The 878,334-nt window shown below is 43.2% G+C and overlaps 4 protein-coding genes across 7 annotated transcripts in view; 2 read left to right on the plus strand and 2 right to left on the minus strand.

The window, feature by feature from the left end:
- Positions 1–45,819: 45,819 nt before the first annotated feature.
- On the plus strand, positions 45,820–595,302 carry agrn (agrin). 2 transcript variants are annotated; one of them, XM_059952327.1, is made up of 36 exons: positions 45,820–46,377; positions 58,107–58,368; positions 319,643–319,687; positions 405,836–406,051; positions 432,706–432,930; positions 437,446–437,670; positions 440,027–440,233; positions 452,847–453,068; positions 473,410–473,604; positions 478,556–478,756; positions 484,835–484,980; positions 486,386–486,491; positions 491,855–491,962; positions 493,235–493,399; positions 502,879–503,022; positions 504,761–504,885; positions 511,518–511,623; positions 517,914–518,297; positions 523,409–523,540; positions 524,836–524,963; positions 527,556–527,670; positions 528,936–529,055; positions 533,745–534,071; positions 536,210–536,402; positions 542,131–542,346; positions 543,376–543,605; positions 545,760–545,894; positions 552,214–552,310; positions 555,937–556,101; positions 558,738–558,849; positions 567,026–567,142; positions 569,990–570,179; positions 575,315–575,402; positions 586,886–587,110; positions 588,138–588,241; positions 591,403–595,302. In XM_059952327.1, the coding sequence occupies exons 1-36, from the start codon at positions 46,180–46,182 to the stop codon at positions 591,561–591,563; spliced, it is 6,135 nt and encodes a 2,044-aa protein (XP_059808310.1). In that variant the 5' UTR covers positions 45,820–46,179; the 3' UTR covers positions 591,564–595,302. The 2 variants fall into 2 exon arrangements, with proteins under 2 accessions (XP_059808310.1, XP_059808311.1); XM_059952328.1 differs by lacking the exons at positions 45,820–46,377; positions 58,107–58,368 and adding an exon at positions 304,060–304,256.
- Positions 595,303–604,848: 9,546 nt separating this feature from the next.
- On the plus strand, positions 604,849–741,379 carry ptpn11b (protein tyrosine phosphatase non-receptor type 11b). 3 transcript variants are annotated; one of them, XR_009508255.1, is made up of 17 exons: positions 604,849–605,048; positions 654,376–654,498; positions 690,437–690,631; positions 692,685–692,877; positions 699,961–700,077; positions 701,835–701,948; positions 705,561–705,657; positions 707,232–707,311; positions 709,051–709,194; positions 718,462–718,593; positions 720,442–720,596; positions 725,417–725,484; positions 725,908–726,059; positions 728,079–728,176; positions 731,005–731,109; positions 734,795–734,927; positions 740,816–741,379. XR_009508255.1 is itself a non-coding variant. In XM_059952329.1 (16 exons), the coding sequence occupies exons 1-15, from the start codon at positions 605,035–605,037 to the stop codon at positions 731,087–731,089; spliced, it is 1,767 nt and encodes a 588-aa protein (XP_059808312.1). In that variant the 5' UTR covers positions 604,849–605,034; the 3' UTR covers positions 731,090–731,109; positions 740,816–741,379. The 3 variants fall into 3 exon arrangements, 1 of the variants encoding a protein (XP_059808312.1); XR_009508256.1 differs by having other exon boundaries at positions 734,795–734,915; XM_059952329.1 differs by lacking the exon at positions 734,795–734,927.
- Positions 741,380–761,962: 20,583 nt separating this feature from the next.
- On the minus strand, positions 761,963–769,462 carry LOC132382261 (RING finger protein 223). Its single transcript, XM_059952331.1, has 2 exons — positions 768,963–769,462; positions 761,963–764,142 (listed from the first exon to the last, which is right to left on the minus strand). Exon 2 carries the CDS (start codon positions 764,133–764,135, stop codon positions 763,449–763,451), a length of 687 nt encoding a protein of 228 aa, XP_059808314.1. The 5' UTR covers positions 764,136–764,142; positions 768,963–769,462; the 3' UTR covers positions 761,963–763,448.
- A 94,732-nt stretch (positions 769,463–864,194) lies between these two features.
- Positions 864,195–878,334, minus strand: part of c27h1orf159 (chromosome 27 C1orf159 homolog) — a 25,441-nt gene continuing 11,301 nt past the window's right edge. The window contains exons 5-9 of the mRNA XM_059952342.1: positions 876,168–876,233; positions 875,925–876,059; positions 871,988–872,013; positions 871,357–871,387; positions 864,195–867,758 (exon numbers count right to left, since the gene is read on the minus strand). Coding sequence (XP_059808325.1) covers positions 867,682–867,758; positions 871,357–871,387; positions 871,988–872,013; positions 875,925–876,059; positions 876,168–876,233 — 335 coding nt within the window. The 3' untranslated portion in view covers positions 864,195–867,681. The remainder of the gene's footprint in view (positions 867,759–871,356; positions 871,388–871,987; positions 872,014–875,924; positions 876,060–876,167; positions 876,234–878,334) is intronic.

The following is an 878,334-nucleotide window of genomic DNA, read 5'->3' on the forward strand; positions in this document are numbered from 1 at the left end:
TTATTCAAGTGGACACAACGGAGTCTGAAAATAAGGCCATAAGATTTAGAAGGAGAATTAGGCCATTTGGCCCATCGAGTCTGCTCTGACATTTCATCATGGCTGATCCATTTTCCCTCATCTCCAAATCTCCTGCCTTACTTCCCCCCCCTCCCCCCAGTGTCTCCTCATGCCCAGACTAATCAAGAAATTGCTGCCTTAAATATACCCAATGACTTGGCCTCTACAGCCTCCTGAAGCAACAAATTGCACAGATACACCCTCTGGCTTAAAATCATCCTCATCTCAGTTCCAAAAGGATACCCTCTCTTCTGAGGCTATGCCCTCTGTTCTTAAAAACTCTCCCACCATAGAAAACATTCTCTCCACAAACACCCTATCAAGGTCTTTCAACATTCAAAAGGTTTCAATGAGGTCACCCCTACTTCTGAATTCCAGGAGCAGAGACCCAGAGCCATCAAATGCTCCTCGTATGACAAGCCTTTCAATCCAGGAACACTTCTGGTAAACTTCCTTGGAATCCTCTCCAGTGTCAGCACATCTTTTCTTAAATGAGGGGCCCAAACCTGCTCACAATACTCCAAGTGAGGCCTCACCAGTGCTTTATAACACTACATCCTTGCTTTTATATTCCAGATGGAGATGAGATTGAAAAGATCAACAGTGAGAATCAAACAATCAAATCAAACACCAAAGCTGAGTACAAAGTCAATGGCAGGATACTTGGTAGTGTGGAGGAGCAGAGGGATCTGGGGATACATGTCCACAGATCCCTGAAAGTTGCCTCACAGGTAGATAGGCTAGTTAAGAAAGCTTATGGGATGTTAGCTTTCACAAGTTGAGGGATAGAGTTTAAGAGTCACGATGTAATGATGCAGCTCTATAAAACTCTAGTTAGGCCACACTTAGAGTACTGTGTCCAGTTCTGGTCGCCTCAGTATAGGAAGGATGTAGAAGCATTGGAAAGGGTACAGAGGAGATTTACCAGGATGCTGCCTGGTTTAGAGTATGGATTATGATCAGAGATTAAGAGAGCTAGGGCTTTACCCTTTGGAGAGAAGGAGGATGAGAGGAGACATGATAGAGGTGTACAAGATATTAAGAGGAATAGATAGTGGACAGCCATTGCCTCTTGCCCAGGGCACCACTGCTCAGTACAAGAGGACATGGCTTTAAGGTAAGGGGAGGGAAGTTCAAGGGGGATATTAGCGGAAGGTTTTTCACTCGGTGCTTGGTGCGTGGAATGCACTGCCTGAGTCAGTGGTGGAGGCAGATACACTAGTGAAGCTTAAGAGACTACTAGACCTGTATATGGAGGAATTTAAGGTGGGGGGTTATATGGGAGGCAGGGTTTGAGGGTTGGCACAACATTGTGGGCCGAAGGGCCTGTAATGTGCTGTACTATTCTATGTTCTAAAAACCAGGAACGTCAGAAAGATATATTAACTGATGTACAATAAGTGAAAATTTAATGAGTGGCACAGTAGTGTAGCAGTTAGTGTAATGCTTTGCAGCACTAGTGATCACAGTTCAATTTTCATCGCTATCTTTAAGTAGTTGGTACATTCTCCACACAATGCGACATAGCCCTAGCACGTCCTCAGACTGTGTTGGTTGTTGATGCAAAATTCACTCTGTTTCAATGTATATGTAACAAATAAAGCTCATTTAAAAAAAGTTAATCTCGCAAATAAAATCAATTCATGGCTTGGTAAGAATTTTTCCAGCGGACAATTCACTGTTGTACCACACGATGGCGCCCGGTCTCCACTGCTCCATCAGAAGCCGCCAACCTTCGGAACAGGCTCACCTGGAGGAAGATCTCTCTCTCCAGCGCCAGTTTCTCGTTCTCAGGCAAGGTTGTTAGACTAATTTTTCTTTCACAGAACAGAAGATTGAGGGGAAGTTTACTCAGTTCAACCAAAGTTGGCAAAACGTGGGAGGCCTAAATAACGAAGGCTTCAAAGTAGACAAAAATTTTGTGGCCTGGAACCCCAGAAGTTCATTTATTATCAAAGTATGGATACATTATACAATCTAGAGATTCATTTTCATATAATGTATTTAAAAAAAAAATAGAATCCACGAAAATCCACACACAAAAAAGGCCGAGTCGTTGAAAGTGAGTCTACAGGTTGTGGAGTTCAGTGCTGAGGTGAGTGAGCCATGTTAAGCCGGTCGGTTGTAGACCCGATGGTGGAAGAGAGAAGAGAGCGGTGGGTCACGATGCAGCCAGACGCGACGGGCTGAAGGGGAAGGGGATATCTTGGCCGGCACGGAGTAGTGGGGCGCAACACCGGTTCGTTTTGCACTCCCGGACCTTGACGCTTTAACTGGCTCGAAGCCCACCCCAGCACTCTCCGTTGTACCTGGTCGTACCTGCAATTTCCGAGGGTCAAGTTCAGCAAATCCGCTAGGAGATCGTAAGATGGCTAGCTCGGTTAGACGGTTCAAAAATTCGTTTCCAACGGGGAATTACAGGCTGCGGAGTTCAGAATAGTTTGCCGTGTGGCCAAGTGGATAAGGCGTTAGTCTAGTGATCTCAAGGTCGTTAGTTCGAGCCCAGCAAGGCACTTAACCACACAGTGACCTGCGACGACACTGGTGTGGTGTGGAGAGGGGACCCTTGCAGGTCTTCCATACCACCAGGCCAACCTTGACCATTAATAAGTCATCAATAAGTCAATAACATAATTCAAAGATGCATGTAATGCACAACACAGGTAAACCGTAAATAGTAAACGCCTAGTCACTGGGTGTGAGATGAGTGGGATGGGTGGTTGAGATCCTTGGCCATGTTTCCGGCCCTTTCTCTACAACACTCCCAGTGAATGTCACGAATAACTGCGAGGGAGACCCCAGTGATCCTCTTGGTGGTTTTTACTGTCCTTTGCAGGGTCTTGTGATCCAATGTCTTGCAGTTTTCATACCACACTACGACCCAGACAGACAGACAGAACACCCTTGGTGTTCCTGTAGAAAGTTGTTAGAATGGGGGCAGGAGCCTTGCACGCCTCAGTCTCCTCATTGCCCAGGTCTCAGTCATCATCGAAAATTGATGGACAGCTGAAGAAGATCTATTAAAATATATAGTAGTTTTGCAAAATGTCGCCATATATTGCCATTGCTATCTTAAATGCGTGGTGGATTCAGAAACATGTTCCATAGCCTCAGCCCTCCACTCCGGCCTGACCCACCTCGAAAACGATGCTCGTACGCCAGGATGTTGTTCATCAACCTCAGTTTGGCGTTGAACATGATCATCCCACAGAGGCTGGAGGGTAAACTGTCCTCTTTTGAGACTCCGCCTTCGTCCCTGTAACAGGATCTTGGACATCTTAATGGAAAGACCACACAGTCTGTCAAAGTTGGCAGCAACATCTCAAGCTCCATCACGCTGAGCATTGGTATTCCCCAGGGTTGGGTGCTCAGCCCACTGCTAACTCATGGCTGCACTGCCAGATCCAGCTCAAACCACATCAAGTTTGCTGACGATACAACAGGGTTGGTCTCATCAGCAACAATGGTGAATTAGCACGTGGAGAGAAGGTAAAGAGGCTTCTCAAATGGTGCAAGAACAATAACCTGAGTCTCAAAGGAGACGAGATGAGAGATGATTGAAGACTTTGGGAAGGCCAACTACTCTCCATGCATATCAATGGCTCTGCTGTGGTTCCATGTTGTGGACCTCAATGCCTCCTCACTATTCAAGAAGGCACAGCAGTGTTTACACTTTCTGAGGAGACTGAGGTGTGCAAGGCTCCCCATCCCCATTCTAACAACTTTCTACAGGAACACCAAGGGTGTTCTGTCTGTCTGGGTCGTAGTGTGGTATGAAAACTGCAAGACATTGGATCACAAGACCCTGCAAAGGACAGTAAAAACCACCAAGAGGATCACTGGGGTCTCCCTCGCAGTTATTCGTGACATTCACTGGGAGTGTTGTAGAGAAAGGGCCGGAAACATGGCCAAGGATCTCAACCACCCATCCCACTCATCTCACACCCAGTGACTAGATGTTTACTATTTACGGTTTACCTGTGTTTTGCATTACATGCATCTTTGAATTATATGTTATTGACTTATTAATGGTCATATTTTGCTTTATGTGCAGTGTGTGATATGTTTGTGGGTGCACCAAGGTCTGTAAGACTATTTTGTTTGGTAGTACATATGCATAGTCAGAGAAAATACACTTGAACTTGAATATATTTTAAACCAAAGCACCATTGGTACTCGTTGTCTTCAGGGGTAACGTATATACTATAATAATAAATTTACTTTAAATTTTTGAACTTGTCATTATAGGGAATACTAAAGATAATACGAGTCCTTGTACAAGCCTGATGACTATACTGTACAATGGGAGAGAGGGGTATGCCCATGAGCAGAAAAGGCTGTAGAAAGTTGCCAACTTAGCTCCTTCATGGGCACTAGCCTCCCCAGCATTGAGGACATCTTCAAATAGTGCTGCCTCAAAAATGTGGGTGTCCATCATTAAGGACCCCATCACCCAGGACATGCCCTGCTCTCATTGCCACCATCAGAAAGGACGTGCAGGAGTCTGAAGACACACACTTCATGATTTAGAAACAGCTTCTTACCCACCACCACCCTTGTAGACTTTTTTATTTGCTCTCTTTTTACACCACTATGCTGTGATATTAAAACTGATTCAAATTGCCATTTCCTTCCTGGTCTTTTAAGCTGCATCAGACACAATGACCCAGCAGTAAAAACTCTCTGACTTATTTATCACTGACAATGATATTTACTCATTGACTGAGTTTACACGGCCCTCTTGAGTGGTGAATCCCATGGATCGACTGGAGAGAGAGAGTGCAGAAAGGATTCCCTGGGATGGTGCCTCAACTGGAGGAATTTAGTTACGGGGAGAGATCAGAGTGACTCGGTATGTTTTCCCTGAAGCGAAGTGGCTGAGAAATTGTGGAACAGTGGTGTGTATGATTGAAAGTTGTAGATAATGTAGAAATGCATAATATCAAAAACATAAAAAACTCTCTGACATGGAGAGTGGGTGTTATCGAGAACTTGCTGCCAGAGGAGGTGATGGAATCGTACAATAAATACATCTAAATGACATCTTGAGGCCTCCGTTGATCAAGGTTGACTATGGATGTCACGTCCCAGCCGTCTACATGATACGCAAGCCAGGGCAGAACGATGTGGAGAGCCAGCTGTTACCCATGCAACAGGCTGTCTCCTCCATGCTTCTGATGAATCCAAAGGCAGAGGTGGATACAGTTTGGCTCCTGTGGTGTCGCAGGATTTGCCAGTCTGCATTGAACCCAACATAGGATTTCCTTAGGGACCCTAGCTCTGTATTTTTCCCCTGGGTTTACTCCCAAATCCTCCCCATGAGTGGGTATAGCTGCAAGACAGAAGCCTGAGATCAGTTTTCCTTCAAGATGACTTCCCAACCATGATTGACAAACCCCATCTGCCCAAAGTGATAAAAACACAAAATGCTGGCAGAACTCAGCAGGCCAGACAGCATTTATGGGAGGAGGTATGGGAGGACTCCTGATGAAGGGTTTTGGCCCGAAACATCGTCACTATCTCCACCCATAGATGCTGTCTGGCTTGCTGAGTTCTGCCAGCATTTTGTTTTTATTTATTTCCAGCATCTGCAGATTCACTCATGTCCGCCCAAAGTGACTGACTTTAAGGTGCCAGTAACCCACCTCTGCCCTTTCTGCCAGTAGAAATGATTCAGCTGGGCTTAGATTATTGACTTCAGGAGGAGGAAACCAGAGGTCCATGAGCCAGTCCTCATCGGAAGATCAGAGGTGGAGAGGGTCAGTAACTTTAAATCCCTTGGTGTTAACATTTTGGAGGACCTGTCCTGGGCCCAGCACATAAGTGCAATTACAAAGAAAGCCAGGCAGTGCCTCTGCCTCTTTAGGAATTTGCAAAGGTTTGGCTTGACATCTAAAACTTTGACAAACTTCTATAGATATGTGGTGGAGAGTATATAGACTGGCTGCATCAAAATGTGGTATGAAACACCAATGCCCTTGAATAGAAATTCCTACAAAATGTAGTGGATATGGCCCAATCCATCACGGGTAAAACCCTTCTGCTGCCATGAGGAAGAAGATACAGGAGGTTCACCCCACCAGGCTCAGGAACAGTTACTACTCCTCATCAGGCTCTTGAACCAGAGAGGATAACTTCACTCAACTTCATTGGCCCTATCACTGAACAGTACCACAACCTACGGACTCACTTTCAAGGACTCTTTATCTCATGTTTCCAATAATTATTGTTTATTTATTTATCATTATTATTTTGTATTTGCTCAGTTTGTCACCTTTTGCACACTTGTTGAACATCAAAGTTGGTGCTGTCTTTCATTGATTCTGTTATGGTTATTATTCTATACATTTACTGAGTATGCCCACAAGAAAATGAATCTTGGGGTTGTATATGCTGACAAATATGAACTTTGATGATAAATTTATTTCAAACTTACTAGCTAGGCCATATGTGAGGGCCAGGAGCTGGACTTGGTTGTCAGAGGCTATTTGAGACGCACACCCCTGGGAGCATTTAATAGGTAGAGGGAGCTTATCCCCACGACCTCCCCAGGCTATGACAACTTAGGACACCAAATGAAATTTAGACTCATTTAAATAAGGAATAAGGTAAGACCATGGGACCGTGTGTATATTACTCAGCTATCAAGCCTGTCTCTCTCAACTCAACACCAACAATCTGACTATCAGCACTACCAGTCCTAGGGCTGGGTCTCAGTCAGGAACCATCGCTCTACCTCCAAAAATCTGCCGAATTCCTCCACCAGTATGACTTCAGTGGAAAAGCCTGCTGACATTTACCCTATCTATGCCCCTCATAGTATTTTGTACCTCTATCAAATCTTCTCTCATTCTCCAAAGAATAAAGTCCTAACTTATTCAACGTTTCCCTATAACTCAGGTTCTCAGTCCTGGAAGCATACTTGTAAATTTTCCCTGCACTTTTTCAATCTTCTGGTATCTTTCCTGTGGGTAGGTGACCAGAACTGCACACAATACTCCAAATTTGAGCTCACCATTTAATGCCTCGTGCCGACATTAGAGGCAGCTCATTTTCAGAGGTACAAATGTACTTGGGAGTTCTCGTGCAGGATTCCCTGAAGGTTATCTTGCAGGTTGAGTGTGTGGTGAGGAAGGCAAATACAATGTTAGCATTAACCTCCAGAGGACTAGAAAATAAAAGCCAGGATGCAATGCTGATGCTTTATAAGGCATTGGTCAGACTGAATGTGGAATATTGTGAACAGTTTACGACTCCTTTTCTAGGAAAAGAGGTACAGGTATTGGTGAGCATCCAGAGGAGGTTCACAAGAATGAAAGGATTAAGGTATGGAGAGTGTTTGATGGCACTGAGCCTGGAGTTTAGATGCATGGGTTGATGGTGGTGAGATGAGAACCTCATTGAAACCTACTGAATATTCTAAGACTTAGACAGTGAATATGGAGAAGATATTTCCAATAGTGGGGGAATCTAGGACCAGAGGGTACAGCCTCAGAATAGAAGTACATTCCTTTCGTGCAGAGATGAGGAGGAATTTCTTTGAGGAGAAGGTAGGAGAATGGGGTTGAGAGGGATTTTTAAAAATCAGCCATGATAGAATGGTGGAGCAGACTTGATGGGCTGAATGGCCTAAATCTAACTCCTGCTATATGTCTTATAGTCTTCTGTTCTAACAGGTCGCAGTGGTTTGTAGACTCTACTATCTCTATCGTGGGCACAAACCCCCACCAGTGAGAATATCTTGAAGGTGGCGTCCATCATGAAGGACATTTGCCATCCAGGCCACACCCTCTTCTCATTACTGCTATCAGGGAAGAGCCACAGGAGCTAAAGATCCACCAACAATGATTCAGGTACAGCTTCTTCCTATCTGCTGTCAGATTTCCCAATGGTTATAACCTCGGTCAGCTCCCTCATGGGCACTAGCCTCTGTAGAATGCAGGACACCTTCAAGGAGCGATGCCTCAAAAAGCCAGTGTCCATCATTAAGGACTCCCATCACCCAGGTCATGCCTTGTTCTCGCTGTTACAATCAGGAAGGAGATACAGAAGCCTGAAGGCGCAAATATTCAGTAACAGCTTCTATTCTTCTGCCATCTGATTTCTGATGAACACATGAACACAACCCCAATACTTTTTTTTTATTTCTATCTTTTTGCACTACTTTTTAAATTTAACTATTTATATATAAGTCACTACTTCACTATTTTTCTTTGAACTGTATAGTATTTTGTATCAATTTTATGCCTTTGCACTTTACTGTTCTGCACAATAACAAACTTCCTATCATCTAAGACAGCAATAATATACCTTATTGAGGTTCTGACGATGTTTCATTGGAATTGGGGTGGATAAGGATGGGTTGGCCTGCAGTGTCCTATGTATGAATGAAAATGAGATGGTGAGGGTTAAAATTCTGAGAGGAATGTGTAGGATTAGGTAATGGCATCTTCCCCCTCTCACCAGATGTTACGTGCTTTTCTGGAATGGGGTTGTGTTGATACTTGCCTGGTTCTGTTGAACACTGTAGCAGTTAGTCATGCAGGGAACTGTGCAAACACCAGGTCTCTGTTACTGAGGCTCTGACTCATCGTTGTGGATCTCATCTAACAATGTGACTGGGATTGTCTCCAGTGGGCTGTGGGGATCCTCTGTGTATTTTATCACCTAACTTGGTTGGAGCATGGTGGGGTGGAGATGCGTCTCTACCAAAGGAGGTGTAAGGGGCTCCTTCCCTCCGTTGGCCTGCAGGTCACCGTTGGTCAAGGTGTAGCACCTACTTAGCTCCTCCCCCAATCAGGGTCACGTGAGGCCAAGGGAGCAGGTGGTCGTATGAGCCCCTGGTGCACATCACAAGTCCTGGCTATGTGACCACTGACACCAGGTGGACAATCTCTAAAGAGTATTGATAATGGCTGGGGTCACCTGTCTTGAAAAGACACTTGCCAGAAGAAGGCAATGGCAAACCACTTCTGTTGAAAAATTTGCCAAGAACAATCATGGCCACGAGACTGTGATCGCCCACATCATGTGATAGGGCAAGTAGTGATGATAATGATGAATCTTGTTGTGTTAGCCAAATGGGTGATGTCCAAGCAGATAGCAACCAAGAATCTGTAGCCGTGACTACCTGCTGAGCCACCAAAAAAACGTATGACAACAGATTCAGAGGCTATTCCTCCCAGTGGGTGTGTGCCAGCTTCCAGGGGAGTAATCTATATGGTATTGATGCGCCAGAGAGAACATCCTTTCCTGATGCATCATGGCTTGGCACAGCAACTGCTCTGCCCAAGACCCCAGAGATAAACAAGAGACTCTGCAGATAATGGAAATCTTGAGCAACACACCCAAAATGCTGGAGGAACTCAGCAGGTCAGGCAGCGTCTATAGAGGGGAAATAAACAATCCTGGAAAAGTAGGGTCTTGGCCTGAAACATTGAAAGTTCATTCCTCTCCATAGAAGCTGCCTGACCTACTGAGTTCCTCCATTTTGTGTGAGAAACTGCAAAGAGCTGTGAACATGGCTCAGCACCTCAGGAACCAACCAACCTCCCCTCCATGGAATCTGTCCACACTTCCTGTTGACTTGGTAAATGGGAAGTTTGCCTAATTTGTTGTCTGAGGTGAGGTGTGTGCAGTCTTTGATAAGACTTGGTAAATGGGAAGTTTCCCAAGACTCCACACACCTCACCTCAGACAACAAATTTCATGACATATGCCGGGATTGTATAGGGTGACATATGTACCTTGATGATAATTTTACTCTGAACTTTGGTATTAAATCTGATTTTGATTCTTCATTTCCCACCCCCACCTCCCTATCGGCAGAAGGTGAAAAGCAATTACCACCAGGCTCAAGGACAGCTTTTGACGTGCTGTTTTTCATCGGCACCTGCTGAATGGTCTCTGTCCAAACCCTTGACTATTTACTCCTCTCCGAGCTTGTTGTCTGACCTGCTCAGATCCTTCAGTATTTTATGTCAGTCCCAAAGTCTTAGGGAGGCAAATCTTTGAGTGCTGTGAGAGCGCAAGGGTTAACAGCAGAACAGATAGGTGAGAAATGCAATGCAAAGAGAAACTGGAGCATTTAAGATATCAGGGAAATCGAACCTTAGAGTGCAGATTCTGCTATTTGTACATTTGATTTAAGCAAATGGCTTACTTTCACAATCAGCACTTGTGGAATTGATTTTGCATACAGATTTCCTTGTTCAATAACGATGATTAGTGTGGCGAGGAGGTGAAAGCTATAGAATATTTTGAACCATCGCAGTGCCTGAACAAGAACTTGTTAAGCAGCTATTTTTCAACCGTCACTTTCAGCCGCTCTCCACTGACAGGGGTCTCTGAACCATGGACACTGACATTTCATCCTCTGCTCCTATCCCTGATGTTCCCCTCAGGAAATGACGCTTGGAATAAGAGTCATGTTTATTATCACTCACTTACATGATGAAATTTGTTTTCTGACAGCAGCACAGTGCAAAGCCACAAAATTACTCTATGTTACAAAATAATATGGGGGGGTGTATGGGGTGTCCAGGGAGGGGTAACAGCTCTGGTGAAGGGGCTCACCTTTGGTCCCCACTGGACACTCAGCTCTCACCTGTGGCTCAAGTAGTTGTTTGACAGCGGCCACATCTTGGTATCAACAGGCGGGCAAAACCAGGTGAGGGTAACCGACAGCCCCTCACCCCAGTGAGATAGGGACATGCCTGCCCTAGTGTGCAAAGTCAGCACCAGTGGACGGGGTAGATGAGATCTGCAGTGAGATCCAATGGCCAGGAAGCTGGTACTGCAACGACCTGTGGAGAGCAAAGAGCATGACAAGGTAGAGAAGATGTCATGGTCATCCACTGCAACGGAGAAGGACCCCAGTTTGTGACACTTGTTTGTACCACAGGACCTGGACTTCTGGCGTCAAGAAAGTGGAACTGCCCCAGTGCAATGGCCTTTCCATCTAAAAGAAAAACTCTCCCGTACAGGTCTCCTGTCATTGTCAAACGTGATGGATAACCACTACAAAAGTCAATAGTGAAGAGAAGGGAATAAGAAGGCAGTGTTGATGACTTTGTGGGCTATTCAGAAATCTTTTGGTGGAGGGGCAGAAGAACAAGTATTGAAAGGCCTGGATAGAGTGGATGTGGAGAGGATGTTTCCAATAATGGGGGAGTCTAGGACCAGAGGGCATTGTCTCAGGATACAAGAACATCTCAGTGGAATGGAGATGAGGAGAAATTTCTTTAGCCAGAGAGTGGTAAATCTGTGGAATTCATTCCCATAGACGGCTGAGGAGGCCAAGTCATTGTGTATATTTAAAGCAGAAGTTGATAGGTTCTTGATTAAGAAGGGTGTCAGCAGCAGAATGGGGTTGAGTGGGATAATAAATGGTGGAGGAGGCCCATTGGGCTGAATGGCTTTATTGTGCCAGATGTCTTATTGTCTTTTGGTCTTGACAAGATATTAAATACAGGATTTTGTTTCTGATTCTCTGCCCTGTATATTTGTAACACCAGACTAGTAGAGAAGGCAACCTCAGTACAAATTGGATCTGGACCCAAATGCAATGCCCCTTCCCCAGACTTCTTCATGCCAAAAGCAGCATATTTTCAGAGCCCTATCAGAGGCAAACAGCAGCAAAAGAGCAGTTTGCCATCAATGGTAAATACTGTGCTTATGATTTTCTCAGAGCAGGAGGTACATTGGCTGAACTTTACAGTTTGGTGAATAATGAGACGTTATGCTGACCTATTCTGATGAAAAGTAATTGCTTAGTATTTATAAAAGTCAAAAATGGAGCCAATAATCCCCAGTTAAATAGATAGCCATCGCAAAATGTGCCTGGATGTGAAACAATAAATTCTATGAAAAAAAAATTGATTGAATCCAGATCCTGACAAAATATTAACTGCCCCTTGTGATAAGCTTATAACTGAAGATAAGCAACTCGGGTACGTTTTCTCCCTGCTTTCCGTGAGTGTTGTGCCCTTGATTCTCAGATGTCCTGTGAACTGAAGTTCCATGTCAATCTGACATCCACCAGAAGAATGGGTGGGGGTGGGGGTGGGCTGGGGAGGAATCTCATTGAAAATGATCAAATACTGAAAGGCCTAGATAGAGTGGATGTGGAGAGGATGTTTCCTATGATGGGAGAGACTCTGAGCAAGAGCCTAAGAATACAAAGACTTCACTTTAGAACAGAGATGAGGAGGAATTTCTTTAGCCAGAGGGTGGTGAATCTGGAATTCATTGCCACAGCCAGCTGTGGAGGCCAAGTCACTGGCTATATTTAAAGAGGAGGCTGATAAGTTCTTGATCAGTAAGGGTGTCAAAGGTTATGGGAAGATAGCAGGAGATGTGGGTTGAGGGGGGTAATAAATCAGCCATGATGGAGTGGCAGAGCAGACTCGATGGCCTAATGCTTGTTCTATGACTTATAGTCACATGTATATCTCCAACTCCTTTGCCAACACAACAGAAGCAAACTGTAACATTCCAAAGGTAGTCATCTGTGTAATTAAACGTGCATTTGCGAAATTAACATTGTTTGCTCTGTGAAAGTGCCTTCATTACACATTGAAACAGGAAATATATTGCAGCTTTATAAACCTCTGGCTTGGCCACATCAGCAGTATTGCATACAGTTCTGATCTCCCCGTTACAGAAATCCTTGGAGTGAGGAGGGGTTCAGAAGAGATTCACCAAGATGCTGCCTGGATTAGAAAGGACAAGCTATAAGGAGGTGATGAAACTTTTGAGAAGGTGCAGAAGAGGTTCACCAGGATGTTGCCCGGATTAGACAGGACAAGCTACAAGGAGATGCTGGACAAGGTCAGGTTGTTTTTGCTGGAGTGGCGAGACAGAAGGGAGATCTGATGGATTACCCATGTGAGGCATGGGTAGAGTAGATAACCAGTATATAAAATTATAATTCTCTTCCAACCATTGGAGATATTTATCAGAGTGCTGTGTACACCCTTACCATTGCCAATGATCCCACCCATCCATCCAACAATCTCTTTGATCCTCTACCATCAGGCAGGAAGTACCAGAGCATTAGGACATGACTAGTTGCCCTGCTGTCTTGTTCAATTTCTTTTCCTGAATCAACCACAGACAAGGTTGTCAACTACTCCTACCCTTTATCGTTAACACAAGAGATTGTGCAGATGCAATGTACACAAAATGCTGGAGGAACTCAGCAGGTCAGGAAGGAACTATGGAGGGGAATTTTGGGCTGAGACCCATTTAACAGGACTCAAGCATTTTGTGTGTAGGAGTCAGTGAGCCTCTCTGCTGAATCTTCTACCACGTTACCACTACATAAATATCAGTGACCACCAGCCATCTGTCCTGGTAAATAATCTTTGTAATTTGCTGTGTGCCAGAGATCTCAGTTAGGAGTAGAGATATTTTAAAGGTGACTTCAGGAAATTTTAAGGGTGTTTGTTCAAGTTATGCAAGAATAATTTAGCTTCATGCAGAGAGCACATATCAAACTGCTGCACACTATGGTCTTAACATGATGTTTGCAAAAAAATGAGACCTTTCTGATAATCAATGCAGTAGAGCAACACAAGACTGCAGATGCTGGAATCAGAAACAAGAAGCAATCTGCTGGAGGAACTCAACAGGTCGGGTAGTATCTATGCAAGGAAGAAGAAATTATGGATGCTTCTCTCCAGCACAGTCAGTCTCGCCTCTGCCCTCTCCCAATGGGCAGAAGATACAAAAGCCTGGGGAAAAAAAACGTACCACCAAGCACAAGGACAGCTGCTATCACACCAGTACAAGACTCTTGAAGAGACCACTTTGTATCTATGCATATAAACTCTCATGTATCTATATTTATTGTTTTTTTCTTTTTCTTATTGTGTATTTTTTTGTACTGCATCAGATTCCAGAGTAACAATTATTTTGTTCCCCTTTGTACTTGTGTACTGGAAATGATGTTAAACAATCTTGAACCTACAACATCAAAACTTCCTAACGCATCACCGGCCAGCAACTTCTTGAAGGATCTCACCCGCCCTGTTCATTGACAGTTTGTCCCATCCCATCAGGGAGGAGGCTATGTAGCATCCATGCCGGGACAACCAGGGTCAAACGTAGTAGAAGCAGGGCTGTAGAAATGTCGCTACCAAAGGAAGTGTAAGGCACTCCCTCACTTCACTACCCTGAAGGTCACCCTCAGGCAAGGTGTGCAACTTGCTTAGGTCATGTGAAGTCACAGGAGCAGCCGGTGCATATGTGAAGTCCTGGTTATGCAGCTACTGCTGCCAGGTAGACCATCTCTGAAGAGTATTGATAATGGCTGTATTCATCCATTTTGTAAAGACACTGCCCAGAAGAAGGCAATGGCAAACCATTTCTGCAGGAAAAACTTGCCAGAAGCAATCATGGTCATAAGCCTATGATCACCGATGTCATATCACACGGCACATAACAAATGGACAAATATTCTGCATTCTGCTTTTAATTCCTTTTGTGCTTACTTATTAATTGAATGATCTGGCTGGATGGCACACAAACAAAATCTTCTCACTGTCTCAATCCACGTGACAATAATGAACCACACCAATCCCAGGGGCAAAAATATTGCCTCTTTTAATTGTGCAGATTTATGAATGACTTTCACAAAATCGTCGGGCAAGTCCCATTGGGAGGTCTGCAGTAGAAAGGGTGAGCAGCTTTGCGTTCCTCAGTATTGCGTTGTCCTGCTGCTGTAAAACAACAAATTTCATGACATCTGTCAGAGATACTAAACCTGATTCTGAGAATGCAAAACTTCTTTATGATGTGCAATCATAAAATGTCACAATTATGTTATTGTGGCCACTAATAGAATGCAAAGCTAGTGAGGTCACACACACAAAATGCTGGAGGAACTCAGCAGGTCAGGCAGCTTCTATGCAAAAAAAAAGAATAAACGGTTGTCTTTTTGGGCCCAGACTTTTCTTCAGGACTGAGAAGGAAGGGGGAAGATGTCAGAATATAAAGGTTGGGGGAGGGGAGTCTAGCTGGAAGGTGATAGATGAAGCCAAGTGGGCAGGAAAGGCCAAGGGCTGAAGAAGAAAAATCTGATAGGAGAGACGATCAGAGAAAGGGAAGGAAGAGAGGATCCTGTGGAAAGTAATTGGCAAGTGCGAAGTGGTAAAAGATGAGAGTGGGGAATAGAAGAAGGGGGTGGGAACCTGTATACTAGAAGGAGAAACTAATATTTGGGTCATCAGGTTGGAAGCTACCCAGATAGAATATCATGTGTTGCTCTTCCACCCTGAGGGTGGCCTCATCTTGGCCAAGCAGGTAAGAATCAGATTAAAACATTGACAGGATTCATGGCTTCCATGGAGAAACGAGACTAGTAAATATGCTTTTAAAAAAAAATCAGAAGAGAGATAATGATGATCAGAAGAAGATTTGATGAAAATAATGACAGATAACTATGATCAAAATCAAATTAAATATATTCCTTCATGCCAGACCAATCAAGAATATCAAACTCTGGCTTAAATATGCATAAAGACTTGGCCTCCACAGCTGCCTATGGCAAAGAATACTGCAGATTCACCACTCTCTGGCTAAAGAAATTCATCCTCATCTCTATTCTAGAAGGACACCCCTCTATTCTGAGGCTGTGTCTTCTGGTCCCAGAGTCTCCCATCATGGGAGACATCCTCTCCACATCCACTCTATCAAGGCCTCTCACCATTCGATAGGTTTCAATGAGGTCAGCCCTCATTCTTCTGAATCCCAGTGAATACTGGCTCAGGGCCATTGGATACCCTTGATATGACAAGTCATCCAATCCTGGAAATCATTTTCTCCTTTGAAACCTCTCCAGTTTCAGCACGTCCTTGCTTTTATATTCCAGTCCTCCTGAAATGAGTGGTAACATTGCATTTGCCTTCCTCACCACAGACTCCACCTGCAGACTAACCCTCGGGGAATCCTCCACAACTCTTTGCACCTCAGTTTTTTTTGTATTTTCTTTGCATTTAGAAAATACTCATCTGTCATTTGTTCTACCAAAGTGCATGACCGTACATTACTCGATGCTGTATTCCATCTGCCTTCCCCCCCATTCTGCTAACCCATCTAACCCTCTGTAGCCTCTCTACTTCCTCAAAACTATCTGTCCCTCCAGCTATCTTCATATGTCTGCAAACTTTGCAACAAAGCCATCAATTCCATCATCCAAATTGTTGACAGATAACATAAAAAGAAATAGTCACACACATCCCTGTGGAACACCACTAGTCACCGGCAGCCAGCCAAAAAAGGCTTCCTTTATTCCCATTCCTGCCAATCAGCCACAGCTTTATCCTTGTTAGAATCTTTCCTGTAATACCATGGACTTGTAGCTTGTTAAGCAGCCTCATGTGTGGCACCTTGTAAAAGGCCTTCTGAAAATCCAAGTCCACATCAACTGAATCTCTTTTGTCTATCCTGCTTGTTACTTCTTCAAAGAATTCCAACAGATTTGTCAGGCAAGATTGTCCCTTGAGGAAACCATGCGGACTGCTACCTATTTTATCATGAGCCTCCAAATCCCACAAAACGACATCCTTAATAATCGACTCCAACATCTTCCCAACCGCTGAGTTCAGACTAACTGGCCTATAGTCAGTCTCTCCCTCTCCCCCTCCCTCTCCCCCTCCCTCTCCCTCTCCCTCTCCCTCTCCCCCTCCCTCTCCCCCTCCCTCTCCCTCTCCCTCTCCCTCTCCCTCTCCCTCTCCCCCTCCCCCTCCCCCTCCCCCTCCCCCTCCCCCTCCCCCTCCCCCTCCCCCTCCCCCTCCCCCTCCCCCTCCCCCTCCCCCTCCCCCTCGGCGTTTACAGGAAAGTGAAGATATTGAATAGAACATCAGAAAATATACATAAATAATGTACACGGTTCTTTTACCCAGAGAAAGGGACAAAAAACTAGAGGCCATTGGTTTAATTTCTTTACCGACACAGTGCAGAGCAGACTGCTCCAGCCCAACAAGCCACACCACCCAGCAACTCACCGATTTTAACCCAAGCTTGACCACGGGATAATTTACACAATGACCAATTAACCTATTAACTGTTGCATCTTTGGACTGTGGGAGGAAGCTGGAGTGCCCTGAGGAAACTCACAGAAAGAATGTACAAGCCTCTTACAGAGAATGCCGGGATTGAAGTCCAAACTCCGCCACCCCAAGCTCAAAACCATTGCACTAATTGCTACTGAGCCATCCAGGTGAGAGGGAAGATATTTTGAAGCTCAGAACATGCAAGAGGCTGCCAAAGGGTTTGGTTGTGACAGGTGCATTAACAACATTGATAGGGTACCTGCTCAGGTATGTGAATAGGAAATGTTTACAGGGATATGGTCCAAGCGCGGACTCATGGGACTAATTTAGGTTTGCAACTCGGACAGCATGGATAAGATGGGCTGAAGGGCCTGTTTTCCATCTCTGTGACTCCATGACTCTATAACTAACAGAGGTACAGTAAATGCAGAGAATGGGATTCTTGGGCAAGTCAAGTGCCAATGTAAATGCTAGCCTTGATGGAGGGAGTAGAACAGGACCAGCTCATATATAATGGTTGGCACAATGCTTTGCAGTACCAGTAACCTGGGTTCGATTCCTGCCAGGGTCTGTAAGGGGTTTGTACATTTTCCCTGTGACCAAATGGGTTTCCCCCAGGGCGTTCCAGTTTCCTCTCAGTCCAAATACGTAATGGTTGTTCAGTTACTTAGTCATTGTAAATTGTCATGTGATTGATTGGGCTAAGGTTAAATCAGGGGTTGCTGGGTGGCATGGTTCAAAGGGCTGGAATGGCCTGTTCCACTCTGTATCTCAATAAATAACAAAAATATACAAACTGCAGAGCAAAAGAAGATCACTCCACCTCTCACCTGCAGTGAGGCCAACCAACTATCCGGCTCTTGTTCTTATTGAGTCCTTTTGCTCTCTGATAACCAGACCACCAAAGCAGAGGAAGAGATATTTTGGACCCCTGATTGAAAAGGTATTTTTATTTGGTACACACAAGAGGTCTTGCAGATGCTGGAAACATTGAACAACACACACAAAATGCCGGAGGAACTCAGCAGGTCAGGCAGCATCGACGGAAGTAAGTAAGCAGTCTTCTTCAGGTCCTACAAAGTCGACTGTTTATTCTCTTCCTTAGATCCCTTAAGAACAGAGATGAGGAGAAAATTATTTATGTAGAGGGTGTTGAACCTGTGGAATTCATTGCCACAGATGGCGGTGGAGGCCAAGTGTTTAGGTATATTTAAAGTGGAAGTTGATATGTTCTTGATCAGTCAGGCCATCAAAGGTCACAGGGAGAAGTTAGGAGAATGAGCTTGAGAGGGATAATAAATCAGCCATGATGGAATGACAATTCTGACTCGATGGGCTGAATGGCCTAATTCTGCTCCTATGCCTCATGATCTTAACACCCTACCACACATCCCACAATTCTTTGACCCACTACTGTCAGGAAGGAGATACAGGAGCATCAGGACTAGGATGGCCAGACTGGGTAGCAGCTTCTTCCTTCAGGCTGTGAGACTGATGAATACCCTGTCACCACTGAGACAATGAGCTGTTTACTGTTTACCTGTGCTGTGCACTACATGCATTTCAAATTATATTTTATTAACTTATTTACAGGAATAATTTGCTTTATGTGCTGTGTGATAAATGCTTTGTGGGTGTACTGTGGTCCAGAGGGACATTGTTTCATTTGGTTGCATATATGTACAGTCCCGTGACAATAAACTTGAATTTGAACTTGATCTTGTGGTCTTACATATTATTGCTATTTGGAAGTGGTTTATTAATGTTACCTGTACCAAGATACAGTGAAAAGGTAAATGTGTATTTGGAAGCTGTGGAAGGAAATGAAGAAAGGAGAAGAAACATTGAATGAGATTTTTTTTCTTCAGCTTAATCAGAATCTGGATCAGTTTTAATATCACCAGCATATGTTGTGAAATTTGCTAACTTTGTGGCAACAGTACAATGTAATACATAGTAACATAGAAAAAGCCTGTGAATGACAGTATGTATATATGTATGTATATATGTATGTGTGTGTATATATATATATATAGTTGAATAAGTAGTGCAAAAACAGAAATTTAAAAAGTAGTGAGGTAGTGTTCACGGTTTCAATATCCATTCAGAAACCTGTTAGCAGAGGGAAAGAAGCTGTTCCTGAAACACTGAGTCTGTGCCTTCAAGCTTCAATACCTCCTTCCTGATAGCAACAATGAGAAGAGGGCATGTCCTGAGTGATCAGGGTCCTTAATGATGGACATCACCTTTCTGAGGCACCACTGCTTGGAGATGTCTTGAATACTATGGAAGCTAGTGCCCATGTTGGAGTGGACTAAGTTTACAATTCTGCTGCTTTTTTCAATCCTGTGCAGCAGCAACCACCCCAACCCCCCATCCATCCATACCAGACAGTGATGCACCTAGTCAGAATGCTACATCTGTAGAAATTTTCAAGTGTATTAGGTGACATTCCAAATCACTCCTACTGGGGCAGAGACTGCCTACAGCAGCTCTCTCCGGGGCCAGTCCTTTAAATGTTCCTAGATGTAGCTCACCTTATTACTGCATCCTTCCTCTCTCTGGAATGAGGTATTTGGAGCTTCTGTTAGTTGTTCTGTAGCTATTGGTTTTTACAAGATGGGGTTGCTAGTTCCAGGCCAAATACTCCTCCTTTTACAGCCAGGTTTCAGGCCATCCATGGTTGAGCTAAATGATACTTTACAGGGCTAAAAGTCTGTACAGCAGCTTTGGAATTTGTTTGTAATAAGCTGTCTTGAGAGTTTTTCCATTAGGAATTGGGAACCAACATAAACTTGGTAGCTCCAAACAATTGCAATACCTTTAACCTCATTCCTGGTGAAATCACCTCAAATATTAAATCAAATTTATCTGGTGTTTTTCTTTAGGCTCTGTTCCTGGAAAAGGTTGAATAAATTGGGTCTTTATTGCATTCAGCATTAGAGAATGAGGGGAGATTAGACAGAGATATACAAAATTATGAGAGGTATAGATAGGGTAAATGCACTAAGGTTGTGTGAGACTAGAATTAGAGGTCAGGGGTTAAGGGTGAAAGATGAAATGTTTAAGCAGAATTTGAGGGGTGGCAGTATGGAATGAACTGCCAGCAGAAGCGGTGGATGTGAGATCGATTTCAACTCCTAAGAAGTTTAGATAGGTAGACGGATGGTAGGGGTATGGAGGGCTATGATCGATGTTGATGGGACCAGGCAGATTAATAGTTTGGCATGGACTAGATGGGCTGAAGGGCCTGTTTCTTTGCTGCAGTGTTCTAAGACTCTATGGACAGACGGCGAGCCATTGGCAAAATCCAAGACAAGGAAATTAATCATCTATACTCTTATCTCACAACAAACTCAAGGCAGCGATTTTGGCCAGTGGCCTGGTTGTCTGTGGTAACGGTGAAATATTTTGTCCGACTCTAATCCTTTAACTCTCCAATCAGTTACCTGTTTAAGAATATCAGGAATGCTCACATGATTTAATTTAGTGCAATTCCACCCCCCCCCCCCCCACCCCACTCTCAGACTGACAGAATGTTGCTTGTTCAGAACATTTAAATGAGATTGCCCTGGTCTGCACTCGTATATCAGTCAGATTTGAGGCTGCGGCCGTTTAGCAGTGTCAGGCATTTTTAAGAGAACGATCGAGCATTTTCTTGCTGGCTTCCATTACCAGAAAGAAACATTTAATTTGTCTCTGGGCAGATTAAAGCCATCTACATGCATTCTGATTAATTATATGAGACAGGGCTAATAGCTTTATTCTACAGCCAAGTCATTCAGGAAATGCACACTGATTAACATATCGATTTCTGCACATAATCCACAATTCTCCTGAGTGTGCAGTTAAAATGTACCCTGGCATTTTCTCAATATGTCATCAATCTGAAAGATATAAAACAAATTTTGCTCCTAATATTGATTGGAGATATTATCATACCATTTCCCCAGAAAATTAATAAATCCTTGAATGACTAAGATGAACGTGTCACTTTGTTTCAGATACAACTTCCATTTATATACACTCAATGGCCACTTTATTAGACAACTCCTGTATTTAATAAATGGCCACTGAGTGCATGTTTGTGATCTTCTGCTGCTGTAGCTCATCTGTTTCAAGGTTCAGAGTGTAGTGAGTTCTGAAATGCTCTTCTACACACCACTGTTGTAACACAAGTGTAGCGGTTACATGAAACACAAACTAGAATCTCCGCGAGATTGAGCGAGGGTCTCGACACAGTGTGATGTGCTACAAAATAACAGAGTTCCAGGTCAAAAAGAATACGTTCTGCCCGTTATTATGAAACTAGCAAAGGCAAGGGATCAAAATAGCAATAATGGAATTAATGATATAACCGTAATAAGGAAAGTCAGCAAAACGTAATTAGTGGTTAATGCAAAATATCCACACCTACTAAGTCTCTATCTCTAAACTAAACTAATGGCACAAAGGCTGAATGTTAACTATACCCACTCGTTCCTACCACGTCCCAACCCACGCAACAAATTACAGTAACTCATAATAAAACACACAACACAAAGAAAATAGATACATGGCTCCAAGAGCATGGTTATTAGAATTACTGTCACCTTCCTGTCAGCTTGAACCAGTTTGGCTATTTTCCTCTCATCTCTCTTATTAACAAGGTGTTTTTACACACACAAGTGCCTCTCTTTGGATGGTTTTTGTTCCTTTCACTATTCTCTGTAAACTTGAGAGGCTGTTGTGCATGAAAATCCCAGCAGATCAGAACTTTCTGAGATACTCAAGCCACCCCATCTGGCACCCCATCAAAATCAGTAAGATCACATTTCTTACCCATTCTGATGTTTGGTCTGAACAACAAGTGAATCTCTTGACCATGTCTGCATGCTTTTATACATTGAGTTTCTGCCAGGTGATTGGCTGATTAGATATTTGCATTAATGAGCAGGTGTACAGGTGTACGTAATAAAGTGCCCTCTGAGTGTAAGAGAATATGAAACAACACAGACAAAAGACTGGAGGAACTAGTTGGTCAGGTGGCCTCTGTGGAGGGAAGTAGACAGTCAATACTTCAGGCAGAAACCCTTCATCTGGACTCTTTGTCTATAGTACTACAAAGCATTATCAAATGAAAACCAGAGTTGCAGCCAACTAATAAGGTGTAAAGAGCAACACACATAATGCTGGAGGAACTCTGCAGGTCAAGCAGCATCTATGAAAGGAGAGACAGATAAAGGGTCTCAACTCAATATCTATTTATTTCCATAGATGCTGCGTGACCTCCTGGGTTCCTCCAGCATTCTGTGTGTGTTGCTCTGGATTTCCAACATCTGCAGAATCTCTTGCATTAACGAGACATAATATTTCTGTCATTAGCAGATGGCAGATGGCAGATGGCAGACATTTGAAATGGAAACTGGAAAAGTTGGAAGCTCTCAGAAGATCATGGCCCTTGGATTAAGTGACTTGTTCTGCCACTTCAGAAAGCATTTAACATAGAATATTGAACAGTGCAGCATAGGAACAGCCAATACCTCCCATGGTGTCAGCGCCAATCAGAAATTTCAGAATAAATTTACCATCAAACTACATTAATGTCATCATATACAACCCTGATATTCATTTTCTTGTGGGCATGCACAGTAAATACAAAGAAACACAATATAACCGAAGAAAAACTGTACACAAAAATGACGGATAAACAATCAATGTGCAAAAGATAACGAACTGTGCAAATACAAAAAAAGAATAATAATAAATAAGCAATAGATATTGAGACACGTTTTGTAGAGTCCTTAAGAATGAGTCCATAGATTGTGGGATCAGTTCTGTACTGGGGTGAGTGAAGTTATCCCCCCCCGGTTCAAGAGCCTTATATGCGAGGGACTTATAGTTAAGGTTTACGGTTAACAATGGTGCTTATCCAAACTAATTCTATCCATCTGCACATGGTCCATATCCCTCCATTACCTACCTGATCCTATAAGTAGTGCAAAAATAGGGAAAAAAATGTAGTCAGGTAATGTTCCTATGTTCATTAACCATTCAGAAATCAGATGGTGAGGGAAGAAGCTGTTCCCAAAATATTAAGTGTGTGTCTTCAGACTCCTGTACCACCTCCTTGATGATAGCAATGAGAAGAGGGCATATCCTTGTTGATGGAGAGCCTTAATGATAGACGCTGCCTTTTTGAGACATCAAAGATGTTGAAGATGTTTTGGATGCTAAGGAGGTTAGTGCCCATGATGGAGCTATAATGAGTTTACTATGGCTGCCATGCCTTCTTTGTAACTGCATCAATATGTTGGCCCCAGTGAAGATCATCAGAGATGTTGACACCAGGAACTGTCTCCTACTAACCTATTTCATAAACCTCCTTTAAACTTCTCCCCTCTCACCTTAAAGCTGTGTTCTCCAGTACATGACAGGGTGGCATAAAGCTATTACAGCACCAGTGACCCAGGTTCAATTCCCGTTGCTGTCTGTAAGGAGCGTCCATGTTCTCCCTATGACTGTGTAGGTTTCCTCCGGATGCTCCAGTTTCCTCCCACATTCCAAAGATGTACAAGTTAGTAGGTTAATTGTTCACATGGGTGCAATTGGATAACAGCGGTTTGTTGAACCTCAGAAGGACCTGTTGCTACACTATATCACTAAATATAAAAAATAAATCAAAATTTTCTCTCCAGGAAAATGTCCTGACTGCATACCCTGACTGTACCTCGCTAAATGTTATAAACTTTCATCGGGTCTTCTAGCTAGTTAGTGTAATGCTTTATACCGCCAGCAATTGGTGTTCAATTCCCGACGTCTGTAAGAGATTTGTACATTCTCCCTGTGACCACATAGGTTTCCTTTGGGTCTTCTCTGGCTTCCTCCAACATTGCAAAGATGTATGGGTTAAGGTTAGTAAGTTGTGGTCATGCTATGTTGATGCCAGAAGTGTAGCGACATTCGCGCCCTGCCCTGAGCCTGTGCGGATTGTTGATGTAAACACTGCATTTCACTGTATGTTTCAATGTACATGTGACAAATACAATTAATCTTTAACAAATCTCTTTAGCTAATCTTTCTATTAAAACTTTAAGCTAATCTTTAAATCTCTTTATATAGGTCTTATCTCAGCCTCCGATAAGTCAACTGCCTTTTGTATAGGTGACAGTGGACACAGATGACAGATTTCCTTCCCTGAGGCCATTGGTGAGACAGATGAATTTTTAAAACATTCCAACAATTTTGTGGTCAATGTAGACTAGTTTTTGTTTGAAAGAACTTATCTCCTGGGATCTTCAGGCACAACAGTCTCTAGAATTTACAGAGTGGTGCAGGAAACAAAAAAAGACATCCAGTGAGAAGCAGATCTGTGGGCGAAAACGCCTTGTTGATGAGAGAGGTCAGAGAATATAAGAGCATAAGAAACAGGAGCAGGAGTCGGCCATTCTGGCCCATCGAGCCTGCTCCGCCATTCAATAAGATCATGGCTGATCTGCCCATGGACTCACCTCCACCTACCTACCTTTCCCCCATAACCCTTAATTACCCTGCTGTGCAAAAATCTATCTAACCTTGTCTTAAATATATTTACAGAGGTAGCCTTCATTGCTTCATTAGTCTGAGGATTTCACAGATTCACCACTCTCTGGGTAAGGCAGTTCCTCCTCATCTCTGTCCTAAATCTACTTCCCCAAATCTCACCTACCAGTGAAAACAACTTCCCTGCCTCTATCTTATCTATCCCCATCATAATTTTATATGTTTCTATAAGATCTCCTCTTATTCTTCTGGATTCCAGTGAGTACAGTCCCAGGTGACTCAATCTCCCTCAGGAGGATGGGCAGACTAGTTTAAACTCTCAGGAGGGTGACTGTAACTCAAAGAACCACATGTTACAACAGTGGTGTGCAGAAGAGCATCTCTGGATGCACAACATGTTGAACCTTGAAGTGGATGGACTACAGCTGCAGAAGACCTTGAACATACATTCAGCGGCCACTTTATTAGCTGCAGGGGTACTGAATAAAGTGTCACTGAGTGTATATTGGATCTTGTAAGCAGCCAATGCAGACATACTCTGGGCCCTAGGAACAGCACTTGGAAGGGAAACGTCTAGCACAAGCTGGTAAATTGATAAATTGGTTTATGATGGTCACACGTATTGAGGTACAGTGGACAGCCGGTGTTACAGGCCATTTCATTACACGGTGATTGTGGTAAACTATGTGTATACCTGTCTGGACACGCCCCTCTGCTGACTGCTCCTGTGGCTCCTCCCACAGACCCCTGTAGATTGAGATAGTACAAGGCAAAACAATAACAGAATGTGGAATAGAGTGTAAAAGCTACAACCAGGCTGCCACAGTAGAGTAGCAGTCAGTGCAAAGCTCTTATGGCTCTGGGGTGTCAGAGTTTGGAATTCTTCTCCGGCACTGTCTGTAAGCAGTTTGTGCTTTGATCTGGTGTGCACGTATATTTCCCCAGGTACTCTGGTTTCCTCCCACAGTCCAAAGACTTACCGATTAGTAGGTTAATTGGTCATTGGAAATTGTCCTGTGATTATCTGGGGTTATATAGGTGGGTTGCTGGGCTGTGAGACTTGTTGGCCAGGCAGCATCTATGGAGGGAAATAAACAGTTGATATTTCAGGTCCAAACCCTTCATCAAGACTGGAAAAAAAGTGGGGGGGGGGAGGGAAGGAGTACAAGCTGGCAGGTGGTAGGTGAGACTAATTGAGGGGGAGGGGAAATGAAGTGAGGAGCTGAGAGGTGATAGGTGGAAAAGGTAAAAGACTGAAGGAAAGAATGGAAAGGAGAGTGGACCATAGGAGAGAGGAAAGCAGGAGGGGACCCAGGGGGTGGTGATGCACAGTTCCTGACCTGCTTGATTGATTGTCTTTGGATTTTCTGTCTATGCCTCCTTCACAACAGATTTTCTCAATGCTTGATGTTTGGGTAACTGGCCGTCAGCTTTGTGTCTGTCTCCCTCCCTTCTTGACAAGTGGTGCCACGTTTGTGTTACAGTGTGTATTCTGTGTAGCACGGTAACTCATCCGAGAAGGTTTGCAGTGTGACGCGCTTCCAGACAGTGTTATTCGCCTGGACTTGCTGGAGTAATTATCTTGACATAATCAAATAATTTTTTTATCAATGCAATGGTTGTTCGTCAAGAATTTTACTCTAGATTGTTTTTTTTTGTGATTGCTGTTGTTGAATAAGAAATGCTCTGAACTTACAATGCTTCATTAACTGTTAAACTTCCTGAATTGTTGAGTGTATGTCTTCAAGTTCCTGTACCTCTTCTGTGATAGTAGTAACAAGAAGAGGACAAATTGCAGATGTTGAGGGTTCTTAGTGGTGAATGCACCTTCTTGATGCACCTCCTCTTGACGATGTCCTCGATTGAAGGAGGGTTGTACCCATGATAGCTTCTCTTTAAAGTAATCTTCCACCACCTGTACAATACCTTTAACAAACACACTCTTTCCCATGCATGGTGAGAGTAGGCTTGTTAAAGTGCACTTTATTTCTGGTGCATACGGTGTCAGGCAAATCCATCACTGTTGGAGGAACTCCAAGCGGCAGGTGACCCTTCGTGCTGTTCGTGTGGAGTTGGCATGTTCCTCCTGTGACTGCATGGGTTTCCTCCACGTGCCCTGGTTTCCTCCCTTATTCCCACACGTTGGTAAGTTACTCTGTCATAAATTACACCCAGAGCATGGGGGATTTGCAGAATCTGGGAATGTTGGGGGAATAAATAGGGAATAGAGATTGTGTGTCAAATGGTTGTTGTGATGTGTCTACTGTGGTCGTGCAGTGGGAAGTACTTATCACTCTTACTTTCAGCTTCCACCGTTGGCTATCCGTTTCTCGAAAAGGAAAGTTGAATGTACAAGTCTCTCCCTGCCAGTACTGAGCCTCTCCCATAGTAAGCCTCATGTAGTGCCTTCCCGCTGGTGACACCCAGAAACTGAGCACCTTTCAGTCTCAGGCTGAGCTACAGAAGACAGGGAGGAGGTCTCGTCCCTTCACGTGCACCACACAGGCCCACAGGCACGTGGACGTGCCCTGGTGCTCGTGAACCAGATCTCCAGCTGGGTAAGTAGCCCCACTGCCTTGTGGGCAGTCTCAGGAGAAACAAAAGCTACGGGAGTAAACTCAGACAGCAAATCTGGAGTGGAGTCCCTGGACGTCACTGAGCATCCTTCTGGCAGTTCCTGCAGTTCCAAACGGATTAATTTGCTTTCCTTTGCACTACATTGGTGTGGCTGAGAGGTGGATCTTGATGATTGGGGATTCCAGGGACCCCGTACCTTCCACCCAGGCTTGAATTGCATTGTCCTTCGAGATAGACAGATGCCATCATCATCATCATCACCAGAGACTGATTGTCATCAGGGATGGAGGAATCTTTCTCTATGATGTTTGACTCTAAGCTGCTGCTCAGGGGATGGACCATCGATACAAATGTGTCAGCAACACTCACATCCTTCCAATGTAAACTGTCACATAGAAAAGATGAAATGCCCTGATGAAAGAAGTTTTCCTTGTGCTTACCTTGGGTTCTCACCCTCACTTGCACTCCAAGCCTATCAGGGGAATGCATCATCATCAAGAGAGAGAAACCTTCACTTTGGAAGATTGGATCTGAAGGCAGAACATGGGATTCTTTGTGGAGGAACAGAAGGATCTTAGTGTCCATGTCCATCGATCTCTCAGGGCTGCCACCCAAGTTAAGAATGCGTATGGTGTGTTGGCCTGCATTAGTTGGGCAAATGAGTTCAAAAGTCATGAGGTAACATTGCTGCACTATAAAACCCAGGATAGACCACACTTGGAATATTGTGTTCAGTTCTGGTCATCTCATTAAAAGAAGGATCTGGAAGCTTTGCAGAGGGTGAGAAGGAGGTTTACCAGGATTCTGTCTGGATTAGAGAGTGTGTCTATGAGGAAGGGTTGAGTGACTTAGGGATTTTCTCTTTGGAGTGAAGGAGGATGAGAGGTGACTTGATAGAGGTGTACAAGATGATAAGAGACATAGAAAGAGTAGCTAGCCAGAGTTTTTTTTCCCAGCCTGGAGATGACTAATATAAGGGAGCATAATTTTATTGGAGGAAATTACCGGAGGGATATCAGATGTAAGTTTTTTACACAGAGAGTTGTGCGTGTATGAAACATCCTGGCAGGGGTGGTGGCATTGGGGATATTTGAGAAACTCTTAGGTAGGCACATGGATGATAGAAAAATGGACGGCTATGGAAGGGTGGAGGGTTAAACTGATCTTAGAGTGGGTTAAGGAGGTCAGCAACACATTCTGGGCTGAAGGGCCTGTATGGTGCTGTAGTTTTCTATGATCTATGTGGTATCACTAGTCCACGAAGCAACATACCCAATGTTCACACACATCACTTTGGATGTTCTCCCTCAGACGAGATCAAACTGCGAGCACCAGCACTGTATTCAGAGCCCTGGGCTGGATCCACTCCAATGTTTCTGTTAAGTCCATTTCCTTAATAAAAATGCTGAAGGTTCCAGATGGTTTTTGAGATATGAAGCGAAGCATTGATTGGTTGTGATTGATCAGTTTCTGGTAAGACTGCATTAAATGGGCTCTGGGGAGTTCACTAAATGATCATTGCTCTCAGGGCAGCTTCCAGGGAGCCTCAGATTGGTTGATATTTGGGGAATTGATCAGTGATAAACCACATACTCAAAATGAAATGTCAGTCTTTAATTGCAGAGTATTTCTGCTGACCCATCTTCACAAAATTAGAAGTGTGCACAAATAGCATTAAAATCTCAGAATAGTGGTTAGCTATCCTATCTGACAATGACAGGAAACCTGTGTGGGAGAGTTTTTAAAATGAAAAAGCCAATTAGCTGGGGCAGTTCCACTCTTTTGACCTCAGAAATCTTAGTCCAGTGGTACGAGAAGTCATCACAACTGGGGCCTTTCTTGGTTACAGTGAACGACCATGACTTCCTCTTTGTCTCGTCATGCCCTTTGCTCTCCAGAGGATGTTACAGAACTGCTTTCGTGGCCTTTGTGTTCTATCCATTCCTGGTCAACACGCCATCATCATCATTGTCATTATCTGCCGGGTCGTATGGCGTGTGCCATCAAGGTCCCATGACCATGAGTATTCTTGGCAAATTTTTTGACAAAAGTCATTTGCATTGCCTTCTTCTGGGCAGTGTTTTTACCAGACGGGTGACCCCAGCCATTATCAATACCCTTCAGAGATTGTCTGCCTGGTGTCAGTGGTCACATAACCAGGACTTGTGATGTGCACCAGCTGCTCATACGATCATCCACCACCTGCTCCCATGGATTCACGTGACCCTGACTGTGGGTACTAAGCGGGTGCTACACTTGCCCAAGGGTGACCTGCAGTCTAGCAAGGAAGGAGCACCTTACACCGCTTTTGGTAGAGATGTATCTCCACCACGTCACCCTACCGTAAGTTAGGGAAATACTTAAAATCTAAAATGATGCTTAACTGGCTGAGTTCCTTCACCATTTTTGGGTGCTGTCGTTGGAAACCAGAGCATCTGGAGGAAACCCAAGTGGACACAGGGAGAACCGAATCTCACCATATTCCCCCCAACTCCCCCTAGATTCTATCTTCCACCTACACTCATTAACCATGACCAGCTTGTACGTCTTGGGCATGCATGCACCCGGAGAAAACCCATTCATTGACAGGTTAAAGTTAAAGTCTGTCCCAAGCCTTATAGGCTCATCAGGCCGGTGCTTATGCCGGTTTCTGTGGTGTGAAGTGACTGAGAGTACGAGACTCCCCAGATAGGACGCCAGTTTATCTTGAGGCTAACCCCCAGCATTTTGCCAGTACCCGTTTTCAGCTGGGTGGGCTGGAGCAATGTATGGTTAAGTGCCTTGCTCAAGGACACACACGCTGCCTCGACTGGGGCTCGAACTCACGACCTTCAGATCGCTAGTCCAACACCTTAACTTCACCACACAGTCACAGGGAGAATGTGTAAAAAAATTTCCGTCCACAGGGACAAACATGGTTCACTGGAGACATGAGGCTGCAACTCTGCCACTCGCTCCACTGTTCCACCTTGGCGTAGATAACCTACACTTACAGTTTCTTAGCCCAGCACCTTTACTAGGGCAAAAGCGGCTGACAGCAGCTCTGAGGAGTCCTCTCTCCTTGGCCAGTCTTCCCAAATGGTTCCCAGATGGATTCATCTTCGAAGATCCTTCCTCTCCCAGGAATGAGGTCTTTGGCGCTTCTGTAGCTCTGGGATTTTTGCAGGATGGGGTTGCTTGTGCCCTACCCTCCTTGTCTCGCAGCCAAGCTTGGGAACGTCCATGGCAGAGTTGCTGTTATTGGTTGTTTGGCAGAATTCTGTCCAAAACGGGAAGATGCTTTAGGGTACAATTCACATGGCAGACCTCGAGCTAGGAATGTGGTCTGCACACCTTGCAGCCGGGCAGCGTGAAAGTGTTCGAGCGTCCATCAAGTGCAACAGGCAGCTGAGAAACATCGGTTAAGACAATGAATTATTAAACCAGAAGCCTCGACTAATGAAACAAGGACAAGAGGTCAAATCTCTCTGTGGCAGCTGGATAATTTAAACACAGTTAATTAATTAAATCTGAAATTAAAAAGCTGGGGTCAGTAATGGTAAGCATGAAACTGCTGGAATCGAAATCAGAATCAGGTTTAATATCTTGGGCATATGTTGTGCAATATGTTGTTTCCTGGCAGCAATATGGTGCAATGAGTAATAACAAAAAATTATATATACTGAATATAGAAGTGAAGTTAAATAAGTAGTGCAAGAAGAGAATAAAATAATAGTGAGGTGGTGTTCATGGGTTCATCGTCCATTCAGAAGTCTGATGGCAGTGAAGAAGATACTGTTCCTAAAATGTTGAGTGTGTATCTTCAGACTCCTGTACCTCCTCTCTGACAGTAGGAGCACCAGAGAAGGAAATGTGTCTATTGCCTTTTACTTGTATACTCTCGGTGGCCACTTTATTAGGTATACCTGTACACCTGCTTGTTGGTGGAACTATCTAATTGGCCAATCATGTGGTAGCAGTTCAATGCATAAAACATGAAGGCATGGTCAAGAGGTTCAGTGTCAGTACCTCCAGTTGAACTTTGTATTTTTGTGTGTTTTCCCCTTAGCAGACAGTCTGTGGTTTTGTATTGCCATGTGCTCTTGTTTGTTTTCATGCCCCATGTGTTCCTGTCCCCCGCTCCTGCTCTACTCTGGCCCCTGTATCACTGAGTACTCCGCCTCTCACCTGCTTCTCATTATTGCCTGTTTTGCTGCCACTTCTGTCTCATTGTGCTCCACTGCCTTTGAGACACTCCATTGTGTCTCATCTGCCTCTCTGTTTATTGCTCAGTGTATTTCAGTCCTGTGTTTTCACCCGTTTGTTACCGGATTGGCCAGTGAATTTTCCTGAGCCTTTCCAGCATCCGTATCTGTACTCTGTCTGTCTGAATTTCAACTCTGCTTGTTTCCCAATTCTAGTTTTTGGATTTCTCTGGATGTTTTGATCTCTGCCTGAACTTTGACACTGACTTGTTTGCTCCTCGGGATTTGTTATTCAATTAATATCACCGTGTGCACAGTACTGGGTCTGCGATTGGATCCCTGCTCCAGTGTCCTGACGTTCAATTGTTCTTCAGATCAAAAATCAGAATGGGGAAGAAATGTGATCTAAGTGACCTTGACCATGGAATGATCATTGGTGCCAGATGGGGTGGTTTGAGGATTTCAGAAACTGTTGATCTCCTAGGACTTCCACGGACACCAGTCTCTAGAGTTTACAGAGAATGGTGTGAGAAATAAAAAACATACAGTGATTGGTGGTTCTGTGGGTGACCAAGTGCCTTATTAATGAGAGAAGTTAGATGAGAATGGCCAGACTGGTTTGAGCTGACTAGGAAAGTGACTGTAACTCAAACAACCACACATTACAACAGTGGTGTGCAGAAGAGCATCTCTGAACGCACAACACATCAAAGCATGAAGTGGATGGCCTACTGAGGCAGAAGACCACAAACTTACCTGTATCTGATAAATTGGTCACTGAGTATAACTTCAATCTCACAGCAATATCACTGGTTTTTAATTATCCCATGATAGATGTCAGTTCAGGGGTAGTATGGAGTGTCCAGGAACACTGCATTGTCCAACTAGTACCATCAATTTGGGTGCCACAAAAGCGTAGCGGTTAGTGCAATGTTATTACAGCTCAGGGTATCAGAGTTTAGAGTTCAATTCCGGTGTCCTCTGTAAGAAGTTTATGTGTTCTACCCATGAGTGCATGGGATTTCTTTGGGTGCCCAACAGACCTACCGGTTAGTAGGTTAATTGGTCATTGTAAATTCTCCTGTGATTAGGCCAGGGTTAAATAGGTGAGTTGCTGGATGCTGTGGCTCATTGAGCCGGAAGGGCCTGTTCTGTGTTGTATCTCTAAATGAAATAAAAAAAATATTAGTCAACAGCATCTAAAAAGGACAACTTTTAAAGGATATTTGGATAAATATATAGATCAAAGTCAAGTCAATTTTATTGTCATCTGCACAAGTCCATGTGTGCACAGGTGCAATTAAAAACTTCCTTGCAACAGCACCACAGGCAAAAAGCATCAGATAAGCAGCACTCACAAGAAAACCAGAAATTAAAATAAATTATACACAGATTTTACATAAAAGAACACAATCAGGACTAGAAAGAACAAGGCAGAAATGACTAATACTACTCCCTGCAGGTATAACTGAGACTTTCTCAAAGCAGAACTCGCTAACTCAAGGGGATATAATTTTAAGATGATTGGAGGAAAGAACAGGGGCACGTTCTTTACGTAGGGAGTGATGGGTGCATGGAGTGTCCTGCCAGGTGTGGCAAGGAGGCAGATACATTAGGGAGATTTAAGAAACTCTTCAACAGACACATGGATGATAGAACCATGCAGGGCTACATAGGAACGAAGGGTTAGATTGACCTTAGAGTAGGTTAAAGGGTCAACACAACATCATGAGCCGAAGGGCCTGAACTGTGCTGTAATGTTCTATGTTCTGTTTTAATACAAAGTGATCAATGTCGTCACACTGTTGCTAAACTGTAGTGGTTGGAGTTTTGCCAGTTGGTTCAAGAACTGAATGCTTGAAGGCATGTAGATTTAGAGGGATATGGGCCAACCACAGACAACTGGGACTGGCGTAGATGAGTGTCTTGGTCAGAACGAACCAGTCGGGCAGAACGTCCCTGCTATACGACTCCATGACTTTATACCCACATTCCTGGAAGAGAATATAAAACACAACAGCTCAGCACGGACTGGCTTCTCTGTGAGTTGATTATTATTTTAATTTATCTAGAGATACTGCCCGGTAAGAGGCCCTTCCCGCCCAATAATCCCACACCGCCCAGTGACACCCATGTGACCAATTAACCTACTAACCCTTACGCCTTTGGAGTATGGGAGGAAACCCATACAGTCACGGGAAGAATATAGAAACATCTTCTAGACAGTGGCAGCAATTGAACCTGGGTCCCTGGTGCTGTCATAGCATAAAGTTTACCACTCAGCTGCTGTGCCACCTCTATGAAGGAGTAATTTCTCCTGTGTGTTAAAGATTCGCAGTTAAATGGTGTATAAGGAGCTCTTCTGTACCTTTGGGCTAATCGTTCTACTCTCAATCAGACCTTACACAATACAAAGCAAACCTGCACCTAGAGCTTGTTATTATTTAAAGAAAAGTATCTTGTAAAAGGATCTAAGATTCAAGATTCAAGTTTATTTACCGAGTGTACATTGAAACACACAGTAAAACTGTCATTTGTGTTCACAACCACTCACTCAAAGGTGTGCTGGGGGCAGTCCACAGGTGTCACCACACATTCCTGCATTAACATAGCACGCCCACAATGCTCGGCCGAACAACACAGAATACAACAAAACACCAGCAAAACAAACCCTGTTCCACCCTCGCATGCACACAGTGTCTAAACCCAGGAGAGGCCGACTCCTTTGTTCTCCAGCCTAGGCCTCAGACACAGACAACGCACCTTCAACTACCCCAGCGGATGTGCAGACCTGGGACTCCGGACAATGGGCCTTGCATTCTGGACTTCTGAGGACTGCTGCCACATTTCTCTACAATACCAGTCAGTGGGAAAAGCATTTATTCCTCTCTGAACAGCCAATCGCAGAAGAGTTCATTTTGTGTCAGCTCGAGGGATTTTTCAGAATAATTAGAAATGCTTCATTGTCGCTTTCAATAGCCCAGGGGACCAAGACTGGGCCTGTTCCCTCAGATTAAGTGTCAATGTTTAAATTGGGCAGACTGTACACTCACAACAAGTAGGGGTCAGAATGGAGAGGTGTCCAATCCCTGGGCCATTCAGAATTGCAAATGATATGCTGATCATAGGCCCTTTTCAACTGCTCCTGCAGATGCCAAGTATCTTGGCAGACGCCTGCATTTTGTCAACAAGAGGCTGATTGTTCCGAACTAGAAGAGTGCATAGAAAATCTTCTGGGCTCAAGGGAGAGGAAAAAGGCCATACTCTCTTCTCGCTGCTACTATCGGGAAGGAGGTACAGGAGCCTCAGGACCCACACCACCAGGTTCAGGAACAGTTATTACCCTACAACCATCAGGCTCTTGAACCAGAAGGGATAGTTTCACTCACCCCAACTCTGAACTGATTCCACACCAATGGACTCCCTGTCAAAGTCTCATGTTCTCAGTATTTATTTATTATTTGTACAAGTTATCCTCTTTTGCTTATTGGATGTTTGTTTATCTTTGATTAGTTCATAAATCCTATTGTATTTCTTTATTTTTCTGTAAATGGCTGCAAGAAAATGAATCTCAATACACTTCGATAATAAATTTACTTTGAACTTTTTGAACTTTGAGCATAGCCTGATGCTTTGAACTTTGAAGAGATCTTCTTGCCCCAGAACCTATTCCTTTACAAGCTCAGCAGTTTTCCTGAACCAATTTGTAGGCTGGATGCGTCAAAGATAGTTTCTTTTCAAAGGCTTGTGCTTTCTTTTGAACTGCACCTCTGTACAATAGCACCAGCAGTTCTGGCTCCTGATGGGCTAAAAGGATTTTCATTGAATTTGCCTCTTTGTTGCGGGTCCTTTCCCAGGACGGCAATGAAGAGAAAGATTTGTTTCTGTGTAACGTGTCATGTCGGAAACACGGCAGCCAAATTGTGCGCAGGAAGCTCCCAAAAAGGGCAATTGAATAAGAACCAGTGAAACTGTTTTAGAGATGCTACATAAAACAGTACGGTACAGTGCAGACCCTTCAGCCCACAATGTGGTGCTAACCCAGGTAAACCTAAAACACAAGAAATTCTGCAGATGCTGAATATCTGGAGTAACACACACAAAACGTGCGAGGAAGCAGAAGCGAGGTGAGTGGGTAGGAGTCCGTGCTGGGAAAAAAGCAAGCCCTAGCCGGCTGGCACTCCCGGCCATTCTGCTCTCCAATGGAAATTAAATTGGACTACACTTGTGGCAACGAAATACTCGGCGGGAGTACAGAAACGGATGGAATCCTGGAAGCCACCATTCAGCTGTTTATTTAGGTAACAGATTTTTCCCCCAGACCATTGGACTACCAACCTACTGCCCTCTGCTGTGCCTATTGTCTTGTTTATTATTGATTGTAATGCCTGCACTGTTCAGTGTACTTTATGCAGTCCTGTGTAGGTCTGTAGTCTAGTGTATTTTTTGTGTTAGTTTACGCAGTTCAGTGTAGTTTTTGTATTGTTTATGTAGCACCATGGTCCTGAAAAACATTGTCTTGTTTTTACTGTGTACTGTACCAGCAGTTATGGTCAAAATGACAATAAAAAGTGATTTGACTTGACTTGAAAATGCTGATGGATCTCATCAGGTCAGACAGCATCTATGGAGAGGAATAAACAGTCAACGTTTCGGACTGAGATCCTTCATCAGGACTGGAAATGAAGGGGGAAGAAATCAGAACAAGAAAGTAGGGGGAGGGGAAGAAATGCAATGATAAATCTAACCCTTCACTAATATACTGGCCATAACCCTACATTTTTGTTACATTAATCTGTCTATCGAACAGTCTTTTCAATGTCCCTATTATACCACAATCCCAGCACCTACCGCTCTCTGTGTAAAATGCCTGTCTCTGACAACACACACAAAATACTGGAGGAATTCAGCAGGTCAGGCAGCATCTATGGAAATGAATAAGCAGCCGACATTTCGGACAGAGGTTTCAGGACCAGAAAGGAAGGGGGCAGAAGCCAGAATAAGGAGTTGGGGGGAGGAGAGGAGGACTTTCTAAACTTTCCTCAGTTCATCGTAAGCAGAAATCCTCTGTTATTGGCTGTTGCAGCCCTGAGGGATAGGTGCTGGCTGTCCATTTGATCTGTGCCTCTCAAAATCTTATAGACTATCAAGTCACCTCTCATCCTCCTTTGCTCCAAAGAGAAAAGCCCTGGTTTGATTAATCTATCCTCATAAGACGTGCTGTCTAATCCAGGCAGCATCCTGGTGAATCTCCTCTGCACCCTCTCTAAAGCTTCCACATCCTTCTTATAATGTGGCAGCTAGAGCGGAACACAATACTTCAAGTGTGGTCTAACCAGGGTTTTATAGAGCTGCAACATTACCTTGTGGCTCTTGAGCTCAATTCCCTACTAATGAAGGCCAACACAACATACACCTTCTTAACCAACCTATTAACTTGTTCAAACACAAGGAAATCTGCAGATGCTGGCAATTCAAACAACAACACACACAAAATGCTGGTGGAACACAGGTCAGGCAGCATCTATAGGGAGAAGCGCTGTCAACATTTTGGGCCGAAACATCGACAGCGCTTCTCCCTATAGATGCTGCCTGGCCTGCTGTGTTCCACCAGCATTTTGTGTGTGTTGTTTCTATCAACTTGTTTGGCAACTTTGAGGGATGCATGGACGTGGATCTGAAGATACCCCTGTTCCTTCACGCTGCTAAGGATTTTAACATTAACCCTGCATTCTGTCTTCAATTCCATCTTACTTCCCACTTCTTTGGATTGAACTTCATCTGCCATTTCTCTGCCCAAATCTGCATCCTATCAACATCCCGTGATAAACTTCTACGGTATTCACAACTTCGTCAACCTTTGTATCATCTGTAAATGATGAGGTAGAGTAATTGGTTGAGGTATAAATATCAGACAATATTCTGGGAAGAACTTCCAGATACATCATGAAGAATCCCACCCACACCGCTCATGGGCTGTTTGTCCCACTCCCATCAGGAAGGAGGCTACGTAGCATCGATGCCAGAACCACCAGACTCAAAAACAGTTACTTTCCCCAAGCAGTAAGGCTGATCAACACCTCCACCCACTAACCCACCCACCACACCCCCAAACACCACTACTAGCATCACTTTATGGACATACAGTCTTTCCATGTATATAAGCCAACTTTCTTATTTATATTTATTGTGTGTTTATTTGTTCTTTAATCTTTTTTGTGCTAAATTGGATCTGGAGTAACAATTATTTCATTCTCCTTTGCACTTGCATACAGGAAATTACGTTAAACAGTTTTGAATCCCGAAGAGAGATCCATGAGATCCTTCACATTGATCTGGTGTAGAAAAGATTTACAAGCATGTTGGCAGGACTCAAGGTACTGGGTTATAGGGAGAGGTTCGACAGGCTGGGAGTAAATTCCTTGGACTTTAGAGACGGAGGGGTGATCACAGAGGTGTATAAAATCATGCTGGGTACAGATGCAGTGAATGGAGGCAGTCTTTTTCCCAGGTTGGGGAATCAAGAATTAGAGGGCATAGGATTAAGGTGAGATGGAGTAATTTAAAAGAAAGTCATTATTTCAATATTTTTCATCCTTGCTCATCTGTGTGAGGTACTCACCTTTCGTGGTTCCCAGAGAGTGAGGAACCTAGGCTTTGATCTGTTCTTGGGCTCAACAGATCAGAACACAGAGAGTAACATTCTGACAGGTTGCATCACAGGTTGGCATAGAGGCTCCATTGCACAGGAGTGAAAGAGACTATAGAGAGATGTAACCTCTGCCACTCCATCGGGGTCATCTTCAAAAGGTATTGATTGAAGAAGGCAAGGTCCATCACTAAGGACCCTCGCCACCCAAGACATGCCCCCTTCTCATTACTACCATCAGGGAGGAGGTACAGAAGCCTGAAGGCACACACTCAATGATTCAGAAACAGCTTCTTCCCCTGCGGCATCAGATTTCTGAACGGCCTATTAGCCTATGAACACTCGCTCATTATTCCCGAGTTTTATTCCATTATTTGCTTATTTACTTTGTAATTATAGTAATTTCAGGACTTTGCACTGTACTGCTGCTGTAAACAAAGAAGCCACATTGTATAAGAGTGATAATAAACCTTTCAGATTTCTGAAATCTACTGTGTTTTGCTTCATTGATATATTGAGTTTATCTTTCAGATTACCAGAAAAATAACACCATGCATAAAATACAACAGTGCGCCAGCTGTCTACAGTAGCTTTCCAATTAGTCTCACCTTCCAGATCTCTCTCCTCTCCTCTCCTCCCCTCCCCTCCCCTCCCCTCCCCTCCCCTCCCCTCCCATCCCATCCCATCCCATCCCAACCCCTCCCCTCCCCTCCCCTCGTTTGTGGGTGAAATGGTTCATCTCATCTCCCTGCTCTGTCTGTGAGTAGCTGAACCATTTTCTGTCTGAGTTCTTCCCATGTAGTTATGTAGCACTGGATTATAACATTCTGATCTGTATTATGGGTGTGCTATGTTGGCGCTGGAATATCTGGTGACACTTGTGGGCTACCCCTTAGGATTGTGTTGGCTGTTAATGCAAATAATGCATTTCACTGTATGTTTCCCCATATGACTTCAAGTTGAATTGTCATTCAACCATACATGAATACCCTTGCGGATTACTCGCTGTTAGACTGTACACCAGCTCCTCTGATGGCTCTCTGACGCAGGCAACAGAATGATCCAGTGCTTCAGTTTCTCTCACAACCAGCAACTCGCTGATGGTGTAGATGTTTAAGAGAAGCTTGACTAGATACATGGATGGTAGGGGTATGGAGAGCTATGGTCCTGGTGCAGATCAGTGGGAGTTGGCATGGACTAGATAGGCCAAAGGGCCAGTTTCTGTGCTGTATTTTTCTATGGCTCTATCACCTGAAGTACTTTAAGTCTTTAATGTCCAGTGGGGTCCTGTGATCATAAAAAACATACATTTAAAAAAAGACAGTAACATCTTTGGTTGAGTCTTGTCATCTTCAGAAGTTTTCTGATGACTCCACCAAAGTTGGATGCATCAGCAAGGGAGATGAGGCAGAGTACAGGGTGACGGTGGGAAACTTTGTCACATGGTGTGAGCAGAATCATCTGCAGTTTAATGTGAAAAAGACTAAGGAGCTGGTGGTGGACCTGAGGAGGGCTAAGACACTGGTGACCACTGTTTCCATCCAAGGGGTCAGTGTGGACATGATGGAGGATTACAAATACCTGGGGATATGAATGGACAATAAACTGGACTGGTCAAAGAACACTAAGGCTGTCTACAAGAAGAGTCAGAGCTGTCTCTACTTCCTGAGGAGACTGAGGTCCTTTAACATCTGCCGGACGATGCTGAGGATGTTCTACGAGTCTGTGGTGGCCAGTGCTATCATGTTTGTTGTTGTGTGCTGGGGCAGCAGGCTGAGGGTAGCAGACACCAACAGAACCAACAAACTCTTTTGTAAGGCCAGTGATGTTGTGGGGGTGGAACTGGACTCTCTGACGGTGGTGTCGGAAAAGAGGATGCTGTGCAAATTGCATGCCATCTTGGACAATGTCTCCCATCTACTCCATAATGTACTGGTTAGGCACAGGGGTACATTTAACCAGAGACTCATTCCACCGAGATGCAACTCTGAGCATCATAGGAAGTCATTTCTGCCTGTGACCATCAAACTTTACAACTCCTCCCTTGGAGTGTCAGACACCCTGAGCCAATAGGCTGGTCCTGGACTTATTTCCACTTGGCATAATTTACTTATTATTTAATTATTTATGGTTTTATATAGCTATATTTCTACACTATTCTTGGTTGGTGCGACTAGTGAAACCCAATTTCCCTCGGGATCAATAAAGTATGTCTGTCTGTCTGTAGCTGCGATCAAACGTGATAAATGAATGAGTCCGAATCTGAATGAAGTACTTCAGGACTCAAGAGTAAAGGAGAATGAAATAATTGTTATTCTGGATCTGATGCAGCACAAAAAAACACACAAAGATAAAGGCACAATAATAATAATGATAAAGAAACACACAATGAATGTAAATACATAATGATGCACCATCAATAACTCACACTGAGACGTAAGACGAGATATCGGCTTTTATTGACTGGAAGAAGGAACCAGGAGTGAGTGTCCATCATACTATGTCCTGGAGACTGAGGCCGAGCGTCAGGCCTCAGATCGCCTTTATACAGGGGCCTGTGGGAGGAGCCACAGGAGCAGTCAGCAGAGGGCGTGTCCAGACAGGCACATAGTTCACCACACTTAAGACAGCTTATATGCATATAGTACTGTGCAAGATCTTAGGTACATATATATAGCTAGGGTGCCTAAGGGTTTTGCACAGTACTGTATTTGTCAATGTTGAGCGGAGAGTGAGTTTGTAAGTCTGATGGGAGCAAAGGATGTTGGGAATGGCGAGGGTGGAGCACATGGGAAGGGTGTGAGACAGGGGGCAGAGAAGGAGTGCCAGGGGTGGGGGGTGGTGCAGGTACAGTCGCACCCACCCTGAGTCACCTAGCAAGGTCATTTGATTCCAAACAACTGGTTTATTGATCATTACAGAAAGTCTCTCTGGTGCTTCCCGCTCCCTCCCCTCTCCCTTCCCCCTCTCCTTTCCCCTTTTCCCAACCATGATTCCCTCTCCCTGTCACCTTCCCACTCTCAATCCACAATAGAGACACATTTCAGAATCAGGTTTATCATCACTTACGTATGTCATGAAATTTGTTTTTTTTTTAAGTAGCAATACAGTGTAATAAATAAACTTGCTACATTACTGTACAAATATCTTCAGACATAAGACCTTTGCGCAGAGCTGTAGATTCACTTTGGAGTCTTTTTCTTTGATCATCTTTCCCTCCCCATCCACCTACCTCCGCCTTACCTGGCCTCTCCTTTCACCTGCCATCTTGTACTCCTCTCCACTCCTCTACTTCCTTATTCTGGCTTTTTCCCCCTTCATGAGTTACTGTGAATAAATCGATGTTTTGTCTTCAGAAATGCTGATATCTTCCAGCTGAATTCTGGGAGAGTGGAAGCGTGTGTCAGTCTTGTCAACGATAATTACAACTCACCACACTGTATTGAAAACCCCTCGGGGTCACTTTGGTAAGGAAATCTGTCCTCTATGCTGTATATCCTATGACACTGAAGGCTTTTCAACCCATGGAGTATATCGCAGAAAGATCCCACTATCATCGCCCGTCTAATATTATCCATGATCTATTCCCCCCAATCAACTCCCGCAGATTCAATCACCCACCCACACTAACTTACAGACACCAACTGACCGGCCTAATTATATTTTGAGCTTGGGTGTTCTCTTTGAGAGGTGACTATGGACTCAATATAGCCACCCATATTGACTATAGGTGCTCTATAGTCAATAGGGTTAGGGTTAGGGTTACCAGGAGCTCTATAACGCACGTTCTCAGTGTTAATGATATACTGTTTTATTTGTTATTCGTTTTATTTATTGATTTTGCACAGTTTACTCATTGGTTGTTTGTTAGTCTCTGTGTGTAGATTTTCATTGATCCTATTGAATGCCTGCAAGGAAAGCAATCTCACCATTGTATATAGTGAACTTTGAACTTGATAGAGATGTAGGATATGACAGGAGGCGTAAATCGAGTGGACAGCCAGAGTCTTTTCTCCCAGGGTGGCAATGGCTGATACAAGGGGCATATTTTTAAGGTGATTGGAGGTACGTGGAGAGGGGATGTCAGAGGTAGTTTTTTACACAGAGAGTGGACGGTGCAAGAAAAACACTGCTAGGTATGGTGGAAGAGCTAGATACATTAGAAAGATTTTATAGACTCTTAGATAGGCACGTAATGAAAGCAAAATGGAGGGCTATGTGGGAGGGAAGTTAGATTGATTTTGGAGCAGCTTAACTCTCCGCACAGTTGCAAAAATCATCCCTACAAACCAAAAAAAAGAACAACTAAGTTCAAAATTCAAGTCCAGGTTTATTGTCATTCAGTTGAACACATGTACAGTACACAGCTAAACGAAACAATGTTCCTCTGGGATCAAGCTGCAAAACACAGTACATATATCACACACAGCACATGGAATAATATTAGCACAATAATATTAATAAATGTAAAAAAGTATTCTGCAGGTGTACAAGATGAGATAAAGTGCATACAGTTAAATATACTTGCTGTTATAACTATTGTGTACTGGGTGGGAGCGGAGTGTTCAGAAGTCTCTCAGCCTGGGAGAGGGAGCTGTTTCCCAGCCTAGCGGTCCTCATTCTGACACTGTGGTACCTTCTGCCTGATGGTAGGGGAGGAAGTCAGTTGCTTCTGCCTGAGCCGTGACCTCGATGGACATTGAAGCTCGGTGCCGGCAAGCAGGAAAGCTTTTGCGTTGTTGAAGAGCGTCAGCACAGTTGACTCATCTCGGAATGACTTTTCACATCCATAATGTGCAATCTCCCGTACATCCCAGAAATAATTATGTCAATTATGTCCTTACCACTCCCATTCCTGCTCTGCGTTTAGATTGCTTAGATGGAAAGGATCAAATGTGGTATCATTTGGTCTGCAGGGATTAGTGGCAGATTTACCTATTAGAGCATTCAGAGATTTAGCTAATCTAGGATCACTGCCAGCACGCAGTGTTTACCCATGATGAGAACACAGCACAACTGTCAGTGATCAGACAGGGATTGAATTATATCTCTACTGCCACCCAGATGCAGAGCATAAGACATTGCTGATTAGTATAAGGTGACATATACACTCAGTGGTCACTTTATTAGGTGCATCTGCTCGTGAATACAGATGTCTAATCAGCCAATTGTGTGGCAGCAACTCAATGCATAAAGCATGCAGACATGGACAAGAGGCTCAGCTGTGGTTCAGGCCAAACATCAGTCTGACCGTGGACTGATTGCTGGTGCCAGATGGGGTGGTTTGAGTATCTCAGAAACTGCTCACCTCCGGGGATTTTCACACACAACAGTTTCTAGAGAGGGGATTCCCAACCCCTTGGTTAATGGTAGGGGTCCATGACATAAAAAAAGGTTGTGAATCCCTGCTCTACAGTTTACAGAGAATGGTGTGAAAAACAAAACAGAAATTCAGTAAGTGTCAGTTCTGTGGGCAAAAACGCCGGTTAATGAGATTTAGAGGAGTATAGTCACTCTTGTTTGAACTGACAGGAAGGTGTCAGTAACTCAAATAACCACACAATGGTGTGCAGAGGAGCATCTCTGAACAAAGGGAATGATGCCCTTCAGCCCACCGAGCCCATGCTGGCCACCAACCACCATTTACAGTAACAATAAATGAACTGCTAGAAGAACTCTAGTGGTTGAGCATCAAGGAATATGTCGATGTATGGTTTCAAGGTAAATTTTGCACTCCCCTTCACTGCTTGACCCACTGGCTTCCACCAGCAGATTGCCTTTTCCTCTGATTTGCAGCATCTGTGGTCTCTGGTGCACCCATTTTTTACTAAATCCTTCATTAATCCCAACTCTTATATTCCCACAAAATTTCCATCAACTGCCCTCAGTTTTATTTATTTTTATTTAGAGGTATAACATGGTAACAGGCCCCTACTGCCCAGCGTGTCACAGTGTGCGCTTGCCCAAGTGCAGAGGGAAGACTTCCTTTGATGTAGAGATGGTGACCAGAGTTTATTCCAAAAGAGCATTAAGGGCACAGCTGAGCGACGCTGTGAGAAGTAACATTCTCTAAACTAGGACCTCGCAATTTGCACTAATCAGAAATCCGCTTAAGTAATACAAGCAACGTGGAATTCCTGGGCCTATCGAAGTAAACGTAATAAGCTTAAAAAGAGGCCACATTACAAAATACGAGTCGACTGCATGGGTTTTCCTGGGTGCTTCAGTTTCCTCCAACATCCCAAAGACCTGTGGGTTGGGCAGAGTATCCCTGCTTTCCCCCTCCCCACCTTGCACTGCTCAAGGGTCTTCTTTTTAAATTTGGGGTCGGACCATGATCCTGCACTGTGCCCGGTCACTCAATGCAGTGTCTCCCTGGGAAATTCAGGTCAGACTATGATCCAGCATTGTGCCCGGTCACTCAGTGCAGTGTCTCCCTGGGAAATTCAGGTCAGACTATGATCCAGCATTGTGCCCGGTCACTCAGTGCGGTGTCTCCCTGGGAAATTCAGGTCAGACTATGATCCAGCATTGTGCCCGGTCACTCAATGCGGTGTCTCCCTGAAAAATTCAGGGTCGGACTATGATCCAGCATTGTGCCCGGTCACTCAGTGCGGTGTCTCCCTGGGAAATTCAGGGTCGGACTATGATCCGGGATTGTGCCCGGTCACTCAGTGCAGTGTCTCCCTGGGAAATTCAGGGTCGGACTATGATCCGGGATTGTGCCCGGTCACTCAGTGCAGTGTCTCCCTGGGAAATTCAGGGTCGGACTATGATCTGGGATTGTGCCTGGTCACTGAGAAATTCAGGGTCAGACTATGATCCGGGATTGTGCCCGGTCACTCAGTGCAGTGTCTCCCTGGGAAATTCAGGGTCGGACTATGATCTGGGATTGTGCCTGGTCACTCAGTGCAGTGTCTCCCTGGGAAATTCAGGGTCGGACTATGATCTGGGATTGTGCCCGGTCACTCAGTGCAGTGTCTCCCTGAGAAATTCAGGGTCGGACTATGATCCGGGATTGTCCCCGGTCACTCAATGCAGTGTCTCCCTGGGAAATTCAGGTCAGACTATGATCCAGCATTGTGCCTGGTCACTGAGAAATTCAGGGTCAGTCTATGATCCGGGATTGTGCCCGGTCACTCAGTGCAGTGTCTCCCTGGGAAATTCAGGTCAGTCTATGATCCGGGATTGTGCCCGGTCACTCAGTGCAGTGTCTCCCTGGGAAATTCAGGTCAGACTATGATCCGGGATTGTGCCCGGTCACTCAGTGCAGTGTCTCCCTGGGAAATTCAGGGTCAGACTATGATCCGGGATTGTGCCCAGTCACTCAGTGTGGTGTCTCCCTGAGAAGCTTGATGGGGAAACGGAACTTACAGCAAATCACATTGCAGGCATATGCACCTCCTGTAGGGTGAGGAGGCATTCACACACCCCACTTGGAGAGAGGGGGTGAGAGAGAGAGGGGAGGGGAGAGAGGAGGGGTGGGGAGAGAAAGGTGGAGAGAAGGAGGGAAAAGGGGGAGAGTGAGAGGTGGGAGAGAGAGGGGAGAGAGGGGGACAAGGGTGAAAGAGAGGGGAGAGGGAGAGGAGAGAGAGAAAGAGGGGTAGAGAAGGGGAGAGAGAGCGAAAATGGGAGTAGAGAAAGGGAAGAAGAGAGAGAGAGAAAGAGGGAGGGGGAGACTCACACACTGCAGTCGGATAAAATCTGCCAAATTCCACCTGGCAGCCTCTCAACGATTCCCCCACCCTGGCGGGGACAGTCCGATCACGTCGGCGTGTGGTTATTGATTAACGCCGGAGTCTCAACTGCATTTCCGGTCGTGGCGTTTTAACAGTGAGTGAGAGTGGGAGCTGATCAGTGTTCGGCGAGCTGATTTATGCAAATCCCAGCCACAGAGAGGGAGAGGGAGAGAGAGAGACATTCCGCCTGAACCTCCGGCTGATGTTAGACAGAGGCAGCCCTCTCTGCATCCTGAACACTGGACAATCGCCACCCTATGTCTGAAGTACACCTGCGAACCAAACCTGCCAGCTGCTCAACCTGATTCTTTTTTAAAAAGCAAGACATTTTACGAATAGAAATCTTTTGTACTTTTTTTTGGTGCGTGTGTTCTTTCTCCTCACGGTCGAGGATGGGACGAGAAGGGGCCGAGATACGGACTTTCTCCGCTAACCTCCTGCTTCTTCTCTGCCTCGCTGCCCACGTCCGCTGCCGCCTTTGCCCCGAGAAAGCGCTGGAGAACCGGGAAGAGGAGGCTAACGTAGTGTTGACCGGCACGGTGGAGGAGATAATGAATGTGGATCCCGTACACAATACCTACTCTTGCAAGGTAAAGAGCTTCAGAGCAGGAGGGAGGGAGGGCTCTCTGGTAAAACTTACCCCTCATAAACAAGGCCGGAACATTTATAATGTTGGTATAAGTGTTAACTCTTTTTCTTCGAAGTCTTTCTTCATGATTGCAATGGGGAATCCAGTATTGTTCCCAGGGACTGGATTTGCAAAAGGAAATTTAGTTTTTTCTTAGGGATAACTTTCGGATCGAAGGAGACCAAATTGTGAAATATTAATCAGTTATGAATCCATAACTACTGCCTCACTACTTTTACGTACTAATTTGATCGATTTCTTTCCATACGTACTTCTTATTGTGATATATGGTTTTTATTATTGAGTATTGCATTGCAGGCTGCGGCAAAACACCACATTTCACGACGTATGACAGCGATATGAAACCCGATTCTGATGTGATTGCGGGGTGTGAGCCCCCCTCCTGTGCGATCCCCCCCCCCCAGCGTTTTATTGTGGCTTTGCCTTTTGCTTGTGGGGTTGCTGAGTGCGAGGGTGTCTTTTAAAAGGCTTTACTGAAGTTTGCGAAAGTTGGTGGGTTTTTATTAAAAAGTTGGCGCCTGTGGTGGGTTACACCTGGAACTACGTGACAATGGGTGAACCATTCCTCCCTGCGAACTGGGGAGCGTGTTGAGAATAACATGGCCGCGGGCTACTGAAAGTTTCAAAAAGAACCAGTCTGTGAATAGAGTGCCTCAAGGGAGCATGCACTCTCACACAAATGCCCATCCTTTCGGAATCGCGACAACCAGTCGGTTTAGTTTTGTTGCCTTGCCTGAGCCAAACGCAGCATTCCACTGAAATAGTTTCTTCCCCCCTTTCAAGGTCAGTGGGGAGAACCCTCACCTCCCAGCCAGAGGTCTGAGGTTTCTCTTCTGTCTGTAAGCACAGAAAGCGGAGCTGGATAAGGTTCGCGATTAGTGAGGGCGTCAAAGGTTACCGGGAGAAGTTTGTGGCCAAGTGGGGGCGGGGTGGGGGCAGGTAGAGTTGAGGAAGCTGGCAGTCCGCAGAAGGACTTGGACAGATTGGGAGAATGGGCAAAGAAGAGCTTGCACTTTGGTAGGAGGAATAATGGCGTAGACTGTTTTCTAAACGGGGAGAAAGTACAGGAAGCAGAGGTGTAAGGACTTGGGTGGACTTGTGCTAGATTCCCTAAGTGTTGAGTGGGTGGTAAGAAAGGCAAATGCAACGTTTGTGAGGACTAGAATATAAAAATAAGGACATTATGCTGAGGCTTTATAAGACTCCCATGGCTTCACGTGACGCTGATTTGGGGGGGGGGGGCTAAGCAGGTGCTGCACCTTACCCAAGGGTGACCTGCAGGAGGGGGCATTGAAGGAGCACCTTACACCTCCTTTGGTAGAGATGTATCTGTACCCCCTCCCCACCTTGGGTATAATTACAATGTTTCAAAGACATTTATTTGGACAGGTACGTGAGTAGAAAAGGTATTGGTATTGACTTATCACTTGTAGCGAAGTACAGTGAAAACCTTGTCCTGCAAACTGTTCATACAGATCAGATCATTACATAGTGCATTGAGGAAAACATAACGTGATGCAGACTAAAGTGTAAACGCTACTGAAAAAGTAGTCCAGGTAGATGATGAAGTGCAAGATCATAACGAGGTAGATTGTGAGGCCAACAATCGTAAGTTATTGCACAGGAGGTCTGTTTAAATGTTGGACAACAATGGGATAGAAGCTGTCCTTGAGCACGGTGGTATGTACTTTCATGCTGTTGGATCTTCTGCTTGATGGGAGAAGAGAGAATGTTTGGGTTGGGTGGGGCCTTTGAAAAAAATGATGTCCCTTTGGAACAGCAATGAGGAGGAATTTCCTTAGGCAGATTGTGGAGAATCCGTGGAATTCATTGCCACAGACGTTGTAGAGACCAAAGTCATTGGATATACTTAAAGCAGAGGTTGATAGGTTCTTGGTTAATCAGATCATCAAAGATTACAACGGAGACAGCAGGAGAATGGTGTTGAGTGAGATATTAAATCAGCAATTATGAAATGGCTTGATTCTGCTCCTATGTCTTATGATCTTAAAACTCGATTACACAGAACATAATAACACAATCAATTTATATATTTGGGAAAAGTTGTCTTGTTTCCCTGAGGACTGTGACTTGACTTTCTCCTGTCCTCTCAGGCTCTGTTGAAGATCGCAGTATGTTACAGTATTATGAGTGTGTACCAAATTATGAGGCATGTAGATAGGGAAAATGCAAGTAGGCTTTCTGCCCTCACGGTGGGTGAGACTTTCATTGGAATGAAAAGTGAAGTATTTAAGGGGAACCTGATGGGCAACTTCTTGCCTCAGAGGGTGGTGGGTGTGGATTCAATCACACGGAAGAGGACTTAAGATTGGTGCAAATTTTGTGGATAGGTGGGAGGAATTTGGAGGGCTATGGTCAAGAGTGGGTCAATGGGGCTAGGTGAGCCAGCACTGACTAGCTAGCAGAGTCTGTGCTGTCATGCTCTATGAATCCATGTTCAGAATAAGAATCACTTTATTGCCAGAATTGATTGTGTTCTGATGCCAAGTATAAAAAATGGAACAATACTCTAACAGACAACACAAGAGCAACAATTAGCAGAATGGTCACAGTCGCAAACGTCAGTAGTCAAATTTAAATGTGAACATATGAACAGACCCAATAATTATCAACAGAACAAGAAGAGCTGAAAGACCTTTTAACGGGCATTGTGCAGGGACAGTTAGGGTATTACACCCGAGTGAGTTTTGTTGAGAAGCTGGGTAGCTACGGGAAAGAGGTTTCAGAGATGACATGTAGTCCTGGTGGTGATGGACTTGCTGCATCTCCTTGATGCCAATTTGGTGAGCACTTAAAACCAGAGTCAGGCTTAAACTCACAACTGTTTTTGTGAAGAAAGACCAGGACCTATTCCTGCAAATCTTATTCCACAAACACCCAACAAAATTGATTTTCTGCTCGCTTATCAGTGAAATGGTCCCTGAACAGCCTTAACTTGTGACGATTGGTTCCTGCACATACCACAGCCCCACCGAGTCTCTTAAATCTCTCTACATTTAAAGGTAGGGGCAGAGCCTCTACTTCCTTAGGAGTCTGTGGAGATTTGACATGACATCATAAACCTTGACAGACTTCTATAGATGTGTAGGGAAAGTGTATTGGCTGGCTGCATTACGGCCTGGTGTGGGAAGACCGATGCTTTTGAGTGGAAAACCCTACAAAAGGTAGTGGATTCGGCCCAGTACATCATGGGTAAAACCCTCCCAATCATTGAGCACATCTACATGAAACACTGTCGTAGTAAAGCAGCATCTATCATCAGAGATCCTCACCACCCAGGCCATGCTCTTTTCTCGCTGCTGCCATCAGGTAGAAGGTGCAAGTGCCTCAGGACTCACACCACCAAGTTCAGGGACAGTTAAAACGAGGATAACTACACTCATCGATTGAGATGAACTCTAAATTGTGCTCATCCTGTTTGCTGTACAGCTGTTGACAAGTGATCTACATTTCTGCATGTTTCAAAATTATTTAATTGAACATGAAGTATTCTCTGGGATATCCTGAGAACATTAAAAGAGTTAGGGTCCCAAAGTTACTTCATTTCTGACGCCTCTGCCAATTTGTCAGCAGAACTTGAATGAAATGCAATAGCGTCATCGAGTGATTTAACTCATCCCTCGTGACAAAACTGCTTACTTGAGCTCGTCCCATTTCACTGTGTTAGGTCCATATTCCCCTAAGAACCTTCCTTATCTATGTTTCTGTCTAAATCTCTTATAATTCTATCTGCCTCCATCACTTTCTCTGGTAGCTTGTTCCATATACACAGTGTGGAAAGAGATGGCCCTTGTGTTCCCTTTAAATCTTACCTTGCTCAACTTAAACCTATACCCTCTAGTATTTGACTCCTCTATCATAAGGCACAGGCTCAGAATTAGACCATTTGGCCCCTCACTTATGCTTTACCATTTGATCATGGCTCATTTATTATCCATCTCAACCCCACTCTCCTGCCTTCTCCCTGTAACCTTTGATGCCCTGACTAATCAAGAACCTGTCAACCTCTGCTTTAAGTATACTCAATGACTTGACCTCCACAGCCATCTGTGGCGATGAGTTCCACAGGTTCACCTCCCTCTGGCTAAAGAAATTCCTCCTCATCTCAGTTCTAAAACAATGATCCTCTATTCTGAGGCTGTGCCCTCTGGTCCTAGACTCCCCTACTGTAGAAAACATCTTCTCCACGTCCACTCTATCCGGGCCTTTCAACATTCAAAAGATTTCAGTGAAATCCCCTTCATTCTGCTAAATTTCAGCGAGTACAAGCTCAGAGCCATCGAACGCTCCTGATACGTTAACCCTTCCATTCCTAGAATCATTCTTGTGAACCTCCTCTGGACCCTCTCCAGTGCCGGCACATCTTTTCTTAGATAAGGGGCCCAAACCTGCTCACAATATTCCCAGTTGTGGTCTGACCAATGCCTAATAAAGCCTCGGCCTCACATCCTTGCTTTTACTCTGTGAAAATGTCCGTGCATTTGCCTTGTTTATACCATCATGATTTTATAAACCTCTATAAGATCACCCCTCGGCCTCCTACGCCCCAGAGGAAAAAATGCCTCAGCTTATCCTTTGTGGATCACAATCTGTGGTTTCCTGTAATTAAAAAAAAAACAACTCCCTTATTTAAAAGTTATGCGTTGTCATTGGAGAGCACTTTTCCGTGGTTTCTTGTGTGAATCTCTGCCTGACCCAAGCACTGAATATCAGCAAGGGAGCGGGGTTGTAGGAGTGAGGTGGATCGGAATTATGTTGGTCTGTAGATTCAAGTAGATAGAACAGTACAGCACAGGAACAGGCCCTTCAGCCCACATTGTATGTACTGAATACAATGCCACATTAAACTAATTCTCTTTTGCCTGCACAGGATCCATATTCCTCCATTCCCTGTACATTCATCTGTCTATCCAAGAGCCCCTTAAGCACCACTGTCATATCTGCCTCCACCAGCACCTCTGGCAGCCCCTTCCAGGCACCTTCCACATTATGTAAAAAAAAGAGCACCCCACGCATCTCTTTAAATATTCCCCATCTCACTTTTAATTCCTGGCCTCGAGTACTTGCCGTTTCTACCCTGGGAGGAAGATTCTGACTATCTGCCCCATTTATGTCTCTTCTACTGATAAACTTCTGTCACTTCTTCTGGTTGCTTGAGTCTGCTCTGCCATTCTGTCATGGCCAATTTATTTTCCCTCTCAACCTCATTGTCCTGCCTTCACCCCATAACCTTTGATGCCTTGACTAATCAAGAGCCTATCAGCCTCTGCTTTAAATATACCTAGTTACTTAGCCTCCACAGCTGTCTGGGGCAATAAATTCCACAGATTTGCACCTCATGTCTGTTCTAATGGAATGTCCTTCCATTCTGAGGCTGTGCCGTCTGGTCCTAGGCTCTCCCACTAAAGGAAGCATCCTCTCCACTTCACTGCACTCCATCTAGGCCTTTTGATATTCGATAGGTTTCAATTAGATCCTCCCTCATTCTTCTAAACTCCAGTGAGTACAGGCCCAAAGCCATCCAATGCTCTTCATATATTAATGCTTTTCTTCCTGGAATCATTCTTGCGAACCTTGCCTGGACCCTCTCAAATGCCAGCAAATCATTTCTTAGACAAGGGGCCCAAACGGCTCATAATATTTCAAGTACAAATCAAATCCGAGTTCAATTTGTAAATCAATCCGAGTTTCTCCAATCTCTTCTTATGTAAGTGCAAGTCACTTTCCTCTACCGTGCACTAGCAGTGATATTGGATTTCCAGTGTACTGTGCTCAGTTGCTTGCTTCTATATTGTGTTGTTGGCTGATCTGTACGTGAAATTGGTATCTCATTGCTCTCTTCGACAAACATGCTTTCTCTCACCATTCCTGGCATCTATACATGTTCAGACAGACACGCTGAACTGAATCCAAGTTGTCCCAGGTGTGTCCTCAACCAAATAGAATCAAAGGCTATTTTATTGTCATATGCAAGTACGTATACCCTCAGAGGCCTCTTTATTAAGTACAGTTGTATACCTGTTCGTTAATGCAAATATCTAATCAGCCAATCATTTGGCAGCAGAACTTAATGCATAAATACATGCAGGCATGTTCAAAAGGATCAGTTGTTGTTCAGATCAAACATCAGAATGGGGAAGAAATGTGATCAAAGTGACTCTGACCATGTGGTGATTCTTGGTGCCAGATGGGGTGATTTGAGTATCTCAGAAATAGCTGATTTCCTGGAATTTTCACACACAACAGTCTCTAGAATTTACAGAGAATGGGAGAAAAAAAATCCAGCTCTGTGGGTGAAAATGCCTTGTTAAAGAGAGAGGTCTGAAGAGAATGGCCAGACTGGTTTAAGCTGACATAAAAACTAATGAGAAAGAAAGCAAGAGAGCTGGCAGATAAGTTGTGTACTTTGTTTTTACTGTTAGTGAGATGTGGTGTGGCAGCATCATGACACTTATTCTTACATACAGTGTTCTGCAGAAGTCTAAGGCACATGTATATGGCTATAGTGCCCGATAACTTTGCACAGGACAATGTGGAGCAGAGAGTGAGTTTGTAAATCTGATGGGAGCAAAGGATATTGGGAATGGTGAGGGTGGAGTGTCACGGGAAGGGTCTGGGACAGGTTGCAGAGGAGGAGTGCCAAGGCCAGGGTTAAGACACAACCAGTCCGGAGAAACCAGGCAAGCTCATGGAATTCCAAACAATTGGTTTATTGATTACTACAGAATATCTCTGTGGTGCTTCCCATTCCCTCTCCTCTCCCTTCTTCTTTTCTGAACCATGATTCCCCTCTCCCACTCCCAGTCCACAATAGAGACCAAATCAGGTTTATCATCACTCATGCATGTCATCATTTTTTTTTGCAGTAGCAATACAGTGCAATACATAAAGTTATTACAGTACTGTGCAAAAGTCTTGCACACACACACACACACACATACACACACACACACACACATACACACACACACACACACACATGTGTGTGCATGTCTAAGACTTTTGCACAGTATTGTATAACCCATAATGAATTGTTTAAACTAACAAGAATGCTGAGTCAAAACAATACATTTACAATATTACTCAAATACTACTGAAATATTAAATATACAATAAGACTAGTTCAAGCTGACAGAAAGGCAACAGTAACTTTAAAAAAACACAGACACATTACAACAGTGGTGTGCAGAAGAACATCTCTGAACGCGCAACATGTTGAACCTTGAAGTGGCCGGACTACAGCAGCAGAAGACCAGAACATAGTCAGTGGGCACTTTATTGCAGGTGTACCTAATAAAGTGGCCTCAGAGTCAAACAATAAATTTGAAAAGCTTCTTTGCAGCAGCATCACAGGCACGCAGCATCAGATAAACAGCATTCAGAAGGAAAACATAGACTGAACATAAATTGTGTGTGATTTTTACAAGGACACAATCAGAACATCATTGAGCCTAGTGGTCATCGTGCTGCTAAACTGTGGTGATTAGGGTTGTAGTGGTCGGTTCAAGGACTGAATGGTTAAAGGGTGAAATGAACTTGGTGGTGTGAATCTTCAGGCTTTTCTACCACCTGCCTGATGGTAGCCACAAGAACATGGCACGATGGGGATCTTTGATGATGTTCCTTTCTGGACACTACTCTAAACCATCATTGTCTACTGTTCTCAGACAAACAATGACCTGTACCTCAGTTTGCCCAAATTTATCAGTACAGGGGATGTGGTTTTAAGGTGAGGGGGTAGAGTCATTGAGCACTACATCACAGAAACAGGCCCTACAGCCCAGCTAATTCATGCGGAACTATTATTCTACCTAGTCCCATAGCCCTCCCACCCATTTAATTGTCCAACCTTCTGTTAAATGATGCAATCAGACTTCCCACTGCAGCTCATTCTATGCTCTTACCATCTGAGTGATTCAGGCATATGTCGTGAAATATGAAGTGAAGAAGTTCCCTTCATCTTCCCCTTAAATAATGCAAGTTCTAGTCACACCCAACCTCAGTGGAGAAAGCCTGTTTGCATTCACCGTATCTACAGAATTCTGTATACCTCTATTAAACCTCTTTTCTCCTTTACTCCCTGTGTACCCATGACTCTGTCCCCACCCACAGCCCTAATCTGCTAATTAAATTTGCCGACTACATTACATCGATTGGCCTAATCTCAAACAATAATGAGGTGGCCTACAGGGAAGAAGTCATCTCTCTGACACAGTGGTGTCAAGAAAATAATCTCTCCCTCAGTGTCGCAAAAACAAAGGAAGTGGTTGTGGACTGCAGGAGGAATGGAGACGGGCTAGCCCCTATTGACATCAATGGATCTGGGGTTGAGAGGATAATCAGCTTTAAATTCCTCGGCATCCACATCACCGTGGATCTCACGTGGTCTGTACACACTAGCTGTGTGGTGCAAAATGCACAACAGCACCACTTTCACCTCAGATGGTTGAGGAAGTTTGGTATGAACCCCCATATCCTAAGAGCTTTCTACAGGGGCACAATTGAGAGCATTCTGACTGGCTGCATCACCATCTGGTATGGGAACTGTACCTCCCTTAATCACAGATTCTGTAGCGAGTGGTGCAGACAGCCCAGCACATCTGTAGTTGTGAACTTCCCATATGATTCAGGAGATTTACAAAGACAGGTGTGAAATAAAGTGCCCGAAGGATCATTGGGGACTGAGTCACCCCAACCACAATCTATTCCAGCTGCTACCATCCGGGAAACGGTACCAACAAGTTCCGGGACAGCTTCTTCTACCAGGCCATCAGACTGATTAACTCAGACTGATCTGAGTGTACTTCTATGTTACATTGACTGTTCAATTTATTATTATTATAAATTACTATGATTGCACATTGCTCATTTAGAAGGAGACGTAACAAAGATTTTAACTCCTCGTGTATGTAAAGGATGTATGTAATAAAGTAAATTCAATTCAATTTATTTTCCTACAATCCAGCAAGTAATGTTCAACCTTTAACTATTTAATGCGAACATGAGGAGCAACGTTTTCACCCGGAGGGTGGTCAGTATATGGAACGAGCTGCCAGTGAAAATGGTTGAGGAAGGGACATTAAGAACATTTAAAAGACATCTGCATGATTGGAGAGGTTCAGCAGGAGATGCGCTCAATAATGGCAAATTGGGCTGTCTTAGATTGTAATCTTGGTTTGCATAGACTGGTTAGAGAGACACCTGAATATGCTGGGCGTAGAGGGAATTCAATCATGTGCAGACAGAAGTGTTTAATTTATTTTGGCATTATGTTCACTGTAGACTGGGCTGAATGGCCTGTTCCTGTGCTGTTTTATTCTTTTATGCTTATTCCATGGCTTCAGGGCCTCTCACTCTGCCCTGTCGTCTCCTGGTATTGGAATGCAGCAAGTAATTAGCTCACAGCCAGAACACACCAACAGAAATGCGATTATGAGTGGGTGTTAATTGGAAAATAAATATTGAATGAATGTGGTGGGAGCCTTAGGTCACACCACCAGGTTCAGGAGCATCTATTGCCCTACAGACATCAGGTTCTTGAACCGGCGTGGATAACTTCACCCACCTCAACTCTGAACTGATTCCACGCCTATGGGCTCTCTTTCAAGGGCTTCACAACTCATATGCTCAGTATTATTTACTTACTTACTTATATTTTTTGTATTTGCACAGTTTGTCTTTTGTACGTTGGTCGTTTGTCAGTCTTTGTGTGGATACAGCCCAGCCCGTCACAGGAAATGTCCTCCCCAGCATTAAGCACACCTACACAGAGCCCTTTTGCAGGAAAGCAGCAGCCAGCTTCTTGGTTACGCTCACTCTTCACTACTGTCGTCAGGAAGGAGCTACAGGAGCCTTAGGACCCAGGGCACCAGGTTCAGGAACAGTTATTACCCTTCAGCCATCAGGTTCCTGAATCAGCGTGGATAACTCCACCCACCCCAACAATGAACTGATTCCACAACCTATGGACTTGCTTTCAAACACTGCACAGCTCATGTTCTCAGATCTATCTATCTTTGTGTATTTTCACAGTTTTCCTTCTTTTGTACGTTGATTGTTTGTCAATCTATGTTTGTGTGTAGTTTTTCATTGATTCTATTGTATTTCTCTATTCTGCTATGAATGCCTGCAAGGTACAATCTCAGGATAGTGTATGGTGAATTATCCAGTATGTACTTTGATAATAAATTTCCTTTGAACATAGCCCGATAGTTTATTTTACCCCCCATAAGAGATCTATTATTTATTGGTTGAGATACAGCGCAGAATAGGCCCCTCCAGCCCTTCGAGCCATACCGCCCAGCAAGCCCCTAATTTAACCCTCGCCTAATCATGGGACAATTTACAATGACCAATTAACCTATCACTGGTACTTTTTTGGACTGTGGGAGGAGGCTGGAATATCTGGAGAAACCTCAGACAGTCATGGGGAGAATGTATAAACTCTTTACTTCCAATTTATTGCCTCAAACTGAATAGAACCATAGGTCGGCTGGTGGTGCAGTGAGATCAGTGCCGGGCTCGAGAATGGGGGTTTCTGAGTTTGATCCAGTGACAGACCGCTCCCGTGCGTGCTCTGCATCTGAGTTGGGTTGATGTCAAGCTCGCAGCTCGACCTCGTTTTAAAAAAAACACTGTCACCTCCAGTTTAAATTCCCACGCGGAATATTGTGGAGGATCAATTACCCAAAACCCAAAACTCAAATACTACAGCACGAAAACAGGCCTTTTGGCCCATCTAGTCCATACTGAACTATTATTCTGCCCAGTCCCATCGACCTTCACCTGGACCCTAGCACTCCATACCCTTCTCATCTATGTACCTATCCAATTTATGTGAAATGTTGAAATTGAACCCACATCCACCACTTCTGCTCAGAGTGCATCCACAGTCGCAACACCCTCTGAGTTCCCCCTCAGTTTCTCTTTAAATATTTCACCTTTCTCTCTTAACCTGTGATCTCTAGGTCCAGTATCTCATCTGAAAGCAGAACTGTTGATAAGACAGTACTTGGCCAATCTTAGACCATGAGTGTTACCCTGGAGCAGAGTAAATCTAGAACCGAAGAGTGATTTGGAGATAAGAGCAATCCATTAGAGCCCATAGGCATAAGGGTCAAGGGTCAGCCCTCTGGCCTGCTGAGCCAGCTTGGCCATTCAACAAGATCATGGTTAACCTGACCATAGGGTCTGTTCCACCTGCCTGCCTTTTCTCCATAACCCTTCTCCATAACCCCGCAAAGCAAAATTCTGTGTAACTGTGCCTTAAACATAATTAATCAGTCAGGTTTATTATTTCTGAAATACTGTGAAATTTGTTCTTTTACGACAGTGGTACAGTGTAAATACATCAAAAACAATTACTATAAATTATCGTAGGAAATATCTGTAAAAAAAAATAGTGCAAAAAGAGCAAAATATAGCGAGATGATGTTCACGGACTGTTGAGACTGATGTAGATTATGGGCCTTGCTTCCTGTTGGTGGGTGTGCAGTGGAGTGGAAGCCCAGAGAGTGAATGACAGTGGTGGTTGTGGTGCAGCTGGTTGGTAAATGCAAAGTTATTTTTGGATGAATTTGAGTGACTTGTATGAAGATGTTCCCATTGCATTTACTTGTTGCTACTGAATTCTGTTTCATTGCGTTGAAGGTGCGAGTCTGGAGGTACCTGAAAGGCAGGGAGACGGTGAACAACGAGATCCTCTTAGACGATGGGAAACGAGTCATGATCTGCGGCTTTGGAGACCCCTTGATCTGCGACAACCAAGTCTCCACAGGCGACACCAGGATTTTCTTTGTCAACGTGGCGCCGAAGTCCATGTGGCCAGCTCACAAGAACGAGCTGATGCTCAGCTCCAGCCTCATGAGGATAACGCTCCGGAACCTGGAGGAGGTGGAGAACTGCGTAGAAGGTTTGAGCTCCTTTCTCTACCAGTTCAGTTTGTTGTTTTGCTGATGTTTGGTCTGTCCCTCTGGATACTGGGTTATTGATCAAATGGGTGTATCTTGCAAATGAGTGTTCACTCTCATGAGGTTTTGCCTTTTGTCCCAAATATATTTTTGTCTTTATTTATTTTGTGTTCTGTTTCAAGATACAGTGTGGAACAGACCCTTCCGGCCCAACAAGCTGCACTGCCCATCTACTTAACCCTAGCCTAATCACAGGACAATTTACAATAACTAACTAACCTACTAACTGGTACTTCTTTGGACTGGAAACCCATGCACACCCAGGAAGAATATGCAAAGTTTCTTATAGAGGACATCAGAATTGAACTCCAAACTCCGATGCCCTGAGCTGTAATAGATTGTGCTAATCGCTATGCTACTGTTTCTTCCTGCTATCTCATGGGAACTGGATGGAGTGGGAGTTAAAATCCCTATACTGTAGCCAATAGAATAAAAATAATAGTGAGCCTTATTAAAGATAATTAGGAAAAAAACAATTGTCATTAGTATCCAGCATCAACACTTCAATGGTCAGGGTCTTTGCCAGCCAAGTTTGCACCCCATGAAGACGTCCATTAAAGCAAGATGAGGCACCGCAGTGATGTAGCGGGGCACCTAGATAGCATAGCGCAACACTATTACAGATCGCGACTTTGGAGGTCGGAGTTCATTTCCTATGCCGTCTGTAAGGAGTTTGTAGGTTCTTCCCTTGACTGCTTTGTTTCCTCCAGGTGCTCTGGTTTCCTCCCACACTCCAAAGTCAACCTGGGTAATAGGTTAATTGCTCATTGTGAATTGTCCTGGAGTTAAATAGCCGGGTTGCTGAGTAGTGCAGCTCGTTGGGCCGGGAGGGTCTGTTCCACGCTGTATCTCTAAATTACGAAATAAGAAGGCCAGTGATTATAGTTCAATCTCTACTTGCAGGCTCATTCAGAGTTGACTACAGAGCAGTATCAAGTCAGGGTTTCTTGCCAGGTGTGCACATGTGCTGAGGTCCAGACACAATGGAGCACTTGCTTACAGCACTGTCACAGGCACGTAGACACAGATAGCACGCAGAATATAAGATTATACAGAACAGTGTAGAGACAGGAATGAAAGGCTGTAAAAGTGCACAGCAAAAAGGCAGAGGCAAGTCCGTGGTGGTGCAAAAAGGAGGTCAGTGGTGTTCTGTTGCTGAGGTACGGTTGGGCTTGTGCACGTTGGTTCAAGAAACTGATTAGTTGTAGAAAAGTAGCTGTTCCTGAACTTAATACTGTAGACTCCTGCCCGATGGTAGCAGGGAGAGGACATGAGGTTTTCCTGGATTCAGTTGCCCATCCATGGGACTGAGGCTATACCAGGCATGGGCAAACTACGGCCCGCGGGCCATATGCGGCCCGTTAAGCTTTTTAATCCGGCCCGCAGAACTTGATGAAATTATATTAATAAACCTTGTTAACGATTTTTCCCTGCAATTCTGGCGTTTTCCCAACTCTATATACATTGACCTTTGTTGAGGTGCAGCGTATTACTCCACATTTGCGCTTTACTCTTTGTTCGGCTCGACCTATTTGTGTGAACAGGCGTTCAGCGTCATGAACATCAACAAAGCCAGCCACAGATCCAAGTTAACTGACCAACACCTCAGATCCATTCTGAGAATCGCCACAACAAAACGAAATCCAGACCTTGATGCGCTGGCTAAAAAGGGAGACCAACAACACTGTTCCCACTGAAATTAAAAATAAGTTTCTTCGTTGTGTTATGTAAAAAATGCATTTGAAAATATTTTTTTCAATAAGCCTTACATGTTACATGTTATTTCTGTTAAGTGATGGACATGAGTAGTGCGCAGGTGCACGTACGTTCTCAAAATAAAAAATGCGCTCCAGATCAAATAACGCGCTCCGCATACTGGCGCGCTGTCACTGTTCTGTCTTTGTGCTGGTCGTTGTTGAGTTTTGGCACAGGGGACAATTGAATAAGAAGGAGCAGGACAAGTAGACCTGCATCTCCTACCGTTTTTGAAATAAAGACAGGCAGGAGGAGAGTGATGATGATAATATCTTGAAGGATAACAGAATTTTCAGTGCTTTAAAATAATAACTGTTACTATTAAAAAAAGCTGTATTTATTCATTTAATTTTCAGTGTTTTAAAAGTCATTTCAATAAATAGCTACATACCATGGGACTTCAAAGACAGATATTTTGTTGTAATGCATTTGTTCATTTTCAATTGAAATTAAAGCACATGTTTTCTACATATCCCATGATATTTTATTTTCCCTTATGAGGTGTATTACCGAAACACTCCGTCCATCTGCTCCTGGTCCGGCCCCCCTGTCAAATTTTAGAACCCTTTGTGGCCCACAAGTCAAAAAGTTTGCCCACCCCTGGGCTATACTTTCTGCCAGATGGTAGTAGCAATGGTACTGACTGAGGTCTGTTGGTGAGGAAATCAAGGATCCAGTTGCCCCTGTGAGTCGGAATTTGCTTATTTACCACATTGGCAGGCTTCCTTCCCAAATTGGGCTTCAAATAAATAACCCAGTAATTGTACAGTTAGTGGCCACGTTATTAGGTACACCTGTACACCTGCTTGTTAATGCAAATATCTAATCAGCCAATCACATGGCAGCAACTTGATGCATAAAAGCATGCGGACGTGGTCAAGAGGTTTAGTTGTTGTTCAGAGCAAACATCAGAATGGGGAAGAAATGTGATCTGAGTGACTGTTGGTGCCAGACGGGGTGGATTGACTTTCACAGAAACTGCTGATCTCCTGGGATTTTCATTTCCAATTGTCTCTGACGTTTTCAGAGAACGGTGCAAAAAACAAAAAATCATCCACAAGCGGCAGTTCGGTGGGTGAAGGCATCTAATGAGAGAGGTCAGAGGAGAATGGCCAGATTGATTCAAAACTAATTGAAAAGAAAGCAAGGGAGCCAAGAGATAAGTCATGTACTTCATTTTTACTTTTAGTGAGACACGCACGTATTGATGTGGTAGCGTCATGATGTATGTAGTTCCCTTATTTTTACATATAACCCAAAATGAATTATTTAAACAAACAATGATTAATCAAACAATATTACTCAAATACTACAGAAATATTAAATACACAACAAGATTGTTTCAAGGTGACAGGAAGGCGACAGTAACTTAAATAACCACATGTTACATCTGGTGTGCATGAAGAGCATCCCTGAACATATATTACACATTCAATCTTGAAGTGGATGGGTTACAGCAGCAGAAGACCAAGGACATACGTTCAATGGCCACTTTATTATGTACAAGAGGTATGTAATAAAATGGCCACTGAGTGTCTGGTCATCATTATTGGTACTGTACTCTTTATTTAATTACATTAATTTTAATGTCGTGCTGAGGTGGGATTTTAATTTGCATCTAAAGCAGCACCAGTAAATTAATTGCAAGTCAACTGTGAACTCGCTTGCATTGTCTGACATTGTATGTAACCTGAATCGATAGCTGCACATTTAATTTTGCCGTTCCGCAGGATATTAAAAGCTGCAGTTCATTGTGTCTGAAACCTACTCCCCTATGCTGCCTGCACTAGAGACCATGAGGGTGTAGAGGAGATTTACCAGGATGCTGCCTGGATTAGAGAGCATGCCTCATGATGAAAGGTTGATGAAGCTAGGGCTTTTCTCTTTGAAGAGAAGGAGGATGAGAAGTGACTTGACAGAGCTGCACAAAATGATAAGAGGGATAGACAGAGTGGACAGCCAGAGACTTTTCCCAGGGCAGCAATGGCTAATGTGAGGAGGCTTAGTTTTTAGGTGATTGGAGGAAAGTATAAGTGTAAGATATCTGTCAGAGGTAGATTTTTTTTACATAGAGAGAGCTGTTTTTTAATTTCATACATTATTATTGTACATTAGTAAATTATTGTGTGTATTATTATTCTGTACTTTAGTTAAGTCTGCACACTGTTACGTGTGTTTTGTGTTGTTGTAATGAATGAATTTTCTACTCGAGATCAATAAAGTACTTATTATTATTATTATTATTATTATTCTCACCATTATTATATGTGTGGAACGCCCTGCCAGAGGTGGCGTTAGGAACATTTAAGAGACTCTTAGGTATGCACATGGATGATAGAAAAATGGAGGGTTATGTGGAAGGATTGATTTTGGAGTAGGTTAAAAGGTCGGAACATTGCGGACCGAAGGGATAGGACTGTACTGTTCTATGTTCTGTCTCCATACTGCTCCTCTCAAAATCTTGAAATTTCTCATATCCCATAGAGCGTTTTAAATATAGCCATCCTGTACTCAGCAAGCTCCCATGAACAGCAGCATGACAGCAACTAGAATATCTGTTAAAGTCTAAGTCAATTTATCATCAAAGTATGCATATGTCACCATATACTACTCTCAGATTCACTTTCTTGTGGGCATTTACAGGAAAATAAAGAAATTTAATAGAATTTCTGAAAAACTATTCTTGAACAAACACTGACAAACAACCAATTTGTATAAGAAGACAAATTCTACAAGGATATAAAATAGTACTGAGAACATGAGTTGTAGAGTGAGTTTAAAGTTTGCAGTATGGGTTCTGAGTTGAGGTGAGTGAAGTTATCCATGCTGGTTCAGGAGCCTGATGGTTGAAGGGTCATAACTATTCCTGAAGCTAGTGGTGCACCTCCTGGTAGTGGTGAGAAAAGAGCATGGCCTGGATGGTAGTGAGAACTGACAACATGAGTTGTAGAGACTTTGAAAGTCAGTCTGTAGGTAATTTTGATGAAGAATCAGTGATGGTAAAGATAAATCACAACTCTGTAGCCTTAAGGGACTGGAACCAAAAGTCTTCCTAATACAGGGCTCTCTGCGTTCTGAAGGACCTGATTTACGAAAGTGCAATCTTACACAAATTCTTCTACTTTGTTAAAGCACTTTTCAAACTGAGTGCTCTTCAGGATGCCAGGCTTTGGGAGGGATTTGATTACACCCAGGAAGGTACAGAGGAACTTCACTGGGATGTTGACAAACCATAGAGCCCCCGAACGTTAGCCCACAGCCACAAGCTGCCGAGGTGAGTGAAGCTGGTCCAGGAGCTGATGGCTGCTGCAGCCTCTGAATCTGTCAGCTCATGGCTGCAAACCATAGCTGCAGATCCAGTTCCACGCTGAAGCGCCTCAATCAAACCGCACCACTGAGGACTGTAAACCATCAGATCGCAGCTGAAAATGAGTTTTGATGTTTCAGTGTATGTGTGACAAAGAGAGCTAATCTTTAAAGCTGTCTGATATCTAGCAGGGACACAGTGGGCTGAAGGCTCTGTTCAAATCATTTGGTTATTTAAGGCAGATATTGTTTGGTTCTTGCTTAGTAAGAGGGTTAAGAATTACGGGGAGAATGGGTTTGAGAAAAGAAATCAGTGATGATTAAATGGTGGAGTAGACCAAATGGGTTGAATGGCCTAGTTCTAATGGTCTGTCCCAGAGCTGTTTGACTCTATGACCTTTGTATATCTGAAGTTAGCCAAAGGCCTCACTGGATGAGGAGAGTGGGTTTTCTTCTGTATAGGAGCAGACTCAATGTGTGAGTGGCCTAGTTTGAAAGTCTGTCCCAGAGCTGTTTGAGTCTATGATGTTTGTATACCTGAATTTAGCCACAAGCCTCACTGGGTGGGGATGGTGTGTTTCCTTCAGTATTGGCTTTTACAGTAATCCGGCAGTTCTGTGGTTCACAATGAAGGGAACGTTCCCTGAAATTCCAGGTAATGAATTTCTTGATTTCTAATTTCCAAGCAGCCAGAGTGGGATTTGGACTTGTCTCTGGATCGATGATGAAGGCTTGTAGCTAATTAGTCACTACTTCACATGGCAGTAAAACCAAAAGGAGAGTTTTTCGAACTGAGACTGATCTTTATGTAGAATGACTGCAAGTTAATCCTGCTGAACCCAGGCTGTGATTGTACGCATTTTATAAACTTCCCTCACCATGAATTATGCCAATTGAAAAATCCATATTTTTTTTCAAACCTGTTTTTAGATAAGAACATTGAAGATTCCTGGTGTTAAGAGAGATTTTAAGGTTGGCTGCATTTGTTAATGCAAGCACAGAAAGACGTAATTTTGTGTCAACAACCTTAAAATCTCTCTTAACACCAAAGGATGTGCTGGGGACAGTCCGCAAATGTTGCCATGCTTCTAGCACCAACACAACATGCCCACTACTTACTAACCCTAACCTGTAAGTCTTTGGAATGGAGGTGGAAAGCCAGGTGGTCACGGAGGCAACATGCAAATTCCTCACAGACGGCAGCGGGAATTGGTTTTATTTATTTAGAGATATAGTGTGGAACATGCCCTTCTGGTCCCTAACAACGCAAGCCTAATCCCTGGACAATTTACAATGCCCAATTAACCTGTCTTTGTACAGTGGGAGGAAACTCACACACTCACGAGAAGGACATACAAACTTCTTGGAATCAAACTTCAGCGCCCCAAGCTGTAATAGTGTCATGCTAACTGTGGCGCCCACCAAGATTGAGCTGACAACTGACCTTGGAGTAGGTTGGGCCAAAGGGCCATAGTGTTCTATGGTCAACACGAAATCTGCAGATGCTGGAAGTTCAAGCAACACACTCAAAATGCTGGGGGCTCTCGGCCCGAAACGTCGGCAGTGCTTCTCCCTATAGATGCTGCCTGGCCTGCTGTGTTCCACCAGCATTTTGTGTGTGTTGCAGGTGTTCTATTGTGACAACTTGCTTTAATATTACAAAACAAAATCATTACAGGATTCAAAGATTAAAAGTACATTGATTATCAAAGTATTTATGCAATATAAAACCCTGAAATTCATTTTACCTGAAAACTGATATAAGAACAAAGAGTGCAGGTGGAAATAATTCAGCTGATCTGTCAGCCTCCGCGGAGAGAGAAATTAGTTCATTTTGTTCCGACTGTGTTTTGATGGAATTTTATCAGTCTGCTTATTGATGTGGTAATGTCAGAAAATCAGAGATGTTAGAGTCTGGAAATCTGTTCCTTGGCAGTGCTTGTCTGTTGAGTAATGCCTAAACAGTCTCCTCCCTCAGATGCCTCTCTGTTATGGAATGAAGCAACATCTCCCTTTTAAATACAGGAGTTGTAACTTTATCCAGGTGGCTGCAGATGTTGGAATCTAGAGCGAGAATCAAAATGCTGGAGGAACTCGGAGGGGTCAGCCAGCACTTGTAGACAGAAATGGACAGTCGATGTTTCCAGTCGAGGCCCTTCGTTCAGATGCTGCCTGACCCATCGAATTTCTCTGGCATTTTGCTTGTCATTCCAACTTCATCCCGGCACTGATTAGGAGCTAAGTCCAAAGATTTAACCCTTGAAGGTTCATATTCAGATTTATTTATCACATGTACAGTACTGTGAAAACATCTCAGGCACCTATGTATAGTTAGGGTGCCTGCTTTGACACAGTACCATGATAATTTTATGTATTGCACTGTACTGCTGTTGCGAAAAAAAACATAACTCCAAATTTCATGAGTGATGATAACCTGATTCTGATATGGGTCTCTATTGTGGACTGAGAGTGGGAAGGGGGCAGGGAGAGGGGAAATGGGGAAGGGAGAGGGGGGGGAGCAGGAAGCACCAGAGAGACATTCTGTAATGATCAATAAATCAATTGATTGGAATCAAATGACTTTGCCTGGTGTCTCAGGGCTGGGTGTGTCTGCACCCGCCCCACCCCCCCCATCCCTGGCACTCCTGCTCTGCCACCTGTTCCAACCCCCTCCCACAGCACTCCACCCTTGCCATTCCCAACATCCTTTGCTCCTGTCAGATTTACACTGTCCACTCTATTTTGATGAATACAGTACTGTGCAAAAGTCTTTAGGCACTCTGGCTGTATATGTGCCTGAGACCCTTGCACAGCAATGTACATATTAGCAAACAGTGAACTGTGCCATACATTCTGGCACTATCGTAGCATGCCCACAATGCTCAGCAGAACAGTATAGAACACAAGAATCCAAGCAGCCACGGTGGAACAAGCCCTGTCCGTTGTTCCCACCCACTCCGTACACAGTCCTCTAACATCAGGACAGGCTGCCTGAAGCTCCTGGAACTGACTGTTTCTGGGTAATTCAAAGTTGAAAGTATATTTATAATCAAAGTGCATATATGTCACCACATGCAACCCTGAGATTCATTTCCCTGCGGGCATTCTCAGCAAATCTATAGAATAGTAGCTATAACAGGATCAATGAAAGATCAACCTAGAGTACAGAAGACAACAAGCTGTGCAAATGCAAAAATGAATAAGTAGCAATAAATAATGAGAACATGAGATAGAGTCCTTAAAGAGAGATCATTGTTTGTGGGAAACATCACACTGATGGGACAAGTGAGTGTAGTTACCTAGTTTTATTCAAGAGCCTGATGGTTGAGGGGTAGTAACTGTTCTTGTACCTGGTGGTGCGAGTCTTGAGGCTCCTGTACCCTCTACCAGAAGGCAGCAGCGAGGAGAGTGAGTGGTGAGGATCTCTGATGATGGATGCTGCTTTCCTACGACAGCATTTCATGTAGATGTGCTGAATGGTTGGGAGGCTTGACTCATGACGTACTGGTCCAAATCCACGACGTTTTGTAGGATTTTCCATTCAAAGGCTTTGGTGTTCCCATAACAATGCTTTTGAATCCTTGCATACTATTTACTGGGTTACCACACAAGGGCAACACAATTGCATTATGGGGCACCAGAGTTTACCATTCAGTTTCAACGTCATCTGTAACTAGAACGTAGATTCTCCCTGTGAATGTGTAGATTTCGTCTGGGTGCTCTGGTTTCCTCCTACATTCTAAAGACGTACCACTTAGTAGGTTAATTAGTAGGTCATTGTAACTTGTCCCGTGATTAGGCTAGGGTTAAGTAGGTTGGTTGCTGGGCGTTGTAGCTCGTTGGGCTGGCAGGCCCCATTCTGCTCTGTATCTCTAAATAAAGTGAAAAGAATAATGAGTAAAAGTGGAGAAGGAGAGAGGAACGAGATCGGTTCTAAAGTTCAAAGAAAATTTTATTATCAAGATGTATAGGAAAGGCTAGATGTACTTATGCTGGACTTTTGAATTTAGGAAGATTGTTGGAGCTCAGTCAGGCGTGGGTGAATCAGAATCGGAATCAGGTTTAATATCACTGACGTGTGTTGTGAAATTTGTTGTTGTGCAGCAGTAGTGCGTAAAACTAGTGAGGTTAGTGTTCATGGGTTTGTTGTCTATTCAGAAATCTGATGGCAGAGGGGAAAAAGCTGTTCTTGAAACATGGAGTGCGTGTCTTAAGGCTGCTGACCCTCCTCCCTGATGGTAGCAGTGAGAACAAGGGATGATCTGGGTGATGGGGGTCCTTAATGAAGGACAGCGCCTTTTTGAGGTGTTGCTCCTTGAAGATGTCCTGGATGCTGGGCAGGCTGGTGCTCAGGAGCTGTCTGAGCTCACAACTTTCTGCAGCTTATTTCAATCCTGTACTTACCAAACCAGACGGCGACACAGCCAGTTAGAATGCTCTCCACGGTACATCTGCAAGTGTCTTTGTTGTCATGCCAAAGGATACGTGTGCCTTATCCTGAGGATGGTTTGTACAGGCTAGTGAAACTGCAGGAAACCATTAAAAATCAAACCGTCCCCACAGCTGATTCAACTAGCCAGGTTCCATCTGAAGTGCCTATTAATTGATATGTCTTTTAAGATCGAGAGATGGCTTTTCCCTTTGAAGTGAAGGACAATGAGAGGTGACTTGATAGATGTTTACAAGGTGATAGAGTGAATAGCTGGCAACTTTTTCCCAAGGCGTAAATGGCTAGTATGACAGGGCATAATCTTAAGGTGATTGGAAGAAAGTATAGCGGGGGGGGGGGGGGGGAGGGATGTCAGAGGTAGGTTTTCTCACAGAGACTGGTGGGTGCATGGAATGTACTGCCAGGGTTCGTGGTAGAGGCAGATAAACTAGGGACTTGTTAGGGACGCCTAGATGGGCACATAGATGAAAAAAAATTGGAGGGCTGTATGATCATAAACTATAGGAGCAGAATTGTGTACAGTTCTGGTCACCGAATTATAGGAAAGATATCAATAAATTAGAGAGAGTGCAGAGACGATTTACTAGGATATTATCTGGGTTTCAGCACTTAAGTTACAGAGAAAGGTTGAACAAGTTAGGTCTCTATTCATTGGAGCGTAGAAGGTTGAGGGGGGATTTATTTTTTTTTTCTCTATCTTTTTATTGTTATTAATAATAAGGACAAAATACAAATGATATATTAATAAAAAAGAAATTACAAACATACAAATTCCATTATGGATGAAAAAAGACATAAACAATAGTTACAGTATAAATGGGTTTACCAAGATATAAACCATACAGTATATGTATGAACATGGTAAGTCTAAATATTTCATAATATATGATATAAAAAAAACAGAAAAAAGAAAAAAAATATATATAATGCAAAATTAGCTAATCTACTAATCTAATGACTAATAAAGAAGAAAAAAGAAACAAAAAAAAAGAAGAAAAAAAAGGAAAAGAAAAAGAAACATTGGGAGAAGAAAAGAAAGGGCTGTTTATAATATCTCACAAGAATAAATAATCATCAATGCCGTCACTTCCGGTCCTCTCAACATACATAAGCTAAAAGCTGGGAAATCAAATGAACTTGGAACGGGGTCATATTACATCATATGAAAATATTGAATAAATGGTCTCCATAACTTTTCAAATTTAATAGAAGTATCAAAAACATCACTTCTAATTTTTTCTACATTTAAACATAACATAGTTTGAGAGAACCAATTAAATACAGTGGGAGGGTTAATTTCCTTCCAATTCAACAATATAGATCTTCTAGCCATCAGAGTTAGAAATGCAATCATTCGATGAGCGGAAGAAGATAAATGCAGTGAGTCCATCATTGGTAAACCAAAAATTGCGGTAATAGGATGAGGTTGTAAATCAATATTCAAAACCGCAGAAATAATATCAAAAATATCTTTCCAATATTTCTCCAAAAACGAACATGACCAAAACATATGAGTTAAAGACACGATTTCCGATTGACATCTATCACAAATAGGATTTATATAAGAGTAAAAACGAGCTAATTTATCCTTGGACATATGGGCCCTATGTACAACCTTAAATTGTATTAATGAATGTTTGGCACATATCGATGATGTATTAACTAATTGAAGAATTCTATCCCAATTCTCACTAGGAATAATAAGGTTAAGCTCTCCTTCCCAATCCTTTTTGGTCTTATAAAGGGGCTCTGAATGTATCTTCATAATTATATTATAAAGTTTTGAAATAAGCCCTTTTTGAAAAGGGTCTAATTCAAACAAACTCTCCAAAATATCTGAAGGCATAAAATTTGGAAACGTAGGGAGTACAGTACTTAAAAAATGTCTAATCTGTAAATATCTAAAAAAATGAAATCTAGGCAAGTTATATTTGTTGGATAATTGCTCAAAAGACATAAAACAATTGTCCAAAAATAAATCAGAAAATCTTAGCAATCCCTTAGTTTTCCAAGCCAAATAAGCTTGATCTATAATGGAAGGTGGAAAAAGCAATTAAATACAATAGGACTAATTAAAACGAATTGAGTCAACCCGAAAAATTTCCGAAATTGAAACCATATACGTAAAGTATGTTTAACTATCGGGTTGTCAATTCGTTTCGGCAATTTAGAGAGAGCAAAAGGGAGAGAAGTCCCTAAAATAGAACCCAGAGCATAACCTGATACAGATTTAATTTCTAAACTCACCCAATGAGGGCTGAAAGATCCACCCCAATCTTTCAACCAACATGACAAATATCTAATATTAACTGCCCAATAATAAAATCTGAAATTAGGTAATGCTAACCCGCCTTCCTTCTTTGTCTTCTGTAAATATATTTTACCTAACCTGGGATTTCTATTCTGCCATATATATGAGGAAATTTTTGAATCAACATTAGTAAAAAAAGATTTTGGAATAAAAATTGGTACCGCTCGAAAAATATATAAAAACTTAGGTAAAATAACCATCTTAATAGCATTAATCCTACCTATTAGAGATAAAGATAAAGGTGACCACTTAGTAAACAAGCCTTTAATCTGATCAATTAAGGGTAAAAAAATTAAACCTAAATAAATCTTTATGGTTTTTTGTGATTTTGATCCCTAAATAAATAAAAGAATCATTAACTAATTTAAAAGGTAAATTTCCATATATTGGGACCTGTCTATTCAAAGGAAACAATTCACTCTTATTAAGATTTAACTTATACCCAGAAAACTCACTAAATTGAGCCAACAATGATAAAACTGCTGGAATAGATTTCTCAGGGTTAGAAATGAATAATAATAAATCATATGCATACAAAGATAACATGAATGTCTGTCCCACGATTAATACCCAAAATATCCTGTGATTGTCTGATGGCAATTGCCAAAGGTTCTAGGGCAATGTTAAATAGTAATGGACTAAGAGGACATCCTTGTCAAGTGCCCCGAAATAGGCGAAAAAAGGGAGACACTGAGGTTTAATGGTAAACACTGAGGCTACTGGAGTGTGATAAATCAATTTAATCCAAGATATGAATGTCGGACTATAATTAAACTTCTCCAACACATTAAATAAGTAAGGTCTATCAAATGCTTTCTCCGCATCTAATGAAATCATGCATTCTGAAATGTCATGTGAGGGAGTATAAACAATATTCAGTAATCTCCTAACGTTGAAAAAAGAATAGCGATTTTTAATAAAACCGATCTTCTGAAATAATTTTGGGTAATACCTTCTCCAATCTGGATGCCAGTAACTTGGAAAAAATCTTGGAGTTTACATTCAATAAAGATATTGGTCTATAGCGGGGGTCGGCAACCCGTGGCTCCGGAGCCGCATGTGGCTCTTTTACGTCTGTGCTGCGGCTCCCTGTTGCTTTGGGAAATAATTGGTTGTGGCGACCCTTTTCCTGGCACATCCGAACCGACTCACAATTAGATAGCCTACGGGGGTTTGCGAGCACAGAGCTTTGGAGCCTCTGCGCCATGGGGGGCAGGTTGAGGGAGGCTTAAAAGTGAGGCTGAAGATTTCGAATAAAGTTTTTTCCTTCGACTGCAGTTACCGACTCCGTGTCGTAATTTTAGCGCTGCGTGTAGCACACCGCTACATGGTCAGTATTTAATTAAAATGTATTTTATGTTAGTTTGTTAGTTTTTGAAATGTAAATCTAAATTTGAAGATTATGGTGATCTTGTACAATCTAAATAAGACTTTGTGGCGACCCATTTCCTGACACATCCGAACCGGCTCACAATTAGCCAGCGTTCAGGCTAAGGGAGATAGCCTACGGGGGTTTGTGAGTACGTGTCTTTTGCAGCATCCGCGCCCATGGGGGGCGGGTTGAGGGAGGCTTAAAAGCAAGGCTGTTTAGTTCGAATAAAGCTATCTTTGACTGCAGTTTACTGACTGCGTGTAGCACATCGCTACAACGTGTTTTTATCGCTGGCTGTCCAGAGGGGAGGTGCTGAAACGCTTTGTCGCGTGTCTGGAAGAAGTGAAAACTTTCCTGGGCAGCAAAGGGCTCACCTTTCCTGAGCTGGAACAGCCAGAGTGGCTGGAAAAGCTACACTTCATGGTAGACATAACAGCGCACCTGAACACGCTGAACACAGCTCTTCAACGGGGTAAGGACGTACAGCCCTGCACATGTTGGAGGATGTTTTGGCATTCGAGCGCAAGTTGACGTTGCTTGCCAGAGATTTACAGAAAGGCACATTGTCTCACTTCCCCAATTTGAGAGAGTTCAAAAAAGGTCACGACATGATAAATTCGGAGTATTTACATTGGGCAATCATCGCAATGCAAACATCGTTTGGGAAACGCTTCTGTGAGTTCAGAGAGGAAAAAAACACATTATCCTTCCCGGTCACTCCCCTAAGCATCGATCCATCCCTACTGAATACGACTGCATTGTCAGGTGTGAGTCAACCTGAACAAGGATGATAAATATTTTAATTGCCTATTATTTTACGTATATTCATATGTTTTCATTGTCCAGTGAAATAGTCCTTTTATTTTTCAGGTTGACAGCTGGCTGACGTTATTTTTGGTTTGCTGCTGGCGGCAAATTTAAGTTTGGCGTTTTTCATAAATACAAGAAGGACTCAAATAGACGTTGAGTATTTTACTTAAAAGTAACCTTCAACCCAACGTCTTTTTTTCGGAGGTCAAAATGTTTTTGTTGCATGCAGAAATGTAATTTCGTTTTCTCTGCAGGAGTTCATCAATTTCATAAATGCAACACATTATAGTTTGTTTATACATAGCATAAAGGCAAAACAAAACGTTGTATGCAGTGTTATTTCATTTTAAATGTCAAACGGGTTTTGCGGCTCCCAGTGTTTTCTTTTCTGTGGGAAACGGGTCCAAGTGGCTCTTTCAGTGGTAAAGGTTGCTGACCCCTGGTCTATAGGATGCACAGTTAGTAAGGTCTTTATCTTTCTTCAATATTAGAGAAATGGAAGCTCTATAAAAAGATTGTGGCAGATTCCCCAATCTAATTGCTTCCTCAAAAACCTTACATAACCAAGGGGAAAGAGTAGCGGAATTTTTTTTTAAAAATTCTACCGTATAACCATCTGGACCCGGTGCTTTCCCAGAATTCATTGAGGAAATAGCCCCTTTAATTTCTACATCCGTAATAGGAGTATCCAATATTGAAAGATCATCAGATGATAATCTTGGGAAATTTAATTTCCCAAGAAAATCACACATGGTATTACGATCCTGAGGAAATTCAGATTGATACAGGGAGGTATAGAAGTCTTGAAATGCCTTATTTATCTCATCATGATTAACTGACAAATTCCCATTCTGCTGACGAATCTTAGTGATTTGACGTTTAACCAAAGCATTCTTCAATTGACTAGCTAACAGTTTACCAGATTTATCACTATGTATATAAAAACCAGATCTGGTTTTCATTAATTGATTTTCAATCGAGGATGTAAGTAATAAACTATGTTCCATTTGAAGTTCAACCCTTTGTTTGTAAAGCTCCTTACTAGGAGTAATTGAATATTTCTTATCAATCTCTTTAATTTTATCGACCAATAAAAGAGTTTCCTTCTTAGTACGTTTTCTCAAACCAACGGAGTAAGAGATAATCTGTCCACGTATATACGCTTTAAAAGTGTCCCAAAGTGTTCCACAGGAGATATCATCTGTGGAATTAGTTGAAAAGAAGAAATCGATCTGCTCCTTCATAAATTTTATAAAGTCCGAGTCCTGCAATAAGGTAGAGTCAAATCGCCATTGTCTGGCATTAGAAACTGTATCCATAAATTTCATAGAAAGTATTAATGGAGCATGATCAGAGATTGCTATAATATCATAATTACAACCGCTTACCAATGGAATAAAACAAGAGTCTACAAAAAAATAATCAATTCTCGAATAAGAGTGATAGACATGTGAGAAAAAAGAAAACTCTTTGTCGTTAGGATGCCGAAATCTCCAAGCATCAAAAACTCCATTATCAGTCAAAAGAGAGTTAATACAAGTGGCCGACTTATTAGGTAAAGTCAGAATAGATAAAGATTTATCCATCAAAGGATTTAAACAACAATTAAAGTCACCACCCATTATTAACTTATATTCATTTAGATTGGGTAAAGAAGTAAATAAGGACTTAAAAAAGTCAGGACAATCCACATTTGGAGCATAAACATTAACCAAAGCAACCTTTTTATTACAAAGTAAACCCGTAATCTGCCATTCGGATCCGAAAAAATATCACGTTGAACAAATGGAATAGAGGAGACAATAAAAATTGAAACTCCTTTTACTTTAGCATTCGAATTTGCATGATACTGTTGACCCCGCCAAAACCTAAAAAAACGAGGTTTGTCCTCCTTCCTCACATGAGTTTCTTGTACAAAAATGATATGAGCATTAAGTCTTTGGAATACTTTGAAAATCTTCTTTCGTTTAATTGGATGATTTAAACCATTAGTATTCCAAGACACAAAATTAATGGTCTGAGCCATAATTCTAAAATCAACCCTTTGGTATAGAAAGGGTTAACCAACTTGTAAACTCATGCACTCGGAAGAGGAACAAAAGTAAAGAGAGGACCCGGAAGTGACGACAACGCAGACATATTTGAAGTTCAAAAACAGCCCAAATGAAAAAACTAACACAACCTGATGGAAAAAAAAATTAGAAAACAGACCATCCCCCCACCCCCCAAGAAAAAGAGAAAAAGCCAAAATGGCTTGAAAAAGGAAAAAATAAGACTAATTCTACCCCTATGTCAGCGGAAGACCACTCCGTATATAAAGGATATATAAAAAAAACCCACCCCAACTTTAAAGATTAAAATCGCTATACTAAAAACCATATTTCTAAATATAGTTAGTTGTAAAAAATAAGAATATAGTCACTAAAAACTTAAAAATTGGGCTCTAGCCCAGACAAAACAAAAAATATTTAAGCTATGATAAGTGATGCATTGTAGGAAGACGAAAGGAAAAAAAAATAACGCCATCGTAAACAAAACCAAAAATCTTTTTCAAAAAACCACCATCTTAATCAAAAAGAATTCACCTTCAAAGGATTAAAAGTATACCTTCGAAGGAACAAATTTAATAGACAAGAATATAGTATAATGGATAAAGTGTATAAGACAAAGCAATTGATATGACGAAAACACACTTTAACTTAAGTATAGGATAATCCTACACCAATAACCAGAGGCTAATTCTGGTTTAAGAAATCAAGAACCATCTTACACGATCAGAATGGTTAATTTATTAGAGACTGGTGTCTGTAGCAGTAGAGAAGTTCTTCTCCAGATAACTTCTTGCTTCTGAAGTTGAAAGAAAAACCTGACGAGGGACATTCAGCGGAGAGATTCGAAGCTTCGCAGGGTATAGAAGCGCAGGTTTCAGATTTTTCTCATAACATTCAGCCATCAACGGTTTGAAAAGAAGCCTTTTTTTCATAAAATCAGGACTAAAGTCTTCAAACAAACGGAAGTATTATTCTTGAAATTTAACCATTCCTGCCCGACGAGCTGCACGAATAAGTTGTTCTTTGTCGTGTACATAGTGAAACCGGACAATTACAACCGAAGGTTTATTTGTAGCACTCGGTGATCGACGCCAAATTCTATGTGCGCGATCCAATAAAGGAGGATTATTTGGGAAAATCGACGGAAACGCTTCTTTTAATAGTTGAGCAAAATATTTCGAAGGGTCATCTTTTTCTATGCCGTCTGGAAGACCAAGTATACGTAGGTTCTGTCTTCTGGACTGATTCTCAAAATCGTCACTCTTGGCTTTAAGGGCTTCCATCAGTTTAATGGTCGAAATTAAATCCTGTTGCAGTTTTTCAATAGTCAAATCTCGCTTCCAAGCATCTTCTTGCAGAGATGTGATAAGAGCTTGCTGCTGGTTAATTACTGAATCCGTTTTAACCATGTAATCTTGAAAAGCCTTTATATCTTGTTTAAAAAATTGTTGTAGTTCATCAAATTTTTTGTCCAAAACCTCCATAAACAATTCATAAGTTAATTGAGTGTGTTGTGGCGGAGCCTGCTTTTTTCCGTTACCGTTCGGATTGCGTCCAGGTTCTCGTCCTTTAGACCTGAGAGACATTTCTGTTTGCATATCTTCAAAAGTTCACAACAAACTCTTAACAGTAAGTTCAAAAAAAATAACAAAGAAACTTTCGGTATAGGTAAAAATAAGCTGAATAAGAGTGATCAAAGGTTAAAAAAAAGTAAAGGTTGTGGAGCGAATCCAAAACAGTACTCACTCCATGAGCGTCTCCCGCTGACCTCTGGTTGAGGGGGGATTTGATCGAGGTATTTAAAATTTTGAGAGGGATAGATAGAGTTGACGTGAATTGGCTGTTTCCATTGAGAGTAGGGGAGATTCAAACGAGAGGACATGATTTGAGAGTTAGGGGGCAGAAGTTTAAGGGAAACATGAGGGGGTATTTCTTTACTCAGAGAGTGATAGCTGTGTGGAATGAGCTTCCTGTAGAAGTAGTAGAGGCCAGTTCAGTTGTGTCATTTAAGGTAAAATTGGATAGGTATATGGACAGGAAAGGAGTGGAGAGTTATGGGCTGAGTGCGGGTAGGTGGGACTAGGTGAGATTGAGAGTTCGGCACGGAATAGGAGGGCCGAGATGGCCTGTTTCCGTGCTGTGATTGTTATATGGTTAATCAGGCAAATTTTGCCCATCAAGCCTGCTTTGCCATTTATATGTGGCTGATTTATTATCCCTCTCATCCTCATTCTCCTGCTTTCTCCCCTTAACCTTTGAGTCCCTTACTAATCGAGAATTTATCAACATCCACTTCAAATATACCCAAAAGCTTGGCCTCCTCGACCACTGGTGCAAATGAATTCCACAGATTCACCACTTTTTGACTAAAGAAATTCCTCATCTCTGTTCTAAAGGGACATCTTCAATTCTGAGGCCCTGGAGTGACACACTCCCACTACTCAAACCATCTTCTCCCTGTCCACTCTCTCGCGGCATTTCAATAGTCAGTGTTTGAGGGAAAGGTTAGATTGGTCTTGTAGTAGGTTAAGAGGTTAGCACAACATTGTGGGCTGAAGGGCCTGCACTGTTCTAATGTTCAATGTTCTGAATGGCTTTGTTTTTTTTAAAAGCTAATGGAAAATAGGCTGAAAAGCTTGCAGTATTATCAAAATGAGCAGCAATACGAGAAGGAAAAACTAATGCCTGTCTTGTACCAGTCACCGCTTGACATGTGCTATTTCAACTCTGGCATTCCAGTCAATGTGAGATCGCGTCATTAAAATAGTTGTCAAACAGCACCTGATTATATTGTTAACTGATTAAGACTCAGAGGGCCTGCTGATAGTTGCTGAGTAAGAGAGTTGTACGTCTGTCACATTGTTTGTGATTCTGCCAATTCTTTTCACTCGTGGGTGGTTAAAACTGTCCAACAGATCATCGGCACCAACCGACCCACCACCATGGACATATATACAGAAAGGTGCCGGAAAAGGGCCAGTTCCATCATGAAGTATCCTACCCACCCTGCTCATGCACAACTTCAGGGAGCAGTGTCTCAGAAAGACAGCATCCATTATTATCCAGCACCCAGAGCATGCCCTTTTCTCACTGTTACCATCAGGTAAGAGATACTGAAGCCTGAAGGCACACACTCAGTGATTCAGGAACAGCTTCTTCCCCTCTGCTGTCCGATTCCTAAATGGACATTGAATCTTTAGACACTACCTCACTTTTTTTAATATACAGTATTTCTGTTTTTGCATGTTTTAAAAAAACATTCAATATATGTAATTGATTTACTTGTTTATTTATTAGTATTATTTTCTCTGCTAGATTATGTATTGCATTGAACTGCTGCTGCTAAGTTAACAAATTTCACATCATATGCCAGTGATAATGAACCTGATTCTATCTCACTCCCAACAGGGAGGAAGCTGTGTAGCTTCTCCGCTAGGACTACCAGAATCAGAAACAGTTGCTTTCCCTAAGCAGTAAGGCTGATCAACACCTCCACCCACTAACTTCACCACCATGTTATTGGTCACCCCTAAGATGCAGAAGATAGATCCCTGGGTGGATGTCTGGAGAGGGAGAGGGACTAGGTAGCCAGTGTGGGGTATCCCTGTGGCTGTTCCCCTCAATAATAAGATACCTTCTGAATACCATTGGAGGGGATTGACCAGGTCTCTGGCACTGAGTATGTCTCTGTGGCTCAGAAGAAAATTGGGGAGAAGAGGAGTGCAGTAGTGATAAGGGATTCCATAAATAGAATCAGAAAGCAGATTTTGTGGACGTAAAAAAGGAGGGAGAACAGCCAGAAGTTGTGCTAAATATTGGTACCAACGACGTGGGTAGGAAAAGGGAAGAGGTCCTGAAGAGAGGGTATCAGGAGTTAGGCAGAAAGTTAAAAAGCAGGACCTTTAGGGTAGCAATATCTGAATTGCACCTTTTGCCATGCACCAGTGAGGGTAAGAATAGGATGATTTGGCAGATGAATGCACAGCTAAAGAATTTGTGCAGGGGGCAGGGGTTCAGATTTCTGGATCATTGCGATCTCTTCTGGGGAAGGTATTATCTGTGCAAAAAGGAGAACAAATTCTTCCAGGCAGATTTGCTAAAGCTGTTGGGGAGGGTTTAAACTAATTGGCAGAGGGATGGAAATTGGAGTGATAGGACTGAGGATGGGGCAGTTGATATATGACTAGATGCTGTGTGTGGTGAGACTGCCAGGAAGGACAGGCAGATGATAGGGTAAAATTGCAGTCAGTTGGATGAGTTAAAGTGTAACGGGGAGTCAATATCAAAAAGGGTGATGAATATAGGACTGAAGCGATGATCTTGTAACACAGTTAGACATTGTGGGCATCTTTGAGTTGTGGCTGAGAAAAGATCTTAGCTGAGAGCTGAACATCCAAGGATACACCTTGTATCGAAAGGACAGACGGGAAGGCAGAGGTGGGGGTGGGTGGGGTGGCTGTATAGGTAAAAAATGAAATCAATTCCTTAGAAAGAGGAGATATAGGATTGTAAAGTGTAGAATCCTCGTGGGGAGGGTTGAGAAACAGCAAGGGAGTTATAAACAGGCTTTTGAACAGTAGCCAGGATTGGGGTGAAGATTACAACAGCAGACAGAAAGGCGTGTGAAAAGGGCAATGTGCAATAGTCAAGGGGATTTCAATATGCAGGCAAATTGGGAAAATCAGGTAGGTGCTGGATCCCAGGAGAGGGAATCTGTAGAGTGCTTACAAAATGGCTTTTTAGAGCAGCTCGTGGTTGAGCCGACTAGCGGAATGGCAATTCTGGAGTGGTTGTTGTCTACTGACCCCGCTTTGATTAGGAAACTGAAGGTAAAGAAGTCCTTAGGAGGCACTGATCATAATATGTTAGTATTCAGCCTACAGTTTGAGAAGGAGAAGCACGTCAGATGCATCAGTATTACAGTGGAGTAAAGAGAATTACAGAGGCATGAGAGAGGAGCTGGCCAAAGTTGGCTGGAAGAGGACACAAGCAGGGATGATGGCAGAACAGCAATGGCAGGTGTTTCTGGAAGCAATTCAGAAAGCACAGGAAAGATGAAGTATTCTGAAGAGAGGAGACATGAGAAAGGAGGTCACAGCCAACATAAAAGCAAAAGAGAGGGCATATAGTAGAGCAAAAACTCGTGGGAAGTTAGAGGATTGGGAAGCTTTTAAAAACTGTCAGCAGGCAACAAAAACAATGTAAAGAAAAGATAAAATATGAATGTAAGCTAGCCATAATATCAAATGAGGATACAATGAGATTTTTCAGATACTTAAAGAGTAAAAGGGAAACGAGTGGATATTGGACCGCTGGAAAATGATGCTGGAGTGGTAGTAATGGGGGGGGGGGGAAACAAAGAAATGGTAGCTGAAATTAATAACTATTTTGTATCAGTCTTCATTGTGGAAGACTCTACCAGAATGCCAGAATTGCAAGAGCATCAGGGGGCAGGAGTGAGTGTTGTTGCTATTACTAAGGAGAAGGTGCTTGGGAAATTGAAAGGGCTGAGGGTAGATAAGATGTCTAAACCAGATGGACTACGTGTCAGGGTTCTGAAAGTGGTAGCTGAAGAGATTGGAAATGATCTTTCAATAATCACTAGATTCTGGAATGGCTCCTGAGGACTGGAAAATTGTAAATGTCACTCCACTTTAAGGAAGGAGGGAGACAGGCAGAAGAAAGGAAATTATAGGCTGGTTATCCTGACTTGGTTATCAAGTGGTTGGGAAGATTTTGGATTCTATTATAAGGTATGAGGTTTTGTGGTACATGATAAAATAGATCAAAGTCTGAAAGGGGAAATCCTGCCTGACAAATCTGTTGGAATTCTTTGAGGAAATAACAGGCAGGGTAGACAAAGGAGAGTCAGTAGATGTTGTTTGTTTGGATTTTCAGAAGGCCTTTGATAAGGTGCCGCACGTGAGGCTGCTTAACAAGATAGGAGCTCATGTTATTACAGGAAAGGTGCTAACATTAATAGAAGATTGGCTGGCTAGCAGGAAGCAGAGTGGGAATGAAGGGGTCTTTTCTGCTCAGCTGGTGGTGTGTTGCAGGGTCTGTGTTGGGACCGATTCTTTTCACATTGTATGTCAAGATATATATTGTATGGAAGTGCATGGTCATGCACTTCAGCATCAGGAATAATGGCATGGGCTATTTTCTAAATGGGGAGAAAATTCAAAAATTAAAGGTGTAAAGGGAATTGGGAGTCCTTGTGCAGGATTCCCTAAAGGTTAACATGCAGGTTGAATCAGTGGCAAGGAATGCAAATGCAATGTTAGCATTCATTTCAAGAGGACCAGAATACAAAAGGAAGGATGTAGTGCTGAGGCTTTATAAGGCATTGGACAGATTGTGCCTGGAGTATTGTGAGCAGTTTCAGGCCCCTTATCTAAGAAAAAATGTGCTGGCATTGGAGAGGGTCCAGAGGAGTTTCATGAAAATTATCTCTATAATGAAAGTGTTAACTTATCAGCAGTGGTAATGGCTATGGGCCTGTAGTCATTGGAGTTTAGAAGGATGAGGGGTATTTCAGTGAAACCTATTGAATATTGAAAGGACTGGATAAAGTGAATATGAGGAGGATATTTCTGATAGTGGGTGAATCTAGGACCAGAGGGCAGAGCCTCAGAGTAGAGGGACACTTATTTAGAACAGAGATGAGGAAAAATTTCCTTACCCAGAGTGTGGTGAATCTGTGGAATTCGTTACTGCAGACGGCTGTGCAGGCCGAGTTATTGGGTTTACTTAAGGTTTGAGGTGGGAGGTTCTTAATTAATCATGGTGGTAAAGGTTATGGGGAGAAGGCAGGAGGACGGGGTTGACAGCGATAATAAATCAGCCATGATGGAATGACTGAGAATACTCGATGAGCCCAATGGCAAAATTCTACTCCTATATCTTATGGCTCATATGTATAGTCTGATGTCAATAAACTTGAACTAGTTTCTTTCCAATGCTTCAGCCTTCAATAGAATCTGGTTCGACTTCACATCTCTCTTCTCTACGGCAGTTGTCTGCTTGCACTGAGAGGGATCTGAGGCTCTGAATGCCTCATCTCATCTGGAAACTTGCCCATTTTTAACGAGCTTTGACTTTGCCAGTGCATCCTTCAAGTGGGAGCCAGATGCTGTCTACAAACACTGCTAGATTGAACAATGCTCCCCATTGTGAGCGCTGGAAGCTCAAGAAGAGGATTTATTTGTTCATGCCAGCTCTTTTCAAACTCTCTACTCTTCTGGGCCTGCGCATTTTTTCTTGTCATACTGTGATTTCCTCAGACACATCTCTTGAATTGTCATCAATTCAAGACTATGAATTGTCTTGACACCAGAGGCCAAGTTTCAAAGTAAATTTATTATCAGAGTCACTATATACTACCTTGAGATTTACTTTCTTGCAGACTGTGGTGAACTATGTGCCTGTCTGGACACGCCCCCTGCTGACTGCTCCTGTGGCTCCTCCCACAGGCCCCTGTATAAAGGCGATCTGAGGCCCGACGCTCGGCCTCAGTCTCCAGGACATAGTATGATGGACACTCACTCCTGGTTTCTTCTTCCAGTCAATAAAAGCCGATATCTCGCCTTACGTCTCAGTGTGAGTTATTGATGGTGCATCACAGACATTCATAGGAGAGCAAAGAGCTACAATAGGGTCAATGAAAAACTACACACAAACACTGACAATGTGCAAAAGAGGAAAACTGTTCAAATAAATAAGTAAGTAAATAATAACTGAGAGCATGATTTGTGTAGTCCTTGAAAGTGTGTCCATAGGTTGTAGCATCAGTTCAGAGTTGAGGTGAGTGAAGTAATCCACATTGGTTCAGGAGCCTGATGTATTTAGGGTATTAATTGTTGTTGAACCCAGTGGTGTGGGATCTAAGGCGTTTGTACCTCCTGCCTGACCGGTGGTGGGGGGGGGGGTGTCTAGGATGATGGATGCTGCTTTCTTGTGACACCACTCCTTGCACATGTGCTCAAAGGTGGGGAGGGCTTTGTCTGTGATTCATTGGGCTGTTTCCACCACTTTTTCCATTCAGGGGCATTGGCATTTGCATGCCAGGCCATGATACTCTCCATTGGGTTTCTAGGGAAGGTTGTCAAAGTTTTAGTTGACATGCCAAATCGATACAAACTTCTAAGAAAGTAGAATCATTTCCGTGCCTTCTCTGTGACGGCACACACGTATGCGCTGAACCCGGGACTGATCCTATGAAAATGCCGAGGAACTTGAAGGTACTGACTAAGAACTTCAACGAAAGTAGGGGCACTTTCGCAGACCGTGGCTGTGGTGGTACTGGTGGCGCAAGAGGTATTTTGCTTCCAATTTCCCCAAACTTCTTTTACACCTACCACACTGTCCACTGTTCTTACCAACTCTGGTGAGATCTCCCTTAGTTTGGTAGAAGTGGCTGCCTCGCACATCATCTTTCTGTGCCGTGTCGTATGACGTGGGTGATCATGGCCTCATAACCATGATTGTTCTTGCAAGATTTTCTACAGAAGTGGTTTGCCATTGCCTGCTTCTGTGCAGTGTCTTTACCAGACAGGTAACCCCAGCCATTATCAATACTCTTCAGAGATTGTCTGCCTGGTGTCAGTGGTTGTATAACTAGCACCAACTGCTCACACGACCATCTACCACCTGCCCCCATGGCTTTACGAGACCCTGATTAGGGAGCTGAGCAGGTGCTACATCTTGCCCAAGGGTGGTCTGCAGGCTAGTGGAGGGAAGGAGCACCTCACACCTCCTTTGGAAGAGATATATCTCCATCTCATCACCCGTGGTTGCATTGTGACCATCCTGAAAGCTGATGGAACTACAAAAATATATTGCTGCGTGTAAAATGCTTTGAGGTAGCTTGAGATTGTTCAAGGTGCTATGAGAGGTGTGTAGAATGCCATGCCAGGGGTGGTGGTAGAGGCAGATACATTCAAGCATTCTTAGGTAGACACATGAATGGCACTGTAGGCACATGAGCACTGTACAGATGAACAAGATTCAGGAGGTGGGTGCGATGGATGCTAAGGAGTTTGTTGACTGCTGTAGGCCAGCAGGCATCATCTACTGGGTGGGAATGGGGCATGTCCCTGTGCTTTCTCTTACCCCCCACCCCACTCCCCAGTCCTCGACCTGCAGCCATCAGGAGGTGGGCCAAGCAGGGTCAGCAAGGACATCTAGCACTTGCTTTACCTGGGCCTGCATGCTTCCCCGACACCGCAGTTTCTGTGACCCTCTCCCGCACGCTGAGGTTCAGATTCAAGTTTATTTATCACAGGAACATTGAAAAGTGTTAATAACCCACACACTCAAGGATTGCTGGGGTCCCATAGACATAAGAGGTTCTGTAGATGCTCCTGGATTGGCTGCAGTGACGACCGGCTTCATGGTTGTGGACTCACTTTTGCGAACTTGAGGCGGCGCAGTAGCGTAGTGGTTAGAGTAATGCTTTAATGTACAGGTGACCCCCGGTTCAATTCCTGCCGGTGTCTGTAAGGAGTTTGTACGTTCTCTTTATGACCACATCTATTTCCTCCAGCTGTTCCGGTTTCCTCCCACCGTCCAAAGTCGTACTGGCTGGTAGGTTAATGGGTCATTAAAAATTGTTCCGTGATTAGGATAGGATTAAATCGGGATTGTTGAGCGGCATGGCTCAAATGACTGGAAAGCCCTATTCTGTGCAGTATCTCAATTCAAAAATAAAACTTCGGTTCTGAATGTTATTTGTTTCCTTTATATTTTTAAAAAACATTAGTTGTTTGATGGTCATCTTTATTCCTCTCCATATATATAGCCTATTGAGTTCCTCCAGCATTTTTGGTGTGTTGCTCTGGATTTCGAGAATACATTTATCATGAGTTCTATTGGGTTTCATTGTTTCATGGCTGCCTGTAAGGAGATGAATCCCAAGGTTGTATGTAGTATATGTACTTTGATGATAAATGTATTCTGGAAATCGAGAGTAACACACCAAAAATGCTGGAGGAACTCAGCAGGCTATATATATATAGAGAGAGGAATAAAGAGCTGATGGTTCGGACCAAGATCCTTCATCAGGACTGGGAAGGGTCTCGGACTGAACTGTCGGCTGTTTATTTCTCTCCGTACATGCTGTCTGCCCTGTTGATTGCTGGGGGCATTCCGCAACTGTCAGCACACATTCCAGTGCCAGCACAGCATAGCCCCCAATGGGCAATGAACTGTTCAAGTTATGAACCCTGTGGTCACTTGGGAGCTTCCTGTACCATAGAAACATTTGATTGCAGCCAAGCCCCCAGCAGGCCTCTCTCAGGGTAGTTAGGGACTGCAAGCAGTGGTTATGGAAGGATTGCTGCCCATTTTCTGAGCAAGGAATTTCTGGCATTGGAGAGGGTCCAGAAGAGGTGCTTGAGAATGATCCCGGGAATGAAAAGGTTAATGTGTGAGGAGTCAAATCGCAAACATGAGAAAATCTGCAGAGGTTGGAAATCCGAGCAACACACACAAAATGCTGATGTTTTGGGAGAACACTTGTTTGTTGATGGGCTCTTGATAGGTCAGGGTGTCAAAGGTTATGGGGAGAAGGCAGGAGAATGTGGCTGAGAGAGATAGTATATCAGCCATGATGGAATGATGGAACAGACTTGATGGGCTGAATGGCCTGGTTCTGCTCCTATATCTTGTGGACCAGGAACCACTTTTACAATTTGAATGCCTCCACCCCGCCAAATCCATTTATTAATCTGACTACTTGCCCGCTTCCATCAGCATAAACACTGTGTCGAAGAACTTATTCATTATTTTCTGCTCTGCTGCCCATTTCATGCCCTGTTGAAGAGCCAGCGTTAGAAATAGGCTCGGCTCCAAATGTTCTCCCCCTGTAACTCCCTGGATTAGGTGAATTTCCTGCAAAATCCTTTGGTTAATTGGACGGAAAAGCTGCTTGTTTTGCCTCCGTCTATGTGCAAAGCCTTAAGTCAGAGGTCATCCTCCTAATTCAGCCTTTGTACTCCAAGCTCTGAGAATTTATTCCCTACAGGCCAGACATCATGGACCTATTTATGCATGTACGTATAGCGGTATTCAATTGCAACACTTAAGAGAAGTTTTGTTAAGTACATGGACAGGATAGGCATGGAGTGCAGTGGTTCAGGTACAGGTTGATGGGACTTAGCAGAATAACAGTTTGGCATGGAGTAGATGGGCTGAAAGGCTTGTTTCTGTGCTGTAGTGTTTATTTATTAAGATTCAATGTGGATTAAGCTCTTCTGGCCCTTTGTCATGCCATTCAGCAATCTCCTGACTTAATCTGGGCCTAATCACAGGACAATTCACAATGACCAGTCAGCCTACCAACCGGTACGTCTTTGGACTGTGGGAGGAAGCCTACGCGGTCACGTGGAGAATGTGCGAACTCCTTAAAGGCAGCAGCGGGAATTGAACCTGAGTCATCTGTAAAGAGTTGTGCTAACCCGCTACACTACCTATGGCTCTTATCTCTGACGTTAGCACTCGTGAAGGTAACACAGAGTGAATTTAGGCCATTTGAATATTGTTCAGTGATTGCCTTCGAAGCCATGACTCATTTAATAATTTCCATTACCTCTGATGCCCTTGAGAACCTGGTGGTGATTTATTCTGAGCCATTGCAGAACTTCTGAGGGGACTCACGGTGTCATTAGGTAGGGAGTTTCTGGGACTTAAACCTTTCTAGGAAACTGACCAGTGATGTACTTCCAGGTCAGGATGCTGTGTGACTTGGCAGGCTCCCTTCAGAGCGGTGATGCTTCCATTCCACTGCTGCCCACAATCTTCCTTCACACGTACATCAAAATCTACAGTGAAATACGTTGCTTGCATTAACTGACATTAAGGGATGCTGGTGGGGGGGGGGGGTGTGGGGGGCAGCCAGGAAACTATGACAGTGTGGATAATTTAGTCTTTGTCGGGTTATCAAGGCTGAGAGAGTGTGAGAGTGAGGGTCAGAGCGTGAGTGAGAGAGGGAGAGGGGGAGTGAGGGGGGAAAGAGAGAGGGAGAGAGAGATATGACTCAACAGAGGTGTCTAAGATGATAAGAGACAATGATGGAGAGGACAACCAGAGACTTTTTCCCAGGGCCGAAATGGCTAATGCAAGAGAATATAATGTTAAGGTGATTTAAGGAAAGTATTGGGGGGGGGCAGAATATCAGAGGTAGGTTTTTTTACACAGAGAGTGGTGGGTGTGTGGAACAGGAGTGGTGGTAGAGGCAGATACATTAGGAATACTTAAGAGCACATGGATGATAGAAAAGTGGAGGGCTATGTGGAAGGGAAGGGGTAGATTGATCTCAGAGTAAGTTAAAACTTAAGCAGATGGGTGCAGCAGTGCAGTGGCTGTTACCAGACTTGTGACTTGGAGAGCATGAGTTCAAATCCCACAACAGCATCTGTGGAATGTAAATCCAGGGAATCAGATAAAACTTAAATAACCCGGGTATGGTCATTGAAAAACCATCTGTCTCACTATTGGCCGGCGCAGTAGCATTGTGGCTAGCACAATGCTTTACAGTACCAGCAACCCAGGTTCAATTCCCACCACTGTCTGTAAGGAGTATGTATGTTCTCTCCATGACCGCATGGTGTTCAGTCCACAGTCCAAAGACCTACCAGTTGGTAAGTTAAATGGTCATTGTAAATTGTTCTGTGATTGAGCTGGGGTTCAATCAGGAGCCGCTGGGCTGGGGGGCCTGTTCTGCGCTGTATCTCAATAACTAAAAAGTCAGCCCAACATGGCCTTATTGTGCTGTAATTTTCTGTGTTCTCGGATCCAGATGTTTCTTGATTTATACAGCTATCCAAAGAGGGGAAAATGGAATTGGGAGTCTGATTGACCCTGCACCCCCCAACCCGCTGGGGTTGGAAGGTCCTCTACCAACCCTTTGTGTTTAATATTATGGAAATTAGTGGAACAGTTAGCAGACTGACTGTCAGCCATTCTCCATGAACATCTCAGGGGTGTTGGTGTCACGGGCTGTGTGATGCAGTTGGTGAACTTATGCCTTGCTTCTGTTAATATCTCTTTGATGTTCAAATTTCATACATATATAAAAGACTAATGGAAGACTGCACCTACAAGACGAACAACCAGAGTGCAAATACAAGAAGAAAGAAAAATGAAATAATAAGAATAATAAATAAATAACCAATAAATATTGAAAACATAAGATGAAGAGTCCTTAAAAGTGTTTTGTGGGAACAGTTCAGTGAGGGGTGAGTGAAGTTATCCCCTCTGCTTCGGGAGCCTGATGGTTGAGGGGTAATAGTTGCTCCTGAACCTGGTGGTGTGAATGCTGAGGCTTCTGTACCACCTTCCTGATGGCAGCAGTGAGAAGAGATGGTGGGGATCCTTGATGATGGATGTTGCTTTCAAGCGACAATGCTCCATCTCGATGTGCTCAATGCATTTGTGCCTTCCTCTTGTTGCTTTGACTTGTGGTGTTGGTGCAGAGCAGAGCAGAGTGGCCCAGGCTTGTGGGCTGCGGCATTCTCTGATTAAGTCCAGCAAAGTGTTTTCAGATGATGATGATGGAGTTAACTCTTTCATATCCCTCTGCTTTCCACTCTCTGGAGCAGGTTTGATTTTCAGCCTTTGCCCTTTCTGAAATGGATATAGTTCAGAATTGCTTAAGATTTGTTGTGATGAGGATTAAGGCCAATGCAGATCGATTGGTCCATAGTCACAAGTATATAGATCAGTATAGCATAGTACAGGCCCTTCAGCCCACAATGATGTGCTGACCTACGTAACCCTACTGCACAATCGATCTCATGCTTCCTTCCTACACAGCCCATAATCCTCCACTTATTTGACATCCATGTGCCAGTCTAAGAGTCTTTTAAATGTCCTTAATGTATCTGCCTCTACTGCCAACACTGGCAATGCGTTCCAGGCATCTGCCACTCTCTGTGTAAAAATAACCTACCTCTGTCACTCCCGTAGACTTTCCTCCACTCAGCTTGAATGGACGACCTCTGGTTTTAGCCATTGCTGCCCTGGGAAAAAGGCTCTGGCTGTCCACTCTTTCTATACCTCTCATAATCTTATACCCTTCTATCAAGTCAGCTCTCACACCCCTTCTCTCCAAAGAGAAAAGCTCGAGCTCGCTCAGCCTTTCCTCATATGACATGCTGCCTAATCCAGGCAGCAGCCTGATAAATCTCCTCAGCACCCTCTCCAAAGGATCAGCGTCCTTTTTATAACGAGGGGACCAGAACTGAACCCAAGGCATCAGGAATAGAAGGACAGTACCTTCCCCACCCTTTAGTATGGGGGCTCTGTTCAGCTCTGAACATCTCCACTAAGCCAGCACTGCTCATACCTCAGTTATCTCCTCATTCAGAAATTTAGCTGCTTCCTCTGCCAAAAGTCTTTTCCAAGAACTCCCTTCAGGAAAGTACTATAGGACGATTAAAAGAAAAAGTTAATGCCGCCTTAATAGTATCTCTGCCCAGGCATCTAGTTGGTGTATCTCCCCCCCCCCCCCCCCACCCCCTATCTATTTCCTCTGTCACTGCTCTGCACAGTAAACACTTTAAACCACTTTTTATAATGCTGTTTACATTGTAAATACTTGCTAGTTTTTATGTATTTATGCACATTTTTCCTTATCTGTACTTCATCTTCATTTGTATTTAATTTTTTATCCTTCATTATCGTAGATTTTTTTTGTTGCATGTCACACCACCACACCACACCACAGCAAATTCCTAAAACATGTAAATATATATGGAGAATAAAACTGATTCTGGATAGTTTAAATACTCCTAATGAAACAGCCTGCACTACTCTGCAGGGAAGAGAATTTGAGAAGTGCCACAAGAAGTTGTTCCTACGCACCTCTTTTCAAAATGATTATTGCATGGTACCTGTCTGCCCTTGATAGAAGTGAAACGTCGTTAATTCATTCCAGAAAGTTCCATTAGGATAAAAATAAGTTGTCCTGTGTTGCTTGTGTAAATGCACAAAGTAATGACAGCCCTGAGTTGTTTGTTATGCCTTACTTGCTATTTACGTTTACTGACTGACTGACATACAGTGTGGCCCTTTGAGCCGCGCTGCCCAGTAATCACTCGACCTTACCCTGCCTAATCACAGAACAGTTTACGATGACCAGTTAGCCGACTGACCGGTTCGTCTCTGGACTGTGGGAGGAAACCCACACATTCCACAGGGCGAGCGTATGAACTCTCGTATGAGCGTATGAACTCTCGTATGAGCGTATGAACTCTCGTATGAACTCTCGTATGAGCGTATGAGCGGTGGGAACTAAACTGGGGTTGCCTGCACTGTGAAGTGTTGTGCTAACCACTACACCACCATGCTACCTCTGCTGTTTTGAGCCGCAGTGAAAAGGTGCGTTTTACGTGCTCTCCCTCCATAAAATATTGTTACAACAGTGCATTGAGGTAGTCAGTCACAGAATGCAGCATAAAGTGTAACAGCTACAGAGAAAGTTGAGTGCAGACAGGCAGGCAATAAGGTGCAAAACCATAGTGAGGTAGAATGTGAAGTCCAGAGTACAGCTGATCACAGCAGAGAGCCAGTCACCAGTCTGGTAACAGCGGGGTAGAAGCTGTCCTTGAGCCTGGTGGTATCTGCTTCCAGGCTTTTGAATCTTATGCCTGATGGGAGAGGGGTGAAAAGAGAAAGTCTGGAGTGAGTGGGATTATGCTGGCTGCTTCACTGAGACACCGAGAAATACAGACAGAGTTCATGCCCCCAGCTTCTGATGTTTGGTTCTAGTGTATCCAAGATTGATAAGCAGAGGCAGCAGGGTAGCCTAGCCGTTAGTGTAGCACTGTTACCGCGCCATCGACTCAGGTTCAAATCCTGCCAATGCCTGAAAGATGTTTCATCCTGATCTGTTCTCATCGTGACCGTGTGGATTTCCTCTGGCTGCCCCAGTTGCCTCCCACATTCCAAAGACACAGGGGTTGTCAGGTTAATTGGTCACATGGGTGTAACTGGGCAGTATGGGCTCGTTGGGCCAGAGAGGCCTGTTATGGTGCTGTATCTCTATCTATCTATCTATAAATAAATAAATAGATAGATAAATAGATAAATAAATAAACAAACACACACACACAATTTCTGTTTCATGCAGAAGACAGGATAAATTTCTGTCCTGTTTCCATGGTCTTGGAAATGTATATATAATACAATGTAACTGGCATAAACTGTACATCCATTACCAGAATATCTCTGTTAAAGGGTCTGAAAACCTTTCAGGGTAGCCCCAACAAACAGCATAAAGGATAGAAGCAGAATTAGGCCATTTGGCCTGTTGAATCTGCTCCACGATTGAATCATGTCAGATTTATTATCCATCTCAATCCCTTTTCAATTGTGGGGGAGTCTAGGACCAGAGGGCACAGATAGAGTGGATGTGGAAAGGAGGTTTCCTATAGTGGGGGAGTCTAGGACCAGAAGACACAGATAGAGTGGATGTGGAAAGGAGGTTTCCTATAGTGGAGGAGTCTAGGACCAGAGGACACAGATAGAGTGGATATAGAGAGGATGTTTCCTATGGTGGGGGAGTCTAGGACCAGAGGGCACAGATAGAGTGGATGTGGAGAGGATGTTTCCTGTAGTGGGGCAGTCTAGGACAGAGGACACAGATAGAGTGGATGTGGAGAGGATGTTTCCTATAGTGGGGGAGTCTAGGACCAGAGGGCACAGATAGAGTGGTTGTGGAGAGGATATTTCCTGTAGTGGGGGAGTCTAGGACAGAGGACACAGATAGAGTGGATGTGGAGAGGATGTTTCCTGTAGTGGGGGAGTCTAGGACAGAGGACACAGATAGAGTAGATGTGGAGAGGATGTTTCCTGTAGTGGGGGAGTCTAGGACAGAGGAAACAGATAGAGTGGATGTGGAGAGGATGTTTCCTGTAGTGGGGGAGTCTAGGACCAGAGGGCACAGATAGAGTGGATATGGAGAGGATGTTTCCTGTAGTGGGGGAGTCTAGGACAGAGGACACAGATAGAGTGGATGTGGAGAGGATGTTTCCTATACTGGAGGAGTCTAGGACCAGAGGGCACAGATAGAGTGGATGTGGAGAGGATGTTTCCTATAGTGGGGGAGTCTAGGACCAGAGGACACAGATAGAGTGGATGTGGAGAGGATGTTTCCTATAGTGGGGGAGTCTAGGACCAGAGGACACAGATAGAGTGGATGTGGAGAGGATGTTTCCTATAGTGGGGGAGACTAGGACCAGAGGACACAGATAGAGTGGATGTGGAGAGGATGTTTCCTATAGTGGGGGAGTCTAGGACCAGAGGGCACAGATAGAGTGGATATGAAGAGGATGTTTCCTATAGTGGGGGAGTCTAGGACCAGAGGACACAGATAGAGTGGATGTGGAGAGGATGTTTCCTATAGTGGGGGGAGTCTAGGACCAGAGGACACAGATAGAGTGGATGTGGAGAGGATGTTTCCTATAGTGGGGGAGTCAAGGACCAGAGGGCACAGATAGAGTGGATGTGGAGAGGATGTTTCCTATAGTGGGGGAGTCTAGGACCAGAGGGCACAGATAGAGTGGGTGTGGAGAGGATGTTTCCTATAGTGGGGGAGTCTAGGACCAGAGGACACAGATAGAGTGGATGTGGAGAGGATGTTTCCTATAGTGGGGGAGTCTAGGACCAGAGGACACAGATAGAGTGGATGTGGAGAGGATGTTTCCTGTAGTGGGGGAGTCTAGGACAGAGGACACAGATAGAGTGGATGTGGAGAGGATGTTTTTTATAGTGGGGGAGTCTAGGACCAGAGAGCATATCTTCTGAATAGAAGGACGTCCATTTAGAAAAGAGATGAGAAGGAATTTCTTGGTTGGTCGGGGTATCAAAAGTTATGGGGAGAAGGCAGGAAAATAGGGTTGAGTGGGATAATAAATCAGCCATGATGGAATGGTGGAGCAAATTGGATGGACCAAATGGCCTAATTCTGTGCCTATGTCTTATGATCTAAGTAAAGCTAATCTTTGTCTTTAAGATGATTGAAACAGGCCATGGTGCCACAATGTGGATTTCTTAGCATATTGTCTTGGAAGTCTTTGGGGTAATACTCGAGGTTAGATCATGCATTAATTAAATGTCCCGATTCTGATGGTTTTGTGTGTTACACCTATTCACAATTTTGGGTGAGGTTCAACATAGCCAGAGAACATAGAAGGCTGTGTGTTCCTGGTGTAAAGAGTAAATCTGGTGGACAGAGCCGTGTGCACTACGACAATGTCACTGGCAGCAATAATACATTGAAGAAAAGTGTGCACTACTGTCTAATTTTACAAGATGAAGTTCATGAAAATCAGGAGAATAAAGATAGTGAATTAATCGATGTTATCAAATTGAATTGGTGGGTGAACAAGTGAAATGCCCCTGTGACTGATCACTGTCCAGAGAGACTTCCCGGAAATGTTCCAGGTCTGTAGAGCTCTGGTTAGACCACACTTGGAGTCTTGTGTTTAGCTCTGGTCACCTAGTGACAGGATCGTATAGGAAGCTTTAGAGAGCATGCAGTGGAGATTTACCAGGATGCTGCCTGGATTACAGCGTGTCTTATAAGGGTAGGTTGAGTGAGTTTAGGGGCTTTTCTCTTTGGAGAAGGAGGTCAAGAGGTAACTTGATAGAAGGGAATGAGATGATAAGGGGTAGAGACAGAGTAGAGAGCCAGAGACTTTTTCCCAGGGCAGGTATGAGTTTGTGTATGTTTTATGTTTAGTACCACCAGGGCCAAGGTTATGCTGCTGATAGAAGACTACTCAACAGTCTGCTGTTAGGACTCTTGTCCTCATAATCTACTCATTACAGTCTTGCACCTTGTTGTCTGCCTGTAGTGCACTTTCTCAGTAACTGTGACACTCCATTCTGCATTCTGTTACTGGTCCCCCCAGTTCTGCCTCAATGCACTAATGTGGTGAAATGATCGGTATGGTCGACATGCAGAACAAAGCTTATTGTCAGTACATCAGACAATAATAAACCAATTTACCAATTATTTATTTACCAAAATCTACTGCACGGATGAGCATGAAACATTGAAAATAGAGTGGTAATGAATCTGGGGAAAATAGACGTTCAAAGTTTCATTTATTATCAAAGTCTGCATGCAATATACAACTCTGAGATTTGTCTTCTCCAGAAAGCCATAAAACAAAGAAAGACATGGAAGTCGTTCAAAAGGGAAATATCAAACCCACCCCCCGCACAAAAATAAAACACAAACACAACAAGGCTCAGGGGCCTACCCTCTGGCAACGGTGAGCAATAGAATCCACTGGAATGTGCTTACTACAAATGAACAGGTCAAATATCATTCACAGTACAGATCTGTCAAACCCATGTGCATATTGGGAGCCCTCTTCCTTAAAGTGGGATCTAAGTTGCTGTAAAGGAAGTGGAAGATTTGTCATTGGAGATTCTGTATCCACAGATCAATGTGAAGAATTCCAGTCTGGTAGCTCCTTCACTGAAGATCGGTCACCCAGGGACTGCAAGAGTCAATGATTCATGAACTAGTCTCTCCCACCGAACTTCAAAGCCCTCCCCCCCCACCCCCACTTGTATGTTGCAAACTCAAAGTGTGAAATTCCCAGGCTGATCCAGAAGCATCAGCAAACTGTGAGGAGCCCAGGGTATCTGCTGTTCAGAAACTAGTCAACTTTTTTGTTTTATTAGTTTGCAGGTGGGGATTGGAAGGAAATCAATGTGTACAAACTTTATCTGGCTTGTGCGGAGTTTCCCATGGAATCCGTTCTTCAGCTGAACAATTTGCAAGGGATAGGTTAGGCTGAACAACTTTTTCCTCACCTTCCACCGTGCATGTCGATAGGATGGTTGAGAAGACAAACGGTGTGTTGGCCTTCAATAGTTGGGGGATTGATTTTAGATGTGAGGTAATGTTTCAGCTCTACAAAACCCTGGTTAGACTGCACTTGAAGCATTGTGTTCAGTTCTGGTCGCCTCATTATAGGAAGGGTGTGGAAGCTTTAGAGAGGGTGCTGAGGACATTTTCCAGGATGTGTTATGAGGAAAGATTGAGTGAGCTAGGACTTTTCTCTTTAGAACAAAGGAGAATGAGAGGCCACTTGTATAAAATGAGATGTATAAAATGGTAAGAGGTATAGATAGATAGACAGCCAGTGGCTTTTTCCAAGAGTTGAAATGGCTAATGTGCAAGGGCATAATTTTAAGGTGATGTGCATTTTTCATCTCTTTCCCGAACTCACTTCCCAATGTTGCTGACCATGCCAGGTCCTTGAGCTAAATACCTCCCTCCCTCAACCTCAGTGGTTCTGTTCTTTTAGACCAATAGGTTTCAATAGATATGCTTAACATCAGAGAAATGTATACAATATACCTCCTGAAATTCTTTTCCTTCACGAACATCCACGAGAACAGAGTGTCCCAAAGAATGAATGACAGTCAAATGTTAGAACCCCAAAGTCCCCTCCAGCTCCCCCCTCTCACGCACGAGCAGCAACGAGCCCCCCCCACCCCACCAGCAAAAAAAGCATCGGCACCCCCTCCACCGAGCACTCAAGCGTGTAGCTTGACACAGATTTGCAGTACTCCAAAGTCTACTCGTTCATAATTTGACATACAGTAGGCTCTCTCTCTCTCTCTCTCTCCCTAATAAGGGAAAAAGAGGGGTCCCCATTTCACAATGAAAGGGGAGACATAACACAACAACTCACTGATTTACGATGTTAAAAGTCTGTTGCGTCACTTTTTCCGAGCTCTGTGCCCAAAGAACTCGAGTCTCTGGGCACACAGCCAGCAGCCAGCTCGCTGCTTTCGATCTTCCGTCTCCCACGATGCACTAAACAGTGGCACTGGCCTCGAGTCTGCCCGCCTCCAGAGCCACGAAAATCCGGTACCCTGAAGGCACACTCGTCTTCTAGGCCGCGTCCTTAGCATATCGAATAATGGCCAGACGTGAGACCCTGAAAGCAGGTCCCATTCCTGCAAAGAACCAGGGGCTTTCAACTTTTTTTATGCCATGGACCCCTACCAATAACCAAGGGGTCTGTGGACCTCAGGTTGGGACCCCCTGTATTAGACCATTCTTAAAGCCTAATGCTTCTAGCTGCCCCACCATGAGCCAGTAATGACTTTCATGCTCAGAAACATCAGTGTTTCCATCATTAAAACAGTGCGCGAGTTATTAGCAACTCAGAAGGGTTATCGCGCACAAGGCTGCTTAGCACACCTAGCCTCTGGGGCAATGGTAAAAGAAGCCACTGCAATGGAACAAGGTGAGTTTGATTCCACTGGAGTGAAAAGAAAGCTATCAATCCTGCAGCCGCATGATTTCTGAGATAAAGAAAGTGCTGAAAACACTCATCAAGTCAGGCAACATCTATGCAGAGAGAAGTCAAGCTGATGTTTCTTTTCAGTGACCCGTCATTCAAAATACTTAAAGATTGCAAATAAACATTCTAAATCTCTACCCTATCTATGCCTATCATAATCTTATAAACTTAACATCTATCTATCAAATGGAGAGGCATGCAACATTATGAGGGGTATAGATAGAGTAATTGCAAGCAGTCTTTTTTCACTGAGTAACACACTCAAAATGCTAGAGGAACTCAGCAGGCCAGGCAGCATCTATGGAAAAGAGGACCTGCTGAAGGGTCTCGGCCCGAAATGTTGACTGTACTCTTTTCCGTAGTTGCGGCTCGGCCTGCTGAGTTCCTCCAGCATTTTGTGCATTACTTGGATTTCCAGCTTCTGCAGATTTTCTCTTGTTTGTTTTTTCACTGAGGTTGGGTGAGACCAGTATGAGAGGTCATGGGTTAAGGGTGAAAGGTGAAAAGTTTAAGGGGAACATGAGGAGAAATTTCTTCACACAAAGGATGGTGACAGTGTGGAACGAACTGCTAGTGCAGGTGGTGTATGTGAGTTCAAATTCAACATCTAAGAGGATTTTGGATATGTACATGGATGGTAGGGGTATGGAGGGCTATGGTCTCAGTACAGGTCGATGGGAGTAGGCTGTAGAAATGTTTCAGCATTGACTAGACGGACTGTAGGACCTGTTTCTGTGCTGTACTTTTCTTTGACTCTATGGACTCTATCAGGTCTCCTGTTAGCCTCCAACTCTCTGAAGAAAATGGCCCAATTTTGTTCAATCTCTTCTTAAAGCCTGTGCCCTCTAGTCCAGGCAGTGTCCTCTTCTGCACCCTCTCTGAAGCCTCCAAATCCTTTCTATAATGGGGCGACAGAACTGTGCACAATACTATGTGTGGCCCTACAGAAGATGAAGATTAGTGTTATATATCACACAAACATCATAATAAATAGTGAAATGCATTAATTTTGAGTCAATGACCGACACATTCCAAGGATGTGTTGGGGGCAGTCCTCGCATGTCGCCACACTTCTGGCGCCAAAGTAGCATGCCTACGACTTACTAACCCTAACCTGTACATCTTTGGAACGTGAAAGAAACCCACGCAGTCATGGGGTAAGGAGAAAACTCCTTACAGACAACAGTGGAAACCGAACCCCATTCGGTGATCGTTGGCATTACACTAACCACTGTGCTAGCATGTTGCCTAAAATGTTTTATAAGAAGTTAATGCTACAGAGTTAATTAAAGTTTACATTGCTGCAATGTGACTTCCTGACTCTTGTACCTAACGTCACAAACAACAAAAACAAGCATGATGCCCTTATGCGTTTTCCTTATACCTCCCTGTCTATTTGCCTGGTCATGTCGATGGAGCTTTGGATTTGGAAGGCAGCTGAAATCTTTCTTGAGAAGAATGGGCTGAAGTTCAGACTACGCCTAATGGTGCACACACCTGAGGAAAATGCAAAACGGCATATCAAACTGGTATTCTATTATTGTTCAAGAAACAATAATAGTTTCACTGTCTCACTATGAATAAATTTTACCCACCAGATTTTTTTTTGTTTAAAGATAAAGATTAGCTTAATTTGTTATGATGTACATCGAAGCATATAGTGAATCGTATCAGGGACATGTAGATTACACCCAACATACTCCTGCTAATGTGTAAACACCAGCACTTCTGATAGGCTGCTGACTCTGAAAACTTAATATTGTACGGTTATTTTATGCTGAAAATGTAGACGATATAAGATTCTTTAGTTGTTCAAAGTAAAATTTATTATCAGTGTATGTATATATATGTGTCAGCACATCACCACATACAATGCTGAGATTCTTTTTCCTGTGGGCTTACTCAGCAAATCTACAGAATAGTAATTGTGAACAGAATCAGTGAAAGAACAAGAAGAGCCTAGGAGACAACAAACTGTGGAAGTTCAAATGTAAATAAATAGCAAGAGCATGAAATAACAGGATACAGAGTCTTTAAAGTGAGATCATTGGTTGTGGAATCATCTCAATGAGTGTAGGTATCCCTTTTTGTTCAAGAGCCTGAGGGTTGAGGGGTAGTAACTGTTTTTGAACCTGGTGGTGTGAGCCCTGAGGCTCTTGTACCTTCTACCTGATGGCAGCAGGAAGGAGGGAGCATGGCCTGGGTGGTGGGGATCTTTGTTGGTGGATGCTATCTTCCTGTGACAGCGTTTCATGTAGATGGTTGGGAGGACTTTACCTGTGATGTACTGGGCCAAATCCACTGTCTTTTGTAGGATTTTCCATTCAAAGGCGTTGGTGGTCCCATACCAGGCTGTAATACAGCCAATCAATACACTCTCATACATCTATAGAAGTCACATGTACATTGAAATATCGAAACATGAAGTGAAAGTAAATTTCACCTTGCATTGGTTGTCACTGCAAAGCCTTATTTGTAACAATGACCAGAGCAGTCTGAGGATGTAGTGGGGGCAGCATGCCCACAACCCTGACCAGTACATCTGTTTGCAATCACCTGGACGAAACACGCACTGTCATGAAGGGGACGGGGGGGGGAATCAGGAATTGTACAAATTTCTTACGGACAGCGGCAGGAATTGAACCTGTTCTTAATGCTGGTGCTGTAGAGCATAGCGCAACTACTAAGCTACTGTCCTGCAATTTTTTACTCTCTGTGTATTTTAGTGTTGAGAAACCCAGCTGGCAATTAGGAGAAGTGGCAGGTTTTGTACAGAGCTCAACATCTGTTGCAGTGAAGGTTTTAAAAGCTGCTGTCAGAGACTGTGGAGTAACACCATCGTAAGATATGTGGAATGAAATGTTTGACATTCCAGAGAAGCCTTGGCACTCTGACCAAGGTTTCAGGCATCAGTGAACTGAAGGAGACGTCCCAGCACTGAACTCATTCACGACCTATCGACTCACTCTCAAGGACTCTACAACTCATGTACCCAATATTATTTATTACCTATTTATCTGTCATCGTCTTTTAGTATTTGCACAGTATGTTGTCTTTCTCACCTTAGCTGAATGTTTGTCTTTGTACATAGCTTTTCATTGATTCTATTGTGTGAATGCCCACAAGAAAATTAATCTCAAAGTTGCATATGGTGACATATATGTACTTTGATAATAAATTTACTATGATGCACAATGTTCTGCGGATTAGCTCAAAATCCTACTTTAATATGTTTGAAATTTAGAAAATGAAACAGTAAAATAAGGAAATAGTTGTGGAGTCTGAATACAACAATATAAAGAATTATTGTAAAAACAAAGGTAGTGTTTAATGTACAATAAGGAATAAAATGTGCATTAATGCACTAATACCAGCGTGTACAGTATTAACAATGTAAACAGGGTTATAAAATGGTGTAAAGTGCTGATGGAGGGTCTTGGTCTGAAACGTCGACTCTTTATGTTCCTTTCCAAAGATGGAGCCTGACCTGCTGAGATCCCCCAGCGTTTTGTGTGTGTTACTCTGCTTTTCCAGCTTCTGCAGAATCTCTAGTGTTTACAGTGCGCTGCAGTAACTGAAGTAATACACAGAGTGATGGGGTGAGGGATAGGGTTGGCTAACTAGAATGGTTGATCAGATTAATTGCCTGTGGGGAGAAACTTTTAAAATAGAGTGAAGTTTTTGTTTAATAGCTCTATAGCACTTTTCAGAGGGAGATTTTGGAGAAGGCAGTTTGCTGGGTGGGCAGTGTCCATAATGATTTTGCCCACTTCTTTGTCCCGGACACATAGGGTGATGGTAGACTGCAGCCAATGACCTTTCCTACTGACCTGAGAGCTTGCTGTAGTTTTTGTCTATTGTGAGAGGATTCTGCACCAGTAATGGCTTATAAAACCAAAAGACCATAAGACATAGTAGAACAGCCCATTGAGTCTGCTCTACCAGTCTATCATAGCTGATTTGTTATTCCTCTCAATCCTGTCCTCCTACCGCCTCCCCAAAACCTTTAACACCCCTAACAGAGAACCTATTTAATGTTCACTTTAAATATACTCAATCACTTGTCCTCCACAGCCATCCATGGAAATGAATTCCACTTCCATTTGGCTAAAGAAATTCCTCCTCATCTCTGTTTTAAATCGATGCCCTAGTAACAGGAGGCTCTGCCCTTTGGCCCTGGACTCACCTATTATACGGAACAGCCTCTCCACCTCCACTCGAGTTAGGCCTTTGAGTAATGTGAGGATGCTCTTTATGTTCAGGTATGCCTATACTGGAACGCCCTCAAATAGCAAGAAATCTTAACGAGTTTTGTTTCAAGCTCCTTCAACAAGGAGGTGTTGAACTGTACACAAATCTTGTCCCTCACCAACGAAGGCTACATTCACAGTTTGTCTAATCACTGAGGCAGCGATTAAATGCTGTCACATCCTTGGCAACCAGAATTGTTTCAACAACACTCCTACCATCCGCTCTCACTTTCCCAACTATTCAAACATGAGAGACAGAAACAAAAGGAGACCTTGTTGGATTAAATAGCCGTGCCTTTGATAGTTTTAAAGCCAGTCTCTTAGGATTCCACAATTAGCAGTGGAAATATGCAGAGGTTCCACCGATGTTTTGTAAACAGGACACGGCTTCAACTTTGCTGCGGCTTTACTGCACGTTCTGTAGTTCCAAAGCATTCAAATGGCCACATATCCCCTCTCTAAAATCCTTGGATGGCGAAGTGGGGTAAGTCTCTCCAAAGGAGATGTAAGGCACTCTTTCCCTCCGCTAGCCTGCAGGTCACCCTTGGGCAAGGTGTAACACCCCAGATCAGGGTGACGTGAAGCCATGGGTGCAGGTGGTGGACGGTCGTACGAGCAGCTGGTACATATCGCAAGTCCTGGTCTCTGAAGAGTATTGATAGGGGTTGGGGTCACCTGTCTCGTAAAGACACTGCTGAAATCCTAGGTTTAGTACACTGAACATGGCACTAATGGGTGCACACTGTTGGTACAGATGAGAATGTAGTGTAAAGTAGGACAGCTTCTACCCCGTTGTCATCAGAATCTTGAACAGACATCTTGTATGACAAGATGGACCCTTCCCTCACAATCTACCTCGTTATGATCTTGCCCTTTTATTGTTCACTGCACTGCACTTTCTCTAGCTGTTATACTTCATTCAAAAGTTTCAAGTTTAAGTCACAGTGTGTGCTGGCAGTATCAGAACCCAAGTGTGGAGGAAAGATAGACTCATAGACCCTGATGTAGAGATGGCAATGAGAGTTTATTCATAATAATTCCAAAAGAACATCAGTCGCTTGGCTGAGCAACACTGAGGAAAGTAACATACACAAAACTAAGACCCTGCAATTAGCACACTGATCAGGCCTCCGCTTATTGCAGAAACCCTGAGCCTATCAAACTAAACTTAACAAGCTTAAGCAGAAAGCACCAGGAGACTATATTACAAAGAGCGAGATACTCGGGGAAAACTCAATTATTAAACGACAGTTATTAAAAGACTGTCATTAAACGACTATTAACCAATTCAAATGCTCTGAAAACCTCAGAGCCCAATGCTCTCCGGCAACTCAAACAGGCTCGAAGAACTTATTACACAGTACTAATGGGTGCCCAATGTTGATATAGATGTGGAACATCTTAGAATTTTAAGTAATCTTTTATTGGAATCTTGAACGGACATCTTATACAACAAATTGAACTCTTCCCCTCACAATCTACCTCATTATGATCCTGCCCTTTTATTGCAGACCTGCACTGCACTTTCCCTGTAGCTGTTAAGCTTTATTTAAGATACAAGATTCAAGTTTATTTATCACATGTACATCAAAAATTCCAGTGAAGTGCATTCTTTGTGTCAACAACCATCAAAAGAACTACCTTCTTTATAAAAAATAGGCTTTTGTTCTTCCACTCTTTTATCTGCTTGGTAAAATATTGTGGATGATTATAGAAACATAGAAAACCTACAGCACCATACAGGCCCTTCGGCCCACAATGCTGTGCTGAACACGTGCTGTACTTACTTTAGAAATTACTTAGGGTTACCCATAGCCCTCTATTTTTCTAAGCTCCATGTACCTATCCAGGAATCTCTTAAAAGACCCTATTGTATCTGCCGGCAACCCATTCCATGCATGCACCTCTCTCTGTGTTTTAAAAAAAACTTCCCCCTTACATCTCCTTTGTACCTACTTCCCTTTGTACCTTGAAACTGTGCCCTCTCATGCAACCCATTTCAGCCCTGGGAAAAAGTCTCTGACTACCCACATGATTAATACCTCTCATCATCTTATACTCCTCTATCAGGTCACCTCTCATCCTCCGTCTCTCCAAGGAGAAAAGGCCAAGTTCACTCAACCTAATCTCATATGGCATGCTCCCCAATCCAGGCAACATCCTTGTAAATCTCCTCTACACATTTTCTATGGCTTCCACATCCTTCCTGTAGTGAGGTGACCAGAACTGAGCACAGTACTCCAAGTGGGGTCTGACCAGGGTCCTGTATAGCTGCAACGTTACCCCTCAATTCAATTCCACGATTGATGAAGGCCAATACACCATACACCTTCTCAACCACAGAGTCAACCTGCGCAACTGCTTTGAGCGTCCTATGGACTTGGACCCCAAGATCCCTCTGATCCTCCACACTGCCAAGAGTCTTACCATTAATACTATATTCTACCATCATATTTGACCAACCAAAATGAACCACTTCACACTTATCTGGGTTGAACTCCATCTGCCACTTCTCAGCTCAATTTTGCATCCTATCAATGTCCGGCTGTAACCTCTGACAGCCCTTCACACTATCCACAACATCCGCAACATCCGCAACCTTTGTGTCATCGGCAAACTTACTAACCCTTCCCTCCACTTCCTCGTCATTCCTTATGCCAATGCTAATGCTCTTCCTTAGTTTCCCTGCCCTGTAGAAATCCGAATGCTCAATTAATTATGTTTTAGACTTGTGGATTCATATTGTGATATGAATCCACCTATCTTCGATATTCTCTCTTCTCCGCTCTCCCATTGGACAGAAGATACAAAAGCCTGAAAGCACGAACACCAGATTGAAGGACAGCCTCTACCCCACTCTACCCAATAGTACCATGTTCATTGTACAATTTGCACATGAATGGATCTCATTTGATAAGATGGACTCTCGGCCTCACAGTCTACCTCGTTACAATTTTGCACTTTATTGTTGACCTGCACTGAACTTTCTTGGGAGCTTTACACTTTAGTCTGCTCTCTGTTATTTTACCTCATTCGAGCTCTGATGACCTGTATGAACAGTGTGCAAGAGAAACGTTTCACTGTGTCTTGTTACATGTGACAATAATAAACAAATAGAACACAGGATCAGGCCCTTCAGCCCACAATGTTGTGCTAAACCACCTACAGTAATATTGTAATGTTATAGCTAGATAAGACCTTAGTTAGACCCCACTTGGAGCACTGTGTTAATTTCTGGTCATCTCACTACAGGAAGGGTGTGGATACTATAGAGAGAGTGCAGAAGAGATTTACAAGGCTGTTGCCTGGATTGGGGAGCATGCCTTATGAGAATAGATTGAGTGAACTTAGTTTTTTCTCCTTGGAGCGACAGAGGATGAAAGGTGACCTGATCGAGGTGTATAAGATGATTAGAGGTATTCATCATGTGGATAGCCAGAGGCTTTTTCCCGGGGCTGAAATGGCTAACATGAGGGAGCATAGTATTAAGGTGCTTAGAAGTAGGTACAAGGGGGATGTCAGAGGTAAGTTTATCACACAGAGAGTGGTGGGTGCGTGGAATGCACTGCCAGCAACATTGGTAGAGCTGGATACAACAGGGTCTTTTAAGAGACTCTTAGATAGGTACATGGAGCTTAGAAAATTAGAGGGCTATGTGGTACGGAAGTTCTAGGCAGTTTCTGGAGTAGATAACATGGTTGGCACAACATTGTGGGCTGAAGGGCCTGTAATATGCTGTAGATTTCTATGTTGAATGTTCTATGTTAGCTCATAACTCAACATCCATCTAAACTAATCTCTTCCGCCCAGACAGTGCCCATATCCATGTGGTGGGTTGAATAGTCTTTCTATTGTTGCATTCTGATTTTTTAATCTAAGTTATTTTCAGAAGTCAGGAAGAGACACAAAACTTATTGCTTCATGATCATTTTATTAAGCATCAATAGACCAAAGCAAAGTTGAAACAGACAGTGATAGAGGTCTACTAACTGAAGAGCTTCCCAGAATTACTCCAATATTATCCCACTAGGAGAGCACACTGAACTTGCATATACATATTAAAATATTACATGCATATAAGAACTACTTCAAATGTAACCTGGTAATTAATTGTTAAATGGCAGAGATTAAAACAAACTAATCTAATAATGGAACAGTTGGATCCAACACTATGCTGTGTGACTCCCAGACACCTCCTTGGCTCCATTTCTGAAGTTATTCCATTTCTTTGTTTTGTGCTATTACTCAGACCTGTGCTACCAAATGGCCACCCTCCCTTTGCTGACAATATGGTAGACACACTAACAACACATGTCGTTGTATGTTTCGATGCACATAGAACATTACAGCTCATCACAGATACATAATCCTGCATTTTTCTGTCATTCATGTGTCTGTCTAAGAGTTTCTTAAATGTCCCTAATGTATCTGCCACTCTCACCCCTGGCAGCACGTTCTGTGCACCCACCACGCTCTTTGTTAAAAACCCGCCTCTGACATCCTCTCTCTAATTTCTTCCAGTCACTTTAAAATTATGCCCCCTTGTATTAGCCATTTCCGCCCTGGGAAAAAAGTCTCTGGCTGTCCACTCGATCCATGCCTCATATCATCTTGTACACCTCTGTCAAGTCACGTCATCCTCCTCTCCAAAGAGTAAAGCTTAAGCTTGCTAAATCTATCCTCATAGACCTGCTCTGTAATCCAGGCAGCATCCTGGTAAATCTCCTCTGCACACTCTCTAAAGCTTCCATGTCCTTCTTGTAATGAGGTAATCAGAACTGAATTCAATATTCCAAATGTGGTCTAACCAGAGTTTTATAGAATTGTAACATTACCTTGGGGCTCTTGAACTCAGTCCCCTGACTCATGAAGGCCAACACATCAACCAACTTCTTAATCACTTCATCAACTTATGTGGCAACTGAAATAAAGCTAATCCTTAAAAATTGTAAGGATGTGCTCGTGTATGCCCGTGTTATCTGAGACTACTTGGGTACCTGGACCCTCCATTGTTGGACTTGAGCTCTCAATCTCCCAGCTGATCAGAATGTCAAGCTTCACCGAGCCATAACTTCCTTGAAGGAGACAGTGAGAGGTGGAGGAGTGGCAAGTTTCTGGGAGAACATTGTCAGTACGACAAAGAATTGTTGAGTACTTCACTCCTCATAATTGGAGAGAAAGGACACTAATTCTTACGGACACAGAAGATTCTGGAGAAGGTGGAAATCCAAGGTATAGGAGGAACTCAGCAGATCAGGCAGAATCTATGGAGAGGAATAAACAATCGATGTTTCAGGCTGAGACATGATGAGTGGTCTCAGCCTGAAATGTCGACTGTTCTTTTCCATAGCTGCTACCAAACCATCTAATTTGCTCCAGCATTTTGTGTGTGTTACTCAGATTCTTATGGAGTTGCTTTTCATTTGGCGACCTTTCCTAGTCATTGGTTTATCATTGCACCGAGATATAGTGAAAAGCTTCTGCCTGCAATGCTATCCAGATAGATCATTTCATACATAGTCCATAGAGGCAGTACAGAAGGAAATCAGAACAGGGTGCAGAATAGTTTTCAGCAGTTACAGAGAACATGCAGTGCAAGTAGATAAAAGCAAGTGCCATGACGCAGTAAACTGTGAGATCAAGAATCATCCTAATGAGGTCCATTCTAGAGACTTATAATCACGGGATAGAAGCTGTCTTTGAACCTTGGTGGGATGTGTCCTGAAGCCTTTGTTTCTTCGCTCAATGGAAATTGAGAGCATAAATTCTGTCTGTAGTGAGTTCTGTTAACTATAGAGACTGTAGCAGCTAAATGAGGAGGAGGCCCGTCGTTGGTTGAGGTTGACCACGGATGTTGCATTCTAGCTGTCTACGTGATATGCAGAACAATATGGAGAGCAAACTGTTGCCCTGGTTCAGGCTCCCCTCTCCATGCTGCATCAGATCTGGAGTAACAATTATTTTGTTCTTCACTCTTGTGAACTCGAAATAGTGTTGAACAATCTTGAGTCTTGAATAAAAATTAGTAAGCGTCAAGAAGGACATGCTGCATTTCCTGACCATTCTAAGGAAGTTGAGATGCTGATGTTTGCTTGATGTCCATGTGGTTGGAGCATTCTTATGGCAAACAAGATGCTGGAAGTCTAAAATGAAAAGAGGGTTCACGGGATATTTCAGTGGGATGGAAAATAATCCAAGTTAGCTTCTGAGCGATGACGTTCCATCAGAAATGGAAAATGTTAGAAATAAAACAAGTTATACATTGTAGAGAGACAGCCAGATACATAAAGAGTCGTTGAACCCACTGTGACTGGGAGACTCAGGAAAGAGTTGCCTAGCCTACCCCCAACTCCCAGCACTAGGTTGGACCCCAGTTCTTGGATTTTCATTTGCACATTCGTGTGTAGGCAAAATGTGGTGTGACCTTCTGCCTCCCGCACTCTTTCAGGTACTGAGTTCCAGACCCCTGCTACTCCCTGTGTTTTGGAAGAGATATTAAACTGAGAGTCTGTTCTCTAAAGTAGACGTGAAGAAATACCATTGTGGTATTGCACGAGAAGGCAATGGACTTATCCCTAACATCCTGGCCAGTAATTACACCTCAGACATATCTTCAAAGAAAATTTAGCTTCTCATTATCTAGAGGACACACAAGAATCTGGAGCAATACACACAAATCGCTGGAGGATCTCAGCAAGTCAGGCAGCATCTGTGGAGGGAAATGAACACAGTGTTCAGATTTCAAAAAGCTCACAGTACATTTATTATTAGAATATGTATCCCACATGCAACCTTGCGATCCTTCCACTCACCCCCCCCCCCCCACCTTTGTATTTTGGCATCTTCCCCCTTTCTTTCCAGTCCTGATGAAGGGTCTTGGTCTGAAACATCGACTGTTTATTCATTTCTGTAGATGCTGCCTGACCTGCTGAGTTCCTCCAGCAGTTTGTGTGTTACTCGGGAAGACTTCTGAGAAGAAGAGTTGCTTGCAGGAACATCTCACCAGTGTCTGTAAAGACTGGGAAAATTTCCTGGTCAATAGAGTGCCTGTCAGTACCAAACCTGTATGTTCGCTTAAAGAGTGGATGTGGAGTGAATATTTCCCAAAGTGGGGAGACTAGCAGCAGAGAGTACAGCCTTGGAATAGAGGAACATTCATTTAGAAAAGAGAGGAGGAGGAATTTCTTTAGCCATAGTTAATATGTGTTTTTCATCTCCCAGTTAATGTCGTCCCACCCTACCACGTCAGGGCAAGACCACAAGCAAATCCCACTGAGGTTTAACCAAAGCCACGGACTAGACTTGATGAAGAGCTGGTGCTTTGGTCCATTTGCCCTTGCGTGAGCAGTTTATTTAGAGCTGCCATTCCCACAGAGGGCACAGCTGTGAAATTAATGGTCTATGTTTTGGAATGTAAACAGTATCTGTAGATGAGAAGCAGGCTGGATCTATTATTTTCCATTCCTGACAGGGAGGAAATTACTTATTTAAGATATCACTTGATTGTTTTGAACCCCAGGCTCTTCAGGAAAACCTACTCCTTCGACCAAGCCTTTGGACAACTACACACACACACATCTACGGAGGGGAGACTGGTGAGGAAGGAAGAGTAAGATGATGGGGGAGGGGAAGGAGTACAAGCTGACAGGTGATAGGTGAGACCAGGATGAGGGGGAAGGTGGGTGGGTGGGGAAGAGGGCATGAAGTAAGAAGCTGGGATGTGATAGGTGGAAAAGGTAAAGGGCTGAAGAAGAAGGAATCTGATAGGAGAGGAGAGCCAAGACCTTTCACCAGGGTTTACATCATGTCCGCCATGTCATACTTTCTAGCGCTCCTTTCTGGTCAAGATGGTGTCCAGCTGCAGTGTCCATCAAGGTCAAGGCTCATACTTGGATGTTTTTTCAGATTCGTAGGGATGGTATAGGAGACAGCACAGGGAGTTAGGGGACATTTTGAGTTCAGATCCAGGGATGGGGGGAGTTTGAACTCAAGGTTTATAACCGAAGAGTCATGGACAGGAGCTGATGGTTGGAGTGGTCTGCAGTTGGAGGCCAGCGATCACCGTGGATGGATGTCAGGGTTGTAGGCACTGAAGATGAAGACTAGTGATCCCCATGTCCATTGAATGAATTATACCCCCCTCATATCGGCTATTTCTCCCTGGGAAAAAGTAGCACTTGTCAACTTGTACACCTCTATCAAGTCTCCTTTCATCATCCTTCTCTCCAGAGCGAAAAACCCTAGGTTGCTTAACCTTTCCTCATAAGGCATGCTCTCTAATCCAGGCAGCATCTTGGTAAATCTCCTCTGCACCCTCTCTAAAGCTTCTACATCCTCCCTATAATGAGATGACCAGAAAAGAATGCAACACTTCTGTGGTCTAAGTGTGGTGTTGTGTTTAGTCAGGCACAACATCAGAATGGAAGGATGTCCCTTGACAACAGAGATGAGGGGCTTCTTTAGCCAGAGAGCTACTTTAACTCTGTGGAGTTCAATGGGCACATCATTGGGTCTATTTAAGGTGGAGGTTGATAGGTTCTTGATTAGTAAGGGTACTAAAGGTTACGGGGAGAAGGCAGGAGACTGGGTTGAGAGGATTTTGGAAAGATGGAGTAAGACTCAATCGGCCAAATGGCCCATTTCTGATCTTATGTCTTATGGTCTCTGTTCCTTTCCACTCATGCTGCAGAAGGAACAGCCATTCTTTTATGAATGCTGTCGTGTCTTGTTGGATTTTGCCTTACCCTTGTATCGAAGTAGCGGGCTAGTGAATGCCTGGGAATGGCTAGGGAATCTCCCTGTATCTTTATCTCCCTGTAAATGGCTGGAAGAAAATTAATCTCAGGGTAGTGTATGGTGGCATATAGCTATTTTGATAATAAATTAACTTTGAGTTTGAAGACTCAGAAATATGAAGGTGGGACCACTGCATAAGATCAGAAAAAGCTGCACAGGGCTGTAAGCAAACAGCCTTCTCCATCATGGACACTAGCCTCCCCACCATCGAGGACATCATCTAAAGGGGATACCTCAGGGAGACAGCATCCTTTGTTAAGGACTCTCACCACCCAGGACATGCCCTCTTCTCATTGCTACCATCAGGGAGGTGTTACCAGTGCCTGAAGACACACACTCAACATCTTAGGAATAACTTGTAGCTCTCTGCCAGCAGATTTCTGGACAGTACATGAGCCCATGAACACTCCCTCACTCATTGATTTCACTTTATTTAGAGATACAGTGCAGAGCTGCAGCACCCAGCAACCCATCTATTTAACCCCAGCCTAATCAAAGGACAGTTTAGTGTTATTTTACTGAGATACAGCGTGGAACATACGTTCTTATGGAACAGGCCTTTCTGGCCCTTTGAACCATGCCGCTCAGCAATCCCTGATTTAACCCTAGCCCAATCACTGGACAACGTAGAATGATCAATGAAACCTACTGACCCATACATCTTTGAACTGTGGAGGAAACCGGAGCAGCTGGAGGAAACCCATGCACACATGGGAAGGATGTACAAACGTCTCACAGAGGGCGTCAGAATTGAACTCTGAACTCCCAAGCTCGGAGCTGCAATAGTGTTGCACAAATATGCTACCATATTTTTTATATTTCTTGTGGTAACTTGTAGTATTTTCATGCATTGCACTGTGCTGCTGTCACAAAGCAACACATTTCATGATGTGTCAGGGCTAACAAACCTGATTCTGAAGCAGCCGCTTGGATCAGGGTAAGAATTATTCGAATGGTCATGGTGACCCCCCCCCCCCCAACCCACCAATAGGCTCCGATCGGTAGAAGAATGTTTCTGGAAGGTCGAAGCAGCCAGGTTTATCTGAGACGGAACAATTGCCTCTTAAAGATACAAAGGCAGTCGTCCAGCGAATGTGGAGAGATCCCCTCCCCCTCCGCAGAAACATTGGAAGGATCAGTTGCGATATGATCTGCATGTTGATGAGCGTTGGAAAGGTGGAGGCACAGCATTATAAGTCCTTTTATTTTGTCGTCCCTCCTGCCCCAGCAGCCCCACCCCCTCCTGTCCACTCACCCTTCCATCTTTCGCCCCTATTCAGCAGAGATAAATCATTGTTGCCAATGTAATCGGTGTCTTAAATTCTTCATATAATTTGAGACAAGCTGGCACTTGACTGTGGCAAACCTGCAATTTGCTTTGATTTCGAGCAGGATAGGAAGACCGGCTTTCTTGAAGCCGTTAATAGACCTGAAATCAGATTGAAGTCTACAGACCTCTTTCAAATATTTATCACAAATGCAACAAATGCACATTCCTCGTGAGCAGTCATCTGAATGAAATCCTGTTCGGCTTCCGAGAAGTTACGTGCAGAGCCGTCTTCACAGTCAGGTTTGTTATCAGTGATATATACTGTTCTGTGGCAGCAGTACAGTGCAGACATTAAAATATTAAGTTACAATGAAAAATGCATAGTGCAAAGGAGAGTGAGGTAGCATTCATAGGTTCATGGGCTGTTCAGCAATCTGAAGTCTGACTCTCCAGTGTGTGATTGGAGGTTTTTGTTAGAACATAGAACATTACAGCACAGTACAGGCGCTACGGCCCCTGATAGTTTGCACAGTCCAAGATCAATCGAACTTTTCCCTCCTACAATGCCTTCTGTTTTTCTATTATCGATGTGCCCGCCTAAGAGTCTCTTAAACGTCGCTTGTGTATCTGCCTCTCCCATTTCCCCAAGCAGCACGTTGCACATACCCACTGCTCTCTGCATTAAACAAAAATTTACCTCTGACATCACCCCGTCACACTTTCCTCCAATCACCTTAAAATTATGCCCCCTCAAAATTAGCCATTTCCACCCTGGAAAAATGTCTCTGGCTGACCACTCTATCTATGCCTCTAATCATCTTGTACACCTTTATAAAGTCACCTCTTTTCCTCCTTCACTCTAAAGAGAAACACCCTAGCTCACTCAACTTATCAAACTATCAATAAATAAATAAATAAATCTTAATATTAATATTAATTTCATAGAACAGAGGACATAGAACATAGTGCACAGAACAATACAGCACAATACAGGCCCTTTGACCCATGATGTACCGTCCTTTCAACCTACCCCAAGATCAATCTAACCCTTCCATCCTACATGGCTTCCCCATTTCTCCTTCATCTGTGTGCCTATCTTCAGAGGCTCTTAAGTGTCCCTAATGTATCTGCCTCAGAAAAAGCCCTGGTTGGGCGTTCTCTCACTGTGTAAAATCCTTGTTTCTGACTTTCCCCCTATACTTTTTCCAATCACTTTAAAATTATGCCCTCTCAAAGGTCAAAGTAAATTTATTATCAACATACATTTACATAGAACATAGAAATTTACAGCACATTACAGGCCCTTCGGCCCACAATATTAAGCCGACCATGTAACCTATAACCATATAACCATATAACAATCACAGCACGGAAACAGGCCATCTTGGCCCTCCTAGTCCGTGCCGAACCCTAGTCCCACCTACCCGCACTCAGCCCATAACCCTCCACTCCTTTCCTGTCCATATACCCATCCAATTTTACCTTAAATGACACAACTGAACTGGCCTCTACTACTTCTACAGGAAGCTCATTCCACACATCTATCACTCTTTGAGTAAAGAAATACCCCCTCGTGTTTCCCTTAAACTTCTGCCCCCTAACTCTCAAATCATGTCCTCTAGTTTGAATCTCCCCTACTCTCAATGGAAACAGCCTGTTCACGTCAACTCTATCTATCCCTCTCAAAATTTTAAATACTTCGATCAAATACCCCCTCAACCTTCTACGCTCCAATGAATAGAGACCTAACTTGTTCAACCTTTCTCTGTAACTTAATTGCTGAAACCCAGGTAACATCCTAGTAAATCGTCTCTGCACTCTCTCTAATTTATTGATATCTTTCCTATAATTCGGTGACCAGAACTGCACACAATATTCCAAATTTGGCCTTACCAATGCCTTGTACAACTTTAGCATTACATCCCAACTTCTGTACTCAATGCTTTGATTTATAAAGGCCAGCGTTCCAAAAGCCCTCTTCACCACCCTATCTACATGAGACTCCACTTTCAGGGAACTATGCACAGTTATTCCTAGATCTCTCTGTTCCTCTGCATTCCTCAATGCCCTACCATTTACTCTGTATGTTCTATTTGGATTATTCCTGCCAAAATGTAGAACCTCACACTTCTCAGCATTAAACGCCATCTGCCAACGTTCAGCCCATTCTTCTAACCGGCATAAATCTCCCTGCAAGCTTTGAAAATCCACCTCATTATCCACAACACCTCCTACCTTAGTATCATCGGCATACTTACTAATCCAATTTACCACCCCATCATCCAGATCATTTATGTATATTACAAACAACATTGGGCCCAAAACAGATCCCTGAGGCACCCCGCTAGTCACCGGCCTCCATCCCGATAAACAATTATCCACCACTACTCTCTGGCATCTCCCATCTAGCCACTGTTGAATCCATTTTATTACTCCAGCATTAATAGCTAACGACTGAACCTTCTTAACTAACCTTCCATGTGGAACTTTGTCAAAGGCCTTTACTTTGACCTTTGAGAGGGCATAATTTTAAAGTGATTGGAAAAAGTATAGGGGGAAAGTCAGAAACAAGGATTTTACACAGTGAGAGAACGCCCAACCAGGGCTTTTTCTGAGGCAGATACATTAGGGACACTTAACCTACTTTAGAGACTGCCTAGAATTGCCCATGTACCTATCTAAGAGGCTCTTAAAAGACCCTATTGTATCCACTTCCACCACCCCTGCCAGCAGTGCATTCTACCCACCCACAACTCTGTGTGAAAAACTTACCTCTGACATTCCCTCGGTACCTATATCAGGCAGTCACGATAGCGACAAAGAAGCACAATAGAATCAATGTCAAATTACACACAAACAAAAACAGATGAATGACCAGTGTGCAAAATGCAACGAATTGTGCAAATACAAAAAGGAAAACAAGATAATAATAAATAATAATATCAAGAGCATGAGTTGTAGAGTTCTTGTGAGTGAGTCTATAACATGTGGAATCAGTTCAGAGTTGAGGTGAGTGAAGTTATCAATATCAGTTTGGGAGCCTGATGGCTGAGGGTAATAACCATTTCTGAACCTGGTGGTGTAGGATGTGAGACTCCTGTACCTCCTTCCCGATGGCAGCAGTGAGAAGAGAACATGGCATGGATGGAGTTTGTCCTGATGATGGATGCCACTTGCTCCTTGTAAATGAGCTCAATGGTGTGGAGGGCTTTACCTGTGGCAGGTCCTGATTTGGCAGGATCCAGTACTTTCTGTAGGTTTTTCTGTTTAAGGACATGGAATTTCCGTATCAGTCCATGATACTCTCCACTACACTTTTATTGAGGTTTGTCGAAAGTTGTAGATGCCATACTGAATCTTTGCAAACCCCTAAAGAAGTAGATGCTTTGCTGTGATTTCTCTGTATTAGCGTTCTCTTTGTATTCAGTGTTATGAGGTTGTAGTCCAAAACTATAATCACTAACTCTTGCTGCTATCAATCCCCATTAATTTTATGCATAAATGTCACCTCTCTGTCAGATGGATGCTTACACAGTGAGTGGTTGTTATTTGCAAGGTGCTGCCAGAGGAGGTGGTGGAATCAGATATATTTACATATAACATTATGGAGAATCTGAGTCAGGCACTGGAAGATGATAGGTGCATTAGTGCAGCAGTTAGCGTTACGATATTACAGCGTCAGTGACCCAGGTTCGTTTCTGCCGCTCTCCATAAGGAGTTTGTTCGGTCTCCCCGTAACTGCATGGTTTTCTTCCAGGTGTTCCGGTTTAGCCCAGTGTTAAACTAAGTGGGTTGTTGGTGGTGTGGACTGTTCTGTGCTGTATCTCTATAGAAATTTAAGAGATTCTTAGTTAGGCACGTCTTGATAGAAAAATGGAGGGCTATGGGGGTGGGGGAGGGTTAGATTCATCTTGAAGTAGGTTACCAAGTCCGCACAACAGTGCCGGCCAAATGGCCTGTACTATACTGTTCTGTGTTCTATGTTCTAAATGCAGACCAATGTTTTCAAACTAATCTTACACCACTCTCACGTTAATCTCCCCACACTCCCATTAATTCACCCCTCATCTCTAGATTTTACCCTTTGCCTACACACTATGGGCAATTTACCAGTTTACCTATGAACATGCACATCTTTGGGTCGTGGAGTTTCCAGTGAAATCTCTTACAATCACAAGGAGCCAGAAGACACAGGAGCAGTATTGACCATCTGGCCTATCAAATCTGCTCCACTATTCTAACACGGCTAATTTATTATCCTTCTCAACTCCATTCTCCCACCTCCTCCCCGTAACCTTTGACACCCGACCAATCAAGAACCTATCAACCTCTGCTTTAAATATACCCAACGACTTGGCCTCCTCAGTGATTTGTGGCAATGAAGTCCACAGATGTACTTCCGTCTGGCCAAAGAAATTCCTGATCAACTCTGTTCTAATGGTAAATCCAAACAGACAGGTGATTGTCGGGGTTGAGACCCTTTATCTGGTTTAAAAGAAATTGTGGGGGGGGGGGTTCATCTTCAACATTATGTGCTGCATTGTATGATGGGAGTAATCACGGTCTTTCCACGACCATGATTGTTCTTGGCAAACTTTCTACTGAAATGGTTTGCTGTTGCCTTCTTCTGGACAGTGTCTTTACAGGACGGGCATTATCAATACTCTTCAGAGATTGTCTGCCTGGTGTCAACCAGGACTTGTGATATGCATCAGGTGCTCATACGACCATCCACCACCTGCTCTCCTGGCTTCCCCTGATTGGGGTGGGGGGACTGAGCAGGTGCTACACCTTGCTCAAGGGTGACCTGCAGGCTAGCGGAGGGAAGGGAGCCTTGCACTTCCTTTGGTAGAGGTGTACCTCCACCCTGTCACTCTGGGGGAGTGGGTGGTTAGTTAATAAAAAAGTGGAGGAAAGAGCTGGCAGGTGACAGGTGGATCAGAATGAGGGGGGTGATGGGCAGATAATGGAGAGAGGGGTGAGCAGTAATGCTGTTAGAAAATGGGATGTGATTGGTGGAGTTGTTAAAGAGCTGAAGATTGTGGAATCAGATAGATGTACCCAGGATGGATACGTGTGTGTGTGTGTGTGTGAGAGAGAGAGAACGAGAACGAACACCCTTAACTCGGGGCGCTGTCATGACAACATCTGAAACATGGCGGAGCCCATTCCTCTCCAGGTTTTTGGAGCGGCTGGCTGGATTCAAACTCGGGACTCTTCGCTCTGAAGACCAGCACTGACGCCACTGCGCCACCAGCCGGCCTATGTTAGTGAGAGTGTGATTGAAAAGCAGGAGAGTATGAGAGATCACAGAGGGGGTTGGTGAGAGGGGCCCACAGAAACCCGTCAAACAGAGGAAGAGAAAGAAAACTTGAAGGTGGGCAAAGAAGGACATGTCCTCTTCTGTCATCAGGCAGCACACCGACGACAAGCTCTCTTCTCATTTCTACATCAAGGAGGAGGTACAGGAACGTGAAAAACAAATACATACACACACACACACACACACACACACACACACACACACACACACACACACACACACACACACACACACACACACAGACTCACACACACACTCTCTCACACACACACACACACACACACACACACAGACTCACACACACACTCTTTCACACACACACACACACACACACACACACACACTCACACTCACACACTCACACTCACACTCACACACACACACACACACACACACACACACACACACACACACACACACACACACACACACACACACACACACACACACACACACACACACACACACCATTTTAGGAACAGCTGCTTACCCTATGCCATCAGATATCTGAATGGCAACCTCACTATTTTGCCTCTTTTTGCACTGTTTGTGTTTTGCCTGACCTGCTGAGCTCCTCCAGCGTTCTGTATGCGATACTCAAGTATTCCAGTATCGCTTCTGTTTTTTTTCATATTTTTAATAATAATTTTTAGTATATTTTATATAATGCGCTGTACTGCTGCTGCAGAATAACTCATTTCACAATGTATGTCAGTGATAATAAACCTGATTCTGATATCTTGAAGAGACTTTGCAGTCAAAAAGACAGTGAGAACTCTGTGGACATTTGGGACTGGGAGGTAACATCATTGTCCCCCTCGCCCACTCAACCCAACACTTTGCGATACCAGACTGGTGGTGAGACCATTGGTGCCACAGATGGTCGGGTGGACTCCGTCTCAGTCCCAGTTCCCACCTTTCGACTGGCATGTCTGCTGCAGTCTCTGGAATTTAGATTTATTTATCATGCATCAAAACTTGCAGAGAACTACGTCATTTGCATAACAACCAGCATAATCTGAGGATGCGGTGGGGATGGGGGGAGTCTGCAAGTGTTGCTGTGCATTCTGGCACCAGCAACGCACGCCCACAATGTTCAGCAGAATGCCATAAACAATAAACTCCTTCACATCCCTGTCCCTAAACCCCAACCTGACCCCTAACTGTCCAATTTGTCCCCAGAACCAACCCTACGAACCTTAAAAGCATCAGCGTCTGAGCCTCGACTTTGGCAGAGACGGCAGCTTGGCTCCATCTTGATTGGAAACACTAATCAGAAGAATTGTCGGCCAGTGATCAGTATTCTTGGCCAGCAACTGAGGCAGTGTTTCCTACCAGCAGAGAATACAACAGCTGTTTCATTTTTGGAGAAAATGGAGTGGTGATTGTTTTCCCACACTTTGGTTTCCTAATTTTGGGCAAAATTCCAAGTTATTCCACACCCCCACCTGACACCCATCCGCTTGAGCACAGCCTGGGAAATGAGGGGGAGCTTCTGTGTTTCTTTTTAAGAGATTATTTCATTGTGCCATGAGAATTGAAATCAAAGAGTCCTTCGGGGGAGGTCCTGGAAAACAGTGAAAAGTTTAAGTTTTGCTCTTGTGGAGAACGTAACAATGTTTTTAAGGGGAATAGTTGGCATCGTAGTGAAGCAGTTAGCATAAAGTTTTACAATGCTAGTGACCTGAGTTCAATTCCTGTCGCTGTCGATAAGGAGTTTGAACATTCTCTCCATAACCTCGTGAGTTTCCTCTGGGTTCTCCAGTGTCCTCCCACATCCCAAAGACACACGGGTTAGTGGTTTAATTGGTCACATGGGTGTAATTGGGTTGCATGGGCTTGCTGGGCCTGAACTACCTGTTACCATGTTGTATCTCTAAATAATGAATAAGTATATTCACCAAGACCCTTCATCAGGACTCAGTCCGAAGCGATGACTGTCTGTTCATTTCCATAGATGCTGCCAGACCAGCTGGGACCCCCAGCATTTTGTGTGTGTTGCTCAAGATTTCCAGTGTTGGCAAAATCTCTTTGAGTTTAAATAAAATAAATCTTAAAAAAGATAAAACCGTGGGCCGTTTGGACCTGATCTAGATGGGGTACCACGGTTCTGTAGTAGTAGCGTGACACTATTACAGCTCGGGACGTGGGAGTTCAGAGTTTAATTCTGATTTCATCTGTAAGGAATCGGAGGAAATTGTGGGTTTCTTCTGGGTGCGCTGGTCTCTGCCTATCATATGTTCTGATTAGTAGGTTAATTGGTCATTATTTATTGGCCCATGATTAAGCTAGAGTTCAGTTGGGGGATTTCAGGAGAGCATTGCTTGAGGGGCCTATTCCACATTATATCTCAATAAGTAATAAATAACCGAGAAATGTTGCATGCCTGTTCCTAGCTCCTACGCACTTGCCACGTGTTTCCGCTCCCACCACCCAAATTCACTGTACATAAGTCCCCATATTTGGAGATGGGGCACAGTGAGACTCCATGGGGACCTTCCTTATCCTCCTAAGGAAGTAGAGGTGCTGGTGATTTGCTTGATCGTGAAGCCTGCATGGATAAAGGAAGGCAGGCTATTGGTGATGTTTATTCCCTGGATCCTGAAGCTCTCAACGGTCTGAGCCTCAGCACCGCTGTTGTAAACGACTCTCCTCTTCCTGAGGTCAATGATCAACTGGTACTAAGTGAATCATTTTCTCTGTGGACGCCTCTATTTCACTCTGGAAATGTTGACTGACCCTCTGAGATTTATTTTACTTCATTTTTTTTAGAGATACATCATGGAACAGGCCCTTCCAGCCCAACAGGTCACATGGCCCAGTAATCCTCTTATTTAACCCTAGCCTAAGCACAGGACAATTTACAGTGAGTAATTAACCTACTAAGTGGTATGTCTTTGGACTGTGGGAGGAAACCAGAGCATACAGAGCAAACCCACATGCTCACAGACAGTGTCAGAATTGAACACCGAACTCTGATTTGCACCCCAAGGTAGAGTTCCTGCTGCTCTTTGTGTATTTTTCCAGATTCCAGCATCTACAATCTTTTGCATCGCCGTAACCCTGCAAACGTCCATCAGAGTTACCTCTATTTCTCCCAAAGAGGACAGCTCCTGCAGCTCTGAAGTTTAACAGGGGACAGGATCTGAAACTTTGACTGTTTATTCATTTCTATAATTGCTGCCTGACCTGCTGAGTTCATCCGAATAAGAATCAGATTTAATATCACTGGCATATATCATGAAGTTTGTTGTTTTGCAGCAGCAGTACATTACCATACATCATATTAAAACATCTATAAATTACGATAAGAAATATATACTCTATATATTTTAAATTAAGTAAGTAGTATAAAAAGAGAGCAAAAAATAGTGAGGTATAATTAATGGGTTAATTGTCCATTCAGAAATCTGATGGGAGAAGCTGTTCCTGAAGCATTAAGTGTGTGTTTTCAGGATCCTGTACCTCCTTGATGGTAGCAATGAGAAGAGGGCATGTCCAGAGTGATGGGGATCCTTAATGACGGATGCCACCTTCTTGAGCCTTTTGAAGCTGAGGAGGCTCGTGCCCATGATGGAGCTGGCTGAGTTTTCAACTTTCTGCATCTTTTCCTGACCCCGTGCAGAGGCCCCTTCACACCAGATGGTGATGTGTTTTGTGTGTGTTGCCTGCAGAATCTCTTGTGCAGGAGTTGCCTTGAGGTTTTCCCCACCGTCGGGTAAACGGGGGCAGGCGGATGGGTTGGGCGATTGGTCACCAAGCAGTTTGTTCATGATGCCTTCCGAGCCGTAGCTGTAATCTCCCTTCCTCCCAAGAGTCAGTAGTAGTTGACAGTCGCCCAACACAAAACACTTCGATCACCTGACCGTTGCCGTAGCAACGGATGTGGGCTGAGTCTGCAGAGATGTCCGTAGCTTCTGCAGCTCAAAGGATAAGTTTTATACTTAAAACATTGAATGAAATATGCCTGGGGTGCAACTTGAACATGCGGTTCAGATTTGTCACTTAATTCCACGTGTAATTCCCGCTCCTGGCTATGAGACTGGTATTGGATTGTAATATCACATGTTTCAGGCTGAGTTTGATACAGCTCTTTTGGGAATCCTGTGGAACTGCTGGTTATGTCTCTGCATAAGCAACTCAGGACAGAAGCCTGCAATGTGCTAATCTGGGCCATGCTCTAAAATACACTCAGCGGCCACTTTATTAAGTAAACCTTTACACCTCGTTAATTCAAATATCTTATTAACCAATGTTGGGGCAGCAACTCAGTGCATAAAAGAAAACAGACATGGTCAACAGGTTTAGTTGTTGTTCAGACCAGACAACGGAATGGGGAAGAAATGTGATCTAAGTGACTTTGACCGTGGAATGATTGTTGGTGTCATTAGGGCTGGGGTTTGAGTATCTCATGCACATCAATCTCTTCGGTTTAACAGAGAATGGTGTGAAAAGCAAAAAAAACTTCCAGTTGAAAGGCAGTTCTGTGGTGAAAACACCTTGTTAATGAGAGAGGTCAGAGGAGAATGGCCAGACTGGTTCAAGGAAGGTGACAATAACTCAAATGACCATGTGTTACAACAGTGGTGTGCAGAACACCACCTCCGAATGAACAACATGTCGACCCTTGAAGTGTTTGGGCTGCAGCAGCAGAAGATCATGAACATACAGTCAACGGCCTCTTTATTAGGTACAGGAGGTAACTAATAAAGGGTCCACTGAACGTATAGTGAAACCACCTGTATGCAGGAGGTTATGGAGGCACCGAAGTTTGTCCCTGGAGTCCTGACATAAATTCTTAAACTGTTATGTAACTTTCTCAAAACCCATTTTGGAAACTCTTTTTTAATTAAATTTCAAGGCAGCGAGGAAGTAGTTTGTGGAGTGGATGAATCAACTATTCATCTTTGAAAGAAAGCCCTCCATTTTCGCAATCTTCCAAACATACTGACAAGCAGCTTCAAAGGGGTTGGGAGGAGAGTATAGAGTGTGCACACAGATGGAGTATTATTGCCAATGAAGTTTTGGTCTTTGCGTATTGTCTTGCCGCTATTTGACTCTGAATGGTATCACACACTGTACAATTGTGTCTATTATTTCGAGTGAGAATTGAACCTTCTTTTATGTTTAAACTGCACTCGGCATTCACTTAAGCCATTGTTCATTGAGAGCTTGAACCAGTTTCCTGCTGGTTTAGTGGGTTAGTGAGCTGGCCGTGAAAGCCTGCGTCTATGCTCACTTGCTCAGTCCAGGGACAGATACGATGACATCAGTGACGGTGAGGTTACTGGGATCACAATTCAGCGATAGAGTGACTGAACTGATGTGAGCTGACTAAGGGCCTGCCCTCTTCTCATCGTTACCATCGAGGAGGAAGTGCAGGAGTCTGAAGACAGGCACTCGACATTTTAGGAACAGCTTCTTCCCCTCTGCTATCAGATTTCTGAATGGACAAGAACCCATGAACACTACCTCACTGTTTTTTTTTGCTCTGTTTTTGCACTACTTAATTTAATTTTGTATTTTAACTGACTTCATCATCATCTGGTGGGCGGGGGTGGGTGCAGTGGAGTGCACTGCACAGGATCGAAATAAGCTGCGGAAAGTTGTAAAATTAGTCAGCTCGGTAGTATCCAGCACATCTTCAAGGAGCAATGCATCAAAAAGGCTGCGTCCATCATTAAGGACCCCCATTACCCAAGACATGCCCTTTTCTCACTGTTACCATCAGGGAGGAGGTACAGAAGCCTGAAGGCACACACCCAGCGATTCAGGAACAGCTTCTTCCCCTCTGATTTCCCCTCTGATTTCTGAATGGACACGAACCTATGAACACTACCTCACTACTGTTTTATTTCTTTTTTATTGCACTACTTATTTAATTTAAAGATATTATATAATATATATAGACATATACACACACACACACACACACACACACTTTACATTTAGCTATATTATACTATATATATTATATATAGTAAGTAATTCAGTTTTTTCCCCTCTATTGCTCTGTATTGCTGCTTCAAAGCAACAAATTTCACAACATATGGCAGTGATATTAAACCTGATTCTGGTTCTGAAATTTAGTGCCGATTAGTGTCCCTCTCACATAATCTTGAATGTCATTGAGGTCACGAGTGTAGTTAATAGCAGAACGTTGATGCTGCTTAGCTGAGGAGGTGGGGGTAGGGGAGAAATTACCGGAGGGGCACCAGAGGGAGGTGATGGGTCGGGGAGCAGAAAGGGTAACTAGAATAACGAATGGAAAAAGACAAAAGGGGTGGGGTGACTGATAACCGGGAGTTAGAGAAATTGTTGTTCACGTGGTCAGGTTGGACACTTCCCAGATGGAAAATGAGGTGTTGCTCCTCCAGCCTGAGTTCGGCTGCATTGTGACATTAGAGGAGGTCATGGACTGATGTGTCGGAAAAGGGTAGGTAGGTGAAATTGGGAAGTAGAATTTAAATGGGTGGGCACCAGGAAACACACCTGATGGATGGAGCGAAGAAGCTCGACAAAGCAGTCCTCCAATCGACTTTGGGTCTCACTGATGTTGACCATACAGTAGATGACCCCAACAAGACTCGCAGATGAAATGTCAACTCATTGGACTGTTTGAGGCCCCAAGTGGAGGTGAGAGAGGAGATGAAGGGGCAGATGTAGCACTTGTAGGGTTAAGGGCCAGGAGGAAGACCAGTGGGGTGAGTGGGATAAGGGAGTCAGGTAGAGAGCAAGACACTCTCCACGAGAAGGAACAGATGTAAGGTGAGAGGAAGAAAAGTTTAAAGATTTTGTGGTGGTTGACTGGAATGTGTTGTCTGGAGAGGGGTTGTTGGAGGAAGACACATTAGCAATATCTAAGAGGCACATAAACAGACACGGAATGGAAGGATATGGACTATGAGCTCAAATTGCATCTTTTGAAAACAAATGAATTTACAAGGAAGCAAGGTCGGCACAGTAGCATTGCATTTAGCGTAACACCATTACATCACCAGCGACCCAGGTTCGATTCCTGCCACTGTCTGTAGGGACTTTGCCTATTCTCCCTCTGACATGCTTTTGTATCTTCTGCCCAAGGGGAGAGGGGACAAGAGAGAGTTTTTGGGTTGGAGGGGGATGGGGGGTCTTTGAAAAGAAGGACGTACCTTTAGAACAGAGTTGAGGAAGAATTTCTTTAGCCCTAGAGTGGTGAATTTAGGTTCATGAGTAATCAGGGTGTCAGAGGTTAAAGGGAGAAGGCAAGAGAATGGGATTGAGGATAATAAATAAGACATGATGTAATGGCAGAGCTACCTCGATGGGGCAAGTGGCCTATTCTGATCCTATGTCTTATGAGCCTGTGGTTTCCTCCGGGTGTTCTGGTTTCCAACCACATTTCAAAGCTGGACAGGTTAATTGGTCACATGGGTGTATTTTGGCAGCCCTGGTGCTTTGGGCCAGAAGGGCCTGTTACTGTGCTGTACCTCTAAATAAAACATAATAATAGAGAAAAAACTGGGTAGCAGTAATGGCAACAACAAAGCGACAAGATCATCAGATGTTCTTTGCTTTCTGTCTGTTATGACTGCAGACCCACAGCATTGGTGTTGACTTAAATGTCCTCTGGAATGGCCCATCAAACCACCCCATTCAGTGTTAAGTTGGGATGGTCAAGTAATGTTGACTTTATTAGTAACACTTGGAGTGTAGGAGAATGAGGGGAGATTCAATAGTATACAACATCATGCGGGGTATGGATAGGGTAACTGCAATCAGGCTTTTTCCACTGAGGTATGGGTTAGACCAGAGCTAGAGGTCATGGGTTAAGAGTAAAAGATGAAATGTTTAAGGGGGAAGGGACCTTCTTTACACAGAAGGTGGTGTGAGTGAGAAACAAGCTGCCAGCAGAAGTAACGGGTGTGAGTTTGATTTCAACGTTCAAGAGAAATTTGGATAGATACATGGATGGGACTGGTTATGGAGGCAAAGGCCCAGGTGCAGGTCAATGGGAGTAGAATAAGAGTTTGGCAGAATAGTAGTCTGGAACAGGCTAGATGGCCTGAAGAGGTCTATCACTATGACTCTCTAAGACCTATGGGAATAAAATTTGCCAAAAGCCATTTCATACAATTGCATCTGATCTAAATATAGCTTTGACAATTTTGAAGCAATTATTAAAAAAACTGACCTCACTAATGGAAAATTTTGGAATGTGGCCATGCCTTATTAAGAAAATAATTGCAGATAGTGCTTCCAATTTGGTTAATTCCACTAATCCTTCCTGTGCAGAGTGATCTTTGTTCCAATATATGAAACCAAGTAATAAATGAGAGGTTGGCCTTGGGGTTGATGTGTATTTTTAAAATTGGAGTTGGTTGCTGAACAATCAATTGTGTTATCTTAGGACCAGGGGATATGTCCCAGGAGAGCTGCTCACAGTCAAATAATACCTTCCAATCCTCTTTTCCGGTGTTGTGGTTTCATACAGATCCCTCAGGAGTAATTCCCTGCCAAGCCATAACTTCCAAATTGGACATTGAACAGTTTATTTCTGGTATGTTTGGTTAAGTTTTGATGAAAGGTATATTTCCAGCGACAGAGCTATAGGATTTCCACTTATGTCCACAGCTGGAAGTAATAGTAACAGATAAGTTCCACATCTGGACTGTTTTTAGAAGGATTATAATTGGGAAAGGAAGGCAAGAACTAATCGACAGATAAAACATTATTTTTCTGCCGTTTCATATATTTGATTTGGAACCAGTGAAGGGTTGTTTGGCGTGGTTTCTCTAACATTTCTTGTAGCTTGCCTCAGGAAACTGTGAACTTGAGCACTAACCTTTCAGACGGAACCTCAGAAGTTCAATTCCCATAGCTATGCTGGTGTAATTGTATTCAAAGTAAATTGATTATCAAACTACATATCTGTCACCATGTACTACCCTGAGATTCATTTTCTTGTGGGCTTTCACACTAAATACCAGAAACACAATAGAATTAATGAAGGACCACATATAACAGGACAGACAATGAACAAAAGACAACAAACTGTGTAAATACAAATAGAGAAAGAAAAAGAAATAATAATAATAATATAATAAAACAGGACAAACAAGCAAGAACAATTTATTTAATCAATATAGCCTTTCCAATCACACACAACCTACAGAAATCAAAAGTGAAAAACACCAGGAATATGCTGAAATAAAAGAGGAAATTGAAAGACTTTGGAACATGAACAGGGTACAGTACACATTGTCCCAATGGTAATACCTACAACTGGCGTCATCCCAATAGCATTAAGTAATTAGAGCTACATAGTAGTATCTGTATAAACCTTGAGAAAGACACAATACTAATCACCACTGGACTAGTCCAAAAGTTCCTAGCAATTAGTGTGCATGGCTATGCCTCTACCTCAGGTTTTACCAGCTTCAGCTGAGAAAAAATAAAAATATAATAATAAATGAATAATCAATAAATATCAAAAACATGAGAAGAAGGCTTCCTGAAAGTGAGAGCCCATAGGTGGTGAAAACAGTTCAGTGATGGAGCAAAAGCCTAGAGGGGTAATCACTTCCTGAACTGGTGGTGTGGTAGAGAGAGAAGGTGCAGTTTTCTCTTTCTTTGTGTGTGAATACACGCACCAACACACATTGGATAGTATGCAAGATACTTAGAACCATGGGCGGCAAACTTTGTTGAAAGCGTTTCCCACCAGCCTGGCCATCTTCCTTTCTCTTCACTCATGATCCCACAAGGCATTTTCTCTGTAGCTATTACACTTTATTCTGTGCTCTGTTATTATTTTCCACAATCTCGTTGTCTTGAGCAATGGCAATAACGTTCTGTTCCATTTATTCTACCTTGTTCTACCTCAATGTGCTGTGTGATTTTGCGATCTTTATGAACAGTATCCATGACAGGTTTGTCACTGTGTCTCAGTACATGTGACAACAATAAACCAATTACAATTCCAGCACGAGAGGTCAAGATCAAACCCAGATTCCAGAGGTGAGCCATATTTGAAGAATTCACTTCCACCAGTGGACGAGCATGCCTTTTTTTAACCAAAACCAGGATTTCCAGAGCAGTTTGCACTCAATCAAGGGCATTTACTGTGCTTAAGCAAGAAATATGGCAGCAATTTCCATAGAACCTCAGGAAACTCCCACAAGTACTAACATTGTGATCACATTGGTTGGGACAGTAAGTTGAACAGTCTTCTTCCTTGTTCCTCAGAAACTGCCTCCGTATTTCTGTAAACACCTGAGATAGTAACCGAGCCTCAATTTAACATCAACCAAGTTTAATTTTTCAGGAGGGTGCAGAAGAAGTTCACAAGAGTGAACCTGGAAATGAAAGGGTTAATATATGAGGAGCATCTCTTGGCTATCGGCCTGTACTCGCTGGTGTTCAGATTAATGGGGGGGGGGGAGTCTCTTTGAAGCCTATCAAATATTGAAAGGCCTTGAAAGAGTGGATGTGGAGAGGATGTTTCCTATAGTGGGGGAGTCGAGGATCAGAGGGCACAGCCTCAGGATAGAAGGACATCCCTTTAGAACAAAGATGAGGAGGAATTTCTTTAACTAGAAGGTGAGGAAAATGTGGAATTATTACCATCAGGGAGACGAGGAGCAGGAGCATGAAGACATATGCTCAATATTTTAGGAACAGCTTTGTCCTTTTGCCGTCAGATTTCTGAATAAACCATGAACCCATGAACACTACCTCACTTTTTGCTTTATTTTTGTACTACTTATACAGTGTATTATCTTACTGTAAATTGTGGTATTTTTGAAAATTATTGCACTGTACTGCTGCTGAAAAACAACAGATTTCACAAGACCCAAACAATACATCTGCAAGGTGATAGGTGACGCCGGGAAAGGGGGAAGGTGTATGGGTGGATGGGTGAGAGGAAATTTCACAACATACGTCAATAACAATAGACCTTTTTATGATTCTGATTCTGAATTAGTAGGTGATCAGTGTGTTCATGTTCCAGTGCCTGCTGGAACCATTTCTCAGTCAAGGTTGAGGAAATGATGCTGGTGCTTTTCAGCAGGGCAAGATCAAAGGCATTGTGATTGGACAGGTGTTGGCTCTAGGGGAGTCAGGCCTACAGGTGTACACTACTTCCACAGTCACTTCAAAGGCCATTCGGGGAATATTGTGGCAACGTTCACTGCAGAGTTAATAGCACCAGTATTAATAACATTTGGGCCCTTAGTGATTCATTTGTTACCTGAAAGACCAAGAGAGTGGTTCCCTGCCACTCTGTCTTTGTTCCCTCTGTTATCTCGTTCTGTGCACCGATCATCCATAGGACCACACACACAAAATGCCAGAGCAGCTCAGCAGCACCTGTGGAAGGAAATGAACGTCCACATTTTGAACTGAGACCCTTCATCAGGACTGGAAAGGAAGGGGCAGACGCCAGTATATGAAGGGGAGAAAGGGGGTGGAGTGCAATCTGGCAGGTGATAGATGACGCCTGGCGAAGAGCTTGAAATCATGTTCCTAATATCTATTGCTTATTTATTTATTATTATTATTATTTCTTTCATTTTGTATTTGCAGGGTTTGTTGTCTTATGCACACAGGTTGAACTGTCTTTCATTGATTCTGTTATGGTTGTTATTCTATTCTTGTTTTATTGAATATGCTGCTTGCAAGCAAATGGATCTCCAGGTTGTATATGGTGACATGTACGTCCTTTGATAATAAGTTTACTTTGATCTTTTAAACTGGGAGGAAGAGGTAAAGGGCCAAAGATGAAAGAATCTGACAGTTGAGGACTGTGGACCATGGAAGAAGGGAAAGGAGGAGGGGAACTGAAAGGAGGTGATAGCCAGGTCATGATGATGGAAGAAGGGAAGTCCAAGGCCTCCAGAATAAGGGGAAACAAAGGGGGTAAGTGATAAAGAGGGGGGTGTTTACTTGAAGTTAGAGATATTGATGTTCAAGTCATCAGGTTGGAGGCTACCCAGACGGAATATGAAGTGTTGCTTCTTCAATTTATGTCTGGCCTTGTTGTGGCAGAAGAGGAGGGCATGGATAGACACGTTAGTTTGGGAATAGAAGGTGGATTTGAAATGGGTAACCACCAGGAGATCTTGGCTGTTGCACTGGCCTCGTTGTGGCAGAAGAGGAGGACATGAATAGACATATTGGTGTGGGAATAGAAGGTGGATTTGAAACGGGTAACCTCTGGGAGATCCTGGCTGTTGCATTGGGCGGAGTGTAGGTGCTCAACAAGGCAGTTCCTGAATCTGCATTGGGTCTCATCAGGAGGCCACATTAGGGGCACTGGATTCAGTCGATGACCCCGACAGGCTCAAAGGTGAAGCGTTGGCTCACCTGGAAGGACTGTTTGGGGCCCTAAATGGTGGTCAGGGAGGAGGTGTAGGGGCAGATATTGCTTGTCAGGCTTGGAGGGTTAAGTGCCAAGAGGGAGATCAGTGAGGAGGGACATGTGCACGAGGGAGTGACAGTAGGAGCAATCCTTATGGAAAATGGAGGGGGGGGGGAAAGATCTCCTCTCTGGTGGTGGGATCCTCCTGGAGGAGGCGAAAGTTATGGAGAATGTTGTGCTAGATAAGGAGAGTATTCTTTTTCTCTCATTTTTATTCTATTAAAGACAGAATCTAATGGATTGTTAGAGGCACAAGAGAGACCTCACGAAAGGTCTCAGCCTGAAAAGTCAACTGTTTATTTCGTTCCAAAAATGCTGCCTGACCTGCTAAGTTCCTCCAGCATTTTCTGTGTGTTACTCCTGATTTACAACATTTGCAATCTCTTGTGTTTAAAGACAACAAATGTTGGTGTCCTGGATACGGAGGCTTGTGGGATGGTAGGTGAGGTCAAAGTTCAAAGTAAATTTATTATCAACGTACAAACAATAAATGTCACCATTTACAACCCTGAGATTCATTTTCTTGTGGGCATTCAAAGAAACAACAATAGAATCAATGAAAGACTGCACACAACAAGATGGTCAAACAACCAATGTGCAAAAGATAACAAACTGCAACTAGAAAAAGGGAAATAAATAAATAAATAAATAAACAAACAAATAAATATTGATAGCATGAGATGAGGAGTGAAGGGGAACCCTATCAGGGGTTGGATGGAGTGAGGGCAGACCTGCGGGAAATGACGAGATATGGCCGAGGACAGCATAGATACTGGTAAAAGGGGAATCTGTAGGAGCAATTTAGCCACAAAAGTAGAGGTCAGGGATGACTGACCAATAAAGTGGAACTTACATCTATGACTATGTAGGACTAAACAGCTGGCTTGACACTACTGACCACAAATGGGCTTCTAGACAGGCCTATCCAGCAACTTCTGCTGGTTGAATATGTGGGAACGGGAGCCACGCTGAATAGCATTGCCGTGGCTCCCCTGCGTGACTCTTTGTGTCTGTTGGTTGTGTTGTTGGCAGCAATGTTTCTGTGTCACGTCCTGCATTGCTTTTTAAATTAATTGTGCTTTTTTTTTTGTCCGCTAATCAAGGTGAAAGATGATTGTGCTGGGAACTCCCTGCACTCAGCATCGCCCGTGTTTTCTCCCATGTCAGATGCATTTGCCTTCGAGGCGGGGTTCCCTTGGAATGAAAATACATCCTATTATTGAGAGGCCTGGCTTGGTTTTTTTCAAATTGGATTTGCTAAGTAAAAGGGGCACCTTTGTTGGGGTGATTTTCTGTAGAACGTGGAACCTCTGCAGCTTTCCATGCATTTCAGCCTTGGAGTAAAATGATCCCATATTGTCTAAGGAGCTGACTGGGTGAGTGTGAGTGGAAGATTGTTTGAGTGAGGGAGAACACAAAGTGCTGTTAAACAGAGAGTTCAGGGTCTCCCTGCACAAGGCACCAGGTGTGAATCTGAATCAGGTTTATTATGTTGTGAAATTTGTTGTTTTCCAAGTTCAATGTTCAAAGTGAATTTTATTATCAGAGTACTTGTATGTCACCACATACAGCCCTGGGATTCATTTTACTGCGGGCATACTTAGCAAATTTATAGAATAATAACTATAACAGGATCAAAGAAAGATTGAGTAGAGCATAGAAGACAACAAACGGTGCAAATGCAAATATAAATAAATAGCAATAAATAATGAGAACATGAAAAATGATAGAGCCCTTCAGCTGAGATCATTGGCTGTGGGAACATTTCAATGATGGGGCAAGTGAAGATAAGTGAAGTTATTCCTTTTTGTTCAAGAGCCTGATGGCTGAAAGGTATTAGTTGTTCTTGAACCTGGAGGTGTGAGTTCTGGGGCTCTTGTACGTTCTACCTGATGGCAGTAATGAGAAAAGGACATGGCAACATAAAATATACTACAATAAATTATAATAAGAATATAACATGTATGTATATTATTTATATATATGACATATTTTACAGCATGCTATAATTGATAATAAGAAATGCTATTTAGGGCAGCAATGAAGGTCCTCCATCTGTCTGTCCACATCATCACACATAGATAAAGAAAGATTGTTCAGTAGCAGTTTTGTTTGACCAGTCAGTGTTGGTAGCCCTGAGCTGAATCCAGGAACCTGAAGGACTGGTGAACTATTCTTAGTCGGTGGCCTCTACCTTTTGACCTGTTCGGCATGGGTAACCCTACCAAGAAAATTAATGCAAAAAGAGAGCAAAAAAAGAGTGAGGTAGTGTTTGGTTCATGGACTGCTCAGAAATCTGATGGTGGAAGGGGAGAAACTGTTCCTAAAATGTTGAGTATGTGTCTTCAGGCTCCCTGGTAGCAGTGAGAAGAGGGCATGTTCTGGGTGTTGGGGGTCCATAATGACCTCACTTTTTTTTGCCTTTTGGAGCTGTCCTCAATATGCATACAAGAGCCGCGAACAATTAGAAAATTGGGCCTTAATGGATGAATAAAGGAGTACCGACCCACTCCAATGCTGAAGTTCATTGATCATTGTTGAAGTATAGAACAATGTTAGCAGTGGATGCCATTGTTCCTAGAAGTGGGTCATGCTGTGTTTCCTGACTCTGATGATATCAAATCAGGTTTGGGGCTGCAATGCAGCAAAGGAGTTAAGTGAGACTTGATGGAGATTGGGCGGACTGTTTTGTCGAGCACCTTCACTCTGTCTGCAACAGATGGGATTTCCTGGTGGCCAACCATCTTAATCCCGTTCTCCATTCCCATTCCAACATATCTGCCCATGGTCATGATGGAGGAGCAATACATCATATTGTATCTGGGTAGCCTCCAACATTGATTTCATGACCTTCCATTAGTTACTCACACAACCCCTTCCCTCTTTATCCATTCCCCATTCTGGCTCCTGTCTCACCCTTTCTCTTCTCCTCACCTGCCCATCATTTCCCCCTGATGCCCCATCTCCCTCCATTTTCCCAATGTCCACTCTCCTGTCTTATCAAATTCATTCTTCTTCAGCCCTTTCTCCACCCAACAAATCCCGGTCTGAAAAATTTTATTGTTCTCCACAGAGTGACCTGCTGAGTTCTTCCAGTATTTTGTGTGCTTTACTGGAATTAGTACTTGGAAAGGATGTTTTCTATAGTGGAGGAGCCTAGGACCAGAGTGTACAGCCTCAAAAATGAGGGTCATTTTAGAACAGCGATGAGGAAGAATTTCTTTAGGCAGATGGTGGTGAATCTGTGGGATTCATTGCTGGAGGCAGTTGTGGAGACCAAGTCACTGAGTGTATTTAAAGCGGAGATTCTTGATTAGTCAGCACATCCAAAAGTTATGGGGAGAAGGCTGGAGAATGGGGTTGAGAGGGATAATAAATCAGCCATGATTGAATGACGGAGTAGACTTGGTGGGCCAAATGGCCTAATGCTGGTCCTATGCCTTATGGTCTAAGTTAGGATAGATGGCAGAGAAGGCAGAAGAAGGTGATGGGTGGAGGCCATGATCAAACGCGGTAAACTGAATGGTCTAATTCAGATCTTGTGTCCTCTGGTCTTATAAGCATTTTAGTAAGCTGTTTGATGAGATTCACCATCATAGGCTCATCCAGAAAGTCAGGAGGCATCTTCGAAAGGCGATGCCTCGAAAAGGAGGCATCCATAATTAAGGACTCCAATCACCAAGGACGTCTCCTCTTCTCATTGCTTCCATCAAGGAGGAGGAACAGGAGCCTTAAGACTCAAACACACACTCAGTGATTCAGGAACAGCTTCTTCTCCTCTGCCATCAGACTGCTGAATGGACAATGAACACTACCTCTCTATGTTTTTGCTCTCTTTTTTACCATGACTAATTTAATTGTTGTAATATATATATTCTTATTGTAATCTATAGTCTTTTTGTTAAATATTGCACCATGCTTCAGCCACAAATCAACAAATTTCATGACATATGCTTGTGTTAATAAATCTGACTCTGATTCATGGTATCCAGGGAAACTTCACTGTGTGGATTCGGAACTGGTGACCTGTGGTGTTCTAAAGGGATCTAATTCTACTCCTATATCTTATGATCTAATGTACTGCACACCCTCCTTCCCCCTCCTCCTCCCTCCAGGGTGTTCTGATGCACAGAAGTCTGAGAACTTCCTTCCCTGGTGCTTGCTCAGCAGAAGCACGGCCTGGAGGTTGCCCGGAGGTTTACAGACAGTGTAAAGCTATTAACGGATACACAAAACCCCCTGAGATCCCTGGGAATGTCTGAGCACCGCTACCGAGACAGAAGTATAACATGTCCTGAAGCATCACTGTTTTGACAGGGTTCCACGGTGATTAATGGAAACAATCTCTCTCTGAGCCACTGAGGTGCAGATCCAGCCGGGTGGGGAGAAAGCATCTCCCAAGCTCAGCTTTGAAGTGTCCGATTTTACGAGTTTGCTCACATGCTGAGCCTAGCTAATCATTCATTTGTCGTGCTCCCTGAGTGTTTGGATTTAATAGGGCAGCTTATTGTTGCAGGTAAAAGGAGAAGGTGACCACCAAGGATGTGAAATGACCATAAGGTATGGGACTAATATTTGGTCATTCAGCAAAATTAAGTCTGCTGTACCACCCAGCACTCAGCTCATGGATTGTTTGTCCCATACCAGACTCAAAGACAGTTCCTTTCCTGACTTGATTCACACCTCCACCCACCAACACCCCCCTCCACACCCCCAACCACCACAAATTTATTATTTCCTATCAGAGTCACTTTACGTATAGACACTCCTGTCACTTCAGGGACATACAGTCAGTCTATGTATAAAGTACTGCGCAAAAGTGTATGTATATAGCAAGGGTGCCTAAGACTTTTGTACAGTACTGTAGTTGTCAACATGGAGTGGAGAGTAATTTTGTAAATCTGGCAGGAGCAAAGGATGTTGGGAATGGCGAAGGTGGAGTGCCATGATAGAAGGGTAGAGCAACTGGCAGAGGATGAACGCCAAGGGCAGAGGGTGGCATGGATGCAAACACACCCAGCCCTGAAACACCAGGAAAGGTCACTTGATTCCAAACAATTGGTTTATTGATCATTACAGAATGCCTCTCTGCTTCTTCCTGCTCCCTCCACTCTCCTTTTCTGTTTTCCTTACCATGATTCCACTCTCCCTGCCCCCTTGCCACAATAGAGACCCATGTCAGAATCAGGTTTATCATCAATCACATATGTCATGAATTTTTTTTTGTGGCAGCAGTACAGTGCAATACATAAAATTACTATAGTACTGTGCAAAGGTCTTCTGCGCTGAAAGTACCGTGCACAGTTCTGATTGCTGTACTGTAGAAGGATGTCATTAAGCTAGAATGAGCACAGAAAAAATTCACAAGTTTGTTTCTAGGACTAGAACTTGAGATACAGGGAGAGACTGGACGCACTGGGATTGTTTCCCCTGGAGTGAAGGAGGCTTGGGTTAATGGCTTCTACCATGATGAGTAGAGATAAGGTGAGTGGCCACAGTCATTTTATCCCAGGTTCTAGAACCAGGTTGCATCGGTTTTAATAGATAGATAGATACTTCATTGATCCCAAAGGGAATTACAATATCCCAGTAGCATTACAAGTGCACTGATATACAAATATTAGAAGAAAAGTAAGAAAGAATAAAAAAAAGTTACCTCAAACAGTTTAGTAGGAGGGGGGTCATTACTTCTCCGGCTGAGAGGGAAACATGCAAAGGGACCTGAGGCAAATTTCAGGTTTAAGGGGCAACACCTCATTTTCTGTCTAGGTCGCCTCCAACCTCTTTGCATGAACATTGATTTCTCCAACTTCAGGTAATTTCCCCCCCTCCCCCTTCCCTCTTCTTCAGATCCCCACTCTAGCTTGCCTCTTCTCACCTGCCTGTCACCCCCCCCCCCCAGTACACTTCCTCTCTTATCAGATTCTTTCTTCTTCACTCTTTTACCTTTTCCGCCTACCACCTCCCAGCTTCCTGCTCTGTCACCCCTCCCCACCCGCCTGGCTTCACCTATCACCATCTCGATTGACCTCCTTACCCTCCCCTTCAGCTGCTTATTCTGGCATCTTCCCCCTTCCTTTCCAGTCCTTCTGAAGGGTCTCGGCCCAAAACGTCAACTCTTCATTCATTTCTATAGATGTTGCCTGACCTGCTGAGTTCTTCCAGCATTTTGTGTGTCATGTGGGGTCATGTTTTTCCACACAGAAGGTGGTGCATGTATGGAACAAGCTGCCAGAGGAAGTAGAAGAGATAGTGCAATCTGTAGAAGACATTTGGAGGGATATGTGGATAGGAAAGATTTATAGAGATACAGATCAAATTCAGGCAGGTAGGACCAACTTTGTAAAGTATCATGGCCAGCATGGATATGTTGGGCTGAAGGGCCAACTCGTGCTGTATAATGCTCTGCTTATGAAAGCAGGGAGGGAGAAACCAGTCGAGATTATCTTTGCTATGTAATATTGCTGGAGAGGGAGAGAGGTTAGTTGGTTGGTTGAGTCCATCAACCCTGTTGGGGTGTAGGCTGCCAACAGCAGCTCGCCAGAGTCCACGGACCTGGGCTAGTCTTTTAAGTTGTTCCCAAGGGTAGTCCATCAAAGATTTCTTCATCTCCCATGGATGTGGTCTTTGGAGCTTCTTTTGGCATTTCTGTAGCTCAGGATTTTTATGGGATGGGGTTGCGAGCCCATCCTCTTTTTGCAGCAGGATTTGGGACTGTCCATGGCAGAGTTGAGAGGAAGAGGAGGAAAGAGGGATAATTTGGAGGTTGGTCCAGTTGAAGGGCCAGGAGATAGCTGTGACCTGAAGTGATGCGATTTGAAGATCTGGGCATGAACCTTGCTGTTTTCTGTCGATGGCTTGGTGAGCTGTTGGAATTTGAGAGGAGGTGGTTATCTCTGGGCAGCTGTAGAAAGTGGAGTGATGGGTCTGAAAAGGGCTTCTTTGGGATTTGAACATGAAACCACCAACAAGTTTTTAAAATGCAAACTAAATGTTGGTGTCTGACTGGACAGTAATGCTCTGTTTATTGATCATTTTGCTTACTTGTTTTTGGAATTTATGGACAGCTTATTGCTTTTTCATTTTCTTTCATCTGGTCATATTTTCCCAATCCTGAAAGGTTTTGCAGTACTTTGGTACATTGGGTATCTTTCTAATGTTGATTTGTAGGACATATGGTGTTTACCATTGCAAAGGCCGAGAATCTTGCCCTTTTCTCCGATGTGGGCTGTGGGTTCTGTGGTTTTTTTGGGTGTAGCTGCTTCCCAAAGCAAACAGTAGGGTAGAGCTATCAACAGGACATCCTTTATTGGAGTTAATTAACAGCAGTGTCTAGCACAGCAGTTATAACGTGTGATACGCTCCATCGCCCACTTAGAATAAATATATGTATGATACTGGGCATTCATTTAAATTTCTGTTGGTTAGCAGTTGTGACCACTTTGCTAAAGTGATCCAGTGTGGACCACAAACATCTACAAGGAAAAGTATTGGCAATCACATTCCCATTCCCATTCCCATTCCACAGCTTCCTCTTCTGCCAAGATGAGGTCACCCTCAGGTTGGAGGAGCAACACCTCAAATTTCGTCTGGCTAGCCTCAAACTGACGGCATGAACACCGTTATTTATTCTTTTGTCTGCCGATATGGCGTGGTGTAGGTTCTCCTGGTTCTTTGGGCCATGCTGCCCCAGTAATCCCTGACAAGCGATTAACCCTAACCTAATCATGGGACAATTTACGATGACTAGGAGGAAACTGGAGCACCTGGGGAAAAACCCATCCATTTCCTGGGAGGACATATAGACTCCTTAACGATTCACTAACTTCTGGTACTTTCTTCCCCCTCCTCCTTCTCACTTTTACTTTCGTTCCCCTCTGACCACTTCTCATCTTCTTACCTGCGCATCACCTCCCTCTGGCGCCTCTCCTCTTTTCATTTCTCCCATGGTCCACTTTCCTGTCCTAACACATCCCTTCTTTAGCTCTTCACTTTTTTCCATCTATCACCTCCCAGCTTTTCACTCCACCCCCCCTTCCCCCACCCACCTACCTTACCCCTCACCTGGTCACAACTATCGCCAATTAGCTTGTACTCCTTTCTCTTCCCCACACCTTCTTATTTTGGCTTCTTCCAGTCCTGATGAAGGGGCTTGGCCTGACAAGTTGACCGTTTATTCCCCTCTATGGATGGTGCCTGTCCCTGCTGAGCTCCTCCAGTATTCTCTGTGTTTTGTTTAGTTTTGGCACTGATGTGGACGGACCAGGAGTCTGTGGGCAGATAGTGAGTGGAAGCTAAGTGGCAGCAGTGACTTTGCAAAAAGTGATGCCCTTAACTTCTTCAGGCTTTGGAAGGTGCTATAGATCTGATGGATATATTAGAGAGCTGGTATCATCAATCAGGAAATGGCAGCTGGAATTTCTGGGACATGTACTGAGGAAGGAGAAGCTTAAACATCTTGCAGTGACAGGAAAAGCTGATGGAAGAAAAAGTCGCGGTCATCAGCGCATGATATCGTAAGATGCATCAAGGGATGGACAAGCAGAAGTTTTGACGAACTTTTTAGAACTTCTCAGATTAAAGACAGATGGAAGAGCGTGATTGTCCACGTCATATGACGGGGCACATGTTGGTGATATATCTCAGTCTGTATGTCTAAGAAACCTATCGAATATTGAAAGTCCTAGACAGAATGGACATAAGGGGATTGTTCCTTTGGTGGGGGAGTCTAGGACCAAAGGGCACAGTCTCTGAATAGATGGATGTCCCTTTAGAATAGAGATGAAAATTGAGGGGTGGGTGGCACAGTAGTGTAATGGTTAGCACAACGCCTTACACTATCAATGACCCGGGTTCAATACCCATTGCTCCCTGTAAGGAGTTTGTATGTTTTCCCCATGACCACATGGGTTACTTCCAGGTGCTCCAGTTTCTTCCCACGTTCCAGAGGTTAGGGTTAGTACGTTGTGGGTGTGCTTTGTTGATGCTAGAAATGTAGCGAGACTTGCAGGCTGCCCCAGCACATCCTTGGTCTGTGTTAGTTGTTGATACAAACAACGCATTTCACTGTATGCTTCAATGTACATGTGATAAATAAATCTAGTCTCTCTTCATAAATACCTCCCCCCCAATCTCTTGTACTCTGGCCTGTGTTTTGATATGAGCAGAAAGATCTGAAGTTTCATTAAGCATTCTCTTCCCTCAACTGATGCTTAGCAGATAAACTGTTCACTTCTCTTCATCGCTGCTTGCTTCTCCCTGAATGAGTAATGCTCCCCGTGCAAGGCCTGTGTTAGGGATGAGTGCGGCTGATCATGGGAAGGTGCTGGCGGGCACAGAGCCTCAAAATGCTGAAACAGGGGAAGTTCAATACAAGGCTCAAAGTTCAAAGTATATTTATTTTCAAAGTATGTATATTATATACAACCTTGAGACTCATCTCCTTACAGGCAGACACGAAACAAAGAAACCCAGTAGAATCCATTTTAAAAAAGTGTCAAACACCCAGTGTGCAGAAAAAAAAGGCTCCTTTAGAACCTGGCTCTCCAGCCTCACCTCAGCAGGACCCATGCTCAGATTGGTGTGGCCTTCATCGACGAAGCCCTCCCTACCACTGAGTACATTTACGAGGAGCACTGCCGTAAGAAAGCAGCATCCATCATCGAGGATGCCCACCATCCAGGCCATGCTCCCTTCTCACTACTGCCATCGGCCAGGGGGTACAGAAGACCCACAGCACCAGGTGCAGGAAAAATGATCCTTCAGTAGTCAGGCTCTGAGCCAGCATGGATAACTTCACTTACCGCAATTCTGAACTGATACCACAAACTACAGACTCACTCTCAAGGCTTCTTTACAACTCGTTCACAGTATTATTTTTTATTCGCACAGTTTGTCTTCTTTTGCACATAGGTTATTTGTCAGTCTTTGTTTATGTATAGTTTGCCATAAATTCTGTTGTATTTCATTATTTCTCCGATGAATACCCACAAGAAAATGAAACTCAGGGTAGTGTATGGCAACATATATGTACTTTGATAATAAATTTACTTTGAACTTTGGTTTGGATTCTGTAAATTTAGAACCTTGTTTACCTCATATTGTGGAATACAATGGTCAGCCTGTGAAAGTCTGCAGTGAGAGCCTCTTTAAGAAAGAAACATGAGGGATTCTACTTATGCTCTTTTAAGGATTTATGAATGTAACACAGAGGCTTGGTCAGACCACACTTGTAATATTGTGAGCAGTTTTCAGGTTGGGAGGGGGTTCATGAGAACAATCCCAGGAATGAATAGATTAACATATGAGGAGCATTTGCTGACGCTAGGCCTGAACTCGCTGGAGTTTAGAAGAATGAGGGATGATCTCATTGAAACCTATCGAATATTGAAAAGCTTAGATCGAGTGTATGTGGAAAAGGATGTTTCCTATACTGGGGCCAGAGGGCACAGTCTCAGAATACAAGGACGTCTTTTTAGAACAGAAATGAGGAGGAGTTTCTTTAATGAGAGGATGGTGAATCTGTGGAATTCATTGCCACTGATTACTGTGGAGGCCAAGTCACTGGGTATACTTAAAGTGGAGGTTGATGGGTTTTTGATTAATAAGAGTGTCCAAGGTTACGGGGAGAAGTCGAGAGAGTGGGGTCGAGAGAGATATTGAATGAGATATGGGATAATAAACCACACACACACACACACACACACACACACACACACACACTGTAATTGGCTGGGCTGGGTTTGGATCAAGTTTTAGTTTCGTATCTGTCTGGACCTCTGCTCCCTCTGTGAATCAGCTTGGAATTTGTGAAGAGTTGCAGGGTTACTGTTTGGAACAGTTGACCCACAGTCAATGAACACCACCTACCCCAAGTATGACCACAGGATAGAACTACCCCCTTCACCGCAGGTATGAAGGGCGAGACTTCCTGATCTTAAATCAACACCACCTTGCCCGGCTCCTGCTCCCAGAGGCAGATAACCACCTGCCTGATTGTATCTCATAAAATAGAGACATAAGACAAATACTTGGCTTCTAGGAAATCACGATACAACATTTTTCAATGCTTTAACAATTCATTCTCTGCTCAAATGAAAACTGTCGGTGGCAGCTTAAAAGCAGTCAGTGCTGGAAGCACTTAGCAGGTCAGGTAGCAACTGTGGAGAGAGGTGAAGGTTAGAGAGAGAGAGAGAGAGAGAGAGAGAGAGAGAGTGTGTGTGTGTGTGTGTGTGTGTGTGTGTGTGTGTGTGTGTGTCCGTGTGCACTAATGTGCACCCCCACCCCCCATTTCCAGTCCATATGAAGGGTGTCAGTTCAAAATGTCGACTGCTTATTCATTTATTCATTTCCATAAATGTAGCCCGACTGGCTGAGTTCCTCCAGTATTTTGTGTGTGTTGCTCTGGATTTTCAGCATAAGTCTATAAGATACAGGAGCAGAATTAGGCAGACTTTACAAGCTGCTTACAGCTAGTAGTGGTAATTAAACCCCAAACAGTGATCGCTGATACTGTAAAGTGATTGTGCTAACCACTACTCTACCATGCATCATGAAAACTTCCTTGCTATTCCTTTTTATTTGCACTATCTATTTAGTTTATAATTTATAATATGTTATTTCCTTACACTGCCCTACTACTGCACAACAACAAATTTCATGTCTTATATGACAGTGATAAATAAATCTGATTCTGATTCTGAAATCCTAAAAGCTCTGTCCATTGACGACGCCATTGTTACCAGTTACATCAGAGGAGAATGAGAATGGGGAAGCTGCAGACTGGATCAGGGATTATGAGGCATAAAGGGATGTTCGTTAACCAGTGGTCTTGGTCCTGATAACATGGTTTTGCCTCGGAACATCGACAGTTCGTCTCCCCCTTCACAGATGCTGCTCGGCCCACTGATTTGCAGGATTTCCCAATCTTTCTTATGCCGCGGAATCCTACCACAACCAAGAGGTCCGTGGACCTCAGGTCAGGAGCGCCTTTTTCTAGCAGATTGTTTTTCACTCCAGATTCTGGTCGGTGCCTGCCACCTCTCGTGTCTCCAGTGAGCTAAGTGTGATTGGGCAGTTTCCTGCCCATCGCTACCGATGACCAGTTGGTGTGCTAAATCCAGATTCATAACTGAATTTAGATGCTGCCACTGGTGATGGTGGGATGGTTAGAACAATTCTCTGGATTATAGTTCTGTAGAAACCACTGCAGCAAAAGAGGGAAAACCTGACAGACTTTTTTGAGATTACAAGAGGCATTGTTAGAGTAGCCAGTGTCTTTTTCCCAGGGTTGAAATGTGAGGTATGATAGGGATGCATTTCAAGTGAAGGTGTCTAAGTTCAAAGGAGACGTGCCTAGCACGTTCTTTACACAGACAGTGATAGGTGCCTGGATTGGGTTGCCAGGGGCAAATATAACAGAGGAGTTTAAGAGGCCTCGAGATAGGCACATCAATGCAGAAAATGGAGGGACTGGACCTTGTGTCATGTAAAGTTAAGCATTTAATTCCTGGTTGAAATAGTTCAGCACAAGTTTATAAGGGGATGTGTTGGCTTTCATTAGTTGGCAGATTTGAGTTTAAGAGCCATGAGCTAATGTTGCAGTTCTATAAAGCCTTGATTAGACCACACTTGGAATATCGGGTTCAGTTCTGGCCACATTATTACAGGGAGAAGGTAGAAGCTCTCAAGACAGTGCAGAGGAGATTGACCAGGGTGCTGCCTGAATTAGAGAGCATTCCTTACAAGGAGAGGTTGAGTGAGTTTGGACTTTTGTCTTTGGAGAAAATAGGGATAAAAGGTGACTTGATGGGAAGTACAAGATGAGAAGAGGCACAGATGGAGAGTGGAGACTTTATCCCAGGGGAAAAATGGCTTATATAAGAGGCCATAATTTTAAGGTGATTGGAGGAAAGTATTGGTGGGGGTGGGGGGAACGCCACACATGAGTTTTTTACACAGAGAGTGGTGGACGAGTAGAAAATACTGACATGGTAGTGGTAGAGGCAGGTACATTAGGGACTGTTAAGAAAGTGTTAGAGAGGTGCATGGGTGATAGAAGACTGGAGGGCAAAGTGGGAAGGATGGATTACATTGATCTTACAGTAGGTTAAAGGTTCTGCTCTGTGTTGCAGTGTTCTGTATTCATTGTAGCAGAACGTCATGGGCTGAAGATGCCTGTTCCTGTGCTGTAGTGGTCTACATTCAGTGGCTGCTGAGTGTATGCTTGTGGTCTTCTGCTGCTGTAGCTCATTTACTTCATGGTTTGATGTGTTGTGCATTCAGAGATGCTCTTCTGCACACTACTGTTGTAACACGTGGTTATTTGAGTTACTGTCATCTTCCTGTCAGCTTGAACCAACTTGACCATTTCCCTCTGACCTCTCTCTTTAACATCCCAGGAGATCAGCAGTTTCTGAGATACTCAAACCACCCCTTCTGACACCAACAATCATTGCATGGTCAAAGTCACTCAGATCACATTTCTTCCCCACTCTGATGTTTAGTCTAAACAAAGACTGAACCACTTGACCATGTCTGCGTTTTGATGCATTGAGTTGTTGCCACATGATTGGCTGATTAGATATTTGCATTAACGAGCAGGGGTACAGGTGGACTGAATAAAGTGGCCACTGAGTATACAAGAACTTTCTTTCACTGTGAACAGCTGTTTGCCATGTGTGTAAATGAGGTGTTATGTTTATTATTCAGTAATATAGACAGTGTAGTTGCTAACGGCTTCCCTGGCACTGAAGCATTTGAGCCAATGGAAGATGTATTATAAATGAATTCATTGACAAGTTCAAGTTTAATTGTCACTCAAACATACACATGAACACAGCGTTCCTCTGGGGCCAAGGTACAAAACACAGAACCAACAGTCACACACAGCACACATAATTATGATAGCAGAAAAGTATGCAGTTACAAACTATAATCATAAAAAAATAATAATAAAGCCTAAGTGGGTGTTGGGGTGGAGATATGTTTCTACTAAAGGAGGTGTAATGTGCTCCTTCCCTGATCAGGGTCACATGAATCCATGAGAGCTGTGGTGGATGGTCATATGAGTAGCTAGTGCCTATCACAAGTCCTGGTTATGTGACCACTGACACCAGGCAGACAATCTCTGAAGAGTATTGATAATGGCCGGGGTCACCCATCTTGTAAAGACACTGCCCAGAAGGAGGCAATGGCAAACCACTCCAGTAGAAGAATTTGCCAAGAACAGTCATTGTCAAGGCCACACACACAAAATGTTGGAGGAAATCAGCAGGTCAGGCAGCATCTATGAAAAAGAATAAACAGTCGATGTTTCGGGCCAAGACCTTCAAGACTGAGAAGGAAGGGGGAAGATGCCAGAACAAGAAGATGTGAGAGGAGAAAGAAATGAGCTGGAAAATGATAGCTAAAGCCAGGTGGGTCAAGACGATGATTGCTTACACCATACAACACGAACCATAACAATGATGATGAATGTAGCCCAAGTCCCTAAATGTCATGGCCTGTGGACTGATGGGGCATGGATGTTGTCCTAGAGCCACGTTTCTGCAAGATCAGCACGTAGCAGTTCCTCATATCGCACAGTTGCAGCTGCAGATGAAGGCAATCCAGGTTAAGTTCAAACTCCATTCATTCATCCTCCCAAACACTCTGCGTACATTACCAAGCAATAATATCCCAATAAGGTTGGAGTGGCATGAGAGCAGTTAGCCCAGCACTTTATAGTATCAGCAATCCGATTTCAATTCCCATCACTGCCTGTAAGGAGTTTGTACTTCCCATTCCCATTTCCATATGTCAATCTGTGGCCTCTTCTACTGTTGCGATGAGGCCACACTCAGGCTGGAGGAATGGCACCTTGTATTCTGTCTGGATAGTCTCCAACCTGATGGCCTGACCATCAATTTCTCTAAGTTCCAGTAATGCCTGCCTTTCCCTATCCCCTTTTCTCTCTCTCTCACCTTATCTCCTTGCCTGCCCATCACTTCCCTCTGGTGCTCCTCCCACTTTTCTTTCTTCCATGGTCCTCTGTCCTCTCTTATCAGACTCCTCCTTCTCCAGCCCTGTATTTCTTTCACCAATCCACTTCCCAGCTCTTTACCTCACTCCTCCCCCTCCAGGTTTCACCTGTCACCTTGCGTTTCTCTCTTTCCTCTCCCCATCTCTTAACTCTACTCTTCATCTTTTTTTCTCCAGTCCTGCTGAAGGGTCTCGGCCCAAAAAGTCGACTGTTTATTCTTTTCCATAGATGCTGCCTGGCCTGCTGAGTTCCTCCAGCATTTTGTGTGTTACTTGCATTTCCAGCGTCTGCAAATTTTCTCATTTGTTTCCCGTGACCACAGGGGTTTCTTCCAGGTGCTCCGGTTTCTCCCCTCAGTCCAAGGACGTATTGGTTGGTAGGTTAATTGGTCATTATAAATTGCCCTGTGATTAGGCTAGCGTTAAAATCGAGGGATTATTGGGCAGTGTTGCTCGAAGGGCTGAAATGGCCTCTTCCATGCAAAATTAAAGTGCAGATTCAGTGAGGATTAGGCAAAATGATCTGCTTGTCAGAGGGTTGGTAGTACTGGTGAGTGGAGTGCCCAAGATCTTGGGTGTGAGCCCTGGAGAAGGATCCTTGCTGCTGTCCGTTCTGGCAAGTCGTTGTTAATGTTTACATGTGGAAAGCACCAATTAATTCTGCATCCTCAGGGACATGCTGGAAATTGCTTGGCAAACCATTCAAATGCAAGAACTGATCTTTTCATCTCCAGCCAGTCACCCACCACCACGACGTCATCATTTCACACCCCCCACCGTCACTAATTTATCATGGGGCAGCGTGGTAGCGTAGTAGCGCAATACTTTACAGTACAGGCAAACCGGGGTCAATTCCCTCCACTGTCTGAAAGACATTTTCTCCGTGGCCTTCTGCGTTTCCCTGGGTGCTTCGGTTTCCTTCTACTGTGCAAAGACCTACCGGTTGGTAGGTTAATTGGTCATTGTATATTATGCTGTGATTAAATTGGGGATTGCTGGGCAACTCAGCTCGAAAGGCTGAAAGTGCCTATATCTCATTAAATAAATAACTAAATATCCTGTCAGAGTCACCTTAAATGCAGACAGTCCTGTGCCTACTGTCACTTTACGGACACACAATCAATCTATGTATATTATTATCATGTTCTTTCTCCTATTGTGTTTTTCTTTGAGCTGCCTCGGATCCGGAGTAACAATTATTTTGTTCTCCTTTACACTTGTGTGCTGTAAATGACATTAAACAATCTTGAATCTTGAAATGTATTATTGAAAAACAAACGTTGCTGCTGTAACTGAGAGATCATTGATGTCAAACTGCACAGAGAGCTTTTGCTGTCAGAATAGGCACCTCGAGCTGGTCTTCCCTATTATACAGACTGTCCACGTGCTGGGAGAAGAGAATTTGATCGCTTTGTTTCCTACACTGAGATGCTGCTTCTTGGTGACTGCATTCAGGCTGATTTCTTTGGATCATTACTATGCGTAGAGGAACGTAATCTCCTGGGACTCTCCCAGAATCAGAACATTGTCACTGACATAAATCAGGAAATCTGGTGTTTTGTGGTGGCAGTGCAGTGCAGGCATAACAGTGCAGCTTATCACCTCCCCCGATGCCCCTCCTTCCCTTTCTCCCATTGTCCATTCTCCTCTCCTATCAGATTCCTTCTTCTTCAGCCCTTTATCTTTTCCACCTGTCAGCTCCCTGCTTCTTTCTTCATCACCATCACCCTAACCTGGTCTCACCTATCACCTGTTAGCTTGTCCTCCTTCCTTTCCTCCCACCTTCTTATTCTGGCCTCTTCGCTCTCCCTTTTCGATGAAGGGTCTCACCTGAAATGTCGACTGTTTATGCCCCTCCTTAGATGTCCATGGTTTCGTGGATCATTGAGAAATTTGATGGTGGATTGAAGAAGCTGTTCCTAAAATATCGTGTGTGCCTTCAGGCTCCTGTACCTCCTCTCTGATGGAAGCAATGAGAAGAGGGCATATTCCAGTTAGTGAGGATCCTTAATGATAGCTGCTGTCTTCTTGAGGCACCAGCTTTGGATGGTGTCCTCGATGGTGGGGAGGGTTGTGTCTGTGATGGAGAGGACAGAGTGTACTACCCTGAGAAGCCTCTTTGATCTCGTGCATGGGAGCCCCCATACCAGACTGTAATGAAACCGGTCAGAATGCTCTCTACTGTGCATCAGTAGAAATTTACAGGAGTCTCTGGTGATGTAGCAAATCTCTTCAGCTCCTCATGAATCAATATCAGAAACGGGCTTATTATCACTGAAAGCTGTCATAAAATTTCAAACATGAGGAATTCTGCAAATCCAGAGCTGCACGCACAAAATGCTGCAGGAACTTAGCAGGTCAGGCAGTATCTATAGAAATGAATAATTGATGCATTGGATTGAGATGGCCTGACGAAGGGCCTTGGCCCAAAATGTTGACTGTTTATTCATTTCCATCAGTGCTGCCTGACCTGCTGAGTTCCTTAAGTGTTTTGTGTGTGTTGTCAAGAAATTTGTTGTTTTGTGGCAGCGGTACAGTGCAAGATATAAAAATATTATTATAAATTACAATAAGAAGTATAAAGAATAAGTAGTGCAAAAAGAGCAAAAGAGTGTGGTAGTGTTCATGGACTGTTTAGAAATCTGATGATGGAGGGTAGGTTGCTGAGTGTGGGTCCTTAGGCTCCTGCACCTCCTTCCCATTGGTAATGAGAAGAGGGCAAATCCTGGATGGTGTCATCATCGTGATTGCATCAAAATGGTGGCTATTGTAAGATCTTTGATTGTTTTAATTTCCTCTTCTCCTTCCCTATTCACACACAGCTTAGACCTCAATAAGAGCGTTCTCATGAATTCAAGAAAGCAAAGCGATCAGTGCTGGTCAGCAGTTTAGATCAGGTGTTCCCAACCTTTTTTAACCCATGGACCAATGCCATTAAAGCAAAAAGTCCATGGCACCAGGTTGGGAACCTTGATTTACAGGAATGATGATATAGTTTCAATAGGAATTTTGGTAGCAGTAGAGAAACTTAGCATCATAAAGCAACACAGCTTAGATACAGGCTCTTTGGCCCATCAAGTCTATGCTGACCAGCTTATATTGAAAGCAGAGGTTGATAGATTATTGATTATTCAGGGCATCCGACCTTACGGGGAGAAGGCAGCAGAATGGGGTTGAAAGGGGTAATAAATCAGGGGAATGGCGGAGCAGACGCAATGGGCTAAACGGCCTCCCATTTGGGGTCTTGGGGTCTATGGGAGGCACTTTGAGAGAATGCGCTTCAAGGGGTAGTAGTGGAAGGAGATATGATAGAGGTGTTTCTGATTTTTTTAATATACTGTGGTATAGACATGAAGTGAAAAACAAAGAACACTGGAAATATAACTAAAGCAGGGGTTCCAGCCTTTTCTGTGCCATGGACCCCTACTGTTAACGGAGGGGTCCATGGACCCCAAGTTGGGAGCCCCTGGACTAGAGGGAAACAAGAGTTAGCTTTTTGGGGAATCACCTTTCATTAGAGAAGGAGTGCCCAGCCTGGGGTCATTGGATCCCTTGGTTAATGGTATCAGTCCATGGTATAAAAAAGGTGGGAAACCCTGCATTAAAGAGATGTAGGAGACGGCAGATGCTGGAATCGGCCCAGCAAATTTCCTTAGGCCAACCCTTTGCCTGAATTTCTTTAGCCTGACTCTACAAACAGTTCATTGCCACACACAGCTGTGGAAGCCCAGCCACTGTCTATATTTAAAGCAGAGGTTGATATATTCTTGATTAGAATGAGTGCCAAGGGTTAGAGAGAAAAGATCAGAGAATGGGGTTAAGATGAAAAAATAATTCAGCCATGATGGAACGGCGGAGCAGGCTCAATGGGCCAAATGGCCTTGTTCTGCTCCTATGTCTTATGGTATTCTGGAAATGCTACTGACATCTCTATTCAGATTCTGCCAGGCCTGCTGAGTGTTTCTAACACTTGCCGTTGTGTTATGGGTTCACGTTCTCTCTGCTGCGTTGTGCTGAGCTGGCTAGTGCTGAGTTTGAAAAAGCAGGGCATTGAAGCCAGATGTGTTGTATTGCTAAGGAGCTGCAAGGACTTCACAGGCAAAATGGCTGACTGCTCTTCTCTGCCTTTTATGGGGATGTTGTGTCGGCACTGGAGGTTGGGATAACACTTGGGCTACCCCCAGCACATCCTTGGATTTGTCAGTTGTTACTCCGAACAACACATTTCAAAGTTCAAAGTAAATTTATTATCAGGTACATATATGTCACCATATACAACTCTATTAAGGTTCGCTTGCATGCAGGCTTTCACAGTAAGTACAGGAAACACAATAGATTCAATGAAGAACTACACACAACAGACATGGACGAACAACTAACATGTGAAAGGGAACAAATTGTGCAAATACAAAAAGAGAGAGAAGAAAAACAAAAAATAAAAAAATAAATAAGCAGTTTAATTCCGATGTCATCTGTAAGGAGTTTGTGTGGAATGTGTGGGTGTCCTCCGGGTATTCCTGTTTCCTTCCATGATCCAAAGATGGTCATTGTAAATTGTCCCAAGATTAGGCTCATGTTAAAAAGGTAGGTTTGCTGGCGGCACAGATGAGGGACAAGAGGATCCTGTCCTGTGCTGTATCTCTAAGTAAATAAATCTGTGATTTCTGTGAAGTCACAGCTGTGTCCTTGTCTCCTGAGTGAAATGTTCCATGTCCGACGTATCAAAAAGCCAGTGCTTGGAAACTTGAACTGGGAACTATAGATAGAAGGGATTTTCACCAGATTAGGATCTGATATTCTTTTTAAAACAATATAGTACAGTTTGTTTACAGAGCTACCTCTCAACAGTGTGAATGGGAACAGCTTCCTCCACCCACCCAGAGGGACTGACTGCAGCTGGAATAACAGTTTGAAATGATCCGTGTGGTACCGTGGAGTGTGGGACACAACATCTGCCTGTCAGATTTCCACTAGCATTGCTGAGAAGATTTAGGACATTTAGTCATGGTGTTATAGGGCACTGCAGCACAGGACCAGATCCTTCAGCCCACTTAGTCTATGCAATTTATTAATCTGCATAGTCCCAATGACCCGCACCCAATCCATAGCCCTCCCATCATTCACCAATTCCACTGGCAACTCGCTCCACACTCTCACCACCCCCTGAGGGAAAAAGTTCTCCCCCAGGTTCCTCTTAAGTACTTCACCTTTCACCTATGATCTCCAGTTTTGATAAATATCTTGTCGTAATTCCCAAAAACCTCATTTTACTGTGATTTAGTTTCAGTAATAGTGCATTTTGAATTTGGCCAGTTCAATGTATATGTTTTGGAATTGGAGTTAATTTATGATGATCATATATAGAGTGAAAAAATTGGACGGAGAGACACGTACGTTGAAACATATAGTGAAACACGTTGATGGCGCCAGTGACCAAAACCGTCTGAGAATGAGCTGCCACACTTCTGGCCTCAACACAGCATGCCAATAACTTGCTAACTCTAACCCATACGTCTTTAGAATGTGGGAGGAAACTGGAGCACTCAAAGGAAGCCCAAGTGATCACAGGGAGAACATACAAACTCCTCATAGACAGTGGCAGGAATTGAACCTAGGTTTCTGTCTCTGTAAGGTGCTGTGCTAATCGCTATGCTGTGGGTGCTGCTCCATCTTGCGTACTGTGCATTCAGGTGCAGTGTATTTTATGGTCTATGTGGTTTTGGGAGGGTTAGTTGGACAGGTTGGGTAGTGGGTAGCAGAGGGGTGCAGAACTGCTACAAGTTTGCTTTCAGTATTTAACATAGAATGTAAAATGTAGAATGGTACAGAACTGTGTAGGCCTCTTCACCTCACGGTGTTGTGTCGATCTATATAAACCTGCTCCATGATCGATTTAGGGTGGCGTGGTAGCATAGTGGTAAGCACAACGCTTTTCAGTACCGGCTGACCCAGGTTCAATTCCTGCTGCTGCGTTTGTATGTTCTCCCTGTGACTGCGTGGGTTTCCTCCAGGTGCTCCGGTTTCCTCCCACAGTCCAAAGACGTACGGGTTGGTAGGTTAATTGGTTATTGTAAATTGCCCCATGGTTAGGCTAGGGTTCAATTAGAGGTTGCCGGGCGGCACAGCTTGAAGGGACAGAATGGCTTATTGTGCGCTATATCTCAATAAATAAATTAATTTAGCGCTCCTACCTTTACAACCTTTATCCCTCCATCTTTCCATCATCCACACAGTCACGGTCATTTTTCCATCATCCTTACAAACTGGGGTGGGAGATGAACCTGGATCGCCGGCACTGTTAAGTGCTGCATTAACTGATAGGCTATGGTGTTGCCCTGTCTCACTTACTGTCCATACAGGTGTCGCAGTTAGAAAGAATGGGCAGTGCCGGCAGACAGTAAGGGGCAGGAAAATAGCGCAGTTCAGGCAGCATTGATGTAAAGGTATTAACAGTCAACTTGTCAAGCCGAGACCCTTCGTCAGTCCAGCACTTTGTACGTGTTATTCTGGATTTCTGGCTCCTGCGGAATCTCTTGTACTTACGAGGCCTTGTAATTGTTTGAATCACAGTTTGGACTTAAATGCAAGCTTGATTTGAGTATCAAGATCAAAAGCTTTCCTTTCCAACAGCTCGAGTTAACTTATTTGAATCCTGGCACTTGAAAGGGTAAAATGCCTTTTTAATTATCTTCAAATATCTAGTCAGAAACCATCACTGTTTAGGGCACAAATATGAAGCATTTCAGAAGAAAGTGAATATTGAAATTATGGTCTGAAGTAAATATATTATAAACATACAGGCTGGGTGTGGGGAGAATGTTTTCCCTGACTGATGTTTGCAATCAGAGACCACCGTCTCAGGATACAGAGTGAGATATTTAGGACTCAGCCAGGGTGGTGAACCAGTGGTATTTGCTACCACAGAGGGATATGGAGATAAAGTTGGAATGTACAGTGTTTGAGAAGGAGCAACAGACGCAAAATGCTGGAGGAACTCAGCAGGTCAGGCAGCATCTATGGAAATGAATTAATACTGTATCAAGCCAACACTATCCATTAGGACACATCACATGACAAGGGCATGCTGGTAGACTCCTGCATTTCGTAAATGTACCAGGGAGCTGCCTTTTGGAATTCGGGACACTGTTGATTAGTGCCTGTTGTGTCGGGTACAGTTTTGTTCTGCCAAGCACTGTGGGTGAGCTATGTTGGTACTGAATGTGTGGTGACATTAGCGGGCTGCCCCCAGCATCTCCTTCGGTGTGATGGTTGCTAACACAAATGGCATGTTTTACTGTATGTCTCAATGTACATTTGATAAATAAACCTGAATCTAACCTAAAATCTAATCCACTGGGCCCCAAACAGCCCTTCCAGGTGAGGCAACACGACACCTGCAAATCTGCTGGGGTCATCTATTGTAATGCAGCTTCTGCATCGGTGAGACCCATCATAAGTGGACCTCCGCTCCATCCTCCAAAAGTGGAACTTACCAATGGCCAAACATTTTAATTCCTATTCCCTTTCCCACTCTGAAATGTTGGTCTACTGCCTCCTCTTGTGTGCTGATGAAGCCACCCTCAGGGTGGACGAGCAACACCTCATATTCCTTCTGGGTAGCCTCCAACACGATGGCATGGATATCAATTTTTCCTTCTGTTAAAAAATTCCCTCTCCATTCCCTCCTCCTCTGTTCCCCACTCTGGCCTCTTACCTTTTCTCACCTGCCTGTCACCTCTCCCTGGTTCCAGTCCTCCTTCCCTTTCTCCCATGGTAAACTCTCTTCTCTGGCTTCACCTGTCACCTTCTAACAATTCTCCTTCTCCTATCCCCACCTTTTTATTCTGGTGACATCCCCCTTCCTTGTCATTCCTTAAGAAGTGTCTTGGCCTGAAATGTTGACTGTTCATTCATTTCCATAGATACTGCCTGACCTGCAGAGTTCCTCCAGCATTTTGTGTGTTGCTCTGGATTTCCAGCATTTACAGAATCTCTTGTGTGCTCACAGGGCTTATAGGGGCATGGAGGAGAATAGGAATGTTTTATTAAGATGGAAGATCAGCCAAGGTTAGCAGAATTGGGAAGAAGACTATGTGCAGACATCCTACCCGGGCCCCTCATTATTTTGCAGTACTGTGCAAAGGTCTAAGGCACATGCAAAAACATTCTGTAAAGCAAAGGTGCTTTCAAAATAATGAAATGATAAAGGTTCTAAATATCAAATATTTAACTATAAAGATCAATAAGCAGTAAAAAAAAACTTAATCAAATCAATATTTGGTATGACCTCCCTTTGCCTTTAAAGCTGCATCAAATCACAGACTTTAGCTGTCTCACTTGCTTCTGTCTCTCTGTGATGTTGAGATCAGGGTTCTGTGGAGGCTGTACCATCTGAAACATATAAGAAATCTCGTGTTCCAAGGACTGTATATATGTCTATAGAGTAACCTCCAACAATATTGTTCATCACTCACAAGACTGTAATGTCTAGTCTATAGTGTTGCAATGTGTAAGGAGATGGCTGATTGAACCTCATAGATTTATGCAGGTTTAGAATATCTCCCCTTATTCTCCAACGGTGTAATGAGAAGTCCCAAATTGCTCAACCTCTGTCCACAACTCAGTCCTTCAAATCCCAGCAACGTCCTCGGAAAGCTCTTCTGCACTCCTTCCAGCTTATTAGCATATTTGCTACAGTAAGGTGCCCAAAGCAGTTAGAGAGAAAGTGCTGTGCTGGGACACAATGGAGTGCAAGATCACAACTAGATAGATTCAAGTTCAAATTTATTGTCGTTCAACCGTACACATGTATACAGCCAAATGAAACAATGTTCCTCTAGAGCAAGGAGCACAACACAATACTTACACGCAACACATAAGATAATATTACTACAGGTACTTACTTCCGTCCCATTACGCCACTGGTGTTTAGGTCAATGATGAAGGTCCTTCATTTCTGCACTGTTTAGGGCTTCCGTCATAATGCCAGTAGCTTCTCCTCGGTTTTCACTACTGTCAGTCATGCAAGTCCTGTGTGAGGCTCAGGAACACTCTCGCACTCAAGTGTGGAAGGATTCTTGCTGTTTCCGTAACAATTTTGTTTTACCCGTCGAGGTTGTTAGCCCTGAGCTGAACCCCGAACCTGGAGGTCTGGTGAACCACTTTATTCTGGCCTCTACCCTTTGACCTGTTTGGCATGGGTGACCCTACCAAGAGCCAAAGCATAAAGTCCTGACTCCAGCCGGCATAGTTCTCCAGGTCATTGAGGCACACAAGCCTCCAAACCATATGACAAGGTTGTGGTCCTCTTGGAGGATTACCACAACTAACTTAACATACTAACAGGTATACTTGCAACACAAGTCAACAGATAAACAGTGTACGCTACAGGGGCTTCATACGTGAGGAGACCTGGTTGGTGCAGGGAGTTCAGCAGTTTCACGGCCGGCAGGGAAGAAGCAGCTTCCCATCTTAATATTTTTGTCCTGATGCTACTGTACCTCAAGCCTGATGGTAGGGGTCAAGATGTCCCTAAATGGTGCAAAAAACCTAAAATGTTATTGATGCGGCAAATCTTCCCATGATGTAAATGGCTGCTGGTTCAAAGAAGTCACAGACAGGGTCACACTGAGAGAATATGCAAGGCAGACAAAAAGCACAACCGAGTGAAAAAATTTCAACCCAAAACTAAGCAAGTGCATAAAGTTACTGAAATTAAAACAAAATCAGACAACATAGAGTCTGACAAAGGTGAGCTGTCATGCCTAGTATAATTCTATAAGCAGAGTATAATTGAAGCAGATCACAAAGTCATCTGGATCACAGTAGATGTAAAACTGAAAATGGAGCTGGACACAGGGTCAGCTTTGTCTATAATTTCAGAAACGCAATGAGAGCGTTATCATTGGTAAGACTCCTGCCAAACCCGATGCTACTCCATAGGTCCAGAGGTGCTACCCTGAAGGAAATGGAGCGCCACACAAAGTACTGAACCCTTAGAACTGTGAAGTTTGTTCTGGACTGTTATTGTGAAAGTATGTTTATTTGGAATATGGGTTTATGAAAGGGATCTTCAGAGCTTTGTACATGTACAGTTTTATGTTGCATTAATCTGAAGTGTGTGGAAGTATACTGTTTGGATCTATTTCCCCCCGTTAGCACTACGTATTCAGCTGTTGTCTACACATGTTCTCTCTCTTGCTGCAATGTGAATACACCACTAAAGCCATCTCCCACATGCATGTCTTTATTTAATATATATGTAATTGTGCAGACACAACAGAAAGGGTGAGCAATTTCAACTTGCTGGATGTCAACATCTCTGAGGATCTATCCTGGGCCCAACTTACTGTAGCGATGCAGTTGCAAAGAAGGCACCACAGCAGCTATATTTCATTAGGAGGTTGAGGGTGAAAAAAATTAATTGCCCCTCCAGTTTCTATTAGATCTCTCCCTCTCATCTTAAATTTATGTATGATGACCAAACATGTCAAACGAAACAACATTCCTCTGGACCAAGGTGCACAACACAGTACATATAACTGACATACAACACAAGGTAATATTACCACAAGTAAATTAATATGTTAAAGGTGTATTTACAACACACGTCAAAAAGTAAACAGTGTAACACTACTGGTGCTTCATATGTGATGAGACCTGGGTGGTGGAAGGAAGTTCATGACCTGGGGGACGAAGGTGTTTCCCATCCTAACAGTACTTGTCCTGCTGCCTGATGGTTGGGGTCAAAGTGTTTGTTGGATGGATGGGCAGGATTGACAATGCTATGCGCCCTTGAAGTCAAGTGTCCATCTTGACCTCACAATCCATCTCCAAGGTGGTTTTCTTACTTCTGCTGCAGTTTAAGTGTGTTCTGCAACTGGAAAGTAACTCAACCGTGAGCAGTTGTCGAACAGACACCAGCAGGAGATCTTGTTGAATTGTAAATAAAAATTCAGGGCCTGACTGGTTCTGTATAGGAATGATGACAAATAGGGGTGTCTAGAACTCCAGACCTCTAGTCAGTGTCTCAGACAGTGGTGAGTGTGGAATTCTCCATCCATGAGCGCTGTGGAAGTTCAGTCACCAAGTATAGTCAAGACGCAGACAAGAGTGGGAATAAAGCAGACGTTTTCTGGTTGGCCAGCGGTGTTCCGCAGGTGTGTGTGTTGGGTCCACTGCCTTTCACGTTATGCGTCAATGATCTGGATAATGGAATTGATGGCTTTGTGGCCAAGTTTGTGGATGATACAAAGATAGGTGGAGGGATTCATAGACACTGAGATTACATAATCACAGTGAGATTACATCTGCAGGTATTGTGGAGAGAGAAAAATTGGTCCAAGGATACTGGTACTACTGATAAACACAAGAGATTCTGCAGATGCTGGAAATTCAGAGGAACACACACAAAATGCTGAAGGAACTCAGCAGGTCAGGCAGCGTCTATGGAAATAAATAAACAGTTGACATTTTGCACCGAGACCCCTCATAAGTGAAGAGTCTTGGTCTGAAAAATCAACTGTTTGTGAATTTCCATAGATGCTGCCTGACCTGCTGAGTACCTCCAGCATATTGTGTGTGTTACTGGTACAAGTCCTGACTTCTTCTTTGAACTATCACATGAGATCTTTTACCATCATCCAAAACAGCAGCTAGGATCTCAGTTTAATATTTTCTGAATAAGGCTTTTTGACCAGATGTTGCCTGACTGGTTGGGTGTCTTAGTAATAAGTTTATGATTGTCACATGTTTTACCTTGCATAAAGATCATTTCATAACAGCAGTAGGTTGGAGAAGTACAAAGAAAAAGCAATAACTAACTGCAGAATATGGAGTTTGCACGTTCTCCCTGTGATAGGATGGGTTTTCTCCGGGTGCTCTGCATTTCCTTCGATGTTCCAAGAACGTACGGGTTTGGGCTAGTAAGTTGTGGGCATGCTATGCTGAGTGCTGGAAGCTTGGCAATATTTGCGGGCTGCTCTCAGCACATCTAAGACTGTCGGTCGCTGACTCAAATTGATCGATTTCACTGTGCATTTCAATGTTTTGATGTACATGTGATAAACCCCTTCCTTTCCAGTCCTGAAGCAGGGTCTCAGCTCGAAATGTCGACTTTCCAAGGATGCAGCCTGAGCTGCTGAATTCCTCGAGCATTGTGTGTGTGCGTGTGTGTGTGTGTGTGTGTGTGTGTGTGAGAGAGAGAGAGAGTGAGAGAGAGAGACACACACACACACACTCTGGATTTCCAGCATTTGCACAATCTCCAACTAATCTTTGTCCTTGTTTTAGATTAGTAGTATCTGCAGCATTTTTTTCCACCTCACTCTGTAATCGGTAATTGGTTTATTATGCACAGAGATACGGTGAAAAGATTTAGTTTGATTGCACTTGAGACGGATGATTCATGGTGGTACATAGGAGGGGAAAAAGACAGAAAGTAGAATATAATGGTATGTTACAGAAATCAGGCAGTGCAGTCAGACAATAAGGTGCAAGGGCCATGGCAAGGAAGACTGACCAATCTTTATCATATACAAGAATCATTCAAGAACCTTATAATAGCCCGATAGAAGCTGTCCTTGAGTCTGTAATGTGTGTTCTCGGCTGCTAATGGGAGGGGGGAGAAGATCGAATGACTGGGGTGAAAAGGCTCTTTGATTATGTTGGCTACCTTCCCAAGGCAGCAGGGAGTACCGACAGAGTTAGTGGAGGGGAGGTTGGTTTTTGTGATGTTCTGGGCTGTGTTTATAACTTATAGCTGTCTTGGGTAGGGCAATTACCATACCGAGCTGTGAAACATTCGAGCAGGATGCTCTCTGAGGCGCATCTGTAAAAAATTGGTAAGAAAATCATGTCAGTGTAGTCCAGCAGCATAGGATTCCCTTAGTACAAACCAGGGCATTGGTTAGGATCATCACATTAAGAGTCCTTGAATCTTTTACTGAAACTTTGAAGCTTTTTTCAATAATCTCCACAAGATTTATGGCAGTCATTTACGGGAAAGACTTCACCTACTTGCTTGAACTTGCCCAATTGATTCCATGCCAGAAAATTTAATGCACTGATTTTATTAAATGCTGGCAGAAGAATGCCGTTGGCTTTTATTTAAATCAAAGGGAAGTCTGTGCTGTCTGTGAGTTTACATTGCGGTTTTTTGAGCAGAGGTCCAGTTAACATGCTCTTTGTTATGCACATACCTGAGACAATGTCCTTCACTGTCCAGAGTAAGGATTAACTCTATTTCAGCTCATTTTGTTCCATTCTACAGTGCAATGCAAAAGTCTTAGTCGCACATCTAGGAGAAGAGTGCCTAAGACTTTTGCATGGTACTGCATCTGTCAATACAAAGCAGAGAGCGAGTTTGTAAATCTAGCAGAAGCAAAGGATGCTGGAAATGGCTAGGGTGGAGTGCCGGGGGAGGGGTATGGGACAGGTGGCAGAAAAGGAGTGCCAGGGATAAGGGTGTGGCACGGGTGCAGACACACCCAGCCCTGAGACCCCAGGCAACATCATTGGATGCCAAACAATTGGTTTATTGATCCTTACAGACCGCCTCTCTGTTTCCTGCTCCCTCCTCTCTCCCTTCCCCTTTTCCCCAACATGATTTCCTTGTCCCTCAGTCCACCAAAGAGACCATATCAGAATTAAGTTTATCATCACACACATATATCATGATATTAGTTGTTTTTTTTGCAGAAGTACAGTGCAATTCATAAAATTAATACAGCACTGTGCAAAATGCTTCCGATCCTAGCTATAAATGTGTACCTCAGACTGTACAGTACTGTGTATCACCCCGATTCCACAGCTCATTGTACACTGGTGACATTTCAGGACAGTTGAAGGAACCAATGTTCTCAACAGTAGATGGAAAATCCCATTGTGTAGGCTCGTAGATACAACATGAAATCAGGTCTTTTGGCCCACTTAATCCACATCAACTATCAACCTTCCATTTACACTTTTACGGGCTTGAAAGACACTCTGTGCTGAGGGTTGTAGAATCAGCTGGTTCCATCACAGGCACAACCTTCCCCATCAAGGCCATCTACAAAAAGAGATGCCTCAAGAAGGACGCAGCCATCATGGTGGGAGCAAAGGATGCTGGGAATGTTGATGGTGGAACCTTACCACTTAGGACTATGTACTATAGATTAGCCGTTGTGTGAATCTGACACCATGAAATATTATTCAGTTATCACTGAAGATAGCAGGACAGGTTAACAATACCGTCTGGAGGTTTACAACTAAAGGCAACAAGCAAAAAGCCCAGCAAAGTATTCTAGTCTGCTGGTCCAACTGGGAGGATGGCGCCAAATATACTTTAGGAAGGATTTCAGCATTCAGACAAATGAGCTACAGGGTCCTCAGAAGTGAGTCCACAGGCTGCAGAGCCAGTTCAGCATTGAAGCGAGTGATAGCTCTACTGTGATTTCTCCAGACTGGGGATAATTGTGCTGTAACTTACAGCACAATTGTTAAATCTGCACAAAGTACACCTTATCTATAATTATGCATTAACCTGCGTGGATCCTTGGCAACATGTCACGCCACATTTTTCCTATTTAGTGAGTCAGTGTCCCCTCATCAGACCACAGCTGGACTTTTGGCATGGTGCCAGCAATTGCTCCATGGTTTTTGTTGTAAGACAACTTTACAGTAATCTTTTAAAGTAGTTTTTCATAAGTTGGAAACCAGTACAGGAGGAGGAATGATGGAGGTGGTATATGATCGTAGCACACAGGAGCAGATTAGTCCATTCGGCCCATTGAGTCTCCTGTCATTGGATCATGGCTGAATTATTATCTCCCTCAACCCAATTCTCCTGCCTTCTCCCCATAACCTTTGACATGCTTACTCCTAGCAACCTCTCAATGACTTGGCCCCTATAACCATAGATTCATCACCCTTTGGCTCAAGATATTCCTCCTTATCTCTGTTTTAAAGGGACATCCCTGTATTCTGAGGCAGTGACCTCTGGTCCTGGCTCACCTACTATAGGAAACATCCTCTCCACATCCACACTATCTAGGCCTTACAATATTTGCCAGGTATCAATGAGATCACCCCCCCTTCACGCTTCTAAATTTCAGTGAGTACAAGCCGAGATGCATCAAATGCTCCTCATACATTAACCCTTTCATTCAAAGCAATAATTATCATGTACCTCCTCTGAACTCTTTCTTATCCAGCACATCCTTTCTTAGATAACCATATCGTATAACCATATAACAATTACAGCACGGAAACAGGTCATCTCGGCCCTTCTAGTCTATGCTGAACGCTTACTCTCACCTAGTCCCACTGACCTGCACTCAGCCCATAACCCCCCATTCCTTTCCTGTCCATATACCTATCCAATTTTGCTTTAAATGACAATACCGAACCTGCCTCTACCACTTCTACTGGAAGCTCATTCCACACAGCTACCACTCTCTGAGTAAAGAAATTCCGGCTCATGTTACCCTTAAACTTTTGCCCCTAAGTCTCAACTTATGTCCTCTTGTTTGAATCTCCCCTACTCTCAATGGAAAAAGCCTATCCACGTCAACTCTATCTATCCCCTTCATAATTTTAAATACCTCTATCAAGTCCCCCCTCAACCTTCTACGCTCCAAAGAATAAATACCTAACTTGTTCAGCCTTTCCCTGTAACTTAGGTGCTGAAACCCAGGTAACATTCTAGTAAATCTTCTCTGTACTCTCTCTATTTTGTTGACATCTTTCCTATAATTTGGTGACCAGAACTGTACACAATACTCCAAATTCGGCCTCACCAATGCCTTGTACAATTTTAACATTACATCCCAACTCCTATACTCAATGCTTTCTTCACCACCCTATCCAAAGGTACTCCATATGCATTCTGACTAATGCTTTATAAAGTCTCAGTATTACATCCTTGCTTTTATATTCTAGTCCTCTGGAAATTAATGTCAATATTGTGTTTGCTTTCCTAATCACCACCAAATCTTCTTTACCCCGTTTCCTCCAGAACCTTGAAAGGGAATCCATAGGCTGTGGTAACAGTTTAGTAAGTGAAGTTGAGTGAAGTTTTGCCCCTCTGGTTCAAGAGTCTGATGGTTAAAGGGTACTAACTGTTCCTGAACCTAGTGGTGTGGGACCTGAGGCTCCCAGTACCTCTTCCCTGATGGCATCAGTGAGAAGAAAGCATGGCCTGGACAGTAGATTGTCCTTGATGATGGATGCAGCTCTCCTGCAACAGCTCTCCATATTAATGTGCTCAATGTTGGGGAGAGCTTTAACCCTGATGAATTTTGCCATTTCCGCTACTTTTTGTAGGTTTGTAGCATTCTGTAGAGACATTAGTGAACTTTCCTGGTCATGGCATCCACATTGTAGAACCAGGACAGTTTGTTGTTGATGGGATGAATGGCAGCCATAAAGCTCGATGGCCCTGAGAAGGAAATCAAAGACGCTGATTTCCTTCCCAAAAGACCACTCGTGAAAATAATACTTCAGAAAAATGAGCCGGATTAATGAGCGGAATCACAATTCCCCGGCCCTGCCGCAGCAGCGGGATGGGAAGAAGCCGCCAGGATCATTATCAGAGTCCTCGGGACCACTGGTCCAATAATCTATCCATTGTGTCACTGTGGGAGTTTTAATAGCTTGTGGGAAAGAGGAAGTTGGAGATGGAGTCGGGAGTGGGCAGGGGGGAGTGCTGTCTGTGTGTGTAACCGAGCATTTCTGTGCAACGACTGTGTGTCTGCTTCGACATAGAAGTACTTTACAGGCCCCCCCCCCCCCCCCCCCCGGGATACAAATGCTTGTTTTTTGAACATCTGTACATATGGACAAGCTGCTATAACCCTCCAACCTTCAGGGGTTCCCAATCGTTTTTATGCCATGGGCCGCTACCATTAACCGAGGGGTCCGTGAGCCCCAGACTGGGGAAATCCTGATTGGCTCCTGAACCAGTGTGGAGAACTTCACTCACCTCAACACTGAACTGCTTCCACAGCCTATAGACTCACCTTCAAGGACTTCTTTTTACAACTTATGTTCTCGATATTATTTTCTATTTGCACAGTTAGTCTTCTTTAGCACACTGGTTATTTGTCAGTCTTTGTTTAAGTATAGTTTTTCAGAAATTCTGCTGCAGTTCTTTATTTTCCTGTAAATGCCTGTAAGAAAATCAACCTCGGGGTGACACTTATATGGTGAAGTAATAAATTTACTTTGAACTTTGTAACACCGGGCTGGGTGGAGTTGAGCAGAGCAGACTGGATCCCTCATTTGGTAAGGGTGGCTGCTCTTCCTCCGCCTGCTCACTGTCCCGTCTCAGCGGTTCCTGTGATCCTCTTCTGTTCGCTTCCAGATTATAATAAAAATTTGAGTGCTCAGAAACTACTTTCTAATGCGGGGAATGCTTGTATATAAAAGAAGCACAAATTAACTGTGTTTAAATATTTATAGTTCAGGATTACAAGTAGATAATGTTTTGATAGGACGCTTTCCATGCTGCATTAATAAAACTTAGTAAGGATTGATGCGGACATTCCAAATTTTTTTTTTAGCCTCCCTGCCTTCACATCTGGCTTAGCTATGAAGCCTGGCGGATCCATTTCTACTGGCAGGAGAAGGGGCAAGGGTGGGTTATTGGTGCCTTAAAACCAGTTGCTTTGGGCAAAAGGGGCTCATCAGCCGTGGATGGGAGTTCATTTAGAAGAAGGAAAACGCTGATCTCAGACTTCCACTGCCTTTAGGCTATACCCACTCATGGGGAAGGCTTTGGGAGTAAGTTCCGAGGAAAAGTACAGAGCTGAAGTCCCTCAGGCAGGCCTACATTAGTGAGCCCTGTGACAAACTGTTTTGGTGTCTGCCTTTACTTTGGATTCATCATCTGTGTGGAGAGGGGGAGTTTGCTGCACGGGCAACAGCTTGCTCTCCATGTCATACTGCCCTGGCTTGCATATAATATACGTAGACACCTTAACATAACAGAGGGCCTGAGGAAGTAGAAGCACTGGTGAGATTTCTTGGCCATAGTGTCTACATAGTTGGACCAGGACCGGTTCTTCATTTTGTGCTTCACTTGGTCAGAGAGTATTGTGAGCAGTTTTCGGTTAAAGCCTCAATAGAGTGGATGTGGAGAAGATGTTTCTTACATAGAGGGATAACCATTTAGAATAGAGATGAGGAGGAATTTCTTTAGCCAGAAAGTGGTGAATCTGTGGAATTTGTTGCCACAAGTGGCTGTGGAGGCCAAGTCTTTGGGTATATTTAAGACAGAGATTGATAGATTCTTGACTAGTCAGGATGTCCAAAAGGCAACAGGGAGAAGGCAGGAAAATGTGGTTCAGAGGGATAATAATTCAGCCAGGATGGAATGGCAGAGAAGTGGATTGAGTGGGTTAATTCTGTCTGTGTAGGAAGCTTATATGTTTTCCCTGTGATCATGTGGGTTTCCTCTAGGTACTCCAGTTTCCTCCCACTTTCCAAAGACACATGGGTTTTGAGTTGTGGGCATGCTGTATTGGCACTGAAAGCATAGCAGGACTTGCACGCTGCCCTCAGCACATAGAACCATAGAACACTACGGCACAGTACAGGCCCTTCAGCCCTCCACGTTGCGCTGACCCATATAATCCATAAAAAAAAGTACTAAACCCACACTACCCCATAACCCTCTATTTTTCTTTCATCCAAGTGCCTGTCCAAGAGGCTCTTAAATACCCCTAATGTTTTAGCCTCCACCACCATCCCCGGTAAATCATTCCAGGCACTCACAACCCTCTGTGTAAAAAAACTCACCCCTGCTGTCTCCCCTAAACTTCCCTCCCTTAATTTTGTACATATGCCCTCTGGTGCTTGCTATTGATGCCCTGGGAAACAGGTACTGACTATCCACCCTATCTATGCCTCTTATAATCTTGTAGACCTCTATCAAGTCCCCTCTCATTCTTCTACGCTCCAAAGAGAAAAGTCCCAGCTCTGCTAACCTTGCTTCATGTGACTTGTTCTCCAATCCACGCAACATCCTGGTGAATCTCCTCTGCACCCTCTCCATAGCTTCCACATCCTTCCTATAACGAGGTGACCAGAATTGAACTCAATACTCTAAGTGCGGTCTCACCAGAGATTTGTAGAGTTGCAATGTGACCTCTCTACTCTTGAACTCAATCCCCCTGTTAATGAAGCCTAGCATCCGATAGGCCTTCTTAACTACCCTATCAACCTGTGCAGCGACCTTGAGGGATGTATGGATTTGAACCCCAAGGTCCAACACATCCTTGGACTGTGTTGATCATTCCTGCAAACAATGCATTTCACTGTGTTTCAATGTTTTGACATACATGTAACGAATGTTTGTACTTTTAAAGCTAAACTTGCACCTCTGAGTTCTGAAGCAATTCCAATGTCTGATTGACAATCAAGAATCATCCAATGACTACTGCCTTTGCTGAACAGTTGGCTGGGAAAGTGACCAATGATAGGAACCTGGGTGGGTTACTGAAGATTAATTGGTCTTGGCAGAGTGGTTACTAGGAATGTTTGAGTTATACCCCTTTGCAAAAACCAGTCACTGAGAATCCACTCCTTCACTTGTGAAAGGTAAGTGTTCCTGGAAAACATTACATTAATCAAAATGCTGTAATTGAAAAAGCTTGGTGAAAAGTATTATGGATATTTTTGTTGAGCTCCACAACTCCAGCACCTGCAGATTCTTGCATCTCCACATTTGTTTGCCCAAAATCAGCCTCCTTCATCATTTATATCTGTTATTTCAGTCACACAGCAGTAGATTGGTGTCTGGATCTGAGGGGTCTGTGTTTTTTGAATAAACAAAGAAGCTGGTAACAACAGAGCCGCTTCTGACTAAGAGATTAAAGATTAGGTTTATTTCTCACAGGTACATCACAACAGACAGTGAAATGTGTCATTTGCGTCAAAGGAAATCAGCAAGGAATGTCCTGGGCAGCCCACGAATGTCTGCACGCTTCAGACGCCGACATAGTTTGCCAAACTTACTAACCCTTGAAAATGGGAGGAAACCGGGGCACCCAGAGGAAACCACATAGACACTGGGAGAATGTACAAATTGTTCACATATTCTTCCATCCTGTCAAAAGTTTTTTGCTCTCCATAGAGGCTGCCATATCAGCTGTATTCCTCCAGCATTTTGTTTGGCTGGTACACTATAGTCCAGTGGTTGCCCATCCCATATTCCATCTTGGTTGCCTCCAACCTGATGGCATGAAAACTGATTTCTGCAACCTCTGGTAGTTTTTTGTCCCCTCTCCCTTCCCTATTCTTCTGTTCTCCACTCTGGTCTCTTTCCTCTTCTCCTCATCTTCCTATCAGCTCCTCTTCTCCCCTTTCTCCCATGTTCCTACTCTCCTCTCCAATCAGATTCCCTTTACCTTTCCCACTTATCACCTCCCAGCTTCTTACAACCCCTCCCCCCAATTCTACCTTATTCTGGCATCTTCCCCCTTCCTCTATGTTATGTTTTATAACTCATAATTAATTATTTAAAGGAATAAAAATGCTTGATCAACCAATATATATGCAAGGTTACTCAAATATTACTGAAATATTAAATACATAACACTTTCCAGTCCTGGTGAAGAGTCTCAGCTTGAAACATCAACTGTTTATTCATTTCCATGGACGTTGCCTGACCTGATGAGTTCATCCAGCTTTTTGAGTGTGTTGTTCCAATGGTCTTCCATCCAGTCATCAAAAGCAGAAGAGGCTGAGCATGCAGGACTGCATGCAGTGGCCACTTTATTATCCAGCTATAAAACTACTCTGTTTTATAAACGCTGTTTGGCTAGAACTCCCCTCTGCAACCTCCCTCCCTGAGAGATTGCGTTTGTTTAATGTGGCAGTTTCAATTACTGTCTGAAGTGCTTACCCTAGTAAACGCAAAGTGAGCTGGTTAGGTCAATTGATTGCTGACAGTTGTGTGAGTGATGCCTCTTGCATCTCAGCCACACCATCTGGCAGGGAGAGTTAGAACAGCGGGGCATGGAGATTTGTCTCCGCATTGTATTGGTTTCACTCGGCAAAAACCACAGATATTGATATTTGTTTATTTATTATAAATATTGAAAGGATAGGCTGAGACTGAGTGATGAGAGTGTGGAATAAACTGCCAGTGAAGTGGTGGATGTGGGTTTGATTGCAATAATTAAGAGCTGTTCGGATAAGTACATGGATGGCAAAAGTATGGAGGGCCAGGCGCGGATCAATGAGACTAGGCAGAATCACAGTTTGGCATGGACTAGATGGGCTGAAGGGTCTGTTTCTGCACTGTAGTGCTCTACGACTTTTTTTTACATTGGTTTTCTTTTGCGTTTTCCACTGCTTCCTGAAAGCGGAGTTGCTTTCAACAGTCCCGCCCCAGAGTTTGTCAATGCCAGGTGAACTCATTGTAGTCAGAGCAGCAGTGAAGCCAGCTTAGCCCCCATACCAAAGCTGGGTATTGGTTGGTACTGTGCCAGGCAGTGACCATCATGGGAGGGTGTCATTTTCAGATCAGTGGATAGACCAAAGGTTCCCAACCTGGGGTGCACGAACCCCTCGGTTACTGGTAGGGGTCCACGGCATAAAAAAGCTTGGAAACCACTGGGGCAGAGGATTTCGGACAGATTCAATAAGTTTTAATTTGGTGTTCTCTGCAGGACTGAGGGACCAGAAGTGATGACTTCCAGCAGAAACATTAGGTCCTGTCCGACCCCACAATCTTTTGAAGATGTGTAGGAAGTCTCTTCATTGTCCTTAGCAATATTTTACCTCTAAGCTGATGGATCCTGATGCTTTTGTGGTCCAAAGGTCCTTCAGAAGTCAAGAATGAGGGATAAAACTGGTTGCTTTGGATTGTTTTTATTCTGTGTTATGGAAGCGGAGAACAAAGAAGACGAGCTGAGAGTACAAAAAGAACAAGGAAAACGCAACCGTGGTCACCTCATATTCGGACTAGAGATAACCAAATATCCAGTGATAACAACTAAACTATGATATAAAAAGCCTGCCAATGCTGGCAATCCAAAGCAACACACACATACTGCTGGAGACCTGCTGAGTTCCTCCAGCATTTTTTTGTTAAACCTATGAAATAACCAGTTTCAAGCAGCGTGGCACCTGCTATAGACAATTCTGTTTCTATATTCTATTTCTTTAGAAGCTGTTCTAAGTTTTATTATATCAACCTGAAGAGATTTTTTTCTAGGAAGAAATGGCTGATATGAAGGGGTATAATTTTAAGGTGATTGGAGGAGAGTATAGGGGCAATATCAGTGGTAATTTTTTTTACACAGAGAGTGGTGTGTGCGTGGAATGCCCTTGCAAGGGGTGGTGGTTGAAGCAGATACTGTATATTAGAGACAGTATGAAACACTTAAGTAGGCTCATGGATGACAGAAAAATGTAGGGCTATAGGGGAGGGAAGGCTTAGATTGATTTTGGAGTAGGTTAAAAAGCCGACCACAACATCATGGGCTGTATTGTGCTGTAGTGTTCTATGTTCTATGCTGTCAAAACACAGAAAACTGAATTATCCTGCTTGCTACAATGATTGCACTCAATCTGCACTGGGACGCTTGATATAACCAGCCAAGAATAGGCTAAATCTTTGGCCCCAATAAGGTGGGCCAAAGGGCCTGTGCTGTACTGTTCTATGTCCTGAACTTTACCACAACAGATCAAAGCTTTTATAAGAAAGATATTTGTTCTAGTGTATCTGAGTGAAGTTATTTTTGGACCTCAGTCTCTCTTGTAACTTGCAGACAAGAAGCTGCCTTCATCAGCTCAGCTTGATTTTCAAGTTGTATTGGTCATTGGTTAACCTCTAAAACTTTGCCCTTTGACCCAGGGCTCTATGGCGGGTGCCCAGCTTGTTTTAGAACCCTGATATGGTGTTGGTTACTGTCTGCAAAACTCATTTGTGGGTCTACCTTGTCAAGGCAAGGCAGGGTGGATCTTGTAGCTTTACTTTCCCACATGTTGAAATTTGAGCTCCTGCGAAGCTTTACTTTCTCCCTGATTAATTTGTATTCCCAGAGGCGCCATTACCATCAGCAGTGGCAGGTTTACAGCTGTGAGTCTCATCCACACTAAGCCCAGTCCAGGACTCTGCTTCAGGGAAAAAAAACATAGAACATAGAGCATTACAGCAGAGTACAGACCCTCCATGAAGTTACTCAGAACTTGCTTTCTTCCAGTGGGGTTCTAAATCCATTTGTGTTTAGGACGGAACAGTAGGATAGCAGTGCTCGATTCCTGCTGCTGTCTGTAAGGTGTATACACGTTCTCCCCACAATTCTGTAGGTTTCCTCCAGGTGCTCTGGTTTCCTCCTATGTTCTAAAGATGTATGGATTAGGGTTAGTAAGTTGTGGCCATGCTATGTTGGCGCCAAAAGCAGGGCGGCACTTGTGGGCTGCTCCAAGCACACCCTCACTGATTTAATTTGACACAATCTCTTCATTTCTCTGTATGTTTCGATGTACACTTGACAAATAAAACCAACCTTGATCTTCATCACTATCCAGCTGCAATCTGGGGCTTGGTCAGGGGCCCTCGCTTCATTCATGAGCTTGGGAAACAAGCAGTCTTACAGACGTCCTGAAACAGTGGCACTCTGTCTCAGCTTGATCTCATCATTGCTTTGTACCTGTGTCCCTGTCGGATGTGTCTATCTGTGTGGGCACACGCATCACTCTGTGTCTCTGCTCTTCTCTTTCCTCTCGCGCCTGCATGAATTTAGTGCCTGTCTCTCCCTTTAAGCCTCAGACACTTCCTCCCAGACTAGTTCTTTTGCCAAAAGATTTAAAATATTTAAATAAAATTGTTTTAAAATGCTCCATAAAATTGCTCAGAGACTGCTTTCTTCCAGTCAGGTTTTTGATCCTTTTCATTGAAATCAAATCCTCCGTAGAGCAGACTTCCGAGAGGGAAATTCCCCTGGTTTAAGGTGCTTTGCTGACTGAGTGGGACTTCTGTAAGAACAGAGATTAGGAGGAATTTATCTAGCCACAGGGTGGTGAACCTATGGAATCATTTGCCCCTGAAGGCTGTGGAGTTCAAGTGATTGGATATATTTAAAGTGGAGCTTGACAGATTCTTGATTAGTCAAGGCATTGAAGGATACAGAGAGAAGGCAAGCAGGAGAATGGGGTTGAGAAGGATTATAAATCAGCATGATGGAATGGTGGAGCAGACTCGATGGGCTGAATGGCCTAAATCTGTTCCTGTGGTTTAAGCTACCTTGTTACATTAACAGGGTTGCATCAGTGGTGCCAGAAACGTGGCAAGACATGCAGACTACTCCCAGCACATCCTGGCTGATCAGCAGAGCAGAGCTAATGAAACCAGTGAAAAGCATGACCCTTGGTGCAGAAGGCTAGTTTGCATTTGCCTGCTCTATTCCTCCTGCACAAAAAAAAAGATTAAAAAAAAAGATCATCCTGATAATGTAATTCAATGGCTTAAAGACAGCTTGATAACACAGTAGTCAGTACAGCGCCAGTGATCAGCAAGAGGTTCAATGCTGCCACTGTCCTGTCTGTAAGGAGTTTGTATGTTCTCCCCATGACCACATGGGTTTCTTCTGGGTGCTCTGGTTTCCTCCCACGTTCAAAGTACATTTGTTATCAAAGTATATATACCATATACAACTTGAGATTCATCTTCTTACAGGCAGCCACAAAACAAAGGAACACAATAGAAGCTGTTAAAAATGCCAGTCAAACAGGCAGTGTGTGGGGAAAGAAAAGAACAAATTGAGCAAACAGCAAAAAATAAGCAAATATCAGTTAGAACGAAAGTGTCCACAGCCTTGAAGCCAGTTCATTGCTGTTGCTGATTCACAAGCCTGTTAGTTGCATGCCACAACCTTAGTTCAGCAAAGGGACAAGTAAACCTCACAGAGCAGTGAGCTAAACCCTGGCCCATCCCTCACCTCTGGCCCCGACACCCACACCTTTGCGATCTGGCCTGGTGCTTATATCATCCAAACCTCAACTCATTCCCCGCTCTTGGGCCTGGAGCCTACTATTTTGATTTGGCCCCAAGTCTACTCCAGTAATGGTCAAACATTGGTTCATTCCTCATTCTTTTTCTTAAGCCCTCACACCCTACTGGAGAATTGGCCACCAACAGCAGCTCTGTCCAGGGTGTAGACGAGCTGTCCCCAGGTGCAGTCCATCTTTGAAGATGCTTCTTCTCCCAGGGATGAGGTTTTTGGAGTTTTTGTTGGTGTTTCTGTAGCCAGTGATCAGCAACCGATGGCATTGACAGCCCCATGCTCACCCCCTTCCTTTTGCAGCCGGGTTTGGGACTGTCCATAAGACAAAGAAGCAGAAGTCAGCTATTCAGCCCATCGAGTCTGCTGTGCCATTTTATCATAAGCTGATCCATTCTCCCATTTAGTCCCACTCCCCCGCCTTCTCACCATAATCTTTGACGCCCTGGCTACTCAAATACCTATCAATTTCTGCCTTAAATACACCCAATGACTTGACCTCCATTGCCGCCCGTGGCAACAAATTCCACAGATTCACCACCCTCTGGCTAAAAAAATTTCTTTGCATCTCTGTTCTGAATGGATGCCCTTCAATCCTTAAGTCATGCCCTCTCGTACAAGACTCCCCCACCATGGGAAACAACTTTGCTACATCCACTCTGTCCATGCCTTTCAACATTTGAAATGTTTCTATGAGGTCCCCCCTCATTCTTCTAAACTCCGAGGAGTACAGTCCAAGAGCGGTCAAACGTTCCTCATATGTTAACCCTCTCATTCCCAGAATCATTCTAGTGAATCTTCTCTGAACCCTCTTCAATGTCAGCACATCCTTTCTTAAATAAGGAGCCCAAGACTGCGCATAGTATTCCAAGTGAGGTATTACCAGTGCCTTATAGAGCCTCAACATCACATCCCTGCTCCTATACACAATTTCTCTAGAAATGAATGCCAACATTTCATTTGCCTTCTTCACCAGCGACTCAACCTGGAGGTTAACCTTAAGGGTATCCTGCACGAGGACTCCCAAGTCCCGTTGCATCTCAGAACTTTGAATTCTCTCCCCATTTAAATAATAGTCTGCCCGTTTATTTCTTCTACCAAAGTGCATGACCGTACACTTTCCAGCATTGTATTTCATTTCACACACAAAATGCTGTTGGAACACAGCAGCCAGGCAGCATCTACAGGAAGAAGCACTGTCAATATTTCAGGCTGAGACCTGACGAAGGGTCTCGGCCTGAAACGTCGACAGTGCTTCTTCCTATAGATGCTGCCTGGCCTGCTGCATTCCACCAGCATTTTGTGAGTGTTGCTTGAATTTCCAGCATCTGCAGATTTCCCCGTGTTTGTATTTCATTTGCCACTTCTTTCCCCATTCTCCCAATCTGTCCAAGTCTCTCTGCAGACTCTCTGTTTGCTCAGCACCCTCCACCTATCTTTGTATCATCAGCAAACTTAGCCACAAAGTCATCTATTCCGTAATCCAAACTGTTGATATACAACGTAAAAAGAAGCGGCCCCAACACAGACCCCTGTGGAACACCACTGGTAACCGGCAGCCAACCGGAATGGGATCCCTTTATTCCCACTCTCTGTTTCCTGCCAATCAGCCAACACTCTGTCCACATATGTAACTTTCCCGTAACTCCATGGACTCTTGTTTAGCAGCCTGATGTGCGGCACCTTGTCAAAGGCCTTCTGAAAATACAAATACACAACATCCACTGCATCTCCCTTGTCAAGCTGACTTGTAATTTCCTCAAAAAATTGCAATAGGTTTGTCAGGCAGGATTTTCTTTTAAGGAAACCATGCTGAGTCCATGGAGGAGTTAAGGTGTACAGGTTCAGGTTAGTGAATTGTCAGCATGTTATATAGGTATCAGAAGCATGTCCTTGAATTGTGTTAGTTATTGAAACTAACAATGCATTTTGCTGTAAAGTATATATCATTGTTTCAATTTACATGGGACAAATCTTTTAATCTTACTTTTCTCCATCATAACCTTCTTCCACCATTGGTCTTTGACTGCCGGCGCACACAAAACGAAGGAGGAACTCAGCAGGCCAGGGAGCATCTACATAGGGGAATAAGCAGTCAATGTTTTGTGCCGTGACCTTCATCAGGACTTGAAAGGAAGGGGGAAGATGCCAGAATAAGGAGGTGGGAGGAGGGGAAGGCGTACAAGTTAGAAGATGATAGGAAAAGCCAGGTGGGAGGGGTGAAGTAAGAAGTTGGGAGAGAATTGGTGAATGAGGTAAAGGGCTGAAGAAGAAGTCGGAGTCTGATAGGAGAGGAGAGAGGACCATGGGAGAAAGGGAAGGTGAATTGACACCAGAGGGAGGTGATAGGCAGGTGAGAAGAGAAGGGGTGGGAGGGGGGGAGTCAGAATGGGGGTTGGAAAGAAAGAGAGAGGAGGGGGGAAAATGACCAGAAATTGGAGAAATTGATGGTCATACCATCACGTTGGAGGTTTCCCGGGCAAAATTTGGTGATACTGCACCTTCCTGAGGGTGGCTTCATCATGGCAGTAGTGGAGGCCATGGGCTGACATATTAGTGTGTGTGAATGGGTGGTTGAATTGAAAACGGGTGACCACCAGGAGATCCTGCCATTTTTGATGGGTGGAGTAAAAATGCACCACTCCATCTGTGCCTTTCTTTTTCCTTGTATGTTTTTGCCTCTCACTCACTGGTCTCCCTCTCTCCCTCCCTCCCTCTCCCCCTCCCTCCCTCTCTCCCCCCCTCTCTCCCCCCCCTCTCTCTTTTTATACTAGTTATCTTCTTTCTCCTGATGCAGGTGAGAATGTGAAAAGGGTAAGGGGTACGTGTAGAGGGGGTGGGCGAGGGGTAAGTGTAGCAAAATATGTAGACAGGACAAGAGAGAGGTACGTCATTGGGGAAGTAAGGAGAGGTAGCTAAAATAAGGTGCCAGGCCAGACGTGGAGACCACAAGGAAAAGGGAACCTACGACCACAAGACAATGTGTTTGGCAGAGTATTTTGAATATACCTATTTCGAGTGTTTTGAAGTGCGTCAGTATTAATTCCAAGTATTACGCTTGAACTTTTGCTAATTCTGAGTATTTTGCATGCTTAGCTATGCAATAGCCAATCAATTGATGAATTTGAATCGGTAACCATATTTGTGAATGTAGTACCCTGCTTTTGGGTATAAGTATGACCTTTGTAAACCGACAAATTGGAAGTTATCTACCTTACGCCCAAAGTGCGTGGGGCTGCGAACTCCTCTCTGAATAAAAACCGTTTCAGCGGTAATTTCGTGTCTCTGGTGTTTTTCCTCAACTGAGCAGGTTAATAATTTCAGGTTGACGCAGGGTCTTAATCCATAATGGCAACATTTCCTCGCCCACCATGGCTGCTGTTCGACCTGCTGAGTTCTTCCAGCAGATTATATTTGTTTGCACGTATGATAGTTTGTGTCTTCAGAATCACAAGCATTCCAATCCTTCCCTGAAGGCTGATATTCCTAATTTTTCTGCTGGCACAGGAAGATGTTTATGGTTCCAGACTAATTTGTGGCAAGAAACACTTACATGCCCTGTGCAGTGAATTTTGAAAGCAGGTTTTGACTACCTTAGTGTTCACTGTACTGAGAGCTATGCCTCTGCCAAAAATAATTGGGAATCATAAATCCACACTTTCACCAGGAATTTGCTCGGATGGAACAAGGAGCAGGAGCAAGAATTTAGCGTGTTCCTGACAGATGTATTTTCCTTCAAGATTTTAAATATCTATTGCAAATACTTGTGTGGTAATAGATTAATAATTCACTCCTCGTGTCAGTCATTCACCTAATCCTTATGATAAGCTAGTCATTGAATAACGACCAGCTGGATTGCAATATTTCTCTGGGAATGCTGAAAGGATATTAATAGGAATGATTTCAGAATGTTGAAAATGTGAATTGGTTATTAAATCTCATACCTTTTGTCAGTAGATATTTGTTTCCAGTCAATGGGTGATCTGCACTTAATGTGGATGACCCAGTGTAGTTCTCAATGCAAATATCTAATCCTACAATCCTGCGGCAGCAATTCAATGCATAAAAGCATGCAGACATGTTCAAGAGGTTCAGTTGTTGCTCAGACCAAACATCAGAATGGGGAAGAAATGTGACCTAAGTGACTTTGACTGTGGAATGGTTGGCGCTAGACAGGGTGGTTTAAGTATATCAGAAACTGCTGATCTGGAATTTTCCACACAGAACGGTCTCTAGCGTTTACAGAGAATAGTGCGAAAAACAAAAAAAGTCCAGTGAGTGGCAGTTATGTGGGCAAAATGAGAGAAGTCGGAGGAGAATGGCCAGGCCGGTTCAGGCTGACGGGGAGGCGGCAGTAACTCAAATAACCGGTGGTGTGCAGGAGAAACTCTCTGAACATAGAACATGTTGAACCTTGAAGTTGATAAGCTACGGCAGACTGAGTGGCCCAAGTGGCCTATGGCCTTAAACATCCACTGATGGAACTCAGTGGGTCAAACAATATCTATGGGGGGGGGGGAGGCGGGAGGAATTGTCAATATGTTGGGTGAAAATGCTGTATCAGGACTAAGGGGAGGTGGTTATTGTGGAGGCAGGAATATTGGGTATGTATAATACAGTGGTTGCTAAGTACTTAATTAGTTAGAGCGTCGAAGGCTATGTGGAGAAGGCAGGAGAATGGGGTTGCGAGGGGTAACAAGTCAGCCATGATGGAATGGCAGAGCAAACTTGAGCCAAAAGGCCTAATTCAGCTCCTATATCTTATAGTCAGTCTTTGAGTCTGAAGTGTGGGATCAGGGTTCCATACCAGCCACCATCTGAAAGGAGTTTGTATACTCTCCCTGGGTGTTCTGGTTTCCTCCCACATTCCCAAGTCAGTGACTTGTGGGCATGCTATGATGGGAATGGAAGCGTGAAGATACTTGCGGGCTGCCTCGAGCACTCCCTCGGACTGCATTAGTCATTGATGCAAACGGTGCATCTCACGGGAGATGTGACAAGTAAAGCTGATCGCTGTTTTGAACCCTTTAATTGGACTGTAGTTTTGAGACTCTCTGCTGTGTGTCTTATTCCATACAAAGCTCTGGGCTGTCGGAACTCTTGGCTCTGCAGCACGTCCTCGTTACTTTCAGAGTTTTCCCGCAAAGGGGTGTTGCAAGTAAAAGTAATGAGCAATTTGCAACAGAACCAAGAGCTGTCAGTCCTGGGAATGGCCTTTACCGGCGGTTTGACATTTCAGTCTGATAACTAAACGCCCAGCAGAATAATATTAGCAGAACATCTGGCTTCAGTGGGTGTTTGAACTTTGTTTTCCCTGGCATTTATCCCGCAGTTGATCGCATCTCACCTACATGAGCCCTGCACTTTGAAGAATCTGATGCCTTGTCTGGTGTCATTGATGAGTTGCCGTACTAATGAGGATAAGGCGCAGTAGCTGTTTACTCATGAGTTTTGCGCCCCTTCTAGTGCTGTTCTGCAGTATTGGTGTCAGTCTTTCTGATGGGCTGTTTCACTTTTGAACCAATTATTTCTCTTCAGATGTTCTTGGCTCTGCTCAGCGACTGACACGGTATTCCAAACCTTCTCACAAACGGATATGGCCATTAATCACTGTGCTTCGCAGTCGCTCCGTTTTATTTGTCTGCTAGTTGGCGGGATGCAGACTCCGCTGGTGTTGCATTATTTCATTGTCCTTCTGTAATTGCCCTTAAACTGTGTGTTGTTCCTCTCCGCGCCTGTGGCGTATCGGGCAGCAACTTTGCCGTTACTTTAGTACTTTTGTCTTTTTTATGAGGCTGAGTTGTTAGCCAACCCAGTCCACGCCCAGCATGCATGGAAAGTGTGTAAGGAGCTGGCCGGATTTGAACCTGGAACCTCTTGCCTTGAAGTCTGATGGGGATGCCATTACACCACTGGTCGGCTTGCCCTTAAACTGAGAAGGCAGGAATTGAATACAGTGAGGAGCTTGTCTTGCATATTGTTCATATAAATCAGATAAGTGCACAGGTTAGAATCAGATTCACTGACCCGTGTGGTGAAATTTGTTGCTTTGCGGCAGCTGTACAGTGGGAGACATAAAATATCCTACAAATTATATAAGATGGTGGTTGTCCATCGTGTCCAACAATGACAGGAAACTGGTGTGGGATAGTTTTTAAAGTGGAAAAGCTGTTGCATTAGGGCTGTTCCACTCTCTCGGCCTCGAAGTCCAGGTCCAGTGACATGAGCGAGCGTCACAAACTGGGATTTGCAGTGGATGAACGTGACGTCTTCTGTGACTCGTCATGCTCTTCGCTCTCCACGGAGCGTTGCAGTACAGTGTATGAATCTCACTGCCAATCTCATCCGCTCAGTCAGCCAGACAGCTCGGACAGCCGTGCCTCTACCTCACCAGGCCATGAAGCTGCCGGCTACCTCTACATATAAATAGTGTGAAGTAAAGAGATTCTGTGTTGGCTGTAAACACAAAGGACACATTTAACTGCAACGTTTCAATGTACATGTGACAAACAAAGCTAATCTTTATCTCTTTATAAAATGTTGCCCTCTCCTTCAGTATGATGATTTGAGGCCTCCATCGGTCAGGGTCGACCATGAATGTTGCACTTCAATGTGGCGAGCAGGCTGTTGCCCTTGTAGCAAGCTCCCCCTCTCCACGGATCTGATGAATCCAAAGGAACGGCAGAGACCGATACAGTTTGGCACCGGCAACATCACAGGAGTTGCCAGTCTGCATTGGCCTCGATGTCGGACTGCCTGAAGGACTCTTGCTCGGGATTTTCCCCTCAGGGTTTACTCCAGAAGCCAGAAGCCTTCTCCATGAGTGGGCATAGCCATGCGGCAGCGGAGGTTTGAGATCAAAGGTTTTCTTCTCCTAGGTGAGCTGCCAGCCACAGCTGATGAGCCCCATCCTCCTGAAGCAACTGGTTTTAAGGTGCCAGTAACCCGCCTTTCCCCCTTCTCCAGTCAGTAGAAATGGTTCTGCTGGGCTTAGTAGCTAAGCCACACGTGAAGATCAGGAGCTGGACTTGGTTGTCAGAGGTTGGTTGTGCACACCATCGGGAGCATTTAATAGATAGTGGGAGCTTTCCTCACTACCACTCTCTGGCTATAACAACCTTAAGGAATCACCTTCAAGATACTAAGGCATAAGTAATGAAACGAATAAATGTTACTCTTTATGAATCTGAATGTTACGATTCTTGATATTCTTTGGGCTGTTGTGGCTGTAGCAGAGGGGGAGGTCCTGGTGGGGTTAGGTAGCCCCATCTTTACTTTGAAGTTCAGAGATAATTTGTTATCAAAGTACATGTATGTCACCATATACTACCCTGAGATTCACTTTCTTGAGGGCATTCTTGCTAAACACAAAGAAACATGATAGAATCAATGAATAACTCCACAATAAAGACAAACAATCACTGTGCAAAAGATAAATTGTGCAAATACAAAATAAAAAAATAATAATGGTAAATAGGAAATAAATATTGTGAACATGAGATGTCAAGTCCTTGAAAAGCCCACAGGTTGTGGAATCAGTTCACTATTGAGGTGAGGCCTGAGGCTCCTGTATCTCCTTCCTGATGACAGCAATGAGAAGAGAGCTCGGCCTGGATGATGGGGGTCCTTGATGATGGATGCTGCTTTCTTGCAACAGCGCTCCTTATAGATGCGCTAAATGGTGGGGAGAGTTTAACCCATGATGCACTGGACTGCATCCACTACTTTTGTTGGCTTTTCCGTTCAAGGGTATTCGTGTTTCCATATTAGGTCATCATACCAGACCGTACCATAGTGGATAACCAAAATTAAACAATGCTCTAATTATCACCTAGCTAGTGTTTTACCGTGGTTCTGTATACTTTTCTTTCTTTTGGTGCTCCATGAAGCCCCGGATAATTTTTTGGAGATGTTGCATGTTAACAGGATCTTCTGGCCTGCTGAGACCATGCCAGCCTACACCGATGTGACCAATCAGCCTCCTAACCCAGACATCTTTGAAATGTTGGTTGAAACCAGAGCACCCAGAGGATACCCACGTGGTCATACAAACACCTTCCTGACATTGCTTGTTGTAACTGTGCTCAATGGTGGGGAGGGCTTTATCGGTGATGGACTCGGCCGTATCCACTACTTGAGGTTAAATCCTATACTTCATATAGGATTTAACCTCAAGTCCCTAAAACATCGTAAAGCAATCCATCAGTGTCACCAGGGCAATCTCAAGAAACCAATGCAAAATTACTTTGAGGGTTTACCATTAATCAAGAAGCAACGTATGGCACTGTTATTAATGTCAGTGTTGGATTGCATTACAGTGTGTATGGTTCCAATGATTCCATTAGAGTGATTTGATTTTGTAATAGTCTTGAGTGCTCCCATAAATCTCCTGTAATGTCTAAGTTTTTCTTCTGAGTATGAAATGTTCAGTAATATTTGCTGGCACGTTGTTTAGAGCAGCAGTTTCCAACCTGGGGCCTTTGGACCCCTTGGTTAATGATGTTGGTTTATGGCATAAAGAAGGTTGGGAACCCCTGCTTTAGAGTATTCGGTAACAGATAGAGCTGTATAACTGGATTAGCTGACGGCCTTTTAAGACTTACACTTCATGGCCACTTTATTAGGTACACTTGTACATCTGCTCATTAATGCAAATATATAGTCATTCGTGCAGACATGGACAAGAGGTTCAGTTGTTGTTCAGACCAAATATCAGATTGGGGAAGAAACGTGATCTAAGTGACTTTGACACACAAACTGCTGGAGGAACTCAGCGGGCCAGGCAGCAACTATGGAAAAGAGTACAGTCGACATTTCGGGCCGAGACCTTTCATCAGGACTGGGCTAGGCGGGGAGGAAGAAGTGCAAAGTAGTAGGTGATAGGTGAATCTGGAGGGGGTGAACTAAAGAGCTGGGAAGCCGATTGATAAAAAAGATAAAGGGCTGGAGAAGTGGAAATCTGATAGAAGAGGGAAGAGGATGGGTGGCCATGGAAGAAAGGGAAGGGGAGTGGAGCACCAGAGGATGGTGATGGGGAGGTGAGGAGATAAGGTTAGTGAGGGAAATGAGAACCAGGAATGATGAAGGAGAAGTGGGGTGAGGCCATTACCTGAAGTTTGAGAAATCAAAGTTCATGTCATCAGGTTGGAGGCGACCCGGACAGAATGTTAGGAGTTGCTCTTCCATCTTGAGTGTGGCCTCATCGCAGCAACAGAGGAACTCCTGGGATTTTCACACACAACGGCCTCTAGAGTTTACAGAACAAGGTGCGAAAAGTAAAATACTTGTAGTTCTATGGATGAAAACGACTTGTTAATGGCCAGACTGCTTCAAGTAGCAGTCTTGACAGTAACTCAAATAACCACACGTTACAACAGTGGTGTGCAGAAGAGCATCTCTGAATGTACAACGTATTGAACCTTGAAGTGGACAGGCTACAGCAGCAGAAGGCACACTGCGTTCCACTCCTGTACCTAATTAAGTGGCCACTGCGTTTAGCTTTAGATTTATTTATCACGGCTACATTGAAATTGACAGTGTTATGTATCATGGCATTAATAACCAGTGCACCCGAGGGTGTGCTGAGGACAGCCCATGAGTTTCGCTACACATTCTGGTGCCAATATAGCAAGCCCACAATGCTGGGCAGAACAACACAGAACACAACAAAAAGGCCACAAGAAGCAAAAGAACAACAGTGAAACAAGCCTCAATCAACTCTCCCTCACATCCCACCTAACCATGTGTATACGCTGTCCTCTAATCCAAGGATATCTTCTTTGGCCTCCAGTGGACCCATGGATGCACAGACATTGGGCCCCAGAAAGCCTGCAGAGATTCTCAGACCTAGGCTCCGGTCATCAGGCCTCAGCTGGACCCCTGATCGACCTTTGGCCTTCTGTTCAAGATTATTTAATGTCATTTCCGGCACACAAGCGTAAAGGAGAACAAAATAATTGTCGCTCACGATCCAATGCAGCATTAAAAAACACAATACGATAAGGAACACAATAATTTAAAAAGCACAATAAACATAAAGTTCAAAGTTCAAAGTAAATTGGTTTCCAAAATAAATATATGTCATCATATACGACTTCGAGATTACTGTTTCCGCAGACATACTCAATAAATCCAATAACCATAATAGAATCGATGAAAGACCGCACCAACAGGGCAGACAACCAGTGTGCAGAAGGCAATAAACTCTGTAAATACAAAGGAAAATAAAGGAAATAATAATAATAGTAATAAATAAATAAACAGTATATATCAAGAACATGAGTCCTTGAAAGTGAGTCCATAGGTCATAATGGATTAGATAATCAGATGGCTCGTATGCACAGATTGATTGTATGTCCATGAAGTGACATGAGACACAGGAGTGTCTGTACATAAGGTGACCGACAGGAAATGATAAAGTAGTGGTTGTTGGGGGGTGTGATGGGGTAGAGATGTTGATCAGCCTTACTGCTTGGGGAAAGGAACTGTTTTCGAGTCTGGTAGTCCTGGCATGGATGCTACGTAGCCTCCTCCCAGATAGGAGGGGGACAGTCTATGAGCAGGGTGGGTGAGATCCTTCATGATGTTACTGGTGCTTTTCTGGCATCTTTCTGTATATGTATCCTTGATGATGGTTAGGCTTGTGGTGCTTTGGGAAGTTTTGACCACATGTAGAACTTTCCTGTCCACTGCAGAGCAGTTTCCATGCCATGCAGTGATGCAGCATGTTAGGATGCTCTCTACTGTACACCTGTAGAATGATGTGAGCATTGATGTGCATAGTCCAGCTCTCTTCAGCCTCTCAGAACTTAGAGGCATTGTTGAGCTTTCTGGACTGTGTAGGATGTGTTCTGGGACCACAAGGGATTATTGCAATGTGCATGCCTCAACACATGGCACAGTTTGCCTGCATTCTGTGAGGAGGAAATTTCAATGTTAATTCGAACATTTCGATGATGAAATCCCCAGAGAAAATTTTAAGAGCTCTTTTCCAGGATAATCAACTACCATTGCTACTTTAGCACACCCATCTGTAATCGCCACTCTTTAAAGACGTTAATTTCCACCGTAGAATTGGTTAATGGTATTAGTTTGTGCATAAAATGATGCATATGCAGTGCTTGGTTTGAATCAATATTCTGAACATCTGCCATGAAGGGTTATGTTTTGTCAGCATGGTTTGACTGACCATAACCGTCCCTAATTATTGCTCTTCGTTTCAAGTTCAAGTTCACATTTATTGTCACCTGCCTGTACATATATGCAACCAAACAAAACTACATTCTTTTGGACCACATTGTCCCCACAAAACATTGAAGTTACAGCACATAACACAATATATTACCACAAGTAAGTTAATAAAATATAATTCAATGTGTATGTAGTGCACAGCACAGGTAACCAGTAAATAGCTCGCTGGCCTAGCAAAGAGACCTCAGTGATGGCAGGGTATTCGTTAGTCTCACAGCCTGAGGGTAGAAGCTGTTACCCAATCTGTCAGTCCTAGTCCTGATGCTCCTGTACCTCCTTCCTGATGGTAGTGGGTCAGATTGTGGGATGGGTGGTAGGGATCCTCAACAATGTTTTGGTCCCTTTGTCTGCAACACTCCCAGTAAATGTCACAAATTGGGGGGAGGGGAGACCCCAGTGATCCCCTTGTCTGTCAGGTCTTGTGGTCTGATATCTTGCAGCTTCTGTAGGACACAGTGATGCAGCCAGACAGGGCACTCTCAATGGTGCTCCTGTGGAAGGTTTTTAGAATGGGGGCTCTCCTTGGAAAGTGTAGATGCTGCTGTGTCTTATTAACTGATATGTCAAATATAGCATATCAGCTATGTAGGTGAGATGTTGACCAAGTATCAGGAATCTTGAGCAACACACAGCCTGCTGGAGAAGAACTCAGCACATCAAACTACATCTGTAGGGAAAATGGAATTGTCAATATTTCGGAGAACACGTACCAATCTTCAGTGAGGGATCAGCTGTGTAAAGGGTGAGCAGTTTCAAGTACCTGGGTGTCGCATCTCTGACGATCTACCCTTGGCCCAACATATTGATGCAATTGCAAAGAAGGCACCCCAGCAACTATATTCCATTAGGCGGTATGTCACCAAAGTCTCCAGCAAATTTCTACACATGTATCACAGAGAGCATTCTGACCAGTTGCATCACCATCTTGAACAGAGGGACCACTACCCAGGGTTGGAAAAAGCTGGAGAAAGATGTAAACTCAGCCAGCTCCATCATAGGCACTAGCCTTCCTCCCCTCAAGGGTGACATGGTTGTATAGTACAGGTGACCTGGGTTCAATTCTAGCCACTGCCTGTAAGGAGTTTGTACATTCTCCCTGTGACCGCATGGGTTTCCTTCGGGTGCACCAGTTTCCTCCCCTTCCCAAGATCCAAAGATGTAACAGTTGGGTTAATTAATCATTGTAAATTGTCCCATGATTCGGCTAGGATTAAGTCAGGGTATTGCTGGGCAGCATGGCTCAACAGGGCAGAAGGGCCGATTCCAAATGGTATCTCAATAAATAAAAAATAACATTTCAATTCATGATGCCTCAAGAAGGTGGCATCCGTTATTAAGGACCCTCTCCAAACATGTCAAGTCATCTGCTCATTGCTGCCATCAGGAAGGAGGTACAGGAGCCTGTTTTAGGAACAGCTTCTTCCCCTCTGACATGAGATTTCTGAATGGACAATGAACCCATGAGCACTGCCTCAGTTGCTGCTCTGTTTTCCTACTATTTATTTTTTTATATTGTTCTGTATAGTAAAATCTTACATTGTACTCCTGCTGCAAAAGAACAAATTTCACAACATATGTCAGTGATAATAAATCTGATTCTGATTAGGATGCCAGCATCTGCAGCCTTGTGTGTCGCCATTGGAAATGTGTGCTCTTTCATCTTTCTTTCACATTTATCGTCATGTTCCCAAATCCTTTTTTTCTGCCTCTCCTTCCTATCTTCCACACACTCTGAAACTTCCACTCCCCCTTCCTTCCTTACCACCCTTTCAAGTTATCTGCATTTTAAACACACAGTATCTAATCCAGATGTCCACTGCATAAGAAGGAATCTCCAGATTTCCATGGTCATGATATTGTTATGGAATAGCTCTTTGGAACACTCCATCTGTAGCCACTGTCACTCAGCACATCCAAGGCCTCTTTCAATAAATAGTTTAAAGTTGAGAGAATTCTGCAATTTGATTCGCCATGCTAAAACTATATTTAAACCAAACAATTCGTCCTTTGTTCTGGTGGTAGGGAGGTCATATACAATCAGTGAAAAACTCAAGCTCCTGCAAAGTTGAATAATGTCTCAGCATCTGTGGAATTCATTGCCACAAACGGATATGTTAGTCATTGGGTATATTTAAAACAGACATTGATAAGTTCTTGGTTATTAAGGGCATCAGCGGTTACAGGGCAAAGGCCGAAGAATGGGGTAGAGAGAGAACATCCATCAGCCACAATCAAATAGTGGAACAGACTTAATGGACTGAATGGCCTAATTCTGCTCCTACAAAATAGTGCATATATATATGTGTGTGTGTGTGTGTATATGTGTATACATATATATAGAGCTAGGGTGCCTAAGGCTTTTGCACAATACTGTATTTGTCAACGTGGAACAGAGAGTGAGTTTGTAAACCTGGCAGGAGCAAAAGATTTTGGGAATGATGAGGGTGGAGCAGAGGAGACAGGTGGCAGAGGAGTGCCAGCAGCGAGTGGGGTGGTGCGGGGACAGACACACCCAGCTCTAAGACACAAGGCAAGGTCATTTGATTCCAAACAATTGGTTTATTGACCATTACAGAATGTCTTTCTGGTGCTTCCCTCTCCCTTCCCCTTTTTCCCAACCATGATTCCTCTCTCCCTGCCCCCTTCCCACTCTCAGTCCACAATAGAGACCCATATCAGAATCAGGTTTGTCATCACTCACATATGTCATGAAATTAGTTATTTTTTCCTTTGTGGCATCAGTACAGTGCAATATATAACATCACAGGGTGTCTTCGGCACCCTGAGACTTTTGCACAGTCCTATATGTCTTATGGTCAAAATGTTCATTAGTTTACAATGTACCAGAAACATTATCATGATGGTCGTAGATTCATTGAAATGTACAGCATAGAAATAGGCCCTTTGGCCCATCCATTCCGTGCTAAACCATTTAATCTGCCTACTCTCATTGAACTGCACCGGGATCATATCCCTCCATGTCCTTACCATCTGTGTACCTATCCAAACTTCTCTGATTCTATTTATTTTGTAATAACTTGTCAGAAAATAACAGATAACATTTGTTCTGACTGCTTTAGTAAAAACAGGACAAGTCTGTTTGCTTACTTATTACAACACAGTTGGAGGCCATTCCCCCCTTCAGATTCATACTAGTTCCCAGCAGGGCAATTCCCACAAAACACAGTCTTGTTATTTATCTGGAGTAACAGTCGACCTGCTGGAGGTACCAAATAATGTAGACACTTAGTGTATATTTTTACTGAGTCAAGTTGATAAAGCTAAGATGGCAGTGTGCTTGGTCACAGCAACCTTTCTGGGTCCATCAAAGGGTGCAACTGTATGTCTTAAATGTTCTTGTGATTGCAAAACCCCTGGTAATATAAAATACTGCTAGTCTGGTTCATTGGTTCATAGGTAACCCCGAGCCCGACAACTGGGGTCGGTGGGGGTGAGGAGAGAGGGCTACGTGACCTCAGTTGTTTTGCAGACCAGGCCCTCATGCAGCGATATTGCCTGTTACAGCCTCTCAGAGGAGAAAGCACTGTGGGAGAGAGCAATGGCCTGTGGCCGTGCTGGGTTGGGGGCTGGCCTCACTTGTTGGTACTGCTCTCCAGTGTTCGCTCCTAGGAAGACCAGCTGCATTGCCTGCAGCTGACCCAGCACAAGGCAAGCTGACTTACCATCATCTGCTGAACCAGCATGAGATGTGGGACTGCTATGTACTTGTTTTTGCAGAAACGTGGCTCCAGGTCACCATCAATCCTTAGACCCTGCCACTCAGGGACTTGTGCTGATATTATCTTGTGACTGCACCTTGGCCCCCAAGGAAGCCTGTTTCAGTTAGCTGTACACAGTACGTGTGTATGGTTGAATGACAACTGAACTTGAACTTGATCTAAAAGGAATTATGCACATCTCTGTCATATTAAATATGTTTGAAATGAAGCTTATGTGGCTTTTGATCTAATGTTTCTTTTTCTTTTCTTCTTTGTATGTGCTGTTCTCCTGCCGAATGGCTTATTCCCATCCAGGTAAGATCATTCATCATTTTACAAAGAGCAATAAACCTTCTGATATTAAAAGGCCAAAATATCAATAAACAAATATTGATAGCTGGCTTCAAATCTTGTATACTGTCAGTACTTTGTTGTTGTGAGAGGATAATTGACCCCCCCATGTGTCTGTGTAACATGAACGAGAGCCAGCAGTGTCTAACAGTAAATACTTACTACAAAACACTAAATGTTTAAAAAGAAACTTTTAAGATGGTGTGACCTCACATTCTACCTTGCACCTTATTGGCTGCCTGCACTGCACTTTCTCTGTAACTGTAATTGGACACACTGGAGGCAGGAAGCATGTACCCACTGATGGGTGAGTCCAGAACTAGAGGCCACAGTTTAAGAATAAGGGGTAGGCCATTTAGAACAGAGATGCAGAAAAACTTTTTCACCCAGAGAATGGTGGATATGTGGAATGCTCTGCCCCAGAAGGCAGTGGAGGCCAAGTCTCTGGATGCATTCAAGAGAGAGTTGGATAGAGCTCTTATAGATAGTGGGGTCAAGGGATATGGGGAGAGGGCAGGAACGGGGTACTGATTGTGTATGATCAGCCATGATCGCAGTGAATGGCGGTGCTGGCTAGAGGGGCCGAATGGGCTACTCCTGCACCTACTGTCTGTTGTCTATTGTCTATTGTAATACTTTATTCTGCATTGTTATTGTTTCACCTCATTTTACCTAGATATGCTATGTACTGATCTGATCTGTATGAACAGTATTACAGCAAGCTTTTCACTGTATCTTAGTACGTGTGACAGTAGTAGATGAATACCAATTCCTATCCATAATGGGATCATAATGGGCTTCACACCATCTTAAATGTTTTTTCCCCGCAGGCAGTCAATCTGATCAACCATACTAGTAAGCCTCCCCACCAGCTGCTCTCTATCTGTTACTCCCACCACTGCACTATAAACAGTTCAAACCACTTTTTAGAATCCTGGTATTTATGTATTTTTCCTCATATTATTCCAATCCATACTTTAAATTACAACTTTTCTTTTGTCTGTTGTAAAATGTCTCAAATGTAGATGGTTGCACTATTTTGGGGAACAATGGAGTGGTTCTGGGGGGGGGCTAGATTACAGGGAAAACTTTGGGGGAGGGGGGAAACAGAATGGGTGTATAAGCCGGCATGAACTCAATAGAAACACAAAATGCTGGCAGAACTCAGCAGGCCAGACAGCATCTATGGGAGGAGGTAGTGACGACATTTCGGCCGGAATATGTTTATTCTTACAGTGCCAGCATTTTGTGTTTTTATTTATTTCCAGCATCTGTAGATTCACTCGTGTTGCCCGTGAACTCAATAGGCCTGGTTCTATGTCGTGCAGAAATGTTTGCAAGGCACTGAGGTTGTAGCTTTATTCCTTGGAGGGTGGAAGATTAAGGGGAGATTTGGTAGAGATTTGTTATGATATTATAAGGGGTTTAGATAAGGTAAATGCAAGCAGGCTTTTTCCACTGTAGTTGAGTGAGACTAGTATTAGAAGTCATGGGTTAAGGGTAAAATTTGAAATGAGGGAACATGAGGGGGAGCTTCTTCACTCCGAGGGTGGTGAGCTGCCAGTGGAAGTGGTGATATGTATTCAATTTTAACATCTAAGAGAAATTTGGATAAGTACACGGATGGGAGGGGTATGAAGGACTATGGTCCAGGTATGTGTCAATGGGATTTGACAGAATAACATTTTGGCATGGACTAGATGGACTCCATACTGTAGTGTTCTATGACTCTATCTCCTTAAAATTGGTTTGTTTGTGTTGGCAGTGCAATGACTAGTTACAACAGAGACTCGCCTCACATCTTCAAGATTCAAGATAGTTCACTATCATTTCCAGTACACAGTGTAAAAGAGAACAAGATAATTGTTACTCCAGATCCAATGCAGCACAAAAAATACTATAAGATAAAGAACACAATAATAATATGTAACCCTTACCCAACAGGCTGGTATATGTCTAGGGCAGGGGTCAGCAACCTTTACCACTGAAAGAGCCACTTGGACCCGTTTCCCACAGAAAAGAAAACACTGGGAGCCGCAAAACCCGTTTGACATTTAAAATGAAATAACACTGCATACAACGTTTTTTTTGCCTTTATGCTATGTATAAACAAACTATAATGTGTTGCATTTATGAAATTGATGAACTCCTGCAGAGAAAACGAAATTACATTTCTGCATGCAACAAAAACATTTTGAACTCCGAAAAAAAGACGTTGGGTTGAAGGTTACTTTTAAGTAAAATACTCAACGTCTATTTGAGTCCTTCTTGTATTTATGAAAAACGCCAAACTTAAATTTGCCGCCAGCAGCAAACCAAAAATAACATCAGCCAGCTGTCAGCCTGAAAAATAAAAGGACTATTTCACTGAACAATGAAAAAATATGAATATACATAAAATAATAGGCAATTAAAATATTTATCATACTTGGTTAATGGGATTTCTGCTCCTGGACCTCAGCGCACAGCGTCTGCACATCAGGGCTGTATGACGTCACCTTCATCTTTACACAGGATCGCAAGCTGTCATCTGTGAGGCGTGCGCGATGTTTGTTTTTAATAAAGTTCATGTTGGAGAACACCTGCTCACATACATATGTGGATCCAAAGATCGACAGGACTCCAAGCGCATACTTTTTCATGTTTACAAATGTCGGGCATAGCATTCCATGTTTCGAACACAAGTTTGTTCAGTTTTGGAAGGTTTTCAATATCACTCCATTTGTGATTCTGAGCAAGAACGGCCTTCTGACGGGCAACATCTTCAAGGTCTGCTGTCAAGCGTCTAAACTTGGACACCCATATGTCTTTGTCGGCTATGTCGGCCAGTTCCATCTCAAGATCAGGTTGACTCACACCTGCCAATGCAGTCGTATTCAGTAGGGAAGGATCGATGCTTAGGGGAGTGACCGGGAAGGATAATGTGTTTTTTTCCTCTCTGAACTCACAGAAGCGTTTCCCAAACGATGTTTGCATTGCAATGATTGCAGAATGTAAATACTCCGAAATTATCATGTCGTGACCTTGTTTGAACTCTCTCAAATTGGGGAAGTGAGACAAAGTGCCTTTCTGTAAATCTCTGGCAAGCACTGTCAACTTGCGCTCGAATGCCAAAACATCCTCCAACATGTGCAGGGCTGTGCGTCCTTTCCCCTGAAGAGCTGTGTTCAGCGTGTTCAGGTGCGCTGTCATGTCTACCATGAAGTGTAGCTTTTCCAGCCACTCTGGCTGTTCCAGCTCAGGAAAGGTGAGCCCTTTGCTGCCCAGGAAAGTTTTCACTTCTTCCAGACACGCGACAAAGCGTTTCAGCACCTCCCCTTTGGACAGCCACCGGACTTTGTTGTGCAGCAGGAGATCAGAATATGCGCTTTCCATCTCGTCCAGTAACAAACGGAATTGACGGTGATTTAAACTTTTTGCCATTATTTTATTGACAATCTGAATGACAACATCCATTACTTCTGTGCATTCCGGAGGAAATGTTTGAGCGCACAGTGCCTCTTGGTGCAAGATGCGGTGAAAAGTCAGCAGCTTTCTGTCCAGCGACTTCTGCAGTAAAGCCACAAATCCCTTGTGCGTTCCCGTCATATTCGGAGCCCCATCAGTAGCTACTGACACCAGATGGGTGGTCTTTATTCCTTTGGCTCTTAAACAATTCAAGACAGCCTCACAGATGTCCTCCCCCCGTGTTTGGTCTTTTAGAGGTATCAACTCAATCAGTTCTTCCTGTGGCCCGGCAGAGTTTACATACCGGCAGAACAATGCTACTTGTTCAATATCACCTTTGTCTTTAGACTCGTCACAGGCAATCGAGTAGGCCACAGCTGAATTGATGTCTTTAATTTGCTGTCTTGTGATGTCTTCTGCCATTTTTATGGTTCTGTCTTTGACAGTCTTTGCAGAGAGGGGCATATCCCTGATTTTCTGCACAATTTCACTCTTGTTTTTAAAGTCCGTGAATAGATGTTCTGAAATCTTAATGAAAGATTCTTTTATATATTCACCATCTGTAAACTGCTTCCCGTGCCTGACTATTTCCTGACGGCAATATAACTGGCGTATGTCGTTGATTTTCCAGACTTCATCCATTTCTGGAAATGATTTTTGCTCAGATCAACCTTCCGCATCAGTTCCGAAACGGCTTTTTTTCTCTCATCTCCATCCGGATATTTTTGAGCAAAGGCTGCGTGTTTACTCTGGAAATGCCTTGCGACATTTGACTTTTTGTTGTTTGCTAGTTTCTCATTGCATATTAAGCATACCGGTAAACCAGTCTCGTCAACAGTGAAAGCAAATGAATCTGTCCACGTATCATTAAACGTTCTGTTTTCTTCAGTCACTTTTCTTTTTTTAGAATTCTCCATAGTTGGCTTACCTTGGATCGAAAAATTAAAGAAATCGCGCACTGGCGGGTGTCAGGTATTGGCAGTGGTGACGTATATTAATAGCGATAAAAACACGTTGTAGCGGTGTGCTCACGCAGTCAGTAAACTGCAGTCGAATAACTTTATTCGAACTAAACAGCCTTGCTTTTAAGCCTCCCTCAACCCAGCCCCCATGGACGCAGATGCTGCAAAAGACGCGTACTCACAAACCCCCGTAGGCTATCTCCCTTAACCGGAATGCTGGCTAATTGTGAGGAAATGTGTCGCCACACTTAGTTTGTACAAGATCACCATAATCTTCAAATTTAGAATTACATTTCAAAAGCTAACAAACTAACATAAAATACATTTTAATTAAATACTGACCAGTTATTTCCCAAAGCCACAGGGAGCCGCAGCACAGAGGTGAAAGAGCCACAAATGGCTCGGGAGCCGCAGGTTGCCGACCCCCGGTCTAGGGGAAAAAGGGGATCCAGCCACTCTCCAACCCACCTCCCGTACACGCAGGTGCTGTGAGAATCGAGTTTACGCCTCGAGCCCGCCAACAGTATCAAATCCACAACAAATACCGTTATGAAATACACTTTAAAGAGTTTACTAAAATTAAAAAGAGTAGTAAGCAATACAATATATATACACAAGGAAAAAAAACAAAAGGCGCCACTTATCAAAGTTCAGTCTGTTTAGTGCACTCGTTGAAGCTCAATCAACGAACCAATCGACCCATCCGGCCGTCGCACCTGGGACCACCCCGGTGGTCTTACGAGCAGTCCAGCACACGTCCACCTTCTTCAGTGTCTTCCTCGGCCTCTCCCAAAAAACCCGCGAAAACCCCTCCCCCAAGTTCCCAGCATCACAAGACACAATGACATTCCCCATTGATTAACAAATGAATACAATTACCATATCAGCCATTCTAAAGTGAAACAACGGCTAGAGAAACACTTATCCGACAAAGAAACATTCCTACTTGTAACAAACCAAAGAGGCCATTTTGAGTAACATACCCAGGACATTGTACAAATATAAAACACAATAATGTAAATCCATAAGATATATATACAAATTGATTGTATGCCCATAAAGTCACACTAGGCACAGGAGTGTCTGTACATAAGGTGACTCTGACAGGAAATGATAAAGTAGTGGTGGTTGGGGTGTGGAGGGGTGGGTTGGTGGGTGGAGGTGTTGATCATGCTTACTGCTTGGGGAAAGTAACTGTTTTTGAGTCTGGTGGTCCTGGCAGCTTATTGACAGCTTACGGGCTGATCAGTCTAAGAAAGTTTGGCCGTGTGTTATTACCTGCTGTTAGACCACATCTGGATTCAATGTCAAAACACAGCTGTATTTGAGAGAATTTAAATTTACTCTACTCTAAGGTCAGGTGGTTGTCCGGAGTTACGGTCTCCCTGGGATTTGATGCAACCCATTCCGAGCTGATTTCTATGCAATGATTTTACAACCAAGCCTTTTATCATTGTTCCCACCTTCAATTTATTCCCTGAATTCTGTTGAAATGACCAAATAAAAATCAGCTTCTTTACCTTCTGCAAAATGGCAAAGATTTTCAAATAGTTCCCTTCTGCTCTGGAGCTCTGATGATAATAAAATAATTGAAGTATTGTGATTGCCTCATTATAGGAAGTACGTGGAAGCTTTAAAGAGGTTTACCAGGATGCTGACTGAACTGGAGGGCATGAGTGAGCCAGGGCTTTTCTCTTTGGAGTGAAGGAGGATGAGAGGTGACTTGATTGAGGTGTACAAGAGACCATAGACTGAGTGGGCAGCCAGAGACCTTTTCCCAGGGTGGAAATGGCTAATATCAGGGATCATTACTTTAAAAGGGACTGGAGGAAAGTATAAAGGAGATGTTAGAGTTTTTTTAATGGAGAGTTGTGGGTGTGTGGAACGTCCTGCCAGAGGAAGTGACATAGGCAAGGACTACACTAGGGACATTTAGGAGACTCTTAGATTGGCACATGGATGAAGGAAAACTTGGGAGCCATGTAGGAGGGAGGGATTCGATTGATTTTGGAGTAGGTTGTAAGTTTGGCACAACATTGTGGACGGAGGGCCTGTAGTGTTCTCTGTTAATCTACGTCCTGTGTTCTACTGAAGCTTTGAACATAGAACAGTACTGCACAGGAACAGGCCATTCAGCCCACAATGTTGTTCTGAACCAGCTAAAAAACAAAATCAAAAACACCCAAAGACTAACCCCTTCTGCCTCCAACATACCAAAGCAGTGCATTCCAGATATCCATGACTCTCTGAGTTAAAAAACGGACCCCTCACTTCACCATTGAACCTACCCCTCTCACCTTCAATGCATGCCCTCTGGTATTAGACATTTTAACCCTGGGAAACAGATACTCACTGTCTACTCTTATGTATGCCTCTGATAATCGTACAAACCTCCTTCAGATCTCCCCTCAGCCTCTGACACTCCAGAGGAAACAACCCAAGTCTGTCCAGCCTCTTGTGAGAGCACACGCCCTTTAAACCAGGCAGCATCCTGGTAAACCTCTTCTGCCCCCTCTACAAAGCCTCAACTCCCTTTATATAGTGGGGCAACCAGAACCCTATGCAATATTCCAGATGTGGCCTAACCAGAGTTTTATAAAGTTGCAACATAACCTCCTGACTTATGAACTCAAGCCCTGGACTAATAAAAGTGAGCATTGTATAAGCCTTAATCACCTTATCAACCTGTGTAGCCACTTTCAGGCAGCTGTAAACTTGTATTTCAAGATCTCTCTGCTCAGCAACACTGTTAAGGATCTTGACCGTAACATTGTCTTCTTGCATTTGCCTTACCAAGGTGCAACACCTCACATTTATCTGAATTAAACTCCATCGGTCATTTCTCTGCCCATATCTGCATCTGGTTTATATTGTGCTGTATTCTTTGCCAGTCTTCTACACTATTCAAAGCTCCACCAATCTTGGTAATATCTGCAAATTTACTAACCCACCCATCTACATTATCACCCATGTCATTTATATACCTCACAAGCAGCAGAGATCCCAGCAGAGATCCCTGCGGAACACCACTAATTACAGACCTCCAGCTCGAATAAGCCCCTTCGGCTACTATGCACAAGCCAGTTCTGAATCCAAGCAGCCAGTCCACTGCAGACCCCATGCAACTGGAGCCAATTTTGGATTAGCCTTCCAGGAGGGACTTTGTCAAATGCCTTACCAAAATCCATGCAGGCAACATACACTGCTGTACCCTCATCAATCTCTCTTGTTAACTTGTCAAAAAAAAAACTCAGTCAAGTTGGTAAGGCCCGAACTGCCACACGCAAAGCCACGTTGACTCTCCCTAATTAGGCCATGGGTTTCCTAATGCTCATGTATCCTATCCCTAAGAGTTTTCTACAACTCACCAGTCTTAGTTCCCAGGATTTTCCCTTGTTCCCTTCTTGAATAGAAGTACATGAGCGCGGTCCTTTGGTTATGGTGTTTTATGTAGGGCAGTGCTTGAGGTTCCCATCCAAAATGGAGTTTGGGACAGCAGCATTTTATTCCAAAAGGTGCCGTTCATCATTAAGGACCCCCATCAACCAGGATATGCCCTCTTTTCATTACTACCATCACAGAAGCCTAAAGACATGCACTCAATGTTTCAGGAACAGCTCCTTCCCCTCCACCATCAGATTTCTGAACAGTGAATGAACCCATGAACACGGCCTCACTACTTTGTCCCTCTCTTTTGTCAGGCATATGTGCACTCACCACATCCTCCCAATCAATCTGATAAGGCATGGGATTTATCTAGAGATGTGGAATATCACCAGATGGTTTTGATTAGGCAGCCTGTGTTAAATCAAACCACTATTAAAACAGAACCAGGTTTATTATCACTGGCATATGCGGTGAAATTTTTTGTTTTGTGGCAATAGTACGTTGCAATACAGAGCAATGAAAGCTATTAATTACTATAAGAAATATGTATAAAAATAATTTAAGTATAATAATAAAATAAAATATATAGTGAGGTAATGTATGTGGGTTTATTGTCCATTCTAAGAGTATGTCTTCAGGCTCCTGAGCCTCCTCCCTCATGGTAGCAACGAGAAGACGGCATATCCTTGGTGATGTGGGACCTTGGTGATGGATGTCGCCTTTTTGAGGCACCATGTTTTGAAGATGTCTTTAATGGCGGAGAGGCCAATGCTCACGATGGAGCTGGCCGAGAATCGGCAGCACCCTTGCACTATTCCATGGGCTTCAGGTTTTATCTGTTGTGTGGAAGATTATCTTGAAATGTCCCTGGAGAGAGGATGAGGAAAAATAATCCCTCTGAGAGGTAGCTGTAGGTCACTTTCGTACAGTTAGATCATAAGAATATGGGTGTATGAGATGTTCTTCGGTGAACAGGCCTGTCATGTCCATATTGGGGATAGCTCACTCTCCTTTAGTCCCACCAGACACTTAGCTCTCACCTGTGGCTCCAAGCAGCTGTTTGCCTGTGACAGTGGCCAAGCATAAGTACATCGCTTCGACAGGCGGGCTAAAGCAGGTGAGGGTAGCCGGCGCGCCTTATACTCTGGTGAGACAGGAACATGCCTGCTGGCTGGTGACATCAACAGAGATCCAACAGTCAGGAAGGCAGTTCTGCAACGCTCCACGGAGAGCAATGTGCATGAGAAGGCATAGAAGAAGTCATAGTCATCTACTGCAACCAAGGAAGATCCTACTCATACCACTGGACCTGGACTTCCGAGATTCAGAGAGTGGATCTGCCTGCACATCACTGTTGTAATGAGTTGTATTTGAGTGACTTTTACCTTTCTATCAGCTTGAACCAATCTGGCAATTTTCCTCGGACCTCTCTTACTAACAAGGCATTTTTGCCCACAGAGCTGCTACTTACTGGATGATTTCCCGTTCCCCTTCTTTTTGCACCATTCTAAAGATTGTTGTCCATGAAAATCCCAGAAAATCAGCATTTTCTGAGATACTCAAACCACCCCATCTGGCACCAACAATCATTCCACAGACAAAAGCACTAAGATCACATTTCCTCCCCATTCTGATGTTTGGTCTGATCAACCACTGAAATTCTTGACCATCACTACATGCTTTTATGCATTGAGTTGCTGGTTAGATATTTGCATTACTGTATGAGTGTACCTGATAAAGTGGCTGCTGAGTGTATATTCCACCTTTCCAAAAAAAAAAATTAGGCGGCACTTGGACATGAACAGGGAAAAAAAAATTAGAGGTTATGACTGAAACGTGGGCAAATAGGATTAGCTTAGATGAGAATCTTGGCCAGTATAGACCAGATAGGCAGAAGGGCCTGCTTCCATATTGTATGATTCTATGACTCAAGAGGTTGAAGTCGAGAGAATCATTTTACATAAAGAAACCCATTCACCATTAGTGACGAAACACATCTTTTCTTTGCCCCAAGGTTATAAGTACTAGAGACATCACGTGTGCCAAGTGAATACAGTTTCAGTCATCCATATCTTTTCAGCTGGTTAATGAAACTTCTGAAGCATCAGACAATAGGAGAATCTAAAAATAATAATTTGCATAATTAAAGTAATTTCATAGTTATCCCACCAGTTCAAAAGCCTCTGGGTGCGGTGGAAGTTGTGATGTGAGTGTAATAGATTAAGGACCCAGAATTAAACAAGAGTTGCTGAATTAATTCAGAAATGAATGGGTTTATTTCATATTCTTTCAAGAAAGATAAGTGCCCTACAATTTCAAGAATGTTTACAATTTCACCTACAGTCCCGAGGTCCTTTGTTTCCAGAAGTCCCACTGAATTGCAGTCTGGTAATAACTAGGTGAATAGACGCCAAACATTTTTTTCCCCTGAGAATGATAAAACCATTTTTTGAGTGGGATAGTGATTCATGGTTAGTTATTAACCCGGCCAGAAGCATTAGTAATTTCCTTTCCACCATCAAATTTCTGAACAGACGATGAACCAATCCATCAACACTATCTCACTATTTTTGCTCTACTTATTTAATTTCCTTTTTTTATTTTTACCTAATCCTTACTATCATTTATAGTAAATTTTTATGTATTACACTGTACTGCTGCTGCAAAACAACACATTTCATGACACAAGAGATTCTGCAGATGCTGGAAATCTAGAGCAACACACAAAACGCTGGAGGAACTCAGCAGGTCAGGCTGCATCTATGGAAATGAATAAACAGTCAACGTTTCGGGCTGAGATTCTTCTTCAGGACTGGAAAGGAAGGGGAGAGACGCCAGAATAGGAAGGTAGGAGGAGGGGGAAGAGGACAAGCCCAAAGGTGATAGGTGGCGCCAAGTGGGTGGGAAAGGTAAAGGGCCAGAGAGGAAGGAATCTGTTAGAAGAGAGTGGACCATAGGAAAAAGGAAAGGAGGAGGGGAACCAGGGAGAGGTGATAGGCAGGTGAAGAGAAGAGGTAAGAGGCTAATGTGGGGACTAGAAGAAGAGGGAAGGAGGAGGGAAAAGAATTACCAGAAGGAGAATCATTAGGTTGGAGACTACCTAGACAGAAGATGAGGTGTTGCTCCTTCACCCTGAGAGTGGCCTCATTGTAGCAGAAGAGGCCTTGGACTGACATGTCAGAATGGGAATGGGATTTTTTCCAGTTGTACAAAGAGTAAAAGGGAGGTGAGAGTTGATATTGGACCACTGGAAAATGATATAGTAAAAGGGGATCATTTTGCACTGGTCCAATATCAAGTGCATCATTCTTCACACTGGATGACACTAGCAGTGTGCCAGAGGTCTGTGGGTGTCAGGGAGCAGGAGTGAGTATCATTGCTATTACAAAAAAAAAGTGCTAGGCAAACTCAAAGGTCTTAAGGGAGATATATCACCTGGACCAGATGAACTACATCCCAGAGTCCTGAGGGAGTTTGCTGAAGAGGTAACGGATGCATTGGTCATGATTTTTCAAGAATAACTTTATTCTGGCATGGTCCTGGAGGACTGGAAGATTGCAACTATCACTCCACTCTTTATGAAGGGAAGAAGACAAAAGAAAGGAAATTGTTGTCCAGTTAGCCTAACCTCAGTGGTTGGGAAAGTGTTGGGAGTCTATTGTTAAGGATGATGTTTCAGGGTGCTTGGAGACTAATGATAAAATAAATCAAAGTCATTATGGTCTCTGTGGAGGGAAACCTTGCCTGACAAATCTGTTAGAGTTCTTAGAGGAAGTAGCAAGCAGGGTAGGTAAAGGAGAGGCAGTGGGTGTAAGCTACTTGGATTTTCAGAAGACATTTGATAAGGTGCCACACATGAGGCTACTTAACAAGATAAAATCCTATGGCATTGCAGGAAAGATACTGGCGTGGATAGAGGAATGGCTGACAGGCAGGAGGCAGAAATGGGAATAAAGGGGACCTTTTCTGTTTGGCTGCCAGTGACTAGTAATGTTTCAGGGGTCAATATTTTCACATTGTTTGTCAATGATTTGGATAATGGAATTGATGGCTTTCTGGCCAAGTTTGTGGATGATACGAAGATAGGTGGAGGGGTGTGTAGTGCTGAGGAAGCAATGCAATTGTAGCAGGACTTAGACAAATTGGAAGAATGGTCAAAAAAGTGGCAGATGGAAGACAGTGTTGGGAAATGTATGACAATGCATTCTGGTAAAAGGAACAATAGTGCAGACTATTATCTAAATGGGGAGAAAATTCAAACATCAGAGGTGCAGACGGACTTAGGAGTCCTCATGCAAGACTCCCAGAAAGTAAAGACCAGTCAGACCACACTTAGAGTATTGTCAACTGTTTTGGACCCCATATCTCAGAAAGGATGTGTTGTCATTGGAGAGAGTCCAGAGGAGGTTCGTGAGGATGATTCCGGGAATGAAGGGGTTAACATATGAGGAGTGTTTGGCAGCTTTGAGCCTGTACTCACTAGAATTTAGAAGAATGCGTGGGGATCTCATTGAAACCTACTGAATGTTGGAAGGACTAGATTAGTTGGATGTGCAGAGGGTGTTTCCTAAGGTATCCAGAACTAGAGGGTGCAGCCTCAAAATTGTGGGGAGACCTTTAGAACAGAGGTAAGGAGGAATTCTTTTTCGCCAGAGGGTGTGATTCTATAGAATGCTCTGCCACAGACTGTGTTGGAGGCCACGTCCGTGGGTATAATTAAAGTGAAAATTGATTGCTTCCTGATTGGTCGTGGCATCAAAGGATATGCGAGAAGGCAGGTGTATGAATTTGAGTAGGATCTGGGATCAGTCATGATGGAATGGCGGAACAGACTCAATGGGCTGAGTGGCCTAATTTTGCTCCAATGTCTTAAGGTCTTACGATCTAAACACACTTTAACCAGGCTGTGTCAATTTCCTCTCTCCAGGTTTATGTATTGAGGATTTAGGGTTTGGGAACACTGAAGTCAAACAGTCCAGATGGTTAGAATCTGATCTATCAAAGTTCAAAATAAATTTATCAAAGTATATATATGTCATCATATACTATCCTGAGATTCGTTTTCTTGCAGGCATTCACAGTAGAACAAGAAATGCAATAGAATCAAAGAGAAACTACATTCAAAGCCTGACAAACAACCAATATGCAAAATAAGACAAATAAATAAATAGACAGGTAAATACTGAGTGCAGGCGTTGTAGAGTCATTGGAAGTGAATCGGTAAGTTGTGGAATCAGTTCATTGTTGAGGTGCTGCATGATGTTACCCATGCTGGTTCAGGAGCCTGATTGTTGAAGGGTAATAACTGTTCCTGAACCTGGTGGCATGGGACCTGTGTCTCCTGTCTGAGAGTGGTAGCAAGAAGAGGGCATGACCTGGATTGTGTGGGTCTTTGGTGATGGACGCTGCTTCCTTGCACAGTGCTCTTTGTTGTAAAATTTGTTATGCTGTGCCTGGAGTTGCAGTGCAAGGCATAAAAATTACTGTCACTTACCAAAATAAATGTAGCATAAAAGCCGAATAATGAGGTAATGTTCATGAGTTCAGAAGTTATCCGACCAGTATAAACTGTCTGGTGCAGTGGAATCTTTGATGGGAGTTTAATGGAGTTATTAGAATTAAATAAGACATAAACATAATCCACTTTCCCACCCACTCATCCATTTACGCACAATGGTTGAAGGGTTGTAGTTGCTCTTGAACCTGATGCACGAGACTTCAGGATTCTGTAACTTCTGCCTGAGTGTAGAATAGCCTTGATAATATAAAGGCAAGAGAGGCTCAAAGGCTGGCCAAATCCTGCTCTTATTTTTTTGTTTTCTAGCAGTCAGTAGCCTGATGGTGTATTTACATTCTGTGAAAGATGTTGCCTTTCTCCTCGCTCATCCCAGCTTTTCACTTCATCCCCATCCTCCACCCACCCACCCACCCTTACCTGGTCTCAACCACCATCTTCTAGCATCCACCCCTTACCCATCCTCCACCTTCTTATTCTGGCTTCTTCCCCCTTCCTTTCCAGTCGTGGTGAATGGTCTCAGCCTGAAACATCGGCTCCATAGATGTTGCCTGACCTACTGAGTGTTTCAGTTGGTTTAGAAACAGAATCAGGTTTAATATCATTGGCATATATCCTGAAATCTGTTATTTTGGGGCAGCAGTACATTGCAATATATAATAATAAAAATGATAAATTCCAGTAAGAAAACATTACATAAATAGTGCAAAAAGAGAAAGAAAAACTGAGGTAGTGTACATGGGTTCAGTGCCCGTTCAGAAATCTGATACAGGAAGGAAGAAGCTGTTCCTAAAATATTGGGTGTGTCTTCAGGCTCCTGTACCTCTTCGCTGATGGTAACAGTGAGAAGAGGGAACATCCTGGGAGATAGGGGTCCGTAATGTTGAACGCAATCTTTTTGGGGCATTGCCTTTTGAAGGTGTTCTGGATGCTGGGGAGTCACTGTATACGACCTTAAGATTCATTTTCTTGCATGCCTTTACAAAAAAAAACCAAAGAAACAGTGAAATCAACAAAAAAACACACACAAAGACTGACGAGCAATCTTTGTGCAAAAGGAGACTTTTTTATCAGTCCTGATGAAGAGTCTTGGCCCAAAATGCCAACTATTTATTCCCCTCCATAGTTGCTGCCTGACCTGCTGAGTTCCTCCAGCATTTTGTGTGTGTTGCTCTGGATTTCCAGCGTCTGCAGAATTGCTTGTGCCTGGCTGGACTGACCAGTGCGAGTTTTAGCAAAGGTGCGCCCATGGTTTGTTGAATTGCTCGTGTGTTTATGTGCAGCAAGAACCAGCCACAGAGCTTTTATCAGAGAGCAAGCATCTTGTGATATGAGTCCTGAAAATATTCCTTTTGTTCAGCCTCTCAGTTTGCTTCAATAACCAGTAACATAATGATAGCAAGTCACAAAGCACTGTCTTTTTATGCCAAGCCTGCCTGAGGGAGATACCTGACATGAATGGAAGAACTGTTTGTCTGTGAAAGCTTATCAGGATGAAAATCATATCTGCAATATTTTTGGTAACCTGCCCATTCTGTTTCCACCTGTCCTCAATGGCTTTGAATGTGTTGCTTTTCTACCTTTCCCTGGAATGTGGCTGGTGCTGAGCAGACTTTCCCTTACTAATCAAGAACTTATCAGCCTCTGCTTTAAATGTACCCGGTGACTTGGCCTCCACAGCTGCATGTGGCAATGAATTCCACAGATTCACCACCCTCTCTGTCCTAAATGGGCACCCTTGTATTCTGAGAAGGATATCACTTTAGAATAGAGATCAGGTCCTCTCTAGATTCACTCGATCTAGGCCTTTCAATATTCGATAGGTTTCAATGAGGTTCCACCCAGACCACCCTTCATCCCTCTAAGCTCCTGAGAGTAAAGATCCAGAGCCATTAAATGTGGAGAGTGGGTCTCAGGCACTGTGAGGCTGCTGTACTACTGTAACGCCCAAAAACGATACCTACAAGCTCACTCACAAAGGCAGGCTATTTGATCATTGTTGCACCCCCCTCTCTCGGAGATAGCTGGGCATATATTGACTACCGACCACATTGTAGCCACAATTGGCCTTGCATGCTTGAGACAGAAGGAATGGAGGCCCTAATGAGCCATACACACTTAGTGCTGAAGGAACCCAGCTGGCCCAGCAGCAACCATGGAGAGGAATGAACAGTTGACAGTTCATGTCACGGACATTAACCAGGACTGGAAATGAAGGGGGCAGAAGCCAGAATAAGGTGGTTGGGGGTGAGGAGAATGGAGAAGATAACAAAGTGGCAGCTTATTCCAGACAGACCACTTTCGGGTGGAATAATTGCCTCTCAGGTTTCTATTAAGTGTCTGCCATCTGAGCTTAAACCTGTGCCCTCTAGTTCTTGATTGCATTACCCTGGGGGAAGGACTGTCTATGTTCATTTGGTCTATGCCCTTCACAGTCTTATGCATGTTTATAAGATCACCCCTTATTCTACTCTGCTCCAATAATAAAGGTCCTAACCTGCTCAACCTCACTTCATAACTCAGTCGCTTGAGTCTTAGAGTCGCAGCTCAGTAAAATGCCCTTTGGCCCATCTAGTCCATGCTGAACTATTAATCTGCCTAGTACCATTGATCCACTCCTGGGTCATAACCCTTCATACCCCTTCCAACCAGACCTCTCTTAAATGTTGAAATCAAACCCAGATCCACCACTTCCACAGGCAGCTCGTTCCATGCTCTGACCAGCCTCTGAGTGAAGTTCCCCCTCATGTTCCCCTTAAACATGTCGCCTTTTACCCTTAACCCATGACCTATAGTTCTAGTCTCACCCAAACCCAGTTGAAGAAGCCTGCTTGCATTTACTCTATAAGTTTAAATACCCATGTCCAGGCAACATCCTCTGCACTCTTTCCGGCTTAATAGTATCTTTCCTACAGCGGAATGATAGGTGAGACCAGGTGACAGGGAGGGTGGGATGCTATGAGAAGCTGAGAAGTGATAGGTGTAAGAGGTAAGGGGCTGAGGAAGAAGAAATCTGCCAGGAGAGGAGAGTGGACAATGAGAGAAAGGGAAGAAGATGGGGAACCATAGGGATGTAATGACAGGTTGTGAGGGCGGGAGTAGAAGGAGTAAAGACATGTCATATGATCATAGGACCTTAAGACATAGGAGCAGAATTAGGCCATTCAGTCCATCAATTCTGCTCCACCATGCCATTATATTCCCTCTCAACTCCATTCTCCTGTCTCCTCTTTGTAATCTTTGACATGCTGACTAGTCAAAAGCCATTTTAAATATAACGGATAAACCGGTCTCCACAGCCATCTGTAGCAATGAATTCCACAGATTCACCATCCATTGTCTGAAGCAATTCCTCCTCATCTCTGTCCTAAAAGGATGTCCTGTATTCTGAGGCTGCGCAGCCTGATCCCAGACTCAAAGTTCAAAGTGCATTTATTACCAAAGTATCTATAAATTATACGACCTTGAGATTTGTCTACTTAGAGGCAATCACAGAACAAGAAACGCAAAGAAATCTACTATAGGAAACATCTTGCCTATGTCCTCCCCATCTGGGCCGTTTAATGTTCGATCGGTTTCTTTGAGATCTGCCCTCGTTCTTTTAAATGTCTTGACTCCTTTCTAAATTAATTTGTAGTCCTGTTGGTAGTTATGTTAATCCTCTGATGTAATGCCCAGTCAGAGAAATGCTCACATTTAAGCTATAAAAAATTTACTGCAGTCCTGCCTGTGTTTTATCCCAGTGTTTACTGACGGTCATATAAGGTCATTGCTGTGATCTTCGGCATAACTTAACTGGAAGTGGGAGGCGGAATCAGCTGCTGGAGGGTACTAAATCTTCAGTTCTGATAAGCCATGCAAGGAATGAGTGGGAGCCTGGGATTAAAGGTGAAGAAATAGTTCAAAGTTCCATGTAAATTTATTATGAAACTACACGTTTCACCATATCCAAACCTGAGATTCATTTTCTTGTGGGCATTTAGACTAAAGGGAAGAAACATAGTAGAATCAGTGAAACACCACACTCAACAGGACGGACAAATAACCAATGTGCAAGAGACAACAAACTCTGCAAATACAATAAGATAGATAGATAGATAAGTAAGTAAATAAACAAACAGACATGAAAGCAAGCAATAAATATCTAGAAAATGAGGTGAAGAGTCCTTGAAAGTGAGTCCGTAGAACTGCTCATGAGTTCTCGAGAGAAGAATTTCCAAGCAGTCCTGAGTACAATGTCATAGATGAAACACTGTACAGCACAAGAACAGGCTCCTTGGCCCACAAGGCTGAGCATGATGACAAATTTATCCAAATTAATCACATGTACATCAAAACATATGACAAAATGTGTTGATTGTGTCCAGGACCAACGACCCCACCCATTCATCTGACTGGGAATGGACCCTGCCACTAAGCCAGGCTTTTATTTACAAATAAAGATTAGCTTTGTATGTCCCATCTGCTGCAAGTCCCTACTCTTGTATTCAGTGTTTGCATCATAACTTTTTGTGTCTGTATATTAGCTTCTTGCAAATTTTGCGAGGAGTCACCCTACTCCAACCGCAGTTCGAGGCCCTACAATTGTTAATTATTTGGATAGTATTCTCTTTTGTTGTGTCCCTCCAAAAATGGACCATTTTGCAATTTAGTTCGTTATGCCTACGCAGAGAATGGAGATTAGCTTTATTTGTCACATGTACATTGAAGCATCCAGTGAAGCACTTCATTTGTGTCAACGACCAACATAGCCTGCAATTGCTTCTGGTGCCGTCATAGTGTACCCACAACTTACTGACTCTATGAATTTGGAATGTGGGTGGAGACCGGAGCACCTGGAGGAAACCCATGGTCATGTTGAGAATGTGTATCGTTCTTCCTGACATCATGGATTGTAAGGGTATGGAGGTTATAGTCCCCGTGCAGGTCGATGGAAGGAGGCGGTTTAAATGGTTTCAGCATGGACTAGATGGGCTGAAGGGCCACCTGTTTCTGTGCTGCACTTGTCTATGATTCTATCAGTGGGAAGTGAACCTGGGTCACGGGGCCTAATCAAGAATCTATCACCATTTTCTTTAAATATACCCAGTGTCTTGGCCTGCACAGCCTTTTGGGGCAACAAATTGCACAGATTCACATAACAGTGAGATGTGTCGCTTGTGTCAGGGATGTGCTGGGGAAACCTGCAAGTGACGATATACTTCCGGCACCAATGTGGTGACAACTTACTAACCCTAACCCGTACTTTTGTAGAATGTGGGAGGAAACCCACATTGTCACATGGAGAATGTGGCACCATGGTAGCATAACGGTTGGCCCAACACTACTACAGCAAAGGGCCTTGGTTTTCAGAATTCAGTTCAAGCGCAGTCTGTAAGGAGTTTGTACGTTCTCTCCTCGACTGCCTGTGTTTCCTCTGGGTGCCCTAGTTTCCTCCCACAGTCCAATTTGTAGGCTAATTAGTCTTTGTAAGTTGTCCCATGATTAGGCTAGGGTTAAATAGGTGGGTTACTGGATGGAAGTGTGCACTCTATCTAAAAATTAATGTGGTATGTATTATTAGATTACTTATATATTTCTTATTGTAATTTATAGTTTGTTTTGTTAAGGAGAGAAGGCCGGGAACTGGGGTTGAGGAGGAGAAGAAAAAAGGATCAGCCATGATTGAAGGCAGAGCAGACTCGATGGGCCAGATGGCCTAATTCTGCTCCCATGTCTTATGGCCTTATGGTTTTTATGTCTCTGTATGGCTGCCACAAAACAACAGATTTCACGGCATATGCTAGTGATAATAAACCTGATTAGGTTCGGATTAAATATAAGTGTATTGCTGGGTGGCATGGCCTCTTGGGCCAGTTCTGTGCTGTACGTCGGAATTAAATAATTAATTAAATGTACAGACTCCTTATGGATGAACAGCAGTGGGAACAGAACCCCCATTTTCCTATCACTGGCGTTGTAAACATTATAACTGCTATGATACCATTCTGTCCTCCTAATCCTATCTGTTAATGCAGTTGTTTGAACAATGTAAGTTGGGTAAGTGATATTCAGTAATATTTGAGTAATCTTGTGTGTATATTGCATATGTCTTCAGGCTACCATGTGAAATGTCCGTACCTTGCTTAAAGTAAACCCAAATTTAGACCCGCGTTTCAGACTCCCATGTCTTTCTTTGAATTAGTTTAGTGTTTAAAAGACATAAGAGTAAATGGGGCATATTATGGATATTGTTCCTGTTATTTTTATCAGGATATTATTCTGCTAGGGAAAGTGCAGTGACACTCACCTCCACTTCTTGCCTTCCCTGAATGTTTTATGTTTGAACTTTGAACTTTGATTAGAAGCTTACAGTGGATCTCCAATCAGTGATGTCAGTCATGTGTGGAACCATGCATCAAAACAAAATACACAGTGAAGTAAACAGTCCTGAAGAGGGTCTCAGACCAAAACGTCGATTGTTTATTCACTTTCATAGGTTCTACCTAACCTGCAGTGCTTTGTGTGTGGTACGCGGTGAAGAAACACCCAAACTACTGTTCATGATGCTGTGGTTAGACCACACATCAATTACTTCACCTTCTGGGCAGCCACGAGTGAACTGATGAGATATCACAGTCCTGGAAACAGTTCAGAGAAGAACTACAAAGCCGATCACTCTGACCCAAGATGAGGAGAAAAAATACGGGAACTCTTTCAATCTTTGAAGAAAGTAATCTTATGATGATTAATAAGATAATCAGTGTCGAAGACCAGAATATCCCTTCAGACACACCTATTGTGTGGTGGATATAATTTCAAAATCAAAAAAGACTGTTTTTAAGTTCTGTCTCAACATGCCTTTTCGAGCATCCTTCTGGAATGTCTTGTAAGCTAAAGACTCTCTGTACAATACAAGCTAGTCGTTCTTGGTGGGGGTATGAATATCTTCATGCCCCCGAAGAGCCAGGGGGGCCTGTTCCATGCAGTATCTCTAAATAAACAAAGCTTATTGTGGTTCAAGGTGGCTGTTCACCACCACGACCAAGAGGATGGCCCAGAATGGGGAGAAAATTAAACATGAAATAAATATAACAATGTTTAAATCCTGTAAAGATTGGCTGTAAGGGTGCCATGGTAGCATAGCAGTTAGTGCGGCCCTATTACAGCTCGAGCTGTTGGAGTTTATAGTTCAGTTCCGGTGTCAGTTGTAGGGAGTCTGTATGCCCTCCCTTTAAAATGTGTGGGTTTTCTCCAGGTGCTCCGGTTTCCTCCCACAGTCAAAAGATTTGTGGGTTAGTAGGTTACCTGGTCATTGTAAATGTCCTGTGACTAGGCTGGGCTTAAACTGGGGGTTGCTCGAATTCTGCACTATTCTGCACTGTACCACTAAATAAATAAACAAACAAACAATCCTTACTCATACTGGATCCCTTTCAGTCATCACCCATCCATAATTACTCCTTTGTATTGAAAAGCCTCACTTTTAATTCCCTAGTGGCCCCTCCCCTCACACTCTCTTCAGTCCCCTACACCCCTTTAGCCTACTGAGAAAACCGTGCATCTCAGATTTTAGTTACCACAGGCTATTTACAACAGAAAATTGCCCCACGCCCCCAAGCAGCCACGAACACACCAGTCTTTGGCTACAACCACACTAGACCGGATAATTTTGAAAACGCCTGTTTTGCGTAAAAACGATAGGCGTCCACACTATGCGTTTTGGAAAATATCTCTATCCATACTGAAACAGAGATTTCGGCCAGTCTCCTGCTGCGCATGTGCAGGACATATCTACCGAAAGCAAGCGACATGTTTGATGTCGAATCTCGCAGTAAAAGTGCGCGTTTGTGTAGTTACAGACTAGAAAAACTTAAAACGACAGACAGCTGTTGGCTCTCATGCAGGAAAACTTAAAACTAAAAAAATCAAATATTGGAGCGTACGGCGGCAACCGATAGGGAGTTCAATGACAGATTGACCCGGCTGACGACGAACACTGAAAAACTGACTAACTCTGTTGCATTAATAAAGCACCTTGTTAAATGTATAAAACATATCTGCATCAGTGTTATCTTGTATTTCCATACGATGTTACATTAGGCTGTTACACATCTATTGTCAGAGAAGTACTTGCATAAATAGGTAAACCACCTTCATACGAGCAAGGACAGAAAACAGGGCAAAGTGAGTATACTTATTTATTCAGTAAGTTATGGGTCAAAGTATTTGGTGAGTACATTTCTAACAAATTTAGCTTCAGTCTCGTTGCCGTCTGTTCTGAAATTGTTAGGGTGCGTTCAAGAAAACAATGAAATAGCGTGCTGCTGTCTGACAGCATTTCCAAAGTCTTTGGTTACCCCGTCCACACTGATCTGCCCGAACAGCGTTTTCAAAAATACCTGCCCTGGAAAGCATTTCTGAAAAGCTCCGGTTTTGGTGGACGAAAATGCCTTTTTAGTGTGGACGGAGGGTAAAAACGAAGAGAAAAAGCTTCAGTTACGGATTTATCTGGCATGGTGTGGATGTAGCCTTTGTCAAGCAGGAGTCTTGTCCGTGTGGGTATTAATCCTTAATATGCCTCATTTTTGGCCCAAAATGTCAATTCCATTCCATAGGTGCTGCCTGAGTTGTTGAGTTCCTCCAGCACTTTGCATGTGTTAAGCAAAACCCTGGCTTTGCTTCTGTCAGAAGTTGTGCGATGTGTTTCATACTTTACACAAGATGTTGGAAGAACTCAGTGGTCAGGCACTATCTGCGGAAGGAAATCAGTGTTTCAGGTCAAGACCCTCCATCTGAGTGGAATAATAGAGGGGAAATAGCCAGCAACCCGAAAGGTTGACTGTCCACTTCCTCTCACAGCGGCTGCCTGACCCGCTGAGTTCCTCTGGCAGACTGATGCGGTGTTCACATCCTCCTGTGTCCCCTTATATTATAAATCTGACTCAACACAACATTACCAGGCTAGTGGTAAATTACATTGGGATGAAAAGATCTTTATAAATCCTTGTTTTGTTTTTAAACTAGCTGAAGTTCATCTTAATCGTCTTTGCCAAGAAACCAATCTACAAATCAAAAGAAATGCTCTGTAAGCATGTAATTCCTCTCTCGCTCCATTACTGCCAGATGCTCCTCTTTCAGAACGGCAAGGAGAAATAGTCTACAGGATCTCCAGTGTTTCTGTAAATAAATCATGCTTTTCGCTCTGATCGTAATCACATTGTTGATTGCTGGGTGCAAATCTGCTGCTGTTTCTATCATCTGTGTACGTCAGTGATAATACTGTGAGGACTGCTGAGAAAGTCATCAGAGTCTCTCTCTGTTCCCTGTCCGGTACATATACCTGAAGTACTGCATTAGCAGAGCCCCCCCCACCCATCCGTCACACAGGCAGAAGGTACAGCAGTATAAGAACAAGGCTGTGAGTAATGGCTTCTTCCTCCAGGCTGTGAGGTTTCTGCTACCACCCAGCACACACTAGTTATGACAGCACCAGTAGCATGATGCTGTTGTTTATTTAATCGTATATGCAACTTGTACATCTACACCATCATCATTACTATCCTTATGCAAATCTGAACACAAGAGATTCTGCAGATGCTGGAAATCTTGAGCAACACACACACACAAAATGCCAGAGGATCTCAGCAGGTCAGGCAGCATCTATGGAAATGAATAAACTATAGCAGAGCCTTCATTAAAAAAGTTTATTCTTCTCCTTAGATTTTGCCTGAGCTGCTGAGTTGCTCCAGCATTTTGTATGTGTCAGACTATGACATAGGAGCAGAATGAGGCCATTTGGCCCATTGTGTCTATTCCACCATTTCTTCACAGCTGATCCAATTCCCTCTCAACCCCATTCTCTTACCCTCTCCCTGTAACCTTTGATACCCTGATTAATCAAGAACCTGTCAACCTCCACTTTAAATAAACCCAATGACTTGGCCTGCACAGCTGTCTGTGACAATGAAACGTGCAGATTCATCACACTCTGGCTAAAGAAATTCCTCCTCATTTCTGTTCTAAATAGATGTTCTCCTATTTTGAAGCTGTGCCCTCTAGTCTTAGACTTCCCAATACAGGAAACATCCTCTCCCTGTCTACTTTATCTTGGCGTTTTCAATACTCAATAGGTTTCAATGAGATTCCCTCATCATTCTTCTAAATTCCAATGAGTACAGGCTCAGAGTCATCAATTGCAGCCCAAAGTCACTTTGAATTTTGAACTTTGATAAACTGGGACCATGTCCATGAGACTACCTCCTGCTTTGGAACCTAGACATGCAAGTCCTGGGCATGCAAAGAATGGGTAGTGGGATGACATTCTTCAGGATATATGAGGAATACCCTGGAGGTACAGTCATCTATCTGATGCATCTCCCTTTATTCATGTCTGCTCCTTCCTACTGTTCGAACAGCTGCTTTGATGAACTGTTTATTATAACTCCTCTCTCATTATCACATCAAAGCTCTGCAGTTAAAAGTGAAAGAAGTCACTTTTATTATTGTGACACTGGCTTAGAGAAGCTGAAGCGGATTTATAAATGAACACCACTGGTGTCCTTTCCATCACCCTTCTTCTCATTGCTACTATGAGAGAGGAGGTACAGGAGCCTGAAGAGACACACTCAGTGTTTCAGGAACAGTTTCTTTCCCTGTCATCAGATTTCTGAATGGACAATGAACACCACCTCATTATTTTCCTCCCAATTTGCACTACACTACATATTTATTTTTTATATTTCATACCATGCCTTATAGTAATTTGTAATAAATCCAGCATTTGCAGAATCTCTTGTGTTTATAGTAATTTTATTATTATGTATTTCACTGTACTGCTGCCACAAAACAGCAAGTTTCACAAGTGTGTCAATGATAATAAACCTGACTTTTCCTCTCTGCTGTCGGGTTTCTGAACGGTCCTTAAACCCCTGAACACTACCTGACTATCTTTGTTCTCTTTTTGCGCTACTTATTTATTCATATGTATCTTATAATTTATGGTATTTTTTTATTGTGCTGTACTGCTGCCACAAAATAACGAATTTCACAACGTGTCTGTGATAACAAAACCTGATACTTGGGTTAATGACCACATGGGTTTCTTCTGGGTGCTCCAGTTTCCTCCCACAGTCCAAAGACCTACCGGTTGATAGGGTAATTGGTCATTGTAAATTGTCCTGTGATAAGGCGAGTGTTAAATCTGGGGATGCTGGGTGGCAAGGCTTTAAGTGTTGGAAGGGTCCATTCTGCACAGTATTTCAATAATAAGTGCATTAGTGGCTGTCCTCTCTGGAGAATCTCATTATTACTGTCTGATTATGTTGCTAATTAACAGGACACTCTCAAGCCTTCACAACTGCTTACCTTGATCAAATACCTAATGGCTTTCACATCAAAGTTCAAAGTAAATATGCTTATCTCACCTTGAGATTCATTTTCCTGCAGGCATTTACAGGAAAATAAAGAAATATAATTAAATTTATGAAAAATTATGCATAAGCAAAGACCGATCAACATTATTCGGCAAATGCATTTACATGTTCTGGATGAGCACCCCTCCCAAAATCCGAAAACCTCCAAAATCCAAATTTTTTTTTAGCACTGACATGATATAACAATTGGAAAATTCCACAAGGTGCCGGGAAGGGTCCCAGGCGATGAACAGGTCTCTGTGAACCACTGACAGTTCGGAGAAGTGACCTCACATATGTAATGAACAGAAGTTCATGAACAATTGAAAAACACTGCATGCAGTGAAAAATGAAGACCTCGATCGTGTATTTAAAGAGTGGATTGTCAGCATCGGAGTGAACATACAGTATGCTGATCACGGAACAAGCAAAGATCAGTTACAACGAACTGAAAATTGAAGGTGATCGTGAATATTCAGCAGGCTGGGTGCAGAAATTTAAGAAAAGGCATAGCATTAAAATTTTAAGGATTTTTGATGATAAAGCATCTGCCAACCACAGACCAGCAGAGAAATTCATTGATGAGTTTGCCAAGATTGTCACTGGTGAAACTCACAAGATGCTGAACAGCTGCAGCAGTACATACACATGATGAACAAGCGTAAGGCAAAGACTGCTTACCACTTGCACGTAAATCCAGAGTCAGAAATGATAGAAATCCCAAGCTATCTCATTATATATTCCAAAATCTGAAAAAACCCAAAATCCTAAACACTTTTGGCCCCAAGCCTTTCAGAGAAGGGGTACTCAACCTGTATTAGGAATTTGCTGTGGTGTGTTTGTCGGGGCGGGCATGCAACAAAAAACATTCAGAAGTTATAAAGAATTACAGTATTTAAAATATACCTAAAGCTTAACTTACAGATATGGAATAAAATGTGCAAAAGTATATAAATATCAACATGTATTTATAATGTAAACATCATTATAAGAAGTGGTTTAAAGTGCTTACAGTGCAGTGACTGGAGTAATAGATAGAGAGGGGTGGGGCGGGGTTAACTAGAATGGTTGATCAGATTAGCTAGCTGGGAGAAGAAACTTTTAAGATGGCATGAAGTTTTTGTTTTAATAGACCTAGAGCACTTTCCAAAAGGAAGATTTTGGAAAAGGCAGTTTGCAGGGTGGATAGAGACTGCTGTGATGTGTGATTGATGAACAAAAGAACGACAGCTGCTAATCCTAAAATTGTGTAAGCTAATGCAATCTTGGCTGATCTCGTTGTTACATGAAACCACACTGCCAAAAGGTTTCAAGCTCAAAACCAGTTTCTCTGATAGCTTAAATGATCTGGAGTTTTTTCACTTTGGAACAGAGGAGGGTGAGAGGTGACTTGAATGAGATGTACAAGATGATAAGAGGCATAGTCTGAGTGGACAGCCAGAGACTTTTCTCCCAGGGCAGAAATGGCTAATATGCTTTTAAGGTGATTCGACGAAAGAATAGGGTATGTCAGAGGTAGGTTTTTTTTACAAAGAGTGGTGGGTGCAAGGAACATGCTGCCAGGAGTGGTGACAAAGGCAGATACATTTGTGGCAATTAAGTTAGACAGATGGATGACTGAAAAATGGAGGGCTGGGCAGGAGGGAATGGTTAGATTTATCCTAGGTTAGAAGATTGGCACAACATTGTGGACTGAAGGGCTTGTACTTTGCTATTGTTTTCTATGTTCTATATTCTCATCAATGTGAACGTAAACATCAGTGGGGCAGAGGTGTTTCAGCATTGTATTTACATTAATTACCTCTAGGTCATACAGAGCTTGATCCTGAGTATTATGGAAATTTCCAAAAGCAGCAGGAACCTCTCTGAAATCATTGTGTTTCTTTGAACAAAGGATCACACTGACCTCTGGTGTTGGCCTGTAGCTTCAAAGCATTGGTCCTGGCATACTCTCTTTGAAGAGCTCTTTTGTTTGTTTGCAATCATGCCCAGCAAGGCACATCCCTTCCTCTACCCCCTCCCCCATAGACTACACAGGTTTCAACCACCCTGAAAATGCATCAGTGGATTGCAGAAGCTTTTAGTTTGCTAACTGCACATTCAATTGGAATCATTATCTTCTTCTTCAGCCTGTCTGGGACATAGACCACCGACAGCAGCTTGCCACTGTCCTCTGACCTGGGTGGCTTCTGCTTTCCCCACATGGCTTTATACGTCTTCTAGGTGAAGATACTTTCTCTCCCAGGAATGAGGGTCTTTGGAGCTACTGTTGGCTTTTCTTTTACCATGGACGGTCCCAAGTCCAGCTGCAAGAGGAGGAGGGTAGGGCATGGGTCTAGCAACCCTATCCCGCAAAAACACAGAGCTACAGGGGAACTGTTGTACTTGTTGGTAATGCTAAACACAAGAGATGCGAGAAATCCATAGCAAAACACACAAAATGCTGGAGGAACTCAGCAGGTCAGGCAGCAACTATGAAAATTAATAAACAGTTGATGTTTCAGGACAAGGCCCTTTATCAGGACTGGAAAAGAAGAGGGAAGACGTCACAACAAAAAGTTCAGGGGAGGGGAAGGAGTACAGCTGGAATGTGCTAGGTGAAGCCTGGTGACTGGGAAAGGTAAGGGCTGGAGAAGAAGGTAGTGGGTAGATAGAAAACCTGTGGAATTGTGGAGAACCATAAATTGGTGGTTCGGTTTTGTGAGCAGTTTTTGGCAAGTTACGGGCTGCATGATATACAGAAAAGCAGTGTATAACAGAAGGCAGCGCTGGACAGGAGTGCTTGAGAGACAGTCTGATCACGTTTGAAATCAGAGCTTGAGCTACCTATCGTCCTCCCTTCCCACCACCACTAATGGGCTTCACATAAGGAGATATCTGGAGGAGCCATCGAGGCATGGACTAACTTCTGCGCAGGGTAAGACATAGGAATAGTGGTAGGCCATTCAGCCCATTGACTCTGCTCCACCATTCCATCATGGCTGAAGTATTCTTCCACTCTCCTCTTCCTCACATGGAGTTCCCTCAAATCTCCTTGGTGGGGCTCAGGTACTTATCCAGTAATATTGCTGGAAAATGCTTCTGACTGCACGGTAGCGTCACAGCGCAATGCTATTGCGGCTTGGGGCGTCGGGAGTTTGGAGTTCAGTCCTGTTATCTTCCGTAAGGAGTCTCTCATGTCTTCCTTGTGGAATGTGTGGGCTTTCTCTGGGCCTTTCAGTTTCCTCCCACTGTCCAAAGATGTACCAGGTAGGTTATTTGGCCATTATAAATTGTCCTGTGATTTGACTAGGGTTAAGTAATGGGTAGGTGGCTGGTGCGTTTCGTTGGGCTGGAAGGGACCATTCCACACTGTACATCGCTAAACAAATAAATAAATAAATAATATTTACGTAGCCTGCCCCAACATCATATTAAGCAATGGGTATCCCCTTCCTGCTCAGATCCTGAGGCTTCAGTGTTGTAACATTCTCCAGCGAGCCCAGACAAGTCAAAGTAATCTGCTTTGGTGTAATGGCTGCAGGGCCTTTCCACACATGAAATCAAGCATAGTATTCCATGTATAAAAATGCATCCACCTACTCAAAGATTAGGCTGTTCTTTGTAGTGTGTGACATTAAAATGTTTCAGTCTGAATGGCATGATGCACCTGGGACACCACCTTGTGATGCAGTGCCTGATTAGCTTAAAGGTTCTAAAAATCAGCTTTATTTACCACATGCATGTCGAAGCATAGAGTGAAATGCGCTGATTGCATCAATGACCAATGCAGTCTGAAGATGTGCTGGGGGCAGCCTGCAAGTGTCACCATTCTTCCAGCGCAAACATAGCATGTCCTCAATTTGCTAACCCTCACTCAAAATTCTTTGGAAAGTGGGAGGAAACCGGAGCACCTGGCGGAAACCCATGTCTTCACAAGGAGAACATAAAAACTCATTACAGACAGTAGTGGGAATTGAACCGGGTCACTGGTGTAGTAAAGGATTATGTTCACCACGAAACATAGGTTGCTGTAACCTGTTGTGTTACTCCGTAACAAGGTACCTCAGCAGCCCTGGACAACAGACGTGAGTGCTGCAGTTGCTCGGAGATAAACGTTTGCATTGCCTACAGTTTAGTCTTAGTTTGTTTGCAGTGAGATTACTCTGCAGCAAGGCAAGGGCTTAATGTGAGAGGGGAGAGATTTCATGAGAATTAGAGAGGCAACTTTTTCAGTATAGTACATGGAATGAGCTGCCAGAAGACATGGTTGAGTCAGGTACGTTAGCAACATTTAAGAACATAACATTTGTGAGGCAGATACATTAGGTACATTTCAGAAATAGGAAGATGGATAATGGAAAAAGTGGAGTGTTATGTAGGAGGGAAGGTTTAGATTAATCTTCGAGTAGGTTAAAAGTTCAGCACAATATTGTGGGCTGAAGAGCCTGTACTATGCTGTAATGTGCTATGTTCAACCTTGATATACTTGTATATGGAAGGTCTGGGGATGTCAAAGGCAGTTTTTTTTTAACACAGAGGGTGGTGGGGGCATGAATGTGCTGTTGGGATGGTGATAGAGGCAGATACATCAGGATATTTTAATATAGCCAGATGGATGAAAGAAAAATGGAAGGCTGTTGAGGAGGGAGGGTTAGATTGATCTTGGAGTAGATTAACAGGTAAAAGGGTAACAGGTAACAGGTAAAAACAGGTAAAATTACTGTGCTGTAATCAAGTTCCATAGAATCTTGGACAGGTGCATGGATAGGAAGGGTCTAGAGCTGGGGTTCCCAACCTGGAGTCCACGCACCCCTTGCTTAATGGTTTTGGTCCATGGGTTAGGAAACGCTAGACTCCAGAGGGAGGCGGGCCACGTGCGGGCAAATGGGACTAACTTGGATGGGCATCTTGGCCAGCATGGATAAGCTAAGCAGAAGGATTTGTTTCTGTGCTGTATGACCCTATAATTTACTGAATACAAATGATTGTCTTGGTTCAGAATCCATGGAGGGTGTCAGTCCAGAGTTCATGCCTTGTGGTTGCCATTCCTTCACTTCCCTAGAAAGCAGTTCCTTGAGAGCTCTCCCTGGTCACCTTCTAATGCCTCGTCCACCCCAGTGCACCCACTCCTGACTGATGGCCAGGGCAGAGGGGAAGAAGCTGTTCCTTAAACATTGAGTGTGGGTCTTCAGTTTCCTGTACCTCCTCCCTGGTGGTAGTAATGAGAAGGACTCACAGAAGAAGTCCCTTTTCCAACTCTCCAGAATCATTTTCACGTCTCACTTGATGCTCAACCAAAGAAGGAACATACCTTTCTTGTAAGCAACAAACAGTAGTCTCGTGTGTCTTCTTTCTTATAACCTTGTGATCAACTGAATTGAGACTGAACATTGAAAATGAAGATTGGAGGTTGACCATGTCTGAAACCCAATTAATCAGGATCAGGTATTTATCAGGATCAGAATCAGATTCTGGCTATGACTTGAGATTTGCTATTTTATGACAGTGATACAGAGGCATAAAATTACCATGCATTACAGAAATAAGTAGCATAAAAACAAGGGAGTGTTTATGGGTTCACGAACCATTCAGAAATCTATGGCAGAGGGGAGGAAGACATTTCTAAAACATTGGATGTGTGTCTTCATGCTCCTGTACCTTCTCCCTCATGGTGGTAATGAGGAGAGGACATGGGTGAGGGTCCTTAGTGACGGGTGTCACTTTCTTGAGGCACTACCTATTGAAGATGGCTTTGATGGTGGGGAGGGTTGTGCCTGTGATGGAGATGGCTGAGTCTACAACCCTCAGCAGCCTCTCACATTCCTGTGATGGAGCCAGTGAGAATTTATTTGCTATTTGTTGGCACTGTCTTGAGTTGAAATATAACAGCCCATTGCCCAGACCACTGAGAGAACTCTCAGAAGTCCAATTTTGATAAAGACGATACTGATGGAGAATTTCTTGAGGAAACATTGTTGTCTGGATAGTCCACTGGTCAACACCATTTTGTTTACTCAGTGCTGCGTGACTGAAAACTGATCGATCTGTGATATGAACTGAGTTAATAGTTATTTCTGACACTTTCTGTATCTGGAAATTCAAATGGGTGTGCCTTGCCATCATTTACCCATGTGCCCTTGATCTGATTTCCTTCTCATGCGGTCCAGGATGATACTATTCTTCAACTAGCTATTGGAGAGGTGTGCTCGAACTTAACGTTGGCCAAATCACAGGATTGCCAGAGTCTGTAGAGGGTTGTAGACTCAGATACAACCTTCTCCACTTTCAAGAACATCTTAAGAGGTACATGGAGCATAGAACATAGAAATCTACAGCACATTACAGGTCTTATGGCCCACAGCGTTGTGCCGACCATGTAACCTACTCCAGAAACTGCCTAGAATTTCCCGAGCACACAGCCCTCTATTTTTCTAAGCTCCTTGTACCTATCTAAGAGTCTTTTAAAATACCATTTCCACCAGTGCCACTGGCAGTGTATTTCATGCACCCACCACTCTCTGTGTGAAAAACTTACCCCTGACATCCCCTTGGTAGTTATTTCTAAGCACTTTAAAACCATGCCCTCTCATGTTAGTCGTTTCAGCCCTGGGTGAAAAGCCTCTGGCTGTCCACACAATCACTGTCCCTCATCATTTTATACACCTCTATCAGGTCATGTTTCATCCTCTATTGCTCCAAGGAGAAAAGGCCAAGTTCACTCAACCTATTCTCATAAGGTACACCCTCCAATCCAGGCAACATCCTTGTGAATCTCCTCTGCACTCTCTCTATAGTATCCACATCCTTCCTGTAGTGAGGTGACCAGAACTGAACTAACTCAGTTCATGCCACAGATCAATCGGTTTTCAATCACAGAGCATTGAGTAAACAAAATGGTAGCGCCTCAAGTTGTACCCACCACTAAGGACCCTCATCATCTGGGTCATGCCCTCTTCACGATACTACCGTTGGCCAACCTCATGTCAACTTGGTCTTCCCAACATGATGCCAGACTGGAGCACTTGCCTACCCATTATCCCACAAGGTCCAAACCTGCTCCACACCATCAAGATCAGAATCAGCGTCATGAGATTTGTTGTTCTGCGGCAACAGTACAAAGCAAGTGTGAAAGTGGAATAACAAGCAAAATAGTGAGGTAGTGTTCATGGATGGATGTCAGAAGGAAAGGAGCTGTTTCTAAAACACTGTGTGTGCGTCCTTATGTTGCTGATAGTAGTAATGAGAAGAGAGCATGCCTTGGATGATGAGGATCTTTCCTGATGGATGCTGCCTTCTGAAGCCATTGCCTTTTGAAGAAGTCCTCAATGGTAGGGAATGTTGTTCTCTGTGTTTACAACCATCTACAGCATCTTCTGATCCTCTGCGTTGATGCCTCCAAACTAGACGGTGATACAACCAGTCAAATTGCTCTCCATGGTACATTTGCAGAAGTTTGCAAGAGTCTTTGGTTAATTATCAGATCTCCTCAAACTCCTAATGAAGTAGAGCTGCTGGCGTTCCTTCTTCATGATTCCATTAATATGTTGCGACCAGGATAAATCTTCAGAGATGTTGACACCTGGGAACCTGAGGCCATTGTACAGATAAGGTAAAACAAAAATGCACACATACAGAGCTTACAGAGAACCAATACTCAATGGACACTTTATTAGATACCTCCATGCCTAATAAATTGACCACTGAGTGTACGTTCAAGGCCCATCCACTTGAAGGTTGAATGTGTTGTGCATTCATAGATGCTCCCCTGCACACCGCTGTTGTAACGCAAGGTTATTTGAGTTAATACCTCCTTCCTGTCAGGCTGAACCAGTCTGGTCATTTTCCTCTAATCCCTCTCATTAATGAGGCATGTTTGTCCAGAAAAATGCTGCTAATTGGATGTTTTTTTGCATTATTCTCTGTGTACTCTGGAGATTGTTGTGCTTGAAAATCCCAGGGGATCAGGAGTTTCTGAGATTCTCAAAACACCCTGTCTGTCACCAACAATCATTCCACGGTCAAAGTCACTTAGATCACATTTCTTCCTCATCCTGATGTTTGGTCTGAACAACAACTGAACCTCTTGACCATGTTTGCATGCTTGTATGCATTGAGTTGCTGCCACATGACTGGCTGATTAGATATTTGCATTAATGAGCTAGTTTACCGGCGTACCTAATAAAGTGGCCCTGAGTGTCAGTGTTGAAGAGTGCAGAAGGTTTTCCTCACTCTATGTATACACAATGTATGCGGAGTAGTGGTAGAGGGGTTAAAGAAAATAAGATATATTACAGGAATAACAAACACTTTGGATCTCGGGTTCCACTGTTGACGTCTGCTTGTGATAAAGAGAAAGTTTGCTCTGAAGGAAAACAGCGACTTGTGTGAATTCAGATTCAGGTTCATTTATCACATGTACATCAAAACATACAGTGAAATGCATAGTTAGCAATCAGTACAATCTAAAGATGGTCTGCGGGCAACCTGCAAGTGTCTCCATACATTCCAGCACCAACATAACATTCTCACAGTGCTCGACAGAACAACAGAGAATTTGCATTCATCTTCTCCCATGGACTCACAGACCTATGCTTTAGATCTGCCTTGACTTGCAGTCTTATGGACCTTCAGGCTTCCATCTTCAGTACTGAACCCAGGACTTGCCAGCAATGATGTATGATGGCCCTGAACTCTAGGCCACAAAACCTGGACTCCAAACACGAGACCTTGAACTCGCCAATTTGCATACCTAAAGGGTCAACAGCCCTCATACCTCCTGTATGCACGTAACTCTGATCCTGGCAGACACCTACTGTGTGGTCAAAGGCTATGTCCAGCTAGGATACCATGGAATTTCTGGGGCTTGGGTAAAGTCCTCACCTCAAGTCTGGATTATGATCTCAGTTCCTGAAGCGTTTCGAGATCATCACCGAGAAAAGACCATGCAGATCCTAGTTCAACAGCTACAGAGGGGCAGCAAAGGTTCAGAATAAATTTATTATCAAAGTACATATATGTCACCATATAAAACCCAGAGATTCATTTCCTTGTGGGCATACTTAATAAATCCAATAACCATAATAGAATCAATGAAGAAAGACAGCCTTAACATGCCTGACAACCAGTGTTCAAAAGCCAACAAACTGTGCAAGTCCAAGAAGAAAGTGAAAAGGAATGCTAGTCATCATAACACATAAATAAGCAATAAATGTAGAGAGCATGAAATGAAAAATCCTTGGAAGTGCATCCACAGGTTGCGGGAGGATGGGACAAGTGATGTTGAGTGACGTTATCCCCTTTGGTTTTAGAGTGTGACAGTTGAGGGGTAGGAACAAGCATCTAATTCTCAAGAAGAAAGCGCTCTAAAGTGGGGACAGAATTTATGTTGCACTTTCGCAAGAAGCGCCTTCTATCCTGGCTTCTTGCCCTCTTTGTTTCCAGTCCTGGTGAAGGGCCTCGGCCTGAAAAGTGGACTGCAGATTTTCCTCCACAGACGCTGCCTGACCTGCTGAGCTCTCCCAGCATTTTGTGTGTGTTGCTCTGGATCTCCAGCATCTGCAGAATCTCTTGTGTAAAAGAAACCTTTGTGCTTAAGAACAATAATAAGTATTGAAGCGAGTCTCAGCAAAGCAGGCAGCAGATGTAGCAAGAAGTACAGCTTCAGGTTGATGACCTTTTAGCAAGTGTGTTGGCAACAATTCAAATTCGCTTGAACTCAGTGCCTCCCTCTGTTTTCGTTGGGTATTGTTTCCACATTGTTTTCTCCTGTACAGATTTAAGATGTTTCCTGTGAGTATTTTACTTGAAGAAAATCAGGGTGACATAAACTGCAAAAAAAAAACAACTGGCAGGTCTCAAACAGGCTTTGGTTTGCCAGGGGTGATTGTATTTCTAACTTTCTGGGGCTCTTTCACCTTGAACTTGGCTCAGATGGCAGAGATTGTACTAGCGATAAAATCTTGTGCCCAGCGGTCGAGCTGGCGCAAGATGATCTGAGCAGCATTTTACTTGTTTGGACTCTTGGTTAAGATGAATAATGTAGTTAAGAAGCAGTTTTGAAGCAGCATTGTTTCTGTGCAGGGGGAAATGTTTTAGAACTTTGGTTTTTCAGTTGTACGCCTGGTGCAGTGATGTAAGCTCTTTTCAAAGTTCAAAGTAAATTTATTATCGAAGTGTGTACTGTACACGTCAGCATGTACTACCTGGAGATTTATTTCCTTGCAGGCAGTAGAACCAAGAAATACAATAGAATCACTGAAAAACTACACACAAAGACTGACAAACAACCAATGTGTAAAAGAAGACAAACTGTGCAAATACAAAAAACTGAATAATAATAATAATAATAATAATAATTAATAAACAAGTAAATAACACTGAGAATATGAGTTGTAGAGACCTTGAAAATGTCCACAGGTTGTGGAATCAGATCGGAGTGCAGGTGAGTGGACTCTGTGTGATTTGATTCAGGAGCCTGATGGTTGTAGGGTCATGACTGTTCCTGAACCTGCTGGTGTGGGACCTGAGGCTCCTGTACACCCTTCCCAAAGCTGCAGCAAGAAGGGAGCATGGCCTGAAGTGAGGTGGGGGGGTGGGGTTTGTCCTTGATGATACTTTTGCTTGCTGGAGGAACTCAGCAGCACTTATGGAAATTAATAAATAGTTGATGTTTCAGACTGAGTTTCCAAAGATGCTTCCTGACCTGGTTAGACTCAAAAACAGTTACTTTCCCCAAGCAGTAAGGCTGATCAACACCTCCACCCACTAACCCACCCCTCCACACCCCCAAACACCACTACTTTATCATTTCCTGTCAGAGTCACCTTATGTACAGACACTCCTGTGCCCAGAATCACTTTATGGACACACAATATATCTATATATAGAAGCTGTTTTGGTATTTATATTTATTGTGTGTTTTTTTATTATTGCGTTCTTTATCATATTGTGTTTTCTTATGCTCCATCAGATCCTGAGAAACAATTATTTCGTTCTCTTTTACACTTGTGTACTGGAAATGTCATTAAACAATCTTGAATCTTAAAAAGACTGGAAACAGGATTAAAATCAATGGATTGTAGCTTATGTCCTACCCCCTCTGCAGATTGAGATTTTATCACAGCCTTTTCCAAATAACTTTACAGCTGCCGTGAATTGTAACTTATTTTATGTAACTCATAGCAGTTTATCTGATAAAGGTCAGAATGACTATCTGGCTGTAGGGTGGTTCTTTGCATCGGGTCACAATAACCGATGGTAATGGGGTAGATCTTGCTGTCTTCTGCCGATGTTTGAAGAATATAGCTTAGACTCACAGTCTGGTTTATTGTCACCGACATACACTCAATGGCCACTTTATCAGGGACACCCGTACGCCAGCTCGTTAATGTAAATACCTAATCAGCCAGTGATGCGGCAGCAACTCAATGCATAAAGGCGTGCAGACATGGTCAAGAGGTTCATTTATTGTTCAGACCAAACATAAATCAGGAAATAAGAACATAAGAAATAGGAGCAAGAGTAGAACGTCTGGCCCATCGGGCCAGCTCCGCCATTCAGTAAGATCATGTCTGATCTGGCCATGGACTCATCTCCAACTTCCTGCCTTTTCCCCATAACCCTTACTTCCCCTACTATGCAAAAATCTATCCAACCTTGTCTTAGATATATTTACTGAGGTAGCCTCCACTGCTTCATAGTGCAGAGAATTCCATAGATTCACCACTCTCTGAGAAAAGTAGATCCTCTCCCCCGATCTTAAGGCTATGTCCCCTAGTTCTGGTATTGTTCATGATCTTCTGCTGCTGTAGCCTATCCACTTCGAGGTTCAACACGTTGTGTGTTTAGAGCTGCTGTTCTGCACATCGCTGTTATAATATGGAGTTATTTGAGTTACTGTCACCTTCCCAACACGTTGAACTAGTCTGCCAATTCTCCTCTGACCTCTCTCATTATTAACAAGGCGTTTTCGCCCACAGAGCTGCTACTTAGCTGATGTTTTTGTTGCTTTGCACCATTCTCTGTAAACTCTAGAGACCGGTATGTGTGAAAACCCCAGGAGATCAGCAGTTCCTGAGAAACTCAGACCACCCCATCTGGCGGCAACAATCATTCCACGGTCAAAGTCACTTAGATCACATTTCACCCCATTCTGATGTTTGGTCTAAACAACAACTGAACCTCTTGACCATGTCTGCATGCTTTTATACATTGAGTTGCTGCCACGTGATTGGCCGATTAGATATTTACATTAACGAGCAGCTAAATCTAATAAAGTGGCTACTGTGTAGTACTTTATGTAATGTTGTGAACAGAATTATCTTTCAGAAAACAGTACATTTGCATAATGTCAGCTTTATATGTTGGTATAATTTGACAAGTCACGCTATGGAGATTTGTGCCTTTTGTTAAGATTTGTACCTTATGCATCATTGAAAAAGGGATTTTTCATGAGTATATAACATTTCCACTTAATCTGATTTTAATCTGCTGCGACGCCTTTTTCAATTGATTCTATGAAACAATGCTGAATGCCTGAAGTTGGAAATATCCCAAAAGGTGTTTATATTTTCTTTTCCCTGGTAATTTGTTTCAAGTAAGCCAATATTCCTGATGGATTTGCTGGCGTGAGCTGTAGTCCTGTGCAAAAGTCTTAGGCGCATATATACAGTTATGTTGCCTAAGATTTTTGTATTTGTCAGCGTCAAGCAGAGAGCAAGTTTGGAAATCTGGCGGGAGTAAAGGATGTTAGGAATGGCGAGGGTGGAGCGCTGTGGGAGAGGTTTGGGACAGGTGGCAGAGAAGGAGTGCCAGGGGTGGGGGGGGGGGAGGTGCATGTGCAGACACACCCAGCCCTGAGACACCAGGGAAGGTCATTTGATTCTAACAATTGATTTATTGATCATTACAGAATGTCTCCCTGGTGCTTCCTACTCCCTCCCGTCTACCTTCCCCTTTTCCCTGTCATGTATGGCCAGAGACTGGAGGCCTGCCCTGCAGTTGAAGGGTTAAATGCTCAGGAACAGAAAAGCCTACAAAAGCTGCTGGATCCATCACAGGAAAAACCTTCCCCACTGTTGAGTACATCTACAAGGAACGTTGCCACCAAAAACCAGTATCCATAATCAGGGACCCCACCATCCAGGCCATGCTCTCTTCTTGCTGCTGCCATGGGGGAGGAGGTACTGGAGCCTCAGGACTCGCACCACCAGGTTCAGCAACAGTTATTACCCTACAAGCATCGTGCTTCTGAACCTTCACTCACAGTTTTCCTTCTTAGCACATTGGTTGTTTATCAGTCTTAGTTTATGTATATTTTTTCATAAAATCTAACATTTTTTTTATTTTTGTTAAAGGCTTGCAAGAAAATGAATCTCAGGGTAGCATATGGTGACATATACATACTTTGATAATAAATTTACTTTGAACTTTGGAGTTGGAGGACTGTCTGAGGGTGTGTGTCTGGGAGGGAGGATAATAGCTTGATTTGCTGTTCTATTTTCTTCATGTTGTTGCTTCAGTTGTTCTGCTGAGCATTATGGGCAGGCTATGTTGGTGCCCGAATGTGTGGCGACTCCTTGGCCTACCCCCGGCACTTCGTTACGAGCGTTGATTGTTAATGCAAATGATGTGATTCACTGATAAATAAATCTTATTCAGTATACCTGTCGTTCTGCTGAAGGGACTCGGCCCGAAACGTCGACTATACTCTTATACAGATGTTGCCAGGCCTGCCAAATTCCTCTGGCATTTTGTGTGTGTTGCTTGGATTTCCAGCATCTGCAGATTTTCTGTTGTTTCCACAGCCACTATAGCTTTTGTTGCTAAGCAGGGCAGGCCAGATATCTGTACCTTATGAGACCAGCGGGCCCCTGCATAGAATGGAACGTCTCCAAGGTCAGGCCATAAATTTCCGTTGACCTTGTCCAACTGGAGGACCACCTTGCTAACAAATTTCACCTCTAGCTGTGAAGGCATGGGGCGGGGGGGGGGGGGGGGGGGGGTGGAATTCCTGGCAAGCGATCTCAACAGGCACAGATGTTGAATCTTTTGAACCTGTTTCCTTCTGCAGTATTTCTCACAATTATCTAGTTTCTTTCCATTTGGCCATGACCTACTTATCATGTGATATATGACTACGTACTGAGTTCTGTCCTTTCACCGCTCGTGTGAACAAAAGCTTTTATCTAATGTGCTTTGCAAGCAATGCTTCATTTCTGAGTCAGTATGATGTGATTTTAAACATGTCCTTTCGTGCTATGACTAGGCTCCAGTCGACTCTGTGTAAGTGCAAGATTTGACAAACCTAGAGGACAATAGATGGGCCAGTCTTTGACCTCCTGCCTGAGCAGAATCAGAATTGGGTTTAATATCACCGGCATATGTCGTGAAATTTGATAATTTTGTGGCAGCAGTAAATTGCAATACATGACAATAGGGAGAAAAGAACTGAATCACCATAAGTACAGGTAGTCACCGAGTTACGAATGTCCGACTTATGGACAACTTGTACTTACGAAACGAGGAAGGAGAACACCGTCTGCCGTTTTAAGTCGGATCGCAACACTGTCCGCCATTTTGAGTCGTTGCCGTTGACACTGTGTTGAGTGTGTAACTTTGTGTTTGGCTTAAATTTTTCTTAGCAAGATTCATCCTGACCCTGCCCCCCCCCGGTTCTGGTCAGCAGTGAGATCAGCACTGGGCTGGAGAACGGAGGTTCCTGAGTTCGATCTAGTGACAGACCGCTCCCATGCTGGGTTGATGACGATCCAGTGACTCCCGTACCATCCGTTCCGGGTTGATGTCGAGCTCACAACTCAACCTCGTAAAAAAAAAGCACTGCCACCTCCAGTTTAAATTCCCACGTGGAATATCGTGGCGGATCAAAAACAGTACCCAAACCCAGCACCACCCCCACTTGTCCTATTTAACCTGTCTCAGTGTGATGGACTTTCGAATCTGGGGAACTCAGTGCGGTGGTCCTTAGGACCCAGCGGACCTCTGGAGCCAGTGGAGGTCGGGACCTGCTGCCCGCAGTGTTTCTGTTCCGTTCATGGGAAGCGATCACGATTGAAAATAAAGTGGAAATAATAAAGCATTATGAAAGAGGTGAAATGCCATTGGTCATTGGAAAAGCTTTAGGCTACAGTCAGTCAACGATCGGAACAATTTTAAAGGATAAGTTGAGAATAATGGCGCATGTGAAAGGCCCTGCCCGATGAAAGCTACAATTATTACTAAGCAACGCAGTGGTTTAATTATTGGAATACATACGTTTCGTAAGTGTTTTATATGCATAGAAAGGTAAAATATGTACTATATACTAAGACAAACGTTTGACTAACTGACGTTAAATAATACCGGATGTACTTGTTCTGACTTACGTACAAATCCGACTTAAAGACAGACTCAGGAACGGAACTCGTACGTAACCTGGGGACTACCTGTATATATATTAAATAGTTAAGTAAGCAGTGCAAAAATTAGGAAGTAAAAAAGTAGTGTGGTATTGTTCATGTCCATTCAGAAATCAGATGGCAGAAGAGAAAAAGCTGTTCCTGAATTGCTGAGCGTGTGCCTTCAGGCTTCTGTACCTCCAATGAGAAGAGGCACCTCCTGGGTGGGGGGGCGGGGCTGGATCCTTAATGATGGACTCCGCCTTTCTGAGGCATCACTCCTTGAAGATGTCCTGGGTACAATGGAGGCTAGTGCCCATGATGGAGATGACTTAAGTTTACAACTCTCTTCAGATTGCTTCGGTTCTGTAGAGTCGCCTCTGCCCCCCCACCGCCCACCCCCTATACCAGACGGTGATGCAGCCAGTCAGAATGCTCTCCACGCTACATCCATCTGTAGAAATTTGAGTGTGTTTTTAGTGACAAACCATGTTTCTTCGAACTCCCAATGAAGTCTAGCCGCTGTCTTGCCTTCTTTATAGCTGCATTAACATGTTGGGTCCAGGTTAGGTCCTCTGAGATATTGACACCCAGGAACTTGAAATTGTTAACTGTCATAACTTCTGATCCCTCTATGAGGATAGGTGGGTGTTCCTTCATCTTACCCTTCCTGAAGCCCACAATCAGCTCTTTGGTCTTACTGATGTTGAGTGCAAGGTTGTTGCTGTGACACCACTCAACTAGCTGGTATATCTTGCTCCTGTACGCCCTCTCACCACCATCTGAGATTCTACCAGCAATGTTGTATTAAGGTAAAGTGGCAAATACATTATAAAGGTTTAAACTTTAGCTCTATTTGTCATGTGTACGTCAAAACAAACAGTGAAGTGCATCAACGACAAACATAGTCTGAGACTTTGCTGGAAGCAGCTTGCTATTGTCAACCGGTGCCAACATTGCATGTCCACAACTTACTAACCCTAACCCGCGCATCTTTGAAATGTGGGAGGAAGCCAGATCACTTGAAGGAGACTCACGCAGCCATGGGGAGAATGTTCAAGCTCCTTACAGGCAAAAACGTCATTGTTACCATGCTATCTGATTATCCCTTGTCCTCCAATTCACTGGTCAATCATGTAGGGATTGAATGGTTCTTCCTCTGCTGACTCCCTTCCCACTATCCGTCTCCTCCACAAGCAGTCTAAATTAAGCCTAATAACTCGGTCTCAAAAAACAGAACCACTCTCCAAGTAGCCTAAACTAAGCCTAATAACTGGGCCTGTAAAGTAAACTTTCTCCCCAAATGACTAGGCCTAAAAAATCCTGATTGTGTCTGTAAAATTAGAGCATTGAGAATAGGGTGATATGTTCCCTGTTAATTTAATCCAGACTGGGTCCCAGATACAAGAGGGATGACAGAAAACTACACAAGGCAGGGGGGTATGACCTCTTTGAACTGACGTGCACTGCTATACATCCCCATTTATAGATCCCCCAATAGAGAAAAACTGAAGTGGCGCCCCACTTCATCTCACAGGTAGATGTACAGCAATATGATGCTCTAGAACAACCCCTCCCCAAGCAGGCTGGGCAAAAACGTTCTCTGGTAGGCCCCTCTCTCACCACCAGACCACTCTCACTTGTCCAGCTCTTCACCAATCCTCCTGTCTCTCATTTCCATCCCCTAAGTTTACCCCTACTCCCATAATGGGTCTAAAATGAAGGCAACATCTTCTACAGGTAACCATCAAACATCGGAAGTAAACGTGGAGACAGTTAGCTCAGATGAGCTGGGCTTCCCCAGTTGCATGTTTCACAGAGACAGAAAACTCAGAGAGCATCACGCAAGCAACCCCTCTGGCAACTTACCTTGGTCAACCTGTTAATATTTAATTTAGTGATAGAGCATGCTAACAGGCCCTTCCAGTCCAATTACACCCATATGACCAACTAACCTACCGACCTGTATGTCTTCTGAATGTGGGAGGAAACCAAAGCATCTGGAGGAAAAGCACGCAGTCACGGGAAGAACGTACAAACTTCTTACAGAGAGTGGTGGGAATTGAACCCCAGTCACTTGCGCTGGTAAAGCGATGTGCTAGCCACTACACTACCATGCTTGTTTTTGGGATGTGAGAGGAAACTGGAGCACCTATACAGTCACAGGGAGAAGACACAAGCTCCACATAGACAGCACTATAAGTGTCTGAACACTCCTTACAGACAAACTTCTACAGACGTACTGTTGAAAGTATCCTGACTGCTTGCATCGTTGTCTGATGCAGCAGTTTGAAAGCACAGGAATATAAGAGACTGTAGAGTTCAGGAGACTCAGTCCAGTACATCAGGGTCATCACACCCCCACCATCGGTAGGCAATGCTTCAAGAAGGCAATATCTATCATCAAAGATCGCTACCATGCTATCTTCTTGCAGTTACCATTAAGCAGGAGGTACAGAAACCTGAAGTCACACATGACCAGGTTCAAGAACAGTTTCAGAATCAGGTTTGTTATCTCTGACATATGTTGTGAAATTTGTGAATATGTTGTGAAACTCCTTCCCCTTTCCATATTCTCTTATTCTGGCTTTTGCCCTATTTCTTTCCAGTCTTGAACCCAAAACATTATAGGTTTATTCCCATTTATAGATGCTGCCTGACCTACTGAGTTCCTCCAGCATTTTGTGCGTGTTGTAATATAGGTGTTGTTTTTGTGGCAGCAGTACTGTGCAAGACAAAAAATTACTATACGTTTCAAAAATAAATCAATAGTTTAAAAGTCAAATAACACAGTAGTGTTCAAGGGTTCATGGACCGTTCTGAAATCTGATGGTGTAGGGGAAGAAGCTGTTCCTAAAACATTGAGAGTGTGTCTTCAGGCTCCTGTACCCCCTCCTCTGTGGTAGTAATAAGAATAGGGCCCATCCCAGAGGCTGAGGGTCCTAAATGATGGTGCCACCTTCTTGAGGAATGTACGACTGAGCCCCACCAAGTTCATGTCTCAGGCATTCCTTCAAGGTCAGAGCTGAGGAAGGTAGGGGTAAATTGGGCACGGCTGTTTGCCTGAGCTGGACTCATGGACTGGGAGTGGTTAAACAGAGACTTCAATAAAATTCTTGGAACCTCTGTAAGGTGAACATAGGATGAGTGTTTGTTTGAAAATCTAATGGCTGGTTAAAGAATTGAGAAGCAATAATCCTTTCTGGCGTGGCAGTCCATGGGCTCCTCTACTGCCACAATAAGGCCACTCTTAGGTTGGAGGAGCAACACCTGATACTCTGAGTAATCTTCAATTTAATAGTATGAACATCGATTTCTCTAACTTCTATTAATTTCTCCCACCTCATCCTTCTCCCTTTTTCCATTCCCCATTCTGGTTCCCCTCTCACCCCTTCACTTCTCACCTGTTCACCACCCACCTCTGATGCCCCTTCTCCTTCCCTTTCTCCCATGGCCCACTCTTCTCTATTAATCAGATTCCTTCTTCTTCTTCAGCCCTTTGTTTGCCCTTTCCATTTATCACCTCCCAGCTTCTCAGTCATCCCCCACCACCGACCAGGCTTCACCTGCCACCTTCCAGCTCGTCCCACTTCCCCTCTCCCCACCTTTTTAGTCTTCCCCCTTTCTTTCCAGTCCTGATGAAGGGTCTCATCCCAAAATGTTGACTGTTTATTCCTCTCCATAGATGCTGCCTGACCTGCTGAGTTCCTCCAACATTTTGTGCGTGTTCCATTGCAAGAACTTTGTCAATTTTTTGCTGTGTTTTGTCACGTTTCCTGTGGTTTTGTGCTGAGCTCGCAGAGACAGGTTGCCACAGCCGCGTCTGGAGTCGTTCAAAGAGGAGTGCATCAAGTCAGGGAGTTGTGCAGTAATTTAATTTCCCCTTCGCAGCCTCAAGCCCAACACTTAAACAGATTGGTTTGAAGTGACCCCTAGGGAGCTGGACTGCCGAGCAGTGTATCTTGAGGGGCTGAGCAAAATTTACAAGGCCTGAATGCTGAAGCAGAGTAAATGGGCACTGACGACTACAACATTGTGACACTTTAATGGTCTGATTAAGTGACTTGGCTGTACTTCGTCGAAGTCGTTTAAGTGTAATGCGTTTCAATTTTAATTTTATGCGGCCAACAATTCAATTCAATATTTGTCCTGTAATTATTTATTAGTGTATGTTTTTATCTGAAATAATTGTGCAGGCTGATGAATGGCTCCCCAGCCATAAAACACAATGCCGGGACTTACTTCACCATCAATCAATCATACTGTTGTGTTGAGGAATATTGAATATCAGATTTATTCCATGTTGCACTTTTTCCCATTGTTTGGCTGAGTTTATTTTAACTAGGTGTCTAAACACTGCAGCCTACTTCCTTTTCTCACAGAGCATTGAATGGAAACGTTTGTGATACGTGATTTTCCAGCACAGAAGAGGTCCATTTCGCCCTTTGTTCCTGCTAACCAGCTGATTAACTCAGTTAATTCAATTCACTTGAGTTTGGCCCATATTCCTCTACCAAGTGTTCCCGAACCCCGTGGACCCTTCGTTTAATGGTATTGGTTCATGGCATAAAAAGTTGGGAAACCCCACTCTAAACGCTGTCACCGGAAAAAAAATAACCATCAGGGACCTCCACCACTCAGAACACGGGAAGGAGGCACAGGAGCCTCAGGACTCGCACCACCAGGTTCAGGAACAGTTACTACCCCTCAAGCATCAGGCTCTTGAACCAAAGGGGATAGCTACACTCAACTTCACTTGCCCCATCATTGAAATATTTCCACAACACATGAGCTCACTTTCAAAGACTTATCTCATGTTCTCGATACTTATTGTTTATTTATTTGTTTAATTATGTATTATTACTTTTTTTTATATTTGCACAATTTATGCCTCTTCCATATTGGTCGAATGCCCAAGTTGGTATGGTCTTTCATTGACGCTGTTCTATTTATTACTCTATTATGGATTTATTGAGTATTCCTGCAAGAAAATGAATCCAGGTTTGATATGGTGACATATATGTACTTTGATAATAAATTTACTTTGTGTTTTGAACTTTAAGCCCTTTCTACCCACGTACCTGTCCAAGTGTGCCTAGTGGCAGAGCAATCAGCGTAGGTTCAGAATTCAATTCCAGGGTCCTCTGTACTCGAGTTTGTACGTTCTTTTCCATATGTGTGTGGGTTTCTTCCAGATGCTCCGGTTTCCTCCCACAGTCCAAAGACATACCACTTAGTAGGTTAATTGGTCATTGTAAGTTGTCCTGTGATTAGGTGAGGGTTAAGTCAGGGGGTTGCTGGGTGGCACAGCTCGGTGGGTTGCAAGGGCCTGTTCTGTGCTGTATCTCTAAAATACTTGCCTCTACCACTTCCTCTGGCAGCTTGTTCCAAATACCCATCACTCTCTGGGTAAAAATGTTGCCCCTCAGATCTGTTTCAAGTCTTTCTCGTCGCACTTAAACTTTTGCCTTCTGATTTGACTCCCATAGCCTTGACAAAGACTGTGGCTATTCATCTTATTATCCGCAAGACATTATGAACTTTTCTAAAGCCTCCTACACTTCATGGGGAAAAAAAATCCCAGCCTACCCAATACTTCCATTTAGCTCAAGCCATTCAGTCCTGTGAGCTCCTCGTAAATCTTTTTTACATCCTTTCTAGTTTGACAACATCAATCATATATTCTTTACTTTATCTCTTGACTAATTAGTCAGGAGATTTAGTTAAAATAATTCCTGTAATCTATCACAAGTAAGACGGATGAAGCAAGCCTCACATTGCAACTGCTGTCTGGGCAAAGAAGGTTTGCTTGAATTTCTGCACCACACACAAAATGCTGGTGGAACACAGCAGGCCTGGTAGCATCTATATGGAGAAGCACTGTTGACGTTTTGGGCCAAAACCCTTCGTCAGGGTTTGTGTACGTTGCCTAAATTTCCAGCATCTGCAGATTTCCTCGTGTTTGCTTGAATTTCTGGTGCTTTGGGGGCACTCTGTTACTGAAAACACATTCCATCCATTTGTTCTAGCAGCACCCTGAGAACATTAAAGCTTTCTGTCGTGTTATCACACTCCAAAATGCTGGCAAAACTCAGCAGGTCAGGCAGGATCTATGGAGAGGAATAAGGAGTCGCAATATCATGCCGAAACCCTTTATCAGGACCTGATGATAGGTCTCATCCTGAAATGTGGACTCTTTATTCCCACTGTTATCGGACCCCTGACCTCTCAATCTACCTCATTATTATCTTACACTTAATCATTTACCAGCACAGTACTTTTTCAGTTCTTCTTACACGTTATTCTGCATTGTTACTGTCTTGTTCTACCTCAATGCACTGTGTAATGATCTGATCTGTATGACAAGTTTGCAAGACAAAATTTCACTGTATCTCAGTCCGTGACAATAATAAACCATATCAGTACATTTAACTGAAGCAATGTAGATCAGGGATTGGTGGCATGGTAGCATAGCTGTTAGCGTAACGCCTTACTGCATCAGCAATCCATGTTCGTTTCCACTGCTGTTTGTAAGGAGTTTGTACGTTCACCCCATGACCGCGTGGATTCTCTCCAGGTGCTCAGGTTCCCCCTGACATTCCAGATGATGCATGGGTTCGGGTTAGTAAGATGTGGGCTTGTTATGTTACTGTCAGAAGCACGGCGTGAACTATCTCCAGCTAATCTTGGACTGTGTTGGCTATTGACACAAACGATGCATTTCACTGTAGGTTTCAATGTACACGTGACAGATAAAGCTATTCTTTATACACATATCACTGATAGCTCTCTCATACTTTTTTATACAGGCATGGAACTTACTGGCAGATGGAAATTAATGTACAGATGATTGTGTGATTTAGTACAGACTTTCATCTGTACATTATTGGGCAAGCATCTTCCAGTCTCCATTACTTCCTGACCCACAACAATTAAACAGTAACATTTTGGCTTATGATTCACTAATAATGACTTCACTGTGACCGTCGATGAACCTTGGCTCATATTTCCAGAACAAAGCATTCTGAACTGGGTTCAATGGTATTCTTGTTCTTCGCGTTCAGTGGGTAGCACCCTCACCTCTGACTCAGGAGCTTGTGGGTTCAATAAAAAAAAATCAGGCTGACATGCCAACCATTTTAATTCCTATCTCCACTCCCATTCCAACTCTTCAGCTACAATGAGGCCACTCTCAGGGTAGAGGAGCAACACCTCATATTCTGTCCAGATAGACTGCAACCTGCTGCCATGACCTCCTGAGATAGATTTCCCCGAGGAGATTGTCTATTGTATGCCGGGTCCCCGGAGACGGAGCCCTGGCGTGACAAATTCAACACTCACTCGTCCTGAGTGGAGATGGTTTTGGGAGAACGGCATACAGTTCTCGATGCACCATTATAGGAAGGACGTCGAGGTTTTGGAGAGGGGGCAGAAGAGGTTTCTTTTCCCTCCCTCTTCACTCTTCTATTCCCCGCACATGCATGTCACCTCTTCCCCTCACCTGCCTATCACACCCCCTTGGTGCCCACCCTTTCCTTTCTCCCGTCTACTCTCCTCTCCGATCACAATCCTTCTCCAGCCCTTTACCTTTCCCCCACACCAGGTTTCATCTTCACCTTCTGCTCGCACCACCTTTATATTCTGCTGTCTTCTGACTTCCTTTCCAGTCCTGAAATGGCTGAAGCATCAACTGTTAATTCATTTCCATAGATACTGCCTGACCTGCTGAGTTCCTCCAGCATTTTGTGTGTATGTTAGTCCAGTGTAGTACTGAAAGAGGATTCTTGGTTGATACATCATCTGAGATGTTAAATTGAGGCTTTCTAAGGTGTTTACAAAGATACTGAAGCAGTTTCTGAGGAACAAGGAAGGAGACTGTTCGATTTGCTGTCGCAACCAATGTGATTGCAACGTTGGTGTTTGTGGGAGTTTCCTGAGGCTCTGTGGAAATTGCTGCCATATTTCTTGCTTAACCACAGTAAATGCCCTGATTGAGTACAAACTGCTTTGGAAATCCTGGTTTTGGTCAAAGAAATGCATGTTCATTCATTAGTGGAAGAGAATTCTTCAAATATGGTTCTCCTCTGGAATCTGGGTTTGATCTTGACCTCTCGTGCTGGAATGCTGGAATTGGAATTGGTTTACTATTGTCACACAGACCGAGATACAGTGGCAAACTTGTCTTGCATACTTTTCACACATCTCAAATCTTTATACAGAGCATTGAGGTAGATCAAGAGCAGTGTGATAGTGTAGCACCTCGTGCAACGCTTGATAGTGCCAAAGCAGACATAATGCTGGCACCACCAGCTGTGCGACCGTCGTTCAATTCTCATTGCTGTCTGTGAGGAATTTGTACGTTCTCCCCAACCAAGTGGGTTTTCTCCAGCTCCTCTGGTTTCCTCCCACATTCCAATGAAGTATGGGTTAGGGTTGGTACGTTGTGGGCATGTCATGTTGGCACTGGATACGTGGTGACTCTTGCAGGCTGTCTCCAGCACATCCCAGACTGTGTTAGCTGTTGACGCAAACAACATATTTTAGTCTATGTTTCGATGTCTACATGACAAATAAGTTGCAGGGAAATAAGTGGGAGAATCATCTATACCATGTGAATTGCCTTCTATACTATGAGAAAGCAGGAGTTTTTTTATTTTAAGTACTTGTAGGATTTCTTTTAAAGCAGGACGGATGTGGCCTTGTCACCTCAGTGGGCACAGATGTTACAGCTGTGAGCTGGGCCCACAGACTCCAGGAGAGGGCTGGAATAAGGTTCAATTTTCAAGATAGTTTATTGTCATTCTTCAGTACGCAAGTGTAAAGGAGAACAAAACGATTGTTATTCTGGATCCGATGCAGCATAAAAAAACACAATAAATATACTAAATATAAAAACAATTCTTTCAAGGACAATATTCAAGGAACTGGGTCAGGCTTTATATACATGGACTGATTGTATGTACCTAAATGATGCCAGGTACAGGAGTAGCTGAATGTACGGTGACTCTGACAGGAGATGATAAAGTGACAAGGTGACCCTTGACAAGAGGAACTCTTCTAGGTAGCAGCAGGGTATATCAAAACACAATAGGACAGTGACTGTGTCAGTGTAGTTATGAGGTGTGGAGTGTCAGTGAAATAAATGGTCCAAAACAGAACAAATGTGACCAGCTTGGTTGAATAGGGACTTTGACTGGGAGGGACAAATTGGGCCGAGAGGCCTGTGTCTGTACTGTATAACTACATGACTATGATTCTACGCAAGCCCTGTACTCCAGTATCTGATATTACTTTCCACACGGTTATGGGGGACAGATTAGTACTCTGAGCCGGTGATGTTTCTGGAATTTTCTGTCCCAGTGTTGAACCTTGTTGCAGTGTTGGCACATTTCCGTGCCGGAGAAAGGCACTTTGGCCCTCTGCCGTAGGATTGCCCTCTTAAGTGGGAATCCAAAGAAAAACCCAGCTGCCTTCCCCTGTATTACTGGTAACTGGATAGCACACTTTATTAAAATCTGCCTCTTTCCCAATAAACAACATCTGTTTCTTTTGGATTTCCTGGAGCTTTTTCGGATATACAATAATTGCTTTTAGTATCTCGTTACCGTGCTGCTCTAAAGTTCTGAGTCGGGAGGCGATGGGAGTAATATTTGACACTGAAAATGTTCAAAGATTTTCCATAAGTTTGTTTTTTTTTAAATTCCCTTTGGGTGAACTTTGAAAAAGTTCTGACTGAATGCGTTTAACAGTAGACCATTAACCACACTGATGTAGTCATGTTCTTCTTTTCTAATACTCCTGCTACATTCAGAATCTGAATTTATATGTGATAATATTACTCTATGTGTTGTGTGTGTGAGTTATATGTACTGTGCTGTGCACTTTGTTCTGAAGAAGCATTGTCTCGTTTGACAGTATACACATGTACAGTTGAGTGACAATAAACCTGAACTTGAACTTAATATCACCAGCATATGTTGTGAAATTTGTTGTTTGCAGCAGCAGCATGTTGCAATACATAATTTAAAAAAAACTATAAATTACAAAATGAAATATATGCAGAAATAATTTTAACAAGTACTGCAGAAGAGAGCAAAAAAAAAGGGAAAAATTAGTGAGGTAGTGTTCATGGGTTCATTGCCCATTTAGAAATCTGATAGTGGAGGGGAAGAAGCTGTTCCTGAAACATTGAGTGTGTGTCTTCAGGCTCCTGTACCTCCTCCCTGATGGAGCATTTAGTTATCCAAGGTTTGAATAAACATCTCAGCAGGTCGGGCAGCATCCGTTGAAAGAAGCAGTCAACGTTTCGGGCTGAGACCCTTTGTCCTGGTGAAGGGTCTTGACCCAAAACATTGACTGCTTCTTTCAACGGATGCTGCCCGACCTGCTGAGTTCATCCAACTTTTTTGTACGTCTTGATTTGACAACAGCATCTGCAGTGTACTTTGTGAATAAATATCTCGCTGGGCCATTACAGAACACACTTTAAGATGTTGTTAGATCTAGAGTCACATCAGTAAGGCCATAAGGCCTGAAGACACAGGAGCAGAGTTAGGCCATTTGGCCCATTGGGTCTGCTTCTCCATTCCCTCATGGCTGATTTATTATCCTCCTCGACCTCATTCTCCTGCTTTCTCTCCTTAACCTTTGACACCCATACTAATCAGGAACCTATTAACCTCCACTTTAAATATACCTAATAACTTGGCCTTAACAGCTGCCCATGGCAATAAATTCTACAGATACCCCACCCTCTGGCTAAATAAATTCCTTTTCATCTCTGTTCTAAAGCAAAATCCTTGTATCCTGTGGCTGTGCCCTCTGGTCCAGGACTCACCTACTATAGGAAACATCCACTCAGCATCCACTTTCCCTAAGCCTTTCGATATTCAATAGATTCAGTGAGATCCCCCCCCCCCCCCATTCTTCTAAACTCTAGCGAGTACAGGCCCAGAACCATCAAATGCTCTTCATGCATTAACCTTTCATTTCCAGAGTCATTCTCATGAACCTCCTCTGGATCCTCTCCAATGCCAGCACATTTTTTAATATAAGGAGCCCAAACACTTCAAATATTGTCTGACCAATTCCTTATAAAGCCTCAACATTACATCCTTACTGGGAAAGTATGGCAGATTTCCATTCTTGAGTGATGCTTGTAAAAACAGATGCGATTTTACAACAACTTCATAGTTTTACTGTTTCTATTACTGATACTAAACTTTTGTTCCAAATTTAATAACTTTTTCAGTCGAGATTTCACAGCTGCTATGGTGGGGTTTGAACACTCATTCAGATCAGGGGCTTGGGTCCCTGGATCCCTGTGCAGAAATGTAATCACAATGCTACTGTTCTTTGAGTTTTAGTCTTATAAATGATTGAGATACCAGATGTATAAGTGGACCCAAGCCATTCTAGTTTGTTAACATCAGAATGAGAATCAGGTCTAATATCACCGGCATATGTTGTGAAATTTGTTGTTTTGTGGCAGAGGTACAGTACAATACAAAATTTTAAAAACTATAAATTACAATAAGATATATATATATATATATATATATATATATATATATAACTGAATTAAGCAAGTAGTTTAAAAAGAGAGCATAAAAATTGTGTGGTAGTGTTCATGGCTTCAATGTCCATTTGGAAATCGGATGGCAGAGCATAAGAAGCTGTTGCTGAATTGTTGCACATGTGCCTTCTGGCTTCTGCACCTCTTGAATATCTTGATAGCTATGTAGAAGATGATAAGAGGCATAGATAGAGTGGAGACTTTTTTCCAGGGTAGAAAAGGCTATTACGAAGGGGCCTAATTTTAAGGAGATTGGGGGAAAATACAGGGGGGTGATGTCAGAAGTGGGTGTTTTACACAGTGAGTGGTGGGTGTGTGGAATGCCCTTCCAGGGGTGGTCATAGAGGCAGATATATTAGAGGCATTTATGAAATTCTTAGATAGGTACATGGATGATAGAAAAATGGAGGGCAATGTAGGAGGGAAGGGTTAGATTGATTTTGGAGTAGGTTAAAAGTTCGGCAGAGCACCATGGGCTGGAGAGCATGTAGTGTACTGTAATGCTCTATCTTCAGTGTTCTGTGTTCCAGTATAGTGTGTACTGTTCTTAGATAAATTAGATCCTGCTAGTTTGGAGGACTACATAGAGTAACCCAGCACAGAAACATGCTTTCTGGCACATCTTGCCCATGTTGTAGAATAGAGTCGTCCAATTTAGAAACAGGCTCTTTGATTTAACTTGTTCGTATGGAAGGTGTAGTCCAGAGAGATTGTTCCATCTGCCAGTGTTTGGCCCATAGACCTTTAAATCTCTCCTGTCCGTGCTGAAGGTTCCATCTGCCAGTGTTGGTCCCATAGACCTTTAAATCTCTCTTGTCCGTGCTGAAGGTTCCATCTGCCAGTGTTGGTCCCATAGACCTTTAAATCTCTCTTGTCCGTGCTGAAGGTTCCATCTGCCAGTGTTGGTCCCATAGACCTTTAAATCTCTCCTGTCCGTGCTGAAGGTTCCATCTGCCAGTGTTGGTCCCATAGACCTTTAAATCTCTCTTGTCCGTGCTGAAGGTTCCATCTGCCAGTGTTGGTCCCATAGACCTTTAAATCTCTCCTGTCCGTGCTGAAGGTTCCATCTGCCAGTGTTGGTCCCATAGACCTTTAAATCTCTCCTGTCCATGCTGAAGGTTCCATCTGCCAGTGTTGGTCCCATAGACCTTTAAATCTCTCCTGTCCGTGCTGAAGGTTCCATCTGCCAGTGTTGGTCCCATAGACCTTTAAATCTCTCCTGTCCGTGCTGAAGGTTCCATCTGCCAGTGTTGGTCCCATAGACCTTTAAATCTCTCTTGTCCGTGCTGAAGGTTCCATCTGCCAGTGTTGGTCCCATAGACCTTTAAATCTCTCCTGTCCGTGCTGAAGGTTCCATCTGCCAGTGTTGGTCCCATAGACCTTTAAATCTCTCTTGTCCGTGCTGAAGGTTCCATCTGCCAGTGTTGGTCCCATAGACCTTTAAATCTCTCCTGTCCGTGCTGAAGGTTCCATCTGCCAGTGTTGGTCCCATAGACCTTTAAATCTCTCCTGTCCATGCTGAAGGTTCCATCTGCCAGTGTTGGTCCCATAGACCTTTAAATCTCTCCTGTCCGTGCTGAAGGTTCCATCTGCCAGTGTTGGTCCCATAGACCTTTAAATCTCTCCTGTCCGTGCTGAAGGTTCCATCTGCCAGTGTTGGTCCCATAGCCGTCTGGTATGGGGGACGGTGGTGTGGTGGAGGAACACTACGCAGACTTGAAATAAGCTGTGGAAAGTTGCCAGCTCTGTTATGGGCACCAGCCTCTCCGGCATCAAAAGGCGATGCTCAAAAAGGTGGCATCCAATATTGAGAACCCCATCACCCAGGACGTGCCCTCTCCTCATTGCTACCATCAGGAAGGAGGTACAGGAGCCTGAAGACACACACTCAATGAAACAGGACCAGCTTCTTCCCCTCTGCCATCAGGTTTCAATGGACACTGAACCCGTGAACACTACCTCACTATTATTTTTTTCTCTTTTTGCGCTACTTATTTAATTTTTACTCCATACTTACTGTGATTTACAAAGCTTTATTTTTATGTATTGCAGTCTACGCTGGCACAGAACAATGAGTTTCATGACAAATGCCAGTGGTATTAAACCTGATTCTGATTCTGAGTCTCTTTGATGTTGCCCTGTGAGCTTGTTCTATTTGTCCGTGTTTGGCTCGTAAACCTCTAAACTTCTGCCCATGCCGATAGTGTTGCCCACGTTAGTCCGTATCCCTCTAAACAAGGAGTTGCAAAACCGGGGTCCACAGACCCCTTGCTTAATGGTACAGGTGTCCCCTGGTTTACGAATGTTCACTTTACACCACTTCGCTTTTACAAAAGACCTACATTAGTAACCTGTTTTCTCATTACAAAGAGGAATTTTGCTTTTATGGAAAACTTTCCCATATAAATTAATGGTTCTTTGCTTTATGCCATTTCGGCTTAAGAAAGATTTCATAGGAACGCTCTGCCTTTGTAAAGGGGGGGGGGGGGACACCTACCATTTGTCCATGGCATAAAAAGGCTTAGTGACTGAGTCTTTCTTATCAAGGGTCAAGGGTCAAGGGTCAACTTCATTCACCATTTATATTCATACGTGTTAGGAATTTGCTGCAGTGTGTTGGCGTGACATGCAAAGAACAAAAAACAATACAGCACAGTACAGGCCATTCAACCCACAATGTTGTGCTGACCCTTAAACCCTGCCCCCCCCATATAACCCTCCACCTTAAATTCCTCCATATACCTGTCTAGTAGTCTCTTAAATTTCACTAGTGTATCTGCCTCCGCCACTGACTCAGGCAGTGCATTCCACACACCAACCAGTCTCTGAGTAAAAAACCTTCCTCTAATATCCCCCTTGAACTTCTCTCCCCTTACCTTAAAGCCATGTCCTCTTGTATTGAGCAGTGGTGCCCTGGGGAAGAGGCACTGGCTGTCCATTCCGTCTATTCCTCTTAGTATCTTGATAGAGAGTATCTCTATCATGTCTCCCCTCATCCTCCTCCTCTCCAGAGAGTAAAGCCCTAGCATCCTTAATCTCTGATCATAATCCATACTCTCTAAACCAGGCAGCATCCTGGTAAATCTCCTCTGTACCCTTTCCAATGCTTCCACATCCTGCCTATACTGAGGTGACCAGAACTGGCAACATAAATAACATTCCATGATTATGAGGGATAAAAAATAAAGATAGAGATTAAAGTACAGATACGGAATAAAATGTGCATATTTCCATTTATGGAAATAAGTCAAGGTTCCTTTTAAATATTTTTAATGTTTCTGCCTCAACCAATTCCCCTGGAAGCTCATTCTTCGGGTGAAGAAGTTGCCCCTCGGGTTCGTATTAAATCTCTTCCCTCTCATCTGTGCCCTCCATTTGCCAAACTCTGGAAAATGTCTGCGTGCATTCATCCTAACTGTGCCCCTCAGTCTCTTACGCGCCAGTGAATAACGCTCCAACCTGCTCAACCTCTCTCCATAACTCAGTCGCTTGTATCCTTGTAACATCCTCGTAAATCTCCTCTGCACTCTTTCCAGATTAATGCCACCATTCCTATAGCAAGGTATCAAAACGGAACACAATATTCTAAATGCCATCTCATTAAGATCCACTGCATAACATCCCAACTTCTGACTGATGGCCAGTATGCCGAAAGACTTCCTCACCATTCAGTCTACCTTCTGAGCCAATGGACAGAATTTAGCTCAGTGCTTGGGCAGTGGCGGACTCAGATTGATTAAACCTCCTTCGGCACCATACATTTTCTACAGCGTTGTTACATTGCTTTTATATATTTCATTGTGTAGGAAGCACTTTGGATCTCTCTGTTGATGCGTAAGGTTTTTAGAAACTAGTAGTAAATAGCACTTGAGTTTTCATCTTTGTTAAAATGTTATTGATTTGATTACCATTCTGAAAATAAACCAGAGGGGTTATGGTGGAGGATTAATCTTAATAGCCCATTGTGAGCCCTGAGCTGAACCCCCAAACATGGCCTCTACACTTTGATCTGTCATGGGTGACATGACAGTAAGCCAAGACACAAGGCCCTGACTCCAGCCAACATCGCTCTCCGTGTCATTGAGGCAACCCTACCACAAGATTGTGGTCCTCTTGGAGGATGGTGGAAGCTATTGGCTGTTCATTGTTGCCAGCGATGAATGAACTATACACTGGGGCCCACCATCAAATCTTTTGTACGTTGACAGCTCTGTCAAGTGCTGACTTTTTACTTGGAGATGCAGCACAGTAAGAGTCCCTTCTGACCCGTCGACCCCATGCTGCCTATTTACACTCGTGATCAATTAACCTAATAACCCCTACATCTTTGGAATCTGTGAGGAAACCCGAGCACTTGGAGGAAACCCACGTGGCCAGGGAAAGAACTCCTTAGTGGGAATTGAACCCAGCTTGCTGGCACTAAAATCACATGACGCCACGTGAACATGAATGGTTCATAAAGAAAGCTTAACACCATCTTTTTGCAGGGAATCAGAATTAAAACAGTAGCAAAAAAAACCTGCTGCAAGTACTGGTCTTGGAAAAGGGTCACAAGAAAGATCCCTGGATTGAAAGGGTTAATGTATTAAGACAAGTTGATGTCTTTGGGCCTGTACTGAATGGAGTTCAAAGGGACGATGGGGAATCTCAACAAAACATGCCAGATACCGAGGAGCCTGGCCAATAATATGAGGGAACTATTTCCATGTGTACTTTCAGCAGCTGAATTTGCCTCATTGAATGAGCTCCCATCTTCCCTGCTGCTGTAAGTTACTCACATCTATCTGAATTATCGTAGCCTGAAGCCCAGGTGTTTTGAACATGAGTCACTGACCTGAATCTGTCAGCAAAATCTTTGAATCTGTGAGTATTCTTTTTGAAATGTGTTCTTTAAAATATTTGATCAGCGGTGGTGGCTCTAGGGGTACAGACGGGTGGGGCAGGAAAGAGAAGAGCTATTAGCACAAAGCTATTCCAGCTCGCGGCATTTGAGTTCGGAGGTCAATCCCAACATCATCTGTAAGAAGCTTGTACGCTCCTCCCTGTGAACGTGTGTGTTTCCTAGGGGTGCTCCAGTTTCCTTCCACATTCCAAAGACGTACCGGTGTTAGTAGATTAATTGGTCATTGTAAATTGTCCTTTAACTAGGCTAGGGTTAAATACCCATCTAGTCTGTGTGCCAGACTGATATTCTGCCAAGTCCTATTGACCTACACCTGGCCCATAGCCCTCCAGACCCTTCCCATCCAAACTTCTCTCAGATGTTGAAAGCCATCCCTCTACTGGCAGCTCATTCCACACTCTGTGAGCGAAGAAGATCCCCCTCATGTTCCCACTAACCATTCTACCTTTCACCTTTAACCCATGACCTTTAGTTCTAGTCTCGCCCAATCTCAGTGGGGAAAGCCTGCTTGTGTTTACCCTGTCTATACACCTCATAATTGTATATATCTCTATCAAGTCTCCCCTCATCCTTCTACGCTCCAGGGGGGTGGGGGTGGTGGAGGATGAGCGAGACCGTAACCAGAAAGGGGAATAGGAAAAGGGAGGGGAAAGAAGAGGGGAGAAATTACCGGCAGATACAGAAATTGATTCTGTGAGGAAGTAATTTGTTTTAAACAGACACGACTCCTTTGATTAGCAGTGTGGGAGGCCAGGGTGAGAGAGAGAGAAAACACGAGAAAAAGTGTCATGTTAGGATGGTGCTGAAGGAAATTCCACTGCCTACCCCTTCGGGATTAATGAGTTGAAATAGCTTTATTGTGGACACTACCTACTCAGCAAACTGCCTTTTCCAAAAGCTCCCTTCTAGAGAGCACTATAGAGCTATTAAAACAAAAACTTCACACTCCCTTAAAAGATTCTTCATTTTCTTTGATCAGGCAGTTAATCTGATCAACCATTTTAGTTACCCCCAACTGACCTTTCCCGCCCCCATTACCTCTTTACTGCACTGCACTGTAAACAATTTAAACCACTTTTTATAATGCTATTTACATTTTAAATACATGCTCGTGTTTATGTATGTATTTATGGACATTTTATTCCATAATGGTAGTTTAAGTTTTTCAGGATCGTCTTGCCAGGGTTGATGGTTGAGGCAGATACATTAGGGACATTTAAGACACTCTTAGACAGGCACATGGATGATCAAATAATGGAGGGTTCCGTAGGAAGGAAGGGTTAGTTTGATCATGGAGTAGGTTAAAATGTTAGCACATTGTGGTCCGAAAGGCCTGTACTGTGCTCTTATGTTCTATGTTCTGTGGAGATCTTGCATAATTACTGTAAATGATGGTTCTTTATCAGTGTTCCGGTTCAGGAGCCTTCAGGTTGAGGGGTAATAACTGTTCCTGAACCGGAGGATGTGGGACCTGGAGCTCCTGTACTTCCAGCCCAATGGTAGAGTGATAAGAGAGCATGGCCTAGGCGATGGGGGTCCTCGATGGATGCAGCTTTCTGGTGGCAGATGTGCTAAATGTTAGGAAATGATTTACCTGCGATGGACTGAGCCATGTCCACTACTTTTCGTAGGCTTTTCCATTCTTAGGCATTGGTGTTCCCATAACAGGACGAGATGCCACCAGTCAATATCCTCTCCACCACACATCCATAGCAGTTTTTCAAAGTTTTAAATGACATGCCAAACCTTCACAAATTTCTAAGGAAGTAGATAGATAGATACTTTATTCATCCCCAAGGGGAAATTCAACATTTTTCCAGTGTCCCATACACTTATTGTAGCAAAACTAATTACATAAGTATTTAACTCAATATAAATATAAATATAGTAGAGATGTTGCCTTGCTTTCTTCGTAATGGTGCTTACGTGCTGGTCCCAGGACAGATCCTCTGAAATAGATAATGCTGAGGAATTTAAAGTTACTGACCCACTCCACCTCTGATCCCCAAATTTGGAATACGAAAATCTTACCACCTTTCTTATACCCAGAACTTTGACATTAAAGTCCATCAACTGGTCATTCAGTGCCAAAATACTGAAGGCATTCCCATTCCCAATCTAGTAAGATACACAAGACTCTTTTTTGGAAGTTCAAAGTACATTTATTATCAAAGTGCATATTTTATATGTCACCTTGAGATTCATTTTCTTGCAGGCATACACAGTAAATCCAAGAAACACTACAGAATCAATGGAAGGTCTCTCCTAACAGGATGGACAAGCATTGTGCAAAAGGCAACAAACTGTGCAAATATGAAATTAAAAAAAATAATAAATAAAAATGCAATGAATATTGAGAATGTGAGATGAAGAGTCCTTGAAAGTGAGTCCATAGACCATGGGAACATTTCAATGATGGGGCAAGTGAAGTTGGGTGAAGTTATCCGCTTTGGTTCAAGAGCCTGATGGTTGAGGGGCAGTAACTGTACCTGAACTTGGTGGCATGTGTCCTGAGGGTCCTGTTTCTTCTACCTGTTGGCAGCAGTGAGAAGAGAGCATGGTTTGAGTAGTGGGGAATCCGTGATTATAGATGGTACTTTCCTGTGACAACACTCTGTGCAGATGTGGGAGGGTTTTACCCACAATGGACTGGGCTGTATCTACTACTATTTATCTTCCACAAGCTAAATGTATTGATGGGATTTTAATCACATCTCATCAGATTGTAAACGAAGGTGTCCATCATCAGACTGAGAGTAGACAGAGTGGTTTGAAGTAACAAGGAACAATCCTTTTTGGCCTCTAAACTGTCTAGTGGATTATTCAAGTAAATTATCACATCAGACATTGACTGTGTTTACTAATAAAAGAATTTTCAGTGCTTAGAAAACTTTTTCTGATTGTATGAAGGAGTTTACAGGCTACATACACTTAGTGGCCATTTTATTCGGTAGCTCCTGCATGTAATAAAGTGGCCACTGAGTGTATGTTTGTGGACTTCTGCTGCTCTAGCCCATCCACATCAAGGTTCGAAGCTTTGTGCATTCAGCGATGCTCTTCTGCACACCACTGTTGTAACATATAGTTATCTGAGTTACTGTCGCTTCAGTTCAATAACTCAAAAATTCCAAGAGCATTATTAAAAAGTAGATTCACCCTCAAAGCCAGTGGGAACCCTAAAACTAGGCTGAGAAAGTAAAGTCCAAAATAAGTGGCAGACTGAATGGAAGACAGTTTCCCACAGTAGCCAGGTGGTCCACGCATGCTGTCCTACCAAAGGAAGCAGTCAGCTTGACCTCACAGGAAGAGATGCGTGCTAAAAAAACAGAAGGCCATTTCTTTGTCAGGAAATAGCCCAGCCTGGGATATGTCAAACTGTGTTATCTTTTGGAATGGAACAGTACATTAGCATATCTAACTAGGTGACCGGTCAGCAATCAATGTATGAATAAAGATTTAAGCAGCAATTTGGACCAAAGCCAGGTGGGTGGACCCACAGGATGAGTAAGGATTAACCCAAAGGTGATCATTAAATCTGAAGTCCTACACACTTAAAAAATATATTGTTTTACAATCCATAGAACATTACAGCATAGTACAGGCCCTTTGGCCCCCAATGTGCCACCATTTTTACCTACTCACTTTCAAGAACTCTACAACTCATGTTCTCAATATATATTTATTTATTTAACAACACACACAAAAAGCTGGTGGAACACAGCAGGCCAGGCAGCATCTATAAGGAGAAGCACTGTCGACGTTTCGGGCCGAGACCCTTCGTCAGGACTAACTGAAAGGAAAGATAGTAAGAGATTTGAAAGTAGTGGGGGGAGGGGGAAATGCGGAATGATAGAAGAAGACCGGAGGGGGTGGGATGAATCTAAGAGCTGGAAAGGTGATTGGCAAAAGTGATACAAAGCTGGAGAAAGGAAAGGCTCATGGGACGGGAGGCCTCAGGAGAAAGAAGGGGGGGGGGGAGAGCACCAGAGGGAGATGGAGAACAGGCAAACAACTAAATATGTCAGGGATGGGGTAAGAAGGGGAGGAGGGGCATTAACGGAAGTTAGAGAAGTCAATGTTCATGCCATCAGGTTGGAGGCTACCCAGCCAGAATATAAGGTGTTGTTCCTCCAACCTGAGTTTGGATTCATTTTGACAATAGAGGAGGCCATGGATAGACATATCAGAATGGGAATGGGACGTGGAATTAAAATGTGTGGTCACTGGGAGATCACTGGGCGACAACTCTCTGATACCTCCTCTTATTTACCCCTTGATCATGACCCCACTAAGGAGCCCAGGCCATTGTCTCCTATACCATCACCAACCTTATCAGCTCTGGGGACCTTCCATCCACTGCCACCAACCTCATAGTTCCCACACCCTGCACTTCCCGTTTCTACTTCCTATCCAAGATCCACAAACCTGACTGCCCAGGTAGATCTATTGTCTCAGCTTGCTCCTGCCCCACCGAACTCATTTCTGCATACCTTGACACTGTCTTATCCCCCTTGTTCAAGCTCTTCCCACCAATGTTCGTGACACTTCTCATGCTTTGAATTTTTTCAATGATTTTAAGTTCCCTGGCCCCCACCGTCTTATTTTCACTGCGGACGTCCAGTCCCTATATACCTCCATCCCCCACCGAGATGGTCTCGAAGTTCTTCACTTTTTTTTGGATTCCAGACCTAACCAATTCCTCTCTACCACCACTCTCCTCCATCTAGCAGAATTAGTTCTTACTCTCAATAATTTCTCCTTTGGCTCCTCCCACTTCCTCCAAACCAAGGGTGCAGCCATGGGCACCCGCATGGGTCCCAGTTATGCCTGCCTTTTTGTTGGCTTTGTGGAACAGTCCATGTTCCAAGTCTATACCGGTGTCTATCCCCCTCTTTTCCTTCACTACATTGACGACTGCATTGGCACTGCCTCTTGCATGCATGTTGAGCTAGTTGACTTCATTAACTTTGCCTCCAACTTTCACCCTGCCCTCAAATTTACCTGGTCCATTTCTGACACCTCCCTCCCCTTTCTTGATCTTTCTGTCTCCATCTCTGGAGACAGCCTATCTGCTGATACCTACTATAAGCCTACAGACTCTCACAGCTACCTGGACTATTCCTCTTCCCACCCTGTCTCTTGCAAAAAGGCTATCCCCTTCTCACAATTCCTCCGTCTCTGCAGCATCTGCTCTCAGGATGAGGCTTTTCATTCCAGGACGAAGGAGATGTCTTCCTTTTTTAAACAAAGGGGCTTCCCTTCGTCCTCCATCAACTCTGCTCTCAAACACATCTCTCCCATTTCCCGCACATCTGCCCTCACCCCATCCACCTGCCACCCCACTCGGGATAGGGTTCCCCTTGTCCTTACCTACCATCCCACCAGCCTCCAGGTCCAAGGTATAATTCTCCGTAACTTCTGCCACCTCCAACGGGATCCCACTACCAAACACATTTTTCCCTCCCCCACTCTTTCTGCTTTTCGCAGGGATTGCTCCCTACGCGACTCCCTTGTCCACTCGTCCCCCCCCCCCCCCCCATCCCTTTCCACTGCTCTCCCTCCTGGCACTTATCCTTGTAAACAGAACAAGTGCTACACCTGCCCTTACACTTCCTCCCTCACCACCATTCAGGGTCCCAGACAGTCCTTCCAGGTGAGGCGACACTTCACCTGTGAGTTGGCTGGTGTGGTATACTGCGTCCGGTGCTCCTGGTGTGGCTTTTTATATATTGGTGATACCCGACACAGACTGGGAGATCGTTTCGCTGAACACCTACGCTCGGTCCGCCAGAAAAAGCAGGATCTCCCAGTGGCCACTCATTTTAATTCCACGTCCCATTCCCATTCTGATATGTCTATCCATGGCCTCCTCTATTGTCAAAATGAATCCAAACTCAGGTTGGAGGAACAACACCTTATATACCGGCAGGGTAGCCTCCAACCTGATGGCATGAAAATTGACCTCTCTAACTTCTGTTAATGCCCCTCCTCCCCTTCTTACCCTATCCCTGACATATTTAGTTGTTTGCCTGTTCTCCATCTCCCTCTGGTGCTCCCCCCCTCTCCTTACTTTCTCCTGAGGCCTCCCGTCCCATGATCCTTTCCCTTCTCCATCTCTGTATCACTTTCGCCAATCACCTTTCCAGCTCTTAGCCCCTACCCCCTCCGGTCTTTTCCTATCATTTCGCATTTCCCCCTCCTGCCACTACTTTCAAATCTCTTACTAGCTTTCCTTTCGGTTAGTCCTGACGAAGGGTCTCAGCCCGAAACGTCGACAGTGCTTCTCCTTTTAGATGCTGCCTGGCCTGCTGTGTTCCACCAGCATTTTGTGTGTGTTGTTGTTTGAATTTCCAGCATCTGCAGATTTCTTTGTGTATATTTATTTATTATTAATTTGTTTTTCTTTTGTATTTGTACAATTTGTTGTCTTTGCACACTGAGCATTTCTCCATCTTTATGTGTTTTTTTCCAATTCTTTGTGTTTTATGTGAATGCCCATATGAAAACGAATCTCAGGATTGTATATGGTGGCATATGTGTACTTTGATGATAAAATTTACATTGAACTTTCAACTTTGGACCTTGATTTCAACAAGCAAACCCTTACAAGTTGTAACAGGAACATAATCAAGTAATTATAATTATAATCAATAAGCAAAGAACAGAACCATACACACACAATGCCATATTAAGAAGGTAGGGAAGGCGGAAGCGGTTTCACAAGAGCCTTTTCCATGTTCTTCCCGTGACTCTGTGCTTTTCCTCCAGAACTCTGGTTTCCTGTCACATTCAGAAAATGTGCAGGTCGGTAGGTTAGTTGGTCATATGGGTGTAATTGGACCGGAAGGGCCTGTTAACGTGCTCTATCACTAAATTAAATACTAACTAGTTGACCAAGGTAAATTGCCAGAGGGGTTGCTTGCGTGATGCTCTCTGAGTTTTCTGACTCTGAGAAACATGCAACTGGGAAAGCCCAGCTCATCTGAGCTACCTGTCTCCACGTTTACTTCCGATGTTTGATGGTTACCTGTAGAAGATGTTGCCTTGAAGACATTTGTAAGCCTAGTGGAAGCAAAGGATGTTGGGAATGATGAGGATGGAGCGCTGAGGGAGGGGTGTGGGACAGGTGGCAGAGAAGGAGTGCCAGGAACGGGTGATAGCATAGGTGCAGACACACCCAGCCCTGAGACACCAGACAATTGGTTTATTGGTGATTAGAGTTTCTCTCCAGTGTCTCCTGCTCCCTCCCCTCTCCCTTCCCCTTTTCCCTACCATGATTCCCCTTTCCCACTTTCAGTCCACAGTAGAGACCCATATCAGAATCAGGTTTATCGTCTCTCACATATGTTACGATTTGTTTTTATTTTCAGTAGTACAGTGTAATTCATAAAATTACTGCAGCATTGTACATAAGTTTTAGGCTTGCTAGCTATGTATATGTACTTAAGACTTTTGCACACATAAACAGATAAATATAAACTAAATATTTATTTATTTACACACACACACACACACACACACACACACACACACACACACACACACACACACACACACACACACACACACACATGATTCGGGAACCATTGTTTAAAACTCGTGTTTGTGGGAATTTCTCATGGAAGGTTGGAATTCTCTATTTTGGAGAGTTGTGGAAACTAATCATTGAGGAAGTTAGTGAGGTTGCACATAGAGTTTTGAAAGTTAAGGGAGCTGGGAAATGGCATTAAAGAGAATGAGAGTAGCACAGCCATAACCACAATCAATGTGATAGCAGTCTTGAGGGGCCGAGTGGTCTACACTCCTTTCTTTTATGTTCTTATGCTCAATACATTCGTGGGTGCCATGATAGCATAGCAGTTGGCTCGACACCATTACAGCTCAGGATGTTGGAGTTCAGAGTTTAATCTCGGCGTCCTCTGTAAGAAAATTTGTACATTCTTCATGTGAATGCATGGGGTTCCTCCAGGTAGTCCAGTTTTCCACACAGTCACTGTTACTAGGTTTAGAAGGTTATCAGTCATTGTAAATTTTCCCATGATTAGGCTAGGGTTAAATCGGGGGGTTCTGGGTGGGTCTGTGTTGTTTCTCTAAACAAAAATCCATCATTTTTGTTTCTCTAAACAAAAATCAATCATACACAAATCATTCTGGTTTGTGTTAAATCTTTGATACAATTATATAACGACTATGAACACAGAGCATTGCCTTTGAACTTTGAATTGGACCTATATCTCACTTCTGTTAATGGGAAAGGCGTGCCAATTGTGAGCTTTCCACACTTCTTACTGACAATTACACAGTGCACAGAAGTACCTCTTGTTAGTTGGCTGTTTCAGTGCTACAGGAGGAGGTTCTCTGAGATACTGGAGCCTTTTTCAACATTATTCCATCAGGTGGGCAGGGTAGGACAAGCCCCAGCTTACTAAAGGAGAAGGGCATTGTCATTTAAAGTAAAATTGGATAGGTATATGGACAGGAAAGGAATGGAGGGTTATGGGCTGAGTGCGGGTCAGTGGGACTAGGTGAGTGTAAGTGTTCGGCATGGACTAGAAGGGCCGAGATGGCCTGTTTCCGTGCTGTAATTGTTATATGGTTATAAGTTATCCACACTGGTCAGGGAGTCTGGTGGTTGAAGGGTAATAGCTGTTCCTGAATCTGCTGGTGCGGGCCCTAAGGCTCCTGTACCTCTTGCCTAACAGTAGTAGTGAGAAGAGTCCATTGTCTGGATGTTGGGGAATTCCTGACAATGACTGCTGCTTCCTTGTGGCAGCACTTGCTTTTTGATAGCTTTTCTTGTGCAAAGTGGAGGGGGATTTGGGGGTCAATATTCTTGTTGTGGTTTGCGCAGGGGAGAGGGTTGACGATCATGTTTCCATTCTTTTTTGTGGAATGGGAGGGTGGGTTTGCTGTTTCTCTGAACTGACTTTCATGGTTTTCTTCGTTTCTTGGTTATTTGGAGAAAACATCTCAGAGTTCTAAACTACATGCATACGCTGATAATAAATGAACCTTTGAACCTTTGAAATGTAGTCAGTGGTGGGGAGGGCTTTACCTGTGATGGACCAGGCTGAAACCATCACTATCTGCGGACTCTTCCATTCCTGGGCATTGGTGTTTCCATACTAGGCCTTGATGCAACCAGTCAGGATGCTCTCCACTGTTCATCTACAGAGTTTGTCGATGCTTTAGATAACATGCCACATCTACACAAACTTTTAAGAAAGTAGAGGTGATGTTGTTGGTTTAGCTCTGAAACCCATCTCTCCGTTCCTCTGTCCTTTTTGAAACTTTACTCACCTTGAGTGGCTTCAACTATTTTCTGTGTCAGAGTCCTGCGTTCAAACCGTGATGGGGTGAAAGTGTTCCCGCTAAATTCCTTCTCAGAGTTATTTATGGCCCTCGGTTTGGTTCTCAGCATTGCCCCCCCTCCCTGTTTTCTCAAACACTCTGTTACTGTTCAATCTTCAAACCCTTTCATGATCTTAAAGGTTTTGGCATCGCTAACAACCCCCACCCCCTTCATTTTTCACAGAGAAAAGAATTTCAGCTGATTCCCCAACTGGTATATTGTGGTCACCAGAGTAACACATACAAAATGCTGGAGGAACTCAGCAGGTCAGGCAGCAGGTTTATTCCTGTCCACAGACGCTGCCTGAAATGCTGAGTTCCTCTGGCGTTTTGTGTGTGTTACTCTGGATTTCCAGTATCTCCGGCGTTTGCGGTCACCATGAAGGTGAGACTGTGCATTAACTGTCTTTCAGCAGAAGCCACAAAAATCTTTATCAAGTATCTTTTCCTTTTGTAAAACAACATTATTATAGTCTAGATTCAGGAATTAAGATTCAAGATTGCTTAATGTCATTTCCAGTACACAAGTGTAAAGCAGAACAAAATAATAGTTACCTTGGATCCGATGTAGCACAAAAAACACACAAAGATAAAGAACAGAACAATAATAAAAATACAATAAATATAAATACATAAGATAGCTTGTATACATAGATTGATTGACAATAAAGTGACAGTAGGCACAGCAGTGTCTGTACATAAGGTGACTCTGACAGGAAATGATAAAGTAGTGGTGGTTGGGGGTGTGGAGGGGTGGGTTAGTGGGTGGAGGTGTTGATCAGCCTTACTGCTTGGGGAAAGTAACTGTTTTTGAGTCTGGTAGTCCTGGTGTGGATGCTACGTAGCCTCCTCCCTTATGGGAGTGGGACAAACAGCCCATGAGCAGGGTGGGTGTGATCCTTCACAACGTTACTGGCCCTTTTCTGGCACCATTCTGTATAAATTCTTGGACAGAAAATGGTTAAGGAATTAAAGCCCTTTCACTCCCTCGCTAGGCCCCACCTCTTATCTCTTGGCATTATGTGTTTGAAAACGGCAGAACACTGAAGCAGTACTCTTGCTGTCAGTCTGGAGCATTTGATGTGGAGTGTTCATAATGGGACACTGAAAGCAAAGTCCCTGATTTACAGTGTTTTATGCACCATAGTGTGTATATCACATGCATAACTTGTTTGGATTTGGCTGCAGAGCAGTGGCACTAACAAATGTCCACATTCATTGTGCTCAGCATTGTCTGATTTACATTCCGGTATTGTCCAAGAATCTCAGTTATGGTACAACTGGGAAAATACCATTGAAAGCGAGCACTGCGAAATTGAGTGACCCATTTGTACCCTGTCACTGCTAAAAGGCCCAATCAAAGGAGGTTCACAGAGGTGATCTCCATCTGAATGCCCCGTTGCCATGGCGACGCACTTGGCAAAGGTTGTCTGCGCCAATCCCTAAGGACATTGAGAAGGGAGCGGTGCAGAGGTGATTCTGCTTTCTAAAATCCAACTTATTCAGGCACAGAGAACAGCAGATTTCCCCTCTGTGGATAACTTCACTCGCCTCATCTCTGAAAGTCAATAAATACCGAGAATGAGAAATGAAGAGTCCTTGAAAGTGAGTTCATAGGTTGTGGGAACAGCCCCATCACTGAACTGTTCTTGATATTTATTTATTTATTATTGTATTTTTTTAGTTTTTCCTCAGCTCAAGCTGGTAAAACCTGAGGTACAGGCACAGCCAAGCACACTCATTTCTCAATGGCCAGGAACATTCAGGCTATTCTAATGGTGTTTAATATTGTGGCTTTCTGAAGATTTACATAAATATTGCTGTGTAGCCATAATTGTTTAATGCCATTGTGTGGTGACTTTGGGATGGCACCACTTATAGATATTACTATCAGGACAATGAGTACCCTGATCATGTTCCAAAGTCTTTCAATTTCCTCATTTAATTCAGCACGTTTCTGGTGTTTTCACTTACTGATTTCTTCTACTTCTTCTTCTTCTTCTTATAATTATTGTCATTTCTTTTTTCATTTTGTATTTGCAGTTTGTTGCCCTTTGCACGTTGATTAATTGTCGTGTTGAGTGTAGTCTTTCATTGACTCTATTGTCTTTTTTTGTTCTACGGTGAATGCCCACAATAAAATGAATCTCTGGGTTGTATTACGTGCATCTAAGTACTTTGATAATAAATTCACTTTGAATTGAATCCACAACCTACAGACTCATTTTCAAGGTCTCTAAAACTTGTCTTCAGTACTTTTTTAAATTTACACAATTTGTCTTCTTTTGCACATTGGATGTTTGTCAGTAACATGCACAAAATGCTGAAGGAACTCAGCAGATCAGGGAACATCTCCAAAGGGTCGAACTTTCAGATGAGACCCTTCATCAGGACTCCTTAATCCTCTCCATAGATGCTGCCTGGCCTGCTCAGTTCCTCCTGCATTTTGTGTATGTTGCTCTGGGCTTCCTGCATCTGCAGCATTTCTTGTGTTTATACAATAGGTGTTTGTTTATCTGTAGTTCTTCATAAACTCTATTATATTTCTTTATTTCCCTGTAAATGCCTGCAAGAAAATGAATCTCCAGGTAGCATATGAAGACACATACAGTTTGATAATAAATTTACTTTAAGATTTGTGTTGTGGGAAGGAGTTATAATTTCTCCTTTCAGGGACCTCATTCCCAAAGCAAACTGGACATGGGGCTTCTGCCCAGCATTGTCTATTTTGGCACACTAGTCCGGGATTAATTCACCCCCAAACCCATCCGCACTGCTTTCTGAGACAAGGTCAAATTCTCAGAAACTTCAGCACACAGATTCTGATCGTTCTTCAAGACTCATCAGTGAGGCAACAGGGAAGTGTAGCGGTCAGTGTGACGCTTTACAAGGTTGGCAACAGGGTCATCTGGATTCAGCTCCTGCCGCTGTCTGTAAGGAATATGTATATTCTTTCCGTGACTGCGTGGGGTTTCGCCCTGGTGCTAGAGTGAGGATTACTGAGTTGTGGGTATGCTATATTGGTGCCAGGGGCCCCAGCACATCCCAAGCAGATTTGATTTGACACAAATGATGCATTTCATTGCATGTTTTAATGTTTCAATGTATGTGTGACAAATTAAACCAGTCTTTAATACGTACATAATGTTGGGGGAACTCAGCAGGTCAGACAGCGTTCCTTTCCATACATGCTACCTGACCTGCCAAGTTTCTCCCACCTACTTACACTGGCTTCTTCCCCCACTTCCTTTCCAGTCTGACAAAGGATCTTGGCCAGAACCATCGACTGTTCATTCCATTCTATAGATGCTACCTGACCTGCTGAGTTCCTTCAGCACTTTGTGTGTGTTACTCTGGATGTCCAGGATCTGTAGAATCTCTTGTGTTCAATCCTTAAGATGTCTTGAGACCAATTTAGATAGATAGATAGATAGATAGATAGATACTTTATTGATCCTAAAGGAAATTACAGTGCCACAGTAGCATCGCAAGTGCACAGACATACAAATATTAGAAGAGAAGTAAGAAAGAATACAAAAAAGTTACCTCAAACAGTCTAACAGGAGGGAGTCATTACTTCCCTGACTATAGGTTGACTCATTGGACATACAGCCTAGTGGCCGAGGGTAAGAGTGATCTCATGTGGTGCTCTTTGGAGAAGCACAGTTGTCTCAGTCTGTTACTGTTCAGCCCAGGTGGCATGCAGAGGGTGAGAAACATTGTCCAGAATTGCCAGGATTTTCCGGAGGGTCCTTTGTTCTACCACAGCCTCCAGTGTGTCCAGTTTGTCTCCTACAACAGAGCCAGCCTGTCTAATCAGTTTATTGAGCCTGTTGGCGTCACCCATGTTGATGCCATTGCCCCAACACACCACCGCATAGAGGATTGTTCTGGTGACAACAGACTGGTAGAACGTGAAGGAGAGGCCTGCATACTCCAAAGGGTATTTATTGAGAGTAGCCGTATCTGTACTAATAGATGGCAGGCTTCTGGTGGATTCCCAGTTTAAATACTGAACATAGTTGGAATTTGACACCTTCCAAAGAGCTTCAGCCCTGTTGAACACACATATCAATTAAACTGACCTTTCAAATTTCAAACTGGCTCTCTTTCTTCCAAGTGTGTGACCTTTGTTTTAATGCATTTGGAACTCAAATGGATGGATCAGTTCACACAAATTGTGATTATGGTCATGTCCATAAGACACAGGAGCAGAATTAGGCTATTCGGCCCATCGAGTCTGCTCCGTCATTCCATCTTGGCTGATTTACTTTCCCTCTCAACCCCATTCTCCCAGCTTCTCCCTGTAAGCTTCGACATCCTGACTGATCAAGAACCTATCCTCTGCTTTGAATATATCCAATGACTTGGCCACCACAGCCATGTGTGGCAGTGAATTCCACAGATTCACAAGCCTCCGGCTAAAGAAATTGCTCCGCATTTCTGTTCTAAAGAGATGTCCTTCTGTTCTGAGGCTATGCCCTCTGGTCCTAGACTCCCCCACTCCCCCATATTCACTGTAACTTGGCCTTCCAATATTTAATAGTTTTCAATGAGATCCCTCCTCACTCTTCTAAACTCCATTGATGTGTGCAGTCCCTCCAACAATTGTTCCTTCGCCTCCTGTGTTGTTAGAGCAGAGGGTGTTTGCTTGGTTTCCCAGTCTCCATCTCATGATTCATTTCCTAGTCCTCCGCCCTTCCACAGAAATATACACTGTGTGGCCATTTTATCAGGTACACCTGTAAATATCTAATCAGCCAATCATATGGCAGCAACTCAATGCATTAAAACATGCAGACGTGGTCAAGAGGTTCAGTTGCTGTTCAGACCCAGCATCAGAATGGAGAAGAAATTTGATCTAAGTGACTTTGTGACAGAGAGAGAGAGAGGGAGGGAGGGGTAGGGGGAGAGAGGGAGAGAGAGTGAGATCTGGAGAGAGGGAGAGACAGAGAGGGAGGCAGAGAGTGAGAGGGGTAACACATAAAATGCTGCAGGAACTCAGCAGTCCAGGCACCTTCTCTTGAAAAGAGTAAACAGTTGACCTTTTGGGCCGAGACCCTTCATCAGGACTGGAGATTATGCTTGACGTACTGAGTTACTCCAGCATTTTGTGCCTGTTGCTTGGATTTCCAGCATCTGCAGATTTTCGCTTGTTTGAGAGAGAGAGGGGTATTTGGCTTGACCACTCCACGATGCTGTTTAAATCCACTCCAGCTTCCAGCAATCTTGCCTCATCTACATCTATTACACTTGCCTCTCATGTGTTCCTCCAGCTTCACCTTGAATGTATCAACATCAACTCGGATTTCCAGCTTCTTGGTTCCTGTGTTCCCTCAAAAGTCCCTTGAATTGATGAAACTTTCCTGGTTCTCTTTCCCACCATACCAGCAAATGCTTCTCATACATTAACCCTTTCATTTCTGGGTTCATTTTTGTGAACCTCCTCTGGACCCTCTCCAATGCCAGCACATCTTTTCTTAGATATATAGCAGCATTTTTAAGTGTAAGTAGTTGGTGATCATGTTGGTAAATGCAATGAGAACATTCAGTTTGTGAGGACTAGAATATAAAATTCTGAGGCTTTTTAACACATTGGTCAGACTGCATTTGAGGTATCTGGAGCAGTTTTGGGCCCCTTATCTAAGAGAAGATGTGCAGGCATTGAAGAGGGTCCAGAAGAGGTTCATGATCCCGGGAGTGAAAGGGTTAACATATGAAGTGCATTTGATGGCTCTGTGCCTGTACACACTGGAGTTCAGAAGAGTGAGGAGGGGATTTCATTCAAACCTATCGGATACTAAATAGAGTGAATGTTGCCTATAGATGGGGAGCCTTGAATAGAGATAAGAAGGAATTCCTATAACTAGACTCCGTGAAATTCTTTGCAAATTCTTTGCCACAGATGGCTGTAGAGGCCAAATTACTGGGTATATTTAAAGTGGAAGTTGAAAGGTCATTGATCAGTCAGGGCATCAGAGGTTTAAGGGAGAAGGCAGCAGAATGGGGTTGGGAAGGATAACAAATTAGCTCTGGTGGAATGGTGGAACAAACTCGATGTGCTGAATGGCCTAGTTCTGCTCCTAAGTATAATGGTCTGATGATCTTCCATAAAGGGTATCATGGAAGAAGAATTTCAAAGTTGTATACCTTTAAATATTAGTAAAATAACATTTAACGTTTCAGAAAATCTGCTTGTCCTGCTCTACCAAGATTAACAGTGTTATACTGTATTTAGCAATTCATTACAACTTGTTATTTATTGTCCTCTAACAGACTGTGTGTTTGATAATGTGGTCTCACTGTAGAATTAACCCAGTAGAGCAGGGGTTCCCAACCTGGGGTCCATGGACCCCTCAGTTAGTGGTAGGGTTGGGAACCCCTGCAGTAGATTAAAAAAAACAATTTTGGAGTTGCCTTTGTTAACATCTTCCTTTCCCTTTTACTTTGTGCTGCTCACAGGACACAGAAGGATTAGTTATGGTGAGTAACCTATGTCTTACAAAAATCATGTAGATATTAGTTGTCTACGCCTTCACTTGAAGGGTTGCGATTTCTGCCTCGGCGTTGCGGGTTTGTCAACAGGAGGTGAAAAATGTGATTGCTCGTGTTGTGAGATCTGTCTGTCTGGCGTTGGAATGTTTAAACATGAAGCGACATGCGATGTGACCATCTGAGAAACACAGGAGACAGGACATTGATGAAGGCTGTTTGGCCCATCCAGTCCATGCAAGCATTTATGCTGCATTCCTGTCCACTCCTGTCCATCCACATCTTCATCTATCAGCCTGTTCCCTCCTCAAGGTCAAAGTCGAGTTTATTGTCATCTGCACAAGTCAATGTGTGTACTGGTGCAATGAAAATCTTCCTTGCTGCAGCATCACAGGCACAGAGCATCAGACAATCTGCGGCTGCTTTATGTTGATAATAAACTTACTTTGACTTTGATACCTGTATCTTCCAGCTGGCCACTTTATTAGGTTCCTCTTGTACTTGATAATGTGGCCACTGAGTGTATGTTTGTGATCTTCTGCTGTAGCCCATCCACTTCAATGTCCAACGTGTTGTTCATTCGGAGATGCTCTTCTGCTCATCACATTGTAACGTGTGGTTATTTGACTTACTGTTGTCTTCCTGTCAGCTTGAACCAGTCTGGCTATTCACCTCCGACATCCCTCATTGACAAGGTGTTTTTGTCCACAGAATGTGGGTGAGTGGGGGAGGAGGGGTTGAAATGAGAAGCTGGGAGGGGATAGGTGGGAAAAGAAAAGGACTGAAGAAATGAAATCTGATAAGAGAGGACATGGAGTTATAGAATATGGAAACAGGCCCTTTGGCTCATCTGCTCCTTGCTGAAATGTTGCTCTGACAAGTGTCATTGAAATTTACCTGGATTAACACCCTCCATACCCCTCCCATCCATGTTCCACACTCTCACCAACTTCTGAGTGAAGAAGTTGCCCCTCAATTTCCCCTTAAACATTTCACCTTTCACCCTTAACCTATGCCCTCTAGTTCTAGTCTCACCTTCAGTCTTCTACGTTCCAGGGAATGAAGCCCTAACTTTTTCAACCTTTCCCTACAATTCATCCTCAAGTCTCAGCAACGTCCTTGTAAGTTTTTCTGCACCCTTTGTAACTTATTGATATTTTTCCTGTAGGTAGGTGACCAAAACTGCACACAAAACTCCAAATTTGGCCTCTCTTTTATAACTGCAACCTAACACCTGTACTCAATATGAAGGCCTGTGCCTGCGATTCTCTTTCACACAGCAATAAACACTGATCTGCAGTCTTGTCAGCACCGTCCGTGAATTTGATGAATTTCCACTTTGCCTGCTTCCTCATATCTGTCCCATCACCCATCTTCAGAATCAGTCAGTGAGTGACTGTTCCCGGAGGTGTATCTGGGGTTGATGTCTGTTCTCCAAACTTCTCAAGTGAGACGGAGGCAGATTTGGTACGTCGGAGTTCATGGCATGTCGGTTCCACATTTTTGAGCGGGGCTGGATGGTTATCAAAGATGATAGAAAATGGGAGTCTTCGTTATTAAAGCAAGCTGAAAGCCCGATGGAAATGCACACCTTGCATTGTGTGCAGAGAGGGAAATGAAGTGTGAAATCTGGAAGAACTTTAAGCCTAAGTGTGTTAAGATAACAAGAACATTGTTATATTCGGGAGTTGTGTATGAAGGACTTGTAAACCACAGATCACAGAACAGTGAGGCCTCCGTCGGTCAGGGTCAACTATGGATGTTGCGTCTTAGCTGTCTAGATACGCAAGCCTGGGCAGTACGGAGAGCAAGCTGATGAATCCGAAGGAAAGGCAGAGAGCGATACAGGAGTTGCCAGTCAGCTTTGAACTCAATGTAGAACTCGAATGCCTTAGGGACTCCAGCTCCAGATTTTCCCCTCTGGGTTTACTCCAGAAGCCTACCCCATGAGTGGGCATAGCCGCAAGGCAGCGGAGGTTTGAGGTCAGAGTTTCCCATCTCCTAGATGAGCTGCCAACCACAGCTGATGAGCCCTAGCTGTCCAAAGTGACTGGTTTTAGGGTGCCAGTAACCCGCCTTTCCCCCTTCTCCTGTCAGTAGAAATGGTTCTGCCGGGCTTAATAGCTAAGCCACACGTGAAGATCAGGAGCTGGTCTTGGTTGTCAGAGGCTGTTTGAGATGCATGTCATTGAGAGCATTTAATAGGTAGTGGGAGCTTATCCCCACTTCTGTCCCCTCCTCATTGTAACAACCTTAAGGAATCAGAACAGCACTGTGCCAAACACAATACTGAATTCCCTTCTGCCTGCACGTAATCCATATCCCTTCATTCCCTGAGGTTTCAAATATTACACAGAATACATAGAATAATACAGCACATTACAGGCCCTTCAGCCCACAATGTTGTGCTGACCCTCAAACCCTGCCTCATATATAACCCCCCACCTTAACTTCCTCCATATACTTGTCTAGTAGTCTCTTAAACTTCACCAGTGTGTCTGCCTCCACCACCGACTCAGGCAGTGCATTCCACGCACCAAGCACTCTCTGAGTGAAAAACCTTCCTCTTATATCCCCCTTGAACTTCCGTCCCCTTAAGTTAAAACCATGTCCTCTTGTACTGAGCAGTGGTGCCCTGGGGAAGAGGTGCTGGCTGTCCACTCTGTCTATTCCTCTTAATATCTTGTACACCTCTATCATGTCTCCTCTCATCCTCCTTCTCTCCAAAGAGTTAAGCCTTAGCTCCCTTAATCTCTGATCATAATCCATACTCTCTAAACCAGGCAGCATCCTGGTAAATCTTCTCTGTACCCTTTCCAGTGCTTTCACATCCTTCCTATAGTGAGGCGACCAGAACTGGACACAGTACTCCAAGTGTGGCCTAACTAGAGTTTTATAGAGCTCATCATTACATCGCGACTCTTAAACTCTATCCCTCAACTTGTGAAAGCTAACATCCCATAAGCTTTCTTAACTACCCTATCTACCTGTGAGGCAACTTTCAGGGATCTGTGGACATGTATCTCCAGATCCCTCTGCTCCTCCACACTACCAAGTATCCTGCCATTTACTTTGTACTCTGCCTTGGAGTTTCTCCTACCAAAGTGTACCACCTCACACTTCTCCGGGTTGAACTCCATCTGCCACTGCTCAGTCCACTTCTCATCCTATCAATGTCTCTCTGCAATCTTCGACAATCCTCTACACTATCTACAACACCACCAACTTTTGTGTCATCTGCAAACTTGCCAACTCACCCTTCTACCCCCACATCCAGGTCGTTAATAAAAATCACGAAAAGTAGAGGTCCCAGAACAGATCCTTGTAGGACACCACTAGTCACAACCCTCCAATCTGAATGTGCTCCCTCCACCACAACCGTCTGCCGGCAAGCCAATTCTGAATCCACCTGGCCAAACTTCCCTGGATCCCATGCCTTCTGACTTTCTGAATAAGCCTACCATGTGGAACCTTGTCAATGCCTTACTAAAATCCATGTAGATCACATCCACTGCACTACCCTCATCTGTACACCTGGTCACCTCCTCAAAGAACTCTATCAGGCTTGTTAGGCACGATCTGCCCTTCACAAAGCCATGCTGACTATCCCTGATCAGACCATGATTCTCTAAATGCCCATAGATCCTATCTCTAAGAATCTTTTCCAACAGCTTTCCCACCACAGATGTAAGGCTCGCTGGTCTATAATTACCTGGACTATTCCTAACACCTTTTTTGAACAAGGGGACAACATTCGCCTCCCTCCAATCCTCTGGTATCATTCCCGTGGACAACAAGAACATAAAGATTCTAGCCAGAGGCTCAGCAATCTCTTCCCTCGCCTCATGGAGCAGCCAGGGGAATATTCCATCAGGCCCCGGGGACTTATCCGTCCTAATGTATTTTAACAACTCCAACCCCTCCTCTCCCTTAATATCAACATGCTCCAGAACATCAACCTCACTCATATTGTCCTCACCGTCATCAAGTTCCCTCTCATTGGTGAATACCGAAGAGAAGTACTCACTGAGGACCTCGCTCACTTCCACAGCCTCCAGGCACATCTTCCCACTTTTATCTCTAATTGGTCCTACCTTTACTTCTGTCATCCTTTTGTTCTTCACATAATTGAAGAATGCCTTGGGGTTTTCCTTTACCCTACTTGCCAAGGCCTTCTCATGCCCCCTTCTTAAGCTCCTTTCTTTCTACCCTATATTCCTCAATAGACCCATCTGATCCTTGCTTCCTAAACCTCATGTATGCTGCCTTCTTCTACCTGACTAGATATTCCACTTCACTTGTTACCCATGGTTCCTTCACCCTACCATTCTTTATCTTCCTCACCGGAAAAATTTATCCCTAACATCCTGCAAGAGATGCTTAAACATCGACCACATGTCCATAGTACATTTCCCTGCAAAAACATCATCCCAATTCACACCCGCAAGTTCTGGCCTTATAGCCTCATAATTTGCCCTTCCCCAATTAAAAATTTTCCTGCCCTCCCTGATTCTATCCTTTTCCATGATAATGCTAAAGGCCAGTGGTCACTGTCCCCCAGATGCTCACCCACTGACAGATCTGTGACCTGACCCGATTCGTTACCTAATACTAGATCTAGTATGGCATTCCCCCTAGTCAGCCTGTCAACATACTGTGACAGGAATCCATCCTGGACACACTTAACAAACTCTGCCCCATCTAAACCCTTGGATCTAATCAAGTGCCAATCAATATTAAGGAAGTTAAAGTCACCCATGATAACAACCCTGTTATTTTTGCACCTTTCCAAAATCTGTCTCCCAATCTGCTCCTTGGTATCTCTGCTGCTACCAGGGGGCCTCTAGAATACCCCCAGTGGAGTAACTGCTCCCTTCCTGTTCCTGACTTCTGCCCATACTGACTCAAAAGAAGATCCTGCTACATTACCCACCCTTTCTGCAGCTGTAATAGTATCCCTGACCAGTAATGTCACCCCTCCTTCCCTTCCCCCACCCCCCCATCCCTTTTAAAGCACTGAAATCCAGGAATATTGAGAATCCATTCCTGCCCTGGTGCCAGCCAAGTCTCTGTAATGGCCACTACATCATAATTCCATGTATGTATCCAAGCTCTCAGTTCATCACCTTTGTTCCTGATGCTTCTTGCATTGAAGTATACACACTTTAATCCTTCTAGCTTACTACCTTTATACCATTTATTCTGCTGCTCTTTCCTCAAAGCCTCTCTATATGTTAGATCTGGCTTTACTCCATGCACTTCTTTCACTGCTCTATCACTCCGGGTCCCATCCCCCTTGCAAATTAGTTTAAACACTCCCGAACCATGCTAGCAAACCTACCAGCAAGGATATTGCTCCCCCTCGAGTTCAGGTGCAACCCATCTAATCTGTACAGGTCCCACCTTCCCCAGAAGAGATCCCAATGGTCCAAAAATCTAAAACCCTGCCCCTTGCACCAACTCCTCAGCCATGCATTCAACTGCCATCTCCTCCAATTCTTACCATCACTATCACGTAGCACTGGCAGCAATCCTGAGAACGCCACCCTTGAGGTCCTGTTCTTCAGCCTTCTGCCTAGTTCCCGAAACTCACACTTCAGGACCTCATCCCTCTTCCTGCCTATGTTGTTGGTCCCAACATGTATCACAACTTCTGGTTGCTTTCCCTCTCGTACCAGGATGTCATGCACCCGGTCAGAGACATCCCGGACCCTGGCACCCGGGAGGCAACAAACCACGTGGGTGTCCTTCTCAAGTCCACAAAATCTCCTGTCTGCTACCCTGACTATAGAGTCTCCAATGACGACAGCTCTCCACTTCTCCGTCCCATCCTCCTGCACCACAGGGTCAGACTCAGTGCCAGAGGCCCTGCCACCGTGCTTCACACCTGGTCGGTTTTCCTTGCCAACAGTATCCAGGATGGTAAACTTATTATTCAGGGGAATGTCTACAGGGGTGCTCTGCACTACCCGTCTACTCTGCTTCGCTTTCCCCCCTCGGACTGTCACCCAACGACCTGCTTCCGGCAGCCCAGGTGTGACTACCTCCCTGTAGCTCTCATCGATGACTGCCTCATTCTCCCTTATGAGTCTAAGGTCATCCAGCTGCTGCTCCAGATTCCTCACACGGTCTTCCAGATCGCCCAGCCGCAAGCACATCTGGCAGATGTGACTCTGTGGGAGAGGGCAGTTCCCCCAAGACTGCCACATCTCACAGGAGAGGCACATCACCATCTCAGGAGGCATTGTAAAGACTAACTGGGAACAAACTCGTCCTCCGCCTCTTCTTGTCGAAGCCTCTCGAGTCAAAGCCTCAAATCTGCACTCCTTCACTGGCCGCTTTCCACAACTTTTATTTATCCAACATCTTCTTAAACATCACCATTGTATCTGTTTCCACCACCACTCCCGGCTGTGCATTCCAGGCACCAACCACTCTCTGTATTAAAAAAAAAACTGCTTTGCACAATCTCCTTTAAACTCTCTCCCTCTCACCTTAAATGCATGTGTTGTCATACTTTAAGAGAAAGATGTAATGCGGAGGCTTTATAGGGAACCGGCCAGACCTGACTCAGGCAGTCTTGGGCAATTTTTTAAGAAAAAATGTGCTGGCATTGGAGAGGATCCAGAGGAAGTTACAGAGTCACAGAAAGCTACAGCACAGAAGCAGGCCCTTCGGCCCATCCAGTCCATGCGGAACCATTTAAACTGCCTTGTCCCATCAACCTGCACCCGGTCCACAGATGTCCATCTCTCCCATCCATGTACCATCCAGGTACAACAAGAGGTGCATGGAAATGATCCCGGGAATGAAAGAGTTAATGTACAAGGAGTGTTTGATAGCTCTGGGCCTGTACTCGCTGGAGTTTAGTAAAATGAGGAAGATCTCTTTGAAACCTATTGAATACTGAAAGGCCTAGATAGAGTGGATGTGGAGAGGATGTTTCCTATAGTGGGGGAGTCTAGGACCAGGGGACACAGATAGAGTGGATGTGGAGAGGATGTTTCCTATAGTGGGGGAGTCTAGGACCAGGGGACACAGATAGAGTGGATGTGGAGGGGATGTTTTCTACAATGGGGGAGTCTAGGGCCAGAGGACACAGATAGAGTGGATGTGGAGGGGATGTTTTCTACAATGGGGGAGTCTAGGGCCAGAGGACACAGATAGAGTGGATGTGGAGAGGATGTTTCCTACAATGGGGGAGTCTAGGGCCAGAGGACACAGCCTCAGAATAGACAGATGCCCATTAAAACAGAGGTGAGGAGGAATTTCTTTAGCTGGAGAGTGGTGAATCTGTGGAGTATACTGCTACAGATGGCTGTGAAGGCCAAAACATTGGGTATATTTAAAGTGGAGATTAATAGGTAGTTGATTAGAATGGGTGTCAAATGTTATGGGGAGAATAGGGTTGAGAGAGATAATAAATTGGCCATAATCGAATGGCTCGCAGACTTGATGGGCTGAATGGCCTAATTCTGCTCCAATGCCCTATGGATGTTGTGGGCTGCACATTCTAATATGTCAGTGGTGTTATAGAAACACACACAAAATGCTGGAGGAACTCAGCAGGTCAGGCAAGCAGCAAATCCTGTGAGGCGGCCTGACCTGCTGAGTTCCTCCAGCATTTTGTGTGTGTTGCTGTGGATTTCCAGCATCTGCACAATGTCTGATGCTATATAAATGTAAGCTGTTCATTCACTCAGAACCTTTTATAATTTTAAAGGCTTCTGTTATGTCAGCTTTGAATCTGTAAGTACACAGTGGATGTCTAGAAGATTTTGAAGAACATTCGGCAAAAGTCTCTGAGGAAATATGAAGGGGCTTGTTTGATGTGAGATCAATGGAATGGTACCTTTGGTCACAGATAAGAGAGTGGCTGAGGGAGTGGTGGGAGATCACTTGTCTGTTCAATCACTGAAACGTCTCTGCTGTTCAGGAGGGAATGAAAAATGGCTCATAGCTGCCATCTGGTGGCTATCAACAGCACTCCCCATGTATATCACCACATCCAGTGGAAACAGGAGATGCTGGAAATCCAGAGCAACGCACACAAAATGCTGGAGGAACTCAGCAGGTCAGGCAGCATGTGTAGAAAAGAGGACAGTCAACGTTTTGGGCCAGGACCCTTCCCTTCAGCATTGGGACCAGTACATTCTGGTCCAATTAGCCCAAGTTTCACGGAAGTAGTTAAAAAGGTATAAAAAAACAAACTACCTTTTAAATGTGTGACAAATTATGTATTTACAGAAATACATAAATAAATACAGAACATCACTAGTACTATAAAACTGTGCATTAGTTCCTAATAATTATCAATGGAGGATTTCATCCAGTGTACACTGTCATGCTCTTTTGAATGACTGTAAATTAACAAAATTAGTGCAGACACCTAGTGCAGTTAATGGACTGCCTTCATACAATACTGTCGATGAAATCCATCTTTGCAAATCTTCATTTACATTTGTCTCGGGTAAGACGGCCTCTGGCCCGACCAAACCGAGAAATCTTGTTTGTGTGGACGCTGCTTGATGTACAGCTGGTCACAACGACTGAACTTTATAAATCTTAATCTGACTATAGGATTAGTAAAGAAAATAAGAAGAAAAAGGGCCCATTTTAATGAAACAGTCAAATGTGCATGTTGGAGCTCACAGTATTGTCCAGTTATCCCCATCGACCAACTCCGATCGTCGCTCACTGTCAGACCCTCACTCCGACTGCCAGTCTACCAACTCTTCCCATTCACGTCTTCTCTCCTCATCTCTCGCCAACAGACCACAAAATCCCTGCTCCTAGACTCACAAGAAAGAACAACATCCTGCTCATTGACTAGTATACATTCCAAACGTTGCTGCTACAGAGAAACCATTACCGTAGCAGTGAAATATTACAGAGAACACACACAAAATGCTGGTGGAATGCAGCAGGCCAGGCAGCATCTATAGGAAGAAGTACAGTCAACGTTTCGGGCGGAAGGGTCGAGGACAAAGGATCTCAGCCTGAAACGTCGACAGTGATTCTCCCTATAGATGCTGCCTGTCCTGCTGCATTCCACCGGCATTTTGTGTGTGTTGTTGTTCGTCGACAGTGCTTCTCCCTATAGATGCTGCCTGGCCTGCTGTGTTCCACCGGCATTTTGTGTGTGTTGTTGTTCGTCGACAGTGCTTCTCCCTATAGATGCTGCCTGGCCTGCTGTGTTCCACCGGCATTTTGTGTGTGTTGTTGTTCGTCGACAGTGCTTCTCCCTACAGATGCTGCCTGGCCTGCTGTGTTCCACCAGCACTTTGTGTGTGTTGTTGTTCGTCGACAGTGCTCCTTCCTATAGATGCTGCCTGTCCTGCTGCGTTCCACCAGCACTTTGTGTGCGTTGCTTGAATTTCCAGCATCTGCAGACTTCCTCGTGTTTGTGTTTTTAAGAACATTACAGAGAGGCCATTACAGTAGCAATGAAACCTTACAGCACGTTACACTCGCCCCCCCCCCCCCCCCATCAAATTTAGTCACGTCCTCAGGACATTGAGGTAATTCGCCAACCCTTCCTGCATAACACCAAGTCCAATCCAAGTGTCCAAGCTCTCCAGAATGGTAGGGGTCAAACTTCATTCCCCTGGGGCTACATAGACCAGCCTATTCAGTGGTCTAATTCTTTGAGAGCTTCACACCCCCTCACCTAACTCTTCCTATTCTGACACTACTGGGGATAGTACCTGGTGAGGGCTCCGCTGACCTATCACTCGTGCCCACCCTCTGTTCCGTGGTCGAACCCCTCTTCCTCCCCGCAGAGTCCTGCTGCAACCCAGGCTGCCCACAGATAGACCCCCCCTCCTCACCAGAGAAGGGCTGGGAGTCTCTTCCTCAATTAATAGAGGGTTAGCGAAAGGCAGGTCCTCATCTTCTGAATCAGTACCCTTCTCAGGGGTGGGGGCTGGCCTAACCTCTCCCACTGTGGGCCCTACAGTCGCCCTGCGTTTCTGCAAATTCCTCTTCCTAGGTGTAGGCTCCCGGTCTACCTGCACCTCTTGTCCCAGGGGCAACAGGTGGTTCCGCTGGAGAATCTTGACAGGCCCATTCCCATCCTCTGGTTTCACATTTGACTCTCCACCACATGGGGCTTAGCCGCCCAGCAGTCTGCCAATTTATGTTTCCCAGGTACCCTCGTCCGTCCCAAAACAAAGGTCAATGGGCAACCTCACCTTGCGCCCAAACAGCAGATTGTGTAGCGAGTACCCAGCAGCTTCATTTCGAGTATGGTTGTAACTGCGAACCAGCTGGGCTCCACCTACTCGCCTTGCTGACCCCAAAGGGTCCTGAGCACGTCTAGCAAGGTCTGATTAGACCTGTCACCCTGCGGGTATTAGGGCGTGGTCCTCGACTTCTCGACCCCAAGCATGCTCAGTAACTCATGGATGAGTCTGCTCTCGAAATCTCGCCCGTGATTACCGTGTGTCCACCTGGAAAGGCCATAGTAAATGGAATACTTCTATGACACTTTGGCCACTGTGGATGTCCTCTGGTACTTCTCGGGCAAAACCACCTGGCTGCGCCGAGGTCGGTCTGGGAGTGACGTGACCCGGTCCAACCAAGGCCATTCTCTCAGTAATGGAGGCACCGGTGTGCGCTTCATCTTCTCCGCCTGAGCCGTGTCTCCCTTTTCCACTGCTGCCCAATGGTACCGATGCCTGGGTCACCTTGCTGAGCAGCCGCCACTTCCCCAGAACTCAATTCTGGCAGCTGATTTGTCCTCAGAGCAGTCAGGTTACAGTAAATCGGGGGATGGTGTATTCAGAACTGACACATGGCCTTCACCCCCGGGGCAGGAACGCTCTCCCACTCCTCGTCCCTGATCAGTCCGTCAAGTGTCCGTCGGGACAAAGCATCGGCATCAATGTTCCTAGTTTTACTGGCTCCGAGTGAAGTCGGGGGCTGGGTACATGGACAATTTTCCCAGAAAGCTCTCAATGTTCCGGCGGAAATCATAGGCGGACAATGCTGCCAACCCCCGACGGCCTGTGGCATCCAGTTTCGCTGAGATCTGGATATAAGTTAGGGGGTTGTTGTCCATCCTCACCTCAAACTTGGCCCCATAGAGGTAGTCACTCAGTTTATCCACCACCGCCCATTTCAACACCAGGAATTCCAACTTGTGCGTGGAATAGTTTTTCTTGGACAGTGACAGACTCCAGCTGACAAATGCAATGGGTCTCAACCCGAAGCCCTGATCCTGATACAGAATGCCCCCTGAACCCTCTCGGCTGGCATCTGTGTGTAGTACATACGGTGATCGGGGGTCCGTAAGAGCCTGGGTCAGCAGCTCCTTCAGCAACTGAAAGGCCTCCTCACATTTTGCATCCCATCTCGGTCCAAAGGGCTCTGACAGGCTAAGATACTCTTCACTCTCCTGTCCTTTCCCCCCATAGGGAGGGTAACCGCACAGAAGCTGATTCAATGGGTGACTCACTTCCGCGTAGCGTTTCACGAACCTCCGATAGTAACCACAGAACCCGAGGAATGAGCACAGAGCGCACACAGGCTGGGGTCTTGGCCAAGTGGTCACCACCTTTATCTTAGCCAGATCTGTAGCGACTCCATGTCGTGGCACTATGTGTCCAACTTAGCTGACAGACGTATTGCAGAACAGGCACTTGTCCAGGGGAAGTTTTAACCCTTCAGCTTTCAGGCGACTGAGCACCTTCAGCAGCCTCGCTTCATGTTTCTCCAAGATGGATCCAAACACCATGAGGTCATCCAGATACACCAACACCTCAAGCAAGTTCATATCCCCCACTGCCTTCTCCATGGCCCACTGGAAGGATGCAGGAGCTCTGGATATGCTCTGGGGCATCCTTTCGAACTGGAAAAATCCCAGGGGCATATAAATGCCTCACTCATGGGGATCTGGTAATACCCACTCCTCAAGTCCAGCACACTGAACCACTTTGCACCAGTCAGGCAGGCCAGCGCGTCTTCAATCCTCGGGACAGTGTACTGGTCAGAGTCCTATAGTCCACACACATCCGTACCTTCCCATTCTTCGTTCCAGCCACTACTATTTGGGACGCATAGGGGCTTCGGGACTCAGTGGTGACCCCAACTTCCTTCAACTCGCACAAATCCTGCCGAACATCCTCCACGTCTGCGGGGGCCAGTCGCCGCGACCTCGGTCACCCGGATAGTGGAACAACCCACGTCAAACTCGTCAGTGGAAAAGACCCCCTTTCAGCTTCAACACCTTCTCTACCAGCCTCTTCCAACCTGCAGGAACTGGGGAGTCCCAGAAGCTGAATGACTCAGGGGTCAACTTTCCCCTTTTTTCCAGTAGTTTCTCCCCAGCGTGCCTCACGGGGCACTAGACATCACCATCACCAGGGGCATCCCATGCTTGAGGGTGACCTCCCTCTTCGTAGTGTTCTGGACAATCACTGCCACCTCGCGTTCCTGTACAACCGAGGGCTCCTGCAATTCTGGCCTCACCAGTACCCCAGCAGGAAATCCCAACTCCCTCTCGTGGTCTTCCGGAGCTTCCATTAAGAGGGCCTCGCCCTCAGGCGCTCCGGGAAATTTGGGGGACCCCATCACTCTCGCTACTTCCCCAGGCCATACCACCATTGGCTTCGACTGGGTGAACCACACAGTCCCTTGTCTAAAGTCAGTATCCGGCCTAATGGAGCCACGCATCTCCTCAAAAGCAGCTCGAAACACCAGGTACATGGACAATGTTCCCAGAAAGCTTTCTCCTTGCAGGCCTCCATGAGACTCTTCACAAGAGGGGTGCTGGTCCCCACCAGAATTGAAATGCCACCCTTCTCAACAGGGTCTGGACAAACCAGCACCAGTGTATCGAGGACCTCAGACACTCCCACATCGGCCTCCGAGAACTCCAACTTCACTGACCAGTAACTGTCGTGTGGATAGTCACCAGCACTAAGCCCCCCCGATCTCCAGGGCCCTGATTGGTGTCAATAGTAAATGCTTCAGATACCGGTTGTAAAATGAACGGTACAACAATGTGACTTGCGACCCACTGTCAAGCGTGGCTTTAGCATTAATACCCTCTATCCGTAGCGACACACTGGAGCATGGTCCCACTAAGCCTTCAGGATTTGGGCCTTTCGCTTTTGGGGATCCCTTGGTACGTTGCTGTGAACGTGTTCCCCCAGAGACACCAGGCCGTTCCCTCACAGGGTCTCCTGCAAGTTTTCCCAACTACTCTCCCCGCTGAGGTACCCGGGGGCTCGCTCTCCTTCTCACGTGACACCTGTTGCCGGCAGCCCTCCGCATTGTTCGTCCCCTCGGGGAATCCGCCCCCCCCCCCCATCAGCTCCATCATATGGGGGCATCACACCCACTGTTAACACCTGACATATCTCCATTCAACAAAAGAGAGACGGGGTGCGTCTTGTGAGACTGTCGGAGACCCCATGCAATGAGATCATGGGACTGGGTGCCCCTGGCTATTTGGTCCATTCTTAACTGATCCACCTCATCTGTCTGAATGGCCCCCCTGCACCACAGCTGCCTCTTTAGCCAAAAAAATACAAACGTTTGTAAAAGCAGGAAGCTTTTCCCCCTTCTCCTGACGCATGTTCTGAAACCCCAGCATGAGTTCCTGTCGTACCGAAGGTGGCTCTCCGATGTGCCCAGATAATCAGCAATGCTAGCTAAGGGTGGGCGTGTTTTCACAGCTCGCACCACATCAGCCCACTCAAACTTTCAACCAATCCGAGCACTGCCACTGTCTGTCCAGTTCTCATACTCCCCCTCCCCTTATTCCAGAGAACAGGCGGAGCCTGCCATAGCAGGGACTTTGTACCTGAGCATTTTTCCATTTATTTGCCAGAGAGGTCAGGGCGGGTACTACCTCAGAATTCTGGGAGAGCGAAAACTAATTAGACATTCCAAATCTGACCACTCCTTCCCCTCGCTCCTCAGAAACGATAGAACCCTGTCTTCCGGGAAGCTTGACCTGGGATTCGGTGCACTCCGCTACACTCCCCTCCTCCCTGACAGTATGGACAGGCCCTGGCTCTGCCTCACCTGGGGCACCGATAGACACGGGCAGTTCCACTGCCGTCACATCAGCGCAGGTCTGAACTAAAACAAGGTCTGAGGCCGCCATTTTATCTAAACTCCGCGCTACAACCTCAACTTTGCCAACTGCTTTAACCGTACTCAAAAATTGAATTAGCAATTCATCGGGGATACAAATATCCACCCCACTCAACACGCACGCATTAGTTACCGGTAACCCCATGGAGGCACAAACAGCTCCACCCCCCCAGTATCCATACCAGCGCAGACTTAAACACACAACCCACTGGTTCAGTGTTCAGGGCAATCACACAGCATCCAATGGAATCAACCCGGAATGATATCCCCACAATTGTAACCCTTAGGTTCGGCTGGCAAGTGTTTGTCTCGGGGAAGATGGCCTCCGGCCCAGCCAAACTGAGAAATCTCGTTTGTGTGCATGCCGTGTGATGTATTGCCGGTTACAAATCCACAACGCAAAATATCAGACAGTACACCATATGCAATTAAACGATTGAACTTTATAAATCTTAATCTGACTATAGGGTTAATAAAGAAAATAAAAAGAAAAAGTGCCGATTTTAATGCAGCAGTCTAATGTGAATGTTGGAACTCACAGAATTGTCCAGTCATCCCCATTGACCTCCTCCAAGTCCACCATTGGACCCTCACTTCGAGTCCACTCCATCTGCCGGTCTACCAACTCTTTCCATTCGCGCCTTCTCTCTTCATCCCTCGCTGGCAAAAGACAGTAAAATCCCTGCTCCTAGACCCACAAGGAAGAATACTATCCGTCTCATTGGGTAGCATACATTCCAAAGCCCCCATTATCTCTAGTCATAACCCAAACATTGCTGCTACAGAGAAACCTTTACCTTAGCAGTGAAATATTACAGAGAAACTATCACATCAGCAGTGAAACCTTACAATTATAACATTCAAGATGATGATTGATACCTTCAGATTCTTTGTAGTTCCTTGTCAAAGTAGTGAAATCGTTTTACACCTGGCCATTTCTGGCATCTCCAAGCCCTAATGCTTAAAACCACTGTGATCAAAACTGTTCTGAATTGTCTTCCTGCTTGCTTCTCATTATCAGTCACAAACATCACCATTTTTTGAACACAAGCATACACAACTGTTCACTCTGAGCATGGTGTAGAGCCATGCAAGTGCACGAGACCAACACTGTCTAGAAACTGTCTCCTGCCCCAATAAACAAAGAGAAACCCAGCTCTTTTCTCGATTAGATTTTATTCTTAGGGAATTATCCCAAATCACTGATGGCCCATTTAACCGGAATCTGCTGTGCTTCCTTGAGATTCATTTTCTTGCAGGCATTTACAGGAAAATAAGGAAATTGAATTCATGATAAACTATACACCAACAAAGGCTGACAAATGACCCAATGCACAAAAGAAGACTAATTTGTGCAAATAAATAATATTGAGAACACAAGTTGTAGAGTCCTTGAAGTGAGTCCGTAGGTTGTGGTATCAGTTCGGAGTTGAATCCACACTTCACATCAGAGAAACATTCACACTTGCCACTACGTCTAGCTGTCTGATAACTTCCTGTTCTGGGACTCTGCACGATGGCCTCCAGAGTGTGTGATATCGCATAACAACTACTTTAATGAGGTAAAGAAGGTCTTTTGCTGGGAAATGTGAACACTGTTTAAAAATATATGACTGAGGGTGCTCCTTGAAACTGGTTCATTAACTCTCTAAACCATGTGCAAATGTCACACTGGCGAGGTTTCCTTAGACCTTTCGCCACATCAGAGAGAATTACTGTTCTGCCTTCTGCCCCACCCTCCATCTGAAACAAAATGGTGAGATATGGGTAGCCGGGGGACGTGTCCAGGAACGACACTGGGGAATGCTAATGAGCAGTGAGACTGAGATATCCAAGTCTTGATTCCATTCTTTCCTCCTCACTTCCTCAATCTCCTCAGAAGCTTTCAATTCCCTGGCCCTGACTGCCTCACCTTCACTATGGACGTCCAGTTCCTATCTATGCACCAATGCTCCAGCAAGACAGCCTCAAAACTCTCTGCTTCCTGCTTGGGAAAAGATCCAAACAATTCCCTTCCACTACCACCCTCCTCCGTCTGGCAGAGCTGGTCCTCACCCTTAATAATTTTCCTTTGGCTCCTCCCACTTTTGCCAAACTTGATGGGTAGCCATGGGCCCCCGCATGGGCCCCAGCTATGCCTGCCTCTTTGTTGTCTGTATCGAAGAGTCTATGCTTGAAGCCTTCCCAGTTTTACTCCCGAACTCTTTCTCTGCTACATGCACCCATGCTGAGCTTGTCAATTTGATCAACTTTCCCTCTAACTTCCATCCTGCCCTTAACTTAATTTGGTCCATATCTGACAGTGCCCACCCCTTTCTCAATCTCTCTGTCTCCATCTCTGGAGACAAACTGTCAACTGTGCTCTTTTATAAACCTGCTGATTCCCACAGTTATCTTGATTGTATCTCTTCCCATGCTATCTCCTGTAAAAATGCTACTCCCCTTTCTCAATTCCTTCGCCTCTGCTGCATCAGCTCCCAGAATGAGACTTTCCTTTCCAGACTGAGGGGCAATTTTTTCATCCAAAGAGTGGTCCACAGATGTAATGAAGTGTTTGAGGTATGTATATTAACATTTAAAAGGTGCTTGGATAGTAAGGTTTAGAGGAATATGGACAAAACATGGACAAATAGGACCGGCTTTGATCAGAATCTTCTGCCTCTCTGGTTTTCTTCCTCCTTCCTTTCCAGTCTTGATGAAAGGTCTCGGCCATGTCAACTGTTCATTCATTTACGTAGATGCAGCCTGATCTGCTGGGTTTCTCCAGCATTTTGTGTGTGTGATTTTAGCTGAGATGGGAATCTTGGTTGGCTTTGACCAGTTGGACCTAAGGAGCTGTTTCTGTGCTGTGCGTAGTTCCATAAATCTGAAGTTCTGCAGAAACATTTTCACTTGTATTACACAGAGGTGACAGCAGGTGGCAGTAGAAGTCCAGAAATTGCTTCTGATCCCCTCCTGCCCAATTCATCATCACACTGACCGTAATAATGATGAGTATTGAATTGTGCCCACTGAAATCCACATTTTAATTGCAAAATTCCCTCAAAATTTCAATCTTGTTAAACACTGGTGATGTACTTTCATGCTTTTACCCTTAGAGCAATCCAGAACTAAGCCCTAAGTCCATTGCTCGCTGTCCTCCCGCCCCCACAGTGGAACAGTAATTTGTATTTCTAACCTGTTTATACATCTCCTGTATATCGGTGAGACCCGACGCAGATTGGGAGATGTCTTCACTGAGCACCTAAACTCCGTCTGCCTGATAAAGGGGACCTTCCTGTGGCCAGCCATTTTAATTCCACTTCCCATCCCCATTCCAACATGTCAGTCCACTACCTCCTTTAATGTCACGATGGGGCCACACTTCAGGTTGGAGGAGCAACACCTTATATCCCCTCTCTCACCTTATCTCCTTTCCTGCCCATCATCTCCCTCTGGAGCTGCTACCCTTTTATTTCTTCTATGGCTTTTTGTCCTCTCCTATCAGACTCCTCCTTCTGCAGCCCTGTATCTCTTTGACTTCCCAGTTCTCCTCTGCATCCCTCCCCCTCTCCTGGTTTCACCTGGCACCCTGTGTTTCTCCCTCCCCTTCTCCCACCTTCTAACTCTGACTCCTCATCTGTTTTTCTCCAGTCCTGATGTAGGGTCAAGACTGGAGAAAATGTCAACTTGTACTGTAACATTGGCCCAAAATGTTAACTGTACTCTTTTCCATGGAAGCTGCCTGGCGCACTGAGTTTCTCCAGCATTCTGTGCGTGTTGCTTGGGTACATCTCTATATCCTCGCAATATAGCCACTTATGTGAGATTTGTTCAGTACTCAGATGGCTCAAATAATTGTTGAAATACACTATGTGGCCACTTTATTAGGTACACCTGCTCACCGGCTCATTAATGCAAACATCTAATCAGCCAATCACATGGCAGTAACTCAATGCATAAAAGCACGCAGACATGGTCAAGAGGTTCAGTTGTTGTTCAGACCAAACATCAGAATGGGGGAGAAATGTGATCTACTGTAAGTGACTTTGACCATGGAATGATTGTTGGTGCCAGATGGGGTGGTTTGAGTATCTCTGAAACTGCTGATCTTCTGGGATTTTCACACACAACAGTCACTGGAGTTTACAGAGAATGGTGCAAAAACCAAAAAAACATTGTGATCAGCAGTTCTGTGGGTGAAAATGCCTTGTTAATGAGAGAGGTCAGAGGAGAACGGCCAGACTGGTTCAAGCTGACAGGAAGGTGACAGTTACAACAGTGGTGTGCAGAAGAGCGTCTCTGAACGAACAACATGTTGAACCATGAAGTGGATGGGCTATAGCAGCAGAAGACCATGAACTCAGTGGCCACTTTATTAGGTACAGCAGGTAACCAGTAAGGTGGCCATTGTGTGGATGTAGAATGTTTTGTTGAATCTCTGTAGCCCATCCACAGATACAGTTGTGCTGTGTGCTTTCTCCCCATTCCTCTTTCCACTTTCTGGATTCAGATTCATCTACTTATCACATGTACATCAAAACATACAGTGAAGTGTGTCGTTTGAGTTAATAACCTACGTGCCCGAGGATTTGCAATGGGCAGTCCGCTTAAACAAACATGGAAGTTTGATTACTGAGGGAGCACGATAATATCTGACAGTGGGTCTGATGTTGAAATTAGTAGGAGGTTTGGGATTGCCAAATGCATGTTCAAGCATTGAATAACATAATTTCTACGGGTACAAGACTCAGGGTGTTGCAATGCGACATTTATTCCACAATAACGTGGAAGCGAACGTTGGTCAATATCAAAGGAAAATGAGTGAAGATCGGAAGCTGCAGAAATGTGGTTTTTGCGAAGAATGATGAAAATATCATGGAGGGCTGGAATAACAAATCGGGAAGTGTTGTAAAAATCCGGAATACAAAGAGAGCTGATGACATCCATCAGGAAATGGCAGCTGGAATTTCTGGGACATGTACTGAGGAGAGAGAAGCTCAAACACTTTGCAGTGACGGGAAAAGCTGATTGAAGATAAAGTTGCAATTGACAGCTCATGAGATACATCGTGGGATGGACAAGGGTACGTTTTGAATAGCTGAGTAGAACTTCTCACATTAAAGACAGGTGAAAGACTACGATTGCCCACATCATACCACAGGCACAGAATGATGAAGAGTCATTACATAGCACACCTCTGTGCTCGGCAGAACAACACGGAGCACCACTAAACAGAACACGCAGCTACCGTTTCCTCGGGATGGAGAGAGAGGCCATTCAGTCTATTGTCTATGCTGGTCCTGTGGCCCCTATTATATCCATGTGTCCAATTACATGAATATCACAATCTGAGAAGAGCTGAGGTGTGTCTGCTAGATTTTGTCACGCTTCTGCTACCAACACAGCATGCCCACAACTTACTAACACTTACCCGTCCCCTAACCCTTACCCGTCCCCTAACCCGTACCCGTACCCATGTCCTTAACCATACCCTGAACCCTATCCTGTATCCCATACCCTAACCTGCACCCGTGCCCTAACGTGTACTTGTACCTGAACCCATAACTATACCTTAACCCGTACCCGTACCCTAACCTGTAGCCATACCTTAACCTGTATTCGTACCCTAGCCTCTACCCGTACCCTCACCCATACCCTAACCTGTACTTGTACCCTAACCTCTACCCCTTAATCTAACCTGTACCCGTACTTGTACATGTTTGGGACGTAGGGGAAATCGCAGCAGCTGAAGGAATCTCACATGGTCACTGGGAGAATTACAAACTCCTTACAGACAGCAGTGGGGATGAACCCAAGTCACTGGTACTGTAATAGTGATACGCTAACCCATGTGTTTAGGATTTAGGAGGAAACTGCAGATCCCTGGAAAAACACATGGTCAGGAGAGTACGTGTACACTCCCCCCCCGGTTCCGCATTGAACCTGTGTCTCTGGGACTGTGAGCGATGTCTCTAGCTGCTGAGCCAAGCTCGCTTTTCATTCACAGTTCTCAGCTGTCTCTTCATCATTCCATACATCATCGTACCCCCTCCTCAGCCACACCCTGCTCCCTCATTTTATCCCCTGGCACTGCCAAACGCCCGCCCCTGTTCATTGTTGTTCCAGGGAGGTGACTTCACTCTGAAGTCTGGTTAAGTGTGAGGAGATGATTAATTTTGTGGAGAGGAAGTAATTAAAGGGAGTTCTCCATTCCTCCGTTACCAGAGTTCATGGCAGGCACAGACTGCGGGCTGAATGGCCTGTTCCTATCTCTATAGTGTTCTCTTCTGTCAATATCCTGTCTGAGAGATTAACAGAGATCTTGTCCCTCCAGAACCCGGAATGTCCCAAAATAATTCAGCAGCCAGGAAAATATTCACACTCTTTCTCACATTCCACCAGCAGGTCTGGTCTAGTTCCTGGCCATCCCCTCCCACTCTTCCCCTTGCAGCCTCCCAAAGAGTGTCTCCTTACCCCCATACTTTGAGTGAGCTTCACCTCATGATGACTTTTCAGGCAGGTAGGAGCAGGACCCGTCTGTCTATAGGGAGGGAGGGAGGGAGGGAGAGGGAGGGAGGGAGGGAGGGAGGGAGGGAGAGAGAGAGAGAGAGAGAGAGATACACACACGTGTGTGGACATATCCTGTGCATTTTTACTGATTACAAGGGATGTGGTCTAGCTGGTTTCTCCACATACATTACTGTTTTTAACCATCTCGTTTATCGACCTTTCTTCAAATCCCCACAGCACAATATCCAATTCTCTCTCTGGTTTTCTCTGACTGTCTCTCTTTCTCGCTGTCTGTCTTTGTCTCTCTGCCTGTCTGTCTCCCCATCTCTCTTTCTCTCTCTCTGTGAGTACCTGTGTGTGTGTGTGTCTCTCTCTCTCTCTCTCTGTCTCTCTGACTATCTGTCTCTCTTTGTCTCTCTCACACACACCTCAATACCGATTTCAATGACAATCCTTCATTCTTCTTCTAAACTCTGAGTGCAAGCCAAGACCCATCAAACGTTCTTCATACGTTAACCCTTTCGTTCCCAGGATTATTCTCGTGCATTCCTGTGAGCCTCTTCTAGACACTCTGCAATGCCAGCACATTCTTGGATTCGGGTCTCAATGCTGCTCACAATACCTCGGCTGGTGTGTGGTGCTGGTCCATTGGCCATTGGCCTCTGTTTCCTCCGCAGGCTGAGAGAGCCATGGACTCACAGTTCCAGTGTCACGTTTTAATCCCGACCTTGGCTGCTGTCTGTGTGTGGTGTTTGTACCTTCTCCCCGAGGCCACAGATAAACTTCAAAGTAAACTTATTATCAAAATACATATACGTCATCGTATACAACCTTGAGATTCATTTTATTGTGGGCATTTACAGTAAATACAAAGAATCATTGAGAAGCCACACATGACAGAGACACAAAGAAAAATAAATAATAAATAAGTAAACAATAAATATCGAGAGCACAGAGTTGTAGCTTTTTTAAAAGCAAGTCCACTGGTTGTGGGAATAGTTCAGTGATGGGGCAAGAGAATTTACCCCTTCTGGTTCTAGAGCCAGATAGTTGAAGGAATAACTGCTCCTGAACATGTGTTTCATTCTGGTGCTCTGGTTTCCTCCCACGTCCCAAAGATCTGCAGGTTAATGCATTAATTTGCCAATGTAAATCTGTATGTTGTCTCTAGTGTGTGGGTGAGGGGTAGAATCCGTGGACCTATGCAAATTTATCTCAAATGTTGAAATCAAACCTGCATCCACCACTTCTGTTGGCAGCTCGTTCCACACTCTCACTGCCCTCATGTTCCCCTTAAATATTTCACCTTTCACCCATAACCTATGTCCTCTGTTCTCACCCAATCTCAGTGGAAAAAGACTGAGATTTATTCAATCTATACCCCTCATAATTCTGTATATCTTTATCAAATCTCACGTGGTCTGTACACACCAGCTGTGTGGTGAAAAAGGCACAACAGTGCCTCTTTCATCTCAGATGGTTGAAGTTTGGTATGGGCCCCCAAATCCTAAGGACTTTCTACAGGGACACAATTGAGAGCATCCTGACTGGCTGCATCACTGCCTGGGATGGGAACTGTACCTATCTTAATCGCAGGACTCTGCAGAGAGGGGTGCGGACAGCCCAGCACATCTATAGTTGCGAACTTCCCATGATTAAGGACATTTACAAGGACAGGTGTGTAAAAAGGGCCCGTAGGATCATTGGGGACCTGAGTCATCCCAACCACAATCTATTCCAGCTGCTACCATCCGGGAAACGGTAACACAGCATTAAAGCCAGGACCAACATGGTCCGGGACAGTTTCTTCCACCAGGCCATCAGACTGATGAACTCACGCTGATTTGAGTGTACTCTATATTACATCGACTGTTCTATTTTTAATAAATTATTATAAATGACTATGTTTGCACATTGCATATTTAGATGGAGATGTAACATAAAGATTTTTACTCTTCATGTATGTGAAGCACGTAAGAAATAAAGTCAATTCAATTAAAATTTATTCTTCTGCGTTCTGGGGAATAAAGACCTAACCTGTTGAACCTCCCTATAACTCAGGTTCTCAAGTTCTGGCAAAGTCATTGTAAATTTTCTCTCTACTTTTTCAATCTTATTGGATGAAAGAAAAATGAAGAGCCTTGTGGAAGGGATTAGATTGATCTTGGATTTGCTTAAAATTAGTTATTGCCCGTTATGCCACTGGCATTTAGGCCAGCAATGAAGGTCCTCCATCTGTGTCTGCCCTTGGCCACCTTCTCTATTGTGCCCCAGGTGTGGTTCAGGGTGCTCATTTCTGTCTCTATGGTGTCCCACATTTCCTCCGCCCTTCAGAGGTCCAATGAAGTGTAGATGGATTTGCCCTCTCTTCTCATCACGTGCCCAATCCATCTCCTGTGTTTCCTCATGATGACTGTGACCATGTCCTCTTGGTGAGACTGAAGGAGCAGGGCGTGGTCGAAGATCTTTCTTGGCCAGAAAATGCAGAGGATCTCCGGAGGTTCATCGTGTGGAATGATGACAGCTTGGCAGGGTTGTTCTCTGTCATTCTGACCTGTACATGTTGGTTAAAGGGTTAGCACAATGTCATGGGCTGAACGTCCTGTACTGTGCTGTACTCTGTGACAATAATAAACCAGAATACCAATTTAATATCCAGCATAGACTTGTGGGCTGAAGGGCCTGTTTCTTTGCTGTTTCTCGCTCCGTGACCTACCTTATTTCCATTGGCTGGAATTGAACCAATTTGTGGAAAGAGCACATCTTCTGGAAGTGGGATGGAACAGGAGTGTAATCGCAGGAAACCTACACACGCCATGCAGACAGCACCCAAACCTGGGTCTGTTAGTTGTCAGGCATTGGCCCTAAATGCTGTGACACACCTTTGTGACAGGGTGGACTCTGGATTTTTATGTTTTATTTAGAGATACGGCTCAGAACAGGCCCTTCTGGCCCTTTGGGCCACGTCACCGGCGACCCTCCGAATCAAACCTCGCCTAATCACAGGACAGTTTACAATGGTCAATTAACCTACTAACTGATACATCATTGGAGAGTGGGAGGAAACCCATGCGCTCCACGGGAAGGTTGTGCAAACTCCTTACAGAGGAGGCGGGGATTGAACTCCGAGCTCTGTAATGTTGTCGCACTAATGATTGGACCTGGTTTTGTTGAGTGCCTGTGGTGCCGCAGTAGGAGTGTTTCATTGCCAGCTGCTCTTTCACAGGGAACTTTTGATCACCTCTCCAACGGTTGGGTTGGGGATCTGAGGTGCTCAGATCAAATGGGAGGCACTGAAGATATGTGGGCTCAGTTTGTCTGCTGCTCGAGGGCACTTCTCTCCGAACTGTTGGAACGCATCCAGTCACACACCGAGCTTTCTACTGGGAGTTGTTTCAAAGAAGATTAAAGCTTTTACTTGACACTGACGCTGAAGACAAATGCTTTATTGCTCTCCTTCACAGAATTTTGCTAGAAATTGAACTTATCTTTAATTTTATTTTTCTCCTGTCAGAAGTTAATGGGAATCTGGCAATTGTATTTTGATGTTGTTTCGACGTCACTTTCCCCGCTTGGCCTGTAGCCCTCTAAACCTCTCCTACCCATGTACTTAAGGAGATGGCTTTTAAACGTTGCTAATGTGCCCACTTCAATCAGTCTTTCTGGCAGCTCATTCCAAATACACAGCACTCTCCGTGTGAAGAAGCTGCCCTGATCTGTCTTTTAATCTCTTGCCTCTGATCTGAAACCTGTTGTTTTAGCACTTCCTCCCTGGGGAAGATTTGTCCTTCCACCCAGTATCTGCCCCTCATTATCTTATATACCCCTATCAGGCCAATTCCAACTAAAGTCCTTGTCTACTCAAGGCACCCAAATCCAGGCAACTTTGTGGTATATCTTTGCAGTGTAATAACATTTTTTCCTATAAAAGGGGCAACCAAATATGTTCCATGTGAGGCAGCATTAATGTATTATATAACTGCACTCCTTTACTCAAACACCTGACCGATGGTGAACCCCTTTCCCACCACCATCCATTAAAACTCTCCCTTTTTTATGGGTTCAATTCACCACACAGGAGAGAAGTCTTCATTTGTCCTATAATGAGTTTTCCTTGAGAAAAGAACAGAGATGAAGAGGACGTGTTTTAGCCAGAGGGTGGTGAGTCTGTGGAATTCATTGCCACAGGTGGCTGTGGAGGCCTAGTCATTGGGTACATTTAAAATAGAGATTGATAGGTTCTTGATTAGTTGGGGCATCAAAGGTTATGGGGAGAAGACCGATCGAGAGGGATAATAAGTCAGCCATGATAAAATGGCGGAGCGGACTCAATGAGATGAATGGTCTAATTCTGCTCCTGTTTTACGGTCTGATGGAGTTATTTTGGGACTGTGGATTTCCACAAGAGGAGAATGCATTTCAGTGGAAAGATGCTTCACAAGTTGATGGTATATTTACTGCAAATAGTGTTAAAGAGAACACTTATAATTGGAGCATCAGTAAATAGCGGAATAACAATTTAGGTCGTGGCTATATACAGTGCCTCATTGTGGCAGAGCATCCCGTTTAATTCGCAGGAGAATTATCAGTCAGAAAAGAAAAATTCTAAACCTCAGGCAATCATAAATGGATGCTAAAATGTTGGTTTTACGCAGCATTTTAAAAACAGCAGGGTAGAGTGGTTTGGGAAGAGAATTCTTTTAAAGGTTGGCTTTATTTGTCACGTGTGCATCAAAACAGTGAAATGCATTGTTTGCGTCAATGACCAACACAGTCTGAGGATGTGCTGGGGGCATCCCACAAGCGTCTCCGTGCTTCTGGTGCCAAAATAACATGCTCCCAAATACTAACCCTCACCTGAGCGTATTTGGAGTGTCGTTGTCGTGGCTATCCCTCAAGGTCGAGGAAGATGGTCTTCGTTCCGTACAGAGTGAAGACACTTATGCGTGTATTTGTTTAACATGTACTTGATGTTACACTCCAAGAAGCACACGATACTTCACAAATCAACCAACTGATTCCAATGGCATGGAAACCACGACGATTGGAGCTGATGGATTTGTTGCAGCCTTCATCCGCCTTCACAGCTGTTGAGTTCGAAGTAACTTTGTCCGCCTGTTCCACCGTTGAGGTCTTGGTTGGATTGTTCTTGGTCAGGGACCTCACCCTCGACCAAGGGTGACCCTACCAGGAGCATAGCTCCAGACGCCATCGCTCTCGGGATCTCAGGGCCACACAAACTTCTCCACCGCGACATGGTGACAATCCATGGAGAAGACTTGGAGTGTGGGAGGAAACTGGAGCACGGGGTGAACGTACAGACTCCTCACAGACAGCAGCAGGGCCCGATCTTACACCTGGCACTGGGTTAACTGCTGCGCTACTGCCCTTTCATTGATGGAGAGTCAGAAGGGATTCTCAAAAGGTTAGAATTGGAGCTATCTCTGTGACTTTTAGAAGAGGTGATTATGGAGGTGATTTGAGAGCAAGGCTGCGAGATATAATGGTGAGAATTATGAAGGATTATAAAGTTGCCCCTCCTCTTTCCTTTTCTCCCATGGTCCACTCACCTCTTCTATCAGATTCCTTCTTCTTCACCCCTTTGCCTTTACCACCTATCACCTCTCAGCTTCTTGCTTTAACCCTCCTCACCCAACCTCAGGTGGTCTCACCTATCATCCACCAGCTTGTACTCCTTCCCCTCTCCCCCACCTTCTTATTCTGGCTTCTTCCCCCTTCCTTTCCAGTCCTGATGAAGGGTCTCAGCCCAAAATATTGACTGTTCATTCCCCTCTATAGATGCTGCCTGACCTGTTGACTTCCTCCAGCATTTTGAGTGTTGCTCCGATTTCCAGCATCTGTAGAAACTCTTGTGTTTATAATGGTGAGGTGTTAGGTGATTAGCGGAAAAATAAATTGGCACCTTTGTATTAAGGTGCTCAGCTGTTAAGGTGTTGGCTTGTTCATTGGCGGTGCCTTGAGAACCTTTAATGATGTTACATGGGTCATGCTGGGCTGTTGAAGGCACTGCAGGAATCCTCAAAGTGTACAGGACTTCAAGTCCAAAAGGCAGACTGTTGCTTCCTGCAGTATAAGTATTTGGAATATATTTTCTGACCTTCCTAAATTTTCTCATTCTAGTACTACCACAAACAAAATCTGATTCTCTACCTGAGTTAACTTGAGGAATTCCAGAAGCCCATTTTTACCAATTCCCATCAATCACCTGTGATCCACATTGGTCTGTAATCTACAAGGGTGCTTTAGGGATCTGTCAAAATCTCCCACCATCATGGCTGGTGGGATGGCGGAGCAGACTCGAAGGGCTGAATGGCCTCATACAGTTGCTGTGTCTTATGCTGTTATAGTCTTAATCTTTTCACCATGCCGACCTGGATACAAAGTTCTGTAATTCAGCTGTAAGATCGGGGCTCAATTCCCGCTGCTGTCTGTAAGGAGTTTGTTGGCTTTCCCCGTGACCACGTGGGTTTCCTTCAAGTGCTCTAGTTTCCTCCCACATTCCAAAGACATGCAGGTTAGGTTTGGTGAGTTGTGTGCATGCTATGTTATTGCCAAAAGAGCAGGCTGCTCAACACATTCTCTCATTTTACTGTCTGTTTTGATGTACACGTGATAAGTGAAACTAATCTTTATAATGTCTCTTTGCTTTTCTGCAACTGCCAATTAAGGTGTTGGTTAAGGGACCTGAGGCCAAACATTGGTTTAAAGGATTTCTTGATGAGCATCAGAGAGAATTTCCTTCCAAATCTTAATAAATAAATAGACAGATAGATAAGTCAATCAATAAATCAAGCAAGCAAGCTAAGAGCATGAGTTCTGGAGTCATTGAAATAGATTGTGGAATCAGTTCAGTGTTGAGTTGAGGGAAGTTATTCTCGCTGGTTCAGGAGCCTGACGGTTGAAGGGTAATGACTGTTCCTGAACCTGGTGGTGTGGGACCGAAGTCTCCTGTAACTCCTTCCTGATGCAAAGAATTTTGGGCAAGGGGAATATATAGTTGCTATTTTATGTCAAGGAAATGCATTTCAATATGCTGATGTATGAAACAAGCCAAATCCTGATCTCACTTGGTCCACTCTACGTTCCCCACTTCTGCTTCCACAATTACCCTCACACTGTTCCGCCCTTCTGTCAGCTTTGACCCTGTAGGGTCACCCTTAACCCAGTTACTGTGGCAAAGATTTAATGCAGTCATAAGCATTTCGACGTGATGTGAATGGCTTGATTCGCCTGGCCACGCAGAAAGGGTCGAGCTGTTATTATTAGAGGTGCAGACTAAATTAGGCTGGAGGTGGACTGATAAGAATTCATTAGAGATGATGGAGAAAACTAGGAAGGATTCACTGATTTCCCCAGAGGTATTTCATGGCACTATGAGCTTAATCAGTCTCTTAAACGAGATTTGGATCCCGGTGGAGAATTGAACAATAAAATAATTCCACCAATGGCGCGCCAATGGCCGTATTGAAAATTAGTACCCAGACCCAAAAGTGTCCAAACTATCAATTTGATGTCACAAGGTAATTATAATATGTGCATAAATTATGGATCTGTGTCAAGGAAACACAGACCTATCTGTATTTAGCTTGGCACTGGCAGGCTTGTCTGTGTAAAAATGGGAATTTACTTACAATTCACATGGCGTCCCAGATTTTTTCAAGGATCAAGGATCAACTTTATTCACCATATACATTTACATGTGTTTGGAATTTGCAACTTCATGGAATGTGTTAGGGCAGCAGCGAAGGTCCTCCATCTCTGGTGGGGTCCAGGGCTTTCTTCATCGGGCCAGTAGCCTCTCTCAGTTTTCACTAATGTCAGTTATGAAAGCCCCAGCAGGAGTCTGAGGAATGTCCTCACACTCAGAAGGATTCTTCATTGCTGTTTCCGTAACAATTTTGTTTTACCAGTCGGGGTTGTTAGCCCTGAGCTGAACCCCTGAACCTGGAGGACCGGTGTCCACTCTGACCTTTACCCTGTGACCTGTTTGACATAAGTAACCCACCAAGAGCCAAAGCATAAAGCACTGACTCCAGCCAGCATACAGGTAGCCCTCAGGGTCATTGAGTAACACAAGCTTCCAAACCCCACAACAAGGTTGTGGTCCTCTTGGAGGTGGTGCGTATTATATTACTAATATTATTGGGGGTGCCACAATAACAGTTAGTGCAATGCTTGGGGTGGGGTTCAGAGTTCAATTCCTTCGCTATCTGTAAGGAGTTTGTACATTCCTCCCTGTGAATGCTAGGGATTCCTCCGGGTACTCTGGCTTCCCCCCTCAGTCCAAAGACGTGCTGGTTAGTAGGTTAATTGGTCATTGGTAAGTGTTTTGTGATGAGGCTAGGGTTTTAAGTAGGGGGATTGCGGGTGCAAGTCTGCGCTGAATCTTTAAATTAGTGGACTGTGTATAATTATATTACCTAGACGTATCTTATTGTAATTTATATTTTGTTTTTATGATTGCTCTGTACTGCAAAACAACAGATCTCACAGCATATGGTTTGTCAGAGATAATAAACCTGATTCTGGTTCTGTGTTGCTGTGACATAAAGCAAAAAACAACATTTAACAATTAGAAAGAATTATATAAAAATAATGTTAGAGGTTAAAGTAGAGATATGGGTATTCTCCATCCACTCTGAATTGTATCAGGACATGGTTTAGAAGTCCACTTGATGAGCACCAGAGGGAATTCCCATCCCAATCTTCACTGTCAGCTCTAATTTGACTTTTGGGATGTTTCAAAATTAATGTGAAATCCGTTCAGGACTAGAAAGTGGGGGTGGGGGGGAGAGGGGATTTAAGGGAAGAGTTGTATCGCAGCCTGGTATGGAAACACTGATGTCCAAGAATGGTAAAGCCTACAAAATACAGCCCAGTCTGTCACAGAAACAGTCCTCCCCAGCATCGAATACAGTTATATGGAGCACTACCACAGAAAGCAGCTTCCATCCTCAAGGACCCCCACCATCTCTCTTCTTGCTACTGCCATCGGGAAGGAGGTACAGGAGCCTTAGGTCCCACACCACCAGCTCCAGGAACAGTTATTACCCTACAACCGTCAGACTGTGGAATGAATGTTGGTGCCAGATGGGGTGGTTTGAGTATCTTGAAAACTGCTGATCTCACACACAACGCTCTAGAGTTTACAGAGAATGGTGTGGAAAACAGAAAAAACATCCAGTGAGCAGCAGTTCTGTGGGTGAAAATGCCTTGGCAGTGAGAGAGGTCAGAGGAGAATGGCCAGACTGGTTCAAGCTGACAGGAAGGCGACAGATAACAACAGTGGTGTGCAGAAGAGCATCTTTGAACACACAGCACATGGGACCTTGAAGTGGATGGGCTACAGCAGCAGAAGACCGTGAACATACACTCAGTGACGCCTTTATTAGGTATAGGAGGTAACTAATAACGTGGTGACTGAGCATATAATTGGCAGGATCTGTCTGGAAAACATCCAAAACAAAAGCTTTTCACTCTGTCTCAGTACCTATGGCGATACTAAATCATTTTCAGATCCAAAGAGTAGGTTATGAATTTGCAAAGTCGGTAACATAACAGATTTGCAGTCATTCATTCGTCATGTGCTATGTCGTATGACATCATCATTATGTGTGGTGTTGTATGACATCATCATTATATGCTTTGTCATATGACATCGTCATTATTCGCTGTGTCATATGACATTGTCATTATGTGCTGTGTCATATGACATCATCATTATATGCTTTGTTGTATGACATCATCATTATTTGCCGTGTTGTATGACAACATCATTATTTGCTGTGGGCGATCGCAGTCTTTCCATGACCACGATTGTTCTTGGCAAATTTTTCTACAGAAGTGGTTTACCATTGCCTTCTTCTGGGCAGTGTCTTTACAAGACAGGTGACCTCAGTCATTATCAATACTCTTCAGAGATTGTCTGCCTGGTGTCAGTGGTTACATAAACGGGACTTGTGATGTGCACCAGCTGCTCATACGACCGTCCACCACCTGCTCCCATGGATTCACGTGACCCTGATTGGGGGTTTGAGCAGGTGCCTCACCTTGCCCAAGGTCGATCTGTAGGTTGACGGAGGGAAGGAGCACCTTACACCTCCCTTGGTAGATTCACATCTCCACCCCGTCACCTGTAACTACAGTGTATTATTGTTTCTTGGTAATCCTGTTATCCCCGCCTGAGCTCAGCAGAGTGTCGTGAATTACTCTCAGCTTGCTTCCTCCTGTCCGGCTGCAGTCAGGTGTCCCACGAGGGTTTGCTGAATTTACAGAGCAGTAGATCACTCCTTACTTCAACAAGTGTCCTGTCACACTTACTCTCTTTCAGTAAAGTATAGGGATCAGATTCGATTAGCATGTACGTTGAAACATTGTAACTTACAGTGAGATGTGAAATTTGCATCAAACTTAATCAGCGAGGATGTGCTAGGGCAGCCCGCAAGTGTCACCACACTTCCAGTGCCAACATAATATGCCCACGACCTATTAACCCTATCCTTTACGTCTTTGGAATGTGGGAGGAAGCTGGATCACCTGGAGGAAACCCACACGGTCACAGGGAGGAAGTACGAACTCCTTACAGGCAGCAGTGGGAATTGAACCCTGGTTGGTGATCACTGGCACTGTATAGGTCTACGCTAACAGTTGTGAGACCATGCTGCCCAGAAACGGGGCAAAAATGGAGCAAAATGGTGAGGTCGTGTTGGTGGGCTCGGGGAGCAGTCAGCAGTCTGATGGGGACCTCGTGATCACTGGCGCTGGACTCGTGATATGCTCACCACCACTCTACCTCGCTACCCCCTTCTTCTCACTATAGTTCTTATTTGCACAGTTCCAAAGTTCCAAGTAAATTTATTATTGGAATTTGTCTTCTTTGGACATTCGGTTTTTGTTTCTGTTCACAAATTCTATTTGTTGACTTCCCTGTAAATGCCTGCAGGAAAATGAATTTCAAGGTGGTTAATATATGTAGAACTGCAGCATGGGGCTATGTCTTTCAGCCCATCTGCTCCTGCTATCTATTTTTAAACACTAATCCTGCCCTAACCCGTTTCAGCCTCCCCACATTCTCCCCTGATCCACATACTGGGGTAACTTACAGGGGCCATTTAATCTACAACTTTGTGATGTGAGAGGAAAACCAGAAGATACAGCATGCACTTGGCCCTTCCAGTCCAGCAACCAGCTAATCACAGGTCAGCTTATAGTCACCCTGTCACCTACTAACCCGTACATCTTTGGACAGTGCCCGGATGAAACTCGGATGTACAGTATTGTGCAGAACTCTTAGGCGTGTATATTTAGCTAGGGTGTCTTAAGACTTTTGCGCAGTACTATATTTGTCAATGTGGGATGGAGACCGAGTTTTTAAATCTGGTGGGAGCAAAGTATGTTAGGAATGCCAAGGGTGGAGCACCGCTGGAGGGGTGTGGGACAAGTGGCAGAGAAGGAGTGCCAGGTGCTGGGGGGGGGGTGGTGTGCAGGTGCAGACACACCCAGCCCTGATGCACCAGGGAAGGTCATTTGAATCCGAACAATTGGCTTATTGATCATTACAGAATGTCTCCCTGGTGCTTCCCTTGCTCTTCCCCTTTTTCCAACTGTGATGCACCCTTCCCACTCTCGGTCCACAATAGAGACACATGTCAGGTTTCTCCTCACTCACATCCATCATCATGACGTTTGTTGGCTTTTTTGCAGCAACAGTACAGTGCAAAACATAAAATTACTCCAGTACTCTGCAAAAGTCTTAGGTACCCTAGAGAGAGATACATATATATATATATACACACACACACACACACACACACACACACACACACACACACACACACACACACACACACACACACACACACACACACACACACACACACACACACACACACACACACACACACACACACACGTATATATGTGCCTAAGAGTTTTTCACAGTACCAAACAAATGCCTTATAGATGAAGCTAGAATTTAACTCCAAACTCCAATGTCCCAAACTGTAATAATGCCTTCTGAGATCTGTTGTTCCATTGCCATCTGGACAGACCATGCTAAGGTTAGGTATGTCAAGGTAGAACAAAAGGGTGAAGTACTTGGACCTATTGGGTGCTCCAGACTAGAGCTCATGGTTTAACAGAAGCAGGTGTCTGACTTGTAGGCACCATGAATTTTTCCTAGCTGACTAAGCTGTACACAGCTATGATGTCAGCTTGGGTGCAACGTTTGGCTTTAGTGACTACTGGAGTGAAGGGAATCATTTGGGATTCCTGCTGCTGATAATGTCCTGTAGTAGGTGAATCTGTGTGGACACTGCATTTGAACACGTTCGTGGCTTTGTTGTCCTGCATTAAGACACAACTTACCACAATGTGAGGTTTTGATGACTGTCTTAGGTAAGCATTCCAGACTGCAGACAACCATTCTTGATTACTGGTGGCTGTACCCAATCACATGCAACCACAGGAAATGATATCCAATCATGGTCAACGTTACCAAACCCTGGGTAATCACGTCCAATCACAGTCAATGTTACCAAACCATGGGCAATCACGTCCAATCACAGTCAATGTTACCAAACCATGGGCAATCATGTCCCATCATAGTCGATGTTACCAAACCCTCGGCAATCACGTCCAATCACAGTCAATGTTACCAAAGCTTAGGCAGTCGTGTCCAGTCATGGTCAACGTTATCAAACCCGGGGCACAATGGATAATCCAGCTTGGATCAGCCATGAAGAACCACATACATGTAGATATGAACCACTGTGACACAGAATGCCGAACGAAAAGGGGAAAGTGAGAGGTTGAAATTTGGCATCAGTGTACAATCTCTTTCAAGTTTTCCCTGTGTAATGCTTGGAATTGGCTGCTGGTGCTGCCATTTGAAGGCTCCTAGGACTTGTCTCCGTGTTTCATTGAGCAGCTTGCTGTAGTTTTTGCGGAGCGCTCCCAGTGACAAATCATTAAAAGCAGATTCCCTCAGTTAAACACAGAAACCTATTAAAACAAAGCCAGTGACTTTGAAATGACAAATCAGTTGCTAATGTACCCTGTGGATTTGCATAGTTGGCGGGGCATCTGAAGCAGTGAGAATGAAAGGGAGGGAAATAATGAGGTGGCACTGATAAGCTTGAATAGCAATTTAACTATAATTTAATCTGTGTGTAAGTGTTTATATGTCAGTTGTGTTAACAAGAATTCTGAAATGTTAAAATTCAAAATGCCTAAATAAACATAAACACTGAGATAGACAGTAGATTCAAGATTGTTTAAAATCATTTCTTTATAAATGTAAAGGAGAACAAAATAATTGTTACTCCAGATCTGATGTAGCACACAAAAACCCCAGTAAGATAAATAAATCACAATGATAAAAACACAATAATATAAATACTTAAGATAGCTTATATACATAGATTGACTGTATGTCCATAAAGTGACGTTCGGCACAGGAGTGTCTGTACATAAGGTGACTCTGACAGGAAATGATAAAGTAGTGGTGGTTGGGGGTGTGGAGGGCTGGGTTGGCGGGTGGAGGTGTTGATCAGCCTTACTGCTCGGGGAAAGTAACTGTTTTTGAGTCTGGTGCTCCTGGTCTGGATGCTACATAGCCTCCTCCCTGATGGGAGTGGGACAAACGGTCTGTGAGCAGGGTGGGTGGGATCCTTCATGATGTTACCGGCCCTTCTCCGACACCTTTCTGTGTAAATATCCTCGTGCCAGTGATGCATTGGGCAGTTTTGGCTACACATTTTAGAGTGTAACTGTCCTCTCCAGAGCCGTTTTCAGATCCAGCAGTGATGCAGCTTGTTGGGATGCTCTCTGCTGCGTTTCTGCAGAAGGACATGAGCATAGATGTGTACAGACCATCTCTCTTCAGGCTGCTCAGAAAATAGAGGGTTTGATGAGCTTTCCTGCTTGTGTAGGACCTTGAGAGGTTGTGTGAGATGCACACTCCCAGGAGTCTGAAACTGCTCACAGTTGCCACTGATGTAACGAGGGGTGTGAGTGGTCCAAATTGAATGATACTCAAGATATATAAACAAGGATTCTGAAATGTTAAGACTCAGGATGATTATTTAGCATATAGTAAACACCTAGGTAGACATTAGGGTCTCAGCCCGAATTATCGACTGTTTATTCCCCTCCATAGATGCTGCCTGACCTGTTGATTCCTTCACCATTTTGTGTGTGTGTTGCTCTGGATTTCCAGCCTCTGCAGAATCTCTTGTGTTTAGACATTTGACAGAAAGGTGGTTTATGCATCCACTCCTAATTTACACTGAGTGGCCACTTTATTAGGTACACCTGTTCGTTAATGCAAGTATCTGATCAGCCAATGACATGGCAGCAACTCAGTGCATAAGAGCATGCAGACATGATCAAGAGGTTCAGTTGTTGTTCAGACCGAACATCAGAATGGGCTGAAATGTGATCTAAGTGTCTTTGACCGTGGAATGATTGTTGGTGCCAGACTGGGTGGTTTGAGTATCTGAGAAACTGCTGATATCCTGGGATTTTTACTCATAACAGTCGCTGGAGTTCACAGAGAAAGATGTGATATAAACACAAACCATCTAGTGAGTGACAGTTCTGTGGGCAAAAACACCTGGTTATTGAGAGAGTTCAGAGGAGAACGGGCAGGCTAGTTCGAGCTGACAAGAAGGTAACAGTAACTCAAGTGACCACACTTTACAATAGTGGTGTGCAGAAGAGCATCTCTGAACACACAACACAGTGTTGGCAGTGTAATGGTTAAGCAATCTGTCTTTTTCTTGGTAGTGTGAGGGTTAAGCAGCTAGCTGCCTCCTGTTGTAAGCCCTGTAAGGGTTAACGAATTAGCTGACTCCTATTAATGATGAGTCTGCCTCTCTCTACCAACATCAGCAGCCTTGGTTCACGACATTCAGGTGGTAATCGGCTCCTTCATGGGTGAGAAGAACCAATGAAACCAGTTGCCCACTTCTTGAATGAGTTCCTGTCATCAATTTATTGACTGAGCTGAACCAGGACTGGGTAGCTGGAGGTACTCTGTCTCTGTCTGGCTGCCCCTGCTGCACAATTATGACTGTATCTATCACAGAGAATAACACTGCTATCCTTTCCATCGGCTTGGGAGTCATTAGTTGTTTGTCAGTCTGTCCCCCATGACAGAGTGTGGAAGATTTGTCCAGAACCAGACTCCTTACAGCTTCTTGGCACACATCCTGTGTAACCAGTCCCACAGACTGGCTAGCTCCTTTGAGTTTTTAAATTCACAGTCTGGTCACTTGAAGTCTAAATAAACAGCCTGCCCACCATCAAGGGCATATCTACAGAAAGGTGCCAGAAAAAGGCCAGCAACATCCTGACCTACTGAGCTCCTCCAGTGCTTCTTGTGTGTTGCTAATCCTAAAGTGTAATTTGTTTACTTTTTAATTGTTTGCTTGATTTTTTCTTTTTTTTGCACTTGGATGTTAGATGGTCTTTGTTGTCTGGGGGGTCTTTCCTGGACTCTGTTATGTTTCTTTGTTTTGTGGATAACTGCAAGAAGATGAATCTCAAGCTTGTATCTGTTATGCACACCTTGATAATAAATGGAGCTTGCACTTTGAGGATCCCACCCACCCTGCTCACGGACTGTTCGTCCCACTCCCATCAGGGAGAAGGCTACGTAGCATCCACACCAGGACCACCAGACTCAAAAACATTTACTTTCCCCGAGCAGTAAGGCTGATCAACACCTCCACCCACTGACCCACCCCTCCACACCCCCAACCACCACTACTTTATCGTTTCCTGTCAGAGTCACCTTATGTACAGACGCTCCTGTGCCTAGTGTCACTTTATAGACGTATAATCAATCTATGTATATCAGCTAACTTATGGATTTGTATTTAATGTGTCTTTTAATATTATGTTCTTTATCTTTTTTGTGCTGCATCAGACCGGGAGTAACAACTATTTTGCTCTCCTTTATACTTGTGCATTGAAAATGACATTAAACATCTTGAAATGGGGATTCTATAACTGTTTATTTTTATGTAATGAAATAATCAAACATCCTGTGAAATGGCAAACAATTCTCACCTCTGGCTGCCTCAGTAAAGCAGCCAGCATAATTGAGGCCGCTCCCCACCCCAGACATTCTCTCTTCTCCCTTGGCCCATTGGGCAGAAGATATAAAAGCACGATCCACCAGGCTCAAGGACAGCTTCTACCCTGCTGTTATCAGAGTCCTGAATGGACCAATACAGTGGGCTTGACCTTACAATCTACCTCATTATGGGTTTGCACTCAATTGTTACCTGTGTGGCTCGTTTGTTGGTAGCTTTTACACTTGTTCTGCTTTTTGGTTTTACCTTGTTCTACCTCAGTGCACTGTGTAATGATTTGATCTGTATAAACAGTCGGCAAATTAAGCTTTTCACTATATCTCGGTACTTGTAACAATAGTAAACTAATGCCAAATGAGTGATTGCTGCTTTAATTTTGAGCCCCTCAAGGCACAAACTGCAGAGTCCCACACTCTCTCTTCTGTTTTAAGCCTGTCACCCCTACTGGGGCATCGACCATCACAGCAGCTTTCCAGAGTCCTCTATTCTGGGCCAGTCTTCCAAGGTATAGCCCATGGAAGGCCCTTCCTCTCCCAGCGATGAGGTCCTTGGAGCTTCTGTAGCACTGGATGTGCCACAGGACAGGGCTGTGAGCCCCATGTCCAACTCTCCTCCTTTTGCAGCCAGGCTTGAGACCATCTGTGGCGGGGCTGCAAAGTTGACACGAGCTGTGATTATGTTGAGATCTCGTATGACAGTGGTGCTGTTTAGGGACTAGAGTGTCCTTTGGATGTGGTGATGAGGGGAAGGAGAGAGGAGGAAAGAAAACAGAGAGCGTTACATTTGCATGTGCTTCTGTTGGCAATAATTGAAGAGCCTGGCTCTTTTAGGGTAATGCGGTGATATAACTGTAGAGCTGGTGTAAGTGACTTGAGTTCTATCATGATCTCAGGTGTCGACTGTGTGCAGTCTACATGCTCTCCCTGTGACCATGTGGGTTTCCACTGAATGCTTGAGTTCCCAAAGACAATCTTATGACCCTAGTTCAAAACTGGAATCAGGTTTATTTTCACTGACATGTAATGAAATTTGTTGTTTTGCAGCAACCGTATGGTGCAATAAATCTGGGGTGTCATAGTAGCGTAGTGGTTAGTGTGACACTATTACAGCGTGGGGTGTCGGAGTTCGGAGTTCAGTTCCAATGTCATCTGTACGGAGTCTGTATGTCCTCCCCATGGTATGTGTGGGTTTCCTCTGGGTGCTCCGGTTTCCTCCCACAGGACAAAACGTACCAGTTAGTAGGTCAGTCGCTCATTGTAAATTGTCCTGTGATTAGGCTAGGTGACGTGGCTCGAAGGCCCTGTTCTGTGCTGTATCTCGTTAAATAGATACGTAAATACTACGTTATATAAGAAATATGAAACAATAGGTAAGTAATGCAAAAAGAGAGCAAAGTTGTGAGGTAACGTTGATAGGTTCCTGGACTGTTCTGAAACCTGATGACAGAGGGGGAAAAAGCTGTTCCTAAAACAGCAGGGCAATTCAGGCTCCTGTACCTCCTCTCCGATTGTAGACATGAGAAAAGGGCTTGTTCGGAATGGTGAGGGTCTTTGATGATGGCTGCTGCCTCCTTGAGGCATTGCTTTTTGAAGGTGTCCTCAGTGGTAGGGAAGGCTCAGACCACGATGGAGCTGATTGCATCTATAACCCTCTGCAGTTTTTTTTCCCGATCATGTACAATAGCCCCACCAGTCAGTGATGCCAGCGATTAGAATACTCTCCACGATACATCTATAGGCATTTTTGAGTGACTTTGGTGAGATACCAAATCTCCTCATACTCCTGGGTTCCTGATCAAAAAGGTTGGAACCCTTGTTCTAATGACATTTTGCTCTTGGCATGCCTTCTTCGTAATTGCTCATGTAAATTGCCCCTCGTGTGTGGGTGAGAGGCAGAAACTAGAGGGGAGTTGATGGAGATGTGGGGACGGCCAACTGGGATTAGGGGTTGCTATAGCTCAATGTTTAGAGGTTGGTGTGGACTCACTGGGCTGAAAGACTTTGTTATGTGTCATAAGACCCTACAACATGAGATGATTCAACTTTTGGTTTGGTTTGAGTCCTGCCCGAGTGCTTTCGTTCATTAACATTGCTTTGAAATGGCTATCTCTCCTTTCTCAGTCCGGCTTATTTATGGACTTAAATGGATTTAAAGATCAGCTTTATTTGTTAAACATACACTGAAACATACGGTACAGTGAAATGTGTTCTTTGTGACAATGACCAGCACAGTCTGGCGTTGTGCTAGGGGCAGCCCGCAAGTGTCACTATGTTTCTAACACCAGCTTTGCATGCTCACAACTCACTAACCCAAACCCTAACTGTATGTTTTTGGAATGTGGGAGGAAATCAGAACATTCGGAACAAACCCACACAGTCACAGGGAGAACATAGAAATTCCTTATAGACAATTGAAACCTAATTTTACGTGTCAGACCCAAAGACGCCATAAGACATGGGGCAGAATTAGGCCATTCAGCTCATCGAGTCTGCTCTGCTTTTCAATCATGGCCAATTATTAATTTTCGCCCCATTCTCCTGCCTCCTCCCTGTAACCGTTGACACCCTGACTCATTAAGAACCTATCACTCTCCACTTTAATTATACCTAATGGCTTGGCCTCTACAGCCATCTTTGGTAATGAATTCCATAGATGCACTGAGGTGCTTGAAAAATGAGAATTATATTTTTTGCTTGCCACATCACAAAAAATGAATAAATATAAAAATAGGCCAATTAAATTCCCACCTGTTGGAGGCAATTATATTTGCACTACATCGTGGAGCAGTGTGTTTTGTGCCAATAGGGACACTGCCACTGTATTTATGTAGGTCCTTACAGGTGACATTCAAAGGAAATTTTGGTCTCATAGGTGTGAGCTGAATTCAAACAGAGGTCTCCTGGGTAAGGCTGGAAAAAAGATGCCTTTCAAAACCTAGGGACACCTTATGTTACTTTACAATAACATGCCTCTTGATTGCATTTACCAGTCTATTGTACACGTGGCCCCTATTTTATTTGCACAAAAGATCCCACAAACAGAGGGACTTTCCAAAACTGAGACAAAAGATGGAAGTGAAAAGAATTTGCAGTTGCTGGAGGTCTGAAGTAATAAAGTATATGTACTTGCAGTAAAAAACCTGGCAGATCAGGCAGAGTCTAGGGAGAGAAACTAGATCTACAATCCTTTGTTCGTGTCCAGGGATCTTTAATGGTCAGTGCAATGGGAAAGTGGGGTCTTTCAAAAGGACAGCCCCTCTTAAATTCAGCAACCCCATTTCTCCCCCAAGAGGCCTGACATTTAGCTTTCTAGAGCTCAAAGGCACTCTGATTGTCTTTGTTACGCTTGATTCGGGATCAGCGGAGAGAAATTATAGGGTGCAAAGTAACCTTAAATCTTTACTCAATTTTTTCAGTAGTCATGGGAACATAACCCATTCTTACCTAAAAAAAAATGTCCACAGACCCCCAAGTCTACTCCTTCTGTCCCTAACACTGCTCGTGACAGGGTCCAGTGGTGAAACCCCTCCTGTAAGTTGTGGAGTGGTTGTATTTGCTCCCAATTGTTCTAGGGGAAGTGATAACTCACCCTTTGCACCAACCAGTTCTTCCCCACAGGTTGCCCCGGCAGAGTCCAGCGAGACAAGCGAGTTTTGCAATACATACCACCACCATGATAGATGGGCGAAGCAGTCAGCACGACGCTATTACAGGCTCGGGGCATCGGAGTTCAGAGTTCAATCCCAGCATCCTCTGTAAGGAGATGGTATATCTCGCCTGTGGCTGTGTGGGTTTCCTCTGGGTGCTCCGGTTTCCTCCCACAGTCCAAACGTGTATCAGATAGGTTACTTGGTCATTGTGAATTGTCCTGGGATTAGGTTAGGGTTAAATCAGGGTTGCTGGGGGCTACTTGGTCTGGAACAGCCTACTCAGCACTGTATCAGGAAATAAATAGACATACTGTAGTAAATTTAGCATAGTGTGTCTAGCTGTGTTTCACAATCAGTGTTTCGAAATGTTTCCACGAATTCAGTCACTTAGCTACCGCTCAAGCAGTTTACTCCTTGTTTAGTTTAACATTTTATCCAAACATACAGCCTCCCAGTGTCTCTCCCTTCAGCCAAACCACAGATGCTGTAAGTAACTTACTACTTAGAATTTCTTTGTACATCTTGGGAGCAGCTTCTTCCCCTCACCCTCGGATTTCTGAGTGGTCCATGAACTTGCGAATGCCACCCCATTACAAAATGGCCCCCCAATCTTCATTGGGTCGCACTAGTGTAGAGAAGGCCACTCCGGGAGCACTGGAGACGCTATGAACACAAGAGATTCTGCAGATGTTGGAAATGTAATGCCACACACACACCCCTCCGGAAGAACTCAGCAGGCCAGGCAGCATCAGTGGGGATGGATAAACAGTCAACGTTTCGGGCCAAGGCCTGTCATTGGGTCTGGAAATGAAGAGGGCAAGAAGCTAGAATAGGAAGGGTGGGGGAAGCAGGAGTACAAGCTGGCAGATGATAGGTGAGACCAGGTGAGAGGGAAGGTAGGGGAGGAGGATGAAATGAGAAGCTGTTCCAAACAGCCAAATGTATTATCGATTAAGTCAACAATGACATTCAACAGCTGCTGCAGATCCTCAGCCGCTCTGGGATGCCAGAAGTGCTTGTTCCTGACAGCGGCACTCAATTCAGTTCAGAGCATCTTCTAGAACAGTGGAAGTATTCACATCCACTCACCTCCATATCGTCCACGGTCCAATGGCGAAGGAGAGACATTTGCGGCTATCTTCAAATGGTCTGAATCTTCTGAAATCAAGAGGGAAAAGAGCATCAGGCAAGGCCCTTAACACATCTCTGCTGATATCGAGTTACAGCGCACCCTGGCCTCGGGGAAGTCACCAGCTGAAGCACTTTTGGGAAGAAGGCTGTGCACAACGTTGGATTGTGCACAGCCACAGTGTCCAACTTCACCACATCAAATGGTCAGGTGCACAAAGACAGCCAGCCGGACCGTGGCTGACCGGTTAACTCTTTCTAGCCTGGAGCTGCAGTGTGCGCCAGACAGAATTACAATGGGCAAGACCCCTGGGCACCAGGTAGACTGTCAAACAAATGGGCAAGTACTTTACGTCAACCAGTTGTGACCACGTGCTCCCGAAGACACAACAAGTTTGTTGGACAGATCATCAAACACAATCCGGACCTTTGTCTTCTTCCAGAAGGGTTCAATTTACCCTGACCAAACCATCTAGCAGCACCAGCACAAGCAACATCACGACAGAAAGTGGCAGCCTGCAACCATTAGGATCGCCAGCACAAGCTGTTTGTTCCAATCCAAGTCAACTCTCGGCTCAAATCCTATAGATAATCATCTTTAAGTGGGAGGTGTTTATGGATAGGTGAAACAACCAACACCTATTGGTTAGTTGGCAACTAATCCCAGGCTGACTTTCACTGATTGGTTGTGGTTCCACGCGACGTCTTGAATGTTCTTGGGCAAACCATTTAAATAGTCGTGCTTTGAGGGGTACAGTTGAGTTTTTAGATTTTGTAGTTGTGTGGTTTTACTGAACAAAGGTGTATTTCAAGTTCCAGCATTCTCCTGTCTCCTGGCTTCGGGTCTCATCAGTAGTTCTAGGCAAGTAAACCCAACACTCATTGTACTTTTTTTGCACTATTTATTTATTTTTAACTTATAGTAATTTTTATGTGTGGCACTACATTGCTGCCATGAAACAACAAATTTCACAACATATGTCAGTGATAATAAACCTGATTCAGATTTGTGTAATTTGATTGTCTTCCATAAATAAACCATATGTTGTATGCGTTGAGTATAAGCATCTTTGCAAGGATCTGTTGAGAATCCCACCATCATTTACCCTCAAAAAGTGACGGATTTGAACTGTTATAACACCCCAGGTATGCTTTACAGCCGCCCAGTGTTAAAACCGTGAAGTTGAATTCGTGGACAGACTGCGCAGTTCGCAGTTAGAATTAGCATTCTGACTGATTGTATCACTGTCTGGCACAGAGAGGCAAATGCACAGGATTTGAAGAACCTGCAGAAAGTTATAAACTCAGCGTTGAGGACACCTTCAAAAGGCGATGCCTCAAAAAAGACAGCATATGTGTTATTAAGGGCCTCCATCACCCAGGACATGCTCTCTTCTCATTGCTACCATCTAGGAGTGGGTACAGGAACCTGAAGACACACACTCAATGACCTAGGAATAACTTTTCCCCAATGCCATGGGATTTCTGAATGGACAATGAACCCATGTGCACTATCTCACTTGTTTTTGTTTTTGCCCGCTTTTTACACTACTTATTTCATATAAATTCTTTATATTTATTTCTTTATGTAATTTATAGCTTTTTATTGTGCATTGTAATGTACTGTTGCTGCAAAACAATATATTTCAGGACATACATAAGACAGTGTTGTGAAACCGGATTCTGATTCTGATTCAATGCTACCAGATGATACGCACTTAGGACTGAGTGGAATTGATGCCTTTGTGATCCCTGTGGTACTCATAATGCCTGTTCACCCTTTTAGCAGATTGTGGTGCTGCTCAGTAATTAAACATATGGAGCTGGTGGCACTTTTGGGGTTTTGACCTATTTAATGCAGCTTTTTCGGGCTTTCCTGGTGTTTGAAAACTGACACCTGCTGAGCACACGGCCCTGTTCTGCCCCAGGGTCACAGGCTGTAAGTGCATCTGGAGGTGTTTTATATCTCCTGTCCTGGCTGTCAGCTGCCTGACCTCTGCTAACCTTACAGCGTTATCACCACTCTTAATGGACCAGTGAACGCTGCACTGCCCGGATCCGGCTGCAAATTGGAACCAGAGCAAAATCCAAGGGTGGTGGCTTGAAATTTCAAGATGCCACCGTCCTTCTCTGTGCAAAATGGATCTGATTACAAGTTGCACCTAAAGGGAAAGATTTCTTAGGCTGTTCAGAATCAGGTTTAATATCACTGACATATTTCATAAGATTTGTTGTTTTGTGGCAGTGCTACCATGCAAGTGCAATAAATAATAATTATAATAAACTGCAAATTACAGTAAGAATAGTAGTGACAAAAGGAAAAAAAATAGCGAGGTAGTGTTCATGGGTTCATTGTCCATTCAGACATCCGATGGTGGAGGGGAAGAAGCTGTTGTAACCCATGGATCTACCTTCAGATTGATGGCAAAATCATTTTGCATATCCCAGTCGCTCTGGGATTGGATGTCCGTTTTGACTGTGCTGCTGTCAGACAAATTAATGCAATCACGTTTTCATTGTTGCGCCTGGTGGGGGCTAGGGAAGTGAGGCGTATTGTGGTGGCTGCAGAACAACAAATTTCACGACAGTGGATGGTAGATTAATTGGTCTGATGGGTGTAATTGGGGGTCACGGCTCCTTGGGCCAGAAGGACCTGTTACAAAATAAAGCAAGGGCAGCCACGGCCACCAGACACAAACACAACACATGATTCATTCAGGCCATTCTGACGGTATTCTCCAAACTTACGGAAGCCTCATGGGTGGGTGGGAGGGAGGGGTGAACTGGGCTTGTTTGCTGTTGTTTCACTGTCACTTGGTATGTTCCGCTTGGCAGTATTCTGTGTTGTTCTGCCCAGCTTCGTGGGCATGTTATGTGGCCACCGGATTGTGTGATAACACTTGCGGGCTGCCCCCAGCACAATCTCGGGTGGGTTAGTTGTTTACACAAATGACACATTTCACTGTATGTTTCAATGTACATCTGATAACTAAATCTGAAGATGAAATCTGTGCCCCCGACAAGGTCCCATGCACTAAGATTAGACCATAATACATAAGACCATAATTAGGCCATTCAGCCCATTAATTTTGCTCTGCCATTCGATCATGGCTGGTTACTTCCTCTCTCAACCCCATTCTCCTCCCTTCTCCGTGTAACCTTTGATGCCGTGACTAATCAAGAACCTGTCAACCTTTACTTTAAATATAGTTTGCTAGAAATATCTAACATCATGCCATGCACGTGTCAGAGACTCCAATGCAGAGGTGATGATCAGTGTTTATTCCTAAGAATTCCAACAACCGTGAGATGTAGCATTCTCAAAACTAGAACGCTGTGATTAGAACTAATCAGGCGTCTGCTTAAATAATATGGAATGTCTGTTCCTTCCACATTCCTAAGATGTACTGATTGTTAGGTTAATTGGTCATTGTAAACTGTCCTGTGATTAGACGAGAGTTAAACTGGGAGATGGCTGGTTGGCGTGGCTCGAAGTTCTGAGAGGGTCTGTTCTGCACCGTATCTCAATATATAAATAAATAAATGGAAACTTTAATACCACCTTTTATTAGGGTGGCACAGCAACCTACCGGTTGGCACAGCAACCTACCGGTTAGCACACCACTTTATAGTACCAGTGATCCATGTTCACTGTCTATAAGGAGTTTGTACGTTCTCCATGTGACTATGCGGGATTCCTCTGGAAGACCTACCGGTTGGTAGGTTCATTGGTCATTGTATATTGCTCCATGATTAGTCTAGGATTAGATTGGGGGCACTGCTGGACAGCATGGCTCGAAGGCCTGAGAGAGCCTGTTCCACACTGATCTCAATGAGTGAATAACTTTAAACAAGTTAAACAGAAAGCACCAGGAGACCGCACTATAAAGAGCGAATCACTGGAGAAAATCACAAGAACGTCTAAACAATTAACGACCCTCGTCAAACAACAATTAACCGATTCGGGTGTTCTAAAAATCTCACAGCCCAATGCTCTCTGGCTCCCACACCGGTCTGGAGAACTCATTACAGCACAGATATGGTCAATAGCAAAAATCTGTTTCCCTGTGGTGGGGGTATTAAAAAGGGCACAGGCTTAAAGTAAGAGGAAGGTGTTCTAAAGTTCAAAGTTAATTTATTATGCACTCTGCCTAAACACGTCCTTCCATTTTCCTTACCTATCTAAATCTCTCTTAAATCTCCAGTGTCTGTCATATGTTGAAAGATTGGAGCGACTGGGCTTGTTTCCACTGGAATTTAGAAGGATGAGAGGGGATCTGATTGAAACATATAAGGTTATTAAGGGATTGGACACACTGGAGGCAGGAAGCATGTTCCCGCTGATGGGTGAGTCCAGAACTAGAGGCCACAGTTTAAGAATAAGGGGTAGGCCATTTAGAACAGAGATGTGGAAAAACTTTTTCACCCAGAGAGTGGTGGATATGTGGAATGCTCTGCCCCAGAAGGCAGTGGAGGCCAAGTCTCTGGATGCATTCAAGAGAGAGTTAGATAGAGCTCTTATAGATAGCGGGGGTCAAGGGATATGGGGAGAGGGCAGGAACGGGGTACTGATTGTGTATGATCAGCCATGATCACAGTGAATGGCGGTGCTGGCTAGAAGGGCCGAATGGCCTAATCCTGCACCTACTGTCTATTGTCTTTACTCTTCGCAAAGCAGCGCATTCCAGGTGTGTAAACAACCTGCCCCACAGATTTCCTTTGAAATAACCTCCTCTCACATTAAATACTTGCCCTGGTATTAGGTATTTCAACTCTGGGAAAAAGATGCCTCTCAAAATCTTACAAACCCCTATCATCCAGACACCATTCTGGTAAACAGAGGATTCTGCAGACGCTGCAAGCCCAGAGCAACGCGCTCACAGTGCTGGAGGAACTCTGCGGGTCAGGCAACATCGGTGGCGGGGAGTAAACATTCCCCGTTCTGGACAAGGACCCTCCTTCAGGACTGGAAAAGAAGGCTTCAGACTGAAAACGTGTTGCGGGGGGGAGGAGGATTAGCTGGAAGGTGATAGGTGAAGCCTAGGAGGTGGAAAAGGTAAAGGGGCTGAAGAAGGATTGTGATCGGAGAGGAGAGTGGATGGGAGAAAGGGAAGGGGAGGGGAGGGGCACCAAGAGGGAGTGATAGGCAGGTGAGGAAAGAGGTTAGATGCCTGTGTGGGGAATAGAAAAGTGAGGAGGGAGGGGAAAGAAGCCTCTTCTGCCCCCTCTCCAAAACCTCGACATCCTTCCTATAATGGTGCGTCGAGAACAGTATGTCGTTCTCCCGAAACCACCTCCACTTAGGGCGAGTGAGTGTTGAATTTGTCACGCCAGGGAGCCGTCTCCGGGGACCCGGCATACAATAGTCAGTCTCCTCGGGGAAAATCTATCTCAATACCGCTGCCGTGCAAACCATGGGAACAATACAACAGAGAGAGAAAAACTCCCTCTGAAAATAACAGGGCGACTGATGATATATTTAAGCACAAGGCAGTTCTCCACAAAGTGTTATCAGATATTTGCTTTCATTCGTGGCTGTTATTTTAGAAAGTGTCAGACATTTCAAAAGGGTTCGTGTCAGCGCGTCGCCGCACCTGTGTAGCCAGATTTTGACAGCCTACGGAATAAATTCTACGGCAGAATTCCGGGGTTGTTGCCGGCTAGCGGAGGGACGACCTCAGCGACAGGCAGCCGCCTGTCTGAAACCTTGCTCCGGGGTGTTCTCGACCCTCTCTGCGGCGAATGGGAACGGGGTTTGGAGCCGCGCCTCGCGTTTTGTTCGCGCGGGACAAAAGGATAAAATTGTTAACTGGCTCCTCGGCTGCGAGAACTCCGGGCGCTGGAACTTGGGAGAGGCGCTTTGGCTGACTGATCTGCCCTCGCTTCTCCCGGCTCGGTGCGTGAAGTTACGCCGGTTCCGAAAGCCAGCCCGGTCGGCTGCGACGGATCCTCGCCCGAAGCCGCCTTTGTCTAGGCGCCGGGAGAAAGAAGGGCGGCTGCTATTGTGTTAACGAGCTGTGTGGTCTGCGAACAAGGTTGGTTCAACTGCCCGGGAAGACTAAGGGAAATAGGAGAGAGGCAGAAAGGTGCCGGACATAAACGCACCGGGAACGCCTTCTCCCCAGGTACAGCCGGACACAGGGAAAAATAAACTTGCAAAATCTTCTCTGCAGCCGGATGCTAGAGACTGAGGATCCTGCATTCTCCAGGATTCGGGGGTCTTCTTGAGCGAAGGGTGAGGGTGTGTGTGACTGAGATTCTCGATGGACTGGAACTTGCTCCACGCCCATGTGTCAGGGAGTCCCGTGACGGAGCGACCGAGAGGAGGAGGATGAGGAGGGGGTGACCTGTGTGCGTGAATTACATTGATTGCAGAATCGCCCACGGTGCCTTTTGCCAGCAGGAAGCCCCGGGCACGTTGGGAGGGAACAGTCCATCGCACGTTGGACGCCGGGCGATAAAAATCCTTCACAGCGCCAGTTTCGGAGTGGTATCTGTGGCTGAGGGAGACTCTTCAGTGAACGGAGCCGGAGCAGGGGATCGATCCACTTCGGTGTAGGAGTTTGAAACCGGCGGCAAAGACGGTGTCATTTCCCGGCGAGCTGAGCACCCCATCCGTGGGATCTTTGAGCATCTTGAAGTGACCGACTGAGGGAAGTGCCGTGGACTCTATTCGGGGTGTCTGGTTGGGGAACGCCCCTCTCCCTCTAGAATGAGTCTCCTAATATTATGAAGACTTGGGGGACCATTTATATGTGACTCCCGCCCCATTTTAAGGAGATGGAGGTAATCTCGCAAATAGCGCTGGCGTGACCTATTGGGAACTCATCCGAGCGGGAGCTGGAAGATGCTTGCTGAGCGGTGGCCGCTTTGTGACGGTCTGGTGTCGCGGCTGCGAGGAGGACTCGTCTGAAACGTGTTTCTTCCCCCCCCCCCCCCCCCACTTGCCCCTGGGGATCGAGGAGGCTGCCGTTCTCCACGGGCGGAGCAGCGGCGGGATGACGGGCAGTCGGTACCCGGGCCCGGCTGCTCACCGGAGCGGCAGGATGTACCAGCAGAAAGTGTCGCTGGTGGTGCGTTACTTCATGATCCCGTGTAACATCTGCCTGATCCTGCTGGCCTCGACCACCCTGGGCTTTGCCGTCCTCCTCTTCCTCAACAACTGTAGGTTGGCAGATTCCAGTCTAGCACAGATTGATCACTCGTGAGCGCGGAATTCAGTCCCGGGATTAAGATATATTATAATTTACTTTTCATAACGGAATTATTCAGCTTGCAGTTTTATTTCCTGTAGCTGCACAGAGAAACTTTCCTTTATTCCTTTCCACAGACGCTGCCTGACCTGCTGAGTTCCTCCAGCATTTTGTATGTTTTGCTCCAGACTTCCAGCATCCGCACAATCTCTGGAATTTATTTTAATTGCCTGTCTTCCTTTCGAATGTAACAGAATCAGATTTATTATCACTGGCTTATATCTGTTGTTTTGCGGCAGTACTACAGTGCAAGACAATCAGATATTATCATAAGTTACAGTAAGAAATATATTAAAAAGTAGTGCAAAATCAGCAAAATAGTTCACGGGTTGGTGGAGCGTTCAGAAATCTGATGCTGGAGGGGAGGAAGCTGTTCCTAAATCACTAAGTGTGTGCCTTCAGGCTCCTGCACCTCCTCCCTGACATAGCAATGAGAAGAGGGCATGCCTTGGGTGATGGGGGTCCTTAATGAAGCATCGACTTTTGAATGGCTCCTGGGGGTGAGGAGGCTAGTGCCCATGATGGAGCTGGCTGAGGTGACAACTTCATGCAACCTTTTCCCATCCTGTGCAGTGACCTGTCCATATCAGATAGTGATTCTCCACCGCACAGCTGTAGAAATTTGCTGGAGTCTTTGGTGACTTAGCAAATCTCCTCAAACTCCTAATGAAATATGGTTGCTGCAGTGCATCCCTCCCTCACAGCTGCATCAGTATGCTGCGCCCTGGTCAGATCCAGAGATGCTGACACTCAGGAAGTTACAGCTGCTCACCTTTTCCACTGCTGATCCCCTGATGTGTTTTCTCTTGGTTTCCCCTTCCTGAAGTCCACAGTCAATTGCACTGTTGGACAGCAGGTAACAGGAACTTTATACCTGCAAGTGGAGACTTGTCTCCTGGTAACAGTGGGCCCCGAGAGTTAGGATCAGAACCTACGGGATGTCCTCTGAACAGAGGTGGCATTCTACATAGAATTAGGCCATTCAGCCCATCAGCATGGTGCTATGGCTCGGGCACTGGAGTTCAATTCCAGCACCCACTGTAAGAAGGTTTGTGCGTCCTTCCCGTGAATGCGTGGGTTTCCTCTGGGTGTCCAGCCGCGGTCCAAAGTCATACGGGTTAGTAGGTTAATTATTGTAAATTGTCCTGTGATTAGGTGGGTTGTTCAATGACGTGACTCAGTGGGCCTGAAAGGCCTGTTTCGTGCTGCAGAATTTTAACATATAAAATCAAGTCTGCTCCAGCGTTCGAACAATGTTGATTTATTCTTCTTCTCAACCCCATTCTCCTGCCTTCTCCCCGTAACCTCTGGGTAAAACAAAAAAACGTGGGAGTTACTCAGCAGGTCAGGACACCCCTGTGGGAAGAACATAAAACATGGATGTGCAATATACTCTTCAGGATAAAAGGGAATCACTGCAGACGCTGGAAATCTGTAATAATACCAGGTCAGGCAGCATGTGTGGAAAGAAAAATAAAGCAAATGTTTCAGGTCCACAGACACAAGAGATTCCACAGATGCTGGAAATTCAGAGCAACACCTCAAAATCCTGGAGGAATTCGGTGGGTCAGGCAGCATCAATGGAGAGGAACAAACAGTCGATGTTTCAGGCCGAGACTCACGAATATTATTTATTTAAAGTTAACATTATTAAAATGCTTTAAGTAATATTGGCAAAGGTGTAGAATGCTATCTGGAGGGACTTGGTTTTAGAGACTCCTAGATTGGCAGGTGGATGTAAAAAAAAATGAAGGGCTCTGAGGGAGGGAAGAGTGAGATTGATTTTAGAGTAGATTAAAAGGTCAGCACAGCAACATGGGTCAAAGGGTGTGTATTGTGCAGTCATATTGTAAGTTCTATGCTTGGAGTTATAGAAAATCTATTTGAATGGTCAGTTCAGGTATTTCCCATTTCTTATTTACCTACTGAGATACAGCACAGACAGGCCCTTCTGCCCCTTTAAGCTGCAGCCTCTAATTTAACCCGAGCCCTATCTCAGGACAATTCACAATGACCCCAATTAACCTACCAACTGTTACGTCTTTGGACTGTGGAGGGGTCACGGAGAGAATGTACTGGCAGCTGTGGGAATTGAACCCTGGTCCCTGGTACTGTAAAACGTTGTGCTAACCGTGCTGCCCATTTCATGTACTGATGTACGTTAGTTAAGTATGATATGGATATTATCTGGCCTCAGTTCCCTTGCTTTCAAGCCCTTATCAATATTTTGCTGTTTAGTAGCCTGAAGGAGATGTAATGTCAGCACGCATTCACCAGATGTCTGGGTTTAAATTCCAGTAATTAAGTGAATCTGGAATGGAAAACTAGACTCAGTATGAAACTACAACTGGCAATATAAAGGCAGCAGCCTTTAGGACAGGAAATCTGGCATCTTTTGTTTCAGTTCATGTTCTGAGATGTGGACGTCACGGGCTGGCGTTTACAGGCCATCCCTAACTGCCCTGAAGAAGGAGGCCCTCTGCTGGTCGGGGTCGACTGTGGCTGCTGCGTGTCAGCTGCCCCTCAAAGTCGGTGCGCAAGGCAGGGCATTACGATATCGAGAGCAAGCTGTTGCTCAAGCGAGAAGCTCTCCCTCACCATGCAGAGACTGAGACAAAGCAACGACATGTTTTGGTACCAGTGGCATTGCAGGAGCTGCCATTCAGGTTCAGCTCATCGTAGTAGACTGCCTTGGGGACTCCAGCTCTTTCCTCGGGCTTTACCCCTGAAGCCTTCCCCATGAGTGGGTATGGCCACAAGGCGGCGGAGATTTGAGATCAGAGTTTTCCTTCGAGATGAGCTGCCAAGAATGGCTGACGAGCCCCATCTGCCCGAAGCGACTGGTTTGAAGTAACCCACCCTGTGCCCCTTCTCCTGTCAGCAGAAACTGTTCTACTGGGGTTAGTAGCTAAGCCAAACAGGAAGGCCAGGAGCTGGACTTGGCTGTCAGAGTCTATTTGAGGTGCACACCTTTGGAAGCATTTAATAGGTAGTGGGTAGGAGCTTATCCCCACTCCCACCCCTCCACTACGGCAAACTTAATGAACTAGGGTGTTGGACCACCACCCTAATCCACTGCACTCTTTGTGAAGGTGCCCTCAGAGCACAGGGTGGGAGTTCCAGGATTTTGACCTAACAGTAGTGAGGACAGGAGTGTTACGGTATTGTAGCGGAGGGGTTTGCCTCTATACAACAAACTGCTCCCAGAACAGAACTACATGGGGCAGTTTGCAGATGCTGGACATCCAGAGTAACACACACACACACACAAAATGGTGAAGGGACTCAGCAGGCCAGGCAGCATGTAAGAAAAGAAATAAACATTCAACATTTCGGGGCGAGACCCGTCACCAGTCCCAGTAAAGAGTTTCAGCCCCAGACGTCAACTATTTATTACCCTCCCTGGGATAACTCTTTCCACTTTGACCAACGTTAAAGCTCTGTCATCCCCTCTTGGATCTCGGCACTGTTACAATCTGAGCACCATGAATGGCAGAGGAACAGCAGACTAGTGGTGACCGTTAATGCTATACAGTGCCAGTGGCATGGGTTCAATCCCCATCACCCATTCATTCCAACACACAGTTCTCTAACCGCCACACAGTATCTGCGTGTCCAGCAATCAACTGGAAAAATCACTGAACTCCTGTCAAGAGAAAATTGTTCATTCAGTGTTACGGACATTACTGGGTAGAGCTTCCTATACTGGACATTTTCTTTTGCTCCTCAGTGGTTTGTTGGACTACAACGAAGGGTCTGCCCAGGCCAGTACCACTGACGACCAGGGGAACTGGCACTTGGTTTTACCACCACGGCATGAGATTTCCTTTAGCTCACACACCATCCTTAACGAGAAATATTATATTTTATTTAGAGATACAGCACAGTAACAGGTCCTTTCAGCCAGTGGCCACTTTATTAGGTACCCTGTGCATCTCGTTAATGCAAATAGCTAATCAGCCAATCCTGTGGCAGCAACTCAATGCATAAGAGCATGCAGGCATGGTCAAGAGGTTCAGTTGTTGTTCAGACCAAACATCAGAATGGAGAAGAAATGTGATCTAAGTGACTTTGACTGTGGAATGATTGTTGGTGCCAGACGGGGTGGTTTGAGTATCTCAGAAACTGCTGATCTCCTGGGATTCGCGTACAACAGTCTCTGGAATTTACAGAGAACGGTGCAAAAAACAAAACAAAAATAATCCAGTGACGGCAGTTCTGTGGGCAAAAATGTTTTGTCAGTGAGAGAGGTCAGAGGAGATGGTCAGACTGATTCAAGCTGACAGGAAGGTGACAGTAACTCAAATAACCATGTGTGAGCAGAAGGGCGTGTTGAACCTACTGCAGTAAAGCATACACTCAGTGGCCACTTTATTCGGCACAAGGAGTATCTAATAAAGTGGCCACTGAGTGTGAATTTATATTTCAGTAATAATTATTAACTAGCCCATGTTAGTAATAACCCAGTAGGCAAGGTACAGGGTGGTGCCTTCTTAACAGAGCTGCTGCCTCGGGGTTCTGGATGGATCCTGATCTCTGGTGCTGTCTGTATGGAGTTTGCAAGTTCTTCCTGGGACCATATAGGCTTTCCTCCCACACCCCAAGGTCATGTGATGGGTAAATGACTACTTGATCACTCCCTCTATATTTCCCTTGTCCATTCGTCCCTGCCCACTAATCTCCCTCTTGGCACTTATTCTAGCAAGTGGCTAATGTGCTACAGCTGCTCATTCACATCCTTCCTCACCCGGGGCAATGCTTCCTGCAGATCTGCTGGGGTTGTCTAATGTATTTGGTGCTCCCGATGTGTCCTCTTCTACATTGTTGAGACCTTTTGTAAATTGGTGGACCACTTTGTCAGGCACCTTCCGCCAAAAGTGGAACTTCCTAGTGGCCCAACGTTTTAATTCCCATTCCCATTCCAACATGTTGGTCCATGGCCTCTTCTTATGTCACAATGTGGCCACCCTCAGCGTGGAGGAGCAACACCTTGTATTCTGGGAAACCTCCAACCTGATGGCATGAATATTGATTTCTCCTCCCCCCTCCCCCTCCCCTCTTCTTTTCCCCACTCTGACCTCTTACCTCTTCTCACCATCTATCACCTCCTCCTGGGGCCCCTCTTCCTTCCCTTTCTCCCAGGGTCCACTCTCCTCTGCTGTCAGATTCTTTCCTCTCCAGCTCTTTACCTTCCCAACCCACCTGGTTTCACTTATCACCTTCTAGCCAACCGGCTTCTCCTTCCCCCACTTTTTCATTCTGGTATCTTTCGGCTTCCTTTCCAATCCTGAAAAAGGGTCTTAGCCCGAGATGTCTACTGTTTCTTCACTTCTGTAGATGCTGCCTGACCTGCTGAGTTCCTCCATCGTTGTGTGTGTGTGTGTGTGCATGTTGCTCTAGATTTCCAGCATCTGCAGAATTTCTTGTTTTTGTTTTGATGACAATAGAGGGTCTTTTGAGTGGCTCGATGGGTAACAGGCATAGCTGAGATTTGGAACTTGCCCTCAGTGGCCACGTTATTAAATAGAGAAGTGGAATCTGGGGAGGTCTTCCGCTGCTTCAGCCTGTCCGCTTCAAGGTTCGACGTGTTCTGCATTCAGAGACGCTCTTCTGCACACCACTGTTGTAACGTGTGGTTATTTGAGTTACTGTCGCCTTCCTGTCAGCTTGAACCAGTCTGGCCGTTCTCCTCTGACCTCTCTCATTAACAAGGCATTTTCACCCACAGAACTGCTGCTGACTAGATGTTTTTTGTTCCTCGCACCATTCTTCGTGAACACTAGAGACTGTTGTGTGTGAAAATCCCAGGAGATCAGCAGTTTCTGAGATACTCAAACCACCCCATCTGGCACCAACAATCATTCCACAGTCAAAGTCACTTAGATCACATTTCTTCCCCGTTCTGATGTTTGCTCTAAACAACAACTGAGCCTCTTGACCGTGTCTGCGTGTTTTTATGCAGTGAGTTGCTGCCATTGTTGGCTCATTAGATGTTTGCATAATGAGCAGGTGTACAGGTGTATTGAATAGGTGCCCACTGACTGTATGTATTCAAGTTCTGCTGCTGAGACGTGAGGCAGGTGTTCAAACATTTTGCTGAAAAAAGCAAGCGCTATCATTGTGAATGAGCCTTTAAACCAGGCTCTGTTGGGTAAACATCTGAGATCCTGGTGCGTAATGCTGAAAAGCTGCAGGGAAGTTCTCCCAGAGCCCTGGATGATATGTGCCCCTCTCACAACAATATCAATCATCCAGTGAGCTGTCTCAATGCTCTGCGTAACATCTTCATGATTCCCTGGAGTGTAGGAGATGAGGGGAGATTTGATGGAGGTATACAAAATTATGAGGGGGTGAGGCTGAGTGAGACTAGAACTAGAGGTCATGGGTTAAGGTTGAAAGGTGAAATGCTTAAGTGGAACATGAGGGGGAACTTCTTCACTCAGAGGGTGGGGAGTGTGGAATGAGCTGCCAGTGCAGGTGGTGGATGCAGGTTTGATTGCACCATTGCAGAGGAATTGGGATAGGTACATGGATGGGAGGGGATGGAGGGCTATGTTCATGTGCAGATCGATGGGACAAGGCAGATTAATAATTTGGCATGGACTAGAAGGGCTGAAGGGCCTATTTCTGTGATGTCTGTTTAATTTATTAGCTACGACTCCTACTTTGTCATGGTGTCCTAGTTTATGCTTGCTTTACCTGTCCAGACTGAAAATATTTATTTTTTGTAAAATTATCATTACAAAGAATGTCAGGTTCAGTTGTTTCGACTGGTTACTGCAGCACTTTGCCAGCTGTCAGCTGTAAGATCAGGGTTCAATTTGCCCCGCAGTCTGTAATGAATTTGAAGGTTCTCACCATGGCCACGTGTGTTTCCTCTAGGTACTCTGTTTTCCTCCCACATTCTGAAGACGTACGGATTAGGATTAGAGAGTTGTGGTGCCAGAAGCATTGAGCACAAACCTTGCTGATTCGATTGGACGCAGACAATGCATTTCCGCTGATAACCTCCCAGTTCTTACTTCAATCCCCCCTTCCTACCCTCCTGACTTCACCTTATCATCTTCTAGCTTTTCGTTCTTCCCCTCCTCCAACCTTCTTGTTCTGGCATCCTCCCACTTCCTTTCCTGCCCTGATGAAGAACCTAGGCCCAAGACGTTGACTGTTTATTCATTTCCATGGACACTGCCTGACCTGCTGAGTTCCTGCATCAATTTGTCCCAGTTACTCTGGATTTCACTGGATGTTTCGGTGCACATGTGACAACCAAAAACAATCTTTAATCACATCATACAAACAGTTCTTTTCACTGTGCTTCTTGCTTTAAAGCTGATCACTGGGACATTGTCTCTTGGCAGATGCATGTAGAGTTTGCATTTCTGGTGGTGTAACTAAAGACTGCTAAATTGCTCTTAGTGCAATAGATGTCTGTGCACCATTTGGGGCAGTAACTATTGCAGCTGGTACTTGCTGCAGTACGACCCCCCTAGCTCTGGTCTCCTCCGGGGGTGAATGTGATGGGGTTATGTGAGAATTCCCTCTTTGTGCACACAGTCAGAGCTACCGCGACAGCTTCGCTCGGAATTTGGTGGACATTCCCTAACTGTAGCGTTACAGGGTTTTTGCGCTTGTCAATCAATCTCTTTGAAGTCATGCAGAAATAATGAAGGATATAGTTGTGATTTAGATTTCAAATATATATTCATTTTAGATAATAATTGGTTAGCATCATACTGTGATAAGTGGGTATAAAAAATACCTGCGGTACAATCATTCTGTGATTAAATACAAAATGCAGGAAAATCCCCAGCGTACTTTTGACAAAATTTGTTCAGTTGAAGATGCAGGTGACTACAGTAAGTATTACAGATATTATTAAAAATATTGTAGTTGCAATTTTATATAAACTGAGAAGCATTGGTTCTGCATGAGAGTCTAGCTTAATGCTATAAAACTCATAGATGAGACCTTAACACATAGGGTCAGAATTAGGCCCTTCAGCCCATTGACTCTGCTCCACCATTCCATCATGGCTGATTTATTATTTCTCTCAGTCTCATTCTCTGTCCCTTCTCCCCGTAACCTTTGACACCCAGACTAATTAAGAACCTATCAGCCTCCACTTGAAATACACCCAATGACTTGGCCTTCACAGCCATCTCAGATTCAGATCTGTGGCAATGAATTCCACAAATTCATCACCCTCTGGCTAAAGAAATTTCTCCTCATCCATTTCTAAAAGGACGTCCCTCTATTCTGAGGCTGTAACCTCTGGTCCCAGATCAGGTGACCTCCATGGATTGTCACCTTGTTGTGGTGAAGAGGCTTGTGAGTTCCTAAGACCCTGAGAGCAATGCTGCCTTGAACTTAGCTCCTGGTAGGGTCACCCATGGCGATAAGGTCAAGGGGAAGTTCCAGATAAGGAGTGATCTAACAAAAACCTCAATGGTGGAGCTGGCAGGAGATGACACATCAGAACTGCAGTGAGGGTGAAGGAAGGCTGCTGCAGAGAAGGGTCCCCAGTCATCTTGCATTCCAGGCCACTGGACCCTGGCCCTGACCTGTCGAGGATTGTGTAGTAGCTGCTCACGCATCAGTGTCCCCATGTTAAACAAAGTCTCCATTAAGGGAATAACCCCTTTAGGGGAAAATCATACTCAACTCAAGTGATCACACTACCAGATATGGTGAAGTCTTTTTCCCAAGTGCTGTGAAATCAAAAACTAGATTCGAGATTCCAGATTATTTCATGTCATTTCCTGTACACTAGTGTAAAGGAGGGCAGGGTAGTTGTTACTCCAGATCCAAGTGCAGCACATAAAAAAACTATAAGATTAAGAACATAATAATTTAACAAAAACACAATAAATACAAATCCATGAGATAGCTTATATACATTGATTGTATGTCTATGAAGTGGCGCTAGGCACAGGAGTATCTGTACGTAAGGTGACTCTGACAGGAAATGATAAAGTAGTGGTTGTTGGGGGTGTGGAGGACTGGGTTAGTGAGTAGAGGTGTTGATCAGCCTTACTGCTTGGGGAATGTTACTGTTCTTGAGTCTGATGGTCCTGTCATTAGTGCTATATAGCCTCTCCCCTAATGGGAGCAATGCGTTGACTGGCCCACAGGCAGAGAACCAGTGCTCTAGTGCTGTTATCTCAATGTTCAAAGTAAATTTATTATCAAGGTAATAATGAGAACATGAGTTGTAGACCCCTTGAAAGTGAGTCCGTAGGTTGCGGAATCAGTTCGGAGTTGAGGTGGGTGAAGTTGGTTTGGGAACCTTATGGGGGTGGGGTAGTAACTGGTCTTGAACTGGTTGTGTGGAACCTAAGGTTCCTGTACATCCTTCCCAATGGTAGCAGTGAGAAGGGGCGTGGCCTGGATGGTAGAAGTCCTTGATGATGGATGCTGTTTGTTTGGGCTTATTCTTGAGCCCCTCACCCCTACTGGAGCAGAGGCCACCAACAGCAGCTCACCAGACTCTTCTGTCCTGGGCCAGTCTGTCAGGTTTTCCCGGGTGTGGCCCATCTTCTTGGGTAAATGCTTCCTTTCCCTGAGATGAGGTCTCTGGAGTTTCTGTCGATGTTTTTTGTAGCACTGGCTTTTTTTTTGGGATGCCCAACCCTTCTCCTTTCACAGCCAGGCTTGGGATTGTCCATGATGGAGTTTGCTGACCTGTGGCAGCACTCCTTGTAGATGTGATGGGGAAGGGCTTTTCCTGTGATGGTCTGGGCTGTATCCACCACTTTTTGCCGACTTGATTGGTGTCAGCACGGTGACGAAATGGTGCCTATCCACCAACAAAGAGAACGTACATCGTTTGCCATAGGGCATCTGAAAGTGGTTTCCAGTCAAGTGAGATTCAGTCACCGTTGTGATGAGGTTGTGCCAGCTGCCCCCCTCCCCCACATCTACATTTCTGGTTCAGGACCCCATGGTGTGAACAGGTTGTCGATCTCTTGCTTTTGTTAAGCACCATTGAGACCCAGGTAGGGGAGGATAGTGAAGAAAACTCTTAAGAGTCCAGCTCAAGAAAGGTAAGCCTTGCCCGTACAAAACAGTTAGTGCCACACTGTGACAACTCAGGGCATTGGAGATTGGAGTTCAATTCCAATGTCCGCTGAAAGGAGTCTTTACGTTCCCCCCCCACCCCGTGGAATGCATGGGTTTTCAACAGGTGCTCCGGTTTCCTCTCTCAGTCCAATGACATGCTAGTTAATTGGTCCTGTGATTAGGCTGGTGTTGGGTGGCGTGGCTCGTTGGACCAGAGGGATTGTTCCGCACTGCATCTGCGCATAAATAAATGAGAACTAGAGGGCGCAGAGGGACGTCAAGGGTAAAGTGGCATGGGAACCAATGCCTCTTGGACTATCAAAGGTAAACATGCTTCTGAATAATTCCCATCGATTTCAGCTTCTGTTTTATTATTTATAATTGTTTCTTATGTTAATGAGTTGCCATGGCAATGTGATTTCTCTTTCAGGAAACATTAGTTTCAGCTTTTCAGCCTGGCTGATTCAATCACTTTGTATTTACATTTCTGATATAAATCAAGAATAGATGTTTATTAGATTGTGTTTGGGATCTGGGGATTTGTCAATAGGTTAGGGAACAAGCAGTGACTGCCTCATATAATTTTCTTTTCTTTTTATCTCTCGTTCCTTAAACTTTTTCTTCCTGCTCTTCTTTAATGTTTTTTTTTATTGTTATTTAGAGATGCGGAGTGGAACAGGCCCTTTCTGTCCGTTTGAGCCCGGACTCTCAACAGCCCCCAGTTTAATCACAGGACAGCTTACAATGACTAATTAACCTTCCGACTGGTACGTCTTTGCACTGTGGGAGGAAACCAGAGCACCTGGAGGAAACCCTCACATTGCACTGCAGGGGGTGGGTTGGGGAGGGGAGGCATACAGACTCCTTGCAGACGACACCAGAATTGAACTCTGAACTCCGACGTCCTGAGCTGTTGGGCTGACTGCTACCCTCTCGTGTTCTGTACTTTCCCCCTCTATTTGCCCTCTGTCCTGCTCCTGAAAGCGCTGTGGGAGAATTTTGTCTGAAGATCATGAGATATATTATGCACCGTAGCAGTGCAGCGATTAGCACAATGCTAACACAGTTCCAGAGTTCAGAGTTCAATTCCGGTGCTATCTGTAAGGAGTTTGCATGCTCTCTCTACGACAGCGTAGGTTTCCCCTGGCAGCTCTGGCTTCCTCTCACAGCCCAAAGACATACCGGTCATTGTAAATTGTCCCATGATTAGGCTAGGGTTGCTGGCTTCAAACATGTACATAAAATGTGTTTGATTCAAACACTTAATGTCAACTCACTCGGTCAGCTCTGCCATCGAGGACACCCTCAGAAGGTAATGCCTCACTTAGGATACCCATCACCCAAAATATGCCCTCTTCTCATTGCCACCATCAGGGAGGAGATACAGGAGCCTAAAGACACGCACTCAACATTTCATGAACAGCTCCTTCCCCTCCGCCATCAGATTTCTGAATGGACAATGAACCCATGAACACTACCTCACTATTTTACTTTCTTTTGCACTACTTAATTATTCTTGTATATATTATTGCTATTTATAATAAATAGGTACTGCACTGTGTATATATTATGCATGCAGGTAATATGTAGTTTATGAGCTATAAATTACATCATACTGTATTTATTATAATTTATAATACATAAAATATACATTACACTGCATTGCTGTCATATAATAATAAATTTTATGACATATATTAGTGATAATAAACCTGACTCTGGTTCTGACATTAGAAACCTGAAATAAGTACTGTCTGAAGGAAGATTCCCTTCACCTGCGTAACTCGTTAACATTATGAAATAATTATTAAGTAAAGATGTAGTTGTTTCTAAAATGTAGAAGTCACGGCAGCTAATTTGTAGTCTCTCCAAGATGACAATTAGACAGGATCAAAGTCCAAAACTTTTAAAGTAAATTTATTATCAAAGTACTGTACATATATGTCACTGTATAAAATCCAGAGATTCATTTCCTTGCAGGCATACTCAGTAAGTCTAATAACCGTAATAGAATCAATGAAAGACTCCAACCACCAGGAAGGACAAACAACCAATATGCAAAAGACAACAAACTGCAAATACAAAAGAAAAAGTAATAATAATAAATAACTGAACAATAAACATCAAGAATGTGAGATGAAAAGTCCTTGAAAATAGGTTAAATGATGGGGTGAGTGAAGTTATCGTCACTGGTTGAAGAGCCTGATGGCTGAGGGGTAATAACTGTACCTGAACATAGTGGTGTGGGTCCGGAGCCTCCTGTACCTTCTCCCTAATGCCAGCAGCCAGAAGAGAGCATGACTTGAGTGATGGGGGCCTTAATGATGAATGCTGCTTTCCTGAGACAGCACTCCATGTAGATGTGTTCACTGGTGGGGAGGGTTATCCCTGTGATCCACTGCGTGTTGTAGGATTTTCTGTTCAAAGGCATTGGTTTTCCCATTCCAGGTTATGATGCAGCTAGTCAATATACTCTTCACCACACAGCTATCGGTTTGTCAGATTTTTAGGTGTCATGCCGAATCTTCACAAACTCCTAAGAAAGTAAAGGCTCTGCCATGCTTTCTTTGTAATCACACTGATGTGCTGGGCCCGGGACAGGTCCTCTGAAATGATAACGCTGAGGAATTTAAAGTTACTGACCCTCTCCACCACTGATCCTCCGATGAGGACTGGCTCATGGACCTTGGATTCTTCCTCTGGAAGTCAGTAATCAGTTCCTTGGTCTTGCCAACAATGAGTTAGAGATTGTTGTTGTGGCACCACTCAGCCTTCCTAAATGCTGATTCACCACCTTTGATTCGGCCCGTGGCGTCGTCAGCAAACTTAAATATGGAATTGGAGCTGTGCTTACCCTCACAGTCATAAGTGTAAAGTGAGTAGACTAGGGGGCTGAGCCTTGTGGTGAATATTTGATCATTGACAAAGTGGTCCAGCGGTTATCACAACGCTTTATAGTGCCAATGACCTGGGTCAGTTTCTACCACCGTGTGTAAGGAGTTCGTACGTTCTCCCCGTGACCATGTGGGTTTCCTTCAGGCGCTGCAGTTTCCTCCCAGAGTCCAAAGATGTACAGGTCAGCAGGTTAATTGGTCACAATGGTGTAATTGGTTGGCGCAGGCTGTATCTCTAAGTTAATGTTTTGAATATTGTCTAAGGCACCACTCAAAGATTTTACTGAGATGATTTGAGAGAGTGGACGAGGTTTCTAAGCTTGTCAGAGACTTTACTTTGTGCTGAAGTCCTTGGAAGGTATGGTAGAGGTGACTGACCAAGTTCTTACTGACGCACATAATTCCCTTTGGTGTCACGAGAGGCTGTGAAAAGGCTTCATTTTCCATGCTGGGGAAGTGTGCTGTCAGCCAAAGTGAGATCGGACAAGCCGGTTTACTATCTGCCAACACTGACTGGTGTGACTCGTACACAGAGAACTGCCTGTGGGCCGAGGACAGCTGTGGAGGTCACTGGTGGGAATATTGCTGCCAAGAGCCTTGATGGACACATCTCATTATGGTTGTCAGGAGCTAGAGCTTTTATAAAACATTTGTAGATTTCACTTATTAAGCTGGAAAACTGAATAAGAGAGTTTCGTTATGACAATTAGTGCTCTTTCGCTAAGGGCGTAATGCTATTACAGAGCCAGTTACCCATGTTCGGCTCCTGCCGTGGACTGTAAGGGGCTTGTATGTTCGCCCCTTGCCTGCGTGCGTTTTGTCCAGTCCTCCGGTTTCCACTCACATTCCAAGCATGTACGGGTTAGTAGTTTAATTGGTCACATGGGTGTAATTGGGGTGCCAGGGTTTTTTGGGCTGGTAGAGCTTGATACCACGCTGTATCTCTAAATAACATAATAATTAAAAAAAAACAATTGTGTATGACTGTAAAGAGAAATTGAAAAACAGTTGTCAGATTGTGGTGAAGGAACTGGATTTGTGTCCTGTGATCTGTTCTGTTGATTTGTAGTCACAAGTTCAAATCCTGTCAAGCCTGTTGGGAAATTTAAATTCAATTACTGCGATATAATTGAAACATCGATCTCTGTAATGGTCACTTGATGGTTATGAAAGATTGCGTTGTGACCACTGTACCTCGTCCACTCTGTTTGAATCCAGGCCCAGCATAATGCAATTGACTCTCTCTAATGGTACAACAGGTCAATAGGGACAGGTAATAAATTCTGTCCCTGTCGGTGATAAAGGCCGCCTTTGGTCGGCCAGCACGTTGAGATGTCTGTGGAGGGATGCTGCCAACTGACATGTTCCAGGGTGCAGGAGAACATGCGGAGGGACGCAGGATTGGTGCAGCCACCACAAGGGCTCGGTGGGGAAGCGTACCTCCGTAACGGGAGAGAGAGGGACTGGATTGAGTGAGGAAGCCCCTCAGATAGTATAGTAGTGTACTACCTTAGGGGGCCACATGAGTGAAAACTTTCCTTTGGATTTAAGAAATGTAACAGAATGCTACCTAACCCATTGACTATGAATGTAGAACTGAAAAGGTATTGGATGAACTAACTCTTTTATTACAAATAAAGTTTATTTTGATATAAAAAATAAAATGTCTTGCAAACAAAATACACTCAGTGGCCAATTTACTAGTTACCTCTTGTACCTAATAAAGTGGCCACTGGGTATGTGTTTGTGCTTTTCTGCTGCTGTAGCTCATCCATTTCAAGGTTTGATGTGTTGTGTATTCAGAGATGCTCCTCTGCACACCACCGTTGTAGCGTGTGGTTATCTGAGTTACTGTCACCTTGAACCAGTCTAGCCATTCTCCTCTAACTTACTCATAGCAAGCACTTTCACCCCCAAATTTGCCGCTCATTAGATGTTTTTTTTTGTGTCTCACACCATTCTCTGTAAATTGTAGAGATTGTGCATGAAAATCCCAGGAGATCAGCAGTTTCAGAGATACTCAAACCACCCCATCTGGCGCCAACAATCATTCCATGATCAAAGTCACTTAGATCACGTTTCTTCCCCATTCTGATGTTTTGTTTGAACAACAACTGAACCTCTTGACCATGTCTGCATGCTTTTATGCATTGGGTTGCTGCCATGTGATTGCCATGTGCCATATTTGCATTAACGAGCAGGGGTGCAGGTGCAGCTAATAAGGTGGACACTGAGTGTATAACATCTGAATGAAGTGTTGTTGAATTTTCTCTGGATTACACTTTTAGAGGACACTGCTGGGATTCCTGCTTATGTTCTCCTGTTTCTGTTTTCTCTTTGTCAGACAAACCGGTGATTAACTTCACTCCAGCCCCTCCAACGCAGGATGGTAAGTGAACCTCGCTCAGCATGTAAAAGTTGTGTTACTGGGCTATTAAAACAAAAAAAAACACTACACTATCTTAAAAGTTTCTTCCCCCTGGCAGTTAATCTGATTAACCATTCTAGTTAGCGCCCCCCCCCCTCCCCCATCTATAGCACTATACTGCATTGTAAACACTTCAAACTACATTTTATAAAGCTGATTACACTATAAATGCAAGCTGGTATTTATGTACTGATGCACATTTTATTCCATATTTGTTTCACTTTAACTTATAATTTTATTATCTATATAATTCTTTATTCATAATTGTTGAATGCAGTTTTTGTTGCATGTCGCGCCAACACATCACAGCAGATTCGTCGTACATGTAAATGTATTTGGCAAATAAAGTTCATCCTTTGATCATTTAGACAGCTGAGGTGAAGCAAATATTTGGATTCTGTGTTTAGACATTGTCATAGATCCAAAGAAATAGGCCCATTGGCCCATTTATTACCACTGACATGTACCTGAGTCATAGCCCTCCATACCCCTGCCATCCATGTACCTTTCCAAACTTCTCTTAAATGTTGAACTCGAACCCACAGTCATTACTTCTGCTGGCCGCTTGTTCCACATTCACATCACCTCTGAGCGAAGAAATTTCCCCTTATGTTCCCCTGAAACATTTCACCTTTCACCCTTAACCCATGACCTCCAGTTCTAGTCTTACTCAACCTCAGTGGAAAAAGCCTGCTTGCATTTATCCTGTCAACGCCCCTCATTGTTTGAAGTATTAATCTGTGCCAGTAATTATGCAAAAGTGGGACTCATTCACAGGATACAATTGTTGAAGCATTGTTTAAAGTCTTTGAGTTGTTAAAGCCAACACTTTTAATTATATTTACTCAGTCTCATTACCATACTAGCCTTAGTTATTTTACAGTGTATAAAAGAGGCTCCAGTTTACCACAATCACAAGAGATTCTGCAGATGCTGGAAATCCAGAGAAACACACTCAAAATGCAGGAGGACCTCAGCAGGTCAGGCAGCATCAGAAGGCCCTTCTTGAGTCCTGACGAAGGGCCTTGGCCAGATACATCAACCCTTTATTACTCTCCATAGATGCTGCCTGACCTCCAGCACTTTGTGTGTATTACTCTGGATTTCCAGCATCTGTGGGTCCCAACCTGGGGCCCACAGACCCCATGGTTAATGTTTGGGGTCCATGGCATAAAAAAGGTGGGGTACTCCTGATCTAGAACTTGTGTTTATTGAAATAGTTTACACAGGCATAGACAATGGTTTTGCCAGTAGGGATAACTAAAGGAATCAGTTAGAGAGCTGAATTTATTACCTGGTGTTGGGTTCATACTGTCCAAAGTCTGTTTCCTGTGTTGCTAGCAACATCATATCATCTATCTGGAAATTTGTTGATATTCTTTGTAAAATCTTTGATAAAAATATTGATTCTCCCGCTGTCCTCTCATTGCTGTGGTACGGAAGAGATTTACAGAACTGATTTCAGGGCTGCATATGCCTGCTGCAGAACTTGTGGCCGTTCTCCTCAGAACAGAGAGGGCTTCTTTCTCCTTTCTTTCCAGTTTACTGTTAAGCTTTTCCTGAAAACGTTGGCTGCTTCTACATGCAGTAAATGTACCTCACGATCTCCTGGCTTCCCATTTGCCTTGGGCAGGGTTGAGTGATGGGGTTCCTGACATAGCTTTCACACTCTGTGTTGTCATTAGCAGTTGGGTAGGTGCCAGGAAGTATCTCACCTTCAAACTTCCTAAGGCCTGCATATGACTTATCCTATCCACGCGCTTGCCAGCTAGAAATAAAATGCACTCTCCTGCATGTGAATATGAAGCATAGGAACTGGTGTAGACCTATAATCACAACATGGTCAATAGAGGAGGCTATTAAGACCATAAGAGCAGAATTAGGCCAATTTGCTGCACCATTCCATTATGGCTGATAGAGAGTGGTGAATCTGTGGAATTCTCTGCCCAGGGAAGCAGTTGAGACTTCCTCACTAAATATATTTAAGAAGCAGTTAGATAGCTTTTTACATAGTAAGGGAATTAAGGGTTATGGGAAAAAGGCAGGTAGATGGAGCTAAGTTTAAGGACAAATCAGCCATGATCTTATTGAATGGTGGGGCATGCTCGATGGCCCAGATGACCTACCCCTGCTCCTATTTCTTATGTTCTTATGTATCTCTCCCAACAGTATTCTCCTGCCTTCTCCTCATCACCTTTGATAAGATTGTAGTCTGTTGAATCCACATGCAGGTGCGGTCTAAGTGCCACTTTTCCCCCTTCTTCTCCCCTTACAATCATAAGGAAATCGGAAGACAAGTGGACCCCTAGGTCCTTGAAGATTGCCCCTCAATACGGCCTTACCTTATTTGCCCAAAACCTCATCTCCTCTTCTCAGCTATTTTGCTATAATCCACAATTCTGTAAACATTCCAAAAATGTATCTACCTCAACCTAACCTCTACGACTGTTAGGATGGGAAACAGCTTCTTCCCTCAGGCTGTAAGACTACTGAACTCCCTGCCACCACCCAGATCTCATTGTGTACGAAGCACCCAAGTGTGATATTGTTTACCTTTTAATTTGTGTCATGAATGCACCTTATGTTAAATGTCAATCTTCAAGAATATATTTTATTATTTGGTACTTTATTTGTAGCAATATTACTTTATGTACTGTGTTGTGCACCTTGGTCTGGAGGCATGTTGTTTGGTTTGGTATTTGTGTATATGACGATACAGGTTGAATAACAAAAACCTTGAACTTGAACTGCTACCAGTAGTCCAGCTTCCACTACTTTACAGGGTTGAGAACCCAGAGATATGCCACCCTCTGTGAGAAGAAGTTCTGAGCACCTCAATTCTGAGTGACCATCTGAATCTTCTGTTCACATCCCCTCGTTTGAGAATGCCCAACTTGTAGAAACATCTAGACATCTACCCTGTTGTATCTCCTCAGCGTCTCATATACATCAATTCTTTATACTTCAGAACCCCTAAGAATATAAATCTAATTTCTTGAACTGTTTGTGAATGTCCCTGTGATATTTTTTTCTTTTGAATACCAATCCAGTTCCCTCCAATATTTTAATAAACAAATTAATGGACATTTTCAAGAAATGCTCAGTGACATTTTATTAGATACAGGAGTGAAACCCAGTGTGGTCTTCTGCTGCTGTAGTCCATCCACTTGTTATAAATTCAGAGATGCTCTTCTGCACATCACTGTTGTAACGTCTGGTTGTTTGAGTCACTGTTGCCTTCCTGTCAGCTTGAACCAGTCTGGCCGTTCTCCTCTGAAACATTTTCATTAACAAGATCATTTCATCCACAGTATTGCCGCTCATTGAATGTTTTTTGGCTTTTGCATCTTTCTCTGTAAACTCTAGAGCAAGAGTTCCCAATTTTTTTTATGCCACGGACCACTGCCATTACCCAAGGGGTCCATGGATCCCAGGTTGGGAATCCCTTCTCTAGAGACTGTTGTGTGTGATAATTGCAGGAGTGCAACTGTTTCTGAGATACTCGAACCACCCAGTCTGACACCAACAACCATTCCACTGTCAAAGTCACTTAGATCACATTTCTTTCCTATCTTGATGCTTGGTCTGAACAACAACTGAACCTCTTGACCATGCTTGCATGCTTTTATGCATTGAATTGCTGCCACATGATTGGCTGATTAGATATTTGCGTTACTGACCAAGTGTACCTAATAAAGTGGCCACTCTTTGTAAACCCGGTTTTTTGTCAATTCACTGCAGTTTTTCCTTTTACTAATCTTTCCAGCAGACTCCAGCATTTTTATAAACAGACAGTGGAAATCTTTGAGGTTTTTAAAATTTTAGATCATAATGCTTCTCCAGAATTTCTGGAAGTGGGGATCGTGAATTTAAGCCAAGTCCATTTGAGAATGATGCCAAATGCTATTGCACATGGGAGCAAGTTAACATCACAAGCCTCAGGAAAATGATCCAAAGGCTAAATTTCTTTGTCAGTCTTGTTTATTGAAGGCAGACGTTCTTTAACTTGTTGCAGCACAGAATCATTATGCAGTCTCCTGTGGTCCCTGTTGCAAAGTTACCGTTGATTTCAGCGACTGTGGGTGGGGGAGGATCACTCAGCCGGCCTTAGAGCCAGAGCACAGAAACAGGCCTTTCTGCCCATTAGTGGGCACATAGCCACAAGGAGAGTGTGCAAACTCCACACAGACAGTAGCCAGGATCAGGATTGGAACCAGGTTGATTGAGCTGTGAGGTGCAACACTACGTAGGAATTTTCTACTTAGTGATTTTTATATACTGGAGCTCCATGGTCATAGAGCCGTTAGCACGATGCTATCACAGCTCAGAGCTTCGGAGTTTGGAGTTAATTCTGGCGTCCCTGTACAAGTTGTCCTTTTCTTCCTGTGAGCATGTGGGTTTCCTCCAGTTGTTCCAGTTTCCTCCCACAGTCCAAAGACATTCCTGTTAGGAAGTTAACAGGACATTGTAAATTTTACCATGATGAGGCTAGTAGGTTTCTGGGTGGCGTAGCTTGAAGGGCCTGTTCCTCTCTAAATAAACTCGTCCATGGGCCTGTTCCTCACTAAATAAACTCGTCCATGGGCCTGTTCCTCACTAAATAAACTCGTCCATGGGCCTGTTCCTCTCTAAATAAACTCGTCCATGGGCCTGTTCCTCACTAAATAAACTCGTCCATGGGCCTGTTCCTCACTAAATAAACTCGTCCATGGGCCTGTTCCTCTCTAAATAAACTCGTCCATGGGCCTGTTCCTCTCTAAATAAACTCGTCCATGGGCCTGTTCCTCACTAAATAAACTCGTCCATGGGCCTGTTCCTCACTAAATAAACTCGTCCATGGGCCTGTTCCTCTCTAAATAAACTCGTCCGTGGGCCTGTTCCTCTCTAAATAAACTCGTCCGTGGGCCTGTTCCTCTCTAAATAAACTCGTCCGTGGGCCTGTTCCTCTCTAAATAAACTCGTCCATGGGCCTGTTCCTCTCTAAATAAACTCGTCCATGGGCCTGTTCCTCTCTAAATAAACTCGTCCATGGGCCTGTTCCTCACTAAATAAACTCGTCCATGGGCCTGTTCCTCACTAAATAAACTCGTCCATGGGCCTGTTCCTCTCTAAATAAACTCGTCCATGGGCCTGTTCCTCACTAAATAAACTCGTCCATGGGCCTGTTCCTCACTAAATAAACTCGTCCATGGGCCTGTTCTTCTCTAAATAAACTCGTCCATGGGCCTGTTCTTCTCTAAATAAACTCGTCCATGGGCCTGTTCCTCACTAAATAAACTCGTCCATGGGCCTGTTCCTCACTAAATAAACTCGTCCATGGGCCTGTTCCTCTCTAAATAAACTCGCCCATGGGCCTGTTCCTCTCTAAATAAACTCGTCCGTGGACCAAGATGGCTTGTCAAACTAGACCCATTTGCCTGTGTATGGTGTATATCCATCTCAACTATGCTTTTCCAAATACTATCCAAATGTCCTTTCAATATTGCAGTTGTACTTGCCACCATCACTCTGTCATTAAAGAGGACTCCAGATGTTCATTCTTCTCCCCTTCCATCTAGCAGAAAGTAGAAAAGCCTGAAAGCACACATAGTGAGGACAACTTCTCTCCTGCAATTGCTCTTCTCTCCTGCTTGCTGGACAGGAGGTACAGGAGCCTTAGGACCCAACCACCAAGTTCAGGTGCAGTTATTACCCCTCGACCATCAGACTCCTGAACCAACTTGGGTACTTCACTCGTCTCTACTCTGAACTGATTTCACGACCAATTGGACTCACTTTCAAAGATAGCGCAATTTATGTTCTTAATTTTTTTTTTACTGTTTTCACAATTTCTCTTCTTTTGTACATGTATAGTTTTTCAGAAATTCTATTGTATTCCTTTATTTTCCTGCATAGACTGGCAAGAAAATGACTCACAGGCTAATATTCTGCTGTTATTTGTCCCTTGAACGGACTTCTTGTCCTGTCATGGTGTTTTGTTTTATTGTCTGCCTGCACTCCACCTTCTCTGTAATTGTGACACTCTATTCTACACCTTCTATGCACTCTCTATATCCTGTACCTTCTGCCTGATGGTGGGAGTGAAAAGGTCATAGTGACAAGCTGCTGAGGCTGCTGGCTTGTGTTTTGAAGCTTTTACTATCTTCTTCCCAGTTGGGCGAGGTGGAGGAGACCATGTCCAGGATACAGAAATTGATTAGAGTTGACAGTCCCAACTAACTAGCAATGAGACCCAGTGACCTTCTGGAATTGGGTTACAGTAACTTACTTAGTTACTTACTTTCAATTACGTTTAGGGCAGCAATGAGGGTCCTCCATCTCTGGCGGTGTACAGGACTTCCGTTCATCATCTCAGTAGCCTCCATTTGGTTTTCACTACTGTCAGTCATGCGAGTCCCTGGTGGAGAGTCAGGAATACCGTTACACTCAGATATAGAAGGATTCTTCATTGCTGTTTCCATCACAATTTTGTTTTACCATTCAGGGTTGTTAGCCCTGAGCTGAACCCCCAAACCTGGAGGACTGGTGGACCACTCTTGGCCTGGCCTCTGCCTTTTGACCTGTTTGGCATGGGTGAACCTACCAAGAGCCAAAGCGTAAAGCCCTGACTCCAGCCAACATACAGGTAGCTCTCCGGGTCATTGAGGCACACAAACCTCCAAACCATAGCAAGGTTGTGGTCATCTTGGAGTTGGGTTATAGTGGAGGTTATGGGTTAATGTCATGGAATCTAAGAATTATCCGCAAAATGTCACACAGCTGCTTAGTAAGATCACAAGTGATAACAGTCAATTATCGACTGATCACCACCAATCACAAGTGATGTAAATATTGGTCTCAATACCCTATTTCTGCCTTTATTGCCATGACCCCAAAAGGTTACTAAACAAGATGAGAGCCCATGGCATTACAGGAAAGATACTAGTATGGATAGAAGATTAGCTGATTGGCAGGAGGCAAAGAATGGGAATAAAGGGACTGTTTTCTGATTGACAAGTGGTGTTCCACATAGAGTGGTGGTCTTTTTATGCTATTTGTCAATGGTTTGGGTGATGGAATTGATGCCATTGTGGACAAGTTTTCCAATAATACAAAGATCGGGTAAGGGGCAAGTAGTACTAAGGAAGCAGGGAGTCTACAGAAGGACTTGGACAGATTGGGAGAATGGGCAAAGAAGTGGCAGATGGAATATAGTGTAGGAAAGTATATGACCATGCACTTTCATAGAAGGAATAAAGGCATGGGGTATTTTCTAAGTGGGGAACAAATTCTGAATTTAGAGGTGTAATGGATTTGGGAGTCCTTGTGCTGGATTCCCTAAAGGTTAACTTACAGGTTGAGTCGGTGGTAAGGAAGGCAAATGCAATGTTAGCATTCGTTTTGAGAGGACTAGAATACAAAAGCAAGGATGTAATACTGAGAGCATTTGTCAGACCACATCTGAAGTACTATTAGCAGTGTTGGGCCCCTTATTTAAGAAAGGATGTGTTGTCATTGGAGAGGGTCTAGGAGAGATTCATGAGAATGATAGACAAAATATTGTGAGTTGAAGGGCCTGTAGTGTGCTGTATTGTTTTAGGTTCTAGAATCTGTGTGGAAGCTGTTAACTGCATGTCTGTCCATGATGATATTTACATCTGTGATTAATTTAGATACATGTGTTGTAATAGTTTCCTCTGCTGTGCTCTTATAAACCTCACAGCTGTACTTTGGATCATTTATTTATTTCCTGACACCCCCTCTGAAGCTGGAAGGGAATGAAGGCACGTGCATTCAAAGCACGGGCATGCTCTGCTGCTTGGTCCTCTGACACGTTCATTGCCTTTGTACAGAGGGGTCCACAGGAAAAGGAGGGGCAGGACCCTCACTGCTGCAGCAATCACACACCCGTCTTTGCCACTGAAAGAATATAACCTTGCCATAGTAGGTGGCTCTTCCTTTGTTAGAATTTATCTCTTTTGTGCCAAAATGTTATACTCAGCCAACAGTATCGAGTAAATGCAAGGGGAATAAGGGGAACCTGAGGGGGATCCTCTTCACTCAGAGGGAGGTGAGAACATGGAAGTGGTGGATGTGGGTTTGATTTGAACATAAATGGATTGGCATGGACCAGATGGTCAAAGGCCTGTTTCTGTACTGTACTTTCTGTGTACATGGATGGGAGGGGTATGGAGGCCTATGGTTCAGGTAATGGTGGATGGGACTAGGCAGAATAAGAGTTTGTGTTTCTGTGCTGTAATGTTGAATGACTTCCCAAGGTGTTACACAGGAGAGCTATTGAAGAGATATTCCCATCAGTACACTCTTTAAGTTCCCAAAAATGGCTGAAGAGATAAATACTTGCAGTAACAGACCATAAGACATAGGAGCAGAATTAGGCCATTCAGCCCATCAAGTCCACTCCACCATTTCATCATGGCTGATCCCAGATCCCATTCAACACCATAAGCCTGCTCTCTCAACATATCCCCGATGCCCCGGCCAATAATCAGGAATCTATCAACTTCCGCTTTAAGTATACCCACAAAGTTGGCCTGCACTGCAGTCTGTGGCAGAGCATTCCACAGATTCACCAACCTCTAGCTAAAAAAAATTCCTCCTTCCTTCAGTTCGAAAACATCACCCACACCAGAGGAAACATCCTCTCCACGTCCACCTTATCTAGACCTTTCAACATTGGAAGGTTTCAATGAGATCCCCACGCATTCTCCTCAATTCCAGTGAGTACAGGCCCAAGCTGCCAGACGATCTTCATATGTTAATCCCTTCATTCCTGGAATCATCCTTGTGAACCTCCTCTGGACTCTCTCCAATGATATTGAGATAATGAGCACTACCTACCCCTTCACCTATCTTCGTATCATCTGCAAACTATGCCATAAAGCTGTCAATTCTATTATCCAAGTAACTGACAAACAATATGAAAAGTAGCGGTCCCAATACAGATCCCTGAGGAACATTATCAGTCACTGACAGCCAATCAGAGAAACCCCCTTTTATTCCCACTCCCTGCCTCCTGCCTGTCAGCCATTCCTCTATCCATGCCAGTGTCTCTCCTGTAACGCCATAGGTTTTTAACTTGTTAAGTGGCCTCCTGAGAGGCACCTTATCAAATGCCTTCTGAAAATCCAAGTAAATGACATCCACCTTCAGTCCTGTATTCTTCGCCCTTATGAATTTTGCCTCTATGGTACAACTTAACTCTTTGTTCTGTCTGCATTTGTACCCAATCATTGGCTCGTCCTTCCCTATATTCATATTATATGTTACATCATTACTTGTAAACCAGCTGGCTCATCCTCAGCTCTATCATGCTGGTTCCCATCCACTTGCCTTATTAGTTTAAACCACTCTCAACAGCTCTAGTATATCTGCCCACAAGAATACTGGTCCCCTTCGGATTCAAGTACAACCCGTCCCTGTGGAACAGGTCCCACCTGCCCTAGATGAGGTCCCAATGATCCAGAAATCTGAATCCCTGCCCCCTGCTCCAACTCTTCAGCCATGCGTTTATCTGCCTCCTCATTCTATCCCTATCCTCACTGTCATGTGACACACTTAGAAAGGAAGAGGCATAACACACACAATGTGCTGCAGGAAACTTAGCAGGTCAGGCAGCATCTTTGGAGAGGAATAAACAAGTCAGCATTTCAGGTCAAGACGCTTGATCAGGACTGGAAAGGAAGAGGGCAGGACAAGAATAGGAAGGTGGGGAGGGGAAGGAGTACAAGTGATATGTGAGACCAGGTGAGGGGGAAGGTGGGTGGGGAGAGGGGACAATATGAAAAGCTGGGAGGGAATACGTGGAAAAGGCAGAGTGCTATCAACTCCCAGGTTCCTACTTCACGCCCTCCCCCACCCACCCATCTTCTCCCTCATCTGGTCTCCCCTATCACCTGCCCGTTTGTTCTCCTTCTCCCTCCCCCCTTCTTAGTCCTGCTTCTTGCTCCCTCCTCTCCAGTCCTGAAGAAGTGTCTCAGCCTGAAATGTAAATTGTTTTCCCTCTTCAAAATAAAACCAGCTTTCACGCTGCAAAACATAACTAATTTCATGACATATGTGAGTGATGATAAACCTGATTCTGATATGGCTCTGTGTTGTGGACTGGGAAGGGGGCAGGGAGAGGAGAGGGGAGAGAGCGGGAAGCAACAGAGAGACATTCTGTAATGATCAATAAACCAATTGTCTGGAATCAAATGACCTTGCCTGGTGTCTCAGAGCTGGGTGTGTCTGCACAAGTGTCACCCCTCTATCTTGGGACTCCTGCCCTGCCACCTGTCCCATACCCCTCCTGCCCTGCCACCTGTCCCATACCCCTCCCATGGCACTCCAGCCTCGCATTCCCAAATTCCTTTGCTATCGCCTGATTTACAAACTCATTCTCCGCTCCGCATTGACAAATACTGTGCAAGTATCTTAGGCATCCTGGCTATATATGTGCACAGTACTGTACATTGCCCAGCCCCTGTTATTCTGCTACCAGCACATTCCTCCCCATCATATTTTTGACACTCTTACATGCCTTGAAAGGAAGTTCAAAGTTCTAATCAAATTTATTATCAAAGTACAGTCACCATATACAGCCCTGAAATTAAATTTCTTGCAGATGTACTCAATAAATCTACAATAGAATAATAACCAGAATAGAATTACTGAAAGACTTCATCAACCTGGGCATTCAACCAGTGATCAAAAGTCAACAATCTGTGCAAATACAAAAAGAAAATAATAATAATAAATAATTAAGCAATAAATATCGAGAACATGAGATAGAGAGTTCTTGAAAGTGTGTCCATTGGTTGGGGGAATATCTGAATGGTGGGGCAAGTGAAGTTATCCCCTTTTGTTCAAGAGCCTGATGTTTGAGGGGTGATACTGTTCCTGAACCTGGTGGTATGAGTCCCGAGGCTCCTGTACCTTTTTCCTGATGGCAGCAGTGAGAAGGGAGCATGGCCTGGGTGGCGGGACTCCCTGATGATGGATGCTGCTTTCCTGTGACAACGCTCTGTGTAGATGTGTTCAGTGGTAGGAAGGGCTTTACCCATGGTGAGGCCTCTCCTTGAGTATCGTGAACAGTTTTCGGCCCCGCATCTTAACATGCTTGCATTGGAGAGGGTCCAGAGGAGGTTCACAAGGATGATTCCACAGTGAAAGGGTTATCATATGAGGAACATTTAATGGCTCTTGGTCTGTACTTACTGGAATTCAGAAGGATGAGGGAGGATCTCATTGAAACCTTTCAAATGTTGGAAGGCCTAGACCAGGGGTCGGCAACCCGCGACTCTTTCATCTCTGTGCTGCGGCTCCCCGTGGTTTGTTAGTTTTTGAAATGTAATTAGAAATCTGAAGATTATGGTGATCTTGTACAATCTAAATAAAACGTGGCGACCCCATTTCCTGGCACATCCGAACCGGCTCACAATTAGCCACCGTTCCGGCTAAGGGAGATAGCGAGATAGCCTACGGGGGTTTGTGAGTACGTGTCTTTTGGAGCATCCGCGCCCACAGGGGGCGGGTTGAGGGAGGCTTTAAAGCAAGGCTGTTTAGTTCGAATAAAGTTATCTTTGACTGCAGTGTCTTTATTTTAGCGCTGCGTGTAGCACACCGCTACGTGTTTTTTATCGCTATTAATATACATCACCACTGCCAATGCCTGACACCCGCCAGTGCGCGCTTTCTTTTAATTTTTCGATCCAAGGTAGGCTAACTATGGAGTAACCTTCAACCCAACGTCTTTTTTTCGGAGTTCAAAATGTTTTTGTTGCATGCAGAAATGTAATTTTGTTTTCTCTGCAGGAGTTCATCAATTTCATAAATACAATACATTATAATTTGTTTATACATAGCATAAAGGCAAAAAAAAACCGTTGTATGCAGTGTTATTTCATTTTAAATGTCAAATGGGTTTTGTGGCTCCCAGTGTTTTCTTTTCTGTGGGAAACGGGTCCAAATGGCTCTTTCAGTGGTAAAGGTTGCCGACCCCTGGCCTAGACAGAGTAGATGTGGAAAGGATGTTTGTCATGGTGGGAGAATCTAGGACAAGTGGGCACAGCCTCAGGATCGAGGGGCACCCTTTCAAAACAGAGGTGTGGAGAAATTTCTTTAGCCAAAGGCTGGTGAATTTGTGGAATTTCTTGTCACAGGCAGCTGAGGAGGCTAGGTTGCTGGGTGTATTTAAGGCAGAGGTTGATAGGTTCTTGATTGGACGTGGCATCAAAGGTTACGGGGAGAAGGCCAGGAACTGGGGTTGAGGAGGAGATTAGAAAAAGGATCAGCCATGATTGAACGGCGGAGCAGACTGGAAGGGCCAGGTGCTCCTGTGTCTTATGATGGACAGGGCTCTATCCACTTCTCTTTGTGGGATTTCCCTTTTAAGGGCATTGGTTATTCCATACCAGGCTGTATTGTAGCCAGTCAATATATTCTCCACTGCACCTCTATAGTAGTCTGTCAAAGTTTTAGATGTCATGCCTAATCTTTGCAAACCCGTAAGGAAGTAGATGGTTTCTTCGTAATTGCACTTACCTGCTGGGCTCAGGACAGGTCCTCAGAAATGATAACACCGAGGAATTTAAAATTGCTGACTCTCTCCATCTCTGATCCCCCAATGAGGACTGGCTCATGGACCTCTGGTCTCCTCCTCCTGAAGTCAATAATTAACTCCGTGGTCTTCCTGACATTGAATCAGAGGTCGTTGTTGTGGCACCACTTAGCCAGATCTCTTGACACCACCTCTTATTTGACCAATGACAGTGGTGTCACAAGCAAACTTGAATATGGCATTGGAGCTGTGCCTAGCCACACAGAATATATGCACGTTAAATATTAAAGATTAGTTTTTTATTCATCACATATACATCGAAGCATACAGTGAAATGCATCATTGGTATCAACGGCCAACACAGTCTGAGGATGTGGTAGGGATGGCCCACCAGTGTTACTATGCTTCTGGCACGTACATTGCTTGCCCACAACTCTCTAACCCTGGCCTGAACTTTACATCTTTGGGTAGTGGGAAGAAATTGGATCACCTGGATGGGTCCCACGTGGTCACGGGGAGAGTGTACAATCTCTATACAGACAGCAGTGGGAACTAAACTCCAATTGGCGATCGCTGGTGCTGTGAATTGATCGTGCTAACCGCTACAATTTACTAACCCTAACCCATACATGTTTGGAACGTGGGAGGAAGCTCGCACAGTCGTGGGAAGAGAGTACAATCTCCGTACAGCCATGGTGGTAATTGAACACTGTTGCTGTAAAGGGTTCAGTCTGTTTCTGAGCTGCTGTTTTGGGGTGTTTGGACTAGTGTGTGTTCGAACTTAAGTCAAGTAGCGTCTGCCATTGTTGTGCTCATGGGTAGACGGTACAAACTCCTTACAGAAGGTGACAGGAATTGAACCCCAAACGCTAGTGCTGTAAAGTGTTCTGTTTCTTTTGTGAGCTGCTGTTTTTGTGTTGTGAGTGTGTGTGTGTCTGTGTGCATGTGTGAGTGTGTGTGCCTGTGTGCATGTGAGTGTGTATGTCTGTGTGTCTGTCTGTCCATGTGTATGTGTGTGTGTGTGTGTGTGTGTCTGTCCATGTGTGTGTGTGTGTGTGTGTGTATGTGTGTGTCTGTCCGTGTGTGTGTGTGTGTCTGTCTGTCCGTGTGTATGTATGTGTGTGTGTGTGTGTGTCTGTCCGTGTGTATGTGTGTATGTCTGTGTGTGTGTGTATGTATGTCTGTGTGTGCGTGTCTGTTTGTCCGTGTGTAGGTGTGTATGTCTATCTGTGCGTATGTCTGTGTTTACATATCTATGTATGTCTGTGTCTGTCTGTGTGTATGTATATCTGTGTGTGCGTATCTGTGTGCTTCAGCCTTACGGCAAGTAGTCATGGTATCGTTGTGCTCCTTCAGCAGCAGTGTAGCTGATGAAAAAGCCGATGTGAGGGAGTCACAAACAATCTCACACACATTTCCTGCTCAAACTTCCAACTCCTGGTTTGAACAATACATAGTGACTTTAAACACTGCTCAGTTGTTATGCTGTTCCACTGAAATATCATTAGCCAAACTAACAGGTTGCTCTGCCTCTCTGAGCACTTATTACCGATGTTAGCTTGAGACTAGTTCAGCTTCCCGTCTCCTGTTTTTTTTTGCTGTTTTTTGAAACCTGACATAAATATGGTCCCTCTAATGCTCTTCACTCTACACCCTGTGATGATTAAGGGATTTAAATAAATTAGCCTGCCATTATAGATATAACAGCTGTGCAGAACTTGATCATTGTTTCTGCCTGTATCTTTACAACACCACATTTAATAATTAATATTGCTTTCATTAATTGGATGTCAGGAAGCTCTGCAGGGAGATTTTTATTAAGTTGGCTGCCTGCACAGTTTGAGTCTAAATCAGAGGTTCCCAACCATTTTAAGCCAAGGGGTCCTTGGACCACAGATTGGGAACCCTTGGTCTAGATGAAGGGTCTCCGCCCAAAATGTTGGCTGTTTATTCCTCTCCATAGATGCTGCCTGACCTGCTAAGGCATGGAAAGTTTTTGTTGAGGGAAAATCTCCTGAATTCATTCCTACTTTCCTTATTCCCTTCGTGACTATCAGCAGGATTCCTAGATTGGAAATTGAATACCTTGCACTTACGTTAGGCTTCCCTTTGAAACTATGCACTATCTTAAGTGTTCTGTTTAAATTTTTATATTTTCTTTTCAAGTTTCCTTATTTACCCTCAATTGCCACTTTATTAGCTTCTTCTTGTATCTAATAAAGAGGACATTGAGTCTGTCTGTGGTCTTCTGCTGCTGCAGCCAATCCACTTAAAAGTTTGATGCATTGTGTGTTCAGAGATGCTCTTCTGCACACCACTGTTGTAATGTGTGGTTATTTGAGTTACTGTCAGCTTGAACAAGTCTGGCCATTCTCCTCTGACCTCTCTCATTAACAAGGCATTTTCACCAAAAGAACTGGATGAGTTTTTTTTTGTATCATTCTCTGTAAACTCCAGGGATAGTTGTGTGTGAAAATCCCAGGAGATCAGCATTTATTCAAACCACCCCATCCAGCACCAACAATCAGTCCATTATTAAAGGCAAATAGAATGCATTACCCCACCCCCTGCTGTCTGGTCTGACCACGTCTGCATGCTCTTATGCATTGAGTAGCTGCCACATGGTTGGCATTAACAAGCAGGTGTACCTAATAAAATGACCACTCAAGTATGTTCCCAGATTTCATCAGTTGTGAAGACAGACAGATGTAATCATCAGCTGAAGGCCATTCTGCCCTTGATGGCTCTCTTATCTTTGAATTAAACAGTGATTCAGTGTCTGGGTCACTTGATTCCCTCAGTATCTATGATTCTGAACATCTGTAGTTACAGCTGGTACATTTCTACTTCGGACAGGGAGCCGTGACCATCTTTGTAACTAAATAATTCATGGTGACTCTTAATTTATGGGATATGGACCTCATGCCATTCCTTAATTTGTATTAGCATTGGAATTGGCTTATTATTGTCATGTGTACCAAGATACAGTGAAATGTTTGTCTTGCATTCCATTAGACCGATGACATTGGAGCAGAATTAGGCCATTCAGCCCACTATGTCTGCTCACCCATTCCATCATGGCTCATTTAGACTTATAAGACCATAAGATATAGGAGCATAATTAAGCCACTCGGCCCATCAAGTCTGCTCGGCAATTTAATCATGGCTGATTTATTATCCCTGAACCCCATTCTCCTGCCTTCTCCCCCTAACTGATGCCCTGACTAATCAAGAACCTCCACTTTAAATGTAGACTGTAAGACCATAAGATATAGGAGCAGAATTAGGCCAGTTGGCCCATCAAGTCTGCCCCACCATTCCATCATGGCTGATCCAACATACCAAATGACTTGGCCACTCCAGCAGTCTGTGGCAATGAGTTCCACAGGTTCAACACCCTCTGGCTAAAGAAATTCCTCCTCATCTTTGTTCTAAAGGGATGTCCTTTCATTCTGAGGCTGTGCCCAAGACTTCCCCGCTAGAGAAAACATCAACTCATTTTCCACTGTATGTCCATGTTTCAATAATAAGATCTCCCTCACACATCTAAACTCCTGTGAGTACAGGTCCAGAGCTCCTTGCACATTAACCCTTTCATTGGGCTCATTCTTGTAAACCTCCTCTGGATCTGCCAGCACATCATTTTTTTTACATATAGGGCCCAAAACTGCTCACAATGTGGAGTGTTTGGAGTAATTGCCTCTACCTATTTTGTAATATTCCATACTGTTGAAGAACGAGAAGCAGTAATATCAGATCCTGCCCCTAACAGGCCTTCACTGGGCTTGCAGTACACACATTTGTTGGCATTTGTTACCCTGGACAACAGGAGAAAAATGCAGAGGTTGCTGCCCATTGGAGATACAACTTGTGGGGATTGTGTTTTGAATAGCTGTCTTCAGAGTTTCAGTTTGTATCCCATTGCAGTACATGAAATCTTGCAGTATGAACTATGGCTACAAGTTTCAACTACACTGACTACATTTCACAGATATCTCTTTGGCTGCCTAATAGGTTAGGACATCAGAGATTATGATGGTGCTATATAAATGCAAATTTGATCCTCTGTATTTTAGGTTCTAAAAATGGATTATAAATAGGTTATTGCTTGTGAGGAACAAACACTTGAAGGAAATTATTATATCTCTGGAATGAGTGTTGTGTTTTATGTCTGTACAGAATGTTCCGTGTAGTACTGTGGTAAGCATAAAACCTATTCTGCAAAAGCTTTATTGCCAATGTCCAAACTTAAATCACTAAACTAAATGCAATGAATGATTTAAACTAAAGAAATTGCGCTGAGTCCTTTCCACTGTTGCTTGTGTAGCTTCCACCATCCTGTGTTAAAGAACAGAGAACAATACTGCACAGAAATAGACGCAATAACCAGTTGTATCATGGCCTGGTATGGAAGCACCAGTAATCCAGAACAGACAAAGCCCTCCCCACCATTGAGCGTGTTTACAGGGAGTGCTGCCACAAGAAAGCAATATCCATCATCAAGGACCCCCCACCCCCTTTCAGGCCATGCTCTCTTCATTGGGCAGGAGGTACAGGAACCTAGATCCCACACCACCAGATCCAGGAACAGTTATTATCCTTCAACCATCAGGCTCCTGAACCAGCGGGGATAACTTCATTCACTTCAACGCTGAGCAGACTCCACAACCTATAGATTCACTTTCAAGGACTCTACAACTCATGTTTTCAGTATTATTTATTTCTTTAATCCACATAATTTGTCTTTATTTGTACATTGGTTGTTTGTCAGTCTTTCTTTATATATAGCTTTTTTTCATCAATTCTATTGTAATTCTTTATTTTCATGGAAATACCTGCACAAGAATGAAGTTCTGGGTTGTATATGGTGTCATGTACATACTTTGATAAGAAATGTACTTTGACTTTGATCCTGGTCCCCTTTAACCTTTCCAAATAAATCTACTGTAAGGGTGGAAGAAACTGAGACAGCAGCAGTGCCTCCCAGTAAAGGCAGGGTAACTTCCCAGAGGGATATGCACTGAGTTGAGGATAGTTTTATATAGATTAGTCAAGTGCATAAAACAAGTGCAGTCATAGCAGTGTGATCAGCAAGTCTGATTCAAAATCCAAGACTCAAGATTGTTGTAATATCATTTCCAGTACACAAGTGTAAAGAAGAACAAAATAACTGTTACTCTGGATCCAATACAGCATAAAAAAACACAATGAGATAAAGAACATAGTAATAATAAAAAAACATAATAAATGTAAACACATAAGATAGCTCATATACATAGATTGATTGTATGTCCAGAAAGTGAATAGACACAGGAGTGTCTGTGCATAAGGTGAATGACAGGAAATGATAAAGTAGTGGTAGTTGGGGGTGTGGAGGGGTGGGTTAGTGGGTGGAGGTGTTCATCAGCCTTGCTGCTTGGGGAAAGTAACTGTTTTTGAGTCCGGTGGTCCAGCATGGATGCTGTGTAGCCTCCTTTCTGATGGGAGTGGGACAAACAGTCCGTGGGCAGGGTGTGTGGGATCCTTCATGATGTTACTGGCCCTTTTCCGGCACCTTTCTGTATATATACCCTTATTTTATGGGGTTACATGCTGGAGAGGGCAGGAACAGGGGGATATTGGATCTGAATGTGTGGCTGAGGAACTGGTGCAGGAAGCAAGGATTTACATTCTTGGACCACTGGGATCTGTTTTGGGGTGGGGATGAATTGTACAAAAGGGACGGGTTGCACCTTAATAGGCGGGGGACCAGCATTCTGGCAGACAGGTTTGCCACTGCAACATGGATGTGTTTAAACTAAGTAGTGGGGGGGGGGGGGGGGGGATGAACTGGAAATATAAGGATGGAGTTAAAGGGAAAGTGAAAATAAGAAAAGTTAAAAAGGACAACAGAATCAATGGAATAGAAAGCTCAAGAAGAGATCATACAGTATGGCCAAGTGAAATAGGAATTGATATGAAAGGAGAGGGGAGTACCGAATTAAAAGTATTATATATGAATGTACGAAGTATAAGGAATAAAGTAGATGAGCTTGAGGCTGAGTTGGAAATTGGCAAATACGATGTTGTGGGAATAACTGAGACATGGCTTCAAGCGGACAGGGCCTGGGAAATGAATATTCAGGGATATACATCTTATCAAAAGGACAGACTGACTGGCAGAGGGGGTGGGGTGGCTCTGTTGGTGAGGAATGATATTCAGTCCCTTGCGAGGGGGGACATAGAATCTGGGGATGTAGAGTCAGTATGGATAGAACTGAGAAATTCTAAGGGTAGAAAGACCCTAATGGGAATTATCTACAGGCCCCCAAACAGCAGTCTGCATGTAGGGTGTAAGTTGAATGAAGAGTTAAAATTGGCATGTCGCAAAGGTAATGATACAGTTGTTCATGGGGGATTTCAACATGGAGGTAGACTGGGAGAATCAGAATGGTACTGGACCCCAAGAAAGGGAGTTTGTGGAGTGCCTCCGAGATGGATTCTTAGAACAGTTTGTACTGGAGCCTACCAGGGAGAAGGCATTTCTAGATTTAGTGTTGAGCAATGAACCGGATTTGATCAGGGACCTCGAGGTAAAGGAACCATTAGGAGGTAGTGACCATAATATGATATGTTTTAACCTACAATTTGAGAAGGAGTAGGTAAAATCGGATGTGTCAGTATTACAGTTGAACAAAGGGAACTATGGAGCTATGAGGGAGGAGCTGGCCAAAGTTCAATGGAACAATACCCTAGCAGGGAAGACAGTGGAACAACAATGGCAGGTATTTCTGGGAATAATGCAGAAGGTGCAGGATCGGTTCATTCCAAAGAGGAGGAAAGATCCTAAGGGGAGTAAGGGGTGGCCGTGGCTGACGAGGGAAATAAAGGGCAGTATAAAAATAAAATAAAAGAAGTATAACATAGCAAAGATGAGCGGGAAACCGGAGGACTGGGAAGCTTTTAAAGAGCAACAGAAGATAACAAAAAAGGCAATACGCCAAGGAAAAATGAGGTACGAAGATAAACTAGCCAAGAATATAAAGGAGGATAGTAAAAGCTTCTTTAGGTATGTGAATAGCAAAAAAAAAGTTAAGACCAAAATTGGGCCATTGAAGACAGAAACGGGTGAATGTATTATGGGGAACAAGGAAATGGCAGACGAGTTGAACAGGTACTTTGGATCTCTTCACTAGGGAAGACACAAACAATCTCCCAGATGTAATAGTGGCCAAAGGAACTAGGGTAAAGGATGAACTGAAGGAAATTTATATTAGGCAAGAAATGGTGTTGGATAGACTGTTGAGTCTGAAGGCTGATAAGTCCCTGGGACCTGATCTGCATCCAGGGTACTTAAAGAGTTGGCTTTAGAAATCGTGGATGCATTGGTAATCATTTTCCAATGTTCTATAGATTCAGGAACAGTTCCTGCTGATTGGAGAGTGGCTAATATTGCCCCACTTTTCAAGAAAGGAGGGAGAGAGAAAACAGGGAATTATAGACCGGTTAGCCTGACGTCAGTGGTGGGAAAGATACCGGAGTCAATTATAAAAGAGGAAATTACGACACATTTGGATAGCAGTAGAAGGATCAGTCCGAGTCAGCATGGATTTATGAAGGGAAAATCATGCTTGACTAATCTTCTGGAGTTTTTTGAGGATGTAACTATGAAAATGGACAAGGGAGAGCCAGTGGATGTAGTGTACCTGGACTTCCAGAAAGCTTTTGATAAAGTCCCACATAGGAGATTAGTGGGCAAAATTAGGGCACATGGTATTTGGGGGCACATGGATTGAAAATTGGTTTGCTGACAGGAAACAAAGAGTAGTGATTGACGGGTCCCTTTCGGAATGGCAGGCTGTGACCAGTGGGGTACCACAAGGTTCGGTGCTGGGACCGCAGCTGTTTACAATATACATTAATGATTTAGATGAAGGGATTAAAAGTAACATTAGCAAATTTACTGATGACACAAAGCTGGGTGGCAGTGTGAAATGTCAGGAGGATGTTATGAGAATTCAGGGTGACTTGGACGACAGGTTGGGTGAATGGGCAAATGTATGGTAGATGCAGTTTAATGTGGATAAATGTGAGGTTATCCACTTTGGTGGCAAGAACAAGAAGGCAGATTACTATCTAAATGGAGTCAAGTTAGGAAAAGGGGAAGTACAACGAGATCTAGGTGTTCTTGTACATCAGCCAATGAATGCAAGCATGCAGGTACAGCAGGCAGTGAAGAAAGCTAATGGCATGCTGGCTTTTATAACAAGGAATTGAGAATAGGAGTAAAGAGGTCCTTCTGCAGCTGTACAGGGCCCTGGTGAGACCCCACCTGGAGTATTGTGTGCAGTTTTGGTCTCCAAATTTGAGGAAGGTCATTCTTGCTATTGAGGGAGTGCAGCGTAGGTTCACAAGGTTAATTCCTGGAATGGCGGGACTGTCATATGTTGAAAGATTGGAGCGACTGGGCTTGTATACACTGGAATTTAGAAGGATGAGAGGGGATCTGATTGAAACATATAAGATTATTAAGGGATTGAACACACTGGAGGCAGGAAGCATGTTCCCGCTGATGGGTGAGTCCAGAACTAGAGGCCACAGTTTAAGAATAAGGGGTAGGCCATTTAGAACAGATGCGGAAAAACTTTTTCACCCAGAGAGTGGTGGATATGTGGAATGCTCTGCCCCAGGAGGCAGTGGAGGCCAAGTCTCTGGATACATTCAAGAGAGAGTTAGATAGAGCTCTTATAGATAGTGGGGTCAAGGGATATGGGGAGAGGGCAGGAATGGGGTACTGATTGTGTAAGATCACAGTGAATGGCGGTGCTGGCTAGAAGGGCCAAATGGCCTACTCCTGCACCTACTGTCTATTGTTACAGCTGTACCATTTCTTTTCTGCCTGAACCATAATGTTGTATCCACCATATACACCTGTGAAGAATAGTAACTGTTCTATATAATCTGAGTGGTGTAGTGTGTTAAATATTTACAAGGCAGACTGTGCAGTAAATATCACTAACAAGGTGGACAGAAATGAGAACTCGAAGGAAATGGTCTGTAAAGTGAGTAAACGTGAATAGTCTTTGCATTTCAATTTTTGTAGTCAGCTCTGCTGAAAGGTAAATCGAAAGGTTTTGATTCATGCAGAATGACATACCGTTTTCCTTGGGGAATTGAAAGGCACTCACAGTGAAGGAGAAACATTTTGAGTAATGATAAAGTATGTCAGTCATGGCTCAGTGGGTAGCACCTCTTGCCTCTGTCTCAGAAGGTACTGATTTCAAACGTTGCTCCACAAATTGAGCATACAATAAGGCAATGCCTCCCTGCTGGAGGTGCTGTTTTATGGAGCAGTCACTAATTGAGGTCTCTCTGCTCTTTCTTTGACCTGAGAAGGATTATCTCAAAGAAGTGTGGGCACCATGGTGGTGTGATGCTCTTTCAGTGCAGGGCATTCCGGAGTCTAAAAGGATGGTGAGGTTTTGGACAGGGTGCAGAAGATATTTACCAGATTGTAAACACAAAGTACACTGCAGATGCTGTGGTCAAAGCAATACATACAGAATGCTGGAGGAACTCAGCAGGTTGGGCAGCATCCGTGGAAATGAGCAGTCAACGTTTCGGGCCAAGATGGGTCTCCTGACTAAGGGTCTCAGCCCAAAACATTGTCTGCTCGTTTCCACGGATGCTGCCCGACCTGCTGAGTTCCTCCAGCATGTTGTACATGTTGATTTACCAGGATGTAGCCTGGGTTAGAGAGTGTGTGCTATAACGAGAGGTTGGATAAACTTGGGCTGTTTTCTGCGTAGTGGTGGCGACCGAGTGGAGATCTGACAGAGGTTTACAAGATTTTGAGGGGCATAGATATAGACAGACAGTATCTTTTTCCCAGGGTTGAAATGTCTAATACCAGAGGGCATGTATTTAAGATGAAAGGGGGTAATTTCAAAGGAGATGTGAGGGGCAAGTGTTTTTTTACACAGAGAGTGGTGGGTGCCTGGGGTGGTGATAGGGGCAGACACTGTGTTGTTATGTGTGTACATCATAATGGACTTAAGTTCCCAGTGTGCAGTGCAGGTGGTTTGCCCAGAACTGGAGGTGACGTTGTTGAACTGAGCACACTAAAGTGTAGAGTTAGAAGCCATGGTTGTCCCCTTTGTTAACATTTAAACCCACACCAAATTTGTCTTTTATCAAGAACAAGCATAACAGATACATTAGGGATTTTAAAGAGATATTTTAGAAGGTCACATGAATGTGAGGAAAATGCAAGAATATGCACACTGAGTAGGCAGAGGGATTAATTTAGTTAGTCATTTAATTATTAATTGGTTTGGCACAACTTTGTGGGCTGAAGGGCCTGTTCCTGTGTTGTATATTCTGTGAGATTTCTCTTGTATCCTCAGTAAATCGGGCAGTTGGGTGTTGGTTTGCATGGGTTTTGTGGGATCTTGCTGTGCATACAGTGACTATTATTTTCTATATTAACACAGGGAACACTAAAACAGGTGTGAAAAAAAATTGAAGCTTTTTTTGTCATGTGTACTGACATACAGTGAAATGTCTCTGCTCAGCACGCCAGCCAGGCAAATTAGGCCAAATGTAATTACATCAAGGTGAAAAAGAAGTGCTTTCCTGGCATATATGATGAATTAACTCTTCTTGGGCTTCCAGCTGGGTACAGAAATCATTTTTAAGTGTTTTTTTATGACAAACTCCACCATTTTCAACAGGTTTGATGCCTGGGCATGTCTGGTCCAGTGGTGTTTAGCCTCTTATCGGCCGCCTCTTCTGATTGGTTAGACCAAGGTGGGACAGCAGGAATCTGATTGGAGAAGGACTAACCAATCAGGGGAGATTATACATCAAGATCATAAAGGGAAAACAGAATGCAAAATGGTATTACAGTTACAGATAAAGTGCAGTGTAGGTCAACAAATAAATGCAAGAACCACATTTGGGAGATTGAGTTAATCCTTTAGTTCAGTATATGTGAGGTCCTGTGAGCAGGATAGAACCTCTCCTTCAGCCCACAATGTTGTGCCAAATCAATTAATAATTAAATGGCCAACTAAAGTAATCCCTCGGCCTACTCAAATGCCCATATCTTTCCATTTCCCTCACATTTTACAGGATGATGTTGGTAGCCTTGTGCCCAACCCTCTTTCTTTTGTAGCTGGACTTGGTACTGTCCATGGTTGAGTTAGGTAGGTGAATTGGTTACTGCAAATTGCTCCTCATGTAGGCGTATAGTGAACAGGTCATGGTGGTTGATGTTAACGGTAACTTATAGGAAATAGGAATACTCTGAGGGCCAAATGGTCTTTTCTGTTAAAAGGAAGATAAATCTCACGGCAAAGTCAGTGGACCCCTCACTGAATGATGCTCTGGGCTTACAACAACTCCAAGAAATGAATGGCACCCATCCAATCCACCTCAACAAGAAATCAAATGTCCAATGGCACCATCCGTGGAGGGCAGGAGACGTGGCAGGGGACGGGTGTTGGAGCTGAGCCGAATCATCACTCAGTACCGAGATGCTCTGGAAGGGCTGGTTCCAGAAGACTCTCTGAAAACCTCAGGGCTGGAATGAACTCTGCAGAGAAACAGAGAGGTGGGAACGAGAGAAAGGAAGGGAGAGGGAGGGAGAGTGAGATGAGAGAGTGGGAAAGAGAGTGAAGAGAAAGAAGGAAAGAGAGAGACGGGGAGGAGAGTTCTGGAGAGAGAAAAAGATACGGAACAGGAGAGGGAGAGAATGAGGGGTGGAGGGAGAGAGGAGGAAGACAGACAGAGGGGGGACAAACAGAAGTGGGGAATAGAGGGCGTGAAACAGGACTGAAAACAGAGAAGGGGGAGAGAGAGAGAACTGCTTAGATCACATTCCAATAGGGATGTGAAAGACCAATAGATCCCTTTCCCCCTAACTCTTTCAGATTAACACTGACCTTGCCTGGCACCCTGCTCAGGCAATAACCTTGCTTCAGTTTAGAGTGGTGACCATGGCAACTCATCCCGTGAAACAGTAAACATGAACTGCCTACTTGCTCATGTGGGGTGGGGGGGACACTGACACTGCAGCAGGGGCGCGTGGTCTGAAATCTAAACATCCATGTGTCTCTGACCTCACCGGCTGGATCTTTTGAGATACATTGCAAATTAATTGGCCATTTCTGAGGAACCTAATTTCCTCGTTTTTGCAAAGAGTGCTTTCAGTTGACATCTATGATTCTATGCTTCAAATAAAATCACTCTCTGCTGATGTGACATGCGATAGATTGATTGGATAATTGAACTAACCAACTGTTACATACGAATGGAGCAGTTTCTTGACATAATTTCAGTTCTTGGTGATGGAGATCTTGGATTTAAGTGAATTACTTGATTGAAATTCTTTGGACTGATTCAGTCACACTGATTTCATCTTGTTCTACTATCTGTGAAAAGAGCCTTGTCCTTTAACTTCACAAATACTGGCCACATCTTATATTCACATCTAGTCCCTGTCAAGGGCAAAATGTTGACTGTTTATTCTCCTCCATAAATAGAATCATAGAAAAGTACAGCTCAGAAGCAGACCCTTTTGCCCATCTAGTCCGTGCTGAACCATTTAAACTGCCTATTCCCATTGACCTGCTCTGGAATCTTGGCCCTCCATACCCCACCATCCATGTACCTATCCAAAGTTCTCTGAAACACTGAAATCGAACTCACATCCACCACTTGCACCTGCAGCTCACTCCACACTTTCACGACCCTCTGAGTGAAGAAGTTTACCCTCATGTTTCCCCTTAAAACTTTCGCCCCTTTCACCCTTAGCCCATGGCCTCTAGTTGCAGCCCCACTCAATCTGCCTGACCTGGTGACTTCCTTCAGCATTTTGTGTCTGTCATTCTGACATTTCCAAAGTCTAATGTTATATCCCTTACAGCGATTTTAGAGCAGCCAATCTAAAGGTCAGCAGAAGATTTAAGATTTCAGGTGAGGCAGCATGTATGCAGGAAAATGAACAGTCAGCATTTCCATGAGCCCATAAAACATAGGAGCAGAATTAAGCCATTCAGCCCATCGAGTCTTCTCCATCACTCAATCATGACTGATTTATCATCCTTCTCAACACCATTCTCCTTCCTACTCCCTGTAACCTTCGACACACTGACTAATCAACAAACTAACAGCCTCCACTTTTTATATACCCAGTGATTTGGCCTCTACAGCTGTTAGTGGCAATGAATTCAAAAGATTCACTTCCTTCTGGCTAAAGGGGTCAGATTGGACTTTGTATGTTCTCCCTGTGCCATGTGGGATTCCTCTGGGTGCCCTGGTTCCCTCCCACAGGCTGAAAACGTACCAGTTAGTAGGTTAATTGGTCATTGTAAATAGTCCTGTAATTAGGGTTAATTAGGTAGTGTAGCTCGTTCTGTGCTGCGTCTCAAAATGATGATGATGGCATTCGCCTGTGTCGAAAGACAATGGAGTAATTGGCACTGGTGTAACCTCTCCAGGACACAAGCCTGGGCAGAAGGTGTGGAGATCCTGAGATGCCCAGTTGACAAGATGCCCCTCTCAGCCTCACCGCTGTGGTCCAAAGGAAAGCCAAGCAATACGTTTGGCACCAGCTTGGCTGCAAGAGCAACCAGAAGGATGTTCAGTGACGTCCAGCCTCTTTGGGGCTCCACTCCGGATTTGCTGTCTGGGTTTGCTCCTGAGGCCTTCGTCTCTCCTGGGGCAGTGGGGCTATTTACCCATAGCTGGGGATCTGGTTCACGAGCTCCAGATGTGTCCACACGCCAGTGGGCCTGCGTGCTACGTGTGCTGGGACAGGCCTCCTCCTCGTCCTCTAGTTCAGCCTGAGTCCGTGTGTCGCCAGCGAGGAGATACAATGTGAGGCTTGCTGTTGTAGAGGCTACGTACCGGCAGGGAGAGACTTACACCTTCAGCTCTCCTTTTCACAAAACCGCCAGCCAGTGGTGGAAGCTGAAAACGAGAGCAACAAGCACTTACCAATGCTTGTAGACACATCACAACAAGCATTTGACACATCCTCTCTAAATAATAGATAATAAATAAAACAATAAATATTGTGACGTTAATGCTCAGAATATTTCCACAAGCAAGGCACGTGTGAAGTTAATGTTGTAAGGTATCTTGACGACATTTACATGGAGGAAAGCAATGCTGACAACACAGGATGCTGGAAATCTGGCTCAGTTCCCTACTCTCTGCGCGGTGGTGCCTGAACCCTCTCTCTCCCTGTGGCCATGTCAGGTACTTGACTGGAATTGAACAAGGAATTCCCCCTGTGACTCAGAGCAGAGAGTCTGCCCACGAGGACCAATGCAACACTCACAAAAATGGTAGGAACTGGAAGGTTATGTAGGAGGGAGGGGTTGGATTGATCTTGGAGTGGGTTAAAAGGTCAGTACGGCATTGGGTGCTGTAGTGTTCTATCTTCTACAGACTGCGGGGGGATCCTTGAGACGGCTGAAAAGTTCAAAGTAATTTTAATATCAAAGTATATGTATGTCTTCAGATACAACCCTAAGATTCGCTTTCTTGTGGGCATTCACTGTAAGTACAAAGAAGCACAATAGAATCAATGAAAAACTACACACAAAGATGGACAAACAACCATCGTGCAAAAGAAGACAAACTGTACAGATACAAAAAGAAAAATAATAAATAAAGCAATAAATATTGAGAACATGATTTGCAGAGTGAATCCATAGTTTGTGGAAGCATTTCAGTAATGAGGTACATGATTAGGAATGGTTTACAGGGAATGGGCCATCTGTGGGAATGTGTTCTAACTGAAGTAGACAACTTTGGCCGCAGGGCCTGTTTCGTACAGTAGGAGTATGATTGTATGACCAATCCAGGGAAGGGGAGATTATCCCATCATACTCCCTGCTGATGGACAGGCTTTGGGGGAGTTAGGAGGTGAGTTACCCATGAAAGGATTCCTCGCTCCTGTAGACTCCCTCGGATATGCAAGCAGGTTTTTTCCCCACTGAGGTTAGGCGAGACTAGGACTAGAAATCATGGGCTATGGGTAAAAGGTGAAATATGAAAAGGGAACATGAAGGGAACTTCTTCACTCAGTAGTGAGAGTGGAATGAGCTGCCAGTAGAAGTGGGATTGATTTCAATACTTAAGAGAAGTTTGGATAAATACGTGGATGGGAGGGGTGTGGAGGGCTGTGTTCCAGGTGTGGGTTGATGAGACTAGGCAGAATAAAAGTTTGGCACTGACTAGATGGGCCAAAGGGCCTGTACTGTTCTGTGACTCTCTGGTCTTGATAGTGAGGGATTCAGTTCTTCTCATGTAAGATATTTATTTAGCGATGCAGCTCAGAATAGGCCCTTCCAGCCCCAGCAACCCTTGGCAAACCTGATTAACGATAACCTAATGATGGGACAATTTATGATGACCAATTAGCCTACCCGGTGTGTCTTCGAAAGGAAACCAGAGCACCTGAAGAAAACCCATATATTCCACAGGGAGGACATCCAGAGACTCCTTATAAAATGGCACTGGGATTGAGCTCTGACCTCTGGAATGCCCTGAACTGTAATAGGGTCGCACCAACCACTACTCTACCATGGCACCTACATTTTCCATGATGCTACATTTTAAAAGAATCAACAATGGGCCGAATTCTACTCTGATGTCTGAAGGTCTTATGGTATAAATGAAAGCCTCTCATCATTTTAAAGGCCTTTATTATATAACTCTTCAGCCTTCTATTTCCAAGGTGACCAAATCTGTTCATTCTTTCATGATATGTACAACCTTGTAGTCTGCTTTTAGGAATAGTTACTACCCTTCAAAGCTGAAAGTAAATTTATTAGCAAACTACATATATGTTACCATATGCTACCCTGACAGTCATGTTCTTGCAGGCATTTACAACGGAACAAAGAAATACAATAAAATCAATGAAAAATTACCCAAAAACAAAGATTGTTCAATCAGCAGGCTCCAGAACTAGCGTGGATAACTTCACACTTTAGTTCCGAACTGATTCTACATCCTATGGTCTAATTATCACGGACTCTGCAACTCGTGTTCCCTGCATTATTAATTAATTAATTGCACAGTTTGTCTTATTTTGCACATTGGTTGGTTGGTTGTCAGTCTTTGTGTGTAGTTTTTCCATTGATTCCACTGTGCTTCCTTATTCTACTGTGAGATCCGGTACGAAAATGAATCTCAGGGTAGTTTATGGTGATATACTGTATATGTACTTTGATAATAAATTTACTTTTAACTTTGAACTCATCCTTGTACACCCCCTCACACATCCCCTGTGTAAGGTGGCAGCCAGGACTGTCCAGCGTAGAGTCAGCTAGAGATTATCCCACATCAAATCCCAACACCTTCTCCATACCCCTGGGGATCTCCTTCTTTGCATAAGGCATTTTTGTTGGTCTCAGGTGGCTGGAGTGTCTAAATCTCCCTGAGGCAGGGCCCTCGTGTTGGCCCACAGGAGACCCACCAGCTTAGCAAGAGTTAAACAGGCACCACTGAACATCCAGACAAATCTCCTCTCTGTCAGCAGATAAATCAGGAGAGTTTGTACATGAATTTGAGCCACATTCCCCAGCATACCATTTCACTGATGCTCAGCTGGTTAAAGAACATACCTGAAATCCAAAATTGGAAATGTCAAAATATTGAGACTTATGCCAAGATAAAAGTGGGACCCACGGCAATAGCGTGAAGGAGATATTCCTTTATCGGGTTAGAGCTTTTTTCTTGCAGTACCATTCCAGCGTACAAATGAACAATTTCTCACTATTGCCTTTGTTCTCCTTGGCTGGTTTCCAGTGTGGCTGAATAGGAATCTCAACACTGGTGTGTTGAACTACCATTGGTCGACAGACATTACTGTAAAAACTTCAGACTTGTCATAACCCAAGATTAATGGAGGGAAGGATAAATGAGCCCGAAATAAAAATACATTAATCCCATCTTCAGCCTCCTGTAGATATGTGCACTCAGCGGCCACATCCTGTGCGTAATACAGTGGCCACTGAGTGCATGTCTGCGATCTTCTGCTGCTGTAGCCCATCCACTTCAAGGTTCAACATGTGTTGTGTTCAGAGATGCTTTTCTGTGCACCACTGTTGTAACACTGTTCCGTGCTATATCAATCAATCAGTTAAGAAATAGTTAAATAAAAACTCTCCCAGTATGGAACTACAAGAAATAATTATTGCCCATTTAACTTAATTTAAGACTAACCTTGGTTCTTTGCATTACTATAATCAGAGCAGCCACTAATGTCAGAGGACAGTGCCATTGACACTATTACACCACCAGCGGCCTGGGTTTAGTGCCCAGTGTTGTCTGTAAGGGGTTTGTACATTCTCCCCATGAAGGTTTCCTCTCACATTCCAAAGATGTGCGGGTTAGGGCGTCTATGCTCTATGTTAATTAGTCACATGGGTGTAATTGGATGGTATGGGATCATTTAGCCAGAATGGTATTACCATGCTATTTCTAAATAAAAATAAAAGATATAAAAAGGAATACAAAAAAAAGAAAAATTAGAAATGAAAACTCAAAATATTAAGTTTTACAGCTGCAGAGACAGTGCAGAGTAAGTAAACAAAAAGGAGCGAGATTAGATTCCGAGGTAGAGAGTCCAACATTTTGTTTGTCTTCCCTCTGTCTTTTGGTGAGGTAAAATGGCCGCTCCACTCAATGGATGCTGGGTAATCAATACCCAAACACTCAATACTATTCTTCCACCAGGACACCGCCATTAGTGTGACAATCCTCTCGTTTTCATTTTCTGAAGAAAGTGGTGATGTTTCCAGATGTTTCCTGAAAGTCATCTGAATCCCACAACTGTGTGTGGGGTGAGAGCTGGGGTTGCTGTTGTTTTGTAAGCTGAAAGCCTATCGTGTAATCTCATGCTGTCGCTGAGACGGTAGGCTGAGGACAAGGCTGTGAAAGCACATCCTGTATTGACATCTGTGTTCTCCCTGGGTTGGGGGGGTGGGGGATGGAGAGAGCTGCCAACTGTTCCTCACAGAAAAGGGAGGAGGCTGTTTAGTCATTCAGGCCTGTTCTTAAATGAGATTATTGCCAAGTCATGGCCCAGATCCATCAACCCATCTTCCCCCCCCCCCCCCAACCCCCTCATCTCGATGTATCTTTGCTTAATAGATGTCAGACAGCCTGAGCTTTATGACTAATAAATTGCCTTGCCAGGAATTGCAGCTGATGGGGGCAAAGCACCAGATTTCCACCAGCTTCAGTGTGTCTCTGATCTCACCCTTGAATGATCGGCTTCAAGTTCAGGACTTTGCTGTCTAGTCCTGGAGATTTAGTCTCTCTCCCTCTCTTCCTCTCTCTTTCTCTCCCACTCTCTCCTTCCCTCAATCTCCTTCTCTCCCCCCCACTCTTTCTCCTTCTGCATTTTACAAATTGGCCTAACCACACCTACTTCTAAATTCCAGGTCGTATAATCATGGTTTGCTCACTCCCAGATATCCATGTGTTTTACTGGACTATAAATGATGTATTTCTCCTGCAGACAACTTATCCTTCCGGAGGAACTGCTCACAGTTCACTGGGTGTGCTTTAACTAGGAGATGCGAGCATCCGCAGGTGCTCGAATCTGGAGCCGCACACGAGGTGCTGGAGGAACTCAGCGGGTCAGGCAGATGAAAGGGTCTTGATGCGAAACATCAGCTGTCTTTTCCAGATGCTACCTGACCCACTGAGTTCCTCCGGCATCTTATGTGCTGATATGATCATGGCTTTCAGCTTCTGTAACTCTGGATTGCATGGTAGCATAGCAGTTAGCTGGATGCCTTGACAGCGTCAGCAAGCTGGGTTCAATTATGTTGCTGTCTATAAGGAGTTGGTACGTTCCTCTGGGTGTTCCGGTTTCCTGCCACATTCCAAAGGCGTGCGGGTTAATGTTAGTAAGTTGTGGGTATGCTATGTTGGCACCAGAAGTCCAGGCTGCCTCCCTAACACATCCTTGGATTGCCTTGGTCTTTGATACAAAATGATGCATTTCACTGTGTTTCCATCTGATGCACCGTCAATAACTCTCAGAGGTGAGCTATAGGCTTTTATTGGCTGGAAGAAAGAACAAGCAGCAAGTGACCACCACACTACATCCTGGAGACTGAGGCCGGGGTTGTGTCTCCAATCGCCTTTATACCGGGGTCCGTGGGAGGAGCCACAGGAGCAGTCAGCAGAGGGCGTGTCCAGACAGGTATATGTAGTTCACCACACCATCTTTCCATTTAGAGTTTTTAGATTAGATTAGATTAGATTCAACTTTATTGTCATAGTGCCAAGTACAGATACAAAGCCAATGAAATGCAGTTAGTATCTAACCAGAAATGCAAAGAATAGTAACACACACAAAATGCTGGTGGAACACAGCAGGCCAGGCAGCATCTATAGGGAGAAGCACTGTCGATGTTTCGGGCTGAGACCCTTCGTCAGGACTAACTGAAAGGAAAGATAGTAAGAGATTTGAAAGGGGGAGGGGAAATGCAAAATGATAGGAGAAGACCGGAGGGGGTGGGTGTGAAGCTGAGAGCTGGAAAGGTGATTGACAAAAGGGATACAGAGCTGGAGAAGGGAAAGGATCATTGAATGGGAGGCCTAGGGAGGAAGAAAGGGGGGACCACCAGAGGGGGATGGAGAACAGACAGAGTGATGGGCAGAAAGAGAGAAAAAAAGAAGAGGAAAAAAACTATATCAGGGATGGGGTAAGAAGGGGAGGAGGGGCATTAACAGAAGTTAGAGAAGTCAATGTTCATGCCATCAAGTCGGAGGCTACCCAGCCGGTATATAAGGTGTTGTTCCTCCAACCTGAGTGTGGATTCAGCTTGACAGTAGAGGAGGCCATGGATAGACATATCAGAATGGGAATGGGATGTGGGATAGACATATCAAATCTCTTACTATCTTTCCTTTCAGTTAGTCCTGACGAAGGGTCTTGGCCCGAAACGTCGACAGCGCTTCTCCTTATAGATGCTGCCTGGCCTGCTGTGTTCCACCAGCATTTTGTGTTTGTTGCTTGAATTTCTAGCATCTGCAGATTTCCTTGTGTATGCAAAGAATAGTGTTATTTACAAAATAACTGCAAATAAAAAGTAAGTGCTACAGTACACAAATACAGAAGTACTGAGACAGTACAATATGGGTGCAATACTGCTTAGTGCTGTGATGTGAGGTTCAGCAGGGTCACAGCCTCAGGGAAGAAGCTCTTCCTGTGCCTGCTGGTGTGGGAGTGGAGGCTCCTGTAGTGCCTACCGGATGGAGGAGAGTAAAAAGTCCATAGTTAGGGTGAGATGCATCCTTGATAATGTTTTTCGCCCTGCCCAGGCAGCGTTTATGGTAAATGTTCTCAATGGTGGGCAATTGGGTGCCGATAATCCACTGGGCAGTTATCACCACACGCTGGAGTGCTTTGCGGTCCGATATGGGACAATTGCCGTACCACACTGAGATGCAGTTGGTGAGTCTACTGTCAATTGTACAGCGGTAAAAGTCCGTCAGTATCCTGGGACAGAGGTGAGCTTACCAGATGCTCCTCAGGAAATAAAGGAGCTGTTGCGCCTTTTTGATCAGGATGGAGGAGTTCAGGGACCAGGTGAGATCCTCGGAAATGTGGACACCAAGGAATTTGAAGCTTGATACACGCTCCACTACAGCTCCATTCCAGATTGAAGATTCTTTAATGTCATTTCCTGTACACAAGTGTAAAGGAGAATGAAATAATTGTTACTCCGGATCTGATGCAGCACAAGATTAAAAAACAATAACAATAAGTATAAATACATGATATACCTTATATAAGCACAGATTGATTTTATGTCCATAAAGTGACACTAGGCACAGGAGTGTCTGTACATAAGGTGACTGACATGAAATGATAAAGTAGTGGTGGTTGAGGGTGTGGAGGGGTGGGTTGGTGGGTGGAGGTGTTGATCAGCCTTACTGCTTGGGGAAAGTCACTGATTTTGAGTCTGGTGGTCCTGGTGTGGATGCTACATAGCCTCCCCCCTGATGGGAGTGGGACAAACAGTCCGTGAGCAGGGTGGGTGGGATCTTTCTGGATGTTACTGGCCCTTTTCCGGCAACTTTCTGTATATACATGTGACCTTGATGGTGTGTAGTCTGATGGTGATATGTGACAAAGAAAACTAAACTTTATTTTTATCTTTTAGCATTTTCCACCCTTATGTATTTAAGGGCTTTAGACCTAATATACATTTCCAGGATACTTAAATGATCTAAGCAGCTTACTTTCCCACCGTGTCTTATTTTTACATCCAGTTCTTACATTTGCCCAGCCACTTCGTGTTCGGTACAGTGGCAGCTTAATACTAGACTTGCCACTGCTTAGAGTCAGACTCAGGATCAGGTTCAATACTTCTTGCAGATGTCGTAAAATTTGTTGTTTTGCAACAGCAGTACAATGCAATAAATGATAACAGAACAACTATAAATTGCAATAAGATATATATATATATATATATATATAAAAGTAAGTAATGCAAAGAGAAAACAAAAAAAAAAGAAAATCGTGAGTTAGCATACATGTCCATTCAGAAATCTAATGGTGTAGGCAGAAGCTGTTCCTGAAACACTTAGTGTGTGTCTTCAGGCTTCTGGACCTCCTCCTGGATGGTAACAATGAGAAGAGGACATCTTCTGGGTGATGGGGGTTCACAGTGATGGATGCGACCTTCTTGATGCATCTCATCAAATAAAAGTAGCTTCTGTGTTACTTATGTGGGTCTCATTCCTGCCCTTTTAGTTCAGTATAGTTACACCAATAGTTGTTTCTCTACCACTGATCACTGGGACTCCAGCGCTCACATTTTGCCACCGGAAGAAACCGCAGGGAGTTGTGGACACAGCTCAGCTCATCACGGAGACCAGCTTCCCCTCCATGGACTCAGTTGACGTTTCTTGCACCTTGGTACAGCAGGCATCATAATCAAAGACCCCACCCACCCCCGACATTCTCTCTTCTCCCCTCTCCCATCGGGCGGAAGCAAGTCCCACCAATCTCAAGGCCAGCTTCTACCCCACTGTTATCAGACTCTTGAGCAAACACTTTGTACAATAAGATGGCTCTCCAGTACTTATGATAAGGTAGACTCTTGACCTCACAATCTATGATCTTGCACCTGAACTAGTCTTTCTCTGTAGCTGTAACACTTTATTCTGCACTCTGTTATTGTTTCACCTTGTTCTACCTCAATGCACTGTGCAATGATTTGATCTGTATGAACAGTTTGCAAGACAAGCTTTTCACTGTGACAATAAAACACCAATTCTAATTCCTAGAAGTCCCCGTCCATTATCTCCACTCTCTGTCATCTGCAACCCAGTCTTTATACCCTGACCAGGTCATTTCAGTTCCTGGAGATATGATCTTTGTTATCAGTGACGTGCCCTATACAAACCCACGCACCACTTCATTGCAATCAGATGAGCATTCTACAGTACTCATTTACTCTTTTTAGTTATAGACCTAGTAATGTCCTGACAACGGATGTTACACTAACTCCTCTGCAATTCCCTTGTTTCCCTCCTTTGCCTTTTTTTTAAATCAATGAACTGATGTACAATTTCACAACCAGTAGGGATGATTATTGAATGGAGCCAACTCGGGAGAGTTACGTTTGTGGAAGCAAGTGTAAAATGTGGGCGAGGATTTAACAGCAGTGGAAAGAGTCATCGAGTTGTATAGTAGAGCAACAGGCCCTTCTGCTCAGCTGTTAATCTGATCAACCATTCTAGTTAGCCCCTTCTATATTTAACCCTGCACTCTAAGCCACTTTTTATAATGCTGCGTACACTCTGGTATTTATGTATATTTTATTCCATATCCATACTTCAAACTATATTATTTTATAATTCTTTATTCCTTTTCTATCATGTTCAGGCATTGCTTTTGGGTCGGCATAGTTAGCATATAATGCTTTACAGCACCATCGACCGGGTTCAGCTCCCGCCACTGTATGTAAGGAGCTTGTTCTTTTTCCCGTTACTGAGTAGGTTTCCTCTGGGTGCTCCGGTTGCCTCCCACGTCCAAAAGGATATGTTAGTACTTGTTAATTGGCCATATTGGTGTAATTGGGTGGTGTGGGCTCATTGAACCGAAAAGGCCTGCTACCATGTTGTATCTCTAAATAAAAGGAATCTCTCTCTCTCTCTCTCGCTCTCTCTCTCTGTCTACCTCTCTTTCTTTATCTCTCTCTCCCTTTCTCTCTCTCTCTCCCCCCTCTCTCTCTATCTCTCTCTCTCTTTCTCCCCCTCTGTCTCTATCCCTATCACTATCACAAAAGCATTGCTTTTGGGGCAACCTGGTAGCATTGTGGTCAGCATGAAATTCTTTACAGTGCCAGCAGCCCGGATGCAATTTCCAGTGCTTTGTATAAGGAGTTGGTACATTCTCCCTGTGACCACATGGTTTCCCCCGGAAGTTTTGCTTTCCTCCCACACTCCAAAGACATATGGATTAGTAAGTTAATTGGTCACGTGGATGTAATTGGGTGCATGGGCTTGTTGAGTCAGAAGAGCCTGTGTTACCATGCTGTAAAATAAAATAGTTCCCCCCCTTTCTTTCTCCCTTTTTCTGTCTCTCTCTCTCTCTCTCTCTCTCTCTCTCTCTCTCTCTCTCTCTCTCTCTCTCTCTCTCTCTCTCTCTCTCTCTCTCCCCCTCTCCCTCTCCCTCTCCCTCTCCCTCTCCCTCTCCCTCTCCCTCTCCCTCTCCCTCCCCCCAACACCCTTATCCCACACTGAGTGCCCATTCACTCATAGTTAACTAAAGCTGCTATCTTGGCTAAATTTGGCTGGCTGGAGTGAACTGCATCAACATCAAGGAGTACACAAAACTGCCATACAACTAACACAGAGATGTTTGGCTGCTTCAAGAGTTAACCCTTTCCACAATTGTTGCCTTCAAAAACACTGTGGGGAGGAAGCTGGTTAAAAGGTTGAAATCTCACCTTTGCAATATTCTGGGTGTTATTTCAGATTGACTGTGGGAACAGCTGATGACTGTGGTATCCTGCAGTGATTCTGTTACTGATGTATGTTAAGGAGCTGTAAGATTTATTGGACATTGTAGATACAGCACTGGAATCGAGATGTCCCAGAACACTCAAGCTGTAACCACTGGTTGAAAGCCTTTGTGGACAACATTAGCATCTCTAATAAATCAGCAGCTCTGCGGTCCAATTTTCCCTGACTCTAATCCTCATGCACACTTCTCACGACTCTGAACCCTTGTTTTAACCTCCTCACACCGCCCCCCCCCCCCCCCCCCCCCACCACCACTCACAATCTCTTCCCTTCTTCCTCTCTAGGCCACCTCAGTCTGGCTTAGCTACTGCCTGGGAAACAAAGAACAAAGATTTGAGTGCATCCCTTACATTAAGTCAGCTGGGCCTTCGTGTCACCCGGTTGCTAAGGGACTCTTTCCCCCATCTCCCAACCCTACTCCCTGCCCCCCAGCCCTTTAAATATCAGGGTTATAATTTAAATATCAGATATTTTGATTGGACATGTTTCCCTTAAGCTGTCACAGTGTGACAATTCTTGAGGTTGCGGGGTAAATGGGAACCGATAGAGGGTCTCAGCTGGATATTAGGCCTAGCCTATCACCATAGCGACAAACAGCCTGGTCTCATGTACTATTCATGGAGACCTTTTCTCTTCAAACACCAGGCCCCGAAAAAGAAAAAAATTGCAGTCAACAACATCAGTCCACCTCACTAACCTTATAAGAGGGGAGCAGGAGAAATTTGTTGATGGATAGTTAGTGAAATGACAGGGTATTTTTTTTCTTTAACTGGGCGAAAATATTACCCAGTATAATCTCTGTGGCTGCCTTATCCATAGGAACTGTTGCCAGGGCCTGACCTTAGGGGTGTTTGATGCAGGATTTTTTTAGATTTCCTCTGGGAGCTCCAGTTTTCTCCCACCCTCCAAAAACATACCGGTTGTTAGGGTAATTGGTCATTGTAAACTGTCCCTCGAGTAGGCTAGGGTTAAATCAGGTTGCTGGGCCACATGACTTGAAGGGCCAGGATAGCCTATTCTGCACTGAATCTTAATAAATAAATAAATAGGTACCTGTGCAACCCTGCCAACTTCCAACAACAACAGCATGTCATTCACTGGCCATTGGACACCGGCAGTTGATGGAGCAGTAAGTAACTCCGGGATAGGGAGATCAGCAGCAGAACCACACTCATTCCAGAGGACATGATTTGTAGACAACACAAAGATCAGAGGAGTGTGTTATATTTTGTAGCTTCAAAAAATAAAACAAACTGAAAAAAAATGAGGCAGTCCAAGATCTGCATGTAAATTCATTTCTACTTTAAGTGAGGCACGTGCATATAATGTGGTGGTGTGATGACTTATGCCATTTATGTGCTTTTATATATAAGACCATAAGACATAGAAGCAGAGTTAAACCAATTGGCCCATCGAGTCTGCTTCGCCATTCAATCTAGCTGATCCTTTCTTTTGCCTACTCAGCCCCTCTGCCTGGTATTTTTCCTGTAACCTTTGATGCTGTGTCCAATCAAGAACCTATCAAACTCTGCCTTAAATACACCCAATGACCTGTCTTCCACAGCTGCATGTGATAAAAAATTCCACAAGTTCACCACCCTCTGGCTAAAGAAATGTCCTGCCTCTCTGCTTTAAATGGACGCCCCTGTATGAGGCTGTGCCCTCTTGTCCTAGACTCCCTCACCATGAGAACATCCTTTCCACATCTACTCTGTCTGGGCCTTTCAACATTTGAAAGGTTTCAATGAGATCCCCGCCCCCCATCCTTCTAAATTCCATTGAGTACAGACCCAGAGTCGTCATTCCCGGAATCATCTTTGTGAACCTCCTCTGAACCCTCTCCAGCACATCTTTTCTTAGATGAGAAACTGTTCACAATACTCAGGGTGAGGCCTCACCAGTGCCTTATAAAGCCTTAAGACCACTTCCCTACTCTTGTATTCTAGACCTCTTGAAATGAATGCTAACATTGCATTTGCCTTCCTCACCACTGACTCAGCCTGCAAGCTAACCTTTACGGTGTTCTGCACAAGGACTTCCAAATCCTTTTGCATCTCAGATTTTTGGATTTTCTCCCTGTTTAGAAAATAGTCCGCACATTTATTTCTTATACCAAAGTGCATGACCATGCATTTTCCAACATTGTATTTCATTTGCCACTCTCTTGCCCATTCTCCTAATCTGCCTAAGTTCTTCTGCATCCTACCTGTTTCCTCAACACTACCTGTCCCTCCGCCAATCTAAGTGTCATCTGCAAACCTGGCAACAAAGCCATCTATTCCATCATCTAAATCATTGCTATGCAACATAAAAAGAAGTGGTCCCAACACCGACCCCTGCGGAACACCACTAATCACTGGCAGCCAACCAGAAAAGGATCCTTTTATTCCCACTCACTGCCTCTTGGCAATCAGCCAATGCTCTAACCATGCCAGCAACTTTTCTGTAATACCATAGGCTCTTAACTTGGTAAGCAGCCTCATGTGTGGCACCTTGTCAAAGGCCTCCTGAAAGTCCAAATAAATAACATCTACTGCATCCCCTTTACCTATCCTATTTGTAATCTCCTCAAAGAATTCCAACAGATTCATCAGGAAAGATTTTCTCTTAAGGAAATCATGCTGACTTTGTCCTATCTTGCTCTGCATTACAAGTACTCCATCACCACAACCTTAACAACTGATTGAACGTCAGGCTAACTGGTCTATAATTTCCTTTCTGCTGCCTTCCTCCTTTCTTAAAGAGTAGAGTGATATTGGCAATTTTCCAGTCCTCTAGCACCATGCCAGAGTCCAATGATTTTTGAAAGATCATTACTAATGCTTCCACTTTCTTTTCTGTTACCTCCTTCAAAAACCTAATGTGCAGTTCATCTGGTGCGGGTGACATATGTACCCTTAGGTCTTTCAACTTTTTGAGCGCTATCTCCCTTGTAATAGTAACTGCACTCACTTCTCTTCCCTTGAACATCTGGCACACTCCTAGTGTCTTCCACAGTGAAGACTGATACAAAGTACTCATTTAGATCACCTGCCATCTCCTTATCCCCCGTTATTATTTCTCCAACCTCATTTTCTAGCTGTCCTATAACCACTCTCATCTCTCTTTTATCTATTTTATCTTTTACATACTTGAAAATGCTTTTACTATCTACTTTGATATTGTTTGATAGCTTGCTTTCATATTTCATCTTTTCCTTCCTAATGATTCTTTTAGTTGCTCTCTGTAGGTTTTAAAGGCTTCCCAATCCTCTGTCTTCTTGCTAATTTTTGCTTTTACATTAGCTTTGACTTCCCTTGTCAGCCTCGGTTATACTATTTTGCCATTTGAGTGTTTCTTCAGTTTTGAAATACATCTATCCTGCATCATTCTCATTTTTCCCAGAACCTCCACCATTGCTGCTCTGCTGTCATCCTTGCCAGGATCTCCTTCCAACTTACATTGGCCAACTCCTCTCTCATACCATTCTAATTTCCTTTACTCCACTGAAATACTGCTACATCAGACTTTACTTTCTCCCTATCAAATTTCAAGTTGAACTCAATTATATTGTGATCACTGTCTCCTAAGGGTTCTTTTACCTTAAGCTCTCTAATCGCCTCCGGTTCATTGCGTAACACCTAATCGAGTATAGCTGACCCCCTAGTAGGTTCAATGAGCAACTGCTCTAAGAGCCTGTGAAGGCATTCAACAAATGCACTTTCTTGTGGGACATTACCAACCTGATTTTCCCAATCAACCTACATGCTAAAATCTCCCATGACTATCATAACATTGTCCTTATGACATGGGTTTTCTATTTCCTGATGTAATCTGTCATCCACATCCCAGTTACTGTTGGGAGGCCTGTATATAATTGCCATCAGGGTCCTTTTACTCTTGCAGTTTCTTAATTCAACCTGCAAGAATTCAACATCTTCCAATCCTCTGTCACATCTTTCTACTGATTTGATGCCATTCTTTACCAGCAGAGCCACGCCACCCCCTCTACCTACCTCCCTATCCCTCCGATACAATGTGTAACTTTGGACATTCAGTTCCCAACTACAAACATCCTTCAGCCACAATTCAGTGATGGCCACAACATCACACCTGACCATCTGTAATAGTGCAATAAGATCATCCACTGTATTTCTTATACTACATGCACTGGGGTATAACACTTAGAGTACTGTATTTGCTACACTTTTGATTTTGCTTCCCTAATTCATTGATACTCACCCTAATGGCTGCAGTTTTGTCCTATTATCTGCCTGCCCTTCCTGACAGTCTGACTGCACGCTGTATCTTTGCTTTCTTCCCATCCTTCACTCTGGTTCCCACTCCACTGCAAAATTAATTTAAATCCTCCCAAACAGGTCTGACAAACCTGTCTGTGAGAATATTGGTCCCCCTCAGGTTCAGGTGCATCCTGTCCCTTTCGTACAGGTCATACTTCCCCAGAAGAGATCCCAGTGATCCAAGAATCTGAAGCCCTGCACCAGCTTCTCAGCCATACATTTATCTGCCAAATCATCCAGTTTCTAACCTCACTGGCATGTGTCACATGTAGCAATCGAGAAATTGCCACCCTGGAGCCCCTGCTTCTCAGCTTTCTGCCTAGCTCTCTATTTTCTCTCTTGTGTAATATAACCCATAATGAATTACATAAATAACAAAGAACGCTTAATCAAACAATATATTTACAATATTACTCAAATATTACAGAAATATTAAATACACAACAGGGTACAGAGGGAGATTCCCTCCAGATGTCATATGTACATCAAAACACACAGTGAAAAGTATCATTTGCTTCAACAACCAATGCAATCTGAAGATTGTGCTGGGGGCAGCCCACGTGTTGCTATCCGTCCTTCTGTTGCCAGCCTCGCATGCCCACAACTCACTAACCCTAACCTAATCTTTGTAATGTAGGACGATTCCAGAGCACCCAGAGGAACCCATGCTGTTACAGGGAGAATGTAATGTACAAGCTCCCTACGGGCCCTGGTGGGAATCGAACCCTGATCGGTGACAGATATGGGCAGTCAAGTGGCTGATAGGGTTTAATCTGAGTAAGTATGAGCTGCTGCACTTTGTGAGGCCTAATGTAAGAGGAAAGTGCACAGAAACCTGGCAGGACCAATAAGGGTATTGATGCACAGAGGGAACTTGGAGTCCAGAGCTCAATGCAACTGGCCACACAAGTAAATAGGGTGGTAAAGAAGGCCAGTGCCATACTTGTCTTCATCGGTATTGTTTTAGCTTGTTCTACCTCGGTGCACTGTGTAATGATTTGATCTGTATGAAGAGTACATAAGACAAGCTTTTCACTGTATCTTGGTACATGTGACAATAATAAACCAATGGCAAATGGTGTTGGCATTGAGTATGAGATTCAGGAAGTCATATTGCATCTACATAAAACTTGTGGTTAGGCTACACATGGAGTTGTATGCAGTTCTGGTCATCCATTTATGGGAAAGATCTTGAAGCTTTGGACAGGGTGCAGAAGAGGTCACCAGGATGTTGCATGGATTAGAGAGTACAAGCTATAAGGAGAGGTGATGAAACTTGGGATAAGGTGCAGAAGAGGTTCACCAGGATGTTGCCCGGATTAGAGGGTATGAGCTACAAGGAGATGCTGGACAAACGTGGGTTCTTTGGAGCATCAAAGATGGGGGGAGACTCCCAACAGAAATTTATAAAGTTATGAGATTTATAGAAAGGTAGGCAGTAAGAATCTTTATTCCCAGGGAGGTCATGTCAAGTGCTAGAGGATTTAAAGTGAGAGGGAGAAGTTTAAAGAAGCATGGGGCAATTATTTTTATAGCGAGTGTGGGGTGTTCCTCTGGGTGGTCGGGCAGAGATCCATCTCTACTAAAGGAGGTGTAAGATGCTCCTTCCCTTTGCTGGTCTGCAGGTCACCCTTGGGCAATGTGTAGTACCTGATTAGTGCCCCCCACCCCAATTAGGGTCACATGAAGTCATGGGAGCAGGCAGGGGATGGTCGTATGAGCAGCTGGTGCACATCACAAGTCCTGGTTATGCGACCACTGACACCAGGCAGACAGTCTCTGAAGAGTATTGATAATGGCTGGGGTCACCCACCTCGTAAAGACACTGCCCAGAAGAAGGCAATGGCAAACCACTTCTGTAGAAATTGACGGGAACAATCATGGTCATGCAAAGACGATGATCGTCCATATCATGCAATGCGGTACGTGATGATAATGACGATGAATAAACTTTACACAAAATCAACACGTAAGCAAAGGCTTGCAGAAAGAGAAACTGTGCAAATACAAAATAATACTGAGATTGGGAGTTGTAAAGAGTCCTTGAAAATGAGTCCGTAGGTTGTAGAATCAGTTCAGAGTAGTGGTGAGTGAAGTTATTCACACTGGCTCAGGAGCCCGATAGTTGTATAACTTTTCCTGAGCTTAGTGGTTTGGCTGCAAAGGTTCAGGAATATTCCAGAAAGTTGTTTTTACATAAAGTGCATTCAGAGTTGAGGACGCTGATGTTTAATTTTAGTAATGTTTGGTGTGTCTGCCAACCAGGATCTTTCGCATTGAATCTTCAAATCAAGAGCAGTGTGGTTTCAACTTAAAGCCTGGAGTTTTGATTTATTTAACCAAAAGGAACAAAAAAAAGAAAATGAAATATAACAGGAAATGCAGGAATAATGTGGTGGTTCCAAACACAGTGTGTTTCCAGCGATTTTTGGTTTCAGTTCAAATAAACCCATACATCTCTGGACACCTACCTCAGAAATTATTATTTTTTGTATTTTCATACTGATTCGGAGTGTTTTTTTTGTCCATTTTCTGCTGTCAATCATGCATTTCACTTCAAGATTGCAGCTTTTAAAATGCAAATGTTGGGCATAGACCAGGCACACCGATTGAGTGATTGGCAGGTGACACGGCTGGTTAGAACACACGAGAAAAAACGTAGGCAGAAGTGGGCATTATTGATTACTGATAGCATATACCAGAAACTACTGCATACTTGTCCAAAACTTTGTTTTAGCATTATTAACAATTCTTACATCTACAAGATAAGGTAGCACATTACAGCACAGTACAGGCCATTCTCCCCACAATGTTGTGCTGCCCTTTTAACCTACTCTAGGATCAGTCTAACCTTTCCCTCCCACAAGTTCTTCATTTTTTGATTGTCAATTTGCCCATCTAAGGGCTTCTTAAATATTCCTACTGTATCTGCCTCTACCCCTCACCTCCGGCAGGGCTTTCTTCATTACTATCCCTCGTGTAGCTTTGCTTTGAACACCTTTTCAACTGCAACACAACTGATTGGCAGCCCACACAGGGCGGAGAACCTTCCCCCCCAATTCTTTGTTGGATTATTGCCCCTACTGGTGTCGGCTGCTCCTTTTGCATGACCAACATGATAAATCGCATAGGAAATTGGTTTTGAAAGCTGCCTAGTCACCTTATCGAAACAGTGCAGTACTGGCGTGAGGCTGGTTACAGAGCCAAGCGTGTGTGGTACCCATGGACAGAGTAACACGGAGGAAAATGACTCTGCCTTTATACTCCTCACTTATCTGCTGGTATATTTATGATGTATGTAAAGTTGAATACCTAATATAGGCAGATTACAGGGCCAGTCATACAGGGATACTCTTCAGAGAAATTCAAAACTGAAGATTCATTCTTCACTGCTTGTGTGTAAAGGAGAACAAAATGATTGTTACACTGTATCAGAGGCAGTATGAAAAACACAATTAAATCAACTGTAAATATATATCTAAAAGCATCCTGTACAACACAGAGTACAAGTAAGTGTTATATATGTGGAAATGATTGTATGTACATTGGGTGGAGGGTTAGAGATACGTCTCTACCAAAGGAGGTGCAAGGTGCTCCTTCCCTCAGCTATCCTGCAGGTCATCCTTGGACAAGGTGTAGTCCCTGCTTAGTCCCCCGATCAGGGTCACATGAAACCATGGGAGCAGGTGGTGGATGGTTGTATAAGCAGCTGGTGTATATCACAAGTCCTGGTTATGCGATCACTGATGCCAGGCAGACAATCTCTGAAGTGTATTGATCATGACTGGGCTCACCCGTCTTGTAAAGACACTGCCCAGAAGAAGGCAATGGCAAACCACTTCTGTAGAAAAAATTGCCAAGAACAGTAATGGTCATGGAAAGACTGTGATCGCCCACATCATACGACATGGCACGTAATAGAGATAGATAGATAAGTGCTTTATTGATCCCAAAGGAAATGACCTTGTCACAGTACTTTACAAACATTAGAAGAGAAGTAAGAAAGGATAAAAGAATAAGTTACCTCAAACAGCCTAACAGGACAGGGTCATTACTTCCCTGGCTATAGGTTGACTCATTATAGAACCTAACGGATGACCTCATATAGCAGTTTTTGGAATTGCACAGTTGTCTTACTGGAAGTGTTTCTCTGTTCAGCCCAGGTGGCATGCAGAGGGTGAGAAACGTTGTCCAGAATTGCCAGGATTTTCCATAGGGTCCTTTGTTCTACCACAGCCTCCAGTGTATCTGGTTTGACTCCTATTACAGAGCCAGCCTGTCTAATCAGTTTATTGAGCCTGTTGGTATCACCCGTGTTGATGCCATTGCCCCAGCACACCACCGCATAGGAGATTGTACTGGCAACAACAGAACATGGTAGAACATGTGAAGGAGAGGCCTCCATTCTCCAAAGGACCTCAGTCTCCTCAGGAAGTAGAGGTGACTCTGGCCCTCCTTGTACACAGCCTCTGTGTTGGTGCTCTACTCAGCTCTATCATCCAGGTGTCCTTCCCCAAGTACCTATGGGTCTTCACCACATTCATGTCCTTACCATCAATAGTAACAGGGAGCAATGCAGGCTTAATCTTCCTAAAGTCCATCACCATCTCCTTTGTCTTGCTGATATTGAGCTGCAGATGATTCAGTTTGCACCATTTGACAGAGTCCTCCACCAGGGCCCTGTATTCATCCTCCCATTCTCCCTTTGTACACCATTGTTGAGTCCTCAGAGAATTTCTGCAGATTACTCAGAGTTGTATCTAAAGTCAGAGGTATACAGGGTAAACAGAAAGAGAGCCAATACAGTCACCAGTGTTGCTTATAGCATTATCTGACACACCACTCTGAAGCTGCACGAACTGTGGTCTGCCAGTCAGATAGTCCATTATCCAGGATACAATGGAAGTACCGGTCTGCATCGAACGGAGCTTTCCCCCCGGCAATGCGGGATGTATGGTGTTGAAGGTGTTCGAGAAATCAAAAACATGATCCTCACAGTGCAGCCCTGATGGGAGGAGGCTCTGTTCAGCAGGTGGATGACAGTATCATTGACTCTAGTGTGCTTCTGGTAGGCAAACTGCAGGGGATCAAGGGCAGATATGACCAGGGGTCGGGGGTGAGCCAGGGCCGGCCTCTCCAGGGTCTTCATGATGTGTGAGGTCAGGGCCATTGGGCAGTAGTCATTCAAGGCTTTCCATTGGCCCTTCATGGGTACTGGGGACACACATGAGGTTTTCCACACAGTCAGGACCCTTTCCAGGCTGGGACGCAGATTGAAAATGTGCTGGAGAACTCCACACAGCTGCTCAGCACTCTCCTTCAGGACCTTAGGGCTCACACATTCCGGTCCCAGTGCTTCGCCGTGTCTGAGTTTCCCCAGAGCTCTTCTCATCTGCTCAGTAGTGAAGGTGAGTCCATGTTGACTGGGGAGCTGGTAGAAAGTGCGGCCAGGGGAAGGTGAAGATCAGGATGATAGCATGTGGAGGTGTGGATGGTAGGTGCAGGGCAAGGAGGGGATATAGACAGTTGTAGCCTGTGTTGTTCATTCACGTGTGGAGCGGGAGGGAGGAGAATGATGATGCATGTACATAATGTGATGGGTGGCTCAGGTTTTGATCAGCCTGACTGCTCTGGAAAAGTAACTGTTTTTGAGCCTGGTAGTTCTGGCGTGGATGCTACGTAGCCTCCTCCCTGACGGGTGTAGGACAAACTGTCCATGAGCAGGGTGGGTGGGATCCTTCATGACATTTCTTTAATTGTCAAATGTCCTTTTTATGTAAACAAGAGCATTGGTCAATGATGGTGAGGGTTAGATCACTCTCTTCTATTGTTTCCATGGCAACATTGCTCTCTACCTTGCTGGTGTACGGTGACCATGAAGGCTCGGTGATCTGTCTTCTCATTAGCACTGTCTGAAGTGTTGGAATTCCTGAGGCTTCCAGAGGTTGTCATTCCTAATTTCCAGTAGAGATTGTCTGCTACTCAGCCGAGAGCACTGCGGTCATTATGGAATGTGATGCTGTCTATCCTTTGCAAGGAGTATAACCATATAAACCATATAATAATTACAGCATGGAAACAGGCCATCTCGGTCCTTCTAGTCTGTGCCGAATGCTTACTCTCACCTAGTCCCACTGACCTGCACTCAGCCCATAACCTTCCATTCCTTTCCTGTCCATATACCTATCCAATTTTACTTTAAATGACAATACCGAACCTGCCTGTACTACTTCTACTGGAAGCTCGTTCCACACAGCTACCACTCTCTGAATAAAGAAATTTCCCCTCGTGTTACCCTTAAACTTTTGCCCCCTAAGTCTCAACTCATGTCCTCTTGTTTGAATCTCCCCTACTCTCAATGGAAAAAACCTATCCATGTCAACTCTATCTATCCCCTTCATAATTTTAAATACCTCTATCAAGTCCGCCCTCAACATTCTATGCTCCAAAGAGTAAAAACCTAACTTGTTCAACCTTTCCCTGTAACTTAGGTGCTGAAACCCACGTAACATTCTAGTAAACACGAGGAAATCTGCAAATGCTGGAAATTCAAACAACACACACAAAATGGTGGTGGAACACAGCAGGTCAGGCAGCATCTATAAGGAGAAGCGCTGTCGACGTTTTGGGCCGAGACCCTTCGTCAGGACCTGAGAGGGATAATAAATTAGCCACGATGGAATGACAGAGGATGGGGGAATGGCCTAATTCTGCTCCCATGTCCTATGGTTTTCTGGTCTTATGGATGCTCAGTCCATTGCCAGAAGAAGCCGATTTGTCTTCCTCACACAGCTACCTTGGGCAAAGAGTCAGTGGCCTTTACATTACAGTGGTCCAGTCTGTACCACCTGAAAGATGCGCAGGTTGCTGGATTCATTGTTTCTCTGGCTTGCTCCTGGAGTGTAGCTCCCAGACACTTAATCAGTGATATAGCGGGGGAGAGGCCTATCGGCCCAACTGGTCAATACCAACCTGGATCAGAAAGAAAGAAGAGAAAGATTTAGCTTTATTTACATTGAAACATGCAGCAAATTGTGTCATTTTAGACAAATCGAATCAGCAAGGATTGTGCTGTGGCAGCCCACAAGTGTCGCCACACTTCTGGAACCAACATAACATGCTCACAACTCACTAATCCTATCCGTACGTCTTTGGAATGTGGGTTAAACCGGAGTACCTGAAGGAAACTCATGTGGTGATTGCAGGACGTACAAACTTCTTACAGGGTGCAGTTGGAATTGAACCCTGAACTATGGTTGCTGGTGTAAATCGATGCACCAACCACTACACTACCATGCTGCCTTATTCAGGCTAGTCTCATTTGCCTGTGTTTGGCCTATGTCTCTCTCAGCCTTTCTAATCCATGTACCTATCCAGGTGTCTTTTAAGGTGAGGCATAGAATCTAGGGTCAGGTAAAGGGAACGCAGAGAGAATTCCACATCAGTGCCGCTCCCCAGTGTTTGTCCGGCGGAAGACAAGCTGGACTGCATTCATCTGTGTCTGGACTTGTGTGAGATGAGTAACTGCTGTGAGCTGTTTCTTGCAGAAACATGGCTCCAGGAGAACATCCCATGCACCATTAATCTACAGACCATGATACTCAGGGTCTTGGGCTATATTATTATTGTTTTAATTATTTTTTGTAACTATGCTTTCTGCTATTGTAATTATATGTGCTGTGTGCTGTGTTTTACACCTTGGCCCCAGAGGATTGCTGTTTCATTTGGCTGTATTCATGTGTGTGGCTGAACGACAATTAAACTTGAACTTGATGAAATGAGATTAGTCTATGATTAGTACAACTATAGTTTAAAGGTCAATAGGGTAGTGGTGGAGACAGATTAGATGGAGATGTTCAAGCACCTCTTTGATAAGCACTTGAATATGTCAAAAATGGAGGGATCTGTAATATATATCCAGAGAATGCAAATCTATAAAACTCTGGTTCAACAGCATCTGTGTATTGTGTTCAGTTCTGGTCATCTCATTATAGGAAGGATGTAGAAGCTTTGGAGAGGGTGCAGAGGATATTTACCAGGATGCTGCCTGGATTGGAGAGCATGTTTTATGAGGATAGGTTGGGCAAGCTAGGGCTTTTCTCTCTGGAGTGGGGAATGATGAGAGGTGACTTGATAGAGGTGTACGAGGTGATAAGAGGCACAGATAGAGTAGGCAGGTAGCGTTTCTTCCCAGGGCAGAAATAGCCGATACATGAGAGGGTTCAATTAAGTCAGAGGTAGTTCTTTACACAGAAAGTGGTGGAGGCCTGGAATACACGGCCGGGGTAGTGGTAGCAGCTGATATAAAGACATTTAAGTCTCCCGGATAGGGAGAAAAATAGAGGGTTATGGGCTGTGTAGGAGGGAAGGGTTAGATTGATCTTGGAGGAGGTTAAGAGGTCAGCACAATATTGTGAGCCAAAGGACCGTGGGGCCTGCTCTGTGCTGTCGTGTTCTATGTTCTATATGACCCTTGTGTAGTCAGATGGAGTTAATTTAGTCAAGTGTTTAATTATTAATTTAATTACTTTAGCACAGTTCCATTGATCAAAGGGCTTGTACTGTACCTTGTGTAGTCTGAAGGGATAAACACAAGAGATTCTGCAGAGGCTGGAAATCCAGAGCAAAACAAACACACACACACACACACACCTACCTTCCTACCTACCTGGTCAGGCAGCATCTGTGGAGAGAATAAACTGTCGACGTTTTGGGCCGAGACCCTTCCTGATGATGCTTCCTGACCTGCTGAGTTCCTCCCACATGTTGTATGTGAAGTCAGAAGAAGTTAGTTTGGTTAAGTGTTTAATTTTTAGTTTAATTAGTTCAGCACAGCCCCGCCAGCTGCAGAGCCCATTCCCTCACTGTACTCTTCGATGTTCTATGTAATTGCAGGTTTTGCGTCTGTCGTCTATAGTGTTCCCCAGGTACAGGACAGTCACCAAACTACTCACCAGAGTTTTAGATCAGTCAGTAAACACAATGAGTTTGAATTTCATTAATTAAATGAACACTACCTCGTTATGCCTTTTCTTTGCACTATTTATTTATTTTTGTAATTGATAGTAAATTTAATGAGTTTGCACAGCACTGCTGCTGCAAAACAATAAATTGCATGTCACATAATTCAGTGATAATGAATCTGATTCTGGAATTTGCAACGTACAGAAACAGCCAATAATGAAGCTGTGACTGGATTGCTTCCAAACCCATCTCTTTGACTGATCTCTTTCCGGAGCGTACTGTTGTCTGAAATAAACCCAAAAATTTCTGGAAATACTCAGCAGGTCATGCTTCCTCAGCTCTAATGAAGAGTCTTCAATTGATTGATTGATTTAGAGATACAGCAGAGAACAGGCCCTTCCAGCTCAATGAACTGCACCATCCAGCTACTCACCTATTTAGCACTAGCCTAATCAGAGGGCAATTTACAGTGACTGGAGTTTGAATCCAGCCGGCTCCTTGTATGCTTTCCATCCATGCTGGGTTGAGTGTTTAGCAACTTGGCCTCATAAAAATCAGACAAGAGTGCTAAAGACATGGTAGGGTTGCCATCTGATGTGCCACAAATGCAGGAAGGAACAACACAATGAAACATACAGTGAAATGTATCATTTGTGTTAATGACCAACACAACCGAAGGATGTGCTGGGGGCAGCCCACAAGTGACGCCACATCTTCCGGCACCAATGTAGCATTCCCACAATGCTCGGCAGCACAACACACAATACAACAAGCAAAAAAACAACACCCCCAAAACAATCCCTGTTCCTGTCTACCACCCATACACATGTGGACATTCCCCCAGTTTCCATTCTGCAGGCTTTGACAATTGGCTTTGACTTCCAGACTACCATCTGGCCTTCAGGCTCTGGTCTTTGGCATCAGCTCCAGACTACCCACTGACGGGATCATGGACTCTGGGCATGCCGAATGGCCAGCCCTCCTACCTCCTGCTTGCTCAGACATCTGATTCTGGCTGGCTTTCAAGCACGGAGTCGAGGTCTACACTTCAGATGTCCTTTGTCCCATGTACAACATCACAGCTCTCATTGATATGCCTGCTCAGTACGCTGTAACTTTTAAATCTAACCCTTTCTCTTGAGTATGAAGACCCCTGGAGATATGTCACAGTGCCTGCTGCCTTACCTCCTGTGATTGTGTTAATGTAGATTTGACTGCAGCCTTTCAGACAGAAGAGGACATCTAAAGACAGGATATCATATTGCTGCAATTCCACCATCCCCTTCAGAAGTACCCTCTCAAATTGTTGTGACAGCGTTTGCCAATAATGGCTTTTGTTCTGCTTAGCAGTGAGTGGACCCTACATCGGTCTTGACAGAATCTGGACAATGAAAGCTATGTTGGATTTTGTCCCAAGAGAGGGTAAAATGTTTTCTATTTCACCAACTACTCAAGAAATTGAAAACCAGGCACTAAGAACAACAAACTCATGGAAAACTGTGTGTGTTTTAGAGTTATAGGACAGTACAACACAGAAGCAGGCCCTTTGGCCCATTTAATCTATGCTGAATGGGTGATCACTGGCACAGTAAAACATGACCATCATGCTACTGAGCCGGAATTTCTAGCCTCAGCAATATTGGAGCAATTTGAAAATCTCTTCAACACCGCAGGGAAGATTTCTCATCTGTCTTTGTTTGCTCTGCAGAATGGGGACGGCCTAATCTCATCAAGTGTGTCAATCCTACTGTCGTTAATATTGATTGCTGCTCCCCACCTTCAGGGGAGCTTCAAACTAGGCTCGATTTCTCAACTGCCTGAACTGTTTGCAATGAGCTAGCCCTATATTTGTGTGATCTCGATGTTATTGATCGCCCTGATTTTTGTTGGGCATATTTCCTTTGTTGTTTTGTTTTGTGGTTGCAGTCTTGAGGATAAACAGGAAGGGAAGTATGTAGGATAGTTAAGTACCACTTTTATTTTATTTGTTAATTTAGAGATACAGCACGGAACAGGCCCTTCTATCCCACCGAACCATGCCACCCAGCAACCCACTGACTGAACCCGAGCCTAATCACAGGACAATTTTAAATGACCAATTAACCTACCACTGGTACGTCTTTGGACTGTCGGAGGAAATCAGAGCAGCTTGAGAAATCCTGTTGTGTATTTAATATTTAAATAATCTTGCAAATATGTTGCTGATTAAGCATTCTTTGTACGTTTAAGTAATTAATTATGGGTTATATGTAAAAAATACAAGAATTGCATACTTCATCACACTACCACGTAATACGTGTGTGCCTCGCTTAAAGTAAACACGAGGTTACTCCTGCACTTTGTACTTCTGTGTCTTCCTTTGAACCAGTTTAACGATTTGAAGTTGCAAAACGTAAGAAAACCCACTCACACCTGGGAATGATCAAATAAACCTTCATACAGAGGATGCCAGAATTGAACTCCAATCTCCAAAGCCCTGAGCTGTATTAGCATCGCACTAACAGTTACTCTACCGTTGCTTTTTCTTTTGTAAGAGCGTTTGATCGCCCATAAGAAAACTTGAATAATTATGGAAGGCTGTTACAATTTTCAGATTCTGATGCATTTACTTATCACGTGTACATCAAAGCATATATAGTGCTGTTTGCATTAACAACCAATACGACCCAGGAATGTGCTGGGGGCAGCCCACAAGTGTCGCTATGCGTTCCGGCGCTAACGTAGCATGCTCACAATGCCCAGCAGAAGAACACAAGCAACAGCACCAACAACAGCAATAGCACAACAAGCTCCCTTCCTTCCACCCTGGACACTTGCACACCAAGTGCTTCAGTCATAAGGACTTGATGTCTGGATTTCTGGTCGAACTGTGCGCTTTGATCTTCAGTACCAACCCCAGGACTTGCTAAGGACGTGACCCCCATCTCCAGGATATTTAGGGTGTGAGAGTCTACTCCTTTTTTTAAATATTTATTTATTTTTATAAATAAATATAAAAAATTTATAAAATTTTATAAAATAATATTTATAAAATTGTACATAGAGCTCATATGTCTAAAGATAAACTTGCTCGATTCTACTCTCATATTAACCCTCAATGTGACAGATGTCATTCAGATGTGGCTTCATTGACCCACATGTTTTGGTCATGTCCCACCTTATATAACTATTGGAAGGACATATTTGCTACCATTTCCTCAATTTGGAATATCGATTTACAACCTCATTTTATTACTGCAATTTTTGGTATACCAAATGAGGGTGGTAATCAGTTTTCCCCTTCAGTTAGACGAATGATTGCTTTTGTAACATTAATGGCCAGAAGGTCTATATTACAAAATTGGAAAGAAGTATATCCTCCTACCAGAGGTTCTCTCAAACTATTTCTTATCTGAGCTTGGAAAAAATTAGAAGCACTATTTTTGACTCATCAGTTAAATTTGAAGAAACTTGGGGACCGTTTATTCAACATTTTCATATGAATTAATTTGGCCTCTCCCAGACTTTCTCTCTGTTTATTCGTGTTCTGGTATGGAGTTCCGGAGTTTTTGGCACTATCATATACATATAAACTGTTATTATTGCCCATGTGATGCACCATCAATAACTCACACTGAGACGTAAGGCAAGATATCGGCTTTTATTGACTGGAAGAAGGAACCAGGAGTGAGTGTCTATCATACAATGTCTTGGAGACTGAGGCCGAGCGTCAGGCCGCAGATCTCCTTTATACAGGGGTCTGTGGGAGGAGCCACAGGAGCAGTCAGCAGGGGCGTGTCCCGACAGGCACATAGTTCACCACACCATGTTAGTTTAGTTTAGTGTTTTTTTTTCCAATATATGTTTTTTGCTTGTATTTTTAATTTTTTTTTTCTTTTGATGATTATTCTTATTTTTTTCATTTAATTATTATAGGCTTGATTGATTAATGTACTATGTTTTCCTGTTGATATTTTAATAGGATATTGTTATCCTATTATTAATTTAATTTCAAGTCTATTGCACTTATAACCTATTCATTATTATGTTATGTTTTTTTATATATATGAAATTCAATAAAAAGATTGAAAAAGAAAGAAAGAGAGTCTGCTCCTCAGCTTATATCTCCAGGAGAGTCTGAGGAAACCCACAGAGGTTATGGACTCAAGTTGATGATGTAATCACCCATAAAGCACTGGAAACTGGCGCAGAATCAGAGTCAGGTTTATTGATACTGACGCGTGCCGTGGAATTGTGGTTTTGTGGCAGCAGGACATGCATATCACTAAACTAAATAAATAGTGGAAACCATATGATTGCTGAGTGGAAAGATGTTGAGTGTGAGGCTTTAGGCTCCTGTACCTTCTCCATGATGGTGGTAACGAGAAGAAGACATGTCTGGGTTGTTCAGTGTCTTTAGTGATGGATGTCACCTACTGGAGGCAATGCCTCTAGAAGATATCACAGTAGAGCAGTGGTTAGCACAGCGCTATTACATCCCGAAGCTCGGAGTTCAGTTCCAGCGTCCTCTGTAAGAGAGAGAGAGAGAGAGAGAGAGTGTGTGTGTGTGTGTGTGCATGCGTGGAACGTGACTTCTGGTATATTGTGGTTGGTGACAGTGGGGCTCTTTGGGTCAGAAGGGTCTCTTCTGTGCTGTATCTCCAAATAAATAAATAAGTAAATGTTCCTGATGGTGGGGAAGCTTTGTGTCCACGATAGAACTGCCTAAGTCTACAACATTCTGCAGCCTCATGTGATCGTGTACATTGGAGACTCCATACTGGCCTGTGATGCAACCATCATCCAATGCTCCGCTTTCAGGCTTCTAATTGACACCAGTGGAAGTAAAGAAGTAGTTTATCTCGGGTCAGTGGATGCATGGGCTTGATTATTTCATTTGTGAGACAGATTGCGAAGTCAGGATTCTACCTCTCGGTATACAGAAGGTTAAATGGTGTTCCAACTCAAAGAGTCAAGGTGAAAGTTGAGTTTATTGTCACCTGCACAGATGCAATGGAGAACTTATTTACATCAGCATTACAGGCGCATGGCATCAGTGGCACAGCATTCACAGGATAAACATAAATTGTGCACAATTTTTGCAAGAAAAATATTTGGAATCAAAAAAACACTGAAGTTTATTGTAATGCAAAGTTGTCATCATGTTGTTAACTGATGTAGTGATAAGAGTTGTGCAGATTGGTTGAAGAAAAGTAATTGTTCCTGAACCAGGTGGTGTGGGACTTCAGGCTTTTATACTTCCTGCCCAATGGTAGCTGTAAGAAGATGGCATGGCCCAAATGTTGTTGGGAGTATTTTTATGATTCAAGAGTTTGAAAGGACAGGGCGAGAAAGAGGAACCATTTCTTCTGAAGTGGGAAGCCCAAAACAAGGTAACATAATATGAAAACTTTGTGGATAATACCAGGAAGGATATATTGATCAGGAAATGGAGACTCCGCTCCCTCCAAAAATTACCCAAGTGGTGGTGGAAAGGGGGGCAATTGTCAATTTCCAAGTTGAAATTGATAGCTTTTTAAGGAAATCTATGAAAAAGATCAGAGTTCAAGATAAATTTATTAAAGTACATAAACGTTACCATTAACTACATTGAGATTCATGCAGCTACCATTGGGCAGGAGGTATGGAAGCCTGAAGTCCCACACTATGAGGTTCAAGAACAACTACTTCCTTTCAACTATTCGATTCTTGAACCAACTGGCAAAACACCAGCCACTATAGTTTACCAACACTGTGATCACTTTGCACTAAAATGGACATTTTTTTTGTTTGTACGATATTTTCTTGTAAAAAATGTGCAAAATTTATGTTTAATTTATGACTAATTTTCTTGGGAATGCTCCACCACCTGGTAAGGAGGGGCCACTGCAAAGGATCAGGAAAAGCTAAAGAAAGTTGTAAACTCAGCCGGCTCCATCATAAGACTAGCTTGCCCAGCACTGAGGACACCTTCAAAAGGTGATACCTCAAAAACGTGGCATCTATCATTAAGGACCCCCATCACCCAGGACATGCCCTTTTCTCATTGCTACCATCAGAGAGGAGGTACAGAAACCTGAAGACACACACTCAATGTTTTAGGAACAGCTTCTTCTCCTCTGCTGTCAGATTTCTGAATGGGCGAAGAACCCATGTACACTACCTCACTATTATTTTTTGTGCTCTTTTAGCACTAGAATTCAGAATTCAGAATCACATTTAATATCACTGGCATATGTCATGAAATTTGTTGTCTTTGCAGCAGTAATAGATTGCAGTACATAATACCAGAAAAACCATGAATTACAGTAAGCATAAATATATATAATTAAATTAAATAAGTAGCACAGATATAGAAATAAAAATAGTGAGCTAGTGTTCATGGGTTCAATGACCATTCAGAAATTGGATGGCAGAGGGGAAGAAGCTAATTTAATTTTATGATTTAATTTATATATATTAATATTATTTGATTTTATATATACTATCATTTTATATGTTATTGTAATTTATAGCTTTTTATTATTATGTTTTGCACTGTACTGCTGCTGCAAAACAACAAATTTCATATCGCATGCCGGTGATATTAATCGTGATTTTGACTCTGACTCTCCATTATACGCTCTGTGCCTGTGGTGCTGCTGTAAGATTTTCTTTGCACCTGTGCGCATATATACTTGTGCACATGACAATAAATTTGACTTTGCCATTGTACCGGTGACAGAGTTCAGACTGGTGTGAGGTGGCTGAAGCTCCCATGATTAACTACTTTGAGAACACATAACCTGTAAATCTCACCTGTATAAAAGCTACTGGGGATGAGATCCAGTGAGATGTTAGTACATTGAAGAGGGAAATGGAAAAGACAGACATAGATGAAATGGTTGGTTGGTTCCATTCAGACTTGCTTTTCACATAGTTGTAAGTGACCGAGATTGTTCTGATGTTCAATCTCCTTCACTTGTATTGGTATTCGTTTTTTATTGTCATGGGTACTGAAAGAGTGAAATGCTTTGGTTTGTATACCATCCAGACAGATCGTGTCACACATAAATATACCAAGGTTGTAAAAGCAAAACAGAATATAGAATATACTGCTGCAGTTATAGGGAAAGTGTAGATCGACAAATGAAATTCAGGAGACACCGTTGGGCGCCACGGTAGCATAGCAGTCAGCTCAGCGCTGTTACAGCTCGGGGCATTGGAGGTCAGAGTTCAATTCTGGCGCTGTCTGTAAGGAGTATGTACGTTCTCCCCATGACCATGTGGGTTTCCTCCCGGTGCTCTGGTTTCCTCCCACAGTCCAAAGACGTAGTGGTTAGTGGATTAATTGGTCATTGTAAATTGTTGTGTAATTAGGCCAGGGTTAAATCGGTGGGTTGCTGGGCAGTGTGGCTCATTGGGCACTGTATCTCTAACTAACTAATTAAATAAATAAATAAACAAACAGGCAGACAAACAAGAAAGATTAGAAAATCAGATGCTCATCTTTTATTGCAAGAGAGGTACATCCAAGAGTCTGATATTAGACTCTTCCCTTGAGCCTGGTTGTACGTGCTCTCAGAGTTTTTTTATCTTCTGCCTGTTAGAAATCAGAATCAGGTTTATTATCACTGACATGTCATGAAATTTGTTGTGTTGCAGCAGCAGTACCGTGCATTACATTAAAAAATCTATGTTACAATTATATACACGAGGGGTGATTGATAAGTTCATGGCCTAAGGTAGAAGGCGATGAGTTATTAACTTAAAACTTTCTGCATTATCAGAGTTGACCTGCATGTGCATGTAACGAGAGCTGTATAACTCATCGCCTTCTACTTTAGGCCACAAACCTATCAATCACCCCTGCTGCGGACACTTTCGGGAGATCTAAGATTCGTATGCTCCACAACCACTGGACTAAGTGTGTAAATGTAGGAGGGGACTATGTTGAAAAATAAATGTGCTAAGTTTTCTAAAATTGACTCCTTCTACTTTAGGCCATGAACTTATCAATCAACCCCCCCCCCCCCCCCCCCCCCCGTATATATATATATTTATATATCAAAATAACTTGTGCAGAAAGAGAGCAAACTACTGAGCTAGTGTTCATAGGTCCATTGTCCATTCTGAAATCTGATGGCAGAGGGGAAGAAGCTGTTCTTAAAACATTGAGTGTGGTTCTTCAGGCTCCTGTACCCCCTCCCTAATGGTAGTAATGAGAAGAGGGGTCTTCAGGCTCCTGTACCCCCTCCCTGATGGCAGTAACGAGAAGAGGGGGTTTTCAGGCTCCTGTACCCCCTCCCTGATGGCAGTAATGAGAAGAGGGCATGTTCTGGGTGATAAAGGTCCTTCATGTTTGTTGAAGCATCAGTTTTGAAGATGGTGGGGAGGCTAGTGACCGTGATGGGGCTGGCTGGTCTGCGGCTTTTTTCGATCCTGAGCAAACCAGACAGCGAAGCAACCAGTCAGAATCCTCTCCGTGGTACATCTGTAAAATTTTGCTGGAGTTTTTGGTGACATACCAAATCTCGTCAATCTCCTAAAGAAGTCTAGCTGCTGCCATACCTTCTTCATAATTTAGTCAAAGTCTTGGGAGGGGGAAGAAGAGATGATGATTGGAGTGAGAGACAATATTCCCTGTAAGGTATGCTCATGTGTGCATGCCCACATCTTGTGCTACTAGGCACAAAGGAATTTAAACTGCGCATAAAAGGTTGTCACCCTCTACCTCGATGGCATGTTAAGTATATTTCATGATCATGCACGATCTCATTTCCTTTACAGATTTCTGATGCAAATGATGTTGACAACATCGAGTTTGTGATGACTTACCTGCAGATTTTAGAACTGGCTTATTTATACTGTTTTTATTGAAGATATTAGTCAGTGTGCACGTCTTGATGTCACTGTCCAAAAGATTGCACAGCGCAAGATTTATGCACACACTGGTCATTACAAATTAGAGGGAACCTTGGTGAGAAGGCTCTTTGATTATGTTGGCTGCTTTCTCGAGGTAGAAGACGCTTAGCCAGAGTCCATGGAAGGGATGGACTGGACTGCGTTCACAGCAACTATTTGCAGTGTTGGGCAGAGCAGTTGTCATTACCAAACTGTGATACATCTGGATGGGGTGCTTTTGGTGGTGCATCTTTGAAAATTATTGAGGGTCTTTGGGAGCATGCTGAAGTTCCTTAGCCTTCTGGCGGGTAGAGGCATTCTTGGCCGTAGTGTCCTGAGCTTACTAGGGGACTGACTCAGTCTTCACAGCAAGGAGATGGTGTTGTTTCTGCGTCTTTCAGTCTATGAATGTGTATTTGGCATTAATGTACAAGCAGTTAACTATTTAGTCAGGTTTCTTACAGTTCATTGGCTGAAGTAATGTCAATGACACTGAGTGGTTTTCGTTTTTGGAATTAATTTATTGTTGTCACACATATCAAGATGCAGTGAAAGTCTTGTCTTGCACACTGTTCATCCAGATCAGATCATTAGACAGTGTATTGAGGGAGAATAAGGTATCATAATAACAACACAATAAAGTGTAACAGCTACCAAAGAAGTGCAGTGCCGGTAAACAATAAAGAGAAAGATTATAGCGAGGTAGATTGTGAAGTGAAGAGTCCATCTTATTGTACAAGGGGTCTGTTCAACAGTCTGATAACAGTGACGTAGAAGCTGTACATGAGCCTGGTGGTATGTGCTTTCAGGCTTTTGTATCTTCTGCCCGATGAGAGAGGGGAGGAGAGAATGTCTGAGCTGGGTGGGGTCTTTGATGATGCTGGCAGCTTTACTGAAGCAGAGAGAAGTGTAGACAGAGTCTATAGAGGGGAAGCTGGTTCCTATGATGTGCTGAGCTGTGTCTTCTGTCCTCTATAGTTTCCTGCAGTCACGTGCAGAGCAGTTGCCATACCAAGCCTCTTTGCATCCAGACAGAATGCTTTCTGTGGTGCATCAATAAAAACTGGTAAGAGTCAACAGGGACATGCCAAATGACAAGATTTACTGGGACGCTGTCTGGATTAGAGAGCATGTCTTATAAGGATATGTTGCGTGAGTTAGGGCTTTTCTCTTTGGAGCAAAGGAAAATGAGAGATGACTTGATAGAGGTATACAAGATGAGAAGAGTGGATAGTCAGGGACTTTTTCCCCAGGGTGAAAATGACTAATATGAGGGACATAATTTTAAGGTGATTGGAAGAAAGTATAGAGGGGATGTCAGAGGTAGGTTTTTATACAGAGCATGGAATGCCCAACAGGGGTGTTGGTAGAGGCAAATACATTGACAACATGGATGATAGAAAACTGGAGGGTTCTTTGGGAAGGAAGGGTTGAGATTGATCAAAAAGTAGGCTAAAAGGTCAGCACAACGTCCTCGGATAAAGGACTGTGCTGTACTGTTCTACATTCTGTGTTCTATATACACTTCCTTAAAACCCTATCAGGTTGTGAGGGATCGATGGACATGGACCCCAAGATCCCTTTGTTCATGAACCCTGCTAAGAAGCCCGCCATGAACCTAATATTCCACCTTCAAAATTAACTTTCCAAAGTGAACTGTTCTGTATTCCAAAATGAAATAGTCCATAATTGTTTCAAATTTTAGCTGATCAGTGGCAAGGAAATCCTTGGATCTATGATGATGGAGAAGAGTAAGAGGATTGTGCACCGTCTGCATGGAGTTACTGAAGGCAAGTTATGTTTGAGTCATGAGCTCTTTGAGGTGAGCAGCTTCAAGTTCCTGGCTGTGCCTAGATGTCAAGTGATCAGCGGTGGATGAAGATTTCTGAAGAGCTATACCAGGCCCAGCATATTGAAGCAATTATGAAGAGGCAGTTGGTGGCTATATTTCAGTAGGAGTTTGAGGAGATTTGGTATGTCACCAAAGACACTCATAAATTTCTACAGATTTATCATGGAGAGCATTCTAACTTCTAACTTATTGCACCTGGTACGGAGGGGCCAATGCCCAAGATCAGAAAAGGCCTCAGTAAGTTGTAAACTCAGTCAGCTCCATCATGGGCACTAGCCTTCCCAGAATCGGTGACACCTTCATAAGACGATGCCTCAAAAAGTGGCATCCATCATTAAAGACCCCCATCACCCAGGACATGCCCTCATCTCATTGCTAGCAACAAGGAGGAGGTACAGGAGCCTGTAGACACACACTGAATATTTTAGTTGTAGCTTCTTCCCCTCCGCCAACAGATTTCTGAACCAACCAATGAACCAGGCTAATTTTTGCATGAATTTTTAAATTTTCTTATTTGTATTTCTCATTGTAATTCATAGTTTTTTATGTGTTGCATTGTACTACTGCCGCAAAACAACAAATTTCATGACATATGTCAATGATATCAAACCTGATTCTGATTCTGAAAGGTTGTAATGTCCACACTTACCAGTTTATGCCGTGCCTGAATTAGCACCGTGGAGAAGCTTGAGGCTGACCTGAGTACTGAGAGAAACCTTTGCTGTGTGAAGCACTGTTTGAGGCACAGGACTTCAGCCTGAGGATGGGTCTACAACTCATGATTGGCAGGCTTTAAATAACAGAAGCAGGTTGTTGACATGTTAAATCAGATATGACCTTTCTGGAAACCAAGACAAGCGAATTATCTGAAGTTCAAATTTAAATGCAGTTGTCTGAGAGTCTTTACAGCAAAAGCTCTTAAAGAAGGCTGCAGAATTCTGGAATGCGAGGTCTGAAATGAGCATAGTTTCAAATTTAGCTGAGGAACACAGATTATAAAATAAAAATAATTTATAAAAATCAGAATCAGCTTTACTATCACTGTGACCTGTTGTAAAATTTGTTGCTTTGTAGCTATAGTAAGTGCTATACACTAAAAGCTATAAATTACAAGAAGAAATATCGATACAGTGCCTATAAAAATTATTCACCCCCTCCCTGGACTATTTCATATTTTATTGTTTTACAACATTGAATCACAATGGGCTTAATTTGACTTATTTGACACTGATCAACAGAAAAGACAAATTGGTCTAAATTTATTATAATTATTAAACACCAAATTATTCACCCCCTTCAGGTCAATATTTAGTAGAGGTACCTTTGATAGCAATTACAGCCCTGAGTATGTGTGGATAGGTTTCTATCAGCTTTGCACATCTGGACACTGCAATTTTTTCCCATTCTTCTTTAAAAATCTGCTCAAGCTCTGTCAGATTGCATGGGGATAATGAGTGAACAGCCCTTTTCAAGTCCAGTCACAAATTCTCAATTGGATTGAGGTCTAAACTCTGACTTAGCCAGCCACCACCGTGCTTCATGGTAGGATGGTGTGTTCTTGATGATGTGTAGTGTTTGGCTTTAGTCAAACATAACATTTGGTCTGATAGTTAAAAAGCTCCAATTTTGGTTTCATCAGACAACAAAACCTTTTTCCAGAGTCTTTTTCTGTTGATTCAATGTTGTAAAACAATAAAACATGAGAACTTCCGGGGGGGTGGGGGAGGTAATGCTTTCTATAGGCACTGTATAAATTTAAATAATTGCATCGTGCAAAAAGAGAGAAAAATTAGTGAGATAATGTTCATGGGTTGGTTTATTGTCCATTCAGAAACCGGATGGTGGAGGGGTAGAAATTCCCCTCCATGGCTGAGAGCTAGAATTTACAGTTATTGGCCACTTCATTGGATACAGAAGTGGAGCTCGGTGTGGTCTGCTGCTGCTGCAGCCCATCTGCTTTAAGGTTCAACATGTTGCGCGTTCAGAGATGCTCTTCTGCACACCACTGTTGTAATGCATGGTTATTTGAATTACTATTGTTGTGTATTTAATATTTCAATAATGTTTGAGTAATATTGTAAATGTAGTTCAATTAATCATTCTTATTTGTTAAAATAATTCATTATGGGTTATATGTAAAAATAAGTGAATGCATATGTCATGACGCTACCACATGATACATGCATGTCTCACTTAAAGTAAAACTAAAACTAAGACATTACTCCTGGCTTCATTGTTTTCCTTTCAATTAATTTTTATATTTTGGAGTTACAAAGCATAACAGAGGCATTGAGGGGATTATAAAGATACCCAAGATGACTATCTGTTGAAGTGCAGCAAAATATTCGAGTTTAACAAAAGCATGGCAAGAAACAGTTGAGTTAAAAGAAAGAAAGGCACATCTTTTTTCTCTAGAGTAGCTAAAGGAAAGATGATCGAGTGAAGAAAAGGCAGAAAAGGGAAGAACTCATGGGGCCATATAATGAGTACCTGGTGATGATAATTATAAAAAGAAGAACAGAAATGGCTGGCTACATCAGAAAGATTGACGTGTTTAATTACTGGAATATGTACACTAAACCGATTGAACAGTATTTTAAAGGAAATGGAATAGCCAATAAGAAACAAGTGCCATTTTTGCTGAGTGCATTAAATTTAAAGACATACAGTTTGCCTGGAAGTTTAACTTCTCCAACCAAGCCAACCAAAATTAGCTCTGCTGATCTTGTGAAAGTAATGCAGAAACATTTAGAACCAAAGCCTTCCTGTAGAATGCTTTAGGTTTCATAAGCAGAATCAGTATGAAGGGGTGTCCATTTCAGCGTATGTGGCTGAATTGAGGAAGTTGTCTGAGCATTGTCAGTTTGGTAATGGGCTTCGTGATACACTGAGAGATCATCTAGTTTGTGGAACCTTACGAGAAAGCATTCAAAAGAGTCGTTGAAATTGCTGCAACATTGGAGACTGCAGCCGGAGTTGCAATTGAGTTGCAGTTAGGAATGAAAAAGAGCAAGAACAAAATTGCAATGTCTAACCAGAAACCTGGTAGAATAAATTTTGCTACTATTGTGGCAGGGGCTCACATACACCAGACCAATGTAGGTTTAAAGACGGAGCTTGAAGAAAATGCAACAAATTAGAGTGCATACAAAGAGCATATCAGACAAAAGTAAATGGACTGCAAAGAGAAGAGAAAAAGTTAAGATAAAAAGTTAACTCATGGTTTCAAAAACAGCACTAATCTGCATGCTTTTGGTGAAAAATCTGATTTTGATGAGAGTGATGCAGGACTGAATAGCCTTGAAGTTTACCTTGTGAAAACTAACTATATGGCTTACACCAGAAGTGAATGGCAAATTAATCAAAATGATATTGGACACTGTTCAGCTGTTGCAGTTATTTCAGAAAATTAGTTTGCTTGATATTTCAAAGATACTGTACTGAAGCCTGCAGATATCCAGCTAAAAACTTATACTGGAAAAAAGGTAACTGTGGGATTGACATTCGTAAAGTGAAATACGACAATAGACAATAGACAGTAGGTGCAGGAGTAGGCCATTCGGCCCTTCTAGCCAGCAGCACCATTCACTGTGATCATGGCTGATCATACACAATCAGTACCCCATTCCTGCCCTCTCCCCATATCCCTTGACCCCGCTATCTATAAGAGCTCTATCTAACTCTCTCTTGAAATGCATCCAGAGACTTGGCCTCCAACGATCAACAAGCCACATTGAGCTTGTATGTGGTAAAAACAGGAGGGCCGGCATTATGGGGTCGTGATTGACTGAGACAATGACAACTTGATTGGAGATCCATCCACCAGCTGCCTGCCACATCCCCTGCAAGAAAGTCAATTGAAAGTGAATTAAGAAAGGTGCAGGATGATGCCACAGCAGTGTTCAGGGATGGCATTGGAAGACTCAAACATATCTAGTGTAAAATAGCATTAAATGAAAACGCCACACCAAAGTTTTGCAAAGCCCATCCAGTTCCTTATACCAGCCCTGATAACCCCTCACATAGAGGCTGAAGGAATTCCTTACAAGGTTGAGTGGAGTCCATGGGCAATGCCAGTAGTCCCAGTAGCTTGAAGAATGGGTCTGTCAGGATCCAGGTGGTGATATTAAGGTCACCATCAACTCAGTATTGAAAGTAGATCAATACCCTCTGCCCGGGATAGAGAACATCTTTGCACATCTTTCTGCAGTGAAACACTTAAGCAAAGTGGGCTTAGCTGAGGCCTACAGATGGAGATGGAATAAGAGTCTGAAGTGTTTCTCAACGTAAACACCAATAAAGGGCTTTATTGCTGCAACAGGCTTATTTTTGGAGTATGATTTACAACTGCACTCTGGCAGAAAGCTATGGACCTGGTGATGCAAGGCTATCTAAGCACTCGATTTGAAATCACAATCATAACAATTGTCGGCTTTCTGTCAGCTTGACTCCTTTTCCTCTGACCTCTCTCATTAACAAGAGTGGCATTTTCACCCACAGAACTTCTGCTCATTGAATGTTTTTTGTTTCTTGCACCATTCTCTGTAACCTCTAGAGACTGTTGTGTTTGAAAATCCCAGGCAATCAGGAGTTTCTCAAACCACCCCATCTGGCACCAACAATCATTCCACAGTTGAAGTCATTTGGATCACATTTCTTCCCCATTCTGAAGTTTGGTCTGAACAACAATTGAACATTTTGACCATGTATGCATGCTTTTATATATCGAGTTGCTGCCACATGATTGGCTGATTAGATACTTGCATTAATGAGCAGCTGTACAGGTGTACCTAATAAAGTGGCCACTGAGTGTATAAAGTATTAGGAGGTAGGCAGAGATCTCATGCTTTTCTCAAAACTGACAAACAGATTTGAGGTCTGCCTGTCTTTCAGATGACACACTAAATCTAAGCCTTGTTTGTTCTGTCAAGTTGACTTAAGTATGCAACAGTGTTCATTGAAAGAAGAAGAAAATAAGTTCTCCCTGGTGCCCTGACCAATATTCCCTCAATCAAGAGCATCAAAGCAGATTATCCAGACACTGCTGTGTCGCCTTTCATACCTTTTATCAGTGACTTCACTTAGTAATACTTCATAAAAGCATTTTGGGATGTATCAAGGTCCTCGGTGGGGTTCTATAAATAGAAACCCGTGTTCCTATATTTCTAGGTCAATTGCCGGCTGCTGTTCATCATGTAATTGGAGGAGTGACTTCCCACTCAGCCAATGATGCTCCGATTGGCTTCTAAAGTGAGCAGCCATTAAGTGTCAATGTCTTGGGATTTTTACTGTTCGTGACAACGTGGCTCAGCTGAGAACTTATTAGACTGGTTCTATCACCCCTGTGTTCTGAACCGCATAGTATTGCATTTGCGACATGCTAATACTCTGCGAGCGCACGCTCCAATGCATGTTGCCTCCCAGAAGGTTGTAGTTAACACTGTTTCAGGCAAACTGGCTTGTTAAGTAACAGGAGTGCCTGTTTCTTTCTAAAGTAAACCTCTGAAACATTTCCATTGTATTTGTTTTTAGGTAATCTAATGGGGAAAATGAAGGCCTCATTTAAATGACAAAATAGGTAAATTGGTGTTGTCTGTGTGGATTTAGTAAAGCGTTTGGCAACATCCCTCATGGGAGGTTCATTCAGAAGATTAAGATGCATGTCATCAGCAGTGAATTGGCCATTTGGGTTCAGAATAAGTCTGCCCATAGGAGATAGAGGATAGTGGCAGATGGGACTCATTCAGACTAAAAGATAAGTGACGACTGGTGGTGTTTTGCAGGGATCTGTACTGGACCTCTGCTATTTGCTATTTGTATAGGCAGAGAATTCCAGTTAATTTGGACTCATCAGGACCAGTACATTTTGGCCCAATTAACCAGCTGTCCCAATTATCTGAAGTTTCATGGAAATCGTCTAAAAGGTATCATTTGAACTATGTATTTAAATGAAATACAGAACAAATTAGAGCACTACCAATACGTTACAGTACTATAAAATTGTGTATTAGTACTTATTAGTTATCAACAGAGGAATTCATCTGCTGAGTTCTTTTGATTAACTGTAAATGAGCAAAATTAGTGCAGATAATGGGCTGCCTTCATACAATGCTTTAAATGATGGAATCCTCCAACTCTTCACTTTCATTGTAAAATTCAAGATGATTGTCAATACTTTCAAAGTCTTCGTAGTTCCTAATTTGCTGAGGTAGTGAAATCATTTCAGTTTCCCTCCCGGCCATTTCCGGCATCTCCGAGCCTAAATGCTTCGAACTGCAGTGCCTGCCATTCAGACAGATCATTCCATTACAACAATGCACTGCGATGGTACAAGGAAAAGTTATTACAGAATGCAGCATAAAGTGTCACAGTTACAGAGAAAGTGCAGTGCACGTAGAGAAGTAGATGGATTTGTAAAGAAAGCTTTGGGAATGTCTGCATTCGTCACTAGAAGTATAGGGTATGAGTCAGGAAGTCACAGTGCAGCTGTATAAAACTTTGATTAAGCTGCATGCGGGTCTGATTGGCCCATTACAGTAGAATGTGGCTGCTTAGGAGAGGATGCAGATAGGTTCACCAGGACGCTGCCTTGATTAGAGAGCGCAAGGAAAGGCTGGACAAACTTGGGTTCTTTTCTCTGGAACATCGGTGCTTTGGGGAGCTCTGGTTGAGGTTTATAAATTATGAGGGGCATAAATTGCCGTTAGTTTGTCTTTGTGTGTAGTTTTCAATGATTCTATTGTATTTATTTTATCTACAATGAATGCCCACAAGAAAATGAATCTCAGGGTAGAATATGGTGACTCATACATACTTTGGTAAAATAAAAATTACTTTGAAATGGAGTAGACAGTTACAGTCTTTTACCCAGGGCAGAATTGCTGATTGATAGCGGGTATAGCATGGGTGGCTTGGGGGATATGTCTCTACCGTGGCAGGTGTAAAGTGCTTTCCATCATTAGCCTGTAGGTCATCTTAGGGCAAGGTTCATTATCTGTTTAGCCCCTGAGCAGGGTCATACGAAGCCATGGGGGCAGGTGGTGCATGGTCAAACGAGCAGCTGGTGCATATCACAAGTCCTGGTTATGTGATCACTGACACCAGGCAGACAGTCTCTGAAGAGTATTGATAACAGCTGGGGTCACCCGTCTGGTAAAGACACTGCCCAGAAGAAGACAATCGGAAACCACTTCAGTAGAAAAAAATTGCCGAGAACGATCATGGTCAATTGGCCATGGCATGATGAGGCACATAATGATGATGATAGCTTTAAAGTGAGAGGGGAAAAGTTTCAAGAGGATTACACAAAAGGACGTGTTGGAATGTGTTGCCAGGAGTTCAGGTGCAAGCAGACCTGATAGTGGCATTCAACACACACAAAACGCAGGCCAGGCAGCATCTATAGATTCGACGTTTCAGGCGGAGGCCCTTCATCAGGACTAACTGAAAGAAAAGAAGTAAGAGATATGAAAATGGGAGGGGGAGGGGGAAATCCGAAACGATAGGAGAAGACAGGAGGGGGAGGGATAAAGCTAAGAGCTGGGAAGTTGATTGGCAAAAGGCATGAATGATGGCATGAACATTGATTTCTCTAACTTCTGGTAATGCCCCTCCTCTCATTCTTACCCTATTCCTTATTTATTTATTATTCCTTCCCTTGTTTACTCTCTCTGCCCCTCTCTTTATCACTGCTTGACTGTTCTCCATCTCCCTCTGGTGCTCCCCTCCCTCTTTCTTTCTCCCTATGCCCTTTCCCTTCTCCAGCTGTGTATCTCTTTTGCCAATCACCTTCCCAGCACTTAGCTTTATCCCTCCCCCTCCGGTCTTCTCCTATCATTTTGGATTTCCCCCTTCCCCTCCTACTTTTAAATCTCTTACTATCTTTTCTTTCAGTTAGGCCTGATGAAGGGTCTCGGCTCGAAAAGTCAACAGTATTTCTCCCCATAGATGCTGCCTGGCCTGTTGTGTTCCACCAGCTCTTTGTGTGTGTTGTTTGATTTCCAGCATCTGCAGATTTCCTCGTGTTAGTGGCACGTGGATGTGCAACATGTAGAGGGATATTGATCATGTGCAGGTAGAAGGGATTAATTTATGTTGGCATTGTGTTGTGAGCTGAAAGACTCATTCCTATACTATACTGCTGTATGAATCTCAATCAGACTGATACTAGTATTTCCACACATACCGAGGGAGAGCAAAGTACTTTGATTTGACTGCCATCCAGATGAATCACTTCATCATTTCAGTGCACCGAGGTAGTACAAGGGAAAGCAATATTGAAAATTTTTTTTTACAATAAAACCAAGCAGATTTTGGAAATCTGAAGTCAAAAACACGCTATAGGTTAGGCAACATCTGTGGAGAGAGAAACCTGCTGATTGTTTTCACATTTTGTAAATCTGTTCTCCTTGAAGTGGTAATTGCTACCTCCTCCCCACCCCCCATCCCCATTCATCCCTGAACCATCTGCGTTTTAGAAACATAGACACAATACAGGCCCTTCAGCCCACAAAGTTGTGCCGAACATGTACCTACCTTAGAAATTACTAGGCTTACCTATAGCCCTCTATTTTACTAAGCTCCATGTACTTATCTAAAAGCCTCTTAAAAGACCCTATTGTATCCGCCTCCACCACTGTTGCCGGCAGCCCATTCCATGCACTCATTACTGTCTGAGTAAAAAAAAACTTACCCCTGACATCTCCTTTGTACCTACTCCCCAGCACCATAAACCTGTGTCCTCTTGTGGCAACCATTTCAGCCCTGGGAAAAAGCCTCTGACTATCTACACGATCAATGCCTGTCATCTTCTCATACACCTCTATCAGGTCACCTCTCATCCTCTGTAGCTCCAAGGAGAAAAGGCCAAGCTCACTCAACCTATTCTCATAAGACATGCTCCCCAATCCAGGCAACATCCTTGTAAATCTCCTCTGCACCCTTTCTATGGCTTCCACCTCCTTCCTGTAGTGAGGCAACCAGAACGGAGCACAGTACTCCCAAGTGGGGTCAGACCAGGGTCCTATATAGCTGCAACATTATCTCTTGGCTCCTAAACTCAATTCCACAATTGATGAAGGCCAATACACCAAATGCCTTGTTAACTACAGAGTCAACCTGCGCAGCTGCTTTGAGTGTCCTATGGACTCCGACCCCAAGATCCCTCTTATCCTCCACACTGCCAAGAGTCTTACCATTAATACTATATTCTGCCATCATATTTCACCTACCAAAATGAACCACTTCACACTTACCTGGGTTGAACTCCATCTGTCACTTCTCAGCCCAGTTTTGCATCCTATCAATGTCCCTTTGTAACCTCTGACAGCCCTCCACACTATCCACAACATCTCCAACCTTTGTGTCATCAGCAAACTTACTGACCCATCCCTCCACTTCCTCATACAGGTCATTTATAAAAATCACAAAGAGTAGGGGTCCCAGAGCAGATCCCTGAGGCACACCACTGGTCACTGACCTCCATGCAGAATATGACCCGTCTACAACCACTCTTTGCCTTCCGTGGGCAAGCCAGTTCTGGATCCACAAAGCAATGTCCCCTTGGATCCCATGCCTCCTTACTTTCTCAGTAAGCCTTGCATGGGGTACCTTTTCAAATGCCTTGCTGAAATCCATATACACTACATCTACTGTTCTACCTTCATTGATGTGCTTGGTCACATCCTCAAAAAATTCAATCAGGCTCGTAAGGCACAACCTGCCCTTTACAAAGCCGTGCTGACTATTCCGAATCATATTATACCTCTCCAAATGTTCATAAATCCTGCCTCTCGGGATCTTCTCCATCAACTTACCAACCACTGAGGTATGACTCACTGGTCTATAATTTCCTGGGCTATCTCTACTCCCTTTCTTGAATAAAGGAACAACATCTGCAACCCTCCAATCCTCCGGAACCTCTCCCGTCCCAAATGATGATGTAAAGATCATCACCTGAGGCTCAACAATCTCCTCCCTCGCCTCCCACAGTAGCCTGGGGTACATCTCGTCCGGTCCCGGCGACTTATCCAACTTGATGTTTTCTGAAAGCTCCAGCACATCCTCTTTCTTAGTAACTACATGCTCAAGCTTATCAGTCTGCTGCAAGTCATCACTACAATCACTAAGATCCTTCTCCATAGTGAATTCTGAAGTAAATACTTCATCACATCATATCTCCAAGTACTGATCCACGCTCTAAGCTCATCCACTTTGTTCACAACACTCCTTGCATGAAAATAGACACATCTCAAGCCTTCGGTCTGAGCGCATCCCTTCTCAATCATCTGCCTGTCCTCCCTCTCGCACTGTCTACAAGCTTTCTCTATTTGTGAGCTAACCTCCGCTTCCCCAGTCTCTTCAGTTTGGTTCACACCCCCCAACAATTTGCGTTTGAATTTTGAATAACCAACTGCCTTACCAAGATCCCTGCAATATCAATTTGAACAGCCTTTATTAGTTCAAAGTTCAAAGTAAATGTATTATTAAAGTATATATACAGCAACCCTGAGATTCATTTTCTTGCTCATATACTCAGTAAGTCCAATAACCATAATAGAATCAATGAAAGACTGCACCAATTAAATAATAATTTATGAATATGCAATAAATATGGAGATTATGGGATGAAGAATCCTGGAAAGTGAGTTCATAGGTTGTGCGAATAATTCAGTAATGGGGCAAATGAAGTTGAGTGGATTTATCCTCCGTTGTTCTAGAGCCTGGTGGTTGAGGGGTAATATCTGTTTCTGAAGCTGGTGGACTGAGACCTGAGGATCCTGTGCCTTCTTCCTGATGGCAGCAGTGAGAAGAGCTTTCCTGTGATAACACTCAGTGTAGATGTGTTAAATGGTGGGGAGCGCTTTACCTATGATACCCATGATCCACTGCGTGTTGTAGGATTTTCTGTTCAAAGGCATTGGTGTTCCCATTCCAAGATATGATGCAGCCAGTCAATATACTCTCCACCACATGGCTATAGAAACTTGTCAGATTTTTAGGTGTCATGCTGAATCTTCACAAACTCTTACAAAAGTAGAGGCGCTGCCGTGCTTTCTTCATAATTGCATTTATGTGCTGCGCCCAGGACAGATCCTCTGAAATGATAATTCTGAGGAATTTAAACTCTCCACCGATGAGGACTGGCTCATGGACCTCTGGTTTCCTCCTCCTGAAGTCAACAATCAGCGCCTTGGTCTTACTGACATTGAGTGGGAGGTTGTTGTGGCCAGCCAGATTTTCATTTTCCCTCCTATATGCTGATTTATCATCACCTTTGGTTCGACCAATGACAGTGGGGTCACCAGCAAGCTTGAACATGGCATTGGAGCTGTGCCTCGTCACCCAAAGTGTAAAGCACGTAGAGCAGGGGGCTGAGCACACAGCCTTATGGTGCCCCTATGCTGATGGAGACTGTTGTTGCCAACTGAACTGAGGACATCGACAATTCAATTGCACAAGAAGGTATGAAGCCAAGGTCTTGAAACTTATTGATTAGTCTTGAGTGGATGATGGTATTGAATGCTGAGTGTAGTTGATAAAGAGCATCCTGATGTACGCAATGTAAGAGCCAATGAAATGGCATCTGCTGTGGACCTCTTGCGCCATCAGGTAAATTGGTACAGATGCAAGTTGCTCCTCAGGCAGGAGTTGATATGCTTCATCACCAACCTCTCAAAACTCTTCATCACTACGGATGTAAGTGCTTCTGGCAGATAGTCATTGACACTGGTTACCATATTGTTCATAGACATCAGTATGAGTGAAGTCTGCTTAAATAAGTGGGTATCTGACTGCCAAAGTGAGTGATTAAAGATCTCAGTGAATACTCCAGCCTGTTGATCTGCACACCTTTAGTACTCAGCTATTGTAGTACCTTTGGTCAGATGCTCTCTGTTGGTTCAGCCTCCTGAAGGAGGCTCTTCAGGACATCTTCAGGGAACAGTGTCTCAGAAAGGCAGCGCCCATTATTAAGGACCTCCAGCACCCAGGGCATGCTCTTTTCTCACTGGTACCATCAGGTAGGAGGTACAAAAGCCTGAAGGCACACACCCAGCGATTCAGGAACAGCTTCTTCCCCTCTGCCATCCAATTCCTAGATGGACATTGAAGCTTTGGACATTACCTCACTTTTTTAAGATACAGTATTTCTGTTTTTGCATGATTTTTAATTTATTCAATATACATATACTGTGATTTATTTATTTGTTTATTTATTTTTTCTTCTTCTACATTATGTATGGCATTGAACTGCTGCTGCTAAGTTAAATTTCACATCACATGCCGGTGATAATAAACCTGATTCTGAGTCACATTGGCCTTAGAGACTGATATCACAGGATCATCAGAGGCTGTGGGAGTTTGCGATGGTTGCTCCATGTTTTGACAGTCAAAGTGAGCATAGGAGGCACTGAGCTCATCTGGAAGTGGAGCCCTGTTATCACCCATGTCATTTGATTTCACTTTGTAAGAGGTGATAGCATTCAAGCTCTGACGCAGCTGTCAAATTTGCCAAAGATGCACAGGGACCTCATGCAAAACTCCATCTACTATATTTTCAAGGTAAAAACAAAATCTGTATTTCATGGTGTAAGAGAGATCTAATTTGTTTGTTTTACATGCTGACCCCCTCACATACTCAGGTCTGTTGGTTGTTAATGCAAATAATGCACTTCACTGTGTGTTTGGATGTACACATGATAAATCTTAAATCTTGATAAGATGTTTTAGACAATAGACAATAGGTGCAGAAGTAGACCATTCGGCCCTTCGAGCCTGCACCGTTTTGGAAAAAGTATAGTAAATTACAGGATGAGGACTTGTCATTGTAGCTAAAAATGAAAGCATTTCTGTGATGAAAAATGACTTAGAAAGAGGTTAGATACCAGGGGAGATCCTATTTGGATGCAGTTCAGAATGAGTTTCAGATTCATTTATTCAAAATTCAAAGTAAATGTATTGTCAAAGTCTATATACTGTGTCTCACCATATGCAGCCCTGAGATTAATTTTCTTGTGGGCATTTACAGTGAATATAAGAAACATCTATCACTACATTGAAACATACGATGAAACACGTTTTTTGTGTTAGTAGTATGATCACTGAAGTCGAGTATGATCTTCTCCTAAGGGTTTGTCTATTGGTGGGTCCTCAGGTGACCGTAGAAGTTGTCCATTGGTGGGTCCCCAGGTGGCCGTAGGGTTTGTCTATTGGTGGTTCTCAGGTGTCTGTAGGGATTGTCTATTGGTGGGTCCTCAGGTGACCGTAGGGATTGTCTATTGGTGGGTCCTCAGGTGACTGTAGGGGTTGTCTATTGGTGGGTCCTCAGGTGACTGTAGGGATTGTCTATTGGTGGGTCCTCAGGTGACCGTAGGGATTGTCTATTGGTGGGTCCTCAGGTGACCGTAGGGGTTGTCCATTGGTGGGTCCTCAGGTGACTGTAGTGATTGTCTGTTGGTGGGTCCTCAGGTGACTGTAGGGATTGTCTATTGGTGGGTCCTCAGGTGACCGTAGGGATTGTCTATTGGTGGGTCCTCAGGTGACCGTAGGGGTTGTCCATTGGTGGGTCTGCAGGTGGCCGTAGGGCTGGCAGGACATATCAGAACTGAACACAACAAGCAATAAAATGAAACAAGCCCCTTTCCTCCCTCCCAACTACCAATCTGCATACCTACACGGGCAGGTCTCCAAACCCAGGCCCCAGGAAACTGATGTACAAGTCTCCAACTTCTTAAGTAGAGAAGTTCTTAAACTCTGGTGGAATTATACCAGAATCTAAAACACTGCAGGCTCTTCGTAACAGTTGCGGATTAGTAGAAAATTTAACTGCAGAAATTTGACCAGTATATAATAAAGACAACATCTTAATTCAGGATTTGATAAGAAGGCTCTATCAGGCAGAGAAATAGTAAATTACCTCAGTGTAATCAAAATATCTTTCAATATTGTTTAGTCCCTGCCAACAATAGATCACATTAGACTTGATGATGACTGGATTTAGTTTGCAGCTTTACAGTATGGTAAGACTTATCAAATGGCAATCATGATACGACGACTTCAACACAAAACAGTGATTAAGATTCTGCACTTGGGGAGGATTGATAACAATTTGATGAGAGAGAAACGGTTCAGAGTAAACTAAGCAATGCATTAAATTGAAGGCAATTGGTAGGAGGTATTCAAAGTACAACTTATTGTGATAAAGAAAGCAATTTATACCCCACGAGAAAAGATATAGATGAAGAGAAAAGTGAGTATTAATGCTGGTAATGCAATAGGAATTTGAAAAGGTAACAGTAGTGTAGTGGTCGGTGTGACACCATTACAGCCGGTGGACTTCCGAGTTTGGATATAAGCCATTTGTACATTCTCCCCATGGGTTTTCTCTGGGCGCCCCGGTTTCCTCTACGGTCCAAAGATGTACTGGTTAGTAGCTAATTTGTCATTGTAAATTGTCCTGTGATCAGGCCTGTGGGTTGCTGGGCGGCCTGGCTCATAGGGCTGGAAGAGCCTGTTCGGTGCTGTACCTCGAAATAAATAATAGAAAACAAGCAATAAATACTGCTAAAGATTATGTAGAAATGAAATTAACAGAAAAATAATATAACCACATTGGGAAAAATAAGGAGGCCAAGAGCCATGTTGACCACTGAATGACAGGGATATTGTTCATGCAGCTAAGGAAATGGAGGGCTAATTGATAATTATTTCACATTGTGATTTATACCGGTGGAAGAGGCTCATCGGACATCTCAAGGAGAGTGGCCATGAAGAGACAAAGGACAAATATGGGTATTTGTAAGCCAGCCTTGATCTCACAGAATGTAAAACCTAGATAGAGTGGCTATGGAGAGTATGTTTTCAGTAGAGGGACATCCATTTAGAACAGAGAAGAGGACAGTGCACAATTCTGTAAACAGCCAGCTTAAATATACAAAAGGAATCCCGGGGTCCGTGGTCATAGCTCCCTGAAAGTGGCTCCACAGGATGATAGAGTGGTTAAGAAGGTATATGGCATGCTTGTCTTTATTAGTCGAGGCAATGAGTTCAAACGTCAGGAACTTACCTTGCAGCTTTATAAAACGCCAGTTTGGTCACATCTGGAGTGTTGCGTATAGTTTTGATTGCCTCATTGTTGAGGCTTTGGAGAAGGTGCAGAAGTTTACCAGCACATTACCTGGATTAGAGGGCATGTGCTATAACTGGTGGCTGGACAAACTTGGAGCGGCAGAGGCTGAGGGGAGATGTGATAGAGGTTTACAAGATTATGAGAGGCATAGATGGAGTAGATAGGCAGTATCATTTTCCAAAGGTCTAATACCAGAGGACATACATTTAAATTTAAGGTGAGAGGGGGTAATTTCATACGAGATGCAAGGGGCAAGTTTTTTGCACAGAGTGGTGGGTGCCTGGAGTTGTGGTAAGGGCAGATGCATTAGGAACTTTTAAGAGACGTTTAAAAAGGCACATGAATGTGAGGAAAATGGAGGGATATGGACACTGTGCAGGCAGGTGTACTGGTGTAGTTGGTGATTTGATTACTGATACATTTGGGTCAGCACAATGTTGTGGGCCAAAAGGCCTGTTCCTCTGCTGTATTCTGTTTTCTATGTTCTAATAAAAAGCACAATAGCACTAACACTCCCAACAAAAATAATTGCCTCAAGATTCCTGCATTGCAAGCACAGTGACATCTCAGATAAATCACACCTGGTTCACACGGTAACAAACTCCAACAGTTATCAATAAAGTATGGACGAGCTTCCTCGTGACTGTTTCCTCGGAGATAACTTCAAATCACATGTGACAAGTTGATCGACAGTGGAGAAATATGCAGTCAAGTGTAAGCATGCCTAAAACTTGATTACACAATCAACAAGTCTCTTCTTTGCTATTTTAATTCAAGAAGATCGGTTCAGATTTAAGTCCACTCAATGGATGGTGCAGAGCTGCCCTGATGTTTTATATTTTTTATTGATTTAGAGATACAGACCAGAACAGGCACCAACAAGCTCCACAGCTCAGCAACCCACCTATTTAACCCTAGTCTAATCACAGGACAATTTACAATGACCAATTCACCTACTAACCGGAACATTTTTGTACTGTGGGAGAAAACAGGAGCACCCAGAGGAAACCCATGCTCACATGGGAGAAACATATAAGCGTTCTTACAGAGGAAGCTGGAATTGAACTCTGAAATCTCCGATGCTCTGACCAGTAACGGTATCATGCTAACTGCTGTTACTATGTAAGGCAGTCATGAGTTTAAACCCAACCTACTCAAGGTGAACTAATGAACGGAAGAGATTCTGCTGAGATCCAGAGCAACACACACAAAAGGCTGCTGAACTCTGCTTTTATGGAGAGGAAGAAAGAATCGATGTTTCAGGCCGAGACCCTTCATCAGGACTGGTCAACTAATATCTCTTTCTGCAGGGATGAGAGAGACATTAATAAGAAATTCTGATATTCCCAACTTGTGAAACTGGCAACAAATACAGTCTGTCTACACTTAGAGCTGCCTCAGTAAAACGGCCAGCATAATCAAAGACCACATCCCCTTTGCTATCGAGCAGAAGATACAAATCACGTTCCACCAGGCTCAAGGACCGCATCTACCCTGTTGTTATCAGACTATTGAATGGTTCTCTAGTTCAATAAGATGGACTCTTTATCTCATTATGGTCTTGAACTTTATTGTATTCCCTGTAGTTTAACACTTTATTCCGCATTGTTATTGTTTTACCTTCTTCTTTCTTAGTGCACTGTAAGCAACAGGGTAGCATAGTGGTCAGAACAACACTATTACAGTGCCGGCAACCCCAGTTCGATTCCCGCCTTTCCCTGTATGGAGTGCGTACGTTCTCCCCATGACCATGTGGGTTTCCTCCAAGTGCTCCAGTTTCCTCCCATTCAAGGGTCTTATAAGAGCAGGATAGAAGCAGTCCTTGAGCCTGGTGGTGTGTGTGTTTAAGGTTTTATACCTTCTACTCGGTGGAAGGGGAGAAGAAGAGAAAGTGACTGTGGTGGGTGAGGTCTTTGATTATGCTGGTGGCTTTACCATGTTAGTGAGGAGTCTAGACAGTACGTGGAGATTTGGTCTGGACCAGATCAGCCATGATTACCATGAATGAAGGTTTGAGAAGGGGCTTAGTCAATTAATTGGTCACATGAGTGTAATTGGGCGAAGTGGACTCATTGGGCCGAGAGGACCTGCTATCATGCTGTTTCTCTAAACAAATAAGTGAAAGATACTACAGATAGACACACAAAATGCTGGAGGAACTCGGCAGGTCAGGCAGTGTCTATGGAAATGAAGAAACCGTCTACATTTCATGCCGACACACTTCATCAGATCAAGAAAGGAAGGTGGAAGAAGCCAGAATAAGGAAGTGGGAGGAGTGGAAGGAGGACCAGCATCTGCAGAACCTCTAGTGTTTTGATAAGTGGATAGTAGATGATAGATAGCTAGGCAGATGGACAGACAGATAGATTGATTGATAAATTAGTAGATGAGATGATAAAATCTGCAGATGCTGGAAATCCATAACAACACACACAAAATGCTGGAGGAACTCAGCAGGTCAGGCAGCATCTATGGAAAAGAGTAAACAATCAATATTTAATTGATGATATCAGAATCAGGTTTAATTTCACTGCCATATGCTATGAAATTTGTTGTTTGTGACAACAGTACTTTGCAATACGTAATAATAAAAACAGTGAATTACATTAAGTATATATACTGCATATATTTAAAAAGTTAAATAAATAGTGCAAAAAGGAGAAAAGAAAGTAATGAGGGGTGTATTGTCCATTCCTGAAATGTTGAATATGAGCCTTCAGGCTTCCATATCTCCTCCCTGATGGTAGCAATGAGGAGGGGCTGAGCAGCATATTCCTGCTCCTATTTTCTGGTGTTCCCATGTTTGCGGGGAATTGCAGGCTGGATGGGAGTGGCTGGAATGTCCTTCTTAGCGGAATGATATTCCAAATGACAGCACAGGCACCAGGCACCAGGCACCAGGCTGCACAGGCACCAGGCTGCACTCGAACAGCCAAGAAGAGAAATTAAAGTTAGCAATTCTTTTAAGAATATAAAAAGAAAGATAATGTTGCAAATTTCTTCCTGAGGAATGGTTGAATTGTTACTGTCAGGCATGGCTGGCTGCATCGAATTTAAAGTATGTGAATAAGGTGAAACCAATTGACTATTAAACATTCCATTTCTGACAGATCCACTTAATCGTTAAGAAATAACTAAGGTTAAAGGAGAAAATGGTGGTATTTATTCCAGAGACTGGGAGGTAATGGAGTGATAACTGGCAGACACCAATTATAATCCATCTCGGTTGACGCTGACCCGTTGGCCTTGAACGCACCTCACTTTGCACTGTCTTTTGAAGAGAAAATACAGATCACTTCAACCACTGAAGTTAAACCTCTTCTAACTCTTGATGAAAGCTTGTAGCATCATCTTTGCTGGCACTCAATGCACATACCAGTGCAACCTCTGGCAGAAGCCTCCTAGGTCAGGTACCCTGATCCAGTGAGGATCTTAGGACATAGGAGACAAATTAGACCATCAAGTCTGATCCAACACTTAATCATGGCTACTTTATTATTCCATCTAAACCCAATTCTCCAACCTTCCTGTAACTGCTGACATCCCATCTAATCAAGAATCTATCAACCTCCACTGTAAATATACCCAATAATTTGGCTTGTACGTATGGGATGCAAAACAAAGTTTTTCACTGTACACCACTGTACACCTGACAATGATAAACCAATTTGCCAATTTACATTACCCCTGAGTGTGGAGTGTGGAATCTGTACAAAATTAATAGAAATCTATGGCAGCAAGGTAGTGTAGGGGTCAGCAGAATACTGTAACAGCACCAGCGATCCAGGTTCAATTCCGCGGCTTTCTCTAAAGGAGTTTGAATGTCACTGTGCAGGTTTCCTCCGGGTGCTCCAGTTTTCTCCCACATTCCAAAGATGGGTTAGTAGGTTAATTGGTCACGTGGATGTAATTGGGCAGTGCGGGCTCGTTGGGCTGAAAGGATCTGTCACTATGCTGTATCTCTGAATAAATATGTACAGTCCTGTGCAAAAGTCTTAGGCACATACAGTAAATGTAGTCACGGTGCCTAAGGCTTTTGCACTGGACTGTATTAATCAATGAGGAGCGGAGAGTGTGTTTGTGAATCTGGTGGGAGTAAAGGATGTTGGGAATGGCGAGGGTGGAGTGCCGCAGGAGTGGTGTGGCCAGGTGGCGGAGAAGGAGTGGCAGTGGTGTGGGTAGGGTTGGTGCAAGTCCAGCACACCCAGCCCTGACACACCAGGCTCAGTCATTTGATTCCAAGCAATTGGTTTATTGATTATTACAGAATGTCCCTCTGGTGCTTCCCTCACCCTCCCCTCTCCCTTCCCCTCTTCCCCACTGTGATTCTCATTCTCAGCAGAATTAGGCCATTCAGCCCATTAAAGCTGCTCTACCATTCCTTCATGGCTGATCTATTATCCATTGAACCACGTTATCCTGCCTTCGTCCCGTAAGCTTTGACACCCTTACTAATTAAGAAACTGCCAATCTCCACTTTGAATATAATAAGACCATAAGAAATAGGAGCAGAATTAGGCCATTCAGCCGCTCGAGTCTCACTGGCATTCTATCATGGTTGATTCATTATTCCTCTCAACCCCAATCTCCAGCTTCTCGAAATGGATAGCGAGACTAACAGGCAGACTAATAGATAGATAGATAGATAAAATGAGGTTAGTGTCTCTGGGTACCTGATGGTCGGTGTGTACTGAAGTACTCCATGACTCTAAAATCATCTTCATTTCAACCTTGAATAGATTAAGTGTGTCCTGAAACACGACCTCAGTTCTCGAACGTGTAGCCAGCTAACGACATCAGAATATTAAATTGTACGCAGTTCCTTCAAAGAGACTTCGACCTGAAAAGTTCCTTGTATTTCTCTCCTCTCAGATATCACCTGACCTTCTGAGCCTTTCCAGCAATTTTTGTTTTGTTTTGGACTTCCATCATCTCTGGGTTTTTGATTGTTTTGCTCATATGAGCAACACCTCATATTTCGTCCAGGTAACCGCCAACCTGATGGCATGAACATTGTTTTCTCCTTTCAGTACTTTTTCCCTTCCCCTTCACTATTCTTATTTTCCCCACCCCTATTCTTATTTCCCCACTGTTATCTCTTCTTCTCACCTGTCTATCTCCTCCCTCAGTGCCCCTCCACCTCTGTTTCTCCTATGGTCCACTCTCCTCTCCTATCAGATTCCTTCATCTCCAGCCCTTTACCTTTCCCACTCATCTGGGAAATGTGTCCCACCTTCTATCACCTTCCAGTTATCCTCCTCCTCCTTCCCCCACCTATTTATTCTGGCATCTTCCCCCTTACTTTTCAGTCCTGAAGATGGGCCTCGGCCCGAAACGTCAACCGTTTATTCATTTCTATAGAAGCTGTCTCACCTGCTAAGCTCTTCTAGCTCTGTCGCTAAATTGAAAAGACCTGCTTGTATTTACCCTATCTATACCCCACAAAATTTTGTGTTCCTCCATTATATTTCCCCTCATTCTCCTATGCTCCAGGGAATAAAGTCCTAACGTATAACACCTTTCCCTATACCTCCAGTCCTTAAGCCTTGGCCACATCCTTGTAAACTTTCTCTCCACCCTTTCAATCCTTCTGATATCTTTGCTGTAGGTAGGAGACCAGAACTGCACACAGTTCTCCAAAGGCTTTGCCATCATCTTATACAACTTCTCTCCAATGTGACTTCTGCCTGTTTGGTTGGAAGCATCTTTTTTAACAGATACTGCCTGACTCACTGAGTATTTTGAGAACTTTTTTTTTATTACATATCTTCCAAATCAATTCTACATTCACTAAATCACAACTACTTTCTAACTTAACTCAAGTTACCTACCTTGGTTATTTGGGCCCATAACACATTCAATTAATGTAAATGGGAAAAAATAATTATGGCTAAGGTTTATCCTTTTTATTAAACTATTTATTTCCAGTTCACTCTTTCTTCTTCATCGTCTTAAGTCCTTTTCCCTTACTGGGGTATAGGCGGCCAAATGCAGCTCACAGGGACCTGTATCTTGGACTAGCTTTCAAGCCCTGGTGTCAGCCACCTATACATCTTATAAGTGAAGATCAGCTCCAACAAGGGTACTTGCCTCCTCACCATCCAGAATGTTTTCAAGGAGTGATGCCTCAAAAAGCTGGTATCCATTATTAAGGGCCCCCCTCACCCTCAACTTATCACTACCATCAGGGAGGAGGTAGAGGAACCTGAAGACACACATTGAATGATTCAGGAATAGCTTCTTCCCCCTCATCATGTTTCTGAACGGACTTTGAACCCATGGATACTACCTCACTACTTTTTTTTCTCTTTTTTGCGGTACTAATTTTAACCTTCTTAATGTACATACTTCTTACTGTAATTTATAGTTTTTTATTATGTACAACAAGTTTCACAATGTATTCCAGTGATATTAAACCTGATTCTAATTCTGATTCCAGGGGATGAGTTCTTTGGAGCTTCTTTTGGCATTTCTGTAGCTCTGGGTTTTTATGAGATGGGGTTGCTAACCCCATGCCCAACCCTCCTCCTTTTACAGCCAAGCTTGGGACCGTCCACAGTGGAATTAATTCTTTCTTTGCATGTATTAAAATTACAAATTTGTCACAACTGAGTAATTGGGCTTTAGTTGTCGAGTGAAACTCTGAGAAATTAAAAGTTGTTACAGCCGGCAATCAGATTAGAGAGCAGAGCTGTCAGCTGGAAGGATGAGCCTATCCAAAAAGTAATGAACATTATTGCAAAGTTGTTACAGGCAGGCTTGTTAATAACGATAATGTGAAGCTTTATTTCATCCAAATGAAGTGGAGGCAAGTCACGGAATAAGAGACAAAGCTATAGAATGTCATGTGTGCACAGACAGGTACGTCCCAGTCTCCACCCAGCTAATAGGAGTCACCTGCCACTCATTTCCAACTTATCACCTGCAGCCTATTTAAACCCTCGGAATCCTTCTTCACTCATACGAACCAGCCAGCCTCAACCAGTTACTCCTGGCTTTCAGTTACCTCGTTGACTTGTGTTAAGTGTCTGTTCTCTCTTGTTTTGTGGCCCCCTCATGGCTTGTTATTTAGCAGTTTATTATTAAAGTTATCACTCACCACTAAATCAGCTCCACTGCTCTGTGTTTGGGTCAGGCCTCCTCTACGTTTTCTGACATTGAATGGGGAAAGAACAACAGAAAGGGTAGAAATTCTACAATAGATGATTAATCAATGTGACAGGATTCAGTAGAATTATAAATTTAAACCTAAGCCTTTGTGTTCCTTTCATTATTCATCAATTTCAAGATTAGCTTTATTTGTCACATGTACATCAAAACACAAAGTGAAATGTGTTGTTTGCATCGAGGATTTTGCTGGGGGAAGCCCGCATTGTTGCAGTACTTCTGGTACCAACAAGGCATGCCCACAATTTCCTGACCCTGACCCGTGCACCTTTGGAACACGGAGGAAACTGGAGCACCTGTGGAAAACCAGGCAGTCATGGGCAGAATGTACAAACTACTTACAGACAGCGGTGGGAATTGAACCCCGGTTTTTCAGTGCTGCTGTAAAGCCTAATGCTACCGGCTATAGTACCATACCGCCATCGTTTTCACTTGGTGTAAAATAAAATCTGTTTGTGGAACATCCTGCACTGGTCACTTTTAACCTTTTCATGCTGCTGTTTCACACATTTTTAGACGACTGCTTGTTTTATTATAATTGTGTCAGTAACATTATACTGTCATGTATAAACTTGCACCTCCAACGTTATGTCAACCTGTCAATCTTCAGGCTATGCCACCTGGAGACTTGAGTTGCTATTATTTTCTGACTGTATGAGTTGGATCATAGCCATATGTGCCGTGTCTAACTATATATACTGTGTTTTGCGCCTTGACCCCAGTGGAATGATGTTCTGTTTAGCTGTATACGACTCTGGTTGAATGACAATGAAATACAACCTGATCTTGAACTTGATTAAGTGAGTTGAAGCCACCTTCTCTGTCCCCAGATGCCCCCAGTTTTCCCTGTGTAAGCTACCTTCATCTTACTCAGCTCATGTCTGCTCTATTTTACTGTGATTGACGATGGAATTCAGATCTCCGTACTCTTGCTGCATGTGGACCAACCTTTTGTGTGTGCCCCGTGCCTTTTGTATACAGACTTGCTTGTCTGATCTTAGTTCAGAGGCAATTTTACCTCTTAATCGCTATGCCAACGCACTCTCTGTTTATATCTGGTAGATAGGTAGGCACTCAGCCAATGCTGTTCAGTGCTGAAGTGTGTAAATGTCCTTCAGAAGAACGAGGTAACTGAATGGTAATACTTTATAGAGGATTAAAGAACAGAGAAATATGGTCGCTTTTATATACACGAAGATTTAAGTTGGTAAGACATCTTATTAGAACAGTTTTTCAAAAGTAAATGATGGTTTCCAAACTTTAGAACCAGATCATAAATGACAAATACTAAGAAGTTATGTCAGACTGAAGTAGAGTGTGAATATCATACTGAATCCTGGGCATCTTCAGTTTGGCGAGAGGGAGAATATGACTATCACAGAGAAGGTACAGAAGAGATTAATGGGAATGGTGTCAGAAAGGGTTTTGGATTTCAAAGGCAGAAGAATGGGGTTGAGAGGGATAACGAATCAGCCATGATAGAATGGCGGAACAGACTCGATGGGCCAAATGGCTTAATTCTGTTTTTATGTCTTTTGGCACGTACCCTGCTCATGTACTGTTTGTCCCACTCCCATCAGGGAGGAGGCTACGTAGCATCCACACCAGGACCACCAGACTCAAAAACAGTTACTTCCCCCAAGCAGTAAGGCTGATCAACACCTTCACCCACTAACCCACCCCTCCACACCCCCAACTACCACGACTTTATCATTTCCTGTCGGTCACTTTATGTACAGACACTCCTGTGCTAGCATCACTTCAGAGACTGTCTGCCTGGTGTCGGTGGTGGCATAACCAGGACTTGTGATATGCACCAGCTGCTCATACGTCCATCCACCACCTGCTCTCGTGGCTTCACGTGACGCTGATTCAGGGAGCTAAGCAGTTGCTACACCTTGCCCAAGGTTGGCCTGCAAGCTAGCAGAGGGAAGAAGCGCCTTACACCTTTGATAGAGATATATCTCGGTAGTGCTATCCAAAAGCAGTGGGTATTGGCAGCTAAACCACGTCACAGAGACGAGGCAGGAAATTAAGTTAGTCCTTGGAGAGTCAGTGATACAGTGTACAGAGAGCATAGTATTCATAGTGAGAGTACCTGTAGATATCTATATTGGAGAGGGCAGAACTTCTTATTTTGAGGTTAGGGCCTTGCAGACAGAGAGCTCAATACCATTGCAATCTTTAATGTACATCCTTTAGTATTTGAGCCAGCCATGTTTCTTTTCATCAGTATAACATTTTTGTTATCAGTGAACCAGCACAGTGGCAGTCAGTTGAGGAGCTCCTAATTTTGTGTTTTAGTGCAATCTGATTTGTGCAGTGGAGCAGAGACTGGGATCGTTAGAAAACATATACACAGGAGACTCTGCGGATATATACTCACACCCACAATGCTGGAGAAACTCTGCAAGTCAGGCAGCATCAATGGAAGGAAATAAACAGTTTATCTTTCAGGCCGTGAAGAGTTCCTCTAGTATTTTGTGTGTTCTACTTCAGATTTATTTATCACATGTATGTTGAAACATGCAGTGAAATGCATGGTGTGTGTTAACAAGCAGCATGGACAATTGTCGCCCACATAGCAGGCCCACAACGTTCAGCTGAGTAACACAAGCGGTGGCAACCACCACCAAACTCGGCTCTGCGCTGAACTCCTGCAGGCTTTAGTTCAGAACGCTCTTTGCTTGTGGGTTTTTTTCTATACACATTGTGTGTTCATTTTTTTTATATGGGTTATTTATTCTTTATGAGCATTATTTATTTTGAACCTCTGCACATTGGGTTGTTGACGGTTTTCTTTATATATGGGTTCTTTTGGGTTTCTTTGTTTCATGGCTGCCTGTTAGGAAATGAACTCCAGGGTGTATAATGTATACAAACTTCGATAATAAATTTGAAAACAAGATAAACAACAGCAAAACAATCTCTTTTTCTCCCTCCCTCCCACCCACTTGCACACACAGCCAGACCTCCAGTGATGGCCCCCTCAAGGTCTTCAGTCCTTGACCTCAGACTTTAGTGTGACTAGATCTGAGCCACAACATTGATGGGCATAGCCGTTCAGCGCCATCTTGACCCGAATGTTGGTTCCTGCTCTTTACTTTCCATTTACTACTCCTGACCTCTACTTGTCCCTAAACCGTACCCTGACCCTTAACCTCTGTGCTGACCTCAAAACCAGCTGGCAGGTGTCCATTGTCTTATGTTGTTAAACAAGAATAACGTCTTTAACCAGGTTTGTCTCCTTTTTCCCCAGTGTGCCGAGGCGTCCTCTGTGGATTTGGGGCCATGTGTGAAAGGGATCCTAGAGAGCCAGACAAGGGAACCTGCGTCTGCAAGAGAGGTGCCTGTCCATCGGTGGTGGCTCCTGTCTGTGGGTCGGATTACTCCACGTACAGCAACGAGTGTGAGCTGGAGATGGCCCAGTGTACTCAACAACGTAGGATCAAGGTTATCAGCAGGGGGCCTTGCGGTATGTCCTGAGGTTAATTCTGGAAAACATTTAATGGCTCCCAGTGATGGAAGCATCTGGCTGCATTCATCTAGCATTTTGTTCATCTGCGGCAGGCAACGAGCTTCTCTTGAAGCATTGGTATGGTTGGTATTTAGCCAAGAATGAAAACCTGGTTAATGGCGTCACAACAACTGCTTCTCATGCTTCTCACTCAATGTCTGCAAAACCAAAGAGCAGATGATTGATTTCTCCAACTTCCAATAATTTCCCCCCTCTCCCTTCCAATCTTCTTCAGTTCCTCACTCTGGCGTCTTACCTCTTCTCCTCATCTACCTATCAGCTCCCCCTGGTGCCTCTCCTCCTTCTCTTTCTCCATGGTCCACTCTCCTCTCCTATCAGATTCCTTCTTCTCCAATGCTTTACTTTTTCCACCTATCACCTCCAAGCTTCTTGCTTCATTCAGCCCTCCCCCACCCACCTGGCTCCACCTATCACATTCTGACTTGACCTCCTTACCTTCCCCCCCGCATCTTCTTCCCACTTCCTTTCCTGTCCTGATGAAGCTTTCATTGCTTTGCCCCTGCATAGATGGGGCCTGACATGCTGAGCTCTTCCAGCAGTTGTGTCTGTTCCTCTAGTTAGCTTTGTTTGAACGCTTGCTATTCCTTCAGTCATGTTGCATCTCTGTTCAAATGATTTGTTACCCACAGCGTTATGAAAATTACAGCCAATAGCTTTTAACCGAAGTTGGCAGCAAATTGAATATCTTGGCTGAGGATCTAAAGTGTTATTGACTATACAGTCTGTGACCATCCAGAAAACAGTCAATAGGCAACATTTTGAATTGATTTTGGGTCTTACAGCATACAAAAATACCCCAGGACATTTTAATTGGACATCATGTGCCACAACCCGTTTATTAGGACAGGTGGCCTGCACCTGGGTTAAAGAAGTAGGTTTTAAAGACAGTGAGGGATTTCCAGGCCTCAGGCCTCCACGGCTAATGATCTGCTTGTTAGGAAGTTGTAGGCTTGATGGTATGCCCAGAAGTCAGAGGCCCGAAGTCTGTGAGTCTACTAGTTTGTGCTGGGGGTTGTAGGTTGGGGGCCCAGAGGCAGCCTCTCTTGGGATTGGATGACTGAATCTGAGTAGATGGCTGTGTGAGCTAGGAGGGAGGAAAGCGACTTGATTGCTGATGTTTTGTCTTTGCTGGTGTTGCTTATGTTGTTCTGCTGAACATTGTGATTATGCTCTGCATGAATTGGAACATGTGGCAACATTTGCGGGCTGCCCCCAGCACACCTTTAAGTTGTGTTGGTTGTTCGTGCTATCAGCACGTTTCACTGCATGTTTTGATGTACATGTACAGAAATTTATCTGAATTTAAGAGATGTGGGTATCTCAGCAAGCCAGCACATCCGTTGTCCGTGCCTAATAGGCCCTTGTTGGAGTGCTGCCATTTTGAATTGCATAGTGCTAGACAGCATAGAACTTTACACAGTACAAGCTTTTCAGGCCTCTGTCTTGAGCTGACCTTTTATCTATACTCTAAGATCAATCTAACTCTTCCCTCCAACATTACCTTCGATTTATCTGTCTTCCATGTGTCCAACTAAGAGTTTCTTCAATGTCTCAAACTTATCTGCCTCTACCAGCACCCCTAGCAGAGGTTTCCATGGACCCACCACTCCCTGTGTGAAACATCACCTCTGACATACCCTTATATTTTCTTCCAACCACCTTAAAATTATGCCCCCTCGTATTAGCCCTTCCCATCCTGGGAAAAAGTCTCAGGCTGTCCACTCGATCTATACCTCTTATTGTCTTCTACACCTCTATCAAGTCTCCTCTCATCCTCCTTCACTCTAAAGAGAAAAGCCCAAGCTCACTCCAGCCTATCATGACAAAACACGCTCTCTAATTCAGGCAGCATTCTGGTAAATCTCCAATGTGGCCTCCCTGAAGCTCCCATGTCCTTCCTATAATGAGAGCGCCTGGGGAGGAGTTCTGGGATTTCGGCCCAGTGTCACTGAAGAAACAGTGATATAATTGTTAATGTTATGTGTGACCGGGAGGGGAACTAGGAAAGTTCTCCCTGTGTCTTCTCCCCTGACCCTTCTAATAATGAGTGCTATTAAGAAGCCCAGGTGGTTAATTTTATAAATGGTCCACTCACAGTTCCTCTACAGAGTCGAGAGTAGTTAACACATAAATCATGATCATCATTATGTGCAGTGTCATATGATGTCATGGTCTTGACCGTGATTGTTCTTGGCAAATTTTTCTACAGAAGTGGTTTGCCATTGCCTTCTTCTGGACAGTGTCTTTACAAGACGGGTGACCCCAGTCACTATCAATACTCTTCAGAGATTGTCTGCCTGGTATCAGTAGTCACATAACCAGGACTTCTGATGTGCACCAGCTGCTCATACGACTGTCTACCACCTGCTCCCATGGCTTCACATGACCCTGATCAGGGGGCTAAGCAGGTGCTACACCTTGCCCAAGGGTGGCCTGCAGGCTAGTGGAGGGAAGGAGTGCCTTACACCTCCTTTTTAGAGAACTATCTTGACCACGCCACCCAAAATCATAAAACAATACAGTATGAAAAACTGTCCGTTCTACCCATCTCATCCATGCTGACCAAGATACAGATGGACCCTTTGGCTGCATCTTTTAGCCCAAATCTCTGCGAATTTTTCCTATCCATGCACTCCGGTTGAATGCCCAAGTGGTCTTTCATTGATTCTGGTATGGTTAGTGTCCTATTATGTATTTATAGAGTATGCCCACAAGAAAATGAAGCTCGGGGTTGTATATGGTGATATATATGTAGTTTGGTAGTAAATTTACTATCAAACTTTGAACCTGTCCAAATGTGTTTTATATTGTATGTCATTATTTTACCTTGCCCCACTACATTTTCTTATACCTCATTCCCTACGTGGACCAATCTCTATGAGAAGAAGTTGCCCCTCAGGACCCTTTTAAGTTTTCCCCCTCTCAACTTACATCTCTGCCCTCAGGTTGCTGTGTATCTACTGTGAATGCCCGCAAGAAAATGGGTACAGGTGTACAGTTGTACTGTGGAGAGCATTCTAAATGGCTGCATCACCATCTGGTATGGGGGAGGGTGGAGCTACTGCACAGGATTGAAATAAGCTGCAAAGACTAGTAAACTCAAATTAACTCCGTCATGGGCACTAGCTTCCCCAGCATCCAGGACATCTTCAAAGAACAATGTCTCAAAAAGGCGGAGTTCTTCATTAAGGACCCCCATCACCCAGGACATGCCCTCTTCTCATTGCTACCATCAGGTAGGAGGTACAGGAGCCTGAAGGCACACACTCAGCGATTCAGGAACAGCTTCTTCCCCTCTGCCATCAGATTCTGAATAGACATTGAACCCATGAACACTAACTCACTTTTTTTGAATATTATTTTGCACTACTTAGTTACTACTTAATATATACACTTACTGTAGTTCACAGTTTTTCTGTTACTATGTACTGCTGCCACAAAGACAACAAATTTCATGACATATGCCAGTGATATTAAACCTGAATGATTCTGATCTCAGGGTAGTATATATTGTCATATACTGTATGTATTTTGATTTATAAAACTACTTTAAACTTTGAACTTGGAAAATTTGGGGAAAAAAGGTGTGTAGCCTAACCCTACCTATGCCCCTCATGATTTTATACACCCTTCAATCTTCTGCACTCTAAGGCATTACACTCGCCTGCCAACCTTTTGCTGTCTCCTTCGTGTCTGGAAGAGGAAAGATCCTTCTTTGGGGAGTGGGTTGCATGGTCGCCAGAGACACCATTTGCTACACATGAAAGAGTTTCCTTGATGATCCACGTGGTGTCACGCTCTCTATTTACCTTCTGGGTCATTGAGAGCTACACGGACTGCTGGATTTCCTATAATGTAGTTCCTAAGGTCCCATTCTCTGCAGAGAGCCACTCATGCTGCGTCTGTCTATTTGGCAGAAGTTAATGAGGTGGTTGGCTGGTGTCTAACTCACAGCAGCCGCTCTAGGTGTGCTGCATGTGGAATTCAAATCTTGTTGTTACTGTGTAAATTAGCCTGACCTTCGTCCCACACTGTATTCAATAACACAGCATCGGCTCAGCATTAATCTGGAGCATCACTGAAGGAATGTCACCGCAGAAGGCAGCGCCTGAATTGTAATGCATTATAAAGTAATTTTCCGCAGATGAAATGGATAGAGCTAAGAGGCAGACAGCATCAAATCATAGCTTCAAATGAATGTGTTAACATTTTGAGCTCCCATTTTAAAGGGAGCATTGTGATTGGACCGTTACGGCAGCGTACTCCAACTTTTAAACATCCAAGCTGCAGTGATATCGGCGACAGTTCATCAATGAATCTGAATCAGAACCACTGACATATAGAGTCTTAGAGCACTTCAGCAGAGAAACAGGCCCTTTGGCCCATCTAGTCCATGCTGAGCCATTATTCTGCCTCGTCCTATCGACCTGCACCCGGACCATTGCCCTCTACACCCCTTCCATCCATGTATCCAAATTTCTCTGGAATGTTGAAATTTAACCTAGATCCACCACATCTACTGGTAGTTCGTTCTACACTCTTGTGACCCTCTGTGAGGTCCTCTTCATTTTCCCCTTAAGTATTTAACCTTTCACACTTAACCTCGTTCTAGTCTCACTCTACCTCACTGGAAAAAGCCTGCTTGCATTTGCCCTATCTATAGCCCTCATTATTTTGTATTCTTCTATCGAATCTCCCCTCATTCTCCTACACTCCAGCGAATAAAGTCCAAATCTACTTAACCTTTCTCAATAACTCAGGTCCTCAAGTTCTGGCTGCATTATACAATATGTCATGAAATATGTTGGTTCGTGACAGCAGCACAGTGCAATATAGAAAAATACTATAAATTGCAATAAAAATGGATATTTTAAAAATTTATTTAAGTAAATAATTCAAAAAGAGAGCAAAAAATAATGAGGTAGTGTTCATGGGTTCATGGAACATTCAGAAATCTGATGGTGCAGAGGAAGAAGCTGGTCCTAAAACGCTGAGTGTGTGTTTTCAGGCTCCTGTGTCTTGACCTTGATGGTAGCAGTGAGAAGCAGGCATTTCTTGGGTGATAGAGTTCCTTAGTGATGGATCTCACCTTTTTGAGGCATCTCGTTTTGAAGATGTCCGTGGACCTGGAGCTGGCTGTTTGCAACCCCTTGCAGCTTTTTCTGACCCATTTATACCAGGCAGTGATGGAGTTAGAATGGCTTGAACAGACTGGCCCAGTCTGTTGGGTAAAGCTGAGTAGAGTTTTTGCACGTCTACAAAAGGCAACAGCCACTTTTCAAATATATCTTATTTGACGAAATATCTCGGTTTGAAACATTGGCCATTTATTCCCCTCCATAGATGCTGCCTGACTTGCTGAGTTCCTCAAGTATTTTGTGCATCTTGCTCTGGATTTCCAGCATCAGCAGAATCTCTTGTGCTTATGTTTTATTTGGGCCTGTCATTGCTCAGAGAAAATAAAAATGAAGCAGTGATTAATCATGTCAGCCTTTAATTCTCATTCTAGTTTTCAAATCCTCAGTCACCAACTTGCCCCTTCTTGTCTCTGTAATCCCTACCTGCTCAGCAACTTCTCTACATCTCTATAGTCCTGCAGTATTACAGTATATCGTAGTTATCCCTTCTTCTATTTCTGTTTGTTTGTAAGCCTAACTTAAAGATTAACATTATGAAAGGTTAGTTTTATTTATCACATTTACAGTATGTACTTTGACATAAGGATGTGCTGGGGGCAGCCCACCAGTATTGCCACACTTCTGGCACCAATATAGCAAGCCCACCACTGACCAACCCTAACCAGTACATCTTTTGGAATTTTGGAGGAAACCAGAGCACCCGGAGGAAATCCATACAGTCACAGGGAGAACATACAACAGAGGCGGTTATTGAACTGGAATTGCTATGCTAACCACGATGCTACCGCGTCACCTAGGTTCAAATCCCGGATAAGCCAGAGGATTGAGGTTTAAATTATTCATTGGATTTGGAACTAAAGTAAAATAAATAAAATGCGTGGAGTGGAATAAATAAATGAAAAATGGGTGTGCCTCCCGCACGTCTTAGAGTTGTGTTGGTTGTTGACACATTTCGCTGTATATTTCGATGTACACATGATAAATAAATGCATCTGAATCTGAAAAAGCTGCCGTTTTATTTTGAAAACTTGCTGTATGTTCTTCAGTTCCTCACCTATTCTGTGGACTTAACAATGTGGTTGGCTGTTAACAGCTCTTTCATCATCATCGTCATCAAGTGCCATGCCCAGTTTGAGCTTTGATTGCCATGGCCCACACACTCCTGTTTCGGGTCAAGTGGATCATTTCATTGGTATTCACTTCCAGTTCTCTAGCTGCTGTCTCCATCATCATTTGTCTTTGCCTTCCTCTTGCTTTCTTCCCTTCAATCTTTCCCATAATTACCGTGCAGTCTAACTCCTCTTTCCTAATCACATGTCTGATGAAGTCACGTGGCCTTTTCCTGATCTCATACATTATTTCTGTTTTTGTGCTTGCTCTATTCATGACATCCTCATTAGATATTCATTTCGTCCATGATATTCTTTGCATCCTCCTCAAAAACCACATCTCTGCTGCTTCAATTCGTTTCCTCATGTTACTAGATGTCGAACAAACATATAACATAACTGGATAAACGTAACATTTCAGTGCTCTGAGGCGGGTTGTCATGCCTAGTTTAGTGTTGGTCAGTATACTCTTCATTCTCGTAAAGGTGTCTTTTACCATCCCCATTCTACTTTTGATGTTCATGTCGCACTTGCCAACTGATGTCACCCAGCTTCCCAAGTAGCAAAAGTTCTGTACTTGTTTTATGTCTTCTCTGTTTATTCTCAGCCTGCAGGTAGGATTCTCCTTCATTTTGGATGTTACCATACATTATGACTTTTTGCAATTGATAGATAGACCCATTTTTGCACTTTCTTCAACAACTATATCAATTAAGTTTTGTAGTTCTTCCTCCGTACTTGCAATTAACACAGTGTCATCCGTATATCTGAAAATATTGATGTTTTCACCGCCAACTTTGATTCCCAAGATGTCTCTTATTTTTTGTAATATTGTTTCACTGTACACATTAAACAAATCAGGGGGGAAACACACCCTTGTCTAATGCCTCTCTTGATTTTCGTAAACCGTCTCACTTCTCCATCCATCTCCACCTAATAGCTCATTAGGGATGGGTAGTAGATGTTTACATTGCCACTGAGATCTACAGCCATGAATACTAGTAAAGTTCAAAGTAAATATATTATCACATGACATATATGTCACCATATACTACTCTGAGATTGAGTTGCTTGTGGATATTCACAGTAGAACAGCAGAACAAAAAATGTCCAAATGCAAAAACAATGATAACAATAATAAATAGATAGTAACTAAATAAATAATACTGAGAACCTGACTTGAAAGTGTGTGTGCAGTTTGTGGAATCTGTTCATTGTTGAGGTGAGTGAAGTTACCCGCTCTGGTTCAGGAGTCTGATGATTGAGGGGTAATAACTGTTCCTGAACCTGGTGGAGTGGGTCCTGAGGCTCCTCTCTCTCCTGCTCGATAGCAGCAGTGAGAAGAGAGCACGGCCTAGGTGGTGGGGTTCCTTAATGATAGGGGCTGCTTTTTTGTGCTCTGTGCAGATGTGCTCAATATGGGGAAGTTTATTCTGAACCAGCTTACAGAGGTGGGAGGGGGGTTCTGATGCATAATAGGACAATGGCTAACCCCATGGACCAGAGCTACTAATAGCGAGACACCACAAAACATAAAACAGTGCAGTCCGTGCTGAACGCAATGCCAAATTCTACTAAATCTATTCTGTCTGTACATGTCCCTCCATTCCCTGCATATTCCTGTGTCTATTTACCACTATCACACCTGCTTCCAGCAATATCCCTGGCCTAAGTCTGCTCCTACTTCTTATGATCATATCCTCACTGGAGCTGAGTGCATGCAGGTGGGTGATATTCTGACGCTACCTGTTTAGAGTAGAGTAGAGCATGGTGTACAAGAGTTGAAGGGAGTGACAGCTGGTTGTTAATGTTGAAGGCTGCTGCTGTTACACACCGCCAGATATTTTAGATCATAGAATATTTAGATCATAGATCAAGCCCTTCAGCCCACAACGTTGTGCCAACCTTTACGCTACTCTACGATATATCAAATGCTTCCCTCCTACACGTGGTGCAAAAAACAAACAAACGTCCAGTGAGCAGCAATTCTGTCAACAAAAACATCTTTATATTCTTGCATCTTCCCCTTCCTTCTCAGTCCTGATAAAGAGTCACGGCCTAAAACATTGACGGTTTATTAATTTCCATAGATGCTGCCTGACCTGCTGCGTTCCTCCAGCATTTTGTGTGTGTTGTCCTGTTAATAAAAGAGTGCAGAGGAGACTGGTTCAAGCTGACAGGAAGGAGACAGTAACTCACAAAACCACACATTACAACAGTGGTGTGCAGAAGAGCATCTCTGAACACACAACACGTCGAACCTTGAAGTGGACGGGCTACAGCAGCAGAAGACCGTGAACATGCACTCAGTGGCCACTTTATTAGGTACAGAAGGTGTCTAATAAATTGGCTATTGAGTGTATGTGGTAGATTTTATTAATTGTTGTGGAGATGCAGGCAGAATTATTGACGATCCAAACATTCTGGGGATGAGTGAAAAACAACATTTTGCATTGGTTTGGTGCATTTAATAATTACTGGTTGAGCTGTTCAGCCTATCCAGCAGCAGCAAGAATATCATCTCCTTAATTAAATCTGACACCCTCTCAGAGCCATGGAATAGGATTGCTGTCAAATAACAATACATAGTTAGGATTACGTTAGGCAGCAAGCCAGCAGTGACTTGATGAGAGCTAGCCGCAGTGATAATTAAATCAGATTTTTGCTACAGGTGATATTTCTTCAGAATATTCACTTAAATTGCTCAAGCTACCGCAAATTACATTTAATTATACACCAGGAGATTGTGTTATTTTAATAGGACTTGCATTTGTTTATTTTTTATATAATTTTTCATCTGCTCTCAATGAAGTCACATAGTACCTCAGAACCATTCAAAGGCACTGATATCTTAACCACAATCATTGTTGTTGTTGTTGTTCCTTTCTGTTCCTTGTGGTGCATCGGGAATCTTGCCATTTCAGTAGCATTTTGTCTGTTTTTTATGAGGCCGAGTTGCTAGCTCGTCGCCCAGCCCAGCACGAGTGGAAAGTGTGCAAGGAGCCGGCCGGTTTCTAACCCGGGACCTCTCGCCTCGAAGTCTGGTGCAGATGCCACTACACCACCAGTCGGCTGAACCACGATTCTAAACATCGTTTAATGGATGTAACTTAACGGAGGGAGACACAAGAGATGGCAGATGCTAGAATCTGGAGCAAAACAACAAAATGCTGTAAGAACTGTGTGGGCCAGGCAGCATCTGTGGAGGGAGATGAATGCTTGACATTTTGGCCAAGACTCTTAATCTGGATCCTGAAGCACTGACTGTCCTATGTAAAAGTCTTAGGCACATATATATTGCTAGGGTGCCTAAGACTTTTGCACAGTACGGTATTTGTCAACATGGAGAGGAGAGTGAGTTTGTAAATCTGGCTGGAACGAAGGATGTTGGGAATGGCGAGAGTGGAGCGCTGTGGGAGGGGTGTGGGACAGGTGGCAGAGAAGCAGAGAATGGCGGGGGGATGATTGGCACGGGTGGAAATGCACCCAGCCAAAAGGCTCCAGACAAGGTCATTTGATTCCAAACAATTGATTTATTGATCATTACAGAAGGTCTCTCTGGTGGTTCCCATACCCTCCCCTCTCCCTTCCTCGTTTCCCTACCATGATTCCCCTCTCCCTTCCTCCTTCCCACTCTTAGTCCACAATAGAGACCCATATCAGAATCAGAACCATATGTATCATCACTCACATATGTCATGAAATTTGTTTTATTTGTGGCAGCAGTACAGTGCAATACATAAAATTACTACAGTACTGTGTAAAAGTTTTAGACACCCTAGATATATATCTGCCTAAGACTTTTGCACAGTTCTGTAGAATTGAGACAAACAGCAGTAGGCTTTGAACACCAATTTGTGATCACTGCTGCTGTGTAGTGATTGCACCAACCAATAATACACCATCAGTTCACCCCCGTTAACATAGTATCTTGATTTGGTGACTAAGATAACATTGAATTTCTCATCATTGATATTGTGGTGATCCCCATTCCCGGAAGTGCCACCGCTTTGGGCATTTAGTTAAGAATAGCACAAGGTCCAGGGACCTAGGATCTAGCCTGACCTCTACTGCTGTCCATGTGGAGTTTGCACGCTCTCCCCGCAACTGCTTGCCTCCCACATCACAACACTCGATGGGCTGATCCCTGTTTCTGTGCTGTTCAAATTTCAAAGTAATTTTATGATCAAACTAAGAATTCATTACAATGTACTACTTACTACCTTGATATTCATGGGTGGCGGGGTGTGGGTACGTCTCTGCCAAAGGAGGTGTAAGGCACTCCTTCCCTCTGTCAGCCTGCAGGTCACCCTTGGGCGAAGAGTAGCACCTGCTTAGGCCCCTATCTGAGTCATGTGAAGCCAAGGGAGCTGGTGGTGGGTGGTCGTATGAGCAACTGGTCCGTATCACAAGTCCTGGTTATGTGACCACTGACACCAGGCAGACAATCTCTGAAGGGTATTGATAATGGCTGGGGTCACCCGTCTTGTAAAGACACTGCTCAGAAGGAGGCAATGGCAAACCAGTTCTGTTGCAAAATATTACCAAGAACAATCACAGTCAAAGGCCTTGATCACCTACATCATAGGACTTGGCACTTAATGGTGATGATCTTGAGATTCATTCTTTTGCAGGAAGAAAGAAAGGCAATAGAATTTTATATAAAACTGTACATAAACAGACAAAGACAGACAAAAATCAATGTGCAAAAGAAAACAAACAGTACACATAAAAATAATACTGAGAACATGAGCTGTAAGGGGCCCTTGAGCCTGTTGGATGTGGAATCAGTTGTGAGTGAAATTACCCACACTGGTCCAGGAGTCTGATGGTCGGGGGTGTAATATCTGTTCCTGAACCCGGTGGTTCTGGGAGCAAATGTTCCTATACCTCCTACCCGATGGTAGTAGTGAGTAGTGAACCTCCTCCAAGATCAATCTAACTCTTCACTCATATACACCCCATAACCCTCCATTTTTCTTACATAGACTCTGAAATGGTGCTATTTTATCAGCCTCCATCTTCACATCTGCAGTGTGCTTCAAGCATGTACCACTCCACGTGTAAAAATCTGCCTCTGATATCTCCGCTAAATTTTCTTCCACTCACTTTAAACAGCTAACCTCTAGTTTTGGTCATTTCCTTCCTGGCTATCCATTCTAGTCTACCTCTCATAATCTTAAACACCTCTATATTTAGAGTAAGTTTAATTAAGTTTATAAAGAAATTAAAAACACAACTTAAAAATCCTTAAACATTTTAAAGAATCTGTGTTAAGTCTTTAGAGATTGAAACAAGAAAATTAGAACATTCACAGTATGATGGCAGTTTGATTACCAAGCATTGTACAGTAAAGAGGGCCCTCCTGCATGCCCTCCATTTTTCTTTCATCCATGTGCCTATCTAAGAGTCTCTTTAATGTCCCTAACGTGTCTGATTCCCTGGCAGGGCGTTCCATGTACTCTCTGTGTTAAGAACTTAACTCCGATATCCCTCCCCCCATACTTTCCTCCAATCACCTTAAAGTTATACTCTTTAGTATTATCCATTTCTGCTCTTGGATAACGGAACTAACCACCATTCCACTTCCTCATCCAAGTCATTTATAAAAATCACTGAAGTCTGTAGAGCCGTAACATATGGCCAGAGTTCTTTGGACATGGTGCTCAGAAGAAGTGACGCAACAGACTTTTAACATCATAAATCAGCGAGTTGTTTGTTATGTCTCTCCCTCGCTGTGAGACGGGAACACATCTTTTTCCCTTATTAGGGAGAGAGGCTGCGGTATGTTGAATTACCGGGTGAATGAGTAGTCTTTGGGGTACTGTAAGTCTGTGTCTTTATTGATGCTTTGCTGCACGCTTGAGTGTTCAGTGGGAGGGGCCGATGCTTTTTTGCTGGGGGGTGACCCCCCACCCCGGGGGGGGGGGGGTCATTGCTTTGCTGCTGTTTATGGATGGGTGATGGGGGCTTTAGGGTTCTAACATTTAACTGCCATTCACTCTTTGGGGGACTTCTCTGATTTTGTGGATGTTTGCAAAGAACAATTTCAGGATGTATATTGTATACATTTCTCTGACATTAAATGTACCTTTGAAACATACCTCTGCGGAACACTACCGGTGACCACCCTCTCGGTAGAATATACTCCATCCACTACCAACAACTGCCTCCTATGGACAAGCCATATAGCCAAATCTGGGATACATGTCTCCTGACCTTCTTCTCCCTGTAACTTTTAGTCCCCTTATCAATCAAGAACCTATCACTCTCTGCCTTAATATGCCTAATATTGTGGCATCCACAACCCACTCTGGCAATAAATTCCACTGATTCACCACTCTCTGGCTAAAGAAATTACTCCTCATCTCAGAGTGACATTATTCTGAGGCTGTGCCCTCAGATCCTAGAAACTCATACTCATGGAAACATCCCCTGCATGTCCACTCTTTCCAGGCTTCTCAGTGTCCAATAGGTTTCATTGAGATCTCCCCTTCGTTCTCCTGTTGCATTCTGGTACTTAAATTCAAGGTTCTTTTAGAAGTCAGGAGCAGGGCATAAAACTGGTTCCTTCACAAATGTTTTTTTGAAGAATTAATAAAACAAAGAACAAGGACAGAACAGTGACAGTGGGTCTTACTATCTGAAGAAGACAGGATCTAAAGACGGCCTCTGGTGTAAAATAGCTTATTTTATATCCAAGTATAAGAAAATTCCATAGGTAAGTTGAAGTGGTAAGTGCGGGCTCACTTTTGACATTTAAGTAAAGCTTGGACAGGTACGTGGATGAGAGGGGTTTGCAGGGATATGGCCCAGGTGCAGGTCAGTGGGACTAGGCAGAAAAATGGTTCGGCACAGCCAAGAAGGGCCAAAAGGCCTGTTTCCGCGCTGTAATGTTCTATGGTTGTAAGATACAACCAATTAGAAAATACTCATATTGCCTTAAAATCAAACAATGAGAAAATACTAGCCACTTAAAGAACAAATGAAGCTTTAGTATTATATTTTCTATAACCATTAGAGGCATATGACATTTTATGTGTATAAAGGCTACTTAAAATACTAACAGATAATTGATTTTTAAATTACAAAGAAAATTACTATTAAAATTTAACAATCAGATTCACCAGTCCTGAAATCCATCAAGGACAAGGCCTAGAAACATCAAACACTGACCTTTCAACTTGCTCCAATCAGATCCTTTCTCAACTACCATTTTGAAGAGGAAGGGGCTAATGTTGGTGTTTTTGTCTCTGATAAGTATCCCCCCCATCCCTTAACAATCATTGTGAAGAGAAATTCTTAAACTACTCAGGGTCAACTAAATTCCCCATATACATTCAGTGGCCAGTTCATTAGTTGCCTCTTGTACCCAACAAGTTGCCATTGAGTGTATGTTTGTGCTCTTCTGCTGCTGTAACCCATCCACTTCGAGGTTCAATGTGTTGTGAATTCAGGGATACTCTGAGTTTTACATGCCACTGTTGTAACAGCTGGGTATCTGAGTTACCATCACCTTCCTGTCAGCTTGACCCAGCCTGGCCATTCTCCTCTGACCTCTCTCGTTTACAAGTTGTTTTCACCCACAGAACTGCTGCTTCTGGATGTTTTGTTTCTCGCACCATTCTCTGTAAACTCGAGAGACCGCTGTGTGTGAACATCCTAGGAGATCAGCAGTGTCTGAGATACTCAAACCACCCTGTCTGGCACCAACAATCACTTCATGGACAACGTCACTTCGATCACATTTCTTCCCCATTCTGATGTTTGGTCTGAACAACATCTGAACCTCTTGACCATGACTGCATACTTTTATGCATTGAATTGCTTCCATATGATTGGCTGATTAGATATTTGCATTAATGAGCAGGTGTACATTGACATGCATTAGGAATTTGCTGCGGTGTGGTGGCATGACATGCAACAAAATCCACAACAATCAATAATTATAAGCGCAAAGAATTTTAAATAAACTTAGAAAGTACAGATGTAGAGTAAAATGTACATAAATACGTCAATACTATGTTGTATTACTGAAGTAAAAAGTATAAAAATTATAAAAAGAAGCGTAACATGTTTGCCGTGCAGTGACGGGCGTGATAGATAAATGCAGATTTAGAAGAGCAGCTAACTAGAATGGTGGTCAGATTAACTGCCTGGGGCAAGGAGCTTTTCAGATGGCGTGACATTTTTGTTTAACAGCCCTATAGCGTTTGCCAGAAGGGAGATTTTGGAAAAAGGCAGTTTGCAGGTGGGTGGTGTCCACAGTGATTTTCCTTCTCCATCTCTTTATCCTGGACACGTACAAGTCCTGCAGAGATGGTAGACTGTAGCCGATGGCCTTTTTTGCTGTAGTTTTTGTCTATCGTGAGAGGGTGCTGCAACAAACCAGACGGCAGTGGCTAATGATGGTAAAGAGTCAGTATTGGAAATAAAGCATCACAAATGAGATGAGAAACAATGGGGTTTCCTTCATATTATGAAAATCAGTAAGAAGCTTAATGAAAAGAGGAGCTTCCTTCTTTTTCCAAAACGACGGGAGTATTTTACATCATGCTGGGGTAGAGATATGGCTCTACTTCTGCTAGCTTGCAGGTCACTCTTGGGCAAGGTGTAGCACCTGCTTAGCCCCACCATGACGCACCGATCAGGGTCTTGTGAACCCATGGGAGCAGGTGTTGGATGGTTGTATGAGCAGCCGGTGCATATCACAAGTCCTGGTTAAGTAACCACTGACACCAGGCAGACAATCTCTGAAGAGTATTGGTAATGGCTGGGGTCACCCATCTTGTAAAGACACTGCCCAGAAGAAGGCAATGGCAAACCACTTCAGTAGAACAAATTGCAAGAACAATCATGGTCATGTTCATGATTGCCCAGGTCATACGACACGACACATAACAAACAAATGGAAGTTTATTTGCACATAGAATAAAAACGTCAGGGATTTACAAGACTGTTAACAATTTCAAATTAAAATATTGTTACTACTATCAACAATACACTCAATTCCATCATTCCTGAACATTTCCCACTGTACCCTTAGCATACTCCCTCTCTAAGGACGCTCATACACGAACTTAACCCCAGGTGAAGGATTGGCAGTTGACTTGGGCAGAGTTGTCAACTGCCCGCTGCCTGGGCATCTGACTGGCCAACTTAGCCAGGCCCAGTAGCAAGCCTATCAATAGATCCACGTCCCACTCCATACTGGGCGACCATATATCAGAAGCGTGGGGCTGAAATGCAACCAGTTTTGAGGAGCAGCCCCTTCTGATACTCAGAGGGGTTGCAACCTCTCAGATTCTATATAAGTATGGTCCACTGGCCTTCTTCTGGCCACAGAAAGGACAAGTTGATGGGATGTCTGTGAACCTGCTCAAAAATCTGTTGTTCCTTTAACACAGTGACCAACTATTCACTCTCAACTGTAACATCTTCATCATTGTAGACTGCAAACTGATTGACAGCAGTTGTCGTCTTTGTCAAAAACCACGATTTATCAGGTTCCCAGGATGTTAAGTTTTGTAACTTCAAAACATTAAACTAATTCAAAGGAAGACACGGGAGTCCCAAGTGCAGGTCTAACTTTGAGTTTACTTTAAATGAGTTGGGCATGTATGCAATAACATATTTTACATATAATCCATAATTATTTAAACAAAAGAATGCTTAATTAAACTATATATATACACAAGATTACTCAAATATTATTGAAATATTAAACACACAACACAGGGGACCCATGGAGACCCAGTCCATGCCTCAGGAAGGTGAGTATGTTGCCCCTGCTTTAGGGGCCGAGGGACACAGGGTGCCACGGTTCTGTACTGGTGGACATGACATTCATACAGCGCAGTGCATCAGAGCTCAGAGTTTAATACCGGTGTCCTCTGTACAAAAGTTTGTACATTCTTCCTGTGTGTGCCCAGGTTTCCCCCAGGTGCTCCAGTACCCTCCCACATTCTGAAGACATACGGGGTAGAAGGTTAATTGGTCATTGTAAATTGTCCTGTGCTTAGGCTGGAGTTAAATAGGTGAGTTGCTCGTTGGGCCGGAAGGGCCTGTTCCTCACTGTATCTCTTGATAAAGAAATATCCATGGGGAGTACCGGCTGAACAATGAGAAAATATTCCAGGCGGCATGAGAATTTTTATTGTTTGATGGATGATGTTCAGATTGAAGATTTATTTTTCACCCCAGAAATTAAAGTGACAATTTTCTGTTTCTTTAATCCTTTTTGCGCCCTTGCGGCAGGAGTAATGTCATTGCCAGCAAATGAAACAATATCCTCAGCCTTGGACTCAGCATTGGCATCAATCATTCCCAGGTCAGGTTGAGCTCCAAACTCCTGGGAGCACACACACATCTCATACAACCTCTCATGGTCCCAGAACATATTCTACACAATCAGGAAAACTCTCGCAACGCCTCCACTTTCTGAAAATCAGAATCACATTCAATATCCCTGGCAAATATCATGAAATCTGTTGTTTTGCCACAGCAGTACATTGCAATTCATAATAATAAAATACTATAACTTACGTATATTAATGATTTATAATTAAATTCAGTAAGTAGTGCAAAAAGAGAGAAAAAAGTAAGGTAGAGTTCATAGGTTCATTGTCCATTTAGAAATCTAATGTTGGAGGGGAAGAAGCTGTTGCTGAAACATGGAGTGTGTCTTCAGACTACTGTACCTCCTCCCTGATGGTAGCAGTGAGAGGAGGGTATATTCAGGATGATGGGGGCAGTTAACGATGGATGCGACCCTTTTAAGCATCACCTTTTGAAGATGCCCTTGATGCTGGGGAGGTTGAAGAGAGCTGGACAATGCACCTCCAATGCACGTCATTCTACAGTTGCACAGTAGAGAGTATCTAATTGCTGCATCACAGCTTGCTACGAAACCTGCATTCCAGCAGACAGGATGGCTCTACAATGGACAGTCAAGAATGTCTAATGCACAGCCCACCTGCCATACTGTATATCTAGAAAGGTACTGGAAAAGGGCCAGTAACATCATGAAGGATTCTATCCATCAGGGACGAGGTTACGCCGATTTCACATCACAACCACCAGTCTCAGGAACAGCTATTTTCCCCAAGCAGTAAGGCTGATATTGTTTGTTAATTTACTGGTGGTACTGTTACTTTATGCATTATGTGTGTGAGGTGTATGTACCTTAGTGCGGGAGAATATTGTTTCGTTTGGCAGTATATATGTATATGGTTGGATGACAATAAACTGAACTTGAACTTGTAGAGAGAATGACTGGGGGTCAGAAAGCTGGAGATCAGGTTTAAATGTGAGTGCATCAATAAAAAGGCAGTGAGAGGCTTTGGTGTTGAAATCATTGAGGCTGTCAGCTGGCAATGGGACAGACTGTCTCAGGAGCTGTGTTGGCACTGAAGCACAGCCACGACCAGACCATCTGATTGAATCAATTAGCATTCACTTCATTAATCTTCTCAATTATGTATCCAATATTCTTCTTTAAAGTCCTGGAATTATTTAATTCCTCAGTAAACAGGTTCAGAGGGGTAGCCTGGACTGGAACCAAGTTCCGGTGATTCCCTTATCAGTGCTGAACATAGAAGATAGAACATTACAGCACAGTACAGGCCCCTAGATCCACCATGTAGTAGTGACTTTTTAACCTAATCCAGGATCAATCTAACCCTTCCTCCGGCATAGCCCTCCGTCTTTCCACCGACTCATTCCACTGAGTGTTATAGGAAGTCATTCCTACCTGTGGCCATCAAACTTTACAACTCCTCCCTCGGAGTGTCAGACACCCTGAGCCAATAGGCTGGTCCTGGACTAATTTCCACTTGGCATTATTTACTCATTGTTATTATTTAATTATTTATGGTTTTATATTACTGTATTTCTACACTATTCTTGGTTGGTGCGACTGTAACGAAACCCAATTTCCCTTGGGATCAATAAAGTATGTTTGTCTGTCTGTCGTTTTTTTTATCATCCATGTGCCTATCTAAGAGTCTCTTACATATCCGTAATGTATCTGCCTCTACCATCACCCATGGAAGGGCGTTCCACACACCCACCACTCTCTGTAAAAACCTACCTCCCTACCCCCCAGTAGTTTCCTCTAATCACCTTAAAATTATACTCCCCTGTATTAGCTATTTCTGCACTGGGATAAAAGTCTCTCGTTGTCCACTCTATCTGTGCTTCTCATCAGCTGACTTTGACCTTAATCTAACACTTTTTTTGGAATCAGGCATTACAGGTGGTAAATGGCATGACAAAAATCTTATTGTTCTTCGCAGAGATCCCATGAGCTGGGGCTCCCAATTATCCATCCACAGACCCAATCTCACTTTGTATCCGAAACCATTCCAGGCTTCCAGTGCCTTGTCTCCTAAGAGAAAATGGAGCATAGAACTACGGGACAGTACAGGCCCTTCGGCCCACAATGTTCTGCTGATCTTGCACCGATTCTAAAATCAACCCAACCCTTTCCTCCCATATTTTTCTTTCATCATTGTGGCTATCAAAAAGTCTGTAATCTTGTGCATTAATGGTTGTCTGAATCTGCATAGCCGTGATGCTGCAGTATGCAATTTTTATTATTGCATTTCTATTTCACTGTACTTTTACACAGGACAACAAACCTGTTTTGACTTTGCATGCAACATGGCTGTAAGATCCCAAATGAAAGCAATCAAATAGCTGTATGAGTTTGACCTTATGTCGCCCTAACCTTGCTCTATCTCCTTTGAGTTTGCACTCTTACCCTTGACCCTCCTCTGTCATCCTGACCTTTCTGTCTTCCTGTTGGTCTTAAGTCACCCTTGACTTTGAAATCTTACCATTGAACTTCCAGTCTTGCACAGTCACCCTCAAACTTGCCCCAGTTTATCGTTATTGCTTGACCTTGGACTACCTCGATGCAACTTGGTTCTGTAAGATAAGCATTTCACTATATTTCAGTACACAGGGCAATAATAAATTTATAACAACATCAAGTCAGGCAGCATCTACGGAGGGGAATAAACAGTTGACAAATCAAGTCAGAATTCCTTTAACAGGATATGACGAAGGGTTTCAGCCTGAAATGTCAACTGTTTATTTCCCTTCATAGAAGCTGCCTGACTTGCTGAGATCCTCCAGCATTTTGTGGGTATTGATCAAGATTTCCAGTATCTGCAAAAACCTTTGTGTTAATAATAAATTAATTCTGATTTGAAGCATAGTTTGAACTAACACTCAACCTAACAGGGATAAATGTTGATAAACAGCATAGTTTACATATGTGATAGTAACTGTAGTGTTGTGAGCAGTCTAGGCCCCTTATCGTGCTGGCAATGGAGAGGGTCCAGAGATGTTTCACAAGAATGATTCTGGGAAAGAAAGGGTTAACGTATGAGAAGTGTTTGAGAGCTCTGAGCCTGTAATCATGGGAGTTTAGAAGAATGAGGTGGGGGGGGGGGAATGTCAAAGAAACCTTTCAAAAACTGAAAGGCCTAGGTAGTATGAATGTGGTGAGGATATTTCCAATAGTGGGACAGTCTAGCACCAGAGGCCATAGCCTCTTAATAGAAGAATATCCAGTTAGAACAATGATGAGGAGGAATTTCTTCATTAATTGTGGCCATGTCACTGGGTATGTTTGAAGAGGAGGCTCACCAGATTGATGCCAGAGATGAGGAGGTTAGACTATGAGGAGAGATTAGATTGCCTGGACTATATTCACTGGAATTCAGAAAAATGAGAGGGATATTATAGAAATATATAAAATTATGAAAAGGATGGGTAAGATAGAGGCAGGAAAGTTGTTCTCAACTTTCCAACAAATGAGGGGACAGAGGATCAAGATTTGGGAGAATAGATTTAGGATGAAAATGAAGAGAAACTCCTTTTCCCAGAGAGTAGGGAATCCATGGAATTGTCTGCCCAGCAAAGTAGAAGAGGCAAACTCATTAAATACACCGTTATATATTTTTAACATAGCAAGAGAATTCAGGGTTGTGGTGAAAATGCAGGTAAGTGGAGCTGAGTCCATAGCCAGATCAGCCATGATTTTATTGATTGATGGAACCAGCTCAACAGGACGGATGCCCAATTTCTGCTCTTATTTCTTATGTTCTCAGAATCAGAATCAGAGTCAGGTTTAATATCTCCAGCATGTGTCATGAAATTTGTTAACTTAGTAGCAGCAGTTCAATACAATAGGTGATAATAAAGGAAAAAATAAATAAGTCAATTACAGTAAGTATATATGTATATTAGTTAAATTAAAAATAATGCAGAAACAGGAATAATATAAAAAAAAGTGAAGTAGTGTTTGTGGGTTCAATGTCCATTTAGGAATCAGATGGCATAGGGGAAGAAGCTGTTCCTGAACAGCTGAATGTGTGCTTTCAGGTTTCTGTATCTCCTTCTCGATGGTAACAATGAGAGCAAGGCACGTCCTGGGTGACGGAGGCCTTAATAATGGATGCTGCTTTGCTGGGGGATCGCTCTTTGAAGTTGTCTTGGATACTACTGAGGCTGGTACCCAAGATGGAGCTGACTAATTTTACAACTCTTTGTAGCTTCTTTAAATCCCGTGCAGCAGCACCTCCACCACCACTGCACCACCCACACATACTGACGGTGATGCAGCCAGTCAGAATGCTCTCCACAGTAGGTCTGTAGAAGTTTTCGAGTGTTTTAGGTGACAAACCAAATCTCCTCAAACTCTTAATGAAGTATAGCTGCTGTCTTGCCTTCTTTATAGCTGCAATGTTATGTTGAAACCAGGAAATTGAAATTGCTCACTCTCTCTACTTCTGATCCTCAATGAGGAGTGGCTTGTTTTCCCTCGTCTTACCCTTCCTGAAGTCCACAATCAGCCCTTTCAACTTACTGACGTTCAATGCAAGGTTGTTGCTGCAGCACCGTTCAACTAACTGATATACCTCACTTCTGTATGCCCCCTCATCTCCATCTGAGATTCTACCAACAGTGGTTGTATCATCAGCAAGTTTATAGGTGGCACTTGAGCCACACAGTAATGTGTATAGACAGAGTAGAACAGTGGGCTAAGCACACACTTCTGAGGTGCACCAGTTTTGGTGTCCTCTTTTGGAAGAGGACAGTGAGGCTTGAGAGGAAGTGCGGTGGCGGCCATTTTCAAATTGTCCAATTGCGTCTCAGATCGGAGTTCTGAGAGGCGGGACTGCGCAGGCGCGTGAAGGAGGCCCGGGAAGGAGGGAAGATATATAAAGGAGATACTGAGTGAGGTAGTTCTCTTTTGGAAGAGGACAGCGAGGCTTGAGAGGAAGTGCGGCGGCGGCCATTTTCAAATTGTCCAATTGCTTCTCAGATCGGAGTTCTGAGAGGCGGGACTGCGCAGGCGCGTGAAGGAGGCCCGGGAAGGAGGGAAGATATATAAAGAACGCCGCCTTAAGAAGCGGGCAGCGGAGTGAGCCAGGCGCAGAGTGTAGGGCTTGGGCTCAGAGGGCTTAGGCGGAAGAGGGCACAGTAGGCTTATCTTTTAGTTCTTGTATTTTCAGTTATTTGGGAGGTATGAGTGTGAGGGCAGCTTGTTGTTCTCGGTGTCAGATGTGGGAGATCCTGGAGTCTCCGAGCCTCCCGGACGTCCACATCTGCGCCAGGTGCGCCGAACTGCAGCTCCTGAGGGACCGAGTTAGGGAACTGGAGCTGCAGCTCGATGACCTTCGCCTGGTCAGGGAGAGTGAGGAGGTGATAGAGAGGAGTTACAGGCAGGTGGTCACTCCGGGACCATGGGAGGCAGATAGGTGGGTTACAGTCAGGAAGGGGGTGAGGCAGGTACTAGAGAGTACCCCAGTGGCTGTACCCCTTGACAATAAGTACTCATGTTTGAGTACTGTTGGGGGGGACAGCCTACCTGGTGGGAGTGACAGTGGCCGAGCCTCCGGCACAGAGGACGGCCCTGTAGCTCAGAAGGGTAGGGTTAGAAGAAAGAGGTCCATAGTCATAGGGGACTCAATAGTCAGGGGCTCAGACAGGTTTTTCTGTGGAGGTGACCGGGAGTCCCGGATAGTAATTTGCCTCCCTGGTGCCAGGGTTCGGGACGCTTCTGATCGCGTCCAAGATATCCTGAAGTGGGAGGGTGAAGAGCCAGAGGTCGTGGTACATGTAGGTACCAATGACATAGGAAGGAAAGGGGAAGAGGTCCTGAAACGAGAGTATAGGGAGTTAGGAAGGCAGTTAAGAAGAAGGACCGCAAAGGTAGTAATCTCGGGATTACTGCCTGTGCCACACGACAGTGAGAGTAGGAATAGAATTAGGTGGAGGATGAATGCGTGGCTGTGGGATTGGAGCAGGGGGCAGGGATTCAAGTTTCTGGATCATTGGGACCTCTTCTGGGGCAGGAGTGACCTGTTCAAGAAGGACGGGTTACACTTGAATCGTGGGGGAACCAATATCCTAGCGGGGAGGTTTGCTAGGGCTACAGGGCGGACTTTAAACTAGTAAGATGGGGGGGCGGGAGACTATTTGAGGAAACTATGGGAGAGGAGGTTAGTTCACCAGTGGAGCAAGTAAATAGACAGTGTGTGAGGGAGGAAAGGCAGGTGATGGAGAAGGGATGCGCTCAGCCCGAAGATGTAGGGGAGAAGAAAGAAAAGGATAATAAATTTGAATGCATTGTTAGGGATGGAAAGAGAGGAGGAGATGGAGAGTATCTTAAATGTATCTATTTTAATGCTAGGAGCATTGTAAGAAAGGTGGATGAGCTTAAAGCGTGGATTGATACCTGGAATTATGATGTTGTAGCTATTAGTGAAACACGGTTGCAGGAAGAGTGTGATTGGCAACTAAATATTCCTGGATTTAGTTGCTTCAGGTGTGATAGAGTAGGAGGGGCCAGAGGAGGAGGTGTTGCATTGCTTGTCCAACAAAATCTTATGGCGGTGCTTTGGAAGGATAGATTAGAGAGCTCCTCTAGGGAGACCATTTGGGTGGAATTGAAGAATGGGAAAGGTGCAGTAACACTGATAGGAGTGTATTATAGGCCACCTAATGGGGCGCGTGAGTTGGAAGAGCAAATGTGTAAGGAGATAGCAGATATTTGTAGTAAACACAAGGTGGTGATTGTGGGAGATTTTAATTTTCCACACGTAGTCTGGGAAGCTCATTCTGTAAAAGGGCTGGATGGTTTAGAGTTTGTGAAATGTGTGCAGGATAGTTTTTTGCAACAATACATAGAAGTACCGACTAGAGATGGGGCAGTGTTGGATCTCCTGTTAGGGAATGCAATAGGTCAGCTGACAGATGTATGTGTTGGGGAGCACTTCGGGTCCAGTGATCACAATAGCATTAGCTTCAATATAATTATGGAGAAGGACAGGACTGGACCTAGAGTTGAGATTTTTGATTGGAGAAAGGCTAACTTTGAGGGGATGCGAAGGGATTTAGAGAGAGTGGATTGGGTCAAGTTGTTTTATGGGAAGGATGTAATAGAGAAATGGAGGTCATTTAAGGGTGAAATTATGAGGGTACAGAATCTTTATGTTCCTGTTAGGGTGAAAGGAAAGGTTAAAGGTTTGAGAGCACCATGGTTTTCAAGGGATATTAGAAATTTGGTTCAGAAAAAGAGGGATGTCTACAATAGATATAGGCAGCATGGAGTAAAGGAATTGCTCGAGGAATATAAAGAATGTAAAAGGAATCTTAAGAAAGAGATTAGAAAAGCTAAAAGAAGATACGAGGTTGGTTTGGCAAATAAGGTGAAAGTAAATCCGAAAGGTTTCTACAGTTATATTAAAAGCAAGAGGATAGTGAGGGATAAAATTGGCCCCTTAGAGAATCAGAGTGGTCAGCTATGTGTGGAACCGAAGGAGATGGGAGAGATTTTGAATGATTTCTTCTCTTCGGTATTCACTAAGGAGAAGGATATTGAATTGTCTAAGGTGTGGGAAACAAGTAAGGAAGTTATGGAACCTATGACAATTAAAGAGGTGGAGGTACTGGCGCTTTTAAGAAATTTGAAAGTAGATAAATCTCCGGGTCCTGACAGGATATTCCCCAGGACCTTGAGGGAAGTTTGTGTAGAAATAGCAGGAGCTCTGACGGAGATCTTTAATATGTCATTAGAAATGGGGATTGTGCCGGAGGATTGGCATATTGCTCATGTGGTTCCATTGTTTAAAAAGGGTTCTAGAAGGAAGCCTAGCAATTATAGAGCTGTCAGTTTGACATCAGTGGTGGGTAAATTAATGGAAAGTATTCTTAGAGATAGTATTTATAATTATCTGGATAGACGGGATCTGATTAGAAGTAGCCAGCATGGATTTGTGGGTGGAAGGTCATGTTTGACAAACCTTATTGAATTTTTTGAAGAAGTTACGAGGAATGTTGACGAGGGTAAGGCAGTGGATGTAGTCTATATGGACTTCAGCAAAGCCTTTGACAAAGTTCCACATGGAAGGTTAGTTAAGAAGGTTCAGTCGTTAGGCATTAATGCTGGAGTAATAAAATGGATTCAACAGTGGCTAGATGGGAGATGCCAGAGAGTAGTGGTGGATAATTGTTTATTGGGATGGAGGCCGGTGACTAGCGGGGTGCCTCAGGGATCTGTTTTGGGCCCAATGTTGTTTGTAATATACATAAATGATCTGGATGATGGGGTGGTAAATTGGATTAGTAAGTATGCCGATGATACTAAGGTAGGAGGTGTTGTGGATAATGAGGTGGATTTTCAAAGCTTGCAGGGAGATTTATGCCGGTTAGAAGAATGGGCTGAATGTTGGCAGATGGAGTTTAATGCTGAGAAGTGTGAGGTTCTACATTTTGGCAGGAATAATCCAAATAGAACATACAGAGTAAATGGTAGGGCATTGAGGAATGCAGAGGAACAGAGAGATTTAGGAATAACTGTGCATAGTTCCCTGAAAGTGGAGTCTCATGTAGATAGGGTGGTGAAGAGGGCTTTTGGAACGCTGGTCTTTATAAATCAAAGCATTGAGTACAGAAGTTGGGATGTAATGCTAAAGTTGTACAAGGCATTGGTAAGGCCAAATTTGGAATATTGTGTGCAGTTCTGGTCACCGAATTATAGGAAAGATATCAATAAATTAGAGAGAGTGCAGAGACGATTTACTAGGATGTTACCTGGGTTTCAGCAATTAAGTTACAGAGAAAGGTTGAACAAGTTAGGTCTCTATTCATTGGAGCGTAGAAGGTTGAGGGGGGATTTGATGGAGGTATTTAAAATTTTGAGAGGGATAGATAGAGTTGACGTGAACAGGCTGTTTCCATTGAGAGTAGGGGAGATTCAAACTAGAGGACATGATTTGAGAGTTAGGGGGCAGAAGTTTAAGGGAAACACGAGGGGGTATTTCTTTACTCAAAGAGTGATAGCTGTGTGGAATGAGCTTCCTGTAGAAGTAGTAGAGGCCAGTTCAGTTGTGTCATTTAAGGTAAAATTGGATAGGTATATGGACAGGAAAGGAGTGGAGGGTTATGGGCTGAGTGCGGGTAGGTGGGACTAGGTGAGATTAAGGGTTCGGCACGTTCTAGGAGGGCCAAGATGGTCTGTTTCCGTGCTGTGATTGTTATATGGTTATATGGTTTTGACCATCATCGAGGAGGAGATATTATTACCAACCCACAAAGATTGTGGTCTTCTGGTTAGGAAGTCGAGGGTCCAATTGCAGAGGAAGGTACAAAAGCACAGGTTCTGTAGCATATCAGTCAGGACTGTGGAAATGATGGTGTTAACCGCTGAGCTATGGTCGATGAACAGCATCCTGACATAGGTGTTTGTATTGGCCGTGTGAAGAGCCAATGAGATTGCTTCTGTCATAGACTTATTGTGGCGATAGGTAAATTGCAGTCGGTCCAGGTCCTTGCAGAGGGAGGAGTTGATTCTAGCCACGACCAACCCCTCAAAGCATTTTATCACCGTAGATGAGAGTGCTACTGGATGATAGTCATCAAGGCAGCTCACATTGCGTTTCTTGGGCGCTGGTATAACTGTTGTCCTTTTGAAGCAGGTGTGAGTTTCCGTCTGTAGCAGTGTGAGGTTGAAAATGTCCTTGAATACTCCTGGCAGTTGGTTGGCACAAGTTTTCAGAGCCTTACTAGGTATCTAATCTTTTGATTACAGCAAAATAGAAGTCCATTGTAGTGTGAAGTGGTCTTAGCAAAAACAATGTGCAAAGTGATCAAAGTGTTGTGCAGTTGTTTCAAGAACTGAAATGATGAAGGGAAGTCTTTTTACAGACACTGTAGTATAATTCCAATCCATATGGAGCTGAGAGAATAGAAACCCCACAGCTTGAGCCAGAAACCTCAAGTCAGTTGCCCACTTTGCAAGTAATCTCTGTGTTTTTGTGTTGCTCAGGTCTGAAGGATCCATGCAGCGATGTGACTTGTGGATTCGGCAGCTCCTGCGTCCAGTCGTCCGATGGGCAGTCGGCCAAGTGCATCTGCCCCACCACGTGCAGCGGGCAGCCAGAGAAGGTGGTCTGCGGCAGTGACGGCCAGGACTACCGCAACGAGTGTGAGCTGAATAAGCACGCTTGCGACCATCATCGGAATATCTACAAGAAGTCCGACGGCTTCTGCGGTGAGTGAGCGGAGGCTGTCACCGTGACAAGTCCAAGTAACTGGGGAGCAAGGTCACAGTTTTTTGTGATGACATCACTCACCAAACACAATAAGATATTGGAGTAGAATTAAACATTTCTGCCCGTCAAGTCTGCTCCACCATTCCATCATGACTGATTTATGATCCCTCTCAACCCCATTCTCCTGCCTTCTCCCTGTTGGCTTTGATGTCCTTATTAATCTAGTACCTGTCAATCTCCACTTTAAGCATACCCACTGATTTTATTCTGTGGCAATGTCCACTGAAGGGTGGAGGCCCAGGGCCCTGTCCTAGATTTGGAGGACTGTCCATGTGTGTATGGGTGGGTCGGAGGGAGAAACGGGGCTGTTTTTTGCTGTCCTGCTGATCATTGTGGGCATGAATGTGTGGTGACACTTGCGGGCTGCCCCCAGGTGGTGGTGTTGTTATCATAAGCTAAGCTTTTCACTGTATGTTTTGGAATTCCACAGACTCACCACCCTCTGGCTAAAGAAATTTCTCCTCAGCCTTGCTCTTTTATCCTTCTATTCTGAAGCTGTGCCCTCTGATCCTAGACTCCTCCACTATAGGAAACATCCTCTCTACATCCACTCTATTTAAGTCTTTCCAAATTCGATATATTTCAGTCAGAACCTCCTTCGGTCTTCTAAACTCCAGTGAGTATGGGCCGAGAGCCATCAAATGCACCTCATACATTACCCGAGATTATTTTCATGATTCTCCTCTGGACACTGTATCCAGGCTTTCAATATTTGGGAGGTTTCAGTGAGGTCCCTTCCCATTCCTCTAAATTCAAGCGAGTATGGTGTTCAGAGTGTGAATTATGAGGGGATACCACGTGGTACTGAATGGCGCATCATGTTGTGCTGAGCTAAAGAAACTAGTGAATTAAATACCAAACTAACTAATCCCTTCTGCCTTTCAACATTGTATTTGTCTCCACCACCACCCCTGGCAGCGCATCCCAGCCACCCACCACTCCCTGTGTAAAGAACTTCTTGAATTTTCCCCATTTCAGCTTAAATGTTAGTGGGCACTTCAACCATGGGGAAAAAGTCTGTCTACTCTATCTATGCCTCTCATAATCTTATATACTTTGATCGGGTCTCCCCGAGCCTCCTCTGCTCCAGAGAAAACAACTGAAGGTTGTCCAGCCTCTGGAATGGGTTGGTAAGAAGATTAGGAGGAGCAGCATCATACAGCACGGAACCAGGCCATGTAGGCTGACTGTGTTGTCCAGCGAGCTAGTCCCATCTGTTAATAAATAAGCAACAGTTAAAAGCCACCAATTTATTGATTGATAGAGATGCAGCGTGGAATCAACCCTTCCATGCACCTCGAGCCGCGCCAGGCAGCCATCCCCGATTTAACCCAAGCCTAATTATGGGACAATTTACAACGGTTAATTAACCTACCAACCGGTACGTCTTTGGATAGTGGGAGGAAACTGGAGCACCCGGAGGAAATGCACATGGTCACGGGGAGAACGTACAGATTCCTTACAGGCAGCAGTGGGGATTGAACCCTGGTCACTGATACTGTAAAGCATTGTGCTATCCACTACACTGCCGTGCCACCCTACATGTGGCTAATGTGCCTGCCTCAGTCACTATTTCTGGCAGCTCATTCCAAATATGCACCGGTCTCTATCAGCTGCCCCTGATGTCCCTTTCATATTCCTTGCCTCTGACCTTCAACCCATGCAGAACAACCATTTGGAAATGGGATTGATAGTCAAAAGGCCAGTTCGGTTCCTGTCTTCCTAACATTCCAGGATTCCAAGGCTGACAAATGCCAATAAATCTTTGTTCTTTACTAAATGGTGTCTGTTCACTTGTCTTTGACTTTCCAAGGTTTATTCTGTACTGGAGGATATTTATCCAAAGATGCTCGCACAGGACTTTCCATTACCCACTGAGCTCAAAGCTCTAAACTCGCACTACGGGCTCTAAGAACTTCTGGGCTGATGCTATTTATGGCCACAAATCACCCAGTCACCTTCTGATGGCCTCATTGTATAGCGACATATTCTGGCAGAGTTCCTGCTTATTGTTGAGCCTACTCTAAGATAGTTCAAAGTTCAATGTAAATTTATAATCACAGTACATATACATCACCTTATACTACATTGAGATTCATTTTCTTTCAGGCATTTACAGGAAAATAAAGAAATAAAATAGAATTTATGAAAAACTGTATATGAACAAGGACTGTCAAACACCTGAAGTGCAAAAGAAGCCAAATTGTGTGAATATAATATGTAATACTGAGAACATGAGATGTAGAGCCCTTGAAAGTGAGTCTATAGGTTGTGGAATCAGTTCAGTGTTGAGGTGGGTGAAGTTATCCATACTGGTTCAAGAAACTGATGGTTGAAGGGTGATAGCTGTTCCTGAACCTGGTGGTGTGGGACCTCCTTCCCAACGGCAGTAGTGAGAAGAGAGCAAGGCCTGGACGGTGGGGTCCCTGATGATGGATGCTGCTGTCTTATAGTAGCTGTCCTTGTAGGTGTCTCTATGGTGTGAAGCTGAATGAGAATAGAAGGTCAAAGTTCAAAAGTTTAAGGTAATTTTATTGTCAAAGTATGTATACGTCGGCTTGAGGTTCATTTTCTTGCAGGCATTCGCAGTGGAACAATGGATTCAATGAAAAACTACACACAAAGAAACACTGACAAACAACTAACGTTGAAAAGGTGGTGGAAAACAGTCAGTGATTCAAATTAGCAAAATGCTTTACGAAGCAAAACACCTTCATGTTTACGAGAGTTTTAAGACATAATTCGGTCGAGAGGACGAGTTAGCCCTGAACTACATGGAAAGGCAAGATTCAATTGATTGGAGTGAATTTCAGAATCAGATTCAAGTTTTTTTTTTATCACTGACATATGATAGTTCACACCAGCCTGTACACAAGAAAGGAGATGGAGGAGTAATCCACATGGCCCATCAAACCTGCCCTCCCTGGTCAATATGACCAGCCTTGTTTCTGTCTGCCTCAGTTCCCTATAGCCCTCAATTGTCCAATCAGCCTCCTTGCCGTCAGAGACAAATATACAGAAAGGTGGCAGAAAAGTGCCAGTAATATCATGTACCCTGCTCATGTACTGTTTGTCCCACTCCCATCAGGGAGGAGACTACGTAGCATCCACACCAGGACCACCAGACTCAAAAACAGTTACTTTCCCCAAGCAGTAAGGATGATCAACACCTCCACCCGCCAACCCAGCCCTCCACACCCCCAACCACCACTACTTTATCATTTCCTGTCAGAGTCACCTTATGTACAGACACTCCTGTGCCTAGCGTCACTTTATGGACATACAATCAATCTATGTATATAAGCTATTTTTTAATTTATTTTTGTTTTTTTTTGTTATTGTGTTTGGTAGGAATTTTTTTGTACTGCAAAGAAACAATTATTTTGTACTCCTGTACACTTTTGTATAGGAAATGATGTTAAACAATCTTGAATCTCCCACTGCCAGACTCACAGACAGCTTCCATCCCACTGTCATCAGACTCTTGAATGGACCTCTCATATGCTTGAAGTGAATTTTTGATTCCTCCAGTCCACCTCGCTGTGACCTCTGCACCTTATTTTCTCCCTGCACTGCACTTTCTTTGTAACTATAACATTTTATTCTGTATTCTGTTACTGTTTTCCCTTGTTCTACCTCAATGCACTGGGTAATTAATTATGTATATGAACAGTATGCAAGGCAGGTTTTTCACTGTATCTCGGTACATACTACAGTTATAAACCAATTCACCCGTGTGGTTGGTACAAAGATTATTCTCAGTGCATGTGACAATAACATATCGACAAGTGTCCATCTATTTTCTACACGAATAGACACTCAGTGGCCGCTTTATTACATACCACCTGTACCTAATAAAGTGGCCACTGAGTGTACGTTCACGGTCTTCTGCTGCTGTAGCCCATCCACTTCGAGGTTCGACGTGTTGTGTGTTCAGAGATGCTCTTCTGCACACCACTGTTGTAACGTGTGGTTATTTGAGTTACTGTCACCTTCCCGTCAGCTTGAACCAGTCTGGCCATTCTCCTCTCACCTCTCTCATTAACCAGGTGCTTTTCTCACTGAACTGCCACTCACTGAATGTTTTGTTGTTTTTCACACCATTCTCTGTAAACTCTAGAGGCTGTTGTGCGTGAAAACCCCAGGAGATCAGCAGTTTCTGAGATACTCAAACCACCCTGTCTAGTACCAACAATCACTCCATGGTCAAAGTCACTCAGATCACATTTCTTCCCCATTCTGATGTTTGGTCTGAACAACAACTGAACCTCTTGACCATGTCTGCGTGCTTTTATACATTGAGTTGCTGCCATATGATTGGCTGATCAGATATTGGCATTAACGAGCAGGTGTACCTAATAAAGTGGCCACTGAGTGTACTTCCCTGGCAGGAGTGGAGTGGAACGACATGGGGATCCTCACTAATCTTTTCAGGTTTACTGTGTTGCCCACAGACCCCTGCAAAGACGCTCAGAGTGACCTGAACCAGGCGTGCCGAGTACAGCCAAGAATCCGCAAACCAGAGGTGCTGTCGCGGCCGGAGAGCTGCCCGAAGGAGGACAAGCCCGTCTGTGCCGATGACGGTCAGACCTACGACAGCATGTGTGTCATGGAGAGGGTGGGCGCTCTCAAAGGCATCAATCTCCAGAGGATTCGCTTCGGACCCTGCCTGCCCAGAGGTGAGCACTTCGACCATAAGACATAGGAGCAGAATTATTGTAACGCTCACAGAATGCTGGCGATCACAGCATCCAGGCAGCACATTGGGATAGGAATAGAGAGGTGACATGTGGGGCCGAGACTTCTCATCAGGAATGAGCAGCAGTAGTTTGACCATTCAGGCGTTGAGTCTGCTCCACCATTCTCTCATGACTGGGCATCTCAACCCCATCCTCTTGCCTTCTCCCTGTAACCATAGACATCCATACTAATCAAAAACCTGTCCGTCTCTGCTGTAAATATACCCTGTAATTTGGCCTCCACAGCCATCTTTGACAGTGAATTCCACAGATTCGCCACCTCCGACTAAAGAGATTCCTCCTCATTGCTGTTCTAAATGGACGTCCTCCTATTCCGATGGTGTGCCCTCTGGTCCTAGACTCCCCCATTATAGGGAACATCCTCTCCATATCCACTCTATCCAGGCCTTTCAACTTTAAATAGCTTTCAAAGAGGCCCCCCCTCATTCTTCTGAACTCCAGTGTGTACAGGCCCACAGCCATCAAACAATCCTCATGCATCACCCCTTTCATTCCTGGGATCATTCTCATGAACCTCCTTTGGGTCCTCTCCAATGCCAGCCTGCCCTTGTGCCAAGGGGCATAACACTGCTCACAATACTCCCAAGTGTGGGCTGACCAATGCTTATAAAACCTCAGCTTTTGGGGTTGATTTGGCTTAACAAACGGTCCTGAGTTCGATTTCAGCACTTAATCAGATGATTAAACTTTAGCCTTTTGACAAATTTCACAACAGTAGACCCTCATTGTCTCTGCTTCCCTCAAAACTTATGTTCTCACTAGCCTGAAGCCAAACTAGTTACAGGAGGTGAGCTTGCTGTAGAATTTGTTCGCAAGAAGTAGCTGACCTTGAGAAAGTCACACCAAGAAGGGCTGTTCCCAAGGAGTAAGTGCTAATATTGCAGCAACTATTTTCAGTGCGGCTGGCATTCCCTACCACCCCAGGGGCAACAGGGTCAACAGCGGAACAATGTATTGGAGTTAGCAACGAGCTTCCCATATCCAAAGGGAAAGAACTATCTGTATAGACTTACCGGTGTCACTGGTTTTGAATTTCTGGATTTATTGAATTTAGTTTCTTGGCCTGCTGGATTTTAATTTAAAACTTGAGACTGATGTTGCAGAACTTTAAGACCTGAGTTATACGTAAAGGTTGAATAGTTGGGTTGAGTTGTTCTCCAATCTTGGCATTCCAATTGCAAACATTTCGTTGACATACAAGGGACACCATCAGTGCACTTTAATTTGTGATCTGTCCTCCGAATGCTTGGATTTTCAATCAGCTGATTGGTCGTTATTACGGAAACTCAGTTGTGATGTCGGAAGGGGATCTCGTTGCTGATTGGTTGTGTGGCAAACTCTGTGCATTGTGGTCTGGAATTTTGCCTGCATCAGCTAATATATAGGATGGAGATCTATGAAAACAATGCTTCTCGGAATTCTCTTGCATGCTGCGAGCTCCATGACGTAAAATGATGTCCAGTCCAATTTATGCCCCTCTTGAACTTCATGGGTAGTGACTAGAGAGAGTTGGCCATCCTACTTCATCGCCATGTAGATCGAGACCACAATGTACCAGAGTTCGCCACACATCCAATCAGCGACGAGATCCCCTCCTTATATCTCAACTGAGTTTCCGTAATGATGACCAATCAGTATATAAAGGCCAAGCATTCAAAGGACACACCACAAACTAACAGTGTGCTGGTGATGTCTCCTCGTATGGTGACAAAACATTTGCAAGTAAATTGCCAAGATCGGAGAACAGCTCAACCCAACCATCAACCACCTGAGCTACACATTTTCCGAGTTATTTCCAAAGGTTAAATAGGTTAGGGCTATATTCACTGGAGCGCAGGAGAATGAGGGGGGGATCATACAGCTGTGTACAAAACTATGAGGGATATAGAAAAGGTGAATGGTTGCAGGCTCTTTCACCTCAGTTTGGGTAAGATGAGAACCAGAAATCATAGGTTTAGGGTGAAAAGTGAAATATTGAAGGGAACCTGAGGGGCAACTTTGTCACTCAGAGGGTAGAGCGAGTGTAGAATGGGCAGCCAGTGAAAGTGGTGGATGCAGGTTCGATTCCAACCTGTAGGAGATGTTGGCATAAGCACACGGATGGGAAAGGTGTGGACGACTCTGGTCCATGGGACTAGGCAGAATTGCAGTTTGGCACAGGTTAGATGGGCTGAAGGGCCTTTCTCTGCTGTAGTGCTCTGTGACACTATGACTGTATCTTTGCCATTAGACACACCACTGTGGGGTTAATATCTGCTTGCTCTCTTGATTACAGACAAGTGTCAGGAAGAGTGCAAGTTCAACGCCGTGTGCCTCAACCTACTGGGGAGCGTCCACTGCTCGTGTGACCGCATCGTCTGCGACGGGGCCTACAAGCCCGTGTGTGGTCAGAACAGCCAGAGCTACAACAATGACTGTGAACATCAGCAAGCAGAGTGCCTGGGGCAGACATACATCCCAGTCAAGCACCAGGGCCCTTGCGGTAAGCAGCAGTGAAGCCTTGCTGCTCAGTCGTCCCGCCTGGATGTGCAGCTCTGCCATAACAATGCCGTGTGCAATGTTGCTTTGTTGTGACTTCGAGAAATGATCCTTCCTCTCTGTTCTCAATGTTGCCTTCTCAACTCAGTCAGAGTAACATTGCTGTGAAGTTCCTGTTCTCCATATTTCCATTTCCCTTCTGAACCCATCTTCCATCTTGTCTGATTTGTGCATGTCCGCCACCCTTGGTAGTGCCAGACCACATTCCATACCTGTGCCGCCTTTTCGAGAGTGTCTTGTTTCGTTTGTTTCAAATGTGTTTTCTCGTATGCAGTGTCTCACTGGCGACCACCTCTCTTTGTCTTGTCTGGGAAGCTGTCCGATCAGAGTCAGAGCGGCGCATCACTCTCTCTGCGAGTTCGACCTCTGACCTTACCCGTGAGGCTCTTCGGACCTTGAATATGACCTTACCGGACCAGGGTCAGGAGAAGTTGTCACGTGAGGGGAAAGGTCAGGCTGTCCCCTGACAGAAAAGGATTTGCGTTGCAGTATATAACTTCCTCAAACTGGAAAATGAAATGATGGTAAAAAAGGAAGCCATCAGAACCCCACCCTTTCGTTATAGGACACTCTGACACTTCTTTTCTCAGTATAAGACCTCTCGATCACTTACAATGAATTATGATGTTTCTAAAGTTGTGAATTATTACATCATCTTTTCACTAATATGACCCCAAGCTATTGAAGTGTTTTGTCTCCTGTGTTCTGCTAATGATCTAGAGGGCGTCTATAAGGATGGAGGCCTCTTCTTGATCAGAATTCATTGATTTTCCTGCCCTGATATTGTATTTTCTTAGAAGTCCTGCCTTCCAAACCAAAATGGGCACTTCACAGCAGAGTTCAATTGGGTAGCCTCCAACTAGACGACATGAATACCAATTTCTCCTTATGGTTAAAAAAAAAATTCCCTCCCCCTTCCCTCTTTTTCTATTCCCCATTCTGGCCTCTTACCTCTTCTCACCTGCCTATCACCTCCCCCTAGGTCCCCTCCTCCTCCCTTTTCTCCTATGGTCCACTCTCCTCTCTAATCATATTCCCTCATCTACAGTCCTTGACCTTTCCCACCCATCTGGCTTTTTCTAATCACCTTCAAGCTATTCTTCTTCTCCTCCCCCCCATCTCTTTATACTGGTGTCTTCCCCCTTCCTCTCAGTCATGAAGAAAGGTCTCAGCCCGTAATGTCGACTGTTTATGCATTGCCATAGATGCTGGCTGACCTGCTGAGTTCCTCCAGCATTTTGTGTGTGTTGCTTCAGTTAGATTGGTTTGTGTCATAAAGCTGTACTTCCTTGTGTTTTTGTTCTTATAATGGCACAGAAGGAGGCTATTAGGCCCATCAGGTCCCTGCTGCTCCCAGTCCCATTCCCCCTTGTCTTTTCAAAGTTCAAAATAAGTTTATACAGTATATATCACCATATATACCTGAAGGTTCATTTTCTTGCAAGAATTCACAGTAGAATTATTTTCCTGTATTCCTGCAATGTTTGCTTTCTGATATTGCTGTCTACTCCTGTAGATTCTTTCTGACATTAACTTACATGACAGGGCGTTTACAGTAGCCAGTTAGCCTGCTAGTGTACCATTGGGATGAAGGTGAGAACCACAATGGCCGTGAGAAGACCAGTGGTTGCATCCGCAAGTTCTGCACATGCAGCCCATGAGACGAGGATCAAACAGGAGTCTCTGCAACTGAGAGAGAGCATTGACACTCATCCGGTCATACGGTACAGAAAATGGCAAGCTCTGTTCAAAGTAAGTGCATTATCAAGGTACGTATACGTCACCGTATACCACCTTGAAACTGATTTTCTTGCAGGTATTTACAGGAGAATAAAGAAATACAATAGAACTTATGAAAACCAATACATAAGAAAGACTGACAAATCACTAATGTGCAAAAGAATATAAATTGTGCAAATAATAACTAAATACTACTGGGAACATGAGTTGTAGAGTCCTTGAGAGTGAGTCGATAGGTCATGAATGAGTTCAGTGTTGAGGTGAGTGAAGTTATCCGCACTGTTCCAGGATCCTGATGATTGAGGGTAATAACTGTTCCTGAACCGGGTGGTGTGGACCTAACACTCCTGGAGGGTAGGGTTCCTTTGATGATGGATGTTGCTTTCTTGTGACAGCACTCCTTTTAGGTGTATACAGTTGCGGGATGGGCTTCACCCGTGATGGTAAAGGAGCCTGGTGGTTGAATGGTAATGACTGTTGCTGCACCTGGTGGTGTGGAACCTGAGGCTCCTGTACCTCCTTCCCAATGGTAGCAGCAGTATCAGGGATTAATACTGAAGGCCAAAGGTTCAACGGTTCAATTTATTATCAGAGAATGTATACAGTATACAACCTGAAATCCTTACTCTTCGATTCAATGGCAGGGAGGGTTTCACCTGTTACAGTTGTCCGGTAATAACTGTTCCTGAATCTGATGGAGATGGCAGCAGATAATTAGCAGGGGCTGGGTTCAAATAGATGAAAACAACAGAAATGATTGATATGATTTTTAAACATTTTGGTGAATTTATTAGTTGAGACGATTCTGTTGCTGTCCCTGGTCTTGACAGATGGGAAAATGAAACTCCGCTGCCCTCAGATTGGTATCAAACTGGGCCAGCAAATATTCACTCTTGCCTGAAATCAGAGCCTCAATCTAATTAGAGGCTCCAGTTCTAATCCAGCCAAGCTTTATGGCTCTGTATTCTGATCCAAGTGAGTGGCTAGGGCTCCCAGGATGGTAGAGGGTCACCCGTGATGTTCACCTTGTGCCATATTGCTCTGTCAGATAATCCCAAATTGCCAGGGTGCCAGTCACAAAGAATGTTTTATAAGTACAGACAAGATCAGTGTTGAGGGATTTTGACAGCGCAGCAAGAAAATATACATGTGTGCATTTATGCTTTATTATCTCAGCATTGTTCAGAAGCATTAAAGCAAGAAATAGCCAAATGTTCTCCTGAGCTTGTGTTCACAGCATATCACATACCCCGTCTCCTTTCTCAGCCAATCCCCAAATCCCTGATATCCTGATAATTAGCAATCTCACACTTGTGTGTTCTAAACCCACGGAAGGTGCGACAGGGTAACGCTATTACAGCGCCAGTGACCCGGGTTCAGTCCCACCACAGTGTGCAAGGGGTTTGCACGCTCTCCCTGTAACTCTGTGGGTTCCCTCCGTGTGCTCCAGTTTCCAACTGCATTCCAAAGGCGTAGGTTAATTGGTCAGATGTGCATAGTTGGGCAGTGTTGGCTCGTTGGACCATGAAAAACTGTTACCATGTTGGATCTCTAAAAGATAACACTCAAACCCCCGAACAGGAGAAAATTCCAAAGATTTAAATTCATGGGCCTTTATAGCACAGCAACAGGTCCTTCTACAAGTCAAGTCCATGCCTGCCTGGTCTTCTGCCTAGACCCATATATCTACACCCGAACCATGGCCCTTTATTCCCCTTCTATCCATGTACAGGTACCTATCCAAATGACTCTGAAATGTTGCAGTCAAACCTACATCCACCACATCGACTGGCAGCTCGTTCCACATTCTCACCACAGTCAAATTGAAGAAATTCCTTCTTAGATTCCCCTTTCACCTTTAACCTGTGCTGGGAAAGAGCCTGCTTGTATTCATCCTATCTATCGTCATCATCATCATGTGCTGTGTCGTATGACGTGGGCAATCATGGTCTATTGACCATGATGGTTCTTGGCAAATTTTTCCACAGAAGTGGCTTGCCATTGACTTCTTCTGTGCGTGGTCTTTACAAGACGGGTGACCCCAGCCATTATCAATACTCTTCAGAGATTGTCTGCCTGCTGTCAGTGGTCACATAACCAGGACTTGTGATATGCACCGACTGCTCATACGACCATCCACCACCTGCCCCTATGCCACACCTTGTCCAAGGGTGATCTGCAGACCAGTAGTGGGAAGAAGTGTTTTACACCTCCTTTGGTAGAAACGTATCTCCACTCCACCACCCACATCCTATCTATACCCCTCATAATTTTGTGTATCTCTGTAAGATCTCCCTGAATTCCTGTAACAACCATCTGGCGAAGAACCTTGGCTTTGGCTCAATCCCACATGAGCAATTCCGATCCTGAGAATGTAGCCAACTTTCTCCAAGGAGTAAACAGTATTTTGCAGCAACTTGCCAATCCTTCGTGAAATGAGTCACCTCTCAATCTGAAGTGAATATAACTCACTTCCCTCGATCTCTTCTTTGTAAGACAATCCTCTCATCTCTGTGAATCACACTGTTTTCATATATTTTTTTAAAAGAAAAAGTTCAATTTTAAACCCTCTTTAGTTAAGTTGTTTGTTTGTTGTGAAAATAGACAGCATTTCACGTTATGTTATTGCATCCCCACCATCAGTAACCCTGTGGAGGGTGATGTAGGAGGGAAGGGCTAAATTAATCTTGGAACAGGTTAAAGGGTCAGCACAACATTGTGGGCCAAAGGGCCTGTACTCTGCTGTAGTGTTCTATGTTCTAAGAGATGTAAGTTAATTGGCATACAGAGATACAGTATAAGAGGATTGTGAGTCAGGATTACAGCAAAGGAGGGGTGAGACAAAAGAAGGATTTGAACACAAGGATAAAAATTTTAATTTTAATTGAGACATTGCTTGTTAAATAGCCGGTGGGGCGTAATGAAGACAAAGTGGGCAAATGTGATTTACAAGTTTTTGAATGAAGTAACTCAGTGCAACAGAGGTCTGGTGGGAAACCTTCATCAATTGACAGTCTGGAGTAAACAGTTCTCTTTTCAGGGCAGTGGCAGAAGTTCCTTATTTGCTATTTGAGTGTAGTGTCCGTGGTTCCCGAATCCTTTCAAAGAATAGAGAACACTACAGCACAGTACAGACCCTTCAGCCCAAGATGTTGTGCCAACTTTTTAACCAAGATCAATCTAACTCTTCCTCCATCCATTTTTGTTTCTTTATCAAAGAGACTCTAAAGTGTTCCTAACATCTCTGCCTCTACCATCCACCACTCGGTGTGAAAAACCTACCTTTACATCTTCCCTTGTACTCGCCTCCAATCACCTTAAAGTTATGCCGCCTCGCATTAGCTATTAGGTGGTGCAGTAGTGCAGTGGTTAGCACAACACTTTACAGTACAAGTAACCCGGGTTCATTTCCTGCCACTCTCTGTAAGGGGTCCGTACGTTCTCCCCATGACTGCATGGGTTTCCTTCCATGGTCCAAAGACATACCAGTTGGTAGGTTAATTGGTCATTGTAAATTGTGCTATGATAAGGCTAGCGTTATATCAGGGGTTGCTGGTCAGTGTGGCTCTAAGGGTCGGAAGGGCCTACTCTGCACTGAATCCCAATAAACAAATACATTTCTGCCCATGGAGAAAGTATCTGGCTGACAACTCAACCTAAAGCCTCTTAGCAGCTTGTACACCTCCATCAAGTTACCTCTCATCTTCCTGCTGTCCAAAGCCTTAGCTCAGAGGACATGTTCTCCAATCCAGACAGCACCTGGTAAATCAGCTCTGCACCCTCTCTAAAGCTTCCACATCCTTCTTATAATAAGGGAACTAGAACTGAACACAATATTCCAAGTGTAGTCTAACCAGAGTTCTGTAGAGCTGCAACGGTACCTTACGGTTGTTGAACCCAATCCCCTAACTGATGATTCAGCTTCAGTTTATTGTCATTTAGAAACCACAAATGCAATGCAGTTAAAAAATGAGACAATGTTCCCCGGAATGATATCACAAAAAAGCACACGACAAAACAGACCACACAAGGAAAACCACATAACGTTTGGTAACCCCCAGTCCAGAGTCCAGAGAGGCCAGCATACCATATGTCTTCTCAACCATCCAATTAACTTGCATGGCAACTTTGAGGGATTCATTGACGTGGATCCCAAGATCCCTCTGTCCTCCAGTCTGTATATAATCCTGCCATTAACCCTGTATTCTGTCTTTAAACTGGACCTTCCAAAGTGAATCACTCCACTCTTTTCCGGGTTGAACAGTTGCATGGTTTTGGCATTAGAAGCCCAGGGAGTTGTGGCATTGAATATTTTGGCTCTCCAATATCAGTGTGCCTGTCTGTTCGTACAACAGTCACACTCCCCGCCCCCACCCCCCAAGGCATGGATGTTCCTCTCCCCTTTGTCTTCATGCATCACAGCTGATTAAACTGTGCATGTAATGGCAATCCTGTCACTTGGCACACCAGTTCTGAGCTGTTCCGTGTGCACGGCATGCAAGTTTGAATAAAGGGCATTTAAAAAGAAGCAGCAGCTCTCCAGCAGACTGACAGTAAGCCAGACTGAAAGTGTTCATTAGACAGATGCCAACTCCAGCACAAAGTGCCTCAACACTTACCCATCACAGCCGTATCTCCCATTTTTGATCATCCCAAAGTGACGCCGTTGGAGATCGGCTTGTTAAGGTTGCTGCATACCTGACTGGAGTGAATAGTATTTATTGATGAAGAAGAATTCTGTTGAAATGTTTTAGCTTGCATCAGCCTGGCATCCTCATTTCTCTAACTAATGGGTATGTTGTTGGCATGTGAAAAACAGACTTAGCATTGCAAGCACCTTTCCTTATGAGAAAACAATTCACCTCCTGTCTGCACTTTCCTGAGGGCCTTATTAAATTGACATGATGTGCAAAATCCTGAAGTAATTTAACCCTTTAGGATTGTTATCCTTCCATTTCAATGAAGTCACTGTCAACCCTGCTCTAGGATTAATTGCAAAGATACAGACTTGCACTCTCTAAGTAAGAATCATATTTTGCCAAATTATGGTTCATGAAACCTGTGCAAGATTTTTGAGATTGATTTTAAGCCAAAATGTTTACACACTTCTATTTTTTAGTTATTTATTTAGAGATACAGTGAGGGACCGGCCCTTCCAGCCCTTCAGCAACCCCCAATTTAACCCAAGTATAATCACGGGATAATTAACAATTAACCTACTGACTGGTACACCTTTGGACTGTGAGAGGAAACCAGAACATCCGGAGGAAACCACGCACAAGATCCGAATTGCACACCGAACTCCGACACCCCAAGTTGTAATAGCATCACACTGACTGTCACACAACCACAGCACCATTCTGTGAGAGATTCCTTTATTCTTTTCCAATACCAGACGTTTTTGCTGGTAGCACTGAATTAAGTAAATCAGTATTCTGTACTCAAGTTGCCATCTCTATCCACATTACACACGGGGACCCGTGTGCCTGTGGCATTACTGCCTCTGTACAGGAACACCTAATTAAGGAATCGGTCTGCAGGCTCAGTGACAAGTATCTGCATTAAAATTGTGCATAGCTCGTCAAAATCTTGCAGACTGGACTCATATTCCTCCTCTTCTGTGTGTTAAACAGTGAAAACCATTTTTTTGCCTCTTCCTTAACAAGTAATTACTGCTGGCAGAAAGATGTGCAGCCAGTGCTCAGCTCTTTGAATTAATCTTATAAGAGCATGAGAACGGAATTAGGCCATTCAGTCCATTGCGTCTGCTCTGCGATTTCGTCACGACTGATTCATTATCCCTCTCAATGCCGATCTTCTGCCTTCTCCCCATAACCTCTACTTTAAATATATCCAATGACTTGGCCTCCATGGGTGTCTGTGGCAATGATTTCCAGAGATTCACCATCCTCTGGCTAAAGAAATTCCTCCTCTTCTCTGTCCTAAATGGATATGCTTCTATTCTGAGGCTGTACCATCAGCTCCTAGACTCACCCACTATAGGAAAAATCCTCTCCATGTTCACTCTGTCTAGGCTTTTCAATGTCCAATAGGATTCAATTAGATTTCACCCCTGCCCCCCCCCAATTCTTCTGAACTCCAGCAAGTGTAGGCCAAGAGCCATCAAACACTTCTCATACATTAAACTTTTTATTCCCAGATAAATTCTCTTTACCCTTCTCTGGACCCTCTCCAATGGAGCGCATCCTTTCTTAAGATGTTCGTCATTTCTTGACTTATGATCCCTAACTTTCTGCTGACTTATGGTCCTGATGTAGTGTTTCGGTCCAAGGCATTGACAGCTTATTCCCTTCCATAGATGCTGGCTGACCTGCTGAGTTTCTCCAGCATTTTGTGGTGTGCATTGCTGTGGATTTCCAGAATCTGTAAAGCCTCTTGTGCTTAGGGCAATGTTGGGTGTTAGGTTGTTTGTCAGTCTTTATGTGCTGATTCTGTTGTATTTTTTGTTGCACTGTGAATGCGAGCAAGAAAATGAACCTCAGGATAATATGTACCCTTTGAGAATAAACTTACTTTGAACGTTGAACTAGCTAATAATCTTCTGAAAATACTCCCATGTTCTCAGTATTATTTATTTTGTATTATTTTTGTCATATCGCACAGTGCATTCTTTTGCGCATTGGTTATTTGTCAGTCTTTGTGTGTAGTTTTCCATTGCTTCTATTTCTTTTTTTCTACTGTGAATGCCCACAAGAAAATTAATCTCAGGGTGGTATATGGTGACATGAAGGTACTTGGATAATAAAACTACTTTGAACTTTGGGGTGCTGAATGGTTGGGGCCTTTGAGGGAAAGGGACACCTCCTCCTGATGCCCCTCCTCCCTCCCTTTATCCCTGGTCTCAGCCTAAACGTCAACTCTTTACTCCCCTCCATAGACGCTGCCTGACCCGCTGAGTTCCTCCAGCATTGTGTGTGTGTGTTCCTCTGGATTTCCAGCATCTGCAGAACCTCTCATGTTTGGAGAATTGATTGCAGTTGGAAGGGCAGGGAAGAGATTCAGAATCACTGTTGTATATGATGTGAAGTTCATTGTTGTGCAGTGGGAAGATGTAGAATTATTAAAAATTACAAAATTAATAAATAGTGCAAAAATAAGAATTAATGGGGTACTGTTCACGTTTTCATGGATGTTAATGGGTTCACCAGGATGTTGTCTGGATTAAAATGTATTAGCTATAAGCAATGAAGCAGTATTATCAATTAGCTATAAGCTGTTACTTAACTAAAAGTTGGAGAATCTTGGACCAGCAGGCACAGCCTCAAAGGAGAATGATGGCCTTTTAGAACAGGGATGAACAGAGAGTAGTGAATCTGTGGAACTCATTGCCACAGATGGCTGTGGAGGCCAAGTTGTTCCATATATTTAAAGCGGAGGTTGATAAGTTCTTGATTAGCAAGAGTATCAAAGGGTGTGAAGGAGGAAGTTTAAAGGTGACTTGCAAGGTAAACTTTTTACACAGAGTGATGCGTGCCTGGGTCAGGTAGCCGGAGGGGGGTGGTAACAGCAAATATGACAGCAATGTTTAGACAGACATATGGACAGTCAAGAGATAAAGAAATAGGGATCACGTACAGGCAAAAGTAGTTAGCTGGGCAATGTGGCCAGCACAGACATGGTGGGCAGAATGGCCTGTTCTGGTTCTGTAATCTTCTGTGTAATGTCCATCTGAGCCCACCCCCCTCCCCTTCTCACAGTGATCCCATTCACATCCTCTTTAAAGTTCATACCTGTCTCCTCAAACCTGTGCCTTCTTGCTTTTGATGTACTTACCACTGGACTGAAGCGTTTGACCATAAGATCATAAGATATAGGAAAGGATTAGGCCATTCAGCCCATCAAGTCAGCCATTTCATCATGACTGATCCATTTCCCTCTCGGCCCCAATCTCCTGCTTCTACCTGTATTCCTTTATGCCTGACTAATCAACCTCTGTCTTAAATATACCCAGTGACGTCCTCCACAGCCATCTGTGGCAACAAATTCCACAGACTCACTATTCTCTAGTGAGAAATTCCTTCTCATCTCTGTTCTAAATGGACGCCCCTCTATTCTGAGCCTGTGTTCTCTGGTCCTAGACTCTCCCACCATCGGAAACATCCTCTCCACATCCACTCTATCGAGACCTTTCAACATTTGATAGTTTTCAATGAGATCCCCCTCATTCTTTTGAATTCCAGTGAGCAGGTGCCCAGAGCCATCAAAAGCTCCTCATATGATAAGATGTCCAATTTTGGAATCATTTTCATGAAGCATCTTTGACCCTCCCCAACGTCAGCACACCTTTCTTTAAGTAGGGGCACAAAACTGCTCACAATACTCCAATTGAGGCTTTACCAATGCATTATAAGCCTCAGCATTACACTCTTGCTTTTATATTCTAGTCTTCTTGAAATGAATGCAATTGATTGCAATTGCAAATGAATGAATTCATTTAAAGAAGATGAGAATATAAGAGCAAGGATATAATGTTATCTTCTTTCCCTGATCCTCTCATGATCCAGCATACTTCTTTCAAGCCACTATTCAACAGTAATGATTCTAGCAATTTGATCTCACTCCTTGAGCCTCCACTTCATTAATCAAGCTGCTGATATTCCCTTCTCTTACCTCTTCTCCTCACGTGCCCCTCACCTTCCCCCCGGTGCCTCTCCTCCTTCACTTTCTCCCATGGTCCCCTCTTCTCTCTTATCAGATTCCTTCTTCTCCAGTCCTTTACTTGTTCTACCTTTCACCTCCCAGCTTCTTGCTTCACTCCCTCTTCTCCACCTACCTACCTTCCCCCTCACCAGGTCTCACCTATCACCTGCCAGCTTGTACTTCTCCCCCTCCCTCCACCTTCTTATTCTGGCTTTTCCCTCCTCCTTTCCAGTCCTGGTGAAGGTTCTTGGCTTGAAACGTCAACTGTTTGTTCCTCTCCATCAATACTTGCCTGACCTGCTGAGTTCCTCCAGCATTTTGTGTGTGTTGCTCCGAATTTCCAGCATCTGCAGAATCTCTTGTTTATGATATTCCTTCGCTCCCATCTGCAATGTGAACCTTAAAAGTGGTTTTCTCAGCTTAGATCTCACTGCAATACTTACTGTAATGACAATAGCATAGTTGATCAACAGTTTATTGAGCTTTTTGGCCATTGCTTCACCAATCAGCTCTAACTATGCCACTTCAGTTGTGTCTGGGGATTAATTTGTGTTGCAGTCGGTGATTATCTTCGGCAGAACTGACAAAACATCTCAGCAGTACTCGTGACTTTACGTTGGTGCAAGTGCCAGGTTTGCAAGGGCAGTTTTGGCTGTTGCCACCTCTTTAATTTTTTCAGAACCCTTTCTGAGAATTTAGAAAGGGAAGTTATAGCATAGACATCCTCAATGATTTGCCTGTGCACTGCTTTGGAATAAAACCTGGAGAGTCAGGGGGCCAAGTAACGTCATTAAATACTGATCATCAGAACGTCTGAACACAACATACAACATCATCTCTCTCTCCCCCCTCCTCCTCCATCTCCCCCTCCCACTCCATCTCCCTCTCCCCCTCCATCTCCCTCTCTCCTTCCCTCTCTCTCTCTCCCTCTCTCTCTCCCCCCCATTCTCTTTCTCACCATCTCGGACTCTCAGATTTTCTGATTCTCTCTCTCTTTTCTCTCTCTCCCTCCCTCTCTCTCTCTCTTTTTGTTTCTCTCACTTTGTCTCCATCTCTCTCATTCTTTCTCACCATCTTTCTCTTACTCGCCAACTCCCTCTCTCCCACTGTCTCTGTATCTCCTTCAATATTCATGTTTACTTATCGGGTGTACATTGAAAACTAGAGTGAAATACGTCATTTTGGTTAACAGCTAACACACCTGAGTGAATACAAAACACACTGCAGATGGTGTGGTCAAATCAACACGTACAAACACGCTGGAGGAACTCAGCAGGTCGGGCAGCATGGTTTCCATGGATGCTGCCCGACCTGCTGAGTTCCTCCAGCGTGTTTGCACACCTGAGAGTGAGCTGGGGGGCGGCCCACAATTGTCACCACACATTCCAGCACCAACATAATATGCCCACAATTCAGGCCCACGCAGACCACAATCAAACAGAATACAACAAGCACTGAACAAAGCAGCGAAACAAGCTCTTTCCTTCTTCCCATTCACCCCAGGAAAAGCCATCTTCTTCGGCATCCAATGGACCCAGGCTCACAGACACTGGTTTTCAACTTCCTTAGTGGACTCACAGAGGTTCACAGACTCAGGGGTCTTGAACTCCAGACTCTTGTCTGTCTCTCTCTGTCTCTGTCTGTCTCTGTCTGTCTCCCTCTCCCCCCACTATCTTCCTGCTCTTACCTCCCTTTTCCCCTACTTCCTTTATCCTGCTTTCTCCATATTTTCCTTAATTCCCTGCCTCTCCACCTCACAGTGCCTCTCTGTATTTTCCCTATCCCAATGGATTACCTGTGGGGTCTGCAGAATGTTGTTGTTGGTCACATTTTGCCCTGTTTTCCATTGATTCCAACAGACCCACTTCCAGTTTAAATGTATTCATGGAGAGACAGCAACACGATGTAAAACCCAAACAGATAAATAACAGAGGGACTGCGTCCAAAACTTGATGGGCCTTGTACCAAAGCTTAGGGCTTGAAACTTGGACAGCCCTGGGACTAAAGTGCAGAGCAGAAATCTGGAAGGGAGACGAGGATTGTTAGCCTAAGAGTTGTGTTGGTTCAATGTTTTGGTGTTTCAATGTTGTTAGCCAAGCCACTGGAACGGAAAATACATCAAAATAAACCTTAACTTGCCTGATTTCTTCAAACAGACCTTAACAATCTAAGCCCCTGCCTGAACGTTGAGTGTGATTTTGGGTCCAAGTGCATTGTGAAGAATAACAAAGCAGTGTGTGAGTGCCAGCAGACGTGCCAGAGCGTGTACGAGCCTGTCTGTGGCAGCGATGAACACATTTACGGCAACGAGTGTGAATTGGAAGCCATGGCCTGCATTCTGAAAAAGCACATCACTGTCAAGCACAAGGGTCCCTGCGGTAAGACAAACAATTACTCCTGAAGACTTTGTTAAAGTGAACTTATTAATCTTGTTCCATTCCTCAGAATCAGAATCTGCTTTTTTTTCACTGGACATACGGTATGTTGTGAAATTTGTGGTAGTAGTACAGTGCAAGTTATAAAATTACTATAATTTACAAAAGTAATGAGGTACCGTTCAAAAATCAGATGGCGCAGAGGAAGAAACTGCTCCTAAGTCTTTGACTGGGTTTTCCTGCACTTGTTCATCCTCCTCGATTTCCAGCATCTGCAGAATCATTCGTGTTTTTGATCCACGGGCTTTTGTTTTCGTATTGTCATTATTAGTATGCTGAATCTAGAAATTTTACAACAAAAGATTAGCTTTATTTGTCATATGTACATCGAAATGTAGTGAAAGGCATCGTCTGCGTCAAATCAAGTCAGCGGGGACTGTGCTGGGCAGCCCACAAGAGTCGCTGTGTTTTCGGCGCCAACAAAGCTTCTCCACAACTTACTAACCATCTCAGGTTCAGTTTGAAAATGTCTCATCACCACTGTTATGCTTTGTAACCTCAAAACATTCAACTAATTCAAAGGAAGACCAGGAATCTGAAATGGGGTCTGACTTTGTGTTTGCTTTAAGTGAGGTACGCACATATCACATGATAGCGTGATGATCTATGCCAATTCACATATTTATACATATAACTCATAATAAATTACTTAAGCTAACAAGAATGCTTAATCAACTAATATATACTATGTATACACACACAAGATTACTCAAATATTACTTAAATATTAAAAGCACAACAGTACATCTTATACAGATTCCTTACTGACAGTGGTGAGAATTGAACCCTGATCTCACAGCTGGTTCTATAATAGCTTCACACTACCATGCCTCTTGCTTTGTTTCTTATAAGCAACAAAGATAAATGTAATTTAAACAAATGAGTTTGGCTGTCTCTGTGTCATCTTTAATTCCTGAACTCACTGAGGATGAGAGGTGACTTGATAGAGGTATTCAAGATGAGAAGAGGCACCGACTGAGTGGACTCCCAGATACTTTCCTCATGGGCTAAAGTGGCTAATACAAGGAGAGTTTAATTTTAAGGTGATTGGAGGAAAGTATAGGATGGGATGTCAAAGAGTAGTGGGTGTGTGGAACACCCACCCTGTCAGTAGTGGTGGGAGAAGCAAATCCATTCGGGACATTTAAAAAAGTCTTAGATAGAAAAATGGACGGCTGTGCAGGAAGGAAAAGTTAGACTGGTCTTAGAATAGGTTAATATGTCAACACAACATTCTGGGCCAAAGGGCCTGTATTGTGCTGCAGTGTTTTATGTTCACCGGAAGAATTCGGACACATGTTGGCACCTTTGAATTGGTCCCATTTTTCTCTTTCATGATTCCCGATCCATGCAGAAACTGGATTTGTGTTCCACAGTTTGGCTGCAGTGCCTCCGCGCTTCTGAACCGTCAAACCCTTTAGGGGTGACGCTGATTGGTTTAGGATAACAGCATGAGCTTTGCAGCCCAGATGGTCTTGAACTGGGACTCGGGAGCTCTGACCGATGCTCAAGGTCATGGATGTCAGTGCAGGCAAGTGGTGACTGTGTGGGACTGGTACGCCGACTGAAACACCCAGAAAGAATCGAAGCAGCCAGCCTTCTCCCACTCGGGCAAGTCATCTTGTGGGCAAGGCCAGGTACATTATAGTGATAACGTATCCATTATAGAATATACATCAGTACAGAGCAGGAACAGGCTCTTTGGCCCACAATGTTGTGACGATCCAATTAAATTAGTAATCAAATAACCAAATCCAATTAATCCCCTCTGCCTACACAATGTCCATATTCTTCCATTTTCCTCACATTCGTGTGTCTATCTAAACATCGCTAAAGTTTCTGCTTCTACCAGCATCCCAGCCACCTACCACTCTGTGAAAAAAAAACTTACCCCTCACATCTCCTTTGAAATTATCCCCTCTCACCTTAAAAGCATGTCCTCTGGTATTAGACTGGGGCAGACCTGCTCTGTCACAATACCCTCCCCTCTCTCCTAATTTACCCAAGATGCGTAAGTGGAGAGGTAGGAGGCAGTGACCGTCCGGCTGTCCACTCTGTGACGGATTGTGAAGTGGAAGGTTGCAGGGCTAGATGCCTCTGGTACTGTGAGCATTTTGATTCTTCATGGTGTGGATCCTGGTCAGTGCACAGTGATCTGTCTCCAAAACTCACTCCCGGCCTTGGAGGTAAAAGTGTGGACTGTCCAGGGCCCACTGGATGGCCAGAGCCGCTTTCTCAACAGTTGAGTACTGAGTTCAGGGGTTCGATTTAATGTCAGAGAAATGTGTACAATATACATCCTGAAATGCTTTTTCTTCTCAAAACATCCACGCAAACAGAGAAGTGCCCCAAAGAATGAACGACAGTTAAACGTGAGAACCACCCCCCAGCTCCCCGCTGCTGTGTGTAAGCAGCGGCAAGCAATGATCCCCCCTCCCCCCACTGGCAAAACAAAAGGCGCACCCGCTACCGAGCACAAGCGTGAGCTAAGCGACAGCAAAGACACAGACCTTGCAGTTACCCCAATTCATCTGCCATTCGGCAACCCACAGGTTCTCTCACTCCCTAGTAAGGGAGAGGGAGGTGCCCCCTATTTTCCCATGGTAGCAGCTTCCTCCTCAGGTATAAGACAGGCTTCTCATTGTCCTCTTCTCCTTGGATTAACGCAGCACATATCCCTGCTCCAGGAACATCCACCTTCACCAGGAAGGGCTTGTTGAAATCACCACTCGTAAGTACTGGATCTTCACAGAGCGCCCTCTTTAAACTTACACTTCTGTCCAAAGCACCTCACAGTGAGTGGAGTTGTGGATGTCAATGTCTTTACAAAGTACATCAAGATTTTATACACTTTAAAAACAAATCACTCCTTCACCCATCTTCTTATCCTGGCTTCACATACACTGAAGCAAATAGAGAGAGACGTCATTTGCATTAACAACCAAGATACCAAGGATGTGGTTTTGGAGGCCTGTGTGTGTGAGTGAGTGGGTGGGAAATGGATTTGTTTGCTGTTGCTGTCTTGTTCTTGCTGCTTGTGTTCCTCTGCTGAGCATTGTGGGCATGGCACGTCAGTGTCATTGTCCAGGAAGGCTTCCTTCCATCATAGCGGGGTTTCAGCAGTTAGTTCTCCAGAATGGACTGGGCACTTTGCATCATCAGGAAGTGTAGAGGAGGCTTGACCGAAACGCAACACAGAGACAATTCAATGGTGAGCGATCACTCCAATCATAGACTGCAAAATAACAAGCCACGAGGGGCCATAAGACAAGGGAGAACAGAGACTAAACACAACAAGGCAATGAGATAACTGAAGGCTAGGAGCAACTGGGCGTCTGGCTGGCTCAATTTAAAAAAAATTTTATCTATTGAAATACAGTGTGGAATAGGCCCTTCTGGCCCTTTGAGACATGCCACCCATGGGAAGATTTACAAACGTACAATGACCAATTGATTGACTGACCAATGGACTGTGGGAAGGAAGCGGAGCACCTGGAGGGAGCCCACACAATTATGGGGAGAACGAGCAAACTCCTTACAGTCAGCTTCGGGAATTGAACCCTGGTTGCGGGTATTGTAAAGCGTTGTGCTGAACAAAGATTATGAGTGAGAGCTGGGTTTAAATAGGCTGCAGGTGATGAGTTGGTAACGAGTGGCAGGTGACTCCTGTCAGCAGGGTGGAGACTGGGAGGTGCCTGCCTGTGCAGGCCTGACAGAGGTGGAGCAGCCGTTCTTGTGGCGATCTTCATCGGCAAAACGTTATGCATACAAGGGGCGAAAACGACAGTGGAGTAGTACAATTAAACGCTTATACTGAATCATGGTAGTAACGATACACGTTGGGCAAATTGGAGTGTGGGAGTGATGGACCGGGCTTGTAGAGATGAAACACCTGTGTACTCCGAGACCTGTGCCCATGCCCAAAGGAGAGTGCCTCCCATGCACAGTTGGCCCAGTCAATTCACATCAGGATCGCTCGGTCACATGCGCACTCACCACATTTTCGCGATCAATCTGATATGGTACAGGTTGTCTCTTATCTAACGACTCTATAGCAACACCATTGAGCCAGGAATATAAAATCCCTTCCTCCATTGGCACAGGGAGAAGTGTAGGATTAAGCCTCTTGCCCCTGTATGCCTGTGACTATATGTAGCATACACAACACAAAGTGCACTGCAGATGCTGGGGTCAAATCAACACGTACAAACAAGCTGGATGAACTCAGCAGGTTGGGCAGCATCCGCTGAAATAAGCAGTCAATGTTTCGGGCTGAGACCTGAAATGTTGACTGCTCATTTCAACGGATGCTGCCCGCCCTGCTGTGACTATATGTAGAATGCAGTTTGCAGATCCAGAAGGTTGTGAGTTTATAAACGTTTAAGCTGACCGATGTTTCTCTCACCGGCCTGAACCCAGTCAGCACAGACCCTGGGCAGGACTGCAGCTAGTAAAGCTTGTTATAGAAAAATCAATATTTTTTGTTTCTGTTAAAATCCTTTATTTGGCTCAAAGGGCAGGGCAAGTCAGGGGGCAGCCTTCTTTGAATGCTAACAGATGCGGTCGATGCCTTTTGGCCTGAGTGTGGAAAACCACACAGATAAACTCCTTAATCTTTCACAATTGGATATTCATTCCAGTCACAGATGCTGCTAGCAGTTCTCAATTCAATTCGGTTCAGTGACAAATAAATTGTGCCATAGCCAGCTGCTGTCTAGCCCCTGAATATCAAAATATTCAGGAATTGACTGGACAGATGGGGCATGTCAGCCACGGTTGGCAGCTCAACTAGGAGAGTAAAAACTCCAATCTCAAACTTCTGCCGCCTTGTGGTTATACCCACTCATGGAGAAGGCTTCGGGAGTAAGCCCCGAGGGAAAAGTCCGGAGCTGGAGTCCTTAAACAGTCCAATGTTGAATTCAATGTTGACTGGCAACTTCTGCAACACTACTGGTACCAAACTGTAACGGTCTCTGCTGTACGTTTGGATTCATCAGCTGCGTGGAGAGAGGAGAGCCTGTTGCATGGGCAACAGCTTGTTGTCCATGTCATACTGCCCTGGTGTGTGTATGACAGATGGGATACAACATCTGTAGTTGACCCCGACCAACGACGGGCCAGCCCACGTACAGTGGGAACTAAATGTCAGCAATAAAAACAGGAAACAGAGGGCTTGCTAAGAAATGCATTCATCATCATCCTCATATGCAGTTTCATATGATGTGGGCAATCATGGTCTCCTGATTGTTCATGGCAAATTTTTCTACAGAAGTAAATTGTCATTGCCACCTTCTGGGCAGTGTCCATACAAGAAAGGCGACCCCAGCCATTATCAATACTTTTCAGAGATTGTCTGCCTGGTGTCAGTGGTCACATAACCAGGACTTGTGATGTGCACCAGCTACTCATACGACCATCCACCACCGGCTCCCATGGATTCACACGACCCTGATCGGGGGCTAAAAGTAGGTGCTCCACCTTGCCCAAGGGTGACCTGCTGGCTAGCGGAGGGAAGTGTGCCTTACAGCTCCTTCAGTAGAGACTCATCTGCTAAGACACCCAATGCCCTTCATTAGACAAGTGAAAGTAAGTTAATGGGTGGCGAGTGAGTTTTTGTCATGTGATACCATTGGTAATGATATAATATTGCCAGATCTGAAAGATTCATGGACAGGAAAAGTTTAAAGGATGTGGGCAGACATGTGCAAATGGGGCTAGCATAGATGGGGATCTCATTGGCATGGACCAGTTGGCCCAGTTCCATGCTGTATAAAGTCAAGTTTATTGTCATCTACACAGGTAGCTGGATAGATAAGAGTATTGGTAATGGCTGGGGTCACCCATCCTGTAAAGACACTGCCCAGAAGAAGGCAATGGCAAACCACTTTTGTAGAAAAACTTGCCAAGAACAATCATGGTCATGGAAAGACCATGGTCGCCCACGTTACATGACACAGCACATAATGAATGAATGAACACAATAACCCATGCATTCTCCATCTCTGGTATTCCTCTCTGCCACCTGTCCCACACTCTTCAGAAAGCACTCCATTATCACCATTCCCAAGATCCTTTGCTCTTGCCAAATTTACAAACTCTCTCTACACAGATCATGCCATGCAGGCAACAATCTAATGCTGAGGTTTCATAAGCCATTGGTCAGACCGCACCTGGGCATTGTGAGGAGTTTTGGGCCGCTTATCTAATAAAAGATGTGCTAGCATTGTACAGGGTCCAGAGGGGGTTCACGAGAATGATTCCAGGAATGAAAGTGTTAACATAGAGAAGTATTTGACGGCTCTGGGCCTGTACTTGCTGGAGTTTGGAAGGGGGAAACTTATTGCAACCTATCGAATTTTGAAAGGCCTAGATGGAGTGGATGTGGAGAGGATGTTTCCAATAGTGGGGGAATCTAGGACCAGAGGGAAGTTTGAAATTCAACGTAAATTTATTATCAAAGTAGATATATGTCACCATGTACCACCCTGAGATTCATTTTCTTGTGGGCATACTAAATAAATCCATAATAGAATAATAACTATAATAGAATCAATGAAACTTGGATGAAAAAGACAACACACTGTGCAAATACAAAAAGAAAGAAAGAGTAATAATTATAAACAAATAAGCAATAAGTATCAAGAACTTAAGATGAAGTGAGTCCATAGGTTACAGGGAACAGTTCAGTTATGGGGCAAGTGAAGTTAACCGCTCTGGTTCAAGAGCTTGATGGTTGGGGGGTAATGACTGTTCCTGAACCTGGTGGTGAGAGTCCTGAGGCTCCTGTATCTTATTGCTGATGGCAGCAGTGAGAAGAAAGCAAGGCCTTGTAGGTGGTGGTCAGATTAGAGCAGTGTCAGAATAAAGGGACATCTATTTAGAACAGAGAGGGTGAGGAATGCCTTTAGCCAGAAGGTGGGGAATTAGTGGAATTAATTGCCACAGACAGCTGTGGAGGCCACATCTTCAGAATATTTAAAGTGGAGGTTGATAGGTTCTTAATTACGTAGGGTGTCAATGTTTATGAGGAGAAGGCAGGAAAGTGTGGTTGAAAGGGATAATAGATCAGCCATGATGGAATGGCAGAGAAGATTTGATGGACGAATGGCCTAATTCTGCTCCTATGACTTATGGTCTTACAATCTACATAATTATATCAAGGTAGTAAAAAGAAAATAGATTGCAGATGTTGATAAAAGATCTCACCCCAAAATGTCCATTGATGCTGTCCCATTGGTGCATTGCTCTCCATTGATGCTGTCCCATTGGTGCATGTTTCTCCATGGATGCTGTTCCATTGGTGCATGTTTCTCCATGGATGCTGTCTCATTGGTCCATGGTTCTCCATTGCTGCTGTCCCATTGGTACATGGTTCTCCGTTACTGCTGTCCCATTGGTACATGGTTCGCCATTGATGCTGTCCGTTGGTGCATGTTTCTCCATGAATGCTGTCCCTTTGGTGCATGTTTCTCCATGGATGCTGTCCCATTGGTGCATTTTTCTCCATGGATGCTGTCCCATTGGTCCATGGTTCTCCGTTGCTGCTGTCCCATTGGTGCATGGTTCTCCATGGATGCTGTACCATTGGTGCATGTTTCTCCATGGATGCTGTCCCATTGGTGCATGGGTGTCCACTGCTGCTGTCCCATTGGTATATAGCTCTCTCAGAGGTTCATATTTCTCAGCACGCTCCTTACTCAAGAGAAATGGGAGTGACATTTCTTGGTGTTGCTGTGGATAATAATGTCATTTGATTCCAAACAATTGGTTTATTGATCATTGCAAAAAGTGCCTCTGGCACTTTCCACTCCCTCCCCTCTCCCTGCTCTTTTTCCCAACTATAATTCCCTTCTCCCAGCCCCCTTCCCACTTTCAGTCCACAACAGAGACAATATCAGGCCTATCATCCATTGACTTGGCCTCCGCAGCCCTCCGTGCCAATGAGTTCCACAGATTAATCAAAGTTCGAAGTAAATTGATTATAAAAGCACATATATGTCACCATATACTACTCTGAGATTCATTTCCTTGCAGGCATTCACAGTAGAACAAATAAATGTAGAATCAATAAGAAACTACACACAAAGACTGATAAACAATGTGCACACAACAACAAACTGTGGAAATAAATAAAACAAATAACAGAATAGTGCAGCACAGGCACAGGCTCGCTGGCCCATCATGTTGTGCAAACCCAACTAAATAACAAATAAATAAATAACAGTGGAAGTCTGAGTTGCTGAGTTTGTGAATGTTGTGCTGTGGCTGAAGAAATTCTTCCTCACTTCAGTTCTGAAGTGGCATCCCTTTATTCTGAGGCTGTGCCCTCAGATCTTGGACTCTACTGCTCAAGGAAACATCCTCTTCACATCCACTCAATCCAAGTCTCTTTCAGAGTTCTGTATATTGACGGATATGGAGTCACTTGTTGGCCAGACTGTTTAGAAGTAACAGATTTCTAATGCCCAGAGGATATTAATAGACCAGATGTGTTTTTATTGACAGATGTTTTTATGGTCACCATTACTTTTAATTCCAGATCTAATCTGCAGATGTTGCTTGTCCTGCTGTGGACCTCCATTATTTTCTGTTCAATTTCCGATTTCTGACAGCTTTTGGCAAAGTACCCTTAAGTATTCTCTGATGATAAAGCATTCGGAAGGAATCTGTTTTTCGTCAGTGGTACACTTGAGAGGACAGGCTCCGTCCTCGTGACTCATTACTTCAGAACACTAGCCATAAAATCCTCCGCCTTCCCCATTCCTCCTGATGGTTCTGCAAACTATTGCATTGTTTTACTCTTTCTGTTTTTTGCAATGAGTTTTGCACCTTATTAGGATAAAACACTATTTTTAAGACTATAAGACATAAGATCAGAATTAGGCCATTCAGCCCATTGAGTCTGCTCCACCATTCCTCCACGGCTGATTTATTATCCCGCTCAATCCCATTATCCTGTCTTCTCCCCATAACCTTTGATGCCCTGAATTATCAAGGGCCTATGAACCTCTGCTTTAAATATACTCAATGACCCAGCCTCCACAGCCGTTTGTGGCAATGAATTGTACAGATTCACCACCCTCTAGCTAATAATTCCTCTTTATCTCTGATCTAAATGAGCGTCCCTCTATTTTCGGTCTGTGCCCTCTGGACCCAGGCTCCCCCACTATAGGAAACATCCTTACTACATCCATTCTATCTAGGCTTTTCAATATTGAATTGGTTTCAATGACAACCCCCGTCATTCTTCTAAACTCCAGTGAGTACAGCCCCAGAATCATCAAACACTCCTTTAATTCCTGGAATCATTCTCGTAAATCTCCTCTGAACCATCTCCATTGCCAGCACATTCTTTCTTCAATATGGTGTCCTAAATTACTCACAATATTCCAAATGCCTTATAAATCCTCAGCTCTTTGAACCTATTACTTCCCTGTTTGAGCTGGATGAGCAGGATGGAAAGAGTATTGATAATGGCTGTGATCACCCGCCTTGTAAAGTCACTACTCAGAAGAAGGCAATAGCAAACCACTTCTGTAGAAAATTTGACATGAACAGTCATGGTCATGGCCAGACCATGATCGCCTATGTCTTACGACATGGCACATAATGATGATAATTTTGTATACGTGTATCAAATTCTCCCTCATTCTCCTACACTCCAAGGAATAAAGTCCTAATCTATTCAACCTTTCCCTATAACTCAGGTCCTCCAGTCCTGGCAAGTAGATAGGTGACCAGAACTGCACACAATACTCCAAATTAGGCCTCACCTCACCAACATCTTATATTTCAGCATAACATAACAATTCCTATATTTTGATTTATGAAGCCCAATCTGCCAAAAGCTCTCTTTATGCCCCTTCATTATCTTTCTTGTAGGTTGGTATCAAGAACCGCACACATTTTCACAGTCAAGTATTTTGGTAAACTTACTGACAAAAGTAATTTCAATTCACAGCGATGTTCTTTGCAATGATTGGGGTTACTTATTTTTTTTAAAATTTCAACTGGCTTTGGATGATTTCACAGAAAACTTCCTCAACTGAATAACAAAATCTTGTAGCTACCTGAACATTTTGTGAGTTGAATTATTTTCACAAAAATGCAATTCCTTTCAATTTGTTGACTTTCCATTCTCACGCTGAAACTATCTAATCTTTCAGTTTGATGTATAAAATTCTGTTAATGTGAATTACGACTCTAGAAGAGAGCCTCTGCTAGGATAGGTTACAGGATCCTCTGCAGCTTATTGTATGGAAAAAATCTGAATGACATTCCATTAGAGTTTTGTATTGAATCCAATTTCTTCCCAGTGTCACATATAGTTATTAATCTTTCTGCAATTTTAGTGAAGCCTGTATGAGTTATCAAGAACACTGCTTAATAAAGAGTTTGAACTGTAATTGAAACAACTATCTCTATAACTCAGGAGACAGGTGATGCTGATAGGAAGCCATTACACTTTAACGCAAATTAAACCTTAATTTAAATAGATGCTGCAATTGAGTGAGTGTAACCTTGGACTGCACATAATTTTCTGACCTGAAGGAAATAATATTAAATTTTCCCCCTTCTGAGACGGGATAGGACTGCTTGGCATGATGGAGCCTGATTCCAAGTGTATTCTAAAGTATGACATACTCAGGAGGGCCCATGCAACCTGCATTGGGGGGTTGAGGCTTTTTGTGGGTCATAAGACCAGGGAGAAAAGTCTATAATCAGTAGGGGGCGAGGCTTCTTCTGGGTCATAAGACCAGGGAGAGAAGTCTATAATCAGTAGGGGGCGAGGCTTCTTCTGGGTCATAAGACCAGGGAGAGAAGTCTGTACTTTATTTTATTTAATGATACAGGCCCACCCAGCGCCACCCAGCACCCACTGATTTAATCCTAGCCTAATCACAGGACAAGTTGCAGTGACTAATCTATTAACTGGTACATATTTGTACTGTGGGAGGAAACTGGACCATCAGGAGGAAACCTATCTGTGCATGGAAAGAATATACAAATTTTCTAACAAAGGACACCGGAATTGAACTGCAAACTCCAACACCCCGAGCTGTAGAATCATAGCACTAACTGCTATGCTTTTGTGGCAGCATATATCAGCCTATATGTAGACTATACATTTGGAAACTGAGTCTTCTGGTGGGTCATTAGACCAGGGAGAGAAGTCTATATCAGTCTAGTGTCATGAAATGCAGAGGAGACTTGACTCAAAAGCAGAGCAATGGAGATGATTTAGCAGTAAGCAATACTTTAATAAACTGCAAAATAGCACAACAGGCAACAAGGTAACTGAAGGCTGGCTGGTTTGATGGGTGAACAAGGGTTGTGGATTAGAGTAGGGATTAAATAGGCTGCAGGTGATGAGTTGGAAATGAGTGGAAGGTGGCTCCTTTTGGCTGGATGGAGACTGCGAGGGGCTTGCCTGTGCAGGCTGGACACCTATGTCTAGTCTATCTCATTGGGGATGAGGCTTCTTGTAGGTCAAAAGACCAGTGAGAGAAGTCCATATTGAATTTATTTGATTTTATTTTATTTTATTAGAGATACAACACTGAACAGGCCCTTCTGGTGCAACAAGCCATGCTGCCCATCAAACCTCTGATTTAACCCTAGCCCAATCAGAGGACAATATTCACTGACCAATTAACCTAATAACTGTGTTTAGTCTTTGGACTGTGGGAGGAAACCAGAGATTCTGGAGGAAACCCACACGCACACAGAAGAACATAAAAACTTTCTTACAGAGGACGCCAATATTGAACTCCAAGCTCTGACACTCCAAGCTGTAATAGCCTCATCCTAACCATTGTGTTACCATGGCACCATACATCGATCTATATCTTTGGGAGACAAGGCTCGGAGGTGGGGGTGGGGGGGGTGTCATAAGACTAACGAGAGAAGTGTTGAAGAGCTGTGGTGTTATTGAATAACAAAGAAAGTCAATACTGCTTGTATTATTTATCTTCTTATGTCGTTACTAGACTTAAAGAATAACTTCATTAGCTCTAAGTGCCTGGAATTAGATCTCACCCATTATTGAAGAACTATTGGACAGTTTTAAAGAGAAAGATTAGCTTTATCTGTCACCTGGTCAGCACATTGAAACATACAGTGAAGTGCATTGTTTGCATCGTATCCGATCAACAAGGATTATGTTGGAGTCAGCCCACACATGTCACCGTGCTTCCAGCATCACCACAGCATGCCCACAACTCACTCACCCTAACCATACATTTTTGGACTGTGGGAGGAAACTGGACACCCAGAGGAAATCCAAGTGGTCACAGGGCAAACATACAAACTCCGTATAGACAGCAGCAGGATTGAACCCCAGTCTTACAGCTGACCCTGTAATAGTGTTAAGTTAATTAAAATGCTGCCATGCTGCCCCTTCTATCCATTCGAGGGACCCACAAGTAGCCACTATGTTGGTGCAAGTTGCATCTTACCAATTTTATGCTGGCCACACAATTCCCAACAGCAGGTCACTGCCTTTGGGAACTCAGCTTTCTGTTCTGGAAAGCAGGTCAGAATCTACAAGTTCCACACCCGCTGCAGGTATTGTTACCTACCATGGAAGAGTGGGAAAAAGGAGAGATAGAGGGGAGGGAGATGTAGTTTCAATTTTGTTGCCACACTGGCCGTCCCAATTCCACACCTACAGATCACTTCCCATGTCGCAAATGACCTTAGGCTATTGGAGGTTTGAGCTAATACTTCAGAGATATAATTTTTAATCTTCACATCAGAATGTCTATAAGCACTGTTGACACACAGAAATAATTTCCTACAGGCTGTAAAGTGAACAATGAGGCACATTGATTCATCAAGGACACTTTAATTCATATATGGTTGACTCAAGGACGGCTTCTGTCCTGTAGTTATCACTCTTCACTGAACCTCCCATACACTAAAAATGAACTCTTGGTCTCTCAATCTATCTTGTCACCTTCTCTGTATTCTGTATTCTGTTCTTCTTGTTGCAACCTTGTAGCTCCTATGCTCAGTGCCCACTTTATTACGTATATAATACAATGGCCACTGAGTGTATTTTTTAATGTTCATGGTCTTCTGTTGCTGTAGCCCATCCACTTCAATGTGTTGTGCATTCAGAGGTGCTCTTCTGCACACCACTGTTGTAATGTGTGGTTATTTGTGTTACTGTCACCTTCCTGTTAGCTTGAACCAGTTTTTGGCCACGTGATATGTTGATGTTGTTAAATGTGTGAATGACAACAGCATAGTAAGGTGAATTGTAACCAGACATTTCCCAGACTAACTTCCTGATGGATGGGCATCCGGAAGTCTTGGGAAGTGTTGGAACAGCACAGTAGAGTAGCAGTTAGCATGAAGTTTTACAGCTCCCGTGATCACCGATCAGGGTTGAATTCCTGCTGCTGTCTGTAAGGAGTTTGCACATTCTCCCCGTAACCATGTGGGTTTCCTCTGGGTGCCCTGGTTCCCTCCCACATTCCAAAGATGTACAGTATCAAGTTTAATGTCACTGGCATGTGTCGTGAAATTTGTTAATTTTGCGGCACCAATGCAATGCAATATGTGATAATAGAAAAAGGAGAAGAGGTTAGGTGAGGGTTTGTAGGTTGTGGGCATGCTGTGTTGGTGCTGGAAGCATGGCAACACCAGCCCCAGCACATCCTTGGACTTCGTTGGTGCATTGATGCATTTCACTGTAAGTTTCAATGTTTTGATGCAAGTCTGACAAATAATCATTAAAATGAAGTCAGCACTCATGCAAAATTATGGAATAATGATGTACGGGCACAAATGAGATTGCTTTTAAAATACAGATGTTTTGGGATATCCAGAGCTGTGAGAGATGTGAAAAGGTTTCCTGTCTGGTTTCAGTGGAATACATCCATATCAGTACCCCATGTGTTAATAACACTGTAGTGCAACAGGTTAGAGATGAATTTCTGGAATTACAGAGTCACAGAACACTAAAACACAGAAACAGGTCCTTCAGCCCATCTAATCCATGCCAAACTGTTATTCTGCATAGTCCCATTGACCCACACCCGGACATAGCCCTCCATACCCCTTCTATCCATGTACTTATTCAAACTTCTCTTAAATGTTTCAAAAGAACCCATGTCTACCACTTCCACTGGCAGCTTGTTCCACACTCTCACTACCTTCTGAATGAAGATGTTCCCCCTTAGGTTTCTCTTAACCATTTCACTTTTTACCATTAACCCTTAAGCTCTAGTTCTAGGCTCAGGCAACTTGCTTGCATTTACCCTATCTATGCCCTTTCTAATTTTGTATACTGCTCTCCAATCTCCCCTCGTTTTCCTGCACTCCAGGGAATGAAGGCCTAACCTATTTAACCGTTACCTACAACTCAGGTCCTCAAGTCCTGGAAACAACCTTGTAAATTTTCTCTGTACTCTTTCAATCTTACTGATATCATTCCTGTAGCTTGGTGACGACAGATGCACAATACTCCAAATGAGGCCTCCCTAATGTTGTATATATAACTTCAACATAACATCCCACCTCCATAATGCATTGATTATGATGGCCAGTGTTCCAAACCTTCTTTTTACAACCCCATGTACCTGTGATGCCACTTTCGGGGACTTATGTTTCCGTATTACCAGATCTCTCTGTTCCACCACACTTCTCGGTGCCATGCCAGTCACCGTGTAAATGCTGACCTGGTTGTTCCTCCCTAGTGCAGCATGTCACACTTGTCTGCAGTAAGTCCCATCTTCTTGGCAATACTCAAGATTCAGGATTCCAGATTTTTTTAGTGTCACTCCTTGTATACAATGTAAGGAGAACAAAATAATCTGATGCAGCACAAAACAAAAACACAAAACATAAAGAACACAATAATAATAATAATAATAATAATAAAATCACAATAAATATAAATCCATATGATAGCTTGTATACATAGATTGATTGTATGTCCATGAGATGACTGATGGGAAATGATAGTGTTGTTTGAGGGTGTGGAGGGGTGGGTTAGTGGGTGGAGGTGTTGATCAGCCTTACTGCTTGGGGAAAGTAATTGTTTTTGAGTCTGGTGACCCTGGTATGGATGCCACACAGCCTCCTCTCTAATGGGAGTGGGACAAACAGTCCATGAGCAGGGCGGGTGGGATCCTTATGATGTTACTGGCCCTTTTCCAGCACTTTTCTGTATATATGTCCTCGATTGTGAGTGGGCTGGTTTTTCCATGTGGTTTATTTTCAAAAATATAACAATTTGCTCTCCCACTTCTTCGCAGTTCATAGCAAATTAAGACATGAGGCATATTAAGAGATATGAGGCAAATCTCAAGGTTGTACAATACTGTGCAAAAGGCTTAGGCGCATATTTATAGAAAGGGTTAGAGCAAATTTGTAAATCTTGTGGGAGCAAGGGATGTTGGGAACGGTGAGGGTGGAGCACTGTGGGAGGGGTGTGGAACAGGTGGCTAGACGGAATGCCGGGGTGGGGGTGGCACAGGTGCAGACACACTCAGCCCTGAGGCACCAGGCAAGGTAATTTGATTCCAAAAAAATCGGTTTATTGATCATTACAGAATGTCTCTCCGGTGCTTCCCACTCCCTCCCATCTCCCTTCCCCTTTCCCCACCCATGATGATTCCCTTCTCCCTGCCACCCCCCCCCCACTCTCAGTCCACAATAGAGACCCATATCAGAATCAGGTTTATCATCACTTACATATGTAATCAATTTTATTTTTTTTTACCAGTAGTACAGTGCAATCCATAAAATTACCACAGTACTGTGGACAGTCAGGGGCTTTTTCCCAGGGCTGAAATGGTTACCGCAAGAGGACACAGGTTTAAGGTGCTGGGGAGTAGGAACAGAGGAGATGTTAGGGGCAAGTTTTTTGCTCAGAGAATGGTGAGTGCATGGAATGGGCTGCTGGCAACGTTGGTGGAGGCAGATATGATAGGGTCTTTTAAGAGACTTTTGGATAGGTACACGGAGCTTAGAAAAATAGAAGGCTATGGGTAAGCCTAGTAATTTCTAAGGTGGGGACATGTTCGGCATGATTTTGTGGGCTGAAGGGCCTGTATTGTGCTGTAGGTTTTCTGTGTTTCTAGAAGTCTGAGGTGCCCTAGCTATATATGTATATGTGCCAAAAACATTTGTATAGTACTGTATATAATCTGATTATAAATGTACTTTGAACTTGGAGGTAGAATTGCTTGCATAGAGACCAACTGAAAGCCCCGTTGAAGTAAGCATAAAGACACTTACATCTGGAATCAAAATGGACCTCATTGCTAACATGCTGGGTAATGCAAACCTTGGTATTATGTACGAAGCAGAAACCGTGATGGATATCTATTGGCTTTTCTTTCGCTTGGATTAATTGATGTATTTCTTGTCATTAAACTGTTCTTCAGAACAGCAAGTCGGAGCTGGCAGGTGGTTCATTAATTCTTCGTGGTAAGGCTTCCAATTGGAACTGCTCTTCTATTAGCTGGTGCTTATCACCAGCTGGAGGATTAGCAGATGCATGTAGCGTAGTAACATTTAATGGATGTTAGGGATGCGCAAGAGAGCAAACAACAGAGGGAAAAGCTAATTGAGCTAATGAACTAGAGTGGAACAAAGCTTAGCTGGAACATAAACACCTGAATGGGTTCTTTCCACAATTGTACATAATCCCAAGTAGCTTTGTCATTACCACTGAATTTCCACCCTATACCATTATATTAGATACACTTGTGCACCTGTTCATTAATGCAAATATCTAATCAGCCAATCATGTGGCAGCAACTCAGTGCATAAAAGCATGCAGACATGGTCAAGAGGTTCAGAATAACCATCAGAATGGGGAAGGAATGTGATGTTTTGACTGTGGAATGATTATTGGTTTCAGGTGGGGAGGTTTGATTATCTCAGAAACTGAGATCTCCTGGGATTTTCACACAAGTAGACTTTACAGAGAACGGTGTCAAAAACAAAAACATCCAGTGAGCGAAAATGTTTTGTTGGTGAGAGAGGTCAGAGGAGAATAGCCAGACTGACAGGAAAATAGTAACTCAGATAACCTCACGTTACAACGGTGGTGTGCAGAAGAGAGAGGTTACTTACCTAATAAAATGTTCTCTGTGTGCAATTTCATGTAGCATTGTCATCAGTGTAAAGCTTTGGAACATCGGTTGATTACGCTGGTTGGGCACCATGCCATTTGAACCCTGCACTGTGACCTTAGGATCATTATTGGAGCTTGTAATTGTTGCTTAGTGATGCTAGTGGTCAGGAGATGATTGTTAAGGGAGCTCTTATGATTTAGAGTCATAGAATACTGCAGGACAGAAATACTCAGCCCTTCTAGTTCATGATGACCCAAACATCTGCCTATTTCCATCTGTCCACACCCATCTCCTCCATGTACCTATTTATATTTCTCTGTGTATAATTTCGGTGTCACAGTAGCGTAGCGGTCAGTGCAACACTATTACAGCTCGGGGCGTCAAGGTTCAGTGTTCAATTCTGGTTTTGTCTGCAAAGGGTTTGTACGCTCTCGCCATGCCAGCGTGGGTTTCCTCCGGATGCTCTGCTTATCTCCCACAGTCCAAAGATATATTGGTTAGTCAGTCATTGTAAATTGTTTGGTGATGAGGCAAGGGTTAAGTGGATTGCGCAGGAGACTGTCTCATTGGGCTAGGTCTGCTCTGCACTCTATTGCTAAATAAATAATCACAATAAATCAACAAATTGTACCTGCATCCACCACTTAACTGATTTTTTGCCAACATCTCTCTTAATCAGTAACACCACAAGAAACTGTCCCAATCAGGACTTTGGACAATGGGCTGAAAGGCCTGTTTCTGGGCTGTACTCTTCTGTGACTCTGTGACTGCACTGAATAGTGCCAATTCAATAATCATGTTGCATTGGTCAACACTAGAATCCTGAAGACTGAAAAGGGGGAGTTTTGAAATATCTGAGGCTCAGTATCTGTGATCATTGTGTTAACAACCAAATGTGCACTTTTGGTATCTTGTTGTCCAGGTAACCACTTGGACGTGTGTGTAATTTATTTTGGGAGGTGTTGGAATCAGTTGTTTTTTTAATGCTTTTTATGATATATTAGTTGAATTAATGCAAGACTGTAATCATACTTTCTTTCTTACTGACATAATATATATTTTTAACAATTTGTACCTTTAACAAACTCATGTATTTTTCACAGTATGTGGTGGTTGAATGTGGTGTTGAAGCAAGTACAGCTCCAACACCATATTCGAGTTTGCTGATGACACCAGTGTTAAGGGCCAAATCAAAAGTGGTGATGAATCAGCATACAGGGGGGAAATGAAAATCTGGCTGAGTGGTGTCATAACAACAACCTCTCACCCACTATCAGCAAGACCAAGGAGCTAACTGTAGACTTCAGGAGAGGGAAAGCAGAGGCTCAAGAGCCAGTCCTCATCAGAGGATCGGAGGCGGAGAGGATCAGTAACTTTAAACTCCTGAGTGTCATTATCTCTGAGGACCTGCCCTGGATCCATCGTATGAATGTAATTGTAAAGGAAGCACGACAGCACCTCTGCTTCCTTGGAAGGCTGTGGAGGTTCGCATGACACCAAAAACCTGGACAAACTTCTATAGATGTGTAGTGGAAAGTGTGCTGACTGGCTGTGTTACAGCCTGGTATGGGAACACCAAGGGCTTTGAGTGGAAAATCCTACCAAAGGTAGTGAATTCGGCCCAGTACATAATGGGTAAAGCCCTCCCACCATTGAGCACATTTACATGCAATCTATACGAAAGCAGCAACTATCATCAAAGATCCTCACCACCCAGGCCATTCTCTTTTCTCACTGCTGCCATGAGGCAGAAGGTACGGGAGCCTCAGGTCTTGCACCACCAAGTTGAAGAACCCCTCAACCATCACGCCCTTAAACAAAAGAGGATAACTGCACTTATCTATTGAGATATTCCCACAACCAATGATCCACTGTAAGGACTCTTTGTCACATGTTCTTGTTATTTATTTATATTTGCAATTGCACAGATTGTTCTCTTCTATGCTCTTACTCTTTCATTGATGCAGTTTGTAGTTACTCTTCTATTGATTTGTTGAGTATGCCTGCAGAAATAAAATCTCAGGGTTGTATGCGAAGACAGTATGTACTCAGATAATAAACTTGGTACTTTGTACTTTGGTTTGTCTCCGCTTACTGGCATGAACGCTGATTTAGCAGTTTTGTCACCTTTTTATTTTTAATTCTCCAAGTTTTAGCTCATGCTATCATGTGTTGCCTTTAATTAGTTTATTCTGATCTAAGGAATTTCTGTTATCTGGAATGTAAAGGTGATAAATTTTTCATCTTTCTTTTATATCTTTGCTCCTTGGTACTCTGTCAGCTCCTCACTTAGTTTCACATGCTTAGTATCTGTCCCTTGGTTTCAACTTTAAAATAAACAATTGCCTAGAATCAAAGTCTCTCATTCATTTTGGGTTTCAAAAATTACCGAGATCCAACAGAGAGTAAGGAGGTTGGGCATATCACTAAACATTCTAGCAACCTTCTATTTACTTATCTTTGAGTGTATCCGGACTGGCTACATCATGGCCTGGTACAGCAGCTGGAAATCTTCAGTGCTGTAGAGTAGTGGGCTCAGCCCAATATCGGTAGAACCCACAGGAGATCCTTCCTCAAGGAGGCAATATCGGTCAAAGATCTCCAGCATTCGGGCCAAGCCATCTTCGTTAAGGTACTTCCCTGTCACCACAGTTTTGCAACATTATGACCAAATTGATCTCTGCACTAAAATGGAATTTGGTGTGTCTTACTTAAATTTTCTAATTATGTTATTTCTTGTAATATTTGGTTGGTCAAGTCCATCTCCTGTACTGAGGCATAGTCTTCAACAGCAGCTTGCTGGGGTTCTCTGTCCTAGGCCACATTGTCCTTGGCCTACCTTGGAAGATACTTCCTCTATCAGGGATGAGGTCTTTAGAACTTCTATTGGCAGTCTTGTAGTGCTGTGTTCGCTAGCCCCATACCTAACCCTCTTCCTTTCACAGCCGACAATGAGAACATCCATGGCTGAGTTGTTATTTTTTGTAATCATTGCGTTTAACTTTTAATTTATGCTTTTCTCATCTGATGCTCTGAGCCTGTGATGCTGCTGAAAGTAAGTTAATCATTGCACCTGTGCGTACATGTACTAGTCCCTCTGACCTTGACTTTGATATTTTTAAGCTGTTCTTCATGGAAAAGGTGTTACTTTGGCATTTCAGTGATGTCATCGTTTGTTTTGCATCCAGATCGTTGTGGAAACTGCCAGTTTGGTGCCATCTGTGAGGCAGAGACGGGGAAGTGCGTCTGTTCCACGGAGTGTGTGGGCTCTCAGCAGCTGGTGTGCGGAACAGATGGGAACACGTACAATAATGAATGCGAGCTACACGTCCAGTCCTGCATCAAGCAAACCGACATCCAAGTCGCAAGCCAGGGAGAGTGCAGTAAGTCCCATTGAATTGAAATGATTGTATTGTTACAAAAGGAACACTGTAATTATAATCTAAGATGGGACTGTAAGTCAAGTTTAGACTTGCTTGTTCTGTGGTCCAGTGGTGCTAAAGATTACAAGGCACTTTTCAATGAGGTTGAAGCTTTAAAATGCATTGGTCTGATCACATTTCAAGGTTCAAAATTGGTCAGTGTCATTTCCTACACACGTGTAAAGGAGAACAAAATAATTGTTTCTCTATATCCAATACCACATAAAAACATAATAAGATAATGAACACAATAATAAAAAACACAATAAATATAAATACATAAGATAGTGAACTTGGCTTTTTCTCCTTGGAGCAACAGAGGATGAGAGGTGACCTGATAGAGGTGTGCACACTGCTCTACTACACCCATGTGACTAATGAGCCTACTCACCCTTTGGAATGTGGGAGGAAACCTGACCACCTGGAAGAAACCCACACATTCATGGGGTGAATGTACAGATTCATTGTGACAATGATGGGAATTGAACCTGCAATAGTCATTATGCCAGCCACTATGTTACCGTGCTGTCCCAATAATGAGTATTACTATGAATGCAAATGTAAATCCACCATCCAGGCCATGCTCTCTCCTCGCTGCTACCAGCAGGAGCCTCAGGTGCCACACCACCAGGTTCAGGAACAGTTATTACCCTTCAGCCATCAGGTGCCACACCACCAGGTTCAGGAACAGTTATTACCCTTCAGCCATCAGGTCCCACACCACCAGGTTCAGGAACAGTCACTACCCCTCAACCATCAGGTCCCACACCACCAGGTTGAGGAACAGTTATTACCCCTCAACCATCAGGTCCCACACCACCAGGTTCAGGAACAGTCACTACCCCTCAACCATCAGGTCCCACACCACCAGGTTCAGGAACAGTTATTACCCTTCAGCCATCAGGTCCCACACCACCAGGTTCAGGAACAGTTATTACCCTTCAGCCATCAGGTCCCACACCACCAGGTTCAGGAACAGTTATTACCCTTCAGCCATCAGATGCCACACCACCGGGTTCAGGAACAGTTATTACCCTTCAGCCATCAGGTCCCACACCACCAGGTTCAGGAACAGTCACTACCCCTCAACCATCAGGTCCCACACCACCAGGTTCAGGAACAGTTATTACCCCTCAACCATCAGGTCCCACACCACCAGGTTCAGGAACAATTATTACCCTTCAGCCATCAGGCTGCTCCACACGGAATGGATTCCACAACCTACAGACTCATTTTCAATTACTTGACAACTCATGTTCTCAGTATTATTTATCTATTTTGTTTCATTTGCACGGTTTGCCTTTTCAACATTGGTTGTTTGTCACTCTTTTGTGTAGTTTTTCATCGATTCGATTATATTTCTTTGTTCTACTCTTGAATGCCTTCAAGAAAATGAATCTCAGGGTTGTACATGGTGACATATACATACTTTGATAATAAATTACCTTTGAACTTTGAAATAGTTTCACGTTATTAATTTGAAGGATTTGCGTAGGGTCATAAATCTAGGGACGTAAATCAATCTGATTTTGGTTACTTTTATGTACAACGTGTGCTGTTTTTTCTGGTTGTATTCCGAGCTATGACGCAGATGACACAGTCTGCTCCGTCCTTGATACATCAGTCCAGACACTGGGAGATATTAGTATCTTGAGACAATTGTTCATCGGTTATTATTGAAGTCTATAGTGTGCCACAGTGATAAAAGGCTTATTTCAATGTGGTAGACATGTCGTTAATCCTCTAAGGTAGTAGTTTCTTGAACAGCTCAGTTATCAGAGAAGTAAAAAACTGTTTTAGCTATTACCCATATCTTACTTTGCTCCAGAGTGGCACTGTTTCAGCTGAAGGGGAGGGACAGGTCTAGAGGCATATTTTCTTCATGGCGAGTATGAGGGGCCATAACGTTAAGTTGTTTGGAGGGATCAGAGCTAGTTTTCTTTAAAAAGAGAGTGGGGGGATGCATGAAATGTCCTTTCAGGAATGGTGGCAGAGGCAGATACATCAGGGACAATTAAGAGGCTCTCAGATGGGTACATGGATGATAGTAAAGTGGAGGGCTATGTGGGAAGAAAGGATTAAATTGAACTTGAAGTAGCTTAAAGGTTTCAGCCCAATATTGTGGGCTGAAGGAACTGTAATGCGCTGTAATGTTCGGTGTTGATGGGATATGTCATCGCTGACAATCCCTAATGCTGGCATTTATTGCACATTCCTAATTGAGAAAGACTCAGCCAAATTGGTGGGTCCAGAGTCACACTTCAGCTGGACTGGGTGGTAGTTTGGTAGCACGTGTCCTTGCATGGTTGCTTGTATTGCAAATCTTGGACAGAGTGACGCGTTGCATCACTAAGAATATCTGGACCCCTCCCAGAGTGAGTTAACTGAAGGTGATGGTCCTTCAGCTTAGTCCTTTGGACAAGTACCTTGGATAGGAAACATTTAGAGAGATACAGGTCAAATGTACAGCACTATGCCAAAATCTTTGGCACATATTTATAGCCAGGGTGCCTAAGACTTTTGCACAGTACTGTATTTGTCAACGAGGTGTGGAGAGCGAGTTTGTAAATCTGGTGGGAGCAAAGGATATTTGGAATGGTGAGGCTGGAGCACCATGGTGGGGGTGGTGTGGGACACGTGGCAGAGAGCCGGGGCAAGGGTTAGTGTGGGTACGAACACATCCAGCCCTGAGACACCAGATAAGAACATTTGACAAACATAAGAAAATCTGCAGATGCAGGAAATCCAAAGCAACACACATAGAGTGCTGGAGGAACTCAGTATGCAAAAAAGAGTAAACAGTCAATAAACACACACAATATGCTGGTGGAACGCAGCAGGCCAGGCGGCATCTATAGAAGAAGTACAGTTGACGCTTTGGGCTGAGACCCTTCGTCAGGACTGACAAGAAAGTGGGGAGATGCTTGAATAAAAATGTGGAGGGAGGGGAAGAGGCTAGCTGGAAGGTCATAGTTGAAGCCGTGTGTGGGAAAGGTCAAGGGGTGGAAAGGAAGGATCCGATAGGAGAGAAGAATGGACAATAGGAGAAAGGGAAGGAGGAGACTGGGGGGAAGTAATATGCATCATCATGGAACAGGCCCTTCTGAGAAGAAGTGCGGGATAGAAAGCATAGGGGGTGGGGAATGTGTTTCTCTGAAAGATAAATCGATATTCATACCATCATGTTGGAGGGTAGCAGAGAGAATATAAGGTATTGGTCCTCCACCCTGACGGTGGTCTCATCTTAGCACAGGAGAAGGCCATGGATCAACACGTCAGAAGGGGAATGGGAATTAAAATGTTTGGCTACAGGAAGTCCTGCTTGTTGCAGATGATGCAGAGGTGCTTGGTAAAGCGATCCCTCAATTTATGACAGGATGACACATCAGAACAGGAGTGGTGATTTGATTCCAAACAACTGGTTTATTGATCATTACAGAATGTCTCTGTGGTGGTTCCCACTCCTTCCCCTCTCCGTTCCCCTTTTCCCAACCATGATTCACCTCTCCCTGCCCCCTTCCCACTCTCAGTCCACAATAGAGACCCATATCAGAACCAGGTTTATCATCACTCACATATGACATGAAATATATTTTTTTTATGGTAGCAGTACACTGCAATACATAAAATTACTACAGTACTGTGCAATGAGCTTAGACTGGCATTTTGGTCAGGATGGTCTGAATGGGCAGAAGGGCCTGTTCCATGGTGGTTGACTCTATGACATTTCTCATGTCATGGTTTTCACCTTCCTAATGCTGCAGCTTTATAAAACCCTGGCTAGACTACATGGTCAGTTGTATGTTCAGTTCGGATTGCCTCATTGTAGGAAGGGTGTGGAAGCTTTGGAGAGGGTGCAGAGGAGATACTCCAGGATGCTGCCTGGATTAGACAACATGTCATATGAGGATAGGTTGAGTGAGCTAGGGCTTTTTCCCTTTGCAGTGAAGGAGGGTGAGAGGTGACTTTGATGGTCATGTATTAGATGATTATTGGCTCAGATAGAGTGAACAGCCAGTGCCTTTTCCCAGGGTGGAAATGGTTACTATGAGAGGGCATGATTTTTGGGTGATTGGAGGGAAGTATTCAGGGGGATGTCAGAGCTAGTGTTTTTACACAGACAGTGGTGGGTGTATGGAACACAAGTGGTGGTGGTGGAGGCAGATTCATTAGGGACATTTAAGAGACCCTTAGGTAGGCACATTGATGACAGAAAAATGAAATACTATTTGGGAAGGAAGGGTTATATTGATCTTAGAGTAGGTTAAAATGTTGGCACAACATCATGGGCTGTGGGCCTGTACTCAGCTGTACTCTTCTAGAAGACCATAAGACATCGGAGCAGAATTAGGCCATTCAGCCCATTGACTCTGGTCTGCCATTCCATCATGGCTGATTTATTATCCTCAACCCTATTCTCATGGCTTCTCCCCACAACCTTTACTAATCAAGAACCTATTATCTTTCACTTTAAATATACCCAATAACTTGGCCTCCACTGCCATCTGTGGCAGTGAGTTCCACAGATTCACCACCCTCTGGCTAAAGAAATTCCTCTTCATCTCTTTTCTAAATAGATGTCTCTCAATTCTGAGGCTGTACCCTCTGGTCCTAGACATTTTCAGTACTGGAAACATCCTCGCCACATCCACTCTATCTAGGCCTTTCAGTATTAGGTAGGTTACAATGAGATCCCACCAGCAAGTACAGGCCCAGAGCCATGAAACCCTCCTCATATGTTAACCCTTTAACTCCTGGGATTATTCTCGCGAACCTCCTCTGAACTCTCTCCAATGCCAGCACATCCTTTCTTTGGTAAGGGGCCCAAAAATGCTCATGGTGCTTTGAGTGCAGTCTAACCAGTGCCTTGTGAAGCCTGTACGATTTACGTTTTCTTTGTTCTCTCCTTCAGAGCAATGTGGATCCTCCATTTGCCAGTTTGGGGCACAGTGCAACGACAGTCGGTGCGTCTGTCCCCGGTGCGAGAGCCAGCCGATCAGGTCGGTCTGTGGCAGTGACGGGATGACCTACCTTCACCTCTGTGATCTGCAGTCTACATCCTGTCAGCAGAAAAGGAAGATTGAGGTCATTAAGGAAGGCCCTTGTGATGACGGTAAGAACTGGACTTCGGAGTTCGGGGACACCGTGTTTGGGTAGTTACTAAATGAGCTCTGAAAGTCAGAATCGGGTTTAATATCACTGGCCTATGTCATGAAATTTGTTGTATCGTAGCAGCAGTACAATGCAATACATGATAATAAAAACTATAAATTACAATAAGAGGTATATTAAAAAAATAATTAAATAAGAGGTGTTAAAAGAGAGGGAAAAGTACTGAGGTAGTGTATATGGATTCATTGTCCATTCACAAATCTGAAGCTGGAGGGGAAGAAGCTGTTCCTGAAGCACTCATGAATTGATTAAGCTAGTGCTTCCTTCATCTATTTTGCCTCAGAGTTACCTGGAAATAACCATCTCCCACAAATGAAGGTCTAAATCTCATTCTGCGGCGTGGTAGCATGGCGGTTATCGTAACACTTTACAGTGCCAGCTTTAATCCTGGGTTCAGTTTCTGGCGTTGTCTGTAAGAAGTTTGTTAATTTTCTCAGTGGTCGTGCCTGTTTCCTGCAGGTGCTCTAGTCTCACCCCACATTCCAAAGACATATGGGTTAGGGTTAGTGAGTTGTGGGTGTGCTCCGTTGGTGCCGGAAGCAATGTTCCCTCTAGGGTGTGCACATCTTTTGCCACTAGCACACAAAGGAATTTAAACTCCACACAAATGATTGTCACCCTCCACCTCATTGGCATGTTTGGTATATTTCGTGATCATACACAATCAGATTTCCTTTCTTGTTTTCTGATGCAGGGTGTGTTGACAACGTGGAGCTCGCAATGACTTGTCTGCATATTTTAGAATTGCTTTATTTATTACAGGAATTGCTCAGTGTGCACATATTGTTTTCGCTGGGCAAAAAATTGCACAGCACAAGATTAGAGGGAACATTGGCCGAAAAGGCTGCCCAGCACGTTTCTGGCTGATTTGATTTGATGCAAACAATGTATTTTTTTTGTATGTTTCGATGTACAGGTGACAAATAAAGTTAATCTTTGAAGACGAATCACACAATGAACAGATACCTGCCTGTTCCGTAGTTTGTACCTGCGCAGACTATTTCCAGGGTATATGAAGGTTTAAGACCCTCTGTCAGAACAGCAAATCCGTGCATTTAAGGGTTTTCCCAACCCTTCCACCACCTCACCACATGGACCCCAAACCCTGGAATTTTTTTTGGGTGGTCCTTTGAGAGATGGAGGGGCAATGGAATCCTTTCAACAACCCTTACTGACTGGTTTCCACCAAGAGGCCAATGCCCTGTGTATAGGAAGACAAGCATATACAGACTAGTCACCCCTTAGTTAAATAAGCAGCTGGAATCCTGCATCGACTTACTTACACGTCACTTCCACATTAATTATTAATAAAATTATAGCAGGAATCCAAAGAGCAGGAAGCATTACATTTAAATAGAACACAAGATTCTGCAGATGCTGGAAATCCAGGAGCAACACACACAAAAAGCTGGAGGAACTCAGTGAATCAGGAGCATCTATGGAAGTGAATAAGCAGTCAATGATTTGGGCCGAGACCTTGTACTCACTGGAAATCAGAAGAATGAGGGGAGATCTCATTGAACCCCATAGAATGTTGAAAGGCCTCAATAGAGTAAATATGGAAAGGATGTTTCCTATGGTAGAAGAGTGTAAGACTGGAGGACACAGCCTCAGAATAGAAGGACGTCCATTTAGAATGGAGATGAGGAACTTCTTTGGCCAGAGGGTTATGAAATTCATTGCCACAGGTGACTGTAGAGGCCAAGTCATTGGGTATATTTAAGAGAGAAACTGATAGATTCTTGATTAGTCAGGGCATGAAGGGATACAGGGAGAAGGCAGGAGATTGGGGCTGAGTGGGTCAGCTGTGATGAATTGGCAGAGCAGACTCGATGGGCCAGGTGGCCTAATTCTGCTCTGTGTCTTCTGGTCTTATCAGGCTTCAGGAAATGTAAATAGAAGAGTCTGCATTAGATTGTTACTTCTGTTGCAAAAGATTGGGAAAAGATTGAAAGTTTTAAAGCAAATTCTTGTATTAAATCTGTCCTTTGTGTATAGTGTGCTGAAAGCAGTTGTTTAAATTGTGCAATCTCACTTAGTGACAAATGTTAGTTATTTGATATCCAGAGATCGATGTGGCATTGATTTTTCAAGTTTAGGATTAAGTACAGATGTTTGGACAGTTAAATAAAGATTTGTTCAGGGTTGATCATGAAGTGACTAATCCATAAATTAACAGAAAATATGACACTATTCACAGCATTTTAGTATTTAATTAACAAAAATTCTAAATGAAGATTACGAAAATTAACTTTATACTTCCAAACAAGGTTCAGTGCCCAATGCTGAAATTAAGTTCTTGGCTGAGGTGAAGTGATTTTATAAACATATTTATTACTTATTTTATTAGTAATATTCTGTTTTTGTTTTATATTTGTACAATTTGTTGTCTTTTGCCCATTAATTGTTTGTCCACCTTTGTGTACAGTTTTTCTTTTTTTGTGTTTCTTTGTATTTACCATGAATGCCTCTTTCTCAAAGCCAACAGGTTTTTGAATGAACAATGAATCTATGTACACTACCTCACTATTTATTTTCTTTTTTTTTGCTCTCTTTTTGCACTACTGATTTAATTTTTCTGTATATAATTATTATTATTTATAGCTTTATATTATGTATTGCAATGGTCTGCTGTCACAAAACAACAAATTTCACAATATATGCCAGTGATATTAAACCTGAATCTGATACCGATGCCCGCAAGAGAATGAACCTCAGGGTAGTATATGATGATATATATGCACTTAGATAATAAATCTCCTTTGACCAAGTCTCTGAAGGAAGACTAAACATGAGTAGCAATTGAAATTGAAGGCATGAAGAAATCTAAGAGTAGGAAACCTGAAGCTGTTGTTGAGTTATAGGCTGTTTAATAGCTATTTGATTTGAAATGAGTGCAATTGCAATTTTCATTGTTACATAACACTGCCTGTCATAGGGTTCTATGCTTCGATTCATACATGGCCATAATTTTTAAAAATTCTTTTGCAATTGGTAAACACATGTGATTCATCAGATGCTTGAAATCCAGAGCAAAATGCTGGAGGAATTCAACAAGGCAGGCAGCATCTATGGAGAGGAATAAACAATAGAGTTTTTTGGCCAGGTCCCTCCATTAGGACTGGAGAGGAAGGGGAAGGAGTACAAACTCGAAAGTGATAGGTGAAGCCAGGTGGGTGGGGGAGGGAGGATGAGGTAAGAAGGTGGGTGGTGATGGATAGAAAAGGTAAAGGGCTGAAGAAGAAAGAATCTTTTTGGAGATGACAATAGATCATGGGAGAAAGAGAAGGAGGAGGGGTACCAGGGAAGGTGATAGACAGGTGAGTAGAAGAGGTAAGAGACCAGAGTGAGGAATTAAAGAAGAGGGGAAGTGGCAGGAGAAAAAAAATACCAGATGTTGGAGAACTCGATGTTCACGCCATCCGGTTTGAGGCTACCCAGACAGAATATGAGGTGTTGCTCCTGCAAGCTGACATGGTTATTTTGCAATTGATGTTTATACATAATGTACCTCAACTCTAGTCAAATCTCTATTAAGCCATGGGAGAAAGAGTCAGACAAATGTCTGCAAGCAAGTAAAATGTTAAACTAGAAATGCTCCTGCAACACAACAAATTTGATGATATGTCAGTGATATTAAACCTGGTTGTGAATTATGAGTTCTGTAAATCTGAAATGAAAAGAAGAGAAATAAATGCACTAGAAACCAGGCAGCCTCTGGCATCGTTGTAGAGAGAAACAGGACTAATCTTTCAGGTCAGCTCTCATTTGTCATGGCTGATTTTTTAATGAGGAGATATTGATAAATTGTTTCATTACTTTCACATGAATGGAGGTACAGTGAAAAACTGATTTACATGCCATCCATCCAGATCAGATCATTACACAGTACACTAGGACAGTACAAGGGAAACAGTTACAGGCTGCAGAATGAAGGCCAGGTGCAAGGCCATAATATGGCAGATTGTGAGATCAAGATTCCCTCTTATCATCAGCACAGAGATTCTGTAGGCAATGGAAATCCAGAGCATCACACACAGAATGCTGGAGGAACTCAGCAGGTCAGGCAGCATCTCGGGAGGGGAATAAACAGTTGACATTTCAGGCCAAGACCCCTCATCGGGATGGGAGGGGAAGGGGGAAGCATCAGAATAAAAAGGTGGGTGAAGAGTATTGAGGATTAGCTAGAAGGTGATAGGTGGGTAGGAGAGGGAAAACGCTGGAGAAGGATGAAGGGAGAGTGGATTATGGGAGAAAGGGAACAACAGAACTTGGGGTAAGTGTTAGGCAAGTGAGAAGAAAAGTTAAGAGGTCAGAGTGAGGAATAGATGAATAGGGTGGGGGGAATTGGAAAAGAACAAAAGAAAAAATAATTACAGGCAGTCCCTGAGTTACTAACGTCTGACTTACAGACAACTCGTACTTACGAACCGAGGAAGGAGAATGCCGTCCGCCATTTTAAGTTGTTGCCGTTGACACTGTATTGAGTGTTGAACTTTGTATTTGACTTAAATGTTTCTTAGTAAGATTCACCCTGACCCCCATTCTGGTTGGCTGGTGGCGCAATGAGATCTGCGCCGGGCTGGAGAACGGAGGTTCCCGAGTTCAATCCAGTGACAGACCTCTCCCGTGCCAGGTTGATATCGATCCAGTGACTCCCGTACTATCCGTGCCGGGTTGATGTCGAGCTCACAACTCGACTTCGTAAAAAAAAACACACTGCCACCTCCAGTTTAAATTCCCACGTGGAATATCGTGGATGATCAAGTCCCCAAACCCAGCACAGCCCCCACTTGTCCCATTCAGTGTGGTGGTCCTTAGGACCCAGCAGACCTCGGGAGCCGGCGGAGGTCGGGACCCGCCACCCGCAGTGTTTCTGTTCCATTGATGGGAAGCGATCGCGATTGAAAGTAAAGTGGAAAGAGGTGAAATGCCATCGGTCATTAGAAAAGCGCTAGGCTACAGTCGGTCAACGATCGGAACAATTTAAAAGGATAACTGATAAAGTGAGTATACTGGAGCATGTGAAAGGCCCTGCCCTGATGAAAGCTACAATTATTACTAAGCAACTCAGTGGTTTAATTATTGGAATACATACTGTTTTATATGCATAGAAAGGTAAAATATATACTATATACTAAGACAAACGTTTGACTAACTGATGCTAAATGATACTGGATGTACTTGTTCTGACTTAAGTACAAACCGACTTAAAGACGGACTCAGGAACGGAACTCGTACGTAACCCAGGGACTGCCTATATAAGAAGGAGAAACTGATCTCATGCCATCAGGTTGGAGGTTACCTAGATTGAACGAAGTGTATCTCATTGTACTGGGGGGGCCATTTATTAATCTTATAACAGCGGGATAGCTACTCTCCTTGAGCCTGGTGCTATGTGCCTTCAAGCCTTTTGTATCACCCTTAACCATTAATTCACTTTCCCAGTTCTGACTGCAGGTTCCTTGACTTGAGGTATTAGCTTTGGTGTATCTCCCTTCAGACGCTGACTAACCTGCTGAGTGTTTCTAGTGTTCTCTATTTTTGTTTCGGATAAGACCATAGGAGATAGGAGCAGAATTAGGCCATTCAGCCTGCGAGTCTGCTCTGCCATTCCATCATGGCTGATCCATTTTCCCTCTCAACCCCACTCTCCTGCCTTCTTCCTGTAGCCTTTTACACCCTGACTAATCAAGAACCTATCAACCTCTACCAGTACATAAACCAAAATATTACCACATGTCAATTAATAAAAAGTACCTCAAAGTGTATGTAGTCCACAGCACAGGTAAAACAGCTCGTTGTCCTAGTGACGAGACTTCGGTGTGACGGGGTATTCATTAGTCTCACAGCCTGAGGGAGGAAGCCATTACCCAGTCCTAATCCTGATGGTAGTGGGTCAGAGAGGTTGTGGGATGGGTGGTAGGGATCCTCAATGCTTCGAGCCCGTGGTATATATCAGTACTGAACCAGTACTCCCAGCCCAATCTTGTTTTCCTTTGCCTCCTTGTCGTGACAGAATGTGGTTCAGGGGGGTCTGGCTCCGGTGACAATAGCGAATGCGAACAGGAGAAGTGCCGGAAATATGGAGGAGTTTGGGATGAGGATTCTGAAGATGGACCTTGTGACTGCGGAATATCATGCCAAGGTGTCCCCTGGTCTCCTGTGAGTAATTACCCCACCATTGCTCATTGCTTCTGCAGGCATCTCAGTAAAATAAGATGAAACCTTGTGTGAAAGTGATTCTCTTATTCTTCCGCTTTGGAAAAACAAATAGAATGTGATGATTGATGGTAATTCACAGTAGTGTTCCTGCACTTACAAATTACAGCTACCTAATTTCCGAGAAACCTTCAGGCTACATTGGCATAGAAATTGAAGATTTTTAATTTGATATTTGCATTTTAATGTCTTTTTAATTTGGTCAGCCTTGCTGAATTACACTCTGCGGCCACTTTATCAGGTACTCCCGTACACCTGCTCGTTAATGCAGATATCTAATCAGCCGATCACATGACAGTGACTCAATGCATAAGAGCATGCAGACGTGGTCAAGAGGTTCAGTTGTTGTTTAGACCAAACATCAGAATGGAGAAGAAATACAAACTGAGTGATTTTGACCGTGGAATGATTGTTGGTGCCAGATGGGGCAGTTTGAGTATTTCAGAAACTGCTGATCCCCTGGGAGAACATTTTTTTTTAATAACTGTTGGTGGGATTCCCTAAAGGTTAATTTGCAGGTTGAGTCGGTGGTAAGGAAGGTAAATGCAATGTTAGCATTCGTTTTGAGGGGACTAGAATATAAAAGCAAGAATGTAATGCTGAAGCTTTATCAGGCACTTGGAGTACTGTGAGCAGTTTTGGGCCCCTTATCTAAGCAAGGATGTGCCGGAACTGGAGAGGGTTCCATGGATGTTCATGAAAAGGTTCACAGAGATGAAAGAATTAGTGTTTGAGGAGTGTTTGCTGCCTCTGGGCCTGTCCTCGCTGAAATTTAGAAGGGGATATCTCATTGAGACCTATTGAATGTTGAAAGGCCTAGATAGAGTGCGTGGGGAGAGGGTGTTTCCCAGACCAGAGACCAGAATGCAAGGGAGTCTCAGACCAGAGACCAGAGCCTCAGAATGCAAGGATGTCCCTTTAGAACAGAGATGAGGAGAAATTTTTTTACCAGAGGGTAGTGAATTTGAGGAATTCATTGCCACAGACGGCTGTGGAGGACAAATCATTGGGTACATTTAAAGCGGAGGTTGATAAGGTCTTGATTAGTCAGGGCGTCAAAGATTGTGGGGGAAAACAGGAGAATGGGGTTGAGAGAGATAATAAATCAGTGCAGACTCGATGGCCAAATGGCTTAATTCAGCTTCTATGTCTTATGGGATAGTGCTCACTGTTAACACCTTGCAGAGTGTGAAACAGACATCCTTTTACTTGTGCCAAGAATTTTCTTGTTCAAGGCTTTGTTTTTAAACTCCGCCGGGAGGGCTGAGCTCTCACAGTTCCTCAGTGCTTCCTCTTCTTAACAGCCGTGTTTTTTTCTCTCTTTGACTGCCTGTCTTTCTCTGCCTAGGTCTGTGGGTCTGACGGGGTGACCTATGACAACGAATGCACACTGAAGTTGACGCGCTGTAAGCTTAGAAAGGACCTTCACGTTATCGTGCCCAGCTCCTGCAAGGGTAAGCCTTTCATCAGAGCTCGAGGTCTCCTGAACAAACATGCACACACACAAACACACACACACACACACACACACACTCACAAAGACAGACAGACACACACACACACACACACACTCACAAAGACAGACAGACAGACACACACACACACACACACACACACACACACACACACACACACACACACTCACACACAGGCACCCTCACAAACACGTACCTATATACAGCACACACTCACACTACTATAATCTGTCACTCACCCACACCAAATGAGGTGTGATATTTAAACTTAATACCATTCCCGTGAAATCTCCGCAAAACTTGAACTGATGTTTTCTTTTGTAATGATATGCTATGGTATAATGACAATTGATAAGTAATTCAACACACTGATGATCTCCAGGGACATAATCCCAGTGTGTTCCAGTCATTACCTGTCAGCTAAAGCTCTTAATACAGGTATAATGGCCATCTGGTACCACTGAGTCACAATCTGCTCATGACGCTTTCATTTACACCACTCCATCGAACATCAGCTGATCCCCAATCTCCTCACTGGACAGTTCTGTGTTACTTCTTGCAAAATCACCTTTTTACCAGCATACATTCAGGAATCTGACATTGGATTAATCTGTCAGTCTGAAATATCTACTGAAATGGAGAAACAGCAGCTGAAGATTTTACGGAGAGCTTCCTCAGCATCTGAGACAGTGATCTGGTTAGAGTCGTAGAGACAGAGTTATCATCATCATTATGTGCTATGTCACTTGACATAGGAAATCATGATTGTTTTTGGCAAATTTTCCTGAAGGAGTGGTTTGCCCTTACTTTCTTGTGGGCAGTGTCTTATGCATGCCATCATGGCTGGAAATCCAGAACAACACACACAAAGTGGTGAACTCAGCAGGTTAGGCAGCATCTATGGAGAAGAGTAAACAGTTGACCTTTCGTGCCGAGACCCATCATCAGGACTGGAAAGGAAAGGGAGAAATCAGAGTAAGAAGGTGGGGACGGGGAGGAAGAAGTGCAAGGTGGTAGGTGGTAGGTGAAACCGGGAGAGTGGGTGGGGTGAAGTAAAGAGCTGGGAAGTTGATTAGTGAAAGAGATAAAGGGCTGGCAAAGTGGGAATCTGACAGGAGAGGATAGAAGGCCATGGAAGAAAAGGGAAGGGGGAGGAGCAGCAGAGGGAAGCGATGGGCAGGTAAGGAGATAAGGTGAGAGAGGGAAACAGGTATGTGGAATGGTGAAGGAGAGGACGAGGGACAGTTACCGGAAGTTCGAGATATCGATGGTCATACGATCAGGTTGGAGGCTATCCAGACAGAAATTGTTGTTCCTCCACCCTAAGTGTGGCCTCATTACAGCAGTGAAGGACGCCATGGACTGACATGTTGGAATGGGAATGGGAAGTAGAATTGAAATGGGTGGCCACTAATCCTGTTTGTTGTGGCAGATGGAGTGAAGATGCTCGACAAAGCGGTCTCCCAACCTATGTCGGGTCTCATCGATATACAGGAGGCCACACCAGGAGCATCAGACACAGTATATGACCCCGGCAGACTCACGGGTGAAGTGTCACCTCACCTGGAAGAACTGTTTGGGGACCTGAATGGTAGTGAGGGAGGAGGTGTAGGGGCAGGTGTGGCATCTGTTAATGCTTACAAGGATAAGTACAGGAGGGATGAATGAACAAGGGAGTCGCATAGGGGGTGATCCCTGCAGGAAGCAGAATGTGGTGGGGGGGGGGTTGGAAAGGTGTGTTTGATATGGCATCAGTAGTGAAAATGAGACAACTGGGGTCAAGGAACTTAAAGTCATTGGAAAGAACAAGAGTGTGTGAAGTGTCATGGATATTGGTAGGAAGCGACTAAACTGGCGGGAATAGAACAGAGTCAAGGTATGCAGTGGCTGCAATGATTGAAGGTTTGTTGATGCTGGAGGCATAAAGGATTATTAACATTAATTGCCTCATCAAACTGTGTGGTCAACTCTAGCCCAATAGTCAATACTCCAAAATTGATAATCACATCTTTAGCTTCCATGTCCCTGATTTCTGTGGATATCCCCAACAATATTTCATCTTTTCACTTTGTAAAGATGCTGCTTAAAGTCCACATGGTTGAATATCTCCTTTCTTGCTCAGTGACATCTGGACTGTTTTACAACTTCTTAGGTACTAATGTGAATGTAAATTAATGTGGTGAACTCAGTGATGCATTTTGTTAGGTATATCACTGGCGTAATTAAAACCCAGTGCGAGAAAACAAAACATTTGGAGAAATAATTAGTTAATTTATTGACTTATAAAAAAGATTCCTGTTTGAGGGGATGCTAATAATAATGCCTCTTTAAACAAATCTATTATTTGAGTAAATTAGCAAAGTGTCAGGTGTGAAAGGATTAAGTATTATCAGATTTAAAGTGAATTTTATGATCAATTTATGGACTTTAGTTTCTTCCAAACTCAGTGGAAAGAACCTGCTTTCATTCACCTTATCTATACCCCTCATAACTTTACATATCCCTATCAAATCTACCCTCATTTTCCAACACTCCTGGGAATAAAGTCCTAACCTATTCAACCTTTTCCTATAACTCAGGTCCTGGATGTTGCCCAAGCGTGAGGACTTAAGTTTTAAGGAAAGGTTGAATAGGTTAGGACTTTATTCTTGCGAGTTTCACATATTGCGGGGAAATTTGATAGAAGTATACAAAATTGTGAGGGGTATGGATAGGGTAAATGCAAGCTGAGGTTGGGTGAGACTAGAACTAGGGGTCATGGGTTAAGGGTGAAAGGCGCAATGTTTATGGGGAACATCAGGGGAACTTCTTCACTCGGAGGGTGGTGAGGGTGTGGAATGAGCTAGTGGATGTTTGTTGGATTTCAGCATTTAAAAGAAGTTTGGACAAGTACATGGACGGGATGTGTATGGAGGGCTATGATCCGGGTGTAGGTCAATGGGACTAGACGGGCCAATGGTTTGACGCAGACTAGATGGGCTGAAGGGCCTGTTATTTTGCTGTGGTGTTCTATAGCTCTATGAGTGTCCAATGCCCCTCCATAATACACTGTCCAGATTATTGGTAGGATTGCATGTTTGAACACATCCCAAGGAGATGGTCTGCCAATCTGTTCCTGAAAATTGGCCTCAAGATCAGAGATGGAAACAGCAGCTTGTTTCTGGCTTGTCAGTCTTTCCTGGGTCGGCCTTCACTCATCCTGTTGTTGTTGGTCTGGAATATGATTTGAAGAACAGATGGGTCTGGGAGTTACCAGGATCGACTGAGCCCCTCTGTAAGTTGTTTAACACGCTGTAAAATGAGACCATGTGACTGAACCAAAGCGGGGACACAAAAGCAGTGCAAAGCCCTGAGAAACTAGTTTGTCAGTGATCACCAAGCACCGCTGTCTGTAAAGAATTTGTACGTTCTACCTGCGACTGTGTGGGTTTCCTCCGGGTGCTCCGGTTTCCTCCCACAGTCCGAAGATGCACGGATTTAGGTTCCTATGGGCACGCGATGTTGGCGCCGGAAGCATGCTGGCACAATTTGAATTGGCACAAACACTGTACATTTCGATGTACATATGGCAAAAAGTTTTAATTTTTAGAGTGTCTCAGTGGCGCTGCAGTTAATGCAACAGTATTACAGCTTGGGGCATTAGAGTTCAGAGCTCAATTCCATCATCTCCTGTAAGAAAGATTGTACGCCCTTCATTAATGCATGTGGGTTTCCTCAGGGTGCTCCGGTTTTGCCCCATAGTCCAAAATCTACAATTGGTCATTGTAGATTGTCCTGTGATTAGGCTGTGGTTGCTGAGCGGTGCAGTCGGTGGGCCAGAAGCGCCTGTTCTGCACTGTATTTCTAAGTAACTAATCAGTGAGAATTGTTTTAACAGAGTATAAATTATCAGGCTGGTGACTAATTGGAGGCTTTTTGGGACTATTACTCACCACTAACAGTCTCTTGTACAAAAAAGCCAATTTAAACCAAAAACTGATTCTCTGTGAAGTGTGAGGGAGCCACATCAACTTTTACAAATCAGTGCTGGCTGAACTCTCCAAAAATGCAGAAAGTGGAAGGTAATCACATAAGTAAATTGCATTTAATCAACCTGTTTCTTACAGCAGAGGGATTGTCAAGGTTAATTAGCAGCAAATTACACAATCATCTCCACCTTGGCTGGTTAAAGTGCAACCAACATATCAAACATTTCTGTTTATTTAGACATATAACTCAGAATAGGTCCTTTCATTCCCACTCCTTCTTTCTCTCCCTCCCCTCCTTCATTCCCCCTCCTCTCCCCTCCCATGATCTGAGGGACAAATGCCACCTGATGGCACCAGCTCCCTGTCAGTATGGAGGGGTTAGGTCAAGGGGTCTGTTTCTGTGCTGGATGAGTCAACGACTGCTGTCCTCCCTCTGGTCTCACTCCTAGCCCTTTCTCCCCTCACCTCCCTTGCAATCCTTTCCCTCCCCTCCCCTCCTCTCACCTACATTCCCTCTACCTTGCTCTCTTCCCCCCACTCCTTCTCCACTCCCCTCCCTCCCTCCCTCCCTCCCTCCTTATCATCTACTCCTCCCCCCTCTCCCCACCCTTTCCCTCCCCCCTCTCCATCTCACACTCTTGAGCCCCCACCTTCCCCCTCCCCAGGTGTTGCTATGGCAACGCCCGGCAGCCTCTCCTCTCTCCAATATTTCCCTTCTCCTGGTGCCATTCCAACTCCAAAACTCTCACACAAAATGATGTAAAGACAGAGTTATAATCTTATTTTTCACATGGCGGAGGATCCAATAGAGTAGGGGATGGTGAGAGGCCAGTGGTTCGGAAAGGACCTGAGGGGAATTCCTCCACACAGGTTATGGTTAATACACACTCTCAGCATCTGGCCAAGACATAGAAGGATGCAGATGTATTGTAGGGAAATGGGATTGGTTTATATGGGTGGAGCAGTTAGCATGGTATTATGGGCAGTGTGGCCCACGACCCTGTGATTTGATTTCTCCGAAACCTGTGAATTAAAGGTAGAGATTTGCTTTATTTGTCACGAATGCATCGAAGCATCAAAACACTGTGCAATGCGTTGTTTGAGTCAGCACAGTCCGAGAATCGGCTGCCAAAAGGACCAGTTCCACGCTGTATCTAAATGAACTACCTTACTAACGCTAACCTGCACGTGTTTGGACTGTGGGAGGAAAGCCGCACGGTCCTGGGGAGAACGTACACATTCATTGCAGACAATGGTGGGATCGAACCCTGTTTGGTCACTGCCGGTGCTGTGAAATGTTATGCTAACCACTTTGCTACCGAGCCTCCATTATTTATTGTCTGTTTTTTCCAAACTCTTCTCCTCTTCCCGCAGATGCACTTCCAGCGCCCGTCCCGGAGCAACACTGTAGTAAGTCCGTGTACGGCTGCTGTCTGGACAACGTTACCGCTGCCCAGGGGGTTGGCCTGGCAGGATGCCCAAGTAAGTCATTTCACTTTAACACATAGCGTAGCGGTTAGCGTAAGACTTGACAGTACCAGTAATCCAGGTTCGATTCCCGCCGTTGCTTGTAGGGAGTTTGTACCTGTAACCCCACTGGTTTCCAAAGACATACAGGTTAACTGGTTACATGGGTGTAACTGGGCACCGCAGGCTCCTTGGGCTGGAAGGGCCTGTTGCTGTGCTGTATCTCTAAATGAATAAAATATATAAACAGAGCAACCAGCTGCTCGTGGCTGGCTCTTGTGCCAACCAGATGGTTCCTGCTACTTTCAAAAACTCTTCCAGTTCTTTGCTTGGCAACATATATGCCCATCCTTGCAGTCTAGAGCATAGAATGTTACAGAGCAGTACAGGCCATTCGGCCCATACTGTTGTACTGACCTTTCAACCTACTCTAAGATCAATCTAACCCTTCCCCCCACGTAGCCCTCCATTTTTCTATCTGGAAAGTTTATCAAACTAATTTCACAGTCCATGTTAACCAGTTCATTTGCCGTTCCAATGATTCAATTCTTTGCCGAACTACAGAAGATTTTTATTTTGACTCCTATTATGGATAAAAATATAGTCTCGAGTTTAGGGAGTACTGCATACAGTTCTTATCCTCTCCTTTATAGGAAGGATGTTGTGGCTTTGGAGAGGGTGCAGAAGAGGTTTACCAGGATGCTGCCTGGATTAGAAGGCTGTGCTATAACGAGAGGTTGGCCAGACTTGGGCTGTTTTCTCTGGACTGAGGGGAGATTTGATAAAGGTTTATAATATTTTGACAGGCATAGATAGAGTAGACAGTCAGAATCTTTTTCCCAGGGTTGAAATGTCTAATACCAGAGGGCATGCATTTAAGGTGAGAGGGGGTAATTTCAAAGGAGATGTGAGGGGGCAAGTTTTATTACACAGGGAGTGTAGGACTCCTGGAATGTGCTGCCTGGGGGAGATTTTTAATAGACATTTAGATAGGCACATGAGTGTGAGGAAAATGGAGGAATATGGACATTGTGTAGGCAGAAGGGATTAGTTTAGTTGGCCATTTGATCACTAGTTTAATTGGTTCGGTAAAATGTTGTGGGTCAAAGGGCCTGTTCTTTTGTTGTACTGTTCTATGTCCTACCACCTATTATGTTTACTTTTTTCCCCAATCTTCAGAAAATTTTTATTTTGACTCCTATCGAGGTTCAAAATGTCATCCCAAATAATTTCGGGTGCATAACCAGGCAGCAACTGGCAAATATTTCTTTATTGTGACCTTTGCAGGTACCTGTGAGTGTAATAGGTATGGATCGTACAGTGAAACTTGTAATCCCAGCACGGGTCAGTGCTCCTGCAAGCCGGGTGTGGGAGGGTTAAAATGTGACCGCTGCGAACCTGGGTTCTGGAACTTCCGAGGCATCGTCATCGATGAGAAAAGCGGATGTACCCGTAAGTGGATCGACAAGTCTTTACTCAGAATCAATCAGCTTTAATATCACCGGCATACATTGTGAAACTCGTTGTTTTGCAGCAGCAGTACATTGCATTTCCTAATTTAAAAAACACATAAATTACATTATATATAATATGAGTACAAGCTGGCAGGTGATACGCGAGATCAGGAGAAAGCTTATCCTCCTTCCCCTCCCCAACCTTATTCTAGAACAAGGTATGTGAGCCTCAGGACTCTTACCACCATGTTCAGTTGAACCAAAGGGCATAACGTCACTCAGCTTCACTTCATTGAAGTGTTCTCACTATCAAGGACTCTTCATATTGTGTTCTCAATATTTATTGATTCTTTATTTATTATTATTGTTTCTTCTTTTGTATTTGCACAGTTTGTTGTCTTCTGCACTCTGGTGAATGCCCCAGTTGGACAGACTTTCACTGATTTTATTATCATTACTATTCTTCAGATTTATTGATTACACCCACAAAAAAATGATTCTTAGAGTTGTATATGGTGACATTTATGTACTTAGATAATAAAATTTACTTTGAACTTTGATTTCTTCCCCCTTCCTCTCCAGTCCTGATGAAGGGTCTCAGCCATAAGCATCAACTGTTTATTCCTCTCCACAGGTGCTCTGGATTTCCAACATCTGCAGAATCTCAAACAAGAGAATATTTGCGGATGCTGAAAATCCAAATAATATGCAGAAGATGCTGGAGGAGCTCAGCATGCGAAGGAGCATCTCTAGAAAAGAGTAAACAGTTGTGGCTTCAGGTCTAAGAAGGAGGGTATTAGGGATGACAGCGGGGGGGGGGGGGCAGTGAGGGAGGCATTCACTGAACTCTCATCGAAGAGAAGATTTTAATTTCTTCCGTCTGGGCATCCCTGGAAGAGACTTTGGAGTGTAGTAATCAAATCACAATCAGGAGAAAATCTGCAGAACACTAGGAGTCAAAGTAACCCACACAAAATGCTGGTGGAACTCAGCAACCGAGGCAGCACCTATCGAAAAGAGTAAACGGTTCTGATGAAGGGTCTCGGCCCGAAACGTTAACCATTTACTCTTTCCCATAGACGCTGCCCGGCCTGCTGAGCTCCTCCAGCATTTTGTGTGTTTTCATCTGCAAAATCTTGTGTTTATGATTGTGTTGCTGTTTACCAAACAGTGACATCATGAGAAAGTAGCAGTGGGACCTCTGATGAGTTGAAATTCCTTTGAACGATAATGTTTTGCAATCTCCCACCATTTAAAATTCCCTTAACACTTATCCATGGAGCACTGTGCTCGTAAGCTAATGACTAATGGGTGGGGGCAGTATGGTAGCGTCAGGGGTGGGGAGGGTTGGCACAGTAGTATAGCGGTTAGCCTAACGCTATTACAGTGCAAACTAAAATTAACCTTGAAGAATCAGTGGTGAAATTGAAAGAAGTAAAGTTGTCTGTAGTTCGGGATTTGATTTTATTTACAGTCGGCCCTCCTTATCCGCGGGGGATTGGTTCTGAGAACCCCCCGCGGATACCAAAAAACGTGGATGCTCAAGTCCCTTATTGAAAATAAGGTGGAAGTAATAAAGCGATCGGAAAGGGGTGAAATGCTATCGGTCACTGGAAAAGCGTTAGGCTACAGTCGGTCAACAATCGGAATAATTTTAATGGAGCATGTGAAAGGCCCTGCCCCGATGAAAGCTACAATTATTACTAAGCAACGCAGTGGTTTAATTATTGAAATACTTATGTTTCTTAAGTGTTTTCTATGCGTAGAAAGGTAAAATATGTACTATATTACTAAGAAAAACGTTTGACTGACACTAAACAATACCAGAAGTACCTTTTCTTTCTTTCTAAATCTTTTTATTAATATTAGTAATATGGACAGAATACAAATGATATATTGATAAAGAAATTACCAACATATAAATTCCATTACATATGAAAAAAAACATACATAATAGTTACAATATAAATGATTTTACCAAAACATATATAATATATGTATGAACATAGTAAGTCTAAATATTTCATAATATATGATATAAAGAAAACAGAAAAAAGAAAGAAAGCAAAAAAAATGCAATGCCAAACTAACTAATCTAATCTAATAACTAATATAGAAGAAAAAAGAAGCAAAAAAAAGAGAGGAAAAAAAGGGGGCTGTTTATAATATCTCACAAAAATAAGTATTCATCAATGCCGTCACTTCCGGTCCTCTCAAAATACATAAGCTAAAAGCTGGGAAATCAAATGAACTTGGCACAGGGTCATATTACATCATATGAAAATGTTGAATAATTGATCTCCATAACTTTTCAAATTTAATAGAAGTCTCAAAAGTACCACTTCTAATTTTTTCTAAATTTAAACATAACATAGTTTGAGAGAACCAATTAAATACAGTGGGAGGATCAATTTCTTTCCAATTCAACAATATAGATCTTCTAGCCATCAGAGTTAGAAATGCAATCATTCGACGGGCTGAAGAAGATAAATGCAGTGAGTCTAAGATTGGCAAACCAAAAATTGCAGTAATAGGATGAGGTTGTAAATCGATATTCAAAACTGCAGAAATAATATCAAAAATATCTTTCCAATATTTCTCCAAAAATGAACAAGACCAAAACATATGAGTTAAAGACGCAATTTCAGAATGACATCTATCACAAGTAGGACTAATATGAGAGTAAAAATGAGCTAATTTATCCTTGGACATATGGGCCCTATGTACGACCTTAAATTGTATTAATGAATGTTTGGTACATAACGATGATGTATTAACTAATTGAAGAATTCTATCCCAATTCTCACTAGAAATACTAAGACTAAGCTCTCTTTTCCAATCCTTTTTAGTCTTATAAAGAGGCTCTGAACGTATCTTCATAATTATATTATAAAGTTTTGAAATAAGCCCTTTTTGAAAAGGGTCTAATTCAAATAAACTCTCCAAAATATCTGAAGGCACAAAATTTGGAAACGTAGGGAGTACAGAACTTAAAAAATGTCTAATCTGTAAATATCTAAAAAAATGAAATCTAGGCAAGTTATATTTGTTGGATAATTGCTCAAAAGACATGAAACAATTATCTAAAAATAAATCAGAAAATCTTAGAAATCCCTTAGTTTTCCAAGCCGAATAAGCTTGATCTATAATGGAAGGGTGAAAAAAACAATTAGATACAATAGGACTATTTAAAACGAATTGAGCCAACCCAAAAAATCTCCGAAATTGAAACCATATACGCAAAGTATGTTTAACTATCGGGTTGTCAATTCGTTTCGGCAATTTAGAAAAGCAAAAGGGAGTGAAGTCCCTAAAATAGAACCCAGAGCATAAGCTGATACCGATTTAGCTTCTAAACTCACCCAACAAGGGCCAAAAGATCCACCCCCATCTTTCAACCAACATAACAAATATCTAATATTAACTGCCCAATAGTAAAATCTGAAATTAGGTAATGCTAACCCGCCTTCCTTTTTTGTCTTCTGTAAATATGTTTTACCTAACCTGGGATTTTTATTCTGCCATATATATGAAGAAATTTTAGAGTCAACATTAGTAAAAAAAGATTTTGGGATAAAAATTGGTATCGCTTGAAAAATATATAAAAACTTAGGTAAAATAACCATCTTAATAGCATTAATCCTACCTATTAGGGATAAAGATAAAGGTGACCACTTAGTAAACAAACCTTTAATCTGATCAATTAAGGGTAAAAAATTAAATCTAAATAAATCTTTATGGTTTTTTGTGATTTTGATCCCTAAATAAGTAAAAGAGTCATTAACTAATTTAAAAGGTACATTTCCATAAATTGGGACCTGTTTATTCAAAGGAAACAATTCACTTTTATTAAGATTTAACTTATACCCAGAAAACTCACTAAATTGAGCCAATAATGATAAAACTGCTGGAATGGATTTCTCTGGGTTAGAAATGAATAGTAATAAATCATCTGCATACAAAGATAATTTATGAATATCTGTCCCACAATTAATACCCAAAATATCCTGTGATTGTCTGATGGCAATTGCCAAAGGTTCTAAGGCAATGTTAAATAGTAATGGACTAAGAGGACATCCTTGTCTAGTGCCCCGAAATAGGCGAAAAAAGGGAGATCTTTGATTATTGGCAAACACTGAGGCTACTGGAGTATGATAAATCAATTTAATCCATGATATAAATATCGGACTAAAATTAAACTTCTCCAACACATTAAATAAGTAAGGCCATTCAACTCTATCAAATGCTTTCTCCGCATCTAATGAAATCACGCATTCTGAAGTGTCATGCGAGGGAGTATAAACAACATTCAACAATCTCCTAATGTTAAAAAAAGAATAACGATTTTTAATAAAACCAGTTTGATCATCTGAAATAATTTGGGTAATACCTTCTCCAATCTAGATGCCAGTAACTTGGAAAAAATCTTGGAGTCTACATTCAATAAAGATATAGGTCTATAAGAAGCACAGTTAGTAGGGTCTTTATCTTTCTTCAATATTAGAGAAATGGAAGCTCTGTAAAAAGATTGTGGCAAATTCCCTAATCTAATGGCTTCCTCAAAAACCTTACCTAACCAAGGGGAAAGAGTAGCGGAAAAAAATTTAAAAAATTCAACTGTATAACCATCTGGACCCGGTGCTTTCCCAGAATTCATTGAGGAAATAGCCCCCTTAATTTCTACATCCGTAATAGGAGTATCCAATATTGAAAGATCATCAGATGATAATCTTGGAAAATTTAATTTCCCAAGAAAATCAGACATGATATTATGATCTTGAGGAAATTCAGATTGATACAGGGAGGTATAGAAGTCTTGAAATGCCTTATTTATCTCATCATGATTAACTGTCAGATTCCCATTCTGCTGACCAATCTTAGTGATTTGACGTTTAACCAAAGCATCCTTCAATTGACTAGTTAACAGTTTACCAGATTTATCACTATGTATGTAAAAATCAGATTTAGATTTCATTAATTGATTTTCAATCGAGGATGTAAGTAATAAACTATGTTCCATTTGAAGTTCAACCCTTTGTTTGTAAAGCTCCTTACTAGGAGCAATCGAATATTTCTTATCAATCTCTTTAATTTTATCAACCAATAAGAGAGTTTCCATCTTAGTACGTTTCCTCAAACCAACAGAATAAGAAATAATCTGTCCACGTATATACGCTTTAAAAGTGTCCCAAAGTGTTCCGCAGGAAATATCATCTGTAGAATTAGTTGAAAAGAAGAAATCGATCTGCTCCTCCATAAATTTTATAAAGTCAGAGTCTTGCAACAAGGTAGAGCCAAATCGCCATTGTCTAGCATTAGAAGCTGTATCCGTAAATTTCATAGAAAGTAATAATGGAGCATGATCAGAGATAGCTATAATATCATAGTTACAACCGATTACCAATGGAATAAAACAAGAGTCTAGAAAAAAATAATCAATTCTCGAATAAGATTGATAAACATGTGAGAAAAAAGAAAACTCTTTGTCATTAGGATGCCGGAATCTCCAAATATCAAAAACTCCATTGTCAGTCAAAAAAGAGTTAATACAAGTGGCCGACTTATTAGGTAAAGTCTGAATAGATAAAGATTTATCCATCAGAGGATTTAAACAACAATTAAAGTCACCACCCATTATTAACTTATATTCATTTAGATTGGGTAAAGAGGTAAATAAAGACTTAAAAAAGTCAGGACAATCCACATTTGGAGCGTAAACATTAACCAAAGCAACCTTTTTATTACAAAGTAAACCTGTAATTAACAAAAATCTGCCATTCGGATCCGAAAAAATATCATGTTGAACAAATGAAATAGAGGAGTCAATAAAAATTGAAACTCCTTTTACTTTAGCATTCGAATTTGCGTGATACTGTTGACCCCACCAAAATCTAAAAAAACAAAATTTGTCCTCCTTCCTCACATGAGTTTCTTGTACAAAAATGATATGAGCATTAAATCTTTGGAATACTTTGAAAATCTTCTTTCGTTTAATTGGATGATTTAAACTATTAGTATTCTAAGACACAAAATTAATGGTCTGAGCCATAATTCTAAAATCAACCCTTTGGTATAGAAAGGGTTAACCAACTTATAAACTCATGCACCCGGAAGAGGAACAAAAGTAATGAGAAGACCCGGAAGTGACGACAACGCAGACATATTTGAAGTTCAAAAACAGCCCAAATAAAAAAACTAACACAAACTGGTACAAAAAAAATAGAATTAGAAAACAGACCATCCCCCCACCCCCCAAGGAAAAGAGAAAAAGCCAAAATATGACTTAAAAAGGGAAAAAGTAAGACTAATCCTACCCCCATGTCAGCTGAAGAACACTCCATATATAAAGGATATATACAAAAGAATCACCCCAACTTTAAAAATTAAAATCGCTATAATAAAAACCATATTTCTAAGTATAGTTAGTTGTAAAAAGAATAAAAATATAATCACTAAAAAAATTATAAATCGGGCTCTAGCCCAGACAAAACATAAAATATTTAAGCTATGATAAACGATGCATTGTAGGAAAAACGCGAAAAAAATAAAAACATATCGCCATCTTAAGCAAAACCAAAAATCTTTTTCAAAAAACCACCATCTTAAACAAAGAAAAATTCACCTTCAAAGAATTAAAAATGTACCTTCGAAGGAACAAAGTTAATGGACAAGTATGTAGTTAAATGATTAAAGTATATAAGGCAGAACAATTAATATGACGAAAACACACTTTAACTTAAGTATAAAGTATAGGATGAACCTACACCAGTAACCAGATTTTAATTCTGGTTTAAGAGATCGAGAACCATCTTACACGATCAGAATCATTCATTTATTAGAGACTGGTGTCTGTAGCAGTAGGGAAGTTCTCCTCCAGATATTTTCTCGCTTCTGAAGTTGAAGTGAAAACCTGTCGTGGAGCATTCGACGGAGAAATTCGAAGCTTCACAGGGTATAGAAGCGCAGGTTTCAGATTTTTCTCATAACATTCAGCCATCAACGGTTTAAAAAGAAGCCTTCTTTTTAAAAGGTCAGGACTAAAGTCTTCTACCAGGCGGAAGCAAAATTCTTTGAATTTAATCATTCCTGCTCGACGAGCTGCTCTTATAAGTTGTTCTTTGTCATGTACATAATGGAACCGGACAATTACCACCGTAGGTTTGTCTGTAGCACTCGGTGATCGACGCCGAATTCTATGTGCCCGATCCAATAAAGGAGGGTTATTCGGGAAAATCGTTGGAAACGCTTCTTTTAAAAGTTGAGCAAAATATTTCGAAGGGTCATCTTTTTCTATGCCGTCTGGAAGACCAAATATACGTAAGTTCTGTCTTCTGGACCGATTCTCAAAATCGTCACTCTTGGCTTTAAGGGCTTCCATCAGCTTAATGGTCGAAATTAAATCCTGTTCCAGTTTTTCAATAGTCAAATCTCGCTTCCGAGCATCTTCTTGCAGAGACGCAATAAGAGCTTGTTGCTGTTTAATTACTAAATCCGTCTTAACCATGTACTCTTGAAAAGCCTTTATATCTTCTTTAAAAAATTGTTGTAGTTCAGCAAATTTTTTTATCCAAAACCTCCATAAGCAATTCAAAAGTTAATTGAGTTTGTTGTGGTGGAGCCTGCTTTTTTCCGTTACCGTTCGGATTGCATCCGGGATCCCGTCCCTTAGACCTGAGAGACATTTCTGTTTGCATATCTTCAAAAGTTCACAACAAACTCTTGGCAGTAAATCCAAAAAAAAAATTAACGAAGTAACTTTCGGTATAGGTAAAAATAAGTTGAATAAGGGTGATCAAAGGTTTAAAAAAGTAAAAGTTATGGAGCGAATCCAAAACAGTACTCACTCCATGGGCGTCTCCAGCTGACTCAGAGAAGTACCTTTTCCAACTTCAAATCTGACTTAAAGACAGACTCAGGAATGGAACTCGTTCATAACCCGGGGATTGACTGTACTTTTAAGTCATTTCTAGATTACTTATAATACCTAATACAACGCAAATGCTATGTAAATGGTTGTTATACTGTATTGTTTAGGGAATAATGACAAGAAAATAAAGTCTGTACATGCTCAAGCGATGAGTGCTGGAGAGAGAACTTCCGGGTTTTCCCGATCTGTGGTTGGTTGAATCCGCGCATACGGAATCCATGGATAAGGAGGGCCGACTGTACTTATTGAGATATAGCATGGAACAGACCCTTCCAGTCCTTCGAACTGTGCCGCCCAGCAACCCACCACTTTAATCCTAGGCTGATCTCGGGACAATTTACAATCGTCAGTTACCCTACCAACCAGAACGTCTTTGGACTGAAGGTGGAAACTGGAGCATCAAGAGCAAGTCCTCTTGGTCATGAGGAGAACATACAGATTCCGTACAGGGAGCGGGGGAGAATTTACTGTAAAGCTTTGTGCTTGCCGCTACACTATCGTTCCCCCCCCCCACCCCTCACGCTGCCTGCTGTGTGGGTACGCTATGTTGGCGCCAGAAGCAAGACATCACTCAGAGTAGCGCAGCGCTTGGCGTGACGCTGTAAAGCTCAGGGCCAGCTGGAATCAATCGCCGTCTGTAAAGGTGTTTCTTTGTCCTTCCAGTGAGCACATGCCTTTCCTCCGAGTGCTCCGATTTCCTCCCACAGTCCAAAAAATGCTGGTTGGTGGGTTAGACCATAAGTCCAGAAGATTTAGGAGCAGAATTAGGCCATTTGGCCCATTGAGTTTGCTCCACCATTTCATCATGGCTGATCCATTTTCCTCTCAATCCCAATTCCCTGTCTTCTCCCTGTATCCCTTCTTGGCCCGACTAATAAGAATCTCCCAACCTGTGCCTTAACTATACATACAGGCGGCCTCCACAGCTGCACGTGGCAAAGAATTCCACAGATTCAGCACAAATTGGTCATTGAGTGTTGTCCTGTGAGTAGGCGGGTTGCTGGACGCTGTGGCTGGTTGGACTGGAAGGGACTGTTCCTGCACTGTATCTCTGCGTAAATAAATAAACCACTCGTGAGTGACACTTGCGGGCTGCCTCCAGCACAATCCTTGCTGACTTGATTTGACACAGATAACACATTTCATTGTATGTTTTGATGTACGTGTGACAAATGAAGCTAATCTTTAAAATCTTTGTTGTTTAACTAAGATAAAGACAGAGAATGGAAAGTGTCTGGCGTGTGCGTTATGTTTTGTAACTTCAAAACATCAAACTAATTCAAAGGAAGACACGGGGGTCCAGGAATGCGGTCTAGCTCCGTGTTTACTACATGCGCACACACATCACATGGTAGCATGATGACATTTGCAAACCACGTATTTTTACATATAACCATAATGAATTAAATAAATAACAAAGAATGCTTAATCAAACAATATCTTTTGAAGATTACTCAAATATTACTGAAACATTAAATACACTGCTATGTGCTACCGATGCCTTTGTTATAGCTGCAGTAACACATCTTGTTCCTCTCTTCCTTCCGCAGCGTGTAACTGTGACCCGCTTGGGTCTGTTCGGGATGACTGCGAGCAAATGACGGGTCTCTGCTCCTGTAAGGCAGGGATCAGCAGAATGAAGTGTAACCAATGTCCCGATGGCAGTAAGCTGGGCCCGAACGGATGCGATCAAGGTGAAAACACTGATTCATACAGAGAGACCATTCAGCATAACTTTTCATTCATTTAGAACAGAGATGAGGAGCAATATCTCGCTGAAGTTTAAAAGAATGAGGGGGATCTCATTGAGATCTACCAAATATTGGGAGACCTGGAGTGGATTTGGAGACAATTTTCCTAGAGTGCAGGAGTCTAGCACCAGAGGGCACAGGCTCAGAATAGAGGGATGTCCATTTAGAACAGGAATGAGGGGGAATGACTTCAGCCAGACAGTGGTGAATCTGTGGAATTCATTGTCACAGATGGCTGTGGAGACTATGTGTGGGCACATGGACGATAGAAAAATGGAGGGCTATGTGGAAGGGAAAAGTTAGTTTGATCAGAGTATGTTAAAAAGTCAACACAACATCTTAGGCAAAGGGCCTGTGTTATTCTATGTTCTCCGCAATATGTTATGTTATGTGCCAAGTCGTATGATGTGGGTGATCCTGGTCTTTCCATGACCATGACTGTTCTTGGTAAATTTTTCTATTGAACTGGTTTGCCATTGCCTTCTTCTGAGCAGTGTCTTTACAAGATGGGTGACCCCGGCCATCACATAACCAGGACTTGTGACACATACCAGCTGCTCATACGACCATCCACCACCTCCTCCCATGACCCTGATCATGGTCTAGTCAGGTGCTACACCTTGTCCAAGGGTGACCTGCAGGCTAGCGGAGGGAAGGAGTGCCTTACACCTCCTTTGGTAGAGTCACGTCACTCAGAGTGCAGAGCAGAGTGACAAAAGAGAGTGCAGTGCAGGCTGACAGTAGGTGGATTATGAGGTCAAGAACCTTTTATCGTACTCGGGATCTATTCAGTAGTCCTGTAACAGTGGGATACTAAGACACTGGGTAACTTTGCTGCCCAAAGATAAAACTCCTAGCAACAGTGTAGTGGTTAGCTTAAGCCTATTACAGTGCCAGTGACCTGGGTTCAAATCTCGCTGCTGCCTGCTGGGAGTTTGTAATTCTCCCTGTGATCGTGTGGGTTTCCTCCCATGGTCCAAAGTCGTACGGGTTGGTAGGTTAATTGGTCACATGGATGTAAATGAGCTTGTTGGGCTGGAGGGCCTGTTACTGCACCGTCTCTCTGGGTAAACACTCGGAGAGTCAGAGTGATACAGAGACAGCAAGGAACCAGACTACGGAACCAGCAGTAAAACCAACTAAGGAAACAGCAGTAAAAATGACCCAGAGGATCAATGGGGTCTCCTTCCCCTTATTTGTAACGTTTACTGGGAGTGTTACGAACTAAAGGCCTGAGGCATTGTTGCAGATTCCTACCCCCATCCTACAATGGCTTTGACCCACGACCATCAGGTACAGGAGCATCAGAATAGGACTGACAGACCGGGTAACAGGCTGTGAGGCTAATGAACGTCCTGTCACCACCGAGGTCTCGTCACTAGGACAGTGAGATGCTTACTGTTTGTCTGTGCTGCATAATTCAAGCGTATTTTGAATTCTACAGTACTGTGCAAAAGAATTAGGTGCAGTAGCTATATATACGTGCCTGAGAGTTTTGCACAGAACAGTATTTTATACAGTATGAAATAGTAATAATCTGTTTGATGTGCTGTGTGTGATATACGTTTTATGGGTCCAGTGGAATATTGCTTCATTTCATTGTATATATGTACAGTCAGATGACAATAAACTTGAACTTGAAGGCAGAGCTGAATTAAGTTGGTGTTCTATCTTCCCACAGACCCGTCTATTTCCCAGACCTGCGACGATGTTGTTTGTCATTACGGAGCAACTTGTGTGCAGAGTGTTGGACAAGCTTATTGTGAATGTCCCTCTCCCATCTGCCCGAAAGATAAACAGTTCAAGGTAACGTCATTCATCACTGTGTTACCCTTCACTGCACAGTGTTACGGCAGATAGTTTCACATTGTTTATTAATTGGGAATACAGTCTTCTTCTTCTTCTTCCTAAGCCCATCACCCCTACTGTGGCATAGGCTGCCAACAGCAGCTCGCCAGAGTCCGCAGTCCGCGGCTTCCTCTTTCACCACACAGCTTCATTTGTCTTCTACGTGAAGATCTGTCCTCTCTCCAGGGATGAGGTATTCGGAGGTTCTGTTGGTGTTCCTCTAGCTCTGTTGTTTTTATGGGATGGAGTTACTACCCTCTCCAACCCTCTCCCTTTCACAGTGAAGTTTATGACCGTCCATGGCAGAGTTGGGAATACTGTGGAACTTGGTTAAATCGGGACCCACTGGGACCAGTACAGCTTATCCCAGATGAGCAGCGGCTCCAATTGCCTGAAGTTTCATGGACCCGAATCCTTATCTTCCATCCTCCTGTTTTTGGGATGTGCCCTGTTGTCACACATGTAATGACCATTCTTCTCACAGTTTGTCTTGCTGATGTATCAAGTGTTCAGTTGTAGGTTTCTGTACTCCCTGCCAGCTGATGGTGAGTGGTGTTTGGCAGGTGCCTTTTAATTTGGTCCTATAGGGTAATTTTTTTCGGCTAGTGTCAAATCTTTTCATGACATCTTGGCAAGCATCTTAAATTTTTTGAAGTCAAAATAAAAAATGTAATTATCAAAAATCACTGCTCTCTGAATCAGCGTCTGTTGGCCCAAATTGATAACATCACAGAAATAAATGCAATTGATGTTATTTAAAAAGTGTTCCCTCTAAGCACAGTGTAGTGTCTAACGGCCACACAAGTGCACGCAATTGACCTAGTTAGAAACTGTTCAGCAACAGTCCCCTGTCCCATTTAAGCAACTTTGTGTCCCAAGGAAGTGAAGAGAAACAAAGCTATTTTCTCAATTAATTTTTGAACCTTTAAGAATTGTTTGGCTGGCTGGTGGTGGAGTGACATCAGCACCAGACTCCGGAACGGAGGTTCCCAGGTTTGAATCCAGTCAGGCCAGTCCCGAGTACACTTTCCATCCGGGCCGGGTTGAGTGTTCTCGCAACTCGACCTCGTAATACAAAGAAAAATACTGCGAAATGTCCGCGTGAGGAGTGGCACGCCACACGGACTTTCGTCCCGCGCCTTGTAAGGCAGGAAAATGCCCAACACTGGCCTCTCAGGCCTGAATCGACATCATCATCATCTGGTGTCCTAAACAGTTTCCCTGATTAACCAATTAACCAGAGTCCACTGTCCTTGGAGATTTAAGCTTCAATGCCTTTGGATCTGTTTAAGAAATCTTTGTCAACAACTGAGGTGAGAAATAAGCTTTAAAAATAAAGAAAGGCAGTGTGAGAGAACATTGAATATTGATGTGTGAAGGAGTTAATTTGGTGCAAAAATGCAATCCAAACACCAAATCCTCCAGTGAAACCTGATATAAAATTGTTCAGAAACAACAGGGTCCTGGGGTCCATTAACATCAAAATCTGTCAAAACTCACATGAATTGTAAACACAAGAGATCCTGCTGATGCTGGAAATCCAGAGTAACAGACAAAACGCTGGAGGAACTCAGCAGGTCAAGCAGCATCTGTGGAGAGGAATAAACAGTCGATGTTTCAAGCTGAGACTCTTCACCAGGACTGGAAAGGAAGAGGGAAGGAGCCAGAATAAGAAGATAGGGGAAGGAGAAGGAGGGCAAGCTAGTAGGTGATAGGTGTAGCCATGAGGGTGGGGGGGGGGTTGAGGTAAGAGGCTGGGAGGTGATAGATGAAAAAGCAAAGGGCTGGAGAACAGAAATCTGATAGGAGAGGAGAGGAGAGTGGACCATGGGATGTCAGCATGCTTAGGCACAGCAGCCACTAGGGGTCCAATTAAAGATGCATTTGTTCATCTTGTACGTTATTTTACATTTGCAAGTCACTGCTGGATATTCAGTACATCAAGTACTGCAGGATTATACCAGCATCGAGTTGCTCGATAGCAGTGGAGCTGGACTTAGTTGGTATCACTGTTCTGTTGTTGCCTGGACTTGCTGCGTACCATTCTTCCAGGACGGTGCGCAATCCAGCAAACGGAGCAATGTCCTTTCGGATATTGGTAATATACAATACTGCAAGTCCATTCATTGGCAAGACTGGTGGCGGGGTAAGCTGCATTACCTCAGTTGTGGTAAAGACTGGGCCTCAGCCACAGGGTCATCTTAGTCACAGCGGCCTGGGGAGACGGCAGGCACCTCTCCTGGGCATGCTGGAGTCATGCTGGATTGGGTGCCAACAGCCGTTGTTTGCTCACTGCTGCCCTCTGATGATCACTGGGTGCTGCCCTCCAGTGTTCGCTCAGTGGAAGAACAAGCTGGGCCAGGACAATCTACAGTCATGCAATTCAGGGAACTGGGCTATATTATTAATTATTTTTTTGTGGCAATGTTTTTTTTTAAATCATAACCATTTGTGCTATGTGCTACTTGCAGAGTGCTGTGTAAGATAGGTTTTGCACCTTGGCCCCAAACGAACACTGTTTCATTTGGCTACATACATGTATGGTTGAATGACATTTGAACTTGAACTTGGATAATAAACAAAGCTGTGAGGTAATATTGCAGTTCCATAAAACTCTGGTTACACCACATTTGGAGTATTGTGTTCAGTATTGGTCCCTTCATTATATGCAGGATGTGGAAGCTTTAGAGAAGGGGGGCAGAAGCCAGAATAAGGCACCAGATGGAGACAGAGACTATTTTGGTTTCCTTCCCTTTCTTTCCAGTCCTGATGATGGGTCTCTGCCGGAAACATTGACTGTTTATTCCCCTCCATAGATTCTGCCTGACCTGTTGAGTTCCTCCAGCATTTCACACTGATTAAACCACATGTGATGTATTCTTCAGTTTGGTTGTCTCATTATAGGAAGGATGTAGAAGCTTTAAAGAGGGTGCAGAGGAGTCATGTATATCAACCATGGGAAGGAAGGTAGGGGCTGTGAGGTATAACCATTCGAGGTTGGAGCACTCTGGTCAGATCCCAAGTCCTGTCTGCCATTTGGTGGAATCATGCTTGTTCCCATATTCCTCTGTCCAATTTCTTTACCCTTTTGCTAAAGCTTTAATTTCTTTCAGTTGTGTAATTATTATTTCAGTAATAGTTGTGCAATATTGGTTAATTATGGATTTGTGTTGGGTTAAATAATTCCTTTTGAGTTATATGTATAAATATATGAATTGCAAACATCATCATGCTTCCAAGTGCTACTTGCACGCCTCGCGCAAAGTAACCTCAAAGTTTTCAGAATCCCAAGACTTCCTTTGAATTAGTTTAATGTTTTGAACAATAACACCTTATTGTTCAGAAATCTCTCTATCTCAATCTTATATACCACCAAGCACTCTATTCTCACAGCTTTGACTCCCAAGGAATTCCAAAGGTTCAAAGCCCTCAGCAAGAAATACTTCCTCATATGGATTTGGGCCCCAGCATAGTCTCGATGGGCTGAATGGTCTCCTTTGGAGCTATTTGGGAAAAAATTAAGTCTACTAGCAGTCCAGTTTTGGTCTCACTTGTACAGTTGTACTCAAATTGAATACAAAATTCAGTGACCACTACTTCCTCAAGAAGTCAGAACAGAGGCCATTTCTTAAACCTGATTCATTCCCCATGACCAGATACCAGTAGTCTGTTCCCCAGTTACTTCCATGACATATAGCCCGAATACACTCAATCACTTTGTCCTCTCTAACTTAATTAATCCAATCTTCATGAGCCTTAAAGTCTCCTGTAATCTTTGCCCTGTTCTTTTAATGCCTTTATTATTTGTTGGTTTATAGACTTTAAAACAATGTGACTAATGTCTCTGTGTCTATAAATCAGTGCCTCTAGATAAAATAACTTAATGGGAAAGAAAGGGTGGCAGGGTAGCGTAGTGCTTAACACAACAATTTACAGTATCGCTGACCCGAGTTCAATACCCACTGCTGTCTGTAAGGATTTTACATGTTCTCTCCGTGACCGCATGGGTTTCCTCAGGGTGCTCCAGTTTCCAAAGACATAGCAGTTGGTCATTGTGATTTACCCCGTGATCAAGCGAGGGTTAAATCAGGGGCTGCTGGATGGTGCGGCTGTTACTGTATCTCAATCAATCAATAAAAACAAAAGAAAAGGAGATTAGCATTATTTGTCACAAGTACGTAGAGACATCAAAACATACAGTGAAATGCATTGTTTTGCACCAACAAGCAGCACAGTCCAAGGCTGTACTGGGGGCTGCCTGCAAGTGTAGTCACACTTCCAGCACCAACATTACATGCCCACGACTTAGCATCATTAACCTGTACGTCTTCGGAATGTGGGAGCACCCAGAGGAAACCACGCAGTTGTGGGGAGAACATACAAACTTCTTACAGACAGCAGCGGGAATTGAACACCGATTTTCTAACCGGTCATTGGTGTTGCAAAGTGTTACATCCAACAAGTTTTCAGTCTCAATATTGACTACATTCTATCAACAGGAGCAAGATTTTACATTGAATATACGTAAATGATCAAAAATTGCTTGAAGGTGCCATCACAAGTAGAAGCTTTTGGCAACATCGGCTTTCAAAATCAGAGGAATGAGTGCAAGAGTTGGGATGTTATGTTGAAGTTGTAGAAGGAGGAAGTGTAAGTCAAATATTTTCTGCAACACATGAGATTCCACAGATCATACACACAAGAGGTTCTGCGGGTGTTGGAAATCCAGAGCAACACACAGCAAAGCTGGAGGAACTGAGCAGGTCAGGCAGTATCTGTGGAGGGGAATAAACAGTTGATGTTTCAGGCCAAGACTCTTCCTCAGGACTGGAAAGGAAGTGGAAAGAAGCTGGAGTATGACTGAGAGGAGGTGAAAGAGTACAGGTTGGCAGGTGAGAGGTGAGACCAGCTGAGGAGGAAGGAGAGTGGATGGGGAGAGGGAATGAAGTGAAAAGCTGGTAGGTAATAGGTGGAAAAAGTAAAGGGCTGAAGAAGGGATCTGATAGGAAGTGGACCACAGGAGAAAGGGAATGAGGAGAGGCACCAGGAGACAGTGATAAGAGAATGAAGAATTATATTAAAATAAGGTTAGAAGTGGGGTGGCGGGGTGGGGATACGTCTCTACCAAAGGAAGTATAAGGTGCTCTTTCCCTCCACTGACCTGCAGGTCACCCTTGGGCAAAGTGTAGCACCTGCTTAAACCCCCGATCAGGGTCATGTGAAGCCATGGGAGCAGGTGGTGGATGGTTGTATGAGCAGCTGGTGCATATCACGTCCTGGTTATGCGACCACTGACACCAGGCAGACAATCTCCGAAGAGTATTGATAATGGCTGGGGAGAGGTCACCTATAACCATATAACAATTACAGTACGGAAACAGGCCATCTCGGCACTTATAGTCCATGCCAAACACTTACTCTCACCTAGTCCCACTGACCCGCACTCAGCCCATAACCCTTCATTCCTTTCCTATCCATATTCCTATCCAATACTGAACCTGCCTCTACCACTTCTACTGGAAGCTCTTTCCACACAGCTGCCACTCTCTGAGTAAAGAAATTCCCCCTCGTGTTACCCCTAAACTTTTGCCCCCTAACTCTCAACTCATGTCCTCTTGTTTGAATCTCCCCTACTCTCGATGGAAAATATACCTGTCTTGTAAGAAGTACAGATATGGAATAAATGTACAAAGATACATAAATATCAGTGTGTATTTACAATGTAAACAGCTTTGTAAAAAGTGGTTTAAGGTATTGATTGTGCATTGATGGGGGTAATAGATAAGGGGGAGGGGTTGCTACAAGAATGGTTACTCAGATTAACTGCCCAGAGGAAGAAACTTTAAAAATGGTGCAACAATTTTATTTTGTTAGCTTTTTGCACTTTCCAGAAGTAAGTTTTTGGAAAAGGCAGTTTGCACAGTGGGTTACATCCCCAGTGATTTTTCATGCTGCCATCTTTGTCCTGGGTGCATACAGATCCTCCAGTGAAGGTAGTAATGGTACAATCATTCGAGTTGAGTATGATGTTGTCTGTAGGGGTTGTCTATTGGTGGGTCCTCAGGGCACTGTGGAGGCTGATCTGCAATGCACGTATTCTGGTGCAGTGAGGGCAGGAGTAAGTGGTGGCTGTGGTTAGTGCTTGGGTTCAGTCTCTCATCCAGGTGTATCTATTGAGTGCGATCTCTTCAATGTCCATGTTGTGTGGTGAACTTAGCTCAACGGGAGAGCGTGTGCATCACATGTATGAGGTCCTGGGTTCAGTCCCCAGCAGCTCCACACTGATGAAGACCATGAGTGACGATAGACTGCAGCCTTTTCTGCTCACCGGACAGTGACGGCTGATGTGAGGGTGCTCTCGATGATGGCAGTGCAAACCTGGTGTAACTAGATTTTAAAGATACAGGCATCAACTGATAGGAGTCAGAGACGGACAGGTGGATGGAACTGGTGTACAAGTAACTCTCACCCAGTTGGATTTCATAGCATAGCACGGGGGCTGAAAGCCGTTCCCTGGTCCAGCACTGTTCTCTGATGCTTTGGGATATAATTCTGCCAATGATAACCTTCACCTCCTTCCACATTGTCAGGTCTGCGGTTCTGATGGAGTAACCTATGCAAATGAGTGTCAGCTGAAAACCATCGCGTGTCGCCAGGGTACAGCGATCACCATCACGCATCAGGGGCCGTGTCAAGGTAAGGACTGTGACAGAGCAGCGGACTGGAGTTTTGTATCGGGTCTGGGTCAGGAGCAGTGTGAGGTGAGATGGCTGCCTTAAATATGTGGAGTGTTCTCTTACTGAATCCATCACCCAAGTGGCACAGGCAAAGCTGAAAAGCCGTGGTTGGATGACAAATTCAGGGTTGTGTACTGTCATTTCCAGTACACAAGTGTAAAGGAGAATGGAATAAGTGTTACTCCAGATCCGATGCAGCACAGTAAGTTAAAAAAAAACAATAGTACTATAAAAGTACAATAAATATAAATACATTGAAGAACTTATATACATATATTGATTGTATGTCCATAAAGTGATGCTGGGCACAGGAGTGTCTGGTGCACGAGATGACTGACAGGAAATGATAACGTAGTGGTGGTTGGGATGTAGAAGGGTGGGTGGAGGTATTGGAAGGAGATTATAAATTCATTTATTTCTGGTCACATGCACTGAGGTGTTGTCACAGTCTGTGAATAGACTCAAATTCAGATTCATTTATTTATCATGTGCACTTCGAGTCATACAGTGAAATGTATGGTTTGTGTTAACCACCGACACAAGCTAAGGAAGTGTAGGGGCAGCCCGCAAGTGCCACCACAAATTCCAATGTCAACGAGAAAACACCAAAACACAATATACCAAAAGTCACGTTCTGCACGCATGCACACACGCATCTACCTACATATACACAAAGAGAGATAGATAGAGAGACAGACAGACAGACACACACACACACACACACACTCACTCCTCCAACCAGAGGACAGGCCGTCTTCAGCCGCCAACCTCCCATGGGTTGGGGATTTGCAGACATTGGGCCTTTGACATAAACAGCTGACTGACAGGGATTTGCAGACTCGGGGTTCTGGCGATCAGGTCTCGACTTCTGGATGTCTAACCGACCATTGGCTTCAGTATTCAAGATCAACCCAGGACTCAGCGATGACGATGAGCGAGGAGCCTGGATTATAACCCAAATTCCAGGTCTCAATGTCTGGCCTTGCCGATGACCAAACCTGAACATGAGGCCTCAAACTCCAATTTAGGAATTAATTTAAGATGGACACTTATACACAAACATTTTGCCAACTGCCTTGCAATTTTTCCTCCAGTTATTTCCTTGGTTGTTTTGAACAAGACATCTTCAAACACCACTGAGCACATGTAGAAGAGGCGCTGGCACAAGAAAGTAGCATCTAGCATCAAGAACCCTCACCATACAGGCCATGCTCTCTTCTCACTATTACCATCAGTAGTAGCTTTAAGTCCCACGCCACCAGGTTCAGGAACAGTTTCAAACCATTAGGCTCCTGAACCAACATGGATAACATCACTCACCTCAACACAGAATGGACTCCACAACCAATCTGCAACTCATCTTCTCAGTACTATTTACTTATTTATTTGCACAGTTTGTTTTGTTTTGCACATTGGTTGTTTGTCAATCTTCATTTATGTATAGTTCTTTGTAAATTCTAATGTATTTTTTTAATCTTCCTGTAAATAAAAACCATAAGACATAGGAGCAGAACTAGGTTATTTAGCACATCCAGTCTGCTCTGCCGTTTCATCATGACTGACAGATTTTCCTCTTGGCTCCAATCTCCTGCCATCCCCAATATTCCTTTATGTCCTGACCAATCAAGAAGCTATTAACCTCTGCCTTAAATATACATAAAGACGTGGCCTCCACAGTTGCCAGTGGCAACGAATTCCACAGATATCTGCTAGAAAATGGATCTCCAAGTAGTATATGGTAACATGTACTCAGGTGCCACTTTATTAGGTAAATCCTTCTAGTGCTGGGTAGTAATGGGCTCCTGTATCCCGTACGCTACAAGGTTTGACGTGTTGTGTGTTCTGAGATGGTCTTCTGCACACCGCTGTTGTAATGTGTGGTTATTTGAGTTACTGTCACCTTCCTGTCAGCTTGAACCAGTCTGGTCATTCTCCTCTGACCTCTCTCATTGACAAGGCATTTTTACCCAAAGAACTGCCTCTCACTGGATGTTTTATTTTTTGATTTTGCACCATTCTCTGTTAAGTCTACAGACTGCTGTGCGTGAAATTCCCAGGAGATCAGCAGTTTTTGAGATACTCAAACTACCCTGTCTGGCACCAGAATTATTTTACGATCAAAATCACTTAGATCACATTTCTTCTCCATTCTGATGTTTGGTCTGAACAACAACTGAACCTCTTGACCAGGTCTGCATGCTTTTATGCATTGAGTTGCTGTCAGCTGATTGACTGATTAGATATTTGCACTAACGAGCAGGTGTGCTTAATAAAGTGGCCAATGAGTGTATATGTATTTTAATATTAAATTTACTTTGAACATCTGTTGAACTATTTAGGAAGTGGTGTGTTGGATATTGCTGGGGAAAATACATAGTGGTTTCCATTAGCGGCCTGTTGGCCTTCTCATGGCTGTGAATGAAGATGATATCATTTCCTCCCCCTTCCCTCTGAGAACTTTTGGGTTAAATGAATCACATCTGGTCCTGCTCACTAAGGGGGTTGAAAATAGGAACACACTCTGAGGCTGAAATGTGTCCGAGTTCGAAAACATTCCTGGACATGTCAGCGGAAGTTCATGCACTCTGCAACAGTCATCAGGAAGCCAAAATGCACATTCGGGAATGCGTTCCCAGCACAAGGAATATCTTGCACAGATGTTCCTTCATGAATGTATATTTTTTAAGCGGCAGTTGATCTCCGATGTCTCCCACTTCTCCAGGCTGCCTTTTGTGTCGCAGACACGACCTGCTGTGGATGGCGTCATCACTCTTAGGTTCCACACACATACCGGTTACAGATGCAGGAAACCATGGCCTCCTATCACTTTGCAGCTTCTATGTCGTATAAGATGTATTTTACCATTAGGAAACTGGATTTCTTTCTTGGACTATGTCATTGTATTCATAGACACAAGAGGTTGTGCAGGTGCTGGAAACCTTGAGCAACACACACAAAATGCTGAAAGAATTCAGCAAGTAAGTAAGTATACTATCAAAGTACAGGAAAGGAATGGAGTGTTATGGGCTGACTGTAGGTAGGTGGGACTAGGTGAGAGTAAGCGTTCGGCATGGACTAGAAGGGCCAAGATGCCCTGTTTCCGTGCTGTTATATAGTTACAAATGTATTTATTACCGAAGTATGTACAAGCCAGTATGCATTTTCTTGTAGGCGTTACAAGAAATTAAAGAAGTATAACAGAATTTGCAAAAAGCTATACATAAACATAAATACATAAACAAATACCGAGAAGCAACCAATGTGGAAAGGAAGACAAATCGTGCAAATAAAAAATGATCCTGAGAACAAGAGTTATTCTATGTACAAAATAAACCGAGACCCTTCATTCTCAGCCGGAAATGTTAACTGGTTGTTTTCCTTCACTTATTTGGCCCAAGCTGCCAAGTTCCTCCAGCATTTTGTGCGTGGTGCCATTTCATTCACCAAGTTACTGGATTCTGATGTTTTTAATCCAAGGCTCAATTGGAAGTCAAGAAAGAAGCATTACACTTGTTGCTTTACATTCGTTTTATTGAGCGCTAATAGAACAAAGGGATTTGGAAATGGGGAGAAGCAAGGGTCCAGAAGGGGAAAGGGAAAAAGAAGCAAAGAATAAAGATGGAAGTGGGGGGCAACATCTTTGGCCCTTCTTATACCCTGTAACTTACTGCCTCTTACGCTGCTGGTGCTTCAGGCTGTAATGAAGATCCTCCATCTTTATAGCCCGTAGATAAAAGACATTTCATTCGAATTTGTAGATAAGAGCTACCCAATCAGATGACCCCTATGCAAATAATGAAATATCAAGAAGCTTCCAGGAGGAGACACAGCAGTAACCACTAGGGGGCACACTGAATCATTGTATGTACATTCTGTGACTATTAGGGAAGATACTTTATATTTACATGCACAGTGGAGTCTGGTTAATTGAGACAGCCACCACCGCTTATTTGGGACAACTCTTAAAGAACATAAACTAATTAAGAAAATAGCTGTGATTCCCTTTGTTTATTTTTATTCCACTTAACTGAGGCTGGTAGTTTTGTGGCCGTTACCATGGTTACAGCAAGCATTTTTAAAATAGCATCCCTTGAATGTTTGTGTACAAAAAGTAGTAATTTTTGTCACATAGTTAAGTAATAAACAGTAATAAACCATTTTGCTACCTGTGGTTTCAAGCTTTCAGGCTCGCTGACAGTTGGCAAGATACAAGCAGAAGGACAATTTAGAATTGTTTGCAGTTTCAAACAATCAGGCTTGGAGGTGCCAGAAACAGCCAAGAATGAAAATGAAATGATTCCACTACTTCAACAAGTTAGGAACCAACTAGTCAATCAAAAGAACAGAGCAGCGTGTTGGTTGTCTGTTATATCTGACGATAAGAGTGAAACCTGTGCGAGAGAGTTTTTAAAGTGGAAAAGCCATCACACTGGGGCATTTCCAGTGTTCCAGTTTGTTATGTACTTCATCTAAATACATAATTTGTTACTCAGTTAAACAGTAGATTGCCCTTTTTATATCTTTTTAATTATTTCCATGAAACTTAAGTAATCGGGGCAGCTGCTTAATTGGGCCAAAATGTCCTGGTCCTGATGTGTCTCAATTAACCAGAATTCACTGTATATAGGTAATTACATAAAATACCTAGCAGGCATAAATAGTTAAACTGTAAAGAAAGTAGCAATTATACAGTCTAATCCAACTAAGTTAAACAGGTTTTGTGGACTTTCAACTCCTGTATTGCCTGCCTGAGGTTGCAAACCTTCTTGCAGCAAGCGAAATAACAGGTTGTGATGTTGTGCTGAGCTTTTAACTTGCTGCAAATCTAAATCAATCAAACCCTTCCCTTCAACATGTTTTTCTATCATGAAAGTGCCTATCTAAGAGTCTTTGCAACGTCCCTCATATATCTACCTCTACAACCACCCTGGCACCAACCACTCTCTGTGTAAAAAAAACCTTCTGTACCTCTGGCACGCCCCCCTATACTTCCCTCCAAACACCTTCGAATGATACCGCTTCATATAAGCTATTTCTGTCTGGGTAAATGTCAGTAGTTCTATGCTTCTTCTCATCTAATACGCCTCTGTCAAGTCACTTCTCATCCTCCTTCACTCCAAAGAGAAGAGCCTCAGCTCACTCAACAGAAGAAATGTTTTCTAATCCCCGTGAGAAACTCAACTTTGACTCTAACTCCATTTTTGCAATCCATTTTAAAAGAGCAATATGTATTTAAATCATGATTTTACAGAGTTCTGTTTTGGAATTTTATCAGATGCAATACTTAACTTCTGCAAGCTTAAATCTCCTAACACTAATAAACTCTCTGAAACCAGGCATTTAAAGCAGAGTATATGCGGCAGATGGTTCCTAATCATTTTGGGATGTTACATGACCAATGATACAATCATCAGCCCATGTAAAAGATCCCAGGACAGTGAGAAGACAGGCATGTTCACTGCGAAAGCTACCTTCATCTTCCTTGCTGATGTTCCCAACAAACGGCAGTGTTCAACTGGCACAGGCTGGCCCCTCTGTCACGGTGACCTCGGGCTGTTTTGTAACAGTGTAACTGGACCATTGAGTGTTTTATTTAGTTTTATCTTATTTAAAAGCACAGCACAGTAAACAGGCCTTTCTGACCCAATTATACCCGTCTGACAAGTTAACCTACCAGCACAATTCTTTGGAATATGGGAGGAAACTGGAACACCCGTAGGAAAACCACGCGGTCTCAAGGAGAACAGATAGTGGCAGGAACTGAAGCTGGGTTACTGGCTCTGTAAAGTACTTTGTTACCCTGCTGCCTCTCCGACCAGCCACAAACCCATGGACGATACAGCAAGTTGAGGCAGATCATTTTAGTCCTTGAGAAAGATCGTAGAATTAGAACAAAAGAGTCCATTGTAGGGCAAGATGTTGCTTTGCTGAGGTGGTGATTAGGGTTGTGCCACTTGATTCAAGCACCAAATTGCTGAAGGGAATTAGCTGTTCCTGAACCTGGTGGGGTGGGTCTTCAGGCTTCTGTACCTTCCCCAGGGTAGCTGCAAGGAGATGGCATGGCCTGGATGGTGGAGATCTTTGTTGATGGATGTTGCCTTCTTGAGTCAGTACCTCTTGTAGAACTGCCGATGGTGGGGATCTTTGATAGTAGATATTGTCTTCTTGAGGACCTGATATTTCGAGTGTACCTTAACCTTTCCTGAGCATGCTTCTGTTAATAACAGAAATCATCTTATCTCCCAACAGGTACTCCACCAAGGCTGACCCCCACAGCCTCCAGCAGTAACGGGCTGACAACCAAATGGACAGAATCATCCCCATCGCCCCTCCCACCTACACTAAGCGAAGAGCTCATTCGATCCAGTAAGGTGGAGAAGCAAAATATAACGTATAATGAAGCAAAGCTTCCTTTTCTTCCCTTTGCACAAACCACAATAAGGCCACTGGACCAAACCAAGATCTCCACGGTTACCGGAGGCCCTGTCGTCACTGGCTACCCAGCTATTGCCCCGTCTGCAAAGCCACTCCTTCCATCTGAGCCTCCTGACCTGTCAGGCAGTGGGGACTTCAGTGGCGACGTTGATCTGGAGGCGAGTGGTGATATGGAGGCGAGTGGAGGAGAGCCTTTGGGTAATGTGACTTGATTTCCTTTAGCGCAATAAGTCACCAATTCAAGGGAGTCCTTACTCTGCCGTTATTGATGTACAGATATGTGAGGGTTAACCTCTGGAGCCACTATTGTACTTCCTCCAACAGAACAGCTGATTGGTTTGGTGTTGGGAAAAATATCACTTCTTGCTTACACAAAGAATCAGTTATCTCTCAGGGAAAAAAAATCCTTTTTAAAATTATTTTATTATTTAGAAATACAGTACAACACAGTAGCAGGCCCAACCAGTCCTCACCACCATGTGACCAACTAACGTATTAACCGATACACCTTCGGACTGTGGGAGGAAACCCGAGCACCCAGAGGACATCCACGCGGTCACAGGGAGAACTTACAAACTCCTTACAGGCAGTGGCAGGAGTTGAACCCTGGTCGGTGGGGCTGTAAAAGTGTTATACTAACCACTATACTACTGCTGCTGTGCAGATGAAATTCCACTTAGGAAGAGGGCAGTGGCGGAGGGTTATTCGGGACAATGAGTTAATAACTGCCTTGAGACCATGCGATATACGGTAGGAGCCGACTCAGGCCAATCAACCCATTGAGTCTGCTCTGCCATTCCATCATGGTTGACATTTTTCTTTCACTTTGTCAAAATCAGCGGTAATATAAATTGTGAAATGTGCTGTTTTCTGTTTTCTGGGATCCCAGCTCCTTACTTCATCCCATTTCCCCAGCCAACCTACCTTCTCCCTCACCTGGTCTCTCCTATTACCTATAATCCTTCTTCTCCCTCATCTGCCTTCTTTTCTGGCTTCTGCCCCCTGCCTTTCTAGTCCTGTTGAAGGGTCTTGGCCCGAAATGGCGACTATTTATTCCCCTCCATAGATACTGCCTACTTGCTAAGTTCCTCCAGCAATTTTTGTCTGTGCATTCTTCCCATGACCGCGTGGGCTTCATCTGGTGCTCTGGTTTCGTCCCACCTGCCAAAGCGCTGTGGGTTAACGTTAGTAAGTTGTGGCATGCTGTGATGGTGCTGGAAGTATAGTGACACTTGCGGGCTGCAGCCACCACATTGCTAATAATGATGTTGTTAGTTATGTATTTCAACACTCCTTGGGGTTCAACCTTCTGCTGTTATTGTTATACCACAGGAAATGCATTTTATGCTTTCTTTTCAACTCATTCTGTCAAGTTCGGCAACAGTCATTCGAAGTAAATTGATTACCAAAGTACACATCTGTCACTGTATGCAATCCAGAGATTCATTTTCCTGTGGGCATTCACAACTGAACACAATAGAAAAGGTGCAAAAACAAGACAGATAAAAAACCAACGTGCAGAAGGCAATAAATTAATATAAAAGAAGAAACAAAATAATATTAACAATAAAATAAATAAGTAATAAATATTGAGGGCATGAGTTGTAGAGTACTTCAAACTGAGCCTGTAATTTGTGGAATCAGTTCAGTGTTGAGGTGAGTGAAGTTATCCACACTGGTTCAGGAGCCTGATGTTTGATGGTGATGTGGGTCCTAGGGCTCCTGTAGCTCCTAACCAATGTTAGCAGTGAGAAGAAAGTATGGCTTGGGTGGAGGGGGTCATGCATGAAAGTACACGAATGTGAATCGAACAAGTAAGGTAACACTGATTAATGACATCACAGGTAAGCCCTCCCAACCATTGAGCATATCTTCATGAAACACTGTCACAGGAAAGCAGCATCCATCATCAGGGACCCCTACCACACAGGATCTGTTCTCTTCTCGTTACTGCCATTAGGAAGAAGGTACAAGAGCTTTGGGATGCACACCAACAGGTTCAGGGACAATTACTACCCCTCAACCATCAAGCTTTTGAACCAAAGGGGATATCTTCACTCAACTTCACTTGCCCCATCATTGAAATGTTCCCACAACCTATGAACTCATTTTCAAGGACTTCATCTCATATGCTTGATATTTGTTGCTCATTTAATTATTTATTTATTATTATTATTTCTGCTTCTAGTATTTGCACAGTTTGTTGTTTTCTGCACTCTGGTTGAATGCCCAAGTTGGGCAGTCTTTCATTGATTCTGTTATAGTTATTATTCTATAGATATGTTGAGTATGCCGTCAAGAAAATTAATCTCAGGGTTGTATTTGGTGACGTATGTGTACTTTGATAATAAATTTACTTTGACGCAGTTAAATAATTCATGTCTTACGACAGGTTTACTTGATAGTTCTATTGCACTTACAAATTTCACCTTGTTCTTTACTGCTGCAAGGATATTGAAATACAACATACACTCAGAGTTCACTTTATTACGTACCTCCTGTACCTAATAAAGGGGCCACTGAGTGCATGCTTCTGATCATCTACTGCTGCAGCACATCCACTTCAAGGTTCAACACATTGTGCGTAATGTGCTTTTCTGCACACCACTGTTGTAATGTGTAGTTATTTGAGTTACTGTAGCCTGAACCAACCTGGCCATTCTCCTCTGACCTCTCTCATTAATGAGGCATTTGCATCCACAGACTTGCTGCTCACTTGGGTGTGTTCTGGTTTTTTTTTTGCGTCGTTCTCTGTAAACCCTAAGACTGTTGTGAGTGAAAATCCCAAGAGATCAGCAGTTTCTGAGAAACTCAAACCACCCCATCTGGCACCAACAATCATTCCATGGTCAAAGTCGCTTAGATCACATTTCTTCCCCACTCTGATGTTTGGTCTAAACAACAACTGAACCTATTGTCCATGTCAGCGTGCTGTTATGCAATGGGTTGCTGCCGCGTGATTGACTGATTAGATGTTTGTATTACAAGCAGGCGTATCTAATAAAGAGGCCTCTGAGTGTAATTTAGCAATATTGCAAGATCAAATAAATGAATGCAGATCATTGCTTTTGGTATCGGATGACTTTGAAACATTTCCGAAGGTTGTTAGGTGTCAGGGTAATATTGGCATCTTACCTATCTGCAAGCACAAGGTAGGGATTCATTCAGAATCTGATTCTTATGAAATACCCAAGATTACAGACTAAACTGGTGAATTTCAAACACTCAGTTATTTCATTCCATTGCTCAGAAGATTGTTTTTTTTCCCCACCCTGCCAATTTGGTTAAAGATTAGCTTTTATATGGAACATTGAAACATAGTGTGGAGTACGTCCTTTGCCTCATTGTTTGTGATGTGCTGGGGTGGGGGGGGGGCAGTTTACAGGTGTCATTGCATTTGCCGTGAATATTCTCAGTTTTGGACTGAGAATTCCCAAGTGTTGCTGCTCCCTAAGCAAAGGAATTTCCCCTCAAACCTGTCTCAGGTAAACCAAGCTTTTATTCCTAGACTGTGACCCTGTTTAAGGCTGGGTGAAGCATCATCCCTGTGTCAAACCCTGTAAGAATTGCAATTAATTCACCTCTGATTCTTGTTAACTCTACTGATTAATACAACCAGGTCTTACGCAAGTAACAAAATATTTCTCAATGTTTCTAATATTAGTATATGGAAAGTGTAATTAATACTTATCTACAACAGCTGGCTTGAAGGTTCAACATAGAATCATAGAACACTACAGCACAGGAACAGGCCCTCTGGCCCATCTAGTCCATGCTAGAACTATTAACCAGCCATCTCCCATTAACCTGTGCTTGGACTGTAGCCTTCCCATCCTTGTAACTATCCAAACATCTCTTAAATGTTGCAATCAAACCTGCATCCACCACTTCTGTTAGCAGCTTGTTCCATACTCTCACTGCCCTCTGAGTGAAGTTCCTCCCCCACCCCCCCCCAATTCCCTTTAAACATTTCATCTTTCACCCTTAGTTCCAGTATGATGCAGTTGTATAAGACAGTAAAACATAGGAGCAGGATTTAGGCCATTAAGCCCATCATGTTTGATTTACTATCCCTCTCAACTTTGTTCTCCTCCCTTCTCCCCGTAACCTCTGACGCCCTTACTAATCAAAAACCTATCAACCTTCACTTGAAGTGTACCCAATGACTTGTCCTTCCAGCCATCAGTGGCAATGAATTCCACAGATTCACTGCCCTTCAGCTAAAGAAATTCCTCCCCAAATTGTTGGAGAGGCCACACTTGGAGTATTGTGCACATTTCTGGTTACTCTGTAATAGGAAAGATGTGGTTGAACTGGAAAAAGTACAGAAAATGTTTAAGTGGATGTTGCCAAGCTAGAGGGCCTGAGTTATAGGGAGAGGCTGGTAGGCTAAGTCTTTATTCCTTGGAACGTAGGAGAATGAAGGGTGGACTTATAGAAATGTTAAAAAATTTGAGAGACATTGATAAGGTGCACTTGTAGCCTTCCTTCTCCTGGAATAGGGGAGTCCAAAACTAGGAGGTATAGATCTAAGGTGAGAGGGGAAAGATTTCAAAGAGGCCTGAGGGGTAACAGCCTCACACAGAGGGTGGTGTGTGTATGGAGCAAGCTGCCAGAGGAAGTGTTGGGGCAAGTACAATAGTAGCATTTGATAGTACCATTGGATAGGTTGATGGAGAGATCGAGCTTGGGGGGATATGGTCTAAACCCAAAATATTGGCTGTAGTTGAGAGGGCACCATAGTCAGCATGGACCGGTTGGGCTTGTGTGCTGTATTAATCTATAACTCAATGTGTTATGGGGATTTAAGTTCCTTGATGGCATTGTAGGTTATGGACAAGAAAAGATATATACATACAGCACTGTACAAAATTCTTAGGCACATATAAAGTGAAGATGGTTTAAAAAATAATGAAATGAAAAGTTTCCAAATAACTAAGATTACTATAAAGAGCAGTATATAGTGAAAAACAAAATCTGATCAATATTTGGTGTGACCTCCCTTTGCCTTTCAAGCTGCATCAATTCTCTTAGGTACATGGTCGTGCAGTTTTATAAGAAAATCAGCTGGTAGGTTGTTCCAAGCATCTTGGAGAACTTGGCACAATTCTTCTGCAGACTTTGGCTGTCTCACTTGCTACTGTCTCTCCAGGTAATCCCAGACAGCCTCGATGTTGAGATCAGGGCTCTGTGAAGGCCAGACCATTTGAAACTATGTAAAATATTTAAGGTGCCTAAGATTTTGGACAGTACAGTAAGAGAAGCAGTCCAGAGTTCAGTTAACCTAGATTAACCTTTGTCATCCATAGTTTTCAATGACTCCTCGGCAGAAGCTCCATCTTCTGGTCCAATTGAGAGATCTACATGTGACAATACAGAGTTTGGCTGCTGTCCTGACGGGAAGACGCCATCTGTTGACAGTGAGGGAAGCAACTGTCCACGTAAGTGCCTTCAATTTAGAAATTGAGATATCAGATTTCATTATGGTTTTCAATAAAGTCCCTTATATGTCAGTAATAATAATGTTGATTATAATAAAAACTTATTTCTACAGCTCTTTTTATACCAACAATATAGTTCAAAGTGCTTTACAATGGGATAAAGTACACACTTAAAAATAAAAGACAAAATTATGTTGGGTAAAAGCAAGGTTAAGTAAATAGGTTTTGAGTTGGTGTTTAAAAGTGTCAACTGAGTCTGCATCCCTTTTTAGGTACTGAATTCCACAGTTTAGGAGCGTAGTTCAAACAAGCTGACCTACCAATTTTCTTTTGAGGGAGATTGGTTAAATTTAATTGATGGGCAGAAGAAGACCTGAGAGCTTGAGTAAGGCAGATATTCTGGCTTCCACACGTAAATCTTTTGCTCTGGTGACTCTGGGGAAAAAGCACCCAGCTCTAAGGGGTGGAGTTTTCTCTCTATTTTTCACTGCTCTGGATGCTTGGATTATCTTTCCACGTTTGAGAAAACGTTGCTGCATAAAAATAGAAGCATTCAGCACGTTGATAGTGTACTGGGATCAAATGTCCCTGGTGTTATTTTCTACAACATTTCAATGTTGTAGCGGTTTAAAATTGCATCTTGGGTAAATTATCCTCTTTCCAAATGACCTAGGAGATCTACAACCAAGACAGCTTGAAATCTACAAAAATTTTCCAAACCACAAAAGCAGAAAAATTGTTTTCCTTAATTTATAAATAGTAATTTATGGAGTTAATTACAGAGAAATGTTTGTGAAATTTCTCTTCCTCAGAATCTCCAATCAAGAACAAAAGGAAATTATAACGATATTGTCCGATTGAACGATGTGACTCAATCAGGGACGTATTCATTCTGATATGAAACTGTGGTGTCTGAATGCAAAAATGCAAAATGCATTTTAATTTCAATGTTAAAGTGAATTGCTCTAGGAGTTTTAATCTATTTATTCATTTCCATCTGTTTCTTCTCTAATAACTCTTTCTCTTTGTCTACTTAACTTCTTGCCTACCTCAATAGTTCGGAGAACTGGAACAAATATTGTGGTAACATTTGGTATTTATGCACCAAACGTACATTTGCACCTATTCCGAATGTCCTATAAACTACTAATTCAAAGACGCTCATTCTACTAACCCTAAGACTGGCACTACCAACCATTCACCTTCCAGTCAGACAGTGATGCTTGTCATTGTTGAGCCAGACTGTAGATTCATCCCAACTTTCCCTTTTTGTCTCTTTATTTTGCTTTTCATAGCTACTAAGGTATTCCAAGGTGTCCTTATTTTGGAAGAAGTAGAGGGCCAGGAACTTTTTTACACTCCAGAGATGGATGACCCGAAGTCTGAACTGTTTGGTGAAACAGCAAGGAGTATTGAGAGCACTGTAAGTGATCGTCAGTTAACTGACCGTCCATGATTTGTATCTGATTTGTTAGACAGAGAAGAATTAGACTGTACGGAGACTGGGAAACATTCATTCATACGTTATTTATTTGTTTGTGTAGTGATACAGTGTGGAGTAGGCCCTTCCAGCCACACCACCCCAGCAACCCCACAATCCTGATTATTTATTTATTGAGATAGGCTCTTTCAGCCCTTCAAGCCATGCTGCCCAGTAACTCCTCACACCACCACCAATTCAATCCCACCCTAGCCACGAGACAATTTACAGTGGCCAGTTAACTACTAATCAGTACATATTTGGACTGTGGGAGAAACCCATGTGGACACAGGGTACAACCATGTGTACAACCTCCTCAGAGGCAGCATCGGGAATTAAACTCGAGATGCTGGCTTTGTAAAGTGCTGTGCTACCGTGCCACCCCAACCCAGTCACAGGACAATTTACAATGACCATCTAAAGTGCCTGTTACGTGTTTGGACTGCCAGAGGAAACCGGAGCACTCGGAGAAAACCCACGCATTCCATACAGAACGGTGCCAGAATTGGACTCCAAATTCTGGAAGGCCCCGGGCAGTATCTATGTCATGGTGCCCAAAATTGTTCCATTTTCAGATGTAAACAATTATTATAAGTACAAGAGATCCTGCAGATGGTGGAAATGTGTACTAACACATATAAAATGCTAAACAAACTCAGCAGGTCAGGCAGCATCTACGGCAAGGGATAAAGAGTCGATGTTTCAGGCTGAAAGCCTTCATCAGGACTGGAGAGGAAGGAAGCCAGAATAAGGTTGGGGAGGGGAAGGAGTACAAGCTGGCAGGTGATAGGTGAGACCAGGTGAGGGGGAAGGTGGGTGGGTGGGGAAGGAAGAAGCTGGGAGTTGATTGGTGGAAAAGATAAAGGACTGATGAAGAAGGAATCTGATAGGAGAGGAGAGTGGACCATGGGAGAAAGGGAAGGAGGAGGGTCACTGGGAGGAAATGATAGGCAGGTGAGGGGGCCAGTGAATGAATGTGTGATGATACTTGAGGGAGCACACCCTGGGATGTGTTGGTCAAAGTGGGGATTTGAAGAAGGGGTGGGGAAGAAGTTACTGAAGTTTAGAGAAATCGATCTTCGTGCTGCCAGGTTGGAGGCTACCCAGATGGAATATGAGGAGCTGTTCCTCACCCTGAGAGTGATAAGTGAGACCAGGTGGGGGGGAGGGGAGTGAGTGGATTGGGAGGGGGAATGAAATAAGAAGCTGGGAGGTGATTGGTGGAAGAGGTAAAGAGCTGAAGAAGAAGGAGTCTGATAGGAGAGGAGAGTAAACACAAACAATGTTTATGTTGTGTTTGCACAAAATACTGGCAGGCAGAATGGATTGGTTTAATCTGGCACTATGTTCAGCACAGACATTGTAGGGCGAAGGGCCAGTTCCTGTGCTGTACTGTTCTATGTTCTAATTGGTTTCTGCTAATACTGCTTTCTGCATTCTCCACATTCATTTATCTCCCATTCCAAGCTAATCTTTTTGCTGTGCCATGCAAGATATCGGCCCAGAGTCAGCTTGTCGGTGAGAACCAAATTGGGTATTAACGGCACTGAGTACTGGGGTTGTGGATTCATTTCTGTAGCAACCTGCCTCATTCATCTCCATTAGATCACGGCTGTGGTTGCCTTCATTCTGAATTGAAATAGACTCACTTGTCACTTTGTGGATGAGGGGCAGAGATACAGCCAGTGTCATCCAGCTGAAAATAAATTAGATTTAAGGTTCAAATCAATAGGTAAAATTTCAAACACATATTTCATTTTTATCTATTTAGTGATACAGTGCGGAACAGAACCTCCAGCCCAACACTGCCCAGTAACTCAACTATTTAATTCTAACCTAATCATGGGATAATTTACAATGACTAATTAACCTACTAACTGGTTCGTCTGTGGACTATGGGTGGAAACTAGAACACCCAGAGGAAACCCACACACATGGGAGGATTATACAAACATTCTTACAGAGGATGCTGGAATTGAACTGTGAACTCCAACACCCCAAGCTGTAACAGTGTTGCAGTGACCACTACATAACTATAGCACCCCTAACCTGCTTTTGTGCTCCTGTGACCCCCATTAGAGGCCCTCAAGCACAACAGTCATCTCTTAACATTGTTCTTTGGGAATTTGGTGGCCATTACTTAAGTTTAAAATTTTCCTTTATTGTCTGGTTTGGTCCCATTCAACATTGGTTGGTGGTTAGTTGCCTCTTATGGAATGGCTGCATGCAAAGGTCACCGCAGAAGACCAAGCTTCGAACCTAATGCCTCACAAAACTCATAATTCCGAACATTGTAGGTCAGGCAGCATCAATGGAGAGGAAGAAAGAGTCATCGTTTTGGGCTGAGACCTCCAGCCTGTCGTTCGCGTGTTACTCTGGATTTCCAACACCTGCAGATCCTCTGGTTTATAATTGCACATTTGGGTCATTGGTTACCCCAACACACATGATGAATCACTTTGTTTTCAGCCAAGTGTGTGTTGTTTCTTGCAACTGATCACTTATCCACATGTCCCACCATCTCTCCCCATCCAGCTGAACGAATTATTCGGGAACTCAAACATCAAGAGAGATTTTAAGAGTGTCCGGGTGCGTGGTCTCGGTCCCAGCAACTCTGTACGGACTATCTTTGAAGTCCATTTTGATCCAAGTAAGTGCTAACCTATTAAGTACAAATTCAAGTTCAAGTGCAGTTTATTGTCATTTAACTATACACACGTGTACCAGCAAGTGAAACAACATCTCTCTGGATCAAGCTGCACAACACAGTACGTATAACTCACGTACATAATGGCTGAGTGAACTCGGCCTTTTCTCCTTGGAGTGACAGAGGATGAGAGGTGACTTGATAGAGGTGTATAAGATGATGAGAGGCACTGATCGTGTGGATAGTCAGAGGCTTTTTCCCCAGGGCTGAAATGATTAGCACAAGAGGGCACAAGAGTGCTTGGAAGTAGATACAGAGGAGATGTCAGGGGTAAGTTTTTTACACAGAGAGTGGTGAGTGCGTGGAATGGGCTGCCGGCGATGGTGGTGGAGGTGGATACGATAGGGTCTTTTAAGAGACTCCTGGATAGGTACATGGAGCTTAGAAGAATAGAGAGCTGTGGATAACCCTAGGTAATTTCTAAGGTAGGGACATGTTCCACACAGTTTTGTGGGATGAAGGGCCTGTATTGTGCTGTAAGTTTTTCTATGTTTCTATAACACATAAAGTGATATCACCACTAATAAATTAACAAATAATAAGGTGCATGTATGATACAAATTAAAAAATTGACAATAAAACGCTACTGACATTTCATACATGATGAGACCTGTGTGCTGGTAGGGCGTTCAATTGTCTCAAGCTGATTCCCATCCGAACCGTCCTTGTCCTAATGCTATGGTTCCTCCTGCCTGATAGTAAGGGGTCAGAGAGACTGTTGGATATACCGTAGGGATCATTGACAATGCTAAGGGCCCTGTGTACACAGCACTCCTGATAAATATCTCGGATGGGTGGAAGAGAGATCCCAATGATCGTCAGAATCCTTTGTAGGGTCTTGCAGTCTGATGCCTTGCAGCTCCCAAACCAGCCAGTGATGTAGCTGGTCAGGACACGCTCGATGGTGCTCTTGTAAAAATTGTAAAATAAAGGTGGAGGGGGCGAACGGAGACTCACGCCACCTCAATCTCCTCAGTAAGTGGAGACAGTGCTGCGCTTTATTAACCAAAGAGATGGTGTTGAGGGACCAAGTGAGAACGTCCATTATGTGCACTCCTTGAAACTTGGTGCTCATAACTCTCTTCATGGAGGAGCTGTTTATGTGCAGTAAGGACTGGATGGAGAGTGCACCCAACTCCACCTCAAATGTAACAGTGAGGTTGCTTTCCTTCCCACACTATGAATGTTTTGATTTATAATCTTTCCAGGGACAAGATACACCTCCCGGGATGTACAGAGGGCTTTGCTTCAGGAAGTGAAACAATCCAGGAAGAAATCTATCGTTGTGAAGAAACCAGAAGAGGACAACATCAAGATCGTGGACTTTGGTAAACAGATTTTGGTTCTCGTACAGTCAGAGAGTCCATAAGACCATAAGACATAGGTGAAGATTTAGGCCATAGATTTAGGTGAAGACTGCTCCATCATTTCATCATGGCTGATTTATTATCCCTCTCAACCCCATTCTCCTGCCGTCTCCCCATAACCTTTGACACCCTGACTAATCAAGGACCTATCCATCTCTGCTTCCAAATGGTCTAATTCTGCTTCCATATCTTACGGACTTATGGTCAATGAACGAGTCTCAATGCCATTCCATGCTGAAATCTGCTTTGTAACGCTGCCCAGACTCCCTGTGGGCTCATCTGGTCTGTAAATGTCCACCTGAAATAGATATTTATTTTTGAAATTTAGGGTCTTTACGCTTTAATTCTGCGGAAGGATTTCCCTCCCGTTATGTGCTCAAAGTCTTTCAGCATCAGAGGATGCCTAAAGATGCCATGGTGGTGTAGTGGTTTGCACAACACTATTACTACTCGAGGTGTCGGAGTTCGGAGTTCAATTCCGGCACCGGCTAAAAGGAATTTGCATGTTCTCCCCATGAACCACATGGGTTTCCTCCAGCTGCTCCGGTTTCCTCCTACGGTCCAGAGACATACCAGCCGGCTTAACTCTGGGTGCATCAACAGTGCGCCTTTGGGATGTGGGGGAAACCTACACGGTCACCGGAAGAGTGTACCAACTTCTTACAGGCAGTGGCTGGCGCTGTAAAGTGTGACACTAACTGCTGCCCAGCAGTACCATGGTTGGACTGTCCATTACTATAGCTTCAGTCTGATGGTAGTTTTAACAGCTTCTGTTTTGTTTTCTGGGTACCAAAAGAAGCTTGACTGTTCCCTTTATGTGTTAAGGGCAGACTCTTACTTCTTGGGGTGATGTTTAGCTAAGTCTGCCATCTCTTACCTACCTGCCTGGGCAAAGTCGTAGCAGTCTACTGACCTGCAAGTCTTTAGGCTCTGAGAGATTTGGGAGGTTAGTTTTACTTGTCACCTGTGCATTGAAGCACACAGTAAAATGTGTCACTTGCATCATCAACCAGCACAGTCTGAGGATGTGCTGGGGGCAGCCAGCAGAAGCTGCCGTGCTCTCCCCAATCCAACAGAGGAGAGAGAGAGTCGAGTCGATGAATCGGGGTGATGTGGTGTGGGTAGACTGAGGTCCTTGGGAAAAGGAAGAATCCGCACTACCTGCTGCATCACCATGCTAACGAATGAGCAACGTGGCTGATGATTAGGAATTAGATCAAGCCGTTATTGTAATGCACAGACCTGACTCCGAACCAGAATCAGGTTTAATGTCACTGGCACATGTCATGGAACTTTTTGTTTTGCAGCACCAGTACACTGCAATGCATAACAAAAACTGTAAATTACAACAAAAATATATTAAATATGAAATATATAAAACTTTAAGTTAAGTAAGTAGTGCAAAAAGGGAGCCAAAAAAGTAGTGTGGCAGTGTTCACCGGTTCATTGTCCATTCAGATGGCAGAGGGGACGAAGCTGTTCCTGAATCGCTGAGTGTGTGTTTTCAGGCTTCTGTAGCCATGAGAAGAAGGCTTGTCTTGGGTGTTGGGGGGGGGTTCCTTAATGATGGACATTGCCTTTTTGTTGCATCACCTTTTGAAGGTGTCCTCGATGCTGGGAAGGCCAGTGCCCATGATGGAACGCGCTGAGTTTACAACTTCCTGCAGCTCGGTCCGATTCTGTGCAGTGGCCTGGCGGTGTTGCTTCCAGTTGGAATGCTCTCCTCAGCCCACCTGCAGAACTGTTATTTGTGTTCATTCTGTAAGTTGTACTGATGTAATTTTTTTCAGCCAATCATTTTTATAAGGTTTCCCACAGTAGAGGTAATTTCCAAGTGAAAATTCGGGAAGGAATGCTATTGAATTCCTGTGAATTTCTGGGCGTGTTAGTTTAAGTGAGAGTGTGTGAGCTTTCCAGTTTGACCAGGAAATACAATACACAGGGATAGGACCAGACGGTGAAGGAAGGATTTAATTTGGAGAGAGCAAATTATAATGCTATTGGACACGAACTTGGAAACATAAACTGGGAACAGATGGAGCATTGTGTGTTGGTCTTCATTAGTCAGGGATTGAGTTCAAGAGCCATTAAGTAATGTTGCAGCTCTGTATTACCACACGTGGAGTATTCTGTTCAATTCTGGTCACCTCATTATAGGAAGGATGTGGACATTTCAGAGAGAGTGCAGAGGAGATTGACCAAGATTAGAGAGGGTGCAGAGGAGATTCACCAGGATGCTGCCTGGATTAGAGAGGGTGCAGAGGAGATTCACCAGGATGCTGCCTGGATTAGAGAGGGTGCAGAGGAGATTCACCAGGATGCTGCCTGGATTAGAGAGGGTGCAGAGGAGATTCACCAGGATGCTGCCTGGATTAGAGAGGGTGCAGAGGAGATTCACCAGGATGCTGCCTGGATTAGAGAGGGTGCAGAGGAGATTCACCAGGACGGTGTCTGGATTAGAGAGGGTGCAGAGGAGATTCACCAGGAAGATGCCTGGATTAGAGAGGGTGCAGAGGAGTTTCACCAGGATGCTGCCTGGATTAGAGAGGGTGCAGAGGAGATTGACCAGGATGCTGCCTGGATTAGAGAGGGGGCAGAGGAGATTTACCAGGATGCTGCCTGGATTAGAGAGGGTGCAAGGGGATTTACCAGGATGCTGCCTGGATTAGAGAGGGTGCAGAGGAGATTCACCAGGATGCTGTCTGGATTAGAGAGGGTGCAGAGGAGATTCACCAGGATGCTGCCTGGATTAGAGAGGGTGCAGAGGAGATTTACCAGGATGCTGCCTGGATTAGAGAGGGTGCAGAGGAGATTCACCAGGATGCTGCCTGGATTAGAGAGGGTGCAGAGGAGATTCACCAGGATGCTGCCTGGATTAGAGAGGGTGCAGAGGAGATTCACCAGGACGGTGTCTGGATTAGAGAGGGTGCAGAGGAGATTCACCAGGATGCTGCCTGGATTAGAGAGGGTGCAGAGGAGATTCACCAGGATGCTGCCTGGATTAGAGAGGGTGCAGAGGAGATTGACCAGGATGCTGCCTGGATTAGAGAGGGGGCAGAGGAGATTTACCAGGATGCTGCCTGGATTAGAGAGGGTGCAAGGGGATTTACCAGGATGCTGCCAGGATTAGAGAGGGTGCAGAGGAGATTCACCAGGATGCTGTCTGGATTAGAGAGGGTGCAGAGGAGATTCACCAGGATGCTGCCTGGATTAGAGAGGGTGCAGAGGAGATTTACCAGGATGCTGCCTGGATTAGAGAGGGTGCAGAGGAGATTTACCAGGATGCTGCCTGGATTAGAGAGGGTGCAGAGGAGATTCACCAGGATGCTGCCTGGATTAGAGAGGGTGTAGAGGAGATTTACCAGTATGCTGCCTGGATTAGAGAGGGTGTAGAGGAGATTTACCAGGATGCTGCCTGGATTAGAGAGGGTGCAGAGGAGATTCACCAGGATGCTGCCTGGATTAGAGAGGGTGCAGAGGAGATTCACCAGGATGCTGCCTGGATTAGAGAGGGTGCAGAGGAGATTTACCAGGACGCTGCCTGGATTAGAGAGGGTGCAGAGGAGATTCACCAGGACGCTGCCTGGATCAGAGAGGGTGCAGAGGAGATTCACCAGGATGCTGTCTGGATTAGACAGGGTGCAGTGGAGATTCACCAGGATGCTGCCTGGATTAGAGAGGGTGCAGAGGAGATTCACCAGGATGCTGCCTGAATTAGAGAGGGTGCAGAGGAGATTCACCAGGATGCTGCCTGGATTAGAGAGGGTGCAGAGGAGATTCACCAGGATGCTGCCTGGATTAGAGAGGGTGCAGAGGAGATTCACCAGGATGCTGCCTGGATTAGAGAGGGTGTAGAGGAGATTTACCAGGATGCTGCCTGGATTAGAGAGGGTGCAGAGGAGATTTACCAGGATGCTGCCTGGATTAGAGAGGGTGCAGAGGAGATTCACCAGAATGCTGCCTGGATTAGAGAGGGTGCAGAGGAGATTTACCAGGATGCTGCCTGGATTAGAGAGGGTGCAGAGGAGATTTACCAGGATGCTGCCTGGATTAGAGAGGGTGCAGAGGAGATTTACCAGGATGCTGCCTGGATTAGAGAGAGTGCAGAGGAGATTCACCAGGATGCTGCCTGGATTAGAGAGGGTGCAGAGGAGATTCACCAGGATGCTGCCTGGATTAGAGAGGGTGCAGAGGAGATTCACCAGGATGCTGCCTGGATTAGAGAGGGTGCCTCAGGAGGATAGGCTGAGTGAGCTCGGGCTTTTCTCTTTGGAGTGAAGGAGTTTGAGAAGTGACTTGATAGAGGTTTACAAGATGATAAGAGGCATAGATAGAGTGGAAAACCAGAGACTTTTTCCCAGTGTGGAAATGGCTAATACTAAGGAAGCATAATTTAAAGTGTTTGGAGGGAAGTATAGTGGGGATATCAGAGGTAGGTTTCTTACACAGAGTGGTGGAAGAGGCAGGCATCAGTTCATTTAGGAAACCCTTAGAAAGGTATATGGATGATAGAAAAATGGAGGGTTATGTAGGAAGGAAGGGTTAGATTGATCTTAGAGTAGGTTAAAAGATCAGCACAACTCCATGAGCTGGAGGGCCTGGACTGTGCTGTAGTGTTAAATGTTCTATGCTCTATCAATTTCCCTGCAGATTGGGCGCCTGTCCTGTTCACGACAACCAGCACGACCACGGCTGCTACCACGGTCCCCGTCACCACCACGTCTTCGCTGGCCCTCACCAAGCGACCGCCACCTGCCACCACCAGGTGGCCGAAAGTCTTCCCACAAGCCAAGTGGCCCTCGACCACCATGAGGCCGGCCACCACCCGGAGACCTCCCTTCTCCATAAAGACCAATGTCAGACTTCCCAGGCCGTGTGACTCCCAGCCCTGTCTGCACGGAGGCACCTGTGAAGATGATGGAGAGGACTACACCTGCAGTTGCCCAGCCGGCAAAGGAGGAGCAGTCTGCGAGCGAAGTAAGGACTGGATAATAGCCTCTGTTTTGTTTTAAGAGAAATAGCTAAAGGAACCAGAGCAGGAAGAGTCGTCAAGATGCTTTGCCATTAAAGATCTTAGCTAATCTTCTGCTTTAGCCCAAGATCCATCACCACTTCCTAATGACCAAAAGACAAGGGAGTAGTATCAGGCCATTTGGCCCAGCGAGTCTGTTCCACCATTCCAACATGGCTGATTTATTATCCCTCTCAACCCTATTCTCCTGCCTTCTCCCCGTAACCTTTGATGCCCTGAATCGAGAACCTATCTGCCTCCGTTTTAAAGATACCCAATGACTTGGACTCCTCAGCCATCTGTGGCAAAGAATTCCACAGATTCATAAGCCTCTGGCTAAAGAAAGTCCTCCTCATCTCTGTTCTAAAAGCCCAGAAATCTCATGACATAGGGTCTCAACCCAAAGCATCAATAGTTCCTTCCCCGACCCCCCCAACACACGTGCGCGCACACCCCACTCACACTCACACACACTCACTCACACTTACTCACCGACACTCACACTCACACACACTCACACTGACACACACACTCACTCACACTCACTCATACTCACACACACACTCACTCTCACTCACACACACTCACTCACACTCACACACACACACACACCTCCACCCGTTGAGTTCCTCCAGCAGATTGTTGCTCCAGATTTCAGCATCTGCAGAATCAGAATCAGGTTTATTATATCAGACAGAAATCTGATGACCAGAGGGGAAGGAGCTGTCCTTGCAGACAGACAAGTGTGGCAAATCTTCAAGCAGAGAAAGCAGGAACGACGGAAAGACAGAGGGGGTGCAGAGTGGAAGAGAGAGGGTCAGAGGGGGAGAAGGATAGAGGAAGAGAGGGAGAGGGGAGTAGAAAGGGAGGGAAATAGGGGGAGAGGGAGAGAGAGCAGTCTCGATCTCTGTTTTGAAGTCAGTGCCAGAGAACTCCACAGGAATCTGAATCAGGTTTAATATCGTTAGCATATCTCATGACATATGTATACAGTGCGAAGGTATGCATATATATCATTAAATTAATTTAGTGCAAAAAGAGCAAAGAAAGAAGAAATAGTGAGTTAGTGCACGTGAGTTGATGGACCTTTTAGAAATCTGATTGCAGTGGGGAGAAAGGCGTTCCTGACTAAAACAGTGAGAGATTCCCAGTGTTTCACCATCCCTGAGTGATGAAAGCTCTCCACACCCCCGTCCCAAGTGATCTGCCTTATTCTCAGACCACGTCCTCCGGTCCGAGGCGCCCCAGCTGGGAGACACATCCCCGTATCCAGCCTGTCAACCGCTTTAAGAATTTTGTGAGCATTTGAAGTGAAGCTCGTCTCGCCCCTCTGAGCCCTAAACAATATTGTAGTGGAGATGCTGGAGGAGCTCACTAGGTCAATCTCAACCTGTAAGGGCTGATGGTTTAGAGTTATCTTGGTGTAGGTTAATAAGTCATCGCACCACTGTGGTTCAAAGTACTACGCTGTACTGTTCCATGCTCTTAATTATGCTGATGTCTATTGTGCATACACTCAGTGGCCACTTTATTAGGTACAGGAGTGGAATTCAGAGTGGCCTGTCCACTCCAAGGTTCAACGTGTTGTGTGTTCAGAGATATTCTTCTGCACACCACTGTTGTAATGTGTGGTTATTTGAGTTACTGTCACTTTCCTGCCAGCTTGAACCAGTCTGGCCGTTCTCCTCTGACCTCTCATTGACAAGGTGTTTTTACCCATACAACTGGATGATTTTTTGCTGCTTGTACCGTTCTCTATAAGCACAAGTCTGTTGTGCGTGAAAATCCCAGGAGATCCGCAGTTTCTGAGTTACTCAAACCACTCTGCTTGGCACCAACAATCATTCCATGGTCAAAGTCACTCAGATCCCATTTCTTCCCCACTGTGGTCTGAACAACAACTGAACCTCTTGACCATGTCTGCATGCTTTTGTGCACTGAGTTGCTGCTGTATGATTGGCAGATTAACAAGCAGGTGTACATAATAATGTGGCCACCCAGTGTATATTAAATGGTGAATGAAATTAACATAAGTGTATTTACTTTAAAATGCACTTTAGTTTTTGGACTATTTCCCCTGATTATTCTTGAATTGTTTGAATAGCAATCGTGTACTATCTACCTGAGTTTGGGGGTAAATCCTACCTGGCGTTTAAGACAATGAAGGCTTACTACACAGTGCGGATCAACCTGGAGTTCCGTGCCTCTGAGCTCAATGGATTACTTCTGTACAATGGACAGAAAAAGGGGAAAGACTTCATTTCTCTGGCTCTTGTGAAGGGCTATGTGGAGCTTAGGTAAGGCATTCCTTGTTTAAAGAATGGAATTACCTCTCACAGTATAATTCAAAGTGTGTGCTTTCAGTAATGTTGGAACACATACCAACAGGCTCAAGGACAGCTTCTATCCTATTATTTTAAGTATACTGAACTCCAAATTTCAAATGTTACGAACCCTGTAACTGGGTTACTTACCAGCAAAGATGGAGACGTCCATTGGAGTCTGATGATACTATTTTTAACAGTATTTATTAGTAAAAATACACAAAAATAATATCAATGCAAATATACAGATAATATACGTCATCAATACTAAATCTAGAAGCGCGGGTATAATAATAATAAGTAAGAAATAAGCTCTATCGTTGTCTAGGGGATAATGTATTGTCCGATGAAAATATAAAGTTCACTCAGTTCATGCAGGTTGCAGCCGTTGGGGACTGTTGTGTTGCAATGGTGGGAGAGAGAGAGAGATTTGGAGAAAAACTTGCCGACTTTCCTTTTATGGTTTCGATCCGTCAGGAGTCTCGTTGTCGTGGCCTTTCACTTATGGCCTCTCCTTTAGCTAAACCGTTCTTCCGTGATGAGCCCGCCACTCTGGCAAGGGAGGACGCACACGAGCCCCCACCGGCTGTCGCTATTAAATGCTGTCACTGGATTTCCAGCGTTTCTCCTGGTGCGTCTAAAGGGGTTGTTCCCCAGACCCTCTTTTATCCTTACTCACGGGGTCTCTGATGTCAGTCAGGTTGGGATGATGCAATCCCTCATCCAGCCCACTCTGGTTGTCCCCAAGGGGTTTCAATGAATAGTACAGTGCTCAATACACAATTCCTTCTCCAAGAGACAATGGCCGTTATCAGTGGTTCTGTTTTGCTGAGGTCAGGACACATTCCAAACCTTGTGTATTCTGGATGTCTCTCTCTCATTTCCTGGGTCCCAGACACGAATTAATAGCGATCTTGCGATTCTCAAAAAGGAGGGGGCGACTTTGTACCCTTCGGCCCCTCAGAGTTGCTTCACATTCATAAAACAAAGTAAATTTATTATCAAAGTATGTACAGTATATGTCACCATAGAGTATTCTGAGATTCATATTCTTGCAGGCATTTACAACAAAATAAGGAAACAAATAGAATTTATAAAAATCTATTCACAAAGACTGACAAACATCCAATGTGCAGAAGTTCAAGGTAAATTTATTATCAAGGCAGATAGATGTCACCATATAGAGATACACCTTCTTGCAGGCATTCACAGTAAATACAAAGAAACACAATAGAATCAATGAAAAACCACACACAAAAACAACCAAAGTTGAAAAGACAACAAGCAGTGTAAATACAAAAAGGGGAAAAAAATCAATAAATATTGAGAATTCAGGCTGCAGAGTCCTTGAAAGTGAGCCAATAGGTTGTGGAATCAGTTCAGTGTTGCGGTGAGTGAAGTTACCCCCACCGGTTCGGGAGCCCGATGGTTGAGGGGTAATAACTGTTCCTGAACCTGGTGGTGTGGGATCAAAGGCTCCTGTACCTCCTGTGAGAAGAGAGCATGATGTGGATGGTGGGGTTCCTTGCTGATGGATGATGGAAAGAGGACAAATCGTGCCAATAATAAATATTTTAAAGTAAATAAATAAAACTGAGAATGAGTTGTAGAGACTTTCAAGGTGGGTCTGTAGTTGTGGACTCAGGTCAATGGTGAGGTGAGTGAAGTTATCCACGCTGGTTGTAGCTGTAACGATCGTCAGATGAGTGGATCCAGGTGCAGAGCAAACTCAGGACTCGATAGTAGAAATTAACCATGAAGATTTATTTGGAGAATAATACAAGGAGTAATCAAACTAAGGGCTTGCTTACTCAGGATTTGAGTACAGAGAATGGTAGTTCACACAGAACTCGAATCTGAGACTCGGTGATGAGGGCTGGTCCAGAATAATCTTAAACACAACGTAAAACACAGGAAACCCGTGTGGGTCAAAATACAAACTAATCACTTAAGAACAAGAAGCATAAGGAAACCATATTCACATAATAAGCATCACAAAAAGCACAGTGACAGATTAATGACAAAAGTAGTCATTAACCAACACTAAGAAACTCAAATAAATAACACACAGGTGCATCAAACCCTACTGCTATTAAGCACCCCTCAGTGGTCCAAAGGGTTCATGACAGTAGGGTAGTAACTGTTCCTGAATGTGGTGGTGTGGGACCTGAGGCTCCTGTACCTCCTTCCTGATGGATTAAGGGTAATAACTGTTCCTGAACGTGATGGTTTTAGACCTGAGGCTCTTGAACCTCAGGTAGTAAAAATAGTTGTAAGAGTAATGTTTTCCCAAAAGCCTTAATTCCCCAATGGCCTTCAATATATTTAATGAGGCAGATTCTTCTGTTTCCCTGGGCAGAGGATTCCACAGATTCACTACTTTCTGGGCAAAGTAGTTTCTCCTCATCTTCATCCAAAATCTATTCCCATGAATCTTGAGGCTATATCCCTTCATTCTTGTCTGCTTCTGTCTTACTAATCCCATTCAGAGTTTCATGTATTTCTGTGAGATCCCCCTCATTCTTCTGAATTCCAATGAGTATAGTCCCAGGGAACTCAATCTCTCATGAAGCTAACCCCCTCATGTCCGGGATCAGCCTGGTGTACCTCCTCTGCACTGCCTCCAAATCCACTATGTCTTTACTCAAGTAAGGCTATTGAATGGTTCCCTAGTCCAATAAAATGGACTCTTGACCTCACAATCTACCTCATTACGGCTTTGTACCGTATTGCCTGCCTGCAGACACACACAAAATGCTGGAGGATCTCAGCAGGTCAGGTACCTTCTACGGAGGGGATTAAACACTCAGCATTTCAGGCTGAGACTCTTCATTGCAACACTTTATTCTGCATTCTTTCATTGATTTCCCTTGTTCTACTTCAATTCACTGTCATAACGAAGTGATCTGCATGAATGACATGCAGAACAAGGATTGTCACTGTACCTCGGTAAGCCAATCTGTCAATTAAATGCAGAATAAATAAATTCTTCCGTTGTAAAACACCTATTGTACTAAAACACGAGCTCTGTCCTCACTAATTCTCTTTTAACTAATAGAACTGTAGAGATTCTTAAGAAAGGCACATGAATGTGAGGAAAATGGAGGGATATGGACGTTGTGCAGGCAGCAGAGGAGTTTAATTGGCCATTTGATGACTAATTGGTTTGGCACAGGGGTTCCCAAAGTGTTTTATGCTGTGGATCCCAGATTGGGAATCCATGGTTAGGCATAAGATTGTGGGCCGAAGGGCTTGTTCCTGAGCTGTACTGTTCTATGTTCTCTGTTAACGTTCATATTTTGGAGTCTTTGAACATTTGCAAATTATAATTTCCATTGAAGAAGAAAATGAGATTTTATTCTGCCCCAGAAGACAATTTCATTTTCTCGAGATGCTGTTATAAGCCTAGAATTTAAATGTTATTTTACCCCTAAAGTAGTTTTTCACAGATAACTATCACCTATTTCAAAATTCTTATTCAACTCAGTAGATAGTAAATGTTGGCAACAATCTATCACAGGGAAAAATTATCTGGGTTGTCTAAAGAAACAGTTGATTGGAACTATGGGAGATTAAATGAATCTCGATGGGATAAATAGCTTCTCTTCACTCCTGCCTTCCTTTGAGTTCTTACATGAACATGTTTATCCCTCCATATTCTTTTTCACAAGACAGACTCACCCACCCACCACTCCCCAGCCCCAGCGGCTTACAGCTTGTAGATCCAGAATGGTCTGGTTTCCATATTAAAACTAGCTTTGTAACTTGCAGAGGCACAGGAGCAGACTGGTTCAGCTGCCTCCACATTGGACCAATGATAATGCTGGCAGATAAGAGATTTACATGCAAACTTCTAAATAAAACTATTCGACATAGGAGCAGAGCTAGTCCATTCAACCCATCGAGTCCAGAGGAGGTTCACAAGGATGATTCCAGGAATGAAAGGGTTATCAAACGAGGAATGTTTGATGGCTCTGGGTCTGTACTCACGAGGATTGGGGGGGGGGGGGGGGATCTCGTTGAAACCTTTCAAATGTTGAAAGGCCTAGACAGAGTAGATGTGGAAAGGATGTTTCCCATAGTGGGAGAGTCTAGGACAAGAGGGCACAGCGTCAGGATAGTGGGGCGCTCTTTCAGAACAGAGATGCGGAGAAATTTCTTTAGCTAGAGGGTGGTGAATTTGTGGAACTTGTTGCCACAGGCAGCTGTGGAGGCCAGGTCATTGGGTGTATTTAAGGCAGAGATTGACAGGTTCTTGATTGGACACGGCATCAAAGGTTATGGGGAGAAGGCCAGGAACTGGGGCTGAGGAGGAGATAGAAAAAAAGGATCATTCATTGTTGAATGGCGTAGCAGATTCGATGGGCCTGATGGCCTGATTCTGTTCCTACGTCTTATGGGTTCTGCTCCGCTATTCCTTCATGGCTGATTTATTATCTCTATCAACCCCATTCTCCTGCCTTCTCCCTGTAACCTTTGAAGCCCCAACTAATCAAGAACCTATCATCCTCCACTTTAAGTATACCCAATGACTCAGCCTCCACAATAGTCTGTGGCAATGCATTCCACTGATTCATCACCCTCAAGCTAAATAAATTCCTCCTCATCTCTGACCTTGATCTCTGAATCAGAATCAGATTGAATATCACTGGCACATGTTGTGAAAGTTCTTATCTTGCAGCAGCAGTACGTTGCAATATATAATAATAAAAAACTATAACTTAGAGTAAAAATACAGTACTGCGCAGAAGTCTTGGGCACATTTATATGGCTAGGGTGCCTAAGACTTTTGCACAGTATTGTATTTGTCAATGTGGAGTGGAGAGCGAGTTTGTAAATCTGGCAGGAGCAAATGATGTTGGGAATGGCGAGAGTGAATTGCCACAGGAAGGGTGTGGGTCAGGTGGCAGAGAGGGAGGGCCAGGTTTGAGGGGGAGGTAATGGGTGCCAACACACCCAGTCCTGAGACACCAGGAAAGGTCATTTGAATCCAATCAATTGGTGTATTGATCATTGCAGGATGTCTCTCTGGTGCTTCCCGTTTCCTCCCCTCTCCCTTCCCCTTTCCCCTTTTCCCAACTATGATACCCCTCTCCCTGCTCTCTTCCCACTCTCAGTCCACAACAGAGACCCATATCAGAATCAGTATCACTCACATGTGTCATGAAATTTGTTTTTTTTTTGTGGCAGCAATACAGTGCAATACATAAAATTACTGCAGTACTGAGCAAAAGTCTTCCACTCCCCAGCTAAATGTATATGTGCCTCGGAGTTTTGCAGAGTACCATATATGTCACAATATACAACCCACAAGATTCATTTTCTTGTGGGCATTCACAATAAGTAGAAAGAAACACAATAGAGTCAATGAAAAACCGTACACCACAGAGATGGACAAACTGTACAAATACAAAAGAAAATTTAAAAAATAATAATTAGGAATAAATACCGAGAACTTGAAAAGCCGATTATTCATGCATTAAAATTCCAAATGAGGGTCAGTGACTGCGTTTGGCAGGTTTAGCGTCAACGGTTCACTTCCCTGTGTTGGTACTGCCTGACCTGCTATGTGTCGATGTGATAAGTGCAATGGTGAGCAGGGACCCCTGTGGAGGCAAATGTCTACAGGTTGTAATGCCGACTGACTCTGCATCTTTAAATCATGCCCAGCACTAATGAGTTTCCCTCTCAATCCCTGAAGGTTTAACACAGGCTCTGGAACAGGCATCATCACCAGCAAAACACAGATAAAACCCGGAAACTGGCACCAAGTGGTGGTGAATCGGAACCGGCGTAACGGGATGCTCTCAGTAGATGGTGAACCACACGTGATTGGACAAAGCCCCAGTGGAACAGACGGGCTTAATCTGGATACAGATCTGTTCCTGGGTGGAGCGCCTGAGGATGAGATGGAATTGTGAGTCCTTTTGATGCTTACAGGGTTATGTATGGACCAGTTGGCTGTCCCTTTCATTCAGCATCTAGACTTCAAATGGTGCTTCATATGCATTGCGTAAACACAAGGGATTCTGCGGATGCTGGAAATCCAGAGCAACACATACAGAATACTGGGGGAACTCAACAGATCAGGCAGCATCCATGGATGGGAATAAAGAGTTCACGTTTTGGGCCGAGACCCTGTATCAGGACTGGAAAGAAAGGGAGAAAAACCAGAATAAGAAGGTGGGGAAGAAAAAGTACAAGCCGGCAGGTGATAGGTGAAACCAGTTGAGGGGGACAGTGGGTAGGGGAGGGGTTGAAGTAAGAAGTTGGAAGGTGATAGGTGGAAGAGGAAAAGGGCCGAAGAAAAAATGGTTTAAAGTGTTTACAGTACAGTGAGAGGGGGATGGAGTGGATAAAATATTGGGCAGATGATCATAAACAAAAGAAATTCTGCAGATGCTGGAAATCTTGAGCAATACACACGAAATGCTGGAGGAACTCGGCAGGTCAGGCAGCTTCTATGGAGAGGAATAAATAGTCAACATTTTGGGCTGACACTTCATCAGGACTGGAAAGGAAGAGAAAATAAGGCAGAATAATAAGGTGTGGTGGGGGGAGGACAAACTAGAAGAACCATCAAATGTTCCTTACATGTTAACCCTTTCATTCCCGGGATCATTCCTGTAAACCTCCTCTGGATGCTTTCCAATGCCAGCTCATCCTTTCTCAGATCTTCCACTCCGTTGGTATGAAAAAGACATTTCCTGACTTATGATGCCTAACTGTAGAGAGGAATAATCAGCGGATGTGACCCTTCATCAGGTCTGGTGTTATTAGGAGCAAAAGTTACAGAAGGTTTTTTTCTCTGCCTGTGATGAAGGAGAAGTTTCTTGCTCTCAGTTATTTCTGAATTTGTACTTGGCATCCATTTCTAGTTTTGTCAACTGCTTGCCTGAGAATAATCGCGCTCTAGATTTTTTGAAAACGTTGTTTCTATTTTTAGTGTGAAAGAACGAACATCAGCAACAAAGGGTCTGCGAGGATGTATCCGCCTACTGGATGTCAACAACCTGATTTACGACCTGCAGGAGAAAGGCAGTGATGTCTTGTACGGTAGCGGGGTGGGGGAGTGTGGTAATAACCCCTGTGACCCCAACCCCTGCCGAAACAACGGCAAGTGCCATGTGAAGGAGGCAGAGATGTTCCACTGTGAATGTGTCGGCAAGTTTTCAGGTAACTACCTTGACAAACGAGGCGATAATTAACAAGATGCAAGATTGTTTAATGTCCTTCCCAGTAGACAAGTGTGAAGAAGAATGAAATAATTGTAACTCTGGATCAGCTGCATCTCCGAAAAAAACACAATAAGATAAAGAACACAATAATAATTTTAAAAAGCAATAAATACAATTCCATAAGATAGCTTATATACATAGATTTATTGTATGTCCATAAACTGATACTAGGCACAGGAGTGTCTGTACATAAGGTGACTCTGAAAGGAAATGATAAAGTAGTGGTGGTTGGAGGTGTGGAGGGGTGGGTTAGTGGGTGGAGGTGTTGATCAGCCTCATTGCTTGGGGAAAGTAACTGTTTTTGAGTCTGGTGGTCCTGGTGCGGATGCTATGTAGCCTCCTCCCTGATGGGAGTGGGACAGACAGTCCATTAGCAGGGTGGGTGGGATCTTTCATGATGTTAACATTATCAATCTTGTTATCTTGTGGCAGCTGAACACTGCAACACATAAAAATTAAAACAAGTAAATAGTTTATTAAAAAACACAAAATGCTGGCAGAACTCAGCAGGCCAGACAGCATCTATGGGAGGAGATAATAACGACGTTTTGGGATGAAACCCTTCATCAGGAGTGAAGTAACATGGGATGGTCGAGGGAGGGATCACTTCCCAGTTCTCTACTTTATCCCTCCCCCCACTTCTTATCCCCCCTCGACCATCCCATGTTACTTCACTCCTGATGAAGGGTTTCGGCCCGAAACGTCGTTATTACCTCCTCCCATAGATGCTGTCTGGCCTGCTGAGTTCTGCCAGCATTTTGTGTTTTTATTTATTTCCAGCATCTGCAGATTCACTCGTGTTGCCTTTAAGTAGTTTATTAGTTCATGCACTGCATAGATTTGAATAGCAAGGTATTGTTAGAAGGTGGTTAATTATGTTTCACATTTTCAATCTTGTTTTGTGGCAGCGATACTGTGCAACACTTAAAAACTATTATAAGTTAGCAAAAATAAAGAACTAAATAAATAGTTTTAAACACAAGAGACCCCACAGAGGCTGGAAATCCAGAGCAACACACACAAAATGCTGGAGGAACTCAGCAGGTCAGGCAGCTTCTAGGGAAATGAACTCACAGTCGATGGTTCAGGCCAAGACCCTTCAACACTACCAGAAAGGAAGGGGGGAGGATACCAGAATAAGGTGGCTGGGTGGTGGTAAAAGGAAGGGGAAGGGAAAAGAGGACAAGCTAGAAGGTGATTGGAGAAGTCAGGTGGGTGGGTGGAAGAGAGACAGAGAGAAAAAGAAAAATCCTGATTGGTCTCTGTTTGTGATAAGTAGACCTGTCAGTTTTCTCTGTGGGTGAGCTTTACAGTCGACCTCTCTCTCTTTCATTGTCCATCAGTTCATTTTAGTGTCCTGCTGCGCCATGGCAGAGTGTTCCAAAAAAAAAGAAAATATAAAACATACTTCACCCCAGACTACACTGAAGTGTACTCCTGCCTAATAGGAGTCAAAAATAATGACAGTGTTGCTCACTGCACTGTTTGCAACTGTGACTTCTCTATTGCCCATGGTGGGTTAAACGACTGTAAAAGACATGTTGAGGAGAGTCTAACAGGTGTCATTGTTCATTACCATAGCTAACGTTACTTAAACTAGCTGGCTAGCTGCTAAGGAGCTACTCTGTTGATGTCCAACGTGATGAGGCCAAGCTCCCTGTCGACTTGCTTAAAGTAGTTTCAGAATAAAAAAACAACTCCATGATATTATAATATAAGTACATATTTTAATGTCACATTTTCTGCATATACCCAACTCGGTTTACAGATTAGATAAAATCACTAAACAAAGTATTACATACACCCTTGGAGGTCGACCGGGGGTGGGGGGGGGGGGGAATATGGGGTTGCAGGGGGTCGGGGGTGCTACCTCCCTGAAGGGAGTTTTTGCAGGGTGAGATGTCTGCATTAGGAGGTAGTTAATTATGCTTAACATCTGCAAAGGTTGTTTGGTGGCTGTGGTAGAGTGCAAGACAAAAATTATTAAAAGTTGCAAAATAAACAAATAATACACTTTACTAGCTTATACACTGTATAGAATTGAATAGTACTGTGAGGTAGTTAATCATGTTTAACATTTGTAATTTTTCAGGACCAACCTGTGCTGATAGACACAACCCATGTGACCCGAAGCCCTGCCATCCATTGGCCACCTGTATGGTGTTGCCTGAAGGCGGAGCGAAGTGTGAATGTCCAATGGGGCGCGAAGGAGAGTTCTGTGAAAGAGGTAGGGTTCACATCTTCAAACCAAGCCCGTGAGGAATCGTCTGCTGCAGTCCTCGAAGTTAACGATCTGCAGTGGGATAGTTCAAGATTTATCAGTGCTTATTTCATCTGGGAACACTTTGATCAGATGCTGGTGTGCAATCAAAATTCATGATGCGAGCAGAACATTAATAATTTGCTTTTATACTTAAAAGGGCCTCTGATGGTTCTGTGATCATTTTGTTTCCATTTCCCAGATTTATAATGTTGTGAAAACATAAAGAATTGCATCCAAGGTGACTAAATGCCTTGTCATAGAGGCATAGGGTGCAGAAACAGTGCCATAGCCCATCTAGTTAATGCTGAACTATTATTCTTCCTAGTCCCAAAGAGCCACACCTGAACTATCTCCCTCCATTCCCCTCCCATCCACGTACCTATCCAAACTTCCCTTAAATTTTGAAATCAAACCTGCATCCACCACTTCCGCTGGTAGTTCATTCTGCACGTACCACCCTCTGAGTGAAGAGGTTCCCCTTCAGTTTTCCCTTAACCCATCACCTCCAGTTCTAGTCCATACCAACCCCAGTGGAAAAAGCCTGCTTGCATTTACCCTAACTATACCCCTCATAATTTTATATACCTCTTTCAAATCTCCCCTCATTCTCCTATGCTCTAGGGAATAAAGTCCTAACCTATTGAACATTTCCCTATAACTCAGGTCCTCAAGTCCTGGCAACGTCCTTGTCATAGGACACATTCTGTTTAAGACCAGATGGTTCCTGAATACAAGAGATGAAAGGAACTGCTAAGATTTCTGTACCTTGCACAGTGATGGAGAAACAGTTTTACACGAAATAACAGATCATAAGGTGCCAAGATCAAGGAAGTGCAGGAAATGTCTCAGAATTTAGCCAAGCGATGTGTGTTAGAGATTCTGCATTTACACAAATGTGTGATTTTGCTAACAGACCTGTGGTTGAAGGTTGAGTAGGCTAAGAGTTTTTTTTGTTCCCCTGGAGCATAAGAGAATGAGAGAAGATTTAATAGAGGTTTACAAAATTAGGAGGGGTATAGATGAGGTAAATGTAAGCAGGCTGTTTCCCCCGAGGTAGAGTGAGAACACAACTAAATATCATGTGGTAAGGGTGAAAGGTGAAATGTGTAAGGGAAACTCAGAGTGTGGCAGTGGCAGTGGTGGATGTGGTTTCAATTTCAACATTTACGATAGTATGTGGATAGGAAGGTGTGGAGAACTCGTCCAGATGCGAGTCAATGGGACTAGACAGAGTAATAATTTGGCAGGGACTAAATGGGCCAAGGGGCCTGCATCTCTCTGTATGACTCTATGAAGCAATGAGTTGGTTGACATATCACCATTGCTACTGTTTTTTGTTTTGATCTTTGCAAATGTGAAATGAACAGACTAGAACTACGTTGAAACTAAAATCTCTTCAGTTACGATCCTTTCACAAAACCTGACTTTGGCGTTGATCTGGTTTCTGTTGCTCGCCAAATTCTGGGAACCTGTGGAAACTTGAAAAGCAAATTACGTGTCAAATAAAGTGTTAGTACACTCAGTGGCCACTTTACTGGCTACACCTGTACACCTCTACACCTGTTTGTTAATGTAAGTATCTGATCAGCCAATCATGTGCTTATATAATCAAGAGATTCAGGTGCTGTTCAAACCAAACATCAGAACGGGGAAGAAATGTGATCAAAGTGACATTGACCATGGACTGTTTGTTGGTGCCAGATAGTGTGGTTTGAGGATCTCAGAAACTGATGATCTCCTGAGATTTTCACGTATAACAGTCCCCAGAGTTTACAGAGAATGGTATGAAAAACAATAAAAACAGTGAGGGGCAGTTCTGTGGGTGAAAATGCCTTGTTAATGAGAGAGGTCAGAGGAGAATGGCCAGACTGGTTCAAGCTGACGGGAAGGTGACAGTAACTCAAGTAACCACACGTTACAACAGTGGTGTGCAGAAGAGCATCTCTGAATGCACAGCAGGTCAAACCTTGAAGTGGATGGGCTACAGCAGCAGAAGACAATGAACGTATACTCAGTGCCACCATATTAGGTACAGGAAGTACATAATAAAGTCACCAGTGAATGTATATTAAATTGTCCTTACCCATTATATTTCTTTAAATGTTCCTTCATCTTAGTTCTTTGCAGTTATGAGAGAGGCTAGTTGACGTGAAAAGACAAGGGGCAATCTCCTCACCCAGATTAAGTTCCGTAACCTTGCTGGGAAAAGGAACGACAAAAATATCAGGTGTTTTTGTGTTTTCTGCTTTGGATGGCTGCCCCCTGCGATGCAAAGCTTCACCAATAAGTGGTGCTCTAACTTCATGCAGTGTCATTTTATTCAGTGCAAGCCAACCAGTGTCTGTGTCCCATATCAAACTGGTTGTGTAACAAAGATAGGATTGCCCTGACGAAGGGTCTCGTCGCAAAACTTCGATTGTTTATTCCTCTCCATTGATGCTGCTTGACCTGTTGAGTTCCTCCAGCATCTTCTGTGTGTGTTGCTCTGGATTTCCAGCTCCTGCAGAATCTAATGTTTATGGTTTGGTTTATTACTGTCACAGATAATGATGCACAGTGCAAGATGTTTTGTTCGTGCAGATCAATGTATTACCCAGTACACTGAGGTAAAATAGTAGGAATGTAGACAGTGCAGTGCAGGTAGACAATAAGGTAGAAGGCCCCTGAACCATCGTGGACAACTTCACTCACCTCGATGCTAAACTACAGACTCACTTTCAATGACTCTACAGCTCATGTCCTCAGTATTAATTATTTATATGTTTTATTACGGGCACCACAGTAGTGTAGTGGTTAGAGAGATGCTAACACAGCTCTAGGTGTTCCGGAGATCGCAATTCAGTTCTGGCACCGTTCTGTAAGAAGTCTGCCGTGTGGATGTGTGGGTTCACCCCAGTGCTCTGGTTTCCTCTGTCGGTCCAGCGACTTCTGCTGTAGGTTAATTGGTCATTGTAACTTGTCTCATGATTAGGTTAGGGTTAATCTGGCTTGTGGGCTTGCTTGGGTGGTGAGGCTCGAAGGTCTGGAAGGGCCTACTCCACGCTGTGTTGCTAAAGAAATAACATCTTCTTGCACCACTTCTCCTCTTTTGCACAGTGGTTGTTTGCCGGACATTTTTTTTATTTATAGTCTTTCAATAATTCTGTTGTATTTCTTTATTTTCCTGTAAATGCCAGCAAGAAAACAAATCTGTGGGTAGTGTATGGAGGCATGTATGTACTTTGATAATAACTTTACTTTGAACTTTGAGGGTTGTAATGAGGGAGACTGTGAGGCCAGGAGTCCATCTTATCATTCTAGGGAAGGGGATTGAAGCTGTCCCTGAGTGTTCTGGGGTCTTTGCTGTCTGTCTATGGATTGGTGTGGGGGTGTGTGTTGATGATTGCACGCAAACCGACAGAGAGAGAATGTGCAAAAGAAGATAAACTGTACAAAAATAAATAGATTGATGTTAGGTAGATAGATTGGTACATAAATAAATAGATTAATAAATAGTACTGAGAGGATGAGATGCAGAGTTCTTGAAAGTGAGTATGGTTTGCCGTGTCTGTCAGTATTGAGGTGTGTAGAGTTATTGACACTGGTTCAGGAGCCTGATGGTTGAGAGATAATAACTGTTCATGAACCTGTTAGTGTGGGACCCAAGTCTCCTGTATCTGCTTTCCGACGGCGGTAGCGAGGAGAGAGCATGGTCTGGATCAGCATCACAGTTGAACTGTGATCTGGTCTACATGGCTTCTTTAGTGAGAGTCAAGCAAGCGAAGCCTGTATTTCCTGCGCTGAGCAGGAGAGGGTAACGAGCAACCTTTTACAAAAAGCACGTAAAACATAAAGTGGTTTGAAGCCATTTGTTCTCCTTCCGCTCCCTGCCTTTTTAAGATGATTATTCTGGGAATGTACTCTAAATTGCATTTGGCACGCAGCGTAAAGGCTGTTCAGCCTATTCAACACTTTCCCCAGAGAATGCTAAGTGCTACAGCATTAACAAGGTTCAAAGCAATGTATGTCAAGTTATAGCCGTCAGCAGAAGAGCTAAAGGAATCAATGCAAAGCTTTTGATTCAGTTTGTGCGTTTCATTGAGGGAATTCAGGGGTACGAACATTCCACATTACACCAATGCATTATTCCTTTGCTTTATATAGCCCAGTGTATTTAATTCCTAAATCTGAAATCACTGTGAGTGAAATCTCTCTCAACTAGAAACTCCGATTCCTATTCCCATTCCGACATGTCGGCCTCCTCTTCTGCCACAATGAGGCCATCCTCAGGGTGGAGGAGCAACAACTTATGTTCTGTCTAGGTAGCCTCCAAACTGATAGCATGAACATTGATTTTTTCTGCCAGAAAAATATTTTTTCCTCCTCCTCCCCTCTTTTTCTATCCCCCCCCCCGGCTGCTTACCTCTTCTCACATCCCCCTCAACCCCCTCCTCCTTACCCTTCTCCCGTGGTCCACTCTCCTGTCCTATCTCATCCCCCTCCCCTCTAGCCGTGTATCTTTCCCACCCACCTGACGTTACCTTCTGACTATTTTCCTTCCCCACCCCCCACCACCTTTTTCTGATGTCTTCTCTTTCCTTTCCACACCTGAAGAGGGATCTTGACCTGAAACATTGATTGTTTATTCACTTCCATAGATGCTGTCTGACCTGCTGAGGTCCTCAGTTGGAAATTTATCATTCAGGTGTTGAAAACAGTGTTGCAAAAGTGACAATGCATTTTTCAATTATTCTTCCAAACTCCAATACTGAACATGGGACATGGAGCATACATTCAGAGGACACCTTATTAGCTACACGAGGCACTTAATAAAATGGCCGCTGAATGTATGTTCGTGGTCTTCTGCTGCTGTAGCCCATCCACTTCAAAGTTCAACATGTTGTGCATTCAGAGATGCTCTTCACTGTTGTAATGTGTGGTTATTTGAGTTACTGTTGCCTCCGTCAATTTGAACCAGTCTCTAACCACTTATTAACAAGGTGTTCTCACCCACAGAACTACAGAGCTCTGGATGTTTTATTGTTTTTCGCACCATTCTCTGTAAACTCTAGAGACTGTTGTGTGTGAAAATCCCAGGAGATCAGCAGTTTCAGAGATACTCAAACCACCCCATCTGGCACCAACAATCATTCCATGGTCAAAGTCACTTAGATCACATTTCTTCCCCATTCCAATGTTAGTTCTGAACAACAACTGAACCTCTTGGCCATGTCTGCATGCTTTTATGTATTGAGTTTCTGCCACGTGATTGGCTGATTAGATATTTGCATTAATGAGCAGGTGTAGCTAATAAAGTGGCCATTATAGATCATTATAGCACCCTACAGTCCATAACGTTGTGTCAACCTTTTAACCTACACCAAGATGAATCTAACTCTTCCCTCCCACATAAACTTCCACTCTTCTATCATCCATGTGCCTGTCTCTTAAAAGTCCCTAATGTATCCACCACTCTCTGTGTATAAAACTACCTCTGACATCCCCACTCCACTGTAAAGAGTCCTAATAAAGAGCCGACATTTCAGGCCGAGACTCTTTATCAGGACTGGAAAAGAAGTAAGAAGCCAGAATAAGGAGGTGAGGGGAGGGGTGGAGGATAAGCTAGCAAGAGATAGGTGAGATCAAGTGGAGTGGAGGGGAATGAAGTAAGAAACTGGGAGGTCATAGGTGGAAGAGGTGAAGTACCACTGAAGGGTTGAAGAGTAAGGAATCTGAAAGGAGGGGAGAGTGGATGACAGGAGAAAGGGAAGGAGGAGGGGAACCAGAGGTGATGGGCAGGTGAGGAGATGAAAAGAGGTATGAGGGAAGCCAGAGTGGGGAATGGAATAAGAGAAAAGGAGAGGAGGGAGAAATTACCAGAGATAGAGAAATTGATGTTCTTGTTCAGAACGTGAGGTACTGCTCCTCCAACCTGAGATTGTAATCTTGTTAATAGAGGAGATCATGTCAGAATCTCAGAACAGATCAGATTTAAATTCTCTGGAGTTTTGAGAAATTAAAAATTAAGCCAATTAAGAGGACTGAAATAGGAAGATACTGTTTTCCAAATGAAGATTTCTCCTTGGAAGAAACTGCGTCCTGATGGAGATCTCAGCTGAAAACGCCAACCCTATAGTCCTCTCCAGAGATGTTGCCTGACCTACTGAGTCCCTTCAGCATTTTGTGTGTAACTGTTCCTCCTGGTGGAGGAATCTGCATCTCTGTTCATGGTCTCAGGACACAGGAGGCATTCTTGGACAGAGCCTGGATTTCATTATATTTATAAATATCTCTTCTGTTTCAGAATCTGAGAAGGACCAGGGCAAAGCTTTCATCCCAAATTTTGCCGGATCTTCATACCTGGAAATGAATGGAATCCACACATTTTCCGATGACTTGTCGTGAGTTTAATCAGTGTTAAACCTGAACTCTAACCTGCCAATGCTAATTGCTACACACACACCACTAAACCTCTCTGCACCCCAACAATCTCGAACTAACTTGCTTCCAGAAACTGAGTATGTCTGACTGCTTTTCAAAATGCATCATGTTGCTTTCACAAACGTTCAATCTGTTCAGATAAGAAGGAAGGTAAATTATAATTATTGTTGGTATCAGCCTAGGGACATGACCAATGCTGGAAGCTTTAGAGAGAGTGCAGATGAGATTTACCAGGATGTTGCCTGAATTAGTGAGCACATCTTATGAGGAAAGGTTGAGTGAGCTCGGGCTTTTCGAAGGAGGATGAGAAGTGACTTGCTGGAGATGCACATTATGATAAAAGGGCATGGATAGAGAAGACAGCCAGAGTCTTTTCCCAGGGAAGATATGGATAATGTGAGGGGCATAATTTTAAGGTGTTTGGAGGAAAGTGTATGGGGGATGTTAGAAGTAGTTTTTTTACACACAGAGTAGTGAGGTGCACTGGCAGAGGTGGTGGTACAGGCGTATATAGTACTGACATTCAGAAGGCTCTTACAGAGCATGTCTCATGAGGAGAGGTGGAGTGAGCTAGGGCTCTTCTCTTTGGAGTCAAGGAGGATGAGGAGTGACTTGATGGAGGTGTGCAAGATGATAAGAGGTGTAGATCGAGTGGACAACCAGAGATGTTTTTTTTTTCCCAGGGTGGAAATAGTTAATTTGAGGGGGCACAATTTTAAAGTGTTTGGAGGAATGTATCGGGGGATGTCAGAGGTCAAACACAGAAAGATTGCAAAGAGTTAACTGTGATTATGAGATAGAACCAATGAGTTGTAACTGTACATGAATGTGAAGCAGTGATAATGATTGAAGGGGAAATTGCCTTAATGATAAAATTCTTAGTTCATTAGAACTCAGATACTATGATTTTTAATAGTGTAAGTTCAGGTAGAATCAAAAGGGTCTAATCTATCAGTTTAATGCCAAAGCTAAGGAGGTGAAGATGAATCTGTGTTGCCCATTAGTGGGGCAGTTGGCAGGGAGCAGCCCTTTGGAACTCAATTAATAAATGAGTGTTGTGTATCGGAATTTTGGTGTTCACATCACTGAACCACAAACTGGAATCCTGGGGAGATGGAGAGAGTGTTGAGAGCATAACAAATTTACTCAGCCGTGGAGAAGTGAGAGCTTGGAAGGCCTAGTTGTATTAAATAATCCTTACCTTGCCAAAATGGTACGCAGAGTTTTTAGATCATAACGCCATGAGACATAGGATTGAAATTAGGGCATTTGGCCATCGAGTCTGCTCCACCATTCCATCATGGCTGATTTATTATTCCTCTCAAGTCTGTTCTCCTGCCTTCTCCCCGTAACCTTTGATGCCCTTACTGATCAAGAACCTATTAACTTCTACTTTACTAGCCTCCATAATCGTCCATGGCAATGAATTCCACAGATTTGCCATGCTCTGATTAAGAAATTCCTCCTCATCACTGTTCTAAAGGGACATCCTTCTTTTCTGAGGCTGTGCCCTCCCCACCACAAGAAACATCCTCTCCACATCCAGTCTATCTAGGCATTTCAATATTCAATAGATTTCACTGAGATTCCACCCCCCCTCCCCATTCTCCTAATCTCCTGCAAATACAAGACTAAAGCCGTGAAACACTCCTCACATATTAACCCCTTCTTTCCCATTTTAGACTGAAGCTAGTTGACTTTCTAGATCTTTGTACATAGAACAGTACAGCCCAGTTGACCCACAATGTTTGCTGACCTTTAATACAACTCTGCAATCAATTTAGCCCTTCCCACCCACATAGTCCTCCATTTTTATTTCATTTATGTGCCTATCTCAGAGTCTCTGAATGTCCCTAATATATCTGCCTCTACCACCATCCATGCCAGTGTGTCCCTCCACACTCTCAAAATTCTACCTCTAACATCCTCCCCTATACTTTACTCCAAAGATCTTAAAATTATGCCTCTTCATTTTAGTCATTTTCTCCCTGGGAAAAATGTCTCCTCTATCCATGCCTCTTATCACCTTATACACCTCTACCTTCTCTTCCTCCTTTGCTCAAGGAGAAAAGTTCTAGCTTGCTCAGCATTTCCTCCTAAGACATGCTGTGTCATCCAAGCATCTCCTCTGCACCTTCTCTAAAACTTCCACGTCCTCTCTATGATGAGTTCACCCGACTGAACACAATTTTCCAAGTGTGACCTAACCAGGGTTTTATAGACTGCAACATTCTGTTGCAGCTCTTGAATGCAGTCCCCCAACTAATGAAGGTCAACGAATCATGCACCTTCTTAACATTTTACCAACTTGCATGGCAACTATGAGGGATCTATTGACATGGACCCCAAGATCCATCTGTTTGTCTTACCATTTTATGCTTTTTGAATATGGAGTTACTGAAGGCATGGAATTGCAAGCTCAAATATGGTATTGTAGGAGGCTATTTGGTGAATCCCACTCCCTGTGAAGCATTGATCACATTCCCTCTTCTACCCTGTATCACAACCAAATTATTTCTCTTGTACTTATTGACATCATCAATACATCTTGTTTCCACTGTCTTCATAGTCAGTGACATCTTGCTCATTACTCCTCGTTGTACAAAAATAGTTCTTCATATCTCAGCAGCCTCCACATCTCATGCCCCGTACCTTAAACCTGTGGCCTCTGGTCTATAAGACCGTAAAACATAGCAGCAACAATCAGGCCATCAAGTCTGCTCTGCCAGTCCATCATGGCTGATTACTTATCCCTTTCAATCTCATTCTCCTGCCTTTTCCACATAATTTTTGACACATTGACTAATAAAGAACCAGTGGGCCTCTATTTTATGTATACCCAATAACCTGGCCTCCACAGCCATCCATGGTAATCAATTCCACAGATTCATCATCCACTGGCTAAAGAAATTCCTCCTCATCTCTGTTCTAAATGGGTGTCCCTCTAATCTAAGGGTGTTCCCCCACTATCGGAAATATCCTCTCCACATCAACTCTGTCTTTCAATTTTCAATAGGTTTCAATGAGATTTACCCCCCCCCCCCCCAACCCAATTCTTCTAAACTCCGGTGGGTACAGTCCCAAAGCCACCAAATGCTCCACATATGTTAACCCTTTCATTTCTAGAATCATTCTCGTGAACCCCCTCTGGACCCTCTCCAATGCCAGCACATCTTCTCTTAGATAAGGGACCCAAAACTGCTCACGATACTCCAAGGGCAGTCTGACTAATGTCTTATAAAGCCTCAGCATTATATCCCTGCTTTTGTACTCTAGTCCACTCGAAATGAATGCTAACGTTACATTTGCTTTGCTTACTGCCGACTCAACCTGCAAGTTTAACATTTAGAGAGTTCTGCACCAGGACTCACAAGTCCCTTTGCACCTCTGATTTTTTAATTTTCTCCCTGTCTCCATCCGTACACCATCAGATAACTCTGCTTTGTCCACCTCACATAGACTTCGGGATAACGTCGACCACAGTTTGTATACTTCGATTCTGTGTGGGGAGGGTGTGAGAGTAGGAGACTTTGGGGTAATTGAATGGAAAACCTTTGTACCTTGGTAACAAGCTGTTCGATTGCAGTCAGAGGCTGTCGATGGAGGTGGTGTTCTTGCCCGTGGACCACAATGGAATGATCTTCTACAATGGGCAGAAGACTGATGGTCGTGGAGATTTTGTGTCGCTCAACCTACGGGATGGCTACTTGGAGTTTAAATATGACCTTGGCAAAGGACCTGCAGTAATCAGGTAATAGGGGAACAGAAAAGCACAAGGTCCTAATTTGCTGTAGTCCAAATAAGCCAGGAAATGTGCAAATCTGTCAGGAAATATAGAGGAGGTTTGACCCAAATACAGAGCAGCCAAGACGATTTAGCCGCCAGTGATAACTTTAATAACAAACTGCAAAATAACAAGCCACAAGGGGCCACGAAACAAGAGAGAACAGATACTAAACGCAATAGGCAACAAGGTAGCTGAAGGCTAGTGCAATGAGTGAACAAGGACGTGAATAAGGGTTTAATTAAGCTGCAGCAGATGGGGTGGAGATACATCTGTTCCTAAGGAGGTGCAAGGTGCTGCTTCCCTCTGCTAGCCTGCAGGCCACCCTTGGTGTAGCACCTGCTTGCCTCTCTCCCCACTGCCCCAGTCAGTATCACGTGAAGCCATGGGGCAAGTCGTATGAGCAGCTGGTCCATATCACAAATCCTGGTTATGTGACCACTGACAGCAGGCAGACAATCTCTGAAGAGTATTGATAATGGCTGGGATCACCCACCTTGTAAAGACACTGCCCAGAAGAATGCAATGGCAAACCACTTCTGTAGAAAAATCTGCCAAGAACAATCATGGTCATGAGACCGTGACTGCCCACGTCATAGGATACAGCACACAATGAATAACTGCAGGTGATGAGGTGGAAATGAGTCGCAGGTGACTCCTATTAACTCTGTGCAGACTGGGAGGACCTGGACAAAACCTTTATGAGATATCCCTAAAGTTGAAAATTGTTTCATTATAGAACCTCTGTTATCTTTTGATAGTTTTAGACCATAAAATCAATAGTATAGGAGCAGAATTAGGCCATTCAGCACATCATGTCTGCTCTGACGTTCAATCATGGCTGATTTATTTTCCCTCCCCCATCCAGGCCATGCTCTCTTTTTGTTACTACCATCAGGAAGGAGGTGCAGGGACCTTAGGTCCCATACCACTAGGTTCAGGAACAGTTATTACCCTACAACCATTAGGATCCTGAATCAGCGTGGACACAACATCAATCACCCCAACGCTGAACTCTACAATTCATGTTTTCAATATTATTTTCATTTGCACAATTTGTCTTTGTTTGCACTTTGGTTGTTTGTCAGTTTTTGCTTATGTATAGATCTTTATAAACTCTATTGTACATCCTTATTAAAAATGCCTGCAGGAGAAAGAATCTGAAGGGAGTACGAGGTGACTGATGCATACTTTGATCATAAATTCGACTTTGATTTTGACTTAACACTCCCAGCCTCATAATACAAAGGAGCAGAATTAGGATGCTCAGCCCTCGAGTCTGCTCCACCATTCCATCGTGGCTGATTTATTATCCCTCCAAACACCACTCTCCTGCCTTCTCACAGTAACCTTTGATGCCCCGACTAACCAAGATCCTATCACCCTCCACTGTAAATACACCCAATGACTTGGGCTCCACAGCCATCTGTGGCAATGAATTTACCACCCTCTGGCTAAAGAAATTCCTCCTCATCTCTGTTCTAAAGGGATGTCCTTGTATTCTGTTCTTGTGTTGTACAGGTCAACGTCCATAAGACCTTAAGACATCAGAGCAGAATTAGGCCATTTGGCCCATTGAGTCTGCTTCGGCGTTCCATCATGGCTAACTTATTATCCCTCTCAACCCCACTCCTCTGCCTTCTCACTGTAACCTTTGACACCCTTAAAGAAACCTGACACCCAGAGTTGTCTTCCACATTTCTTTGATTACCTACAGTACATATTTATTCAAGTGGAATCGATAGTTTTAATTAGATGTAGATGAACTTTACAATCTTTGGGGATGAAAATCTACCTGCAAAAATTTAGTTAATTCCATTGCCTGAAAGCACATAGCACCAGGCTCAAGGACAGCATCTACACCACGATTATCAGACTTTTGAATGGACCTCTTGAATGATAAATTGGACTCTTGGCCTCGCAATCTACCTTGCTGTAGTCTTGTACTTTATCATTTACCTACACTGCAATTTTTTGATAGCTTTTACACTCTACTCTGCATTCTGTTATTGTTCTCCCTTGTTCCACCTCAATACACTGTGTAATGATCTGATCTGTATGAACAGTATGTAAGACAAGTTTTTCACTGTATCTTGATACATGTGACAATAATAAACCACTTCCAATGATCAGGAATCCTCCACTGTCCAATGGGTAACATAGTGGTTAAAGTGACACTGTTACAGCTAGGAGCATTCTGGAGTTCAGAGTTCAATTCTAATACCATTTGTAAGGAGTTTGTACGCTGTCCCCATGAACATAGGTTTCCTTCGGATACATTGGTTCCTCGTTCAGTCCAAAGGCGTAAGAGTTAGTAGGTTAATTGGTCAATGTAAGTTAGCATGTGATTAGGCTAGGATCAAGAAGGTGGGCTGCTGGGTGGTGCAGTGTATTGGGCCTATTCTGTGATGTATGTCTAAATAAAATAAAGTAGATGCGTATATTTTTAAATCACCCTATTTCCTAAAAGTACGCATTTGGAATGCATGGTTGTTAAATCGAGCATAATGTGATCAGGTAAAACTTTGCTATACAGTGTTCTATTTCCAATAACTACAGATGATTATTAATACATTTTATATAACTTTTCTCCTATAAAACAGGAGTAAGGAACGCATCCCACTCAACGTATGGAACGTGGTTACCGTAGAACGGAATGGTCGGAAAGGCTTAATGCAAATTAACAAGGGAGGATCCATCTCTGGCGAATCCCCGGTAGGTGGACAGAAACCGTCCTCTTGTCAGCTCCAACCTTCGCAGATTTCCAGTGTTGTTTGAAGTGTTCCAAATGTACCTTCACAATGTTCTCGGGAGCTGAGGATATTCCTTTGTTCGTCAATGGGTTTCTGAATGGCTTGCCATACTAATGAGCTGGTAGCTATGAGCTTCTGGATGAAGAAGCTGCAGAGCTTCATTGGCTGGTAGTAGATGGGTCAGAAATCCATCCGGTCAGGGAAAGGCTTATTTGGACCCCACAGATGTTTTCTCCAAGGCACAAAGCATTTTGGTCGTGTGATGGATCAAGCTTTGCACTTTCAGTGGCCTTCCCTTCAATGGAACCAGCAGGCGAGTAGGCTACAGCTGACTGTGGGACGGGAAGAGGGGAAGTGTGCTCAAGTTGGTGTCCGTGGCTGGGTCACTTGGGGGCCATAGAACAAATCAATACGGACAGAGAAAAATACATTAGTTCTCTCGAGTGTTCGCTAAGGACTTGGGTAATTAGGAACGTTCTGGGCCAACTGAAAATCCGTGACACCTTTGGAGGGGTTGTAAAGATCATTAGACGTGGGAGTAGAACTAAGACATTCAGCCCATTGAGCTTGCTCTGCCATCCCATCATGGCGCATATACTTTCCCTCACAACCCTATAACCTTTGACACCCTGACTAATCAAGAACCTATCAAACTCTGCTTTAAATATACTCAATGACTTGGCCTCCACAGCTGCCTGTGGCAATCAATTCCACAGATTCTCCACCCTCTGGCTCAAGAAATGCCTCAAGTTTGGGCATTGACTGCCTTGTTTGGAAAGGGGGTCTTGGATGGCATGGTACGTAGTGGTTAGTTTAATGGCATTTCAGTGCTGGCGACCCAGGTTCAATTCCCACTGCTGTCTGTAAGAAGCTTGTACAGCCTCTCCCCTGACTGTGGGGTTTTCCTTGGGTGCTCCGGTTTCCTCCCACATTCCAGAGACGTAAGGGTTAATAGGTTAATTGGTCACATGGGTGTAATGAGGCCGTGTGGACTTGTTGGGCCGGAAGTATCTGTTACCATACTGTGTCTCTAAATAATATATAATAAATACATGGTCCACTAACGTTGCTGGAGCTAAGCCAGGGTTCAGCAATTGGGTCTTTCCATTTACAGCTAAAATAACAACGGGCCAATGGAGTACTTTAAAGCCAGTGTGGATGCCTGGCCTTTGAGGCATGGGAAGTCACACAAGTTGTGTTTGAGAGGGATAGGGTTATTGACGTGCTCTTCCATTTTGATGTTCTGGTGTGGAACAGAGAGATAGAGAACTTGAGTTTGTGGAACTGTTTTCTCCTCTTGTGGGGGTTAGGGGAGGGGCATTGGACATTAGTGAGGTAGTGTTCATGGGTTCATTGTCCATTCAAAAATCTGATGGTGGAGGAGGAGAAAGCTGTTCCTAAATGTAGAGTCCTGTACCTCATTCCTGATTGTAGCAACAAGAAGAGAGCATGTCCTGCGTGATGGGGGCCCTTAATGACCACCTATTTGAGGCATCATCTTTTGAAGATGTCCTCGATGTTGGAAACTTCTTTAAAAGGAGTGGAATATAATCCATCACAGTGCTGTTAGGCTCAAATGATGTCTAATATCAGCTTGGGAGTAATTCGGTGAGCTGACCAATGAAATTTTTAGATTTGAAATAGAAGTGTAATTGTGATGTGCTTGCATAATACTATAGTTCAAAGAATAAAATGAAAAATACAATATTTGATGCTTTTTTCATAAAGCCCATTACCTGAGGAATTGACTGTTGTTCCTTCACATGTTTCTCTGCACTCTTACATTGGAATGTTAATTATACCTTTGCTGGTGTAACTGTATGGTTTGAAATGCATTTCTTTTCTTGTTCCTCACTGACTCCTTTTTCTCTCTTGTGTTTCTGTTTTGTATTTTACTCTGATCTGCTTTCTGGATTTCAGAAATCACGCAAGGTAACAAAGACAAAGTGACCAAAGAGATCACGATCTCCTTTTCCCATTCCGAGTTCATCTAATTCCATTGCTAGATGTAGTGGTAGCGATAGAACCTCTCATTTTATGTTGTATACCCTTCTCAGAGTCCATGTCATTAACGTTGGTGGCAATGAAGGCAGGGTGGCTTGGGAGACAGTGTTGGGGCAGTGTCGATTAAGGGTCAAGAATCAACTTTATTCGCCATTTACCTTTATATCACAGTTCCAAGTAAATGTATTATCAAAGCATGTGTAAGTCACCATATTCTACCCTGAGATATACTATCCTGCAACAAAAAAGATTAACAATGATAAAGAAAAAAATTTTATTAATAAAAGTTAGAAGGAAAATATGGATATGAAATAAAATATATAAATACTAGCATGTATTTACAATGTAAACACAATTATAAACAGTGTCTTAAAGTGTTTACAGTGTAGTTCAGTGTTGGGGGTAATCGATAGATGGGATGGGGAGGGTTAACTAGAATGGTTGATCAGATTAACTACATGGGGGAAGAAATTTCAAAGATGGCGTGAAGTTTTTGTTTTTATAGAGCCTGTAGTGCTTTCAAGAAGGGAACTTGTGGAAAAGGCAGGGTGGGTAGTGCCCTCAACATGAATGGTAATACACATTCTACACCTGTCATCCTTCCACTCCCCCACCTTATTCTCACATCTTCCCCTTTCCTTCCAGTCCTGATGAAGAGTTTTGACCAAAATGTTGACCGTTTATTCCTCTGCATAGATGCTGCCTGACCTGCTGAGTTTCTCCAGCATTTTGTGTGTGTGTGTGTGTGTGTGTGTGTGTGTGTGTGTGTGTGTGTGTGTGTGACAATGAACATGGTTGACCCCTGTTAAAAGAACTCTGCATTCGATGCCACGCTGTGCTTTCAATCCACTTGCCTTGCTTGCAGCCACGAATAATCTCCCGGTAATTATAGGAGCTACTTGCTTAGATATAGGAAGGATCTGCCCTGGGTTTAGAGCCCCTTCACCACACTCCGCTTACCCTCCAAAGCCTCGACTTTGGACCTTGCCATCATTACTCCAAACTCTGGCAGAGAGCAGTAGGACACAAGCAACAACTTGAAGTCAAATGTGAGTACCGATGCAGGGTCCTGATGAAGGTCTCGGCCCAAAACATTGACTCTTTACTCCTATCCCTTAATGCTGCCTGATCTGAGTTCCTCCACCATTTTGAGTTGTTCTGGATTTCCGGCATCTGCAGAATCTCTTGTATTTATACTAAGAATCCTGATGAAGGGTTTCAGCCTGAAACATCAACACTGTACTCCCGTCCACTCAGATTCCTTGTATTCCAGAACTTTACATTTCCCACCTATTATCTCCCAGTTTCTTCATTCATCCCCTCTCCTCTACCCACCCACCTTCCCCCACACCTGGTCTCACCTAACATCTGCCCTCCTCCTGCCCCAACTTTCTTACTCTGACTTCTTCCCCCTTCCTTTCCAGTCCTGAAGAAGGGTCTCGGCCTGAAACGTCGACTGTTCACAATGACACTGCCTGACCTGCTGAGTTCCTCCAGCATTTTGTGTGTGTTACTTTGGATTTTCAGTATTTGCAGAACCTCTTGTGTTTATTTTAATGCCATTTATGGTCTAGCCTGATCTTTGAAAATATTCTTAGAATAAAATGCCCCATGTTGTAAAAGTAAATTACCAAATTAGTTGAATATGGATACCAGTAAAAGAAGAAATTACTTTGATAAAAAGAACAATGGCAATCATGAAGTATTCTTACATTCAGGCTTCTTAAAGATAGACCAAAAGCTTTGACAGTAAAAATGTACCGAAGTTTGCATGCCACTAGTGTGCTCTTCCACTACCACACCGTCACCGTTGTACACTTACCTACTGAATAGGGAGCTACCACGATGAGTGTCCAGTGAATTCAACTGAATTTCAGAACACATGAAAAGTAAAGTTATCCTTGTCGAAAATGACATAATTTTATCATAATTTTGGTGTCATTTTATTTATAGTTTAGTTTTCTAAAATAAAAAAGATTCAAAAAGTTGGCGACTCTGACATTACTAACTTTATAAGATAAAGTGCAAGAACATTTCTGTACATTTAACAACTGAAGTGCCAGCTGCAGTTTTAATTGAAATATATTTAAATATCTAAATTTACCTTTAAAGACAAAGTTGCAGCATATTGTGTGTGATCGCATATCTGATTTCACGCGCACAATTTTGTGTGTGTGTGTGTGTGTAATTTGTCTGACATTATTTATTCATCCGCCACATATGTGATCTTGCGATAGACATGAGATTCTGAAGATGCTGGAAATCTAGAGCAACACACACAAGTTGCTGGAGAAAATCAGCAGGCCAGGCAGATAGATGATGCCTGATTGACTGAGCTCCTCCAGCATTTTGCATGTGTTGCTTAATTTTGTGCTGTTTTCAGGAGCTCACCTGGTGACATGTGGCCATTTTTTTTAAGCATATAGAAGTTTGTTCCCACCAACCACATGGGTATCCTCCGGATGCTCCCATTTCCCCCTACGCTCCGATTGCGTATGGGTTAGAAGGTTAATTGGTCGCACGAGGTATCATGGACTCATTGGCCAGAAGGGCCTGTTACAGTGCTGTACCTCTTAGTACAAGAAAGTAAAGACACAAGAAATAGAAGCAGGGAGAAGCTATTCAACCCTACTTAACTGTTTGCCAATTCAATTAGATCATGTTTGAACTTTAACCTCAGTGTTGAAGGTCAGGTTTGACACTTGGTAATTTTGAGCCCAACAAAGACAAAATAAAAGGCCTCCAAACCAGTATTTGGGGCGCCATGCTGGCGTGGCAGCGTAATATTATTACAGCTCGGGACATCGGAGATCAGAGTTCAATTCCGGCATCCTCTTTAAGAAAGTTTGTATGTTCTTCCTGTGTTTGTGTGGGATTCCTGCAAGTTCTCTGGTTTCCTCTCACATTCCAAAGACATTCCGGTTCATAGTTTAATTGGTCATTGTAAACTTTCCTATGATTAGGCTAAGGTTAAATCAGTGGGTTGCCAGGCAGGGCAACTCGGTGGGCCAGAAGAGGATGTTCCACACTGTACCTCTAAATAAAATAAATAAATTAATTTATTGATTGATTTAAAATGAAAAACAGCCTAGCCCAATCTGTACCCTGAGGCACGTTAGTGCCTGACAGCTGGGACTTTTAAAAACTCCCGAAGTATTTAATAAGAACATTTCTATTTGCACTCCAGTCCCATCAGGAGTTTGTATTCTATTTTATTTAAACAAGTCAGAGCAAGCTACTGACATGATCTGCCACAGAATTCTGCACAAACACACCAGCCGATAAATGGAACTTTTAATGGTCGGCTTTTGGGAAGGGTACATTTAGGAATCTGGGAATATGCCTTTGACCGAGTACACAGTTGACTAGTATCTCATTTCTTGTTGTTAAATGCATCTCCCCTACCGGGGCATAGGTAGCTTGAAAGAGTCCTCTATCCTGGGAGTACAGAAGGTTGACTGGCCCTGTGGTTTCTGCTTTCCCCACATGACTTCATACGTCTTCCAGGGAAAGGTCCATCTCCCAGGGACGAGGTCTTTGGAACTTCTGTTGGTGTTTCTGTAGCTCTGGGTTTTTATGGGATGGGGTTGCTAGCCCCATGCCCAGTCCTCCTCCTCTCTCACCTGGGCTTGGGACCATCCAGGTTGCCCCATTTATATGTTTAGAACTGGAGCACCAAATGTTTCATATTTCATAATTAATATCGCTGGCATATGCTGAGAAATCTGTTGTTTTGCGGCAGGTACATTACTATGTATAATAAAAAATATAAATTACAATGAGAAATACATATGTAAATTTTATTTAAAATATTAGTGCAAAAAGAGAGCAAAAACAAAAAAAAATAGTGAGTTAGTGTACATGGGTTCAGTGTCCGTTCAGAAATCTGGTTTAGTCTGTGTCCAGGCTGCTGTACCTTCTCCTTAATGGTCGCGATGAGAAGCGGGCATGTCCTGGGCGACGGATCTCCTTAATGAAGTCTTTTGAGACATCGCCTTTTGAAAATGACCTTGATGCTGGGGAGGCTAGTGCCCATGATGGAGCTGGCTGAGTTTAAAACCCTCTGCAGCTTTTTCCAATCCTGTGTCTTGTGACCCCTCCATACCAGACAGTGATGCAGCCAGTCAGAACGCTCCCCCTGGTACAAGTGTAGAAATTCGTGAGAGTTTTGGTCACAGATCAAAAAAACTCATTTGGAAAACTTGTTTAGAAATTGATTGAGAAGGCAGTGGATTTATGGTCTTATTTAGCAGGATCCCGATGAGCAACCTTTATCACGCAGGGGCTGGCGGGCGTATTAAAAAAGGGGCCTAAGGAAGTGGTAGAGGTGGGTGCAATAACATTTATTTATTATTATTACATGGATGAGAAAGGTTTAGAGCAATATAGGTCAAATCTGGGGAAATGGGACTAGCTCAAGTAGGTAATATGGATGGGCCGAAGGGCCAGCTTCCATGTTGTAAAACACGATGACTCTAAATAATAAAGGTTGCTTGTTATTCCTTCCTCGGAAACTGATTCTATGTGGATCAATGGTTTGGTTTCCGAGGCAGCGGACAATGGCTGGTTGTGTGTTTTAACTGCTTATTAGACATGGGTTGCTAGCGATGTCAATCTGGAAGAAAATTTCCAAGTTCAACATAAATCAATATTAAAGTACATGTATGTCACCATATACTACCCTGAGATTCATTTTTGTAGGCATTCATAATAAATACAAGAAACAAAAAATAGTAATAATAACAAATAAATAAACAATGAACGTCAAGAACATGAGATGAAGAGTCGTTAAAAGTGAGTCCAGGCCTTTCCACTCCAAATCAAAATGTGCTGAGATAAGCTAAACACAAGGGATTCTGCAGATGCTGGAAATCCAAAGAAACACACACAAAAGGCTGGAGGAACTCAGCAGGTCAGGCAGCATCTGTGGAAATGAATAAACAGTCAACGTTTCAACCAAGAGCCTTCTTCAGGACTGGAGAGGAAGGGAGAAGATGCCAAAATTAGGTGAGGAAGAGGAAGGAGTGCAAGCTGACAGGTGATAGGTGGAAGAGGTAATGGACTGAAGAAGAAGTTATCTGATAGGAGAGGAGAGTGTATGGGGGACAGGGAAGGAGGAAGGGCACCAGAGGATGGTGATAGGCAGTTGAGAGCGAGAGAAGGGATAAGAGGGGGTCCAGAGTGGGGAATGTAATAGAAAAAAGAGGAGGAAGGTAGGGGGCTGGATAAGAGGAAAAGGTTAGGTTGAAATGGAGGAGGTTAAAGGGTCAACACAACATCATTAAGGCACATCAATGGTCAGGCATTCAGTGCCAATGGTACAACTTGATGAGAATTGTAACACAAACAAAAGGCTGGAGGAACTCAACAGGTCAGGCAACATTGATGGAGTAAACAGTTGACATTTTAACCTGACTCCTTTTATCGGGACTGGAAAGGAAGAGGGCAAAACCCAGAATAAGAAGGTGGAGGGAGGAGGATGAAATGAGAAGCTGGGAGATGATTGGGGGAAGAAGTAAAGGGCTGAAGAAGAATGAATCTGATAGGTGAAACAGCTGAGGGAGAAGTTAGGTGGGTGAGATAAGGTATATAGAATTTCCTCATAAAGGGAATAAAAAAGCTTAGAGGTAGCCGTTCTGTGACAGAGGGGGAAATTCATTTGTGAGGTTTTAATCAGCAGCATTTCTATGCACCTGATTTGTATTCACAAGTTCTTCCTTGGCATGAGCCACACTTGGGATCTAATTTAGAGAGCTTTTCATTGTGTTCTGCTTCCTTTTCAATCCCCTTCGCCAGCTCTGTATCCCTCATCTAGTGCCTGATTTCACCATTAGAGTGTTACATCGCTCATAACCATTCTCGAGTTTAAAGTCGGCCTGTCACACTCGACGTAGTTAATTTTATCTGTATTAAATATGACTCTAGAGAGCAACGTTTGTGGTGCCAATGCAACGATCCTGCATTTCAATTTTAACAACGAACCCTGAGAACTAAATTGTGTTGTTAAAGTGACAGACTGACTTTCAACTGAAATATTATGCCACATTTTGCTTCATCTTTGATGTGCAATTATCTAAACAAATTGCTTCTCAATAAGTTTGCATAATTAAAGGTGCACTGTTCTTCATCCCAAGGCCCCACACACAGGTTTGAACCTCAAGGAAGCTTTGTATGTGGGAGGAGCACCGGATTTCAATAAATTCGCTCGAGCTGCTGCAATCACCTCTGGCTTCACGGGTGCCATTCAAAAGGTAAATAGAGTTTGAATCATCAGTGGTTTTGTTGCATTGAGCACAGGGACCTGAGTAAAAATGATTAATCATTTATTAACCTTAGGTTCTTTGCTCAGTAATCGGAAACTTCTCTGTACATCTCCCAACCGTTATTTGATTTCTCAATGTATGTGTCTGGTCATTGTTTGTAGTGGAGTGCACCCTGAATTTTTTTATTTACTTCATTTCTGATCAGAGTCAAAAGTCAAAGTAAATTTATTATCAAAGTACATATATGCCACCATATACAACCCTGAGATACATTTTCTTCCGGGCATTTACAGGAAAATAAAAAATGCAATAGAATTTATGAAAAATTATACATATACAAAGACTGACAAATAATCGATGTGTAAAAGATGACAAACCATGCAACTAATAAATAAAAATAAGTATAGAGAATTTAAAAAATATACGTATATTCAGTGACCACTTTATTAGGTACACCTGCTCATTAATGCAAATATCTAATCAGTCAATCATCTGGCACCAACCGAATGCATAAAAGCATGAAGAAGTGGTCAAGAGGTTAATTGTTGTTCAGACCAAACATCAGAATGAGGAAGAAATGTGATCCAAGTGACATTGACCATGGAATGATTGTTGGTGCCAGATGAGGTGATTTGAGTATCTCTGAAATTACTGACCTCCTGAGATTTTCACCCACAACAGTTTCTAGAGCTTACAGAGAATGGTGCAAAAAACAAAAACAAAAACAAAAAAACATGCAGTGAGTGGAGGTTCTGTGGGTGAAAACACCTGGAGTAAAGGTCAGAGAATTGTCAGTCTGGTTTAAGCTGACAAGAAGGTGACAGTAACTGAAACAACCACACATTAAAACAGTTGGTGTGCAGAAGAGCATCTCTGAATGCTCAACACATCAAACCTTGACGTAGATGGGCTACAGCAGCAGAAGACCGTAAACATGCACTCAGTGACCACTTTATTTTGGTACAGGAGGTACGTAATAAAATGGCCACTGAGTGTATGTAATTCTGAAGTATTGGAGTCTATCATCTTTCTGCATTGTCCTCCCAAACTGTCCTGCCTGTGCCCCAGTTGTTTTGTCGAACCGAAGTGAGTTTTAAGGTGATGGTACCACAAAATGCCCAATGTCCGCTGGTGAGAGAAGTGGTCAACACCCCAGGACCAAGGCTCAAACCACTCTCAGACAGTTCCAATGCCTCATACCTGACATGACCTCTAAAGTGACCACTGAGATCCATCACAGCAAGAGATTACCAAGCAGGCACAAGGGCACCCCAGGCCCTTTGCACTTCTGCAAATGAGTTTGTCCTAATGTGATAAGTGGCATTAGATGATGAGGCCTAGTTTGGAGTAATGGGTGCAGTTCTGGTCAACTACCTATAGGAAAGATATCAGTGAATTTGAACACGAAGTGCACTGCAGATGCTGTGGTCAAATCAAGACGTACAAAAAAGACGGATGCTGCTCGACCTGCTGAGTTCATCCAGCTTTTTTGTACGTCAGTGAGTTTGACATAGTCATCATCATCATTATTATATGCCAGATTATATGATGTGCGTGATCATGGTCTTTACATGACCATGATTGTTCTTGACAAATTTTGCTCCAGAATTGATTTGCCATTGCCTTCTTCTGGACAGTGTCTTTACAAGACGGGTGACCCCAGCCATTATGAATACTCTTCAGAGATTGTCTGCCTGGTGTCAATGGTCACATAACCAGGACTTGTGATAAGCAACATCTGCTCATACAGCCATCCACAACCTGCTCCCATGGCTTCATGTGACCCTGACCAGAGGGGGATTTCTAAGCAGGTGCTACACCTTGTCCAAAGGTGACCTGCAGGCTAGCAGAGGGAAGGAGTGTCTTACACCTCCTTTGGTTGGATTTTTCTCTACCCTGCCACCCAAATGAAAGAGTACGGAGAAAATTTACAAGGCTGTTGCTGGGATCTGAAGACCTGACTTATTGGGAAAGTTTGAATAGGTTAGGATTTTATCCCCTAGATTTTGGGAGAATGTGGGGAAATTTGATAAAGATATACAAAATTGTGAGAGGTAGAGAAAAGGTAAATGCAAGCAGACTTTTTCCCTAACCTATGACTGCTAGTCCTAGTCTCAGCCAACCTTCCACTGAGGTTGGGTGAGAATAGAATTAGAGGTCATAGGTTAAAGTGAAAGGTGAAATAATTAAGGGGAAGCTGAGGGGGAGCTTAAGGATGGTGCAAGTGTGGATTGAGCTGACAGAGAAAGTGGTGGATGTAGGCTTGATTTCCAAATTTAAGAGAATTTTGGATAGGTACATGGATGGGAGGGGTAAGGAGGGTTATAGTTCAGGTGTATGTTGATGGGACAAGGCAGAATAGAAGTGCAGCATGGACTTACTGAGCCAAAGGCCCTGTCTTTGTGCTGCAGTGCTCTGTGATGCTGTTGGCTAATTATTCAGGGACATTGCTATCATACTCCAAGTACTATGATGAATGGTTTTAAAAATTCAAAGTCCAAAGTTAATTTATTATCAGAGTATGTATATGGCAGCATATACAACACTGGGATTCATTTTCTTGCGGACATTCACAGTAGAACAGAGAAACGCAATAGAATCAATGAAAAGCTGCACACAAACAAAGACTGACAAACAACCAATGTGTAAAAGAAGACGAACATTGCAAATACAAAATAACTAACTGAATGATCTAGAAGATGATTTGTAGAGTCTTTGAAAGTTAATCTAAAAACAAATAGCTTGCTTCTGTCATTTGTAACTTTGCACCAGTGTTCTGTCATATAATATGTCAATCATTATATGCAAAATTTTTTCTTCTGTATTTATATCCAGATGTCAATAAAATCCATTCCACTGCTAAAGAGAGAAAATATTCGAAATGCCATCGGCATCTCCAACTACCAGTCACACCCTTGCACTGCGCAGATCAACCCTTGCCGGAACGGTGGAGTCTGCAGCCCGAGGCTAAGAGATTATGACTGCATGTGTCAGCGCGGCTTCTCGGGGTCACGGTGCGAGAAAGGTAGAGTAATCCGGGCTGCTGTGAGCATCTCAGAGTGACAGAGTGGGGAAACGGGTCCAGTGGCCCAGTGGGTCCTCACAAATCATCAAGTAACCTCACCTGCACTATTTAATCAGAATCAGAAAATATTGTTTAGTATCACCAGCAGATGTTGTGAAATTTGTTGTTTTGTGATAGTAATATATTGCAATACATAAGAACAAATCTCTAAGTCACCATAAGGAGTATATATAGTATAAAACATTAAATTAACTAAGTTTGGCAAAAAGAGAGAGAAAAAATACTGAGGTAGTATTCATAGGTTCATAGACCATTCAGAAATTGGATGGCAGAGGGGAAGAAGGTGTTCCTGAAATGTTGAATGTGTATCTTCAGGCTGCTGTACCCTCTTCTTCATGGTAGCAATGAGAAGAGGGCACGTCCTGGGTGATCGGGGTTTTTAATAATGATTGCCACCTTTTTGAGATACCACCTTTTGAAGATGTCTTCGATACTGTGGAGGCTGGAGCTTAGAACATTCTGCAGCTTTCTCCGATCCTGTGCAGTGGCCAGGAACATACATCTGTACAGCACAGGAACAGACCCTTTGGCCCACAAAGTTGTGCCAAACTAATTAACTATTTAATTACCAAATCATAATCAAATGTCCCGCTTGGTGGCGCAATAGTATCAGCGCCGGACTCCAGAGCGAAGGTTCCCGAGTTCGAATCCAAGTCCGGTAGAGCGTCGAGTCAGCAACTTGGCCTCGTAAAAAAGGAAGAATAGCTTTCTATGGAAACACCATCATGACGGTGCCCCGATAACTCCACTGCTGAGTTAAGGGCTCTTCTCCTCCTCCTCCTCCTCCTCTCTCCCTCCCTCCCTCCACCCCCCATTCCTTCGCCTAAACCATATCGTTTTCTTACATTTCCATGCACACCCATGTACCGATCTAAGAGCATCTTGAATGCCCCCACCATCACATTCCAGGTACCTACCACTCCCTGTGTAAAGAAAACTTGCCATGCACATATGACCTTTAGCCTTATTTTTTTATATAATTCTTTATATGTTGAACGTTTTTGTTTGATGTTTCATGTCAACCCTAATCAACACACCACAGCAAGTTCCTTACACATATGGTAAATAACATTAATCTGTGATCCTTTGAACTTGCCCCCTCTAACCTTAGATGCATGCCCTCTTGGTACTGCACAGTTCATTCTTGGGAAAAAGATACCAGCTGCCTATTCATCTATGCCTTTCATGATCTTAAAAAATTCTATCAGTTCTCAACTCAGCCTTTGCCGCTCAAGAGAAAACAACCCAAGTGAATCCAACATAAACATGAGAGATTCTGCAGATGCTGGAAGTCTGGAGGAACAAACACGAAGTGCTGGAGTATCTCAGCAGGTCAGGCAGCATCTGTGAAGAGGACTGAACAGTCAACACTTCAGAACAAGACCCTTCATTGGAACCGAATAGGAGGTGTTGTTCCTGCAATCCGAGAGGAGGCAGTCGAAGTGTTGTGACGTGGCCCATGATGAAGGGCTTACGCCTGAATGTTGACTGTTCATTCCTCTCCATAGATGCTTCCTGACCTGCTGAGTTCCTCCGGTGACTTGTGTGTGTTCCTCAAGTTTGTCCGACCTCACCACATGCTGTGCAATCCAGGCTCTCAACTGTAGTCACTGTGTAGTGATGTAGGTTCAGAGGTCAATTACAGCAGCCAGTTATATATCACTCAAAGTGTCGTGTGTCCAAAGTTTGGTATGCCTCAGCTTAAGTTCAGCAAGCTCCCCTCATTGATGTTGATTAATGGATGCCACACATAGAAAACCAGTTGTGATTCACAGCTAGACATACCGTTCAGTGTAGTAAGGTCATATTGTATTCATTTACAGAATTATAAGGTCCCGGCCAGAAACAATGCAGAATCGTGATTTTTAAAAATGTATTCTATATACAAAGCTAAATGCTTGCCTGTTTTGTATAATTTATAGCTTTTTAATGACCAGTTCACCTACATCAGTCAATTATTGTCCAGGGAGAATTTTCATTTATGTGTCAACCAGTCTTCCAACAACAACACAGGCTGAAAGTAGTATTTATTAAATTCAGATTGTGTAGGACATTTCTGCAAGTGCTGGGCTCTTGTTTGAGTCTGGTATTGATCATAGAATCACAGAATTGTACAGCACAGAAACAGGCCCTTCAGCCCATCACATATGTGCTAACCCTTTTGTACATCTTAATTAATCCCATTTCCCTATGCTATCTATTCATTCATTCATTCATTCATTTATTGATTGATTGGGATTTGGTGCAGAATAGGTCCTTCTGGCCCTTTGAGACACTCTTCCCAGCAGCCCTCTATTTACCACTAACCTAAGCACAGGACAATTTACAATGACCAATGAATCTATCAACTATATATCTGTGGACTGTGGGAGGAAACTGAAGCACCTGGAGGAAATCCGCACATTAATGGAGAGAATGTAAAAACTCCTTAAAGGCAGCGGCAGGAATTGAACACGCATCACCAGTTCTGTAAAGTGTTGTGCTAACCACTACACTGCCACTACACCTCCTCTGGACCTTCTCTAGTTTCAGCACATCCTTTCTTGAATCACTGTCCCTTGTTGCCTCCCCCACCGCCCACCCATTTTTCACACCCCATTCAGGTGTGTTACTCCTTAACAGCCAAGCGTTTTGCTAATTCAGTGCAAAAGGACAATCAGATCTGGGACTTTCAAAGCTTCTTTGAGTCAGTATCATGTGGGGAAACACAGTATCTGGTTAATGATCAGGGAATTTGTAACAACAGACGCCATTAATACCTCCTCATAATGTCAAAAGAGAGGTCAGAATTTCTACAGTGTGTTGAGTAAACTTGAGGACTACAGATGTATAAACTGCTTTTCTATTCCTATTATTTAGCAGTCTGTTATCTCTCCAATCACCCCACCCCCATCAAAAAGCAAGATTTTGTTATGACAGAGCCTGGTTTGAGATGTGTCCAAGAATCATATTAAGCTCAGGCTCTGCATCTTATTTATGGTCCTCTTGTTGCTAAATTTATGCATTGATTGGGTTTAGTTTGTGACTAAGCAGATGTGTTGGTGCCATGCTGCTTAAGGATATGGCCTGAAACATATGGTTGTGTGATGTAAAACTCTAGTTATATCAGAGGGAGGCGATAGTAATGAATTCCAAGGGGGAGCAACTCACCACTGATTCCCTCCGCTGTGGAGATAGCTTCCAACCTGATGGCATGAACATCGATTTTTCAAAACTCTGGTAATTTCTCTCCCTCCCATTTTTCTATTCTGATTCTGGCTTCCCTCTTACCCTTTCTCTTCTTCTTACTTGCCATCACCTCCCTCTGGTTCCCCTCCTCCTTCCCTTTCTCCCATGGTCCACTCTCCTCTCCTATCAGATTCCTTCTTCATCAGCTCTTTACCTCTTCCACCTATCACCACCCAGTTTCTTACTTCATTCCCCTCCTCCACAAACTTCCCTTCCCCCTCACCTATCACCTGTCAGCTTGTACTTCTTTCCCCTACCCCGCCATCTTTCTCTGGCTTCTTTCCCCTTTCTGATGAAGGGTCTCGGCCCAAATTGTTGACAGTTTATTCCTCTTCGTAGATGCTACCTGTCCTGCTGATTTCTGTCAGCATTTTGTGTGTGTTGCTCTGGATTTCTAGCATCTGCAGAATCTCTTGAGTTCAGGTTGATAGGGAGTTAGGCAACAACGTTGGCCTTCATTTTTATGAGGCATTGGTGATACCACATCAGGAACGTGGATGATACAACTGCAAGTGCTGTAAATCTGAACCAAAAACAGAAAATACTGAAAGGCTCAGGAAGTCAGGCAATGTCTGCAGAAGGAGAAACAGGTTTTGCCAATAACAAGCCTGGTCTTCTCATCTGAAGAAGTGCATGGGAGCATGACTTGATTGAGGAAGTGGAAGGGATGGTTAGTAAGTTTGCAGATGACACGAAGGTTGGCGGTGCTGTGGATAGTGTAGAAGGTTGTCATAGGTTGCAACGGGATGTTGACAGAATGCAGAGCCAGAAGTGGCATATGAAGTTCAATATGGAGAGGTGTGAAGTGATTCACTTTGGAAGGTTGAACTTAAAGGTAGAATACAGGGTTAATTACAGGATTCTTAGTAGTGTTGAGGACAGGGACATCTTCAGGTCCACATCCCTCAAAATTGCCATGCAATTTGATAGTGCTGTTATGACAGTGTGTGCTGTGGTGGCCTTCGTTAGTCAAGGGATTGAGTTCAAGAGTCACGGGGTAATGTTGCAGCCCTTTAAAACTTTAGGAAGACTGCACTTGGAGTATTGTGTTCAAATCTGGTCCCTTCATTATAGAAAGGATGTGGAAGCTTTAGGGAGAGTGCAGAGGAGATTTACCAGGATGCTGCCTGGATTAGAGAGCATATTTTATGAGAATAGGTTGAGCCAGCTAGGTCTTTTTTCTCTGGAGTGCTGGAGATTGAGAGCAAACGTGATAGAGGTGTACAAGATGATAAGATGCACAGATAGAGTGGATTGTCAGAGACTTTTTCCCAGGTGGAAATGGCTGATACAAGGGGACATAATTTCAAGGTGCTTGGAGGAAAGTATAGTGGGATGTCACAGGTAAGTGGAAGGATTGGAATGCTCTGCCAGGGTGGTGACAGAGGCAGACACATTAGGGACATTACGAAACTCTTAGGTAGGCACATAGATGATAGAAAAATGGAGGGTTAGTTAGGAAGGAAGCATTAAATTAATCTTAAGAGTAGGTTAAAATGTCAGAACAACACCATGACATGAAGGGCCTGTACTGTTCTGTAATGTTCTATGTTTTGTGTTCAGAGAAGATTTACTAGGGCAGATTACCTTCTGAGGAAAGTTGGCAAAGTCTAGGCTCATCTCCAACAGAAGAGTTTGAGGAAATTTGATGTCTTCTGAAGTTCGGTTCATGTCAGAGTCAGATTCAGGCAAGCTGATACCACTGGGACTGTGCTAGTTCTAGGGCAATCCAGGTCAGTGTATGGGAGGTTCATGGAGTGAAGATTAATGGAAAATATTTCTTTTCTATTCTGAATGTGTCTATCGAATGTAAATCTTGGACTATTTTGTTCTCTCCATTTCTACAGCACTTGAGGAGAAGTCAGCAGGTGAAAGTGAATCTATTGCGTTTAATGGGCGTACATTCATTGAGTATCATAACTCAGTGACAAGGAGGTATGTTATGTTTCTCTCATATTAATGATTTCCAACACCAAGTCTGGTACTAAATGGATTACCTTGTCCTTATGGTTTCCCAGCAACATTCATCACTCGAGCAAGTGGGCACTTCCCCTGTGTTAGCCATCTGCTTTAATACCACAGACACAATGAGGTGGTTTAGTGAATTCATCATCTATATTTTCCACTCATATGTTGACAGATTTAACTATCTGCAGACTTTCTCATGATGAAATGTATCTTAAGGACTAGTTCATGCAGAGTGGTGTTTTTTTTTGCCCTTTGTATAAATATGCTGGTTGAGGGGTATAAAACTTTATTCAGCTTTGAGGTCATTTTCTGGCCTATGGTGAAAACCTCATGGTAATGTCTGCCCTGTAGGATATCACTGATTTCATTTTACCTGCTTAAGCTCATCACCCCTACTGGGGCACAGACCCCCGATAGCAGCAGTCGCCAAAGTCCTCTGTCCTGGGCCAGTCTTTTAAACTGTTGCAGGTGTAGCCCACCTTCTCCTTCGTCTCCCAGGGATGATGATATTGGAGCTTCTGTTGCCGTTTCTGTAGATCTGGGTTTTTACAGGATGGGTGGTTGCTAGCCCCATGTCTGACACTCCTCCTTTTGCAGCAGGGCTTGCGAAATGACAGAGTTGAATCCCTTTCAGTAATTTGTAAAATGCACGTTGTGAAGAGTTCAAGTGTTGTTCCAAGCTGCATGATTAGGGAATTCAAGCCCTTTCCCATGAAAAGAGCCAAGCCATTTCTTGCTCTTCAAATTGCTTTAATGTTGAAGTGTATCGTCTACCACTTTTAAATGTTCTCAAGTAACTGTTCAGTCCAAATACAAAGCAATTTTATTGTTCATTGTGGTCTACTAAAACGTCTAAAGCTTTCCTCTGTGCGTTCTCTCTGGTTGCTGGAATTTCTCCAACGTTGTGTGACTTGTGCCAATCTGTCATCGTGTGTGTCTGTTTTGTATCTCATGTGTCTCCTTGTTTTCTCTACCCAAGCCATCTTGCAAATGAGATCCCAGAGTAAGTATAAAGTCCTGATCCTGAACTCATTCATCTTGCTATTCCTCTCCGCATGATATTTTCATGACCAGCGTGTCAGAAATTCCAGGTGTGACGGAGCCGTGCATTGACAGGCATCGTTCATGGCGTAAAATCATTCTGCTGAAGCTCTATAGAGGAGCACCTGCCGTGGTTAATTTTTCAAACAGTTTTCCAGTAATGGAGAGGCTATTCAGCCCTTTGATTTTGTGCTTAAACAATGGAACTAGACCCACTCCCACATGGATGATAGAAAATTGGAGAGCTATGTAGGAGAGAAGGGTTAGATTGACCTAGGAGCAGGTTAAAAGGTCGACATAACATCATGGGCCGAATCCCTTTTTCTAATAGACCTGTAAGTACCGATCCAGTTTTCCATTGAAACCACTCCCACTCCTTTACCCTTCAAAGATCAACTTTGTTCACCGTATACTTTTACATGTATTAGGAGTTTGCTGTGGTGTGTTGGTCAGGGTGTGACATGCTACAAAAACAACAACATTCAACCTTTATAAAGAATAAAGAATTATATAAAAATAAAGTTGTAATTTAAAGTATCAATATGAAATAAAATATGTATAATTACATAAATACCAGCATATATTTACAATGTAAATAGCATTGTAAAAAGTTGTTTTAAAGTGTTTACAGTGCAGAGATGGGGGTAATAGATATGGGGGGAGGGCTAACTAGAATGGTTAATCAGATTAACTATCTGGGGGAAGACACTTTTAAAATGGTGTGAAGTTTTTTTTTTGTTTTAATAACCCTTTAGGGTTCTCCAGAAGGGCGATTTTGGAAAAGGTAGTTTGCAGGGTCAGTAGTGTCCACAATGGTTTTTCCAGCGTGCTTCTTTGTCCTGGACGCATACAAGTCCCACAGTGATGCTAGATGGCAGCTGACCTGACAGTTCACTGCAGTTTTGTGTGTTGTATCCTGCTGCGCAAAACCAGACAGTAATGGCAGCACAGATCCGGCCTGATGCAATTCACAGAGTCCCATTTAAACCTGTGCTGGGCTCTCTCCCTCACCTCTGGCAGCGCACTGATCACGCTCTGGGTGAAAGTATTGCCCTTTGAATTCCTATTCAATCTGATCTCAAGAGGGCATCGCTCAATTTACACCCAAAGTTAAATCAGAACTTTAATCTTTCCTTTACTCTAGACTGGGTAGATGAAGAACGTCACCAGTGACTGACGACTGTACCTAGGTGTAGAGGAATGACAGATTCCCATATTGAGACAGAAACAAGAGTTTTTTCACAGGGATTCCAGCTGCATGTCGGTGGCTTAACCAAGCGACACCATGAGACAAATTTTTCTCAAAACACACACAGACCCCAGAATCTGCGCTCGTTGGTAGTCCGCTTTGAATAAGCACAGTAGGCTAAAAACCCTGCCAGTCATAATAAACTAGACAAGATTAAACAGAAAGCGTAGGACTTCGAATAGTTCAACAATTACCTGCAGGGCATGTGACAAAGAAATCTTGGAGTTAAAGAGTTTCCAAGACTTAAGGATTGAAGACGTCCATTTAGAACAGAGAGGTGCAGAAATTACTTCAGCCAGTGGGTGGCAAATCTGTGGGATTTGTTGCCAAGAACGGTTGTGGAGGCCAAGTCACTGGGTGCATTTAAGGCGGAGATAGATAGGTTCTTGATTAGCCAGAACATCAAAGGGTATGGGGAGAAGGTAGGGGAGTGGGGGTGACTCGAAGAATTGGACCAGCCCACGATTGAATGGCAGAGCACATTCGATGGGTCGAATGGCCTACTTCTGCTCCTATATCTTTTGGTTTTATAAATTGGGGGTATGAGTTACCAGAAGATGTGTAAACTGGGACTTTATTCCCTGGAATGTAATAGGTTGAGAGGTGACCTAATAAAGGTAAGCAAGATCATGAGGGATATATAGTCTTTTAATGACGACAGTCTTATCTCTCTGTGACTCTATAGCAATACTGGTGTTTGCCTGAGCCATCACCAATCAGAACTGTCCTCTGTCCCCTTTGCCCACTATGTCTTAGCAGTTCTTCCCGTGATTCACCACAATCTCCTCTCAGTGAACCTCAATTTCTGAACAATCTCTGGGTAAAGAATGTCCTTCTGAATTCCACTTTGGATTTCATGGTGACTGGCTTATGTTTTCCCCTCAAATTACATTTACAGAATATTTTTGGATCCAGTCTTTAATTCTCTGAAATTGGGACATGAGATATATATTGTCATGTGGGACATAGACAGGGTGAAAGCACATAATCATTTTCACAGGGTAGGGGTGCTAAAAACAGGAAAGCTTAGGATTAGGATCAGAAGTGAGAGATTGAAAAGGGACATCAGGAACAGCTTCTATACACAAAGGGTAGTGCTTGTTTGGATGAACTGGCAGAAATAGTGGTTAAGATGGACCCGTTGGTTCATTTGATATGTGCCATGTTGTATGACATAGGTGATCATGGTCTTTCCGTGATCATGATTGTTCTTTTTCTACAGAAGTGGTTTGCCATTGCCTTCTTTACAAGACGGGTGAGCCCAGTCATGATCAATACACTTCAGAGATTGTCTGCCTGGCATCAATGGTCACCCAACCAGTACTTGTGATATGCACCAGCTGCTCATACAACCGTCCACCACCTGTCCCCTTGGCTTCATGTGACCCTGATTGGGGGCAAAGCAGAACACATTAGCAACACTTAAAAGCCATCTGGTTAAGTACATGGATAAGAGAGGTTTAGAGAGCTGTGGGCCAAATATGAGCAGGTGGGACCAGCTCACTGGGCAACAATCAGCATGAAAGAGTTGGGCTGAAGGGCCTCTTTCTGTGCTATGATTAAGTTAATGGTTTTCATTGTGTTATTGGAAGCAAAGTGGTGGCTGAATATTTCCTCCCTGCAAAGAAGTGACATTACTTCTTATTATTTCTTTCAGAATCCTTAAGTAAAACACTTAAACACTTCTTTGAAAGTAAATATCTCATTATCTCATATAGTGCAGTTATTTTCCGGCCACCTAAAACTGCATTTGTTGGAGAATAATTACGTAGAGTTTGTATCTCAATAAGCAGAAATGGCTCTAGCAGTTCTCTCGCCAAACCTCAAAAATTATTTTTTCACCAAACATATATTTATCTCTCTTGAGTGCGCATGGAGGAAAGTACATAAGTATCTAGTAGTTACCCAATCATTAGGTGTTAATCAGTCAGTCATAGCAGGAAGTGGAAAATGCAGAGACACAAGTGTTTTTGCAGATGTTGGAAATCTTGAGCAACACACACAAAGATCAGCTTGATTTCTCACAAGTACATTGTATATGTCACAGTATACTTCCCTGACATTCATTTCCTTGTGGGCATTCACAGTAAATACTAGGAAACACAATGGAAAACTGCATCTAGCTAGACTGCCAAGACTATCCATGATGGTTGAAGGGTAATAACTGTTCCTGAACTTGAGACCTAAGGTTACTGTACCTCCTGCCCAATGATAGCAGTAAGAACACAAGAAATAGGAGCAGGAATAGACCATTTGGCCCATCGAGCCTGCTCCACCATTCAATAAGATCATAACTGATCTGCCATGGATTCATCTCCACCTACCTTCTTTTTCCCCAAAACCCTCAGTTCTCCTACTGGGCAAAAATCTATCCAACCTTGTCTTAAATATATTTACTAAGGAAGCCTCCACCACTTCATTGGGCAGGGAATTCCACAGATTCAACACTTCCTGTGAAAAGCAGTTCTCCCTCATCTCTGTCCTAAATCTACTCCTCCAAATCTTGAGGCTATGTCCCCTACTTCTTGTCTTTCCTGCCTCTATCTTAGCTATCCCTTTCATAATTTTATAAGCGCCTCTCATTCTATCTCTCCTCTCATTCTCATGAGAAGAAAGCATAGCCTGGATGATGGGGGTCCTTGACGATCGGTGCTGCATTCTTGAAGCAGGGTTCCTTGCAGATGTGCTCTGTGGTTCTATGGTGCAAGATGCTCCCCACTGCCTTCCCCTCTGAATTCTCTGAAAGCACCCAGAAGAAGGTCACACAGTTACGGGGAGAACTCTACTGACTGTGACGGGAATCGAACCTGTGTCGCTGGCACTGTAAAGTGTTGCGCTAACCACTACACCATCGAGCCACCCTTTCTTCAGGATCTATACTAGAGGCACCATATACAATGTTTCATTTTCTTATGGGCATACACACTAAATCCAGTACACATAACAGGATCACCGAAAGACTCCACCAACAGGGCGGACAACCAGTGTGCAAAAGACAACAAAACTATGCCAAGAGAAAGAAGAAAAAAATAATAATAAATAAATCAGCAGTGAATATCGAGAACATGAGATGAAGAGTCCTTGAAAGTGTGGGAAGGTTGTGGGAACAGTTTAGTGATAGGGTAGCTGAAGCTGAGTGAAGCTATCCCCTCTGGGTCAGGAGCTCATGTGAAAATGCAGAGTGTTCTATTTCCCCATCATCTTAATCCTTTATGTTGTAGTTCAAAGCATCTCAACTCCCAGTCTGCGTCAGTAGGCTTTAGTACAATGGCATATTGCCATGTGCTGTATGAACGGCTCTCCACCTGATAGTGTAAATCTGTTATTGACTCTGTCGAAATGATCTGCCTTGCTGAGCTCTGGGAAAACCTGCCAGATGCACTCTGATCATCATCTCTTTGGAGCTCTGCTGGCATTGATGTGGGTTTATTCTCTTGATAACAGGTTGATTTTTTCCAATTAGGATTATTACTCCATCCTTTAGCTCCATTTTTCAGTCCCTTTTTTATTGTTTAATTTTTTTTTATTTTATTGACATACAGCATAGAATAGGCCGTTTTGGATCTTCAGCCATGCCGCACAGCGATCCCCCGATTTAATCCCAGCTTAATCACGGGACAATTAAAGATGAACCATTAACCTAACTGTAGGTCTGCAGACTATGGGAGGAAACTAGAGCACCTGGAATCAATTTTCTTTCCTCTGTTTTACTCTTTCCAAAAATGATCTGCCCATCATCCATATCTCAGGGGGATTAATATCTTACCAATTTTTATTCATCCATATGCACTCAGTGGCCACATTATTAAGGTACATCTGCTCATTAATGAAAATATCCAATCATCAATCATGTGGCAGAAGCCCAATGCATAACATAGTAAAGAAGTTCAGTTGTTGTTCAGACCAAACATCAGAATGGGGAAGAAATATAATCTAAATGACTTTGACCGTGGAATGATTGTTAGGTTCAGACTGGGTGGTTTGAGTATCTCGGAAACAGATGAGCTCTTGCACTACGCTCTCTAGAGTTTACAAAGAAACTTGCAAAAAACAAAAGACATCCAGTTCTGTGGAGAACACCTTGTTAATGAGAGAGATCCAAGGAGAATGGCCAGATGCTTCAAGCTCTGGTGACAGTAACTCAAATAACCATGCATTACAGCAGTGGTATGCAGAAGAGCTTCTCTGAACACAAAACATGTCAAACATTGAAGTGGATGGGTTACAGCAGCAGAAGATCAGTGGCCACTTAATTAGGTACCAGGGGCACTGAGTGTATTTCCCAGTTAAGCAGATGGGACACTATAGGATTGGAAGGGGATTGACGGCTACAGTGTTCTCTCGGTGGTTGTTCAAAGGTCCAAAGATCCAATTTAATGTCAGAGAAATGTATACAATATATATCCTGAAATGCATTTTCTTTGCAAAAAAAGGTTTACCATGAACGTTATTCAACTTTACCTTGTAGAATAGTGTTTCCTGACTTTTTAACTTTCAGTGTGCAAAGTTATGATGATCTCAACAACCCAATGCTTGGTGCTGTCATCTTTTAAATTTAAAGCTTGCTTGGTTAGTTAAAGTACAGCCTGGCTTTTTTTATAGATCTTTAGATTTTCCACAATGATTCAGCAGTTAAAAATTATCTTCACTGCTACTTACTGCATGCATGCATTTTTCTTTCTGCCCCCTAAGTCCTGAATTCATGGACTATCCCATGGAGCAAAGGTGAGTATTCACGCTTACGCACCCTGCTTTTGCCTGCACCTGTGCTCTTGTGTGTGGTGGCTATTGTGCTGTTTTGGTCCTATTGTGAAAGAGAACTTGAACTTGCTGTACAAACCTACCTTTCTGGCTGACTAAACACAAGGAGGTTCTGTAGATGCTAGAAATCCAGAACAACACGCACAAAATACTGGAGAACCGCAGCAGGCCAGGTAGCATCTCTGGAGGGGAATAAACAGTTGACATTTCAGGCTGAGACCTTTCATCAGAAAGGAAGGGGGAAGATGCTGGAATAAGAAGGTGGGGATGTGAAAAGAAGGTATACAAGCTAGAAGGTGATAGGTGAGACCATGTAGGTGGGATGAAGTAAGAAGCTTGGGAGGTGAAAGGTGGAAAAGGTAAAGGGCTGGAAAAGAAGATATCTTATAAGAGAAGAGAGTGGACAGTGGGGTCACAGGAAGGAGGAGTGGAACCTGAGGGAGGTGAGAAGGAATGGGAGGGGGGCAGAATGGAGAATGGTAAAAGGAACTAGAAAGGAGTCCTGTTGGAGGATCTTGACCCAACATTTTTACTGTTTATTCCCCCTCCTTAGATGCTGCCTGACCTGCTGAGTTCCTTAACAATTTTGTATGTGTTTTTATCTTGTCCAATTGATTTTCACAGAATTGCAAATTAGGCAGAGTATATTTCCTTAGGTGGTGGTTCTTCTTAAGCCCATTACCCCTACTGGGGCATAGGCTGCAAACAGCAGCTCGCCAGAGTCCTCTCTCCTGGGCCTGTCTTTCAAGTTTCCCCCAGGTGTAGACCATCTTTGAAGATCCTTCTTCTCTTAGGGATGAGATCTTCTGTTGGTGTTTCTGTAGGTCTGGGTTTTTACAGGATGAGGTTGCTATGAAATGTGAAATGAGTCTTCACAGTTCAAAGTAAATTCTTTACCAAAGTCATCATATACAGTGCTGAGATTCATTTTCTTGTTGCCACATTCAATAAATCCATAATTAAATAATAACCATAATAGAATCAATGAATGATCGCATCAACTTGGCCATTCAAACCATGTACAAAAGACACAAACTGTGCAAGTACAAACAGAAAGAAATAATAAATAAATAGATAGATAGATAGATAGATAGATAGATAGATAGATAGATAGATAGATAGATAGATAAGCAATAAATATTGAGAACATGAAATGAAGAGTCCATGAAAGTGAGTCCATTGGTTCTGGGAACATGGCAACGATGAGGCAAGTAAAGTTGAGTGAAGTTATTTCAAGAGCCTGATGAGTGAGGGGTAGTAACTGTTCCTAAACCTGGTGGTCTGGGTACTGAGGCCCCTGTACCTTCTTCCTGATGGCAGCAGTGATAAGAGAGCACGTTCTGGGTGGTGGGGGTCCCTGATGATGGATGCTGTTTCCCGCAACAATGTTTTGAGTAGATGTTCTCAATGGCAGGGAGGACTTTACCCCGATTGAATGGGCCATATCGACTACTTTTTGGAAAATCTTAATATCAGAAATTAGCAATTTTGCATGTATGCATAATTGCTTGGTGAAACTGTAATGCCTACTCAAGGATAAAAGATCCAATATTTATTTTTCTATTGGATTGTACAGCAGTTAGGTTGCTCTCAATTCCTTTGAGGCTATTTCATCTCTCAATGTTCTTTATCTCTGGAATTTGTGACTGTGTCGTAGCGTAACCAGTATGGTCTAATAACTCTGTCAAGCTCACTGGCACCAGATTCAGATTTATTTATCATGTGTACATCAAAACATATGTGTTGTTTGCATTAATAGCCAACACAACCTAAGGATGTGCTGGGGGTAGCTTGTAAGCATCGCCACACCTTCCATGCCAACATAGTTTGCCCATGATATTTAGCAGAACAACACAAACAACAGCAACAAATCAACCAGATCAAAACAACCCCTTTCCCACCCATTGCCCTCCGCATACAAAACCTTTCCAAAGCTTTCCTATCCACCCATCCACTATCCCCCATATACAAAACAGCCCCTTTCCCAACCACTGCCCCCTGCCCCAGTATAGAAAAACTGCTGTGTGAATGCTGGATTTTTTCTTCTTTTAACTCAATTCAACAGGAGGCAATTCAAGTTAAGCTATTACTGTCATAGATTTACTATGTTGTGTCTAAATTGTGCCCAAGTCTGACATCCACAATCAGTTAAGTTATAGTGCCCACACAAACTTCAGATTAATGAGAATAGGGAAGATGAAACCATAAGGAACAGGAGCAGAATTAGTCCATTTGGCCCATCAAGTCTGCTCCACCAGTTCATCATGGCTGATCTACTTTTTCTTTTAGGCCCAATCTCCTTTCTTCACCTTCATGCCCTAACCAATCAAGAATCTATCAACCTCTGCTTTAAATATATATAAAGACATGGCCTCCACAGCTGTCTGTGGCAACAAATTCCATAGATTCAACACTCTCTAACCAAAGAAATTCCTCCTCTATTCAGAGGCTGTGTCCTCTGGTTTTAGGAAGCATCCTCTTCATATCCACTCTATCAAGGCTTTTCGCCATTCGATAGGTTTCAATGACATCATGCCTCATTCTTCTGAATTCGAGTGAATACAGGCCCAGATCCATCAGAAGCTCTTCATATGATATGCCATTCAATCATGCAACCATTTTGGTGAACCTCCATTGAAACCTCTCCAGTTTCAGCACATCCTTTCTAAGGGCCCAAACCTACTCACAATACTCCGAGTGAGGTCTCACCAGTGCTTCATAAAGTTTCAACATTACAACCTTGCTTTTACATTCCAGTCTTCTTGAACTGATGCCTCTGTTTAGCCTTAACAGTGCAATACCACCCAAACATCAATCTATTTATACAAACATCCAAAAGGAGAAATTGAGAAGAGACTCATTATGTTCACCAGCATTTCAGTCCATTGAACTTCCCATTAGGTGAAATCACCCAGAGCCGAAGCTCCAATTGAAACAACCAGACGCTTCGTATTTCCTGTCATAAAGCAATACAGCACATATACAATAATTCCATTCTCCTTTACATGTGTGTAATGATACATGACAATAAACATCCCTGAATCTTGAATACAGGCCCTTGACCCAACAAGTCCATGCTAACCACATTGTCCACCTAGCTAGTCCCAATTTCTGGGTTTTTTTTTTATCATTCCAATGCTCTTCAAGCATCTTTGCCAAATGTTGAAGGCATGGGCTACAGTAAGTTTGTGGGGGTGCAGGGGGGAAGAGGGATTTAAAGCACCTTTAAAGCAGAGATGAGGAGGTATTTCTTTAGCCACAGGATGGTGAATCTGGGGAAATCATTGCCGCAGACAGCTGTGGAGGCCAAGTCATTGGGTATATTTAAAGCGGATGTGGATAGAGTCTTGATTAGTCAGGGCACCAGAGGTTATGGGGAGAAGGCAGGAGAACAGAATTGAGAGGGATAATAAATCAGCCATAATAGAATAGCAGAGTAGACACAACGGGCTGAATGGCCTAGTTCTGCTCCTATGTTTTATGGGTTAACAGAATTAAGCAAGTCTCATTTCAGCCACATTTTAGCTGTTTCTTGTCATTTGTTTGAACATTTGACCTCTGCAGGACCTCGCTGTTAATGTACCGTCCTTGAATCGTTACTGGTATCTATTGAACTTCCATAAAGCCTCACTCTGGGTGATGGAGAAGAAAACAACCAGTGACTGTCTAGAATCAAGTGAAATTGTCCACACCTGTTAGCCTGTACATCATTCTGATGGACTGTTGGTCCATTCCTCCTCCTACAGGCACATGGATGATAGAAAAACGGAGGGCTATAGGGGAGGGATGGGTTGGATTGATCTCAGGGTAGGATGAATGTTTAGCACAACATTGTGCACCAATGAGCCCGTACTGTGCTTATTGCTGTCCTCAGGGAGGACATACAGGAGCCTGAAGACACACAATCAACATATTAAAAATAACTTCCTCCCCTCCGCCATCAGATTTCTGAATACACGATGAACATTGTCTCACCTTTTGCTCTCCTTATGTATTTTTTTAATATATTCCTCACTATAACTTACAGTGATTTTGAATATATTATACTGTACAGCCACCACAAAACAATTTAATGACATATGTCACTGATAATGAACCTGATTCTGATTCTGTATTGTACAGTCAACCACTGTTACTGAATGCCATAACATTCGGTGTATCCAAGCTTTTGAATTTTTTAATTCCATTTAAACAAGATCCACATATTCAGGCCACCAGGTGTATGGAAAATACTTCTGCCTTTCTAAGTATTGAATTTAACTTTTAATGGCAATGTTTTCTTGCCACAGTGGCAGAGGAGTTATGGGACCCTAAAGGTGATAACAAGTGTTTTTGGTGTTAATTATCAGTGTGGAATTCTGTGCTTGTTCTTTTAACATATGTTTATTTTTGTCTTTAGCGAGAAAGCTATACAAGTTAATTATTTTGAGCTGAGCATCAAAACAGAAGCAACACAGGGCCTGATTCTGTGGAGCGGGAAGATTGCTGAGAGATCAGACTACATTGCGCTGGCTGTAGTTGACGGCTTTGTGCAGATGACGTATGACCTTGGGTCGAAACCGGTCATTCTCCAGTCTACGGTGCCAGTTAACACCAATCAGTGGGTCCGGATCAAAGCTAACAGGTACTGCGTAATGACATCGAACATAGGAGTGAGGGGTCCCTTCGTCAAGCATGTTCCAATAGACAGGATCTCCGGTGGCCACCTATTTCAATTCGATTTCCTGTTTCCACTATGACATGTCCTTCTTTATTGCCAGGATGAGGCCACACTCAGGTTCGAGGAATAACACGTCATATTTCATCAGGGTAGCCTCCAACCTGACAGCATGACCATCAATTTCTCGAACTTCCATTAATTTCTTCCCCTTCCTCCTTCTCATTTTTTCCATTCCCCAGTCTGATTGGCCTCTGATCACCCTCCCCCTCGCCTGGCCTCACCTATAAGCAGCCAGCTTGTACTCCTTCCCCTCCCTCCACCATCTCTAATATTTTAGCAAATACCAAAACTTTACATGAATGTGCTAGAAATTCAAAATATTATATATCTCTCAAATCTATGTTTGTATAATTGGTGCTTTCCCCATGTGTAGATCAGATTTTGTGTATTTGTTATCTGATTGCAATATGATTATTTAATGTTTGTGTAATAATTCAACATACAGCATTTAGAACTTAGAACATATACATAGAACATATAGAACCTAGAACAGTGCAACATAGTACAGGCTGTTCGGCCCATGGTATTGTGCCATTTTAAAACATTTTCTTGACTCAAATCTCAGATTAGATTCAATGGGCCAAATGGCCCAATTCTGCATCTTTGTCTTATGGTCTGTTCTAAAATCAATTTACCAGGGGTTCCCAACTTTTTTTTAAGCCATGAACCAATACCATTAAGCAAGAGGTCCATGGAGCCCAGGTTGGGAACTACTGAACCCTTCTCTCCTACGTAGATTTTCATAAATTCTTTCGTATTTCTTTGTGTTTTCCTATAAATGGCTACTCAAAAATGTATTTCAAGGTAGTAGATAGGGATATATATGTTCTCTGATAATAAATGTACTTTGATATTGACAGCATTATCATTGTGTTAACTCACTTTAGTTTTATATTGGCTTCATTGTGTGTGTGTCCTGACTAACCAACAGAATACACAGATATGGGACTCTACAAGTGGGAAATGAAGCCCCCGTAACCGGGTCATCTCCTGTTGGGGCCACACAGCTGGATACAGATGGAGCACTCTGGCTTGGTGAGTTGGCCAACGTGATACTTGACCACTGCCTGTTGATCCAGCAACAAATGGCAAAATGTTTAGGTGGAATCAAGTCAGGATGCTGTTCAGAGTGGAGATGCAACATGGTGGATTGTGAGGCGAAGAGGCTGTTCATTGTGTTAGGGGAGTGTTTAATATCCTTATAATAACGGGGTGGAAGTTGTCCTTAAACCTTGTGGTATTTGGTGATGTGGAGCCTTTGGCCCCACATCGTCAGCTTCAGGAACAGTTATTACCCTTCAACTGTCAGGCTCCTGAATCAGCGAGGGTAACTTCATATCTCACCATATTCTGTCTGCTTAGTCTCCAACCTGACAGTATGAACATCGATTTCTCTGAATTCTGGTAGTTTCTCCTCCCAACCCCCCCCCCCCCACCCCACCTGATCTATTTTCCAGTCCCCATTCTAGCTACCCTCTTACCCTTTCTCTTCACGTTGCCTCCATCTGGTGCCCCTCCTCCTTCCCTTTCTCCCATGATCCAATGTCCTCTCCTGTCAGGTTCATTCTTTTTTGGTCTCCATTTCTGTAGAACTCGTTTACACCCACCTATCCTCCCTCACCTGTTTCACCTATAAGATACCTTCTTCTTCAGCCCTTTAATTTTTCCACCTATCACTTCCCACCTTTCACTTCATTCTATCTCCCCCACCCACCCACTTCTCTTATCCTGTCTCACCTGTCACCTGTTAGTTTGTACTCCTTCCACCTCCTCCACCTTCTTGTTCTGGCTTCTTCCCCCTTCCTTTCCAGTCCTGACGAAGGGTCTCAGCCCGAGGCTTTAACGGTCTGTTTCTCTCCATTGAAGCTACCTGACCTGATGAGTTTTTTACACTCTTTTGAGTTTAATAATATCTTGCCTATAACTGTGCACAATACTCCTGGCCTGACCAACATCTAATATAACTGCAATATGTCTTCCCAACCTCTGTACTCAATGTTGTGATAATGGCTGTCTTTTGCACTATTTATTTATTTATTATGGTTATCATTTATGCCTTGCACTGTTCTGCTACTACAAATTAACAGATTTCACAACATTTGACAGTAATAAACTGGACTTTGATTTGGAAGGGCAGTATGAAAAATACATTCTCCTCTACCCCTGTGACACTGCCTTCATTGAACTATGCACCTACAGTCCTAGATTAGTACTTCCCAGGGCCCAACCATTCACTATTTAAGTCCTACTTCTGTATCGATTAGTTCAAGTTTATTGTCATCTAACTACATATATACAACCAAACGAAACAATGTTTCTCCAGGCCACAGTGCTCCCATATAAAATATTACCATAAATGAGTTAACAAAATATAATTCAAAATGCATGTTGTGTGCAGCACAGGTAAACAGTAAATGATACAGTAAACAGCAAACAGCTCACTGTCCTAGTGATCAGATCTCAGAGGTGACAGGGTATTCATTAGTCTCACAGCCTGAGGGAAGAAGCTGTTACCCAGTGTGTCAGTTCTCATCCTGAAGCTCCTGTACCTCCTTCCTGACGATAGTGGGTCAAAGAGATTGTGGGATGGGTGGTAGGAATCCTTAACAATGATTTGGACTCTTTGTGTGCATCACAGCTGGTAAATGTCACAAATAAGTCAGAGGGAGATCCCAGTGATCCTCCCAGCAGTTTTAGTGAAGTCTCCATTGAAGATGGGTAAATTTATATTGTAAATATCAATGATCAACTTTACTGTGAGGAGGAAGAACAGGCTGAACACCAGTAAAGTCTACACTTAAGCTGTTTCGACATTCAGGTTCCTGGCCATTGTTATTTCACAGGATTTCATGTGGGAGAATCATATCATCTTCACTAACAAAAGGGCTCAGCAGAGGATGTACTTCATAAGGAATTTGGTCAAATTCCATCTTCCCCGGAACATACTGGTGCAATTCTACACTTTCATCATTCAGTCATTACAGTCTGGTTTGGTGCAGCATCCTGTCACAATGTACACAAACTACAGTGAGGATCATAGGCTGCCATCCACCATCACTTTATTTACCATATATATTTACATGGATTAGGAATTTGCTAGGGCACAACATGCAACAAAAACAACATTCAACAATTACAAAGAACAAGAAATATAAAAAGTAAAGTTAGAGGATAAAGTACAGATATAGAATAAACTGTGCATAAATATATAAATACCAGCATATATTTACAATGGAAACCACATTATAACAAGTGATTTAAAGTGTTTGCAGTGCAGTGCAGTGACGTAGATAATAGATAGAGGGGGTTGGGGGATATCTAGAATGATTGATCAGATTAACTTTCTGGGGGAATAAACTTTTAAGAAGGCATAACGCCTTTGTTTTAATAGCCCTATAGTTCTTTCTAGAAGGGAGCTTTTGAAAAAGACAGTTTGCAGGGTGGGTAGTGTCCGCAATGAATTTTCCAGCCTGCTCATTTCTTTCTCCTGGACACATACATGCTGAAGAAACAATTTTCTTAGATCCTGCAGTGTGAATATATTCTTTCAGATGGTCATACCTTTAAGGAGCACCCTGAGCTCAAAATAATCCATTCTAAAATAGAATATAGAACATTACAACACTGTGCAGGCCTTTGTTGTGTTGAACCTTCTCGTGTTCAACCTAACCCTTACCTCCCATGTAGCCCTTCATTTTTCTATCATCCATATTCTTTAAATGTCCCTGATGTATCTGCATCTACCACCATCACTGACACAATGTACAACTCACCCAACACTCTCTGTTCCCATGGGCTTGAACACAGTTATCTGTCACAGTTATCTGTGGGAGGGGGGGGTGGAACATAGAACATAAACCATTACAGCACAGTACAGGTCCTTCAGCCCATGCCGTTCTTTCAATCTACTCCAAGATCAACCATTCTTCCCACCCCTACAGCCCTCCATTTTCTTTCATCCATGTCCCTGAAATATCCCGAACTTATCTATCACTGGTTTAGTTATGTATTAATTGGGATTCAACCACTTTGATCTGAGTCATTAGAATTAAGAGATCCTTGGCCCGTAATGCAGGACTCCCATTAGTATAGTGAGGTCTGCTTTAGCAAAAGTGCACAAATTAAAGATCCGATCTGTGCAAGGCTTTTAGTGTTATCAGACACAGTTCTCACTGATAGGTGCTCTTGTCATTTAGGTGGAATCGAGAAGCTGGCTCTCGGAAGCCGATTGCCGAAGGCTTACAGCACTGGATTTATAGGCTGCATAAAGGATGTGATTGTTGATCGACAGGAGCTCCAGCTAATCGAAGACGCCTTGAATAATCCCACAATATTACACTGTCCAGCCAAAAAATGAACAGGCTATGCCTACTGCTGTAATTATTTTCTATTTTTGTATACTTTTATTGCTTTTTATATTGAAAATGTTTTTTTTTGTTGCAGTATATCAAGCTAATCTCACAAGCAAACCAAACGATCAAAATGTCCCTGGCTATAGCTACACTGTACACAGTTAGTTTGGTTGTACTTGAACCTGTGATATTTGGTGCTGGTGTTATCTACTGTCTTCATTGAATTGATTTGCTCCACAAACTAAGAACTAGTTCAGCCCTTCTAATTCAAATTCAAGTTCAGGTTTATTGTCACATGTATACCGCTAAAAGAAACAGCATTCCTCCAGACCAAGGTGCACAACACAGTACGTATAATTCACTCGCAACACAAAGGTAATATTTCCACAAATAATAAGTTGCATTCATGACACAAGTTAAAAAGTAAACAGTATAATGCTACTGTTGCATCATGTGTGATGAGACCTGGGTGGTGATAGAGAGTTCAGTAGCCTTACGGCCTGGGGGACAAACCTGTTTCCCATCCAAACAGCTCTTGTCCTAATGCTACAGTACCTCCTGCCTGATGGTAAGAGGTCAAAGAAATTGTAGGACAGATGGGAGGGATTACTAAGGGCCCTACATACACAGGACTCCTAATAAATATCTCTAATGGTTATCAGAAGGATCCCAATGGTGACTGGCAGCATTCAGCACCATTATGATCACATACTATAGTGCAGATATGATAAACTTGTTTACTTATTTGACTCCTTGAGTCAAATTACCACACCCAATAAAACTCCAGATATTGTTTATTCCTTTGCTTGTAATGAACTATGCCATTTTGTTTGTTCAATTATATGCTTCTTTGGGAATTAGACGCATTGCAAGACTGAACGAGGCAATGCAAAATGTATTTGTGGAAACTAGAGATGGGAAATTATTACTCAAAAGCAAATGGAACTGGTGTGAAGCCTACCCCTTTTGAAAATATCAATGAGAGACATTATCAAATTAATCAGGACCTGTAATATTTTTAAAATAGTTTTCCACAATAATACTAGGCAGCACGGTAGCATAGGGGTAAGTACATTGCTTCACAGTGCCAGCGACCCGAGTTCAGTTCCTGTCATTGACTGAAAGGAGTTTTTGTACATTTTCCCACATGACCACATGGGTTTCCTTCCACATTCCAAAGTATAGAGCATAGGTTAATTAGTCAAATGGGTTGGTTGGCACGGATTCGTTAGGCCAGAAGGGCCTGTTACTGAGCTGTATCTCTAAATAACTAAATAATCTTCAATTAAATGGTTAACATCATCATGCTCTGCTCAAGACATTTTTGACTAATTTTATAGTTAGAGGAAGAAAATTTGGATTGGATAAAGTAATGCAATATTTTGTGAAATACTATTGGAGCCTCCAATTGATATGCGTTCCTTCATTCTGTCCATAATATATTGCTCACTATTCTTTGCAGCAATCCCACAAATTGAGGTAAACTTTTACTGCTTTCCATTGACAGGTAAGATGTGGAAAACGTATAAAAGTTTCTGTTCCATTTAGAGATCCCTTTATAATGTGTTGACATTATGCTTTTCCAGGCACAGAAATAACCCCACTCCTTATATTACTGACTGTGTATAGTGTAGGCCAATGTGTGACAATACTTTTTGCATGACACTTGTAAGATTGCATGTGGCCTGAAGGTCTTGGGACTGTGAAAAATAAACTGATATTGTAAAGGTAATGGTTAAAGACCAGTATTCTGATAGAAATGACAGTCAAGAAGCAAAAAGCTTTGTCTCACATGTGGCATGCTACTGAGAAAGCCCCATTATATAATTTTGTCCAAAGCTGCTGCTTGTTGTAGATGTACCACATCTATAGACTTGGCCAGTGGAAATTTCATGGGCATCGGTAAAGCTGTATTCACTTGGTAATTATACATGGGGCTGTTGGGGAAGGTTTGCTGAAAACGAGCTTTGCTTTATTGAATTATGAAATTCTTCTCCTTCTAAAGCCTGTCACCCCTCCTGGGGCATAGGCTACCGACAGTAGCTCACTGGAGTCCTCTTTCCGGGCCAGTTTTTCAAGTCCACCTGTAGCCCACCTGTATGACTTCTAAGCGAAGATCCTTCCTCTCCCAGAGATGAGGTATTTGAAGCTCCTGTTGGCGTTTCTGTAGCTCTGGGTTTTTATGGGATGGGGTTGCAAGCCCCAGGCCCAATCCTCCCCCTTTCACAGCCGGGCTTGGGGGCCATCCATGGCAGAGTTCAACTACAAAATACGACAAGGATTTTGCAAGTGGCCATGAATGTGTCTAGACTGCTGTAAAAAAAATTTGGTCTTTGCAATGTGCACTGATTCAGATCGGGATACTCGTCATCAGCTTTAGTCATTGGTGTTTTTTTTTAATTTCTAACTCTATCATGTGATTTTTTTTCTTTCCATAGGAAGTACAGTTCAGCCTTAACAATTAGTATGCATTCCTGGTATTTCCATATATTATATGACAGTCCAACGCATTTCTTTATATGGCCCTGTGGTGAGGTAGCCTATAAGGAATTTGTTAGAAGAGAGGGGAGATAATGCATTGGCAAGGAGAGGCAAAGTGTCTGCCTATTGTAGATGATAAAGACCGGAATGTTCTTCTGATACACGAATGTTCTTCACGGTAGCATGGCAGTTAGCGGGACGCTATTACAGCTTGGGGCGTCAGAATTTGGAGTTCAACTCCGACGCCCTCTGTAAGGAGTTTGTACGTTCTCCCCGTGTGATCATGTGGGTTTCCTCCCACAGTCCAAAGACGTACTGGTTAGTGAGGTAATTGGTCATTGTAAATTGTCCTGTGGTTAGGTTAGGGTTAAATAGGCGGGTTGCTGGGTGTGGCGGCTCGTTGGGTCGGAAGTGCCTGTTCTGTGCTGTATCTCTAAATAAAAATAAATAATTATTTTGAAGGCCTTCCCCATTGCTGGAGCTGGCGTGTTTTATAACGTAACTTTGCCAAAAGATATTCTGCAAAGGGCAATGACATTTGTAATGCCTGACAGTGTGATATTGTCATCTGTTTGGTCTATAATTAATTTCGGTGGTTGCCATGGTTTCAATCACTGTCATCAAGTCGCAGGTTTCTCTGCAATATTGTTTATTTTGTTGCTTTTATCAAATGACCTCTGGCCCTTTGCAGTGACCCGAAATGTCTGTACCCTGTTGACCTTAGCTTGCCTACCGCACTATGATTACCTACGGTGGTGACCTCCGAAACACAGGTCACTCGGTTTGAGAGGAGTCCATGGAATGATTTTGCTTGTTTTGTCAATTTAAAGAGATCAAAAATGAAAAAAGAAACATTCCAAATGCTGTGTCTTGTCTTCAGAGATGTTTGTGAGAAAAGTGTGGGGGGGGGGGCACGTGGGGAGGCCTCAGAAATGCCTTAAATGCCGAGTTCGCCAACCATGTGGTGAACCCCACCTGCACACACCTTGTGTGGTGCACATATTTTTATTTGATGTTTTATTGCTGACGTTTTAACTCTAGTGTAAAAATTATTCAAGCCCTTTTTTTAAAAAAAAGAAATTGCTGGTTTTATTTATGTGTTTCCATACAATGTATTTTCAGGTACATGGTCATTGAAAACTGCTGTAATTAATCTGTAAGAACACGACACAGTATGTGATCAGCATGATGTAACCATTACTAACTTTATTACTCGTGTTGTTTGGCCAATCATCATGAAATAAAATGTAAAACTTCGAAACATATTTGATTCCCCTTTTTGTTTGGAAATGTTTTTGTTCAAGTACATGGTAGTGTAGCAATTGGCGTATTTGCTTTACATCAGCTGCTGAAAGATCAGAGTTCGGTTCTTGCCCCTGTCTGTAAGGAGTTTGAACCTTTTCACCATGAGGGTTTCCTCTGGGTGCTCTGGTTTCCTTCCACATTGCAAAGGCAAACAGTTAGGGTTAGTGCATTGAGGGCATGCTACGTTGACTGTTGGCACTAGAGGTATGGTGTTACTCCCAGACTGCCCAGTACAATCATCCCTGATCTGATCTGTGTGGCACGTGGCCAGGTGGATAAGGTGTCAGTCTAGTGATCTGAAGGTCACTGGTTCATGCCTTAGCTGAGGCAGCGTGTTGTGTCCTTGAGCAAGGCACTTAACCACACATTGCTCTGTGACGACACTGGTGCCAAGTTGTGTGGGTCCTGATGCCCTTCCCTTGGACAACATTGGTGGCGTGGGGAGGGGAGACTTGGAGCATGGGCAACTGCAGGTCTTCCATACAACCTTGCCCAGGCCTCATTCATTATCGAAAATCGATGGACAGCCGAAGAAGAAGAGAGAGAGAGATTTAATGCAAACAACTCACTTCACTGTATATTTCATTGTATGCTTACAAATAAACCTAATAATTTTTTTTGTAATATATTCAGATTCTGCCTTATAGTCGTGACCAAAACAAATGCAAAATTCTGTGGATCATAAACACAAGAGATTCTACAGATGCTGGAAATCTCGAGCAACACAAACAAAATGCTGGAAGAACTCAATTAGGCAGCATCTATAGAGGGGAGCAGTCATGCCAAGACCTCAACCCTCCATTCCTCTCAATAGTCTTGCTGAGTTCCTCCAGCACTTTGTGTGTGTCACACATACACACACACACACACACACACACACACACACACACACACACACACACACACACACACACGCAGGGTCTTCATTAATCTCATAGTTTGAGGGAAGAAGCTCTTACCTAGTCTGACAGTCCTATTCCCGTTGCTCTTGTACCCTTAATCTGACAGTATTGGTTCAAAGAGATTGTGGGATGGGTGGTAGGGATCCTCAATAATGCTTCGGGCCCTTTGTTTGCAACTCTCCCGGTAAATGTGGGAAGGAAACCCCAGTGATCCTCTCTGTGATACCAGACAATCCAGTGGAAGTAAAAGGAAAAGAGAAGACAGTTAGAAACAATATTGTGCTGGAGCTCCAGAGAAAGTACAGTGCCGGTAGACAATAAGGTGCAAGGATCATGATGAGGTGGATTGGGAGCTCAAGAGTTCATCTTTAGTATACAGAGATCTTTTGCAGAGTCAGATAATGGGGGGTAAAGGCCTTGGTCCATACTCTTGGGGTTTTGTATTTTCTGCCCAAAGGGTGAGGGGAGAACAGAGAACGTCTGGAGAGGGAGAGATAATGTTATTGTATTTTCTGGCACAGAGCGGTTCTGTTGTTAAACATATTGGTGGGTGTCCAATGTGGCAGAAATGGAACATCTCTACTTTCTGAGTACGCTAAAGAGCACTGGGTGATGTATATCGAAAGTCATGTCATTCTACAGGTGTGCAGTTGAGAGCATCCTAACATGCTGCATCACTGTATACTATAGGAACTGCACTATGGCGAACAGGAAGTCTCTAAAACAGGTAGTGAAAGCTGCTCAACACGTCACCAGCATCAGCCTGCCTGTCAAAAGCACATACATACAGAAAGGTGCTGGAGAAGGGCCAATAACATCAAATCCCACCCACCCTGCTCACCCTGTTTGTCCCACTCCCATCAGGGAGGAGGCTACGTAGCATCCACACCAGGACCACCAGACTCAAAAACAGTTACTTCCCCCAAGCAGTAAGGCTGATCAACACCTTCACCCACTAACCCACCCCTCCACACCCCCAACCACCACGACTTTATCATTTCCTGATAGAGTCACCTTATGTACTGACACTCCCGTGCCAAGTATCACTTAATGGACATACAATCAATCTATGTATATAAACTATCTTATGTCTTTATATTATTGTGTTCTTTATCCTATTGTGTTTTTTTGTGCTGCATTGGATCCAGATGAAAAATTATTTTGTTCTCCGTTACACTTGTGTACTGGAAATGATGTTGAATATTAAACAAACATACAAAGCACAGGGAGTGCAGATGAAGTCCACAGAGGGGAGGCTAATTTGTGTGATAGACTGGGCTGCATCCACAGCTCTCTACTGTTCCTTGCAGTTTGGGCAGAGAAGCTACCTTAACAAGCCCTGGTGCATCCAGATAGGAAGCTTCTTCGATGGTGCGTCTGTAAAAACTGGTGAGGGTCTTTGGAGGCATGCCAAACTTAAAGATGTTGCTTATGAAGAATTGTAAGTTCATTGTAAAATATAAACTAGATCATATTTGAGAATCACTCAGGAGTCAAAAAAAGAGCATATCAGACAGATACAATAAATAAATGAACTGCATGGGGAAAAGAAAAAGATAAAAAGTTAAGTTGCAGTTTCAAAAAGAACACTAATCTGCTTGCTGTTGATGAAAAATCTGAGAGTGATGCAGGACTAGATTTACAATGTGAAAGCTAACTACAGGCAAGCAGAAGGACCTACACCAGAAGTGAACAGCAAATTAATAAAATGGAATTAGACACTGGGTTAGCTGTAGCAGTCATTCCACAAAATGAGTTTGAATGGCATTTCAAAGATACTGAACTGAAGCCTGCAGATATCCAACTGAGAACATTTACTGGAGAAAAGATAGCTCTTGTGGGATTGACATTCTTAACAGTGAAGTACAAAAACCAACAAGCCACATTGGGCTTGTATGTGGTAAAAGCAGGAGGATCAGCATTGTGGGGCCATGATTGCCTGAGATAACTACAATTTGATCCATCCACCATTTGCATGTCACATCCCCTGCAATAGAGTCAACTAAATTAAGAAAGGTACTGGATGATGCCACAGCAGTGTTCAAGGATGGCATTGGAAAACTCAAACATATCAAGGGTAAAATAATCACAAGATCAGAAGACAAAGGAGCAGAAGTAGGCCATTCAGCCCATCGAGTCTGCTCCGCCACTCCACCATGAGCTAAATTATTCTCCCATCTAGTTCCAATTTCTGGCTTTTTCCCCATTAACGTTAAATGAAAATGCCATACACAAGTTTTTTCAAGCTCGTCCCATACTTTATACCATCTGTGATACAGTAGCCAGTGAGCTAGATCATATGGAGACTGAAAGAATTCTTTGGATTGAGTGGACCCCATGAGAAGAATGGGTTTGTAAGTATCTGTGGTGATTTTAAGGTCACCATTAACATAGTATTGAAAGTAGATCAATACCCAAGGTGCAGAATACAGGGTACTTTTGCAAAACTTTCTGGAGGAGGCAACTTCAGCAAAGCAGACTTAGCTGAAGATAGAAAATGGAGATGGAAAAAGAATCCAAAGAGTTTCTCACCATAAACACGCATAAAGGCTTTATTGTTTTAATAGGCTTAGTTTGAAGTAACACCTTCTCCTGCACTCTGGCAGAAAGCTATGGACCAAGTGCTGCAAGGCTGTCCTTACATTCATTGTTACCTGGATGACATCATTGTTACTAGTAAGTATGACAAGGAACATCTCCAAAATCTCATGACAATGGTAAAGAGATTAGAAGATCATGGGCTCGTTACACAATGCAACAAGTGTGAATTCTTTAAACCAAGCATCACTTAGTGTGGTCACACCATTGATGGACAAAGATTACGTAAGTGTACTGAGAAAATTAAAACAGTGGTAGATGCCCCAAGGATGTGTCACAGTTGCAGTCTTTTTTAAAGATTTGTCAATTGCTATAGCAGGTTCTCAAGCCTGGCAACTGGGCTCCACCTCTCGTATGCATTACTACAGATCAGGAAGAAATGACAATGGACATAGCAGTGTGAGTTGGCAAAGACAAAGAAAATGGTGATGCCAGACCACTCACACACTATAATCCACACATCCAGTGAAACTTGCCCATGATGCCTTGCCTTATGGTAGAATTGCAATGATGTCACATGTTACGAGTGATGGAAGTGAATGTCTGTTAGCTTTTGCTCTCTTACCATTGCAGAGAAAAATTACGCACAGATTAACAGAGAGGCCTTAGTCTGGTTTGGGGTGTAAAATGATTCAACCAGTAGTTGTTTGGGAGGGACTTTACCCTTGTTACTGGTCATCACGTCCATTTTCAATCCATGAAAGGGTGTGCCACTAACAGCAACAACATGAATACAGAGATGGGCTGTTTATCGGAGGAAACAATTACAAGCCTGAATTCAAGAGCATGACTAATCATGGAATTGCTGAGGGATTGTCCATTTACCATTGGAAAAGCAAATACTTGAAAAATGTACAAAATACACCGCTCAACATATTCTCCCTAACTCAAATCAAGCCTCCCTGTTTTGCAAAGATGATCCGAAGGGAAACCAGAAAAGACCCCAGACTATCTCAGGCAACCTAGAAAGGCTGGAATGTGCAACAGAGTTCCCATTTCCCCCCCCCCCCCCCCTTTTTACCAATGCCGGGATGAACTTGCTCTTGACGGAGGTTGCCTTATGTGGAAATTGAGAGTTGTACCATCCAAGCTGAGAGCTAAAGCGTTGGAGGAGCTATGTGCCAGTACTCTAGGCCTGGTCAAAATGAAAGTGTGAAACTTTGTCTGGTGGCCTGGAATAGGTTAGCAGTTTGAGCAGATTACCATGCACTGTTCAGGATGCCAACATGTCCAGAAGATGCTCAGACCAGCACCTTTCCATCCCTGGAAGAGGATTCGTGTGGATTTTGCTGGACCATTCATGGGCAACAATTTCTGGTGGATGCAGCTACTAAGTGGCCAGAAGTGTTCCCAATGGACTCCACTGCACCCTTGCACTCTGTTGAGAAGCCTCTACTCAAGTCTGGTGTTCCAGAACACTCAGTCAGTGACAATGGACCACAGTTTGTTGCAGAACAGTTTCAGTTATTCCTGAAAATGAATGTTAAAAGACATATTACATCTGCACTGTACCACCCAGCTACAAATGACTTGGTGGAATGTTTCTTTTTCAGAGTCTAAGGTACACATTACAAGCAATGTCAGCAGAACACACTACACTAACACTGAATCAGAAGCTCACCAATACCCTTCTTGCATTTCACAATACAGCAAACTCCACAACCAGAACTCACCAGCTATGCTGTTCCTGGGTCATCCCTTGTGCTGATGCTTCAATCTCCTCAAACCCTATCTCAGAGGGTGTATGGAGGACAAACAGCTGAGGCAAACTGAAGCAACACACACAAAATGCAGAAGGAACTCGGCAGGCCAGGCAGCATCTATGGAAAAGAGTAAACAGTCGATGTTTCTGGCCGAGACCCTTCATCAGGACTGGAGTAAAAAAGATGCAGAGTCAGAGATAGAAGGTGGGGGGGGGGGAGGGGAGTGAGGAACACAAGGTGATGGGTGAAGTAAAGAGTTGGAAAGTTGATTGGTGAAAGAGATACAGGGCTGAAGAAGGGGGAATCTAATAGGAAAGGACAGGAGGCCATGGAAGAAAGAAAAGGGGGAGGAGCACCAGGGGGAGGTAATGGCCAGACAAGATAAGGTGAGAGAGGGAAAATGGGGGGGCAATACTGGAAGTTCGAGAAATCGATGTTCATATCATCAGGTTGGAGGCTACTCAGACGGAAGATAAGGCATTGCTCCTCCAACCATCATGACAGTAGAGGAGAACATGGACTGACATATTGGAATTGGAATGGGAAGTGGAATTAAAACGGGTGGCCACTGGGAGATCTCGCTGTTTCTGTGGACGGGGTGTAGGTACTTGGCGAAGTGCTCTCCCAATCTACGTTGGATCTCACCGATATACAGGAGGACACACCGGGAGCACTGGCAGGCAAATTGAAGGCTCCTCAAAGAAGGAGGTTTTGATGCTTCTCTCCTGTACAAGCAGTCCTAGTGAGGGACTACGGAGGTGATCAGAAGTGGGTACTTGGAAAGATTAAGGACAGAACTGGACCACTCTCCTACACAGTGGAGACTGTGTCTGATAATTTCTGAAGACGACACATTGATCAGTTGAGGAGTGCAGAGTGTAATTGTTAGAGAAGAGCTGTCAGGACCACTTCCTGCCGTCTCAGAGTCAACTCCCACACCCAACACGGAGGAAGCCCTAGAACCTGAGATTGTTTCACAGCCACAAGTCTCACTTACCAGGCACAGTAACCCTCCCTTATCAGGAAAGACATTATTGCACAAGTGTATGAAATCATCCACAGTGATTGGATCTTTTGGCATTAATGGGACAATTTAAAATTTACTTTGCTGTGGATATCTGTGTAGTAGTTGTATTATCTAGTATACTGTGTATACAGTTGAGGTGCATTCCATATTAAGTTGGAGTTTATAGCTGTGCAGAGGGGTGTTGTGTATTTAATATTTCAGTAATATTTGAACATATTGTAAATATATTGTTTGATTAAGCTTAATGCATTGCAAGTTATTTGTTAAAGAGTGGCTTGTCATCACGCCACCACATGATATGTGCATGCCTTGCTTAAAGTAAAAACTAAATTCTCCTGGGCTCCCATCTTTTCCTTACAATTTGTTTTATGTTTTGGTGTTAAACATAATATAACTAGATTAATTGGATACAACTGGGTGGCGCAGATTCATTGGGCCAGAAGGACCTGTTACTATACTGTATTTCTAAATAAAACTAAAATTAAAGTTGATGAATATTACAGATTTATTGACGTTCATTTATGTATTGCAATACTAGAATCAAAAATGCAAAGGTACACCCACATCTCTCTAATGTTTCTAATGGTCTCAGGCAATACCAAACCATGATACGTAATGTGTGATGCACCATCAATAACTCTGAGATGTGGGTTAAGGTAGGCTTTTATTGGCTGGAAGAAAGCACAAGCAGCAAGTGACCACCACACACATCCTGGAGACTGAGGAAGGGTTTGTGTCTCCAATCGACTTTATACTGGGGGCTGTGGGAGGAGCCAAGGTATGTGGGAGGAGCTACAGGAGCAGTCACCAGGGAGGGCGTGTCCAGACAGGTATATGTAGTTCACCACAATGTGTAAATGGTATAGTATTTATGCATCACAGGTTTAGAGTCATAGAAAAGTACAGCACAGAAATAGACCCTTTAGTCCATCTAAACCATGCCAAAACCATTTAAACTGTCTAGTACCATGGACCAGCACTGGGACCGTGGCCCTCCATGCTTGTACCTACCCAAACTTTGCCAGAATGTTGATATCGAGCTCAAATGTACCACTTATGCTGGCAGCTTATTCCACACTCTCACGACCCTCTGAGTGAATTAGTTTCCCTCATTTATAATGTGTGTGGTGCGTGGCCAAGTGGTTAAGGTGTTGGACTAGCGATCTGAAGGTCATGAGTTTGAGCCCCAGCCAAGGCAGCGTGTTGTGTCCTTGAGCAAGACACTTAACAACACATTGCTCCAGTCCACCCAGCTGAAAATGGATGCCGGCAAAGTGCTGGAGGTTAACCTCACAATAAACTGGCATCCTATCCAGGCTTCACACCACAGAAACTGGCATAAGCACCAGCCTGATGACCCTATAATGCTTGGGATAGACTTTAACTTTTTTTAACATTTATAATGTGTATTTATGTATACAGATTTATAATATGTAATTATGTCATATTTATGTATTACAGATTTGTAATTTGCAATTATGTAGTATTTATGTATTACAGATTCCAAATGTAAAAGAAATTTAAAATCCTACTGGAAAGTAAGTGGCTCTCAGACCTTACCACAAAGCATAATTGTGTTGTAATCCTGTGATGGAAGTCATGGTGCTGAGCAGCAATCACAGTTGATGGTTAGCAAGGGCCTTTTTGTTGGACTGAATGTCACCAGAAATCTAATTATGATGTTTAGCTGATATAAATTGATCTTTGCAGTTGAGAGACAAAGATGCTTGACTCATTTAATTCCACCACACACTTGGCCTTTGTAACTTACCCAAGGCCATTTTCTCCCAGAATAAAAGCTCAGTGTTTATGCCCATTGGCACTTGGCTATAAACACCAGAACTAGATTGATTTTCAAACAAGGGTCTGAAACCGATTATGTTGAATGCTCTATATGTGAACGCATCATTCAAATTTAAGGAAGAATCTATAAGCAGGAAAAGTTATTTGCGATTTTGATATCAAGAAATTCTAAACCAATAGATGAGCTCTCCAGAAATTTATTTAAAATAATATTACATTTCAAAATAGGTGAGTAACATGCTGAGAGTAATCATTAATTTTATTCAGAGATACAGTGTGTAAATTACAATGACCAATTAACCTACTAACTAGCATGTCTTTGTGGGAGGTAACTGAAGCACCTGGCGGAAGCCCATGAGCACATGGAAAGGACACACACTTAACACTTCAGCAACAGCTTCTTTCCCCTGCGCCATCAGATTTCTGAATGGACTATGAACCTAAACACTACCTCACTATTTTTCCCTATCTTTGTGCACTACTTACATAGTTTAATTTTCTTTTTATATATACTTATTACAACTTGTAATTTTATTAAAAATAATTCTTTTTTCTGCCGCAAAACAAAATAAATGAGTCTCTGTGGACAGTGGCAGGTGGTAACTGGTGAGGTATTGTAGGGATTAGCGGTTTGTCTGCAGCTATGCTTGACGATTCGATGGGCTGAATGGCCAAATTCTGCTCTTATGTATTGTGGTTTTATTTTATCACATCCTGTGATTATGGGACTAGTTCAGATAGATGTCTTGTTTAGCATGGATGAGATGGGCTGAAGGGCTTGTTACCCCTTAGAACAGAGATGAAGAGGAACTTTTTTAGCTGTAGGGTGGTGCATCTATAGATTTAATTGTTACAGATAGCTGTGGAGGCCAAGTCATCAGATATATTTAAAGTGGCGGTTGACTGGTCATCAATTAACAACAGCAACAAAGTTTATGAGGAGAAAGCAAGAGAATGGGGTTGAGAGGTAAAATAAATCGGTCATGATCTACTGGTGGAGCAGACTCGATGGGCCGAATAATCTAATTCTGCTCCTGTGACTTATTTCAAAGTTTGTCATCAGCGCTAAACAGGATGCGATTATAAATTATGATTGGGAAGCAAAAAGGCTTCAAGGCACTTTAGAATGAGGGGAAATTGGCAAAAACATATCAGATGTCAAATAATGAGAACATTAAACTACATGAAAAATAAAAAGGCGACATTTCAGTGTTAGATTACGAAGTTGTGATATTCTTGCACAGTAGACACCGAAAGCAAATAGGCAGCAAGCAGTTCATTATATTTGCCTTCCTACCAAGAGGATGAGGAAGTTAGGATTTTTTCTGAGAATTGCTCAGGGCGGGATTCGAAACCACAGAGCGAGAACCTGGCCCTCCGGAGCGCGCACAAACCGCTCGCGAGAGCGTGCGCGCGCGCGCCCCAGGCTCCCAAAGCAATTGGTCTCGCGACCGATCCGGTAGGCGGGGCTCTTTTAAAAGCGCTGATTGGCCACTGGGGGCGGGAGGGCCTTTTTCGCCTCCGATTGGTCGATGAGTGGCGCTGTCGGGCTGGCAGGAGCGAGAGCGCGCCGGTGGGGTTACCGGGGCGGGTGGTTGTGTGCGCGTTCACGCGCGCGGTCCTCGGCCGCTCTCCTCCTCACTCGCCCGGCAGCGCCATGACATCCCGGAGGTAAGGCAGACCGGCGGTCCGCGCTCCCCCGGTAGAGGTCGAGGTGACGGGTTGGTGACCGCGAGGGGAAGCTGATGTCCCCAAACCCCCTTCCCCACTGACCCGGAGTTCCTGGTCCCTCAGCCTGGCGGGGAGGGGTGGGGATTCCTACCTCCCCTCAGTCCAGGGTTCACCTGCCCGATCCTACCTTCCCAGTTCCCACCCTCCCCTCAGTCCGGAGGTTCGCCTACCCGATCCTGCCTCCCCTCAATCCGGGGGTTCACCTATCCGATCCTACCTTCCCTTAGCCGGGGGGGGGGGTTCACCTACCCGGTCCCACCTCCCCACCCTCCCCTCAACCCGGCGGTCACCTACCCGGTCCCACCTCTCCACTCTCCCCTCAACCCGGCGGTCACCTACCCGGTCCCACCTCTCCACCCTCCCCTCAACCCGGGGGTCACCTACCCGGTCCCACCTCCCCACCCTCCCCTCAACCCGGCGGTCACCTACCCGGTCCCACCTCCCCACCCTCCCCTCAACCCGGCGGTCACCTACCCGGTCCCACCTCTCCACCCTCCCCTCAACCCGGGGGTCACCTACTAGGCTCTACACTCCCAATGCCTGGGTGTCATCTGCTCGAACCGGCTCCCGGACTCCCCTCAGCCCAGGTGTCACCTACCCAGCCTCATATCTCCTCAGCCTCGGGGTCACCTATCTTGCCCCACCTCCACCTCAGACCCGGATCCCTCAACACACTGCCGCCCTTCCCCCATTTCTGAGTCACTGACATCCTCATCTCCTCCTCCATCCCACCACCATTTCCTCCACTCTGAGTTGAGCTCTCCTCCCCTCCCCTTGAGCCCCTCCTACCTCCGCTTCCCACCATTTTCTTAATGGACTTGTGACTAATGACACTAACCCACCCGTCCCCGATGCAATAACACCCCTTCCTGTGTCTGCTCCTCCCTACCATGGTCACCACTTGCTCTCCGTTGTTTTCTACTTTCAGAATCATGTTTAATATCTGTAGTAAATGTTATGAAAGTTGTTGTTTTGAGGCAGAATTACATACTTAAAATACTATAAATCACAATAAGTATATGAAATTTTAATGAAATAAGTAGTGCAAAAAGAAAGAAAATATAGTGAGGTAGTGTTCATTCAGAAATCTGATGGAGTAGAGAAAGAAGCTGTTCTTAACCGTTGAGTGCGTGTCTTCGGGCTCCTGTACCTCTTTCCCAATGGTAGCAATGAAAAGAGGACATGTCCTGGGGTTCCTTAATGATGGATGCCGCCTTGTTAGCCCCCAGTAACCCAGTCAAAGTCCATGAATGTGAATTATTGCAGTGAATAATTCACTGCTCCTCACCCTCAGCATGTGTGGGGACAGATGTCAGTGATGTTCCTCCCCACCTGCCTTGGCAATAAACTTCAATATCAGATAAAGTACAAACCTGAGCTCCCAGATTAGACTACTTTCTGATGAGGGATTTGTTCCCGAGCTGTGGAAAAATGTTTCTGCCCATGTAGGCATGCCAAGTGAAATTGATGTTGGATGCTGCATCTTGCTTAGGCCAAGTAGCTTGAGGTGAGCAATGAAATGGATAGGTCATTACTAAAGTTGCGCCTGTGGAAAATGTAATCTGTACTTTCTATATAATTTATATTCTGTGTTGTGTGAATATATATGCCTGTGAAGCTGCTACAGGCAAGTTTTTCATTGTACTTGTACCTCACCGTACTTGTACGCACGCCAAGAAAATCAGACTTGTAACTGAATGCTCAGCAATATGGCAAATAGAATATAATCAGGGAAAATGCATAGTTCTCTGCTTCCTAGATAGTGTGTTTCCGGTAAGATAGCGGTGCGTTCAATCCCAGTGGCTTCTACAGAGTCAACCAGATGTGTCACTGTCCTTACTGAACATTTTTTTGCAATTACAAAATTCTGCTAGACATTCTTAAGTACTGCAGGTCTACCCATCAGTGGGTTGCTCATTGTCGAAGAAACTGAAGGAGCTGGACTTGGTGTGGCTCGTGCTGCCACCTACATCTGCGAGGTAGCAGAGAAATCGGTCTGTGAAGACTGTGTGCAATCCAGCAGTGATCATCTGATTTTTGAGTCCTGCTGAAGGGTTTCAGCCCGAAATGTTGAATGTACTTTTTTTCCCCGTCGATGCTGTCTCACCTGCTGATTTACTCCTGCTTTTTGTGTCTATTGCTTAGATTTTTCTTGAGTGAGTGATCAGCTTAGTTGGCTTTCTTGTGATTGCAAGTCGAATTCACTAAGTTATCGGCCGCCATCAGGAACTTGGCCTCAAGCCACGGAGTCACCCAGGAGAGAGGCGCAGAGTAGTGGGATGGTGTGGTGTCCATGCTGGAGTCAGTGCTGCCCCCCATTGTTTGCTCGGCAGAAGACAAGCTTTATTGTGTTTGACTGCAGACTGATGCAAAATTCATGGACAAAAAAATTAATTTTTTGTGTGACTGTATTTTAATGATATCTTACACGCTTGCTATCCTATATGTGCCTTGTGCTGTGTGACTGTTGGTACTGTCAGGCAGCATCTGTAGGAAGGAGCAGAGTTGTCGTTTCGGGCTGAGACCCTTCTGCCTGGCCTGCTGCGTTGCTTGAATTTCCAGCATCCGCAGATTTCCTCGTGTTTGAGTTCTAACTTTCATTTTGGCTGTATTCATGCAAATTCCTGTATGGTTGAATGGCAATTAAACGTAAACTTGTGTACTTCAATTTAAAAAAAACAAAAGGCAGTGTGTCTTGTTTTTAGAATGACAATGGATTTGAAAGTTCAGAGGGACTAGGATGATTTTATGCACAGGTAAGTTATTGTAGTGGTTAGTGTGATGCTATTATAGGTCAGGGTGTTGGAGTTCAACTCTGGCTTCCTTTGTAAGAAGTGTGTACATTCTCCCAGTTATATGCATGGGTTTCCTCCCAGGCTAAAGGTGTACTGATCAGTAGGTTATTTGATCATTGTAAACTGTCCTGTGATTAAATAGGCTGAGGTTGTTGGGCTGGAAAGACCTATTCCACAATGTATCTTTAAATCAATAAATTGCTGGAACAAATCAATGGTTCATGTAATATGTGTAGAAGGAAGTGGACAATCAGTATTTCACATCAAAACCATTCATCAGTGTGGATGAAGGGTCCATTTGAAAGATCTTGACCAAAAAATGTTGATTGTGCCATTTCCCTTCAAGTTGCTGCCCTCGACCCTCCAGCAGTTTGTGTGTTGTTCCAGATTCCACCATCATCAGTCTCTTGTGTCTCTGTTTGCTACATTGATTTCTGGGCTGATAGGTTTGTCATAGAGCAATACAGTACAGATACTGATCCTTCAGCTCAACAAGTCCACGCTGAACACAGTGCCCACCCAGCTAGACCAAATTTGCTATTTTAAGCTCCGCCCCTCCATGTACTTATCCAAGTGCATCTTAAAATTAGACGATTGCACCTGCCTCAACCACTTCCTCTAGCAGCTTGTTCCATCAACTCTTCACTCTCTGTGGAAAAAATTGTCCCTTTGACTCTTAAGTCTTTCCCCTCTCAATCTAAACTTGCGCCCTGGTTTTAAACTCCCTTACCTTGGAGAAAAGACATCCTCCACCTTCTCCTCCTCTCTCATAATTTTGAATATCATTATAAGGTTGCGCCTCTTTGCCCTGACTTTATAGCACTTGTGATATCGATTTTATAATAGAAACATTATGCTGCAATGAGATTGAGTATTGTGTACAATTTTGGTCATCTATTATAGGAAAGGCATCATCAAACTGGAGAGAATGCAGAGCAGATTTATAAGGATACTGCCTGGACTAGAGAGCCTGGGTTCTAGAAAGAGGTCAGCCATGCTGGATCTTTATTCCCTGCAGTGTAGGAGAATGTGGGGTAATCTTTAAGAAGTTTATAAAGTCATGAGGGGGATATAGTTAATGTGGACAGTATAGTATCTTGTGCAAGCTTGGAACTAATATCTTTAGTTTTAAGAAACTTCATCAGATTACAAGATCTAATTCTGAGCCATTCCAGTGGGACATGAGTATTGACATGTTAGTAAGTGTCTAAGGTAGGCTTCATTGTCTGTCTGACCTGATTTCATTGAACAGAGATGCTCAACCAAAAATTACTTGTGGTTTTCTAAAGGACAGCAAACATATCTTGACACTGCATGAAGCTTCCAACTGTATCCACAGTTATCTTGGTTATACTTCTTCCCATCTTGTCTCTTGTAAAAAATGCTATTTGTCTTAGCCACACATCTGATCCCAGCATGAGGCTTTCCTTTGGAGGACATCAGAGATATCCTCCTCCTTCAAAGAACAGGGTTTCCCTTCCTTCACTATTGATGCTGCTGTCTCCCGCATCTCCACCATTTCCAGGACATCTGTATTCGCCCCATCTTCCAGCTGCCTTAACAAGGATAGAGTTCCTCCTGTCCTTGTCTGCCACCCCATGAGCCTCCACATCCACTCTCTGCAACTTCCACCATCTTCAAAGGGATCCTACCAATAAACCCATCTTCACTTTCTCCACGCCACTCTCACTTTACTCAGGGGTCACACCCTCTGTGATTCCCTTATCCATTCATCCCTGTCCACTAATATCCGTACTGAAAATGACAAACGGTATATTTGCCCATTTACTTTCTTCTCGCCCCCAGTCAGGGCCCCAAACAGTCCTTCAAGTTGAGGCAACACTTCACCTGCAAATCTGTTGGGGCCATCTATTGTATCAGGTGTTCCTGATATAGCTCCCTCTATATTGCTGAGACCCAATTTAGGCTGGGGGACTACTTTGTCGAGCATATCTGCCAAATGCAGAATTTCCCGCTGGCCAACTGTTTTAATTCCTATCCCTATTCCTATTCCAACATAGACTTCTCTTGTGTAACATTGAGGCCACTCTCAGGGTAGAGATCTCATACTTCATCTGGGTAGCATCCAACTTGATGGCATTAGCATTGACTTCGCTCCCTGAACCCTCTTCTTCTGTTCCTCACTCTGACCTCTTACCTCTTTTTACCTGCCTGTCACCTCCCCCTGCATTCCCTCCTCCTTCCCTCTATCCCATGGTCCACTCTCTTCTATCAGATTCCTTCTCCAGCCTTTTACCTTACCCAACCACCTAGCTTCACCTATCACCTTTTAGCTTGTCTTCCTTCCCTTCACACCTTTTTATTCTGGTATCTTCCCTCTCCCCCCCCCCCCCCCCACCTTCCAGTTCTGATGAAAAGCCTTGGCCCGAAAATGTTAACTAGTTATCCATTTCCATAGATGCTGCCTGAGCTGCTGAGTTCCTCCAGCATTCTGTGTGTATTAACACAGTATATAGAGTTCTTTGTGCAGTGATTGTGCCAGACTAGCTATTTATTTCTTTTTCCCTCTTTTTAAAATTTGGAAACATGAATTAACATTGAAATCTTTTTTTTAGTATTTAAAAGATGACAGACAGCCAAACAATCCAAACTTTTGTCATAGAATGTAGAGGTCCACTTACTGTGTTAATAATATTTCCACTTACCTTTGAAGACCTTGCTGTTCTTACACTCTTCTCAGAGTCCTAAGTAAGTTAATTGCAGAAACAGTGCCCAAGTGATGCTGTCCACTGCAGACATAAATAAAACCTAGAGGTATTGAAAGTCTGAATTGATGGCAAAACTCAAAAGGTGAGGCATCATCTGTTGAAAGTGCAGCAGTCAGCACCAGGGGTCTGTTTCTTTCCTTCATAACTTATTGCCTTTCATGCAGCTTCACAAACTTGAAGAGTTCTTATCACGTTGAAGTTTGCAAATACTAAGTTTCCAAACAGGAAGATCTTTTGAGGTCATTGCCAGGTGCACCCCATCTGCTATCATGATCTTAAAACATATTTCATATCTAGGTTATACGTAGTGTAAGAAAAGTTTCAGCAAGTTTGGGCCAGTCTGGTGGTGGTCCTGGATGACAGAGGTTTGATCAGCCTTGTGGCTTCCATGGACTAGCGGCTCTCACCACATGACTTCATATGTCTTCTCGGCGAAGATCCTTCATCTCCTGGGAATGAGGCATCTGTTGGCATTTCTGTAACACTGGATTATTATGGGATGGAGTTGCTAGCCCCATGCACAACTCTCCTTTTTTCATAGCTGGACTTGGTGCTGTCGATGGTGAAGTTATAATGTTGTGCCAAACCAATTAAATTAATAATCAAATGGCTAACTAAACCAATTCCTTCTGCCTACACAATGTCCATAACACTCCATTTTCCTCACATTCATGCGCTTATCTATATGTCTCTTAAAAGTCCCCAATGTTTCTACCTCCATTACATACCACTTAATGCTGTGAAACAAAGTTTCCATTAGCATTGCTTTGGCAGGATGTTGGTTTGCATTCCAGTTAAAGATGACAAGGTCCATAAATGCATTGAATGAATAAGGTAAGCTCTTCACAGTTAACATAATGTAGATACTTAGATAATCAGCCACGGATACATTCCTGTATTTGTTCATCCACTATAGAAGTAGTATTTGGAAATGAAAGGGAGGTTTATCAAGGTCTTTGGACTGTTAGAAGAGGTACCTAATAATAATAACTTGTACATATATAGAGCGCTATTCATACAAACGATGTAGTTCAAAGTGCTTTACAAAGTGCAAGCATGTAAATAAAAGACAAAAAGATGTTAGTTAGTTTTGAGCTGGTATTTAAAAGGATCAACTAAATCCCTTAGTGTTTTCACTATTGAATTCCACAGTTTAGGAGCGTGGTTTAAAAAAAAGCCAACTTGCCAATTATCTTTTGAGGGAGATTGTTTAAATTTAAGAGACCAGTGAAAGAAGATTTGAGAGCTTGACCAGGATTATAATACTAAAGCGATTCTGTGATGTACTCTGGTCCCAGACCATTGAGAGCTTTAAAAACAAGTATGAGGTAACAAAAAAGAGAGGCCCACTTGCAAGCATTATCAAATCTTGAAATGTACTACACCACACAGAACGTACTAGAAGATCAATTTTCCATGATCACTTTCTGGAGATAAGCAGCTTCCTGCGGTGCAGTGGTGCAGTCGTATGAGTTCTACTCCTGCAGAGGAACATCTTCATTTCATGAATTCACATCACATTACTAAAATGTTACATTGGGGCATTGAAATAATCAGTCCAATAATAGCTATTGTGCCTTGATGCCTGCTGAGCTTGTAGAGTTGTGCCTGTTCCTGCTGTTGGATCAGGTCTTCATCTAGCTTGTAGTTAAGGACCGAAGGAAATCTATCAGTGAGTGTCACACAGTGTTTTTGGATGGCATATTTTCAGAGGTTAAATAGTTGGTTGTGTGTGTAAGCTCTGAGATATGATGATAAAGGATCATCTTCATTTGTCATATACCTGCATTCACATGTATTAGGAATTTGCTGTGATGTGCTGGCACAACATGCAACAAAAAACAACATCCACCAATGATAAAGAATAAAAATTATATTAGAAAGTTGGAGGTTAAAGCCTGGATATGGAATAAAATATGACTTGACTTGAATGATTACCAGCATGTATTTACCATAAGACCATAAGATGTACGAGCAGCATTAGGCTAATTGGCCCATTGAGTCTGCTCCACCATTTCATAATGGCTGAAATAACTTTCCTGTAAGCCTTCTCCCCATATCTTTATGCCCTGACTAATGAAGAATGTAATAACCTCTGCCTTAAATATATGTAAAGACTTGGCCTCCACAGCTGCCTGTAGCAAAGAATTTTACAGATTCACTACCCTCTGGCTAAAGAAATTCTTCCTTATCTCTGTTCTAAAGAGACACCCATCTAGTCTGAGCCTGTGTCCTCTGGTCTTAGACTCTCCCACCATATGAAACATCCTCTCCATATCTACTCTATCAAGGCCTTTCACCATTCGATAGGTTTCAACAAAGTCAACCCTCATTCTTCTTAATTCTCGTGAATACAGGCCCAGAGACATCAAATGCTCTTCATATGACAAGGCATACAATCCTGGAATTATTTTCATGAACCTCCTTTGAACCCCCTCCAGTTTCAGCACATCCTTTCTAAGATAAGGGCCCAAACCTGCTCTTAATTCTTCAAATGAGGCCACACCAGTGCTTCATAATGTTTCAACATTACATCCTTGCTTTTATATTCTAGTCCTCTTGAAATAAATGCAAACATTGCATTTGCCTTCCTCACCTCAGACTGACCTGAAATTAACCTTTAAGGAATCATGCACAAGGACTTCCAGGTCCCTTTGCACCTCAGTTTTTTTGTATTTTCTCTCCATTTAGGAAATAGTCAACCTTTTCATTTCTTCTACCAAAGTGCATGACCATACACTTCCCGAGTCTGTATTCCACCTGACATTTTTTGCCCATTCTCCCAATCTGTATGTCCTCTGCTGCCTCTTCCTTCCTCAAAACTACTTTCCCTTCCACCTATCTTCAAATCATCTGCAAACTTTGATATGAAGTCATCAATTTCATCATCCAAGTCATTGACATATAATGTAAAAAGATTCAATCCCTAGACAGACCTCTGTGAAACACTACTATTCACCAGCAGCCAGCCAGAGAAGGCCACTCTTTGCATCCTGCCAATCAGCCACTGCTTTATCAATGATAGAATATTTCTTGTAATACTATGGACTCATAGCTTGTTAAGAAACCTCGTGTGGCACCTTGTCAAAGGCCTTCTGAAAATCCAAGTACACAACATCAACCGATTCTCCTTTGTCTATTCTGCTTGTTATTTCTTCAAGGAGTTCCACAGAATGGTCAGGTAAGGTTTTCCCTTGAGAAAAAAGGTTTTCCCTTGACTACAGCCTATTTTATTATGTACTTCTAAGTGCCCTGAGACCTCCTCCTTAATAATCAACTCCAACATTTTACCAGCCACAAAGGTCAGACTAACTGGCTTATGTTTTCTTTTCTTCAGCCTCTCTCCCTTCTTGAAGAGTGGAGTGATAGTTGAAATTTTCCAGTCTTCTGGACAATTCCAAAATCTAGTGATTCTTGAAAGATCATTACTAATGCCTCCACGATCTCTTCAGCCACCTCTTTCAGAATTCTGGGGTGTACAATATCTGGTCCAGGTGACTTGTCTACCTTCAGGCCTTTCAGTTTCCTAAGAGCCTTCTCTCTAGTTATGGTAGCTTCGCATACTTCATGCTCTCTGACACCTAGAGCTTCCACTATACTGCTAGTGTCTTCCACAGTAAAGACTGATGCAAAATGCTAATTCAGTTCTTCTCCCATTTTGTTGTCCCCCATTTCTACCTCTTCAGGATTGTTTTTCAGTGGTCCGATATCAACTCTCGCCTTTCTTTGACACTTTATGCATCTGAAAAAACTGTTGGCATCTTCTATAATGTTATTGGCTAACTGACTTTCATATTCCATCTTTGCCTGCTTAATGACTTTTTTCATTGCTTGCTGTTGGTTTTTAAAAGCTTCCCAATCCTTTGACATCCCACTATTTTTCGTTGTATTATATGCTGGTTTTGACTTTTGTTTGCCATGGTTATTCATCTTGCCTTTAGAAAACTTCATCCTCTTTGAGATGTATCTATCCCGTGTTCCTGAATTGTTTCCAGAAATTCCAGCCATGGCTGCTCTGCCATTATCCCCGCCAGTGTTCTTTTCCAGTCAATTCTGGCCAACTCCTCTCTCCTGCCTCTGTGATTCCCTTTACTCCACTGTAATACTGATACATCTGATGTTAGCTTCTCAAATTTCAGGGTGAACTTTCCCCTTGGGTTCTCTAATCAGTTCTGGTTCATTCACAGCACCCACTCCAGAATGGCTGATCCATGAGCTGCTCTAAAAAACTATCTAGCCACTCTAGAAAATCCCCCTCCTGGAATCAAGCACCAAACTGATTTTCCCAATCTACCTACATATCGAAGACTCCCTTGACTATTGTAAAATTGCCCTTTTGGCATGCATTTTCTTTCTCCTATTGTAATTTGTAGGCCACATCCTTGCTACTGTTTGGGGGTCTGTATACAACTCTCATCAGGGTCTTTTTACCATTGCAGTTCCTTAGTTCTATCCACAATGACTCAACACCTTCTGACCCTATGTCACTTCTTTCTTATGATTTGATTTCATTTTTTTACCAGCCAGAGCAATGCTGCCCCTTCTGCTTTCCTGCCTGTCCTTTCGATACAATGTGTACCTTGGACATTAAGCTCCCAGCTACAATCTTTCAGCCCTGATTCAGTGATGCATACAACCTCAAACATGCTATCTGCAACTATGTTGCAAGTTCATCTACCTTATTCCATATACTGCACATATTCAAATACAACACCTTCAGTCCTATATTCAGTTTTGACTGCCTTTACCACTGCAACTCATCCCGATGTCTGCAATTTTGCCCTATCAGCAGCCTCTCCTCACTATGCATTGCCTCTCTTTGTAAACCAGTTACCTCATCTTCAGCACTATCATCCATCTTTCCTATGATAATTCTTACATTGAAATACAGGCAACTCAGGACACTAGTTGCACCATGCTCAACCTTTTTATTCCTAACTTTGAGGTCTTACCAACATCTGCCTCCTCAACCTCTCCACTTACTGTTATGGCACTCTGGTTTCCCTCGCCCTGTAACTCTAGTTTAAAGTCCACTGTGCAGCATTAACAAACCTTCCCGCTAAGACCCTCTCCTGTTCAGGTACAAACCGTCCCTTCTGTACAGGTCCCACCTTCCCTGCAAGGGAGCCCAATGATCCAAAAATCTTATGTCCTCCCTCCTACACCAACTCCTCAGCCACATATTAAACTGTATAATCTTCCTACTTCTGGCCTCACTAGCCCGTGGCACGGGTAGCAATCCTGAGATCAGAACCCTAGAGGTTCTGCCTTTTTAACTTGGCACCTAACTCCCTGAACTCCCATTGCAGAACCTCTTCACTTGTCCTACCCATGCCATTGGTACTTACATGGACCACGACTTCTGGCTGTTCACCCTCCCACTTAAGAATGCCAAGGACTCAATCTGAGATATCTTGGATCCTGACACCCAGGTGGCAACATACCATCTGGGAATCTCATTCTCACCCACAGATCTGCCTGTCTGCTCCCCTAATGAATGATTCCCCTATCACCACAGCATGCCTCTCCTCATTCCCTTTCCCTTCTGAGTCACAGAGGCAGATTCAGTGCCAGAGACCCACACTCTGTGACTTTCCTCTGTTAGGTTAACCACCCCCCCTCCACCCAATAAGTATCCAAAGTGATATTGTTGAAGAGGGGGATGGCTGCAGGGGCACTCAACACTGGCTCCTTAACCCCTTTCCCCTTCCTGACTGTCACCCAGTTTCCTGTGTCTTGCTCCTTTGGTGTAACTACTTCTCGATATGTCCTATCTATCACACCACCCACTCCCCCCCCCCAGCCTCCCGAATGATCCAGAGTACATCCAGTTCCAGCTCCAACTCCTTAACACAGTTTGTTAGAAGCTGCAGCTTGATGCACTTCTCACTGTTGTGGTCAGGGACACTGGCCTTCCCAAATCCCACAAGAAGAGCATTCCACTATCCTGCCTGGCATCTCTACTGTCCTAGCTGAGAAGGAAAAAAAAACTTGAACTTTTCTTAACTTTGCTTTCTCTGAATGAAATCTGTCTTCAATGAAACCTCGAAGAGTTAAAGCCTCAAGATCACCACTCTGATCATGTCCACTCTGATGACGGTCACTGAGCTTGCGCCTGCCTTCCCTCAAGTTGCTCTAACTAATCAATTCTGATCACCGATGGTCACTGCTCAAAGCTCCTTTTTGCTGTGGCTACCTGCTGCTACCTTTTTATCCTTGGGCAGTGTATCTGATTGAAGTCCCCTCCTCTCCAAACATCACATGTCCAGATTGGCAGCATTTTGCAATGTAAACAGCATTGTAAAAAGTGGTTTAGAGTATTTCTAATGCAGTGGTGGTGGGAGGGGTGGCAGTGATTCATAGAAGGGATGGGGAGCTAACTAGAACGATTGATCAGATTAACTGCCTGGAGGAAGAAACTTTTAAAAAGGTGTGGTTTTTTGTTTTAATAGCCCTATAGTGCTTTCCAGAAGGGAGCTTGTGGAAAAGGCAGTTTACAAATTAGACTTGGAGTAATGATAAGTGTGTGAAGCTGTCATCAGGTAAATAGATATTAATTCCAAGTCCTGTGTGAAATCAATAACTGTGTATTGGATGGAATAACATGTTAAATTAATGGAGGCGCTGGTAAGAGATAACGTTATTAGTAATATTCACAAATGTTAATAATACATTTGAGGCTATGGAACTTTGTCTTGCATGGGATTATATCTGTAAACTTGATTCCTCACATTGACTTAGATTGTTTTTTCTCTTCCTGCCACTAATATTTTCCTGGCTGTCTTGCTAAATGTCTTCTTGTAGGCAGGAAGAGAAGATCGATACCTCTTCCAGAGGTCCACTGGAAAATATAGTTTCCTGCTCTTGCTTGTGATAGGCAATTTCTAGAACAAGTTCCAAAAATTGAATAATAATTTAAGTTAGTGATTCTATCCTTTTAAGAGGTTTAGTTTGGATTTGATCAATGCCAGCTTGAATTAAACCTGGTTGTTGAAGAAAGTGGAACCCATAGTAATGATGCATCTTTCATTTTGGCTAGTTCATAAGATCATACTAGTAGGTTGATTTTGCAGCAGATACTTTATATATCTTGTACCAGGTAAAATTATCATGGGCTTTTCATTTTCATTCTTTTGGTACATTCTAATTTAGTCTCTGGAATATTGTAAAACAACTTTTTTTCTAGTTCAGAAATAAAAGTCTATCAGTATTTAAATGGCAATTTTTTTCCACACTTTCCTGAAATAGTGTTAAAATTACATCTTTGATATTGCTCTGTGTTTTTATGATTGTTATGTAATGGAATTAACTCTGCCGTAGATGGTCCGAAGCCCAGCTACAAAGGGGGGGGGGTGGTGTTGGGCAGGGGGCTAGCAACCCCATTTCGTAAAAATGCAGAACTACAGAAATGCCATCAGAAGCTCCAAAGATCTCATCCCTGGGTGAGGAAGATTACACCAGGAGGACGGGCTACACCTGAAAACAAAGTGAAAGACTGGCCCAGGACAGAGCTACTGTTGGTGGCCTATGCCTTCAGCAGGAATGGTGGGGCCTAAAGTAACTTGTAATGGGATTGGTAAATAGTTTTTAGGCTGAAAAACACTTAATTCCATTACAGTTCTGAGGGGTCTGAAGTGTTTAATGATTGCCATGCAGGGTTTCCAGACAATATCATAGGTAGGGTAGGTAGTTCTTGATAGGATAGGGTGGTTGTTCAATTGGATTAGTGCATCTTTTAATTCCACTTTTTATATTTGACCTCCATGTTCTACCAATTTTGATGTTTGGAGCCTTTCTGAAAGTTCCTCCACTAGCTTTTGGCCAGCAATATCCATGAGTCAGAGGAAGGGGGTTGTATTTTTTCAGTGAGACAGTTAGTGCATCCTTGAAACGTGTTCTGTGCCTTTGTGAAAATCATTTATTGTGTTGGAGCGTAGAGTGGAGTGTTTACTTTGAGTCAGGAGACAAATCTGTGGGCAGAGGCCTGCCACCAAATTTTAGTATATGGAGTTACATGTACAAATGCTGGAGGAACTCAGCTCTATGCCGGAGCAACTATGGAAAGGAATAGAGTCAATGTTTTGAGCCGAGACCTTCTCTAAGGACCCTTCATTGGATCCTGATGAAGGATCTTTGCCTGAAACATAGTCTGTTTATTCCCCTCCATAGATGCTGTCTTACCTGCTGAGTTCCTCTAGCATTTTGTGCATGTTGCTCTGAATTTCCAGCATCTGCAGAATCTCTTGTGTTAAACATACAGGTGCACTTCTCCGGTTAGTTTCTGCTGCTGCTTGCACCACTTTCTTCTGCAAGAAATAAAATATAAGTGGGCGTCATGCAGTCTGCATAAATGAAGTGTCTATTATAGTCGAATAGCTGTTGGTTTGTGCACGCTGTTAAATGTGTGTGAGAGCCTTGCAGTAGTGCTGTATCGCAGTAAACCAAAGTTAGATAAACGTTCTGATTCTTAGAGAAGGTTGGTTGATGAATGGAGTGTAGCAAGTTGACTGGTTGGTGAGGCTGGTGGTGTGTTCAGTGGGATACAGAATTTGAAGACACAAAGATTCTTATCTCTACAATATCCTGATTGACGTCAATACCACCAGTGCCCCCAATGGTCTGTCCTTTTAAGTAATATGAGACATTCACAATATTCTGTCTCCTGTGCATCCATGAAACTATTATACAGCATATAGAGTGTAAATGGAAGGCAATGTAATGGAAATGAGCAGGTAGTGGGAACTGCTGAGGGAGAGTCTTGGCCCAAAATGTTGGCTCTTTTTTCCTGTCTGTCGATGCTGCCTGACTTGCTGAGTTCCTCTAGCATTTTGTGTGTGTCACTTTGGACCTCCAGCATCTGCAGAATATGTGTTTAGGCAGTGGGATAACCAAATTCAAACTTCAAAGTAAATTTATTATCAAAGTACATATATGTCACCATTTAAAATCCAGAGATTCATTATCTTGCAGGCATACATGGTAAATCCAAGAATCACAATAGAATCAATGGTTTTCAATAGGTGCATTTAATGTCAGAGAAATGTATACAATGTACATCCTGAATTTTTTTTCTTTGCAGACATCCATGAAAACAGAGGAGTGACCCACAGAATGAATTACAGTTAAAACGTTAGAACCCCAAAGCCCCCTCCCACAACCCCTCTCCCATGCACAAACAGCAGCAGGGCAACGACCTCCCTCCACCCGCATCAGCACCCTTCACCGAGCACTCAAGTGAACGTGAACAGCAAAACATCAATAAAGACACAGACTTGCAGCAATTCCAAAAACTACTTGTTCACCTGATAATTCAACCATAGCAGTCTCTCTCTCCCCCCTCTCTCTCCCCCCTCTCTCTCCCCCCTCTCTCTCCCCCCCTCTCTCTCCCCCCTCTCCTCCTCCCCCCCTCTCTCTCCCCCCTCTCTCTCCCCCCCTCTCTCCCCCCTCTCTCCCCCCACTCTCTCCCCCCCCCTCTCTCCCCCCTCTCTCACCCCCTCACTCTCCCCCCTCTCACTCCCCCTCACTCTCCCCCCTCTCTCTCCCCCTCACTCCCCCTCTCTCTCCACCCTCTCTCCCCTCTCCCCCCTCTCTCCCCCCCTCCCTCCCCCTTTCTCCCCCCCTCTCTCCCCCCTCTCTCCCCCCCTCTCTCCCCCCCTCTCTCCCCCTCTCTCTCCCCCCTCTCTCTCCCCCCTCGTTCCTCTCTCTCCCCCTCTCTCTCCCCCCTCTCTCTCCCCCCTCTCTCTCCCCCCTCTCTCTCCCCCCCTCTCTCTCCCCCCTCTCTCTCCCCCCTCTCTCTCCCCCCTCTCTCTCCCCCCTCTCTCTCCCCCCTCTCTCTCCCCCCTCTCTCTCCCCCCTCTCTCTCCCCCCCTCCCTCCCCCCTTTCTCCCCCCCTCTCTCCCCCCCTCTCTCCCCCCCTCTCCCCCCCCTCTCTCCCCCCCTCTCTCCCCCCCTCTCTCCCCCCCTCTCTCCCCCCTCTCTCTCCCCCCTCTCTCTCCCCCCTCTCTCTCCCCCCCTCCCTCCCCCCTCCCTCCCCCCTTTCTCCCCCCCTCTCTCCCCCCCTCTCTCCCCCCCTCTCTCCCCCTCTCTCTCCCCCTCTCTCTCCCCCTCTCTCTCCCCCCTCTCTCTCCCCCCTCTCTCTCCCCCCTCTCTCTCCCCCCTCTCTCTCCCCCCTCTCTCCCCCCCTCCCTCCCCCCTTTCTCCCCCCCTCTCTCCCCCCCTCTCTCCCCCCCTCTCTCCCCCCTCCTCTCTCCCCCCTCTCTCTCCCCCTCTTTCTCCCCCCTCTCTCTCCCCCCTCTCTCTCCCCCCCTCTCTCCCCCCTCTCTCTCCCCCCTCTCTCTCCCCCCTCTCTCTCCCCCCCTCCCTCCCCCCTTTCTCCCCCCCTCTCTCCCCCCCTCTCTCCCCCCCTCTCTCCCCCCCTCTCTCCCCCCCTCTCTCCCCCCTCTCTCTCCCCCCTCTCTCTCCCCCCTCTCTCTCCCCCCTCTCTCTCCCCCCCTCCCTCCCCCCTCCCTCCCCCCTTTCTCCCCCCCTCTCTCCCCCCCTCTCTCCCCCCCTCTCTCCCCCCCTCTCTCCCCCCCTCTCTCCCCCCTCTCTCTCCCCCCTCTCTCTCCCCCCTCTCTCTCCCCCCTCTCTCTCCCCCCCTCTCTCCCCCCCCCTCTCTCTCCCCCCCCCCTCTCTCTCCCCCCCACACCTCATGTGAGGTCCTGAGGGTGGGTCCCATTCCCACAAAAAAACAAAGTCAGAGTGTAATTCCAGGTCAGGGTCTTCAAAAGAACCCCCTCCCACACCCTGAAAAGGAAAAAAAAGGAGATATCAACGATAGAAATAAAGCTGTTTCTGAAGGTGCAAGGCAAAGGAATCGCCATTTAGCGCTATCTTAACTTCGCCCTGCCAGAGGATAGGCAAACAAGCAATGTGCAAAGGACTACAAATTGCAAATACAAAAGAGAAAAACAAATAATAAATAAAAAAAAGCAATAAATTCTGAGAAGATGAGATGAAGAGTCCATGAGAGAGAGTGCAAGCAGTTCTGGGGCAAGTGAAGTTAACCCCTCTGGCTCAAGACCCTGATGATTGATGAGTACTAACTGTTCCTTCCTGATGGCAGCAGTGAGAAGAAAGCTTGGCCTGGATGATGAATGCTGGTTGATGGATGCTGCATTTCTGCAACTGTGCTCCACATAGATGTGCTTAATGGTGGGGTGAGCTTCACCCATGATTGGACTTTATGTTCAAGGGCACCACACATTTATAAAAGTTTGCCAAAGTTTAAGATGTCTTGCCAAATCTTTACAAACTCCTAACAAAGTATAGGCATTGCTATACTTTCTTCATAATTGTACTGTATTTGCATGTTAGGTGTAGGATGTAGGACAGATCCCCAGAAACAATCTGAAGAAATTTAAAGTTGCTGACCCTCTCCACCTCTGACCCCTCACTGAGGACTGGCTCATAGACTTTCAGTTTCCTCCTCTTGAAGTAAAAAAAAATCAGCTCCTTAGTTCACTGACATTTTAGTTTAGTGAGAGGCGGTTATTGTGGCACCATTCAGCCAGATTTTCAGTCTCCCTCCTATATGCTGATTAGTCACCACCTTTGATTTTGCCAATAACAGTGGTGCCATAAGCAAACTTAAATATAGCATTGGGTCTGTGCTTAGCCTCACAACCATAAGTATAAAGCAAGTAGAGCAGAGAGGCCTTGTGTTACACCTGTTTTGATGGAGATTGTTGTGGGAATGTTGTTGCCAATCCAAACTGTTTGGGGTCTCCAAGTGAGGAAATCGAGGATTCAAAGTCAAACTAAATTTTATTATCAAAGCACATATATGCCACCACATACAACCCTGAGATTCACTTTCTTGTGGGCATACTCAGTAAATCCATAATGTAATGATAACCACAATAGAATCATTGAAAGATGCTCCAACTGGGTATTTTATCAGTGTGCAAAAGACAACAAACTGTGCAAGTACAGAAAGAAAGAAAAAAAAGCAATAAATATCAAGAACATGAGATGAAGAGTCTTTGAAAGTGAGTCCATTAGTTGTGGGAATATTTCAATGATGGGGCGTGGAATTGAGTGAAGTTATCCCCTTTGGTTCAAGAGCTGTAGTCGATAGAGTATCCTGACGTACACATCTTTGCTGTCCAGCTGTTTCAGTGTTGATTGAAGAGCCAATGAAATGGCATCAGCTGTGCTGCTAGACAAAATGTAGAGGATTTAAGTGACTTCTCAGGCAGGAGTTGATATGTTCCATCACCAACCTCTCAAAGCACATCATCACACTGAAAGTAAATGCTTTTGTGCGATAGTCACTGAGGCAGGTCACCTTGTTCTTCTTGGGCACCGGTATAGTTGACTCCTATTGAAGCAGGTGGATGCCTCAGTGTGCCAAAGTGAGAAGATAAAGAAATGAATGAACACTCAGGCCAGTTGATCAGCACAAGTCTTTACTACTAAGCCAGTTAACCCATCTGGGCCAGATGCTTTCCATGGGTTCCCTCTAAGCTTCCGATATCCCAGAGAAAACAATCCAAGAATGTCCAATTTTACATTATAACTGAAACCCTCTAATCCAGGCATCATCCTGAGGAACCTCTTCTGTGTCCCCTATAGCCTCTACATCCTTCCTGTAACGAAGTGACCAGAATTGCACACAAAATTCACAATTAATTTGCAATGACTGCCATGTTTCATGCCACATGTTTGCTCTTTTAGGGAGGGGAATGGTCCTTTTTTTTCTGGTGACTGATCATCCCTCTCCAGGTTATTGCTAAGTACTGGAGTGTTGGTGCAGTCAGAGGCACAAAGAGCTTGATGGAATTTGCCATCAGGAAAATAGAGATGCTATTCCGGTGCCAGGATTGCATTTCGTCATTTGACAGAGAGGATCTCACCCTGTTTGTTACCTATACCGCAATCTCTAAGTTCAATGTAAATGTATTATCAAAGTGCAATAATGTCACTATATATAACACCAGAGTTCATTATCTTACAGGAATTAACAGGAAAATAAAGAAGTAGTATAGAATGTATGAAAATCTATAAATAACAAGGACTGACAAACATCCAATGATTGAATGGTGGAGCAGACATGATGGCTGAATTGCTTAATTCTGCTCCTACATCTCATGGTCTTACACAATGTGTAAAAAAAGGACAAATCATGCAAATAAATAAACAAAGGAAATTAATAATGCTGTAAACATGAGTTGTAAAGTCCTTGGAAGTGGAGTCAGTTCAGTGATGAGAGTGATGTTAACCACACTAGTTCAGGAGCCTGACCAACATGATGGTGTCTCCATTGTCTAAAAGCCACTAGCAACAGCAGATAGAAGAGGATGATAGACCAAAGAAGATGCACATCAGCAGGCAGCAATGAAGGCAGATCCTTTCTGAGGTTACTATTGGGACACTTCTCATAGCCTGGAGTTTCACTTGAGACCCTAGTTTACCATCTCTGCATCCAGGCAGACAACAAATGGAGAACTGTTGCACCTTGACGTCACCTGAAGATGGCCTAATTCTGCTCCTATGTTTTATGATCTTATGTGAAGCCTTTGTGGATTGCAAGATCCATATCAGCTGTTGTAATCTCACCTTCTGCTTAAATGGGTAGGGGTAGGAAAAGGGACAGTCAGATATGCAATCAGATCAATGTGTATTGATAAATCTGATGGCCTGGTGAAAGAAACAGTCCCGGAGCCTGTACGTCCACAGTGCTGTTGGGGAGGTGGTGGATTTCCATGATTTTGACCCAAGTTACTCACCATCATGAAGGAACAGCAATATGTTTCCAAGCCATGATGGTGAGTAACTTGGAGGGGAATTTCCAAATGGTGGTGTTCCCAGGTATCTGCTGTTCCCATCCTTCTGGATGGTGGTGGTTGTGGGTCTGGAAGGTGCTGCCTTAGGAACTTTGGTGTGTTGTTGCAGTGCATCTCGTAGATAGTACACGCTGCTACAACTGTTCATCTATGATGAAGGAATACCCCTACAGCTGTTTCAGCAACATGGTCAAGTTGTTCAGATGTTGTTCAGACCAAACATCAGAATGGTGGAGCAGTATGATCTAAATGTCTTTGACCGTGGAATGATTGTTGGTACCAGACATTTTACCAGACAGAAACTGCTAATCTCCTGGGATTTTCATGCATCACGATATTGAGAGTTTGCAGAGAATGGTGCAGGAAAAGAAAACTTCCAGTGAGCAGCAGTTCTATGGTGAAAATGCCTTGTTAATGAGAGAGGTCAGAGGAGAATGGCCACTTTTTCAAGCTGAACACACGTTACAACAGTGGTGTGCAGAGGAGCATCTCTAAATGCACAGCATGTTGAACTTTGAATGGATGGGTTACAGCAGCAGAAGACACACCAGGTTCCACTCCTGTACCTAATAAAGTAGCCACTGAGTGAATGACCAGGCATTTATTATAACATGTGTTGAGCAAAGATTAAAAAAAATAGAATGCACAGAATTCTGAGAGAGCTTTTGTTTCCCTGGTGTGGGGATGTAAGGGCAGTCTAGCAATGGAGGTCACACTTAGTATCTAAGGTGAGAGACGTAGGACTGAGATGAGGAGAAGTTTCAGATTTAGATTTATCACATGTACATCAAAGCATGCAATGAAATGTGTCATTTGCATGAACAACTAATACAACCCAAGGATGTTCTGGAGGCAGCCCACAAGTGTCTCCATGCAGTTTAGTGCCAACATAGCATGTTCATAATGTTCAGCAGAACAACAAAGAACAAAACAGGAACAACAAATCAAACTTCATTCCTCCCTCCCACATTCAGTCCTTCAACCCCAGGACAGGCCATCTCTTCCTTCCAGTGGACTTGCAGACCCAGGGTTTTGGCCATCAGGCCTTGACTTCCAGACTGACTTTTAGGCTTTAATCTTTGTATTGAACCCCAGGATTCACTGATGACACTTATTCTGCAAGATAAAAGGGAAAGTGGTTTTAAAGGTGTTGAAAATTGTTGTGTGCTGTCTTAATGCAATATGTCTCTGCACGTCAGCCATGGGAAGAGAATGGCTGAAGGCAAACTGGAATACATGTCACCTGATGGAATAGATGTGAAAACATGCCTTTGCATGTACAACATGGTGTTATACTCAGTGTTATCATTTCAGAAGATCTGTCCTGGGTCCCTCATATACATGCCATTACAAAGAAATCACACTGTGCCTCTACTTTCTTAGAAGTTTGCAAAGATTTGGCATGTCATCTAGAACTTCGGCAAACTTCTACAGATGTGCTGTGGAGAGTATATTGACTGCCTGCATCAAGGCCTGGTATGGAAACCTCAGTGCCCTTGAAGGGCAATGCCTTCAAAAAGTGGTGGATACAGCCCAGTCCGTCATGGGTAAAGTCCTCCTTACTAATGAGAATATCTGTATGGAGCGTTGTCACAGGAAAACAGCATCCATCATCAAGAACCCCTAGCATCCAGACTATGCTTTCTTCTCGCTGCTGTCATCAGGAAGAAGGTACAGGAGCCTTGGGTCCCACAGTACTAGTTCAGGAACTGTTATTACCCCTCAGCCATCAGGCTTTTGAACCAGTGAGGGTAAACTCACCCCAACACTGAACTGTTCCCACAATCCTTGGACACATTTTCAAGTACTCTATATCTCATTGTTCTCAATATTTATTGCTTATTTAGTTACTATTTTTTTCTTTTTATATTTGCACAGTTGTGTTTTCTCTTTTGCACATTGGTGTTTGACCTTCCTGTTGTGTGTGGGACTTCATTAATTCTCTTGTTTTTTTTTTACTGTGAATGTCTGTAATAAAAAAATGAATCTCAGGGCAGTATATCATGCAATATATGTACTTTGATAATTAGTTTGAACTGGGTGATGGGGGTCATTAATGATGTCTGCTGCCGTCTTGAGGCACCGCCTTTTGAAGATGCCCTTGATGGTGGAATTATATTCGTTACACTACTTGCAGTGGTTGTTGTGGGAAGCCAGTTTGAGTATTTTTGGTAAGTCGGCAAGCTATGCCTTCCTTGGGCTATTTATTACAGCTTGATGTAGCATGACTGGACAAAATCCTGTCAGGTGACAGCATGTGAAAAGCTGAAACTGCATTTCGATGTAAGCAGATGGCAAGCCAAACTGTAACCCAAGGTAAAATAAAAATGTAAATACCAGGCAATACATTCCATCCAAATATACTACTTTTAGTTTGTCATATAATGAATATTGAAAGACCTAGATAGAGTGGATATGGAGAGGATGTTTCCTATGGTGGATGAATCTAGGATCAGAGGGCACATCCTTAGAATACAAGGTCATCCCTTTAGAACAGAGGTGAGGAGGAATTTCTTTAGGGAGAGGGGGGTCAATCTGTGGAATTCATTGCCATAGAAGGTTGTGGAGACCAAGTTATTGGACGTATTTAAAGTGGAATTTGATAGACTTTGAGTAGTCAAGGCATCAAAGATTAGTGGGAGAAGGCAGGAGAATGGGGTTGAGAGGGATAATAACTATAGTAGAATGGCAGAGCAGACTCAGTGGACTGAATGGCCTAATTCTGCTCCTATGTCTTGTGGTCTCATGGTAATCTATTGAACTTTATCGACAGGATATCTGTTACTTGAATGTTGGATTTATTATTTCACACTGAATGTGTCACAGAATTTGTCTCGAACACCTACAATTGTCTACTTTGCATACAAATGTATTTCCAATTAGGCACCCATGTGTACATATTTGTTCTATGGAAGCGACCAACAACTCTGATAGAGGCAGATGCCAAGTTGTTAAGCTCACTAGTGGGAGGTGGTGCTTTAGCACTGCTGGCCCACCACCTCGAGGGAGTCTTGATTATAAGTGGGCTGAAACTCCTGAGGACAGGTGGCAGATCAACTGATGATCCCACTGATGATAGCACAGGACAGTTAACATCTTAGTCCATGTGTATTTTCAATTCAATTCTACGAGTTACATTGGCTCCCATATTAGGAACGTTGTGCAACAGTGCGGATGTTATGGAAAATGAAGAGTATGCTGACCAAAATGTCAGTCAGCGTGTATCCCTGATACCAACAATGCTCATTTTCAACTCTGCAGCCAAATGCCAGCTATTCAAACAATGATTATCTTTGCTATGTGAATACTTCAATAAGGACTTTTGATTAGTTACTGATTTAGATTTGCTGAGTTCGGCTTTGATTTAACCAGCAACTTGTACTTCTACATTTAACTTGGAACAATGAAAATTCATAGGAATGAAGGACTACTGATGATATATTTCCAAGTCAGCATGATGTGTGGCTCGGAGGGCAACTTCTCAGGGATGGTATTCCTCATGCTTTTGCTTCTATTTTTCTCTTACTTGGTAGAGGTTGTGCGTTTGGAAGGTGCGGTCTATGGAGTCTTGGTGAATTAAGGGTCATAGAACATTACAGCACAAAAAGGCCTTTGACCCATCTAGTCCATGCCAAACTATTATTCTGTTTAGTCCCATTGACCCAAACCTGGACCCCTCCCATGCATGTACCTGTTCAAATTTCTCTTAAATGTTGCAATAAAGCCCACATCCACTATTTCTGCTGGCAGCTCATTCCACCTTCGCACCCCCCTCTGAGTGAAGAAATGCCTCTTAATGTTCCCTTGAATCTTTTCACCTTTCATCCTTCACCTATCACCTCTAGTTCTAGTCTCACCCAACCCCAGGTGAAACAGCCTGCTTTCATTTACTTTATCAATACCCCTTATAATTTTGTATACCTCTATCAAATTTCTACGGTCCAGGGAATAAAGTCCTAACGTACTAAGCCCTTTTCCTATAACTCAGGTCCTCAAGTCCCAGCTTGTTGTCCAAGTTTTCAAGGTGTGCAGGATTTGAGCAATCAATGTGAACAGTCACCATTAACCACATGGTTATGTTTAGTGTGCAGCCTACACACACAAGGTCATTGTGTATATAATAAGCAGCATTTTGTCACCTGTAGTATTGTAGGACAAACTATTGAATGTTTAGTGGTTCTACATTCTCTTTGACTGTGGGATTACCGCTGCACATTGCATTGTGGTGTGTAATGGCATGACAGAATGTAGAACCGTACAGTAAAGGAGCAGGCCCTTTGGCCCACAATATTGTGACGTTCCAATTAAGTTATTAATCAAATGGTGAATTTAACTAATCTCTTCTGCCTACAGTACACAGTGTCCATATCCTTCCATTTTCCTCACATCCATGTATCTGCTGTCTTCACCACTACCCTAGGCAGCGCATTCCAAGCACACACCACTCTGTACAGGAAAAATGAAACATGCCTCTCACATCTCTTTTAAAATTACCCCTCTCACCTTAAATGCATGCCCTCTGCTATTAGAAATACAACCCTGGGGAAAAAGATACTGTTTGCCCACTCTATCTATTCACCTCTCATAATCTTATAAACCTCCATCAGATCTCCCTTTAGCCTCCGCCACTTCAGAGAAAACAACCCAAGTTTGTCCATCCCGTCACAACAGCACCATTCCCTCTAATCCAGGCAACATCCTGATTAAGCCCTTTCCAAAGCTTCAGCATCCATCTGATAGTAGATGACCAGAACTGTGTTCAATACTCCAGATGCAGCCAAACTGGAGCTTTATAAAGCTGGAGCATAACTTTCTGACTTTTCAACTCAATGCCTCAACAAATAAAGGCAGGCATACAATATGCCTTTGTAATATTTGTGTAGCCACTCTCAGGGAACTTTAAACTTGGCCCCACAATCTCTCTGCTCATTGACGCTGTTAAGGGTTTTGCCTTAGCTCCTGTCAGCAAAGCACTGGAAGCAGCTCTAGTGGAGAAGGAGGAAGGGTGATTGTAACTAGGGAATCCCCTTCCTCGTTTGTTTTGTCTGTAATAAATCCTTTGGCCTGCTTACAATAAACAGAATTATACTTCCGCTTTAATAACAGTCCCCTTTCGTTCTTTTCCTCTGCTCCTGTCTATTGCAGCTTTTTCTTCATCACACTGCCAAATTAAAAGCCAGTATAAAATCAGGATTCCACTTGCAGGCAGAGAACATCTCTTCTACTCCTCATTTATGCTATATCTGAAAATTATAGAACCTTCTCGTTTGCCATGTCTTCAGCTAAATTGTACTCATCTCCACAATGACTCTCATCAGTTAATAAGGCATAATGGACTTCCACTTAAAGTGTTAAGCAGTACAAATGAAATTGGAAGTCCTCCTGATGCTGTGTGCTAAGGTTGTCTGGGCAATCAAATCAGAAGAGCTCTGTCTCTTCTTAAGTTGCTCATAATTTTGAGATTTTGTAAGGCATTGTTCAGACCACTTGGAATATTATGAGCAGTTTTGGACTTCTTATCTAAAAATGGATATGCTGCTGTTGGAGAGGGTCCAGAAAGTTAATGAATGAAGAGTGTTTGATAGCTCTGGGCCTGTACTCACTGAAGTATAGAAGAATGAGGGGTTATCTCATTGAAATCTATTGAGTATTGAATTAAAAAGTCCAGAAAGAGTGGATGTGGAGATGTTTCCTGGAGTAGAGGAGTCTTAAGACCAGAGGGCCAAATGGCCTAATTCTGCTCCTATGTCTTATCGTCTTAATTGTACTGTGCTGTCTGCTCTGGGTGAAATTTAAATAGTTAAATCACACATTGTCACATTGTTATTTTCACACCTGGATTGGATTCCATCTAACTTGTCTTCCTCTGACAGTTGGGATAGCTTTTTAAAATCTTCATCAATGGAGAATCTTTGATTTTCAGCAAATACAGTGCCTTGGGAAAAGTATTCAGCACCCACATCTATTTTCACATTTTACTGTCTTATTTTCTAAATTTAAAATATATTGAAGTAGGATTTTTGAGCCAATCTACAAAGTGTATGGCATCATATCAAATCGAAAGAGAAATTTCAAACCTTATCAACAATTTACTAAAAATTAAAAACCAAAATTGTGAGGCTGAAAACATGTTCTTCCCTTTTATATTGTAATTGCTATGCTAACTTTCCTCAGGTGCAATATATTACCTTACCAGTTCACCCAATTTGTTGATGTAGAAAATTGGAGGATCACCTATTTTCAATGATACGTAAGAATAAGTGCCCCTTTTTCTGAAGGTCCAATGGTATGGTAGATTTTCAGTAGACCAAACCAAAATTCAAACAAAAGAGCATCAAGACAAGTCAAGGAAATGATAATAGAGAAGCACAAATCTGGGAAAGGATACAAGACCATCTGAAGATACCTTAGAACTTAGTGCAGTCTGTCATGAAGAAGTGGAAGAATACGAATCCACAGCCACACTGTCTAGGTCAGGCCATCCTTCTAAACTTAGTTGGAGAATGGCACTTGTAAGATAGGCTACTGTGATGTCAATAGTTACTCCGAATGAGCTGCAGAAGTCAGTGGCTGCAACACCATCTCGAGAGTCAAGTATGGTGGAGGTAGCATTATACTGTGGGGATTCTTTTCAGTAGCATGGACTGGAAATCTGGTTAGGATTGATGGGAAGATGAGTGTGGTTAAATACAGAGAGATCCTGGATGAAACCTGCTAGCCTCTGCCAGAAAGATTAAACTGGGGGGGAAGTTTGTCTTTCAGCAGAACAACGACCCAAAACACACAGCCAGGACAACCATGGAGTAGCTTCAAATGAAGAAAATTGATGTCCTTAAGTGACCCAGTTAGAGTCCTGACGGTAACCCGATCGAACACCTCTGGGAAGATCTTATGATTGTTGTCTATTGCTGCTTCCAAACTAACCTGGCACAGCTTGAGCAATTTTGCAAGGAGGAATGGGAAAATCTTGCTCTATTGGTTTGTGCAAAGCTAATAAGAGTCTTATCCAAAAAGACTGTTGGTTGTAATAACTGTCAGAGGTGAGCAAAAGTGGATGAATACTTTTGAACTGCTGACATCTCAGTTTTTGATTTTTTGAGTTTTTTGTGCTTTACAATTTTCTCTGTTTTTTGGATTCTACTGCAAAAAAAAGAAGCATGTGATTTACAAATAAAAATTTTCAGTTAAATTGATCAAAATCCCTGTTTTTAATATTCAGTTATGTGAGCAAAGGATTGGAGGTTGAATACTTTTTCAAGGCACTGTAATTTGACAAATGAAAGAGATAAAATGAAATTATTATTCCCCATTCTGGCCTGCTATCTCTACTCCTTATCTACCCATCACTTCCCCCTGGTGCCCCTCCTCCTTCTCTTTCTCTCGTGTTCTACTCTCCTCTCTTGTCAGATTCCTCCTTCTCCACCCCATCACCTTTCACACCTATTACCTCCCAGCTTCTTACTTTGCCCCTGCCCTCCCCCACCCACTTGGCTTCACTTATCACCTTCCAGCTTGTCCCCCTTGTCTTCCCCCCACCTTATTCTGGTATCTTCCCCCTTCTCTTTCTGTCCTGATGAAAGGTCTCTGCCTGAAATTTTGACTCTTTACTCCCCTCCATAGATGTTGCCTGACCTGCTGAGTTCCTCCAGCATTTTGTGGGCTTTGCAAATTAATTTTCCATTGCTTTTCTACAGTTGTTTAATAAATGGGTCCTGGCTTAATTCATCATCTTCAACTATGCATAAGGCAAAACTGACTTCAGAAAAATTGGCAGTAGCATGAGTAAAATTGATTAAAAAATGTCATGTTTGTCTCTACAATTACTTTTGTTATAAAACAAGATTTAAGAGGTAGAATCTTTTGCAGGCTTGATAAGTTTAGACAAAATATATTTTAACATAAAACTATAAGTCATTTGTTTAATAGGATTGGATGAATTCTACTTTTGTTCTGAATCGCAGTGTGATGCAGAAGAATGATTCCTTGAACTGTACAAAATCCAGAACATAGACCATAGAATAGTACAGTAGAATATCAGGCCATTCTGCCCACAATGTTGTGCTGAACCAATTAAATTAGTAATCTATATTGTCCTCTGTGGTATGGTTAATTGCACATGCACTTTGCAATTCAGTTCCGATGAAGACAACAGAGCATGCAACAAAGAACAGAAAGCTTTTCTGGTCTTGAGCCTTGAAGTGATCACAATATGAAATAAAGATTTTCATAGACAGGAAGCCAGGATAGAAATCATTTTATAGAGAGGGAACTACTGATTATATTGCATATATAATCTGGAACTTTGATGGCTTTGATGAGGAAATTAAAATCCAAGTATAGAGTCATAGAAAAGTACAGCACTGATACAGGCCCTTTGACCTTTCGACCTGCACCTGAAATTTTAGAGACAGGATTTATTCTGTAGTAAATGGGTGTGAAAATCCAACAATAAAAGCAGTAAGTGGGCACCACAGTAGCATAGCAGTTAGCATGATGCTATTACAACTCGGGGCTTCAGAGTCTGACGTTCAATTCCAATGCCAACTGTTAGGAGGTTATACATTCCTCCCTGTGGACACGTGGATTTCCTCTAGATGCTCCAGTTTCTTCCTACAATCCAAAGACATACTGGTTATTAGGCTAATTCGTCATTGTAAATTGTCCTCTGATTAGGCTAAGGTTAAATCTGTGGGTACTGGGCAGTGCAACTTGTGGAACCAGAAGGGCCTGTTCTGCGATGTATCTCTAAATAAATAAAATGCAGCCTTGAATATCATTAAAACCACAGCTGCACTTCATTCAAGGAGTGACATTTTCAATATGTTTTCTGTTGCCAACAGTAGGTAGTCAAAGATCTCATTTGTTCACTGAATGCCCTCAAGAACAGCTCCTAACGCACATTCAATCTGACAGAAAGGAAATATTGCCAGTAACATCTAGATTTCACACCACAGTTTGTGTGTACTCCAGTCAAGTTTTCTCTATTAACAGTGAAATTGTTGCTTCTCATTGCCAAAATGCTACTCTTAATGGAAAATTCTAGGTGGTTATGCTTCACAAAATAAAAATTATACTAAACATACCAAATTTTTCTACAGTGTTCATTTACTGCTTCAAGGTAGCAGTATAAGAAAGCCTTTTAAATAAGGCAAATACATTGAAATCCGACTGCAGCAAGTTCAAAGTCAGTTTATTATCAAAGTGCATGTATGTCACTATATACTACCCTGAGATTCATTTTCTTGCAAGCATTTACAGTAGATACAGAAAAATCCTTATGAAAAGGAGATAAGGGAATTCATCTGCTTAACCCTCTTCAACAGTGAGGTATGAAAACGGGCATAATGCTGTTCTCAGATTTCTCCTCCTCCAGCTCTTTGCCTTTTCCACCTGTCACCTCCCAGCTTCTTACTTCATCCCACCTGGCTTCAGTTATCACTTTCTAGCTTGTCCTCTTTTCACTCCCCCACCCTCTCATTCTGGCATCTTCCCCCTTCCTTTCCAGTCATGATAAAGAGTCTTGACCCGAAACATCAGCTGCTTATTCACTTCCATAAATGCTGCCTGTCTTGCTGAGTTCTTCCAGCATTTTGCTCTGGATTTCAAGCATCTGATGAATCACTTGTGTTTATCAATTGCAAAAGAATTTTTAAAAAATTATGGCCATGTATGAATCGAAGCATAGAACCCTATGACAGGCAGTGTTATGTAACAATGAAAATGGCAATTACACTCATTTCAAATCAAATAGCTATTAAACAGCCTATAACTCAACAACAGCTTCAGGTTTCCTACTCTTAGATTTCTTCATGCCTTCAATTTCAATTGCTACTCATGTTTAGTCTTCCTTCAGAGACTTGGTCAAAGGAGATTTATTATCTAAGTGCATATATATCATCATATACTACCCTGAGGTTCATTCTCTTGCGGGCATCGGTATCAGATTCAGGTTTAATATCACTGGCATATATTGTGAAATTTGTTGTTTTGTGACAGCAGACCATTGCAATACATAATATAAAGCTATAAATTATAATAAATATATACAGAAAAATTAAATCAGTAGTGCAAAAAGAGAGCAAAAAAAAGAAAATAAATAGTGAGGTAGTGTACATAGATTCATTGTTCATTCAAAAACTTGTTGGCTTTGAGAAAGAGGCATTCATGGTAAATACTAAGAAACACAAAAAAAGAAAAACTACACAAAGGTGGACAAACAATTAATGGACAAAATATAACAAATTGTACAAATATAAAACAAAAGCAAATATTACTAATAAAATAAGTAATAAATATGTTTATAAAATCACTTCACCTCAGCCAAGAACTTAATTTCATCATTGGGCATTGAACCTTGTTTGTAATTAGAAAGTTAATTTTCTTAATCTTCATTTAGAAGTTTTTTAAATTGTATATTAAAAGACTGTGAATAGCATCATATTTTCCATTAATTTATAAATTAGTCATTTCATGATCAACCCTGAACAAATCTTTATTTAACTGTCCAAACATATGTACTTCATTCCAAGCTTAAAAAATCAATGCCACATCGATCTCTGGCTATCAAATAACTAACATTTGTCACTAAGTGAGATTGTACAATTTAAACAACTTCTGATTTTGCAACACTATACTCAAAGGACAGGTTTAATACAAGAATTTAAAACTTCCAACTTTTCCCAATCCTTTGCACCAGAAGCAACAATCTAATGCAGACTCTTCTATTTACATTTCCTGAATCCTAATGAAGGACCTTGGTCCAAAACATTCATTATTTATTAATTTCCATAGATGCTGCCTGACCTGCTGAGTTCCTCCAAAATTTTGTGTGTGTTGCTCTAAATTTCCAGCATCTGCAGAGTCTCTTGTGTTTAGGTTGAAAAGTAATTGTCTGCAGTGGGTTGAAATTATTTCTTATTATTCCTTAACATCAAGTAATTCAAAATGAAAATCCAAACAGCATTAAGTTGTAATTTTAGGAATGCAAATTATCATATTGATTCAAAGTACATTTATCATTGAAGTATGTATACAGTATACAGCCCTGAGATTTGTCTTCCCACAGCCAGCCATGAAACAAAGAAAAAACATGGAACTTGTTAAAAATGATGCAGAATGCAATTGGTATTTCCAGAGAATAAATGTACCTATCTGAACCCTATCAAGTACAGATTTTGTCAAATAGATAAATTTTTATTGGAGTTAACTTCAGAGACTGATTGTCATTTGTTAAAATCCTTTAATTATTACTGTAGCTTTAAAATTGGTTCAACTTATCTCTGCTAGCTAACAAAACCTGTCTAGGACTAGAGGGCGCAGCCTCATAAGGGTGTCACTTTAGAACAGAGATGAGGAGGAATTTCTTTAGCCAGAGGGTGGAGAATCTGTGCAATTCATTGCCACAGACGGTTGTGGAAGTCATGTCATTGGATAGTTTTAAAGTGAAGCTTGCTAGTTTCTTGATTTATCGGGATGTCAAAGGTTATGGAGAGAAGGTAGGAGAATGGGGTTGAGAGGGATAATAAATCAGCCATAAACGAATAATGGAGCCAACACATTGGGCCAAATGGCCTAATTCTGCTCCTATGTCATTTGGTCTTATGGTCTGTTGAAACAAAAGGTACTCAAATTCTTGTAGTCCCAAATATTGTAATGGTCTGACCCTTTTTGGAAATGACGCTAACACTGTCATAGTAGTTGTTAGTTCTTGGCAGCTGAATCTGGGTATTAAACTTGGGAATAAATCTCTGTAAGGGATTTTTTAGTACTGGAGTATTTTAGTGCACTATACAACTATTCTTGAAAAGGAATAAGGAAATATTTTCATCCTCCCAGAGTATCTGTCTGTACATGTTTCATTCTGAAAGCTACAAGATTGCCAGTCAGAAAAGTAAAACTGGGTTATGCATTCGGTTGACACTCAAGTGCTTGTGTAACAATCCTTTGACATGAAATGCTGGGCAAAGATGTTATTCCTCGTCAATTCCATAAATACTAAGCAGAATATGTGTACAAATACTTCTAACAAGTAAATCTTCTAAGGCAACTAAAGTTGTTATATGGCTTCTAACCTGAACCAGCACTAAACCTGGTGGTATTTTACTTCCTAAAAATGTCTGCTGCTCTCCCTAAGATAGGGCTTTGATCTGATTTCCTTTTCCGCTGCACAACCTCATCATAGCAGCTGCCGTCACTGCCTACTGTGGTACACTCCGAATATAAAATGCAGTATCTCTAAACAAGAGTTGCAAACTGTTAGTTTAGAAAAAAATTCATGTAACTGCCTGCCGACGCTCACCAAATATTAATTAAGCCCCTTTATTTTTTTTTACAAACTTCTCTGAATTTTTTAACTTAATTATATTTAAGTTGGATTAACGGCTGTTGGCTTCATATATAGGGCTGAAGAGCTTTGGACAGTATGGTGAGGTATGGAAGATATAGTCATTTGTTTCTTATTAAAAATATGCTATGTTTTTTGTATGAAACACTAAATGTCTGGTGGGTCTCTAGATCTTATTTTCTGCTGGATAAATATAGTAATCATGAATATTTTTTTCTCGCTAAATCAATATAATAGAATTCTTTAAAAATACTTAATATCAACTTGAAATACATATTGATATGATGTGGCCTGCTATAACAATTTTCTAAAGTATTAAAGTATTCTGTACCTGAGAAATACAAAAAAACTTCTGGTAATTTTATTTTTTAAGAATACTTCCCTTTTTAATATTATTTTGTTTATGAGCTCAGCATTGATACTATAATACTTCAGAATTTAAAATGATAAATTCAAGAGCTTTATTTGCACTGCTTATAACAAATTTCATGACATATGCCTGTGATGTTAAACCTGATTCTGAAATGAACTGTGAAGCACAAAAATTGCCTCATTTGAAAATGAACACAGTGGCTCTATAGTAGATATATCTACATCTCCTTAAATATCTAAAAATTGTTGATTAAAAGCGTACTGCACAAACTGGTTGCTGTGAGATTATTGAAATTTCTGAAATTTCAATGCATGTTCTTTGAAGCAATCTTCTTTTCAAAAATTATGTTTTGTTAAAATTTGAGGTGCTTGTTCAATTATTTAAAAATGAGATGCAATTTAGAAGAATTGGGCAATTTTAGAAGTCAGTGGGGTATCTTTGGATGTTCGCATAACATGTGAATGCCGACATTGATTACTGCTACTATTCACCTGCACATATTTACTCCCATTAACTTTGGAAGAGCCATGAGTACACAAGTGAGCACAGCCAATAGCTGATATTCTATAGTAAGCTTGTTCACCAAAACTTTCCCTCGTAATTTTTAAAAAACTTTATTTCTGGTCAAATAAGTGTTTGGGTGTATTGTTCCATAAGAAAATGCAGTCATCTCGGAGTAAAATTGACCAAAACACTTTGATTTTGAATTTGGTTTGAATTTTGAGATGGATTGGTTACTATCTCTCAGTGTGCAGTTTGACATTTCTGGAACATCTGAAGATTCTATTGCTGGTCCTGCTGCAGTACAATATTTATGTAAAAATAGTTAAATTGTCGCTCTATTAGGAAACAGGCGTTAATTGTAGCAGTGTGCTATATACACCAGACATTTTTATTTTCAATGACTAGAAGTCTGCAACCATACATTTCAAAAATGCCATTCAATTATTGTCACTTAATTAATTTGACGATGAATTAGTTTACTTAACGGCTTGATGGTTACCTGCTATCAACCTAACGCAAGTACTGAATACGTTGATGCATGGATCCTAGTCCTTCAGTTATTGAATAGCAATAAATTTTAATCATGGTTGGTATGACAAAATTTTCAGTATCCAGCGTGAATAAAAATGTATTTTCATGTTTCATTTTTATCTAAGCTTCCGTCTCAACTGATCCCTAATTGTTTGAACAACACACACAAAATGCTACTGGAACACAGCAGGTCAGGCAGCATCTATAAGGAGAAGCACTATCGACATTTTGGGATGAGTCCTGATGAAGGGTCTCAGCTCAAAATGTCAACAGTGCTTCTCCTTATAGATGCTACCTGACCTACTGTATTCCACCAGCATTTTGTGTGTGTTGTTTGAATTTCCAGCATCTGAAGATTTCCTCATGTTTGCCCTGATTGTTTGATCTTGTTACCATATAAACAACCTGCAACAGGACAATGGGGTGCAGCAGTACCATCTCAGAATCAGTGGCACGTATCGTGAAATTTGTTGTATTGCGGCAGCAATACATTGCATTACAATAAAAAGTATATATCAAAATAAAATTAAATAAGTAGTGCAAAAAAAGAGGAAAAATACTGAGGTAGTGTTCATGGATTCATTGTCCATTCAGAAATCTAATGGCAGAGGAGAAGAAACTCTTCCAGAAATATTGAGTGTCATTTGGCTCCTGCACCACCTCCTTGTTGGTAGCAATGAGAACAGAACATTGTCCTGGGTAATGGGGGTCCTTAATGATGGAAGCCATCTTTTTGAGGCTTCACCTTTTGTAGATGTCCTGGATGCTGAGGAGTCTATTGCCCATGATGGAAATGGCTGAATTTGCAACTTTCTGCAGCTTTTTCTGATCCTCAGCAGTGGCCCCTCCATACCAAACAGTGATGCAACTGGTTAGAATGCTCTTCACGGTATACCTGTAGAGATTTACGAGTGTCTATGGTGATATATCAATTCCCAAATACCTAGTGAAATTTAGGTGCTGTCATGTCTTCTTTGTAATGTTGGGCCCAGGATAGATCCTCAGAGATGTTGTCACCCAGGAACTTGAAACTGCTCACCCTTTCCCCGTCTGATCCCTTGATGAGTTCCCTTCGACTTACCCTTCCTGAAGTCCACAGACAATTCCTTGATCTTACTGATGATGAGTGCAACTAAATGTTCACCCTCAGTCAGTGGCACTAAGCTTATTACATAATATACCAGCACTTTGTACTCTGCCTCTGAGGTTTACCCAGTATAATATGATGTTACTACCATATGGTGTTTTTATTGCTACCAATTACAGTTGAATTTCTAGACCTACTTGTTTTATAGTCTAAATCTTTAAAACTCACAGAATTCTAATGTTTGCTTTTATTTAACATCAGAATAAACTCAAAGTACAAAGAAAAATTATTATCAAAGTATTGCTTTGCGATTCATTGTCTTGCAGGCATTCACAGTGGAACTAAGAAACAATACAATTAATAAAAAAATTACACACAAAATCTGACAAACAACAAACTGTGCAATTAAAAAGCAAATAATAATGATGGTTATTAAATAATGCTGAGAACATGAGTTATAAAATCCTTGAAAGCAAGTCCATAGGTGTTGAGGTGAGTGAAGTTATCACGCAAGTTTAAGACTCTGATGATTGTAGGTAATAATTGTTCCTGGACCTGGTGATGTGAAACCTAAGGCTCCTGTACCTCCTTCCTGATGGCGGCAGTGAGAAAAGAGCATGGCCTGGATGGTTGGGGTCCTTGATGATAGACACTGTTTGCTTGTGGCAGCTGTCCTTATAGATGTGCTCAGTGGTGGGGTGGCTATTTCCTGGACTGATCTGTATTCATCACTTTTTGTAGGTAAATTTATTTCTTCAACAATACAGCACGGTAAAAAGCCCTTCTGGCCCAATTAGCCCATGTTGCCCGATTACACCCATGTGACCAATTAATCTACTAACCCGTATGTCTTTGGAATGTAGGAGGAAACTGGAGCACCCGGAGGAAACACACCAATCACAGGGAGAACATACAAACTCTTTACAGACAATAGTGGGAAATGAGCCGTGGTTACTGGCACTGTAATAGCATTACGTTAACCGCTACACTACTGTGCCGCCTCAAATTATCCTTGCCTTGGTAAATGGTAAATTTACTCTTGCCTTGCCCACAGCTTTTTAGTGGAATTTAAAAGTAAATGCATGAATTTGGTCACACTACTTTATTAATTAGAATTTAACAATGTTAACAGTGCTTTGCTTTCAGAAATTGTATTGAAAAGCTCAAAGGAAAATCCAGTAAAACACATTGACTGTCATTATGCTGGCTTTACAGAAGTGCAACTGAAAATAAAGGCAGAGTTTGACAGCTACTATGACATTCCAGCAACAATGAGTATGCTGATCTGTGAGTGTGGCGATCTCAAGCCAGTTTAATATCCGAGTACTGCTTCAAAAACAAGCTAACATAGGAAATATTCTCCACCTTCGTGATCTCAGTTGCATTCTACTGTAGCTTTCAGCCTAATTTGTGAATTTAATCTCTGATGGTATAGATGTAAACTTCTGGTTTTGCTTACGATGGTGTATAGGGAGAGTATGTGTGGAAGTTGCAGTAAGACAAGGATTAACATAATATCCAGGCAAAGATAGAGTGCAGACAGCTCAGGCAAGAAAGATCTTTGAAGAGCTTAGCTTCCCTTTGCACAGCAGGAGTTTATGAGATAGCGATCCAAGCCACACACACCAACTAAAGGGCAATTGCTTTACTAACTGCAAAATATCATTGTCAGTGTGTAGATTCTATTGACATTTAACACCTATATTGTGAATAGTGATTGTTTTTACAAGTAAGGTAATTGGCCATTGTAAATAGTGTCATGATTAGACTAGGGTTAAATAGGTGGGTTGCTGGGCAGTCCGGCTGCTTGTGCCAGAAGAGCATGTTCTATGCTGTATCTCTAAATAGAATTCTCATAATAGATCTAAATTTTAATAAGTTCAGTTAACTATGTAACTGATTATGTAAGACTCTAATATCCTCTGAAATGAACTTTTGAGATACATTGGACTCGAAATGTACCCATATAAACGGGAAGAGCAAAATGTCATTTGAAATGTTTATGAAACATCAGAATAGGGAAGAAATGTGATTTCAGTGACTTTGACTGTGGAATGATTATTGGTGCCAGATGGGGGGATTTGAGTATCTCAAAAACTGCCGATCTCCTGGGAGTTTACAGAGAATGGTACGATAAGCACAGAAGCAGCCAGTGAACGGCAGTTCTGTGGGTGAAAATGCTTTGTAAATGAGAGAGGTCAGAGGAGACTGGCTAGATTGATTCACGCTGACAGGAATATAAAAGTAACTCAAATAACCACATGTTACAACAGTGGTGTGCAGAAGACCGTGTCTGAATGTTCAACACGTCTAAACCTGAAGTGGATAGGCTACAGCAGCTGAAGACCACAAACATACACTCAGTGGCCCCTTTTATTAGATACACTCAGTGTATTTCACAGATATTACTGTGACTTTATGTTTGGAATCTCCCAGTTGTTTTGATGTCTCCCATTTCTCCTCTTTATACTATTTCTTTCGGATTTCTTCCAAAAGCACTGGGTTGGTCTCTGCATATGCACTGAGAATAGCTGGTTTTACCTCACTTCAAGTTCAAGTTTATTGTCATCTGACCTGCGGTGGAGGCGAAGTCCATGGGTATATTTAAAGCGGAAATTGATGCCCTGACCACTCAGGAAACTTATCAAAGGACATGGTGAAAAGACAGGTGTACGTGGTTGAGTGGGATCTTGGATCAGCCATGGTGGAAAGGCAGAGCGTACTCAGTGGGCTGAATGGTTTAATTCTGCTCCTATGCCTTATGGTCTTATATATACAGCTATTTGAAGCAACGTTCTTCCAGACCACAGTGCACCCACAATTATACAGTATATCTCACACAGCATGTAAAACAAAATGTTACCACAAATAAGTTAATAACATATAATTCAAAATACACATAGTGTGCAGCACAGATAAACAATAAACAGCTCGCTGTCCTAGTGCCGAGACTCAGTGGTGTCAGGTTATTCATTAGTCTCACAGCCTGAGGGAAGACTTGCTGCTCACTTGCTTCCACTTGCCGTGGTTGCTAAATTCTGGTCGGACAGTTGGTCTGGATAAGCAGAATCTTTTTCTGAGTAAATACTGGAGAAAAGCAAAGCCTATTGTGTGTGTTCCCTTGTAGAAACTCTGATCCCTGAATATCAGTAGTTATTCCCAACCTGAGCTCCACGAAGCCCTTGGTTAATGGTAGGGGTCCATAGCATAAAAAAATGGTGGGAACCCCTGTTCTATTTAGTAACTGACTGATGATGAGCCATGTGTTTCTGCAACTTTGGTGAATTCACTCCTGAGCTGAGCTATTGACATGTATCAACCTATCTATTCCACTGCGGTAAATCATCCTTACTTCACCCAACATGGCTGAAGTACTCCTCTAAACACTTACCTATTCCTATATTTATTATCTTTACCTGACTACTCTCATGTCCCCTTATCTAAGAAAAAAATGTGTTGGTATTGGAGAGGGTCTCGAGGAGAATGATACCAGGAATGAAAGCGTTAATGTATGAGGAATATGTGATGGCTCTGGGCTTGTACCTATCACTGTGGTTTAGAAGAATGTGGGTGGATCTCATTGATACCAATCAAGTTAGATAGAGTGGATGTGGAGAGCGTGTTTCCTGCAGTGGGGGAGTCTAGGACCAGAGGCACAGGCTCAGAATAAAGAGACATCCCTTTAGAACAGAGATGAGGAGGAATTTCTTTAGCCAGAGGGTGGTGAATCTGTGGAATTCATTACCACAGATCACTGTGGAGGCTATGCTATTTGGTATACAGTGCCTGAAAAAAGTATCCACCCCTACCCCAGAAGTTTTCATCTTTTATTTTTTACAACAATGAATCACGGTGGATATAATTTACCTTTTTTTTTGAAACACTGATCAACAGAAAAAGACTCTTCCATGTAAAAGTGAAAATAGATCTCTACAGAGTGATCTAAATTAATTACTAATATAAAACACAACATAATTGATCACGTAAGTATTCAGTAAGACCATAAGACATAGGAGGAGAGTTAGGCCTTCTGGCCCATCAAGTCTGCTCTGCCATTCAATCATGGCTGATCATTTTTTTAAAAATCTTCTCCTCAACCCCAGTTCCCAGCCTTCTCCACCTAACCTTTGATGCCATGTTCAATCAAGAACCTATCAATCTATGCCTTAAATACACCAAAGACCTGGCATCCACAGCTGCATGAGGCAACAAATTCCAGAAATTCACCACCCTTTGGCTAAAGAAATTTCTCTGCATCTCTGTTTTGAAAGGGCACCCCTCTATCCTGACACTGTACCCTCTTGTCCTAGACTCTCCCACCATGGGAAACATCCTTTTCACATCTATTTTGTCTAGGCCTTTCAACATTCCAAAGTTTTCAATGAGATTCCCCCCCCCCCCCCCATCCTACTGAATTCCAGCGAGTACAGACCCAGAGCCATCAAATATTCCTTGTAGGATAACCCTTTTATTCAAGTCAAGTCAAGGCACTTTTTATTGTCATTTTGACCATAACTGCTGGTACAGTACACAGTAAAAATGAGACAACATTTTTCAGGACCATGGTGCTACATGAAATAGTACATAAACTATGCAAAAACAACACAGAAAAAAACACTAGACTGCAGATTTGCCCAGGACTGTATAAAGTGCACAAAACCATGCAAGCATTACAATAAATAATACACCTGTACCTGGAAGGTCCAACTGCTGTTGAGTAAATATCCTGGCAAAAACTACACCATGAAGACAAAAAGAACACTCCAAGCAACTCTGCCTAAAGCTTTTGAAAAGCAGACCTCAGGAGATGGATAGGGGAAAATTTCCAAGTCACTTAATATCGCTTGGAGTACAGTTAAGTCAATCATCGAGGAATGGAAAGTATATGGCACGGTTGTAAATCTGCCCAGAGCAGGCTGTCTTCAAAATCTGAGTGATGGTGTAAGAAGGAGACTAGTGAGGGAGGCCACCAAGAGACCTATGACAACTAGTTACAAGCTTCAGTAAGATGGAACAGACTATGCATTCACCAACTGTTGCCCGGGTACTTCACCAGTCGCAGCTTTATGGGAGAGTGGCAAAGAAATGACCACTGTTGGGGAAAAAAACTCACATGAAATCTCAGCTGGAGTTTACTAGAATGTAGATGGGAGATTCTGAAATCCAATGGAAGAAGGTTCAATGGTCTGATGAAATCAAAATTGAGATTTTTGTCTATCAACCTAAACACTAAAATATCGCACATCATCAAAAACACACCATCCCTAACGTGAAGCATGGAAAACCTGATGCAGTCTGCAAGAGAACTGCGACTTAAGTGAAGATTTGTTTTCCAGCAAGACAATGACCCCAAGCATAAAGCCAAAGCTACATAGGAATGGCTTAAGGACAAAAAAGTTAATGTCCTGGAGTGACCAAGTTAGAGTCCAGACTTCAATTCAATTGAGAATTTGTGGCTGGACATGAAAAGGGCTGTTCACTCACAATCCCCATGCAATTGGACAGAGCTTAAGCAGGTTTGTAAAGAAGAATCAGGAAAAATTGCATTCTCCAAATGTGGAAAGCTGAAAGACACCTATCCACACAGAGTCAATGCTATAATTGCTGCCAAAGATGTATCTACTAAACACTGACTTGAAGGGGTGAATACTTATGCAATCAATTATTTATGTGTAATAATTGTAATAAATTGAGATAACTTTGAGGAGATTTGTTTCACTTTGTCACAAAGTCAAAAAAGCCAAATTAAATCCACTGTGATTCAATGTTGTAACTTCCAAGGAGGGTGAATACTTTTTATAGACACTGCATTTAAAGTGGAGGTTAATAGATTCTTGATTAGTTAAGGCATCAAAGTTTATGAGAAGAAGGTAGGAGAATATGGTTGAGAAGGATAGTAAATCAGCCATGATGGAATGGCAGAATAGACCCAATGGACTGAATGGCTTTATTCTGCTCCTGAGATTTCCCATGTTCCACAAATTAGAGGTCATCTGAAAAGTTAATGTGCTTATATACTGGCTTTCATTTTCCCATTCACCCGCTGGTGTTCGTGAATGTATATTGACTCTTGTTAAGTCACAGCTCAGTTTTAAAATGCATATTCTTACTGCCTCACCCCTAACTATCTCTGAAAAGTCTTCCATCTGTCTGTGATATCTGCATGCCTCTTACTGTCCCTGATTGTAATCAGCTAACCATTAGCATATGTTTTAGCTGAAAAACTCTCGAGTTCACTCTCTAACAATCCTCTTCTAAGATTTCTTTGACATTTTCTTCTGACTGAACTTGTCCTGTTATATGTGCCTAGTCTTGTATCTATATTCGCAACTGAGAGATTATATTAAATATCGTGAGTTTTAAATATGTTTTAAATATATTTCAAAAGCTGTTGGAATTTACCAATGTACATACTATAGTGATATTTAGCATTTGTCATCAAATTTAGATATTAGTTCAATTTGTAAAGGTTCCACGGTGAGTGTGCATTCCTTCACAATGTTCCTTCAATTATGAAACCTGCTTCATATGAACAAACTATGTTGGTGCTTTCCCTTCCACTGACCAAGTTGCGGTGGAAATGAGTGTAAGAATTGTGTCCAATTTACAGAAAGAATATGAAAGATTAAGAATGCTACTTCTGGGAAGATAATCAGTTCCCCTTTGAAGCTGATCACAGTAATATACCAGAATCAGGTTTAATATCACTGGCATATGTTATGAAATTTGCTATGCAGCAGCTGTACATTGCAATACCTAATAAAAACTAAATTACGGTAAGAAGTGTGTGTGTGTGTGTGTGTGTGTGTGTGTGTGTGTATATATATATATTTAAATAAGTAGAGCAAAAAGAGAAATAAAAGTAGTGAAATATTTACGAGTTCATTGTCCATTCAGAAATTGAATGGCAGAGGGGAAGAAGCTGTTCCTGAATCACCAAGTGTGTGTCTTCAGGCTCCTGTACCTCCTTCCTAATGGTAGCAATGAGAAGTGGGTGATGGGGGTCGTTAATGATGGAGGCATCACTCTTTGAAGATGTCCTTTATGCTGGGAAGGCTAGTGCCCATCATGGAACTGACTGAGTTTACTCTCTGTAGCTTATTTTGATACTGTGCAGAGGGCACACGTCCACCCACCCCATACCAGGCAGCGATGCAGCCTGTTAGAATGCTCTCCATGGTACATCTGTAGAAATTTGCAAATGTCTTTGATGACATATCAAATCTCTTCAGACTCCTAATGAAATATAGCCACAGTCGAGCCTTCTTTGTAACTGTATCGATATCAGAGGAGCAGAGAATTAGATGCACAATAGCCAGTTATTGCTTGAAAATTCAAAAGGAATAAATTGGAGATAAATAATTTTAAAACTAAATAATTGCGGGTTCAAAATAATTACATTCCAGTATGCTGCCAACTGTGCAAACTTTGCATGATAATTTAATTGGCAATCCTTTCTCTTCTCAAGCATTATGGCTATCCAGCTAATATCATTGCTAATATTAAAGAGCCTCTATTTCAAATTTCCGAGATCCTGAGAGCAATGCTGTCTGGATCTTAGCTCCTGGTAGGATCAAGGAGGATGTTCCAGACAAAAAGTGATGCAATTAAGACCTCAGCAATGGGGCTGGTGGAAGATGACAGATTGCAACGACAGCAAAGGCAGAGGGAACCTGTAGCAGTCAAGGGTCCCCAGTCATCTTGCATCCAATATCATCCCTGACCCTGATCTATCAGGGGTTGAGTTGTGGCTGTGAATGTTAAACAAAGTCACGCAATGGCAATCTGCATTAAGGAAACAACTCATTGGGAGAACTAGAGTGACCACAGTACTACTGTTATTTAGCTCCTGGTAGGATCACCCATGGCAATAAGATCAAGGGGAACTTCCAGATAAAAAAATGATCCAACCAAGACCACAACGGTGGAGCTGGTGGAAGATGATACATCATAATGACAATGAAGGTGGAGGAAGGCTGCAACAGAGAAGGGTCCCCAGTTGTCTTAACCCCTTGGGAAAACATCATGCTCATCTTGAGTGATCACACTTCTATTATTATACTGTGGTCATGTAGAAATGAAAATAGCAATGATTTATTACACTATCGTTATGTTCTTATGACAAAGATAAATCTACTGTTAGCTGAAAAGGAAGTGTGGTGCCAATGATGGATAAGAATATATTATTAACTCATATATCCAAAATGAAATGGTAATTTAGATAAATTTTGCTAAACTCCTCTGCATACTCTGACAAAGGAGAGTTTGACAAGACTCTGTTTAGTATAAGACCCAAGTGCTTATTTTATGACATTTGCTAAGTAACTGGTTGCAAGGTTTAATCCTAATTCCACAAAGCTTCCATGTATTTAGAAAGCTTAAATAAACCTTTTCCTCTTTTGAAACAGCTACTTTTTAATAGTTGAACATCAATGCCAGTGAAAGCAAATAACTGTAGATGCTAGAAACCTGAAATAAACAGAAATAATGCTGAAGGATCTTGAGCTGAAATGTTAACCCTCTCCCTCTCTCCCCTTACCCCTCCCAGTCCCCGCTCTCTCCCGCCTCTCTTCCCCCTCTCTTCCCCCATCTCTTCTCCTCCTCTGCCTGCTTCTCCCTCCTCCTCTCTCTCCCCCTCCCCCTGGAGGCTGTCTATTGGTTGAGGTTGACCATGGATATTGCATCCTAGTTGTCTACATGATACACAACCTCCTAACCCATACATCTTTGGAATGTGGGAGGGAACCAAAGCACCTGAAGGAAACCCATGTGGTCATGGAGAGAACTACAAACTCCTTATAGACAGCAGCAGGAAATGAATCCAGACCATTGGCGCTGTAAAGCATTAGTCTAACCACTAGGCTACTATACCGTCCCAAATGTAAATCTTACATTTAAGTACTTTTAATGTGTACAATATTATAGGCTGATTCCATTTGTATGCGATGCTGGAAAATTTAGGCAGATGGCAAAATAGATTATATGTTCTGTGCTTGTTTATTTCTTCTGAATTGTTATAGGTTTACGCAATTATTTGGTCCTTTTTACAGTTCTGTAAAGCTACTTAAATTTGCAAACTGTGGTGTGCAAGGTGATAAAGGATTTTATCTTGTTTTGAAGACCAAGTGTACAAAGCAATCTTTCCTAGACATGGATGACTTCATACGCATTCCCTTCGGAATGCAGTAGTTCAAAGATCAGGACAAGCTGGAATTGAAATTGGTTATTATTGTCACATGCACCAAGATACAGTGAAAAGCTTGTCTGAAAAGCTGTTTATACAGATCAGTTCACTACACAGTATATTAACGTAGAACAAGTTAAAACAATAACAGAATGTAGAATAGAGTGTAACAGCTACAGGGAAAGTGCACCGCAGGTAGATTATAAGGTGCATGGACATAACAAGAAAGAAGGAAAGTGAAGAAGAATGTTCAGGGATGAATTCATCTGTCAAAATATGAGCAAGGTATAATGTATCAGATAAATATGTATACAGTGCTGATGAAGGATCTCGGCCTGAAACATCAGCTATTTATTCATTTCCAGTGATGTTGCCTGAACTGCTGAGTTCCTCCAGCTTTTTGTGTGTATTGTGTTGGATTTCCAGCATCTGCAGAATCCCTTGTGTTTGTGATAGTGTGTCAGATGTTAGCACATCTGATGTGTTAACACTTCTTCTAAGACTTCACTCACTGAAGTCTTCCAACTGGTGTGGCTACAATTGAAATGTTAAAGCTACAAGATGACCTGTCTTATCATATACTGACCAACACCTTTGTCAGGAACCTTGATGTATCAGGATATTTTCTTTGCTGACAATGGTGATATTTACATTATCTGGAAATTTCCACGATTGCAGAAGGGTAGTTATTAATGTTCTGTGTCAGAGTCCATTTTTGGTTTGTGATCATAAACTCACAAACCTTTAGTGGCAAATATTAGCCCTACTTTCTAAATTGTGGCAAATTAGTTTAGCTGTTCATAAGTAAACTTTGTTTTCTTAAGCCTGTCATCCCTACTGAGACATTGACTGCTGACAGCATCTCACTAGACACCTCTATCCTGGCCCGGTCTTTCAAATTGCCTCCAGATATAGCCCATTTTCTGGGTGTCCTTCCATTTCTAGGGATAAAGTCGTAGGTGTTTCTGTTGATCTGGGTTTTCCTGGATAGGGTTGCTAGCCCCTTGCCCGACTTCCACAGCTGGGTTTGGGACTGTCTGTGGCAGAGTTTAAATGTCATTAAATTCTATCAATCCAATTGTAATTATTTTCCAATGTAAACTAAAGAGTAAGCTCAGCCTGGGAACAAGTGCAGCTTCTAAAGTTGTTGTATTAATGTTATCACATTCAAATTTTCCTTGCTCAACATAAAAACTAAACACTGGAAATATCTGATAGCTCAGGGTTATATGATGGAAATCTGACTTTGTCGCTGAATTTAGTTTCTGGTGAATGGAACAAAGGATGAGTTTTAGATGGAAAATATGGTTAGCCACAAAGAACTAAAAATGATGGTGAAGATATGTTGGTTGATTTCTGTTGTGCCTTGTAGCTGATATGAAGAAATATAGTTGTTTTAAGCATATAGGGACACACATCATTGATACTTGATACCTTTAAAACATACAACTAACTTACTTAAAATTATTAAGTATATTTTTGAGAAAAAAACATGTAGTAATGCACCACAATTCTTCTTGAAAAACATGATTAAGGCTTTATAAATTTAACTGGTAAATTTTGTATGTTACTTAACCTTCTGATTTAAAAAAATGATTTTAAGAAATTATGAACTGCCATCAGATAAGCAAATACCAAATGGTAATGTCAAAACCAATTCATAGTTGTGGTTACTGAACTAAGCCAGTTACTATTTTTCTCTTATTCATGGCTTTGCTACAACTTTTGTAAATGATATTTAAAATGAGGACAGTACTGTCTGAAAATATGAGTTCAGTTCTGGCACTGTCTGCAAGGAGTTTGTACTTTCCCCCACGAATGTGTTGGTTTCCTTTGGGTTCTCCAGTTTCCACACATAGTCAAAATATGTATCGGTTCAGAGGTTAATTGGTCATTAGGCTAGGGTAAAAATCAGTGGGTTGCCAGGCAGTGTGGCTTGTTGGATTGCAACAGCCTGCTACATGCAGTATCTCTAAATAAAATTAAAAATGTGGAAGTGTCTGTCTAATGGTTGATAAACAGTGTGGTTGTTCAGAGCAATAAATAGTTTTGATAATGGTGCCAGTATTCTGCTAATTATTTTTGCAGTATGCAAATATGTTAAGTACAGGAAATGTTGATAAAGTGAGCAGGTCAGTCAATATCTACAGGGAGAGAAAACAAGATGGAAAAAGCACTGACTAAAGCAAAGGTAATAGTGAATTTAATGTTGAATTCTTGAGCTAAAGGATTAGCTACACCACTAAACCAAGCAGAACTAGTGCGAAAACTGTTGCAAATATTCAGTGAGGTAGGCAGCATTCACTTCATTCAATTTCACTTGCCACATCATTGAAATGTTCCCACAACCAATGGACTCACTTTCAAGGACTCTTCATCTCATATTATCAACATTTATTGCTTATTTATTTATTATTTTTATTTCTTTTTGTATTTACTCAGTTTGTTGTTTTCTGCACTCTGGTTGAACGCCCAAGTTGGGCAGTCTTTCATTGATTCTGTTATGATTATTATTCTATAAATATATTGATATGCCCACAAGAAAATTAATCTCAAGGTTGTATATGGTGACATATATGTAGTTAGATAATATATTTATTTTGAACTTTGAACTTTTATTACGAGAGATTCTGCAGATGCTGGAAATCGAGACTAACACATGCAAAATGTTGTCAGAATTCAGCAGGTCAGGCAGCATCTATGGAGAAGGATAAACTGTCAACTCTTCAGGCTGAAACTCTTTGTCAGGGCCTTTAAACATTGACTCTTTATTCCTTCCCATAGATCCTGCGTGACCTGCTGAGTTCCTCCGGCATTTTGTGCATGTTGTTCAGCATCCGTGTTGCTAGAAATACTGTTAAAGTTGCAAACCAGCTTCATTGCCACCAAGCTGCAATGTGGAAAACTGTCCAGGGATATCCTATCCAGGAAATGCAGGCAAATGCAATCAACGTAATTACCACTAATCATTCTCTCAAAATCATCAGTAAAGCGACAGACAGTATTTTCAATGGTACAGTACATATTATAGAGAGAGAATCTAACCACAAGAGATTCTGCAGATGCTGGAAATCCAGAGCAGCACACTCAAAATGTTGGAGGAACTCAGCAGGTCAGGCAGCATCTGTGGAGGGGAAGAAACATGTATCAGGCTGAGACCCTTCATCAGGACTGGAAAGGAAAGAGGAATAAGCCAAAATAAGAAAATAGGTGGAGGGTAATGGGTGAGACCAGGTGAGGGTGAAGGTAGGTGGGTGGGGAGGTTTTGAAGTGAGATGCTGGGAGACGACAGGTGGAATCGGTGAAGAGTTGAAGGAGAAGGAATCTGATAAGAGATTGCAAACACAAGGGATTTTGCAAATGCAGGAAATCGAGAGCAACACACAGAAAATGTTGGAGGAACTCAGCAGGTCAGACAGCATCTATGAAAAGGAATAGTGTCGACATTTTCAGCTGAGCCCCTTCATCAGGACTCATCCCAATTTCCTGATGAAGAGTTTAGGCCAAAAACGGTGACTCGTTATTCCTTTCCATAGATGCTGCTTGACCTAATATGTTTTGACAGCATTTTGTGTGAATCTAGCCACATATCCTTGACATTCAGCATCATTGCTGGTATTGTCTATGAAAGCCATTTCCATTATCTTCTAACATTTTCAGTTTCCATTTTCTGTAATACTTCAATGTGAAATTATAAAGTAAACAAATGCATAAGTATTACAAATCCAAGCTGAGGCTGACCTTTGTAATACTGATTATCATTGAAATAATCAACAAAAATAATTATTATTAACAATTTTCAGAGATTACTTAACATGGTACGCAGATTACTGCCATATTCAATGAGAGCTGATTTGCTTCATTGTTTCAGTTTGGTGTACTATCCCAAGACACGCCACAAACAGAATTTGACAAGACTCAAAGCTTAGACATTTTAAGAATTGGCTTGAAATGAAGGCTGAAGTTTACTAGCAATTTATGGAACAATCATTCAAATTGTAGGCAGAAGAGATCAGTGTAGTTTAGCCATTTGATTACTGAGTTACAAATAAGAGATTATATGTAGATGCTGGAAATCCAAGCAACACACACAAGATGCTGTGGAGGAACTCAGCAGGCCAGTTAGCATCTGTGGAAAAAAAGTACAGTTGACATTTCAGAACCAGGCTCTTCAGCAGGACTGGAGTAAAATAGACTTTAAAAGGTGGTGGAGGGGACAGAGAAACACAAAGTGATAGGTGAAACTTGGAGGGGGAAGAATGAAGTATATAGTTGGTGAAAGAGATACATGGCTAGAGAATAGGGAGTCTGATTGGTGAGGACAGAAGGCCATGGAAGAAAGAAAATAGGGGAGGAGCACCAGAGAGAGGCGATGGGCAGGTAAGGAGATGAGGTGAGAGAGTAAAAAGTAGGTGGAGAATGGTGAAGGGGAGGGCGGGGGTGGGCATTGCTGAAAGCTTGAGAAATCAATGTTCATGCCATCAGGCTGGAGGCGACCCAGACGGAATATAAAGTGTTGTTCCTCCAACCTGCGTGTGGCCTCATCGTGACAGTGAAGGAGGCCATGGACTGACATATTGGAATGGGAACGGGGAAATTGAATTAAAATGGGTGGCCACTGGGAGATCCTGGTTTTTCTGGCAGATGGAGCATAGCTGCTCGGTGAAATGATCTCCCAATCTACGTCGGGTCTCACCGATATACAGGAGGCCACACCAGGAGCACTGGACACAGTATATGACCCCAACAGACTCAGAGGTGAAGTGCCGCAAATAGTCCTTCCAAGTGAGGTGACATTTCATCTGTGAGTTTGTTGGGGTCATACACTGTGTCCAGTGCTCCCAGTGTGACCTCCTGAATGTCACTGAGAACCGACATAGATTGGGAAATCACTTCACTGATGTCTTGGCCCAAAACATCGACTGTACTTTTTTCCATAGATGCTGCCTGGCCTGCATTGTGTGTGATTACTAAGTTGGTACTTCGTTTGGCACAACACTGTGGGCTGAAGAGCCTGCTCTTGTGCTGTGCTGTTCTGTGTTCTATCTTCTAAGCTTACATAATGAAAAAGCTTTGAGGGGGATGGGGTGGATAAAAGCTATGCTCTGCTACTCTGACAGAATACTTTAATTCAAAAGTAAGATTCTTCAGATATTACTGTACTGTTCAATGGCATCCAAAATTAAAGAAACCCAATTTCCGATTGTTTAATTAAAACTATTGGATATCAGTTTTTTAGAAACAACTTTATTGAATTATCGGTTCCTTAAGGTTGTCATATCCAGGGGTGGTATTGAGGATGAAGTCCCACCATCTATAAAATGCTCCTAATGGTGTGCATTTGAAATAGCCTCTGACAACCGTCCAGCTCCTGGCCTTCATGTATGACGTATGAAGCCCAGCAGAACTGTTTCTACTGATGGAAGAAGGGGCAAAGGCGAGTTGCTGGTGCCTTAAAACCAGAAGCTTCGGGCTGATGAGCCTCGTCAGCTGTGGTTGGCACTCATCTAGAAGAAGGAAAACTCTGATCTCAAACCCCTGCTGCCTTGTGACTATATCCACTCATAAGGAAGAATTTGGAGTATACCCTGATGAAAAATGCAGAGCTGGAATCCCTAAGGAAGTGCTACTTCGACTTCAACACGGACTGGCACTCTTGTGTTACACTGGCGCTGAACTGTATCGGTCTCTGCCATTCCTATGGATTCATAATCTGTGTGGAGAGGGGGAGCCATATATACTGCCCTGGCTTGCGTATTAGATTGTGCATCACATAGACAGCTTGGATACAGCATCCATGGTCAATCTTGACCAGCGGAGGGCCTGTGAGATAGAGTTATCTTTTATTCTTTTGATTCATTTTAGATTATCTTTATTTTTTTATTTTTTGCATAGGTGGTTTCATCCTAATATATCTGGGATTGAAGCAGAACATCTCTTACTAAACAGAGGAGTTCATGGGAGCTTCCTAGCACGACCCAGCAAAAGCAACCCTGGGGACTTCACTTTATCAATCAGGTAAGACACAATTCACAGAATAGAGTATGGGTTAGCATGATGCAATTACAGCTGGGGGGAGGAGGAGGGTGAAGCTCGGAGTTCAATTCTGATGTCATCTGTAAGGAGTCTCTCTATGTCCTTGTGGAATGCATAGGTTTTCTCTGGGTGCTCCAGTTTCCTTCCATAGTCCAAAGACACACTGGTTAGTAGGTTAATTGGTCATTGTAAATTGTCCTGTGATCAGGCTAGGGTTAAATCGGGGTTGCTGGACAGCATGAATTGAAGTTCAGAAGGGCCTATTCTGAGCTGTATCTCAATAAATAAATAATATTAATAATATAAAGAAAGAAGAGGACAGATATTATATATAGTAGCCTAGTTAATTATTAAGGAAATACAGAGTCATAGTAAACTAGAAACAGAAACTTCAGCCCATTTAGTCCATGTCAAGCTGTTAGTCATAGTCTCATCAACCCACACCCAAAGTATAGCCCTCCATACTCCTCCCATCCATTTAGGTACCTAAATTTCTCTTAAATTTTGAAATCAAATCTGCATCCACCACTTCCACTTGCAGCTCGTTCCACACTCTCAGCAGCCTCTTAGTGAAGAAGCTCTCCCCCCCCCCCATGTTCCTCTCAACCCAGAGCCTCAGTGGAAAAAGCCTTCTTGCATTTATCCTTTCAATTTCCCTCATAGTTTTGTACGCTGCTGTCAATATTTGATTGCCAAGATTTGACTCCAAGGTTTCAGTTCTGATTCCCACTGTTGTTTATTTGATGTCTTCCATCTACTCATGAATATTCTGCTCAGTGTAGATGAACATCGTAAGTGTGGAGTTGTATCACTTGTAAGGTAAAACTGAAGAAAGCATGTGATGTGGTGAATGGGAAGATTGAGGAGGCACATCTTCAGGTGTAGGAGTGGAATAGTAGGGAAAACTGGTGTGCTTTTTCATCACTCTGCATTTTCAGCTGCTCCAATTACACACATCTGAAAACTTAGCCTCCGTCCCCTGCATATGTGTGCTCTGTAGGCTAAGTAGGTTAAATGTAGGCCATGCAGGTTAAACTTAGGCTAGGTCCCCTGCATATGTGTGCTATCCAGCCACAATGGGTGAATTGATCTTTAGATTAAATTCTCAAGTGCAGCACAGTAAATATTGCACTAATGAAAGAATTCCTGGAATTGTCACAAACTTTGGGACTGGAGCTGCAAATTGAAAACCAATTTGTTCTACTGGATATGTTCTGGGAGCCGAGATACTAATTCAAGATCAATTTGCATCCTTTGCATTGTGGATAGGAGATAAGTTTTCTACTTATTCAATCTAATGATTCCTCAGGTTTATTTTGTATTGCCTCATATAAAAGGTTATATTATGGATAGAGAGAGTATTTATTACAGTACATGACATCACAAAGGTAGGAGAATCTATATGGATTGGTAGTTCCCATTTACCATTTCTGTAGATCTTTATGAAAATTATCTTTATACCTTTTTATCACTTAGAAAGGAATTTCTGGTATTCATCAAGGATTTGTACTTGCATTAACCCTAATGGTCACTGTTGTAGCTGTTAAAATATATGATGTAGTGGATGGGACGATTCTGGTGTTGGATTGGAACAGTTGGGAGCAGTACATGCATGTCAATAAAAGAATTCCTACATTCCTGAGCAATGTATTCAATCATGTACAGAGGGAAAGGTGCCTTTGTGGTTGCAAAGCTGGTATTTGTTGCCTCAGGATGAGCCATCTTAGAGCAGGGCCTCAAATATCTGTCTCTTTACCGGAATATGGGGGTAAAAAACAAGCACCTATTTCCTGCATTTTCTCTAGGCACCTCGTTTTGCCACCATCATGGCCAATATTAATGCTTATATAGCTGGGTTTCAGCCCCACCACTTGGCTATTATTTTGGAGGGTCTAGAAATTAGAATGGCCTATACAGAGGTTCTGTCTATAAGGCCCAGAGAAGATTTGTGAGAATGATTCCAGGAATGAAAGGGTTAACATATGGGGGTTGTTTGATGGCTCTGGGCCTGTAATTACTGGAGTTCAGGAAAATGAGATGGGATCTCATTGAAACTTATTAAATATTGAAAGACTGAGATAGTGGACGTGGAGTAGATGTTTCCTATAGTAGGGGGACTCAAAATAGAAGCGTATCCCTTTAGAACAGAGATGAGGAGGGTTTTTTTTTACAGGTGGCGGTGAATTTGTGGAATTCATTGCAACAGACGGCTGTGGAAGCCAAGTCATTGGGTATATTTAAAGTGGAGGTTGATAGGTTCTTCATAATCTAAAAGCTTAATTTACAACAATTGTCAAATCAGGTAAATAGCATCTGTTCTGTGCAACATATTAGATTTTGAAAAACAAGATCTATTAAATGTAGCTGGCTGTTTGGGACCAAATGAACCTCAATTGTTTTCAAGAGTAATTCTTATTCTTGAAGGAAGATAATTGAAATTCTTTAGAATGCCAAAACACCTTCAAGTAAAAACACTACTAATTTTGTGACATCAGCTATATTGCATAAGAAGTACCTGTAAAAAATCAGGGTACAAAATGTGCTTGAGTAGTTTGCATTTTTTGGGTGCTATGGCCGTAGGTACTTGTTTCTGTCAAGTGTTATGCCGGACCGTATTTGTTGAGTGTGTTAGTGCAGGTACTGCCAACACCCACAAGAAGAGTGCAACGTAGGCAAATTGTGATATCAATCTGCAGTGCATACAGATTTGATTCCTGTGTCTGCTATTTTTGTGCTTAACTCCACAGGCATTGACCTACTGAGTGTAACTAGTTATGGCCAAACTCAGCCAGGAGGTAAATGCCTTATATTCTAGCAATTATCCTGAAGGCTTCACTCTGTAGTTGCAGGTAGGAAGCATCAGACCCTTGAACAAACAGGAATAACTACACTCACTTGACCACCCATTGTGATGTTTCCCACAATCAATGATCTCACTTTAAGGACTCTTTATCTCATTATCTCATATTCTCATTATTTATTGTTATCTATTTATATTTGCGTTCGCACAGTTTGTTGTCTTCTACACTCTGGCTGATCTTTCATTGATCCTGTTATAGTTGCTATAGATCTGCTCAGTATACCTACAGAAAGATATACGGTTGTATATCGTGACATATATGTACTTTGATAATAAAATTTACTTTGAACTATGGAGGGAGTGGAAGATAGGTAACTATAGTTGCAGGAGTTGTAGCTACTGTTGGTGCCTATCTGACTATAACTAGCCAGATAATGATCAATAAAGCAATCCAGATGGATAACGTGGGTGGCACAATAGCATAGTGTTTAGCTTAGCTCTTTACATCACCAGCAATCACCGACTGGGATTCAATTTCCACTGCTGTTTGTAAGAATTTTGAACATTCTTCCCCTGACTGCGTGGGTTTCCTTTGGGTGCTCCAGTTTCTAAGCATTCAGAAGACATATGGGGTAGGATTAGTAAATTCTAGTCATGCTAAGTTGGCACCGAAAGCCTGGAGACAATTGCAGACTGCCCCCAGCACAAATTTGGATTGTATTTGTCATTGATGCAAACAACGCATCTCACTGTATGTTTCAATGTACATGTCACAAATAAAGCTAGTCTTTAATCCTTAGAAGTAGAGAAATATTGAAGGAGGAGGGCATGGCTGGCCATGTTAAAATTTGTAAACAGTTCAAAGTTGACGTAAACAGTTCAAGGTGGACAGAGGAAGATGGGCTACCTTTGTCAAAGCTGCACACACACCACTGGCACTTCATATAAAAAACAATGCAATGAATACACTTGAGATCACAAATTAGCATGTTAGGACTTGATGGTGTTTTGGCATCTAATGCATTACTGTCACTTTCAAGAATAAAAATAACATTTGGACCCTAACTGAGCTTCTCTTAGTCCAACATAACCCCCTGCGTTTAATAGAACTTGTTATTCAAAACACCGTGCTTCCTCCAAAATCTAATAAGTAATATTTGTCTGAATTGTTGCTCAGTAGCTATTTACAGTATATATGTTTTACTAAATTTCTTAACGGGTAATAAGTCATTTTTATAACTCCTATTTTAGTGATGTGGCAGCATGGAAAACATGATTTGGAAGATGTCAGACAAGGAGTTCCAAGAAAGATAGATATAGATTTAAAAGCGTTCAGTTATGTAAAGAGCATTATTGTTTGATATCAATTATGTGCTTACATTTGGGAAGTTAAAACTCAGCGTTAGCCATGCAGAGGAAAGCAAATGTAATATTAGGGACATCGATGGGATCAGCAATTATTTCACTTGCTGAGTAATTTGGAGGAGATGTTGTTTCATTTCCTAGGCCAGATGGCTTCAGTCACAAATTATTTAGCTAGTGGAAGTGATGTTAATGTGCCCTGCACTCAGTGCTCATATTATTAGGTACAGCTGTACACCTGCACAGAAATGAAAATATCTAATCAGTCACTTTGTCAGAATCAAAATCGTCTTTATTATCACCAGCATGTATCGTGAAATTTGTTCACTTAGCAGCAGCAGCAGCACAATGCAATACATGATAACATAGAAAGAAAAAATAGCCAAGTAAATCAGTTACAGTAAGTACTGTATATGTATGTATATTGCTTTCCATATCTCCACTGAGCAATTTGCTATTCCAGAAGTCAAGATTTTCAGCAGTATCAAATAGCACCATGATTAAATCGCTTTGCCCATTACTGTTATAAAATGGCTGTGATCTAACACCTGAGCATAGGTGATGCCAGATCATGCTCCATAATGCAGCTGTCCTGATCAATTCAATGCCTTCCTGTGTAAGACTGTTGTGGAACTCATTGTAATTGTTGTCAGGTTTATTTCTTAGCAGCTAGAAATTTAAGTGTTGAAAAGTAGAGGGCCAGCACTTTTTGGATGTAACTGGTTGAAAAAAATCCAACTAGACCAGCACTCAAAGCTCTCAGTGTGGCATCAACAGTCAATGGCAGCCCAAATGTAAGCACTAGGCAGAGCCTGGCACAGCTGTTTAATGTTAATGAGAAAGTGTTTGAGAAGGGGATTGGTAAACTCAAAGGCATGAAGGCCAGAATTGAATTGAATGAAGCTGCAACACCAAGGTTCCATAAATTGTATCCCGTGCTTTACTCAATCTGTCCTAAAGTGGATGCTGAACTTCAAAACTTGGAGGCATCTGGAATTCTCTCCAAGGTTGAGTGGAGTGATTGGGCCACACACATTGTCCCGGTGATCAAGAAAGGCAAGGCCAGAGCTATTTGCATATGTGGGGATTTCAAAGTGAGCATTAATTCAGTGCAGCACACTGTGCAGTATCCCCTGACACAAATAGTAGACACTTGTGAATCTTTGACAGGTAGGGATAGGTTTTCAAAGATTGACTTGTCACAAGCATATCTACAAATTGGGATTGAGGAGTCAAGCAGGAAGTTTCTCACAACACTTGCAAGGGACTATTCCAGTATAATCGTCTCAACTTTGCCAAATTGCTGGAGTTGAATCAATGCCAAAGAGCAATGGGTGAAGTGCTCCAAAATATCCCTGGAACACAAAGTTACCTTGATGACATCATCATGACTGGGAAGAATGATGAAGAGCAGCTCCAGAACCTTGGTAAAGTGCTTATCAGGCTGAGTGAGTATGGTCTGTGTGCAAAGAGAGAGAAGTGAGTGTTTCAAGAATGACACCTCATATTGTGGACATGTCTTTGATAAGCTTGGCTTACATAAGTCACAAGAGAAGACTAAAGCACCCAAACCAGAATATGTATCACAACTCAGGTCATGCTTGGGCCTTGTGAACTACTATCACCGGTTTCTTCCAAACTTTGCTAGAGTGCTGCACCCATTGAATGCACTGTTACAGACAAGAGAAAAGTGGGAATGGTCAGAAGGATGTGAAAGGAAACAAAAAGATTAATAACATCAGGTGAACTGCTCACCCATTATGACCCATCGCTGCTCATCAGACTGGTGTGTGATGCATCCCCTTATGGCATTGGAGCTGTTTTGTCACACACCAAGGAAGATGGATCTGAGGATCTGATTGCACTTGCTTCAAGATCACTGAGAAGCGCAGAATGTAACTGCACAGATTGACTGAGAGGCCCTTAGTCTAGTATGGGGAATGAAGAAGTTCCACCACTACCTCTAAGGACAAAAGTTCATGCTAGTGACAGATCACCAGCCCCTTGTGGCCATTTTCAGTCTCAGGAAGGGAATTCCAGTGATGACTGCTACCTGATTACAACATTGGGCACAATTCCTAGGAACCCAATCTTATGTCTTAGAATTCAAGGGTACCAAGCACCACAGCAACACTGATGGCTTGTCACATCTTTCACTGTTGGCAACTGAAGAAGATAAGTCTTCATATTGTGACCCAGCAGAGGTGTTCCACACAGCATTGGTGGACCAGTTGCCAGTAACAAATGCTGAAATACAAAGAGAAACAAGCAATGACCCAACATTTTCAAAAGTCTATGAAATCACCATGCATGGATGGCCAGCTCATGGTAACCCTTTGTTTCCAAAGTTCTCAGTGAGACGAGATCAACTGTTGGCATGTCAGAGAATGCTGATGTGTGGATCTCGTGTTGTGGTTCCCTCTAAATTGCAAACCAGAGTGTTAGAGAATCTGCATGAAGGACACCTGGATACAGTCAAGATGAGTAGTCTCACCTGGAGCTGTGGGTGGTGGTTGGGAATAGATAAACAGATTGAAGTCTTGGCCAAAAACTGCTCGGGATGCCAAAAAGTTCAAAGTGTGCCCCCATAGGCACCATTTCACCCGTGAGAGTGGCTGTCATCACCAGGGCAAAAAGTACATATTGACTTTGCTGGACCATTCATGGACTCCATGTTTCTGATTGCTGTGGATGCTCATTTGAAGTGGCCAGGGGTTACACCAATGAAGTCAACCACTTAGAAAAGACTGTTTCCACTCTGAGCACTATCTTCAACAGGAATGAATTATCTGAGCAAATAATGAGTGACAACAGACCACACAATACACGTCAGAGGAGTTCAGACTATTCATGAGGAAAATGGCATCAGACATTTCAATCAGCTCGTCACCACCCAGCAATGAAGAGGTTACCTGAAAAGTTTATTCTAGCATTCAAGAAGTCAATTAATGCTCTGGACAAGGAGGACATTCCTGAATAAGACAAGGTGGACTGTTTCCTTTTGTGTGTTGGAACTCTGTTCATGCAATAACAAATCAAACACCTACAATGCTCTTCATGAGCAGGAATTCCTTCCTTTTCTCTCTGTTTCTCTATCTGCAATACATTCTGTTCCGAGGATACCACTTTCCTCAGTAGTGATTCTGATGTGCCTTTTCCTCCACCATAGCTGGCAGGACCCATTTTCAGCAGTATTGCTCTCATGCCTTTCCTCTTACTGAATAATGAAGGGGTGGTGAGGAGCTGATTGAAATGTCTGATGCCACTTTTCTTCAGCAGCCTATGTTGCTATTTAACTCTTTCCAGTACTTTTGTGTGGAGTTTGCACATTTCTTATGTAGCCATATGCACAAGACCATACACATGAGAGATTCTGTAGAGGCTGGAAATCTAGAGGGACACACACAAAATGGTGGAGGAACTCAGCAGGTCAGGCAGAGACTGATGTAGAGGAATAAGGACTTCATCAGGACTGGAAAGGAAGGGGTGATAGACCCAAATGACAGTGAACTTCTACTTTTCTGTCACTTTTCTTCTCCAACACTTTTACTCTTTGATCTTTGTTCCTTCAGCTTCCAATACTGATTGTGAAATTTAAACAAAAGTTGAAGAACAGCACCTAACTGATCCAACCTTCTGGATTTAATATTAACAACAATCTCAGATCACTTCCAACCTTTGTTTCTCACAGTTCCAGCATGCAGTTTTTAATCTTTCTTGCTGGTACTTTCACATATCTTCACATCTCCTACATACAGCTTTTCTAGACAGACTTGTTATATTATTCAATAATACCTTTACTCTCTTCTTTCACCCAGCTTCAATATTCCTTTTGATATTTTATCTCTCTCGCCTTCCACCCAATCACAAACATTCTCTTTTGCATCATTAAATGTGTTACTCTTTTGACTTTTCACAGTTTTGATGAAAGGTCATTTTCCTGAAACGTTTCTGTACAGTGTGACCTGTTGTATATATCTGTCTTTTCTATTTCAATAGGCTGGCAGTAGACAATGGAACCTTGGAACATGAATTCACAAGAAATTAAAAACTGAGTTCCTCCAGCTGTGTGTGTTGCTCTGGATTTCCAGCATCTACAGAATCTCTTGTGTTTATGAAGTTAAAAGTCTGTGATTTGTAATCATCCCTCCTCCCCTCTCTGTAAGCACTTCTCAGTGAAGTTTCTTTTATTTAGTTATTGAGATACAGTGTGAAGCAGGCCCTTCTGGCCCTTCAAGCTATGCTGCCCAGCAATCCCCAATTTAACCATCGCCTAATCACAGGGTAATTTAGAATGACCACCTAACCTACTAAACAGTACATCTTTGCAATGTGGGATCAAACCAGAACACCTGGAGGAAACCCATACAGTCACGGGAAGAACGTACAAACTCTTTACAGATAGCAAAATGAAATTAACTCAGGTTGCTGGTACTGTAAAGCATTTCAGATCTAAGAATGAGGCTAAGTGTTTTCTGGAATACATACAAAGTACAAACTTAAACCTTTATTGCAAGAGGATTTCAGTAGAAGGGCAGTTGTTCAGGGCCTTTGTGAGACCATAGTATTGTGTGCAGTCTTGGCTTTCTTATCTGAAGAAGGATGTTCCTAAAATGGAGGGAGTTCAGCAAAAGCTCACCAAATTGATTCCTGTATTGACAGGACTGAGGTAAAATGATGTAAAATAAGAATGAGCTTCCAGTTGAAGTGGTAGAAGCAGGTTCAGTATTGCCATTTAAAGCAAAATTCGATAGGTATATGGACAGGAAAGGAATGAAGGGTTATGGACTGAGTGTAGGTCAGTGGGATTAGGTGAGAGTAAGTGTTCGGCACGGAGTAGAAGGGCTGAGATGGCCTGTTTCCGTGCTGCAATTGTTATATGGTTATAAAGAAATTGTGGACAAGACTTGATGGGCTGAATGGCCCAATTCTGCTCCTACATCTTATGAGCATGTCGATATATGAAGAGAATGTGAAGATTGATGATGGGATAATCATCATGGTATCATCACTACTTTGACAGGGAGCCCTGGTCCAGTGGTCACAGAGTGCTACAGCAGGACCAGAACCAGAGGTCACAGAGCAAAATGGAAGGATCATGACCACAACCAAGAATCATAGAGCACAACTGCAGGTCCAGGACTGGAAACCTGGGGTCACAGAGTGTTACAGCGCTATTACACTCTGGGGGATCTGAGTTCAGAGTTCAGTCCTAGCCTCCTCTGTAAGGAGTTTGTATGTACTCCCTGTGGAATGCATAGTTTTCCTCTGGGTGCTCCAATTTCCTCCCACAGTCCAAAGATGTACCAGCTGGCCATTGTAAATTGTCCTGTGATTAGGCTAGGGTTAAATTAAGGGTTGCTAGCAGTGCAGCTCATTAGGTCTAGAGGGCCGTTCTGCGCTGTATCTCAAAATAAGTAAAAATAAAATAAATGAACAATGATTAAGGACTAAAGCATTGAAGACCAAGATGAGCAATTTCTTCTCTTAGAGTGATGAACCCATGGAATCACAGAATGCAGTTGGAACCGAGTCATGAAGTATATTTGAGTAAAATAGAATTCTCATGGTTAAACAGATCAAGGGATACGGGCAGTAAACTCAGTGGGGGTACTGAATTTCGATAAGTGACTATGATCATATTGAATAGTGAAGCAGGCTTGACATTAAGCAAAGTTAATTTTCAAGGGCTCATGCTGTGCTCCTGTTTTCTGCTTTTCTATGAATAGTTACAGCAATAACTAAGTTAATTGTCCCTGGAATAGGAACATAATTTTTGAACCTTCTGTTACTATCTGTATGAATTTATAATACCTAATGACTATTTTAATCACGTGTTCTGCTTGTATTTCATATCATTCGATAATGAAACAGCTGAGAAGTTTTGTTTGTGGAACTACAAGTTATGAGATACTAGGATTATATTATAAGAAATTAGAATTATTAAGTTAGGATTTGATAATGAAACAGCTGAGCAGTTTTGATTCTTGGAACTGTGCAAATTATCAGATATTTCATGAATGCAGCTGATAAATCTTAAAATAACTGGTTATTTGAAATGATATTGCTTTGCAGTTCTCTGTTCAAAGGCGTAGATCCTGACATTAGTGGGCAGTGTATTGTGCAGATTTGGGCTTTTTTTGAAGTGAAGTGTTTCAATTCAATTAGGTATGTGGTCTGTGGTTTCAGCGGTAGGTATGTCTACAGCGAAGATTAGTGTAAAGAGATCTCATGCCATACATATGCTTCAGTTATGCACAGTCTTACTGCTGCCTCCAGAGTGTGACATTATTTTGCAAGTTTATATGTATTAACATCTGCTTAAAAGAATAATTATGATAATAGGATTTCACCATGCCATCAGAAGAATTACAAACAAAAGAGATTCTGCAGATGCTGTAACTCTGGAGTAACACTCACAAAATTTTGGAGAACTCAGCAGGCCAGGCAGCTTCTATGGAGAGGAGTAAACAGTCAATGTTTTGGGCATAGAGCCTTGATTACAACTGGAAAGGAAGGGGGGAGATACCAGAATAAGAAGGTGGGGGAAGGGGAAGGAGTACAAGCTAGAAGGTTGCTAGGTGGACCAGGTGGGTGGGGGAGGGTGATGAAGTAAGATGCTGGGAGGTGATAGGTGAACAAGATAAAGGGCTGGAGAAAAAGTAAACCAATAGGAGAAGAGAGTGAGTCGGAAGAATTACATCAGCTTTCCCTTTTAGGTGACGTGAAATTTGATGGCATGGATCTCATGCAATGTATATGTTTCAGGCATTCATAGTCTCACTGCTGCTTCCTGAGTGTGACATTATTTTGCAAGTTTATATATATTAACATCTGTTTAAAGTAATAATTATGATAAGATTTCATTATGGCATCAGGAAAAATTACATCAGCTTTTTGCTTTAGGTGACATGAAATTCAGTGAGGTGGATTGATTCCATATTGGGCCTGGTTTTACATTAGTACTATAGTTGGACCAGGTAGAGAAGCGAACTACTCCCGTTTAAAAAACTATAAATGCAATAGAAGGAATGGAAAGGGGAGAGATGGAGGACATGTACCATAATACTGACTGCTGTTACACTGCTGGCATTTAGGGCAGCAATAAAGATCCCCCTTCTCTGGCAGTGTTCCAGGCTTCCCCTCGGTTTTCACTATTGTCAGTTATGTGGTCTCTGGGTGGAGACTGGGGAATATCATTGCACTCAGATATAGAAGAATTCTTGATTGCTGGTTCCGTAACAGTTCTGTTTTACCAGTCAGGGTTGTTAACCCTGAGCTGAACCCCTGAACCTGGAGGACTGGTGGACCACTTTTAGTCTGTCCTCTACCCTTTAAACTGCATGGATGACCCTACCATGAGCCGGCATATAAAGCCCTGACTCCTGCCAAAATAGCTCTCCGAGTCATTGAGGCACGCAAACCTCCAAACCACGATGAGGTTGTGGTCCTCTTGGAAGACATCATGATAACTGGGCATTTATGATTTACATCTTTCTACCTAATTCTTAATTTCCTATGCTGGTTATCAATAAGAATTTCCTAACCAGGCTTTTCACAATGAGGATAAGCTCAGTCACACTGTGTGAGTTAACTGAGATAGAAGTTGTGTGATGGATGCTGTTGAACTCACAGTTGTACCCAACAGAAACATCCTGGGTCAATGGGGAGGGATGGCAGAAGGTTGCCTGATATATTGATCAACAAATAACCAGACCAGCCACATGAAACTTAAGTAGTGACAAGAATAGGTCGGAAGCTGGGTGTGCTGAGGTCAGTGCCCAAACCTTCCACTAGCAACGAGACATGGTTCAGGACTACACTAGAATATGTGACACCTGCCGAGAAGAGAGCAGTTGCAGCAGCACACAACGTGCTTAACTCCAGCTAGAGCAAAGCAGAATGTTTCAATGGCATCTTATCCCCATTGATACTGTAGTGATCTCTGCAACCTACAATTTCTCCCTCCAAGAAGATCAGCAGGCACTTGGGAACAGCATCACCTGCATATTCTGCAGAGTAATGTGGGCATACTATGTTGGTGCCAGAATGTGTGGCAACACCTGTGGCCCAACCCCAGCACATCCTTGGGTGTGTGGGTTGTTAACACAAACAATGCTTGTGTTTCGATGTATATCTGAAACTGACTTACTCAGACATACACACCATCTGATTGGGAAGCATATTGTCATTTGTGGCTGGGTCCAAATCCTGGTATATTCTACTTATCAGCAGTAGTACAAGAAGTTGTCCTATCACCACTTGGGGCAATTAGGGATTAAACATTAACTACTGTACTGGACAACATTGCAATCATCCTGAAAAATAAATGCAAATAGTCTCTCTAATATCATAACTATTTCTTTCAAGCCATCAGTAATTCCATGGGGCATGCTTAGTCACAGTGGCTTCTCTGGGTCTATATGAAGGTCTATATGTTTACTTTTTTATGATTACAAGACACTGTTGGATATTAAGAACATCAAGTTCTACACTAGCGAGTTACTTGATAGCCATCTGCTTCAGCCATCCAGGGAAGAAGCGGTCAGAGATGGTACATGGTCCAACAAATGGTGAAAGTGATTGTCTTGGATGTTTACATTGTGATTGCAAGACCCTGTTGGATATTGGTAATGCAGAATACTGTGAGACCGACTCACTGGGTCATTAGAAAGACTGATGGCAGTGGAGCTGTGTGGCCTTGGTTGTGGTGCAGACCAGGGCCTCATGCCTCGGGGTCACCTGTTGCAACCGCCAGGGAAGGAGATGCTGGAGATGGCTATAAGCCCCTTGATTCTGTGCTGGGTTGAGGATTGGCCCCTCCTATCAGTTCTGCCTTTTAGTGATCACTCAATGAACGACAAGCTGCACTGCATTCGTTTCCACCTGCATTTACATGAGATGAGGAACTGTTGTGGGCTTGTTCTTACGGAAGCATGGCTTTGGGACAATATACGTGCACCATCAATATACAGACTGTGACACTCAGGGACTTGGGATATATTATTATTAGTTTAATTATTTTTGGTATCTTTTTTCTGCTATCATAATTATATGTGCTATGTGTTTTTCACCTTGGCACAGTTTCTTTTGACTGTATTCATGCCTGTGGTTGAATGACAATTAAACTTGAACCTGACTTGATAGAATGCTAACCTGCTAAAGAACACTAAAATGAATGTGACCTAGCATTAAACAAATTGAAGAGAGTTCCCAAATCTCTGCATTGTGCCCCATTTTGTTAAACAGGTATTAAGACAAAGTAGAATAACGGAACCGTGGTCAGTACTGCTACCTTGCATTTTCAAGTTTTATCCCGATACCTTTCCCTTGTGTCCATTTGAGTCTCTGCTGTGTGATGTGCTTTCATCCCACATCCCAAAATCACGTTGGCAGGCTAATTTGTCTGCTGTGAAACACACACTAAAATGCTGGAGGTATCTGCAGGTCAGGCAGCATTTACGGAGGTGGATAAAGAGACGATGTTTCAATTAGAGACATTCGTGGCTGAAAAGGAAGGGGGAAGAAGCCAGAATAAGAAGGTAGGGGGAGAGGAAGGAGTGCAAGCTGGCAATCGATGGGTGAGACCAGGTGAGGTAGAAGATGGGAGGATGGTGGAAGTTGGTGGGGGGGAGATGAAGTGAGAAGCTGGGAGGTGATAGGTGGAAAAGATAAAGAGCTGAAGAAGGAGGAGTCTGAAAAGAGAGAACAGTAGACTGAAAAATAAGGAGTAAGAGAGGAACCAATAAGGGGAATGGAACAGGGGAGAAGGGGTGGGGTAGAGAAATGACTGAAAATTAGAGTGAACTTCCCCTTCCTTTCCAATCTTAATGAAGGGTCTCAGCCTGAAACTTCGACTGTTTATTCTTCTCCATTGTTGCCACCTGACCTGCTGAGTTCCTCCAGCATTTTGAGTGTGTTGCTCTGGATTTCCAACATCTGCAGAACCTCTTGTGTTTGTGATTGGTTGCTATGAATCACCTCTTGTGCAGATAAGCAAGAAATAGTTGGTGGGATGTGACAGTGAATAATGTACAGGGCCACAGGAAAAGAAAGAAAGGGGAATGAAACTGATTGGTAGACCAAGTATTGTATTGTAATGTAGGAAACTCCATGATCATCCCATACTAAGTAATGGCAGAATATACTACACAGTTAAGAAAACTCACCAACATCTGTCCTTTCTAAGGAGGCTGAAGAGAGCTGAACTATGCACATCTATACTCGTGTCCTTGGCAGTAGAGAGCATTCTAACATGTTGCATCACTGCATGGTACAGAAACTATACTGTGGAGGACTGTAAGGCTCTCCAATAGGTAGCCTAAACTGCCCAACGCATCACCAGCACCAGCCTACCCACCAGCAGGAGCATATTTTCAGAAAGATGCCGGAACAGAGCCAGTAACATCCTGAAGGAACCCTCCCATCCTCTTTGTCCCACTCCCATCAGGGAGGAAGCTATGTACTATCCACGCTAGGACCACCAGACTCAAGGCTGATCAACACCTCTTCCCACTAACCTACCCCTCCACATCCCCAGCCACCACTACTTTATCATATCCTGTCAGTTATGCACAGACACTCCTGTGCCCAGTGTCACTTTATAGACTTACAATTAATCTATGCGTAATAGCTATCTTATGTATTCATATTTATTGTGTTCTACATCTTGTGTTTTTTTGTGCTGCATTGAATCAGGGGTGATAATTATTTTATTCTCTTTAATACTTGTGTTCTGGCAAAGGCATTGAACAGTTCTGAACTCGGACCTGGATGCAAACAACAAGGAATTTGCAACCTCCTGCTAAAGACATCAACTGAATCATCCATCTTGTCTTCTCTGGGCATTTCCACCATCACAAAGATAAATGTTCAGTCAGTTCATTTGGCACATGATTTTATTGACAGAGTAGACTAGTTAGTGCAAAGACCAATGACAACGTCTCAGCTGTTGCGCTGAAGATTTGGTCCAGAACTGACATTCTTCAGAGAGTCAAAGCCCTCTTGTTTGAAATTTGTCATTATATTGTAACAAAGACACTGTTTAGGTGAACTTTCACGCAAAGATGATGATATCACTTTGGAATGTGTACCAGGATTCTATCCAGTTCATTAACTCTTCAAAAAGCCAAGAAAGGTCAGAGACCAGAACAAAACAAAAATTGCCAGTCTGTGCATAAATAGCACAGTTACTTCCTCCTCTCCAGTCAGAGCAGTATTAAATTGCGGCACAGACTTCTTAAATTCTGTTTGTTCTTTTTCTGATTAGATGTGGGAGGCAGTGAAGCAGCTGAATAGCTAAGGAGGAACTATTTTTTTGTGAATCTTTCTCATGAGGGAAGTGGAAGGCATATGTGACTCGACCCCTGCATCTCAGTTTCGGCTTGGCATTAGACCAGGTGTAATAGGATGTGGAACTGTTCTCAACTATTAATAGCAAGTTATAGCACAGAGACAATTATATTAACCACTAAAATTTAGGAAGTATTAAAGTACCCTTTAATCTGAAGTCAATTGAAAACTATATTGAATAAAACTTCTGTTCTCTGCAAAACAAAATCTTCCTTATTCCAGTGTCACAAGGACCCTAGTAATTATCAAGTTCAAGTTTATTGTCATCTAACTGTACATAGAAACCAAAGGAAACAATGTTCCTCCAGACCACAGTGCACCCACAGGACATATATCACACAGATTATATAAAACACAATATTACCACAAGTAAGTTAATAAAATATAATTCCAAAATGCATGAAGTATGCAGCACAGGTAAACAGTACAGTAAACAGCTCATTGTCCTAATGACAAGACCTCAGTCTGTCAGTCCTAGTCCTGATGCTCCTGCACCTCCTTCCTGATGGTAGTGGGTCTAAGAAATTGTAGTAGGGATCCTCAACAATGCTTCACATACAATGTTCCCAGTAAATGTCACAAATAGAGGGGAGGAATACCCCAGTGATCAGGAAGAAGGTACAGGATCCTCAGGACTCACACTACCAGGTTCAGGAACAGTTATTACCCCTCAATCATCAGGCTCTTGGAACCAATGGGGATAACTTCACTCATCCCAACACTGAACTGAACGATGGACTCACTTTACCAAATCTTAATCTTCAGGCTGTTGAACCAAAGGAGATAACTTAATTCAACTTCACTTGCCCCATCATTGAAGTGATTCCACAACCAATTGACACACTTTCAAGGACTCTTCATCTCATGTTCTCAATACTTATTGCTTATTTATTTATGATTTCTTCTTTTTGTAATTTCACATTTTGTTGTCTTCTGCTCTCTGGTTGGCACCCTAGTTGGGAGATTTTCATTAATTCTGTTATGGTTATTATTCTAGAAATTTATTGAGTATGCCCACAAGAAAATGAATCTCAGAGTTGTATATGATGACATATATGTACTTTGATAATAAATTTACTTCAAAGTTTGATCCTCTCAACAGTTTTTACTATCTTCTGTAGGGGTTTGCGATCCGGTGTCTTGCAGCTTCAGTATCTGATTAATATAGCCTTGTTTTGCAAACTTTTAAACACTTTTTCACAAAGTTCTGATTTCTAACATGTAACTCTTCAACCCTTCAATTTTCTCAGTAAATCCCTTCTCACCAACTATTAGAGTAGCTTCAATGCAATTTTGTTCTTTCAATGCCAGACTTAAGAACTATAATCAAAGTAGTTTCAGACTATAACTTGAAATATTCATAACTAGTTTTCACTAATATTTTGAAAAATAGATTGTGATTATTTTAGAACAAAGTAATTTATAAGATTTGTCAGTTGGTGATTGATAGCAATATAAATTTCAAACAATCTGATTTAGGGCAGATGAAAAATTACAGCATGATTGACTTCCACCATTCCCAGGCACTAAATAGCATTCTGTATCTAGTATCCTGAACGATGACATATTATGGGTTCTATTGCAAATTCTTGCACATAGTAATGGCATGTTTATTCTATGCTCTGATGTCTCCATGACCTAGACTTCCTATCTGTTTGTTCACAGAAATGAATGTGAGAAAGCGGCGGGGTGGTGGGTCTAATGGTTAGCACATTTGCTTTACAGTACCACCCAGCAATCAATAATTGGATTGAATTCCTATTTCTGCCTTTGTATGGATTTTGTATGCTTTCCCCCTGATAATGTGAGTTTCCTCCAGGTGCTCTGGTTCCCTCCTACATTCCAAAGACGTACTGGTTAGGATTAGTAAGTTGTGGGCATGCTATGTTGATGCCTGAAGTGTAGTGACACCATGTCCAGCACAATCTTTGCTGATTTGATTTGACGCAAACAACACATTTCACTGTATGTTTCAATGTACATGTGACAAATAAAGCTAATCTTTAAGGAATATAGATGTCACTGACAATATCAACATATATTGTGCATCTCTAATTGCCCCTGTACTGAGAGAGTTGTTCACTTTGGTTGGTGTGAGATCACATAAGGCCAGACGACAGATATCCCTCTCTGCCTAACTAAATAGATTATTCACAAAATCCAGTAATTTCATGGTTGTCATAATTGAGAGCAACATTTACACCTTCAATTACCAGCTTGCATTTCAGTTCCCCTGTGGAATTGGAACTCAATGTCTCTGGATAAAAGAATCATGACTCTGTCTGCTTGTTCAGTAACTCAACCAATACAGTTTACGTGCTGAAGACAACCTGTTCTGGGGTTGGTGTATTTTGTTTGTGGGTAGGTGGGAGGGAGGAACGAGGCTTATTTTGATGCTGTTCTCTTGCTTGTAATGTTCTGTGTTGTTCAGCTGAGCATTGTGAGCATGCTATGTTGGCGCCAGAATAGATGTGTTAGCTGTAAACATAAATTACACGTTTCACTATTTCAATGTGCATGTGAAGAATAAATGAGTCTGAGTCTGAATTTGAATCTAAGTTGCCACAGGGCAAGCTAATGCAGACCATAGCCACTGCATTCAGAAGCAGACCTTTCTCGAGCAAGAGCTCAACCTCTGTGTCCATCATGGACATGTTTTGTCATGACGAGCAAAAGAGTGCAGCCGTTTGGCAGCCATTGTGGCATGGCTGTTGTCCTGGAAAGCCTGGAACATCAAGGCCAAAGTCTAGCACTATCAGATTCAATGTTCCAGATTATGTTAGGAACATTTAAGAGACTTTTAGTCAGGCACATGAATGTGAAGAAAATGGAAGGATATGGACATTATGTTAGAGAAGGGATTAATTAACCATTTCACTACTAATTTAATTAGTTCAGCACAATATGTGGACTGAAGGGCCTGTTCCTGTGCTGTACTGTTTTACGTTTTGTGTTCTATTATTGAACGAGCAGCTATCCTTGTGAGAACTTCAGGAAACAGCATCTTCACTTCACCCACTTGCTTGCTTCCATCAGAGGAGATTTACTAGGATGCATCCTTGGATGGAACATTTCAGTTATGAGAAGAGACTGGATAGGCTTTGTTTGTTTTACTTGGAGTGCAGGCAGCTAAGGGAAGAGCTGATAGACATATGCAGAATTATAAGGGGAACAGAAAAGTTGGATCTTAGGGATCTTTACACTATAACAGCGATGTCTGTCAATGCTAAAGTATCTGATAAAGCACTGGTATTGCCAGCTTGAAGAAAGCTACAGACCACCATTGAGCACATCCACACGAGGCAGGGTGGAAGCAGCATCCAGGTTGTGCTCTCATCTCACTGCAGCCATCAGGAAGAAGTTACAGGAGTCCCAGGACCAACACCACCAGCTTCAGGAACAGCTATTACTCCTGAACCATCAACCTCTTGAACCAGTGGGGATAATCTCACTTAACATCACTCACCCCAACACTGAACAATTCCCACAAACTATGGACTGTCTTTCAAGGACTCTTTATCTTATGTTTTTGAAACAGTGCCTATAAAAAAGTATTCACCCCTCCCCTTAGAAGTGTACATATTTTATTGTTTTAAATCACAGAGGACTTAATTTGGCTTTTTTTGACACTGATCAACAGAAAAAGACTCCTTTGTGTCAAAGTGAAAACAGATCTCTACAAACAGATCTAAATTAATTACAAATATAAAATACAAAATAATTGATTGCATAAGTATTCACCCCACACTGAGTCATCACTGTTGCAGCCAACTGGTTTTAGAAGACACATAATTAGTTAAATGGAGATCACCATGTGCAGTCAAGGTATTTCAATTGATTGTAGGAAAAACACAACTGTATCTGGAAGGTCCAACTGCTGGAGAGTCAGTATCCAGGCAAAAACTACACCATGAAGACAAAAAAACACACCAAGCAACTTCACGAAAAGGTTATTAAAAAGCACAAGTCAGGAGATAGATACAGGAAAATTTCCAAATCACTGAATATCCCTTGGAGTACAGTTAAGTCAATCATCAAGAAATGGAAACAATATGGCACAGCTGTAAATCTGCCTAGAGAAGGCTGTCCTCAAAACTGAGTGATGGTGCAAGAAGGAGACCAGTGAGGGAGGCCACCAAAAGAACTATGACAACTCTGGAGGAGTTACAAGCTTCAGTGGCTGAGATAAGAGAGGCTGTGCATACAACTATTGTCCAGGTGCTTCACCAGTTGCAGCTTTTTGAGAGAGTGGCAAAGAGAAAGCCACTGTTAAAAAAACTCACATAAAATCTCGGCTAGAGTTTAGCAGAAGGCATGTGGGAGATACTGAAATCAGGTGGAAGAAGATTCTATTGTCTGATGAAACTAAAATTGAGCCTTTTGGCCATCAGACTAAACACTACACATTATCAAGAACACACCATCCCTACTGTGAAGCACGGTGGTGGCTGCATCACACTGTGGGGATGCTTCACTGCAGCAAACCTTGGAAGGCTTGTGAAGGTAGAGGAAAAAATGAATGCAGCAAAATAAAAGGAAATCCTGGAGGAAAACCTGGCAGTCTACAAGAAAACTGTGACTTGGGAGAAGTTTTGTTTTCCAGCAAGATAATGACCCCAAGGATAAAGCCAAAGCTACACAGGAATGGCTTAACAACAACAAAGTTATGTCCTGGGGTGGCCGAGTCAGAGTCCAGAGCTCAATCCAATTGAGAATTTGTTGCTGGACTTGAAAAGGACTGTTCCGACACAATCCCCATGCAATTAGACAGAGCTTGCTCAGCTTTGTAAAGAAGAATGGGGCAAAATTGCAGTATCCCGATGAGCAAAGCTGATAGAGACCAACCAAACCTGTAATTTCTTACAAAGGTGCATCTACTAAATACTGATCTGAAAAGGGTGAGTAATTATGCAATCAATTATCTTATGTTTAAGAATTATAATGAAATTCAACCAACTTGTAGAAATTTGTTTTCACTTTGATACGAAAGAGTCTTTTCTGTTGATCAGTGTAAAAAGCCAAATTAAATCCACTATGATTCAATGTTGTAAAACAATAAAACATTAAAATTTCCAAAGGGGGGGGGGCATCAGGTGAATACTTTTTATAGGCACTGTATTTATTGTTTATTTACTTATTATTGTTTTCTATTTTTTGTATTTACAGTTTGTCATCTTTTGAACATTTCCATCTTTGTAATGTGTGGTCTTTTCATTCCATTGTGTTTCTTTGTATTTACTGTGAATGACTGCGAGAAAATGCATCTTAGCTGACATATATCTACCGTACTTAGATAATAAATCTACTTTGAACTTTGGAGGGCATGTAAATCGGATTGGTCTAAGTGAATATTTGATGGTAGTGTGGACTTGGTGGGATGAAGGTCCTGTTTCTTTGCTGTATAGCTGTAACTATAATTTGCTGCACAATACATTGGGTGCTTGCGTTGTTTCTGCCTTTTATATTATCGGTATTTCTTTTTTTAAAAAACCCTTTTACTAACAAAATATTAGTCATGTTCCACAGTCATAACTGCAAACCAGCAAACCTCCCTGAGTAAACTGAATAAGTTATATGTTGAGAGGAATTTGTTATAGATATAATTCAACTATGTGCATGTACCAGAGTTTTAAAAAATATATATATCTATATTCAGAGCATGGTGGACTATCTGAGGAAACTATTTTTATTGATAGATAATTATACACTTCATCCTGCTCTTGAGCAAATCTTCACAAAAATATATACATAACCTGCCACAACAACAAGTCTACTTTGATGCTGAGATATATCTTAAGATGTGCTGGGACTCATCATCAGTGATGTTACCTGGGGTCATTGGGTGTTGCGGGTCTTTCAGTATCAGACAATCTTGCCCAGGCTACCCAGCCAGGTTTGATCAGGCTCTGGCTTGTGTCCCCGCAACATTCGTCCATGGTCACGTTTGTTAATCCATGGCCATCTGGAGGCTTGCTCAAAAGCCTCTGTGATAGTCCTGGTGGCTGTTTTCTTTGCAGCCCTCATAACGCCAACGAGAGAGTGAGACAGACAGACATACTTTATTGATCCCGAGGGAAATTGGGTTTCATTACAGCCGCACCAACCAAGAATAGTGTAGAAATATAGCAATATAAAGACCATAAATAATTAAATAATAATGTTAATCATGCTAAGTGGAAATAAATCCAGGACCAGCCTATTGGCTCAGGGTGTCTGACACTCAGAGGGAGGAGTTGTAAAGTTTGATGGCCACAGGCAGGAATAACTTCCTATGACACTCAGTGTTACATCTCGGTGGAATGTTCCGCACAGTGAGCATTTAATAAAACCCCTACACACCACCTCTAGTTTTTTGAATTAACTAACATCTGGTGTCAATCTGCTTGTTAACTCCTCATTCTAATACCAACGTATATGCTTTTGCTTCCAATTCTTCAAGTTCTAGTTTATTCTCATCCACTGTATAAGTATACAACTGATTGAAACAACCTTCCTCCAGACCACAGTGCACCCACAATACATAAAATAAAATATTACCACAAATAAGTTAATAAAATATAATCCAAAAGGCATGTGAAGTGTGCAGCACAAGTAAGCAGCAAACAGCTCTCTATCCTAGTGACAAGACCTCATTCAGCTACATCTAAAAATTCTTCCTTTGCCAGCCCTATAGTTCTTTCTGATACCTGCTCAAGTCCAGATACCTTGGACATCCATGACATTATTGGTCCACTGTTAGCTGCAGTGCTTTCAGCTGGCAAGTCTCTTGGCTCTGAAGTTCCCCCCAAACATCTCTTCGTGTTTCTTCAAAGTTCCCAATAAAAATGCTTGTTGATTAATACCTCTTTTGACTTTGTAACAACTTTTGCTTGATAATGTTGATAATGTTCCGATAAAACAATTTGGATTATTTACTAAATTTAAAACATTATATATAATCATCTATGGGGAATGAGAAGTGACAATTGTATGAATATGCCACTTGCATAAGAATTATTCAGATAAAATGCTGTGTATCACCCATTAGTGTTGTATGTATAAATTTTTAAATATGTTGCTGAATTGTTTGTTATTTGCTGATCCTTTTAAATATCGACATTTAGATTGCAATTATATATATTAAAACTAAATAGAAATAATGTTAAATATTACTTTACATCAAAACTAAATCAAAAGAATGACTGTTCATGCCTTCGCACGAAGTCCAAGTCTTCAAACAGGATGTTGCTGATACTTGGTTTACAGCTGCATTGCCGTTATGTCTACACGTAAACGTATAAACTAAAACATTCTTTTCATGTTCATTTTGAAATAACACTTGAAACAAATTTCACTGTTTGATCTTGTTTTTAAGATTTGTTTTCAAGTTCAAGTTTATTGTAATAGTCATGCATACCCAGGGCATAAATGCCATGAAATTAGCTTCCAGCAACAGCAGAACGGTGCAATACAAGCATAAATTACATAAATGTAAATGCACATAAATTATACTTGCTCACTAAAATAAACTGAAATTAACATAACATTAGTGCAAGTCCATCATCAAGGACTCCCACCATCCAGGCCATTCTCTCTTGCTGCTGCCATCAGGAAGAAAGTACAGGAGCCTCAAGACTCACACCACCACGCTCAGGAACAGTTATTACCCCTCATTCATCAGGCTCTTGGAACCAATGAGGATAACTTCACTAATCCCAATACTGAACTGAACTATAGACTCACTTTCAAGGACCCTTCATCTTAAGTTCTCGATATTTATAGCTTATTTATTTATATATTTTATTTTGTATTTGCACCCTTTGCTGCCTTTTGCACATCGGTTGTTTATCCATCTCGCTGTGTGAGGTCTTCCACTGATTCTGTTGTGTTTCTTTGTATTTATTGTGAATGCCTACAAGAAAATGAATCTTGGGGTTGTATATGGTGACATATTTGTACTTCGATAATAAATTTACAGTACTTTGAATTTGTGGGAAATATGGTTCAATGTAGAATTGGAGTATTTGAGGTGGATTGAAGAACCTGATTATCAGTGGGGAAGAAGCTATTGTTGAACCTTGAGGTGTGGGTCTTCAGGCTGCTGTGTCTCTACTTTTTACCAGTTGCATGAAAAATCTTGATGCATGAGTACTGGAAAAATGAGAGCTTAGTGTTCATACTACTGATGTTTAGATGATAAGGAAAGAAAAAAGAGTTATTGAGCAAGGAAACAGATGTATTTTCTGTTCTCTGGACTGAGCTGCTTAGTTACATCTTTAAAGGACAGAGGTCTCACATATCCCCTACTGCTTGTCAACTAGTGAACCACCACACTGAGTTGGCATAACAATCTGGGTAAGTATATTCATAATATCTTGAGTGGTGACGCCCTGTTTAGGTAAACGCAATAGAGGAAACTTGTTTACCCAGTGGAAACTCACACAGTCCCTGACAGGAGATACAGACTCCACAAAGAAAACATCTGAGGCAGGCTTGAACTCAAGTCACAGGAGCTGTGCATGTAAAGCTGAGTACTCAACTACATTTGCCTTTATAATTATTATAATTGGAGATCACCTCATAAAAGCTTTTTTAATATGTCTTTTCATGCCAATTTTTCCTGTCTTTGATATTAAATGAAATAAATAGCATAGGGGCATCACAGTAGCATAGCTGTTAGCAGGGCACTAATATAGCTCAGGACGTTGGAGTTCAGAGTTCAGTCCTGATGGCCTCTGCAAGATGTTTGTATGGTCTTCCCGTGACCATGTGGCTTTTCTACGTGTGCTTCAGTTTCCTTCCACATTCAAAAGACATACCTGTTCATGGTAAATTGTCCTGTGATTAGGCTAAGGTTAAATAGGTTGGTTTTGGGTTGCTGTATGTAATATACATACACAAAACTAATCGGGTAGATGGGGCTCGTCAGCCTGGGAAGGCAGTCCGCCTAAGAGAGGGAAAACTCTGATTTCAAACCTCCGCTGCCTTGTGGCCATACCCACTCATGGGAAAGGCTTCGGGAGTAAACCCTGAGGACAAATCCAGAGCTGGAGTCCCTAAGGCAGTCCGATGTTGCCTTCAACCTCGCTCTGGCAACTCCTGCAACGGCACCGGTGCCAAGTTGTATCGGCCCTTGCCCTTCCCTTGGACAACATCAGTGGCATGGAGAGGAGAGACTTGCTGCGTGGGCAACTGCCGATCTTTCATACAACCTTGCCCAGGCCTGCACCCTGGAAACCTTCCAGGCACAGATCCATGGTCTCGCGAGACTAATGGATGCCACCACTCAAGACTAATGTAAACAAGTTAGATATCATATATTCTTTAGTAATAATTGCACCATAAATTCATTCTTTATTTAAAGATCTTGCCTTTGCCCTCTATGTTGGACCTCTTTATGTCACATGTCTTTTGAAATTGCTTCTATAGGTCTGGTCCATGCTGTCACTATTACTACTGAAAACCTGACCTAGCTCTAAATATGATGGGGCTACCAACTGGATGTACACTTGGTAGCCACTTAATGAGGAACACCTGCACACGTGCTTGTTATGGCAAATATCTAATCAGCCAATCATGTGGCAACAACTCAATGCATAAAAGCATGCGGACATGGCCAAGAGGTTCAGCTGTTGTTCAAACAAAACATCAGAATGGGGAAGAAATGTGATCTAAGTGACCTTGACTGTGGAATGATTGCTGGTGGTAGATGGGGGTAGTTTGAATATCTCAGAATCTACTGATCTCCTGGGAGTTTCATGCACAACAGTCTCTAGAGTTTACAGAGAAAGATGTGAAAAACAAAAATATCCAGTGAGTGGCAATTCTGTGGGTGAGAACATCTTGTTCATGAGAGAGATCAGAGGAGAATGGCCAGACTGGTTCAATCTGACAGGAAGACAACAGTAGTTCAAATAACCACACGTTACAATAATGGTATGCAGAAGAGCTTCTCTGAACACGCAACACGTCAAAACTTGAAGTGATAGGCTACAGCAGCAGAAGACCATAAAAATATACTCTCACCACTTTTTAGGTACAGAAGATATCTCAGTGGCTACTGACTGTATTCTGTATCTCCTCCTGGAATTAATACCAGATATCATTTGGCACCTCCCAATGGTGTCCCTTGAAAACAGTAATAGGGAATTGTGACACTTCTCTGTTGGCCTATTTAGAAACAAACATCATATTTTTTGCATTTATTTTTCTTTACTTTTTTGAAGAAAGTACAGATGCTATCTGCCCTCTTGATCCCACCTTCTCTTGTAGCTCAGCTTTATGCGTGGGTGGCGGAAATAAGTAAATTAAAAAACAGCTTTAATATCTTTTATAGAAATTGCAGTTACTGCCGTTCATGTAAACAGTTGTCAACATATTCAGCTATCAACGCAGGTCCATGATTCCTAAAAATCCTTAAATTAGGATTGAATATAATTAAAATATCTTCTCTTAATTTGTCAGATTCATTGTGAATTAATATTATTTTGCTAAATGGCTCATATGGTATTGTTTTTTGCCTATCAGTATAGGTCCTTATTGCTAAAGCCAATGTTAAGGTGTATTTTTAAATATTAGATTGATATGTGGAATGTAAAGCTGAAGTATACCATTAACTTGGTATGTTATGAGAATTTTTCATTCTTTTTTTCCCTTAATTACACAGTAACTACTTATTCCCATTCCAAAATGTAGGTCACCTTCAGAGTGGAAAAGCAACAACTTCTACTCTGTCTACATAGCCTCAAATATGATGGCATGAACATCAATTTCTTCTTCCAGTTAAAAAAATCCTTCTTCTTCCCTCTTCTTCAATTCCCTTCTCTGGCCTCTTAACCTCTTCTCCACACCTGCCTATATCCTCCCCCCTGGTGCCCCTCCTCCCTCCCTGTCTTCCATGGTCCACTCTCCTCCAATGGGATTCCTCCTTCTTCAGCCTTATACCTTTTCCAGCCACCTGGCTTCACCTATCACCTGCTCAGGAATATGTACATATATTTGACATGATATGTAATCCACAGAAGAACTGTTAGAAGGAACCCATAAAGAAGAGATGTATTTGAAAATACCATAATTCCTGTCCTTGATTCAATAAGATCAGCAACGTTACACTGAAGGAGACCACAGAGAGGTGACTTGATAGGCACAGGAGACACTGAGGTCTATTGAGATAAAATGCAAGGAAAGTTCTTAGAGGCCTTTGAGCTCAGTATCAGAATCAGTCTTACTATCCCTGGCGTATGTCATGAAATTTGTTATTTTGTGGCAGCAGTACATTGCAATACTCATAATAAAGAATCAAAATTACAATAAGAACTATATATAGCAAGTTAGTAGAGTAAGTTAGTCTTGCTCTCTCTCTTTCTAATTAATATATATTTGATATATATATATATATGTAAAGAGAAAGAGAGATTAAATTAAAATCAGTCCGCAGGCCATCACACTCAGGGACTTGGGCTGTATTATTATTTTTTCTGCTCTCATAATTACACAGTACATGCTATATGTGCAGTTTCTTTTAACTGTCTTCATGTGTATTAGCTGAATGACAGTTAAACTTGAACTAAGTTCAAATGGCCAGTGACTGCATGTTCATGGTGCTGCAGCCCATCCTCTTGAAGGTTCAACATGTTGTGCATTCAGAGATGCTCTTCAGCACATTACTGTTATAACGTATGGTTATTTGAGTTACTGCTGCCTTCCTGTCAGCTTGAACCAGTCTAGCCATTCTCCTCTGACCTTTCTCATTAACAAAGTTTTTTTGCCCACAAAACTGGCACTCACTAGATTTTTTTTGGTTTCACACCCTTCTCTGTAACTCAAGAGACTGTTGTGCATGAAAATCCCAGGAAATCAGCATTTTCTGAGATACTCAAACCACCCTGTCTCGCACTAGCAATCATCCTATGGTCTAATTCACTTAGATCACATTTCTTCCCCATTCTGATATTTGGCCTGAACAACAACAACTGAACCGCGTAACCATGTCTGCATGCTTTTATGCATTGAGTTAGTGCCACATGATTGGCTGATTAGTTATTTGCAATAACAAACAGGTGTGTTAATAAAGTGGCCGCTGTACGTGTAAACAAGTTAATTTAGCAGCACCAGGTCACCTGTTTCTTTTCCAATTTCTTTTTTTCCTTATCTGATTGTAATGACTGGTATTAAAACAAAGCTCACTTTTGCAAAGCCCATGAAGAAAATGGGCATTGTACTGAACTGTCACCTCTATTCCTGCTACCACAGATGTTTCTTGACCTGCTGTGTGTTTCCAGCATTTTCTGTTCATGAGTCTGTTATTGTTTTGTATTTCCAGTATTTTCCAGCGTTTTCTTTGCTCCAATTACCAAGAAGCTGTATATTGTGTACAGCCAGTTTCCGTCATGTTTGTAATACATTTAGACCAGTGGTTCCCAACCTTGGATCCACAGACCCCCGGTTAATGGTACGGGTCCATGGGTTTAAAAAGGTTGGGAACCCCTGATTTAGACCACAAGACATAGGAGCAGGTTTGGTCTTTTTTTTTAATATGGTTCTTTTACATTCCTTGTTTTATGATTGCCTTTTAAGCAAACAAATCTCAAAGGTGTATAATTTATACATTCGTTGATAATAAATGCACTTTGAATCTTTGAAATTCACTTTTCAGCAAATGGCAATTTTTAAAGTATAAGGATTTCTGACTCTGGACCCTTTCAGACATTTAGTTTCTGTCAGTTACTACTTTCCTCCTCTCCTTCTAATGTCTACCTATGTGTTTTTCCAATTCACTCTATCAAGGCTTTCATAATTTTATACATTATCTCCCCTTCTGTTGCATCTGGACTGAGGAAAACATCCCAAGGCTTCATATATTTCCTCAGGCCTGAAGGTTTTCAGTACTGCCAACATCCTCATATATCTCCTTTGCTGCTTCTCTAGCACAATCACATCTTTCCTGCAAAGTGTTTAGTGAATAATGCCCAATGCTTACTCTGTGGTCTAACTAATGTTGAATATCAAAGTCAAATTTATTTACTTAATGTCATCACCCACACTGGGGTATAGGCCGCCGGCAGTAGCTGCTCAAGTCCATAAGATATAGGAGCAGAATCAGGCCATTTGCCCATTGGGTCTGCTCCACAATTTCATCCATTTATCCTCTCAGCCCCAATCTCCTGCCTTGCCTGTATCCCTTCATGCCTTGACCAATCAAGAATCTATAAACCTCTGCCTTAAATATACATAAAGATTTGGCCTTTACAGAAGCCTATTGCAATGAATTCCACAGATTCACCACTCTCTGGCTAAAGGAATTGCTCCTCTGGTCTTAGACTCTCCCACCATAGGAAACATCCTCTCCACATCCACTCTGTCAAGCCCTTTTACTATTCGATAGGTTTAATTTAACTTATCCTCAATCTTCTGAATTCTAGAGAATACAGGCCTCGAGCTATCAAATGCTCTTCACATGACAAGACGTTCAATCTTAAAATCATTTTCATGAACCTCATTTGAACACTCTCCAGTTTCAGCACATCCTTTCTAAGATAAGGGGCCTAAAACTACTCACAAGTGAAGCCCCACCAGTGCTTTATAAAGTCTCAACATTACATCCTTGCTTTTATATTCTAGTCCTATTGAAACGAATGCTAACATCACATTTGCTTTCCTCACCACAGACTCAACCTGCAGAGAATCCTCTGTTCTGGGCTAGTCTTCCTTGTTGTCTTCATGTGCAGCCCACCTTCTTGGTATATCCTACCTCTCCCAGAGATTAGGTCTTTTGAATTTCTGTTGGTGTTTATGTAGTTCTGGGTTTTCACGGGATGGAGTTGCGAGCCCCATACTCAACTCTCCTCCTTTTGTAGCTGAGACCGTACAGGCAGAGTTACTAAAGTCAAAGTAAATTTATTATCAAAGGACGTATATGTCACCATACTCTGAGATTCATCTTCTTGCAGGTATTCACAGGAAAATGAAGAAATAAAATAGTTTTGCCTAACATTTCTGTTTTTATATTCCACTTCTCAACTAATAATAAAGAACAAATTTCTTATCCTTTTTAACCATCTTGCTTGCTATCCTGTTATCTGTATGGATCTGTGGATGTCCTCTTTTCTATTACATCTCTCAATATCTTGACATTAATTGTGTATTCTCTTGTTTTGTTGCATCTCACAACGTGTGTGATCTTGCACTCATTTGTATTGAATTCTATTTACTATTTTTCTGTCCAACTTATCAGACTCTCCACATCATTCTAAAGCTTTCAGGTTCACTGGAAAACATACAGCCCTACTGTCCGAAGGGTCAAATGAAAAAAAGAACATCCTTCTGAGATTTACACCATAAAAATTATTCTTTTAATCAATTTGGGCACCACAGTAGTGTAGTGGTCAGCGCAAAGTTATGGTAGCTTGTAACATTCGGAGTTTATTTCTGACATCAGCTATAAGGATTTTGTACATGCTCCCTGTAGAATGTGTGAGCTTTCTCTAGGTCTATGGTTTCCTCCCACAGTCCAAAGATGTACTGGTTTTTGTGTTAATTGGTCATTGTAAATTGTCCCATGATTACATTAGGACTAAATCACTGGGCAGTGTGGCTTGGAGGGACAGAAGGGCCTTTTCCGTGCTGTATCTCTAAAAAGAATAAAGCACTCAGTGAGATATTTACAATTCAAAGATTCAAGATTGTTAAATGACACTTCCTGTACTCAGGTGTAAAGGAGAATGAAATAATTGTTACTCGGCATCCGATGCAGCACAAAAGAAAAGCACATTAAAATAAAGAATGCAATAGGCATTTATAAAAACAATAAATGTAAATATATAAGATACATTATATACATAAATTGATTGTATCTCAGTAAAGTAACACACTGCACAGGAGTGCCTTTACATAAGGTGACTCTGACAGGAAATGATGAAGTAGTGGTTATTGGGGGTGTGGAGGGGTGGATTAGTGGGTGGAGGTGTTGATCATGCTCACTGCTTGGGGAAAGAAACTGTTTTTGAGTCTGGTGGTCGTGGCGTGAATGCTGCATACCCTTGTAGAAATAGGGACAAACAGTCCATGAGGAGGGTGGGTGGGATTCTTAATGATGTTACTGGCCCTTTTACAAATAGTACAACAAAGGCTTTTGGAACAGAAAGATGCTGGCTGAAAAGTCTCACTCAGAACTAAATTTCCCCTAGCCGGGTTTCTCAAGCATGATGACAACGCTGGCATCTAGCTGACAATGTGAAACGGTACCCAGGTTTTTCCTGTCCATCAAGAGCCAATTTACAGCTCAATCAATTTACTTCCAATAAAACATCTAAGTGATGGAAGGTGTTGTTGACAGCGCTGTCAAGTGTCATTTACTCACTGATAATCTGTTTCTTCACACTCAGTTTGGATTTTCCCAGCACCAAAGAGTGAGGTAGATCTTTAAGTTGTGTTTTCTATTGCCTTCACTAATCTGCTGAGTTACAACTCACAAACTCCCACAATCCCAATTCAAAGCACCCCTTAGTTTCTCCCCTACCTCTCGCGACCACCTATTTGTTGTACTGATCTCTGGAGTATTGCTGTTTAGCTCTGCCTGTATGCAGGTAGGAGGAGGACTGCCAGGTGATCAGATTTCCTGAAATGTGTCTGGGGGTGGAACCGGAGGCATTCCTTGTGCCCACAAGAAAATGAATATCAAGGTAGTATATAGTGACATACTTTGGTAATAAATTTACTTTGAACTGTGAACATCTTTAAAGAACAGATGTTTCATATATCCCCAACTGTTTGTTAAACTAGTGATCTGTCACTTTCATCTGACTTTAAGTTGGTTTAACAATCTGGGTTAGTATAATCTTAATATCTTGAGTGGTGACACTGTTTTTGTATCAGATACATCTGCACTTCTCTCCCGAAGGTATAACAGAGATGAGGAGGAATTTCTTCAGCCAGAGAATGTTCAGTCTGTGGAATTCATTGTCATAGATGATTATACAGGCTAAACTATTAGGTATACTGTATTTAAAGCAGAGTTTGAAAGGTTCTTGATAAGTAAGGGTGTCAAAAGTTATGGAGAGAAGTCAGGAGAATGGGGTTGAGAGAGAAAATAAATCAGCCATGATCGAATAGCAGAGTCGACTCGATGGCTAAATGGCTTAATTCTGCTCCTATGTTTTATAATCTTATGGAATCCTTGATTATGCAAATCTATGACAGATGCTGGAAATGAAAAGATCAAAATGGTGTCAAAATTTTGCTCCTGTATGTTCAGATAATTTGCTTATAAAAGTAAAGCTTTAATTAAATAAGTACATAATTATAATTGATAAATGTACAGCAGTTAACAGAAAAATGTTGTAAAACTTATTGCTTATCATTAAAGATAAAATTGTAGAAAATGAAATAAAATTCAGAAAGTGATGCTGTAGATGCTCAATTGAACATACCCAGACATTTTCGCACTTGCACTAAATGTTTGCAATTTCTAAAATGGACCTGCTCTGGTAAACAAAAACCCTTTTATATTTTACCAAGAAATTGGTTAACAAAAAATTGATTTGAAAAAAAAGTGAGCCTGTGACCTTTTTCCACTACTGTTTACCAGTTTCATAGAGGACGTGTGGGGGCGAGGTGTCTGATTTGAAAAGAAGTAACACATCTGTAAAAGTTTTAATTTAGCCTTAAGATAAACATTTGTCCTCTTCACCACCCGATACAAACACCTGATGATCTAGTATGTCATGATGAGGTTCCTAACTCCATAGTACTTAAACACCTGTATTTAGCATCTGGTTGGTGTATTTTTGTACAGTAAATAATCTTTTAGTTTAATGGCAAGTGGATAGATTTGTTTGAAATTTAAAATACTGCTGGGAAACTTGATGATGATTACAAATTTGTGATCCCGACTCTGAGTTTCTTTCTGTCCTTTCTTTGAAAACATGATCGTTCCAATGGAGAGCCACTTCTCAAATACTTTCAGCAAGCCAGCCAAACAACATGCATCTCTATATTTATAACTGGCTTTCATCTAGCCTCTAATTTCCCTCAATTCTTCTTCCAGAACTTTCACAAAATAGTTTTCAAGCTTGGGGCTTTCTTCAGATGTTCTGAATCCAAATAAGGTTTAATATCACTGGATTATGCCATGGAATTTGTTGTTTTGTTGCAGCAGTACTTTGCAATACATAATAAAAATCTATAAATTACAGTAAGAAATAAGTAAATAATTAAATCAAGTAGATAGTGCAAAAAGAAAGGTAAAAATATAGTGAAGTAATGTTCATGAATCCATTCAGAAATCTGATGACGGAGGAGCAGAATTTGTTCCTAAACGATTGTATGTGAACAATTCTCAACACAGTGAATCATCTGTTCTGTAATGAGTTTACCATCATCATTATCATTATGTGCCGTGTCGTATAATGTAGGCGATCATGGTCCCATGACCATGATTATTTTTGGTAAATCTTTCTACAGAAGTGATTTACCATTGCTTTCTAGGCAGTGTCTTTACATGACGAGTGACCCCGGCCCTTGTCAATACTCTTCAGAGACTGTCTGCCGAGTATCAGTGTTGCATAACCAGGACTTGTGATTTGCACCAGCTCTTTACATGACCATCCAGCACCTGCTCTCATGACTTCATGTGACCCCGATCAGGGAGCTAAGCAGGTGCTGCACCTTGCCCAAGGGTGACATGCAGGCTAGCGCAGGGAAGGAGTGTCTTACATCTCCCTACCACCCAAGTTAAGAATAATTAAAGAGTTAACTATCCTAAAAAAAATTAAATACTTGAACATATAGAACCATCTTGACCACAATTTCCCGCTTCACAATATTATCATTGCACAAATTTGATATTAGTTATTTAATATTCTTTCATACTCATCTACTCCAAAGTTTCTGCTGCTCTTCTATTGTAAAATTATGAAAATATTAACATAAAGCATAATTTTGATTAATGCAATTTTATATTGTTGGTGTTCCAGCTTAACTTTTGTTTTATATTAACTAGCATACAACAATGCCTACACCTTTTCTATGTTCCTAACCTTTTTAATAATGTTTGGTTATATATGTATAGCTGTTTTAACTTTCAGAAAGAGAATTTTGTCTTGGCCTTCAAAGCTTCCTGTGGTGAAGAAACTTCAATAAATTCTACAGACTTGTTGTGCAATAATATATATTAGATTATATGCAGTTTCAGGAAAATTGCTCTCTGCAAGAAATTGCAGCTGTGCAATAAATATTTGTTTAATAGACCCAGTAAAACTGATGAAAAGGAAATTTGTACTGAAAATTCAAACTAAAATATCACTGTTCAGAAGACTTTAGGTCATATTTATTGTCGTTATTCTTCTTCTGAAGCAGTTACTTGGAACTGACAGTGACTTAGTTCCACCCCATTTTTGTGGGTTCTGAGATGGCTGAGGTGCCCAGTGTGAGAGCATCATGATAGGGCAGGAGGTGACTAAAGGACAAACTGCTATGCTCCTTCTGTTGGTCACGTAGGATATGAAGCATAATCTAATGCCTGTCTAAATGCTGCTCTGCACTTTGAGAAGTGATGGGGCAGAAGTACACAGTGATCTGTCAGGGTGTTGCCCTTCACCATGAAAGGTTTTTACACGTTCTTGTATCATTCTTCACTGCCTGTCCGGTAATAGAATCATACAGCGTGGAAATAGGCCATTCAGCTCAGCTCATCCATGCTGACCAGTGGGTAGCCTTCACACACAAAATGCTGGTGGATCTCAGCAACTCAGGCAGCATCTCTGGAAAGAAATAATCTTTCAACGTTTTTGGCCGAAACCCTTCATCAGGACTGGAAAGGAAGGGGGAAAATGCCAGAATAACAAAGGAGGACAAGCTGGAAGGTGACAGATGAAGCCAGAAGCTGTGAGGTGATAGGAAGGGTTCCCAACCTTTTTCATACCATGGACCAAATACCTGTCTAGAGTCCTGAAGAAGGGTCACAGCCCAAAAGTCAACTGTCTGTTCATTTCCATAGGTGCTGAGTTCCTCCAGTATTTTGTGTGTGTTGCTCTGGATTTATAGCATCTGCAGAATCTCAAACACAAGAAGATCTACAGACTCTGGAAATCCAAAGCAACATGCACAAAACACTGGAGGAACTCAGCATCTATGGAAATGAACAGACAGTTGACTTTTGGGGGGAATTCAGCAGATTGGCAGCATCCATGGAAAACAATAAACAGTTGATGTTTCAGGCTGAGACCCTTCTTCGGAATCTGTAGAATCTCCTGTGTTTAAACTCAATATCTGCCAAATTTCAGCACGTATCACCAACATGTCAATATACAGTATCTCTTCAGCCTTAATGTAGCTTCCACTCTATCAATAACTCCACAAATGTTTGTGCCATCCACAGAACTACTGATTTTGCCTCCTGCATTTGCATTTAAGTATTTCAAATATATTGCAAGCAACAAGGGTCCCAGCACTGATCCTTATAGAGGACTACTAGTCCTAAGCATCCAAATACAAGCACAACCCTCACCATCATACTTTCTTTCCTGGTGCCATGCCAGTTGTAGATCTCATTTGTCAACTTGCCCAGGATCCATTGGACCCTTTTAAACCTTTCAATAATCTTTTCACTCAATAGAAAAAATACATATTTCAGATTTCTCATATCGGGCATGTGAACAACATGGCTTGCTTGGTATAGCTGACCTGTAGTCACCAGGGCCTCAGCATTATAGATGTCTTAATGATGGGAATAATGGCATAGGATAGGACTGACTTTGGACATTATTGAAAGGCCTAGATGGGGTCGATATGCAGTGGTTATCTCCAATAGTGGGAGCATCTAGAAACCAAAGGGTGCTCTCAGAATAGATGGGTGTCTCTTTAGAACAGAGAGAAGGAGGAATTTCTTTAGCTAGAGAGTGGTGAATCTATGGAATTCTTTGCCACAGATGGCTGTGGAAACCAACATTGAGTACTGTATATTTAAAGCAGAGGTTAATAGGTTCTTCATTAGTAAGGGTGTGAAAGGTCACAGGGAGAAGCAGAAATCAGAAGAAAGGGGTTCAGAGGGAAAATACGTATAGCATGATGGAATGGCAAACAGACTTAATGGGCCGAATGGCTTAATTCTTTCTCCAATGTCTATGGCCTTATGATAGGTTTGCCTAACTTTCCAATGTATTTTCAGGATCTTGCAAAGACAATGTTAGTGATATTTATCCAGTGCCTCATGCTTCCTACTATAAGTAGATCAGGTTTCAGAACTATGCTACAGGGGAGCAATCACTTCTGTCCCTTACCTGTGAGTTTTGTGCCAAGACGGTGTTCTGGATCTTCAACTACCCTTTCCCCTCTCTAACAAAGGTTGTGCTGGTATGTATAATGAGCTAAATACATTATGAAAATAATTTTGAATATTTATTCTTTATTCATCTACTTTTTTGCTTTCAGACGAAATGTAGAAGTGACACATATAAAGATTCAGAACTCAGGAGACTATTATGATCTTTATGGAGGAGAGAAGTTTGCAACGTTGGCAGAATTGGTTCAGCATTACACAGAACAAGAAGGTCTTCTACGAGAGAAGAATGGAGATGTGATTGAACTGAAGTATCCCCTGAACTGCCGAGACCCAACATCTGAAAGGTAATTTGCTTTATTCCTCCGCTCTCACTTTCTGTATTATCAAAAAAGCAAGCAACCTGCCTAAGGCCTTTCATCATTGTTTACTTTGAGCAACCGTGAACATCCAAAGATATGCCACCTATTTGTTTCGACTATATATTTGTTTTTTCCTTGCACCAAAGCCTTGAATGGAAAAGCCTAAAAAAGTAGAGGATAGAGCCCAGTCCATTACAGGAAAACCCTCCTCACCACTGAGCCCAGCTACACAGAGCGCTGTCACAGGAAAGCAGCATCCATCCTCTCCCATCATCCAGGCTATGCTCCTGCTGCCATCGGGAAGGAGGTACAGGAGCATTAGATCCCACACCGCCAGGTTCAGGAACAGTTATTACTCCTCAGCCAATGGGCTCCTGAACCAGCCTGGATAACTTCACTCACCACAACACTGAACTGATTCCACAACCTATGGACTCACTTTCAAGGCAAGGCTCTACAGCTCATGTTCTCAATATTTATTTATTTATATTATTTTGTTTTTTTGTATTTGCTCAGTTTGTTGTCTTTTGCACACTGGTTATCTCTTGTCTTTGGCTGTATGTAGGTTATCAGTGATTCTATTGTTTCTTTGTTGGGAGCCTGAAGACACACACTCAGTGTTTTAGAAACAGCTTCTTCCTCTCCGCCATCAGATTTCTGAATGGGCAATGAACCCAAGAGGTGGCACAAACACAGTAGTTGCACATTTCTGTTTCTTTTCCGAAGGTCATTTTTAAAAATTAAATGGTCATTATTTTCAATAAGGTAGACCACAGCTGCAATGCAAAAGCAGGAGAGGGAAACTCAGTAGAAGTATACATAATTACATGAGGCATTGATAGGATCGCAGGAAACCTTTATCAATGACAAGCAGATCATTCTAAGACTGGAGAGCCGAGGTTTAAGGTGACAGGTTAAGGGATTTGAGGAAGATTCTTTCACCCAGAGGATGATTGCAATCTGGAACATGCTGAACAAGGGGAGGGGGAAGGTAATTTGACAAAACATCAGAGAAATCTGGACAAAGTATTTGAATCATTAACACTGGAAAGCTACATTTCTGGTGCTGCTAAATGGGATTTGTATAGATCTGGGTTCCCAACCTTTTTTTTTTATGCCATGGAGCTTTACCTGTAATTGAGGGACCATGGGTCCCAAGTTGGGAACCCCTGGTATAGATAGATAGTATTGCTGGTCAGCGCAGGCATGATGGATCAAAAGTACAAGAAAGTCTGCAGATGCTGGAAATCCAAAGCAACAAACACAAAATGTTGGAGGAACTCAGCAGATCAGGCAGCATTTATGGAAATAAATCAGCAGACAATGTTTTGGGCCGAGACCCTTCTTCAGGACTGGAAAGGAAGGGGGCAGAATAAAAACGTGGGGGTAGGGGAAGGAGGATAGCTAGAAGGTTGATAGGTAAAGCCAGGTGGGTAGGAAAATAAAGTGTTGGAAAAGAAGGAATCTGATAGGAAAGGAAAATAAGGGAAGATAGAGGGGCACCAGGTGGAGTTGATAGGGAGGTGAGAAGAGATATGAAGCCAGATTGGGGAATAGAAAAAGAGGGGAGGGGAGGGAATTTTTTTTAACTGGAAGGTGAAATTGATATTTATGTCTCAGGTTGGAGGCTACCCAGAAGAAATATAGGTGTCATAATATAATGGATCAAAGCTTTTCTGTGTTGCATGAATATGACTCCATGGATACATTCACGTTATTAAGAATTTTTAAACTAGAATTAGTACCTTGAATATTAAGGGACTCCTTGCTCCAAAATACAACTTTGTGCTCATCATACTCACTGATTTTTGTATGGAAAATTTCAGCCACAAGCAGCAGTTCATAGACATGGATATGATGCTGATTAGTAGTGATGTGAAACCATTTCATCTGATCCTTCAATTATTTCTCCAGGGCAAAAATTTCCCTGTTAAGAGATTCCTATAATAATAATTTTCTCGATGTGTTTTCACAGATAATTGTAAAGGATGGGAAAATGCAGGAAGTCTTTTGCATTGTTAATGTCATCTGTTTTCAGGTGGTATCACGGGCATCTATCAGGTAAAGATGCAGAGAAACTTCTGACCGATAAAGGAAAACCGGGAAGTTTCCTAGTGCGTGAAAGTCTCAGTAAACCGGGGGATTTTGTCCTGTCGGTGCTAACCAATGAAGAAAAAGTAGAAAATGGAGATCGCAAGCCAAGAGTAACTCATGTGATGATTGGGTATAAGGTGGGTTGATTAGATTGGTAATTTTTTTTACATTATAAGTTTATTCATATTATTGTACTTATTTTATAAATTATTTTTTTATCAAGGGAGCAGCTTAAAAATGTAATATTTTTTCACAATTAAATTTGCTTCAATGTCAATTACTGCAGCTATTTGATTAAGAACTACAATGGCATTAAAGCAAATACTCAAGTACTTCATGCATTTGTAGGACCACATTCTTTAATGGGTGGAGGTGTTGATCAGCCTTAATGCCTAGGGAAAGTAACTTTTTTGAGTCTGGTGGTCCTGGCATACCTCCATACTATACCTTCTGCCAATAAACCCAGAATAATATTTTAGCTCCAATAAGGGAGCAGGAAGCATCAGGCAGATGAACACAAACCTGAGTACTATTATATACCAGAACTTCCTCTTGTGTTACCCTGCCCAATCTCTGTGCTTGCCAGTCCACCACAATGTGATTTAATGTGGAGACTTTAACTGTAGAATATCTCGTGTTCTTTGACAGACTGTCTAATAGAACATAGAACAGTATGGCACAGCACAGGAACAGGCAACCAAACTAATCCCTTCAGCCAACATAATGTCCATATCATTCCATTTTCCTCACGTTCATCTGCCTATCTAAATGTTTCTTAAAAGTCCCTTCTATATCAGCCTCTACCACCACCCTAGGCTGTGCAATCCAGGCTCCCATCACTCTCGGTGTTAAAAAAAATTGTCCATCACATCCGCATACCCTCTGGTATTAATATATTTCAACCTTGGGGAAAAGATACAGCCTGTCTACTCTATCCATGCTTCTCATAATCTTATAAAGCTCTTTCAAATCTCCCCTCAGCCTCTGTCGCTCCAGAGGAACTGACCCAAGTTTGTCCAACCTCTTGCTATAGCACATGCCCTTTTATCTTAAGGTTTTATCTGAACAGTTAACTCTGTTCCTCATTCGAGTTCAAGTTTATGGTCATTCAACTATACATATGTATTCCACTAAACGAAACAATGTACTTCCAGACCAGGTTGCACAACACACTACATAACTCACACAGTATTGATGCTATCTCACCTTTTGTTAATTCCCAGCACTGTCTGTTCTAGTTGCTGACACTTTCAAGTTGGAGTTTCACATTGGAGGAAATGCTACATGGGTAAACTACCCCACAGTCCTAAACACCAGTGAGTCAATACTTGACTGCAACTAGCTTGCCAGGAATGAACAGGAAAAAAATGAACAACAAAATCCACTGAGTTATTCAAAAACCAGAGATAACCTCAAAAGGTATCAGTGGACTTCATTTTGTTGCTCCCACCTTTCACCAACAAGAAAATGAAGCAATGTCCACAGAGGAATCTTAGTTACAATTTAAAAACATACAAAAGGCCCATGGGATAATCAAGTACCCCTGACTTTTTAACTTTGTAGAAGTTTAGAATTAGTTTTGAAGGCTGCAGAATTAAATTATGTAGGCTTCAAAGTTCCACCAAGTGTAAGAGCCTGAAGACACACACTTGCCATTTTAGGAACAGCTTCTTCCCCTCCATTGTGAGATTTTTGAATGAACAATGAACCTATGAACATGACCTCACTATTTTTTACCCTCTCTTTTTGCACTATTTAATTTTATTTTATATATTTCTTATTGTATTTCTTGTTTTTTATTATGTATTGCACTGCACTACTGTCACAAAATTAAAAAATTCACAACATATGCCTGTGATGTTAAACCTGATTCTGATTCTGAAGTAAGAGAGAAGTGGTACTGAAAGGAAAGAACATTTTTTAAGGAATTCTGAAATATGTAAAGCTATTATTCAGTAAAGGAGAAATTAGTCACTATCATTTTAATGAAAACATCTTCAGAATAATGGTTATGCAGTAATACAAACTGAACTCTGGTTGAAAGTCACTATGACAAAGTTTGAAACTATGAGAGTAACTTTCCAAGTGGTTTGTGTCAGTTAGCACATCAATTAATAGTTTTATCGCTCATTATTCATCTTCTCGTAACTGTTTTTGTCCACAAGATTATAGAATCTCAGGTATTTCCATGTTTGAAGCAGTAAGAAAAAAACTGAATGTCACACATCCAGTCACATTTTTTAAAATGGAAAATAACTGACTTATAGTATTCATTTTTCCCTCCAGCCTCAAAACAGTAAAATAAAAAAAATGTAATAAATCATTGTCATTGTCTTTCCTGTGACACATACTTAATACAACAACCAGAGCACTGACGAATACACTTGGTGGCCACTTTATTATGTACAAGATTGGAACCTGAAGCGGTCTTCTGCTGCTGTATCTGATCCACTCTACCTTGTGCATTCAGATATACTCTTCTGCACATCACTGTTGTAATGCATGGTTATTTGAGTTACTCTTGCCTTCTTGTCAACTTGAACCAGTCTGGCCTACCTCCTGTAACCTCTGTCATGAACAAAGTGTTTCCTCCCACAGACTTTTGCTCACTGGATGTTTTTTGTTTTTCGCACCATTTTCTGTAAATTCTAGAGACTGATGTGTGTGAAAATTCCAGAAGATCAGCATTTTCTGAGATACTCAAACCAGCCCTTCTGGCATCAACAATCATTCCATGGTCCAAGTCACTTAGATCACATTTCACCCCCGTTCTGATGTTTGGTCTGAACAACAACTGAACCTTTTGACCATGTCTGCATGCTTTTAATGCATTGAGTTGCTGCCACATGATTGGCTGATTAGTTATTTACATTAATAAGCAGATGTACAGGGTACTTAATAAAGTGGCCCTGAGTGTAATGCTAATAGACTTGATTAAGTTTTCCAAGGTACTATTTTAACTTTCATGAGTCCTTTTAACCATATACTATCCTGTATATAAATTATTATGGTCTTCAGGTGAATGGCAGAGTGTTTAATGTGCATGGGCACACCTCCAATATATTATTGTCCCTTATGGGTACAATGAGCAAAAGTTGCTCAGGCTTCTATAGTCCATCATGTCCTCTTCGGATTATGTATCATAAAGAATTTTCCACTTATTATTTTGGTGATCTGCCTGTCTTCAAAGATAAAAGTAATTTTTTATCACAGTATGTTTATGTCACCATGGGGACTAATTTTCTTCCAGCCATTTACAGGAAAATAAAGAAATACAATAGAATTTATGAAAAACTGTAAATAATAAAGACTGACAAACCAATTTGTAAAAGAAGACAGACTGAGTATTTTTTAAAGGAAATAAATAATAAATAATAATAACATGAGTTGTAGAATTCTTCAAACTGACTCTATAGGTTGTGGGATCTATTCAGAGCTGAGGTGAGTGAGGTTATTCATGCTGCTTCAGAAGGCTGATGATTGTAGGGTAACCCTGAACCCTCCTGAGTGTTTAAGGAATAATCTCTCCCAGTTGGACTCACAGTGCTTGGATTGCATGGCTCAATATTCGCCAATTGTAATGTTGGATCCCAAGTAAGCAGGCAGTCAATCTTTTCCAGTCATCCAGACAACATTGACTATGTTAGGGAGAAATGTAGAAATCCCTGAAACCTTAACAACCAGTCAGAACTGTGACCCTTCCTTCTTAATGACTCACTGGAGTCTGGTAAAACTGTTGTGGAATTTCAAGACCACTAATTAAATCTAATTTTTTCTCGGCAGGGAAATTTTGTTACTAGTGTGAAGTGAAATTATTGCTAGTTCTCATGGCATTACATTTTGTTATGTTTATTTTGCATTTCTCAATCCTCTTTGAAGTCTGATTTCACTCTAAAACAGAGTTGCTTCAGAGATTCCATTTAACAGCGAAATAGTTAATAGGCAGAGTCCTCTTCAAAGTAATTTCAGAAATGGAAAAAAATGCAAGAGCATTACAATCAACTTAATAAATAACGTTGTTGAATGATACATTAAATTAGATTGGTATATTCTCCACAAGGACCTGAATTCAACATTAGATAGATTAAAGGGACAGTTTATTGAATTTTCCAACTGTACTCCCACCCAAAAGGGATGATATCCCTTGGTCTTATTTTACAACAAGAATTGTAACTGGACTCTTTATACTCAATGTGAGGCTCTAAGATGTTACATCCTAGCTGTTTACGTCTATGGAAGCCAAGGCAGTACAATATGGAGAGCAAGCTGTTGCCCATGTGGCACGCTCCCCCTCTCCACACAGCTGAATCTGAAGGAATGGCAGAGACTAATACAGTTAGGCATCAATGGTGACGCAGAAGTTGCCAGTTGCATTGATCACAATGTAGGACTGCCTTTGGACTCCAACTCCGTATCTTTCCACGGGGTTTACTCTTGAAGACTTCCCCGTGAGTGGGTATAGCCACACTCCAAGGCGGTGGAGGTTTAAGATCAGATCTTCCCTTCTAGCTGAGCTGCCAACCATGGCTGATGAGTCCCATCTGCTCAGAGCAATGTGTTCTGATAATTAATGAAGTTTCCTTATATTTCAAACCTCAGCACAAATCTTCCCATGATTGCACTATACCACCCAGTGTTTAAGATAAGATATAGGAGCAGAATTAGGCCATTTGGTCCATTGAGTCCACCCAGCCATTTCATCATGGTTGATTGAATTTTCCTTTCAGTCTCAATTTCCTGCCTTTTCCCTGCATCCCTTCGCGGTCTGAACAATAAAGAATCGATCAACCTCTGCCTTAAGACTTGAGCTCCACAGCTGCCTGTAGCAAAGAATTCCACAGATTCATCACTCTCTGGCTAAAGAAATTCCTTCTTATCTCCTTTTTAAAAGGACACACCTCTATTCTGAGGCTGCTTCCTCTGGTCTCACCCACTATAGGAAACATCCTCTCCACATCCACTCTATCAAGGCATTTCACCATTCAATAGGTTTCAATGAGGTCACCCCTCACTCTTCTAAATTCTAGTGAATACAGACCCAGAGCTATCAAACTCTCTTCATATGACAAGCCATTCAATTCTGGAATCATTTTTGTGAACCTCCTTTGTACCCTCTCCAGTTTCAGCATCATAACAGCTTGTGTGGTAAAAGAAAAACTCATTCTCAAGTTGGAGGCAGTTCTGACATTCAAAGTTTAAAGCAAATTTATTATCAAAGTATATATGCAATATATGTACATATACAACACTGAGATTCATTTTCTTGCAGACATAGACTGTAAATTCAAGAAACATAATAGAATCAATGAAAGACCTCATGCAGTAGGATGGACAGACAACCAATGTGCAAAAGACAATAAACTGTGCAAATACAAACAAAAACATAACAAGAATAAACAAATAAGCAATAAATATCGAGTAAATGAGATGAAGAGTCCTTGAAACTGAGTCCATAGGTTGTTGGAACAGTTCAGTGAGGGGACAAGTGAAGTTAACTTCTCTGGTTTAAGAGCCTGATGGTTGGGGGATAAATAACTGTTCCTGAACCTGATGGTGTGAGTCCTGAGGCTCCTGTACCTTCTTGCTAATGGCAGCTGTGAGAAAAGAGCATGATGTTGAATGCTGTTTTTCTATAACAGTGCTCCTTTTAGATGTACTCAATGATGGGGGAGGTGCTTTATCCATGATGAAATGCGCTGTATCCACTACTTTTTGTAGGATTTTCCATTCAAGGGCGTTGGTGTTTTCATACCATCCCATAATGCAACCAGTAAATATACTCGCCACCACTTATCTGTAGTAGTCTGTCTCAGTTTTAGATGTTACACCGAATCTTCAGAAACTTCTTAGGAAGTAGAGGCATTGCCATGCTTTCTTTGTAATTGCACTTGTGTGCTGGGCCCGGGACAAGTCCTCTGAAATGATAACGCTGAAGAATTTGAAGTTGCTGACCCTCTTCAGCTCCGATCCCCTGATGAGGACTGGCTTGTGGACCTCCAGTTCCCTTCTCTTGAAGTCAATAATCAGTTCCTTGGTGAGAGGTTGTTGTTGTGGCACATAACATTGGACATTCGAAGTGATTCTGTGTAAAAGAGTATTTTGCCAACCATCTGATGTGTGGCCCAAAGATTCTTAATCTTCAGCCTGATATCAGCACATTTATTGTATGAAATCAAGATTCTAAATCAGATGGTGAACAAATTCTAAAGAAGGACATTACTTTGAGAGGAAGATTAAAAGGTTAGCACACCATTGTGGCCTGTACTGTGCTGTACGGTTCTATGTTCTATCACAAAAGAACTAAGAATCTGTAGCAAACCTAAATATTTTTCCTGTTTTTGTAGAGACCATGTGATCGAAATTTATTTGGATCACAGTGCAAGTTGGTGGTAGAATTACAGATCAGACAATAAGCATAATGGATTTCACTTGCTCATGTGGTGACAGTCCCTCACCCCCAGCAAAATTCCCACCCTCACATATATCCAGCCAGCAGCACTACAACGTTATGTTTACGATAAGAACTTGTTAAAATCTCAAACTAGATATTGCACTGTAAATTGATATTGTCAAAAATCCCACCCAATCATCCCACAGTCTCTTTGACACCCTCTCATCAGGCAGGAGTACCACAGTATTAGGACAAAAACTGTTAGGATTGGTAACAGCTTTTTACCCCAGGCTGTAAGACAACTGAACACAAAGCACACTGCAGATGCTATGGTCAAATCAACACGTACAACACACTGGAGGAACTCAGCAGGTCGGACAGCATCCGTGGAGATGAATAGTCTACGTTTCGGGTCGAGACCCTTCGTTGGGACTCAACGTTTCAGGCCGAGACGTTGACTGTTTGTTTCCACGGATGCTGCCCAACCTGCTGAGTTCCTCCAGCGTGTTGTACGTGTTGTAAGACGACTGAACTCCTTGCCACTACCCAGCTCTCATTAGATAGGTCTCACTGGTAGCATGATATTGTTTACTTTTTAACATGTGTTGTAAATGCATCTTATTGTAAATGTCAATCTTCTGTAATATATTTCAATACTAATGCTACTTTATGTGCTATGTGTGAGATACGTACTATATTGTGTACCCTGGTACAGAGGAAGTTGTTTCGTTTTGGTGGTATATGTACATGGTTATGGTTGAAAGACAATGAATGAACTTGATCATAAACATTCTTTATATCAACCTGGTTTTTGTTTTTTTTTATGTAGGCTGGAAAGTATGATGTTGGTGGAGGTGAAAAGTTTGACACACTTACTGATCTAGTGGAACACTACAAAAAAAACCCAATGGTTGAAGTTTCTGGAATTGTTGTTCACCTCAAACAGGTAATTGTATTTATCCTGAATGTAGCCATATGTTTCTTTAGGGGGAAATTATTATTGACATGGTAAGAAGTGCCAGTAATGGTACAGTGAGTAATGTTATCAAAAACCTTATTTATTTTGTCACAGAGTCAGAATATCAGAGTACAAAAGGAGACCTTTGGTCCACCTTACCTGTGCAAGTTCATGGCCAAGCTCTCCAACTAGACCCACTTTGTAAGCACCTTCTCCATGCCCTGTATAATATCTGGCTTTTTTCATATTTATCAAAATCCCTTTCCAAATATTGTACTTCTGAATCCCTCAGTTAATGCATTCTAGGTGACAACTTGTATTTGAAAAGATCTCAGCCCGAAACGTCGACTGCGCTTCTTCCTATAGGTGCTGCCTGGCCTGCTGTGTTCCACCTGCATTTTGTGTGTGTTGTTGTTTGAATTTCCAGCATCGGTAGATTTCCTCGTGTTTGCCATTTGAAAAGATCCTCGTTTTGCCTCTGGCTGTTGTTACTCTTGAAGAATGGACTCAGCCTTAAACATCGACTCTATTCTCCTCCATAAATGCTGCCTGACCTGCTGAGTTCCTCCAGCATTTTGTGTGTGTTGCTCTTGATTTCCAGCATTTGCAGAGTCTCTTGCGTTTATGGTTAGATTCACTCTATAATATCTACTGATTGTGAGAATGATTAGTGGTAATTACATGGATTGTACTTGCCCTGCATTTCCTGGATAGGATATGGCTGAACAGTTTTCCAAGTTGCAGCGTGGTGGCATTGACGTTAGTTTGCAACATTAGCAGTGGATGCTGAGCAATAAGCACTAAATGCCAGAATAACTCAGCAGGTCATGCAGCATCTATGGGAAGGAATAAAGAGCCAGCATTTTGGGTGTCCTGATGAAGGGCTTGGCCCGAAATGTGGACTGTTTATTTTTCTCCATTGATGACCTACTGAGTCCCAAAAACATTTGCTGTGTGCACTGCTCTGGATTTTCAGCATCTGCAGTATCTCTTGTGTTTTATGTTGTCAATCACACCTCTTTTGTAAGTCAACATAAATGTCTATCCTCTGGTCAATAACTATTCTGTACTGGAAACAGTTTCTTATTTACTCTTTTAAGACAATTTGTGGTCCTAAAACTTACAAGGAATTTTTTTTTCTTAATTTCCACTGTCCTTAGAAAAACGAACACCATAATTGGAAATCCCCACTTGAGCTGCTGTTTCCATACATTTCTTCTGTACTCTTTCTAAGCCCTTGGTAGACCACCTAGTAAAGAAGGTGTAGATAAATGCAGTATTCCATTGGAGGTTTGATCAGTGTTTAAGCAAGGATTGGAGTCAGATAAACACAACTGAGTCTGAAGAGTAACACACACAAAATGCTGGAGGTACTCAACAGGTCAACAACACCTATGGAAAGGAATAAAGAGTCGACTTTTCAAGCTGAGTCCCTTCATCAGCACACAGCGGTCAAAAACATCAATGGTTTACTCCTCATTCAGATCCCTGATTCTCTCCCCTATCAACAAATACTAACCTGCTCTCCTCACCCACTTACCTCCCCCAGGACTTCAGTGTAATGAGGTTAACTTTGATTTTAATCTAGTTCTGTGTGTTGCTATGACATGAATTTCTCCCTTAAAGTATGAAAGGAAGGACTGCCACTTAGTTGTTCGGTACACCTTTTCGTCTGGCGTTTGTATTGATAATCATTATTCAATCAACTGAAAAAATTGATTTTAATAGAGTATTTTTCTCCACAGCCATTTAATGCCACAAGAATAAACGCTGCGAACATTGAGAATCGCGTGAGGGAGCTCAATAAAACAGCAGATAACACAGAAAAGGCCAAGCAGGGTTTTTGGGAAGAGTTTGAGGTAAATGTCATGGTTTATTTTTAAATAGTTTGAAATCTCACATATTGATTGTCTTATGTAACCTGTAACCTGAACAGATAATGAAGAATGTACAGTTTTGTGGGTAACTACACTCTGTGGGCACTTTATTAGGTACACCTGTACACCTGCCTGTTAATGCAAATATCTACTCAATCATGTAAATAAAAGCATGCAGACATGGTCAAGAGGTTCAGTTGTTGTTCAGTCCGAACAATAGAATGGGGAAGAAATGTGATCTAAGTAACTGCTACTGTGGAATGATTGTTGTTGCCAGAAGGGGTGGTCTGAGTATCTCAGAACCTGCTGATCTCCTGGGATTTTCACACACAACATTGTTTAGAATTTACAAAGAATGGTGCATGAAACAAAACTAAACATCCTGTAAGTGGCAGTTCTGGGGGGCAAAAATGCCTTGTTTGTGGGAGAGGTAGTGGAGAATGGCCAAGCTGACAGGAAGGAGAAAATAAATCAAGTAAACATGTGTTACAACAGTGCTGTGCAGAAGAGCATTTCTGGACATATGACACTGTTAAACCCTGCAGTGGGTAGACTAGAGCAGCAGAAGACCATGGACGTTATGCTCAGTGGCCAAACATTTTAATTCCCATTCCCATTCCTGCTCTGACATATGAGTCCAAGATGACCAATGTTTGGCCACTGGGAAGTTCTGCTTTTGCTGGATGGAGCGAAATGGTCTAAATGAAGCCTAATTACTAGGGCTTAAAACAAAACCTACTCCCCAAATTGTTAAAACTAAGCCTAATAGCTAGGCATAAAAATATGGATTGGACCTATAAAATTAGAGCATTGAGAATGTTCCCTGTTAATTTAATCCAGACTAGGGACTCCCACACACCCAGATACAAAAGAGGAAGGTCATGTACTTATATTTCTTCATGCCTCCAACCTAATGGCATGAATATCAATTTCTCTTTCCAGTAAAACAAAATTCCCTCCCCCTCCCCTCTTCTTTTCCCCACTCTGGGCTTTTACCTCTTCTCACCTGCCTATCACCTTCCCCGAGTTCCCTCCTCCTATGGTCCACTCTCTTCTCCTATCAGTTCCTTCCTGTCCAGCTCTTTACCTTTCCTACCCACCTAGCTTCACCTATCACCTTCTAGCCATCCTCTATCCCCTACCCTACCTTTTTATTCTGGTGTCTTCTCCCCTCCTTTTCAGTCCTGAAGAATGGTCTCATCCTAAAATGTTGACTGCTTATTAATTTCCATTGATGTTGCCTGACCTGCTGAGTTCCTCCAATATTTTGTGTCTGTTACTTTCCATTTTAATTCCTCTGTTGGTATTTGATGTTTCTTTTGTACAAATCAAGCTACTCATTCGCTGGAAATTCAAAATAAAAACAGAAAATGCTGGAAATATCCAGTAGACAGGTGACATCTGTTGGACGTGAAACAAGTATTTTAGATTGATGACGTTGTTATTTGTTATTTAACACATACAAAATGCTGGAAGTATATAAACAACTGAAATTTCAAACTGAGCTCCTTCATCAGAACTGGAAAGTAAGACACCAAACTAAGAAGGTAGGGGGAGATGGAGTACAGTTGATAGGTGAAGTCAAGTAAGGAATCAGGTGACTGGCTGGGGAGAGGGTATGAAGTAAGAAGCTGGGAGTTGTTAAGCCGAGGCAGTAAAGGGCTGAAGAAGAAGGAATCTGATGCGAGAGGAGAGTGGATCATTGGAAAAAGGGAAGGAGGAGGGGCATCAGAGGAGGTGATAGGCAGAGGAGGTAAATGGGGAGCCAGAGTAGGGAATGGAAAAAGAGAGGGGGTGGAGAAATTAATGGAAACTAGAGAAATTGATGATCATGCCATCAGGTTTGAGTCTACACAAATGGAATATGAGGTCCAACCTGAGGGTGGTCCATTGTGTCAGTAGAGGTGATCATGGACCTATGTGTCAGAAAGGGAATGGAGAGTGGAATTAAAATTTATTATTTATTGCTCCTTTGATTTAGTTCACAAGAAACTGAAGGCCAAACATCAGAAGGTATTAGCAACTGCCTTAATCTGATAATCAGATCACTTACCCTTAACTATGTGGTTCCAAACTGTCACTGCTGAATGCATAACAACATGGAGAGGTATGATGAGGCAATGGTCGAAACTACTGAAGGCCAACGTAAAAGTGTTTGACATAAAGCACTTAAACTAAACACTAAATATCTGGGTTTTTTTCAGCAGATTGAATAACATTGTTGCATCATGTTTTGCAAAATAGAAGCACAGGTATTTCTGTCCACACGGTATTTAACCTCCTCATAAGGGGTTTCAAAGCTTCAGAGAAATTGAAATTATTTGTCCAAGCCACAAAATTTAAAATGTAAATGAATTTTGCTTAGTGACATGGTGTCATGACAACAATCTTTTTCTCAATGTCATTAAAACAAAAGATCTGGACATTGACTTCATGAAGAGAGGAGGTGCACATGCTCCTGTTCACACCAGCAGTTTTGAGGCTAAGTGGGTTGAGAGCTTCAAGTTCCTCAGAGTAAGAATCACCAACAGCCTGTCCTTGTCCAATTATGTTGATGTCACAGCCAGGAAAGCTCATCAAAGCCTCTTTTTTGTTCAGGAGAATGAAGAAATTTGGAACATCCCCTTCGACCCTAACTAATTTTTATTAATGCACTATGAAAAGCATTCTATCTGGATGTACCATGGCTTTGTATGACAATTGCTCTGCAGAGAGTTGTGGATATGGTTCAGCACGTCACAGAAACCACCCTCCCATTTATCGACCATGTCTACACTGCTCACTGCAGCCAACATAAAGACACTACCCACCTCCTACTGGGCAGAAGATACACAAATCTGAAAGCACGTACCTCCAGGCTCAAGCTGGCTTCTATCCCACTGTTATCAGACTCTTGAAAGGATCTCTTGTACAATAAAATGGATTTTAGACTGCACAATCTTCCGCACGATGGTATCGTGCTTTATTGTCTCCCAGCACTGCACTTTCTCAAAGCTGTTACACTTTATTCTGCCTTGTTATGGTTTTACCTTGTTCTACCTCAGTACATTTGTTGAATTGTTCTGTATGAACAGTATGCAAGTCAGGTTTTTCACTGTACCTTGAGCATGTGGCCATAATAAACCAATACAATACCAAGTCATATTTAATGGTAAATAGAGAGTTATCCACATGCTACATAATAAAAACTAACTAAAGTTCTGCAAGTATAATAGTTCTCACAGTAGCATAGTTGTTAGCACAATGGTTTACAGTACCAGTGACCCGGGTTCAATTCCCACTGCTGTTTGTAAGGAGTTTGTACTTTCTCCTTATGACTGCGTAGGTTTCCTCTGGGCCCTCCATTTTCCTCCAACAGATTATGACATACCGATTGATCGGTTAATTGGTCATTATAAATTGTCTCCTGATTGGGCTATTTTAAATCAGGGGTTGCTGGGTGGTGCAGCTCAAAGGGCCAGAAGGACCTGTCCCAAACTGAAACTCAATAAATAAATCAATACTTTTTATAAATGGACAGCCCAGCTGATCGAATTAAATTGCTGAAAGTTGCTTCAAGAATGTGATATGCATTTCACAATTTTTCTTTAACAGCTTCTACAGCAACAAGAATATAAACTGTTGTACAGCAGGAAGGAAGGCCAGAGAATAGAAAATAAAAGCAAAAACAGATACAAAAATATCTTACCATGTAAGTGAACAATACATCCATGTTTCTGTCTCAATTTTCATTTTGCATTGAACCCATTTGAATACAAGATAAAGTTTCATTTGTCCAACAAGATGAGCTTGTTCATTAAACTGCAACAGAAACCATAACTGTTTCTGGTTATGTAATCGGCACAATAGCCTAGCGGTTAGCACATCACTTTACAGCACCAGCAGTCATCGATTGGAATTCAATTCCCATTGCTGTCTGTAAAGAGTTCGTACATTCTCCATGTGACCCCAAGTTTTTCCTCCAGATGCTTCTGTCTTATAGTCCAAAGACATACTGGTTAGGGTTAGTAAATTGTGGCCATGCTAGGTTAGTACCAGAAGCATAGCGACACCTGCGGACTGCCCAGCACAATCCTAAACAACACACAATATGCTGGAGGAACTCAACAAGTCAGGCAGCACCTTTGGAAAGGAATAACCAGTCGCATTTAGGGCCAAGACCCTTCATCAGAATCCCCAGCATTTCTCCAGATCCTCTAGTACTTTGTGTGCTTTGGATTTCCAGAATCTGCAGAATTTCTTGTGTCTAATCCTTGCTGATTAGATTAAATGCAAATAACACAATTCACTGTATGCTTTGATATATATATGACAAATATGGATAACCTTTTTAACAGTAATAAATGCTGTGGTTTTATTCAGCATTAGGTATTCTTGATTTGATTTGATTTAATTTATTTTTCTTTTCACAAATGACAGTTAAAATGTAAATATTGAGTTAATGTTTCCAAATTTTATCACTCCCTCTCATTTAATAATTGAAGTGAAATGTTCCACAATTTCAGAAGAATGTTTTCAGTGAACTGGCATGGATTCAGTCCATGCCATAAGACCATAAGACTTAGGAGCAGAGTTAGTCCATTTGGCCCATCAAGTCTTCTTCGCCGCTCCATCATGGCTGATTTATTATCTCTCTCAGTCCCATTCTGCTACCTTCGCGTTGTAACTTTGACACCCCAACTAATCAAATACCTATCAACTGCCATTTTAACTATATCCAATAACTTGGCTTCTATTGCCATTTGTGATAATGAATTCCATAGATTCTCCATCCTTTGGGTAAAGAAATTCCTCCTCACTTCTGTTCTAAAGAAATGTCCTATCCTGAGGCTGTGCCCTCTGGTCCTAGACTCCCCCGAGATAGAAAACATCCTCTCCATATCCACTCTATCTAGATCTTTCATTATTCAATAGATTTCAGTGAGATCCCCCTCATTCTTCTAAACTCCACCAAGTACAGACCCAGAGTCATCAAGTGCTCCTTGTATGTTAAACCCTTTCATTCCCAAAATCAGTTTTGTAAACCTCCTCTGGACACACTCTAATGCCTGCACATCCTTTCTTCAATAAGGGACCCAAAATTGCTCACAATACTCCATATGTGGACTAACAGAATAGTTTACTTCCATGTGAAAGAAAATTACACTTGAAACAGTTTGTGTTATTCTTGAAATGCTAGTTTGCCATTACAGAAAAGTAATTTTAAACAAGTACAAGTTTACATTCTCAAACTTAATTTTAATGATCACTACCTTTTCTTTGTAGTTGATAATACCAGAGTTAGGCTGAAGGAAGTCGATGAAAGTGTAGTGGGATCTGATTATATCAATGCTAATAATATCACAGTAAGTACTTCTTCATTTTGAAGTTATAGTTTAATTGTCATTCTATGATACACATGTACATAGCTAAATGAAACTGTTCCTGGTTTGTTTATTTATTCATAATGTTTAAGAATTTCTTTGTTTTTAACTCAAAATGTAATTGTGTTTGGCTTGTTATACAACTGTTGCTTTCTTGAATCAATAGTCGGGTTGTTTCAGTCTATGGAGGGTAGCAAAGTGGGTTTTGGGGTGAAAAAAGAATAAATATCAATACATAAGATAGCTTCTATACACAGATAAGGTGACGCTAGGCACAGGTGATTCTGACAGGAAATGTTAATTTGTGAAGTCAGTGTCCTTATTCAATATTCAGCAGACAGTCACACGTTTTCAAAGTTCATTTATTAGCCAAGTATGTATACTATATACAACCTTGAGATTCGTCTCCTTACAGGCAACCACAAATAACCCCAGTAGAACCCATTAAAAAAAAGACCATCAAACACCAAATATGCAGAAGAAAAGTAAATAGTGCAAACAACAAAAGTAAGCAAACAACATTCAGAACTGAAGCTCATGAAAGTGAGTTTACAGCCATGAACCCAGTCGTCATAAAGTTCATGCAGCCAATTCAGGAGCACGTTAGTTGCAGGCCCAGCCTCTGTTCAGTGCAAAGGTGAGTAAATCTTGCAGAGCAACAAGCTGAACACTGGCCTGTCCCTTGCCTCTGGCCCCAACACCCTGACCTTATCAATCTGGCCCAGAGCTTAAATCAGCCAAACTACAGGTCGTGCCTTGCTCTCAGACCCAGGCCTGGGTCCTGCCACCTTGCCTCTGCTCGCCCCGGTTCTGCCACATCAAATCGCCTCCAGGTCTACTCCAGCAATGGCCAAACATTAGCTCATTCCCCACTCTCAGGCCCGGGCCCTGCCACCTTGATTCAGCCTATACCCACCACACCACAATCGCCTGCACCTTTGAGACTTCAATTCACACTGCAAAAATCCCAGGTTGTATAGACGGTTCAAAAGCTCAATTCCAAAAGAGAAAATACAGATTATTCATTGCACTGATCATATCTGAGAGAAAGAGTAATGAATGCAGTAATTTGTAGTTTTGTATGCTACCAACTAGTCATCGCTCTGCTTCAGCAGTGCAATTTTAAACTGGAAAACACTTTGTTTTGTCTATACTAAATACTCCATTGGTTCAGAATTGCAGCAGTCTTCTCAGTCACTTTTCATCGTGGCTTTAATGTTTGCTGCTACTGGCATCTGCATAGCCAATGAGCCATGAAATCACAGCTGATTCATGCCAATACTGTACAAGCAATGAGTATTTTTGTGAAAGAGTACGTATGATGCCTGAACAAGCATGTGCTCCACCCAAACTGTTCAACTTTATCCAAAATGTGGAGAGTCTGAAATCAGAGGACACAAAGTATAAGAACATTCCTTTAGAACAGAGATCAGGAATTTCCTTAGTCAGAGTGGGGAAAATCTGTGGAATTCATTTCCACAGACGGCTGTGGAGGCCAAATGGGTGGATTTAAAGCAGAGGTTGATAGGTTCTTAATTAATAAGTTTACACAGAGAAGGAAGAAGGAGGTTGAGACGGAAAATTAATTAGCCAAGATCAAATGGCTGTGCAGACGTCATGGGCCAAATGGCCTAATTCTGCTCCTATCTCTTATGGTCTTAAAAAAAATGAAAGTTTGTATATTTGAGCAAATTATTTTCTTTCTCCACATAAACATAAAGAATGGGAAAAATGGAGATGACTGTAAAAACTACATTGCAACACAAGGCTGCCTTCAGAATACCATCAATGATTTTTGGAAAATGATTTACCAGGAAAATGCTCATGTTATTGTCATGACAACCAAAGAAATAGAAAGAGGAAAGGTGAGTCTGCCACTACATGTATACAGTCCTATGCATGAGCAAACTGCTTATTACAATTGTTATTTAAATTTTGTGAAAATATAATTAAAACAAGATTGGTTGATGCTCCTGAGCTACAGGAGCATCAGAATAGGACTGCCAGACTGGGTAACAGCTTCTTTCCTCAGGCTGTGAGACTAATGAATACCCAGCCACCACCAAGTCTCATCACATGGACAATGAGCTGTTTACTGTTTCCCTGTGCTATGCACTTTGCATGCATTTTAAATACTTTATTAACTTATTTGAGGTAATAATTTGCTCTGTGTGCTGTGTGTAACATGTGTTTTGTTGGTGCACTGTGGTCTGGAGGAACATTGTTTTGTTTGGTTGTATATATGTACAGTCAGATGACAATAAACTTGAAATTGCACTTGAACTTAAAGTTGTACGAACTTAGAAATTTATGTAAGCCTGCTTAAAGAAAGTAGCTAGCAAAAGAACCAAGCGGCTTCACAAAAGGTTAAACAATAGGCTATATAAAGGGTTAACTCAGAAATTAGGAATTGAGATTATCAGGAGCCTTTTATAAAGTAGTTGTACTTAGGTCACAAATGAGAATGCATTCATACTCATCTTTGATGTCCTTCAGAAATAAGCAGTTTGCTGCCCATCTCTGCCATATGCATATTTCCATCAGAACAGCTCTGTCTGGAGAAGGAGATTTCTACTAGGACCAGCACATTTCTTTTCTCTTCCTTCTATCAGCAGAAAACCAAAAAAAAGCCCAGAGAGGAACTGAGATCTTTTTGAATCCAATAAGCATGTAGGTCACCAAATGAATAAACCGCATGATGAAAGGCTGCTGTTGACTTCCTGTGTAAACTATTATAACATGCAGATTAAATGGTTGACCACATTGTTAGTATGTCCAGCTTTATGGAAAATTTGGTATTCTACATTAATTCTGTACTTCCAGATATTCCAACTTTTAAATTTTAAAGTAAATTCATTATCAAAGTGTATGTATGTGTGTGTGTACATATATAATATATATTATAATATGTGTGTATATACATATATAATATAAAACCATATACTTCTTAGGGATTGATGTTCTTGCAGCATTTATAAGAAAAAAATTAAGAAAATACAAAAGAATTTATGAAAAACTATACTGAAACAAAAACTGACAAACAACCAATATGCAAAAGAAGCTAAATTGTGCAATATAAAATAATACTGAGAACATGAGCTGTAGAGCCTTTGAAAGTGAATCAATAGGTTGTGGAATCAGTTCAGTGTTAAGGTGAGTGAAGGTATCCACACCATTTCAGGAGCCTGATGGTTGTAGAGTGAGAACTGTTCCTGAACCTTGTGGTGTGGGACCCCAGGCTCCTGTACGCCTGACCAATGGGAGTAGTGAGAAGAGAGCATGGCCTGGATGTTGGGATCTTTGATGACCAATGCTGCTTTTGTGTGGTAGTATTCTGTATAAATCTCATAGTGGCCATGTTTAACCACTGCCAACAATCTGTTAGACTCTCTCCTAAATATACTGTGGAATTCATTGTGGCTGTGAAGGCCTTGTCATTGGGTACATTTTGGGTCAGGAGTGTCTTGGATCACATCCACAGCATTTTGCAGAGGGAAAGAAAGCAGCCATATATCTTGGTACATATTGATATGAATGACATAGGAAGGAAAGGCAAAAAGGTCCTGAAAAGAGAATTTAGAGAGCTAGGTAGAAAGCCAAGAAGTAGGACCACCAGGGTAGTAATTTTTGGATTGCTGCCTGTGACAAGCGCCAGTGAAGGTAGAAACAGGATGATTTGGCAGATTAATGTGTGGCTTGGATGCTAGTGCAGGGGGGGGGGGGGCGGGACTTCAGGTTCCTGGATCATTGGGATCTCTTCTGGGGGAGGTATGACCTGTTCAAAAGTGACGAGTTGCAGCTGAACCCAAAGGGCACCAATATTCTCATGGGCAGGTTTGTTAGAGCTGCTGGGGAGGGTTTAAACTAGTTTGGCAGGGGGTGGGAACCAGAGTGAAGGTACTCGGGATAGGATGGATTGTAAAAAAGCAAAGATATCATTGAGTCAGACTGTCAGGAAGGGCAGGCAGATTACGGGACAAAATTGCAGCTAGCAGGGTGAGTATCAATGCATTAGGGATGCAGAATCAAAAAGGGTAGCAAATACAGTACTCAAATTTTATATCTCAATGCATGAAATATAAGAAATAAGGTGGATGATCTTGTTGCAATATTACATATTGTCAGGTATGATGTTGTGGCCGTCACTGAATTGTGGCTTGAGGATAGTTGTAGTTGGGAGCTAAATGTCCAAGGTCACACATTGTATCGGAAGGATAGGAAGGTAGGCAGAGGGGGTGGCGTAGCTACTGGTAAAGAATGGCATCTAACCAGTAGAAAAATGTGCGCAGGATCGGAAGATGTTGAATCCTTGTGAGTTGAGTTAAGAAACTGCAAGGGTAAAAGGACCCTGATGGCAGTTATATACAGACCTCCCAACAATAGCTGGGATGTGGACAACAGATTACAATGGGAAATAGAAAAGGCATGTCAAAAGGGCAATGGGAGTCATGGGAGATTTCAACATGCAAGCCAACTGGGGAAAATCTGGTTGGTAATGGCTCTCAAGAGAGTGAATTTGTTGCATGCCTACAAGATGGCTTTTTAGAGTAGTTTGTCGTTGAGCCTACTAGGGGATTGAGTGTTGTGTAATGAACCGGATGTGATTAGGGAGCTTAAGGTAAATGAACCCTTAGAAGGCAGTGATCACGATATGATTGACTTCATCTTGAAATTTGATAGGGAGAAAATAAAGTCTGGCTTAGCAGGTTTTCAGTGCAGTAAAGGAAACTACAGTGGTATGAGAGAGGAATTAGCCAAAGTAAATTGGAAGAAGATGCTTGCAGGGATGACAGCAAAGCAGCAATGGTGTGAGTTTCTGGGAAAAATGAGGAAGATGCAGCATAGATGTATTTCAAAGACAAAGAAATACTCAAATGGCAAAATAGTACAACCGTGGCTGACAAGGGAAGTCAAAGCTAATGTAAAAGCAAAAGAGAGGGTACACAATAGTGGTAAAGTAGTGGATTGATAAGCTTTAAAAAACCTACAAAAAGCAACTAAAAGAATCATTAGGAGGGAAAAGATGAATTATGAAAGCAGGTTAGCAAATATCAAAGTGGTTTGTAAAAGCTTTTTCTAGTCTGAAAAAAAAATAAAAGAGATGAGAGTGGATATAGGACTACTAGAAAATGAGGCCAGAAAAATAATAATAAGGGAAAAAGAGATGGCAAATGAGTATTTTGCATCAGTTTTCACTGTGGAAGACACTAGCAGTGTGCCAGATGTTGAAGGGTGTGAGGGAAGAGAAGTGAGTGCAGTTACTATAACAAGGGAGAAGGTGCTCAAAAAGTTGAAAGACCTAAGTGCACATAAGTCACCCGGACCAGATGAACAGCACCTGAGGTTTCTGAAGGAGGTAGCAGTAGAGATTGTGGAGGCATTAGTAATGATCATTGTACTCCAGCATGATGCCAGAGGACTGGAAAATTGCAAATGTCACTCCACTTTTTAAGAAAGGAGGAAGGCAGCAGAAACAAAATTATAGACCAGTTAGCCTGACCTCTATAATTGGGAAGATGTTGGAGTCAATTGTCAAGGATGAGGTTCTGGAGTACTTGGTGACACAGGACAAGATAGGACAAAGTCAGCATGGTTTCCCTAAGGCAGGGGTCAGCAACCTTTACCACTGAAAGAGCCATTTGGACCCGTTTCCCACAGAAAAAAAAACATTGGGAGCCACAAAACCCATTTGACATTTAAAATGAAATAACACTGCATACAACGTTTTTTTTGCCTTTATGCTATGTATAAACAAACTATAATGTGTTGCATTTATGAAATCGATGAACTCCTGCAGAGAAAACGAAATTACATTTCTGCATGCAACAAAAACATTTTGAACTCCGAAAAAAAGACGTTGGGTTGAAGGTTACTTTTAAGTAAAATACTCAATGTCTATTTGAGTCCTTCTTGTATTTATGAAAAACGCCAAACTTAAATTTTCCGCCAGCAGCAAACCAAAAATAACGTCAGCCAGCTGTCAACCTGAAAAATAAAAGGACTATTTCACTGAACAATGAAAAATATGAATATACGTAAAATAATAGGCAATTAAAATATTTATCATACTTGGTTAATGGGATTTCTGCTCCTGGACCTCAGCGCACAGCGTCTGCACATCAGGGCTGTATGACGTCACCTTCATCTTTACACAGGATCGCAAGCCGTCATCTGTGAGGCGTGCGCGATGTTTGTTTTTAATAAAGTTCATGTTGGAGAACACCTGCTCACATACAAATGTGTATCCAAAGATCGACAGGACTCCAAGCGCATACTTTTTAATGTTTACATAAATGTCGAGGATAGCATTCCATGTTTCGAACACAAGTTTGTCCGGTTTTTGGAGGTTTTCAATATCACTCCATTTGTGATTCTGAGCAAGAACGGCCTTCTGATGGGCAACATCTTCAAGGTCTGCTGTCAAGTGTCTAAATTTGGACACCCATATGTCTTTGTTGGCTGTGTCGGCCAGTTCCATCTCAAGATCAGGTTGACTCACACCTGCCAATGCAGTCGTATTCAGTAGGGATGGATCGATGCTTAGGGGAGTGACCGGGAAGGATAATGTGTGTTTTTCCTCTCTGAACTCACAGAAGCGTTTCCCAAACGATGTTTGCATTGCGATGATTGCAGAATGTAAATACTCCGAATTTATCATGTTGTGACCTTGTTTGAACTCTCTCAAATTGGGGAAGTGAGACAATGTGCCTTTCTGTAAATCTCTGGCAAGCACTGTCAACTTGTGCTCGAATGCCAAAACATCCTCCAACATGTGTAGGGCTGTACGTCCTTTCCCCAGAAGAGCTGTGTTCAGCGTGTTCAGGTGCGCTGTCATGTCTACCATGAAGTGTAGCTTTTCCAGCTACTCTGGCTGTTCCAGCTCAGGAAAGGTGAGCTTTTTGCTGCCCAGGAAAGTTTTCACTTCTTCCAGACACGCGACAAAGCGTTTCAGTACCTCCCCTCTGGACAGCCACCGGACTTTGTTGTGCAGCAGGAGATCAGAATATGCGTTTTCCAGCTTGTCCAGTAACAAACGGAATTGACGGTGATTTAAACTTTTTGCCATTATTTTATTGACAATCTGAATGACAACTTCCATTACTTCTGTGCATTCTGGAGGAAATGTTTGAGTGCACAGTGCCTCTTGGTGCAAGATGCAGTGAAAAGTCAGCAGCTTTCTGTCCAGCGACTTCTGCAGTAAAGCCAGAAATTTTCCAAAGCCACAGGGAGCCGCAGCACAGAGATGAAAGAGTCGCGGGTTGCCGACCCCCGCCCTAAGGGAACTCTTGCCTGACAAACATGTTGGAATTCTTTGAGGAGATTACAAGTAGGATAGAAAAAGGAAATGCAATGGATGTTGTATATTTGGACTTTCAGAAGGCCTTTGACTATATGCCACACATGAGGCTCCTTACCAAGTTAAGAGCCTATGGTATTAGGAAAGTTACTAGCATGGTTAGAGCTTTGGCTGATTGGTAGGAAGCAGCGAGTGGGAATAAAAGGATCCTTTTCTGGTTGGCTAACAGTGACTAGTGTGTTCTATAGAGGTCGGTGTAGGGACTGCTTTTTACACTGTATATCAATGATTTAGATGATGGAATAGGTGGCTTTGTTGTCAAATTTGGAGATGATGCGAAGATTGGTGGAGGAGCTGGTAGTGTTGAGGAAACAGGTAGGCTGTGGAAGATCTTAGACAGATTAGGAGAATAGGCAAGAAAGTGGCTAATGAATTACAATGTTGGCAAATGCATGGTCAAGCATTTTGGTAGAAAACATAAATGTGCAGACTATTTTCTAAATGGGGAGAAAATCCAGAAATCTGAGATGCAAGGGGACTTGGGAGTCCTAATGCAGAACATCCTAAAGGTTAATTTGTAGGTAGAGTCAGTGGTGAGAAAGGCAAATGCAATATTCATTTCAACAGGTCTAGAATACAAGAACAGGGATGTGATGCTGAGGTTTTATAAGGCACTGGTGAGGCCTCACCTCGAGTATTGTGAACAGTTTTGGGCTCCTCATCTAAGAAAAGGTGTGCTGGCATTGGAGAGAGTTCAGAGAAGGTTCACAAAGATGATTCCGGGAATGAAAAGGTTATCATATGAGAAACATTTGATAGTTCTGGGTCTGTACGCACTAGAACTTAGTAGGATGAGGATGTATCTCATTGAAACCTTTCGAATCTTAAAAGGCCTACACAAAGTAGATGTGGAAAGGATGTGGTGGGAGGGTCTAGGACAAGAGGGCACAGCCTCAGGATAGAGGGGTATCCATTTGAAACAGAGATGTGGAGACATTTCTTTAGCCAGAGCATGGTGAATTTGTGGAATTTGTTACCACAGGCAGCTGTGGAGGCCAGGTCATTGAGTGTATTTAAGGCAGTGCTTGATAGGTTCTTCATTGGACATGGCATCAAATGTTATGGGGAAAAGGCAGGGGAGTGGGGCTCAGGAGAAGGAAAATGGATCAGCCTTGATTGAATGGCGGATAGATTCAATGGGTCAAATGGCCTAATTCTGCTTTTATGTTTTATGGTCTTATGCCTTATATTTAAAGTGAAGGTTGATAGGTTTTTAATTAGTTAGGGTGTCAAAGGTTATATGGAGAAGGCAGGAGAATGAAATTGAGAGTAGTAAATTAGCCATGATGGAATGGTGGAGCAGACTTAATGGGCCAATTGGCCTAATTCTGCTCCTATGTCTTATGGTCTATAGTTGGAGACTAACTATCCTATCTTGTATAGTGAATTGCATAAATCCCAGAGTTTACCTTGTTTTTCTGTCATCTGCATTTTCTCCAAGGTACTTCATGGAAGTGCTACCAAACAAAATGTACAGCTTAGTGACCTGATGTCATCGCTTTAAGTGTAGGGGATGTCTCCATTTCTCTCTCAAAAGTATTTCCACTACATGAATCACTTACTTGCATATATTCTGCTGATTACACAAGGTCTCAAATTAGAGGTGATAAATTAGAATTGAGAAGGTACTTTTGTAAATAATTCATACTCAGCTTTTTGCTCTATATGCTAAATACACTCAGTGGCCACTTCATTAGGGATATCTGTACCCTTCCTTATTAATGCAAATATCCATTCAACCAATTATGTGGTTTGCAACTCAATGCATCAAAACTGGTGGATATGGTCAAGAAGTTCATTTGTTGTTCAGACCAAACATCAGAATGGGAAAAAAAGTGATCTAAGTAACTTTGACTGAGGAATGATTGTTGGTGCCAAACTGGGTGATTTGAGTATCTCAGGTACTGTTGATCTCCTGGGATTTTCACACACAACCAGAGTTTACAAGAGAATGGTGAGAAAAACAAACAACATCCAGTGAGCGGCAGTTCTGTGAGCAAAAACACCTTGTAAATCAGAGAGTCATTTGGGTTAATAAGCAAAACACCCAGGGATGTGCTGGGTGGCACTCCGCAAATGTTGACATGCGTTTTGGCACCAATACAACATGCCCACAAATGCTTGGCAGGACCACACAGAATAAATACAACAAGCAACAAAACAGCAAAACAAGCCCCTTTCCTTCCTTCCACTCACCCAAGCACATTCACAATCCTTCAAGGATTGAAAAATTACATAGTTGATTCAATCCTGATGAAGGGTCTCAGCCAGAAATGTCATCTATTGACTCCTTTCCATAGATTCTACCTGACCTGCTGAGTTCCTCCAGCATTTTATGTGTGTGCCTGGATTTCCTGTGCTTATGTATTTTATTTTATTTTTGTAATCTTACACAACTGTTAAGAATGTTTGTTCCTGCAGGCACAAGAACAGATGTTTAAATTTGCTACCCCATTTGGTATACAATGGCATTTTTGACGTTAATACAAATACCACTACATCACTGTAGCTCAAGCCAATTACCTTAATGAGAGCACAATAAACCATCATAAACCAAGAGATTCTGTAGATGCTGGAAATCCAGAGCAACACACACAAAATGCTGGAGGAACTCAGCAGTTTAGACAATCGATTTTTTAAACGCCTTAAAATGATGTCACTTATGATATTGTCCATAGCTGAAGCTATGGATTTCAGCTGTAGCAGTCAGAATTCTACAGCTGTAGCTGTCGAATATTTGATGATTTCCATCAGAGTTGCTCACACAAGTTGCCTTCTTAATGGTGCCACTTGAAGTTCCGAAAGGCGCCATCTATCGTTAAGGAACCTCATCAGCCTCTTCTCAGTACTACCATCAGGAAGGAGGTACAGGAGCCTGAAGGCACACACTCAACAATTCAGGAATAGCTTCTTTCCTTCTGCTGTCAGATTTCTGACTGGACATTGAGCCCATGAGCACTACCTCACTGCTTGTTAAAATGTTCTCTTTTGATTATTTATTTAATATAACTTTTTAAATATAGATTTACTTCTTACTATCATTTACAATTTTTTATTATTATGTATTGCAATGTACTGCTGCACCATGGCAATAAATTTCACAACATATGCCAGTGATATTAAACCTGATTCTGATTCTGAATACAGAGTCAATGTTTCGGGCCAAGACTCTTCTTCAGGACTGATAAACCATCGACATAAAATGCCACTTAAGGGCAGCATGGTAGTGTAATGGTTAACATAAAGCTGTTACATCGCCAGTGGCTTAGATTCAATTCCCACCACTGTTTGTACATTCTCCCCATGACCGCAAAGGTTTTTCCCCGGTGCTCGGGTTTCCTCCCACAGTCCAATAATGTACAGGTCAGTAGGATAATTGGTCACATGGGATTAATTGGGCTCACTGAGCCAGAAGGACCTGTTGCCATGCTGTATCTCTAAATAAAACTAAACAAAAACTATGTTTGTTGATTTCTGTGTAATCCTGGCTCTTCGTATATGTCCAAGCATGACATTTGTACCTTCATCACATAACTCACTCTATAGTATTAAAATGAATCATGTTCTTTAAAGTAATTAGTACGCTTTACTGAGCAACAAAGCAGCAATACCAAAACAAGCCCTGTTTCCATTGCATGCATAGCAAAGTCCCTAACATCCTTCAGAAAGGAGGATTTATTTTAAATCGGCTCATGCATTATGAATATTTTTTGTTGAATTTTGTTGTCGGAGTTTGAGTTTTGCACTATTATTCTTCATTATCTCTTTCTTGCAGTGTAAATGCGTTCGCTACTGGCCAGATGTCAAAACGTCAACAGAGTACGGCATGATATCTGTGCGGAATCTGGAAGAACGCATGGCACAAGATTATATTGTACGAGACCTGGAGGTTATGCGACGAGACCGGGTAACTATGCAATTAGAACATACAACATAGAATGATGAACAGTACAAAGCTAATCCCTTCTGCCTAAACAATGCCCAATCCTTTCATTTCCCTCACATTTATTTAGAGGTACAATACAGACAGGCCCTTCTGGCCCAACGAGCAGTACTGCCCAGCAGCCCAGCTATTTAACAATAGCTTAATCACAGGAGAATTTACAATAACCAAAATTAATCTACTAACTGGTGCGTCTTTAAACTGTGGGAGGAAACCAGAGCACCTGGAGGAAACACATACATTCACAGGGAGGACATACAAACTCCTTACAGACAGTGCTGAAATTGAACTCTGAACTCCAGTGTCCTGAGTTGTAAATAGAATCATGTTAAATCCTACGTCCTATTCATGTGCTTATCTAAATGTCTCTTAAAAATCCCTAATATATCTGCCTCTACCACCATCTGTGTGAAAAAACTTGCCCCTCACATCTCCTTTGAACTTGCAGTTGATTAGAATTTCATCCATAATATTATAAGTTTGAAACTTTCCAGTAAGGGATTTGAGACTGAGCTGGCTTCACAGGAATGTTTTAGGTTCTACAAATCCAGTTAAGGTGTTTCAGTGGAATATTGAGTGAATATATAGAAGTTTGTCAAAGTTTCAGATGACATATTGAATCTGCACAAACTATATCTTTGTAGGTTTTCACTCAAGATATGATGGTAGACCTAGGTCTTTGTCTTTCAGTGCAGGTGGATGCCATTCCACCTTGCCATTGAAGGAAAAGCAGCAGTTTTTCTGTTTTCAGACCAATTACTCAGCTTAATATTACAAGAATGACATTAACTGAGTACTTATGTTATGCTCTTAGTGGAATCTTGTTGCAAGCAAATTAAAACCAGAAAATACCGGAAATACTCAGCAGGTGAGGCTGCATCTGTGGAGAGACAGAAACAGAGTTGACATTTCAGGTCAAAGATTGAACTGAACAGTTGAACTGGTTTGCCAATTTGTGAATTAAAAATTCACACAATAGTAAACACATTGTGATACAATAATATTTTAATGATGTCAATATTGGTCTCTAGTACAAGGTAGTTCTTAACCATTGACTTAAAATGTTTTATGTATAGGAAAAATTTTAACACAATTTGTTGATTGATCATGCACAGCATTTCTTATTTGTTGGAAGGTTTTTAAAAAAAGGTGGCATGGCAGTGTAGTGGTTAGCATAACACTATTATGGTGCCAGCAACCTGGGTTCAATTCCTGCCATTGTCCGTAAGGAGTTTGTACCTTCTCACCATGATCGCATGTGTTTCTTCCGGATGCTCCGCTTTCCCCTCACATTCCAAAGACATATGGAGCAGTAGTTAATTCGTCACTTGGGTGTAATTGGGCGGTGCGTGCTTGTTGAGTTAGAAACACCTGTTATGGTGCTGTATCTCTAAACAAATTAGAGACTAGAAACTAAGAAATAGTCATTGTCTTAATTATCATCGTATTTTTTTGGTTACCAGTCGTTTACTTGCTGCTGAGAAGACAGCATCATCTGCTATTGATATAGTACAGCATGGACTTCTTAGCCTGTCACCACCTACTGAGGCATAGGCTGCCGACAGCATCTCTGTCCTGGGCCAGTCTTTCAAGTTGTCCCCAGGTGTGGCCCATCTTCGAAGATCCTTCCTTTCCCAGGGATGAGGACTTTGCAGCTTCTTTTCGTATTGCCCTAGCTCTGGGTTTCTATTTTCTAGTTCATGCTCAACCCTCCTCTTTTCTCAACTGGGTTTAGGGCTGTTGATGGTAGAGTTACAGTAGGGACTATAAAAGTGAAAGTATACTAACACTTGATGATTTTATTTCACCCAGAATGAACGTCCTCGGCACGTATGGCACTATCAGTACCTCAGCTGGCCTGACCATGGGGTTCCCAACGAACCAGGAGGAGTATTAAGCTTCTTGGACCAAGTAAACAGAACACAGCAAAGTATCCCAGACACTGGGCCTATTATAGTGCACTGCAGGTACCTGAATCATTTGCAAAATGGCCTGTGGATTACTGTAAATGGACCACTGAATATAGCTTCAGCTCAACATACAGACAGCAGTAGTTTCTAGGATGGCGCTGTAGTGTAGTGGTTAGCGTCACCCTTTACATTGCCAGCAATCAGAAGGTCAGTGGGGAAGGTCTACTAGACCCAAAAACAGTTAATTCCCCCAAGTCATCAGGCTGATTAATGCCTCCACCCACGCACCCACTAACCAGCCCCACCACCACTATAATCAGTCTATGTATATGACACACACAAAAAACTGGAGGAACTCAGCATGTCAAGCAGCGTTTACAGAAAGAGTAGAAGTCGACTTTGGGCTAAGACCCACTGAAGAAGGGTCTCAGCCTGAAATGTCAACTGTTTGCTCTTTTCCATCGATGCTGCCTAACCTGCTGATTCCTCCAGCATTTTGTGTATGTGGCTTGGATTTCCAGCATCTGCAGATTTTCTCGTGTTTATGTGTATAACAGTTACTTATACATTTTGCTTTATAGGATTGCTTATTTGGTAATATTTATTGTGTTTTTATGGTGTTCTTTATGCTTATTGTGCATTTTTTATGCAGGTCCAAAGTAATAATCATTTTTCTCTCCTTCACACTCATTTATTTAGCAATACAACGTAGAGTGGGCCCTTCCAGCCTTTCGAGCCATGCTGCCCCAGCAGCCCAATACCCCGATTGCCCCTAACCTAATCACAGGGCAGTTTACATTGAATAATTAACCTACTAACCGCTATATCTTTGGAGTGTGGGAGGAAGCTGGAGGACCCGGGGAAAATCCACACACTCCACAGGAGCACATACAGCAACTCCTTACATAATGGCACTGGAAATTTGAACTCTGGAACACATGAGCTGTAAGAACATCACACTAACTGCTACACTATAATGGTGCCCACTCATGTAGTAAAGAATGGCAATAAATAATCTTGAGTCTTGAATATTGATCTAAACTCCCATTGCTGTCTGTAAGGAGTTGGTATGACTATGACTATCCCATGACTATCATCTGGGTGTTCCAGTTTCCTATTACATTTCAAAAGTACGCGTGGGTTAGGCTGAGTGAGCTGTGGCCGTGTTATGTTGGTGCCAGAAGCATGACAATATTTGGGGTTGCCCCCAGCACATCTTTGGACTGTGTTGGTCATTGATGCAAATAATGTATTTCTCTGTATGTTTCATTGTCTCTGTGTCATCATCATCATTATGAGAAAATCTGCAAATGGCTGGAAATCTAAAGCAGTACACAAAATGCTGGAGGAACTCGGCAGGCCATGCTGTATCTATGGAGGAGAGTAAACAGATGATGTTACTGCTCAAGACCCTTCATCAGGACTGGGGAAGGGTCCCGGCCTATAACATCGACTGTTTACTCTTTTCCATAGCTGCTGCCTATCATCATTATGGCCGTGATGTTTGATGTAAGTGATCATGGTCTTCCTTATCCATGACCATGATTGTTTCCGGCAATTTTTTTCTATTGAACTGCCTTCATCTGGGCAGTGTCTTTACAAGATGGGTGACCCCAGCCATTATCAATACTCTCCAGAGATTGTCTACGTGGCGTCAGTGGTTGCATAACCAGGACTTGTGATGTGCACCAGCAGCTCATATGACCATCCAGCATCTGCTCCCATGGCTTCTCATGTACCTGATATTGGATGGGGGGTGGGGGGGGGGTGAATCTAAGCAGGTGTTACACCTTGGGTGACCTGCTGGCCAGAGGAGGGATGGAGTGCCTTACACCTCCTTTGGTAGAGACGTACGTATCTCCACCCCACCACTATGTACACGTGACAGAAAAAGCACATCTTTCATTTCATCTTTAGTAATTGACTGAAAAATGAAATTAAGAGCTGTCTTATTATTGAGTGAATCACATATTGGAAAGCTGCTCAGAATTCTGTAGCACTTGAGGTCCCAGGCATTGACTGCAGCTGAACAGTAAAAGCTTTTCCTTTGCACTTTTAAACAATACTTATAAAGGAACAGGAGATGGGGTGCAAATCTGAAGGAGGTGTAGCAATTCTACACAAAGTTAATGTTAATATCCTTAAATAGAAGAATCAGTTCAAAGCAAGGGGAAGTGAGCTGACCAACAGTAGAGAGGAGTTGGCTGCTGAGTTGTTCACTGGGGAGCATCACTGAGTCAGGGTACAGTTAGTGTGGCATTGGGGTGGGGGGGCTGAGTAAGAAAGCCAGTAATTAGGTTTGAAGGAGGTCTGCAAGTAGGGAAATTTGAGGGGGTGAGGGTGTGGTTAGATCAAGAGATTGACACAATTCAAAGCCTGGGCTTTGAGAGATAAAACCTGAAGATACAGGAGCACAATTAGGCCATTCCACCCATCGAGCTTGCTCTGACATTTAATTGTGGCTGTATTTTTTTCCAGCTCGGTTTTCTCGCCTTCTTCCTGTAAGCCTTAACTGCCTTACTAATCAAGAACATATTAATCTCTGCCTTAAATTTACCAAAAGCCTTGGCCTCCACAAGCATCCGCGGTAACAAATTTCACAGATCCACCAGCCTCTGGCTAATAAGAAAAATCCTCCTTATCTCAGTTTTTAAGGGAAGTCCCTCTATTCTGAGTCTGTGTCGTTTGGTCCTAAACTCCCCCACCATAGATAGCAAACATCCTCTGCACGTCCACTCTGCCTTTCAGTATCCTGTAGCTTAGGAGTTAGAGTTCAGGGTGTGCTGGGTTAGGTGATGAGCTGAGCATTGTGAGCTGGGAATGGCGAAGGGAATCTGCTGGGGTTGCTGATGTGCTCCAAAGGAGAACAAGTGAATAAAGAAATTAAAGGGAACCTAATGAGCAATGCTCTCTTTAAGATCAAAGCGCTCCAGCAAAATCAGCTGTGCTGAGCATGCTCAGTGGAGACACAAGAGATTCTGCAGGTGCTGGAGATCCAGAGCAACACACACAAAATGCTGGGGGAGCTCAGCAGATCAGGCAGCATCTGTGGAGGGAAATAGAAAGTTGATGTCTTGGGATGAAATCCTTCATCAGATTTGGAAAGAAGGAGAGCTGTTTTATTCCCTTCCTGACTTGCTGAATTCCTGCAGCATCTTTCTGTGTGGTGCTCACTGTCATTTGGAACCACGTGGTTTGATGTCTCCAACACGCAAAGGGTATCAAAGACAAAATAAAGCGTTGCAGCTGGAAACAGCCAAGAAGATCACCAGAGTCTCTCTCCCCCCCAAATTTGAGGTATTGACTGGGAGCATTGCTGAAAAAGGGCCCTGAGCATGTTGAGGATCCCTATCATCCATCTCACAATCTCTTTAACCCAGTACCATCAGGAAGGAGGTACAGGAGCATTGGGACTAGGACTGCCAGGCTGGGTCACCACTTCTTCCCTCAGGCTGTGAGACTAATGAATGCCCTGCCACCACTAAGGTCTCATCACAGTGAAGGCCAGCTGTTTACTGCTTATGGTTTACATGTGCTGTGCACTACATGCATTCTGAATTATATTTTATTATCTTGTGGTATTATTTTGTTTTTTGTGCTGTGTGTGATACATGTTTGTGAGTGCACTGTGGTCTGGGAGAATGTTGTTTCATTTGTTTTGAATATATGTACAGTCAGATGTCAACAAACTTGAGCTTGAAGTGCCTACCTGAATCTCCTAATCAACAGAGTTCAACCTGGAAATCATAGAATTCCTCTTTGGAAAAAATACCTTCTATTAATATGGCTCGTTTAAGAGAAGTTTGGATAGGTACATAGCAGTAATTGTATGGATGGCTATGGTCCTGGTGCAGGTTAATGGGACTAGGCAGTTTAAATAATTCAGCATAGACTAGATGGACTGAAGGTCCTGTTCCTGTGCTGTACTTTTCTATGACTCTATAGAAGAACAATGGTATCTGACTACCTGACTAAACTTATGACAAAACTTCTTCTTCGGTTTCATTTTAAAATTTGGCTTGGCTCAACAATATAAATAAGTGAGATCTAAAAAAGTAACTTACTGCTGATGAATGTCCTAAGACCATAAACTATAGCAGCATAATTAGGCCTTTTCGCCCATCGAGTCTATACTGCTGTTCCAACATGGCTGATTAATTATCCCTCCCAATACCATTCTCCTGCCTTCTCCTTGTAACCCTTACTAGTCAAGAATGTATTAATCTCTGCTTTAAGTACACTCAATGGCTTGGCCTCCATGGATTCACTACCGTCTAGCTAACAAAATTCCTCCTAATCTCTGTTCTAAAGGGACATCCTTGTAATCCGAGGCAGTGCCCTCTGGTCCTAGACTTCCCCCAATATAGGCAACATCCTCTTCACATCCACTCTGTTTAGGTCTTTCAATATTTAAGAGGTTTCAATTTGATCCCTCCCCCATTCTTCTAAACTGTGCTGCTGCCTCAAAACAACAAATCTCACAATGTACGCCACTGATAATAAACCTGATTCTAATTCTAAAACCATAAGACATAGGAGTAGAATTAGTCCATTTGGCCCATCATGGCTGATTTATTAAGCCTCCAAACCCAATTCTTACAGAACTCTGAGCTCTTTCAGTATTAAATTTGCAAGTATTCCAGAAAGAGATAGAACCCTGTCAGAAATTAGTTATTTTCTGCTTTTGCAGCTACAAAAAAAGTTCTTTGTAGATTTATGGAAATGTGTGGACCTTATCTGTCTACTAATCCAAAACTCAACCTGCATTCCCCATTTTCATATTCCCTCCATATGAACACCACTCCAAAGTCAGTAGTCTGATACTCTCCACACAATTTTTCACATTTATTTAACAGGTTTTTTTTTCTCTTTTTCAGTGCTGGAATAGGGAGAACAGGAACTATAATTGTCATAGATATGTTAATATCTGACATCAGCAGACAAGGTAAGAAACAATAGAGGTAGATAAACCTTTCTCCATGGTACACCCTCCTCTCCTATCAGGTTCCTTCATCTCCATCCCTTTACTTTTCCCACCTATCACCTCCTAGCTTCTTACTTCATCATCTTTCCCACACCCAGCTTCACCTATCACCTAACTTTTACTCCTTCTCCTGCTCCCACCTTCTTATTCTGGCTTCTCTTCCACTCCTTTCCAGTCCTGATGAAAGGTCTCGGTCCAAAATGTTGACTATTTTTCTCTGTAGGTGCTGCCTGACCTGCTGAGTTCCGCCAGTGCTTTGTGTTTGTGTATATTAGGTAATAATCCAGTGGGGATTGTGTTCCTCTCTATAATATGTCTCTTTAAACTGTAAACCTTCTTAAGAACTTTATTTTAATCAATTTGCAATTACTTTTCCTTCATTAGGTTTGGACTGTGATATAGACATCCCAAAAACGATTCAAATAGTACGAAAACAACGATCAGGAATGGTACAAACCGAGGCTCAGTACAAGTTCATATACATGGCTGTACAGCAGTATATTGAAACAGTGCAGAGGAGACTACAGGAAGAACAGGTAATTATTCCATTTAATACCCATTGGATGTCCCAAAACATATTGTAACAATGAGAGTAATTCCTCATTACTTGGAAAATCCTTTATATCTCTTTCACAACACAATGTTTTTTCTTGAAGAACTTGGAGCAAATCTGCTATTCTGTCAGGATTAAAGTTTAAATTCATATCAATGCTAACTGTAATTTAAAACATGTGTAAAGCATGAATGGATTGGTGGACGCCTGTATTTCAGAATCAGAATCAAGTTTAGTATCACTGGCATATGTTGTGAAATTTGTTGTTTTGCAGCAGCAGCACTTTGTAATACATAATAATAATTTTCAAAACCTATGAATTACAATAAAAAGTAGATATGAAAAGTTCAAATAGTAGTTCAAAAAGAGAGCAAAAAAACAGTGAGGTAATGTTCATGAATTCATTGTCCATTTAGAAATTTGATGGTGGAGGGGAGGAAGCTGTTCCTGAATTGTTCAGTGTGTGTCTTCAGGCTCCTGTACCTTCTCCTTGATGGTAACAATGAGAGGAGGGCATGTCCTGGGTGATGGGGGTCTTTAATAATAGATTCTGCCTTTTTGAAACGTCGCCTTTTGAAGATGTCCTCGATGCTGGAGAGGGTAGTGCCCTTTCATATTTGTTGCCTAAAATTTCATTTGTGTTATTAGTGATTAAAAACTGGTATTTTATCTACCTCAGATCTATAAATATCTTCTTGTTCTGCCCTTTGTGACAGCAGTAAACTGAACAACTGAAACAGTTAAGCGATACAGGCTGTATAATTTATAATTATTTTATATCTTTGCACTGTACTAATGGTGCAAAACAACAAATTTCAAGTAAGGGAAGCCAATGATGATAATTTTCTTTGTTCACTATTTGTATCGTGTTCAATCAATTAAGCGCATCTTTAACAAGAGCTATATGTAGGTTGGCATGGTAGCACTGTAGTTAGCGTAATACTTTACAGTGCCAGTGATCTGAATTGAGTTGACTTTATTACTTATATCCTTCATATATATGAGGAGTAAAAATCTTTGTTACATCTCCATCTAAATGTGCAGTATGCAATTTATAGTAATTTATAATAAATATTATGTACAACAGGATAGTCAATATAACATAAAAATACAGTTGCATCAGCATGAATTAAGCAGTCTGATGGCCTGGTGGAAGAAGCTGTCCCAGAGCCTGTTGGTCCTGGCTTTTATGCTGCAGTACCGTTTTCCAGATGGTAGCAGCTGGAAAAGTTTGTGGTTGGGGTGACTCGGGTCCCCAATAATCCTTCAGGCCCTTTTTATACACCTGTGAAATTTCTTAGGATTTGGGGGCCCACACCAAACTTCTTCAAACGTCTGAGGTGAAAGAAACACTGTTGTGCCTTTTTGACCACACAGCCGGTGTGTACAGACCACATGAGGTCCTTGGTGATGTTTATGCTGAGAAACTTAAAACTGTTCACCCTCTCAATCCCAGATTCATTGATGTCAATAGGGGTTAGCCTGTCTCCATTCCTCCTGTAGTTCACAACCAGCTCCTTTGTTTTCGCGACATTGAGGGAGATGTTGTTTTCTTGACACCACTGTGTCAGGGTGATGATTTCTTCTCTGTAGGCTGCCTTATTATTATTTGAGATTAGGCCAATCAATTTTCGCCACTGCCTGTAGGGTATTTCTATGTTCTCTCCATGAACAAGTGGGTTTCCTCCAAGTGTTTCAATTTCCTACACAATCCAAAGACGTATGGGTTATGCTTAGTGAGTTGTGGTCATGCTATGTTGGTGCTGGAAATGTGGGCTACTCACAGCACATCCTTATGCAGTACTGCATTGGTCATTGACACAATCGACACATTTCACTGTATATTTCAATGTAGATGAGACAATTAAAGATAATCTTTAAATACATTTTAAACTAAAACAGGATATCCATGTCTAAATTGGAGATGAAAATTGCCAAGTGCTCCATAAAGAGATAGATAATGTACTGATGTTTAAAGCATCTGAATATTGTTTTTTTCCAGAGAAGCAAAATAAAGGACAGAGAGTATTCAAATATCCGATATCTTCCTATGGAGGTTAAGACCAAAAGACATGCTGGCACGTCTCGAGATTTTTCATCGTAAGTAGTCTTGAATTTCTTGTTCTTCTTCTTAAGCCTATCACCCCTACTAGGGCATAGGCTGCTGACAGCAGCTTGCCAGAGTCCTCTGTCCTGGGCCAATGGAAGGTTGATCAGCCCTGGCTTCCACGTCCACCACATAGTTTCATATGTCTTCCAGGCAAAGATCTTTTCTGTCCTAGGGATGAGATCTTTGGAGCTTCTGTTGGCATTTCTGTATCACTGAGTTTTTACGGGATGGGGTTTTTAACCCCATACCCACCCCTCCTCCATTCGCAGCTAGGCTTGGGAACATCTTGCCATTTAATTCCTCATTCCTCTCCCACTTGGAACTATTGGACTGTGGCCTATAACACTGTCACGGAGAGGACAATGCAAAGTGATGGTGATGGTGAAGGTTGAGGTTTTGGAAGAGGTGGAAGATCCAGAGGTGGATTTGATGGCAGAAATGGTGGCTTTAGTGGTTTCAGAGGTAGAAGGGTGGCGGGTCCTCAGGGAAAGAAAGTAAAATTTGATTGGAGGCTCATAAAACTTTTATAGTTTTCAGACAGAGCCTCTGATTGCCTCAATTGGACATTCTAGAGTTCTGCATGCAGTGGCTGTCTGTTCAGTTTGGACTGTAGTGACAGCTTCAAGTTTCTGAATAGACTTGCAGTTAAGAAAAAAATTGTTGGTACACATTTGTGGATTTGTGTCACATTTTTTGTTTCACCGATGTGAAAATGTCCTATTCCATATTCTTTCAATAATTGCAAAATAATTAATTATTTTATTTAGAGATACAATGTGGAACAGGCCCTTCCAGCCCAACAATCTGCATTGCCCAGCAACCCACCTATTTACCCCTCGCCAAATCACAGGACAATTTATAATAACCAGTTAACCTACTAACTGGTACGTCTTTGGACTGTGTGAGGAAACTAGAGTACCTGAAGGAAATCCAGGTGCTCACGGGAGGGGCGCTTAAACACTAGAACAGGACGTCAAACTCCGACGCCCCGAGCTGTAATAGCATCATGCTAACAGCTATGGTACTGTGGTACCCCTAACTGTTTTAGAATGTTGTGCTTGGCACATTGTCTAATTGATTAAAAGATACCCTATTTAAACAATGTCAAAGTAAGGCTGAGAAGCAACACTTAATTCTCTATCTGGGCATGCTATAGTGTTCTGGATTTAATATTGAATTCTATAACTTCAAGTAACTCAATTTTTCAGTTTATATCAGTCATCTATCTATAATAATAGCTCAGCAGTTTTTAAAATTTTCCTTCCTTTTGTTCTCCCTCAGTGTGTGTTCGAGCAGGTTGAAAAATGCTATATTATCTTTCAGAATCAGAATTAGAATAAGGTTTAATATCACTGACATATGTTGTTAAATTTATTGTTTTGCAGCAGCACCAGATTGGAATACATTATAAAAAGAAAATTACAATCAGAGTTATATATAAAAAATTAAATTAAATAAGTAGTGCAAAAAGAGAGGAAAAAAATAATGAGGTAGTGACCATGGGTTCACTGTCCATTCAGAAATATGATAGTGGAAGGGAAAAAGATGTTCCTGAAACTTTGAGTGTGTGTCTTCAGGCTCCTGTATGTCCTCTTTGATGGTAGCAATGAGAAGAGGGCAGGTCCTGGATGATGTGCGTCCTTGATAACAGAAGTCACCTTTTTTAAGGCATCGCCTTTTAAAGGTGCCCTTGATGCCGGGGAGATGAGCATGGCATACATTGATGCCTGGAGTTTCCACTGGCTTACACTGGTTAGAGCAGGGGTTCCCAATCTGGGTTCCACCAACCCTTTAGTTAGTGGCAGGGGTCTATGGCACGAACAAGGTAGGGGACCCCTGGAATAAAGCAGGTATTTTGCTCAAAATTGCCCAAACCATTGTAATAAAATGAATTTCAAGCACAGATTTTGGCCTCCTAAATCACCCTGCTCGCGCACAGTAACTTTTACATCATTAGTATTGAATGATTTCTTTTGAGTGAAACTGGTCACGTAATGTTATGTTCTGATCAGTTTTGAGCTGTGAGATGCTATATTCACAAAGAAAATTTAAGTAACTATCCAAGTACGTATAGAGAGAAAATATCTTGCAAGCTCACAATCCATTCATATTCAAGTAGATGTATTGTGTTAGATATATGGGCAGTGTGGTGGTGATCCGAATAGAAGATAGTGCCAGAGGTCTGCATTCAATCCCGATCTCAGTTGTTCTCTGAATGGAGATAGCATGTTCTCTTTATGACCATACAGTATATGTTTTCTTTCATGCCCTGTTTTCTTTCTCCTAGATGAGCTAATAGCTAAGTCAGAATAGTCCCATCTGCCCAGTTAGTGTACATGGTTATTTGACAGCATATTCTCAGTGGGCCGAAAGGCCTATTTCCATGCTGTGTCCCTCTGTGACTCTGTATTCATGAAATTGTGCAAAGGTGTTAGGATGTTATGTTGAAGTTATATAGATGATGGGGAGGCCTAATTTGGAATACTGTGTGCTGGTCGCCTATCTACAGGAAATATAATAATATGATTAGAAAAAGTACCCCAAGAAAATGTAAGAGGATGTTGCCGGAACTTCGAGTTATTGGGAAAGGTTGAATAGGTTAGGACTTTATACTGGTTTGATTTCAACTTTTAAGAGAAGTTTGAGTAAGCACATGGACGGGAGGGGTGGGGTATGGAGGTCAATGATCTGGGTGCAGGTCAATGGGACTAAGTAGAATAACAGTTTGCCATGCATGGATTAGATGGGCCGAGGAGCCTGTTTCTATGATGTAATTCTCTCTGATTCTATGACTAAGTTATTATCATTTTCTCTGAAGGTTGAATGAAGAATCATCTTGTCTTTATGAAAATTTAAACATCAAAACTTCCAAAGCTTTAGGAGGCAGCAACACAAAACGATAAAAGCATCAAGTGGACTGGCTGTATGTATGATATTTATGTTATCAATGCAGTGACTTAACAACCTTGGGAAAAGAATTATCTCCATAATGATTTTACTCATCCTCTGACTGTCAACAGCCGCTTTGTTAGGTGCACCTGTACACCAGCTCGTTAATACAAATATCTAATCAGCTAATCATTGGCAACAACTCAATCTATAAAAGCATGCAGACATGGTCAAGAGGTTCAGTTGCAACACAAACAAAATACTGGAGAAACTCAGCATGTAAAGCAGCATCAATGGAAATGAATAAAGAGTCGACTTTTCAGGCTGAGACCCTTATTCAGGACTGGGAAAAAATGGGGAAGACAGCAGAATAAAAAGGTCGGGGGGGGGGGGGGTGGTGAAGGAGACCAGCTGGAAGGTGATGGGTGAAGACAGGCAGGTTGGAGAGATAAAGGGCTGGAGAATAAGGAATCTAATTGGAGAGGAGAGTGGACCACAGGAGAATGGGAAGGAGGAGAGGCACCAGGAGGAGGTAATAAGCAGGTGCAAAGGGGTAAGAGGCCAAAGTGGGGAGAAGAAGGGAGGGGAAGTGAAATTTTTTTACTGGAAAGAGATATCGATGTTTGAGGCTACTTCATACAGATATAAGGTATTGCTCCTCTATCCTGAGGGTGGCCTCAGCTTGGCACAAGAGGAGGCTATGGACCGACCGTCGGAAGAGGTTCAGACCAAACGTTAGAATGGAAAAGAGTTGTGATCTAAGTGACTTTGACTGTGGAATGTTTGTTGGTGCCAGACAGGGTGGTTTGATTATCTCAGAAACTTCTAATCTCCTGGGATTTTCATGTACAGTATAACTGTCTCGAGCTATAATGCAAATTATTGTTTTGCATGGCTCTGTTGTTGGCCATTGTGATATAGAATGCTTTCATCAAGTTTCATGTTTTAGAGGCGATCATCGTCGAGCACTGCCACTCCACCCAACAAAAACAGAACTTACTGTTGGCCCAGCATTTTAATTCAGCTTCCCATTCCTGTTCTGACATGTCGGTCCATGGCGTCCTCGTGTGTCATGATGAGCAACACCTTATATTCCTTTGGGTAGCTTCCAACCTGATGGCATGAATATCAACTTCTCCCTTTGTTAAAAAGTAATTCCCTCTTCCTCTCCTCTTCTATTCCCTACTCTGCCCACTTAACTCTTCTCACCTGCCCCTGGGACCCCTCCTTTTACACTTCCTCCTATGGTCCATTCTCCTCTCCTATCGGATTCCTCCCTCTCCAGCCTTTTACCTTTCCTACCCACATCGCTTCACCTATCACCTTCTAGCTATCCTTCCCCTCTCTCCACCTTTTTATTATTTCGTTTTTCCCCTTCTTTTCTAGTCTAGAAGATGGGTTTCAGATATCAACCACTCTATGTGTTTAAAAAAAAATCTTCCCTCTGATCCTCTTTACAACCCCTTTTATCACCTTAAACTTACATTCTCTCATTTTGATAGCCCTAACATGGAAGAAAAAGATTTTGACTATCTTCTCTATTTATGCCATAATAATCTTATGTACCTCTGTCCAAACACCCCTCCTTTGCTCCAGGGAAAACAAGCCCAGCCCATCCCATTTCCATTACTAAATCCATTACTCCAATCCAGGCAATATCCTGGTGAATCTCCTCTGCACTCCGAGTGACACAAACAGATCCTTGCTTAGTGTTTCCATCATTCTGTTTTTTGTTAATGGTTAGATTCTCCTTTGTTGGAAACAGCTTCAGTTTAATAGTGTAAATGGCATTTTTGCCAAGCTTTCAATTAAGATCAGCTTTATTTAGATTTTAATTTTAAGTTAAATTTTAAGATTAAGATTCGATTAAGATTAGCTTTATTTGTCACATGTACATAGAAACATTGAAACATACAGTAAAATGCACTGTTTGCACAAACGACCAACACAGTCTGAGGGTTCTGGCAGCGACATGGCACGCCCTCAACTGACTAAGCCTAACCCCTGCGTCTTCGGGATGTAGGAGGAATCTGGAGCACACATATGAAACCCATGTGCTGATGGGGAGAACATACAATCTCCTTACAGGCAGCAGCAGAATTCGAATCTTGGTTGCTGGCGCTGTAATAGTGTTATGCCAGCCGCTACTGTGCTGCGCACATCTTTCTGCAGAAAATCATGGACAACCTTGTTTGCTGAGGGGTTTTCCCTCATTGAGGTTTCATGCTAACTGTCTGGCCCTGAAAGGATGACAAGAAAAGAGCTTCCTCTTTTTCTCTGCCTAGTCCATCAACTTAGGCTCCACCACCTACTTGTGGCAACATCTATGCCCACAGTCACACAAGAATGAGTGATCCAACCCATTTAGCACTGTGTTGTGTAATTTTGTTTTTCTGCTGCTGGTAACAAGTTTTCTGCAAGTAATTCAGCACAAGGTCACATCTGGATCTCTATAACCTGGGGAGGCAGGATTGACGTCAGATCAGCTCTGTGCAAAGTTTGATGTCATCAAGATGACAGGTCAAACAAGTATAACTCATGCTAAAAATATATGCTTTCCATTCATACGTGATATTCAAAGTTCAAAGTAAATTTATCATCAAAGTACATATATGTCACCAAATACTACCCTGGGATTTATTTTGTGGGCAGTCACAGTAGAATAGAGAAATACAATAGAATCAATGAAAAAGCACACACACACAAAGACTGACAAACAACCAATCTGCAAAATAAGACAAACTGTGCAAATAAAAAAGGAAGCAAGCAAGCAAACAAACAAACAAATAAATGCATACATACATATATGCATATAGTGAACATGAGTGTAGAGTCTTTGAAAGTGAGTCCATAGGTTGTGGGATCAGTTCAGTGTTGAGGTGAGTGAAGAACTTGATTGTTGTAGGATGATAATTGTTCCTGAACCTGTTGGTGTGAGTCCTGAGACTCCTGTACTTCCTTCTCAAAGCCAGCAGTGAGAAGAGAGCATGTCCTGGATGACGTGGGTCCTTAATAATGGATGCTGCTTTTTTATAGCAGCTCTTCTTGTGGATGTGCACAATGGTGAGGAAAGTGTTTGCTGTGATGGATTAGATTTAGGGTGACTGTTTATTCATCTCCATAGATGCTGCCTGACCTTCTGAGTTCCTCCAGCATTTTTATGTGTTACTCTGAATTTTGGGATTTCACTTTGACAGTAAGGTGTTGGAAAAGGGTCAGTGATATCATGAAGAATCTCACCCACCCAGTTTATGGACTTTGTCCCACTCCCGTCAGGGAAAAGGCTATGTAGCATCCATGCCAGGACCACCAGACTCAAAAACAGTTACTTTCCCCAAGCAGTAAGGCTGATCAACACCTCCACCACTAACCCACCCCTCCACACCCCCAAACACCACTACTTTATCATTTCCTATCAGTCACCTTTTGCACAGATGTTCTTGTGCCTTACATCACTTTATGAACATACAATCAATCTATGTATATGAGCTATCTTATGTATTTATATTTATTGTGTTTTTTATTATTATGCTCTTTATCTTATCATGTGTTTTTTTTGTGTTGCTTCAGATCCGAAATAACAATTATTTTATTCTCCTTTCCACTGGTGTCCTGGAAATGACATTAAACAATGTTGAACTTAAACAGTCTTGATTTTTCGATATACATGTGATAAATAAATCTGGATCTCAATGTCTCTTCTGTTTTCTTCTGTTCAGAATTACTCCTGTTTACATGAAGCTTCAGCCTGCATTGAAAATAATTTTACCCCAACTTGTGTCTGGATCCTTGTGCACTTCTACCAATCAAATGCCTGAAGAAAACTGCCTTCTAGAAATGGTTTAATTTATTGTCAGCAAAGTATTTTTTTAATGATCATGCTATTTGTAAGCCTGTATTCAGAAATGTATTTTTAAGTGCCTCTCCTTGGAACTGATGAATGGATGAGTTTAATTTGCCATTGTTAAAATTTAATAATTATCCTTGCAATGCCTTCAGGGAAAAGAGAGACTTGTTTGACTTAGAAAACTACAAAAGAGAATCTAACCATTAACAAAAATATAATGCTGGAAACACTAAGCGAGGATGTGGCTGTGCCCCTCACAAGGCAGAGGAGATTCACCAGGATGTGCCAGGATTGGAGGACTTTAGTGATGAAGATGGGTTGGGCTGGGCTTGTTTTCCCAGAGCAAAGAAGACTGGGGGAGTGATCTGACTTTACTAAAGGGGGTGAAAAGATTACGAGAGCATGGATAGTGAAGATAATCAAAATAGTTTTCTTCTATTACAGAAGTAACAAAAGCTCAGCAACAGTGCCTCAAGTAGGAATAGAGTGGTGTTGCAATGCTGACATATAGTGGAGATATTTGAAACCAGCCGCTTAGTAACTGAAGAATGTTTGCTATAAGCCAATTAACAAGTTGTGTGTAACAGGGTAGACCATACATGATGAAATACCTTTCCCATAACAGCAGAGCACACAAAGAAAGCCAGTTAGCTCCAGGACTGGGGCCAGATGGGCATAGGGGTTAGTGGTCAGAAGGCAACATAGACAAATGGGTGGGAAGGTAGTTCTTTGCCACTCAGTAAGCAGAGTATCAGGACTAGGATCAGAAAAAAGGGTTAGGCCAGGAAGGTAGCAAAGGGCTAAGCTGGGATATATACGGAGTAAACACGAGGAAAGCTGCAGATCCTGGAAATTCAAACAACACACACAAAATGCTGGTGGAACACAGCAGGCCAGGCAGCATCTATAGGGAGAAGCACTGTCGACGAACAACAACACACACAAAATGCTGGTGGAACACAGCAGGCCAGGCAGCATCTATAGGGAGAAGCACTGTCGACGAACAACAACACACACAAAGTGCTGGTGGAACACAGCAGGCCAGGCAGCATCTATAGGGAGATCTATAGCATCTTCACCCTGGCAAAGGGTCTCGGCCCAAAATGTCGACAGCACTTCTCCCTATAGATTCTGCCTGGCCTGCTGTGTTCCACCAGCATTTTGTGTGTGTTGTTGTATAAAAGGAGTACTGGGTTGGTTCAGGGAGAGATGATTGATGCCCAGTAAATTTATTGTAGGGCATCAGGTGGTATGACTGTAGGGACAGGATTAATTTGGAGACATGAGAGATCACGGATGATGATACTGGAGCAAAATTCAGTCTGTCTATTGGAGGAACTCAACAGATTGAGGAGCATCTGTGGGCGATGGAATGGAATTGTCAGGGTCCTGATGCAAGGTCTCAACCCAAAATATTGACAAAATTCACCCCCTTCCCCTACAGATGCTGTTAAATGCACTGTTACTTCACTTCCCAGCTTCTTGCTTCATCCCCCCCCCCCCCCCACCCACACCCACCTGTCTCACCCATCACCTGCCAGCGTGTCCTTTCCCCAACTTCTTATTCTGGCTTCTTCCCCTTTCCATTCATGAAGAAGGGCCTCGACCTGAAACATCACCCATTTTTTCATTTCCATAAATACTGCCTGACCTGCTAGGTTCTTTCAGCGTTTTGTATTTGTTACTATGGATTTCCAGATTCTGAGGAACCTCTTGTGTTTATGGTTTTCTGCTAAACCTGCTGAGTTCTTCCACTGTTTCACTTTTGTTCAGGGGTAATTGGTGAATGGATAAAGATCACGCTGTTAGCTCAGGAAATCAGTGGGTGAAGAGAGTTGGTTTAAGGGTTATGACTTTGGCGGTGGGAATGCTGGTCACAACCAATGTAGGGGTGTGGGTCTTGCAGTTAGAACCAGATCAGGACTTTACTTAAAGGAGACCTGTTTTATAGCAGATCCCAGTTTTGAACTGAGAACTTCTCAAGTAATTCCTGTCTAAATCATGAAAGCAGAAAATGCTACTCTGCATGTAAAGTGAATTAGGGTTTAACACAAGACATTCTGCAGATGTTGGAAATCCTGACCAACACATACAACATGCTTAGCAGGTCAGACAGCATCCCTGGAGGGAAATGAACAGTCAGCATTTCAGGCCAAGACCCTTCACCAGGACTGCAAAGGAAGGGGGCAGAATCCAGAATAAGAAGGTGGGGAAGAGGAAGGAGTGCAAGGTGGACAGTGATTGGTAAGACCACGTGAATGGAAAATAAAATAAGAAGTTGGGAGGTGATAGATGATGCAGTGAAGAGTTGAAGATGAAGGTATCTAATAGGTGAGGAGAGTGCACCGTGGAAGAAAGGGAGGAAGATGAGCACCAGAGGGAGGTGATGCAATGTGAGGAGAAGAGAAGGAAGAAGACGAGAACCAGAATGGGGTATGGAAAAACAGAACAGGAGGATTCTGATAAGAGAGAACATTGGAAGAAAATAGGGTTAGTATTACATATCAACTGAACTTTGAATGAGAGAAAATAAATTAGTATAAAGTTGTAGAGTAGATGCAGGGTAGATGGGTTCCATAGAGGATATATACCAAGGGAAATAAAGCCAGGATTTCCCTGGGAAGATAATCTGATTGGGGGTGAATAGAAGCAGTTAGAGAATGTAGTCAAAGTTCATAAAAGTAATGAAGTGCAGCCAGAGAGAGAGTGTGAGAACACAGATAATATCCTGCAGCCCAGCATCTGGCGTCTTTCACATCTGTTTATCTTGTTCTCGCTTTCTGACAGCACTAATTTCACAGATTTATGAACAAAAGACCATGCTTTCCTTTCCTGTCTGCCCCTATGAGCCCATTGACTGTCAGGGCAACTCTGGTCTCAGTCTGTTCTAAAGTAGCCTCTGAGTGTATTTCTGTATGTTTGTGAACTTCTGCAGCTGTAGACCATCCACATCAAGGCTCAACAGGATGCCCTCTCTTCACACCACTGTTGTAACTTGTGGTTATTTCTGTCAGCTTGAACCAGTCTGGTCATTCTCTGACCTCTCTCATTAACAAGGCTTTTTTGCCCATAGAATTGCTGCTCACTGGATGCTCTTCTGTATTTTGCCACATTCTCTATAAACTCCAGAGACAGTTGTGCATGAAAATCCCAGGAGATCAGCAGTTCATGAAACACTCAAACCACCCCATCTGGCAACAACAATCATTCCACAATCAAAATCACTTAGATCACATTTCTTCTCCATTCTGATATTTGGTTTGAGCAACAACTGAACCTCTTGACCATCACTGCATGTTTTTATACATTGAGTTGCTGCTGCGTGATTGGCTGATTAGATCGTTGCATTAATGAGCAGGGGTACAGGTGTACCTCTGAGTGTCGATTCTTCCCTATCCATCCCTTCCCCACTGTCACTGCAACTTAATATTAACTTCATTTCTCTCCTTTCCCATTGAAGAATCTTTGAGTTAAAAAAATACTTATTATTTGCAAGGCAATCAATTTATTGCAGTGATCTTGTTAATTTGAAAATGCAGAAACTTTGACTGTTATTCTACTGGGATTTGTGAAAGTGTCACTGCACAGTTTAAGATTTTGCAGGAATGCCATTTCCCCTGATTAAGACTAGTTTATGCAATCACTACAGCCTAATTAATGACGGTTTGCTGATGTTTTTTTTTAATTTGAAGAGTATGTTGATCATCACATTCATTTTATTTTTAAAATTTTTATTTTAGATATACAGCACGGAACAGGCCCTTTTGAGTCCTTTGAGCTGCACTGTGCAGCAACCCCCCACTTAACCCTAGCCTGATCACAGGACCGTTTACAATGACCAATTAACCTATGTCTTTGGAATGTGGGAAAAGTCCATGCATTCCACAGGAAAGAATTCAGACTCCTTAGAGATGACGTCTGACTCGAACTCCGAACTGTAACAGCATCATACTAACCACTACAGGATACTACTCTTCCAGCATTCTGTGCTTGGTAATGACCTTATATTAATGGCGAGTTAACTCTTTAAAAAATATTTGCAGCATTAGGGTTCTTTTACCCCAGGGTGAAAATGTTAAATTCTAGAGGGTAGTGGAATCTGTGGAATTCTTTGCTACAGGTGGCAGTTGAGGCCAAGTCATTGGGTAACTTTAAGGGGGAGGTTGATTGGTTCTTGATTAGTAAGGACATAAAAGGCTATAGGGAGAAGGCAGGAGAATGGGGTTGAGAGCCATAATGGAATGGCGCAATAAACTCAATGGACCAAATAGCCTAATACTGCTGCTAGTACTGTGCAAAAGCCTTTGCCACGTATATATAGCTAGAGTGCCTTAGACCTTTGTACAATGCTCTAGTAATTTTATGTATTGCACTGTTCTGCTGCTGCAAAATAAAAACAAATTTCATGACATGACATGTGAGTGATCGTAAGCCTGATTCTGATAATGGTGTCTTGTGGGCTGAGAGTACGAAAGTGGCAGGGAGAGGGGAATCATGGTCGGGAAAAGGGGAAGGAGCAGGAAGCACCAGAGAGACATACTGTAATGATCAGTTAACTAACTATTTGGAATCAAATGTCTTGTCTGCTGTCTCAGGGCTGGATGTGTCTGCACCTGTGCCACCCCCACCCCTGGCATTCCTCCTTTGCCACCTGTCCCGTACCACTCCCATGGCAGTCAGATTACACCATTACCAACAGCTTTTGCTCCTACCAGATCTACAAATTCGCTCTCCTCTCCAAGTTGACAAGTACAGTACTGTGCAAAGGCCTTAGGCACCGTAACAGTCCTGTATATCTTATAGTCTAATGGTAAAAAGGGAAATGTTAACTAGATTGATGAGGCAAGTCATTCTTTATATGGAGAGTGCAGGGTGCCTGGAAAGAATAACCAATAGCAAGGTTTAAAAGGCATTTGGATGGCACAAGAACAGACAAATAAGCAGTTTAAATTGGCATCATGGTTGGCAAATCATCATGGTGTATAGGCCTGTTGTGTGCTGTACTGTTCTTTTTTCTGTGTTATGTTACAGTTGCCTCAAGAAATAAACACAAGAGATTCAGCAGATGCTGGAAATCAAGAGTAACATACACACAAAATGCAGTGGTTAGTGCAAAGCTATTTACAGCTCGGGCAGTCTGGAGTTCAGAGTTCAATTCTAGTGTCCACTGTAAGGAGTTTGTACATTCTCCCTGTGAGTTTCCTTCGGGTGCTCAGGTTTCCTCCCACAGTCCAAAGACTTATGGTTTTGGTAAGCTAACTGGTCATTGTGAATTGTCCTGTGATTTAGTCAGTGTTAAATAGGTGGGTTGCCGGGCAGTGTGGCTCATTGAGTCAGAAGGACCTGTTCCACACTGTATCTCTAAATAAAATAAGTAACTCAGGTCAGGCAGCATCTGTGGAGAGGAATAAAGAGTCAAACCTTCGTACCAAAACCCTTGTTGCAGAAGATCTCAAAATTGCTGCTCGCTCATTTTCTGTCTTTTTTTCCCATGTCAGAATTTGTAAACGTAATTAACTCAAATACTGAAAATTACATGCTTGCAGGAATAGTGGAATAGCAAAAAGCTTTTTAATATATGGACCAACCTGAAAATTTGTTCCTCACTGAGTGCAGCTAAATATTGTATTGGTCCAGTAAATCTGGGTCTTTATGTGCAGATTATTTTCATGGTTAAACCCCAGTTGTACTCTATTTGCAACCACATGTTGATTATTTTTTATTTTGTCCATGATTTTAATTACAATGAAGACTACTATGAAAGCAAAAATATTCTCCAGAAATTATGATGTCACAAGCTGAGCTTATGGTGATTAGGTAGAGATTTTGAACCTCTTTCATAGAGACATTAAAAATTTCTCAGAAGCAAATAAAATCTCTTCTTCTTTTTAAGCCCGTCACCCCTACCGGAACACAGACTGCTGACAGCTGCTCACCAGAGTCCTCAGTGCTGAGACAGTCTTTCAAGTTACCCCCAGGTGTAGACCATCTTACATCTTCCAGGTGAAGGTCCTTCCACTCCCAGGGATGAAGCTTTTGGAGTTTCTGTTGGTTTCTGTTTTTGTAGCTCTGGGTTATTACGGGATGAGGTTGCTAGTCATATGCCAAACTATCCTCCTTTCACAGCCAGGCTTGGAACCGTACATGGGGCAGAGTTAAAGAAAATCTCAGTAACATGATATTGTAGACCAATTTACTGTAAATCCTGAACCTTTCCTTTTTAAATTTTAGTATCCCTGCTGAAAGAATGTGTGTTCATTGGATGAAATTTAACTGAAGGCCTGCTTTATGTATCAGTTGATTTAATATTTTCCATAGTTCTTCTCCTTAGCTGATGCTCTAATAATACTGTGGTCAGGATAATTTGTCCATTCCTCTATAGTACTATTGGTTTGATATATATTTTTACACACAGTTTCTGCCATTGAACTGCAGAATAAACATTTCTCTTTTTTCACCAACTTTGTACATCGGTTATTCCCAAAGGGGAGTTGTGATTTTTATACATCAGGCTACTCACATAAATTTATCATCCTTTCACAGTCTTCTGAACTCCGAAAACACTGAACTATTCTCGATGTAGAGCCAATAGTCCAGTCTTACTTTTACAACTTACCACTGAATGTTTCCTCTCCAAGGATTGACACTTTGTCATGTGAGTTCCTGAGAGCAATGCTGTCTGGCGCTTAGGTCCTGGTAGAGTCATCCATGGTGGTAAGGTCAAGGGGAGATTCCTGACAAAAAAGTGATCCAACTAAAACCTCAATGGAAGATGGTGACACATCACAACAGCAGTGAAAGCAGAAGAAGACTTCAGCAGTGAAGGATCCCTAGTCAGCTTGCATTCCACACCATTGGACCCTGACCCTATAGTAGCTACTGGTACATCAGCTTCCCCACGTTAAACAAAGTCACGCGCAAGCATTCTCCATTAAGAGAATAGCCCTACTGGAGAACATCAAATGGAATTGACCCTAATCCCTTAGGAGAACCTCCCCTCCCTGAGGACACTGATCCCTCTTGTGTATGGTAAGTACAATTATGTCAATCCACAGGCATTTCAGAGAGAGGTCAGACTTCACCTGAGAGGATTTTAGAATCTGATGTTACAGCTATTGAGAAGGCAGAGGAAACTGGTCGATTTTTCTCTTCTGCCATAGATAACTTCAGCTGACACAATTGTTTTCCTACACTCTGAAGGAATCCACAAGCTGTTATTTTCATCACATTGGTCAAAGTTCAAAGTAAATTATTATTGAAGTACCTATTTGTCATACAACCCTGACATTCATTTTCTTGTGGGCAATCACAGTAAATACAGATAAATAATAGTATCAGTGTAAGACCACACCCAACAGGGTGAACAAACAACCAACGTGCAAATAAAAAAAGAAAATACTATTAATAATAAATAAGCAATAAATATTGAAAAATGAAGTGAGTAGTCCTTGAAAGTGAGCCCATGAGTTGTGGGAAAAGTTCAATGATGGAATGAGTGATTCCGGAACCTCAAGGTTGAAGCCCACCATCAGCCTCTCAGGACTGGATGATGAGACCCAGACAATTTATATGAAACAAACTGACAACTTTAAAAATATATATTTTTGAAGAACACAAGTAAATAGAAGCAAAGAGGACAAATAGTCCTCATACGCCCTCAAGCCTGCCCCAACATTCATCATGCTCCTAGCAGGATAATGCTGCTGTCAACTTCTCTGTTTATTTTTACATAGGGATACAGCATGGTAACAGGCCCTTCCTGTGCCACCCAATTACACCCATGTGACCAATTAGCTAACTAACCCATACATCTGTGAAATGTGGGAGGTTATGGAGTGCCTGGAGGAAACCCACATGGTCACAGGGAGAACGTACAAACTCCTTACAGGTAACACCAGGAAATGAGCCGGGTTACTAGCACTGTAGTAGTGCTGCCCCTACTAGTATGGCCATGGCCCTCCTGTGCCAGTTCACCATTACAATCAAATTCTTAATCTTTCAAAAATCTATTTACCTGCTCTTTTAATACTCCCCAGAGGGCTAGCTCTCATAACCTGGCAGCACTGTGATACAGCTCATAGAGTCTCATAGTGCTCGTAACCCAGGTTCAATCCTAGTCTCATGTGTTGTCTATTTGGAGTTTGTTCATTCTCCTGAATTTATGAATTTCTTCTAGGTGCTCCAGTTCCTACCCACCTCCCAAAGGCATAGGTTAAATTACATTTATAAATTGCCCACAGTGTGTCAGTGAGTGGTGGAATCAGACGAGAGCTGATGAGAATGCTGAGAGAATAAAGTATGATTAGTGTAAATGGATGATTGATGTGTTGATGATTGATTGTTTATATATTGATGGTTGATGTTCAGTATGGATTTAATGGGCTGAAGAGCCTGTTTCCATACCATAGCTCTCTGTGATTCTTTAACTCTGTGGGGGAGAGAATCCTAGAGATTTTCAACCCGCTAAGGAACAGCTTCTTCCCCCGCCATCAGATCTATGAATGCTCTGTGAATTCATGAACACTGTTCATTCTGATAGACGCTGCCTGACCTGCTGAGTTTCTCCAGCATTTTATGTGTGTTGCTCTAGATTCCAGCATCTGCAGAATCTCTTGTGTTTATGATTTGCTGTTCCACTTCAAGGAATGCCTACCCTGAAGAAGTTTAAATCTTCTCTTTGATGGGAGTTCAGTGAGATCCTCTCACATTGCTCCCCGTCTGTGAATTCTTTGACCATCTATTCACCCAGAGTCATACTTACACCTTCTAGCTTTCCTCTTTCCCTGTCCCCCCCACTTTTTTATTCTGGCTTTTTCCTCCTTCCTTTTCAGTCCTCGTGAAGTGTCTTGGCCTGAAGTGTTGACTGTTTATTGTCCTCCATAGATGCTACCTGACCAGCTGAGTCCCTCCAGTATTTCATGTGTTTTCTCTAGATTTCCAGCATTTGTAGAATCCCTGGTGTTTACCACTACCTTATTATTTGTCTTCTGCACTACTTATTTTTGTAATTTTTAACCATATAACTATATAACAATCACAGCACAGAAACAGGCCATCTCGGCCCTCCTAGTCCATGCCGAACTCTTAATCTCACCTAGTCCCACCTACCCGCACTCAGCCCATAACCCTCCACTCCTTTCCTGTCCATATACCTATCCAATTTTACCTTAAATGACACAACTGAACTGGCCTCTACTACTTCTACAGGAAGCTCATTCCACACAGCTATCACTCTCTGAGTAAAGAAATACCTCCTCGTGTTTCCCTTAAACTTCTGCCCCCAACTCTCAAATCATGTCCTCTCGTTTGAATCTCCCCTACTCTCAATGGAAACAGCCTATTCACGTCAACTCTATCTATCCCTCTCAAAATTTTAAATACCTCGATCAAATCCCCCTTCAACCTTCTACGCTCCAATGAATAGAGACCTAACTTGTTCAACCTTTCTCTGTAACTTAAGTGCTGAAACCCAGGTAACATCCTAGTAAATCGTCTCTGCACTCTCTCTAATTTACTGATATCTTTCCTATAATTCGGTGACCAGAACTGCACACAATATTCCAAATTTGGCCTTACCAATGCCTTGTACAATTTTAACATTACATCCCAACTTCTGTACTCAAAGCTTTGATTTATAAAGGCCAGCGTTCCAAAAGCCCTCTTCACCACCCTATCTACATGAGACTCCACCTTCAGGGAACTATGCACTGTTATTCCTAGATCTCTCTGTTCCTCTGCATTCCTCAATGCCCTACCATTTACCCTGTATGTTCTATTTGGATTATTCCTGCCAAAATGTAGAACCTCACACTTCTCAGCATTAAACTCCATCCGCCAACATTCAGCCCATTCTCCTAACCAGCATAAATCTCCCTGCAAGCTTTGAAAACCCACCTCATTATCCACAACACCTCCTACCTTAGTATCATCGGCATACTTACTAATCCAATTTACCACCCCATCATCCAGATCATTTATGTATATTACAAACAACATTGGGCCCAAAACAGATCCCTGAGGCACCCCGCTAGTCACCGGCCTCCATCCCGATAAACAATTATCCACCACTACTCTCTGGCATCTCCCATCTAGCCACTGTCGAATCCATTTTATTACTCCAGCATTAATACCTAACGACTGAACCTTCTTAACTAACCTTCCATGTGGAACTTTGTCAAAGGCTTTGCTGAAGTCCATATAGACTACATCCACTGCCTTACCCTCGTCAACATTCCTCGTAACTTCTTCAAAAAATTCAATAAGGTTTGTCAAACATGACCTTCCACGCACAAATCCATGCTGGCTACTCCTAATCAGATCCTGTCTATCCAGATAATTATTAATACTATCACTAAGAATACTTTCCATTAATTTACCCACCACTGATGTCAAACTGACAGGTCTATAATTGCTAGGCTTACTTCTAGAACCCTTTTTAAACAATGGAACCACATGAGCAATACGCCAATCCTCCGGCACAATCCCCGTTTCTAATAACATCTTAAAGATCTCCGTTTTTAGCATTTTTAGCATTTTTAAATGTGCTGCATTGTACTACAGCTGCAAAACAACAAATATCACAGCTTATATCAGTAATAATAAACCTGATTCTGATTCAGGTCAGATTCTGATTTCAAAAAAGAGTGTTAGTTCAAACAAAGTTAATACATGATAATATTAAAGCATTAGATTCAACAGATGGCCAGATCAAACGCAACATGTTTCATAGAGAGTGCGCTCACTAGATTCAAGATTTCCAAGTGTAAATTCGATGTAGCTCAAAAAGAAACACTATAATAAAAAAAAACACAATAAATATCAATACATAAGATAGCTTATATAAATAGATTGATTGTCTATAAAATGACATTATATTCAGGAGTGTCTACATAAAGTGACTGACAGGAAATGATAAAGTATTGGTGGTGGAGGCTGTGGAGGTGTTGCTGCTTGGAGAAATTAACTATTTTTGAGTCTGGTGGTCCTGGCGCACTAGCAATGGTTTTCAAAATCAAATCGAGTAAATCTGACACCAATCATTACTCTTCTCTTCCCTGTGAGCTTGCAGAGAGATATTAGGTTTCAGTACCCAATTGCTTTTGTTTTCCAGGTGCAGTTCTACAGCAAATTTATGCTGAAATAAGCAAAAAAAATAAAAAGCTTGTTCTGTAAACAAGTTGAATATTTAATGTTAGTAACTTTGCATTTAATAATCTAGTAAAAATTTCCAGTAAGTCTAGAAATTGATTGGTGTCTGTTTAGGCATGTTAAACGGTTAGAACACAATGTAATTCAGAGCTTTTAACCTACTCCATGATCAATCTAACCCTTCCCTCCCACATAGCCCTCTATTTTTCTTTCATCCAGTCTCTTAAGTGTCCCTAATGTATCTGTCTCTACCACTATCCTGGCAGGGGGTTCCACGCACTGTAAAAAACTTACACACTCTGTAAAAAAACTTAACTCAGACATCCCACCATGCTTTTTTCCAATCACCTTAAAATTATATCCCTTCATATTAGCCATTTCCACCTGGAAGAAGTCTCTGGTTATCCACTCTATCTATACCCATTATCATCTTGTGTACTTCCATCGAGTCTCCTCTCATCTTCCTTCGATCTAAAGAGAAAAGACTGACCTCGCTCAACCTGTTCTCAGAAGACACGATCTCTAATCCAGGCAGCATCATGGTAAATCTCCTCGCACAATCACCACTGAGTAAAGGGACAGAATGGTGTTGATGGCAACAATGAATCAGCCTTGATCGTATAGAATGGTGGAGCAGACCTGAGAAGGCCATTCCAGTTCTGCTTCCTGTTCTCTTGATGTGTTTGAGAGTGATGAGTGTCGTTCCTTTCAGATCTGGTCTCAGCAGTCTAGCAGCTCAGCGCAGGTTATTCCTGCACCCACCACCCTCTGGGTAAAGGAAACTAAAGAGAGGGGATATAATAGTGCAAAAAATAGTGGAAAGTTAGAGGAGTGTGTGTGTGTTTGTGTGTGCGCGCCCTTAACTCCTGGTGGAGTCGTCGAGCTGCCATCATGACAAGCTTTTTGCACCGATCTTTTTGGTGATAGCTCACCAAAAGCAAAAGAGGACTGGGAGGGTTTTAAAAACCAACAGAGGGCACTTAAAAAAACCATAAGGAGGGAAAAGATGAAATATGAAGGTATCCTGGCCAATAACATCAAAGAGGATACCAGAAGTTTTTTCAAGCATATAAAGACTAAAAGAGAGGCAAGAGGAAAGAGGTACTGAAGAGGTGGTCATCGGGGACAAGGAAATATCGGATGAACTAAAAAAAGATTTTGTATCCTTCTTCACTGTGGAAGACACAAGCAATATTTTGGAAGTTCGAGGCAGTCGGGGGCAGAAGTGGGTGCAACTGCTATTACTAGGAAGAAGGTGCTTGGGAAGCTGTAAGGTCTGAAGGTGGGTAAGTCGCCTAGACTGGATGGACTACACCCCAAGGTTTTGAAAGAGATTGAGGAGGCATTAGTAATGATCTTTCAAGAAGAAATACATTCTGGCATGGTTCTGGAGGACTGGAAAATTGCAAATGTCACTCCACTATTCAAGAAGGGATGAGGTAGAAGAAAGGAAATTATAGGCCAGTTAGCCTGAATTCGGTGGTTGGGAAGTTGTTGAGGTTGATTGTCAAGGATGAAGTCTCAGGGTACCTGAAGGCACATTGGACAAAGTCAGCATTGTTTCCGTAAGGGAAAACTGCCTGACATATCTGTTAGAATGCTTTGAGGAAATAACAAGTAGGATGGACAAATGAGAATTGGTGGATGTTGTGTACTTGGATTTTCAGAAGGCCTTTGACAAGGTGCCTCAAATAAGGCTGCTTAACAAGATAAGAGCTCATGATACTCCCATGTTTGCACCAGTAGGTAAGATTAAAGCAAGATATTAATTTCCATAGATGCTGCCTAACCTGCCGAGTTCCTCCAGTATATTGTATCTGTTGCTTTGGATTTCCAGTGTTGCAGACTTTTTTTGTATTTCAGCCTGACAAATACTCCTTCTGTATTATTATATAACACCTAAAGGTGGCAGCACACCACACAAATCCAGATCAGCACATTCAGAATCAAGATTAATATCACTGGCACATCATGAAATGTGGCGTTTTGCAACAGCAGTACGTTGCAATACAAAATAATATTAAAACAACAAATTACAAGAAGAATGAATATATATATATTCTTTTATATGTGTGTGTGTGTGTGTGTGTGTGTGTGTGTGTGTGTGTGTGTGTGTGTATTCCTTTCCATTCAGAATCAATTATGTTATTTGTTATTATTTAAACACAGGAAGGCTTGCAGATGCTGAGAATCCAAAGCGACACATCTAAAATGTTGGAAGACCTCATTAGGGCAGGCAGCATCTCTGGAAATGAACAAACAGTTGATATCTGGGGGAAGGCGATAGAATAAGAAGGTGGTTGGAGGGGAAGGAGGATTGCTAGAAGGTGGTAGGTGAAGCCAGGTGGGTGAAACAGGTAAAGGACTGGAAAGGAAGGAGTCTGCTAGGAGAGGGGAAAAGAGGATGGGAACTAGGGTGAGGTGATAGGCAGGTGAGAAGAGTTAAGAGGCCAGAGTTCGGAACAGATGAAGAGGGGAACGGGGAGGGAAAATTTTCTTACTGGAAGAAAAAATTGATATTCATGCCATCAGGATGGAAGGCTACCCAGATGGAACAGAAGGTGTTGCTTCTCCACCCTAACCTAATCATGGCACAAGAGAAGACATTTCGGAATGGGAATTGGAATTAAAATGTTTAGCCACCGGGAAGATCCGATTTTGGCAGGTGGAGTGGAGGTCCTCAACAAAGTTGACCCCAAATTTATGAAGAGTCTCACCAATGTAGATGAGTGCACATCAGGAGCATTGTATCACAATAGCTGACCCCAACAGTTTCATAGGTGAAGTGTTGCCTCAGCTGGAAGGACTATTTGGGCCCAGAATGGAGGTGAGGGCGGGGTTGAATGAGCAGGTCTGGCACTTTGGTTGCTTGCAGGGATAAGTGCCAGGAGAGAGATTAGTGGGGAGGGATAAATGGGCAAGGGATTCATGGAGGGAATGATCCCCGCAGAAACTGCGGGTGCGAGGGGAAGATAAAGATATATTTGGTAGTAGAAACCCCCTGGAGAAGGCAGAAGTTGCGGACAATAATGTGTTGAATGTGGACGCTCATGGGGTGGTAGGTAAGGACTTGAAGAAGACCATCATTGTTAAGGCAGCGGGAGAATTGGGGTGAGTGCAGATATTCGGGAAATGGAGGAGATATGGGTGAGGGCAGCATCAATGGTGGAGGAAAGGAAGCCCCATTCTTTGAAGAAGGATGTTTCTGATGTCTTGGAAAGGAAAGCTTCATCCTGGGAACAGATGCAGTGAAGATGAAGAAACTGAGAAAAGGGAATAGCATTCTTACACAAGACAGTGTGGAAAGAGGTATAGTCAAGATAACTGTGGGAACCGGAATGTTTCTAAAAAAAGTATCAGTCAACAGTTTGTCTCCGGAGATGGAAACAGAAATTGAGAAAGGGGGCTGGGGAGGTGTCAGAAATAGACCAAGTGAATTTTAGGGCAGGGTGGAAGTTGATAAAATGAAGCAGCACCAATGCACTTGTCAATATAGAGAGGAAGAGTTGGAACATGGACTATTCTACGTAGCTAACAAAGAGGCAGGCATAGACAAGAGCCCATGCAGATGCCCATGGCTACCTCTTGAATCTGGAGAAAGTGGAAGGAGCCAAAGAAAAAATTGTTGAGGGTCAGGACCAGTTCTACTAGATGGAGGAGGGTAGTAGTAGAGGAGAACTAGTTGGTCCTTTTACTGAAAGAAGAACATATATATATATGAGATCACTGTCCATTCAGAAATCTGATAGCAGAGGGGAAGGAGCTGTTTTTATAACATTGAGTGTGTGTCTTCAGGATCCTGTACCTCTTTTTAGATGGTAGAAATGAGAAGAGGGCATGTCCTGGGTGGTGAAGGTCCTTAATAATGGATTCCATCTTTTTGAGGCATCTCCTTTTGAAGATGTCCTTGATACTGGGAGGCTAATGCCCATGATAGAGCTACCTGAGTTTACAACTTCCTGTAGTTCCTGGGTCCAGTGGCCCCTCCATACCAAATGGTGATGCAACAGAATGTTCCCCACGGTACAGCTGTAGAAATTTGCGAGTGTCATAGAACATAGAATAGTTCAGTACATTACAGGCCCTTCGGCCCATAATGTTGTGCCAACCCTCAAACCCTGCCTCCCATATAACCCCCCACCTTAAATTCCTCCATATACCCGTCTAATAGTCTCTTAAACTTCACTAGTGTATCTGCCTCCACCACCGACTCAGGCAGTGCACTCCACGCATCAACCACTCTCTGAGTGAAACACCTTCCCCTAATATCCCCCTTGAACTTCCCTCCCCTTACCTTAAAGCCATGTCCTCTTGTACTGAGCAGTGGTGCCCTGGGGAAGAGGTGCTGGCTGTCCACTCTGTCTATTCCTCTTAACATCTTGTACACCTCTATCATGTCTACTCTCATCCTCCTTCTCTCCAAAGAGTAAAGCCCTAGCTCCCTTAATCTCTGATCATAATTCATACTCTCTAAACCAGGCAGCATCCTGGTAAATCTCCTCTGTACCCTTTCCAATGCTTCCACACCCTTCCTATAGTGAGGCAACCAGAACTGGACACAGTACTCCAAGTGTGGCCTAACTAGAGTTTTATAGAGCTGCATCATTACATCGCGTCTCTTAAACTCTATCCCTTGACTTATGAAAGCTAACACCCCATAAGCTTTCTTAACTACCCTATCTACCTGTGAGGCAACTTTCAGGGATCTGTGGACATGTACCCCCAGATCCCTCTGCTCCTCCACACTACCAAGTATCCTGCCATTTACTTTGTACTCTGCCTTGGAGTTTGTCCTTCCAAAGTGTACCACCTCATACTTCTCCAGGTTGAACTCCATCTGCCACTTCTCAGCCCACTTCTACATCCTATCAATGTCTCTCTGCAATCTTTGACAATCCTCTACACTATCTACAACACCACCAACCTTTGAGTCGTCTGCAAACTTGCCAATCCACCCTTCTACCCCCACATCCAGGTCATTAATAAAAATCACAAAAAGTAGATTTTTTGGGACACCTTGTGGGACACCACTAGTCACAACCCTCCAATCTGAATGTACTCCCTCCACCACGACCCTCTGCCTTCTGCAGGCAAGCCAATTCTGAATCCACCTGGCCAAACTTCCCTGGATCCCATGCTTTCTGACTTTCTGAATAAGCCTACCATGTGGAACCTTGTCAAATGCCTTACTAAAATCCATGTAGATCACATCCACTGCACTACCCTCATCTATATGCCTGGTCACCTCCTCAAAGAACTCTATCAGGCTTATTAGGCATGATCTGCCCTTCACAAAGCCATGGTGACTGTCCCTGATCAGACCATGATTCTCTAAATGCCCATAGATCCTATCTCTGAGAATCTTTTCCAACAGCTTTCCCACCACAGACATAAGTCTCACTGGTCTATAATTACCTGGACTATCCCTACTACCTTTTGTGAACAAGGGGACAAAATTCACCTCCCTCCAATCCTCCGGTACCATTCCCATGGACAACGAGGACCTAAAGATCCTAGCCAGAGGTTCAGCAATCTCTTCCCTTGCCTCATGGAGCAGCCTGGGGAATATTCCATCAGGCCCTGGGGACTTAACCGTCCTAATGTATTTTAACAACTCCAACACCTCCTCTCCCTTAATATCAACATGCTCCAGAATATCAACCTCACTCATATTGTCCTCACCATCATCAAGTTCCTTCTCAGTGGTGAATACCAAAGAGAATTATTCATTGAGGACCTCGTCCACTTCCACAGCCTCCAAGCACATCTTCCCACTTTTATCTCTAATCGGTCCTACCTTCACTCCTGTCATCCTTCTGTTCTTCACATAATTGAAGAATGCCTTGGGGTTTTCCTTTACCCTACTCGCCAAGGCCTTCTCATGCCCCCTTCTTGCTCTTCTCAGCCCCTTCTTAAGCTCCTTTCTTGCTACCCTATATTCCTCAATAGACCCATCTGATCCTTGCTTCCTAAACCTCATGTAAGCTGCCTCCTTCCACCTGACTAGATTTTCCACTTCACTTGTCACCCATGGTTCCTTCACCCTACCATTCTGTATCTTCCTCACCGGGACAAATTTATCCCTAACATCCTGCAAGAGATCCTTAAACATCGACCACATGTCCATAGTACATTTCCCTGCAAAAACATCATCCCAATTCACACCCACAAGTTCTAGACATATAGCCTCATAATTTGCCCTTCCCCAATTAAAAATTTTCCTGTCCTCTCTGATTCTATTCTTTTCCATGATAATGCTAAAGGTCAGGAAGCGGTGATCACTGTCCCCCAGATGCTCACCCACTGACAGATCTGTGACCTGACCCGGTTCGTTACCTAATACTAGATCTGGTATGGCATGCCCCCTAGTCCGCCTGTCAACATACTGTGACAGGAATCCATCCTGGACACACTTAACAAACTCTGCCCCATCTAAACCCTTGGAACTAATCAAGTTCCAATCAATATTAGGGAAGTTAAAGTCACCTATGATAACAACCCTGTTATTTTTACACCTTTCCAAAATCTGCCTCCCAATCTGCTCCTCGGTATCTCTGTTCCTACCAGGGGGCCTATAGAATACCCCCAGTAGAGTAACTGCTCCCTTCCTGTTCCTGACTTCCACCCATACTGGCTCAAAAGAGGATCCTGCTACATTACCCACCCTTTCTGCAGCTGTAATAATATCCCTGACCAGTAATCCAGTAATGCCATCCCTCCTCTCCTTTCCGCCCCCCCCCCCCCCCATCCCTTTTAAAGCACTGAAATCCAGGAATATTGAGAATCCATTCCTGCCCTGGTGCCAGCCAAGTCTCTGTAATGGCCACTACATCATAATTCCATGTATGTATCCAAGCTCTCAGTTCAAACCTTAGTTCCTGATGCTTCTTGCATTGAAGTACACACACTTTAGCCCTTCTACCTTACTACCTTTATACCCTTTATTCTGCTGTTCTTTCCTCAAACCTCTCTATATGTTAGATCTGGCTTTACTCCATGCACTTCTTTCACTGCTCTATCGCTCCGGGTCCAATCCCCCTTGCAAATTAATTTAAACCCTCCCGAAGCATGCTAGCAAACACTGTCGTCACAGAACACTGGAGGAACTCAGCAAGTAAGGCAGCATCTATGGAGAGAAATAAACTGTCAACGTTTCAAACCTAGAGTCTTCATCAGCATTGGAAAGGAAGGGGAAAGAAGAAAGAATATGAAGGTGGGGGAGGGGTGGAGTACAAGATGGTATGGAATAGGTGAAACTTGGTGGGATGGGAGGGGCAAAGAAGTGAGATGCTGGATGGTGATAGGTAGAAATGGTAAATGGTTGAAGAAGAAGGAATCTGATAACAGAGGAGAGTGGACCATGGGAGAAAGGGAAGGAGGAAGGACACCAGAGGGAGGTGATGGGCAGGTGGCAAGAAAAGAAAGGGTGAGTGAAGAAACAGAATGGGGAATGGAAAAAGAGAGAAGTGGTGGGAGGGGGGAATTACAATGAATTAGAAACAACAATGTTCATACTGTTGGGTTGGAGGCTATCCCAAAAAGAATATGAGGTGTTCCTCTTCCCACCTGAGAGTGTCTTCAGCGTGGCAATAGAGGAGGCCATCGCCTGAGAAATCAGAATGGGAATGGGAAGGAAGTAGAATTAAAATAGTTGGCCACTGTTATATCCCGCCTGTTATGGCAGACAGAGCGAGGCATGAGGAATAAAGCAAAGCCAGCAAGACACTGAGAGAAAATGAGGTTGCAGAGCCTTCCTGAGTTTCTTTCACATTTGACCTTGCATTGAAATTAATTTTTACACTTTACAGTTTCTAAGCAGAACTGTTTGCACAGCTGGTGTTTGTGAAAATGTTCCTTATCTGCTGATTGCCAGGAGTAATTATATCCTGCAACATTCACCAGTCGTAGCCTTGTCTCCCCACCATTCTTTTCAGTTGTCTCCCATTTTCCCTGGACTAAATTACTTTGTGAATCCATATTCCTAGGAGAAGTTACCTGAAGAAACCCCTCATGCATTGGTTCAGCAAATGCAATTTCTCACCAATTTGCATGGTTATATATTTTACAGAGCATAGTACATTGCAACTCAATACAGGCCCTTTGGTCAATGATGTGCCCACCTCTTAACCTACTCCATTTTGTGTGTGTTGCTCCAAGATCAATCTAACTCACTTTCAAGGACCCTACACTTACTACTTAGTTATTTATTGTTATTAGTTTTGTAATTGCACAATTTTCTGTCTTTTGATTGTTTGTCCATCTTTGTGTGTAATGTTTAATTGATTTTATTGTGTTACTTTCTATCTACTGTGAATGCCTACAAGAAAATGAATGTCAGGATAGTACATGGTGACACATACTTACTTTTGAACTTTTTAACCATTCCTTCTCACATAGCCCTCCATTTTTCTTTCCTAAGAATCTCTTAAATGCCCCGAATGAAAACAAAATCAAGTGAAGAAGGGTCTAGGCCGAAACGCTGATTCTTTATTCCTCTCCATAGATACTGTCTGACCTGCTAAGGTCCTCCAGCATTTTGTATGTGTTGCTGGGTATGTTCTCATATCCAACTAAACGATGAAACCCAACAGTCCAGTTTCATCTTCTGTGATTTTACACCATGCAGTGGAGGAAAATCTCCATTGATGAAAGCGTAGTGGTTAGCACAACCGTATTGTAGCTCGGGGCGCCAGAGTTTTGAGTTTGGCGTTCTCCGTAAGAAAGTCTGTACATTCTTCCCTTGTCCATGTGGCTTTCCTCCAGGTATGCCAGTTTCCTCTCATAATCCAAAGACTGTGATAGGTTAATTGGTCTTCGTAAAATATCCTGCAATTAAGTTTATGGTTAAATGGGTGGGTTGCTGGATGGTGCAGCTCTTTGGGCAGGAAGTAAAATCCAGTATATAGTTAAGACATTCTGAAGAGTCTAATAGCTGATTAAGAATTCTACAGCACAACTATGTTTGTGAAAGAAACAATAGTGTTTGCAAAGCAAGTTGGCAGAGTCATGTTAATAAGATACATGCCAGTAATTTTATTTAGGAATAAACTCAAAGTATTGTTTACAACCCTCTTACACTCTGCCTTTTTTTTACAGAAATACATTTATTATAAATTCAAACCACTACAATCACGTTATAAGCAAAACATGACGATTTCAATGGTTCCATTTATTATCAGAGAATGTATTACCGTATACAACTTGAAATTTTTACTCTTCATAGACAACCACAAAACAGAGAGAAAAAATACAAGAATGACAGAAACACACTAGAATCCCAAAGCCCCTCCTCCCCCTCCCCCTCCCATGCACAAGCAGCCGCAAAGCATCAACCCTCCCCTCCCTTGCTCCAGCAAAAGCATCAACCACCCCCCAACCACCATGCAAGCAATAGCAAAGCCCCCAGAGAGACCATGATCTAGAATCCTTCAAAAACTACTGTCCACCCCAACACTTTGACACCTCAGATAGGCTCTCTGTCTCATCAGCGAATCAGAATCAGGTTTAATATCACCGACATGCCAAGAAATTTATTGTTTTGTGGCATCAGTACATTGATAATTTACATACTATAAATTACAACAAGGAATTGATAATTAAATTAATTTAAATAAGTAAATGCAAAAACTAGTGAGTTAGTGTAAATTATAATGAACAGAGATTAAACTGAAACATCCCCATTCTCATCTACAAATTGGTAAGGCCGAATTTGGAGTATTGCGTACATTTCTGGTCACCGAATTATAGGAAAGATGTCAACAAAATAGAGAGAGTACAGAAAAGATTTACTAGAATGTTACCTGGGTTTCAGCACCTAAGTTACAGGGAAAGGTTGAACAAGTTAGGTCTTTATTCTTTGGAGCGTAGAAGGTAGAAGGGGGGTCTTGATAGAGGTATTTAAAATTATGAGGGGGAATAGATAGAGTTGACGTGGATAGGCTTTTTCCATTGAGAGTAGGGGAGATTCAAACAAGAGGACATGACTTGAGAGTTAGGGGGCAAAAGTTTAAGGGTAACACAAGGGGGAATTTCTTTACTAAGAGTGGTAGCTGTGTGGAACGAGCTTCCAGTAGAAGTGGTAGAGACAGGTTCGGTATTGTCATTTAAAGTAAAATTGGATAGGTATATGGACAGGAAAGGAATGGAGGGTTATGGGCTGAGTGTGGGTCAGTGGGACTAAGTGAGAGTAAGTGTTCGGCACGGGCTAGAAGGGCTGAGATGGCCTGTTTCTGTGCTGTAATTGTTATATGGTTATAATGGCATTATGGAACGTGTCAGTTTACACATCTACGTTACTTGTGTTGACGTGTGGTCAAGTGGTTAAGGCATTGGCCTAGTGATCTGAAGGTCGCTAGTTCGAGCCTCAGCTGAGGCAGCGTGTTGCGTCCTTGAGCAAGGCACTTAACCACACATTGCTCTGCGACGACACCAGTGCCAAGCTGTATCGGCCGAGTGCCTTTCCCCGGACAACGTCGGTGGCGTGGAGAGAGGAGACTTGCAGCATGCCCACTATGCATGGGCAACTGCCAGTCTTCCATACAACCTTGCCCAGGCCTCAGTCAACATCGACATCGATGGACAGCCGAAGAAGAAGATGTTACTTGTGGACGGTCTATGTTCTTTTTCCACAGCTGCCCAAGCACAGACATATTGCAAAGAGTCAGCTGGGTCAAAATCCTCTGCTGCAAGTCTCCAGGACACATGGATTGCTATCTCAGTCAGCTCCAGAAGCAGATTAACTATGAGTCCTCCTCCCTCCCTGCCCCTTCCTTAATGGATGGCCGAAGATGAAGAGTGTGGGGTTAAGAGGTAGCCAGAAGGCAAGGCACAGCCCCCTCAGATATACGGATAGGGATTGCAGCCTTGCACACTCCATGTATGTATGATACACAGTCTCTCCCTGCCCACTGATAACCAAGTGAGGTATTGTACCTCCCACAGTACACTCAAGACTGTTGAAGGCACTAGAATCTGATAGAGTGGTTCAGAAGGTGTATGGTGCGTTGGCCTTCATTAGTTGGAGATTAAGTTCAAGAGCTGCAGGGTAATTGGGCAGCTTTATAAAACCCTGGTTAGACCACACTTGGAATATTAATGCCAGTTCTGGTCACCTCATTATAAGAAGGATGTGGAAACTTTAGAGAGGGTGCGGAAGAGATTTACCAGGACACTGCTTCGATTAGTCAGGAGGATAGGTAGATTGAGTTAGGGTTTTTCTCTCTGGAGTGAAGGTGGACGAAAGGTGACTGAAAAGAGGTGTACAAGATGATAAGAGGCATAGATCAAGTGAAGAGCTAAAGACGTTTTTCAAGGGTGGAATTGACTAATTGGAATGGGCATAATTTTAAGGGGATTGTAGGAAACTATGGGGGAAGTCACAGAGTGGTGGGTGTGTGGGATGCCCTGTCAAGGGTGGTGGTAGAGGCAGATACGTTAGGGATATTTAAGAAACTCTTTGATAGGCACATGGAAGACAGAAAAACAGAGTGCAATGTAGGAGGGAAGGGTTAGATTGATCTTAGAGTGGGTTTAAAGGTCAGCACAACATTGTGGGCTGAAAGTCGTGTACTCTACAGTAATGTCCAATGTTCTCACGTGTGTCTGTGGTGCAGGGTGCAAGTGTTTTTCAAACCTAAAAGTTACATCACTGAGAGAAAAATAATCTTTTTTTTGAAATGTCAAATAACACAAATACCAGAGTGCATGCGTTTAAGATGAGAGAGGAGTAATTTCAAAGGAGCTGGGAGGGGCATGCTTTTTACACAGAGAGTGGTGGGTTCCTGAAATGCGCTGCCTGGGGTGATGGTAGAGGCAAACACATCAGGCACATGAATGTAAGGGATATGGACATTGTGTAGGCAGAAGGGATTCGCTTAGCTGGCCACGTAATTATTAATTTAATTGGTTCAGCACAATATTGTGAGCTGTACCGTCCCATGTTCTATCTTGCAGCAGAAATCAGTTCAGTAAAGAATAATTAATTTCCAGGATGTGTTTTCAGTATGACCAGAGGTTGAAGAAAGGCATTCCTGTTTAAAATAAACCAGCATGACAGCGTCAGATGACTTGTGAATGTCTCCTCACGAAAGTGCCAATGCACTTCAAACCTGCGGTGATAAAGAACAGGTACAAAGGGATGAGAATTTTTTTGTTAGAATCATGAATTCCCCGCCTCAAATCCAGTTCAAACTCTCGAAGTTAAATTGAACTCAACCTGAGTTCAAAAGATTATGAGAAGTATTGGCAGGATAGAGAGTCTGAATCTTTATCCCAGGGTGGAAATGCCAAGTACTGGGGCAAGCATTTCAGGTGAGAAGAGAAAAAAGAGGAGAATCACAAAATGCTTCAGGAATTCAGAAGGTTAGCAACATCTGCGGAGGGGTATATAGAGCCGATATTTCAGGTCAAGACCCTCTATTGGGCACCATCTGGTGGTTAGCATGATGCGTTTATACCGTGGAGTGTTGGAGATTGGAGTTCAGAAGTTCAAAGTACATTTACTATCAAAGCATGTGTACATCATGAGATTCATCTCCTTACAGGCAGCCACAAGAAATCCCAAAAGAAGCCATTAAAAAGAAAGAAGAGTGACAAACACCCAATGTGCAGAGAGACAAAAAGAAGTTCTGCCATCTTCTGTAAGTTTATACATTCTGCCTGTGTCCATGTGGGTTCCCTCCGGGGGCTCCGGTTTCCTCCCACAGTTCAAAGACGTACTGGTCAGTGGGTTAATTGGTCATCGTAAATTGTCATGTGATTGACTACGTTGGGCCCTAATTGGTGGGTTGCTGGGCAGTGTGGCTCGAAGGGCCGGAAGTGCCTGAATCGTGCTTTATCTCGAAATAGTAAAATCAGGATGGGAATGGAGGGTGGGGGGGGGGGGGGGGAGAAGCCAGGATAAGAAAGTGGGGGGAGGCCAAGGGAAGGAGTACATGTTCATTGGTGATAGGTGAGACCAGCTGAGGGGGAAGGTTTTGTTATTCTGGTGATAGGTGGAAGAGGTAAAGGGCTGAAGAAGAACAAGGGAAAGGAGATATGTAGGGATTGTTTTATCATTTTACACAGAGAGTGATAGGTGCCTGGATTGGTCTGCCAGCAGGAGTGGTGGGGAGAGATACGATAGTGATGTTGATGAGGCTATTTGATGGCCGCTGTTAAGAGCATCATACTGCTGTCAGAAAACAACAAATCTCACATTGTCTAAGTCAGTGATAATCAATCTGATTCTGATTATGCATGGGATGGAGAGATATACAGGCAGAGGAGATTTAGTTGAATTTGGCATCATGTTTAGCAAAGACATCAGATTCAGTTTATTTATCACATGTACATGAGCACACAGTGAAATGTGCTGTTTGCGATAACAACCAGCACAACCCGCTGGGAGCAGCCCACAAGTGCCGCTGCCCCTTCCAAGGCTAACATAGCATGCCCACGATATTCAGCAGAGTGATCCCAAGCTGAAGGCCTGCTCCTGTGCTGTACTGCTCTGAGAAGGGAGGTTAAAATAAAGAAACTATGGGCATTAAATTAAAATAATTGGAGAAAATAAGACTGTAAGACCAAGACAAAGGAGCAGAAATAGGCCATTCAGCCCATCGAGCCTGCTCTACCATTCCATCATGGCTGATCCCTGATCCCAGATCCCACTCAACCCCAACTTGTTTAAACAGTTGGCACCAATCTCATACATCCCATGAGTCTCATAAAGCCATGCTCGCCTCTTGCTGCTAACATCAGGCAGGAGGTGCAGGAGCCTTAGGTCCACACTACCAAGTTCAGGAACAGTTATTACCTAACAATCAGCAGAGTCTTAAGCCAGCGTGGATAACTTCACTCTTCTCAGTACTATACTGATTCCACACCCTTTGAGCTCACTTTTAAGGGCTCTACAATTTATGTTCTCAGTATTATTTATTATTTTTATACTTGTACTGTTTGTTGCCTTTTGTACATTGGTTGTTTGTCTTTGTGTGCAGTTCTTCATTGATTCTATTGTGTTTCTTTGTATTTACTGTGAATGCCTGCAAGAAAATGAGTCTCAAAAGTCTTAGGCACATACAGTGTATATATAGCTTGGGTGCCCAGTACTGTATTTGTCAACATGGAGCGGAGAGTCAGTTTGTAAATCTGGTGGGAACGAAGGATATTGGGAATGGTGAGGGTGGAGTGCCGTGGGAGGAGTGTGGGATGGGTAGCAGAGAAGAAGTACCAGACACACCGAGCCCTGAGACCCCAGGTAAGGTCATTTGATTCCAAATAATTGGTTTATTGATCATTTCAGAATGTCTCTGGCACTTTCCGCTCACTCCGCGCTCCCTTCCCCTTTTCCCAACCATGATTCCCCTCTCCCTGTCTCCTCCCCACTCTCAGTCCACAATAGAGACCCACATCAGAATCAGGTTTATCATCACTCACATATGACATGAAATTTGTTTTTGTTTGGTGGCAGCAGTACAGTGCAATACACAAAATTACTACAGTACTGTGCAAAAGTCTTATGCACCCTAGCTGTATATGCTGTATGTGGCTAAGACTTTTTCACAGTGTTATGAGTGATGGACAGACCTGATGGTCAATGGGGTGCAGAGTTAACCATTCCCCCCCCCCCCGAGAACTACGAACTATTGTTGTTGTTAGGTTGCTCATGAGAGAGAGAGATAAAGCCCAGGCAAGAACATTTGCTACAGATAAGAGGGGGAGAGAGACTGTTGATTTACTGTATTATGACTCTTCCTGGATTATTTACCTTCCACTACAAGGACTTTACTTTGCTCGTTAACATTCCTTAGAAGATAGTAGGAGTGGCCTGATTTGATGGACACGGTCATTCAGAGTTGATGGATAGCTGAGACCCTGTGAGTGGGGATAAAAGACAGGTCTGGAGAGACACCCTTCAGACACACCAGTGGACACTGACTGAGTGTTGGGAACCCACAGGAAGGTGGGGGATTCGGAGAACGAACCAGGAGATCGGTCAGTAAGGCTCACAGTGTTACAGCAGGGCCGGTGGGGACTTGTGTGTGTGTCCACTCATGCCAGAGTGACGAGTCCACCACAGAAGAACTGTCTAGCTGAAGAACAGAGGGGTCATAACTGAATGGCTACAACAATACAACGGATTAAGAAAGCAACGGAAGGTTTGGCTGCTGTAGTTGTTACATCTCGCTCTCTCTCTCCAACGATTTCAATACACAACCATAACCACCTCAGCATTTATGAACTGAACTCTATGCTTTCCTATGACAATTCATTTACCCCTAGACATCAATAGAGCTTGTTTATTATTGATTAATATTATTCCTACACTTTTAGGTTTATTACTGCTAACTTGTTTTATATGTATATTTGCATTTTTGATACTGTATTGTGTAGTTTACTAATAAACACCTTTAGTTTGGTACCACCAGACTCCAACGGATTCTTCTTTCTCTGCTGGTCAGACACCCAGTTACGGGGTACGTAACAACAGTACTAGGATCAAAATTAAGCCACTTAGCCCATCGAGTGTTCTCTGCCATTCCATCGTGGCTGATTTATTATCCCTCTCAACCCCATTCTCCTGCCTTCTTCCCACAGCCTTTTACGTCCTTACTAATGAAGAACTATATGTAAATGTCTGAAACTTCTGTACAGTACTGTATTTTGATATTTCTAACTTTTGAATTTTGTCTTCTTTTTCATATTGGTTGTTGTCAGCCTTTGTTATGTACAGACTTTTTAAACTGTATTGTTTTTTTTAATTTTTCTGATAAATCTCAGGGTAGTATATGGTGACAAATACATTCTTTGATAATAAATTTACTTTGACTTTGAGATAGTGAGTCAGTAAGGTTCCTTATAGCTGATAGAAATATCACAATGTAACAGCCAAGCTATTAAAAAAAGTTTATTATACATTATTTACAGTATATACATAATTCATCAATATCAAGAACGTGGAGTACATGTAAAAAAACAGCTTGCCAGTGACAAGAATTTAATGGAACAATCATGAAGAAAGCTTCAGGTGATCCTGGATAGGCAGGATCTCATTGAGTTCTCACAGCTGTTTTGGGGCTTTCCCATGGAACAAGCCTTAAAGTACCTCATTGCAAAACTGGAAAGTTAACACCAGCTCTGTTTTTCACAGGCTCTCTCATTCAGAAATATCCCATAAGTATAATTTGGCATTAACAGTCCAAAGGGGAGGGTGTGGAATGCTACGTTTGGAGTCTCACCTCATCCCGTCAGCAACTGTTTCATATTGCCACCTGAGTTATAAGTTAATATTGAATAGTTAGGACTTTATTCCTGAGCATAGGAGACTGAGGGGAGACTTGAAAGAGGTATACACCATTGTGAGGGTTAATGCAAGCAGGCTTTTTCCACTGAGGTTGGGAGAGACTAGAACTTGAGGTCATGAGTTAAGGGTGAACGGGGAACATGACAGGATACTTCTTCAGTCAGGAGTTGATGGGAGTGTGGAACGAGCTGTCAGCAGATATGGTGGATGTGGGTTCGATTGCAACATTTAAGGGAAGTTTGGATAAGTACAGGGATGGGAGCAGTATGGAGGGTTATGGTCCAGGTGTGGGTAAATGGGACTAGGTAGTTTAAACAGAAATAAACAGTCAATGTTTTGGGCCAAGACCCTTCATCAAGACCGTGGTTCTTGGCCTGAAACGTTGACATTCATAGATTGTCCCTGACCTGCTGAGTTCCTCTCCCATTTTATGTGTGTTATCAGGCAGTAGGTTTAGGGTTTTTTCTTGAAAATTATAAACCTTCCCCTGCTGTCCTTACAAAACTCTTCAGAAAATGATCAATTCTGCATCAATACTACTTCATTTTACCGATGTTGCACATTGTTGCCTTGCATACCAAGGTTACAACTGTATTCCATATTCTCTTGCCCTCTAAACCAGAGGTTTTCTCCATAAGTATAAAGATTTATACATTTTCCAAATAACAATGTATTGAAAGTGCTTACATATCACTGTGCAAACAAGTATCAATGAATATAGTTTATAGATCTTCGGTGTTCTCTGGAGTGAATATATTCTCAAATAAAACTTTGAGGAAACATGTCGGTTAGTGCAGGAGTGAGCAAATTCATTTCAGTCAATTTGTGGCAGCAGGAAGAACATCAAACAAGCCGACGCCTCGTCTAGCCCTCAAGTATCTGACTGTGGCCAATACATGTTCGTATTGCTCCCTCTAGATCATTGTACATGCAAATCACAAAGTTAGTAAACAGTAAAATCAATTGTCTCCCTCGATGGGAAACTTCACTTCAGTATCGCTGCGATTAGTTTGAAATGCCGTAGAGAGCAGCTGTGGTTTCCCGTTTGGGAATCCTTCAACCCTGAGGAAAAACGATCATGCGTGGGACTTCTTCAAAAGGGGATGGTGGATGGAACAAGTGTGCTCGCTGGCTCAGGTGTTGCTTCTGGATGGTTCGGAGCACAGCTCAGGTTTTTTGTGACAAGCATACATTGGACTGGCCATAGCACGATACCGGCGAACATAATCAGCACCACTATAAATAGAACTAGCCTCTTCCAGTCACCAAGGAAGGAAAAACAACTCTGTCCTTCATTGCTGCTGTCTGGCTCAGGAGGTGAATTCTCTTGTTTGTCCTCACCAATATCAATGCAAATGCAAAGGTCAGCGGTACCGGAATCGACCGAGCTCTTTTTACGGCATAGTTTCTTGCCCTCCACCCACACCGACTCTTCGAGTTGTAGTTGAGGAGGGAGCTTGGCGAGCAGGTCCTGGCTGGTTTGGAGGGCAGGAGTCCCATTGTCGGGCACTGCCGTTTGGTGCCTGCAGAGGGGGCAGACAATGTCACCAGCCTGTTCGGCTGGCATTGTAGCCATTAGCCTGGACAGGCACTCCAAGCAGAAAGTGTGCTGGCATTCCAGCAGCTTCGGGGTCTTGAAGGTGTTGTCGTAGGAGCTGAAGCAGATGGTGCATTCCAAGCCTTCAATGGAAGCCCTGTCGGAGCCTTCCACGGGTTTCCCATCAGGAGGCTCTGTGGGAGAGGTTGCCTGAGTGTGCCACACCTGGGTGACGATGGACATGGTGAACCTGAGGGAAAAGAGAGAATTGCAATGTTGAGTAGGCGCAACAGGACACCCTTCACTCCAGGGCAATAGTTACATCATTATACACCACCCAAATCTCTTCAGCTCCAACTGAAGACTGCATTGAAGCACATAGCAACTGGTCTGTCTGAGACTACAAGATGCTACCGATTGTTGTGGGCAGAACTTATTGCATCGCAGAAACCAGCCTCCCTCCATGGACGCTTCCTGCCGCCTTGGTAAAGTAGCCAGCAGAACCAAAGACCCCACCACCCCGAACATTCTCTCTTTTCCCCTCTTCCATCAGACAGAAGATTCAAAAGCCTGGAAGTATGAACCACCAGGCTCAAGGACAGCTTCTATCCTGCTTTTATAAGACCATTGAACAACCTGCTAGTTCAATAAAATGGATTCTTAATCTCACAGCCTCCCTTGTTATGGTTTTGCACCTTATTGTCTGCCTCCACGGCACTTTCTCTGTGACTGTTACACTTCATTCTGCATTCTATTATTGTTTTTCATAGTTCTACCTCAATACATGTTGGTATTTATGTATTTATGCACATTTTATTCCATATCCATACATTAACCTATATGTTTATCTCATATCATTCTTTACAATTGTTGAATGTTGTTTTTATTGTTGCATGTTGAGCCCTGACCAACACACCACAGAAAATTCCTAATTTACCACATTTATACTTGTTAGATTCTGACCACAAGGAAACTGCCCATTACAAATCAGACTAGATACAGATGTTAGTGAGCATTTAAATCTGCTACAGCAGCACAAGACCTCAAACATACACTCAGTAGCCACTTCATTAGGTACAGGAGATACCTAATAAAATAGCCACTGGGTAAAAAATTTGCTATGGTTTTAGAAAGTTCAAAAAACTGTAGCATAGCAGTTAGCCTGACACTATTATAGCTCGGGTTGTCAGAGTTCAGAGTTCAGTTCTGTAAGGGTTTGTACGTTCTCCCTGTAACCATGTGGATTTCCTCTGGGTGCTCCAGTTTCCTCCCACAGTACACAGTATGCTTGGTTTAATTGGTCATTGTAAATTATCCTGTGATTAGGGTGGGCAATGTGGCTCATTGGGCCAAACAGGCCTTCAAAGGAAAATGCCTCAAAAAGGCAGAATCCATCATTAAAGACCCCCATCACTCAGGATATGGCCACTTCTCATTGCTACCGTCAACGAGGAGGAGGTACAGGAGCCTGACGATACACACTCAACGTTTCAGGAACAGCTTCCTCCCCTTCACCATCAGATTTCTGAATGGACAGTGAACCCACGAACACAACTTCAGTATTTCTCCTCTTTTTGAACTACTTATTTAATTTAATTTTCTTATTTTATATATACTTATCATTGCAATTTATAGTTTTTACTATTATGTACTACTGCTGCAAAACAAAAATTTCACAATGTATTCCAGTGATATAAACCTATCCGCCATCAGATTTCTAAATGGACAATGAACCTCACTATTTTCCTCTCTTTATTGTATATGTATACATTTATTGTAATTTATAACTTTTATTAATGTGTATTGCAGTTTACTGCTGCTGTAAAACAACAAATTTTACAACACTTGCCAGTGACAGTAAACCTGATTCTGATAACTCTGCACTGCATTGAAAGTGGTCTCAACAATAGTTAACAGTAACACACAAGCAATACATTAACGTTGGAAATGTGATACAGAGCAGAAAACAATCTGTCACACTGATTCTTTATATAACAAAGGATTGCATTCTTTTTAAATAAGGCCTATTATCCCAAAAATTATTTTCATTCCTTACTCCATACATCTGCTGAGTATTTCCTGAATTTCCTGTTTTGAGCTCACAATAAGACATCCAACTATCTATTAATGTCTTCCACACCTGTCAGTGTTGGATATTAGATAAGGTGTCATGAATAGAAAGCTTATCACAAAGAAGGAATGGCTGTTTCTAAATTGAACGTCAGCCAAGAAGGAAGTTGGCAATGGTTGGCTGTAATTACTTTGAAGGACACACCACTGAAATCTGAATTGGTACAATAAAAGGACAACCGACTATTTGGCAAACCCAACCTCCTCCTTCAAGGAAAGAATGCAGAATTAGCAGTCCATCACAGGCAAAGCACCCCCCCCCCCCCCCACCACTGAGCACATCTACAAGCAGTGCTGCCACAAGAAGGCAGCATCCATCATCAAGGTCCCCCACCACAGAGGCCACACTCTCTTCTCACTGCAGCCATCAAGAAGGAGGTGCAGGAGCCTCAGGACCCACACCACCAGGTTCAAGAACAGTTATTACCCCTCATAAATCAACTCTTGAACCAACATGGTTAGCTTCACTCACCTCAATACTGATCTGAACACAGCCTATGGAATCTCTTTTGGGTGCTCTGCAACTCAGGTTCTCGGTGTCAGTTAGTTACTTAGTTAGTTAGGTAGTTACTTATTCTGTTCATTATTTTGCCTATTGTAAAAGCAGAATGATGCATACTCATTTGTATATTTTAAAGTCTTAAAATCCGGTTTTATTCCATGACAATGCACTTGCCGGATTCAAATGATTGGATATCTTAGTTTGGGGAGTTGAAATCCAAAGGACATAGTTTTAAAGGTAAATGTGAAAGGCTTAAATAGATCCTGAGGAGCAACATTTTTAAACAATGAGTGGAATATGCACTCAGTGACCATTTTACTAAATAACTCCTCTTTTTACAGCACTGTGCAAATGTCTGAGGCACATATATATATAGCCAAGGAGCCTAAGACTTTTGCACAGTACTGTTGTAATTTTACGTATTGTACTGTATTGCTGCCCCCAAAAAAACACAAATTTCATGATATATATGAGTGATGATAAACCTGATTATGTTACGGGTCTCTATTGTGGACTGAGAGTGGGAAGGGGGCAGGGAGAGGGGAATCATGGTTGGGAAAAGGGGAAGGGAGAGGGGAGGGAGCGGGAAGCACCAGAGGCACTCTGTACCGATCAATAAACCAGATGTTTGAAATCAAGTGACCTTGCCTGGTGTGTCGGGTCTGGGTCCATGCCACCCCCTGCTCCTCTGCCCACTCCCATGACTTTCCAACCTCGCAATCCCAAATTCATTTGCTCCTGGCAGATGTATAAGCTCCTTCTCCACTCCACGTCGACAAATACAGTATTGTACAAAAATCTTAGATGCCCAAGCTATGAGCCTGAGACTTTTGCACAGTACTGTACATCTCTATAACCCTAATATTTTCAATTAAGAACAAAAAAGCAGAATTGGTTTTTGTATCTCCACTTCTTCAAGCTGGTTAGAAACACCTTGTCAACCAGAAACTCGAGTTTTGACTACCTCAGCCCAGCTCAATCTAACCTTCCACTCTAAATCTTCCAATTCTGAACCCTAACACAGCCCAGGGTCTGAAGATGAAGTGAGATCTGTCATGGACTTTGACAGAATGCCACACTTTTTAATTCAAATAAAAAATTACAGGAATCACCCAGCAGATCAGGCAGCATTTGTGAGAGAGGTACAGAGGTGAAGGCAGACAAGGCTCAATGGGTCAAATTGCCTAATTCTGCTCCTTTGTCTTATGTGATGAGAGCTGTAGATCACTTCATAATGCAATAATTTGAGAGTATTTAAATAATTTATACTTTAAATCCTTCTTTTATGATTGCTTTAGACATTCAGTTGGGAGCCTGAAGATCCACGCACAACATTTCAGGAACAGCCTCTTCTGCATAGCCATCAAGAGACCTCACCCCTTCCATGCCGGGGACTTAGTGAGTCCAGAATAACTTAACTTTAAAAGAAAATTAAAATCAAATATTGGATCTCCTCAGTAAGTAGTTCCAAGAGTAACAAAACTAACTTATAGCGTAAATGAGTTAAATTGTGTTATACAGGGTCTAATAGCACTTTCTCCACACTTGTTATTGCTGGGAAACAAGTCTCAAACTTTAAGTTTTTTCTTTATAAACCGTGACACTTTACGACCGGTGTTGGAGGTGGGGGAGGGGGGGATGTCTAACCGTCTACAGGCTTTCTACATCAGGTCACCACCAGAATCGAAATCCCCAGCGTTATCGGGGCCAGCAACAAACACTAATCAATTCCATTAATGGGCAAATATTTAAAACTGCAAATGTTTACAGAGCTCCGAGGAATGTGGTGTGGGATGGGGGAATTTAACGGGCAATTCAGTCAACGAGCTAGCAGGCTCAAGATGGTTTGAATGGCCTTAAGTGATTTATTTAAGACCAACTTCAAGTTTAATTGTCACGCAACCATATGCACGTATACATTGTTCATCTGGCACCGAAGCACACAAGTCACATACGGTATGTATAACTACGATCCAGCACATACAGCCACAGAACATCAGCACAAGTCCCCGAGCGGCATGGCCTGAAGACTGACAGTCCATGCGTGGCATGTTGTCCTAGAGCCACGTTTCGGCAAGAGCAAGCAGGCAGCAGTTCCTCGTCTCCGCAACCCAGCTAGTCTGGATGCAATTATTCAAAGCTCCACTGCCCAGTCACAAACAACTAACTCACACGGAATAGCAGTCGTAGATTAGCAATAGTACAGTCAGCCCGTCACGTCTGTGCCAAACTCCTAGTTGCCCATCTATACCGCCCACCTGCCTGCGTTAGGTCCGAACGTCTCTGAATGCCTCTTAAACGTATCGATCGCATCTGACATTAAAATGCAATTAATTCATTCGGATCATGTTAATATCAATTCTTGTTAAACAAGTCACTCGCATTAACTCAGCATTACACAAGGAAGTGAAGGATTATATTAAAGTTTCTTGCAATACCTTTGCCTGGCGCCTAAAGGGAGCGGGAACGCACTGAGACTCCCTGCGAGTGTGTTGAAAGAACAGATTGCGATATGCCCGCAGTCTCCGCGCTTTTATAGGAGCAAGGCGGTGATTCATTTCCTGGCTCTGATTTGGATGCGACCTCTGCAGGTTCAAACCTCAAGGCATGCGCCGAGGTCGGTATGACTCGGGAACATACAGTATGGAAACAGGGAGCGGAAACACTTCCAGCTGGGAGCCCAAACAGCACGTCACTAATGTGGACCTATTTCACCCATTCGTTATCTATCCGGGAAACAGAATTAACCTTCCGCTTAAGTAATAGGCGAAAACCCCGTCTCTCTATTAACGTACACGAAACGCTGGAGGAACTCAGCCAGGGAAACAGTCGACGTTTCCGGCCCAGACCTTTCTCAGAACTTCTGAAGTTCCCGATGAAGGGTCTCAGCCGGTAATGTTGACTATTTGTTCCTCTCCACAGACGCTGCCTGACCTGCTGAGTTCCTCCAGCATTTTGTGTGCGTTGCTTTGGATTTCCAGCATCTGCAGATTTTCTTGTGTTTCTGGTTTGTTTCTTCAGGTTTGGATTGGTAAAACTCTCTGCAGAGATTGCCAGCATCTGCTGAATTGAACATACCTACTGTAACTAATAAAGTGGCCACTGAGCGTATATTCATGATCTGCCAGGTTAGCCCATCCACTTTCTGGTTCGGCACATTGTGCAGTCGGAGATGATCTTCTGCGCACCGCTGCTGTATAATGTATTGTTAGTTAGTTATTGTCACTTCCTGTTAGCTGACCATCCTCCTGTGACCCCCTCACTAATAAGCATTTTCACTCACAGAACTACCACTCACCGATGTCTTTTGTTTTTCACACCATTCTCTGTAAACTGTAGAGACTGTTGTGTGTGAAAATCCCAGGTGATCAGCAGCTTCTGAGATACTCAAACCACCCTGTCTGGCACCGATAGTCATTCCACAGTCAAAGTCACTTAAGTCACATTTCTTCCCCACTCTAAGGTCAAGGGTGAAAGTGAAAAGTTTAAACATGAGGGGAAAGTCCTTCACACAGAGGACTGTGGAACCAGTTGTGGAACAAGTTGTGCAAGGCAGCTCAATTTCAACGCTTAAGCAAATTCTGGAATGGTACCTGGATGGTAGGACTATGGTCCTAGTACAGGTCGATGGGAGTAAGCAGTTTTAAATGGTCCGGCACATACTAGGTGGGCCGAAGGGCCTGTTTCTCTGCTGTACTTGTCTATGAGTCTATGACTCTTGGTGACAAAGGTGAAATAAACAGCTGACAGAGTGTGGCAGGCCTAATCAAATGCTTTTTTAAGCAAAATAAACTTTATTCATAATGATAAAATATTTACAAGATGAAACTGTGCAATGCCCATTCATTCTTACATTCATAGACAACACACACAAATTCTGGAGGAGCTCAGCAGACCAGGCAGCATCAGTGGAAATGAATAAGCAGTCGACGTGTTAGGTTGAGACCCTTCATCAGGACTGGAAAGGAAGGGAGAAGACACCAGGATCAGAAGGAGGGACGAGGGGAGGAGGAGAAGCGAGAAGGTGATGGGTGAAGCTTCGTGGGAGGGAAAGGCCAAGGGCTGGCGAAGAAGGAAACTGATAAGGAGAGGACAATCACAAATGTGAGAAACTCTGCAGTTGATGGAAATCCGAGCAACGCACACAAAATACTGGAAGAACTCTGCAGACCTGGCAGCATTGATGGAAAAGAGTAAATAGACAATGTTTTGGGCCGAGACCCTTCATCGGGACTGGAGAAAAATTAGCTTGGATTCTACCACTTTCCCTACCCCCTACCCCCAACTTTCTACTTTCCACAGGGATAGATCTCTACACAACTCCTTTGTTCATTCGTCCCTCCCCACGGATCTCCCTCCTGGTACTTATGCTTGTAAGTGGAACAAGTGCTATACCTCCTTCCTCACTACCATTCAGGGCCCTAAACAATCCTTCCAGGTGATTGGGAGACCGTTTTGCTGAGCATCTATGCTCTGTCTTCAGAACTCTCAACACCAGGTTCAGGAACAGTTATTACCCTTCAACTATTAGGCTCTTGAACCAGAGGGGATAACTTCACTCAAATTCACTCGCCCCATCATTGAAACATTCCCTCAATCTGTGGTATCACTTGCCAGGACTTTTCATCTCATGTTCGAGCTGAGACCCTTCATCAGGACTGGAAAGGAAGGGGAAGAATTCAGAATATGAAGGGGTAGTACAAGCTGGCAGGTGATAGGTGAGGAGGAGGTGGGTGGGTGGGGAAGGGGGATGAAGTGGGAAGCTTAGAGGCGATAGGTGGAAGAGGTAAAGGCTGAAGAAGAAGGAATCTGATAATTAGTGTCTTTTCCCCAGAATTGAAATGTAAATATGAGAGGATATACATTGAAGGTGAGAGGGATTAAATATAAAGGTGGTGTGTGGGGCAAGATTTTCACACAGAGAGTGTGGTTACCTGGAGTGACTGCCAAGGGTGAGGTTACTTTTAGTTAGTGATACAGCACAGTAACAGGCCCTTCCGTCCCAATGAGCCCATGCTGCCTAATTGCACCCAATTAACCTACTAACCGGCACGCCTTTGGAAAGTGGGAGGAAACCAGAGCACCCGGATGAAACCTGTGTGGTCACGAGGAGAGCGTAGAAACTCTTACAGATGATGGTGGAATTAAACCCGAGTCGCTGATGCTACAGTAGCGTGATACTAACTGCTACGCTACTGAGCCGCCCCAATTTCTATTGTGAGAAGATTCTCTCTATTTTTGCACTACTTTTTAAATTTAATATATTTTTAATATATATTTCTAATTGTAATTTATACTACATTTTATGTATCGCACTGTACTGCTGCTAAACAACAAACTTCATGACACGCATCAGTGATAATAAACCTGATTTTGATTCTGAAATTTGATCCTCCGGTAAGTAGGTGAATTTTAAAGGTGCTGGGGAGAGTGAGTTGGAGATGGAAAGTTCGGGATTTTCAGAAGAAAGGTATGGCCTGCTGTATTTTTTTACCAGAGGATATATATGTTTATGATTTTGAAGTGGGTGGTTTCAACCACAAATTAAAGATCACCCAGATTTCTTTCAGCTAAACTTCTTAATTATTTAAATGCTGTGCTCTACGATGATGGGATGTTTACAGTGATTTGTTCCATCTTCACTAATTTGTACTAAAAACACCCAACATCCTGTTTTAGATCAAAACATCAAAGAAGCACAAGTTATTTTACCTTAAATTGTTCACCTCTGCAGTTCAGTCTACCAAGACTTTCTGTCGGTCAGGGCCAACCATAGATGTTACATCCACAACTCACTAACCCTGACCCGTACAGCCCACAACTCACTAACCCTGACCCACAGCCCACAACTCACTAACCCTGACCCACAGCCCACAACTCACTAACCCTAACCGATACAGTCCACAACTCACTAACCTGACCCGTACAGCCCACAACTCACTAACCCTGACCCACAGCCCACAACTCAATAACCCTGACCCGTACAGCCCACAACTCACTAACCCTGACCCGTACAGCCCACAACTCACTAACCCTGACCCGTACAGCCCACAACTCACTAACCCTGACCCGTACAACTTTTGGAATGTGGGAGAAAACCAGAGCACCTGCAGGAAATCCATGCAATTACAGGGAAAAACGTACAAACTCCTTACAGACAGTGGTGGGAATTGAACCATGATTTAGTCCATTCCAAACTATTAATCTGTTTATAAACAAGAGAAAATCTGAAGATGCTGGAAATCCAAGCAACACACACAAAATGCTGGATGAGATCAGCAGGCCTGGCAGCATCTATGGAAAAGTAGCCGACATTTTGGGCCGAGACCCTTTGCCTGTTAATCTGCTTAGTTCCCTTTGACCAGCATCTAGAACATTACCCTCCATCACCACTCCCACCCATGTACTTATCCAAATTTCTCTTAAATCTTGAAATCAAACCTGAATTCAACACTTTCACTGGCAGCTCGTTCCACACTCTCACTACCCTGAGCGAGGAAGTTCTTCCTCAGGTTCCCATTAAACTTTTCACCTTTCACCCTTACCCCATGACCTCTAGTTCGAGTCTCACTCAGCCTCAGTGGAAAACGTCTGCTTGCATTTACCCTCTTAATCATTATCCTAGATAGCTGAATCGAAACCCGTCTAGTCAGTCAGCGAAAATTAGCTGGCTGAAGTCCTGTCTGAGGGTCTTGACCTGGTGTGTCAATTGTCCGTTTCCCTCCATAGATGCTGCCTGACCTGCTGAGTCCCACCAGCTTTCTGCGTGTGCTTGAAGTTGTGTCCACAAATGCACGATAGCTGGAAAATGCACTGCGGTTACCCGCGTAGGATACCCAACCCGAGCAGCTTCCTGAACCTGCAAACCCTTCACCTGTAAAGTGCGAGGATGATGGGCGCTGGCGGACCTTTCCCCAAAATCTGCACTTCAACGTTCAAAGTAAATTTAATACCAAAGAATGTGTTTGTCACCATTTGCTACCCTGATTGAATTTATTGGCAGGCATTCACAGTAGTACAAAGAAATACAATTGAATCGATGAAAAACTACACACAGAAGTTGACAAGCAACCAATGTGTGAAAGAAAACAGACTGTACAAACCCAACAAACAAACAGATAATGCTGAGATGAGGAATCGTAAAGAGTCATTGGAAGTGAGTACATAGGTTGTGGAATTGGTTCAGAGTTGAGGTGAGTGATTCAGGAGCCTGATAGCTGCTGGGTAATAACTGTTCCTGACCCTGCTGGATAACTGACCTGAGGCTCCTGTACCTCCTGCTCGATGGCAGCAGTGAGCAGAGATGGTGGGGGTTCTTGAAGATGGACGCTGTTTCCCTGTGGCAGCGCTCCTTGTCGGTGTACTCAATGGTGGGGAGGGCTTCACCTGAATTTCAGTTCTGTGGGTAAAAACACCTTGTCAATGAGAGGTCAGAGGAGAATGGCCAGACAGGTTCAAGCTGACAGGAAGGTGACAGTAACACAAATAACCACACGTTACAACAGTGGTGTGCAGAGGAGCATCTCTGGATACATAACACGTTGAACCTTGAAGTGGACGGGCTGCAGCACTGTGAACATGCTCTCACTGGCCATGATTAGGTACAAGAGGTAATGAAGAATCAGGCCACTGACAGTAGAGTCAAACTCATGCCGGCTTTCATGTTTAAATGACTACAGTCATATACTTGTGTAATCTAAGCTTTTGTTATCACTGTCACTTTTATATGTGTCATGTTGCTTAGGGCTAGTTACATACACAATTGTTTGTAGCATTTTTACAAACTTAGAGTCAGCCCATTACTGTCAGTGGAATCTCTGCCCTATGTATCACTGTATAGTTAACATATTCTACACTGAATTATACACTCAGTGGCCACTTTATTATCTACCTACTGTACCTATTAAAGTGGCCACTGAGTGTATGTTCACGACCTTCGGCTGCTGTAGCCCATCCACTTCAAGGTTCACCGTGTTGTGTGTTCAAAGATGCCCTTCTGCACACCACTGTTGTAACGTGTGGTTATTTGAGTTACTGTCACCCTCCTCTCAGCCGGAACCAGTCTGACTATTCTCCTCTCACCTCTCTCATTGACAAGGCATTTTCACCCACAGAGCTGCCCTCACTGGATTTTTTTTTTGTTTTTTCGCACCATTCTCTGTAAACTCTAGAGACTGTTGTGTGTGAAAATCCCAGGAGATCAGCAGTTTCTGAGATCCTCAAACCACCCTGTCTGGCACCAACAAACAGTCCAAGGTCAAAGTCACTTTGATCACATTTCTTCCCCATTCTGATGTTTGGTCTGAACAAGAACTGAACCTCTTGACCATGTCTGCATGCTTTTATGCATTGAGTTGTTGTCAAATAATTGGCTGATTAGATATTTGCATTAATGAGCAGGTGTACAAGTGTACCTACTAAAGTGGCCGCTGAGTGATTTCTTTTGGTCCTAACAGAAATTAGGAAATCCAGTTAATGGTCACTCTACCTCACAGAGCAGCCTGCACATTGGCCATCCCTTCCCCTATTTCTCTTCCAGTTTCTTTCCTCGCCTCTTCGCTTAATTTTCCACCAGATAACCATAACTGCACTGCACAAGTGTTCCTGGATCCAAAAATCAAATTGGGCTTATTGTCATCTACAGAAGTCCATGTGTGCAGAGGTTGAACGAGGAACCTTCTTGCAGCATGTGGCATTGGATAAGCAGCATTCACAAGAAAAAAACATAAATTAAATATAAACTATACACTATTTTTACAAGATAGAATACAATTATAACAAAAATCTCCATTTTAGTGCAAAGTGATAATAGTTTGTATGACCACCCCAGGCAGCACATTCCAGTCGCTCACCACTCTCTGTGTAAAAAACTTACCCCTCACATCTCCTTTGAAATTACCCACTCTCGCCTTAAATGGAAGCCCTCTGGTATTTGACACTAATCTCTGTTCAGTTGGAGAAAACCCACACGGTCACCGGGACAACATGCAAACTCCTTACAGACAGCAGTGGGAATCAACCCCGATCGATTTTTTTACAGTTGGCTCTGTAAAGCATTGTGCTAACCGGCGCAGTATTGTCCCACCCCATAATGCCGTTTTGAAGCCGGTGGGTACCTCTGACTGCAAAATTGAGGGGATGAATACTCCAGCATGGATCATAACTAGGCCAGGTACACTCGGGAGCAGATACCTTTCATGGATTCACCCTCTGGAAGGATGAACACCTGTAGACCTCAGAGACTGACATCACAAGGCCATCCAGAGGCGCAGAGCCTGTGTGGGTATGTCATTGTTGTCCCTATGCATAAAAGGCAGGGAACTCATACAATGCCAATAGCAATTAACAGAACCTAGAACATCACAGCGCAATACAGCATCTTCGGCCCACAATGTCAACTCTTTTACCTACTCGAAGATCAATCTAACCCTTCCCTCCTACAGAGCCCTCCGTTTTCTGTCATCCATCTGCCTATCTAAGAGTTTCTGAAATGCCTCTCCTACCCTTGGCAGGTCATTCTACATTCTACCACTCTCTGTGTAATAAACATATCTCAGACATCCCCTCTTTTCTTTCCTCCAATCACCTTAAAATTAAGCCCTCTAATATTAAACATTTCTGCCATGGGAAAAATTCTCTGACTGTCCACCTGTTTTATGTCTTTTATCTTCTTGTACACCTCTATCAAATCACCTCCTTCGCCCCAGAGAGAAAAGTCCTAGCTTGTTCATCCTGTCTTCATAAGACATGTTCTCTAATCCAGGAAGCATCCTGGTATCACAGCTAGGGGTGTCAGAGTTCGGAGTTCATTTTGACATCCTGTGTAAGAAGGTTTTATGTTCTTCCCGTGTGCACGTGGGTTTCCTTTGGGTGCTCCAGTCTCCTCTCATAGGCCAAAGACGTACTGGTTAGTAGGTGAATTGGTCATTGTAAATTGTCCTGTGATCAGGCTAGGGTTAAACAGCTGGGTTGATGGATGGTGTGGCATGTTGGGCTGGAAGGGTCTGTTCCATGATGTATCTCTAGATAAATAAGTAGTGAAACAGACAAATATACAAATAAATAAATAGACAGATAACTAGGTAAGTAAATAAATAGATAAATAAATGAATGGACAAACAGACAAATAAATCAATAAATCATTTTCCTCCACAACCTCTAAGGCATCCATGCCCTTCCTATAATGTAATCATGCACATTACCCAGGAATACTTCACCTAAAAATAATGCTAACATTTTGAAATAGGATATTTGCAAACAAAGGTTCTGAGGGTTTTCATGTATTGCCAGAAATTTATAAAAAATTTTAAAATGTACATCAAAAACTGGATTTGCCAAAATAAAAATAGAAAATTCAATGACCTGAGATGACGGTGTGAAAACAAGTATTTGGAAAATTGCATGTGAGTGTATGGACTGTAATGATTTAAGAATGAAAAATGCCACATGCTTGAATCTAAATTCAGAATACTGCAAAAGGAGAGTAAGTGCATACAGTACGTGCAAAGGAGAACAAAATGATTGTTAGCCCAGATCCAGAGCAGCACAAGTAACACGACAAAGATACACCCTGTGGGCACTTTATTCTGCACATCCTGTACCTAATCAAGTGGCCACTGAGTGTATGTTCGTGGTCCTCTGCTGCTGTAGCCCATCCACTTCAAGGTTCAACATGTTGTGCATTCAGAGACGCTCTTCTGCACACCACTGTTGTAACATGTGGTTATTTGAGTTACTGTCACCTTCCTGGCAGCTTGAACCAGTCTGGCCATTCTCCTCTGACCTCTCTCATTAACAGGGTGTTTTCACCCACAGAACTGCCACTTACTGGATTTTTTTTTCCCTCTTCATTCTCTGTAAACCCTAGAGAACTTGTGCATAAAAATCCCAGGAGGTCAGGAGTTTCTGAGATACTCAAATCCACAGTGAAAGTCACCTGGATCACATTCCTTCCCCATTCTGAGGTTTGCTTTGAACAGCAAATGAACCTCTTGACCGTGTCTGTATTCTTTAATGCATTGAGTTGCTGCCACATGATTGGCTGATATCTGCATTAACGAGCAGGTGCTCAGGTGTACCTAATAAAGTGGCCACAGAGTGTAAATATAAAAACATTCCTATGAAACACAAGGCACAAGTAACTGTTTGAGTGTGGCCATATTTACATAAGATTAGCTTATAGACACAGACCGATTGTAGATAAAGGGACGGGAGGTGCAGGAGTTTCTGAACATTGGGTCACCCTGACAGGAGATGATAAAGTGACAATGTGACTCTTGACAAGAGAAACTCTTCTAGGTGGCAGGGCCAATGGGAACACGGCAGCACAGTGACTGTGTCAGTGTAGGGATGGTGGTGGAGTGTCAGTGTAGAGTGACAGTGAATCGAGGGTGAAGGGGGTGGTGAGGGACTGTGGAGAGGAGTGTGTCGGTGTAGGGATGAGGGGTGGAGTGTCAGTGTAGAGTGACAGTGAATGGGGTTGGAGGGTTGGTGAGGGACTGTGGAGAGGAATGTGTCGGTGTAGGGATGAGGTGTGGAGTGTCAGTGTAGAGTGACAGTGAATCGAGGGTGAAGGGGGTGGTGAGGGACTGTGGAGTGGAGTGTGTCAGTGTAGGGATGAGGTGTGGAGTGTCAGTGTAGAGTGACAGTGAATCGAGGGATGGAGGGGGTGGTGAGGGACTGTGGAGAGGAGTGTGTCAGTGTAGGGATGAGGTGTGGAGTGTCAGTGTAGAGTGACAGTGAATCGAGGGTGAAGGGGGTGGTGAGAGACTGTGGAGAGGAGTGTGTCGGTGTAGGGATGAGGGATGGAGTGTCAGTGTAGAGTGACAGTGAATCGAGGAATGAAGGGGGTGGTGAGGGACTGTGGAGAGGAGTGTGTCAGTGTAGGGATGAGGTGTGGAGTGTCAGTGTAGAGTGACAGTGAATCGAGGGATGGAGGGGGTGGTGAGGGACTATGGAGAGGAATGTGTCGGTGTAGGGATGAGGTGTGGAGTGTCAGTGCAGAGTGACAGTGAATCGAGGGATGGAGGGGGTGGTGAGGGACTGTGGAGAGGAGTGTGTCAGTGTAGGGATGAGGTGTGGAGTGTCAGTTTAGAGTGACAGTGAATCGAGGGTGAAGGGGGTGGTGAGGGACTGTGGAGAGGAGTGTGTCGGTGTAGGGATGAGGTGTGGAGTGTCAGTGTAGAGTGACAGTGAATCGAGGAATGAAGGGGGTGGTGAGGGACTGTGGAGAGGAGTGGGTCAGTGTAGGGATGAGGTGTGGAGTGTCAGTGTAGAGTGACAGTGAATCGAGGGATGGAGGGGGTGGTGAGGGACTGTGGAGAGGAATGTGTTGGTGTAGGGATGAGGTGTGGAGTGTCAGTGTAGAGTGACAGTGAATCGAGGGATGGAGGGGGTGGTGAGGGACTGTGGAGAGGAGTGTGTCAGTGTAGGGATGAGGTGTGGAGTGTCAGTGTAGAGTGACAGTGAATCGAGGGTGAAGGGGGTGGTGAGAGACTGTGGAGAGGAGTGTGTCGGTGTAGGGATGAGGTGTGGAGTGTCAGTGTAGAGTGACAGTGAATCGAGGAATGAAGGGGGTGGTGAGGGACTGTGGAGAGGAGTGTGTCAGTGTAGGGATGAGGTGTGGAGTGTCAGTGTAGAGTGACAGTGAATCGAGGGATGGAGGGGGTGGTGAGGGACTATGGAGAGGAATGTGTCGGTGTAGGGATGAGGTGTGGAGTGTCAGTGCAGAGTGACAGTGAATCGAGGGATGGAGGGGGTGGTGAGGGACTGTGGAGAGGAGTGTGTCAGTGTAGGGATGAGGTGTGGAGTGTCAGTTTAGAGTGACAGTGAATCGAGGGTGAAGGGGGTGGTGAGGGACTGTGGAGAGGAGTGTGTCGGTGTGGGGATGAGGTGTGGAGTGTCAGTGTAGAGTGACAGTGAATCGAGGAATGAAGGGGGTGGTGAGGGACTGTGGAGAGGAGTGTGTCAGTGTAGGGATGAGGTGTGGAGTGTCAGTGTAGAGTGACAGTGAATCGAGGGATGGAGGGGGTGGTGAGGGACTGTGGAGAGGAATGTGTTGGTGTAGGGATGAGGTGTGGAGTGTCAGTGTAGAGTGACAGTGAATCGAGGGATGGAGGGGGTGGTGAGGGACTGTGGAGAGGAGTGTGTCAGTGTAGGGATGAGGTGTGGAGTGTCAGTTTAGAGTGACAGTGAATTGAGGGTGAAGGGGTTGGTGAGGGACTGTGAAGAGTGTCAGTGTAGGGATGAGGTGTGGAGTGTCAGTGTAGAGTGACAGTGAATCGAGGGATGTAGGGGGTGGTGAGGGACTGTGGAGTGGAGTGTGTCAGTGTAGGGATGAGGTGTGGAGTGTCAGTTTAGAGTGACAGTGAATCGAGGGATGGAGGGGGTGGTGAGGGACTGTGGAGAGGAATGTGTCGGTGTAGGGATGAGGTGTGGAGTGTCAGTGTAGAGTGACAGTGAATCGAGGGATGGAGGGGGTGGTGAGGGACTGTGGAGAGGAATGTGTCGGTGTAGGGATGAGGTGTGGAGTGTCAGTGTAGAGTGACAGTGAATCGAGGGTGAAGGGGGTGGTGAGGGACTGTGGAGAGGAGTGTGTCGGTGTAGGGATGAGGAGTGGAGTGATAGTGAATCGAGTGTGGTGAGGAACTGTGAAGAGGTATGGCTGATGTGGATGTAGAAGAGGCTTCATTCAAGCCTCATCCACTGAGGTGTCACATCCATGGGCAACATCTGGCCTGCTGAATCTCCAGGGACAGTTGGGTGGGGAACAGTTGGCACTGATTTCTTCAAGCCAAAATTAGATTTTACCTCAGTGAGAAATATTTTGGGAATTACTTGACTTATTGCTTACTTGAGAGGAACAAGTGACTTGGGGATCTTTATTTTCCAAAGCTCTCCTCCCTCAGGGGGTGGGGGGGTTTCATGTGTCGTGTCTGGGTGTGTAACAAAGTAATTCGTACAGATTAATTGACTTCTTTCGTCAGTCACTCCATTACAACATCAAATGGCACGATGAGAAGGCACTGATGTCTCTACTTCCTCAGGAGCCTAAGCAAATTTAGCGGTTCCCCTTTGATACTCGTGTATTTTTATCAATACACCAGGGAGGCTTTCCTATCTGCACACATCACAGTTTAGTGCAGCCGCTGCTCTGTCTGTGAACGCAGAGTTGAGAACACAGCTCAGCACATCATACAAGCCAGCCTCCCCTACATGGACTCTTTCTATTCTTCTCACTGAATCATTAACCCAAAGACCGCACCCGTCCCACACTCTCTCTTCTCCCCTCTTCCATTGGGCAGGACATACAAAAGCCTAAAAGCACATGCCACCAGACTCAAGGACGGTTTCTAACCCCTGCTCCACTATTGAACAATAGTTTAAGAAAATGGACACTTGCCTTCACGATTTGTCTGCCTGCTCTGCGCTTCCTCTGAAACTGTTACACTTTATTCTACATTCTGTTATCACTTTATTCTACATTCTGTTATCACTTTACCTTGTTCTACCTCAGTGTACTGTGATTTGATCTGCATGAACAGTCTGGAAGACAAGCTTTTCACTGTATCTATGTAGATGTGACAATAATAAATTAATTTATCAATCCAGGATGTTAGCAGGTAAACAAGATGACAGTCGATTTTATTAAAGCAATTCCTTTATGAACGTAGAACGTAGCAGATTACAGGCCCTTCTGCCCATGATGTTCTGCTGACCTTTCAACCTCATTGCTCCTCCTTTGCGATCTCTGCTGCTCTCTTATTCCCTCCCTTTCCAGTCCTGAAGAGGGGTCTCGGCCTGTAATGCCGACTGTGTATTCCTCTCCACAGACGCTGCTGAGCTCCTCCAGCATTTTGTGTGACTTGCTCTGGATTTCCCACATCTGCAGAATCTGTTGTGATTCTGATTTGCTGCTCCACTTGCTGTGAAGTCTCTTTGAGGTACGCCTACACAGAAGAAGTTCAAATCTTTTCTTTGGCGAGAGCTTAGTTAGACTGTCTCGATCTTCTCCCTGACTGTGGTCTCTGCAGCTCTCTTACATTGGCTTCCTCCCGCCTCCTTTCCAGTCCTGGTGAACGGTCTCAGTCTGAAACGTCGACTGCTCATTCCCCTCCATGGATGCTGCCTGATCTGCTGAGTTCCCTTGCATTCCTTGTTCCGATCCAACCCTTCCCTCCCACATACCCCTCCATTTTTCTATCATCCATGTGCCTATCTAAGAGCCTCTTAATTGTTCCTAATGTATCTGCCTCTATCACCACCCCTGACAGTGTGTTCCATGCACCCAACACACTCTGTTTAAATAGAGAGGGAACGTCAGCTCAGACACCTATGTAACAGCTTTATAAAATCTGAAGTATTGCATACAGTTCTGGTCGCCATGTTAACCAAATAACCATATAACAATTACAGCATGGAAACAGGCCATCTCGGCCCTTCTAGTCCGTGCCGAATGCTTACTCTCACCTAGTCCCACTGACCCGTACTCAGCCCCTAACCCTCCATTCCTTTCCTGTCCACATACCTATCCAATTTTACTTTAAATGACAATACCAAACCTGCCTACCAAACATTATAGGAAAGATATCGAGGCTTTGGAGAGGGTGCTGAAGAGGTCCAACAGAATGCTGCCTCGAGTAGAGGGCACAAACTATATTCAGAGGTTGGACCAGCTTAGGTTGTTTACTCTGGAGCGGCAGAGGCTGAGGGGAGATCTGATAGAGGGTTATAAGATTATGAGAGGCATGAAATAGAGTAGACAGTTTCTTTTTTCCAGGATTGAAATTCTGAGAACTCCCTTTTCCCAGAGGACATGCATTTATGGCGAGAGGAGATAGCTTCAAAGGAGATTTTGCAGGGCAAGTTTGTTTGGAAACTGGTGGGTATGTGGAATGCTCTGCCTGGGGAGTTCATTGGTTCATTGTCCATTCAGAAATCTGATGGCAGAGGATTCCTGAATTGTTGAGTGTGTGTCTTCAGGCTCTTCAGGCCCTGATGTTAGCAATGAGAAGAGGGTACGTCCTGGGTGATGGGGGTCCTTAATGATGGACGCTGCCTTTTTGAGGCATCGCTCTTTGAAGATGTCCTGGATACTACGGAGGCGAGTGCCCATGATGGAAATGACTGAGTTTACAACTCTCCGCAGATTATTTCGATCCTGTGCAGAGCCCCCGACCACCATTCTAGACAACAATGCATACCAGCTAGAATGCTTTCCATGAATATCTGCAGAAATTTGCAAGTTTTTTTTGTGACAAACCAAATCTCCTCAAACTCCTAATAAAATATAGCTGCTGTCGTGCCTTCTTTCTAACTGCATCGATATGTTGAGTCCAGGATAGATCCTCAGAGATATTGACACCCAGGAACCTGAAATTGCTCAATCCGCTTCTGATCCCTCTATGAACAGCAGCTTCCCATCCACCGCCAGTTTTGTGAATGGTCCACAAACCCATCAGCACTACCTCATTAATCCTTTAATCTTTGCCATATTGACCTATTGTTGCGATTTTTTATTTAAGATGGTTGGAGACACTGCCAGAGTGGACAGCCTGCACCTTTTTCACAGGTTGGCTAATATGAGGCTAATATAACCCTAACCCTAACCCTAATATGAGAGGGCATAATTTTGTTAGTGGAGGATTGTATAACATAGAACACACAAAAATACAGTATAGGAACAGGCCCTTTTACAATGTTGTGGTGATCTAATTAAATTAGTAATCAAATGGCCAACTAAACGAATCACTTCTGCCTACACAATGTCCATGTCCCTCTGGTTTCCTCACATTCATGTGCTGAAATGCCTCATAAATGTCCCTAATATATCCACCTCTACCACCACCCCAGATAGAGAATTCCACACACCCACCAGTTTCCAAGAACCTTGCCCCTCACTGAGGCTGAGGGGTTTGTAAGATTATGAGAGGTATAAGATAGAGTAGACAGAGTCTTCTTCCCAGGAATGAAAAAAGAAAAAAAATAGTGAGGTAGTGAATTCTTTTTCTTGGGCCTTTAGCTCCCAGTGGAGCATAGGTCCTCGATGACCTCTTGTCTCCGTCATCCTAAGTCGATGGTATGGTTGGACTTCATCAGTGTTTCTGTAATCCGTTGTCTCCACTGTACAGGGGATTGGCTGATACAGCTTCACCCAGCCCTGCTGGCCAGCCTTACCCATTTCCACCTCTCACGGCAGGGATGTCTACATGGGTGATGCACCATCAATGACTCACTCTGAGACGTACAGGCGAGATATCGGCTTTTATTGACTGGAAGAAGGAACAAGCAGTGGTTGACCACCATCCTACATCCTGGAGACTGAGAGCCCGGGCTCAGACCTCAATTGCCTTTATACAGGGGTCTGTGGGAGGAGCCACAGGAGCAGTCAGCGGGGGGCGTGTCCAGACAGGGATGCTGGGAGGAAGCTTTTCCTAAAGAATTTGAGTGTGCGTCTTCAGGTTCTTGTGCCTCCTCCCTGATGGTAGCAGTGAGAAGACAGCATGTCCTGGGTGATGGGGGTCCTTAATGATGGATTTGAGGCATCAGCTTCTGAAGGCGCCCTGGATGCTGGAGAGACTGGCGCCCATGATGGAGTAAGCTGAGTTAGCAGTGGCCCACCATACCAGACGGTGACACCCCCTGTTCCAAGATTATCTGATTCCAGCTCCTCTCCAAACGTCTCACAGCCTCAGTAAAGCAGCCAGCCCTAGGAGGGAGCAGCACCTTAGCATAACGATACAGCAGCACTAGGAAAGGGTTCCGTTTCTCCTGCTGTTCATAAGGAGTTTGTACGCTCTCCCTGCGGCTGCACAGGTTTCCTCCAGGTGCTCCAGTTGCCTCCCACAGTCCAAAGCTGTGTGGGTTAGCAGGTTAATCAGGTGGCACAGTCTCTCTGGGTAAGAAGGCCAGTTACTGTGCTGTATCTTTAAATAAAATAATAATCACACACCCCAGACATTCTCTCTCCTCCCTCTCTCAGCAGGCAGAAGCTACAAAAGCCTGAAAGCACGTACCAGCAGGATCAAGGTCAGCTTCTACCCCACTGTCATCAAACTCTTGAACAGACCTCGACAAGATGCACTCTTGGTCTCAGAGTCTACGTCATTGCAATTTTGCACCTTATTGTCTGTCTGTACGGCTTTTATCTGTAGCTGTATTCTTTATTCTGCATCCTGCCACCATCAGGAAGGAGGTACAGCAGCCTTTTGAAGACACACACTCAACAATTCAGGAAATGCTTCTTCCCTCTACCATCCGATTTCTGAATGGACATTGAACCCGTGAACACTACCTCACAGCATATGCCAGTGATGTTAAAGCTGATTCTCTAATTGTTTTTCTGCCTCAATGCACGGTGTAGTGATCTTATCCGTATGAACAGTTTGCAAGAGAGGTTTTTCACTCTACCTTGGTACATGTGACAATAATAAGCTTTTTCCATTAGGGGTAGGGAACTCTAAGGATTTACAGAAGCCCGAGTGAAAAAGTATCTCCCAACTTCAGTGCTAAACATTGGTTATATCTGGAGCCACACTGACAGCTGTATCCAAAGCTTTAGCTGCAGAGCATTAACAAGCAAGAGATTCTGCAGATGCTGGAAGTAACGAGTAGTGTTCATGGTCTGTTTAGAAATCTGGTGGCAGAGGAGAAGAAGCTGTTTCCAAATTGGTGAGCAAGACAAAGTGTTGAAGGAACTCAGCAGGGCAGGCAGCATCTATGGAGGGAAATGAACAGTCCTGAAGAAGGGTCTCGGCCCAAAGCGCCGACTGTTTATTCATTTCCGTAGACACTGAGACCCCGCAGCAGTTTGTGTGTGTGGCAACTGTTTGGTTTTTGCACCTGTGATGAGTGAATCTGAATCGGAAATCTTTATGCTGTAACCACACAACAGAATCCTTGCTGAATAAAAATGAACGGATTAAGAATGTCATTGAGCGTTAGAGCAGTGGTTACGCGTGGAATACGCAATCAGATGGCATGAGTTGGCCAAAGTTCAAAGAATCACAAGTAATAAACCAGCCTGCTGCAGGAGCTCAACAGGTCAAGCAGCGTCTGTGAGAGCAGTGGAACTATTGACCCCTCTGCATTATTCCTTTCCCCCCCTCAGACGTTGCTCAACACACCAAATTCATTGATTAGGTTGTCCGATGCACCAGCTTCCATGAATACATGTAAATGTAGGCGAATAAAGTTGATTGCTTGAGCCTTGTTCCTTGATTCTGAATCCCCGAGCCCATGTCTCAAGTCAAGCTGGTTAGTCAGTCAATTTGCCAAATCAATTGCAACCTGTAACCCCATCCGCATTTACCCAGACACCCCGATTCCCTGAACCCTGACGCCATATTACACACACTCCAAGTTCTCTTTTTAACACAACGTATGGTCTCAGTCAACTATGGCTGAACCAAAGATTGGTATCTCAAACACACTCACACAGCTAGGAGCCTTTTAATTGCCTGCAACCTCATGAGGTATCCTGCCTACTAAGCCAATTGTAGGGGTGTCTTGAGCCTTTCATGAATCCCACCCCCGGTAGCCGGGAAAGGTTGTAAATAATTCTGGAATGAAATCTGTCTCTGCAGCTCTAACCATTGCCAAAAAACTACCAGACTATTGCAGCAACACAAGGTATCTGCTGTCCTTCTGGTGACTAGGTAAAGATGTGCACGAGCAGACAGCGTCCACGTGATCATTAACACTACCCTTTCTCTATGCAACACACACAGCAGGAACTCCGCAGGTCAGACAGCATCTATGGAGGGGAATAGACTGTTGACAGTTTGGGCTGAGACCCTTCATCAGGACTGGAGAGGAAGGGGGAAGAAGCCAGAATAAGGTGATGGGGGTAGGGGTGGGGAACAAGCTGAGGGGCGATAGGTGAAGCCAGGTAAGGTAGGGGAGGTGAAGTGAGAAGCTGGAGGCGATAAGTGGGAAAGGTAAAGGCCTAATTGAAGAAGGAATCTGATAGGAGAGGACAGAGGGTCCTGGGAGAAGGGGAAGAAGGAGAGGCAACAGAGGGAAGTGAGAGGCAGGTGAGAAGAGAAGGGATGAAAGGGGAGCCAGAAAGAGTTCCCTCCAACTCCAGGATAGGCTGTCTCCAGCCTCTGACCCTGGATTCTCATACTCACCGAAATCAGGACTCCAACCTTGTGTCAGCAACTCAATGCATAAAAGCATGCAGACACAGTCAAGAGGTTCAGCTGTTGTTCAGACCAAACATCAGAATGGGGAAGAAATGTGATCTAAGTGACTTTGACTATGGAATGATTGTTGGTGCCAGATGGGGTGGTTTGAGTATCTCAGAAACAGCTGATCTTTTTTCTTAGTTCTCTTTTGGCAGTACTTACTTTAATTTATATAGATATTTCTTTTTGTAATTTATAGTTTTTAATATTATTATGCTTTGCACTGTACTGCTGCTGCAAAACAAGAAATTTCATGACATATGCCACAGATATTCAACCTGAATCTGGTACATAGAATGGTGCAAAAACATTCAGTGAGTGGCAGTTCTGTGGGCAAAAAGGCCTCATTGTAGAGAGAGGTCAGAGGGGAATGGCCAGACTGGTTTGAGATGAGTCAAGTAACCTTGTGCATCTCTGAATGCACAACCCATCGAACCTTGATAGGATAGAAGTGGCTAGACTGCCACTTCGTGGCAGAAGACCACGAACATACACTCAATGGCTACTTCCACTAGCACAGGAGGTAACCAATAGAGTGGCCACTGAGATGTGGGTTGGAAGGTGACCTCCAGGTAGTGACCCCATGCTTCTTTCTGCCTTTGTTCTTCTAGCTGGTGTAGGTTGTTGTTTGGAAAGTGCTGCCTAAGGAGCCTTGATGGTGATTGGAGGAAAGTGTTGGGCAATGTCAGAAATAATTGTTTTAAACAGAGAGTGGTGACTGCACTGATCACCTGGCCAGGGGTGGTGGTAGAGACTGGAGAGGCCTTCGTTAGTTGGGGTCAGCCATGGATGTTACGTTCCAGCTGTTTACATGATACACAAGCCAGGGCAGTACAATATGGAGAGCCAGCTGTTGCCCATGCGATAACTTCCCCTCTCCATGTACCTGACGAACCCAAAGCAACAGAAACAGCAGAGACCGATGCAGTTTGTTACCAGCAGCATCACAAGAGTTGCCAGTCAGCGTTGAACCCAACGTACGATGGCCTTTAGGACTCCAGTTCTGTAACCTTCCTCAGGTTTTACTCCTGAAGTCTTCTCCATGAGTGGTATGGCAGCAAAGTAGCGGAGGTTTGAGATCAGAGCTTCCCTTCTCCTAGATGAGCTGCCGTCCACGGTTTATGAGCCCCATCTCCTGGATTATATATGAGGCAAAAGTCACTCTTAAACAGGACATGGATGATCAAAAAATGAAAGGTCTTGTGGGAGGGAAAGGATAAATTCAAAGTTCAAAGTAAATTTTATTATCAAAGTACATTCATGTCATCACGTACAACTCTGAGATTCATTTTCCTGTGGTCATACTCAACAAATCTATAGAATAGTAACTATAACAGGATCAATGAAAGATCAACCAAGGCAACAAACTGTACAAATGCAAATATAAATAAATAGCAATAAACAATGCAAACATGAGATAAAGAGTCCTTAAAGTGAGATAATTGGTTAGGGGAACATTTCAATGGTGAGACAGGTGAGTGTGGTTATCCCCTTATTCAAGAGCCTAGCAGTTGAGGGGTAGTAACTGTTCCCAAACGTGGTGGTGTGAGCTCTGAGGCTCTTATACCTTCTACCTGATGGCAGCAGCGAGAAGAGAATGTGACCTGGGTGGTGAGGATCTTTGATGATGGATGCTGCTTTCCTACAACAGCATTTCATGTAGATGTGCTCCATGGTTGGGAGGGCTTTACCCGTGATGTGCTAGGCCGAATCCACTACCTTTTGTAGGAGGATTTTTCTTTTGTAGGATAATCCTTGAGGCAGAACCCCTGTGGGCTAAAGGATCTGTACTGTGCTGTAACATTCTCTGTTCTGTGATGACTTGCTGCTGTGTATCTAGCAGATGGAATGAGCTGTGTACAGTTGGGGGAGTGAGGAATGGCAGTAGATGGGACTGTATGTTGTTGAACATTCTGACTGTTGTTGAAACCTGCATTCATCCAGACAAGTAAAGGGTATCCCATCATACTTCTGATCAGTAGATCATTCTGCCCATTGAGTCTGCTTTCCCATTCCACCATGGCTAATTCATTAATGCTCTCAACCCCATTCTCCAGCCTTTCTCCCTGTAACCATTCACACCCTGACTAATCAAAAATCTATTAAACTTACCCAATGATTTGGCCTCCACAGCTGTCTGTGGAAAAGAATGACTTACTTTCCCCAAGCAGTGAGGCTGATCAATACCTCCCTGAGTCCTGAGGGAGTTACTGAAGAGATAACGGATGCATTGGTCATGACCTTTCAAGAATCACTGGCTTCTGACAGGGTCCTGGAGGACTGGAAGATTGCAAACGTCACTCCACTCTTTCAGAAAGGAAAAAGGCAAAAGAAGGCCAGTTAACCTAAACTCAGTGGTTGGGAAAGTGTGGAAATTCTATTATTAAGGAAGAGGTTTCGGGGTACTTGGAGAGTAATAACAAAATAAATCGAAGTCGGTACAATTTCTGTGAAGGGAAATACTACCTGACAATTCTGTTAGAGTTCTTTGAGGAAGTAACAACCAGGGTGGACAAAGGAGAGGCAGTGGATGTCATTTACTCTGATTTTCAGAAGGCGTTTGATAAGGTGCCACATATAGAGTTGCTTAACAAGACAAAATCCTATGGCGCTACTGGTATGGACAGACGAATGGCTGACAGTCAGGAGATGGTGAGTGGGAATAAAAGGGGCCTTTTCTGGGTGGCTGCCAGTAACTAGTGGTGTTCCTCAGGGGTCAGTGATAGAAATGCTGCTTTTCACATTGTTTGTCAATGATTTAGACAATAGAATTGATGACTTTGTGACAAAGTTTGTGGATGATACGAAGATAGGTGGAGGGGTAGGTAGTGCTGAGGAAGCAATGAGATTGCAGCAGGACTTAGACAAATTGGAAAAATGGACAGATGAAAAAGTGGCAGAGGTGCAGAGGAATTTAGGAGTCCTCATGCAAGACTTCCAGAAGGTTAATTTACAGGTTGAGACTGGTGAAGAAGGCAAATGCAATGTTACCACTTATTTCAAGGAGAGTAGAATATAAAAGCAAGGAGATAATGCAGAGCCTTTATAAGACACTAATTAGGCCACACTTAGAGTATTGTCTACAGTTTTGGACCCCATATCTCAGAAAGGATGATTCCAGGAATGAGGAAATGAAGGGGTTAACATATGAAGAGTGTTTGGCAGTTTTGGGCCTGCACTCACTGGAATTTAGAAGAATGCAAGGGAATCACATTGAAACCTGCCAAATGCTGAAAGGACTAGATAGGGTGGATGTGGAGACCATGTTTCCTATGGTGGGGGTATCCAGAACTAGAGGGCACAGCCTCAGAATTGAGGTGGTCCTTTAGTACAGAGGTAAGGAGGAAGTTTTTAGTCTGAGGGTAGTGAATCTGTGGAATGCTCTGCCACAGACTGCGGTGGAGGCCAAGTCCGTGCAGATATTTAAGGTGGAAGTTGATCGTTTCCTGATTGATCAGGACATCGAAGGATATGGTGAAAAGGCAATTGTATGGGGTTGAGTGGGATCCAGGATCAACCATGATGAAATGGCAGAGCAGACTCGATGGGCTGAATGGCCTAATTCTGCTCCTATGACTTATGATCTTAAGGTTTTAAACCAGGCACTTGAATTTCTGTCACAAACTTGAACATAGAAACATAGAAAACCTACAGCACAATACAGGTCCTTCGGCCCACAAAGCTGTGCTGAACATGTCCCTACCTTAGGAATTACCTAGGGTTACACATAGCCCTCTATTTTTCTAAGCTCCATGTACCTATCCAAGATTCTCTTAAAAGACCCTATCGTATCCGCCTCCACCACCGTCATTGGCAGCCTATACCACGCACTCAACTCTCTCTGCATAAAAAACTTATCCCTGACATCTCCTCTGTACCTACTTCTATGCACCTTAAAACTGTGTCCTCTCATGCTAGCCATTTCAGTCCTGGGAAAAAGCATCTGACTATCCACATGATCAATGCCTCTCATCATCTTACACACCTCAATCAGGTCATCTCTCATCCACCATCGCTAAGGAGAAAAGGCCGAGTTCACTCAACCTATTCTCATAAGACATTCTCCCCAATCCAGGCAACATCCTTGTAAATCTCCTCTGCATCCTTTCTATGGTTTCCACATCCTCCCTGTAGTGAGGCAGCCAGAACTGAGCACAGTACTCCAAGTGGGGTCTGACCAGGGTCCGATATAGCTGCAACATTACCTCTCGGCTCTGAAACTCAATCCCACAATTGATGAATGCCAATGCACCATCTACCTTCTTATCCACAGAGTCAACCTGTGCAGCAGCTTTGGGACACCATGATGAAAAATGAAATATTTTTATATTTCTGTGATCCTCCACGCTGCCAAGAGTCTTACCATTAATGCTATATTCTGCCATCATATTTGACCTACCAAAATGAACCACTTCACACTTATCTGGGTTGAACTCCACCTGCCACTTCTCAGCCATGATTTTGCATCCTATCGATGTCCCGCTGTAACCTCCGACAGCCCTCCACACTATCCACAACACCTCCAACCTTTGTGTCATCAGCAAATTTACTAACCCATCCCTCCACTTCCTCATCCAGGTCATTTATAAAAGTCATAAAGAGTAGGGGTCCCAGAACAGATCCCTGAGGCACACCACTGGTCACTGACCTCCATGCAGAATATGACCCATCTACAACCACTCTTTGCCTTCTGTGGGCAAGCCAGTTCTGGATCCACAAAGCAATGTCCCCTTGGATCCCCTGCCTCCTTACTTTCTCAATAAGCCTTGCATGGGGTACCTTTTCAAATACCTTGCTGAAATCCATATACACTACATCCACTGCTCTACCTTCATCAATGTGTTTAGTCACATCCTCAAAAAATTCAAACAGGCTCATAAGTCACGAATTGCCTTTGACAAGCCATGCTGACTATGCCTGATCATATTATACCCCTCCAAGTGTTCATAAATTGTGCCTCTCAGGATCTTCTCCATCAACTTACCAATCATTGAAGTAAGACTCACTGGTCTATAATTTCCTGGGCTATCCCTACTCCCCTTCTTGAATAAGGAAATAACATCCGCAACCCTCCAGTCCTCCGGAACCTCTCCAATCCCCATTGATGATGCAAAGATCATCACCAGAGGCTCAGCAATTACCTACCTCACCTCCTACAGTAACCTGGGGTACATCTCGTCTGGTCCTGGTGACTCATCCAACGACGCTTTCCAAAAGCTCCAGCATCTCCTCTTTCTTAATATCTACATGCTCAAGCTTTTCAGTCCGCTGTAAGTCATCCCTACAGTCACCAAGATCCTTTTCTGTAGTGAATACTGAAGCAAAGTATTCATTAAATACCTCTGCTATATCCTCCAGTTCCATACACACTTTTCCACTGTCACACTTGGTTGGTCATATTCTCTCACATCTTATCCTCTTACTCTTCACATACTTATAGATTGCCTTGGGGTTTTCCTTAATCCTGTTTGCCAAGGCCTTTTCATGGCCCCTTCTGGCTCTTCTAATTTCATTCCTAAGCTCCTTCCAGATAGCCTTATAATCTTCAAGATCTCTAGCATTACCTTTCGTAAGCTTTTCTTCTTGACAAGATCTACAACAGCCTTTGTTCACCACAGTTCCTGTACCCTACCATCCTTTCCCCGTCTCATTGGAACGTACCTATGCAGAACTCCACACAAATATCCGCTGAGCATTTGCCACATTTCTTTGTTACATTTCCCTGAGGATGTCCCAATTCATGCTTCCAAGTTCCTACCTGATAGCTTCATATTTCACCTTACTCCAATTAAATGCTTTCCTAACTTGTCTGTTCCTATCGCTCTCCAATGCTATGGTAAAGGATGTAGAATTGTGATCGCTATTTCCAAAATGCTCTCCCACTGAGAGATCTGACACCTGACTAGGTTCATTTCTCAATACCAGATCAAGTACAGCCTCTCCTTTTGTAGGCTTATCTACATAATGTGTCAAGAGACCTTCCTGTACATGTCGAACAAACTTCACCTCATCGAAACCCCTCACTATAGGGAGATGCCAATCGATATTTGGGAAATTGAAAATGTCCCTCCACGACGTCCCTGTCATTATTACACCTTTCCAGAATCTGTCTCCGTATCTGCTCTATTCTTGTTAAAGAACATCTTGTTCTATTAATTCTGTTTCTATGTCTTATGACTAATGGGACCAAAATGTCTTGTATGCTATTTATAAATCATGTACAGTTTTGTCATGTTTTATCTGATATCCCATCTCTTTTCACTTCAGGCTGTGACTAACACCCACAGTCATTGTTATAGTTCACAGGTGTTATATTCTTCAGTTTATCAGTCTGTCCAATGAGATTACCAATTGTAGCAGATACCACTCAAAAATCAACGTATTGAGTACAGGAGAGAGGCTGCTATGTTGAAGACATTGGTGAGGCATAATTTGAAGTATCGTGTGTAGTTTTGATCACCTACCTACAGGAAACGTGTCTGTACGATCAAAAGAATGCAGAGAAAATCTACAAGAATTTTGTCCGGACTCGAGGACCTGAGTTATTTGAAAAGGTTGAACAGGTTAATACTTTATTCCATGGAGCGTAGGAGAATGAGATGAGACTTGGTAGAGGTATATAAACCTATGAGAGGTATAGATAGGGTAAATGCAAGCAAGCTCTCTTCCACTGAGGTTGGGAGTTACTAGAACTAGAGGTCATGGTTTAAGGGTGAAAGGTGAAGTGTTTAAGGGGATCATGAGGAGGAACCTCTTTGCTCAGAGGGTGATGAGAGCGTGGAACACCTCCCAGAGGAAGTGGTGAATGCGGGTTCGATTTCAAAGTTTGGATAGGTACATGGATGGGAGGGGTATGGAGGGCTATGGCCCGGGTGCAGGTAGATGGGACTAGGCAGATAAATAGTTCAGCACTGAGCAGATGGGCCACAGGGGCTGTTTCTGTGCTGTAGCTTTCTATGACTTTAATGCCGATGTGGCTAATGCCCCTGTTTTACATTCCTGAGGGAAGGCACCTTCTGGTCTAACATCTAATTATCAGACAATGGCTGTCACTGATGCAGTCAGTCTCCTGTTTCAATTGAGACATCATCCTGGTTTTGACAGTCTATACAAGATGCCACAGTTTCTGTTTTCACTGCTCCTAGGCTTGAAGGGTGGAGCTCCCCATTCGGCTTTCCTCCGCACTGGCACCTAAAGATTTTTCTTTTGTTCAAAATCACATCAGCAGGTAGAAAAGGAGTTGTTGATCTTTCAGTTCTATTGGGACCCAGGTGGGTGTTTCGTGTTCAGTGTCAATCTCCAGTCCTGAGTTTACAACCTAAGCTTATTTTTAGTGTGACTCTAGCTATATATTCAGAACATCTTTATTCTATTGAACAAAAACAGAAGACTTTGGAACAGGAAAAACTTGTCCTTGTTCAGATAATAGAAGCTGCAATTCATTACTCCAATTGTCTCTGTATTGGTGAGTTAGATGTTAACCTTATCAAAGTCAAAGTCAATTTGTTTATCAAAGAATATATATGTCACCATAAAGCACTCTAAGGTTCATTTTCTTGCAGACATTCACAGGAAAATAAAGAAATAAATATAAATAAATATAATTGAATTTACGCAAAAGGACTGAGATAGAACCAAAGTTCAAAAGAAGACAAACTGTGCAGATAAATGAAAACAAATCATGCTGATGTTGAGATACATCCTAGGCTGCTTTGGAACTCATCATCAGTGATGTAACCTGGGGTCTTCGGGCGTTTTGCGGCGTTCAACATCAGACACCCTCGCCCAGACATCCCAACCGGGACTGAGAACATAAAATGTAAAATTAAATAAATTAAAGTAAAATAATAAAAAAAAACATGAGTTGCAGAGACCTTGAAAGTAAGTCTGTCCATTGTGGACTCAGTTCAGTGTTGAGGTGAGTGAAGTTATCCACGCTGGTACAAAAGCCTGATGGTTGATGGTAATAACTGTTCCTGAACCTGGTGGTATGGGACCTAAGGCTCCTGTACCTCCTGCCCGATGGTAGTAATGAGAAGAAAGCGTGGCCTGGATGGTGTGGGTCCTTCATGATGGATGCTGCTATCATGAGTCAGTGTGCTGTGTAGATGCATTCACTGGTGGTGAGGATTTGCCGTCAATTGTCCATTTCCTTCCATAAGTGCTGCCTGACCTGCTGAGTTCCACCAGCTTTAAGCGTGTGGTTGAAGTTGTGTCCACATATGCACGATAGCTGGAAAATGCACTGCGGTTACCCGCGTAGGATACCCAACCCGAACAGTTTCCTGAACCTGCAAACCCTTCACCTGTAAAGTGCGAGGATGATGGGCGCTGGGGAACATCACCAGTGGACCTTTCCCCAATATCTGCACTTCAACGTTCAGAGTAAACTTATTATCAAAGTACATATATGCCACCATATACAACCATGAGATTCATTTTCTTGTGGGCATTCACAGTAGAATGAGGAAATATAATAGAATCAATGAAAAACTATGCACAAAGACTGACAAGTAACCATTGTGCCAAAGAAAACAAACTGTGCAAACTAAAAGAAATAATACTGCTACTGAGCTACATGCAAGATTGCGCTGGGACTCATCATCAGTGATGTCACCTGGCGTCATCAGGTGTTTCGGGTCTTTTAACATCAGACATCCTCGCCCAGGCGACCTAGCTGGAGTTGAGAATGTTAAAAAAACAAAATTTTTAAAAAACATGATTTGTAGAGTCGTAGAAAGTGAGTTGATAGGTTGTAGAGAGAGTTCAGCGATGAGGTGAATGAATGAAGTTATCCACACTGGTTCAGGAGCCTGAAGGTTGAGGGGTAGTAACTGTTACTGAACCTGGTGGTGTGAGTCCTGAGGCTACTCTACCTTCCTCCTGATGGCAGCAGTGAGAAGAGAGCATGTCCTGGGTGGTGGAGGTCCCTGGTGATGGAGGCAGCTCTCCTTGTAGATGTACTCAGTGATGGAGAACGCTTTGGCTGTGGTTGTCTGACTTGTGTCCACCACTTTCTGCAGGCGTGTCCATTCCTGAGCCCTGTTATCTCCCAGTGAGCCTGAAGACGTTATAAACCAGACTAGCTAATGTGGCAACTTTCCTTCCTTGAAGGACGTTGGTGAATCGAATGGGCTTTTAAACACTATGGTTACCATTACCGAGGATTCTTTCTTTAATTATTTTGTTGCTTGGATTTGAGCTTGCATCAGTTTTTTACACTCAGAGTGGTGGGTCCCTGGGATGGTGGTAGAGGCTGACATGTGAATGTGAGGGAAGTGGAGGGATATGGACATTGTGTAGGCAGAGGGGATTAGTTTCATTGGCCATTAGATTAATAATTTAACCTGTCTGGCACAACATTGTGGACCAAAGGGCCCGTTCTTGCACTGTGCTGATCAACATTCTACCTCTGGATCACAAGCCAGAATTCTAGAGATTAGTCTAATGGGTTAACCCTTAGCCTGCTGTCCTCTGAGACAGAGATTGAGCACAAGGAGTTCAAGTGAAGCAAAAATCAAAATCCAGGAAGGAGATTAATTTTGTTCTGTAAATATTCAGAGATGAAATTCGCAGAGACAAATTAAATATTTGCAAGGGAATTGCAAAGTAGGCAATTCTGAGAGTGTCAGTGAAAGAAGAAGGGTGTGGCAAAAGTGATCATGATAGACGTGCGGTTGGTGGAGTGGTGTGGTAGGGGAAGGAGAGCCACGAGGCTGAGCAGCAGTGAGAAAGGTCTAGGCCTGGAGATGGAGATGATACTTAGCGGGGAAGGGAAGCCATGAGGCCCAGCGGCAGTGAGAAAGGCCTCAGCCTGGAGATAGAGACAATATAGAAATGGGGAAGGGAAGCCATGAGGCCCAGTGGCAGTGAGAAAGGCCTAGGCCTGGAGATGGAGATGATACTTAGCGGGGAAGGGAAGCCATGAGGCCCAGCGGCAGTGAGAAAGGCCTAGGCCTGGAGATGGAGATGATACTTAGCGGGGAAGGGAAGCCATGAGGCCCAGCGGCAGTGAGAAAGGCCTAGGCCTGGAGATGGAGATGATACTTAGCGGGGAAGGGAAGCCATGAGGCCCAGCGGCAGTAAGAAAGGTCTAGGCCTGGAGATGGAGATGATACTTAGCGGGGAAGGGAAGCCATGAGGCCCAGCGGCAGTGAGAAAGGCCTAGGCCTGGAGATGGAGATGATACTTAGCGGGGAAGGGAAGCCATGAGGCCCAGTGGCAGTGAGAAAGGCCTCAGCCTGGAGATAGAGACAATATAGAAATGGGGAAGGGAAGCTATGAGGCTCAGCAGCAGTGAGAAAGATCTTGGCTTGGAGACAGAGGCAGGATATTGGTGGGGGAACAGGATTATGGGCCCAACATGACTTTGGCAGAAACTGGCTTCAGAAAGAGCAGGTATGAGCATAATAAAATGGATGGCATTTGATTGTGTTCTACAACAATACTCCATTTGGAGTCATAGTGATACACAGCAGGAAGGTAGTCCTGACATCCCACCAAGTCCATGCTCAGCATCAGGCACTCACATTTACACAAATCTACCTGAAGCCACTTTATCCGAGATTCAAGATTCAGATTTACTATCAGATAAAGGTGGTGGGAGAGGGAGGGTGAATGAAGTGAGACGGCAGCCCACACTCCCCATCTCCTGGTTTCACCTATCATCTGACATCTTGTGTCCTTCGCCCTCCCTCTATCTTCTTCTTCTGTCATCTTCCCCCTTCCTTTCCAGCCCCGATGAAGCATCTCAGCCCAAGATGTTTATCCCCTATAGGTGCTGCCTGATCTGCTGAGATCCTCCAGCAATTTGTGCTTGCTGCTCTGGATTTCCAGCATCTGCAAATGCTTCCTGTGTGTACAGGAAGGATGTGGCAGTTTTGGAGAGGGTGCAGAAGAGGTTCACCAGGGTGGTGCCTAAGTTAGAGAGTATTGGCTATAAGGAGAGGTTGGACAAATTCGGATTATTTTCTCTGGATTGTGCGAGGCTAAAGGCAGACCTGATAAACATAGAATATAGAACATAAAATAGTACAGCTCATTACAGGCCCTTCGGCCCACAATGCTGTGCCAACCCTCAAACCCTGCCTCCCATATAACCCCCCACCTTAAGTTCCTCCATATACCTGTCTAGTAGTCTCTTAAACTTCACTAGTGTATCTGCCTCCAACACTGACTCAGGCAGTGCATTCCACGCACCAACCACTCTCTGAGTGAGAAACTTTCCTCTAATATGTATTAGAGAAATGGATGTCATTTAAGGGTGAAATTATGAGGGTACAGAATCTTTATGTTCCTGTTAGGTTGAAAGGAAAGGTTAAAGGTTTGAAAGCACCATGGTTTTCAAGGGATATTAGAAATTTGGTTTGGAAAAAGATGTCTACAATAGATATATGCAGCATGGAGTAAAGGAATTGCTCAAGGAGTATAAAGAATGTAAAAGGAATCTTAAGAAAGAGATTAGAAAAGCTAAAAGAAGATACGAGGTTGGTTTGGCAAATAAGGTGAAAGTAAATTGGATTAGTAAGTATGCCGATGATACTAAGGTAGGAGGTGTTGTGGATAATGAGGTGGGTTTTCAAAGCTTGCGGGGAGATTTATGCTGGTTAGGAGAATGGGCTGAATGTTGGCAGATGGAGTTTAATGCTGAGAAGTGTGAGGTTCTACATTTTGGCAGGAATAATCCAAATAGAACATACAGGGTAAATGGTAGGACATTGAGGAATGCAGAGGAACAGAGAGATCTAGGAATAACAGTGCATAGTTCCCTGAAGGTGGAGTCTCATGTAGATAGGGTGGTGAAGAAGGCTTTTGGAACGCTGGCCTTTATAAATCAAAGCTTTGAGTACAGAAGTTGGGATGTAATGTTAAAATTGTACAAGGCATTGGTAAGGCCAAATTTGGAATATTGTGTGCAGTTCTGGTCACCGAATTATAGGAAAGATATCAGTAAATTAGAGAGAGTGCAGAGACGATTTACTAGGATGTTACCTGGGTTTCAGCACTTAAGTTACAGAGAAAGGTTGAACAAGTTAGGTCTCTATTCATTGGAGCTTGGAAGGTTGAGGGGGGATTTGATCGAGGTATTTAAAATTTTGAGACGGATAGATAGAGTTGACGTGAATAGGCTGTTTCCATTGAGAGTAGGGGAGATTCAAACGAGAGGACATGATTTGAGAGTTAGGGGGCAGAAGTTTAAGGGAAACACGAGGGGGTACTTCTTTACTCAGAGAGTGATAGCTGTGTGGAATGAGCTTCCTGTAGAAGTAGTAGAGGCCAGTTCAGTTGTGTCATTTAAGGTAAAATTGGATAGGTATATGGACAGGAAAGGAGTGGAGGGTTATGGGCTGAGTGCGGGTAGGTGGGACTAGGTGAGATAAAGAGTTCGGCACGGACTAGGAGGGCCGAGATGGCCTGTTTCCGTGCTGTGATTGTTATATGGTTATATGTTATAATATCCCCCTTGAACTTCCCTCCCCTTACCTTAAAGCCATGTCCTCTTGTACTGAGCAGTGGTGCCCTGGGGAAGAGGCACTGACCGTCCACTCTGTCTATTCCTCATAATATCTTGTACACCTCTATCATGTCTCCTCTCATCCTCCTTCTCTCCAAAGAGTAAAGCCCTGGCTCCCTTAATCTCTGATCATAATCCATACTCTCTAAACCAGGCAGCATCCTGGTAAATCTCCTCTGTACCCTTTCCAATGCTTCCACATCCTTCCTATACTGAGGCGACCAGAACTGGACACAGTACTCCAAGTGTGGCCTAACTAGAGTTTTATAGAGCTGCATCATTACATCGCGTCTCTTAAACTCTATCCCACGACTTATGAAAGCTAACACCCCATAAACTTTCTTAACTACCCTATCTACCTGTGAGGCAACTTTCAGGGACCTGTGGACACGTACCCCCAGATCCCTCTGCTCCTCCACACTACCAAGTATCCTGCCATTTACTTTGTACTCTGCCTTGGAGTTTGTCCTTCCAAAGTGTACCACCTCACATTTCTCCAGGTTGAACTCCATCTGCCACTTCTCAGCCCACTTCTGCATCCTATCAATGTCTCTCTGCAATCTTCGACAATCCTCTACACTATCTACAACACCACCAACATTTGTGTCATCTCAAACTTGCCAACCCACCCTTCTATCCCCACATCCAAGTCGTTAATAAAAATCACAAAAAGTAGAGGTCCCAGAACAGATCCTTGTGGGACACCATTAGTCACAACCCTCCAATCTGAATGTATTCCCTCCACCACGACCTTCTGCCTTCTGCAGGCAAGCCAATTCTGAATCTACCTGACCAAACTTCCCTGGATCCCATGCCTTCTGACTTTCTGAATAAGCCTACCTTGTGGAACCTTGTCAAATGCCTTACTAAAATCCATGTAGATCACATCCACTGCACTACCCTCATCTATATGCCTGGTCACCTCCTCAAAGAACTCTATCAGGCTTGTTAGGCACGATCTGCCCTTCACAAAGCCATGCTGACTGTCCCTAATCAGACCATGATTCTCTAGATGCCCATAGATCCTATCTCTAAGAACCTTTTCCAACAGCTTTCCCACCACAGACATAAGTCTCACTGGTCTATAATTACCTGGACTATCCCTACTACCTTTTTTGAACAAGTGGACAACATTCACCTCCCTCCAATCCTTTGGTACCATTCCCGTGGACGAGGACATAAAGATCCTAGCCAAAGGTTCAGCAATCTCTTCCCTTGCCTTATGGAGCAGCCTGAGGAATATTCCATCAGGCCCTGGGGACTTATCTGTCCTAATGTATTTTAGGACACCTCCTCTCCCTTAATATCAACATGCTCCAGAATATCAACCTCACTCATATTGTCCTCACCATCATCAAGTTCCCTCTCAGTAGTGAATAACGAAGAAAAGTATTCATCGAGGACCTTGCTCACTTCCACAGCCTCCAGGCACATCTTCCCATTTTTATCTCTAATCAGTCCTACCTTCACTCTTGTCATCCTTTTGTTCTTCACATAATTGAAGAATGCCCTGGGGTTTTCCTTTACCCTACTCGCCAAGGCCTTTTCATGCCCCCTTCTTGATCTTCTCAGCCCCTTCTTAAGCTCCTTTCTTGCTACCCTATATTCCTCAATAGACTCATATGATCCTTGCTTCCTAAACCTCATGTAAGCTGCCTTCTTCCACCTGACTAGATTTTCCACTTCACTTGTCACCCATGGTTCCTTCACACTACCATTCTCTATCTTCCTCACCGGGACAAATTTATCCCTAACATCCTGCAAGAGATCCTTAAACATCGACCACATGTCCATAGTACATTTCCCTGCAAAACATCATCCCAATACACACTCGTAAGTTCTAGCCTTAGAGCCTCATAATTTGCCCTCCCCCAATTAAACATTTTCCTGTCCTCTTTGATTCTATCCTTTTCCATGATAATGCTAAAGGCCAGGGAGCGGTGATCACTGTCCCCCAGATGCTCACCCACTGACAGATCTGTGACCTGACCCGATTCATTTCCTAATACTAGATCTAGTATGGCATTCCCCCTAGTCGGCCTGTCAACATACTGTGACAGGAATCCATCCTGGACACACTTAACAAACTCTGCCCCATCTAAACCCTTGGAACTAATCAAGTGCCAATCAATATTAGGGAAGTTAAAGACTTATAAAATTATCAGAGACATTGATGGCATAGGGAATCAATGTCTTCTTCTCAGGGTAGAACTTCCAAGTACTAGAGGGCATGGCTTTAATGTGAGGTTGGATTATTTAAAGATATGCAAGGCAAGTTCCTTCCACTGAGAGTGAAAAGTACCTGGTATGCACTGCCTGGGGGGGAGGTGGAGGCAGATACAATAGAGGGTGTTAAGATAGTCACAGAAATAATCAGAGAATGGAGGGATATGGAGTTATGTTGACAGCTCCTATTTTAATTAGGAATTTATTGAACTGAATTGACTTTATTTCTTACATTCTTCACGTACGCAAGGAGTAAAAATCTTTACGTTATATCTCCATCTGAATGTGCAATGTATAAATTACAGTAATTTGTTAGTTTAAGTATTTTGGTACAATTTAATGATGCCTAAGACCAGAGGGAATGGCCTCAGAATTGAGAGATGTCCATTTAGAAAGGAGACGAGGAGGAATCTTTTTTTAGCCATAAAATGGTGAATTCATTGCTACAGGCTTCTGTGGAAGCCATATCGTTGGATATATTTAAGGCAGAGGTTGATAGGATCTTAATTAGTCAGGGCGTGAAGGGATACTGGGGAGAGGAGAAGGCAAGGGATTGGGGCTGAGAGGGCAACCGCATCAGCCATGATGGAGCAGGCTTGATGGGCTAAAATGGGCTAAAATGGCCTAATTCTGCTCCTATATCTTATAGTCTTATGGTCTACCTTTGGAGGTTGACGGCCTGTTGTTGTGCTGCGCTATTCTCTGTTCTGTGTTCCATGTTTCTTTGATGGTTTTTGTGGTGTCCTGTGGGGATTTTTCATGGATTCTCTTGTGTTTTCTCTTTGTTTTGTGGTTGCCTTCCAGAAAGTGAATCTCAAGGTTGCACATGGTCACACCAACATCTTATACAATGTCAACATTGTTATGGTTCGTAACTTCAAAGCATTAAACCAACTCAAAGGAAGACAAAGGAATCCAAAATGTGAGTCTGACTTTGTATGAGTTGTGCGTGTATCACGTGGTGGTGTGACGACGTTTGCCATTCACCTACTTTTCAATATAACCCGTAATTAATTATATAAGCAACAAAAAATGCTTAATTGAACAATTTCTTTACAAGATTGCTCAGATATTGCTGAGATATTAAATACACAACAGAGATAACATCCCAGAATCTGTAAATTTCCTTAGAAGATGGTGAAGCTTTAGAATTTTCTACCATGGAGGGTCAGTCAGGATTCCTTTGAAAGGCAGATTTGTACATTTCTGGATTTCAGTGGATATGGGATTGTGTTGCAGAATGGCACTGAGGTAAAAGGTTAGCCAAAGCGATTCCTATACCTCAGATGCTGAGACTTTCTGGCATTTTCCAGCTTTGTCTTTATTCAACGATGTCAGACTGGGCTGGACAGCATGTGGCCAAGATACCTCTCTGGTCTTTGAGTTGACAGATCCCAACTCCTTGATAAAATGTACACAACATCATTTGGGCTGCTGCATAATTGATCCGGAGATTTACCTTTGAATCCGGGGAATTGAATAGGGGAATTAAATTTTAATTAACCAAACCTAAGCAGGAAGTTTGACTCAGTAACAGAATCTAGGCAACTATTCAGTTGTTGTAAAAGCCCAAATGGATTCTTAATTTCCTTCATGAAAAGAAAGATAAAGAGATAAAGAATAGGGGCAGGCCATCCAACCCCTCCTCTTGGTACAATAAGATTAAAGTAGATAGAGTCATGGAGTGACAGAGTACTACAGCACATTGATAGAGTATTTCAGCCCATCCATTCTATGCAGACCTGACCTTCTGCCTAGTCTTATCTACCTGCACCTGGACTATACCCCTCCAGACAACTCTCTATCCATGTGCCTAGTCATAGAATCATAGAGTCACAGAGCACCACAGCATAGTAAAAGGCCCTTTGGCCCATCTAAGCCATGCCAAATTATTATTCCGCTTAGTTCCATTGAGTTGCACCTGGACCATAGACCTCTATCCTGCTCCCATCCAAAGAGTCATAGACACTACAGCTCAGAAACAGGCCCTTTGGCCCATCTAAGCCATGCTAAACTATTATTTTGTCTACTTCCATTCACCTGCACCTGGACTGTAAACCTCTAAAATCCTCCCACTCACGTATCTATCCAAACTTCTCTTAAATATTACAACTGAACCCGCATCCACCTCTCGAGCTGACCGCCCTCTGAGTGAAGAAACTCCCCCTCAGATTCCCCTTAAGTGTTATCTTACATTTTATTATTTAGATAAAGCAGTTCCCCTTATTTTTAAGGGTAATCTGAAGAGAAACTTCTTCAATATTTCACCTTTCACCCTTAACCTATAACCTCTAGTTCTAGTCTCACCCAACCTCAGTGGAAAAAGCCCATTTGCATTTACCCCTCAAAATTTTGTACACCTGTATCAAATCTCCCCTCATTCTCCTGTGCTCCAGGGAATAAAACTCAAACTGATTCAACCTCTCCATATCAGTCAGGTCTTCACAACTCCAGCAGCATGCTTTCATGTTTTCTCTGCAATTTTCTAAACGCTCTAAACTTGTCTTAACTGTAACACTTGAACCTGCATCCATCCCTTCCGCTGGTAGTTCGTTCCACACTCTCACCACTCTCTGTGACATCTTGGAAAGGCAGTGCCTCAAGAACGCGGCACCCAACATTAAGGACCGTCACCAACCAGGACAGGCCCTTGTCTCATTGCAACCATCAGGAGGAGGTACAAGAGCCTGAAGAGAGACACTCAACATTTCAGAAACAGCTTCTTGCCCTCCGCCATCAGCTATCTGAATGGACAATGAACCCATGTACACTACCTCAATATGTTTTGCTCTCCTTTTTTACACTACACGCATATATATTTTGTTTTTCTCGCATTTAGTAAATTTTATGTATTGCAAATCCACAAAGCATCAAATTTTATGATATATGTCTGTGATAATAACTCCACCATGGATGGTTCCAAGACTGTCTCTAAAAGGAGGAGGGTTTGGCCTGGGGCTAGCAACCCCATTCCATAAAAACCCACAGCTACAGAAACACCAGCCAGATGAAGCTCCGAAGAACTCATCCCCGGGACAGGAAGGATCTTCACCCAGGACCGAGGGCTCTGGGGCACTGCTGTTGGCGGCCTGTGCCCCATTTAGGGTGATGGGCGTAACAAGATGAAGAACCTGATTCTGATTCTGAACTTAGTGGATCAGGCAGCGTCTGCAGAGGGAAATTGTCCGGCGATGTTTTGGATCGAGACCTTCATCTGGACAAAAGAAAGGAAAATACAGTTAGCAGCTGTTCCGCATCCACTCCTGGGTGTTCCACCTGTTTTTGCCTCAAGCAGCTCCAGAGATTATTAGCAAGTATGCCAATAGGAAAACGCAAGCATAGTTATGTTGCTGTTTTTCCTACTACCATCAGGGAGGAGGCTATGTAGCATCCATGCCAGGACCACCGGACACAAAAACAAAATGCTGGTGGAACACAGCAGGCCTGGCAGCATCTATAGGGAGAAGCACTGTTGATGTTTTGGGCCGAGACCTTTCGTCAGGACTAACCGAAAGGAAAGATAGTAAGAGTTTAATAATTAATAAATAATTAATCAGATAAATAATTAGTAGTAAGACTAAATTCTTACTATCTTTCCTTTCGGTTAGTCCTGATGAAGGGTCTTGGCCCGAAACGTCGACAGTGCTTCTCCCTATAGATGCTGCCTGGCCTGCTGTGTTCCACCAGCATTTTGTGTGTGTTGTTGTTTGAATTTCCAGCATCTGCAGATTTCCTCGTGTTTGCTCTTTAAATGGACACAAAAACAGTTATTTCACCAAGTAGCAAGGCTGATCAACACCTCCACGCACGAACCCACCCCTCCACACCCCCAACCACCACTACTTTATCATTTCCTGTCAGAGTCTCCTTATGTACAGACACTCCTGTGCCCAGAATCACTTTATGGACATAAAATCAATCTATGTATATAAGCTCTCATATGTATTTATATTTATTGTGTTTTTTTATTATTGTGTTCCTTATCTTTTGTAGGTTTTTTTGTGCTGCGTCGGATCTGGAGTAACAATTATTTTGATCCTCTCTACACTTGTTGTTATATAGTATCATATTATATAATCTTGAATCTAAAGTGTACCAAGAGTTAAAGATTCAGCTCTGCAAATTGCCTTCATGATAAGTGAATACAACTAGGCACGAGTTGTTACTTGCAGGCTGGAATCAGATTTGAATAAGTGATCTGGTGCAAATGATCGAGGTTGACCCACAGGTTACAGAGGAATGAGCCAAACACTCCGGGTCAATTGGACCTGTGACCAGTTTAAAGTGGAGAGCCGATAATAACCTTCCACAATATTCAACAGTCCTGATGCACAATGGAACAGGGTTAGAACTGGTTTGAGACAGCTCTCTCCACTTATCAAGGTTGACCTTGCTCTAGGTTAGTGCCTGATATGAGATGATGAGAGAATTGAAATAACAAAGTTTGCCCTGAACTCACAGTCTGTTAATTGCCCTGTCAGAGGCACGATTACCTGACCCCTCTGCTCACGACTCAGCCAGTGAATCAGAATCAGAAGCAATTTTATTATTAAGTCAAGTTTATTGTCATTTAATTATATACATGAATACTGTTAAACAAGGCAATCTTTCTCCAGACCAGGATGTAAAGCATAGTAGTTTACATATAACACACAATAACATAGGAAAGTAAGGGTAAAATGCACAGATGCATTACACATAAATAAACAAAGTACGTAAGTTAAATATCATAGGGTTTTATCCAGTGACACATCGAAGTAATGTGGCAGGGAGTTCAGAAGCCTAATGGCCTGGGGAAAGAAATTGTTTTCCATCCTGGCTGTTCTTTTTTAATGCATCACTTACTTCTGTTGGAAAATTTGTCGTTTTGGGAAAATAACAATATGTTATAAATGTGTTCTTTGTTTTATTGTGTGTGTTTAATAAGAATATTCCTGAGGTCATGTTCACGGGTTCAATGTCCTTTCAGAAATCTGATGGTGGAAGCTGTTCCCGAATAATTGAATGAAATGATTGAATGTGTCTTCAGGCTCCTGAACCTCCTTCCTGATGGTAGCAGTGAGAAGAGAGCGTCAGATCTGGAGTAACAATTATTTTGATCCTCTCTACACTTGTTATTTCATAATATATTGTATAATCTTGAATCTAAAGTGTACCAAGTGTCAATGATTCAGCTCTGCAAATTGCCTTCATGATAAGTGAATACAACTAGGCACGAGTTGTTACTTGCAGGCTGGAATCAGATTTGAATAAGTGACCTGGTACAAATGATCGAGGTTGACCCACAGGTTACAGAGGAATGAGCCAAACACTCCGGGTCAATTGGACCTGTGACCAGTTTAAAGTGGAGAGCCGATGTGACAGATTAGCAACAGGTGATAATAATCTTCCACAATATTCAACAGTCCTGATGCACAATGGAACAGGGTTAGAACTGGTTTGAGACAGCTCTCTCCACTTATCAAGGTTGACCTTGCTCTAGGTTAGTGCCTGATATGAGATGATGAGAGAATTGAAATAACAAAGTTTGCCCTGAACTCACAGTCTGTTAATTGCCCTGTCAGAGGCACGATTACCTGACCCTTCTGCTCACGACTCAGCCAGTGAATCAGTTTTATTATTTCTTGTTCCTTTACAAAATTTGGTGCTTTGGGGCAATAACGCAATTTGTTATTATTGTTTTTTAGTGCTGCATCAAATCCAGAGTAACAATTATTTTGTTCTTCTTTATACTGTGTACTGGAAATGATGTTAAACAAACTTGAATCTTGAACACACAGGCACAGTGCCAGAAGGGGCAGTTAGGCTGGGAAGTAGCTATAGTAAACTTCGATTTAACTTGATCAATTTTCTCTGATGCAGGTCCAGGTGCCGGTTGGTAGGACTGGGCAGCATAATAGTTCAGTAATAATGAATTAACCTACTTTAACAGGTACATCTTTGGACAGTGGGAGGAAACCAGAGCACCCAGAGGAAACCCACACAATCACTGGAAGGACATATAAACTCCTGACAGAGGCTGGTGGAACTGAATTTATCTTTATCTATTTATTCATTTAATAATTTTATATCAAAAACAGAATCAGATTTAATATCACTAGCACATGATGTGGAAGTTGTGTTTTATGGCAGCAGCACATTGCAAGACATAATAATGAAAACTATAAATTACAATAAGAAACATATAGATAGATAGATAGATAGATAGATAAATAAATAGGTAGTACAAAAAGGGAGCACAAAAAGAAAAAAATAGTGAGGTAGTGTACATGTGTTCATTGTCCATCCAGAAATCTGATGGAAGTGAGGAAGAAGCTGTTTCTGAAATGTTGAGTGTGTGTCTTCAGGCTCTTGTACTTCCTCCTTGATGGTAGCAATGAGAAGAGGGCATGTCCTGGATGGTGAAAGTCCGTAGAGATAGATGCTGCCTTTTTAAGGCATTGTCTATTGAAGATGTCCTCAGTGGTGGGGAGCTGGCTAAGTTTGAAACCCTCTGCAGCTTTTTTTGATCCTGTGCAGTGGGCCCTCCGTACAAGATGGTCATGCAACCGGTTAAAATTCTCTCCACTGTATATCTGTATAAATTTGATTAAGTCTTTGGTGACATAGCAAATCTCCTCAAACTCAATGATTACAAGCCACATGGGGAGAAATAGCCCAATGTCACCACAGCCTTCTCGAACTCTCTCTGATGAGAAAATATACTCCATGAAGCTGTGAGAACAGTGCAGGAAGAGGAAACCAGTGGATGGTTGTAAGATGGTGAGAATAAGATGGCACACTATCCCAAGGCTGGGATGTCACACTAATCCTTTCACTTCTTTCCCCAGGGTCAAAAATACTAACACCAGCAGGCATAGGTTAAAGGTGAGGGGTGAAAGATGACAGATTTAAAGGGGACCTGTGGTACGTTTTCCACACAGAGTGTGGCCCGTCTATGGAACAAGCTGCCAGTGGAAGTGATTGAGGCAGGTACTTTAAAAACATTGGGCAGGAACATGAGTAGGAAAGGTAGGAGGTTGTAGTTCAAGCAAGGGAAAATGAGACTAGTCTAGATGGGAACCTTGTCACAATAGATGAGTCCTGAAGAAGGGTCTTGGCCTGAAAATGTCAACTTTTATTCCTCTCCATAGACACTGCCTGACCTGCCAAGTTCCTCCAACATCTTGTGGTGTTGCTTTGAATGTGTCGGCCTGCTTCTGTGCTGTATAACTGTATGACTAGACCACAGTGTAAGGTTCAGGCACTCTATAAAGATCAGTACAGACGCTTCAGCCCACAATGTTGAGTCAATTTATATAAATCTACTTCACAATCCACAACCCTTCACTTTTCTTACATCCATGTGCCTGTCTAAGATTCTCTTGAATGTCCTCATTGTACAAACCTCCGCCATCACACCACGCAATGAGTTCCATGCACCCACCACTCCCTGTGTTAAAAGAACTTCCTCTGACTCACTTTAAACAATTGTGACAATTAGAGAGGGAGCAGGGGAGATTCACAAAGCTGTTTCCAGAGCTGGGGACTGTCAGTTGGAAAGAGACTGCACAGGCTGGCGTTGTGTTCTCTGAAGCAGAGGACAATGAAGGCAGACCTAGCTGGCAAGTATAATGTGTGGAGAAGCCTATCCAGGGAATCGAGTCTCAATAACCAGATAGAGAATTGTGGTGAAACCACAGAGGGTTAAAAGAGGAAATTAGATGCCATGGTATGTATAAACTTCAAAAGTAATTTCTATCAAGGACATATAAACAGAAAGATGCTGGAAAAGGGCCAGTAACATCATGAAGGATCCCACCCATCCTGCTCCTGGACTGTTTGTCCCACTCCCGTAGCATCCACACCAGGAGCACCAGACTCAAAAACAGTTACTTTACCCAAGCAGTAAGGATGATCAACACCTCCACTCACTAACCCACCCACCACACCCCCAACCACCACTACTTTATCATTTCCTGTCCGAGTCACTTTATTTACAGACACTCCTGTGCTGAACGTCACTTTATGGACGTACAATCAATCTATCGGATAAGCTATCTGATACATTTATACTTGTGGTGTTTTTATTATTATTGTGTTCTTTATCTTACTGTGTTTTTATTTATATTGCATCAGATCTGGAGTAACAATTATTTTGTTCTCCTCTACACTTGTGTACTAGAAATGACATTAAACAATTTTAACAACATGTTGCTGCATAATAGCCATTATGAATGGCCATAGAACAAGTTAGACAATTAGTTAAATTTTAGTAAAAGGCATATCATGATATTCTTCTCCCTTCCATTCCAAATTTGGACACAATGAGCCGAATGGCATTGTTTGAACCTGTACTCTGTGAAATTCTTTGAAATTGCCCATTTTCTATCTTCCACATTAGTGGCATTTGTCACTTCCTTTGACTGAACTCAGGGCTGCTTCTTATTTCTGTACAGTGCCTATAAAAAGTATTCATGCCCTTGGAAGTTTTCATGTTTTATTGTTTTACAACATTGAATCACAGTGGATTTAATCGGGCTTATTTTGGCACTGATCAATAGAAAAAGACTCTTTCATGTCAAAGTGAAAACAGATCTCTATAAAGTGATCTAAATTAATTACAAATATAAAACGCAAAATACTTGATTGCATAAGTATTCACCCCCTTTGAGTTGGTATTTAGTAGGTGCACTTTTGGCAGCAATTACAGCCTTGAGTCTGTGTGGATAGGTCCCCATTCTTCATTACAAAACTGCTCAAGCTCTGTCAGATTGCATGGGGATTGAGAGTGAATGGCCCTTTTCAAGTCCAGCCACAATTTTTCAATTGGATCGACCTCTAGACTCTGATTTGGCCACTCTAGGACATTAACTCGGATGTTTTTAAGTAATTCCAGTGTAGCTTTGGCTTTCTGCTTGGGTTCATTGTCTTGCTGGAAAACTAATCTTCACCCAAGTTGCAGTTCTCTTGCAGACTGCATCAGGTATTCCTCTGGGATTTCCCTGTATTTTGCTGCATTCATTTTACCCTCTACCTTCACAAGCCTCCCAGGGCCTGATGCAGTGAAGCACCCCCACAGCATGATGCAGCCACCACTGTGCTTCACGGTAGGGATGGGGTGTTTTTGTTGTTGTGTGGTATTTAATCTGATAGCCAAAAAGCTCAATTTTCGTTCCATCAGCCCATAGAACCTTCTTCCAACTACTTCAGAATCTCCAACGTGCCTCTGGCAAACTCTAGCTGAGACTTAATGTGAGTTTCTTTCAACAGTGGCTTTCACTCTGCCACTCTCCCATAAAGCTGTGACTGGTGAAGCACCCGGGCAACAGTTTTTATATGCAATAGTCTCTCCCATCTCAGCCACTGAAGCTCGTAACTCCTCCAGAGTTATCAGAGGTCTTTTGGTGGCCTCCCTCACTGGTCCTCTTCTTGCACGGTCACTCAGTTTTTCAGGACGGCCTGCTCGAGGCAGATTTACAGCTGTGCCATATTCTTTCCACTTCTTGATGATTGACTGTCCTCCCAGGGGTATTCAGTCACATGGAAATTTCATCCCTCTCCTGACTTGTGCTCTTCAGTAGTTTTTCACAGAGTTGCTTAGAGGGTTTTTTGTCTTCACAGTGTAGCTTTTGCCAGGATACTGACTCACCAGCAGTTGGACAGATGTATTTTTACTACAATCAATTGAAACACCTTGACTGCACACGATGATCTCCATTTAACTAATTATGTGTCTTCTAAAACCAATTGTCTGCATCAGCGATGATTTGATGTGTCATATTAAAGGGGAATGCTTATGAATCAATTATTTTGTGTTTTATATTTGCAATTAATTTAAATCACTTTGTAGAGACCTGTTTTCACTTTGCAGGAAAAAGTCTTTTTCTGTTGATCAGTGTCAAAAAAGCCAATTTAAGTCCACTGTGATTGAATGTTGTAAAACAAGAAAACTTCTGGGGGGAGGGGGGTAATACATTTTATAGGTACTGTATTTATTTATTTTATTTAGCGATATAGTGCGGAACTGGCCCTTCTGGCCCAATGAGCCGTACCACCCAGCAACCCATCTATTTAACCATAGCCTAACCACAGGACAATTTACAATGACTAATTGAGCTACTAATCAATACGTCTTGGGAGTGTGGGAGAAAACCGGAGCTCTCCGAAGAAATCCATGTTGTCATGGGAAGGAATGAACAAACTCCTTACAGAACACCGGAATTGAATTGGTATTTATTTATTTAATTTTAAATATTGTATCAGAATCAGGTTTAATATCATGAAATTTATGCTTTGTGACAGCAGTGCATTGCAATACATAATATTTTAAAAACTACAAGTTACAATAAAAAGTATATTCAAAATAAATTTTAAAATAGTGCAAAAAGAGAGCAAATTTTTTTTTTTAAATTAGCAAGTTAGTGTTCCTGGGTTCAATGTCCATTTGGAATTCTGATGGCGGAGGGGAAGAAGCCAATCCTCAGACAGTGAGTCTATTTCGTCTGGCTCCCGTACCTCCTGTTTGATGGTATCAATGAGAAGAGGGAATGTCTGGGTGATGATTTTTTAGATTTAGAGATACAGCGCAGTGACAGACCCTTCTGACCCAGCAATCCCAATTGTGACCAATTAACCTACTATCCAGTGCGTCTTTGGAACATGGGAGGAACCTGGAGCACTTGGAGGAATCCAGTGCAGTACAACCTCTTCCAGACAACAGTGGGAATTGAACCTGTGTCACTAACACTGTAGTAACATTATTCATCCCTATGATACTCTACTTCACCATGGCACTAAAATGTGGGGAGAAATGGTGAAAGTACTCTTTTCAGCATAAGAAATCTCCTTACAAATTCAAAATTGAACCTGCAAGCCGACAGTCATCTATACATTTGCTGATGACACTTTGTTGGCAGAATTCCGAATGTTCACAAAAAGGTCTCCAGGCACGAGATAGATCAGTGGTTGAGCGGTGTTGCAACAATAACCGTGCTCTCAGTGTTAGTAAGGCCAAAGAATTGATCGTGGACTTCAGGAAGGGGAAGATGAGAAAAGTACACCGGTTGTCATTGAGGGATCTGTAGTAGACAGGCAGTGCAGTTTTAAGTTCCTGGGTATCAACATCATTGATGATCTATCCTCAGCCCAATATATTGACACAATTACAAAAAAAGCACAGCAGTGACTAATTTCATCACGAGTTTGCAGAGACTTAGTATGTCGTCAAAGACCCTCACAGAGTTCTACGGGCATACTGTGGAGAGCATTCCAACCAGGTCCATCACCATCACAGAGAATTGGAAAGCTATAAACTCAATCAGCTCCGACTGGGCACTAACCTCCCCAGCATCCAAGACACCTTCAAAAGGCAATGCCTCAAGAAAGAAGCATCCATAATTAAGGCCCCCACACACCAGGACGTGCCCTCTTCTCATTGCTGCCATCAAGGAGGAAGTAAAGGAACTTGAAGACATACACTCAATGATTCAAGAACAGCTTCTTCCCCTCTGCCATCAGATTTCTGAACGGACAATGAACCCATGAACACTAACTCACTATTTTTTGCTCTCTTTTTGCACTATTTACTGAACTTAATTTATATATATTTATTGTAATCTATATTTATTATTATGTATCACACTGTATTGTTACTACAAAACAACAGGTTTCATGACATATGCCAGTGATATTAAACCTGGTACTGATTTGATTCTGCACTCTGTTAATTCCACACACTCGAAATTTTAATCATGCCTGACTAGACTATTGCTTTCTATTTCAGCACACTTAGAATGTTCATTTTAAAGATATGACCACTGCGTAATTTAATTTTTTTTGATGAACTTGGTAGCTTTCAAGGCAGGTGAGCACGTTGAATCAGGTAAGCTGTGAAGCAGCACAGGAACAGATGGCTGAGAGAGTTTGAAGGAAACACTAACGTTGGTGTCAGTGAGTTCAAAGGGATTAAGGAAACTGAGGCTTTGATGAGTATAAACAGAGAGAGGAAACCAAGCCCCTGATGTATTAGAGGCTTCTGGGATTTCAAACAAATATCAGAATCAGAAACAGGTTTATTACCTCTGACGTACATTGTAAAATTTGTTGTTTTCCAACAGCAGTACAGCACAATACGTAAAATATTACTTTAAGTTCCTAGAATAAACAAGTAGTGTAAAAGATGAATAACAAAGTAGTGTTCATGGGTTCATTGTCCATTCAGAAATCTGATGGTGGAGGGGAAGAAGCTGTTCCTGAATCATTGAGTGTGTGTCTTCAGGCTCCTGTACCCTCTCCCTGATGGCGGAGGGGAAGAAGCTGTTCCTGAATTGTTGAGTGTGTGTCTTCAGGCTCCTGTACCCTCTCCCTGATGGTGGTAATCAGAAGAGGAAATGTCCTGGGTGCTGAGGGTCCTTAATGATAGAGCCAGTAACCTCATGAAGGATTCCACCCACCCTGCTCATGGACTGTCTGTCCCACTCCCATCAGGGAGGAGCATCCACACCAGGACCACCAGACTCAAAACCAGTTACTATCCCCAAGCAGTAAGACTGATCAACACCTCCACCCACTAACCCAACCCTCCACACACCCAACCACCACTACTTTATCATTTCCTGTCAGTCACCTTATGTACAGACACTCCTGTGCCTAGTGTCACTTTATGGACATACAATCAAACTTTGAATATAAGTTATCTTATGTGTTTATATTTTTTTATTATTATTATTATTATTATTATTGTTATTATTATTATTATTATTATTATTATTATTATATTTTGTATTTTTTGTGCTGTATCAGATCCACAATAACAATTATTTTGTTCTCCTTTACACTTGTGTACTGCAAATACATGGGGTGTCCAGGGAGGGGTATTACCTCTGGTGAGGGGACTTGTCGTGTCCATTCTGGGGCAGCTCATTCGCCTTTTGTCTCCACTGAACTCTCAGCTCTCACTGGTGGCTCCAAGTAGCTGTCTGCATGCGACAGTGGCCACACCCCGGTACACCACCTCAGCAGGTGGGCTAAGCCAGGTGAGGGTAGCTGGCAGCCCCATACTCCGGTGAGATAGGGGCAAGCCTGTCCTAGCATGTGAAGTCAGCTCTGGCGGACGGGCGGATGAGCTCGACGGTGAGATCCAACGGCCGGGAAGGCAGTTCTGCAGTGCTCCATGGAGGGCGAAGGGCATGACCAGGCACAGAAGGCATCGTGGTCATCCACTTCAACCAAGGAAGATCCCAGTTTGCGATGCTCGTTTGTACCGCTGGAGGCGACTCCTGAGGTCGAGAGAGTGGAGACTGTCCCAGTGCAACGGCCTTTCCACTTTAAAAATTCTCACACCCAGGTTCCCGTCGGACACGGTGGACAATGGAAATGACATTAAACAATTCTGAATCTCGAATGTTGAAGTCCTTCTGGATAGTACATGATGTGGTTATAACAAGACTGTTTCTAAGCTGGAATCTAAAGAATAAAATCAGTGTCAAAAGGACACTGTCATTCTGTGTGGAATTCAGGCTGAAACCAGCCCAGACACACTCACGTATTCTGTGGGATATGAGTGCAAGTTTTTGATAAGATCATAAATTATATGGGGGCATGAGAAAGCCAAACATTAAAACATGCTGCCAGTACTGATCTTTACATGCAACAGTATCGCTTGCTCTGTCAGTTTACTTCCGAGCTATGTTATTGCAACTTAGTCACAGAGTCATAGACCATTTAGTCCATGCCAAATCATTATTCTGACTAGTTCCATCAGCCTTCACCTGGACCATAGCTCTCCATACCCCTCCCATCCATGTACCTATCCAAATTTCTCTTAAATTTTGAAATCAAACCCATATTCATCTCTTCCACTGGCAGCTCGTTCCACACTGTCACCACTCTCTGAGTGAAGAAATTCCCCCTCATGTTCCCCTTGAACTTTTCACCTTTCACCCTTAACCTCTAGTTCTAGTCTCACCCTATCTCAGTGGAAAAAAGCCTGCTTGCATTTACCCCGTTTATACGCCTCATAAATTTGTATACCTCTATCAAATCTCCCCTCATTCTTGTACATTCCAGTGAAGCCATTTCATCTTTACCTAGAACTCAGGACTTCAAGTCCCAACAACATCCTTTTAAATTTTTTTTCTGCACCTTTTCAATCTTACTGACATCTTTCCTGTAGGTAGATGACCAGAACTGCAAACAATGCTCCAGATTAGGCCTCACCAACATCTTACACAACTTCAGGTTGCTCACAGTTTTCTCCAGATGTCAGAGAGGATAATTCCCAAGTTTCCTGCATTCAGGAAATTGCTTTGAGTCAGCTCCCAATTTCAATTCTAGCAAAGCCTTGGATTTAGTTAGTGTCTGGGCAAGTGTGCTGTTTGTACAAGGCCTGAAGCTATCAAGATCGTATTCAGTTTGGGTTTTGGTGTGGATACCCCAGCTAACAGCTCTTCAGTTCTCTGCAGCAGAAAATAGAATTAGATTCTAAGTTCTATCTACCAAACAGGGACAGACCATTCAGTCCACAATGTCTGCACCAACCATAACACCAAATAAAATTACGTATCTCAGAAGTAACTACACTGTTAAGGGTCGTGTCAATGAGCAGAGAGATATTGGAGACCAAGGTCATAGCTTCCTGAAAGTGTCTACACCGGTTGATATGGTGTTTAAAAAGGCATATGGTGTGTTGCCTTTATTAGTTAAGCCATTGAGTTCAAAAGTCAGGGAGTTACGCTGCAACTTTATAAAACTCTACTTAAGCTGTATCAGTTCTGGTCACCCCACTATAGGAAGGACGTTGAGGTTTTGCAGAAGGGGTTCACCAGGACGTTGACTGGTCAGAGGGCATCGGCTATAATGGATGGCTGGACAAACTGGGGTTGTTTTCTCTGGAGCAACGGAGGCTGAGGGGAGATCTGAGAGAGGTTTACAAGATTATGAGAGGTATAGATGGAGTAGACAGACAGTATCTTTTTCCTAGGGTTGAAATGTCTAACACCAGAGTATATGCATTTAAGGTGAGAAAGGGAAGGTTCAAAGGAGATGTGAAGGGTGCATTTTTTACACAGAGAGGGGTGGGTGCCTGAAACGCTCTGTCTGGGGTGGTGGTAGAGGCAGAGACATGAGGAACCTTTAAGTGACATTTAGATAGATGTGAGGAAATGGAGGGACGTGGACATCTTGTAGGCAGAAGGGATTTGTTTAGTTGCCCATTTGATTACTAATTTAATTGAGTTGGCACAACTATGTGGGCTGAAGGGCCTGTTCCTGTGCCATGCTGATCTGCGTGCTGCAGTATCTGCCTGCTCGTGGTCTTCATCCCTACGTTCCCTGCAGGAGCATCTGATGACTCGAAACTCTGGAGTTCCAAAGAATGAAATGTGGGGGGGTGGGGGGGAGGTGGGATGGGATCTCATTGAAACCTACCGAGTATTGGCAGGCAGACTCAATGGGCTGGATGTCCTAATTCTGCTCCAATTCTTATGGTTTAGGTAGTGTGGATGTGGAGAGGATGTTTACAATAGTGGTGGAGTCTTGGACCAGAGGGCACAGACTCAGAATAGAGGAACATCCTGTAGAACAGAGCTGAGGATGAATTCCTTTAGCCAGAGGTGATGAATCAGTGGAATTCATTGCCACGGACGGCTGTGGAGTCCAAGTCAGTGAGTATATGTAAAGCTGAGGTTGATAGGCTCTTGATTAGTGAGGACATCAAAGGTTATGAGGAGAAGGTAAGATGGGGTTGAGAGGGAAAATTAATGGTGGATCAGAATCAATGGGCCAAACACCTTAATCTGCTCCTTGTCTTCCGGCTTTATTATCTTCTGTCTCAATGCCTCTTCAGCGTTGCTATCGTACCTGCCTCCACCATATCCAGATACCGTCCACTTTCTGTGTAAAAAAGTTGCCATATAAATCTCTTTTAAACTTTCCCCCTTTAACCTTAAAGCTAGGTCTCTAATATCCAACATTTCCACCCAGGGAAGTAAAATCTGCTATCGACTCTCTCTCTGCCTCTCACAATTTTATACAGATCTCCTCTCTGCCTCCAATACTCCAGAGAAAACAATCCAAGTTTATCCAACCTCTCCTTAGGGCTAACACTCTAGTGCTGGCAACATCCTGGTGAACCTCCTCTGCACCCTCCACCTCCTTCCTGTAATCACCACACACAATGTCTCAGTCGTGGCCGGACCAATGTTTTATACAGCAGCACCATAACATCCTGACTCCTGCACCATAGCATCCTGACTTTTACCCTGTCTGACAAAGGCAATGGTATCATACAGTAGATTCCAGTTAACTGGCACACATTGGGATGAGTACGTTTTAGCCCAATTAAGTGGCTACCTCAATTAGCCGTAGTTTTATGGAAATAGTTTAAAAGGAATAAAAAAGATAATCTACTGTTTAACTAAGTAACAAATTGTGCGTGCGTGTGTGTGTGCGTGCGTGCGTGCGTGTGTGTGTGTGTGTGTGTGTGTGTGTGTGTGTGTGTGTGTGTGTGCACGTGTGTGTGTGTGTGTGTGTGTGTGTGTGTGAGTGAGTGTGTGTGTGTGCGTGCGTGTGTGTGTGTGTGCGTGCGTGTGTGTGTGTGTGTGTGCGTGTGTGTGTGTGTGTGTGTGTGTGTGTGTGCACGTGTGTGTGTGTGTGTGTGTGTGTGAGTGTGTGTTTGCCAATAAATGGAAACTCAACATATAAACTTCGAACTGTAGAATCTGAATCAGGTTTAATATCATCGGCATATGTCGTGAAATTTGTTAACTTTGTGACAGCAGTACAATGTAATACATGATAAGTATAGACAAAAACTGAATTACAGTAAGAATATAACTGAATATTAAATAGTTACATATATTAAATTGGAATAGAGCATAAAAGAAGTAGAGGAGTGGGGTTCAGAGACCTCCAGTGTTGGAGATCTGGAGCTGGTGGTCCTCAATGGGAATGAGTCAGGCAGAATCTGTGGAAGCAAATGGACAACTGGCACTTCCGGTCCAGACCCTTCACTTAGACGGAATATTTCAGGAACAACTTCTTCTCTGCCAACAGATTTCTGACCGGTCTGTGAAACCATGAACACAACCCCACTATTTTGCTTTCTTTTTGCACTACTTATTTATTTTTATGTACTTTAATGTCATATATTTTAATTGATTTTATTTACTGTAATTTATAGCATGTTATGTGATGCGCTGTACAGCTGTTGCAAAGCTACATATTTTACGAGGTAACACGTAGATCACTGACAATGATCCTGATTCTGACTCTGACGTAACAGATGTGCAGCACGTCACTGAGCCACGTCCGAAGCACTGTGTTCCGTTTCCTCTTTTATTGAGGAAGGATATTTTTGCCTTCACTCTGACAAGCCCGACAGCAAAAGGAAGAGGGTTGGGCATGGGTCTAGCAACCCCATTCAGTAAAAACCCCCGATCTGCTAGAACACCAACAGAAGCTCCGAAGACCTCAGCTCTGAGAGAGGAAGGATCTCCACACACAAGATGTAGCGATGGGCTACACCTGGACTTGAAGAGCTGGTCCAGGACAGAGGACTCTGGCGAGATGCTGTCGGCAGCCTACTCCCCACTGAGGGTGATGGGCTTGAGAAGACGAAGAATATACTTGCCTTGAAGTTGGCACAGTGGGCAGTTCACACACGGGTTCGATCACGACCTCACCCACTGTCTGCATGTGCGGAGCCTGCACGCTGTCCCTGCAGCTGGCTGGGTACTCCTGTTTCTTTCCACATCACAAAGACATGCAGCTTGGTAGATTAACCGGCCACTCTAAGATCTTCCACAATCCCCACCCACCCCAACGAAGAGTCTGAAGGTTACCGGGCAGAATCTGGGGGAGCTGATGGGAATGAGAGGAGAATCAAATGGCATTAATGAGGAATTAGTGTAAGTGGGCAAACAGCATGGATTCAATGGGCCGAATGGCAAGAAGCTCAGAGACCTTGGCCTCGACCCTGCCTTGTGCAGCTGGATTGAGAGCATCCTGACTGGCTACATCACTGCCTGGTATGGGAACTGTACCTCCCTTAATAACAGGACTCTGCAGAGAGTGGTGCGGACATCCCAGCACATCTGTAGTTGTGAACTTCCCATGATTCAGGACATTAACAAGGACAGGTGTGTAAAAAGGGCCCAAAGGGTCATTGGGAACCCGAGTCATTCCAACCATAATCTACTCCAGCTGTTGCCATCCGGGAAATGGTAACACAGCATTAAAGCCAGGACCAACATGGTCCGGGACAGTTTCTTCCACCAGGCCATCAGACTGATGAACTCACGCTGACTTGAGTGTACTCTATATTACATCGACTGTTCTAGTTATTATAAATTACTATGATTGCACATTTAGATCGAGACATAACATAAAATTTTTACTCCTCAAGTGTGTGAAGGATATAAGAAATAAAGTCAATTCAATTCAATTCCTTTTTATGCTGTGTGACTCCCTGCTTTTCTCTCCCTCTCTCACACACACACCATTGCATGGTATATGAATTGCTCCCTCTTCCCCACCTTTCTCTCCCCATACCCCCACTCCTCTGCCCTCACCACTCCCTTCCTCTCTCTTCAAAACCAACTCCTTCTCTCTCCCTCTCTCTCTCTCTCGCACACATGCACACACATACACACACTCTCTCCATGTCTCTCCCTTCCTCTCTCTTCAAAACCAACTCCTTCTCTCTCCCTCTCTCTCTCTCTCTTGCACACATGCACACATACACACACTCTCTCCATGTCTCTCCCTTCCTCTCTCTTCAAAACCAACTCCTTCTCTCTCCCTCTCTCTCTCTCTCGCACACATGCACACACATACACACACTCTCTCCATGTCTCTCCCTTCCTCTCTTCATAACCAACTCCTTCTCTCTCCCTCTCTCTCTCTCTCTCGCACACATGCACACACATACACACACTCTCTCCATGTCTCTCCCTTCCTCTCTCTTCATAACCAACTCCTTCTCTCTCCCTCTCTCTCTCTCTCTCTCGCACACATGCACACACATACACACACACTCTCTCCATGTCTCTCCCTTTCTCTCTCTGCCTCTCTCTCCTCAACCCCTCTCCCCACCTCACTTCCCTCTCTCCAAAACCACCTCTCTCTGCTTCTCGTTCCCCATCTCTCTCCCTCACTCTCTCTCTCTTCCCCACCTCTCTCTCATACACACACACACACACACTCTTACTTTCTCCCCATTTCCCATCTCGCTCTCTTTCACCGCCTCACTTTCTGTCTCTCACTCTCTCTTTTCTCTCTCAGTTCTTTCTCCTACTTTCTCTCTCTTTCCCTCTGAACCTTCAGTAGCTTGTTGTGAGACTGAAACTCCCCGGCAGTTTAAGAGAATGACTAGCTGAACTACACTGAAACCCGTGGGGCCTGAGAGTGTAGGTCCTGTGAGGTTTTTTCCCTCGGTAAGGAAGTCTGGAGCCGGGTGGGGGGGGGGGGGGGGGGTGAAGTCTGAGCCTGTGCTGAACTAAGATGAGAGGAGCTGAGACACAGCTGCAGAGAAAAGATCTGATGTGGTGCAGTTGTTTCCTTTGGAACTGAGAAGGCTTAAATGTGTGTGGAAATACAGATGGCTTAATGGAGAAAACAGGAATGGTCAGAAACCGGGGGAGCATGGATTGGGGGAGAGGTGAGGAGATATTTCTCCAGCCAGAGGGTCTAGAACTCTCTCTCGGAGGGGAGACAGAAGCTCTCATCCCGGTTAAACAGGCATGGGCGTATTCTTGAATGCATCACTGGCACCAGCCTGCCCACCTGCCACCAGGGACATACGTACAGAAAAGGGCCAGTGGCATCATGAGGGATCTCACCCACCCTGCTCAACTGTCTGTCCCACTTCCACCAGGGAGGAGGCTACGAGGCATCCACACCAGGACCACCAGACTCAAAAACAGTTACTTTCCCCAAGCAGTAAGGCCGATCAACACCTCCACCCACTAACCCACCTCTCCACATCCCCAACCACCACTACTTTATCATTTCCTGTCGGTCACCTTATGTACAGACACTCCTGTGCTCAGTGTCACTTTACGGATGTGCAACCTACCTATAAAGGTATTGTATGTATTTATATTTATTGTTTTTTATTATTATTGTGTTCTTTAGTGCTGCATCGGATCCGAGGTAACAATCATTTCATTCTCCTTTTCACTTATGTCCTCCAAGAAGACATCTACCTTGTCGTGGTCTGGAGGCTTGTGTGCCTCAACGACCCGGGGAGCCACGTTGGCTGGAGTCAGGGCTTTACGCTTTGACTCCTGGTGGGGTCACCCATGCCACACAGGTCAAAGGGTAGAGGCTATATAAAGAGGAGTCCACCGTCCCCCAGGTTCAGGGGTTCAGCTCAGGGCTAACAACCCTGACTGGACAACCAAAATTGTTACAGAAACAGCAATCCTTCTACATCTGAGTGGCCAAGGACTAGACAGATGGAGGATCTTCACCGGTATAACAGGCAGTCAGTTACACTGTGTACTGGAAATATAACCATATAACGTAGATTTTAATATAACCATATAACAATCACAGCACGGAAACAGGCCATCTCGGCCCTCCTAGTCAGTGCCGAACTCTTAATCTCACCTAGTCCCACCTACCCGCACTCAGCAAATGACACTAAACACTCGTGAATCTTGAAAGCACAGGCACAGTGGGGCGGGGAAGTAGTTATTGTAAACCTAGCTTTAATTTGGTCACTTCTCTCTGATGCCATGACCTATTTCTCTCAGAGGGTTGTGAATGGGTGGAATTTTCCACCCCGGAGAGCTGTGAATGGTGAGTCACTCAGTTTATTTAGTTCCTTGTTCCTCCAGCAATTTGTCGTTTCCACCTGGCTCTACCTGCCTATGAGAGTTTTTTTCTTGCTTATTTTCACTTCTCACCCACCAGTCTCTGCCTCTAAACACCTCTCACCCTCCCTCACCTGGTTCCACCTATCACCTGTCATCCCTCACCTCACCTGGTTCCACCTATCACCTGTCATCCCTCCCTCACCTGGTTCCACCTATCACCTGTCATCCCTCACCTCACTTGGTTCCACCTATCACCTGTCAGCCTCTGTAATAACCATCTTTCTCACCCCTCAGCTCTCCGCGCTCAATCTCGTTGCAGGGTCCTGACCTGAAATAGAGAACACGCTAGTGTAATTACAGCTGGGGTCTCAGAGTCTGGAGCTTAATTCCGGCGTCCCCTCTAAGAAAGTCTGTACTTTCTTCCTGTGTGTGCGTGGGTTTCTCCCGGGTGTTCCAGTTTTCGTCCACAGTCCAAAGATGTATCTGTTAGTGGTTTAATTGGTCACCGTAAATTGTCATATGGTTAGGATAGGGTTAAAGCACGGGTTGCTGGACAATACAGCTCTGTGGGCCATAAGTAACTGTTCTGTGCTGCATCCCTAAAATAAATCTATAAAGCAATTAAAAAAAACAAATCAAATCAAAAGCAAACAGCAAAAGGAGGCAAGACAGCTCCTCTACCTCCTTAGATCTTTGTGTAGATTCGATACGTGATCAAAACTTGTACAGATGCACAGTGGAGAGAATCCTGACCGGTTTTATCATGGAAACACCAATGCCCAGGAATGGAAAAGGCTACAGAGAGTGGTAGATACAGCCCAGTCCATCACAGGCAAAACCCTCACCACCAGTGAGAGGATTTACACAGAGCACTGCCACAGGAAGCAGCATCCATTATTGAGGACCCCCACCACCCAGGCCATGCTCTCTTTCTGCTCTTGCCATCAGGCAGTGGGTACAGGAGCCTCGGGTCCCACACCACCTGGTCCAGGAACGGTTATTACCCTACAATCATCAGTCTCCTGAACCAACGTGGACAACTTCACTCCCCTTAGCACTGAGCTGATTCCACAACCTATAACTCACCTTCAGGGACTCTTGTTTTCGGTATTATAAATGACTTTCTATTTGCACAGTTTGTCCTCTTTTGCACTTTGGTTGTTTGTCAGTCTTCACCTAAGTAGAGATTTTCATAAATTCTATTGTCGTTCTTTATTTTCCTGTAAGTGCCTGAAGGGAAGGGGACTTCAGGGTATACGGTAGCACATAACATACGTACATTGATTTTCAATTATTCTGACTTTGGGGACGGTATGACCTGTGGTTGTGGCTGGTCACACAACACTGTGGTCAACAGCTTTACCAGGTCTAAAGATCAACGGTCCAGTGAGATGCAGCTGCCAAGAGCGGGCTATTTGTTAAATAAAAGTTATATCCTGGGCTAGAGTAACAGTTCAAACCTACAACCTAGCTCCTGAACCAGTGTGGATAACTGCACTCACCTCAACTCTGAATTGATTCCACAATGAACAGACACAATTTCGATGACTCTATTTGCAACTCATGAATTATTTTTTTAAGTATCTGCACAGTTGGTCTTCTTTTGGGTGGCAGAGTACAGATTTATCTACCAAAGGAGGTGTAAGGCACTCTTTCCCTCTGCTAGCCTGCAGGTCACCCTTGAGCAAGTTGTAGCACCTGCTTCACCCCTCTCACCCTGATGTGGGTCACATGAAGCCATGGGAGCAGGTGGTGAATGGTCATATGAGCAGCCGGTGCAGATCACAAGTCCTGGTTATGTGACCACTGGCACCAGGCGGACAATCTCTGAAGAGTATTGATAATGGCTGGGGTCACCCACCTTGTAAAGACACTGCCCAGAAGAAGGCAATGGCAAACCATTTGCCAAGAGCAATCGCGGTCACGAGACCATGATCGCCTATGTCTTACATCACGACAGAAATGAGCGAACAAGTTGTTTATTATTGCGAGAAGTACCAAGGTACATACACTCAGAGGCCGCTTTGTCAGGTACATAATAACAGGTGTATAGGTACACCTAATAATCCGGCCACTGAGTGTACGTACCATGATTTTGGAGTAGGTTAAAAGGTCAGCACGATATTCTGCTGCCATAGCCCACCCACTTCAAGTTTGACGTGTTGTGTATTCAGAGATGCTCTTCTGCACATCACTGTTGTAATGTGTGGTTGTTTGAGTTACTGTCAGCCTGAACCAGTCTGGCCGTTCTCCTCTGACCTCTCTCATTAACAAGGTGTTTTCACCCACAGAACTGCCCCTCACTGGATGTTTTTGTTTTTTGTAACTCCACAGTCTGTTATGCATGAAAATCCCAGGAGATCAGCAGTTTCTGAGATACTCGGACCACCCTGCCTGGCACCAAATATTCATTCCACAGTCAGTCACCTCGATCTCCGTTCTGATGTTTGGTCTGAACACCAACTGAACCTTTTGACCGTGTCTGCATGCTTTTCTGCATTGAGTTGCTGCCACATGATTGGCTGATTGGATATTTGCATTAATGAGCAGGTGTACAGGTGTACCTGATAAAGTGGGCACTGAGTCTATAACAGAACAGTACAGCCCAGTACAGGGCTTTCAGCCTTCAAAGTCGTGCTGACCTTTTAACCTACACACGTTGTCCTCCATCTTTTCTTTCATGATGTGCCTATCTAAGAGTTTCTGAAATGTTCCTATTGTATCTGCTTCTACTACCACCCCGTCAGTGTGTTCCACTGTGAAAAGTTTGTCTTGCATACTACTTATATAGATCAAATCACCACAAAGTGAATATCATGCTGATAGAATGGTTAAGAAGCTGTATGGAGTGTTGGCCTTCATCTCTCAGGTATTGAGTTCAAGAGCTGTGAGGTAATGTTGCACCTCTGTGAAATGTTGTGTTCAGTTCTGGTCACCTCATTATAGGAAGAATGTGGAAGCTTTAAAGAGGCTGCAAAGGAGGTTTACCAGGATGCTACCTGTCTTATGAGGATAGATTGAGCAAGCTAGAGCTTTGGAGCAAAGGAGGTTGAGAGGTGACCTGATAGACGTGCAGGAGGCTCAGATAGAGTGGACAGCCAGAGACCTTTTCTAAGGGTGGAGATGGCTAATACAAGGGGACATACGGTAATTTTAATGTGATTGGAGGAAAGTACAGGAAGGATGTCAGATGTAAGATCTTTACACAGAGAGGTGGGTGCACAGGGTGGTGGTGGAGGCAGATACATGAGGGAGATCTTACAGACTTTTAGATAGGCACAAGGATGATAGAAAAATTGAGGGTTATGGGGAAGGGAAGGGTTGGATTAGGTTAAAAGGTTGGTGCATTGTGGGCCAAAAGGCCGGTACTACCCAGCATTTTGTGTATATTGTTTGGATTTCCAGCACCTGCAGATTTTCTCTTGTCTGTGATCGGATTTTGGACTGTTCTCTGTTGTATAATTAAGTGAGAATAATCCCATTCCTAATATTTTTCCTTGTAATCTAATCTGCTCACATACTCTGTAACTTCCCACACTCACTTGACGTAATTTACTGCGGATAATTAAACTCCCAGCCAGGAACGTCTTTGGAATGTGGGAGGAAACTAGACTGCTTGGGGCAAACCCGCTCAGTCACAGAGGGAACGAGGACCCTCCATGCAGCTGCCGAGGTCAGTGTCTCGATGAGTCACCCAGCATTGCCACCCAGAAAGAAAAGTCCTCTGGACCTTTATTTATGAATTACGAAAATTGAAGTCCCTTTAAGAGATATGCAGGGGCAAACCAAACTGCTGAATCATTATGACTCTAATCACATTCTATCAGAGTCCTGGTTAATCAGAAATCACCCACACAGACAGAACATACATTCAGTGGCCCAGAAGACTCGCACCACCAGGTTCAAGAAGAGTTACTACCCCTCAACCATCAGGCTCCTCAATAGAAGCTCACTTGTCCCATCATTGAGATATTCCCTACAACCAATGATCTCACTTTAAGGACTCTTTATCTCATGTTCTCGTTATTTATTGCTGTTTATTTATATTTGCACAGTTTGTTGTCTTCTGCACGCTGGGTGATCTTTTACTGATCCTGTTATAGTTACTATTCTATAGATTTGCTGGGTATGCCCACAGGAAAATGAATCTCAGGGTTGTATATGGTGATATATATTTAGAATTCATTTAAATCTTACATCCATCCCAGAATGCGAGAGAGTAAAATTCTTTGCATTATGACTCAGTCACAACATACAAACGTGTGAATTTAAAAGTCTAATAGCTTGTAGAAAGAAGCTGTCCCGTAACCTATTGGTCCTGGCTTTAATGTTGCAATCAATCATTCCTGATGTGACTTTCAGCTTCTTGTAAGAGAAGTGCAGAAGGAAGCAGAGAGGTAAGCAGAAAATTTACAACGCCAATTCGGAGTAAACAACACGGCTGCTGTGCACAGCCCACTTCTGAGTTCTGAACCTCCTGTATTTGATATCAATGAGATTGAAAGAGTACAGAGAAAATTTGCAAGGATTTTGTAAAATTTACAAGAATTTCATGGATCAAAGTACTGAGTACAGGAGATGGGAGTTAATGCTGAGTTTCTATAAGAGGACAATGAGGCCTAATTTGGAGTATTGTGTGTCATTCCGGTTACCTAGCTGCAGAAAAGGTATCAATAAGATTGAAAGAATATGGAGAAAATTTACGAGGATGTTGCTGGAAGCTGAGGACTTGAGTTACAGAGAAAGGTTGAATAAATCAGGACTTTATTCCCTAGAGCATAGAAGTTTGACGGGAGATTTAACAGAGCTATTCAAAATTATGATAGATATCGATAGGGTAAATGCAAGCGGGGAATTGGAGGGAGAATTTCTTCACTCAGAGGGTGGTGAGAGTGTGAAATGTGAAATACTGACTGAGAACGAGAACCTAACAACACATTGTATTTATACGATGGATTTGCCCACTTTGGTTTTCATCGAGTTTCCTCCCACATCACAATCACGCAGGTTAACAAACTACTGTTACTGATCTCTTTGTACAGTATGAATGGAAAGTGTGTCTGTGAGAGGGTACATTACAGGACTATAAGGAAATGAGTGAGGAATGGCATTGTTAATCTGGGTGTTGATATGAACCTTTGGAACAAGCAACTTCCTTTGATGTTGTAATGAGTAAGGAAGTATTTCTCAACAACAGAACAAGCTCGTCAGTCTCCTAGCTAAATATTCCTGTTTTGCACAATGTTGATTTGGTTCAAAGTTCAAAGTACATTTATTATCCATTTACATGTGTATCATCATATCCTACCTTGGGAAACAAAGAAATGCAGTAGAACCAAAGAAAAACTACACACAGGTGACCAATGTGCCAAAGAAAGCAAACTGTCCAAATAAAAAAAGAACAAATAATAATAATACTAACTCATAAAAGACTTACATCAGTATCCAAACAAAGCTGATCCAGTTTTAGACTCAGAGTTTATAAATTTTATTATGACCGATCCATTATTAACGTAGGACAATCCATAGTAACTGTCTGGATATAATGTTACAGGGCAAACAAGCAAGAACAATGTACTTTATAGATGGAGCCATTGCAAACACGCACAACATACAGAAATCAGTAGGTGAAAAACACCAGAGATATGCTGAATTAAAAGCAGAAATTGAAAGATTACAAAACACAAACATTGTCCCAGTAGAACTATCTACAACTGGTACCATCCCAGAGGCGATACAACAGCATTAAGCAATTTGGCCTACACAGCAATAATTTATGTAGATCTCCAAAAAGGTGCAATACTAAATACCACTGACATAGCTCGAAAGTTGCTAGCAAATGAGAAATGAGCATGCTTAGTGATGCACCATCAATAACTCACACTGAGACGTAGGCGAGATATCGGCTTTTATTGACTGGAAGAAGGAACCAGGAGTGAGTGTCTATCATACAAGGTCCTGGAGACTGAGGCCGATCTTCAGGCCGCAGGTCTCCTTTATACAGGGGCCTGTGGGAGGAGCCACAGGAGCAGTCAGCAGGGGCGTGTCCCGACAGGCACATAGTTCACCACACTTAGCTATGTTTGTACCAGCTTGAGCTGGGGAGAAAATAGAAGTAACAAAAATAAATAAATAAATAATACTGATAGCATTGGTTGCAAAGTTCTTAAAAGTGAGTCGATAGGTTGTGGAATCAGATCAGAGTTGAGGTGAATGAAGCTATCCATGCTGGTTCAGGATCCTGATGGTCGAGGGGTTGTAACTGTCCCTGAACCTGGTGGTGTGGGACCTGGGTCTCCTACAGCTCCCTCCTGACGGCCACAGCGAGAAGAGAGCATGGCCTGGATGGTAGAGATGCTTCCTTGTGGCGGCCTTCTGTGTGGATGTGCTCAGTGGTGGGGAGGGCTTTTCCTATGGTGGGCTGGGTTTTATCCATCACTATTCGTAGCATTTCCATTCTTGGGCATTGACATTTTCATACCAGGCCGTGAGGCGGCCAGGCAGGATACTCTCCGCTGGGCATCCATAGAAGTTTGTCAGAATTTTAGGTGACAAAATATTTCAGGTAAAGTTGCTAAAGATAACTATTTAAGTGCATTTTCTTCTCTTGAACCCAACAGGATATTAATCACCATTAAAAAACAGGCATACATCACCATCGTGTGTAAAGCTCTTCCTATGTTAAGGATTTCAGTTTTCAGAAAACTCTTGAGTTTAAAGTGCATTTCACTTTTCCAATGGGTCGGTGCAGGTTTACCAGTTCTGGTTACTCTGATAGTAATATATTGTGTTACATTTCTGAACTTGGAGACTTCCATCCCAGCACAGAAGTCCTGGTCAACATAAGACCAGAAGACACGGGAGCAGAATTAGGCCATCTGGCCCATCGTGTCTGCTCCGCCGTTCAGTCACGGCTGATCCCTTTTTTCTATCTCCTCCTCAACCCCAGTTCCCACCCTTCTCCCCATAACCTTTGATGCCATGTCCAATCAAGAATCTATCAATCTCTGGCTTAACTATACCCAACGACCTGGCCTCCACAGCTGCATGAGGCAACACGTTCCACAAATTCACCAGCCTTTGGCTAAAGAAATGTCTCTGCATCTTTGTTTTGAAAGGGCACCCCCTATCCTGAGGCTGTGCCCTCTTGTCTGAGACTCTCCCACCATGGGAAACATCCTTTCCACATCTACTCTGTCTAGGCCTTTCAACACTCAAAAGATTTCAATGAGATCCCCTCTCATCCTTCTGACTACAGTGAGTACAGACCCAAAGCCATCAAACGTTCCTCATATGATAACCCTTTCATTCCTGGAATCATCCTTGTGAACCTCCTCTGGACTCTCTCCAATGACAGCACATCTTTTCAAAGGTACATTTAATGTCAGAGGAATCATCAGAGGAGTGCCCCAAAGAATGAATGAGAGTTAAATGTTAGAACCCCAAAGGACCCCCCCCCCCAGCTCCCCTCCCTCCCGCGCGTAAGTGGCACCTCCCCCTACCAGCAAAAACAAAGCATCGGCACCCGCTACTGAGCACTCAAGCGTGAGCAAAGCAACAGCGAAGACACAGACTTGCAGTTACCCCAAAGACCACTTGTTTCACCCGGTATTCGACATATCACAGGCTCTCTCTCCCTCCCTAATAAGGGAGAAAGAGATGTCTCTGTTTCACAGCGAGAAGGGAGACATAACAAACAACTCGCTGATTTAACAAAGTGTCCATTGCATTGCTTTTTCCAAGCTCTGTGCCCAAAGATCTCAGGTCTCTGGGCACACAGCCAAAGATCTTCCAGCTCCCATGGCACACCGGTCGGGGGCACCGTACCACGATCCATTCATCTCCAGAACCCCGAGATCCTAGGCCTTCAAAGGCAAGCCTAACTCTTAGGCCGCGCCCTTGACATGTCGGATAATGGCCAGCCGTGACACACCAAACATGGGTCCCATTCCCGCAAAGAACTGGTCAGCGTGTAATTCCAGGTCATGGTCTTCCAAAGGACTCTGACAGGGGAAAATAGAGATATTAAAGATGGAAATAGAGCTGTTTCTGAAGGTGCGAGTAAAGGAGTCGCCATTTAGTGCGATTTTGACTAAGCTCTGCCCTCCGAGTATTTTCTAAGATGAGGGGCCCAAAATTGTTCACAATACTTAAGGTGAGGTCTCACCAGTGCCTTAAAAAGCCTCCGCATCACGTCTCTGTTCTTGTATTCTAGTCCTCTTGAAATGAATGCTAACATGGCGTTTGCCTTCCTCACCATCGACTCAAACTGCAAGTTAACTTTCAGGATGATCTGCACAAGGACTGCCAAGTCCCTCTGCATCTCAGATTCCTGGATTTTCTCCCCATTTAGAAAATAGTCCTCACATTTATTTCTACTACCAAAGTGCATGACCGTGCATTTTCCTCAGACAAGAAAGCTGCATAGTTTTCTTGCCCAGCACCTGACTATATGAAACAGACACTCTATTCTGACATCATTCATGACATGAAGTCACCAGGAGGTCAGAGGAACTCTCTCAGGGATGTTTTTTAAGACTCCTTGAAAATGTGTTTCATCCTCACCGAGGGATTCCGTGCCCCTGACTGCTTCTCAAGAAGAACAAGCTTCAGGTTGTCACCTGAGCCTTCTCTTTAGAGTACACAGAAGCCCAGGGCTGGAGAAGCACACCATCTCATTATCTGCTCAGCTGGCTGTCCAAGAGGCTGCCTCTTGTCCCATATGAAGCTTAGTCTTCACCCACAGAGTTCTAATCAGTCATCTCAAATCTGGCATGGGAGCATCTTTGCCTGGTGGTCACTGTGAGAAGATGGCATGGCCCCGATGCTGGGGATCGTTGATGATAGACGTTGCCTTCCTGAGGTGGCCCCTCCTGTAGAGAGTCATGATAGTTAGTTGGAGATACAGTGCTGAATAGCCCTTCGAGCTGCACTGTCCAGCAATCTAATCACAGCGTATTAGGGAGGAATGTGCCCAGGAGAGTCCATTTCTCTCTGCGTCTTCTTACATTCCTGCACATTGACCCTCCCGCCACTGATGATAGTGACTGCATGATCGTATCCATCATAAAGGACGCTCAGCATCCAGGACATGCCCTCTTCTCATTGATACCATCAGGTTGAAGATACACACTCAATGTTCTAAGAACAGCCCCTTCCCCTCCACCATCAGATTCCTGAGCGGTCCATGAGAACCACATCACTATTCCTCTTCTGCCCTGTCATTTATGTGTTAGTTTGCTTGTTGGGTGATTGATTGCAATTCATAGTAATTTGCTCTGCCCGCACTGTACAGCAGGCTTCACAAATGATGCCCGTGAGAATGAGCCTGATTCTGGTCAGTATCCTGATTTTGGAGCACCGAGCTGCAGTCTCAAATCTGAATCCTGCCTTGGCAGCTGAAAATTTCAAATTGGGTTAATTAACCTGATTAACATATATAGTGAAAAGCTTGTCTTGCATTCTGTTCATGCACTTCCTATACATGGTGCTTTGAGTCGGAATAAGGTAAAACAACAACAGTGCAGAATACGGTTAAAGTAGGTCACCTACCTACAGGAAAGATGTAAATAAGGTCGAAAGAGTACAGAGAAAATTTACAAACATGTTGCCAGGTCTAGAGGACCTGAATTATAAGGAAAGATTGAAGAGGTTTGGAACTAATTCCTCGAAACATAGAATGTTGAGAGGAGATTTGAGAGAGGTACATAAAATTATGAGGGGTGTAGATAGGGTAGATGCAAGCCGGCTTTTTCCACTGAGGTTGGGTGGGACTACAACTAGAGGTCATGGGTTAAGGGTGAAAGGTGAAAAGTTTAAGGGGGAACATGAGGGGAAACTTCTTCACTCAGAGGGTCATGAGAATATGGAACAAGCTCCTAGTGCAAGTGGTACATCTGAGCTCAATTTCAATGTTTAAGAGAAGTTTGGATGGGTGCCTGGATGGTAGGGGTATGAAGGGCTATTTTCCCGGTGCAGATCGATGGGAGTAGGCAGTTTAACTGGTTCAGCATGGTGTAGATGGGCTGAAAGGCCTGTTTCTGTGCTGTAATTTTCTTTGACTCTAATGAAGTGTAAAATGCAGTGCAGGCAAATGATAAAATGTAAGATCATAACGTGGTAGGTTGTGAGGACAAGAGTCCATTTCATCGTACAGGAGGTGTATTCAAGACTCTGATAACAGTGAGGTAGAAGCTGTATTTGATGATGTGAGCTTTCAGGCTTTTGCATTTTCTGCTCAGTGGGTGCGGGGAGAGGAGAAAATGTCCCGTTTTGATGGGTCTTTGATTATACCAGCTGCTTTACTGAGACAGAGTCCAAGGAGGGGAGTCTGATTTGTGTGATGGGCTGACCTGTGTCCACAACTCTTTGCAGGCTCTTGTGGTCATGTCACATGTAGAGCAGTTGCCATTCCAAGCCCTTCTGAACCCAGACAGAATGCTTTCTGTGTGCACTGATAAAAACCAGTGGGGACATTCCAAACTGAGAAAGCAGAAGTGTTACTGAGCTATCCTTGCCAGGACATCAACATGGGTGGACCAGGACAGCCTACTGGTGATGTTCACACCTTTCCTGATAAAGATCGAAAACCTCGCGTGTTTACTGTATGTTCCTTGTATGTTAATTTGATGTGTGTTCCCTCCTCAGCCATACATTCCTGTCATAAGCAACCAAGAATTAAAGCAAGAGGAAAGAGTTTTTTTTAAAGAGGAAGCAATACAACAGGAAAGAATATTTTCCTGAAAGTCTATGTCATAACCTATCATACATCACACTAAATTTTTTGGTTAGATAAAAAATACGTTAATTCCTGCTGCCTCCGGGGAATTTTAATTGTATGGGTGACTGAAAAAATCTACACAAGAATTTAGTTGACCCAGTTAACTGAAGCAAAATATCTCACCATTTTATTTGGTTATTGGTTCAATTTCAGTGAACATGCAACCTCTTGTCCCATATACACTCAGTGGCCACTTTATTAGGTACACCTGTATGCAAATATCTAATCAGTCAAACATGCAGAAAAGCATGCAGTCATGGTCAAGAGGTTCAGACCAAATGTCAGTATGTGATATGAGTGACTTTGACAATGGAATGATTATTGGTGCTAGATGAGGTGGTTTGAGTATCTCAGAAACTGCTGAACTGCTGAAATATTTGTGCATAACAGTCTCTAGAGTTACAGAGAGTGGTGCAATAAACAAAAGATAAATCCCGTGAGCAGCAGTTCTTGGGTGAAAATGCCTTGTTAATGAGAGAGGTGAGAGGAGAATGGCCAGACTGGTTCAAGCTGACAGGAAGGTGACAGTAACTCAAATAACCACACATTACAACAGTGGTGTGCAGCATCTCTGAACACACAACACGTCGAACCTCGAAGTGGATGAGCTACAGTAGCAGAAGACCGTGAACATATGCTAAGTACAGGAGGAACCTAATAAAGTGGCCACTGACTGTAAATCTGAATCTGAATCGAAATCTGGGTAGACAATCAGTCTCTGTTTCTTTGCAGATTTAAAATGACGAATACTGGAAGGCATGAACTTAAGATGAGAAAAGGGGAGAATTCAAAGGGGCTGTGCGGAGCAAGTTCTTTACACAGAGAGTGGTGGGTTTCCGGGCTGTGTTGCCGGGGTTGGTGTTGATATTTTCCGTAGATGTCATGATTCAGGGGCCGCCGAGAACATGTTCATCACCTTCTGCTGCTGCAGTCTAAGGTACATTTTAGTGTAGGACAGTGGGACTAGTGCAGGTAGGCCATTGCTGCCATGGGAAGGATGTACTGAAGCAAAAGAGAGTGCAGAAAAAATTCTCAAAAATGTTGTTGATCTGGAGGACTTGACTTAGAAGAGGCTCTGGATAGAGTCATAATGGAAGTGTTATATAACACTGAAATGGGTTCTTTGGCCCTCCTGTCCATACCCTCCCTGGTCCCACTGACCCTTTACTATCATCTCTACACTCCCCCCATCCTTGTACCTATCCAATGTTGGAATTGAAACCCTATCCACCACTGCTGCCGGCAGCTCGTTCCACACTCTCACCACCCTCTGAGTGAAGAAGTTCCCCCTCATGTTCCCATTAAACATTTCACCTTTCACCCTTAACCCATGACCTCTGGTTCTAGTCTCACTCAGACTCAGTGGAAAAAGCCTACTTGCATTTACTCTATTTATACCCCTCATAATTTTGTACACCTCTAGCAAATCTCCATTCATTCTCCTACGCTCCAGAGAATAAAGTCCTAACCTATTCAACCTTCGGCAAGGTGTAGCACCTGCCTAGACTCCCCTCCACCCCGATGAGGGTCGTGTGAAGCCACAGGAGCAGGTGGTGGATGGTCGTATGAGCAGCTGGTGCATATCACAAAGCCTGGTTCTGTGACCACCGACACCAGGCAGAAAATCTCTGAAGAGTATTGATAATGAGTGGGGTAGCCTGTTCAGAAATGGCAAACCACTCCTGTAAAAAAACTTGCCAGGAACAATTGAAGACCATGACTGCCCACATCATACACCACGACACATAATGTGATGACGTTACTACAGTAACGCAATCTAGAACTAGTGACGTGCCGCATGGATTGGCGTTAGCTCCTTTGATGTCCTATACCAACGACCTGGATGATAAAATGGTAAACTGGATCAGCAAATCTGTGGATGACTCCAAGATTGCGGCCAACAGGGAAGGTCATCAAAGCTCACAGAGGGATCTGGACCAGCTGGAAAAACTGGCTGAAAAATGGCAGATGGAGTTTAATACAGACAAGTGTGAGGTTTTGCACTTTTGGGAGGACCAACCAGGGTAGGACTTATACAGTGACTAGTAGGGCACTGAGGAGTGTAGCAGAACAAAGGAATCTGGGAAAACAAGTCCATTATTCATTGAAAGTGTCATCACAGGTAGATAGGGTTATTAAGAGAACTTTTGGCACATTGGCCTTCATGCATCAAAATACTGAGTACAGGAGTTGGGATGTTATGTTGAAGTTGTGAAGTCTAATCTGGAGTATTGTGTGTGCAGTTCTGGTCACCTACCTACAGGAAAGTTATCAATAAGATTGAAAGAGTGCAGAGAAAATTCACAAAGATGTTGACCCACCTAATCCTTCACCAGCACTGGTGAAGGTTATCAGCCTGAAATGGCAACTGTTTATTGCCTTCCATAAATGCTACCTGACTTGTTGAGCTCCTTCAGTATCTTGTGTGAGTGGCTGTTCTGATGTTTAACAGGGATATTCAAAACTATGCATCTGCAACAGACGGTCAGCGAAACTGGTTGAAACTACAGAGACCATGAATCTGAAGAAAAAGCCATGGGTGCCATGCAGTGGTTAGTGTGATGCTAATACAGCTCAGGGCCTTGTAGAGTTCAGAGTTCAATTCCAGCTCTGTCTGTGAGGAGTTTGTGGGTTCTCGCAGTGAGAACTATTCCCTCCTGATGCTCTGCTTTCCTCCCACAGTCCAAAGACCAACCATTTAGTAGGTTCATTGGTCATTTTAAACTGACCTGTGATTAGGCTGGGATTAAATAGTTGGGTTGCTGGATGGTATAGCTCATTGAAGTGGAAGGAATTGTTCCATACAATATCAATCAATCAATTAATTAAATCAATCAATTAATTAAATCAATTAAAGAGATAAATTGATAGATAAATAAATACAAATTAGTGTAGGAATAGCATGGATAGATGGCCAGTGGAGACTGTGGGCTGAATGGTCTGATTCCAGTTGCATGAGCCTCTGAGTCAATAATCATAACAAAACGATCTATTGTAATGAAGCAGGAAATGGTGGATTAATTATTGGGGCAAAAATGAAACCAGATTGGAACTAAGCTGGTCCAGGTCAGTAAAGTGCATTGGTAAGAGGTTTCCTCATGGATTTATTACCCATAGGCGACTTTCAACCTGAGAGGTAACTTGGTGACACATAGGTTAGCAAGCGCCTGGAATGAGCTGCCGGAGGAAGTGATCGAGATGAGTACAAATGCAACATTTAAAAGGCATTTACATAGGTACACGGAGGGAAGGGGCTTGGAGAGGTATATGCCGAAAATGGTCAGCAGGGAGCAGCAAGAAAGATGCTGTGGTCAGCATTGACCAGATGGGCCGAAAGGCCTGTTTCTGTGCTGTATTATTCTATGACTCTATAAAAACATGAACAATATCTCACTACTTTTGCTCTCTTTTTGCACTAACTATTTATTTTTGATATACATTTCTTAGTGTAATTTATAACATCTTTTATGTATTGTACTGTACTGCTGCCATAAAACAACAAATTTCACAACATATGTCAGTGATAATAAACCTGATTCTGGTTCTGATTTCAAAATTGGTTATTGTAGTGATACAACAGTACCGGTGGAAAATTTAAGTTCCTTCCTGAAACAGTTCAAAGCTCAAAGTTTAAATTTATTATTGAGTACATACAAGTCACCAGATACAACCCCGAGATTCATTTGCTTGTGGGTATTCACAGTGAATAAATGAAACGTAATAGAATCAATGAAAGACTGCATTCTGCAGGACAGACGAACAACCAGTGTGCAAAAGACAACAAACTGTGCAAATACAAAAATACTAAACAAATAATAATAAATATATAAGCAATAGATGCTGAGAACATGAGACAAAGAGTCCTTGAAAGTGAGTCCGTAGGTGGTGGGAAGAGTTCAGTGATGGGGCGAATGAAGTTAAGTGAAGTTAACCCCTTGATGGTTGAGGGGTAATAGCAGTTTCTGAACCTGTTGGAGAGGGTTCTGAAGCTCCTGTGCCTTCTTCCTGATGGCAGCAGTGAGAAGAGAGCATGACCAGGATGGTGGGGTCCTTGATGATGGATATTGCTTTCCTGTTACAGAACTCCATGTAGATGTGCTCATTGGTGGGGAGGGCTTTGCCTGTGATGGACTGTCTGGATAGATTACTTTTTGTAGGCTTTTTCGTTCAAGTGCATTGGTGTTTCTGTACCAGGCCATAATGCAATCAGTCAATACACTCTCCCACACAGGCATATAGAAGTTTGTTAAAGTTTTAGATGTCATGTCAAAGCTTTGCAAACTTCTAAGAAAGCAGAGGGCTGCTGTGTTTTTTTTGGTAATGGCACTTACGTGTGGACCCAGGAGGGATCCTCTGAAAAGATAACACTGAGGAATTCAAAGTTGTTGATCCCCTCCCCCTCTGATCCTTTGATGAGGACTGGCTTATGGACCTCCCACTTCCTTTACTAAAGTCAGCAATTAGCTTCTTGGTCTTATTGACACTGAGTGAAAAGTTGTCGTGGCACCACTCAGGCAGATTTTCAGTCTCCTTCCCATATGCTGATTTGTCACCACTGTTAATTTGGCCAATGACAGAGGCACTGCCAGCAAACTTGAATATGACATTGGAACTGTGCTTAGTCACAAGTCATAAGTATAAAGTGAGTAGAGTGGTGAGATGGCATTGCTAAGCACACAGTATAGAGATGCACTTGTGCTGATGGAGATGGTAGAGGAGATGTCACCAATCGAAGTTGACTGGGGTCTGCAAGTAAAGAAATCGTGACTGTACTTTGCCTTTTCTGAGGCCATTCTGGTTCTAGAACCTTCCAGTTTTAATGAGTCACAGGTGGTTTCTGAAGCAACATATCCTGAAGTTATTTGTATGTTGTCTGTTTGTTGTGTGCTGTGTTGTGTGACGTGGGTGATCATGGTCTTTCCATGACAATGGTTATTCTTGGCAAATTATCCTACAGAAGTGGTTTGCCATTGCCTTCTTCTGGACAGTGTCTTTACAAGACGGGTGACCCCAGCCATTATCAATACTCTTCAGAGATTGTCTACTTGGCGTCAGTAGTCACATAACATGACTTGTGATGTGCACCAGCTGCACATACGACCATCCACCACCTGCTCTCATGTCTTTGTGTGACCCTGATCAGGGGGTTAAGCAGGTGCTACACCTTGCCCAAGGGTGACCTGCAGGCTAGCGGAGGGAAGAAGTGCCTTACACCTCCTTTGATAGAGACATGTTTCCACTCCATCACCAACATTTGTAAATACATGTTGTAAAACAATATATTTCTAGGATGTAACTTCAAAGCTGTAATCCAGATGGTTTTGAAACATTCGATCTTTGCCCTGAACAATTTATAGCTTTATAGCCTTAGATAAATGTTTGGAGGAGCTGCAAACCTTACAGTCTCAAATATTCCATTACCTGGATGAGTGGATATTGTGAAAAAGAATTGAGACACGATTATGAGTAACCGAGACATAGTTATATGATCATTTGCATACTATAAAGTATGAGGTGAGGGCAGTCGTTATAAAAGCTGTGTTAATTGTCCACACCTTTCTGTCCTACAATGATAGCACAAACCTATTCAAATGGAGCATTGTAAACATCGGGAGCATTGCTTTGGGCCCCTTATCTGAGACATGACGTGCTGACATTGGAGAGGGTCCAGAGGACGTTCACAAGAGTGATTCTGGGAAGAAAGGGTTAACGCATAAGGAGCATTTGATGGGTCTGTGTTCATTGGATTTTCAAAAAATGAAGGGAGAATCTCATTGAATATTGAAAGGCCTAGATAGAGTGGATGTGGAGAGGATATTTCCTTAGTGGGGGAAGTCTTAGATCAGAAGGCACAACCTCAGAATAGAAGGACATCCCTTAAGAATAGAAATCAGGTGGAGTTATTAGCAAGAGAGTGGTAAATCTGTGGAATTCTGTGGAGGCCAAGTCATTGGATGTGTTTAAAGTGGAGGTTGATAGGTTCTTGATTACTAATGGAGTCAAAGATCATGGGGAGAAGGCAGGAGAACCCACCAATAGACAACCCCTACGGTCACCTGAGGACCCACCAATAGACAACCCCTACGGTCACCTGAGGACCCACCAATAGACAATCCCTACGGTCACCTGAGGACCACCAATAGACAACCCCTACGGTCACCTGAGGACCCACCGATAGACAATCCCTACAGTCACCTGAGGACCCACCAATAGACAACCCCTACAGTCACCTGAGGACCCACCGATAGACAATCCCTACGGTCACCTGAGGACCCACCGATAGACAATCCCTACAGTCACCTGAGGACCCATCAATAGACAATCCCTACGGTCACCTGAGGACCCACCGATAGACAATCCCTACGGTCACCTGAGGACCCACCGATAAACAACCCCTACGGAGAGCATCATACTCACCTCAGGTGATCGCATTATTACTGACGTTGGGTTGTGTGGTGTCACAGTAAGGTAGCAGTTCATGTAATGCTAATACAGAATCAGCAACCTGGGTTCAATTCCTGCCACTTGGGTGTAATCGGGTGGTGTGGCTCATTGGGCTGGAAGGACCTCTTACTGTGCTGTGTCTCTAAATAAATTCTTGCAAATGAAAGCTGTCCTGTTAGTAAACAGCGGCATGGTAGTGCTGGGATGCCACTGTAGAGTAGAGGTCGTGAAACACCATTACAGTTCAGGGTGATGGGGCTCGGAATTCAATTCCAGTGGCACCTGTAAGGAGTTTGTGTGTTCTCCCTGTGATCATGTGGGTCTCTTTCACTTCCTCCGACAGTCCAAAGACGTACTGGCTAGTAGATTAATTGGTCATTGTATGTTGGTCTGTGATTGGGCTAGGGTTAAAACGGCTGGTAGGTGGGCACCGCAGCTCCTTGGGCCAGTAGGACTCATTACCATAATGTATCTCGAAATAAATAAGTAAACCTGATGTCCAGCGAGTTATTTTCTTGGCAGTAGGGAACATCGATGGCAGAGTACGTGTCGAAAGCACTAGGTTTAACCCAATGCACACAATTTTATCATTTAATAAATGAATGTGCAAACAATATAAATAATATAAGAAGTAATTTGCTTCCAAGTTAACTACCAACTTGCACAGATAAGGGTGACTGAGAAGATCAAATGGATTATTTTATTTATACGTAATGTACTCAGCAATCATAAAGGTAATTGAATGCATTTGTGTTCAAGGGCAAACCAGTGACATTTGCTGTCCTTCAGTAGGGCGAATTCATGACATTGTTATGACCACAGTCAGGATCTAAGCACTGCGAGCAGGACTTGGACATAAAATACAGTATCTCTAGCCTGTTGCACCAGTCTACATAGAGTCATAGGACACTACAGCACAGAAACAGGACCTTTGGCCCATCTAATCCATGCTGAATTATTGTTCTGCCTAGTCCCATCAACCTGCACCCAGACCAGAGCCCGCCATTCCCCTCTTAGCAATGCACCCATCCAAATTTCTCTTAAATGTTGAAACTGAACCCACATCAACCAGTTCTGCTGGCAGCTCGTTCCGCACTCTTCCCACCCTCTGAGGGAAGAAGTTCACCCTCATCTTCTGCTTTAACCCTTAACCCATGGCCTCCATTGTTTCCCCAGTGGGAGACAAGCTAGATTGCATTCGTCTGCAACTGCATTTTCTTGAGATGAAGAACTGCTATGAGCTTGTTCTTGCAGAAACATGGCTCCAGGACAACGTCCATGCACCATCAGTCTACAGACTCAGGGACTTAGGCTGTATTATTTTTGAATATTATGTTTTTGTAACTTTGTTCTTCTACTATCATAATTATTTGTGCTACATGTGCTGTGCAGTGTGTGTGTGTGTATGTGACTACTGGTTCTGTGTTTTGCTCCTTGGCCCTGGAGGAATGCCCCTTCGTTTGGCTGTATTCATGGGTGTGATTGAATGACAGTTAAAAGTGCTTTCAGACATATAAAGAGTAAAAGAGAGGTGACAGTACATAATGGACTGCCGGAAAATGATGCTGGAGAGGTAGTAATGGGGGACAAGGAAATGGCATATAACATAAAGATGTATTTTGCTTCTATCTTCACTGTGGATGACACTAAGTGTGCCAGAATTTCAAGAGTGTTAAGGGGCAAAAGTAAGTGCAGTTGCTGCTACTGAGGAGAAGGTGTTGGGAAGCTGAAGGATCTGAAAGTGGACAAGTCACCTGGACCAGACTACACCCCAAGGTTCTAAAAGAGGTATTTGAAGAGATTTTTGAGTTACTAGAAATGATTTTTCAACAATCACTAGGTTCTGAAGGATTGGAAAATTACAAATGTCACTCCAGCCTTTAAAAAGGGAGGGAGGCAGAAGAAACAAAATTATAGGCCAGTCAGTCTGGTCTCAGTTATTGAGAAGATGTTGGAGTCTATTGTTAAGAATGGCTTTGAGGTAGTTGGAGGCACGTGGCAGAATAGACCAAAGGCAGAATGGCTTCCTTACAGGGAAATCTTGTCTGGCAAATCTGTTTGATGAATTAATAGGCAGGATAGACAAAGGGGAGCTAGTGGGTGTTGTTTATTTGGATTTTCAGAAGGCCTTCAGAATGTGCCTCACATAAAGCTGCTAAACAAGATAAGAGCCCATGGTATTACAGTAAAGATACAAGCATGGATAGAAGATTCGCAGGCTGGCAGGAGGCAAAGAGTGGGAGTAAAGAGAGCCTTTTCCGGTTGGTTGCCGGTGACTAGTGGTGTGTTGCAGGGGCTGGTGTAGACCACTTCTTTTTATGTTATCCATCAATGATTTGAATTGATTTATTGATGGCTTTGTAGCCAAGTTTGCAAGTGATACAAAGATAGATGGAGGGGCAGGTAGTGTTGAGGAAGCAGGTTGTCTGCAAAAGAACTCAGACAAATTTGAAGAATGGGCAAAGAAGTGATAGATGGAATATAGTGTAGGGAAGTGCATGATTATGCATTTTGATAGAAGGAAGGAAGGCATGCACTATTTTCTAGATAGGGAGAAAATTCAAAAATCAGAGGCACAAGGGGACTTGGGAGTCCTCGTGCAGGATTCCCTAAATGTTAGCTTGCAGGTTGAGTTGGTGGTGAGGAAGGCAAATGCAATGTTAGCATTCATTTCAAGAGGACTAGAATATTCAGCATTACATACTTGCTTTATAAGGCCTTGGTCGGATAGCAGGTGGAGTATTGAGAGCCACTTTGGGCCCCTTATCTAAGAAAGGATATGCTGGCATTAGAAAGGATCCAGAGGAGGTTCAGAAGAATGATCCCAGGAATGAAAGGGTTAACACATGTGGAGCATTTGATGGCTCTGGGCCTGTACCCACTGGAATTTAGAAGAATAAGAAGAGATTTCATTGAAACCTATCGAGCATTGAAAGGCCTAGATAGAGTGGATGTGGAGAGGATGTTTCCTATAGTGGGGGAGTCGAGGACCAGAGGACACAGATAGAGTGGATGTGGAGAGGATGTTTCCTGTAGTGGGGGAGTCTAGGACCAGAGGACACAGAGTGGATGTGGAGAGGATGTTTCCTATAGTGGGGGAGTCTAGGACCAGAGGACACAGATAGAGTGGATGTGGAGAGGATGTTTCCTATAGACAATAGACAATAGACAATAGGTGCAGAAGTAGACCATTCGGCCCTTCAAGCCTGCACCGCAATTTTGAGATCATGGCTGATCAATTCCCATCAATACCCGGTTCCTGCCTTGTCCCCTTATCTCTTGATTCCCCTATCCATAAGATAACTATCTAGCTCCTTCTTGAAAGCATCCAGAGAATTGGCCTCCACTACCTTCCGAGGCAGTGCATTCCAGACCCCCACAACTCTCTGGGAGAAGAAGTTTTTCCTTAACTCTGTCCTAAATGACCTACCCCTTATTCTCAAACCATGCCCTCTGGTACTGGACTCTCCCAGCATCTGTAACATATTTCCTGCCTCTATCTTGTCCAATCCCTTAATAATCTTATATGTTGCAACCAGATCCCCTCTCAATCTCCTTAATTCCAGCGTGTACAAGCCCAGTCTCTCTAACCTCTCTGCAGAAGACAGTCCAGACATCCCAGGAATTAACCTCGTGAATCTACGCTGCACTTCCTCTACAGCTAGGATGTCCTTCCTTAACCCTGGAGACCAAAACTGTACACAATACTCCAGGTGTGGTCTCACCAGGGTTCTGTACAAATGCAAGAGGATTTCCTTGTTCTTGTACTCAATTCCCTTTGTAATAAAGGCCAACATTCCATTAGCCTTCTTCACTGCCTGCTGCACTTGCTCATTCACCTTCAGTGACTGATGAACAACGACTCCTAGATCTCTTTGTATTTCTCCCTTACCTAACTTTACACCATTCAGATAATAATCTGCCTTCCTGTTCTTACTCCCAAAGTGGATAACCTCACACTTATTCACATTAAACTTCATCTGTCTGCTCACCCAGCCTATCCAAGTCACCCTGAATTCTCCTAACATCCTCATCACATGTCACACTGCCACCCAGCTTAGTATCATCAGCAAATTTGCTGATGTTGTTCTCAATGCCTTCATCTAAATCGTTAACGTAAATTGTAAACAGCTGTGGTCCCAATACCGAGCCCTGTGGCACCCCACTAGTCACCATCTGCCATTCCGAGAAACACCCATTCACCACTGCCCTTTGCTTTCTATCTGCCAACCAGTTCTCTATTCATGTCAATGCCTTCCCCCCGATGCCCTGAGCTTTGATTTTACCCACCAATCTTCTATGTGGGACCTTATCAAATGCCTTCTGAAAATCGAGGTACACTATATCCACTGGATCTCCGCCATCTAACTTCCTGGTTGCATCCTTGAAAAACTCCAACAGATTAGTCAAGCATGATTTACCCTTGGTAAATCCATGCTGGCTCGGCCCAATCCTATCACTGCTATCTAGATATGCCACTATTTCATCTTTAATAATGGACTCTTGCATCTTCCCCACCACTAATGTCAGGCTGACAGGTCGATAGTTCTCTGTTTTCTCCCTCTCTCCTTTCTTAAAAAGTGGGATAACATTAGCCATTCTCCAATCCTCAGGAACTGATCCTGAATCTAAGGAACATTAGAAAAATATTACCAATGCATCCGCAATTTCCAGGGCCACCTCCTTTAGTACCCTAGGATGCAGACCATCTGGACCTGGGGATTTGTCAGCCTTCATTCCCATCAGTCTTCTCATCACCGTTTCCTTCCGAATGTCAATCTGTTTCATTTCCTCTGTTACCCTATGTCCTTGGCCCATCCATACATCTGGGAGATTGCTTGTGTCTTCCTTAGTGAAAACAGATCTAAAGTACTCATTAAATTCTTCTGCCATTTCTCTGTTTCCCATAACAATTTCACCCAATTCATTCTTCAAGGGCCCAACATTGTTCTTAACTAATTTCTTTCTCTTCACATACTTAAAAAAGCTTTTGCTATCTTCCTTTATATTCCTGGCTAGCTTGCGTTCATACCTCATTTTTTCTCCCTGTATTGTCTTTTTAGTTAAGTTCTGTTGTTCCTTAAAAACTTCCCAATCATCTGTCCTCCCACTCACCTTAGCTCTGTCATATTTCCTTTTTTTTAATGCTATGCAGTCTCTGACTTCCTTTGTCAACCGCTGAGGCCCGTTTCCCCCCTTTGAATCCTTCCTTCTCTGGGGGATGAACTGATTTTGCACCTTGTGCATTATTCCCAAGAATACCTGCCATTGCTCTTCCACTGTCTTTTCTGCTAGGCTATCCGTCCAGTCAACTTTGGCCAGCTCCTCCCTCATGGCTCCATAGTTTCCCCTGTTCATCTGCAACACTGACAACTCCAAGCTGTCCTTATCCTTCTAAAAATTGCAAATAAAAGCTTATCATATTGTGATCACTACCTCCTAATGGCTCCTTTACTGCGAGATCGCTTATCAAATCCTGTTCATTACATAACACTAAATCCAGAATAGTCTTGTCCCTGGTCGGCTCTCGTACAAGCTGTTCCAAGAATGCATCCCATAGGCACTCTACAAACTCCCTATCCTGGGGTTCAGCACCAACCTGATTCTCCCAGTTCACCTGCATGTTGAAATCCCCCATAACTATTGTGATATACCTTTGCCACATGCCAATGTTAACTCCCTATTCAACTTGCACCCAATATCCATGCTACTGTTTGGTGGCCTGTAGACAACACCCATTTGGGTCCTTTTGCCCTTACTGTTCCTCAGTTCTATCCACACAGACTCTACTTCTCCTGACCCTATGTCCTCCCTTGCAAAGGACTGAATCTCATTCTTCACCAACAGGGCCACCCCACCCCCTCTGCCCACATTTCTGTCCCTACGATAGCACGTATACCCTTGTACATTCATTTCCCAGGTCTGATCTCCCTGCAGCCATGTCTCCGCTATCCCAACAACATCATAGTTACCCATTCGCACCTGAGCTTCAAGCTCATCCGCCTTATTTCTGACACTTCGTGCATTCAGATATAGAATTTTTAACCCATTTCTCCTCTCTCTGTTTAAATCACTGCCTATTGTGCTTAACCCAGCTCCCCGAACTCCCATCGGGCTATACACCCCTAGAATTTTGTTGTCCTTCCTAAATTTACTTATTCTTTCAACACATTTAACTCCATGTTCCGTCAGACCATCCCTCTGTACATGTGTCCTCCCTATCACTTGTTCCACCCCACCTTCCTCTACTACACACTTAATATTCCGGAACCGTGTAGTCCCCAGCTGTCCTTTATTCTTCCTCTCGCTATCCTCTCTCACATTCTGGATCCCCGCCCCCTGCAAATTTAGTTTAAACCCCCCCCCCCCCCCAAGAAGCTCTAGCAAACTTCCCTGCAAGAATGTTAGTACCGCTCCAGTTCAGGTGTAAACCGTCCCTTCAGAACAGATCCCACCTTCCCTGGAACAAGGCCCAATTATCTACAAACCTGAAGCCCTCCCTCCTGCACCATCCTCTCAGCCACGTATTAATCTGTATAATCCTCCTGTTCCTTGCCTCACTCGCACGTGGCACAGGTAGCAATCCTGAGATTGTTACCCTGGAGGTCCTGCTCTTCAGCTTCGCACCTAACTCCCTGAACTCCCTACGCAGGACCCCCTCACTCATCCTACCCATGTAATTGGCCCCTACATGGACCACAACATCTGTGAATGCCCTCCCTCTCGAGAATAACCTGCACCCGATCTGAGATGTCTCAGACCCCGGCACCAGGGAGGCAACATACCATCCAAGACTCCCGATCTTCCCCACAAAATCTCCTATCCACCCCCCTGACTATAGAATCCCCTATCACTACTGCTCTCTTCTCTTCCCTCCTCCACTTCCTAGTCGCGGGTCCAACCTCAGTGCCAGAGACAGGACCACTGCAGCTTGTTCCTGGGGAGTCTAGGACCAGAGGACACAGATAGAGTGGATATGGAGAGGATGTTTCCTGTAGTGGGGGAGTCTAGGACCAGAGGACACAGAGTGGATGTGGAGAGGATGTTTCCTACAGTGGGGGAGTCTAGGACCAGAGGACACAGAGTGGATGTGGAGAGGATGTTTCCTACAGTGGGGGAGTCTAGGAACAGAGGACACATAGAGTGGATGTGGAGAGATTGTTTCCTATAGTGGGGGAGTCTAGGACCAGAGGACACAGATAGAGTGGATGTGGAGAGGATGTTTCCTATAGTGGGGGAGTCTAGGAACAGAGGACACAGATAGGGTGGATGTGGAGAGGATGCTTCCTATAGTGGGGGAGTCTGGGACCAGGGCTCACAACCTCAGAATAGAAGGGCATACGTTTAGAATAGAGATGAAGAAAAATTTCTTTAGGTAGAGGGTGGTGAATTTGTGGAATTCAGTGCCACAGGTGGTTGCAGAGGCCAAGTCTCTTGATATATTTAAGGTGGAGGTTGATACATGCTTGATTAATCAGGAAGTCAAAGGTTACAGGGAGAAGGCAGGAGAATGGGATTGAAAGGGATTATAAATCAGCCATGTTGGGATAGTGAAGTAGACTCTGTGTCGAATGGCCTAATTCGGCTCCTATGTCTTATGGTAACAGAACACAGCAAATCAAGCCCCGTTCTTCGTGTGAAGGTTATTATGCGTCCGAATGCTCAAATAAACCACATACTCCTTTATGAGTTGCCATAAATTCTGCTTGCATTCCATTGTAGGATGGAAAGTACTTGATTTAAAAACAGCCCATAAACTCTTTCTAGCGAGCTCAAAGCCAGGTGTCAAACACCCAGTCACATGCAAACAGCTATCATTATTGTCTTGCTTTAACTACGCTTCGTTCTCGGGACGACAAACGTCACTTTGGACCGGGCGGCTTGAAACCTTTTTGTGCTTGTTGCTGCATAGACAGAGAACCTGGCAGGGCGTTGTATGCGCCCACTGCTCTCCTCACCTCTGACATCCCTCCGGGGCGCCATCACCTCCTTATAACCTGCAATTAATCGAGAGTGACGTTCAGTATACGTGGAGACTGGAGATAGTTTTTAGGTTTGTAGGGATGGTTTTGAGGACATAGATGTGAGCTAGGGGCTAGGTTAGCATTTATATATTTACTTACTTATCTATCTACCTATTTATTTATCCATTTATTTAGTTGTTTATTCATTTATCTAAGTATCTATCTATTTGTTTATTTATCCATTTATCTATCTATCTATCTATCTATTGATTGATTGATTGATTGAGGTACTGCATGGAATAGGCCCTTCCAGACCTCGAGCCATGCTGCCCAGCAGCCTCCGATTTAATCCTAGCCCAATCACTGGACAACTTACAATGATCAATTAACCTGCCAACCAGTACGTCTTTGGTCTGTGGGAGGAAACCAGAGCACCCGGAGGAAACCCATACGCTCACAGGGAGTACATACAAACTTCTTACAGGCAGCAGTGGGATTGGAAGCCAGGTTGCCTGTATTGTAAAGACGATGCTAATGACTACACTACCATTCCTGCCCTACAGGGGCTGAGATTCGAGGGAGTCAGAGGTCAGGCTAGAGTCGAGGGCTCCGCTCCGCTATGCAATCGAAGGCCAGTGAACGAGGGATGAAGGACATCCATCTTGGACGATGGGCTGGTAGACCAGCAAAGAAGAGGGCTGGTGGCACACCCACCAGGTCAGGAGTCATTGGTTTGTCCCACAATAGAAGTTCCATGTGGGCAGGAGCCACAAGGGCCGGTGAGCACCTGTCAGCTGGTGAGACCAGAGTTCAAGGCCGACTGTTTGGGGCCCAGTCATCAGAGTCTCCAGTATTCGAGGCCTGGAGTTCTGGGTTCTCATCCATATCTTGCGCTGGGATTGGTACCGAGAATTGAAGCCCAAAGAGCGACGGGGAGTCTGGAAATCGGGGCCCAATGTTCGAAGCCTGGGTCTGTGATTCTGCGTGACCGCCGGGGAAATCAGGGGCCCAGATTCTACTAAGCTGAACCCACTGGAGACTGTCCTGGGGTTGGAGGACTGTCTGCGTGTGTGCCTGCGTGGGTGGGTGAGGAGACGAATGGGTCTTATTTTGCAGATGCTGTAGTTGCTCGTGTTCTTCCACGATCATGATGGACATGCTTTGCTGGTGCCTGAATGCGAGGTGCCATTCGCAAGCTGCCCCCAGCACATCCTTTGGTTGCGTGTCGTTACTGCAAACGAGACATTTCACTGTATGTTTCGATGTACATGAGATAAATAAGTCCAATTCTAAAAATTGCCTTTGACCTGCAAGCAGCAGAGATCCTGCTGTGACTCTATCTCTCTATCTCTGCAAAGAGGCCTGCCTGCCTCGTTGCATTCCTCAAAGTGTTATCTCATGATTGATGGTTTTTATTTGTTATTCTTTCCCCACTTTCTGTGATGCAACCTTGCCGTCTCTTCAGCATTTTTGTCTGTTTTTTTAAGAGACAAAGTGGCTAACTCAACGCTCAACCCAGCAGGGATGGAAAGCGTGCAAGGAGCCGGCCGGGTTCAAATCCACGACCACTCGCCTCGAAGTCTGGTGCGGATGCCACTGCATCACTGGCCAGCATGATTAATGGGAAGCAATGCACACAAAACGCTGGAGGAACTCAGCAGGTCAGGCAGCATCTATGGAGGAGAATACAGTGGCGACGTTTCAGGCCGAGACCCTTCATCCGGATGCTTGGCCCAAACATCAGCTGCTTATTCTCCTCCATTCATATTGCCAAGTTGCTCCGGCATTTTGTGTGTGTTGGTACGAGTACTCAGTTCTCTGAAGGGATTTGGCCTGAAACTGTATATTCGTCTCCATAGACGCTGCCTTCCTTCTGCATTTTGTGTGTGTTTTGCTCAAAATTTCTCGCATCTGCAGAATCTCTTGAGTTTCTGATCTGTAGAATCTCGTGTGTCAATGCTTGACAGGTAATTTTATTTGGTGCTTATTTATGGATTGAAATTAAGATCTAAATTAGGTCCAAAGTGAGAGGTCTGCAATAGGAAAATGCCTGGTAGCTTTCATCATGGTAGTACTGCCTACCAGGAGCACTTTGGAGACAACGATGCTGTCATCAACCTGTTAAAGAGAGCCTACTCCCATCTGGATGAGCAGGGCAGCACTGTGAGGATCATGTTCTTGATTTCTCAAGTGTCTTCAATAGTTTCTTCAAAAGTTTCTTCAAGTGTCCTCATTGCTGGGGGGGAAAGCTCCGTTCAATGCAGATCGGCACTTCCATTGTAGCCTGGATAATGGACTGCCTGACTGGCTTCAGAGCCATGGCTATAGCAGCACTGGGGCCCCACAGGGGACTGTAGTGGCTCCCTACCTCGGACTGTAGATACAACACTGAGTCATGTCATCTGCAGAAACTCTCTGACGGCTCAGCAATAGCTTTATGTATAATGAGGGGACGGGATGATGAATACAGGGCCCTAGTGGATGACTTTGTCAAATGGTGCAAGCTGAATCATCTGCAGCTCAACAAAGGAGATGGTGATGGACTTTAGGAAGACTGAGCCTGCACTGCTCCCTGTTACTATTGATTGTGAGGATGTAGCTATGGTACAAGTACCTGGGGAAGGACACCTGGATGACAGACTTGAGTGGAGCACCATCACAGAGGCTGTGTACAAGGAGGGCGAGAGTCCCCTCTACTTCCTGAGGAGACTGAGGTCCTGTGGAGTATGCAGGCCTCACCTTCACATGTTCTACCAGTCTGTTGTTGCCGGTACAATCTCCTATGCGGTGGTGTGCTGGGGCAATGGCATCAACATGGGTGATACCAACAGGCTCAATAAACTGATAAGAAAGGCTGGTTCTGCTATGGGAGTCAAACCAGATCGACTGGAGGCTGTGGTAGAACAAAGGACCCTCCGGAAAATCCTGGCAATTCTGGACAATGTTTCTCACCCTCTGCATGCCACCTGGGCTGAACAGTAATAGACTGAGACAACTGTGCTGCTCCAAAGAGCACCATACGAGGTCATTCTTACCCTCGGCCACTAGGCTGTATGTACAATGAGTCAACCTATAGTCAGGGAAGTAATGACTCTGATGCACCATCAATAACTCACTCTGAGACGTAAGGCGAGATATCGGCTTTTATTGACTGAAGAAGGAACCAGCAGTGAGTGACCATCATATTACATCCTGGAGAATGAGGCAGAGGATTAGACCTGAATCGCCTTTATACAGGGGCCTGTGGGAGGAGCCACAGGAGCAGTCAGAAGGGGGCGTGTCCAGACAGGCACATAGTTCACCACAGGCTCCCTCCTGTTCGACTGTTTGAGGTAACATTTTTTATTCTTTCTGACTTCTCTTCTAATATTTGTGTACCTGTGCACTTGTAATGCTACTGTGACACTGTAATTTCCTTTGGGATCAATAAAGTATCTATCAATCTATCTAAACAACACACACAAAATGCTGGTGGAACACAGCAGGCCAGGCAGCATCTATGAGGAGAAGAACTGTCGACGTTTCAGGCCGAGACCCTTCGTCAGGACTAACTGAAAGGAAAGATACTGAGATTTGAAAGTAGTGGGAGGAGGGGAAATGCGAAATGATAGGAGAAGACCGGAGGGGGTGGGATGAAGCTAAGAGCTGGAAAGGTGATTGGCGAAAGTGATACAGAGCTGGAGAAGGGAAAGGATCATGGGACGGGAGGCCTCGGGAGAAAGAGGTGGGGAGGAAGCACCAGAGGGAGGTGGAGAACAGGCAAACAACTAAATATGTCAGGGATGGGGTAAGAAGGGGAAGAAGAGCATTAACAGAAGTTAGAGAACATTGACTTTCAAATCTCTTCCTATCTTTCCTTTCAGTTAGTCCTGACGAAGGGTCTCAGCCCGAAACTTTGACAGTGCTTCTCCCTATAGATGCTGCCTGGCCTGCTGCGTTCCACCAGCATTTTGTGTGTGTTGTTATTTCAATTTGCAACATCTGCAGATTTCCTCATGTTTGCTCTATCAATCTATTCTTCTTCAGGAATGTTGCCACTGAAAATAAACAGCTCAATTCTAGGGAAAAAATGCTTTCTAAAAACATTTCATCCCAGTTAAAAACAAAAGTAGTCTGAATAAACATTCACCTGTCAAACAGGTTGAAGCAAATTTGCCTCCTACAATTAACATCAGAATCTCTGTCAAAGTTGAGATTGTCAGCTATTGAATTTGGTACCTATTGACTGCAATGGGAATGCTGGTTAATCAGCGGGTGAGGTAAAACACAAACGAGCCCCTTTAAGACCGAGATTTCAAGCAAAATTTACCAGAAAGTAAATCTTCGTTCTGTGGCCTCTTTATTAGGTACCCTGCTACGTCTGCTCGTTAGTGTAAATATCTAATTAGCCAATCACGTGGCGACAATTCAATGCATTAAAGCACAGCAGCCGACAGAAGGGTTTACAGAGAATTGTCAATAGACAATAGACAATAGGTGCAGAAGTAGACCATTCGGCCCCTCGAGTCTGTACCACCATTCTGAGATCATGGCTGATCATCTACTATCAATACTCAGTCCCTGCCTTGTCCCCATATCCCTTGATTCCCCTATCCATCAGATATCTATCTAGCTCCTTCTTGAAAGCATCCAGAGAATTGGCCTCCACCGTCTTCCGAGGTAGTGCATTCCACACCTGCACAACTCTCTGGGAGAAGAAGCTCTTCCTCAACTCTTTGAGGAGAAGCAAACAAAAAACAAACATCTAGTGAGCAGCGGTACTGAGGGCAAAGACACGCTGTTCGTGACAGAGTTCAGGAGTGAAAGGTGAGACGGGTTGAAGTTGATGGGAAGACGATGGTAACTCAGGTGACCACACGTCGAACCTTGAAGTGGATGGGCTACAGCAGCCGGGAGTGTGAACATACGGTCTTTATTATGTACAGGAGCTACCTGTTGAGTTGTCACTGAGTGTAGTTTGTCAAATCCGCACTGACCTGTCCACACTTTTTAACCTTTGCTGTCAGGTGGAGGCTGGACTCAAAACTAAATGAACAGCATTAGTACATCTGGGGTCTCAAACAGTCGTTCCAGGTGAGGGGGACACCTGGCCTGCGAGTCTGTTGGAGTTATTTACCGTATCCAATGCTCCCGGTGAGACCTGATGTAGACTGGGGGAGGATGCTGCAGGCACTTCAGTTACAGGGTAAGGTTGAATAAGTTAGGACTTTATTTCCTGGAGTCTAGAAGAATAAGGGGAGACTTGATGGAGGTGTACAAAATTATGAGGGGTATAGACAGGGTAAATGCATGCAGGCTTTTTCCACTGAGTCTGGGAGGTCATGGGTTAAAGAGTGAAAGGTGAAATATTTAAGGGGAAACCTGGGGGAACTTCTTCACTCAAAGTGAGAGCGTGGAGCGAGCTGCCGGTGGAAGTGGTGGATGCCTGTTCAGTTTCAACATTTAAGAGAAGTTTGGATTGGTGCATGGATGGGAGGGATATGGAGGGCCTTGGTCTGGGAGCAAGTCAGCTGGGCTGGGCAGAATAGTAGTTCGGTATGGACTAGATGGGCCAAAAGGCCTGTTTCTGTGCTGTAGTGCTCTATCACTCTATGACTCATTTGAGTTTAATCACCATCATCATGTGCCATGTCATTTGACATGGGTGATCACGGTCTTTCCATGACCATGATTGTTCTTGGCAAATTTTTCTACAGAAGTGGTTTGCCATTGCATTCTTCTGGACAGTGTCTTTACAAGACGGGTGACCCCAGCCATTATCAATACTCGTCAGAGATTGTCTGCCTGGTGTCAGTGGTCACATAACCAGGACTTGTGATCTGCACCGGCTGCTCATACGTCCACCACCTGCTCCCATGGCTTCACATACCCTGATTCGGGGTGGGGGGGGGGAGGCAGGGGGCCTAAGCAAGTATTACACCTTGCCCAAGGGTGACCTGCAGGCTACCACAGGGAAGGAGCTCCCTACATCCCTTTTGTAGAGACATATCTCCCACCCCACCACCCATGTACATGTGACAACAGTTTCCCAGTAATTTGAATGTAGAATACTGAAAAATGATCTAATTGGGACACTTCAGGTACTGAGGGAGTTTGATGACAGGATTGAGGGAGAGAGGATGCTTCCTGTTGTAAGAGTGTCTGGAACTGCCCAAGTACAATGGCTCTCCTGCACAGATTTACATTAGACCATAAGACTGTAAGACACAGGAGCAGAATTAGGTCTTTTGGCCTATTGAGTTTGCTGTACTATTTTATCACGGCTGACCTATTTTCCCTCTCAGCCCCAAACTCCTGCCTTCTCCCCATATCCCTTCACACCCTGACCAATTAAGAATCTATCAGCCTCTGTCTTAAATATACATAAAGGCTTGGCCTCCACAGCTGCCTGTGGCAATGAACTCCACAGATTCAACACTCTCTGGCTGAAGAAGTTCCTCCTCATCTCCATTCTATAACAATGCCCCTCTATTCTGAGGCCGTGTCCTCTGGTCTTAGATTCTCCCACCATAGGAAACATCCTCCATCTTGTCATCGTCAAACATGATGGACAACCACCATTGAGAGGGACATTCAAAAGTAAAGGAACAATACACTACTCATGGTAAGACCATAGAGAGGAATCTTGCTCTACTTATCCACTCTGCATTCCAATAGAATAAAGATAGCTTTATCTTCTCTTGTGCTCCCTCAATTTATTGTATGATGATGTGCTCTGTGAGAACAGCATGCAAAACATGCTTTTCACTATACATGAGATAAAAATAAACCAATTTGCAAATTACACTGGACAACAGTTTTTATTAGTGTTGCTTCCTTGGAATTTTTTTGTTTTATGATAGACTGCTTGATGATGAACACAAAAATTGATGCAAATATCTGATCAGCCAATTCAATGCATAGAAGTATGTAGACATGGTCAAGAGGTTCAGTTGTTGTTCAGACCAACCAACAGAATGTGGAAGATTTGTGATCTAAGTGACTTTGACCATGGAATGATTGTTGGTGCCAGATGGGGTGATTTGAGTATCTCAGAAACTGCTGATCTCCTGGGATGTTCATGCACTTCACAACAGTTTCTAGAGTTTACAGAGAACGGTGTGAAAAACAAGAAGAAAAAAAAAATCTAGTAAGTGGCAGTTCTGTGGATGAAAACATCTGTTAATAGGAGAGGTCAGAGGAGATTGGCCAGACTGGTTCAAGCTGACAGGAAGGTGACAGTAACTCAAATAACCACACGTTACAACAGTGATGTACAGAAGAGCATCTCTGAATGTACAACATGTCGAACCTTGAAGTGGATAGGCTACAGCTTCAGAAAACCAGGAGCATACACTCATCCAACACACACAAAATGCTGGTGGAACGCAACAGGCCAGGCAGCATCTATAGGAAGAAGTACAGCCGAGACCCGAAACATTGACTGCACTTCTCCCTATAGATGCTGCCTGGCCTGCTGCGTTTCACCAGCATTTTGTGTGTGTTGTTTGAATTTCCAGCATCTGCAGATTTCCTCGTGTTAGCATACACTCATCCGCCACTTTATTAGGTACAGGAGGCATCTAATAAAGTGGCCACTGAATGTACAGGTGGCAGCTGAAGCCCATCTTTTCTCTCTTCTGTCGGTTTGTTTGCCACTCCCAATTCCAGATTTGCAGTCTCGTGTGTCTCCTCTGTGTTTAAAATATGCCCTGCATACCTGCTACATGATTTTATTAAATTTATTTAGAGTAACAGCGTGAAACAGGCCCTTCCAGCCCAACAAGCATCACTACCCAGCAACCTTCAATTTAACCCTAGCGTAATCACAGGTCAATTTACAAGGACTAATAAACCTATTAACTGGACTATGGGAGGAAACCGACACGTTCCATGGTGAGCATGTATAAACTCCTTACGGAGGACACTGCAAAAAAACTCTGAATTCTGAAACCCCGATCTGAATTAACGTTGCATTAACCAGGACTGGGGAAGTTAACAAGACAAAGAAATGTTATTCCTGAGGCAGAAATTGCTGATGAGATGAGTTTGTTAAGATGTGGTTTTGTAGGCTTGGAGGCTGATTCCTTACCACGAGTGATGCAATCCCATGAATTTTACACAAAATGCTGGAGGAACTCGGCAGGCCAGGCAGCATCTATAGAAAGGAGCGAACAGTTGATGTTTCAGGCCGAGACCCTTCATCAGGACATTAGGTGTCCTGGTACAGTATCTGATATCCTGATGAAGGATCTCGGCTCAAAACTTCATCTGTTCACTCTTCTCCACAGATGCTGCCTGACCTGCTGAGTTCCTCCAGCATTTTGTTTGTGTTGCTTTAGATTTCCAGGCATCTGCAGATTTTCTCATTTACATGAATCCTTCTCCAGTTTCAAAACTTGCTTTTGTTGGCCAGCTTTTGGGAAAAAAAGATAGATATCAGTTCATTGCCTTGATGTTGCTCTTCGTTGTTTGGTCTGGTTAATTGTCCACTGACTCATTTCCTTTCTATCACCTTTGCCCGCAAGCTCAGAACTGTGATTTTCCTGTCATCGTTCAGGAAGCAGTTGGCTACGTGCAGTGAAGATAAGGCTGTAATAAGTAGGTTATTGTTCTGATCCCCTGGTGTATTCCCCGAGAGTAAAAACAAGTTAGTCTGCTTCCTGCGATGAGGAAATCCAGCACAACACACTTAAAATGCTGGAGAAACTCAGCAGTCGGCCAGCGTCTATGGAAGTGAATAAAGAATTCATGTTTCAGGCTGAGCCCCTTCTTCAGGACTGGAAAGGAAGGGCGAAGACAGCAGAATTGAAAGGTGGGAGGAGGGGAAGGAGGATTGAGCCTGGATGAGTACATGCTGGATGAGTCAGAGGGTAGCAGAGATCACAGGGGGCGAGCAGGGAGAGAGGGTCTCACTGAAGCCCACCTCTCAGTCTGAAGATTGTAGATTCAAGTCCTGCTTGGGAGACCAGAGCACGAGGATCTATCTGACTGCCCAGGGTGGGACACACATGATTGGTTAAAGTGTTAAACCAGGACCATATTACCGTAACTGATAGGAGCTGAATTAGGCCATTCAGCCCATCGGGTGCTCTCCGCCATTCAATCATGGCTGACTTATTTTCCCTCTCAACCTCACTGAAGATTAACAAAGATTTAAAGATTCTCTTTATTTGACACCTCTGTGTTGAAATATACAGTGAAATGTGTCATCTGCAGCAAATCAAATCAGAGGATTGTGCTGGGCAGCCTGCAAGCGTCGCTGCATTTCCGGCGCCAAAATAGCGTGCCCACAACTCACTCACCCTAACCTGTACAACTCTGGAATACGGGAAGAAGCCAGGACAGACAGAGAAACACACACAGTCACAGGGAGAAGGTACAACGCCTTACAGACAGCGGCAGGAATTGAACCTTGATCTGGCAGCTGGCTCTGTAATAGCTTTATGCTCACTACATGCCACTTTCAATAACCTTAGACACCCTTACAAATCAAGAACGTATCAGCATCCGCTTTAAACATACCCACTAACAGGGCCTCCACGGCCACCTTCGCTAATGAATTCCACAGATTCACCACCCTCTGGCTGAAGATGTACGTCGTGACCTTTGCTGTTTTGCAGCAGCAGTACAGTGCAAGACATAAAATTACCACAAATTACATTAATAAATATATAAAACATCAAATAAATCAAATAGGTAGTTCAAAAAGAGAGCAAAATATTGAAATAGTGTTCATTCAGAAATTTAATGATGGAGAGCTGTTCCTAAAACATTGAGTGTGGGTCTGAAGCTCTGTACCTCCTCCCTGAAGGTAATAATGAGAAGAGGACACTTCCTGGATGCCGAGGGTCCTTAACGACGGATTCCATCTTGCAGTCACTATCACCGATGGCGGAAGGATCGAGTATGACAATTTTAATGTGCAGGAAGATGCAGAGTGCGGTGGACTCTGCACAATACATCATGAGCACCTCCCTCCCCACGTCCCATGATCAGGTTAGGGTTAAATCAGGGGTTGCTAGGCAGTGCGGTTCGAGGGGCCGGAAGGGCCTATTCAGCGCTCTATCTCCAACTAACTCACCACCCAGCATTAATATCTACAGGAGGTGCTGTCACAAGATGACAGCTTCTTGAGGTGGTGGGTGTCACTGTTATGAGGCGCCAGCTTTTGAAGCATTGCTAATGTGCCTGCCTTAACCATTCCAAGTTCTCAATGAGCCCTCCGTGTTGCAATAACTTCAGTAAAACAAAATCCCTTCAACCCCAGTCTGTTCTCAATGAGCCCTCCGTGTTGCAATAACTTCAGTAAAACAAAATCCCTTCAACCCCAGTCTGTTCTCAATGAGCCCTCCGTGTTGCAATAACTTCAGTAAAACAAAATCCCTTCAACCCCAGTCTGTTCTCAATGAGCCCTCCGTGTTGCAATAACTTCAGTAAAACAAAATCCCTTCAACCCCAGTCTGTTCTCATCCCCAAAGCTACTAATTTACAGTAACCCTCTTTGGGATAATGACAGGATTTGAAAATTGACTCATGATATTTGAGATTAGTTTTAATTATTCTGCTAAATTGTTCTGTTGGAGATTAGCCTTGTGAAAGCCTTGCATTCAGCTTCATCTATTATTCCAGTCTGAACTTTTCGGCTGTTGGCTGTGGTTTACGGTTTGTCACAGTGACAATGTTGTTTATCCTTCTGTGCTCTTCCTATGAGCAACTGACCCTTGCCTGTTCCAAAAAGCAGACGGTTTTGTCTGACTGACAGGGGCCTGGAATTCAGAAGCATTTATCAGAATGGTGAGAGCGACACCATATCTCAATACAGCATCTGATAAGACAGCATAGTACATTCTGTCTCGATGAGCACACCTTTAAATTATGGGATTATACCAAAATAGAGGACTGGGTGTGCCCTACCATTAATCTCCAATTTTGTAATGAAACAAAACCTCATACATAATAAAAAGTAATTTACAATAACAAACTGTTCTCTACCTTTGACATTCTTTACATACATACCTTTGCATACTTTCCATGTTGTTATAGAGTCATAGAGAACAACAGCACAGAAACAAGCCCTTCAGCCCACCTAGTCCATGCCAAAACTATTTAAACTGTCTCCTCTATCGACCTTCACTGGGATGATACCCCTCCCATCCATGGACCTATCCAAACATCTTAAACGTTGAAATCGAGCTCGCATGCACCACTTGTGATGGCAGCTCGTTCCACACTCTCATAACCCTCTGAGCGAAGAAGTTTCTCCTCATGTTTCTCTTAAACTTCACACCTTTCACCCTTAACCCATGACCTCTGGTTCTAGTCCCACACAAACTCAGTGGGAAATGCTTGTTTGCATTTACCCTATCTATATCCCTCATAATTCTGTATACCTCTATCAAATCTCCTCTCATTCTCCTACACTCTGTGGGATAAAGTCCTAACCTTTTTTTTAATTAAGTGCGATCGTGAGTAATAGCCAGATCAGAAATGCTGATCAAGTCAACTAGTTCCTAAAGAGAACTCCGATAGGCCAATCAGATGGTTCACTGCTGCTCAGCGATAGAACATAAAAAAAATCATATGTACAATTAAGAAGCATTAAAAGATTCAATTTTTCAATCTTTCAATCTTTCCTTATAACTCAGATCCTCCAGACCCTGCAACATCCCTGTAAATTTTCTCTGTACTCTTAGAACCTTGTTTACATCTTTCCTGTAGGTAGGTGACCAAAACTGCACACAATACTCCAAATTAGGCCTCACCAACATCTTATACAACTTCAACATAACATCCCATCTCCTGTACTCAATACATTTATCTATGAAGGCCAATGTGCTAGAAGTTTTCTTTATGATGGAACTTTCAATGAGTTATGAGTCTGTATTCCCAGATCCCTTTGTTCTACCACATTCCTCAGTGCCCTGCTGTGTAAGACCTACCATGGTTGGTCCTATTGAAGTGCAACACCTCACACTTGTCTGCATTAAATTCCATCTGCCATTTCCCAGCCCATTTTCCAGCTGATGCAGATCCCTCTGCAAGCCACGATAGCCTTCCTCGCTGTCTACTACACCCCAAATCTTGGTATCATCTGCAAATTTGTTGAATCAGTTAACTACATTATCATCCAGGTCACTGATATAGATGACAAACTACAAAGGACCCAGCACCGATCCCTGTGGCACTCCACTAGTCACAGGCCTCCAGTCAGCGAGACAACCCTCTACTTCACTCTCTGGCTTCTCCCACAAAGCCAAAGTCTAGTCCAATTTACTACTGAATGTCGAGTGGCTGAACCTCGTCAAATACCTTGCTAAAGTCCGTGTGTACAACATCCACTGCCTTGCCTTCGACTGCTTCCTCGGAAAACTACCAGACGCAAGGCCATGTTGACTATTCTTAACCAGTCCCTGTCTATCCAAACTCCCTTAGAACACCTTCCCAAAACTTTTCCACAACTGATATCAGACTCACCGGTCTATAATTCTATGAATTATGCTTAGAGCCTTTGTAAAACAGCGGAACAATTTTGGTTATCCTTTGGTACCTCTCTTGTCACTAAGGATTTTTTAAATATCTCTTCGAGGGCTCTGGCACTTTCTACACTTGGGTTTAAGGGAACTCGACAGGCCTTATAGATGTGTATAAAATCATGAGGGGTGCTGGTTGAGCAAATGTGAAATAGTCTTTCTCCCAGGGATGGAAATCTAAAATTAGAGGGCACAGGCTTAAGGATTTGAGAACTTGAGGAGCAAGTTTCTGCAGAGCAGGCGGTTGGTATGTGGAACCAGCTGGCAGAGGAAGTAGTTGAGGCAGTTATGATAATAACCTTTAGAAGCCTTTTGCACAGGTACGTGGATAGGACAGGTTTCGAGGGATATGGGCAAATGGCACTAGTTTGGATGGGCACCTTGGTGAGATGTCGAGTGACTCCATGACTCAGCCATCACCACTCACCATCTCACTTTGTCCCAGAACACTGTGGGAACTTTTCATTTACTCATTCACAGGATGTCAGTATATTTGGCAATACTACCATTAATCATCCATCCCCAACTGCAGCTGAGCTGACAAAGAAACTACTAAACTACAATAGGCCATTCAACCCTACAGCCCATGCTAGCCCACAACACAGCATCCTCTCAGTACCACTGGCCCATTTTCTTGTTGTTCTCTCTCACACCCAGAGAACAATTTCTCTTTGATTTCTTGGGCGGTTATCCACACTATAGATAATTTTCAGTAGACAACCTATGGGCTCGCTTTCAAGGGCTCTACAACTCGTGTTCTCAGTATTATTTTTGGGGCACCACAGGAGCGTAGCAGTTAACCCGACCCTATTAGGGTTTGGGGCGTCACAGAATGGAATTCAATTCCGTCATCCTTTGTAAGAAAGTTTATATGTTCTGCCCTTGAGTGCACGGGTTTCCTCCCACAATCCGAAGACATACCAGTTAGTAAGCTAATTGGTCATTGTAAACTGTCTTGTGACTTAGGCTCGGGTTAGATAGGTGGCCGGAAGCACCTGTTACTGCACTGTATCTCTAAATGAAATAAATTATTATGATTTGGTTTTTTTTTGTATATGCAGTTTGTCTTCTTTAGCACATCGTCAGTCTCTGTGTGTAGATTTTCATTGATTCTACCGTATTTCCTTGGTCCACTGTGAATGTCTGCAAGAAAATGAATCTCCAGGTTGTACACAGTGACGTGTATGTACTTCGATAATAAATTTACTCCAACGAGACATAGCTCAATGGCAGGCCCTTCTGGATGAACGAGCCCACGCTGCCCAATTACACCCACGTGACCAGTTACCCAACTGATCTGTGAGTCTTTCGAATGTAAGAGGAAACCCACGTAGTCACGAACTCCTTACAGGGAGCGGTGGGAATTGGACCCAATCACAGGTGCTGTAAAGTGTTACGTTAACCACTGCGTTACCACGCTGTCCTCTTCTCAGGCTGGGAGCCCCATGTAACCCAGTCATGTGTCTCCAGTGAGGCCTTGGCCAGTGGCAACACTGGTATCAAAATAAAGCAATTCGTACACTGGATGTCGAGAGCACACACAAAACTCGAAAGCATGCAACAAGGATGTTGATAAGGCTTGAGAAGCTGAGTTACAGGAGAATGTTTGAAAGTTAGTGTACGTAACCAGTCAGAATGCTTTCCACATTACATCTGTAGAAATTTGCTAGTCTTTGGTGACATATCAAATCTCCTCAAACTGCTAATGAAATAACATCCACTGAAATGGCTTTATTACTTACATCCTTCACATACACGAAGAGTAACACTCTTTACATTTTGTCTCTGTCTAAATGTACAACGAGCAATTTATAGTAATTTGTGGTAAATAGTATGTACACCAGGACAGTCAACTTAACATAGAAATACATTTGTATCAGCGCAAATCAATCAGTCTGATGGCCTGGTGGAAGAAGCTGTCCCGGAGTCTGTTGGTCCCGGCTTTAACGCTGTGGTACCATTTCCCAGATGGTAGCAGTTTGGGGTTGGGGTGAATCATCTTCCTCATGATTATATCAGTATGTTGAGACCAGTACAGATGTTCACACCCAGAAATTACACCCCTGAAGTCCACAATCAGTCTCTTCATCTTGCTGACGTTGAATGCAAGGTTGTTGTTGCAACACCACCCAAACAGCTAGCCTGTCTCGCTTCTGTCCGCCTCCTTGTCATCGTCTGAGATTCTGACAATAGTTGTGTCACTGGTAATTTATAAATGCCGCTTGGGCTGGGCTGAGTCACGTGACTGTGAGTGTACAGCGGGCTGAGCACACATCCTTGAGGTGATCCAGTATTGTTTGTGAGTGACGAGATGTTATTTCTGATCCCCACTGACCGTGGTCTCCCGCTGAGGAAGTCAGGGCTGAAGAATTCTGAACTTCGTGAGGGGCATTTCATTCCCTCTCTTCCTGGTGACACCTCAGCACAGCGGGTAGAACTGCAGACTCATAGCACCAGAGATCCGGGTTTGATCCTGGCCTCGGGTACTGTCTCCTTGTGACCATGTGCGATTTCTCTGGGAGCTCCAGTTTCCCTCCCACATTCCAAGGACCTACAGATTGGCAGATCTTTTTGTCATTCGTTATGTGCCGTGTCGTATGACGTGGGCGATTGCGGTCTTTCCGTGGCCATTATTGTTCTTGGCAAATGTTTCTATAGAAGTGGTTTGCCATTGCCGTCTTCTGGGCAGTGTCTTTACAAGACAGGTGACCCCAGCCATTATCAATACTCTTCAGAGACTGTCTGCCTGTCGTCAGTGGTCACATAACCAGGACTTGTGATACAGACCAGCTGCTCGTACGACCATCCACCACCTGCTGGCTAGCAGAGGGAAGGAGCACCTTACATCTCCTTTGTTAGAGATGTAAATCCACACCGCCACTCATTCCAATTCGCCACGTAACTTCCACTCATACACCCCACCTCCCCACCAGAGTATGTATGGAAGAGGGTTACAATCTGGGGGGGGGGGGGGAAGAATGGAAATTATTTAGGATTTCTGTAATAGTGTAAACGAGTGGGTAATCAGCTCAGTATCAGTGGGCTGAAGGGCCTATATTTATGTTCAAATTTATTTTCATCTGGCTGTACAACCAAACAAAACACTTCTCTGGACCATGATGCACCCACAAAACATATCATACACAGCAAATGAAACAAAATATTACCACGAGTAAGTTAATACAATGTAATGCAGTGTATGTGGTGCGGAGCACAGACAGTCAACTAAACAGCTAGTTGTCCTGGCAACGAGGCCTCAGCAGTGGCAGGGTCTCTCAGCCCGAGAGAAGAAGTGGTTCATGATGTACTTCACTATGAATCCATTGGAGCCATTCAACAGGGAAACAGGCCATTTGGCCCAACTGGCATATGCTGTCCAAAATGCCCCATCCAAGCCAGTCCTATTTGTCTGCATTTAGCCCATATCCCTCTAAACCAGAGTTTCACCCTTAAGGGCATAAGGTATAGAGCAGAAATAAGCCATTTGGCCCAGAGTCTACTCTGCCAATTCATCATGGCTGATTCAATTTTCCTCTCAGCCCCAGTCTCCTACTTCCTCCCCATATCCCGCCATGCTCTGACCAATCAATAATCTATCAACCTCCGCCTTAAACATACATAAAGATTTGACCTCTACAGCTGCCTGTGGCAAAGAATCCCACAGATTCACTACCTCTGGTCATAGAAATTCCTCCTCATCTCTGTTCTAAAGGGACATCCTTCTGTTCTGAGGCTGTGTCCTCTGGTCCTAGGATCCCCACTCCAGGAAACTCTATGTAGGCTATTCAATATTTGGTAGAAGACGGTATCGTTAATTTATTGAGATAAATCACAGACAGAACAGGCCCTTCCAGCTCTTTGAGCCCCACTCCCAACAACCCCGATTTTACCTGAACCTAATCACGGGACAATTTACAATGACCAATTAACCTATCAACTGGTATGTATTTGGATTGTGGGAGGAAACCAGAGCATTCAGGGTAAACCCACATGGAGACAGGGAGAAAATACAGACAGACAGTGGTGGGAATTGAACCCAAGTCACCTGCACTGTAAAGTGTTGTGCTGACCACTATGCTACCATGCCACCCTTTGAAGGCAGTTGGACAGGTACATGGGTAGAAGTGGTGTGGAGGGGTGTGGGCCAAATGGGACTGGCTCTGATGGACATAGTGGATGGCACGGACTAGTTGGGCCTTCTGGTCTGTCCTGTAGTGTACTGGTCTCATTTAAGGAAGGACAATTTAGAGAAAGCAATTTAGAGGTTTATTTGACTGATACAAAGAACACTACAACACATGAGATGGTGCTGACCTCTTAACAGTTGAAGTCCACAGTAACTTTATTATCAAAGTATGTGTATGTCACCATATACCAACCATCTGAGATTCACAGTAGAGACTTTCACAGAAACACAAAGACTTTCAATAGAATCAATGTAAAACTACAAAGGCAGAAAATAACCAACGTGCAAACAAATACAGATTTTGCAAAAAACAAAAATAAATAAATAAATACTGAGAACTGGAATTGTAGAGTCCTTTAAAGAGAGTCTGTAGGTTGTGGAATCAGTTCAGTGTTGAGTTGAGTGAAATTATCCTTGCAGATTCAGGAAACTGATGAAGGATAATAATTTTTCCCTGAACCTGGTGACAAGGGACCTAAGCCTGGTTTCTTTGCTCCTTGAATCTTATCGGGTTAATGTTGCAGTTCCAGAACCATTGGTCAAGGTTCTAGAACATGAACTGACTAAAGGTCCAGGTCTGTGGACCATTCAGAACATCCTACCCAACTCACAGAGCCTTTCTGCACCCCCCCCCTCAGTTTTTATCTCAGCTTTACAGCAGCTGCAGTGGTTTGATTATCATTGGCTGTAAACTCAATCTAGACTGCCCTGCTGTGGCCACAAGCGGGACTGCAGGTGTGACTCATCCCTGCCATACCTCATACTAAAACTACATAATCCATGGAATGGATATCCTTTTAATTGAAATCATAATTACATGAAATCATAATTTAATTGATAATTATTTTCTGTAAAACTGAAAAAAAAACTGCAGTAGGCAAAATATTTAATATAATATCAATTGGTACCACGAGTTTCCAATTGAGCACATCTATAAGGAGCGCTGTCACAGGAAAGTGGCATCCATCATCAAGGACCTCACCACCCTGGCCACGCTCGCTGCTGCCATCAGGAAAAAAGAACAGGAGCCTAGCGTCCCAGACCACCAGGTTACTACCCCTCAACTACCAGGCTCCTAAACCACCATGGATATCTTCACTCACCTCAACCTCAAAAGTTCAAAGTAAATGTATTATCAAAGTATAGATATGTCACTATATACAACCCTGAGATTCATTTTCTTGCAGACATACTCAAAAAATCTATAGAATAATAATCATAACAGAATCAATGAAAGATTGCACCATGGGCAATCTACAGGTGTGCAAAAGACAAACTGTTCAAATAAGAAATAAATAATAATAATTGAGCAATAAGCATCGAGAACATGAGATGAAGAATTCTTGAAAGTGAGTCCATTGGTTGTGGGAATATTTCAATGATGGGCAAGTGAAGTTATCCCTTTTGGTTCAAGCGCCTGACAGTTGAGGGGTAATTACTACTCCTGAACCTGGCTGGTCCTGACACTCCTGTACCTTCTTCCTGATGGCAGCAGCGAGAAGGGAGAATGTCCCAGGTGGTGGGGGTCCCTGATGATGGATGCTGCTTGCCTGCAACAGCATTTCCATATAGATGTGCTCAAACCTAAACCTCACTTTGGAGCTCTCTACAATTCATGTTCTCAGTATTATTTATTTACTTAGTATTTGATTTTATTTTTGCATTTTGCATAGTTTGTCTTCTTTTTGACACTTATTGTTTGTTAAGTCTGGGTGTAGTTTTTCATTAATTTTACTGTATTTCTACTGTGAATGCCTGCAAGATGAATGTCAGGGCTCAATATGGTGACATATACTGTATGGACTGTGATAATAAATTTACTTTTGAGTTTTTGGATTTATTTGTACTAAGACCAATCAAACCTCTCTACTTCCTCAGGAGTTTGAGGAGTCATCTAAAATTCTGACAAACTTTTATAGAAATGCAATGACTGGCTGCATCACAGCCTGGTATGGAAACACCAACGCCCTTGAATGGAAAATTCTACAAAAAGTAGTGGATTCAGCCCAGTCCATCATGGGTAAAGCCCTCTCTGCCATGAGCAATAAATTCACATATTTACCACACTCTGGCTTAAGAAATTCCTGATCTCTGTTCTAAAGGGTCATCCTTATATTCTAAGTTTATGCCCTCTGGTCCTGGACTCCCCCTCTACTGAAAACATCCTTTCCATGTCCACTCTATCTAAGCCTCTCAATATTTGATAGGTTTCAGAGAAATCCCCACTCATTCTTCAAAATTTCAGTGAGTACGCACCCAGAGCCCTCAAACACCCCTCATACATCAACATTTTGACTGCTGGGATCATTCTTCTGAACCCTCTGCAAAGCCAGCACATTTTCCTAGATAAGGGGCCCAAAACTGCTCACAACGAGAAGCAGTTTGAAGTGTTTACAGTTCAGTGCCTGAGGAAACAGAGGCGGTGGGGCACATCTTTCCTTTAAAAAATACAATGAATGCTCCTAAGTACAAAACAAAGAGAACAGTAAGGAAATATTTATTTTATTTTATCTTTTTAATATATACATCAAACACTATCCAATACTAGCTAAAAGTTACACGGACTTATTATCCTATATATCCCTCTCCACCCAATACAATGGACAAGCTTGGAAGCTGACGAGAGGTCAGCCTGAAAAACCAAGCTTCAGTTACCATCTCCAACGTCCACTTGGACTCAGACACAAATGTGTTGACCAACAGAATCTGGGGCAACTGCGTTCAGCCGCCCATCCCCAGTGGAAGCAGCACTTGGTTAGATCCCACAAAGAATTGTTGAGCAGAGCAGGTGAATCGGAGCTCAGAGGACTGATGATCTCAAACTAAAGGGCTTCATTGAAGCCGGAATAAAATATCAGCTTCTACAGAAGGACAGGATGCAGACTTCCTTTCAAACTGTGTTGTGCTTTTAGACTGACGTAAAGATGTACAGCACTGAACAGAAAACTCCACCATACGTCCCAAGCCCGGCTGCAAAAAGAGAAGGGTTGGACACGGGACTAGCAACCCCATCCATAAAAACCCAGATCTACAGAAACACCAACAGAAGCTCCAAAGACTTAATCCCTGAGAGAAGGAGGATCTTCGAAGATGGACTACACCTGCAGACAACTTGAAAGACTGGCCCAGGGCAGATGACTCTGACGAACTGTCGTTGGGGCCGATGTCCCTGTGGGGGTGACAGGCCAAGTCAAGTGAGGAGGAAAAAGCAGGTCAGTTTCTCTAGACAGCGACCAACAGGTGGAAAAGCATCCGGGGAAGAAGCTGTCGCTCTCTCTCACACACTGACAATGCCTTTTGTATTCCTACTGAATATCAGAAGTCCTGAAGTTAAAATAGCATCCGATTTCCACCAGGTACCTGCTCATGTGCATTTCTACTTCAGTCACTTTGGGCCGAGTACTCACCTCGGACCCGTTGTGGCCGTCGGTGGCACAAGTCTTCTAACCTAACAGTGGTGTCCATGAATCACCACTCCTTCCCTACAGCCAACCTTTAAATGACCCACACATCTCCAGCACACGGGGTCGGTGCTGGCCAGAAGTCAAATGTCGTTCACAGTGGCAGCCGAGGTCGCAGACGCAGACATGCGCTCCCTTCTGGAATATCTCTGCTTTCTGACTGAAATGCAAATCGGAGACACAGTGAGATCCACACAGGACAGAGCAGCACCATGCGCCAATCGTTAATGCCCTGGCATTTTGTTAAAATCTCAAAATAAAATAAAACAATTTATAACAATAAGACCATAAGAAATAGGAGCAGAATTAGGCCATTCAGCCCATCAAGTCTACACCACCATTCTATCATAGCTGATATCAACCCTAATCTCCTGCCTTCTCCCTGAAACCTTTGACACCCTTACTACTCAGGAACCTATCAACCTCCACTTTAAATATAACCAATGACTCGGCCTCCACAGCCATCTGTGGCAATGAGTTCCTCAGATTCACCACCCACTGGCTAAAGAAGGTCCTCCTCATCTGTTCTAAAGGGACGTCCCTCTATTCTAGGGCAGTGCCCCCTGATCCTAAACTCCCCCAATATAGGAAACATCCTCTTCACATCCGCTCTATCTTGGCCTTTCAGTATTCAATAGGTTTCAACAAGATTCCCCCTCATTCTTCTAAACTCCAGCAGGTGTAGCCCCAGAACCATCAAATGCTCCTCATACAAAATTAACTATTTCATTCCCAGACTCATTCTCATGAACTACATGGGCCCCCAGCTCTGACCTCCTTTCGTTGGTTACATAAAGCAGTCTATGTTCCAAGCCTTCCCTAGTGATGCTCCCCAACTCTTCCTCCACTACATTGCAGACTGCATTGGTGCTGCTTCATGCACCCATGCTGAGCTCGTCGATTTCCGTCAACTTCCACTCTGGTCTTAAGTTTACTCATTTCATTTCTGACGCCTCCCTCCCCTTTCTCAATCTCTGTCTCCATCTTTGGAGACAAACTGTCTACCGACATCCTTTATAAACCTACCATTTTCCACAGTTACCTTGACTATACCTTATCCCACACTGCGTTCTGTAAAAATGCTATTCCCATTTCTTATGTTCTTCTCTCCACCGCATCTGTTTTCAGAATGAGGTCTTCCTTCCCAGGACATCAGAGATGTCCTCCTTCTTTAAAGAATGCGGTTTCCCTTTCCTCCACCATTGATGCTGCCCTATCTCCTCCATATTAAGGACGTCGCGCTCACCTCATCTTCCCGCTGCCTTAACAGTGATAGAGTTCCTCTTGTCCCCACCTACCACCCATGAGGCTCCACATCCAATACATTCTCTGCAACTTCTGCCATCTCCAAAGGGATTCTACCACTAAACACATGTTAACCTCCGCCCACTCTCCACAGAGATTGCTCCCTCAGTGATTCCCTTGTCCATTTGCCCCTGTCCCTCCCCACTAATCTCCCTCCAGACACTTATCCTTGCAAACAAGTTAAGTGTCACATGTACCCATTCACTTCCTACCTCATCTCCATTTAGGGCACCAAACGGTCCTTCTAGGTGAGGCAACACTTCATCTGCGAATACACTGTGGCTGTCTATTGCATCCCGCGCTCCCAGTGCAGCCTCCTCTACACTGGTGAGACCCGTTGTAAGTTGGGGAAATGTTCTACCGAGTGCCTCTGCCTTCTCAGTGGCCCAACATTTTAATCCTTATTCCCATTCCAACATGTCGGTCCATGGCCTCCTCTTGTGCGTTGATGAGGCCAACCTCAGGGTGAAGGAGCAACACCTTATATTCTGTTTGGGTAGTCTCCAACCTGATGCAATGAATATCAATTTTTCCTTCCAGTGGAATAAAACAATTTTCTCTCCCCCACTTCTATTCCCTACTCTGGCCTCTCACCTCCTCCCCAATGTCCCTCCTCCTTCCCTTTCTCCCATGGTCCACTCTCCTCTCCAGCCCTTTACCTTTCCCACCCACCACCTCCCCCTGCAGTCCCTCCTCCTTCCCTTTCTCCCATGGTCCACTCTCCTCTCCAGCCCTTCACCTTTCCCACTCACCACCTCCCCCTGCAGTCCCTCCTCCTTCCCTTTCTCCCATGGTCCACTCTCCTCTCCAGCCCTTCACCTTTCCCACTCACCACCTCCCCCTGCAGTCCCTCCTCCTTCCCTTTCTCCCATGGTCCACTCTCCTCTCCAGCCCTTTACCTTTCCCACCCACCACCTCCTCCTGCAGTCCCTCCTCCTTCCCTTTCTCCCATGGTCCACTCTCCTCTCCAGCCCTTCACCTTTCCCACTCACCACCTCCCCCTGCAGTCCCTCCTCCTTCCCTTTCTCCCATGGTCCACTCTCCTCTCCAGCCCTTTACCTTTCCCACCCACCACCTCCCCCTGCAGTCCCTCCTCCTTCCCTTTCTCCCATGGTCCACTCTCCTCTCCAGCCCTTCACCTTTCCCACCCACCACCTCCCCCTGCAGTCCCTCCTCCTTCCCTTTCTCCCATGGTCCACTCTCCTCTCCAGCCCTTCACCTTTCCCACTCACCACCTCCCCCTGCAGTCCCTCCTCCTTCCCTTTCTCCCATGGTCCACTCTCCTCTCCAGCCCTTTACCTTTCCCACCCACCACCTCCCCCTGCAGTCCCTCCTCCTTCCCTTTCTCCCATGGTCCACTCTCCTCTCCAGCCCTTTACCTTTCCCACCCACCACCTCCCCCTGCAGTCCCTCCTCCTTCCCTTTCTCCCATGGTCCACTCTCCTCTCCAGCCCTTCACCTTTCCCACCCATCACCTCCCCCTGCAGTCCCTCCTCCTTCCCTTTCTCCCATGGTCCACTCTCCTCTCCAGCCCTTCACCTTTCCCACCCACCACCTCCCCCTGCAGTCCCTCCTCCTTCCCTTTCTCCCATGGTCCACTCTCCTCTCCAGCCCTTCACCTTTCCCACCCACCACCTCCCCCTGCAGTCCCTCCTCCTTCCCTTTCTCCCATGGTCCACTCTCCTCTCCAGCCCTTCACCTTTCCCACTCACCACCTCCCCCTGCAGTCCCTCCTCCTTCCCTTTCTCCCATGGTCCACTCTCCTCTCCAGCCCTTCACCTTTCCCACCCACCACCTTCTAGCTGTCCTCCTTCCCTTTCTCCCATGGTCCACTCTCCTCTCCAGCCCTTCACCTTACTCGCCCATCACCTCCCCCTGCAGTCCCTCCTCCTTCCCTTTCTCCCATGGTCCACTCTCCTCTCCAGCCCTTCACCTTACTCGCCCATCACCTCCCCCTGCAGTCCCTCCTCCTTCCCTTTCTCCCATGGTCCACTCTCCTCTCCAGCCCTTCACCTTTCCCACTCACCACCTTCTAGCTGTCCTCCTTCCCCTCCCCTCATCTTTTTACTTGGACATCTTCTCTTCCTTTCCAGTCCTGAAGAAGGGTCTCAGCCCGAAACGTTGACATAGATGCTGCCTGACCCGCTGAGTTCTGCCAGCACTTTGTGTGCGTTGCTGAAGAAACTGGTGTCCATGGCAACTGGTTGCAGGCTACCCAAACAGAAAAGGTGTTCCTCCTCCACCCTGAGAGTGACCTCAGGAGGCCACGGACCAACACGTCAGAACGGGAAGGAGATAGGAATTCAAATGGTTCACCACCGGGATACTCTATTTTGTGTATGGAGTGGAGGTGCTTAAGCAAAGCATCACACTGTCACATTAAACCCCTCTGGTCATCGTAATTACACCTGCGAACAGAATAACCGTCTCTGTCATAACGTCCAGTCCATTACCTGATCGAACGGAACTCCTCATCATTTCTGCCTGTGGAAACATTGGAAAGAGAAGCCAGTCACATTAACACCACTGGTTAGGGGTATTGCTGAATTACATTACTGCTGAATTTAAAAAAGGGGCAAGCTATTGCACAAATTACTGACATAACTTTAAACATTTACACATAAATTGCCTGGATCTCTCAGGCAGATCAAATAAAAACTGTTGATTCTTATCCAGTCTGAATTCCATTATATTCAGTTTAATTGGCATAAAAGCTTCATCAAACAGAATAGCAAATTATACTTCACATCTAGCTACTTGTGCTTGGGCAGCACGGCTACATAGCTGAGCAGAACCTCTGATTGGGGTTCAATTGCCACCGCTGCCTGTGAGGAGCTTGTACGTTCTCCCCGTGACTGCGTGGGTTTCCTCCGGGAGCTCCGGTTTCCTCCCACAGTCCAGAGACGTGCAGGTAAGACTGCACCTCATCAGACTGCATTGGCCGTCGACACAACTGGCGCATTTCACTCTACGTTCCGATGTACAGGTGAAAATAAAGCTAGATAAAAACGTATCTAAGATTATGAAAATAGGATCTGATAGATCCCGGTGCAACAGTGAAGGTCACGCACGAAGATTTCTTACCATCTCACTTGGCTGAAGAATGGAATCTGAAAATTAATAAGACTGTTCAGTAAGAAAGTCTGTTTTTCAAACTGTTGAGAATTGTCAACCACATGTCTGTTCACACTCAATTCAAGGTACAAGACTTTGAAACACAACAGCTGTAACACAATTGTTGTCAAGCTGCACCTTCGGACCCAAGCGCAGGATTACACAGAGACTCAAAAGGTTAAACAAAATGAGGAATTTTATTAACAAAACACCTAAACCTACAAGGTGTTGGCTAACTTGGGGAAACTCGGCCAGAACATCACTAGGCAAGGAGCAGGACAACCGAGCCAACGGGGGGATTAGTACTGCCCCTTTAAATACACCCCAGGGCATAAAAGAATCTATATCCAAATTATAAAACCCCAGACTAATAACAGCTTACAATGAACTACTTCAATAAAAGACAAATGGTCTGAGGATACTTCGTTGGACACCTGGAAAGTCTCGGTGAATTAATTGGATGTAATCAATTACAATTGCTGCTTCAATGTAAACTGGAGAAGGCCGAACAATAACATGAAAAATCCCAAGAACAACAACACAAATAATTACAATTAATAAAATGCAAGAAGACTAAGAAACAAACTCAGAGCCCTCAGAATACTCTACGACGACCCGAGGTTGTGATGTAGTACCCTGGTCATGGGTGAAAATGCAACTGCGTGATCAGTTCCAAGAATTGGGGAAGATCAGAGCGTAAATACAAGGATGTAATGGTGAGGCTTTATAAGGCAGATTGCAGATTTGGGCCCCTCATGTGAAAAAGGATGCGATGACATTGGAGAGTGTCCAGAGGAGGTCTACGAGAATGATTCTGGGAATTAAAAGTTCAGTGTATGAGGAGGGTTTGATAGCTCTGGGCCTGGAGTTTAGGAGAATGAGAGGGTGATCTCATTGACACCTATCAAATATTGAAAGGTCTAGATAGAGTGGACGTGGAGAAGATGTTTCCAATAGTGGGGGAGTCCAGGATTTTGGGACGTCCCTTTAGATCTATATCATCCTTTGGCCTTCACAGTCGCATACTTACAGATACTAAATGCAATGTTTCAACAGTAAACCCAACTCTCTTCCTCATGCACAAGCTAGTCAAATGACAAGCTCCCTGTCAAGTGAGCAGGGGCTTAATGTTTGATCTTGATTGGCTGGATCAGAATTGCCTATTCCTGACTGATTAGCTTGAATTGGCTTTGCTCTGATTGGTCGATTTTTTAGGGCCAACCCTCTTTAGGAACGTATGGTCCCAGACTGGAGCTATCCCGACACTCTTAGAATCTACATTTAGATCTCCCACGTGCTCTGTCCCTAGTGATTCCCTAATCTTTCTCTTGTAGGCATTCCCTTCCTTGCCAAGGATGTTGGCATCATCAAATCTTGGACTACGAAAGGCAGTCTGATAACACTGGGATAGAAGCAGTTCTCGAGTCTGGTTGTATGGGTTATCAAACCTTTGAATCTTTTGCCCGACAGGAGGGTGGGAGGTGAGGGGGCACAACAACCAGCGTGGGAGGGAGTCTTTGAGGGGCTGCTTTCCCACTACAGTGGGAAGACAATAATAGAAATGTTTAAAATTGTGAACAGGCCAATAGGTTAATTGGTCTTTATAGATTATCCCGTGATTAGGCTAAGGTTAACTCGAGGGTTGTTGGGTGGTGCAGCACAAAAGCCCATAAGGGCCTGTTCCAAGCTGCATCTCTAAATAAATAAGACAATTTGTTAAAAAGAAGATAAGCATCGAGGTCGCGGCTCAGACTTTGGTGACTTAGATTAATAAATCTAAATCCTATCAGACAGCTAGTTTGGCGCAAGAAGTTCCGTCCTGTGCATCATTATAACTGTTGTACTTACTTGTTTCTTTAAACACTTTCCCCTCCCTCGATTCCCCGCTCAAGCTACCTCTTCCCTTACCTACCTATTACCTCCCCCAGGTGCCCCTCCTCCTTTTCCCCTTTCTCCCATGGTCCACCTATCAGATTCCTCCTTCTTCAGCCCTTTACCTTTTCCACCTATCCCCTCCCAGCTTCTTACTTCATCCCCCTCTCCCTCACTAGGATGCCACCTGGATTCGCTGGTTATGAGCAATAAGAGGACACAACCTGAATTGTTTTCCCTACAGCACAGGAGGCTGATGGGAAATCTGACACAAGAATATTAAATGTATTTTATTTTATTTAGAGGTACACATGGTCACGTCCCTCTGGTCCAATGTGAAGTCCAGGTTACATCAGATCAGTTGTGCCCTTGTCAAACCGGTACCTGTTCCTAATTTTAATCTTTGCAGAGACTCATGGGTCCAGTCAGCATAGAAAATGGTGTTCATTCACAGAAAGTACACACACCACCAGTAACCCAGTGGGAGCAAAATAAGATTAAAATGCAAGACTTCCACTGAACAATTCCCTAGTACAAAAAGATAGGCTCTTGACCTCACAATCTACAGTACTGTGCAAAAGTCTAAGGCACATAGTATACAGTAGCTAGGGTACCTAAGACTTTTGTACAGTATTGTAATTTTATGCATTGCACTGTACTGCTGCTGCTAAAAAATCATGCCATCTGTGAATGATGATAAACCCTATGGGTCTCTATTGTGGACTGATGGTAGGAAGAGGGCAGAGAGAGGGGAATCATGGTTGGGAAAGGGGAAGAGAGAGGGGAGGGAGAGGGAAGCACCCGAGAGACATTCTGTAATGATCAATAAACCAATTGTTTGGAATCAACTGACCTTGCCTGTTGTCTCAGGGCTGGGCGTGTCTCTATCTGCACCACCCCTCACCCCGGCACTCCTCCTCTGCCTCTTGTCACACCCAACTCCCACGCCACTCCACCCTCAACATCCTTTGCTCCCACTCTAGATTTACAAACTTGCTCTCCATTCTACGTTGACAAATATAGTACTGTGCGAGAGTCTTTAGGCACTCCGGCCATATACATGTGCCTGAGACTTTTACACAGGTCTGTACCTGGTCATGCCCTCGCACCTTGTTACCTGCCTGCACTCATTACTGTAACCTTTTATTCTGCATTCTTGTTTTGTTTTACCTTCTACTACCTCAGCGCTCAGAGTAACAACATGATGTTGTGCAAAGCAGATCTTTCACTGAGCTTGTGACAATAATAACCAAGAAGCCCAAGGTCGAAGACCAAATTAAACTGGATTCCCCAACAAGGCCGCCCAATTAGTTATCAGCAAGTGAGATAGTGTGGGAAATAATCTAATGATTTTGGATAAATGTGACTGTTTACACAGTGAGATGGAAATAATTTTGGACAGTCACCTCGCTACTGTTTTAGTGAAGGAATAGGGCTCAAACAAGGAAAGCAAAAACCAAGATGGCAGCCCACATGGTCACAACAGCCTCTCCGGTCAAACTAACCTGGACCCACAACACCTCCTCATTAGTCAAGAAGGCCCAGCAGTGTCTCCATTTTCTGAGGAGACTGAGGCATGCAAGGCTCCCCATCCCATTCTAACAACTTTCTACAGGAGCACCATTGACAGCATCATTGTGTGGTACAGAAGATGGACTGCAAGACCCTTCAGAGGACAGTAAAAATGGCAAGAGGTCACCAGGGTCTCCCATTTGTGACATTTACCGGCAACATTGCAGATGAAGGGCCTGAAGTTTTGTTACGGATCTCGACCACCCATCCCACAATCTCTCTGACCCCCTGCCGTCGGGAAGAAGGTAGAGGAGCATCAGGACTGGGACTACCAGACTGGGTAACAGCTTCTTCCCTCAGGCTGTGAGACTAACCCTTATATGCATGCACAGTCAAATGACAATAAACTTGAACTTAAACTTCAGAGTGAGACAGAGATTACCTAGGAGACAGACTACCTACAATTTCATTTACTTCAGCAGCACACTGAATGAATATACACAAACACATGCCAGTGAGTCACCTTTGCCTTGTTGGTAAAACAAAAACGGGAGCCTCTTCGACCGTTTGAGGTAGAAAAAAGCAGCCACGGACAAAATTAAGAGAGAACTGATAGCGAGTGTTCCGAGACACACCAAGGCAGCAATTTCTGGTCCCCCTTTAGTGGAAACAAGAGAAATTAAACCACTTATTCTCAGAGAAATTGAAATGGCATTTCTAAAGCAACAGTTGTAAGCTCTCTAGCATCTGTACGCTTTCTCCTTACCAATTTTAAGGATGGTTGGGCCCATAGTGGTGTCGTTTGATACTTTTCCGTTGTAGCTGAAATGCACTGTAACAGAAACATTAATGAGGGTGAAGTTCATGCAGAGATGATGAAATCGAAGCAAAGCTGAAATGAGGCAGATTTACATTGCAGGTGTAGAGTTTCCAGCCCACTAAATGTTTAAATTAATTAAGCATCCATGGGAAAGCTAAAACGAAGGGAAGGGAGGGAAGGAGTGTGGTGATAGGAAAGGTCATGGGTTAAGGTGAAAAGATCAAGGAGAACGTGAGGGCACTGCTGACAGAAGAGGTGGATCCAGGTTTGATAACATTTAATAGAAATTTGACTAGGTTTATGAATGAGAGGTGTATGGAGGGATATGATCCAGGTGCAGGTCGACTGGACTAGGTAGCATGGACTAGATGGGCCAATGGGCCTGTTCCTGTGCTGTGATATAGAGCAGACACTGTTATAGCACAGCACAGGCCTTTCAGCCCAAAATATTGTGCTGACCTTTTAACTTACTCCAAAATCAATCTGACCCTTTCCTCCTACATACCCCTCCATTTTTCTATCATCCAGGTGCCTAAGAGTGTCTTAAATGTTTCCAATAAAAACAATACGACCATAAACTATAGGAGCAGAAATAGGCCATCCGGCCCATCAAATCGTTCCACTATTTCATCATGGCTGATCCATTTTCCCTCTCAGTCCCAATCTCCTGCCTTCTCCCTGTATCCCTTCATGCCCTGACCAATCAAGAATCTATCACCCTCTGCCTTAAATATATATAAAGATTTGGCCTCTACGGCTGCCTGTTGCAACAAATTCCACAGATTCATCACTCCCTAGCTAAAGAAATCCCTCCTCATTTCCATTCTAAAAGGATGCTCCTCTATTCTGAGTCTGTCCCCTCTGGTCTTAGACTCTCCCACCACAGGAAACATCCTCTCCTCATCCACTCCATCAAGGCCTTTCACCATTCAATAGGTTTCAATGGGGGCCACCCCTCTTTCTTCTGAATTCTAGTGAATACAAGCCCAGAGCCATCAAACACTCTTCATATGACAAGCCATTCAATCTTGGAATCATTTTCATGAACCTTCTTTGAACTCCCTCCAGTTTTAGCATATCCTTTCTAAGAGGCTGAAAACTGCTCACAATACTCCCAAGTGAGGCCTCACCAGTGCTTTATAAAGTCTCAACTTTACATCCTTGATTCTATATTCTAAAAATGAACACTGATGTTGTATTTGCCTTCCTCATCACAGACCCAACCTGAAAATTAACCTTGAAGTAATCCTGCACAAGGAGTACCAAGTCCCTTTGTGACTCAAGAGTTCTGAATGTTCTCTCCATTTAGAAAATAGTTAATACTTTCATTTCTTCTACCAGAGAGCATGGCCATTCCCGACACTGTATTCTACCTGCTTTTTCTTTGCCCCTTCTCCTAACCTGTCTCAGTCCTTCCTTAGTCTCTCTACTTCCTCAAAACCACCTGCCCCTCCACCTATCTTTATATCAGCTGCAAACTTTTCAAAAAAAGTTGCCAATTCCATCATTCAAATCATTGACATATAATATAAGAAGAATCAGTCCCAACACAGACCCCTGTGGAATATCACTAGTCACCGACAGCCATCCAGAACAGGCTCTCTTTATTCCTGTCCTTTGCCTCCTGTCAATCAGCCACTGCTTTGTCCATGCTAGAATCTTTCCCAAAATACCACGGGCTCATAGCTTGTTATGCAACCTCATGTGTGGCACCTTGTCAAATGCCTTTGGAAAATCCAAGTTGACATCAACCAATTCTTTGTCTAACCTGCTTGTTGTTTCTTCAATGAATTCCAACAGATTTGTCAGGCAATATCGTCCCTTGAAGAAACCATGCTGACTGTGGTCTATTTTATCATGTACCCCAAAACCACATCCTTAAAATATCTGCTTCTAGCACCACTCTCTGGCAGGGCACATTGGTGTAAGTGGTGGGTGTGTGACGCATAGCCAGGGGCGATGGGAGAGGCAGATACAAATTAAGGAAATCTTAGATGGACACATGGATGATGATAGGAAAGTGGAGGGCTGTGTGAGGGGGAAGGGTTAGATTGATCTTACAAGTAGCCTAAAAGGTCAGCACCATTTGGTGTACTGTGCTGTAATGCTCAAT

The sequence above is a fragment of the Hypanus sabinus genome, chromosome 27, assembly GCF_030144855.1.
Source record: "Hypanus sabinus isolate sHypSab1 chromosome 27, sHypSab1.hap1, whole genome shotgun sequence".
Lineage (NCBI taxonomy): Eukaryota > Metazoa > Chordata > Chondrichthyes > Myliobatiformes > Dasyatidae > Hypanus > Hypanus sabinus.

Excerpts from the sequence above, each read along its gene's own strand:
- agrn (XM_059952327.1), top strand. The coding sequence starts at position 46,180 with ATGGGACGAGAAGGGGCCGAGATACGGACTTTCTCCGCTAACCTCCTG. Across the intron at positions 473,605-478,555 it reads CGCAAGCCAGGGAGAGTGCA|AGCAATGTGGATCCTCCATT; the intron begins GTAAGTCCCATT and ends TCTCTCCTTCAG. Across the intron at positions 588,242-591,402 it reads AGATGGAGCACTCTGGCTTG|GTGGAATCGAGAAGCTGGCT; the intron begins GTGAGTTGGCCA and ends CTTGTCATTTAG.
- ptpn11b (XM_059952329.1), top strand. Across the intron at positions 654,499-690,436 it reads GACTTCACTTTATCAATCAG|ACGAAATGTAGAAGTGACAC; the intron begins GTAAGACACAAT and ends TTTTGCTTTCAG. Across the intron at positions 692,878-699,960 it reads ATGTGATGATTGGGTATAAG|GCTGGAAAGTATGATGTTGG; the intron begins GTGGGTTGATTA and ends TTTTTTATGTAG.
- LOC132382261 (XM_059952331.1), bottom strand. The coding sequence starts at position 764,135 with ATGTCCATCGTCACCCAGGTGTGGCACACTCAGGCAACCTCTCCCACA.